Here is a 1,098,872-nt window from a genome sequence, read left to right on the forward strand (position 1 = left end):
ACAGGGTGTCTCCTGCTTGAGCAGGGGGCTGGACTAGATGACCTCCAAAGCCCCTTCGAACCCTATTATTATTATTTCTATTCTAAACACTTCCTTAAACGTTCCTTTCAATAGTTTTTCCGCCTGCCCCCCCCCCCTTTATATAGGGAGGGGATGCGGTTTCCATCCTTGAAGCAGCCAGCTATGTCCCTTCCAGCTACGTTGAACTACACCTCCCATGATTCCCAGCCCCTGCCCCACGTGATCCCGCTGCTGATGGCTCCCTGGGCGATGAAATGGTGATTTCCCCCGACACATCTGGATGCTGTCAGATCAGAGGAGGCTCGTTTTGGGGCGTTTTTCATATTTTTCCACCGTTCTTGGCTCTTTCGCATGACGTGTCGTTAATCTGATTTGCTTGAAAAAAAAAAAAATTTTCTTGGCAGCCCTCCTCCTCAACTCAATGGGTCCACCCCCACCCCCAAATTTGTCCTTTTTAAAAAAAAAAATGTGACTCTTTTGAGTTCTTCCACAATGGCTCCTTTGAACTCTTTCCTTCCCTGCTCCATCCCACCCAACTGACTCCTCCACCCCGTTTCCTAGGCTAAAAAGGTGAGAGGTGTATCCCCCCCCCCCCAAAAAAATAACCCCACTTCTCGGTGATATGGGGATCGGATCGCGTGCTGTACCTGGTCCTCTATAATTTAATAGCCCCTATAAATAAATTAAAATAAAACAATAAAAACTGGACAAACGTCTCCAGACCATTCGTATGTATACGTAGATGTGGGGTGGTGTGAGGGGCGGGGTGCAAAAAAACCCCCCCACATTCATTCATTCATCCAAATCCATTCTGTCAAGGAGTTCCAGGTACACCCCAAAATAATAATAATAATAATAATAACAATAATAATTAAAAAAATCCCATATATTTTCCGACTGGTAGAATCGTTTCTTTGTCGCAGCCCCTGTGGATGCGGTGCCTTTTCAAGGAGAACGGCAGAATCCTGACTGCTCACCGCAAGGACTTTGCTCTTCTTCGGCAGAGATCCGTGCACCAAAAAAAAAAAAAGAAGAGAAAAAGAAAGAACAAGGGGGAGGAAAAAAAATGAAATGAAAGACGTATGGTCTCCGCTGTGGTCTGTAAGGTTTTCAGCCAGCAAAATTTAACACTGCCTTAAAAGTTGCAATACGTCTGGTGCCGCCTGCCGGCCTCGCTCGGAGGAAAGCCGAGATGTTCCGTCTTGGTAGGCTCCGAGCAGCCCCTGAAGGTCGATTCTTCCTGCTTCCTTGAGGACACGGGGAGCAAACTCTCCCGACTTCTTCAGGCTGGGAGCTGAACTCTTGCAGGCCGGGCGCCTTCTTCAAGTGGAAAAGAGAAAGGGTTTGGCTCGCCGCCCCCCTTCCCCGTCTGCGCTATTAGAGGATGTTCATGATGGCGTTGTAGAGTTGGGTGAGCACCACGAAGTGAACAGGGAGGCAGGACCCGCGATCCTGGGTCGCCGGATTGCAAGTGAGCCATGACAATGCGTTGTATTGTTCCAGGACAAACCTGTAGTGAGAGAGAGAGAGAGAGAGAGAGAGAGTGAGAGAGAGTGTGTGTGAGAGCGAGAGAGAGAGCGAGAGAGAGAGAGAGCAGTAAAGCAGGTGAGAAGAAAACATAGAGAGATCCGGAGGTTCCCTGTGGGATCTCCACCTTTTAAGGATCAAGTGGCACCTTGTGAGGACACAAAGGCAACACGGTCACTTAAGCAAGAAGTGTCCCTTCAGTTCGTCCAACTTTGCCTCCAATGTCCAGGTTACCTTTGCCTGGAGAAAAAAACTCTCCCAAGAACAGCCTTTAAGTGGAGGAAATTCAGTCCGAAAACAAAATACATACAAACTGTAAATAAAAATCCACACAAACCACGCTGTGGTAATTATCCGGACAGGGCAAGAGAAGAAATTGCAGACTTCAAAGGCCAGCAAAACACACCCAGTTGGCTCAACGATACCAGATAATTCATGATTTGCTCTCAACAGTTTGCTGTGCGCAACTTCCCTTTTTAAACACTGTGTTCCAGCTGCAGCTAATGAAGGGAATCAGGGCCCTTTCCTCCCCCGTAAGCCATGTTGCTCCCTCCTTCGTTCCTCCCTGCGTGCCCTAGGATGAAGAGGGGTGGGCCTGGGTATTCCTCCGAATTCCCTCTGCGTTGCTCTACCTCTCAATCCCTCGCAGCTTCAACCTCAAACTGTCTTCTGTGGACCTCACCCCGTTCCTAAGAGGTACTTAAAGGGGGCACCCGTAAGCGCACCAGCGTGCCTACCATCCCCATCTCACTGTCCCCATTTATCCATATTTACTCCCTTTGAGTTCATACTTATACTTGTTATCTTGTCTATGTTTGACAAACAAATAAACAAAACAAAACAAACCCAGAGAATACCAAGGATCCTTCAAAGCAACCGACAACATTTGGGTCGATGTTCCGCAGCGGAAGGCCGGTCAAAGACCAAGCCTTGCATTATGACTGACCACAGCACCAGGTCAATTACCTTAGGACATCTGATGTGGTTTTGGAGTCCAAGGGATGGGGCACTCTCTGGGAAGTCCGGGCAGGAAGAAGCTCGTCTGTCTGAGCTACAGAGATGTGATGATGCAGGGATGCCTGTCAGGAAGCGGAGGAAGACAGGATCACGTGATTAAGCATCTCACATCCTTCTGGGACCCTCCAAACTAGGGCAGCCTGGTTCCCCCCCCCCCGAGTATAATAGCGAGGACCAACCTTGAGAAAGAGGGGACATTGGTTCTGAGCTTGGGGACAGGAAGACCAGAACCACTGAGGAAGGTTCTCGGCTTTGGCAGTGGAAACGAAGTAACCCAGGGCGAGGGGCTGCTGCTTCAATTCTTCGGGGGCTTCCCGGGAAAGGAGACGCTCCCCTTGGCTCTGGAAAACAAAAAATCGAGGCGAGAAGGGCAACGTGGGTCAGTGCCTGTAGCATGCAGGGATCAACGGGGGTCCCTCGTGACCAGGTTCTTGGCCAACTTGAGACACACCCCGTACATGGTACGCAACTTCTTCACTTTGCTGTTGGGTTTAATCAACCTAGGGCAGGCAATTGCTCCCAACATCTAGCAACAGCCACGGCCCTTAGACTTATATATCACTTCGCAGTGCTTTACGGCCCTCTCTAAGTGGTTTGCAGAGTCAGCTCTTTTTGTCCCCAACAATCTGGGTTCCCATTTTACCGATCTCAGAAGGAGGGAAGGCTGAGTCAACCTTGAGCCGGTGGGAATTGAACTGGCAGCCTCATTGACCCAACTAGGCAACAGCATCAGTGCCAAAAGGAGGGTATGGAGGAGGAATAGGAGCAGGAATCGTCCTTGGTGCTCTCTGATATTGGTGGTTTCCTTGCAGAAGTTTTCATCAAACTAGGGAACATCCTCAGTTGCTCCTCTGAGCACTGATGATGTGATCGAGTTGGGTAATGAGATGTCTGCAAGAAAACCACCCAAGCTTCGGTGAGCCCCGTCTTGGACAAGTTCTTGCAGAGATCTCCGCTTGAACTGATTTCCTTTCTTCCTGGGACTTGCAGCGGCTCCTTTGAGAGCCCGCAGAGCCTCAAAGGCGGCCTGCCTAAATAAAGCACGCAACAGCGGTGCCAGAGAGGGCAACTTGCCAATGGGAGCAATCAATTATAAAATCCACAGAAGTTGGACGAAGGGAGGCCGTGCCTCGACCCCAGGGAAAAGATCACACGCTGCTAACTTCGCTCCGAACAAAAATTACACCTCAATTACCAGTCTGGCGTTAATGGTTAAACCGGTGGCTCTGAAGGCATTTGCCGCGTCCATTTACCGACTTCCCTGATTACTCGTCTCATTACAAGAGAAACGAGCGTTGGGCAACATTGACAAGACTTGCCAAGAATGGTCAGGACTGAAAAATGGAAATAACCAGGAGTCCCTTTGCAGGCAGTCCTCGACTTACAAGGGTTTGTTCAGTGACCGAAGTTCAGGGGTGGGATTCTACCCGGTTCGGACCGGTTCGAGAGAACTGGATATTAGTTACAGCTGGTTCAATGAGCCGGTATTTCACCCAACCGGCTGCCCCCCCCTCCTACCCCCACCGCTCCCAAGAGTCTCCACGTGGCCCATTTGCGATGGAGGATGCAGGGTCCACGTGGAGGCTCTGGGAGGGGAACAAATGGGCCTTCTGGAAGTCTGGAAATGGGCCTGTTTCCGGCTTCCGGAAGGCCTCCAGAGCCCGGGGGAGGCCATTTTTGCCCTCCCAGAGGCCTGGGGGAGGCCTCTGGGCCCTTTAGGAGGGTGAAAACGGCCTCCCCCAGGCTCTGGAGGCCTTCCGGAAGCCGGAAACAGGAAGTTCCACCCACCATGGCCATGCTCACCCAGCCACCGGGCAGCGAACCAGTTGCTGGATTTTTGAATCACACCCCTGCCGAAGTTACATCGGTGCTGAAAAAACGGGATTTAGGACCGCTTGCATGATTTTAATCTTACTAGGGTATGCTGATTACCAAGCTGCTATATTTTGGAGTGGTAGAGAAATCCAAGTAAATATATATATATTCTTAAAGAAGAGTCTTCATCATGCTTGTTGATATCATCCGCTCCCTCTTCCATAAGATATGGGGGTGTGGAAACCATTGGTTTTTCAGGAGCGGAAACTAGTGGGGATCTCTGGACCTGAATCTTCCAGAGTGGCACAGGGAAACGGTGAGGACTTACCCGGCTGTGCTGAAAAGATGGTCCGACTCCAATTCCAGGAGAACCAGGGGAGGGGACAGGGGAAGAGTTTGGAGAGGAGTGAAGGTTCCCAGTCATCAGGATGCCAATGTCATTGTCCATGTCATCCGGGAATGGGAGGTCAAACATGTCATCTCAAAGGGGAAAGAAGAGTAAGAGAAGATGTCAGTATTATTAGTTTCTATGTGAGTCTTTATCTCTCTCTCTGTCTCTCTCTCTCTCTCTCCCTTTCTCTCTCCCTCCCTCCCTCCCTCCTATCTGTCTCATCTCTGTTTCCCTCATCCTATCTGTCCATCTTTTTCATCTCTCCCATCTCTCTGTTCTCTCGTTCTCTCTTTTTCTCAGTCTCTCTCCCCTCTGTCCATTTCTCCAGTCTCTCATCTTTGTCTTTCTCTGTCTATTTCTCTCTCTCTCTCTCTCTTTCTCACTATCTCTCCATCTCTCCTATTTCTCATCTGTTTTTCTTTCTCCTCCTATCTCTCCATCTCTCCTGTCTCTCATCTCTCTCTCTCTTTCTCTCCTATCTGTCTGCCTCATCTCTTTCTCTCTCGCCTATCTATCCATCTCACCTGTCTCTCATTTCTCTTTTCCCTTCTCTCTCTCTCTTCCTGTCTCTCTCTCTCTCTCTGTTTCTATCTATCTATCTATCTATCTATCTATCTATCTATCTATCTATCTATCTATCTATCTGCTATTTATTCTCTCTTTCTCTCCATCTCTCTCTCTCTCTGCTCTCTTTGTGTGTGGGTGTCTGTGTGTATCCAAGTTAAGTTCAATTCCTGCCAATCACCTACACAAGTCCCTGCAATTTTCTTGGCAACCTGTTCAGAATGGTTTTCCCCCCCCCCCTTGCCTCCTTCCTAGGGCTGAAAGAGAGTGACTGGCCCAAGGTCACGACCTGGTTTCACACAGATTACAACTCCATACTATACTGGCTTTTAACCCGGTGCTTTTAACGACTTCACAATACCCAGACCTGTTGCTATTTTATTCAGGGAAAAATTCTGAAAGCCAGCATTTAAATGAACCTGTTTCTGCTTCTGCTAAACGGCTTTAAGTGTTGTCTGTATCCAAAACTCGCCTCGAAAGTCTCCCTATTAATTGAATTAGAAGGAAATTGGCATGTCAGCATCTAAGATGGCATTTGCCAATAACTAATTTACTCCCAGGTGAATGTTACCAAGCATTACAAAGCTGTGTGGTCTATACCAAACTTCTCTTGTGTCCAAATACCCCGGGATTGCTATTTATGGCTATTCTTTGAATGGAATCCAATAAGTCAGCTTACACATTCCAGCCATTATTGCAGAGAATGGAAATGGTCTAACTGAATGAACAGTTTTACCCAGAGAGGCTCCCTAGTGTTGCAGGCTGAAAGGCCATTGAGTAACAGTTGAGAAACCCTGTAAGAATCAATTGCTGAGAGCAAAATATCTCCTTGGCTCCTTATCTAGCGATTTAACAGAATAACAGAGTTGGAAGGGACCTTAAAGGTCTTCCAGTCCAGCCTCCTCTTCAAGCAGGACACCCTATACCTGCGACGGTGAACCTGTGGCACCCATGACACAGGTGGCACCCAGAGCCATTTGTGCTGGCACACGAGCTGCAGGCAAACTCACCTGCACTGTGCATGCGTGCGCCTCACGGCTGATTTTCGGCCTGTTTGAGGCCTTTTTCACCCTCCCAGAGGCTTCAGGAAGGCTTCTGCAAGCTAAAAACTAGGCCCGTTTCGTCCCTTCCTGTTTTCTGGAAATACCAGAAGAGATGAAACGGGCCTAGTTTTTGGCCTGCAAAGCCTGCAGAAGACTTCCTGAAGCCTCTGGGAGGCCGAAAATCAGCTGTGAGGTGCAGTGCAGGGGGTGGGGAGTGGGGGGTGGGGGCGAGTAGGTGGGGATTGCACACGCATGGGTAGGGGGCGTGAGGGGGAGCGCGTGCATTGCCTTCTGGGTGCTGGCATGCGAGCGCACAATTTTTTTGGCACAGGAGCCCCCAAAAGGTTAGCCACCACTGCCCTACACCATTCCAGGCAAATAGCTGTCTATAGTCTCTTCTTAAAAGCCTCCAGTCATGGAGCACCCACAACTTCCAGAGGCAAGACGTTCCACAGATTAACAGAATAACAGAGTTAGAAGGGACCTCCAACCCTCTACTCAAGTAGGAGACCCCATGCCATTCCAGACAAGAGGCTGTCCAATCTCTTCTAAAAAAAACCTCCAGTGATGGAGCAGCCACAACTTCTGGAAGCAATCCACAGAATAAACAGAATGACAACCTGGAAGGGACCTTGGAGGTCTTCTAGTCCAACCCCCTTCTAAAGCAGGGGACCCTATACCATTCCAGACAAATGGCTGTCCAATCTCTCCCCAAAAGAGATGGGACATTTTTACTACTCTTTTCATGGCTATTTCTAAGGTTCGTTCTTATCCCCTTCCAAAGGCAACAGCAGCCTGGAGATTTAGCCAAGTTTCCTTCAGCTGCCCCTGGATAGGTTCCACCTTTAGAAATCTTAACAACCGCCACACTTTGCATCACCTCCCAGGTAGAAGCAAGAAAACTAATAGCTTGGAAGCTTTTTCCCTTCTCCCTCCCTCTTTCTTTTTTTAATAATTAAACACAGAAAAATGAGTGGAGAAAATTAAATCTAACACCCTTTTGGAAAGCACAAGCTGTTGGACATCACTCCAATTAACGCGCAAAACCCTAAGGGCCCAAGTTAATGCAGGTTAAATATTTGTCAGCCCAGAGTTCAGGAGGGGGATTTGGGGGCCAAGAAGGGATTAAGAGGAGGTGCACTTGGTGAGGCCCACTGAATTCCATCAAAATATCAAGGGGAAAGGAAGGGAGGAAGGGAGGGAGCAAGGGAGAGGAAGGAAGGGAGGGAGGGAGGGAGGGGAAGGAACGGAGGGAGGGAGGGGAAGGGAGTGAGGGAGGAAGGAAGGAAGGAAGGAAGGAAGGAAGGAAGGAAGGAAGGAAGGAAGGAGGGGAAGGAAGAAAAAGAAGGGGAAGGGAGGGAGGGAGGAAGGGAGGGAGAGAGAGAGGAGGGAAAGGAAGGAAGGAAGGAGAAGGAAGGAAGGAAGGAAGGAAGGAAGGAAGGAAGGAAGGAAGGAAGGAAGGAAGGAAGGGGGAAAGGAGAGAAGGAGGAAGGAAAGGAAGGGGTAAAAGAAGGAAAAGGAAGGGAAGGAAGGAAGGAAGGAAGGAAAAGGAAGGGAAGGAAGGGGAAAAGAAGGAAGGAAAAGGAAAGAAAAGGAAGGGAAGGGAAGAAGGAAGGAAGGAAGGAAGGGAGGGAGGGAGGAAGCAAGCAAGCAAGCTCACCCAGAATCATACCGCTGGAAGGGACCTTGGAGGTCTTCTAGTCCAACCCCCCTGCTCAAGACAGAAAACCTTAAGCCATCTCGGTTAAACGCTTGTCCAGCCTCTTCTTGAAAAATCCCCAGTGATCGAGCACCCGCGACTTAATTCTCCCTGCTGTCAGAAAAGTTCTCCTTCCTTCTGTGCTGGCTCTCTCTTTAATGACTTCCCACCCCATTTGCTTCCTGTCTTATCTCGGGCGCTTCAGTGGCCCCTCAAGTCCTGTGAAGATGCCCATCCTAGTGTGGAAGGCGGGGGCAGGGGGACTCACCCGGGACTGATAGCTGAAACTTTCTGATTTTGCGCACCGAAGAGGAATTCTCCCTCCCACACACACACACACACACACACACATCTTCCTCTCCGGCAGCAACCGACTTACCATTATTGGGGCTGAATCCATCTTCGTTGGGGTAATTGGCAGGAGCGACCTGGATGGTTGCCGAGGTTGGGAAAACCAGGATGTGAGTACAAGAGGCATCCTGCGGAGTGTTCAGTTGTGAAGACTGCAGATTAAGGGCGGTGCTCCGGCCGAAGACGGAACCCATGGTGACAGCATCTTTTGGGAGAAATAAAAGGAAGAAGAGAGGAGTCCGGCTGTGTTCTGACCCAAACCCTTTTCCAATAAAACAAACACGAGCCAAAGGGAACAGAAACCTTTTAATGATTCTTACGAATCCCCGGTTAAAAGGCTGCTGCAAACTAATTAACTTTGATAAGCACAAGCCTTGCCAAAACTGTGCGAGGCTGCCAAGAATGACAGATAAGAAATATTTCACAACACAAGAGTCTTCAAATACCAACTTAAGATACTGCAATGTCCACGAGGCTGAGTTTCAAAACGTTTTTGCTTCCTGCAAAGAACGTTCGCTTCACAGCTGGCTTTTATCTCCTCGAGGGAGGGGCCTTACTCCTTGCAGCTTTACTCCCGAGTCGCCTGGGCTGCTGCAACTGCTCTTTCCTGCGAGCAATCCTGCGTGCACGCGCACTTCACACAGGTTCCTTGGGAACATCCTCATCGCTACTACAATCTCTGAAGGCAGCAGTCCACTCCCTAATGGTCCTGGCCCCTCATCTGAGTCTTCGCTCTCCACAGCCATCCACACCTGCTGCCGGCTAACCACAACAGGCTGCAGGAAGATGGCTTAAAACAACAACACTGTGAAAAGACCTCAGGAAAATGGTCCTTCTAAGGACACAGGCTATAGCTGTGATGGCGGACCTATGGCACACGTGCCGGAGGTGACACGCAAAGCCACCTCTCTGGGCACACCAGCCGTCGCTTGTTGGCTCTTCTGCATTGCTCGTGTGCGCAGGAGTGCCGGAAACTGGAAAAGCAGTGCTGGCCAGCTGGGTTTTGTGTGTGGAGGAATGCTGGAAACCGGAAGAGCAGCTCCTCGGAGTGCATGCGTGTGCCGGCCAGCTGGTCTTCGTGTGTGCATGCATGTTAGAAACCAGAAGGCCAGGTGGCCGGCGCATGTGTTTCTGTTTCAGCACAAAAGGTTAACCGCCACTGCCCTATATTATTCCAGACAAGTGTCGCTTCTTGAAATCCTCCAGCGATGAAGCACCCACAGCTTCTGGTGGCCAGCCGTTCCACTGGTTAATTGTCCTCACTGGTAGGAAGTTTCTCCTTCATTCCAGGTTGCTTCTCTCCTTGATGAGTTCCCATCCATCGCTTCTTGTCTTGCCTTCTGGTGCCTGACCTCCCTCTCCTTTGGGGCAGGCCCTCAAACACTGGAAGGCTGCTACCCTGTCTGTCTGTCCCACTGAGCCCACCGTCGGAGTGTTGTGCATAATTACCTGGCATCACCACAAATGACCCCTGCGGCTCCATGGCAACCAAGCAGGCGCTGAGGATGGAGGGGGAATCTGCAGAGGAGATGCCACACATCCGACACACCTCCTTCAGCTGCTTACTGATTGTCTGCAGGGAGCACTCTCCCAGCAGAATGCTCCAGTCTGAAAAACAGGGGGGGGGGGAAGATATGTGGCTGTCATCTAAAGCAGTGGTCGCCAACCGGTGGGCCAGGGACCACTGGTGGTCAGTGAGAAAATTTTGATGGTTCGCAGAGAAATGTCACCCCCAAAGCAATTAATCCAGGCTGCGTGGGAACACAAGGCTGCGCTGCCCACATGCCCGGGGGGCAGGCGGGGATAGGCTGACTCCGTAAAACCACTCAGAGTGTTCTGTAAAACACTGTGAAGTCGTATATAAGTCTAAGGGCTGTTGCTAAAGGCCTTCTAGCCCAGGTACCTTTCAACTCCCCGTGGCCAAGCCGTCCAAGGCGCCCAATCACGACTCTCCAGGGAAGTGACGTCATCTGGATGATCCCGATACACCATTCCCATAGCTTCTGCAAGCCAATTTTCCGTGCTGACACCTTGCACCTCCGTGATCTGGAGGGAAAAGGAGAGTAGTAAGTGCCGTCAGAATGCACTTGTGGTTTTTTCCCCTTCTTTTTATGACCTGCGATCCTTTTATTTGGGATAACATCAATGTGACTGAATGGAACGTTTACTGGCCGGATGCCCTTCCTGGCGGCCATAGGGAGTTCTCAACAGATATTTTCTCTTTGAGCCCTGATAAGAGAAACATCTGTTTGGAAGTGGGCATTTACTGGCCAGATGCCCTCCCTGATGCCCAACCAGAGTTCATAGCAAATATTTTCTCTTTGTGTCTTGATAGAGAAACACCCGTTTGGAGATGAGTGTTTACTGGCCAGATGCCCTCCCTGATGCCTACGCGGAGTCCGCAGCAAATTATTTTCTCTAGGCGCCCTGATAGAGGAACATCTATCAACCCCTAGGACAGAACTCTCAATCTTCTGGGTGGGATACAAGCATCTTGACCTCTAAGCCACCATACTGCTGAGCTATAAAAGTGTGCACTCAATGCCTTTAGATAATGTTTTAAGACCAGGAAGTCCAGCAGGATTGTCTGCTCTAAAGTTTGGAGCAGTTTAAGTAAGTTTAAGTTTAAGTTTAAGTTTAAGTTTAAGTTTAAGTTTAAGTTTAAGTTTAAGTTTAAGTTTAAGTTTAAGTTTAAGTTTAAGTTTAAGTTTAAGTTTAAGTTTAAGTTTAAGTTTAAGTTTAAGTTTAAGTTTAAGTTTAGTTAATTTAGTTTAGTTTAGTTTTTAAGCCTACCTGTTTGGCAAATCAATGTTGACAATGCAAGTTTCCAACAAGTCCCCATGAAGGTCAGTGCAGGAGGCCAGAAGCCAACGCTGATCGTGAGAGAGACAATACCCCACAAACAGCACGTTATACTTCTGGCTGGCTTCGCCAAAGGTCTCCCCGAGCTCTGTCTGTTTGTCTTTGATAGGTGCCAGGATAAATGGAGGGGAGTACAGCTGAATGGGACTCGGCCGCTACAAAAACAAACAAACAACACGTTAAATTGTCAAATTGGTAACACAGTTTCCCAAACGCCTGGGAAAGAGATCTTCAGAGTGCTACGAAATGCTAGCAGGGTTGGGACCGTCCAGATTTGGCAAAGGATGCTGGTTTGAGAGGGAAAGTGTGGGCCCAGAGAGGCTTTGCCGGGCTTCGTCACTCACCTCGGAGTTCTTGAGGGTCATCTCGATGCTGGCAGCTGGTCCGAAACCCGTCAGAGACTTGATGTGAATCTGGGTGGGTAGCGGTCGCCTGCACTGGCAGTAGACGGAAAATGCCAGGGATTTCAAGTGCTGGATATAAAAGATCTGCTCGTCCTTCATGGTCTGCAGCATATATTGGCAAGGCACAATCTGAAGGAAACGGAAAAGCCGCGATTAGTCAATAGCGATAGCGATAGCGCTTTAGACTTATATACCGCTTCACAGTGCTTTTACAGCCCTCTTGAAGTGGTTTACAGAGTCAGCCTCTTGCAAACCCCAACAATCTGGGTCCCCATTTTACCCGCCTCGGAAGGATGGAAGGCTGAGTCAACCTTGAGCAGGTCAGGATCAAACTGCTAGCAGTGGGCAGAATTAGCCTGCAATTCTTCACTCTAATCACTGTGCCGCTATGGCTCTTAATAGCAATAGCACTCAGACTTCACAATGCTTTATGGTCTCCTTTAAGCGGTTTACAGAGTTAGCCTTTTGCAAACCCCAACAATCTGGGTCCTCGTTTTACCCACCTCGGAAGGACGGAAGGCTGAGTCAAGCTTGAGCCAGTGACAAACGAACTCCTAGCTTGGGCAGAGATAGCCTGCAATACTGTATTCTAACCACTGTGCACCATGGATGAATGGATGGATGCAAGGAAGGAATAGCAATAGCCCTTAGACTTATATACCGCTTCACGGTGCTTTACGGCCCTCTCTGAGCAGTTTACAGAGTCAGGATCTTGCAAACCCCAACAATCTGATATTTATGACGGTTGCAGCATCCCGGGGTTACATGTTCCCCTTTTACAACCTTCCGACAAGCCCAGTCAACGGGGGAAGCCAGAGTCACTTCACAACTGGGTGACTTAAGTTATCAACTGCAATCTTCAGTTAGCAGCACACGTTCTTCTTCTGCCCAACTCAAAAGGACTTCTGTCTCTTCCAAGGAAAACCCACCTGAAGAATGAAAGAGCTCCTCATGTTTTCGGGGAGGTTGTCCAACATTTCTGTGTAACAGCGCATCAAGCTCAAGAGCCAGAAACTGGCAGAAGAAGATTCCTCTTCCGCGGTGTAGGTGAAGGGATCCACCATATAGATGACCACAGCCGGTGGGTAGGCATGGCTGTCTGCAGACTCAGGTTCTGTTGGGATTCCAATCCTCTCCCTCTCTGCAGAGCTATAAAAACAGCAACAACAATGATTTATGCCAAGAGCAGAATATCAGGAAATCCAGGCAGTTCACAGGATTATAAAGGTTCATGATAAGCTTAAGGTCTCTACAAGAATCTGAGCTACCAACGGTCAAAGCGAATTGGTGGTAAGTAAGAATCAAGGGAGTTCAAGGTGGGCTGGATTTAAGTCTCTTGTGGGTGCAAAAGACTTGAGACTGATGGCACATTTGACCCCTCCTTCGGTCTCACGGTGACATGACAGCAGTCTTCCAATATTTAAGGGGCTGCCACAAAGAAGATGGGGAGTGGGAGGTCAACCTTTTCTCCTAAGCACCAGAAGGTGACAAGAAACAACGGATGGAAACTAATCAAGGAGAGAAACAACCTAGAACTAAGGAGGAATAAAGCAGGGGGTCGAACTAGAGGACCTCCATGGTCCCCTCCGTCTCTGTTATTCTGTCGTCTCGTACAATTCAAAAGTTCATCATGTTTTTCTCCCCCCTATTAAGTTACAACCCCTGTGCTTAAGCTGTCAGGACTCCGGTAGTTTCCCCCATTTAAATCATGAGTCTCTAGCCGGATTTTCAAAGCTCAAAGATGTATTAGGAGAAGACATGGCTCTGAGACACATCATTCATTGTCACCTTTGACCCTGGTTTTCCCCCCACCCCCTGGGTGTATCATAATTCATATTCTCCAATGGGACACCTCCATAGCCAAGAGCCATCAATCATACTTTCCAGTTAGAATTTTGTGTGGCAGAAACTTCGGTCGCCTGGAAACTATCTATGAAAACATTGATGGAATGCAGTTTCGGTTTTGCAAGCTGCTACACTACACTACTCTCCCTTTCTGTCGGCAACTCTAAAAAGACCAGAGAAATATTTTATGAGTTGATATAAGGATTCCTCTGTTGGGAGCTCCTTAGAAGAAATGCTTTTATTTTGCCTGGACTCTCACAGGACCAAAGGTGAGAAATACACAAGTCCAGGACGTGTAATGGAGGTGCTGACAGGTGGAGATCACAGATCGCTCCCCTGTTGCTCTCTCTCCGTAACCCAAATGCCTACTTTTATTCAGCCTTCCTTGTATTTATCATGTGAATCCGAGCGTATCTCCTTTAAGCAACCGTTGAGCAACCTGTGCCGGACCCAAAGCTCCGCTGTTCCTTTTGGATCCAAATACTTACATACTTCAAGAAGAGGGGTTGACAACCACAGTAGGAAGAGGCGGCCACAAGACAACTCAGCTTCAGTTTCAAATATATATATAATTAAGAACGTATCATCTTAGTATTAAGGATGATCTTGGCAGATCCCTAAACCTGGATTGCAAAGAAGGCAGAGGCTACTACCCAGCGTAAAGATTAAGCGCCCTTGCTGAAATTAATAAGCTTGTGTCTCTGCATTGTAGAATTATCCAGCAATTAACTTTGAACAGTGGCAGTAATCAATTTTTGCTATTACAATTACAAGACCAGCAGGGGCCAGTATGTAGGTGAATATTATTTCTATTTTCCTTGCTGAGATTCATCACATATCTCCAACTCGTTTTATTTCTCTGGGGTTCAAACTCTCTACCCAAACCTAATTTCATGTACCGTTATATTTTAGATAACTGTACAGGTGGTCCTTACTTTACAACTGGAATTAAGTCTCAAATTTCCATTGCTAAACAAGGCAGTTGCTAAGTGACCCAAAGGTGCTTTTTTTCCAAGAGGCAATTGGACTTTCTGGGTTTTTCTTTGAAGACGTTTCGCTTCTCATCTGAGGAGCTTCTTCAGGTCTAACAGGATGGTGGGGTACGGAAGGATTTATACTCCTTGCAGACAGCCGGTCATTTGCATCCTTTTACAGGTTCATTGAGGCCGCTTGGAGCTTTGTCTGTGTCCCCGGGGTCTCTTGAGTGGTGTTTAAGAGAGCATTGCCCCCGTTTTACGACCTTCTTGCCATGGCTGTTAAACAGATCGCACAGTTAAGCGAATTGCATGGTCGTTAAGCGAACCCGGCTTCCCCCGTTGACTTCGCTTGTCGGAGGCCGGCTGGGGGAAGGTTACAAATGTTGATCACGTGACCCTGGGACACTGCAACCATCATAAATACACGCCAGTTGCCACGCGCCCGATATTTTGATCGTGTGACCGTGGGGAGACTGCCAACGGTTGTTAATCGTGAAAACCGGCCATACGTCACTTTTTTTCCAGTGCCCTTTTAACTTCCGAGTGTCACTAAACGAATTATTGTAAGTTGAGGACTCCCTGTACACGGGTTTAGGAGCTGTCCAAAGTCTGATCTCAGCAGTACTTCAGGAAAGTCCCAAAGGGGCTTTTTCAAAACAAACGTTTGTTTTTCACCCTGACAGCCGTTGCAGCATGGCCCCGTAATGATCAAAATCTGGACTCTTGGCAACTGGCATGTACTTATGGCAGTTGCACTGTCCTGGTGGTCATGTGGTCATGGCAAAGAAGTCCCAATACTTATGAAGATGGTCACTGTCGTGCCCCTGTCAGAGTCTGAACTGTGTGGCTCCGTTGGCTGTGGAGGAAACTGGGGAAGGGCAAAGTCCGGCTGGGCAGAGCTGGAGAGTGGAAGAACAAGGGAGAATGAGTTCAAAGGAAGACCCAGGCCCACTCTCTCTTCATCCTAGGGTACACAGGGAGGAACGGAGAAGAGAGCAACGTGGGTTGCATGGCTTACAGGGTAGGAAAGGGCCCCGATTCCCTTCATTAGCCACACCTGGGAATGAGAGTTTAAAAGAGATGCAAGCTGAGTGCGGCATCTGCTGGGAACAAACATGACTTTTTCCTGTGTGTCTTTGCTTATCTGTGTTCCTGATGTCCTCCCAACCATGTTGAGTTATTGCCGTGCCTTCACATCTAGAACTCCTTCTCCTGCCCTGCTGGACTAATTATCTTTTTGCCCTGATTGGACTTATAGTTACAGTTTTCGTTGACCATGTTTTGGACTTGATTCTCTGCAGCCCAAGGCTGTTCCTGGGAGAGTTTTTCTCCAGCCAGAAGGTAACCAGGACATTGGGGGCAAAGTTGGAGCTAATAAAGGGACTCCTACTGATTATGTGACGGTGTGGCCTTTGTGCCACACTGCTTTGGGTCATCACAGTCATGTGGAAGAAAAGACGGGAGAAACCCTTCAACCTAAGGGAGGGCCCAAACCGAGAAAGGTAGACTTACTTGTCCTGCCCCTCTTGGAGTTGCTGCGATGAGATTTGCCCTGCCTCTGCATCTCCTCCTGGGACTGTGCTTCCTTGGGGTCTCTCTGAGGGAACTGCCCCGGACGTTGGGTTTTGACCTTGAGGTAGGCCTCCACCGAACCCTGAAGAGGAGGTAGTACTTGTCTGGCTAATACTGGAGGCGGAGGAGGAGGAAGAGGAGGTGGAGGAGGAGGAGGAAGAGGCCAAGAGCTGGGGCACTGAAGAGCCTGGGGCTGTACTGGTGCCCACTGGGAGACCAGTGGTCCCGTTAGTTGAGGAGCTGAAAGACGGGCCAGCCGACAGAGCCGTAGGTCCAAGACAGGCCGAGCTAGAGGAAACTGATCCTGCGTTCCCGGATATGGTTTGTTCCAGGTTGGATGAGGATGGAGGTGCCGGTTGGTGTTTGGGTGGCATCAGCAGGCTGCTGTCGAGTTGCAAAGTAGCTAAGTAAGGTGCTGAAAGAGACAAATGGGAAGCAAAGGTTTCCAAAATGATGTAAAAGAAGACCCATGCCAAAGCCAAAACATGCCAGGCAAGCCATTGTTTTCGAAAGAGAAAGAGTGCGTAGAAATGGAATATTTGGGTAATATTTTTTTTAAAAAAATTTGCTCATATCCCGCTTTTATTACTGTCACAAATAACTCTAGATGGGAAACATATCCAACACACCTCCCTCCTCCTATTGTCCCCACAACAAAGAGACTGTGAGGTGAGGTGGGCCGAGAAGAAAATGACTGGCCTAAAGTCACTCAGCTGGACTCACAGACACCTGGTAACTGACCCAAAGTCACTTGGCTGGCTTTCATGGCTAAGGCGAAACTAGAACTCCCAGTCTTCTGGTGATAGACCCAAAGTCATTCAGCTGGTTTTCATGGCTAGGGTGAAACTAGAACTCCCAGTCTCCTGGTGATTGATTCAAAGTCATTCAGCTGGCTTTCATGGCTAAGGCGAAACTAGAACTCACAGACACCTGGTAACTGACCCAAAGTCACTTGGCTGGCTTTCATGGCTAAGGCGAAACTAGAACTCACAGACACCTGGTAACTGACCCAAAGTCACTTGGCTGGCTTTCATGGCTAAGGCGAAACTAGAACTCACAGACACCTGGTAACTGACCCAAAGTCACTTGGCTGGCTTTCATGGTTAAGGTGAAACTAGAACTCACAGACACCTGGTAACTGACCCAAAGTCACTTGGCTGGTTTTCATGGCTAAGGCGAAACTAGAACTCCCAGTCTCCTGGTGATAGACCTAAAGTCATTCAGCTGGCTTTCATGGCTAGGGTGAAACTAGAACTCCCAGTCTCCTGGTGATTGATTCAAAGTCATTCAGCTGGCTTTCATGGCTAAGGCGAAACTAGAACTCACAGACACCTGGTAACTGACCCAAAGTCACTTGGCTGGCTTTCATGGCTAAGGCGAAACTAGAACTCACAGACACCTGGTAACTGACCCAAAGTCACTTGGCTGGCTTTCATGGTTAAGGTGAAACTAGAACTCCCAGTCTTCTGGTGATAGACCCAAAGTCATTCAGCCGGCTTTCATGGCTAGGGTGAAACTAGAACTCCCAGTCTCCTGGTGATTGATTCAAAGTCATTCAGCCGGCTTTCATGGCTAAGGCGAAACTAGAACTCACAGACACCTGGTAACTGACCCAAAGTCACTTGGCTGGTTTTCATGGTTAAGGTGAAACTAGAACTCCCAGTCTCCTGGTGATTGATCCAAAGCCATCCAGCCGGCTTTCCTACCTAAGGCAGGACTAGAACTCACAGACACCCTGTTTCTATCCTGCTGCCTTAAGCACTAGACCATTCTGGTTTTCAAATTGCAAATATTTATCAAGTACTTTTGAAGAGTAGGAGGGGAAAAAAGCAAAGGGGAAGAAGAGTGGACTTCCCACTGCTAGTCTTTTTTTTTTTTCCTATTTTTCTCTTTTCTTCATTTCTCTTTTCTGCGCTCTTACTTTTATTCCCCCCCCCCGAACCTATTTTTTTAAATGTTCTATCCGTCGCTCTTTTAACATTACATTTTAAAAAAAGGTTATATCCGCCACCCCACCCCCAATCCTCTTAAAACACATCTATGTTTCCAACACTTCTTTTGAGAAAGGGTTGATTCCCCCCCCCTTTTCTCCCCCCCTTTTGTAAATTCCATTTTTGTGATTAAGGAAACGGCCACCAGGAGGGGCTGTTTCTCCGTTTCCGTTCTAGAATAAGAATTAACGACTTGCTTAATCCCTCCTAAGATTCAGCTAAGCTCCAGAAGATGCAACGCTTCCAGAGAGTATTTGGCTAATCGTTTTAATTTCTTTTACTTTCAATTACTTGAAACGATTTAAAGGGTTGTTATTCGGTTTGGTTTGTCTTGCAATTTATTTTCCACGATCGCTATTAAGACAGTTCAGGCTTGCATTGTTCTCATTTGAACTAGCTGGTGGTTTGTTTTAATTTCTGCAGCGATCGCAAGGCAGTTCAAACCCAGTGGTGGCGGGAGAGGTTTCGTCAGCAAAGTATCGCGTTGGTAAGACTTTGCCAGGACATAAAACATAGAACCACAGGGCTAAAAGGGACCTTGGAGGTCTTCTACTCCAACCCTCTGACCGAGGAAGAGCCTCTATGTACCGTTCCCAACAAATGGTTGTCCAATCTCTTCTAGAAAACTTCCAGTGTTGGAGCATTCACAACTTCTGGAGGCAAGTGGTTCCACCGATTAAGTGTTCTCACTGTTAGGAAATTTCTCCTTCGTTCTAGCTTCCATCTCTCTTTGTTAAAACTTCCACCTGTTATTTTTTTTTGTCCTGCTTTCAGGTCAGTGGTGGGTATTCAGCCAGTCCGCACTGCATCGGATGAACCGGTAGCAAGGATTTGGCGTGAGTCGCCAAACCGTTAGTAAGTTCTGGCTGGCCACGCCCCTGACTATTTGGGAGCTACAATTGGTCCAGAATGCAGCGGCATGGATAATTCTGCCGGCCAGGAGGGTGGCATGTGTAACACCACTGTTATGGCAGTTGTGGGTGCTGCATCACTGGAGGTTTTCAAGAAGAGACTGGACAGCCATTTGTCTAGAATGGTAAAGGGCTTCTTCCTTGAGCAAGGGGTTGGACTAGAAGACCTCCAAGGACCCTCCCAAATCCGTTATTCTGTATTCTGTTACATGAGCTGCACTGGTAGCTAATCTGCTTCTGGTTCCAAGTCAAGATGTTGGTTATCACAACTTTGGACAGCACAATAAATAACTGAAGCAAGCCGAAGGAATGAGCGGAACACATGAATGAATGAATGAATGAATGAATGAATGAATGAATGAATGAATGAACGAACGAACCTTGCTAATCACCCATCTTACCTAGGTGGTGACGACAAACTTGCGCATAAAGTTTGAGCCTGGAATGATTGTCACAGTCTTCGTTGCCCCAGGGTGGGTTGAACCAGTCGCTCACCAGCTCATCCGCCAGCTTCTGGGCCACCGTCTTTCCCACGCGCATGATCCCATCATGCAACACTTTAGAGATTGGTTTGTGTTGACCAAGCCGACACATCTAACAGCACAGGGAGAAAAACAGCCAGGTCAGAGGTGCGAGTGGACTGCACAACAGAGCAATTAGCCACCTGTGCATCCCGCAGACTGGGAATAAAATCGTAACTCTCTCTTTCCCTCTGTTCCAATTCAGGGCCATGGATGGTGCGTTGCTTACCTGCAGAAAGGAAGGAGGGGGAAGGAAGTTTCCTATTATTTCAGTGAGGCTTAGGTGCCACTACGTCCCAGATGGGATACTACATTAGCCAGCATGTAACAGCAAAGACTAAACTTTTTGTAATGGCAGAAATATTTGGGGAGGGAGGAAGGAAGGTGGGTGAAGGAGAGGAGAGGAGAGGAAAAGAGAAGGAAGGAAGGAAGGAAGGAAGGAAGGAAGGAAGGAAGGAAGGGGAGAGGAGAGAAGAGAAGAGAAGAGAAGAGAAGAGAAGAGAAGAGAAGAGAAGAGAAGAGAAGAGAAGAGAGAAGAGAGGAAAGAAGAGGAGAGGAGAGAAGAGAAGAGGAGAGGAGAGAAGAGAAGAGGAGAAGGAAGGGAGGAAGGAAGGTGGGTGGAAGAGAGAGGAGAGAAGAGGAGAAAAGGAAGGAAGGAAGGAAGGAAGGAAGGAAGGAAGGAAGGAAGGAAGGAAGGAAGGAAGGAGTGTGGGGAGAGGAGAGGAGAAGGAAGGAAGAAAGGATGGAGAGGAGATAAGAGAAAAGAAGAGAAGGAAGGAAGGAAGGAAGGAAGGAAGGAAGGAAGGAAGGAAGGAGGAGAAGGGGAGGGGAGAGGGTCACCCACCTCATATACGGCGCTTAAGTCCCTGAAGAAAGTTTTGGCTCCGTCAAGCAAGGCCTCATTTTCTGGACACACCACAATGTAGGCGACATCCCGGTGACCCCCGTAAGGATCCAACAGCAGCCTCTCCCAGAATGGCAGGGAGAACGGAGAGATTGTCAGGAAGTCCTTGTCATAGCCAACCAACAAGGTGGGTATCGGAAGAGGCTCAGGCGACTCTTCAGAACCTAAAGGTCAAAAGGGACATTGGGATTCTTGAGTAGCTGTGAAAACTGGGAGGTTGAGCATCTCCCAAGGATGGCTACATGTAGTCCTCAACTTACAACCTTAGGGCCAACATTCCTGTTGCTAAGCGAGACAGGTGTTGAGTTTGACGACCTTTCTCCCTAAAGATGGGACTTTGAGCCTGACCAGCTCCAGGTTGACTCAGCCTCCCATCCTTCTGAGGACCCAGATGGTTGGGGGGCAAGAGGCTGACTATAAACCGCTTAGAGAGGGCTGTAAAAGCACTATGAAACCACTAAGTGCTGTAGCTATTTTCCTTCCTTCCTTCCTTCCTTCCTCCCTCCCTCCTTCCACAGGGGTTAAAGTGCAGTATTGCAGGCTGACTCTGCCCACAGTGTGGAATTCAATTCTGACCGGCTCAAGGTCGACTCAGCCTCCCAAGCTTCCAAGGTTGGTAAAATGATGACCCAGATTGTTAGGGGCAAGAGGATGACTCTGTAAACTGCTTAGAGCGGGCTGTAAAGCATTGTAAAGTGGCATATAAGTGCTATTGCTCTCTCCCTCCTTCCTTCCTTCCTTCCATCCATCCATCCCTCTATCTATCTATCTATCTATCTATCTATCTATCTATCTATCTATCTGAACGCATTATTGTAGACTGCTCTGCCCACTGTTCGATCCTGACTGGCTCAAAGCTGACTCAGCCTTCCATCCTTCCGCGGTCGGTAAAACGAGATGGTTGGGGTTCGCAAGAGGCTGACTCTGTAAAACCGCTTAGAGAGGGCTTCGGAGCACTGGGAAGCGGTATAGAAGTCTAAGGGCTACTGCTCTGGCTTTATATAAACTCCTTTTCTTGAGCCAACCCTACCGTAAGTTCCCCGTCCTGCCATTTTATGGAACTGCTGCCAGGTGAGGGGCCCTTGAACATGCTGGATGTTCTCCCAGGTCCTGCCGGTCCTCTTCTTCTGGATGGCATCTTGCAGGAAAGGCTGGAGGGAGAGAAGCATGCGCACCACATCTTGGGAGGAAAGCATGCTGATGTCCAGGACTGGGAGAAAAACACACACACAGACACACACACAGCACAACCGTGTCATGAGTGGCGAATATATATATACACATATATATATATCATCCTCACTAGTACAGTATTGATATTTCATAAAGATTTAAAGGTTCAACATTCCTGAGAAACCCGGCTCTATTTCTGCATCCTAATAGCTTGGTGGCACAATGGTTAGAATGGAATATTGCAGGCTGACTCTGCCCGTTGCCAGCAGTTCGATCCTGACCGGCTCCAGGTTGACTCAGCCTTCCATCCTTCTGAGGTGGGTAAAATGAGGACCCAGATTGTTGGGGGCAAGAGGTTGACTCTGTAAACTGCTTAGAGGGGGCCGTAAAGCCCTGGCTTCTCTGCCAGAGACAGACGTCTCTGGGGGGGTTTGTGGGGAAATAAAGATATTGCATTCCAAATAAAGTGTTCAAAAACCAAAGGAAGCTTCTTACCGTTGCTGTGAGGCCAGGAGTGAACGGTAGCACTTCGGACCAGAGCTTCATCCACTTTCCCACCCGTGGGGTTGTCCACGTACTGGCGGCCTTGCTCCAGGGCGTTGAAGCACTCGTTCCACGAGTCGTGGCTCTCTGCCTGAACCCGGTCGTAGCTCCAGCTGGCGTAAGAGAGCGTCGGCCGACTTGTGACGGACATGTAGTCCAAGCAGCTCAGGGAGGTGAAAGGTTGGGTGTGCTGATTTTGAAGGAGGAGGAGGAGGCTCACGGGGGGCTCCTGGGACCTTTTGCCGCCTTCTCCCAGCTGGGGGATTAAGGGGTTCTGGCACATCATCAGCCTCCTTTCGGCCACTTGGCCGATGTCTGAAGTCCTGCCGAAAATGTCTAACTCGTCCTCGATGAAGAGGCCCGAGTTGTACCCTAGTTTGCGATTCATGATTGCGCTGAACCCACAGGTGCAGCGGTATTGGTCCTCTTTCGACGAGTCGGGGATGTAGAGCCCGACGTCGGCACCCTTGATGTTCATGTTGCAGGCACAAATGCAGCAGCTGTCGAAATTGCTGTCCTTGAAGATGTTCAGCACGGAGTCGGAGAGGATGAGCATGACGTAGAGGCTGTGGGCTTCCAGGATGGGCAGGACGGTGCCGGGCTCCACGGAGTTGAGGGGCCGGGTGGTGGAGGGTGTGGAAGCGGGAGAACCTTGGTCTGTGCTGTCGTATTTGACCGATCCTTGCCCGCTGGCTGTGCCCCCGCCTCTGGGAGTCCGGGGAGTCCTGGGTGTGCGTGGGGTTGGGACGGAAAAGCGAGGGGTGGCCGGGGACGGCAAGACCCCCGCCCCGCTGTTACTGGCAGGCGCGGCGCTGTTTAGCGTGACCGGAGTGCTCATTTGCGGAGTGTTCATTTGAAGGTAGTCTTGATCGGCCAGGCTTCCGACGCTGGGGATGTTGCTACAAGCAGAGGAAGAGAAGCTGTTATTTGCGAGCGGCATTTCGGACAAGAGTCCTTAAAGCGCTGACTTCGGAATGGACGACGTGCTAGGCAACCTGGAAGTAGCCAATGCGTTTCTTTCGGCATTGGCACAAGGTATGAACAACCGAATTATCAACCAGAGGAGAATATTTGAAGCTCAGGGTTGAACTGGGGGTGTCCTTGATGCTCTCTGAGCTTGGCTGTTTTCTTCCAGACGTTTCATGACTCAACTAGGTTATGTCATCAGTACTGGAAGGGAGTGGGGTTTGCAAGGAGGAGGGGGAGGAGGAGGAGGAGGAGGAAGACCTGTTGTGGGTCACCCAGAGTTGCTTAAATGAGATCTGTGGCTAACACAAATCAAATAATTAATAAGAACAAAAAATTCCGAATACAAGTATCTTCCTTAAAATGTGCTCCTTATGACAATTGTTCCTTTGATGAAAGAACAGAAACCTGCACATTTAGTTGTGCTAATTAAATAGAGACAGGAAACAGAGAACGGGGGAGTGGGGAGAGAACATTGTGTAGATTCAGAAAGGTAAAACCGAAAGACTTTGGAGTCCCGTAAGGAAGCAAGAAAAGATGACCTAGAAGCTTTGATTAGCAATCAACTCCTTGGCAGAAGGACTTGCAGTAACAGACTCTGGATTACATCAGAAATAAAAAGATTTTTATCCCAGTAAATGCCAGCAATTAATAATCAGCTCAGACTTTGGGATTTTGCAGTAACCTTATCCCCGGAGTGGGGAGGGAATGGAGATTTTGCAGTATCCTTCCTCTGCCATGCCCACCCAAGCCACACCCAACAAGCCATACCAACCCTGTTAGGAATCTGTCCAACAATTAGTTGGGTTGGCAATATATAAACCAACAATGTATGTTTGTAGCTTTCAGACAAAATCACTGTATTGATTCCGACTGGTTGATTATACTGCGAATGACCATAAGAGGGAGCTAGAGATCATAGCTTGCTTTCTCTGACATTCTGTCTCTCTGACATTCTATTGCTATCTAAGCTGTGCTTATACTTTGATATCTTTGTTTACTGTAAATGACAAAGGCAACCAGTAAGAAGACTTTGTAATTGGATAGAAGATTTTGTAATTGGACTGTAAAACGTATATGACCTCGACTGTTTATTGGACTGTGCTATTTCTTAAAGTAAACTTTAACTCAATTTAGTGTATCTGAGTGTGGCTGAATAATTATTCATAACTACTCTCATAAACGTTTCCATGTGCATATCCTTGTTACTCAAGGGTTATTCTGTACATATCGTAACAAAGCCCACCAAGCCACGCCCACTGAACTGTTAGTAAAAAAAAAACAACAACTTTGAATCCCACCACTGCAGCACACATACGTGTGTGCAGTTCTACTCAAACGGCAGCCCCTTTCCCCTCTGCACCTCGATCCCCCAAGCTGGGCTGGCAACCTGCAAAGCTGGGGACCGCTGATTTAAAAAAGAAGAAGAGGAAGAGAAGAGAGGAGGGGGAAGGAATGGATAGGGTCGGGATTCTCTTGAGAAATAAACAAGAAAGAGAGCTGAGAAAGAGCCGGTTTGAAAACACGTTTCCTCGCTGTACTTACTTGTAACCATCTCGGATGAAAGCGGCTGCAGGCGGCAAAGGAAGCTGCTCGATTTTGGGAGGAATGGCCCACGAAGGCCGATAGACGCAGGCCTCGGGGATTTTCAGTGGGAGCAGGCACTGGCTGGGGAGCATCTTCAACGGGGCAAACATGGAAGAACCCATAAAGGGCTGGAACATGGATGCCTTGTGCACGAAGGAAAAGTCCTGCAGAAAAGGAGGGGCAAGGTTTGTCATGGATGGATGGATGGATGGCGCATTAAATAGGCAAGGGAAGACAGACAGACAGGAGAAATAATGAGATAGAGATGAAGATGAAATAATGATATAGAGATGAAATAGGATACAGAGGAGAGATGGACAGATGGGGAGAGAGAGATCAGGCAGGAGAGATAGAGAGATGAGATAGGAAAGGGTAGTTAGGAGAGATGAACAGATGGGGAGAGAGACAGAGAGAGATCAGGCAGACAGGAGAGATGGAGAGACAGAAAGAGAGAGGAGATAGGAGAGATAGATAGGGGAGGTGGACATGGGGAGACAGAAAGAGAAAAAAGAGAGAGAAATCAGACAGAAGAGGTAGATAGAGAGATGAGGTAGGAGAGATAAATAGGAGAGATGGACAGATGGGAAGGGAGAGAGAGAACAGAGAGAGAAAAGAAATTAGGAGAGGTAGATAGAGAGATGAGATAGGAGAGATAGAGAGGAGAGATGGAGAGAGAGGGAAAAAAGAGAGAGAGAAATCAGGAGAGGTAGATAGAGAGATGAGATAGAAGCGATGGACATGGGGAGAGACAGAGAGAGAAAAAAGAGAAAAATGAGACAGTCAGGAGAGGTCAAATAGGAGAGAGAGAGAGAGACAGGGAGGGAGGGAGGGAGGGAGACAGAGAGAGAGATGAGACACAGGAGAGATGGACAGATGGAGAGATAGAGAGGTGAAACAGATGAAAAATGAAACAGAAAGAACGAGATAGAGAGACAAAGATCAGTTTTTAAAAAAAACCAATTTCATATCTAGCTTCCTCTTGCTTTAATGAAGCATAATAAAAGACATGAAAATGACATCATTGCATGATTGGGGGCTCCCTCTTCCCCTCCCTTTCTATCAGAGGCAGTTGGAATTTTTTCGGATCGAATGAGCAAATATGTGATCACTGGGGCATATAATCACTGTAGATTTGTCTTGTCCACATCCAGAGAGGTGAGAAACAGAGGCTTGGGTAGCAAATGAAGGCAATGAATAAAATAAACAGCTGGAGAAAGGAAGACTGCGTTATATCTAAAAAAAAATTGCACACCTTGGAAAAGGAATCCGTTGTATGTGAAAGGAGGGGGAATGCCTAAATACAGGGAGTCACGAAGATCTGCAGCAAAGCAGAACATTTGGTGGAGCAACCTACATTTAATACTGCAGCTAGACTAAACATTCATCACTACGTAACTGCAGATTATTGCAAAGTGAGGCTTTTCCTTGTATTAGCCACCCAGAGGTATGAGAGTTTGATGACTAAAGAATTTACAACGTACATCGAACCAGATGTATTTATCTAGCACATAGCCTGAAAATATTTCAGCCTTTTCACACTGTATAAAAGAGAGCCGCGGTGACACAGTGGTTAAAGTGCAGTACTGCAGGCTACTTCTGCTGACTGTCGGTTGACTGCAGGTTCGGCAGTTCGATCCTGACCGGCTCGATGTCGACTCAGTCTTCCATCTTACCAAAAGTCTCCCATCTTTCAGTAAAATGAGGAATCCAGACTGTTGGGGGGCAAGAGGCTGGCTCTGTAAACTGCTTAGAAAGGGCTGTAGAGCACCGTGAAGCAGTATATAAGTCTAAGTGCTATTGCTATAGATAGTTGGCTTTGCGTATTGCACTAGAAAGATAGATATATATAAATGAAAATAAAATAAAATAAAATAAAAAATATACAATATACAAACTTGAAATGATCTTGACTTGATCTATTACCTTGACTTCTTCCGGCTTTGGACTTCCCGCACCATCTTCCACTTCCATTTTAAACTCAGTGAGTTGAGTAGCCATCATGTTGACCACCGGGCTTTCCATCATCCCCAGGGTGGTGACGGTCTCCGAGCTGATGCCGTCTTTGTAGCTCATGACGGGAGAAAAAGCCGGGTGCTGCTCCAAGGAAGGAGGGGTGGGGAACATTCGCTGCAGGTCTGCAACAGCTGGGAAAGGCAGCTTGAGCGTTAAAATAAGTTTTTATCAAGCCACGCAGAAACAAAACCGAAAGAGGGAAAGAGGGCAAAACTTTAGGGAAGGTGAACTCAGTTGCATGCCTCTCTATGTTGCCCACGTGATACTGAGGCCTTTGTGTACTTACTAACTCGATACCCGTGCTTCGCTATGAAAGTATGTGGTCGGGTTTAGTTTTTGGGAAGGAAGATAAGGGGGAAAATTCTGCCTCTGCCCACCAGCATCCATTGGTATTCATCTGGCTAGCATCCTGTCAGTGTGAGCTATTTGGAAACTGAAGCAGTATTTGCTGAGTGAGCAAGAAGGAGACAGCAAGGAGCCTAGGTGTGGCTTAGCTCAACTAAAGTTGCTTGGTACTGTAAAACTAAAACTGAACTGAAACTCCTCTCCTCAGCTTGGGTTTTGCATTTGGAAGAGATTTCTTTTCAGGTGGGGAGGGGGAGTAGAACTCCTTCGCATGTTAATTATAATAATATAATTATAATATCTATAATTATAGAGCTTGTTAATTATAATAATACAGGAAATACTAATGCTCTGATGGTAATTTCGAAAAATCCTTTCTTAGTGAGCACCTAGAAGCCAAGAGGAACCTACGTGCCAAATTTCAAGTTTGTAGACTTTACTGTTCTGAAGATTTTGCGATGATGCATCGAAGGTATTCCGCTTTTATATATATATATAGAAAATAGATTTAGTTTCTTAAAATGTTAGTAACTTTTCTTGAACATATTTTTTTAACAGATTAACAGAGTTGGAAGAGACCTTGGAGGTCATCTAGTCCAAACCCCGCCCACCTAATCGACTCAAGCAGGGGGTTGGACTTAGAGTCCTTCCAACACTGTTAAATCTGTATAATTCTGTAAGGAGAATTTTAAAAGCCCCGTGTGAACATTTCTCAGCTTTACTTCAATTCTTCATGGAATACCGAGAAGCAACACATTGAAAATTGATGGTTTTAATCCCTCCATTTTGATAGATTTAATGAAGATACAAATTACAGCCTCTGCTAGAAAGCATTGGCTTCTCTTGCCCTCAATCAATTTCACCCCGCTACTTTTAAAGTGACAGCTTTTAAATGAATTCATTCTCAAATTAAAACAATTGCATTTCCCTCTGGCCTGAATGCTATTATCTGTGGCAATAATCCTGTCCCCATCAGCTGGCAAACCAATGGCCTCGTGAATACTGGTATTGAAAAGACGCTGCCCTTGTCAAGATATAGCTTTTATTATGGGCACATTGTGGGATTTTTTAAAAAATAATAATAATTTTGTCTCCTGATTGGGATCAAACACCTTCTTTAATTTCTCTTAATTGTTTGTGATTATCACTTTGCTTCGGGTTTATTTATATCATATTATATCAATCAACCAATCAACATATAAATATAAAAAGGTAAAGGTTCCCCTTGCATCTACGTGCTAGTCGTTTGCAGCTCTGGGAGCGGTGCTCATCTCCGTTATAAAGCCGAAGAGCCAGCGCTGTCCGAAGACGTCTGCATGGTCATGTGGCCGGCATGACAGAACGCCGAAGGGCGCACGGAACGCTGTTCCCTTCCCACCAAAATGGCCCCTATTTTGCTACTTGCATTGTTTACGTGCTTTCGAACTGCTAGTTTGGCAGAAGCTGGGACAAGTAACAGGAGTTCACTCGGTTACGCAGCGCTAGGGATTCGAACCGCCAAACTGCCGATCTTTCTGATCGACCAGCTCAGCATCTTAGCCACTGAGCCACATCCCTACATAAATTTAGAATCTCATCAATTACTGAAATAAAAGTGGCTTGATTTCATTAGATTGGTGTCCATAGATTGTAGCGTGTTTAAGCAAAACTGGAACCACCTCAGTTGTCAATCAATATGAACTCTTCCAATAGACCCATCCGTGTCCTTTTTTTTTTTTTACAAGAGAATATTGCACAAACAAGTTTTGAACACAAGGAAGAACACTGATCGGTTTCAGTCTGGGAAAGGAAGAGGTGTGTTATATACTTTATCTGGAACAATGCTGGAATTACTTACTCGGAGGATAAGGAACTGCTGTCCTTGCATCCTTGCTTAGATGCCTCTCTTCTGTTCCCACCGGTGGCAATTTTGATGATCGGAGGGGAGGGGAGACAGCCTAGGTTTGCAATTAAAACATACACATATATTACAAAGCAAATAATTTCTTTTTCTTTTAATGACCCTGTAATTCCTTGCACCAAGATAGAGTCGGGAAGACTGAATGGAGCTGAGCGTTTACTGGCCAGATGCCCTTCCTGTGCGGTGTTCACAGCAATTACTCACTGAGTCCCGGGAAAGAAATTGTAGGCCACAATTTACCCTTCTTATTTGTACATTTGTTTGTCATTTTGATTATAGCTCGCCTTTCCTTGAGGAACATCAAATAATACATGCAGCGTTCACATCTCAAGTTTCCCACCTTCACAAAATTTTACCCTTTAAAGTAGGCTGGGCTAAAAGATGTCAGCTTGACCAAAACCAAGCCACTGGAGATGCACCAAAACTTGAGATTCTCTGCTTTGCGCCCAATATTTTATCCGTGTACATTACATTCCTTAAAGCAAATAACTTTGAATCTTGTGTTGGATCTAAGAAAGGACATTATTTTATTTTTTTTTCAGACTAAAATTAACCCTGGGAAAATGTTTCATGTGACAGATAGTTCTCGATTAATGACAGTCCTCATTCAGCGACTGCTCAAATTTATGACAGTGCTGAAAAAGTAGATTTATGATCGGTTCTCAAGCTTACAGCCATTACAATGTCCCTACAGTATGTGGTTGTGATTCGGGCAGTGGGAAGCTGGTGCATATTATGAAAGCGATGGCCATGTTCAGCCTTCTCAGCCAACTTCTGGAAAGTAAGGGAAGCTGGAAGGAACTTGCAAGCCACGGTCATGCGATGTCATACTTAACAACCATGATTCATTTAGCAGCTATAGCAGAACTGACATCATAAGACAGGCCCGGTCACATGATGTTTCGCTAATGACTGTGCTGCTTAGGGACAGAGTTGCTGGTCCAGTTGTGGTTGTTAAATACCTGTATTTAATGCTTATGAAATGTCAAAGGAATTTGGAAATAAAACTTGTCGTATCAACTAAAAAAATAAAGATTAAAATTCTGGTTTTATAGGGAATATTATTGGAAACAGAACTAACTGCAGGATCCTTGGTGCTCTCTGAGTTTGGCTGTTTTCTTGCAGACATTTCATTACCAAACTGCATAAGTGCACTGATGATATTACCTAGTTTGGTAATGAAATGTCTGCAAGAAAATCACCAAGCTCAGAGAGCACCAAGGACCCCACAGTTCAACCCTGAGCTACAAATATTACCTTTTATCACAATTTCATACTCTGCAACCTCATTCAAGGTCAAAAGGACACTGTCCCAAGGATCAACCACAGTTCACCACAAACTTACACCAGGGTCATCTTCATCTGAATTATCAAAGAGATTATCCAAATCATGAAGAGAAGGAGCCAAGTCAGTAACTTGTGTTAAGCTACCAGAACCAGCTCGGCCAGCCGAATTATCTTGCCGTGTATCTGGGAGAAGAAGAAGAAGAAGGAAAGAAAAGAAAAACATCAAGAAGTGAGAAAGCACAACAGAGCATTAACCACATCCCCAAATGTGTCTTTAAAAATGCCCAATTAGAGACTCAGCAAAAAGTAACGCCCCGGGGGAAAATATTCGTAAACTGGACATTACCACCCTCCCACTTTTTCTCCTTTTGGGATGGATGACTCGTGACGGCTGTTGACAATTCACCCACAGCATACCTGTCTTAGGTGCAGAACTGAAGATGGACATTGCATCTTTCCCATCTGGCATGGTGGTTGAATGGCCTCCTGAAGTCAGCTCTTTAGCCGCAGTTCCATCTTCTGGCTGCAGTCAACAAAGAATTTAACCAACTGTTATTGAGGTAAATACTGTGAAAATGCAAAAGAAAATCAGAAGGAAGAGATCTTGAATTCTTTTAGCACATTTATCTGTCTGTTTGTCTGTCTGTCTGTCTGTCTGTCTGTCTCTCTCTCTCTCTCTCTCTCTCTCTCTCTCCCTCTCTCCACTCTACTTATCTGTATTGAACTACTAGCTCTATACTTGTGCTTGGCTGTGAAACTATGTGATCAGGCTTAGTTTTGGGGGAAGAATATGGGGGGGGGGGGAGTGGATTCTGCCTCTGCCTACCAGCATCCATCGGTATTCATTCTTTTCAGGTGGGGAGGGGGCATAGAACTCCTTAGCATCAGAGCGTGTTAATAATAATATAGGAAATACTAAATGTTCTGATGGTCATTTCAAAAAATCCTTTCTTAGTGAGCACCTAGAAGCCAAGAGGAACATATGGGCCAAATTTCAAGTTTGTAGCATTTACTGTTCTGGAGATTTTGATGATGATGCGTGAGTGGTATTTTGCTTTTATATGTATAGATAGAAGAAGAAGAAATGTCTGTCTGTGTGTATATCTGTCTATCCCCCCACTTTACCTACTTATCTATACCCAACTACATACCTCCCCATCCATCTTATCTATCTATCTATCTATCTATCTATCTATCTATCTATCTATCTATCTATCTATCTATCTATCTATCTATCTATCTGCCATCTTTCTCTGAGACACTTAACTGATATAAAGATCTAAACAAGTTATTCAATTACCTGGTGGCTGCATTTTAAACCTGGTTGCTTTTCCTGATGCTTAACACAGGTTAACTCCACATTGTGTAAGTTCTACAACCCTGTTAAGCGTGTTGTGTACATTCAAGTGTGAAGTCTGACCAAGAATGAACTCAAGTTGAGGGAAAAGGCAAAGCCACAAACTGCTCTACAAAGATTTATATGTCTCTACTGCGATGGGTACCTTATTCTTTTTCAGAGATTCTCTGTCGGTCCCAAGTTTGCATTTTTTAGTGCCCGTGAAGCTGTATTTGATGTCCCCATCCTGAAACGTGTAGGGATCAGTGGCATCTCCCAAGCATTCGCCAGACTGAGGAATTAGCGGTGAGGGATCCAGGTAATTCACTGCTGGAACAGGTAGGGTCTCCTCCACGATTTTAAATCTTTTATTAGGCTGTGCTAAGAGCCTACAGTAGATGAAAAAGAAGCACAGAATAATATTCTTTTTTAAGTAAAAAAAAATCAGCCCTAGAATTTTATTCCAACATTAACATGTCAGTGACCCCGCTTTTGGTTGGCTAAAGAATGAAATCAAAATATTTATCTAACTTCTGTGACTGTTAAAAACACCCTCCTCAAATACATGGGCCAACAAACTGTTTCAACCTCAGCCATCTTACAACTTGCTTGTAGATGGCTAAGGGGAAACGCATGTTCATATCTAAACAGCCATCATTCTCTTCCCCTATATCTAGGTTTCTTCTGGGCAAAATCACTCTGGCCTATAAGCCACATCTCTGGTGGTGTGGACCACGTCTAAGTGTTCCATTCCTTCTCCTTTGTGGCTTCAAAGAATCATGCGGAGAAATCTTCTGTCTCTCGCCGTATCCTACCGCCATGTCTTTGATTTGAGTTTTGGCCCAAAGTCATTCCGCCGGCTATCATGGCTAAAGCGGGACTAGAACTCACAGTCTCCTAGTGATTGGCCCAAAGTCATCCAGCCGGCTTTCATGGCTAAGGTGGTACTAGAATTCACCATCTCTTAGTGATTGGCCCAAAGTCATCCAACTGGCTTTCATGGTTAAGACAGGACTAGAACTCACCGTCTCCTGATGATTGGCCCAAAGTCATCCCACCGACTATCATGGCTAAAGTGAGACTAGATCTCCTGGTCTCCCAGTTACTAGCTTGGTGCCTTAACCACCAGGCCAAACTGTCTTTCATACCTTCATATCATAAAGTCTCATCTCCTAAGCTAGTTCCACGTTGTCCAGCTTTCTCTCTTTTGAACAATGCACATATCTTACCTCACTGCTTTTCTTCAATTATTAAATCTGTAAGCTTATGGAATCTTCTCAACTTAAACAGAAAAGGGGGATTCCCAGAATTTAACTTTTACAGCTACTAATGTATTTATTGGTTTCAATCTCCTGCCTTCCAGGACATCAATTCGAAGCAACCATCTTTTCTTGAGAATCTACATAATTGTGTTTAACCCCAAGTTTATGGCTTTCTGTTGGTCTTAACATTCACAGGGTTTCCTCTGTGTGACACTCAAAAGGAATCCTTTCCTTTATTGAGAACACCATTCCGTAGAAGTATCTGAATCACTGCAGGAGACAGCGCTGTTATTCTGAGTTAATTTGAGGATACACATTTGCTGGCTCTAATTTGCAGTATTCTTGAAGCCTGACATCAATATTTTAGGCCTTAGCTGGTTATTATTATGGATAATGTGCTGTATAAAATCTGCCCTGTGGCTTTTCTTTTCTTTTTTTCCCTTCCCCAGTAAACGGTAATAATATAATTATGTGATGTGATATTTAGCATGTTCTAACTCACCACAATGGGAAAAATGAATGGGGAAGCGCCCGATATATATTCTCATGTCATCCTGCTTTATCATTATGATTTCTGAAGAAATGCAGAGGAGGAAGACTTCTCAAAGCTAGTAGGAGTCTCTTATTCCAACTTGAGAAAAACAACAACACGGTTTTCCAACGCTCCTGCTTTAAATATTCGTTGGTATCAGTAGGTATTCTGACAGGTCATTTTAAGATAATAATCTCACGGGGGGTGGAGGTGGTACAGATCTTTCTGGTACCACATGACCTCCTTAAAGAATTGTTCTCATTTATGATGGAAAACACAGGAGCATGGAGACTAGCAGTGCTGTATTTTCACACGGCCATCAGCTATTTAAATCAATGGCTTGAAAATTAGGCTTCTCATAACTGTCTATGACAATTGGCCGTGGGCCAACTCGCTATAGCCAACTCACAGAGCCAGCTTGCTGCGGCCAATAGGAATAGGAATAGGAATAGGAATAGGAATAGGAATAGGAATAGGAATAGGAATAGGAATAGGAGTAGAGTAGAGTAGAGTAGAGTAGAGTAGAGTAGAGTAGAGTAGAGTAGAGTAGAGTAGAGTAGAGTAGAGTAGGAATAGGAATAGGAATAGGAATAGGAATAGAGTAGAGTAGAGTAGAGTAGAGTAGAGTAGAGTAGAGTAGAGTAGAGTAGAATATAGAATATATAGAATATATAGAACATATAGAATATATCAAAAATAGAATAGAACAGAATAGAATAGAATAGAATAGAATAGAATAGAATAGAATAGAATAGAATAGAATAGAATAGAATAGAATAGAATAGCAGAGTTGGAAGGGACCTTGGAGGTCTTCTAGTCCAACCACCTCCTTAGACAGGAAACCCTACACCACTTCAGACAAATGGTTGTCCAATCGCTTCGGAAGAACTTCCAGTGTTGGGGCATTCACAACCTCTGGAGGCAAGTTGTTCCATTGTTGAATTGTTCTAACTGTCAAGAAATTTTTCCTTAGTTCTAAGTTGCTTCTCTCCTTGGTTAGTTCTTATCCTGCCCTCAAGTGCTTTGGAGAATAGCTTGACTCCCCCTTCTTTGGGGCAGTCCCTGAGATATTGGAAGACTGCTATCATGCCTCCCCTAGTCCTTCTTTTCATCAAACTAGACAAAACCCAATTCCTGCAACCGTTCTTCGTATGTTTTAGCCTCCAGCCCCTTAATCATCCTGGATGCTCTTCTCTGCACTCTTTCTAGAGTCTCCACATCTTTTTTACATCGTGGCGACCAAAACTGGATGCCGTATTCCAAGTGTGGCCTTATTTCCAAGGCATTTTAAAGTGATATTAACACTTCACGTGATCTTGATTCTATCCCTCTGTTGATGCAGCCTAGAACTGTGTTGGCTTTTTTAGCAGCTGCAGCACACGGCTGGCTCCTATTGAAATGACTGCCCACTAGGACTCCAAGATCCCTCTCACCGTTACTACTATTGAACGAGGTTAACACTGCACCTGTGCATTCGGTTTTCCTTGCCTAAAAGTAGAACCTTATTTTTATTTTACTTGTTTTACTTAATATCAAAGAAATGATGGGATCGAATCATGAAAGAAAGGATTTCGAATAACTCTACTGAGCTGTTAAATTGTCCTGCGGTGAGTTGTCCCATGAAGAGCTGGCCAGGGCGCATTGGCTGCAGTGAGCTGGCCGTGGCAAGTCATCCCATCCCATCCGGACACTGGAAGGAAAGTAAGATTTTGGTCTTACCTTTTCAGTCCACTATTCTCCGAGGCCACGTCCATCTTGACGTCGTGGATCTCACACTGGAGTTCCGGAGGCCTGAATTCCAGGTCGCTGGGTAAAGGAAGAGAATACCCATGCCATCTGCTGGACGACTCCTGGTTGTGTACGACGCCGCAGTACAATGCGGTCTCGCTGACCTCGGCCATCAGAGGCAACCTTGGACCCATGAGGACTGTCCGATCCTCAGCGCTGGCCATGGGCTGAAGTTCTAATCCATTGCTGTAGAGGGCTGGGTTGCCAGGATCCGACGAGGGGTCCAAACTGTCGGCATCCTGCCCCCTGGGCTGGGGGCTGAGGGTTGGAGGCAGAGGGGATATGGGGGAACGGGGAGAATCCATAGGATTCGAATTGGCTGGCTTGCTCGGGTGTCGGGGAGGCAGGGACAGCTGCTTCTCGTACTTCCTATGACTTGCAGCTTCCAAGGAAGTCTCCACCCCGGCCAAGGCCAGCTTCTGTCCCGAAGGGTCCTGCTCCATGCACAGCTCTTCGGTGACCGAGGGGCGGTGATGGAATGGCAGCAACGACCTCTTCTGAACTTTCTCCGATTTCTCCTGCCTCTCGGTGGTTTTGTGCTTAGAGGCAGGAGGGGGTAAGGTGGACGAGGACGAGGTTCCCCCTCCGAACCCTGGCTGGGATATCGTTGGCGGACGACTGGAGCCGACAGCACAGCGTTGCTTCAGGAGCTTGTGCCTGGGAAAGAAAAGAAATGAAAGAAGGAAGGAAGGAAGGGAGGGAGGGAGGGAGGGAGGGAGGGAAGGAAGGAAGGAAGGAAGGAAGGAAGGAAGGAAGGAAGGAAGGAAGGAAGGAAGGAAGGAAGGAAGGAAGGAAGGAAAGAAAGAAAGAAAGAAAGAAAGAAAGAAAGAAAGAAAGAAAGAAAGAAAGAAAGAAAGAAAGAAAGAAAGAAAGAAAGAAAGAAAGAAAGAAAGAAAGAAAATAAATTACCAAACATGTTCTTAGGGCAAGGATATCCAACCTTGGCAACTTTAGGACCTGTGTACTTCAACTCCCAGAATTCCCCAGCTAGCAATTCTGGGAGTCGATGTCCACAAGTCTTAAAATTGGACACTCTTGCTTTTAAAGCAGTGGTTCTCAACCTTGGCAAGTGATTCTTTTGTACGTATTCTTAGATCGTGCTTTCTCAACCTTTGCCATTTTAAGCCATGTAGACTCTAACCCTGAAGCTGGGGCATTCTGGGAGTTGACGTCCACAAGTCTTAAAAGTTGGCAAGGTTGGACACTCTTGCTTTAAAGCAGTGGTTCTCAACCTGCAGAAGTTGAAGATGGGTGGATTTCAACTCCCAGCATTGGGAAAATGCCCCATGGTTGGCTGGGGAATTCTGTGAGTTCACAGAATTCACAGTCGGCTTTCTTGCCTAAGGTGGAACTAGAACTCACCGTCTCCTGGTGACTGGCCCAAAGCCAGCCAGCTTTCATGACTAACTAAGATGGGACTAGAACTCACCGTCTCCTGGTGATAGGCCCAAAATCAGCCAGCCATCTTTCATACCTAACTAAGGTGGGACTAGAACTCACCGTCTCCTGGAGATAGGCCCAAAGTCATCCAGCACTATACCAAACTCACATACTTAACCCTATTTTCTTCCATGCGAATGGTCTCGATATTCTTCTCCCTTATACTGACCTGGAACAAGAGCAGGGAACTCTTTGGGCTGGATCCACAAAATCCCAAGAAACACAGTTGACAGGGGCATCTTCCTCCATATTGGTATTAGCGGGAACTGGGTTCCTTCTGGTAGGAATTAAACACATGTAACTATGTCAGCAGGCCAGGAAGGCTTAATTTATGAATGTAGAAGCTCAAGAGGTAAGTGGGAATGAATGAATTACCAATGCTTCCCAGGCTAAAGTTAATCGGCTTTGAAAATTTTCTTTTCTTAAATCAGATATTATGTGAACGGAGTGCCGCATTTTTGCAAAATGTATTTTTACAAGCCCAGCTAAAAGAGAATTTTGCTTCCTGCACTCGGTAGTACCATTGGCACCCAGTTTATTTTTATGTGCAGCAGGGTCTGAGCTTTTTTGCATACCTGCATGTTATTACTAAATGAGATTTACAGTTCATACTTTCTGCTCCAATCTTCAAAGGCACCAACAAACATACCTCATATATATGTATATATTTGTACGCATCGGAGATATAAGCAAAACACAAATCACTAAAGAAAAACAGAGCAAGATTTAGCAAAATTAAAATGTATAATGTGAATGCCATAGGGAAGAATAATCTAAATAACAGAGCTGGAAGGGACCTTGGAGGTCTTCTACTCAACTGAGCTAAGCCATCTTGACCGGTGATCTGAAAAGACGCATAATAATTGCAATTTCAGTATTCTATGTATGACTCAGAATTCCTTTTAAGGAACTTGGGATGTTGCAACTCAGGCTAAGACGACAGGGCCTGAGTATGTCCCTTCCAAATGGGCTTGATATATAGGCAGAGCCAGGGGAAGGCGTCAAGAGAGGAATCAGCCTAGAATCCTTACATTCCCACAAGCGGTTTACGTCCTACCCCTCTTGAATTCCATTACCTAGTGTCAATTTGGTGCTGACTGTTAATTGACTAGATTCTTGTGTACAGACATGAATAATAAATCAACTTGACTAGAACCTAATTGAATAGTCCTGATTCTTCACATCTGATACTTTTGTTGGGGCTCACAATAAACTCATAAAGATTAGGACCAGCAGTTCTTCAATATGATTCCCCAAGTTAGTCATTCAGTTTGACATACAAAGTATTAACACATTTATTCTCATTCTCTCTCTCCCTCTCTCTCCCCCTCTTTCTCTGTGTCTCTGTTTCTCTCTCTGTTTCTCTCACTCTCTCTCTTTCTCTCTCTGTTTCTCTGTGTGTGTGTCTGTCTCTCTCTTTCTCTCTCTGTGTCTGTTTCTCTCTGTCTCTCTCTCTCTCTGTCTCTCTCTCTCTGTCTCTCTCTCTCTCTCTCTGTTTCTGTGTGTGTCTGTCTCTCTCTTTCTCTCTCTGTGTCTGTTTCTCTCTGTCTCTCTCTCTCTCTGTCTCTCTCTCTCTGTCTCTCTCTCTCTCTCTCTCTCTGTTTCTCTCTGTGTGTGTCTGTCTCTCTCTTTCTCTCTCTGTCTCTCTCTGTCTGTCTCTGTCTCTCTCTCTCTCACACACACACACACACGTACACGCACATGCGTCCCTAGAGAGACAGGCTATTAAAATGAGCAGTTGCAAAAGTCTGTAGCAGACTAAGAGTCCGAGGAAAACCCAATATTCCTACTTGGACTGTGTCCTGTTGAGGATACATTCTTTCCAAACTCGGTGGACCATACAGCTCTGAAATTTGGGCGGGATCCTCCCCGATTTTTGGGGGCTCTGCATAGCGACCGTTCCATCTGGTGCTGCTGAGTGATTGACGATGGTTGGAATGCCTCCACTGTCCCCTGCAAGAAACAGCAGATAATTTCTGAGACTTTCATGCTGTTTGTTAGGCTTTGTTTGCCACCGATTTTGCCTAGACGTTGACTCCGGGAGGCTCGCAAGCATTAAAAGCCAATAATTGAAGCAATAAATACTCATCATAATAGTAGTAATTTACAATGAAAAAAATGGGAGAGGAAGGGAGTAGGATGCAACAGGATTATCTGGATGTAAAATACAAGTGAAAATAAAGACGGCAGGAAATCAAATAAGGCAAGATGAGGAAACACACAGATTTCAAAGTTGGTATATATTTACAAATGAACAAGAGTTTGCTTTTAGACACAAAGTCTGGGATTTGATGCAGACAAACACTGCCTGGATAGAGCAGCTCAACAAACCCAAAAACTCCAGCCGTGATAATATTCAAACCATCAATATTATATTGATTGCCTCCCGTCCGTGTTATAAACCTGATGACAGATTAAATAAATACGAATAACAGAATAACGGAATTGCTAAGGGACCTTGGAGGTCCTGCAGTCCAACCTCCTGCTCGATTGGGGTCTGAAAGCAATCCCCAACTGGAAGGAAGGGAAGCGTCAACGCAACGCAACTCAAGTCAGACGGCAGAGGGAGCCTCGTGTCCGCTTAAAGCCTTAACCACATGTCACCAAAAGTATATATATAAAAAAAAAAGATAAAACACTGCCGTGCTTGGGCTGGAAAAGGGGGTAATTGTACAAATCCTCAACAAGGTCAAACATGTTTACAGAACTCCTTGTTCTAATGTCTGGCGTGGCCAGAAAAAAAAAGCCTTGTGGATAAAAACACTGGAAACAGCCAAAGCACAGCAATCTGGAAGGGGGGGCAGGGGGGGGGGCGGAATGGTGCCTGCTGCTGAGATGACCAGAACATGCTGAGCCAGTTTTTCTGGTTATTATTTCTGGGGCTTCAGAAGGTTGATAATGACACCCTATTCTTTCTTTCTTTCTTTTTCTTTCCTTCCTTCTTTCTTTCTTTCTTTCTTTCTTTCTTTCTCTTTCTTTCTTTCTTTCTTTCTTTCTTTCTTTCTTTCTTTCTTTCTCTTTCTTTCTTTCTTTCTTTCTTTCTTTCTTTCTTTCTTTCCTTCCTTTCTCTCTCTCTCTCTCCCCCTCCCTCCCCTACATCTCCCTCTCTCCTATTCTTTCATCTATCTATAAGTCTGTCTATGCATCTATCATTCTATTATCTTTCTTTCTCTTTTTTCTTTCTTTCTCCCCCACTCTCTCCCTCCCATCTCTATCTCTATGTCTGTCTATACATCTATTATCCTCTTATCTTTCTTTCTTTCTTTCTTTCTTTCTTTCTTTCTTTCTTTCTTTCTTTCTTTCTTTCTTTCTTTCTCTCTCCCCACCTTCTTCTATCATTTATCTGTATGTCTATCTAAGCATCTATTATCCTATCATCTTCCTTCCTTCCTTCCTTCCTTCCTTCCTTCCTTCCTTCCTTCCTTCCTTCCTTCCTTCCTTCCTTCCTTCCTTCCTTTCTTTCTTTCCCCCCCCTCTTCTTCTATCATTTATCTGTATGTCTGTCTAAGCATCTATTATCCTATCATCTTTCTTTCTTTTTTCTTTCTTTCTTTCTTTCTTTCTTTCTTTCTTTCTTTCTTTCTTTCTTTCTTTCTTTCTTTCTTTCTTTCTTTCTTTTTCTTTCTTTCTTTTTCTCTCCCTCCCCTCCCTCTCTCTCCTATTCTATCATCTATCTATATGTCTAAGCATCTATTATCCTATTATCTTTCCTCTCTCTCTCTCTCTCTCTCTCTCTCTCTCTCTCTTTCTCCCTCCCTCCCTTTCTCTCTCCCACTCTTTTAAAGTAACTATGGAAGTCTCGGGGCTTTGAATTTCTCCAACGGCAGTAAGATCCAGGCACATTTCTGCCAGGATGTTAACAAGGAACGTGGACTTGACTTGCTTTCGCAATGACGCAATGTTTGGTGTGGGAAGGAAATATTCCGAATTCCCGGGTGTCAATTTTGCAAACGCCTGCCTTTGCACAGTTTAAAACAAAAGAACAAACAAAAAAACTCTAGTCCCACTAGCCTTTTTCTTTCCCAATCTTCACCAGGGTTACAGAGGTACAGAACAACAGAGCTGGGAGGGACCTTGAAGGTCTTCTAGTCCAACCCCCTGCTTAAGCAGGAGACTCTAGGCCAACCCAGACAAACGACTGGCCAGTCTCCTCTTGAAAAACCTCCAGTGATGGAGCACCTGAAACTTCTTTGAGGCAAGTCGTTCCACTGATTAATTGACAGAAAATTTATTCTCATTTCTAGGTTGGATCACTACTTATTAATATAGGCAACCTTCGACTTAACAACAGTTCATTTTAGTGACAGTTCAAAGCTACGACGGCACTGGGGGGAAAAGTGGCCGTTTTTCACAATTACAACCTTTGCAGCATGATCATGTGATCAAAATTTGGATGCTTGGCAACTGGCGTGTACTTGTGACAGTTTGTAGGGTCACCTGATCCCCTTTTGCAACCTTCTGACAAGCAAAGTCAATGGGGGAAGCCAGATTTGCTTAATGACCATGTGACTAACTTAACAATTGCAGTGATTCATTTAACAACGGTGGCACAAAAAGTCGTAAAATGGGACAAATTCATGCAATAGATCTTTCACTTAGGAACATACATTTTGGGCTCAATTGTCGTCGTAAGATGAGGACAGCCTGTATTTCCAGGCAGTCAAAAGCATTTGAAAGCATACCTTCACTTTAGATTTAACAAGATGAGTGCAGAGTAGACATTTATTTTGGCCACTGTAGCTTTTAAGTGTCAAGTTCCTGTTCATTATCGGTTCCTTCCTATTCAATTTTACATTCTTTCAAACCTAAATTTGAAGGCTGCCCCGTCCCATCTGATCAAATATTTATTCAGATCGACGCAATTACACATTGTAAACACAGCGCAAGGACCTAAATGCAACTATTTTCTTTTTAAAGGAAACCTCTTTGGAGGAAGGCTGCTCCGAGGTGGATTTAGGATTATAAGGATCTTTCGGCGACACAGAAATTTTCAAGGTTTGAGTATTCTTCGGGAATGAACAATTTTAGGATCATTTTCCAGGAGGATGGAAATGGTTGCCTAAGCCGCCTGGGAAGGAATGTTACAAGAATATATTCCAACAGAAATCTCTGACTGATATAAAGATTTGTGCTAAATGTACCTAAAGTTTAATAAAAGAATGCAATAAAAATGATAAAGGTCTCCTTTTCAGTGATGTCCAGTTCTATGGCATATTGTTCATTCTTCGTTTCTTCACCAAACGAGCCAGCCTTACCCAAAGACATTTTCTGTGGTCATGTGGCCAGTGTGACTATACGGTTTAGTGTATGGAATGGTGTTATCTTCCCAATGAAGTGGTACCTATTCATCTACTCGCATCTGCATACTTTCAAAGTGCGAGGTGGGGAGGAGCTGGAGCAAGGAACGGGAGCTTACCCCGTTGTGCGGAGCTTGGGTCTCGAACCCAGCTGAGAAGTTCAGTGTCTTTAACTGGAGTTTTAACCATTGGATCTTTAACTGCTAAATCAGATTAACAGTGTTGGAGGGGACCTTGTAGGTCATCTAGTCCAACCCACCGCCCAAGCAGGAGACCCTACGCCATTTCTGACAAATGGCTGTCCAGTCTCTTCTTGAAAGCCTCCAGTGATGAAGCTCCCACAACTTCCGAAGGCAACTTCTGTGCCATGGGTTGTTGATTCTCACTGTCAGAAAGTTTCTCCTTGTTTCCAGGTTGAATCTCTCCTTGTTCAGTTTCCATTCATTATTCCTTGCCTGGCCTTCAAATGTGCTTTGGAAAATAGCTTGACCCCTTCTTCCTCTCTGGGGCAGCCCCTCAAATACTGGAAGATGCTCTCCTGTCTCCCCTGGTCCTTCTCTTCCTTAGACTAGCCAGGCCCAGTTCCTGCAAGTGTTCTTCATACGTTTTAGCTTCCAGTCCCCTAATCATCCTAGTTGCTCTTCTCTGTACTCTTCCTAGATTGTTTCCCTCTGTTAATGAAATTTAGGATTGCATTGGCTTTTTTGGCTGTTGGTACATATTTAATGAAGAAAGGACCGGCATTGATAGGATAGCAGTCTTCTAGTACTTGAGGGACTGTCCTAGAAAAGAGAGGGCACTGGGTAGACTTATTCTCCAAAGCACCTGAGGTCAGGATAGGAAGTAATGGGTGGACAATCATTAAAGAGAGATCCCAGCTAGAAATAAGGAGAAATATTCAGACAGTGACAATAATGAATGAATGGAACGACTTGCCTCCTGGAGTTGTGGATGCTCTTATCACTGGAGGTTTTCAAAACTAGACTGGACAACTAATCGACTTGATAAGGTCTCTTGCCTTAAGCCAGGGGATGGACTAGAAGACCTCCAAAGTCCTTTCCGGCTCTATGTTTCCAGCTCTTCTGTGTTCTAAAAACTCCACAATGGAGATTCTTATCACTGTCTACTTTGCCTTCGTATTTGAAGGGCTGAAAGAAATTCATTAAAAAGCAAAACCTTTTCACAAAAAAACCCCCCATAAACACTGGGAGACAGCTAGGCATTCTACCAATTAAGAGGAAAAAAATATTAGTTGCTTATTATTATTCCTGGGCAACCGTTCAACATCCACACCGAGAAATCGTTCCTAAGGTATATTTATCCCCTCCTGTTTTTGTAGATCTGAAATGTCAGCCCGGTAACTTATTTTCCAGTTTTCTCCATGTCTTTCTAATTTGTGCAAGTATGTTTCACAGAAGAAAAAGTCACAACTGCTATAATTAATAATATGTTCACCAATTATGTCTACCTAGAGGATAACTGATGCCAGGACTACGTTACATAGCTGATTGTTGGCAGGCTGAGCGTTTTATTCCTGGTGCATTAAAGAAGAAAACAAGGAAAATCTGGTGTGATAAGCCTTGAACCAAAGAAAACCAAGAGAGGCTTCAGGAAAGATACGGTTGTGTAAAGAGGAGACCGCAATACCTGTAGCTGAAGGGATGAAATAATCTCAGCCATAAAAGCCAATGGTTCAAATAACACCCTTCCTGAAGACACAAAAAAAAACCAACACCAAGTTTTTCGCTTACCTATGACAGTCTGCTCCGGAGAAGTGGGTGGTGTGAGCAACAATCCACAACTGCTGGTGTCTTTCAAGGTTCCAGCTCCTTGTTGTGCCATGCTGTTGTGGCTTCCGGGTGTGGAAGTGCTCTGAGACACGGGAATGTCATTTTGAGAGATAAGGACAAAGGCAGAAGGGTACACCATTCGGACACCACCTGTTGAGGCAGAGGGAAAGGGAAGGGCGGGAGGGAGGCAGAGAGTTGGGGTTGGGATTGTTGTTGTTGTTTTTGAAAGGGTTATATTTGTCATTTAGCAACGTTGTGTGTATTTTGACATGCAAACCAAATCTGCAATTACACGTGTGTGTGGATGGCGCATCAATTAGTGGGAGGGAAGAAGGGAGGAGGGAAAAATGGGAGGGAGGAAGAAAGGAGGGAGGGAAGGAAGGAAAATCAGAGGGAGGGAAGAAGGAAGGAAGGAAAAATGGGAGGAAGGAGGGAGGGAGGGAGGGAGGAGGAAGGAAGGAAGGAAGGAAGCAAGGAAGGAAGCAAGCAAGGAAGGAAGGAAGGGAAAATGGGAGGGAGGGAGGGAGGGAGGGAGGGAGGGAGGGAGGGAGGAAGGAAGGAAGGAAGGAAGGAAGGAAGGAAGGAAGGAAGGAAGGAAGGAAGGAAGGAAGGAAGGAAGGAAAAATGGGAGGGAGGAGGGAGGGAGGGAGGGAGGGAGGGAGGGAGGAAGGAAGGAAGGAAGGAAGGAAGGAAGGAAGGAAGGAAGGAAGGAAGGAAGGAAGGAAGGAAAAAAATGGGAGGGAGGAGGAGGGAGGGAAGGAGGGAGGGAGGGAGGGAGGGAGGAAGGAAGGAAGGAAGGAAGGAAGGAAGGAAGGAAGGAAGGAAGGAAGGAAAAATGGGAGGGAGGAAGAAAGGATGGAGGGAAGGAAGGAAAATGGGAGGGAGGGAAGAAGGAAGAAAAAATGGGAGGAGTAAGGAAGGAAGGAAAGAAAATGGGAGGGAGGGAAGGAGGGAAGAAGGAAGGAAGGAAAAAATGAGAGGGAGGGAGGGAGGGGAAGGAAGCAGTTGCTTTGATGCTTAAATAAAAACACAAACAAATCTTCTGAAACGGTTCTAAGTAACAAAACAAAACCCGCCCTATTTCAAACAAAAGAACAGATTAAAACACGAGAAGAACTGCCGTAAAACACGGGCTACACACCAAGACTTATTTTTTAATGTCGTCGCATTTGGACTGGAACCGATCCAACAGAAGAGACGTCTCAAGGGGGAAGGAAAAAAAAAATACAGATTCTCACCAACAATGACTTCTACGGCCACGGGAAAATCATCGTCGTATCCCAGCTCCTCTTCCTCTTTCGCGCTCTCCTTCCTCTTCAGCACCATGGGATAAAAATACTGCCATTCTTCAATTAGCTTCCTGGTCGCTGGGTCGGACATCTTGTAAGCTTGGCCTGTTAAAGTACCACTTAAGCCGTACGGACTGATCAACACTGGTTGGGGAAAAACACACACACAAAACCAAACAGAGTGGTCAACGTCTAGATTCCTCAAGAGATCCCCCCAAATCACTCAAATCTTCTTTTGTGGGAAGCCACGAGGCACAAGGGCATTTTTACTCAGAAGTGAGTCCCATTACATCCTCTTTGCCAGAAGTAGGCACCTGATAATTAAAGAGGATTTTCTTCTTCTTTTTTTAATGGAACGGAAGCAGGCTTCTCTTTGCAGAAGAATACCTGATGTGACCTATTTATAGCACCTACGATTAAAATAAAATAAAATAGCGTCATCGTTTTAATTCTTTCCCCCTCCAGGGGCAGATATTTTCCAAGCATGCACCTTTCTTAAAAATTGGTTACGCGGTTGTTAAGTGACTTCCCCGTTGACTTTGCTTGCCAGAAGTTCGCAAAAGGGGATCACATGATCGCAGGACACGGCAACCGTCATAAATACAAGCCAGTTGCCAAGCGTCTGGATTTTGGTCCCCTGAATTTTGGGCATGCTGCAAAGGTCTTAAGGGAGAAAAACGATCATAGGTCACTTTTTCCGTTGTTAACTTCGAACAGTCACTAAGTGAACTGTTGTTAAGCCGAGGACTACCCTGTGCTGAGAAAAGATGGGTGTGGTTTTAAAAGGTGAGACACGGCACTCTCGGCAAGCTAAAGTCCCAAGAAGATACTCTGACTGTGGGACACATTAATCTTGCAAGCATTTTTAAAATAGCAGTGTTCCAATATCTCAGGGGCTGCCCCAAAGAAGAGGGAGTCAAGCTATTCTCCAAAGCACCAGGAGGCAGGAGACGAAGCAAAGGATGGAAACTAATCAAGGAGAGAAGCAACCTGGAACTAAGGGGGAATTTCCTGACAGTGAGAACAATGAACCAGGGGAACGACTTGCAACTAGAAGTCGTGAATGCTCCAACCCTGGAAGTTTTTAAGACGAGACTGGACAACCATTTATCCGGGATGGTTTAAGGCCTGCTGCATGAGCAGCGGGTTGGACTAGAAGACCTCCGAGGTTCCTTCCAATTCTGTTATTCTAGTCTAAAAAGAAAGAAAGCATGCAAACACACGCGGACTAATGCAATCCCGGTTGCCTAAACCAGGAATCCTCAATTCCCCGTCGGAAGTGAGAAACCAGTCTGCAAAGCCCCATCCGTGGGATGCAGGTAAGGGTGGGATGCAAAGATTTTTATTGCTCGTTCTGCGGGCGTGGCTGATCGTTGGAATAGCTGATCATTGGGAATAAAAAGAAAGAAAGAAAAGAAAAAGAAATACCAGCTCGGCCTAACTGGTAGCTGTTTTTTTTTTTTACTACCGGTTCATGTGAACCAGGCCGAACCGGTAGAATACAGCAGGCAAAACCATGCCCTCTCTGCAGAAAAAAACCTCTCTCCATGGAACTGGTCCCTGGTGCCCCAAAAATTGGAGGCCACTGTCCCCCCCAAAAAATAATAATGATAATAATAAAAAAGCCACACTGCTATTTTCTCAGGGGGGAAGAAAAAAAAGCAATTGAGTAGAGCATAAAAAAAAGAGAACCATAATAAAGGGAGGACAAACTAAGCCTCAGCATCGCCAGGGAGAGGTAGCAAAGCTGGTGTTAAGTCCGTCAAATCCCCCATGCGCGCTTTTTGGGTAGAACTTCCTATGCGAGGCTGTTTTCTACCTGCCTTGAGGAGCCAGGTTTCAAATCCAGTTCCAATCCAAGCGGCCTGAGACACTCATTGGGTTAAATCGACTGATTTAAGGGAAACAGGGAGTTCTTGACTTACAACCGTTCGTTTAGTGGCCATTCGAAATTACAACAGCCCCTGAAAAAAGGGGCTTGTGACTATTTTTCGCACTTACGATCACAGGAGGAGGAGGAGGAGGAGGAGGAGGAGGAGGAGGAATAATAATAATAATAATAATAATAATAATAATAACGACTGTGGGGCCCTTGATGCTCTCTGATTTTGGTTGTTTTCTTGCAGACATTTCATTACCCATTAGGTAACATCATCAGTGCTGGAAGGGAGTTGGGTTTGTGAGGAGGAGGAAGAGGAAGAGGAGGAAGAGGACTGTGGGGTTCTTTGGTGCTCTCTGAGCTTGGCTCTTTTCTTGCAGACATTTCATTACCCATTTAGGTAACATTATCAGCGCTGGTCATTTCCACTGATGAGGTTACCTAATTGGATAATGAAACACTAACCAATATTCTCCTTTGCAGGTTTAAATGTGGGGTCTCCTCTGCTTCTCTTAAAAGGCTGCAGCCCCCAAAAAGCCCCTTTTTGTCCATATATCTAAAAAGGCAGCGATTGTGACAAGAGGACCCAAACATCTTCGGAGTGGCCGAGAATGGGCTGCCTTGTGCATCTTGGGCCGTTTCTGAGATAAAAGATTCAATGGAGGGTGGAAGCTATCCCTGGGGAAAACAGAAGGAGAGGCGTTCAGGGTTAACCCAACTCCGTTGGCATCCCAACCAAGGCTACTTGGCAAGGGAGAGAAGAAGAAGAAGAAGAAAAACAACCCAGCAACTTTGAAGATTTAATAAAGGTTTTGTTCGAGGTTACATCCCGCTGAGAAGCCTACGCCACACGAAGCGCACGTGGCTTACCTTGAAAAGGCATAGGGGAAGACTGGGCCATGTGCAGGTGCTCCTCGCTGATAAGGTAGATCGGCTGGTGCTGTGCGATCTCCACACTTGTACACACGTTGCTTTCTCCGTGGAGGAAGAATGTGAAGGCGCAGGACAAATGCTCACTGCAGGAAGAGAGAGAGAGAGAGAGAGAGAGGAAATAAGCAGCTCATTTAATCCTAAATTCAGCGCATCAGGAGTCCTCCAAATTCTATGGGCCTCACTTGAACAGAATTCACGAGATGTAGTGCTCAGGAAATGGGATAAGCCTGTTCTCATAGAACATAGAATAATAAATACAATTTGGGACGGACACCACTGGAATGGGTGTGGGAGTAGGAATGGATTTCCAGAAGGAAAAAAACTGTAGACTATAGGAACCAAGAACATGGGTGACCCTGGGGACACAGATAAACCTGCAAGTGCTTCAACAACCCTCCAAAAGGATGCAAATGACCAGCCGTCTGCAAGGAATATAAATCCTTCCATTCTCCACCATCCGGTCAGAAGCTTCTTGGATGAGAAGCAAAACGTCTTCAAAGAAAAAAAGCAAGAAAGTCCTGAAAAAGCACCTTTGGGAAACTATGACCTGGATGGCCGAGAACCTCTACAGTCTTATACTGGTAGAATAATAATAAGAGTTGGAAGGGACCTTGGAGGTCTTCTAGTCCAACCCCCTGCTCAAGCAGGAGACCCTCTAGCAAGGGTCTTCAAGCTTGGCAAGTTTAAGACTGGTGGACGTCAATTCCCAGAATTCTTGAGCTAACATGACTGGAGGAGGAATTCTGGGAGTTGAAGTCCACAAATCTTAAAAGCTGTCGAGTTTGAAGACCCCTGATCTATCACCTATCTATAATCTCTCTCTCTCTGTGTGTGTGTACCTACCTACCGATCGATCTATTGATCTATCTAGCATCCATCTATGAATGGATCTATCATCTATCACAAGGGTCTTCAAACTTGGCAAGTTTAAGACTGGTGGACTTCAACTCCCAGAACTCCTGCGCTAACATGACTGGAGGAGGAAGTCTGGGAGTTGAAGTCCGCAAGTCTTAAAGTTGTCAAATTTGAAGACCCTTGCCCTAGACCCGCATGAATACAGACGAATGCTGGTAGGCAGAGGCACAATTTTCCCCCACTTATTTTCCTCCCCCAAAACTAAGCCCGATTGCACAGTAGCGAAGCACAGGTATAGAGCTAGTCTGTACATAATGTTCAACCTTCCTGCCATTTTGAGCATGAAAACCCCTTTGCGTACCTAATGAAGATTCCCACCTGCAGGACAAAGCACCACTACAAACTGGAGATCAGAAAATATCAAGGAGCTTGAGGGGAGGGGTATTTGTTCCACACACACCCCCAAACAGAACGAATTCCATGCATGGCCTATCACGGTGCAACAGATGTGTCCCGCCATGAACTATGTCTCGTTCACACTTAACGACCGTAGAATAAGAAATTCCAAACGTTGATTAGAGTGACAGCTGAACAGAGCGTCCTGGGGCACCCAGCTAAACAAGTGTCTGCAAATGCACAGCTTAAATGGCACATGTCCATGATGTGTTTACTGACACCATGGCAATCGGCTCCATGCGAAATGTGGGCTGTAATGAAAAGCAGCTGGAGAATTTACAAAATGCAGCAAAAAAAAAAAAGGGGGGGGGGAAAGCCAGATTCACTTGTTTATCTGCTTGGATCGACTTGAATGAGAAAGAAGGAACGTGCGTACGGTGGAGACACGCAGAAAGGCTCTGGATTTCTTTATTATTTCTTTCCCCAGGGTCTCAAAACATGAAACTAAAAAGCACGATAGGGAAGGTGATTTATGGAGTCATTTGGGAGTGGGTAACATGGAGGTTTCATAACTGGATAGGATAACGTGCGCAGACAATCTAAAAAAAAAAAAATGTAGCAAGCACACACATGGAGAACAGAATACACAAAGCAACACCCAACATTTCTGGAATTTTCGTCCTTTTTTTTTTTTTAAAGGCCCCAACCAAAATCTTCCTTAGAAATGGCATCTCTTCCATCTCTTCGGGTTTCTGCATTCTTCCAATTCCGTTACGGTGTGTTTTTTCTCCACGTCCCTTTTTTATACGGTTATTATTAAATAACGGTTTTCTGCTTAATTATATTTTAACAGCTGTTGTAAGCCACCTGGTGACTCTCTAGGTTGAAAGATAAGTTAATTATTTTAAATAGATGTATGACAGACATCCACTGGGAATGTTTGCCGGGTTCCAAATTGCATTCACGCACACAGGAAGATAAGGTATTTATTATTGTTGTTGGTCCTACAGTCAGCCAGATGTTTAGACCTGGACTGGGCATTTTTAGAGACCTACTGAGTCCTTCCCAAGGGCCAGGGATAGGCAGAGGTTGTTGTTTGGTGGGGTTAAAGAAATCGTCACAGGCTGCTGCTCGTAAGCACCATGTGCTCAGAGCTCAAAGCATTGTTAGAGACCCCACCCATCCACCCACCCCATGGTCTGTTTCTATTGCTCCACTTTGGGAGGAGGTTTTGAAGTATCTAAGGCAGGACGACTAGATTTTGGGACGGCTTTGTTCCTTAGGCCATCAGTCTTGTAAACTCGCAGGATTCCCTCACCCACCCAACCCCGACATGTATACCTTTGAATTAGACTGTGTTGTTTCTCTGTCTCATATGTGTGTGGGTGGGTGTGTATGCATAACGGTTATCTTTTGAGAGCCGAATGCCACGAAATTTCATTTTAATGTATGCTGTTTAGTGTACATTTAAAGTGACAATAAAGTTTCTATGCTATTCTATATTCTATATTCCATTCTATTCTCCTTCCTTCTTTCCTCCTTCTCTTCCTCCTCCTTCCATTCCATTCCATTCTATATTCTATTCTCCTTCCTTCTTCCTCCTCCTCCTCCTCCTCCTCATTCCATTCCATTCCATTCCATTCACTGTTCCAAGTAAAGCTGCGTGTTGCAATTGACCGATGGGGATTTTGTCAATGCCGGTAGTGTGTTCAAGAGGTGCTCCAGATTATTATTATTATTATTATTATTATTATTATTATTATTATTAGTAGTAGTAGTAGTAGTAGTAGTAGTAGTATACTATGCTGGACTGAATAATTATTGAACATAACTCATTACTGAGAACGTAAGATGCATTGCAGTATAGAAAATGCATGCTTTATACAAAGCAAATTTAGATCTACCAAGGGAGCTTTTTTAAAAAAATTAAGTTCAGAGGATTTCAATATGGGCTGCTCCACAGGCACAGCACCTTTTAATAAATCATCTGTGTGCACGCAATAACAGCTTCCCTGGCCTACCTCCGGGGGCTCACTTTCAGTTGCCCACATTCAGGTAAATGTATATAGATAATCCTCAACTTACAACCATTTGTTGAATGAACCTTCAAAGTTTAACAGAATAACAGAGTTGGAAGGGACCTTGGAGGTCTTCTAGTCCAACCCCCTGCTCAGGCATTTGTTTGTGAGCATTTATAATACCCCATGCTAACTAAGTTATTTTTATAAAATTCCTATATATATTTCCATGCTATTTTTAGCAATTTTTCTTGTAGGGTTATATTATTATTCTGTATTCTGCATATTCCTGTAACTATTCCACTGTAGTTGCTGCAGGGGGAGGAGAATCAGGCTCAAGGAATTCATGCAAGCCCCCCCCCCGCCCTTAAATTTGCAGACATAACTATATCAAAAACACATTGTCCTTTCGTATTGGCAAAACCCTCCTGTGGCCCAACACAGTCATTGCAATTCCAGAAAAGCACTTGCATGTGTGCTTCCTAACCGGTTTGGCTTTGCGCGCGTATATACGTAGTAAAAAAGCAGAAATGTAACTTCTAGCCCCCGGGCCTGAATGCAGTTTTCCAAATGATCCCCTTTCAAAGCGTCCAATTAATTGAAAATGTTAATGTGGGGGAAAGAAAACAAGATTAAAAACATTAGGAGTATTTAAATTAAATCAGATTTATTTATTTTTTTGGCTTGATTTTTTAAAAAAAAAAGTACGGTTCCCGCATTCAAAGTGTAAATGCTACGAAGTGCCAAAGTGGCTGCATATTCTTGGCATTTAAGGAATAAAAGGATAGTAAACCTGTTGAAACCATGCAAATAGGTGGCAAAAGGGGATCATATGACCCCGGGACATTAAAAGCATCATACATACGAGTCAGTTGCCAAGCGTCAGATCACATGACCATGGAGATGTCGAGATGGTCGTTAAGTGTGAAAAACGGTCGTAAGTCGCTTTTTTTCCCATGCCATTGTAACTTCACCAAACGGTCAACAAATGAACTGTTGTAAATTGAGAACTACCTGTATGATGGGGCTCTAAAAAGCTATCTATATAAAAGCGAAATACCCCTCACGCATCATCACAAAACCTCCGGAACCGTAAAGCCTACAAACTTGAAATTGGACACGTATGTTCCTCTTGGCTTCTAGGTGCTCACTAAGAAAGGATTTTTTCGAAATGATCATCAGAGTGTTAGTATTTCCTATATTATTATTATTATTATTAACACGCTCTGATGCTAAGGAGTTCTATTCCCCCTCCCCACCTGAAATGCGAAACACAAGCCTAGGAGAGGAGTTTCAGTTTTAGTTTCACAGCAGCAAGCAGCTTTAGTACAGTACAGTTGAGCTAAGCCACGCCCAGGCTCCTTGCTGTCTCCTTCTTGCTTACACAGCAAATACTGTTTCAGTTTCCAAACAGCCCTCAACTCTCTCACACACTGACAGGATGCTAGCCAGATGAATACCAATGGATGCTGGTAGGGAGAGGCAGAATTTTTCTTCCCTTATTTTCCTCCCCCCAAACTAAGCCCGACCACATAGTTTTATAGCAAAGCACAGGGATAGGGATCGAGCTAGTGAAACATAAAGGAATTCCCTATGCACCTTTTTATTTTGTTTCTCGGTTTCAAAAATGTAATCGCACCCCATCATGGGTGTACTTTTCAACATGATATTAAAATATACACAGTGCAGCTTGTGAAAGAGGGTGCAAATCCATATTGTTGAGAATAACGCCGTTTGTATTTGTAAAAAAAAAAAAAATCCTATTTAATTATGCTACTTTAACCTTGGTGGCTCAGTGGTTAGAATGTGGTATTGCAGGCTAATTCTGCTGACTGCTAGCAGTTTGATCCTGACTGGCTCAAGTTTGATTCAGCCTTCCATCCTTCCGAGGTCGGTAAAACGAGGACCCAGATTGTTGGGGGCCAAAAGGCTGACTCTGTATATCGCTTAGAGAGGGTTGTAAAAAGAAGAGGGAATAATCAAGTACGAGGTGATTTCACTGTTAGAAGGCAAGCCACATTTGGACCCAAGGGACAATAAAAGGCCCATTTTAAAAAGCTTTTTTGTTTTAAACCTCAGCTTCAGCAAAAAATAATAATAATTTCAGCATCCTCTATTGTATTCACATTCATGCCTGTCCTAGAATAGAATAGAATAGAATAGAATAGAATAGAATAGAATAGAATAGAATAGAATAGAATAGAATAGAATACCTTTGAAAGGGTACTCCAATTTGAAAGCTACTCCAGCAAAGTGACCCAAACACCACATCACAATCACACTACAGAGTATTTAAAAATTAAAATAATAATAATTAAAAACCTAGTCTAAAACCTATCTAAAACATATAGTAAGTTAGATAGGTTAAAAATGCCACTATAAACAGAGGGCTAAATCACATATGCATTGTTTGATTCAAGACAATTATTGCCTGGGAAAAGAAACTTTCTCAGTCTATTAGTCCTCATTTTAAGACACCTATAACACCTCTCTGATGGTAACAGTTCAAAATATGAATGTCCAGGATGAGAATGGTCTGTGGAGATTTTTAGTGCTCTACAGAGGAGTCTGGTCTTCGCAATCTCTTCCAAAGGTGTGCGTTTACAAAATAAAAAGTTCATAATTTAACAAGTTATGTAAATGCTCTTATTCAAGCAATATGAAATGAAAGCAATAGTGCAGATACCTTAGAAAGGTTAAATTGGCCCCTCCCTCAATGCTTTTCTCCCCCCGCCCCCCCCAAATGATACAGAGCAGCCTGGGAAACTAGACGGAAATGCAGATAAAGCCACGGCATGTTCTTAATTTCCATGTAAAATGTTTCTATTTGGAGGATTAAATAGCTCTTAATTTTGAATAATCAGCCAAGTATGCCAACGCAGCCACTTCGTGTAGACGCCTGAATGCCCCAATATCCCACGAGGTTTTGGCTTTGATCAACATAAAGAGATATACATGAAGGGCTTTCTGAAAATAATTAACTTAATCAGATGTCATTGAAATTCATCTTCTGCTTAATAGAATCTAAAATGGTGACCAATTGCTCATCCTCCAGAGCGAACAAGAATTCCAGTTGGGTAGCTATCGACGTGGCGGGTTAAATTAACGAGTTTTTCCAACGTAGAGCTTCCTTCTCTAGCCAAAGGTTACAAGCCACTTGAAAAAGCCACTTCCTATGCTCTCGTTTTCTTTTCTTTTTTTCGCCACTTCAGAAAAAGGCACCGGGTTATGTCAATCACTCGATGCCTTCGTCACGACTGTGTACCATACGAAACCGATCGGCTACCAACTATGGTTTATAGAGCATAACAGAGTTAGGAGGCTTTACAATAAAAAGTTAATAGATTGATATTGAACACAATATAAAATATACAACCATTGGATGAATGTATAAGATTAAATTATAATGAAATTTAGAATACCTCGCATAGAATGATGGAAAATAGTTTAGTCGAATGAATGATTAATGATTGATAATACATAAGCACACGTTATAGATTGACAAGGTGAGAATTTATACAACTTGTGAGTAATGGCAAAAAAAAAAAAAAGGATAGCACAAAAGATTGTAACCAACTGACACACTGGATGTAGGTAATTGAAAGATGGTCTTATGTTTTTATGCCTTGTTTGTATGTTTGTTGTAAAAAATAAAAACTTTATTAAAAAAAATTGAGTTCGGAGGAACCTTAGCAGAAGGCACCTTGGAGACCTCCTAGTCCAATGGTCCCCGACCTTTCCAGCTTGATGACCCAGCGCGGTGTGTGTGTGTGTGTGTGTGTGTGTGTGTGTGTGAGAGAGAGAGAGAGAGAGAGAGAGAGAGAGAGAATGTGACGGGAGCCCGCTTCTTCACACGAGGGTGGGAGATTCACGTGCATGTGCTAGCCCATTTCTCCCGCAGCCCCATCTCAAACAGGCCACGGCCAGGGCTGGGCTGCTGGGGGTTCGCAAGAGCCCTTAGCTAAGATTCTGTGCATTTCGGAGAACCGCCAAATCCCGCTCCAGGCTAGCCCCGCCCACCCCTCCCCTCCCCGGAGCCCCCAAGCGGCCTGTTTTGCATGCAGGTAAGTGCAGGGGGTGCAGGGAGTCTCAGGGAGGGCGAAAAACGGGCCTCCTGGAAGTTCAGGAAGGGCAGAAATGGGCTCGTTTCCAGCTTCCAAAGAGCCTCCGGAGCCTGAGGAAGGCAAAAACGAAGCTGGGGTGGGGACGAAATGGAGATTTTGCAGGATCTTCCCCTGCCATGCCCACCAAGACAATAAGCCACCCCAACAGAATACCACGCCCATCAAGCCACACCCACAGAACACCACGCCCATCAAGCCACACCCACAGCTAGCCGGCTGGGTCTCCTTTGGTTGCCCTGCACAGGAGAACGGAGCAGGAAAACAGGTTAGTGGGGTGGGGAGGGAATGGGGATTTTGCAGTATCCTTCCCCTGCCACGCCCACCAAGCCACGCCCATCAAGTCATGCCACACCCACCAATCGGTAGTAAAAAAAAGAAAATTGAATCCCACCACCGCAACCACCCAATATTAGCCTTGCACGTTTAGAATTCATTAGGGGCCCTGCAATTGTAGTAACCCATTTAATGGCAAATTCCTGCTTTTTTCACGCCATAAAACAACACTGCCTTTTTTTTTTTTTTTTAAAGAACGCAGAGTTCCTCGGCCCCGTTTGCCAATTTCCCCACTTGCACTTTAAAATTCAATCTCATGTGAACAACAAATGTTTCTTTGTGTGGGATTTCATCATAACTGCGTTTCTTTCCATGACTTGTAGCGTCAACGCCTAGAGGCACGCCACCCTTTGACTTGTCTAATCGTGTTTCGTTTATTAGCTTAAGCCATATGCTTGTACCATTGCAAAGAGTGCAAACATTTTAGAAACGTTGCTTTAAGTTTTGGTTTGGAAAGGCTCTCCGTGAAGAAGAAGAAGAAGAAGGACACATAACTGTTTCCTTTCAGGAAAGCTACAGGACTACAAGTCATGTGATGCTCCAGATCCGGTTCCACCCCCCCACCCCCCCCAAAAAATGCCTTTTGATGCACGAGGGTGTGGTGTGGTGTGTGTGTGTGTGTGTGTGTGTGTGTGTGTAAAACACAATACCTCTTGCAATTATCCGAGCGTGAATGGAAGCGTTAGAGATTCTCCATGCAGCCCAATTTTGTTAAAGGAAAAAAAAAGAATAAAGCGAATTCAGTGTTATCCAGATAAGCGATAAGTCTGGGGTCGCATTTCCCTCCACCAGCGAACACTGATATAAACTGCTTCTGACCACAGAATGACCCATTTAAAATCTATCCGACCCAAAAAAGGATACTGCTCTATAAGATTTATTAATTAGCCCATTTGTTTCAGTAACATTCCAGAGCACTTGCGATAAAATCCCATGTTATCCTAACGCTCCTTTGCATTATGAAAAGTGTTTAGATAATGTTATAAAAAGCATTATCTTGACACTGGGTACACCCGTTGGTGCCAAAACTAGCGTGCTTGAAATAATCTGTTTTGTCTCTTGATATTCTCTTCTGGCTGATCTTATATCTCTAACTCTTACTATTTCCGTTGAGCGAGCAAAAAAGAAACAAGGAAAAAAAGATCAGCAAGCAATCTGTGTTGCAGAGAGAGCTCTGTTGTCAAACATGGAGGCAATTTTGAGACTAAGTGGGGAACTAACAAGCTTGTTACATGCGGTTGGGCCACTGTGTGAATTGGTTCACAAAAGTCAAGTGAAGTGTTAACACCAAAGCCTCTGCCCTTTGGACAGAAGAGTTGCCTATGTGTAAGACCAATACAGATTACAGATAATCAAGAGTTGGAAGGGACCTTATAGGTCATCTAGTCGAACCCTCTGCCCAAACAGGAGGCCTACACCATTCCTGACAAATGGCAGTCCAATCTCTCCTTGAAAGCCTCCGGGGACGAAGCTCCCACAACTTCCGAGGGCAACTTTTGTTCCATGGGTTGATTGTTCTCACTGTCAGAAAGTTTCTCCTTATTTCCAGGTTGAATCTCTCCTTGGTCAGTTTCCATCCATTAGTCCTCGGTTTACAATGGTTCATTTAGTGACCGTCCAAAGTTAAAATGGCGCTGAAAAAAAGTAACTTCTGGACGTTTTTCACACTGCAGCACCCCCGTGGTCATGCAATCAAAATTCAGGTGCTTGGGAACTGGCTCACACATATGACGGTGGCAGCATCCCAGAGTCATGTGACAAGCATAATCAAAGGTGGAAACCAGATAGACTCAACCACCATGAGACTAATTTAAGAACTGCAGCAGTTCACTTAAGAGATGTGGCGGGAAAAGTCGTCAACATGGAGCACACTCGCTTGACGAATTTCTCTTGAGAGCTCAATTGTGGTTGTAAGTGGAGGACTACCTGTAGGCTCAGATGGAGGCCATTAGTGGATAAACAATACGCCATGTGAATGCGAACAGATACAAGAGCCTGGCCCATCTGCTGGTAAATGTCGGTTACTACCAGAAACATGTACTGACAATGGCATAAGAGAGAAGAGAAGAGAAGAGAAGAGAAGAGAAGAGAAGAGAAGAGAAGAGAAGAGAAGAGAAGAGAAGAGAAGAGAAGAGAAGAGCTTGGTGAGATCTGAACTGACAAATTGCAGGCAGCTGGCAGTCGGCAGAAGTAACCTGCAGTACTGCACTCTAACCACTGCGCCATCATTCCGATATTGTTACATTATCCTTGTTTTCTTTTTTATCATTTTTGTCTATTGTTTCATTACTTTACTACAGCCTTAGCTGCTTCTGGATGGTATCTGGTAGTTCTAGCCCTACAACATGCTTTAATTCTTGTTGTCTCACTAACAGGTCCTCTGTATCTCCATCAAAGAACCCTGGGGGCCCAGTGGTTAGAATGCAATATTGCAGGCTAACTCGCCGACTGCCAACAGTTTGATCCTGACCAGCTCAAAGTTGACTCAGCCTTCCATCCTTCCAAGGTCCCAGATTGTTTGGGCCATATTGCTGACTCTGTGAACCACTTAGAGAGGGCTGTAAAACATTATGAAGCAACATATCAGTCTAAGTGTTATTGCTGTTTTCCTTACACTCTACAATAGCTCAATCCACCATAAACATGGCTACCACTGCTGATGGACAGATTACTTAGCAGCTCAAAATTTCAACATAATGTACCTCTTTTTTTCAATTCAGATTTCCTTGTGATCTTTAGACCGCTCCAGATTTTTAAACTGTGTTACTACTTTCTCTTTTTAATGTCAAAAGCCAGGGGAAAAGTAGTTTATACTCTGCTAACAAGTTTCTTTTTGTAACAGGTCAGGACAGTTAATTTAACTGAATGGCATTCAAATAAACAACCAGTTAAAATGCATCATTTCTCCATTCCCTGCAGGCCTTTGGCAGCAGAAAGGCATTAAAAGGGTTATGTTGATGGGGAAAATTTTTTAAGGCTCCTTACTATATAACGCCGGCTTCCCAGAATTTGCAACTGTTTCCCCACCCTAGTTACTTAATAATCACAGCTTTCTATACTTAATAACTCATTCCAAACATTTAAGAATGCATAAATCACTTTCCCTGCTATCATATTTCCAGTTGCATTTCATCACTTTTTAAATTAAGTTTTGTTAAAAGAATTTTTACAGCATTAAAACATTTAAATGGAAAAGGAAAGTCGAAGGAAAGTTATAAGAAAAGAATGAAGAAACAAAGAAGAAAAATAGACAAAAGGAAGACAAAATATAAGGAAATCACATCCAATTTTCTTTACAGCAGCTGTAAATGCAAATTTTATCCTCTCTAAGGCTCCATCATAACTTCCTTCTTTTCTTTTTTTTCATTTTCAGCAAAAAGTCCATAAAGGGTTTCCAGTCCTTTTAATAAATGCAGTTATTGTCTTTTCTACAATTAAACAGGTCACATTTGCCATTTCTGCAAATTCTGTCATCTTCACCAACCATTCCTCCATTTCCCTTCCCCTAGGCTGACCCTTCAACTCTATGGAGACAATAATTATTTGCAATTTATAAAAATAATAATTGAAAAATTGCACAGCCCCCGATAGCTCTGAAGGAGCCGGAATAGAATTGTGGCCTATCATTATATCCAAATACAGCAATCAACTAACAGTAAATCAATCAGTTCGGGAAATCATTTTTGAAGCAGCAAAACTATGAAATGATATATTTTAATGTCTGTTTGCAAACCCCCGCATATGATCGTTATTGCTCAGTTGGACATTTTAACTGTCACAGGGGGAGATATACCTAGGAAAGACTTTTTAAGATCTTTAAAATTGGATCACATTCATACTCAGCATAATCTGGAATTACGTGGGGGAAGATCCACTGACTCCCAATTTTTGAGTTTACATTCAGCTGAGACAAACTGGTTCAAAACTAGTTGAATTGCTTGGAGTCCGGCCCCGTTTTATTTTTCAAACTCAGATAGAACCGCCTTGTAGCAAAATGGGCAGCAAATTAAAATAAGATAAAACAAAAATCCTCTATGAAATAAATGTGATAATTCTGCAGTGCAAGAAACGGTACCATGAATTTCATTCAGCATATAACAAAACCAACGTAATCAAACAGCAAAACAGAAGCGGGGAAATAAAGTTGGTGGTATTCCATGGGTGCCCTAGAAATTAAGCTGTTGTCACCAAAGCAATCACCAAGGTAACTACTTCATTTTTCTGGTCATCCATCAATAGGTACATTAATCTTTCCAGTTAACAGAGATTTCCCAAAGTGTCATTTTAGCATCTTTTTTCAAAAGACAGCTAATATATTTTCAAGTTCTGAACAGAAGTGCGTGTCAATTGATTTTTTTTTTAAAATACCAGGATTAGAGAGGATCCTTAAGAGTCAACCGTATATTTAAGAGACCGGGATGATCTCATATCAGACATACAGACTGACCTATGATATATAAACAAATAAATTGGACAGCCATTTGACTCTTCCAAATCTATATTTCTATGTTCGAAGAAGACATTTCCTAACAACGAGAAAAAGAGAACAGGTTGCCTTCAGAAGCTGTGGGTGCTCCGTCACTGGGGCTCTTTAAGAAGACATTGGACAGCCATTTGTCTTGAATAGTATAGGGCCTCCTGCTTGCGCAAGGGGTTGGACTAGAAGACCTCCAAAGGACCCTTCCAACTCTGTTATTCTGTTATTCAATTGAGGTAAAGGTAAAGGTTTCCCTCGCACATAATACGTGCTAGTGGTTTCTAGCTCTAGGGGGCAGTCATCTCCGTTACAAAGCCGAAGAGCCAGCGCTGTCCGAAGACGTCTCCGTGGTCATGTACCCAGAAGGACTAAACGCCGAAGGCGCACGGAACGTTGTTACCTTCCCACCAAAGTGTCCCCTATTTTTCTACTTGCATTTTTTAATGTGCTTTCGAACTGCTAGGCTGGCAGAAGCCGGGACAAGGAACGGGAACTCACTCTGTTACGCGATTGAGACAACCTTCCAAAGTCTTCATCTATGCATTCATCTTATTGCAGACTATAGATTACAGTTGTAATATACTAAACTTGCCACAATGTGGTGGCAAGGAAGAAACGGCTCTTTCCTTGCAGAGAAATATTTGGAAAGGAGAAGGTTAACCTAATAACTGCTTGTAATGGATCTAGCCAAAGCTCTATCAGCTGAGTACTTCTGTCTCCAGCAGGGAGAAATAGCTTTTCCACATGTTCCACAGGAAAAAGAAATGCTATAATATATTGCTATTCCACCATGGAGAAAGCACGCATCTGAACTGAAACCAAGCCATGGAGTCAACTTTCCCATGTCACTACCGTTAAATATTATGGCAAAGAAGGAGCCCAACATCCCCGCGGAGAAACTTTTGAAGGTTACGTTGATGTCAGCAGGTGTTCTTCAAAATATTATTTTAAAAAATCCATTTAAGCACCAAATAGAAGTCTAGGGCAATGATCAAAACCAGAACATCTAATAACCATGTTTTTCCCATTAAAAGTAGATTAAAAAAAAAAAAAAGCTCTTCAAGGATTCGTTGTTTGTTTGCTTCCCACAGCAGCTGGCCAACCATAATATGAAGGTATGATAAGATTCCAATTATGCACAAGGAGAAGAATAACTGAATAAGAGAGTTGGAAGGTACCATGAAGGTCTTTTAATCCAACCCCTTTGCTCAAGCAGAAGACCCTATATTATTCCAGACAAGTGTCTGTCCAGTATCTTCTGGAAAACCTCCAGTGTTGGAGCACCCACAATTTCTGGTGGCAAGCTGTTCCACTGGTTCATTGTCCTCACTGTTAGGAAGTTTCTCCTTAGTTTCTCTTGGTTTTCTCCTTGATTAGTTTCCATTTATTGATTCTTGTCCTGCCTTCAGGTGCTTGACTCCCTCTTCTCTGGGGCAGCCCCTCAGATATTGGAAGACTGCTATCCTGTCTCCTCTGGTCCTTCTCTTCCCTAGAGTAGACATGTGCAATTCCTGCAACCGTTCTTTCTATGTTTTAGCCTCCAGCCCCCTAATCATCTTCGTTGCTCTTTTCTGTACTCTTTCCAGAGTCTCAACATCTTTTTTATAATGTGGTGACCAAAACTGCATGCGGCATTCTAAGCTAGTCTTAAGAGAAGAAGGTTAACCAGAAGAAGAGGACAAATGCAGAAACCTACGCTCGGGGGGGAAAAAATTGAAGTTTAATTGGATATTGTGTAGATTGTTAGTTGCAAGGACAATCCTGACAACATCTCCTGAAGCAGCCAGCTGATTATTTTTATTTTTAATTTATTATTAGAATATAACAGAGCATGCCTGCAGAAATTTCAGATGAACTGCTTGTTTTTTTCAGGTAAAGCACAGATTGTGAATTCTCCAGAGATTTACCTGTGGAGAATTTTTTTTAAAAAAAATCAGAAGCAATTCAATTATCAGGGCTTTGTAAAAAAATATATATATATAAAAGGAATGATTTGGGCTGTGCCATTAAAACAAAACCTAATATGAAAGCATATTTTCATTATTTATCACCCGGGTAAGAAATGCATTAACATAGTAATAGAGGAATGAATGTTACATTCTGTGATTTATTCTGCTAGTGGTTAGTATATTATTGCGTTTAGTTGCTTCGCATTTGCTTTTGTTCTTTTAAAGTTTTGCTGCCGACTGGACGAATAAATATCGTTGCCTTGACATATTTGCCTTAGTCGCTCCTCTGTCATCATCCGCGGTCAGACGTGCCAATGGCAACAGCGATTGAATCTTGCTCTTTTCCTTCCAGGTGCCTGAAATGTTCATGCAAATCTCCAAGAAGATCGGCTTTTAAGAGAACATTCAATGGTTTGGAAGAAAGGCAGGGCACTGCTGATTCGGGATCTCTGCCAGCTCAAACAGTTTTATTAGAAGGAAAACAGGGAACATTTAGCGGCGCAGCGAAATCTCAGCAAAAGACAGAAATTAAATAGTTTTGAGGTCAGTGCTGGGCCTTTTATCGGCTGTGGCAGGCAACAACAGTTGTCCCTCGGTTTGCTGGTGGGAGTCATAAGCCACTTTTAAGTGACTGGAGTATTTTATCCAGTTGTGATTAAACCCCCCAAAGCTGGCAGTGGATTAATTAGTGCGATGCGGCCCTGCTTCCTAATCAGACAGATCTGCATGCGTTATGACCCCGGTCTGCTAATGCTGCTTGACAGAAAAGGGCCAAAAAAATTATATGCGCCACTGATCACTTTTCTAACCACGTGGTCTAGAAAAACAGTTCAGACGTGGAAATTTGGACTGTCCATGGAGGTACAAAGCGCCTCAAGAACCTTAAGGTCCCCTCAGGTTTGTCTCAAGACCTCATTTGAACCTTCTATAAACCTGTCCCCAAGGCATCATGCAATTTCTCAAAAATGTACAAAGCTACTCCAGGAATTAGAAAACAAGGCTGTTCGTATCTCTTCGTCTGTCCATCCATCTAACCATCTACATACCTTCCATCCACCACCCAACTATCCACTCATCCATCCATCCACCCGTCCATCCATCCATCTACCTACCTACCTACCTTCCATTCACCACCCAACCACCCAATCACCCACTCATCCATCCATCCATCCATCTACTTATCTACATATATTCCATCTACCACTCAACCACCCAACCACCTATCTATCCATCCATCCATCCATCCATCCATCCATCCATCCATCCATCCATCCATCATTTGCAATTTTGCAATGGAAGTACTGGACCAGAATTCAGATACTGTATGCAGATTCACACATCAACAGCATGCATTCATAAAACACAAACTGGAAATCACTCCTAAACTGCCAATGCATATTATTATTATTATTATTATTATTATTATTATTATTATTATTATTATTATTATTATTATTATTATTATTATTATTATCACCATCATCATCATCATTATGTGTACAGGAGCCCTCTTTCTTCCACCCCAGAATTCAAGAGGACACACTAAGGGCTCCAAGCTGGCCTCTCCTCCCAGTAATAACCAGAGTCCAACTTGCTCAGCTCCATCGATTTGGCTGCATGACGTGCCCACAAACCATTTCTTGGCTTGGGTCTTCTGTCCTATTTACCCAGGAAACCACTAAACATCATGTTACCCAGGGTACATGATCTTCAAAAGATTTGATCGGTTGGCATAACACAATGCCTGTCGTAATAATACACTTAGAAGTTTGGTGGATTACTCTTTATTGGGGGGAAGTGGGGGGGAGACTCTTTTCTGTCCTGTTTTGAGGAGAATTTTCCACTCTATGCCATAATCATCTTCAGTATTTTTTGTGTCAATGCATTTCAAGGGATAATTCTTGGTGCTTCTGAGTTAAAGTGACAGGTGCCATGAGCATTAAGAGAACACGTTGAAGCTTCTGAAGGATCAAATTCAAGAGGCAGATTCAACTTCAGTGGTTTGATTCTTTGGCATCTGCAGAAGACGCCAGCCCACTGAAGGGGTATACTGATACAGATACAGATTACAGATACAGTTGGAAGGGACCTTGTAAGTCATCTAGCCCAACCCCACTGCCCAACCAGACTCTATATCATTTCTGACTGATGGCAGTCCAATCTCTTCTTGAAAGCCTCCAGTGATGAAGCTCCCACAACTTCCAAAGGCAACTTCTGTTCCATGGGTTGATTGTTCCCCCTGTCAGAAAATTCCTCCTTATTTCCAGGTTGAATCTCTCCTTGTTCCGTTTCCATCCATTATACCTTGTCTGGCCTTCAGGTGCTTTGGAAAATAGCTTGACCCCCTCCTTCTCTGTGGCAGCCCCTCAAATATTGGGTTATCAAGAGCAATCAACCAATGGAACAAAAGTTGCCTTCAGCAGTTGTGAGAGCTTCATCCCTGGAGGCTTTCAAGAAGAGATTGGATTGCCATCTGTCAGAAATGGTGTAGGGTCTCCTGCTTGGGCAGAGGGGGTTGGGCTAGATGACCTACAAGGTCCCTTCCAACTCCATCAATCTGTTAACCACCTCTCCTTTCTTTACTCGTTCGGCTATGCAACAATAGAAGCAAAAACAAAACAAAACAAAAAGCAAAAACCGCCCAGCAAATTGCTGAGGGATCCATCTTTTTAATTCTGCTAAAATAGCTGGTGTTCATTTTAGTGCATTGCTTGCGCCAGAGGGGTAGTTCGCTCAAATCCCAAATGCATTGGGAGGTAATTAAACAGGCACAAGTTTCAGCGCAATCGTTGCCTGGCTAACGCTCATGCCCATTTGTTTAAGGAAAAATAAGGCAATCCAAGCTTATTGGCAGATATAACAGTGCAGGTACTCCTCAACTTACGACCCCAGTTCACTGTACCTTTGTTAAACAAGACATTGGTTGGTGAGTCAACATTCGGAGGCTTGCCGACTGGCTCGTCTATATGACGGTCGCAATGTCCCAGGGTCACCTGATCCCCTTTTACGACCTTCGACAGGGAAGCCTGATTCAATTAACAACCGTGTGACTAACTTATCCGCTGCAGTGAGATTCTCTGAGCAACCGAGGCAAGGAATGTCGTAAAACGGGGCAAAGCTCACGTAACAGGTGTCTCAATTGGCAACAGAAAGTTGAAGAGCTCAACGGGGGTCATGAGTCAGGGGAGACCTGGGTCTTAAGAGTCCAGTTTTCTGTTTTGTTTTTCACGGATTGTGGGAAATTGAACCGCAGAAACAGAATTGATTCCTGATATCCGCCCAGTTTAGGGGACTCAGTGCAGTGTTCAGCCGGGTTGCTGTTTCCTTTTATATTCCACGTTGCTTCTTCTTTGTTTTTTTTTAATATGCCCTATAATAATATAATCAAATAATTTTGCCCAGTCCCCGTGTGCGCACGTGTTTCACCTCTCCTGTGGGAGCTGCATTGGTTGCCGATCTGCTTGATTTCTCCCAGATTTTGTTCTATTGTACTTTATTAATTTGATTCTTATTGTTAGTTTTTTGGGGGAAAAAACACTTTCTTTTGAATATGGTTTTACATTCTGTAAGACGCCTCAAGTTGCCCTGAGCGAATAGGAGGCGATATAAATTCAATAAATAAATATAATGCAAATATTCACATCAGGCTTTATGTGAGCCATATACAGTTCAGGTATTTCTCTGCCAACGTTTGCAAAGCCAAAGGTAAGCTTTGGCTGCAACTGGCGAGATTACGTACTAGGAAACCAATCAGTTGACTTTAGGGTAAATCACAAACCCTCAGCCCAAATGATCTTCTTCCTATTGGGAGGGTAAAAACGAAGGGAAATCCTCAGATGACTCTCCTGAACTCCTGCAGAGAGGATAGAGAAATAAATCTAACAACAAACTGTCAGCAGCAATATCAGAGTAGCTTGAAGTGAAGAGGGAGAACATTTGTGCCAGGAGGAACCCGAATTCTTTCACTCTTTTTCCTTCCAAATTTTTCTTTCGGGATTGTGAGATCCCTGAACCTCTCATTCTATTTCCTTTTCCTTTATGTTCCGTCTTGTTTTAATGCAGCCGAGGTAAATTAATTATCATCATCTTTTAACAACTTTATAATTCTTTGCGGGGTGGAATCTGAGCAACTGAATGGAGGTGAGTATTTACTGGCTGGATGCCCTCCCTGTCGCCAAGGCGGAGTTTTGTTCAGTGGATATCGTCTCATTGTGCCCAGAGCTGAATCAATCCCATCAGGCAAATAACCCCTTTGACATCATCAATCCGAAAAGAGCTGGAAGGGACCTTGGAGGTCTTCTACTCCACCCCCCTGGTCGAGCAGGAGAACCTAAGTATGCCAAACGGATAGCCAAGTTTTTGCTACTTTAACAAGATTATTTATCAAAGTTGCCGTGTAACATAAACAAGGAACGCCAGAACGTTTTCCCAATGTTAACTGATCAGGGAGGATTCCAAGACACCCAAATGAGCAAAAAAAAAAAAAAAATATGTACAGGCATCCTTGACTTATGATCATAACTGAGCCCAAAATTAAGTGAGACAGCTGTTTGGTGGAAACAGCCATAGTCAGTGAGATAGTGAACTTTGAACGGCCACTAAATGAACTGTTGTAAATTGAGAATTACCTGTATGTGTTTGTTAACCTATACTTTACGGCTCTTGTTGGGTTTCCCCATTCAGCAACGTAAAGCATTCTTCCAATGCTAACTGATCGGCGGACCAGCAACTTAGAACTAGAGCTTCCCATGTCGGTTTTATGCCGAGATCCTCGTGTCCTTGAAGTGAAGGACAATGTGGAGCCCATCAAAGTGGGAATCTCGAGATGAGCATCGAAAGCAACCAGGAAGGCACCGTCACCTCAACTGTCCCATGCCTAGTTCTCTCTCTCTCTCTCCTCAATTAATTAAAATAATGCCCCCCCCCCGAATGATTAAAATCCTAATTGTGTTAACATCCGGGGGTTAAAAAAAAACCCAAAAACAACCAGCAAAGCAAAGAAGGAAAGCTCGCTACTATGGCAGGCTTTCCCGCAGACAGGAAAGAAGTATGGCAAAGGAACGGAGAAGAAGAACATCCGTGCAATCGGGCCATTAAAATAAATTTATTTTCGAACAACGCTCGCGCACACGCACGAGCGCAATCACACACACACACACACACACACACACACACACCTGAACATGTAGTGCGTTTCAGGCAAAGGCTCCTCTTCTGACATCATGCCTCTATCTTTGCTACTTACAGCTGGTTACCATGGCAACAGCTAATGTCTCAATGTCACACTATGAATAATTGCTGGCTGAAAAATGAAGATTGCTACCACCGCAGCAGCTCTATAGTCAAAAGGGAAAAGGGGGGGGGGGAAAAAACCCCAGGAGCTCAAAAAGTCAAAAAAAAAAAATTAAGCTACGGTGGCATTTATGGTACATCAGAAAAAAAGCAAACGGCTCCAGGGTTTTTTTATTATTATTATTTTTGTCATGTGTCTCTCTCTCCTCTTTTTCTTTCTCTCTCTCTCCCCCTCTCTCCCTCTCTTTCTCTCTCTCCCTCTCTCCTCTTTCACTCCCTTTTATTCTCCCTTTTTACTATTGTCTTCCACCCTCCTCTCTTTCTCTCTCCTCTGTTTCTCTCTCCCTCTTTCTCTCTCTCCCTCCTCTTTCTCACCTCTTCCTCTCTCTCCCTTTTATTCTCCCATTATTCTTGCTGTCGTTGTTGTTGTTTGTCTCAGCCCCTCCTTCCCCCCCCTCTCCCCCCCCCCTCTCTCTAGGAACTTGGAGCTGAGATGCTGCAGGCTCCAACTGTAAACAATTTACAGGCTGTCTCTCAAGTGCTGGCACTTCAGCCTTCTTCCCCAATGAAGCCGGCATCGTGCTTTTTCCCCTTTCCCGGTGTGGCGCAATGGGAAGGGGCGAGATGCCTTTGGATCGTCTAACGGAAAGGCCTTTAGGGAGGGTGTCAAGGCTTGACGCCTTCAAGGATTTTCATGTGGAGCCCGGAATCGTCACTGAATCTGCTCCGTGAGTCAATGGGCCTATTAGGATTGTAAGAAATTCTAAGGAATAAGCTACCCAGTTCAGAGGAAAGCAGCAGCCACGGAGCCAGGGATTCAGAAGGCAGAATCGTAAGAGTTGGAAGGGACCTTGCAGGTCTTCTAATCTAACCCCCTGGCTTGAGCGGGCTAAGTATCGCTCTGGACAAAACGTCTTCTTGAAAACGTCCAGTGATGGAGCTGTTTGGCTGATGAATTAATTGTTCTCGTAGACAGGAAATTCCTCCTTAATTCCAGGTTGCTTCTCTCCTTGATTAGTTTTCCATCCGTTGCTTCTTGACTTGCCTTCTGGTGCTTTGGGAAATAGATCGAACCCCTCCCCGCTCTTCTCTGTGGCAGCCTCTCAAATATTAGAAGAATGCTATGATGCCATCCCTGGACCTCTTCTTGCATTAAACAAGACATACCCAGTTCCTGCAACCCTTCACGGTGTCTTTTTTTATCCTCAAGTCCCCTAATCATCTTTTGTTGCTATTCTCTGCACTCTTTCTAGTCTCAATATCTTGTTTTGGTGACCATGAGAGATGGATGATGGATGGTAGGTAGGTAGGTAGATAACAGACAGACACTGGAGAAAGAGAGGAGAGGGGATGAAGAAGGACAGAGAAGTACAGAGATAGGGAGAGAGTAGATAGGTAGGTAGGTAGGTAGGTAGGTAGGTAGATAGATAGATAGATAGATAGATTGATTTCCAGCAGATTTGGCCCTGTAATGTTGAAATCAACTAGATTTAGCTGTCCTTCCTTCCTTCCTTCCTTCCTTCCTTCCTTCCTTCCTTCCTTCCTTCCTTCCTTCCTTCCTTCCTTTTTTGTATCTCTGGCCATTAATTTCTCTGGCTAAGAAAGAAATCTGTTCCCTTTTTGCACAACGCGGCTTTACCTCAAAAGGGAACAGCTTGACGGCATGTATAATTGTATCGTGAGGAATGCTGCCACAGTGAGATGGGCACCTACACAAAAACAAAAGTCACAGAATTTCCTACAGAGCGCCCCGAAGACATTGAAAAGATTGTAATGATCAACAGGCAAGGTTTTTTATTTTTTACAGTTTTAAAAAAACAGCTGGTTAAAAATGGAAGGAGCCTGGAAAAGGAAACCTTGTTAAGGTTTCTGTAAAAATGCTCAGCAAGGAGGGGTGGGAGAGGGAAATGCGTTTTTTTTTCCCCCATGATGGAACTCTTGATACAGGAAGTCCTCAACTTATGACTACAAGTGAGCCCCAAATTTACTGAGTGAGAGATGTTTTGCCCCATTTTATAACTTTTCTGGCCACATTTGTTAAGTGAACCACTGCAGTTGTTCAGTGACTAACACGATTGTTGAGTGAATCTGGTTTCCCCGTTGACCTTCCTGGTCAGAAAGTGGCATTCCCTTGGTAGAGTCGGACTCCGAGGGAGAGGAGGAACAGCCGACAGGGAGTGGAGGTGTGACTCCAGAGGTTGTGGAGGAGTCTGGGAAAGGGCAGAGGCCGGCTGGGCAGTCAGCGGAAGAACCAGACCCATCCCCTCTGCATCCTAGGACATGCAGGGAGGAACGGAGAAGGCAACAACTTGACTTATGAGAGAGGAAGCGGCCATGATCCCCTCATTGGTTGCAGCTGGGAAGAATAGTATATAAGAGAGACGGTTAAAACACAGTGTTGCCAGAAGCAAAACTATTTGGGCTGAAGTTATCTTGGTTGGTGTCCTTCCAACAGACTCTGCCTTGTTATCTCCTTGAATTTGGTAATGACTTATCCTGGTCCTGTGGAAATTTCGTCGCTGTGGTTTGTTTGGTTTTTTATTTCACCTCTCTGTGCTCATTAAGTTCAGACTGTATTGCTTTCTTTTGAAGACTATTTTTGAGTACGTTTTATCCCCAACCGAGAATTATTGAACAGTGGGGCCAAGTTGGAGGCATTAAAGGACATTTATTTACGTTTAGGATTTTGTTACGTTTGTGTTACACTCCGGGTCATCAAAGAAAGTTTCATAAAGTGATCACATGACCCTGGGACATTGCTACCGTCATAAATATGAGTCAGCTGTCAAGGATCCGAATATAATTTGCTATTAATCTTATCAACCACACCCCAACGTGAAGCTCCCCCATTGGAACCCCAAGCCAACTGGCCAAGCCAGGTCTTTTAAGCCCTTGTGGAAGGAGAGGAGGGTTGGGGCCATTTAATAACAATTTGGAGTTGGGCAGACTCTAACAACCCGTCCTCAAAGTTACGACAGTCTTATCCCCCACCTACCCATCATCATCTGATCTCAAATTTGGAACCCCTGGCAACTGGCTCCCATTTACCCGTTTACACCGTCTGCAGCACCTTGTGTTCACGTGATCATAGTTTGCAGCCTTCCAAGCCAGCTTCAGGCAAGCTTAAAAGTCGATTGAGAAGGCTGGATAGACTTAACGGACGAGTGATTCATTGAATGGCCAGGAACATCCTTTAAGTGCCAAGCCTTTGCACAAAATAAAAAGAATAAAATAAATAAAATAAAAGCCTATACTGAAGTTCTCCGAGTGTATTTTCCCACAGGTCACTAAGACCAACTCAGTGTTTCCTTAGTGTTTCCTAAAATAGCTGAAGAACATCGAACTACAAAATCATCTGGGGAGCTCTTCTCAGCCCCAGCACGCAATAAAGACACATACACACACAGAGAGAGAGGACAGAAGCAATTTAGAACTAAAGAGAAATTTCCTGATAGTTAGAACAATTAATCCGTGGAACAACTTGCCTCTAGAAGTTGTAAATGCTCCAACATTGGAAATTTTTAAAGAAGAGATTGGATAATTATTTGTCTAAAATTGTATAGGGTTTCCTGCCCAAGCACAGGGTTGGACTATAAGACCTCCAAGGTCCCTTCCAACTCTGCTATTCTATTCTATTCTATTCTATTCTATTCTATTCTATTCTATTCTATTCTATTCTATTCTATTCTATATTCGGTTCATTTTGGTTCTATTCTATTCTTTATTCTAGTCTATTCCTATTCCTATTCCTATTCTATTCTATTCTATTCTTCTCCTCTTCCTTATTCTATTCTATTCTATTCTACATATATATATATGTGTGTGTGTGTGTGTGTGTGTGTGTGTGTGTTTTCTTAAGTTTTCGCGGGCAGAAGGGCTATGGTATTCAGTTTTGTTCGGGTCTTTTCCCATGTCATTATAGTTATGCTTTTAAAGTTGTAGCAAATTTTCGGCAGAATCTCATCTGCCATCATCAGGCTTCTATATACACAGACCAACACAATACAGAAGCCTGATGATGGCAGATGAGATTCTGCCGAAACGTTGCTACAACTTTAAAAGCACAACTATAATGACGTGGGAAAAGACCCGAACAAAGCTGAATACCATACATGTAAGTACCCGTGAAAACTTAAGAAAACATATATATATTTGTTTTCGTAGATTTTCATGGGTACAGGTATGTAGGTCTAGGTGTGTTCTCTTAATCTTACATGGGAAAAGACCCGAATACACCTAGATATTTATATATATTCATATTCATATTCATTCTTTAGTGCCATTTATGCAGAGGCTGGTATGAAGACGAGTTGGCGGAGAGTGGGATCACAGAAGGGCTAAATGACAAAATAAATCAGTTCTCTGCTACCCTTGGAAAAATCCACCCGGTAGCTGCTTGTTCAGATACATACCGATATTTAATTAATGCTTTCGTTTAGAGTTGTTTTCACATCTCAGCCTATAATTTCAGCTGGAACAGCCCCAAGCAGCCAGTTACGGTTTGCTTCTCTCAAAGGTTTTCGTTCCGAGGACCAGAAGAATGGTGTGTGTTTTGGTCAGTTGCACCATCAACAGGATGTTTAGACTGGATTTGGTGTTTCTGCCCACCTATCGAGTCTTTCCCATGGATCTGGGGTGGACAGGTGTTGTTTGGGATGGGACAACTTGCCACAGCCAATTCACTGGGGCCAACTCATCATGGTCAACTCTCCACAACCAACTTGCTGTGACCAAGTCACCATGGCCAACTCGCCATGGGAAAATTTGCTGCGGGGCAATCTGTCATGCCCCTATCAGAATCTGATTTGGAGGGGGAGGCCGAGCAGCTGACAGGGAGCGGGAGTGTGGCTCTGTTGGCTGTGGAAGAAACTGGGGAAGGGCAAAGGCCAGCTGGGCAGAGCAGGGGAGAGGTTGTGCAGGGGAGAGGGAATTTGGAGGAAGATCCAGACCCACTCCTCTTCATCCTAGGGCACGCACAGAGGAACACAGAAGGGAGCAACATAGGTTGAGTGGCATGGCTTATGGGGGAGGAAAGGGCCCTGATCCCCTTCATTAGCTGCAGCTGGGAACACAGTATTTAAAAGGGGAAGCTGCACACAGCAAAGTTATTGGGAGCAAATCGTGAATTATCTGGTATCCTTGAGGCTTATCTGGGTTCCTGGCGTCTTCCCAACTGTGTGTGTTTTGCTGGGCTTTCAAGTCTGCAATTTCTTCTCCTGCCCTGTCAAGTTAATTACTGCAGCGTGGTTTGTGTGGATTTTTATTTACAGTTTGTATGTAGTTTGTTTTTGGACTGAATTTCCTCCACTGAAAGACTGTTCTTGGGAGAGTTTTTTCTCCAGCTGAAGGTAACCTGGACAAAGTTGGAGCAAAGTTGGGGCAAAGTTGGAGGTATTAAAGGGACATTTCTTGCTTATTTGACTGTGTTGCCTTTGTGCCACGCCCTGGGTCATCACACAATTCAACAATTTAACTTCATTATTTAAAATAAACAAAAAATCTATTTTAATTTTTGCCATTCACATATTCCTCAAGCATCCTTTCTTTAATGATTCTATTCTGCTATTTTTTTATATATTAGCGTAACTCTTGCCCCTCAGCGAGTTGTTCTGCAGAAAGTTGGTCATGGTGAGCTGGCCGTAGCGGATTGCCATAGATGCGATGTTGTTGTTTGATGTGGATGGAGTTGCAGTCTTGTCCCAGTATGTAAGCTGTTCTGTGTAAAGCTGCCTTTTGCAATTGGCTGACTGGGACTTTGTCAATGATGATCGTGTCCCAATGGGGCTCCAGATGTTTGGGAATTTGCTTTCTTTTGCCACGGTGGTTCCACTTTTATTTCTATTTTGTGATGTTCTCTGGATCTTTCTCTTCTCTTCTGCTGTCTCAGGGTACTGCAACGTCCATTATCCGGACTCTTTTGTGTTTCTTATCGACAATTATTAACCCTGCTGTGTTGTGTGGCCGATGCTTGTCTGTTTGAATACTGAAGTCTCAGAGCACTTTAGCTTTTCCATTTTCTACCACTTTAGTCTATTTTGGGGTCCCAGCAGTTCTTGCTTGCAGGCAAAAGGTATTCCAATGCACGTCTTTTGCTACCTGTAGTCAGTCTGGCCGATCTTCCTGCACCGGCCAACTAGGTGATTTATTTAAATACAAGAGTTTGGCATTTTTCCAAAACAGCATGCATTTGCATGAAAATCAGACAGACTGGATTTAGGTCTGCAAGAATCTTAGGTGGAGATAGAATCAGACTGATTCTTCCATCCAAATAAATGCTTCACAGGATCAATCCTAGGCCCCAGTAAAGGCTAAAACTGCACTGATGCGAGGGAGGGAGGGAGGGAGGGAGGGAGGGAGGGAGGGAGGGGAAGGAGGAAGGAAGGAAGGAAGGAAGGAAGGAAGGAAGGAAGGAAGGAAGGAAGGAAGGAGGAAGAGAAAATGAAGGAGGGAGGGAGGGAGGAAGGAAGGAGGGAGGGAGGAAGAGAAAATGAAGGAGGGAGGGAGGGAGGGAGGAAGGAAGGAAGGAAGGAAGGAAGGAAGGAAGGAAGGAAGGAAGGAAGGAAAGCCATATCTATTATCCAGTGACCTCTCCAACACCATCTTTCAGGCCTCTAAATTTTTATATCAAAAGATGACACAATTACAAGGCTGCCTAAGCCAATACCACTTACGATATATAAAACCATTTGCAAAAGCCAAAACTTCAATTCCATTAAGCTATGTTATTATTGACAAATAAGTTTATTCACTTCTTCATTAAGTCTCAGAGTTAATCTTTTCTCATTCTGTTACAGAACTGTGTAACTGAGCAAGAAAAAAAAAGATCGCTCTACTTACAGCAGCATATAAATATTTACTCACAGAATGTGGCTTTAATAATATATGCTTATAAATGTATATGCATACACGCTGCCACCGGGTTTTTTTAGATTATGAAGCAATGTGGAAGTACTTCTGTGCTGGGAGTTTAATGGTGACTAAGATCTGAGAAAGGCATTCTCCAGTATAATCTCTTGAGACAAATTAGGAAAATCCACATAGTTCAACACACATTATTTTATGTGTATCTGAAGCATTTGTATTTGAAGAGAAAACTAAAGAGCAGGACACCTTTTCCAACTACTGTTGGATCTTAGGAACTGCTGCAGAATGAAAGCATTATACTGCTAAGAATGTTGTCAAGGCTTAAAGTTTATTTATTTAAAATGTTATGTCTCAACTCTGAATTCAGCAAACGCCGAAGATGTTTATCCCCCACAAAAATGTTACAATACAGTGCAATTATTCTGGACAGGGATCAGCAGCCAAATCGTGCTTGGAACAATTATTCCCATGTCAGGTATTAGCTAGCTATTTACTGCCTGTTTCATATGAACCCCAAGAGTGTGGCATTGCTGTTCAAGGAAGAGTGAAGATTATCAGGGCAGGAAACAGGGGGAAACGCTTCTAAAAGGCTTGGGGAGGGAGGAATCAATAGACTACATTTTGAGGAGATTCTCTTGTATAGGGGATGCTGTTGGCCAACTTCATCACCGCGTTCATCGTTTATGTTATCTGGATTGCTTACTGCTCTCTGGTGTTTTTTTTAATGGCATCAACTGGAGTCAGGGAGTGATCAAGCAGAATAAAATAGTGTCTGTCTACCTGCATATCTGTCTGTCTGTCCATGTAGCTGTCTATCCTTCCGTCCATCTATCCAACACACCCCTCCATCCACACACATACTCCCTACATTTTTATGAATTGCTTTCAAACTTCGGATCCTTATTTGGTGTGAAGCCATTCTCAGCTGAACGGAAGGAAGTATTCATTTTACAGTGTATTTTTTTTTTCCTGAATGGGCTGAGTCTTAGTCACTGCTCTTGAGTCTTTGACAGGGGAGAAAAGAAAGCTTGATTTGATTTAGCTTGTATAAAGCGCAGCTCTTTGTAGTGGCATCTATCTTATTTAACTTCTGCTTAGGAGGCACACTATGCTCATCTCAAGTTCCCCTCTCTCTGAATCTCACCGTAATTAATATTTCATACTAAGCACCAACCACTTCTGCAAGGCGTGGTGTGGTTCTCTGGAACAGTGGTCGCCAACCAGTGGTCCCCAGCCACTGTGAATTTTCTGTGAGAAAATTTTGGTGGTCCGCAGAGAAATGTCGCCCCAAAAGCAATTAATCCTGGCTGCACAGGAACACAAGGCTGCGCCACCCACATGGCCCACAGGAACACAGGGCTTGCATTGCGAACAACATGAGGTAGTGAGGGGAGGGGGGAAAGGACTTGCCCCACGCGCCCCATGCACCTCGCCTGGCCACGGGACTGCTTCTTTCCACTTCTTTCTTCTTCTGCTTTTGGCTGCATGCACGGAAAGAGCAAACGTTTTTCTTTCTCTCCCCCAAACTCCACCAGAAATGAGTCTTTGGGTCCCTGCAAGGCCTCCTGCTCCAAGAGGCTGAGCCGGCAAAGACTCATTTCTGGTGGAGTTTGCGGAAGAGAAAGAAATACTTCTGCTGCTTCTGCTGCTTTCCTTGCATGAAGCCAAAAGTCTCCCTCTCTCCCTCTCCCCTGAGAACGGAGCTGGAGACGGTATCCTGCGATCCTAAATAAAGAATGATCGATCAGTAGGAAAACGGGGTGGGGAATTTTCCTGCAGACTTCTTTGGGGATTTTCCCAGGGTCTCTGGTCCGCGGGATTTTAAATGATGAGTTTGGTGGTCCCTGAGGTCCAAAAGGTTGGTGACCCCTACTCTAGAAAGTGTAACCCAAAGCAGCTGGAGCAGTAAAAAAACCCTTAAGATCTGGCAATTTATCACCACTTTAGAGATGTTTCCTTCACATCAGGCTGGGAAGAGGCAGAAATGTGCATTTTCCACAACTGATGTGATTTAATGTTAATCAGGACTTGGTTGAACTTTACTGTATATGCTGAGGTGCCTCCCCAAACAAGCAACTGGGTTGCTCAGCTGACCACAGACCAGTTCTCTGACACTGTACAGGTAGTCCTTGAGTTACGGCTACAAATGAGCCCAAAATGTACGCTGCTAAGTGAAATGTTTCTTAAGTGAGTTTTGCCCCATTGTACGACTTTTCTTGCCACCGTTTTTAAGTGAATCATTGCATTGGTTTAGTGAGCCATGCAATGGTTAAGTGAACCTGAATTCCCTGTTGGCTTTGCTTGCCAGGAGGTCGCAAAAGAAGATCGCGTGATCTATAATATAATCTATAAACGATCACCAATATAATATATAATCTATAAACGATTACCAATCTATCATCTTGATTTAAGGCACAAAACAACACGCAAAATTCATTTGATTAAAACCAGGCAAAAGCAGCATTTAATAGAACACACACCCCGCTTAATTTTTATGGAAAAGAAAGAAAGATAAAGAGTCCTGTGCTTTCTATCCCGGAAGGGCTAAGAAGTGGCAAAATGAAGGCTCCCATTCCAATAACAACAAAAGACACGAAGGGATTAGCCTTTCTCTTTCATTGTTTCTGGTCTTTCAGAACTGGGCTCCAAGGAAGCTCAAATGATTTAACTGTTATTTTTTTTTTTTTTAAGAGGTAAAAGCTTATCCCCAAATCAAAGTTTCCCTCTGATTCAAGCTGTCAAGCAGGGGGCCGGCTCCATTAGAATAGCTATTCAGAAAACTAGAAAGAAGCCTCTGGTATTTACTGATGCCCTTAAGACAATTAATTATAGATATAGTAAGTGACAACACTATGTGGCAGGCTAAACAATCTGAGGTTCCTGACAAATCTAATTAACAGCACATCAGGGGTACTTTGCCTCTCCTTTATATACTCTTGTCGGTTTTAAGGGTCTAATGAGGAACACGGCTTAAACATCCTTAGAACTTTCCAAGTTGGATCCAACGGCTTCAAACCAGACCTCCCCTTAAAACCATCGGGGTTCAAACACTTCACAAGTTTGGGTGAACAGAAAAATTCACCTCAAGACACCCACAAGCCATGCGAGAGTCTCCCCCCCAAAAAAAAAACCCTAACAAAAAAAAACCTCTGATGTGCTTTGAGTTAGTAGGATAATTGCAAATAAACCATTAGGTACCTTGTTTTCAGCCGATGCGTTTGGATCACATCCATAAAGAGAAGAAATGTTAAAACGCCCATTATGAATGTTTATTGAAATGAAAATGTGACACTTGGGTCTTTTAAATGGGCAACAATCAACAGCAGCCAATTTTATTTGGCTTTGTAGCATATGGATGGGTGGCTACTGCTTCTTCATGGCATTCCTGGTTTTTATCTGCTTTTTTAAAAAAAAAATCTAATAAAAGTGTCTATGTGTGCGTCTGTACAAACCCAAACAATTTGTTTTGGTTTTGTGCAGACATACAGAGACATATATATATTTAACATATATATATTTAAAAAAGGAGTCGCCACCTTGGCCACTTTAAGCCTAGAGGACTTAAATTCCCAGAATTCCCCAGCCAGCTACTTAGTATATTTATGATGGTTGAAGTGTCCAGGCTTAAAGTGGCCAAGGTTGGAGACCTCTGCTCCGAAGCACCTGAAGGCAGGACAAGAAACAACGGATGGAAACTAATCAAGGAGAGAAGCAACCTAGAACTAAGGAGGAATTTCCTGACAATTAGAACAATTAACCAGTGGAACAAATTGCCTCCAGAAGTTGTGTATGTTTCTCTGTTAAGAAAGCATTCTATATTAGTTTGTATTAGTTTTTAAACTTTTTTAAAAATCTTTTTGATGAATATATAAAGCACACACAGACAAACCTCTGAAACCAAAACCCACTGGGATCTCAAACAGCATAATTCTCTATCAGAAAACAAAACAATTCTGCTGTTTTTACTTGACTTTTGGTTTCGAAGCAAGCATGTTTTAAATAAGACTTCTGGTTTTGGTTTATTATAATACTGTAATAGTTCATAATGAACATCCCACCAGGCCAGTTTTCACTGCCAAATGGCTTTATTATTTAGCAAGGATGGATCTATATCTGAGGTGGCATGATAGGAATTATAACAGGAATAAATTAGATCCACAGAAATCAATTGTGCTTAAGAGATCACTTTCCTTTTGTTAAAATGTACTTCAGTAACTAAAAATACCTTTGGACAGATATCATCTTACACAAAAAGTGTTCTATATATTTATTATAATTGGTGGTGGCAATCAAGGAACATGCATTTTCCTAAAGACAGCCCTGGCTTTCTTATAAGCTTTAAAACGTTTTAAAAGAAACCACAATATTTTCCACTACTTTATAAAAACGGATTCCATTTTCTCCATTTCTGGCTTCAAGATGTCAAGGGATGGGAAGGACCAGACACAGCCTTGTGAGCTCATTAGAGAGGGGCATGCAAGCAAATATTTCAATTGAGGTCCATGCAAAATAAAAACATTTCCAAAAAAAAACCCCAACTTGGTTCTGAGTTATCCTTTGCGCCCCACCCCACCAAGACATAAATCCAACCTGCCCATCTTGGCTATCAAGAGAAGTATGAAAAAACATTTTCTCCAAAGGCAGATCTTTCTGATAGGTAAGCAAGCTATTCTCACCAATGCAAATTAATCCATTAGGCAGAATTATCTACGGAGATTCTCAGTCATCCAGGTCATGGTTGCCCCAAAGGTGCTTCTTCAAAAGGCAACTGGACTTTGTTTTTTGTTCCTTGAAGACATTTCGCTTCTCATCCAAGAAGCTTCTTCAGTTCTGACTGAAGGGTGGAGGATGGAAGGATTTATATTCCTAGCAGTCCAAAGTGCATGTTCCTTGCCGTGTCTATTCTCTGAAGAAAGAGTGCTAACCAACAGATGACTGCAAGGAATATAAATCCTTCCACCCTCCTTCCTTCAGTCAGAACTGAACAAGCTTCTTGGATGAGAAGCAAAATGTCTTCAAGGAAAAAAAATGAAGTCCAGTTGCCCTTTCCAAAAGCACCTTTCGGACAGCCAGTGTGACGAAAACCACACTTAAATACAATTCTCACTTAAATACAATCCCCCAACTGGCTAGTACAAGGCTGTAGAAAACTATATTATACTATACAAAATATATACAAGGCTGCATATTTTTAAGCTGCCACAATAATTTGGGCAGTGGTGCAGCTACTTCTTCCAAACAGACACGAATACCCAAAGTCCATACTTTTGACCGTAAGCCTCCTAGAGTCGCCTCAGCAAGATGGACAACACAGAAAAAGGCGTAGGTGTTGAAATAGAAACAGGCACAGGAAAACAGGTAATAAAAACAAAATATTCTTGGGGAGAAACCGGCAGGCAAACGTCTTACCCACAATCTTTAAAATACCTTGACGAAGTCCGGTTGCCTTTTGAAAAAGGACCTGTCCGATACCTTGTTCTAATTTTAAAAGGTAAGGTAAAGGTGTCCCTGCAGGTTTTACTCCGCCAGTTGTGGCTGACTTTAGGGGGTGTCCCAGAGATGCTTTTTCAGGAGGCAACTGGACTTCCTTGTTTGTTTGTTTTCTTTTGAAAACGTTTTGCTTCTCATCCAAGGAGCTTCTTCAGCTCTGACTGGATGGTGGGGAATGGAAGGATTTATTCCCCTTGCAGACAGCTGGTCATTTGCATCCTTTTTAAGAGGGTCGTTGAGGCCACCTGGAGGTTTTATCTGTGTCCTCAGGGTCACACCTGAGTGGTGCTCCTGGTTGCTGCAGGCTGCAATTTTCTTCCTCTGGACATCCATTCCTACTCCCCACACCATTCAAAGGCGGTTTGTCCCAAATTGTATAGCTAAAAGTCTGTAGAGGTTCTCAGGTCAACCATGACCTGGATGACTGAGAATCTCTACAGACTGTTGTGGTTAGCCAGCAGCAGGTGTGGATGGCTGAGGAGAGCGAGGACTCAGATGAGGGGCCAGGACCATCAGGGAGTGGACTGCTGCCTTCAGAGAGGTGGGGGCTGGCAGCAGCAATGAGGAGGATCCCGAGGAGCCTGTGCCAAGTGCACGTGCACAAAGGATTACTCAGAGGAAAGAACAATTACAGCAGCACAGGCGACTCGGGAGTAAGGCTGCAAGGTCATGGCCCCTCCCTCAGGAGGATAAAAGCCAGGTTTGAAAAAGCGTTCTTTGCAGAAAGCAAAGAAGCTCTTAAACTCAACTGGTGGACATCTTAGTTCATGTTTGGAGAATTTTGTAAATTAGTTCTTATCTCTGGGTTTTTGGCAGCCTTGACAAACAACTTGGCGAGGCTCTTTCTTGTTGGAGCTAATTAGTGGAAAGCAGCCTTCAGAACAGAATCCGTTATTAAACTTTAAAAGGTGGGGGCTGCTGCCTTTGTGTTTGCTCTTTGGGAATCCAGTTGGGTCAGAACACAGACTTTAGAGGGTGTTGCTCATCTCTGTTTCAAGGCCATTGGGCCAACACCGTCCGAAGACATTTCTGCGGTCGTCTGGCCAAGCATGACCTCACGGAGCGCTGTTACCTTCCCACCGAAGTGGGTACCCATGACTGTACAGGCTGAAGGAAACATCCAATGCTTCAAGTGAAGATTGCCAGCTGCTGGACCAGCCAAGCCTGCTCAAAGGACTGCAAATTTGGAAGGGGTGGATGGATGGGCTGGTGGAATTAATGCAATAAGGCCGAGGTCGCTCTCGCAATCTCGACTGAGGAATTGTTAAGTGTCAGGATGCCTTACGTGAACTTGGTGGCGGGGAGTGAACTATAAATGGAGAGGAGCATCAGCCTCTGCAATCGTATTTTTAAAATGTTATTTTTTAAATGTTATTTTAAAAAAAACAAAACACCGTGGCTCCTTACCTTTTGTTAATCGGCTTCTCATTTTTTTCGTATGGACGGATGAACCACTTCCCGATCCTGACGAAGTTTTTGTCCATCAGGCATCTGAAAGAAAGGAGGAAAAGAGGGCATTTCACTCGCAGAAATGGATGCTATCATCTTCGTGGCATTCGCCTTCGTCTCTTCGCATCCCTTATGATATTAGCCTTGGTCTCTTATTTGTCTCACATCATTGCTGTCTATCTGGGTGTCTATTTTAAAAAAGTGGGCGTCTCCCCGCTATCAACTACTAACAGACTAATTCTCACAGCATCAAAGCAGAGACCCAGCTGGCTACAAACACTAATTGAAAAATGTTATCTTTTACCGGATTAGTGTGTAAAGCCAGCCTTCAAAAAAAAAAAAAAAAACCAACCCAAAACAATAACTGATTAGTCAGATGTTTTTAAACCATAGTACTGACTTGAGTAAGAAGATATATTTTGATCCGCTGGTTCGGTACTGAAAGAGTTATTTTGAAGCAATAAAGTGTTTGAATTTTAATTAAGTATGCCTTAACAGCATTAGGTAAAGCTTCAGTAAATGAGACCCATTCACTCAGCATTATATTCTGGAGCATTAGAGTCAATAAAAAATCAGCAATGTGTCATTATGTGCATATTAATAGTTAACCCATTATCCAATTGCCTGTTCCTAGGTAGTCAAAATGGAACCACTTAGCATAAATGAGAAAGATCAACAGACTTGAGAACCTGCAAAAGAAATATTAATTAATATACCCTCCATCTGAGCTCTGCAACACAATTAGATCTAATCAAGTTCAACAGCCATGAAAGAGTGACTTGACTGATTTCTCAAGTGGGAACAGGGAACACCAACAAGGGCTAAAATACTGTTTTTATTTTCAGAAGCGGTTCAGCAAATGCAAGCCTTTCACAGCCGCTCAAATAGGTGTTTCTACGTGGACAGTCCCTAAATCCACAGTTATCTGGGGTTTATAGCACCGCCTGTATTGCAGCTCAAACACAGCAACAACTGGCAATTATTTGTTTTATAATTCCAGGGTAAGTCATCTTGTCATCTGCACCTCTAGAACTGTCTGGTTTGGCTCTGCAACCAGACAAGACAGACACGGACTTCAGAGGATAATTAGGACTGCAGAAAAAAACAGTGGCTACCAACCTGTATGCTGCATGTGAAAAAGAGGGCTGTGAAATAGATATTTTCAGTGATGGCGTTAGGGGAAAAACTGTCCTTGTGTCTGGTTGTTCTGGTGTGCAGTGCTCTATATAGTGTCGTTTTGAGGGTAGGAGTTGAAACATTTTGTGTCCAGGATGTGTGGAGTGCCATTGTAACTTCAAACAGTCAGTAAATGAACTTGTTGTAAGTCCAGAGCTACCTGTACTGGATTACTATTATTAAAACAAGTCTATATGAAGACAGTCAGGAGTCAAAATAATAGAATGATCAAACAACAGGTTAAATCTATTATTGAGGCTATGATGACAAAACACTAATTTAATTCCAAGTTTCCTATTTGTACTTTTTTTTAACAACAACAAAAAAAATACCCCAGTCCACTTCACTAACATGAACTGGTGCCGTTTCTATTTTAATATTGCTCCAAAGGGAAGTGAACTCCCCTTCTAGAACTTAAACTACTATTCGAAGAAGCAAAGAATTCTTATTTATAAGTCACAAAACTAATTTAAATACAGAATAGAAATAATCTGTTGAAAATTTGAGAGAGTCCCACACTGGGAAAATTAGGAGTCAAAAAAGAGAGGGGGAAGGGGGCTTAGAAAGTATTTCTTAGCCTTCAAATATTTGGGTTTGACAGAAAACAGAAGGAAACCCATCTCTAAAATTAGTAACTTGGGGTGTATTTTACTAATTCCTTGTGAAGTCTTATATTGTAGCTTGTTTTTTAAAAAAGACCAGCCAACAAGAGAGGTTTTGGCAAATTCTGAGATATCAGCCAAAAGGAGGAAACAGTTCATTAGCAAGCAATCAAAACCGTGGGGCCTTGCCAGAAATGAATGTTTGTATCAAACAATGGAAAGTTTAATCAAGATGACGTGAGGAATCGAGCCTTCACTTTGAAGAATTTCAAGAGGAATTCCAGACTGCTAATTCTACTGGATTTCCAGGCCTCGAATAATAGCATTTTCTTGGCTACTGGAATTTGAAGAGAAATTTCTTAGTTGTGCTAATTTGAAGAAGGGGGGAAAAACCGTTTAAACTGACTCCCATCCCATCAGATTACCTTTTGTTAGTAGCACAGAAATAAAAACACAGATAGTTCTCGACTTATAACAGTTCATTTATTGACCATTCGAAGTTACAACAGCGCTGGACAAAAACATGACTTACGGCTGTTTTTCACACTTACAACTTTTAAAGACTCCTGGTGATTCCTAAAAGAATTGGAGGATGAGGAGCGAATAAAAGTAGAAGTAAAAGTTTGGGATCTTAGATTTTGGTGATTAAAAAGGGCTCGCTACTCAATCTAAAAGGCAGAACATGTTTAAAACAAACGGGGGGAAATGAACAGTGAATTTCTCAGAGACCCAGGAAGACTGATGGATAAAGTTGAACTGAATGGATACTATGTCATCCCCCCCCGCCCCGATAAATAATGAGGCAATGAGGCATTTTATTCTCTTATGTTACATTGTTTTATCTAGTCCCTGAGACACACACACAAATATTATCTATTGAGGTAACTATCTCAAATGTTATTGATATAAAAAGTATCTTAAAAGTTCCTCTTCTCTGCTCCAGGTGCCCAAGTTCATAATAGCAATAGCCCTTAGACTTACATACCGCTTCACAGTCCTTTTACAGCCCTCTCTAAGAGGTTTACAGAGTCAGCATTTGATGAGAATCGAACTGCCAGCACTTGGCAGAGTTAGCTTGCAATATTGCATTCTAACACTGTGCACCATGGATGGATGGATGGATGGATGGATGGACGGACGGAAGGAAGGAAGGAAGGAAGGAAGGAAGGAAGGGGAAAAGGAAGAGCAAAGCAATAGCCCTTAGACTTATAGACCACTTCCCAGTGCTTTCCAGCCCCCTCTAAGCGGTTTACAGAGTCAGCCTCTTGCCCCCAATAATCTGGGTCCTCATTTTACCCACCTCAGAAGGACAGAAGGCTGAGTCAACCTTGAGCCTGTTGAGAATTGAACTCCTGGCAGTGGGCAGAGTTGGCCTGCAATAGCAATAGCCCTTAGACTTATATACCGCTTCACGGTGCTTTTACAGCCCTCTCCAAGCAGTTTACAGAGTCAGCCTCTTGCCCCCAATAATCTGGGTCCTCATTTTACCCACCTCGGAAGGACAGAAGGCTGAGTCAACCTTGAGCCTGTTGAGAATTGAACTCCTGGGCAGTGGGCAGAGTTGGCCTGCAATAGCAATAGCCCTTAGACTTATATACCGCTTCACGGTGCTTTTACAGCCCTCTCCAAGCAGTTTACAGAGTCAGCCTCTTGCCCCCAATAATCTGGGTCCTCATTTTACCCACCTCGGAAGGACAGAAGGCTGAGTCAACCTTGAGCCTGTTGAGAATTGAACTCCTGGGCAGTGGGCAGAGTTGGCCTGCAATAGCAATAGCCCTTAGACTTATATACCGCTTCACGGTGCTTTTACAGCCCTCTCCAAGCAGTTTACAGAGTCAGCCTCTTTCCCCCAACAATGACATCAATGATACTGCAGTCAAGAATTTAAATATGTTCACCTGTTTAAGAGACTGCCGTCTCTAAAATAAATGTAGTCTTTGACTTGCGACTATCGAGCCCAAAATTTATGTTGCTAAGTCTTAACTTTACGACTTGTGGACTTCAACTCCCAGAATTCTGAGAGTTGAACTCTACACATCATACATTTGCCACAACTGGAGACTCTTGTGCTATGGGATGAAAAGGACTGGACAACCTCTGCCTTAGACAAACATCTGTCTCATGCTTCTTTTGGACAAAATAACCAGCTGAGATTGCCAAGACCATCTGTGTTACGTTACGTCCTGGTCTGCTTTACAGCAACTGTCTTCCTTATTTCCCCCAGTTTTAGTTTGTTTAAGCTGGAGGGACGAAGATAGTGCAAAAGTGTGTTGTTGGGTTGAAGTTCAGGAAACTTCCTTAATTGTGGTTCCGCAAACATTTATCTTCTGGACACCTTTCATATGATCCACAAAATTCTCTCCTTGTTTTAAGGTCTTAGCAAAGGAAGCATCTTTTCTCATATACAAATAATAGCAATAGCAATAGGCACTTAGACTTATATACCACTTCACAGTGCTTTGCAGCCCTCTCTAAGCGGTTTACAAAGTCAGCCTCTTGCAAACCCCAACAATCTGGGTCCTCAGAAGGACGGAAGGCTGAGGCAACCTTGAGCTTGGTGAGATTCAAACTGCCAAATTGTAGGCAGCCGATACTCAGCAGAAGCAGCCTGCAGTACTGCACTCTAACTCCCACGCCACAGAGGCACTTTAGCAGGGGGAGGGAAAAGTTCCTGCATGTTGCTTTCCCCTGTCTCATTGAAAAGAGGAGTTTCCTGCACTTTCCCCTGAAGCAGACTGTGTGTCAGATTACCAAATTCAAATTGGAAACCCAAAGCAACATTAACTAAAGCCTTCGTACACACTCACCTTTCCAACAGATTGTGGATTGCCTTGAAAAGCAGCGTCCTGCATTCGTACGAAAGCCCGTTCTCCCAAAATCCCTCTTCGACCACTGCAAGAGAGAGAAAAACAGCGGATGTTAGCATTTTCTTTTATTTCTTTATAAATTTCTTCCCTTTATTGTTTTTATAAATAATTCAAGGCAGCTGGCATACCTAATACTCCTTCCTCCTCCTGTTTTCCCCACAACAACAACAACTCTTTGATGTGAGCTCGGATAAAAAATAAGGACTGGTCCAAAGTCACCCAGACACTTTCAAGCCAAAAGCGGGACTAGAACTCACTGTCTCCTGGTGATCAGCCTAACATTACCCACCCAGCTTTCATGTATAGCGGGGGTGTCAAACTCGTGGGTGTCGTGTAGGGATCATGATAACAGACGTATTAAATGTATTTAGCAGCAGTTTGGACATTGCTGGTTTTGAAATTCAGCCTTTTACGTCTGTTTGCTTTTAGTTTTAAATTGGGTTTTCATTTCAATTTGTTTTCATTTTAACTTTTAATTTGTTTTCACTTTAGTTTGTTAAGCTGTTTAACAACAACTTTAAAACAACTTTGTTTAAAAACCAAAACAGCCAAAGAGATTTCACATCCTTCAGTAGGGCAAACAGTTGGTTTGAAAAAGTAGGATTTGTATGATAAAAATAGCAGAGGCACAAGATTAATAGCCTCATCCGGCAGTGCCACTGGGTTTCCCACCTAATGTGCAGTTGACCTTTAAACAAATATCTGTACTCACAAAGGAAGAAGTCCAGAGTTAGTCCCATCTACAACTTCTAAATCTCAGGTACCTGAATTAATTAAAAGTTATTGTCCTGCACACTGACTTATTATTGTCATGCTATTGGCTTGCTGCATAAAGGCAGGGGAACATACGTTATGGGACACGATTAGTTGCTTGGTCATTAAAAATGACTGAAAATCAATTTCTTCCTCTGTTGTGCTGAAAAGCTTTTTAGACTAAAGTGTGGCGCACGAGATAAGGAAGCAAACAATTACAGATGGAAGCTTTTTTTGTACATTTAAAAAAAAATGAAGCTGTTTTTTTTCCCCTCCCTAGGATGCCCTTTCTTCAGCATTAAAAAAAATCAATCTGAAAATCCAATTCATTGGCAAACGTCTACATTAAATAAATATATCAAAAATCCAATTACCACAGACTGGAACTAACAGCATTTTATCTCCGGTTGAATTTGTCCATTTAAGTGACAAATGCAAAAGTATCATGGTGCCCTAGAAACTGACGTTCACAAAGCCAACAAAAATAGCATTGATTCTGAAATACTGCATTAAGGCCATAAACTATCTAATCAAAGGCCAGGCTTATTTGATCTATCGTTGTTGCAATACCGCCGATACCCTGCAAATTACGTGTTTGAAGTGCGTTCCGACTAAATGGACTCGCTGCTACAAATGAAGTCCTGCAATGAAGCCCTGACTCCGGCTCACATGCCTTACGCTGCTTTTAGCTAAGGAAGTGTGTCACCGTGTACTATAGTCAAACGATGGGGAAAATATCTTTGCCATCCAATCATTATGCATTACCTCACCCTGTTTGTTTTGAGGCTATTACAAATGTGTAGGTAGGTAGGTAGGTAGGTAGGTAGATAGGTAGGTAGGTAGGTGGGTAGGTGGGTAGGTAGGTAGGCAGGCAGGCAGCAGTGATACATTTCAAAATAGTTTACCACCAGTTCGGTGGGCGCTCTTTGCATGCGTGCACACTTTGCGTGCATGCGTACCAAACGCTCACTTTGCGCATGTGCAGAGCCTTTCCGACTCACCCCCCCCCCGCAATCCTGCACACTCCCTGTTGCTTCAGCAGCTGATGTGTGGCACTTTTGTGTGCTGCGCAAAGCAGCTGCGCTTCAAAAGCAGGGACTGAAGGTCAGTATGGGAGCCCTATCGGGAGGGTGGGCCCAACAGCTGCTCATCGGCGCTACCGGTTCGGTAGAACCAGGCCGAACCAGTAAAATAGCACCACTGTTAGGCAGGCAGGCAGGCAGGCAGGCAGAGGATGGATGGATGGATGGATGGATGGGATGGGATGGACGGACAGGTGGACGGACAGACAGACAGACAAGGAATGGATGGATGGATGGATGGATGGATAGAATGGAATGGACAGACAGACAGAGAGACAAGGGGTGGATGGATGGATGGATGGATGGATGGATGGATGGATGGAATGGAATGGAATGGAATGGAAGGATGGACAGACAGACAGACAGACAGACAAGAAATGGATGGATGGAATGGAATGGATGTACAGACAGACAGACAGACAAGGGATGGATGGATGGATAGAATGGATGTACAGACAGACAGACAAGGAATGGATGGATGGATGGATGGATGGACGGACAAACAGACAGAGTGGTAGGTAGGTAGATACAGGTAGTCCTAGACTTACAACCACAATTGAGCCCAGTATTCATGTTGCTAAGTGAGAAATTTGTTAAGTGAGTTTTGCCCCATTTTACGACTTTTCTTGCCACCTTTGTTAAGTGGATCGCTGCAGTTTTTAAATTAGTAACGTGGTTGTTAAGTGAATCTGGCTTCCCCATTAACGTCGCTTGCCAGAAGGGCGCAAAAGCAGATCACCTCTCTCTCTCTCTCTCTCTCTCTCTCTCTCTCTCACATACACACACACACACACACAGAGGACACTGCAACCATCATAAATGTGAGTCAGGTGTCAAGGATCCAAATGTAAATCATGCAACCATGGGGATGCTAAGGTCGTAAGTGTGAAAAATGGTCATAAGTCACTTTTTTCAGTGGTGTTGTAACTTTGAACGGTCACTAAATGAACTATTGTAAGTTGAAGACTACCTGTAGACCGACGGGGAGACAGAATGATGATGGAGAGATGGAGTGAGTGAGTGAGAAAGAGAGAGAGAGGACATTCCACAGCATGGGAATATTAACAGACAATTTAATAGACATGCCTAGAGTGGGAACAGCTGAGCTATTTACTGTTTACTGTTTTTTAATAGAGTGCTAAAACTAAGGTGTTCGCATTACATGGTTTTAAAAAAAACTCACTCAAAGATAAAACAATGATCACCTTTGATTAAGGAGAGATACTTTTTATTATATTGGAAAGCTAAGGGGGGCTGAGCTTTTTTTATTTTATTTTATTGTAACCACACACAAACACACACACATCTATATGTAAAACCAGTCAATGCCCTACAGACCCCAAACCACCACCACCCCCAAACAAATTAAACCCAATAAACCGGCTTTGAATAAGTCTGACAATAATCTGCAGAGGACTTTCAACTCTCTCATTAGTTTTTCACCTGGTTTCCCCGCTTAAATAGAACAGCTTATATGGGGTTTCCCTTGAAATGCTCTTTATATAACTATGAAAAACAGCGTCTCTTTCATTTAGTCTTTTCACTTGCTTTCAGGATTATAGTGGTACGTTATCGCCAACTCCTTTGTGGTTTTTTTCAGCGCTTCCAGATACTGAAAAACATGGTTACATAAACATAAAAAAAAAAAAACCCTGAAAATGTGCTGTTTAAAAAGACAGTTTTAAATAAGACTCAGCTACTTTCCCTGGGACTAATGCAGGCTTACTTCTCGAGGGTCGATGTGCAGAATATTGTTAGACCGAAACAGAAGCTGTTGGCTCTTATTTTTGCATTTAACTTTTCTTTTTTAACGTTTTTGATTCCTCTTCTAGCCCAAAAAGAGTCACAGGGCGCTCAGTGTGATCTTGAAATTTATTTTAATTCAAGACTTTCACACTGCACAGAACGTAATTGTGGCCGTGTTCTACCAGGACAGTTTAACAACAAAATCACCGAGATAATTGCTTCTTTGAAATATGACAACACTGGGGATTGTAATCCACCCAAACCACTTCAGTCTGGCAGGAGATTGTGTGTGTGTGTGTGTGTGTTTGTACATACACACATACATACATACAAAATATATAGCATAGATATTTTTTAAAATCTTTGTGAGTGTGAAGAGTTTTAAAGCAATTACATTAAAGCACCTAAGAAACATGTTCTCTTCAGACTAATAAGCTGAAAAACCAAAGCTTTGTTTTAAAGACGATTAAACATTGCTTATCTCTGTCTTGTAAGACAGAGCCAAAAAAAAAAAAAAACCACACACACAAATTCTGCCTTATGAGAAGAAATAATACTATAATAAACACTATATGTAGGCGTGGGAAGTGAGGAAAAAGGCTTCTCACAAATGCAATCCAGGTGACTGATAACTGCAGCATGAAATTATGTAGTGCAACAATAAATATAGTTCAACTTAAGAGAGAGACATTTTGCTCTAGTGTTAAGGCACCAGGCTAAAAACCATGAGGCTGTGAATTCTAGTCCTGCCTTAGCCATGAAAGCCAACGGGGTGACTTTGGGCCAATCACTAGGAGACTGGGAGTTCTCGTCCTGCCTTAGGCATGGAAAGCTAGCTAGGTGACTTTGGGAGGGTCCCTAATTCCCAGCCCAAATCACCTCATAAGGCACCTTCGACATGTTTGCTGCCTGGAGTTATTTATAAAAATAATAAAGGTGGGATACAAGTAAATAAATAAATAAAATAAAGAGATCTCGGATAAAGTAAGAATTCTTATTACTGAGATTTCCTGTACTTCTGCATTATGGGCAGGATGTAACTAGGCAGATACACTGAAGTTGAGAAGTAAACCATCTTCTTCTCTGTGCTTTTTGATAAGTTTCCTTGAAGTAGAGCTCGGCTACTCATGATGCTTCTTAATACAGCACAGACACAATTTCCCAGTGCTTCCTTCCGGGATCTGTTTTCAACTTCCCAGATCAATCTACGCCCCCCTCCTGGGACTTCTTGGTAGTCGCTCTCAGAGCGCAAATCAAGATCAATCCCAATTAATTTTTAGAGCTTGGCCCAAGTTGTTTTTGACACTGTCATCCAGCTGGGCTCGGTATATTGCGTTATCATCTCATTTTATTTTGAAAATCTCTCCCCAGTAAAACAGAAAGCCTGCAACACCCATCGCTTTCTGCTGTCATCAAGTCTGAAAAAGCAAAATTAAGCCCACGTTCTTGGGATGGGTGGGGTAGAGTCTGAGGCCATTTCGGGATTGAGGCAAAGGATCTGGAACGTGCTGCTAGAAAAGGCAGGCTGGATGTGCCAAATTCTGCCTTCCATGGAGTGGAACTCCCGACAGTTATGATTGTTCAAAAGCGATGGGAAAAAAAAAGAAAGAAAGAAAAAATCCTGCCAAATGACAAATGAAGCTTCAGAGGAAGCTGTTTTGGTTCAACCTGTCCTCTAGGAATATATCCAGGCATATTTAAAAAAAAAAAAATGATATAGTACCAAGGGGATGACTGGCACTGTTAATCCCTCATCATGGACGTTTAGCCAAGCAATCTTGAAACAAAGGACCTGCTAACCTCTATTATGAAAGCAACCAGATAAAGACATTTTTAATAGTCTAAACGTTTTCGGTTCTGAGTAGGAAGGAAGCTTATTCCATTTATTGCTCTGTTTTAATTTGGATAGTTTTGAGGTCCTTATCTCTTGCAAGTACGGACAGATCAGAACAGCGTAAAACAGAGAGACTAAAATTCTGTTTTAGACACACCTGCGCAGTGAAAGAAAAATGCTGAACCAGCGAGGTCAGAAAGTATGATATCTGTTGCTAAGTAAAACACATAGCCAGCAGAGGGAGCTTACCAAGCTGAGCTTCGGGATTTGTTAAAAACAAGTCTTACCCCCACCACCCAACCAGGAAGATTGACACACATTAATAATCCCAAAAGGGGGTGGGGTATTACAGAGATTTTCTTACAATGCATAAAATTGCAATTTCAAAACCAGACAGCCAACTCCAGCGAAAACTAGCCATCCAAACTATATACAAAACAGTTAGTAACATTTGTAATCTGGACAAGCAATTTAGCAGATCTATTGTTCATCTCAACGGATAAGGTTACACAGCCTGAGGATACATAAAGGTTGGAGGTGGGGGGGGGGGGGAGAAAAGTCCCTTGTTCTGCACTGTAAGGTTTCCTTTTCCTTTTGGGTTGGAAAGTGATCTATTTTTATTGCTCAAACATAATAAAGCCTTCGCAGTTAAAATAAGAGAACTATCTGCTGGTCTATTTATACCTCCTTTCTGTACATTTTAACCCTTCAGAAATCAGAAGCGTAAGAATAATTTTGGGGGGCCACGTTTCAAATTCATGGGCCTAGCATTTTTTTTGCCAAAACCCACCCAGAGTGTGGTGGGATGTATTTGTGGGTCTAGGACAACGCGCCACGGCCAACTCACCACGGCCAACTCGTCATGAGACAATTCGCTGCAGGACAAGAGTTACACTAATGTTGAAGAGATGGTAGAACCGAGACATTAAGGAAAAGATGTCAACGGAGGGACAAAATGAAATGTAAATGACCAAAATTAAAATGTTTTTTTCCAAAACATTATTTTAAATAATGAAACTGAATTATTGACTTGTCCTGCAGTGAGTTGGCCCACAGCAACTTGTCCCATTCTGTGTATTTGTAAGGTTAGCATCTGCAGCTTATATCTCAAAGTAACACCACAGCGGTCGCATTCTGAAGTTATACTCTAGAACGGAGGGTCCCCAATCCCTGGTACATGGATTGACACCGTTCTGTGGCATGCCAGCAACTGGGCCATGCAAACAAGCCAAAGTCCCATCCACGGGATGCAGGCACCACACAAAACCACCACCTCTCCAGTCCATAGAAAAACCTGTCTTGCTCTAGAAGGTGTGACCACCAGTGAACCACTATCTCTAACAACATCCAGTTGACATTCAGGACTCTTCCCTGGAGGGTCCACAGAAACAAATGACAATGTGCAGAAAATAATTGCCATTCTCTAACGGGACATGCGTGCAAAAGATGTGCCACAGTTGTGTGCATGTTGCAGGTTCACACAGAGCCCTTTACAATGTGACGGCTGAAGTTTTATAGCCCCCATATGTTTACATGTACACTGGCAAAGATGACTGAGTTTTTGGAAACCGAACAACCGTGGCAAAATAAAATAAAGACGCTGCCAATATTAACGGACATCTTTCCTTGGAACAACTTAAATCTTGCAATGATACTTTAACATCAACAACCTTGGGAAAGACTTGTTAGGTTGATAAAAGTGTTAAATCCAATCTAAACATCTGGCCGATTATGTGACTTACCATAATACAACCATAATAATAATGCACAGAACTATTTAATAGGTGGATAAAAATGCCAAATCCAGACTAAACATCTGGCTGACAATGCAATCAACCAAACTACACCTTACTGAATCCTGCAATTAGCCTATCTAGCTGAATACTATACCCCAAATGGCTACCAACGGCCTTCCAGGATTTCAAAGTTCACTTGGAAATATCACAGGGCAAACATGTAATTTTCTGCATGCAAAACCTATGTTCAGGGCTATGACTTTTCTGATATTCCAATTGTTGCATTACTTCAGCCAATTAAGACTTCTATCCTGCCTTCCCAGTGGCTTATCTGAACTCGTATTTTACTACACGTGAAGATTTGCAAAATAAGAAATTAAAAGAGAGCGATGAAGGCAAATAAGGCTAGCTGAAAGTTGAAAATACTGATGCACACACTGCAAGAGTGAACAATAAACTGAAGAAGGAAACACTACATGCAGCTAAGGCATAATTCTCCCATTTTCCATGGCAACCAGACCTGAATCACAAACTCAACAGACACATTGCATTTGGAGAGCACGGCTGAAATAACTTATAAATATACAAAGATGAACAAAGTGTCTTCTCATTTTCCCTTTGTAGGGCAGGACAATAAGCGCTTAGATCCTAGATACATCTAATTTCCCCAAATCTCCAACTGGGGAGAAAAACAGCCTATGCACAGAACAATTCATATTTACCATTTACATCCCACCTAACTTCAGAGTAGCTAACATTGAAATAAAAACTTGTAAAATTGCAATATTAATTATCACCTAAATATAACCATGGTGAAAGGGGGATAAAAAAATACACTAAAATTAAAAAAAAACAATCCACATTGTAGCTCTTCAAATGCTCTCTTGCAGAACTCAGTTTTCAAAAGATATGCGTGACGGAACTATACAGATTTAGGGGGTTGCATATTCCAGAAATAGGCATGCTGCTGAAGATTTGTCTCCATATAGCCCCTGCCTTGAACTGTCCAAGGGGAGGAATTGGGTAGGAGAGACAAAGAGAAGAATAAATAAATAGATAAGCCAGATACAGAGAGGATAGGTAGACGATAGATGATAAAAGACAGGGAGGGAGAGTGGATGGATGGGTGGAGATAGGAAGATAGACAGACTAATAGATAATAGATGATAATAGATGACAGATGAAAGATAGATAATAAATGATAGATATATAATGGATAGATGATAGATAATACATAGATAAAAGATGATTGGAAAGACAGAGACAGAGAGATGATAGAGAGATGAAAGAAGGAAGGAAGGAAGGAAGGAAGGAAGGAAGGAAGGAAGGAAGGAAGGAGGAAGAGAAAAGGAAGGAAGGAAGGAGGAAGGAAGAGAAAATGAAGGAGGGGAGGGAGGGAGGGAGGGAGGAAGGAAGGAAGGAAGGAAGGAAGGAAGGAAGGAAGGAAGAGAAAAGGAAGGAAGGAAGGAGGAAGGAAGAGAAAATGAAGGAGGGAGGGAGGGAGGGAGGGAGGGAGGGAGGGAGGGAAGGAAGGAAGGAAGGAAGGAAGGAAGGAAGGAAGGAAGGAAGGAAGGAAGGAAGGAAGGAAGGAATAGAGACCGAGATTCAGATAGAAACTGGCTGGCTGGCTGGCAGGCAGGCAGGCAGGCAGGCAGGCATAGAGACAGGGACAGACAGACCAAAAAAGAAGTCTCAAGAATTTAAGCCAGCCATCTAACCCAAGTAAAGTTTGATCCCTGAGACTTAAGAGAGCAGGGGGACAAGTCTTTTCTGCAAGCTGGTCTGTAAGGCTTTTAAAGAAAACGCTTGCTAATTGCTCCCGCTTTCTATCCATGCTGCCCCGCACACTTTCCTTTCCCTTTCCTGAAAAATACATTTAGTCACAAAGGAATACATCAGATCAGATCAACAATAAGGAGGACAGAAATTGGAGACCAGCCAGCTCTGAAATGATCATGCAAAAACACAGATGTCCTGGTGTTATTATTCCCCACAAATTCTCTGTCTGATATCTTCTGTCCTACGCAACTGGCAAGAACATTTGCGAACTCTTTTTAACAATTGCATCTCCCCCTACACATACACACACACAATTTTTTAACGAAATCCACATGGTCGGATCACCGACAAAAAAAAACAAAACCCTTCCTTCGACCATTTCAGATTCTACACACAAGGAAATTAAAGATGGCACCTTAAAAGCATGATAACGCTGACATAAATCAAAGTGATATTCCCATTCTGTATTAACTTTCGGAGGCAGGTTCTAAAAACCCCGTGCAATACAAGCTGAACGTTTCAAAGTTGGATTTAATGTCATCGTTTTCCTAACACAACATATTGCACTTCCAGCTTGCTTAGATATTTGCGCAAGAATTAAAACAAAGATAGGTAGTCCTTGACTTAGGGCCACAACTGAGCCCCAAATGTATGTTGTTAAGTGGGAAATTTGTTAAGTGAGGGTTGCCCCCTTTTAAGAGAGGAGGGGGTCAAGCTATTTTCCAAGGCACCTGAAGGCCAGACAAGGAATAATGGATGGAAACGGAACAAGGAGAGATTCAACCTAGAAGTAAGGAGGAATTTTCTGACAGTGAGAACAATCAACCCTGGGACAGAAGTTGCCCTCGGAAGTTGTGGGAGCTTCATCACTTGAGACTTTCAAGAAGAGACTGGACTGCCATTTGTTCTGTCTTTAGGACAGAACAGTTGAGCTCAGTCGTGCCCAGGCTCCTTGCTGTCTCTTTCTTGCTCACACAACAAATACTATTTCAGTTTCCATATTTCAGTTTCCAAACAGCCCTCAACTCTCTCACACACTGACAGGACACTAGCCAGATGAGTACCGATGGATGCTGGTAGGCAGAGGCACAATTTTTTCCCCTTATTTTCCTCCCCAAAAACTAAGCCCATCCACATAGTTTCGTAGCGAAGCACAGGTATAGAGCCAGTAATGTTATATAGCAATAGCACTTAGACAGCCCGCTCTAAGCAGTTTACAGAGTCAGCATATAGTATAATATATAATACACTTATTATCTTATGTCATATTATGCTATGTTGCTGTAGTATATTACATTATACCACATTATTACATTATGTTGTGTTATATCCATATCGCTATTACCTATTCACTTATGCTTTTAAAAAATTTAATGTCTTTTTATAAATCTATTGTTTATTGTTAGAGACCACCCAGAATCACTCTTTGTGAGATGGGAGGCCATATTAAATTTGCTATATGAATAAATATTGCTAAAACTAATGGGGATAACACTCTTCTTTTCGACTGTATGCAAACCACTATTTGTTCGTTCTGTGTTGTTTCTCTCGCTACACAGACAATATCCTAAAAGCCTGGAAACAAAGACTTGGAAGAGTTGAGCTGATCATTTTATCCGTTTTTTTTTTTAAAAAGAATCTTTACAGGGATTTAATTTAAATCAGAATCGACTTAGCCATCCCCCACAGTCCTGGTGTTGCCCTAAGGTGAAATCTGTGTTCCGGACGACCATAGAACCCTTGTCATTACGCATTAGCCTCAGATAAAGAGTCAACCACCATCTCATCTTTTCGTACTTTGCCCAGAGCCACGGCTTCCTGTTGCTTACAGTCAAATTGGTCCCATTAGATAGGCATACCTACATGGCGTGCGGCCCTCTCAATTCCTGGCAAATAGACGGGGAAGAAATGGAGGCAGTGGCAGATTTTATTTTCCTTGGGCTCCAAGGTCACCGCAGATGGGGAGTGCAGCCAAGAAAGTGAAAGACGCTTGCTCCTGGGGAAGGAAAGCTATGGCCAATCTAGACAGCACACTCGAAAGCAGAGACGTCACCCTGCCAACAAAAGTGCCTATAATCCAGGGTGTGGTTTTCCCAGTTGCAATGCATGGCTGTGAAAGTTGGACCATAAGGAAGGCTGAGCGGCCAAGAATGGAGGCCTTTGAACTCTGGGGCTGGAGGAGAAGATTCCAGCGAGTCCCTTGGACTGCAAGGTGATCCAACTGGTCGGTCCTAGAAGAGATCAACCCTTGACTGCTCTTTAGAAGGCCAGATCCTGAAGATGAAACTCAAAGATGTTGGCCACCTCTTGAGAAGGAAGGAAGGACTCCCTGGAGAAGGGCCTAATGCTGAGAATGATGGAGGGCAAAAGAAGAAGAAGAGGATGGCAGAGGAGGTGGTGGCTGGATGGAGTCCCTGAAGCAGTTGGTGTGAGCTTCAATGGGCTCCAGAAGATGGTTGAGGACAGGAAGGCCTGGAGGAACGTTGTCCATGGGGTCGCAATGGGTTGGACACGACTTCGCAACTAACAACAACAATCTACATTTTTACTGACCATGTGTGATACGGAATTGTTGACATCATTTTGTGGAGCTTTTTTTGTCTATATGACAAGCACGTCAAACGCTGCCTATAAATCCAAGACTTACCTAACTTATGACCGCTGCTGTATCCCAAAGTCAGGTGATCCGGTTTTGCAACCTTTTGACGAGCAAAATCAATGGGGAAGCCAGATTCACTTAACAACCGTGTTACTAACCTATCAACAATGGCGATTCGCTAAACAACGGTGGCAAGAAAATTCATAAAACGGGGCAAAACTCACTTGACAAATGTCTCACTTAACAACATGAATGTGTAAGCTCAATTGTAGTTGTAAGTCCATCTGTACTAGCAATGGTAGCACTTAAGAGTTATATACTGCCCCATATTGCTTTACAGTGGTTCACAAATGTTACAATATCGGCCCCAACAATTTGGGTCCTCATTTTAACTTACCTCAAAAGGATGGAAGGCTGAGTCAACCGCAAGGATCGAATTCCTGGCAGTGGGCAAAGTCAGCCTGCAATACTGCATTCTAACCCCTAAGCCATTAGGGCTCCTGATATTACCGGTAACCGAGGTGTGTATGAATTGAAATGCCACTGAAATATGATGACATTTCTTGAATCATGGCTATCTTTTCCGCCCCAGTAAGCTTTTCTTCAGAAAAGAATACAATGAGGCAGATTTTACTAATACGTTGAATGTGAAAAGCAAGGGGAACTGAAGCATGTAATTCAATAATTGCAGACTAAATATTTCAACAAAAACTTGGAAGCGTCTTTCCCTTCCGAGCAATGCATTTTGTTTGGTTGTATACAACTTCTCCGAAGAAATGAAACTGTCTGCCAAGCCAATGTGTTGAATACAGAAGCTTTCAGCTACCGGCTTATGTTACAGGTAGTCCTCCACCTTAACAGAGCCTGGAACTTCCATTGTATCTCATGATAGTCGTAGTAAGTCAAGGCTCCTGTGTGTGATTTTGTGACTTTTTTTTTAACTGCGGAGGTTAAGCGAATGCAGCAGTCATTAACCCATTTTCAGTATTGGCTGCTTCTGGTCAGAAAAATACCTCGTAATTCAATGTCTAAAAAGCAAGAGGCAGTCTGTTCATCAGTATGAGTGGAAGTTCTTAACCCAGGAAAGGCCCGTAGTCAGACATGCTGAACCTTGCTTAGAGGGGATAATACATTTTTTTTTTTTGGGTGCAAATCTTCCGAGAATTTCAATCCCTCTACATGCAAGCCTTCCATAGGGGTTTTTTTTTTTTAAATGCATTGGCAAGAAACATTCAAAAGAAGGCATCAATTCGATGTTGAGAGGGCACAGCTTTTTAGTAAAAAAGGTTAATTTCTCCTTTTGCTATCAATCAAGGTTTTTTTTAAAAAAAATGTATTAATTTGAGTGCCTATGTACGTATTACAGGATTTATATGCCATTCCAATCAACGTAACTCTGAGTGATGTACATTCCACAAACCAGTAATTGGATTGCACCACAATTACAGCTAACACTGAACAAAACCAATTAAGATAAAAACAAACAAAACAATCACTCCTGACATCCCTAATTCCCTGATATTCTTTGGTGCCGCAAATTTCAGGTGCCTCGTTCCAACTATTCTTGCCATCCTCTTTAGTCCTTCAGAGGAGCTGGGTTTTAATGAATGTATGGCTCTTTCAAACCCTAACCAGGAAATGGATAACCTTAGCTCAGAAGGCACTCCCTTCCAAAGGAAAGAGGCTAGATGAGAGAAGAGGCTAGATCATCAATGTTTTGCAGAAGACAGAACTTAGATAACTTCATTGTCACTTTGAATGTACACTAATCGGCACGCATTAAAATGAAACTCCATTGCATACGGCTCTCTAACGGTCACCACCTCCAATATACACTACATAAACAGGACAAAAATGAAGGAATAAATAAATATGCATATACCCACACAGAGAAACAACACAGTCTAGTTCGGATGTATACATGTTCATGGCGAGATAAACCAATCTTGTGAGTTTACGAGACGGATGGCATAGGAAACAAAGCTGTTACCGAATCTGGTAGTCCTGTTATAGATACTTGGAAACCTCCTCCAGACCGTGGGTGGGTGGGGTCTCTAACAATGCTTCGAGCTCTAAGCACATAGCGCTTATAAGCAGTATGCTGAATAACAGAGAGTGAGCTTCCTATAATGTTCTCGGTTGTCCTTCCCACTCTCTGTAGGGACCTTCTATCTGAGGCACTACTACCATCAAACCAAACAGAATAACAGAATAACAAAGCTGGAAGGGACCTTGTAGGTCATCTAGTCCAACCCTTTGCTGAAGTAGGAGACCCGATACCATTTCTGACACATGGCAGTCCAATCTCTTCTTGAAGCCTCCAGTGATGAAGCACCCACAACTTCTGAAGGCAACTTCTCTTCCATCGGTTGATTGTTCTCACTGTCCGAAAATATCTCCTTATTTCTAGGTTGAATCTCTCTCCTTGATCAGTTTCCATCCATCTTTGCCTGGCCTTTGGGTGCTTTGGAAAATACACTGTCTCCCTCCTCTCTGTGGCAGTCTTTCAAATATTGGAAGGCTGCTATCCCATGTCACTTCTCGGAGTCAGGGCCTAAAGCCAGCTCTCCATCCTAGCTTTTTAACAGACAAGTAGACTGTAGAGAAGACAGACCCACATGTATCCAGAGGACGAGCACAAAGTCCATTTAACGGTAGCAACTTGAACTGTACCTCAAGGCTAATGGCAACCCGTGCAGCTCCTTAAAAGAATGGGGCCAACCAAGTGGACCCCATGATTACTCAAGGTATTGACTTCTGGATCAGCTGAAGGTTCCAGATGCTCTCCAAGGGTAGCCCCAGAGAGATGAAACTGGAGTACAGCTAGTCCTCGACTCACAACTATTTCACTTAGTGACCGTTCAAAGTTACAACCCCATTGGAAGAAAAGGCTTATGACTGTTTTTCACAAACCTACAGTAAAAGTTTGCAGGGGCCAAATTCACTTTACCAAGAGAAATTTGGGGCTCCGTTGTGGTTGTTGAGGACTACCTACTCTCCCAACGGTGAGACGGCGAAGGTATTTTGGCGAGTCTGCTTTCCCAGGAGTGGCAAACCAGACGGAGCTGTGAAGCAGCCTTCCTGGCCACAGCTCCATTGGCTCTCCAAGCGGGAGCCGAGAGTCCAAGGAAATCTGTAGTAGCTTTTACAGCGAGGCCTACATACTGTACAATCCTCTAAAAACCCTTCTTTCCCTTCTGCCAATATCAGAACGTGTCAATTAGCTAGAGGCATATTTGCTAAGGATTTACTGTCTGTGAAGATATTTATATAGGAAACCGCCGTAATACCTTATGGAAAGCAGTTCTGGAGCTCGCACCTGAAGAGCCTTGAAAGAGCCTTTTATTTACAGGAAAGTGTCAACCTCCAGCCTCCTTCCTACGTCTAAAGCTCTGGAGAATTCCCCCATCTTCTGGATCTCGTTTATAACGCGTTACAGGCTGAAAGGGAAGGCAGGGACTGATCTGACACAGCATTGTTCCCAAGGGAAGCATCCCTGCTTTCTGTTCGAAGCGCAGAAAGCCGGAAACAAATCCGAAATGAACATGGCTGCCCATAGAAAAAGGAACAGTTAGCTAACCAATAGCCCATCGGATAGGGAAGCTGTGCCAAGTTCGGCTTAGGAATGGGAAGTTTGGAAGCCGCCAATTCAGTCCATGAGTCCATGCAATTCAACGATATCTTCATTACGTGCCCTTCCTGGGAACGGGGCAGGGTGGCTCACGGTGTCAGACTTCTAGCAATCGTTCATTTGAAACATTAACTCCGGGACTGAGATTTTCTCAGTGTGAAAAGGAAAAAAAAAAGTGGTATCGGTGGAATTTCAGTACTGGAATCCTACCAGCTCATCCCACAAAAGTCCACCTACCTCCACCCTCTTTTTCACCCCTCATCAATCACATGAACCAATGATCTGCGTTCTCAATACTTTGCTACGCCACTCTCTGTGACCTTGAAATAGTAACTCATAATAATTTTTCTTCCCCTAAGAACTATTCAATACATCACTTCCTCCCTCCAGAACTCTATGGCAATGATGAATCCCAGAGTTGACACACGGTTAAAGAACCTGAGCTTGTCAGCTGGAAAGCTGACAGACTAGGTTGGTGACCCGAGTGCCACGCGATGGGATGAGTTCCCATCACTTGCTCCAACTCCTGCCCACCTAGCAGTTCGAAAGCATGCAAATGCGAGTAGATAAATGGGTACCACTTCGGTGGGAAGGAAACAGCATGCCGTGTACCTCGGCATATAGTCATGCTGGTGACTTGACCACAGAAGCATTTTCAGACAACCCTGGCTCCCTGGGCTAAGAATCGGAGATGAGTAGCGCCCCCTAGAGGCAGAAATGACTAGAGAGAGGAAAGCTTTACCTTTAATGCCCTATACCTGGGCAGATCAGATATGAAATGGGGACTTCCTCCATGCAAAACTCCACTCAAGGGCAACTCTCAATCAAGAATTAAAACAAGATCAGTCATAAAAGAGCAAACAAACCATATTAATCATGAGGTTGAGATGAGCAGCATATACATTTAATAAATAAACATGTTTTTCCGTAAGCAATATCTTACATATTTTCCTTTGATCCATGCTAACGGCGTGCATCCAGCTCTTACACAACAAACTGGTGTGTGAATGCTCAGCAAACACATTTTTATTTAGTAAACATTCTACCCATCTAACAAGGGATGTCTTGCCGCTAGTCACCAAACTTTTTTTCCCTTTCACTTTCTATAAAAATCACAGCGAAATATCAAGCTTGCTGATTTAATTATTAATGTTGTTTCATTTCTGCACAGTGCCTCATTTTGAACTGTTTTGGGGTTACAGAACACAGAGAAACAAATATGACCTTTAGCTTCTCTAGAACTAAAAACGGTTAATTATCTCGAGGGTTATTTAAAAAAAAAAACAAGGAAGAAAATTGATGTTAACAACTGCGGGATAAATTCCACTGGAACCACTGGCCGCAATTCTAGAAAAAAAGATATGTATGTTCAATTAGCTCTTTGAATTCAACTGATTGTCATCGTTACATTGACGGTAAAGAATGATCGATCGATAGGAAAACAGGGTGGGGGATTTTCCTGCAGACTTTTGGGGGGATTTTCCCAGGGTCTCTGGTCCTCAGGATTTAAAATTATGAGTTTGGAGGTCCAAAAGGTTGGTGACCCCTGCTCTAGAGTATTTTTTTATATCTTGTGGGACCACATTCAAGTGATAGAATCTGCTTGATCTTCTAAGAAGTCACTCAAAGAAATTCCAGTTCTTAAAAAAAAAATGCTGAGCTGTCTTTCTCCCTCAGCATTTGCCTGTTTTGAAAATGTCAGGAAATACCTGCATATAAATCCCACCGAAAGGGGAAGCAAAACCCCACTAGAAGCATAGAAATGGCGACGGGGGTGCAGATAATACAGATACAGATTAACAGAGTTGGAAGGGACCTTGTAGGTCATCTACTCCAACACCTTGCCCAAGCAGACCCTACACCATTCCTGATAGATGGCAGTCCAATCTCTTCTTGAAAGCTTCCAGTGATGAAGCTCCCACAGCTTCTGAAGGCAACTTCTGTTCCGTCAGTTGATTGTTCCCCCTGTCAGAAAATTCCTCCTTATTTCCAGGTTGAATCTCTCCTTGGTCAGTTTCCATCCATTGTTCCTTGTCTGGCCATCAGGTGCTTTGGAAAATAGATTGACACCCCCCCCCTCTCTGTGGCAGCCCCTCAAATGTTGGAAGACTGATATCATGTCTCCCAGGTCCTTCTCTTCCTTAGACTAGCCATGCTCAGTTCCTGCAACCGTTCATCGTATGTTTTAGCCTCCAATCCCCTCATCATCCTGGTTGCTCTTCTCTGCACTCTTTCTAGAGCCTCAACATCTTTTTTATAGTGTGGTGACCAAAACTGGATGCAGTACTCTAGGTGTGGCCTTACTAAGGCTTTACAGGTTGGTATAAGTACCTCCCTCGATCTTCATTGTGTGCCTCTGTTAATGCAACTTAGGATTGCATTGGTTAAAATGGAGTCCCGGCCGCTGCCCTGACTGTTCCGTTTAAATCCAAAGCCAAATGACCTACGGAGGCCCCTGAGCCAATTCCCTAAAGAAAGCACAACTGGCGGCAACAGATTTTATTCAGCCACAAGGCTTGTAAAGGAGTGACTTTGGGAAAGCTTTTCTTCTTGACAGAAATCAGTGAAATTGCCTCTTGAACCCAGCAAGAGAAGAAGCCTGTTCAGTGTACAATGGGAGCCTCTGCAGGGCAACGCGAGGGCCAACCAAAGGTCATGTTTCTCACCCCGTTCACGAAACCCTATTGAGTTTTTCGTGCCTGCCATAATCTGAGTGATGCCATTTCTTCCCACAAATTGTCAAGCATGTTATAAAGACACGCATACACACACACACAACCCAAGGTGCTGCAACTGACAGCTTCCGCTATTAGTCACACGGTCCCTGTTCAAAACTACAGGTAGTCCACGACTTACAACAGTTCACTTAGTGACTGAAGTAGTTACAACAGTGCTGAAAACAAAGGGACTTAGGACCGCTTCTCACATTTAAGGACTATGGCAGCATCCACCCCCGAGGGTCACGTGATTTACATATAGGATGATTGACAACTGACTCGTGTTTATGACGGCTGCAGCATCCCCGGGGGGGAGGGTATCACGTGATCCTCTTTTGTGACCTTCCACTGAGTCCATGGAGAAGCCGGATTCACTGAACCAACCATGTTTCTAAACTTTAACAACTGCGGTGGATTCACTCGACAACAAATGGGGGCAAAGAAAATTCGCAAACTCACTCAACAAATGTCTCGCTTAGCAACATAAATTCTGGGTTCAATTCTGGTCGTAGGTTGAGGACTACCTGTACACAGGCAAACACTGATAAATGCAAACACTGATATCAGGCCGTTATAAACTCCTCAGCTAAACGGATACTACCTGTAGTACATTTTTCATCCAAATGAACGCTGCTTTTAGTAGTTGTACAAGCCCACTTACTGCACTGTGTACAGGCACACACACACACACACACAAACACACACACACGTACACACACATACACACACACAGAGCCAAGAACTGAGCTGTATAAAAAAGAATCCACCAATCTGCAGCTACAAGTCTAAATATAACAACTCTACTTAACGGTTGCCAAGTGAAATTTCTGCATTGGAATGTAAGATTTAGACCCGGAGTAAAATAGACACTAATACACACAAATTACAGATCATTCCAAAGACACACTCTTTTCAAAGTAAGATCAGGGTTTTTTAAACAAAACAAAACAAAAACAAAAAAGGTAAAATCCATTTATTTAGAGAATCAAAGGGTGCTCTACTCAAGTTATCTGAAGGTATTATTTTCTGCAGATTGTACAATGCAGCGCTTCACATTTTAAAAGCTCATGAACACTGGGGGGGCGGGGGGGGGGGAATTGACCCTCCATTCTCAGATATTATAAAGAGCTAGACGTTTGAAATTTTATTTTATTTTTATTGAAAAGGGGTATTTGAATTTGGCTCGTGTTCTACCTCGGAGAACGAAACCACCTTATGGAATTGATAAAGGCTGAAAGACTCAGCAGAACAAATATTTTGGGGGGGGGAAACACACTCTGTAACCAAAGAATAGCCATCAAACAACACTGAAAAAAATGATATAAATACAGGTGTGGCCCTTCTCTTGAAGAACTGAAGGAGACCTCTGGAGTCCTTGTTGGTCTCTGAGCTTGTTTTCTTGCAAGTGTTTCATTATCCAACTCGGTAACATCATCTATTCCACCTCCTAGCATTGATGGTGTTGCCTAGTTGGGTAATGAAATGTCTGCAACAAAACAACTAAGCTCAGAGACACCAAGAAACCCACAATTATCATCATCATCTTCCTCCTCATCTTCCTCCTCCCTCCTTATAATGGGCAATTGTGTAATGAAAGGTCTGCAAGAAAACAATCAAGTTTTTTTAGCACTGAGGATCCCACAATCCTCCTCCTCCTCTCCTCCTCCAACCCACAATGATATACAGGAGTTGCAAGAAAAAAACAACTAAGCTCAAAGAGCACAAAGGAGCCCACAGTCATCCTCCTCCTCCTCTTCCTCTCTCACTGATGATGTTACCTAGTGAGGTAATGAAACGTCCGCAATAAAACAGCCAAGCTCAGAGAGCACCAAGGCTCCCAAGAACGTCATCAGGAGGAGTCTAACCCATCCTAGGCTCTCCCAGCAGCATCGAGGAGAACTCTATATTTCAAACTCTGCTTCTCAATGGCTACAACCATAACTCCCCCCCGCATGAGTCTGAAGAGAAACCGACAGCCCCTAAATTACTAGTTCAAACTGCAGCGTGATAAACATGTGTTTGGGATGCAAGCCGCCCCTGAATGCAGGGAAGCCAATTTCCAAAATTAGCACCAAAATTAGTTTGGTGCCGTGCCATCGGTGAGTGTTTAGGTAATTCCCCGTTAGGAGAATGAGCGCATACAGGGAGACGTATTTGAGAGAAGTGTTTGCATAATACACACACAGTACACAGATACACTGTACAGTAAAGGTAAGTTTTTACTTCCAGAAAGTTTAAGCAAAGTTCAAAATAGGCGGCTCAAAGTCATTCACAGGTAAATCAGTCAGTTTTTCAATCCAGGGATAATTCAATTACAAAGTCCAGTGTCAAAAACAGTTCAGTATCAGACTTAAATTAAATCCAAAAATAGCAGTCAATTAGGAAAAATGGAGGAACGGCAATACTTTCCAACAGAAGGAAACAGAGACTTACTCACACTCTCTTCTGAGGCTAAGGCTAAGGCAAACCAGGTTTCTGGCGCCATCTTATGGCCATTTGAGAAACCACACCTAATTACAGTTTTGCATTTTCTTAAAGATACAATTTTTGGCCGGCAGAGTGCTGCAGGAGGCTATGGAGGGTGAAAATGAGGCACGGTTGGAGCCACACACAGCCTGTTTTAGCCGCCAGAGGCACCGTGGGCCAGTCCTTTGATAGTTCCAGGCCGGCTCCATGGACGGATTTAAATATCCCTCAGGCCAGTTCTAGCCCTCAGGCCTTGAGTTTGACACCCCTGCTCTAAACCATAATGTGTTTTACAAGAAAGCTTGGCTATTTGTGTCCTCATCACTTTTCCAGAACTGTGGACGCAGCAGCTGAAATATTTGCATTAAAGCTTCATTAAACGTGCTGCAATTTAAAAGTCCCAAGTGTGTGCCAAAGCGCCTGGATTAAAGGTGACAGGAAAGGAGATGGCAAAATATCCCCTTTGTCTACAATCTGGCCCACCCCTGAGATGAAAGTCCGCTATGAACACAAGGCCAGGCTAACAATGCCAAGCTGCTTTCTCCTTCCATATTATTTGCTTCATCTGGCATTACCCTGGCACTACTAAATTTGAACATTTAGCATTTTCGAATAAGCCCAAATAAGAGTCATCACCGTTGTGCTGTTAACCTCCAAATCAATCTCGTCTCCCGAACAACTTTCCCCAGTTTTCTTGATAACTGTGGCTTATTTATTACGGTGATGGTTGGTCCTCAGTCAGCCAGATGTTTAGACTGGATTTAGCACTGTTGTCCACCTATTGAGTCCTTCCCAAGGACCTGGCAGATGTGGCTGTTTGATGGTGTTAAAAAGTATCGTCGCAGGGCGTGAGCTGTTCTGAGTGAAGCTGCCCTTTGCAATTGACCGATGGGGATTTTGTCAATGCCGACGGTGTTTAAAGGGTGCTCCACAGGTTTTGGGATTGCGGGCAAGGTACCTACACCTATGGGTGCTTTCTTTGCTTTCTGTGCTACGGTTGTTCTACTTCTATTGATATTATTATCTTTTATTATCATTTATTACTGATCGATCTATTTTTGAAGGCGTATTTACCCTTGCCTTCTTCTTGCTAGGCTGAGTTAAGAGGGATGTTGTAGGTACTCCATCACTGGAGGTTTTTAAGAAAAGACTTTGGTCTGAAGTGGTATAGGGTCTCCTGTTTGAGCAGGGGGTTGGACTAGAAGACCTCCAAGGTCCCTTCCGACTCTGTTATTCTGACTTCTCTAAAGTCACCCACCTAGTTTGTGTCTAAGGTAGGACTAGAATTCATGGTCTCCCAATTTTTAGGTTGGTGCCTTTAGCTGTTTCATCAAACTGGCTCTCTAGCGTTATTTTATCAAACAGCAAGTCTGGTGAACAGGCCCAGTTTCTATTCTCTTAAAACGGTGGGCTCAATTCTTATACAACTGTTGAGTTCCCTTTTATCCTCAATCCTACATCAGGGACCCGTGCAGGAAAAAATAAGGTATCTGAAGAAACTCTGTCCTAAATACACAAGTCACCTTATGTACAACTAAGTTATGAGCATTTTTAACTTCCTTCTGGTGATACCTTCTCTCAGCACAGATTTTGCTCTGTAAAACAAAGAGGCCGTTGCCTGGGTATGGCACATTAAATTTGCCCATGCTGTCGTTTCGAAAAGGGACCTGTGACTAATAAATATCCACCTAAGCAACAATTGTTTTTAATAAGAAATTTCTGCCCGGTAAGCAATTGTCTCCTTTCCAAGATATTTGCTTTTAATAACTAACAGCCAGACTCTGGCTGTAAGTTCATCCCACAAAGTATTAACAGCTTAAATTCCATGCAGAATTGCAAAAGCTTCAAAAGCTGAGAGTATCTTTTTAAAGAAAAAAAGTGGGGGGGGGGGAGAATTAATAGTTTTTTTTTTCCCTCTAAACACTTTTCAATGAAATCAGTGAAATATGGGTGAGCTCATAATCAGATCCATCAGCAAAAAACAAACAAACCCTATTTTGGTGTTAATCAATAATGTATAAAGGTCACATGACTCCTTTTTGAGACCTTCCAACAAGTAAAGTGAACAACTGGGTTACTAGCTTAGCAATTGCAGTGGTTTGCTTAACAACAGTGGCAAGAAAGCTCATAAAATGGGGGCAAAACTCACTCAACGACTGTCTTGCTTAGCAATAGAAGTTTTGGGCCCAATTGTGGTCGTAAGTCGAGGACTGCCCATATGGTGGTTAAGATGTTGGGCTAAACATTGGAGCAGCTACTTGAAATCCCCTATCAGCCTCAGAAGCACACTAGATAATGTGGGGCCAGCCACTCTCCATCTGACAGGGATATTGCTAAGGAGGGAACTCCAGGTAATACCACTCTGAAATTCCAGAGGAAAAGCAAGATGTAGACAAACAGCTACACAAATAAACAAACAACATTTGGTTTAGGAATAGAATACCAATTCTAAAAATGAGGTTTATGGATCATCCCCTCTAGGAAAAGCCAAATAAATAATGCCTGGATAGTAGGTCTGAATCTTGTTAGTGAAAAAATATGGGACCTAGTGGTCTTTTTCATTCAGAATACACTCTCTGTACAGGACAGCAGGAATGGCCTTGAAGGACAAGAGCTGCCACTGTAGGAGAAGGAGTGGTAGAAAATGGGGGTGGAGTTAAAAGAGCAACCAGCCTAGAATCCCAACATAGCCGCAAAAGAGAATGAAATCCAACCTCCTTTGAATTCCATACACTCTTATCTAAGCAGGTGCTAACTGTTAGTTGAGAAGATTCCTGCGGGGAGGCTGTTTTAAGCAATAAATCAGTTTAACTGAGCCTTAATGGGTGGACCTAGTCTTTCATGCCTGACAGCTACCAAGGAAACGGTCAGATAAAAGGGGCCTGTGCCTAATCCAAGAATGTAATGTGTGTAAACATCTCTGGCTTATGAAGATAAAGGGAAAGAGGGGGAAAGAAGGACATGCAGACTTGCAAGACTTCTGGCATTGGTTCCCTAGTTTGGTCTATCCTGGAGGGCTAACATTCTTTCTTTTAACATTTTTGGGGGGATGCAACTGTTTTAAAGTCTACTGCACAGTAGTATATTGTAGAGGAAACGAACGCTGTCTTAAAAAAGCGTGTACACGACCCAGAACGATGTCTTTGGAGAGTCTCGGTCATCCAGGTCATCATTGTCCCAAAGGTGCTTTTTTTTTTCCCCCAAGAGGCAGCAGGACTTTCTGGTTTTTCTTTGAAGACGTTTCGCTTCTCATCCAGGAAGCTTCTTCAGCTCTGACTGGTAGATGGCGGGAAATGCATTTTTGGTGGTGCTGGTGGGGAAACATTTCCCAACATCCACCGGTCAGAGCTGAAGAAGCTTCTTGGATGAGAAGCAAAACCTCTTCAAAGAAAAACCAGAAAGTCCAGTGGCCTCCTGGGAGAGGAAATAAAAAAGCACCTTTGGGACTCAGAGCAATGGTTTCATGATACGGATCAGAAAGCTTTGTGGCTCTAGAACATTCCTCCCGCCGTAACCTGACTCACAGCCTTGGAACAAGATCAAATTTTTTTAAAAAAACCATAAGACTAAAAGGACTGCTAGCTTAGCAACACAGAACTGGTTTGTGGAGTTCCATCAGGCTCTGCATAGATACAGAAATGGTCTAATATATATATATACATACATATATTAGACCAACACAATACAGAAGCCTGATGATAGCAGATGAGATTCTGCCGAAACGTTGCTACAACTTTAAAAGCACAACTATAATGACGTGGGGCTCACTAAGAAAGGATTTTTCTAAATGACCATCAGAGCATTTAGTATTTCCTATATTATTATTAACACGCTCTGATGCTAAGGAGTACTGGATGGATGGATGGAGAGAGAGAGACAGAGACAGACAGATAGACAGACAAACAGACAGGAAGGCAGGCAAGAAGGGAAACAGACAGACCTGATGGATGGATGGATGGATGGATGGATGGATGGATGGATGGATGGATGGATGGAGAGAGAGACAGAGACAGACAGATAGACAGACAAACAGACAGGAAGGCAGGCAAGCAGGCAAACAGACAGACCTATTGGATGGATGGGTGGATGGATGGATGGATGGACGGATGGACAGACAAACAAAATGCGACAGTGGCGGCACTTTGGGAAAGCAGTGGCAGTGGCTTTTCCCAACGTGCTGCCGCATTCGAGGCACAGGTTCTGGAGCATTACTACAGTCAATGGGTGAACCTGCAGGGCTGGTGCCTCAAACGCCCCCCTGCCGCCTCTTAGCGTCCCCAAGGGGGCCGGCAGAGGGGGGGCTGCTGTTTACTTTTAAAACCTTCAGGGTTAAGAAACCTGTGGCTTCCTTGATCCAACTGCAATTCGCAGAATCTCTTATCACTGGCCATGCTGATCAGGACAGATGGAACAAGATCTTTGGCAACATCTGGTGGGCTTACGACTGTAGCAAATTTTATATGGTGATGCTTTTAAAAATAATGTGGATAACATCCTAGTTGTCTTTTGAAAAGACACTCCAAGCATATATCCAACTATGATTTCAGCAGCTTCTGAGTGTAATGTCTTAGCCTAAGCTAAACTGCTCATTTCGGCGTAATATTTTACAGCCTGAAACACATAGTTAAGATGCCATTTACAGCACGATAAAACCTCGGCTTCCTATTGCAAAAAAGCAAACACTGAAAAACAAAAAGCAAAACCGAGAAATTAAGAGAGGGAAAAAAGAAGCGGAACGCAGGATTTTTAGGTGGGTGTCCAAACTCATCTCTAGCTATTTCCATATGAGATTTGTTTACTTTAGCAGAATTTGGCAGGCTCTTTTAAAATTACATCAGTATTTACTGAGAAACCGATTCTGCCAAACATAACTCTTTGCTGGAAATTGTTAATAATGTCTTCCTTTAAAAGATCGGAAAATACTTCAATGAAACCAGCTCTTCTTAATTTACCAAGAAAACAATTAGAAGAGAAAGTAGTTGGAACTTAGCAGGAAGTGACTGTGATCTTAAAGGCATCTAAAGCTGAATGAATACCTTGGGCTTTAAAAAAAAGAAAAAAGCAGCAGATTTTAATAAAGACCGCAGCCTGAGATAGTGAATGTATTTGTAAAGGATGTGCTAAAAGTACAGTTACAAAATAAATATTCCTTAGAGGGACAGAAGAAGGGGAGGGAAAGGGTCAATGTAGTTGAACAAATGCTTTCCTGAAAATCTGATTTAAAAATACAGACACAAACAGAAAAGGGAAAGAGAAAAGCTGATGAAAGAAAATACAGATATGTCAAATTTGAAGAGAGAGCACAGCTAAAACTCAAGATGAGGAGAGGAGCAGTTACCTTGCTTACTCAGCGAAAACATTTACAAGCATAATTAAGTTAATTCTTCCAAGGCAAATTAATTTCTTCAAAAGCAGACAAAGAGTATGTAAAGCTTTCCCATCCGAACGAGTGAATTGGGAAGCAGCCTGGAGAAACATTTCATGGAATTAAAAGGCTGTCATACAACATGACAACCTTCTACAAACAAATATTTCTCCTGAAAAAAAAAAAATTGTCACAGGGTGTGATCGTAGAAACAGATTGCTTCATTTCCAGAACAGATTTACATGTGATTCTACAGCTCATATCAACAGGTTTTACTTCAAATAGCTCCATAAACCCGTCTGGGCTTTTTAATCAGCCGGTTTTAAATTTCCAATAGCTGGAAAAGTTTCTGCATTCTGCATGATTGCAGACTGCATTGCCCAGAGGATCATGGGTTGCCCTCTTCCCCTCTTTGGAAGAGCTTTATAATTCAAAAACATTCTTAAAGATCCTTCTCATCTTGGGCACCCTTTTTTTTGAACTATTATCATCTGGCAGACGGTACAGGATAATAAAAACAAGGACAAATAGGCTGAGAAACAACTTCTATCCCAAGGCAGTAACTCTATTGAATCCCACTGTATAGAGAAATATTAATGCAATATTAGGGGTTTTCAATTGAATTGCATAGAACAGTGGTGGCTAACCTTTTTGGGCTCCTGTGCTGATAACTGCATGTGTGCTCGCGTGCCAGCACCCAGAAGGCAGGAGTGGGATTCTACCGGTTCGCACCTATTCGCTAGAACCAGTTGTTAACATTCTAAGCAGTTCGGAGAACCGGTTGTTAGAAGAAATTTCTGGCCTAATCCTGTAAGGAAGGCAGGAAGGAAACATTCTGGTGTTGCTTACAGAAACTGCCTCTCCGTTAACCCTTATTACATTCTTGGCAGGACTAGACTTCCTGTCTCAGGAAAGTCTCTGGAGGTTTTTTCCCTCCTTTGCTGGTACTTGGTTTGTGTGCAGTGACCATTCAAAGTTACAACGGCACTGAAAAAAGTGACTTATGACTATTTTTCACACTTACGACTGTTGCAACATCCCCACAGTCGTGAGAGGCCAGGCGAGGAGATGCATGCCTCGATGTGAGTGATATTGAGTTGGCCACGCCCAGCCAATAACATGACCACCAAGCCACGCCCACCCAGTCCCATGACCATGAAGCCACGCCCACCACCTGTCACAGCCACATAACCGGCTGTTAAAAATTTTGATTCATTGAAATCGACTTCAATGGCACCAAAACCCTAGCCACTATAGAAAGCCACAGAATTATCGGAGAAGCCATAGAGATTGAACAAAGACCTGAAAGAATGAATAGAAGAGATGATTCCACCAGACTGTCAATTATTTGGAAGCCTTCACTCACAAACAAAAAAATCTCCACACCACAAGCCAGGCAAACACCTGGGCACAAACAGATCCCCTCTGATACCTCCAGCTCAAACACACCCCAACCAGGCACCCAGATGAAACCTAGCTTCCTAACAAATGATAGCCGTCCATTTACTCGGAGCCAAGCTGTACTAAAAGCCTCCAATACAGGAACACAATGTTGCCAGCCAAGCAAGACACAAAAAAAGCCACAAAACAGACAGAAGATATTAGAAACACCAATCAAGCAGAACACAGAAAACTCCAAGACCAATAAACACAGACCAAGACTCCCAACCAATCAGGATGAAGAAAAAAACCATTCTGGCACAGCAGTAGGCTAGCCCCAAATTTAAAACTGAAACGGCTGTGAAAGTCTGACTCACAGACAAACACAGTACAGAAGCCTGATGATGGCAGATGAGATTCTGCCGAAACGTTGCTACAACTTTAAAAGCAAAACTATAATGACGTGGGAAAATACCCAAACAAAGCTGAATACCATACATGTAAGTACCTGCAAAAACTTAAGAATATATATGTGTGTGTGTGTGTGTAGGTCTTGGTGTGTTCAGGTCTTTTCCCGTGTAAGATTGAGAGCATCTTGGCAACGTTTCAACAAGGTCCCACTCGCCATCTTCAGCCTGGTGCTTTTCGGGACCTCGTCAAAATGTTGCCAAGATGCTCTCAATCTTACACAGGAAAAGACCCGAACATGCCAAGACCTACATACCTGTACCCGTGAAAATCTACGAATACACACACACACACACACACACTTTCTCTGGTCTCCAAAGAAATAAGAATCTAGGGCAAACATTTGCCAGGACTGAAATACTACTCGACTTGTGGCCACATTGAGAGCAGAATTTGTGTTGCTAGGCAAGATGCTTGCTAAGTGAGTCACACCCGACTTTAGGTTGTTAAAAAAAAACACCCTTTTAATGATTTTGGGTTGTTAAGGAAACGACCACACTTGGTAAATGAATCAGATGCATGTTGAGTAAATCCTGGTTCCCCGCATTGAGTTTGCAGAGTTGATGTTGAGTTAAGATGCCATGCGCTAAATAAATAATAAATAAAACATACAAAAAAAGATGCAGAACACCAGAGTTGAGACTTAAGACCACAAGTTTCCTGCACTCTTGGACAAATCTGTGCCAGAGAGATAATTATTGGTTGTGACAGGAAAGTGCACATTCCAAGTTAACAGCTCATCTGTTTGTAAGATTAGTTCGATGTGCTTTTTAAAAGGGATAAACAGCATGTCTCTCGTGTCACCTTACAAGGCTAATAAACTGAAGGTCTTGTGAGGTTCTTTGTGGCTTTTCCTGCACAGGGCTTACCAAAATTCATATAAAATCCCTGTCATGCCCCTGTCAGAATCTGATTTGGAGGGGGAGGCCGAGCAGTTGACAGGGAGTGTAGCTCCATTGGCTGTGGAAGAAATTGGGGAAGGGCACAGTCCGGCTGGGCAGAGCAGGGGGGGAGGTAGAGCAAGGCAGAGGAAGACCCCCTCTTCATCCTATGGCACGCAGGGAGGAATGGAGAAGGGAGCAACGTGAGTTATGTGGCTTACAGGGGAGGAAAGGGCTCTGATTCCCTTCATTAGCTGCAGCTGGGAACACAGTGTTTAAAAAGGGAAGCTGCGCACAGCAACTTGTTGGAAACAAATTGTGTATTATCTTGTCTTGGTGAGGCTTATCTGGGTTCCTGGCATCTTCCCAAATGTGTGTGTTTTGTTGGCCTTTGAAGTCTGCAATTCCTTATCCTGCCCTGTCCAGTTAATTGCTGCAGCGTGGTTTGTGTGGATTTTTATTTTTTTCGGACTGAATTTCTTCCACTTAAAGATTGTCCTTGGGAGAGTTTTTTTCTCTAGCCGAAGGTAACTGGACACTGGGGGCAAAGTTGGAGGTATTAAAGGGACTTTTCTTACTTATGTGATTGTAGTTGTCTTTGTGCCAAGCCCCGGGTCATCACAATCCCTTTTCACAACACAGACCTTAACCATGATTCAAATCATTATAACGGAAGCCCACCCAGATTTCTTTTACACATTTTAAGTAACTTCATTTCACCAGGAAAAAAAAAAGAAAAAAAAGAAACCAAAACATATCTACTTATAAAAGATATTGCTCTAATTTCCCCAATAAATAGCAAAAGGGGGGAAGGGGGAGGGACAACCTCCTGATTAGAGTTGCCCCTCAGGCAATTAAAAAAAACACCCTTTTAATGATTGTTTAATTTTCACATAACTAGAATAAATACTGCTCCGCTGCTCCCTTGGTATAATGTTTTATTTTCATGGAAAAAAAACTAATTACATGGTTCAGTAACTTGCCTGTGGTAAAAGCATTGATTTTATTTATTTTCAGAAGTTGGACTTCAGCTCAGATTCAACCCTCTAACTAATTCCAACCACATTTAATAGTTGTCTCAATTCCTTCCAAGCATTTAGATCTCCATAATTCCTGTTTATTCATTGCTGGATCTGGAACAGGCGTTTGTTCTAGTTCTCCAAAGAATATTAACCCAAACAAACTCTAACTCAAAAATGCAAGGATCACTTACTTGTCAGTACCATCAAAAGTAACGGCTGGTTTTCTTATGTAATTTTTGTTTTCTGAATACAATATGTGAGTGCTTTTCCTGCAAGGGAAAACACATGGCATTGCATCCCTCCCCTTCAGCGCATTTCCCAAATCTCCTGCCAGAGATTCACGGAAGAGATGCAGAAGAAAACCGCACGAAGCAAAATTTCCTACAGGTTCTTTTCTTCAAGCCACAATACAGTATTGGAGATAACACAATAGAGCAGATAACACCCCATCTCCTCCCTGTGCATGAGTACTTGGTCTCCTTCCCGCTTCGTATGGCTCAGTATTTTTTGAAATGAATTTTAAATTTAAATTAGATTCCTAATTTATTGCATTAATGTTTTACAAAGTATTTTAATTGTGTGGAAAGAAGGAAGGAAGGAAGGAAGGGAGGAAGGAAGGAAGGAAGGAAGGAATAGACAGACAGACAGACAGATAGACAGACGTAGAAGCTGAGAGAAAAAGAGGTAGAGAGATGCTAGACAGACATGACTGCTAGAGAGCTAGTTAGAGAGCTAGATAGATATTAGGATAGATGGTTGGTAGATAGATAGATAGATAGATAGATAGACAGACAGACAGACAGACAGACAGACAGACAGATGTAGAAGCTGAGAGAGGTAGAGAGATGCTAGACAGACAGACAGATGATAGAAGTACAGAGATGATAGACAATGATAGACAGACAGACAATTTAAAAAATGCAACAGCACATTTTATAACTCTCTAAAAGGGAGCCACAGAGCCTGGCTCCTGCCCTCAGAAAGGGAAGCAACCAACCATCCAGGGTGAGAAGGCAGAAGGATCTGGAAAGGTGACAGGACATAAGGGAATTGGCTTAGCTTCTTGAACCTAGGTCAGCTGCCACCAGAAATCTCGTCTCACAGTTGTTCGCCTAAGAGAATAATCTGTCATGCAAAAGAGCTGTGAACTGCATATCCCAGAGGCCTGAAATTATACTCCAGGTTTCTTTACTCGCCAGCAAGAATTTTTGGAAGAATAGCACACTTGAAAAATCTCAGGTTGTACCCTGCCATTTCCAGGGCATGGAGTGAAAACGAATAAAGGTTTGCCTAAGGTGCCAGAACGCAGCTCTCTATAAGAGTAAATAGAATAAAATGGTCCGACGGTCTCAACCCAAACGCGGTTAGGTGATGCTTTCATTTGGATGTGATCAATGAAAATGTCACAAAAACAAGTTATCTAATGAAGTGTCTTCAGAAACTCATATTTAATTGTTATAACAACCATGCCAGGGAGGTATGCCTGATCAGGAAAGGTATCAGTTAGGAAGTTAATGCACTTTATTTAAATCAGCCCTTGTTCTTTCTGATTTAAATTGCCTTGATTAAGACTAATCCGTTTTGATCAGCAGAAGTGACAGCTCCAGAAGTGTGGTAGGAAACAGCCCCTCCCCCCAGACCTAGGTAATTCCATTTCCCTGTCTCACAAGTGCACAAATACAACAACATATTGTCTAAATTTACAAAATAAAAAAAAATTGAAATGAAAATAAGTCACCCAATAGGTGCCTTTTAAATATTGTCTCCTAATCAGCTGCAAAAATCCCCCAAACATTTTTTAAAAAAATCTGAATTCTATGTACTCATTTCCTGAGGAAGGAAGGAAGTTAAATATAAATACACAGAATATACAGGAACTCTGCTACAGATGGCAAAGAAATAAGATATCCAGGAAGTGCCCCACATGCTATACAAAGACTTTAGTTTTTGCCAAATAGTAGCTTATTCTGCTTCTAAGATGTCAGCCAGATGTCAAGAGTATAAGGAGGCCAAAATACAATTTTTATTTGTGTGTGTGTGTGTGTGTGTGTGTACGTACATACATACATACATACATATATATATGTACATACATACATACATAACGTTTTAATAGATTTTCATGGGTACAGGTATGCAGGTTTTGGTGTGTTCGGGTCTTTTCCCGTGTAAGATTGAGAGTATCTTGCCAAGATATTCTCAATCTTATACGGAAAAAGACCGGAACACGCCAAAACCTGCATACACACAGAGAGAGAAGAGAGAGAGAGAGAGAGGGAGAGGGAGAGGGAGAGAGAGAGAGAGAGAGAGAAAGTTAGTGTATGAACAATATTTTGGGATTTATTTATCATGTGGCACATTCAAATCGCACTTTGATAAAAACATAAAGAGACAAAAATATAAAATGAATGTCTAGAGGGCAGATACAATTATTAGCTTCATTTGTCACAGCCAGGTAATCTACATTATAGGCTTTATTTTGGCACTCAGACACCGTAAGTTAGACAGTTTGTTTTTCGGCCCTGCAGCCACAATTTGGTGATGGCATTTTGCCCTGGCACATCTACCATCTACCATGGCCAGTGCAAATTTGGTTCAGGGTTGCATTTGGAAAAACCCACCTGGATTGGACCCACCCTGTGTGATAGGAATACTTTGAGATACTAACAATAAAACAAAATTGATCAGAATGTGTTTTAAAATGTTCAGCTTGTGAAGTCACTAGCAAAGATTCATTGAGAGCCATGTTCCTTCTCGGTGAAATTAAGCCAACTCCCAAAACTCTGGGGATGGGGGAAGGAGGAGGAGGAGGAAGGGAAGGAAGGAAGGAAGGAAGGAAGGAAGGAAGGAAGGAAGGAAGGAGGGAGGGAGGGAGGGAGGGAGGGAGGGAGGGAGGGAGGAAGGAAGGAAGGAAGGAAGGAAGGAAGGAAGGAAGGAAGGAAGGAAGGAAGGAAGGCAGGCAGGCAGGCAGGCTGTGGGGTCCTTGGTGATCTCTGAGCTTGGCTGTTTTCTTGCAGACCTTTCATTACCCAACTAGGTAACATCATCAATGCTAATAAGGAATGGGGATTGCTCTCATTTTTTGTGTGTATATAAACTCACTAGAGTATAAAAATGCCCCCTCATTTCAACCCTGAGCTACAAATATTCTCCTTTATTGTTAGAGTTCGCTCATTCGACTATATGATGGATATATAAAACTATGTTAAAGGCGTGCCTAGCTCATATTTAACTACAGGGGCAGTAAAAAGGATAACTGAGTGGCATCCATTCTCTTCATAAAACAGTTTGCAAATAACACAAATCTTATGTAAAAAAAAACAAAAAAGTCCGGTCTCCTGTTGTTTGCCTCTTCCTTTAGACCCCTTCTGCCACAACTCTGTGTTGAATTTTAGATTGTAAATTCCTTGAAGCAACTGATCCTTTTTAGTACCCCACAAAGTTCAATGCCTACTGAAGAGAGCACAATACAAAGTGATATGTGCTTTTTCCTAAAGAACTGATACGCTTATTTTCAATAACATTCCAAGTTACTAAGTATCTCCTGTTCTTGAGATACATTTAAAAGCACCAGAAGCAATATGAAATGGATTATTAAATAATGGCAACCATAAGAATTTTCATTTCCCCCCATAAAATTTTAACAGTAAATGGAAGCATATGCTATAATGGCGCAGTCACATTTTAATGCATATGAAACGGTCCAATAAAAAGAAGTTCTAACATAATCTTTGGTATGTGCTTGATTATAAACATTCAAACCGTCTGAAGTACTCTTAATTCCTCCACACACAATCAAAAATGTAAATTAAAATGCACCGAACAACTGTTGGGAGGTGGGGAGAGAGTAAATATAACCTGTAAATCTACGTAATATAAATATTTGTTCTGGCCCGTGTGCAAATGGTTCTTGAGTTACAACCGTTTGTTTAAATGACTGTTCAAAGTTACAATGGTGCTGGGGAAAATGGCTTTATGACAGCACCTTGCACTTATGACTGTTACCAAATCAGGTTGAGTGGCCAACGTTTCGGCACTTGATAATTGGCCTATATTCACCGCAAGCAAAGTCGGTGAAGAAGGCAATTTTTCTGAACCACGGAGCAATTTGCTTAAGGACCACGGTGATCGATTAACTGTTGCAAAAAAGGTTCATCATGTCCAGTGGGACTCGCTTAACTGCTTCATTTAGCAACCGGCATTCTGGTTCCACCCGTGGTCATAAGTCAAGGACCACCTGCAATGTTACTCAGTCATGTAAAGATCTGGTTGTAATCCACTTGGGAAGGAGGGATTTTTCAAGGATGACAACTAAAACATAAAAAGTCCCTGGGCTGAACAAAGTTGATTTCCCCAGGAAAGTTGCTTTTAATGTTATCTTCTAGAGAGTTTTGGTTCAAAAGCAAATACTGTTCTGATCCAGGCTTTGTAAACCGTAATCACGCACAAAATTATTTTAAAAGCAAGACTTATTTTATTGCAACACTGGGAATTGTTTTCATTCCCAGCTGGAATTAATCTCAAACAGTCCCCCGAGATAAGCACCCACCTTTCAGTTTTGTGAAGTGTGCCAAAAACAGAAGTATCAAATTAACTAGAAAAAAACCCAACCGAAGTACAAAAAAAACCAACCGAAGTACAAAGACCTTCAAGGATGACTGAACCGATCAAACTACTTTGCTTCCTGCAAAGGTTTCATCATCTTGGCCTGACTTTTATCCCTTATGGGAGGGGCAATCACCTCCCAGGTTTACTCCTGAGTCACCTCTTTTGTTTCAGCTGCTCTCACCTTCTAGCAGCTCTGTGCACACACGCACTGGGAACAGGCTCCCCTGGGTCCTCTGCCTCGCTGCTATCAGACTCTGGAGGCTCTGGAGTCAGCACTCCACTCCCAGATGGTCTCAGCCTAATCTTTGCATTGGACGCAGGACCCTCGTCCGAGTCCTCTCCAGACTCCTGGACTGATCCCTGTTCTTCCCCACTATCCGATTCTGCTGCTGTCTGCACTGGCTACCAGCGAACTACAACAAATACAGGATAGTTCTTGACTTAAAACAGTCCATTTAGTGACCGTTCAAAGTTACGACAATGCTGGAAAAAAAGTGACCCCAAAGTTTATGAGGCAAAGTGAGAAAATTTGTTGAGTTCTGTGACTTTTCCTGCCCCAACTCTTAAGTGAATCCTTGCAGCTGTGAAACCAGTCACATGGTTGTGAAGTGACTGGCTTCCCCGTGGACTTTGCTTGTTAGAAGGTTGCACAAGGGGATCAGGCGACCCTCCTGGGACTCTGCAACCATCATAAATGTGAGTCAGTTGTCAAGCATCCAAATATAAATCAGGCGGCCATGCTGCAACAGTCGTTAAGTGTGAAAAATGGCCATAAGTCCCTTTTTTCAGTGCCGCTGTTAACTTTGGTCACTAAATGAACTGTTGTAAATCGAGGAGTACTGTAGCAAAGAACTATAAAAATTACTTACTAAGAGTTGCAGGAAATGTATATATAAGGAATTATAAAAAGGTAAATATAAATGTAAAAATATTAACAGAAATATACTAGGAATTGAAAATGAAAATGGAAGTATTGCATTGTAAATAGGAAAGAAGCAGACGCTGAAGCACTGTCAAAAATGCAAATCAGGGGTGGGATTCAATTTTTTTAACAACCGGTTCTGTGGGCGTGGCTTATTTGGTGGGCATGGCTTGGTGGTCATGTGACTGGGTGGACGTGGCTTGGTGGTCTTGTTATTGGCTGGGCGTGGCCAACTCAACATCACTCACATCGAGGCACGCATCTCCTCACCTGGCCTCTCATGACTGTGGGGATGCTGCAACAGTTGTAAGTGTGAAAAACGGTCATGTCACTTTTTTCAGGGCCATTGTAACTTTGAATGGTCACTCCACACACGCAAAGTACCAGCAAAGGAGGGGAAAAAAAACTCCAGAGAAGTTCCTGAGACAGGAAGTCTAGTCCTGCCAAGAATGTAATAAGGGTTAACGGAGAGGCAGTTTCTGTAAGCAACACCAGAATGTTTCCTTCCTGCCTTCCTTACAGGATTAGGCCAGAAATTTCTTCTAACAACAGGTTCTCCCAACTGCTTAGAATGTTAACAACCGGTTCTAGCGAATAGGTGCGAACTGGTAGAATCCCACCCCTGATGAAAATGTGGTGTAAATGTTTGAAAAATGTATAATAAAGTTTTTTTTAAAAAAAGAACTAGGCTGTTAAGTGTTTATACAAAAAAGCTTCATAAGAAGTCAACTTTCTTTTTATAGAGGCCTGCCACCCCTCTTTTCCCTCCCCCCAAAAAACAGATTGCCAACATTACAAGTAATGCATCCAAATTCCTAATATTAAATCTATTTTTGTAAACGCTCCTTCTCCTTCTCCGAAGACATCTTTAGCGGAAGACTGCTCGTTTACCTTACCTATATTTCTACCAACAACAGGTGTTGCAATTATTTCTTCAAAACACATTGCATTCCAATATATGTCAGGCAGAAATACTGATATAGACACCCAACGACGAATCCCAACTCCCAGGTGCCGGCGTGCTTTTCAATTTACAATTAATGCCAGCCAGCAGCAAGTTACTCCGGCTTGGATCCCTTTTAATGCATCACATAGAAACCAGAAACACCCTTTTTTTAATATAGAGAGCAGGAAAGCAAAACAAGTCAGCGGCATTTTCCTTCCAATAAGAGCTGCTTCCTTCCAATAAGTGTTCATTCTCAAGCCCTAAACTGCACTCGAAAAATAAGTAGGCTACATCACATCAAGAGGAGAGGGAGAGGGGTGGAAAAAAAACATATTATTAAAGCTTAGCTGGGTAAATAGGAATGGCACCCAGGCTGCCATTCCAAACAGGTGCCTCATAAAAAATTAACATCCATGAAACTCTTGCTGCAACCCTTCGGAGCCATCCTTTTCATTATAAATGAATGGGCTTGCTAACCTGCCTCAAGTAGGCCAGGAGGCAGCTTGGAAAACAACCCTATTCAAGAGATTCTCCCAGTTTCAACCTGGCACCTGTGTGAAGGTATTTATTTTTATAAAGGCCAAAAAGATAACAACAAGCGAGAGAGGCGTCGAAGAAAAAAACAGAAACAAGGGTCAGGCTTCGACCACCGCAATCCAGACCCAGTGAAAGGACGCTGCTGATATCTCACTTTGTTTTCTGGTTTGAATTTCTGGATTTTCTGCTTTGCAAGGGGAGAAAAATAAAAACCAAAGCAAATGAAACTTTTTTGCTTTTGCTAATTAGATAGGTTTATTGTGATAGATAAGGGATGCGGTGGCTCAGTGGCCAAGACGCTGGGCTTCTCGATCAGAAAGTTTGGCAGTTCAAAGCAGTTCGAATCCCTAGTACCGCATCATGGAGTGAGCTCCTGTTCCTTGTCCCAGCTTCTGCCAACCTAGCAGTTCGAAAGCATGTAAAAAATGCAAGTAGAAAAAAAAGCGGCCCCTTTGGTGGGAAGGTCACAGCGTTCCGTGCGCCTTCAAAGGCGTTTAGTCCTGCCGGCCATGTGACCACGGAGACGTCTTCGGACAGCGCTGGCTCTTCGGCTCACCTAAGAAGCCAGACAGCAACCATCACTGTGGCTTGCTGGGCACGCAAAAATATCAGATCCACACAGGAAAGCCCGAATAAAATGATTTCTTACCAAAGCTTATGCTCAAGAATCTTCTTAACTCATGGTTAGCACCTGCTAGGAGTTAGATAAGGGTCGTGGGAATTCTAGGGAGGGTAGCTTGTGACTATATAGGGATTCTGGGCTGGTCACTTTTTTGATTCCACCCCCTGGTTCTGTCACTCCTACTACTACTGTGGCAGAAAACCAGTTTGTTTTTCACTGTAACATAAGCAGTGTAGCAGTGCTGAAGAAATACCTGAATGAGATAAAAGTCTCCACTAAATTCAGGATAATGTAATAAAATTAAGCGGCATTTTCCAAAGGCACAGCCCCTGATCCGCCTTGGGTTAAAATGGCTTTGGGAAATTAGATGACTAACTCCAATTTTGGTCAGTTGGCTCCAGATTATAAATACTGGCCAGGTTCAACATAAAAGGTTCACAGTAGTTTGGTGGGCACAACTATGGGCATAAAGGAAGACAAAGCTTGCAACAGACTGGAGATTCGGATCCACGTGCAAACGTACCAATTCGTCCACATTTTTGTTCACATAATTTCAAAAGGAAAAAAAAAACCCTGGCGATTAAGTGTCTACATGGAAGATTATATGAATCACCAAGCCTTTATAATCTTCGCTGATCTACTTTAGTTCAATATGCACATTTGGAGTTTACTCAAAAGGACCACAAACGTTCCCGCATCCAATCCAATTTTTTTTCTTGTCCGAAGCATCGTTCCAAAAAAAAAAAAAAAAAACAGAATGGAAATCCATTTGATACCTCTTGGTGTCTACAGGTACTCCTCGACTTACAACAGTTCATTTAGTGACTATTTGAGGTTACAGCGTCACTGAATGACTTATGACCATTTTTCACATGACCGTTGTAGCATCTCCGTAGTCATGTGGTCAAAATTCGGACACCTGGCAACTGACTCATGTTTACGACGGTCATGAGATTCCCCTTTGGCGACTTTCTGACGAGCAAAATCGATGTGGAAATCAGATTCACTTCATAACAGTGTTACTAATTTAACAACCGTGTAGTGATTCGGTTAACAAAGGCGGCAAGAAAAGGTCATGAAATGGGGCAACGCTCATCTGACAAATGTTTCACTTAGGAACAGAAAGCCTGGTCTCAATTGTGGTCGTAAGTCGAGGACTACCTGTGCAAACAATGAACACTACATTAAAGAGAGGATTTCACTGTAGAATTAAGAGCTGAAGCCGAGGAGGAAAAACAAAATATGTGTTTTCTTAAGTTTTCGCGGGTATTTATATGTATGGTATTCAGCTTTGTTCGGGTATTTTCCCACGTCATTATAGTTGTGCTTTTAAAGTTGTAGCAACGTTTCATCAGAATGGCAGGTGAGATTCTGCTGAAACGTTGCTACAACTTTAAAAGCACAAAGCTGAATAGCGTACATCCATCCATCCATATATAATATTATATATATATATATATATGATTAGATTCAACTTTATTGTCATTGCCATGGATACAGGCAACAAAATATATATACTTACTGTGTAGCTCATGGTGTATTACGTCTACCAGGTTCGGTTCGTCTCCCCACCAAAATATCCATAGCTCCTTACAATTCGGTTTGACATCACGGCGCCAGACACACAACAGATTGGCCTGCAAACATCGGATGAAACTCAGAAGAATTGGGTCATCTTGAGCAGGAGCCGAGATAATAGGTCCACAATCTCCATGACCTTCAAAGTTGTACCTACGCCACTTGATGCCTGTCAGTTCCGCCTGCAGGAAAAGAAAGGGCACGGGAGAAAGCAACATGTTGTAGTTTTTACAGCCAACTGATTTGCAGGATTATTCCCCTCACGCTCCCAAGTCTAAAACCTTAAGCTGCTAAACTACCAAAAAAAAAAAAAACCCATCATCCAAATGAAAATAGTTTTAACACAGAAAGGATTGTTCTCCCTTAATGTTTCCACTCGACGGTCAGTTGCCCTATTTAACTGGAGAAGCTATTAACCAAATAAATGAATAAATGAAATTGCAGAACAAACTGTATTTATACTTTCATCCCCCTGGAAAAGAGGGAAGAGAGTTATCCATATGTATGCAGTACAAAAGGAATAAGCGGAAAATATAATAATAGTACACACTGTCATATTACTCTTTTAAAAATCCAAACAGAACAAAATAGAATAACAGAGTTGGAAGGGACCTTGGTGGTCTTCTAGTCCAACCTCCTCCTCAAGCAGGAGACCCTATAGCACAAGGGGCTGTCCAGTCTCTTCTTAAAAACTTCCAGTGATAATAAGAGCACCCACAACTTCTGGAGGCAAGCTGTTCCACTGGTTAATTATCCTCACTGTTAGGAAATTTCTCCTTAGTTCTAGGTTGCTTCTCTCCTTGATGAGTTTCCACCCATTGCTTCTTCTCCTGCCTTCGGGTGCTTTGGAGCAGGGGTCTCCAACCTTGGCCACTTTAAGACTTGTGGACTTCAGCTCCCAGAGTTCCTCAGCCAGCTAATCCTTGCTCACTTCCTTTGCTGGCTGAGGAACTCTGGGAGTTGAAGTCCACAAGTCTTAAAGTTGCCAAGGTTGGAGACCCCTGGAGAATAGCTTGACTCCCTCTTCTTTGTGGCAGCCCCTCAAATATTGGAAGACTGCTATCATGTTGCCCCTAATCCTTCTTTTCACTAGATTAGACAAACCCAATTCCAGCAACCATTCTTCACAGGTTGTAGTCTCTTAGAACAGAATGTAGATCTTAGAAGATCTTAGAAGCAGATCTTAGAAGCAGAGAAGAATGATTAAAAAAAAAAAACCTTTGGAATACAATGATTCTAAGCCTGGATATCAAGCAAATTAAGTTCAACTACTGCCAGCGCTGAAAACTGAAATTCTATGCAAGTCAAAACCCTGAACATTACTAACTGCATAAAACATGGACTCCTGAACTGGCAGTCAATACCTTAGCTTCAAAAAAAAAAAAAGAAAGAAAGAACAGGAAGGAAAGATCTTGATAACTACTTTCCTTTATGCAATATCACTTATAGTTGCCTGAAGGGATAAGGCAGCTAATACATTGATTAAATAAGTAATGAGAAGATGAAAAAAATATATGTTTCACTTCTGATTGATCTTTGCCACTTTCTTAAATTATAATAATCACCAGAAACAGCTCCTGCAAATACACTGCTTTAGCCTTTCATATCACAGAAATGCGGCATCAGAAATTTTAACTGGCGGAAACTGCTTCATCAATTGCTTGAATAATCGATTCCAATCTCAAAAAATCATTTAGCAAATTGGGGAGGGGGGTGGAACAGTCCTCTCTTTTAAGAAACCAATAAATTATTCAGAGTTCTTGCTTTGGATACCTGCATTTTGTTGATTGACAGGAATTCATGGGTTCTCTCTATGCGTAAACTAAATAAAAAGGCAATTTATCAGGTGAAATTCTATAGTGCGCCCACTGACTTTTATTCTCTAATGAAGCAACCAATGGGCTTTTTTGCATGCGCGTGTACCCACACTCACAAACACAATTCAGCTATTTGCTTAATTTATGACTACTCTCAATCATATACTTTCCACCAGAGGCAGATTTAAAGCTAGAGTTAAGGCTGTCGAGAAGCCCAAAGAGCCATAGAAAATCCCGAATAATTCCTCCAATCTCACACACACACACACACACACACTCACACGCAAATAAAAGTCAGAGCAAACTCCAACCCAACAATGTAAAAAGGAACAAAAGAGGTGATTGCAGGTAGTCCTCGACTTATGACCACAATGGAGCCCAAAATTTCTGCCGCTAAGCTAGGCGTTTGATTTAAGTGAGTTTTGCCCCATTTCACGGTGGTTAAGCAAATCGCGGCATCTGTTAAGTGAGATGTTTGTTAAGTGAGGGTTTTTTTCCCACACTAACGACCTCTGTAGAATCCCCATGCTCAGGTGATCAAAACTCAGGCACTTGGCAACTGACTCGTACTTATGACCATTTGTCCTATTTGGTCGCCTTTCACAACCTTCTGACAAGCAAAACCAATGGAGAAGTCAGATTTACTTAACAACCGTGTGACCAACTTATCAACGGTGGCGATTCACTTAACAACAAGGCAAGAAAGGTCATAAAATAGGGCAAAACTCACTCAACAGATGTCTCGCTTAACAATGTCCATTAGGGGCTCAGTTGTGATCGTATGAGGACCTCCTGTCCCATTTTTGAGAGAGTTGGCTGCAGGTACGTTTCTATGAGATTTAGGCTTCTGAGACCTTACAATGACTGGATGTCGGCCATGTATTGATTGGGCCTCGTATCTTTACAGGGAAGCTCAGAAAAATAAGTAGAAATAACACAATTTGAAATGTGTAACATGTTAACCTCTGAAACCCAGGCTAATCAAACACAAGTGCTTTGTTTACGTAACATGCTTGGTCAAAATAAATAAATCGTATATATAACAGTTTAAAATGCCCGTCTGCCTCACAGATGCTGAATTGCAAGGTAACTCAAGGTGCTGCTACCGTGATAGGGCTCTTGCTGGGGGTTAGACTAGAAGACCTCCACGGTTCCTTCCAGCCCTATTATTCCACGTTTTTATGTGGAGTGAAAGCTATTTGGTCTCAATGGTTTTTCAGGCAAAACCCTTCCTTTTGACTGAGCGTTTCCCCCAGTGAGCAGTTGAGTGGCAATTCATATGAGGAGGCTTCTGTAAGATCAGTGTCCAAGGTCTCCGTTGGCCTAGGCAGCGCTAATTCCAGTTGCCCTTAAGGCTAACAGTTTTACCAGAGGCAGGAAAAATAAGAGAAGCAGCAGCTAAGTGGCTGATTTATTACAGGATTTGGACAGTGGAGCTATATACCAGGAATGGAAAGTTATCCTAGTGTGGTTTACAGGACTGGTAACAACCATGTATTCTAAAGAGACCTAAATCATACCGAAACAGGGCTCAACAGGGGGGGAAAACCACCCATAAAACAAAGTGAAAAATCCTCAAGAGAGAAATTGGAGCTTCACAATTGAAGTGATGCATGCCTTCCAACCAACTCTGAAGTTGAACTTTTTTTTCCAATGCCTTCATGCAACTGGGTCTAATTTAGCATGTTTGAATTATGCATGTTTGCTTTTAATCTTCTCTCTTGGCAAATAAACAGAGGCTGCACAGATATTCAAGGTATAACGTCAAACTTTCTAGAGACAGTAGTTGCCTCAAAAATGTGCATTATAAAAGCCCACTCTAATTGATACTGATATCCAAATATTATATAGCTAATTTGAAAGAAAGAAAGAAAGAAAGGAAGGAAGGAAGGAAGGAAGGAAGGAAGGAAGGAAGGAAGGAAGGAAGGAAGGAAGGAAGGAAGGAAGGATTGTTTCATATGAAACAATCCACTCTTTATTTCTTTTTTTAATAAGAAAATGGAACATTTTCCTCCAAATACAGTGGTGGAAATTTTTCTGTCACCCGTTTAATCGCCTCCTATGAAAATAATCAACCGTTTTATAACCTCTCAGCAGCAAGCAATTAATTCATTTCCCAGTTACTTTTTAACAGAGCTATATCACATGAAAGCCCAAAGTTGAATTCACTGGCTTTGTTCGTACAACGTAGAGTGGAGGATAATTTCCTTAAGAGGTCTGTTTCAGGACGAAATGATCTCTAGTTTTAAATTGAAGAAATCTGTAGAAACCAATAATTATTTATCTCGAGTGAAAGTCAAAACCTGTGACAGCTATTTCAGCCAATCTAAACCAAGCAAAGAGATTAAAACAAAAGGAGACCCTAAAACCTAAAGGCATCTAGAGGGGAAAAAAAACTGCCTTTGTTTCCAAGCAACCTTTATCAGCATGGATGAGACCACCCGTCTTTCCTTTTCTCCTGTTAAGTGAAAACACATTAATACATGCTACCAAAAGGCAGGACATGTTTGAAAATTCCACTATCTTACTACAAGGCAGCAGCTACAGGCATTAAGAGCAGATCCAATGCTCTTTGTTTCAGTTTTTAATTATGCATTTTAAGAAATGTACAATTAGATGACTCTCTGGAACAAGCATCTGTCTCTATCATGTCATCTATAAATTATGTGCTCCCAGCGATTCTGCCAAATGCTTTATGTGTTACATAGCAATTTAAGATATCTGTCTATCAATTGCATCAGCCCTAGTGGAAATAAACTTTGCAAAACATTCTACAAAGCATCTTATCTCCATTAGGCTAACCAAAATAAATACGTAGTACCTAGCTACAGCTCAAAAATGCTTCTCATCGATTTATATTCATTTTCCTAGAATACTACAGAAACAGATATGGTTTGAGCACCAAAAATGCAAAGAGTGGTATTTTTAGCAAAACAGAATTATGGGTGAGATTACCAACATTCTTATGCAATATGTGACTAAGAACCTTCTGGATTTCTCTTTTTTTTTTAACTTCTTATCAACTGGATCTGAAAGACTGCAAGCTCAGTCATTCACAAGCAAAAAACGATAATAATAATGATTGCAACTGTTAATAAATTATTACGTGTTTTTTTTTAAAAAAACCAAATATTTATGGCCCTGGGATACGAAGACAAGTTACAACCAGATTCACTAGAGTCTTTACTTTTATTTTTCTCTGTAACTTAGCAAAGACCAGTCATTGCAATTTGTAACATGACCAAACAGCCGCCAGTGCTTAAATGCAAGCTATACCATAATCACAGCAGCAGAGAGATATATATAATCCACCCTGTCTTAATCTTTTAGCAGCAATACTGGCACTTGTCCACAAGACAGATGGTATATCAAAGGGCATAAAATCCACTAAATATAACATTCTAAACACTGATTCCTCCAGTAAAATAGAACAAGAAAAACACCATCTGATTGGGAAAAGCTATTATATTCCAAGAAGTTGCCATTCTAACATCAGAAGCCGCTTAATTTTCACCAATTAAGCCGTTTTCAAATTAACTCTCAACAAGCCCAAGAGAATTCCCTAACGAAGTCTTTAGCTGTTCAAATTCTGCAACAGCCTTACTATTTGATGTCTCTGAACCTCAACATATATTTGCCCAGAAACCTTGAGAAGCTCTTCCTTGGGAGAAATAAATAGACATTCTGAACTGAACACAGCAAAAAGCAAATAGACATTCTTTTTACCAAGAAATATGAACCTTGAAATAATATAAATATATGTATATATTATATATAGGTTCTACTGGCAACAACTACCATGCAGACTTGTGGATAAGCCCATTCGTTAACTGCTGGTAAGACATTTTTTTTGTATTTTGAACTTTCAGTATTGGCACATTTTTGGCACACAGGTGGCACATTTTTTGGTGGTGTTTCAGTTAAAACTTCAAGGGCCTGCTTATCCACGGAGGGATTTATCTGTTGCACATGATATATGGCACAGTAGTACTTATCGTTAATGGTTTCTGGAAGCGCAATGAGTACCAAAACCAATGCGTAACGAACACAGTTTTCCCATAAGGAATAATGTAGTGAGTCACAAGGTAACCAACAGCGACAAGTTTCAGCTTGTGCATTGAGTACCAAACAAACATAGAACATAGAATAACATAAGGTACCTTGGAGGTCATCTAGTCCTCGCTTTAGCAGGAGAGTCCATACCATTTTAGACCAATGGCTGTCCAGTCCCTTCTTGAAAGCCTCCAGTGATGGGGGCAATCACAACTTCTGAACATAAGCCATTGCATTGAATGTTATCACATGATAAGTACTAGGATGAAATTTTCACGTCAAAATGTACTGAGAGCACCAAATGGCTGTATCTATAAGGGTAATTGGTATGGGAGAAAGACCTTGAGAAACAAGACCCAAAGAAGCTGCCCAGGGGATTTATATTGTCCGATAAGAGAGGGCATCGCCCATAAGTGTATAATGGATGGAGAAGGAGGCTCAGTAAGAACTTTCCCTAATTTCTCAGCCTGTAAAGGAAACGGCGGGAGACCTGTACTTTCAAACCTGCAAAATTATGTTAATATAGCCTTACAATAAAGTAGAAATTGCTCATCTGCTCGCGTTTCCTGTCTGGTCTATCTAGGAAAGCTGACAATAAGCCCCATCCGCAGATAAATTGAACCCAATTTGGAGCGTGTATTATGGCACCTAAAATCCTCCAATTATCTGTGAGTATACACAGTAAATAGTTTGCCAATTCCTATCTTCCAATTTGAATGAAGCCTGCAAAGGTCCATGGATCCAGATTACGACAGTGCCGGAGAACCTTGTCTGTAAAGCCAAATTATTTTCCACTGAGCATCTCTACATTCAAAGTGTCTCAGAGGATGTTCCCCAATACCACCCATCAGTACAGGTAATCCTTGACTTATGACCATAATTGACCCAAAATATCAGTTGATACATGAGATGGTTGTTAAGTGAGTTTTGCCCTGTTTTATGACCTTTCTTGCCACAGTTGTTAAGGGAATCACTTCCGTTGCTCAGTTAGTAACCCGGTAGTTAAGTGAATCTAGTTTTCCCATTGGCTTTGCTGGTCAGGTGGTCATGAAAGGGGATTCCCTTCCCTGACCCAGGAACAATGCAACTGTCATAAATATGAGCCAAGCACCTGAATTTTAATCACGCCGTGGGGATGCTACAATGGTCGCAAGGGCGAAAAACATTCATAAGACACTTTTTTTTCAATGCGGTTGTAACTTTGGCCCATCTCTAAATGAACTGTGATAAGTCGAGAACCACCCGTAGTGTGAAACTAAAATATATGTTTGCAAAAACCAACATTTGCAAACACCACAAACCATGGTCTTGCTCTGGAATTCCTAAATGCATTCCCCACAAACGTCGCAGGAGCTTCCCTCCTACACCCAATATTTTTCCCCCAGAGTGAATCCACGGAGATAGAGAAGATCCAAGTAGCTTTCAGACTTATGACCACTGGGTCACTAGGAGAAATTCTACAGGTATGAGAGTGAAGAAAACTGGACAAGAGGAGATAAAAACCAATGGAAAATACTCACGATTCCAAAGAAAATACAAGCATGAAACGGTGTTTTCCTTTCTTGCCCTTTACAGTAGGAAAAAAAAATATTTCCTTGTTTATTAAATTTATATCCTGCCCATCTCACTGGCAAGCAACTTTAAATATTGACTATATTGAAAACGCCTTCAGTGCTAAAATGGGAAATCAGAAGCCATAAAATCTCTCCATGAGTTCAGTGTTAATCTATTCATGATCATGTTGATTGGCCAAATGAATTACTTCTTTTCAAAGGGTGTAAAATAATAACGCTATTGTGATGTATTGTCACCAACAGTGGCAATATCTAACCAACTTTTGGCTGATCACCAAGAAAGCAAACTGAGTTTGAAATTGATTTGTTACTGGATGGGAGGGCGGAGGGGAAGGCAACTGGGAAATCTCAGAACCCCAGATTGGACTGAGAATTTAAGAAACCAGAACCACAAACCTGTAAGTGGAAATGGCAAAATATGTTGCATCATTTCCAAGAAATCAAGAGGAGGCGAGCTTCGCCCAAGGGAAACAGGGAAATAGAATTCGTAGTGGAAGAAAATGGTTCACCACAAAAGGTCAGACAACACCTGACCTTGCTATTTGATCCTTCTGAGTGGATCTGAAGATGTCACTGAAAGTAAAACCGAACATATGTATAAATACTTCCTTTTGTAAAATGTCCGAGCCCCACAAATAGCTGAAAAAGCACTTTATCGCATCCATTTCAACTTAAATAGGAAACCTATGCCAGCCAGATCAGTTCCATTCATTAGCTAGATGAATTGATTTAAAACATTTTAATTGATTAAAAGTGCGCTTCCAATTAATCAAGTGGCAGATTTAACCATTCACAGGAGGCACCAGAGACATCCTTCCCCCACACTCATCACACACACACACACACACACCAGGAAGAAATGCCTTTTCTAAAATATGTTTGCTGCAGTGGGGGGAAAAAAACACACCATTGTCTAAAATCACAGAAGAACATATTCTTCACAACTGCTGTATTCGTATGCAGATCTGGAGAATTGAAATTCATAAATAAGAATGATTTCTTGATATGTGGTGGCAAACCCGATACAAATTTGTCTGGAAAAAAATTAATTTCTGAGCTGCGGCATATCATTAAATGAGCCCAACCTAGAATAAACCATTTCTTGAATAAAACGACAAATAGGCCCAATTGAATAAAAAAAAAAAAGATCAAGCAAATTTCTTAACGAAAGTGATCTTTTCCTTAAGTCTTTTTCCATGATTTCTTAAAAATCTAATTTCAGTCAGCTCCATCTTGACAGCTCCATGGACTTCAGTCCAACATTCTCTCAAGATTTGAACGTTCGTTTTGCTAGCTGGGGTTTATGGAGGTTGCCATTGAAAATATCTGATGAACACTTTTTTTAAAAAATCATCGTAAAGTAGAAGGGACCATTTTGGAGTTCAGCGCTTGAATAAAGCTCCATAACACAGCGACCCTGAGATTATATTTTATACTTTAGGAATCTCTGCAGATTTGACTCTGCTTGTCTTTGGACGGCATGGTACTCATCTCTGTTTCAAGGCCATTGAGCGAGCACTATGCAAAGACATTTCCACAGCCAGCTTGATGTCACAGGCCACTGTTATCTTCCCACCGAAGTGGTACCTATTTATCTACTTGCATTTGCATGCTTTCGAATGGCTAGTTTGGAAGCAGCTGGGATAAGGACGGGAGCTCATCCTTCGCATGATGCTTGGGCCTCAAACCTGGGCTGGCAGCTTTCCGGCAGTTTATACTTATGAGGAACACTGAATATGAAAGATCTCAGAAAATTGCCTCCCATCATCCTGGTTAACTAACATGCCCCAACAACTTTGATCGTGAAAAGTGTGCATATATACTGTATAATGCAGACTAATCCATCCTATATGGACTGCTGGGCCTACTGAAATTCCATACACCTAGAATCGAACACAGAACTTCTACTTGGGGCACAGAGAAGATATGTGATATTAACAATATTATGTCTTGAGTATAATTTCTTTCTTCCTGTCCAGAAACATTTTAAGGCAGCTAGATCTTGATGTAAATACCCACTATCACAGCAAGAGGCTGAGAATACAACCGATATCTCCAGGAGAGTCAGGCCTAACAAAAAGTATTTATTTTCCTTTCAGCTGAAAACTGAGTAAGAACTGCATCACTCATCATAACAGGCCAATTTTTTCCCCCCGCTTCCCAAGTGCCCCAATATAGAGCGCTGGCTGTTTAAACATGTGGATGAATCTGTTTGGTGCTATAACCTAAATGGTCACCATGTGTTATAAGGTATTAGCTTACTTAAAACGTTAGTCAATTCGTTGAGCTCGGCTAGGATGGCTGCGCTCGCAGCTTTCCACACATTTGCTACAACGACTATCCTAAAACGTTTTTTATTTATAATAATAAGGGCAACCATTTTAAGCCAGTGGACGTAGAGATAGTCCTTGACTTACGACCACCATTGAGCACCAAATTTCTGCTGCTAAGCAAAATGTTTGTTAAGTGAATTGGGGCCCCTTTCATGAATAGAATACAGAATAGAATATAGAATTTCATAGAATTGTCACTTTAAATGTACATTAATCAGTAGTCATTAAATTCAGCTCATTGCATGCAGCTCTCAAAGGATAACCATTAAGCACATACCCTCATACACAAACACACACGACACTGAGAAATATCAGAGTCTAGTTTGAATGTATACAATGACTACCTGTGTTTGGAATTTGGAGAGCATATTGTGAATGCTGTCCCAAAATGACTCACAAATGGGCTGTCAAGGGCCAAGCTAATGAGTGAGATTTCAACATGATGCTTCACTCAGGACTGGTCTTGATTTGCAGTGCAACACAGACACAGCTGTTTTGCGGCTCTCAGGTCTACTACACATTTGCTCTTTCAAAAGTGTCCCCTGTGTGTAGAAAACACCTCACTGAAGACCTCAGAGGCAGCCAAGCTGAACCTCTGAGCAACAATGAGGGCTTCACACCTACATGGTGCAGACTCAGATTAGAGAAAGTTCTGTGAAGCCCTATAAAAAACCAAAATTTACTTACTGCTCTTTTCAATCTCAGGGACATTTTTCTAAATAAAAAGGTGCTATGTGCTTCCATGTGACTTTGCACCCTTGAAAAAAATGCATTAGCAGAATCTAAAATTAAGGTTACCCAAGGGTAAGTCTACTACCTCTCTTTCTTACACAATCAAAAGCCATCTCAGTCCAAAAACTGTCCTACCACAATTTCAGCAGAAAAATGTACAACCGTTCCAAATTACGCCTAGATTTTCCAGTTTGGCATGCAATTAGCAAGCCTAATACACAATTAAGTCTGACATCAAAGCAGCTTTTCATATAAGGTTGCCTCCCGCTTCCTCACCCTGTTTCGCACGGGGAAGGCCTGCAACTGGCTAAGTTCTCCAGAGAATTCAACGTCCCACTTTCCTTCAATTCTTCAATTATAATACAACGTAAGAGAGAGACAGAAAATACTAACACACCACAGGTAATGCTTGTTTTAGCGATAGCCTCATACAGCAATGGTTTGCAGTGGCAATGGAGGTGAAAAGTGTAGCTTCACAACTAATCCTCACACTTACGACCTTTGCGGGTCCATAAAGCCAAGAAAAGCAGAAAAGCCATTCCACTTAGCGACCAGAGAAGAGCAACAAAGATGATTAGGGGACTGGAGGCTGAAACATATAAAGAACGGTTGCTGGAATTTGGTATGTCTAGTTTGATGAAAAGAAGGACTAAGGGAGACATGATAGCAGCCTTCCAATATCTTAGAGGTTACCCCAAAGAAGAGGGAGTCAAAGCTACTCTACAAAGCACCAGAAGTCAGGACAAAAAGCTAAACAAAACTCAATCCGTACTAAGATACAACTTAATACACAAGGAGTAAAATTGTAAGCCAAGAAAGTGCTGAGTTGAGCTGTGAAGTCCCAGAATGGGGGGTGGAGGGAGAGAACCACCCCAGCAGGTATAGCTGCTTAGAGAATTCTCCATATAAACCATCAGGTGTCTGGTGCCGCCGCGTGCTTTGAGATTAAATCTATAAAAATATAGATATAAGTGGCCTTAGCAATTGGGCGCCCTCCAAATATGCTGACCATACCAGCTGAGAGGATTTTTTTCCTTCTTCTCTTTTTAATAAGAAAGCATTGTGAAAGACACCAAGCTGCCTAGAATGACACCTGTATTTCTAACAAAATAAATAGCATTCGTTCGAGCAGCCAGAATCCAGCGAAGGGGCTTGCACCAACATTATTACAGCAGTCAGAAATTGATTTTTGGAAAGAGGAGAGCTTAATGACATAACTGAGGAGAGAATGTCTAGCCTCTTGCTAGAACCCTGTTTTCAGCTAGGCACCAACACGTAAGTTTGGGGGGTTTTATCATTTTAAAAAAGGACAATCTGCCACTTCAAATGAGGCGAAGGCAAAAACCCGGGGCCCTTTAGATGAGATCTTGTTTTCTAGACAATGCCCTCTTCTGCAAATTCTGTTACAGTGCTGCTGTTGCCAGCCACCACAAAGGGAGAAGCAGAGATGATAGAAGAACATCAGGAGGGTTGTGTTTAAAAGGAGGAAGGGGGAGAAAAGGGGGTGGGGGTGGGGAATGAATGAAGGCCGCATCCTGAGGGAGCCGCACTAAAACCAGGAATCTATCAAATGTGCAATCAGCAAATAAGATTTCTTTTCAAAAAAATAAGCCCGCCGAGACCCCCCTCATAGCTCCTCCACTCCTAAAATATAATGTGTACTCTCTTTCCTGAGGGACAATTGCTGCCTAAGCAAAAAGCCACTGAGTGACATCATGGCTGAGCTGAATGAAAAGGAAAGGGAGGAAGGAAAAAAAAAAGCAGTTTTTTTTTTTAAAGGACTACACTTAATGCTGCAACGTGCTTGTTTTGTTTTTGTTTTCAAAGATACTATTTGAATTGTCAATATTATGATGGCAAATCGTATGTGGGCTCACTCCCAGATTTCAGTGCAGCTCGGTGCATTCGGTATGATCTGGTTCCTTTTTAAGCGGTTAAGACTGTGGTCTCCCTTTGTTTAGACACATTAATCAAGACTTGTGGTTTCGATTCCAAAGAAATGGACTTTGAAGAATTCGCACGATCTGGAAACAAAAGGCTGGATGCACGAAATGGGAATTCTTCCCGGCGGTAGACCAAAGCAGTGTGTCCGGCCTTTTTCGGTTTGAAATTTTCTTCCACCTATGTATTTACAGTAGGTACACTATCGTGTACAAAACTCATTTAAATTTATTTATTTAGCGCGTGACATATAAAACATATACAGGTGGCCCTCCACTTACAATTGAGCCCCAAATTTTGGTTGCTAAGCAAGAAATGTGCTAAGTGAGTGTCAACCTGTTTTATGACTTTTCGTGCCACCTTGGCTAAAAGTGAAGCGCTGCAGTTCTTAAAATTGATCATATGGTTGTTAAGTGAATTTGGTTTCCCCATTGGCTTTGTCAGAAGGTCGCATACGGGGATCACATAAGCCCGGGGACATGGCAACCGTCATAAATGTTAAGTTGCCGAGCATCCGAATGGAAATCCCATGGGATGCTGCAATGGTCATATAAGTGCGGGAAACGGTCATCGGTCAGTTTTTTCAGTGCCTTTGTAACTTCAAACTAAGTAAACTCTTCTAAGTCAAGGACTACCTGCATATTAATATTTCACCTAGTTCAGTAAAACGCAATAAAATATAAATGTGAAATGATCTATGTCCAGGTCGGCCAGAGTTCTTCAAACTTGGCAATTTTAAGACTGGTGGACTTCAACTCCCAGAATTCCCCAGCCAGCCGTGTCTATTTTTCTCTCTCTCTTAATCTCCTAAAGTGGAGAGAGATTGCAGAGGAAGGGATTACAAGAGAGTCAGCTATGCTGGCTGGAGAATTCTGGGAGTTGAAGTCCACAAGTCTTAAAGTTGTCAAGTTTGGGGACTGCTGGTCTAGGCCATCTAACCACTGAACTGCAGCATCATTAATATGAAGAAAAAAAAATCAGATACTGGACTGCTATATGCCCTCAGCTTACAGCTGGTCACAATGTGAGCTACAATTTGATGTGGGATCTCACAACCACACTGAAGGGAAGATACTATGCCCCATTTATATACAGAGTCCTGGCAGACACTGTGTGAGGTGCGAATCCTATTCAGGATTGTCCATTGCTAATGTGGTACTTGGGGGGGCTCATTTTTTTTTGTCTTCCTATGCCTGGGCATTTCACTTATTTATCTATCCTGCCAATCCAATTCTTATATCCTGTTAAGTTTCAATGACTGATTTATACAGAATGAAAAGGTAAAAAAAATAATACTGCTTTTCCAAATCATAACCTAGGATTCACACAAGTGCTAAGCAAAAAAGAAACCACATTATAGCTCTCAATGTAACATGTGAATCCAAGCACCAAGTTTTCATCAAAACAAGTTTTCCAAGGAAAAAAAATACTTAATTTGATTTCTCAATGTTATTGGTAAGTCAAGACTTCTGGCACATAAAGATTTATTTCTAGTTAGAGGTGCTTCGTTGAAACGAGCTTTGTGACTGATAGAGAAACAAAGAGGAAACTGACAAAAATCAAACCTAAATAATTGCTTATTGAGATGCATATGTACAATAGGAATACAGCAAAGTCAATACTTTGAAACAAATACCTTTCACCACCATTTATTGTTTTAATAACACAAACCCTACTATAAAAAATGCCCAAGATCAGCACAGCGTATCTATATCTGTCCAGTTCGTCCATAAAGCAGAATTCCTTCTTAACATGACTTGTAGACAAATGAAAGGCTTCTAGAGATCCAATGGCATTTGTCTGCTGCTATTAAAAACAGCCACATATTTTGCAGCATCTTAAAAACTAACAAATTTATCCTGAGCTGGTTTCACACACCAGTTATGGAATTCCTGCAAAAAATACAACTTCAGTCCAAGAAAGTCCATAAAAACCCGAATAGCCAATGAACTTTCTCTCTTACACCATGCATTCTTTATGGGGGAAAAAAAGAAAGAAAATCTGGAAATTGAAACATTTGTTCAAAGCCATTAGCTTTACAGAAATGACTGTTCTTGTTTATTCAGCTTACTAATGTTGTAGGAAAGTATGTTTTCAAAGGTCAGCTCAGATCAAGAATGCAGGAACCAAACAAATTTGACACTAGAAACATGATACTTGCTCTGGTTGATAGTATCATAGGCTTACAAACCCTGCTAGCTTAGGATTTCTTATTCATGTGTGCAAAAGAATTTAATACCGTGGTCAGAAGCGACAGGAGAACAAGACAAGGTGAGAGATATAGATAAGAAGTTTGTTTTTCTTTGCCTACTTCAACTTTTAAAAAGCATGAATTAACGCTCCTTGACTTCTGAATGAAGCCAGAATGAAACAGAACAGTAAGCTTTGAGTATCTACAGGAAATGAGTCACAACCAACAATGAATAATATTCTAAGAAAATGACTTGGAGGAGGCCAAATTTACGTGCATCTCTCAAGAGGAGGAGGGGGAAAAAAAACAACTTGAAAACAAGGCAGTGATTGGTCTCGCCAACGAAGCTATGAAATCCTACCGCACGTTGTAAGTGTGCGTTGGCATTATCAAGTTTATTTGGGCAAGACATGTCTGCAGGGTTGGTTCTCGTAAGCCCAAACTTGGCAACTTTAAGACTGGTGGACTTCAGCTCCCAGGATTCTCCAGCCAGCATAGCTGAATCTCTTGTAATCCCTTCCTCTGCAATCTCTCTCTCCACTTTAGGAGATTAAAAGAGAGAGAAAGCAGGCATGGCTGGCTGGAGAATTCTGGGAGTTGAAGTCCACAGGTCTTAAAAGTTGTCAAGTCTGTCATAAGCCAACAACCCTGCTGAATGAAAACGGAAGTGGACTGTGTGCATTTCAAGATCGACAGAAGAGTGGGAAGACTTACAAACTTGTGCCTCACCTCCTTATCCGATTGAAGGCCGGAAGCAATCATTTGGCTTCTGCCCCATCAGTCAGAGGGGAGAGAAGGACTTAAGCGTTCTCTTCGGCCTTCTGAGCAGCATTTTTTTGGCGGGTGGACCAAACCCTGGATAGATTTCAGTATTATCAAAGGCAAAACCTTAATTCTTTCAGTGGGAATTCTACATAAGACTCGGTCGTAAGTTATCAACTTACAACAGTTCATTGTTGTACTTACGAACAGTAACTTTGCCGTTCAAAGTTACAACGGGCACTGAAAAAAGTGACTAAGGACCGTTTTTCACGCTTACGACTGTTACAGCATCCCCATGATCGTGTGGCCGAAATCCAGACACTTGGCAACTGATTCATATTTATGACGGATGTGATCTCAGGGGCCCTTTTGTGATCTTCTGATGAGCAAAGCTAATGGGAAAACCGGATTCACTTATTCACAACTGCAGTGATTCACTTTACAACTATGGCAAGAGAGGTCATAAAATGGGGGAAATTCGCTTAACAATTGTCTCGTTTAGAGACAGAAATCTTGCCTCCGTTGTGGTCGTAAGTCGAGGACTACCTGTACAGGAAATCAGACTGATGCACCATTTAATTTCACTTCTGTCTACAATGCTGGGAAATTGGCAGCGGCTCAAAAGAAGACTTTATGGCAAAGAGGCTGCCAATTATTCACCTCTCTGATATTGGCCTGCAAATAATTTTTGACCCATGTTTGGAATTAAGAAAGGAGAAAGAATGCAACATTTCCTTGTTTTAGGAAAATTGTCTTTGCAATTCCATCACTCTTCACTTTATACTTTCCTAAGTCCCTGTAGCTCTTCCAAAGATTGGGCAGTAAAGTAAAAGGCACAGAAGAGGCTGTACGTCCTGAGAATGCTCAGGAAGATAAGTCTATCTCAGCATCTACTTCTGTCCTACTACCACAGCACCGTTGAGAGTGTCCTGACATAAGGCATCCTTGCATGGAATGGGAGCAGCTCTGTAGCAGACAAAAGCTCTACAGAGAATCATTCAAACTGCCCAGAATATCATCAGGCTCCAGCTACCAGCCCTGGACAACATCTTCGCATCTCACCGTTTCAGGAAGTCGCACAACATTCTGAGACTCTACCCATCCTGCTCACAATCTTTGTGGAACTGTTGCCTTCTGGCAGAAGATACAGAACAATTCAAACTCAGACCACACATTTTCTGAACAGTTTTTATCCCAGAGCTATAATTGCACTTAACAATGAACTTAAGGACCAGCATCAATGAGCTGTTGGACAGGATTACTTGGTCTGTTGTGTGGAGGCTTGTGTGTTTTTAGGGAGCAGGGAATTTTGGTAGGTGGGGAGGTGTTTGGGGATTGTCATGTGCGCGCGCATGTTGAATCTGGTCTCTGGGTGTTATGTGAATTTCATTGTATGTATACTGTGTATATACTACGTACAACGACAGTTAAAGAATTCAATTTGATTTTTTCTTCATTCATTTCTAGAACGAAGGAGAAATTTCCTGTCAGTGAGAAAAATTAAGCAGCGGAATAGTTTGCCTCCAGTTGTGGCTGCTCCATCACTGGAGGTTTTTAAGAGACTAGACAACTAGTGAGGGGGTGTGTGATTAGAAGACTTCCAAGGTCCCTTCCAACTCTATTATTCTATCATTCTAATTCATGCATTTTGCCTGCCACATTCCTATTTCTTTGGCCTGGCATTAGCAACTTGACAGTCTAAGCTCAAGATAATAGAAGAAACAGCCTAAACATCAAGGTTAATGCTCAGATGATGGTTTTATTTTTATTTTTCTAATTATTTCATTAGGAGAGAAAAAAATCATTTCTAATCCATCTCAAAGTCCACTGGCAGATGGCAACACTGCTTAAAAGATTAAAAACAGGAAAACCAATTCAATACATTAATAAGAAACAGAGAAGGGATATAATTTATATAAATATAAAAGCATCTCAAACATTTAGACATAACTCCTGAGCACAAATGTCAGGCACTAATTTTAAAAAAATACACACAGAGATCATTACTGCAGCTAAAGCACCAAATCAAAACATTTTACAGAGATTTAAAAATTTAATACACATCTTCAATTCCATTACATCTTAAGCCTATCAGAATAAATGACAGGCCTTTCACACTTGTTGTGTAAAGGTGAAACCTGCAGAGCGGAGTTCCATAGTTACAACACCAAGGTAAACGATAAAGCTTTAACACTGATTGATGTCTGCTTAAAATCATGTCATAGGTATAAAGCTGAAATTCAAGGTAGAACAGTTTCCTCCCAGAGCAGGCCAGCCAGCATGGCGATAAGAATGCATGGAATTAGAACAGGTAAAACCATCCATGCAACTTTATTCAGTCCTTAGCAAGACCACACCTGGAATACTGCATCCAGTTTAGGTCACCCTACTACAAAAAAGAAGTTGAGGCTTTGGGAAAAGTTCAAAGAAGAGCAACTAAGATGATTAAAGGCCCGGAGACAAAAACACATGAAGAATGGTTGCAGGAATTGGGTATGGCCAGTTCTAGAGAAAAGAAGAATTAGGGGAGACATGATAGCGGTCTTCCAATATTTGAGGGGCTGACACAAAGAAGGGCGGGGTTAACTTATTTTCCAAAGCACCAGAGAGCAGGACAAGAAACAATGGTTGGAAATTAATCAAAGAGAGAAGCAACCTGGAAACTTCCTAATAGTGAGGACAGTTAACCAGTGGAACAGCTTGCCTTCAGAAGTTGTGGATGCTCCATCACTGGAGGCTTTTAAGAAAAGACTGGACAGCCAACTATCAGAAATGGTATAGGTTTTCCTGCTTAAGCAAAGGAGCTGGACTAGACGATCTCTAAGGTCCCTTCCAGCTCCATTCTGATTGAACTGTAAGTTACCTAGTAATTAGGATTGCAAAATGTTCCTGGACAAGAAAACAGATGATGCCATACAAAGGGATTAATGTGTGCTCCAATAACATTCCTCAGCTTATCAATGCAAGGCTGCTCTGTCTATATTGTAACTAACTTGGTTTACAATTTGTATGTTTTATTTGTTTGATCTAACAGTTACTACACTCTGAACTATGCAATGATGTAAACATACTACAGTGCACTTCATCGAAGTAGGCCAGAGTGAATGTGTTAGCCTATTGAGCTGTCAGAAGACGCTGCTGGTTTTGCTCCCTATTATTCAATTAGCCAGAATAAAACATAAACCTATCTGCACTCCAGTTGAGACACAACCACACCATAACATTATCCTAAAAGCTAGTGTTTTTGAAATATTTTTTTAAAAAAACCCAGCAACAGCAATCAGCTAAGGCAGCGGAAATTCTTCTAATCTCTACTGATCATAATACAAATCCTGAACTAAATATAAAAATAAAGTTGAATGCATGAGGATCCTATAGGAATTTTGAGAATCCCAGCATATTCTTGCACCTATATCTTTTGGGCAAACTATGCACATATCACATTCAAAACATGTCAACAATAATAAGGTATAATTATTGCATAAGGTTGCAATATGGTTGCAATGTTACTATTTTAGAAACAAAAACATTCAAAATATTTGTGTTGACAAAAACAACAAAGCACAGCATTTTGTTTACTTAATATCAGTTATGTTTTCTTCTTGATATCACTGTTTTCCACAGAGCTTGTCTGGAGGAAACAAAAGAAATTGCCATCTCATCTATGCAAAAACTTCTCAAGCAAAAAGTACATTTCCTACCCTAAGTCTTTCCAATTTTGTTTAGCAACAGTGTTTGTTGTTACAAAGTCTGATACACTGTTGATGTTGCCTAGTTTAGTAATAAAAGATCTACAAGAAAACCACTAAGCTCAGAGAGCACCAAGGCCCGCACTGTTTAATCCTGAGCTACAAATATTCTTTTCTAATGATAAAATCTGGAATATCTTTTAACTTTTTTTTTTTTAACCGTTTTAGCGTAAACCTCAATTTGTTGGTATAATTTTTGAGGGGGGTGGGGAAGTTAGTAACATGCGCCAGATATTTCCATTACAATTGGCTGAATTGACAGTTTCCTATTTCTCAATCAATGGGATATCTTGAAATGAGTTATTAGAAACCACTAATTCCTAGTATGGAAGCCGTCACTGGCACACAATTAATATCAGAAGGATATATGTAAGTTTTGATGTTTTCTGCTGCAGTGAAGAGTCCATTAGTGTGTTTTCCCTATGGTGGCAGAAACCATATGCTTAGTTGTAGAAAAACAACAAATGCACTGGGAAGTAGCCACTGCAGCATGATTTTTCTTTGTTTCCATATGCTCAATATCTGTGCAATAAATTTTAAAAAAAAATCACCAAGGTTAAGAAAGTGAGATTGATTTATGTAATAGGAGCGGGAATGAAACAAAAAGAGCCATCAGCTACAATCCTCAGACAACCCTCCTTAAAAGTACAGTCCACTGAACCCAACTAGATTTACTTCTGAGTAATTCCAATTGACTTGGGGTCTAGATCTATAGTTAGTTCTCTAGCAAGAAGCTAAACTTAATTCAGCAATCCTAACGCTAGCCTTTTGTACAGTCATGTTGCAAGATCAGAATTAAAATACAAATTATACATCAGAGCTGCTTGAAGTCAAAACACTTTCATGGTTAATTGGGCATTCTTACATTAAAAATATATAACATCCCAAACGTCAAGTAAGTCCACCTATGTGATAGACACCAAACTGTAATTCTAAACATATTACAAAACTGCTTCTGTTTAACCTAGCATAAAGGCTCTTTCTGGACATATTGGCACTGATGACGGAGATAAATTATATTGCATCTCCCAGACATTCCAATTTACCCAGGTGTCTTCAACTCTGTTGGACTTAATTCAACACACCCTTGTTTTGTTTTAGAGCCAAGGACCATTTACACAGCTTCAAATACATTTACGCCCCTGTCAGATTTTTCTACCAAATCCATGCCGCCGGCCCCCACCCTCCACACCCCCCGGGCTAAAGTTAAGTATTGATCTTGGCCAAATTCACTCCATTTTTCCTTGCTTTTGTTTGTAGCTCAGTGGGCTTTTCTTTTTTTTTTTTCTCCTTTCCCCCAACGTCGGAGCTCATGATCTACACACAAACCACTGCAGCCCATCAATCATTACAGACACAGCAAAAAAAAAAAAAAAAAAAAAATTAGCGAGCAAACCAGCTCGTTTTAAACACCATGACCTTCTCGGGGTCCTTATTCAAAAGAATACCGTGTAAAATATATGTATCTGTCTATCTATGCACATATATCCACCGGGTTCAGCTGATAGGCACAATACAGCCCAGCCAGCCACTCTCACACACATACACGTTGTAACGATCACCTTTCCGCTTTACAAAAAGGAAAAGAAATAAAAGGGGGGTGGGGGGCGGCAAGAGAGACCTTTCCTTCACATGCCTTTCAAGCCCCCGCCGCGATCTCTAGGACCATCAAACCGGGATAAGCGACGGATCCCCGACCGTGAAAACCCCTCTGGCGGTATGCAGACCGGCAAGTTCCCTCCAGGTGGGGAGGAGGCGGGGGGGCTCTCACCAGGGCATCCCCTCACTCCTTTCCCCCCATCCCTTTGTTCTTCTTCTCCCCCCACCCTTCCCCGTCTCCGATCTCCCCTTCCCAGGAAGAGACCCTCACTGCAGCTCAGCAAAAACGACCCCCTCGATTCCTACCCCGACACCACGGGGCCAAGACCCGAGGCGACCCTCCCTCCCTCCCAGCCAGGCCTCCCCGTTACCCCTCGCCCCTAACGCGCCCCCCACCCGAAAAAACAACCACCACCACCCCGCCGCCAGGCCCCACCTCCCTTCCCTTCCCCTCTCCTGACTTCAGAGAGACACCCCCCGCGAAACGCCCCCTCCCCAGCAGCAGCCAGGCACCCCCTCCCCAAGGGCCGGGGTCTCCCTAGGGAGACAGACACGCCCCTAAACAGCCCCCACCCCACCCTTAACACCTGGGGAAAGTTACCCGGGCCACCTTGTTTGGAGGGGGCTGCCCTCCCTCCAGCAAGAGAGGAGCCCCCTGGAAGGGGAGGGGCGCCCTCGTGGGCCCCTCCCGTCCCCGCTCCCCCTCATCCCCCCACACACAAGCAGGACCCATCCGTCTCTCTTGCCTCCCTCTCCCATCCCCCCTCTTCCCATCCGAGACCCCTGCCCACCCCGCAGCGATCCAGCCAAGGAGGGCGGGCGAGGGGTGGGGCCAGGGGCGGCGGGGAGGGAGGGAAGGAAGGAAGGAAGGAGGGAGGGAAGGTGCCGAGGAGCCCCCCCCCCCACCCCTTCCACGGGCCTTTCAAGGCCGAGAAAGTTGCTGCCCCCTCCCCACCCCCGATCGGCCTCTCCCCTCGCCCCCCCAATCCCAAAAGGAACGACTTGACTCACCAGGGAGAAGAGGTTGGAGTGACAGTCCTCCAGGCTCGCCCCGTTCGCCGCCGCAGTCATGGTCCTCCTCGGCGAGCCCGGCCTCCAGAGCGGGGCATGTCTGGCCGGGCCGGGCGGAGCGGAGCGGGGCAGCAGCAGCAGCAGCAGCAGCAGCCGCACAGGCGCCGAGGGGGGCGGGCCCGGCGGCGGCGGCGGCGGATCCGCCCGCCCGCCCTCTCTCTCTCTCTCTCTCTCTCTCTTCCCCTCCTTCCTTCCTTCCTTCCCGCCGAGAGCTTCACCCACCCCCGTCCCCCGGATGCCGAGCCGGAGAGAAAGGGCGGCGGCGGCGGGCAGGCAGCAGCAGCAGCAGCAGCCGCCACTCGGTGCGGGCGGGGCTGCCGCTTCCGCCTTCTTCTGTCGCTCGCCCGCCCGCGTCGGGCCAAAGAAATGATGATGGGGAGAGAGAGAGAGAAGAGGGAGGTGGGTGCGGGAAACGAGGCGGGCGGCGACGACAAACGAAAGGTGCGCGCGCTTCACAGGGGAGCCGCCGCTGTTGCTGTCGCCGCCGGGTGGGTCCCCTCAGGGCGGGCGGAGGCAGGCAGCCGCTCCTCCTTCTCTGGCGGAGGAAGAGGAAGAGGAGGAGGAGGAGGAGGCGGCGGCGGCGTCCTCTTCCTCGCCGCCCGGCTACGGATGGAGCGCGGCCGCCGCCGCCGCCGCCGCTCCTTCTCCCGGGTGGGCTCCCCTCAGCGCCGCCTCGCACTCCTCATAGACATACACAGAAGGCTGGCAGGGCTCGGGGGCTCTGACAGCAATGGCGGCCGTCAGGAGCAGCGCGCTTCGCCATTGGCCCATCGCGGGTCACGTGGGACGGCCGTCCCGGCTGGACGCAAAAGGAGGAGGAGGAGGAGTGGGGCGGGGGGGGGGCGGAGGAAGAGGAAAGAAGGAAGGAGAGGTGCGGACGCCGGCGGGGACACCGCTTGGCGCAGGCGCCGTGGGCCCAGCTGCTGAAGGGGGCGCTGTGGAGCCAAGAGGCGGGCGGGCGGAGCAAGCGAGGCAAGTTACCTCGCAGTAACGGAATGCGCGGCTTTTCGAAGCCACGCCCCCCTTTTGCTGATTGACAGCTGCAGAGTTGTGGCGTCTTTCTCCTCAGCTTAATGTTGATTTGTTTGTTTATTGTCTTTGGGTTTTGTTTTGTTTTGTTTTTTAATTTTCTCTCATTTTTTTCCTGTCAATATCCCCCCCCTTTCTAGTTTAGCTTATATTAGTTTTTCCTGCCTATACTGCAAACCTCCCTAGCAAAAGGTCAGTTTTCTGATTTTATTTTATTTTATTACAAAGGAAGAAATTATTGTTTAGATTAATAAAAGCCATCCTTGTATTTTGTTTTATTTTACAATCTAAAAAAAATGTTTAAAGTGAGATTTAAAAAAAAAAAAAAGCCATCCCGATTACCTATTTGGGCAGCGTTTGGGTTTTATATGTATCAATGTATCTTTTTTTTATTATTACAATGGAAGTGTTGCTCCCAGGATAAAAGTATATTATACCCTGTGAGAAAAACTAAAACTAAGCAAAGGATAAATCTGTAATTGGTAAATGCATTCATGTGAAAATAATTTGTATTTTTCATTTGCTATTAAACAATGGAAGAATAGAATAGAATATAGAATAGAACAGAATAGAATTAGAATAAATGGAATAGAATGAAAAAGAAAATAGAATAGAAAATAGAATAGAATAGAATATAGAATAGAATAGAATTAAATAGAACAGAATAGAATATAGAATATAGAATAGAATAGAATATAGAATAGAATTAAAATAAATAGAACAGAATAGAATATAGAATAGAAATAGAATAGAATAGAATAGAACAGAATAGAAGAGTTGGAAGGGACCTTGGAGGTCTTCTAGTCCACCTCCCTGCTTAGGCAGGAAACTCTACACCACTTCAGACAAATGAAAGGCATATGTGTGTTTGCCATTTTTATGTGGAGACCCAAAATCCTCGTTTGAACAACGGGCATTCAAGCTTTATATAACAGAGTTTCACCAAGTCTAAATTTGGCACTGGGTCATCCTTTTTTGAGTTGGCACAAATCTCCGAAGCTGAAAGTCACCCAACAATTTTGCATAAAATGCTGACGTACATTCAAACTATTTTGATTAAGGTTGGCTGATGACTAAAGCAGGCTAGAGTATTAAAAAAATTTGTAAGCGTTATCCTTTTTTTTTTTTCCTTTTTAACAAAGCTGTCGTCGATCTTAAGAAAAAGAAAATTTGAGGAAAGTGCAAATGAAAAATGGGATGGAGAAAGAATCCATCATCCATATCACCTATTCTTATCAATACTCAGTGGATTACCGATGAATTCATGATTATAATAGGGACAATGGTTCAGGGTGTGCATTAGTGCCACCTCTGTAATTGAGTAGATTAAGCAGCTCCTATAAATGGCAGCCCCTGGGGATCTGGCCATAATAGGAGGACTAATATACTTTGGATTGTCAACATTTGCTTTTCAGTTGGCTGCTGGGGAGTTCTGGGAGTTGGAGTCCACAGGTCTTAAGATTGCCAACGTTGAACATCCCTGAATTAAAGTTTTCAACTCAGGACAATCCATTGAGTCTCCTGGGGTTATGGCAACCAGGTATGTGGATTTGACAGATTCAAGAAGAGACACCTAATTGCAGACAAAATCTCCTTTCTTTTCTTTATTCGTTTTCCTTCATTCTTTCCTTTTTCTTTCTTTTATTTTTTCATTTCTTTCCTTCATTTAATTTCTTTTTTCTTTCCTTCATTCTTTCATTTCAGTCTTTCTTTCATTCTTTCCTTTCCTTCTTTCTTTTTCTTTCGGAACATGCAGGATGTTACTGTCAGCAAAGCAGAACTGACAGCCATATGGGAAAATATTGGAGAGCTCTCTGTTTTTTTGCAATAGAAAAGCATAATAAATATGTGTGTTTGAATCAGGCCTTGGAACAGCGGGATTAACAGTATGAGGTTTCTCCCTGCTCCAAAAGAACAGTTCTACCTTTCTGCAGTCGCTGCCCTACACGTTCACAGGATGACACAATTTTGAGAACAGCATGCGAGTTGTAGCCCCCCCCCCATGACTAAAGAGCACCACGCTGGGTGGGGGAGACAACAGGCCGATAATCCAAAATCCAGGACTTGTAGTAAGCAGCTTCAAAGTGTGGATGGCTTGCCTCTGCATTTACATGCTAAGCCACAACTAATTCCATCTTGGCTTGTTTGTATAATCCAATTGCTTGAGTTCACACAATATACCAAACCTTCAATCAGCTAGCCATCTTTCAGCCTAATGTATTATGAGCAGCCAGCCAAAGGACATAGAGGACCCAGTCCTGTTCGCACAATGGGCTAATTCTGCCGTACTATCACTGAATTAACTTAATTCAAATTAAAAACAGTTCACCCAGGTGCTGTTTGCAGACAGAGCCATAAGTCCTAATCATGTGTGGATTCACGCAACCCACTAAGTCAAATTCCAATAATCAACATAAAACTATAATAGGGTTGGAAGGGATCTCAGAGGTCTTCTAGTCCAACCCTCCCCCTCAAGGAGGAGACCCTATACTATTCCAGACAAGTGGCTGTCTAGTGTCTATTCTTGGAAAAACTTCCAGTGTTGGGGCACTTACAACTTCTGAAGGCAAGCCATTCCACTGATTAATTGTTCTCAGTGTCGGGACATTTCTGTTAGATTGGATCTCTTCTAAAATGATTTTTAATGGCCTGTTGGATGCCTAAAGGGGAATCATTTTGAAACATGGGCCATATTGTATCATTTTCTCTGTCATTTTGTATGTTGTAGGATATTTTCGTGTCATTTTATAACATAGACTATAACATCTTACAATATTACTGTTTCTTTTTTTGTTGCAATTCTAATTACTTAAAATTAGAGTCTTATGTTTGTTTGTTTTGGAGATGATGGTTACACATTTTCTTCAGATCTTCCAAGTCCTTTTCATTTTGCTGTTCCTTTTTTTCATCCTTTCTACTCAATATTTCCTTGCTTATTCCACTAAAACTCTGCCTTTAAGGCTTTGCCACTTTTTCCCTCTTAGTCAGCCCCCTGTAACTTTCTCCTCCACTAACTCAAAATTGGTGGGCATCCAGTTCCTATTGTGGTTGTAAAGTCTCATTTATATGCAAGATTATATATGGATGACTAGTTTGTATCTTTGCATTAATTTAAGCAGTTATGGAAAATGATCGCTGTCTGATGATTCATTTATTTGCAAGGTGTATGTCAGTCCCTACCTGTCCTTCAAGAGCTCAAAGCACTGTGCCTAACACTTCTTACCTCATTTGTTTCATTTGTAAACAACAGCCCTGCGAGGTAGGTGGGGCTGGGAGAGAATGCTTGGCCCCGAGAGCTTCTGTGAACCAGGGGAAAGAGAATCTGTGCTTGGGTGTACTTGGCAGTCTACGAAAGAAAATCCCACCTCCACGCTGTTTGTTTACCTGGCTCCTAGTTTTATCCTGTTACTTTTAATGTTTTTAATGTTTTCATATTCTTGTTTTCATTGTGTGGTAAGCCATCCCGAACCACTTCGGTAGAGTATAAATGTAATAAATCAGCAAATGGAAGGCAGTCCTTGACTTATGACCACAACTCAGCCAAAATTTCTGTTGCTAAGCAAGACATTCGTTAAGTGGGTTTTGCCCCATTTTATGACTTTTCTTGCCACAGCTGTTAAGTGAATCTGACTTCCCCAATGACTTTGCTTGACAGAAGGTTGCAAAAGGGGATCGCGTGAGCCCAGGACTCTGCAACCGTCATAAATATGAACCAATGGCCAAGCATCTCAATTTTGATGACATGACCATGGGGATGCTACAATGGTCATAAGTGTGAAAAACGGTGGATGGATTGATAGATGGGTAGGTGGTAAGGTAGGTAGATAGACAGACAGACGGACAGACAGACAGACAGACAGCTATAGCACTTAGACTTATATACCGCTGCACAGTGCTTTCCAGCCCTCTCTAAGCGGTTTACAGAGTCAGCCTCTTTCCCCCAACAATCTGGGTCCTCATTTTACCCACCTTGGGTGGATGGAAGGCTGAGTCAACCTTGAGCCTGGTGGGATTTGATCTGCCAAATTGCAGTAGGAGTTGCTTGTAGTACTGCACACTAACCACTGCGCCACTGAGGCTCATCTAGGTAGATAGTGGGTGGGTAGGTAGGTAGGTAGGTAGGTAGGTAGATAGATAGATAGATAGATAGATAGATAGATAGATAGATAGATAGATGATAGGGAGGGAGGCAGGGAGGTGGATAGATAGGGAGGTAGGCAGGTATGTAGGTAGACAGACAGACAGATATCTCCTCAAATTGTCTGTTCTGCTATGTTATTGTAGATGCATTCTGGAGACGGAATTGCTCTCATTTAAGTTTCAGCTGCAGTAAACATCTGGCCAATATTAAAGCAGGGGAAAGGTTGGGGTTTAACCCCCTCTTCCTGTCTCCCTAGCTTTGGAGTGCAGTGAAAAAAATGTTTCAGCACCATTTCGTTTGACCAGATGTACATTTTAATTAAAGTTTGCTCCATTGACATCCATTCAGTTTCTTGGAGTAATTGCACGCCACTCTGTTAATTAACAGCTGGAAGGCTATCAGCTTATTGGTCATTGTTTCTGTAGTGGCCGAGAAAGTCTAGTCATTCCTTTAGTTCATTCATAGAATCTGAGAGAATTCCACATTTTGTGGAAGGCCAGTTCGTAAGAGAAAGAGGAGATCTGAAATGACATCCTTTCTACAGGGGAGAAGGTCAACATGAAGGCTTGTTCTGATCCACTCAGAGAATCCTAACACCAAGATGAAGCCAACATGAAACACTGTGATCCCAAAATAGCAATCCAAGGTTGTAGTAAATACAGGTGGACATAGAACAGCAGAAGTTGTTCACCTTTTGGTTGAAAGCTACTGTCAAAACAAACCTTTTTTTACTGAGTGCTATTGCTACTGCTACAAGTAGTCCCTGACTTACACAATTGAGACCAGAATTTCCATTGCTAAGCAAGGCGGTTTGAGTGAGTTGCACCCAATTTCACAATTTTTTTCTCTTGGTTGTCACTGTAGTTGTTAAGTGACTCGTGCAGTTGTTACGCAAATCCAGATTAACATCCATCGACATCTCAACGCTTTGGTAGCTGAGATTTTTGGAATCTGTGCTGAAAACGCGAGGGCCTTCTACAGTTCTCCCCCATGGATTATCCCAAAGGGGTCTGTAAGACTGGGTCAGAAAAAATAAAGATGGTGGCCTTGATCCCACCCTCCCTTTTATCATGCATCTGGACATTTTTGACCCTTCCTCCAACACTCCACTGGATCTCTCCATCTGTACTTGACTTTTACAGCTGAACAAATGCAGTTGCCACAAAATTCCCGGGCAGAGATTAAAATTGCGTAACTGTCCAACAACCCCTCCAAACGGATTGAGAATAATTTTGATCAGTCAGGAGCATCAAGTGGAACAGCTGAATCAAATTGATGAGTTCTGTTGGAGCCATTTAGTACAACCGACTGCCTTTCATAGCCCCTACTCTCTCTAAATCAATCCAGCTCTGATTTGGAGATTCGGTGTGGATGTCCAAATTCAACTCTCTGCTTTCAAATCAATCAGGATGTTAAAATCATATCTGAACTCATTTTCACGTCCCTTGGTACCTCCAGAGAATTCCTTGCTTCTCTGAGTATGAAAATAATCTTGCTTTCTTTCCCATGGCAGGGATGCTGCTATTTTCATTCTACTGGGATTTTTAAAAAAATAAAATAAACTCACTATTCTAAACCATCCTGATTCAACCTTCTCCTTACCTCCGATTGAACAAATAGGATTTCTTCCTGGAGGGGGAGGGAAAATGGGTGGAGATAAGAAATTTATAATCCAGACAATCTGCATTTGTGGGTGTTACGCTGTGTGTGAGCAAGAATCTTTTGCTTTTAAATTGTCATTTCCAGGAAAACGAACCATCAGATGCCTCTGCTTTCTAGACTAACAGTCTCTGGTCTTAATGGAAAAAAAAAATATATCCTTCAAGGCAGACACAAGGGGGTTTCTTACAGATTTTATGATTAGAGCTCTCCTACTTCTTTGTACCATTTCCAGATTTGAGGAAATTAGACATATTCTTGACATTTAGACTTAACAAAGACATCAATACATCGGAGTGACTTCAAAGGGGAATCAGATAATAGGATGAATGGAAGAGGGGGGAAAAAGCACACACGCATGCACAAAAATGCAGCCAGACAGGGTGGAAAAATTATTCCCTTGGCTCTATCTGAGCAAATTCAGCTTGCTAAGTACATTCAAGCTGACTTAAAGGTACCTTGTTGCAAAAGTGCCTCAAAACTAGAGCAGATATGATAGAGATAGAATATAAATATTTTTTTTAAAAAAAAAATCAGATCTGTAGGGCTCCCTTGGCTCTCGAAGCATCTCAGCTGACCTGAAAAAAGATTTTCTCTGATCTCATGCTTTTAGCAGCCACGGGTTATACAAAAAAATAAAATGAGTAGCTTTGCAAGACAAGGACTTACCTTCAGCACGACTCTGTTTGAAAGATTTGGTGACTACACTCTGGCAATACAGGGGGCCTCGACTTATTGAGCCCCAAATTTCCATTGTTAACCAAGACAAGTGAGTTTTGCCCCTGTTCATGACCGTGATTGTCACACCACAAGTGAATCCCTGCAGCAGGGGTGGGATTCTACCAGTTAGCACCTATTCGGTAGAACCGGTTGTTAACATTCTAAGCAGTTCAGAGAACCGGTTGTTAGAAGAAATTACTGGCCTAATCCTGTAAGGAAGGCAGGAAGGAAACATTCTGGTGTTGCTTACAAAAACTCCCTCTCCATTAACCCTTATGACATTCTTGGCAGGTCAAGACTTCCTGTCTCAGGAATCTCTCTGGAGTTTTTTTCCCCTCCTTTGCTGGTACCTTGCTTGTGTGAGGTGACCATTCAAAGTTACAATGACACTGAAAAAAGGTGATTTATGACCATTTTTCACATGTATGACTGTTGCAGCATCCCCACAGTCACAAAAGGCCAGGCAAGGAGATGCGTGCCTCGATGTGAGTGAGGTTGAGTTGGCCAAGTCCAGCCAATAAAATAACCACCAAGCCACATCCACCCGATCTCATGTCCACCAAGCCACGCCCACCACCTATGCCACAGGGGTCTCCAACCTCGGCCACTTGAAGCCTGGTGGACTTCAACTCCCAGAATTCCCCAGCCAGCAAAGCTTTGGCGAATAGGTTGCCTCACCCCACTCTTCTCTGTGACAGTCCCTCAAGTCTTGGAAATCAGCTGGTGATCTTGGGCCAATCCATCTTTCTCAGCCCTAGGAAGAAGAAGGCAAAGGCAAATGATTTTGGAAAACATTGCCAAGAAAACCACAAGTACCAGTCCAGGCATTCATCAGGAGTCTGTTTGTCTCAAAGGCACCAAAAACAAAATCTTTGGACAACTCACAGATTAGAAGCCTTGTCTTTCCTTCTGGGCTGAATTAAACATTCCCTGAACTTCAGGACTGAAAAGACGCCTGCTTAGAAACATTAAAAATTATACCCGGATCTCACATAATTTTTCATTCCCTGACTTACCCCTGGCGATGTCTGCCTGAGCTTTCCAAGTGATTCATTTTCTCCATCTGCCCATCTTCCTCGTATTTTCCTTTTTTTCCAATCCAATCATGCCAGAAAACTTTAAATAACATTCAAAATTATTGTTATTATTATAATTGTTGGTATAAAGCCCTTTCAGAATTCCATGACAATATGCCAAGCATTTCCATATGAAATTAGAATGAAGGGAGAGGTCCATTTTTTTGGAATTAAAAAAATCCTCATTGCTATAAAGAATGCAACATTCATAAATATGCTAAAAGGTCATCCTCACACCTTGGCAAGGATTGGTTGGGAGGAAAATACAGTTGTCTTCTTTTTCATATTTCAGCCCACCTGTGATTCACCAAGTGTTGTTAAACTTGGAGTAGTGAACTTTTAGTGAGATTAGAAATAAAAGTCAACACTGGGTTTGTATTGTCCATTTAACCTGGTTTTGTTCTGACCAAGACTTCCTGAGACAGTAACAATCACACGCTGTTCCCCAAAACAATCAAATGCTATTCTTTTGTTTTATTTCATCGGCTGTGACTTATATGCATTCACAGCCCATAATGAGTCCCAGTGTATGAACAGTCCAATAGAAGTCTGCCACAGTTTTTCGGGATAAGGCTGATAAGCACCCACCTTTATCTCTCTTGAAATGCTGCCCACAACTAAATTGCCAGTTAGCTGTATAAGGCCAAGCAGAGCACAAAGTCAACACAGAGCTTCAGAGTTTAGACCGACCAGAATGAACAAAGTTGCTTCCTGCAAAGGCTCATATCCCTTTGCTTCTCCTTTATGTCTTATGGGAGGGGCAATCACCTCCAAGCCTTATCCCGAGTCGCCCCTTTTGTCTTTACTGTTCTTGCCTTCTGGCAGCTCTGCGCAAGTGCACACTGGGAACCAGCTCCCCCTGTTCCTCTTCCTCGCTGATGTCAGATTCTGGAGGCTCTGGAGACTGCACATAACTCTCAGATGGCCCTGGCCCCATCTCTGCGTCAGACGCAGATCCCTTGTCTGAGCCCTCCCCAGACTCAGGACTGGCCCATGTTCCTCCCCACTCTCTGACTCTGCTGCCAGCTCCACAGGCCACTGGTGGACCACAACAGGTTTACTGAATTAATAATACTGCTCTATACTGCACTGGTGAAACCACACTTGGAATAATGTGTACAGTTCTAGTCACCATGATACAAAAAAGTATCTAAGACCCTGGAAATTTTGCAGAGAAGAACAACAAAAATTATTAAGGGGCTGGAGGCTAAGACATCCAATGAACGATTGTGGGAACGGGGTCTGTCTAGTCTAATGGAGAGAAAAATTACTGTGGGGATGATGTGATAGTAGTCTTTCAGTTCTTGACGGGCTGTCACACACAAGAGGGGGTTGATTTATTCCCCAAACACCTGAAGTCAGAAGCAATGGACGGAAACTTACTCAACCTAGAACTAAGCAGGAATTTTCTGATAGGGAGAACAATTAATCAGTGTAATAGTTTGCCTTCTGGAGTTGTGGGTACTCACTCCATCACTGGAGTTTTTCAAGAAAAGATTGGACAACCATTTGATCAGGTTTGTATAAGGCCTCTTGCCTTGTGCAAGGGGCAGGTCTGGATGATTTCTGAGGTCCCTTCTAGCTCTATAATTCTATGTTCCAACTGGCATAAGACATTCGAGTATTTATGTACTTATTTATTTATATATTTATTCATCCACCCATCCATTCAATTTCTATACCTAGTGCTCAAAATCATCCAAGTGATTCTAACTCTAGTAACCAAACAGGCTCAGTTCAACCAGCATGGCCAGTCTCCAAATATCTAAACAAGATTAAACTCAGACATCTTAACGCATGGCTCAAATGGAGCTTTGGATGCAGCAGAAAACTTTGTTTTAATTCTCAGCCCTCCCCCTGGCCTGTTCGATTTCCTTTTCGTGGGGCGGGGGAGGCTATTTCTCAAACCTTTAAAGGAAGGGAGGGAGGTATTAGAGAAAACAGTCTCTCCAATTTTATTATTTCTCCAGAGTTTTTCAACTGTTAGTCCACTGAAAAATTGGACTCAGTGGACAGCCTTCATGATGCAATTATTCAAGAAATGGCTCATGATCCAATCTTTTTCTCTGTGTGTGTGTGTGTGTAAAAAAGACAGACTCAGATAGAGTAAGAAGGAAGTCTGTTTAATTTCCAACTGTTGGCCCTGATCCAACATGTCTTGCTTTCCTTTGGCCTTCATTGAACTTAATTCCATTCTCTTGGGAGAAAAAATAGTGGGGAGGGATAAGAACCTATCAGAATATTAAATAGCAGAGTTGGAAGGGATCTCAGAGGTCTTCTAGTTGAGCCCCCCACCAAAGCAAGAGACCCTATAATATTCCCGACAAATGCCTGTCCAATCTCTTCTTGAAAACCTCCAGTGATGAAGCACCCACAACTTCTAGAGGTTGATTAATTGTTCTCTCAGGAGATTTCTCCTTAATTCTAGGTTGAATCTCACCTTGATAAGTTTCCATCCATTGCTTCTTGTTCTGCCTTCAGGTGCTTTGAAGAATAGGTTGACCCCCTCTTCTTTGTGGCAGCCCCTGAGATATTGGAAGCCTGCTATCCCGTCACCCCTAGTCCTTCTTTTCATCAAACTAGTCACTAGACATACCCAGTTCCAGCAACCCTTCTTCATATGTTTTAGCTTCCAGTCCCTTAATCAACTTCGTTGCTCTTCTCTGCACTCTTTCCAGAGTTGCTCAACATCTTTTTTATGATGAGGTGACCAAAACTGGATGCAGTATTACACATAGGTCTTTCTAATGTCTTCAAGGAAAAGCAAGAAAGTGCAGTTTGAAAAAAAACTTCAAAAAGCATCTTGGGAAGCACCCCCTTTCTCGCCTCCAGAAAAAAAAAATAGTGGAGTTTTATTTACATACAGCAAACTGAATATTTTCCCATAGCCTGTGTCCTTTCTAAACCTATTCTGTTTGCCTGGTCTCGGTGCTTAGAAAATGCACCTGTTGTATTCTTGCAGCTGCTGATAGCCTATGCTGTTCCACTTTGTCGAGGGCAAAACAAGATATGTATACAAGATCCAATTATTAATTGGGTATGTACCATGTTGGCTTTCATGGGGGGGAGGGGAGGACATTTTATGTGTTACTGATATCCAAAAATAGTCTGGTGCATTTGGAATGACTGGGTTGCACTCAACTGACAGCTGCCAGATTGTATGAATGCTGTAAGTTTTTTTGGGGTGGGGGAGTGGGGAAGACGGTACAGTAAGAAATCTGAACCACAGACAAAACGGCCAAATTTAACCATGTACATAAAGAACTTATTTTCCTCATGTTTCCTCATCCAGCATTTTTCAACATCTTATTCTTGAATATTCAATGCAAGGCCTGTCTGCCTCTTCCAGTGATGGTTATTTGATCGTGTTTTTATAGCTTGTACCATGGCACAGGAAATGAGAAGCCAGAGGTCAGGGCAAATGTTGGCTTCTTGGGTCTGCTTTGTCCACAGATGTCGGTCCCCCTCCAGCGTGGCTTTTCCTGCTCATGTTAAATGGTGGTTTGGCAGATTGACCTGGCTCCCTGGTAATTACGTTCACAAATCCGCCTGTATCAGTGGAGCGATAGTATTAAAATCATGTAAAGTGTTAGTGCTGTTTATACTGCAATGGACAGACCACACTTGGAATACTGGATCCAGTTCTGATCACCATGATACAAAAAAATATGTTGAAACTCTAGAAAAGCGGTCGCCAACCGGTGGGCTGCAGCCATGAGAAAATTTTGGTGGGCCACAGAGAAATCTCACCCCCCCAAAGCAATTAATCCGGGCTGCGCAGAAACAGAAGGCTGCTCAGGCCACATGGCCCACGGGAACCCTCCCAGCCCACTCACTCCTTACCCGGCAAACTTGTCTGCTAAGTTGCTATTTTTCCTTTTTCTGACCATCATCTGTTCTGCTGGGCCAGGAGATTTAGATTAGCTAGGAAGCAGGAAATGGTTGGATTTCTTGCTTTCTAGCTAAGCACAGCCGAACCTCCCTTAGGATTGAAGGTTTGCTTGCAAGCAAATTCAGTGCAGACTCACGACAAGCAAATTTGAGAGACTGAGCTAGCCGATGGCAGATAGATAGATCACTGAATGATCCTGTGAGCAACTCAGTCTGCCCGCTTTGCCTGATTTTGGATAAAAGTTGCTTTTTTATATAAAAAATTCAATATTTACATGCATGGTGTGTCGTGAGTTAATTTTGTGAGCTTGCTTGCAAGCAAATTTTATGTGACAGACTGAGCTAGCCAATGGCAGATAGATTTCTGAATGAATCTGTGATGCTGTGAGCAACTCAATCTGCCTGCCTGCTTTGCCTGATTTTGGGTAAAAGTTGCTCTTTTTTTTATAAAAAAATCAATATTTATATAAATATTTATAATGCAGTATTTACAAGCCATGCCCAGCCAGTCACATGACCACCAAGCCACACCCACAAATTAGGCCAGGCCCACAGAACCAGTTAGTGGTCCCTGGGATTTAAAATTATGTGTCTGGTGGCCCCTGAGGTCCAGAAGGTTGGCGACCCCTGCCTTAGAGGACCTCCAAGGTCCTTTCCAACTCTCCATTCTGTATATGCCAAGAAAAAGCGCCTGCAGAGAATCCCAGTTTATAAATCCAGGCAGTGTAATAATCATGTTTCTGGGTGCTTCATGGCTCAAGGGATTTAGAAGAACCAAGCAGGGAGAACCAAGCTGATCGCAAGTAGCAGCAGGCAAGTAGCAGCAGTCAATTCTTTCAGGAGAAATTAAAATTTGGCCGGCCGTGCAGAGAAAGTGGTGCCAGACAACATTCCTTCTGCTTTCACTGGTAGGGCGATTTCCCAGATTGCTGGCACTCGCTGCCACGTGACGTAGCGGTGGTTGCTGGTTTGGAAAGATTTAGAGGTTCTGCCCGCATGACAATAATACGGATTTGCTTAGACACAGAACCCACAATTGGCTGGGCTCACACATCCCGCTAAGCCTTTGCAAACCACAAGGGCTGAAAACACACACACACACACACAGCAGCTGCCAGAATCACCCAAAAATCATTAGAGTTTGACACAGAGGTTCTCAACCTCCCCTCCCACTGGCTGGGGAATTCTGGGAGTTGAAGTCCCCACATCTCTCAAAGTTGAGAAACCCTGGCTAAACAGGAAGGGTTAATTATGTTTGAGGTTATGCCTTGTACAGCTAACAGCCGCACTTGGTACCAAAACTTCCGTTGCCAACCAAGGTGGCTTTTAAGTGAGTCGTGCCAGATTTTGCTACTTTTATTTTTATTTTTGGTCAGGATGCTAAGTGATTTGCTGCAGTTGTTAAGTGGATCATGCGGTCATTAAGTGAACCCGGCTTCCCCTGTTGACTTTATTTATTAGAAGCCGGTTGGAAAGGTCGCAAATGGTGATCACATGACCCCAGGATGCCGCAACCATTGTAAACACATGCTGTTGGATTATGTGACTGTCATGTGATGCTCCATTCTAAATCAGTGCCGCTATAACTCTGAATAGCCATTAGAGAATGGTTGTAAGTTGAGTACTATCTGGGCTTTCTTCAACCCCCTTCTTGGTCTCTCTGGGGTAGAATCCTGGATTCCTAACCACATTTTCTTATATTTCAAGAATAGGGGTGATTAAGAGGGGTGAACAATTCCTAAATTGTTCTTAGCATTCTCCTCTCCCCAATTCCTATAATCCTTTGAGTTCTCTAGGGTGACGGTGATCATTTATTTATTTTTTATTTGAATTGATTTGCCAATCACTTACAAGATAATAGGTATAAGTATAAATATGAGTAAGAATACAGGAAATAGGTACAAACAAATGGGTACAATAGAACAGAGACGGTAGGCACAATGGTGCACTTATGCACACCCCTTACAGACCTCTTAGGAATGGGTATTCTCTCCCTTCCTTCCTCTCCTCCCTCCCTTCTTTTCCATCCTTCCCCTTCCCTGTTCTCCTTCCTTCCCCCTCCCTTCCTTCCTTCCTTCCTTCCTTCCTTCCTTCCTTCTTTTATTTTATATTTGATTTATTTGATTTGTCAATGACTTACAAGATAATAGGTATAAGTATAAACATGAGTAAGGATACAGGAAATAGGGATGAATAAATGGGGACAATAGGACTGGGATGATAGGGATTAATATGATATACTTTTATGTTTTATGTTTTGTTTGTCTTCAAAAATCAATAAAACTTGTTCTTAAAAAAAAAAACCCAGCAAAAGAAAGAAAAAAAAACAGCTTGAAAAGACCCAACTTCCTTTCTGTTTTTCAGCTCCTCCTGTCCTGCATCCATCCAGGGAAGGAATCCGTCAAGCCCGTTTCTGCATTCTGTTTAGTCAGGTTAGTAACACATTGCTCCCTTTCCCCCCCTTGCTGGAAGAACTGGCTTGGTGCAATTTAGGTTTACGTGACTCATCCTGACCTCATTTCGACTCCCCCCAGGCTTTCAGCGTACCAGCCTCTTTCCCAACCTGCTTCCTGCGAACACTTCCCTCGCTGGGTGTCTCACTCCATCTGTTCCACGTGCTTCTGCACACACTGGTGCACGCCAGAGATCGCCCCTGCCCCCCATCTTGATCAAAAGGCTTTGGGCTGCGGGTTGTGCAAATGAGCGTGCAAGCAAGCTGCCAGGGACCCCAACTGAGAACGACTGTCACCCCAGGCATGACCTGGTTTGAGTTTGGGGCTTCAGGGGCATTGCTTAAGATCGCAGGGTCTCTTATTGCATCCAGTTTTGGTCGCCACAATATTGAAAAGATGTTGAGACTCCGGGAAGAGTGCAGAGAAGAGCAACAGAGATGATTAGGGGGCTGGAGGATAAAACGTTATGAAGAATGGTTGCAGGAACTGGGGACATATAGTTTAATGAAAGTCTCAGGACTGTAAAACTAGATTATAGTTGTGGTGGCACAACTAGTTCTGCCCACAGCCTGGAGTTTGATCCTGACTGGCTCAAGGTTGACTCAGCCATCCATCCTCATTCCGTAAAATGAGGCCCCAGATTGTTGGGAGGCAAGAGGCTGACTCTGTAAACCTCTTAGAGAGGGCTGTAATGCACTGAAAAGCGGTATATAAGTCTAAGGGCTATTGCTATTTCCTTTCCTTTCCTTTCCTTTCCTTTCCTTTCCTTTCCTTTCCTTTCCTTTCCTTTCCTTTCCTTTCCTTTCCTTTCCTTTCCTTTCCTTTCCTTTCATCAAGAATCATAAGATACAACTCTTGGTGATAGCAATCAAATCATACTAGGAAGCAATAAAAACAATATACTCTAAGTTGTAAAGATACAAACTACATGGATATAGTCATAAGTGGGAAGAGTTAGGTACTAGTAAGGATGAGAAGAAGAATAGTAATACAGTCTTAGTAGTTAATTTAGGGGATTAGCCTGCAGATTAACATTTGCACCCCAACCTCTGTTGCATATCCCTGTTGTGCGCACCTTCCCTGAATCCCCAGATGGCTTTGCAGAAGTCGTAATTTCCTAGTTAGGAGCAAATCTTTTGATAACTAGCAACTCTTTGGAGAGAACGTCTCGTGCCCTGCAGAGAAAGTAGAAGTATTAACTCCCATCTGGTTTCCCCAGCTCAAGGTGAACTTTTGACCGCATAGTATGCTCTAATTGTTGGATCCACCATGACTTTTCTAAGCCCTCTTCTACTTCTTGGATACTGCTCAAACTTCACCAGAGAGGGAAAAAGTAACTTATGACTGTTTTACAACCATTGCAGCATCCTCATTGGTCAGGCGAACAAAATTCAGATGCTTGGACACTGGTTTCATACTTATGACTGTTGCTGAGTCCCCAGGGTCGTGCAATCCACTTTTTGCAAACTTTAAAGCCAGGTTACTAACTTTAACAACTGCAGTGATTCACTTCACAGTGATGGCAAGAAAGGGAATAAAACAAAGCAAAACTCACTTTTACAAATGCTTTGCATAGCAACATAAATTTGAGGCTCAATTGTGCCCAAATTGTGGTTGTAACTCGAGGACTACTTTGGATGACCGTTCTCTCAAGGAAGAACAGGGCAAAATGCTTAACCATACAGTTTTCCATTCTTTCATCCCTTTTCTCTCTTGTGGGAGAAAACCTGAACCAAAAACACGCCCTATAATTTCTCATCCTGACACCTCCAAATATTTCCTCGGCCGGACCAAATGAGCTCCACGCATTAAATCAGCCACAGCGCTGGTTGATTAATCTACCGATTACATTACAGCCAGGGTCCCTTATTTATTTGAATTCTGCACTGCCCTATTAATTCTGGGATTATCTTGGCAGCCTGCAGCATCACTCCATAAAACTGGGAAGTCAGGAGACTAAAAGCAGTCGTAAAAACCAGGTAATAACTAAAGAGCAATTGCAGCTGCTTCACACCCAAATTGTCTTGTCTCCCCGATGTTCCCTTAGCATGCTTTTTGCTTCTGTTCCTTGCCAATTTCCCAGGTACGGCCATTTTTAGGTAATGGGGAAAATGCCGAGGAAACGGTTCCCTGAAAACAAGAGATTGAGAGAGAGGAGAGGAAGAACATAAGTGAAAAAGGAAGGAGTCAGGCAAATAAACGTGAATATTCCATCTTTGGTGTTCTATCCATCTCTATCTATCTATTTGTATCTATCTATCTGTATCTCTACCTATCTGTATCTCTATCTATCTATCTATCTATCTATCTATCTATCTATCTATCTATCTATCTATCTATCTATCTATCTATATCTATATTTCTGTCTATATCTATCTGTCTGTCTATCTATCTATCTATCTATCTATCTATCTATCTATCTATCTATCTATCTATATCTATCCATCTCTATCTATCCATCTCTATCTATCTATCTATCTATCTATCTATCTATCTATCTATCTATCTATCTATCTATCTATCTAATCTATTGGACTAATCCAGAGGAGAAAAATATACTATAAAGCCAGTCAATATGTCCTCAGAATCTCTCCAACTGGATGGATTTCAAACTCCATGCTCTTCGCATGTTTGGACATTGGGAACGTGGCTTTTGGGGGCCGACTGATCCTTCAGTCTTGCAAATGCCAAAGCATCTCTTTTTCCCCTTAAAAAAAACTCTTGAAAAACCTCTCCCAAAATAACCTCTGATCTTATCCCCATTCAGAATGTGGCCTTTTTCAATTCATTTCTTAAAAATTTATTATGGCCTTTAAATTGGCAAATAGCAACTGAAGGAAACAGAAGAGCGAACCAAAACAGAGAAACCAAAATAAGCACATACAACAATCCGCCTTAAATCTTACAATGGATTCCCTGGTGGGGAGGGACTCCATGCTAGAAAATAAAACTCTTCAGTCTGGCAGGTTGCATTAAAAAAAACCACCCCTCTCAGCCAGCACAACGTCAGTTTTGAAACTGTTGGATAGTCTAGGAATCGCTGCTAGAAAAGGAAGAGGAGGTCACCTTTACTAAAAGACAGAAAGTCTGATATGGTCACCAAAGAAGCACTCCGGGGTTAACAAGGTGGCTGAGAGTCAAGGCTGCAATAATAATATAAATTGATATGATTGATTGATTAATTGAGCAATACAGAATAACAGAGTTGGAAGGGGTCTTGGAGATCTTCTAGTCCAACCCCTGCTCAAGGCAGGAGACTCTACACCATTCCAGAAAAATGGCTATCCTGTCTCTTCTTAAAAACTTCCAGTGATGGAGCACCTACAGATGGATGAATAGACAGAGAGATAAAGAGGGATGGATGGATAGATTGATACATTGGATGGATGGGTGAGTGGATGGATGGATGGATGGATGGATGGAGAGAATGATGAGGGATAGATACGATCAATCGATCGATCGATCGATCAATAGATAGATAATAGAGAGATAGAGATAATTGATAATAGGTGATAGACAGAGAACGATAATAGGTAGGTGATAGAGAGAGATATAGAATAGATAATAGAGAGATAGAGATGATAGATAATAAATAGGTGATAGAGAGAGAAAGATAATGTAGGTGATAGAGAGAGATACAGAATAGATAATAGAGAGATAGAGGTGATAGATAATAGGTGATAGAGAAAGATAATAGGTAGGTGATAGAGATACAGAATAGATAATAGAGAGAAGAGATGATTTGGTAGATAAGAGGTAGGTGATAGATATATAAAGAGAGATAAGTAGAGATATAAATAGATGATACATAGATGATAGAAGAGAGAAGGGGAGAGAGAGGGAATGATAGATAGATACAGAGATTGATAAGTAGATAGATGATAGAGAAAGAGAGGGCACAAGAGAGCAATGATAGACAGACAGACAGATACATAGAGACATAGAGACATAATAGATAGGGAAACAGAGACTGCAGAAAGGCAGAATGAAGTGGCAAAGAGTTCCTTTCTGCCAGCAAAGAGTAACACCCCAGCAGTGTAAAAGGAGCAATTAAAGGAGCACTGATTTACACCCAGGAGCAAGAATGAAACCTGCAACGGAAATCCAAATCCGATTGTAGGCAGACAGCGAGACACCGCAGGCAAAATCAGAGCACGACGGGGGGAGGGGGCGGGGGGGGGAATATGCAGGCTCCTGCCCGAACTGCAAGTCTATCGGCATTCGATCCGCCCTGGGCCAGAGACTCACAGGCTGTCCTTCCACCGTTTCTTTTTTTCCTCCTCCCTCCAAGACATTTTGCTCCCTGCTTGTGAAACAAAAATTAATTATTAAAAAGCCCAACATGTCTCAGAGCCGCTCAGCCACAAAAGGTAGCCTCTAAATAATTAAGCGCCGCTATATTTAGAGGAAAGGAAGAGGCCCTAAAATCTAAATTAAACTCTGGAACATAATTTTTTTCCCCCCCCTTGAAGGGGTGAAAGAGAAGAGGGGCTACAAGGGGGGTCCAAGAGGATTTTCATGGCATTGCAGAGAGCAGACTTCAACTACACGAGTCTTCTTTTTTTGTCCCCAGGTAACTTTTCTTTTCAAGTAACCCTTACAGGTAATCCTCGGCTTATGACTGGTTGCTTAGTGACTGTTTAAAGTTACGACGAACCTATCCAAGGTGACTTATGAGCCGGATTTGTAATTCCAACACATCGATCATGTGATCACATTTTGGGCATTTGGCAAACAGGCCACATTTATTGCCGTTTGCAGCGTCCCACAATCACATGAATGCAATTTATGGCCGTTTTTTACAGGAAGTCAGCATTTATGACTGGTTTCCAGCAACAAATGTTCATTGAGGGCAATGGATTTGCTTAATGACCGCCACAAAAGGCTGTAAAATCAGTCACAGGGTGACCCGCTTAACAATCGACATGGCTTAGAGCATGCTGGCTGGAGAATTTTGGGAGTTGAAGTCCACTTGTCCTAAAACATGCTGGCAGGGGAATTCTGGGAGTTGAAGTCCACCCATCCCAAAGTATGCTGGCAGGGGAATTCTGGGAGTTGACAGCCTTATGTCTTGAAGTTGCCAAGACTGAGAAACGCTATTCCGGAACCACAGACAAATTTCTATCTTTAAAAGTTAAAGAGTGTCCTTTTCTCCCTTAAAAAGCTTGGAAGAGAAGTTTCTTTGCAAACTTTAGGACCTTGCAAGCCACGCACATTCCACCTTTTTTTAAAAAAATTATTATTTTCTGGCCAGAGGTCGGTTTGCTTGAAGCACCTGTGAATTTAGAGAAGACAATTTATCGCAGCCAAGAGTGCTGGGCACCCGTTTCTCCCTGCAGTGCGCCAGTCAGATTCCTGATCTGAGGGTTTATTTATTTATTTATTTATTTCAAAAGAGCACAGCACAAGGGGAATTACAAGATAATTTGATTCCTGAAAAATAAATTAGAAACATTTGGGAAATAGGGTGTGTAAGTTATTACAGCCTTGGGGCAGCCGGAAATTATGAGAATAATCATGCAAGCGCAGTAGTGGGTTGTTGTTTTTCCCTTCATTATTTACCTTGGCACTCCACAAGCTGCCTCGAGTTCCAGAGCAGCTTTTGCTACCCCAAGTTGAATGGAGAAAACAGAGATAGTCACAGGCTGGAACAGCTGGACTGCAATAGACACTGTTTTGGTTACGCTGCAGGATTGCACAATTTTCTCCCGCTTAGCCTTCGGGTCGGTTTCGGAGGGACAAACCGGACGTCAGCAGATCTGCGTGTGGATCTGATTCTATAAACACAGAAGAGGAACTTTCGCCCTGCTGACTTCCAGAAGTGAAGATGGTTGGCACCTTTGAGCAGAAGAACACCCAAGGAGTGAAATTTGAAGGAAAAAAGAACAATTCGGATTTAGATCCGTATCACAATACAGAAAATGAAGTAAGGACAGTCTATCTATCTATCTATCTATCTATCTATCTATCTATCTATCTATCTATCTATCTATCTATCTATCTATCATCTGCCGTTATTATTTTTATTAATTTTGTCATGTTTTTTCTCTATCAATCAATAATTTCTCTCTCTGTTCTATTCTCTTTCTCTCATCTATCTATCTCTATGTAATCTATCCATCTCTATATCTATTTATCTATCATCTCATACCTTTATTATTTATCTATCAATCAATAATTTTCCTCTCTGTCATCTATTCTCTCTCATCTATCTCTAATCTATCCATCTCTACCTCTAACTATCTAATCTATCCACCTCTATCTATCTCTCTCTCTCTCTCTCTCTCTCTCTCTCTCTAATCTATCCATCTATATCTACAGTATCATCTATGTATCTCTTGCCTTTATTATTTTTATTAATTTTGTCATGTTTTTATCTCTCTCTCTCTCTAATCTCTCTCTAATCTATCTGTCTATCTCCCACCTTTATTATTTTTTTATAAATAACTCAAGGAAGCGAACATACCTAATAACAGCCTTCCCCCTCCTATTTTCCCCACAACAACATCCCTGTGGATTGAGCTGTGAGAGAACGACTGGCCCAAAGTCACTCTGCCAGACTTCATGCCTAAGGCAAAACTAGAATTCACAATCGCCTGGTGATCGGCCCAGTCACCCAGTCAGTTTTCATGCCTAAGAAAGGACTAGAACTCACCATCTCCCAGGTTCTAACCCATGGCTTAGTCACTAGTTGCCAAAAATCTGACATATTATGCCAGGCTTCCATAGAGAAATAATGTTGTTTAAATCAACAGCTTTCAGCTCAGTAAAAATCTGTTGGTGAATACAGGAACCCTCCAACTCCTTTCCAAAGTCAACACTTTAAAAGAAAAAAAGGGGAAAAAAAGGATGGAGGATGGGGGGGAAAAGAAAGGGAGACAATAAACTTTGCTGCCTAAAAAGAAGAAATAAAAGCAAAGACATTTTGTGCAGCCTCTAGCGGAGTGCGCACACCTGCCCTGTAAAATTGAGAAAAGAACTACTGTTTTGAAAATGTAAAATTAAGTAAGCTCACCCTGAATTGAAAAATAAATAAAATTGCTCCATTTTCCTCGCTCAGACACAAGATTTATCACAGCAGGGGAAATAGAGCTTCCCATTTTCATGGTGTCTGCAACCAATAAAGTTAAAAGTTTGGGGTGTATATAAGCAAAGAAGCTTCTGGTGCGGCCAAAATGCCCACTTCTGGTGGAGAAGTGTTGGAAAATTTGAAAAGGACAAGGGGATCAAAGCCCATGAAATACTTATACAGGTCGTCCAGGGCTTATGACCATTCATTTAATGACAGTTTGAAGTTACAAAGGCACTGAAAAAAGTGACTTTCACACTTATGACCATTGCAGCATCTCTAACGGCATCTGAATTTTGATCATGTGACCCTGGGGATACTGCCATGGTCATAAGTGTGAAAAACAGCCATAAGTCACTTTTTTCAGTGCCATTGTAACATACCAAATTAATTGCTGTAAGTCAAGGACTATCTAATTGGAGACAGCTGATGGACTAGAGAACACCCTGTTTCCTCCCCATGCTCACTCTACTCCCCGCTTCTCCATCCTGCTTAATTTTATTTAATGGGATTTTTGAATTTAAGTTCTGTATTTATTGTTTCAGTGTTTAATTCATTCATTTCATTTCATTCATTCAGCCTTTGGCAACATAGGAAGCATATAATATTTATACAGATAGATGATAGATGGATGGATGGATGGATGGATGGATGGATGGATATGATAGATAGATAGATAGATAGATAGATAGATAGATAGATAGATAGATAGATGATAGGATGGATGGAGGAAGGAAGGGAGAAAAAGAAAGAAAGGAAGATAGGAAGGAAGGGATAGAAAGAGAAAGAGATAAGAAATAAAAAAGAAAGAGAAATAAAAAAGAAAGAGAAAGAAAGAAAGAAAGAAAGAAAGAAAGAAAGAAAGAAAGAAAGAAAGAAAAGATTTTCAGTAGTCTTGTGCAGTAGGTAAAGTCCCCATAGTCTGCCATATTCTTTTTCATCTGATTGATTGATTGATTGATTGAATTTATGTGCTGCCTATTTCCTCCAGAGGCGACAAACACCTTGGTTTGTAAAATGCAAGGGGACACAATGGCAGGGGGTGGGCAGATATTTTTGCTGTCTACTCACACGTCCGTCACTCTTCTGATCCTGTGCCGAAATAAATCGCATCCGCAGCCCAGGGAAATTATGGAAACGTGCAGATATTTCCTTAGTTGGCATTCTGGTCTTGTGAGCTGCTGAAAAGGGCCATTGACACGAGATGTCCTCTCCGTGGAGATTTGCCAAGCTCCTTCATTGTCTGATATTCCATTACAAGCAGCTACCTAATACCAATTAAGGGCACTTATAAAATGATTAACAAATAGATCTGAAATCCTTGAAGCCAGGAAAGTTAAAAGATCTGCAGAGAGAGAGGAGGGGAAGGTAGAAAGAGAGAAGGAGGGAGGGAAAGGGGAGAGGGAAGGAGAGGGAGAGGGGGGAGAGGGAGGGAGGGAGAGGGGAGAGGGAAGGAGAGAGGGAAGGGGGGGAGAGAGGGAGGGAGAAAGAGAGAGGGGGGAGGAGGGACAGAGGGGGAGGGAAAGAGGGAAGGGAGAAATGGGAGGGGCAATAAAAACGATCAAAGACTAGCGATGTTCATTATTAGGCATTGTTTTCACGATGGGGTCTTGATTAAGTGAACCTTTTATCATCGCTTAAGGCTTGCCTGGCACAAGTTTAGGGAAATTCTGCCTCCTGGGTGGGAGTGTCAGGGGTGAGACAGGCCCACACACTTCCCAGTCTAGACTACAGGATTTCATTCTGGTCTCTTGCTCAAGTTTGACCTCTTTCTGGTAGTCGCCGACATACCAAGCCCCCACTCACCGACACACACTCACCCCACCTTGGCTAGAATTAGAATAATAGAATTGGAAGGGACCTTGGAGGTCTTCTAGTCCACCCCTGCTTAGGCAGGAAACCCTACACCACTTCAGACAAATGGTTATCCAATCTCTTCTTAAAAACTTCCAGTGTTGGAGCATTTACAACTTCTGGAGGCAACTTGTTCCACTGGTTAATTGTTCTAATTGTCAGGAAATTCCTCTTTAGTTCTAGGTTGCTTCTCTCCTTGGTTAGTTTCCATCCATTGCTTCTTGTCCTGCCTTCATGTGCTTTGGAGAATAGCTTGACTCCCTCTTCTTTGGGGCAGCCCTTGATATATTGGAAGACTGCTATCATGTCATCGCTAGACATACCCAGTTCCAGCAACCGTTCTTCATATGTTTTAGTCTCCAGTGCCCCAATCGTTGTTGCTCTTCTCTGCACTCTTTCTAGAGTCTCAACATCTTTTTTACATCGTGGCGACCAAAACTGGACTCTGTATTCCAAGCGCGGCCTTACCAAAGCCTTAAAAAGCGATATTAACACTTCACGTGATCTTGATTCTACCCTTCTGTTTATGCAGCCTAGAACTGTGTTGGCTTTTTTGGCAGCTGCAGCACACAAGTGGCTCATATATAAGTCTAAGTACTATTGCTATTATTATTCTACCTTCTCCCTATTGGTGACCTGCTGGAGGTAAGGAGACCATCCTTCTGAACATCATTGTTTGGCTAAACCATCATCCCTTCCTTGCTTTCTTGCTGAAGATGAACAGTTGGAGAAAAGGGAGGTAAGAAAAGGCAGATTGCCAGTCCAGCCGTGACACGGATGACTTTTGAAACTGAACGGTGCTTTTGAGAGATTAGAAGGACACCCAGGGTGTTACTCCTATGTTTAAGAGATAATTACCAGCCACAACCTAAAGCCACTGTAAATACCCATTGAAAGCCCCACTGTTTACCAGGTTTGAGGGTATAAATTTCCAGCCCTTATATAACAGGACGTCTGAACAACACTGCCAGGTCCGTGAAGATTTTGTTCCACGCCAGTTGCAAGATGTTTCTATAGTAACCAATGCATTTCCAAATGGGAAGAGACGGAAGCTTTTAAAGACAAATAGGAGAAGTCGGCGAGAAGTAAAGGATGAGGAGAAGCTTCCGCTGTTTTCCTTCAGGAATGCTCCACTGCACAGATCTGAGTGCAGAGTGAGATTGCAGCGCAGGGTGGAAAACAGCCTTGACCAATCCAGGGTTTATAAAAGTTTAACAAACTAACAGAACAACAGACCGAGGAAGGGACCTTGGAGGTCTTCTAGCCCAACCCCTTGCTCAGACATTTGTTTATTAGCATTTATATACCACATGCTAGTGGCCAATTTTCACCTTCATAATTCTCCTGGAATTATAAAACTGGAATGCTGCGTCCAGTTTTGGTTGCACACGATATAAAAAAGGAGGTTGAGACTCTAGAAAGAGTGCAGAGAAGAGCAACAAAGTTGATTCAGGGATTAGAGGCTAAAACATATAAAGAACGGTTGCAGGAACTGGGCCTGGCTAGTTTAATGAAAAGAAGGATTAGGGGTGTCATGATATCAGATTTCCAATATTTGAGGGTCTGCCATAAAGAAGAGAGGGTCGAGCTCCTCTCCAAAGCACCTGAAGGCAGGACAAGAAGCAATAAGGATGGAAACTAACCAAGGAGAGGTGCAACCTGGAATCAAAAGGAATTTCCTGACAGTGAGAACAATCAACTAGTGGAACAAATTACCTTCAGAAGTTGTAGGTGCTCCAATACTGGAGGCTTTTAAGAAGAGACTGGACAGCCATTTGTCCAGAATGGTTTGCCAACCCAGTTGCATAAACAAGTTGCATAAACCAAAACCAAAACCAAACCAAACCAAACCAGAGATGTGACAGTTCAGCCAGGCCGCCCAATGCCCATGGTTTGGAACGGGACGAGGGACACTTTTAAGCCATCCTTATATTGTCGTGATCTTTCCTCCAACCAAGGGAGAAGAATAGGCAGGTTTAGCAGAAAGAAGCATCAACAGCATCTTGCAGATGACTTCTTTTGGTCTTTGTGGGTTTACTATCACTTATCTGTGTGGAATAAATAAAATAAATGTGAAGAATAAAAGTCACACTTCTTCTTTTTTTTAACCTGGACTCTCACTTAGAGGAATGCTGGCAGCAAGATATATATATTAGTGGTGCCCCCTCTGCTGGTTGACACAAAAATAAAACAATGGACAGCCAAGGCTATTCCCCCCCCAACCCCCTCTGTTTATTTCAAGAGGGGCTGCAATGTTTTCACTGGTTAATTAATGACTTCTTTGAGGATTAATTTTAGCTCGTTAAGGCTTGATGCTCTCCGTTAAGACGTAGGGGGATAAAGTTGCAAAGAATCCCTCTTCCTTTTTTGCTTGGAAACATGTCCAATCACGGAGCTTTTAAAGAAACTTGGGAATCATTCAGTTCTTTCTCATAGATGCGATGAAGCATCAATTGCATTAAATAAGTTCCAAGTTTAAGTGGAGTTGCTTTCTTGTGAGATACAAATATGATAAACTAGCTTTGCTATGAAACTATGTGGTCGGGCTGAGTTTTTGGGGGAGGAAAATAAGGGGGGGGGGAATTCTGCCTCTGCCTACCAGCCTCCATCAGTATTCATCTGGCTAGCAGCCTGTCAGTGTGTGAGAGAGTTGAGGGCTGTTTGGAAACTGAAAGAGTATTTGCTGTGTGAGCAAGGAGGAGACAGCAAGGAGCCTGGGCGTGGCTTAGCTCAACTGCTCTGTACTAAAGCTGCTTGGTACTGTAAAACTGAAACTGAACCTCCTCTCCTCTGCTTGTGTTTTGCTTTTGGAAGAGATTTATTTTCAGGTGGGGAGGGGGAGTAGAACCCCTTAGCATCAGAGCGTGTTAATAATAATAATAATAATATAGGAAATACTAATGCTCTGATGGTCATTTCGAAAAATCCTTTCTTGGTGAGCACCTAGAAACCAAGAGGAACATAGGTGCCAATTTTCAAGTTTGTAGGCTTTACAGTTCTGGAGATTTTGTGATGATGCGTGAGTAGTATTTCGCTTGTATATGTATAAATGAACAACAACCAGTATTCCATTCATTTGCAAAGTTTCTTTTAAGAGCTCCACGTTTGGGCCCATTTCAAAATGCATTCCTCCCTTCAAATCGCCCCCTTTGTATTTGCACTCTTGAAAATGTTCATCTGCATCAACCATGGACTTGGATGGCCTGAACAAAGATAGCTCCCTGTCTCACCACAATTTAATTCTCCAAGTCATCATGTAAACAGAGTAAAAAGCAGCTTAGGGAGAAGATAATCACCCCAGGGAACACTCCAGCTGCAAAATCTATCGCTCCCTCTAACAATACCATCTCTTCACAAAGCTCAAATCAAAATCCTTTTTATCTGGAAACAAATGAGAGCAAAATGCCTTCTACCTTTTGGAAAAAAATTGCCACATCGGTTGACTCTGAACTCAGGTTTATTACTGTTTACTCAGAAATTCTTCCACTCCAATGCGAAGGGTGTTTTTTTTTTTTTAAACTCCCAACAGCGTCTGCATGTGCACAAAATTACATCTTGTTCTTCTTTATTTCCGCACCAGCCTGCTTTTTAATCCTCTGTCGCTCATACCTCTTTGAACAAGTCGTTTGCCGGAGCTACAACCAAATATTTTGAGACAAAAATGCACACAGCACAACCACTGAAAATAGATGAATCATGTCATTTTAGTCTGTGTCACTTTCCTGTACAGTCCATTAGTCTGGCCCTTCCACATTTCTACATTCTTCAATTTAAAAAAGCAAAAAAAATTTTTAGAGGAGGGGAAACATAGGCAGGTCTTTCTGTATGTGCAGAGAAGAGCAACCAAGATGATTAGGGGACTGGAGGCTAAATATATATATATATAAAGAACGGTTGCTGGAATTGCTGGAATGAAAAGAAGGACTAGGGGTGACATGATAGCAGCCTTTCGATATCTCAGGGGCTGCCCCAAAGAAGAGGGAGTCAAGCTATTCTCCAAAGCACCAGAAGGCAGGATGGGTGGAAACTAATCAAGGAGAGAAGCAACTTAGAACGAAGGAGAAATTTCCTGACAGTCAAAACAATTAATCAGTGGAACAATTTGTCTCCAGAAATTGTGAATTCTCCAACACTGGAAGTTTTTAAGAAGAGATTGGATAACCATTTGCCTGAAGTGGTGTAGGATTTCCTGCCTAAGCAGGGGTTTGGACTAGAAGACCTCCAAGGTCCCTTCCAACTCTTCTGCTATTCTGTTATATACGTAATTTTCTCTCTACAGCCTTCTTCCCCTTTTTGAGTGCAGATTTCAGAGAAGGGAGCAACTGAGAGGAACTCAATTCCTAGAGTCTAGCCTGAAAAGTGCAAATGAACAGAGAACGTGGAACCTTGAATTGAAAATTAAAAGGGACTTTGGAGGTCTTCTAGCCTAACCCACCTGCTCAATCAGGAGACCCTGTACCATTTCAGACAAGTGGTTGTCCAATGATAAAGTTCACTTAAAAATGCAGATCGATTGCCTCTCTACGTTTATCCCTTTTTAAAAACCCCAACAAGAATTGGTGTTTCCTTAGGCGTCTGTCAAATGGAGTTTTTTTTTGTTAAAAAAAATCCCAAATTCCACCAAACCTTTGAAACGATATTGTTTCAGATCAACATTGTCTGTGTTTTAATTCCCTTCTAAATAAGGAACTCCTCAACTTATGACCACAACTGACCCCAACATTTCTGTTGCTGAGTGAGTTTAGCATTTATTAAGTGAGTTTTGCCCCGCTTTACGACCTTATTTGCCACAGTTGTGAAGTGAATCACTGCAGCTGTTAAGTCAGTTGCACGGTGATTAAGTGAATTTCGCTTTCCCGTTGACTTTGCTTGTCAGAAGGTCCCAAAAGGAGACCCTGCAACCGTCCTAAGCATGAGTCAGTTGCCAAGCCCCTGAATGTTAATACTGCCGGGGTCATAAGTGTGAAACGGTCGCTTTTTTCCCATGCTATCAGCCACTAAATGAACTCTTGTAAGTCGAGGACTACCTGTGTAGCTTCAGGTCGGGGGAGGCGCAAAGCCCCTTTGCTTTCTTGCAGAGGTTTCAGGTTAACAAATAAATCAGTCAAGAGAGACTTCCTGCTTTCCTTTCCTTGCAGCTCAAGAGGCTTTTGAATAGCTGAACAGCCGCTGAATATCACAGCAGGAAAAGCAGGTTTCCTTCCAAGCCCAGCAAGGAAAATCTATCACTCTGAGCTATTAGTAACTAGGTGTAATCTACAGATTTGATCCTGGGCTGCTGTGTGTCTGAAGGGTAGTTTGCTGGGTTTGTCCCATTTGGCTCCTACTAAGCCTCCTGTATTACAGAGACAGGTTGCTGTTTGCCCAGACAGGTTGCTCGTGCCTTTGTGTACGGCCACCAACGCACCCTCCCCTTCCGAATTCCTTGGATCTGGTGTCTTCTGCATGACAATGAGGCGCTGATTTGATTCCTCTCCTAACGGCACGAACCCCATTAAAACCCAATTCAGCTGATTATCAACAGCTTTCCTTAAATGAAACCACAGGCTCTCGAGGGGATTCAGCCAGAGCCAGGAGACGACAAGAGAGAGTAGGGGGGAGGGAGGAAAGGGAGAGAGAGAGAGAGAGAAAGCGAGGAGAGAATGAAAGAAGAAAGAGAGAATGAAAGAAGAAAGAGAGAGAGAAGAAAGTGAGGGCGAGAGAGGAGAAAGAGAAGAAAGAAAGAGAAGAAAGAGAGGAGAGAATGAAAGAAGAAAGAAGAAAGAGAATGAAAGAAGAAAGAGAAGAAAGTGAGGAGAGAATGAAAGAAGAAAGAGAGAATGAAAGAAGAAAGAGAAGAAAGTGAGGGAGAGAGGAGAAAGAGAAGAAAGAAAGAGAAGAAAGCGAAGAGAATGAAAGAAGAAAGAAGAAAGAGAGAATGAAAGAAGAAAGAGAGAGAGAAGAAAGTGAGGGCGAGAGTGGAGAAAGAGAAGAGAGAAAGTGAGAAGAAAATGAGAGAGAGAAGAGAGAAAGAGAAAAACGAGAGGAAAGAGAGAAGAGAGAGTAGAAAGTGAGTGAGAAAGAAAAGAGAGAGAGAAGGAAGAGAGAGAGAGAGAGAGAAAGAGAGAGGAAAGAGAGAGAGTGAGTACGAGAGAGAGAATAGTAGGAAAAAAGGAAAAAACAGCTATATTGGATCAGATAGATGTCCATCATGTCTGGTTTTAAGGTTTCCAAGTATGACCCACCACTCTTAGTGTTTTTTCCTTCGTTTTTCCTGGAAGCTGAGTCAGGCCCCTTTCCACACGGAAAGCAACTTCCTCACACCTTTCCATGCAGAAAGTATTTTTTCATTCCTTTTTGGTTTTTTTCCCCACGTAGAAAGCATTGTCTTCCTTTTTTTCTGCATAGAAAGCACCTTCATCATTTTTCAGAGAGTCTCCGATGGCAAATATGTGGGCTTCCCCTCATTTGATCCTCACAGCAACCCTGTGAGGGAGGACAAGCCAAAGATGGTGTTTACACTCCGAATCAAATGGTAGCATGTACATCGCTTGGTTTGGGTGTTGTTACTTGGCGCGATCCTTGCTTTGCAGGGTGTCATCCATGGTTTGTGTGTTTTGTGTACAGCCACTCCATTCGAAAACAAAAGGGTGGTGTGAGATCTAAATGCAACATAATTCGGGGTACTTTAAAGTGTAACAGATTTGCTGTTCCCTGACAAAGTGAAATAAATACATTCACAAAAGGTTATGTGGTCATGCATTTGCTTGACTTTTAAGAATGGCACAATTAAAGGGAGGAGGGGGGAGGTGGAAGAGGATGAAAAGGAGTGGAGGAGGAAGAGGAGGAAGAAGAGGAGGGAAAGGAGGAGGAGGAAGAGGAGGAGAGGAAGAAGAGGAGGTGGAGAAGGGGGGAGGAGGAAGAGGAGGAGAGGAAGAAGAGGAGGTGGAGAAGGGGGGAGGAGGAAGAGGAGGAAAAGGAGAGGAGGAGGAAGAGGAGGAAAAAGAGGAGGAGGAGGAAGAGGAAGAAGAGGAGGAGGTGGAGAAGGGGGAGGAGGAAGAGGAAGAAGAGGAGGAGGAGGTGGAGAAGGGGGAAGAGGAGGAGGAGGACGACTGTGGGGTCCTTGGATCCTCTCTAAGCCTGCTTATTTTTTTGCCAGGTAACTAGCATTGGTGAAATTACCTAGTCAGCATCATGAAACACCTGTAAGAAAACGAGTTCAGAAAGCAGCAGCAAGGACCCCCTTCCTCCTACAGCCCACATTAGCAGTTTGGCAAGCGAGGGTTAAGGAAAACACCCCCCTGCCCTTCCATTTTCTTTCCTAGAAAGACCACAAGCAGGAAGGGATCTGAAGGGTGATGGACAGGCCTGGGAGGCCTTGGATTTGTAGGGAACAGGCGCCCTCTGCCGGCCAGAGGTTGGCAATCTTTTCACTGTTTCCCAACCTCAGCAACTTTTAACAAGAATAAATCAGAGGTGGGTATTTCCGCAGGTTCTGACCAGTTCTGGAGAACCAGTAGCAGAAACTTTGAGTAGTTTGGAGAACTGGCAAATACCACCGGTGACTGGAGATTTTACAGTATCCTTCCCCTGCCACGCCCGTCAAGCCACGCCCACAGAACCGCTAGTAAAAAAAATTTCAACCCCACCACTGGAATAAACGAATTGGAAGGGACCTTGTCGCTCTAAACCTAAGTGGATTTACCCCCACCCCACCAATGGAATTTTCCCATGTATTTTACTAAGAACTGTATTTTACCAAGGAACGTCCAAACTCATGGAGGCATAACCCTAAGCGGATTTACCCCCACCCCCCATGGGATTTTCCCGTGTATTTTACATGGAAATGTAGATAAACCAGACTTAAGTAGTCAGTGCCCTCCTAAACATACCCATGTCCATTTTTCGGTCCAAATTTGTGGAGGCCTAAACCTAAGCCTAAGTGGATTTACCGCCCAATGGGATTTTTCCATGTATTTTACCAAGAACTGTAGTTAAGGCAGACTCGAAAAGAGAGCACCAAGGACCCCACAAATATAGAATGTTCCAGAGTCATATGATCCCCTTTTCATGACCTTGCGGTTAGCAAAGCTGGGGAAGCCAGATGCACTTAACAATCGTGTTGCATCTTAAGTGTTGTAGTGTATCTTTTCATTCTTAAAAAAAGACTAAATGTTATATAGACTTCATCTAAAAATAGGCCAGCCTTCCAGAAGTATTGTTTCTAATCATATGTAAATGTATGCAGATTTACTAGAGCATTATGTGCATGTGATTAATTAATAGGTCCAAGGTTTATTTAATCAGATGACAGCTCTTCTTACATGCAAAAACATTGGCTCTTCTTTCTCCTTATCAGCGAAATCATGAGTAATCTTATTAAATTTACCAGGAGCCAAATCCAGGTTTCTTGCAGGTTTAATTTGAAGCTGGCTAGATCTGCCCTGAGCAAGAAATGATGTTGAAAATTAAAATAAAATCTTTGCCATTTCTGTTCATTTCTGCATACAGGACAAACATGCTGGCCACTCTCTGAAAGGAAGTATGTTTTAACACAGACAGGACATAGGGTTGAGAGGGACCTTGGAGATCTTCTAGTCTAGCCCCCTGCTCAAGCAAGAGTCCATTTTGGATAAATGGCTATCCAGTCTCTTCTTGAAAACCTCCAGTGATGGGGCACTTACAAATAACCGGCATATCAAATGCCCTCTTCATTAATATATATAAAAAAGAATCTTGCAGGGTTGCCTAAACTTCCAAAAGAGCCAATAGCAATAGCACTTGGACTTATATGCTGCTTTATAGTGCTTTTACAGCCCTCTCTAAGTGGTTTACAGAGTCAGCATATTTCCCCCAACAATCTGGGTCCTCATTTTACTGACCTTGGAAGGATGGAAGGCTGAGTAAAACCTTGAGCCTGGTGGGATTTGATCTGCCAAATTGTAGGCAGCTGGCAGTCAGCAGAAGTAGCCGGCAGTACTGCACTCTAACCACTGCGCCACAAAGGCTCAGTGTTGTCAAAGGAGATGAAAATATTCATCTCCTAGAGTTTGCACTCCACTGTTATTTTCCTGGGCTTCCTTTCCTGGCCCTTTGACCCACCCAGGGGAAAAGTAGCTTGGCAGGCACTTCATCAAATGGCAAGATGTAGATTTTTCTCTGTCAGCCCTCCTGGAAGACATCCCTCTGGGTGACAAATTGTCTTCCAGAATCCCTTGGGTTGACCTCTCCTCCTCCCTTCAAAAGAATCATCAGATTTGCTCCAGGAAAGAGAGATAAAATTAGGGGCGTATTTCATAACCCAGCGATAGACGCCAAGTATCTGTCTTGGCTTTCCTCAGCTCAATGTCCTTCAGAAGCTTTGGATGACACGTTAGTTATGGAACGTGTCATCTTAACATTTCTGGAAGGCAACATATTGAGATGATAATGGGGGCTAGCTATCTTGAGTATTTATTTATTTTTTGAAGTTCTGGGGAGAGAGAGCCAAAAAAAAAAGAAGCAAGCAACTTCCTTGTTCCTTATCATTTGGAGATTGGTTCCAGAACTTTGTTGACAGACTACATGTGGCTTTTGAGGAAACAGTGACACCTTGTTTGAGGTCTCCCTTGGTTTGGGGGGAATGCCCAGATTTTTCCTTTAACAGGATGGGATTTCCACTATCTTTAAGCACACAAGTTTGAAAAGCCTTGAGGTCTAATAGGCCAGAAGCTTCCAAGTCACTCAGCCCAACACTTAGTATGTTCTCTCATAGCTGGTAGAAGCTAACTTGCTTTTTCACTTATCTTATTCGTAATCCACCTGTGTTACCTGTAGCAGTGGGATATTTCAGCTCCCAGAATTCCCCAGCCAATCCTAACCCTATACAGTTTGAGACAAGTGGCTTTCCAGTCTCTTCTTAAAAACCTCCAGTGATGAAGCACCCACAGCTTTTTTAAAAAAAATTTATTGGTTTTTAAAACAAACATAAACAAATAAAACATAAAAACATCAAGTCATCTTCCATATATATATACATACAGTGTGCCGGTTGGTTTACAAATTGTTTTGTGCTTTCATTTCGTAGTCTTCAATTACAATTACATTGTATATAATCTCATATTTTCAAATATTAAATACATTAATATCATTATCAATCAATCATTTGACTATACTTTTATTCATTCATGTTTTACGAAATAATCATATTTTACTTAATTTGTTTTATGACAGTTCATATTATCACCCCAAATCTATCCTAGAATCATTTTGCAGATATAAGAAAAGAATACATCTTTATATATTTATTATTTTCTAATAATCTACATATTTCATTACTATATTTTATTGTCTAACCATTGATAGATCCCAAATTTTATAAAATTGTTTATTGTCTTGTTTTCTAATTTCAAATGTCAATCTACTCATTTCAGCACATTCTAATATTTTCTGTGATGGTGTTTTCTCATTTTTCTCATTTAGCAAATACAATCCTAGCCGCTGTTAATACATTTACAATCAGGTATTTCAAGTCTTTACTATATATTTCAGGTAAAATTCCCAATAAAAATCTCTCTGGTTTCAAATCTACATGTTTTTTTGTCATTTTTTCCAACCACGTGTGGATTTTAGTCCAGTATTTTTTAGCGTCCGCACAAGTTCACTATATGATAATATGAGCCAGATTCAGAATAATGTCAGCTGGTGCTCCGTTCAAAATCCAAGAAAGAAATACTTAGACTCTTGTAATTAGAGAAAAGATATCTTTTACTGGAAGTTAAGTGGTAGCAACAAGAAAATTCTGAATCTGGGGAAATAGACACGTACATCACATATATCAAAGGAGCGAAATGTTCCCACCCCCAATAGTTCAAACGGTTCTTCCAATTAAAAGTTGTGAACTTCATCGTGGGGACATCTCCAGGTGGTGATGATTAGTTGACCTTGGCTTACTCAGATAAAGGTTTGCAGTTGTACAGAGAAGAGAAAGCTAAGCAGGAATTAGAAACCCTCTCCAGTTTATACAATATCAGTTAGTAACACTTACAGCTCACGTCCCATACATTTCCCCCTTCCACACACACCCCGTTACTCATGACAGCCAGAAAGAAGCAAAGGAAAGGAGGAAGATCTCGAAGGCTGACACCAGGTGTCTGATGACATTTCCAACATTTTTCGGATTTATTCTTGAACATTCTTGCTATTCTTGTGGGGGGAAAATGCCACCTGTAAAACATCTTATACAAATTTTCTTTATATGCTGTTGACGTTGTCATTTTATAATTTTGAGACCACAATTTTTGCCATTTCTCTAAATCAATCCCATATCCAAAATTCTTCCCCCAAGCAATCGTAGTTTCTTTAACTTGTTCTTCTTCTAGTTTAATTTCTAATAAATATCCATACAATTTTTAATCACCTTTTCATCAGTACCTGTCAAAATCTTATCTAAGTCAGTCAGTTTATCATAGAAACCTTCTGTTTTAGAATCTTTATCATACCTTGAATGTATTTGCGCATATGAAAACCAATTCATCATTATACCTTGTTCCTCTAGTTTTTGTATAGATTTAAGTTCACCCTTTTCATTCAATATTTCACCATATCTAACTTCCTTTTTGTATATTATAGGATAAGAAAATGCTTCAATAGTCAATAGGCAGACTGGAATTTTCAAATAACATTGTCTTTTAATCTTCTCCCAGTTTAACCACAGAGACTCCCGTATATAATGTCTTCTAAAATACCCATGTTTTGGTTCCTTTATACCATAGAAAAGCATTCCACCCCAACAATAGATCACTTCCTTCTAATGTCAACAATCTAGTATTTCTTAATGTTATCCATTCCTTAACCCACATCAAATTTGTAGCTTGGTAATACAACTCCCAATTAGGCAAAACAAATCCTCCTCTTATTCTAGCATCTTGCAAAAGTTTTAACTTTATTCTCGCTTTCTTACCTTGCCATATATATTTCAACACAATTTTATTTAAATCTTCAAAGTAGTCTTTTCCAAGCCTAATTGGAATTGTTTGAAACAAATATAAAATTCTGGGTAACATATTCATCTTGATTGTTGATACTCTCCCTATTAATGAGTTGTAAATATTCCCATTTCGCCAAATCTAGCGCTATCTGCTGCTTAAGTTCGATATAATTATTATGCTCGCCTTGCTCCAAACTGGAATTTCACGAACGAGCTTTGGAAGAAAAATGTCGGGAGAATTACATGTACACCTGTCGGGCAATACCTTTATTAGGCCAATGCAAAAGTTCACAAAACAATGTTCCAAAGGGTCAACAAAGGGCAGGAAAATGACAGGGAAACCTTGGAGTGTCCATTTACTGCTTTTAAATACATGAAAAGGAGTGATAGACATTCAAACTAACTTCTGGTAGATGCCATGGTAGGTTCAGCTCAGCCTCCACATCAAGGTAGTCCTTGGACGTTTATGCTCTTACAGCCAGTCCTCGCTTAGCAACCGGTTGCCTAGCAACTGTTTCAAGTTACAGCAGACCCTCTGAAAGGTGCTTTTTAAGTTCTGAAGACCCCCACATCCCACCTACCCTTTATAGTCATGTGGTCATATTTTGGGTGCTTGGCAATTGGCTCATCATACAGTCATTTGTGGCATTTAGCTAACACACAACCACAATTTTCGACGTGTTTGTTGTGCGTTTCCAACATTTACTTTCCAGTTTCCCAAAACACCCATCAGATAAAATGGAGCTGCTTAACAACCACTGCAAAAAGGTCATAAAATCGGTCACGGTCACATGGTGACTCTTTAACGACGGCGATGATTAACAGAATAACTCTGGGTTCAATTGCAGTCGTAAAGTTGAGGACTATCCATACTACAATTTACAACCCAGAAACCACATTTTCCCTTAATCTAATAATTCCATCTACTGTTTAATTTGAGAGGTGTTCTTTTGTCCACCAGCTTCAATGCAGTGCCTTTTTTTTTTTAGACTGACCAAACAGAGAGAAGCATGGAACTAACAGTTTACACCCCTCTTGTTACTTCAAAGTAAAACGCTATGATGATTAATTACCGGCGCAAGTTTTCTCTTTCCACAAATCTATCTAATCTTTCTAAAAGCTCTTTTCCCCAGAGACCCATTGCCCGTAACGAGATGTTCGATTTCTCCGGTATTCCAAGCAATGTCGAAAGCCAGAAAAACCAGGAAAGCAAAGCCAATCTCCCGGCTGAAATTTAAGTTTCGGTGTTTCTCAGACGTCAAAAGAATTCTTGCAACCTAATCTTACCTGCCTTTTGCAGCCTCTGCGGTCACTCGGTGCCATTTTACCGCCATTACCTATTGAGAATGACGAGAACTGTGACCCAAGGGAGAGGCCCTCAGCTTGGGAAAATCAGAACTGAGGAGAACATGATTGCATATCGTCACCCCGTTACTAAAATGGCTGCTTCTTTCAGGGAATTGACAGCAAATCTTAGAAATGGGAGGCCAGAGATCAAGGCAACCAGTTCGCCGCGGATGTTAAACTTTTATCTAAGGAGAGAACGTGTTTCCTTCTCTTCTCCAATGAATCCAGAACTCTATTCTGGGATACGTTCATCAAGAACACAGTGCCTCACTCTTCAATTTCCCCTTCTATCCTTTTCCCAGACTGGAATCTTGCAAGGATTGTTGAGAGGAACGTTGCTCAACACATCTGGGAAGACCAAGCTGCAGAAAGTTCAGCTAAGCCAGGGCTCTCCAACCTTGGCCATTTCACGACTTGTGGGCTTCGACTCCCAGAATTCCCCAACCAGCCATCTTAGTGCTTTGTCGTCTTTACCTTAGGTGGGAGTCAATAGAAGCATTGTGCAGGATGCACAAAAACCTGTTGGTCTAATGCAAGCATCTTCTCATTCATCACCTTCTTTTAACAACTCCATCATCCCTTGTGGGCAACTGAATGGAGCTAGCAGAGTATTTTAATGGCCGGATGCCTTTCCTGGCACCAATGCAGAGTTTTGTTCAGCAGATATATTCCCAGTGTGCCCAGAGAGAGAAATATCTGCCTCTTACCTAGGATCGAACTCACAGCCTCCCAAATCTGAGGAGAGAGCTCCCCCTCTAGCTGCATCACTCCGAATATCTTCTCATTGCTTGAATAATTTTTCTCCAGCAGTTTCCACCAAGAACACAAATGCCTGCCTGCAATTGGCTATCCTGGTGTCTTTCTCCACCTACCGGTGGTCCCCTGTGACTCAGATCGATTAGGAAATTAAGGTCTATGTCCAAATCTCACCCGAGCCCATGACGCAAACCTTTGAATCCAGCTGTTAGTAGATTTCCACCCATTTTGCTCCACACCGCAGGCTGCAGGGAAAGGGCAGCAAGCTAAAACAATTCAGAAGGTGAAGTTGGAGGGCTGCCAAAGGAACCCAACCAGCCATGCTGCAAGTCTAATTTTGTCAGTTTCTCGGGCACTTTCACACAGACAGGAGATCTGGGGGGAATTCCCCATAGCAGTATTTTGCAATGGGGTTGCGGTAGGTGTTTTCATGCTGCACACTCTGGGGAAGGAAAGAAAGACAAAAGAAGGAAGGTTTAGACCAGTCGGAGAAATTGATCCCTAGGAATTGCCACAGGGAAGGTTGAGCCCCGTTGTTTGGTCTTTGTAGACAGGAAGGCTTAGCTTCAGGGCCACTTGGTGTGGACACATTGAAAAAAGGTGCAGTTACAGAGAGCAAGGAAGGTGACGGTGAAAGAAGCCTGCAAGAACTATTACTCAGGCAAAGGGGGATGGGACATTTTTTAAGCTCTGGGAAACATCCTTCCACCATCTTGCCAAAACAATGAAGCTTCTTGGATGACAAGCGAAACATCTTTTTTCTCAGGGAAAACAACAGTCCAGTTGTCTTTTGAAAGAGGTGGAGGTGGTGGTGGTGAAGGAGGAGGGAGGAGGAAGGAGGAGGAGAAAAAAGAAGGAGGGAGGAAGAGAAAGAAAAAAGAGGAAGAGGGGGAAGAGGAAGGAGGAGGAGGAGAAGATGAACAAAAAGGAGAAGGAATTATCACTTTAGAAAAAGCTATAAATTATAGGATTTTGATAAGCTGCTACCAGTAAGAATACATGTAGAATCACATGGCATGCCCTTAATTTACATTTGATTTCTGATTGTATTCACACAGGTGAGACAAGGAGTCCCAAAGGGCCAGATATGGTCCAATGGCCCTACGATGCCCAGATCTGCTCTACACCATTTCAGACAAATGGCTGTCCAATCTCTTCTTGAAAACCTCCATTGATGGAGCCGCCACAGAGCTTCCCTTTTCTTACCTGGGAGGAGGTCCTGCACTTGGCTAGGCAGAGCTCAAAGTGATCTTCCACAGCCGTGAAGAGATTCTGGAAGGCCACTGCCGCTCGGTTCAGAAAATGCTCGAGGAGCTGTTGCTATAAAGGCAAGAAGTGGGGGAAAAAGAACAGGAAGCTCACAAAAACCAGAAGTGCCCAATGGAGAAGGATTTCATTTCTCTCCTCTCCCTACGACATGAATCAGCCAATCATCTCCCAGGAAATACAACGGTACTTGGATACTCGTCGTTAATTGTTTCCGGGAAGCACGATGACTACAATTACTAAAGCAAAGTACCAAGCAATCCATGTGATTTAACACTTGACCTTTTGTTTTGGCCAGAAAGGGTCGTGAGTCCTGAGACAGCCCACACTAACAAGTTTTAAGCTTTGCTTCTTCCAGTGTCAAGTACCAAACAAATGACGAGTAGCGGGACAAAATTTTCATGTCAAATTGCGGCAAGTTTTAAAGCAGTTGAGTACCAAGGTGTGACTGTATAGACTCTATGTCCTGTGTCAGGATTCCAGTTCTAATTATATCATGATTCTTGAGCCAAACTTCAAAAAACTTCAAAGGATTTATTAGAGGCGACCTACTGGCACTGCTCTGGATGAAGCCAACTCTGGCATACGTCATTTACAGTCCCCTGTGACCCTGTTTCCCCCACCCCCTCCCCGGGTGTGTCATAAATCGGATTCTCCAGTTGAGCATGTTCACAGGCTGGGTGTCATCATTCACATTCTCCAATTAAATATATTCACGGGCAAAAGCTCTGGTATTTTAGTTACAATCTTTTAAAGATAAGAGTCGGAATGCGCTTTCGTTTCCAAACTGCTGCACTGCTCTTCCAGGTTTCTTTCCTCCCCCCCACCTTTTTTTATGGCAGCTACTAAAACAGGCATAGGAATGTTTTATGGGCTGACATCCTGGTTTCAAAGTTCTGATGTCCTGGCCTTCTCCATGGTCATGTGGCTGAATTTTGGCCGTTTGGCCACCACACCACATTGATAGAACCCTGAGGTCCTATGACCATAATTTATGATGTTTTTTGCCAATTGCAACTCTTCCCTTCCTCTCCCAAGGTCCTTCATGCATGCCCTTACCTTGTTGGGCTGTAAGCAGCAGGACACACAGGCCTCATAGACACTGCAACAGCCGCTGGGCAGGCAGCTGTCGCAGCTGTACAACTTGACACTGGGCGCCTCCACGTTGCAACACCCATTCACCAGCAGGTCCTTCCTTTCGCAGATGTAGCCTGTGGCAAAAGACCTCCAGGTGAGGCTGAGCAGAAGGACAAAGGAAGGCTCTGCGCCACAGCACAGAAACCAAAATGTTGGGCTGAAAACTGATTCCACCCAACTCAAAGCGGCTTTCACAGATTCCAAAGGAATCGGTTATTTGAGTTTTTGGTAAAGGCTCAGATGCGTGGTCATTTTCATTGGCCGTCATGGGATTATCAATTAAATTGTTCATTTATGGTAGCGCAGGGGTTAGAAAGCAGTACTGCAGCTTACTTCTGCTGCCTGCAATTCGGCAGTTCGAATCTCACCAGGCTCAAGGTGAGACCTTTGGGAGGACAAAAAAATATGGCCTCTCCCAGGCCCTGGAGGCCCACTGGAAGCCAGAAATGGGAAGTTCTGGCCAGCCCCACCCACCCAAAAACCGGGCAGCGAACTGGTTGCTGGGATTTTTGAATCCCGCCCCTGCAATAATAGTACAACGAAATCAAACACCATCTTCAGTGCACTTCATGACCATGAAAATAAACACAAACACACATCCTTCACCCTCCACACATTGAACCGAAAACCCCCAACACTGCACTATACAGTAGAACTCAAAAGAGCTCCTGCCCTGGGATAGAAGCTGTTCAGCCTATTTGTCCTTGTTTTTCTTATCCTGTACTGTCTGCCAGGTGGTAATAGTTCAAAAAAAAAAGGATTCCCAGGATGAGATGGATCTTTGAGGATATTTTGAACTTTCTTAAGGCAGCGGGCGCTATAAAGCTCTTCCAAAGAGGGGAGAGGGCAACCCATGATCCCCTGGGCAATGACATTCACCCTCTGGAGTGCTGTCCTATCTGCCCCGGTGCAATTGGCAAACCCTACAGAGGTTTATTATCCTGGGACACATCGATTTGCCTTCCTTCGCCTTCCCACCTTACCCAGCTCATCCGTGATCAACAACTTTCCTTGGACAGAGTTCCGACACTGGTTATTCGGCTGGCTGCTATTCCCCAAGCTGAAGTGGACTTTCCAGGCAATGGGGCGATTTTCGTCCGGAGCTTGCGGGAAATTCCGGTCCCTCAGCACTCTCTCTTCCTAGAGGCCCAAAGGAAAAAAAGAAAAGAAAAGAAGAGGGAGACGTTTGATCTTGTGACGGAGTACGAATTAAGAGTCCATTGTCTTGTGTACCGGTAGTCCTCGTGTTACGACCACAGCAGAGCCCCCAAAATTTATGCTGCGAAAGCGAGACGTTGGTTTAAGTGAGTTTTGTCCCATTTTTGCGACTTTTCTCGCCGCCATCGTTAAGGGCACAGCTGCATTTGTTTAGTAACCAGGTTGTTAAGTGAATCTGGATTTCTCCCATGGACTTGGCGGGTCAGAAAGTCGCAAAAGGAGATGACATGTCCTCGGGACCATCATAAATATGAACCCATTGGCAAGAGCCTGAATTTTGATCACGTCACCAAGGGAACGCTGCAACTGTCGTAAAGGCTGAAAAACGGTCATAAATCATGATGATCAGTGCCTTCGTCACTTTGAAAGGTCACTAAATGAACTGTTGTAAGTCGAGGACTGCCTGCATTGTTTTAAAAATCCCCTGCCAATCCCCTGGATTCTTTGAGTGACACCACTGAAATAAATTCAGAACATAGCTTCTTAGTTTCTGGATGAAATGTTAGAAATCGATTAGCCCTAGCTAAAAATTAATATTGACCAGGAAATTCCTCCTTGGTTCTAAGTTGCTTCTCTCCTTGGTTAGATTCCACCCGTTGCTTCTTGTCCTGCCTTCTGGTGCTTTGGAAAATAGCTTGACTGCCTCTTCTTTGGGGCAGCCCCCTGAGATATTGGAAGACTGCTATCATGTCCCCCCTAGTCCTTCTTTACATCAAACTAGACAAACCCAATTCCAGCAACCGTTTTTATATGTTTTAGCCTCCAGTCCCCTCATCCTCTTTGTTGCTCTTCTCTGCACTCTTTCTAGAGTCTCAACACTCTTTTTTTTAACATCGTGGTGACCAAAACTGGATGTATTTCCAAGTGTGGCCTTCCAGAGGTGTTATAAAGTGGCATTAACATAGATAGAACATAAGGTAGACCTGGAGCTCTCAACCTCTGGGTGACTTGTCCCAAGGGCACCCTTTAATGCCTGTGGAGGAACTAGAACTCACCATCTCCTGGTGATTGGACCATAGCCACCCAAGCCTGCTTCCACAGCTGAAGCAGAACTAGAACTCACAGTCTCCCGGTTGCTAGCCCAGTGCCTTAACCCCTTAGGCCAGGGGTCTCCAAATTGGCAAATTTAAGACTGGTGGACTTCAACTCCCAGAATTCCTGAGCTAACATGACCGGAGGAGGAACTCTGGGAGTTGGAGTCCACAAGTCTTCAAGCTGTCACATTTGGAGACCCTTAATCTACCACCTATAATCTCTCTCTCTCCGTACCTACCTATCAATCTATCTATTGATCTATTTAGCATCCATCTATGTATGTATCTATCATCTATCGCAAGGGTCTTCAAACTTGGCAAGTTTAAGACTGGTGGACTTCAACTCCCAGAATTCCTGAGCTAACATGACCGGAGGAGGAACTCTGGGAGTTGAAGTCCACAAGTCTTCAAGCTGTCACATTTGGAGACCCTTAATCTACCACCTATAATCTCTCTCTCTCTGTACCTACCTATCAATCTATCTATTGATCTATTTAGCATCCATCTATGTATGTATCTATCATCTATCGCAAGGGTCTTCAAACTTGGCAAGTTTAAGACTGGTGGACTTCAACTCCCAGAATTCCTGAGCTAACATGACCGGAGGAGGAACTCTGGGAGTTGAAGTCCACAAGTCTTCAAAGCTGTCAAGTTTGAGGACACTTGCCTTAGGCCAAACTTGCTCTCGAAGGGCAATGTGGCCAGGATCCGTTAGGGACCCGTTGTTCCACAGGCCCCTTTCAGCCTCCAAAGCCCTCTTCTGCCTGGCTTCCCCCATCGGCCTCCCTCGCAGGGCTGTTAGGAAGAAGCACGGCGCCCCTCGGGGCTTCCCAGGGCCGGCAGCGCCACTCACCTGCTTGAAGGTGCTGTTAAGGAAGTAGATGAGGGACAGCCCGAAGACGATGCCCAGGACCCACCGCTTGCGTAACAACCTTCGCCACACCAGCGCTACCAGCTGCACCATCGGGAAAGAGGCGGCGAGGTCCCCGGCGCCGGGGCCAGAAGAAGGCGGGGGATCGGACCCTTCTTCCTTGGCCTCGCGAACCCGGGCTGGGAGCGGGGGGAAGGGCCCCCTCGCCCCATCCCAGGGCAGTCAGCCGCTGGGAGCCCCCCACCCCGCCACCCCCTACCCTACCCCACCCCGGATGGAGAGACCCTTAAGGCAGGAGGACGGGAACGTGGGAGAGGTCGGAGAAAGGGGTCTGCGGTGGCAGTTGCAAGCAGGAAGCCCCCCACTCCCCGGCCCAGGAAAGCAGCCCCTCTGAAGCCCCCAGCCTCCGCCTTAGAAAGGGGGACAAGGGGAGAGAGAGAGAGAGAAACGCCGCTGGCAACGGGAGTGAAGGAAGAAGCGCTCCGGTTCAAAGGGGAGAGAGGAGGAGGAGGAAGAGGAGCTGATCCGGTTTAAGGAGGACGAGAGAGGCCGATCCGAACGAAGCAGGGAGAGAGGCCCGAGGAGAAGGGGAGGGAGGGCTGGAAGACAGGAGGGGAGAAGCAACCCTGGGGTCCTCCCCTACCCCTGCCACCCCCGTGCGCCTCTTCTTCCTCGGCCGCCCCTCGCCAAAGGCCAACGCAAACCCGCCGCTCGCTCCGGGTCCAGCAGCAAATGCCCGGGGAGAGGCGGAGTCGGAAGTCACATGCCCGGCTGGCGAAGATTGTGGGGGGAAGGGGAGGGAGGGGAAAAAAAACCTGGGGGAGGGTCAGACCGGCCGGCTCTCGGGGAAACCAGGTAAACGGCTTCGTGGGGGCAGCCTCCTCTTACACGACTCGCGGCGCGGAGGGAGGGAAGCGGCTCTTTGTTAAGGCCCCTTTCGATTCTCGGGGGTGGGTGGGCTGGGGGGAAAGGGGGTTCCGAAAGGAAGATCGCCGGGTGGGGGGCTGGGATGCTGGAGCGAAGCAGCGGTCGTGGCCTTCCCTCCGTCCCACCTCGGAGCTGAGCCTCCTCACCTGGCGTCTGTCCTTGGAATCCCCTGCCTCCCCCCCACTTCCCGGGATGAAATTTTAGGCTAGGCTAAAAGAGAGGTGCCCCTCTGCCTCCACGTCCTCTTTTTCCACACCCCCGAATATTTCCTAGAATTCTTACATCTCCCCCCACCCACCCTGACCCCCCCAACTCCTCTGATGTTGAAGGGTTCCTCACCTGGAGGGACCTGGAGCTTTGGGGGGATGCACACCTGGAGACAAATTTTGGCTGGCCTGCTTTTTTGTTGCTTGGTCCTTCTTGCAAGCTCCTCTCTGAGCTTTGAATCCAGGTGCTGAATAGGCATCTCAAAGGGAGCCAGTCTGGTGATGTGGTTCAGGGGCTGGCCTGGGAACCAGGTGATGGTGAGTTCTAGTTCCACTCTAGCCATGAAAGCCAGCGGGGTGACTGTGGGCCAATCACCAGGAGATGGTGAGTTCTAGTCCCATCTTAACAATGAAAGCTGCCTGGGTGACTTTGGCCCAATCACCAGGTGATGGCGAGTTCTAGTTCCAGTTTAGCCATGAAAGCCAGCGGAGTGACTTGGGGGTCAATCCCCAGGAGATGGTGAGTTCTAGTCCTGCCTTAGCTAGGAAAGCCAGCTGGGTGATTTGGGGTCAATTACCAGGTGATGGTGAGTTCTAGTCCCACCATAGCCATGAAAGCCAGCTGGGCGACTTTGGCCCCTCTCTCTCACCCCAACTCCTATCACAGAATTATTGATGCGGGGAAAATAGGAGGAGGAGGGAATATTATCAGTGTCTGCCACCTTGACTTATAAAATAATAAAGGTAGGATAACATTCTAATTTCTGCCAAATGTGGTGGGAACGTTCGTAGTTTGGGAAGTTGGATTCGTATCTCTTGATTCACGTTGCGGCCCTCTGGCTGCTCTTCGTTGCAGGAGGGGCTCTCTGTGCTATGTCTTTGGGGGCCCATCCCCATCCTTGGAACCCCCCAATCCCCTCTTGCCCCGGGGCTCCTTGATCTCCCACGTTGATGTGGAGTGTGTTGTGCTTCAAAGTGCTAAGAAAGATGCAGCGACGGCACAGCAGCATCACGGATAGCCTTCCACCTGAAAGGTAAGGATGCCATCGCCCGCGCAAGTGAGTTATGCCCCAGAGAGCGCCTGTTGCAGCAGAGAAGACAAGCGTTACGCCGGTTCATCCAATACCAGAACCTGCTGGCTGGGGCATTCTGGGAGTCGGAGTCCACAAGTCTTCAAATTGCCAAGTTTGGAGATGCCTGGATTAAACTATAGCACACGTTAATGTGCCACGGTGGCGCAGTGGTGAGAGTGCAGTACTGCAGGCTGCTTCTGCCTGCCTGCCGGCTGCCTGCAATTTGGCAGTTCAAATCTCACCAGGCTTAAGGTTGACTCAGCCTTCCATCTTTCCGAGGTCGGTAAAATGAAGACCCAGACGGTTGGGGGCAAGAGGCCGACTCTGCAAACCGCTTAGAGAGGGCTGGAAAGCACAATGAAGCGGTATATAAGTCTAAATGCTTCTTGCTGTTGCTATTAAAGTTACAATAATACATCCATTTAAAATAAGAAGCACAGATTGTTTGAATAACAGAATTGGAAGGAACCTGGGAGGTCTTCTAGTCCAACCCTGGACCACTTTTAGAGTAATCTGCAAGACACTCCTCTGAATGCCAACCCACTTGACAAAGATGGCTGTTGAAAAGCGCCTCTGTCAAGCCAAACACAGAATATGTTGGAAGGGACCTTGTAGGTCATCTAAACCAACCCCACCCCCGCCTAAGCAGGAGACCCTTCACCATGGCAGTCCTCTGGAAAGCTTCCAGGGATGAAGCTCCCACAACTTCTAACGTTCAACACCGAGCAGGTAAAATAAGCCTTAAAAAGTTCATCGAAACATAGCACCTGTTTTTTTTTAAAAAAAAGCTTTTGAATTGAATTCTTTATTGTCGTTGTACGTATATACACAGTATACATACAACGAAATTCACATAACATCTAGAGAAAGAAATAGGATTAAAACTAAAAATGACATCGGGCCATTTTGAGTGGATTTTTCTCTCCCCTTGTTGCTAAAAACCCTTGTTGTGTATAGATGTCAGCCTGGCCCCGGAGACCAGCTATAAAAATCCTCAGGTTTAGAAACCTCAAGATGGAAAGTGGTGCCCAGGGAGGGTTTTGCATAGTTGAGATATCTAGAGAGGAGGGCTTGGAACCGCAGAAAGCTTTGGGGAGAAGGCGAGAGTGGGGTGAATTCCCTTAATGCAAGCAGCAGATCTAAACTTAGAAATCTCCAAAGGGCTGACAATCCGGAGAGATTTTGCAACGTTGCTAAAGTCCTTTTTCTCAACGCTTTCCCTGTGGGAGCCTTCCTTTTCTGTCCACTGAATGTTTCTTTTGCATTCAAGGATGGGCCTGTAGAAGTAGTTCTCTCGACTTAAAGTAAAGGTTCCCCTTGCATCTACGTGCTAGTCGTTTCCAGCTCTAGAGGGTGGTGCTCACCTCCGTGACAAAGCCGAAGAGCCAGCGCTGTCCGAAGACGTCTCCGTGGTCATGTGGCCGGCATGACTCAACGTCGAAGGCGCACGGAACGCTGTTCCTTTCCCACCAAAGTGGCCCCTATTTTTCTACTTGCATTTTTTTACATGCTTTCGAACTGCTACGTTGGCAGAAGCTGGGACAAGATATTGGAAGATTGCTATCATGTCCCCCTTGGCTCTTCTTTTTACTAGACTAGGTTTAAAGTCTAAGAAACAGCATAAAAAATTCACCCACGATACATTCTGTTTTTTAAGTGAAGAGATACTGTGTTTCCCTATCTGTTTTTGCAAGACTCTTTCCTCATTTAATTTGGGTTTGAAGCTTTTCCCATCTGCATCCAGGAACTGAATAAAGTATATAGCACAGTGTGTTGTTGTTGTTGTTGTTTTTTAACCAAATTTGGCAACTTTAAGATGGGTAGACTTCAAATCCCAGAATTCCCCTGCCAGGCACTGTGCTTTGTAAAAATCATGCTTTTGGTTTGTGTGTTTCTAGGTCATTCTAAGATGTGATGAAAACCAACAGTGGACTATTTATTTTCTTTTTATCCTGTCGCAATGTTGTAACTCTTGGCGATTGCAAAGCTTTCGTGGAAAACCCCAGAACATAATTAAAGCAACATACCATCCAAATTGCAATAGCAACAGCACTTAGACTTATATACCGCTTCACAGTGCTTTTACAGCCCTCTCTAAGCGGTTTACAGAGTCAGCCTCTTGCCCCCAACAATCTGGGTCCTCCTTTTACCCACCTCGGAAGGACGGAAGGCTGAGTCAACCTTGAGCCTGATGGGATTTGAACTGCCAAATTGCAGGCAGCCGGCAGTCACCAGAAATAGCCTGCAGTACTGCATTCTAACCACTGCGCCACCGAGGCAATCAAATTGAAGAAGGAGGAAAAATGATAAGAGCTGTACAGGTAGTCTTCAACTTATAATAGTTCACTTTAGTGACCATTCAAACTTACAACGGTACAGAAAAAAGTGAGTTACGACCATTTTTCACACTTAACGACCATTGCAGCATCCCCAGGCATGGGTGGGCTTCTACAAGCAAAGTCAACGGGGAAAGCCAGATTCACTTAACAACGGGGTTGCTGACTTATGAACGGCAGTGATTCACTTAACAACGGAGGCAAGAAAGGTGGCAAAACGGGGCCCGAAACTCGCTTAACAATTGTCTTACTTAGCAACAGAAATTTATTGGGCACTGCCCAAATCTGGGGAAGATGGATTCACTTAACAATCGGGTTGTTAATTGGTTCACTTTTTAAAAAAATGTGGCAAGAAAAGAGGGGCAAGACTCTCTTTGCAGATGTCTCACTTAGCGACATACATGTTGGGCTTGGTTGTGGTCGTAAGTTGAGGACGACCTGTGCTCTTTCTCCATCACTCCCCCCCACCCCCTCCTGCCTTCCAGAAACCGAAGCCAAGCCATCAGCTCGGACACCAACGTGGACGAAGGGGGCGTTTTCGAGAGCCTGAAGACGGAAGCCCCCTCCCCTCAGCAGCTCTTCTCGGGGCTGGGGGGAATCCCATCAGGCAGCATCTCAGCCACCCCTTTCCAATCCAGCTTGCTCCTGGGGTCCTCCGCCGGAGGAGGCGAGGTCTTCATCCAGATGCCGGCTGCCCAGGAGGAGGGGCCAAGCCGGGCAGAGGCGGGGCTGTATCACTACCGGCCACCGCATCATCATTACCATCACAGCCACCCGAGAGGCCCCTCCCTTCTCCACATGAGCGGGGCTGACCGCCACGGGCATGCCGAAGAGACCCCCGACGAGCCGCCGGGCACCCCAGCCCCTGCCCTTCCCGAGATGAAGGCGGTCATCTCCTGGTTGCAGGACGGCCTGCCCTTCATCATGATCCTGCTGGCCAAAGTTTGTTTCCAGCACAAACTGGGTAAGGGGCTTAGTGGGAGAAGAGAGAGCGGGGGGGGGGGTCTTTCCCAGACGTTGTTTGCATGCATGTGTGCATCTTCTTTTCCTTTTAAATCAAACTTTTCTGACGCAGCTCCTCAAACACGACAGACCCTCGGAAGTTAAATCAATGGTTCCTTTATTAGGAGCAGCCCCGGCAAAAAAAAATTCTCTCTCGCCACAGGCTAACAAGTCTGTCCATCAGGGAGATGAATAGTTGTCTGCCACATCTATTCATCTCCGCCCCCTGCCTTTTATCCCCAGAGCTAGGGTGGGACTTCACTAGCAACAGTGGCTCTTCCGTCCCAAGGACCGGCCCATAGATTTCCACGGCTCTCCTCTCCTCTGCCTTCTGGGTTACCCTGGCTCCCACCTGATGCAGCTCCTCCTCCTCATCTGATTTGGCTGCTGGAGGGGCTGGCAGCCAACAGGCCACAACACAAACAGCATTTTGTATTTATTCAAATTTATTGACTGACCAACTCTGTCTAGCTGAATAAAAGCACTTGGTTAACCAACTGGGTGACCAGCATCTCCTGGCACCAGTTCTAGCAGTCTTCCAATATCTCAGGGCTTGCCCCAAAGAAGAGGGAGTCAAGCTATTCTCCAAAGCACCTGAAGGCAGGACAAGAAGCAACGGATGGAAACTCATCAGGGGGAGAAGCAACCTAGAACTAAGGAGAAATTTCCTGACAGAACAATTAGTGGTACGGCTTGCCTCCACAAGTTGTGGCTGCTCCACCACTGGAGTTTTTCAAGAAGAAATTGGACAATCATTTGCAGAAAATAAAACAACTATTATCAGATGTCACACTGAGTCCTCTCTCTCTCTCTCTCTCTCTTTCTCTCTTTCCCTTACAGGCATTGCCCTCTGCGTGGGCATGGCTAGCACATTCGCATATGCAAATTCAGCCCTTCGAGACCAAATCTCTTTAAAGGTGAGTGCAGGCCACGATTTGAGAAATAAGAGGCTGTAATGGGCATCTCTCAGGGCACAAAAATTATTCCACCTGTAATAGAAGGTGAGAAAGATCTTGGGAGACCGAGTAAAAAGATGCTGCCTGGCGGTCAGTGAGATAAGAGATCGCATAGCCCACAGCTGCATAATGGGCAGAGAAAAACACTCAGAAGAGACCCTTCCTAGTTTCTCAGGCTGTAAAGGAGGCGGCTATAATGGTATGTGGGAAAGACCTTGGGAGTTGGAGCAGAAAAGGAGAGAGGAGAGGCTGCCTAGGAAATGATTGGATAACTGGTAGCGTAGCCTCAGCTGCATGTCACATGTTGTGGTCTTTCCGCTTCCTAGGAAAAGAGATCCATCTTCATGGTTTTCTGGATCTTGGTCTTCCTTGCAGGGAACACTCTGTACTTGCTCTACACCTTCAACTCCCAACAGCTGTATAACAGGTGAGTCAGCACCTCTTCTTCTGAGAAAAAGGGACTGTTCTCTTCATGTAATGTCAAGAAATTAATTTATTTGTTCTCTCCTCTCCTGTCCTGACCTATCCTATCCCATCTATTATCCCATCCTATCCTATCCTATTAATTATCCCATCCCATCCCATGCCATACCCTACTATACATTATCCTATCCTATCCTATTAATCACCCCATCCTATCCTGTCCTGTCCTATTCATTATCACATCCTATTCTATTAACTGTCCTATTCTATCCATTATCCTATCCTACCCACCATGGGAACACTTAATCCCAAAGTATGTTTTATGGGTGCTGGTTTTTAATCCATCGGATTATAAAAGCTCCCGCCGAAAAGCAGTGAAATGAACAAAGCTTCCACTAAAATCTGAATTGCTACAAAGAAATAAGCTCAGTTTCATATCCCTTCGCTCCTTTCCCTCTGTTCTGTTCATCTTTTCATTATCTCATTGATTTGATCGTGTTTTGAGTTTTCCTTCTTTTACTGTCTTTTTTTTTTTTTTAAACTAGCCCGCTCATTTTGGCTTGTTTGGTTTTGTTTTTTAGGATTTAATTTTACCTGTAGTGCTGTGCCATATTGTGAGTACTTTGATTTTGGTTCTCTCTCTTTTCTCTCTCTCTCTCTCTCTCTTTTTAAATCACATCTCACATTAAGTTGTGCTGTAACCAAATTTGAAATGTAGATAAAAGAAGATGTAGAAGTTTTTGTCTGCAGAAGAACAAGATTTCAGTCACTGCCCTTGAAAATAACACAAATGTATTTCGCGTTTCTTGAGAATTCAAAATGTTTTGTGTTTTAACGCTCCTGCTCCAGGACCTTCCATGGTTATGTTAACTTAATTTTAGATTTCGTCCCTTGTTTGCTTTTATTTTATTCCCCTTTCCTTATAAAATTGCCTGTGCTGGAAAGTTTTATTGCAATATTCAAGCAGCGGTTCTTTCTATCGCAGCCTTTGAAAATATTATTTGATTTAGGAATGCAGAAATGTTCATGTTTGTTTATTGGCTTAACTTAAGCGGCTTGTAGTTTCACGGTTTGCTTTCACAGTCTGTGACTCTGAGTGGCGTATAATAATAAAAATTAGGAAAGAAGACCTAGATTTTAAAAAGAGATTAGATACTATACAAAATCAAAACAAACGACAAAAAGCAACAGTGGTCCATTCTTGGCTTGGCAAAGTTGGCCTCTTACTGGCTTAGTACTTTGGGCCACAACTTTCATAATCCCCCCCCCCCCATTGGCACAGATACTTACAATATCTAAGTGGACATCAAGTTAACTACTACATTAGATAGTAATAAGAATTGTAAGGGACTGGAAGCTGTTATGCTCAATAGGGTCATAAACTGAGGGCTACTTATGTTCTATCATTCATTCTAAATTTGTCCTTGATGCTCTCTGAGCTTGGTTGATTTTTTTTCCAGATATTTCATTACCCAAATTAGGTACCATCATCAGTGGTGGAAGGGAGAGGGGGAGGAGGAGGAGTGGGAGGAAGACAACTGTGTGGTCCTTAGTGCTCTCTGTGTTTGGCTGTTTTCTTGCAGACATTTCATTACCAAACTAGATAACATCATCAGTGCTAAAAGGGAGTAGGATTTGCAGAGAGGAGGAGGAGGAGGAGAGGAGGAGGAAGAAGAGAAAGAGGAGGAGGAGGGGGAGGAGGAAGAGGAGGAGGAAGAGGAAGAAGAGGAGGGGGAAGGAGGAAGAGGAGGGGGAGCGGGAGGAAGAGGAGGAGGAGGGGGGAGGAGGAGGAAGAGGAGGAGGAGTAATACAACTGTAGGCTCCTTAGTGCTCTCTGAGCTTGGTTGTTTTTTTGCAGACATTTCATTGATTTACATGATCTACATTTGGATGCTTGACATTGACTCGTATTTATGACCGTTGCAATGTTCTGGGGTGTTCTGTGATCCCCTCTGGCAAACTTCTGACTAGCCAAGTCCATGGGGAAGCCAGACTCCCTTAACGACTGTTACTAACTGAACAACTGCAGTGTTCCGCTTAACCACTGCGGCAAGAACACTTGTAAAATGGGGCAAAACTCGCCGAGCGACCCTCTCACTTAGCAACGGAGATTTGGCGCTAAAACGACTACATTAGATGTTAAGAAGAATTGTAAGGGGCTGGCAGCTCTTAAGCTCAACTGCGGTCCATAAGTTGAGGACTACCTGCAGGCAAAACAGAGCCAGGAGACTTTGACACAACGACGCAATTCTCCCAAATGGACACACCCTGCCCTTGAGTGAGATCCCCTTTGTCTTGTCGATCTCTTGTTTTCCAGCCTCATCTTCCTCAAGCCCAATCTGGACAGGCTGGATTTCTTCGACCTGATGTGGATGGTTGGGATCACAGATTTCGTCCTGAAGTATCTCACCATTGCTTTGAAGTGCCTGGTGTTGGTCCTGCCCAAGATCATCCTTGCGGTTAAATCAAAGGTAGCAGCATCTCCACGATCTTCCTCTACCGGGGGCGTGCTTTTGTCACATGTCTTAAAATGGGGTGGGGGCTCACCTAAGGCTTCCAGAATGGTCCAGAAAGACAAAAGCATGATTCACTTAAAATACTGTATATCATCATATCATTTAACAATTCCTTGCAAAGTGAAATCTGTGCAGTTGAATGGAGCTGTGATGACCCAGGGTGTGACACAAAAACACCACAGTCACAAAAGTAGAATAAATTCCCTTTAATGCCTCCAACTTGGGCCCCAAGGTCCAGCTATCCTCTGCTGGATATCAAACACTTAGTTACAGATACAGATAATCAGAGTTGGAAGGGACCTTGTAGGTCATCTAGTCCAACCCCCCCACCCAAGCGGGAGACCCTACACCATTTCTGACAAATGGCAGTCCAACTCTTCCAAAAACAGTCTACGAAGAAAGTAAATGCAGTCCTTACCCAAAGTAAAGATAATTAGAAATAAAAAAAAAACCAACACAATCCACACTGAAGTAATTAACACAGCAGGCCAGGATGATAAATTGTAGACTTCCAAAAGATAATGCAGCAACCACAGTTGGGAGGCTGTCAAAACCCAGATAAGCCTCCACGAAGATAAGGCACACTTTGCTTCCAGCAACTTTGCCACGTGCAGTTTGCCCTTTTAAACAGTCTTCCCAGCTCATGAAGGTGATCAGGGCCCTTTCCTCCCCCATAAACCATGTTGCTCCCTTATCCATTCCTCCCTGCATGCCCTAGGATGAAGAAGTGGGCCTGGGTCTTCCTCTGAGTGCCCAGCCAGCCTGTGCCCCTCTCCAGTTTCCTCCACAGCCACCAGAGCCACACTCCCACTCCCTGTCAGCTGTTCCACCTCTCCCTCAGAGTCCAACAGGGGCATGACAGGAGCTAGCAGAGTGTTTTACTGGCCGGGTGCCCTTCCTGTCACCAATGCAGAGTTTTGTTCAACAGATACAGTCTCATTATGCCCAGAGAAATATCTGCTCCTGCTTAGGATCGAACTCACGGCCTCCTGATTGTGTGGCGAGAGCTCTACCCCTAGGCCACTGCACCACTCCAGGAAGACAACATCATGGCTCACTTAAGACATATCCCCTTAACCAAAGCAGCCCTTTTCAGCCATTGAACAATTCCGGTCATCCTTGCTTGCTAGTCGTTGTTCGGCCGCACAACCATTGGGACTTTTTTTCATGGATTTAAGGACCCAAGTAGAAAAATGAAATGAGACACAGAGGGGCCCCGTGAGTCCAGATCCTTCCATTCTCCTGCCAAGCCCCCCCGCCCCCCGCCCCCCATTTCCCTGTTTCTTTTCATTGTTCCGCTTTCCATCTTCGCTGCCGAACTTTGGTGATGAAGATAAATGGAGCCTTGATTAAATCTCTCGGCTTGATTATCCTGCCAAGGGCTGAAATTTCTACGACGGGATGGAAAGTGGGTGTGGCTGGAACGGTATTCGCCCCTTCTTCTCCAGGGTGCTTGGAAGGGCTATTAATTTCTCCCTGGCAGCGATCCAAGGATATTTCTCCCCTTATGATGATGATGATGGTTTTATTTGAAGAGATTAATGGGCTGGGGCACCAGATAATCCAGTGAGGAGAGGGGGAAAAGGGGGGAAAACAGCAACCCGATCAGCCATCATCGGTCCAAGACAAATTGCAAAGCTGGAAGAGGTTCATAGCCCCTTGCTTGCGTGTCTATGAGCTGTCCCAGGTCCTCATTAATCCTTGTCCAAGAGAAGAAAGAGGTTGCATCTGTATTTCCAACCACATCAGGGGGCTGGGGAGATTGCATCTGTCGAGGGTCTTCTAATCGCTCACGGCACAGATGCTTGTTTGGAATGGCGTCTTCTGGGTTTGGGCCTCTTGATCGCTGTGGAGTTGCAGTCGGTTGGCCTTGTTTCATATTGTGTGTGTGTGTCTCTCTCTCTCTCTCTCTCTCTCTCTCTCCGTGGGTGTCTTCGCAAATCCCTTCAGTGAGGTTTCATCTGTGGGTGGAGCTTAGCTTGTGGACAGCGCAAAGATCTTCCCACGAGTTGTACGCACCGTCCGAACAAACTTGAAGCTCAGCATAATTCTGCTGGGGCCTCCATTTTGACTCCCAGAGCTCCAGAAAAAAATTGTAAATGGTCCCAAAACTGTGGCAAAGACCCATTCTTTGTTGTTGGCAGCTGGAATTGGGGGGGATCTTCTGCCACCCAACATGGATGTTCAGCCGTGAGGTAGACAAAGAGTAAGAATATGACACGTATTTACCTGCATTCCACCTTTATTATTTTTACAAGGTGGCGAACCTAACTCAAGGTGGCGAACATATCCAACACACTTTCATCCTCCTATTTTCTCCACATCAAGGAGGTGGGTTATGGGAGGTGAGCTGGCCTCGGGGAAAGTAGATGGTCCAAGGCCATGCAGATGGATTTCATACCTAAAGCAGGTCTAGAACTCCCAGTCTCCTAGTGATTGGCCCAAGGTCACCCAGCCATCTTTCATGGCTAAGGAGGAACTAGAATTCCCAGTCTCCTGGTGATTGGCCCAAAGTCACCCAGCCAGCTTTCATGGATAAGGAGGAACTAGAATTCTCAGTCTCCTGGTTATTGGGCCAAAGTCAACCAGCCAGCTTTCATGGCTAAAGCAGGACTAGAATTCTCAGTCTCCTGGTTATTGAGCCAAAGTCACCCAGCCAGCTTTCATGGCTAAAGAGGAACTAGAATTCCCAGTCTCTTGGTGATTGGCCCAAAGTCACCCAGCCAGCTTTCATGGCTAAGGAGGAACTAGAATTCCCAGTCTCTTGGTGATTGGCCCAAAGTCACCCAGCCAGCTTTCATGGCTAAAGCAGGACTAGAATTCCCAGTCTCCTGGTTATTGAGCCAAAGTCACCCAGCCAGCTTTCATGGCTAAAGAGGAACTAGAATTCCCAGTCTCCTGGTGATTGGCCCAAAGTCACCCAGCCAGCTTTCATGGCTAAGGTGGAACTAGAATTCCCAGTCTCCTGGCGATTGGCCTTTAATCACCCAGCCGACTTTCATGGCCAAGGCAGTACTAGAACTCTCCCATCTCCTGGTTCCTAGGCCAGCACCTAAACCACTCGGTCGTAAATGTGAAAAATGGCCATAAGTCACTTTTTCAATGCTGTTGTGACTCTGGTCACTAAAACGAATGATCGTAAGTCAAAGACTACCAGTAAAACCGCCTCTTTATCAGATGCAAAAAGGGGCCCTGGATCTGGACTCACCCACCGGAAACCAGGCCCTCCCGTGTGCAAAAATGCCCTTGTTTTACGCACAGCTCCTGCCTCTGCCTTTCCGCATTCAGTGTGTCTCTGCTTCATGTTGATCCACTCAGGTTTTTGCTTGGTTGCTTCTTTACTGGAGAAAATATTCCGTCCTGGTTACTCGATTTACAAGCCTGCCTTTGTTAACTGCGTTGTCGTCTTAGTGCGCTGTGGAGCGCCAAACACTTCAGTCCCTGACATAGGTCTTCTGGCTTCAAGTGCAATTCACTGTTGGCTCGGCACGAGCCAAAAATACTCCTGAAATCCAGGGCAGGTGAAAAATTGCTCACGCCCCCAGGAGGCAGTTTCCTGGCCTATATAGCTAGACAGAAGTCCTTCCTTAGTGACTGTCTCATACAGCGACCGTTGGCAGCTGTGATGCTGATGAATGAATGAATTTGATGTTTATTCCACCTTTATTATTGCTTATAAATAACTCAAGGTAGAAAACCTACTGAATATTCCTTCCTCCTCCTATTTTCCCCACAGCAACAGCTCTGTGAGGTGAGTTGGGCTGAGAGTCCACGATCACCCAGCTGGCTTTTTTGCCTAAGGCAGTACTAGAACTCCTTGGCACCTGGTGATTGGCTTAAAGTCACTCAGCCGGCTTTCATACTTAAGGCAGGACTAGAAATTTACCATCACCCAGTTCCTAGGCTAGTTTTCATGGTTAAGGCTGGACTAGAACTCCCTGTCACCTAGTGATTGGCCCAAAGTCACCCAGCTGGCTTTCATGCCTCATGCAGGACTAGAACTCCCTGGCACCTGGTGATTGGCTTAAAGTCACTCAGCCGGCTTTCATAGTTAAGGCAGGACTAGAAATTTACCATCACCCAGTTCCTAGGCTAGTTTTCATGGTTAAGGCTGGACTAGAACTCCCCGTCACCTAGTGATTGGCCCAAAGTCACCCAGCTGGCTTTCATGCCTCATGCAGGACTAGAACTCCCTGGCACCTGGTGATTGGCTTAAAGTCACTCAGCCGGCTTTCATACTTAAGGCAGGACTAGAACTCACCATCTCCTGGTGATCGTCCCAAAGTCACCCAGCTGGCTTTCATGCCTCAGGAGGGACTAGAACTCACCATCTCCTAGTGATTGTCCCAAAGTCACCCAGCTGGCTTTCATGCCTCAGGCAAGACTAGAACTCACCGTCTCCCGGTTCCTAGGCTAGCCCCCTAAACCACTGCACCAAACTAGCTCTGGAGAAGTCTTCAAGCTTTGAAGTCTTCTCGACTGAGGAAGGTGCGAGAAACCCATAACTCCACAAGAAATGTGTCAAAGCATTTTATTTGATTTTTTGGAAAAAAGAAAAGATAAACGGAAGGCGAGGGCTGTTTGGAAAGCAAACACACAGAAGTCATTGTCAGCATGGCAGTTGCGGGAAGTTGCCGCTGTATGTTTCGTGAATATTTAGCAAAGCGATTCAGGAACCGGGTGAGTGAGAAATCCAGTCATCTGGCAGTTCCTAAACCCCCACTACTAAGAGTATGCCTTTCCTCTCCCCCCCCCCAAACTCCCTCCCTCCCTCCCTCCTTACTTCACACCCCTCAAGCTGTCACTTCTTAGCCGAGCAAATGAAATTCTGTCATTTGCCTCCCAGAGGGAAATAGATCCCTCCGGCGTCCACATGGCTCGGGCTGTTTTAATTTACTTCCATTCATGTTCAACGGAAGCAAATGGGAACGGCGCCTTGTTTGTTTTTAACGGGGGCTTCGACTTTGGAGTGGGGGGAACAGAAGGAGACCCTGGTTCGGGCCACATCCGTCATAAAGTTTTCTGGAGGTTCTTTGGCTTCCCGGTTTAGAACGAAGGGAAGACTCATCAGCCATAGCCTGCATTTCTTCGAGGCCCCAAAGATAAACAGCCGGTTGTGGAATTTGGGGAGGCTGATAGATGGGATGGTCTCAGTTGGGTCTGTTCAAAATGAGCGGCTGCATTTTTTGCAATGGGCTAATAAAACACTCGATCTAAGTTTGGGAGAGGTTTGCAGGTGACACAACGCCAGGATCGAACTGCTGAACTTTGACTTTAGGCCAATCACCGGGAGACGGTGAGTTCTAGTCCTGTCTTGGGTGTGAAAGCCAGCCGGGTGACTTAGGGATAATCACCAGGAGACGGTGAGTTCTAGTCCTGCCTTAGGTGTGAAAGCCAGCTGGGTGACTTTGGGCCATTCACCAGGAGACTGTGAGTTCTAGTCCCGCCTTAGGCGTGAAAACCAGCTGGGTCATCTTGAGTCAATCACCAGGAGACAGTGAGTTCTAGTGCCGCCTTAGCCATGAAAGCCAGCTGGATGACTTTGAGCCAATCGCCAAGAGACTGTGAGTTCTAGTCCTGCTTTAGGCAATGAAGCCAACTGGATAACTTTGAGCCAATCACCAGGAGACTGTGAGTTCTAGTCCTACCTTAGGTACGAAAGCTGGGAAACGCCTGCAGGAAAACTACCAAACCAAGAGAGCACTAAGGACCCTCCCACAAGTCCTCCTTCCCCCCCTCTTCTCCCCCTCCTCGTCCTCCCCCTCTCCATAAACCCCACTCCTTTCTAGCACTGATGATGTTACCTAATTGGGTAATGAAACGTCTGCCACAAAACCGCCAAGCTCAGAGAGCACCAAGGACCCCACATGGGTTCCTGAATCGTAGTAGATGAGAAAAGGGTGACTACTGAGAGAAGAGATGTCCAAAGTGGGGAAAAGGGTGTCCCAGAAAACTCCATCACCGGGAGCCACCCTTCCTCCTTCTCTTGCTTGGAGAGAGTCGGCTGAGAAATGCAGTTGAGAGGAATTTGAAAGAATTCTCAAGCTGCCTGGGAATAAAGCGGAAAGACAGAAGCCCTGACTTATTTTATTTTTTTACCAGGGAAGGAAACTTCTAAGCGCCTATAACAACATCCGTTGGCACCCTTGCGTTGTGATGGGACTGGTTACTCCGGCACCCTTGGCCTGGCCCAGTGGAGGGTCTGTTTAACCCCCCCAATTTCACCCAGCTTTGTACCAATCTTGCCAAACTCAAAAGAGATTTTTGTAACCCGTCACCGGGAAAATATCTCTTTCCCCTCCCACCTGCAAAACCCCAACTAGCTGCGGGGTGTCTTTTGTTCCCGGGGGAAGACTACGGAGGGCAGCGGGGAGGGGAAAAAAAAGTCCTCGCCCCATCTGCCTTTAACTTCGAGGTTGCTCCAACAGCCCATCCCCACCTCCATGTTAATCTGTTAAGTGGCCGGCCCCTGGGACCCCTCCCGGTTGCCACTGCAGATATGTGGCGCGATGTCCCCCGAGGTCTGGCAGCGCGGCTCAGCTTTGGAGCTGGCATGCTGGCGTGACTTCACTCTGCGTCCCCCAGGATATGAGATCATGAGAATGCCGAAGTCCTCCCTGGGCTTCGGTGCGTTCAGCGGGTAAGAACAGCCTCCGAATGATCTCATCTGGGCGGGGAGGTGGAGGGTGGGGGGAGAAAACAGGAGAAACTGGCAGGGCCCGTGGCTGCTCTTCTCCTGGCCCCTAAGGGTCTGGGTCTGGGTCTCTCTCTCTCTCAATATCTCTTTCTCTCTCTCATATTCTCTCTCATCTCATTCTCTCATCTGATTCTTTCTCTCATCTCTCTCTCTCTCATCTCTCTCTCTCTCATTCTCTCATTTCTCTTTCTCATTCTCTCATCTCATTCTCTCTCATTCTCATCTCTTTCTCTCTTATCTCTTTCTCTCATTCTCTCATCTCTCTCATTATCTCTCTCATTCTGCCTCTTTCTCTCATTCTCTCTCTCTCTCCCCCTCTCTCATTCTCTCATTTCTCTTTCTCATTCTCTCATCTCATTCTCTCTCATTCTCATCTCTCTCTCTCTCTCATTCTCTCATCTCTCTCATTCTCTCCCATTCTGCCTCTTTCTCTCATTCTCTCTCTCTCTCTCTCTCTCCCCCTCTCTCCCTCTCTCTCTCTCATTCTCTCATTTCTCTTTCTCATTCTCTCTCATTCTCATCTCTCTCTCATCTCTCTCATTCTCTCTCATTCTGCCTCTTTCTCTCATTCTCTCTCTCCCCCTCTCTCTCCCTCCCTCCCTCCCTCCCCCTCCCTCGCTCTCATCTTCCCCCTCCCCATCTCTACTGATTCCTTCCTGGACTGGAAGCCTCTAAATTCATTTCCCAGCTTCAAACAGCTTCCTCCAGGCTCCTGACACTTGTCAAACTGGGGCTTGCCGCCCGAGGGGAATATTGAGGCGATCCGATGCCCCTTGTTTTTAAGGAGAAGAGTCGGGGTCAACTTATTCTCCAAAGCATCTAAGGACAAGAAGTAACATAGTTGACTTTGCTTGCCAGAAGGTCACCAAAAGGGATCCCAGGACACTGCGACTGTCATAAATGTGAGCCGAGCATCTGAATGTTTACATCGCACCACCACGAGGAAGCCTCGGTTGTCATAAGTGCGTGAAAAGCGGCTGTCGGTCACTTTTTTCAGTGCCGTCATAATGCGGGAATGGCCACTAAAGTAACAGTCGTTACGTCGAGGGCTACCCGTATCCTGGAAGTGCTCCGCTGGGTAGCCAGGAAGGAGGGCCGGGGAGGCAAAAAGTTTCTCTTAAGTGGGACAAGGGAGAGGGCAGCAATTCCCCAAGAAGGAAGATATGACGACTTTATTTTCAACCTGCCCTTCCCGTCCCAGAGGGGCAGCCGAGCAGAAGGTAAACACCGGCCAAAATTGCTTTGCAGCTCCCCGGAGACCACGCTGAGTTCATCCCAGCAGCCTCTCTGCTGGAACAGTTCAGACGTCCTGGATTTCCTCCCATGGCATCTTGAATTTTGGGGGAGTCCCTTCTGAGCCAAACAAAAGGTGTGCGATCGAGAAAAAAACGAAACCCCGAGGGGATGCTTTTCTTCAAAACAGCTCAGCCTGCTTCTGGATGGAAGCTGCTCTTCAGGCGTGATTGTGTGCTACTAAATGTATTAGTTTCGTTTCGTTTACTTTATGGACATTGCACCTCGTACAACGGAATTAAATACCGTCTTCAGTGCACATCAGGACACGAAAATAAACACAAACGCACATCTTTCACACTCCATACATTGAATGGGAAACCCCTGATACTGCATCAATATTGCACTTCACAGTAGAATTCAATAGTTACTGCCCTGGGATAGAAGCTGTTTTTCAGCCTATTTGTCCTTGTTTTTATTATCCTGCACCGTCTGCCAGATGGTAATAGTTCAAAAAAAAAGGGGTGCCCAGCATGAGATGGATCTTTGAGAATGTTTTGAACTTTCTTAAGGCAGTGGGAGCTATAAAGCTCTTCCAAAGAGGGGAAGAGGGCAACCAGTGATCCTCTGGGCAATGACATTCACCCTCCGGAGTGCTTTCCTATCTACCACTGTGCAACTGGCAAACCCTACAGAGGGGCAATATGTTAAAATGCTCTCTATGGTGCAGCGGTAGAAGGTCACCAGCAGTATTTTATTCCGTTGTTATTTCCTGAGAAGCCTCAGGTGGTATAATCTTTGCTGGGCCCTTTTGACCAGGGCTGCAATGTGAGCCCCCCAGGTCAGGTCCTCTTTCAGGGTAACACCCAGAAGCTTAAAATTGGCCACTTGCTCCACTCGGTCTCCATTGCAAGGAAATTAAAAATACTTGTGGCTGGATAAAGCTAAGTAGCTTGTTTTCTTCTTCCAGGGCTGAGAAACACAGGGACTAGCTCAAAGTCATCCAGTTTTGTCCCTAAAGTGGGACTAGAACTCCCACTCTCCCATCCTGGTGCTTTTCCCACCATAGTTTAAGCCCTGTCTTCCATTTGGATGAATGAAAGCTCTTGGTAGTTTTGTTGTTTTTGCAAGCTATTCAAACCTCGATATTGTTGGACGAAGATGACTTATTCGTGATGAATTGAATGATGCATCTAATTCCACATTGTGGAATTAAGTGAGGCCCCTGAGATATTTAAGGATTCCTCAGAATAAGATCCACTGTGTTCGTTGCGATGGATTCTCTTGCAAAAGGGAGCAGAGCTGCAATTTCTTGTCTCCAGTTCCTGTTTTCTCCTTCTCTCTCTTGCAGGGGAAGTTCTACCTGGTCATTGAAGAAATAAGCCAGTTGTTCCGTTCTCTGGTCCCCATCCAGCTGTGGTATAAGTACATCATGGGAGATGATCCATCCAGCAGCTATTTCCTTGGGGGCAGTCTTCTCATCATGTACAGCCTCTGTAAAGTAAGTGGTTGCTCTCAGGAGCTTCTCAGTCGTCCAGGTCTTGGTTGTCCCAAAGGTGTTTTTTCAAAAGCCAACTGGACTTTCCCAGTTTTTCCCTGAAGACGTTTCACTTCTCATCCAAGAAATTTCTTCAGTTCTCTACTAACCCTCACCCTGGGTTCTTCAGTCAGAAAGGAAGAAGCGACTTGGATGAGAAACACAATACCTTAAAGGAAAAACAAAGCCCACAATCCTCTGCATGGATTGCCCCTGTGGTTTTATAGGACAGAGGGGGAGAAAGCTAACCCCTCAGATGGTAAGAACCCAAGTGACTGGTCAGAAAAGGAGGCCCACGCTCATTGGTAGCCTCCCACTACTATGAATAAGGACACACGTTCAATTTCGCAGCTACTAAGATTGTTGGGCAAGCAGGCTCAAAAACAGCCAGGGAAGTGATTGAAGCAGAGGTGGGTATTCAGCAGGTTCTGACCAGTTCTGGAGAACCGGTAGAGGAGATTTTCAGTAGTTCGGAGAACCAGCCAATCCCACCTCTGACTGGCCCCGCCAACCCCATCTATTCTCTGCCTCCCAAGTCCCAGCTGATTGGCTGGGTCTTCTTTGCTTGCCCTGCACAGGAGAACGGAGCTGGAAAGCAGGTTAGTGAGGAGGGATTGGGGATTTTGCAGTAACCTTCCCCTGCCAGGCCCACCAAGCCACGCCCACAGAACCAGTAGTAAAAAAAATTTGAATCCCACCGCTGGATTGAAACCTGGGAAACAGGCTTCTTGTCAGTCAACAGAAGTGCTGGTTTAATTCCCAGCTTATCCAATACTTAGAAAGTGAGGGCACAAGCCAGCTGCTAACCACTTAAAAGCCAGCCTTCAACACACTCCAATCGACATCTAAAAAGCCACATACAACAAGCACCATATAAATACCACAAACAGAACAGCACACACTGTGCTAGAAGGAAATTCCCAGAAGATGGGCTACAGCTTAGTAGACAAAAGTGACCGATCCCAGTGACCGATCCAGATTGGATCCTTGATAAGCTTTGCCTGCTGATTCTTGTAAATCAGACATCTGGTGAAGCTAGGAGAGCGAATCTTGCTTCTTTTCTACTTGATTTTCTTCGTTTTACTCAGTTCTTTGATTTATATACCACCTGCTCCAACCAACGACCCCGCTTGTATTCCGACGACATCCGGCTCGATCTTTCTCCTCTGCCCTTTTCTGTCCTTCACACCCATCCGTCATTGAGATCCTTTCTGGCTATTTCCTTCTCGTTATTAATGGCTGAATTGTAATGACAGAGTGTGGAGATTGCAAACATTTATATGTCAGCTGACGATGCAGCTGTCAACTGTCCCAATATGCAAGCAAAAGAAATTCCTTTTTTCCAAGGATATAGCTTTGCTGATCATTCCCCAGAGGTGCAGAAGAAGCGAAGCCGGATCTGAGGTTTTTGCGCAAAAAGCAGCCTAGATAAAAGTTGAGACTCTAGAAAGAGTGCAGAGAAGAGCAACAAAGATGATTAGAGGGCTGGAGGCTAAAACATTGCTCGAACTGGGTATGAATCTGATGAAAAGAAGGACTAGTGGGGACAGAATAGCAGTCTTCCAATATCTCAGGGGCTGCCCCCAAAGAAGAGGGAGTCAAGCTATTCTCCAAAGCACCTGAAGGCAGGACAAGAAGCAACGGATGGAAACTAACCAAGGAGAGAAGCAACCTAGAACTAAGGAGGAATTTCCTGACAGTGAGAACAATTCACCAAGGGAACAACTTGCCTCCAGAAGTTGTAAATGCTCCAACGCTGAAAGTTTTAAAGAAGTGATTAGATAACTATTTGTCTGGTGGTGTAGGGTTTCCTGCCTAAGCAGGGTTGGACTAGAAGACCTCCAAGATCCCTTCCAACTCTGTTATTCAGTTTGATTTGATTTGATTTGATTTGATTTGATTTGATTTGATTTGATTTGATTTGATTTGATTTGATATGATATGATATGATATGATTTGATTCGACTCGACTCGACTCTACACTACACTACTCCATTCTACTCTATTCTAATTTTATTCTACTCTACTATAATTCTGATTTTATTCTACTCTACACTACTCCACTCCACTCTAATTCTAATTCTAATTCTATTCTACTCTGTCTCTCTTTTCCCCCTGGTCACTTACTGCCCATTGTCCACCAATCATATATAGCCAGTTAGTTTTGGGAACAGTCTGCACCTTTCTGAGATTTTCCAGCGTTAGACTTTGAGGTGAATAGAAATTCTCTCAGGCCAGGGCAGTGTCCTTAAATCCCTCAATTCCCTCCCAGTTCGCCATACATTCCAGTGACTCTCCCCCTCCCCCCACCAGTTTCTCTTGTCTGGTTGCAAGCAGAGATGCACGAGAAGTCAACCATGACACAAGCATTACAAAAAGCCAACGCCTGCCTCTTCAAAACAGGCTTGTTGTCAACTTCGTTTCTCAAGTACCGATCAGAAACTGCCGCTGTGTCTGTCTGGAGGTGCCTTCCCAAATTCAAACTCCATTAAATTTCAATGAATCCATTGATCTCAAGCACTGCAATTCTATTTATCTGTTCTTGGAAGCGATTGGCTTCACTCAGACCCACTTAAAGAAGCCGGCAGAAATTTAGTTGAATGTGGTTTGTCTCAAGATGACTTGGAAGTGCAGCCTTCCCTTAGCAATGGTGTGATAACAAGCCTAGCCATCCTATTAAGTGATCCATTTTTCATGCCAAGCTGTTCTGGAAAAGGAAAACACCCCCCTTCATTTTTAGCTAAAATCACTTGTTGGCAGTCACTCCTCAATGAACATTTAGGCTGTTTTGGTCCCAATTTTAGGCACGAAACTGAGAAACATTGGGAGTAATAATAATATGTCATTGTGTATAACTTCTGTTGAGTCCACCCTGAGCCCACAAAAGAGATTTATGGTGCCTGAAAAGCTGCCAAATTTATTCTTGGGAAGAAGTCGACATGAATATGCTCGCGCCAATCAGTGAGTTGGGATCTTCGAAAGCTTGTACAGGCATAAATGTGTTCTTGGCTCTTTCGTTAGTCATCTATGAATCCTTAATCCACATAACTGCCTCACTGGAAATGCAAAAGAAAAAGAAAGAGAAGAACTAGAGGGTGTTTTTAGCCATTCCAGATCTTGCTCCTTGGAGGATTGAATTCAGTTTCTTTTGAGTCAGGCATTGTAGGAGAAGGAGTGGCAAAACCTGGAGGTGGAGTCAAGAGAGGGATTAGCCTACAATCCCTATGTAGCCACAGATGAACTCAGTTCAATCTCCCTTAAATTCCATTGACCCGTAACTAACTCCTAGAAGGTGTCAACCATTAGTTGAGAAGATTCTTCCGCATAGACATGAGCAACAGCAGATCAATTTGATTGGACTTTCACATGCAAACCTGGCCTTTCGTGCCCGACAGGCACAGATTGACCACTGAATGTAACTTAATGGTGTGATGCAAGGGCACAAATAGACACGATGAGAAAGGTTCCCCCATTCCTATGAAAAGGACCAGATAACAGAGGAAGGTAGGGGATCCTTACTCCCAACAGCAACCGCCTTTCAGCTCAGGTAATAAGGAATTAAAATATATCTGCAGAACCCAAGCTACCTTTGATAGCACCACCAAAAATGGATAGCAAAGCGGTCCAACGTTGACAGTGCGATTTAAAATCAATTTTGGAAATAGGAAGGAGGGATTTTCCTCTCAGAGGCCCTCTGTTATCTCCCCCATCCTTAAAAACTCATGAAATGGGACGCACACACACACCCCAAGCAGCCATACTCCTTCTGTTGGCCTCACCTGCTTATGGATGACTTTATGGGGTCCTCCAGATCAGGGATCACCAACCTTTCGGACCTCAGGGACCACTAAATTCATAATTTTAAATCCCATGGACCTGTTCTGCCTAATGACTGGCTAGGTGGGCGTGGCTAGGTGATTGTGTGACTGGGTGGGCCTGGCCAATTTGATGTCACTCATCTCGCAGGGGGTGCCTCGCTGGCCTCTCCTTGCCCCTCCCCTCCCAGCCTCTCCTCGCCTGCCCGCTCAACAGGAAGCAGCGGTTGGAGCAGCCATCACGAGAAAGAGTGGGCCAAACCGCTGGCTCCATTCAAATTGGATCTGGCCGAGAAGGAGGCTCAGCAGAAGCACCTCACTGAGGACTAGGAGCATGGGCTTTCCAAGCAGAGGGAAGACCTACGGGAGTGCTAGGCCAGGTGGAGGCACCTGTAGGCTCAGCAGGCTGAGAAGGTCAGCCAGTTCCAGGGCATGATACAGTCCCACTGGGTCTTCGCCACCAGCGGCCCTTCCCTCCAGCCCTCGCCCAAAGCCCCTCCCCCTCAGGAGGCTGAAGCAGACCCCAAGTCGGAATTTCTGCCCCCTCCGACCCACACGAAAAGACCCCCAAGGTGGAGACTCTCTGCAGCAACACAAACGTTCATTGCACGTATACGGCCCAGGGGCCGTAATTTGAGGACCCCTGATTGAGTGCAATATAAAAAAAAATGCCAATAATTTTTCCTGCAGACCACCAAAATTTTCTCACCACCACCAGCGGTCCACGGACCACCAATTGGTGACCACTGCTCCAGATCACTGGATAACTTTCGGTAACCCTTCAGGAGGCTGGGATCTCAGGTGCAATCTCACCCTATTCAGATGTTGCCTTGTGTAGATGGACCCTCTTGATCTATAAAGTAGGATTCTGCCACCTATGATGCATGCAGATCAAACCTGGCTTGCTCACCTTGGCTAAGCCTGCTATAGGACCATCTCCTTTCTTGCAAGGGGCAAGTTTGCCGCTTGCTCAACAGGCCAGTATCAAGAAAGGGATTTCTCCCCACCTCCATAATCCTCTCTGGATTCTCCTACATGGTTTATTTACCATGTGGCAAATCATGCATCGAATAGCAATATAAATTAACCTTTCAGTCAGAATACAGGACCTCCGGAAGCTTTATTCACCTACCCCAAAGGTGGTTTTTCAAGAGGCAACTGGACTTTCTTTGTTTTTCTTTGAAGACCTTTCGCTTCTCATCCAAGAAGCTGGCCTGGATGGTGGGAAAGGGAAGGATTTAGACTCCTTGCAGACAAGCTGGTCATCTGCATTCTTTTAGAGGGTCCTTGAGGCCACTTGGAGGTTTTAATCTGTGTCCTCAGGGTCACCTGAAGAGCGGTAGTGGGTGCGGAGCCTTCTTGGAACGGCTGAAAGGACCGTGTTGTAGACTGCAGATAGATGATATCATATCCTTCCCTCTCTTTTAAGAGAGAGGGGTGTTCAATTTTGACATCGATGGCCTCTTTTGACCCCTCTCTCAAACCAGCTGTCCTCTCTGTCCAAAATCTGGACTTTGCCGTCTTCCAAAGAGCAACCTTTTGTCTTTTAAATGCAGATGGACGGCGGAGTCTAGTCCTGATGGGTTTGTTCTCCTATGTTGCGCCATGCTGTTTATTCTCTTCTGTTGCAACCTCCTGTTCACTGAGTTTTTTTCCTCCATCTTCCATTTTAGTCTTTTGACATCTGTGGCCGTTTGGGAAGCGTGACCCGGGCAGTCAAAGTCCTCTGTGCCCCTCAGGTGGGTAGGCAGCTGCTTCGCCTTTCTAAACTTGAGGCAACTCTGCCTTTTTGGCAACTGTACAGAAAGTTGTTGTTGTGTTAATGGAGAGGTTGGCTTGGAAAACTCTCTATCCCCCCCCCTCGTAATTTCTTTGGGGAGTTTGAGATAATGCTCTCACCTCAGACAGTCAGGAAGAGCTGAAGGTGGAATCCGCTGCCAGCCATTCTGAATTTTTTTTTTTTTGATGACTTGAAAGAGGGGTGGACAGGTTCAAGGGCATCGGCTCCCAATGGCTGCTAATATTATGGCCTTTTGCTGCTTCCTGAAATGAAGGAAGCATCTTTAAAATTCATCTTAGGGGAGAAGAGAAGCAAGACGGCTTCTGCCTTCCAGCCCCCTTCTCTCTACTTCTCCTGTCTCTGTCTCCCACTAAACATGTTTTTACAAGTATTTATTTATTAGTTATTTTTATTTATTTGATTTGTCAGTCGTTTACAAGGTAATAAGTATAAGTATAAACATGAGCAAGAATACAGGAAATAGGTATGAATAAATGGGGACAATAGGACAGGGATGGTAGGTACGATGGTGCACTTATGCACACCCCTTACTTTAAGGTTAACGTTTTGGGGGTTAGAGGATGTAACAACAGAGTCAGGTAGTGCATTCCAGGCATTGTTGCTGAAGTCGTACTTCCTGCAATCAAGTTTGGAGCGGTGTGATCACAAAGACCACATAGCCCATGCCTTGGCTTCTCTCCCTCAGCCAGGTTCCCCTGACAAGGCACCTGTGTTGGTGCCCATCTCCACGCCTTCCTGGAGCAAGTTCCCCTCTTAACACTGACCTTTTCCTTTCGATAGAGCTACGGGGTCCGTGCAAGCAACCAGCAGTGCAGCGAGGCGGGCGACATCTGTGCCATCTGCCAGGCTGAATTTAGAGAAGCAGTGATGCTCTTGTGCCAGGTAACTAAGGAGGGTGGGTGGTTTCTGGAGAAGCCCAGGACAATCGAGACAAATGAAGCTCCCAATCGTTGCAGATATAGTCCTAATTGCCACAGCTCTGTCTTACGTCTAAGGATATTTACCCGCATAGTAGGGCTATTATTATTATTATTGTTGTTGTTGTTGTTGTTGTTCATATTTCCTACTACCTTCTCTTACTGGTATCTTATAATTATATTACTTTGTTGTTTGTAGTTACACTAAGAGCTTCTGCACTGGAGACAAATTCCTTGTGTGTCCAATCACACTTGGCCTATAAAGTATCCCATCCCATCCTGCATTCTGCATCCTGCATTCTGCATTCTGCAGTATAGTCTAGTCTAGTCTAGTCTAGTCTAGTCCAGTCTAGTCTAGTCTAGTCCAGTCCAGTCCAGTCCAGTCCAGTCCATTCTCTATTCCTATTCCTATTCCTATTCCTATTCCTATTCTATTCTATTCTATTCTATTCTATTCTATTCTATTCTATTCTATTCTATTCTATTCTATTCTATTCTATTCTATTCCTTTTATCTTGACAGCATGTTTTCTGTGAAGAATGCCTCTGCCTCTGGTTTGACCGCGAGAAGACATGTCCACTCTGCCGCTCCGTAGCCGTGGAAACCGTGCGCTGCTGGAAGGACGGTACCACCTCTGCTCATTTCCAGGTGTATTGACTTGCAGGATGTCCCCAAAATGCCGAGTAGTTATCTTAGTGAGGAAGGGTAAGAGGGAGCATTCTTCAGAATATCTCTGTAGAGTCACTGTAAACTCCCCCTTTCTTGCATAAGGCAAGTGGCAAAAATTCCTCATCTTTTCTCTGGAGCATCAGTTATTGGTGGGAACGTGAATGTTGACTTCCTTCCATTCCTTCCTTGCTTGTCAAACTGCTTTACTCTTAAAACAATTGGGTACTTAATCGAGATCCTGAGTTACATCCGTTCTGTCACCAGGAGCCCCCGGTGGCACGGTGGTTAAAGGGCAGTATTGCAACCTAACTGCCCACCGTCTGGAGTTTGATCCTGACAGGCTCAAAGTTCACTCAGCCTTCCATCCTTCGGAGGTCAGTAAACTGAGGACCCAGATTGTTGGGGGCAATAGGTTGACATCGTAAACCACCCGGAGAGTGTTGGGAAGCACTGGGGAGGGATATATCAGTCTAAATCCTATTGCTGTTGCTATCTCTTATATAGCTTTTGAGAGATACAGGGATGGGGGTGGGGAGAATCACAAAGGTATGTAATTAACCTATGGAACTCATAATGACAAGATGAGGAATTGGACCAGTTTCAACAATACCTCTACCAATGGCTGCTAATTGTGATGGCTAAATACAATATCTATATGTAGACTTATTCAGTTGTTGGGTCCAGCATAAGGAGAGGACCACTGCCTTCAGGGCCTGAGTTGTCCACGTCTGATCAGCCTCTTTTGGAAATAAAGAATCCAGCAGGATCCCTTGAGTGTTGTGAGATAAATTTTGATTTCCTTTTGTCCGGACGAGACGCTTTTCAAACGATGGTCATAAGTGATTGATATCATCCCTTTGTTCATACGTGATGGACTGAGAATACAGCATCTACTCTGGTTCCCCTAGATTTTATTTTCAAAGGTTGGGTGGAATCTTTATTTCATTGTCTTCCACATGTAACTACTAATAAAACTTCATTTGCCCAGATGTAATGAAAACAAGTCAACTGTGCACACCCAATTCATAGTTAGAAGAAAGCAAAGAAATAATTGGCACGGCTTGGTTGGATGTGGTCTCCTGGATTTGTAATTTCCTGTGCATCAGAGGGTTTTGGAGATGGTGTCAAGAAAGCTAAACTCAAATGCCACTTTGGGAGGGGAAAAAAAACCAAAATTCAGGAAAAGATTGATGTAAAGAATTGCAAAATATAGAGTTTTAGTGTTTGCTACATACTATGGGCCTACAATGTCCTAAAATATGAAACATTTAAACTCATAGGCAAGATTTGTCTGGTTTTATGTGAGGTCCTGGGTGCTCTCTGAGTTTAGTGCTTTTCTTGCAGATGTTGCATTACCCAACTAAATAACATCATCAGTGCTAGAAGGGAGCGTGGTTTGCTCTAATTGTCTGGTTTTAGTTTGGCATGCTATGGAAACATCTAATTGTGATGTGTATTGGATATTGAAACAGTGCTATCATGTCACCTCTCAGTCCTTTCATTAAACTAGACTTACCCAGTCATCAATGACATCATTATATCACCTAGTTCATCCCATGATTACGGGGACAATGAAACGGTTGTAAGCTCGAGGACTGGTCACAAGTCCCATTTTTTCAGTGCTGTTGCATCCTCAGACGGTCACTAAATGAATGATTGTAAGTTGAGGACTAGTTCTATTTCTGCTGCCATGATGATGATGATAACAACGACCACCAAAGGTGTTATGATTCACTCTAGTTTAGATTGCAAGATTGATATCAAGAGCTGGTTTAGTGTGTGTGTAATGAATGAATTTAGTATGGACTGAAATTTAATTTCATAGAAATACAGGCACAGGGCTTCCAATTCTTTACCACCAATATTTCATTTGTACAAATTCCGTCTTTGTACTCAAAAGATCTTTCGGCTCTCTCTTCAAGAAGTGCTGCCATGCTAGAAACTAAATATTTTGAAGAACGAACGACACAGAATCAAAGATTGACGACTGGAATCCTTCTGCTCCTTATTAATTTTTTTTTAATAAAGTCAATATAAATATGTACAAAGTCTCCAGCATAGGAAATTCCTTTTACAAAAGGCTGAGAAAAGAGCCCTATCGAAACGCAGATGAAATTTGAAAAACGGATTAATCTCATCTGCAATATATACCTCAATGAGATTTGAAGGGGATTTCAAACTTGGTTTAGCGTTTCACATCTTGGAAAGATCTTACAGCTGCTTTTTAAACAGGTTGGGTTTTTTTTTTCTGACAGCCATTAACAATTCTGCAGTTTCTTATCTCTGGCATAGAAACCATTTCTAGGTTAAGGGATTTTGGAAAAACTCATCCATAGCTTCTTGTAGCTGAACATTTACCCCCAATTCCCGGCATATTGATTTGAAATATTTAGCTCCAATATTTAGCTCTAATATTTGTAATAACTAACCTTTAACTTAGACAGAAAACCATCCTCATGTCATGGCATTAAAAATAGAATGGAATGAATATTAATGTGAAATGGCCTCATTTCACATTAATGAAATACCGATAGAATATAACATTTGTACCTCAGGGTTGAAGGGTGGGGTCTTTGGTCCTCTCTGATCTGGGTGGTTTCCTTGCAGATGTTTCATTACCCAACTAAGTAACATCATCAGTGCTAGAAGGGAGTTGGGTTTGTGGAGAGGAGGAGGACGGTGGGGTCTTCGATACTCTCTGAGCTTGGTGGTTTTCTTGCAGACGTTTCAATACCCAAACTAGGCAACATCATTAAATAGAGAGAGTTTGCTTTCATTTTTATCTACTAGCGAGGAGATGAATTGATTTATCTACTCCACCAGTAGATAAAAATGAAAGCAAACCCTACTCCCTACTTATCCTGGTGATGTTACCTAGTTGGGTAATGAAACGTCTGCCCAAGCTCAGGGAGCACCAAGGACCCCCCCCCCTTGTTAATGAAACGGCCAGGTGAAACACGCCTCTCAACTACCTGGTGAAGCCAATTTATCAACGGTGGGAATGAGATTTAGAAACGGAAGAAACTTTCTTCTAAAGTTGTCTTCTGCTCCACCCACCAAAACCTGTCCCATAAAACTGGTCAGAGACCGGTTGGGAGATTTTAATCAGAAATCTCAGAAGGGGGAAGAGAGGATTTGGCCTATTGAAGGGAGCCCAAGGAGGGCGGGGCAGAGAGTCAAACAGGTGAGGTTGTTGTCAAATTAGCCTGATGAAGTTAAACAAATCGAACGAATGAACAGGGAAGGGCCAAGTTCGAATCGCCAGACAATTGTGAGCATCTCTAAGCTGGTTAACTGGCTCTTCGTTAGGGGATGGGAAGGACTGTTACCTGTATATTGAAAGGTACGGAGGATGTTTCCTGATAAATTAATTTCGGGGTGTGGGGGGTTTCCATGTATTTGGTTTTTGTATTTCAGAGTTTTGCAATTCTGTACTCTTTGGAATCATTGAGGTGATTTTTTTTACTGGGTAAGGAAGGAAGAAGCAGGGATCTTGCCCCTCGTTTTTTTTTTTTTTTTTGATGTTGTGTGTCAAAGGCCTCTTTCTCCAAGATTGGCAAAATTTATGATTTTTATAAAAAAAATATTTTTTTCATACCCTGCAGCCTTCATGGACAAAAGGAACACATTCTGATTTTCTTTTCAGAAAACAGATCTTTAAAATGTAGGGCTGTTGTACTTTAGAGAAACGATCTTCAGCGTTAAAGGTAGATTTTAGAAGCTTATATCTTAGGAGTTCCATCTGCTGCAGAAGGTTTTTTTTTTTTTTTCAAAATACATTCAATGCAATAATAGATTTCTTTTCTCCCTTCTCTCTTTTGTTAAAACTAAAAAACAAAAAAACAAAAAACAGTTTGGATTTTAAGCGTCGCCAGCCCTCTCAAGTGATTGCAGAGGCCTTGAGACAAAGGAATCCGTAACATAAGTTTGGGTGGAAGCGTGCAAGGAAGTGGATTTTGACTCTGCACGAGGGAGAAAATTAAAATAGAAGGAAGTCATTTTCTCATCGTGGGAGGGGGGGCCTTTCAGCTGAGGCCGGCCGAAATGTATTGGTGGCACTACTGGAGTTGCGTTTTGCACTGTAGGTCTCATTTTAAGAAGGGGGTTGGGGGTTGGACTACATGACCTCTAGGTGTTCTTTGCATGCTTAAAGAAAGTTCTGTTAATCACGAATGAGGGTTCACTCACACAGCAATGGAGTCGAGGCAGAGGTACATTCAACCCCGAAGGGGTTCTCCCTTTTAGCTTTGCGTTAATGAACGTGAAAGAATCGACACCGTTTATGTCTACAGTTACAAATTCCAGCGTAATCTTCCCCGGGACCCCATGCATCGAATGGAGGACAGCTTAAAATGCTCTTCCCCCCCCCCCCACCCGCCCCTTGACTATCTACAGATTGGAAGCTGAAAAGGATGGTTTGCAGTTATCAGCAAATATTTGTTCCTCTGGTGTTGCGAAATCCAAGCAAGAGAGACTTTTTCACAGAAGGGAAAGCGAGGCACATTTGAAGACCGGTGTGTGATATTATTCTTGGTAGCCAATTTTCTATCTGGATACCCAAGGTTTTTTAGAAATCAATATTATTGGCTAGGTCTGTCTGTTCGTCTACAGTCAAGGAAGTCAAGGAAGCCCTTTACAGCACTATTACTATTATTATATTTTTAAAAAATCACCTAGTGCTAAAACCTATTCTGGTCTTGCTTTTGAAGACAGGTAGGCCTCGACTTACAACCACGCTTGGAGCCCAGAATTTATGTCCTAGAAGTGCGTGAGTTTTGCTTTCCCTTTTAACGACTTCCCTTGCCACTTTTGTGAAGCGAATCCCTGCGGTTGTTAAATTGGTCACACGGTTGGGGAGCGAATCTGGCTCCCCCCGTCAGGAGTTGCAAAAAAAGGGGAATCGCGCGGTCCCAGCAGACACCGTCGTAAATAGGAAGCGGTTGCCAAGCCTCCGAAAGTAGATCCTGTGACCGCGGGGGATGCTGCCATGGTCATTAAGTGTGAAAAAAACGGTCCTAAGCCAGTTTTCTCAGTGCCGCTGTAACTTCAAACGGTCACTAAATGAACCGTTGTAAGTCAAGAACTACCTGTACATGTAGGGCCTCGACTTATGACCACAACTTTTCTGTCGCTGAGCAAGAGGGTTGTTACGGGAGCTTTGCTGGCCTTCTTGTTGCCTCAATTATGAAGCAAAATCACTGCAGTTGTTCAGTGAATCATGCCGTTATTAAATGAATTCACTTTGCTTGGCGGAAGCTGGCTGGGAAGGTTTACAAGTGGTGATCCCACAACAGGTGCATAAGTATATAGGTACTTGCCAGTTGCCAAGTGCCCAGATATTGACCTCCATGGCCGCGGGGATCCCAGAACAATCGTAAGTGTGTGTGTATAGGGGGAAAAACCAGTCACAAGCCACTGTTTTTCAGGGCCGTTGTCACGAAGCCAATGGTTGTAAGTCGAGCACGACCCATATCAGAAGGCCTTCGCGACCTCGTCCAATGCTTGCGTTTGTGCAAAGGCTGCATCTCCTGCAAAGGCAGGCAGGACTGAACTGCCCAGCGAGCCCCCAGCAGCCCCCCCCACCACCCCTTTCAGTAGCTAAGATGCTAAGAAGGTGTTAGGACAATAGCCAACCCCCCCTGCCCCCCCCCCCCGTTTGGTTTGGTTTCGAAGAGTGAGAAATAGCACCACCGAGGCTCTCCGAATCAATGTAGTGAATGATAGCGTAAGGTCCTTCCGGGACCTCCAGACAAGAGAGAGCCCTAAATATATATATAGATATATATATATATATATATATATACACACACCCCCATCCCACCCCTATGTAGAGAGAGATATAATACACACAAACCCCCAGGCTGCCTCTCTGCAAGGCTGCGAAAATCCTGACCCCACGAATGGCAGGAGGGCGGGTTTGGAAGGGTTGAGTGGCTCCCGTGGAGACCAATCCCAGGGGGAGCCCTCTCGATGATGATGATGATGATGAAGATGACCGAGGCGAGCAAACCCCGCCCTGTAGCTGAAGCTACTGCAAGGAATGGCTCACACCCCCATCCCCCAACCCCCAACCCCGCTACTCCGGTGCCGCTTGGGCCTCCACTGTACACAAGATACACACCCACCCACCCCGCGAGCGCGCTTAATGGCGGTGCGTGGAGTGGCCTTCCTCTTCAGTTGCCTTCTCCGTCTTCTCCCTCTCCGTCGTCTTCTGTACAAAAGCGTGCTCACTCTCACACACACACGGACTGGCTTGGCCACTGGGACTCCCTCCCCGGCGTCGCTCTCTCTCCATGCGCCTTCTTCCGATTTCCCGGCTGCTTCAACGTTTGCCTCGGTGGCTCTTCGAAGGCCTGCAATCTACCGGAATGGGATCACTCCCAAGGGCCCAGATCTTCCTTCAGCCTGATTTTAGAAAGAGAGAGAGAGAGAGGGAGGGAAGGGAAGGGAAGGGAAGAGGGAAAGAGAAGAGGGAAAAGGAAGAGAAGAGAAGATGGAAGGAGAGTGGAAGGGAAGAAAGAAGAGGAGCAGAAGAGAAGAGAGAAAGAGAAGGGAAGAGAGAAGAAGATGGAAGAGGAAGAGAAGGAAGAGAAGAGAGAAGACGGAAGAGAAGAGAAAGGAAGAGGAGGAGAGGGAAAGGAAAGAGAAGAAAGAAGAGAAAGGGAAGGGAAGAGAGAAGAGAATGGAAGAGGAAGAGAAGAAAGAGAAGAGAAGAGGGAAAGAGAATAGAAGGGAAGAAAGAAGAGGAGGAGAAGAGAAGAGGGAAAGAGAAGGGAAGAGAGAAGAAGATGGAAGAGAAAGAGAAGGAAAAGAAGAGAGAAGATGGGAAGAGAAGAGAAAGGAAGAGGAGGAGAGGGAAAGGAAAGAGAAGAGAAGAAAGAAGAGAAAGGGAAAGGAAGAGAGAAGAGGATGGAAGAGGAAGAGAAGAAAGAGAAGAGAAGAGGGAAAGAGAAGGGAAGGGGGGAGAGAAGAAGATGGAAGAGGAAGAGAAGAGAGAAAGAGAGGGGAAGAGGACGGGAAGGGAAGAGAAGAAAGAGAACAGAAGAGAGAAGATGGGAAGAGAAGGGAAAGAGGAGAAGAGAGAGAGAGAAGGGAAGAGAAGAGATTACATTGAGTTGGGGCAGGAGGGCTTACAAACAGAATAACAGAATACCAGAGGTGAAGGGACTTTGGAAGTCTTCTAGCCCAGGGGACCCCAATTCCTGGGCCACAGCCCACTACCAGGCCATAGTTTGTTTGGAACCGGGTTGCATGAGAGATAGGCTGGCGCATGGACCCAGAGCGGTAGGACCGACATGCATGAGTGGTGGGCCACTTCTCCTCTCCCCCGCCGGGCTGCCAAGCAATCAAAGTTGGGGCCCGCTCTTCTGCTCAAGCAGGGGACCCTAATACCATTGAGCCCAACCTTAACTCAAGGGACGATAGAGAACCCTGGCAATTGAGGATCTTGGACTACGTTAGGACATAAAACCTAGAATAAGTCCTTGGAGGTCTTCTAGTCCAGCCCCGGGCTCAAGCAGGTGATTCTATACCATTCCTGACAAACGGCTGTCCAATCTCTTCTTAAAAACTTCCAGGGGTGGAGCGCCCACAACCTCCAGAGGCAAGAAAACCACCGAACGCAAAAAGCACCAGTCCACTCATTCATGGTTTTCACCGTCAACAAATTTCTCCTTAGTTCTTGGTTGGATCCTTTCTTGACTAGTGTGATGACCCAAAGGGCCGTGGCACAAAGGCCACAGGGTCAGATCATCAGGAGGAGTCCCTTTATTAGCTCCAACTTTGCCCCCAATGTCCTGGTTACCTGCTGGGTTGGAGAAAAACTCTCCCAGGAACAGCCTTGGGCTGCAGAGAATCAAGTCCAAAACGTGGTCAACAAAAACTGTAACTATAAGTCCAATCAAGGCAAAATGAGGTAATTAGTCCATCAGGGCAGGAGCAGGAATTCTAGACGTGGGATGGAATGGTAGTAATTTAACACAGTTGGGAGGATGCCAGGAACCCAGATAAGCAAAGTCAACACAAGATAAACTCACATTTGTTCCCAGCAGCATGCATCTCTTTTAAAATCTCATTCCCAGGTGGAGCTAATGAAGGGAATCAGGGCTCTTTCCTCCCCCATAAGCCACACAGCCCACGTTGCTCCCTTCTCTGTTCCACCCTGTGTGCCCTAGGATGAAGAGGGAGTGGGCCTGGGTCTTCCTCTGAATTCCCTCTCCCTTGTTCTACCTCTCCCCTGCTCTGCCCAGCTGGACTTTGCCCTTCCCCAGTTTCCTCCACAGCCAACGGAGCCCCACTCCCACTCCCTGTCAGCTGTTCGACTTTGATGGGGGCATGACAATTAGCTTCCATCCACCGAATGGCCTCAACTCCTCATCCCTTCCTTAGACTTCGGCACTACCCGGCAGGAGTTGGTTCCAGAAGCCTCCTAGGGCCAACTTTTGAATGCAGATAATTAACTCTGCTGAACATTTTGACAGACCAGCCCCCTCTGCTAGCCCAGCAGCTGATGGCAGGGGAAACGCTTGGCAAGACCCGTCGCCAGAGAGCAAGCAGGGACGGCTCTGGCAGAGGGAGGCAGGGTTTTAATTTAACACGCTGTGCCGCTTCTAGGCTGATGGAGCAAGATACGACGGATGCGGTATGCCAGGTTGGCATCGGACGCATCAGCTTAGCTGGGGCCTCTCTGCAAGGTGATGTCAGAGTGTGTAGTTAACAGCTGCAATCCGTGGAGTGTTTCCGCTCCCGTTGGAAAACGGCAGCTCGGGATGCAAATCCAGAGATGAGAAATCACTTAGCTTTTCTAGGTGACCGAGCGAGAAATCCTTAAAAAGATCCAGCAGAGAGGGATAGCAAAAAAAAAAAAGGTAGTAAAAGAAGACACAGATGTGCAACTCTTCTGACACTTTTTGAAGATTTGCAAGTGTTTTGTTTATTGTTGTGCGCTGCCCAGAATGGAGAGATAGAAAGCCAGATAAATATGATTAATACATAAATAAGGGAAAGGCATTTCAGACGCCCCTCTGAAATGCCTTTTCCTTATTTATTTATTAATCATTAATAAAACCCTCCCACTTATTTGGAAATCTACAAATGGAACCAAGAATGTGCTACAGAATTGACTGGTGCAGTGTTTTTCGACCTTGGCAACTTTTAAGACCTGTGGACTTCAACTCCCAGAATTCCCTGAGCAGCCTGAGGAATTTGGGGTGTTGAAGGCCAACCCCTCTTAAAAGCATGCTGGCTGGGGAATTCTGGGAGTTGAAATCCTCAGGCACCAAATTTGGAGACTCCTGAGTTAGAGGAAGTTCAGTCTCCCAAATTGGAAATTCTCACCCGGTTTTAAAATATAAACCTCCGCATCGTGGACGTAGCAGAGGAAAATTTGGAGGCACATTCCTTGGATATCTCTGTATTACAGTTTAATGGGCTACTCATTCATCCAGAGGGAGAAGATACTTAGGATGAGTTGACAGACAATACAAAGTCATAAATAATGGTTTGTAGGGTATCTGGGCTCATGCAAGGCATTAGGAAATAAACTACCGTATAGTTCGACGAATTCTGTACAACTAGCCTTTTCCGGTTTGGGCAGTCATCCAAAAGAGTCAGGATGGTGGAACGGTGAAGGTGTTGGAGGAAGGAGGAGCTGGGTTTGAGTTTCACTCAGCCCCAGGCCACCCTTCTTCAACCCAATTCATTTTGTAGGGATGATGTTGTGGAGATAATCTGGAGCTCTTCAAGGGAAGGTAGAAGTTTGGACCAGCGGTTAAAGCAGGAGATTGTGAATTCTAGCACTACCTAAGATACAAATGTTGGCTGGGTGACATTGGGCCATTCACCAGGAGACTGAGAGTTCTAGTTCTGCCCTAGGTTTGAAAGTGGCTGGGTGACTTCGGGCCATTCACCAGGAGACTGAGAGTTCTAGTTCTGCCCTAGGTTTGAAAGTGGCTGGGTGACATTGGGCCAATCACCAGGAGACTGAGAGTTCTAGTTCTGCCCTAGGTTTGAAAGTGGCTGGGTGACATTGGGCCAATCACCAGGAGACTGAGAGTTCTAGTTCTGCCCTAGGTTTGAAAGTGGCTGGGTGACTTCGGGCCATTCACCAGGAGACTGAGAGTTCTAGTTCTGCCCTAGGTTTGAAAGTGGCTGGGTGACACTGGACCAATCACCAGGAGACTGAGAGTTCTAGTTCTGCCCTAGGTTTGAAAGTGGCTGGGTGACATTGGGCCAATCACCAGGAGACTATGAGTTCTAGTCCTGCCTTGGGCACAAAAGGAAGCTGTGTGACTTTGGGCCAATCATCAGGAGACAGTGAATTCTAGTCCTCCCTTAGCCATGTTTGCCCCCTCGAGTTGTTTGTGAAAATAATAAAAGGGTGGGATGGAAATAAATATAATCCCTAACCAGTGATTGAGAGGGAGAATTTCTCTTTGGTGCACAGCCCATGCAACAAGTTCCCCTCCCACCTACCCAAATCAAGCGTCGCCCCCTGCCCCGGCTGCTTTAAGGAGGTGCACTTCCCCTTTCCCCTTCCACCTGCTGATCCCTAGCCCTGCTGAAGCGCATAGAACTGGGACCTTATCTCTCCAGCCTTCCTGCTTTTTAGATGTGACCTAGAAAGAGAACCCCGTTCTGTAGCGCTTCCAAAATTAAACGAGAAGGAGATGGATGGCGAGGAAGTGATGACGCCGGGGATGGAAGAAACAATATAAATCAAGGCAGATGGTGAGGTGGGACGGGTAGGATTGGGGCTTTACGGCTTCGTCTGGTTAATTATCTTGTCATCCAGCTAAATTTGCATCTGCACCGCAGCCTTGGAACATCACCAAGAAGGACGGGGATGTCTTTTATCTCCCAGGCAAAGGAGCCAAAGGAAGGTTCAGACTTTTAATCTGGCCGGCTCTCTTAATTTGTTCGGGTTCGACGCTAAAAAATTTTTTAAAAACAAAACACCACAGTCGTTTCAAAGGTTACCTGGAAACCGACAAAAGCCTGGCTAGGAAATACGGCACAATCAAGAGGCAGAATTTGGCGGATGGATGGATGTTTCTTCGCTCCGCCGCTAAGAAGAAACTCAACGGAGGTTAAGGTCGATCCAGCCAGCATTGTGCTCTCAGCTCAATAGGATGCCAGGATGGATCCTCTTCGCAACAACTTTGCAGCCTCGGGCCACAACACAAGCACTAACAACCCTGGAGGGCCAACCCACATCAAACCACGGCTTGAACCAAGTCAGGCGGTGAAACTCTAAGCCACGTTTTTTTTCACAAATGTAGTTTATCTCGATTTAAAGAAAAGGAAACCCCGCTTAAACCAGGGTCCGCCACGAATCTACCCAAGATCAGGCATTTTTGTGTGCTGCCTGGGTTGTGCCTGGCTGAGGAATTCTGCGGGAGTGGAAGTCCATCCACTTTAAAGTTGACAAGGTTGAGAAACGTGGATTAGATGGTGTTTCTTTCAGTAAGCCTGGAAAGGTTACCAAAATTAATTCCAAATATTAAATTATGTCCCTTAATTCCCTTCTTATACCAGCGAAGGAGAGACAAGTGATTTTGCTTGGGGGGGAAAGTTATTTTTCCCATGCTCAGCAGAGCGGTTAGTTAGGAGAGAAAGGGGGAAAAAAGGCTTCACATAGAGTCAAGGGAAATGATGAACTTAGGGAAGAAAGCAGCACCATAGTTTACATGGAGGGCGTCAACTCATAAAATATTTCTCTGGTCTTTTTAGAGTTGCCAACAGAAAGGGAGGGGGGAGCAGTGTAGCAGCTTGCAAACCGAAACTGCATTCCGTCAATGTTTTCAAAGATAGTAACTAGGTGACCGAAGTTTCTGCTGTGCAAATATCTAACTGGAGAACATGATTGATGATTTTTGGCTATGGATGTGTCCCATTGGAGAATATGAATTGATAACACCCAGGGGTGGAGGGAAAAACCAGGGTCAAGGGTAACAATGAATGATGTGTCTCAGAGTCGGCTACACCCAAGCAATGCCGGCATGTTAACTCCCAGTATAAATCCTTTTAAAGTTTTGGAAGTTTGGCTCGAGACTCATGATTTAATTGGGATAACTGCCGGAATTCTGACAGCTAGTTCACCTTTCTCAGATTCGACCTTGACACCTCCCGTTAAAGGGTCTCTGAGCCAAGGATGACTTTAATCCATGACCTAATCTTGTTTGAATGGTCCAAGAGTATATTTTGGTACGGAGAAACCATTTCCTAAGATGGGGTGGGATTGCTCATTGCACTAGGCCAAGGGTCTTCAAACTTGGCAAGTTTAAGACTTGTGGACTTCAGTTCCCAGAATTCCTGAGCTAACGTGACTGGAGGAGGAGGAATTCTGGGAATTGAAGTCCAGTCTTAAAGCTGTCAAGTTTTGAACACCCCTGCACTAGGCCATTGCTTGTTTAATGAGGGTTAATCCATGCTGCATATTAAGGGGAACCTCCCAAACCACAGAGGCTGAGATCATGTGCCGAGCCAAAGAAAGCATTTCATTGTTTAGTGAAAAGGGTAAATCTCAAGTAATTGGCTCAATCTAGTCACTCTTCGTGCATCTGATGGCTTTCCATATTTCAAGACTTACTCCTTCCTTCCTTCCTTCCTTCCTTCCTTCCTTCCTTCCTTCCTTCCTTCCTTCCTTCCTTCCTTCCTTCCTTCCTCCTCCTCCCTCCCTCCCTTCCTCCCTTCCTTTCCTTCCTTCCATCCTCCCTCCTCCTCCCTCCCTCCCTCCCTTCCTTCTTTTCCTTCCTTCCATCCTTCCTCCCTCCTCCCCCTCCCTTCCTTTCCTTCCTTCCTTCCGTCCTTCCTCCTCCTCCTCCTCCCTCCCTCCCTCCCTTCCTTTCTTCCTTGCTCTCTGAACAGATTCTGAAGCTGGCATTAAGTCTGAAAGGGTAATTACAGGAGGGAAAGTCTACCACCTGTGTTCCTAAATCCTGCAGGGATCCTGGCCCCAAGCAAGCGCCAGAGTTAGTCATTTTTCTAATAGTTATAACAGGGGCTGGGCATCAAGAGAGACGTCCTCTAACCACAGAACGCAAGGAAGCCTTCGAACGCAAAACAAATCCAACAGGAACCGTGGAAGGAAAACCGCAGGATCTATTGAGAAGAAGCCCCCTCACTCTCAGCCTTTAAAGGGCCCTTTGTGGGAATCAAACCCGAGGTGGAAGGTCCGCATAGGCCATTCTGAACTTCAGAAGAAGTATGAACGTCGCTGAGAATGATTTGCATGGCTGGGATTGCACAGAAGCTGTGGTTTATGAAGCCTCCATTATTAAACAAACTACTGAACAACACGCTATGGGAAAGGGCTAGCTGACGGAATTAGTTTTTGCTGTGGGTAATATAGCTAGACCCCGAGTTACAATGATTCATTTAGCGACTGTTCAAAGTTACCATGGCACTGGGGAAATGACTTGCAATAAAAAATTTGGGCAGTTGGCAACCTTCTATTCTTACTCTATTCTATTCTTATTCCATTATATTTCTATTCTATTTCTATTCTAATTCTATTCCTACTCTGGTCCGATTTGGTCTAATTCTAATTCTCTCTTCTGGCCTCATTTTCTTGCACACATTCCATTACCCAACTAGGTAACAACTTCAGTGCTAGAAGGAAGTGGGGTTTGCGGAGAGGAGAGGGAGGAAGACTGTGGGATCCTTGATGGTCTCTGAGCTTGGTTGTTTTCTTGCAGACATTTCTGGTGGGAAGATCAGGTGAGGGACCATTCCTTACAGAGTTTAATTTAGTTTAGTTTATTGTCATTGCATCTCATGCAACGAAATCAAATACCATCTTCAGTGTGCATTATAACTATGAAAATAAGACAAAAACACACATCCTTCACATTCTATACATTGAATTGAAAACCGCTGATATTGCATTAATATTGCACTATATACAGGATAATTCAATAGAGTTCCTGCCCTGGGATAGAAGCTATTTTTCAGCCTATTTGTCCTTGTTTTTATTATTATCCTGTACCGGTTGCCAGATGGTAATAGTTCAAATAAAAAGGGTGCCCAGGATGAGATGGATCTTTGAGAACGTTTTGAACTTTCTTAAGGCAACAGGAGCTCTAAAGCTCTTCCAAAGAGGGGAGAGGGCAACCCATGATCCTCTGAGAGGCAATGACCTTAACCTTCTGGAGTGACATCCTATCTGCCCCTGTGCAATTGGCAAACCATACAGAGGTGCAGTAAGTTAAGATACTCTCTCTGGTGCAGCGGTAGAAGGTCCCCAGCAGTTTTCCATTCAGTTGTTGTTTCCTGAGAAGCCTCAGGTAGTCTAATCTCTGCTGGGCCCTTTTGACCAGGGCTGCAATGTGACCACCCCAGGTCAGGTCCTCTTTCATGGTAACACCCAGAAGCTTAAAACTGGCCACTTGCTCCCCTCGGTCTCCCTTGATAAGCAAGAGCTGGATGTCTGATCTGTTTTTGAAAATGGTTTTGGTTGTTGAGGATCAACCAAGTCTTGATGGCCCCTAATCCCTCAGTCTGATCTTGCTTACTCCCGACAGAGCTGCCTGCATCAAGAATTGGGATAATTTTCTCTGTTCCGCCACTCTACTTCGTTGAAACGGAAGATACGAGAAAGCAGAGCGGGGGAGAAGAGAAGCAATAAATAGAAAATCCACCCTCTTCTCCAACTGTGAAGATAATCCCAATTTAGGAAAAGAGGACACAGGCAGACCTTCACGCATACACACCACACACGCACACACACACTCATGTGTCCTCTACAGCCAAACTGAGGAATCAAAACGGACAGCCTGCTTGGCTCAGAAGCTGCCGGCGGTCTCTGACTTTTGATCCGGATCGCTGAGATTGGAGGAGGGAGCCTTTATTTTGGCTTTGCCCCTCCCCCGGCTGGGTCCCTTCCCTGTTCTCAAGGCAGTTGGGGTCCCATAAAGGGAAATGTGTGTCCTTAAGTCAGCTGTGGCTCCTGGTGGTTAAGCAACCTTGTCGCTTCAAAGGGGAAGGAGATTCAGAGTGCAGAATAACAAAGAGTTGGAAGGGACCTTGGAGGTCTTCTAGTCCAGCCCCCTGGTCAAGCAGGAAACTCAACATCATTTCAGACAAATGGTTGTCTAATCTCTTCTTAAAAACCTCCAATGATGGAGCCCCCACAACTTCTGGTGGCAAGCTGTTCCACTGGTTAACTGTTCTCCCTGTTAGGAAATTTCTCCTTAGTTCTAAGTTGCTTCTCTCCTTGGTTAGTTCTTATCCTGCCCTCAAGTGCTTTGGAGAATAGCTTGACTCCCTCTTCTTTGGGGCAGTCCCTGAGATATTGGAAGACTGCTATCCTGTCTCCCCTGGTCCTTCTTTTCATCAAACTAGACAAACCCAATTCCAGCAACCGTTCTTTATATGTTTTAGCCTCCAGTCCCCTCATCATCCTGGTTGCTCTTATCTGCACTCCTTCCAGAGTCTCAACATGGTTTTTATCACGGTTGATAATGGTATAATATCTATATATCAGCTTTTCCAGTTTTCTCTTCCTGTCCAAGGCAGGTTTTTCTATCAGAAAGGGCAAAATCGGTGTTAAGGGAATGCATAACTCTCTCTCTCTCAAAAAAAGTTGCAGTCTAAAAGGAAGCATTGCCAGTGTTAAACCTTGTCTTAGAAGTCCTAGCCTAGATCTGGGCATTGGGAATGTGGTCTAACGACACAAATCATAAACTACCCCAAGAAATGGAGACTCTTATTTCTAAAATTCCTTTGCAGTCGCCACTCGCGATAAAATTCATCAACTTTAGCATATTCTGCTAGGTTTCGAAGCATAGAAAAGGCCTGCAGGCTGTTTGGGGGACTGTTTTATAGCTCCGTACATAGAACGCAGAATCCTAAGGCTGGCAGGGACCTCAGAGATCTTCTAGTCCAGCCCCCTGCTCAAGGCAGGAGCCTTATATACTCTTCCAGTCCAAGGACTGTCCAATTTATTGTTGAAACCCTCCAGTGATGGGAGAGCCCACAGCTCTGGGAAGGAAGATGTTCCTTCGATTAATTGCTCTCACTGTCTAGATAATTTCTCCTTCTAGGTGAAATCTCTTTTTAATGAGCTTCTACCCCTTAACTTCTTCTCCTGCCCTCTGGTGTTTTGCTGGAGACTCTTTCCAGGAGGAACTTTTACAGGCAAAACCGGTGGGCCTCCGAGTGCCCACAGCAGAGAGAAACGTACAGCTTGGCTAACAAAAGACACACCTGGTCTGGGAAAACTCCGCGTCCAAAACTGCCCGTCACCTCGGCCGCCTCCAGCTCTGCCCACCATGCCAACGGAGGTTTTGCAGAATCGGTGGCCGGCAGTGCCAGGCGAGGCAGCTGGAACCTGTTCCTGGCTCAGACCTGACAACGCCAAAACAAAAAAAAACCACCCCACAACCCCCTCCCCACCAAACTCCTGACCTCAAACTCCTCTCTCTCTCTCTCTCTCTCTCTCTCTCTTTTTCCTTTCCTTTTCTTTTTTTTCCCCTCCTGGCTCGATCTGGATTGCTCGCTCCGAGTGGCAATTAGCCCCATCCGAATGAAAGAGGCCACCTTTTAGCCCGGAGCAAAGATGGAAGAGCGAATCTCACAGGTATGTCTCAGTGCCCAGCTTTGGAGTACCATTCTACACCCCCACACCCCCCATCCCTTGGCTGGCTAGCAAGAAGCCAGTGACCGAGAGGCAAAACTAATCCAATCCACGCCATTTTCAAGAGCCGCAATATTTGGAGGGCTGGGAAATGAAGAGCCCTGCAAGGTCCAATCAGCTTGGTCAGTATTCCAGCCACTGTTTCCCCCCCCCCCACCTGAACAGCAGGGGGGGGAAAAACTGCCTCTGGGAAGCCCACACGCAAACCACAGGATGGACCCACTGTCCGATTTCATGGGAGCTGCAAAAGTACCTGGAATGACGTTACCTAGTTTGTGTCTGCAAGAAAACCACCCAGCTCAAGAGAGTATCAAGAACCCCACAGTCTTCCTCCTTGCTCCATTCTGCAAGCCTCATTCCCTTGCAGCACTGATGGTGTTATCTAGTTGGGTCATGAAATGTCTGCAAGAAAACCACCCAGCTCAGAGAGCAACCAAGGACACCTTCCTGTCAACCCAGAGCCACAAATATTCACCTGGAAGCTGTGAAAAGCTTTGCACCAACCTCCCTAACAGAATAACAGAGGGAAGGGAACAGTGGAGGTCTTCTAGTCCAACCCCCTGCTCCTTGGGTTTGACCCACCTTGCTTTCCAAGCGTCCCACAGCAACAGCTACTCCCTGGGCCCTTGTGGCAATGAGTTCCACTGGATGCGCACCGTGTTTTGTTGAGTCCAGGGTACTTTCTATCACCGGAGAGGGAATTTCTCACTACACCCACGTGCAGGATGCTTTCCCGTGGCCCAATGTGTCCCTGCACATCCTTGAACTGTCAGCCTCGGCTGCCCCCCCCCCATTTCACAGGTAAGGCAGAGAAAGGTGAGCCCCAAAGGTGAACACTGGAGCTGCAAACTCTGCAGGGCAGGTGCAGAAACCCTCGCAGAGCCAAGGCAGGAGGGCTGGGGAAGATGGAAGCTGTAGTCCCACAGGCCAGGAAGAAGGGGGGGGGACTCAGACGCTTCCCCCGCGGGACCCCCAGGTGTAGACACACACACACACACACACACACACAGAGCCCAACCAGTCCTCCTTCCCCGCCGCCGCTCACCTGCCGCGGATGTCGCTGACTCGCTCGGCCACCCGTCGAGGGGCCGTCGCTCCGGCCGCCCTACATGCGCCCCCGGTGGCTCAGCCAGGCCAGGGCGGCCAGCAGCGCCAAGGAAGTGGCCAGGCCGGTGCCGGCGGAGGCGCGGCGGCTCCTGGCCGCCCTTCGCGCCGCCGTCCGCGCCTGCAGCTCATCGCCGATCGCTTGGAGGCGCGCCGCGGTGAGCTGCGCTCCGGAGACGCGCGCCCTGCCCGGGCTGCTGCTGCTGCTGCTGCTGCTGCTGTTGCCGCCGCCGCCGCCGCCTCCTCCGCCTCCGCCGCCGCCGCCGCCGTGGCTGCTGCAGAAACAGCCGGCCGGGGGGCGGCCGGGCAGGGCGCAGGGGCACATGGCCGGGCCCGCCGCCGACGGCGCGACGCTCCTCCAGCCGCCGCCGCCGCCGCCGCTGCTCCTGCTCCCTCCGGCCAGCCCAGCGCCGATCGCCAGCCCAGCGCCCGCTTCGCCCGCCGCCGCCGCCGCCGCCGCCGCCGCCTCCTCCTGCCGCGGCTGTCAGTCTGGCGCGGAGCGAGGCGCGCTCGGGCGTCACATGCTGGCTGAGATCATCCTCCTCCTCGACGGGGCGGCCGCAAGACGGCGGCGAGGGAGGCGGGCGGGCGGGCGGGCGGAGAGCCTTAACTCTTCCCTTCCCTCTTCCCTTCCCTCCCCCACCCCCACCCGCTTCCTGCCCTCTCTCTCTCCCCGGCATCCTTTCCTTCCATCCTTCCTTCTTTCGTCTTCCTTTCCTTCTTCCTTTCCTCTCCTTTCCTTTCTTCCTTTCCTCTTTTCCCTTTCTTCCTTTTGTCCCCTTTCCTTCTTCCTTTCCTTTTTCCCCTTTCTTCCTTTCCTTTCTTCCTTTTCCTCTTTTCCCTTTCTTCCTTTCCTCTTTCCCTTTCTTCCTTTTGTCCCCTTTCCTTCTTCCTTTCCTCTTTTTCCTTTCTTCCTTTCCTCTCCTTTCCTTTCTTCCTTTCCACTTTTTCCTTTCTTCCTTTCCTCTTTTCCCTTTCTCCCTTTCCTCTCCCTTCCTTTCTTCCTTTCCTCTCTTCCTTTCTTCTCCTTTCCTTTCTCCCTTTTCTCTCCTTTCCTTTCGTCCTTTCTCTCCTTTTCTTTCATTCTTTCTCTCCTTTCCTTTCTTCCTATCCTCTTTCCCCTTTCTTCCTTTCCTCTTTTCCCTTTCTTCCTTTCCTCTCCTTTCCTTTCTTCCTTTCCTTCTTCTCAATTTCCTTTCCTTCCCCTTCCTTCCATCCTTCTTCTCATTTTCTCCCTCCCTTTCCCTTCCCTCCTTCGTGTACTCTTTCATTCTATTCTTGATTCTACCCTTTATACCTCCCTTTCTCTCTTTTCTTTCTTTCTTTTTTTCTCAGGCTCTTTTCCCTTCCCCATTTTCATTTTTTCTTCTTCCTTTTTTTTTTGCTTTCTCTCTGCTTCAGTATGTTTCTTTACCTCTCTCTTTACAAATGTTCTCCCTCCTCCTCCTCTTCCTCCTCTCCTCTCCTTCTCCTCTTCCTCTACTTCTTCCTGCTTTTTTCTTCTTCCTCCTCTTCTTCCTCCCCCTCCTCCCCTTAATTGTGCCATTCTTAAAAGTCAAGCAAATGCATGACCACATAACCTTTTGTGGATGTATTTATTTCACTTTTTCAGGGAACAGTAAATCTGTTACACTTTAAAGTACCCCAAGTTATGTTGCATTTAGATCTCACACCATCCTTTTGTTTTCGAATGGAATGGCTGTACACAAAACACACAAACCATGGATGACACCCTGCAAAGCAAGGATTGCACCAAGTAACAACACCCAAACCAAGCAATGTACATGCTACCATTTGATTCAGAGTGTAAACACCATCTTTATCTTTGGCTTGTCCTCCCTCACAGGGTTGCTGTGAGGATCAAATGAGGGGAAGCCCACATATTTGCCACCGGAGACTCTCTGAAAAATGTTGAAGGTGCTTTCTATGCAGAAAAAAAGGAAGACAATGCTTTCTACGTGGGGAAAAAAACAAAAAGGAATGAAAAAATACTCTCTGCATGGAAAGGTCTGAAGAAGTTGATTTCCGTGTGGAAAGGGGCCTGACTCAGCTTCCAGGGAAAAAACACTCAGAATTCTAGTGAGCCATTTCTGGTTAGAGAAAAAAAATGCTGAAGTCAAGATTCTGAATATCTTGTTGACCTGGGTTAAAGCACTGTCAATAGAGGAGAATATCTGTAGCTTGGGGTTGAAATGAGAGTGCTTTCTTTGATGCTCTCTGAACTTGATTGTTTTCCTGCAGACATTTCATTACCAGACTAGTTAACATCATCAGTGCTAGAAAGGAGTGGAGTTGCGGAGAAGGAGGAGGAGGAGGAGGAGGAGGAAGAAGAAGAGAACTATGGGGTCCTTGGTGCTTTCTGAGCTAGATTGTTTTCTTGCAGACGTTTCATTACCAAACTAGATAACATCATCAGTGCTAGAAGGCAGCAGGATTCACTTTCTGCTTATATGTCAAATAGCCTAGTCAAGAAACCACCAAGAACATACCCACTGACACTGACAGAGAAAGCCACCAGTATAAACAGGGAACAAACCCCGCTGCCTTCTAGCACTGATGATGTTACCTAGTTTGGACGATGAAACATCTGCAAGGAAACGGCCAACCTTAGAGAACACCAAGGACCTCTTAAAAAAGCATCGTCCTATGGTCCTTCCAGGTAATGTAGGAAGCAGCTACCTCTGTGCACCTTTGAAGCAGGTTTTGCAAAGAAATGAGAAAACATGTTCTTTGGAGGGTACCTCCTAGTCCTTGCACGCTTACACACTCAGACTTATGGAAAAGCACAGCCTAGCATTTCATGCAAGGTGTGAAGCCAGCCTACATTTTAAAATCTTTGACACAGGAGTGTTAACTTTTAATTGCTGTGCAATTCTAAGTCCCCAATAGGCAATTCAGCCACAGGATAAACTGAGTGTTTGACAAATTGCTGATTTTTTTTAAATAGTTCACAGTTTTGGATATGTACAGGCAAAGAGAAACAGCAAATTGAGAGACAACAAGAGTGAGGCATATTAGTGAAATGCGAAAATATACAGAAATGCTAGACAACTTTATATTTTGAGATTGGGCCAGACATAGCCGATCAACTGTGTTTTTTTTTTAAAGACTAGCTACCTCTGCTTTAGCTCCTTGTGACAAGAATAAATTAAGCAAATATTCCAAAATAAAGGAAGACTCCAGGAAATCAGTCCTTGAAACACCTCACCCTTTTGGGACATAACAATAAAATTGATCATTACAATACAAAAATCAATTTCACAAACCAACATGTCAGCCCCGCTGGTTTTCTGGTCAGTTTCCCAAAACCTACAGAACATCCTTCTCTGCTCCAACAGCTTTCCAGAAGTCAAGTGAACATTTACTGCATGCTGGCTGGGGAATTCTGGGAGCTGAAAGCCCCACACATCTTAAAACACTGTACTAAGCCAATGCGTAGACCTCTGAGTGTTGTGAAATTCAACCTAAGCAAGCACAACCAATGGTGCAAGTTGTGGCTCATGGGTTGGACTACAGATTCCATAACTCCAAGCCATGGTGAAGTGGAAACAAGAGGGATTTGGTTTCCAACACACACGGCAAGGATCCAGTCACTGAAGGCTGCATTGTCTTACATTGTCCATCTTTAATTTTCTGCTGCTGAATGACATCTATCCCCACCACAGTTCCTAGAGATGAATGCCAATCGCCAAGGGGCCAGTAGGTGGCAGCCACGAGCTATGGCAAACTCAATCTCTGTGACAACCTGGTGGTCCCCACCAGCTTTGCAGAATTTTCACCCCTAAGGACCGAAAAGATGAAAACGACACAATAAATAGAGTTGGAAGGGACCTTGGAGGTCTTCTTGTCCAACCAGGAGATCCTATACCATTTTAGACAAACGCACCCACAACTTCTGGAGACAAACTGTTCCACTGATCAATTGTTCTGACTGTCAGGAAATTTCTCCTTAGTCCTAAGTTGCTTCTCTCCTTGGTTAGTTTCCATCCGTTGCTTCTGGTCCGGCCTTCAGGTGCTTTGGAGAATAGCTTGACTCCCTCTTCTTTGGGGCAGCCCCTCAGATATTGGAAGACTGCTGTCATGTCACCCCCTTGTCCTTCTCTTCTTAACAGTCACAGAATACAGAATAAACGAAGTTGGAAAGGACCTTGGAGGTCATCTAGTCCAACCCCCTGCTGGAGCAGGAGACCCTACATACCATTCCAGACAGACGGTTATACAACCTCTTCTTCTTAAAAGCCTCCATTGACGGAGCAACCACAACTTCGGGAGTCAAAGTCGTTCTAAACACCAAGCATCCCTCTTCCCCCGAGTTTTGCAGACGGACGACGGTGTATTGCGCGCACGCACACGCGCGCGCGCGCAAGTGGGGGGGAACTTCACACTTTCTCCACCGCGCCGAACTAAGTCACGTGACGCGCAGGGAACGGACAGGCGGGAAAACAGGGTGTTTTTGGGGGGTGTTAACGGGAGCGCCCCTTTGCTGGGCGGAACGTTTTGTGCGCCGCCCGCAGTTTCCCAGCCGGCCGCTTTTGCGGGTCGGACCTTCGCGACCGGAAGAAGTGGCCGGTCCGTCGGCGCGCCTCCTCCGGGGCCGCCATGGTGGAGAATGCGTCCTCCTCGTCTTCGGCGGCGGCGGCGGCGCTAGATTCGTTCCGCCGCCGTTGGCAAGCCGAGCTGTCCCGGGAAGGCCCGAAGCGTCAGAGGAAGAGCGGCGGGAGCCGGAAAAGGCCTCGGGAAGCGGAAGGCGAAGAGCCGCCTCAGCCGGTGCGAAGCTGGGGCGGCTACGGGGGTCTCCTTGGGGGGCTGCTGGAGGGAGAGCCGCCGCTTCAGCGCCTCCTGCTCCGCGACCCTCCCGAGCCTGAGCGGGACCCCGAGCCCGCTGCAGAGGCCCCCGGAGGAGGAGGAGGAGGAGGAGGAAAGGAGGACCTTCTGGGGCAGCTCATTCAAGACTTGGTACGGGAACTGAACTCTCCTGCCCTTTTTTATGTATATAATAATAAATTACATGTAATATAATATGAAAAATATAAAATATAATATACTGTAATTATATACATACCTATATATGTGTGTGTGTGTGTGTGTGTGTGTATAATATTCATTTAATATATCATATAAGTTATATATATAATATGTATATGTGTGTGTACATATGTGTGTGTGTGTGTATAATATATATATATGTATGTATGTATGTTTTCGTAGATTTTCATGGGTACAGGTATGTAGGTCTAGGTGTGTTCGGGTCTTTTCCTGTGTAAGATTAAGAGTATCTTGGCGACGTTTTGGTGAGGTCCCACTCACCATCCTCAGGCTGAACACACCTAGACCTACATATATACATACACATACACATACACATACACATACACATACACACACACACACACACACACACACACATATATATTTGTTTTCTTAAGTTAAAGTTAAAGCTGAATACCATACACACACACACACACACACGCATATAATTCGTAAAAATTTTGAATACAGTGTATTCAGGCATATCATTTACAAAAAAATGAAGAAAACAAACATGTTGACATGTAGACTAATAACAATAGTGCACTCAGATGGAGTGTTCTCATTTTTACTTTCTCCTCCTTTTTGGCTTCAGCAGGTTTCCCCCGCCCCCCTTCCCACCCCCACCCCCGCCAGATTTCAGGCCCTGGAGGCCCTCCCCCGCACCCCTCAAGAAAATCTCTTTCCCCAACCTGGTTCCCTTCAGGGTGGATTGGATTACAGAATCCATTATTCTCTGACTCTCGTCCCGCTTTTTGATTCCTGTTCAATTTCTTGTTCTACTGCACCGAAAGGAGTTGGAAGTCAACGCCTTTTTTTCTCTTTTCCCCTCCCCTATTTTTCCTATTTTTGCTGGTGTGTTTTTGTATTTTATGTTTTATACATGTGTGGGGGTATCTGTCTGTCTATCTTCCTATCTATCTATCTATCATCTATCTATCATAACTATCTATCTACTATCTCCATGTCTCTCTCATCTATACCGATCAGTATCTATATATTCTACCTCTATTCACATCTCTCTCTCTCCTATCTCTCTCTCTCTCATCTATCTAGCTGTCTGTCTATCTGTCCGTCCATCCATCCATCCAATCTATCTAGTATATGTGTGTGTGTGTGTATAAAAACCAAACCAAACATAATCTTTTAAGGCAAGCAGATTTCACTTGCTTGTGGGGAAGCTGCAACAGTGTAGGGGTGAAAAACGTTGGTAAGTCACTTTTTTCAGTGCCGCTGTAACTTTAACAAATCACTACATGAATAATTGTAAATCGAGTGCATCACCAAAGTGGGAGTTCTCGCTCACTAATTTCTTTCTTTCTTTCTTTCTTTCTTTCTTTCTTTCTTTCTTTCTTTCTTTCTTTCTTTCTTTCTTTCTTTCTTTCTTTCTTTTTGACAGTGTGGTTGTTTTAAATTTGGAAAACATTTCTTTTGTTAAAGTAGTCTAGCAAGCTGTGGCACAATAGAGGTAGTGAGGAAAACCGCCAGATTGGGAGGTAGCAAATTTTCAAGCCAGATCAGATAATTAGTAAGCAATCTTATCCACCTCTCACCTCCTTTTCTCTCTGAACGGTTTTAGTGGAAGGGAAAAATAAAAAGACAGCTTTATGCTCCACTTTTGGGAGGTGGTTGGGGGGGAGAGAATATGTCAGGAATAACAGAATTTTGGATGCTCTGTCATTTGCATTTTCACCTCTACATATTTTCAGAGCAACAGCAGCAGGGATGGTGGGAGCAGAATTTATTTAGTAAATGTATATGCCTCCCGTTGGTTTGAAGCGACTCTGGGCAGCTTACAGTGTAATAAAACAAAGATATAAAAACAATTAAATATAAAAGCAGTAATGTAAATATAAAATAGTTCTATGCTGACAATATCACAGTCTTAAAAGGGGACTAGAGTGCCGTTCAAGGCCCTTTCAGTCATTTTCTTCAGGATCTTCACGGCGACCCTCTAAATATCCGTGTTTATTTCAATTTGAAATATGCGCATAGTGCTCATACTTACGCTTTCCCAGTCAAGAATTGTCTGTTATTCCCCCCCACCAAAGTATGTACCTTAGTTATCTCCGATAGCTTTTTTTTTTTTAATGCAAACACTGTATACATTGTTTAAAAGGAGTTAATTCTGGTTAACTGCACTTTTCTTTCTTTCACTCCTTCTAAAAAGCCACGGATTAAATTTCTGATGGCAGCAAATTAATCCATTTACCGAACTAGAGTTCCATTAGTGCACTGATGTGTAAATGTGTGTCTCCAAGGAGCAGAAGCCAATGTTTATCTTTTGGATTTTGTCCATCACATTTAAAAAGGGGGGTGGGGGGGGAATAGAGCTGTTTTAACCAGATAGACCCCTCCCCTTTTTTCATTCTTTTTTGTGTTTTGTGCTAATTTTTATTCGGATCTAGCAATAAGCATAAAGCAAAAGTAATGATGCCACTCCAAAAATCCTCTGAATCCAAGGAACTGATTTCATTTATGGGCTTATTTGTAGCAGCACCCCTGTCTGGGGACGGTGTTTAGTTTTCTTCTTTACTGCTTGAATCAATCCTTTTTTCCCATCATAAGATTTAGAGACAACAAAGAACGAGAGTCTCACCCCACAATAAACTATAACATGGCTTGTTTGCATTTGGCTGAATGTGTTGGATAAACATTGATTGTAGTGTGGGAAACATGGATTAGATTTTACATCTCACAATCCCCTCAGCAGACTGAGGTGTAATCAGCCATCTCTGGCCACTCTGGAGAAATGATATTACTTATTTATTTGGTTGGGTTTTAGTTATTCAGTTTTGTTTTTTTTAAAAAAAACATTTTATTAGTTTATAATATAGCATACAAAGAAAATACAAAAGTAAACAGTAGAATACAATTCTTTATTGGCCAAGTGTGATTGGACACACAAGTAATTTGTCTTCGTGCATATGCTCTCAATATACATAAGTACACTGAGAGCATATGTACATAAATCAGGCTTATAGTAGTAGAATAGTAGAATAAAAATAGAATAGTAGAATAAGAATAGAATAGAATAGAATTCTTTATTTGCCAAGTGTGATCGGACACACAAGGAATTTGTCTTGGTGCATATTCATATAATAGGGAATTTAGGTCAGGGAAAAGTGAGGGAAATCAAGGGAAAAAAGAAAAAAAATCAAGGGGAAAAAAAAAAGCCATTAACTTCTGACCCCATTGGTGCAGTAAAATAAAACAGTAACATCAAACCTCAACTTTTTACTTGGACATAATGGTATAGATTAAGCATTTCTATCACAACGAATCTATCTAATTGGTAAAACCCCGAAATCAAAGTTTCATTTTTCCCTCCACCTCAAACACAAAGTCCAGAAGTGGTTTCCAAGTAGAAATAAAGATTTTTTTTTCTTTAATCAAAACAGTCAATTTAGCCATCTCTGCTAACTTAATTTATTTGATTCACTTTTCTTGCCACCGGCTTCCTGCCAAATGGGCAACTCACAATACAGTTGGGCCTTGACCGACAACCATTCAGTGTTACAGCAGCACTATAAAAAAGTGACTTGTGACTTGCTTAGGAATGGAAATTGTGGTTGTAAGCTGAGGACTACCCATATATTTGGTTTCCGTTTTACTCCGGTCTTAAAAATCAGGAAGAAAAAAAAATGCTTGCTTAGAAACCGTTAGCATTCTCTGTGGGCCAAAAATCATGGTTAACGTTGAAGCTCTAGATACCAGAAGCTGTAAAAGTTTCCGTGGGGTCTTTAGAGAAGAGATTTGAGGTTAAATCTTTCCCTCCCTCCAAGGTGAATCACTTTTTGAAAAGTCCTCCAACCCTGGGGAGCCTAAATGCACTTTATTGATCCTCCCTCCTTTAATATAAATATTTCAGCAACTTGTGGATGTCGGAAAAATGGATTGAGATATTCGTGCCGCGTATAAAAAAAATCAGATTGTTTTGCTAGATTTTGTCCAAATTTAAAGCTGTCGACATTTCCTGATTTCCTGGGTTGTTGTTTTTTTTTGGGGGAGGAACCCATTTCATATTCCTCAGTTTCTGCTACCTATGAGTAGCTGAACAGAAAAGTTATATTTATATTGTCATTCACTTTTTGTTGTGGTTCGCCGGCAGCAGGTGTGGATGGCTGAGGCCTCGGAGAGCGTGGACTCAGATGAGGGGCCTGCGTGTGATGCAGGGATGGGGCCAGGACCATCAGGGAGTGGAATGCTGCCTACGGAGTTTGTGGAGGCTGGCAGAAGTGATGAAGAGGTTCCTGAGGAGCCTGTGCCCAGCAGCACGGGTGACTCAGGAGAAAGGCTGCAAGGTGATGGCCCCTCCCTTAAGGGATAAAAGCCAGCTGAGAAACCGGAGTTCTTTGCAGGAAGCAAAGAAGTTTTTGCACTCAAGCCTTGTGGATGTTCGGAATATCTTGGTTGGTGTTTAGAGACTCTTTATGTTTGAAATATTTCTTAGTAACTTTATCTAGTGCTCTTGGCAGCCTTGCACCACCTTGGCAAAGTTCGTTCTTATCAGAAACAATTAGTTTGAAACAGCCTTTTAACCGGGAAGGAATGGAATTTGTAAAGAATCATTAAAAGGTTTTTCTGTTACCTCCATTTGGTGTTTGTTTCCTTGGAACCAGGTTTGGGTCAGAACACCTTTCCAAACTGGGCCTTTTCCAAAACCCGCTAGAGGTGATCCTCCACTTGTGATCACAATAGAGCCCAAAATTTATGTTAACTAAGCGAGGCATTTGTTAAATGAATTTTACTCCATTTTATCACCTTCTGTGCCTCGGTTGTTAAGTGAATCACTGCAGTCGTTAACTCAGAAACACGGCCGTTAAATGAATCTGGCTTCATTTACTTTGCTTGTCAGGAGGTCACGAAAGGGCATCAAGAGACCCTGGGACACCGAGACTGTTGTAAATATGAGCCGGTTGCCAAGCGCCCGGGTTTTGATCACGCGACCCTGGGGATGCTGCAATGGTCGTTAAGTGTGAAAAATGGTCATAAGTCGCTTTTTTCAGTGCTGTTGTAACTTCGGTCGTTGAACAAACAGTTGTAAGTGGAGGACTATGCTAAAACTTAACACATTCTCTGAAGTTATAATCACACCTGGTGAAATGTTAAGGACGAAACAAGTTGGTATAATTTGAGGCGGGCCTTACAGCCAAATATGTCACCACAATGAGAATTGGGACCGTAAGTAAGTAAATAAAATGTGCTGGCTCATGGCTAAAGCTCATCTTCAGATAGAGTGTCTTTTTTAACAGGGTAACAGAGTTGGAAGGGACCTTGGAGGTCTTCTAGTCAAACCCCCTGCTCAAGCAGAAGACCTCCAAGCCCTCTTTCAACTCTGTTCATTTGTACTTTTCGGGCCATTAGACAATTAGAATTGAGTTCCTCTCTTCTGTTAGTATATACGTTTTTATGTTTACTTGTTATGTATTTGTATATTGATTTCGTTTGTAATGAAATGTTGTATTCCATGTATTGTACCTATTTTTTCTTTTTAATCTTTAATAAAGTTTATTTTTAATTATAAAAGAAAAAGAATTGAGTTCCTCTCAATTGCTCCCTTCTCTGCAATCAAAAAGGGGAACAAGACTGTGTAGAGAAAATTACACATGTAACAGAATAACAGAGTTGAAAGGGACCTTGGAGGTCTTCTAGTCCAACCCCCTGCTCAAGCAGGAGACCCTATACCATATTTCAGACAAATGGTTGTCTGATCTCTTCTTAAAAGCCTCCGGTGTTGGAGTAGCCACAACTTCTGAAGGCAAGCTGTTCCACTGAGGAATTGTTCAAACTATCAGCAAATTTCTCCTTAGATCTAGGTTGCTTCTCTCCTTGATTAGTTTCCCTCCGTTGCTTCTTGTCCTTCCTGCTTTGGAGAATAGCTTGACTCCCTCTTCTTCTTTGTGGCAGCCCCTCAAATACTGGAATACTGGTATCATGTCCCCCCGCAAGCCATCTTAGCCATCACTTAGTTCCTCTTGTCAGGAGAGAAACCTTTGCAAGCAGTGAAATAAAACCTCTTTTTTTCCTGTGCTTATTTTCAGAACGAAATCAACGAGGTTCCATTCTTTGACGTCCAGTTGCCTTACGAATTGGCATTAAAAATATTTCAGTCCCTTGGCCGACTAGAGCTGGGCAGGTGTGCTCAGGTAAGTCTTACTCTGCTTTCGGTGACAAAATTCAGCAAGACGTGGTGGAAGGGAAAGTAGCGCAATTGAGCGATGATCCTTTTCAGGCCTCCGAGAGAGAAACGGCCTTCAAATTAGCATTGGAGCTGTAACTTGGTTTGACATTTTTTAGCCCTGGAGAATCCCTCCCCCCGCCCCTTCCCCCAATCTCCTCTCTTTCCTAAGATAAACAGAAATTGGAGGGGGGAAATTTCTCTCATAGATATGCAGGAATTTTGCATTTTCGTGTGACCGGTTCATCCTTTGTAGTTTATATTATGGAATGGAATAATTGGAAAAAGTCATTTGTCCCCCACAGTCCCATTGGATTCTCAATGCCAGCGTCTGTCTAGATGAAAGTATTCCTGGTAGAAGGACATTCAACTTTAAACACATGCATTGAAGGGAAATTGGATCTTCTGTCAAACTCTTTTCATTGCTCAGAAGATTTTCCTAACATTCATCCAGAAATGCTTTTCCTGTTACTGTTATTCTGGTTTCTGGGATGATGTGTGATTCATCCCCACCTCATCCCAGTTTGTCTTAAACTATAGGAGTCCCCGTGGATTTTATTTCGCTGGACATTGCTGGCTATAGGGGCCAGTGCTCCACTCAGTTGCAAGGCCAGCACTGTCCGAAAAAGTTTCCGCAGTCATGTGGCCATCATGACATCATGGAGCGCTGTTACTTTCCCACCGAAGTGGTACTTGCACATTCGTGCTTTCGAACTGCTAGGTTGGAAGGAGCTGTAGCAAGGACGGATCAGTACCAAATAAAATGGGCAATTTTGGTGCCTTTGACTGGGAAATTATCCTTCTTTTGATGCAGTCTGCAACGGTGTTTGCATTTTTGGTAGTCACATCATGCTGTTGACTCCTACAAGCAATCCCCCAAATTTCTGCTGCTAAGCAGGATGGTTGGTAAGCGAATTTTGTCCCGTTTTACGATTTTTTTTCTTGCCATAATTGTTAAGGGACTTGTTGCATTTGTTAAATTAATAACGTGGTTGTTAAGTGAATTTGGCTTCCCAATTTGACACAAAAAGGGATCACATGACCCCCTAGGACACTGCAATTGTCATAAATGTGAGTCAGTTGTCTTCTTGCATCTGAATGCAGATCATATGACCATGGGGATGTTGCAACAGTTTTCACAAAAGTATGGAAAATGGTCATGTCATTTTTTTCAGTGCCATTGTAACTTTGAACGGTCATTAAATTGTCATAAGACAAGGAGCACCTGAATTCATCTTAAAAGTCAGTTACAGTATTGCTTTTGGACATAGCCATGAAACTGACCAAGAGATGTTATTGTATATATTTCTATATTTGAAGGTAACACTCCTGACTTGGATACCCATTTTATACACACACTTACACAGAAGTGTAAACCATCTTAGATGTGTAGCAATCCTAAAGTTGTAACTTTTTCTGAGTCTAACAATCCTAAATGTGTCTTTTTTCCAGAAAACAATAATAATAAACTAGTGTTGGTATAAATATCCCAGAAGATTGGCTTCGATCACTCCAGGTGTAAATCCTAGAATGAGGATAAAAGCATGTGAAGGAATAAGGAGGGAAAAACATGACCTTTTTTTGTATAGCTTTGGGTTCTGTTTCTTTTGATTGGGAATGTTTTCCTATCGTACCCATCATCTTTTACACAGGATAGTTGTGCCTCTATCAACCTTCTTAGTTTCCCAAAACTTCTTTCTTCTTCTTATCTGCGTGTTTCTTTATAAATGGCTTTTATCGTACCCTGCAAGGACAATGCCTGTAGAAGAAATCCCTGGATAATTTGAGAGGTGGTGGAGGGCCAAGCAAAGTTCTAGGGTTTTACAAGGCTTTTGAAGTGAAATATGAGGTAAGCCAAAGGCTTTTTAGCCCACTTCCAAAGTGATGGAGCAAAAAGCGAAGTCGTAAACACGAAGGGCTGTTTTCATTTTTCTCTCGGTGCTTTTGATTTTTTTTTTGAAAAGACGGCATCCTTCTTCAGCTAAATGGAATGCCCTGCTGTCTTTTCATTGCCTTTTCCACAGATTTTTTTATTTATTTTTTTAAAAAGATTGCTTAGCAGAGTTCATAGAACTCTGCTAGTTAATGGAGCTGGTTAGCTTAGCAGAGGATCCCCTGGAGAGAGAGTTTTTAAGCTTGGATGGTTGCCAAAGTGGCAACTGACTGATAGCAGAAGAAAAACAGCACTAGAAAATAGCTCCCTTCTTCAAAATCTGCAGAATTGAACCGAGATTGTTACACAAAAGAAAAATGACAATCCTGGGCCTTCCCTGCCAGCATCGATCCCCTGTTTAAGCTATGTCTTTGTTGTTGTAAACAGCAAAGAAAAGTTTCTGTTAGCAGTTGCAAGTTCACACATTCAAAGGAGGCGCCTTTCTTGAACACAATTCAAAATCTCTCGTGTTGAATCAAGGGCCAGAGAGCCTCTTAGTTTAGAAGAGAGTTGTGTTTGTGGTTTCTTAATTGGGACTTTCTGTGTCTCCTAGCTACAGGTAAGGATAAGATAGGTCACAGTGGTTGGATTTAAAAAAAAGGAGAGGGTGAGAACGATTTTGCAGCTAGAAATTGAAACTCATCAAAGAGATTTTTCTCTTTTGGAAGATTTTAAAGAGTAAATAATTCACCAAGGCAAAAGTTAGTCAGGTCTGAATGTTCCTTGATACTGCCCTGTCGGGGAGCGGTAGTAATTCTGTGGGGGGTTTATATTAAGTAAAATTCCTCTTTGCATCAAAACTGGAGAACCCAAATTCAAGGCTGATTAATAAGTTAGAATTGTGTACAGGTATTCCTCTACTTACGATCACATTTGAGAAAAGAATTTTTGTTGCTAAGCAAGATGGTTGTTCAGTGCTCGATTTTACGATGTTTTCTGCCACGGCTGTTATGTGAATCACTGCAGTTGTTCAGTAAAACATGGTCCTAGCGGACAATCATTTCAATAGGAGCCAGTGTTTTGTGCTGATGCTACCAAAAAAGCCAACACGGTTCTAGGCTGCATAAACAGAGGGATAGAATCAAGATCACACGACTTGTTAATACTACTTTATAATGCTTTGATCAGGCCACACCTGGACTATGGTATCCAGTTTTGGTCACCAGGATGTAAAAAAGATGTTGAGACTCTAGAAAGAGTGCAGAGAAGAGCAATAAAGAAGATTAGGGGACTGGAGGCTAAAATGTATAAAGAACGGTTGCAGGAAGTAGATATGTTTAGTCTAATGAAAAGAAGGATTAGGGAGACATGATAGCAGTGTTGCAATATCTCAGGGGCTGCCCCAAAGAAGAGGGAGTCGAGCTATTCTCCAAAGCACCTGAAGGCAAGACAAGAAGCAATGGATGGACACTAATCAGGGAGAAAAGCAATCTAGAACTAAGGAGAAATTTCCTGACAGTCAGAACAATTCATCAGTGGAACGAGTTGCCTCCAGAAATTGTAAATGCTCCAACACTGGAAGTTTTTAAGAAGAGATTGGACAACCGTTTGAAGTGGTGTAGGGTTTCCTGCCTAAGCAGGCGGTTGGACTAGAAGACCTCCAAGGTCCCTTCCAACTCTGTTATTCTAATTCTAGCCAAGGCAGGGGTCGGTGAGTGGGGGCTCTTTCAGGCTTTTTGGCACTGAGTTTCTCACCTGTTGTCACCTCCAGCAGCGCTCCTGGGCTTGGATTGGCGCCAGAGGCGTGCAGCCGCCTGCGTTAAATGGAGCCGCTCACGGCAGCGTACGAAGTGCTTAAGACACTTTCCATTAGGGTTGTGTTTTGTGTGGGTTTTTTTTTTTTTTTGCAGCTGCTCCTCACTTGACAAAGCCGCCATCGGCTCGGCTGTGCCAGTTTCCAGCCTCTTAATGGGCCATTTCGACTTGGAGGCGTCCTCAGAAATTTTTAGCCTGATAAGCCCGCAGGGCTTGAGACTAACCTGATTAAAATCACAGCGGGGATAAAATACCCTTGTTTTATTCGTCCCTTTCCTTTCCGTGACCTGGTCCTTTGATGGGGTTTCTTAAAAAGAGCTTCTTTCGCTTAAATTCGCCCCCCTTCCAAAAAAGGTAAGAAGAAGAAGCGACTTGAAAAGATTTCCCCTTCTCCGTCCTCCTGGATTGGCCCATCTTCCCTTTCGAACGAGCCGCAGTTGACAAATCCTTTTTTTGTTTGTTTGTTTGTTTGCCACCGAGTTCACAAATCTCAGCCTCATCAACGCAAATAACCTCCCCCATGGAAACTGGGCACGAGAGCGTCTCCTTTTAAACACTCGAAGTATTTTACTCCTGCCAAGCAGCTGCCTCTTTGCATAAGGCAGCCCCGTCTTTTAAAAACGCCGCTGCAGCCCACAGCTAGGAAAACAGACGGCGCTGAATGGTTCCACTCTGAAAATCATGTTGCGTGTTGTTGTTGTGGAAAGAGGAAAAGTGGCGCAAGAGCTGAACGTCCAGTTCGCATATCTGTCCGGCGCCGGCCTGGTTTTAGTAAAGTATAGAACCACCGCGGCCACGGAGGTGGATGGAACAGTGGAGTATTTTGCTCTTCGTAGCAAAGTGAGTGTTTTCTGTACATCTAGCTAAGTTTGAGAGAGACTGTGTGATGACCCGGGGTGTGGCACAAAAGCAACAAAGTCACCAAAGTGGGTAAAGGCCCTTTAATTCTTCCAACTTGGCCTCCAATGTCCAGTTATCCTCGGCTGGAGAAAAAACTCTCCCAAGAAGAGTTTTTAAAGGGAAGAAATTCAGTCCGAACCAAAAGTACATATAAATTATAAATAAAAACCAACACAAACCACAAGCTTCAGCAATTAACAAGACAGGGCAGAATAAGGAATTGCAGAGCTCAAAAGATAGCGAAACACACACAGTTGGCGGGACGCCAGAGCCCAGGTAGGACAAACAAAGATAATGCACACTTTGCTTCCAGCAAGTTTCAGTGCGCAAACACCCTCTTTATCCTGTTTTCCCAGCTGCAGCTAATGAAGGGAATCAGGGCCTTTTTCTCCCCCGTAAGCCATGTTGCTCCCTTATCCTCTCCTCCCTGCGTGCCTATGGGCCTGGGTCTTCCTCTGAATGCCCAGCCAGACTGTGCCCTTCCCCAGTTTCCTCCATAGTCACCAGAGCCACACTCCCACTCCCTGTCAGCTGTTCAACCTCCCCTTTGGAATCAGATTCCAACAGGGGCATGACAGACTGTTTGGTGTCTCGGTTAAACTGTCAAGATTATAAACTGGGAGATGGTGAGTTCTGGTTCTACCTTAGGCAGGAGGCAACTTTGAGTGACCTGGGGCCAGTCCCTCTCTCTCAGCCCTGGGAAGGAGGCAATGGCAAGCCACTTTGGAAAACACTAGGCAGCTTTTGAGAATTAAATAGAATTGTATAGAAAAGAAATCCAAGAATGAGCTAAGCAGGTCAGAGCTGAATACAGGTAATCCTCGACATAACGACCAGAATGGAGTCCAACAGGTTGCTAAGCGAGGCAGTTCTCGGGAGAGTTTTGCCCCCATCTTACAACCTTTATGGCCACAGTTGTTAAACGAATCACCGCAGATTCAACTAATTCATTTAACAACCTGGAATTAAGGAGAAACTTCCCGATAGTGAGGACAAATAACCAGCGGAACAGCTCGCCACCAGAAGTTATGTCTAAAATGGTACAAGGTCTCTTGCTTGATCAGGGGGTTGGACTAGAAGACCTCCAAGGTCCCTTCCAGCTCTATTCTGATACATATGGTGAAACCACGCACATAAGCAAACAGTGCCAAAGCCACTGCATTTGGTTAACAACTGCTGTAAATTCAGGCTGGTCACATGACCAACCTGTTTTATGTCTGTTAATGGTTTCCAGCCTCCATTATAGTCATAACTCAAGGAACTACCTGTACATATGTCCAGCCAGGACCTCTTGGGCAAGCATCCTTTCCCCTCAATGTGCTGATTTCTTATTTGCAAGGCAAATCCTTCCTTCCTTCCTTCCTTCCTTCCTTCCTTCCTTCCTTCCTTCCTTCCTTCTTCCCTCCCTCCCTCCCTCCCTCTCTCTCTCTCTCTCTCTCTCTGTCTGTGTGTGTGTGTGTGTGTGTGTGTCTCGCTCTGTATGTGTTTCTCTCTCTCTCTCTCTCTCTCTGTGTCTATGTGTTTCTCTCTCTCTCTCTCTCTCTCTCTCTCTCTCTCTCTCTCTCTCTCTCTCTCTCTTGGTGTTTCTCTCTTTCTCTGTCTCTCTCTTCCCCCCAACCCAACAAGGATGTAATTATTGTGAGAGATTAAAAATGTCATGTTTTACCTGCAGGCTGCAGTCTGTTTCACGTTGCTATCTCATTAGGCCGTAAACGCCGAGCGAGCCATTGTGCGGGGAAGGCCGCCTCGCCCCCTTCCTTTGCATAACCGAGATTTCTTTTCATAGCAACACTTCACATCTCCAGCTTTTCCGTCTTCGTAACCAGAGGCAACCAATCTCCAGCCTTTTGAGTGTCACTCTGCAGACTTGCCCGTCCCTGCCCCTGGCACAGGCCTTCGTTGTGTTTATGTCCCTTTATTATTGGCATGGTTATTTTTGAGAAAAGTAGGTGGGGGAGGGGAAACAATTCCGGGCTTGGGTTTGTTTTTGTTTTGCAGAGTTTTTCAGCACCGATAATTTTGGAGCTGCTTGGAAATTGGCTTCCCTGAGATGTTTTTTCCCCCTCCCTGCTAGTCCGCCTTTAAAATGTAAAGAAATTGGAATTTAAGAATTCGTTGAGATGTGGGTGACTTCAGTGTGGATTTCCTTGAGTAAATAAACTTGAACCTTAACTTTTGGGGACAGAAAGAAAGCGTGTCCCATGATTTGGATCTCTGGTCTTGGCTCTGCCGTTTATGTTTTACCAAGAAAGGAGAATTATTTGTAGCTCAGAGTTGAAATGAGGGGTCCTTCCTTCGTGCCCTCTAAGCTTGGTTGTTTTCTTGCAGATGTTTCATGACCCAACTAGGTAACGTGTCATTTCATAAAATATTTCTACGGTCTTTTTAGAGTTGCCAACAGAAAGAGAGGGAGGAGCAGTGCGGTAGCTTGCAAACCAAAACTGCATTCCATAAATGTTTTCAGAGATAGTTTCTAGGTGACCGAAGTTTCTGCCTTGCAAAATCCTAACTGGAGAGCACGATTGATGACTCTTGGCTAAGGATGTGTCCCATTGGAGAATATGAATTATGATACAGCCAGAGAGGTGGGGGGAAAACCAGGGTCAAGGGTGACAATGAATGATGTGTCTCAGAGTCAGCTACACCCAGGCACTGCCGGACATGTTAACTCCCGGTATAAATCCTTTTGAAGTTTTGGAAGTTTGGCTCGAGACTCACGATTTAATTGGGGGTAACTGCCGGAATCCTGACATAACATACATTTAAGAATTTTTTAAAATCCTATTTTAATGTTAGTGCAGGGCCTGTTTGGGGGGGTGATGCATATCATAGTCACTGAGAGCATCGTGCTTCCACTCCCTCCCACTCCCACCCCCACCCGAATGAGAGAACTCTCAGCAATGAGCATTTGTCCTACTTTCAGGTGAGCCGAACGTGGAAGATACTGGCGGAAGACCAAGTCCTGTGGTTCCGGATTTGTCAACGGGAAGGTTATCTGTCTGACTGTCAAATCTCAGACTTCCCCTGTTGGAAACAGACCCTCCGGGAATGTCGGGAAAAGGAGCAGACCCTGCGCACCAACTGGAAAGTAAGGGAGAAGAACTTCTCACTTGAAACACCCTATAAGCTTGTCCCAAGAGAGATCCAGCCTAGAAATAAGGAGGAATTTCCAGACGGAACAATTAATCAGTGGGATGGGTTGCCTTCAGACGTTATGGGTGCTCCATCACTGGAAGTTTTCAAACATAGATTGGACAACCATTTGACCAGGATGGTCGAAATTCTTCTGTGTTGAGCATGGGATTAGACTAAAGACCTCCGAGGTCCTTTCCAGGCCTGGTTCTATGCTTGATAGCAATAGCCCTTTGACTTATATACCGCTTCACAGTGCTTTTACAGTCCTCTCCAAGTGGTTTGCAGCAGGGGTGGGATTCAAATTTTTAACAACCGGTTCTCTGGGCATGGCTTAGGTGGTGGGCATGGCTTGGTGGGCATGTGACTGGATGGACGTGGCTTGGTGGGCATGTTTTTGGCTGGGCATGGCCAACTCAATATCACTCACATAGAGGCATGCATCTCCTCGCCTGGCCTCTCGTGACTGTGGGGATGCTGCAACAGTCGTAAGTGTGAAAAATGGCCATAAGTCACTTTTTTCAGTGCCATTGTAACTTTGAATGGTCACTCCACACAAGCAAAGTACCAGCAAAGGAGGGGGAAAAAAACTCCAGAGAAATTCCTGAGACAGGAAGTCTAGTCCTGCCAAGAATGTAATACGGGTTAATGGAGAGGCAGTTTCTGTAAGCAACACCAGAATGTTTCCTTCCTGCCTTCCTTACAGGATTAGCCCAGTAATTTCTTCTAACAACCGGTTCTCCGAATTGCTTAGAATGTTAACCGGTTCTAGCGAATAGGTGCAAACTGGTAGAATCCCACCCCTGGTTTGCAGAATCAGCCTGTTGCCCCCAACAATCTGGGTCCTCATTTTACCCACCTCGGAAGGATGGAAGGCTGTTGTGGGGGACCTGAGGGACTGGACCAAACCCAATCCTTGTCTTCCTTCGCAGAACCGCATCGGGGTTATGAGCCAGTTGCAGCACGAAGTCGGGAACATTCTGTGTGACGTGCATTCCTGCAACGGAGTGGTCATTGCTGGGTGAGTCTGGGGCTGAGGGCTCATCTAGAATTCTCCTCCTGTCTCCTTGGCCACCTGAATGTTTCTTGTGACCATTTGTGGTCCAGAGAATAGAACGGGAATTGACAAAACTGTTTCATGAGGCCAGTGATGGGGAACCTTTTTGTTGTGGTGTGCCGAGAGCATGCCTGCGCGTGCTGGTACCCACAGTGCAATGCGCCCCCTCCCTGCACATGTGCGTGCAACACCCCCGCCCCCTTACCTGCACTGTGCACGCGCGCTCCTTCCAGCTGATTATTGGCTCGTTTGAGGCCGTTTTCGCCCTCCCGGAGCCTCGAGGGAAGCCTCTGTAGCCTCGGGAGGCTGAAAACGGGCCTGTTTCAGCACTTCCGGACTTGAATACCCTGATTCTACAAAAATCCACCCTACTTGGAACAGCTTATATCCTCCGATGCTACCTGAACAGTTCCTAGGTCCTCGGTTAGGGCTCGAGCTGCCCCAAAGGCTGTGAATCTCACAAAAGATTAAATCATCATCACTATCATCCCAATAGTTATCCCAATTGTAGTTGGAGCCCTTGGAGCAATACCTAAAGGGCTGCCTCGCTATTTGGAAATCCTGAATTTATCAGACTTGAATACCCTGATTCTACAAAAATCCACCCTACTTGGAACAGCTTATATCCTCCGACACTTCCTGAACAGTTCCTAGGTCCTTGGGTTAGGACTCGAGCTATTGATCTACCAACCAGCCCCAAAGGCTATGAATCTCATCAAAGATTAACTGCCACCACAACATTAATAATAATGAACAACAACAAAACAACAACAACAACAACAATAATAATAGATAACACCTCAGACTTAACAATTGTCGATAAGAAAAACAAAAAAGTCTGGATAGTGGATGTGGCAGAAGAGAAGAGAAAGAACTGGAGAAGATAACAAAATACGAAGAGCTGCGAATAGAAATAGAACGACTGTAGCAAAGGCAAGCAAGGGTAGCACCAATAGTCATAGGCGCCTTGGGTGCAGTCCCAATTCAACTGGAGCACCACTCAAACCCCATCAGTGGCATTGACACATTTGCCACCCATCAATTGCAGGAGGCAGCTTTCCTTAGAACAGCTTCCATCCTGTAACACCGTCCAACATCCAGATTTGCCTATCCCAGGTCCTGGGTAAAGACTCGATAGGTAGACCAAAATGCCAAACCCAGCCTGAACATCTGGCTGGCTGTGCGATGATAATATTTCTGAACTTAATTCACTGGCATGTGAAATTTCCCTCTCCGTTGCCTACTGTTGGACGGGAGTTGTATAATCCTGATTTTTTTTTTTTAACCCCCCACCCCTCCCCCAAGTCCATTAAAAGAAATATTATTAAGCAGAGGCAAACTTATCACTGTGGCTTTTAAGTAGAAACCAGCTCTGCTGCGAAAGTCGTTAACGGCAAAACGATTTTTAATGCCCGAAACAGGGCTGCTGGCATGGTGGTTCTAAATATCTCCCCTGTGCTGCGTTTTCTGAGTCATTGAGAGATTTCAACACACTTGTAATGGCCCATCATTTCTATTTATCACCACCTGGCACTCGGTTTTAAAAGGGTGATTTTTTTCCCACCCCCACTCCCAGCCTCTAGATGTCATGAACCTCATTAGCCTTATTTCTGGGCTAAAAACAGTAGGGAATTTCAAGAATGGTTCCCCCCAAGGATAATCGCTAATCCCCTTACTCTTAGCCTTGTACGGCTGTATGGGCGGTGTGTTTAAACGTACGTGTGTGTGTGTGTGTGTGTGTGTGTGTGTGTGTAAGAAGGCCTCCCTCCTCCTCTTTCGCGGCTTCACAGTCCCCAAGTCACAACACCAGGCAGCCTAGAGAAGGGGTGATGTCATCGGAGGTTGTGAAATTGGCTCGGGCCTCCGAATAAATCAATGTACTAGGTTTAAGAGCAACACTTCATTTTAACAAGGCGTTTTTGTGAAGTGGAATTAGAGTCAATTGTCTCGTGTGCTTTTATTTATTTTTTATTTATTTTTCCCCAGTCCCCTGCCAAAGCCAGCTTCCGTGAGTGACCTGGCTTGGAACAAATCCCCAAAGTAGCCAGTTTGCTTGCTTTCAGGATAAAAAAACACGTTGGAAATTGATTTATGCCTTGTGAAAATCAAAATGGGATGTTGACCGGGATACTGCTAAAAGTTAGTGTAGTTTACTTTATTGTCATTGCACCTCATACAGCGAAATTAAATACCATCTTCAGTGTACATTATGACTATGAAAATATGCACAAACACACATCCTTCACATTCTGTACAGTTGAATGAAAAACCCCTGATATTGCATTAACATTGCACTATACATAGGATTCAAAAGAGCTCCTGCCCTGGGATGGAAGCTGTTTTTCAGCCTATTTGTCCTTGTTTTTATTATCCTGTACTGTCTGCCAGATGGTAATAGTTCAAATAAAAAGGGTGCCCAGGATGAGATGGATCTTTGAGAATGTTTTGAACTTTCTTTAAGGCAGCGGGAGCTCTAAAGCTCTTCCAAAGAGGGGAAGAGGGCAACCCATGATCCTCTGAGAAGCAATGACATTAACCCTCTGGAGTGCTGTCCTATCTCCCACAGTGCAATTGGCAAACCATCCACGGGTGCAGTAAGTTAAGATACTCTCTATGGTGCAGCAGGAGAAGGTCACCAGCAGTTTTTCATTCTGTTGTTGTTTTTAGTAGTGCTCGGCTTATGACGGTTCATATAGCGACTGGTCAAAGTTTTTAACAGCCCTGCAAAAAGTGACTTATGACCATTTGTCATACTTAACGACTGTTTGCAGCATCCTTGGGGTCACGTGATCAAAATCCAGTCTCTTGGCAGCTGACTGGGGAAGCTGCAATGGTTGTACGAGTGAAAACCGGTCGTAAGTCACTTTTTGCAGTGTTGTTGAAACTTGGGATGGTCCCAAAATGAACTGCCATAAGTCGAGGGCTACCTATATGTACAGAAGGCATAAATAACATTCTGAAGCCTTAGGAGAAAATACAGCTGAACAGCTGCGGATTTTGACGATACGTGAAATAGTGCCTGTTACCACGCAGCACATATTTTTAGCCAAGGGAATTTGCTAAGTCAGCATGCAATGATCATTGTAATATTTGATGGCGTGAAGGGGATTAGACCTCTTGCTACCATGTTCCTCCCCCCAAAATAAGACCCTGTCTTATATTTCTTTGCCACCAAAAAAGGCACCAGGTCTTATTTTTGGGAGGAAGTCATCCACTGACTAACCTCACTTGCACGTGTCTCCCCGGCCTCCTTTTTGCTGTCAGAGGCCTTCAGGAACTTCTTCTTCTGCAGCCAGCAAGACTTTCCTGAAGGCCTCGGCAGCCGATAACAGCCGAAAACTCCAGATCGATCCAGAGCTTTGTTATCAGCTCCAGAGCCCTTCAGGAAAGCCTTGCCAGCCTTGCTGGCTGCAGAAGAAATGGGCCGGCGAGGCCTGTGTGCGAGGCCTGGCTACAACTGTCCAAAGATTAGTAGTAGCGCAGTTCTACCACCACCCATCCCTACTCTAGCTTAATTTTTACCCGTGCACTCCGGAGTGGGCGGAATCTTAATTAGGGCTTATTTTGGGGGGTAGGGCTTATATTGGGCGTACGTGTAAAAAAACCAAGCTAGGACTTACTTTCAGGGTAGGCCATATTTTCGGGGAAACAGGGTAGAAGATTAAAAAACCTGCAGTGACTTGAAATCAAGAATGTTTTTTTGCCAAAGGGGTAGAAATTGTTAAGGGCTTCCATTGCAAGTTTGCAGCGGTAAAATACTGTCCAGTTCTTTGTGACCCGTTCTCGGTGGTGGTCTTCTCCTTCCCCGTGGCCCTCCTGCGGGCTGGATGCGGGATTGAACAGATCTGATCCTGCAGAGGGCTCTTTCTACGACCTAATAAAGAGATTATTTTAGCAGCAAGAGGTGGCGTGACACCTGCAGTGTGGTTGAGCGTCGAGAATCAACAGGGCTAATTTTAGAATCCCGTAACGAGAGGGTAGGATCTCGTGGGCATTGCAATCGCTACCTGCCTTGCTATCTTGACACCACTCCAAAGCGGTCTAGAGTAGTGAACGTATCGTGAAATTCTTTTCTTTGCCGGGGAAAAAAAAAATAACAGTCCATATCAAGAACTGCTTTTTTTTTTTTCTTTAATAGAGGAAATATAGCGCAATCTCGCTTTTCTGGATCTTGGCTGAACACTGATTTGCCCACGGTGGAGGAAATTCCGTGGCGCGTTCTCCGGGTAATGTTGCCATTATGCAGAAGGCCGCCTTAATGTCCTCTAGGTAATGATGTCATTACGCAGATGTCATAACGCAAATGATATCATTTGTGTATTTTGAAGCTGCCATTATGAAGATTGAGTCAGTGGACCTTGGGGAATAGCGCAGATAACACAAGCGCCATTAATCAATTAAACTGATGTTTCAGTTGCCTTGGATCAGACGAAGCTGCCATGTCGGTTAGTGGTCTAACTAACCCCTGTTATCCCTTATGGTTAGGCAACAGCTGCCCAAAATCTCAGGCTGAAAACAACTTAAGCGAGTCTTAAAGTGGACCCACACATCACATTAAACCTCTATTTCTAATTTTCTGCACAACCACAGTCACCTGCTAATCATTGCTTAGAGTAATGCAAACCTGATCTGCTCTTAAGCCTTCGTACAGTTTTTAGTGTTTTAGTGCCTGTTTGAACCCATACATTGTAGCCCGTCTATCTTGGCTTATGCCCTTCCTTCTTGTTGTAAAGCAATCAACTGTGGTTCAATGAATATTTATTCAATAATTCAATGATAATGTAATGAATAATGTAATGAATAATTAAATCACCGTGCTCTATCATGGCTTATGTGCTCAATCATGGCTTATGCCTAATCTTCTTTTTGTCTAGCAATCAGCTGTGGTTTAATGAATAATGTTTATTGAATAATTCAATGATAATTTAATGAATAGTTTAATGAATAATTAAAACACATTGGTGTATCATGGTTTATGTGTTCTATCATGGCTTATGCCTTGCCTTTTTTTCGTATAGCAACCAACTGTGGTTTAATTAATAAGCAAACCACAATTTTAAATAAGCAGCAGGCAAGACTTCAGTTTTCATACGTTCCTTGTTATTGAATTATATTCTTTAGTGTGCTTCTTGGTGTTATTTTGCAAAAATAAGATTGCTGAACGCACACCTGCTCATTCTTACCTGTTGGCTGCCTCGTGCATACATTTTTTTTGGAGCAGAACTGGAGACAGAGGAGGGAGAGAGAAAAAAAGAACAAGGATGACATATTTTCATCAAGTGACTAGACATTGCTGGGAGGGTGTTGAAAAACTCGAGCGAAACAGATCAAAGCCACTATTCTTTTTTTCCCCCTGGTAATCTAAAACTCGGTTTGCTTAAGGCAGGAAAGAGAATTTAAGCTCTAAAGTGGAAGGATGAAAGAGGTACTCAAATTTCAATCTGCAGATACATTTTCCTCCCCTAGTTCAACCCTGCCGGTGTGCGGGCTAATTGCTTGTGAGTGGAAAGTGTCCTTGAAAAGCCTCTGCATTTTGCAGCATTTTCTATAGTTTGGGGAGGGGGCCGTTGGGTGGGTGGGCGGGCGGACCGGAGAGGCAGAAGGTGGCGTCTTGTTTTGAAACCCAGGCCCACGTGACCAGGGACCCTGTTGCTTTAAGCCCCCTTGGAGGTGCCTGCCTGCATGGAAAGGCTGGTTGTGTGCGTGTGTGTGTGTGTGTGTGCGCCGCATTGATTGTGGAGTGAGGTAACCACAAACATCGCCATCTCCAATGAAAAGAATCCAAGGTTTTAACACACAAAACAACTGCCGGGCAGAGCGTTTGCAATGAAAACACACACACACACACACATGCACACACTCCCTCCAGAAGGAGGTCTCCGATATCAGAGAAGAAGCGAGGAGAAAGCAGAGAGCCATTCAGATACAGACCACCCCCCCACCCCATTCTCCCTCCCTCCCGCTTCCGGCCAAGACCGTTCTCCTTCCATCCTTCCTTCAGTCCCAAACTGTTCTCCTCCACGCCTCAAATTGAAAAACAGATTATTGGTTGCAAGGTAGGTCTCAATCATTCCGTATTTTCCCCTAACTAAGAGAATAACAGAGTTGGAAGGGACCGTGGAGGTCTTCTAGTCCAACCCCCTGCTCAGCCAGGAAACCCTATGTCATTTCAGACAAGTGGCTCTTCTTAAAAACTTCCAGTGTTGGAGCATCCATAATTTCTGGTGGCAAGTTGTTCCACTGATTAATTGCTCTCACTGTCAGAAAATCCCTCCTTAGTTCTAGGTTGCTTCTCTCCTTGATTAGTTGCCACCCATTGCTTCTTGTCCTGCCTTCCGGTGCTTTGGAGAATAGCTTGACTCCCTCTTCTTTGGGGCAACACCAAAGGGGCAAATATTGGAAGACTGCTATCATGTCACCCTTAGTCCTTCTTTTCATCAGACTAGACATACCTAATTCCAGCAACCGTTCTTCATATGTTTTAGCCTCCAGCCCCCTAATCCTCTTGGTTGCTCTTCTCTGCACTCTTTCTAGAGTCTCAACATGTTTTTTTTTTTTTAATCGACGAGAGTCAAGACTTTTCTCCCTCTGTCCGTCATCCCGATCCAGACTCTTCTCCCTGGATGGATGGAGACAGGCAGCTTGGAGAAGGGAGGGTTGTTCTATCTGCAAGATGAAAGAGAGTTCTCCAGCTGTTTTTTTCCCCCCATGGTAATTTCTGCCTTGGGCTCAGCTATTCTCGAAGCCCGTTGCCCGGTCCTTTTTGCATATTAATTAGGGGAGAAGTACATGCAAATGTAAAATAGCCCCATTGAGCGGGGCTGAGCCTCAGCTGTTCTTCTCCTTGTTTAAATGCTCTGCAGCTTTAGAACACGGCCTTTGATGGCCACGCGAGGAAAATATAAAAGGCGCCTGTTAAAAATACATCATCTCTCCCTTTCTCTTCGGACACAATTTAAATAATTGCTGTTGAGGTGGATTTCTGCATTTAGTTCAGCTAAGGCCGTGCTGGGGGCCACTTTTTCAAAAGTTGGAGAGAAACAAGACACATGAATTAAATTAAACGCATTAAATAGGGTTGCCACGATTATTCCCCGTGAATTTATTTTCTTCTCATATTAAACATTGAAATTTATTAGCGGCTTCTGGTGGTTAAATCTTTTTAGGGTATTGGTGACTCTTAACAGATAAGCAGAGTTGGAAGGGACATTGTAGGTCATCTAGTCTAACCCCCCCCAGTGACTCTGGGCATCAAGTCATGTACCTGTGTAAGGTGTGCGTGTATTTTTAGGGTTGTGTCCTATGTTTCATTCAGGAGCGCCAGGTAAAATAAATAAATAAATACATACATACATACATACATACATGTATATGTATGTGTATATATATATATATATGTGTGTGTGTGTGTGTGTGTGTGTGTGTGTGTAGTTGTGTGTGTGTGTGTGTGTGTGTGTGTGTGTGTGTGTGTATTTTTCTCCCCCGCGCATTTCTCAGCTCGCGTGCGTCATTTAAAAGTTGTGCTTTTGCACCCAACGCTAATGAGACAGCCATCAACGTCATGGGGCCAAAAGCTGACTAACAACGTTCACCGAGTCTTTAATTGGCAGAGTAGGGTTGTCATTAGGCAGTGATGAGGACATCTGAGGCCCTGGAGAGATGGGTTTTTGGCATGGCCACTCGAGCTTTTTTTGCAGCTTTGTCCTTTTGTTGTTGTTGTTCTTGTTGTTGCTTTTTTTGGGGGTGTGGGGGTGTGGAGGGGGTAGTTATCCAGGGAGTTGCCAGCCTCTTCAGCCCCACTTGGTTGGGCTAGCACCCAGCGCCTTTCCGCCCCTTGCGAAAGACTTCTTTTGTTGTCGGCTTCTCTGTTTCTCCTCTTTCTATCGGAAGGTGGATGTTATCAGGAAGTCAGTGTTTGTTTTTTGTTTGTTTTACTGTACCTTAAAGTTAGGTCTATCCCAAACTTTTCTCCTTTTAGTTAAGTTGAACTGAAGTTTGAATAGTTTAAAAAAGCTGCCGGATGCTAAGGGCTGGGATTCAGTTTCCCATGCTTGACCAAACTGGGAGGGCATTTCATTCCTCTCCACCCCCCTGCCCCCCAGCACATCAGACTAGAGCCGGAAGGGACCTTGGAGGTCTTCTAGTCCAGCCCCCTGTTTAAGCAGGAAATCCTATACCATTTCAGACAAGTGGCTGTCCAGCCTCTTCTTAAAAACCTCCAGCGATGGAGCACCCACGATTTCTGAAGGCAACTTCTGTTCCACTGGTTAATTGTCCTCATTGTTTGGTACTTTCTCCTTAATTCCAGGTTGCTTCTCCTCTTGATTAGTTTCCATCCATTGTTTCTTGTCTTCCCTTCTGGTGCTTTGGAGAATAAGTTGATTCTCCCTCTCCTCCCTCCCTCCGCCCATCTGTATCTCGTGCATCTATCTTATCTATCTATCTATCTATCTATCTATCTATCTATCTATCTATCTATGTCTGTCTATGTCTGTCTGTCTGTCTGTCTGTCTGTCTGTCTATCATCTACATATATCTGTCTGTCTGCCTGTCTATCTATCTATCTATCTACATACCTATCTATTGTCTACATACATCTGACTGTCTGTCTGTCTGTCTGTCATCTACATATATGTATATGTATGTATGTATGCATGTGTGTGTGTGTGTGTGTGTGTGTGTGTGTGTATATATATATATATATATATATATATATATATATAAAATATCTACATACATCTGTCTGTGTCTATCTATCATCTACATACATCTGTCTGTCTGTCTATCTATCTATCATCTATCTATCTCTATCTCATCTATCTATCTATCATCTATCTATCTGTCTCTATCATCTACATACATCTGACTATGTCTGTCTGTCTGTCTATCATCTACATATATATATATATATATATATATCTCATCTACATACACCTGTCTGTCTGTCCGTCCGTCCGTCCATCCATCCATCCATCCATCCATCCATCCATCTCTATCCCTAGCTTTTATTATTTTTACCAAAAAACTCGAGTCAGCGAACACATCCAACGCACCTTCTTCCTTCTGTTTCCCCCCATAACAACAACCTTGTTCAATAACCATTTTGGCCCAATTCTTCCATAAATTAGGTGTCAGGCCCAGATCGACTTTTCGTGAGGATTCAGGTCCATCCCGGCACCCTGCATAGCCTCTTGTCGTCGTAGCCTTCGAAGGAGCTTGGCTGCTTTCATCTCAGATTGTGCCTTAAACAGGCCGAGTGCTGTATAGGTCGCAAGGTTCTGGGACGTGATGCCGCCCATTTTGTGCGGGAAAATGGCGTAATGCAAATTTTCTTCTCCGGAACCATTGCTTCCTTACGCTTCTCCTACTCTACTGAACCCATCCAGAGGGTGTCATGTTGGCCACAGAAACGCCGGTCTTTAGAGAACGACTTTGGTTCTTAAAACTGAAAACATGAAGCCAAGAAACTATGCTTTGGATTTTAACTGTAAAGCACCATGGGCTACTGATTATTTGGCTGGGTGGCCTTTGTGCCACGCCCCTTCGGGTCATCACAGACGCCCTCGTGGCCCCTGCAGTTCTTGGACCTCATGCTTGGCTTTCCGTTCCAGGTACACGTCGGGCGATGTGAAGCTGTGGGACACACGCACCTGGGACTATTCGGCCCCCATCCTGGAACCGGAGCACGGCTCGGTGGAGCCTGGCCCCCGGCCACATGCCTCCTTTGTGAGAATAAACAGCTCCCTGGCTGCGTCAGCGTACGAGGACGGTATGTTAACAGCGAGCCCATCCTAATATTGTCTTTTAAAAGCTTTCTGGAAATGAAACAGCTGTGTCCAGTTTCCCCCCCCCCCTTCTTTCTTTCTTTCTCTCTTTCTTTCTGAGAGCCATTCTAATCCTCTCTGTACACACAAACACACACACACACATGCACGTGCGTGGGCTCACACTTGGCTTTATGTGGGAAAGTTGGCCGATCACCTTCATTGCATTAGGAGGCCTTGGATCGCGGTGCCCATTAAAGCGATGGGTTTAATTCCTCCTGGAGCTGCAGCTTGGAGGCACGGGTGCCAGGCTGCAGCCCAGCCAAGTTTGTCATGAGGAAACAGCTTGTTTTGGGCTGTCTGGGCTTTTTTGTTTTTTTAAATATATATTTTGTTTTCTTTATTTTCCTCAAGAAGTAGGGAAAGAGGACCCAGTAAGACAAAGAGCAAACCAGATACCGCACTAGAGAGATAAAATGTCTCCTGTCTCTTCCGTTCATACACACATTTACTTTTATTTATTTATATTGTTGTTGTTGTTGTTGTTGTTGTTAAAATTGTGGACCACCCATCTTACCACAGGATGACTGGGCAGCTTCCAATATTAAAAAGTTTAAATCTATATAAATGCTACAAAAATATAAAAAATTCAAAATAGAATAGTTAAAAGAAGACTGCAGGTGATGCTTATTCTCAGTTTATTAAACAGAAAACATTCAGTAAAATACTACCTCCAAATGCCAATGATTGCATAGTAAAACCAAATGTCTCTCTTCCTGTCCTTTCCTTTCTTTTCCTTTCCCTTTTCTTTTTGCTTGCCTTCTCTTGCCTTCTCTATTCCCTTTCCTTTTCTTTCCCTTCCCTTCATTTTCCTTTTTTCCCCTTCTCTTCCTTTAATTTTTCCTTCCTTCCTTCCTTCCTTCCTTCCTTCCTTCCTTCCTTCCTTCCTTCCTTCCTTCCTTCCTTCCTTCCTTCCTTCCTTCCTTCCTTCCCCTTTCCTTCCTCATTCATTTATTCTCTTTCTCATCCATTTACTCCCTTTCCCTTCCCTTCATCTCTTCTGCCTTGCCTTTCCTCCCCTCCCCTTCATCTCTTCTTCCATTCCCTGCCCTTCCCTTCCTTTTTCCCTTTCCTTTTTTCTTCCCTTTCCTTTTTCCTTCCCTTCCCCTTTCCTTTTCCTTTCCTTTCCCATCCCATTCCTTCCCTTCCCTTCCCTTCCCTCTTCCCTTCTCCTCCCCTTTGTTAGCCTTCCCCTTCCATGGCTGGGGAATTCTGGGAGTTGAAGTCCACACATCTTAAAGTTGTCAAGGTGGAGAAATGTTGATCGGGAAGAATATGGATCCGATCCAATATGCACAATGCTCTAAGTGAACTATTTTCATCCCCAAATACCCCCGTTCAAAGTCTAAACGGGCTATCCTGAATCCCTCAGCTGCTCTGACTTCGAAACAAATCTCTTGAGGGACCGAATGCTTGAAGTAAGGGGTGGGGATAGGAAATGATTGTAATCTTACTGTTTTTGAAGGTGTTCCAGATGTTGTAATGTGGCACCTCTAGCAGATATGTGGATGGGGCGCATCTCATCACTGGGACGCATCGAGTCTCATTTATTTAATTTAATGCAATGTAATTTCCTTCTTGATTTGCCATCCCAGACCAATAAAGGTTAAATTAAGTCGTTTTATTTATTTATGACTTCAATTTATAAGGCCGCTTCGACTCAAAAACCGACTCTTATCAGCATGCAATTAAAAACCAATAAAACCCGAATAAAAAGCGGACAAAACAAACAGGAATAAAAAAAAAACCCTCATTTCACAGGGTAACATCCTGGCCTTCCTAACTGGCTATCCATTCAGCAAATCGACGTTTATTTCCACCCCTCTCCCATTAGCAATCTCAATCTGGTAATATTCTCAGACACATACACACACACACACACACACACACACACACACACACATATATCACTTTCCAGCAAAAGACATTTTCATGAGGGTCCCGCAGATGGTAGTTTTGAAGTCCAGTCCGTTTGGAACGCACCAATTTGCAAAAAGTTAGTCTTCAGTGGACAAGCAGGCATCTCTGGGAATTTTTTTAAACATTTCCACAGGAGATGATCTTTTTGTAAATGATGAGGAGGAGGAGGGTCCCCGAAGGCTGCAGGAGGAGTTTCACACACCTGGTTTCATGGATAATTTGATTAAAAAATAAACCCACTGCAAACCAGCAATTCGCTGCTCAATTTCCGCAACGTAGTCTGAAATTGAGCTTCAGGGCCTGCCGAACCTTGAGTGGGAAAGTTATGGGTGGCCCCAACAGCCTCAAATCACCCACTCTTGGAGTCCTAGTGGACAGTCATTTCAATATGAGCCAGCCGTGTGCTGCAGCTGCCCCAAAAAAGCCAGCACAGTTCTAGGCTGCATCAACAGAGGGATAGAATCAAGATCACATGACTTGTTCATACTAGTTTATAAGGCTTTGGTAAGGCCACACTTGGACTACTGCATCCAATTTTGGTTGCCGCGATGTGAAAAACATGTTGAGACTCTGGAAAGAGTGCAGAGAAGAGCATCCAGGATGATTAAGGGGCTGGAGGCTAAAACTTACGAAGAACGGTTGCAGGAACTTGGTATGTGTACTTTGATGAAAAGAAGGGCATGGGGAGGACAGGACAGCCGTCTTCCAATATCTCACAAAGAAGAGGGAGTCAAACTATTCTCCCAAGCACCAGAAGGTGGGATGGGAAGCAACGGGTGGAAACTAATCAAGGAGAGAAGCAACCTAGAACCAAGGAGAAACTCCTGACAGAACAATTAACCAGTGGAACAACTTGCCTCCAGAAATTGTAAACGTTCCAACACTGGACGTTTTTAAGAAGAGATTGAACAACCATTTGTCTGAAGTTGTGTAGAGTTTCTTGCCTAAGCAGGGGGTTGGACTAGAAGACCTCCAAGGTCCCTTCCAACTCTGCTATTGTATTCTAGTTTATTCTAGTCCAGTCCATTCTCCTTCCTCCTTCTCCTCCTCCCTATTCTGTTCTGTTCTACTTTGCTCCGCCCTGCCCTGCCCTGCCCCGCCCTATCCTATTCTACTCTTATCTTCCCCAAATTCCCTTTTTCTGGGAAAAGGTGTTGCCAGGGCCCGGGCTGTGTGATCCGATGTCCCTTTCATGACTCCGCGGCCTCAGTCATGCAGGATCAGCTGCGAAGAAACCAAAGGCTGGGCGGAAAACCGTCGAGGCCAGCGGGCGTCTTCCTCCCTTGCCTGCCGTCTACCCACCCACGCCTGGGAAGCCTTGGCTGCCGAATCCACAGTTGGGATGTTTTTGAATTCCAACTGACCATCTTTCTGCGTCTCCTGCCTCGTTTCCCCGTTGTCAGCACTGGCAGGCATCCAGTTCGATTCGTCTTCTTTTTTCCTTCTTTTTTTCTTCTCCTTCTTCTCTCTCCCTTTTCCCTACCACTAATTGCCTTCCGCGTTTGCCTTACCCGAAATGAATCAAATCAGAATGCTTTTCCTGGAGCATTAGAAGAAAGCGAGGGAAGAATTTCTGGTTAATGAGCAGATGCTGCTAATGCAGGAGCCGTCGGGGCCGTGCCAGGGCTCCATCTGCTCCAAGCTTGCCTGGGTCTGGCGCGCAGCCACGGCCTTGATGATGTGGGAGGGGGTGGGGGGGTGGGTGAGTGGGGGGGGAAACTGTTTGCTTTAGCCCTCCCACCCTCAACCGTTCTGCTTTGCGCCGCGGAAAGTTTTGCGCCGCGGGAGAGAAGGCTGGACAAAAAAAAAAAACAGCCTTCCCCCCTCATTACTGCATTTGGGTGAACAAAGGCAGGACTTTCCACATATCGGTGAGAAACGTAGTACAGCCACGTGGCCCTCGGTGCTCTCTGAGCTGGGTGGTTTTCTTGCAGACATTTCATTACCCAAGTAGGTAACACCATCAGTGTTAGAAGGGAGTGGGGTTTGCAGGAAGGGAGGAGGAAGAGGACTCTGGGGTCCTTGGTGCTCTCTGAGCTGGGTGGTTTTCTTGCAGACGTTTCATTACCCAAGTAGGTAACACCATCAGTGTTAGAAGGGAGTGGGGTTTGCAGGAAGGGAGGAGGAAGAGGACTCGGGGGTCCTTGGTGCTCTCTGAGCTTGGTGGTTTTGCAGACATTTTGTTATCCAAACTAGGTTACATTATCAGTGTTCATGATGTTAGCACTCAGCCCTGATGGTGTTACCTAGTTGGGGTAATGAAACGTCAATTCATAACAGCCGTGTTACGTTGGCCATCAGAGAGGAATTGTGTCAAGATACTTGGGAACGGCTTAGTGATTTGCAACTGGAGTTCCAGGACAAATGTAGAAGGTGAATCTCACCATCCGGGCTGTTCTCAACACAACCTTTTATTTAGCAAATGTTTGAAGTGACAAAAAGTGACTTACGAGCAGTCCTTGCACTTAACAATAATCACACGGTATGTTTGACTGGGGTCTCCAAGTAAAATTCAAAGTCGAAATCAGTGGCTGTGGAACAAAGTTTTAACGTGCAGTTTTTCCCCCAGACCGCTTTGGGCTTCAAAAGTTGGCTTAATGGCTCATGAGACTCTTCTCTTTTTTTATAAAAAGGAGTTAATTTGCTTCCGTGTCGGGCGGCTGCTGTTCCATAGGCATTCTTATTTTTTTTTAAACCAGCTTAGTTGTTATTTACCTTTCAAACAATCCAGACAATTATCATTAGGTCTTGAAGTAAAATTGGAATAACCCAACTCCAGGCGGCCTTACGACTCCTTTGGGGCAGTTTCATTCGGGCCTTTTTGCATGTTGATGGAAGTCTAATTGCAATTTTGGCACCGTGTGCACAAAACGAGCCGGCTAATTGTTTAGGCAAATAGATTAATTTAAATATGCATTCCCTAATAAAATAATAAAAAAACACACGCGCGCAAAAAAACCCACCCCAAAATGGCTTCTTCGATTGTGCTCGCTCCCCTGACGAGGCCCATAAATATTTAGAGGCAGCGCCATTAAATAGCTCCTGAGATTGCTGGTGCTATTTCGCCACGTGGAAGTGCTTCATGGGCACAGAAATAATCCTTACCAAAGTGCACATAAATAATCCTCTAAATTTGCTGGGATGCCATCTCATTATCCTTTTTCTTGGCTTTGCTATCTTTCAATGGAGGGAAGAAACATTTGCAACTCGGCAGGGGTGCCAAACCAGCACTCCCTGATGTGGCTTTAATCTAACTTACAAGGAACTCTTGACCTCTCTGTATTCAGTCAGGCGAAGATTCTGTGGCCCAACTTGTTAACCCATCCGGCGTTTCACATATGAACCCAGGTGCTGTGAGTTCTGTCAATCGTGCAGGTTGAGAGAATAGAAGAGAAGAGAATGGAATGGAATAGAATGTAGACTAGACTAGACTAGACTAGGATAGGATAGGATAGGATAGGATAGGATAGGATAGGATAGGATAGAATAGAATTCTTTTATTGGCCAAGTGTGATTGGACACACAAGGAGTTTGTCTTTGGTGCATCTGGTCTCAGTGTACATAAAAGAAAAGATACATTTGTCGAGAATCATAAGCTACAACAATTTATAATAGTCATAGGGTACAATAAGACTAGAATAGAATAGAATAGAATAGAATAGAATAGAATAGAATAGAATAGAATAGAATAGAATAGAATAGAATAGAATTCTTTTATTGGCCAAGTGTGATTGGACACACAAGGAATTTGTCTTTGGTGCATCTGCTGTCAGTGTACATAAAGAAAAAATAAAATACATTCATCAAGAATCATAAGATACAACACTTAGTGATAGTCATAGGTTACTATAAGCAATCAAATCATACACAGGTTACTAATACGAAATCGAAACATACTAGGAAACAATAAAACAATATAAATTGTAAAGATACAAGCAACCCGGTTGTAGTCATAAGTGGGAGGAGATAGGTAATAGGAAGGATGAGAATAATAATAAAAGTACAGTCTTACTAAGTAATTTGACAGTGTTGAGGGAATTATTTGTTTAGCAGAGTGATGGCGTTCAGGGAAAAACCATCCTTGTCTCTAGTTGTTCTGGTGTGCAGTGCCCTATAGCGTCGTTTTGAGGGTTGGAGTTGAAACAATTAATGTCCAGGATGTGAGGGGTCTAGATATTTTCGCAGCCCTCTTTCTGACTCATGCAGCATACAGGTCTTCCATGGAAGGCAGGTTGGTAGCCATTGTTTTTTCTGCAGTCCTAATTATCCTCTGAAGACTGTTGTCTGTCTTGTTGGGTTGCAGAGCCAAATCAGACAGTTGCAGAGGTTTGAGTTTATTCAGTAAACCATGGCTTAAAAAGCCCTGGCTTGGTACAGGTAGTCCTCAATGTATGATCCCCATTGAGTACAAAACATCTGTTGCTAAGTGAGACATTTGTTAAGGGCATTTCATCCCATTTTACAATCTTTCTTGCCCCCGTTGTTAAGTGAATCATTGCATTTGATAACTTGGTAACTCGGTTGTTAAGCGAGTCAAGCTCCCGCATCGACTTTGCTTGCCAGAAGGTCACAGAGGGGGATCGCGTGACTCCCGGGACACAACAACGGTCATAAGTATGAACCAGTATATCTCCAAAACATATTTTGTGGGTGATTTTTGTCCTTGTAGGGCTGGCGGCTGGCTTTCAGGACCATGGAGAGCAGCCTGGTAGGAAACTTTGAGGATTGCTTTGGATAGATAGAAGATTGAATTCTTTATGGGCCAAATACGATTGGACACACAAGAAATTTATCTTGTTAGACAAATTTGAAACATTGGAAAAAAGTTTCTTCCCTTCCAACAGAAAGATGCCATTCTGGAGACTGGAGAGTCACTCCTGCCTGGCAAAAAAACATTAAAACTTATTATTGTCATTGAGTTGAATCCGGCATAATAAAACGAAGCTGCCATATGTTAAAACCTCAAGTTAAAACCTCATTTCCTGCCCCTTTTCTTCCACTGATGGGTTTCCATTGAGCTCATGGCTTACAGTTCTATCTCTGCCTCTTTCTTAACTCTCAGTGCAGTTTTTAATTTCTATGGGGGCACCCAATAGCCAATTCTCATTGAATAAGAGTAGAGAATTGCTACTTAAATAGGTTGATTTAATTGAAATGGGATAGTTGTCCCAAAAGATGGATTAGATTAACAGGGTTGGCAGGGACCTTTGTAGGTCATCTAGTCCAACCCTTCCCAACCAGACAGGAGACCCTACACCATTTCTGACCGATGACAGTCCAATCTCTTCTTGAAAGCCTCCATACATAGATATGAGGATGGGGGGGGGGAGATAGAGATAGATATGATAGACATGGATGGATGGATAGATAGATATGATATACAGATATAGTATAGGAGATAATGTACTATCCAACTATTTACAAAGTCTGCATTACTATTACTATTCATCTTATCATCATCCTTATCACCCATCTCCTCCCACTTGTGACTGTATGACTGTCACTTTGTCGCTTGTATCCTTACGGTTTATATTGACTGTTTCCTGGTAAGATACCCTGTACTCTATTTTCACCATTTTCCCCCTTTTTGGCATGCAGGGTCAGTGAAAGTGTGGAGCCTGCTGGTCGGTTCTGAGCCAATCCACCGGTACCAGCACAACCAGAAGATTCAGAGTATGGCCCTTTCAACCGAGGGGGCCACGGTAGCGACGGCAGCCGGGTTCCAGGTCAGAGTGGAAAGTGCCAACGACAAAGGATACTGGGGGACCCTGGCAGAGTTTGAGATTCAGAAATGGGTGAGTTCTCTTTGTTAGCCGCAGGAAAAAGCCCTTTCAACGTGTCGGATTACATCACCTTGGACCAATTAGTGAAGATCAATGCGCCGAGCGGGTGAGGGAACAGAGATGCAGCCCAGAACGAAAAAGAAAGGAAGGATCGATGGAATATTTGTAATTCATTTTTCTTGCAGACATTTCACTACCCAACTAGGTAACGTCATCAGTGCCAGAAAGGAAAGGGATTGGCCCTCTGTCTACCTATTAGGCGGCTTGCCCTGTCAGTCTTGGTGGGAGCATCCTTGGTGGTTCCTTGCTTAGGCTCTTAGCTTTTTGTCTGATTTGGTAGTATTAGGGTATTGTTTATGGCAAGAAGAGAGGAGAGGAGAGAAGGAAAGAAGGGAAGAAGGGAAGGGAAGAGAAGAGAAGAAGGGAGGAAGGTGAGGAAGGGAGGGGAGAAGAGAAGATAATAATAGAAGAGTTGGAAGGGACCTTGGAGGTCTTCTAGTCCAACCCCCTGCTTAGGCAGGAAACCCTACACTACTTCAGACAAAGGGTTATTCAACGTCTTTTTAAAAACTTCCAACGTTGATTGTTGGTCTTAGTGCTAATCTTGGTTTTGGTCTTAATCGTGGTTAATCTCCTCTGGGTTTTGATTGCTGGTGAGGAGGTGTTTGGGTCTTTTTCTTTGATTTTTGATTGGAGAAAAAGGATCAAAGGAAGTTCCCTTAGGTGAGTCCAGGTGGTTGAATCCTTCAGCTGAAGAAAAAAAAAGTAGATTATTCTGAATGGAGATGGAGGTGCTGGCTGGTCCATTGCATCTGGACTCTGCCAGGATGAGGTCATCTGTGGTAGTGGCCAAGCTTTTCGCTTTCAGAGGCACTCTTTCCTCAACGCTTTCTTCTAATAAAGGAGGATATTTGGAGCTCGGGGTTGAAATGAGGGGTCCTTCATTTGGGGCTCTCTCAGCGGTGGGTTTTCTTGCAGAAAACAGGGCTCATGATATTAGCACTCAGCACTGATGATGTTACCTAGTTGGGTAATGAAACTTCTGCAAGTAAACAGCCAAGCTCAGAGACTGGCAAGGACGCTACAGTCATTCTCCTCTTCCTCCTCCTCCCTTCTAGCACTGATGATGCTACCTAGTTGGGTAATGAAGTGTCTGCAAGAAAACCGCCAAGCTGAGACCCCACAGTCGCCCTCCTCCTCCTCCTTCCCCACCCCTCCCCCTGTCCTCCTCCTCCTCCTCCTCCTCCTCCCCCAACTCCCTTCTAGCACTAATAATGTTACCTAGTTGGGTAATGAAATTTCTGCAAGTAAACAACCAAGCTCAGAGACCAGCAAAGACCCTATAGTCATTTTTTTCTTCTTCCTCCTCCTCCTCCTCCCCCTCCTCCTCCTCCTCCTCACCCCTCTTGTTGGGTCATGAAACAACCAGGCTCAAAGAGCACCAAGTACCCCACAGTCATTCTCCCCCTCCCCTCCTCCAACCCCCCTTCTAACACTGATGATGTTACCTACTTGGGTCATGAAAAGTCTGCCAGAGACCACCAAGCTCAGAGAGCACCAAGGACCCCTCAAGCTTTCCTCTCCCCATACCCGCCCTCTAACCCGTTGAAGTAACAGAGTTAGTAGGCATGGTCCTATTGAGATGCTCATCTTCCCTATCCGAGAGAATTGGAACTCGTGACATTGAAGGGGAAAGGACCGCTATTTCAATGTTTGGGGGAGAAGCGAAAAGAAAAACGTCGATGGGGGAAGATGTCTTGAGACTCAATTCTCTCTTCAATCCATTACCTCTTTTCAGGTCAGCTTGCTCTGTCTCGTGCCCCAAACTTCGGGCTGCCCAGCTGCCGTAGTAGCCGCTGAGGACGCCATTTACGTCTTGAAAGAAGGAGAGCCCGCTAAAGTCCTGCATTGCGTCTACGGCCAGCCCGTCACATGCCTGGATGTCTCGGCCAAGGAGGTGGCATTTGGCGTCAGGGGCTTCGGCTGGCTGATAAACGAGACCAACAAGGTACCTCAGGCCTTGGGTTCCATAAAACGTTTAACTTTGGCTTCTTTCTGTTGCATTTGGATTGATTGAGAGCTATTAAGCCAGTGGTGGTATTCTGCCGGTTCGGCCCAGTTCAAGCGAACCCGTAGTTAAAAAAAAAGTCACCGTTCGGCCAAACCGGTAGTAAAAAAAACAGCTACCGGTTCAGCCGAAACCAGTATTGCTTTCTTTTTTCCCCCCCGACGATTAGCTATGCCCGGACCACCTTCGCTGTCTTACTGATCCACTCAGGAGGCTTCCCTGAGGCCCAGGAGGCAAAAAAAACTGGACTGTAGTGGGGGTGGCTGGGTGCTGCAAAGAAAAAGAAAAAAAAAGCCACGCCCCACCCAGTCACATGGCCACGCCCACCTAGCCACACCCTCAGAACCGATAGTAAAAATATTTGCATCCCACCCCTTGTATTAAACAATGGAACAGCCAGAAATTATGGGTCTCCTCCATCATTGGGAGGGTTTGAGGCTAGACAGTCGTTTGCCCAGAACGTTAGGAGAATTCCAGTACTGAGTAGTGGTTGGAGGAGAAGGAGTAAGGTATAAAGCCTTAGTAAGGCTACACCTAGAGTACTGCATCCAGTTTTGGTCACCATTCTATAAAAAAAAGATGTTGAGACTCTAGAAAAAGTGCAGAGAAGAGCAACCAGGACGATGAGGAGACTGGAGACTAAAACATACGGAGAACGGTTGCAGGAACTGGGCCTGGCTAGTCTAGGGAAGAGAAGGACCAGGGGAGACAGGAGAGCAGTCTTCCAATAGTTGAGGGGCGGCCACAGAGAGGAGGAAGGGGTCAAGCTATTTTCCAAAGACCTGAAGGCCAGACAAGGAAGTAATGGATGGAAACTGATCCAGGAGAGATTCAACCCTGGAAATAAGGAGGAATTTTCTGACAAAACAATCAACCAATGGAACAGAAGTTGCCTTCGGAAGTTGTGGGAGCTTTATCCCTGGAGGCTTTCAAGAAGAGACTGGACTGCCATGTGTCAGAAATGGTGTAGGGTCTCCCGCTTGGGCGGGGGGGTTGGACTAGATGACCTACAAGGTCCCTTCCAACTCTGTCAATCTGTTAACCTCTAAAGTTCCTTCCACTTTAACATGTCTCGTTTAGCAAACGGAAATGTCAGGCTCGTCAGTCAAGGACTACCTGTAGACTGTAATCTCGAAAAGGGAGGGGAGGAATCCTTTTGTTGCGCTCCTAAATGTCTTGGGCTGACCCCTGAGGTCATGATAATATGGGCTGGGGGCGGTTGGGGAGGGAGAGCCTGACATCTCTGCAGCCTGCCTATCCTAAGGCTCGTGGGCTTTGTGTTCCTAGTTAGCGACGCTGCTCATCACAAATTGATGCCCATCACAGCCCCTGTCAAAATCCTGCCTCGTAAGGTATCTGGAAGAGACTTCATCTGGTCCGCCATAGCCTCCAGCAATTCATTTCTTTTCCTCCACCTCTCCCTTCCTAAGCAGGATGAACAAATAATTGGAGCCCGGGTCTGTGCAACTGTTTCAGCAGGGCCTTCGAAATAACACAGGCTGTATCATTATTTACTCCTTTATGCAAATCCTCGTAGGCTGCGGGCTGCTTATGTAAATCAAAATAGCAACGATAAGAAGACGAGGATGAGCAGAATGGGAAAAATTATTTGGCGCGGTGTTCGCAACCTTTGTCTTTTCCAAATCTATGCTCTCTTAGAGCGTATTTTACACACTGATGTGCACTGTTAGAACAGATAGAATAGAATACTTTATTGGCCAAGTATGATTGGATGCACCAGGAATTTGTCTTGGTGTAAATATTCTCAGTATACATAAAAGAAAAGATACATTTGTTAAGAATCAAGAATTGTACAACACTTAATGATAGTCATAGGGTACAATCAGCAATCAAATCATACTAGGAAACCGTCAATGTTAGAGAAATATCGATGCTAAGACCCATGCGTGTTAAGCAATGCGATCTAAAAATGTGTGTGTTAGGACAAAGGTGCGCTAATGTATCGAATGATGCATTAAAGGTACATTAAAATGTGTGCAGTGCAATAAAGGTGCATGAAAGCACACATGGATTTTTCTTAGTATGCTGAATTGGCAAACTGGGGCAAAGGCAAGCTTGCAGCCCAGAAAAAAAATTAAGCAGCTGAATTAAATTGAAATGGACAGCTTCCCGATCCGTAAGTTTTATTAGGTGCACGATTCAGCTCCCTTCATATCTCAGCTTTCTTTTAAACACAGTTCTTCCAGCTACAAATAGGCGGTTGAAAGTTTATGGGCACCACTCGCCAACGTTTTAAAAGACAGACGCTAACTGAATCAATACAGACGTTTGCTTGTTTATTTCCATAACCTCCTCGCTGGCCTCGTAAAGGAAGACCAATAGAATAGGCAGCCTCAGTTTAAAAAGTTGCATCCAACAAATTTCTCGGCCCGAACAATACCTGTTGCAGAAGTGGAGCCCTTGAGTTTCTAGCACATAGCCCTTGAGTTTCTAGCAGTTCATTTAGTGACTGAAATTACAGTGGCGCTGAAAAAAGTGGACCTTTAAAAGTTGACCGTTTTTCAGACTTACAACCATTCCCCGCAGTCATGTGATCAAAATTCAGACGCGTGGCAACTTGACTCGTATTTGTGACGGTTGCAGTGTGCCGGGGTCACCCGATCCCCTTTTGCGATCTTCGGATGAGCAAACTCAGCGGGGAAGCCCGATTCACTTAGTGAGCGTGTTCCTAACTTAACACCTGCAGTGATTCAGTTAACAACGGTGGCAAGAAAGGTCATAAAATGGGGCAAAATTCCCTGTCTCACTTAGCAACAGAAATTTTGGGCCCAACTCATCGGCTTTTAATGATCCCCATAATCCCTTGCGGGTTGGGGTCTCGGCAACTGAATGGAGCTGAATGGTTACTGGCCGGATGCCCTTCCTGTCCCCAATGCAGAGTTATATTCAGGAGATATAATCTCAATGTTCCCAGAGGGAAAAATATCTGCCTCTACTTAGGATCGAACTTACAGCCTCCTGATTGTGAGGCAAGAGCTCCACCTCTAGGCTACCGCACCACTCAAATTTTGGACCTAACTCTGGTCGCAACTTGAGGACTACCTGTAACCGATCACTGTTGCAACCATACAGCGAGGCAGGAGATGCTAACGGCAGGCCAAGGATTTTAGGTATGAAAATATTATTTCAGATTATTTATTTATGGGTTTATTAACATGATTTACATGGCCGGCCACCTTACAGGAGGGCTCACCCAGGGCTAAAAACTCAGCACAAATTAATGTTAAAATACGTCGTGACAACCAAAGACAACAGAAGGCATCCATAAATCGCCATCAGTCTCACAGGTTCAATTAACCTCTCCACCCCATGCCTAGGTAGGCTTCCGTATTTTTAAAGCTTTCTGAAATGCCTGCGAAGTCAGGGCCAGTTGAACCTCCAGAGAATACGATCAAGAGGTGCCGTATAATAAGATTGTAATATCGCTAACTAGTGTGTCTTATTATCCCAAGGGTTGTATATTTAAATAATAATAATAATAATAATAATAATAATAATAATAATAATAATAATAATAATAATACATCCTAATTGTTGTCCCAATTGTAATTGGAGCCCTTGGAGCAATACCTAAAGGGCTACCTCACTATTTGGTAATCCTGAATTTATCAGACTTGGTTGCTACCCTACTTGGAACAGCTTATATCCTCCGACACTACCTGAACAGCTCCTAGGTCCTTGGTTGGACTTGAGCTGTTGAGCTATCAACCAGCCCCAAAGGCTGTGAATCTCACTAAAGATTAACCAATAGTAGTAGTAGTAGTAGTAGTAGTAGTAGTAGTAAAGCTAAAAGTTTCTCCTGTCCAGTTATGTCAGATTCTAGGGGCACTGCTCATCTCAGTTTCTTAGTCAAAGGAGCCAGTGTTGTCTGAAGACGCTTCTGTGGTCATGTCACCGACATGGCTATACGCCACGGCACATGGAACTCTGTTACCTTCCCACCCAAATGGTACCTATTGATCTACTCGCAATTGCATGCTTTCGAACTGCCATGTGAGCTGGAGCTGGAGCAAGGAATGGGAGCTCGCCCCATCTGGTGGTGCTCGGGTCTCGAACCCTCTCCAGCTGACAAGCTCAGCGTCTTCTTTAACCACTGAGCTATTGTGCCTGCCCACCCAACACATTCCTTGCATGCTCCACTTTTCATCCTTGATTCCATCCCTAAGATCTTGGATGAATCTTCAGGTTCTAGTTAAAGAGTCCCTCCAACAACGCAACCACCTTCCAATACAAGAGATTTAGTGGGGGCCTCCCAGTTGCCAGTCTAGGCATCCGTGTGATCTTCCAAATAGATTCCAGTTTTGGTTGCACGTTGGACAGATGGCTTCCGAGTGGCGCATCAGTGTTTATTTTAATCAGGGAGATGGAGCTGAAAAAGCCCAGACAGCTGGGATGTGTTTGACAAGGACAGTGGCTGATTGGCATTGCCAGGCTGGCTGACATCACACCAAAAACTAATTACTAATGTCTATTATGATAATTATTCCCCAGACACAAAGGGACTTTACACGAGTGGATTAATCTGGTCAGAAGTCAATGATTTGTCTCTAGATTGAAACAGAAGATGTATCGGTACCTTTTGGCACTCTCCTGGGTGGGATGAGAAACACACACACACGCACACACACACACACATGCGCGCACACACGCACACACACAAATAAATTCAGGCATGTTGTGTGTTGCTGGCTCAGGTTTCTGCACATGCCCGTCCAAAGCATTGGATGGCCTGGATCAGGTTTTTAAGTGGGTGTTGTGATTCTTCCACATGATTAAAAATCACCCCTTGTTTTATTTCTTTTAATGCTGTTTTATAGCCCATCAAGTAATTTTCATTTGGCTAATTTGCCCGACTGGACTGTCTCCGTTCTGCTCCAAACGCAAATTGCCCCTTACTGCAATAGCAATAAATTTTGATTTTTTGAGAACTTAAAAACCTAGCAACCCTCAAAGCTAGCTGCTTTATTTAAAAGAATTTGCTTTTAATTTTTGGCTCCCAATTACAGTCTTGCCCCACCACCAAAGCAGGTTCAAAATAATCAAAAACGCACCCATAAATGTTTAACCACCCCCTTCTAAAAACAATGTAGAACTGCGCTCACCAATTATATTCACTAAAAGAGTTGAGAGTGTTTAGGCTTCGCCTTTTCCTAAACTCATTGGTAACACCCGGGAAAAATACTCTTTTCCTTTCCAAAAGAAAATTCAAAATTTGCTGGCTGCGATTCCTTTTTTTCCACTGATGTTCACAGTCCAGACCGACCCAATTCCTTAAAAAATCAGAATCCCCACCCGACAGATGAATAGCCTCTTAATTCAAGACCTGCAATCAGGGCCCCACCTCTCATCCGCTCATCGTCCCCGTGCCCAGTGTCAGTCACGTCCCAATCTGATCCCTTAGGTAAGAAAGACCCTCGACTCCCATTTGGTTGAAGTGAAAGGTTATTTTTACTAAGAAATGCAGTAAAGTCGGGCTAGATCTGGGTTTCCTGCACTCAAAAGATACAGAAAGATTCCCCTGGTTGTTGTCACCCACACCCCCACCCACCCCCGGTCCATCTTCAGCCAATTGGAACTCACCTTTTCATCTTATCTTCAGGGCTCAAATGAATTTGGCTCCCTCCGTTCCGCCTCCAACAGACGTTTGCCTCTTTCCCAGCTCGCCTGGCTTGGCCGGGTTCCTCTCTTGGCAGGATGCGTCCACCGTGGATCCCGGGCACGAACAGGAGAGCCTGCAGGTGCTCTGGCACGGCTCCGTACCCCTGGTCTGGCCCTACTTGGCAAAAACACCTTTGAGCCGATGGCTTTGACTCTCTTTAAGCCCCAACCTGAAAGGAGAGGGACTCCTTTGCACACACACACACACCCGGTTTTATCGAAAAGCATCGGCAGGCCCTGGTGCACAAAGCTAGATACGAGAGAGAGAGAGTTTGGGAATGTGGGTTTTGGGGTGAAGTGGGGTGCCCCAAGGCAGCCTGTTGATTCCAAAGATGTCCCACGGAGCCTTCCCAGTAGATCTGTTTGATTAAATCCCTTTTATTCAGCGTCACTTTGAAAAGGGCTCCCAAATCTCTGGTCCATGGCATGTCAGAAACGGTTTAGTTTAGTTTAGTTTTGTTTCTTGTCACTGCACCTTGTACAACCAAATCAAACACCATCTTCGGTGCACATCGTGACCATGAAAATAAACACAAACACACATCCTTCACATTCCACACTTTGAACCAAAAGCCCCCGACACCACACCAACGCTGCCCTATACAGCAGAATTCAAAAGAGCTCCTGCCCTGGGATAGACGCTGTTTTTCAGCCTATTTGTCCTTGTTTTTATTATCTTGTACTGTCTGCCAGATGGTAATAGTTTTAAAAAAAAGCATTCCCAGGATGAGATGGATCTCTGAGAATGTTTTGAACTTTCTTAAGGCAGCAGGAGCTCTAAAGCTCTTCCAAAGAGGGGAGAGGGCAACCCATGATCCTCTGAGGGGCAATGACCTTAACCCTCTGGAGTGACATCCTATCTGCCCTGTGCAATTGGCAAACCATGCAGAGGTGCAGTAGGTTAAAATGCTCTCTATGGTGCAGCGGTTGAAGGTCACCAGCGGTTTTCATTCAGTTGTTTTCTGAGAAGTAACAGGTAGTCTAATCTCTGCTGGGCCCTTTTGACCAGGGCTGCAATGTGAGCCCCCCACGTCGGGTCCTCTTTTAGGGTAACACTCAGAAACTTAAAACTGGCCACTTGCTCCCCTCGGTCTCCATGGATAAGCAAGGGCCGGATGTCTGATCTGTTCCTTCTATAATCCGTTGTTCAGCGCAAACAAGCGAAGCCATGAAACCTCGCTTCCCCCCGCCCTCCGGTCCATGGAAAACACCTCTCCCCTTTGGGTCCCCGGCCCCCAGAGGGTTATGGGCCGCTGATGTAGAAGCAACCCACTCCTGAATGCAAAGCAGTGGAGGGGGCGTTTGCCCACCCACACCTGCCAGTGGAAAAATCACCTTTGGAATAGCATAAAATGTGGGGGGGGGGCTGTATTCACCCCCCTCTCCAGGCTGAGTTTTCTGTGGCAAGGAACTGCAAGACAGACTGGCTGGCTAGTTGTCAAAAAATTACATCATATCGGAGCAAACGGCTTTTAAATCAAGCATCCATTATTCATGCATATTAACTGTTTTGTTCTCCTTCCTTCCCGCCCGTTTTGTTTTGTTTTTTTAATCCACACTTTCTCTCTCCCTTTCCCTCTCTCTCTCTCTCTCTCTCTCTCTCTCTCTCATTCCTCATTTTTCACCTAACTGTGCCTTTTCGCTCTCTCCTCCGCTTGTCCCTTCCTTCCTCTCTAATTGGTTTTTTTCAAATTTCAGCTCATTTAGTAGATTTATTATTCCAGCGAGTCTGCTTTTTGCTGGGGTGTTATCGATATGGCAGTCCTGAACTTACAACCCTTTGTTTAGAGACTGTTCACGCTGGCGCTGAAAAAAGGGACTCGCCATCCGTCCTCACACTTACGACTGTAGCAGCGTCCCGTGATCAGAATTCGGGCACTTATCAGCCGGCATGTATTTACCAGGGTCCCTGGATCACGGGATCTGCATTTGTGACCTTCCCATCCGGCTTCTGGCAAGCAAAGTTTAACAGATTTGCCCTTAACAGAGTAACAGAGTTGGAAGGGACCTTGTAGGTCATCTAGTCCAACCCATGGGCCAAGCATGAGAGACCTTACACCATTTCTGACAAATTGCAGTCCGGTCTCTTGAAAGCCTCCAAGTGATGAAGCTCCCACAGCTTCTGAAGGCAACTTCAGAGAAAGATTTCGCTCGATTTGGAATTGCAGATTTGGGCAGCAGGGGACGTTCAGTTGCCAAATCTTTGCGTCGGGGGCCGATGTGGCTGCAAGAAAAACTCCATTTATAAAGTAATCACCTGATTGTTTTTATCCTTGCACCCATGGATCTGCCCTTCCCTGCCTTTCTGCCCAAGGCTAAAGCCTCCCAGTGACCAACTCTTAGTTTTTTTTAGCTTATTGTCATCGCACCCTATAGAATGAAATTAAATGCCCCCTTCAGGGTACATTATAACTGTAAAAAACAAAACACAAGCATGCATCCTTCGCATTCTATGCAATTGAATTGAAACCCCTGATATTGCATTAATAAAAATAATAATTTCATCCTGGCGAAGAGGTGACATTAGGCTAATGCAAGGCCCCAACGCTAGAGAAAGCCAAGCCATGAATAATTGATCCTGCTCTCCTGTAGCCCAATGAAGTCCCAATTGCTCAGCCTTATTAAAAGAGAGAGCGGGGAGCGTGTGTGTGTGTGAGACAAGTAAAGGCCGTTGAGGGATTTGTAACATGGGAAGAATCGCCCACAAAATGGAGGCCGTTGCGTTGTCTTCCCCCCCCTTATCTCCGAGGTCTTTAACTCAGCGTCACGGGGAAGGCCGACTTAAGTCATTCGGGGACGTGTTGAATTATTCAGTGCAAAGCAGAATGGGGGACAATTGGAATCCAGACATGTTTGATTTTGAGAGCTTTGGAAGTTGTTGGGTTTAGAAAGGTTGGCTTCGTTGGGCATATCTGTTGGACAGAGATGGTCCCTGGCAAACGGACATAGTCCGGAGCCGCAATGGCGAACCTGTGGCACCTGTGCCGAAGTGGCATGCAAAGCCACTTCTCCGGGCACGCCAGCCGTCGCCCGTTGCTCTTCTGGGTTCGGGTGTGTGCATGCGCAGGAGTGCCGGAAACCGGAAGAGCAGCTCCCTGGCATGCAGGTGTGAGCCAGGAAGCTTAGCTTCTGGTTTCCGGCGTGCGCATGCGCGCCAGCCAGCCGGTCTTCTTGCAGGCACGCACGCCACAAAACGGAAGACCAGGTTGGCCAGTGGAAGCTCAACCCAGTGACCTTACAACAGTATTTCTCAACCGTGGCAACGACCTGTGGACTTCAACTCCCAGAATTCCCCATTCCTCAGCTTGCCGAGGAGTTCTGGGAGCTGAAGTCCACAGGACGTTTGCCAACGTTGAGAAACATCGCATTAGAAGGCCAGTGCTTTTTTTTTTTTAATCAACGCATCACTGTATACATTACGCTGTCCAGAGCTTCTAACTGGCATGACCAACCCACCTGGGAAATGACACTCTTAACCCAAAAGAAATAGACTTCCAGGTGGACATTCCTCAAAACTTTTATCCAAGCTTTGTTGCCTTGGATGAAAGCCATGTTTTGAGGCTACTATTGTTACCTCTTTCTTTTATCCTTCTCATTCTCCTTTTATGATACGGTGGCCTAGAGGGGGAGCTCTCCCCTCACAATCAGGAGGCTGTGAGTTCGATCCTAGGTAGAGGCAGATATTTCTCTCTCCGGGCACCATGAGAATGTATCTGCCGAACAAAACTCCGCCTTGGCGACAGGAAGGGCATCGGGCCATTCAAACACTCCGCTCCATTCAGTTGCCCCGACTCCACCCCGCAAGGGATTATGGGGGAATCATTAAAAGAGAATGATGGTTCTCTTTTGATGATTCACCCGGCTGTTTTATTTTATTTTATTTTAATCAAATGAATGTTCTGCCCAGGAGATAAATTGCCAAAACCGAAGACCGAGCCAAAGAAGTGATGTATGAAATCCAAGCTGCAGACCATCCCAAGTCCTCAGCTGACCCCCCCTTTCCCTCCCTGTGTTCCTTCTCCAGATCCTCCTCTACAACGTGGAAACGGGCCAGTGTGTAACGCAACTCGGAGGTCCTTTGGGTGACTTCACGTGCCTCAACCTCCAGGAGAGCCCCCCCAACATGCTGGTAGCTGGAAATAAAGTCAGAAGGTACATCAGGGCTGTAGCCAGGGTGGTTGGGCTAACAGTGTCGGGGCATGTTTTAAATTTGGGGCAGGCGTCTCGGGGCCAAAAGGCAGGATGATAACAGACAACAGATAATCAGAGTTGGAAGGGACCTTGTAGGTCATCCAGTCCAACCCCCTGCCTAAGCAGGAGGCTCTTTTCTGACAGATGGCAGTCCAGGCTCTTCTTGAAAGCCTCCAGTGACGAAGCTCCCACAACTTCCGAAGGCAACTTCTGTTCCATGAGTTGATTGCTCTCCCTTTCTGAAAATTCCTCCTTATTTCCAGGTTGAATCTCTCCTTGTTCAGTTTCCATCCATTATTCCTTGTCTGGCCTTCAGGTGCTTTGGGAAATAGCTTGACCCCCTTCCTCCTCTCTGGGGCAGCCCCTCAAATATTGGAAGGCTGCTCTCCTGTCTCCCCTGGTCCTTCTCTTCCCTAGACTAGCCAGGCCCAGTTCCAAGACTCCCAAGAAGAGACTGGACTGCCCTCTGTCAGAAATGGGGTAGGGTCTCCTGCTTGGGCAGAGGGTTGGACTAGACCGGGGTCACCAACCTTTTGGACCTCAGGGACCACCAAACTCATAATTTTAAATCCCAGGGAGTACTAACTGGTTCTGTGGGTGTGGCCTGATTTGTGGGTGTGGCTTGGTGGTCATGTGACTGGCTGGGCATGGCTTGTATGTAAATATTTATATAAATATTGAATTATTTTATTTAAAAAAAAGAACAACTTTTACCCAAAGTCAGGCAAAGCAGGCAGACAGATTGAGTTGCTCACAGAATCAGATGCATTCAGTGATCTTATCTATCTGCACATCGGCTAGCTCAGTCTCTCAAATTTGCTTGCCGAGAGTCTGCCCTGAGTCATAGGACCTTCAGTCCTAAGGGAGGTTCGGCTGTGCTTAAAAGCAAGAAATCCAACCACTTCCTGCTTTCTAGCTAATCTAAATCTCCCGGCACAGCAGAACAGCCGATGGTCGGATAAAGGAAAAATAGCAATTTACCAGGCAAGGTTGCCGGCCACGGCCCACTGGTTGGCGACCGCCCGACTAGATGACCTACAAGGTGCCTTCCAACTCTGCTAATCTAGTCCTTTGTGCATTCGGTAATGATTGGCTGCTGTTTCCCTTCCACCAAGCTCATCCGTCTCCTGCCCTCTTCCTTTTTAAAAAAATAAAATAAAATCGCATCCGGTGGTGGACGCAGTTGGTGCACGTCCCAGCAAGGTCCTTGGGATGCCGCCGCCTTTCTCACTGACAGTCACTAAAATGAGCCTGGCATGGAAAACCTCACTTCCTGAACAGGTTCCAGGTTGGAGAGATTAATAGCCTTCCTATCCTTAGCTTTGCCAGTCGTGTTTCGGTTAGTTTTCCCGTCGTCTTCCTAACTTCCCTTGGCAGAAATGTGGATTCATTGAGAAGGGTAGATACAGCTCACCTTCCTTTGCTTGGTCTCTCAGACAGAGCGGGATAACAGAATTGGAAGGGGCCTTGGAGGTCTTCTAGGGCAACCCCCTTGCTCAGGCAGGAAACTCCCTAGGGGTAAGTCCTCGACCACAAAGGGGGCCCCACCTGCTTAGCTTCGTGGCAGAATGGCAATGGGGACCCTCCCCCGTTTGAATCCAGCCGTGGAAATAAACCTCCTCCCAGAAGTCCATGCAGGAATCTGGAACTTACATGAGACTGCCTACTAACAGATTAACAGAGTTGGAAGGGACCTTGTGGAGGTCATCTAGTCCAACCCCGCCGCCCAATGTTGGCGCGCTAACCAGTTTCCCCCTCTCCAAGAAATTCAGAGCTCTCCGTTCCTTCCTCTTCTCCGGCCAATTCTGTATCTGCTGGAGAAAGGGAACAGCCTGGAGCCACCACCAACCCAGCGCCAGGAGAGATTTATTTAACTTTTCTTAAAAGATTTTATTTAATATTGTCATTGCACCTCGTGCAACCACATTAAATGTCATCTTCAGTGTACATTATAAAACTATAAAAATAAAACACAAGCACACATTCTATACAATTGAATCGAAAACCCCTGATATTGCATTTCTGTCTTTCTGTCTGTCACAAACTTGAAATTTGGCACGTATCTTTCTCTTGGCTTCTATGTGCTCACTAAGGAAGGATTTTTCGAAATCACCATTACAGCATAAGAATTTCCCATATTATTATTATTAACACGCTCTGATGCTAAGGAGTTCTACTCCCCCTCCCCACCTGAAAAGAAATATGTTCCGACTGCAGTTGAGCTAAGCCACGTCCAGGTTCCTTTGCTGCCTCCTTGCTCACACAGCAAATACTGTTTTAGTTTCCAAACAGCCCTCAAGTCTCTCACACACTGACAGGACGCTGGATGCTGGTAGGCAGAGGCACAATTCCCCCCGCCTTATTTTCGTCCTCAAAAACTAAGCCAGACCGCATAGTTTCATAGGGAAGCATGGGTATCGAGCTAGTTGCACTATACAGCAGAATCCCATAGAGTGACTGTCCTGGGATATAGAAGCTCTTTTTCAGCCTATTTGTCCTTGTTTTTATTATCCTGTACCGTCTGCCAGGTGGTAATAGTTAAAAAAAAAAAGGATTCCCAGGATGAGACGGATCTTTGAGGATGTTTTGAACTTTCTTAAGGCAGCGGGAGCTCTAAAGCTCTTCCAAAGAGGGGAGAGGACAACCCATGATCCTCTGAGGGGCAATGACCGTAACCCTCTGGAGTGACATCCTATCTGCCCCGGTGCAATTGGCAAACCCTACGGAGGGGCATAGGAGATGGGCCGGTTGGGAAGATCTTGGGAAAGAACTCGAAATGCACGTCTCTCTTTTCCTTGGGCATCGGCGCCTGGAAACCCTCGCGCTCTCTCTCTCTCTCTCTCTGCTAACGAAGCCACAAAGCCTCAGCCAAGGCTGGGGGAATCTGAAGGCAGGCTCATTAGCCTACGTGGCGCCAGCGGGCAGCGAGCCAGGCCCCGCGTGTGCGCGCCGTCAGGGATGGGGCTTGGAAGCCTTTCTGCCGGTGCCCGGGAACAACGTTCGCCGAGCTTCTCCTTCCTCCCTTCGGAGCCGGAGGAAGAGGGACGGGGGCTTTGTTGACTCCATCTGTGGATGCTCTGACAAGCGGTAGGCACGGTGTTGGGAGAGGCCCAGCCCATCCGCGCGCCCTTCCTCCTTCCAACCTGTCAGATGGTTCCCGCACGGCTGGAGACTTTTGTCGTCCCTTTTTGGGGTTTTTTTTGTTTTTGTGCTCTAATTGTCGGAATAGAGTTATTTGCCCGGCTCCCGTAGAGCGGTTTCATTAAAGGAGGCTAACGGGAGGGCTTATTTTTGGATGAACAATGGAAGTCCTGGCACTGCGACTGCTCTGCTTGGTGGGCTGCAGTTCAGAAGTTTTCTTTCTTTCTTTCTTTCTTTCTTTCTTTCTTTCTTTCTTTCTTTCTTTCTTTCTTTCTTTCTTTCTTTCTTTCCTCTCTTTCTCTTCCTTCCTTCCTTCCTTCCCTCCTTCTTCTTTCTTTCCTTTCTACTTTCTTCTTTTTCTTCCTTCCTTCCTTCCTTCCTTCCTTCCTTCCTTCCTTCCTTCCTTCCTTCCTTCCTTCCTTCCTTCCTTCCTTCCTTCTTTCTTCTTTCTTTCCTCTTTCTACTTTCTTCTTTTCCTTCCTTCCTTCCTTCCTTCTTTCTTCTTTCTTTCCTCTTTCTATTTTCTTCTTTTCCTTCCTTCCTTCCTTCCTTCCTTCCTTCCTTCCTTCCTTCCTTCCTTCCTTCCTTCCTTCCTTCCTTCCTTCTTTCTTCTTTCTTTCCTCTTTCTACTTCCTTCCTTCCTTCCTTCCTTCCTTCCTTCCTTCCTTCCTTCCTTCCTTCCTTCCTTCCTTCCTCTTTCTACTTTCTTCTTTCCTTCTTTCCTTCCTCCCTCCCTCCCTTTCCCCCAAGTCTTGCTGGGCTGGGTGTTGTTGTTTTTTTTGTAAAAGTTTTTTATTTTTATTTTTTAGACATCTCTTCACATGGGCAACATGATTCCAGATTACAACATTTATACATAGTCATAATTAGATTTTCAACTTTCTTATTTAATATCACATCATTTTATTATCCACCCTGCTAATCTTTAAATAAGTTTCCATTTCACATTTCAATTCATTAATTCAGTTCCAAAATCATTTCATCCTTGCAATATACTTCCAATTCTTTATCCCCTATTATTTCCATTTTCAGCTTACCACCTATTTTATTTTACATCGTACGTTGTTACGTTCATTAACTTTCTCAAGACCAACACATAGTAAACAATAGAAAAAGAGTAAAAATAAAGTAAAGTTTAAATTTAAAGTTTTTTTAAGTTTTAAAGTTTAAAATCCACATGGTATATCCCTCAATCTACAATATAGCTTATATTTATTCAAAAAACATTCATATAACCCTTTCCTATTTTTTCTGGGCTGGGTGTTAAGAATCCAACACCCCCAATCTCGAGTAGACTGGCCTCCAAGTTGCCCCCAGAGGGTAATTTGCCAAGACACTTTCCATCAATCCTCGTGCAAGGTTCGGCTCCCGGCGGGATTGCATGAACTCATACATTGATTTCTCATTTTGATAAAGCCGACGCGATAATCCCAGCAGAAGCCGTTGATTGGCATTTCCTAACGCCCCGATCCTGGGGCTTGGCGGGGCCCAAGAAGTTTCAAAGGGGTTCGCTTCTGACTATCGGCTCTCCCATTTTAATGTTACGCAGTTAAGAGGCGGCTGCCGGCTGTAGAAGGGAATTAGACCTGCTCCCAGGTGGATGTGGGCCTTTGCTGATCCTGCCTTGGGAGATGTAAATGGAGCTGCCAGATCCAGATCCAGTCTACCTTCGTTGGCATGGAACAGCTCCAAGAGAGCTTTGCTTGCCAGAAAATACCTTGCTGGCTCGTAAGAAGGAGAACAGCTGGATCCCATGGCTTATCAGTCTGTTCTTTTTATTTGATGAGGGCATTTAACTCTTTTTAGGTCTGTGATGACCCAGGGTGGGATACAAAATAAACACAGTCACCAAAAACCAGGTGAAGCCCCTTTTATTCCTTCACTTTGCTTCCAAGCTCCAAATATCTTTGATGGAGGACAAACAAACTCCCACACAAACAGTTACAAGGAGGAGGAAATGCCGTTTAAATTATAAAGAGTAAAAAACAATACAAACCAGGCAAGATAAGGGCTTGAAAGCATTCACAGATATCAGAACACACACTGGGAAGGACACCAAACTCAGAGAGGAACCATAAACTAGAGATATTTCCACGCTTTGTTTCCAGCACCGGCCCGTACGCAGGTCTGTCCTCTTATCCAGTTGTCACAGCTGCAGCCCATGAAGAGGATCAAGGCCCTCTCCTCCCGAGGAGACCACATCTCTCCCTTATCCTCTCCTCCCTGCGTGCCCTAGGATGGAGAGGGGATGGGCCTGGGTCCTCCCCTGACTGCCCAGTTGGCCTCTTCCCCTCCCCAGCCTCCTCCACAACCTCCGGAGCCCCACTTCCACTCCCTGTCGGCTGTTCCTCCTCTCCCTCAGAGTCAGTCTCCACCAGGGCCATGACAAGGTTTTTCTATATGCAGGTAAGTCCTCGAGTTACGACCGCAGCTGAGCCCAAAATTTCCGTTGCTAAGGGAAGCAGTGAATGGAGACAGGTGAACAATATATAAGAGCTTTCTTATGAAGCTTTTGCAAAAGGGAATTCTGCTCATGGGCAGAAGACATGGTTCCCAGGAAGGCTGGGGTTTATATACAGGTTCAAATATACAGTCTCTGCCCCTTTTCGGGTTCACAATCTATCCAGCTACGTATCCAGCTACGCAACACCCCTGTTATTGTAGCGTACCATCTGTTTACTCGCCCTGTTTACCTGTTTCCATTTCCAGTAATCGCCATCATTAACGTGACCCTGGACAGCGTAACCTGCCAAATATATAACCGTTATACAAAACAATAGAGAATTCTCACATAATATTCCAATAAATTATCTTAGGTTAAGACAGAGGTTAAAAATGGCCGCATCATTGCTTTATATTTTCACAGGTATCATTTTACATATCACAGTTTCCTTGCCACAAGCTGTGGAGTGGATTGCTGCCATTTGGTAAGCGAGTCACAAGGCTGTTAAGCAAATCTGGTTTCCCCCGTCGACTTTGCTCATCAGGAGGCCGCAAAAGGGGATCACGTGACCTCTGGCACACTGCGGTCATCATAAATATGAGTCAGTTGCCTAAGTGTGGCGAGAAAAGTCATAAAACGGGGGCCAAACTCACCAAATTTCTCACTTAGTGACCTAAACTTTAGGCTCAATTGTGTCGTAAGTCCAGGACCACCCGTATTCAGTGGCAACCTGCATTCTCTTGTTTGAGGCAAAGAAACAGGACCGAAAGCCAAAACACCAGGCGTTGTTTCCTCTTTAGGGACTAGTGGATTGTCTTCCTATTTAAGCATGCAGGACGGGGCAGATTGTAATCCTCCCTCCCGCCCACTTCAACATTTACAGCCCCTTCTCTTGCTTTGCAGGGTGATGGTGTATGACCTCCGCAGGAGCGAGCCTGTCTCCTCACTTCACGGCCATCAGTTGGGGGTCTCGGGGGTGCAGATGGACGACTGGAAGGTGGTCAGCGGAGGCGAGGAAGGGCTGGTCTGCGTGTGGGACCAGCGCATGGGTAGCAAGCTCTGGGAAATGCGTGCCAGGTGAGACCCTGCCTGCTTAAACTGATTGGCAGAGCTGGAAGGGACCCTGGAGGTCATCTAGTCCAACTCCCTGCCCAAGCATGAGCCCCTACACGATTTCTGACAAAAATGGCAGTCCAGCCTCTTCTTCAAAGCCTCCAGGGATGAAGCTCCCACAACTTCTGTTCCACGGGTTGGTTGTTCTCGTTGTCAGAAAGTTTCTCCTTATTTCCTGGTTGACTCTCTCCTTCCCAGGCAGTCTTCCAGTGCCAGTGGGAGAAGTTGGATTAGTTTAACGGCCACAGGATCCGCTTAGCAACCAAGGCAAAAACTCATGAGATTGAAGGTGACTCAGTTAACAACTGCGTCACTCAGGGATGAAAGTTCTGTTCCCAGTTGTGGTCGTAAGTTGAGGACTCCCTGTACTTCTGTAAGATGCAGCTGGAGCAAGGAAGAACTGCAATAGAAGAAATTTCCCTTCCTTCCCCTTCGTCCTCCTCCTCCTCCTCTTCCTCCTTCTTCCACTTATCCTTCACTTTCCTCCTCCCCCTCCTCCTCCTTCTTTCTTCCTTATTCCTTCACCTCCTCTTCCTCCTCCTTCCTTCCTTCTTCCTTCTCTTCCTCCTGCTCCTCTTCCTCCTCCTTCCTTCTTCTTCCTTCTCCTCCTCTTCCTCCTCCTCTTATTCCATTTCTTCCCGCTGCAGCTGCATTTCAGAAAGCGTCCACTTGAGGGCGCTCAAAACTATTTTTCTGCTTTTAGAAACACCGTTTTCTGCTGTCTCCTCTCTCTGTTTTCTTGCCCGACTTTACAAAGCCAGCCCGTCTCGTGTTCGCTTCGAGAGGCATTACTAGCAAACCGTATTTTCCCCCGCGGGTCAGCCTTACTTAGGCAGGATGGAACATCCTCCAGGCCCCGGGGGAGAAGTTCAAAAAGGAAAAAAAATCAGAGGGGCGTTGAGGTTTTCATACATGCAAGTCACCCTCAACTTACAACCACAACCGAGCCCGAAATTTCTGTTGCTAAGCGAGGCAGTTGCTAAGCAGTTTCTCTCCGTTTTAGGACATTTCTTGCCACCATTGTTGAATCAATCACTGTGGTGGTTAAGTTAACAACCATCAGGGATGGGGACAATTAACGAGTGGAACAGAAGTCGCCTTCAGAAATCATTGGTGCTTCATCATTGGAGGTTTTTAAGAAGACAGTGTGGACAGTCACTTGTCTGAAATGGTAAATGGTTTCCTGCTTGGGGTTAGGCTAGAAGACCTCCAAGGTCCCTTTCAGCTTCTATTCTATTACTATTACTATTTCTATTCTTATTCCTATATTCTATTCTAATTCTACTCTACTGTCACTTTTTTCCCAGGCACCCAGTTCGCCACCTCCTGTTCAACTCCCACAGTCTCATCACGGCCAACGTCCCCAATGAAAAAACTCCCCGAGGTGCCAGCATCACGGACGACGATTTGACCGCTCACCGAAGGTGAGAACTGACCACTCCCAGTGGTACTTTGATCTAAACCGGCAGGAGGCGCCCTGTGACATCACTCTCTCAGTGTCGTTAGACTACAATCCCCAGCAGTCTCCGCTAGGCAACGTTACATGATGGGAGAAGGGTGGTAAGAGGCTCCAGCCCCCATTATTATGGGTTGAGCTGGCTAAGGGTGATGGGAATTATAGTTCAGTTGCTATTGGCCTCCCCTCCTCTTGGAATACAGAGCAATTTAGCTACCCAAATCTTGTTTCAAATCTTCTCTTCTTCCCTCCCCTTCCCATTCCTTTCATTCTACTCCTCTTTACCCTTCTCTACTCTACTCCTGTTCTCTTCTTCAATCTCTTCTCCACTCCCCTCTTCCCTCTCCTCTCTTCTCTCTCTCTCATCACCTTCTCCCTTCCTACCCGTTTCCCCATATTCTGAGCAGACTCCCAAGAAGCTGGATACCAGAGAGTTGACATATCTAGAGTGGTTTTTCTCAGCCTTGGCTACTTTAAGATGAGTGAACTTCATCAATCCCCAGAATTCCCCAAGCCAGGGAATTCCGGGGATAGAAGTCCAGACATCTTAAAGCGGCCAAGATCAAGAAACACCACCCTAAAAACAGAATAACCGAGGATCACCAAGCGTGCTCCTTCAAGCCCATCGGCCAGCTCTGAATTGGTGTGCTTGCTTTTTCATATCTCCTTGGCCCTAGAGAGTATCCAGAAACAACGCGCTTCAATCTTGGCCACTTTTAAGGTGTGCGGACTTCAACTCCCAGAATCCCCCAGCCAGCATGAAACTGAAGTGCCCACATCTTAATGTTGCCACGGGGTTTTTTTTTCCCCAAAGCTTTTTATTTTATTTTGACAACAAACATTGACAAATACAAACATAAAACATCAAATAAAACCATCTTCCCATTGTACAATGTGTCGGTTGGTAGATATCTTTTGTGCACAATATCAACAGTCTTTCCCTTCAAGATGCATTACTAAATATTTGTATTATATAAATTAACTATACATATTATAACTTCTTATTAGACTTTGTTTATAAATTCATGCCATCCTTTTCGAGAAAATCTCAACTTTACAAAACCTAATTCATAATATCATTTTGTTCCATTGAAATCAATTATAGCATATCATTACATTGTCATATCATTTACTATAATGTTGTAAATATTATATTTTATTTTTTAATGTTGCCAAGGTTGAAGCACATGGTTTCTGGTTCCTCTCTAGGGCCGAGGAGGTATTAAAATGCAAGACACATCAATTCAAAGTTGGCCCATGGGCTTGAAGAAGCACTCTTGGTGGTCCTTGGTTATCAGTCTACTTTATTGTCATGGCACCTCGTACAACAAAATCAAATACCATCTTCAGTGTACATCGTGGCTATGAAAATAAAACACAAACACACATCACATTCTAGACAATTGAACGGAAAACCCCTGATATTGCATTAATATTGCACTATACAGCAGAATGCAATAGACTTACTGCCCTGGGATAGAAGCTGTTTCTCAGCCTATTTGTCATTGTTTTTATTATTATCCTATACCGTGTGCCAGATGGTAATAGTTCAAAAAAAGGGTTTCCAGGACGAGATGGATCTTTGAGGATGTTTTGAACTTCCTTAAGGCAGCGGGAGCTCTCAGGCTCTTCCAAAGAGGGGAGATTCTACTTTTATTCTACTTTTAGACTGGTGTTTCTCGACCTTGGCCACTTTAAGATGTGTGGGCTTTGAACGGTTAGGATCCAGGTGGGTTGAAAAGCATTCTGCTTATTTTCTTGTCCCTTCTCTCTCATTGCTTCTCGTAGGCATCGAGGTATCATCTACTCCTACGAGTTCTCCGTGGACCAACTGGTGGCAGAGAGCGTCCTCCCTATCTGCCGTTCCTCGTACAACGAAATGACGGGCTACAACTACAATATTGGCCTTGTGGTCCCCTACGACAACATCTAGGCAGTGCGGGAAGAAGAAGGGAAGGCCAAAAATCATAGGTTGTCCCAAAGGTGCTTTTTCCAAGAGGCAGCTGCGCTTCCTGGTTGTTGCTGTTGCTGTTTTCTCGACTGAGCCGCTTTTTGGATGAGAAGCGAAACGTCTTCAAGGGAAAGAAAAGCCCAGTGGCCTCTTGGAAAAGCACCTTTGGGCAAAGACCAACTGAGCAGGACTCTGGAGAAGGGGAACCCCCCAAGGATGGAGGTCTTGGGAGGGGACTCGGGCTGCCATGCAGGCAGCATCAGAAGGGGGACACATGGAGTCTCCCCAAAGCTCTAATAACATCACTGTAGGAACGAAGAGATGGTGGCCCACAGGAACCACGATAGATAGGCAAGAACCAGGAAGTAATCATAAAGGCTGTAGCCCCCAAATCAGGAGATAGTAACAATGGACAGTAGCCCAAGAATCAGGTGGTAATAATAAGGGCTATAGCGCAAGAACCAGGAGGTGGTAATAATAAAGGCTGTTCTCCACACGTACAGAGACCACACTGGGGGCAGGGGTGTGTGCATTCCTTGCACCTGTTTCAGCACTGCTTTTCTGGAGCAGGCACCAACGCTACCTGCAACATCTGGAGAAGAAGGGACTTCGGGAGTTGTTGTTTTTGTAAATAAAATCTCTTTATTAAACGACGGTCTCAGGACGAGGGGTAGGTGTGCTTGAAAAATGGCTGTCTTAATTGTCAGTGGTGCTTGCTTTGGAAACCTCCAAATTGGGAGAAGATCCAGAGGATGTCCTGCCACAGGTTTCACCACAGGTAAATCGAGCACCTGTGTGTGTAAGCATCCTCCCTCCTCCAGCTCCACTAGCGCGTTGCCTGGTCACACCTGGGCTGGCGAGGCAGGGCCCTCTTCCTCTTAACCGTGTTGCCTAAGGGTGCTGGAAGTTGTAGTACACCTCTAACTTGGTGTGGCACGCAGGGTTCTCTTTTGCCTGATCTGGTCTCTCCATGCCAACTCCTGCCGGCTGGGTCAAATAACAGGGTGTCAGTCTTTGGAGGTCTCTCCGCTGGGTGGGTGAGGGCCAGGGATGGGATTCAAATTTTTTTTAACAACCGGTTCTGTGGGCATAGCTTGGTGGGCGTGGCTTGGTGATCATGTGGCTGGGTGGACGTGTTATTGGCTGGGCGTGGCCAACTCAATATCACTCACATCAAGGCACGCCTCTCCTCGCCTGGCCTCTCATGACTGGGGATGCTGCAACAGTCGTAAGTGTGAAAAATGGCCATAAGTCACTTTTTTCAGTGCCATTGTAACTTTGAGTGGTCCCTCCACACAAGCAAAGTACCAGCAAAGGAGGGGAAAAAAACTCCAGAGAAGTTCCTGAGACAGGAAGTCTAGTCCTGCCAAGAATGTAATAAGGGTTAATGGAGAGGCAGTTTCTGTAAGCAACCCCAGAATGTTTCCTTCCTGCCTTCCTTACAGGATTAGGCCAGTAATTTCTTCTAACAACTGGTTCTCCGAACTGCTTAGAATGTTAACAACAGATTCTAGCAAATAGGTGCGAACTGGTAGAATCCCACCCCTGGCGAGAGCAGCTGCCAAACCAGCAGGGAGGGCACTATAGGTACTCCTGTCCTCGGCCTCTGCAGCATGCGCTGAAGATGATGGGACCGGGTGGCCAGAGATAACTGGAAAAGGGATGGGCAGGACCTCGGCACCTGAGAGTTTCCAGTCCTTGTGCCATCTGGGAAAGAGCGGCTGGCATATATAATGGGCACAGGGGCCTTCCCTGGTCAGCTGTCCATGTTTCCATGTTGAGCTAATTCCAACAGTTTCCCCAAAGGAACCTTTTCCAGAATAGGAAGATGCTTTTGGTGTGCTGGAGGTGACTGATGCCCCCATGAAGACTCTTCCTTTTCTAGGAACTTCCTTCTCAAAAACTCTTTACCGTAGAGTAATTCCGGGAGTTGAAAGCCGCGCGTCTTAATCGGCAAGTTTGAAAAAGACTGCTCTAAGGGTTACCAGCTCTGGGCTGTAAAAACATGGTAGGCCACTAGAGGGCCCAAAAAAATAAAGTTTAGCTGCCCTCTAGTGGCTTTCTTCTTCCTTTGCAGCCCAGAACTTGTAACTTTAGTGTGTGATATACACACCTTAATATATGGTAATATGTAGATGTATAAACATATTGCCATATATTAGGGAATATACCTCTTATTACTGTATGTGTCTGTGTACATTAACACAGATACATACAGTCACCTAAGCTAAGATCTATTGGGGATTTCCTAATAGATGTGAGCCTATATTACTCTGTGTGTCTTAATACAGGCACATAGAGTAATATAGGCTGAGATCTATTAGGAAGAAGGCCCCGATACACCTTTGCCTAGGTGGCTGTATGTATCTTGTGATAATGTACACAGACACACACAGTAATAGAGGTATGTCTTAACCTATGGCAATGTCCCAGACACTGTGAGTTGACTATAATGGAATGTGTGTGCGTGGGGTAGGTGCTTATGTTTTGGGGTGGGTTTTTTTTTTGTTTGTTCGCTGTCTCGCTTCTCATCCAAGAAGCTTCTTCAGTTCTGATTGAATGGTGGGGGATGGAAGGATTTATATTCTTCGCACTCATCTGGTCATTGGCGCTCCAAAGATCGGCCGTTAGCTCTCTTGAGTGTCATCGAAGCCACTTGGGGGGTTTATCTGTATTCTTGGGGTCACCTAAATTGTGGTGCAAAGGGCTGTGCTGGAGACGGGTGGCATCGTAACCCTTTCTGTTGAAAGAGCTGTCAGTTTTAACACAGATGACCTCTTCGGGGGCCCCTTTCTGTCCAGAATGTGGACGTTGCTGTCTTGAGAAGAGCAACCTTCGTCTTTCCAACTTGGCTGGGCTGCTGTCCCAAAAGGTGCTTTTTTTCCTTTGTTGAAGAGGTTTCGCTTTTCATCCAAGCAGCTTCTTCACCTGAAGTGATGAACTAAAGAAGCATCTTGGAGGAGAAGTGAAACGTCTTCAAAGAAAAACCAGAAAGTCCAGTTGCCCCTTTGGGGCGGGGGGAGCATATTTGGGACAACTGTGACCCGGAGGACTGAGAATCCTCCAAGGATTCCAACCTTGGCCACTTTAAGCCTGGGGGGCTTCAACTCCCAGAATTCCCAGAGTTAAAGCCCCCCCCCCCAGGCTTAAAGTGACCATAGTTGGAGAGCCCTGCTCTACACTACAAGGCTCAAGGTATACACACACACACACACACACGGTGGAGCTCTCGCCTCACAATGAGGAGGCTGTGAATTCAATCCTAGGTAGAGGCTAATATTTGGAATAGATTCTCGTGCTCGAGCAGGGGGTTGGACTAGATGACCTCCAAGGTCCCTTCCAACTCTTGTTATTCTATGAGATATATACGCATATTATGACGGTTGCAATTGTCCTGGAATTATGTGGTCGTGTTTTCTGACCCGAGAAGCAAAGTCAATGGGGAAGCCAGGTTCAATTAAGAACCACGTTACTAACTCAACACCTGCAGTGATTCACTTAAGAAAGAGCTCTAACTTGGGCCAACCTCGCTTGTAACCAAATGCCTCACTGACGAACAGTTGGACTCCCTTGTGGTCGTTCAGTCAAGGACTACCTGTAATATATTTGCCCCCAAAGCTGACTTACCGTGGGCAGAGCTAGCACCCCCCTTCTGACTTGGAATAAGGGGTCCTGTTAGTGTTTGTGGGGGCTGATCTCAGCCCAGGAAGCTAGAAGTAAAACACAGCTGCACACATATAGCCAGCACTACAACAATTGCATCAGAACCGAGGTCCTTTTTCTGGAGGCCAGGTGGTTGGTCTTCAAGGTGGCAATCCACGTGGCTGGTCCAGATGGGTCTGGCCGTCATGGATCCGTGGCAGCTGCTCCATCAGGCACGTGGCCCTCCCACCCACCTCCAAAGCCTCCCACCACCTGGTTGCAGCTACTCCGCCGCCGTCAGTAGCAGAGCGCCATGGGTTCCAGCGTGAGGAAGCGAACGTGCATCTTGGTCTCTATGTCGATGCCTTCCCATATCTGGCATTGAAAGAAGCAGGGGAAGAACCCAGAGTTAGTAGAGGAGGAGACAATCTCCGATCCTGCAATCGTTTTAAATTGTGCTTCAAAAAAGGAGCAAAGGTTGCAATCCAAAGGTTATGCATGGACTTCCCTATCTCCGCTTGGTCCTGTTTGAGGCACCCAAAGTCTTCGGTTGTGAACCTGTTGTCCATCTCCCTTAAGGATCTTCTCCGCTTTCCTTTCATCCATTTACTTAATCCTACCCACCCCTTGTAAAGTTCGTAGGGAGAGAAACTCAACCCGTATAGCAGTTTTTGCAAGATGGCTAACGGAGGACTTCCAACCCTAATCCACCACCTCTTCCCCTACGCTGATTATTTGGGAGACTTTGTGTTGGGAAAAACAAAACAAAAAACCATGACTGGAGATTATTTCTGTGAATTTGGAAATGAGTATTTTTTGAAAACAAATTGCAAGGGGTTTGCTTGGTAGAGCTGAGTAGAGATACGTCCCTAAGGGCAGGAGGCCAGCCTCCTCTTTCTATCTAAGCCGATAAAAATGCAAAAAAAAAAAAAAAGATTGAGTCACCTTCAGGAAATCATCAAATGTGATCCCTTCGTAGACTTGGTCCGGCTCCTAAGATTAGGAAGGAAAAGAGATTCATTTCAGGAAAGAAGAATAAAAAGGAAATAATCAGAAGAAGTCGAAAAGGAAATACACCCTCTTAACATTCAGGAAATTCCAAAGATGAAATCTGAATTCAAACAAGGGATATCTTCATTAGGTCTGACCCTAAGGGATATAAGATATAAGAATCACATTGGCGCAACATTGGGGTAGGAAAACTGTAGGATTTGAACACTAAAAATGAAAGAATATACAGCAATGGAAATTCTGACTAAATACTGTATATGTACAGCAGAAGTCTAACCAAATTCACACAAGTGGTTTCATTATGTGCAACACATCACACAGTAAGGCAAGCTAAAATGTGGTTTATGATGAAAAAGAAACCGTGTATAATAATTAAAATGATGCAAACAGAAATGTCCAAAGTATAAAAATATTTAACAATCAGTTGAACGTTTGGAGGAAAAGGGGAGGGGTATAGAAATAGAATGCCCTTCTTATAATAATTTTGAAATCTTTTTTTTTTCTTTTCTTTTTCTTCTAAATCCTTCCAGTAATGTATAGGCATCTTTTTCTGGGCTTTATCTTTTTATTTATTTATTATTTATTAATTTAAATTGTGTGGCTCCTATCTCAAGAAGTGACTTTGTGAACAAAATTAAAAATTGCAACGAAAATAATGCTTTATTTAAATATATTGTTCCATTTAGGGCTGAAGGAATCCACGTACAATGACTTGACTTTTTAAGATTTAATATTTTCAGATGTTTAGATCCTTTGGAAATGTTTTTCTCGCAAGTGGGAGTTGACATCTGCACAACTGAAATACATTTATAGCTGAGCGACTTACTGTATTGTTCAGCACTGGAAAGACAAACATATGGTCTCAAGGCTTCTGTGGTTTGCACAGTTGATTAATATAGATTAGCTATGAAAGTCTGTAATGAATCATCACTTCCGTTTATTGATGGAGACATTCTGTAAATATATATATCCTGCATGTTTTCATTTCTCTTTTTAGCTTCTTTCCCTTAGAACTGGGTGCTTTCTTTTTTTGCTATTTATTTAAATAAAAAAGGGATACAAGAACACTGTGTGCGTGTGTGTGTGTGTGTTTTACACAAACCTCCAGGGAGCTTGGAAAAAAGTCACAAGGGCAGTTGTGCTCATCCTATCAACACCTGTCTATTTTTACATGGGTTGCATGAAGGATCACATTGTTATCTTATATTAACGAAGCTGCTAACATTCCTGCAAAAAAGTTTTTTATACCATTCGGCCTGTACATTTATATCAAGATGACAGGACACAAGGAAAGAGAGACAAGGAAGGAGGGAGAAGGAAAATTGAAAACACACAATAACAACTATGTCTCTTAAATCGTTCAGCCAGTGAGAGACCACACAACTGGTATTTTTAATAGAGTTGGTATATGGTGACTGTACCACATTCATTTCACTTTTAGCAGCAGTTACGTTACAAAAAGCATATTTTCAATTTATGATACGGGTAATACCCCACTCCATTCCATGGGCTACAAGCAAAAAAAAAAAAAAGATTTTGCAGGGAGAGTGAGAAAGAGGAAAAAGAAGAGGCATAGAGAGATGGATAGGAAAATGGATAAACAGATGAAATATAGATGAGATAAAGAGAGATAAAATGTGGAGATATAGACAAAAGAGAGATGCAGACAGATGAAAGACAGAAGAGGTAGATAAAGGATAGATCGATTGATAGATGTAGATGGATGGATGGATGGATAGATGGGTAGGTAGGTAGGTAGATGTGCATGATGGATGGATGGATACAGATGCAGAGAGATGATAGAGATAGATATGGATGGATGGATGGATAGATGATTGAAAGATAGATAGATAGATAGATAGATGTGGATGGATAGATAGATACTTAGAAGTGGATGGATGGATGGATGGATACATAGATATGGATGGATGGATGGCTAGGTAGGTAGGTAGCTGTGCATGATGGATGGATGGATGGATAGATAGATAGATAGATAGATAGATAGATAGATAGACAGACAGACAGACAGACAGACAGATTATAGGAAGGTCGATAGAGAATGAATACAAAGAACAAAATAGTAGCAGAGGCAGAAAACCTGTCCGGATGTTGCTAAACTACAACTCCCAGCAGCCTCAGGCCAGAGTAAGGGATGCTGGGGACTGTGGTCCAACAACATCTGGAAATCTATTTTCAGCATGATGACTAGTTTTCTTCTAGCATGCCCTTGATAAAGATGAGCAAACACTAAAAGTTGACGTGAGGATCAAGATGAATCACCCTAGAAGGCACCAAAGACCTTAGTAAGTTCCCTCCATCCAGACCAGACCAAGCTCTTCATCATTTCTCATCCCCCGGTTTGCCAATATTACTTGGCGAATCTGACATGCTCCATGGAGTTGCTTGTAAAATTGGCCTGTGTTGTGACAGGCCTGGGCACAGCTACCCAACCCTTCTGATGGTGGCATTGAAAGCCAGAGTGGAAGGACACACATCTGAGAAAGTCCTCAACGCATCATCAGAGTCAACCCAAGGACCCGGTCCTTACGAGCAAGGAATCCATGGCTTGCAAACAACATCCTTTGTGTAGTTGTGCAAGCCCTTTCTGTGAAGGTGTGGCATCCTAGAACACCTCCATCCATGGAGGGCAACACAATCCATTTAAAATACCAACCATTTGAAAGAGAAACGGCACAGACAAACATAAGTTTGACCTTGGAGAAGATAGTCAGAGATCATTAGCAAAACATGAGGTCAGCGCAAGAAAACAAGACAGCGTGAGAATGACATTTAACTTTGCTACCCTTGGCATAAAAGGAAGGAAGGGAAAATATTAGGCTTTCACGATGCTGTAAGAGCTTATCTCCATAAACTAGACTTCCAGCATTTTTCTGGTGTTGGTTTTCTTTTGACCTGACCTACATCCAAGGGCGGAGGAATTTGAAGGCAACTTTAAACAACAGCCAAATTAGTATTTAAAAAAAGCAGTGCCCTAACCAGAACCAACATTCCATTGGTCCCATCCCTGTTAATCTCTCAAAAGTCAAAAAAAAAAATTCTAATTTTTCCCCAAGGCATTTGGGCAGGCTAGATAGATGTTCTTATTTTGGGTGACCTATCTTGGATTCAAACTTCTGCTTTGCTTTATCTTGGCTATTATGTTAATTCTGTGTTGGCTGCCCCGGGGTCAAGCTGGATAAATAAATGGGAGAAATAAGTCAATATATTGGATGAATGAATGACTTGACCAAAGGCAGAGCATCTCTTTGGGGAAAGAACTCTCCATGTTTGATGGCCAAACTGCAGCCCCTTCTCTTCTGGAGGACCATTGCTCAACCTACCATTTGTCCCACGCAGATGCTAGCAGCCTCCATCATGGCTCCGTCTGCTATGGATCTCGCGGATTCCTTATCCAGGTGGGGGTTTCCTGAGAGCATCTGTTGTACCACCTGGCCAGGAGAAACAAGTAAAACTGGTTGGAGGAGGAGGAGCAGCAACAGGTCAGCGAAAGAGCAAAAGGCTGAGTGGAAGGCCAAACTGATACTTTACATTCCTGTATTCCTGTAAGGTGATCTTGCCATCACTGTCTCCATCATACATGTGGAAGAGGACTGGAAGAGACAAGGAGAAAAAAATAAGCCTGGATCGCAAGATAAACATCCATCATAACTGCTGAATCCGTTGAGGCGCAACAGTTAAAACCCAACCTGGGTTGAGACCCATAATGCAAGTTTTGGTCGATCTTGGTAGAATCCAAGTTCTACCCAATACATCTTGGTGGTAGAATCGAAGCTGAAGAAGCTTCTTGGATGAGAAGCAAAACGTCTTCAAAGAAAAATGAGAAAGTCCAGTTGCCTCTTGAAAAAAGCACCTTTGGGACAACTGAGGACATGGATAAACCTCCAAGTGGCCTCAACGGCTCTCTAAAAAGGATGCAAATGACCAGCTGTCTGCAAGGAGTATAAATCCTTCCATTCCCCACCAATCCAGTCAGAGCTGAAGAAGCTTCTTGGATGAGAAGAGAAACGACTTCAAAGAAAAACCAGAAAGTCCAGTTGCTTCTTGAAAATAATAAAAAAAAGCACTTTTGGGACAACTACGACTTGGATGACTGAGGATCTCCAGAAACATTCTGGTAGAAATGTTATCGTCCCCCAAGGTTACGACCAGGATGCACCCGATTGCCAAGGGATCCTACATGTCTTCTCCATAACACGTTTTCTCCATTGCAAGATTGATAACACAATTCTACAATCTCTACAACTCTGAAGGGTGGGGGTGGGTAGGTAAGGGAGTGCGAGATTTTAGGCAGAAATATTCATGATCAGCTGGCGTTGGCCGCAACTGAGATTCCAGATTCAGCAGCAAACATCTGTTAGCGCCTTTTCAGATTAACACATTTTAAGGGGGGGAAAAAAAACGTGCATTTAAATCTGCAGTTCAGAAAAGCTAATGCCTTTTAATAAAAACCCGTTAGTCTGCTAATTAACCCCTCCAGCTTTTTGGATACTGGGGACTAACACAGCTTTCTCCCAAATGCAGTGGGTTGTGTGTGTGTCAGTGCTAACTTTTTTTGGAGGGGGAAAATGACGGAAATGTCCCTTTTAGCTGACTGGATTGGACCAATTTTTGGCAGGATCGAAGGACTACCAAGAGCAACTTCTCTGGCGGATGCTTGAAAATGAACGCGTGTCAACTTGGACATCAATTACCAAAGATGAGATTGTTGTGGCAGACCTAATATTTCGTTTTATCTGTTTTTCAACGTTCGATTGATTGATTGCCATTTTAAAAATCATGGATCGATTTCGAGATATTTTGGCATTACCAAAAATCACTCAAATCGCTTGGGAACCCTAAGAAAAGATGGTCTCTTACTAAGGGACTGAAAAATATATATATATATTTTTAATTAGAAGATGACGGCATAAACAAGCTAGGTTCAAAAGGATGCGCTAAAGCCACATCTGGGTTGGGTTCACATTAACCACGATTGCAGACCCACTTATGCCGGGTTCGAAAAGTGGGCCCCCTATTTACATTTCAACTTCTGCCTCCTGAAGCGCTCCTGCTGCTCCTCATCCATGTTCAGCTCGATGGGGCGGAAGTTGGACATGATGGTCAGAAAATCCTCGAAGTTGATTTCGTCCACAAAACCGTCCGAGGCTGCCTGCAGATTCCTGCAAGCGGAGAAGAGATTCAGGGCCAGCTTTGCTGGCTGCGCATCACTTACTCCTGACCCCAAGCGAGCTCGTAAAACGTGAGCTGCAGAGGGCTTATTCTAACGGGAATCCTCGACTTACGGCCACCCTGGAGGCCAACATTTACGCTGCTAAGTGAGACCCTTGTTAAGTGAGTTTGCGACCCCCCCATTTTACATCGGTTGTTAAGTGAATCGCTGCCGTTGTTAAGGGAATAACACGGCCGTTTGATTCTATGAATCTCGACTATGCTGGCTATCCTGGCTATGTTTAGTGGTCCATTTTTCTGATTTGAAAAATAAAATAAAACCCCTATAAATGGGTGAAGAGTGAGTTCCCCATCCCGCTTACCTCTTGTCAAAAAAGGCTTGGACAATTTTTGACCGAATTGGGTTGAATTCCAAGTCAGGAACACGATCAAAGTTCTCCTTGCTGGAAAACAGAGAGGAAGAAAGTTGGTTAAGGAAAAAAAAAATGGCTGGAAAAATAAAAGTAAAGACTAACAATGTAATTATTATGTATATATGAGTATTTGCGATGCTGTAGCGTTGTAAAGAATGTACATGTGTTATAAACTGTTGAAAAATATTTAATAAAAATTATTGCAAAAAAAAAGAGTGAAATGAAGATTCTAGCTTCCTCCCAATACCGCCTCAAACCACAAGTTGGGTGACGTATTAATTTGATAAAAAAAATAAACTTCCTGCTTTTAAGTACCCAGGATTCAGCAATTTAAAAAATAGGTAGGTAGGTAGGTAAGAAGAAAGAAAGAAAGAAAGAAAGAAAGAAAGAAAGAAAGAAAGAAAGAAAGAAAGAAAGAAAGAAAGAAAGAAAGAAAGAAAGAAAGAAAGAAAGAAAGAAAGAAAGAAAGAAAGAAAGAAAGATATGGATGGATGGAAACAGGAAGAGAGAGAGAGAGATATGGATGGAGGGTTTGGGTGGGTGGATAGGTAGATAGATAGATTATATATATATATATATATATGATAGATAGATAGATAGATAGATAGATAGATAGATAGATAGATAGATAGACAGACAGATAGACAGACAGACAGACAGACAGACAGACATAGATGGAGACAGGGAGATTATATATATATAATGTATGGATGGAGACAGGGAGAGATAGTTAGATATGGATGGATGGATAGGATTGATTGATTGATTATAGGATGGAAGGTCAATAGATAATAAATACAAAGAACAAAATAGTAGCAGAGGCAGAAAACCTGTCCAGATGTTGCTAAACTACAATTCCCAGCAGCCTTATTATGGCTGAAGCCATCAACTCCCAGAATCCCCTAGCCAGCCATGAATTCTGGGAGTTGAAGTCCATACGTGTTAAAGTACCTGAAACTGAGAAATACGGTACTACAAACCTACAATTCAGTTAAACTAGGATTAAATCGTATCAGGCATTTTACAATTCAGCCTAGTAAACCCACCCATAATTCCAGCTGCTTTTGCTATCTGGTCCACTTTAAGCTTCATCCAATGCCGTGCTGGCCACATCATGTCAGGGGAGCATGTGTCTTTTAATCCGGATTTAGAATTAAGTGTTTTGGCTCAACCAGCCACTATATCCTAATTCTAGGCAACAATTTTGTTTCTAACTTTGTAGTGGAGATTGATTTCTTGTGGTGGCCACGAATTCTCAGCCCTACCCTACTCTTAAGTTATTGGGAAGGGGTCAGTTCTGCACCCCGCCCCAAATTATTTCTGGTTTGTTTTGACCTCCGAGGGACAAAGCGTCAGATGATTGGGAGTGTGTTTGTGTGTTTGTGTTGCCAGGCATGGGGTGAAATCTTACGCTTAGCTTCACCGCTAACAGAACACTTTGCCAATATCCACAAAATGGGATTCTTTCTTTGTTTTTGTTTTTTTTCCAGTTTTAGTTTATTCCTCCTTGGCAAAAAAAAAAAAAAGAAAGAAAAAGAGTTTATGGTTCTTCCTTGAGGCCTGAAAATTCTGGGGGAAAAAAATGACATTTTGCTGTCTCTCTGTCTCCTCCCATCCCGGCAAGTTTAATCTGTAGCTACCAAGCTTGAAATTTTGGACCTGGACAACCTAGAACTACGCTGCCTACGGTCTGATCTAAGCTTAGTACACAAAATTGTCTGCTACAACGTCCTACCTATCAATTACTTCTTCAGCTTCAACCGCAGTAACACACGGGCAAATAATAGGTACAAACTCAATGTAAACCACTCCAAACTCGATTGCAGAAAATACGACTTGAGCAACAGGGTGGTCAATGCCTGGAACTCCCTATCTGACTCTGTTGTTACATCCTCAACCCCCCCACAAAACGTTAACCTTAGACTATCTACTGTAGACCTTACCCCATTCCTAAGAGGTCTGTAAGGGGGTGTGCATAAATGCACCAGCGTGCCTACCGTCCCTGTCCTACTTTTCCCATTTATTCATACTCATTTATTATGTATATACTTATACCAGTTTACACTTATATGTTTATATGTTATGTTCATACTTGTTTTCTCATACATGCTTGACCAATTAAATAGAATTCTTGATTGGCCAAGTGTGATTGGACACACAAGGAATTTATCTTGGTGCATATGCTCTCAGTGTATATAAAGGAAAAGCTACATTTGTCAAGAATTTTAAGGTACAACAACAAGAGTAGAGTAGAGTAGAGTAGAGTAGAGTAGAGTAGAGTAGAGTAGAGTAGAGTAGAGTAGAATTCTTTATTGGCCAAGTGTGATTGGGCACATAAGGAAATTGTCTTGGTGCAAATGCTCTCGGTGTATATAAAGGAAAAGCTACATTTGTCAAGAATTTTAAGGTACAACAACAAGAGTAGAGTAGAGTAGAGTAGAGTAGAGTAGAGTAGAGTGGAGTGGAGTGGAGTGGAGTGGAGTGGAGTGGAGTGGAGTAGAGTAGAGTAGAGTAGAGTAGAGTAGAATTCTTTATTGGCCAAGTGTGATTGGGCACATAAGGAAATTGTCTTGGTGCAAATGTTCTCAGTGTATATAAAGGAAAAGCTACATTTGTCAAAAATTTTAAGGTACAACAATTTATAATACATAGGGTACAATAAGAGTAGAATAGAATAGAATAGAATAGAATAGAATAGAATAGAATAGAATAGAGGAATAGAATAGGAATAGAATAGAACAGAATTCTTTATTGGCCAAGTGTGATTGGGCACACAAGGAAATTGTCTTGGTGCAAATGCTCTCAGTGTACATAAAAGAAAAGATACCTTCCTCAAGAGTCATAAATAAATAAAATAAATATTTCCCTGCCAGAGGTCCCTCTGTTCCTCACACCACCACTACCAGCCCCCAGGGCACGTGGTGCGAGCCTGCGTTTTGCACGTCCTGCAGAAAGGTCAGCCCTGGGGTTTCGCACAGCAGAAGCTGCCCTAATGAAGCAGGCAGAGGAAGGAAGGAACCCCAGGAGAGAGAAGGCAGGACTGTCAAAGCTGGGAGGGAGCCGTGTTTTCCCTGACTGCTCCATTTTCTGGGAGCAGCTGGAGGCAGAATAACAGAGTTGGAAGGGACCTTGGAGGTCTTCTAGTCCAGCCCTCTTGCTCAGGCAGGAAACCCTAGACCCTTTCAAACACACGGCTGCCCAGTGTCTTCTTGAAAACCTCCAGCATCCACAACTTCACGAGGCGAGCCATTCATTGTTCGGTTGGGAAATGTTTCCTTGCTTCCAGGGTTGCTTCTATCCTGGATGAGTTTCCATCCGTTGCTTCTTCTCCTGGTGCTTTGGAAAATAGGTTGACCTCCCCCCTATTCTTTGGAGCAGCCCCTCAAATATTGGAAGACTTGCTATCACATCACATTCGTTATTCTTGCTATCACATCACGTTCGTTATTCTCGACCTATCCAATTCCTGCAATTGTTCTCTTTTGAACCCAAGTGCAAAGGAGAATGCTTGCAAGATACAGCTGCACATTTTAAATGTATTATGCAAGTATACATACATATACACACACCCACGTACACACACATACACAGGGGGTATGCATGGATATTAAGTTTAAATTGTGCAGATATGTCTTCCAGGAGAGGGAGGGAGAGAGAGAGAGGGGGAAGGAGGGAGATTTTACAGCCTTCTTTTGCTGCAGTTAGAAACCACCTTGGTCATTAAGTGAAGCACAGTGTTGTTAAGCAAATCTGGCTACCCCATTGATTTTGCTTGTGGGGAAGCTGGCTAGGAAAGTCACACAAATGGGATGCTGCAATTGTCATAAATAGCCAAGCACCCAAGGTGTAAGTCAAGGACTATCCCTCCATCTATCTATCATCTCCATCTATCCATCAATCACCTATATCTATCATTATCTAATTTATCCATCTACATCTATCTATCATCGCTATTCATCCATCCAACTACAGTGTCTATATCGCCCTTCTCATTCAATGAGTCCTCCGTCTCTCTTTTTTCCTCTCTTTCTCTCTCTTTCTCTCTCTTTCATTCTTTCTCTCTCTCTCTTTTTCTTTTTCTCTTTCTCTCTCTCTTTCTCTTTCTCTCTCTCTCTGTGTCTCTGTCTCTCTCTTTCTCTCTCTCTCTTTTTCTCTCTCTCTCTCTCTCTCTTTCTCTCTGTCTGTGTACTCTTTCAACATATTTTATAACATTTTTTTCTCTTTTCGATTGCTATTTTGCAAAGGGAACCGAACCTCTGTATATTGACATTTTGTAATTTATTCTCATCCATTTGGTACATTGGACTCAGCATCCTTCTACGGGGAAAAACTCCTTTTTCTAACATCGTGGGTGTATTTCTCCCAAGGAAGCCGGATGTTCTTGGTGTGCGGTCTCAGAGACAGTAGAGTGACCGAGATGAGAGAAAGATGCCATTCAAAGCCTGAATCAGCGGAAGCTCAGCGTGCTTCTTAATTCAATATTCTGTTCACTTCACTAGATATTGCAACTGATTAGATCAGGCATTTACCATTTAACGATTATCTCACCCTTGGATTTTTACAGCTCGGTTACCCTGAAACAATACATTTTTTTCCACATCTGCAGCTCATCCCAGATCCCTCAGAATAACGCCCTGGAACACAGAACATGGAATAACGAGAGATAGAAGGGATCTTGAAGGTCTTCTAGTCCAACCCCTTATACTATTCTGGACAAACAGCTGTCCAATCTCTTCTCGAAAGCCTCCGGTGATGGAGTACCCGCAACTTATGGAGGCAAAGAGTTCCACTGGTTAATTGTTCTAGTTTGAGTAGAGCAGGGGGTGTGTGTGTCCAAATTTGGCCCCTTTTAAAGACTTGCGGACTTCAACTCCCAGCATTCTTCAGCTAGTCATGCTGGCTGGGCAATTCTGGGAGTTGAAGTCCACCAGTCTTAAAAGTAGCCAAGTTTGGGGACTCCTGGGCTAGAGCTTCTATAAGAGAGTTGTGAATAACGATACTCCTCAGTTTACAACCATTTGCTGTTCGAAGTCACTATCACCCTAAAACAAAGGGACAGGATCATTTTTCACATTTACGACCATTGCCCAGTGGTGGGATTCAAAATTTTTTTTGCTACCGGTTCTGTGGGCGTGGCAGGGTGGGCGTGGCAGGGGAAGGATACTGCAAAACCCCCATTCCCTCCCTACCCCACTAACCTGCTTTCCAGCTCCGTTCTCCTGCGCAGGACAACAAAGAAGAACCCAGCCAATCAGCTGGGACTCAATGGGAGGCGGGGAATAGCCAGGGGCGGGGCCAGTCAGAGGTGGCATTGGCCGGTTCTCCGAACGACTCAAAATTTCTGCAACCGGTTCTGCAGAACCGGTCTGAATTGGCTGAACGCCACCTCTGCCGTTGCCACATCCCTACGGCGACATGATCCAAATTCGGACGCTTGGGAGCTGACTTGCATTTCATGTGGAATTAAGGAGAAACTTAACAGTGACGACAATTAACCAGTGGAACTACTTGCCACTGGTATAGTAGGGTGTCCTGCTTGGCAGGGGGTTTGACTAGAAGATCTCCGAGGTCCCTTCCAACTCTGTTATTCTGTATCCTGTGTAGGGTTAGAAGAGGAGGAGGAGGATGCTAACCATGGTTTAAAAGTAGGCAGAGGGATTTACCGGATGGTTGGCTGGTCTCCGCTCAGCTGCTTAAATCGCCTGTGCAGATTCTCAATTTGATCCGTAGTGACTACCGAGAGAAGACAAACAAGATTGGGGGGTTTTTAAAAGCAGTTTGGGAAAAACACATCAAGAATTTTTCAAAATTCTCCTCGACAAACATGCAGCTGAAGGGAGAATGTTCAGCCAGTGAAATTTGTTTGTAAATACCTAGTCCATGTTCTTGGATTTCTTTAAAACGGTTTCTCTATTTCTGGCTTTTCCAAGAATTTGCTTTTATAAATACTAGCCTTTTAAATGTTCTTGGCACAATTTCCATATTATTGCAGTACTGTATACACTTTAAGACTGAAATGCGCATTCCTATATCTCCTCTGTTCGCTGAGCACTCAAGGCAAATACATAAAATTCAAATGGAAGAGAGAAAATTAAAAAAAAATCCATGAAATGGTTTTCAAACTCTTTCTCCCACCCACCCCAGGGAAGGTTGTGATGTATTTATGCCTGCTCAAAAGTGGGGAAAGTTTGAGTTTTCCTACAAGGGAAGAATGTTTAGTAAAGTTGACGGTGCTTGTATAGATGGCTAAACTGATTTCTTTGAATAGACAATATCTACATTTATAGCTGGCTGGAAACTCCTGATAGACTTTTTTTTTTTTTGGCACTTATGACTTGTGGTTTTGATGATTAGAAAATGTTAGATAATAGAGAAAACCCAGAGGCACTGTGATATAAAAGGCAGTCAGGCGAAGATATTTCTTTATACCCAGGTTTTCCCAAAAATAAGACCCTGTCTTATTTTTATTTTTTTTGGCTACCAAAAAAGGCACCAGGTCTTATTTTCGGGGGAAGTCATCCACTGACCAACCTCACTCTTGTGCATCGTCCCCGGCCTCCTTTTCACTGTCAGAGGCCTTCAGGAACTTCTTCTGTGGCCAGCAAGGCTTTTATAAAGGCCTCTGTAGCCTTCAGGATCGATCCAGAGTTTTGTTATCAGCTCCAGAGGCCTTCAGGAAAGCCTTGCCGGCCTTGCTGGCTGCAGAAGAAATGGGCCGGCAAGGCAGGTGTCGGGGTGTGCAAGGACTGGCTACAACTGTCCAAAGGGAAGTAGTTAGGGCAGCTCCAACCCCGCCATCTCCACCCTAGCTTAATTTTTACCCATGCACTCTGGAGTGGTTGGGGTCTAAATTGGGGCTTATTTTTTTTAGGGGGGGGTAGGGCTTATATTGGGCACATGTGTAAAAATCAAGCTAGGACTTACTTTTGGGGTAGGTTGTATTTTCAGGGAAACAGGGTAGCTAATGACTGAAGGAGGGAAGGTCCCGCCAATCTACATCAAAGTCACCTAATCTACCATTCAGACGTGACTTTATTCTCTTTCACAATCCCAGCTGTGACGGGGGAGGCACCCCACGGAGAGACGGAGGGTTTTTTTGAAAATGGCTGGTGACAGCGAAGCAATGAAGGACTAGTTATAATTGGAAGAAAGGTCACCAGGAAATTCCTGGGGAAGTTGGGGAGGAAAAAACACCACCTAGGTGGAAGAAATGTTGTGCACAACAAAACTCCAGGAATGCCTTTCTGTGGTCAGAGGGCATCAATCTAGAGAGAAAGGCCTTTCTCCCGGAAAAGCTGTGCTGTGCCAAAAACCTGATTGCAATTCCTCTCCTTGCAAAAAAATATAACTCTTCTGTTACCAATAGAAGAGGATATTTGCAACTCGGGGTAGACATGAGGGGTTCTTGGGGCTTTGCGGAGCAGACGTTTCATTCACCAACTAGGTAACACCATCAGTGCTAGAAGGGAGTGGGGTTTGCAGAGAAAGGAGAAAGAGAGGAGGAGGAGGAAGAGGAGGAAGACTGCGGGGTATTTAGTGTTCTCTGAGCTTGCTTGTTTTCTTGCAGATGTTTCAGGACCCAACTAGGTAACATCATCAGTCCCAGAAGGGAGTGGGGTCTCCAGGAAAGAGGAGGAGGGGGAAAGGAGGAGGAGGGGGAGGAGGAAAAGGAAAGGAGGAAGAGGAGGAGGAACAACGATTGTAGGGTCCTTGGTGCTCTCTGAGCTTAGTTGTTTTCTTGCAGACGTTTCATTACCCAACTAGGCAACATCATCAGTGCACAACCAACCAAGGCCAAAGAGCATCAAGGACCCCTCATTTCAAACCTTGAGTATGAATATTTGTCTTTATTGAAATTATATGAACCTGGAGACCCCAGTGGGATTTTGTTCTCTTGTTTATATCCAGTGGAAAACATCACTGGAGGCTTTCAAGAAGAAACGGTGGCTAGAATAATATATGCACAATACTGGAAGAAGCAAAGCATACCGCCAGAAACAGAGAGAATAAGGAAAATTATGGCCTGTGCAAAATCCAACAGGTTAGCCCTGGAATTAAAAAATATGAGGGAATCTGAGTACTATGAAACATGGAATAAATTCTATCAGTGGTTGCATAGAAGAAGGCAAGGTTGGAACATAAGTAGCTATGATGATTAGAATAATTTAGTAAACGATGTATCGAACAAGAGGATTGTAAATGGTGAAGTAAAATTTATATATGTATAACAATTATAATGAAGAAATGAGGAGAAGGAGAAGAAGAGAAGGAGGAGGAGGAAGAGGAGGAGGAGGAGGAGGAAGAAGAAGAAGAAGAAGAAGAAGAAGAAGAAGAAGAAGAAGAAGAAGAAGAAGAAGAAGAAGAAGAAGAAGAAGAAGAAGAAGAGCAGCGGGTTGGACTAGAAGACCTCCGAGATCCCTTGTGATATTATTATCCCACGTTCTACAAGTATTTTTAGCTAATGAAGGATCAACTTTAGGAAGCACTATGCTAGAATCATATCCCTACCGATTCCCTTTCCTACATCTGAACAGAAGCAAAAATTTGCAGGAAAATGCGAAGGTTTTGTGTTTGCAAAGAGAGAGCTTTCTTCTGGCAATCAAGAGAGGGAAAGGCGCTTCCTTCCTCCTCTCCTGAGGACGGTTGGGGTGGGGGGAGGTTGCAATTAGGATGCAGGGAGGGATCCCACATTTGAAAGAATATTCTTCCATTAGCAGCCAACTTGGAATTTGAGAATAAGCCGCCAGCTGCAATTACAAACAGGGTACCTTTCCTGCAAAATACATTCACTTATGAAACGAATATTTCTCTGTCCAAAGCTGTAGCCTGGGTTTGTGAATCTTCCATTCTGGTTTTAAGTCTGCTGCATTGCCCTCTCTACTATTAATAGGTGAATATTCACCCTAGTGATACTTTTTCAGTCTTTCACTATAACTTGTCCTATTAAGAGCTATGTTTTTTTTTTAATCATCCCATATTCTCATCGCTAATCTATAAAGGCAAGTCATGGCTCAAGAGAATAGTTGGTACAAAGTCAATTCTAAAAGTTTAGTAGCTCTGGGGAACTTTAAATCTGAATATTTAGAGAATATTCATCAAATGGCCTTTCTGTCTTTTGCGGTTTTAGGGTAGGTTTATATTCTTTATTAACAACAATGTTATCAATTTATAATCTGCTTCTAAGAAAGGCTCATGTTTCAAATGATATTTTAAAAATGACATATGGTTATCATTCTGTTTTATCCAGGCCAGGCTGTTTGTAAAATCAATAGCATAAATAAATAGGTGTCGTGAGAAAAAGGCAGGATTAATAAATGAGCAGCAAATTATTTGTAATTCCAGACCAAAGGTATTTGCATTTCCTAAACCCTTAAATCATCATTATTATTATTGCATTTTCCTCTGGTCTGGAATAAAGATACGTTGCACTAAAATTGGCACTGGCTGATGATAACTGTTTGAAAATACAAATTATCTAAAACCGCAGGCTTCATCATAAATATTGACATGTCTTTTTTGTTTACACAAAAGTGCCAAGAATCTTTATGAAGTTCCTGTTATCCGTCGAATGACAGCTCAGCTCTAGAGTAATTGCAGGGTAAATTATCTGCATAAACTTGCCTGAACATCCAGTTTGTTTACTGGAGAAGTGAGAGAGGGATATTTTTCCTTAAAATTTTCTCTTTGACATGTACAAATGGCCCTTATTCACCGAAGACCAATTTTATTTCAAGCAGCTTTTATTTATAATGTATTTGCACTGGGGACTTATTTGCACTTCAGTTTTAACTGCTGACACTAGAGATAATTGTAAAAAAAATGCTTTTTGGGAAAAAAAAGCCTTCATTTTATGGCTATTCATATGCTTTTTATGTTGCTCAGAGGTATTGCTAAGATATGCTCAAGAATAGTCATGTCATGTAACGTTTAATTTGACTATTTTTATTCTAGAGCATATCTTGCCGATATCCCTGAGTAACATAAAAGCATGTGAATAACCATAAAACTAAGCCCACGTTTCATGTTTTGTGTAATGTTTAATTTAGAGTAAGACGTTACCTGATTAACTATTTGTATTTGTACTTAGGAAGTCTGGAGTATCTATCTATCTATCTATCTATCTATCTATCTATCTATCTATCTATCTCTATTTTTCATTCACCTCTGCTGTTCTTGATTTTTTTAATTTCTGAATTTTTGTATTTTATTTTTATTTGGAAACTTAGCACAGTATTCTTTTCCAAACAAAAAACAAAACCTTCAGCACACACAATATCCATAAAAGCAAAGCAAATGCAGCTCTGATGCCACATACACATACACACACACACACACATACACACACGTGTGTGTGTGCGCGTTTGTGTGTGTGTGTGTCTTCACTGTTGATTTGGAACCTGCTTTTTGGGATGTTTGTAAAACACCCCCCAAAAAAGATTTTTATTTTTTCACAGTTGTCTTTCTGCTATAGTTATGGTTCTTTTTAATGTTGTCTTCCATAACATACACACACACACACACACACACACAAGGGGGGGGGAAGAGATGCATAGTAATTCTAGATAGTGTAAACATATTGCAAACCTCTTTGGGTACAGCAATCAGAAAGTGTTCCATAAACACAAAATGGGGTTTATTTACTAGATTTATATCCTGTTCTTTCTACCCATTGGTTAAAGTTAGACAAACTAAACCCAAATGACCGGCATCATTCTCACTTCATAATGGATGTTTTTTCCCAGTTACTTTCGCCCATTCCATTTTATTCCCTCTTTTAATTAGCCCGGCGTTTCAGCAATGCAATCTTTTAGCAGCCTTGCCCAATTGCAGGCAGTAAAAGTTTTTGGCTCCTCTTAGATGCCAAACAGTTTTGTAACAGGGGCATAAATTATTCCATCTTTATACACCTGTCCTATTCCAGTTTAGGGGAGGCCGTGACTCTCCAGCTACTGGTGGACTCCAGCGCCCACCAGCCACCCTGAGCTCAGCCAAAGAGCCCCAAGGAAAACAATTTCAGTCTGTTTGGAAAAAGAGGGCGGATTGGACATTTGGATGGAAGATGTTATGGCAGCCTGGAGTGTGGTGTAGAATTGCTTTACTCCCCAGAAACTATTCTCTCTCGTTTTGTTGTAATCTAATCCAAAATCCCATCTCTGCCCAGGAAAACAGAAGCAGGAAGAGAGCCTGGAACGCAGTAACCATCTTTAGAAGATGGCTTGCCTTGCTAGATGTGGGAAGAGTGGCTTTGTCTGTCTGCCGGAACAAGCGGTTGAAGTGCTGGGTTACAAAGTGGGAGGTCATGAGTTCAAGTCCTACCGTAGCCATGAAAGCCAGCTGGCTGACTCTGGGCCAATCACCAGGAGATGGTGAGTTCTAGTCCTGTCCTAGTCGTGAAAACCAGGTGGGTGACTTTGGGTCAGTCCTTCCCTCTCAGCCCACCTCACAGGGTTGTTGTGGGGAAAACAGAAACTACCAGCTCAAACCAGTTACATCTCAATAAGAGGTTTCTGCTCTTTTTTTTAAAAGGAAAAACTAAAGTGAAGGAAAAAGAATTGGTCATATTTTCCTCCTTCACAGAAGAACAGGGTTGGAAGGGACCCTTGGAGTTTTCTAGTCCAACTGCTCAAGTCAGAGACTCTATACACCATTTCTGGATTGTGCAGTCTCTTCTTTAAAAACCTCCAGTGTGGGAGAATCCACAACTTCTGGAGGCAAGTTGTTCCACTGGTTAATTGTTCTAACTGTCAGGAAATTCTAGGTTGGATCTCTCTTTGATAAGCATCCATTTTGTTACTTTTTGTTCTTGGGAGAAGTTGCACAGGTGAGTTCCGCTTGTTCAGGTACATCTTAGCGACATAATTTTTTATTTCTTGACCTACCCACAAGGGACTCTGGAGAGCTTGCAAGATTCAAACACAAACGACCCACCACATCAGGGCAAAGAGCTGGCGCGAATATCCTTTTGTTTTGCCTTATCGCTTGATAGATTCCTCCGGCTTTCAGTGTTACTTAATTCACAAAGAAAACTTTTTTCCAGGGGATTTTTACAGCTTGGAAACACCGCTGGGCAGCCAGACTGTCTATTGAACCAAAGAGGTGACTCAAAAAAAACTCCACAACCTATTTTAGCAAAACAACAACAACCCCCTCTTGACTGCTTCCTGGCACAATAAACCCGCTCCAAAATTTCTCCCCAAATAAAAACCCAGAAGAAGAGTTTCAAAAGCGCTTCGAGATTAAGAGCCAACTCTGGAGAAAAACTTCACTCGTTCTATTTTTTAGCCTTGTTGTGCGCAGGGCAAAGTCCCTGGATGGTGAGAGGAGTGGCTACATAAACCTGACAAATAAACAAACAAGTAAACAATGAAATAAAAATACAGAAACTAAAGCATCCCACTTGCCAGTTTTACCTAAGGCGCTAAGGGTGGCAAATTTAATAGGAACGAGAGCTGCCTTTTTAAAAGGGAAGCGTTCGATCCATTAGACTGGACATCAATCTTTCCCTCCTTGGCGCGAGTCTGTCTGCCAAGACCTTGCCGCCCCATTTTACTGGCGATGAAGGAGGCAGCCAAATTAAATACATTTCTGAGCCTTTTCAACCTGGGCTGTTGAGAATCTCTGGTGTGTCTCTTGCTTACAGCACAACTCCTCCTCCTCCTCTCCAGCTTTTTATTTCTTAAATCCAGGAAGGCAGGTCAGACTTAATCTCCCAGCCTGGTTTCCATTCCGTAAAATGATTTGTGTGCTGCTGCAGAATGGTGCAAGGTAGACTATTCCCATGCACGGTGCCTGCCAGCCCCGGGCCCATTGCACCCTTCTACTTTCTCCTTAAAGTTTCTCAGTCTCCCCTCTTCCTCGGCTCCCCCCGTGCCAAGGGTGGGCTGCTGCACACCGCCATTTTAATCTTTCCCTTCCTTCTTGGCTTGTCCTTCTTTTCCCCCAAGGACTTTTATTTTCATTCTGTCTGTACAATCTCCTGCAAACTCCAGGGTTTCCCCGAAAACCTTCCCACCTCTCTCTCTCTCTTTCTTTTTCTCTCTTTCTCTCTCTCCCCCTCTCTCTCTCCTACATGCTCTCTCCCATTCTCTCTCATTCTCTCATTTCCTCTCTCCCCATCCCATTCTCCCATTCTCTCTCTTTCTCATTCTCTCTCATTCTTTCTCTTTCTCATTCTCTCTCTCTCCTTCTCTCCTTCTTTCTCTTTCTCTTATTCTTTCTCTCTCTCCCATTCTCTCATTCTCTCTCTCTCTCATTCTTTCTTTCTCCCATTCTCTCTCTCTCTCTCTCTCATTCTCTCTCTCCCTCTCTCATTCTCTTTTTCTCATTCTCTCTCCCATTCTCCCATTCTCTCTCTCTCTCTACCTCTCTCATTCTCTCTCTCTCATTCTCTCTTTCTCTTATTCTTTCTCTCTCTCCCATTCTCTCATTCTCTCTCTCTCTCATTCTTTCTTTCTGCCATTCTCTCTCTCTCACACATTCTCTCTCTCTCCCTCTCTCATTCTCTTTCTCTCATTCTCTCTCCCATTCTCTCTCTTTCTCATTCTCTCTCTCTCATTCTCTCATTCTTTCTCTCTCTCTCCCATTCCCTCATTCTCTCTCTCATTCTCAGGGCACACTTCTCCCAAACTCCCGAGGATCCCCCACCCCCCCACCCCCAGCGAGGGAGTTTCCCAAGCGCAAAGCAGAAGCAGCTTGCAAAGGCCGCGACTCCAAGGCTCGTGGGCAGGAATTGCTTAACCAAGCACGAAGGTTTTCCCCCGCATCCCCCGCACCCCACCCCCGGTAAGAAACTTCCCCAAACTGGCAGGACGCTGTCGGAAGCCTTCGCGGCGGCGAGAAAGCGGGCGCAAAGTTGCTCCAGGCGCCTGGCCCGTTCCGCGACCCCCGACCCAGTCCCGGGTGCCCTTGAGGGTGCCGTTCCCGCCCAGCAACGGGTGGCTGGGTGGTGCAGGATGAGAAGGGCATCAGCCTCCTCGTCCTCCTCCTCTTCCTCCTGGGGAAGGGGCTGGAGATGCCACCCCCGGCCCCTCGGGGGACGTCAAGAGTCCAAAACGCACGAAGGGAAAAACTAGGGGCGGAATCCCTTCCTCGTACTCACAGCCGGTCTTGTGGGCGAGTTCGCGGGTCTCCTCGGAGATCGAGTGGGAAGAGCCCATGCCTGGGTGAGGGTTGGGGGTCCCGGCTGGATCAGGGCAGGGGGAGGGCGGAGGGAGAGGCGGCGGGGCGAGCCTGGGAGACGGGGAAGGGGCGCATGGACCCCGGAGTGATGGAGCGGAGCGCTCGCTCACTTGGCTGCGGCGGTGGACTTTTAAGTCTGGGGGGAAGCATGAAGGCGAAGGAGAATACCCAGAAAGAGAGGAGGAGGAGGAGGAGGAAGGAAAGAAGGCGGCTTCCCCAGGGTCCCAACGCCCGCCTTCCTGTGGCCGAGAGACACCAAAGCGCAGGAGCTGGGCTGGTTTGTCTAAACAGCCTTGCTATCCTGGGGGAATGCGCCTTTTTTTTCCCCCGCTGTCCCTGGGGGGGAGAGGCAGCGCGTAGCAACCAGAAAACATTTGCATCGCTTGCAAATTTGATAAGAGGGGAACTAAAAGATGTATTTATTTGGGGGAGGGGCGGGGGAGAGACATTTTAAAGTCAGCAAAGGAGGGAGAGGAAGGTCTGGCTGAAAGCCTCGAACACCCCCACCCCACCTCCAGAAGTGGGAACTCTGATCCATTAGCTCACCGAGGACTGGATGTTCTTCTCCGATCTCTTTTGCTGGCTAACAAATCATGATTAATTCATATTGGGAGCTGGAGGCTGCCCAGGGTTGGCCCAGCCACCCTGGGAAAGAATTATCTTGGGTTGCCTTTGGAGCATGGAAAGGAGAATCTGAATGCAACAAGAGTTTGGGCCCTTTTTGTCGTGTAATGTGTGTGTGTGATCTCGGGCTGAGATCAGACAAACGGAACAGGCTCCTGTACGGCGAGGGGTTCAATTCTGGCAACTTGTTAAGACTTGTGGATTTCAGCTCCCCGGATTCCCCAACTAGCATGTCTGCCTGGGGAATTCTGGGAGTTGAAAGTCTGCCCGTCTTAAAGGGGGCCAAGGTTAGACATTCCTGCTGTAAGACAGTGTTTTCTCAACCTTGGTCATTTTTAAGATGGGTGGGCTTCAACTCCCAGAATTCCCTAGCCCAAGGGTCTTCAAACTTGGCAGCTTTAAGACTTGTGGACTTCAATTCCCAGAATTCCTGAGTTAACATCACTGGAGGAGGAATTCTGGGAGTTGAAGTCCACAAGTCTTAAAGCTGCCAAGTTTGAAGACCCTTGGGCTAGGGAATTCTGGGAGTTGAAGTCCACAAGTCTTAACTGCCAAGTTTGAAGACCCTTGCCCTAGCCAGTCATGACAGAAACACTACTCCAAGAAGCTGCAAGCCCATGGAACCTCACTCCACAAGATTTTGGTGAGGTTTGCATCCCAGTTTGCAAAAGGAGATAAGCCACAATTGTGACAAAGTGGCAACTCATCCTCTTGGCTAGAAAAGTGTGTCTCAAGAGCAGACGAGACTTTGATAGTGATATATTCCTTGCCAACTGCCCAGAAGCCTGATTGGCCATAATGTAACAAGAAAGCCACGAGTGGATGGTTTGGGTGGTTCAGGGAGCATATCTTTTTCATGGGGTAACATCAGAAGAACATTGGGATGTGGCCTCCTTGTAGGAGCCAGGAGGTCACATCTCCAGACCCAGCCGATCAGTGGTGGGCGTGGCTTGGTGGGCGTGGTGTTCTGTGGGTGTGGCTTGGTGTCTTGGTGGGCATGGTGGGGGAAGGTTACTGCAAAATCCCCCTTCCCTCCCCACCCCACTAACCTGCTTTCCAGCTCCGTTCTCCTGTGCAGGGCAACCAAAGGAGACCCAGCCGATCAGCCGGGACTCGATGGGAGGCAGAGAAGAGATGGGGTTGGCGGGGCCAGTCAGAGGTGGGATTGGCCGGTTCTCCCAACCACTCAAAATTTCCACTACCAGTTCTGGAGAACCAGTCCGAACCGGCTGAATACCCACCTCTGTACAGCAGGCCCTCCTGCCTTCCACTGTGTCCTGAAAGTTGGGAGAATTAGGAGCTGGCAAACTATATTGAGGCTTTATAGACAAACAGGCAGTTGTGGCCAAGGGGAAAAAAAACCAACTTCATTTCTTACTTGCAAGGATAAGCAATTGTGTCGACCAGGAGCTGCTTTTTAATTCAATTTTGTAAATTGCTTTGCCACGGGGTGCCATTACGGAGAGAAGCAAGGCGGAACGTCTGGAGAAAATGGCATTTGTTTGGCACCAGGTTAAGCTAGCCGGTGCAGTGAACCTCATCCCTGGTCTTCATGTGCTCTTCAAAAAGGCGAGAAAGACAGTGGAAAGGAAAAAGGGTTTTTGTCAAAGAAAGCCAAAACAACTGTCAACAACCAAAGATGTTTGGTGGTGTCCCAACTGGGGGAATCTCCAAGAAGAAAGCTTGGAAAATCCAAAACAGAAACAAGGATTCAAATGTTTCTATCCACTGGGCAAGAGGGCAATTCGATAAAGGAAGAATCAAAAGCCCAGGGCCGCTAACTTCTCCGTTTGTGGTTCAACAGCTCTCCTCAAATGCTTCTCTTACAAAAGCACCTGAAAGCAGGAAGAACATTAAAAAGAGATCCACCTTAGAAGGAAGGAGAAATTTTCTCACAGCGAGAACCAATAATGAAATAGCTTGCCTCTGAAAGTAGGAGGCTTTTAAGAAGAAAGTACTATTCTTCTTCTCATCCTTCCTATTATCTATCTCCTTCTATTTATGACTATAATCTTCTTGCCTGTATCTTTATGATTTATATTCTTTTACTTAGTTTCCTTGTATGGATTTGATTGCTTATTTAGTATCCTATGACTATCACTAAGTGTTGTATCTTATGATTCTTGCTGAATGTATTTTTTATGTACACTGAGAGCTTTTGCACCAAAGACAAATTCCTTGTGTGTCCAATCACACTTGGCCAAGAAAGAATTCTATATTGGACAGCCATTTGTCTGTTATGGTATAGAACATGGTATGGTTGCCTACCAGTCGGCCAGGTCCATGAGAAAATTTTGGTGGTCCGCAGAGATATGTCACCCCCAAAGCAATTAATCCAGGCTGCACGAGAACACAAGGCTGCGCCGCACACATGGCCCGTGGGAACACAAGGCTTGTGTCGCTTTCATTGAGTGCAACATGAGGTAGTGAGGGGAGTCGGGGGGAAGGATGGCAGGGGGAACTCGCCCCACTCGCCCCACACACCTTGCCCGGCCACCAGGCTGCTTCTTTCTGCTTCTTTCTTCTTCTGCTTTTGGCTGCACGCAAAGAATGCAGCAAAAGTCTTTCTTTCTCTCCCCCAAACTCCACCAGAAATGAGTCTTTAGGACCCTGCAAGGCCTCCTGCTCCAAGAGGCTGCGTGACAAGTCTCACAAAGACTCATTTCTGGCAGAGTTTGGGGGAGAGAAAGAAAGACTTCTGCTGCTTCTGCTGCTTTCCTTGCATGAAGCCAAAAGTCTCTCCCTCTCTCTTTCTCTCTCTCCCCGTGAGAACAGAGCTGGGAGGGTATCCAATGCCAAATAAAGAAAGATTGATCAGTAAGAAAATGGGGAATTTTCCTGCAAACCTCTTTGGGAATTTCCCCAGGGTCTCTGGTCCGTGGGATTTAAAATTTGGTGGTCCCTGAGGTCCAAAAGGTAGGTGACCCCTAGTCTAGAGTCTCCTGCTTGAGCACGGGGTTGGACTAGAAGACCTCCAAGGTCCCTTCCAATTCTGTTATTCTATTAGGGAGAAAAACCAGATTATTTTTTTCCCTCCCTTCTCTGTTTTGTTTTGTTTTCGAAACAAAATCCTCTTATTGAGATATGTTGGCAGCTCACCCTAGCAAACCCTTTAAACATCTCCTAGAGACACAGAAGCCAGGCAAAAATCAAGGACACGGCTGATTTATTTAGACTGTTCTTTGACCTCTAAAAGACCAAACAATTCAGAAACGGCTTCTGTTAAGGAGGAAAATTAAAGAGGTAAAATTTAAAGTCAAGGGGTGATTAATTGTTTGGGGAGACGAAGAGGAAAAAGGGGGCAGGTCAGGTTCTTCGTGGCGATGAATCTTTCCTGCAACTGATGTTCTTAGAAAGAACACGTACCATTTTAGGAGAACCTCAAGAAGGGAGACAGATGATCCAGAACTCTGACTCATCCTTTTGGCTTCGCACCTGGTGTCTGGAGGGAAGACTGGTACAAATTGTAGGTGGTGTGAATTACGCCAACGCAGTTTTGGCAGGAGGAAAGGAGAACAGCATCCTCTTCCACGAGAGAAAACAACAAACTCTTGTAAGGAGGCCATTAGAAGACAGGCTTCAGTTACTGGATCCACCAGGAGTCCAAACTCAACTCAAAGGAAGCTAGACAACCCCAGCAACTGAGGATCTTGCAAAGCTTGGACGTTAGAACACAAAACCTAGAAGACGACCTTCAGGAGACCCTAGATGCCATTCCAGACAAGGGGGGGGTGGTCCAACCTCTCCTTGGAAACCTCCAGCGATGGAGCACCCGCAACTTCTGGAGGCAAGGAGTTCCATGGATTGTTTTCACTGATAGGAAATTTCTCCTTAATTCTGGGTTGGATCTCTCTTCGATACGCTTCCATCCACTACTTCTTATTCCTCGGGTATTTTGGAGGTCAAATCTCTCCCCTCTGTGACAGCCCCTCAAGTACCAGAAGACAGCTGTCACATCATCCCTCGTCCTCCTTTTCACTAGACTAAGGTAAAGGTTTCCCCTCGTACATAATACGTGCTACTCGTTTCCGGCTCTAGGGGCCGGTGCTCATCTCCGTTACAAAGCCGAAGAGCCAGCACTGTCCGAAGACGTCTCCATGGTCAAGTGGCCGGCAGGACTAAACGCTGAAGGAACACTGTGACCTTCCCACCAAAGGTGGTCCCTATTTTTCTACTTGCATTTTTTACATGCTTTCGAACTGCTAGGTTGGCAGAAGCTGGGAAAAGGAACTCACTCCGTGATGCAGCGCTGGGGATTCGAACCGCCGAACTGCCGACCTTTTTCTGATCAATAAGCTCAGAATCTTAGCTGCTGAGCCACCGCGCCCCTCTTCACTAGGCTAGACACGCCCAATTCCTGCAACTGTTCTTCGTATGTACCTGTCAGAAATGGTGTAGGGTCTCCTGCTTGGGCAGGGGGTTGGACTAGATGACCTACAAGGTCCCTTCCAACTCTGTTAAACTAATCCTTTATGTTTTATCCTCCAGGCCTCTAATCATCCTTGTTGTTGTTGTTCTTTACTGCACTCTTTCTAGAGTCTCAACGATGCATTTTTCCATAGCCTTCCTAAGTGTGGTGAGATGACACTATGGCGAGTTTAATCTAGGATTATACCAATTCTCTCTAAACTTCCGATTAAAGCTAGAAATTAACAACAGAGGCAAAATGCCAAGGATCCAAAATTCAACTCCAGATAAGCAATAAAAAGTTTTTTTTTAAAAGCCACACATCGAATAGATTTCTTTTTTTCTTTTAAGGATACGTTTTTAAGTTTAAAGAAGAGATTTGGATAAGCATTTGTCTGAAGTGGTGTAGGGTTTCCTGCCTAAGCAAGGGGTTGGACTAGAAGACCTCCAAGGTCCCTTCCAACTCTGCTAATCTATGTTAGGTTGGAACAATTCTTTCACTATAGAGATATGGCTGGTTGTGCGGTAGAAGGGTGTGCATGAATATGACTCAGGGAGAGTTCCCGTTTCACCTTTCCTCTTGTTCGGCTCATATCTAATCTATGACTTTTTCCTACAGAGGCACAACGTGAAAGCGCTATCACTACCTACTGGTCCAGAGGTGATATGCAGCTGGTTCTGGCCAGTTCTGGAGAACGGTAGCGGAAACATTGAGTTGTTTAAAATACCACCTCCGACTGGCCCCGCCAACCCCATCTACTCTCTGCCTCCCATCGAGTCCCAGTTGATCAGCTGGGTCCCTTTGGTCGCCCTGCACAGGAGAACGGAGCTGGAAAGCAGGTTAGTTGGGTGGGGAGGGAGTGGGGATTTTGTAGTATCTTTCCCGTGCCACGCACACCAAGCCACACCACGCTCACCATGCCACACCCACCAAGCCACAGCATTCCTACCTTGCCTTAGTAAGGCCTTAGTAAGACCACACCTAGAGTACTGCATCCAGTTTTGGTCAACACATTATAAAAAAGATGTTGAGACTCTAGAAAAAGTACAGAGAAGAGCAACCAGGACGATTAGGGGACTGGAGACTAAAACATATGAAGAACAGTTACAGGAACTGGGCTTGGCTAGTCTAGGGAAGAGAAGGACCAGGGGAGACATGATAGCGGTCTTCCAATATTTGAGGGGCTACCACAGGGAGGAGGAAGGGGTCAAGCTATTTTCCAAGGCACCTGAAGGCCAGACAAGGAATAATGGATGGAAACTGAACAAGGAGAGATATATTGTATAATATATTGGGGGTAGTACTTTTCTGGTTAGGATTTGGGGGTATTGGGAGGTGTAGGTGATGGGTTTGGGTAGGCTAGGTGTAAGTAGGTATGGGGTGGAGATGCGGGGGGAGACGGGTGGATGTAGGTTGGAAGGGTGAGGCTGACAGGCAGCTATAATAAGCGCTGAGAGGCAGTAGTTCTCAGCGCTAGTTTTGCTTGGAATTGATCCAGAGCCTTTTGGGAAATTAACTGAGCAAATAAACCCTGGTTACTGCAAACTACAATCATGAGTACTGTGGTTTTTCAGTACAAATCATCAGATACCCAGCGGGGCTGACAACTGCATTCTTCCCCACTCCTTAAGGTATTTCCTTTTTTTTTTCTCTCCCGACGATCAGCTGTTCCTATGATCAGCTGTGCCTGACTGACTGTGTGATGAATAACAACAACAAACTTGCTGAGGCAAGCCTGCAGGAGAGAGCTTGAAAGGTAGATCTCATTCCAGAAGATGGTGCCAGGCCAGCAGACGTAATGCACCGTTTGGCGGTGGCTGGCTGGACACGGTGCCAAGCCATTTCTGGTAAGCAACCAGACCACAGCAGTAATGCAGTAACTGCATACTGAGGAATAAACTGCAAGGCAGCTCAGTAAAAAGCGTGGAGAATCTCTGCCTCCCTTCCCTGACACAAAGGACCGCAAGGCAAAAGGATCGGGCAGCAAAAAGGAAAAGAAAGTTGTCTCCAGTTTTGATAGCTTCTCCATCAGAGAGGTGCAAGGTGCGACTTTTCGCGACTTTTCTTGCCACACTTGACCAGAACTTAAGGCTAGGGAGAAATTCCCTGAAGAGGGGCTCCAAGCAGGAACCGTCCGAAAGCTTGGAAGACAAAAACCTGACCCAGACTGGACCCTGCAGGAGGTTTAAAGTTAGTCATTTAACTGTGATTGTTAAGTGGGTAACCCGGTTGTTAAGTGAATCTGGCTTTTTTGATTTTGTTTGTCAGAAGATCGCAAAAGGGGATCACGTGACACTCCCGGGACAACGCAACCGTCATAAATTAGAATGCAACGCCATAACTTAGAACTAAGGAGAAATTCCCTGACGGTGAGAACCATTAATCAGTGGAACTTGCCTCCAGAAGTTGTAAATACTCCAGCACTGGAAGTTTTTAAGAAGAGATTGGATTGATAACAATTTGTCTGAAGTGGTGTAGGGTTTCTTGCCTAGGCAGGGGGTTGGACTAGAAGACCTCCAAGGTCCTTTCCAACTCTCTAATTCTAGTTCTATTTCTTATGTTTCTGTTAAAAAAAAAACCAGGATGATTAGGGGACTGGAGGCTAAAACATACGATGAACGGTTGCAGGAACTGGGCCTGCCTAGTCCAGTGAAGAGAAGGACCAGGGGAGACAGGAGAGCAGTCTTCCAATATTTGAGGGGCTGCCACAGGGAGGAGGAAGGGGGTCAAGCTATTTTCCAAGGCACACAAAGGCCAGACAAGAAACAATGGATGGAAACTGAACAAGGAGAGATTCAACCTGGAAATAAGGAGAAACTTTCTGATAATGAGAACAATCAACCGATGGAACAGAAGTTGCCCTCGGAAGTTGTGGGAGCTTCATCACTGGAGGCTTTCAAGAAGCGACTGGACTGCTACTTGTCAGAAATGGTGTATGGTCTCCTGCTTGGGCGTGGGGTTTGACTAGATGACCTACAAGGTCCCTTCCAACTCTGTTACTCTGTTAAGGGCAAATCTGTTAAATTGGAGGAGGAGAGTTCCTATTAATCCCCTGCAGCCAAACCTCTGGGTGGTAGCCTCTTTTCCAACTAAGAAATATGAAAATATCGAGCTGCAGTTCATGGCAGGGAATTCTGGAAGTTGAAGTCCACGGGTCTTAAAGTTGCTAAGGTTGGGAATCCCTGGAAAAGACGTTTTGAAAGGGAAAGATTTGGGAATTGTGGTTTCCTGCGATCCTGGAAGACGGCTAGTATGCCTCTTGCAGAAACGCCTTCTCTTTATCTATTCTGGGCAGGCTTGTGGCACGCAGACTTCCATCCAGGGCTCCCTTATCAGGAAACACTCAAACCCCAAACACCAGGAGGAAATTCTGCACGTAGGGGTTAAAAAAAAAAAAAACACTTTTGCAATTCTATTCATAGCCAGTGCAAAGCCTCAACCTGCCGTTGCAAGGGGGAAAAGACTTCTGTGAATAAAGTTTAAAATCAACCTAAAAATATATTGCAGGCACAGCAGAGAGGTAGCGCAATGCTTGGGATGTTAAGATAAGACTGGGTACATTTACTACATCCCTGAGAGCCTCCGCTGACCTTGGGCCTGACTGCAAGAGCAACCTTGTAAGACTGTTCTAAGGTTGGTCCAGTGGTGAAGGCACCAGGCAAGGAACCAGGAACTGGGTGTTCTGGTTCCATTTTAGGTGTGAAAGCCATCTGGGTGACTTTGGGCCAATTGCCAGGAGACAGTGAGTTCTAGTTCTACCTTAGGTATGAAAGTGATCTGGGTCAGGGGTCTCCAACCTTGGCAACTTTAAGACTTGTAACGTATTTCTTTAACTTTAAGACTTAACGTATTTCTCTGTGGCATAGAGGCCGTTCTTCCTTGGCCCTTTGCTTACCTAAAGGCGACCTGGGCTTTTATCGGCTGGAGCTCAAGGCACAGCCCGGGTCTATTAAATCCCAAGACGGCACCTTCCTGATGTCGCTGGAAGCCACTGCCACTTAGCTTGGATCCACCGCTCTCCTTAAAAGCCTCTTAATGATTTACCAAAAGAAACCTGGCCGGGCACATCCAGATCGAGACAGTAACAATTAGACCAAACTATTACTTTCCGTGGAGACGAGGCAAGCCAGACGGACGAACATTTTGTCTGCAGGAGAAGACAGCCCGACCCACCAGACTTTTCAAAGCTTGATGGACAGGACCTGATCTTGAATACTCATCAGCCTGACCCTTAGGGGTCAATTTACACCGTGGGAAAGTGGGAGGTAGAAGCAGCCCTTTCCTACAGCCTGTTGCTCAGGGCAAGCGTTCAGGTGAAGAGAGTTTATTTATTTTATTTTATCTTATTTATTTTACTTGGTTTGTCAATTGCTTACAAGATAATAGGTATAAGTATAAACATGGTTATGAATACATGAAATGGATACATATAAGAAAAATAAAAAGAAACAATAGGACAGGGACGGTAGGCACGATTGTTGCGCTTATGCACACTCCCTACAGACCTCTTAGGAAAGGGGTGAGGTCAATAGTAGACAGTCTAAGGTGAAAGTTTTTGGGGTTTGGGGAAGAAACCACAGAGTCAGGTAGAGTATTGCAGACATGGACCACTCTGTTGCTGAAGACGTATTTCCTGCAATCAAGTTTGGTGCGGTTTACCTTGAGTTTGTATCTATTGTTTGCTCTAGTGTTGTTATGGTTGAAGCTGAAGTATTTATTGACCAGTAGGACATTGCAATGTATGATTTTAAATACCATACTTAGATCGGACCAAAGGCGGCGTACTTCTAGGTTTTCTAGGTCTAGAATTTCAAGTCTGATGGCACAGGATATTCTGCAACGCGTAGAGGAGTGGAGAATTCTTCTTGTGAAATATTTCTGGGCGTTCTCAACTGTATTAATATCAGATACGTAATGCGGGTTCCAGACTGATGAGCTGTATTCGAGTATTGGTCTAGCAAATGTTTTGTATGCTCTAGTTAGTAGTGTGATATTACCAGAGAAAAAGCTACGTAGGATTAGGTTAACAACTTTTAATGTTCTTAATGTTTTAGTTCCTACGGATGGCTGCCCAATCTCTGCTTGAACCATCCAGCTTTATTGTTGTTAGTCGCAAAGTCATGTCCGACCCATCACAACCCCATGGACAATGTTCCCCCAGGCCTTCTACCATCCTCCAGAATCCATGGAAGCTCACAGCAACTGCTTCTGGGACTCCCTCCAGCCACCTCCTTCTCTGCCATTCCCTTCTCCTTCTCCTTTTCTCTCCCTCATTCCCAGCAGAGGGCACTTTCCAGTTGTTCTCAAATGTTTCGGAAAATGCGGCCCTCAAGAAATTGGCCCTCACACTCGAACTGGATTTGTTAAACAGGGAAAAATGAACAGGAACGGTTGCTTCCCACGGTTTGGAAACCGAGCTGACTCTTGTTTCGGCCGTCACTTTTCATGGCTGACTCACGTTCAGCATTATCATCAACCAGAACTGGAAGCTTCGGCTGTTTGAAAGCTCAATCAAGGGTGTCGAGAAAATGTCAAACGTTCATTTCAAAGCAATTTGAATGACGTTGAAACGAGCTGCTTTGATTCGCAGCTCGTCTTGGGAGAAAAATAAAACCCACCACGGCCATTTCTGCCCGAGATCTTACTAGTCATTTCCAAAGCTGATTATAAATTTCCACCACCTACCTCAGAAACCCCATTTTACTCCTTGATGACTCTCCTGCAATGCAGATGCTTACCAACATCTGGGAACAGCTGGGGTGCAAGAATAAGATGATTCTGTGCCCCCAAAACACACGTTCCTTGGTTTGCAAACTTTGCCTTACAGGTTCAGTTGAGATCAGGGCAAGTTCAGCTGCAACTACTCAGTGGTCCTTGACTTACGACCACAATTGAGCCCCAAATCTTCGTTGGAAGTCTGAGTGAGCTAGGTACAACAGACCAGACCCTTATCTGTGGTTCCCTGAAGTATCAGGCAGGCACTAGTCAGAAACGGAGACCCAGAATAAATGCAGCTGCTTGATTTCATCGACAAACCCAGCACACCAAGTTAGACAAAGTTGTGTATTTACAGTGGACAGATGGTTATGGTAATCCCCAAGGTGCTGAAGTCAGAACTGAAGAAGCTTCTTGGATGAGAAGCAAAAGGTTTTCAAGGGAAAAAAACAACAACAAGAAAAGTCCAATTGAACCTGTGGGACAAGCAAATGATGACTGAGAATCTCCATAGACATCGTGATTGTAAGACAGTCGTTTCAACAGGTAGTATACCTGAAGAAGAAGAGGAGGAAAAATCTGGGTCTTTCATACCTGAACCCTGAGATATCAGGTTGGTCACTGCTGAAACAGCTAGTCCGTACCTATGGCAGGGTAGTCTTCTTTTTCTGTGTTCTTCTCAGTCAGGCACCTGCTCATATGCTTGGAAGCAAATCCCCCGAAACTCAATGCAATACAAATATACGTGTCACATCCATCCAACCCACTAGAGTGGGAAGGCAAAGAATGTTGCGGGGTCCCATCCTCAAAGGAGATAACACTGGTGGGACACAGAAGGACCTTCTCCGCAGCTAGTGAAGCTGGCAGCAGAGTCGGGCAGTAAGAAGGTTGGGGAGGAAGCTGGGCCAGTCCTGGAGGCTGAGGACGGCTCGGACGAGGGCTCTGCATCAGAGGCAGAGATGGGGCCAGGGCAGGCTGGCAATCATGAACTGCCTTCGGGCTGACAGCAGTGAGGTGGAGGAGTAGCTGGAGCTGGTTCCCAGCCTGCACATAGCTGCCAAAAGAATAATTACAAACTAAGAATCGACGTGGGAGTAAGGCCACAGGTGGTCGGTGAATGGTCCCTCCCACCAGGATTAAAAGAGGAGTAAAAGTGGAGGGGGCTTTTGCAGGAAACTTTTCCATTGCAGCAGTGTGAACATCTGTTTGTGCATCTCAAGAGACGCGGTGCCGAGCCCTTCCTTGTCGGCACTGCGTTTGGAAATATTTACTCGGCCGCTCTCCAAGCTAGATAAGGCCCCTGCTTCTAATTACACCCTTGAAAGACTGTTTGCCAGGCCTTTGGCTGAATGTGAACGCAAGGAATTCACCTTCATTTAATAAAAGGGTTTTGCCGGGACAAAGAGTCTGCTCGGTGCTTTTGGGGGAAGCCTGGGTCAGAACACCTCCCTCAGGAACATCATCCCTCCAGAAATTAGCTCATCTTTTGGAAGGCCCTGAAGTTGTAGTTCTGCCAGTGAGCCTGGAGAACCCAGAGCTGGATGGAGCCCATTAAGTGGCTGATATGACAGCGTGTTGTTACTGGGTAATGTGTAATATTTTTATGGATCAAGGTTTAGCTACTGATATGGAATCCAGGGGTCAACTGTTTTGAGACTTAAGAGTTTATTTTCAGGAGGAGAGTGTAAATTGGGAATATGAAGTGATTGAGAAAAAAAATAAAACACTTCTAGCAATGTACAAAATGTGTTATCTTTTTAAGAGAAAAGCATAGAGCTTTTACATTTAGCTGAAGGCAGACAGAAAGGAAATTAATTCCAAACTGTCTGGGAGCCAAAACCCCTTTTCAGTTCTTGAGTAAAATATCATTATTTCACAAAGTATTTTTAGAGAGTCAGCGACAGTCAGTTCAAATGTTCTTAACACTTACCATGGATTCAAATTTCCTAAATTGGTAATCACAGTTATCGAGTTTCTTTACGAGTAGGGCTTCCCATTGACTTCTGCCCAAAAAAACGCCCCAAAAAAGAAATGGCTTTATATTAGAAAGAATATGGCACAGTTACAAGCTGAAAAGGGTGTCATTTTATTCCAGAAATACCATGAAGTGCTGGGAAGGAGGGAGGGAAACATATTTCTACATTTGTAACTCTCCTAAAAATAATTAGTGCATTTTATGTTCAAAACTACATACGGTACTGATGGGCTGTACAAATTCTGCTTTTTTTTATATCTTCAAAATGCTGGAAGGTAGATAGGTATGATATAGATGACAAAGAGAGAGAGAGAGAAAAAGAGAAAGAGAGAGAAAGAGACAGAGGGGAAAAAAGAGAGAGAATGAGGACACATGGAATGAGAAGGAAATATAGGGACTGTAGGTAGATGGATGGATGATGTAGATGAATAGATTAGATAGAGGATATAGATGACAAAAACAGATAGATAAGAGATGATAGATGATATATAGATAGATAGAAAGATAGATAGATAAAGAGAGGGAGAAAGATGGATTTATATAGCACCATTCAGATGAAGGAGAAATTCTAAGCGCTTGAGGAAAAAGTAATAATAGAAATTTAGGAAAGAAGGAGAGTGGCAGGCATGCATCAGACCCACAACAATCCAGAGGGGGAAATGAAACCACTTCTGATCAAGATTATCCGACCAGGGATAACAGAGACCCGCAGCCAGCTGCAGGCTGGAGGAGGGTGCAGTCTGAGGCAGCTTCGCGGCTCCTTTTTTCAGCTGCCCCGTCGACGAGAGAGACCGCGTATTGCTAAACGGTGGACTGTGTATTGCTAAGGCCCCTCCAAAACGCACGAGAGGGCTGGGCTGCGTGAATTGCATAGGTTAGCCCTCCCTGTTTGGCTTTAAAGGAACTGCGAAGGAAGGGTGGTCTTCGCGGCCCCTCTCGAGGCTTCTGCGTCGTCGGATCTCGCAGGACGATTCTGACAACGGCCCTGCGCCCGGGAGTCGGCACAGGCTCACGTCTCCAGGGAGGTCATCCTGGTTGGCGGCTGCTGTTGCGAGAGAGAATTACGTCAGTCTGGCAGGCAACCCACCAGTGGATTCGGCTCCCCACCGCCGCGATCCAAAGATCTACAGGTAGTCCTCGATTTTACGGCTGTTTGCTTAGCGACTGTTCAAAATTACGCTGGATCTCCCAAAAGGGATTTACGTCCTCCCGGTTTTGTGCCTGCATTTCGGGTGGTGGGCAATCATTTGCGGTGTCCTGACTGCAAATAACTATGTATTTGCCAAAAGCAAACATGCCGAAGCATGTTACTTCTGGTTTTCGGCAAAAACGCCCCATCGTGTACAAATGGCCTCGTTTAACAGCCATGGTGATTTGCTTAATGGCCACAGCACACAAAACAAAGCGTAAAAATTGGGTTGGTTGTGGGACGACCTGCTTTATGACTGACCCTGAAGCTGACCTGACCGAAGCCATTTTGAAGACATTTCAGTGTTGCCACACCGGAGCTGAGGGATAGGGAGGGGAGGAATAGATAGCTGGGGCTTTGTAGTCGAAACAAAATACTTTATCCTGGGAATCAAGGTCATTCTCATACCTGGTCAGAGAGAGAGAGAGAGAGAGAGAGAGCGGAGTGGACCATGTGACTAGGGAAGAGGAAAAACGTACTTTCACTTAGGTGAAAACCGTGGGAACTTTTAGAGTCGGTTTTCACCAGATCTGTGCCAATTTGATGTATCTAGTAAAACTCTACCTTGAGGAATCTACCTGCCTCGGAGTTTCGCTTGCTATGGGTATATTATGTGGAAACCTGATATTAGGATCCAATTCGAGTCGGTCACCAGAACCAAAGGTTTATTCTTCCAAGTTTTGGGTCTCGTATTGGAGCACCTATGACCATTGCCAGTCGAGGACTACCTGTACACATGTCGAAGGGCGCACACGTGTTCCTAGAGCGACGGTCTAACTCGAACCTCTGAGCTGTTGCGCCCTGTAGGTTAGCACTAAATTTCACAGGGAAATGCGCTTGCCGAAGTGCGTGAAAACACAGCATGCAAATGAAGGGGTGATCCTGGAAAATAACAATTTCACCGCTACGAAACAGCCACGTTCAGGACCTTAAGACCGGAGAAGCTTATCATTTTATCCTTGACAATGCGATAATTAAAAGCTTGCCTCCTCCAGCCAATGTCAGCAGCGCTCTGCCCAGACACCCCAATTCAGAAATTACACGTTCCACAGCCTTGAAATATATTATTTACAACAACTGATGAAAGCGTGATCAGTTCTTTCTGCCAGACAGCTTTTGCAAATCAACCAGCTTCCCAGATCTTTTCCCTGAGAAAAGGACAGTTTAGACAATTGATGGCCACATCCTTCGGTGCTTTCTTTGCCTCCCAGAGTGGTGCTTCTTTTATACTTTTTCTTTCTTTTTTAATGGAGTGAGCAATGAGCGAACAAGCAGAACAAAAAAGGTGAATAATGCTCACCTCCGGATTCATCACCCATGTGGCCCGGTGTCTTGTGGGATGGAATGCGAGTCCGAGAAACCTGCAGGAAAACGACATCCACCCAGGGCAGGTTTTATTTTTTTAAATTCGAGTCGTTGGCCTGAAGCAGTGGAGAGAAATCCTGATGGGGTTTCTAGGAGACCTTTTGAGTAAGGAAGCATCGACGTCCTTCCTTAAGGTTTTGGCACCTCGCTGTTGGCTGAAGTTGCACTGAGACAGATGTTGGGTTAGTTCCAGAAAATTCTACCTGGAAATTATTCACTGCCTTCCATTTGCAGGTCACTCGACTTTTCCAGAATGAGAACTTTTTTTTAAGTCTCAGAAGTTCTTCATTTGAGGGAGGAGGAGGTTTCTAAACTTTGCTCCACCCACACGGTTTTGACAAGTGTCAGCACAACGCAATCGAGGGGTTACGTAACACGAAGTTTCACTACTAGCCAGCAAAGTGCAGTTCCTCAGACCAGCAGTTCCTCCCCGTGATGAAATTCCCCACCACCACCACCACTGTACAAAGTTTCTTCTGTCCTTGCAAAGAGGAAGAGGATGGAAAGGGGGGGAAAATAAATAAATAAAATAAGTCTCATTCGCAGCTCTCTTCCGTTTTCTGGCCAGCTAAACGCGTGAGCGCCATATCCTCAGGGTATCGGATTGCCAGCTCTGGGTTGGCCACGTAGTACGTGTCGGCAAACTCCTCAAAGTAGCGACCAATGTCTGGGTGAGGGATCTCGTGAGGTTCTGGGTTGAGTTCCAGATTCTCTGCAAAAGGAAGGGAAAAGTGAGAGACTGCACAAAGGGTGGGAGTGTCATGGATAGGAGCTTAAGAGAGAAGCAACCAAGAGGGAGAGGGAGGGGGCTCTTTGGGCAGCTTAACTCAATGGGGGAGCCAGATTCGCTTAATGACCATGTTACTACCCTGTTTTCCCAAAAATACGACCTGCCCTGAAAGTAAGGCCTAGCTTGATTTTGACACGTGCGCCCAATATAAGCCCTACCCACCAAAATAAGCCCTAATTAAGATCCCGTCCACTCCAGGATGCACAGGTAAAAATTAAGATAGGGTGGGGATGGTGTGTGTGTGTGTGTGTATGAGAGAGAGAGAGAGAGAGAGAGAGAGAGAGAGAGAGAGAGATCACTAACTGCAGTGATTCACTTAACAATCGTGGCAAGAAAGATCACAAAACAGAGCAAAACTCCCTTAATAAGTGTTCCACTTAGCAATCTGGGGCTCAATTGTGATCATAAGTCGAGGACTGCCACTATATCAAATTCACCTTTCTGAAATCTATGCAATTCCTGTTTTTTTTTTGACCTTGCCAAGCTGGGTGGGACTTAATATCTATGGTTTTCCAGGAAGAAAGTTTCTGCTCGCTGCTCTCCATCAACTTGAGTTATTTGAAACGAAGGTGCTGAATAAAAGCCAAGGCTGCTGAAATCTCCTTTTTCTTGCAAAATTACGTTTTGTTTGCACTTGCATTTATGATGCCCATTTTATAGAAAGGCTGCTGCGTTTTTTTCCTTCTTGTAGGAAAGAACAATTTTAGGACAGGGCAATTCTGAGGGGAACAGGGGGAAAAAGAATATGGCTGCGCGCACGTGTCCTGAAAGATTGCACAGTCACACGTTTCAGTGGCTGCCACGCGTTCTTCTCTCATGCCCTGTTTCTATGCCGTGGTTATCCTATTTTAACTTTGATGATGAGGCCTTTATGCTCTTGTGTGTTTTGATGAGATTCCTGGATGTAATTTCCCTGGAGGTGGAGATTTTTTTTATATCCCTATAACCGAAGTTGAGTTGTAGACCAAGTTTAGATTATTGGGGCAAGAGGACGCCGAAGGGAAGAAAGGCAGATAGGAGGAAAAACTTATTAGCAATCACAACCTGCAGTTGTACAGAGTGCCATCTGCTGGGGAGAACTGATTTATTCTAAGCCTAAAATAGCTAAATAAGGATAAAGATCAACGTAACTAAAAATAACAGGAACTTTGCAGGTTGGTTTTCCTTCTTATGCTATTCTTATCCTGGAAGACGCAATGACCATTGTGAAAGAGGGATAAGCCCCACACGTGTTCTGCAGGAACACACAACCGCTACGAACACTTGTTCTGCAGGAAAGCTGTCTTGGGCTGAATTTCCATTTCAACCAGCACTGGGGACACCGGTTGATTGGGAGTCACTGGAAGTTTTCCCCAGCACTATCAAGAAGCAGCAGAGACTGAATGGGACATGGATCTACTATTAGCTGCAAAAAGATCCCATCAATGGTCCTGCAGACCGATGGATTTGGAATCACCCAAAATCCTGCTGTTGAAATGATACGAGGGGTCCTTGGTGCTCTCTGAGCTTGGTTGTTTTCTCGCAGATGTTTCATTACCTAACTAGATAACATCATCAGTGCTAGAAGGGAGTGGGGTGTGTGGAGAGGAGGAGGAAAGGAGGAAGAGGAACAATGACTGTGAGGTCCTTGTTGTTCTGAGCTCCTTTTCTTGCAGACGTTTCCTTTTCCAAACTAAGCAACGTTATCAGTGCACAACCAACCAAGCCCAGAGAACATGAAGGGTTCTCCCCTCATTTCAAACCTTGAGTATGAATATTCTTCTTTATTCAAATGACATGAAACTGGAGACCCCAAGAATGGTCTGGGCTGTGGAATGACAGTGCAACTCTTCGCTTCTGGGCCTGAGATCAAACACCTTAATATTTAAGGGTCTACCTTTTGTATGATGGCCATTTTACCTCAAGAGCAAAACACATCCTTGAAGCCTCAAGTTTGCCAGCCTGATTTGCTGAGCAGGCAAATGTGGCAACAGCCACTTTCTTTGTCTCTCACTCTGTGAAGAAGTGACAGCTCTACCCTATTAATTCTGAGCGTGACTTATTGAAAAGGGAAACTTTATATGAATTAACTATCCTGCACTGGGCTGTTTTCTTTCAATATTCAATCTTTCTTTCTTTCTTTCTTTCTTTCTTTCTTTCTTTCTTTCTTTCTTTCTTTCTTTCTTTCTTTCTTTCTTTCTTTCTTTCTTTCTTTCCTCCCTCCCTCTCTTATGTTTCCTTCCTTCCTTCCTTCCTTTATTCCAATTTTGTTTCCTTTCAAGTGGTGGATAAGCAAACCATAAACAAGCTTGCTGGAAATACCGCTGGCCTACCTTGGGCGGCATATCTGCACGAGCCATCTTCCACTAAAACATTGTAGAAAGGCTGGTGAGGCCCATGGGGCAGGCTGTGGACATTCATGTTTCGGATCCATTCATGTCCCATCATGCACGCTGGGTCCCAACCGTAGATCACGCAGTTGTAGCCATATCTAAATTCAAGCAGAAAGAGGGTACACAACGCCATCAATGGCTGGAGGCAGGCTGAGAGATTCTCTATCGAGAACAAGGACAGACACTTCGGAATATCTTCGTAAGCGATGTCTGCTTGGACGGAAACTCTTTGGCATGTTGGAAGGGTGGTGGGGAGGAAGAGGAGGACTGTGGGGTCCTTGGTGCTCTCTGAGCTTATTTTCTTGCAGACGTTTCATGACACAAACTAGGTAACATCATCAGTGCTAGAAGGGAGTGGGGTTTGTGGAGAGTGGTGGTAGTGCTGGAGGAGAAGGATTGTGGGGTCCTTTGGTGCTCTCTGAGCTTGTTTTCTTGCAGACGTTTCATGACGCAAACTAGGTTAATATCATCATCATCAGTGCTGATGATGTAACTGATGATATTAGCTAGTCTGGGCCATGAACCATCTTCAGGAACAAAAGCCAGCCCAGGGAGCCACAAGGACCCCTCATGTCCACACTAAGCTACAAATATTCTCCTTTACTGTAGACATATAAGCTCACAACCTCATTCATGACTGACGGAAGGTTCACCCACGTGCCGCAACTTAGAACAATTTATGTTCTCCTCTTGTTGCTAACAGTGGGAAGCATCTCTCCTACAACCACATTTAGTACATATTTCTTCACTGATGATGTCCTTTCTGGAGCTGTTACTTGTCAGCAGCTTCATCTAGCAGTTAAGAGTTTGTTTGTTTTGCTTGGCTGACGAGAGAGGGCGGAAGTCAGGAAGCAGAGTTTGTTCTGAGCCAGAACTTTCCCCTCTTGATATTCCCCTCTTAAAAAGTGTGGCATTGCAAAGACAGCGTTCACCAATATGTCCCTTAGTTCCCACCAAGTTCTCTGATTACTTAACTATATTTTACTTAACTATATTTACTTAACTATATTTTTTGCGCCTTTATCTTCAGAAGACTTTCGCGTGAGGCTAGATTTCAGAAATCAGACTCTAAGCAAACAAGGGATGGAAAAGGCTGCAGGTCAGAGCTGCATGGAAGCCTGCCCAGTTGCTGGGGGTAGAGAGAAGGATAAAAATAAACTGGGGTGATGGAGGAGGTCCTGGGAGATTAAGAAACAGGGACAAGCAACTATCTCAAAAGCTTGTCTCCTAAGAAATGTTGGTTGGGAGACGATGGAGAGAGAGAGAGAGAGAGAGGGAAAGAAGGAGAAACAGAAGAAAGAGAGAAAGGAGTAGGAAAAAAGAGGAACGAGAGACAGAGAGATAGAAGGAAAGAGAATGAAAAATAAAGAAATAAAGGAGAGTGAGAAAGAGGGAGAGAAAGAGAAAAAAAGAGGGAGAGAAAGAGAGAGAGAGAAGAAAGAGATAACAGAGCAGGAGAGAGAAAGAAAGACAGGAGAGAGAGAGGAGGGGGAAAGAAACAGAAGAAAGACAAAGGAGAAAAAGAAAAACAAGACAGAGATAGAAGGAAAGAGAATGAGAAACAGAGAAATAAAGGAGAGCGAGAAAGAGGGAGAGAAAGAGAAAGAGAAAGAAACGAGAAAGAGATAGAAGGAAAGAGAAAGAGAGAAACAAAGGAGAAAGAGAGTGAAAGAAAGAGGGAGAGAAAGAGAGAAGAAAAAGATAAGAGAGCAGGAGAGAAAGAGACAGGAGAGAGAGAGAGAGAGAAAGGCAGACAGATAAGATAATCTATTTAGAAACTCATTATTCTTGTTTCATTTCTTCTACTTATTACTCTAATAAGAATAAAATAACGGTCTCACTTGGTCATGCGTTTTCCTGAACTGGTCTACCTTAGAAGGCTGACAAAATCACACCTCTCTTGCACTGCTGCTGTTGTTGTTTTTGGTTCTACGGATGTTGACTCCTACTTCTGCAGCTACAGAATCCTGGTGGGACGGGACGGGCAGGCAGGCAGGCCGGCCTGGCTCACCTTTTGTGCTTCATCACCAGGCCGATGGAAAAGACGACGTCCTTGTGTTTCTCGTCGGAATGAAGCTTCACCTCCGGGCCAGCCTCATCTTTCCGACGCTCGATGTGTTCCAGGGTGTGCTGGACTAGGTAGCCCACGGCTCCTTGCTGGGAGGGGTCCAAGGCCTGGATGTGCTGCAAGATGTCCAGAACCTTTTAAGAGAGGGAAACGGCTCCCAATCAATCCACCATCATCTTACAACTCCACATTTAGAAAATCCAATCTTAGGATATTTATTTCAGCCTTTTCATGAGTTTAGCGTAGGGAGACCTAATTCTCGACTTACCACGACGGTGACCGAGCCCAGAATGACAACCGTTAAGTCACGCCGGTCGTTGAAATAGGTTACCGCGCGACTGACTCAATTTTATAAAAAAAAAAAACCATGAAGCAAATCACCGTGGTCATTAAGCAAATTTGCAATCGGTAAGCGAACCCATGGGTGGATTTTTTTTTTTTTTTGCATAAACCAGAAATAAATGCTGATTTGTGGCAAAAAAATAAAAAATAAAAAAACCATAAATTGCACTGCAAAAAAAACATAAATGCAGGCACTCACAATGCAGTCAGGAGACAGGCAGAGAGAGAGGGAGAGAGGGAGAGAGGGGGAGGGAGAAAGAGAGAGAGAGAGAGGAAGAGGAAGAGGATTTAATAGGATAGTGCTTGCCAACAATGTTTTTAAGGTTTATAGGAGTTTGGCCAATCAACAATACAAAGTGGCCGAGTTTAATGTGCTCCAATTTTTCAAAAGGGAAGAGAATGGAGAAGGAGAAACAACCAAGCTCTTTAGGAGAAGCAACATCCATCCACCACCACCCCATCATCTTTTTTCAATCCCTTGTGGGTGGAGTCTGGGCAATTGAATGGAGCTAGCAGAGTGTTTTATTGGCGGGATGCCCTCCCTGTCGCCAATGCGGAGTTTTGTTCAGCAGGTAAATTCCCAGTGTGCCCAGAGAGAGAAATATATCTGTCTCTACCTAGGATCAAACTCACAGCCTCCTGATTGTGAGGTGAGAACTCCCCCTCTAGGCAGGGGTGGGATTCAAATTTTTTAACAATTGGTTCTGTGGGCGTGGCTTGGGAGGTGGGCGTGGCTTGGTGGTCATGTGACTGGTGGAGATGGCTTGGTGTTAATGTTATTGGCTCGGCGTGGCCAATTCAACATCACTCACATCAAGGCACGCATCTCCTCGCCTGGCCTCTCATGACTGTGGGGATGCTGCAATAGTCGTAAGTGTGAAAAACGGTCATAAGTCCCTTTTTTCAGTGCCACTGTAACTTTGAATGGTCACTCCACACAAGCAAAAGTACCAGCAAAGGAGGGGGAAAAAACTCCAGAGAAATTCCTGAGACCGGAAGTCTAGTCCTGCCAAGAATGTAATAAGAGTTAACGGAGAGGCAGTTTCTGTAAGCAACACCAGAATGTTTCCTTCCTGCCTTCCTTTACAGGATTAGGCCCGTAATTTCTTCTAACAACCGGTTCTCCGAACTGCTTGGAATGTTAACAACCGGTTCTAGCGGATAGGGGCGAACCGGTAGAATCCCACCCCTGCCTCTAGGCCACCGCACCGCTCCAAGCAACATCCATCCACCCCTTTGATTATTTCATGCATCGGATGCCTCACCTACATAGCACGAATCAAAAGTACCTTTTCTGGCCAGATCCCGAGGTGAAAATAGAGTCTCGCTTGGAGCATTAGATGCTGGACATTGTCCGGATACATGGCCAAATACAAGTCCAAAGAGTCTCTCAGGAGTGGGTATGACTGGTCAGTGCTTTCCCTAGCAAACAGGATACCAACAGGTTCAAATCAAAGTCATGTTTTCATAGATACATTTACCACTACCTAGCTGTGATGTCCCAATGCCAACTACAATGTTAGCTGACCTTTAGCTGACCTTCTGGTCAGCTGACCCTTAGCTGACCAGTCACCAACCCAGACGTTGCATCAAATGCATAATTAATGTTGTTGCTTATACGTTGCCGCTGGTCAAGAGCTATGATGCACCTAGTCCTTTCTTTCATCCTCAAGCAACTGCTATAGTTTTGAAGTTTCTTTCAACGGTTAGCTCAAATGTTGCTGCCTTTTTAAACCACCCTTCTGTGTTCTCTAACAATAACAGAATAACACAGCTGGAAGGGACCTTGGTGGTCTTCTAGTGCAACCCTCTGCTCATTGGAAGCTTTCAAGAAGAGACTTGGACAGACAATCGTCCACCTTATACTATTGCTGACAAATGGCTATCCAGACTCTTCTTAAAAGCTTACAGTAGTGGAGCACCACAACTTCTCCATGGTCAGTGAGAACTTGGACCTCCATAATCAATGGGGACTTGAACTTCCATAGTTAATAAGAATGTGGACCTCCATGGTCAATGGGGACCTGGAACTCCACGGTCAATGAAGACTTGGATCTCCATAGTTAATGAGAATCTGGACCTCCATGGTCAATGGGGACTTGGACCTCCACTGTCAATGAGGACTTGGATCTCCACAGTTAATGAGAATCTGGACCTCCATGGTCAATGGGGACTTGGACCTCCATGGTCAATGGGGACTTGGACCTCCATGGTCAATGAGGACTTGGACCTCCATGGTCAATGAGGACTTGGACCTCCATGGTCAATGGAGACCTGGAACTCCACGGTCAATGAGGACTTGGAACTCCATAGTTAATGAGAATCTGGACCTCCATGGTCAATGGGGACCTGGAACTCCACGGTCAATGAGGACTTGGACCTGCATGGTCAATGGGGACTTGGATCTCCATGGTCAATGGGGACTTGGACCTCCATGGTCAATGAGGACTTGGACCTCCATACTCAATGGGGACCTGGACCTCCATGGTCAATGGGGACTGCTAATGCTAACTTTGCTAGATTCTTACCTCTTTCCAATATTTAGCAGGTTGCCCACCATTCGCTGCAGAACCTCTTTGGCAGTTGCCACGCCATAAAATTCCTCCGTCACGTGGTGCCCAATCAAGTATTCACATTCTTTGACCGTCAGCTGGCGCCCCTTCCCAAAAGCATCGATGTAGGTGTAGTCGAATATATTTGTGCTCCTGACAAAAGAAAAACGCAACCGAGGGGGAATTCCCTTTTTGATCATGGTTCTGCTCATCATCTCTGGCGCCTGGCTGGACCTTCCTAGTTTTCCAGAGAGGAGGAGGAAAGAAGGGGAGAAACACAGCTAGCCCTCGACTTACAACAGTTCATTTAGTGACCGGAAGTTACACCGGCTCTGAAAAAAGTGACTTATGACCGTTTTTAACACGACCGTTGCAAATCCTGTGGTCACATGATCAAAGTTTGGATGCTTGACAACTGGCATATATTTATGATGGTTGCAGTGCCTTGGAGTCATTTGCAGCCTTCTGACAAGCAAAATCTATCATCCTCTTTTAATGACCCCCCTAATCCCTTGTGGCTGGATGCCCTTCCTGTTGCCAATGCGGAGTTTTGTTCAGCAGATATATCCTCATGTGGCCAGAGAGAGAAATACCTGCCTCTACCTGGAACTGAACTCACAGCCTCCTGAGGGTGAGGCGAGAGCTTCACTTCTAGGCCACTGCACCACTCCGACAAGCAAAAATCGAACGGGGAAAGCCAGATTCACTCCACTAACTTAAAAACGGCAGTGATTGGTTTAACAACGGTGTCGAGAAAGGTCGTAAAATGAGGCCAAAATTCACTTCACCACCGCCTCATTTAGCAACAGAAATTTCGGGCTCAACCGACCGCGTAAGACAGAGCTGGTGCTCCTGCGCTCTGTTGCAGGGCTGACCCCAAAGCCGTTTGGGAAGCGTCAGTGGAGGTTTTGCAAAAGGCGAAAGGGGCGCAGGGCGAGGCTCCCGTCTGCTGCCCGTGAGGCCGGACGGCGCAAAATGGCGCCGCTTAACATTTTGAAAGCATCACGAGTAAAAAAGACGCTTCACGGGCCGGGGAAAATCTGCTCTTTCCCTTCCAGGCAGCTGTGCCCACATCGGTCTGTAACCCTGAAGAGAGAACTCTTAGGATTGGGCTGGATTGATAGCTTTCCGTTCCCATGCCAACCTCTTCTCCCGGCGTTAACGAGGCTGTGGGACGATGTTCGCGGTGACGGATTTCTCTATTACGAAGGAACGGGGCCTTTCTTAAACTGAGCACCACCGTTTTGCTTCCACGTGGGTGGAAACACGTTTATAGCACCCCCCCCTGTAAAAACAAAACGATGACTTCATCGTCTGGCACGGTTGAACAAGAGAATTGCAACCTGGCAATGTTGAAATGTAGCTGTCCGCTTTGGAAGCCACATTCCACGCTGCCGCATTGCCTGAGAAAGTGGAAGTGTGTGTGTGTGATTTCAATTGAGTAGTTCTAAGTAGACAAAATAAAATTCTTTGCTCAGTTCAAGGTTATTAAGCAGCAGAGAAAAAGGATCTTAACTCTGGGACAGATCGTGATTGGCCCATGGGAGGCGATGATGGGAGAAAAGGGGACAGACTGTAGTTTGGGACATTGTGGGGAGTCCGGGAAACTCTTAGTTTCGAGATCCCACAGATGTGCCAGGGGCTATTCTAGCAAAGGTACTTTTGAGATTATGCTTGTCTCAGAGTCTCCCCTCTCGCTCGCCGGGGAGGAATTACGTACGGAAGTGGAACGGAAGGGGGTGGAAATTAAGCTTACCCTTCTTTGCCCTGGCACCACCTGAGCAGAAAGTGACTGGGGAAATTGACCGCCTCCAGCTGGACGCCCAACTGTTTGGCAATCGTCAAATACAGCACCGACAAGCTGATTGGGATTCCCGTCCTGCGAATCAAAACCTGGAGGAAAGAGAGAAGAATGAGAAGGTCGGCGGAGGTTCTCAGCCATCCAGGTCATGGTTGTCCCAACAGTGCTGTTTTTTTTTCCCCAAGAGGCGATTTATATACGGTGATTTTAGTTTTTATGGATTATTTCATAGTAGAATTTTTAATTGTACATTTACGGAGCGTTTTTATTTGTTCTGATCTCTGGTCTAGGGACTGTAATAAATTGAAGTGAATGGGAAACCGAAATATTAGGCTAAACATTTATCCTTGCCTGGTCAACGTCGCCTTACCTGATGGATGTATGAATTCTGACAATTGTAATAATCCACCTCGTTCCCTCGGTACTTCAACTGCTCATAGAGGACGCAGTTCATGGCATCGAGAACCTGCCTCTGCAGCTCCACCTGAGAGATGATCAAGGCCTCACCTTAAAAAATAAATGAAAGGCAACGAAAATAGGAGAAAGGTAGGTTCCCCTTCCTTTGTACCTAATCTTTCTTCCATTAGAGTTGTCACCGAGTTTTCTCAGCAAGGCAGGTCAGGTTGATAAGAGGATGGACAATGGGTCCCTAAAGGGACCTTGTAACCCAGATAGGCAGCATACAAATGGGGAACTCTGGGAGTTAACTAGCCACCCATCTTGATAATCTTGATAATCCAAGTTACGCACTCATGGGTTAAATTTATCAATGAGTCAGGTCCAAAATTTGTGGTCGAGACTGCCTACCCTGGTTGGATGGGTTTCACAGGCAGGTCTGCCACAGAAAAAGCCGACCCAAGAGAACTGTGCTTAAGGCCATACCTGCTTTTCGGTCCACTGTGGGATGTCTGGGGCTTTTGGATTTGAGAAATGTACAGACTTGAGCAGCAATGTCATCAATCTGAGCTTGGATACTCTTGAGGGAGATGTCTGACAAAGGGTTACAGTATTGGTCAACCAGCACGGCCCCTAGGAAAAGACAAAGAGAGATCCAGGAAATGGGTTTGGGAGGGCAGACAGCAATAGCACTTATATTTATATACCGCTTCACAGTACTTTACAGCCCTAAGTAGTTTTACAGAGTCGGCCTTTTGCAAACCCCAACAATCTGGCTCCTCGTTTTACCGACCTCAGAAGGATGGAAGGCTGAGTCAAGCTTGAGCTGGTCAGAATTTAACCCCTGGCTATGGGTAGAGTTAACCTGCAATACTGCATTTTAACCACTGGGAGGGAAGGAAGGGCAGTAGCACTTAGACTTATATACTACTCCATAGTGCTTTCACAGCCCTCCCTAAGCGGTTTACAGAATCAGCCTCTTGTCCCCAACAAACTGGCTCCTCGTTTTACCGACCTCAGAAGGATGGAAGGCTGAGTCAACCTTGAGCCAGTCAGGATTGAACTGCTGGCAGTCAGCAGAGTTAGCCTGTAATACTGCATTCTAACCACTGCGCCACCATAGCTCAGAATCTCATTGTAGACAGATCAACTGCAGTCTATCTATCTACATAGGACAGATATGAGAGACTACAATCCTAAGCGGAAACATCGTTTTTATACAGAATGGTAAGAATCACAGAGAATCACATTGAGGTGAAGGCCCCACTAATGTAGGCGCTTGAAACCAAACTAGACCAGCGTTTTTCAACTTCGGCCAGTTTATGTTGTTGTAGACTTCAACTCCCAAAATTCTCCAGCCAGCATCGCTATGTCTTAAACTGGTCATGCTTGAGAAACACCAAATTAGAGTTGGCTGCCCAACCTCAGTGTGAAATATATGGATATATTTTAACATTTAAAATTTTTAAACTTTTTAACAGGGTCATTTTTTTTCACGGAAAGGCTTGTCTTTTTCACTGCTCCTCTTTGGAATTGCTTTCCTCTTCAGTTTCAGAATCGTCTATGCTAATCTCCCGTTCCTTTAAGCAACCCTTCTGGACTTAATTTTGCGTGTCTTATTTTGTTACAGTTCTTCAGATTGCTTCCTACAAATGTGTCTTCCAGTCTTACAAATGTTACACAGTGCCCAGGGCAATCTTTCTGGGAGGTGACTAACCTTCTAAAAAGGATTGCTCATCTGCTGAGTACTCGAGGTAAGTCTTCAGTTTCTTTAAAATGTTTTGTTGCCGCAGGAAGTAAAGAATTTTCTTTGCATAGTATTTCCAGGTCAGGCCTTTCCTGCAGAGTAAAGGAAACCACCGCGGTGAGTCACCTTAGCAAGACAGGCAGCATAGAGGTTTGATCATTTAAAAGAAACATCTAAAACACCTGGAAGAGTAGAAAACAGACTACAATTGTAAAGAGGAATCCTGGATCAATGTTTAAAAACGGTAATAGGAAAGTGAGAACAGGAAAGACAATCAAGAGCCCAGAGAGAAAAGCAGGTTTTTATTAAAATATTAGCAATTTTTTGTTTATATATCAACTTATGATAGGAAGCTTATAGAAAAGAGACGTATATACCATTTTATACTACTTTACAACCTTCTCTAAGCAGTTTCAAGGTCAGCCTATTGTCCCCCAATAATCTGGCTCCTTGTTTTACCCACCTCAGAAGGATGGAAGGCTGAGTCAACCTTGAGCTGGTCAGGATCGAACATGCTGGCTGTCGGCAGAGTTAGCCTGCAATGCTGTATTCTAACCGTTTCTCCACCACAGAATTACAGTTCCATTTAAAAACAATTGCACCCTGCAGACTTGAGAACTATATATCTGAAATATTTTCACAAATACATATGAAAAGTTTCTGTTTAGCTATTTAACTTGAAAGTGATTAGATCCAATCCAGCTTGTGGCCCCTTGGCTCATCCTTTCAGGGGTCTATTCTTACCAGATCCCTCAATGCCTTCGACAATGGCAGAGCTTCTAACGTACTGGAACAATTCTTAAAAATTCAAGGAGATATTCCGAAATGTATCTATCTTGAAAGTAGTCCCTTGTTGAACTGAGCAGCCAAATCAAACATCAGCACAGGAAATATTTTATGACATTTTGTATGATGCCATAAACCGTTTTATGGCCATTCGTGTGTCATAAAACGGTTTATAAAATTTGCCAAACGAGAGTCCAGGATTTTGAACACATTCTGTAAGTCAACCCATTTGAGGGACCTTGGGTTCAAAAACTGTTGCCCTGTGATGCATCATTTCACGCAGTTAAAGGTTACAAGAAGAGAAGTGAAGAGAAGGACCAGGGGAGACATGATAGCAGTCCTCCAATATTTGAGGGAGGGGCTGCCCCAGAGAGAAAGGGGGTCAATCTATTTTCTAAAGTGCCTGTAGGCCGGACAAAGAATAATGGATGGAAACTGAACAAGAGAAATAAGAAATAAGGAGGAATTTTCTGACAGTGAGAACAATCAATCCATGGAACAGAAGTTGCCTTTGGAAGTTGTGGGAGCTTCATCACTTCAGACTTTCAAGAAGAGACTGGACTCCCATCTGTCAGAAATGGTGTAGGGACTCCCACTTGGGCGGGGGGTTCGACTAGATGATCTACAAGGTCCCTTCCAACTCTGACTATCTGATATCCGAGAGTTTTTAGTGGTATATAAAGAAATCCTTAATTCTTCTAAGGTATATCATGATTTTTCAGCTGAATCTCAATCAAAGGTTTGTTAGCAAGATAGTTAGGCTGGTTTTGAGCTCCCTGGGGAAGATGCAGGACCACAAGTGTAATTTAAAAATAAGACGTAAAGTCGATGTGTATGCCACGCACCCTGAAGAAACCGCCAAAGGTTCTTTCCTAGGGTTTTAGACTCAGCTCACCTGCCTCCTGTATTAAGAATGGACATCAGCTCATCTTCAAAGAAGTGGCTGGGGCAATCGAGGGTCTCGATATCAGTGAAGCCATCGCAGGGCACCTAAATGGAAAAAAACGGGGCAATTATTCCACTGCTAAAGCAGCTTTCAAGAATCATCAGACCCAATTTCATCTGTAGCTGTTCAATTGGTTCGTTGTTATTAAAAGAAAAAGGACTGCCTGTTGAACAAGATGTCCTTGTAAACCCCTTGAGTCGCCATGTCCGCATAGGCAGCAATATAAAATTCCCAAATAAATAAATAAATAAAATCACTTTAGCAGATTTGATTTCTGCAAGCTCCAACAAAAAAACCTGTTGAGAGTTTGAAGCAAAACTGCTTAAATTATTGTGGTTGTGGGGCAGAGTTTCTATGTTTGGGGGCTCCCAAACTGAGAATGAAAACACGTTTTCTTTGATTCATGGGGCATATATACCTTTTTTAAAAAAAATTGCAGGTACTTCTTGACGTACCACAATTGAACCCAGAATGATAGTGTGGTAAGTTGTTGTGGTCATTAAGCAAAGTGTCCACACAATCCTGGCTCTCCCCGTTGTGGCCATTAGGTGAACCGTGGGATTCCTCGGGGGATGGAGGAGGCCCTTGGTGGTTGAACAAATGGCCATAACTTGAGGACTACCTGCATTCTTGACATGCGATTATTTAGATTTGATATCCAGGAACTCCAGGCAGCAATCTCCATTTTATCTCCAAAGGGGATAAAATGTGGCAGCGGCCTTCGAAAGACAGGAGGGAGAGGCACTGCTTAGATCAGAGTTTTTCAATCTTGGCAACTTTCAGATGGGTGGACTTCAACTCCCCAGAATTCCCCAGCCAGTTTGCTTAGGTGGATGTTTGAAACCCAGAATTCCCCGGTCAGCATACAAATAGGTAACGACAATACATTGGATTTTATTTGCAAGATCAACCAGGAAAAAATAAAAAAAATAAAAACCTTACGTGCTCTGAAAAAAACCTTTTGGAAAACGAGGCGACGACCGTTTGAGCTTTCAATCCCGCTTTATGTCTTTCTTTATATTGCTCCAGCCAGTTCACACTGTCTGCCTGATTGTAGTATTTCATTAAAGAAGGCCACCTGTGTCAGAGAAAGACAAACCGAATGGAACATTTGTCTCTGGTCGACACACGGTAGTTAAAAATCTGAGCAAAACGCTAACCTTCGGGCAGACCAAACCAAGGTTGTCCTTTGTTAGCAGGTTAGGTAGGGGAGGAAAGTGTTACCCGTTCATTTTAGATTTGCTATACTTTTTAAAAAAAAAAATTAAACAAGTTTACGTGGTTGCCCATCTACCAAAAGTAACAGTAGAGCAGTGCTTCTCAACCATGGCAGCTTTAAGATGCATGGACTTCAAACTCCCAGAATTCTGGGAATTGAAGTTCACCCATCTCAAAGTGGCCAAGATTGAGAAACAACGAGTGTCCGTTGAATTTGGGTGAGGAGGAAGGGCGGGGGGAGGAGAGAAAGATGGGAGATTTTTCAAAGTTGGCTGCTGAGCCTGAACAAATGGCTGAGTATGGAAACAATTGTCTTCCGCTCAGCTCTGCAGAGCTGTTATTTTGGGAATCCCGATCAGTAACAGACCCACCACATCCTCCTCAATGACAGAACCTTCTAATTACATAAAATAAACAGCTTAATGATATTGTTTGGGTGCAGCCATCAATTCCTTCTTCCTTTCCCATCGTCTAGGGAGGCTGCTGCACTGGTGCCTAAAAACCCACTATAATGGCCAAGTCAAAAGTAAAGAAGGGTCATATATACACGTGTGACTGAATAAATATTATCAAATTTATTTGCCCTACTATGTGAATGTTCTAAAAGGTGTCATTGGATTAACGTAATCCAAAGCACCAAATTCTGCTGAATTTATTTACGACTCAGGTCCATAGGCTGAAGATGCCTGATTCAATCTGGATGGCCGCATAAACATTTTTAATAAATAAAAGGATGCATCTCAAATAAACCCACTCAGAACTGAAGAGGCTTCTCGGGTGAGAAGTGAAATGTCTTCAAGGAAAAAAACCAAGTCAATCCAGTTGCCTCTTGGAAAAAAAAGCACCTTTGGGATAACTATGGCCTGGATGGCTGAGAATCTCCAGGGAAAACTCAAATAAACCGCATCACTAGATCTATGGAAGCTTGCAACGATGCCACACAACCTACTTCCAATGTTTTTTGCTTTTTAGTTCAGGACTTTTACCAATCTCTCTTTCTTTCCCTGCTGGAGAGTGAAGTATAACTCGCAAGCATTTGCATTAACACTTGCAGAGTCAATAATGACAAAGAGATCTGGAAAGGGGTTTATGTAAATTTTCTCTTCCAGGGAGAAGGCGAAGTTTGCCTGGCTTTGTTCATGTCTTGGCAAAGGAAGACAAGCTTGCTTTTTTTTTTTTAAATTCCTTTTTCCAACTGCCAGTTGGCTTGTAAAACTCCGAATGAACAGTTCAAAGGAAGCAGATATACTGTCTGCACCTGCAGAAGAGGCCGAACCACCAGCGAGTTCAGCAAGCTAAAACTCTGAGTTTGCTTCCAAGCGGCATCCACGATTCAGAGATTGGCTTTAGCCTGCCAGCAGCCAAATGGGACCATCCAAAGATTCAAATCCAACCGTGTGGGCTGGCGAGAACGGAGGCCTGCCGTCCAAAAGCAGCCGTTTCTTTGAACGTGAGACTTTCTGGCAGGCGAAGAGTTATTGACCTGTTCCTTTGGGCCGGGCTCCATTTGAAGTAATTACATCGGAGGCCTTTAAATCCTCTTCCCTGCAAATTCGGGTCGGGAGGAATTATTCTCTGCCCGCTGCCTAAAAAATAAACAGTTGCAATAATAACGTAGCCGTGTGTGCGCGACCGTATTCCAGGCAAAGAGTCATTTGGCACCCGCTGGCCTTCATTGCCACTCAATTCATCTGTCACTGAAAAGGAACTGCATAAGGCAGAGATGAAAGCAAGCAGATACAAAAAAGAATAATAATAATCCAAAAAATAGGAGAAGCTTTGGGAATAGCAAAGTCAGTTACTGGAAGCATTCCTCACAAACACTGCCTTTTGTCAACCCCAGATAGTAAAATTAAAAAAAAAAAGTTTAACATAAGCAGGGACAACCAGATGCCTATTAAAGAGAGTAGATAAAAGTATTTTGAACTAGGATACATGTTACTGGCGACTCAGCCGAAAGCTTTTGAAATAAGAGAGAACAGATAGGTAAATGATAATCTAGCATGGTAGTGTGTATATATGTATGATGTGTGTGTATGTGTGTGTATGTATATATACACACACATAGCTTAATATTCTGGACAATGTCAGCAGAAGCTGATGAAAGCTTCGTAAGTATAATAAATATAATTTTAGTTCCGGAGATCACAAGATAGATACACACACACACACACACACACACACACACACACACACACACACACACACACGATTCATAAGAAACAATGGATGGAATATAATCAAGGAGAGAAGCAACTTAGAACTAAGGAGGAATTTCCTGACAGTGAGAACAATTCATCAGTGGAACAACCTGCCTCCAGAAATTATGGATGCTCCAACACTGGAAGTTTTTAAGAAGATGTTGGATAACCATTTGTCTGAAATGGTGTAGGGTTTCCTGCCTGAGCTCGGGGCTGGGCTAGAAGACCTCTAAGGTCCCTTCCAACTCCATCATTCTGTTGTTTTTCTTCCATTCAATTTCTATAGCTGCCCAACTCAACAAGTGACTCTGGGCGGTTTACACTTCTAAAATTATAAAACAATCAAAACGAGTCATTAAAACAGTAAAAACATCCACAAACAGCAGCCATGATGATTAACCAACTAATGGTACAGCCAAATCACACATTGTGAGCTCCAGGCCCGAGTACCTAGCCAAGTTTTTAAAGCTTGGAAAGGGTCAACAGGACTGACTCATTCTAATCTCTGAATAACCAAAAAAATGAAGCACGCAAAAGATGTATTTTTAAAAAGTGGCACCTACACAGGTGGTCCTGGACTTACGACCACAATTGAGGCCAAAACGGCTGTTGTTAAGCGAGACATTTGTTGAGTCTTGCCCCATTCAACCATCTTTCTTGCCCAAGTTTTTAAGTGAATCGCAGTGGATAAGTTAGTAAACCGGTCGTTAAGTGAATCCGGCATTGACTTTGCTTGCCAGGAGGTCGCAAAAGGGGATCATGCGACACACACACACACACACACACACGGGAACACTACAAACAGTTGTAAGTACACGCCAGTTGCCAAGCGTCTGAATTTTGGATCAGGTGATTGTGGAGATGCTACAAAGCCCGTGTGAAAAATGGCCGCCCTCTGCCCATGCCCAGAGGCATCCCTTCGCCACCTAGCCGTGTGCTGCAAACTTGGGAAGTCCTTTAGGTCTGGGGCATCACCCGCTTCCTTGCCCCAGAGGCTCTCTGCACGTGCCCCAAAACACCCCGTTCCCAATTTGATCACACGCTGCAAACCCAGAAGCTCTTTCCCAGCTGGGATTCCATCCGTCCTCCTTGCCTCCCCACACAAGGCCTTCTGCCCATGCTCAGAAGCCTCATCGCTCTGTTCCTGGCCATGCTCAGAAGCGTCTCTTTATCAATCTCTCCATTCCTGGTGCATCGTCCTGAGTTGCAAAACCTGGCAGCTTCTTTGGACTTGGGACACCCTCCTCCTCCTCCTCGCCGTCCTTTACACATGCCCAGAGACCCTGGGGGCAGCCCTGGTGCAAAACCTGGCAGCTCCTCCTCCTCATGAGTATCCTTTTCTTCTATCCCCGCTCTCTGCACATGCCCAGGCACCCTGGTGCACCCATGTGTGAAACTGGTTAGGAGTAGCCCATCCTCCACCCCTGCACTCTGCACATGCCCAGACAGTGCGAAACCTGGACAGTCCTTGTTGGGACTAACCCCCTCCTGTATCCCTGCACTCTGCACATGCCCAGACCCCCTGATGCTCCCTGATGAAAAACCTGGAAGCACCTCCTGGTTGGGAGTACCCTGTCTTCTATCCCTGCACTCTGCACATGCCCAGGCACCCTGGTGCACCCATGTGTGAAACTGGAAGCTCCTCCTGGTTAGGAGTAGCCCATCCTCCACCCCTGCACTCTGCACATGCCCAGACAGTGCGAAACCTGGACAGTCCTTGTTGGGACTAACCCCCTCCTGTATCCCTGCCCTCTGCACATGCCTAGACCCCCTGATGCTCCCTGATGAAAAACCTGGAAGCACCTCCTGGTTGGGAGTACCTTGTCTTCTATCCCTGCACTCCGCACATGCCCAGACACCCTGGTGCATTCGTGGTGCCAAACCTGGAAGCGCCTCCTGCTTGGGAGTACCCCGTCCTCTACCCCTGCACTTTGCACATGCTCAGGCACCCTGGGGGTGCTCCAGTGACGCGAAACCTGGACGCTCTCCCCCTGTATCCCTGCACTCTGCACATGCCCAGGCACTCTGTTGCACCGGTGGTGCAAAACGCTTCTCTCTCCCCGCCCCGCGCGCTCTGCCCACGCCCAGAGGCACCCTTGCCCGCCCGCCCGCCCACCCACCCACCTGCGCCGCAGCTGCTCCCGCCAGACCTTCCCGCGGGGCTGGCAGGCCTCCCTCAGGTGGCGGCAGGTGCAGGACAGGCGGCCCAGGTCGGAGGCGTCCAGCGAGCCGCAGCACAGGATGAGCTCCAGCAGCTCGCCGGGCAGCTCCGTCAAGCCGACCGGGGCCGGGGCCGGGCGGATCCGGGGCCCGCCCGCTGCTCCTCGGCCTCTTCGGCCGCCTCCTCGCAGGCCTCCCGCTCGGCCGCCGCCATCTTGCGCCGCCGCTGCCGGGGAGCCTCCCTGAAGCGGCCAGAGCGCACGCGCGCGCGCGCGCGCGCAGAGAGGGGGGCCTGCGCATGCGCGGCGGGAGGGTTCTCCTCCTCCCTCGGGGACGTCTCGAGAGCGGCGGGAGGCTTTCCGGCCGCTTTTACAGACTGACAGAGTGGGGAGGGTCCTAGGGAGGTCATCAAGCCCAACCCAGAATTCCGTGCCGTGAACTGCAGCTCGATGTTTTTAATATTTCTTAGTTGGGAAAGAGGCTACCAGATTCCTCTAGAGGTTTGGCTGCAGGGGGAGTGGGGTTTTTTTTCAGTGATCCTGCCATATATCCCAGGAAAGTTTTGCTCACATTTGTGGGTACATTTCTTGACCCACTGGCTTCCTGGCCAAAACCACAGAACCAGAAGAACCACAGGATTTCTCCTTGATGTGCAATCATATGATCTCTTCAGCAGCTTGCCTTTTTTGCGGGGGTGGGGGGTGGGGAGAGAATCCTTGGTTCATGCTGAAATCTCAGCAACCTCCTGAGATTTTGGCAGGGCCGAGGCTCAATTCCCCCCCCACCCTCCGTCCACACACCTCGGAGCTCCTCATTAAAATAAACGCATAAAAACAGTGGGGGAAAGAGATGCCTTCTCAGTTATTTAGGGCAGAAGGGTGGGGAGGAGGGATGTTAGTGCTGGGAGGAATGTGGGGGGGGGGGCTCCAGCATTTTAGTGAATTTAGAGACTGCCCTGCTTTTCATGATACAATGGCGAAAGGCAAGGCCCCTACAATTCAACCCAAATCTTCTATTAGTAAACCTGTAGTTGTTAGCTCTCCATTTTTAGGTACTGCTTACAGAATGTTTTCCTACACTGCCATGCATTAAGCCATCATAAGTTTAACCACAGTTTGTTAGCAGCCCCACCATTGGCGGTGCCTGTACATGGTGCCAAGCCATGATCAGAGTGCACAAAAATCACAGGGGCCAGGTTCTCTTTAAGGGAATGCTAAAATTGTAATTGGGTGTGGTTCCTCAAAGGGCCATAAGATGGAGCCAGAAATCTGGTTTCCCAGAGAGTGTTGCTAGTTGCTAGTTGGTGGATGTTCTGATGTTCACTATTTTTGGTTCCTGCATTTCCCTGTTGACTGTTGCTGATCATCGTTATTCTTGGATTGACGTGAATCTACTACTGAACTGTTTTTGATACTGGACTTTGTTATTGGATTATCCCTGGACTGAAAACTGACTGCTATAACTGTGTATGACTTGGACTGCTTGTTGGACTTTGCTTAACCGTTTACTGGAAGTAAATACCTACATTTTACTATACAGTGTATCTGTGTGCTGGTTGTGTGTTATTCTTCACGACTCTCACTACGTCTCCCTGTGTGCGCTCATTCTCCTAAAGGGGAATTACCTCAACAGTATTCAGCCGGTTCTGACCAGTTCTGGAGAACCGGTAGCGGAAATTTTGAGTAGTTTGGAGAACTGGCAAATCCCACCCCTGACTGGCCCCACCCCCATCTCTTCTCTGCCTCCCATTGAGTCCCAGCTGATCTGCTGGGTCTCCTTTGGTTGCCCTGCCCAGGAGAACGGAGCTGGAAAGCAGGTTAGTAGGCTGGGGAGGGAATGGAGATTTGGCAGTATCTTTCCCCTGCCACGCCCACCAAGCCACGGCCACGAAGCCACGGCCACAGAACCAGTAGTAAAAATTTTTGAATCCCACCACCGCCCCCACACTCCAGGCTAAGCCAAATGCATGTCAACCGTATTAACTCCCGGAGGCTGCGTAATTCTCATCCAAACCCCAGCCGTGCTAAAATAACCATTCTAACGAATGAAATTTCTAAAGCAGCTTGAAAAAAACACAAGGCCGGACAAGCACGAGGCATGGAATTTTTTATTATTATTATTATTATTATTATTTTTAATTGATTGCAATGCGAACAGGCATAAGTATATTTTTTTTCCTTTTTTGTTTTTTGAGTTCCATAAAATCAGATCGAAACTTTACATAAAGGTGCATGCTTGTAGAACAGTGTGGAATATCTCGCAAACATGAGCAGGTATCAGTCCATGAGAGAGGTGCTGAGCACGGTATACAAATGGAGATTTTTGCAGCATCCAGAGCTCGGAGGAGGTGGAGGAAAAGAGGGGGGTGGGGTGGCGGCGGCCGCTTGAAGCATTTGTTATGATCCGAACACAGCTCCTTCCTTCCCTCCCTCCTTCCCAAGAAAAGGTTTTTCCTGGTGTAGGGGTGGAATAGGGTGGGGTGGGATGCTTGTTTTCCAAGAGGCTATGAAATCATAGAGGGTCTCCTGCTTGAGCGAGGGGGGGGGGTTGGACTGGAAGACCTCCAAGGATCCCTTTCCAACTCTTCTTATTCTGCTAAGGGGTGGCAGCCACCAGTAAAGTAAAGGCACATTGGGGAGACAAGGCAAAAGAGGAAGAGGAAGAGGAGAAGGGTATAAATCTGCCAGGAGACGGGCACCTCTAAGCGTTTCAGCACGGCCTATGTTATAAGGTTGCTGTTTCCAGCCCCCAAATTAGGTCTTCCTTCATCCCGCAACCCCCCTTTTTGGCACACCAACGTGTCGAAAGTCACAGAACAACAGAATCCGATTTGCCCAGTCTCCACACAGCTGTTTTGCACGGGATCAACCTGGATTAAACTGCCTTGTTTCTCTTCTGTTGGGCACCCATGATCCTGTCGGAAAAGACACATGGTTTTGCTCAACGAAGCGAGATTGTTCACGAGACAAAAGATGCTTCGTGGACACCATGGGACACGCCGGACCAGGAAGGTGGGGGAGAGAGAGAGAGAGAGAGAGAGAGAGAGAGAGAGAAAAAACCTTTGCTGTGAAAGTGGATTCTTCACTTTTGCTGCTGCTGCTGCTGTTGTTGTTGTACACGGGAGAGAAATCGGAGGCGCACAAGGAAAATAAAAGGCTGTAAACATCGTTTGGTTCCTTAGTTTTGGCGAGGAGGAAAAGGAGGCAGCAGGCAAGAAACGGATGAGGTCCCTTCTAAAGTTCTGATCATCTTTTTTTCAGGAGAATTCGAGAAACAAAGATTTGCACAACAGACTAAGCGCAGTCCAGCCACAGCCACAGCCAGGGAGATATACATATGTGTGTGTGCGTGCGTGCGTGTGTGTGTGTATCAGCGGCCCCCAAACTTTGGGGCACCGTGGGACCAGTTCCGTGGAGAGAGGTTTTTCCATGGACCGGAGGGGGCCTGGTTTCGTGTGCTGCCTGCATCCCACGGATGGGTCTCTTCGTTCGTTTCCGTGGGCCCGTTTCTTGCCCCGAGTTGACGTAGATAATACAGCAAACCAAAGCCAGCTCAGTTTCCTGTTAGCAGCAAAGGGTGGCCAGTGGCTTAGCCACTTTTTCAGGACAACTCAACCACAAGTCACTATGGCCAGCTCGCTGCGGCACAACTTGCTGTGGCACCATTCGACATGTGTCAACTGTTTCATTCAGTCACTTTTATTCTTGGTGACTCTGTTTTTGTTGAAATTACTGTAAGCCTCGTATTTCTGGATTGAGTTTCTTTTTTATGATTACTAGTCACGTGTCAACTCATAAAATATTCCTATGCCTGTTTTGATAGTTGCCATTAAAAAAAGGGGGGGGGGGAAATCTGGAAGAGCAGTTGAAAGCGAAAGTACATTCCAACTCTTTATCTTTAAAAGATTGTAACTAAAATACCAGGGTTTTTGCCGGCGAATATATTTAATTGGAGAACGTGAATGATGACACCCAGCCCATGAATTGTGCTTAATTGGAGAATGTGATTTATGACATACCCAGGGGGGAGGGGGGGCATACGGAAATGACGTATGCCGGAGTTGGTTTCATCCAGGGCAGTGCCAGTCGGTCGCCTCTAATGAATCCTTTGAAGTTTTTTGAAGTTTGGCTTGAGAATCATGATTTAATTAGGGCGATTGCTGGAATCCTGACACCACGGTTCCATCGAAATTCATTTCACTTTTATGTTTGTTGAATTGTCCCGAGTTGTGCCATAGCGAGTTGGCCATGGTGAGTCATCCTATTCCACTTTCAACAGCTGCACTTTGCTTTTTTTTAATAAAAAAATCCCTGATTGCAAAACTAAAACTAGAAACAGCAGTAGCCCAGCTCGGATCAGAACCACCAATAGATGGGATAGGAGAAGCTATTTCCCTCCCCCTGGACAAGTGTATAAGGGGGAAAAAATTGGATATAGAAAGACAAGAGTTGCAGCTAGAATGGCCCCATTTTCCTAGCCACTCTAGCCTCCCAACTCTTTTGTTGCAAGGTGTCCATAAGGACAATCTTTCCATCCAGGTCCAGATGATTCAGAGAACCAAGGTTAAAATTAGTGGATTTATGACTGAGCTTGGTTAGAACATAGCTTCACATTTCAGGCCTGGCAATTGGTTGGCTTAGTGAGTTGTGCAAATGCTAAATTCCTTGATGGATTAGCTGATCCTCATTGACGGTGTTGGTATAATGCTCTTTTCTTCTAGCGCGCTTCCCTCTTTTTTTTTTCCTGCTCATTTTTATTTTTTCAACTACAGAAAAGACTGATAATCCATAGAGGAATACAAGTAAGGTAAACATACATACAGGAACAGCTTTATGTAAACTCACAATTAACCAGCTTGCGCTCCAGACATCCAAGTGATGTGTCTGCTTTAAAAGGCAACATCTAAGCAGTAGTTGTGTGTCGATCTGGGAAAACGCTAACACAGTGCAAGACATGATCTGAACCTATCACAGTGTGGTGGTTTGAATTTTTCTCTTCTTTTTCAGTTTCTTTCATTCTTTTTCCTTTTTGAAATATATATTTTGAAGGCAACAAGCTATTATTTCTTCTTTGATCACGAAGGCATGGTACAATCAAGAGTTTAGGAAGGCATGAATGGGGATAGAACTAGAATGTAATGTACAGAGGACTAAAAGGTGTTTCTAAAATGTAGATGACACTGCACAGAAATTTAAAAACAAAACAACCTAGGTCTTCAGTTCACAGAGGCAAAGGTGGCCAGTTCATTTTCCAAACAAATCACAGTCTCAGAATTTAGTGTCATCTATCAGGATGTGCAAATTTAGAATGGCTGACTAGGATGCGTTTAGACCTCACATCCAAAGTGGCCAGTTAATTTCCCAACCCAACTACTACAAATTCAGCATCAGTCCAACTACTGGATTCCTCTCCAAGTATTACTTTGTCCTCCGTCTACGACATTTGTAGTTTCTCATCAACGAAGGTTAAAATTGCTGTAAACTGCCATGGAAAAAAATGCACCCCAAAAAGAGAGAGAGAGAGAGAGATGGGTTTTGCCACGAGCCCTTTTGCATATCCTAACTCCAACCCCCCACCAAGTCTCTACTGCCTCCCCCAATGCAAACTGCACAAATGTGCGCAAATTGTTTTGGATATTTGACAGGGCTCCAATCTGGAAGCAAGAGGGGGTGTGTGCAAATAAGGGGAGGGAACTGTCCCCAACAATGACAACATCCTGAATTATTTTCCCTGTTTCCAAACTCAATTCCGCTGCCCGGTTTAACCAATTTCCCAGCCATCGATTTTAGGGGTCATTTGGTGAAGAGGCTGAAAAAAGGACCCTCTGTGCTTTCTGTGAGGATTGTGGAAGCCTCTCTGGCTTGTATTTATGGTTCAGAAGAGTGGATGTTTGGGCAGCGTTGCCTAACGCAGGGCTCTCTGTCTCTCCAGCACAAAGACAAAAACAATTTCAGAGTTACTGGGAGGATCTGCGGTCCGCTCATCCTTTCGGACATCCATCCCTCGTAACTCTCAAGAAGGGAGGGCTAGGGTACCACTGATTCTTGGTGAAAGCTTTTCCTGCTTGGTAACCGCTTGGGTTTTTGTAAACTTGCCAGGGATGGGAGAGGAGGAGGAGGAAGAGAAGCCCCGAAGAACACAGCTACATTAAGACAGTTCGAACGGAAACACGGCATGCTGTGTATGAAAGTGCGGAGAGGCTGCTCACGAGCAGAGATACAGGTGGGGAGGGGTGTGGGGGGTGGGGTGGAAAAGCAGGCCATCTCCCTTTCTCCCCATCCCTTCGCCAAAGACAACGGGACAAAAGGAAAAAAAGGAAGAAAGAAAGAAGAAAGCGAGCGGATGAATTCGAAGCCAATCGTGCTGAGTGGACGGGCAAACATCTCTCGGGCATGTCCCCAGAAAAGCCAGCCCTCCATCCCCGAAGTCCCAAAATTTGCAGAGAATGGATCGCTAAAAGAAGGGATTTCATGCAGCCCCTCGGCAACGGCCTGGTCCAGGGCGAGACGCAAGGACGAAAGACGGTGGCGGTTGCTTTCTTTCTTTCTATTTTTTTTTTGGCAGGAAAAATAAAGCCACTGGCAAGGTTGTTCAAAAGCCATTGCGCTTCAGCAAGGGTTGCTCCAGGAAGAAGGCGTGAAAAGAAAAAAAAAAATGACCACAGGACAGGGATATGGGAGGGGCGGAGGGGACGAGAGAATCCGCTCCATCGTCCGTTCGCTTTTTTTTGTCACCCATCGTCCGTCGCACCGGTAGCCAGGGCTTCCTTCAGGACACAATAACCAGCTGAGACACGGGAGAAGAGCAAAAGTCGTGGACTGCCGTGTCCCTGGAGGAAAGGGAGTGGAGGCAGAGTGGTCAGTTTACAGGGTCCAGGGGCCCTCCCTCAGCCTGGAACCGTGCAGCAGGAGCTGCTGGGGACCGGACTGGCTTGGCATCCCACCTCGGACCCCACCGTCCCGGTTAGGAACAAAACGCCCTGGAAGAAAACTGGCGGTTAGGACTGGCGTTAAAGTGTTTCCTCGGAGCATCAGGTGCAAACCTCGCTGGTCCCCAAAATGCTAAATTATGCCCAGGAGCAGAGGTGATTTTTCAGCAGGTTCTGACCAGTATTTATATGTATGGTATTCAGCTTTGTTGGGGTATTTTCCCACGTCATTATAGTTGTGCTTTTAAAGTTGTAGCAACGTAAAATCAGTAAGATACAACACAGGAATCACATCAAGACTGCCTTCAAAACAGACAGAAAAATAGCAGCCATCCTAAGAAGAGATGACTCCACCTGGCAGTCAATTATCTGGAAGCCTGCACTCACAAACAAAAAAGTCTCCACACCACAAGCCAGGCAAACACCTGGGCACAAACAGACACTCACCCCCCGATACCTCCAGCCCAAACACACCCCAGCCAGCCACCCAGAGGAAACCTAGCTTCCTAATAAACGATAGCTGGCCATTCACCCGAAGCCAAGCTGCACTAAAAATACACAAAACACAATGTTGCCAGCCAATCAAGACAAAAAAAGCCACAAAACAGACAGAAGATACTAGAAACACCAATCAAGCATAACACAGCAAACTCCAAGACCAATAAACACAGACCAAGACTCCCAACCAATCAGGAGGAAGATAAAAAACATTCTAACACAGCACAAGGCTAGCACCAAATTTAAAACAGAAACGGCTGCAAAAGCCTGACACACATGACGAACACAATACAGAAGCCTGATGATGGCAGATGAGATTCTGCCGAAAAGTTGCCGCAACTTTAAAAGCACAACTATAATGACGTGGGAAAATACCCGAACAAAGCTGAATACCATACATACATACATACATACATACATACATATACACACACACGCATACACACACACACACACGCAATATATATATAACACATTGTATAAACCTAAGAAGTTAGGTCAATTAAGTAACCCAAATGAAATATGCTGTGCAAAACAGCTGGAGGGCCTAACTATTGACAGTGTTGTTGTGGTTCACTGGCTGCCTGTGCAGACAGCAGTGGAATCAGATAGTGAGGAAGAATGAGGACCAATCTGGAGAGGACTTGGACAAGGGTCCCGCATCCGACACAGAGATGGGGCCAGGACCATCTGGGAATTGTGTGTTGACTCTGGAGCCTCTGGAGTCTGGCAGCAGCGAGGCAGAGGAACAAGGGAAGCCAGCGCGCATGTGCACAGAGCTGCTAGAAGGCAAGAGCAGCTAAGTCAATAGGGGCCACTCGGGAGTAAGTCTGGGAGGTGATTGCCCTTCCCATAAGGTAGAGAAACCTTTGCAGGAAGCAACGTTGTTTGCTCTGATCAGTTTGGACTCTGAAAGCTCCATAGTGAATTTGTTCTCTGTTTGGTTTTGGAAAGGCTAATTGGGACTTTGGTCGTTGGCAGCACTTCAAGTAAGATAAGGAAGCCTTGGTCAGAACAGGTGGCTTTAATCCATTTCGATATGGATTAGGCAGAATCGGCTGGTTGAAATAGATCCAATTCAGTGGCTATCAGAGGTGGTATTCAGCTGGTTCTGACCAGTTCTGGGGAACCGGTAGCGGAAATTTTGAGTACTTCGGAGAACTAGCAAATCCCACCCCTGACTGGCCCCACCCCCATCTCTTCTCTGCCTCCCATTGAGTCCCAGCTGATCGGCTGGGTCTCCTTTGGTTGCCCTGCCCAGGAGAACGGAGCTGGAAAGCAGGTTAGGGAGGTGGGGAGGGAACGGGGATTTTGCAATAAGCCCACAAAGCTTTCCCTTGCTGCTTGTCTTTCTCAGGAGCTCCTGAGAGCCCCCAGCAGCCAACCCCTGCTTGAAATGCAACAGGAACTCGGGAAGGCTGGGAGAAGATCGGACAACGCAAAACAGGACATTTGCACACGTTCATTGGTCACCTCCTCACAAAATAAGAGCAAGAAGATCATGCAAAAGAGAGAATGTCTCCAAGATTCTCTTCCCCTTCGGAATAATTTCTAAAGCAAAACTCTTGTTCGTCAAAGGATGTGAGATCTGGCAGGAGAAATGCAGGAGGATTTCCGAACCATCAGCCCCCGCCTACATTTTCTATGACAGTCGAGCGGCATCTCACTTCGCTGCTGATCCCTCCAAACTATTAAAGGCATCCATTTCCTCCCCCCACCATCGAACACATTTTGGGGACCCGGCAGCCTCAGGTGAGAAGGAACGTTTCGCAAAAGCCGAAAGAGGCACTCACTCATCTGTGTCTTTTTTGCTTTCCTCGATCTGCGCGATGGACTCGGATCGGAGGCGGTTGGTCACTTCGTATGTGCGTAGAGTGACTCCGAAGATATCTTCGTGGTATCGGTTGTCATCCTGCAAAATGATATGTTTGTGGGGGAGGAGAGAGAGGGGAGGGGAGAAATGAGAGAGAGAGAGAAAAGAGAATGAGAGAGAGAAGGAAAGAGAAAGAGAGAGAGGGATGGAGGGAGGGAGAGAGAGACAAATAGAGAGACAGAGAAGAGAGAGAAACAGAAGAAAGAAAAAGAGAGAAAGATAAAGAGAGAGAAGGAAAATAGAGAAACAAAAGAGAAAGAGGAGAGAGAGAAAGAAACAGAAGGAAAAGAAAGAGAGAAAGAAAGAGATAGGAGAAAGAGAGAGAGAGAGAGAGAAATGAGAGAGAAAGAGAGAGGGAAATGAGAAAGAGAGAGAAGGAAAGAGAAATAGAGAAGTAAAAGAGAGAAAGAGAGGGAGAGAAAGAAACAGAAGGAAGAGAAAGAGAGAAAGAAAGAGATAGAAGAAAGAGAAAGAGAGAGAAAGAAAAATGAGAGAGAGAGAAAGAGAGAGAGAGAGAAAGAAAGACAGAAACAAAGGAGAGACAAAGCGAGAGAGAGGGAGGGAGGGAGGGAGGGAGAGAAATCAGCACCTTTTCCAATGGCAAATTTTATTAAGGCCAAAGATGGCAGTTTACCAAAGTTTATACAGTAAAATAAAAATAGTTTGTTTAGAAAAGTGCTACAAGGCTCCTTTAGATGTTTGGCTATTGCAGGCTAACCTGGCTGTCCTCCCGCAACATTTATCAGGAAGGTAGAAAATCCACGCACACAATTATATTTCTGCCGAGGAGAAGAAAGAGATTGCAAAAAGACAGTCCTCGAATTACAACCGTAATGCAGCCTGCCATCATGGTCATAACTTGTGACAGTCGTACAGCAGGTCTGCAATATTGCTCTTTAACCACGGTTTTACCAGAGCTTTATGCAAGGAAGGTTGAAACACACAATGGGAATTGGCCAGAGGTGGTATTCAGCAGGTTCAGACCAGTTCTGGAGAACCGGTAGTGGAAATTCTGAGTAGTTCAGAACACCACCACTGATTGGCTCCGCCCCCAACTATTCTCCGCCTCCCATTGAGTCCCAGCTGATCGGCTGGGTCTCCTTTGGTTGTCCTGCCCAGGAGAACGGAGCTGGAAAGCAGGTTAGTGGGGTGGGGAGGGAAGAGGGATTTTCCAGTATCCTTCCCCTGCCACGCCCACCAAGCCACGCCCACCAAGCCACACCCAGAGAACACCTCATCCACCAAGCCACGCCCGCAGCTGATCGGCTGGGTCTTCTTTGGTTGCCCTGCCCAGGAGAACGGAGCTGGAAAGCAGGTTAGTGGGGTGGGGAGGGAAGGGAGAATTTTCCAGTATCCTTCCCCTACCACGCCCCCAAGCCTCGCCCCCCAAGCCACACCCAGAGAACACCTCATCCACTAAGCCACGCCCGCAGCTGATTTGGCTGGGTCTTCTTTGGTTGCCCTGCCCGGGAGAATGGAGCTGGAAAGCAGGTTAGTGGGGTAGGGAGGGAAGGGGGATTTTGCAATAACTTTCCTCCTGGAGTGGGGAGGGAAGGGAGATTTTTGCAGCAGCCTTCCCCTGCCCCGCCCACCAAACCCCGCCCACAGAAGCAGTAGCGACATTTTTTGAATCCCACCACTGGAACGGCGGCTCACCCTCAGCTTGCTAATGAACGCAATGCCTTCCTCGGCTGACAGCTTCCCCTGTTCCTGAACGATGTTTTGGATGGTCTTGAGGACGTCTCCAGCCATGGTGACATCACCGCACACGTAGACGTGGCCGCCCTTTTCCTTCAGGGCTTTGTAGACGGAGCTCGCCAATTGCTCCTGCAGTATGTCCTGCACATATTTCTACAAGAAGGGGGAAAAAACAACAACAGTTTTCACAGCACATTGGCCGATATCGTCCTTGACAGTCGTTCAATGAGCCACACCAGATTTTTACAACCCTTTGTGGTTCAGTGGATCATGCAGCCGTGGAGCAAATCCAGCTTCCTCCCCCATTGACTTTGTTTTTTTTTTTTAAATTTGTCTCTTTGGCACGGTGTGTAGGCGTTGTTTATCTCCACGTGCCTGTCGATGGCCGATTTGTCTGAGTGACAGACTTCTGGGAAATGATCGGGAGAGTCTGCTTGGGCTGTGGATAAGGCAGGGTGAATTACCTTTGGTTTTTCTGGCTCACGAGAATAGGCCGTGAACAATTCCTTAAACACCCCGCTGCTCTTGGCCATCAAAGTCTCTTCTTTGTAAATGTGATCGATCTTGGATTGTCGGCAACCGAAGACCAGTGTCATGGGGCACGGTTTCAGCCCTAGTGAGAAGATTGGGAGAAGGAGGAGGAGAAGGAGGTTTTTTTTTTCCTTACCAGTCATCTCAACACGGAACATAGAATAATATGAAGGGACTTTGGAGGTCTTCTAGTCCAAAGGCTAAAGCAGGAGACTCTATGCCAAACGGCTGTCCGGTCTCTTCAGAGAAACCCCCAGTGATGGAGCACCCTCTGGGTTGCTGTGGTTCTGGAGGTGTTGTGGTTCATCGGCAGCAGGTGTGGTTGCCTGAGGTCTCGGAGAGTGAAGACTCAGACGAGGGGCCTGCGTGTGTGATGCAGGGATGGGGCCAGGACTATCAGGGAGTGGAGTGCTGCCTTCGGAGGTTGTGGAGGCTGGCAGTAGCCATGAAGAGATCCCCGAGGAGCCTGTGCGCAGCGCGTGTGTGTGTAGGGCTGCTAGAAGAGCCGCTGCAGCAGCAGGGGCGACTCGGGAGTAAGGCTGCAAGGTAATGGCCCCTCCCTGAGGAGATGAAAAGCCAGCCGAGAAACCGGAGTTCTTTGCAGCAAGCAAAGACGTTTTTGCACTCAAGCCTTGTGGATGTTCAGAATATCTTGGTTGGTGTTTGGAGACTCTTTGTGTTGGAATTATTGCTTAGTCACTTTATCCGGTGTTCTTGGCAGCCTTGCCAAAGCTTGGCAAGGCTCTTTCTTATCGGAGCTAATTGGTTTGAAGCAGCCTTTTACCCGTGAAGGAACGGGATTAGTAAAGAAACATTAAAAGGTTGCGCTGTTACCTTTGTCTCGTGTTTGCTTCCTTGGAACCAGGTTTGGCTCAGAAAAGGTTGATCCCCTCTTCTCCATGACAGGCCCTGAAGTACTAGAAGACTGGTACCATCCCATCCCTAGTTCTTCTCTCCATTAGACTAGACATATTTATTTCCCTCAGTCGTTCCTCAGATGGTTTTCCTCCAGACCTCTAATCATTGGGTTGAAGGCAGTATCTTCTAACCCCCTCTGTATATTGATTCCACACTGGCTTGGTTTGTACAGTCCTCTAAACCCAGGTTAACAAAATAATATATATATATATCACATAGATTGCCTGAACAAACCAACCAGATGACAGCTCAGATTGATAACCAGGTTCATAAAAATTCCTAAGGCAATAGTTGGGTTCCTACAACATTGGGACTTAGAAGCTATCAAACCACATTTTATCTTAGCCTACCATGATATACAAATTAATCCAGAAAGTCCAATTGCTTGTTGAAAAAAAAAACAAAACACCTTTGGCACAACCATGACCTGGATAGTCGAAAATCTCCATAGAAACTCAACTAAATGTTTTAGAAAACCTCAATGACCAATCTTTCCAGATAGCACAGATGTCTTTGTCCATGGGAAGCAACACCTAAAGTCAGATACGAACACCCTTCAGAATGTGGTCTAAAATTGCACACAACTATGTGTGGAGGAAAAGAAGAGAAAGAGAAGGAGAAAGAGATCCAAAGCCAAGAGGCAGTTCCAAAGAGATTTATCTTTTAGCTCATTACTCATGCGTGCCAAATATATATCCTCTTCCTGAAATCTGTTCTGACCCAAACCCTTTTCCAATAAAACAAACACGAACCAAAGGGAACATAAGCCTTTTAATGATTCTTACAAATCCCCGGTTAAAAGGCTGCTGAAAACTAATTAACTTTGATAAGCACAAGCCTTGCCAAAACTGTGCTAGTCTGCCAAGAATGACAGATAAGAAATATTTCACAACACAAGAGTCTTCAAATACCAACTTAAGATACTGCAATGTCCACGAGGATGGAGTTTCAAAATGTCTTTGCTTCCTGCAAAGAACATTCGCTTCACAGCTGGCTTTTATCTTCTTGAAGGAGGGATCATTACCTTGCAGCCTTACTCCCGAATCGCCCGTGCTGTTGCAGGTACTTTTTCCTGCGAGCAATCCCGCATGCACGTGCACTTGGCACAGGCTCCTCGGGAAACTCCTCATCGCTGCTGCCAGCCCCCGCAATCCCTGAAGGCAGCAGTCCACTCCCCTAATGGTCCTGGCCCCTCATCTGAGTCCTCGCTCTCCTCACCCATCCGCACCTGCTGCCGGCTAACCACAACAAAATCGATTCATTTGCTACTGTTGCATGCCATCTATCCATCAAATTTCCCCAAATTAACCAACCTTTATGTTTGAGATCAAAGAGCCGCTGTTGCCAGAAGCTGCGAAAAGGTGCAATTCCAGTTCCAGGGCCAATCAGAATGCAAGGAAGTTTGGGATCTTGTGGCATGTGAAATCCAGGTGCTCTGGAGGAACAAAACGGGAGTTTCACTATCACCCCACAAGCTGGCATCCATCTTCTTGCATCAGGAGGTCATGAAAAGTAGACTACTCCGAAGAGAGAGAAAGTGCTTCTGCCTGTCACCGCTGAGAAGGTTAGAGGCAAACTATGTTTTATTTTTGGGGTGCCTTCCAGTCCAGTGTGGACTTGTGGCAACTACCTAGACCAGTCCCTGCAGCTTTCTTGGCAATGTTTTTGGAAGTGAATTAGAATAACAGAGTTGGAAGGGACCTTGGAGGTCTTATAGTCCAACCCCCCTGCTTAGGCAAGAAACCCTACACCACTTCAGATAAATGATTATCCAACTCTCTTCTTAAAAACTTCCAGCATTTACAACTTCTGGAGGCAAGTTATTCCACTGATTAATTGCTCTAACTGTCAGGAAATTCCTCCTTAGTTCTAGGTTGCTTCTCTCCTTGGTTAGTTTCCATCCGTTGCTTCTTGTCCTGCCTTCAGGTGCTTTGGAGAGTAGCTTGACTCCCTCTTCTTTGGGGCAGCCCCTGAGATATTGGAACAAGTGGTTTGCCATTGCCTCCTTCCTAGGGCTCAGAGAGTGGAACTGGTCCAAGGTCTCTCAACAGGCTTTGTGCCTAAGGCAGGAGTAAATATATCTTGGGTCTGCATTAAATTGGATCTCTTGTGGAATCTAGTTGCCAACCCCTCCCCCCCCCCAAAAAAAAAAATCAAGTTCTACGAGGAGTTTAGGTCAGAGTAACTGAAAGTCTATGCATTGCCTTCCCAGCGTGCAGCTGAATTTTACTCCCTAAATGCAGAAGATTGCAACCCTAAACCAGTCTTTTACAGCAGTGGTAAGATGTGTGGACTTCAACTCCCAGAATTCCACAGCTAACTGGCTGGCTGGGGAATTCTGGGAGTTAAAGTCCTCCATGCATCTTAAAGTGGCCCAGGCTGAAGAACACTGCTTTAGAGAACGCCGAAGGTGGAAGAAAATATTCTATTTTAATCTGAAGTGAAACATTTAATAACCATCCAACTATTGCATGAATATACCTGGAGAAAGAATGCTTTCACCATCCCTAGGGAATTGATTCTATGGTTGAAGTTTTGTAAGAACCAGAATCTCCCGTTATAACTTAAGGACATAAAATCACTTTTTTTCTGAGGCTGTTGTAACTTTGAACCATCATTAGATGAATGGCTGTTAAGGCAATGACAACCTGTAATTGCCATTTCTGCTTTGACCAAAACACATCTGGGAGTCTTCAGCCAAAGGTTAAATAACAGGTGAACTGACTTCCAGCATTGTGGTCAACCTAGAATCAACTGGGACTTGAGTCTGGAAAGTTCAACGGTATTCAAAACAGACTGGCACCAACGTGGCTTAGTTTTGTTTTTGAATCTATACTTTACTCCATCTTACCCTCTAACGAAGCAGGGCACCACTTCATCCTCCTGTATCTGGTTAAACCAGGAAGAACATACCCCGTGGTGTATTGGGCCTTCTCCATCTAGGAAAAGAGGCAAAAGGTGTTGGATAATATTTGGTGAGATTCCAAAATCATTTAAGCATGCATTATATATGTGTGTGTGTATGTATGTATGTATGTATATATGTGTATGTGTATTACATCCCTACAGCCACCTTGAACATTAGAAAGTATGTATACATACATACATATATGTGTGTGTGTGTATGTATATATTTGTGTGTGTGTGTGTGTGTGTATACAGAAGCCTGATGATGGCAGATGAGATTCTGCCGAAACGTTGCTACAACTTTAAAAGCACAACTACAATGATGTGGGAAAATACCCGAACAAAGCTGAATACCATACATGTAAGTACCCGCAAAAACTTAAGAATATATTTAGAGGGGGGGAGGGAGGGAGGGAGGGAGGAGAGAGAGAAACTTCCTAATGTTCAAGGTGGCTGCTGTAGGGATATAATCTACAAACACTCTAGGCAATGATACTATGGGCGTTATAAATAGGCTTATAAAGTGCATAAATACTGTATTTACAGTATTTGGTATAAATACTACGTTTATAGCGTTTATATCATGTTTTGGATACATCCTTTTGGGCTCTAATATGAAGCAATGCACACCCCAAATACACGGAAAGAAGCTATCTTCATCATAATATTATCAGTTGCTTGGATTTGCAATGTACGTCTGTCTGGGCTCTGTTTCTTCTTCTGTCTCCCAGTTGATGTTCACCAGATGCTTCCAAACCAGGACCTCTGCCAAAACTGCCCCCCCACAGATGCAACACACTCTGCAGTCCATCAAATGAGAGGCCAGAAATGGCTCTCCTGGCAACTTTGCTTGTGATATGCTTTTATCTTTAAATTTGAAATGAAAGGCTAATCTCCACCGAGGACATTGTGCTTGGCAAAATTATGCCGTTATCCTGCACTACAGTGGTGACCTTGGGCTTGGAGACAAAGGCTAAGGAGGAAAGAAGGTTGATGAGAAAAACACCAAGGCTCGGTGAGCATCAGGGATCCTTTTCCCCAAAGATCTCTCACCTCAAAGATCAGAGGAATAGAACCTAGCAGGAGACACTAACCTGGCCAAGTGGAGCTCTCCATGGTGCTGATTTGTTTGAATGTGTCTTAGTTCTGCGGTCTCCAAACTTTCCAGATTGGCAGGCTGCTGTGGTGTGTGTGTGTGTGTGTGAAAGAGAGAGTGGCAGGTCCACACGCATGCACAGCTCCATTTGTATGAGCAGTGTGCTCACACCCTCCATTCACGTGAATGGAGCTTTGTGCGCAAGCACTCTCTGTATTCATGCGTGTGAGTGACAGGCATTTATGCGAGGGGCAGGCATTTGCACTCCCACAAGAAGTTCCACTTGTGAGAGTGGAGGGCACTTGCACTCATGCACAAAGCTCCGTTGGCACGAATAGAGCTTTGTGCGCAAACGCAAGCATCCTCTACTCATGGGAGTAGAGCATCAGGCATGCACTTGCCCATTTCTCCCATTTCTCCCATATCCCGGTTTTGAACAGGCTGTGGGCCGGTAAGAGGGGTGGGATTCAAATTTCTTAACAACCAGTTCTGTGGGTGTGGCCTAATTTGTGGGTGTGGCTTGGTGGCCACGTGACTGGCTGGGCATGGCTTGTATGTAAATATTGTAAATATTTATATAACTATTGCATTTTTTAAAATAAAAAAGCAACTTTGACCCCAAATCAGGCAAAGCAAGCAGGCAGGCAGATTGAAGTTGCTCACAGAATCACAGATTCACTTAGAGATCTACCTTTCTGCAATCTGCTACCTGAGCCTGCACTGAAAAATAGAAGCTTCAGTCCTTAGGAAGGTTCAGCTCTGCTCTTAGATTAGCTACAAAGCAAGAAGTCCAACGATTTCCTGCTTTCTAGCTAATCTAAATCTCCCAGCACAATTGATAGCAAACGCAAGCAAGTTAGATGGCACGCATGCCAGGTAAAGAGTGAGTGGGTGAGGCGGGGCGGGGCGAGGCAGGGTCAACCAGTGGTGCCACTTGCCGGTTCTCTGAACTGCACAGAACTGTAACAACTGGTTCTATAGAACCGGAACAACCCGTTCAAATCTCACCCGTGGCTGGCAGTGGGCTGCGGCCTGGGGTTTGGGGATGCCTGCCTTAGTTTCTTTACTATACGTTTCCGAACAGAAATAACCAACTCTTCGTTTTGCAAACGATCTCCCAAGAAGCCTTATCATGTTAGGCCAAGGCAGTGTTCTTCATTTGGTTGGGGCTTTGCTTGGGTCTGATTCTGCTTTCCAGGCCACAGATAGCATGGCTTACCTCTGGTGCGATAGGACACCACAGCCACTGTGAGGTGGACTTCATCCTGGTACATGTCTGGGGAGGAACTAATGGAATAGTAACGGGGTTGAAGCAAAGGGAGTTGGGTTAGCAGGAGGGTTGAAGGCATCTGCACGGATGGGAATTCTTGCAGCACTTCTACCATGGTGGGGTTTTTCGACCACTTCCATTCCTCATAATCCTGAAGACCCTGTGCGAAAGAAAGGAAGGAAGGAAGGAAGGAAGGAAGGAAGGAAGGAAGGAAGGAAGGAAGGAAGGAAGGAAGGAAGGAAGGAAGGAAGGAAGGAAGGAAGGAAGGAAGGAAGGAAGGAAGGAAGGAAGGAAGGAAGGAAAGAAAGAAAGAAAGAAAGAAAGAAAGAAAGAAAGAAAGAAAGAAAGAAAGAAAGAAAGAAAGAAAGAAAGAAAGAAAGAAAGAAAGAAAGAAGGAAAGAAAGAAAGATGTGAGTTTATCTCCAGGCAAAAAAAAAAACCAAACAAACCCTGGAGCTTCCTTTGTTGAGTAGAATCCTTACAGCCAGATTATCCACTCTGAACAAGATCTTCTCAAAGGGATCAACAAGAGACATGTCCCGAAGCAGACAAGAGGCAAGCACAACTCCAGTGTGCGCTACATCTGAAAGAAAAATGCTTTACCCTACTTTATCTTCCAAGAATCTGACTTAATCCTCTTTTAAAGCTACCCCACATCTTGGCTCCGTTCCCACAACATGGACTGGCATTCGAGATATGAAATGGGAGCTTCCAAAGAACAAGGGACCAGCAAACATTTCAGCACTGAAACATCAAAAAGTTGAACAAATCATTCTGTTGCTGATCCTTCCATCTGGGGAGGTAGCTTTGCATAATTACAACAACCAGCAACTCAACTTGGACAGGTCAACGAGGAATATTATGTGGGTACCACACCTTTGGGCCAGTGAGAAAAAGAACTAGACATAAGGACAGTTTTTCCCCATCACTCTGCTAAACAACTCATTACCACAACGCTGTCAAATTACTTAGTAAGACTGTATTACTATTCTTCTTCTCATCCTTCCCATTACCTATCTCTTCCCACTTATGACTATAACCGGGTTGCTTGTATCTTTACAATTTATATTGTTTTATTTGTTTTCCTAGTATGTTTTGATTGCTTATAACCTAGGGCTATCACTAAGTGTTGTATCCTATGATTCTTAATGAATGTATTTTATTTTTTCTTATGTACACTGAGAGCATATGCACCAAAGACAAATTCCTTGTGTGTCCAATCACACTTGGCCAACAAAAGGATTCTATTCTATTCTATTCTATTCTATTCCATTCCATTCCATTCCATTCCATTCCATTCCATTCACATGTACCATTTTGAACCCTACATTATATATTTTCCAGCAGTTTTGTACAATACCTCGGCCTATAATCTGTTTCTGGGTTTGCACAAGATTCTTAATGACAACATAGGCAGACACTGGTTTAGTTTGGAGTTTGATGGAAGTGAAGCCACAATTTATTACACCTGGATACCGTAAACCTTTCTGCTGAGATTTGCACTGTGACTTTTGACCCAAAGCATGCAGATTTCATAACTGTGTCAAAACACGTGTCACTCATGTCCACGGAACTATTTTCCACGACTCCATGCATTTTCATAATGGTTCTGTTTTGCGAATGGTATCCTTTGCGTGATGATGTCATCACACGGATGACATACATACCCAGCCACGCTCTTTTCTAATTTACGGGCATTCATCCCATCTCATAATTAGTCCATTCAATCAAGACGTCACTGTAAACTTAGAAAATGGATTCCTCCCGCTCCCCAAATTGGGTGAAGACAAATTATCCCAGGAGGCATGATGGATGAGATGGAAGACACTTTTGCAAAGTGGCAGCTTAAATCAGGTCAGACAAGATGGCCTAATTATGCATAATTAATAATAATAAGGCTTAAAATTACAAAGGGCACTTCTGAATTGCTTCTAAAAATACTGTAGTTATTAGTGAGTAGTTTTGCATGAAAAAAATTTATGACTATGTGATCATATTATTATTTTAAAAATCTAAGTTATTCTATAGAAAATAGGTGAACAGAAAGAACTAAGATAGTGCTTGACTTACAACATTCGTTTAGTGACTGAAAAAAGTGACTTATGATCGTTTTTCACACTTGTGACCATGTAGCATCTCCCATGGTGACATGTGACCCTTTTGTGACCCTCTGACAAGCAAAGTCCATGGAGAATCCAGATTCATTTAACAACCATGTCACTAAATGACCAAATGCAATGATTCACTTAAAAACTGTGTTATTAACAAATATAATTCTTCACTTAACAATGGTGGCAAGAAAAGCCGTAAAATGGGGCAAAACTCACTGAACAAATGTTTCACTTAGCAACATAAATTTTGGGGTCGTAACTCGAGGACTACCTGTATTCCCCAAGAAAATTATTCAAAATAAAATAAAGAAAAAGAGTCAAAGGATCATCTCCCCCAGTGAACAAAACCAACAAATAAAACAAAGAAGAACCAAAATAAATTAAAAAAAGACAGACATCTAAATTATATCCTTTAAAAAGACACCATCTTAATTTAATGAAACAAGTAAAAGACAAACAAACCCCCATTAAAATTATACAACTTTCTCCAGTTCCTTCCTCGTGGCCCCATTTTTCAACAGTGTATTAAATCTAGAGCAGAGTTCGAGAACGGAGTTTCTCAGTCTTGCCGACTTACAGATGCGTGTGGACGTAGGCTCTCGGAATTCTCCAGCCAGCCCTGAAGTCCACATGTTTGAATGTAGCCGATGCGGGAAACGTGGGCGCAGACATGCTAAACCACGAATGTCCCAAACTTGGCCACTGTAAGACTCATAAGACTTCAACTCTCAGAACGCTGGCTGGGGAATTCTGGGAGTTGAAGTCCACGAGTCTGAGTGGACAAGTTTGGATATTCTAAATTATCTAAATTATCGCCCAGATGCTCTGGACATTGTGGAAGAGAGGGAGCTAACCAGGGGTGGGATTCAAAAATCCCAGCAACCGGTTTGCTGCCTGGTTGCTGGGTGGGCATAGCCATGGTGGGTGTGGCCTACCAGAACTTCCGGGAGGGTCATTTTTTGCCTTCCCCAGGGTCCGGAGGCCCTCCAGAAGCCGAAAATAGGCCTGTTCCTGAACTTCCGGTTTGACGAACCAGGTGTAGATTTAATATCCGGTTCACCTGAACTGGTCTGAACCGTTTGAGTCCCATCCTTGGAGCTAACCAAGTTCCACACTGTCCATCTTCACCGCTGTCTTACCATGCTAAGAACTTGTAGGCGCTTCTTCTCCTTCTCGTCGGTGGCCAGTAGGGCAAACTGCTGCAGCAGAATGGGTGTGGGAGGGGTAGTGATGTCCAGGTAATATTTGAATGCTTGGAATATGGTACAAGGAGGGATGCGGTTCTCTTCGGTCCAGTTGCTGATGGTACCTGAAGATTCAAACCCCATGTCACAAGTTCACGTTAGGTCCCGCTTTGGAGACCCTCGCGTGCCTTAGAGCCCTGTATGCACGGAGGATGTTACCTAGCGTGGTAAAAAGAACATCTGCAGGAATGCAACCAAGTGCAGAGACTACCAAGATCCTTGCGGTTCAACCCTGAGCTACAGATATCTGTTGCTACTGGGCCAGTTCTGGCCTTCCAGTTGGGAATCACTGATGCTGTAGAGAGAGTGAAAGGAACAGGGGTCTCTTATTAAAAGAGAGGGGTGTTGTCTGCCTTTTAGAATTTCCTCTAGACTAGGTGCATGTCTCTTGTGCATGAGCCATGGTGGCACAGTGGCTAGAGTGCAGTACTGCAGGCTACTTCTGCTGACTGCTGGCTGCCTGCAATTTGGCAGTTCAAATCTCACCAGGCTCAAGGTTGACTCAGCCTTCCGTTCTTTCGAGGTGGGTAAAAGGAGGAGACCCAGATTGTTGGGGGCAAGAGGCTGATTCTGTAAACCACTTAGAGAGAGCTGGAAAGCATGGTGAAGCGGTATATAAGTCTAAGTGCTATTGCTATGGCTATCAGACAAACGAGCAAATTAATCTGTTATGACAATCCAAGACCAAATCACCACAGTTAAAACAACCAGAAATAAATTGAGAATACCAGAACATCTCAACAATTAAATAAGAGGCCTATTTTGGTCATTGGATCTCAACATAATAAAATATTTATGACTTGGGTGTTGATTTTAGCTGTTGTATATGTGAACTTTTAGGAAAAAATTCCAAATTGGCTTGAATGGCCAGGTGAGTTTATCTATGATATTAAAGGTTGAATTAGTTGGGAGCAAAGTTTCTTGTCAGATCTATGACTCAGGACAACCAGTTCTAAGGTTTCATTTTCAAAGTATAAGGGGATATAAAAATGTTGGCTGATGATATTGCTATGCATCTCCATTCTAGCAGTTTTTTTGTGAAGAAAGTTTGAAAATATCATGAAAGTAAATGGAAAACATTTGAGCCGTAAGTAATAAGAGACTGGCTATGTTTCCACTTAAAGAGATGGGGGGGGGGGGAAATAAGAAAAAACATGGATTCATAACAAATAAACCCACATCAAAGAAGATTTACAAAGAGAAAATTAATGGCGAAACAAATCGTTTTCCTTGGTGCAGAATTTATATCCTTATTTTTTTTAAAAAAATAGTTAAGTATGTTTTTTTAATTTAAAACAATGAGGCATAACTGATCTTTTATTTGGACTGCATATGAAATAAGCAACTACTATGACAAACTCCCATTCTGATAATAATTGGGCAATATTATTACTACCATCCTTAAATTTCTCCTTTTGGAACGGGAGATGTTACAAAATTAATTTTAATGTTAGCAAAACCTGAGGCCAAATCTTCCGGATGGTTTGTTCTTTATTTTTCAACTGCTTTTATTCTTTTTTTTTTAAAAAAAGTATTCTTTAGTTATGTTCTTTTTTAAAAAAAAAAAACTTCTTAAACAAAGACAAAAAGAATGACACAAGGGCTTCCCACCTAAAGCTGTAGTTCTCTCTTCTAGAATTTCGAGTTTTACTAGCTGGTTGGTGGGCGGGGCATCCTCCAGCCTTTCAATCAAGGTGTTGACCAAATCTTCATGGTTTCCCGGAAATACTCCCAGGTGGTCCCCGGGCAGGTAACGCAACCCCTGCTGGCCGTTTGTGTGAAGCCGCAAGAAAATGGTGGAGCGGCTAGAAAGAAGGGAAGGTTCAAGAACACACTGTCAGTCTTCAAAACCAAGAAAGTCACACTGAAAAGCACACAGAATAACAGAGTTGGAAGGGACCTGGTAGGTCACCTAGTCCACTCAAAACAGTTCCCTTTATGGTCCCTCACCTATGGACAGAAATCTTGAGAAATTAAAGCAACTACTTCTATTATTGAAGATACACTCCGAGAATTGCTAAGGCGGAGTTTTCTTTACTCTCTTCCTCCCAACCAAACGATCTGAGTTTGCTGTCTTCTTGGTCTTCTGGAATGCAGCTCCTCCCTCTTGGGAATCCAGACTGCATTCCACCACACGCACATAAACATTTCTGTGTTTACACACCGCCTATGGCAGAGTTTAAGGAGTTACCATATTCTCCTTTATGAATATACTAACTCTATACTTGTGCTTCGCTATGAGACAATGTGGTCGGGCTTAGTTTTTGGGAAGGAAAATAAGGGGGAAAAATTCTGTCTCTGCCTCCCAGCATCCATGGTTATTCATCTGGCTAGCGTCCAGTCAGTGTGTGAGAGAGTTGAGGGCTGTTTGGAAACTGAAACAGTTACTTGCTGTGTGAGCAAGAAGGAGACAGCAAGGAGCCTGGGCGTGGCTTAGCTCAACTGTTCTGTACTAAAGCTGCTTGGTACTGTAAAACTAAAACTGAAACTCCTCCCCTCTGCTTGTGTTTTGCATTTGGAACATATTTTTTTTCAGGTGGGGAGGGGGAGTTGAACTCCTTAGCATCAGAGCGTGTTGATAACAATAATATAGGAAATACTAATAGCTCTGATGGTCACTTCAAAAAATCCTTTCTTAGTGAGCCCCAGAAGCCAAGAGGAACAGAGGTGCCAAATTTCAAGATTGTAGGCTTTACGGTTCTAGAGATTTTGTGATGAGGCTTCTATATACACAGACGAACACTATACAGAAGCCTGATGGTGGCAGATGAGATTCTGCCGAAACGTTGCTACAACTTTAAAAGCACAACTATAATGACGTGGGAAAAGACCCAAACAAAGCTGAATATACATATACATACATACATACATATACATATATAATTTATTTATTATCTCTGGTCTGTAACAATCAATCTTTTGCTTGACCCATGTCTAATGATAGCTAAACATTATCTTCCTATTCAGAGGGAAGAGCACCACTGAAGACTCATTTTGTGGAAATAATAATGACACAAGATATGGTTTTGTGTCCCATTGGAGAGGCTCCAATTTACCACTTTTGGGAGGGGGAAAGAACCCATGGAGTAGGAGTCCTTGCAAAGCTCTTGATATGTTCTTTTTGGAGTAGATCATTTCCTACCTGGATTTGGGGCTTTGGAGATTCTGACGGGCCAGCAGCCGAGCGGCGTAAACTCGTTTTTTGTGGATGCTGTATAAACCTGGGAAGGAAAGAGGAATCAAAAAGCACAACAAAGAAGGTTCTTTCTGTGCCAACTCAAAAAGCTCAAACTGCCCAAAAGGAGCTGCTGATCTAGTTCTACAGAGGAAGGATTGAGTCTGTCATCTGAACCTCTATAACTGTCCGGTTCGGTTCTGCAACCCAACAGGACAGACACAGACTCCAGAGAGGAATTAGGACTGCAGAAAAAACAATGGCTACCAACCTGCCTTCCATCGAGGATCTGTATACTGCACAATCCAAAAAGAGGGCTGTGAAAATATTTACAGACCACTCACATCCCAGACATAAACTGTCTCATAAAACATAAACATTCCCCAGTCTCCTTCCTTGGGAAAAGGACGTTTTTAGATCTTTTCTGTAGACATGTCTTTCAAAGATCTCGCGGCTTGGGGGCTGAGTTGATGCTCGGGGTTGTTGCTAATGGTTGTTGTTTTCTGTTTCACACCCTTCTATCACTCCCCCTTTCTCGATTGTCGACAGTATCTAACTTGGAAACCACACAAAGAGGTTTCCTCACAATATCCTCCAACGGGACTCAATGGAAATGTGACAAGCTTGCTGGCCACTGTAGGTAATAAGCGAAGAACAGACCCTCACATGTTCTTTCTGTCCTGTGGGAATGCCATTCTGTGGGAATGCTACAACAGACTCATCTGGAAGACAAAGGCAATTGGACTTTCTGGATTTTTTTTCTTTGAAGACGTTTCGCTTCTCATCCAAGAAGCTTTTGCACCTCTGACTAAAGATGGTGGAAAAGGGAAGTATTTATACTCTGTGCAGACAGCTGGTCATTTGCATCCTTTTAGAAGGTCGTTGAGGCCACTTGGAGGTTTATCTGTGTCCTCAGGGTCACCTGAGTCATGAAAATGGGTGTGGAGCCTTCTTGGACTGTTGAATGGACTGTATTGTAGACTACAGATAGATGACTGGATTGTGGATGATGGTCATTGGTGGTCAATAGCTATCTTTCCATCCCCACCACCTCCCAGTCAGAGCGGAAGAAGCTTCTTGGAGGAGAAGCGAAACATCTTCAGGGAAGAACCAGAAAGTCCAAGTTGCCTTCTGAAAAAAAAAAGCATCTTTGGGACAAACATGGATGACGGAGAATCTTTCATAGACACCGGGAAGACGGCATCTTTGGGAAGCCCGGAAAGGTACCTTGGGTCAGCTCTGGGGCCTCAGCCACGTAAGTCAGACGGAACTTGCTTCTCTTCCAGCTACGGTCGTTGCTGATGAGAGAGTTGTTGGCTTTTTCGATGTTGACGTCATCTCCCACGCAGAACACATCACATGCTGCCTGCAGGACACACCAAGCACTCAAGGAAAGGCCAGGAAAAGGGGAGGGGGTATCTTACCAGGATATCCCTCCCCTCTCAAGCAGGGCGGGCAGGTGAGACTTAGGGAGGTAGCGACACAGCGCCAGCAGAGTTGAAGACTAAGGTAGTCCTCAACCAATGACCGTAACGGAGCTTGACCATTAGTCATGATGGTTATAAAGAGGTTCATCACGAGACCCAATCCAATTTTATGACTGTTTTGTGGTGGTCATTGCAGCTGTAAGGCAAACATCGCAATTGTTCTGTGAGCCGATTGTTTGCTGTAGGTGTTTTTGCCAAAAAGTAGAAGTATGCACCAGTTTTTGGCAAATACATCATAAGTCATGGTCAGGCGAGTTGTAAGTAACTTACAAGTGGGTTGTAAGTAACCCTGAGGAGATCCGTCATCGCTAAGCAACCAGTCATATGTTGAAAACTACCTGTAGCTCTTGATCGTCACTTTCAAAGGGATTTCCCTGTTGGGTTGGGTTGGACTTTTTTTTTTTTTCATTAACAAGAGATGGACTTAAATTTCAGGAAAATAGATTCCCGATGAAAGTTATCATTCTGGGGTCAACTTATAAAACATTCCTACCCGTGTTTCCGAGTTGCCATGATAGGGAGGAGAGAAAGACCTGAAGGAACACAGGGCAAATAAAATCAGAAGCACATTCCAAGCTTATCTTGCAAAGATTGTAACTTAGGCGACCAGGTATTCTGCCCACAAAAATTCTTTATTGGAGAAAGTGAATGATAGCCAGCCCATGAATGTGTTTCATTGGAGAAGCTGAATTATGATACACCCAGGGGGATTTGGGAAGACAAGGTCATAAGTGATTGTAAATTATGTGTCTCAGAGTTGGCTTCATACAGGCCATGCCGGCATGTCACTCCAAATAAATCCTTTGAAGTTTTTTGAAGTTTGGCTCGAGGCTTATGATTTAATTAGGGTGATTGCCGGAATTCTTACAGCAGACTAATGACAAGAGCTATCAGGGGTGAAAGACCGGATCCAAACCTGAAAGTCCAATTAAACTTATTAATTAAGCCAATTAATTTATTGCTAATTTTGTCCGTGCAAAAAAAAAATTCTCAGCTATTGGGTAACACCTGCTTGGGGTTAGATAAGCATCCATGGGAATTCAAGACAGGCTGGATTTAGTTCACTTGTGGCTATGTAGGGATTCTAGGCTAGTTCTTCTTTTGACTCCACCTCCAGTTTTTGCCAATCCTTCTGCTACAAGTGTAGTTCAAACAACGGAAACAAACGGCCAGGGACACAGGACACCTTCCCTAAATGAGTGCAGGGAAGAGTTAGGCAATTAGCTAGGCAATTAGTAGTCTCAGATTTATTTATTCATCAGATTAATACACCGCCCATCTCTGCTGTCTGAGCAAATGCATGAATTGAATTGCATTAAGCAGACTGGGATTTGACGAGTTGTTCTTACGCTGGGGTTCTTACTCGCTCGTTATTCTATTATCAGGAATCAAGAAGAGTTAAGCTTGAAGCTAGAAGACTATGGGAAATCATTCACTCTTTCTTCAAAGAGCTGAAAGGAGGTTACATAGAAGATCAAGACCTCTTCGTTCTCTTTCCAGGGTTCAGGACATGAAATAATGAACGATTCAAAGGATGATTCAGACTCAATAAAAACTCCCTCGCAGCTTGATAAGAGAACCGATTATGCAGGGAGAAGCTGGTTTCAATTAACGCAGCCTTCAAGCAAAGGTTAGAGTCTCAACCGTAGGGAGTTCTTTCATTTGGGTTCCTACAGAGAGCAGGAAGTTAGGGTTTTATGGGGGCTGGGGGTGAAAATCTGCCCCGATCATTGTGGCGTAGAGACTGATGGACCCTCTTCTAAATCACCTCCTCTCCTAGATACCCGAACAAGGAACAGCCGTTAAATGTAGGTTACCTTGAAGACTTTCTTGGCCCACGTTCTGAAGGATTCCTCCTGACCACACAGTTCATCCCCCTCGCCCATCCTCAGGATGCGTTCCCCTCCCAGCTCTTGCAGGAGGGTGTCCACAGCACGGGCAAAGGCGCAGAAGTGAGGGTAAGCTCGTGAGCCCAGCCCAAAGACAGAGAACCTGCAAGGAAATAAGCCAAGGCACGAGTGACTACAAGCTTCTGGCGTCTAAGCAGAGCCAACATGGAGGCAGGAAGGTTGCAGTTGGCTTCTACAGCCAAAGTCATGTTATCTATGTCTCCTCCTCCTCCTCCCCCTCCCCCTCCCCCTCCTCCTCCTCCTCCCCCTTTTCTTCTTCTTCTTCCTCCTCCTTCTCCTCCTCTTCCTCCTTCCCACTCCTCCCCCTCCCCCTCCCTCCTCCTCCTTTGCATTTCTGGCAAACGCCTCCCAGACTCCAACCCCACATCCGTATCATGAGAAGTGGTAACAGGACTAAGTAAGGGATTGCTAAGACTGGCCGAAGAATGGTCTGGCTTTGTGTCACAGGACTACTACAGCAGCCACGAAGGCCATCTTGGGTCACCCTCAGATGGCCTGGCTACAGGGGCTCGGGTGGAATTGCGACAGGCCCAGCAAGCTGGCCACGGATAATACATTGCTACAGAAATTACAAGGGGACATGAAAGGGCTGATCCAACACAAACCACAGGGGGAAAATTATGGATGAACATCTCAAAGGGCCCGTTCTCCTCCCCGCCCAAGTTGGCTCCTGAGGCTGGATTTGTGCAGCCACTTGTAGTTCTTCTGCTCACCTGACATTGGCCAGTGGACCAGCGCTCTCAAAATTGTCCCTGGCTTCAGGTCCATCGGTAGAGGATCTCTGGGCATCCGAATATGAGGAGACACTGTTGAAGCGCACTTTGTAGCTTCTGCAAACAGGGCAGAGAATTAAAGCTACCAGGGACGGAAGGAGAGTCAACACTAGGCTATCCTTTGTGAGTGTATTCCACATAGATATTCCCCTGTTAAGGTCCAGAAATGTACAAAAATGTATAAGAGCTGTGCTGGCGCAGGGATTAGAATGCAGTATTGCAGGCTAACTCACTGCCAACAGTTCGATCCTGATTTGCTCAACGTTGACTCAGCCTTCCCTCCTTCCAAGGTGGGTAAAATGAGGACCCAGATTGTTGGGGAAAAGAGGATGACTGTGTAAACTGCTAAGTGCTATTGCTAAAGGCCTATGATTAAATTTTCTCACTTAAAATTTTGATAGATGATAGATAGATAGATAGATAGATAGATAGATAGATAGATAGATAGATAGACAGACAGACAGACAGATAGATAGATACATAGATAGATATAGATATAGATATATATGGAAAGATATATATGGAAAGATATACATTTGCAAGAGGCTTTAAAGCAAGACAGGAGTGAAATAAATCTCATTTCACTGTCCTATATCTATGGGGTGCAAAACTCACTTTTGAACAAGACACCAGTACTTGCATGCCATTAAAACAGGAAGGTGAACTGGGACAAAACTAAATTTGATCCATTTTCTGAGACTCCAACTCAACCAAAAACGCATTTGGTTAAGATTATTAACTCTCCAGTCATAGTTTGGATAATTTTTTTCCCTTCTGCCACATTAAATGTTACAAACTGGAAGTCCCTGGGGCTTTCTTATTTGGAGGCAAGCATTCTTGAGGAGGTGAGTGTAAGAATGTTTGACGTTTCTTTAAAACAGTTCCATCCTCTCCAAATTCTAAGGGCACAAGGCCCACGAAAACAACCAAAGACAAAATCATTATAAACTGTCAAGAATATATTAGGCTTTTAAAAAGAAAGAAAGAAAATGCAGCAAAATAGAAAAAAAGAACAGCAAAAAGGAAAAAAGAGTTGGCTGAAGAAACTAAGGGAAGAAGAAATGCAGTACAAACCTGACATCTAGTGGCAGAACAATGTAATTATTATATACTTTTTAAAAATTCATAGGCTAAATTTGCACATTATTTACTATTCTTGGGCCTACTGGTTGCATTTGTACAGCGTATGATTTGATTGCTTATTGTATCTATGACTATTATAAATTGTTGTACCTTATGATTCTTGACAAATCTATCTTTTCTTTATGTATACTGATAGCACATGCACCAAGATAAATTCCATGTGTGTACAATCACACTTGGCCGATAAAGAATTCTATTCTATTCTATTCTATTCTATTCTATTCTATTCTGCTCTTATTCCATTTCATTCGGCTCTAAATTCCATTCTGCTTCTATTCTACTCTACTCTACTCTACTCTACTCTACTCTACTCTACTCTGCTCTGCTCTGCTCTACTCTATTCTATGTGTCTGTTTCCTGGAATCAGGAAAGTAGAGGTGGTTTTTTCCCCCAAAGAGGAGAAAACTGTCATTTCCAGTTGCCAAATCCCAATGTAATTAGTGCTCACCTATCTTGATAAGGAAAGAAATCTTACAGTAAGTTCTGCTGTTTCTGTAACCTCAACTTATTGTTTTGCAAAGTGCGGCTTCTTCTAATGAGTCCCAGACAGTAAGCTGTCTAAGCAAGTCATGTAATCGAACGGAGTCGATTTGCTTAAACTCCTTGGCTGTTAGCAAAGTGCAGAGTCTACCAGCTGTAATTACAACCTTTGCAAGAGTTATTTTAAGATTTTTCTATCTGCCAACAAAAGAGATGTATCCAACTCTTCTGCCCACCCAGGATTCTGCAAACTTATGGGAGTGGACTGCAACTCTTATAACCCCAGCAATAGGCCAGCGCTTAAGAAGGAAGTATGGAAAAAAATCAAAGAAATGGCTCCAAGTTGCAAAGGAATACTATTAAGTAATCTCATTAAATTAATTTACCTGCTCTCTTCTAGGTTGGAGTTGGGGTTTTTCATCTCCATCAAGGCACACCCGAATTTCTGAGGGACAAAGAAAAGAAAGAGGCTTCCCATTAGGGCCACGGACCCCTCAAAAATAATTCAGAAAACGTGCAGCAGGCTTCAGGCAGTTGTTATCCTCCTGCCGCTAATTAAAAACTTCCTGTCATTTCTCCAGCATTCACAGCAGCCTAAAGGGGAGGTTGTGGGAGGGGGGCTGTTTTAAGAAACAGATTGATCAGAATGAATACAACTCTTAGAACAGCTGCAAGATTATTATTTTTTTCTTCCCAGGTCTGAAAATAAAAAAAAAATAATTTTTTTTTTGAAAAGACCAGCTTTGCAATGGTCCAAACTGATTTTTTCAAAACGTGCGCTTAGCCCAGGGGTGTCAAATTCAAGGCCTGTGGGCTGCATCCAGACCGTGGGGTACTTAGATCTGGCCCACACGGCTGGCCTGGAAACAGCAAAGGACTGGACCGTGGTGCCTCTGCCGGCAAAAATGGAACTGGGTTTATTTTTATTTTTTACATGTACTTCCCATGCCCCGTTTTCAGCCATGATGGGCTCCTGCAGCCCTCTGCCTTTTCGCTGGCGGAGGGCTGGCGAAAGAAACTAAAAAGAAAACAAAAGGAGAGATGTTTGCATTTGAGCATGCAAGAAGGGACAGGAAGGGAGAAAGGGAAAGATAAAGAAAAAGAAGGGAAGAGGGGAAGAGAGCGAGGAAGGAAAAAGAAAGGAGAATAAATAGGGAAGGAAAAAAGAAAAGGAAGGAAAGAAGTAAAGTAAGGAAGATTATAATGAGAGTGGGGGTGGGGTCTCAGGGAAGTCCTGCCTTAGCACTTGGCCACCACAGCCCCACCCTCCCAACATGAGTGACGTCATGCCCACCTTGACCACGTCCACCCCCGGCCCTCCGAGGTCAAACACAACCCTGATGAGGCGCTCAATCAAATCGAGTTTGATGCTCCTGGCTTAGTACGTATATCAATGTTTCCCATTCTTAAGAAGTGTGGACTTCAACTCCCAGAATTCCCCAGCCGGCCATGCATGACAGTCCACACGTCTGAAAGATGCCGAGATTGGAAAACATTTGACCAAAAACCAAACAGAGACCATCAGCACATTGTAAACTGTGTTTAGCGTGCACCTCTGGGCAAGTCGGTGCATTTTGCCAGTTCAGCTTATCAGGGGAGCTGCTGGCTCGACATATTGCATAAACCTAAGAAATTAGGTCAAAGCAGTAACCCAAATGAAATATAGCTGTGCAAAAACAGCTGGGGAAGGGATGGCCTAACTATCGAAGGTGGCTTTAATTCGGGAGTCCCCAAACTTGGCAACTTTAAGACTTGTGGACTTCAACTCCCAGAATTCCTCGGGCAGCTTATGCTTGCTGGAGAATTCTGGGAGTTGAAGACCACAAGTCTTAAAGTTGCCAAGTTTGGGGACTTCTGGATTAGGCAGAATCAGCTGGTTGAAATAGATGCAATTCGGTGGCTACCAGAGGTGGTATTCATCTGGTTCTGACCAGTTCTGGAGAACCGGTAGTGGAAATTTGGAGTAGTTCAGAGAACCGGCCAATCCCACCTCTGACTGGCCCTGCCCCCATCTCTTCTCCACCTCCCATTGAGTCCCAGCTGATCGGCTGGGTCTCCTTTGGTTGCCCTGCCCAGGAGAACAGAGCAGGAAAGCAGGTTAGTGGGATGGGGAGGGAATGGGGATTTTGCAGTATCCTTCCCCTGCCACACCCACCAAGCCATGCCCACAGAACCAGTAGTAAAAAAAATTTGAATTTCCCCCCATTGCTCCCTTCCTACCTCTCCATTCTCCGGAGGGTCTCCATTGCCGAAGGTGCTCGTGACCACCAGAACCAGGGTCTCATGTTCCAGGTGAACAGTGTCATACTCATCCATCGACATCACCTGGAAAGAGAAAAGTGGTAGCTTCAGGAGAACAAGCTTTGAAAGCCACCAACGGCAACTGATCAGGTGGCCTCCAGAAGTTGCAGTTGGTGTTGCATCCCTGGAGGTTTTCAACAAGATACGTGAACAGCTGTTTGTTCAGAAGGGTATGAGGGCAGGGGGCCGGATGAGAAGACCTCCATCGCTAGCATTCTGTAACTGCAAATATGCACCGATATGGACATTTGTGTGCGACAGTTGGGCAATTGCCTTTTTCTTCCCAGGAGTCCTTGGGAGTCTAAAAGCACAAAATCACAGAGAACGGCCTGCCAGATGGCGACATGCTATTTAAAAAGTAGCTGGCTGCCCTCTGTCACTTCCCCCTTTTTTTCCTTATGATTCAAAAGGCCATTTTTTAAAAGCGCCCTTTGCATCTGCAATCTTTTCTTTTGCCTGTCAAATCAGGAGATCCAAGCAGTTCAAATAAGCGTAAAGATTTATTGCAAGCGTAAGCTCTCTACAAGAATCTGAACCACTGACAGTCAAGGGAAATGAGCGGGAGATAAGAAGGAAAATTCAAGGCGGGCTGGATTTAGGTCTCTTGTGGGAGCGAAGGGACTCGTGACTGATGATGCCTTTGACCCCTCCCTCAGTCTCAGGCTGGTCATCTCCTACATCGCCAAATGAAACAAGTGGTGAAATTCACTTTGGAGGAAATACAAACTAACTCTGGGAATTGAGAGGCATTGAGACGGCATTGTCAACATTGCAGGTGCTTTTAATTGATCTAAACAATTAATTAAACAATCTCAAAAGGATGGTTGTCCAAAACACAACGTGTGGATTTTCAAGGCTGGTCTAGGAGAGTTTTGTATTTCAGACTCAAAGAAATTTTGGGGCAGCTCTGAACTTGTTGGGAGTGGCAGTGTTTGTTGGGCCACTCACTCTTGCAGTCTCTGGTGATTTTGCTCAAGCCAGTTGAGATGCTTACCTTGGCGTCAAAGGCGTGCTTGAAGATTTCACACAGCGTTTTTGCATAGACCTGGGATTTCCCTGTTTCTGTGGCGTAGAGGATGGTCGCCTTGACTCTCTTTGCCATTGCTTGTCCCATCAGCTTTGCAGAGAACTTGACTGCTCTGTGTGGGAGATGAAAAGGAAAAAAAAAATTATGGCTTTGGAAACGTCTCCTGAGCATTATACCACTGCGCTGGTGAGGACACTCTTGGGATACTGTTGTCAGACTGCCCATAACTTGAACCCCTGACTAAAAATGATCCTTGGCTCCATTTAATGAGAAAGGCATAGTTTTATCAGAGATCAAATGTATAGCCAGGACTGAGAAATGTGTGCCAAAATCCCTAATTTCTACCCCCACCCCCGTTTATTGCCTCTCATTGGCCACCACAGTGTAACCAATCAAGTCCATGCAAGATGTTTTCATAACAGTCAGTCCAAGTGCAGTCTGGTATGCAGCTCCCTCTTTCTTCCAGCTGGGCGACCTTGAAGCAGCATCTCAAGAAAATACCATTTCTACTTTCTATTTCCCAAACATTCCTCCCTTCATCCCCCCTCCCCATAGTTCATGGCAGTCTGTCACTGCATAGCAGCAGAACCCAGCAAGCATAAAGTAGCAGCTCTGGTTCTTGTCACTATGATACAAAAAAGATGTTGAGACCCAAAAATTGGAGCAAAGAAGAACAACGGAAATGATAGGGCCAAAGTTCAAATCATTTTTTGACCTCAGCATCATGTCGCAGTAACAAGGCTGAAAGGAGATGGAATCAGGACTGAAAAGTAGACAGGGCTGTTGAATGACAGTTCAATTCAATTTAAGCTAAATCAATTAAAAGCCGTTCTGTTCATTGTTATCTACAAATCAGATTACAGTTTGTGAATCCCACAAAATCCAGATCAGATTTCTGAGCTTATTCAAACCATTAATTCAATGAATGAAATCAAGCTGAACCATTGAGGTGATTCAGAGAGAGAGAAAATATCGCACAGAGGAATCGAATTACCACACTGGTTTGGGAGTTGCTCAGTTCGATGCATTGAATCACTCGAAGGGATAAATTCAATATTTGAGCTTCAAGTCCAATCTTTGCACAGCCTTTTCTGGTTACATTTCCTCCTCTTTGTCAGGTTAAACTGAAGATACTCAGCCAGGATTTTCAGGGTTTGGGTGTCATCCGTGAGATGTGCAAGGCTAGTAGGCTGCTGAAAGTTTTAACGGCATGTCTAAAACTATGTTACACACAGGGAAATGTAACGGTGCAACGTCATACTTACTTAGCTAATTTTTTAAAGCCAATTGCTCTCTTCTTGGTGGGGGTGCCATTGACCCCTTTCCAGATGTGTGTGTTCCAAGGGTCAGGCTGGGAGGAGAGAGAAAGAATCCCAGTTAAAAGAGAAGAACTGAGTCTGAGGATGAAGTCAAGAATTTACCATGTCCAAACGTAGCTTCAATAGCTTTTCTGGCGTATTGTTCAGGAGTTGAATTCTAAATCATATGTGTGTCACTACACCAGAATTAATCTGGCCCTCTTGAATTAAGTAGAATCAGTAGGATGAGTCTAGGGTCACCCAATAGGCTGAATCATGAACTAATTAAATTCTAACCATACGCAAAAGGAATGGTTTTGTATTAACATATAAGCCACCAGGAGTCCTAACCAGGCAACTATTTCATTCTGTTAACTGTATATAATAATTGTTTTTTTAGTTACTGATTTGTATCTAGCATTTAACTGTTTTTACAAGAAGTTCAAGGTGGCAAACATATCCAACACAACTCATATTTTCCCCACAACAACCCTGTGACGTGAGTTGAGCTGAGAGAGAGGGACTGGCCCAAAGCCACCCAGCTGGCTTTCATGGCTAAGGCAGGACTAGAACTCCCAACCTTCTGGTTATTGGCTCAAAGTCACCCAGATGGCTTTCGTGGCTAAGGCAGGACTTGAACTCATAGTCTCCTGCTTTCTAGCCTGGTGCCTTAACCTCCAGACCAAACTGGCTTTCTAATGGTGCTTTGTTCTCTCTTGCCCCCAAGTGTAGTCTTAAGTGGCTCAAAATTTGTGTAACCTCAGTATTCTGAACTGAACCGGCAGGTGAGGAAACGGTACCTGATACTCAAAGGATGGTGTAAGCCTGTAGTTGAGCATTTCCTGGTGGAAGACAGGGGTGATGCTTCCAGACATGGGTGGGACAATCCATACCCAGTCAGCCGGACAACCTCCCCGGCAACGGTATTCATTCTCCATGTGTTTGATGAAGGACTCGGTGGCCGAGTGATGATCCACAATTGTCACCTTGTCACTCTGTAGAGAGAAGGAGGATTCTATAAGTGGCAGGAGGTCACAAAACTACATTTACCAAATGCAGGAAACAAACTTCCGAGTTCAATTCAAGGTGTTTATGGAGAGTCTCAGTTATCCGGATATGTGGTTGCCCCAAAAGTGCTTTTTCAAAAGGTGACTGGACTGAAGAAGAATTGAAGAAGCTTCTTGGACGAGAAGCAAAATGTCTTCCAAAAACCCCCCATCAAACACCAAAGTCCAGTTGCCTTTTGAAAAAGCACCTTTGGGAGAATTCAAGGTGTTGGTTATTGGAATGGAAGTGGCTCTTCCGTCCCAAGGTCCGTCCCATAGATTTCTACTGCTCTCCTCTCCTCTGCCTTCTGGGCATCCACACGTCAGGCACTGGACCCAGCTGTTCCTCTTCCTCATCAGCCACCTCCAGACCTGGGGGCAGTTGATTCTCCATCTGAGGGCTGATGGCCAGCCCAGGCTCCACTTCTCTCTCTCTCTCTCTCTCTCTCTCCCTCCCTCCCTCTCTCTCTCTCTTTCTGCACGCTCCATTCCCTCTTCTTCCCCCTCAGAGCTCTCAGGTTGCCCTGATGTTGACTCTGACTCCCACGCCTTCTCCTCTGATTCGGCTGCTGGAGTGGCTGGCAGCCCTCAGGCCACAACATAGCTGTAGTTTCACTTAGCGACCAGGTTGCCCATCTCAATTATGGCCAGTAAATGGGGATTACCTTTATAGGATTCCGAAGTTTATGTATTTCTAACAAATGGCTACTGTTTTATGAAATTATCTGCTGGTACCTGAAAACTGTACAGGACTGCAATGTTGATTTCCACTAGTGCTTGATCCTTCCAGAGAGACGAAGTTTTCCGCATGTCTAAATTCATCTTTTTAGCCACTTCCTGCAATGCACAAACAGCACAGGTTCATCACAATTAGATGTGAAATGACACTTGGGCTGGGTGAGAAATTTTTAGTAAGGTGGCTAGAAAAAAGGGCAGCCTTATCAATGCAGTAAGTTTTGAAAGAGACAAAAAAGAACTACCGATTGTGGTTTTGGTTTTGGTTATAGATATTATTAAGCAATATTCTCCTCCTCAATCTGATTTCAGCTAGATTGTTAGAAAATCATTTTTAACAGCCACAACAACAACAAAGCCATTTTTGTATCTGTATTTGCTTACTACTTTCTTCAAAGAATCTGGACGTCCAAAATTTAGTTATCTAACTTCATCATTCCTAAATTTACATCTAAGGTGGAACTAGAGGTAGCTTTGTTTATCCGCTGCAGCAAATGTTGTTCCTGTTGCTTTTTGAATATCTAAAACTATCAGAATCATTTACTGAGATGAACAGTTATAGAAATGAAAGGAAGGAAGGCAGAAAATAAGAAAGAAAGAAAGAAAGAAAGAAAGAAAGAAAGAAAGAAAGAAAGAAAGAAAGAAAGAAAGAAAGAAAGAAAGAAAGAAAGAAAGAAATCAGACTTGCAAGATCCTGTAAATATAGTCTCATGATAAAGTGGAATTATCTCACCTGGTTGCATTTTCTGTCTGGTCTACCTAGGAAGACTAAAATCAACCTTGCAATTTTTTTCTGTCTCTTTTATAGTGTTAGGGAAGCTCCTTTCTGAGTTTCTTTCTCTGCCTATTATGCAGTTGAAGGCTACTCCCTCTCGTATCTGATCCATCCCTTCCACGTCCCAAGGCCTTTCTCACACACCATTAGAGGCCATCACTAGTCTTTCTACTCTTGCGACCTCCTTGAAGGGTTTCAAAGATCCAGAAGCATGATTTGAGAGAAAAGGGCTACCTCTAGGATGTTGTAACGAGAGCTGTCACAGTAATCCCGGACTCCGATTTCGGTCCCCATGTACCAGCCGCTGAAGGGGCATGCAGAGAACTCCAACCCTCCAACCTCCAGCAGCATGTTAGAAACAGCTGGTAAGCCATACCATTGAAGCTCAAGGTCTTTAAACCACTCGAATCTGTTAAAGGAAAATAAAAATAAAAAGCAGGAACAACTAGGACAACGTCCGCTACAAAAGCTACAAAAGCTTACTCTACTTGAAGAACGTCTGGTTCAATTCTGAAGAACATTGTCTAGTTCTGGAGATCATTTAGCAATCAATGTGTCAATCAAAGAACTGTGGTGGCGCAGTGGTTAGAATGCAGTATTGCAGGCTAATTCACTGCCCACTGCCAACAGTTCAATTCTGACTGGCTCAAGGTCGACTCAGCCTTCCATCCTTTCGAGGTGGGTAAAATGAGGACCCAGATTCTTGGGGGCAATATGCTGACTCTGCAAACTGCTTAGAGGGGGCTGTAAAAGCACTGTGAAGCTGTCTATAAGTCAAAGTGCTATTGCCATTGCTATCAATCAATTATCAGTCCATCATGTTTTGAGGCTCACAGCAAATTCCATAGATTGATCTATAAAGTACATCATCCTAAGGTAAAGGTAAAGATTCCCCTCGCATATATGTGCTAGTCATTTCCAGCTCTAGGGTGCTCATCTCCGTTACAAAGCTGAAGAGCCAGCGCTGTCAGAAGACGTCTCCATGGTCATGTGACCGGCAGGACTAAATGCCGAAGGTGCACGGAATGCTGTTCCTTTCCCACCAAAGGGGTCCCTATTTTTCTACTTGCATTTTTTAAATGTGCTTTCGAACTGCTAGGTTGGCAGAAGCTGGGACAAGTAATGAGAGTTCGCTCCGTTACGCAGCACTAGGATTTTGAACCGCTGAACTGCCAACCTTTCTGATTGACAAGCTCAGCATCTTAGCCACTGAGCCACCACATCCCTACACATAACTAAACTACAACGCACAATAAAAAGCCAGAGAGTAAAGGAACCACCTTTAAGTTGGGTAAGAACTGACAGGGCGAAATGAGAAGTGTTTTCGACACATGCGAAAAGACAGGTCAACGGAGCTCTATCTTGAATGTCCCACAATATAATTAAGTTTGGGAACTTACCACCGCTTGATGTCAACTTAACGGGAGCCAAGAACACAGGCATTTGGACTTACTTGGGATGTCTAATGGGGACTTCCAACACTAACTCAGATGGGATCTCAAAAAGCTCAGGATCATTCCCATTGGCCTGGAGAAGGAGTGGTAGGACGTCGAATCGGCCATAGGGGGCTTTCCACCCTTGCTGTATGCAAATCTGCACCCAAAGGAAAAAAAATGTAGGCTTATCTTATTTTATTTATTTGATTTGATTTGTCAATCACTTACAAGATAATAGGTGTAAGTATAAACATGAGTAAGAATACAGGAAATAGGTACAAATAAATGGGGACAATAGGCACGATGGTGCACTTATGCATGTCCCTTACAGACCTCTTAGGAATGGGGTGAGGTCAATAGTGGATAGTTTGAGGTTAAAGGAGTGGAGGTTAGAGGATGTAACAACAGAGTCAGGTAGTGCATTCCAGGCATTGACCATTCTGTTGCTGAAGTTGTACTTTCTGCAATCGAGTTTGGAGCAGTTTACATTGAGTTTGTATCTGTTGTGTGCTCTTGTATTGTTGCGGTTGAAGCTGAAGTAGTCATTGACTGGTAGGATGGTGGATAGCCATGCAACAAGGCATAGATGCAAAACGTGAAGTCTACCAACATCTGTGTTGATCTGCAGAATGACCTTAAAGTGGCACTTTCTTTGCATCTGGGATGTTGGGGATGGTGGAACCTGAACTCATGGTCTCTATGTTGCTAGCTTGGTGTTATACACACTAGATCAAACTGGCCTTTTTCATAACTATTACCAAGTTTTTCATAACTACTACCAAGACTCTACAATCAATTTGCCGCAGAGAGTCCAATTTTATTTTCACGTGGCTTGGCAGAATCTAAATCAGTAGAAAAACCAACCAACCAGGATTCACATGCACCAAATTATATTCTATTTAATGTTCAGTAGTGAGCCCTGTTGGTTGTCACGGGGCACTTCTGTTCAAATTTTGCACGGTTTCCCCTGAATAAGCTTCAAATGCTCATCATTTATGAAGTGTTCAGTTGCTAAAAGAAGCTCTGGAATAAACATGAAGATCGTGTTAATTGGTGTCAAGCAGCCATTAAAAAAGCCACACACAGTGGTTGCAAAATCGAGTTGATAAGATGCTGGCAACGATCAAAACAAAAAGATTACAATTAAGCAGACTTGGATTCAGAAGTGTTTTTAAAAAACACATGCAGTCATTTTTTTTTTTAGCCCTTCGGGGTACTCCAGATGAGAAGCACAACTATGAGTTCTAATTATTAGTTCACAACTATGAGTACATTTTCCTCCTCCTCCTCCTCCTCCTCCTCCTCCTCCTCCTCCTCCTCCTCCTCCTCCTCCTTCTCTTTCTCCTCCTCCTCCCTCTTCCTCCTCCTCCTTTTCCTCCTCCTCTAACTCCTCCTCTTCCTCCTCCTCCTCCTCCTCCTCCTCCTCCTCCTCCTCCTCCTCCTCCTCCTCCTCCTCCTCCTCCTCCTCCTCTCCCTTCTGAAACAAATCCCTTTTTCTTATCTGTGATCTGAGACATGCTTTATATACCAATGTTGAGTGTGCAGCCCCTCCTTCCTGTCTCCTAAGATCATTCTCACAGACCATTACAATAATGTAATGGATTTTTCCACCACAGGTACGCTTATTAGGATTCTGTACGTCCCTCCATGTCATGCACAAACCTCAGTCAGCTCCACATTGGCTGGGTCACCCAAGATGCTGCCGTCCGGTTGCTTATAGCCAGCATAACGGATGAGCTGGGAGTTCCACACTCGGAAATCATGTTTGCCATCAGTCCTCTGGGGGAAGATGGTGATGGCAGACCTGGGAGGACATGAGAAAAAGCGGGTAGAGTTTTAACATTCCTGATGGAAGGAAAGTGACTCTGTGGATAGGGCTTAGCCAGGTGATCCACAATCATAAGGAAATTGAAGTCTGTTTTTCTTAATGTCCTTCATGGCCTGACCGGACTGAGAATGTCAAGGATGCCAGCCAAAAACTTTCAGCTGGGCGCAGGGACAACACCACATTGTCAGGACCACGGAGAGTTCCATATAGGATGGATTCTCACATGTCTGTTTGGTGGAGTTACTTAATGAATGAATGAATGAATTCTTTTATTGGCCAAGTGTGATTGGACGCACAAGGAATTTGTCTTGGTGCAAATGCTCTCAGTGTACATAAAAGAAAAGATACATTCATCAAGAATCATCAGGTACAACGCTTAATAATAGTCATAGGGTACAATAAGGAATCAAATCATACTAGGAAACAGTCAATATAAATCGTAAGGATACAAGCGACAAAATCACAGTCATACAGTCACAGGTGGGAGGGGATGGGTGATAAGGACTGATGAGAAGATTACTAATAATAGTAGTGCACACTTTTTAAATAGTTAGACAGCGTTGAGGGAATTATTTGTTTAGCAGAGTGATGGCATTCAGGGGAAAACTGTCCTTGTGTCTAGTTGTTCCGGTGTGCAGTGCTCTATAGTGTTGTTTTGAGGGTAGGAGTTGAAACAGTTTATGTCCGGGATGTGAGGGGTTTTAAGGCTTTTGCTTTATAAAGTTGCACTCAGAGGCTGCAAACATCTCTGTGGAATTTTCCCTACATCTGCAGATAAGAAGACCCTTAAATGTTTAAGCAAAATATTTAAAAAATGCACCCACCACAGAGAAGCTGACCTTCAAATTGTTTGTATGTTTTAATGTTCACAAAAGGCTTATCCATGGGTAATCCACTTTTCATAATATTTTGGTTATGTATGCAAGTAGATATGAGATACACTACAGACACACAAAACTCAACCGGGCTAAACATTTGCTACCTCTGAGTATTTGGGCAAATGCCGTAGATATTGAAAGGTTATCTATGTTTCTGCGATGGAGGATGTCAAGGTTTTAAGACCAGGCGTGTCCAACCTTGGCAACTTGAAGACCTGCGTACTTCAACTTCTAGAATTGAAGCATGGCTGGCTGGGGAATTTTAAGGGTTGGAAGTCCACAGGTCTTCAAGTTACCAAGATTGGACACCTCTCTTTTAGACAATCTCGTTTGGTCCTGAAAAACAAATTGGAGCTGTATCCCTGGAACGTCTTGGTTTGCTTGAATGTGGAGTTCTTTTGTTTTCGTTTTTCTTTGCAAATAGTGTTAAGCTCATTTTAGCTCTTACCGTACTATTTTTCTTGGTTTTTTTCCACCTTGAAATTAAAGGAAGCCTGGTTTCCAATTTACAGCAATTACAGCAATTCAACAACTCTGCTGGAGACGCGTTGGGAGAGGGAGGTAAAGAAGGGGATATGAAAGCCACCAGCAGCCATGGGTCTCTGTAAGGTTACTACCTCTTGTTCTGCAGTTCCTCTGGGATCCTTTGTACACTGTCAATTCGAGTGGAAAATCCCTTCCTTTTTAGATTAGAATGGTTGGATTTTCATTTTGTTTTTTATTTTATTTGTTTGCATCACGCCTTGATTATTTTTACAAGTAACTTAAGGTGGCAACCATGTCTACCCCACTTTCTTCCTCCTAGTTTCCCCACAACAACAACCCTGGATGGACAGACAGACAGATGGACAGACAGGCCCAACCAGCTTTCATGCCTAGGGTGGGACTACAATTCACTGTCTCCTGGTGATTGGCTCAAAGTCACCCAGCCAGCTATTATGGCTAAGGTGGGACTTGAACTCATGCTCTCCTGCTTACTAGCCTAGTGCCTTAACCACTAGACTAAACTGGCGATGGAAGATTTTAACTTGCTCCGTTTTCTGTTGAGCTTCCCAGCTCAGGTAAGATAACAAAACAGGCCTTGGTCCAGTGCCATCATGCCATTTGCGCCTGAACACACACACACACACACACACATATGCAAACATACACACACACTCACACAGGCACACATACCTGAGGTTCCCCTTGTTCGTGGCATATTTGATGTGGTTGCAAATGTAGTTGAACATGCCATGAGCTGTGGTACAGTCCCGGGCATCAAAAACCTGGAAAGAATTCAAACAGAAGAGTTGGAATTGCAATCTAAGGAACAACAAAGACAATGAAGGCCCGGGTTGGCTCTTGAAGACACAAAGATAGTGTGTAAATGTATGCGTTAAATCGTACGTTTGAAATCTGAATGGCTGTCATGTCTACTAGCAGAAAGATTTAATTTCTCCAGATACGGAAGGCAGGGTTAGACTCAAAAGGTTTTAAGATCCTGAAGGGCCAATTAGAAAAACTGTGTAAAAGAAGGAAAAAAATTGACAGTGCTTCCACTTTATATCTGGAGCTGGCTCAGAAAGTAAAACCCTAATAAACCCTTAAGCAGGCTTAAAATGAGTTCAGTTATTCAGGTAGGGAGAGAGAAGCTCGATTTTCGCATGTAAATCTCCCGAAAGCACTTTATTGGGGATTAAACATTTGCGCTGAAAAGATGTTTGCCACTCCGACATGCCTCCAATTCAGGAAGATTTCTCTTCCTTTCAGTTTAATGAAAAGAAACGTACGAGGCAGGCGTAGCTGCTTGCAAAAATCCTGAACTTAAAAATATTTGGACGGGTTTTTTTTTTAATCAAATCCCCCTCAAATCTTCTGGGAGAGTTTGACTGGAGCCTTCGGCCTCCTTGCAGACTTCTTAACTGCGTGCCACTTTGCCAAGAATCCTCATACCTGCTCAGAATAATCTGTACTTGCTGAAGTACATAAGCACGTTAGCTGGCCACGCCCATGAATTCCTCACCTGCAGCTTGGACCACTGGATTCTCCCCACGCAACGAGAGGCGTTGCGCCATGCGTGCTTAGCTCCATAGATCAGCTCCGTATCACGCAATTGGTAAGTGTCCGTCGTTTCTATCTCTTTGGTGACTTCCACCAGCCTTTCCATGTGAGCTTTCGAGCCAGACCTGTCGGGCCAGAGATAAAACAAAGAGGTGAGACATCATTCATGCCATCGTGGTGGGCACAGTGGACTAGCACAGGGCAGTCCTGCTCCAAGCAAAACCTTTTTTTCTCCAAAGGAGAACAGGCAAAGCTGGCAATTATCATAATCACAATTAGCACAAGGAGATTCAGAATCAGAAGAATAGAGTTGGAAGGGACTTCGGAGGTCTTCTAGTCCATCCCTCTACTCAAGCAGGAGATGTTATGCCATTTTAGACAAATGGCTGTCCAGTGTCTTCTTAAAAAAACTCCAGTGATGGAACCCCCACAACTTCTCAACATCAAGAAGTTTTTTCCTTAATTCTAGCCTGGATTTCTCTTTGATAGGTTTCCTTCTGGTCATTCTTGTCCTGCCCTCAGGTGCTTTGGAGAATAGATCGACCCCCTATTCTCTGGGACAGCACCTCAAGTACTGGAAGACATCTATCGTGTCATTTCTAGTCCTTCTCTTTATTAGACAAGATGTTCCCAATTCCCGTAATCATTCGTCATATGTTTTAGCCTCCAGTCCCCTAATCATCTTTGTTGCTGCTCTCTGCACTCTTTCTGGAGTCTCAACATCTTTTTGGTATCATGGTGACCAGAAAGGGATGCAGTATTCCAAGTGTGATCTCCCCAGTACAAAACAGTGCTATCCCTTCACGCAATAATAGATAATTTTATTTATTTATTTTGTCAAGCTATTACAAGATAACAGGTATAAGTATAAACATAGTTATGAATACATGAAATGGATACATATAAGAAAAATTAAAAGAATCAATAGGACAGGGATGGTGGGCACCTTGGTGCGCTTATGCACGCCCCTTAGAGACCTCTTCAGGAAAGAGGTGAGGTCAATAGTAGACAGTTTAAGGTGAAAGTTTTTGGGGTTTGGGGAAGAAACCACAGAGTCAGGTAGAGTATTCCACACACTGCCCACTCTGTTTCTGAAGTCGTATTTCCTGCAATCAAGTTTGGTGCGGTTTACCTTGAGTTTGTATCTGTTGTGTGCTCTTGTATTGTTATGGTTGAAGCTGAAGTATTCATTGATAGGTAGGACATTGCAATTAATAATTTGATATACTATATTTAGATCGGACTGAAGGCGGTATAGTTCTAGGTTTTCTAGGTCTAGAATTTCAAGTCTGGTGGCATAAGGTATTCTGCAACGAGTAGAGGATTCTATTGGAAATTCTCTTGGAAATTTTAGCTTCTTGGTTTCATCTAACTCTGGCTACCTTCAAAACACCTTCTAAACACTCATTAACATGGGGAGAGAAGATTCTGAATGTCCAGAGATGCTTCTTTTCTAAGTGGTGCTTTAGGTCAAACAAATTTGCTTTACTAATGGCTTACCGGGAGGGGCTCAGAACACTGAAGGAACATGCCGTAATATTTCAGTTCATCTCAAGGCTTTTATCAACAATTCTTTAGCCTCTTTTAATGTAAGAGCAATTCGTTGGTTGAAAATAAATACAAAAAGAACTAAAAGCAATATTTGCCAAATGAATCATAACAAGCACAATGAGAAATCCATTCGAAGCATCAAGAATAATGAAGTACTTTATCTCCAGTTTTTCAGACAACATTCAACTCCTTATTTATGGAGCTAAATCCTCATTCCTTCTCCAGAAAGTTATCCCGACCTAGGGCTCTCCAAACTTGGTAACTTTAAATCTTGTGGGCTTTAATTCCCAGAATTCACCACCCAGCATGGCTGCCTGGGGAATTCTGGGAGGTGAAGTCCACAGGTCTTAAAGTTGCTAAATTTGGAGACCTCTGTCCTACCCAAATGTGTTCTGCAGAGAAGAGATAATATTTTAACAAATTAAGGGCAGATTCATGCCAGACTGATATAATTAACCAGGAATATCCTACCTGCCATCTATTTTAAAGACCCATCCTTCATTTGTAAGTAGCCACCCGTAGCGAATGGGACAAGTTGGTGCAGGATTGCCCATGGTCAAATACCTTGCAGAAATCATGACAGTTCCTGGGGCAAAATTCTCTGCCCCAGGATTTGCAGAGGCCCTCAACTTACCTCTTGATGGAGGAGTAGTACTGGTCAATGAATTCTTTGGCAAGGAGGAGGAGCTGATCCTTCGTCCGGACTTCTTCCGGTTTACGGACATGCTGAGAAGGCATCATGATGGAGCCCATACAGATCTGTTCACTGCAAGGGGTTACCTGAAAAGGGAGAGGTAAGAAGTGGAAAGGCACCTGGTCAGGATTCCATTCACCCGTTGAAGGAGATCAAAGAATACAAGTGGATGTGCAGCAGATGCTCCAGGCAGGGGTGGGATTCTACCAGTTTGGACCAGTTCGTGTGCAAATTGGTAATTCTGGCCCCGTCCATCCACTCTTGCACTTTCCTGTGCTTTATTTCCTGTTTTTTTTTTTTTTAGCGCAGCTGATTCGCGCGGTTTGCCACGCATCAGCTATTTTACTCACTAGGGATGGAGCAGAAGGTAAGCAATTGAGTTTAGAATGGGCTTTTTAAAATGTTGAGCACACACACACGAAGCTCACCGAGCAGGTTGTTACCCCAGTTGAATCGCACCACTGGCTCCAGGGACGGAACAAGTACAGAGACAAATGTTTATTTATTAATTAAATTTATATGCCGCCGTTCTCACTGCCGTGGGACCCTGAGGGGCAGAGACATGCTCTGAATCGCATTCTGGGGAGAGAGAGAAGCTCCCTGAGGATGGAGTTCGAATCTCTGGTCCTGGTGACTGAACCCGACTGGATTCTGCAACGAGTCATGTTGTTTCTGGGTTTATAAAAACAGGAGCATTGATGGCTAAATGAACCGTTTGGCTAAATTAAAAGAATGAAAAGGAAAGAACAGCTTTGCTTCTCCTTGGAAACCACTTCTGGATTTTGTGCGATGATGATGATGGTGGTGATGGTGATGAAGATGACGGTGATGAGATGCTTCTAAGAAGGAACTAGCCGAGGTGGCTAAAATGAACCGCTTTAATCAACAGAAAGAACACATCCAACTTTGTTTCTCCTTGGAAACCGCCTCTTGACTTTGTGCTTGAGATGGTGGGGGAAAAAAATGAAATGTTGACTTTGGGTTTTGCTGATTGCACAGGTTTGTTGTTAGAAATAGCTAGTATATATTAAGAGCATAAAAGTAAAAAGTTGAGCTGTGATATCGTTACGTTATTCTACTGCACTAAAAAGAGTCAACAGAGGTTTTCGTTTTTTCTCCTTTTCCCTAAACCTTTTTCTTTCCTCCTTTCCCACTATTTTTTCCTTTGGATTTTATACTTTGATGAGTTTCATTTAAAAAAAGTAATAATAATCAGAGAAGCCTCTCAGAGGCAAAATCTTCATGCTCTTAGAGTTTAACACATCTCTTTGGCTGCCTACGAAATATAAACCACCTGTATCTGCAAGAATCACACTGCAAGAAAACAGTCTCTCTCGCACGGATATTATGAAAGAGAGAGGGAGGGAAAAATATATCAAAATTTCTATTCTGCTCTTTCCCCTATTTGATTTTTTCCTTCTTAAAATTGGAATGTGGAAATCAATGCTCCTTTTGTAACTTTTCTTCCGGTGGTGGCTTTCTTTTCTGCACTTTTCCCTCGCCCCAGTCCCTTTTTCTTGAAAAGCAAGAAATGTGATTCTAAAAAGCATTCTGCGCTATACATTTTTATGAAAGCTGCGTGAGATGGGTGGCTTTTGTATCTTTCTTTCTTAATGATCTACTCCGGGTGGAATTTGCCCGCTTCACAGCTGCTGCACCCTAGATGGATGGTTTTTAAATGGTGCCATCCTTTGCGACCTTCTTATTTGCATCTTAAAACAACCTTAGCTACAAAATAATAATAATGCCTTGACGATCGCATCTTCCCTAGGTCTACGTTCCCTCATTTATTCGTGTTTTCTTTTTCGCTCCCGGTTTCATTGCTGGCGTTTTGCTCATCTATCGCACATGTGTGCTCAGGCGCATTGACTGAACGGCAAAGGAGCATTTTTCTGCGAACAGCCGCATATCATCAAGCATTGAGTTTCTTTGTGGCTGACATTCTTCCACGTGGCACCATCAGAAAGGACCTTGATATGAATGGCGGGGGTATAGACGCTCGCATTGAATTGCCACTCTGCAGAGGCTTATCTACACACAGGAGAATAAATACGACAACCGGAGGTAGGGAACCAAAGTGCAAATTAGTCACTTGGCGATTCCAGAATGAAATATTCAGACATTTTGATGAAGAAGGCTTGAATGCAGAAAGGAGGAAACGAAACACACGGAGGGAATTGATCAAAGAAGGAATGGAAGAAGTCAAACAAGGAATGATAATTGTTCCCGTTTGCAGCTCTATCCAGAAAAGAACATCATTAATAATGGAGTTGGAAAGGACCTTGGAGGTCTTCTAGTCCAACCCTCTCAAGCAGGACACCCTATACAATTTCAGAACAATGCTTGTCCAATCTTTTCTTAAAAACTTCCAGCCTTGGAGCATCCACAACTTCTGGAGGCAAGTCATTCCCATTAGTTTATATTGTTGTCACTCTCAGGAAATTCCTCCTTAGTTCTAAGTTGCTTCTCTCCTTGATTAGTTTCCATCCGTTGCTTCTTGCAATGAATAGACAGCGTAGACATTTGCTTTGAAACCCTTTTGCTCCTCATGCCCTCCAGACAAGATCTGATCTCACTTCTGATGCTCCTCGGACCATTTTCCCATCATGCTTTTTTTTGAAGCGGTGCCATTATGGGAAATTTAATGGGTGATGGATCCGAATAACAACCACAACAGGGAAAATCGGGATTTTGTGGGCATCTTAACAGCCACAATGGCATATGACCATAATTCTGGGCTACAGTACTAGCAATAGCATTTAGACTTGTATACCGCTTCACAGTGCTTTCCAGCCTTCTAAGCGGTTTACAGAGTCAGCTTCTTGCCCCCCAACAATCTGGGTCCTCATTTTACCCACCTCGGAAGGATGGAAGGCTGAGTCAGCCTTGAGCCAGTCAGGGTCGAACTCCCGTCAGTGGGCAGAGTTAGCTCACAATACTGCATTCTAACCACTGTGCACCATGGATGGATGGATGGATGGATGGATGGATGGATGGATGGAAGGAAGGAAGAAAGGAAGGAAGGAAGGAAGGGGAAAAGGAAGAGCAAAGCAATAGCAATAGCCCTTAGACTTATAGACCACTTCCCAGTGCTTTCCAGCCCCCTCTAAGCGGTTTACAGAGTCAGCCTCTTGCCCCCAACAATCTGGGTCCTCATTTTACCCACCTCGGAAGGATGGAAGGTTGGAACTCCAGACTGTGGGCAGAATTTGCCTACAGTGCTGCAGTCTAAGCACTGTGCTATCAGGCTCCATTGTGCCATTTGGTTGTTAACTCAAGGATTACCTGGACCACCTCCCCTATCTTCTCCAGTCAACCTTCCTTCTCTTTAAGGAAAAAGTCTGCAAACTTGGCAAGTTTAAGACTTGTGGATTTCAACTCCCAGAATTCCTGAGCCAATGTGACTGGAAGAGGGATTCTGGGAGTTGAAGCCCACAAGTCTTAAAGCTGTCAAGTTTGAAGACCCCTGGTCTAAAGTTAGTTGCAATCTTTGAGAATGAACCCTAGTTGCCTTGAACTGGCCGCTTCACTCCACTGATAGTAGAGCCCTTGAGAAAAGCTTGTTTCAAGGAGGTTCCCTTGGAAATGGACCCTAAACGTTTGGAAGAATCCTCAAGCAGCATCTCACTTACCATGGAGCACTTCAAATGCAAAGTGTCATTGAGCACAGAGCCAGTTTCCCAGTTCTTCACTTTGGCAAAACGCGGGCACTTGGAAGGGCTTCCGTTCACCACATTTTTGGTAGGCGACTGCTGGCCAGAAGGGACCTGAGCAAACAAGGATAGAAAGAGAATCATGATCTACAGGAGATAGTTTGGTCCAGCCCAGCTACTCAGAAAGAGGTTGATATCAGGGTTGGGGAGGTAGAGCAGATAGGCAAGCTCCTTGGGCTGAGGGTATGTGTGCAAATGTGGAAGCGGGTGGTGGATCCATTCATGAAAGGGAGGTCTCAACCAGTTACCAAACCCCCATTTCATAAAAGACCAACTAGCTCCTCACCATCCTGGAAGGATCTTCATGGAACTCCAAAACATTCCTGTAAATTAATATGTTTGTGTGTGTGCTTGTGTGTTGGAATTTGGATAACTTGTGGTCGGTCTGTCTGTCTATCTATCTATCTATCTATCTATCTATCTATCTATCTATCTATCTATCTATCTATCTATTAAGGGGTGTGCATAAATGCACAATTGTGTCATCTATCTATCTATCTATCTATCTATCTATCTATCTATCTATCTATCTACCAACCACCTGTCTGTCTATCTATCTATCTATCTATCTATCTATCTATCTATCTATCTATCATCCATCTATCATTCTATCTATCTATAATCTATCTATCTATCTATCTATCTATCTATCTATCTATCTATCTATCTATCTATCTATCTATCTATCTATCTACCATCTATCTATCTATCTGTCTAACATCTCTGCCTGCCTGCCTGTCTGTCTGTCTGTCTGTCTGGCCGTCTCTCTCTCTCTCTCTCTGTCTCTCATTCTCTCTCTCTCTCTAACTAGCTATCATATTTAGAAATCACCCCTCTATCTCACAGAGGGACCCAGCTATAATATGATGCTGGAAGGAAATTCAGGGTTTCTTCTCAAGCTCTTTGCTCTTCCAAACTAGCTGTTCTAGAGGGCTGCGGTGTCTGTCACTGTCAAGGTTACAAAGATTAAGACTTTGCAAGTGTGGGTGGAAGCACTGCTGAAAAAGGCAGAGAGCAAAGAGCAAAGCAAGGGGGTGGACTGTCAATCAGAGGCAGAGTGCATGCTTCACAGTTGCACATGATCCCAACTGTTTTCCCCATAAAGGTAAAATTTCCTTCATGTCAAGCTGGGGATTTCAGGAACTAATCCATATAATTTTCTTTGCAACTGTTCAGAAGTAGTTGACTCTTGCTTTCTTCTGGTATACAAGAAATCTACTAGCTAATATTAGAAATCTATTCCAGTTCTGACTAGATAAAACCTATTTAACTTCCCAATCCAGATCGGGGCTGCTCAGTCGTGGTCAGCCTTCCAAGGTAGTTTAGGCAAGAAACACACTAGCTCTGTTTTTATTGTAAGCTTGCATTAACTCAAACTTGCAAGTCTGAAAGTACATTTCACCCCTCATTTTGCTTTACAGTCCTAGAAACTAGGGAGGATCCCTTCTGAGGTGTTTTCCATTCCTTCTGCGCGTTCAACCTCATCATATCTGACCTTTGCTTATTCTGCGGCTCTTCCACCTGTCTCCCAAGGTTGCTCTCACATACCATTACATTTCTTTTGTATCAGTTGAAGTATCTCTTCTTCCCCCAATATCATGCCCTCTTGACGTTTTGGGCCACAGCTCCCATCATCCCACACCACTACGCTGATGCAGAGGTGGTATTCAGCAGGTTCTGACCCGTTCTGGAGAACCGGTAGTGGGATTTTTGAGTAGTTCAGAGAACCAGAAAACCCCACCTCTGACTGGCCCCGTCAACCCCCATCTCTTCTCTGCCTCTGATCGAGTCCCAGCAGATCGGCCGGGTCTTCTTTGGTTGCCTTGCACAGGAGAACGGAGCTTGAAAGCAGGTTAGTGGGGTGGGGAGGGAGTGGGGATTTTGCAGTATCCTTCCCCTGCCACGCCCACCAAGCCATACCACGCCCACCAAGCTATGCCACACCCACCAAGCCATGCCCACAGAAGCGGTAATAAAATTTGTTTTAATCCCACCACTGGGATGATGGACATCCTAGTTCAAAACAGCAGAGAAATATCATACTGGGAAGGAAGATGAGCTAAAAGAGTGACACAGGAATCTTAATTTCCTAAATCCAATGTTTCCCTAAAAGCAGACCGTGAAGCCAAGGAACAACCATGCTGGATTTTTGCCTGATTCCCCAACTCTGCTTGTTTTCTTTAAGAGTCTCTGAACGTTTCTTGTTCACTTTCAGGTAGGGATTCAGGTTTCCTCTCCTTTTACAAATGTTGATAATCTAAAAACTGCATTTACCAAGGTGAACACTACAGAAACCCTGGGAAAGGTTTCAAGGGTCCATCCTGTTCGTTTTACTGTGCAAACAGGAGGAGAAACATGGCACGCAATGTAGTGCTTTGGCTGCTCAAGGAAAAAAAAATAGATTGGGGTCAAAAGGTAGAAAATTTATTTAAGGAACAATGGGGAAGAAGTGATCACTTACAGGAATTTCCCCTCTCTGTGAGAAAAATATATATATTTTTGAACACGCTGTTCCTCCTTCCATGCGCTCCCTAGAGTCTTGAATTGAAAACATGGCACAGGTAGCACAGCCAGAATGGGCTAAATTGGCTAAAACTTCATGATAAGTCTTGTTAATTTTTTGTTTTTTTTAAAGAAAATCCAAGAAGCAGAATTAAGATGCATTGAAGGAATCTTGCACAGGTGACACAAACACATAGCTATGGGTTTCTGGGTGGGGGGCATTTCCAAAAAGTGGTGCAGATTGGATAATACGAGCCAAAGAAAACGAGCAGATTTGCAGAAACTAATGAACCAGGATTGTAATTTGAATATTTAAAAAGCTATTTGCCTATTAAGAAGTTCTTTGTATATTAAAAGCAAAGAATATTTTATGACACTTTAAAAACTAATCCATGTATTCAAATCCATGTATCAAAGTATCCATGTATTCAAAGAGAGAGTCAAACTATTCTCCAAAGCACCTCCAGGTAGGACAAGAAGCAACGGGTCGAAACTAATCAAGGAGAGAAGCAACTTAGAACTAAGGAGAAATTTCCTGACAGTTAGAACAATTAATCAGTGGAACAACTTGCCTCCAGAAGTTGTGGATGCTCCAACACTGGAAGTTTTAAAAAAGATATTGGATAACAATTTGTCTGAAATGGTGTAGGGTTTCCTGCCTAGGCAGGGGGTTGGACTAGAAGACCTCCAAGGTCCCTTCCAACTGTGTTATTCTAGTCTATTCTAAACCAATGGGAATATATGCATTTATTGAACACAGATCCTGTTCTCTCTATTCTGCCTTCATCACACTGCAGGGTTCACTCCACAGTTTAAAAAGGACATTGATAAAGTAGAGTATGCCGAAAGAAGACAAAGTAAATTGAAGTTGGAGGATTAGGTATTTTAGCCTGGAGGAGAGAAGGCTGTAGAGACAAGAGGACTGCCTTCAAGTATGTGAAGGGCTGTCATGGAAGAAATGGGGTAGAATTATTCAGGAAACAAGACAAGGAACAGTAGGTTTTAAACAAGGAGCCAATTTTAGTTGGGTGTAGGAAAATATCCCTAATGGTCAGAGTTGTTTTACAAGGGAAAAGGCTCTCTCGTGGGATGGTAGATTCTCTTCCATGGAGTCCTGGAAGATCTTTGAACAGGAAAATTTTATTATTATTTATTATTCTTGCACCGTGCAGGAGGGGGTAGCTTAGATGATCTCCAAGTTCCCTTACATTCTATGATTTCTGTAGTGCAGAACATTTCCCTGCTGCATTTATTAAAAAATCCAGTTGACAGTTCCATTTTGCTCCGAAGAAAAACTTCATCCTTCTGCGATGCTTGTTTTTTTAGATTAAGAAATGGGAAAGTGTAAAAGAAAGATTTGGAAAGTAAAACATCCTTAGCAGCAAACTGGTTAGCTAAACTCACTATCAGGGAGAAGTTTTCGTGTGTTCGTAAATAAGCTGGAAAACCTGAAGTCAAAGGGAAGAATCCTTTTGAGAAAGTGGCCGAAGAAGCAAACTTTGGCACGGTGTTAATAATACAGATAGGAGAAGTGAGTGGTTGAATGCCTTCTCCCCCCTTTTTAAAATACACACTAACAAACAACTCTGTGATTAGGAGGCATTGAGAGCCCGTACAGAAGGAACAAGATTCATCCTGGTTTTTTAAAAAAATTTCCTGATATTGGGTCTACAGTATGTGCAACTTTCAAATTGCTCTCTAGTTCTAAAAGCTCATTATGAAAAACATAAGTGGTTTGTTTGTTTGTCTGCCTTTGTTTTCAAGAACAGCAAGAGTTTTAACCTTTGAGGTCGTTCCTACAGTCTTAAAAAGAAATAACGTCAAGGTGAAGCAATTAAAAGCTTTTCTGATTTTTGTGTGTGGTTTTCATTACTTTTTTTTCTTTCTTTCAAGAAATGCTCTCTAATCCATGCGGGAAAGTTTGTTCTTCGGCCACTAGCTTTGGGCGTGTACAAATGGGTCACCTTGGAAGCTGGAAGTGGAAGAAACTAGAATTGGGAACCAGTATGTATTCTCATTATTGGGTTGGTATGTAGACCAGCCGCATAATGAGAATAATGTCCTTGACAGAGAGAAAAACGGTTTAATAGCAAGTGAATTGGCCAACATGGCCAACGGGTCAACATAGCTGGCAAGCAACAGGACAGTGAATATACATCTAGTTCAGAATATGGAACATAGAACAAGAAGGTTGAAAGGGACTTTGGAGGAAACCCTACACCACTTCAAACAAACGGTTGTCCAATCTCTTCTTACAAACTTCCAGTGTTGGAGCATTCACAACTTCTGGAGGCAAGTTGTCCCACTGATTAATTGTTCTCACTGCTACATTAAAACTACTACATTAGCTTAACAAGTCATACAACTGAGCATGGTCACATGATGAGCTGCTTAAAGACTCATCTCTGTGACAAAGCCGAAGAGCCAGCACTGTCCGAAGACATCTCCGCGGTCATGTGGCTGGCATGACTAAATGCCGAAGGCGCATGGAACACTATTCCCTTCCCACCAAAGAAGTCCCTATTTTTCTACTTGCATTTTTTTACATGCTTTCGAACTGCTAAGTTGGCAGAAGCTGGGACAAGGAATGGGAGCTCACTCCATGATGCGGTGCAGGGATTTGAACATTTGGCCATATTATCCATCAAATGCTGACCGTGCTGTTGACAATTCCATGGGGAGGGATAAACTGAGGTTTATTTTTTTGAGGCTTCAGAAGGGACAGTGCTAGCTTGATTTCCTAGTAAACTGGGACATTGTACCATGATCCCCACCTGAGCATCATCGCCGGAGAGTCACCACCTACCTGGTCCTTGCCTGAAGACGTGTTGCTTGGCATGGGGCGCATTTCAGGGCCCCCCCTTTGGTCACTGACGTTCTCCAGCTGCGTTGGCAACGTCCTTGGCGACTTCCGGTCCGTTTCGCAGAAACTGATGAAGGGGAAAGCACACAACAGCACCCATGAGTCACGAGGTTAAGTAATAATTGGGCTCAAACCAGGTTCTTGAGGTTAACCATGCATTCTTGAGTCCTGGAGCAGGAAGAGCCCCCATCCACAGCCAGTTGCATCTGCCTCCTGCAAGTAAAAGCAAGCTTTCCTGTCTGCCTGAACATGAGTTCTCACGCAATCAGAAGTTAGAATCAGTCCAGGGCGATACAAAGGAACAAACAGAAACTCTACCTTCTGCCCAAAATATAATTGTTCCTGGGTCTTTGTGGAGAGCAAAAAGTCGGGGGTGGAGGGGGGGTGGGTGGAGAAAAAGAAACCAGAAGATGGATAGTTATAAGCTGATCTTGCACGGAATATTCAGCAATTGGCAGAATTCTTCCGTAACGGAGCCTCAAACTTTTCTACAATACATTTTCTGATCAAAAGCCGTTTGATTCCTGGCCATGCCTGGATTCTGGTGGGGCTATTTAATTAGTTTCAGTCCAGCCTGCCAAGGAGAAACTCAACACTCTGGTGTCACACAGGTGTGAAGAGCCCAGTTACAAAAATAAATAAAATACATTAATAAATCCAGCAATGGAAACTTGTCTACTTGGTAAAAGCTAACAAGTCTCCCTTCAAATGACTTGGGTTACTCTTATTGGATCTTGTGGCATTCCTGCAAATAAAGACAACGGCAGAGCTACAGCTGAGCCTTGGCAACAGCCAGCTGCCTAGATCATTAAAAAAATACGACCAAAAAAGTATTTTTTAAATAAATCAGGATAGGAAGGACAATGTGTCCATGGCTGAATCCGCAACCACTCGGTTCTACTAGAAGAATTCTATGCAAAAACACAGATATTCTGCCGCCGTCAAGGAGAATTCCTCTAACTTTCAGCCTGCTCGACTTCCATATTTATGAGACAGCTGCTACTCTGCAGAATGAACACTGCAAACCAAACATTCAGGCAATCCTCAACTTACAATGCCTGTTTAACGACTGCTCAAAGTTACAACAGCACTGAAAGAAACTTGCAGAACGGCACTGAAAGAAACGACCATGGCAGCATCATGTGATCAAAATTCAGATGCTTGGCAAATGTCTTGTATTTATGACGGTTGCCGTGTCCTGAAGGTCATGCGATCCCCTTTTGCGACCTTCTGATGAGCAACGAGGAAGCCAGATTCACTTAACAACGGGGCTACTGACTTAAGAACGGCAACGATTCCCTTAACAAGGGTGGCAAGAAAGACTGCACAATGGAGCAAAATTCATTTAACCACTGCCTTGCTTAGCAAAGCGAAATGTAGGGGCTCTATTGTGTTCATAAGGTGAGGACTACCCATGTTAATGAGAGAGCTGTCATATTGCGGAACTGCCACTGCAAATCAAATAGGCAAACTTCATATTATTCCCCAACCATGCTTTGTTGACTGTTTGGGGGTTCAGTCCTTTTATGGGGTTGGTACATTGGATCCTCAGAGTTCTACCCCAAATAAAGAGAAGCCAGAAACTTCAAGAGTTTCTCTGTCCCTCCATTTCTCTCAATTCTCTCTTTTTTTAAAAAAGAATTTCCTTCTGATCTTTCTTCTTCTTCTTCTTCTTCTTCTTCTTCTTCTTCTTCTTCTTTTTCTTCTTCTTCTTCTTCTCCTCCTCCTCCTCCTCCTCCTCCTCCTCCTCCTCCTCCTCCTCCTCCTCCTCCTCCTCCTCCTCCTCCTCCTCCTTCTTCTTCTTCTTCTTCTTCTTCTTCTGCCGTTTGGCTTTAAGGAGGCTAAAATAGTCTCATTGTTTGCATCCCAACTAACCAGATGGGCATTTCCTCAAAGTTCCATTTTACTACAGTTGTCATATTGGCACATCTGGGAAAACCCGAATCTGAGAGTTCCAGGTTTTCCCTCCCCCCCAAATCAAAGATCCACCCCCCTGCATCCATCAGCCCATCACATCATGGCCCAATCAAATCTTCGTCCTAACTGGAGACATCCCTCCAGTCACTCCCCTTCAGGTGCAGGGCAACAAGTCCTTGACTCTCTGAGAAAAGAATGTTGTTGAGTCTAATCTTTCCCCTCTCTCTGAAATCCCCCTTCCCAAATTCCCAGGCACTGAATGTGGCAGCCTGGATGCTTCCCAATAAAATATGTCTTCCAAGGCTGACCAGATTGGTTCCACAGGCTAAACTAGTACCGTCTATATTTTGAGCGAATTTTTACCCTTCTGATCCACCCCATTTTTCTAAAGGTTATGTGCGGGACATCAATACAATGCAGGGAAGGGACTCAACCCAGCAGCAGACAATTGAAATGTCGTAATAGCACACAAATCTTTTTTTAAAAAAAAATCAAACAGGAAACCAAACTCCTCAAAATAATTATTATTCATCACTTGGAGTGGAGGAATTATTCCCCATTCTGGAAGCAACACATAGAAAATCAGGACAGAGAAATTACCAAGGTTCCTATTTCAGTGGTCCAAGAAAAAACAAAATTGAGTTGTTATTTCCCTGGGCAGACCCCTCCCCAAACTTCAAAATCCATCTAGTCCCCACTTTGGCTTGGGTTAAAGAGGTAGTGGGTCTTCCATGTTTGGTTATCTTTTAATGCTTTCTTAAAGGATCTTAGAGGACCCACCTAGCTTTATGGCTAGTTCACAATTTTGCAATCTTTTGCAATTGCGAGAAGAAAGGGAGAAGAAAGAGAGCACGGTTTACTTTGCCGTTTTGTTTCACAGCTGACAAAATATCGAGCGCTAACTGAACCAAAAAATCCAGCGGATATATGATGACTTGAAAAGCAGAGGTACCCTCACTTCAATGCCCAACGATACTTAATTCTTCTGCCATTAAAGTGACTTTCTCCTTGACGGGATTTATTCCCGTGTTTTTACAAGGGCACATCAAACAATTCTCACAAAAGGGAACAGTTACTCTTTCATGGTATCAGTATTGTGCTCGCCTAATGAGTCCCACACATATGCACACAAACACACATGCCAAGCAAAAATAAACTCTACAATGCAGGCACAAAGGCTTGCATTCTCCCAGGGTGTTCATTGTCTACTTTTAAGAATAAGTACATCACAGGTCGAAGTAGTTTAAAAAAAGGAAAAAAAAAGAAAGAAATGTTTTTTCTCATGCCTGAGAAGCTACACTTTGTATCAAAGCCACTCTAATCAAGCTAACAAACAAAAAAGGTTTACTTATCAGATTTTTAAAAAAAATTCAGAACGGCCAAGGAACAGAACAATAAATCAGGAAGTGACTGCTTCGGATCTTATTTCTGTGACACCCCTTGTTTCTTTGATAGAGGTGCCACAGGGGGACAATAATATTGATTAACTTTACTGAATCGCTGCAAAGTCAAATCTAAGTGTAGTAAGCAGTTTGGAACATGATTAAAACATACGCAGAAATGCTAAATTAGCATCATCGTGGCACTAGTCGTAATCAATAAAATTACTCAAGCTGTGCAATGCTTTGGATTCCAGTCTGAAAAAAAATGTTTTCGGAGCGTGTGGGAGTACGAATAGAGCATCTGTTACAACTCATTAAAGCAGTTGCATCTGTTTCTAGGCCTGGTGAAGTTCTGAAAACAGATGCAGCTGCTTTAATGAGTCACAAGCAGGTGCTGCATTCTTGTTTCTCTATACTCTGAAACCGTAATCTGGAACAAAAACCAAAGCAATGCAAATCTCTATCAATTATATGTCTTTTCTATTCTCTCTAATGATTGCATTCACATAACCAACCGAACCTAGTGAATCTACTGTATATTGTTTGGTGAGTCAGTTCCCTAGGTAGAACCAAACCAGGGAATGAACTCCATAGGAAGTTCATAAAACTTCTTAAAAAATTGATATTGGGTGTAATAACAGAATCTTGCAAGTCCAATTTGTGCTCTTTCACCTCCTTATACGCCAGGGAACCAATGAACTGAGCTACTTCTGAATTGTACTTCATTCCTCTGGATTGAAAGAGAAAACATTCCAACCATATTTGTTAACCAAGGCTACCTTCTCTCTTCTGTACGTAGTGTAAAAGGGATGTAGTAAGCTTCTCATGTGACACAAAGAAGCATGTAAAAGTCAGTAAGGTGTCTTTGTTTAGATCTTAGTTTAGGGCTGATGTGAAGTTGGACTCACAATAAATATTAATGTAGTGATCAGTTAAAAAGAAAACGGTCCATCAGATCCAAAGCTTAATCTCCAGCCAGGCCCATTAGATCTCTATCAACAGATTTATGAAAACTGAAACAAGAGTCACCGTGTGAGTGAAAAGGGAGGTCTCTAAATTGGATAGATAAATAAGTAAAAATACTATCTGCATTTGCTGAAAAGTTGTAGATTTGTCTATTTGGCCTCTAAATTCCAGATCCAGTAAAACCCTTTCAGCCAATTTCATCTTTCTAACATTAGGGCTACCAACTCTCACCCCATCGCACAATTTTGCTGAATAACAACCCACATCAATTTTGACCCCTGGTGTTATGAATGATAATACTTCTAGTGTGAACGTTAGGGACACAAACTTGAGGACCGTTGTAACTGAATAGTAGTTAGGACCAGGAGTGGCCTGCTATGGGTTCGCCTGGATTCGAGAGAACCCTTAGCTAACGTTATGATTGGTTTGGAGAACCGCCAAATCCCACCACTGGCTGGCCCACCCCACCCTGCCATTCCCAGGAGTCTCGGATGCGAGGTAAGTGCAGAACCCACGTGGAAGCTCAGGGAGGGTGAAAAATGGACCCGAAAGGCCTCCGGAGTCTGGGGGAGGCCATTTTCGCCCTCACAGAGGCTCATGTCAACTCATAAAACATTTCTCTGATCTTTTAGAGTTGCCAAAAGAAAGAGAGGGGAGAGCAGTGTGACAGCTTGCAAACTGAAACTGCATTCCATAAATGTTTTCAAAGATAGTTTCCAAGTGACTGAAGTTTTTGCTGCGCAAATTTCTAACTGGAAAGTATGATTGATGACTCTTGGCTATGGAGGTGTCCCATTGGAGAATATGAATTATGATACACCCAGCGGGAGGGGGAAAACAAGGGTTAAAGGTGGCAATGAATGATGTGTCTCAGAGTTGGCTACACCCAGGCAGCGCCAGGCATGTTTGCTAATAAATCTTGAAGCTTTGAAAATCAGGCTAGAGACTCAAGATTTAAATGGAGTAACTGCTGGGTGCCTGACAGCTTGAGGAAAGCCTCTGGGGCTTTGGGAGGGCAAAAATGCCCCCCCCCCTCACCATGGTGCAGGAGGCCAACTAGGCCACGCCCACCATGGCCACACCCACCCAACATCCAGGCAGAGAACCCATTGCTGACATTTTTTAAGCCCACCCCTGCTTAGGACAACCAGGACCAGTAGTTAGCAAAAGTGAAACGAACAAAATACAGGATCTCTAAATTATTAAGGATTTATCTGTAAAGAACAAAAGTGTGCTTTCAGGAAATGAATCAGTCTAAATGACAGCTTTATGAAATAAAGGACTGGCCTTTATAAGAAAGGATGGACGATCACTGTACTTATATATGCTATGTGGAAAAAAAGTTATATTATCCTGCCAAGTTTCCCTTTTGAAGCTAGTTATGCAACGGTTGGGGTATGCTTGGATCTCCTTCAGAGGTTTTCTGGCTATCCCTCCTTGGATGGAGAACAGGAAATGCCACAAAGCTAGGTATTTCAAGCCAGGTATTCTAATCGCAGAGATTATCTCTCACATTTTTTAAACGGAAAAAAAAATGTGGAGGAAATTTTTCCTATTTTTCCTAGCTTGGGTTTTTTGATGTCTATTACAAAATTGCCCTGATCAGATAAAGAGCAAAACCCAACTTACAATTAAATCGCCAGCTAAGGACAACATGGCCCAGGCTGGAGATAAATTAGACAATGGTAGCTCCACGCTGTGGGGGTAAGTGAATGAAAGAATTTGGAAGAGGAACATTCCACAGCAGAGGCCTCCAAACTTGGCCACTTTAAGACTTGTGGACTTCAACTCCCAGAATTCTCCAGCCAGCATAGTTTACTCTCTTGTGCAGCAGCAGCTAAAAAAGCTAATGCAATCCTAAATTGTATTAACAGAGGGATACAATCAAGATCAAGGGAAGTACTAGTACCACTCTATAAAGCCTTAGTAAGACCACACCTAGAGTACGGCATCCAGTTTTGCTCACCACATTATAAAAAAGATGTTGAGACTCTAGAAAGAGTACAGAGTAGTAGTAAACAAAAAATTGAATCCCACCACTGTTCCTGTAATGTTGTCTAAGTTCTTTAGCATATGCAGGCTGCAAGGTTGCTCCCATAGAAACTGTAACCAGATGGTCAGGCATGTCTAGAACACAAAGAAGCGGCCTTCTCATACCCGGGTCCTTAAGATGTGTAGACTTCAGGTTCTAGACTCTTCAACGAGTTGGGATTTTAGGCCCTGGCGTTCCCATGACTGAGGAACATCGCTCTACATCACCGTTTCTCAATCAGACCAACTTTAAGATGGATGGAACCCGAGTCCCAGAATTCCTACTGGCTGGTGAAGTCCATCTTAAAGTTGAGGTTGAGAAATGCTGTTCTAGGTCAAAGGTCCAGGCCTGAAGCCATTGCATTTCCAGAAGCTTAATGCCCCGTACCATGTGTTGCTCCACTTAATTCAGGATCAAGTACTTTAATGCACCCAACTTTTAAGATTTGCAGGAATACAGAATGCAATGTGTCTTTATTGCTGATCTGGGGTCTACAGCCCATGAGCTTTGCCTATGGCTAACTGCTAGCTTGGCTTCAAAAAGGGCTGACAGAACAATACAAAGTGCAAAAGAGTTTATTTGTGTTGGAAGTTTAATGAAACCAATTACTAAGCAGGTCAAATCTCAACCCAGGAGCATCTAGTCAGGCTAACCTGGTCCAGCCTCTCACATTTTGCAAATAAGGAAAAGAACCTTGACAAAAATAGGCAATAGCCATTACGGTACGTAAACAAACAGTGTTGAAATGTATCTTTAAGTCTTAGCAATCAAGAGCGTATTCGGAAGCGACTCAGGTATAAATCAGGGTAGAAAAAGAACAGGACATTGTAACTTTGAACAGTTGCTAAACCAAGGGTTGTAAATTAAGGATTATCTGCACATAAAATGGGTCAATTTTTAGGGTTTAGATATTTTCCCATCAATGACTAGGTTGTTCTGACCAAGGCTTATTTTAAAAACAAGTCTTGTTTTATTGCAATGCTGGGAGTTGTTTTCATTCCTAGATGGTAATGAATCTCAACCAGTCCCTCGAGATAAGCACCCACCTTTCTTCCCTGTGAAGTGCTGCCAATAACAGAAGTGTCCAATGAACTAGAAAAAAAAAAAAAAAGACCAACTGAAGTACGAAGAGCTTCAAGAATGAATCTGAACCGAATGAATGACTTTTTTTTCCTGCAAAGGTTTTGTCATCTTGGCCTGTCCTTTATACCTTATTGGAGAGGCGATTACCTCCCAGCCTTGCTCCTGAGTCGCCCCTTTTGTCTCAGCTGTTCTCGCCTTCTAGCAGCTCTGTGCACATGCACAACGGGAACAGGCTCCCATGGATCCTCTGCCTTACTGCTGCCAGACTCTGGAGGCTCTGCAATCAGCACACAACTCCTAGATGGTCTTTGCCTCATCTCTGCATTGGACGCAGGACCCTCGTCCGAATCCTCTCCCGGCTCCCGGACTGATCCCCTTTCTTCCTCACTATCCAATTCCACTGCCATCTGCACAGGCTGCCGGGGAACCACAACATAGGTAGAGTTGAATTAATCCAGAACATGATAGAATCTGCTGTGGATTAATGCAACTCCCCCCCTGCCCCCCCCGTTGTTAATTGGCTGGATCAGCTAAGTCATTTTTGCTGTTGACTCGATATGCTAACCCATCCCTGACCTAAATGTGGAAACAGACCTTCTGTTTTTAAAGCTGGCTGAAACGCCCACCAGTTTTATCTCTCAGTACTAGTTATAACCCTAAGCCCCTGATGTCTATCACCAACATGCAGAGTACTGTCTTATGAAACTGAGTACAGATTTATGGCCAGTTTTAATTCCATTTAATTTTTGCACTTTCTAGCTGTTTGCACAGGATATGTTTCACCATCCTGTTGCATTCATGTATGCTAAACCTGACCAGTGTTAGGTTCAGCTAATTTCTTTCTCGTCGTTTTTTGTGGGTTTTTTTTTTTTTGTAATGTTTCCTTACTGTAGATGCTGGGTTTTATTTTTAATGAATCAACATCGCTCCAGCTGAATTGTAACTGGTTTGCAGCTGCTTACGGGAGACACAGAGGACGAAAATTCATTCTTAACCTGCAAAATACCATTCTGCACCAAGGTTTCACCCTTCCCTTGAACTCTGGAGGCAGCAGTATTTCCATTCTATTCTTCCTCTATGAAAAAACAAAACAAAACCAGGAAATCCCAGGGAGTTATAAGATAAAAAGCACCCTGAACTTCACAGCTCAGAGGGAGGTTTAACTGTTGACTAATTTTCCTTTTTTCAATCAGCCTACAGCTCCACAATGCACACCTCTATTAATTGAAAAGTTCTTGTGAAGGTGCCTTTGTATGCAATAATCTTTAAACAGCTTATCTTGTTCCTGTGCAGGCCATTCTAACTCCCTTCCAGGGTCTGGAAAAGCCTTAATTTGCCTCAAGCAACGTTAAAATGTTCTGCTTCTATGTTTGAACTTAGATTGGCTTCTCAAGAGGCCACCTCCTCACTAGCATCATTCTTAGGTGTGCCTTTGCATCTTTTGTCTGACACACAATTATCCAAAGGCAGGTATGTGGATGTTACGGATTTTTTTAAAACTTTATTTTAAAATAAAACTTTATTTTATTATTATTAGGTTTTTTAAAATCCTGCCTTTATTATTGGAATGGAATGAAATAGAACATTGGTGAGAATCAAGACAAAAGCCAGCGATTCCTATAGGCAGTCTCTTTTGCTTGACTGTCCCTCTATCCTTGTGAAACAGAGAGACGGAAGAAAAAGAGACTTCAAGAGAGTAAGCGATCTGCTGTTCCGCATATTGAAAGCAATTCAACTTCACCACCAGCAGGGCAAGGTCAGGCAAAGGTAAGGCTGCCTACCGAAACTGTGTTTTTTCCCCGCTCCCCACCCCGCGTTGCAGAGCGGAGAGAAAGGGATTTCAAGAGAGTAATCCGTTTGCATAGCACGCCAGTGGCTCCCCACCCTGGGCTAGAGCACGATTGCATTTTCTGCTGGTGAGCAGAATAGAGAGTAAACAGGCGTTTGAGGATTCCAAAGAGCAAAGGAGCGGTTTCAATATAAACAAAAGCTGAAGGTATAAAAATGGTGTGTGTGTGTTTGTGTGTGTGTGAGGGGAGAGGAAGAGATGTCTTCTTTTTGCACTCTTAATGAAAAGATGCCATAACGAAATGGCTGCATGTTGAAGTCGCGCATAATCCAGGAATAAAAATAATAAAGGTTTCCTTGGTCCAATTGCTCATCTCTGTTTCTTGGCTGAGGGAACCAGCATTGTCCCAAGGCATTTTCCATAGTCCTGTGGCCAATGTGACTATACGCCAAAGGCTCACAGAATGCTGTTTCCTTCCCATCCAAGTGGTACCTATTTACCTGCTCGCATTTGCATGCTTTCGAATTGCGAAGTGAGCAGGAGCTGGAGCAGGGAATGGGAACTCACCCCTGGGTCTCGAACACTGAAAAGTTTGGTGTCTTTAACCGCTGAGCCATTGCACCCCATAGTCCAGGAACAGAACCCCCAAAGAGAAAAGAAAGCAAAACATCTCCTTTTTCTTTGCCCAGACACTTGTCTATAATTAATAATCTGAAACGCACCAGGCACAAACAGAACACTTCCTACTCAGGATTGCAAAGCCATCAAGTGGAAACATAATATGCTCATGTAATCAGCAGCAGGAGGTAAGGTTCTTTTCCAAAGAGTTCCAAACGCTTTGCTGGCTTCCAGAAGTAACCAGCGAGGATGTACTTAATAAATGTTACTCAGAAGTTTAGACAGAGTTCAAAAAGAAAAGAAAAAGATCCAGAGATAACATGATACAAAAGCTCTGGAAGGAACAGCGCATTTCACAAAGAGCCCCGAGGTGGTTCTGCCTGTCCTTCCGTTAATCCCACTCCAGAACACCGATTTACAAATTGAAAATATTTTTGCAAATACCTTGAGGCTCACATCTTATCCATTGCTCTTTAACTTTGTGCTAATCCCGGGGAGAATAGAAACCAGACTGAATCTGTAAAGAGATCTCTTGGTTTGCAGCCAACGGCATGGATTCCTGAAGTTTTCAAGGTTTGCAAAGAACAAAATTATTTGAGAACTACGTTATTTGCTACATCGTAAAATGAAGGAAACTTGGCCAAGTAAATTTCAAGCTCTACCAAGACTTTCTGATTTGTTTTTTGTTTGGCATGTAATTTATTTTCTTTCTTTTTTGAAAGGATTTCAGCCTCTCTAAATGAAACAAGAATTTTGCTTATTGAAGGATGAACGATAATACTTTCCTGGGAAGCCTTTCACTTGGTGTTATGTTGGAGAAAACACCTAGCATTTTTTCTTAACCATTTCTCATTCAAACTGATGAAACATAGATGTCTTCAAAGCCCTTGGAAAGGAGATGAGAACATTGGTGACCTTCTCTGGAGTGTTGTCGCATTCATTGACTGATGATGTAGGCAAGGGGTCCATGTGAATATTTTGTTTTCTATTTGATCAACTTAATTTAACCCCCAGTAGGCTTCCGCTCTTTCTGTACAGTCACTATGAAGACATCAGATAGGATTCAACCTCCAATAAATTTCTCCTTCTCTTTCTCCTCATACTATATCCGTCTTCGGACGTTAGCGATCATGTTGGCAATCCTATTTTTATCAACAGCCGCATGAAAAAGTGCTGCTGAGTTTTATCCAAACTAGTCCTTTAGATTTTGATGTTTTTTTTTCTACCTGGACCTCGTTTGTCTTCAATCTTTCTCTGGAGGATTAAATGAAGTATACACCATATTTTTCTGGGTGTTGCATCACATGTCCAAAATATTCTAACCTTTACTTTTTTTATGGATTTCTCTTGGCTTTCCCAGGTGGCTTATCACCTCCTCATTTCTGATTTTGTCAAGCCAACTTATATGTAACAGCCACCTTAAATCCACATTTCAAATGCTTCTAGTCTCTTCAAGTGGCTTTCTGTCAGAGGCCAACTCTCCATTCCATGTTTTTCCTGCTTAAGGAAAATTAAGTCAAAACTGGAAAGTGAAGAGATACCTACTGATGAGAATGTGATCAGGAAAATATTATGAATAGGTTAACACTTGCAATCAAAGAGAGGGAACAAACTGAATATTATATGAGATGGGAATTATTTTGTCGAGGGTTAGAGAATAAATATGAAAGTTAGAAGCAAAAGAAGATTCGTGAAATATAGAAAATATGTGAACAGAATTAAGTTAAGATGAGGATTGTTATAATAATCAGATATATTACGTATATCAGTATTAAGTTAAGCATAGTGAATTAATACTAATGTAATGAATATGGCTGTAAATTTTAATTGTTATCGCACAAGATAGTTGTACCTAGATGACACACTGTTTAATGGAAGATGGATTGTTTGTATTAAAAATAAAAGAAAAAATTTACAGAAAGAAAAAAAGAAAAGAAAATCAAATCATGAGATTATCTGCATAGTCACCAGGATTTTGATCTTGACTTGATGGCTCTTTACCTTTTAACCTGGAAGAATATTCCATTGTTGATCAAGACTATTGTTCCAGGAAGTGGGATATAGAAGGAGGAAAGACAGATTCCCATTGCAAGTTTAGAAAATAATAAGCAGTGGAAATAATTTACCAAAGGAAGTTTGGAGCTTCCTTGACTGCAAAGGTTCAAGCAGAGGCAAGACAAACATCTGTCCTGGATGATTTAGTTTGGATTCTTGCGCTGAATAAGAAGACTAGGCTCAACTTCTTCAATGTCCCACTCCAGTACTAGGGTTGTACGCCTTACACATTAACATTTGCAATTGCCACAGCCTGCAAGCAACTCTCTTCAAGGGCAAAATCCTACGTGAATTTTATTTACTTTTGTCTTCCCCTTCAACTAAGAGGTGATGATCTTATGGGCAGAGCACGCTTTCTATCCCAATTGTGGAAAATAAGATCCTTTAAAAATACATCCACTGCCTTACAAGTTCGTGAAAGGCATAAGCCTCAGGAGTAACAAGGGAAATATAGGAGCCATACTAGACTCGAGGCAGTAGAAGCTGGTCAAAGAGATAAGATATGACAACCATCTTTAGGCAAAGCAAAAATAGAACCAGAAGAGTGATTATCGAAGGAGTCATGGTCAACTTTCACCCATGGTTAGCGGGGGGCGGGGAGGTAATATCTTTGGGGTAAGACATCTTGACATGTAGCAATCAATGATCTTGGCTGCCTTTTGATTGGTAGCATTAGAAGCATTTTTGCCCCTTTCGTGGTCTTTCAAGGAAAATAAAAGTTTTTCCAAGTTGGGGTTTCTTCACTGGGCCGGAAATTGAACTCAATTGCCCAACCAACCAACCTCTTCTGACTTCATAATTCTTTGATGCCTCTGTTTTACTTGACATTAACAAGCATGGTTCCTTGGTGGTGGAGTAGTTAGATATTCATTTAGAAGTGGAAAACACAAGAGTCATGTCAAAAAAATTAACACACAGTCTTTGCCCATGAGTGCAATGTAAGCTCCATCTCTTTTGGGTTTTCCCAGTCACCTCAAAATATGTTAAGTCACATCCCTGGGTGCCCAAAGATCCTCCCCATCCTCACGTTGACCCATAGTGTAGTTGGTGAGCTTTCTGCTCGATGTCTTTTGTAAGTCTAACTGTTGTGGTTTGCAAGTCCCAGCTTAGGGCTTAACGCGACTTACTTAATAAATCATGAGCAAACAAACCTCAGCTTAATGAGATGTAAACATCTCGTTTTATGTGTGTCTAAACAGCTGATGTCTCAGCTGGTCATCCGCCAGAGTACACAAGGAAACCAACGTGATGTAAACAGGAGCAGTCCGCGATGTGGGGTATTTTTTGTATAAGGTAGTAATTACGGGCGTTGCTATGGTAATTATGAATAGGTTTTTGTCAGATTGCATCATTTTCTAGAAGTATTTAGAATAGAATAACAGAGTTGGAAAGGACCTTGGAGGTCTTCTAGTCCAACCCCCTGCTTAGGCAGGAAACCCTATAGCATTACAAACAAATGATTGTCCAATCTCTTCTTCAAAACTTCCAGTGTTGGAGGATTTATAACTTCTGAAGGCAACTTGTTCCACTGATTAATTGTTCTCACTGTCAGGAAATTTCTCCTGAGAAATTTCTCTCCTTGATTAGCTTCCCTCCTTTGCTGCTTCTTGACCTGCCTTCAAGGTGCCTTGGGGAATAGCTTGACTCCCTCTTCTTTGGGGCAGCCCCTCAAATATTGGAAGACTGCTATCATGTCCCCCCTAGTCCTTCTTTTCACCAAACTAGACATACCCAATTCCTGCAAGTATTCTTTATATGTTTTAGCCTAATCATCTTTGTTGCTCCTCTCTGCAATTTTTTTAGAGTCTCAACATATTTTTTACATCGGGGCGACCAAAACTGGATGATAGTCGTGATAGTCATAAGTGTGAAGATCGGTCATAAATCATGCTTGTCAGTGCATCATAATTTTGGAATGATGGCTAAATAAATGATTGGAAGTCGAGGACTACCTGTATAGTGATTGTTCTGACCCAGCTCCTCCCTCTCCCTCCCCCCCTCTCTCTCCCTCTCCCTCCCTCCCTCCCTCCCTCCCTCTCTTTCTCTGACAATTCCATTCTGTTTTCCCCCTCAGAGCTCTCAGGTTGCTTTGATGCTGACGTTGATTCCCACACCACCTCCTCCTCCTCTGATTTGGCTGCTGGGGAGGGGGGTGGGGGAGGCGGCACCTGACAGGCCACAACACTTTCACTTACAGGTCTGTCCGGCTGGGAGAAGAATAGTTGTCTGCCACATCTATTCATCTCCACCCCCTGGCTTTTATCCCCAGAGCTAGGGTGGGGCTTTGCTAGCAGCGGTGGCTCTTCTGTCCCAAGGACCGGCCCATAGATTTCCACTGCTCTCCTCTCCTCTGCCTTCTGTGCATCCTCGCATCAGGCACTGGACCCAGCTGTTCCTCCTCTTCCTCATCAGCCACCTCCAGACCTGGGGGCTGTTGACTCTCCATCGGAGGGCTGATGGACGGCCCAGACTCCTTCTCTATCTCTCTCTCTCTCTCTCTGTGTCTCTCTCTCTCTCTGTGCCATTCCCTCTTCCCCCTCGGAGCTTCAGGTTGCCTGGATGGTGATCCTGACTCCCACACCTCCTCCTCTTCCTCTGATTTGGCTGCTGGAGGGGCTGACGGCTGACAGACCACAACAATGCTCCTTACTTATTTCCCCACCATAAATATTGGGATCAGATCTTCTGCCAAAAAAAAGCACAACCTCAGGTCTGCCCCAATATCTGCAGCAATATCTGCTCCTTTTAATTGTTTTGACCCTAATTTCTGCAGTGTGCACCAAAGGCTTCCAGCAATTTGAAGAAAAAAAAAAGAACCCCAAAGAAACATATAGCTATGTTAGAACTCAAACTTGTGTTCTCTCAAGTCTGATATAAAATAATATACAGTTAATCCTGGACTTACAACAGTTCATTTAGCGACTGTTCAAAATTACAACGGCACTGAAAAAAGTGACTTAATGACCGTTTTCCCCACATTTTAATCAAAATTCAGATGCTTGGAAACTGACTCATATTTATGACAGTTGCATTTTGTGACCTTCTGACAAGCAAAGTCAAGAGAGAAGCCAGGTGTCCTTCAGCAACCTTACTACTAACTTAACTGCAGAGATTCACTTAACAACAGTGGCAAGAAAAAGTCCTAAAATGGAGCAAAACCCACTTAACAAATGCTTCGATTAGCAACATAAATTTGGGGCTCAATTGTGGTTATAAGTCACCTGTATACATGCTACAGAATCACGTATGATTTGCCTGTTGTTCTACTTGCAAACTGTAATTACTCAACAGAGTGAAGGCTTCCTGTTTTATTCTTAACTTTCCTGCTTAAACACGAAGGAAAGAAAATTGGCCCCCAGGTGACTGTAAACTGATTGGCTGAATTTACCCCTGACTCTATTTTTATCAAGACAAAAGAGGCTTCAAATACTTTGCCAAGTTGTTTAAACCAGAGTCTCCCAGAACTGGGAAAATGTCGCAGCATTGGGTCAAAGTGGTTTAGGGCACAAAAACGCACAACCCCCCGACCGAATCAGAGTGAGAACATTTAAATAGACTTTAAATGTTTTGCCTACACATGGAAGAGAAGAAGAAAAGACTTTTTGATAGGTCATGAAGGAAAAAGTTTGGAGTGCGCTGACTTAATTCCTGCAGGATTCTCTACCAGCCTCGATTTAAATTGTAATGGTTTTCTATTTATCTTTTTTATTTTTATGATTTGTACTACGCCCAGAGTTGCCTGATTGGGGAGACAGGGTGGCTTGGAAATTTAATAAATACATAAAAAATAAACAAACCTCTGAGCCTCCCTCCCACCATGAAAAAGAACACACCTTTGAACAGTTGTCTTTTCTCTCTGTGTACGCTCTACACCGTTTTTGTGCTCAACCCCACAACAAGAGGATTGTCCCTAAAACCCCATCCTCTTTCTAAAACCTAGTTCATCTATTTCCCTCTTTATTCCTTGGCTGCTGCTTCATTTCTGGAGATGCTAATCAGATCCTCGCTCCTGCTCCACTCTTTTCAGCTCCAGAGAATTAATTTTTTCTTTTGCTCACTAGCCCAGCTAAAACCTTTTGCGTTTTCTCTCCCTGCTGCAGAGCTGTGTGCTGAGTAAGAGGAGACTTAGGAAATTACTAGCATTTCAATGTCCCAACGCTAAGGAAGTTGGGTGTTGTGCAATGCCATTGCTGGGGGGAAATTTTCTTCTAGAATAGAATAGAATTCTCTATTGGCCAAGCATGGTTGGACACACAAGGAATTTGTCTTGGTGCAAATGCTCTCAGTGTACATAAAAGAAAAGAGACATTTGTCAAGAGTCAAGAATCATCAGGTACAACACTTAGTGATAGTCCTAGGGTCCAATAAGCAATCAAATCATACTAGGAAACAGTCAATATAAATCGGATATATGCAACATAAATTGGATATATGCAGCCATACAGTCACAAGTGGGAGGGGATGGGTGATAAGGAGTGATGAGAAGATTAATAGAAATAGTAATGCAGACTTTGTAAATAGTTTGTAAACAATGTTGAGGGAATTATTCGTTTAGCAGAGTGATGGGAAAAAAAAACTCCCCTTGTGTCTAGTTGTTCTGGTGTGCAGTGCTCTATAGCATCATTTTGAGGGTAGGAATTGAAACAGTTTATGTCCGGGATGTGATGCAATGCCTCCCCAATTTCAAAAACCAAGGATGTATCAGCCAAGCTCCTTCAAGATGATGGGAGCCTCATCTATGATTTCTCTAAGGCAGACCTGAGTATTTTAGATATATCTGAGTATATCTGGCCTTTTGGCTGTCCTTATCTGGCCCAGGTGAGATCAATTGGAAATTAGAAATTGACTGCAAATAAGATGTAATGATATGTATTCTTACCAATAGAAGCTAAGCCAAACTGTATAATTTATTGCTTTTAATAAGGTACTAAAACTAATATTGAGAAGAGTTAAGTTCAGTCTATGGCTTCAGCCCTTCACAACTGTTCCATCATCAAATGTGGCTCCTTGGGAAAATGAATGACCCACCCCTGCTCTAAGGGGATACACGTCGAGTAAGGTGAAGTTAGATAATGGACTTATTCTGAGAATGGCTTGTTTTTCTCTATCTAAAAGGCAGCTTGATACATTAAATCATCAATTAGGCATGGTTCACGAGCTAGCCATTTTATCCATTTTTTAGCAATGTGTTTTTCCAGTTCAGGAGCTGTCCATTTTCAAGCAAGCCAACGCTAAAAAGTTTGAAATGAGCATCCATTAAAAATGTAATCCATTCTTGTGTTATGCTTGTTGCTGTCTCCTCTGCTCGGTTATTTAAGATCCTCATTTTTATCCAATTAAGGCTCCTACTGATTAGTCAGGACAGGGCATTGGGGGAATTTTGATTAGTTCATGCGCATTGGGGGAATTTTCCATGTATTCAAAGCATATAAGAGAACCGGTGAGAGATTGGGAGGAAAGGACACTATTGTTACTAAGAGGGAAAGCAATTTGAAATGGAGACCAACTTTCATGAAAACAAGTTTTCTTCATTCAGGGAAAAAGCAGGGGAGAAGAGAAGACAAGAGAAGACAAGAGAGGAGAGGAGAAGAGAGAAGAGAAAACAGAAGGAGAGAGAAGAGAAGAGATTCCTTATTGGCCAAGTGTCATTGGACACACAAGAGATTTGTCTCCAGTGCATAAGCGCTCAGTGTACATACAAACAACAAATATAATCATAATGATGATGCCCATAAGAGAAGATAATAGGAAAGATGAGAAGGACAATAGTAAAATAGCCCTACTGCATGGATGGAAATCCTTAGGCACAAGACAGTGCTGTGGGAATTAGGTGTTTAGCAAAGTGATGGCATGGGGGAAGAAACTGTCCTTGTGTCTAGTTGTTTTGGCATCCCGAAAGGAGGAGTTGAAACAGTCCATGATGTGAGGGGTCCTCTTTCTGACCAGTATATACGGTAGGTTCTCAATGGAAGGCAGGGTACCTTTATTTCTCACTCTCTCCCCCCACCCCATTTCCCTCTGATTCCAGCACAAGGTCCGTTGCTAAATGAGCACCAAACATTCCAGCCATGCCTTCATGGCCAACGCAGAATAGATTCTAAAGTCAGCATTCATATAGGGAGATCTTACGCCTTCCTGGCTGTTGCTAAGACTGTACTCACTCAGGGAAGAGAGGTGGTTAGGCATACAGGGAGCTGTAATCCCATATGATTTGGAGATGATAAAAATACAGAGAGTCCTCAACTTACAACTGTTCATTTAGTGACCATTGAAAAAATAGACTTACGGACATTTTTCGTACTTATGTTTGTCAGCAGCATCTCCGTGGTCACATGACTAAAATTCAGACACTTAGCAATTGGCATGTATTTATGACATTTGGGCTATTCCAGGATCATGTGATCACCTTTTGCAACCACCCCAGCCTGCTTCTGATAAGCAAAGTCATTGGGGAAGCCAGATTTGCTTAACGACCAAACTCAACTCAACCCAACCCAACCCAACTCAACCCAACCCAACCCAACTTAACTCAATGGAACTAAACTAAACTAAACTAAACAACTGCCATGATTAATTTAACTGTGGCAAGAAAAATAAAATTCACTTATCAACTGTCTTGCTTAGCAATGGAAATTTTGAGCTCAACTCTGGTTGTAAGTCAAGGACTCCCATAGCATAATATGAGTTTTGCATCCTACCTGTCCACCTGGACTTCAACATCTCTCACTCCCATCTTGGCTTCAGCATTGCCATTGAGTTCCTTGCTGTTGCCCTTCAGAAGATCCAGAACGGGTTCAATCTCCTTGAGCAGTTCACTGTTCTCAACGCTGCCATTCAGGCAATGGTCAGGAATATCCTGGTTTCCTTTCAGAGTGTCCTTGGCCACGTTGGTGGCTACCATGCCATTGACGTGCACCAGGTTTTCTTCCCCTTGCCCATTCTCCCGGTTACACCGGGAGCTGACCGAGCCCCCCATGCTGCGTTCTTCCCCCTGTTGCTTCTCTTTGGTGCGGATGCTCGGAGCAGATGCCTGATCGCCTACTGTTGGCGTCCCACACAGAGGTCTGGTGACACGGATGGTTTTTGGTGTCCCGTCTCCAGTGAAAGTTGTCTCTAGGTGAGTGGTGAAGCCCTCGGGGCCTCTTAAGATGAGAACAACGTAAGTTTCCGAAGCGATGCTTCTAAGGACTCCTAAGGCTGTGTCATAGTTCATGTCAACCAGGGGCTTCCCATTGACCGCTAGGATAATATCTCCCGACTGAATAAGGCCACTTTGTTCTGCTGCCCCTCCTCGGATCAAGTCAGAGATGATCACAGGTGGCTTGTTGACTCGTTCCTTCACCAGGAACCCGAGGCCACCCACCTTCCGTTTGAAGAGCTTCACCGAGATTACATTCGGCTGAATCTGTTGGACACTGAATACATTCTCTTCCATTGTAGTCCTGAAATCGTCCAGCCCTCGAGATCAGGATCTCACACAGTGTAGAGATAGACCCTCAGTAAGTCCACAGCTGAGCCACCAACCTCTGATGAGCAAGAAAGAGAAAGAGCGCAAGGCTTTGTATCTGTTTGCAAGCTGGGGAAAAGCCGGCCTTCTTTGGGGAGCTTCACCTCTTGATAAAAGATAAATTCATAGGTCATGCAGCCATCTCTGCAGATCTGGCCCAGATCATTCCCTAGAAGGCAACAAAGCCATCCCTCCTACATGAAGTGAATGGATAACTACGTCAAACATCTTCTGGCTCAACAGATGGCTGAAGAAGACGTTGCTCGCCAAGCATTCTTCGGTGTCTGGGCACATGGGATTGGCTTCACATCATCTTTACCTACAGAGAGAGGGTGGGAGGGAGAGACAGAAAAATAAAAATATCAGACTGGCTTAGACATTGGAGATGGGCAAAACATACTAAACCAAGAATATCTAACACAGCAGAGCAGAATGCGTTGTGAGGTTGTTGTAAGTCACACGTTTGTGGTGAAGTAATAGAATAGAATTCTTTATTGGCCAAGTGTGATTGGATACACAAGGAATTTGTCTTTTGCTCTCAGTGTACATAAAGGAGAAATAAAATACATTCCTCAAGATACAACACTAAATGAGAGTCATAAGTTACTAATAAGCAATCAAATCATACTAGAAAACAAATAAAACAATATAAATTGTAAAGATACAAGCTATATCCATATAGCTTGTATCTTTACAATTTATATTGGGAAGAGATAGGTACTAGGACGAGAAGAAAAATAGCAATATTGTCTTAGTAAATAGTTTGACAGTGTTGTGGGAATTAGTTGTTTAGTAAAGTGATGGCATTCAGGGAAAAACTATTCTTGTGTCTAGTTGTTCTGGTTTCCAGTGCCCTATAGCATTGTTTTGAGGGTAGAAGTTAAAACAATTTATGTCCAGGATGTGAAGGGTCTGGAGATATTTTCACAGCCCCCTTTTTGACTCATGCAGGATACAGGTCTTCAGTGGAAAGCAGGTTGGTAGCAATTGTTTTTTCTGCAGTCCTAATTATCCACTGAAGTCTGTGTCTGTCTTGTTTAGTTGCAGAGCCAAACCAGACATTTATAGAGGTGCAGATGACAGATTCAATATGAAGTAAGTAAGAATAAGTAAGTAAGTAAGTAAGTAAGTAAGTAAGTAAGTAAGACAGACTAAGAAGTAAGAAGACCTTATTCCCATGCAGTCTGTCTCTTGGTCCAAATTTATTTGTAGAGTTTAATTTTTTTTAATTTGCATAACTTTAATATTTTAAGTGTTTTTTCTATTTCTGTAAACCTCCCAGAGTCACCTTCTAAGAAAGATGGGTAGCTTAAAATTTTAATAAACAAATAGAAAAAGTCGAGGACTCTGAGCTCCAGTATTTTGGGTAGGAGGCAAATGTTTCTCCTTGACTGCATCTCAGCCAGGTTTCACCACCAAAGATTCAAAAATGTGTTATTTTTCATTTGAATAACATTGCTTATCATGTTTTTTTAAGTATTTTTGAGGTCAATTATAAGCTTCTGGGGTCAGCTTTGTACGCTCAGTGGTGGGTATCAATAATTGTAATAAATAATAATTAGAATGAACCTTGGAAAATAACAGTGGGATTTCAATGCAAAAACCTTGTGAGCTAATTAGCAGGTACTGTATAACGAACAATAGGAAATCTGGGCCAACAGAATGTTTGACTTAACAGAGGATAAGGTTATTAATTTTCACATTTAAAAGAAATGCACCAAGTTTGAGGCATGATTTGCTTTGGGGATATAATAACAGGTTGCTACATGGTAGAGGATTAGATTAAAAGAAAGTCTTCTATTGACGAAAGCAACCATAATTAAATCAGACTGTAGAGTAGAAAATGGAATAACAAAGTTGGACCTTGGAAGTCTTCTACTCCAACTCCCTCCTCAAGCAGGGGCCCCTATACCATGCCAGACAAATGGCTATCAAATCTCTTCTTGAAAATCTCCAGTGTTGGAGCATTCACAACTTCTGGAGGCAGGCTGTTCCACTGGTTAACTGTTCTCACGGTCAGGAAATTTCTCTTTAAAATTCGAGGTTAGATTTCTCTTTGATAATCTTCTATCCATTGTCTTTCGTCCTGGATGATACATTCCGATCTCTTACTCTAATTTATTGGTATGGGCCCTTGCTGAATGCAAAAAGCAGCAGATAAGCAGCTAATTAGCTTAGATGAAAGTCAATAGGTACGGCTTTTTAAGACCGTGTGAGGCAAAGATGGTGAAGATGTCAAATTATACAGAGCTGCCAATCGGTATTGTCAACCTATTTTGGAACCGAAAACCCTTTTGTGAAAGTTAAAAGAGTAATATGATGAAGTCACCATTCTTGAACAAATGGGAAAGGGATTAGGGTGCTGTCCAGTGGCTGAATGTGAACAAGAAAAGGGAATAATGCCGTAGTAGGGAATACAAATAGCTCAGGATTAAATTGTTGGCTTCTTGGTATTCTCTGAGCTTGGTTGTTTTCCTGCAGATATTTTGTTATTTGGCTAGGCAACAACTAGCACTGATGATGTTACCTAGTTTGATAATGAAACGTCTGCAAGAAAACAACCAGACTTAGAGAGCACCAAGGATTCCATAATCCTCCTCCTCTTGTACACCTCACTCCCTTCTAGCTGTGATATGTTACCTAGTTGGGTAATGAAACATCTGCAAGAAAACAACAAAGCTCAGGGAGGACCAAGGGCACCTCATCTCAACTCTACTAGTCAACATCAACAGTGCATGGAACGTAGTGGTAAAACATCAGCCTGAAAATGACCAAGCTCAGAGGACACCAAAAATCCATCACAAAAACAGCTCTTGAACTGGGTCTTTCTATCTACAACATGAATTTAATTAGGAACCTCTCAAAAACCAAGAGGATTTTTTGGGGAAGAGAGAAACATGTGTTGAGTTGGATGCATTCTTTCTGCCATAAAGAAATTGTTGGAGCTCATCCCATCCACCTGTTCCTATGGAAGTTTCTTTCTTTTCCGTCTCAACTTACAAGAGAGAGAGGGGGAGGAGAGGAGGGAGGGAGGGAGAAAGGGAGAGAAAGAGAGAGAGAGAGAGAAAGAAAGGGAGGGAGGGAGAGAGAGGGAGAGAAAGAGGGAAAGAGGGAGAGGGAGAGAGGGAGAGGGAGAGAATGAATAACTGTCGTCCTTCAAGGAAGTGTGTTTTTATCTATTCCCTAACAATAGCTTCAGGCATATGGCCTCTTCTGAATAAAGAATCTTTCCTTGCCCATCTTTTGCCTGACATCTGCTTGGTTTAAAAAATGAGGGAGAGAGAGAGAGAGAGAAAGAAAGTTTTCTAGAAATCTGACATGTGATGGTCTCTAATAGGGCTGCATCATGAGCAAAAAGTGTTGATGGGCAAGTGTTTTTGATTTGTGGCTGGTTCATTCCGTCACTAGGCTGGCTGATCAGGAAGAATATCTGACTGATTTGCCCATTAATTGGAATTTCTAACAAGGCAGGTAGACAGGAATGGCCTTCGCTCTGGGTTTGGGTACACAGGACAAATTGGACCAACTATCTTGATGCCTATGGAAGGTGGCATCTGTTGGAGAGGATTGAAGTTGAAAACAGACTTGAAGGAAGAGGAAAGGCTTTGGATTGTTGCGAACAGGATGATGGGGTCCTGGATCCTTCCTGTCCACATCAGAAATGCTACTGAAGTAGGCAGGAGGACTAGACGGTGGGGTTGAACTGGCACGGAATTCATTAGAACATTCCTTCTCAACTTCAGCAACTTCAAGCGGTGTGCACTTCAACTCCCAGAATTCCCCAGCCAACATCACCAAAAAACAAAACCCTGAAACAGATTAAACATTGGACCAACAAGGCCAACCTGATAAAATATGATTAAATTTATGAAGCCATAAAACAAAAGATTAAGCAACAAATACGTCAGAGGGGATTAAGACAAAAGATTTAAATAAAGGCCATTTTTCTATATTTAAAAAAAAACCAATAAAAGATCATGAAAAGACCAATAAACATAATAATAATAGTAATAAAGACTTTCAGATGTCTGTGCTTTGGAGAAGAGTGGAGAATGTTCTGGTTTTTGAGGAAGAGAGGTGAAACGAAAATTGCTGCAGCAATCATGTTTTAGTTTCCAAGGACAAAAATAACAAATATATACTTTTTTTGGGGGGGGGTTAAATAAAGTACAGTTTTTTATGATATACGAAGTCTATGAATTGCTCTATCTTAAATGATGATATGATCCTAGTTTGTTTAAGGTAATCACCATAATTCCCCTATTCTGACATGGGGAAATATAGTTTTCTTAGACAAATGAAAGTTTGACTTGCAAGCTTGATCACATACCATCAGGAGTCACGTATCTTATTGGTCATCAGTAAATTTACCTATGATTTATTCAATAAAAACAAAAGAGCAACTTGAATTTCCAGAAGTGATGGGATTCAAAAGAGTTATTTTCCGATTGCTTTGCTGCAGTAAAGGTCAGACTGAATTCAACATTAACACAACAACACAGGTTCAACACGAAGGCACCAGATAACTTGGACCATTTGTGGCAACATAATGATTCTGAACTGATGACATGCTTAACTCCACCCCCACTCTGTCTGTTCTTCTACAGTGACTCCTCAAAATGTGAATTTGAAAAATATTGGTTCACATCTGACTAATGTTGACTGGTTTTGAGTAAAAGCTGGAAAACTTTCCACCATCTGGATTCCAGATAACTTCCAGATTTTGGAAGAGTTCTGTTTATCACTAAGTCCAATTTGGACACCCTGAAGTACTGGGTCTGAAGATAAGAGCATCATTTCTAGAATTGGTTGAAAGTGAGATTCAGGTAAATCCCATGTGTGAAATAGACATTGGCAAATTTGATGCTCAATCAGTCTTCTATTTCCATATGAAAGAAGAAGCTGTCAACATTTAAAAAAATTGCTGACAGTTTCCATAAAGAACTGAAGCTCCAAACCATAAGACTGGATGACATTATAGGAGGCATATAATTTTCTACCCTTCCTCAGTCAAATGTGCATTTAGATTCTAATAAGCAATTTTCGTTCTTTAAAAAAAAAGACTTTAATAAACCCACTGCACCTTTGCCAGTGATAGCATTCATCATACAATGCCCCAAAGGCATAAAAAATGGTTTAAACAATAAAAAATGTTCTTATCCGGTTTGATGAATGCCTTGTTGTATTGCTAGATGTTGCATCTAATCTTTTTGGGGGTTTTCTGATCCACTGCTGTGGTTTCTTTCATGGGGAAGAACAGTGAAAAAATGAAATTATTCACAGCAACAGGAATAAGAATAACAACTTAGAATAGGCATGAGGATCAGACTTCACATTTGAAATCTTGGTGGTTTGCAAATCAGAGTTTATAACTTAACGTCTGGTCCATCCCAACTGCAGCTTATTAAAGAAAACAAAATGACTTAGCACAAAATGAAAACCAAATTTATATTGTACACAATTCATACAAGACAAACTGCCGTAGCAGCTGTGAGTCATATATATGCTCCTGGTCAAAAGTGACAACTATTAGCTAGGTGGCAATTAATTAATGTTTGCAGTTCGCATTCACCACTTCCACTTATTTCACATAACTCTCCAGTTGCAAGCAAGTTTTAACAGGAAGGAAGGAAGGAAGGAAGGAAGGAAGGAAGAAAGAAAGAAAGATAGATAGATGCTGGTACTCTGTAGTATTTCAGGTGGAAATAAAAAAAATAAGTTTTTTAATTCTAGGATTTAAAAAATGGAACCAGTAAAAAAACCCACTTTAAAAAAAAAAGGCACTTAAACTTTTTAAAAGTGCTCCCAACTTTTCACGTAATCGCTTTAGTTCCTTGACCTTCTTTTGAAACAACTACATGAAACAACTGGACTGTATTAGATATTTTTACTCCTGAAAAAAATTGTTAGTCTTATTGATGGGCAAGGAAATAAAATGAGCACATACTGAAATGGTGATTGTGGGGCAGAATTGAGCTGGAGTTAGTTGACTATTCTTCTTAACTGAATGGAAGAAAAGAAAACCTAGGTTCACACATTGCTTTAAACCAGGAGTCTTTAAACTGGCAACTTTAAGACTTGTGGACTTCAACTCCTGGAATTCTGGGAGTTGAAGTCCACTAGTCTTAGAATTTCCAAGTTTGGAGACCCCTGGGTTAAGCTGTGCTTGCTTTTAACCGTAGTTTATTGACCAAGCTGCAATGGCTGGCTTTTTTCATGACCTAGGCCAAAATACCCTCTATTGTATGTAGTGACGAATCCAGGCAAAAGTTCTTTAATTAATTGACTTGAAAGTTCTACAAACACTTCAGATGATTATCAAAAGAATGGCTGGGAAAGTTGATGCAACTTGTCGAGCTGGCTAAATGAATAGAATAGACTATAGAATAACTATAGAATAGAATGGAATAGAATAATGACAGAGATAATAAGAATAGAATAGAATAGAATAGAATAGAATAGAATAGAATAGAATAGAATAGAATAGAAGAGTTGGAAGGGACACTGGAGGTCTTCTAGTCCAACCCCCTGCCCAGGCAGAAAACTCTACATCACTTCAGACAAATGGTTATCCAATCTCTTCTTAAAAACTTCCAGTGTTGGAGAATTCACAGTTTCTGGAGACAAGTTGTTTCACTGGTTAATTGTTCTAACTGTAATTAACTGATCTGAGTAGGGAAAAAAATAATACCTGCATTTATGGCTGAAGGAAAACCCCTTATAGACATTTTACGTGAAACAGGAAAAAATGCAGTTATGATTTATGCTTGTGATGATTAGGGAAAAAACCCAGATAACAGAAAAAAGTGAGCTTTTTCTGTAATTGTAAATTAAGAAATAATTCATAAGGTATGCCTCCCCCACCCAAATAGCATTTGGTTTGATTTAATTTATTCTGGACAGAATTAAGTAGAGGCTGTTTTTAAATTTCCTTTTCCTTCACCAAATGCTTTCATATATTATAAACAAACATCTTTAATGTACTGTGCTTATTCTGGAAATGAAAATCGTAAATTGATAGGAAGAAGGGGGTAAATGTACTAATTACCTTATACTGCCCTTTACTCCATCACTCTGAGATTTAAAATGTTTTAACGTGGATTGAGATCCTCGCAAAGAATTAAGATCAACCCACAGCCCAACTCAAGTTCAAGCATTAGAATGTAAACAATTATAATGAATGGCCATTCAGGGAGCAAAATTTTACAACCACTTTGCAAGTTTGTAAAACAAAGGGCAGCTGAAATCAGATTGTAAGTGCCATCGTGGTTTCACTTAGCAACTGCTACATTTAACAACCAAGTTACCAGTCCCCATTGTGACTGTTAAAAAAGAACAACCTGTATTTATTTGTTAGTGTAGAATAACTTGTGACCGTCTGGAACCAAATGAATATTCTGAGAAGGAACTGTAAAACCCTAAGTGGGATTCTCTTAATGCAGAGGGTTAGCCTAGAACCACAATCTCGGCATACTTGATTCTGACAAGCAGCTCCAACACCATTTAACAGAATAGCAGAGTTGGAAGGGACCTTGGAGGTCTTCTAGTCCAACCTCCTGCTTAGGCAGGAAACCCTACACCACTTCAGACAAATAGTTATCCAACATCTTTTAAAAAACTTCCAGTGTTGGAGCATTTACAACTTCTGGAGGAAAGTTGTTCCGCGGATTAATTGTTCAGGAAATTTCTCCTTAGTTCTAAGTTGCTTCTCTCCTTGATTAGTTTCCACCCATTGTTCCTTGTCTGGCCTTTGGGTGTTTTGGAGAGTATTTTGACTCCCTCTACTTTGGGGCAGCCCCTCAAATATTTGAACACCGCCATCATGTCCTTCTTTTCATCAAACTAGACATACCCAATTTTGCAGCAACCGTTTTTCATATCTTTTAGCCTCCAGTCCCCTCATCACCCTGGTTGCTCTTCTCTGCACTCTTTCTAGAGTCTCAACATTCTTTTTTTTTACACTGGTTGCTGTATTCTGGAGACAGTACTTGATGGGCTCCACTCTGGATTTCCCAGGCCTGTGGGCAAAACGAGGTCTTCAGGATCTTGGGAAAGAGTGTCAGCGTGTGGGCCAATCTAATCTCCGTGGGGTTGATGTTCCAAAGGGAGGGAGCCACCACGGAGAAGGCCCTTTTTCTGGGTCCATCTGCCGGATGGACCTCCTTAGGGGAGAGGGACCTGCAATATTTGCTGCCTCCCAATTCTGGTGGGCTGGGTGGATGTAACCAGGAAGAGATGGTCCTCCAGGTAACTTGGACTTCTTTGCAAGTCTGACACTTGGAAATATACAGAAGACAACCCACAGATATATCAACCGACCTCTCTCCCGCCCTGCCCTTGGGTACAGCCTCCTCCCAAAGTCAACCTTTGCTTCTCTTCCCATCCATCTTATCACTTTAACAGCATCCATTTTCCATGAGCCAGATTTAAATGCTCCCCATTGTCTCACTAAATCAGTTTCCACGGGGATTTATGCCGGTAGACAAAGAGCCCCTGAGGCTGATGGATTTATGCCACTTTAATTTCTTCCTCTGGTTTTCTTTCTTTTTTATTTTAAAAAAAGAAAGCAAGCTGAGCAGATCCAACAAAGGGTCATCTAAATTTGAAAAAGAGGATGCAAAGATGACCCGTAGATGGCCCTCTGTCCTTCGGTCTGGTTTAGCTTTAAAAGAAACTCAAACGGTACAATGTCTTGGAGATTTATCAATAGTAAGGATGCTTTGACTTCTGTTTTTGGTTGTTGTTTTTTTAAGTCTATTTCCTGGTTTGGGCAGAACGTGCACTTGGGCTGCGTTCAGCTTCAGGAATCTATTTTTCATGGGTGTTTTTCTTATCAATCACTGTAATGAAAGAGCAGGAGAACGGTCCATGTCCAGGCCAGTTAATTTTCTTGACAGTTCTGTAAGATTGTCTCTTCCACTGTCTATAACTCAGTACCCACCCAACATTCTCTTCCCTTCTCATTCCCCTCCAATGTCTACCTAACTCCCTTCAGCAAAAGATTGCATTAGATTCCTGAGCGTCATAATCCGTTCTCTATTAGTCACTGGCACATTTGAACTTTCTCTCTCTCTCTCTTTTTCAGCGTGCCTCATACACTCTGATTTGGGGCACATCTAAATAAACTGGAAATGCTGCAAAGCAGATGTGATTGTGGGTCACACTAAGCCAGGGGCTGCCAACCTTTTGGACCTCAGGGAACAATAAACTCATAATTTTAAATCCTGCAGACCAGAGACCTTGGGAAAATTCCAAAAGAGGTCTGCAGGAAAATTCCCCGTTTTCCTAATGATCAATCATTCTTTATTTGGGATCACAGGATACCGTCTCCAGCTCCATTCTCAGGGGGAGAGAGAGAGAGAGAGACTTCTGGCTTCATGCAAGGAAAGCAGCAGGAGCAGCAGAAGTCTTTCTTTCTCTCCCCCAAACTCCGCCAGAAATGAGTCTTTGCTGGCACAGCCTCTTGGAGCAGGAGGCCTTGCAAGGTCCCTAAGATTCATTTCTGGCGGAGTTTGGGGGAGAGAACGAAAGACTTTTGCTGCTTTCTTTGCCTGCAGCCAAAAGCAGAAGAAGAAAGAAGCAGAAAGAAGCAGCCCGGTGGCCAGGCCAGGTGTGTGGGGCGAGTGGGGCAAAGACCTACAAGAAAGGCCTATGCAAAGACCTAAGAGAAATAGAACAACTGTGGCAAAAGCAATCAAAAGTATTACCAATAGCAACAGATGCCTTGGGTGCAATCCCCAAAAAACCTGGAGCACCCCTTGAACACCATCTGCATTGACAAAATCCCCATCAGTCAATTGCAAAAAGTGGCTTCACTCGGAATAGTTTCCATCCTAGGATGATATTTGTAGCACCGTCAAACATCCAGTTCTGCCTATTCCAGATCCTTGGAAAGGACTCGACAGGTAGACAAAATGCCAAACCCAGTCTGAACATCTGCCCGACTGTGTGATGAACCAAAAATATCAATTATCAGCATTGACAAAATCCCCGTCAATTGCAAAAGGTAGATTTACTCGGAACAGCTGATACCCGGTGACAATACTTTTAGCACTATCAAACAACATTTGCCTATCAGGTTCTTGGGAAGGACTTGAGAGTTGGGTAAAAAGTCAACTCTAGTCTAAACAGCTGGCTGACTATGCAATGAACCATTCAAGAAACCAGGGTTTTAAATATGCATGAATTTGAATAAATAATTGACTCCATCCATAACTTGAGATTCAGCTGGGAATTCTTTTGGTTTTTTTTTAAAGGTACACTTATTTCTAGCTGTGTTCCTATACCTACAGGGAGATTTTAAAATTTCATCTGCATGTTAAGCGAGGAGATGTATGCAATCTGCATTCATGATAGAAAGAAATGTTATGGAAATCATTTTAGCCAGGCTAGACTTTCTTGTAGAAAATGTGACTTGTTCTTAATAAGAAGAACATAGAAGAAGTTCATTTTATTGGCATTTTAATCAGAATTGATCTAATTCACATGGCTCCCTGGTCAACAAAAAAACTGGAACATGGTTGTATTTTGATAGCTTGTCATTTTTCAATTGCTACAAGTGTTTCTCGCTTCAAAAAGGAAGGACATCGGGGAAATATGCATTCAGGGAAATACGCATGGAAAAAAAAGGAAATGCACACATAAAAACTATGCATGGGAAAACTGTACGCAAAGCCATACAAATATTAGGGGAAAGTGCCCACAAATAGTTGAATATTAGGAGAAACATATGCTGCTTCTTGTACTCACTGACTAACACAGAGATCAGATGAAATGGGGTTAAAAATCAGAAATGGGATACATGGAATTCATTTTAAATTCATCAAATTATATAGAGCTACTATCAAGAGGGGAGGAAATTTGTAGGATTTGAGAAAGTAGGATTCATTATTATGGGAAATAGAAAGAAATGAAAGCTCTTGCAAGCATTTAAAATATTTCACAATGGTTTTTTTGGGGGGGGGAGTGGGGTGTCTTTAAAATATAAACTGCAGAAGGAATTTTGAATTCATGTGGATGTGTTTTGGCAGAGTTCTGCTGTAAGAGACGGTGTCCAAGTCCCCACCAGATCATAAAATCTTTTGGGTGACTTTGAGCTAATCTTGCTCTAAGCTCCCTTACTGGGTTACTGTAAGGAAGAACACAAAGAAAAAACCAACCAGGGGTATTGGCATCCTTAACCATTCTGAAGGAAAATGGGCATGGATGTATTTTCAGCTTACCTGGATTTTATATAATACTGGCTGTAGCACCTTCGAAAAAATATAACACAACTAAAAAAGGGTAATCAAAAAAATTAAAGAATGGGAGCAGTTATCTTTCAAAGAAAATCTGTTCTGACCCAAACCCTTTTCCAATAAGACAAACAATAACCAAAGGGAACAGAAACCTTTAAATGAGTCTTACGAGTCCCCAGTTAAAAGGCTGCTACAGACTAATTAACTTTGATAAGCACAAACCTTGCCAAAACTGTGCAAAACTGCCAAGAATCACAGATAAGAAATATTTCACAACACAAGAGTCTTCAAATACCAAATTAAGGTACTGTAATGTCAATGAGGCTGAGTTTCAAAATGTCTTTGCTTCCTGCAAAGAACATTTGCTTCACAGCTGCCTTTTATCTTCTTGAAGGAGGGGCCATTGCCCTGCAGTCTCACTCCCAAGTTGCCCGTGTTGCAGTTGCTTTTTCCTGCGAACAATCCTGCGTGCACGCGCACCTGCTGCCGGCTAACCACAACAAAAATCTATAGCAATGGCGCAGTATATGTGTGTGTGAGAGAGAGAGAGAGAGAGGAGAAGAGAGGGGAAGAGAGAGGTAAAGTGAGAGAGAGGGAAAGAGAGGGAAAGAGAGAAAGAGAGGGGGAATGAGAGAGAGAGAGAGAGAGAGATAGAAATGAAGAGATCAGTTTAAGGAACTGAACTTTGGTTGTTAGGAAGGAGTCCCATTAGTCAAATAGGATGAAAGCAACACAACCGTTATTTCCACTCCCCCCACTCCAAAAAAAGCTTCACCCAAAAACTCAGCAGAGCCGGATGGGGAAACAAATAAACGAGAAAAATGTCACTTGACAGATAAGTTTGAAATCCAATTAGAGTAGAAGACAAGGAACATGCCCTCGCTTAATAAGACACTTAACATTACAGCAAAGTTAGGTCAAGTTAGCAGCAGTTATGCTGATGATAGAAACCTGCCGTGTGCCAAGGGACTAGCTGTGTGCACTAATTTCTGTGAAAACCACAGTTTTTCCCCTATCATCAATTGCCAGGAAATTCACTCGATAAATGTTCCTAATCTAATGAGTTTAAGACAAAAAACAGACCAATTAAGGCATGGTTGGTAATAAACCTAATTGTTCTTAAAAGAATGACTCACAACTATTCAAAATCTCGTGAAATAGCATCAGATCTGAAAATACCAATTCTCATGAATGTGAACCGACGTTTTCAGAAGAAAGAAAGACTTCAGAACTTTTTTTTTTTTTTTTGGTTATTTATTCCATAATCTGCCCCGAAGATGCTACTTGTCAAGGGATTTTATCACATTTACAATCGGTGGTGCCTTCTATGAGGAAGAACTATACACAAACTTCTAAACGATATGAAGAGACTGGACAGCCATTTGTCTGAAATTGTACAGGGTTTTCTGCTGGAGCAGTGGGTTGGACTAGAAGGCCTCCGGCCTCATTCCTGCTCATCAGCCAGGCAGAGCGAAGAGCGATTCCCCGATTATATTTCAAAGCAGCCTTTTCGTGAAATCAATTCATCAGGGAATCCAAGGGGAGAAATCTCAGGCAGTTTTAAATAAATAAATAAATAAATAAATACAAGCAGATAGAAGGTTGTTAAGAGTGGAAGAACAAAGGTATTCCCTGGAGTGAGCAAGCATTTCCCCCTCCTGGGATTCAGTGGGTTTTTTTTTTTTTTCTGATGCTCCCTAAGGAAGGAAGAGGGCTAAAACAGCCCTACTCTCTCTTTAATTGGCGTCTGTTTTATAACAGGGATCTTCAAACTTGACAGCTTTAAGACTTGTGGAAGTCCACAACTCCCAGAATTCCTTCTCCGGTCATGTGAGCTCAGGAATTCTGGGAGTTGAAGTCCACAAGTCTTCCAACTTGCCAAGTTTGAAGGCCCTTGGTTTGATTAAAAAGGCAAGCCTGAAGCGTGTGCGTAGGGGCGTCAAGAAAAAGATCCCCATCCAGAAGACAGCGGAGACGTGGAATGGAAACCCCAATCCAAACGCAAGTAGCTCAACAGAAGTCTTCAGACAGCAAGAGAAAAGCATCAGCTCTCGGAGTTGGAAGACGATTAAGAAGAGAGGATGAGATTGGCGACAAGAGCTGAAGAACTGGGGAGAAGGGGAAGAGTTAAAAAAAAACGAAACGCTAAGAAATAGTTAAGATATTTAAAAACCCGTAAGACTGATAGACATGAAAATAAGAAATAGAATATGAGGATAGAAAACGTGTGGATTAAATGAGAATTAAGGGAAAGCAAGAGAGAGAGAGAGTAGAGAGAGGGTGGGTGGATGGGTAGATAGATATATGGATTGATGGATGGATAGAGATAGATAAATAGGCAGACAGAAAGACAGATGGATAGACAGACAGATAGACTGACAGGCAGATGAGATGGATGGACAGAGGGATGGATGGATGGATGGATGGATGGATGGATGGATGGATGGATGGATGGATGCATAGATAAATAGCTAGCTGGCTGACTGGCTGATAGGCTGGATGGATGGACAGACAGATGGGATAGATATGGGATGAGATGGATGGAGGAATGGATGGATAGATAATAGAATAATATTTTATTTTTTGATCAAAAATAGTTCTGTGTGTCTGTGTTATTAAGAAAAATCCCCAATCCAACTTCCTTGTTTAAAAAGGAAAGAAAGAAAACATGATTTACAACAACCAGTCACTCAGAATCAACTGAATTCAGAATTCAGCTGAAATCATATTTTATCAAACTGCTAATAGACTTAGCAGCCTTTTCTATAACAATGGCTTCTTCCTACGGATAGCCAACAGATACACAATTTCTCCCATATCAAGTGGAAAGAGAATCACAAAGGAGCTAACAGCCTATTCTGCTCACCTTACTGGCATAGTTGGATTCTCCCTCCCTTTGGTAATTCGTCTGCAGTTGTTTTTCTTCCAATGCCCTAGTTTTATTTTTCACTTTTTTCTAAAAAAAATGGCAAGCTGTATGGCATGTTCAAAAAGACAGGATAAACATATGTTGGAAACGAAGATCTCTAAACTGGATGCAATTATAATTTATTATCAGGAGCCATTAAAAAATCTTATACTTTTTTTTTAAAAAAATATGGTGTAGTAATTAAGAGAGGCCTGGTTTATGCTTGCATGTCATTTTCTGGATTTTAATTCAAGGCACTATATAAATTCATCAAAAATGGAGGGTTTTGTTTCCCAATAAGCCATTATTAAACAAAACATGACTTATGATGATAGGGTCCTGCTGAGTTCTGAGCTAGGTTTCTCCTCCGCCCCAACCATGGCTATGCTGAATGAACCATAATTGGCTAGGTTCGTATTTCACACTAAGTCATAAAATGTACTTTAAAAACCAGAGAAGCAACGTTTGCACGTTGTGCTGAAACAAGATAGATAATTAGTTAGTTTAACAATAAAGCATTAAGCCGGTCAATAAATGCCTCGAAATGGAAATAGATGGGGCGCAGAAGTGGTAATTCATTAAAACCTCAGAGAGGTGTCAATGGGTGACCAAGAATATTTTCAATTAGCACATGCAAGTTCCATCACATTAAAGCTAAACCATGGTTTACACAGGATTGTGATGTGTGTGTGTGTGTGTTTGCCAATGGGTTCTCATTTTATTTATTTATTTTCTGTGCCACTCACCTCACCTATAAGGGGAGGCATGGAAGACAATGACAAATGTCTTCCATGGCTCGGATGAGGCAGCTGCTATTTTTCTTTCCCGAAGTCAATTTATTGATCTGAGGCCACTGGAAGGAGAGTGATTTAACAGCTACGGAGCTGCAAGTCTTTAATTCTGCCCAGAGGGTCAGAACAATCTTCTCCGATGAACTCAGATCCAGTGGCCTAGGGGTGGAGCTCTCGCTTCACAATCAGGAGACTGTGAGTTCAATCCTAGGTAGAGGCTAATATTTGGAATAGGCTTTCCTGCTCAAGCAGGGGGTTGAACTAGATGACCTCCAAGGTCCCTTCTAACTCTGTTGTTCTATGATTAACTGAACACTCTCCGTTATATTTGTGATGGTTGCAGTGTCCCTGTGACCACGGGATCCCCTTTTGTGACCTTCTGGCGAGTCCACGGGGAATCCATATTCACTTAACAACCGTGTTACCGTTGTGGTTAGCTGGCAGCCTGTGCAGACAGCAGCGGAATCGGACAGTCGGGAGAAACAGGGACCAGTCTGGGAGTCTGGGGAGGATTCAGACGAGGGTTCTGCATCCGATCCAGAGATGGGGGCAGGACCATCTGGCAGTTATGTGCTGACTCTGGAGCCTCCAGAGTCTGGCAGCAGTGAGGCAGAAGAACAAGGGGAGCCTATTCCCAGTGTGCGTGTACGCAGAGCTGCTAGAAGGCAAAAACAGCTGAGACAAATGGGGCAACTTGGGAGTAAGACATGGAGGTGATTGCCCCTCCCCTAAGGTGTAAAGGAAGGGCAAAGGTAAGAAAACTTTTGCAGGAAGCAAAGTCGTTTGCTCTATTTGGATTACACCTTGGAGTTCTATGTGGACTTTGTACTTTGGTTGGTTTTTTACAGTTCATTTGGCAGTTTAGTTGTTGGCAACCATTCAAAAGAGAGAAAGGTGGGTGCTTATCTCAAGGGACTGTTTGGGATTCATTATGGGCTGGGAATGAACATAATTCCCAGCCGTTGAAATTGGCGTTGTTTGGACTAAGCGTGTGCTTAATTACGGTCTCAGGAAACCTTGGTCAGAACAGTTACTAACTTAACAGCCACAAGCGATCCACTTAACAACGGTGGCAAGAAATGTCATAAAACGAAGCAAAGCATTAACCACTGTCTCATTTAGCAACGGGGATGTTGGGCTCAATTGTGCATGGAGGCCCACTTGCATTCCACCCCATCAAAGCAATAGGGTTTCACTCCCCATTGTTGAAAACGGTTTCCTCCCCTGATTCTTTTATGGTTTCTTCAGAGCCTGTCACACTCATGTGTCAAAAAAATAATAATTCACAGGTGGCCAGAACAGGTCGGAGCAACCGAGCATCCCTTTCAATCAAGCTGGTGGGAGAAATCATTTTGATTCAAGGAACAGGCCAGATTGTGGCTTGATCTATTTATAGGCCCCCTTGGTTTTTCTTTACAGTTCTGTTCAAATCTAAGAACATGATCTCTCTTCTTTGGTGCATGAATGCAGGAAGTCCGGTGCAGCAAATGTGTGGCTAAGAGTCCCAACCCAAAAGAGAAATTCCTCCACTCACCGCCGTTTTTTTCTGTTCAACATTACAACATGTTGAATATACAACGTCCTCCTCCTCCTCCACCTCCTCCTCCTCCTCCTCCTCCTCCTCCTCCTCCTCCTCCTCCTCCTCCTCCTCCTCCTCCTCCTCATTTTTGCCGTGGTCTTGCAAGGCCTCTCCCGCATATGTATCAAATGATAAAGCACTCCATTGAGAAGGATGGGAGCTGCCAGCATGTAAGCAAAACTAAATATAGTTGTTGTTGTTTTTCAGAGTCCCTGCCAGGTTTTGAGAAACACTCTTATGGATGTTCTGCTTTCAGCCTGAATGCTAAGATAGCATGAAACGATATTTAGAAAAGAAAGTGGTGCATAGTGGCTAGATTTGCATGTCAGGCTTGGCTATAGAGTGGCTTGCTCAGTCTGAGGTTGTGCTAGCATCGCCACTCTAGAATTAGAACATAGAATAGAGTTGGAGGGGACTTTGGCGGTCTTCTAGTCCAATCCTCTGCTCAAGCAGCAGACCCTATAGAATGGAATAGAATTCTTTATTGGCCAAGTGTGATTGGACATACAGGGAATTTGTCTTGGTGCAAATGCTCTCAGTGTACATAAAAGAAAAGAGACATTCGTCAAGAGTCAAGAATCATCAGGTACAACACTTAACGATAGTCACAGGGTACAAGAAGCAATCAAATCGTGCTAGGAAACAGTCAATATAAATTGTTAGGATACAAGCAACAAGGTTACAGTCATAAGTGGGAGGAGATGAGTGAAAGGAAGGATGGGAGGATTAATAGTAATAGTAATGCAGACTTAGTAAATAGTTTGACAGTGTTGAGGGAATTATTTGTTTAGCAGAGGGATGGCATTTGGGGAAAAAACTGTCCTTGTGTCTAGTTGTTCTGGTGTGCAGTGCCCTATAGCATCATTTTGAGGGTAGAAGTTGAAACAATTTATGTCCAGGATGTGAGGGGTCTGTAAATATTTTCACAGCCCTCTTTTTGACTCGTGCAGTATGCAGGTCCTCGATGGAAGGCAGGTTGATAGACATCGTTTTTTCTGCTGTCCTAATTACCCTCTGAAGTCTGTGTCTGTCCTGCAGGGTTGCAGAACCAAACCAGACAGTTATAGAGGTGCAGATGACAGAATCAATAATTCCTCTGTAGAACTGTACCATCATATATTATATACTTTATATTTATATTATATACCATTGCAGGTAAATGGGTGTCCAATCTCTTCTTGAAAACCTCTAGTGATGGAGCACCCACAACTTCTGAAGGCAAAGCCCTTCCACTGACAAATTGTTATTCTTGCCAAGAAATTTATCGTTGGTTCTAAGTTGGATCTCTCTTTGATAAGTTTCCACGTGTTACTTCTTGTCCTTCCCTCAGGAGCTTTAGAGACTAAGTCAACTGCCTCTTCTCTTTGGCGACCCTTCAAGTACTGGAAGACTGCTATCATGCCACCCCTAATTCTTCTCTTCATTAGACTCGACAGATCTCTTATCATTTTTGTTGCTCTAGAACTAGACTAGACTAGAACTAGACTCAACTAGAACTCTTGGACTCTTGGTGTCCAGCCTAGTGCCTTTAACCACTATATTGTGCTGGATCTCTGTCCCTTTGAATCTTGACTCCTAGCATTGGCCAGAACAAGTCCCTGCAGTTTTTTTGGCAATATTTTTAGACTTCTGGAGTTTGCCATTACTTTGCTGAGAGCTGAAAGTGAATTGGCTTTACTTAACTACTAATTCAGGTCAGCATTTTTCTACACCTCCCCCCGCCACCCCCCATCCTGTTTTCCTTCAAGCTGATGAAATAATTTGCTCTCCAAGACTTCTTCCCAAGAAAAGAAGGCTAGGAAAATTCTCAGGGTGAAACGTAACCTTCTGGCATTTAATAGCTGTGTTCGCTCATCAGGGGTAAGCAGCTCATTAAAGCAACTTCATTGATACATGATGCCAAGCTAGATTATTGGGGGGAGGGGGAGGTTTGGTAACCTAATGTGTGAAGCAAGTGGTATTTATTTATTATAGTTAGATCATTTGCTAAATGCTCCAGAATTGCATGACTCTGGATGGTGATCAATGAAATACAAGCCAAGGACGGGAATCAATAAAGAAAGCTGTTACAACAGAGGAAGCAGAATGGCACGAACAGGTGTGCAGATGGGTGCCCGCAATAAATCCAGAGAGGTTGGTAGAATGGGAAGGTTGCAATATTCCTGACATTCCTGGAGGAAGCCTGTTTTCTACAATTGGTTTGTTTTAGTTTATAGCTGTGTGCATGGTGTAAATGTTGAAAACGGGTTAATTCAGTAAGCAGCTTTTGCAGCACAACGGAGGCATTTAAGGGATGACATGAGTAAGATCTATTTCTGCATGTCCCAACTGGATGGAAACCCCTTTCCAAAAGCAATAAAAGTATCTACGCAGCTTCAGAGGAGATGTCCGTGTAGATTTGGGTTTTAGGCATGATTGGGTATGTATGTGTGTGTGTGTGTGTGTGCAGGAGTCTACACCTCTGGGTTTAAAGAGGAATGGTGGTGGTTAGGGAAGGAACTATGGAAGAAGATCTTGGGTTTGAAGGGTGATTGGTGCTGTCTGAGCCTGGTTGTTTTCTTGCAGATATTTTATTACCCAAACTATATAATATCATCAGTTCTAGAGTCTAGCACTGATGATATAACCTAGTTTTCTAGATATTATCTAGCTGGGTAATGAAATGTTTGCAAGAAAACAAACAACCTCAGAGAGCACCAAGGACCCCACAGTCATTCCTCCTCCTCCTCCTCCTCCTCCTCCTCCTCCTCCTCCTCCTCCTCCTCCTCCTCCTCCTCCTCCTCCTCTTCCTCCTCCTCCTCTCCACAAACCCCACTCCCTTCCAACATTGATGATATTACCTAGTTTGGTAATGAAACTTCTGCAAGAAAACAACCCAGCTCAGAGCGCACCAGGGGACCCTTCATTTCAATCCTGAACTACAAATATTCTTCTTTATTGATCTTAAGTATCCCTCAGCCGAAGAAGCATGATGCAGAATCACCCTGGTTTCATAGAAACCTGCTACCTAAAGAAGACGCTGTCTGTTTTAAAAGCTTCTTGTCATTAGCAAAGGCCAACGTGGATGTTTTTGACCTTCCAACACGGTCTCTCGTTTCTGGAGGATAAATCTGGCAGTGACTCCAACAAACAGTTTTTAGACACAGCAGGTCTGAGGAGGCCTGCTGGCATCCATCTGCGACAACATGTCCGTACAAGAAGGCGGCGAAACGAACTTTGGGCTCCTGTACAATGTGGCAATGAAGTGCCAAGACAGGGGGCCTGCGTAGGAGATGCAGAGAATTACAGCATCCCGCTCTTTCATGGTAGATACAGGTGGTCAATGAAGTATTCCTGGGGATTGGCAGGGAAGATTTTAAGAGGGACAGCCGGGCTGCAGCAGCACAAAGTTTAAGCTGGACCTCAAAAGAACGTTGCACACTGCAAACGTCGGGCTCCCTGAAAATATTTTTCATTATTCAAAAAGCGAGACTGAAAAACTGTCAGCTGCATTTCAACCTGTGCCTAAACAGGAGGTTTATGAATTATGCACTTTTTCCCTCTCGCCTTCCTTAAACCCGAAATCTGAATTGGTACTGAAAGAAGGATTGCACGGCACCTTGGCTCTGCGAAAACCCTGATATTAATTGTGCAATTCTATGTTTCTCTACTCCCTACCACACCCCCAAGTCTTTTTCGCCACCGTTTAAAAGAAATCAGTTCGATTAAGACCGGTTTTGTCTTATGTGGAGTGTGCAGATTTCATTTCACACCTCTCCTTCCAAAGGGCTGTTTTTAATCACTCTCTGGAAATTCTTCAAATTACTGCAAGCCAACAGGTACAGTACACAGAAAGAATTAGGAGCCAGAAGGAAATGAGGGGAAGGAGGAGAAAATGAGACACAACGCCAGCCGTTAAGATTTTTAAACCTTACATAAATATTGAGAGCCACTGGGATGTTAGCAAGTGCCTGTAACTCTTTTTGGTATTTTTTTACTTCCACTTTGGAAGTCAAAGTTAATGAACAGCTGGTGCCAAGCCTGGGAGACTGGCTGTAAGTTCTGAAAGTGGGCTGGTTCTCTAAGACCCTGGGTTAAAATCTGCACGGCTGGCTTCACTTTCTACTTTTTTAAAGAAAGTTCTGCATATTTTATGCTGGATTGAGATTTGTTTCTTTGTTTTGCACTGCCTGTCCTAGTTTTAACAATCTGCAAAAAAAAAAAAAATGTTAAGATTTATTCTCAGTTGGATTTATTCTAAATCATTTAGCTTTGTGGCAGTTTCGCTTTGGATTGAAAAACTGGGTGTACCCATATGGACAGATGCGCATATTCGGTATAATGTAGAACATTAAATACCAGCCAGGTGGCAGCACATAACTGGCCTTATATAATTTTGGAAGGTTGAGCTAGACCGGGATTGCTTAGCATTGGATGGGACACCACTAGGAAACCTTAGAGTCAGAAATAAGCTATATGAATATTTCTACGAATCACCAGGAGTTGAATTCTAACTGAACCGAGTGGGGTGAGGGCAGGGAGGAAGGAACAGGCTAATAATTTCTGTCTACTGCAAAGTCGTGTGATTTTGGGTGCGTTTGTTCTATCCTAGGCCTCCCCCAAAAGCACTAATTCAATTCTGAGTCCCGGCAAAAACCTCTTTTATTACATTAATGTGAATTTATTTCATTCACAGCCAGCCAACAGCTTGGCAAACAGTCTTGCTAAGGTATACTAATTAGCTCAGACCTTTATCGATCCAGGAATACTACCTGGTAAAATTCTACACTCGGTGCTGACAAGGAAGGGCTGGGTTATACAGACAAATCTTCACAAGGCTGGAACAAACAGATGAACCGAGCGAGCGAATTGTTTCCTGGAAAAGCCCCCTCCCCTCCTGATTCTCTTTTAATCCCGATGGGAGGGGCCATTCATCGTCCACCTGTGGCCTTACTCCCACGTCGACCCTGAGTTCTTAATTGTGCCTTCCCTTTGGCAGCCCTGCACATGTGCAAGCTGGGAACCGGCTCCAGCTGCTCCCCTGCCTCGCTGCTGTCTGAGCCTGAAGGCAGCTCATGACTGCCCTGGCGCCATCTCTGCCTCTGACGCAGAGCCCTCATCCCAGCCCTCCTCAGCCTCCAGGACTGGCCCAGGTTCCTCCCCAACCTCCTCGCTACTGTCTGACTCTGCTGCCAGCTCTGCCGGTGAGCCACAACAGCGTTGAAGGACATCCTCTTGAGAAGAGGGCCAGCAAAAAGACACATCATTCATCTCTTTTAAATTTAAACTTCATTAAAATTTAATGTCAATTATTTAAACTTAATTCATATCATTAGTCTCTGTGTATTTAATTTTTTTCAGATATATTGAACCGTCTTCTTGAGTGGCAACTTCTAGAGAGAGTCTGAAGGTCACAGGGACACTTTTGGTGAACCACAAAACCCTCCCAAACTTTTAATTATTCACCTCTACCTGCTAATTTGTAGGAGAGGACCAGGAGGAGCCCGGAGGGAGGGGTCAAGCAAGCCATCAGTTTGGAGTCCCTTCGTGCCCATAAGAGATCTAAGTCCAACCCTAAATGCCAGGTAATAAGAGAAAAGAGCAGAAGAAAAGGAAAAGAGAAGAGGAAAAGGAAAAAATGAGCAAGGAAGAGCCCTAAAACTGGCAGCGGAGAATGGCTAAGAGGCTACAGAAGTTGTATCCTACAAAGCTACTATAGGATCAGCCCTTGAGCTTTCTCTGCATGGATGGTGTTACCTATTTTGGGTAATGAAACATCTGCAAGAAAAGAACCAAGTTCAGAGACACTAAGGAACCCATAGTCTTTTTTTTCTCCTCCTCCTCCTCCTCCTCCTCCTCCTCCTCCTCCTCCTCCTCCTCCTCCTCCTCCTCCTCCTCCAACCCCACTCTCTCTAGCACTGATGATGTTACCTAGTTAGATCATTAAATGTCTGCACGAAAAGAGCCACACTCAAACACACCAAGGACCCCATAGCTGTCCTCCTCCTGTCCCTCCACAAATCCCACTCTCTTAGCACTGATGATGCTACCTAGTTGGGTCATGAAATGTCTGCAAGAAAACCACCCAGCTCAGAGAGCACCAAGGACCCTTCATTTCAACAACTATTCTCCTTTCCTGGTACCTTGAGCTTCCTGCCCCCACAGTCCATTTGTTCTTGCTCTGCTCTGCAACTCTGCAAATAACAGATATTAAAATATCCAGCATTGCCGCTCACGTCAAACGAAACTGATCCCCATCACCTCTTGCCATTTGGAAGAAACACATTTCAGACCACAAACATCTCCTCAGAAGAGTACGAATAATGGAGATGACGGTAAGAAAGTGAGGGTGCAGAAGGTGGAGTGGTCTCTGGTGCACTTAGCCAAAGCAAGCTGAAACGCTTAAATTGGAAGACAGTGAACACAGACCCAATGGGTCGGGAGAGGTTCTGTGCTCCAAGGAACAACCCTCTTGAAAACATTTGAGCTAATCCTCCTTGGAGCTAGACTGGGATGTTCTAAGGTAAGAGGAAGCAACGTGTATTGCTAAGCCTTACCTTTAGCGAATCACAAAGACAAGGTGTGCATTACAACTCGTTCTCAGCACAGTTGTGCAAGATCACACCTTCACAGAAGGATCTCATCGCTCGTGCACTCACATGAAACTGCAAACATCACAGGCGTCTCAAGCACAGACCGAAGGGCTAAACACAATGTACTCTTTTGCAATCATGGGAGTAACTTCATGCTCCAGCGCATGAATAGTAAATTTACCGGTGGCATCCGATCTAAAACGGACAACCTGAAATGAATGAAAGCAGGATAGTTGGGGGGAAAAAAATAGAAAATAGAATAACAGAGTTGGAAGGGACCTTGGAGGTCTTCTAGTCCAACCCCTGCTTAGGCAGGAAACCCTAACACCACTTCAGACAAAGGGTTATCCAATCTTTTCTTAAAAACTTCCATTTACAACTTCTGGAGGCAAGTTGTTCCACTGATCAATTGTTCTCACTGTCAAGAAAATTCTCCTTAGGTCTAGGTTGCTTCTCTCCTTGATTAGTTTCCATCCAAGTTGCTATAGAGATGTGGAAAACTGACAATTCTTAAGAAGAAAGAGCACGCGGCATAAACAAGGCAAGTATTTGAGTTCACATGTGCAAGCCAAGATAAATTTCAATGCAAGGCATCTCTGGTTGGTGGAAGGTTTAAGAACGGGCTTGCACTCTTCTGCAGAGATCAGCCTGCCTTTTAAAACATGCTGCACAAATTAGAGTGCGCCGTTTAGCAACGCAGGTTCGTAAATCACTTCCTTGGCTGAAGCTAAACTGGGTTGCCGCTGAGGATAAACCAATTCAGTTCCAAAATGATAAAAATATTAGAAATGGGGTCGATAAAAATGAATGGATGATTAAGGCATCCGAGGCTCAAGAATAAGAATTCAATGTCAACCTCTTTCAACAGCCTGAAGTATGTGGAGCTGAGAGGAGAGCCACACACTGGCTAAACTAACACAAAAGGTGGTGGTTTGTTTGAGTGTTCCCAGTCACCCTGGTTGCCGGACTTTGGTTTAAGAGAGTTTTGTGAATCCAACCCATATAAACGTACTCAACAACAATGGCTAAGCAAATTGGCTTGGCAGGATAATATCCACTCTGTGCTTAACATCACAGCACCTGCAAGCAAGTTGAGGAAGTTCCAGATGTAGCAATAGAAACAAAAGCATATGCCCGTTTATTCAGAAAAAAAAATATTTCTACAATTACTGGAACAGTTATCCCAGCTAAAGGCAATCAAAGATGTTGATTCATTATGTATCATACATGCAACTGAATGGGTGATGCTGCTATTTTCTTGAGAGAGAGAGAGAGAGAGAAAGAACTAGCTCAGAATTTTCAGAAGGCTCAGATCGGCTCCATTCACACATGAAACTAAGGCACATTCTAGTTTATCTGATTGTAATTCTCATTCTTTGATTTATAATTTCAATTTCTAAAGCCACCCAATTCAAGAGCACCACTGTACAGCTCATAAATTAAAAACATAAGAGACAATCACAATAAGACATCAACTGTAGCCCGAAACCAATCCGCATAAATTCAATCTAGATACATAAGCACCACAAGTTAGCCCAAATAGGCACGTTTATAGGATAGCAGGGTCCAAGCTGTTTGAACCTTTGGAAGAGGTTACACAAGAGGGGAGATGCTATGATAGCAAAGCCTGCTTCCTAGACCACATCAAACGACAATGCTGGAGATACGAGACATAAAACAGTTCCTTAGTTTTTGTGCGATGAACAAAACAATGACAGGAAGTTGGTTCCTGGGATGTCCAGGTCCTGTGCTAGGAAGGGCTTCATACATGACAATTGTATCTAATTGCCAGCCAGAAGCTCCCTGGTAAACAAGTATAGTTCCAAAACAAAAGCATTAGATGAGCAAGCAAAGGTATGTCTATAACTCGGGATGCCGCTGCATCATTGACCAACTATATCTTTGGAACCGTTTTCAAGATCAGCCCCAGATACATGAATGCAACAATCCATTCATAAGTGACTGTGAGAAAACTTCCCTTTCTGATGGAAGCATGCAAAGGTCTTCCCAGCCACAATTGCCACCTGCAGGACCATTGAGTCCAGTTGTGTTTGAGGAAATTAAATTCTGTTCAGAATGGAAGATGGGAAAACCCCAGAACACCAGAAGAATCTCCCAAGCCCATTTGGTTCTGCCCCTTCAAACCTCTTCCTCCCCATCCAGACCTCAACAGCCTCCAGGAACTAAGAGAAGATCATGAGAGCATCACTTGGTCAGTCAAGATGCCCTGTGATACAACGGAGTGTCATCTGCCTCCTCACGATCCTTGACTCTGGGTCAATAGATGACCTCACCCAATGCCTTCCTGTAGATGTTAAACAGGAGAGCGAGAAGCCCCGAGGCATCTCACGGACCAGGGACTTAGGGCGTAATCTCTCTCCAGCTATCAACAACAATTGGAACCAGCCACGGGAGGATAATTTATTTATTTTATTTATTTAATTAATTTATATTGTTGCCTATTCGCCCAAGGTGACTCGAGGCAGTTTACACAATGTAAAACCCTATTGAACATCCCACCCTGGGTTCCCCAGGCCCGCTGGCAAAACCAGGTCTTCAGTGCCTTTCGAAAGAGTGCTAGAGTGGGGGCCATTGTAATCTCTGGTGTTCCAGAGAGACAGAGCCACCACGGAGAAGGGCCTTCTTTTGGGTCCCACCGGGTGTATCTCTCTTGGGGATGGGACCTTCAACATTCCCTGCCTCCCCATCACCTCAAAGTGTCTATGAATTACGCAATCACTCCATTGTTTTCATACTATTTTATTCCTGTAGGAACTAAGCTATGATTGACCGTACAATCATTGGGGTCTACACAAAACCCCAGACGTGATATCCACTCACCTAGGAGCAAACCCCACAATAGCATCAGAATTTAGTTTTTGACTACAGTTGCCTTCCATTCAAACTCCATCGGAGAGTCCATCCCAGACCAGACAGCCATCATTCAGCCTCAACCACCGATTGCATTAATTGTTTTTGCTGTAGTGGAAATCCAGCCTTTATGTTAGCCGTTTGGTGGAAACAAGGCGGCTGTGGCTTATTTAGCAAACCATGGTTTTGCACAGAGGGTGAACCTGATCAGCAATAATACCCCATAAGCATATACTGCGGATAAACAGGCTGCTTCTGCGGTTTCCAGAAGAGAAGGATGGTTTGGTGCCACTTTGTTTGTCTACGGAGATTCTCAGTCATCCAAGTCATAGTTGCCCCAAAGGTGCTTTTTTTCTTCCAAAAGGTAACTGGATTTCCTCGAAGACTTTTCACTTCTCATCCAAGAAGCTTCATCAGAATGGAAGAAGCTTCTTGGATGAGAAACAAAACACCTCCAAGGAAAAATAAAGTCCAGTTGCCTTTTGAAAAAAAAAAAAGCACTTTGGGGACTGTGCTTGTTTCATAAAAAGTAATGCAGGCAAAACTTGATCTCACTAAGAGCTTTTAAGGTTTCAGGGTGGGTTGTATACAAAGCATGTTGAAGTTTCCTTGGAGCAGTATGTCTTTTTAAAAAATCTGTATCCTGCCTTTATATTTTTACAAATAGCTCAAGGCTATACATCCAACACATCTTCCTCTTCCTATTTTCCCCACAAGAACCATGAGTTCTGAGAGAGGAACTGGCCCAAGATCACCCAGCTGGCTTTCATGAGGAAAGACAAACTAGAACTCACAGTCTCCTGGTGATTGGCCCAGGGCCACCTAGGAACTGGCTTTCATGGTTCTAAGGTGGGACTTGAACTCAGTCTCCTGGGACTTGAACTCAGTCTCCTTGCTTTCTAGCCTGGTGCCTTATCCAAACGGCTATCTTCTACCTTGCTACATCTTCCTGTACTGCTGGTTAGAAATAGACAAGACTACCCACTTTCACGCGTTTTCAAGGGAGGCAGGTTTTCCAACGAAACCCCGAGAGAGACCCGTTTGTGAGTGTCACGTCGCAACTGCCGCGGCTGAAGAACCGAGGCAAACGCCGCCGCTCATTCATCCTGATCTGTCCGAGGTCCTGAAAGTGCGGCGGCACCAAGTTTTAGCGCAAAAGGACAGGCGCGCAAGACTCGGGCCGCTCTCCCAACCTAACCGGCACTTCTTCAGACTGTAATTGGCCACCTTACTCCTCGCCCTCCCCGGCTGCGGGTGATGATGAGAGTTGGAACCGCCGCATATCTGCACGGCGGCCGATGGTGGGGGGGAAAAGGCTGATTCCGGGTGGCCGCCAGCACCGCCTCTCGCTCCTTAGAGACGGATCGTGCGAGAGAGAGAGAGCGCGCGCCCTCTCCTTTTTCGTTTCCTACGGACAGGCCCCAAAAACCCACCCAAAACAAAACGCAAACCAGGTTTTGTGCCGCTAAGGTGCCCGCCCGCTTGTTTAGCCGCCGCAACTCCCGATAGCGGAGGGAGGGAGTTGCGGCGACTTAGAAGGAGGAGAAGGGCAGGAAAAGGGTAGCGGGATCCGGGGGTAAAGGCAGGATTTGGGGCTGCCTGGGGCGGGTGAGGCAGAGCTCAGGATTTACAACTTTCGCTCAACCTGCCGGTCTAAAGTCAGATTTCTCTAGCGGATTAGGGACTCTTGTGATAGAAACCACTCTCCCACGTCCTTAACAAGGCATGTCAAGGCTCCAAACACCCAAAGATAGGACGGAAAGAGGTGCTTTCTGGATACCCCAGTGCAGAAGCAGGCAACCCAGTGTTCCCAGGAGCGCCAACCTCCACGCTCCCTGAGCATTGACCAAGCTGGCTGTAGCTGATGGGAGGGAAAGGCTAAACTAAACCACCCGGAGGGCGCCCGATAGCCGATCCCTGCTCGAAGCAGAGCGCTCGAGCTCCGGGACTCGGACTGGTGCTGCTTCATCACAGAAACTTTCGCTTCCAGAAACTTGACCGCAGCAGAGCAGCTCCCGCCGGACCCTTGGCTAATCCCATCCCAACCCCACGTGACAGAAACGCGTTTTGGAGACAGGCTTCAGTCCGGATTAGAATACTGTCATTTGCCGCCGGGCAACCCCCTTCTTCCAGCCTGAACTCCCGTCTGCCAAAGGTGCGGAGAACAAGGGCGCGAAACCCATCCACAAAAAGCTCTCTGGAAACCCCAAGAAGGGCGTGAAAGCAAAGAAACTCTTAGTACTTTCTTTGTGTTGCTTTCTTTTTCTTTTTACTTCGATCCAGTTTCCTCCTCTTCTTCCTCCTGAAACACACACAAGTATACACGCGCGCGCCCTTTCCTTTCATACCCTAACAGATGGAAAGGCTAACGGACGGAGAGACTAATTCTGGGATGGTTATTGGAAGAATGCGGCCCCTCCACAAATACGCGTGAAAAGACAAACCAGCGTTGTAGGTTCTAGAAGCCTCTTGGGTCTAGAAGGACCCAAGATCACCAGCGGGAGATTGGACGGAACGTCCGCTCGCTTCAAGGGGCGAACTTCTCGAGTTTGCTTAGAAAACAGAGCAGAAGGCAGGTAGATAAAAGGATACACCTGAGCAGCGGCGCTTAATTTCAGGTCGTGGATCCCATCCCCCACCCCCCCGAACGCCGGTGCTTCTAAACACGCGCAGAGTGCCTGACCCTTCCCTCCGAAGTAACTGTCGGTGGGATTAGTGCGGGGTGGGGTGAACCTTTTGGGTTCCAGATTCTGGAAGGAGGAGCAGGTCAGTCTGCGGCACCTGCTAAATCGCCGAAGGCAAAGCGCCGCGGTGGCGGGCTCCGGCGGGAACAGCTTCAAGGAGACGCCCGTCCTTAGCGGGCACAGCTCGAACTCTGCGCGCTCAGGAAGCTCAGCAGAGGCAGAAATCTAGAGAAGGAAAAGCAGGTCCCGGGACTCCCGGAGTCTCACCCGGTTCTGGGGCACGCAGGTTGGAGTGTGTAGGGTCCCCAAGGGAAGGCTTGGGCTCCGCGCCTCCCGCACGCCCCGAAAGACAGCCGCCTCTGTGCTAAGTTTGCCGAACGCGCAAGGTCGGCTTGGCCGCATCTCAGCCTACCGGGTCTCCCAAAGGCGGCGCGCAAACCCCCCAAGGCTCTGTCCGGGTTAAGCGCCTCGGGCGACGGGCAAAACCTGCGGCCGCCGTTCCCCTCCCCTCTCCGGTGGGTGACTTTGCTGCGTTCTCCACCCCCCACCCCCCGCGGGCAGGGACCTGCACAGGTACCTTCCTGCAGGGAGCCGTACAATTCAAGCCTCGTGCCACATAGGAACGGGCGGGGACGATGGGAGCTGTAGTCTTAGCAACTGGAGAGACGCCGGGAGAGGAACTTCCGTGTGCAGCGAAGGCTTAAAACGGAGCGCCAGAACCCCCGCCCCCCCCCCCAAATAATAATAACAACCTCAGGTGCCAAAGTCAGTTGCGGAGCTAAGTCTCCGAGTCTACCCTGAGTGTCCGCACCGGAATCTTCAAAGAAGCCCAAGGCAGGGGCTTGCCGGGAACGCTGACCAGAGTCCCTGCGGAGAAAGTGAACCGAAAGCCCACGGGGAAAGGCGGCCGTGAGCTTCTCCCGAGGGGCGCTGCCACTCACCTGGCTCCCCGGGGCCGGCGAGTCCTCCCGGAGCGGCTCACTTCGGAACAATTTCTGCCCCGATCGATTCCTCCTGCCTCCTCCGCTTCCCTCCCACAAAAGAGGCGGCCGCCGCTGCCTTTTCCCCCCTCCCCCCCCCCCGGGGGGAAAGAAACGGAGGAGGGGGGACGCGCGCGAAGCCCGCCCGCCCGAGCGGCCCGGCCGGGGATCCGCTGCGTCGCGCTGTGTCCTGGGCTCCGCTGCTCGGGGCCTCCTTTATGCGCTCTGAACCGAACCCAGGGCCAACCGCGGGGGCGCAGCCCAACTCCGAGTCTGCCTGGTCGGGGGAAACCTTTTTATATAGAGGCGCGCCAGTTCCACGCCCCAGGACGAGAGCCCGAGTCACAAACTCCTTCACCAGGCAAAAACGCTGGGAGGGATTTGTACCTACTCCAGCCTCCTCCTCCCCCCAAATCACCAATGCCTGTGGGGACCCGGGCAGAGGCGGCGGCGGCGGCGGCTGGTGCTGCAGCCCACGCCCCACCCCAGGTTGCAAACGCCCTTGGCTCGCTTCCCTGGGAAGGAGGAGGCCCCCCGAAGACTTCGGAGCGCTGGTTGTACACGGAGAACGCAGCTCCCCGGCCTGCTAGGAATCCACCCCTCGGAAAACAAACAAACGCGGTTTCTCCCCTCGTCTTTTATTTTATTTTATTTTCTTGGGGGTGGGGGGTGGGAAGATTCGGAAATGGGTTCGCTTTCTTGCATTTTCAGGTGCTGAGCGCTGCCTCCGCGAGTCGCGCGCGTCTTTGGGAAGGCGCTACCCGCCCCCCTCTCCCCGGCGGCTCCCTGCATTCGGAGGGAGTTACTCCCACGTAAAGTATGTACAGAGACACCCCCCCCTCCCCGGTGGAAAGTGCAGAAGGAGCTCGTTGGGACTTACTTCTGAGTAAACTGGAGAAAGATCGGGCACCGCGGCGGTGGCCTCGCCCTTTTATCACCGCGCTGGAGGATTATGAACCCGCGTTCCGAATCTGAAACGGGGAGGGTGGGAAAAGGGAGATCGGGGGAGTCGGGGAATCTGACCCGCCGGGGCGCCAACATCGCCCTCGCCGCGACAATTCTGTCTTTTACCACCTACCCCCCACCCACAACCGTCTCTTTCTCAAGCCCCGTTTCCTCGGATTTTTAAAAAGTACACTTAAGCCGTCCCTTGCAAGTGAACTTTTAAATCTCCAGCTCCAAAGCGAGATAAATGCAGGGGGGGGGCTTTTCTAATCTGCATCCTTTTGGAAGCGAGGCTCACGCCCGTGGGTGCAACAAGTTAGTCGGGTGGAACAGCCTGAGAAAGAGAAGCGGGGGGAGGGAATAGGGTGACGAGACCCATTTCTTTTATGGAATTGTGCAACGTTCTACCTACATCCTCCTGAGAAGGTGTATTGTGCTTTAAATTTAAACCCTAGTCGTACAATGCGTTCCACCCTCCCCTCTAGCAGAGCTGCCAGAAATGACAGAGGTGGGGAAGGGAAGACATAATTCTCCTGCTGATGGCATTTACACACACACAACACGCATGGGGGTGGGGGGGAGAAAGAGAGAGGAAGAGGAAGAGAGAAAATGAAAGAGAGGGTTAAAGAGTGAGGGGAAAAGGAAAAAGAGAGAGGAAGAGAGGGAAGGAGAGAGAGGAAAAGAGAGGGGGAGAGAGAGAGAGAGGGAAAGAGGGAGAGAGAGAGGAAGAAAGAAAGAGGGAGAGAGAAAATGAGAGGGAAAAGGAAAGGGAGAAGTAAAGAGTGAGAGAAAGGGGATGAGAGAGAGAAAGAGAGAGATGGAGAGAGAGAGAGATAATTTTTGTATTTTGCTCTCAAGCCCTTTAAAATACTTATTATTGTCCAGTCACTTCAAGGTGTAAAAATGGAAGAGGAAAGGGAAAATGCACCCATGGAAACCAGTGTAAACTAAAAGCAGGAAAATAAATCTATGAAAACTGAGCTAATTGGCAAGCACAGTATGTCTTTCCTTTTACAGTTAAGCACAATAGCCTGTGAATAGATTCCGATTGTTTCCACTTAATGTCCACATTGTCTTTTCAGGGGTTCAAAATGCTGTGTTCAAGGACAGAAGAAGAACTGCTGGTTGAAACCGAAGGGGCCCTAACCCAGCATTCAGTTCTCACGGTAACTAACCAGATGAGGACCAAGAAAGACCAGAAAGGAAAAAAAAAAAGCCGGTCTGGTCAAGTGCTAAGGCGCTAGGCTAGAAGCCAGGAGATGCAAAGTTCTAGTTCTGCCTTTGGCATGAAAGCCAGCTGGGTGATTTAGGGCCAAACACCAGGAGACTGTGAATTCTAGTCCTGATTTAAGTGTGAAAACCATCTGGGTGACTTTGGGCAAATCGCCAGGAGACTGGGAGTTCTAGTCCCACCTTAGGCATGAAAGCTAGCTGGGCGACTTTTGGCCAGCCGCACTGCCTCATCCCACAGAGTTGCTGTTACGGGAAAAATAGGAAGGAGTATTGGGTATGTTTACTGCCTTGGGTTATCTATAGAAATAATAAAGTTAGGAAATAAACAAAAATAGAAATTATATTCCTGCAACAGAAGGTAATATGGAGGGATAGATCACTGCACAGACTCCATTGATAAGACTATGAATGGTTCCAAATGTAAAGGATCATCTCCAATATTTATTAAATCTCTGCTAAGTAAATAAAAAGGTAAAAGCAGAGGCGGGATTCAGCAGGTTTTAACCAGTTCTGGGGAACAAGTAGCAGAAATGTTGAGTGGTTTGGAGAACCGGCCAATCCCACCTCTGACTGGCCCCGCCCCCTCTATTCTCCGCCTCCCATTGAGCCCCGGCTGATCGGCTGGGTCTCCTTTGGTTGCCCTGCACAGGAGAACGGAGCTGGAAAGCAGGTCAGTGGGGTGGGGAGGGAAGGGGGATTTTACAGTATCCTTCCCCTGCCACGCCCACCAAGCCATGCCCACAGAACAGGTAGTTTTTTGAATTCCACCACTGGGTCAAGGGAACATAGATAGTATTTCTTCCTCCTATTTTCCACCCACACAACCCTGTCAGGTAGGCTGGCTGGAGAGTGAACAATTGGCCCCAAATCAGCCAGGGGCCCTTCTACATCCCAAGGAGATTTCTCAGTCAATCTTGAGCCTGGTGGGATTCAGACTGCCAAATTGCAGGCAGCCATCAGTCAGCCTGCAATACTGCCCTCTAACCACTGCGCCACCACGGCTCAATAAGCTACAGTATTCTGTAGCAGATTTACTTCAGCATAGAGCAGTGAATGAACCTTGGAAGCCTCATCTCTAAATAATGAATGGATTCGACTGGGTGACAGCCTATTGTGGTTTGCTCAATAAACAATGGCCAGACACGATCTGTAAATTGTACCAAACTATTTGTAAAGGGACGGTTAAGTGTGAGAAATCAGGGATCCCAGGCAGCTCAAATGAATGTAAAGGTTCATTGTAAGCTTAAGGTCTCTATAAGAATCTGAGCTACTAACGGTTAAAGCAAACAGGTGGTAGGGAAGAGTCAACGGAGCTCAAGATGGGCTGGACTTAAATCTCTTGTGGGCCCAAAGGGATTTGAGACTGATGACATGTTTGACTCTTCTTTTGGGCTCAGTCTGGTCATCTGCTACAAGAATCGGAATCTAACCACCCTGGAACAGTTTGGATCCTTCTTCTCAAAAAAGTCCAGCTCCTATCATTCTAGATCAGGGATGTCTAATCCTCAGCCCATGGACCACATGTGGCCCTGCCCAGCTAATAATGAGGCCCCACAAGATATAATATCTATCTATCTATCTATCTATCTATCTATCTATCTATCTATCTATCTATCTATCTATCTATCTATCTATTTTACTTGGGCCCAAGACAATTCCTCTTCACTCAAGCCCAAAAGGTTGGAGCCCATGTTCCAATATGAGGAGACAGAACACACTTTGCCCTGTTAAGGAGAAAAGGGGTGTGTGTGTGTGTTCATTTTCAGTCGTGCCTGCAATTTTAATCTTTGTCTCTCCTGCCCCTCCCCGTTTCTCCCCTACCTTCTTCAAAGTACAGTGAGAACTCAGGTTGAACATTGTTGCTCCGTGTAATTGCTCCTCATATCCATGGCAACAATTGCATGAGTGTGCATTTGGGCGCGCACACTCACACTCACTCATGCACAGGGAGAGAGAGAGAGAGAGAGAGAGAGAGAGACCTTTCGTTTGTGATCAAGAGTTCTTCACCTGATCAAAACAAGGGAAACTGAGAAAGAAGAGGTGGAGTGGAGGGGAGATTTAAGGGATATCTTTCTGCGCTTTTGCAAACTCAAAGGGTCTCCTTCAACCAAAGGTTGCTTCAAAAATCCAACAGAGAGTGATATCCAGCAGATTCTGACCGGTTCGGGAAGACCAGTAGTGGAGATTTTTAGTAGTTCGGAGAACCGGCCAATCCCACTTCTGACTGGCCCCGCCAACCCCATCTATTCTCTGCCTCCCATTGAGTCCCAGCTGATCGGCTGGGTCTTCCTTGGTTGCCCTGCCCAGGAGAACGGAGCTGGAAAGCAGGTTAGTGGGATGGGGAGGGAAGGGGGATTTTGCAGTATATCCTTCCCCTGCCACGCCCACCAAGCCACGCCCACAGAACCGGTAGTAAAAAAAAATATGAATCCCACCACTGGTTAAGAACTATCTGTATTTTTTTTTCCAATTCCAGACTAACACAGGGATGAAGACAGAGAAGCTTCAGAGCATGTGCATGAAGCACCTTTTTGTTTTTTTTGACAAGAAACATAGAAAAGGAACCAGGGGGGAAAGTGGGAGGGTTAGGACAAGATGTTGTTTTAATTTAAGGAGAAATGTTGACTGATTGACCGTGTGCTTTCAGTCAGTTTATTTATTTTATTTATTTATTTTATTTTGTCAAGCGATTATTAGATAACAGGTATAAGGATAAACGTGGTTATGAATACATGAAATGGATACGAATAAGAAAAAAAAAAGAAACAATAGGACAGGGACGGTAGGCACGTTGGTGTGCTTAGGCATGTCCCCTATGATATTATATTATATTATATTATATTATATTATATTATATTATATTATATTATATTATATTATATTATATTATATTATATTATTCTAGCAGCCACATAGGTTCTTCTCCCTGGTGATGTGTCTCGAACCTGGTCTTGTAAGAAGGAGAATTAATTAACATTAACTAGACTTTTGAAAACGCAAAGGAATTAATTGAGAATATGAATATTGGAACAGATGTTGTTTATGTATTGCTTTGTTTGATTTGTATTCTAGCTTTCATGCAGGAGTTTGGGGCAGCGCAACACTCCAATGTCAATTGGTCTAGTAGTCACCTACTATTGACTAAAGTTACTCCAGGTCTTACTACTTCTAGTCCAACCCTTTCACCACAATGCCCCCCGCCTTTCCTGGAATCCCCCAACATTTTACCTGGAGGATACAAGATTTCCAACATCAGCCTCTCCTTTTTGGCACAGTTCTCTCAAATCTGAGTTCTGCCACATCCACGGATTAATTGTTCTCCCTGTCGGGAAATTTCTCTTGAGTTCTAGGTTGGACCTTTCTTTAATGATCTTCTATCTGTAGGAGAAGAACAGACTGAGACCAAGGGAGGGGTCAAACGCTTCATTGGTCTTGAGTCCCTTCACTCCTACAAGAGATCAAAGGCCAGCCCATTTTGAATTCCATGGACTCTTGTCTGCTGTCAACTTGCTTTGACCATTTGTAGTTCAGAATAATGTACAGTGTTAGCATGCAGTAAACCTATTCATTTGAACAGCCTGGACTCCTGCTTTCTTGGGTTTGATACCCTCCGTTAGTTCTTGCCTTGCCTTCTGGTGCTTTGGATAGTAGGTTGACCTCCTCTTCTCTGGGAGGGCCCCTCAAATATTGGAAAACTGCTATCATGTCACCCCTAACATATCCAGTTCCTGCAACTCTTCCTCAGATGTTTCATTCTCCAGCCCGCTAATCATCTTTGTTGCTCTTCTCTGCACTGTCTATTTATCTATTTGTCTATTTAAGTCAAGGGACACAGCTGTTGGTGATGTTTTGCTCAAAGCCCACCCTTTTCTATATGACATGTCTGCCTGAGCCAGGAATGGTGCAGTGGCCTAGAGGTGGAGCTCTCGCCCCACAATCAGGAGGCTGTGAGTTTGATCCTAGGGAGAGGCAGATTTTTCCCTCTCTGGGCACAATGAGAATAGATCTGCTGAACAAGACTCCGCATTGGCAACTGGAAGGGCATCCGGCCATTAAAACATTTTAGTTCCATTCAGTTGCCCAGATTCCAACCCCGCAAGGGATTATGGGGTCATTAAAAGAGGATGATGTCTGTCTGAGCCAGTTCTCAGTGGTAAGTTGCAGCTGTCTCGCTGGATGCTCCCTACTATGTGGGTTCTTTTTTTCCGTAGAAAAGATTTTTTTTTTTAGTCCAAGTTTGTTTCAATAAAGAGAAGACCTGATTTGCTCTCTTTTTCAAAGCATGTGGAAAGATATCCCCAGCAATATGCTAATAATAAGCCCAATTAGTGGCCTGGCTGAGGATCCCAGGGGGACGCAGAAGAGAGAGCCAAAGGATTGCGGGTCCTAAATTTCTTTGGTGAATCTCAAGTCTTACTTGATTTAAAGCTGTGGGTTTCACCAGCTGTTGTGGGGAACCTCTCAAAATTGTGTTTTGGCTTCTCTTTCATAATTCATTCTTGCTTCCTTTCTGTTTTCTAGTATTGGCTGTTAACGGTGAGACTGTTCACGGTGGCAACTATTTTATTAATATTTTCTAGGTCCTGAATTTCAGGATTTCAATTTGATTTACACAAGGTCTTGCAATTCTTTATTTCGTTCGCAGATCTTGTTTTGCTCCAGCTTGTTTCTTTACATGATACGCTTGGCTCCTCTTTCTTTGGCCTACTTTTTCTTTTGCATTGTATTTCCATCGTTCCAAAGTATTGGAAGGATTGGATGACTTGAATCAATAACTTTTTACAGTTTGAATTTTGCTTTCCTGCGTCTTTCCACAGCCCCTTTCTTTGTGTTCATACACTAAGGAATAAAGAAGAGTCTACTAACATCTTTTCTAACTAGTCAATAATAACAAAAAAAAAAAGGCACAGATTTTCATGAGCTACAGCTCACTTTATCAGACGGATGGAATGGCTAAACTGATGTAGGATTTAAATTGGAGTGAGTCAGGGGAAAGAACAGATTAAATGAGCCAATTAAGAACTGCAATATGTTGAAAATCCATGGTGTTTGTTGAAACCATCAGAGAATGCCCTAAACCTTTTGATGTAAGTTCAGTAATAATAATAAGTCCATGTTTTGGTCCATGTTTTGTGTTCTGATATTAACTTAGACCACGTTTTGAGTCTTGATGTCAAATTTTCACCCTATTTTTGTGCAATTTGTCCAGTTTCTTGTCTACGTAGAAGTGAGAGGGACATTGCTGTCAGATGGTGGCACACATCCCATTAGGGACAGAGTGTGTGAAGGTGCTCCTAATCTTGTGTGAAAAGTTGTTGAGGCCTGGGGTGGTACTGCTGGTGTAAATTGGGGGCATCTGGTTCTCATTTTTAGCATTGTTTCTTTGTGTGAGAGCCCGCTGCAGGTCAAGTAGTGGTCTGAATGCCAAGTGTGGGCCTGTCAATCAGGGCTTAAGAAAGTGCAGTGACATTGTCCAGTATAGGCTCAAACTTATAAATAATGCGTGCGAGTGGTTTGAACTGTGAGCTGTAGGTGATAACCAGTGGGTGACTTTTGTTTCTGTGGTCTGTCTTTCAATAGGTCCTTCCTGGGAATTAATGTAGCTGCACAGATTGCTAGATCTGGGAATTGATCTGGCTTTAAAACAAAGGGATGTGAGAGGGGAAAGTTACACCAGAGAGTGAATTTGGTTTCTGTACTGGAAAGAGCGGAGAGGTGAAAAGACGCGAGAACCGATTAAGCAATACTAGAAGAATTGCCAGCAGGTTTGGTATTCTGATCCAGACTGGGACATTGGAATGTTTTATATCACTCTTAGCTAATGAAAATCTCATTAGTTTCCCCCACCTCACCCTCTCATTTTGATAGAGAAAAGAACTAATTCAATAGAGAGGCGTCTAATAACCAGCAACAGACCCGCCTGCAAGATTGGGAATATTTTCCTGACAAGCACAGAGGGGGCATATTTGGAGATAGAAAGCAGGCGGTCTTGGGGGGGAGGGAACAGTCCAACCTAGCAAGAAAAGATGCACCACTTGCACTGGAATACCAAAAATGGCTTCCTCTGACAAACCTGCACTTATAGACACTCATAGTACATGGAACCAGTTTGGTCTACTGGTTAAGCTTCCAGGTTAGAAATCGGGAGACTGTGAGTTCTAGTCCCACCTTAGATTTTAAAGGCAGTTGGTTGACTTTGGGCCAATCACCAGGAGACTGTGAATTCTAGTCCTGCCTTAGATTTGAAAGCCAGCTGGGTGACTTTGGGCCAATCACCAGGAGATTGTGAATTCTAGTCCTGCCTTAGACATGAAAGCCAGCTGTGTGACTTTGGGCTGATCACTAGGAGTCTGTGAGTTCTACTCCCACCTTAGGCATGAAAGCTGGCTGGGGGACATTGGGCCAGTACCCCTCACCTCAGCTCAACCCACCTCACAGTGTGGTTGCTTGGAGAAAATAGGAGGAGGAAGGTGTATTGGCTACATCTGTGGGTTATTTGTAAAGATAATAAAGGCAGGACACAAAACAAACAAACAAGGTGTAGTCTGAACATTTGGGGGAAACAGTTGTGAGTCCCCTACACTATTTTAGTTGACTGAGGTTACTGATGAACATGGAAAACACAGACAGCTCATTTTTGTGAATCTATCTCATTACTTTTTCAAGATAACGGCTGTTTACATACCTTGTGGCAGACAATTCCATAAAATGAATGAAGTACTTTAAAAAAAAAAAGGAAAGAAAGAAATCTAATTAGCAGGTGCTGTTTTTATTAACAATGTTCTCAAGTGGCCTGGACTTTTAAGTGTGCACAAGAGGTTCATAGCTTTCTCAAATGGTTTCTTTGTGATTGCACGTAAGTCTATGCGTGCAAAAGATTTATCTAGCAAGCTCAGAATGTGGAGACATCCACTAAGTTAGACAGATGCATGAAAAATTTAATAAATAACCATGGAGGATAAACCTACTGATGGCTCTGTGTCAAGATCAAAGATGACATTCTTTTGAATTTGTAATAGGTTAATCCAATCCCCACCTTTTAACCTGAGGTCGGTTTCTGCTCACTCCTGCTATCAAGGTCGCAAGAGGGAGGTTTCCAAGGTAATTTAAAACAGACATACATGCAAAGATATTCTGCCTTCAAATCCAGCATCTGAACTTCACAGAAATAGCTAGCTGATCAAAATGGAGGAAAACGAATGTTGGATAATTCTAGGAAGCGGGAGGCAGTGCGTTCTAATCTTGATTTAGTCATGAGAATGGGATGGGTGGCTTTAGGCCAGTCCTCCAAAGATGGTGGAATTCTGACAAGCCAAGTCAATAATAGGGAAGCCAGATTCACTTCTACAATCGGGTTACGAGCTTATCCACTGCAGCGATTCACTTAAAAACTGTGGCAGGAAAGATCGTAATAATGGGCAAGACTCACTTAACAAAGGTCTTGCTTAGCAACAGAAATTTGGGAGTCCATTATTGTCGTAAGTAGAGGATTACCTGTGCCACATTTTTTTTTCCCCCAGGACTGTTCAAATGCTCCATGAGCACCAGAAAAAGAGGGAAGCTCCTTTAAATGTATTTATTGGGGAGGAACGAGGTTTGTGCTGCTGTTCATTTCCAAGTCTCGTTTTTGGAGATCAAAATGGCCCTAATTTCTGGTTACTTTGCTCGCAGTTGGTCCAGGCAAGCCACCAGGCTGCCGAAAGAGGAACACGGTGACATAATTACACAACTGCGGCAATTATGAGCTTGACCCCTGACCTCTGATACAAGTACATAATTGTGACATTTGCATGACTCCATTGTCAAGTGCACTTCATAATTTGCATCCTTTGTTTTGCTGATGTCCCTAGATGGGGCAGTGTGGAAGAAGATGTAGAGATTATAACCGATAAATAAAATAGACCCGTCAAACGTGCTTAAACAGAAGAACCCTTTCATTTGGAGCAGTATTATTATTATTATTATTATTATTATTATTGTTGTTGTTGCTGTTGTTAATTGGTTCCTTTAGTGAGATTCACAGCCTTTGGGGCTGGTTGATAGCTCAACTGCTCGAGTCCTAACCAAGGACCCTAACTGTTAAGATAGGTAATAACTGTTAAACTGCTATTTTTTTTATTATTATTATTATTATTATTATTATTATTATTATTATTATTATTTAGTGTATGATGAGGACATGACGGAAGAGAAGTAAACGTATATATACACAGTCCACGTAATTAAAAGTAAAATGTCATGCCCCCATCAGAGTCTGAATCCGAGGAGGAAGACAAACAGCTGACAGAGAGTGGGAGTGTGTCTCTGTTGGCTGTGGAGGAAACTGGGGAAGGGCAAGGTCCAGCTGGGCAGAGCAGGGGAGAGGTAGAACAAGGGAGAAGGAGTTCAGAGGAAGACCCAGGCCCACCCCCTCTTCATCCTAGGGCATGCAGGGAGGAACGGAGAAGAGAGCAATGTGGGTTGCGTGGCTTATGAGGGAGGAAAGGGCCCTGATTCCCTTCATTAGCCACAGCTGGGAAGGGAGTTTAAAAGAGAGGCATGCCAACTGGCCAATACCACCTCTGACTGGCCCTGCCAACTCCATCTCTTCTCTGCCTCCCATGGAGTCCCAGCTGATCGGCTGGGTCTTCTTTGGTCGCCCTGCCCAGAAGAACGGAGCTGGAAAGCAGGTTAGTGGGGTGGGGAAGGAATGGGGATTTTGCAGGAGCCTTCCCCTGCCACGCCCACCAAGCCATGCCCAACAGTAGTAAAAAAATTTGAATCCCACCACTGCAACTAGGCGATACGCTTGTGAAGCTGTAAACAAATGCAGTAGCAAAGACGGTGTCTTTCCTTACAGTTAAAGAAAGTGAAAGTTTAATACAATATCAATAATACCAGAAAACAAACGAAACTGGCTCTGAGCCCCCAATCCTTCCCATGATGTTTAAAGTCTAAGCCAATCTCAAATTGAAATCAGTGATGCGCTAATCTTCCTCTTTTTTTTTTTTTCATGATTTCTCCCACAGGGACAGATTCGTTTCCCCTTCCCTCTGGGAAGAGAGACCTATAAAGAGGCTTTTAAGGAAGCTAATTAGTGAACCGGTTAATCAAAAAGGCCCCGGGAGCTATATATCAAAAGCCCCGAGATGCTGAAAATTAGGGCAGCTTAGGCCAGCCAGGACATTGTCCGTTTTGAAGAAATGTGGCGACAGGGGAGACAAGAATGGACTCCGGGGGCTTTTATCTGATCGCTGACTCTTTAACCAGAGGCATCCGTCTGGCTTTCCTAGGGACGTGTGGGGAATATAGTAGGGGATTGTAAGAATTCGACAGAAGTTGCAGGCGCTGCTGTTCTTTAGGAAACACACCATGGAGGAATGGGACCTGTTTTCTTGAATTCTCTACGTCCGGAATTCTCCAAGGTAAGGCTTGGATTTGCATACTATTCAAAGTATAGTAACTTCTTTCTAAAGAAGATTCTCCCTCTGCGTTACAGCACGGCTGGCCCCATCTATTCCAAGGACACCCAAGGCAATTTGTTGGCACTGATGATATTACCTAGTTGGGTAATGAAAGGTCTGAAAGAAAACTACCAAGCTCAGAGAGCATCAAGGACCCCACAGTCTTCCTCCTCCTCCTCCACAAACCCCACTTTCTCTAGCACTGATAATGTCACCTAGCTAGATCTGAAATGTTTGCAAGAAAAGAACCAAGCTCAAAGAAATCAAGGACCCCACATTCTTCCTCCTCTTCCTCCTCCTCCTCCTCCCCCTCCTCCTCCCCTCGGCAAACCCCACTCCCTTCTAACACTGATGATGTTACCTAGTTTGGGTAATGAAACGTCTGCAAGAAAACCACTCAGCTCAGAGAGCACCAAAGTCCCCGCAGTTCAACCCTCAGCTACAAATATCCTTTTCTGTCCGTGACATAGACGACTTGAGAGTAAGGCACTTATACCAGTTGCAACCGGCGTTTGCTACAGCACTGCATTTTAGTCCCCCCAAGAAAGACCTTTTCCAAACAAGGGCCAGTACTACTACAAGGAAGGCAAAGCAGCAATGGAAAGGTGGCACATTGTTTCTGACGTATCTATGCCAACCGACGGTTTTGTGCTCTCCTGACGCTTTTCTGAAAATGACTGTTGTTGATTGAACTAACAAGGAGGGGCGATGCTATATATAGACTGCAGTACGAGGAAAGAAAAACTTTCTCTTCTCCACAGTTCTCTGATCTTTCAGGAAGGTCACTTTACTCTTTGTTGAAGAAGAGAGAAAGGAATTTAGGTGGGCGGGGCATTTGTTCTTATTTTCCTGCCAACCTCCATTCATAAATTCACAGCGTGGGGTTTCCAGGCATTGAACTCCCATCTTGAGCAAAGATTTCCTCAAGCCTTTCTGAAAAACCAGAGTAGCTTCTCATAAAAGCTCTCTGATCCTGTCTGGATCAAGCCAAGCTCACTGAGATACCTATCCCCTAAAAGAAAGAAAAAATAAGTTTGACTTCAAAAGCAGATAGTTCAAGGATGGACATGTGATGGACATTTTTATAGTCACCTTCTTGAATTTTCTTGTCAATCAGCAATAAATCAGAAAGCCAGGTGGATCCAATGATTACAGGTTTATTGCCTGCTAACCCTCTCTACAAGATTCTGAACTACAAGCGTTCAAAGTAAATGGCCCATAGAAGAGTCAACAGAATTTATGGTGGGCTGGACTTAGTTCCCTTGTAGGCGTGGAGGGACTCGAGACCGATGACACATTTGACCCCTCCTTCAGCTTGCTCATCTCTTACAGTTCCTTTACAACTCTTCCTATCCCATTTTTCCTCCAACCAAGAAAAGCCAATTGTTGGTGGTCCTCAACAACCTTTCACTTAGTGTCTGTCTGAAGGGGACTGGAGGCTAAAACATATGAACGACGGTTGCAGGAACTGGGTTTGTCTTGTCTAATGAAAAGAAGGACTAGGGGAGACATGATAGCATTTTCCAATATCTCAGGAGCCGCACCAAAGAAGAGGGAGTCAAGCTATTCTCCAAAGCACCAGAAGGTGGGATGGGAAGCAATGGGTGGAAACTAATCAAGGAGAGAAGCAACCTAGAAATAAGGAGAAATTTCCTCCAGAACAATTAACCAGTGGAACGAATTGCCTCCAGAAGTTGTGAATGCTCCAACACTGGAAGTTTTAAGAAGAGATTTGATTTGTCTGAAGTGGTCTAGGGTTTCCTGCCTAAGCAGGGGGTTGGACTAGAAGACCTCCAAGGTCCCTTCTAACTCTGTTATTCTATTCTATTCTAAGTTACAACAGCACTGGAAAAATGATTTAAGACTGTTTTTCATGCTTATGACTGCAGCATTCCTATGGCCACGTGATCAAAATTGCCAACTGGCATCTATTTATGGGATCCCCCCTTTGGCGACCTTCTGACAAGCGAAGTCAATGGAAAGACGGATTCACCTAACAACTATGTTACTAGGTGTCAGGCCTGAAGCTGGCCTGACTGAGGCCATTTTGGGACTTCAGCGCTGACACACTGAAGAAGAAGGCTAGGAGGGGGGAATGGAGATAATTGGGGTAGTTGTAGCCAAAACAAAATGCTTTCTCGTGGGAACCAAGGACATTCCTGTAGGTGCTCGGGAAAGAGGGGGGCAGAATCACCTAGCAACTGGACAGTGTCCTGATTGGACCATGTGACTGCTTGTTTTGAGAAAGTGACAAATGTTCACTTTTCATCAGGGCAAAACCATGGGAATATTCAGAGTTGGTTTTCACCAACCTGTGCCAATATGACATATCCAATAAACTTATTCTTAGAGGAACATACCGGCCTCGGAGTTTTGTTTGCTACAGGTATGTTACTTGGAATCCTGACAACTAGCTTAACACCTACAGAGATTTACTTAACGGTGGCAAGAAAGGCCGTAAAATGGGACAAAACTTACTTAACGACTGTCTTGCTTAGCAACAGAAAATTGGGGCTCTATTGTGGGGGTCCCAAGTCAAGGATTACCTGTGCTGAAGAAGCTTGCTAGAAGGAAACCCGTCTTGCATAATTGTACTAAAATTCCAAGGAACCGTCGCTCTGAGAAACATGGAAGCCAAATGCTTCTCAGGGTGGGAACTAATGAAAAAGCCACAAGGGCCACAACTTATGTGTAGCAACAAAGAAATCCCTGTCTTAGGTTCCTCCAACCATCGGCGTCACTGATTTGGGGGCCCGGAAAAACTGCTTTTCCGAACAAAACGTTGTGACTCGTGGGGATAGGTCAGCTATTCCAGGGAACAAAATCTTGACTGCAAGTTTGCCTCAAGACGTACAGTGCTTTATAAATGCAGGTGTGGAATTATAAATAAAAGACTGAAATAGAAAATACAGAATCCATCACATTGTAATGGAAAATTCCATGCGGTCTGTTGCTTGGAGATGTGAATGCCGCTGGTCTCTTTTGGAGACCTTTTCAGACTTTCAGAAAAAGGAAGCAAACTTTGAAAATGAGAAACTTCCTCTATGGAATCGGAGTCCTAACCAGCTGTTCCGACTGACCTTAAGGCATCAGCTGGTAGCTCCACAACAAACTTTTTGAACTGAGTGCACTGGAAACACACCAGCAGCCTTTACATAAAGAAGGAATGTGAATGTTCTCAATCAAGAGAACTCAACCGATCAAGATTCATGGTGCCGATCAGAGTTCAGGTTTTGATCATTCAACCAAGCACAGGAGATCTTCTGATAATATGATAGAGGAGGAGTCAGGGCTGGAAATATTAATTTATTGGTTTACTCCCCCTCCTCTCTGCCCATTATTTGGAGACTTTTCAAACAATAGCACTTAGACCAGGGGTGTCAAACTGGATTTTTTTGAGGGCTAGAAAACGTCTCCGTGGTCATGTGGCTGGCAGGACTAAACGCCTTCGAAGACACAGAGAATGCTGTTCCCTTCCCACTAAAGTGGTCCCTATTTTTCTACTTGCATTTTTATATGCTTTCGAACTGTTAGGTTGGCAGTAGCTGGGACAAGGAACGGGAAATCACTCCATTGCGTGGCGCTAGGGATTTGAACCGCCGAACTGCCGACCTTTCTGATCAACAAGCTCAGCGTCTTAGCCACTGAGCCACCGCATCCCTCCATACTGAAAATAGCATCATTCAAATCTGACCATTTATAATAGGTATAAATATAAACATGAGTAAAAATACAGGAAATAGGTACGAATAAATGGGGACAATAGGACAGGGATGGTAGGCACAACAGTGCACTTATGCACGCCCCTAATTGTTAACAGAGAATGAAGGCTAGCAGATTCCAATAAGTTTCCAACACCTTAATGAAATTTAAATAAAACTGGACTTTCTCAACCACTTGGAGCAAAAAATGATTAGCCTGCAGTTAGCAGTAAAAGTGTGGAAATTCCATCTTTGATATACCATGGGCCACAGGCAGTTAACTGATGCCTCCCCCTATTCACCTTTATCATCTCTAGGGGAAAAAAAAATATTAGGTAACATAAACCCAGAAGTGTCGGTGGCCAATTAAACTTTCCTTCCAAACAGCTCCATTCACCTACAGGTTATCAGCTGGTAGATTTATGGCCAAAATTATTTTAATGGGATATTGAACGTGTGCTTGCAACATAATGTATTTGCAATAACAAGCACTTCCGGGAGAAGAGATGAAAATCACCCTTCTACCGTGCAAGCACAATTGTTAAATTTAATTTAAAGCTTATTAGAGGCTCATTAATTTGCCTGTCACCAAACCATTCCTTCCCAAAGGGACTTTACTGAGAGTTTTCTGAATTTTTTTCCCTTTAAAGTCACGTTCTACTTTCGACTCAGCTTAGGATTCATAGACCGGAGACCCCCAAAGTTTTGAAAGAAGGCAAAAAGGGTGCTGTTTCTACAAACTGGGGGAAAGCCAATCCTGAAAAAAAGGGTATTATCTGATATCATTTGGGGTAACTATAACTGCATAGGAAATTATTTTATTCTGGCTTAGATTATCTGTTGTGGTAAACAAGGACTTGATGATGGTGATATTTATATCTTGCTTTTATGTTACACAAATCAACATAATTTATTTTTATTTAGTTTAGTTTGTCAAGCATGTATAAGAAAACACAACATAACATAGAAACATATAAGTATAAATGGATGTAAGTATATACATAATAAATGAGTATGAATAAATGGATAAACGGGGACAGTAAGACAGGGACAATAGGCACCCTCATGTGTTTATGCACACCCCCTTACAGACCTCTTAGGAATGGGGTGAGGTCCACAGTAGACAGTTTAAGGTTAAAGTTTTGGGTGTTTGAGGATGTAACAATAGATTCAGGTAGATTCAGGTTCCAGACATTGACCACTCTGTTGCTGAAGTCATATTTTATAATTTTATATTATTAATAATATAATAATGCTGCCCACTACCAAAGATCCAGCCTAGAACTATGGAGAAATTTCTTGACAGTGGGAATAATCAATAGAATGGCTTGCCTCCAGAATTTGCAGATCATTGGAATTTTTCAAAAATAGACTAGACAACAGTTTGACTGGGATAGCATGAGGCTGCTGTCTTGTGCAGGGGATTGGACTAGATGACCTCCACGGTTCCTCCCAACCCAATGATTCGATGTCCGATGTGTTGAAAAGGCTTACTAATTCCCAACAGGCTGAGTTTTTACAACCCACAGAGATCGCAAACTAAGTGGTTGGGTTCCCGCATCATGTCTAGCTAAAGAAACATCGTTCACACAATATGATGAGCTTTTGAACTGGCCCGTTTTCTGGATTGGTACCTACTGTAGGAAGAGAACCCAGGTTGGAAAAAGCAGGTTATAGATCCTGATGACAGGTCTTCCTATTTCCTAGTCCCGTTTGAAAAGCAGATCCTGTAGCACGAAAAGCATAGACTAAACTATGCACGAGGGTTTCTGGATTCACTCTAAGAGGAAGGTTAAACTTAATAAAAGGAAATGCGGCTGCTGGAAAAACCCCTTCGGAGTCATCTTGGCATTTTAGTCACCCAACCTTTGCTTAAATTCATTCAACAAGGGCTACCACTTCCATGCATAATGTGATATTTACAAAGAGCCGCATAATGTAACGTTTACAAAGAATCCTCAGAGAACACAGCAAGGTCCTTTCCTCTGGATGATAGCCTTGAAGAAACAGGCAGAAGCTGTTCAAAAAAACCCCCACATCAGCTTCCCCCTGAAAGGGAGGGGAGGAATGAGGAAGAAACTCAAGGTGTAAAAGGGAAGGAAAGAAAAAGTCCATCAGGCTTTTCAGAGGCAGCTATTATACAATTTTATCATAGTTTCTGTGGTGTTTTTGTTTCTGTGAAGGGCCAAACACTCTTAAAACACAGGGGAGATGGCTGGTGGGATAAGTAGACCTCATCCCTTGTCCCATGCCTCTCAATTGGTTCCCAGTGTTTTGCAAAGTTTAACATTTTTAATGTGCAGAGTTTAAAAATTTGAATTGCATTTTTGTTGGTCTTTTTTTTATGATTGGTAAGCTTCCCAGGGTTGCCTTATTGTGGAGACAGGCAGTGTATTAATGTAAGACTACAATATCAGCCCTTCCTGGTCATCTTCTATTGGAGCACTATTCAGGTACAGCCCTGGGGGGGAAGGGAAGGAAATGGAGAGGGGGGAAGAGAAGAAGAGAGGGGAGGAGAGGAGGGGAGAGGAGAGAAGAAGAGGGGAGAGAAGAGAAGAGAAGAGAAGAGAAGAGAAGAGAAGAGAAGAGAAGAGAAGAGAAGAGAAGAGAAGAGAAGAGAAAACACACATCCCTACTGTCTCCTGCAGTCTGGAAAGGTTTGTATCTCCATTCGCTCTGATCAGCTTTTTTCCACAGAAGCTACCAAGCCATGCAAGATTCTCCTGGGAATATCCTCAATCCAGTGGGATTTATTTCTAAGCAAAGTGAAGGGCTGTATATACCAGCAGCGCTTCAGGGAGGGGAACCTTTGACCCGTGGGTTTAATCTGGCTCACGGCACAGCCTCAGATGACCCTTTGCTCTTAATATCGTGTGGAGGAAACTACGGACATGCCTGTAGTTCTATGAGATACGAAGGTCCTTCTCTGTCTTTGAAACCCCGAAGCACTGGATTTGAAGATGGTTGCAGAGGGCAGATTATAAGGGGCTAGCGGGATGCCCACTTCCTTATTCCTTGACACCAGAGGCAGAGGGCTGGAGAACCTGAATGCCTGCTCCATCACGGTATGACATTTGGCTAATCCTAAAGAAAGGAAACACAGTGGCTCAATGGCTAAGACGCTGAGCTTGTCGATAAGAAAGATCGGCAGTTCGGTGGTTCAAATCCCTTGAGCTGCATAACGGAATGAACTCCCATCCCTTGAACCCAGCTTCCGCCAACCTAGCAGTTCGAAAGCACGTTTAAAAAAATGCACCTAGAAAAATAGGGACCCCTTTGGTGGGAAGGGAACAGCGTTCCGTGCACCTTCAAAAGCGTTCAGTCATGCCGGCCACATGACCACAGAGACGTCTTCAGGCAGCGTTGGCTCTTCAGCTTTGTAATGGAGATGAGCACCACCCCCTAGAGCCAGAAATGACTAGTACATATTATGTGCGAGGGGAACCTTTACCTTTAAAGAAAGGAATTGCGTCCATCTCTCCTGTAGCCTGTCTCTGGCAATTTCAAAGAAGCCCCCACAGCCAGTGAAACAACCCTCAGTGAGATATTTCTCCCTGCAGGATTGATTGGTCTGTGGGAATGAACTAGGGGGACAGGGGGAAGAGGCACAGCCAGGGGAATGGTCAGCAAGAGGCAGCTTTGCCTGAAGAAAGAATGAGGGCATGTCCAACATCTCAGAAAAGACCTTCCCTAGTTTCTTGGGCTGTAAAGGAGACAAGTTGTAATGATATGTAGGAAAGATCTTGGGAAATGAGGAGATGAAATGCTGCCTAGGGAACAGCCAGATAAGAGAAGGCATAACCCACAGCTGTATAACGGATGGAAAAAGAGGCTCAGAAGAGACCCTCCCTAGTTTCTTGGGCTGTAAAGGAGAGGGCTGTAATGATATGTGAAAAAGACCTTGGGTGATGGGGCAGAAAAGAGAGAAGAAAGGCTGCCTAGGGAGCAGTTAGATAAGAGCCGGAATGGCCCACAGCTGCATAATGGGTGGGGAAAGAGACTAAAGAAGGGACCCTCCCTAGTATGTGGAAAAGACTTTGGGAGACTGGGCGAAGAGCCCTGTCAGGATCAAACTCCAGGATGTGAGCAGATACTGCACTTTAACCACTGTGCCATCGCATTGTTGCTCAAATTACCTTAATGTTCCTCACAAGCAGAAGCCACATAGGACTTGGTGTTGTGGGGACTCAAGGGAACTTTCCTCCCAAAACTTTATAAACGATCAACCAATTGTCATCCATCACCTCCAGAGAGGACAGATTGGAGGGGACAACTTTTGTCTACAGGAGATGTCTGTGTTTAGAGCAATACTTCAACCAACCCTGTGGCTGGAAAGATGTTAGGAGGCTGTTGAGCCTCCGGTGAGAAATGGTGCCCTTGGCACAAACTGCTCCCCCAGACAGGGTTTTAAATCACTTCGACATCCAGAGACGGAGCCTCTGTATCTCCTCTGTGTCAGCAGAGCCAAATTTTGAATTTTACTTTCCTGTTCAAGGTGTCAACAGTGCTATAAATATGAGCCAGGAGTGTCTGAAAAATTTGTGACATTTGTGATGCAAATGAATCTTTTGTCCTATGAGGTTTCTAAAAAAAAATTGTCTTATAAATGATTGAAATCAATTTCCCAACCCTCCAAAGTAACTGTCTGTTGTAAGGATGCAGACCCTGAGATCTTTCAGATGTTGCCAGGGAAAAAGGATGTTGCCAGTTGTGGGTATCTATCTATCTATCTATCTATCTATCTATCTATCTATCTATCTATCCATCCATCTATCATCTATCTATCTATCTATCTATCTATCTATCTATCTACCTACCTACCTATCTAAATGACTGCAAGAAAACAACCTGGTTCAAAGAGCACCAAGGATCCCACAGTCTTCCTCCTCCTCCTCCTCCTCCTCCTCCTCCTCCCTCCTCCTCCTCCTCCTCCTCCTCCTCCTCCTCCTCCTCCTCCTCCTCCTCCTCCTCTCTGCAAACCCCACTCCCTTTTACCACTGATGATGTTCTCTAGTTGGTCATACTCTATGACTATTATTAAATGTTGCACCTGATGATCGTGACTCTTGACGAATGTATCTTTTCTTTTTATGTACACTGAGAGCATATGCACCAAAGACGAATTCCTTGTGCGTCCAAACACACTTGGCCAATAAAGAATTTCTATTCTATGCTGTGCTCAGTGGCATCCGTTGTAATTCTGCAATGAAGTCACCTCACGAGTAGCGAGGAGTGCTGCTATGTCAGCTCAGCTGCCAGCCCGCCTGCAGAAGCCTTGTCAGTTTTGTGATGCTATCAACTCTGACAGCCCTTCTGAGACTGCCTTTCTTCTCTATCTATTCCCAGTGGCCAAGCGCATTTAGTCTGGCCGGGAAGGGGAAATTACATTACAGAATTAAGAGTTCATTTGTGGAGTCCCACTGGAAGTCGTGCAATGATCATCAGCTTCCTAACACTATTAAGCCAACATCTGAATCTTAGATTTCAGCACAGCGGCTTCCCGCTTGACTGAGCCACGTTGGAGAGTCTGAAATCCAGAGGTCAGTTAAGGTGAGGCAACAGGAGATGATTGAGTAACCCCCTCTAACCCGCCTCTCTTTCTCCAAGTTTTACACAATGGCTGCTTTCTGTCCAACTTTCTGGCACATGTAACCAGCCCGTTCCTTATCCATAGGCTCCTTCTAAGAACAGTAGAAGCAAAAGATCATATAAACATTTAATTTACAGATGCCTACGCCACCATCACCGGTGCTAATAACGCAGAGGAAAGGTCATCTATAAATATTTCTCATTTCTTGTTACATTGACATACCAGATAGAAAATTGCTTTCGAGGGAGGGGGGGGGAGAAAACACCCCCAAAACAAAACAAGCTCTGCCCTTCAAAAGTCAGGACTCCTGATTAAAATTTGTTTTCCTGATGAGTTTAAAGAGCAGCTTTCCAAAGTTTCTAAGCTGTTCTGAATCACCAGCTCTGATAAGGACTGGAATACACACAGACTGTTTGCAAACTCTTCCTTAATATCCGTAGAGGCACTCTATTCTGGGGGTGGGGTGGGGTGGGGTGGAAAAATACACCATAACATTTATAAAAAACCATGGGCTTGAAAACAACCAATGCCTTCAAACTGGTGTAGAATCTTGGGCTCTCTGGGTAGGTTTCATAAAAAAAACATTAAATCACATTTCTTCTGCATTGGGAACTGGGTAGTTTAATGAAAAGGAGGACTAGGGGTGGCATGATAGCAATGTTCCAATATTTGAGGGGCTGCCACAGAGAGGTCAACCTCCTCTCCAAAGCACCTGAAGGCAGGGAAAGAAGTAATAGGTAATAGTTCAACAAAGAGAGATCCAACTTAGAACTAAGGAGATTTTTCCTAACAGTGAGAACAATTAACCGGTGGAATGGCTTGCCTTCATAAACTGTGGGTGCTCCAACACTGGAGGTTTTCAAGAAGAGATTGGATAGCCATTTGTCCATAATGGTGTAAGGTTTCCTGCTTGAGCAGGGGGTTGGACTAGAAGACCTCCAAGGTCCCTTCTAATTCTGTTGTTCTACATTCTCATTAAAGGGTCAATTTATATCCCAAACATACAAGAGGTGATTTTTAACTTTAAAAAAAAAATTATTATGGAAATTAGATTTCTTTATTCATTATTACTGCAACTTGGTGTCAACTAAAGGTATTTGGCTAAACAATACTATCTTAAAATATCAGAGAACCTTTATTTCAATTCTCCTTCCACAATTGCAGAAACAGCTCTATTATGGTAGCTAAAAAGATCTAACAATCTTTTTCTTCCAGAGGACAAAAAAAATAATAATATTCACCAGCCTTATGTGAACATTCAGGATTCCAATTCAGTATCCAAGTGCTGAAATAACTTAACAAAGCAAACTGATTAACTGATATATCAAACTGAAAGCTTCCAAAATGGTTTGGGATCAATCCAGGTGCTTTCTTCCACGTGAAAAAGCACAAAATGATCCAAATCAAATCAAGTCTCTTTTAAAATTTGGTCCACATTGATCTGGAGGCCTCTGAAGCAAATCGCACTGAATTTCCATTTTGCTTTGAGCAGCTAACAGCTGTGTTATTAACTTAACATCTGCAGTGATTCAGTTAACAACGGTGGCAAGAAAGGTCATAAAATGGGGCAATAGAAGTGTTAGGCTCAATTGTGGTTGTAAGTCGAAGACTATCTGTACTGTTTTCCAAAAAATATAAGACAATCTATGAAAGCTTGACTCTCCCTCTCTCTCTCTCTCTCTCTCTCCCTCTCCTTCTCTCTTTCTCTCCCTTCTCCCTCTCTTTCTCTCCCCCCAACTCCCTTCCTCTCTCTCCTCTTTCCCCTCTCTTTCACTCTCCCTCTCCTTCTCTTTCTCTCCCCCTCCCTCTCTCCCTTCTTTTCACTCTTCCCCCTCCCTCTCCCTTTCTCCCTCTCCTTCTCTTTCTCTCCCTCCCTCTCTCCCCCCCTCTCTTTCTCTCCTTCCCTCTCTGCTTGCCCTCCTCCTTTCCACTTTAAGCAGGTCTGTCTCATCTCAAAGCTTAAAGCTGCTGTTTTGATTTCCTTATCTGGCAAATTGGATTTATCATTTCAGGGGCCCTAATCCCATTGTGTCCAATTCTGCTCCCTTTAATTTATGGGCGGTGGGTGGTATCAATTGATGGAATGCAGAAGCTTTCAAGGGAGGCTAAATTGCTGGAAAGAGACCGAAGGTTAGGACCGAAGATCAGCAAATCTTTGAGCCAAATCCCCTGAATTCAAGCTTCTCCTTTACAGGAATTCCAGTCGCCAGGCTGGCTCTGTCTTTTGGCTGCTGCGGGGTAACAGATTCGGGGGATGGCAAAGGGGCAGTCAGTGGTTCAATCACATTGGTCTTGTCATGCTTTCATTTTATCAGAAAGGTTGATCAGTTTTTCTGCCTGGCGAGCAGAAATAATTTGACTAGGTTTGGAAAACATGTCCAGTTGGAATGAGGATGGTGGATAAGGCAATAGGTCTGAAGGAAGGCCTGGACCTTGACCATTGTATATTGCCAGCATGGGTATCCTCACATTTCTGTGTTGATGTATTTCAACTTGCGTGCATTTATTGTCAAATCATAGTGGTGTTTATGGTCCTGTTAGCCTGGTTTGTTGCTTAGAAGTTCCTTGGGAGGGAAGACTTAGGAGTGATTGCCCAAGATAGTCCAAGTGACATGGCTGAGTTCACAAACTTTGAAAACACTAAAACCGGGTAAAAGGTAGACCAAACCAGTATACGAAACTCAACTTATATTGAGATAGAGCAGAGGTCTCAAAGATTTTGATTTCAGGAGCCCTTTGCGTTCTTAAAAGTGACAGAAGATCCACAAAGACCTTTGGTTTGTACATGGTTTATCTATCAATATTAGAAATTAAAACAGAAAGATTTTAAAGTATTAATTTATTTGACTTTGTCTTGTAGATATCCGAGGGTCACCAGAGCTGACATAGTGTGACATGGGCAAAATTATATACATTATGCACCTACCCACAATGGTGAGGAGGTAGAGAGGGTTGGTACTTTTAAGTTTCTGGGCATTTATATCTCAGTGGACCTCTCATGGACCTTGAATGCTAACATGCTTGTAAAAAAGGCACAGAAGAGGCTGTACTTCCAGAGAATGCTTGGGAAGATAAATCTATCTCAGCATCTAATTCTGTCCTACTACCTCAGCACCATTGAGAGTGTCCTGACATACGGCATTCTTGGATGGGAGCAGCTCTGTAGCATACAAAAAAGGCTCTACAGAGAATCATTAAAACTGCTCAGAATATCACTGGGCTCCAGCTACAAGCCCTGGATGACATCTTCGCATCTCACTGTTTGAGGAAGTCGCACAACATTCTCAGAGACTCTTCCCATCCTGCTCACAATCTTTGTGAAGCTGTTGCCTTCCGGCAGAAGATACAGAACAATTCAAACTCGGACCACATGTTTCCTGAACAGTTTTTATCCCAGAGCTATAATTGCACTTAACAATGAACTTAAGGACCAGCATCAGTGAGCTGTTGGACAGTGTTACTTGGTCTGTTGTGTGGATGCTTGTGTGCGTTTAGGGGGCGGTGAATTTTGGCGGGTGGGGGGGAGTTTGGGGATTGTGATGTGTGTGCATGTGTTGGGTCTGGTCTCTGGGTGTTATGTGAATTTCGTTGTATGTGTAAACTGTGTATATACATACAATGACGGTAAAGAATTCAATCCAATTCAATTCAATTCACCGTAACTTCCAAGTGGTTTTCGCAGACGGAGTCCGTAATGATAGTTCGAATAGGAGGTTATGAATTTGCTACAGTGACTTGCACGTTTTCCAGCTTCCCACTTACAATTTCTCAAAGGCAGGAAACTGTTTTTAGCCCTGCTTCCAGGTGCCCATAATCTGGCTTCTCTCCATTGTTTTGGGTTCCTGAATACGTAAGGTGGCTGGTAGCTCTGTGCCAAGATAGCTAGCTAGTTCAAACAGAAAGGGGTGGGGACATGACTCCAGACAAATTACATGTTGTGTGCCTAAAAGCCAAATTTGTTTGCTTTATTTTTTTTTATTTTTTAATCAAAGGAAATGTAACTTTTTTTTTTTTGCAATGTGATTTACAAGGGCAGGAAATCTGACTGGGACAGCAGCCAGGGAAAACTGGGCAGGAGGGAACACACACTGGCAATATGTATTAAAAAAAGCAAACCAAGAAGATCAGAATTATGCTGAAAAGGTAGGGTGCGATTGAGCTTTCAGGGTTATTGGGAATAAAATACCATATTTCATCTCGCTACATCATAAAACCTACGTGCATCTGAATTTAGGAGTTTGGGAAAGCAATATTTTAGACTAGAGTTTGTCAGTGCCATTTCCTATTTTGTAAATATTTGGGTTTTTTTGAGGGCGGGGGGAGGGGAAGAACTCAGCGCCAATTTAGAAAGCTCAAACTGCCCAAGGAGCTGCTGATTCAGTTCTACAGGGGAATGATGGAGTCCGTCATCTGCACCTCTATAACTGTCTGGTTTGGTTCTGCAACCCAACAGGACAGACACAGACTTCAAATGATAATTAGGACTGCAGAAAAAACAATTAGTACCAATCTGACTTCCATGGAGGACCTACATGTTGCATGAGTCAAAAAGAGGGCTGTAAAAATATTTACAGACCCTTCACATCCCGGACATGAACTGGTTCAACTCCTTCCCTCAAAACGATGTTATAGAGCCCTGCACATAAGAACAACTAGACACAAGGACAGTTTTTTCCCCAAAAGCCATCATTCTGCTAAACAAATAATTCCCTCAACACTGTCCAACTCTTTACAAAGTCTGCACTACTATTACTGTCAACCTTCTCATCACTCCTTATCACCCATCCCCTCCCACTTGTGACTGTATGACAGTAACTTTGCCGCTTGTATCCTTACGATTTATACTGACTGTTTCCTAGTATGATTTGATTGCTTATTGTACCCTATCTATCTATCTATCTATCTATCCACAAAACCTCACGGATTTTGAAGTTAGTGCAAGTTCGTGTTTTAGAAGGATTTCATTTCCCTCAGGATCAGCAAGGATTTTTAAGGTTAATTCATGTAGAGATGGCTTAAAATTGCTCACTCAATTTCCGAGAATAAATCACAGACAGTGCAATAAAATCCTGCCATGACAGAAAAAAAATAAAAAGTGATTTGGCTAGGCAAGGTGGATGTAATTCTTGCACATGGCGACTTATCATCAAATGGCAGCAGACTGTTTCATAAACAGATGCCGCTTTATTAAAAAAAATAGATATAAAAAGCATTTTTAAAAAATCACCAGCAAAAATATACAACCAGCCATGAAACATCAGTACACCATTACAGCCCAGTACAAGAGCAAGGTATGATTTGCAAACCGTTAATTCAACAGACCATGGTTTAGGACACCATGTGAACTCAATGGTGCCCTGAGATTTTCCACTCAGTTTAAGGAAGGAGGAAAATTTGCCTTGCAGAACTGTCGGTCTCAACAAGGATCCTGCAATTCCCTTTACAGGCATTTGTGTTTTAATGACCGGCTAAATTTCCTTGATCAGCAGAGGGCGATAAGCACAGTTGGGGAGGTAAGTTTGCTCTACCCACTGGGATATTATAATAATAACAACAACAACATTAATTTCATGCATAGTTATGCATGCCAAAGGAAATGTTTTATGCTGCTCATCCCTTGGTGAAGTCGCTTTGTTATTATGGTGGGGTGTTTTTTTGTTTTTTTGTTTTGCAATATTGACAGTTACGATGGGTATGTGCAGAGCAGGGGAGAGTGGATGAGAAAACTAAGCTGTTGGCATTCCAGATAATTCTTCGTTCTTAAATGCAAGGGCAGGCTGCAGGCTTTCATGTGAAAAGGAGAATAAAGCACTCTTGTAAAGGTCTTAAATCCTAACCAATTTTTATTTTGCTCCAAACCACTTCAGGTGTTCTTACAAACTTCTCCTTCCAGGGGGACGTGCTCAGAATTACAGCCTGCAAAAGCTTACCAGGATTCGGATGGGCAGTAATTCAGGCCAAAGGGTCAGTTTCTTTTTCCTGCTGAGATCACATTTCCCAAAGGTGATGGAGGCAATTTTGAGGGGGAAAAGCAAAACCTGTAAAGGATGAATTCCTTCTCTTTCTTTTTGGGAGGAATAAGTTATGTACAAAGAGCTTTTGAATTTCAGTCTGGGGGTCATAGAGATCCAACACTTTGACAGGCTTAATGTTAAAAGAGGCATCAGACCATGTTGTGGAGAGAGGCCGTGTGGGGGAATGTGTTACACGTTTTGTCATTCTGATATACTTCTCGCTCCATTTTACCTTAGTTTGTATTTCTACTGTATATTTATCTTTTGTCCCTGTGCTTCCTTGAGAACTCCCACTGTTATTTTGTCTCACATCAAATAGCCTTTCATGTTAGACCTGCATTATCTGGGAGATCCAACCGGTCAGTCCCAGAGGAGATCAACCCCGACTGCTCTTTAGAAGGCCAGATCCTGAAGATGAAACTCAAAGACTTTGATCACCTCATGACAAGGAAGGACTCGCTGGAGAAGAGCCTAATGCTGAAAACAATGGAGGGCAAAAGAAGAAGCAGGAGGAGGAGGAGGAGGAGGAGGAGGAGGAGGAGGAGGAGGAGGGATGGCAGAGAAGGAGGGGGCTGGATGGAGTCACTGAAGCAGTCGGCATGAGCTTAGGTGGACTCCAGAAGACGGTAGAGGACAGGAAGGCCTGGAGGAACGTGGTCCATGGGGTCGCAATGGGTCAGACACGACTTTGAAGCTAACAACAACAAAAACCCGAAACCTGCTTTACAATTGCTCACGTTTTCTTCTTTCTTCTCCTCCCTCCCTCCTCCTCTTCCTCCTTGATTTTTTTCCAAATTTCCTTTCTCAGAATCTGTGAGCAGAGATGTTCATGCTCTGCCGATTTTCTGTTACCCATTTTCTACCCACCAAAACTTTCTTAACCCTCCAACATCTTCATGTAGCACCTCACAACAGCTTGTTTTTCCCTTGATGGAAGTAAAGGTTCTACAAAGCAAAGGAGAGCATCCACACATTCCACTTCCTCCTCCCCTTCAGTCCTCGAATGCCAAAACACTACTTTCTGCTTGCGGGAATTCTGCCTCTTCTCTTTTGAAAACAGATTCTGAAAGCAACTTGTCTTTCCTTCAACCCAACTAGAACTTGATTATTATTATTTTTTTGGCCTGGAGTTCCCAAAAGGGTTGACTCTCTTAGACAAGGGCCAGGAAATGTCCTCATTTGAAGGAAAATCACAATGAGGTTGTGGATTCTTTGAATATCTCCATGGCTCAGAGCAGTACGAGATGAGATGGCTCTTCCCTGAATCTGCTTTCTTTCACCTTGTGGGGTAAGTTGGGCTGAAAGAGAGAATGACTGGTCCAAGGTCACCCAGCTGGCTTTCAGGGCTAAAGCAGGACTAGAACTCTTGCTCTCGCAGTTTCTAGCTGGTGCCTTGATCACTAAATTAAACTGGCTCCAGTTAGAGGTGTACTAGTCTGGTTGATAAGACAGAGAGACCATCTTGGAGGCTTAAACTTACGAAGAAAGGTTGGAGGAATTGGGAATGTCTAGTTTAGTGAAAAGAAGGGCTAGGAGTGACATGATGGCAGTCTTCCAACATCTCAGGGGCTGCCCCAAAGAAGAGGGAGTCAAGCTATTCTCCAAAGCACCTTGAAGGCAGGACAAGAACTAACCAAGGAGAGAAGCAACTTGGAACGAAGAAGAAATTTCCTGAGAGTTAGAACAATCAATCAATAAAACAGCTTTCCTCCGGAAGTTGTGGATGCTCCAACACTGGAGGTTTTTAAGGAGAGATTGGACAACCACATGCATGAAATAGTATAGGTTTTCCTGCTTGAGCACGGGGTTGGACTGGAAGACCTCTAAGGTCCCTTCCAACTCTGTTATTCCATTATTCTTGGATGCGCAGTCTTAGCTCTAAAAAAACCCCACAAGCTTGCAAGATGCGTTATGGGTGGGTAGGTGGGAGTTTAGGGGAAAAAAAAGAGAGATAATGATGGTAATAACTGGCAATTAAGTATGCCCACGATGAGCATATTTCATACCTCGCAATCTCTTTTCAAACAAGCATCAAGCGTCCTCTTGCTCCACGGCAGAAGCGAGCAACTCCAGACAGAACTGTACAATGTTTGTCGACAGCATGTCAGTCACAAGCAAACGTGCCTTGAAAGCTGAAAGCCGTATCCAATGGGCAAATTAAAGGGAAACATTTACACGTGAAATGGAAGCAGACACTGGAGGCAGATGAGTTGGGGGAGGGGCGCTCACAGCCCCTGGGGGAGAAGGCCGGGGAGGGGCGGAAGGTTTGCTAAGAATAAACTTTCGGATCAAGTGCACAGGAATCAGGGAGGTTCAAAATGGTGCCTGATGGGAGGGAATCTGTCATGGAAAGTCCTCTCTAATCCAAGGATCAAGAAAAGGTTTGATTGTTATGCAAAAGAGATAGGAAGCAGCCAAACTGCCTTGGACATGCCAGGATTGTACTTGGCTATGGGGAAAAATAAGGACGCGGTGGCACAGTGGCTAAGACGCTGAGCTGGTGGATCAGAAAGATCGGCCGTTCGGCGGTTCGAATCCCTAGCGCTGCGTCACGGAGTGAGCTCCCGTTCCTTGTCCCAGCTTCTGCCAACCTAGCAGGTCGAAAGCATGTAAACAATGCAAGTCGAAAAATAGGGACCCCTTTGGTAGGAAGGGAATAGTGTTCCATGCGCCTTATTGGCATTTAATCATGCTGACCACATGACGACAGAGACAGTCTTTGGACAGCACTGGCTCTTCGTCCCCCTAGAGCCGGGAATAACTACATGTTATTCCCGGCTCTAGGGAATAACATGTGTGAGAGGAACCTATGGGGGAAAATTGATGTATGCATTTATCAAATTTATTGGTTGCTCATCTTACCATAGTGTAATTTTTATCCCAAGCATGGAGAAGCCACTGCAGCAAAGGAGCATTATAAGAGAGCATTATTAGTATCATCGGTGCTGGAAAAGGTTTGTGGAGAGGAGGAGGAGGAGGATGGCTATGGGGTCCTTAGTGCTCTCTGAGCTTGGTTGTTTTCTGTGCAGACATTTCATGACCCAACGATGTAACATCATCAGTGCTAGAAGGGAGAGGTTTCTGAAGGAAGAGGAGGAAGACTGTGAGGTCCTTTGTGCTCTCTGAGCTTGGTGGTTTTTTTGCAGGTGTTTCATGACCCAACTAGGTAACATCATCAGTACTAGAAGGGAGGAGGGGGGTGAAGAGGAGGAGGACTCTGGGGTCCTTGGTGTTCTCTGAGCTTGTTTCATTAGCCAAACTAGGTAACACTATCAGTGTTAGAATGCAGTGGGCTGGCACGGATGATGTTACCTCGTTCAGGTAAGGACAGGTCTGCTAGAAAACAACCAAGCTCAGAGAGCACCAAGGACACTCATTTCAATTGTGAGCTACAAAAATTCTCCTTTATTGGTATCACATCTATATTTTATAGGTAGCTAGTTCTACAGAGAAAATGCCACAAACTGGCAGTCTCTGGAGAAAGAAGTCATGTATTGACATTATTGTCTCTTTTGCTCTGTGGGCATCCTGTTTGTGGCAGGCCTAAGCAACCACAGCCATTTGCAAACACCCAAAGTAAACAATTCTATTGTCCGCCACTTATGTTACAAGAATCTCCCCAAACTGCTTACCTTCCCCTGCGAATGACCAGATAAGGTTTTATGGATCTTGGCAGAAGTCAAATTTATGTTACCCTCACTTGACTCCTCCTTCCAGCTGAGCTTGCAGTTTTCTTGCTACTATGCAAGGATTTCAAGCTAGACCCTCACTTGACTCCTCCTTCCAGATAAGCTTGCAGTTTTGTTTCTTTGGCTTTCAAAGGTCATAATGTTTAACACAAAGGTTTTTTTTTCCTTTTTTAAATTTATTTTTATTAGAATGATTGTCCTTCCTACATTAACTGGACATTAGTTTAAACTTAATAAACAAAAACATGGAGGAGAAAAGACCTAAGATAGTAACATGGTTATAATCCTTATAACCAGCTTGTCCTAAAAGCCAGTGTTAGTGACTGCAGTGGGAAGGGGTTTTTTGTATGGGCTGACATTGTGAATTAAGACAGAACTTGCAGAAAGGTTCCTCACCTAAACATATTAAGAAAACTTATAATAGCTAAGCTAGTTCTGAAGTGAGCCAAGGATTGTTCATTCCTCGCTAGATACAGTATGCTATATCCTTAATTAAGCTTAACAAAAGAGAATGGGTAGGTGGAAAAGCACATATATTATCATTTAAGACATTTGATACTACCTCTTGTGTTCGGAGTCATGTACATGGTATTTTAAAAAACAATTATGCTACAAAGATAATAATCTAGAATTAAAATAATTTAAGGAGAAAGCATTTCAATGTGATTGGAGAGAAGGGGGAAAATCCTTACTTACACAAAATGAGTAAACGTGCAGTGTCTTAAACATGTAATGCCTAAACAATTGCTATTGTTTTTATGTTTACTGTTTGACCGATTTATATCCCACTTCTTCTCCAGGATTTCAAGCCAACATTTGTGTGCCTGTTTCTTCATTTTTCACCACAAAGACTGCAAGAGAAGCTCAAATCTCTCAGTATATAATGGACTGTGAGAATGGCTTTGGAACACAGGAAGAAGAATCATAGGCTAATCAACCATAACGCAAAAGGTATTTCAGCCCACAAAAGGGAAAAGAGGTGTGGGAAGCATCTTAGAAAGGACCCTCCCTAGTTTTATGGAAAGTAAAAAAAAAAAAACCTAAGAAGGGACAAAATGCTTTCAGCCTTGCAAATTTTTGTTATTGGAACCATAAAGTAAAGGTTGCATAAAAACTAATGGTTGGTACTTCTCAGCACTACTTCGGAGAGCTGACCAGGTGCAAGAATGGATGCGAACCCAGGTCTCCTTAGTGCTAGGACGGGATCTTAGAATACAGAACATAGAATAATAGGGTTGGAAGGGACCTTGGAGGTCATCTAGTCTAACACCCCGCCAAAGCACCTACACCATTTCTGACAGATTGCAACCCAGTCTCTTCTTGAAAGCTTCCAATGATGAAACTCCCACAACTTCTGGAGGCAACTTCTGTTCCATGGGTTGATTGTTCTCACTATCAGCAAATTCCTCCTTATTTCCAGGTTGAACCTCACCTTGTTCAGTTTCCATCCATTATTCCTTGTCTGGTCTTCAGGTACCTTGGAAAATAGCTTGACCCCTTCCTCCTTTCTGTGGCAGGCCCTCAGATATTGGAAGACTGCTATCATGTCTCCCCTGGTCCTTCTCTTTACTAGACTAGCCATGCCCTGTTCCTGCAACCGTTCTTCGAATATTTTAGCCTCCAGTCTCCTCATCATCCTGGTTGCTCTTCTCTGCACTCTTTCTAGAGTCTCAACCTCTTTTTTATAATGTGGTGACCAAAACTGGATGCAGTATTCTAGCTGTGGCTTTGTAGAGTGGTATGAGTACCTCACTTGACTTTGATTTTACCCTCTGTTAATGCAATTTAGGATTACATTGGCTTTTTGGGCTGCCGCCACACACTGTTGCCTCACATTTAATTGGTTGTCCACTAAGTTGCCATAAACCCAACTGGTTTAGAGATTCATATACCTAACACAAAACCCCAAAGATGGCTTTGAAACTGTGTGACATCAGGCCTTCCGTGTCCATGAGACTATGGGCACCTTTTCCTAAAGTGCTTTGCCCCTATCCCCAGGGATGTGCCCGAGACTCATAAAAATGCTCTCCAGCAGCAGGAAAGGTGTTCAGGTGAAATCTGGAGGTTTTTCTATTCGCCGTAGCTTGCATTCGGCCTACTCTGGAGAAAAGAATGAAGATGGATGGCACTCTGAGCAGCCTGAACAATCCTTGTTTGTGTCTGAACCTGTTCCTGCCAAGGTGAATGCCATTGTAAACTGTACCTCTTGCAGAGAAAAATGCTCATTGATCATTTTAAAGGAGGGCAGGACTGTGGGAATGTACAGCTGATCTGGAAGAAGGCCAAGGGGACTAGAGTTAATAATAATGACGTGGGAAGGTCCCAGAACTGTTCCTTCTTTACCTTGGGCTTCTGGACTTCTCAATCTTAGAATAATAAAAAACAACAACACAGAATCAACAAACTGAGCTGGAAGAGACCCCAGAGGTCTTCTAGTCCAGTCCCCTGCTCAAACAAGAAACCCTATGCCATTCTGGACAAATGGCCTGTCCAGTCTCTTCTTTAAAATCTCCAGTGATGGAGCAGCCACATTTCCCCACGCTGGCTGGGGAATTCTGGGAGTTGCCATCCACATTTACACACTGCTGACTAAGGAGAAAGGGAGTGAGAGAGCCAACTCCGAGATGACTTTATCTGCTGAGAAAAGAGACGCAGTGGGTGTTTCCAGTAAAATGTCCGAGTCAAGGAGAGCCTGGTTATTATTACAGAGGGAAAAGGGTGTGGACCCCTCCATTTCCTTTTCTTGGGAATGGCTGGTCTCCTTTTTCCCTTGCCGGTTGGAGGGACTCCATTTTGGCTTTTTAAAAAGTTTCCAAACCACCAGCAAGAAACAAAGACTTCTCCGGGTCAACCTCAGCATGGACCTATTGGTTCGCCTTTCTCACCACAAGAAGCTCAAGAGATGCAAGCGAGGGTCCTGTGCGTGTGTGTGTGTGTGTTTGTGTGTATAGTTGGAAGAGGTCAGTTGGTCATCTAAAGTCAACGTGGCTCAAACGATTTGCATGGCCCTCAAGCCAAACGCCGCATTGATTAATCAAAATTCCCCAAAGCAAATCTAAAGCACTGTCTTAATGAAATGCTCTTTGTTCTGAATGGCTTTTTTCTTTTCTTTTCTTTTCTTTCTTTCTTTCCTTTTTTTTTTGCAAAACAACTTTGGACGTCAATCTGTGGGGTTAGGTGGAAAAATTGAAGGAATGAATCCAGAAGCAACCACTCTCCACCAGTCACACCAAGCCCACTTACGTGGTCCTGCAAGTTACTGGAATGCACGAGAACTGGCTGCAGGGAACAAGGCACCTTTGATTCATTTCAGAGGCTGTGTGAAAAGTTTGCAAGTTCTTTCTTTTGTTCTTTCCTCCTCTTCCTCTTCCTCCTCCACTCTTCTTCTTCTTCTTCTTCTTCTTCTTCTTCTTCTTCTTCTTCTTCTTCTTCTTCTTCTTCTTCTTCTTCTTCTTCTTCTTCTTCTTCTTCTTCTTCTTCTTCTTCTTCCTCCTCCTCCTCCTCCTCCTCCTCCTCCTCCTCCTCCCCCCCCTCCTCCTTGCAAAGCTTTTTGAAAGCCTCTTTATCAAGTCAAGTTGGGTTGCTCTTGGAAGATCAGCTTGTATTGTCAAACCCTGGTTTCCTGGCTTTTTGAAACTATACAGGTAGTCCTCAACTTATAACCCTTCACTTAGCAAGCATCCAAAGTCACAATGGCATTGCGGGGGAAAATGACTTAGGCCAGTCCTCGTAATTATGAAACTTGCAACATTCCCACAATCAAACGTGATCAAAATTTAGATGCTTGGCAACCGGGATGTATTTATGATGCCTGCAGCATCTTGAGGGTCCTGCAATTATTTCTGCAACTTTCCCAGCCTGTTTCTGACAAGCAAATGGGCGAAGCCAGACTTACTGAACAATAGCATGGTTCACTTAATGGCAGTGGCAGAAACAAAGACTGTAAAATTGGCTGTGACTCACCCAAATCGATAGTTGATTTTATTCATTTTCAGTGAAAATTCTAATTGCGTGGTCTTTCTGTTTTTTTGTAGCTACATATCCACCACTCTCGACTTCTGGATATGCTGCATTTTCCTCCTACTTGCCTCAGGGGAGTTTGTGGATTGCCCATCTATGATCTTATAACCCACAGGTTAAACAACAACATTCTAGTTTTTAAGGATTTCATATGTCACTAATCTTCTATTTCTCACCCAGCCCTTGCACTGTTTTATTGTTACTCTCGTACTTCCAATGTATTCAAATAGTGTCTTTCTTCTCAATTCTGCAAATCACTCAGAAATGTATAGCAAGATAAATCCAGCTGATAAACAAATCCCAGAGAGAGAGAGAGAGAGAGAGAGAGAGAGAGAGAGAGAGAGAGAGAGAGAGAGAGAGAGAGCTGCCGGGCAAGGAATGGATTGAAAAAGAGCAAGTGGAACAGAATTCGGGGTTGTTTCAAATCCACCCACCCCCAAACAGGTGCAAGATTGTGACTCTTGTGTGCATGATTAATCCAATGTGCGTCCTATCCCGTACTCACAATTACTGTGGCAGAAATTTTGCAACGCTTTAAAACAAACAAACAAACCGAGGGTGTTTATTATGACGTCGGTTTTCACTCACTGCGCTTCAAATCTTTCTGCTTGTCAAATGGTATAATTGTAGGAAAGCCGGAGGAAAAAAAATTTTTTCCCCTCCATGCCGTGCTCTCACAAACAGAAGTGCAGCAATTTATTCGCTTAACACGCAACTTATCCATAATCTGAGGTACGCTTAGATTATAGACTGCTGGGTTCTGGTACACCTTCTTCCTGGTATATATTTAGCAAAGAAGCTTGTGACTCTGCCCCTGAGAAAGAGCACACTAACCTTCGTTTCATAAAGCTAGCTCATCAAAAAGCACATTTTATGAGCCTGTTGGGAGACAAACCTCACCACTAGGCGAAAAGACGGAGCCTGCCTCAAAATATTGATCTTGGGTGGATGAAAGGGCAGCGAGTCCTCGCGTCCTTCCTCTCCCCCAAAAGCTGTTTTTACAATGTTCTTCTTGAGAGACCAACATCATAACCCACCTGAGATATTACAAACCTGCCTTATTATATCAATGGAGGGAAGGTTCCAAAATGCTGTGAGTCGTGTTTTGATTCTCTTTGCCATGAATAGTCTCCTCCAATCTCTGCTTGCCGTGGCCCACCAGCTGCCAACGGAGCTGGCAACAAGCTCGGATGATGAGAAGGTCGGGAAGGAACTTGGGCCAGTGCTGGAGTCTGGGGAAGGCTCTGATGGATGCTCTGCATCGGAGCCAGAGGTACAGCCAGGGCCATCTGACATTTCCCAGCCACCAGAGAGGAGGCTGCCTTTGGAGGCTGATGTGAGTGAGGAGGAGGGACAGCTGGGACCTGTTCCAGACGTGCGTATGTGCAGAGCTGTTAGAAGAGGGGAAAAACGGAGGACAAAGAGTCGGCTTGGGAAGCAAAGCACACAGGGATGCTGAATGGCCCCTTCCTGGCTGGGGAATAACTAGAAGGAAACTAGTTGTCCTAGAAGACAACAGTTCGTCTTTTTGAAGATTTTGCTTATTGCATTTCGTGCCACAGAGACTGCTTACCAGAACTTAATTTGCAGCCTTTCAGCTGTGAGCTCACGGCCTTGCAATTATCGAAAAAAACTGATAAGGTCTGTTGCTGCCGTTAACTCTTGGAAGGACTCTTGCCCGGACTTTTCAGTGGGTGAATGCAATTAATTCACAAGAGGTAAATAAAGAGGGGGCTTTTTTTGTGACAAGGAGTATGTTTCTTGTACGGAGGTGAATGTACCATAATTTCCTTAACTATGGGCTGGGTTTTCGCAACAAACCAAGATGCAAACCACATTTTTATAAAGAGCTGCATTGACCTGCTTAATGGTTGCAGATCAGTACATCCTGGGAATTGACCTGACAGTTTAGAAATCATTGGATAATCTCTCTTTGTAGTTTGTTTACGGCTAGTTTTGTGCCTTAATGTATTTAGTGCGCAAATGGAAACATGCATGAAACAAAGAGGTTTTTTTGTGTAGCGTTAATTGAATTCTGCAAGAAAGTAGATCAACCCTGGTTAGTCAGAGTTGGTGAACCTTCCACAAAAACAGCTGACATGAGTTTATTGGTTTGTTTCAATGAGTTAAGGCATCAAGTTAGAAACGGAGAATTAACAATTTCTAGTCCTGCTTTGTTAGATGGGTGATTTTGGGCCACACACCAGGAGATAGTGAATTCTTGTCCCATCTTAGGTGTAAAAGGCTGAGTCTCTCTCAGTCTAATCCACCTCACAGGGTTACTGTGGCAGAGAAAATAAGAGGAGGAAGGTGTATTCGGTAAGTTGACTTATTTATAAAAATAATAAAGGTGAGATATAAATAAGCACTCCCAAACCGCACAAATAAATCTCTCTTCTGAAAATTCTCACGATGTCTCTTAAAACTCCATCTGTTTTACAACCCATAATTCAGTTCTGGAAGGCACAATTGTCCCGCTGTCTTCCTCCCCTTACATCCAAAACCGTAACAGCCTTGGAAAGGATGTCATTTAGATCTGTCTTGTGACCAATGCAGGAATATGACCGCTAATACTACTCAGGAATGAAGGCAAATGTACGTGTTTTAGGATAATGTTTCAGGATTCAATCTGGGTCAGTCATCAACACCAGAGGTCTTCCTTTCAAGCATAACATTCTGGTGAGAGAGAAGTTCCCTGAGGATGGGCTCCAGCACGATACAGAAACAGATTAACAGAGTTGGAAGGGACCTTGTAGGTCATCTAGTCCAACCCTCCCACCCAAGCAAGAGACCCTACACTATTTCTGACAGATGGCAGTCCAGTCTCTTCTTGAAAGCTTCCAGGGATGAAGCTGCCACAACTTTGGAAGGAAACTTCTTCTCCATGGGTTGATTGTTCTCACTATCAGCAAATTCCTCCTTATTTCCAGGTTGAATCTCTCCTTGTTCTGTTTCCATCCATTGTTCCTTGTCTGGCCTTCGGGTGCCTTGGAAAATAGCTTGACCCCTTCCTCCTCTCTGTGGCAGCCACTCCAATATTGGAAGACTGCTCTCCTGTCTCCACTGGTCCTTCTCTTTACAAGACTAGCCATGCCCAGTTCCTGCAACCATTCTTCATATGTTTTAGCCTCCAGTCCCCTAATCATCCTGGTTGCTCTTCTCTGTACTTTTTCTAGAGTCTCAACATCTTTTTTTATAGTGTGGTGACCAAAACTGGATGTAGAACTCTAGGTGTGGCCTTACTACGGCTTTATACAGTGGCATTAGTACCTCACGTGACCTTGATTGCATCCTTCTGTTAATGCAACCTAATTGGAAGATTAAACCTCTCGTCCCTGTGACCCGACCCAGATTGAATTCTGCACTATCACTACTGTTCAGCATCACCTATCCGACCATATGCCGATTTGGGGAGGTTTCCAGAAATGAGCAGGACAGCAAAAAACAAATCACGCTTTGGGTTCAATAATGGCATTTCTGAGCAATCATGCAGAGACCAGCTCCGATTCCCTGGAAATGGACTACAACTCCCATCACCATGCCAATCAAGGCAAGGTCTGGCTCGGGAGGGGGAGGGGAATCTATATGAGCCCAAGGTTAGTCTTGAGGAACTGTTGGCCTCCCCTCCTGCTGGGGATTCAACCCCCTGAAACATTCTCCTTCAATGGCGGCGGGTTTCTCACCAGGGCACAGTCTAATCTCAGCTGTCTTTGGGCCCCTGGGTTTAGTTCCCGGCTAAGGCTCTGCATGGAATTTGCCAGATCTGTGGGACCGAGGCCTTTCCAAAACGCGAAAGCATCAACTACCAGCCAAAGGGAACCAAAACGGCGATCCCGGTAACAAGCAGAGCCTTAATACGATGCACCGCGTGCGAATAGAGCCACAATAATAATACACGGGCAAACAACTGAGGCAAACTCCAGGTAAACCGCTCCAAACTCCATTGCAGGAAGTACGACTTCAGCAACAGAGTGGTCAATGCCTGGAATGCCCTGCCTGACTCCGTTGTTACAGCTTCAACCCATCGCAGCTTCAACCTCAAACTGTCTACTGTGGATCTCACCCCATTCCGAAGAGGTCCTTAAAGGGGGCGTGCATAAGCGCACCAACCTGCCTACTGTCCCTGTCTCACTGTCCCCATTTATCTGTATTTACTTCCTTTGTTCTTGTTTATGTTCATACCTATACTTGTTATCTTGTCCATATTTGACAAACCAACAAAATAAACATTAAAAAAAAAAATCCCACCCTCCATCCGACCTGCCTGCAAACTCTAGCAAAACCAGGCTGGGTCCGGTTCGCCCGGCGGGGAAGCAGGTCGTCGGAATTCGGCCACAACCGAGAAGGCGCGCAGCCTGAGCTGCAAGACTCCGCTATCAAAGTTCCTTCCAACTCAGCCAGGATACGGGGAAGGGTTGGGGAAAGCGGGGGGGAGGACGCAGCGGCGGAGAGGAGCGTACACTATTCTCTCCCCCGTTTCAGTTCAGGTGTTTTCTCCCCACCCCCACTTCCTGCCTCCTTTAAACGGAGGTGGATTCGAGGCTGAGTTGCTATGCGAAGCCCACGCGCGCCTGGCAGAGCGCCCACCCGACCGGCCTCTCCAGATGTGCCTTCCCGACCGGCGGACCGAGAGGGGAGGAGGGGGAGGAGCGGGGAGGGGGCGTGATACCCTCCCCGCCCCCTTTGGCAAGAGGCTTGCACGTGCTATATTTGGCGAGCGTCACAGGCTCCGCCCGCCCACCCGAGGTCGCCTCGATCTGCAGCCTGGTGCCCGGGGGACACTCCCCCCCACCCCCATCGCGACCCCCACCCCACGGCCCCTCACTCGCCTGGGTCGCTCCGGCTCGCGGTTCCAGCCCTGTTCTCTCCAGTCCGCTGGGTATCCGACGGTGCTTCGGTGCCCCAGCTCGGGTGCTCGCCCTACCTCCCCACCCGCGCGCGTGGGTGGGTGGGTGGGTGGGCGGGCGGGCGAGCTCTCTCGGGCCCTCCCCGCCCGCGTTCCACACCCCCCGACGGCCGGAGCTGAGGAGCCGGGCGCGCGCCTCGGGGCTCTCCCCTGCTTGGCTCCGCCGCCTCCCCCTTTTGCCCTCTGGCTGGCAGCGACGGCGGTGAAGCCCCGCGGAGGCGCAGGCGGGACGGGGGACGGGCCAGGAGCGGAGTTGCTGGGCGGGGACGGGTGGCGTTTGACACGGCGCGGTCCTTTCCACGGAGCCGGTTCCCCTCCTTTCCTCTCCTTCGCAAGGAGGCGGCTGTGTAGAGGGAGCCTCTAGCCACGTGCAGAGCGCAGCCGCTGCTTCTGCACGACCCACCCACTTGGGGACTTCTTCCCTCGAGATATGACAACTGACCATCTGAATACTTTCTTTCCGAGATCATTTCTGTAGTATCCAAACACTGGAGGCTTCCTAGAAGAGATTGGACAGGATCTCCATGTGTCGGAAATGGTGCACAGTCTCCTGCTTGGGCAGGGGGGGTTGCACTAGATGACCTTCAAGGTCCCTTCCAACTCAGTTAATCTAAAAGTGAATATTGGCAAATCAGGAGGAACCCAAAGGCAGCGTAAAAGGGGCAACTGGTCCTTCTCTCGCTGAACCTCCTTTTCTGGGGTCGTTGAGGACAGAAAGGAGGAAGTTGGTGGGGGGGAGAGCGAGCTCCTGGCAGAAAGGCAGGGTATCAGTTTAATAAAAGAAATCCCCCGAGGGCTTGAAAAGGTCAGCGGAACATGGCAGGAGAGGGAAAGTTGAGCTGAGGTTTTACCTTTGCCCAGGAAGCAAACGAGGGCGACAACTACCCACCAGCTGGACAACCCAGGCTGAGCTTTTCATGGATTAATGAATGCCATAGAAGGCTAGAGCTCGGTTTGTGCCCATGAAGCCACATTTGGGAGACACATTTGTGGTAACAGCAGCATTTTCCCACAATATTGGGAAAAGGAAGAAATACCCCAAGATGAAGAGGTAATTAAGAAGATATTCGATTGTGCAGAAATGGATAGATTTTATGCTGAAAAATCAAACAGAAAGAAGACACAGAATTTTATCAGACACGGAACTTATTTTACCCCTGGTTGGGGAAAAAGGGGTGGAGGGTAAGAAGGGAATGTGTATTGTTAAGCATCTTAAATACCCAGAGAACATGATGTTTATTAAGCACTAAGAAATGTAATAAATAGAAAGTTAATAAAAAAATTTTTAAAAAAGAAAACACATCTAGAAAAAGTAACTTGCAAGATTTGTTTCTCTTGCTATGTACATGTATACATCCAAACTATACTGTGTTATTTCTGTGTCGTATAATATATGTGGGTATATGCATAATTTTGTGTTTTTGTTATGTTTATGTAGTGCAATATTGGAGGTGGTGACCCTTCCAGAGCTGTATGCAACAAAATTTCATTTTAATGTGTACATTCACAGTGACAATAAAGTCTATTCTATTCTATTCTATTCTATTCTATTCTATTCTATTCTATTCTATTCTATTCTATATTCCATTCCATTCCATTCCATTCCATTCCATTCCATTCCATTCCATTCCATTCTATTCTATTCTATTCTATTCTATTCTATTCTATTCTATTCTAACCAGTCTGCAACAAATAAACAAATTCTTGCAAGCTGACATATCTGCTATCCAAGTCCTGGAAACAGAAATTTCCAATGGTTGTTTTTGAACATCAGGGTGAGAGCAATACAGGCTTCTATTTGGGTGCTGCAAGTTAACTAGAAGCCAGCCAGTAATTGTGCCTTTAAACCTGGAATAAAGAGGTGAGGGAGCTGAGCTGAGCTTCGGGTTAAATGGCCTCTCTCAATGGCCCAGCTGCACATCTGACGTCCAAGCTATTGATCCTGCACTACAGCTGGGCTGACCCTAGAAATACCAACCCAATAGGGTGCAAAGCTTTTGTTCTGACAATTGTGGCCCAAAAGCAACAGTTGGGTACCAAACAAAGGATGCCCACTGCTCAAGCAATCACTCCAGAAGCCTGATGTTCCAGAGCCATCATCTCCAACTGAAGCAGCTTGTTGGGACCGTGAAGGATGGCTATTTATGTGCCTTTGATGCTGAGGTTTCCTGAAGGCCAGACAGCAGCTGACGAGCATGGATGTGCGCACTTATGGGCAGCACCCTCTCCTGGTATTGATTTTGGGGACCAATCTTCCTATCATCCACATCTCTTTCTCTCTGTCTATGCCTCTCTCCTATCTATCTATCTATCTATCTATCTATCTATCTATCTATCTATCCATCCATTATCTATCTATCTATCTATCTATCTATCTATCTATCTATCCATCCATTATCTATCTATCCATTATCTATCTATCTATCTATCTATCTATCTGTCTATCTATCTATCCATCCATTATCTATCTATCCATTATCTATCTATCTATCTATCTATCTATCTATCTATCTATCCATTATCTATCTATCTATCTATCTATCTATCTATCTATCTATCTATCTATCTATCTATCTATCCTCACAAAAGAGAAACCAAACATCTGAACTGGCTGCATTAGAAGAAATGCTCTGCTGATCCGTATTTAATTATTTAATCAGAACCCCTATATTTGTTTTGGTTTCTTGTTCTTCTTAATGAATCAGTGTTTTCACTCGAATGGTCATCATATTCCCGAAACCTAATTAATCACCGTTAGCCTAGACTCCTTCATTATATATGCAAAATCATTAGATTTCTATTGGATTAATAATAGCATTAATATTATCACCCCATTATGTATCACTTTAAACTTTTCATTCAGTTTCGTGAGTTTAAGGAGATTCATTTTGATCAAAAGGGCATAGAAATTCATTCAAATATTCTACGCTGCCTGAAGCTAGATCCAGAAAAGATCTCCCCTCTTAAAATCTGTGCTTTGAAGAAATTATTGAAAGGCACGCGTGGACATTCATTAGGTATTGTTGCACAAAACGGGTCTATTGGGGAAAATAATTAGGAAAAATATGCACCAAAATGTTTATGGAATTTTCTCAGTCATTAACTCCATTCCTTGAGCCATTTTGTACCTATGTCTGATTACTGAATGTTGCAATTTGATTCAAGAGAGAGAAAAAGAGGGAGGGAAGAAGGAAGGAAGAAACAGAGGGAAGGAGGGAAGAAGAATCAAAGGGTGGATGATGGATGGATGGAACAAAGGAAGAAAGGAAGAGGAAGGCTTTCCCATTTTGTAAACTGTTTCCACAGAACTAGTACTTTAATGCAAGTCTATTAAAAATCAAGCCAACATATATATCTAACAAACATTGATTTTCCACTCACCCATGCTTCCAGCTCCTGGATATCAAATGTTAGATCCTGCATCTCTTGGGGTGGAAGTGTGTTTTCTTATCTCTGTAAAGCTCCATGCAGTATCTAAAGAGATCATGATTATCATCACTCACCAATCTGGCCACTTCGCTACTCACTTTTCAGTATACTAGATAACTTATGATGTCTCTGCCCAAGGACCAATACATTTATATAGGAAGCTTCTCTCATCACAAACACTAGGTTTTCAGCTTCCTATTTTTAACATGCAATATATAAATAAGAAGAGCCAGCAACACTAACTGAGCAAGAAGGGTGGCTTTTTTTTCCAAAACACTAGGTCATAATCTTAAGGGCTAGAAAGTTGGTTGTCCCTGTTTTGTTTTGTTCTTTTCTTTCCAAATGCAAGTACGGAGACTAAGATAGACATAAATTGTCCTTTTTTTCATTTGTTGTTATCTTCTGTTTAACAGCTGCTTGGTTGGCCTCCCTCCAGTGCCAAAGCAAGATCTTACCAAAACAACAGCTAGGGAAAAAAAATCTTGACTGGAGCTGTGTCTTAAGTAAATATTCTGAATACCTCCTCTTGATGGCTCAGTTTAGAATTCTTGTTATGAATTACCCAAAGGATAAGAACAGGAGGGAAAGCAGAAGAGAAAATAGGAATTTGCTTACTATATTAAATTGTAAAGACATGGAAATAGGAATAGTGAAGGTGGAACTCCATTTTAATGTTTTTCCACAGGAGCTCTCAATACCCTATCTGAACCACCCCAAAATATTTTAAGAAGTGTCCCTTTTTCCCCCTTTCTCTCCCTCCCACTGAAAAAGTTTCTTATCTGTGCTGAACTCTGCCTTTCTCTTAGAAATGTTATAACATAGCATAGCATAAGGGATAGAATAGAATATAGGAATAGAATAGAATAAGGGATAGAAGAGAAGAGAAGAGGAGGAGGAGGAGGAGGAGGAGGAGGAGGAGGAGGAGGAGGAGGAGGAGGAGGAGGAGGAGGAGGAGGAGGAGGAAAGAAGGAAGGAGAATAGGAAAGTCAATGGGGAAATATGGATTCACTTAACAACAATATTAAAACCACAGCGATCCACTTAACAATAATAGATGATTTGGGTGTAAGTCATTTAACAATCAGCTTGCTTGGAAATTCTGGTCTCACTTCCGGTTGCAAGTCAAATAACTATTTGCGTTCTGTTAAATACGCCAGCAAGCTAAGTGCAAAGATAATGAAAAATAAAGAGGGAATATAAGACACTCCATAATGCTAGATGATTTAGCAGTTCTTACATTGTGTTGTACATTTTCTTTAGGGAACTCGCTGAAACTTAGATGGCAACCTCTTTTCTTTTTATTCTAGCTACAGTTCTTTGAATTAGTCTCAAAGATGCTTTTTCCAAAGGCAGCTGAGCTGGTTTCTTTTTCTTCGAGGAAGACTTTTTGCTTCTCATCCGAGAAGCTTCATAGGTTCTAGCAGGATGGCCATCTTGCCAGAACTGATGAAGCTTCTCGGATGAGAAGCAAAAAGTCTTCCTCAAAGAAAAAAAAAAACCCAGCCCAGTTGCCTTTGGAAAAAGCACCTTTGAGACAACTATGACCTGGATGGCTGAGTATCTCCACAGACATTCTTCGACATAGGTTATTCTGAGAAAGAATAATGGGCCCAAACTCACCTGATCAATTTCCTTGGTCAGATGAAGACTTGCGTTTTGCTGCCTACAGAATCAAACTTCCGATCGTTCAGGTGCTGTTGGAAAAATACGAGGTGACAGGAATAAGGAAAGAGGAACAAAAATGCTTCAGCAGAAATCTCCCCTGTACTTTCCTTTTTGCAAAAGTGGCCGTTTATGGTGAGAAGAGATTATTGTTCTTTTGTTTGGGAAAGGAAAAGCATCTGCAGTATTTTTTTGTAAAGTGTAACTTCCCCTCCATAAAACAGCCTCCCCAGATATTAAAAGAGGAGATGCAATGAATCTACCTGGCCTCAGTTAAGCGAATCCTTTCCTTTGTTCCAGTGTTCTTAACACACTGCTGCTTATATGGCAACCTGAAGCGGGCAAATTCTTAACAAGTTATTTATTTCTCCAACCGCATCTGAGTCACGGCAAACAGAAATCTTGGCACATTCTTAACGCATGTCACTGATTTCTAAAATCATGCTTGAGTCACCTGTCAGGATAGAAAAGGGCCCTCGATAAAGTGACTTAACAGTTCAGGAGTTTAAAAAGAGAGAGAGACAATCTCAAAAACATAACTGCGTGGTTGTTGTTGATTTTGTCCTGTTCAAAAACATGAGGCTTAGCCCAACTGAAGGGGAAAAAAAGAATATTCAGACAGTATCAGCTGATTAGGGATATCCTGGAAGGAGGACGAACCTTCATTTATGGCATTTATTGTTTTTGTAGTATTGCTAAGGAATGGACAAAACCTGCTAGGATTTATGGCAGAGAGACTGAAATAATTTGGCTGGCTTTCATCCCTATGCACCTTGACTAGGGAAATGAGGGAGAAATAAATATTTATTGCATCATTCCCAGGGAAACCTTGAGAGCCGGTTATAAGAGCATCTGTTATACATTAGCATTGCCAAAAGAGAGGTAAGGCATTGGCTCTCCCCAAGAAGAGACCTGCATGAAATGTGCTACTTGACATACATAACTGCAGAGAGTGAAAAATGGTCACATTGGTAAAACTGAACATGTTGGATAAACCAGGTGCATTCCTACTCTGTGCGTTAACTTCAGATTGATTTCACAACACATACACAGGCTCATCTATAGTTTCAGCTGGGAAATTGTCAGCATCCTAGATCAAGGCGAGTCCAAAAAATGTTGGAGCATTCCTGGAAGCCTGGCACTTGAACAACTTGGCCATCAACAGGCACATGGGGATAAACAATGTCTACATACTTCTCAAAAGAGACAATCAAAAGTGAAACTAAAAGACCAGAACACATCCTCGCCAGCCATCAATATACAGATGAGAAGAGATGAACACAAGATCAGCACTAGACCAACAATCAAGAAATAAATAATACTCCTATCAAGGAAGTACCAACTCAGACAATCAAACAGTAAACAACAACCTAACCATAGAACCATCACCCCAAACAACACTGACAGTGCAAGATACCGGTATACAAAATGAGAGCCAACCCCATTCCCTTCTAGCACTGATGATGTTACCTAGTTGGGTAATGAAATGTTTGCAAGAAAACCAAGCTCAGAGAGCACCAGGAACTCCGCAGTTCAATCTTAAATTACAAATATCCTCTTCTGTCAAACTTCTTTTACATTCTGTCTTGGAAGCTGGATGGCAACCTTGTGGTCCAATATAGTATAAGATGACATCGGTTTTAATGGCTCCTTGGCATAATATTTTACAATGCTGTCTTGTTTGTCTGGCTAGTTTTGCTCTTTTAATCCTATTTACCTCTGGTAGGTTTATAAGATGGTCAGAATCATTTATGATCGGAACAAAATATGAGTCAAATAAAATAAATTAAAATAAATCTCTGTCCTCTTCCAAGCTCTGGAAATTGCACTATGAAAAAAAATCAGCTGGAAACTGATAAACCTTAAGACATGCAATTGCAAAATTGTATTAGCTTCCAAATAGATTATCTTCCTGAAAAGGGTTTTTTGAAAGTCCACGAAGCCTCTAGAAACAGAATTCCCAGTTCTACTTGCTCAGCATGATTTTATCACACCATGACCGTATTCACAAATTTTGTGCTTTCTTCAAACAATAAGACCAGAACACCCGAGTAAGATTTTAAAAACCGGAATGCTTTTGCTTATTTTAAAAAGTCTATAGGCATAAGATATTGGCCCTGAGCTTCTCTCAATGAGTAACCTTTTTTTTTTTTAGCAGAAGTCTGTGTGGAGTAGTGACCTAAAATATAGAGTGTTCTGAAAGACAGTAAAAGAGAGTGTGTTTACCCAAAGCTTAAATGCTGCAAGATTTTTCATCTACAACCTGCAGATGTTGATCTTATTATTGCTAAATCCTTAAAGGGTTGGCTGAAAGAGTTGGGTTGTTTAGCCGGAGGGAAGAGAGAGAGAGAGACTGTGGGGATAAAATATAACAGCAGTGACCATTAAGCTCTTGAGATATCTGCAGGAGTGGCATGTAGAAGAGAGAATGAGTGTGTTGTTATAAAGAAGAAAGACAGACATTGGTTAAACACTAGAAGGAACTTCTCAGTGGTCATGAGGACAAAGTCACAGGAAAGAAAAGTTTTCAAGGGAAGCACTTAAGCAACAGGTAGAAAATAACATAGAATAACAGAGTTAGAAGGGACCTTGGAGGTCTTCTAGTCCAACCCCCTGCTCAAGTATATCCTCCCAATCAAATGATTGTCCAAACTTTTCTTGAAAACCTGGGGTGATGGGACTCCCCAAGGATTTCCTGGGAGAATTTTCCACCATTGATCCCTTAATGTTTCACCAGCACCACCACCAAAATCCCACAAGGAAGGAAATTCTTTTGGACTTAGAAGTACTTCCATCTCAGCGGTGTTGTATGAATGGTTGAGGGAGCTAGGTATGCCTAGCTTCTTGAAGAGAAGGGTTGCAGTGGACCTGATAGCTGTCTTTTGGTACTTGAAGGGTTCTCACACAGATCAGTGGGTTGACTTATTCTCCAAAGCCCCGAGGACAGGGACAGGAAGTAAGGGGAGGGAGCTGGTTAAAGAAAGCCCCAACCTAGAAATAGTAAGGAGAAATTTTGGCACAGTGAGAACAACTCATCGTTGGCATGGCTTGCCTTTCAGAAGTTGTGGGTGCTCTAACACGGGAGGTTCCCAAGAAGAGATTGGACAACCATTGGTATGGAATGGTATGATGTCTCCTGCCGTGAGCGGGAAGTTGGATAGAAGGTTTTTTCCAGTGGTGGGTTTCCAAATTGTTTCCTTTTTAAAAAAATACTTCATTGGGTTTTTTCTTTTTACATATCTCAATCACTTAATAAACAGTGCTACGACATTTTACATACATTTACATATCCTGTCCAACACAATCTATACATTCTGTTTCTACATCTATTATATACACTTTCTTTTCTTATTTCTATTGTCTATCAATAATACCATCTCTCCCATATTGCATAGTATTCTGAATCTACTTTTCCTTTTAGTTCTATAGTCAATTTAATCATTTCCACGCACTCATTTTTTTTTAATTACTAAGCTTTTGGATGGTATGCAATCTTTCTTCCAACACTGCGCATAGGCAATCCTTGCTGCTGTTAATACACGTAACATCATATAGCTTATCTTTCTATTGTATTTCCTTTTGATTATCCCTAAAAGAAATAATTCCAGAACAAAATCCAAATAGTTTCCTACCAGTTCTATGTGAGGTTCTATGCACGCGTGGAGGGCTCAAAGACCAACCTCTGTCAAGGCTGGTAATCTGAGCTTCGCACGCGTGCCTAAGCTTGCATTTCACGCATGCGCGGCGGTCTCAAAGACCAACCTCTGTCAAGGCTGGTAAGCTGAGCTGGTTTTTTTAGCTCAGCTGAGGTGGGGCAAATCAGCTGAGGTTAAAAAACAAGGGAATATAGAAGAGGTAACAGTGGGGGCGGGGCTGGAGCCAACCAGAGGTGGAATTTGCTGGTTCTCTGAACTAGGCAAAATTTCTGCTACTGGTACGCCAGAACCGGTCTGAACCAGCTGAATACCACCTCTGGTCCTTTCCAACCCTATGATTCTATGTTTTATGTATTTGTAGAAGAGTTGACCTTGATGCCGTTCCTTCCAATAAAAATCCTTAGCTCTGTTTGAAGACTGAAGGCCAGGCTAGAAATACCAACTTATTTTCCGTTCCTTTGCAGATGGCCTTTTCTTCGTAAGCAAGAGGTGTCTTCATCCACGCCACTTTCTGGAGTGCCTGATCTTGGCAGTGTCATCTTTCTTGCAATCGGCAGTTCCTGTCAGCTCCAAATCCTCGCTGGTCCCTCGCTGGGGTGTTTTTTAATTATTTTTTTAAAACGATTTATAATCTTGTGATTAGTTACCGGTGCCAACTGCTTTATCCCTGTCAGGAGACACTAAGTGCTATCAGCTGAATTATCTTCTCAGGTTCAACTGACCCGTCTGGAATTCAGAAGGGTGACAATTCCTGACAGGGAGCCAAGCCCAAGTGCCAGTGGAAAGGGGAAGGAGGCCTCTGTTTTGATTTCTGGAATCTTGACGTTAAAATATCCCTTCTCTCAGCCTTATGAATGGCTTGTGCTTTCCTCAATCTCGGGTCCTTTACTAGAAGCCTAGCAGTTTGAGTCTTTTTTTGAAGGATCTTAGCCGGGGTGGGCTGCTGGGGGTTGGCAGGGGTTTAGGAGAGTCCCCTAGCTCAGATTCCCCTAGCTAAGATTCTCATTTTACACCTCATAAAAGTGTGGCAAGCTAGATAAACAATCCACTCAGCGCTTGTGAGGGAGACCCAAGGAGAAATCAGATAACATAGCCACTAGCCTCCGAGGGGATTAATTTCTAAATAATAAGAATCACGTAACTCACCAGAAACTCCACTAAGACTCCAAGATCCCTCTCACGGTCACTGCTATTGAGCCTGGTTTCACCCAGTCTTTTATTTAAGTGTTAAATTAAATGCACGAAATAGTAAACAACTTTTTGGTATATATCCTTTTTTTAGGTAATTAGGGCAAAGAAACAATGTCGAGTTGGCCACGCCCACCCAGCCATGACCACCCAGTCACATGACCACCCAGCCACGCCCACCCAGCCAGTCGTTAGGGCAGAGAGCCCCTTGCTAAAATAATTGAAGGCCACCCCTCTTCATTACAACCCATCTCCTTGCCACATTTATAGAAAGGAGCTTTCCATCAGTGCAGGATCACCTGGTTTATGATGTTGAAAGATTGGAGTCCTTGGCATCAGCAAGTATCTGGAGATGTCTGAGTCACATGGGCAGCTTGATGGTCATCTTGACAGGATGAGAGAGGCTCACAGGTTGTGCGCCTAGCTAAATAAAAACCATGCAAGGAAGGATTCATTTTTTTTTCAGCCTTGTTCTTGAGAAGGTCTCTTCAAGCATGTTCCAGTTGGAAGGATCTGAGCGTTCACCTAATCCAACATCTTCTTTCTTACCTTAGGTACCTTATGGTTCTTGACGGATGTATCTGTTCTTTTATGTATACTGAGAGTATTTGCACCAAGACAAATTCCTTGTTTGTCCAACCACACTTGATCAATAAATAATTCTATTCTATTCTATTCTATTCTATTCTATTCTATTCTATTCTATTCTATTCTATTCTATACATGGACTACCAGCAGTGCCTGACTATTGTCACCCTTACCGATAAGGAAACAATATTACACAAAAACAGAGGGTGTCATCTCAGCTGCCTTCCTACTCACCAGGGCAGTGACTAGCACAACCACATCCTGTAACGGTGTATTACTTCACTGTAGGTAGCAAGGCTTTCTTTGCCTCAATGCCAGATCTGTCTTCTTGAATCCCACCCAAAGTAAATAACACAGACATAACCTGGCTCCAGAAAGCAAAAATGGGACCAGAGAAGCTCAGATCAGTTTCCCAGTTGAAGTTAATGTCTGCAGAAACAACCCCCCACCTCCCCCGGCCTATTGTTTTCATACGCGTGTCCTTTTCTCTTCCCTAAAGCCGGCAAACTGGAGAAGCTGTGTTTTATTAGAAATAAAATGTGCATTCTAACTTGAAACATACAATGATGCTCTGGACATATTTACTCCTGACATTATTCCACTGTTTCAGCATTCTAAGGAGAGGTCACTTTACAGGTAAAATATTAATACTAATACCACTAAACAGATAAAATACAAAATGAATCAGGTAAATGATATGGATGAATATACTACATTTCAAAGTCTTTGGGGATATCCGTTTGAGCATTTTTTTTAAAAAAAAGTTTGTCCTAAAAGTAACATGCGTTTTCATGCACATTTTCTCAAAGGTGTGTGTGTGCGTGTGTGTGTGTATGTATGTGGATAGATAGATAGATAGATAGATAGATAGATAGATAGATAGATTTGTTTTCTTAAGTTTTCACGGGTACTTAAATGTATGGTATTCAGCTTTGTTCAGGTATTTTCCCACATCATTATAGTTGTGCTTTTAAAGTTGTAGCAACGTTTCGGCAGAATCTCATCTGCCATCATCAGGCTTCTGTATTAAAAGCACAACTATAATGACATGGCAAAATACCCGAACAAAACTGAATACCATATATATATATATATGGTAGGGGTATAGGGGCGTATAATATTGTGTGTGTGTGTTCGTGTGTGGTTTTCTTATGTGTGTGTGTGTATACACACCCCTACACCCACAAGAAAACATATGTTCTAATGTTCTATCTATCTGTATGTCTATCTATATCTATATCTATATCTATATCTATATCTATATCTATATCTATATCTATATCTATATCATCTATCTATCTATCTATCTATCTATCTATCTATCTATCTATCTATCTATCTATCTATCTATCTATCTATCCTAATGTTCTAGTAACGTTTCAGGAACCAAATAGATTTCCTTTCTCACGCGAAGTGAAGGAATGTTTTCCCTGTTCGTGTAAAAATGTGAGGTCGGATTTCGTCCTCCATCCCCAAGCAAGAAACTGTCTCTGAGATAAGATGCCACTGGCAGTGCCTGCCAGCGCATTATTAAAAATAGCAGTGGCAGAAAGAGAATCTGCTGAGTGCAGGGAGGGGGAGGGGTCTGCAGAAGGCCACTAAAGAGGGGACCAGCCAACAACAACACCCCCCTCCCCCCTCCCCTCATGCTACTCTGATCGCCCGGATCCAATTAGCAGGGCCGTGATCAGCTGGCACACCACGGCGAAGGTAGCCTTCTGCTGGGACTGGGAAACTGGCTTGAGCGTCAGGAAGAGAAAACTGAGCAATTAAAACCAGCACTTCTGCTCTCCCTGCTGTTGCATTGCTGAGAAGTGTGTCGGAGCCTGAGAGCTTAGCCTGTCAATCAGTTGTTTTCTTGCTCTGAAAGAGAGAGAGAGAGAGAGAGGGAGGGAGAGAGAGGGTCAGAGTGAGGGAGAGGGAAAGAGAGAGGAAGACGGGGAGGGGGGAGGGAGAGGGAGGGAAAGAGAGAGGGAAAGAGAGAAAGAGGGAGAGGGAGATGGGGGGAGAGGGAAAGAGAGAAAGAGGGAGAAGGAGGGAGGGGAGAGGGAAGGAAAGAGAGAAAGAGGGAGAGGGAAAGAAAGGGAGAGGGAGAGGGAGAGGAGAGGGAAAGAAAGGGAGAGGGTGAGGGAGATGGAGATGGAGAGGGAAAGAAAGGGAGAGGGTGAGGGAGGGAGATGGAGAGGGACGGGGGTGGGGAGAGAGAGAGAGAGAGAGAGAGGGAATGGCTTTCTTTTAAAAGAGAAAACTCCACAAATGAATGGGAATTCCAGATGCTTGTGAGATCAGAGCAAGAACAGAACAAGAGTTTAAAGACTTTTAGCAGAAGCCGTGGTTGTTTGTGCAAAAATTACCTTTTGAAACCCACATTTCAAATTTCCGATTTTCTGGTTACTCTGAGAGGATCAGAAAAACCTCAGTGCTGACAGCCCGAAACTGGTCTTGTTTGGGACGAGAAGGTAGCAGGATGAAGTTGGATTAGTTCTCAGCCAAGGAATTTCAGGGCTGTAGACTTGATTCAAGATCTGGAAAAGATCTTATCAAAACGCAATGCAAGCTGTTCTGTATGGTCCATAAAACTCCATGGATATATCCATAAAGCTGAGATAATCTGGCTTGAATGCGAGCTCTATTATTATATCATTCTCGTTACACAAACAGCCACCTGGAGTTAGAGCTGGCAGTTCTTTAGCTGTATTAGCTTTCATTTGCATCAAGATCTTCCCAGGAGTCTAGGAGGTCCGCATAACATATATACAGATCCAAGTAGGGTGGCCTCTTGCAATTGGCAGATGGAAATTTTGTTGATGCACACATTTTCTGTGGTCCCTCCAAGATTTTGGGTAAGGCACCCATTGTGCTGATAACCACTGGGACATGGTTGGCATATGCCATCATCTTTTAACTTCAATTTTCAGATCTTGATCCTTCATAATCTCCATTTTTTTGCCTTCTATTCTACTCAATTATCCTCATTTCCTTTTTTTCAACCACAGCTAAATCTGGTGTGTTATGTGCCAAGACTTTATTTATTAGCTGTATTCGGAAATCCCACAATATTTCAACTTGCTCATTTTTTATTACTTAGTCAAGTCTATATGGTCCCACCAATGTTTCATTAATAGCCCATGATAATTTTTACAGATGTTCCAGTGAATCATTTTGGTGACTGTTATGCTGTAGTTTGTAATCATTTACTACCGTCCCAAAGGTGCTTTTTCAGGAGGCAACTGGACTTCCTTGTGTTTTCTTTGAAGATGTTTTGCTTCTCATCCAAGAAGCTTCTTCAACTCTGACAGTGGATAGTGGGATAGATTCAGTCAGAACTGAAGAAGCTTCTTGGATGAGAAGCGAAACATCTTCAAAGAAAAAACAGAAAGTCCAGTTGCCTCCTGAAAAAGCACCTTTGGGACAACCATGACCTGGATGGCTGAGAATCTTTAAAGATTTTAATCACTTACTACAATCTTCTTGCACGAGCTGAGTATATGATCTACTGTTTCTTCTTATGATGGTTTTGTGGTGCAGACAGCCAGATGTTTAGACTGGATTTGGCATTTTATCCACCCATCAAGTCTTTCCACAAGAACCCGGGACAGACAGATGTTGCAGTCTAATAATATTTTGAAGGTACTGTCACAGGATGTAGGTTGTTTCAAGTAAATTGCCTTTTGCAATTGACTGATGGTGCTTTTGTGAATGCTAACTGCTCCAGATGTTTGCTTGACTTTTCAGGTTTCCTGTTTGCAGTGTGGGTCTATTGAATATTTCATGCAATATTCGTTATTGCATTCATTCCAGGCCTGGAGTGAAAAATTAATCACTCCAATCAATAACAAAGATTCAAAGCAAGCTGAGATGTCTAAGGGAAAGCCTCTGGAGTTGCAGAACATCTGATCACTCCTCAAATAGATGAGCAATCCAAGACATGTAAGTAAGCACCCTGTTGCTTTTTGTAGGGCTTAGGAAAACATGGTTAGGATCAGACCAATTTCAAATCTCTCGGGCAGATTTACATATCCAAATATGTCAACCCCACCCCTTTTAAAATGATACTTGGCTTCCATTAAGAAGCTTATCCTCAATCTTCCAGCCGGAGGCAAAAGGCGAATGAAGAAGCTGATTTTGGAATCCTGGTCATCTAAGAAACTGGAGGCTCTCAAGAGATCTAGTGGCCATTTTCTGAAAGGTTCAGGGTGGATGGCAACATTGTGGATTTATGTGTGTGTGTGTGTGGAGAGAGAGAGAGAGAGAGAAAGAAGAAGAAGAAGAAGAAGAAGAAGAAGAAGAAGAAGAAGAAGAAGAAGAAGAGGAGGAGGAGGAGGAGGAGGAGGAGGAGGAGGAGGAGGAGGAGGAGGAGGAGGAGGAGGAGGAGGAGGAGGAGGAGGAGAAGAGTGGGTGATTATGTGTCAGTTGAATGTGGAGGTTGTATAAAATCAACTCGGATATGTACAAGGTTGTAGAAAGTTAGCACCCACCCCTCTCCTAGAAGAATGAAATATTTTGAGAAATATTAAAAAGCAGAATATTATATTTCCCTGGATGAGAAATGGAGAAACATGTGTTTTTAGAGGCAGGAAGCAGACTCACTCTTAATATCCCTCAGTAGATGTCAGCACTTTAGAGATAAAAAGATAGATAGCTCTACTCATAAGCAGGTTCCTTGCAGTAAAGACTGAACAAAGGTAGAATTAGCCCTCAGCAACAATAGAAATTGCCCAACAAGCCCGTTCACCACATCAGCAGACCAAGCTTCAACCAAGCTTGTCTCAGACAACCTATAGAGCCAGCCAATAGAGTACATGAATAGAATACAGGAACAGGAAGCTCAAGTGCAAACCCCAAGGGAAGGTATAAATATCCTTCACTCTCAAAATGTAATCACCAAACCGGTAGTAACACTGGTTGAATCCCACCCCTGGACAAATTCCTTGTGTGTCCAATCACACTTGGCCAATAAAGAATTCTATTCTATTCTAGAGTCCTCTCCCTGGGAAAATGGATGCACCATTCATAGTTTTCCACTTTCTGTCCTTGATAGATTAATGCTTAATCCTTCCATCCTCCATCAGAAAGGGGGATAATCTACCTCCATGGCTTTTAGAGGTGTTTTTAGCACAATTCCCTTTAATGGAGGTGACAAGAGTAACCAGATTAGTCCCTGGACTGCTGGCTTTCTCCAGTGGAAATCAGGAGATCTCTCCTTCCTCCCACCCCTCATCTGCCTTCTGCTTTTGCAGATGAGCAGTGGGTAAGGATCTCAAAGAGAAAGCATTTTGTTTTCCCTCTTTAAAAAAGAAACACCCAAACAAACACACCCTGGTGTAGATAAATGAGATTCTAGAAGGTGTCTATGGAGATTTTCAGTCATCCAAGTCACGATTGTCCCAAAGGTATTTTTTTTCAAGAGGCAAATGGACTTTCTGGTTTTTCTTTGTTGAAGAGGTTTCACTTCTACCCAAGAAGCTTCTTCAGCTTTGACTGGATGGTGGGGGAATGCAAGTCAGAGCTGAAGAAGCTTCTTGGATGAGAAGCGAAACCTCTTCAAGAAAGAAAAACCAGAAAGTCCATTTACTTCTTGAAAAAAAGCACGTTTGGGAGGTTCTAGAAGGCAAGGATGAAAACACTTACCCCACCATTCAGGTGTCAGTTTTGTCACGTGGGAATGCAATGCAAGATAAAGATCAAAGGAAAATGTTCATCCAATTTCTTGCAGGTTTATTTCTGTGTATATGGGAATCCCCTCTAGGGTTGCCAGAATCTCCTATATTTGGGGGAAAAAGATTTGAGATTCAGCAGATTCAGCAGGAGAATATATGGTTTTTCTATAGAGAAAGATAACAACAACAACAACAATAAAAACAAACAACCCAAGGAAAAGGCCAGGAGGGAGGGAGGGAGGAAGTAAAGGAAAGAAGATGGAGATGGAGAAGAGAGAAAGAGAGAAAGAAAATGAGTGGCAGGGAGGAAGTAAAAGAATAAAAAGAAAGAAAGAAAGAAAAAAGAAAGAAAGAAAGAAAGAAAGAAAGAAAGAGAGAGAGAAAGAAAGAAAGACAGAAAAAAGAAAGAAAGGAAGGAAAAAGAGAGAGAAAGGAACGAGAGAAAGAACAGGAAAGGAAAGGAGGAAAGAAGAAAAATTATAGAAAGTAGCACTGACAAATCCCGTCCATAACATTGGCAAAAACAGAACATGACGTTTCTCTTAAATTACAGGAGTTGAGTGACATGTGTGAATAAATGAATGCTTTATTATCATATGAGCAATCATCCATGCTTCACTTTAACTGGCACGCTAGTGAGGATTTGTTTGCATCTTCCGCTTTCAGGGTTCCTGAAACCCAGGAGCAAACCATTCTCTGCTGTTTCTTTTCCCACCTCTTCTCCCCAAAGTGAGTTTTCTCTCTCCAGGAAAATGGCTGCAGCTCTCAGCTACTTCATTTGCTAACGTCTTCTGGAAAGCTTTGAAGATGAAAAGAGTCTGTGTGAGGTGTTAGCCACCTTTCATGGTTTATTCATGGACTTTTAAAATATGTAGGATAGTGGGATGAAGAGAAAGGGAGAGAGAGGGGGGAAAGCAGTCGCATCATTTCCCCAGGTAATTCTGTGAGGTCCTAGGAACTGAAGTGAGCAGAAGTATGCCACTCAAGAGTCACTTGTGTGAGATGGGAGACCATACAAATTAGATAGATGAATAGATGAATGGATGGATGGATGGATGGATGGATGGATGGATGGATGGAGAGAGAGAGAGAGAGAGAGAGAGAGAGAGAGAGAGAGAGAGAGAGAGAGAGAGAGAGAGAGAGAGAGACAGCATTTAGCAATAGCACTTAGATCGCCCTCTCTAAGTTGTTTACCAAGTCAGCCTCTTGTCCCCAACAATCTGGCTTCTCATTCTACCCACCTCAGAAGGATGGAAAGCTGAGTCAACCTTGAGCTGGTCGGGATTGAACTGCTGGCTGTGCGCAGAGTTAGGCTGCAATACTGCATTATAATAGGATGGATGGAAGGAAGGAAGGAAAATAGCAACAGGACTTAGATTTATATGCTGCTTTCCAGTGCTTTCCAGCTCTCTCTAAGCAGTTTACAGAGTCAGCCTCTTTCCCCCAACAATTTGGGTCCTCATTTTATCCACCTCAGAAGGACGGAAGGCTGAGTCAACCTTGAGCCTAGTGAGATTTGAACTGCCAAATTGACAGGCAGCCAGCAGTCAGCAGAAATAGCCTGCAGTACTACACTCTAACCACTGCGCCACCATGGCTCATAACTGCAAATGGTTTCTAAAGAGACAGTCACGAACAAGTTCACATTGGACAGTGTTTAGTTTAAACTGGGCCTGTTTGGTACAGTGAGATGTTCCCGTTTATCTCTTTCACCCTTCCTACTCTCTCCTTTACAAATCACTGGCTGACAATAAATATACTGAGGGTGCACAGCTGCATAGCTGGCTGGAGGTATGCACTATGTGGCACGTGGTTTGGAAGCAAGATCTATAAAGAATGGAATTAACTGTAGAACCGAGCTATAATTTTCATTAGTGTGACATCTAAGCTAGTTCTTTGCCTTCTGTTGCTGTCTAAACATTCAAGATAAATTATGATCTGGAACATCATCTGTCATTAAACAACCAAATCTTAATGGGAGCTTTCAGGAGGCAACTGAACCTGTTGTTTCTGCCTTTGCAACAAAAGGGGACTTAAGAGCAGGTTCAGCTTCCCTAATTTGCAGCAGATATTCCCCCTCCTCCCCCGCCCCAGGGCAAACTGACATCCGAGAAAGTATTACAAAAATACGCCTGCACTGTATTGGAAAGAAAAAAAAAAACCCAAATCGGCCTTCTCTTAATGACTCTTCTCATTCAGTTTGATGGGATAATGTTGCCTGCTAACTATGTGATTGGGGAAGGGTTTGGAAATTTTACACAGTGTGAAATGTGGGAGTTAAAACCTGATGTTTGGCTAAGCTGTTTTCAGGAGTTCCCGCTTGACTGCCAGTCACAATAATTATCCTACTTTGAGTAATTGTCCTACTTCAGACAGAATAACAGAGTCGGAAGGGACCTTGGAGGTCTTCTAGTCCAACCCCTGGCTCAAGCAGGAAACCCTATACCATTTCGGACAAATGGCTGTCCAATCTCTTCTTAAAAACTTCCACTGATGGAGCACCCACAACTTCTGGAGACAAATCATTCTCACTGTCAGGAAATTTCTCCTTAGTTCTACGTTGCTTCTGTCCTTGATTAGTTTCCATCTGTTGTTTCTTGTTCTGCCTTCAGGAGAAGAGGCTGACCCCGCCCTCTTCTTTGGGGTAGCCACCTTAGCTTTTAATAATGGACTGCTTTGCTCTCCTATGACAATAGTGCTGTTTTTTCCTTTTATCTTTTCCATTTTCTCTTCTTTCTTGTTTTATTTCAACTTTGAATTGATACGAAGCAGTGGGTGTGGAAGTCAAAGATTGAGCCTCGGTCAGTCTGAAGGCCTTGAAGAGAAATGAGGGTGCAGTGATAACCAAAGTGAATGAATAAATAAAGAACCAGCAGCATGCCCTCTCTTGGTTCACACTTCATTTAATCCATAATGTGGTTTATGGCTTAGGATGCGGTGAATCCAAATATTGCCATTTATAAATCACAGTTTATGGCTTAGGGGTGTTGTAGGAAGCCAGTCAACTGAAGACTCTTCAATAAATCATGGCTTAGCACGTGCGCTGGTGTCGCTTCAAGATTTTCTGATTCCCTTAGAAACTTTTGTTTGCCATTTACTTTGCATTTCTAACTTCCGCTGAAGTTTTTATTTCTCCTCAATTGGGGGAATGCAAGATGCTGAGTAAGATGCTGAGGCCAAGCACCATAGCTTGAATTCTTTTGGGAATGGCGAGCTACAAATTCTCTGATTGCTATCCAAAGTGTTTCTGCTGTTCTCCTTATATGCAGGTTAATGACACTATTTATTGGAAGAAGCATAATGCATGGAAAAAGGAACAATTGTACAAAACAGAGAAAGTGCTCGAGTCAGCAGACCAGTTTTTGAATTAGAAACTAGTTGGGATGGTCTGTGCAAACACTTGCATAACTTTTTAATGGTAGCTGTAGTCAGAGGATGGGGAAGGTGGATAGTCTCCAGGGACGTTACTTGCAAAGATTTTTGCATCAGCGTCGATCATGATAAGCCCTAATTTGCTTTGCTGTGGTTTTACTGAATAAATCACAATTGCCTATGTTGGTAACATGCTAAGCTTATTTCAAACAAACTACGTTGTGACTTAGAGTGTGAGGCCCAGCCTAGGACTGTGGGTGGGTTGTTTTTTGCAAAGTTTATAGGGGGATTTAAAAGTAGTTACTTCTAAAGTAAATTAAAAAATGTTGTTTTGAGCCCTGCAAATCAGGCATTTTATGTTACTTTGCTTTTCATTTATCTTGCTTGTTGGTTTCCTCCAAGTTCGGCAGCAGCTGTTCAATTTATAACCAAGCTTTAAGAACGTTTCGGGATTATGGATCGTAAAACATGGTTTAGAAATCACAACGAGCAACTTTGCTTAATATTCCACCACAAAATTAAACAAATCATCTGGCGTCTTTGCTCTATCACTCTTTGTCTGTTTTGAGCATAGCAACATAGCCTGAGGTATGCCAATTCTCCCCAGACACCAGCTTCATCAGCTCAGAAAAAATAGCCAGAGTTAAGTAATGTAAGATGTGGAGAAAAGCTGGCTCAGGACCTCGGACAGTACTGCAAATACCAAACCACAGTTATATTCCTAATAGATTTCTACAATACCAGATCTCAAGTTTTCCTCAGGATAATTCTGTTGAAGTCAACTGGGCTGAGAGCGGGGCTAATCCTTCTGGGAGACTTCAGCCAAAGTCACTCCACAGCTATATACTATGCACTTAATTTGTTTTGATCTATTTTCCTGAAAGATGCAGACATGGATGGCTGTGTGAAATAAATTAAGTAATTACGTAAATACACACAGAGAGCCATCCGTGTGTGTGTGTGTGTGTGTGTGTGTGTGTGTGTGTGTGTGTGTTTATTATTTATATATATACACACACATACATACATAGTAAAGGTAAAGGTTCCCCTTGCACCTACGTGCTACTTGTTTCTGGCTCTAGGAGGTGGTGCTCATCTCCATTACAAAGCCGAAGAGCCAGTGCTGTCCGAAGACGTCTCCGTGGTCATGTGGCCACCATGACAGAACGCCAAAGGCGCACGGAACACTGTTCCCTTCCCATCAAAGGGGCCCCTATTTTTCTACTTGCATTTTTTATGTGCTTTTGAACTGCTAGATTGGGAGAAGCTGGGACAAGGAACGGGAGCTCACCCCGTGACGAGGAGCTAGGGATTCAAACCGCCAAACTGCCGACCTTTCTGATCGACAAGCTCAGCATCTTAGTCATTGAATCACCATGTGTGTGTGTGTGTGTGTGTCTGTGTGTGTGTGTATATACACACATACATACTGTAAAAGTCTGACTCACAGACAAACACTATACAGGAGCCTGATGATGGCAGATGAGATCCTGCCAAAATGTTGCTACAACTTTAAAAGCACAACTATAATAACGTGGGAAAATACCCAAACAAAGCTGAATACCATACATATAAATACCCGTGAAAACTTAAGAAAACAAATATGTATGTATGTATGTATGTATGTATGTATGTATATATTGTATATGTTAATTTTTATCTATTTTCTTGAAAGATGCAAAGAAATGGGTGGCTGTGTGTGTGTAGATTAGATAGATAGATAGATAGATAGATAGATAGATAGATAGATAGATAGAATTTATCCATGTCTGCATCTTTCAGGAAAATAGGTAAAATAAATAAAAAACAAATTAAGTGCATAGTACTGTATAACATAAAAACATAATAGCCAAGACAACACCCCCTACCCTACCCTCAGCAGCTATTATTATTATTATTATTATTATTATTATTATTATTATTATTATTATTATTATTATTATTATTATTATTTTGTTGTTGTTTGCATCCCACATTTTAAATTTGGAGTTGGTCAGCTCGAGAAGATGAACATATCAAATACTCCTGCCTTCTCCTATTTACCTCACAATGACAATAACACTGTGAGGTGTCCCCCCCCCCCCCGAAGGAGAGGGACCAGCTCTTGATTTTTATTCCATTGATACGGCTGCACCCTCTATATATTTTATTTGTATATCAAATTTAGATATCCCTCACAATATTGGATGGAATACAGTATTTTATTTATATATATAATATACATAAATATATTTATTTACATAACATACATTGATAAAAAGGTGTGTGTGTGTGTGTGTTCCCCTTGATCAATGTATTTATCTCTATCTTACCTATACCTGTATGTTTATTATTTATATCCCCACCTTTAGTATGTTTACAAATAACTCAATGCGGAAAAGATATCCAACATGCCTTCCTCCTATTTTCCACACGAGGGCAGCCATGTTGGGCTAACATGGAGAGACTGGCTCAGTCGCCCAGTTTTTACGGCTAAGGCGGGACCTGAACTCGCATCCCCTGGCTTTCTAGCCTGGTGCTTTAACCACTAGATGAAACTGCCTCTATATCTCAGGAAAACAAAAACAAAAAACACACAAAATACGCACTAGGGATTGGGGAGAAGGGCCCCCATAGACACCCCAGGCTGCTCCCCGTTCTGAGGGGAAATGTTAGCCCTCATGGGAGGGGTTGGATGGCTTGGACTCACTTTGGGTCTTGCACACCGGATGCTGAGCCCTATGGCGTCCCATGTGGCAGGTTCCCCCCCATCACATCTTCCACAGGTTCTGTCCTCCCCCCACACACACCTGGTTGCCATGGGCCCCTGACTGTGACGGGGCTGCACAGGTGTTGGGCTGAGAGGAATCCCGGAACATTGGAGAGGAAAAGCCTAGAGTGGCCGAGCAGGAGCCCAGGTGTGGCCATTAAGGCTCTGACTCTCTCTTCCTGGCCTCACCTGCAGGACCTCTGACTTGAAGACGACTTTTGCAGAGGCAAAAAAAAATCCTTCCCTCCCTTCATCCCATCCTCTCCCTTCTTCTATCCTACAGCAAGGAGAGCTGCCTTTGGTCGACAGTGGCGGGAAAAAAATCAGGAGGAATCTGGGAGCAATTTTTGCCCTCCCCCACAAAACAATTCCATTAAAAGCACCAACTTTCATGAGCCCGTGTTTTTTTTTTTAAATTGAATTTGTAAGATGGAAATCAAACGTAAATTTAAACAAGGGGCGTCCTCTGAGGGGGAAAAAAATGGGGTTGTGGTGGAAGCCGCAACCACAATATCACTGGAGCCCCCCCAAAAGGTGGGGGGCAGGGCTTTGCTTGTTGGGCATGGCTGCCATCTTGACTCTTTTGATGGGTATTGTTGAATTTTCAGGCCTTCAGGAAGGGTGAGAAGAGCAAGCAAGCAAGCAAGAGAACGGAGTCATTTTCAAATTCTTTATTGGCATAAATAATTCATACATAAATTTTTACCTCAACAGACACCTCACCAAAAAGCACAAGGAAGAAAAAGAAAAAAAAAAAAGAAGAAGAGAAAACTCTTAAAACGCTCCATTCGCGTTTTGTTTTATTTCGTTTTATTTTGCAGTCCCCTGCCACTTGCACTCCCACCAACAGCAGAAATTATAAATACTTTCCCTCATATGTAGAAAAATTTATAAATGGTACTGTACAAATTTACAATCTGCAAGAAGAACAACAATATTTTCAGTTTTGCTTTACTCCGTGTTTTTTTTTTTTTTTTAATCTCCCTGTCCAGTTTTGGTGGAGTTTTTTTTTTTTAAATGTGGGTTTTGTTTTGTTTGCCTGAGAATCCATGGTTTTCTTGCACACTTGTTTCTAATGATGAGGATTTGGCAACAACCAATATAAAAACAGATATATGCGTATTTCATACAGCTAGTCCTTGACTTACAGCCAGCAAAAAATAAAATAAAAAAAATGCCCATTTGGGAAAGTGGGTTTAGGCTTATGACCATGAGATTTGCTATACAACCAGTTGAAAAATTAGGCCAGTTTATGTGGTGCCTCGACTTATGGCTGCAATAACTTATGACAGGAATTCCGGTCCTGATTGTGGGCGCACGTCAAGAACGACCTGTATACAGTTAGTAGTCACTGACTTGAATTAAATTAACTTTAAAAAAAAAAATCCTGTGAGATGTTCTCTTATGGACTCTGTTAAAACTCTTCTCTAACATTCTTCTGGCTGTTTTTTTTAATTGGAAAAGAAAAACACAAATAATTGTGGCTTTTCCTGAGACTTGCTCTGGTTCCAACAGAGTGTAGCATTCCATTTTTAAATATTTTATAGGTGTTACTTTGTGGGATTTGCTGTTCGGCTCATTTTATAACATGAAGCTGTTGCTGCTGCTGCTGCTAATGACATGTTTTAGTTCAGTAACTAGGCAAGATTTCTGCTCATTTCACCAAAGGCCTTTCTCCACTTAAATGGTTGGAATTGAAGGAGATAAAACCCTGAGGCCATTTTGTGGAAGATGAATGGCCTTGTTCTTTCACTGCTTTCATTTTTCCAAACTCACCTTATAATGGAGTGAAATGGCCCCCCTTTTTTTTTCCGGGAGAAAAATTAAAAGGCTGCTGGATTACTGAATAAAAACTGGATATTACGTTCACTGGCATCGTGTTATAAAATGGAGTTGATGGTTTATATAAAACGCACGATCTCCTCAATTGCTCCATCGCAGGCAGATGTTGCCTTTTTAATCATAGAAGGGGGGGGGGTGGGATTTATTTTGCAGGAAAGAAATTAAATGGCAATTAAAAGTGGGAATGCCAGTCTGCTTTGGAGCACTATTGTTTTTGAGCCGAGTGAAAGTTCTTCCCCTGGGAATAAGGATGTTGTGACTCATTCTTTACTTCAAGACCGACACAGAGAACACAACAGTAAACCACGCTGTCCCTCTCCCTCAATTTGAACTGTGTGTATACGTGACGTTCACACACAGAGATGTGAATATTTGTTTTTTGCACAGGTGCTCCTTATGTACAAAGGACTTCATAAATTCTCCCGACTTTGATGCGGTTACAGGCAATTCTTATTAAACAGCCACCCATTCAGCAGCTGTTTGAAGGTGCCACGGGGATTGTGACTAGTGCTTGGGATTGCGGTTGTTGCAGCATCCCTGCAGCCACATGATTATGATTTGGGCAGCTGGCTCGCAGCGATGACTGTCCGGGGTTCAAACGATCATATTTTGTGACTTTCATTGCTGGCTTTGGGAAAGCGAAGACAATGGAGAAGCCTGCAGGAACTCGCAAATGTCAGTCATATGACCCCGGGACGCTGCAACCGTGAGGCAGCAACTGGAACTGCTGCTATTATCATCGTGAGTCGGCCCAACCACATTACGCAGCTCTTTACGACTGTGTCACTTAGTGACCGTTCTTCAACACAATTACTGACATTGAGTGAGGACTACCTGCGGCATAATGCACGTGGCCTTATATGTGTGATCTTAGTCTGGAGAACTAATCACAACCCCCTGCATCCTTCCGGCTACAGGTTGCCAAGAATTGCAAGTTAGGATCACTTAGTGGCCTCCCATCCCTACTCTGAACTTAAAAAACAGGCAGATCCCTCCACTTGAATTCCCTTTGCCACTGAATTTCAGTGTGCTAACCTTGAATTGCCGGTATCAACCCTGAAGCCGGCCTGGCTGAGGCCATCTTGGAGCTTCGGTGCTGCCACAGTAGAGCTGAGGGATTAGAGATAATTGGGGCCGTGCAGTCAAAACAAAATATTTTCTCTTGGGAACCAAGGACATTCTCACCCTTGGCTGGAGGAAGGAGGAGTGATGTCACCAGACCAGCAGACACTTCCTCGGTTGGGCTATGTGACTGATCATTTGGAATTGGGGGTAAAACGTTCCCTTTTAATTAGGCATTGGTTTTCACCAGATCTGTGCCAATCTGACATTTCCAATCAAGCTATTCTTTGAGGAATCTACCTGCCTTGGAGTTTTTGCTTGCGATGGATCTATCACTTGGAGCTCTGTCAGCCGGATGGGTGCAGAGGTGAGGCCAGAGTTTTCCCAAAGCCTGTGGGAAACCTACTCCTGGGTGCAACGGTTGAACTTCCTTGTTTCTAAAACCCTACAATCTGTAGCATGCGTGGGGCGGGGTGGGGGGTCAAGTGCAATATTTTGCTTAGATACGCCCAAACTTCCTCGCCCGGTGCCTAGCCAAGCAGAGGGCGACAGCTCGCGCCATTTATCCTCACGCCTTTTTCACAGGTTCTCAGAGAAAAGAGAAATATTGGCAAGCGGGCCAAGAGAAGAATTTTCAATACGTAAGTATTGACTAGCATGTGTACAACAGGAGCATGTCACCAATCTGTGGTGCTCAGAAGCCAGTAAGGGATTTTTAAATGCCACTGCGTGGGCAGGAAAAGGGTGAAAAGAAACAGCCGCATGGTGAAAGGCTAGAAACATAAACACATTAGACTCTCTCTCTCTCTCTCTCTCTCTCTCTTGTGTGTGTATGTGTGTGTGTGTGTGTGTTTAGAGAATTAAGGGATCTAAAGGGGTTTTCCCCAGGACTGTTAATAAGGCAAGCTGAGAATTAAGAAAGGAATGCACGGTGCAGGACAGCGTAAGAGCTTATGGGATGTGTGGATTAGAATACATCTGCCTTGTGTTACTGTATTTGTGTGGTGGTCTTCCACGCTCGTTTGTGTGTGAGTGGGGTTTTGCTCTACTCAAAGGTAATCGGGATAGGATCATCTCGGATTATTCTGCCCTTGATAGCTTGAATTGGAGCCTGAAATTAGGGCTCTGAAACAAGTCTATAGATCTGGGTATCTGTCTGTGTGTGTCTGTGTGTGTACATAGGCACACACAAATGGGTATACTCCTCTAGAGTGTGGCATTCTGTCTTAGCATTGAAGGATATATAGTATGAGAGAGCCATTTGGTGTAGTAGTTAAGGCACCAGGCTAGAAACGGGGAGACGGTGCGTCCTAATCCTGCTTGAGAGGGAAAGCCAGCCCTAGGGAGGAAGGAAGGAAGGAAGGAAGGAAGGAAGGAAGGAAGGAAGGAAGGAAGGAAGGAAGGAAGGAAGGAAGGAAGGAAGGAAGGAAGAGCAAACGACATCCGAAAAACCTTGCCAAGAAAACAGCCCAGGCCCTCTCCAGGTGTCTGACTTGAAGACATAAAAATAAATAACTGAATACAGGTAGACTTTGGCTTACAACAATTTGTTCAGTGCACCTTCAAAGTTATAACGGTACTGAAAAAAATGGGACTTATGACCAATTGTCACACTTAGTGAATTCTAAGATATACATGAGAGGCAGCAAGATGCCAGAGAGAGACTGGCTGAGCCATGGAAGGAGAGGTCAAGCCGGGAATTAGTCTGGAATCATTATGTAGGCATAAGAGGTCCTTGAATGCCATGGAACCTTATCTAGTCTTGCCTAACCTGGCCCAGGCGCAAATGCCAGCCTGGGAAGATTCCTGTGAAAGAGGCGTTGAGCAATGGAGTAGTAGCTAGTTTTATACTCCATACATCTTCATCCAGAGCTGAAGAAGCTTCTTGGATGAGAAGCGAAATGTCTTCAAAGAAAAACCAGAACGTCCAATTGCCTCTTGGGGTGGGGGGAGGGGGAAAAAGCACCTTTGGGATCTACACATATGGATTTGATTCTTCGCTCCTGAGCTAGAGAAAGCAAAGCTTTCTAAGCCAAGAAATTATCCTCTGCACTAAACAAGACAAGCCTCTCTGTGAGCAAGAAAAACAGGCTGCTACACAACTCCCAGGAGCAGATCGGGGAAGAGGAACGGGACGAGAGTTCATGCTCACTCAACAGATCTGTAAATAAACCCCGTGTCTCTGTGGAGCTGGCTAATATATCTGAGCTACCGGATAACCTCAAGTCACGCCCTTGGAACTCCTATTAGTAGGCATTGTGGCAGTTTCCCTTATATTCTCTGTTCTAAAGAGCTGGTTATTTTTAAACCGGATTTTTTTTTTAAAAAAAAAAAACAACCCATCGATAAAAGAACAGGGTGGAAGAGGGCAGTGAAGCCAAAACAACAGAGATCAAAGGAAGGGAGGGGAAGGGAGATTTGTTATTGATAATTTAAGACTTTTTGGGGTGGGTGGGGGGGGGATAAAGGAAGCGTGATGAGAACATAAGCCGATATGCTTGGCTTCTTCGGGATTGGAAGGGGGTGTTGGCAAATAAACCAGGCTGGGCAGTGGGTTAACAGTTCCTCCTTTAGACTTTCCTCTATCCAAAGAATCAGCAACTTTTCGTTCCCCGGGTAAGACAGGTGGTCCTCGGCTTACGACAACAACGGAGCGCACAACCTCTGTCATGGCTGTTTAAAACGAGTTTCACCTCATTTTACCACCTTTCCTTGCCCCCAGTCGGTAAGTGGATCTCTGCACGTTGTTAAGTTGGCACCCGGCTTCCCTGTTGACTTGGTCGCAAAAGGGGGATGATGTGACCCCGGGACCGTCGTAAGTATGAGCCAGTTGCCAAGCCTCCAAATGTGAATCACGTGATCATGCTTTTTTTTTTTTCCCCAGCAGCGGTCATAAAGTGTGAAAAATGATAGTAAGTCACTCTTTTCAGTGCCATCGTTCCTTCAAACGGTCCCTAAAACAAATGATTGTAAATCAAAGTACCACCGTATTTTGCAAAGGTTTTGGATCCCAGGGAGGAAGCAGGACCAGTTAAATGACCTTCCATAATCTATATACAGTATAAAAAAGGGAAGTAGCACTCACGCATCATCACAAAATCTCCTGAACCGTAAAGCCTACAAACTTGAAATTTGGCACCTATGTCCCTCTTGGCTTCTAAGTGCTCACTAAGAAAGGATTTTTAGAAACGATCACCAGAGCATTAGCATTTCACATATTATTATTATTAACACGCTCTGATGCTAAGGAGTTCTACTCCTCCTCCCCACCCTAAAAGAAATCTGTTCCAAATGCAAAACACAAGCAGAAGAGTTTCAGATTCAGAGCACCAAGCAGCTTTAGTACAGAGCAGTTGAGCTAAGCCACGCCCAGGCTCCTTGCTGTCTCCTCCTTGGTCACACAGCAAATACTGTTTCAGTTTCCAAACAGCCCTCAACTCTCTTACACACTGACAGGACACTAGCCAGATGAATACTGATAGATGCTGGTAGGCAGAGGCAGAATTTTCTCTCTCCTTATTTTTCTCCCCAAAAACTAACCCCGACCACATAGTTTCATAGCGAAGCACGGGTAGTTAGCCATATTTTTAAAATGTCAAGACAATAAATATGGTTTAATGACCATCTGTCATTACACTACTGAAATTTGGCACTGCAGAGGGGACTTCACGTTCTCTACATAGCCATGAACCGTGAACCAAAGGCACCGATTTTTACATCTCGTCCCTGAATCACTGAACCAACAGGTCTGTCTGGATCAGATCAAGAATCCATTCTTAATTATTAATTGTGGCTTCTACTTATATGCCGTATAAAAAGAATGCCAAGGAGGCCCCTGGATTTCTTGCAGAGGGTGGCAGGTCTTCCAGCCCCCGCAGAGCAACATTGGAAGAATGAAAATGAGCCCAGGACGTGGATCTCATGAGCACTTTCCTCCCTGAGCAGGGGGTTGGACTAGAAGACCTCCAAGGTCCCTTCCAACTTCTGTTATTCTGTCCTGTTCTGTATGGGCCCAAAATATTTGAGCTGATTTAGCTCATCACGTCACACAGACTTGTCACAATTTTCGCTGCCCTCTAGCGCAGGAGAAATCCATCAATGCAGGAAAAGCAACCCATGGATGGCTGAATCTTGCTCTGACATTTTCCTACTCCGGGTGTGTTTGTGGGTCCTTAGATTTCCAGACCCAAGACAGTCTCCTGGTGCTACAGCATGTAGGAATGATCTTGGCGGGTAGGAAGAAGAGCCTTTAGAATAGATAATGGCCAAATAATCAGCAATTGAGCCAGTCGAAAAAATGGGGGCTTGACAAACAACTTAAAAGGGACTCTACCTAGTTTCTTGGATTGTAAAGGCAAAAGGATGGGCGGGGGGGGGGAATGTATTTTCAAACTTGCAAGGTCCTGTTAACATATAATCATACAATAAAGTAGAATTAGTTAATCTGGATATGTTTCCTGTCTGGATTGTCTATTTTTTTTTTTGAAGTGCAAGAACCTTGCCCTGGTCCTGCTTGTGACTATCCTCCTCAGCTTCTTCGAATCTAGCTTGAATTAAAAAAATAAATACCAACTATGGCAACTCAAACATAGCACAAAAGAGAAATAAGAAAGGCACCCTTTTATTGGGATCAAGAAATCAGAATGGGTCCCGGAAGGCTAAGAAATGGACAGGCTGTAGTTCCTGAAGAGTGGGTTGTGAAAAAAGAAAGAAAGAAAGAAAGAAAGAAAGAAAGAAAGAAAGAAAGAAAGAAAGAAAGAAAGAAAGAAAAGGAAGGAAGGAAGAAGAAGGAAGGAAGGAGAAAGAAGGAAGAAAGGAAGGAAGGAAGGAAGGAAGGAAGGAAGGAAGGAAGGAAGGAAGGAAAGCAAGAAAGTTGTGGAAAACATCCCCTTTTTGCAGAATAAGGGAATCCAGCTTTTCTCACAGCGGGATTTAAATCCCACATCTTCCTCTCCAAAAAGGCACACAGCAAGAGGCCTAACCACAACTTCAGATCATCGCACAAAGCCGAGGGGATGTGCTCACGATAGCATCGAGTTCTCATTTTTGGCAGGCAGGGCACATAAAACCACATCCTGCTGGTCAATCACGGAAGGACACCAGCCTTCCAGAACAAAAGATACCCCAGGGAGCCATGCAAACGCCAAGCTTCATTTATCAATTCACCTTTCAGAGGCTAGAGTAGGGTGAACAGAGCTGAGTCAGCGGCTTGGGGCTTCCTTGCTTTGCTTCTAAAATCTTTAAAAGTGCCCCAAAAGGAAGAAGGGTCCAGAATACGCAGGAAGAATGGCTTCATTCTAATACCACTCTAGAAAGCCTTAGTAAGACCTAGAATCCTGCATCCAGTTTTGGTCTCCACACTATAAAAAAGATGTTGAGACTCTAGAAAGAGTACAGAGAAGAGCAACCAGGATGATGAGGGGACTGGAGGCTGAAACCTACGTTCTTAAAAGAGGTGGGTGCACAAACAAATGTCTAAACAGTCTGCTTTTTGACACACACAAGCACAAACACACACACAATGGAATTAAACACATTTTGCTACTGGAAGGATGCTCCACCACTGGAAGATTTTCGGAAGAGATTGGACAGCCATTTGTCTGGAATGATATAGGGTCTTCTGTTTGAGCAGGGGAGGATGGACTGGAAGACCTCTAAGGTCCCTTCTGACTCTGTTACTCTGTTCAGTTTGATGGCCTGTAAAAGATCTTATTTTTGGTTCCTGGGGAATCACGATCTCCTTCTGTTGTAAAATGGGCACCGTTAGGATGGAGTTCACCTTTATATCTTCTGAAACCAAGGCAAATATTTCTTCTGCACCCGACGCTACCACTTCTCCTCACCTATAAACACCATCTCTGGAGTTTTGCTTCCCAGAGCAGCTGGCCGAAGAGATGCTTTGATGTTTCTCATCTCCCACGACGATGAGAACATGCGATGCCGTTTGCCAAGCTGGGAGCCGAAGAAACGTTTCTCCCATTTCAGGACATTCAACAAACTGTTCAGACCTAGGCTTCCCAAAATCATGAAGCAGACTCCTCGTCCCGACAAAAAAAACCCCTTTTTATTTAGGCTAAAGTGAATTCCTTTCATTTACATCCAGCAAAGTCCCGGCAAACAGTCTTTCAAGGGTGAATTACAACCACAGACCTTATCAGGCTTGGAGAGCTGCCAGGCCGATAGCTTCCAAGCGCAACGCTGTAGAAGAAAATACCCGGCAAGGAGTCTGTGAGAGTCACGAACAAATCTTCACCCTAATTAAATGAACTAATTGTCTCCTGCAAACACCATTCCCCTTTTGTTCCTCTTTATTCCCTATGGGAGGGGCCATTCACCATCCACCAGTGCCTTTATTCCCGAGTCGACCCTTGTTCCTTAACTGTTCCCCTCTCCTGACAACTCTGCGCATGCACACATCAGAAACAGGCTCCAGCTATTCTTCTGCCCCACTGAACTCTGACTCTAAAGGCAGCTGATAACCGTCAGATGGTCCTGGCCCATCTCTGCCTCCAACGCAGAGCCCTCGCCAGAGCCTTCCCCAGACTCCAGGACTAGCCCATGTTCCTCCCCAACCTCCTCACTCTCCAAGTCTGCCCCCAACTCCACTGGCCGCTGGCGGGTCACAACGCAAACCTACAGAAATTGCATTTACAATGATCAAAATCTACTTGATCTCTTGATCGCCGAAGAGCTAGTTGGAGATATTAAGCCAGCATCAGAAACTCCTGGAGTTGACATGGCTCTTAAAAACTGGAACAGCCAAGTCTGTTGAAGCTCAACCTTTTTAATTTCCTTGCAAGACAAGTGTAGTCTTGCTGGGAAAAAAAAAATGTTTCCTAGAGGTGCCTTGTTGCTGACAGGTAAGATAAGACCCAGCAAAAGGCCCATTAATGACCACCACCACCCCCCAAAAGTAGAAAGTCCACAGATATTAAAGTGGCCAAGGTTGGACACCTCTGACCGAGAGGTTCGAGTTTTGTCTGAGAGGCAAAGCAGTTCGTCACAAAGCTTCCTGGTCTCACGCTGCCTTTTCTTTGGGAAAAAGAAGCGCTCAGAGTACTTGGAGGGTGCAGCCCAGCCCCAGCATGACAAAAATGTGGTCGAGGGGGGGAGAAGAGGAAGGCAAGGTGAGGCTCCTGACATTTACACAATCACACATGAACTTTGGAGCTGAAAAAAAAAAGAAAAGCTAGGGCTGCTCTTCAGGCAACTATTCGGGTCTTGTAAAGTGTCAAGAATGTCTCGGCTCAGAAGGAAGGAAACTGGACAGGTCCAACCAGACCCATCAAACCTCTTTCCAGACATGACTCCTTCAATGCTCAAAACAAGCCCTAAGCGAAAGTTGGGTTTACGAGAGAGCCAGGAACCCCACAAAGACAATACAAAATAAGAGAAATGAGATGAGATCAGACCCTGCAAAAATAATAATAATAATAATAATTTTGAGGCAGGAGACAGAGTGCCTGGAGCAAGAATGAGGAAGTGGTTTTGCTCTTTACCCACTGCGATGAGGAAACCTGGGTGCAAAACAAAAAGAACTTTCTCCCGTAAATTAATGCAATAATTAGGGAGCGTTTTCACATGCCTTGCCCAAGAGACATGCAGAGAAGCAGGAACAGAAGAACGCAGCAAGAGCCATAAAGAAAGGAAAGCTGACAAGAGGCAGACAAAGGTGAAGGGATGGTGGCAATGGTGAGATTCAGGAAAACAAGGAAAAAGTGAAGCGGCTCCGTTTCCTCAACCGGTCACAGAGATGAACCAGATTTTTCTTATTTTATTTCTGCGTGGTTTTCCCTCCAGCCTTTTTTGATGGGCGGTGTTGACGGTTTGAGCCCAAGAAATTATAGACTGGGGACAGGGAACCATAGCTGGTCTCCAGGTCTATAGAGAGATAAAAAAAATTAAGACATCCCACTTGGTGTAGGGGGGAAACAACCCAACCCAAAGATTGAATATTGGGACCGTACAACTAACTGCATTGTTCTCAAGAAAAAAGTTTTCTGGAAGGCCATTCAGCCTTAAGGCTTCAGTTGTTTGTTATTTGTTGTTGTTGTTGTGTACAGAAGAACAATCAACTCATGGAACAGAAATTGCCTCCAGAAGTTGTGGGTGTTTCATCGCTGGAAGCTTTCAAGAAGAGACTGGATTGCCATCTGTCAGAAATGGTGTAAGGTCTCCTGCTTGAGCGGAGGGGGTTGGACTAGATGACCTATAAGGTCCCTTCCAACTCTGTTAATCTGTATCTAACTAAAGGCTGAGCAGGAAAAAGGCACAGCTCTTTGGCCCCGAAAATTGTTAGAAACCTCAAACGGCTTCAACGCAACATTTCACAAGATTTGCAGCTAGCTAGATGCAATTATGCCAAGCAGAAATCCAGGGCTCAGCTTAGAATATAAGGACTCTCAAATGTAGCAGGGATGACTGGTTGAAATAATTAATTAATATCCTTTTTGATCTGAACTGCCCCCTCTCCCCCAACAATTGCTAATAAACTCATCAAAACTGTCTGAAAACTATCTAAAAAAAAAAAAATCTACAGCCACAAGCAACCACCAGATAGGAGTTTGTAAATGCTCCTTGGGAATAAAACCAGGTGGTAGATGCAGAGGCCTAGGAACATGTGAAGTCTGTGTGCGGTATACTGTAGGTCTGGTCTTCTTCAACAATCTGTCATGGAGCAGAGAAATGGGCTATCGAGATCAAGGCATGTCCCAACTCGGTTCTGCAAGGCCGGGGAGAGGAAGTCACAGAGATGGTGAACAATGCCAGCGACCGATTCCATAAAATAAAATAAAAGCATCAGGCAGCAAAAGAACAAGAACACTTGAAAAAAAAACCAAGAACTGGCAGCTGCTAACAGCAGGTTAAGCTTTGATGTCAAAAGCCTCAGATTTGTATCTAGAAATTCAGCCCCACCCCAGTGAGAGTTGCCAGATACAAAAAAAAGAGAAGTGGGGTATTTCTAACTCTTGTTAGTTGAACCCAGAAGGAAAGTTGGGAGGAAACTTTTGACTGCGTAAAGGTGACTCAAGAATCAGATTGTCTTCTCTGCCCTGCCTGATAGGGACTTTTTTTTACGAGCAGCCATGCAAGGCCAGCAATTTGAGGAGGGGTCTGAGCCATGGTCTAGGGAGATGCTCAGCCGTCCAGGTCATGGTTGTTCCAAAGGTGCTTTTTCAAAAAAAAAAAAAAAACACCTGGACTTTCTTGGTGTTTTTTTTTTAATTTGAAGACATTTCACTTCTCGTCCAAAGAGCTTTTGATCAGAACAAGGGGGAAAATCCACAAAGGAAGCCCAGTGGCCTTTTGAAATTAGCACCCTTGGGACAACCTAAACCCGTTTTAAGAGCATCGCCACGGTGTCTTGTTAAAAGTCACCTTCCTTGCTCAGGCTGGGGCTGCGGAAACAGCCTTCTCCTTTCTCCACGGTGCAGGCAATGAAACAGGAATCCAAGAAAAGTAACCAAAGAAAACCCAAAAAGAGACAGAGAGAGAGAGAGAGAGAGAAATCGCTCATCATCCACTAATGCAAAATGGCTTCTAACTAAGGATAGCTCACAGTCGCCCTCAAGATATTCCCGTGGGGACATAGCTCAGAGCTGGTTGCCATCAGGTGTTTCCAGACCAGTAGAAGGTGGGCTACCGTTCGGCATCTGGTTCTGCTTCGTCTTCTACGTTCCATCCACGCCAAGGAAGCTTCCATTCTTCTCCCACGAGGCCATGCTTGAGTTTCCTCTTGCTGTCCATACCTCAGACCTGTTGTTCTAAAGGGCAGGAATGAGACAGCATCTCTTTTTTGGATCCCGGGATATTTCCAAGCCATACCCTTCCAATCTATGGACAAGGACAGAGGAATTGGAGAAGGGGAAGGAAGAGGGATGTAAGAAAGGCACCAATCCTCTGATTCACAGCCTGGAAAGAAAAAAAAGAGAGAGAGAGAGAAAAGAGAACAAGAGTCAAACGTTGCAGCATGCAAACCACCATAACGTCTTCCTGATGTTGCCATCAACTGGCATCCAGACCATGAATGAAACAGGCTTAAGTTGTCTTTAGGTGTGGGGTGGTATTAAAAGAGTATTCCTTCCCCCTCTTTGGCACAATCCAAAGGCTCAAGCTGTATGAAATCTGTTTATGTATAGTCATCCATTATTGGGACTTGAAACAAGAGAGGACAAGGGGTAGACAAGTGTGGGGCCAACCACAACAACTTGACAACTTGTGGACTTCAACTCCCAGAATTCCCGAGGCGGCCATGCTGTCTCAAGTTTGAAGTCAGCAGGACGTAAAGTAGTTACCTACCACCTCTCAGGCTTAGGCAAGCAATGCAAGAGTAGATTTCATGTAGATGTAGCATCCTGTCATCTCAAGGATGGACATCATTCAGGGGTAACGAAAGTCTCCCTGAGAAGATGTGCCTGGGAGAAACTCCAGGTCCAAGATAAATTTGGACAAGGGGTCCCAAATGATATCAGGTTCAGCTAGAACACGGGTCGCCAACCTTTTGGACCTCAGGAACTGTCAAACTCATAATTTTAAATCCTGCAGACCAGAGATCCTGGGAAAATCCCCCCAAAAGTTTGTAGGAAAATTCCCCACCCCGTTTTCCTACCGATCAATCATTCTTTATTTGGGATTGCAGGATACTGTCTCCAGCTCTGTTCTTGAGGGGGGGGAAGAGAGAGAGACTTTTGGGTTCATGCAAGGAAAGCAGCAGAAGCAGCAGAAGTCTTTCTTTCTCTCCCCCAAGCTCCACCAGACTTGTCACACAGCCTCTTGGAGCAGGAGGCCTTGCAGGGTCCCAAAGACTCATTTCTGGTGGAGTTTGGGGGAGAGAAAGAAAGACTTTGGCTGCTTTCCTTGCGTGCAGCCAAAAGCAGAAGAAGAAAGAAGTGGAAAGAAGAGGTGCGTGGGGCAAATTCCCCCCTCCGCCCTTTCCTCCCTCCCCTCACTACCTTGTGTTGTTTGCAATGCAAGCGACACAAGCCTTGTGTTCCTGCGGACCATGTGGGAGGCACAGCCTTATGTTCCCAGGCAGCCTGGATTAATTGCTTTGTGGGGTGCTTTGTGAGGTGCTTTGGGGACCACCAAAATTTTCTCATGGACCACCAGTGGTCCTTGGCCCACTGGTTGGCGACCACTGAGCTATAAGATCATCTGTGTTGAGTCAATGTGAGCTCTTAACAACCATATAGACAGACCTTCTCAAGAAGGACCAGCCTCCAGTCTGGCCCTTGAAGTCTCCCATCAATGCAAATCCCTCAACACCAAGGAAGACTTCAAGAGGGCTCTGCTTGAAATGAGAAACAGAGGCAGGATGAGGCCCGGCAGTGAAAGAGCACGTTGCATGGTGGGTCAGCATTCTGCTGAACTCCAGGAGGGTGGAGGGATCATCAGCTCTGGAGTGGACAAAGGCCACGTCCTCTGGCTTAAAGACCACCGGCGTTCAATTTGTACAACACGCTGAGCCAGATCCAAAGAGATCCCTCCAGGTCTTTAGTGATGAATGAATCCATCTGATGTTGAAAACAAGGATCAGGGGGAATGGACAGAGTATTGATAAGCAAGCTAAGAAGGTCTCCACTCCTTTTTGAGCAGAGTCACCTGGTTATTCTCATCCGTCTGTCAAGAAGAGGTAGGGAAGGGCACCTAATCAGAGAGATCAACATTCCTGGGAGGTACCACCTGGTTCTCCTAATCTAACATTTAGCTACGGATGGATTTCAACCCTGCCTACTCTTTGGCAATTCCAAACAGCTTCATCAGCAATTTTTCTTCCAGTTTGAGCTCCACAACAATAACCCACGAAGTAGGCTGTGGGGAGAGGTGGAGGAAGCACGGAGATGCTTTGGTGGTTGCATGTGGACCTGAATTCGGGATTCTCGGGGGTTCAAGGTGCTGAGCTTGTTAGCTGGAAAGCTGATAGCCCAGGTTTGAAACCCAGGCGTCGCGCAATGGGGTGAGTTCCCATCCCTTGCTCTAGCTCCTGTACCACTTTGGTGGGCGGGTAACGGCGCTCCTTGCGCCACCTCATGGTCATGAGAGTCAGAAGCATCTTCAGACAACACTGAGTATCTCGGCTAAGAAACGGAGATGAACAGCGCCCCCTAGAGCCTGGCATAACTGGATAGGGGAAACTTTTACCTTCACCGATCTAGACTCAAACACTGCGATGCCACATTAACTTTCAGGATTGAACAATGGTGGACAATTTGGGAGGAAATGGGATACTTTTTAAAATATATATATATATATAGGGATAATTCCTTCTTGCAGGTGCCTCTTCCCTTCCTCTTCCCTTGCAAAGAACAGAAATGGAATGCAAGGCTCACTCCAGCTGTGAGCAGACAGTTGGCCTAGCAACAGGCTGTGTGTGTGTTTGTGTTGATGTGTGTGTGTTAGGGACAGCCTCAAGTTTACACCCTAGGGAGATCTGTAAACAACCAGAGCAGGAAAGAGTACCCCTTCTCCGAAAAAAAGCCAGAGATTTTCACCGTTGCTTGGCTGCTAGTAAACCTTGACCCAAATGCACACGTGTCAATGCTCAACGTTTAAATCTGTGCCAAAATTCTCCACCTTTTTACAGAGAATTCCAAAGTCTCCAACTCATTTTGGGAATGTTGTGATCGCAAAGAAAATAACCGAGCAAATGCAGAATGCGCAGAGAAGACAAAGACCCACGGATCTGTGTAGAGGAGAGATCGTTCTTGACTTATGACCCCAATTGAACACCAAAACCTTTGCTGCTAAGTGAGGCATTCGCTAAGTGAATGTTACGATCCCATTTTACGACCTTTCTTGCCGTTAGTTTGTCAAATGACTCATGGTAGCTGCTCAGTTACTAACTCGGTTGTTTAAGGGAATCTGGCTTCCCCGTCGACTTTTGTTTTGTTGTAGAAGGCTGCAAAAGGGGGGACTGCCCGACCCATGGGACACTGCAACTGTCATAAATACAAGTCAGTTGCTGAGCATCCGAATTTTGATCAGGTGACTGTGGGGCTGTTGCAAAAGGCTGTAAGTCTGAAAAACAGTCATAAGTCCCTTTTCCCGGTGCTGATCTGAATGGCCACTAAACAAATGGTGGTTAAGTCAAGGACTATCCGTACATTTCAACCTCTTAATAATTGGTTAAGAAACAGCTGAAAAACCCTGCCTGCCCTTCCAAGGATTAGCTGGGTTACGACGGCTAGAGAAATGGGGGTGGCAAGAACGCAGCTGGGGCCCAGGGAAACCGACGAAGGTGGCGTGTGAAGAGGAGAGCATCCTCCGCCCTTACTCTGCTGACTTCCAGAAGTGCCCAGGGTGGGACAGGCGGCGGTTCCGCTTTGGCAGTTTCTCCAGCATTTCCATCAGTTTGGTGAAAGTGGGCCGCTCTTCCTGCTCGTAGGCCCAACAGAAGAGGAGGATATCCTGGAAAGGGAAGAGAAGGAAAGGGCTATGTGAGGAGAAAGAGAGAGAGAGAGAAAAGAGAGAAGGAGTGGGGGGAGGGAAGGAAGGAAAAAGGGAAAGACTTTTTCCTGTGCCAATTGGCGTCGTGGACTTAACTCTGGGCTAAAAACCAGCAGCAACTGAGCCCAGGGAGCAAGGCAAGAAAACCAAAAAGGACACATATAGACTGGGTGAAATCTGGCTCAATAGCAGTAACTGTGAGAGGGATCTGGGAGTCTTAGTAGACAACCAGCTAAATATGAGCCAGCAGCGTGCAGCAGCAGCCAAAAAAGCTAATGCAATCCTAAATTGTATTAACAGCGGGATACAATCAAGATCAAGGGAGGTACTAATACCACTCTATAAAGCCTTAGTAAGACCACACCTAGAGTACTGCATCCAGTTTTGGTCACCACACTATAAAAAAGAGGTTGAGGCTCGAGAAAAAGTGCAGAGAAGAGCAACCAGGATGATGAGGGGACTGGAGGCTAACGCATACCATGAACGGTTGCAGGAACTGGGCCTGGCTAGTCTAGGGAAGAGAAGGAGCAGGGGAGGCATGACAGCAGTCTCCCAATATTTGAGGGGCTGCACCCGAAGGCCAGACAAGGAATAATGGATGGAAACTGATCAAGGAGGGATTCAAACCTGGAAATAAGGAGATATTTTCTGACAGTGAGAATAATCAACCAGTGGAACGGATGTTGCCTTCGGAAGCTGTGGGAATGGCATCCCTGGAAGCTTTCAAGAAGAAACCAGAGTGCCATCTGTCAGAAATGGTATAGGGTTTCCTGCTTGGGAGGGGGGTTGGACTAGATGACCTACAAGATCCCTTCCAACTCTGTTAATCAACAAGGGTCCCTTGCTGATCTGGCTTTCTTCTCCACCCCCTACCACTGTTTCACCCAAAAGTCACCTACTGAAATCTCCTTCCCCATGCCGATCTGGCTGAGGTTCGGCTTCATCCCTCGGCCCACTTGCCAAATTATTGCCTCGGCTGGTTGGGTCTTGAACGGCCATTCCCGGGCATACAGTTCATACCAGACGGTTCTGTGGAGGCAAAGGAAGAGACCAAGTTAACAGGTGTTGGGGCTCTACAAGTACTCCCGCTTGCCATCCAAGCAAGGCGGTTAGAAGATGGCAGAGAACATCCTGGCATGCCTACGGGGATGAGGAAGGGCCTGCTCTATGGTTTTGTCTCCTGGAGAAAGGGGAAATGTTGTGATTGGCTGTGGCAGCCATTTTGCGAGAGTGCCTGCAGTGGATTCTGAAAAACGCCAAATGAGCTTGCATTTATTAAGGACGATGATGGTCTTCAAGCCAGCATTGACTCAAGAACCACATAAATAGATATTCTCCAGGATGATCTGATCTGAAAGCCTTTTTAGTATACATCTTTAGAAATGGGCAGTCATTTTATTCAATAATCATGGAAGTGCCAATCAAAGAAACACAGTAAGGCATCAATTAAATCTGATTTCTATATAAATGTAAAAGGACCTAATGCATCAAACGGGCTGTAAAAATTGCTTAAGTTTGAGCAAACACAACATTTCACATTGGCTATTTTTACATAGTGTGTCAAGCGTATTGAGTGAATTCAGCTTTTGTGGTCCATAAACTAGGATATATTCCCAAGTGATTAAGTCAAACAAACCACGGCTTATAGCAGTAGATGAACAGAAAATGAATTTTGTATGTTTTTTTCTCTAACATTGCCGGGTGAACCCAGCTATGGAGGTCTGCAAACTATTGTGTATTGTTCACCTTTTTTTAAAAAAAAGTAACCATTATCAAAACATTTTTATATTAAAAAGTTGCTTTATTTTGCTTTAGCCAAGATTCACCACCACCCCTGCAAATTTATTACAGAGTGAAACGCTGGGGAGATACATCTTATTCTAAAAGTCATCATGAGCCAGATAATCTTTAGACATCCTATCTACCCATGATGGGATCTTAATACAAATTTTAACTGCCATGGCTTTTCCTAAAATGATGATGAAAGGTGCTAATAACCTTCTGAGTGATAACCCTGAAGCACACGTCTTTCATTCATCAGGATTCCCCAGGGAAAAAAGAGAAGGGCAATTCACATCTCATCCAACTTGGAATTCAGTAGGAGCCACTTAGAATCGCATCCTGTATTTTATTTATTAATTATAGCCGCCAAACTCCGACAGCCTCCAAGATTGCAAGGGAAATCATGCAGATCAACCTAAGCTGCAGCTGAAGGTCATTTCACAGATCGAAAAATCCCTACTCAAGAGGCAATTCTGTGCAGAAATGACGTGAATCCCTTGCACTTTTTTTAAAAAAAAATTGTAAACAATGCCTCAATTAAACAGCTGCTTCTGCCAGTGAAATTAATTCCACCCTCCCCGCCGTCATGACACCTTCAATGTTTTTTTGCATGCATGGTTAAACCTCCAGCTTCCATATTGAGTTTTGGAGAAGTTACCTTAGATTCAATGCTCTATTTATTTATTCGCTTTTTCCTTTCCAATTGGCCTTAATTAATTCTTCTCATGCCCCTTCCCAACCCAACACTCTTAAAAATCTGCTGGGAATATAAATCCCAGAACTGGCGGTCACTAGGCCACAGGTAGACAACATTTATGGGAGTCGGAGTCCAACTGGACTCTGCTGATGGGTGACGTTTTCTCTAAACAAAAGTATGTATGTATGTATGTATGTATTTAAAGGCCAAGACACACACTATTTCTTGTAATCTTCACAACCCCTCCATTCAGTGGTGGGCTGCAAGCAGTTTAACAACCGGTTCTGTGAGTGTGTGCTTTATGCGCGCAGTGTTAAAAAAAACCCACCAATTTGAACTTCTACAGCTTACCTTCTAGGGCAGCCCCAGTTACTAAAACAGCTGAGCTGAACCTCACAGAAATATAGGACAGGATAAGGTGAGGCCAGCTGATTGTCAGAACTACCAGTTTGCTAGAACTGGTCCAAACTGGCAATAGCCCATCACTGTCTCCATTAAACGAGTCAATCTTGTTGACGGAGGCTGTTTCTAATAGAGAACAATTTGTATCACGTGGAAATCAAAGAGGCCGCCTCTTTGATTTCCAAGTGAAACATCCCTCTTTCCACAGAGGGGCAGGGATACGACATCATCTATCTCCAGCCTACAGTACAGTCCTTTCAGCAGTTCCAAGAAGGCTCCACACCCATGTGCACAGGGGTGGGATTCAAAATTTTTAACAACTGGTTCTGTGGGCGTCGCTTGGTGGTCATGTTATTGGCTGGGTGCGGCCAACTCAATATCACTCACATGGAGGCACGCATCTTCTCGCCTGGCCTCTCATGACTGTGGGGATGCTGCAACAGTCGTAAGTGTGAAAAACGGTCATAAGTCACTTTTTTTTAGTGCCATTGTAACTTTGAATGGTCACTCCACACAAGCAAAGTACCAGCAAAGGAGGGTTAAAAAACTCCAGAGACGTTCCTGAGACAGAAAGTCTAGTCCTGCCAAGAATGTAATAAGGGTTAATGGAGAGGCAGTTTCTGTAAGCAACACCAGAATGTTTCCTTCCTGCCTTCCTTACAGGATTAGGCCAGTAATTTCTTCTAACAACCGGTTCTCCCAACTGCTCAGAATGTTAACAACTGGTTCTAGCAAATAGGTGCGAACTGGTAGAATCCCACCCCTGCTTCCCCACCATCTGGTCAGAGCTGAAGAAGCTTCTTGGATGAAGCAAAAGGTCTTCTGAGAAAAAAAAAACACAAAAACCAAGGAAGTCTGTCCCTGAAAGAGGAGGAACCAAATGGTTCTTTCTCTCAACCAGGCTGATGGACATCTTCTCAGCTTTGTCCTCCTCTGGACCTCTTGAGATGTGCTTCAAGAAAGTAAATTCTTAGTGGGTTTTTTCTCCCTTTTGAGCTGTCTCAGTGTTCCAACAGTAGCCACCAGCTCCAATTAGTATCTTTACCTCTGCATACATTTCCTACCTAAGGATCTAGGAAGGGTTATTTTTCTCACTTAAAGATAAATCTGAAGTCAGAACACTTGTATCCTCTTCTAATAAGCGTTTCTGTTAACCGAGGTCACCAGCTCTGCTGTTTTTCTCTGGCTAAGAAAATGGATAACCCACACATGATATCTGGGCAGCCCCCAGGTCCATTTTGTGGACCTCCGTTGTGCCAGGCAGATCTGGTTATTTACACTTGAGGTAATGTGATTAATCTCCAAAGAGCTTGAGAATTGACCTGCCATGTTTAGAAGGAACGACATATGCTGTCTGTTTAGGTAACGGTATTCTGCAAGCCCCATTCCTTAATGAAATAGACGCCGGCGTGGGATAAAAGGGGTAACTTAGTGAGCTGTGTGGATTTAGGCAAAACATATATAATGTTGAAAAATAACAAGGGGAGACTCCTTTTTCTTCCAAAGATCAGTTAGAGGATATTTTTTGTTGTTGGTGGTGTTTAATTCAATGGTCCAGTTTCTGCTCTTATAATTCTGTCCCAAAGGTGCTTTCTGGTTTTCCTTTGAAGACGTTCCGCTTCTCATCCAAGAAGCTTCTTCCACTCTGACTGGATGGTGGGGAGTGGAAAGATTGACACTCCTTGAACCCAGCTGGTCATTTGCATCCTTTTGGAGGGTCGTCTAAGTAATTGGAGGTTGATCTGTGTCCTCAGGGTCACCTGACCCTGAGGTTCCTGTTGGACACAGACAGACCTCTTCAAGTGGCCTCAGTGACCCTCTAAAAGGATGCAAATGACCAGCTGTCTGCAAGGAATATAAATCCTTCTGTTTCCCCCATCATCTTCAGTCAGAGCTGCAGAACCTCCTTGGATGAGAAGCGAAACATCTCCAAAGAAAAGAAAAATCAGAAAGTCCAGTTTGCCTCTTGAAAAAAGCACCTTTGGGACAACCATGATCTGGAGGACTGAGAATCACCCTCGATCTTAATTTGTTGATATATTCAGAGAGCACCCAGGGTTAGGGTTTAACTCTTAGCTACAAACATTCTCTTTTATCAATGTGACTTCTGGTCAGAACACCCCCCTTTTTTTTGGCCTGCTTGCATGTAAAAAAAAAATCAGGAAAAGTGTTCTCTGACATTTTTGCTGCCTCTTGACTCTCTTTGGGAGGTAGCGGAAGTGATATTATTTACTATTTCCTCCTTGGGGCCTTGAGGTTTCCTGCAACTTCTAATTGAATTTAGGAGCAGAGGAAATAAACCATTCTCAGGACTCCTGAACTGAGGAAGAGAGTTTGGCTCAAACCGAATGACATCATTTCCAGGCATGGAGAAAAGGCAAGGCTATTTAAGGGTCCAAAAACATTTTTCCTGTTCCTGTTGGTTTTTTTTTTCCTTTTCAAAACTGGGTTTTGCTTAGGAAAGATAGTGAGGGAGGCTTGGTCAAGTGGGAATTTAAGATTTAAGCCCTTTTGAAGGTATAGTGGATGGTAGCATTTATAACTGGGAATACCTCCATTGGGAGTTTGTTCATGGTTTGAACATTTGAATATAGTTTTTGCAGACCATACCCCAAGCTGAAATCCCTTAATAGCTAGATGTAACAGGCAACCGTTTTCTTCTTAATTATCTTAGATGGCAGGGCTAATGATTAACAAGAGCTGGACACTACCAAAGGTAGGAGTGTCAATGGTGTCGCTATTCATTTTTTAGTTGCCTGCTTGTGTGTTTTGTCAAGGGAAACTTGAATATTATTTGTTAACTGCTGTAGTTTATTTGGCATTGTGATTGAATTGGTAAAATATTAAAAAAAATATCAGCAATGATCAAGGCCAACGAAATATGCCCAAATAATAGTTTTAAAATCCAGTCCATCAAAACATAAAAGGAAGAGAAGAGTAGAGAGGATCAGGCTAGAGAAAGAGAGAGAGAGAAAGAGAGAGATTAGATAGATAGATAGATGGATGGATGGATGGATGGATGGATGGATGGACGGAGAGAGAGAGAAAGTGATACTATATGTAAATAGAGAGAGAAAGAATGAAAGGAAGGAAGGAAAGAAAGAAAAGGAAGACGATATTTTCTCAAAATATAAACTTCAAATTAAAAAAAATTACCCAGGGGTTATGTCTGATAAGAGAGCTCTTTCCCCAGTAATTACTTTTTAAAGTCATACCAATACTTGCACTGGATTTAATTGCTGTTTTCACCCACCAGCCCCATGAAAACGTATTACCAGATAAGAACTCAGTATAAATTAATCACTTTAGTACTCTGTTCTTGAAGGTGCCCATCTCACTGGCTTCCAAGAAAATTAATCCGTCAGATTAAAAACAAAAACCCAGTCCTATTGGGCCAAGGGAAAGATTTCATCATAGGACAGGGAAACCTCTAAAAGATAATGTTAAAAATGGATTCCTCCCCTCGCTTTGCTATGAAGCATGATAATTAATTGGGCAAGCAAAACAACAACAAAAACAACAAAACAAACCATCAAATAAAAAACGAAACTAGAACACAGCAGGAAACAAAACTTTCATGAACTGACATTTGGTTTTCCATTGTTGCTCCTAACCATTTTTCTCTTAAAGAGGTTTTGCATGGCAGAATTCTCCTCCTGCAGAGAATTCCTAATATTGATTTTATTACTGACAATTTTCTGCCCCTCTATGTCCAGCGGCTCACAGCAGCGTATGCAGAAAAAAAAACCCCAGAGGATTAAAAAAATGCAACCAAAATAAACAATGGACTTTATATATCACTGACCAATAAGGTTAATAGTAGTTAATATCCCTTTAATTCCTCCAACTTGGCCCCCCAATGTCCAGTTATCCTCCGCTGGAGAAAAAAAACTCTCCCAAGAACAGTTTTTAAAGGGGAGAAATTCAGTCCGAACCCAAAGTACATACAAATTATACGGTAATTTTCCCCAATACGGTACTCTAAGGGCCATGGAGCTCATAACCCTCTGTTTCAAGCTCAGTGCCAAGACATTATCTTCATCCCAACTCATTATTAATCTTATCAGAACTCATTCTTTCCTATTTTGGAATTTGACTTCTCCCAGCTTGGCATCTTCTCTTCATTACATGCTGAATAGCACTTGATTAAGAAGTAAGGCTAGGCGTATCTTTCAGCTGACCGCAATTGTTTTGAAGGCTCACATCTGAAAATACGTTGATTAAGGAAGAAACTCTTCATCTTCAAGGGCAGTGTGATGACCCAGGGCATGGCACTAAAAGCAACAGTCACAAAAGTGGGTAAAGTCCCTTTAATACCTCCAACTTGGCCTTCAATGTCCAGTTATCCTCAGCTGGAAAAAAAAACTCTCCCAAGAACAGTTTTTAAAGGGAAGAAATTCAGCCCGAACCCAAAGTATATACAAATTATAAATAAAAACCAACGCAAATCACGCTGCAGCAATTAACAAGACAAGGCAGGATAAGGAATTGCAGACTTCAAAAGGTAACGAAACACACACAGTTGGGAGGACGCCAGAACCCAGATAAGCCTCGACAAACAAATATAATTCACATTTTGCTTCCAGCAAGGTGCTGTGCGCAAACGCCCTTTTTAAATCCTGTTTTCCCAGCTGCAGCTAATGAAGGGAATCAGGGCCCTTTTCTCCCCCATAAGCCACACAACTCACATTGCTCCCTTCTCCGTTCCTCCCTGCATGCCCTAGGATGAAGAGGAGGTGGGCCTGGGTCTTCCCCTGAATTCCCCAGTTTCCTCCACAGCCACCAGAGCCACATTCCCACTCCCTGTCAGCTGCTTGACTTCCCCCTCGGAATCAGATTCCAACAGGGGCATGAGAGGCAGAGTGTATGTTCATAATCCACCACCTAAGTTCACCAATGAGATGAAGACTTATAGGATGAGAGAAGTTTCTTCCAAGATGACTTTCCAACTCATCCCTCCCTCCCTCCCTCCCTTCCTTCCTTCCTTCCTTCCTTCCTTCCTTCCTTCCTTCCTTTCTTCCTTCCTTCCTTCCTTCCCCTCTCCACCCAATAATGACATTTACCCAAAAGCAAAGACGTCTGACTGCTTGGAGAAAGGTAGTTTGTCTTCTTCTGTTTCCGGTGACAGCTGGTGGATAATCTCTGGTGCCAAGTGGCACAGCCAACCATTTTGGATCCGCAGTTTGTTCTCTCTCCTGGAGGAAAAAGGGAAGAGCCAATTAGTGAAACTCCGCTTGCCGTAGCTCTGTCATGTCGGAATCAGACACAAAGAAATGGTATTGATTTTCCTCCCTGTTCCCCAGAACCCATGCTGAGCCGGCTGCTTTCTCGTCCCCCCTCCCTCTCTTCTTCAGTGACACTTGGACTTACGAGAGGGAAACTTCATAGTTTCACTCAGGAACCTGCTGCTATTTTGACCCGATTGAACGAAAATGAGCTCATGATAGCAATTGGAGTTTCTTTTGGCCTTGGGAGTTCTGAACAGGCAAAATGAAGATAAGGCCATGGCTTCTCGCCATCTTACTATCCTGTCACTGAAAATGACTCTTTTGTTGGTTCAGCATCTACTCCGAATGGCTGAAATTAATTAATTAATGCTTTAGTTAATTAATTAGAAAAAAACTGCTGGTGACCTTCTACTGCTGCACCATAGAGAGTATCTTAACTTACTGCACCCGTGGATGGTTTGCCAATTGCACTGTGGGAGATAGGACAGCACTCCAGAGGGTTAATGTCATTGTCCAGAAGATCATGGGTTGCCCTCTCCCCTCTTTGGAAGAGCTTTAGAGCTCCCGCTGCCTTAAGAAAGTTCAAAACATCCTCAAAGATCCATCTCATCCTGGCAACCCTTGTGAAATATTTGTGGACTTTCTCCACTGTATTAATATCAGATGTGTACTGCGGGTTCCAGACTGATGAGCTGTATTCAAGCACTGGTCTAGCAAATGTTTTGTATGCTCTAGTTAGTAGTGTGATATTACCAGAGAAAAAGCTATGCAGGATAGTCTTTATACATCTGCTATACAGATGTATAGATACATCGACTTTAGGGATGTTCCACCTAAAAGCAGAGATGGCTTCAAATCTTTTGTTGTTGTTTAGTAGGCAGGAATAGGCTCAGATTTCAATGTGAGTGTGGCAGGTGCAAAAGTCGAAGCGGGAGCCAAAAGGGCAGTGGGAAACGCAGCACAATATTATTTGTAAAGTTTTGCTTTTTCCAAAGGGCAGAGACCCAAACACATCATCACAATGGTTCTAGGGCAGAGTGCAGTTTGAGCTCAGCTGAATGAATTAATTCCTTCCTTCCCTCCATCCCTCCATCTCCCTCTTCCTTCCTTCTATCCTGCTTCCCTCCCTCCTTGTTATTTTGGGAGTTGTTAATTTTTTTGTTCCTCATTGGTAATATGTGTAACCCAGATATTCATTGGAAATTGGGACTAAATGGATCGGTACCAGTTCTCGGGGGACTGAGCCAATAAAATCGGGGGCGGCGGGGGGGGCACTCAAACCCCAGACTCCCAGAATGCAGTGAAACTAACCACGAGCATCTCGTTGTGAATCTGGTGCCAGCTTTGAGGCTGGGTGCAACTTGTGGGAGACGAGAGCATTGTAAAGCGCGAGTAAAAAAAAAAAGACAGAACGAAAGCTCATCCATCTCCTGGGTGACAGGTGTGCCTTCCCTACCTGGATGCTGCATTTAAAGCATAGTGGATCAAGCAGTGCAGAGGGCAGAGCCTATTATATACCTGCCTGTCAGGTGCAAGGAACCAGAACAATTCAATGAGCAGGCCAAAGCAGTTCCTTGGTTGCTCTTCCTTCTACTGCAAGATTCTCACCAGACTAACAGGCAGACGAAAGCTTCAAGAGTCTGGCCTCTGTCACTTCCTTCTGGGGAGCGACTTCAAACTATACACCCTGCACTCTTGCACTCTCCTCTCTTTACTTTAGCCGGAGATTCCACCACCCGGTATTCTTTTTGAGATGAAGTACTGATGGCCTTTGACAGGTTGTTCTTCCAGGCACCTTTGACGCTCATATCCAAGTGCTGGTAGAGAATGGAATGGAATGGAACCAGAGGTGGGTATTCAGCCGGTTCTGACTGGTTCTGGAGAACCGGTAGCGGGGATTTTGAGTGGTTTGGAGAACCGGCCAATCCCGCCTCTGACTGGCCCCGCCAGCCCCCTCTATTCTCTGCCTCCATTGAGTCCCAGCTGATCGGCTGGGTTCTTCTTTGGCTGCCCTGCCCAGGAGAACGGAGCTGGAAAGGAGGTTAGTGGGGTGGGGAGGGAAGGGGGATTTTGAAGTATCCTTCCCCTGCCACGCACACCAAGCCACACCCACAGAACCAGTAGTAAAAAAATTTGAATCCCACCACAGAATAGAATAGAATAGAATAGAATAGAATAGAAGAGAAGAGAAGAGAAGAGAAGAGACGAGAACTTGGAGGTCTTCTAGTCCAACCCTCTGCTTAGGCAGGAAACCCAACACCACTTCAGACAAATGGTTATCCAATCCCTTCTTGAAAACCTCCCGTGTTGGAGCATTCACAACCTCTGGAGGCAAGTTGTTCATTTATGGCGCATTCTCACAATCCAAAATCCCAGCCAGGGAAAACTTTCTATAACTTTTAAAAACTTTAGACAAAATTAGTTTTCTTCTTCCTCCCTCTCTGTCCCCTTTCCATATGACTTTTATCTTTTTGACCACATATTTAAAGTTAGAAGCTCCTCGGTGCTAATATCTGGAAGCCTTTCTTGTACCAAACAGCAGGATAAAATGGCTTTAAATAAATAACTAATTGTACGATAAACCTGGAAACGGTATAAATAGACCATCATTTTTGGGGGGGAGGGGTGAAGACTGAATAAGAAATATTAAACCTACACAGAGTACAGTTAACCACTTCAACCTGACAATTGATACACCTCAGAGAAGGAGGGGGACAGAAAGAAAGAGAAATAAGCAGGCCATTATCTCTTTTTTAATCCAAGTGCCTTTGACACACCATAATTACAGAAAGATTAAAATGTGTGATTTATCTCACAGGCGGCTTTGCAATAAAGCAATAATTAACTGCAAGGAAAATCTGCACAATAGCTGGGGTTTAATTCCATTCCTTTTTCTTCTCTTTTCTTTTTTTTCTTTTCTTTTCTTTTTTTTGTCTTTTTAATTTGGGAAAGAACCTGTAAGTACATTACATCTAAATCGGAGACCGCAGGCAATAAAATTTGCCTTTAAAAAATGTTCTTGAAACAAATTAATTAAATTCCTAGGGAGAAAGATTGAACACAGGAAGTGAGAAGAAAGGGGCCCCCTGCTTGAAAATGGTCTTGATGACATTGCGTATGATGTCACAAATGATTTTAGGATAATGTTTAGGTCATAAAATGTTTTTTATCAAATTGGCTGAATTTCAGTTCCATGGGAATCATGCCCTAGAGCACCCTACTTGCTTCAGGAAAATGTGGGTGACCCATCACTGGAGGTTTTCAAGAAGAGACTGGGCAGCCACTTGCCTGGAATACTATTGAGCCTCCTGCTTGAGTAGGGGATTGGCTAGAAGACCTCCAAGGTCCCTTCCAAACCTGTTATTCTATGTTCTGTGATGTATGTATGTATGTGGATCTTTGGTTATTCGGGTTTTCTCCCGCGTAAAATTGGAAGTATCTAGGCGACGTTTCGAGGAAGTCTCATTCATCATCTTCAGGCTTGTGTCTTCAGCTTTGTGCTTCTCGGAGTATGTAAGTATGTATGTATGTATATTTAGATATGTACGTGGAGAGATTCCAAAGTTACCTGAGTACACAGTCACTGAAAATGAAATGCATTTGATTTTCTTTCTTTGCTTCAAAACCACAGAACCACTGAATAGCTACAGGTATGATTAATGCCTTCACAAAATTCGTGATGAGTTTCATCACATGAATATGAGCACTCAGGAGCACTATATTAACAGGGGTCTTTGATGCTCTGTGAACTTCCTTGTTTCCTTGCAGGCATTTCATTACCCAAACTAGGTAACATCATCATCGGTGCTAGTAAGGATTGCTGTTTGCTGTCAGTTTATATTCTGAGGACTTGCCTGTCTGTGTTACCAGAATATATCTATATCAAGCAAACAATCAAGTTAACAATACCCCAGTCAAGAAACTAACAAATAATCAGAGCTGGAAGGGACCTTTTAGGTCATCTAGTCCAACCCTCTGCCCAAGTAGGAAACCCTACACCATTTGGCAGTCCAGTCTCTTCTTGAAATCCTCCAGTGATGAAGCTCCCACAGCTTCTGTTCCATGGGTGGATTGTTCTCCTTATCAAAAAATGTCTCCTTATTTCCAGGTTGAATCCCTCCTTGATCAGTTTCCATCCATTGTTCCTTGCCTGGCCTTAGGAGGCTTTGGAAAATAGCTTGGCCCCTTCCTCCTATCTGTGGCAGCCCCTCAAATATTGGAAGACTTCTATCCTGTCTCCCCTGGTCCTCCTCTTCCCTAGACTAGCCAGGCCCAATTCCTGCAACCGTTCATCATATCTTTTAGCCTCCAGTCCCTTAATCATCCTGGTTGCTCTTCTCTGCACTCTTTACAGCCTCAACATCTTTTTATAGTGTGGTGACCAAAACTTCCAAAGAGCCATCAGTAAATAGCCCAACCAAAGAATCTCAATAGACACACAAGTCACCAGAACATAAACTGACAGCAAACAGCACTCCTTACTAGCATTGATGATATTACTTAGTTGGGGTAATGAAACGTCTGCAAGAGAAACATCAAACTCAGAGAGCACCAAGGATCCCACAGTCCTCCTCTCCCTTTTATCACTGATGATGTTACCTAGTTGGGTAATGAAATGTCTGCGAAATAAATAAATAAATAAATAACCAAGCTCAGAGAGCACCAAAAACTCCTCATTTCAACCCTGAACTGCAACTGTTCTCCTTATTTGGCATTATGTTATGTAACTGAGAGAGCAAAACCGAACAAACTCAGTGAAAGAATGAAAGGAAGTCTCATTCTTGATGAAATTTCTCTCTTTCCCTCCCTGGAAAAGGGCCCCCGAATGTTGTCTTATAAATTCCCCAAGAAATGAGTCAACATTCCTCTTCCCTGGAAATCCAAGGGCCCTCTGGAAGACCTCACATTGTCCAATGTTCTACTTGGAAACCTAACAACCAGTGAAGAGGGGAGAAAAGAGGAGGGAGGCGATGTTCTCCAACACACCTGCCTGCTTGCAGAACACCAGATATAGTGAAGAGGCCAAAATCTGTGATCACCACTTTCCCGTTGTCGTAGAATATATTCTTAGATTTCAGATCTTTATGGAGAATTCCCTTTGCGTGCAGGTAGCCCATTCCCTGTAAAAGAAGGAAACCAAGTGAACAGTTGCAGAAAGACTTCTGTGCCATTTTTAAAATAGTTCTTAAATTTATACACACATGTCCCTGTCCCCCGTCCCCCTGCCACCAAAAAAAGGATTAAGACATTTGGGGATCCACATTAGATGTGGGTTGATCTAGAGTGCATCTGAAGGTTCCTTAAAAGCCTATTAGCTCCAAACCCAGATCAATACAGGTTAAGCCGAATGTCTAAAGATCTCTAATGAAAGAAGCATAGAAACATAGAATCATAGGGCTGGGAAGGACCTTGGACTTTTGACCGTCAATCTGGAGGAGGAGGAGGAGGAAGAGATGCAGGAGACTGTGGGGACTTTGGTTCTCTCTGAGGTTGGTTGTTTTCTTGCAGATGTTTCAGTACCCAACTAGGAGACGTCATCAGGGTAAAAAGGAAATTGCAGGGAGGAGGAGGAGGAGGAGGAGGAGGAGGAGGAGGAGGAGGAAGAGGAGGAGGAGGAGGAGGAAGCAGAAACAGAGGTAGGGGCAGGAGAAGGAGAAGAAGAAGATTTTCCCTCTAAATCAAAAGAGGTTGTACAGCCTCAGGGCTCACCTGCCCTGGGGATGACTTGCTAGTGCCCCCTTCTGGATTTCAAGCCTTAAAACAAATCTTTACAACCCCCCACTCCCCCTTAATCTTAATGTTAGAATATATTTCCATATCTCGTCCTAGAAAGACAATACAGAACGATCCAAAGACATCTCCACGAAGCTTTATTCTTCTTCTTGGTTCAAAACCAGGAATAGTCCAGAACCAGTTCCTCCCACTTTATCACTGCTCAACAGTTCCTACTCCATTACTTCAACAGTGGTCCAGAGAAGATGGGACATGGAGCTAAATTCTTTGTATAGTTGTCCGTTAATTACTTCAAAATCAAATGATTTTTTTTTTTAAAGGGATGGGGAAGTTCTCAACACAGATGGTAGATTAGTAATAATTCTGTAGGACCAATCTTCTCAACTTTGCCAACTTTATCAACTATCAGAATTCCTCAACCACAATTATTGGATGTCCCCAAGATTATGTAACACTGCTGTAGACCAAGTTCCATCTTTGGAATATCTCAATGTTGTCTTCCAATAACTGAGTATCTGGTGGGAACAAATTAAATCTATCTCTGATAATGAGACCAGAGGCTATCTTTGGCTTCCTTTATACCAGAGAAAATACAAATCTACCAGCTGCTGTAAGACTTTTCAAAGCATTACCTCCCAATGGTATAATTGGCTACTACTGTATATAATATAATAACCAATTATAGTTATAGATCTATAAATTATAGATAGATCTACAGAGATAGATAGCTCTAGCTCTAGGCAGATTATAGATATAAATCATAGTTATAGGTCTCTACCTTACAGTTAGAAATAATAAAGTTATATGGTAACAAATAGCCTAAAATCCCAAGGTAAGATACAATCCAAATTCTACTCATTGGAGTGCTCAGCTGGTTTCAAACACAGCACTCAGAAATTGGGCCCATTCCCTGGATTTTTACGACTCATGTACATCGATTCTATTTTCTATTCTATTTTTGACTTCAGCTCCGATTTCCCAGGAATTGTCTGGCTGCCATGGTTGTTTCGGATAACGTCTCCTCTTTTTGGAAATACAGGATCCAAAGGGACTTACTTCAGTGTGGTTTCTCAGGTAATAGCCTTCTTGCCCCGGGGCATCCACATATATGTCAAATGGCAGCAGGAATTTGACATAGCACGTCAGGCAGAGCAAGCCTTATTGCGCTACCATAACTGGCAGTTTATAAACCACTAACCTGCTTGCCTACCAGCAACCTACAGGTGTGTCTCATTTTATTGTGGCTTTGCGATACTGTGTTTTGCAGATATTGAGTTTTTAACAAGACTCCTCCACAGCGAAAAAGTTTACGACTCGCTGAAGGCTCAGATGATGATTAGCATCATTAGCAGATAACAGATAACAGATTAACAGAGTTGGAAGGGACCTTGTAGGTCATCTAGTCCAACCCTCTACCCAAGCAGGAGACCCTACACAATTTCTGACCGATGGCAGTCCAGTCTCTTCTTGAAAGCTTCCAGGGATGAAGCTCCCACAAGTTCCAAAGGCAACTTCTGTTCCATCGGTTGATTGTTCTCACTGTCAGAAAGTTTCTCCTTATTTCCAGGTTGAATTTCTCCTTGTTCAGTTTCCATCCATTATTCCTTGTCTGGCTTTCTTGTGCTTTACAAAATAGCTTGGCCCCCTCCTCTCTGGCAGACCCTCAAATATTGGAAGACTGCTGTCATGTTTCCCCTGGTCCTTCTCTTTCCTAGACTAGCCAGGCCCCATTCCTGCAACCGTTCATCGTATGTTTTAGTCTCCAGTCCCCTCATCATCCTGGTTGCTCTTCTCTGCATTTTTTCAATCAGATGCCCCCTCTAAGCAGTTTACAGAGTCAGCCTCTTGCCCCCAACAATCTGGGTCCTCCTTTTACCCACCTCGGAAGGATGGAAGGCTGAGTCGACCTTGAGCCTGGTGAGACTCAAACGGCCAAACTGTAGGCAGCTGGCAGTCAGCAGAAGTCACCTGCAGTACTGCACTCTCACCACTGCGCCACCGTGGCTCAAGGGATACAAAGGTGTTTCCATGGTGGGAACCTTCCTTCGGCGAATTTTCCCAGGAACGCTCAGCGTGGGCCTCCCCAGAGATAACCGAATCATGGATGAGAGGAGCTTCCCCCAACTGGCCACCATGATAAAGAAGATGAACATCTGTGTGGTTTCTATAAAAAGGCTTCTAAACATCTGTCTCTGGGTTTAGAGATGGATTATTTCCAGCAAGTTTCATTATTTCAGAAGCTTTAAATGTGTGTGGGGGGGGATATTTTGTTTTGTTTTATTTTTTTACACCAGCTTCGGGGATTTGGGGAGTGTAGTGGCGATTTCTTCTGCTGGCATCGAATTACCCGCTCGAGGCTGCCCAGGACGTGCTGGGAGCAAGCCCACCTCCTCCTCCTCCTCCCCCCTCTCCCCTTACCTTGACAATCTCCTGAGCAATCTGTCGTGTTTTGTTGACATCCAGGACGGTTTTGACATCTCTCACCACCGAGTAGAGGGTTCGTCCTTTGCACAAGCTGAAAAAGGAGAGCAGAATTTTAAGTGGCTGACAGGGGCAAAGGGGAGAAGGAGAGGAAAGCTGGTGCCCAAAAGCCTGCCGTGGAATCTGGAGTTTGGGAAAGAAAGAAAGAAAGAAAGAAAGAAAGAAAGAAAGAAAGAAAGAAAGAAAGAAAGAAAGAAAGAAAGAAAGAAAGAAAGACAGGAAGAAAGAAAGAAAGAAAGAAAGAAAGAAAGAAAGAAAGAAAGAAAGAAAGAAAGAGAAAGAAAGAAAGAAGAAGGAAGGAAGGAAAAAGGACAGATATAGAAATGCAGATAAAGGTAGAGAAGAGAGAAAGAGAGAGAAAAAGGAAGGAAGGAAGGAAGGAAGGAAGAGGAAGGAAGGAAAGACAGAGATATAGAGATGCAGATAGAGATAGAGAAGAAAGAGAGAGAGAAAGAAAAAGAAAGAAAGAAAAGAGAGAGGGGAAGGAAGGAAGGAAAGGACAAAGAGAGAGAGAGAAGATGGGAGAGAGAGAAAAGGAGGGAAAGAAAAAGAGAGGGAGTGAGGGAGAAAGAAGGAAGGGAGGAAGGGAGGAAAGATAGAGACAAACCAGAGAGAAATAGAGAAAGGGAAAAAGATGGAGAGAAAGAAAGAGAGGGAAAGAAAGAAAGAAAGAAAGAAAGAAAGAAAGAAAGAAAGAAAGAAAGAAAGAAAGAAATAAGGGAAGGAAGGGCCAGATACAGGGGGGGAGAGGGAAAGGGAGAGAGGGGTGGGGAGAGAGAGAGAGAGAAGTAAGAAAAGAAGGAGGAGAGAGAGAAAAAAGGAAAGAAAAGAGGTGGATTTCCAATCAGAACAACTCCTAACACTTTGGGGTCTTGTAGAGAAGATTGTATTCAGGGAGGAACCTTCCATTTGGGAGGTTCAGAGATTTGCATGTATCCCCCGTGCCAAGCGATCCCCCGGCCCCTGTTCCGATGGCTAGGGGCTCGCCTCTGCGGAAAAAAAAGCGAGAGTGCCTTGTGACACGAAGACCAGGCTGACAAAAAGGAGGGAGAGGAAAAAAATAAAATAAAAATAAAACCATCAGCCGGGCAAGATTTGCCCATCTTCCTTTTTTCCCCCCTCTGCTGCCGAGAAAATCTATTTGTGGAAGTCTTAATTACCAAATGCAGCTGCTGGGGTGGGGGGGTGGGGTAAGGGGGGGGTGAGGGGGGGGTAGGAGGGGACCCTGAAACCAATTAAAATCTGTATTGACATCTGAATCACGTCATGGAGCCTGTGGGTGGATGCTGCCTTGACTTCTTCTCCCACTGAAAGGACCCCCTTCTCCAGCGTGCACATGCACGCACCACTTCTCGTGCCCACCTACACGCGTTACAGGCAGCGGCAGGAAGCACAGGGCTAAATACCTGACAACAAACCCTCGAAAATTAAAAATAAAAATAAAAGGAGGATCGCAGGTGTGGATTTAATCTGGTCCTGCCGGGGAGAGGTAAGCCAGGCGGCAGGGGATATATGCGTCCTGGCCTCCTTCTGCTGCCCACCTCGGCTGCCAACCGTGCAATGCCAGCTTCTACCTCCCTAGCATCCCACCCTGGGAGGCAGGGACCCCCCCTCTCCTTAAAGCCACACTGTCAGGAATTGCAGCCGAAAAATGGCGAGCGAAAAGATCCTTTGGATTAATAATAATAAAAAAAATTTTTTTAAAAAAGGCCTGGAGCAGTGGTGGATTCAATTTTTTTTTTTTTACTACTGGTTCTGTGGGCGTGGCTTGGTGGGCGTGGCGGGGAAGGATATACTACAAAATCCCCACCTCACTAACCTGCTTTCCAGCTCCGTTCTCCTGGGCAGGGCAACCAAAGAAGACCCAGCCGATTAGCTGGGACTCAATGGGAGGCAGAGAATAGAGGGAGGCAGGGCCATTCAGAGGTGAGATTGGCCGGTTCTTGGAACTATTCAAAATTTCCACTATTGGTTCTCCAGAACTGGTCAGAACCAGCTAAATGCCCACCTCTGGCCTGGAGCCCTTCAGATTTCAGATTCATTAGACTGAGGAATCTTCAGCTTGACAAACTGCTCAACGACAAAGAATTGACAAAACAATGGGGGGGGGTGGAGGGACAAAAAAATGGGAAATGCAATCCTTTCCTGCAAAATACCTGAATGGTAACGCAGTCAACGGTCATACTGGCTCTAATATACCACTCGCCAATATTTTCAGTCTTAGGAACTGCATGCAAGCTCGACTTCTAATAAAATATTCCCTTTTATGTTATTACAGTAACTAGCCATTGTGCCCAAATTGATCGATACTTTTGTACTTTTGAGCCAAGCTTGACTCTCTGATGACTTTCTCGATAAGTCCATGCCGTTTTCTTGGAAATATCTTCAGAAGTTTCAATCTGTAGCTCAGGGCTGAACTGTGGAGATCTTGGACTTTCCTGAGATGGGACGTTTGTTTGCAGACATTTCATTACCCAGCAAGGGAACATCATCAGTGCAAGGGAGTGTGGGGCTTGCTGCCCATTTATATACGGTACCTTTCCTGGAGATATCGAACCACTATGGACGTTTTATATTATTGAATACTGGACATCAGCTCCCATGTTTGACCTGTTATACAACACAGACCAAGTGATGCTTTCCAGAATAATGTCTGTTTCATTTTCCATGTGGGGGAAGAAAGAGAAATGGCTTGGAGTTTTCCTGGTGACATTTCTAACATTTCTGTCTTTCTAACAAGTGTTAGTGATGCCCGGCAGGAGCCTGGGTTCAATGAGGCAAGCCAACTTGCTAGCCCACCCACCGTCTCCTTTGTGATTCTCGTCACACAGCATCTCCGCAACAATGAGATAGCTGGACCATGTAGATGGGCTATTTGCGTGGCCATCACATCCCGCTCTGAACAATTCTGCAAATCAAGCAGCCAACGAAGCCTTGGCAGGACCTGCTGTGGTGGAAATTCAAAACGTCGGAGCAGGAATCGACGAGAAAGGACTGGAGGTGGTATGAACTGCTCAACTTCCCCCGAGGGACTTCGTGCAGGCTTGGAGCGGGTGGTCTAATATATAAGGTACACCGAGGGACACTGGCAAAAACTGAAAGAGTGCACTTCTCCATGGGGGTGTATTAATTAGGGTTGGGAAAAGATGTGCAAAGGGAGAAGGTGACCGGATCAAGTGAAAGAGTCAAGCAACAGCTAAATCCCCTTCAGTGTCACCTTTCTGTGGCCCCTGTGGCTACCAAGGAGGTAGCTACCACGTGGTGAGAAAGGAGTGTATATTTGAGAAGAACCTAGCTGAGCCTTAGATGTGATGGAATGCAGCAGGCTGGATAACTAGTGGGGTGCATCCCAGAGGAGTAAAAGGTGGCTCGGCCCAGATGTGACCTGGGAGAGAAAGAGGATGAAGACAGCTCCTCCGTAATAGTTCTCAAATGATAGGGTAGATGCAGATAATAGAGGGCTTCGGTTTGGCAAAGATTCTGTCTATAGCTGTGAAATAATAAAGACATCAGTTTGGAAGAATCGCTGTGTTTCCGCTAAGCCCTGCTATCGTTTTCCTGTGTACAAACAGTTATATCTGCACCAGACAGCGGACAGCTGGCACAAGTGGCAGGTGCTGGGAGGGGCCAAGAATGGACAGGAAATCATTCTCACAGCATCTGTAGAGGTATCCTTCCCCCCCCCGCCCCCTTCATGTATTTGAAAACTCTGAATGACAGACATTTGAATATCATGCCCCAATGAACGCACCCTCAGTCAGGCCTCAAGGATCAAGAACAATGCACGGAGTTATTTAAGAACAGGTTCCTTTATGGTTCTTCATCTATAGACAGGATCTTGCCGGACTAAAGTAGATTTGCGTAACTACAGATATATTCTGGGAATTGCTAGGGAGGAGTGCTTTGACCTTCTTCCTGCCTACCAGCCATTCTAAGCTTCGGCGTCTCTTTGCCCTCTGGAGTGTAAGCCCACCCTCTTGGGAATCCAGACTACATTCCACCACACCCTCTGAGTGAAGTTACAGGTATAGAAAATTGACAGCTTGTTGACTCTAATATTCTCAGTCTAAAAACAAATAAACCACACACACACACACAAAATACTCTCAAGTTCTTTTTAGATGTTCTTCAAAGACAAGGCTGAATGAAGGCCAACAAGGCGCATCTGCTCCTTTGCCCTCTCATGCAAAATGTAGGTCCCGTTGAGGAGGCACGGATGGATGTCAGCTTTCATCTCCCAAGTTCTTTCTTTTTTTCCCCACAGTTTGGTTTTGTCCTTAAGGATTTGGTACTCTGTCATTTAAGGTGACACCTGCAAAATCTGGTCTGAAAGCGTTGCTCAAAAGGCAAATTGAACAAGCCTCTCGGTGGCCTCTACTGATTAAATTGGAAAGGAAGAGTTCTTCCAAGCATGGAGAGGTCTATTTGTAAAGACAAGGAAGGAACCTGTTGAGGAACAGCAGGTGTCAACCCTAATTCAGCAAGAGAAATTTGGGGAGCTGAAGACTCAGGTTTTTTTTAATTTTAATAACTACAACGTCTTCTCCCAGAAGGAATGTGTGTGCTTTCTCATGCACCTGACATTTCATTCCTCTTTTTTTTCTCCTGTCCTCTTGGCAAAGAATGCTGGCATTGTCTTAGATGTTGATTTTTGTCTGCGCGCAAGGAACCAAGCGGCCTTCCCCCCCTTCTATATTACTATGCCATCTCTGGGGTGGTGTTATGGCCTTTGAAAAGCAAAAGTTTAAATAGAAAAGCCACCATATACATAGATTAGATCTTCGGCAAATGCGGATGGAAATAGCAATAGCATTTAGGCTTTATCCAAAGAAGAGAATATATTTAATTTTGTCTCTATTTTGAAATTGCTTCTGGTTTTTGTGCTTACAAAGAGGGTGGGAGTGGGGAATGAAACTGTCATTCTGTTTTTGTCAACCAGACAGGCTTATTGTTATAGAAATGTCTTGTACGTACCGTTGTGTAAAAGCAAAAAGTTGTGGTTGTAATGTTGATACCTTCTACTGTGCTAAAAGTTTTCTTTTCTTTTTCTCTCCCGTTCTTCTCGCCCCCCCCCTCCTTCTTACTTTTTCATGCTTTTTTTCTTTGTATTTTATATTTTGATAAACTAATAAAAAAAAACTAAATGTAAAAAAAGAGCAATAGCATTTAGGCTTATATACAACCCCATGGTGATTTACAGCACTCTCTGGGTGGTTTACAATGTAGAGAATTATTTGCATCTTGCAAATCCCAATAATCTGGGTTTGTCCAAAAAGTTTGTCCAAGAGGAAAAAAAAGAGAGATGCACAGATCTTTCTGAAGTATCGTTCCAAGAGGTCTTCATCAGTCAGACGAGGAAGAAAAGCAGGGGAGCAATTATGAGAGACGCAGAGACTCTCCGGTGAAGAAGAAGCGGGAGCCTTTTCATATGTAAGTACCTGAGATTTTGTGTGCCTGCTCCCTTGCAACACCTGGGCCTATTAAGCCACCACCTGCCTGATCTTTTCACAGTTTCTGTTTGGTGGGTTGTTTTCATTTGATTTCCCTCAAGCTAGGCAGAGTTATCAAAGAAAACACCTCGATGAGTCAAGGAGCGTAGTAATGGTTCTGCGCTCCCTTGCTGAAAATTGCTGGGTTTCTCTTTTATTTTCCCCCTTTCCAAAGGTGCTATTGACCTGAAAAAAAAAACTCTTTCAACTGATGTGGTTAAGAGCTGTATTTTTGTGAGTGAAAGAAATGCAAACGCCTTTTGATATACACACCGTCCCCGATTCCTTCTCGGAGGAGGAGGTGGTGGTGGTGGAGGAGGAGGAGGAGGCCCTTCAGAATCCAAACCATTGATCCAGGCGCCTCTCTACCGCTCAGAAAACAAATTTGCAAATGTGAAGACAGAGAACCTGGCAACCCGACCAATTCTCCGTGTGAGTTGAGCACCCCAAACAAGGTCTCGGCACCATTAAATTGGCCAATTAAAGGAGCACCTGGCTTTGTAGAAAGGCTAATCCTTCCCATACGAGGGATGTGAAAAGAAGTTCTGTTTTTTCCTTGCTTTGCCCGTCTCTGAAACATGGCATGCCTAATTTGGTTTCCCCCTTTGGATTCACGCTAGATTCAAAGGCTAGAATACAAGATGTTTACTAACTAAAGACCGCTGTAAACAGCCAAGGTGATGATGGGAAATTCATGCTGTGGTAGCCCTTACAGGTGCTCCTGCAGAGCCAACTGATTCACACCACGTCAAATCTTGCCTAGGATTTGACTCCCTGTGGACCCCTGAAGGATAGTGGAAAATGGAATGTTGATTTGCACCGATTTCCACAGTGTCAAACAACACAGTTACAGGTAGTCCGCAACTGTAATAAGACTGGAATTGAGCTTGGCAATTATGGTTGTTAAGTTATGACATTGTGTAACTGACCTGATTTTATGACTTTTTTTTTTTTTTTTGCAAAAGCCATAAAGCAAATACGGTGTTGTTAAGCAAACGTTGCAATTATGAAGTGAACCCATTGCTCTCTATGGACTGTTTTTTTGCTGGAAACTGGAAGTAAAATTGACCATAGAATAAGGCAGATGCTTTTGAGGGAGGAGCTATTGTAACTTTGAAGGAGTGCTAAGCAACTGGTCATAAATAGAGGACTACCTGTATTTACAAGGAACGTGAAAGATGCTTATTCTGCGGTTCTACGCTAAGAATCTCCTACAGCAGTGGTCTCCAAACTTTACAACTTGAAGTCTTGTGGACTTCAACTCCTGGGAGTTGAAGTCCACAAGTCTCCAAGTTGCCAAGTTTGGAGACTGGCTGAGGAATTCTGGGAGTTGAAGTCCACAAGTCTTCAAGTTGCCAAGTTTGGAGACTGGCTGAGGAATTCTGGGAGTTGAAGTCCACAAGTCTTCAAGTTGCCAAGTTTGGAGGATTTCTGGGAGTTGAAGTCTACAAGTCTTAAAGTTGCCAAGTTTGGAGATACTGCTGTGGGCAAGGTGATCTTATCTGGACTTTCTTACGGAAAACCTGCCATCTTATCTTCAACAACTGGCTCATGGAAGAGGGAGAGGAAACTGGTTTAAATTTATGATCACCTGCCCTCTTTATTCTGACCATAAATTTAAACCTGTGTTTCTTCCCCATTATCCAACTCATGCAAAAGTATACCTGTGCATGCACACCATGCATTCCAACACAGCCTTTGAAGCTGCAAAGCAAACCCCACTGCTTTTTAACATCCCTGACACTAGAAAAAAGTAAGGAGTTCACTACTGTATCAACAGCCTTTTAATAGGAACAGAGGGGAGGGGAGGAGAGCAAGAGAGAACGCGCAATCAGTTTGAGGGATGTTCAGCCAAGCAAGCACAGTCCCGAATTGCTTGTTTGGCTGGGGTCAGTGAGGGTGGGGAAGAATTATGCTGTCTATTTGCACAAGGGGGAGGCAGCGGGGAAAATGAATCAAGCTAACAAACCAGCGCGACTTTGTATGAGCCATACATAACAAAGAGAAAGAGTGAGAAATATTGCTTTTCCATACCTGATGTATTTTTGTTTACTTAGAAGTATTTGACTCTACTGTCAAGCGCCAGGGAAATCAGGAGATTCAGGCAGTTCAAATAAAGATTTATGGAAAGCTTAAGCTCTCTAGAAGAATCTGAACTACTAAAGGTCAATGCAATTTGGCAGTAGATAAAGAATTCATGGTGACCTGGACTCAAATCTCTTGTGGCCATGAAGGGATTCATGACTAATGATGCATTTGACCCCTCCATCGAGCTCCACCTGGTTATCTTCTACATCTAACATTTCAGACCAAAAAAAAAAAAAAATCCATTCGAAATACCAGTAGTAAGATAGTACTTGGAACTGAAATACATCCCTTTGGTTAAGGGTGAGAACTAGACAAAAATCCCAGGCCATTGGTTGATCCGTGGGAGGAAACCTTACGAGATGCGCCTTCATATTTCAAGACTATTTCAGGTATTGGAAGTGAGATACAAATCAGAATTTGAGGAATTAGGTTCCAAATGAGGGGTAGACAGGCTGTATGATATGGAATACAAGTAGAAATTGTACCTATAGATCAATGAACTCTCATTTTAAAAGGATCTAAAGCAGTGTTTCTTTGCCTCAACCATTTTAAAATGTGTGAACATCGGCTCCCAGAAATCCCCAGTCAGCACGTTTCATTGCCCTACAAGGTAATGTCATCAGTAGCAAACCCCATTCCCTACTAGCACTAATGAAGTTACCTAGTTTGGTAATGAAATGTCTGCAAGAGAACACCCAAGCTCAGAGAGCACCAAGAGGCCCACAATATGGACTGAATGTTATGATGGCAAGACATGAAAAAGAAAGGGTGCATTTCCCCCCCTCCCCACAAAAAAATCCCGAGGGTTTGGTGTTTCAAGCTACACTGTTGCAGACTATGAGTAGTGTACCAGCAATGAAATCTTCAAGTTCTCTTCACCTCTAGACTCCTGTTCCAAACAAAATCAAAGCCAAATCCTGTCATCCAAGTTTCCCCAACACATAAACCCAAGCTACAACTTACGAATTATTGATGCCTGGGAAATCTAAGTCTTGCAATGCCAATACGTAAAGTGGTCAATAAGTCAGGGAAAACTGCCTCGACGTCTTAGTGTCATCACGGCCTTAGATAACACTGCATTACCGCTTCCTTTGTTTCCAGACATGGGATATAGCACCAATTTCCTGAAAATGCTTAGATGCACGAGGAACGAAATCTGGGAGGCCTCTCTAGGATCATCACTTTCTTTTCCCCCTCTACCCTCTTCCCACATTGCCTTGCCAGCTGTCAGAATAAGACGACACCTCTCCAGAGGTAGATACGGGCTCCTTTAATGTACGTGTTAATAAGTATATTGACTTTTTCCCAACTCCCTTGTCAGTCCCTATCAAGATTTATTCTCCTTCATGGGCTTCATATCGATTGAGGACAGCAGTATCCCCACAGGTTGATCAATTGTGATTTGACCACGGAAGGAAGTCAATAGCTATTTATTATATGATCTATGGGCTTCATTACTTCCAACGCTATGAAAGGAAGAACGGGGGAGAATGTGTAAGAAAGAAATAGCCAAGTGGGAGAGGGTCAGAGAAATGGAGACAATTCAGCCTAAAATTTCTGGATAGGGAAAAACATGGTAAAGCTTTCCACCACGGCCTCAGCAGAATCGGTAGACAAGGAATTGCAAAAAAAAAAGTGGGGAAAGTACAGTATTAGTATAGCTTCCAAGCAAAGCTAAGGATCACTTCCAAAGCCTTTTCTTTTCCAATGTCTGGTGACACCGAGAACAAAGAAGATAATAGGGCACGAATTCATTGCATAGCAGTGCGGAAAATTCTAATTTAACTAAATTGCTTCTTTTTGGTAAACCCTTTTAGAAAGAATATTGCTTTCATACGTTCCATTAGATCTCTAGAAGTGAAACAAAGCAGCCAGAGTAGGAAATTGAAATTTGCAGAATAAGCTGGTACTAATGTCCCAAAATACCCAGCCAAGGAAATTAAAGTCCAGTTAAGGTTGAGCAGTGACAAAATCAAGACTAAGCAGTTAATATCGTGATAAGGTAATCAAAGCCAACTCAAAAAATGTCTAAATCAGAGAAGGTAGAAATAGCACCTCGGACAGCTCCTAATGAGCAGATCTTTTTCCTTGGATTTAGCTACAGTTGGTGAAATTGTTTCAACACAGAGTTTATACTAACTTAAGCCTTATGTAAGCTTCTGAGGCCTATAATATAGCTGAAAGAGTTGTCTCAATTAAAACTTTGCTAAATTTTAAAGTTTTACATCCTTTGACACAAACTTTAGAGTTTGCATCCTTGTGACAAATGTTCTTTTTTTTTGTATTTTTTTCAAAAAAGAAAGCAAACTTGTGCTATAGGGACATTGGTGTCAAGCCATTCTCATTATACCAGAATGTGCAATGGCCAGTTCTCAGTTGGTTTCTATCCCAACATCCATGTCAGGAACTTTCCACTACATATTTTCACAAAAGGACTCAGGACTTTTCCCCTGATCCGCTGCCACCAAAGTTGTCCTCTCTGTGCAAAGTGAATACGTGGTATCAAATAAAAAGACATTTCCGTGTCATTAAAACATGTTTTCTTGTGCATGAAGGAGAATCTTTTTTGTTAAATGTAGAAAGCACACAGAAGAGAACTCTTTCATTTCCAGTGATTTTTTTTTTAAAAAAGCTTTCCTAGAAGAAACAGGTTTTTTGCTCTCGGTATTTCTTTGGCACAGTCATAATTAAGTGTGAGTTAGTAAAGATGTGTAGGAATAACAACTCCTTAACGAAGCCCCTATTTCTGGGACCAGCTGCTGAAGCCTAATAATTTTTCTCTCCAAAGCGAAGTCTCATTAATGACATGAATTCAACGAAAACCTTGAAAAACAGGATGTAAAGCCATTCCCACCACTGCCAGAGGGCCAGTTTAGCAAATGATCATGTTTGATCATGTTTCATCAAGAAGCTCCACATTGAAACATGTTTCCTTTTATGATTGTTTAATTAGCGCGACTTACCAAGATGGGGAAGGTTATTTACATATTTGGGGTTCAGAGCTTGCAAGGGTTTGAAAGTACGGAGGGGGTCCCTTTTAACAGAATAACAAGAGTTGGAAGGGACTTTGGAGGTCTTCTAGTCCAGTGGTCGCCAACCGGTGGGCCTGGGACCACTGGTGCTCCGTGAGAAAATTTTGGTGGTCCGCAGAGAAATGTCGCCCCCAAAGCAATTAATCCAAGCTGTGCAGGAACACAAGGCTGCTCCGCCCACATGGCCTGTGGGAACACAAGGCTTGTGTTGCTTGCATTGCGAACAACATGAGGTAGTGAGAGGAGGGGGGAAAGGGCAAAAAGGGGGGACTTGCCCCACGCACCTGGCCTGCCCACCAGGTTGCTTCTTTCCACTTCTTTCTTCTTCTGCTTTTGGCTGCATGTGAGGAAAGCAGCAAAAGTCTTTCTTTCTCTCCCCCAAACTCCGCCAGAAACTAGACTTTGGGATCCTGCAAGGCGTCCTGCTCCAGGTGTTTGCTGTCAGAAATTTGTCTTTTCCTACAAAGTTATGAGTTCAACAACATTTCTGGCTGGCTGGGGAATTCTGGGAGTCGAAGTCCACGGTTCTTAAAGTGGCCAAACTTATTAAACGCTGACAGAAGAAAATATTTATAGCTCGGGGTTAAACTTAGGGTCCTTGGTGCTCTCTGAGCTTGGTGGCTTCCTTGCAGACGCTTCACTACCCAACTAGGTAACACTGATGATGTTACTTAGTTGGGTAATGAAACGTCTATAAGAAAACAGCCAAGCCCAGAGGGCACCAAGGACCCCAATTTTGATACGTTGACTGTAATAAAAATTGATCAATTTATTGATTGACCAAGGACTCCAGAATCGTTGTATCCCCCTCCTCTTCCTGCTTCAATTCCACTCCCTTATAGCACTGATGATGTTACCTAGTTGGGTAATGAAATGTCTGCAAGAAAACAACCAAGCTCAGAGAGGACCCCACAGTTCTCCTCCTCTTCCTCCTCCAATTCCACTCCCTTGTAACACTGAGGATGTTACCTAGTTGGCTAATGAAACGTCTGCAAGAAAAACCACCAAGCTCAGACAGCCTCAAGGACCCCACAGTCAAGAAACACTTGCCTTAGCTAATCTATGTCCTATCCCTTTTGCCCACTTCCTTCTTCTGGTTCTCCATCTTCCCTTCAGCTTTCCAACAATGCTGAGTTCCAGCACCACCTCAAGTCAAAGCAAAAGGGGTGCAGATCGTCTGCTGACATGTCCCCCCCCAAAAAAAATCACCACGTGAAAGAGGTGCCACAGAGAGGAGCAGGATGAGAGGCAGGGTCGGAATTGCTGGCGGTTTCCTGCAAAAAATTTTCTGTAGCCTTCGGAGTGCTGAACCAGATTTGGGATCGCATCTGTCTTGGCAGAAAACTAATTAAGAGGAATGTTGTGCATCCATGCTCTGAATCCCTGGAGGTTGAAGCCTGGCAAGACATTCTGCTGAATTCCACCCCCCCCAACCCCCAACCCCAGAGTTCCCAACCATATCATCTTGGGAAAAGCGTTGCCTCAAGACGAGCGGTGTTTACAGCACCCGCGAAATAGGAAGCGGCCTTGTTTTCCCGTCTGAAAATCATTTCCATGCGAAGGACGTTAGTCAAGCAAAGCTCAAGAGGGAACCATTTTGCCAAAGACTTTTACGACTGGTGTTTGTGCATTTGCCACAGCCTGAAAATCCTACTTAAAAAAAAAAAAAGGTGATGTGATTCGGCTAATGCCAGAGCCTTTAAAAGACAAAAATTCAGCGCACGTGTCTGAAAATCCTGTTTTAAAAAAATGTGATTCTGTGAAGCCTTCAAAAAGCAAAAATTCAGCCCACGTGACTTGCTGCGGATCTATACATCCTGCCTCCCTACTCCAGTGCAGGGGTTGCCAACCTTTTGGACCTCAGGGACCACCAAACTCAGAATTTTAAATCCCGTGGACCAGAGACCCTGGAAATATCCCCCCCAAAAGTCTGCAGGAAAATTCCCCATCCCCCGTTTTCCTACCGATCAATCATTCTTTATTTGGGATCGCAGGATACCGTCTCCAGCTCCGTTCTCAGGGGGAGAGAGAGAGAGAGAGAGACTTTTGGCTTCATGCAAGGAAAGCAAAAAAAGTCTTTCTTTCTCTCTCCCAAACTCCACCAGAAATGAGTCTTTGTGAGACTTGTGTCTGGAGCAGGAGGCCTTGCAGGGTCCCAAAGACTCATTTCTGGCAGAGTTTGGGGGAGAGAAAGAAAGACTTTTGCTGCTTTCCTTGCGTGCAGCCAAAAGCAGAAGCAGAAAGAAGCAGGAAGAAGCGGCCCGGTGGCCAGGCCACGTGCGTGGGGCGAGTGGGGCAAGCTCCCCTCCTCTGCCCTTTCCCCCTTCCCCTCACTACCTCGTGTTGTTTGCAATGCAAGTGACTCAAGCCTTGTGTTCCCGCGGGCCATGTGGGCAGTGCAGCCTTGTGTTCCTGCGCAGCCTGGATTAATTGCTTTGGGGGTGACATTTCTCTGCTGACCACCAACATTTTCTTGCAGACCACCAGTGGTCCCCGGCCCACTGGTTGATGGCCACTGCTCCAGTGCATGGTGGCTAGTGTGAATTTTTTTCCTCTCATCTGGGGACTGTTTGACACAATGACACTGAAAAAAAGTTGGCTGTTTTTCACACGATCATTGCACCATCCCCATAGTCACATGATCCAATTTCTGACACTTGGCAACTGGCATTGTATTTATGATGGTTCATGCAATCTTGTTGTCTTCTGACAAGCAGAAGTCAGATTTACTTTACAGCCGGGTTGCCAACTTAAGAACAGCAGCAACCCACTTAACCATCATGGGGAAATGGGGCAAAACGCCACGGTCTCACTTAGCAACAGGAATGTTGGGTTCAGTTGTGGTCTTACGAGGATTACCTGTAAGGAAGGTTTAAGGTGTGAATTCTGTCTTAAATCCGGGGGGTCACCCTTGAATTATCAACGGAGACCAGAGGTCTCCAAACTTGGCAACTTTAAGACTTGTGGACTTCAACTTTCAGAATTTTGCTGAGGAATTCTGGGAGTTGAAGTCCACAAGTCTTAAAGTTGCCATGTTTGGGGGCCCCTTAACCAATGTTTTTTTTTTAAAGGAAGACATCAAAACAGCATGTTTGTTGATAACCGTAATGTTACTTAGATTAAAAGAGGACCTGACCTGGGGTGCTCACATTGCAGCCCTGGTCAAAAGGGCCCAGCAGAGATTAGACTTATCTGAGGCTTCTCAGGAAACAACAACGGAATGAAAACCGCTGTTGACCTTCTACCGCTGCACCATAGAGAGCATTTTAACATACTGCACCCCTGTATGGTTTGCCAATTGCACAGTGGCAGATAGGAAAGCACTCCAGAGGGTTAATGTCATTGCCCAGGAGATTATTGGTTGCCCTCTCCCCTTTTTGGAAGAGCTTTACAGCTCCTGCTGCCTTAAAAAGTTTGAAACATCTGCAAAGATCCATCTCATCCTGGGCACCCTTTTTTGAACTATTACCATCTGGCAGATGGTACAGAATAATAATAAAAACAAGGACAAATAGGCTGAAAAACAGCTTCTATCCCAGGGCAGGAGCTCTGCTGAATTCTGCTGTATAGTGCAGTGTTGCTGTGGTGTTGGGCTTCCAGTTCAATATGTGAAGGGTGAAGGATGTGTGTTTGCGTTTATTTTCATGGTCATGGTGTGCACTGAAGATGGTGTTTGATTTCATTGTACGAGGTGCAATGACAATAAAGTAAAGTAAACTAATTAGAAGATCTGCTTCAATTTTGTCCCTGGAGAAAGACAGTGGCTGAATTGGTACTAACCCAAAAATGTACCAAAAATTAAAAGCCCAGTTTTCTTCCAGTTCCTTCTGTGGTCTTCCAGGAAAGTCAGAACGCTGAACGGAGACCTTTAAACGCTCAGGTGATTTCCACCAACAGAGCATCTGAAATAAACATTCTTTGCACATCAGACCCCACACAGCCAACTGTTTGGCCCAATCGTGAAGGTGCTGCTTTGCATCTTAAACAAAGTGAATGCAAGCCCCAAAGCCGGTGATCGACTCCCGGCTGAAGACAAGAAAAGTCTCCATAATCAGATGCCGGGTTCTTTTGGGCCCAGTCGGATAATGACTGGCATTGACCTTAGGAAGATAAAAAGGCTAAGAATCAAAGGAGGTCGGAGCCAGGAACGCGGCCAACTCCTGTTTCAGGTGACAGATGTGAACACAATGCCTGGCTTTGGAAGGAGAAGCATTTTGCACATCTGTGCAAAGAGGCCACTGAGCTAAAAAGCAGAATACACTGCCGGCACCCCCAGTGGATTCCTTTCAAGTACTGTTTTGCAATTTTTCTTCTTCGACAGCTGGGCAGCAAGGGCAAGGCACGGTTGATAGAGAAGGGTTCTTCTCTGGGAAAGGACGGCAACGAAGGCTTATGGCATCCATAGGAACCGCCGGCTTCCTTCCTCCCCTGCCCCAATGCTGCTCACTGTGATCTAGGCTTAAAACCTGCCAGCAGTTCGGCAGTTTGATTCTCACTGGCTTGAGGCTGATTTAGCCTTCTCTCCTTCTGCGGTCAGTAAAACAGGGACCAAGATTGTTGGGAGGCAAAAGGCTGACTCTGTAAACCTCTTAGAGAGGGCTGTAAAGCACTGAAAAACAGTATATAAGTCTAAGGGCTATTGCTATTTTCCTTCTTTCCTTTTTTTCCTTCCTTCCTTCCTTCCTTCCTTCCTTCCTTCCTTCCTTCCTTCCTTCCTTCCTTCCTTCCTTCCTCCTTTCCTTTCCCTTCCTTCCTTTCTTTCCCAGTGGTTAGAATGCAGTATTGCAGGCTAATTCACTCCCCACTGCCAGCAGTTCGATCCTGACTGGCTCAAGGTTGACTCAGCCTTCCATCCTTCCAAGGTGGGTAAAATGAGGACCCAGATTGTTGGGGGTAATAGGCTGACTCTGTAAACTGCTTGGAGAGGGCTGGAAAGCACTATGAAGCAATATATATAAGTATCCTATTCTATTCTATTCTATTCTATTCTATTCTATTCTATTCTATTCTATTCTATTCTATTCTATTCTATGTCACTGGTGGGATGGACATGGTCCATGCATCCCTCTGCAATGACCTGGTTGAGGGCTTCTGCTGAGTTATTACAATCCAGGGAAGTAAGACCAATTCAGAGGTGACCTGACTTGTTAAAGAGTTCATGCATGGGAAAACCTCAAAGGTTTGGTGGTATCAAAGCGGGCGTCTTACCTGGTGATGATGGCGAGGTGCGGAGGGCTCATGCAGGCCCCCATGAACAGCACCACATTCTCGTGCCGCGTCTGCCGGTAAGCCATGACTTCCCGCTTGAAGGCCTTCAGCTGGTCCTCGTTGTCCCGCTCAATGTCAATGAGGCGGATGGCTACCTCCCCGTGCCAGCGGCCGTGGAACACCTGCCCGAAGCGGCCCTTGCCGATCAGCTCTCCAATCTCCAGCTGCTCGAAGGGAATGTCCCACTCCTGCAGGAAGATACTGGTCTGGCTGGCTTTCCGGGGGAAATTACGAGCGGAGAGGAGGGAGAGGTTCATCTCCTCAAAGTCATCCTCGGATTCCTCATCATTTCCCTGTTCGGTCTGAAAAAGGGAGAAGAGAAGGTCTTGATTTATGCCACACACCTGTAGGAGATGAATAGGCTGAGCCCGAGGGAGAGGTCAAGCACGTTATAAGTCTCGAATCGCTTTGCACCCACAAGGGATCTAAGTCCAGTCAACCTTGAATTCCACTGATTCTTATCTACCGCTAATTCGACTTGACCGTTAGTAGTTCGGATTCTTGTAGAGAGTGTTAGAAGAAACCTACAGGGGTGGGCTGCTACCAGTTCTCACTGGTTTGGGTGAACCGGATGTTAATTTTACATCTGGTTCACCAAACTGGTATGAGGAAAGCCTCCGGATCCCAGGGAGGGTGAAAACGCCCCCTCCGCCATGGTGCTGGAGGCTGAATAGGCCACAGCCACCATGGCAACATAACCTTGGTTCCTGATTTCTGGCTAATACCATCAGCTCCAACAAATACCCTTCCTCCTCCAGATTAACGGTAGGTAGGAATAAAGCAAGTGGCAAGTGGGGCCAAAGGAAGGTGAGCAGAGTCACTTAGCTATAACCTTTCTGTCAACTCATAAAATATTTCCGAAACTGCATTCCATGGATGTTTTCATAGATAGTTTCCAAGCGACCGAAGTTTCTGCCGCGCAAAATTCTAACTGGAGAGTATGATTGATGCCTCTTGGCTATGGAGGTGTCCCGTTGGAGAATATGAATTATGATACACCCAGGGGGTTGGGGGAAAACAAGGGTCAAGGGTGACAATGAATGATCTGTCTCAAAGTCGGCTACACTCAGGCAGTGCTGGACATGTTAACTCCCAATAAATCTTCTTTGAGCTTTGAAAATCCAGCTAAAGACTCATGATTTAAATGGGGGTAACTACCGGAACCCTGACACTTTTCACTTTCTTCTTTCATTGTCCCTTTTTCTTGTTCTTGTACCCACTTCCCCTAAGTCCAGAAGTCTGCTAGAAGAGCACCAGATCCCTCTTGATCTGAATTCCAGTGGCCAGCTGTTGAGATTAGACTGAGGGCAGCATAGGGCCTGCAAGCCAAAGAGTGCTACCTCCTCATTTATAAGCAGAGTCAGAATTATGGGAATGGGGTGAGGTGGGGTTTAATAAACTATAGGCCAATTCATACTCTCTCTCTATACAATTTCCTAACTTAGAGGGACATCTGAGAAGGTAGAATGCTAGGATTCCTCTCCTACCAACACTTGACCAACTGCCAACCCTCCTACCAACCGCCAGCATTTTGAGCATTGACTTCAGCAAGAAGTGAGTTTTCTATAAGCATCAGTTTTAAGGTGGCCTTGAAAGGTAATAAAAAGCTTGAGTTCGATTTGCCCAAGGACAGCCAGTATATAATTTGGGGGAAATAACATGGTCAGCTGTGTGGAGAAGATAAAGAAATAGTAAGGGAAGTTGGGATTAGTGAATGATGGTCTCAGGGAATTACTTCTGAATTGTTCCCTGCCACCTTTAGCCTAAAAGCCACACGTTTGTGCAAAGACACACCTGAAGTCAAATAATGTTATTTCTAACTGTCCCGTTCAGATGTAATTTAGAAGCATCGAAATAGGATTGTGCATTTTAATATCGTCCACATGACATAGGTAGAGGTAAAGGTCCCCCTTGCGCATATGTGCTAGTTGTTCCCAGCTCTAGGGGACGATGCTCATCTCTGTTACAAAGCTAAAGAGCCAGCGCTGTCCGAAGACGTCTCCGTGATCATATGGCCAGCATGACTAAACACTGAAGGCGCACGGAACGCTGTTACCTTCCCACCAAAGTGGTCCCTATTTTTCTACTTGCATTTTTTACATGCTTTCGAACTGCTAGGTTGGCAGAAGCTGAAACAAGGAACAGGAGCTCACTCTGTGATGGGGCGCTAGGGATTCGAACCGCCAAACTGCCAACCTTTCTGATCAACAAGCTCAGCGTCTTAGCCACTGAGCCCCCACGTCCCCTTATGACATAGCTCGTCCTTCAAGATCCTTCTCTGCATCCACAATCAGGAAGGATCCAAGGCATGGAGATTTCGGTCTGAGCAAGAATGGGTCCCATGCTAACTGCTCCACCAAGTCCAGGTCAATGACAGCTAGATGTGACACTTAACCCTGATTAAATGCAGCACAGATCAAAAGTTGTTAAGAGTGATCCATGAGGGCTTGCCAAAATGAAACAAGGCACAAGCCGCTGCTGGAGATCACCGAGCCCTTCCTCCCAGGACTCATTCTGTTTCACCCCAAGAGAGTCTCTCTACTCCTCACATGGATCTTACCTCGGAGGTTGGCTCCACTTCAATTTGAAGTACTGGATTCCCTTCTCGGCTTTTGAGGAAAACAAACACCACAAATTATAAACCATGAATTGTCTCGAGCTATAGAAAACAGATCCATCATCATCATCATCTATAACTCCAGGATGGGTTCACACATAATGTGGTTTCTTCCACTAACTTCAAACCCTTTAACCTCAGACTGTCTACTGTTGACCTCACCCCATTCCTAAGAGGTCTGTAAGGGGCGTGCATAAGCGCATCAATGTGCCTAACGTCCCTGTCTTAATGTTCCCTTTTATTTATATCTATTTCATGTATTAATAATCATGTTGATACACACACACACACACACACACACACACATAAGCAAATGCATGCTTGACAAATGAATACATAAAATAAATAAATAAAAAATAAAGCTACGCTATTATTTTGGTTTGTTATTTTGGTTTGTTCGGCTTAAATCGTTTGGGCTTTGCAAACCAAAGGGTATGGCCAGCCAAGGATGACCTAACCATTAAACCATGGTTAACAGAAGTGTGTGATGTATGAACCCATTCCAAAGGTTTTATTGCTTCACATCACTTCAGACCTGATTCTTCAGTCAGTTTTCGCAGTAGACAGAGTTCAGCTCTTGATTGACAGAAACCGAATAACAACTTTCAAAGGAATAAATGGTTTGCAGTTTTCATCGCAAGTAACACAAGAAAAGATTATTCTCTCCTGACACCTTTCAACAGGCCAAGAGCTATTGCTAAAATGGCTTGTGATATGGCGGGGGAAAAAGCCCTCTTACAAACAAAAATAATAGTGCATTATAACACATGTTGGAGTACAGTTAATTGTGCTGAAAAATGTGCAACCACCCATCTGAAGTTCACTCAAAATCTAAATTGATTCAGAGATCAAATATTAATTTCTTGAGAGTTAAGTTTGACGGGTTGCCAGACTAAATACAAGTTTTGGCATATATCATTAGAAACCTCCAACATCCACTAGGTTTCTGAAAAATGACATGTACGACACTCATCTGAAATTTGCTTTTTCCTGGTCAGTTACACTACATAGTTAATGACATGAAAACAAATGAATTTATTTTTGAACAAATGCTTTGTGGAGTGTTGAGCAGAACATCGGTGGTATGAGAAATGGAGTTTATTCGAAGGAAGGGACATTTCAAGAACAGCAGAGAGAGAATGAGAGAGAAAGAGAGAGAGAGAAAGAAAACCAAAGAGAATGAGAGAAAAAGAAAAGAATGAAAATGAGACAGAAAGAGAAAGAATGGGAATGAGAGACAGTGAGAATGACAAAGAAAAAGAGAAAGAGAGAAAGAATGAGAGACAGAGAATGAGAAAGAATAAGAGAGAGAGAACAAGAATGAGACAGAAAAAGAAAGAATGGGAATAAGAGAGAGAGAATGAGAAAGAGAGAGAATGAGAATGAGAGAGACAGAGAAAGAATGAGAGACAGAGAGACAATGAGAAAGAAGAGAGAAAGAGAGAGAATAAGAATGAAAGAGAAACAGAGAGAGAAGAAATGAAAGAGAACAAGAGAGAGAGAGAGAGAGAAAGAAAGAGAGAGAGAGAGAGAGAGAGAGAACATCTGAAGACAGCTTACACTGGTCTAAGAGGAAAAAGCTGAATGTTCCCCTTGAACCTTTTCCAAAACAGCAATTCTAGTTCTGCGACGAGTTTCTTTTGCAAGCGTGCTCAAATTATTATTGTCCCTAAAAGAGTGGAATGAGAGTTGAACCAGCATGGAATATCTGGGGCTGCTGAGTCAATTTTTCACACAAGTATCATTGATTGTCAGCTAATCTTCTATAGCCCAGGCTCTAGCCGAGCGAGGCTGCCCACATAAAAATTACTTCGCCTTTCAAGAGGCCTGGTTCAACTTTAAGAGAGAGGTCACCTTCTAATGATCCCGTTGCAAGAAGTGGATTTGGAGAGTTGGGTGAGAAGTGGGGGGGCGGCTACTCCGTATCTCAACAGGTCCAGCGTCATAAATGTATCTAAGGCTGGGTACTTTCCCAGCTAAGTTTGCCAAATAGCCACATTTCACATTTTACTTCAGTAGAACTTAGATGGGTATTTTTTTAAAAAAAAATTTTTTTAGGTGGGATGGAATGTGGGGTGAGGTAGAGGATAAAGCCAGTGGAAATTAGCACCTGGAAGCTGATCTACAATAGGATCTAAAGGCCAAGCTGATGAAGGATGTAAGAAAGGCAGAAAAACATCTTCAGATGTAGAGTAGAATAGAGTAGAATAAAAAACAGGGTAGAGTAGAATAGAATAGAAAGAGTACAATAGAGTAGAAATAGAGTAAAGCAGAGTTAAATAAAAACAGAGGAAATAGAGTAGAGTGGAAATAAAGCAGAATTCAGTAGAGTAGAATAAAAAAAATAGAGTAGAAGAGTAAAGAGTAGAAGAATAGAGTAGAATAGAAATAGAGTAGAATAGAAGAGTAGAGTAGAATGCAAAATAGTAGAGTAGAGTAGAGTAGAGTAGAGTAGAGTAGAGTAGAGTAGAGTAGAGTAGAGTAGAATAGAATAGAATAGAATAACAAGAGTTGGAAGGGATCTTGGAGGTCTTCTTGTCCAACCCCCTGCCCAAGCAGAAGACCCTGCACTGTTCTTGACAAATGGTGCCAAAGAGGACTCCACGTAGGTATGGAGAAGGCATTCTTTCCTTCTGTATTTCATGCTAGTCTCAACTGGCTTTCTCCAAAGCTCTATGCAAAACGTTAATTATGGAAGGATCCCAGAATGCAGATATGAAAAATAATGGCACAAGAGTATTGGTCTGAGTAGGGACAGAAGATGAACCTCAGCCTGAATTTCATACAGGGGTGTGGCAGCCCAGACAACTTTTCTTCTTATTTATTTATCTATTAAACTTTCATGCCATCTATCTCACTTTGCCAAACGACTCTGGGCGTTTTTTTTTTTTTTCTGAAGCGGACTCACACAAAGCTTGTTAGGGAATTTAAATGCAAATGGAACGGCAAACTAAATCGACAGAAGGCGAACTCATATGATTATCCTCCGTGGTTCCGATGATAACTTTCCCTCTGCCAGACTTACAGACAACTGTTGGAAGGGGCTGGGGACCACCCCAAGGTTTGTGGGGGAGGGGTAACATATGGTCCTGGAGCTCCTTCGAGCGTTTGGGTCAGGAGGGAAGGGAGCCGAAGCCCAAGATGGGAGAAGTTGGCAGACCTTCCGGGAGGAAAGATGAGGTGCCTGATTTCCATTCTTTCTTTTAACTTTGCCACAATTGCTTTCCTCTCTCGCTTAAGCTCTCCGAAGAGAGCGGTGGTTGCTAAAAGAGAAAACGTGTGTGAAGAAAGAAGGCAACTGACTGTTTTAGTTGTGTAACTAACGATGATTCTTCGGTCTTCCCTGAATTCTCAAAGCAAAGAAAGGAGAGCGTGGGAGAGGGCAGTGGGGGGGGAGAAGACCCAAGGTTGAGGCGTGGGAGGAACTCTGAGGACCAGGTTAATGGTGAGAAATGAGGCTGCTGCCTCCTCCTCCTTCATTACGAACAAGTCCCCCTTTCTTTCTCTTCTTTCTCCTCCTCCTCTATTATGAAAAAAACTCCTCCTCCTCCTCCTCCTCCTCCTCCTCCTCCTCCTCCTCCTCCTCCTCCTCCTCCTCCTCCTCCTCCTCCTCCTCCTCTCTCTTCTTCTTCTTCTTCTTCTTCTTCTTCTTCTTCTTCTTCTTCTTTTCTTCTTCCTCCTTCTCCTCCTTCTTCCTCTTCTTCTTCCTTCTTCTTCTTCGTAGAAATTCTCAGTCAGGCAACTGGACTTCCTTGTTCATCCAAGAAGCTTCTTCAGTTCTGACAGGATGGTGGGGAATGAAAGGATTTATACTCCTTGCAGACAGCTGGTCATTTACACCCTTTTAGAGGGACAGTGAAGCACTGGTGTATCTGTGTCCTCAAGGTCACCTGAGTAGTGGTATTCTTCTCCCTCCTCTTCCTCCTCCTCCTCTTCTTCTTCTCCCCCTCTTTCTTCCCCCTTTCCTCCTCCTCCTTTTCTTCCTTCTCCAATGCAGCAAAATCAGCGCTAGGCTTTCAAGGAAGAAGGGAAGGAGAGGAGCAAGAGGGCCAAGAAAACTCCTGGAAATTTCTTCGATGACGGATTTGTCCAAATGCCCGCAGAGGCAAAACCAGCTTCGGCGAGAACAAGGCAGGAGAAGATGAGAGCAGGGAGAAAGGCGCATTAATTTTTCAGAGCGAGGACGAGGTTGGCAATTCATCTCTAAGCCGCGTGTTCAAATGGAAAAGGTTCCTTTAATCTCTGGTGTGGGAACAGCTGCCATTCTCCGTTCTCTCGCCTTGCAGAAGTCAATTTACTCCAGCCCGGGACAAGTCTTTCTCGTGGATTTGACGAAGCAGCTGCTTCCCTGTGACCTTCTCCAACTTAGAGATGCTTCCTGGGTCCCAAACAAGAATGTTGCTTTTTCTTCTGGGTTTGATTTTTTCTTTACAGTTAGAACCAACCTGTGATTGGCGATTATACATTCGTGCACATTATACGCAGAAACAGAATACCAGAAGGCTTTTCCCTTTCTGTATATGTAGGTGTGTATCTCAGTCATCTCTCTCTCTCTCTCTCTCTCTCTCTTTCTTCTTTCTTTCTCTCTCTCTGTCTCTTTCTCTTTCTCCCTCTCTCCCTCTCTCAATAAATGACAAACACATCCAAGTTTGTATTACTTAGGGAAGTCTCTTTTCTCTTTTGCAACTGTTTTCAGGTTTCTCTTTTTTTGGAGGGGAAAAATAGAACATAGAATCATAGGGCTGGGAGGGACCTTAGAGGTCTTCTAGATCAACCATTTCCTCAAGGCAGTCTCTCTTTTTAGAGAGACAGGATTATACCGAGTCAAATTTTCTGGTTTTGCTGGATCAGCTGCCTATTATAGGACATGATATTTGACCCAGGCCAGAGTGGGTTTAAAATAGACTCCAGGTATGTGTTCTTACAACTCTTCCATCGGTTAAGATATTCTTCCCAGATTTTTAATTAATTAATAATTTGATTGAAAAGATTTTAATTTCCTCATTAGAACTGGATAAGGTATTCTGAACACCTACACTTCTGGATGTCCACGAGCATTTTGTGTATTCATACATAGGTATACATGGACAAATTCTGATGGTTAAGAGGTAAAACAGAATCCATTTAAAATGCAGGAGGGAGAGAGAGAGAGAAAAATTCCTTCTTTCTTTTACTTTCTATAGTGTTTCCAGCTTCTCTTTAAAATGTACGGACACACAAATAAGCAATTAGCCTGGGGCAAATCTCCAATTTTACCCTCTTGCCCAGCAGTCTAAATTCCACTCTAGTGTTTCTCTAGACTAGCAATTTATATTCCCACTTCGTTTTTAACCCCTGCAACTTCTCACTCTAGACTCTAGACAGGTGAACGTGGCATTGCACCACCTTGACCGATGGAAACGTTTCATAAACCCGTCTGTTTTAAATAAGTAATTTTGGCCTGCTTGGCAACCTGTGTGCATGAGAGGAAAACAGCAGGGCAAAACCTCCATATGCAGAACTGAAAATAAAAGTTAAAAGCAATGAGAAAACCATTACCAAGGCTGTGCGTAACAAACTCACACCATAAATGACCCAGATAATAGGTTCATCTTACATCCTGGCTCAGTTCTTGGGGCAAATCTAGGTCTCCGTGGCCTTTCAGAAGGCCAAGAGGATTGGGGTCCTCCAGATATCAGAGGAAAGATTGTTCCATAGGTCAGATTCCCCCAACGGAGAGGGCATATCTCCTGAGTTCCCCTTAAAGACATTATTTCATACAAAGGACACGCCCCCACCCTGCCAAATTATTTTGAATCAAGGGTCTTTCTTTCTTTCTTTCTTTCTTTCTTTCTTTCTTTCTTTCTTTCTTTCTTTCTTTCTTTCTCTTCTTCTTTTCTTCTTTCTTTCTTTCCTTTCTTTTCTTTCTTTCTTTCTTTCTTTCTTTCTTTCTTTCTTTCTTTCTTTCTTTCTTTCTTTCTTTCTTTCTGATAGTGAATCTTCTTTACAGAATTGGATGGGAACTTGGAGGTCTTCTAGTCCAACCCCCTGCTCAAGCAGGAGCCCCTATACCATACCGGACAAATGACTGGCCAGTCTCTTCTCGAAAACCTCCAGCTGTTCCACTGATTAATTGTTCTAACTGTCTCAGGAAATTTCTTGACAAAAGCAAATCCCTGCCACCACAGGACTGCACCATCCACGGAGAAACAAAATAACAAAAATAATGGAAGGGACCTTGGAGGTAGAAGAGAAGAGAATAACAGAATTGGAAGGGACTTTGGAGGTCTTCTAGTCCAACCCCCCTGCTTAGGCAGGAAAGCATTTCAGACAAATGGTTGTGCAATCTCTTCTTAAAAACTTCCAATGTTGGAGCATTCACAACTTCTGGAGGCAAGTTGTTGTTCCACTGGTTAATTGTTCTCACTGTCAGGAAATTCCTCCTTAGTTCTAAGTTGTTTCTCTCCTTGATTAGTTTCCACCCGTTGCTTCTTGTCCTGCCCTCTTGTGCTTTGGAGAAGAGCTTGACTAGGTCTTTTAATCTAACCAGGAAATTCTATATCATTTCAGACGAATGACTCTCCAACCTCTTCTTAAAAACCTCCAGTGATGGATTGCTGGAGAACATCTCCTCTCTCTCTATTACAAAGGCTTGAAGAGAATTCTTTATTTTATTTTTTTCCCGCAGAGGCATTGGTGGGGGGAGCAACCAACTGCCAATCCTTATGCTCAGAACTGAAACTGCCCCAACATTGCTACCTTGGAAGCAATGCAAAAGGAGACGAACAGGAGCGCCGCCTCTGGCTAACTGGCTCACAGGCCAGTTCTCCTGACAAGAAGGGGGTGCCAAAAGGCTCGGGGAAACTCTCCTCCAGTACAGTGCTGAACTAGTTCACGGCAAGAAGTTGGAAGGGGTTTCTTTTCATTTCCACTTTCAGGCAAGCTGATTTGAAGCCAATTTCTCGAGTTCACGCGCACGGATGGAGAAACGGTGTGCTTTTAGGGGATGGCCTGCCCCAAATCTTGTAGAGAGGTTCATGACCAGAAGATGTCTTACAAATAATGTATGACAATCCGTGCAGAAATGCACTGGGGAGAAAGCATACTGGGAACACCGATTGTTTAGGCAAAAATGAGCTTACCTGAAAGCTTAGATTTATACATACATACATACATACATACACACACACACACACACACACACACACACACACGCACACACACACACACATACATGCATACATGAGATAATCTTTATGTGTTTATAAAGCTATAGGTAATGGAATGCATGGGAGAGTGATGTAATTGGAAATGAATTGATTTGCCTGTCTGTTGTTTTTTAAAAAGGATCAAAATCCATATTCTTCAGTAAGAGGCATCTCAAGGTAACCTCTTGAGTCAAAGAGATTGGATGTGGTCTTTGGTTCTACCCCACCCAGGAAACTAGCTCTGTTTTTCCAAAGAAAGTAGTATGGGAGGAGGAGGAGGAAGAGGAAGAAGAAATAAAGATGGAAGAGGGAGAAGAGGAGAAGGAGGAGGAGGAAGAAATGTAGATGGAAGAGGAAGAAGAGGAGGAGGAAGAGGAGGAGAAGAAAAAGAAGAAGAGGAGGAGGAGGAAGAAGAAATGTAGATGGAAGAGGAAGAAGAGAAGGAGGAGAAGAAAAAGAAGAAAAAGAGGAGGAGGAGGAGGAGGAGGAAGAAATGTAGATGGAAGAGGAAGAAGAGGAGAAGAAAAAGAAGAAATGCAGATGGAAAAGGAAGAAGGGGAGAAGGAGAAGGAGGAAAAAAGGAGAACAAGAACAAGAGCAAGGAGATTTCCTTTGTAATGAAGGAGGAGAAACAGGAGAAATAATTTCTAAAGGTGGGTTCCAAAGAAGAGAACAAACAGCGAGACACTTACATTGGGTCTGAATTAACCGGATGGAGGACAACTTGAGGTGGTCTGGGGGGCACCTCGGGCACAACATCTGAAAAGCAAAGGAAATCCTGTTCAGAACCACGAGCGATGGGATGCTCTCATCAGAAGGATCCCCAAGAAGGTGTTCGAACAATCAGCGAAATTCTGGGGTGCTGTTTTTTTCTCACAAGCCAATCATAGCGTTGCCAGTTTAGACTAGTGAATCCTGCCCCGGGAAAAGCGTTTTTTAAATTAAATGGGCACCATTCCATCCCATCCAGCAGAGAATCATTGCCTCTGATTGGAGCTACGTTGGGAAATATGTAGAAAGGGGAGCGGAATCAAATAGGGAAGGATAAGGCATCTCCAAGGAAGGCAACCTGCATATGGAACAGTGGACCTATAGGGGATTTTCAGAACAATTTTCTGGGTTTTCACTCAATGACTCCAGGGAGACTAGCCTTGTAGCCAGATGCTATCATAGATAATTTCCCCACCGGCTATTTCCAGTATCTTCTGAAGTTCCCCCAACCATCGTTCTGTCCAAATTATAATAACCAGGATGGGTTTTATGTCACTCCAGCAATGGCTGAGTGTGTTAGGAAGAGGGTATAAAACACTAACGGGGAAAATATTTTAGGGAGAAGGCCTGCTGCAAAATGTAGCACCCGTAATAATCGCCGCCTTGAGTGCAGTCCCAAAACAGCCGGGGCAGCCCTTGAACACCATCGACATTGACAAAAATCCCCACCGGTCAATTGCAAAAGGCAGCTCGATTTGGAACGGCTTACATTCTGCGATGAGACCTTTCATATTATTAGGCAACATCTGCCTATATCAGAAGGGCTCGATAAAAATGCCAAATCCAGTCCAAATGTCTGGCTGACTGTGCAACCAACCATAATAGTAATAATAGCCAGAACACAACCTGGTCCAGATGCTCCCTATCAACCCTTTCCTGTAGTCCAATTATTCCTTCCTTCCTCTCTTTTTTTTCTCTGGAGTCGGTGAGACAACAGTTTGCCAAGGTGATTGACAGAAACCTAAATGTCGGCACCATGCTCTTTCACAAGGTTAATTGAGGCAAAGAGGAAGGGTTTTACAAGAATTCCAGCAATGGCTCTGTTTTCCATGGATAACCAAACTATCCTCTGATTACATGCAGGTAAGAACTTTCTGGTTTTCTAGCAGATCTTCTGCTTAGAACTAACCTTGTCATTGTCGGTGGATACTTACCTGGAAAAATGAATTGCTGCTTGTACTTGTAATAGTGCGAAGCTGAAAGAGTGAAAACACAAGATTAGGAAGAGTAAGAGATTAGCAGGGCTTCCATTCTGAATAGAACATGGAAGGGGAGGCATGGGAGGGGCCTTAGAGGTCATTTAGTCCAGCCCTCTGCTCGGGGCAGGAGACCTTGTCCCATAAAGTATACCTGTGGTGTAAGGTTACATATGGTTTAAAGCTAGGAAGCTTCTCCTTACTTCTAGGTTGGATCTCTCTCTTTGATAAACTTCCACCCTTTACTTCTGGTCCTGCCTTGGAGATAGGCTGTCCTCCCCCTCTTAGCTACTCCTGAGCAAGCCTGGCAGTTAGCACGAAAGAACCAATACAGACCGGTTATCTGGTCCAACCCTGTCTTTATTCTTGGCATTCTTTTCTGCCAGCAAGTCCCAGGAAGTACTGAGCAAGGTAACCAACAGGTAACCCACATAAAGTCTGCACTGGGAGCGTCTGCCTCCCAGCGCTACTATATAACCTAATCCCTTCCCCCCCACGTGTTTCCATCATCCGCTCTGCTCCGGTAACCACCATCCGGTCACCAATAACGCGGAGCAAGCGGTCATGATTCGGGAAGGACCGTCCCAGCATCCCCGCCTCAGATGCTCGATCGGTGATCAGCTGGAGTCCTCTGTTGCCTCTGACAGTCCACTGTATCGCCACTACCCGCATGGAGATCTGCGGCGCCCTCACAAGCCACCATAGTGCGTCTCGGGCTCCGTCAGCTGGCAGGCGATCGGAAGGTAGGCGGGCATGGTCCTCTTTGGACTCCACCTCCAGATTCTGCCACTCCTCCCTCTACACTAGGATGGCTGGCAAGAGCTGGCTGCTGCACCTAATAGTGACTGAATGATGACTGAATGCATCTCATTTACCTGGCAAATTGAACTGTTTTTGTTGCCGCGTGCACTGTGGGGAGGGGTGGAAGGGCGAAGGTGGCGTGGCGCTGGGTGGCAGGGGAGGAGCTGGTGAAGAAGGGGTGGATGACGTTGTCGAGGAGGGGTTGCTGCTGGAATCGGGCTGGTAGGGCACTGGAATGTGATCCTACGAGAGAGAAGGAACAACAGTCGGGTGAGCTCTTGACAAGCGGGCCTGAAAGGTCTCCAGTCTGGGCTTCCCCAGAAGACCTACAGGTAGCCCTCAGCTTGTGACCTTAGTTGGGATCAGAAATTGCATTGTTAAGGAAGGTGGTTATTCTGCAACGAAAGGTTAAAAAGGGTGGGAGCAATCCAGAGATGGTATTCAGCCGGTTTGGATCAGTTCTGGAGAACCGGTGGGGAAAATTTTGAGTAGTTTGGAGAACTGGAAAATCCCACCTCTGACTAGCCCCGCCAACCCCTTCTCTTCTCTGCCTCCCATTGAGTCCCAGCTGACCAGCTGGGTCTCCTTTGGTTGCCCTGCACAGGAGAACGGAGCTGGAAAGCAGGTTAGTGGGATGGGGAAGGAAGGGGGATTTTGCAGTATCCTTCCCCTGCCACGCCCACCAAGCCACGCCATTCCCACCAAGCCATGCCCGTGGGACCGGTAGTAAAACAAATCTGAATCCCGCCACTGGAGCAATTCCCACTTCCACTCATAGCGCTGGGACCACAACAAGAGAAGGCGATTCTCCTTGAACCTGCTAGTCAGAATTACCTGGCGCACAAGGTCCGCAGCTGATCCCTTCTGCCGGAACGAGTAGAGGAACCCATCGCAGGCATCACTAAGTTTTCAATTCATTGAACCAGAGTAAAATCACCAGGCAAACCAACAGGCTCTCAACCCCAGAATGACCGGATCTCTTCTTTATTAACAACCTTGCCTTTGTAGCTGGGGGGCGCAATAGTAGAAGGCCAAGATCTATCGTCTTCCCCTTTCCAAAGGTTCCCCTTCTCAGGCTGGTTTGTACTTTATTCATTGCGCTTCAGTGTAGTAGCTTTATTCATTCTCATTCAAGCTACTGAGGATGCTGCCGTCATTAACTTTTTATTGAGATTGCCCACCTCCTGGGGAAGGAGTTTGGCTGTGGCTTTCCCAGCTCTGTGTGAGCCTTCCTACAAAAAGTCTCCAGAGCAAAATGCAAGAGAGAAAGAAAGAGAGGAAGAGAGAGAGAGGAGAAAGAAAGAGGGAGGGAGAGAGAGAGAAAGAGAGAGACAGGGGGACAAAAAACAGAAAGAGAAAAATAGAGAGAAAGAAAGAATGACAGAGGAAGAAAAAAGGGAGAGAGAAAGGGAGAAAAAAAGAGAGAAAGGAAAGAGAAAGAGGGAGAGAGAGAGAGAGAGGAGAAGAAAGAAAGAGGGAGGGAGGGGGAGAAAGAAAGGGAGAGGGAGAAAAAACAAAGAGAGAGAAAGAGAGGAAAGAGAAAGAGGGAGAGAGAGAGAGACAGGGACAAAAGAAAGAGAAAAATAGAGAGAACAAAAGAAAGAATGACAGTGAAAGAAAAAAGGGAGAGAGAAAGGGAGAAAAAAGAGAGAGAGAAAGAGAGAGAAATGAGAGAGGCAAGAGAAGGAGGGAGAGAAAACAGAAAGAGAGAGCAAAATAGAGAGAAAAGAGAAAGAGGGAGAGAGAGTGGTGGGGGCAGACATTAGGATTTCTTTAACTAGCTAGGAAGCTGCCCAGTTCCCAGCACATCTTGCCCATAGACTGAGCAATTCTCACTACGTGTTTGGATAGTAAACTGCCACCTGGTGCTTCCTGGTAGTACAGCTACACCTGGGCAGCTGGAGAACTATAAGACCTTCGGGGGTGGAGAAAAGGGAGCCAGGGAAAGCCCACTGTGTCCCCTCCGGAGGATCCAACTTGGCTCCAGACTGATCCCCCCCCCCGCCATTCATCACTCCTCACGGGCCATTTAACTTAAAGGGGCAGGTGGGGGCATTTTGCGATCAGGTGCTACAGACGGGAGCTTCGCACAAGGCTGCACATCCTGAACACGGCTCTCTGGGGCTCCTGCCTGCCAACTGTTTAATAACACCGTGGTGAATGGAGAGTTCCTAACGCTGGCCAAGAGGGCCTAGGAGTTGGCAGAAGACAGAGGGAACTTCAAATTAATTGGGGGTGGGGAGGTGCCCTCAGGCAGGTCTCCATCTGTATCTCTCTTCTCCTTAACAGAGCAGTTCCTGCTTATTCACTCGCCCTCTTTCGCCCCATTTTGGGGTCAGCGAAGAGAGAAGGGGGCTTCTTGGGGTCCCACCTTGAGGTACCCAGATGTCGGGGTAATCAAAGAGGAAGCTTAAGAATCATAGAATCACAAGGCTAGAAGGGACCGTGGAGGTCTTCTAGTCAACCTCCTGCAGTGGTGGGGTTCAAAAAATTTTTTACTATTGGTTCTGTGGCCGTGGCTTGGTGGGTGTGGCAGGGGAAAGGGGCTGCAAAATCCCCCTTCCCTCCCCACCCCACTAACCTGCTTTCCAGCTCCGTTCTCCTGGGCAGGGCAACCAAAGGAGACCCAGCTGATCAACCGGGACTCGATGGGAGGCAGAGAATAAATGGGGTTGGTGGGGCCAGTCAGAGGTGGGATTGGCCGGTTCTCCAAACTATTCAAAATTCCCGCTACCGGTTCTCCAGAACTGGTCAGAACCTGCCGAATACCCACCTCTGATCCTGCCCAAGTCCTTATACCATTGATGAAGATCAAAGCCCAAGTTCTCCATTACCCAACAAGACCAAGCAGATGTCAAGCAATACTGTCTCCTGAAGTCTTAATCCAATGAGATCCCGTTTACAGTCCAGACTAGAACTCCCAGTCTCCTGGTGATGGGCCAAGAGTCACCCAGCCAGTTTTCATGCCTAAGATAAGACTAGAACTTACCACCTCCGGGGAATTGGCCCAAAGTCACCCAGCTGGCTTTCCTGCCTAAGATGGACCTAGATTTGCCATCCCTTGTCTTCTTCGATTATATGCAAACATGCCTAAAAATGATCAAGTTTCCCAACGTTCTGCAATATGCCACTGCATCACATACGGTGCTTTGATTATACAAATCTAGGCCTACATAAATAATTTGGCCCCCACCCCACCCCCCTTTATCTTTTCATCCGGAGACACACATCAAAATCAAAGAAAGCCTCTTTTTTTTTTTTTTCCCAATCTCTCTCTCTCAAGCCACCTCTCCCTTCCTGGCCTGTCTCCGAGAAGCAGGACACAACTTAAAAACAATGCAAAGGTTACAGTTTTCTTCCATTTAAAAGATGACGGGTGAGAATCTAGATTGCAGCCTAAACCACCAACGTCCACAGGACAAGCACAGAGCCTTCCGGGAAAAGTGCACCATCGTGCCTACTGTCCCTGTCCCACGGTTCCCATTTAATCGTACCTATTTCCTGTATTCTTACTCATATTTATACTTATACCTAATATCTTGTAAGCGATTGACAAACCGAATAAAGCAAACGAATACATAAAAATAAAACAAAAATGGCAGCCTATAATTGTCTATGTCTAGTTTAATTAAAAGAAGAACTAGGGGTGACATGAGAAGCACTCTTTCAATATCTGAGGGGCTGCCCCAAAAAAGAGGGAGTCAAGCTATTCTCCAAAGCACCTGAAGGCAGGACAAGAAGCAATGGATGGAAACTAACCAAGGAGAGAAGCAACGTAGAACTAAGGAGAAACTTCCTAACAGTGAGAACGATTAACCAGTAGAACAGCTTGACTTCAGAAATCATGGGCACGCCATCGTTTTTAAGAAGAGACTGGGCAGTCACTTATCTGAAATCATATAGGATCTCCTGTTTGGGATTGGACTAGAAGACCTCCAAAGGTCCCTTCCAACTGTTATTATGCTGATTGCACCCAAGGCAATCTGGTTTAAAGCCCACCCTTTCATTCGTACTGTATTGTTGCACGTTCCAGAAATGGAAAAGAGAGCGAAGCTAGGAAGTAGCAGGGAGAGGAAGGGGAGATTGAGACAAATGCCAGGCAGGTGGAATGCAAATTAGATGCAAATAAGGCTTGAAACTCTCTATTTTGAGCTGCTGATGTAGCCAGCACCAGGTTTTCACATATGACGTTCCGATGGCTGTCAAAACTCTGCCACTTCCTCAGTTTGGCCTCTCTAACAAAAGCTTGGATGTCGAAAACCAGAAAAAGAAAGTACTGTACAAAACAAAATTCTGGGGAATGGGATTTTCATAAGAGAGAGGAAAGTCAGCTTGATCCAGATCTTCTACAAGAAGCTCCTCGATGTACAACCACAACCGAGTCCCAAGTTTATGCTGCCGAGTGAGACATTTGCTAGATGAGTTTTGCTCCATTTTACGCCTTTTCTTGCCGCCATTACTAATTGCTGCAGCTGTTAAGTCACAGTGTTGTTAAGTGAACCTGGCTTCCCCGTTGATGCTTGTCGCAAAAGGGGATCACGTGACCCCGGGGACACTGCAACCATCCTAAGTATGAGTCAAGTGTCTGAATTTTGATCATGTGACCAGGGGGAGGTTGCAGTGGTTGTACGAGTGAAAAATGGTCATAAATCACTTCTTTAAGGGATGTTGGGACTTCGAACGGTCACCAAGCTGTAAACCAAGAACTATCTGTAGCCTTTCTCGCTTAGTATCGCTTTTGTCAGAATTCCACCAATCGCCCTAATTAAATGATGATTCTGGAGCCAAACTTCAAAAAGCTTCAAAGGATTCATTAAAGGCGACATACTAGCACTGCCCTGCATGAAGCCAACTCTGGCATAGGTAATTTACAGTCCCCTGTGACCTTGTTTCCTCCCCCCCCTCCCTTCTGGGTGTGTCATAAATCAGATTGTCTAACTGAGCACGTTCGTGGGCTGGGTGTCATCAATCACGTTCTCCAATTAAATATATTCATGGGCAAAAGCTCTGGTATTTTAGTTACAATCTTTTAAAGATAAGAGTTGGAATGTACTTTTGCTTTTAGCTGCTCTTCCAGATTTCCTTCCTCCCCCTCCCCTCTTTTTATGGCAACTATTAAAACAGGCATAGGAATGTTTTATGAGTTGACATTCGGCTCCTCTCCCTTCTTGAAGGTGGCTTACATGAAGAAGAACAAATTGAGTGCAGATATAGAATTTAGGGTTGCGAACCCCCTCTGAACATGCAAGCGATTCAGACCTGCCTGGAGCCCTGATATGTGGGCTCAAAACCCCCTCCTTCACTTCCTTTTATGCAAGATTTATAAAGTGTATAATGCTGCGATGCAAGCCAGTCTTAGACCAGGTTAGGTCCTGTCCTTTGATGCACTGAGCAAGAATAAATTCAGTTCCCTTACAAGAAAACATTGCAGCTGGAAACTTTTAGAATTCTTCTTAGGGGATTTCTATAAAATACTAAGAAGCCAAGGAACCATTTTATACCCGGTTAGGCTATCGAACCACCAGGCCCAAGATGATAGTTGCTGCAACTGCAAAAAAAAGAGCCTGTTTGGTCTGTCTAATGGTTAAGGCATCACACTAGAAAGTGGGAGACTGTGAGTTCTAGTTCTGCCTTAGCCATGAAAACCAGCTGGGTGACTTTGGACCAATCACCAGGAGATAGTGAGTTCTAGTCCCGCTTAGGTGTGAAAGACAGCTGGGTGTCTTTGGGCCAATCACTAGGAGACTGGGAGTTCTAGACTGGACTGTGAGATGGGATCCCATTGGGCTAAGGCGTCTTGTCCCAACCCCCCAACAGGTTTTTATTTCACATCAACTAGATTTGCTGGTATCTCGAGTCGAATTGGCAGGCGTGAATGGAAACCCAAGAAGCCATCTGCAGCGCTCTGGCCCACCAGATGGCTGAACAGACCAGCGAGAAAACAGGGATGGTACGTATTTCAAAGCTGGGCGGTGGGGAAGAGAGAGGTCTTGGCCAACTTCTTCTCTATTCCTCTGCGCTTTTGTTGCAGACCTTGGTTGCCATGGCAGGCAAAGGAGGTGGTTTATTTGCTTATATATACAGAATAACAGAGTTCGGGAGGGACCTTGGAGGTCCTCTAGTCCAGCCCTCTGCTCAAGCAGGAAACTTGAAAATGACAATACTATGTCAGACGGATGGCCGTCCAGCGTCTTCTTAAAAGCCTCCGGTGACGGAGCAGCCACAACTTCTAGAGGCAAGCCGATCCACTGGTTAATTGTTCTCACTGTCAGGAAATTCATCTTTAGTTCTATTTGCATCGAATTTGCATTCCACCTGCCCGGAATTTGTCTCAATCTCCCCTTCCTCTCCCCGCTACTTCCGAGCTTCGCTCTCCTTTTCATTTCTGGAACGTGCAACAATACAGTACGAATGAATGGGTGGGCTTTAAACCAGATTGCCTTTGGCGCAATCAGCATAGTAACAGTTGGAAGGGACCTTGGAGGTCTTCTAGTCTAACCCTCTGCCCAGGCAGGAAAGTACATAAGTACCCGATACCATTTCAGACAGACGGCTGTCCGGTGTCCTCTTAAAAGCCCACAACTTCTAGAGGCAAGGCATTCCATGGATTAATTGTTCTCAACGCCAGGCAATTTCTCCTGAGTTCTAGGTTGCTTCTCTCCTTGATTAGAATAGAATGGAATAACAGAGCTGGAAGGGACCTTGGAGGTCTTCTAGTCCAACCCCCCCGCTTCCACCCATTGCTTCTAGTCCTGCCTTCAGGTGCTTTGGAGAATAGCTCGACTCCCTCTTCTTTGGGGCAGCTCCTCAAATATTGGAAGGCTGCTATCATGTCATCCCTTAGTCCTTCTTTCCATTAAACTGGACACGGCCTTATCCAATCCTTGGTTGTCATTTCCCAGGGAAGGCCTGTGCTCGCCCTGTGGCAAAAACAGAGTCTGTGGGTGTTTACTTCTTGCCTTGCTCTCTCGGGTGCTTTGGGTTGTCCTCCTCTTGCATATTGGAAGACTGCTTGCTGATTATTTTTTTTGATTGATTTTATCTTATTTGTTTTACTTATTTCACTTTATTTGATTATTATGTGGCTTGGTGGCTAAGACGCTGAGCTTGTCGATCAGGAAGGTCGACAGTTTGGTGGTTCGAATCCCCAGTGCCGCGCACGGAGTGAGCTCCCATTCCTTGTCCCAGTTTCTGCCAACCTAGCAGTTCTAAAGCACATAAACAATGCAAGTAGAAAAATAGGAACCCCTTTGGTAGGAAGGGAACGGCATTCTGTGCGCCTTCGGCATTTAGTCCTGCCAGCCACATGACCATGGAGACGTCTTCGGACAGCGCTGGCTCTTCGGCTTTGTCATGGAGGTGAGTACTGCCCCCTAGAGCCAAAAACGACTAGCACATAGGTGCTAGGGGAACCTTTACCTTTAAAGAATCAAAGGCTACATTTAGACAAGGGATTTATCTGAAAATGTATGATCTGTTTCCATCTGAACTCTGAAATCTTTTTTTTTTAATTTTTATTTTTGGCCAGACTTTTAATAACCCAATGGTGTGACAGCCATGTTCCAACTAGTTCTGGTGCTTCTTAGGAATTTGCTGGCAGACAAGCAGAGTTCTGAATCCAACCTTGGCGTCCCTTAATGGTTTAGTTCCGCAGTGGCTTCTGGCTGACACCTCCCCCCCACCCAAAGCCCCAGCACAATTGGCCAGCTGCCCTTTGTCTCCCCAGTCACAGCTCTACGATCAAGAGCCACAAACTGCTTTGGCAATGAAAAGAAGGGCCTTTTCCTGCCTTAAGACTTAAAACAGGATCTTAATTCGGTCAGGTCACTGTAAGAGCTTGTTTGGTGCCAGTGTTTTTTTCCCTTCCTCGCTTCTTTGTGCTCAAGGTAATTCAAGCCATGGCATGATAGACAGAAAGGGACGATTGCAGTTGATGCTACAAACCTTGGCTTAAACAAAGTTGGCTTAGCCAAGTTATGAATCGCCTCAGCATCTTGAATTGAAGACGCGGTAATCAACGTACCATATTCTTCCACACTGGGCACACTTCAAACCCAAGAATACACTAAGGCAGAAGGCAAGGATAAAACACCCAGACACAAACTGAGCAACGTGGCATATATGCAGTACAATGCAGTGAGCCCTGTGCAAATCTGTACACCTTGGGCAAACAAAACAACCACTTCATAAACGCCCGGCAGGACAAGATTCAGCAGTCCACCTGCATTTTAAAGACAAAGGCCACTCTTTTGAAGACAGCAAAGTCCAGATTTTGGACAGAGAGGACCGCTGGTTTGAAAGAGGGGTCAAAGAGGCCACCTGTGTCAAAATTGAACATCCCTCTCTCAACAGAAGGGGAGGGAATACAACATCAACTATCTCCAGTCTACCACATAGTCCTTTCAGCAGTTCCCAGAAGGCTCCACACCCATTTGCGACACTCAGGTGACCCCGAGGACACAGATAAACCTCCAAGTGGCCTCAATAGACTCTCTAAAAAACAATGCAAATGACCAGCTGTCTGCAGGGAGTAGAAATCCTTCCATTCCCCACCATCCATCAGTCCCAGCTGAAAAAGCTTCTTGGATAAGAAGCGAAACATCTTCAAAAACCAGAAAGTCCAGTGGCCTCCTGGAAAAAGCATCTTTGGGATTCTTCCACATCGGGGGGGGGACGAAGCCCCAGAATCCTAGAAATCTTATGCAAGAAACAGAAGATTTGCTAAATGGGTAGTTTCTGACTTAAGACAACAACTGGGGCCAGAATTTCCATCGCTAAGCAAAGTGGTTATTGCGTGGGTTGCACCGGTGGTGGGATTCAAAAATCTTTTACTACCGGTTCTGTCGGCGTGGCTTGGTGGGCGTGGCCATGTGACTGGGTGGGCGTGGCTTTTTTTTCTGTTTTGCTTTTTTTTGCAACCCCCACCTGTTTTGGGGGGGGCCTTCTGGGCCTCAGAGGAGGTCTCACCTTGTTGATTTTGTTGGTTTTTGGGAGCGTCTGGCTGATGTGCAGATCTGAATATATGGGGGGTTTCCGTAGCGGATTGTTGATATCACATGGCACAGATTCTGTCCGGACTAATCTTGCTGAATCAAAAACAAAAGAGAGAAAGAAAGAAAGAGAAAAGGCTGGAGAAGAGGAAAATCAAAATAAAGAAAGAGGAGGAGGAGCAAAATATCCCACCTTTGGCAATTGGTTATTTCATCGATGATTGAACCAACAACATTTTTTTTAGTGCCACCTGGGAATTAAATCATTCCATTTAAAATTAGAAATGCGACTGTAGTGGCTCTTACCTCCACGGTGGATGATCAGCAGGTGACACGGCGGGGCCTCTTTGGTACATTTGTTGTGGCACTTTAGCCTGGGAGGAATCAAGAAGAAGAACAGCCGGTTTGAGGCTTGGCTCACAGAAAGTTGGACTTCAGAAATAGTCAGGCTGGATTACTTTCCAGAAGGAGTGCAATGGGGTTTCTTTATATTTATTTATTTGACTTATGTCCCACCATTGTTGTTTTTTTATAAACAACTCAAGGGGAAGAACAGACCTGATATTCCTTCCTCCTCCTATTTTTCTCATCGTGATAACCCTGTGAAGGGCGGGGGTGGGTGGGTTAGGTGGAGAGAGAGGGATTGGCCCAAAGTCACGGAGCCACTTTTCATGCCTAAGGTTGGACTAGAACTCCCAATCTCCTGGTGATGGGCTCAAAGTCACCAAGCTGGCTTTCACAGCAAAGGCGGGACTAGGATTCATTATCACTCGGTGATTGGCCCAAAGTCCCCCCTGTCTTTCATGCCTAAGGCAGAACTAGAACTCACAGTCTTCCATTTCCTAGCCTGGTACCTTAACCACTAGAACAAACTGGTTTTTTTTTTACAAGATTATAGGACGACAAAGACTTCTAGATCAAGCTGGAGAGAGGGCTGGTTGGGTAAAACCAGCACTTCCAGCTCTCTGATACCAAAGGCCCAGCCTTTGAAAAGACCTTATTTTAGACCCCTTATGAACAGGAATCGCAGGGAGATATATATAAGAAGGGCCAGATGACTGCAGCAAAGAAAAGCAGAGCCTAGCCACAACAGTTTGGTATATTAGGTGTCTGGGGAACGCACACTCTTACAAAAAAGGAGATGACGTACTTGCAGTTTTTACATTTCAGCCCAAACAACATTCCTTTCCCGCAGACGGTGCATGTCTGGGACATCCAATACTTCGTGGAAAACCTGAAGAGAGAAAGTGAGAGAAGGGTGGGGGGGGGGAGGGAGGGAGGGAGGGAGAGAAAAAGAAAAAGAGAGAGAGAGAAAGAAAGAGAACGTGTGAAAGAGAAAGAGAGGAAAAAGAAGGGGGAGAGAGGGGAAAGAAAGAGAGAGAGAGAGAGAAAGAAGAAAAGAAAAGAAAAAGCATGAAAGGTAAAGAGAGAACGAAAAAGAGAGAAAGAAATAACGAGAAAGAGAGAGGGAGGGAGAGAGAAAAAGGGGTTGACCTCTGTTAAGTCTACGGTATAAAAGCTTCTTCTTCTCCAAATGAGACTACCGAATAAATCTTCCACAATTTCTGCAGTCTTAGTTCTCCCACTAACCCAAGTCTGAATTACTTATTGATTTTTGTCGTAGCAAGCCAATAGAAATCAGTTGCAACTCACTTGCTCTCAGTATTTAATGCAAGTGAGATTCTGAGTGAGTCAAACCAACTATATACCCACCGAGGCAAAGAGGGCAGTTGGGAACTTTGATAACTTTTATGGCTGCCCAGTAAAAACCCCAAAAGCAACAAAATACTAGGTGGCGTGAAATTCAGCTTCGACACAGAGCATGCTAGTGTCCCTGAATGACTGCATCACCTGGAGTAACTCTTTGCACATACATTTTCTCCCGGTAGTTATTAAGGGATTGGAGTATTGTTTTATTTTCCTGTCCCCAAGTATCCATAACTACCAGTAACCATGATGCATAGAAAGCTGAAGAATGAGTGATATCTGTTGAGGGACCACAAGGAGGATATAAACAGCTACCCTTGCATCAATTATATCATAAAATACACTATGTATACCAGGGCTCTGCAGGTTCCTCCCGTATATGTGTGTATTTGTTATACCTGTGTTTGATTGAGTTTCCAAGATCCCGTCGAGGAATTTGGGGCGACCAGCGAGGTACTGAGAGTGTATCTGGAGAGGAAAGAGGAAGACAAGAAGAATACAATGAATAAAAAGGGGAAAAAAGCACTTTCCCTTTGGCCATAGGGAGAATCTGGTTAATTAGGGCTCAGTGATAGATACTATAAGTTTTCTGACTTCTTTTGGAAATAAGTATGATTACAAGGCAGGCCTTTTCCCAGGATTCTCGTTTTCTTTTTCCCAGTCCAACTGCTGAATTCTGATCTCACCTACCGACAGAAACTGACAGTTTCAGCCTTACTAAACATGCTTTCCCTACCGACTAATATTTCCTACATTTAAGATTAGATTAACAGAGTTGGAAGGGACCTTGTAGGTCATCTAGTCCAAACTCCTGACCAGGCAGGAGATGCTACACCATTTCTGACAGATGGGAGTCCAATCTCTTCTTGAAAATCTCAAGTGATGGAGCTCCCACAACTTCCAAAGGCCACTTTTGTTCCATGGGTTGATTGTTCTCACTGTCAGAAAATTCCTCCTTATTTCCAGGTTGAATCTCTCCTTGTTCAGTTTCCATCCATTGTTCTTTGTCTGGCCTTTGGGTGCCTTGGAAAATAGCTTGACCCCTTCCTCCTCCCTGTGGTAGCCCCTCAAATATTGGAAGGCTGCTATCCTGTCTCCCCTGGTCCTTCTCTTCACTAGACTAGCCAGGCTCAGTTCCTGCAACCGTTCTTCATAATGTTTTAGTGGCACAGTGGTTAGAGTGCAGTTCTGCAAGCTACTTCTGCAGCCAGCTGCCTGCAGTTTGTCAGTTCAAATCTCACCAGGCTCAAGGTTGACTCAGCCTTCCATCCTTCCGAGGTGGGTAAAATGAGGACCCAGATTGTTGCGGACAACAGGCTGACTCTGTAAACCACTTAGAGAGGGGTGTAAAGCACTATAAAGCAGTATATAAGTCTAAGTGCTATTGCTATGGCAATAAGAACATAGTTTAATTATACATGTTTTGACAACGGCGAGAATGATATACGCGCAATATTGGAAGAATGAAACCATACCACCAGAAAGAGAAACAATAAAGAAAATAATAGCTTGGGCAGAATAGGATAGGCCAACCTTAGAATTGAAAAATAAGGGGGAATCAGCTTACTATGAAACATGGAATAAGTTTTATCAGTGGCTACAAAAAAGAAGGGAAGGTCAAGGGGGGAAAATAGAATGAATAGAACCAAAAAGCAAATATTGTATCAATAATATGAAAGTTAATGGTTTAGCAATATCTTTGCAAGCGCGGTATATGTAACGCCAAAACGGCAGCACTGTTGTATATTTAGAATTGTAAACAATAAAATATATATATATTAAAAAAAAAAAGAACATGACTAGTTTAGCTGGTTTCTACTAAAAAGACCAGGTGGTTTTTTTTTTCAGTTTTAAGAGTTTTTATTAAATATTTTTAAAAATCCATTTCTAAATAAACAGGGTGTTTGTCTGCATGCAAATAATTTTGAGAAATAGTAATCATCGTATTTACAATAATATTCATGACGATGATGATGATGATGAAGAGGAGGAGGAAGAGGAGGAGGAGGAGGAGGAGGAGGAGGAGGAGGAGGAGGAGGAGGAGGAGATATTATTTAGAACCATTAAGCAGATCTTTTGGCTTGGAGGGGCATGAAGGATAACATTTCGTCATAGCTAAACTGAACTAGCACTGAAACGGTTGGGTTTTACAAATTTGGCTGCTCTCCGGAAGCCTCTCAAATCTTACCTAATTTCTCGTGAGCCACTCGGAGAGAGGGGGGTGGTCACTCTCCAAATTTATCCATATTTAGGCAGGACTTGGAATATACAAAGGAATGGCTGGGGGGAAAAAATGTGAAAGGAAGGCTTGCTGCCTCCTTCTCTCGAAACCCAAGCTGAAAATCTTCTCTCCTATCTCCCTTCCTGCTGTGCCGCAGTTTGAACACCGCTGGGTTTTGGGAGGCGTTGTGGACCGCTACCATCCTTTTTATTCTCCCATCACGAAACGGCAGGCGCACCTCTGGTTCTGCCTCCCCTCCTCCACCCGTCCTGTTTCTGACCCACCAGAAAGAAGCCTTCTCTACAGGCTTGTAATTGACTCCTTGCAAGGGTAAATACTCGGAGAGCAAATTAAAAGAAGGCTGCCGACCGTTGCAACGTGGAGTCCCGTTTATATTTCTCTCTTTTTTAAGCCCAGGGCCCTGGGAGCCCACTGTTAAAAAAACATCAGATGGATTCTTGGAGACCCAAATGCCATTTATGAGCAATATATATATATGTATATATACCTGGACTGCTGGAATTTGACCATCTGTAGGAACCAGGCAGGCAGGCAGCTGCATGGACCCCAAGGGTTGTTTTTTTTTTTAACCTACATCAGTCCATCTTCGAGCCCAAGGGCTCTGGAGAAGCAAATTTTATATAGCATTTTATAGAGAGGCTTTGAATGCCACCGTTTGCTTTCGTATCCCAGCTCGGCTATAAAGAGCAGGTGAAGGTGGTTTTTTTTTTTTTTTTAATTACGTGCCATTTTGGGAAGGTTACATTTGCATCCGGTTTCCTGTGTGGTAATAAAGCTCCCTTCGCTGCGTAAGAAAGCATAACTTAGAGGCATGGTTGGTTTTACGCAACGAAGAAAAAGTGATAGATTTTATTTTCCTTGGGCTCCAAGGTCACCGCAGATGGGGAGTGCAGCCAAGAAAGTGAAAGATGCTTGATCCTGGGGAGGAGAGCTATGGCCAATCTAGACAGCACACTCAAAAGCAGAGACATCACCCTGCCAACAAAAGTGCCTATAATCCAGGGTGTGGTTTTCCCAGTTGCAATGTATGGCTGTGAAAGCTGGACCATAAGGAAGGCTGAGCGCCCAAGAATGGAGGCCTTTGGACTCTGGTGCTGGGGGAGAAGGCACCAGAGAGTCCCTTGGACTGCAAGGCGATCCAACTGGTCGGTCCTAGAAGAGATCAACCCTTGACTGCTCTTTAGAAGGCCAGATCCTGAAGATGAAACTCAAGGACTTTGGCCACCTCTTGAGAAGGAAGGAAGGACTCCCTGGAGAAGGGCCTATTGCTGGGAATGATGAAGGGCAAAAGGAGGAGGAGGAGGAGGAGGAGACAACAGAGAAGGAAGGGGCTGGATAGAGTCACTGAAGCAGTTGGCGTGAGCTTCAATGTACTCCAGAAGATGGTTGAGGACAGGAAGGCCTGGAGGAACGTGGTCCAGGGGGTCACGATGGGTCGGACACGCCTTCGCAACTAACAACAACAACAACAACAGGAAGTAAATATGGTCAGCTCTCTGATTCAATCTGGAAAGAAAGTTAATAAGCAGAACATTTCCAAATTCATCCCATGCTTGCTCCATCTTCAGATGGGAATTTTTCGTTCTCAGCTGCGTCCCTTTTCTATATGGCTCCGTTGCATTTTCCTTTTTTGGCCAGGAGTCTATGTTGCCTGTCACCTACCTACCAATATTCAGGTAGTCCTCGATCTACAACAGTTCACTCAGTGACTGTTCAAAGTTACAACGGCACCAAAAAAAAGGGACTTAGGAATGTTTTTTCTCACTTATGGCCGTTGCAGAATCCCCGTGGTCATGTGATTTACATTCAGATGCTTGGCAATGGACTCGTATTTATGACGGCTGGAGGGTCCCGGAGTCACGTGATCCGCTTTTGTGACCGTCTGACAAGCAAAGTCAACAGGGAAGCCAGATCCACTTAACGACCGTGTGACTAAGGTAACAACTGCAGGGAATCACTTAACAAAGCTGGCCAGAAAAGTCGTAAAATGGGTCTTACAGTGCCCAGCACGACCCTTAGGACTTCTGCCTGCACTTTATTCCGATCTCTGCTTATTTTATTTGTTCTTTCTTTCTTTCTTTTATTAAATTGATCTGCCACCCATCTCAACCATCTTAGGCGGCATTTCTAGACTGGGGTCCAAAATCTTGCACCTGCCTCCTTTGAGGAATTAGCATTTCAAACCATCAGGCATTAAATCAAAGTTATCTGCTCAACAGCCCTGGAAATCAGCTGATTTATATCGCTCCGGAACAGGTCTGGATGAGCAAAGAGGCACCACTTTGTTTTCAGAAATGCCGTTTGCTCGTTCCTAAACCACCTTACACAAATGAGCCACCTTCTCTCTCTCTCTCTCTCTCTCTCTCTCCCCCCCCTTTCTCTTTCCTTCTCTTCCTCTTTCTCTCCATCCCTCTCTCCTTCTTTCTCTCTTTCCCTTTCTCTCCCTCCCCCTCCCTTTCTCTCTCCCTCCCTCTCTTTCCCTCTTTCTCTCCCTCCCTCCCTCTTTCTCTCTATCTCATTCTCTCTCTCTCTCTCTCTCCACCTCTCCTTCTTTGTGGACCCAGGCAATTACAAGATGCTTACCTGAAGTTAAATTAAGCCCTCTGCTTTAGCACAGGTTATTTCGAATGACTTTTACTCAATTAAATCCCGCTATTTTACAGAAGGGGGAGGGATGGAGGGGGCCTAGCGGAGGCACTTAATTATTTCTATAACATGCTCATTACCATATATATTTATATATATTATTAAAGTCTACTAGGAATTGCGACCTCCGAACAAAGCCCTGAGAAACTCGCTGTGGTTCGCAGGTAATTATTTTCATTACAGGCGTGATGGATGAAGGATCAGAGGGATTAACAATGCCTCCAATGTTTGCAGTGGTGTGTAAGATAAAGAGGAAAAGGATTGAAATGCGGCTGTGGAGGAGCTCCGGTCGGTCTCAGAGAGGGTGCTTGGCAAGCTAACTTAATATTTTCTTTTCTAAGCCAAAGAAGATGAAATGGCAGCAATTTCCTTGATGTTAAAAGAGGAATCGTGCTAATAAAGGACATCCGCCTGGTTGTATCGTGAATATGTAGTCGTAAATCAGGCAGGAAGCTTCCTTTCCACCCTTATAACAGAGTAACAGAGTTGGAAGGGACCTTGAAGGTCGTCTAGTCCAACCCCCTGCTTAGGCAGAAAACCCTATACCATTTCAGACAAATGGCTATCCAGTCTCTTCTTCAAAACACCCAGTGCTGGAGCATTTACAACTTCTCAAGGCAAGTTGTTCCACGGATTAATTGTTCTCATAGTTAGGAAATTTCTCCTTAGTTCTAGGTTGCTTCTCTCCTTGATTAGTTTCCATCCGTTGCTTCTTGTCCTGCCTTCTGGTGCTTTGGAGAATAGCTTGACTCCCTCTTCTTTATGGAAGCCCCTGAGATATTGGAAGACTGCTCTCCTGTCTCCCCTGGTCCTTCTCTTCCCTAGACTAGGCCAGGCCCAGTTCCTGCCACCGTTCGTCGTATGTTTTAGCCTCCAGCCCCCTAATCATCTTGCTTGCCCTTCTCTGCACTCTTTCTAGAGTCCTTTTTTACATCGTGCTGACCCAAACTGGATTTTTAGTGTGGCCTTGCCAAGGCATTCTAGAGTGGTATTAACACTTTGTGGGATCTTGATTCTCGTCGTTTTGGACAAAGCTCCGCAGGGAATTGGCGCAGCCCTTTCCTTCCAGCTCCAATTTCAGCCCTGCAACCTTCTCTCCAGGGAGAATGATTCAGGTTTTGCCTCTCGGAGCTGACAAGCTGTGGTTGACAGACGCAGCGGTGGGGGGAGAAGGCCTGGGGGTCGCCCCCTTCTCTCTTCCTCTTTGACAAGAGAGATACCACGGCGAGGTCGGCGCGCCACGGCTGTCTCCCATTGATGGGCGGCTGTGACAACCAGACCCAGGGCCTGCATGGCCCCTGGTGACCCCCTCCGCAGGGAAGTGGGGTCCAGCAGGCAGCCCGTGGAGAGGCAAGCAGGCTGGCGGTGACACCTGGGCTGCCCCGTGGAATCATCTCGCAATGATTACGGAGCGTTTCGAAGCGCCAACTCTCTCTGACTGTGAAATCATCTTTTCCCCCCTCTCGTTTAAGAAAAACCCAAGAAAACTTAAATACGAATACACACAAGACACATCATGTTAAAGAACAATATTGTATTGCAGAGACCACAACCTTTTTCATTGGGACTTATGGCTGCTGGATTAAAAAAGACTCATGGAAGATGAATTTTTACATCTGGTAACAGTACTGAAGTTACTAAATGCACAAAGAAAGCAAAGAAAGCAAAGAAAGTATTGAAATTCCCGCAAATTGTGTGTGTGGGGGTAGATTTTGAAACTGTTAGACTTAGTGGAGGGAAAGGAAACCTCTCTTAAAATATGGCTCTGAGGTACCCAAATCAGCCCACCTCTTCCAAATTTCATCTTCGAATGTCTAATTATGGAGAGAGACACTACACATTTAGCCTTCTAGTGACAAACACACACACACACACACAAACACACACACACACACTTCCGGACCCAAGTGAACTGCATGATATGGGTGTTCATCAGATACCCAATTAAGGCAAAAAAATGTCCTAGGAGATGCCAGCCAACTTGTGAGAGCATCTCAATATGACAGGAGATTCTAAACAGATCCTAGAGGGGTCTCTCTCTGTGTGTGTCTGTGTCTGTCTGTCTCTCTGTCTCTCTGTCTCTCTCTTTCTGACTCTCTCTCTTTCTTCCCACTCTCCCTCTCTCATTCTCTTTCTCGGTCTTGTTTTCACTTGTTTGCTCTCTCTCTTTCTTTCTCTTGTACTCCCTTCTCTCTCTCTCTTCTGTCTCTTGTTCATTTTCTCTCTGTCATTCTCTCTCTCTTTTTCTCATGCTCTTTTTCTCCCTTGCTCATTCTCCCCTCTCTCTCCTTCTCTCTCTCTCTCTCTCTCTCTCTCTCTCTCTTCTTCTCTTTTGTTCATTCTCTCATATTCTCTCTCTCTCTCTCTCTCTCTCTCTCTCTCTCAGCATCTTTTTTTACATACTGTGGTGATCAGGACTGGACACAACATCCTAAGCGTGGTCTCGCCAGAATGGTATAAAGCAAAAGGTCAATGCAATGTCTTTCACCCAGGCAAAGGCAGTGCCTACCTCCTCTCTAAGGGCCTTGTAAATAGGGTTCCTTGGTGCTCTCTGAGCTAGTGACTAGGTAACTAGCACTGATAGTGTTATCTAGTTTGGGGCATGAAACGTCTGCAGAAAACAACTAAGGTCAGACAGCACCCAGGACCACACAGTTGTCGTTGGTGTCATTGTCATTGTCCTCCTCCTCCTCCTCCTCCTCCTCCTCCTCCTCCTCCTCCTCCTCCTCCTCCTCCTCCCTAAAAACCCCACTCCTTCTAGGACTGATGGATGTTACCTAGTTTCACTCATGAAACATCTGCAAGAAAACAACCAAGCTCAGAGAGCATCAAGGACTGCGGCCATCTCCTCCTCCTCACAAACTCCACTCCCTTCTAACACTGATGATGTTACCTAGTTGGGTAATGAAACATCTACAAGAAAACAACCAAGCTCAGAGAGCACCAAGGACCCCACAGCCGTCTTCTCCTCCTCCTCCTCTTCTTCCTCCTTCTCCTCCTCCTCACAAACTCCACTCCCTTCTAACACTGATGATGTTACCTAATTGGGTCATGAAACGCCTGCCAGGACACCTCCAAGCTCGGAGAGCATCGAGAGCTCCTCGTCTCAACCCTGAGCTGCAAATATTCTCCTTCATTTAGTACCTTGTAAAAATAGGGCAAGAAAATGGGGGCCACACTGTGTGGCAGCTTCTGAAAAGACGCCATCAGGTAACACAGATGCCCAAGGACCCCGGGAGATGCTGCTCAGCAGCTGCCATTCAACTCAAGATGAACGCCGGTACCCCAGGCACCTAGAGGAAAACTAAGCTCGGCAATCCAGATCATAACGGATGTCAGCGGCACCACCCGGAGGGAAGCCTTAGGCCCCGGGAGGGGCAGACAACAGCCAGGGGGTCTTGACCCCTTCCATCTGGATGTCTTCTCCTGTTAGCCGGCCTCCGCTGCACGGTTGTTTTTCTCACTGCCAGATTGTCAAGGAGAAGCATGGGGCTGACACACCGAGGCAAAAGCAAAACAGGGCTGTCAAAAGCCTACTCCAGAGCACCTTCCTGGTCTGTCATGTTAATTAACTTGGGAGGACTAGGACCGAATAACAGCAGCATGAACAGGGTGGGAAGGGAACTTGGAGGTCCTCTAGTCCAACCCCGTCCTCAAGCAGAAGGGTCTACACCATCCGCCATTGGCTCCGCAGGCAACGGCGAGGATTAAGGCTACCCTGTGATCTGGTCCTAGGGAGGAAGATAATTGGCTGAGGCAGGGGTCTTGTCAGAATTGCAGAGTTGGAAGGGACCTTGGAGGTTTTCTAGTCCAGCCCCCTGCACAAGTAGGAGACCCTATATCCATGATGGCGAACCTATGGCATGCGTGCCACAGGTGGCACGCAGAGCCATTTGAGCGGGCATGTGAGCTTCAGGCAAACTTACCTCACTGCCCATGCACGCGCCTCCTGGCTGATGTTCAGCCCATTTGAGGCCTTTTTCGGCCTGCCAGAGGCTTGAGGGAAGCCTCTGCAGCCTTTGCAGGCCAAAAAAAATAGGCCCGTTTCGTCACTTTTGGTATTTCCGGAAATACAGGACATGTCGAAACGGGCCTATTTTTCGTCCTGCAAAGGCTGCAGAGGCTCCCCTCAAGCCTCTGGCAGGCCGAAAAAGGCCTCAAACGGGCCGAAAATCAGCTGGGAGGCACAGTGCAGGTAAAGGGGCAGGGAGGATTGTGTGTGCATGCGCAGAGGGCACGGGGGGGGCCACACGCATTGCCTTCTGGGTGCTGGCACGCGAGTGCTAGCATGCAAGCATGAGCGCAAATTTTTGGCACAGGAGCCCAAAAAGCTTAGCCACCACTGCCCTATACCAAATGACTCTCCACTCTCTTCCTGGAAAACCTCCTGTTATGGAGCACCTACAACAAGCGGTTCCACTGATTAATTGTTCTCACGGTCAGCAAATTTCTCCTTACTTCTAGGTTCAATCTTGCCTTGGTTAGTTTCCATCCACTGCTTCTTGACCTGCCTTCAGGAGCTAACAATAAAGCGTCGTAGTAAGGAAAAGAAGAGTTGCAATAAAGAAGAAGAAAGAGCTGGTCGCTGTTCCCATTCTGAATTTCAAACAGCAGCGCTAAAGAACTTCAACCTGCCACCGCTTCCATTAAAATAAGTTCTCGCATCTAAAGAACGAAGAATAACGTGCAAAAGAGCAGGGCACACCGTTGGGTAGTAATCACCCGTCTCTTTGGAGGCTCATCCCATAAATCTTTTACCTAAATAAGGAGCCTTTTGAGAATATTCCTTAAACCAAATGTAAGCATTGCAACTGATGAGTTTGTGAACACTAGAAAAGGGGCCTCCGTTGGATCTTGTATAGCCAAAATAATTTCAAAGGAAGTCAAGACGGGATTGGAAGTCCTATCCCTCCTTCCCTCCCTCCCTCTCTTTTTTTTCTCTCTCTCTCTTTTTCTTTCTCTCTCTTTTTTCTTTTTTCTCTCTTTCTCTCCCTTTTTCTCTCTTTTCTCTCTTCTCTCTCTCCCTTTCTCTCCCTTTCTTTCCCTCTCTCTTTCTCTCTTTCTTTCTTTCTCTTTCATTCTCTCTTTTTTCTCTTTGTCTCTCTCTTTTCTCTCTTTCTCTTTTCTCTTTGTTTCTCTCTTTTCTCTCTTTCTTTTCTCTCTCTCTCTTTTTCTTTCTCTCTCTTTTTTTCTTTTTCTCTCTTTCTCTCCCTTTCTCTCTTTTCTCTCTTCTCTCTCTCCCTTTCTCTCTCTTTCTCTCCCTCTCTCTTTCTCTCTTTCTTTCTTTCTCTTTCATTCTCTCTCTTTTTTCTCTTTGTCTCTCTCTTTTCTCTCTTTCTCTTTTCTCTTCGTTTCTCTCTTTTCTCTCTTTCTTTTCTCTCTCTCTCTCTCCTTTTCTCTCCCTCTCCCTCCGTCCCCCTCTCTCTCTTCTTTCTCTTTGTGTGTGTGCTTGTACGCCTCCCCTCTTCTCCTTCCCACAGAACAACCCGCCAAGTCCAACTTACTTGTGGAGAACATGCCATCCGTCTGGACCGGAGGAGTGGAAGGAAGGAAGGGAGGATGCCCGACAAAAAAGGACCTCAAGGACCGCTCGGACAGGAGAGGAGAGCGCTGCGCAGGGATGTTCTCGCAGCTCCCCACGCTGTTGTGAATCTTGAGGTTCAGGGGCTTATCCTTCTTCTTGACCCTGGGGGGAGGGGAGGAAGAAGGGAACGAGCTGTCAGAAAGGATCCCTGTAAAAGGAGAGCTTTTTAGGGCTAGCAGAAACAGGCCAGTCCGCAGAGGTCGCCAGCTTGACAAAGAAGAAAAGCCCTGTTAGGTTATCCAAGGATCCCCACAGGTTAGAAACCCATTTCTGGTCATGATAAAACTGCTGGAGAAAAATGTGGGCAAAGACCAGCCTGATGGTCCACATTCCATAATAGGAATTGAACTGTTCCCAACTGTTTCGATGAGACTTGCCTGAGGTGTCCAGAAATTACACCTTCCAGCCAGGTCCAAGAAAGCTTCCAGCTGTCTTATTTGTTTACTCGCTGGATACTCGTGCTTCGCTGTGAAACTATGTGATCGGGCTTAGTTTTGGGGGAGAAAAATAACGGGGAAAAATTGTGCCTCTGCCTACCAGCATCCATCGGTATTCATCTGGCTAGCATCCTGTCAGTGTGTGAGAGAGAGTTGAGGTCTGTTTGGAAACTGTTTGGAAACTGTGAGCAAGGAGACAGCAAGGAGACTGGGCGTGGCTTAGCTCAACTGTTCTGTACTAAAGCTGCTTGGTGCTGCTGTGAAACTAAAACTGAAATGGAAACTCCTCTCCTCTGCTTGTGTTTTGCATTTGGAACAGATTTCTTTTCAGGTGGGGAGCAGGAGTAGAAGTCCTTAGCATCAGAGAGCATGTTAATAATAATAATAATATAGGAAATACGAATGCTCTAATGGTCATTTTGAAAAACCCTTTCTTAGTGAGCCCCTAGAAGCCAAGAGGGACCTACGTGCCAAATTTCAAGTTTGTAGGCTTTACAGTTCTGGAGATTTCGTGATGATATGTGGGGGGCATTTCACTTTTATATATATAGATTTAGTGTATGAGAACATGACATGAAGAGAAGTAAACCTATACACGACATCCACATAAATATGCACAAAACCTCTAGCGGGGGATAGGCAGCAGCCTCATAACTGGATGTCCGGTTCAGCCATCCAGGCAGGTGCCGCAGGGGGTTGCTTCATGCTTATGTTTATTTTTATTTTATTTTATTTATTTGTCAATTGTTTACGAGATAAGTATATGTTCTATGGCAGGGGTCTCCAACCCCCCACTCACGCCCTCCTTCTGCTTGCTCCTAAGTATTCCTAAGAGATGACACCGTGGTTTGCAAAGGAGAACATCAAAAGACATCAGACTTTTTTTCCTGCTCCAACCTTTCAAGGAGAAAAGAAGGGAATTTTGCAAAGAACCAGATGTGATTTTCCCCCCCAGTCTCAGTGCTTTCTGCCCTCTTGTGGTGAACATTTCAGCTTGGCCCTTAGAGATGCAAAATGCGACCCCTTCCCACATGGCTAATTTCTCCAGGAACGTGCGCCAATTTATCTTGTCTGGCCAATGAATCCTGATTTATGGCAGGCCTGGCACGATGCAACTTCCCCTCCTTCCCCTTCTAGACTAAGGGAAACATGTTTTAAGAATCACCGCCTCAATTTGTCTCTGTCTCCGGATCATTTTGCTTCTTCCTGGCAGGAGTTCTGTTGCCAAACAGGCTGTTCAGCTGAGCTGCAGGACACTGGAACAAAAACCTTGTTAATGTCCTCAGCGGAAGGAGTGAGATGGAACGAATGACCAACTGCTTTGTTAAAATGAGATTTCTAGGAGGACAGGTGTCCTCGGGACTGGACTCCGTTCTTGGCCCTTATTTTGGAGTCCATTGTATGTGATAAAAAGCCCTTTCCATCTTGCCTTGGGCAGGGAGTTAGACTGGAAGATCTTCAAGGTCCCTTATTATTACTTATTATCACGATTGAACCCGAAATTTCTGCTGCTAAGTGAGACGTCTGTTAAGCGGATTTTACCACCTTGCGTGCCAGGGTTGTTAAGTGAATCACTGCAGTTGTTAAGGTAGTAACATGGTTGTCAAGTGAATCCATCTTCCTCATTGACTTTGCTTGTCAGAAGGTCACAAAAGGGGATCACATGACCCCGGGACACTGAAACCATCATAAATAGGAGTCAGTTGCCAATAGAATAGAATAGGACAGAATAGAACAGAATGGAATAGAATGGAGGAGGAGGAGGAGGAGGAGGAGGAGGAGGAGGAGGAGGAGGAGGAAGAGAAAGGAGGAGAATGGAGTGGGGTGGAGTGGAATGGAATAGAATAGAATAGAAAATATGGGATGGGAAGGGTTGGGAAGAGTTGGGTTGGGGTGGGATTGGGATAGAATGGAATGGAATGGAATAGAATAGAGTAGAATGGAATGGAAGATAGGGTATTCGATGGTTTGCTGAATAAATTGCATTTGGCAGAGTTTGTGCAATTCTATTCTATTCTATTCTGTTCTGCAGGCACTCATTAATATACAAAAAATGACATGAAAATAATCTGGATTCATACATTTTAGCCACATTATAATTTGCTTGTTTGTTGCTCTGTGGGTTCCCACAGCACCCCAAATTACCACTTGCTGAACCACTGAGCACGTATTGTACTAAGCCACCAGCCATGGTTACCAACCACCTAATGAGATTGTCACACTGCACTAAGCGGGAACAATGCGTAGGATGTTGTGGGAGCCAAACTTCCACCTTGAGAGAATTTGATCATTAAAAGCTACCTGCACTCTGCCCCTTGGTGTATGATTTGATTTGATACTCACACTGGAGACTTTCTTCGTTGCCTCTCTCGGTGATCAATAAACGTATCACACATCTGCAACAGGTGTGCCATCAGCACATATTTAATAAGCCTGGGATCATAGTTTGCTTAGCACAAGGTGGTTCTGTTTGGGCAGTTCTACAGATCCATCCCGAATATTTTTGAAGCCTATGGTTTGTCAACTAGCATGTTGCACAGACTCTGCCAAATGCAATTTATTCAACAAACCATCGACCGGTGTTTTCTCTCCATTTTTTTTATTTCGAATATTTCATTAGTTGATCAAAATATATAATGCAAAGAAAAAAATGAAAATAAGGGGAAAATAAGGGAGGAAATGGGGAGGAGGAAAAAGTGTAAAGTTCTGTAAGGAGAAAAAAAAAATTTGACTTCTGACTCTGTTTGGCAGAGTAGAATAAGATATTAACATACAACCTCAACTTTTAACTTTTATATAATAATACATACTAGCCATTTCTATCACAACAAACCTACTTAATCAGCAAAACCCAAAATCAAAGTTTCATTTTTTTAAGCACAAAGTCACAAAATCTGGCTAGAAACAAAACTGTGTTCTTTTCTTTAACCAAAACAGTCTATTTTGCTATCTCTGTTAACTCCATTAAATTTTGCAAACCATCCGTCCATTGTAGGAATCACAGTATCGTTCCATTTTTTTTGTTCAATATGTATTCTTGCTGCTATCGACATACCTAACCTTACCCATTTTAAGACATGTGGACTTCAATTCCCAGAATTCCGGGAGTTGAAGTCTGCATGTGTTAAAATAGGGAAAGTTGGGAAAACTTGCCATAATTCAACGAAACAAGCTGGGGCATCGATCCAGTCCCATCTTGTTTGTTTTTTAAGAGGTCATGGAATTCATTTTGGATATGCTGGTGGTCCCCTTTGGAAGCCTTGATGGAAGAAACCATGGTAAGAAAAACGATGCCACCTCGCCTGAAAATTCAGCCCTGGTTGCTTTCCAAAGGGAGATGTGTCCCTAAGAGGTCATACCAAGGAAAAGCAACAGAGCCTGCAAAAACCTCGCATTCCTTTCTCCTGATCCGGAACAGACATCCTTCTTATGGTGCCTGTTTTCAACACATGCCCTTCAGCTCTGTGGGCATCTGGAGAAATCTTGGGTAAGAAATGACTGCATAGGGAGCATCTCCAGGCCTTACATCTGACAAAGATTGGAGCAAGGATCCAGGAAGGAAAGGAAGAAGGGAGGGAGGAGAGACCGAAAAAAAAAACCCAATTATCTACTCCCTTTCTAATGGGTTAATTGTTTCCCAGCACAGGAAAAGCTGCTATTTGCTTTCAGATGCCAGGGGACATGCTGTAACCAACTGATTGGCTTAAGGAAGTTTATACCACTCAGGCCTACAGTTGCCCCCGTGAACCAAAAGGACAAGCCGATCAAAGTGTGGAAGTGGAAAGATTTGTACGACCTGAAGAGAAACCAGTGGGATCGACTGAGCTCTAGGGATGGTAATCTTTTGATGTGTCATCACGTAGATGTTGCCTTATGGTCAAGTCAGTATAACATGAAGTGGTAGTACCACTTTGTACTGAATGGTGTGTCCACGCTTAGAATGCTATGTACAGTTCTGGTCAACCTGATATAAAAAGATGAAGAGGCTCTAGAAGCAATGCAGAGAAGAGCAACAAAGGTGATTTTGGGTCTGGAGGTAAATTGCAGGATGAATGGTTGAGGGATTGAAGTGTCTTTAATCTAATGAAGAGAGACCTTCCTTCCCTCCCTCCCCCCTCCTCCTCCTCCTCTTCCTCCTCCTTCCATACTACCTTCTTTGGAAAAACAGAGTTTCCTGGGTGGGGGAGAACCAAAGACCACATCCAATCTCTTTGACTCAAGAGGTTACCTTGAGTTACCCCTTACTGAAGAATATGAATTTTGATCCTTAAAGAAAAGACAGGCAAATAATGAAGAGAGACCTTCCTTCCTTCTCTTTCTCCTTCTCCTCCTCATCTTCCTCTTTCTTCTTTCCTCTTTCTGCTTTTCTTTCACTCTCTCTCTCTCTCTCAGGTTATCATATACATTGCACAAACTTTTCATCCCTTTGCTCTTGTCACGTTGCTCCACTTTTCCTGCCCTGGGAGCAGATTCTGCTGCTTCCTGCACTGTGACCTTCACCCAGATGGCTCCTAAACCAGCTTCTCCTTTCCGAGCCAGAAGTTCCTTCTGCTGGGTGACTTGACATCTCAGAGGCCTCCCAGCAAGCATGACCGCCATGGGTTCTGCACCACCGCCATGCTTCTTGTCCACGGGGCCCAGAGGCAGTGACGTTGCCAAACATTCTGGAAGTTAAAAGCGACGGCGGAAAGCGGCTTGTTGCAAAGGCACTTCAAGCTCAGAACGCCGGGCTTCTTTCAGTCTCCTTTTGCCAAGCAGCCAGGCCTGGCCTACAGGTAAGTCCTCGACTTACAATAGTTCATTTAGTGACTGTTCAAAGTCACCACGGCACTGGAAGAAGTGGGGGATGACCATGTTTCACACTTAACGACCAACGCAGCCTCCCCCAAGTCAATGGGGGAAGCCAGACTTGCCGAACGACCGAGTGACTAATTGAATAAATGCAATGGTTCACTTTGCAAGTGCGGCAAGGAAAGTTGTAAAATGGGGCAACCAGGATGATGAGGGGACTGGAGGCTAAAACATTTGAAGAACGGTTACAGGAACCGGGCAAAGCCAGTCTCATAAAGAAAAGGACCAGGGGAGGCAGGATAGCAGATTTCTAATATTTGAGGGGCTGCCACAGAGAGGAGGAAGGGGTCAAACTATTCTCCAAAGCACCTGAAGGCCAGACAAGGAATAATGGATGGAAACTGAACAAGGAGAGATTCAACCTGGAAATAAGGAGGAATTTTCTGACAGTGAGAACAATCAACAAATGGAACAGAAGTTCCCTTTAGAAGTTGTGGGAGCGCCATCACTTGAGACTTTCAAGAAGAGATTGGACTGCCACTTGTCAGAAATGGTGTAGGGTCTTCTGCTTAGGCGGGGGGGGGTTGGACTAGATGATCTACAAGGTCCCTTCCAACTCTGATTATCTGTTATCTGAAGTTTGGAGGCTGTTTGCCTCCGCCAACTCCACTCTCAGTCGCCCTCCCCGAAACCTATAAATCAGTTACAGGCCGAAATATTTACCAAGAAAATCATTTCCTCGCAAGCAGGCCTGGTGACAGCTCTCATTATTAGAAAGGATGAGTGATTCTCAACAGAGGTTTTGGCTGAACCCGCCCCCCCCCCCTTTCCTCGGGTGGGGTGGGTGGGGGGGTGGGAAGAAATGAACGATGATTTGAGCCTGACATCATTCATCTGTCTGTAATGCCAAAGGAAATCAGCCAAAGGCTGGTTAGTCTGGGTACCAGAGGGAAAATGCTGGAATGCGCCAGAGCAGAAATGTCATTTTCTAGGGGCAGCGTAGGTACTCCTGAACCTACGACCTGGAAATTAAGCCTAGAATTGTGATCCTGGGTCAAGGCCCCCAAACAATCTTGGGTTTCCACATTGTGGTTGCGATGGGGATTATGCCTCGAGAGGACAGAGGAGGCCCTGGGTTGCTGGACCAATACTTGAATTCCCAAAGGTGCTTTCTCCAAAAGGCAACTGGCCTTGAAGATGCTTCTCTGAAGACGCTTCTGAGGTGAGAAGTGAAATGTCTTCGAGAAAAAACCAGAAAGTCCAGTTGCTTCTTGAAAAAGCACCTTTGGGAGAACCATGACCTGGAGGACTGAGAATCTCCAAAGGCAAATTGCGACTCAAGAACTATTTATAACAGTAAGGTCGGTCGCAGTGAAAGCAGCCTGGTTGTGGCACGATTTCCCCTCACCCAAGTCTGACCGAGAAAGAGGAGAAGAGCTGGGGAGAAATGCCCCTTGTATGTAGCCATAAAGTTCTACGGATGAAGAACTACGGGTGACGTGATAGCAGTCTTCCAATATCTCAGGGGCTGCCCCAAAGAAGAGGGAGTCAAGCTCTTCTCCAAAGCACCTGAAGGCAGGACAAGAAGCAACGGGTCGAAACCAACCAAGGAGAGAAGCAACTTAGGACTAAGGAGGAATTTCCCGGCAGTCAGAACAATTAATCAGTTAATACCAATAGAAACAGAAATAAAGCAAAAGTCTAAAAAGAAAAAAAAGAGAGAACTAGGGAGTAAAAGAGAACCGGTAACAACATATCAACAGTGTCGGCTAAAGCCAGTGTTTTCCTACTGATTGAGATATCTGCCAATAAAAACTGAGTCACTGGATTTGTAACAGCTGGATTTCTATCCTGTAGGATCACTTAAAAAGCGCCGCTCGCCAGACAGACCTGCCCCTATCTATATCACAGATGGAGAACTTTATAGAGCATGAAATTCTCAACCTTGGCATCTTGAAGATGGCGGACTTCAACTCCCAGAATTCCCCAGCCGGCCATTTGGGGAGGGTATCCACAGAGATGGCAACTTTGTTAATGCTCACAAATACATAAAACCCCAACACATAGCAAAGAAGATGGCTTATTCAAATACTGGAATACTGCTATCATTTATCCCCCCTAGTCCTTCTCTTTCTCTAGACTAGCCAATTCCAAATCCTGCAACTGTTCTTCATATGTTTTATTTGCAGGCCTTTCATCATCTCAGTTGCTCTTCCTGGCACTTCTTCCAAAGTCTCAACATCTTTTTTGTAACGTGGTGACCAAAACTGGATGCAGTAGTCCAGGTGTGGCCTTACTAAGGCTTTATAAAGTAGCACAAATGCTTCGCGTGATTTTGATTCTATGCTTCTGTTTATACAACTAAGGATTGTACTAGCTTTTTTGGCTGCTGCCTCACGTGGCTGGCTCATTTTTAAGTAATTGTCCAAGTTCTCCTCTTACAGTTACTGGTTTTGAGCCAGGTTTCGCCTAACCTGTACTGGTACCATTGGTTTTTCCTGCCCAGGTGTGACACTTTGCTTTCCTCCTCATTAAATTTCGTGTTGTTGGATAGGGCCCATTTGTTCAAGTCTGGATCCTGAGAGCTTGTCTTCTGGGGTGTTGGCTATTCCTGTTAATCTAATTAGTTTTATCCAAAAGCAAGGGGGAAAAAGATAAAGGCGTTAACCTGATGGCTCCTGGTTAATGATCAACCAACTCCCCAATTCACATTCAAACAATCAGTTCAAATCTTGGACTGATGCTGTGTTTTCCTTTCTTGGCTATTGTTTACACCCAAAAGTGTATTCACCGGAGTCTCTTTTCTTTAATAAAAGATTGGAGCAATGTACCGAAAATCATTTGCCCTCTGGGCAAATGGTTCCCAAATTAATTTTATACGGTAGGAAAAAATAAATAATAATAAAAATATCTGATTTAATAGATGGCGGAGGGGAAGAAATGTTGCCGGCAAGCTTGACTGGAGTGCATGATATTTAATTCAGTGGTGCATTTCCTTTCAATGCAAAAGAAAAAAAAAATTACCTAAAGGGAAGAAGAGAAGGCCTCAAAGAGATTTTTGATTTTGGATCCTGCAAAAACAATTCTGGGCATAATGTAAATTGAGGAAGATTCTAGATTCTTGGATGGGGTTTCTTTAGTGTTTGTCAACTCTAGCAGCTTTAAGACACGTGGACTTCAACTCCCAGAATTTTGCAATTCAATTTGGAAAGCTGAAGTCAATCCATGGTGGCTGAGGAATTATCTTAAAGGTGCCAAGGTTGAGAAGATCTGATCCAAGTGAACCTAAGAATGGGGAATTTTCCCTATTTTCCTCCAATATTTGGCAGATTGGGGTGTCGGCAATTTCTTCTGGCCTCCTGAAAAATATTGCCTAGGATCTCATGCAAAAAAAATAAAAAAAAATAAGAGATTTTTGGAGTGCAGTTTCCAACCTTGCTATATTCTCAAATGTATCAAAGCTTCCCATCTACGATCTGTTTATGAAGGAAATGGAAATTATGAATCATGTTGTTTGTAGGAAGGAGTAGGACAGATCGCTGCCTGGTTTCGTGGTTTTCTTTTAACAGGAAGAAGAACTTAAAAACTGTCAAGGTGGAAAAGAGCTTGAGATTTGAATAACGAAACCCTTCCGATGACCTCCTCATCTTTTGAAGAGAAACAACCTCAAATATGAGAGTCAATGAGTTCAGGAACCAAGGATTCAATATTCAGCACTATTTTTCCCTTGTTCTTCCGAGCGCCAAGACTGAGAGTGAAGAAATTGCTTTGTGTTGCTTGAGAAAAGGAAGTTCTCGGTATCAAAGGCATCGGAGTTCATTAGTAATGAATTTGCCTGTCCCTGCACACAGGCAGTCCCACACCCGCAGCTGAATCTCCAAGGTGGAAATTTCACTGATTTATTATTCTCTTTTCTGTAGCACGAAGTATAACTTCTTAACACGCTGGCAAGTGTGATGAAATGCGCAGTTGAAGGAGTGTGTGTGTGTGTGTGTGTGAGAGAGAGAGAGAGAGAGAGAGGGAGGGTAGGGGAATAGCAGCAACAGCACAACAGTTTCCTGGGGAGAGGCAGCACATTCCAGAGAGGGGCTGAGAGAAGAGAACTGAATGGTGTGGAGAGGGAAGAAAGTTCAGGATGGCTAACTCCCTAGAAACTCCCAACGTCTATCTGTTTGGTTAGGTGGTTATAGCTTTAGTCTGGCAAGATTCTGTCTATTACAGGGTACCCAACTTTGGCAACTGAAAGGACTTCAACTCCAAGAATTCCCCAGCCAGTCATGTTCTAGAGTTCTAGACCCACTTTAGGCAGGAAAGGCAGCTGGGTGACTGAGATTGAGCCAATCTCTGGGAGACTGTGAGTTCTAGTCCTGCTTTACCAGTGAAAGCCAGCTAGGTGACTTTGAGCCAATCTCTGGGAGACTCTGAGATCTAGTCCTGCCTTTGGCGTGGAGGCCAGCTGGGTGACTTTGAGCCAATCCACCCCTCTCAACCCAAATCACTTCACAGGGTGACCCTTGTGGGGGAAATAGGAGAAGGAAGGTGTGTGATGGATATGTTCACTGCCTTGAATCACTTGTAGAAATAATAAAGGCGAGATACAAATAAGCAAACAAGCCACGCGTGAAGATAACTCAGTGGCTGGGTTCATACACCATGCTAAATCACAATATCTTTTTGATAACCTTGGGTTTGTGTGTTGGTGAACTCAAGCTAGTGTGAAGACCTCATTCCCCAGCCTGAAAAGGCCTGGCATCAGAGTGCAGGCATACACCAGTTTGGCTAAAAGAAACGGAACGTTTCAAATAACAACCAGGTCATCCCCCTCCCACCTTCTCCCACCTGTAACCTCCATGCCGAGCTGAGCTTCAGGTGGCTCCACCCACCCCTTGCTGCCCGCAGTGCTCCGAGGAAGCTAATGGGCAGTCCATGAAGATTGACACCGGGGTCACCATGGAGATATAAATTCTCCTCTAAATTCAGAATCATGCCTTGACTTTTTTTTCAAGTGGGAAAAGAAGGTACAGCCCCATCAGGGGACCTAACAGATGCACCTCACACACACACACACACACACACCAAACTGTTCTTTTTCTTTCGATAAACTCTTTTACAGTAATTAACATTCATTACCTCCACCTATGAAATGGAAAAGGGCTGCGCTATCTGATTTTTTTTTCCCCTAAGCCTCCCTAAGGGCTCAGAGTTTGTTCAAAACTCCTTGCTATTTACCGATTACTCCAGATAAAGCCGGGAGGTGATTTGCAACACCATGCGAGGGACCTTGTATTAAGTCCTAAGGTAGGGGTCTTTAGAGTTCGCTTTAGAGTTCTGGGACCCCAGCCAATTGGGGTTGATAAACCTTGGATTATGGCAAGGCTAAATAAGGCCTTTCTTCCTACCTCCAAACTCCACAGGAGGCCTCACATTCAAGGTCACCGAAGAAAGCGAAGCTCAATCTTTTTTCATTGTTTGGGAAGGGGAGTACATGATTATTCATTATTATTTTTCTGTTCAAGGAAAGGAAGTTTATTAAGTTCTGGGAAGCATTTACATACCTATTTTCAGTATGGGGTGGGTTTTTCCCCACTTAAGAAAGGACCTTTTGTGTTTAGTTCTTTTTTCATTTCCTTTTCATCACTATTTTTTTAAAAACATTTAAAACTGTTTGGATTTTCAGTTATACCGGCTTCGGTTATCTTAATCATTCAATTTGGATTTAACACTAAATCAGAGTCCCAAAGGTGCTTTTCGAAAGGCAAAAGTGGACTTTCTTGTTGTTGTTTTCTTCCAGGACAAAGTTTTGCTTTTCAACCAAGAGGTTTCTTCAGTTCTGAGTCAGAATCTTCACAGACACTAAATCCGAGGTCCACACAACCGCTTTTGAGCTATCTGGCCTTAGAGCAGTGTACCAAAAATGATGTGCAGTCCAAACGATGGGCATAATCAGAGAAAAAGGAATGGGATTGGGACAACATGTAAACTGAGTAAAGAAAACTACATGAACAAAGGCTAGTTAATGTTCTTATTCCTCAGCTGTTTAATAATTTATCCTCCACCTGACGTCCGTGGATCTCTGGGAGGCCACAATGTCATCACAGGAGGTCCATGAAGGTTTGAAGAAACGTAATGTTTTAAATCTCGAGTTAAGTCTTGGGGGTCCACAAAAGGTATTTAGAGGGGGGGTCCGTGGTGAAGAAAAGGTTGAGAACCGCTGCCCTACCACATTACACACTGTAGCCTCTGGAAAGATTGTCAGAGGCATCCCCAACGGAATGGGATAACTTGCCACAGCCAACTCGCTGCAGCCAATTTTCCACGGGACAACTTGCTGTGGGGCAATTGAACAATTTTACTTAATTATTTAAAATAAATAAAAATCACTTTAATTTTTGCCATTCACATTTCATTCTGTCCCTCCATTTGCATCCTTTCTTTAATGATTCCATTTCACTATGTATCTGATGTTAATGTAACTCTTGTCTCACAGTGAGTGGTGTTTTCTGTGGGAAATGACTCTCTTTCTCTCTCTCTCCCCCTCCTTCTCATTTCTGTTTTTTGTGTTTTACTTTCTCAGGCCAGGCAACGGGAGACTGGGAGGGGAGGCCAAGGGGCGGGGCCAGCCAGTGGTGGGATCACCCAACAGGGAACCACAGCCGAGGGCCCAAAGAGCCGCATGCAGCTCCAGAGCCACGGGTTGCTGACAACTGGACTAGCTAAAGTTGGGGAAAAACCAAACATCTGAAAGAGTTTGATGAGACACTTGGCGATTGCTCAGCGGAAACTGAGCCGAATGGTATCCCAGCCATAAACGGCGCTGACTGTATTCCAGCTGCGGCTCATAAGGTCAAGATCTGCAACATTACTTTCCCTCCCGCCTCCAAAAGTTTCTCTGGTCCTTCAAGAATTCCCCAGCCCATCATCATCAACAGAACGGTAATCTGGAAAACAGACTGAGAGGAAGCGCTGGCGATAATAATAATAATAATAAAGGAAGCCTTATGACATCCTTGGGTCTTCTTAAGCATTTCATGGGCACTTAGCAACCCATCACCAATCAGGATTTAAAGCAGAAACGGAAATGCTAATTGGAAGGCTTCGGCGTGCATTTGCTCCAGAGAAACAGCACTGGGCCATTTAGAAGTAAATGAAAGGCCTTTGATTTGTGGCAGCGTAATGAAACCGTCAACGTTTCCGTCGATCAAAACATCGGATGGAGAAATAGAGTGGATATGCAATACGCACCGCCTTCGAACCCATATGGAACCGATCAAATCTGCACCTCAGCTGGGTATTTGGGAAAGCTTCCTGCACCTTAGAAATTTATTTTATTTCTGTTTGTTTATTTAATAACATGTATTGGCTGCCCATCTCACCACAAGGTAACTCTGGGACAGCTTTCAATCCTACTGCAATTTATTCTGTATAGTTTGGGGATCTATCCAGTGGTGGTATTCAATTTTTTTTTTTTGCTATGGGTTCTGTGGGCGTGGCTTGGTGGGCGTGGTGTGGTGTGGCTTGGAGGGTGTGGCAGGGGAAGGATATACTGCAAAATCCCCGTTCCCTCCCCACCCCACTAACCTGTTTTCCAGCTCCGTTCTCCTGGGCAAGGCACCAAAGAAGACCCAGCCGATCATCTGGGACTCAATGGGAGGCAGAGAAGAGATGGGGTTGGCAGGGCCAGTCAGAGGTGGGATTTGCTGGTTCTCCAAATGACTCAAAATTTCCACTACCGGTTCTCCAGAACTGGTCAGAACCTGCTGAATACCACCTCTGGATCTATCCTGCTGGGCCTGTGTGAGCCAGTATTATCTCTTGGATTAAAAGGGCAAGCGTGGTAGAACTTTCTTTGGTTCCTGTAACCAGCTTCAGATCACTGTTTGGATCTCTCTTTGAATCTTGGTTTTCTATTAGGCGCAAGCAACCAGAGCCCCTTGTAACTAGCTAGAGTAAGCAACTTTATTGTCTACCACTTATGTTACAAGAATCTCACCTGATTATTGCCTTCCCCTGGGACTGACCAGATAAGACCATGGAGCTTGGGGGAGGTCAAGCTTATGCTGCTTGCAGCTACGTCACGATTCCAAGCTAGTTTCCTGCTTGACCTCTCCTTCCAGCCAAGCTGACCATTTCCCAACAAGTTCCTTCCAACCATTATCTTTCATTTAGCATTTCCCATAGAAGCATGCAACCAAAACTTTAAGTTGGGCTTAAAAGCTAAGCCTTGCCTAAAAGCCATCGTTTTCTGTGCTTAAGAACAGGGTGAACAACTCCAAGCAGGTTACATGACAGCACCCGCATCTCATTCCATCGGAGGGGCCGGGGGAAACTTTCCTTTTTAATGTGCTAATCATTATCCTGAAACACTAATGGGATTAGAAGGCAGGATTCAGTGGTTGCCTCCTGAAAATCATTAAGACCTATTAGAATAAATTAACTTTCATCCTTCTACTGAGCAATTTCTGAGTTTCTTCCAAGCTCCTTTTCTCTCAGTACAGTGGGAAAGGAGCCTTTATTTGAGCACTGAAGAGTGGACAATTTTTTTTTGGTATTTGTTCTCTCTTCCCTTGATTAATTTAAGTTAATAAACTACACAGCCTCTGGGGAATTCTGCCCTTGTAGCCGTGTTTATTCAAGCTCGCGCCACTTTAATTATAAATCATGATAGTCCAACCAGAAGTGGTAGGAATCCCATCAGACCTCTAGGTCTACACAACCAAAAGAACAGGGAGAGAGGCTTCTAAAACCCCCTTCTGCAATTAGCAGAATAATCAAGCTGGGGATGCTTGATTAACTTTCTATCCTAGTTTGCTCTCCCAAAGCTGCACTTCAGCTCACCTGAAATGTTTAATTACAGAGAAGAAGACAGTGACGGAGAGAGAAGATCTAAGCGTTTCCCACACATACACACAGTCGCGTCTAGTTAAATGTGCAACGGCACTTCCAGCTCTGGAGGGGAACTTCTAGGAAAAGATAAATCCAGCTTGGGCAGAAAGGAAGACAAGTTGAATCTTCACTGAAGTTATAAGGACCTGAGGCTACATAACCATGGAAATCCTCCAAGCATCAATAGCCTAATGTGTGTGTGTGTGTGCGTGTTAGGCCACTGACTTCGTTTCTATTTTCACCCAGTTTTGGTCGCCATAATAATAATAAAAAAAAAAGATGTTGAGACTCTGGAAAAAGTGCAGAGATGATTAGGGGGCTGGAGGCAAAAAAAAATGAAGAACGGTTGCAGGAATTGGGTGTGTCTAGCCTGATGAAAAGAAGGACTGGGGTTGACATGACAACACACTAATATTAGAATTAGTCATTCTAATATTTGAGGGGCTGCCCCAAAGAGGAGGGGGTCAACCTATTTTCCAAAGCACCAGAAGGCAAGACAAGAAACAATAGATGGAAACTAATCAAGGCGAGAAGCAACCTAGAACTAAGGAAATGTTTCCTGACAGTGAGAACAATTAACCGGTAGAAGGGCTTGCCTTCAGAAGCTGTGGGAGCTCCATCATGGGAGGTTTTCAAGAAGAGATTGAACAGCCATTTGCCTGGAATGGTATAGGGTTTCCTGCTTTTGCAGGGGGGTGGCCTAGAAGACCTCCAAGGCCCCTTCCAGTAACAATTCTGTTGTTCTGCTCTCTCCTCAGAGAATTCTGCATGTAGAAACCTAGAATTTCCATTTTTTAAAAAAATGGAAATTAATGTCCTAGTTACCAGAAATGCAGAGAGGTGTGTTTACAAGCTATGTTAACCCTTGAAAATAGGGTGAATTAGTCATACGGCAAAGCAAGCCACTTTAATGAGGATTTTGATATTTTTATATTTGTGCAGGATAGTGAATAGGTGTGTTCTGCTGGAAACAAATATTTCTCTGCTCCGTTTCCATAGAGCTTCGTATTTCAAGGTTTCATTCATTTTCATCTCAGCAGGCTTTCTCTGCAGATCACCTCACCAGTTCGTGCCCCCCGTTACTGGTTCCTTGTCTCTGGCATGCAGTGAAATTACCTACGCCCACCACTATGAGAGTGTGGGGGGAAAGTGGGTGAAGGCTTTCCTCAAATATTGCAGTGTGGCTGAAAAGCAAAGCCCAACATGACAAGGGATGAAACCACAATCATAATGAGAACATCAGGAAATTTCACGAGATTAGGAACAAACCAGCATTGGTGGTGGAAGCACCCATGTCTAGACATGGAATCCAGTAACTCAAATCTGGCTCTGGTATAGGCTCTTCTCTGTAATTGTGGCACACCCACTGAAAGGTATTTTTCAGGTTGGAAGGTGTTTTTATTCTTAGCCAACCATCTTATAGATCTGTTTTTTGCTAATAATTCCATGTCATGTCCATGGGCACTAATATCCAAGACTCTCTGTTTAAAAATTTCCCATGTCTTAAGATGGCTCTGCGGAGTTGACTGGCCCAGGGAGTTAAAGATACTTTTGTAATATCTCATCTGATGTAGAGCAGGTAAGTCTCCAAAATCCTTTTAATTCTCTTGGGAGATTTGACTTGGTCCTAGTAAAGTATGCTTTTGACAGAGGTTTTGGTTTCATTCAGTTCTTCTCAGAAACTAGCTTGGCTAGCATTTTGATATCATCCTGCATCCAATTTTGGTCACCATGATATCAAAAAAAAAAGAAAAGATGTAGAGACTCTAGAAAGAGTGCAGAGAAGAGCAATGAAGTTGATTAGGGGGATGGAGGTTACACCATACAACGAACAGTTGCATGAGTAGGTATGTCTAGTCCAACGAAGAGAAAAATTAGGGGTAAAATGACAGCAATCTTCCAATATTTGAGAGGCTGCCCCAGAGAAGAGGGGATGGCCTTATTCTCCAAAGGATTTGAGGGCAGGACAAGACATAATGGACAGAAGCTTATCAAAGAGAGGTTCAACCGAGAATTAAGAAGAAATTTCCGTACAGTGAGAACAATTAACCAGTGGAATGGCTTAACTCTGGAAGCTGTGGATGCTCCATCACTGGAGGTTCTTGAGACGAGGTGGGGCAGACACTTGTCTGGAATAATCTAGGGTCTCCTGCTTGAGCAGGGGGTTGGACTAGAAGACCTCCAAGGTCCCTTCCGACTCTGTTATTCTACATTCAGTATTCCATTTTTATGAGCTTGTACAGATGGGCTGTCGGCTTCTGTTCCCCATCTCCCTTCCTATACGTCTCTTCTCTCTGTGATCTCTAGAAGTGAAGGATCGCAATCCAACGACGTCCACTGAACCAAGCTTCAATTTATTTTTGAACATCAAAAAAGACAAGCGTTCTTTATGCTGATGATGAACAAGGCCTCGTTATTTATTAGTCGCGCAGGGAAAAGGCAACATGCAGATTTGATGGCAATGTTCTCTTGGGCATTGTCTTCAATAAGAGAAATGAGAGAGCATGGTTGCCCTCGTGTTGTTCCTTCTATACGGTGGTGATAACTAGCCAGATGCTATAGCAGATGTGGACCTGGGGATTAAACCCGCAGGCTTAGCTAGCTGTGGTGGGCTTGAAAGTGGGGAAAACTGAAATTTAAATTCCGGAGAGCTGATGGAAATACAACGCAAAGGCGTCTCTAGTTTATTCATTTAGTAAACTATCTTTAAGAGATGGAGACTGGATTAATGTAAGGCTCCACCTCCCTCACCGGTTTGTGCCTTGCTCTCTTCCCCCTCCATCTTGGTTAATTTTAAGATAATTCAATGTTAGTAATTACTGCTTTGAAGTTTCAGGTTTTTATTGTTTTTTCCCACTAACACTTCTAACCTGCCTAGAGTCGCCACTAGTTGAGCAGCACATAAGCTGAATAAATAACTGAACAAAAATCCAAGTTTGTTGAGCGTAGAAGAAGACAGGAAAAATATTTGGTGGTTTAGACCAATGACTCATCCTCCTAAAACAGCTCGTGAGAGCAATGGCTGGATTATTTCTTTAAGTAAGATTGGCTAAGCCACCATTGGCTGCCTATGGTCAACGTGCTAAGTGTTGACCATATAATCCAATTTATAAATCCCAATTATTGGTTTTACATACCATGCCCTCCCCCAAAAAAGAGAGAGATGTGTTTTTTACACCATGGGTCTGTTGTAGCCCGCCAGTAGCTAGTGGAGCTGGCGGCAGACTCGGACAATGAGGAGGTTGGGGACGAACATGGGCCAGTCCTGGAGTCTGGGGAAGGCTCTGATGAGAGCTCTGCGTCGGAGGCAGAGATGGGGCCAGGGCTGTCTGACGGTTATCAGCTGCCTTCAGAGCCGGAGATCAGTGGGGAAGAAGAGCAGCTGGAGCCTGTTCCCAATGTGTGCATGCACAGAGGTGCCAGGAGAAGGGAACAGTTAAGGAACAAGAGTCAACTCAGGAGTAAAAGCACAGATGGATGATGAATGGCCCCTCCCATAGGGAATAAAGAGGAGCAAAAGGGGAATGGTGTTTGCAGGAGACAATTAGTTCATTTAATGAGGGTGAAGATTTGCTCCTGACTCCTTGACGGGGTTTTTCTTGTGCTTGGAAGCTATCGGCTTGGCAGCTGTCCAAGCCTGATAAGGTCTGTGGTTGTAATTCACCCTTGAAAGACTGTTTCCCAGGACACTGCTGGATGTGAATTAGAAGAATTCACATTCACTTAAATAAAAGGGGTTTTGTTGGGACGAGGAGTCTGCTTCGTGATTTTGGGAAGCCTCGGTCAGAACAGGGTCAGCTAATAATCCCGCTCTTGTATTTTTCCCTTGGCAGAGCTGCCGTTGAATCGTCCTGCGGGCACTTCCTCTCTCCAGCCAGTTTTCCTTCTTTTCTCCTCCCCGCTTTCTCAGAAAGGGAAATATAGAAGAAGAGAGAGGGCTGAGACTCTCTCTGAAAGGACAGTCAGAAGGAAAATAATGGCTCGAGGTAGAAAGATGACAATTCACCCTCCGAAATCCTGCTGGCGTGGAACAGTTCATTAGTAGGAATGGATCCCTGTTCTTTGGAGGTGCCATATTTTGACTTAATGAGCTGGCAACCCTATCGATGCATTGGAATGTGAGTGTGTGTGTGTGTGTGAGAGAGAGAGAGAGAGACCGCCAGGCACAAATGGCTAATGTGCTGTTTTCTACTCATTAGAGATAAACTGATTCATGAAATTGAAGGCAAAAGCTTCATTGCTCAGCATCTCATATTTAGATGGCAGCATGGAGACAGGAAGGGAAAAGGACAGCCGAGCAAGGCAGCCGCTGAGGGGTTGCTCCCAGGGGAGATTCCAGAGGTCTCAGTTTTGACCTTCTCAGATAAAACGGAGGAATAAGTTGGTCTCCACAAGTGGGAGAAATATTATCTCGTGTGGTTCCAGGACAGCAGTTGCCTCTGCGGTAATATTTCGTTTCTCCCCACTCAAAATAGAATCATAGGGCTGGGAGGGACCTTGGAGGTCTTCTAGTCCAACCCCCTGCTCAAGGCAGGAGACCCTAAACCATCCCAGTCGAATGGTTGTTTAGTCTTGACAGCAGCTAGAATTGCCTTTGCTAAAAACTGGAAAAGTGGGAAAATACCGATTGACGAGGAGGTGATTATGAAAATAATGGAATGTGCAGAAATGAGTAAATTGACATTAGCAATTAGAGAGCAAGAAGATAAAGAATATTATGAAATTTGGGGTTTATTTTATCAATGGTTAGAAAAGAAAAAAGGCAAATAAGATATAATGCAATCTAAATATAATGCTAGAGTAAAGATATGTAATATGTTATAGCAATGGAATGTATGACATCATGAACTGAGATATTTGAAAAATTGAAATTTGCTCAAAAAGAATGATATAGCTTATAAGTGAAGTCCAATAAGTAGTTAATAACAATATAATATAATATGCATGTTCATGTAAAATAATTTTTTTAAAAATGTAGTTAAAAGGGAAGGACTGTTGATATTGTGCACAAGAAGATTTGTACCAATCGACACACTGTACAATGGAAAGAAGGTTTTATGTTTTGTATTTGTGTATATGTTTGTTTATGTTTGTTGTTAAAAAAATTTAAAAAAATCTTTATTTAAAAAGAATGGTTGTCCAGTCTTATTTTTTTAACACCTCCAGCGATGGAGCAGCCGCAACTTCTGGAGGCAGGCTGTTCCATTGATTAATTGCTCTCACTGTCAAGAGAATTTCTCCTTATTTCTTTGACAAGCTTCCTCCCATTACTTCTTGTCTTGCCCTCTGGTGCCCTAAAGAAAGAGTCAGACCACTTTTTTTGGTGAGAGTCCCTCAAATACTAAGCAAACCATGGTTTAGAACAATGTGTCAATGCAATCTGTCGCAGGCTTAGCAGAGATTTTAGCGATAAAAAGCCCTTTGGGACAGAAGTCTAGAGTCCCACTGAGGAGAGTATATACTACACAAGAGATCCTCCATTTTGGAAGGGTCCTTGGAGGTCTTCTAGACCCTATATAGCATTCCAGACAAATGGCTGTCCAATCTCTTCTTAGAAACCTCCAGTGATGGAGCATCCATAACTTCTGGAGACAAGCCATTCTACTGATGAATTGTTTTTAGTGTCAGGAAATTTCTCCTTAGTTCTAGGTTGGTTTTTTCCCTTGATTGGTTTCCATCTATTACTTCTTATCCTGCCCTCAGGTGCTTTGGAGAATAGCTTGGCCCCTTCTTCTCTGTGGCAGGGATCCCTAAGACTCAGAGAGAAAAGTAGGTCTCTCTAATGATTGATTCCCCCACTCCCCCCAAAGGAGTACTGGGGCCTTCGAAAATAGAACTATAAAAATGGGCTGGAGAAGAGAAAAGAAAAAAAATCTACGGAAGAAAATGAGGACCAGCTCAGATCATCTTATAGGCAGATAAGACACTTAGAATAACACTCAGCAGTCTTTTATTGAAACGAGGCCAATATATATTGCTAATTCACTTTGCTTTCCACCTAATAAGACCCTTGAGTTGAGGAATACAAATTAAGTAGTTCTCTCCTTTTCACGCTTTTATTGCTCTAGTCAGAGGTCATTAAGAACAGTTCAAAGTAATCATCACAAGTCTAATGGTATGGTTTAACATACCATGTCAGATACAGGCTCAATTCCGTTAATTAAGGCAAAAGTGTACCTTCTAGGCAGGACAACCTATGCTAGCATGGTCTGTAACAGGAGTAGGCAACTTGTGGTGGTAATTACATCAGCCTAATTTTTAAAAAAAAGAATTCTGAAACTCAATTATTAAAACAGATCAGAGAAAAAGAATCATCATCTTCTTTTCATGACCTCATAACCCCTTGCGGGGGGGAATAACTGAATGGGGCGGAGTGTTTACTGGCCAGATGCTTTTCCTGTCACCAATGAGGAGTTATATAAAGCAAATATATTCTCATTGTGCCCAGAAAGAGAAATAATCTGCCTCTACCTAGGATTGAACTCACAGCCTCCTGATTGCGAGGGGAGAGATCCACCTCTAGGCCACCGCACCACTCCAAAAAGACAAAAAGAAAAAACAAGAAAAAAAAAACAAGGGGGTGACCTTGCCCCCACCCACTTCTTGATTAATCCTCACCCATCACTCAAGGAAATGCGGCCATTGACTGAAAAACAAAAGTCAGAGCAGCTGTGCTCCGAAATATAATTCCTGCCATGTTTGTATTTATGATGCCTTTTCTCATATTACTCAAGACAGCTTAATAGAAGTAGGAAAACGCCATTCAGTAAAAACAGCTTAAAAAAATAAACAGCATGCAATAAAATCCTTTTTTTTTTTTTTTTGGTTATCACCATAATGCAAAGAAAGATGTTGAGACTCTAGAAAGAGTGCAGAGAAGAGCAACCAAGATGATGAGAGGACTGGAGGCTAAAACATACGAAGAACGGTTGCAGGAACTGGGCCTGGCTAGTCTAGGGAAGAGAAGGGCCAGGGGAGGCATGAGAGCAGTCTTCCAAAATTGGAGGGGCTGCCACAGAGAGGAGGGGGTTTCTGCTTTCCAAAGGCAAGGAATAATGGATGGAAACTGAACAAGGAGGGATTCAACCTGGAAATAAGGAGGAATTTTCAGACAGTGAGAACGATCAATGGAACAGAAATTGCCTTTGGAACTTGTGGGAACTTCATCCCTGGAGGCTTTCCAGAAGAGACTGGATTGCCATCTGTCAGAAATGAGTTAGGGTCTCCTGCTTGGGCAGGGGGTTGGACCAGATGACCTACAAGGTCGCTTCCAACTCTATTAATCTGAATCTAAGATGATCAAAGGTCTGGAGACTAAACCATATGATGAATGGTTGTAGGAACTGGGCATGGTTAGTCTAGTGAAGAGAAGGACCAAGGGAGACAGGATAGCAGCCTTCCAATATCTCAGGGGCTGCTCCGGAGAGGAGGAAGGGGCCAAGCTGTTTTCCAAGGCACCAGAGGGCAAGATCAGAAGAAATGGATGGAAGCTCAACAAAGAGAGATCCAACCTAGAATTAAGGAGAAATTTCCTGACAGTGAGAACAACCGGTCAATCTTTGGAAAAAGCTCCATCACTGGTGAGTTTTAAAAACAGATTGGACAGCCATGGAATGGTATAAGATCTCTTGCTTGGGCAGGGGGTTGGACTAGAAGACCTCCAAGGCCCCTTCCAACTCTGTGATTCTGTACTCTATACTTCAGGAACAACTGCAACAGGAAGTTACGTGAGAAAAAAAACAGTAGTGGAAAGAACAGAATAATAAAGGAAAAATGGAGGAGGGGCTACAGTGGAGATTGCTTTCATCTGCTGGGAGAAAGGAAGGGAATAAACCTAACAAAAAGACTGCATAAAATTGTAAGGCAAATAGGTTTCCTAAATAGGAAGCGTTAAGGCTGTGGCAGACAAGAAGTAAGCGTGCATAAGCGCACCAATGTGCCTACCGTCCCTGTCCTATGGTTCCTTTTATTTTTCTTATATGTACCCATGTATTCATAACTATGTTTTTACTTATACCTATTGTCTTGTAAGCAAAGGACGAACCAAATAAAATTTAAAAAAATAAAATAAAAAAACCCAGAAGGCACACGTTCACAAGGAATGGTTACAAAACAACAGCATCCTGTAGCGGATGAGATGTCAATTCTGTTCTCATCTCGACTCTGACAAAGCTATTTATTTAGTTACACACTTTATATCGGGTGGTGACATAAAAAAAAAATTCCATAAATCTCATTAAAAACAACCCCAAGCCAATCATTTTAAAACAACAAACATCCTAAAAACAGCAGGGATGGGACAGGCTCATCAGGACCTTGTGGTGTCTGTCATCTGCCAAGTTTTCAAACGCAACGCAGGCTCCCATTGCCCAACCTTCCCTTGCAAAACAGGCAAAAGAGCAAAATAATCATAGTAATAATAATAATAATAATAAAAGAACATATATTGGAAGGCAGGGATGTTGGTATTTGAAAACCTACGAAAGGACATGACAAGCATACAGGGTGTTGGCACAAATTTAAATATTAACCCTGAAGCTGGCCTGACCGAGGCCATTTTGTCTGCTTCAGTGTTGCCACACTGGAGCTGAGGGATAGGGAGGGGGGGGGATTTTGTAGCCAAAACAAAATTCTTTCTCTTGGGAACCAAGGACATTCTCACATCTGATTGGAAGAAGGTGGAGCGATGCTATCCAGTTGTCCGACTGCCCTGCGATTGGACCACGTGACTGATTGTTTTGAGAAAGTTGCAAATCTTTTACTTTTAATAAAAGTAAAGGCGGGAGTCTTCAGAGTCGGTTTTCACCAGATGAGTGCCAATATGATATTTCCAATGAAAGCATTCTTGGAGGAATTCAATTGCCTCGGAGTCTTGCTTGCAATGGATTTATTACTTGGAGCCCTGACATTAAACCGATTCTGAAAACTCCAGTGGTTTTTCTCAGACAGAAATTCCCAACCTGGAACAGCTGGACTACAGTGCAACTGACGCTGCTTTTCTGCGACTTCTGAGATAAAGATTTGAGTCTCCTCACTTTGCCATGACCATCCCAAAACTTTTCATAAGTGCTCAGGGTAAACAGCATGCAGGTAGTCCTCGAGTTACAACAGTTCATTTAGTGATGGTTTGAAGTTACAAGGGCACTGAAAAAAGTGACCCAGGACCGTTTTTCCACATTTAGGGCCATTTGGAGCATCCACCTGATGTCACATGATCAAAATTGGGATACTTGGCAACCGACTCACATTTATGACGGCTGAAGTGTCCCGGGATCACGTGATCCCCACAGAGAGCACCAAGCACCCCACAGTCCTTCCCCTCCTCCTCCTCCTCTCTGCAAACCCCATCCTTACCAGCACTGATGGCATTATCTAGCTTGGGTAATGAAAGGTCTGCAAGAAAACAACCAAGCTCAGAGAGCACCAAGGATCCCATTTAGGTATCATCATTAGTGCTAGAAGGAAGTGGGGAGGAGGAGGAGGAGGAGGAGGAGGAGGAGGAGGAGGAGGAGGAGGAGGAGGAGGAAAGAGAAGAAGGAAGGAGAAGGAGGAGGAGGAGGAGAAGTAGAAGAAAGGAGGAGGGAGAAGAAGGAATGAGAAGGAGGAGGAGGAGGAGGGAGAAGGGAGCCAGAGGAAGGAGAAGGAGGAAGGAGGAGGAGGAGAAGAAGGAAGGAGAAGAAGGAAGGAGGAGAAGGAGGAGGAGGAGGAAGAGGAGGAAGACGACAGTGGGGTCCTTGATAGTCTCTGAGCTCTGTGGTTTTCTTGCAGACATTCATTATCCAAAGTAGGTAAGATCCACAGGGCTAGAAAGGAATGGATTGGAGGGTGGAGGGAGGAGGGCAACGTTGACTGTGGGGTTTTGCGTTCTCTGAGCTTGGTTGTTTTCTTGCAAATCTTTCATTACACAACTAAGGAAGCAGCTCAAGACCTCCTGTATCTCAAGACCATCCCTGTGAGCATGTAACCTAACCTCCGAACCTCTGGGCCTTCCAATAAGGTGCCTGAAACCTTGAAAACCAGCCGGGTACCGCCTGGTAGAAACTCCCACTTTCCCGTCGCACAACCGGTTTTTGTTTTCTGCCCACTTACTTGGGGGTGTGAGACTCGTCCACCCGGTTGCCCAGCTGGAACTCGTGAGACTTGCTCCGATGCAAGACGGTGAAGCCCGGGAAGAGGTGGATCAGCTTCCGAGATGAAGGGGGCGGGGTGCCTGGGGGTTTCGCTTTGTTCGTCCTCCTGACTGGCGGTGTCCCTGGAGCCGTCATGGGGGTGATGATATTCGGGGTGCAGGGCTGGGTGTGGGCTGCATGCCGCTGGCGTGGGGAAGGGGGCAAGGAGCGGTGGCCGGATTCCAGCGGAGGGCAGAGTCCTGCAAAACCTTCCACGGTTAGTCTGTCCGTGTGCCCGTAGATGAGCTCGTGGGACAACGTGGGGTGGCAGAAGTGGGGGATGCACTTGGACTTAGGCTTGGGACTCAGAGAGAGGTGAGTTCGGATCCACTGCATGGATTCGGATTGGCACATGGAGCTGTTTTCTTTGCCGGTCTCGGTCGTTGGCGGCCACTGGATGGACCAATCTTGTTTGGAAAGACTACCTCCTGTGGGGAGGGTGGGGACAAAAAAAATGGAAGGAGGAATAAGCGGGAGACAAAATACTATGATACTTGGAATAAATTCTATCAATGGTTGCCAAAGAGAGGTGGAGGTCAGAACAAAAAATAGACCCAGAATGTGATATGATAGAGGATTTAATCAAGTAGTGTACTGACCCAACTGGGTTCCAAGAGAGCCAACACCAGACAAAGGCAGCAGCCCTCACCTTTTAAAGTTTAATCTACGAATTCTGTTTCTTCGCAGATAAAAGACTGCTTCCAACTAATTAGCTCTGACAAGAAAGAACCTTGCCAAGTTTTTGCAAGGCTGCCAAAAACCCACAGATAAGAAATAGTTTACAAGAGTTTTCAAATACTATAATGTCCACGAGGCTGAGTTTCAGAGCGTCTTTGCCTTCTGCAAAGAACATTTCTTCAAACCTGGCTTTTATTCTCTTGAGGGAAGGGCCATTACCTTACAGTCTTACTCCCGAGTCACCCATGCTGCTGTAACTGCTCTCTCCCACAAGCAACCCTGCATGCACGCGCACTTGGCACAGGCTCCTCGGGAACCTCCTCATCACTGCTGCCAGCCCCCACAATCTCTGAAGGCAGCAGTCCACTCCCTAATGGTCCTGGCCGCTCATCTGAGTCTTTGCTCTCCTCAGCTGACATGCTGCCAGCTAACCACAACAAGTAGGGTGGATAAAATAACTGTAACAAAATTAATATTGTACCAATAATATGACTGTTAATGGCTTAGTAATAAGCTTGTGTGTATGGCAGAGTAATGCCAGAACAGTTGTACTGTGGGATGACCCGGAGCGTGGCGCAAAAATAAACAAAGTCACCAAAGTAGATAAATTCTCTGTCGGAACGGATGCACGTTACAATTTCAATCCGCTTTAAACTGACTTCCTAGGCCAGGGGTGTCAAACTTAAAGCCGGCAGCCCAGGATGTTGTTTTCACGGAACCCTTTTAAAACAGTTGGGGGGGTCTTTTATGTGCCACGCAAAGAATCAAAGCCCCATCCGTGGGATGCAGGCACCATGCAAAACCAAGACCCCCCCCCTCCGGTCCATGGAAAAACCTCTCTCCACAGAACCGGTCCCTGGTGTCCAAAAGGTTGTGGCGGGGGGGGCACTGGACTAGAAGACCTCACAAGGTCCCTTCCAAGTCTGATACTCTGTCATTCTATTTCCACTCTTACAGGTAGAGGGTTCTTCCAAACAGAGATTAAATGCTAGGGAGAATGAGGAAGAGGGGATTGTACGACAGAAGGCAGAGTATCTTCTTAGATGCCTCATTACTAAGGCCAACGTAAGCACTAAATACCTCACCTGCTCGGATCTCACCCAGGTTTAATCCTTGCAAAGGGGAAACTTTCCCCTCGTGACACATTTGATCTGGTTTCTCTAACAACCCATGCTTGTCTTTAAAAGGGAGCCTTTTTTTTATTTCACAGGGGCTATTAATTGATAGCCGTGTTATCAAGGCCTCCTTTTCAAGGGAATCAATTTATTTCTGGCTGTCAAGAAGAAGAAGAAGGGAGAGGAAAAAACACACAGGCTGCAAGACAGAGTAGGAAGGAATTGATTTAAAAGAGGGTTTTTTTAAAAAAAAAAAAAGCTGGGGACAAATGGAGGAAAATGTCTTTGGTGCCATGATGGGGCTGGATTTAGGGCTGGATCAAAACAATGAGGGGAAGTTGAGAACATAATCCAGCTTCAAAAAGCTCTCTCCCGTAAAGGACTGAATGGAATTTAACTTTAAGTAAGCTGCATTATGCCTTTTACCTACACAAAAAGCTCCATGGGAAATGTCAAGAACTAAAAAGGGTCTATTGGGATAGAACATCAAAAAGAATACTTGGAACTGAAATGACTGAAGATGAAGTTTTACATCTAAGTGGGGCCATAATTCCATTAAGGCCACGGCTGTTGGGTTCATCCAAACATCTCAGCCACAAACAAATGGCTTAGCAAGCTGTAAAAGAGCGATCCAATGTCCTAGGCCAGGGGTCTTCAAACTTGGCAACTTTAAAAGAATTGTGGACTTCGACTCCCCAAATTCCCTAGCCGGTATTCGGGGAGTTGAAGTCCACAAGTCTTAAGATTGCCAAGCTGAGAGACCCCTGTCCAAAACAAAGCCAAATGAGGAAGGTGTAATGGGGTGCTGGAAAGAAGCAAGGGCCGACATGCCACAGGTATCTCAGAAGGAGACGGGAGGCGTGGGAAGCATTTTAGAAGGACCGTCCCTTCATTTTTCAGGCAGGAAAAGGTGAAATGCCTTCAGTCTTACATGGTTTTGTCACTGTAGCCTTATTTATTAGATAGAGTTAGTGCTCAAGGTTAAGATTTATTTTTATTTTTTGCCTGGATGACCTGGAATTCTGAAAGCTTTTCTGGCCTGTTTCTTTTACTCTCGGGAAAACTAGAGAAGTCCTTTCCGGAGTGCAACTGTTTAAACATGGCCCAAAACACAGCAGTTGCCCAGTTCTAAATGGAGATTCTGCTAGATTTAGTCGACTGCTTTCTGTGATCTGTCCAAGGTTCTGAAGAAACAACCCTGACCGCAGTTCCTAGGATCTGCAATCTTAAGACTCCTCTGGACCAACTGATCCCAGAATTGTGCTAGAACAAGGCTCTTCAAACTTGGCACGTTTAAGACTTGTGGACGTCAATTCCCAGAATTCCTGAGCTAACGTGACTGGAAGGAGGGATTCCGGGAGTTGAAGTCCACAAGTCTTCAAGCTGTCAAGTTTGAAGACACCTGTGCTAGAAGATGAATAAATGAAATGAATCTCCCAACGCGGAGAAAAAAGGCTGCATAGCGGAAGGAGGTGGAGAAGGTGTTGTTTGAGGGAAAGCAGAGTTTATTAGTGAGAGCATCAGAACCGGGAACAGTCTCCCAGGTGTGACCACACTAGTGCAATATAAAGTACACTTTCCCCCAAGCAACGCCTTCCTTCTCCATCTCCTTCTCTTACACAGCCTTTTTTCCCCATGTTGGGAGACCTAATATCTAAGAGGCTTCCACAAAGAAGAGGGGAATCAACCTTTTTCTCCAAAGTGCCGGAAGGCAAAACAAGAAGCCATGTGCTAATCCAGGAGAGAAGCAACCTAGACCTAAGGAGAAATTTCTTGGCCCTGAGAACAATTAACCAGTGGAACGACTTGCCTCTAGAAGCTGTGGATGTTCCATCACTGGAGGCTTACCCATTTGCTTGAGTAAGGGGTTGGACTAGAAGACCTCCAAGGTCCCTTCCAACCCTGTTATTCTGTTAATCGAGGAGAGAACCCACCTAGAATTAAGGAGAAATTTCCTGAATAATAAAGCAGTGGAACAACTTGCCTTTAGAAGTTGTGGCTGCTCCAACACTGGAGGCTTTTAAGAAGAGATTGGACAACCAATTGTCTGAAATGGTATTGGGTTTCCTGCCTGAGCATGGGGTTGGGCTAGAAGACCTCCAAGGTCCCTCTGTCATCTCTGTTATGTTGTCAGCTCAGCATGCACCACGACCCCCATTTAATCCACAATGTGATAGACATATTAATAGAACTTGAAGAGGGGAGGAAAAAAGGCAGGAAAACCTTGAGGAAAAGTTCTGCAGTACTTTGAAATTGTGTGTGTGTGTGTGAGTGGGTGTGTATTTATACTGCTATGCATACAGGATGCCCACACTGATCAAACACCTTGCTGCCACATACAGAAACAAAACTTGAATTGACTATTTCGTCAAGGTGATTTGGGGAGAGGGCTCAAATGACGCGTAAGCCTCAAAGAAACGCCACATGGAAGGGGCCTGGATTTGAGATCAAATGCCCCAACGCATCAAGGTTGCTTTTTGATAATTTGAGAGGGGAAGGAAGAAGCACCAATGGACCAGAAATGAAAGTGAAGCCGGGTGTGCTTCCTTGAATTTTTAGAAAGCCACCCAGTGGAAAAAAAAAATTAAAAAATAAATTCAGCCTTCGTTAATCCCAAGTCTCCATTTGCCAGGAACGCACCACAAATTCCTTCTCTAATATTCTATGGTTGACCTTTGGTCATTTTCAGTGAATGCCACCTCTCACTTCAAAGTTTACACACCTTTAAAAGTCCCAAAGGTGCTTTTTCAAAGGTGCTTTTGGTTTTGTTGTTTTCTCGGAGACGTTTCGCTTCTCACCCAAGAAGCTTCATCAGTTCTGACTAAATGGTGGAGGATGGAAGGATTTATACTCCTTGCGCTCATCTGGTCATTGAGACCACTTGGGAGGCTTATCTGTTCCCTCAGGGTCATCTGAAGAGTGCCAATGAATGAACCTTCTTGGAACTACCGAAAGGACAACAGGAGAGAGGGAGTGTCGTACCCCACCCCCCCGTGGAGAGGGGGATGTTCAGTTTTAACACAGACGCCTCTTGGGACACACACACACCCCTTTCAAACCAGCGGTTTCAAACCAGAGTAATCCTTTAAAAGGATTCAGTGCTGGACTCTGATTTCGGGAGCAGGGAACCGTTTCTGCAACCGTAGATTCCCCCCCCCCCCCCGGCTCTGAAAATCCTATGGGAATGACATTACAACACCAATAGGGAGGAGGCCGGGCTGACCGGGCTGTCTCTTTAATTTGCATAGCCGATCGTTGTATTAAACTATTTCTCTTTTTACTGTCTGGTCAAAGACCAGAAGTTATTTCGGGTATTGGTTTGCATGGATCTCTCTCTCTCCCATCCCCGTCTCTCCTCCCTTCGTCCCCCTCACCTCTCTCTCTCTCCCTCTCCTGCCCTCTCCTCTTTCTCTCTTTCATCTCTCTCCCTCCCTCCCTCTCCTCTCTTTCTCTCTCTCCCCTCTCTCCCTCTCCTCTTTCTCTCTCCTCTCCCCCCTCTCTCTCCCCTCCCACCCTCTCCTCTCTCATCTCTCTCTCTCTCCCCCCTTGTCTGTGTCCCTCCCACCCTCCCTCTCCTCTCTTTCTCTACCTCCCTCTTTCTCTCTCTCCCCTCTCTCATCTCTCTCTCTCTCTTTCTGTTTCTCTCCCTTCTCCCCCCTCCCCACCCGTGTTAAGCTGCTGGATATTTAACACAGTCTGGAGGATTTTCTTCAGGGAAGGAAGGCGTGGATGATTATTGTACATTGTAGAATCACAACACAGACAAAGCTACAAAAAGGCATTAAGAGAGAGCCGAATGTAGCTTGCCATCTAACCCCCCCCCACACACACACACACATTATGGTTAACAGGTTCTGGAATAAGAGGTTGTGCCCCTTCCACAAACACCCGAGGAACCCAACCGATCACAGCATTATCTTCCCCCAGCTTGCAAAAAACGAGATCACTGCACTGCAATAACTTCTGGTCAATCCTTCCATGGGGAAAAACTGTGCAGTTATGGGTCAGCCGCTTACAATTATCCAGGGAATATGCCATCAGGGAGGGGTGGGAGACAGTAATTACTGCTGCTAATTAAGGATGATTGATGGATACTAAAGATAGGCGTGGAATGGCAGGGAGGAGAGGGAGAGCGCCTAAAGGACATCGTGCAAGGAGAACCCCTGTTCAGCTCCTTTACATCCAGGCTTCAGGCGTAGTAACTAAGTGACTGAAGTTTCTGCCGTGCAAAATCGTAATTGGAGAGCATGAATTGATGTCTCTGGTCTATGGAGGTGTCCCATTGGAGAATATGAATTATGAGACACCCAGGGGGTGGGAGGAAAACCAGGGTCAAGGGTGGCAATGAAGGATGTGTCGCAGAGTCGGCTACACCCAGGCAGTGGCCGGACATGTTAACTCCCAATAAATCCTTTTGAAGTGTTGGGAGATTTAATTGGGGTTACGTGCCGGAATGCTGATATTCCCACGGTCATGTGATCCAAATTCAGATGGCTTGGCCACTGGCTCATATTTATGACGGTGGCAGCCCCCTGATTTCCCCTTTGGCAACCTTTAGACAAGCCTAGCCAATGGGGAAAGCCCCTTTTCACTTCACCACCGCGTTACGAACTTCACAACTATCAGGGATTCGTTTAAGAACGGTGGCAAGAAAGGCCGGAAAAGGGGGGATAAGCCTCACAACCGTCGCGCTTAGCCACGAGAAATGTTGGGCTCAGGCTGTGGTCGTAAGTCAAGGACGACCTGTATTACACACATACACGCCCACACACATCCCTACTGAAAGCACCAGCTTGGGGCAAGACGCACAGGTTTTACAGGTTGGGAAATAATCCCTGGCTGATTTGGGGTGGGGGGGGGAACCAAAGCTCTCCATGAGCTTTCCTCCTCCACAACTCACCCCAAGTTACTAGGCAACCTACAATTTTATGCAAAAGACAAAAAGGAAAGGCCGTGAAGCACAGCTAGGTTTTGTATTTTGAGGGGAGGGCTGTTTTGTGGAGGGAGGAGGAGGAGGAGGAGGAGGAGGAGGAGGAGGAATTGAGGGGTTGTTTCAGCCAGGTTTAACAGGGAAAGGAAACAAATAGCAATAGCCCTTAGACTTATATGCTGCTTTACAGTGCTTTACGGCCCTCTCTAAGAGGTTTACAGAGTCAGCCTCTTGCTCCTGACAATCTGGGTCCTTGTTTTACCCACCTCAGAAGGCTGGGAGGCTGAGTCAACCATGAGCCGGTCAGGATTGAACTCCTGGCAGTGGGCAGAGTTTGCCTGCAATGCTGCATTCTAACCACTGCACCACCATGGCAATAGGAATACGAACAAGAGTGGAATGGAATGGAATGGAATGGAATGGAATGGAATAGAATAGAATAGAATAGAATAGAATAGAATAGAATAGAATAGAATAGAATAGAATAGAATTGAATTTAAACTTAAACTTAAAGTTATATACCACTTTACAGTGGCTTCTCTAAGCAGTTTACAGAGTCAGCATCTTGCCCCCAACAACCTGGCTCTTCATTTTATGGACCTCAGAAGGACAGAAGGATGAGAATCAACCTTCAGCCGGTCAGGATCGAACTCCTAGCAGTGGGAAGAATTACCCTGCAATGCTGCATTCTAACTGCTGTGCCACCACAGCTCTTGAATGTAGATTAAAAACCTTTCCAAACCCCAGATAAGACCCTGAACCCCATCGCCTTATTCAGCAAGGGGGAGCCGCCAATTGACTTCTCAGTCCCAGAAGGATTTCCCCATTATCGGTCCTTTGCACGATCATAAAAGTAACCAAATTAAGTGCTGAACAGCTGAAGGCTCCCCTTGAACCCGCCATTACGGTCTGTTGTGTCTAGCCTCACGTTGCTCCGATGACGAGAGATTCCTCTAAGCACCAAACAACTTCTGGCCCTTTTGGTGGACAGGTGGCCCAACACCAGGTTTTTTTGCATGTACGTACAAACTGAACGATTCAACGGCACGAGTCATTAACGGGCGATGGGCAGAAAGAAGGATAGGAGGAAGAGTTGGGTTGGGCCCTTGAGAATGGGTTTATCTCCGCCGTGGCACAGGAATGATGCCCGGCCTGGGCTCTCAGTCCAGAATAAATCTACCTTATTCCAAGGAGAGTTTGTGTATTGTATATGTGTGTTATATAAGTAGTGGGACACGGTGGCTCTGTGGATAAGACGCTGAGCTTGTCGATCAGAAAGGTCAGCAGTTCGAGCGGTTTGAACCCTTAGCGCCGCATAACGGGGTGAGCTCCCGTTCCTGGTCCCAGCAGCTTCTGCCAACCTAGCAGTTCAAAAGCACGTTTAAAAAAAAAAAAACATGCAAGTAGAAAAATAAGGGCCACTTTGGTGTGAAGGGAACAGCGTTCTGTGCACCTTCAAAGGCATTTAGTCCTGCCGGCCACATGACCACGGAGGCGTCTTCAGACAACGCTGGCTCTTTGGCTTTGTAACGGAGAGGAGCACCGCCCCCTAGAGCCGGAAAAGATTACCACATATTATGTGCCAGGGTTTTACCTTTTATTATGTAAGTATTATTGGGAGGGGGGATTTTGGAAAGGGTTCAAGACAGTGGTGGGATTCAAAAAAATTTAGCTACCGGTTCTGTGGGTGTGGCTTGGTGGGCGTGGCTTGGTGGGCGTGGCAGGGGAAGGATATACTGCAAAATCCCCATTCCCTCCCCATCCCACTAACCTGCTTTCCAGCTCCGTTCTCCTGTGCGGGGCAACCAAAGGAGACCCAGCCGATCAGCTGGGACTCAATGGGAGGCAGAGAGGAGATGGGGTTGGCGGGGAGGTCAGAGGTGGCCTTGGCCGGTTCTCCGAACTACTCAATATTTCCACTACTGGTTCTCCAGAACTGGTCAGAACTGGCTGAATACCACCTCTGGGTTCAAGGCCACATCGGGTCCTTCGTGGTATGCCAGAGGCTTCCTGCTAAAAAGTAAGGCCCAGGCAAGGAAGCAGACAAAATTTAAATAAATGTGAGTTGGTTTCCAAGCATCCGAATGTAACTCACGTGACCCTGGGGGGCGTATTGCAATGGCTGTAAGTGTGAAAAAAGGGGCCACGAGTCCCTTCTTTTTCAGTGCCGCTGTAACTTTGAACAGTTCACCCAACGAACGGTTGCAAAGTCCAGGACGAGCTGCACAACCCCGTTACAAGCAAGCTGCAACACACACACACACACACACACACACACACACACACACACACACAGACCGATCAAGATAAACCTTTCTCCCGTCTCATCCCCTTGCTTTCCAGGCGCTGATCTGGGTGCCCCCTAATGAAGAGGCATTCGCTGTTTCATAAATATGACAAATGGAATACCATCTCTCTCTTCCTCTCCCGTCCCCCAACCCTCTTCATCTGGAGAAGGAATCGATTTCTGCATTCTCTCTCTTCCTTCCCCCCCTCCCTTCAACATCCTCCTTCCAACCCCCCAAAAAACCCCGGCATTTTCAGAATATAATTCTTGACAACCATGCGTCCATGCGCTAAAACTGATTAAATCGGCCTGGCGCTCCCCTTCCAGTAGGCTTCTCTCTCGTGCTTCATCGCCCGCGTTTTAAGTAACCGTTCCAAGGAGTGTGCTGAGATCACGAAGGGCCCCCTCCCCGAATGAAGCCCCTCTTCCCTACAGCCCTGGGGCAGAGAGAAAGAAAAACACGGGGGTCTCTTTCCCCCCCACCCATGTCAAAGTGATGGATTGAGGGGCAATACGAAAAGAAAGGAGAGGAAGTGGATTGCTTCCCGCCATTAATAATTTCCATCTCTTCCAGCCGAGGGTGGAGAATCCAACCCTCACAGGCACGGAGGCTTTGCGGGGGGATGCTGGATGAATCTCTGGGGAGGAACGGGGGTTGGGTGGGGGTGGGTGGGGGAATGCGGATATGTATGTCATGCCGTTTTCCACTGACAGACGTCCGTCTGCTCCCGGCTCCTGACATCCGTCACTGGGGCAGGCGTGGAAAGCTCATCTGCCAAGCAGCCGTCCAGAGGAACGGAGAGCGTGGCGACACCGGTGACCTTTTCCTTCGTGGCACAGAACTGTAAAGCCTGCAAACACGGTGTGAAGTCCAGGCAGCCTCCTGTTTGAGGCTTGTTAAGAGCCCTGCTATCCATCTTCTGTCTCGCTTGTCCATCTTCACGGGCAGGTTTATTTCATTAGCCCGGGAGAAAGGGCTCTTTCCTTTCTCCTTTCCTTTCCTTTCTGCTTTCTCCTTTCTCTTTCCTTCTCCTTCTTTCCTCTTTCATTTCCTTTCCCTCCCTTTTTCCTTTCCTTTCCTCTTTCCTTTCCTTTCTCCTTTCCCCTCTCCTCCTTCTCCTTTCCTCTTTCGTTTCCATTCCTTTCGCTCCCTTTTTCCTTTCCTTTTCTCTTCCCTTCCTTTCCTCTTTCCTTTCCTTTCTCCTTTCCCCTCTCCTCCTTCTCCTTTCCTTTTTCCTTTCCCCTCTCCTCCTTTCCTACTTCCTTTCCTTTCCTCTTCCCTTTCTCCTTCCTTCCTTCTTGCCTACCTACCTACCGAGCTATATACCTACCTACCGAGCTATATACATACATAAATACATACATACATACATACATACATACATACATACATACATTTTGTGCCCTAACCATGGACACAGAAATATTGAAGAGAGCAGGCCTGTTCTACCAAACCAAATGACAACAGTTGTGGGAAAAGGCAACGAATGTTGGCATACTTTAAAAAGTCCTGCAGCTGGTCTGAAAACAAAAGACGGGAGATTGAATCACCTTTTCCTTCCTTTCTATCTTTCTTCCGCTCCAACCCAGCCTTGGAAAAATCACATTTGCATTTTCAAAAAGGGCCGTGCAGTTCTCTCTCCGAGAGATCTCGCCTCATTTCTTTCCTCTTTATTTACAGGTTTTTATAGGCAAATTCCCACCCCAACAAAAGAGCCCAAGGTTGCACTCTCTGATTTTTGTTTTTTTTTAAACAGCTCCTTAAGGAGGGCTTACGCAGAGACTTAATTTAAGTTCTCGGTTCATTATAAGCTCTGATGGGTTTATCGCAGTTTGTTAAATAAACCACAAACTGCACCGGGTCCACACATGAACTGAAGTAATACACCATGACTTGCTAGCCCTGCTAGACTCACATATTACATTAACCTCAAAACAAACCACCATGTGATTGAGAAGGGGGTCTAAACCGAACTTCTGAAAGCCCAAGTTCGACGGCTTAAGAGAATAATAGAGCTGGAAGGGACCTTGGAGGTCTTCTAGTCCACCCCCACTGCTCAAGCAGGAGACCCTCTACCATTCCAGTCAAGTGGCTGTGCAAACTCTTCTTAAAAGCCTCCAGGGATGGAGCCCCCACAACTTCTGGAGGCGTTCCGCGCATTAATTGTTCTCACTGTCAGGAAATTTCCACTTCGTTCTAGGTTGCTTCTCTCTTTGATTAGTTTCCACCCGTTGTTTCTTGCCCTGCTCTCTAGTGCTTTGGAGAATAAAATAAGTTGACTCCTTCTTTGTGGCAGCCCCTCAGATATTGGAAGACTGCTATCATGTCTCCCCTTAAGCCTTCTCTTCATTAGACTTGTTGTTAGTTGCGAAGTTGTGTCTGACCCATCGCGACTATCGCGACCCCATGGACCCATCATGACCCATTGCGACCCCATGGACCACGTTCCTCCAGGCCTTCCTGACCTCTACCTTCTTCTGGAGTCCATTGAAGCTCCTGCTTCCTGCTTCAGGGACTCCATCCAGCCCCTTCCTTTTCTGTTGTCTCCTCCTCCTCCTCCTCCTCCTCCTCCTCCTCCTCCTCCTCCTCCTCCTCCTCCTCCTCCTCCTCCTCCTCCTCCTTCTTTTGCCCTCTCCATCATTCTCAGCATTAGGCTCTTCTCCGGTGAGTCCTTCCTTGTCATGAGGTGATCAAAGTCTTTGAGTTCCATCTTCAGGATCTGGCCTTCTAAGGAGCAGTCAGGGTGGATCTCTTCTAGGACTGACCGGTTGGATCGCCTTGCAGTCCAAGGGACTCGCTGGAGTCTTCTCCTTCAGCCCCGGAGCTCAAAGGCCTGAATTCTTTTGCGCTCAGCCTTCGTTATGGCCCAACTTCCACAGCCACGCATCGCAACTGGGAAAACCATGAGACTAGGCAAACCCAATTCCTGCAACTGTTCTTCATACGTTTTAGCTTCTAGGCCCCTAATCATTTGTGTTGCTCTTTTCTGCACTCTTTCCAGAGAATCAACATCTTTTTTTTTTAATAACATGCCCTAACGAGGGACTAGGAAAACTGCTCTTCTCGGCTTCATACCCAGACAGCAAGATGGGATCTGTAGTCCAAAACATCTGGAAGGAAATGAATCGTTTCCCTGCTGTATCTAGATGCAGAAATATCAGGCGTTATGGCTTCTTTCTCCCTGCCAGACTGGAGGAAGCCTGTAAACACCCAACGTTCCCCGCTCCCTGCCTCCTGCCAGCACATTATTCCCGTGGAGATATGTCCTAGGAAATTGAATGGCCCTAATTAATGACTCATTAACAGATACTGACATTGCCCCTTATCCTAATTTATTAATATCAGTCTTGACTCTTCCATCTCTTGCAACTTAAAACAAGAAGAAGATGCAAAGCGTTTTAAAGAGAAAGCAACCGTATTTCAAGGTTGCATCTGAAGAAGTCTTGATGTTTGGGGATATTAAATCTGAGCCCAATCTCATTCTATCTGGGAAGATGGGATGGGTGGTTGTGGCTGGCTTTATGCTTAAGAGCCACTGTCTTAAGAATTAGAAACTGCTGTTAAAAACTGACACACAAACACACACACACAAAGTTATACTTGACAAAAATCGGCACCTACCATCTACAGAGTTTTGGTGGTGAATCCACTTTCGTGGACTCTTGGGTTTTTCTCCAATGCTGTTTCTTTGAAAGAAAAGCAGGCTAGGATGCACACACCCACTGCATTCTCACAGTAGGCTACGCTACGATTTGCTAAGCCACACTTACCCCTAGAAGCCAAACTAGTTTCCACCCATTGCTTCTTATCCTGCCTTCGGTGCTTTGGAGAATAAGTCAAGCCCCTATTCTCTGAGAGAGCACAAGTCCTGGAAGACAGTGATCCTGTTCACACACACACACACACACACACACACTCCTTCTCTTTGTTTAGGACAGGCTTAATTCCCTCAACCGTTCATCATCAGATCTTCTTAGACATCCTATTTTTATGCAGGAATCAAAAAAGAGCTTCTTCCATTCCAGAGGTGGGCATTCAGCAGGTTCTGACCAGTTCTGGAGAACCGGTAGCAGAAATTTTGAGTAGTTCAGAGAACCGGCCAATCCCACCTCTGACTGGACCCGCCAACCCCATCTATTCTCTGCCTCCCGTTGAGTCCCAGCTGATCGGCTGGGTCTTCTTTGGTTGCCCTGCCCAGGAGAACGGAGCTGGAAAGCAGGTTAGTGGGGTGGGGAGGGAAGGGAGATTTTGCAGTGTATCCTTCCCCTGCCACGCCCACCAAGCCACGCCCATCAAGTCACACCCCACCCACCAAGCTACGCCCACAGAACCGGTAGTAAAAAAAAATTGAATCCCGCCATTGTTCCATTCCCAGTTGATCTTCATAATCATGAAGTTTACAACTTTGATTTAAAAAGAAAGAAAGAAAGAAAGAAAGAAAGAAAGAAAGAAAGAAAGAAAGAAAGAAAGAAAGAAAGAAAGAAAGAAAGAAAGAAAGAAAGAAAAAGTTTTGCTTGCTGGCTGTGTTCAAGCCAGATAGCCCAAAGTCTCTCCTCTCTGAGTAAGAACCCTAAGGTAAAATCTCCGGTAAAAATGGACAGCTGAAGCACATGCAAGCTGTTTTCCTTTTCCCTTTTTTTTATATTTTTTTAATGAATGATAAATTTAATAACATGCCTGAAGGAAGCAGGGAAGGAAAAGCAGCCGAGGGAAGAATCAAATGCGACTGAAAGTATAATTATGGAGAGCGATTTCTTCCCTTTTTAACATAAAAAGGCCCCTTCCTGAACAGGAGCAAAGCATAAAGTTGTATCGGGTTTTTCCCAGGACACAATACAGTTGGCTGCTTCCGTTTTGCCAGCTTGGTAGCGTGAAATCGATGCAGCCAGACAGAATTTAATTTCTTCCTCCCCCCACCACACCGTTCCAATTTCCCCGTCCTCCCGCCCACCTCGATCCTCCCTTGACGTGACGCAAAGGAAGGGCAAAACATTGGGGTTCATTTGATAGCACAATGGGGGTTTTTTTTTAATTGGGGAGTGGCATAGCGGCAAAGGAGATTTTAGGAAAATCACACCATCAGTAAGAAATCTTGGGACTATGGGCTGGATGGGAACGGGGAAGAAAAGTTTCTGGCTGGTTTCGTGCTCTTCAGAAGAAGAAAAACATCACGGATATGGAGGTTGTCAAGAAGGGGTTGGACAGCCACTTGTCCTGAATTGCATAGGGTCTCCTGTTTGACCAGGGGGTTGGACTAGAAGACCTTTGGGGTCCCTTCCAACTTCTGTTATGGCTATGAAGTCACAAAGAATTCGAGTCAATTTAAGAGAAACTTTGTCTTGAGAAAAATAGGTGACTACAAAATGTGTACGGGAATCGATCTTTCTCACTGGGTTCGGTGGATGACCTTGGGACCACGAGCCCTTTGGTGAGCCTCGAAATGCTTTTCCCCGGTCAATTGAAGGGGTAGCTGGTCTCTGCCCCTTTCCACACCAAGCAGGTGTTCCTGAAAATCCAGGACCTTCTGACCCACTTTCTCTTCCTTCCTTTCCTTTCCTCTCTGGGTACAGGAGAAGGAGGAGGCAATGCATAAAGGAGAATGATAGAATAATAGCTTGAGAGGGACCTTGGAGGTTCTAGTCTAACCCCCTGCTCCAGGCAGAAGACCCGACCATCCGTGTCCAATGATTGCCCAACCGATTCTTGAAAGCCTCCAGTGTTGGAGCATTCACAGCTTCTGGAGGCAAGTGGTTCCACTGGTTAATTGTTCTCACCATCAGAAAATTTCTCCCTCGTTCCAGGTTGCTTCCTTAGTTTCCACCCATTGCTTCTTGTCCTGCCCTCAGGATGCTTTGGAGAATAGTTTGCCTCCCTCAAGTACTGGAAGTACTCTCCTGCTTGTGTGGGGGGTGGACTAGATAACCTACAAGGCCCCTTCCAACTCTGTTATTTTGAAAGACTGCCACCATATCCCCCCTTAAGCCTTCTCTTCATTAGGATAGACATATCCTAACGAACTGGATAGACATATCCAGTTCCCTTAGTTATCCCGTTTATAATTTAGTCTCCGGACCTCTTATTATCTTTGTATGTAATAGGAATAGAAGCTGTTGCCTGCTGGCTGTTTCCTCTTAGGCACGAGATATTTGGGTCCTAAAAGGGAAGAGGGGGAGAAACCATCAGCACTGGCATGAAGACGCATCATTGGAAGCCAAGCAAGCGTAGCTCCTTCCATTAGTGGTTTTTTTTTTTTCTTCCAAACTTGGCAACTCTTAAGGTCTTTGGACTTCCAACTCCCCAAAATTCCCCAGCCAGCTTGCACACCTTAAACCTGCCAAGGTTGAGGAAACACTGGCATTAATTAGATGCTAGAAAGGGGAAGCGTTAGGCCTTGCCTTTCTGTACGTCCGCTTATAATTCCTGCCAACTCCCTGGATTGTCCCTTCAGTTCTCTTGGCAAGATTTTCAGAAGACTTTTGCCCTAAAAGACTCGGAGAGATTAGTGTCGTGTCCTCATCGTCAGAGAGTGAATCTGTGGAGGACGATGAACTGGAATTGGAGCCGAAGGGGAGATGGAGGGGGCGGCGCATCACTGGCTTCAGAGGAATGTGGGGAGGAGCAGGCTGAGTCAGGCCAGGGCCTTTCAGGATTGGGACGGCTTGCAGACAGGGAGGAATGGGGGCAGGATGACCAGGAGAGGCTAAGCAGTGAACATGAGAGACAGGCGATGAGCAAGGACCTCCCCCTCCTGATCCTCGAGCACGGAGAGTGGAAAGAAGGCAGGAACAGCGCGGGCTGACCCGACTACTCGGGACTGAATCTTAAGGAGATGCTGTGGGGAGGAGCGTTTGTCGGGAACAAAGGCTGAGTGTTGGGTGTCGTTGCTGACGTTTGAAGCTTCCTGCACTTCTTGCTTTCTTGCTTCCTGGATTAATTGCCTTGTTCCTTTGCTTCCTGGGCTCATTGGCTTATTCCCTGCTGGGTTTCTTGCTTTGCAGTCATTGTGCTCACAGTGTTGTGCTGGACTATTTGCAGCCAGAGGCTGCTGGAGCTGTGTGTGTGTGTGTGTGCACGTGTGTGTGTGTGTGTGTGTGTGAGATCACTTTGCTCTGGGACTTGCCGGAAGCATGGGAGCGTTTGGGGGAAAGTTGGAGCAATAAAGGGGTAGTTTGAACTATCAGCTGACTGTGTTGCCTCTGTGCCGTGCCCGGGTCATCACAGATAGTCAAATGCCATGATGTGTCTATATACCTACAAAGATCGAAATTATTCAAACCACACAGTGGTGGGATTCAATTTTTTTTACTACCGGTTCTGTAGGCGTGGCTTGGTGGGCATGGCAGAGGAAGGACACTGCAAAATCCCCATTCCCTCCCTACTAACCCCACTAACCTGCTTCCCAGCTCCGTTCTCCCCTGCAGGGCAACCAAGGAAGACCCAGAGGATCAGCTGGGACTCAATGGGAGGCAGAGAAGAGATGGGATTGGTGGGGCCAGTCAGAGGTGGTATTGGCCAGTTCTTCAAACTACTCAAAATTTCTGCTACTGGTTCTCCAGAACTGGTCAGAACTGGCTGAATACCACCTCTGAAACCATGGTATTCCCTGTAGCACTCTAGGGAAACCAAAACTGGAGTTTGAAAAAAAAAAACAGGCTAGGATGAGTATTGATTCCTTTGAGCTTTGGTGCTGGAGAAGACTCCTACTGTGGACGGTCAAGAAAAAACAAAAACGGATCATTGAACCAACCAAACCAAGAGACCTCCCTCAATCTCAAATAGCCGGGCTCAATCTTTTGGACACATTGTGCCAAGACCATTATGCAAAGACTCTGAGAAAGGTGGAAGGAAAACGTAGAAAAAAATGAAAAGCACCAAGGGGGATGGATTCAATTACAGTGACCATGAGTGTGCTGAAGGACCAAGTTAGGGACAAAACATCATGGAGAATATCTACATGGTCATTAAAAGTCTATCACACAACCTAGAATCTGTTCTTTCTATCTATCATTATCTATCTATCTATCTATCTATCATTATCTATCTCATTATCTATCTATCTCATTATCTAACTATCTCATTATCTATCTATCTATCTATCTATCATTATCTATCTCTCATCTCTCTCTCTCTCATCTATCTATCTATCTATCATTATCTATCTCATTATCTATCTATTACCTATCATCTCTCATTTATCTATCTATCATTATCTATCTCTTATCTATCTATCTATCTATCTATCTATCTATCTATCTATCATTATCTATCTCATTATCTATCGATCTATTATCTATCATCTCTCATTTATCTATCTATCATTATCTATCTCTCATCTCTCTCTCTCATCTATCTATCTATCTATCTATCTATCTATCTATCTATCTATCTATCTATCTATCTATCTATTATATCCGATGTCTAAAATATATCTGTCTTATTTTCAGTAAGTTGCAGGTGACCTCTGAATTTCAGTTATCTTAGAGCGCCCTCTACTGTTCAAAAGACACCAAACCAGCAGGACCTTGACGGCTGCAAAGCGATGTGGTCTGCCATAAATCAGAGTCTTTCCAGATGAACAATTTCTATTAAAAGGTAGGACGGTCCGGTAGGCCACTTCATCAGGTACAATGTGCCTGCAATGTGGTTTGCTTGGTGGTGATTTACTGCTTTGGACCGGGTCCAAAAAGAAATGCCTAAGTCAAGCCCAGCCTAAGGAAGAGAAGGACTAAGGGTGACATCATAGCAGTCTCCCAGTCATTGAGGGGGCTGTCGCAGGGAAGCAGGGAGCCAAGCTGTTCTCCAAAGCACCTCCAGGCAGGACAAGAAGCAACGGGTGGAAACTAATCAAGAAGAGAAGCAACCTAGAATTAAGGAGCAACTTCCTGACCGTGAGAACCATTCATCAGTGGAACAACTTGCCTCCAGAAGTTGTGGGTGGATCTTTTCTTTTCAAGAAAAGACTAGACAGCCACTTGTGCGGAATGGTCTGGGGCAGTGGTGGCTAATCTTTCCAGCACAGAGAGCCAAAACGGGAATGCGCGCGCACCAGAAACCAGAACAGCAGCTCCCTGACTCGTGCGCACAGCAGCGCCAGGATCCAGAAGCTTAGCCTTCCCGTTGTGCATGTTCTTAACATGCATGCATGCACGAAGACCAGCTGGCTGGTGTGCAGGTGCACTCAGGGGAGCTGCTCTTCCAGTTTCTGGCATTCCCGTGTACGCGAAGACCAGCTAGCCAGCGCATGCATGGACTCCGGGGAGCTGCGCTTCCGGTTGCTGGTGCCCCCATGTGCACAGAGAACCGGTAGTTGAAATGTTGAGTAATTTGGAGAACCGGCCAATGCCACCTCTGACTGGCCCCGCCAATCCCATCTATTCTCCGCCTCCTGAGTCCCAGCTGATCGGCTGGGTCTTCTTTGGTTGCCCTGCCCAGGAGAACGGAGCTGGAAAACAGGTTAGTGGGGTGGGGAGGGAAGGGGGATTTTGCAGTATCCTTCCCCTGCCACGCCCACCAAGCCACACCATACCCACCAAGCCACGCCCACAGAACCAATAGTAAAAAAAAAATTGAATCCCACCACTGTCTCAAAGACCAGTTGGCCGGCATACCCGAACCCAGAAGAGCAACTGCTGATGGCTGGTGTGCCCAGAGAGATGGCTGACATGCGTGGCATAGGTTCTCCATTATGGGTGTAGGTTGAACTAGCAGACCTGCAAGGTCCCTTCCAATCTTATTAGTCTACGTTATATTAGTTCTAAGGGTGACTCTTCCTTGATTCTAACGATACGCCCTTCACCCTTCCTCTGAACTGCAGAGGCGGCAGCAGAGATCCAAGCAACAAGAATGGCTGCCCAAAGATCACACCATCCTGAAGTTCTACCCAAATACCCACAAATTAGGTCTCCCACCTACCGATGCACACAGGCAGCCACAGCAAACTTCACTCCACTTGGCAAGTCCCATGCTTTGTTTTATGCCAGCGATGCAGCTCTTGGTTGCAGCCCAGAATGCTCTGGTAAGGAGCAAAGCAGGCTGGACATTTTAAATTACCTTTATTAAGCAGGCCAAGCCAAATCTATATAAATAAAAGTGAAAGACCCCTCACGCATCATCACAAAATCCCCAGAACTGTAAAGCCTACAAACTTGAAATCTGGCACCTATGTTCCTCTTGGCTTCTAGGGGCTCACTAAGAAAGGATTCTTCGAAATGACCATCAGAGCTATTAGTATTTCCTATATTATTATTATTAACACGCTCTGATGCTAAGGAGTTCTACTCCCCCTCCCTGCCTGAAAAGAAATCTCTTCCAAATGCAAAACACAAGCAGAGGAGAGGAGTTTCAGTTTGTTTCACAGCACCAAGCAGCTTGAGTACAGAACAGATGAGCTAAGCCACGCCCAGGCTCCTTGCTGTCTCCTTCTTGCTCACACAGCAAATAACTGCTTCAGTTTCCAAACAGCCCTCAACTCTCTCACACAGTGACCGGATGCTAGCCAGATGAATACCAACGGATGCTGGTAGACAAGAGGCAGAATTTTTCCCCCCCTCCTTATTTTCCTCCCCCAAAACTAAGCCCGACCGCATAGTTTCATAGAGAACCAGCTAGTACCGGGATGTTAGAAACTGTTAAGGCCCTAAGAACAATGCCCAGCAGGGTGTTGGAAACGCAAGAGCAGAGCCAGACAGCCGGGGTTTGGCAGAAGGGAAGGCCGCAGGGTTCGCTGCTTAAATTTCGTGCTTCGTGAACGCTTCAGCCACTCAGTGGAGGAAGTGGGGGGGGTCTTGGTTTTCCTGTCGCCTTCGTTGCTCTAACTTCTCTTGTTGCTTCCCAGGAGGCCTGCTAAGGTTTCCTAACCACTGAGCTCCCCGTCAGGTGGGAAGAAAACTCTTGATTGTTTTGCTGACAGGTTTGTGGGCTTAAATTCTTTGGATTATTTATGGGCTGTTCTCCCTAGTTCAGGGAGGCACAAGAGGTCCAATAGGTCAGAAGCAGAGAAGAGGCATACCTGCAGCTGGAAGAATCCAGCACCTTGCCCGAACGCCGTAGAATTGCCCTGACGTTGCTAGGCAACCTCAGTTTTATTTTCCATAGCAATCCCTGCCCTTGGCAAATTATCCATAAAGAGCCAGAGGGGGAGAGGAATGGACCGTGTGGATCAGGTGGTACAACAGGTTAAGTCCTCAACTTACAGCTACTCGCTTAGTGACACTGCGAAGTTAAAACGGCACTGATGAGACACACCCAACTCCTACAACCCTACTTCATATGTTCTATCCTCCGTTTGTTTCGTACGTTCCCTCGTAGGCTGCAATCTCCTTGTGAAATTTCCTTCTCCTCTTCTCCCCTTCCCACCAGACAGACCCTCGGCCAACAAATACATTGTGAGGTGCCATGACAGGCAGAGCCAAAGGAGGCGATGGGAAACACTCCGGATACCTGGGGCTCACCATCCCCATAACAACCCAGCTAGGGCGTTTCCGTTGAGTGGGACTCGTGGACGATCCTAGCCTAGATTTGGAGGTCGTTAAAAAAAAATAAAGCAAGATAGAATTTAAAAAAGAAGAGTGTTAAAAGAGAGGGAGAGAGAGGGAGAGAGAGGGAGAGAGGGAGAGAGGGAGGAGAGGGAGAAAGGGAAGGAGAGGGAGAAGTAGAGAGGGAGAGAGAGGGAGAGAGGGAGGAAGAGAGAGGAAGGGAGCGAGAGGGAGAGGGGGAAGGAGGGAGAGGGAGGGAGGAAGAGAGGGAGGGAGGGAGAGAGGGAGAGAAGGGGAGGGAGAGAAAGGGAGGGAGAGGGAGGAAGGGGGAGGGAGGAAGAGAGGGAGAGGGGAGAGAGAGGGAGAAAGAGGGAGGGAGGGGGAGCGAGAGAGGGAGATCAACGAGGAACTAAAGTTGTGAATTTGTGACCCAGCCTGACCTGAGATAGTCCATAATAAGCGTTCAAATGTGGAAGCCTCTTCAGACAGAGATAAAGTATTAACTGTGGAGGCAACATAAACAGCATTTAGACCTAAAGTCTCACTCGTTTCTAACAGACCTACCTGTGTGGGCAGTCCGAATTTGTAGGTCTAAATCTAAAGCTGACCGTCTAAAACTGACCCATCTAAAGTTGCTAATTTAAACCCTGACCTTCTGAAGTTGACAGTGTAAAATTGTGGGAGCTCCTCCGTCCCTGGAGGTTTTCAAGACGAGACTGGACAGCCATCTGTCCGGAATGGTATGGGATCTCCTGCCACAGGCAGCGGGTTGGACTACAAGACCTCCAAGGTCCCTTCTGGCCCTCTTATTCTATGGTTTTCCCCAGCGGAAACGTCAGACCGAACCTTTGCCCACCGCCCACCGGAAGAAGAGAAAGCTGGGCTCCCACACCTGACTTGTACACGTTCCGGAGGCAGGAGAGAGAGGCGTTGAGTCGGGCACATTCCTCCCAGTTCGCCCCGAATTTCTCCACCGTCTTGCAGACCTGCTCGTCCGACATCTCCAAAAGGTCTTCCAGGCTCAGCTGCCCGGAGGCGATTTCCTGGAGGAAGAGAGAGCAAGAGCAAGAAGGAGATGGAAGCGGTTAGAGAAGTTTAGCAATGGAAAGTGGCTTGCCGGCTAAAACTTGCCCCTGCGAGGAATGTTAATTTGTGAAAAGAGTCCTGCAGAACAAGGTTGCAACATGGGACGTTGCTACGGTCACGGTGCTCTGACTGAAGCTGCCCAAAATCATGAAGCGGACTCCTCGTCCCGACAAAACCCGGAGCAACCAGGACGATTAGGGGACTGGAGACTAAAATATATGATGAACGGTTGCAGGAACTGGGCCTGGCGATTCTAGGGAAGAGAAGGACTAGGGGAGACCGGAGAGCAGTCTTCCAATATTTGAGGGGCTGCCCCAGAGAGGAGGAAGGGGTCAAGCTGTTTTCCAAGGCACCCGAACAGCCAGACAAGGAATAATGGATGGAAACTGAACAAGGAGAGATTCAACCTGGAAATAAGGAGAAACTTTCTGACAGTGAGAACAATCAACCAATGGAACAGAAGTTGCTTTCTGAAGTTGTGGGAGCATCATCACTTGAGACCTTCAAGAAGAGATTGGACTGCCAGTTGTCAGAAATGGTGTTGGGTCTCCCGCTTGGGTTCGGGGGTTGGACTAGATGACCTATAAGGTCCCTTCCAACTCTGGTTATCTGTTATCTGTTAAAACCCCTTTTATTTAGGCTAAAGTGAATTCCTCTCATTCACACCCAGCAAAGTCCCGGCAAACAGTCTTTCAAGAGATTTTACAAGGATAGACCTTTATAAGGCTTGGAGAGTTGCCAGGCCGATAGCTTCCAAATGCCACACTGTAGCAGTAAGAAATCAGGAGCAAATCTTCACTCTACTTAATTGAACTAATTGTCTCCTGCAAAAAAAAACACTCCCTTTTTGCTCCTCTTTATTCCCTATGGGAGTGGCCATTCGCTGTCCACCTGTGCCTTTACTCCCAAGTCGATCCTTGTTCCTTAGCTGTTCCCTTTTCCTAGCAGCTCTGCGCATGCGCACACAAAAGCCGTAAAATGGGGCAAAACTCACTCCACAGATTTTCTCACTTAGCAACATACATTTCGGCCTCAATTGTGGCCATAATTTGAGGATAAAATGTATACCGGCTGCTCCATTCCCTCGCCTTTAAAGTCAGCACTAAAAGAACCACCAAGAAATTCTCAGCCTGAGAATTACACAGAAAAAGAGAAGATCCTTTCATAAAAGAAGAAAACTCAAGAAATTAGTACAACAATATTACACTTTAGATAGTGAGAAGATGTCATTTTACTAATAAGCACGCAACTTTACGGGCCAGATTGCTCTTCCTCTTATCCCTTGCACAAGCAACTCTTATTATGATGAACATCATAAAGCAAATCCGTTTGCAGCTGTAAAAATTTGTCTGTCTGTCTGTCTCTCTCTCTTTCTCTCTCTCCCCTACAATGAAACGTTCAGTAATGATAGAGCACTGCTGCCCTCTCGTGTTTCTTTTTTTTTTTTATAGTTTGCTTAATTTATTTTGCAATAAATCATAAGATCATACCAAATCTACCTTAATAATGTTTTATAAAGATAATATTAAGAAAAAAAATTTTTTTTATGCTAAATCTGAATATTCTATCATTATGTTTTATTATCTAACCATTGATAAAAAAGATCCCAAACTTCATAAAATTGTTTATCTTCTTGTTCTCTGATTTCAAATGTCAATTTGCTCATTTCAGCACAATCCAATATTTTCTTAATAATTTCTTCTTCTGATGGAATTTTCTCACTCTTCCAGTTCTTAGCAAATACAATCCTAGCCGCTGTTAATATATTTACAATCAGATACTTCAAATTTTTATTATATATATCCGGTAAGATTCCCAATAAAAAAATCTCTGGTTTCAAGTCTATATGTGTCTTTGTCATTTTTTCCAACCATATGCGTATTTTAGTCCAATATTTTCTAGCGTCCTCACAAGTCCACCACATATGGTAGTATGAGCCAGGTATCTGATGACATTTCCAACATTTTTCAGATTTGTTCTTAAACATTCTTGCAATTCTTGTCGGGGGAAAATGCCACCTGTAAAACATCTTATACAAGTTTTCTTTATAAGCTGTTGACATTGTCATTTTATAATTTCTATTTATAATTTCTATTTATAGTTTCTATTGCACTCATGCAGCAAAAAAATGCACCATTTAAGGACTTCCCCTGCCAGAAAAGGGACAAACCAAGAAACGTTGCATAGAGCCCATAAAACACCTGAGAAGCTGTGGAGAACTGCAATTTTTAACGTGACCTAATGGAAATCATGCTCAAATCTATGGGAACTATCCATGAAATGCATTTTATTATTTATTTATTTTTGTATTGGTATTTGGTTTAAATAAAAGCATCTTTCATTCTTGTCTCATGCTATTCTTCCCTCTGCCCCCTCCTCAGTTATCTTCTGGGAAATAATCAATCAACGTCAGGAATACTCCAAATGGGCCTTTTTATGCATGCGTGGATCCATGTCTCTATGTCATATTTGTATGTTGCCACAATCAAGAATTACGGAGGTTTACAACAATCAAAGCGATAACGGTTGCTGTATTGTTAAAAAATTGGGTAAATAGTTAGCAGGATTATTATCCTTATATTATCTGTTTGTTTATTTATATATCTTATTTCTAAACTTGCGAATCCGGGGCAGAGGTGAGAGCAGCAATAAATCAGTTTAACTGGACCTTCTTGCGTGGTCTTCTCCTGGTCTTCTTTTCAACTCAAGGCTAGCACCTACTTGGAGTTAGATAAGAGTCAATGGAATTCAAGGGAGGTTGGACTTCGTTTGTTTGTGGCTATGTAGGGATTCTAGGGTGATGCCTCTTTTGACTCCGCCCCCAGGTCAGGCCACTCTTTCTCCTACAGTGGCCTTCAAGGGCAGCCCCATCAGAGGTGGTATTCAGCAGGTTCTGACCAGTTCTGGAGAACCAGTAGTGGAAATTTTGAGTAGTTCGGAGAACCGGCAATGACCACCTCTGGCTGGAGATTTTACAGTATCCTTCCCCTGCCACACCCACCAAGAACCGGTAGTAAAAAAAAATGGAATCCCACCACTGAGCCCCATGTAATAAACATGGCAGACAGTCTAGTCTAGTAGTGGTGACAACATAGGAGGAAGAGGAGGAAGAGGAGGAGGAGGGGGTGGGGCTGTGGGGGTCCTTGGTGCTCTCTGAGCTTGGTTGTTTTCTTGCAGACGTTTCATTACCCAACTAGGTAACTTCACCAGTGCTGGTCAGCTATCTAGTTGGATAAAGAAACACAACCAAGCTCAGAGAGCACCAAAGACCCCTCGAAACCAATTAAGTGCAACCAGAGGAGAGAATACAACCTAACTGGCAGCTCCAGGGAGGTTTGTAAGGATGGACTGACAGGGCAAGGGGGTGGAAGAACGAATCGTGTCGAGGGGAACAGGAACCAATAACTGCTGCCCTCCAGGCCTCGCTCACCTCCATGACCTCCTTGCGGATGTTCACAATGCGAAACCAGTGCCAGAGCTGCGGGAAGCCCTCCAGTTTGGCATTCCGCTCCTGCAGAGACACCTTCCTTTTGCAGGAGAGCTGACGACTGAAGTATTTCACCAGCTTACTCTGAAAAGAGAAGGACAGAGAGGGAGAGAAGGTTAGGGGAGAAGTCACGGTTCATGAAGGCGATTCCCTGCCACCCCAAGCACATTTCCTCCGTATTCTCTCACTGTCGCCTATGTGGGGAGCCAACATTGAATGTGTGCATGTGTGCAACTCTCTCTCTCTCTCTCTTTCTCTATCTACCTACCTACCTACCTATCTACCTATCTATCTATCTAAAAGCAAAATACCACTCATGCATCAAAACCTCCTGAATCGTAAAGCCTACAAACTCTTTGTTGCAGCCCAGAATGCCCTGGTAAGGAGCAAAGCAGGCTGGACATTTTAAATTACCTTCATTAAGCAGGCCAAGCTGAATCTATATATATAAAAGTGAAAGACCACATACACACATCATCACAAAATCCCCAGAACCGTAAAGCCTACAAACTTGAAATTTGGCACCTATGTTCCTCTTGGCTTCTAGGGGCTCACTAAGAAAGGATTTTTCGAAATGACCATCAGAGCATTCATATTTCTAAAGAGTTCTACTCCCCCTCCCCACCTGAAAAGAAATCTGTTCCAAATGCAAAACACAAGCAGAGGAGAGGAGGTTCAATTTCAGTTTCAGAATCCTTCTTCTTCCTACGCGTTGTGCGTTGTGCTGTGCGTTGTGTTGGTTTGAGAGAGAGGGAGTTTTGAACTCGGCAGTTCGAAGCTCACCAGGCTCAAGGTTGACTCCACCTTCCATCTTTCCGAGGTGAATAAAATGAGAACCCAGATTGTTGGGGGACAACAGGATGACTCTGTAAACCGCTTAGAGAGGGCTGGAAAGCAGTATATAAGTCTTAAGTGCTATTGCTATTGTCATTCCTTCCTTCCTGCCTGCCTGCCTGCCTGCCTTCCCAGTGGTTAGAATGCAGTATTGCTGGCTAATTTACTGCCCACTGCCAACAGTTCAGTCCTGACCGGCTCAAGGTTGATTCAGCCTTTCATCCTTCCAAGGTCGGTAAAATGAGGACCCAGATTGTTGGGGGCAAGAAGCCGACTCTGAAAACTGCTTAGAGAGAGCTGTAAAGCACTGTGAAGAGGTATATAAGCCTAGGTGTTATTGCTATCTTCCTTCCTTCCTTCCTTCCTTCCTTCCCAATGGTTAGAATGCAGTATTGCAGGCTAATTCACTGCTCACTGCCAGCAGTTCAATCCTCAATGGCTCAAGGTCAACTCAGCCATCCATCCTTCCAAGGTTGGTAAAACGAGGACACAGATTGTTGCAGGCAAGAGGCTGACACTGTAAACTGCTTAGATAGCTATTGCTATCTTGCTATTGGCACTAAACCACCCAGCCACCATTTGTACTTAAGGCGGGACTAGAACTCGCACTCGCCTGGTTTCTAGGCTCGCACCTTCGCCACTACACCAAACTGGCTATCCAATTCAGTTCATGCCTCTTTCCTGAGAACTGAAGGGGCTGGATACACATGTAAGCACAACTGAATTGCACACTATCAGTATTATTTTAAAGAAATGTGTACAAAATATAAGCAAACCCAGAAACAATTTTATGCTTGAGGCAGGCAGGTTGCTTGGCTCCGTATAAGCTTCCCAATTATTTCTTTTAAATTCAAATAGTGCTTGGAAAATGATAAAAGGGGCATGGAGGCTAATAAACTCCAAATTATGTATCAGCGGGTACATAGTGCCTGCAAGGGTCACAATGAGAACGGAGGCCTTGTAAATTTAATTTCTATTTGTCTTATTTATCAGCTTTCTCCATTCTATTTTCACTTATATTGAGCGAGAGGAGGGTTTTTTTTTTCACGCACCTGACAGTCCTCCTCCATCAGATACCTAAGCCCTATTCACACAATCTGTTTATCACACTTCACCAGCAAAGCAGAGAGGGGGTTTATAAATATAATTTCTGGGCAAATCAAAACTTATCTGCACATTCTGAGGAATGTCTTGTTGGAAAAACATATATTTCACGAAGGAAGGCAAGCATACATATCCCAGGATAATGTTGCAGGATCCAATTTAGATCAGCCACTGGAACCAGAAGCCTTTGGACTCGTGCTGGAGGCCATCTGCAGGAAGCTGCACTCTAGCAGAATGTGTATTTTGGGCTACTCAATGCATAGTGTTTATGTGGTGTCTGGTTGTGTGTGGCTTTTTATTTGTTGATTGGGGTGTTGATGGCCAGCTATAAAGTCAATGGCTGTTGTGCTTCCAACTCCTTGGTTCGTAACTGTCTGATAAGCAGCTGGTAAATCAGCCCTCCTGTTGACTGACAAGAGGCCTGTTTCCCGGGCTTCAATGATTTCCCTGGCTAGCTTTGTCCCTGCTCGGCCAACAATCTTAGTAGCAAATACAATGCATAGAATAGCCCAATGCACACATTCTGCAAGAGCAGGGGTCTTCAAACTTGACAGCGTTAAGATTTGTGAACTTCAACTCCCAGAATTCCTCCTTCAGTCAACCCCTCCTTCAGTTCAGGGGTTCTGGGAGTTGAAGCCCACAAGTCTTAAACTTGCCAAGTTTGAAGACCCTTGTGCCAGAGAGAAGTTTAACTTAAAATTAAACTTAGAATAACAGAGTTGGAAAGGACCTTGAAAGTCACCTAGTCCCACCCGCTTCTCAAACAGGAGACCCCACACCACTTCTGACCAAGTAGCTGTCCAATCTCTCCTTGAAAGCCTCCACTGATGAAGCACCTACAACTTCTGAAGGCAAGATGTTCCACTGATTCTCACTATCAGCAAATTCCTCCTTCTTTCTAGGCTGAATCACTCCTTGAACAGTTTCCATCCATTGTTCCTTGTCTGGCCTTCGGGTGCTTTGGAGAATAGCTTGGCCGCTTCCTCCTCTCTGGGGCAGCCCCTCAAATATTGGAAGGCTGCTATCCTGTCACCCCTGGCTCTTCTCTTCCCTAGACTAGTGAGGTGGCCTGAGGATGGGCTCCAGCGTGGATGCAAAAAGTTCAGAAGACAAAACCTCTTATCGTGGTGACTGACCCAGATTGGATCCTATTTGTTCGGAGGAGAAATAAATATGCATCAGAATAATTAACGTCTCCGGAGACACGGAGGGCATAAGATAATCAGTTCCCAAGTCTAAAATTACCTAATTGCACCATGGCATGACTAAGGTGTGTTGGGCATGTGATGTTGAAGCATCATCACAGCGATGGGATGAAAAAAAAGAGGGGGGAAAGGATAAATATAGGTTGAGGACTGAGAACCGTACAACCCTTGCTAAGATTGGCTGGGGGGGAAATTGGAGGAAGTTTTGTTTGTCCAACCAAAATCTCTGAGCAACCCATAAGCAGGGCAGAAAAATGATGACTTTATTCTCCGTTATCTTGGGCTCGACCACCTTCCAACTCTCTGATCCTGGGTGGATTTTTCACAACGGACGGGTGTTTTTATGAGGCGCCGCCGTTCAGGGGTGGGATGCTACCGGTTCGTCCTGGTTCTATAGAACCGGTAGCTCCCCAAAGCAGCTGACACCAAACCGGTTCTATGTAGCCCACCTGCCCGCCCGGGCTCTTGGCTGTCCTTTATTTCCTGGTTTTTCAGCCTCAGCTGCTTTGCACAGCACAGCTGATGATCAAAACTGACTCCTAGTTATGATGATTTATGTGGTGTCCTGGGGGTGTGTGTCCCGTGATCCCTTTTTGCGACCTTCTGACAGGCAAAATCAATGGGGAAGCCAGGTTCACTTAACAACCGTATTACTCGCTTAACAGCTGTAACCATTCACTTAACAATGGTGGCAAGAAAAGTCATACAACGGGGCAAAATTCACTTAACTGTCTCCCTTAGCGACATACATTTTGGGCTCCACTGTGGTCCTAAGTTGAGGACTACCTGTACCTCTCTCTAGCTTTCCCCCAAATGTTTAGCATGCTGTGTGAATCCAGCCTTATGATTCCGCATCTGACGTGACATACCTCCACCCCAGAAAAGCGAGCCATCTGAGTAATCACCAAAGCCACCTCTGAACTTCTCCAAATTATCTGTGGAGATTCTCAGCCATCCAGGTCATGGTTGCCCCCAAAGTGCTTTTCTAAGAAGCAGCTGGACTTCCTTTGTTTTTCTTTGAAGACGTTTCGCTTCTCATCCAAGGAGCTTCTTCAGCTCTGATTGAATGGTGGGGAATAGAAGGATTGATGCTCCTTGCAGACAGCTGGTCAATGACCGTCATGGACCGTCCAGTCAGAGCTGACCGGATGGTGGGGAATGGCAGCTGAAGCCAAGGCTGAAGAAGCTTCTTGAGAAGAAGAAAGTCCAGTTGCCTCTTGAAAAAAGCACCTTTGGGTTCTCCAAAATAGTCCTCTTCTACTGTGGGGTAGGAAGCTCCTGTTGCTTGTCCCAGCTTCTGCCAACCTAGCAGTTCGAAAGCAGGTAAAAAAATGCAAGTAGAAAAACAGGGACCCCTTCGGTGGGAAGATAACAGCGTTCTGGGCACCTTCAGCATTTAGTCCTGCCGGCCACATGATCACGGAGACGTCTTCGTACAGCGCTGGCTCTTCGGCTTTGTCACGGAGATAAGCGCTACCCCCTAGAACCGGGGAACGATTAGCACATAGGTGCGAGGGGAGCATTTATCTTTGCCTGACTCTGGTGTTTGGTTCACAACCACAAGTGAGACCCTCAGGCCTAAGGGATATTCTTCGCATGGCTAGATTGCCTTGAACTCCCACAGAGGAGCGAGCACACCTGATCCCTTCCACCTGGAGCCAAGGTGCTTTCACCTGGGAGAGGGAGGGAGAGGGCTAACCCCAGGTGCTGCGGCTGCTGAGCTTCTCAGGGCCACCTTGAGTAAATTCCCCGAAGCAAGGGGAGCTAGCGTGGTAAGAAACCTCGTCGCCAGGGAGAAGGACGACAGCTGCTCCTCTTCCCCAGTGCCTAGTGCCGGCTAATTGATGGAGCCACACTGACGTCAGGTCGGCTGGAAGCGGCTCCCCTGCTTTGCCCGACCAGGAGATTAAGATCTCACCAAAACAAAGACCGAACGAGGGGGGGGGAGAAGGGGGAGGGATGGAGGAGGGGGAATGGAAAAAGTAAAAACAAAAAAAAAGAGAGAGAGAGAGAGAGAGAGGTGCTGTTGATAGAACACCTGAGACGGACAGGTCACACTCTCCCCAGCACACAACTGCGATGTAAATAAAAGATTGGGCAGAATGGAAAACCAAACTACCTTGGAGAGCTCCTCGGGCTGAACCCAGTTGTGTTTGAAAGCTTAATGACTGCTTGTTTGCTGTGTAGCTGGCCGGTTGGGGTGGAGTTGGTTTCTGTGAAAAGTAATGCTGGGCCTCTTGTTAACCGGGGTTTGAGAGACAGAATAACAGAGTTCAAAGGGACCTTGGAGGCCTTCTAGTCCAGCCCCCTGCTCCTGAGAGTCCTGTTTTTGTCAATTTGGTTTGTTTAACACAGGGGTAGGGAAACTTGGCTCTTTTATCACTTAAGGACTTCAACTCCCAGAATTCCTGAGTGAGCCATAAAAGTTTCCCCATCCCTGGCCTACTGGTTTTTCAGTTTTGGGGGGGTGGGGGAATCTAGGACATATGTCCTACATTTCTATATTAAACAGTCCTATTCAAGTCAAAAATTGATTTCCCCCACAACTGAAAAACCAGTAGGCCAGGGATGGGGAACCTTTTATGGCTCACTCAGGAATTCTGGGAGTTGAAGTCCATAAGTGATAAAAGAGCCAAGTTTCCCTACCCCTGGTTTAACAAGTCCTAATGGCCTGGAGCACATGGAACATGCTGCCCATATGACAAATTCAGTTATGGCTTAGCGTGATGTTTAACCAATCCAAATTCTACGTTGCACCCAAAAAAGCTCTGGAACAAACTGTCCAGTCTCTTCTTAACAACCTCCAGTGATGAAGAATCCACAACTTCAGCTTGCCTTCAACAGTTGTGGGTTTTTCATCACTGGAGGTTTTACAGAAGAGATTGGACAGTCATTGTCTGGTCTCCTGCTTGAGCAGTGGGCTGGACTAGAAGACCTCCAAGGTTCCTTCCAGCTCTATTCTGAATTTGAATCTGAGAATCCTAGGAGCCAAACTGTGGCACTTTCCAATGCCTCCTTGGTGAACAGTATATCGGCACCAATGAAAATTTATTTAATGCCCTTCACTCTCACATATTCTGTTGCTCTTGAAGGTTTAATTTCTATTCTAAAACCTGAATTTCCAAGACCAGTGGGGGGTTTTCAGTTAGAGAGGGGAGAAGAGGAGAAGGAGGGAGAGGAAGGGAAGGAAATAGGGAAAGGAAAGGAAGGGAGGAAAAGGGAAGGAAAAGAAAGGAAAGGAAGGGAGGGAAAGGGAAGGGGAAGGAAAGGAAGGGAGGGAAGGAAAGGAAGGGAAGGGAAGGGAAGTATTGACATGTTTATGACAGTTGCAGCATCCTAGGGTCATGTGATCCCCTTTTGCGACCTTCTGACCAGCAAAGTCAATGGGGGAAGCCCTATTCACTTAATGAACAGGTAACCAACTGCAGTGATTCCCTTAACAACGGTGGCAAGAAAGGTCGTAAAATGGGGCAAACCCCAGCAGCCGTCTGGCTTAGGAAGGGAAATTTTGAGCTCGATTGTTTGACACTGGCACCTTCTCCATGCAAAGCGTGTCATCAACCATGAACACAAGCCGGGCCTTGAGGCAGTTTTAAAGGAAATCAGACCTTGGTTTACCCAGCTCAGCTCTGGGTCTTTCTCTGGGTCTTTCCTAGTCATGTCTCCAAAAAGCCAAACACTGTGCCATGCCCCCTGTTGGAGTCTGACTCTGAGGGAGAGATGGAACAGCTGACAGGGAGTGGGAGTGCGGCTCCGGAGGTTGTGGAGGAGGCTGGGCAGTCAGAGGAAGACCCAGGCCCATCCCCTCTCCATCCTAGGGCATGCAGGGAGGAGAGGATAAGGGAGAGGCGTGAATGGTGTGGTCTATGGAGGAGGAAAGGGCCTTGAACCTCTTCATGGGCTGCAGCTGTGAGAACTGGTTAAAAGGACAGATGTGTATGGGCCAGTGCTGGAAACAAAGCATGGAAATATCTCTAGTCTGTCATTCCTCTCCGAGTTTGGCGTCGTTCCCAGTGTGTATTCCGATATCTGCGGACGTCTTCAAGCCCTTATCTTGCCTGGTTCCCTTAATTGCATCAGTGTGGTTTGTGTTGTTTTTACTCTCTATAATTTATAGGCATTTTTAGTTTAAACGGCATTTCATCCTTTTCGTAACTGCTTGCAGGGGAGATTTTTGTCTCCAGTCGGGGATATTTGGAGCTTTGAAGCAAAGTGAAGGAATAAAAGGGATTTCACTTGTTTCGTGACTGTGTTTATTTTGTATCCCACCCTGGGTCATCACATGCTGGGATTGTTGACATGTTGGAAGTAAGGACTTCCTTGACTAAGGTTCACGCCACTTCCCAGCTGCCCATGAAGAAAGCAATTCTGTTCTCATTTGCAAGGCAGAGTTGGAAGGTAATCAACTTAGCTCTGGAAAGATAGGTGTCACGGAGCTGGCATGCCACTCAGCTTAAAAATGGCAGGGACAATGCTTTGGGGAGCATTTTATGTAAGGAGAATGGCATGGGAAAAATGCAAAGAGTCTGTCCCTTGTCTCCTTCTTGGCCTCAATCGAAGGGGAGATACAGGGTTTCTGTTCTGTTCTGATGTTGATGCTCCATATCCTATGCTTTTTTAGGCTTCTCTGACAGTTTGGAGGCTGAAAAACCTTTAAAGCCGATCTCCCTCGCCTCAAAAGCCTGCCTAAATAAGGGGGGAAAAAATAGAATGTTTGAAGCACATGGATGAGAGCGAAAAACCTGAGAACAAGGCTCTCAGTCACTCAGTGGGGTGGTAAACAAAGCGCTACCTGCTAAATGAGAGATGGGTAACTATGGCAACGTTATGACCTTGTGGACTTCAACTCCCAGAATTCCTGAGTCAGCTGTGCTGGCTCAGGAATTCTGGGAGTTGAAGTCCACGGGTCTTAATGTTGTCCTAGTTGCCCACGCCTGTGCTAAATGATGCAGCACAGGAACGAATGCTCTCAGACAACCACACGGTGTGGTGGAAAACTAAGAGTATAAATATGAAATCAATAAAGGAAATAAGCATATTCGTGGAATATCAGCTTACAGGGGTGGTGAGGATTGGGTTTTTTGGGAGAAGGGAAATCCCTTTCACAGGATTCAGAATCAGAATAGAGCTGGAATGGACCTTGGAGGTCTTCTAGTCCAGCCCCCTCCTCGGGCAGGAAATCATTCACCATTTCATAGCTGGCTGAGGAATTCTGGGAGTTGAAGTCCACCAGTCTTACAATTGCCAAGTTTGGAGACCTCTGCTCTAGTCTCTTCTTAAAAGCCTCCAGTGATGGAGCACCCACGATTTCTAGTGGCCAGCTGTTCCACTGGTTAATTGCCCTCACTGTTAGGAAGTTTCTCCTTAATTCTAGGTTGCTCCTCTCCTTGATTAGTTTCCATCCGTTGCTTCTCATCTTACCTTCTACTGCTTTGGAAAATAGCTTGAATCCCTCCTCTTTGTAGCAGCCCCTCAAATACTGGAAGGCTGCTATCATGTCGTCCCCCCCAAAGTCCTTTTCTCTAGACTGGCCAAACCCAAACCCTGCAGCCGTCCTTCGTATGTTTCAGTCTCCAGGCCTTTAATCCTCTTAGTTGCTCTTCTTTGCACTTTTTCCCAAAGTCTCAAATATCTCCATGGAGGAATCCAGCCTCCGGTGCTTTTTTTGGAGAGACAAAGGAGGTGATTTTTTTTTTTCTACCGTTAAGGCCACAAACCAGATGGTTGCTGACTTCTGTATTGCAAGTAGCCCTCAACTGACCATGTTTTGTTTAGTGACCGTTTGAAGTTACAGCAGCACTGGAAAAAAGGGGTGACAGGTTCTGGCTTTTACGACCGTCGCAACATCCCCATGGTCACATGATGAAATGGCAACATTTATTTATTGGTGGCACCTGCAGCATCCTGAGGTCGCATAACCATCGTTTGCAACCTTCCCAAACAGCTTCTGACATGCCAAGTCAATTGGGGGGTGGGGGGGAGGACTGGAGCTGCTTAACGATGGCGTGATTCACTTGAGAAGTACAGCGATTCACTTAACAAGGGTGACCCCAAAAAGATCTCAAAATAAGGCACAGCATCACCAAGGAACAACTGCTGTGCTTAGTGATGGAGTTTAGATTCTTCTGGAGCGATTGAGAAGACATAAGAAACTCAAGTGGCTCCCTCTCTTCAGTACAATGCCATTAATCACATGCTGCCAGCACTCAGTGATGTATACATAACCTAGGTCAGCGGTGGCTAACCTTTTGGGGCTCCTGTGCCAAAAATTGTGCGTGCGCTTACATGCTCGCACACATGTGCCAGTACCCAGAAGGCAATCCGTGCCCCCCACAACCCCTACACATGCGTAATCCCCACCCACCCACCCCCGCAGCCCCCTTATCTGCACTGCACCTCACAGCTGATTTTCGGCCATTTCGAGGAAGGCTTTTTTGGCCTCCCAAAGGCTTGAGGAAGGCTTCTGCAGGCTGAAAACTCGCTCTGTTTTGTCACTTCCGGTATTTTCGGAAAAACAGGAGGTGATGAAACAGGGCTAGTTTTTGGCCTGCAAAGCCTGCAGAAGCCTTCCTCAAGCCTTTGGGAGGCCGAAAAAGGCCTCAAACTAGCCGAAAATCAGCTGTGAGGCACGCACATGCCCAGTGAGGTAAGTCTGCCTGCAGCTCGCGTGCTGGCACAAATGGCTCTGTGTGCCACTTGTGGCATGCATGCCATAGGTTCACCATCATGGACCTAGGTGAAAGTTTCATAGTACATGCTATTTTGCATGGATACAATCATGCTTTGTATATTCACACAAAATCTGAGCATTCTCTGAATTTTTTTTCACCAAACTTAGATTTAAATAACATTTTTAAAAGGTCTCTCTCTCTCTCTCTCCTTCCCTCGCTCCCTCACTCCCTCCCTCCCTCACTCACTCTCTCTTTCCCCACCCCAAACCATCCTTTGGCCATTGCAAAATCTCAAGAGGGCTTTTGAAAGGCACGAATTATATGGCCTGTAAATTTAGGGTAACCAATGGCTTCCGTAAGTCAGTAAGATTATTTTTGTCTTTACCACCTCTGTCCAGAAGCACTGAGGACTTATCCCAGGGAAGAAGAGGGGAGAAAATCCGACCACCATGACAGGACCTTGGCCTCCTATGATTTATTCTCTTCTGGAGATGGGATAAGGGGGCAAAGGGAAGACTGAAAGAGTTTGGATGGACCTCAATCCCCTCCAGCATTTGTAAGAGAAGCTATCCAGAGGGAGCTTTCCATGGTACTGGAAAGCTCACATCTCATTTCAGCTACACTTTTTAATAATCTTGGTAGAATTTGCCCGAGGCATTTTAAATCAATCAATGGGTTTTGTTTTCCTTTGGGAGGCACCGTTTTCTGTTGACAAAGTTGGAGATAATCCTTAAACTTGTATTTTATCCCGAGGCTCTGGGAAGCTTTTGATGCAGCCGCAGAGCCTCAAACTTGATGAAACCCAAAAGTTTCAGGATTAGATTTACGTTTAGGAGATACTCATCGATATATAAATTTAATTCAGCTTAAATGTACATAAACTAACATGAATTTTTTTCTGAGCCTTTCTAAAGCCCAAGGCACAACTGTCAAAAGTCAAGTGTGCAAACCCTTTGCACCTTTGTTCCAGTGTAACAAAAACGTTCAGGAATGTAAGATTACATTGTCTATTGAAAAGAAATCACAGAGAGAATTAGTGTCCTACATGTGGATCGTTCAATCTGCAGAGAGACCTCATCATCCTCATATGGTATGGAACAAAACTGAAGGACTTTTTTGAGTACAGCAAACTTCCAACTATATAAGGCTACAATTTCTGAGCTTCAATACTCTGGGACAATAAATAGGCAGCAAAGCTACATTTATCTATATCACATTATACATTATACAAGTAACCTTACTGCAGCTCATTTAGTGACATTCGAGGTTACAACAGCACTGAAAAAAGTGACTTAGGACCGTTTTTCACGCTTATGACCGTTGCAGCATCCCCGTGGTTCTTGTGATCCAAATTCGGACACTAGGCCACTGGTTCATATTTATGATGGTTGTAGTGTCCAGGGGTCATGCAACCTTCCCCTTTTGCAACCTTCTTACATGCAAAGTCCATGGGGGAGTCAGCTTCACTTAATGACCATTATCCAAAATCTGATCCTTATGGTTGGAGGTGCCAGGGATCAAACCAGATTCCTCCTGTGCATAAAACAGGCCCCTTCACTAAATTAGACCCCACTAATTGTGATCATATGTAGTTGGTAGCTACCCAAAGACACTTCTTAATGCCCCCCCCCTTTTTCCCCCATAGATTGTTTTTAGAAAGTTGTGTAGGAATGCTTTCCAATTACACATTCATGTTCCGCCAAAACAACCACAACATTCTAACATTCTCAATCTTGTGTGGGCTTCAATTCCCAGAATTCCCCAGCAACCATGCTAGATGTGGAATTCTTGGGAGCTGAAATCCACATGTCTTAAACTAGCTAAAGTGGAAGGGCTAAACACTGATTTAGGCCCTTCCAAAATCACACTATCTGAGTAACTAGAACAGGGGTCTTCTAACTTGACAGCTTTAAGACTTGTGGACTTCAACTCCCAGAATTCCTCCTCCAGTCATGTTAGGAGTTCTGGGAGTTGAAGTCCACAGGTCTTAAACTTGCCAAGTTTGAAGACCCTTGGAACTAGAAGCTTCCTTAATTTACATTTCAGTGGAACTGTTTTTACAGGATCCAAATTCCAAAATCTCTTTGCTGTCTTCTCTTCTTCCTTTAGGTAAGATTTGTCTTTTTTTTTAAAATCCACAGTCCATTGGAAGGAAGCCCGCTGCTGAATTAAACATCAGGCAATCTACTCAAGCTTGCCGGCAACATTTCTTTCTCCTGCTGTCTATTAAATCACATTTTTTAAAATTATTTTCCCACTGTATAAAATTAATTGGGGAACAACTTGCCCAAAGCATTGCTGGCTGGGGAATTCTGGGAGTTGAAGTCCACATGGCTTAAAGTGGCCAAGTTTGAGAGACGCCATTACAAAGAATATCCATAGGCAAATAATTGTCAACACTCCACCTCTGACTAATGTTTGCTGCAGGCATTACAAATGGACAAGTGTATGTCAGAAATATCTTTAAAGGTGGGAGGGAAAACACCATGCATAAATCCAAGGAAGAACTTTCAAACCAATACATCAGTTAAAGGGAATGGGGAGTGCTAGGTATAGCTTTGTAATGCTTTGTCAAACAGACACAACATGACAGGCAATTGGGATTTGATGCTCGGAGTGAAACATCTCTAAAACAGTAGTTGGGGAAAAAAAAATTTCTGGTTTAAATGGTATCAAGCAACAGATTGTTGATCACTACTTTCTCGAAAAGAAGGCATTGGATTAAAAAAAAAAACCAACAACTTTCCTTCAGGTCAGCTACAGTAGTATGCAGAGCTTTTATTCAGATGTTTGATTCAATAATGCTGTGATCCGATTTACAAATCAACTTTCCAAACTAAGGATCCTTTCTGCCACAAACATGGCAAGCTGAATTGAGCTGATTTTCCAAATTTGATCCCTTTCGGATAGAATTGGTGATTTGTTCCAGACTGGAGCCAATCCATCTAAAATTGACTCAGATCTCATTGGAGCTGGCCAAGATAGCTTCTGAGAATGCTGGGAACTTTACCAACATTTTAAATTCTATGGCCTGTAAGTGTGATAATATGCCGATATTATTTTATTCCGCACCGTTCTTTCTTTCGGAAGCCAGCTTGGCCACAACCCTGCTGTGCTCTCAGTGAATTACAGATATTTAATTCGGAGAGGAAAGGATGGCTTTGTGTTTTGTGCAGACAACTTTGCCAGGGTTCCGATGACCGGTAATCCTCAACGTACAGACCAAAATGGAGCCCAACATTTCCGTTGCTAGGTGAGACATGTCTTCAGTGAGATTTGCCCCATTTTATGACCTTGCTTGCCATAGTTGTTAAGAGATGCACTGCAGGTGTTAAGTTAGGAACATGCTTGCTAAGTGAATTGGGCCTCCTCGTTGAGTTTGCTGGTCAGAAGGTCACAAAAGGGGATCATGTGACACTGCAACCGTCACAAATACAGTTGCCAAGCATCTGAATTATGTGACCACGTAAGTGTGAGAAATGGTCACAAGTCATTTTTTTCAGTGATGTTGCAACTTTGAACAGTCACTAAACGAACAGCTGTAAGTTGACAACTATCTATATTATACCCTTTGTTTCCCACAGCAGCCAAACCATTCCATTGCTCCCGCATCCAATCCTTTAAAATAAACTACTCTGAAAACTAAACCTCTACCGTGTTATCATGTTATTTTGCGACCTTGCCACTTTATAATTAATTACAGAATGACAGAGTTGGAAGGGACCTTGGAGGTCTTCTAGTCCAAACCCCTGTTCAAGCAGCAGACCCTTACAGAATCAAAGAGTTCCAAGCTTGGAGGTTAGAGGTTAGAACAGTACAGAACAGAATAGAATGAAGAGTAGAATAGAATAGATAAAAGAATAGGGTAGAGTAGAGTAGAGTAGAGTAGAGTAGAGTAGAGTAGAATAGAATAGAATAGAATAGAATAGAATAGAATAGAATAGAATAGAATAGAATAGAATAGAATAGAATATGGAAAAAATGGAGTGGAATGTAATAGAATAGAATAGAAAATAGAGAAGAATAGAATAGAATAGAATAGAATAGAATAGAATAGAATAGAATAGAATAGAATAGAATAGAATAGAACAGAATAGAATAGAATAGAAGTGAAGTGAAGTGAAGTGAAGTGAAGTGAAGTGAAGTGAAGCGAAGCTGGAAGAGATCTTGGAGGTCTTCTAGTCCAGCCCCTTGTTAAAAGTTACTCATCATCATAGCCATTTTGGGCAGAATGGAGCAACAGGGAGATACTATGAACTTGGGACACAGCAGACTAACACACCCCTATTCCCACAATAATCTTGTATACAACAAAGAATTCAACTGGTGCAAGAAAAAATCCACTGGTAGGTGAAATACAGCTAGTTCTCGACTTGCAACCATTTGCTTAGTGATCGTTCTAAGTTACAAAGGCACTGAAAAGAGGGCCTTATGACCATTTTTCGCACTTACGACCATTGGAGCCTTCCATGGTCACGTGATCAAAATCCAGATACTTAGCAAGTGGCATGTATTTGTGACCGTTGCGATGGCTCAGAAGCCACGTGATCCGCTGTTGCGACTGTCTGACAGGCAAAGTCAACGGGGAGGCCAGATTCGTTTAACAGCCCAGTTAAGCAGCTTAACAAACTGCAGTCCTTCACTTAACAACTGTGGCAAGGAGGGTCATAGAATAGGACAAAACTCGCTTCACAACTGCCTTGCTGAACAATGGCAATTTTGGGCTCAATGGCGGTCGTAAATCAAGGACTACTGTGCGCAGAGATGTAAAGCTCTTGTGCAATTTTGCTCGCGTGCTCTTCCAGCACACGCATGCAGCTTATTTATTTCCTTTATCAAACAAATGTACACAGCCAACCCAACTCATGCACAGGTGACTCCAAGTAGCTTTACACAACACTGAAAATTCACATTCCACATAAATTCACTTTCAATATAAATGAGTTCAATATAAATTAAACCCACCCAGCCACCCTGGCGGCAGTAACACAATCAGACAATCGCTGGATCTGCTCCCTCTCCACTCAGGGCCCCCAGACCCGTTGTCAGAAACCCACATTCCAGCTCTATTCTGATTAACTGGATGGAAACTAATCAGGGAGGGAAGCAACCTGGAATGAAGGAGAAACTTCCTAAAAGTGAGGACAATTAGCCAGTGGAATGGCTTGCCACCAGAAGTTGTGGGTGCTCCAACACTGGAGGTTTTTAAGAAGAGACTGGACAGTCACTTGTCTGAAGTGGTAGAGGGTTTGAGTGGTGGGTTGGACTAGAACAGAGGTCGCCAACCTTTTGGACCTCAGGGACCCCCAAACTCATAACCCAGGCCATATGGGCAGCGCAGCCTTGTGTTCCTGTGCAGCCTGGATTAATTGCTTTGGGGGGGACACTTCTCTGCGGACCACCAACATTTTCTCATGGACCACCAGTGGTCCCCGGCCCATTGGTTGGCAACCATTGGACTAGATGACCTACAAGGTCCCTCCTAGCTTTGTTCTGATCGATGGATTGATTTTCAGGCCCTTTTGGAACAGAATAGGGGCCAATCGTTTCATCCCAAAGACCCAAGTTTCATAAAGAAAGGGGAAATGGCAAGTTTCACCAAGCATGTGAGATGCGGGAGGGAAAAGCCCACGTGTCATAACATTTTCACTTTTCTTCAAATGTTAAGTCACCTAGGACCTACTCTGGCAATTTTAGTGGCCGTAGGAATTGAACAAATGAACAAGAGACCGTTTGCTGTTAACGGTAAGAAAACATGCCCATTGAAACAATTTGAAAAATAAATCACTTCTCATGCTATTGTTTCCTCAGCTGCCAGGCAACGGTACCCACCTCCAGAACCTGGGTGGGGGGGAGGTGAGATTATCCCCCTCCTCAAACTACAGGCATTTCCAACAGGAAGGAGGGGGAAGAAGATACTGGAACCAGCTTAGGAGAAATGAGAAAATCCCAGGTAAGGGGGAAAGGCAGTGAAATCCAGTTGCACGGTGCTCAAGAGTTACACCAAGAGTCAAAGGATGAGGGGGACTCTGTGGACAGCCAACGCACCTGGCCTGGAGGAAAATTAGTACTGCATCCAGTTCTGGTCACCACACTATAAAAAAGATGCTGAGACTCTAGAAAGAGTGCACAGAAGAGCAACTAGGATGATTAGCGGACTGGAAGCTAAAACGTATGAAGAACAGTTGCAGGAACTGGGCCAGGCTAGTCTAGTGAAGAGAAGGACCAGGGGAGACAGGAGAGCATCTTCCAATATTTGAGGGGCTGCCACAGAGAGGAGGAAGGGGTCAAGCTGTTTTCCAAGGCACCCGAAGGCCAGACAAGGAATAATGGATGGAAACTGAACAAGCTGGAAATAAGGAGGAATTTTTTGACAGTGAGAACAATCAACCGATGGCTGGACTGCCATCTATCAGAAATGGCCTAGGGTCTCCTGTTTGGGCAGGAGGGTAGGACTAGATGACCTACAAGGTCCCTTCCAACTCTGTCCATCTGTTCCTCTGAATGCATCGAGATTCAACAGACAGCCCGTTGGGGCTCCCAGCTTGGAGGCCTCTCCGCAGTCCCTCTCCAGGGAGGCCTGAGGCTGCTGCCGTCTGGGCTCTCCCCACTGAACCGTTTTCCCACCAAGACTAGCAAAAAGGTGGGTGAGCTGCCAGGCTGTGCAAACCACAACTTGGTTCTCACCTGTCAGCCTCAGTTTTGAGTGGAAAGACCTGAATCCAGCTGCGTATAAAAATACAGGTAGCCCTTGACTTGCAAACTGTTCATTTAGTGACCATTTGAAATTAAGAACGGCACGGGGGGAAGGGAGTTATGAACGTTTTTCAGACGGAGGACCATTTGCAGCATCCCCGCTGTTGTGTGATTTACATTTGGATGCTTGACGGCTGACTCGGATTTATGACGGATCCCCTTTCGCGACCTTCTGGCAAGCCAAGGCCATGGGGATCCGCCGGATTCACTTAACAACCGTGTTAGTAGTTTAAACAACGGTGGCAATTCACTTAACAAAGGCGTCGAGAAGAAAAGATCGTGCAGCGGGGGCCAAACTCACTTCACAAATTTCTCATTTCTCAAATTTCTCCCAAATCTGGGGCTCCGTTTGCGGTCGTTAAGTTGAGGACGACCTGTAGAGGTTTCCCACCTGCCACTGTGTGGACTCACGGAGACCTAGTCGAGCCACAGGCCTGCAGAGACCCTTCCATACCCCTTGCTGCATAGATATGCTCTCTTCCCCTGTCCCTTCCCTTGGGGCCACTCTGTGTGGCAAAGCCCCCTCCCCTCTTTCTGCTCCCAAGGGGGGCTTCCTTGTGACTGGCACCCCACATCCAATTAACCACTCAGTGAGACTTTTCTGCTTCCCCCTTCCCTCTCCCAACCCACCCCCCACTCCACAGATACCAGTTTATTTTTAACTCCCCCGCACAAACAAAAAAAAGGGGGGGGGCTTTAGCTAATACTGTGGTGGTGGGGGGGGGGGAGAGGGCAGCGTTTCTGCATTTGGCCTCCTCCGCTTGTAATGGGAAGCGGGCGGAGTGGGGAGGGGGCGGGGGAGACACCATAGAGGAGGAGCGACTATTCTGCCCATGTCCGGTGGAGAGGAGAAAACCGGGGAGGGGAGGGAAATCATCTTTATTCAGAGGTCCAGGAAGAGGGGATCGTAGTCTCTCTCTCCGCCCCCCCCCCTCCGCCGCAAGCCCGCATCGAAAGAAAAAATCGAGCGCCTCGTTGGGGCACCTGCAAGACGCACGCAGCCTCCGCCGCCGCCGCCTTTCGCTCATTCACACGCACCCATGCCCCGCCGGAGCCCGCTCGGCCGTCGGGGCGGGGGCGGGGGGTGGGGGGGTCCAGGGCTGAAGGCGCACCTTTCCCTCTTCCCCCCTCCTCCCGCCCTCCCTCCCCTTACCTCCAAGGTGCGGATCTCCTTCTGCGTGAGGTCGTTGGACGTGGCGCATTTGGTGCGCAGCCCCTCCAGGTTGGAGATGCTGATGTCGATCATGTTCTGGACCAGTTCGCACTGCTGCAGCGCTTTCTGCAGGCTGAGAGGCGGCGGCGGCGGCGGCGGCATAGCGGCCTCGTCCATCGCTCGCCCCTCGGCCGCCGCCACCGCCTCCTCCTCCTCCTCTTCCTCCTCCTCCTCCTCCTCCTCTTCCTCGCGGATCAGGGGGACGCAGCCTCCGCCGCCGCTGCCACTGCCGCCGCCGCCGCCAGCGGCCCGATCCCCCCAGGAGGCGGCGGCCCCGCGGCCGCCCCCTCCTCGCCGCCCCCACCGCGCCAGCCCTCCACCTGGGTGGCCGGCCCGCCCCTCCGGCCGCTGCCCCGCGATCCTCGCGCTCCCCCGCCTGCTCCGCGGCAGGGAAGCGGCAGCCCCGCCGTTCCGGGGGGGAAGGGGAGAGCGAGAGGTGGGGCGCGCTGCGGCCCCCGGGGAGCCCCGAAGCCGCGGCTGGCCTGGCCGGAGGGCGAGGGGCAGGGGGGAGCTTCGGGGAAGTGGGAGGGGGGGTGTCTGCGCGCTCTCCCCCTCCTCCTCCTCCTCCGCTCTCCCTTTCCCGTCGGCTTGCCCGCAACAGCAGCAGCAGCAGCAGCGGCGGCGGCGTCCGCCCGGCTCCCGCGCGCCGCCTGCCGCCTTGTCAATCACGGGGGCGCGCAGAGGCGACGCGGGGAGGGCTCGTCGTCCGCGTCCCCGCCAGGCAAGGAGGGCTGCCTGCCGCCGCCTCTAGCCAATTGCCTCGCCGCCAGGGAAGCCCCTTTTCCCGCCGCCTTCGAGGAAAAGGGGGTCCCCGAAGCATGTGCAGAGTGTCCTGCGCTCCGGCGCTCGGGGCCTGGAAGGTGGGGGCCTGGGTCTCTTTTTATGGGGCAAGGAAAACCAGGGCTGATGGGGGATTTTATTTAAGGGTCTGGGGTGGGGGGGCGTTGATCACCCCCTGCCTCTTGTTACCAAACTGCACCTCCCAACCACCCTTCCCCTTTTGACATGCTGGTTGGGGTTGCTGGGAGTTGGGGTTCAGCAGCACCTCCAGAAGACCACGGGGGTCTCGTATCCAAAGGGTGCATGAGTGACAGCCTGACCTTACAACAGCACTGAAAAAAAAACAAAAACAACTGACTTGTGACCGGTCCTTATATGTATAAAGGCCACACAGCAATCCCCAGGGTCATGTGGCCAGAATTCGGGGGGGGTCTTGACCACCAGCATATATGTGACAATTGTAGCATCTGGGGATTGTGGGATCAGCCTTTGCAACCTTCTCGCTTTGGCTTCTGACCCACAAAATCCACGGGGGGAAGGACTGCACGAGTCCCTGAACCACAGCAGCGACTCATTTAACAACAGTGAAAGAAAGGGACTCTAAAATGTGACTCCCTTGCTGGAAATTCTGAAACCCAATCGTGGTCGCAAGTCAAGGATTGCCTTGTACCTACAGGGACGTGCAGCGAGAAGCCGAACGTGTTTTGAGACAGGATTATTTCCAGAAGATGCTGGTAATTGAACTAGAGGTCTGTGGAGATGTTCGATCATCCAGGGCAAAGGTGCTTTTTTCCAAAAGGTAACTGGATTTCTTTTCCCCCCTGCTTGAAAACGTTTTGCTTCTTGGATGAGAACCAAGAAAGTCCAGTTGCCTTTTGGAAGGGGAAAAAAAAAAAAAGCACCTTCGGAATGGAACTGTTGGAAGAAAAATCCTTCTGGGTTCACTTCCAAGTGGGGAAAAAGACACTGGATTCATGGAAGTTGCTTGGAAAGAAGGTTTAATGGTGGACAGGACCTCATAGCTTGGAGCTCCAAAGTGAAAAGGACGATCACTTCAAGATCTTGGGTGAAGGAAAAGAAGCGGTGAAAAAGGGGCTGATATGCTGAGAGTCCCTGGGTTTTATGCCCTCTTTTGGGATTTGAATTTGAGCTTGTATTCTGATTGGTTGTCAGACTCCCATGGGGCCATGCGGGGCAATTCCGTAGGCTGTGCTAAGTCCCAGGCTTGGTTGAACCTTGCTGGATGATGATGATGTAATGAAAGGGCTTTGGGCAATTTCTCTTTTAGCTCTACCTGGAGTAGATCTTTGTTATGTAAAAAAGACTGGCCTAGGCCAAAGTAATGGTCCATTAGCAAAGGTGGGAGTGAGCTTCTGCCTCTCTGAGTTCCTACTCTTTTTAGGTGGGATATTCTGCCTTTTTAATATTCCCTGGGTTATTTCATATTTCTAGGAGAGGGGTGGGTGCTAACTTCCTACAGAACAAAGGATACACCTGGCCAATAAATAAAATTTTCCTCTTTCTCTCAAGATATATAAAAGGGACACTTAAAAGGGGGGGTCCGCTGAACAGGTGGAAAAGGGATGTGTACCTACTCTGATCACTAACAACCTGTAAGAGGAGTGAACCTTGGACTTTCCGGGTGCAAAGCAGGTGTTCTGCCACACAGCCGCACCTCTTGTGGTGGCATAAATTACAGGGGAATGGTTTCACTGGAGACTGAGAGGCCCAGGTTCAACCTCGAACAGGTGGAGACATAACTGGAACTGTGCAAAGTTTCACCTACCCCAAGCTGGGCCTTTTCTAAAATGAAATCCTCCTAAATCCAGAGTTTCAACAAATCGGGAGTGAGGGTATACACCATTCTTATCAGAAAAGAAGGATTATTATTTTTTGCTTGCAAACACTATTTTTAACACGGTGGGAGAAGGGCCCTGGAAGGTGGGAGAAGCACCAGCCTGAAAGGTTTCATATATCCTTCCAAGCCCTGTTTTAATCATAGTTTGCTGCATAAACCACAATGGGCTGAGCTTGAATGCCATATCAGTGCTACAACTGCTACGTTTTGGCTTTGTGAGATGTCTAAACCCGATCTATATAATCACATCTCTACAAATTGCCCCCTGATAAAGAGCAAAGATCCTTGACAAGTGGTTCATGTTTATGACGGTCGCAGGGTCCCAGGGATCCCCTTTTGTGACCTTCTGACAAATGGGGAAGTTAGATTCACTTAACAACCATGTGACTAATTTAACAACTGCAGCGATTCACTTAACAACTGTGGCAGGAAAGGTCGTAAATGGGGGGAAACTCAAAAACCCTCTCACTTAGCAACAGAAATGTCGGCTTGTTTGTGGTCGTAAGGTGAGCTCTATCTGTATAAACATGTTTCCTTGGTAATAAAAGCTTTCTTGGGAAGGTAGCAATGAATAAATATATAGGCCAATTACTACATTAAAATGATTGCAGATGGAGAGGAGAAGCTGCCTGACTTCTCCTGGGCCATCTCCTACAATCTGGAAAAATCAACATAGCAAATTTCTCAGCCTGAAGATGAGAGGTATTATTACTTTTTAAGGTGTCACCTTTAGTTCAGAGAGATCCAACCTTGGCAACTTTAAGACTTGTGGACTTCAACTCCCTGGGAGCTGAAGTCTTAAAGTCACCTAGGTTGGCTACCCTTGTTTTTCATTATTATTATTATTATTATTATTATTATTATTATTATTATTATTATTACTATTATATCTTTCATGAGATTCACAGCCTTTGGGGCTGGTTGGTAGCTCAACAGTTCGAGTCCAACCAAGGAGCTAGAAACGGTTCAGGTAGTGTCAGGGGATATAAGCTGCTTCACGTAGGGTGGATTTTTGTAGAATATGGGTATTCAAGTCTGATAAATTCAGGATTTCCAAATAGTGAGGCAGCCCTTTAGGTATTGCTCCAAGGGCTCCAATTACAATTAGTATAACACACGATTTCTTTTTCCAAAATCGCTCAACTTCAATTTGTAAGTCCTGATACGTTGTGATTTTTTTCTTGCTGCGTGTCTACAATTCGTGCATCACCAGGTATTGCAATGTCAGTGAACCAAACCCTTTTCTTCTCAACTGTTGTTATGTCAGGTGTGTTGTGGGTCAAATGCCTGTCCGCCTGAATTCTGAAGTCCCACAAGATCTCGACTTTTTCATTCTCCAGAATCTTCTCAACCTGATGTTCCCAGTAGTTGTTACTATACTCAAATCCAAACTTTTGGCATAGTGTCCAGTGAATTATTTTAGCAGCTCGGTTGTTGTTGTTGTTGTTATTATAGATTGCATTAAATAGATGCAATCTACCTAAGTAAATATAATCTTCAACCAACTTCTCTTTCGAAGCCTCAAGTGTGGAGGCTCCCTCCCTTGGCTGCTACATCCAAGGAAATGTATTAATTTGCTTGGCAAATGAAGGAACAAATGAGTCAGAGTAAGACAGGCTTACATCCAAGAAAACGAATAATAATCCCTTCCTTCGCTTCTAATACATTCTTATCTAACATGTGCCTGGGAAGCCCGCAACCCTATCTCACTTGAGAGAGGTACCAGCATGTCATGATTCCCCGTGGAACATTTCTTGTCAACAGTGAAACTTTAGTCAGAATTCGGTGTAGGAGGGTAGGGTGACTGAGCTGCGTTTGTGGAAATTCTCAAGGAGACACTAAGCTTTGAGGTTTTGGGGTTGTTGTTTTTTTAAAATGCTTGTGGTTTAATACGAACTTACTGATTAGAGGTCACACAATATAAGCAATGCCTTGCCAAATATGGTATTCTGTTCCCCCTATTGATGAGGTTAAAAAGGGGGGGGAAACCTTTGGGAGAAATTATGCAAAGCAGGGCGATGAAAATAGCAGAATAGCATCTTTCTTCAAATGAAAAGGCTGAGCATCTGGATTTAGGAAGTAGATAAACTTCTCTATCAGGCTGGGGTCGTAACCTTTGACTTCAGGTAGTCCTTGACTTGTAACCATTTGTTTAGAGACTGTTCAATGTCTTAGGACTGATTTTCACACTTACGGCCATTGAAACATCCCCATAATCATGTGATCAAAATTCAGATACTTGGCAACAGACTCATTTTTATGACGGTTGCAGTGTCCCGTAAATACGTGATCCCCCTTTTGCAAACTTCTGGCAAGCAAAGTCAACAGGGAAGTGTTAGAAGTTAAAACCTACCCTTCTCCTAGGAAAATGAAATATGTTAGGATACACTAAAAAGGCAGAATATTTCCCCTAAAAAATAGAAACTCAAAGAGGCAGAAACTCTCTCTCTCACACACACACAGAAACACACCTACCTTTGCTAATGGACCATTACTCTAGTCTAGGCCAGTCTATTTTACATAGCAAAGATCTACTCCAGGTACAACTATAATAGAAATTGCCCAAAGCCCTTTCATTACATCATCATCCAGCAAGGCTCAACCAAGCCTGGGATTCAGGACAGCCTACAGGGTTACCCCTGCACAGCCCCATGGGAGTCTGACAACCAATCATGATAAATTTCTTGCCATAGGAACAGGAAACAAGTTCAAAGCCCAACAGAGGGTATAAATCTTTCTCCCTCTCTCACCCATGTGCTGTTTTTCGCCCAGGACCTCGATGTGGTCCTGCCCACCATTAAACCATCTTTCCAAGCAGTCTCCATGTTTCCAGTGTCCTTCTTCCCACTTGGAACTGAACCCAGATGGACATTTCTTCCAACAAATACTTCTAGTGTTTGTGTGTGTGTGCGCGTGCATGTTGCCTCAAATGATTCATATTCAAACGTGACATACATTCAGACCCCAAAGGTTGTGCCAGAGCGAATTCTGAGTAAAATATGCTTTCATTCTGCATGTATTTTTCTTACCGTATCTGTGCAGGGGAGGGATGCAGTCTGGGTTTTAGCCGTGACTTCTTCATCGCTTTCATCCACTCAGTCAGTTTTCCCAGTCTGCTTCTCCACAGTGTGTGGCAATTTCAAGAGAGGCTGGCACCTGGAAGGAAGTGGTAGATTTTTATGCAGTCTGTCTTGGGATGGGAATAAGTAGCTGGAGCCATTGATTTTATTCACCTGTAACGTGCCATTTTATTTGGGCAAACCCCAAGAGACTGTGGAGGACGGGGAGTCCTGGTGTGCTATGGTCCATGGGGTTGCAAAGAGTCGGACATGACTCTTAGTGACTGAACAAATATGCCATTTGTTGAAAGGGTTAGTATGTTGTGTGATCTGCTGGGGTTTGTTAACCAGATTTAAGTGTGTGAATCCAGTTAACTGGCTAGAACATACAGCATAGAATCATAGGACTGGAAGGGACCCTGGAGATCTTCTAGTCCAACCCCGTGCTCAAGGCAGAAGACCTTATACCATCCCAGTCAAGTGATTGTCCAGTCTATTTTTTAACACCTCCAGTAACGGAGCACCTACAACCACAGGAGACAAGCAATTCCATTGATTGTTTGCTCTTACTGTCAGAAAATTTCTCCTTATTTCTAGAGGTTGTATCTCTTCCACCCATTACTTCTTGTCCTGCCATCGGATGCCCTAGAGATGCCCTCAGTCTGCTCTTTTTGCGACCGCCCCTCAAGTACTAAACAAACCATGGTTTAGCGTAATGTGTAAATGCAATTTGTTGCAGGCTTAGCAGAGGCTTGAGCATAAGAAGCCCTTTGGAGCAAAAGTCTAGGATGCCACTGTGAAGAATGTAAGTATACCAGGTACCAGGAAGGCTTATTCTATATCTATAGTCATCAGGTATACCCGTAGGCTGGGTATTAACAAGAGTTGAAATCAACTCATCTGAAGGGAATTAGAAACATATTGCTATTGTCAATGGACAAAAAAGTAAACAAAAACTTCAGGGTTTTGATACATTTGGCACTAAGCTGCAGCACACACAAATGTAAACGGAATTTTAAACATAGTACTGAAATGTTGCCTTCAAATATGTTTATTACTGCAGTAACGATTCTTCAAATCTTTGAGTCCACAATTTATAGTGAAAATGGACTAGAGGAAATAAGCAGGATCTGTTTGGTATAGGGATTGTGTCTGGTACATGGACATGCAAATAAGAGGGAGGAATTATTAAATGTGCTTTGAAGTTACCTTCAGGTATTTTATCATTGCAATAATGTTTCGAGGCTTTCAATGAAATCCTGAGTTTATAATCAAAAGGGAAGTGTAATTTTGAATCAAGAGAACCTCTTTCAAATCAAGCTTGACTTCTGGTGCACAACTTATTGGAAGTGTTGGAATATTTTGCTTTTAATAAATCGACACACCACTTACAAGAAAATTGAATTTGTGCCATGATCTTCAAGTGTGCTTAAATCACCTTCTCCACAGAGGATGTCCAGTAAGGGTTGGGTTGAAATTTCTTAAAAGTTGGAAATGCAATATTTGGAAGGCGATCTATGTTGTGGGCTAGTTGCACTGTTTTGTTAATCAGTGTTTGGATTCGAGGTCAGATTTCAGCTTGTGAAGGTAGGGTTAAATTACACCCTGAAAATGTAGATTTCACCAAGAACTCTGGGCTTATTCTGCAACTCAAAAGCGTGTCCTCTTCCAACAGAAAAACTCTTGTTTCACCTTATTTAAAATCCCCAACAGAGGACCTGGGTAAGCTCATACGCAGACTGGCTCTCTGTGCACGTAATGGAAATTCCAATTAATATTTCTCCGTGGATTCAATATTCATTCTGTGTTGTAAGAACAGAGTTTTCAGTTTCATAGCGTGCGCGGCTTTATTATTTTGCTGGCTCGTTTCTGTTTTCCTTTTTTTCCACATTGGCTTCACCTTCTTCTCTTCCGGTCTTATTTTTGTTGTTATTATTAAAGCTGCTAAAAATTGAGAGTAAGGAAGGGAAAAAAGCCACTGGCTCTTCACTTCAAAGCCAGGTTTTCCCCAATAACAGTATGGAGGTGCTTGGCGTTGTTTTGTTATTTGCCCCCTCATCTTTTTTTAATAGACTCCCCCCTTCAGAAGGCAGTTCTGGGATCTTCTGGTGGTCCCGTAACCCTCGGCTCCTCAGCTTGTCAGCCCAAACAAGACGCAACGCTGCAGACCAGGGCTCCCAGGCGTCAGAGCCCCAAAAGTCGGGCGGGTGTACCACTACAACCCGACCCAGGCGAGTGGAAAGCGAGGGTGGCGTAATTCCTAAGTCAGCCAGGAGGCCTTGGCCCTTCCCGGCCGTCACTTTACAGTGTAGGCCGCACCCCTTAGCGACCGTCCGAAGAGGCCTTAGCAACGAGGGCGGAGGCGGAGCTCCCGCGTGGAAGTCTCGCTCCACCTCGCGAGAGCAGGGCCGGCCAGGGCGCCAAGCGCGAAATTGCGGCTGCGTGGAATTTCCGGGGTGAGAGATAGAATGGAACGTTCGGCGGAGGCAGCGGCGACGACGGTGGCCGGAAGGAGCGCGAACTTACCTTGGTAAGCGGGGGGCGGGGAGGAAAAGAACGGGCGGGGGAGAGGATGCTCGGTTGCTAAGAGACGGAACTAGGACTAGGCAGAAACATAGGCGCGAGGGACCGCTCTTCCCCCCGGGGGGGGGTCCCTTTTAGAGGGCGGGGCTTAGCGTAGTGGTATGCCCAGGCGGGTATTCTGCAAAGAATGTGCTTCTGAGCATGTGCAGAGTGCTGCTCTACCTTCCTGGCTGGGGCTGGGGTTGTTTTATGTTGGGTGGGGGGGTTGCAAAAGCAGCCAGGGGATTTGCAATAAAGGGGCTGATTGAGGGCAAAGGAGCCCCCAGGGGGTGCATCATGCATCTGTCAGAAATGGTGTAGGGTCTCCTACTTGGGCGAGGGGTTGGACTAGATGACCTACAAGGTCCCTTCCAACTCTGTTAATTCTGTATCTATCTGTATCACATCCTTTTACCACCCACACTTTGCACAGAAAACGAAGAGAAGCCAGTAGCAAATGGGTGGGAAGTGGTGCTTGAGGACATGTCAAAACACTTTTTTTTTTTTTTACTTTTAGCAATGCATTTTTATTTTTGCAACCACCACGCTGCACAGGAGAGAGCTTCCTCCATCCTTAGCTCCAAACAGAAATAGCGATAGACTTATACTGCTTCACAGCCCCCTCTAAGCGGTTTTACAGAGTCAGCATATGGCCCCCAACAATCTGGGACCTTGGAAGGATGGAAGTCAACCATGAGTCAATGAGTCAACCATGAGACTGGTGGGATTAGAACTGTCAAATTGCAGGCAGCCGACAGTCAGCAGAAGTGGCCTGCAGTACAGAACTCTAACCACTGCGCCACTGAGACTCTAAATAAAAATTGTCCCCAGTTGTTGGGAAATACGGATTCTCTAGTTGTGAAAATCTGCATTTTATTTTTATTCGCAGGGTGGAGAAGTACCGGCCTCAGACCCTCGGGGATCTAATTTCTCATGAGGACATTCTGAATACCAGTAAGTATTCAATAGCTGTGCAAATATTGATATTTAGCGACGTGCAGTTCACTCTCAGTTTTGAGTGGCCAGTAAAGGAGGCTTCAGCTGCCCTCGTTTCCAACCTGTATGGACTATAGTAAGGGATTGTTAATTATTATAATTAAATTAGCTCTTAATTGCTTTTATAACTGCTTGCATTGCACTAGACACAAGGACAGTTTTTCCCTCCTTGCCATCACTCTGCTAAACAACTAGTTCCCACAATACTATCAAACTGTTTAGTAAGGCTGTATTACTATTCTTCTCATTTTTTCCTATTACCTATCTTCTTATTTTCTTATGACTATAACTGTATATTACAATTTATATTTTTTTATTTAGTATCCTTAGTATGATTTATGTTGATCACTTGTTTAGTATCGTATGACTATACCTAAATGTTGTATTTTATGATTGTATTTTATGAGGACTATGATCCTGACTTATTACTTGTTGCTTGTATGTACACTAAGAGCTTATGCACCGGAGACAAAATTTCTTGTGTGTCCAATCACACTTGGCCAATAAAGAATTTAATTCTAATTCTATTTGTTGTTATTGTTATTGCCCAATTCTGAAAATTAACTCCCTAAAAAGAAACTATTTTTACAGAATAGGGTCTCTTTGTTCTTTCAAAACATTGTTTTTTCCATGTTTTCCCAGTCCTGCCACATAACCTCTTAATAATATATATTTTTATTTATTTCCTAATTCTTTTACAGACCTGACTAGATAAATCATCCCCTATGTTTGATCAAATCCTTGCTGTTGTGCATCCCTAATAAAAAAACTCTATGCAATTACTTGTAGACCTTAATTTGCATAAATCTATAAAGGCAGATTGTAACTCCGCCCCCTCTTTGAGCTCCGTCTGCTTCCAGGCCAATCAATAAACCAATTTGTATAGCAGCGTAATTACATCCTGGTCTCCGGTTCAAATGTACCTCTGGGAAAATTCTCCTGCAAATTGGTAGAAGGCAAGAAATTCTGTATAGATCCTGGTAGTTGAGTGGCATGGTGGAAAAAAGAGAGATCAAAGAGATAAGCCCAGCTTTAAAAATAATCCCCTTAGTAGAGAAGGAAGCTGCTGTAGGCATCGGGGGGGAAACACAATATTATTATGATGGATTATCAGACAGTCCGCCAGATGTTTAAACTGGACTTGGCATTGTTGTCCATCTATCAAGTCCTTTCCAAGGACCCAGGATAGCTAGTTCTTCTTCTCCTCCTCCTCCTTTCTTCTTCTTTCCCCCCTTTCCCCTTTCCTTCCTCTTCTCCTTCTCTTTCTTCTTCTTTCTCCCTTTCCTTCATCTTATCATTATTTATTACATTTTTATGCTGCCTGATTACCGCCACCAAATGACATTTATACACTGATTTACAAAGCTGATACACATCACGGGCAGACTTCGTTTCGGCGAGATGGGTGGCCATACAAATTTGATGATTAAATGAATATTTTGTTTTCATCTCTTGTGCCCCTTGACTTGTGGGCCAGCGCGTGCTCTTAAAATGCAACCATCTATGAGGGCACCCTAGAATTGGAGAAGTACAAATAGATAAGCTAACAGGTAAAGCAGAAGTGATTTGTCAGCCAAGCGAAAGGTTTATTGCTTGTCACTTGGGGCAGCCATATGACGCCATCTCTGCTCTCTCTCTCTCTCTCTCTCAACCAGTACAGAAATTCATCAGCGAGGATCATTTGCCTCATCTCTTGCTCTATGGACCTCCGGGGACTGGCAAGACGTCTACAATTCTCGCCTGTGCTAAACAGCTTTACAAACAGAGAGAATTTGGCTCCATGGTTTTAGAGGTAACCACTTCTAGACCTGGATCGCTTTTCCAGGGGATGCAGGGGGGAAAATTCCTTCAAGCACAATGGTTTGTTTACGTTGCAGCATTCTGTTGGCAAGGTCCTGTTCTATGTGTTTATATTTAGGACTCCCCGGGTCCCATTTCAAATATTGGTTATAAAAGATGGAGATTAAAAAGCTCTAGGAAGAAGACTTGGAAAACACATCAGCAGAATTAGCCTGTAATAGTGCATTCTAACCAATTCTAACCACGGCTCTTAGACAGAGATAGAGATGATACGTAGGTAGGTAGGAAGGAAGATAAACAGGAAGGAAGATAGGTAGGAAGATAGGAAAATAGGAATAAGAAAGAAAGAAAGAAAGAAAGAAAGAAAGAAAGAAAGAAAGAAAGAAAGAAAGAAAGAAAGAAAGAAAGAGAAAAACAGGAAGACAGGAATAGATAGATAGGAAGATAGACAGGAAGATAGATAGGAAGATAGGAATAAGATAGAGAGAGAGAGAGATGATAGATGGATAGATAGGTGGGTGGGTGGATGGATGATAGACATGGAGATGGATAGCAATAGCCCTTAGACTTATATACTGCTTCACAGTGCTTTGCAGCCCTCTCTAAGCAGTTTACAGAATCAGCCTATTGCCCCCTCAGTCTGGGTCCTCATTTTACCTTGGAAGGATGGAAGGCTGAGTCAATTTTGAGCCGATGAGAATCAGACTGTTGGTAGTGAGCAGAATTAATCTGTTGTACTGCATTCTAATCATTGCACCACCACGGCTCTTAACGCACGTTCCTTCTTCGTTTAGCTAAATGCTTCTGATGACCGAGGCATTGATATCGTCAGAGGGCCTATCCTGAACTTTGCCAGCACCAGAACCATCTTCAAGTAAGCACCTTTGAGACTTCTCTCCTCTGAAAATTGAATTCCTTGGAAAAACAATTTTCTGGCCAGATGTGTACATATCTGTCATGCCCATGTTGGGAGCCTGAATCTGCGGGCGGAGGACTAGCCAGAGCTGGAGCCGACGGAGATCGAGGGGTAGCTTCATGGGCCTTGGAGGAATGTGGGGAGGAGCAGGCTGAGGCAGTCCAGGTCCCCTCAGGATTGGGATGGCTTGTTAGCAGGGAAGAACGAGGGCAGGATGACCGAGAGAGGGCAAGCAGTGGACATAAGGAGTGCCAGAGCTCAGGCAATGAGCAAGGGCCATCCCCCTCCTGATCCCTGAGCACGGAGAGTGGAGAGAAGGTGGGAACAACGCAGGTTGACCCGACTACTCCGGAGGAAAGTGTCCCGCCCCTCTTCACAAGGCACACCTGGGGGACTCAGATTTAAGGAGACGCTATGGGGAGGAGCATTTGTCGGGAACACATGCTGAATTGGTAGAGTTGGGTGTGCCATTACAGACATTGGGAGTTTGAAGGACTGCGTGGGAGCATTTGAGGGACATTTGGAGCATTAAAGGGGAGTTTGAACCCTACAACTAGATGGGTTTAATCTGGGGGTGGGTATATATTGAATTTTTAGAGTTCCCAGTTCTTGTTTCTCTTGTCCTGTTAGGAAAGGTTTTAAGCTGGTGATTCTGGATGAAGCTGACGCCATGACCCAGGATGCACAAAACGCTCTCCGGCGTGGTGAGTTGATGCCCCATCCTGGAGAGACCTAGACACGATTCCTGTTTCCTTTTTGATGGCAGGCGTCTTGATCCGCTGTCCCAACAGGATGGCTGATGGTCTGCCTTAAGGTTGCTTAAAAGAGCCACAGTGGTGCAGTGGTTAAGAGTGCAGTATTGCAGGCTACTTCTGCTGACTGCAACTTGGCAGTTCGAATCCCACCAGGCTCAAGGTTGACTCAGCTTTCTGTCCCTCCAAGGTGGGTAAAACGAGTACCCAGATTGTTGCGGGCAAGAGGCTGGCTCTGTAAACCGCTTAGAGAAGGCTGGAAAGCGCTATGAAGCGGTATATAAGTCTAAGTGCTACTGCTATTGCCGTGAATTTGCCAGCACAAACTTTTGACTTTATACGTCTTTTCCAGTGATTGAGAAATTCACCGAGAACACCCGATTTTGCTTGATCTGCAACTACCTCTCCAAAATAATCCCAGCTCTACAGTCCAGATGCACCAGGTTCCGGTTCGGCCCTTTGACGCCAGAACTCATGGTTCCTCGGTTGAAGCATGTCATTGAGAAGGAGAAGTGAGTAAAAAGCCTCAGAGGGGGTTGACAGAACGGAGTCAGAGATGCAATTTTCTGGCTTTGTAACCACGATTTTTCTACAAAATGTGGCATCCGCCCCCATCAGCTCCTGCTTGGGAACATCAGTGAGCCTGCTATGAAGAGGAGGACTAAGGCGGCTGTCAGCAACCCATGGCTCTAGAGCCGTATGTGGCTCTTTGGGCCCTCTGCTATGGCTCCCTGTGCCATCACTGGCGGGCCTGCCACTCATCCTCCCCTCCCAGCGGTGACATGAGAGCAGTCTTCCAATATTTGAGGGGATGCCACAGAGAGGTTAACCTCTTCCCCGAAGCACCTGAGGGCAAGACAAGACTTCATGGATGGAAGCTTATCAAAGAGAGATCATATGTTTTGGGAATGATGTTGGTAAAATGTTAACATTTCCAGAATTCTGGAGAAGAGTGCTGGACAGAAAATGAGATTTTCACAGTTGCGTAGGATCGCTGGGAAGGGATGGGTGTGCAGGAAACATCAGGGTTCTCGGCAGCCTATTTGATTCCTCTTTGCTCTTTCAGCGTTGATGTCAGCGATGACGGAATGAAAGCCTTGGTGACGCTGTCCAACGGCGATATGCGCAGGTCCCTGAACATCTTGCAGGTAACGCTCCCACCCAGGTGTGGCTTCCTCTTGTTGAGACACGTGAGGAAAAAAGAAAGGAGGAGGAAGAAGAGAAGGAGAAGTTGAGGAGGAGAAGGAGAAGAAGAAGAAATTGAGACACAGGAGAAAAAAGGAAAGGAAGAAAAGGAGAAGTTAAAAGAGGGACAGTGGGAGGAGAGGAGAAGAAGAAAAAAGAAAAAAAAGAAGAGTTACCTGAGACGGGAAGAAAAAGGAAAGAAGGAGGGAGAAGAGAAGGAGAAAATGGAGGAGGAGGAGGAGATTCACTTAACAAATGTGGCAAGAAAAGTCGTTAAACGCGGGCAAGGCTCGCTTAACAAATTTCTCAGCTCGCAATAGGCTCAGTTGTGGTCGTAAGTTGGTTCAAGGGCCAGTGGTTTAGTCCAGTTCTTTTCTTCCTCTTAAGCCAGCAACTGGCCTTCGCTGGATTAATGACCCTCCTTGAGCAAAGGAGCCCGTGATGCCTCACCTCTCTCTTCCTCCTTTGCAGAGCACATACATGGCTTTCGGAAAAGTGACCGAGGAGACCGTCTACACTTGCACAGGGCAGCCGCTCAAGTCTGATATCGCCAACATCCTGGACTGGATGCTGAATCTGGACTTCACTTCTGCCTACCGCAGTATCCTTCAAATGGGAATCCACGTGCAGGGGGCTTACTGGGATGGAATAGAATAGAATAGAATAGAATAGAATAGAAAATATAGAATGGGATGGGATGGGATGGAAATGGAATGGAATAGAAAAGATGGGATAAGATGGGATCGGGTGCCTTCCAGCCTTACCATTGTTCTATAACGGCTGGAAAGAATACTGGAAGCGCCTTCAATATTTTTCTTGATATCTTTCCCCCTTTTTTTTCTACTTTCCTTTTTTCTTAAAGACCATTATCTATCAGATAGATAGATAGATAGATAGATAGATAGATAGATAGATAGATAGATTAGAAAGAAAGATAGATAGATAGATAGATAGATAGATAGATAGATAGATAGATAGATAGATAGATAGATAGATAGATAGATAGATTAGAAAGAGAGAGAGAGAGAGAGAGAGATTGAGGCTGCAGACCATACCATCGAACCTGGCTCTCCTTGACATTTTGCTCAGATATCCTGGAACTGAAAACCTTGAAGGGCTTGGCTTTACAGGACATTCTAACAGAGGTTCATTTGTTTGTTCATCGAGGTAAAAGAGATTTTGAGGTGCCGGGATGCCATTCTTTATTATTTCACCAAAAATTTACTCCAGGAAGGCTGGAGTGAGGCAGAAATGTGATTGAGCCGTTTTGCTAATCGCTTCTGGTGCAGGTGCATATAGTAATAGCACTTAGACTTATATACTGCTTCACAGTGCTTTACGGCTCGCTCTTAAGTGGTTTACAGAGTGAACATCTTGCCCCCAATAATCTGGGTCCTCATTTTACGACCTTGGAAGGCTGAGTCAACCTTGAGCCGGTGAGGATCGAACCGCTGGCAGTGGACAGAGTGAGCCTGCAATGCTGCATTCTAACCACCTTCGCCATCATGGGTATAGACTAGGCTCAGGATAGAGTAGGGATAGGGGTAGAGTAGAGTAGAGTAGAGTAGAGTAGAGTAGAGTAGAGTAGAGTAGAGTAGAGTAGAGTAGAGTAGAGTAGAATAGAAATAGAAATAGAAATAGAAATAGAAATAGAATAGAAATAATAATAGAAATAGAAATAATAATAGAAATAGAAATAATAATAGAAATAGTAGAAATAGAGTAGCACTTAGACTTATATACCGCTTCACAGTAGTATATAAGATTGTTGGGGGCAGGATGCTGACTCTGTAAATTGCCCAGAGAAGTGCTATTCATATGGCTATTTAACGTACAATGAAGGGGAATCATTTTTGTCAAGCGTTGTCTGTGCTCTCTTGTTGTCCTACAGTTGATTTCCCAACATCTATTCGGATCCAGCTGCTGATCAAGATGGCAGATGTGGAGTGAGTATTCTTCAGTGCACATTGTTTTTTCACATATTTAGGATAACGTAGACGCAGGCTTAAGCTTTTATTGGTGTGCTGACTTCCACCCTCTAGTAAAAAAAATACATGTGTCATTTTACCTGTTGAGAATATGAAGGAGAACTGAGGAAGCACTGATTACGTGTAAAAATTTCTCCGTGCACTTTGACACCGTGATTTTGTGGCTGGGGAATTCTGGGAGTTGGAAGCCCACCAGCCTTAAAGTTGCCAAGGTTTCATTCGGCCTGCAACTGTGAGAACTAGAAGCTTGCTTCCCGACACAGAGCTGGTTTTTCCTTTCTCCAGCAAGCGCAGAACGCCAACATCACAGAATTCCGCAGGGTCAAAGCTCGCTGAGTAACTGGCCTTTATAAACACGTTTCACACCCACTTGAAGAGTCTTTAACATTGTAGGATGTTCTTTACCGGCGAAATAGGTTTCTTTTCAAAACATCCTGCGACGATCGGTCATCTCCTGTTCCTTGTCTTTCAGACACCGCCTGGCTGCAGGGACAAATGAGAAGATCCAACTGGGGTCTCTTGTAGCTGCATTCCAGGTCACCAGAGATCTGATTGCAGCCGAGGCTTGATGACCAAGCTACTCTCCCACTGCCTGAACTGCAACCTGGTTTAACTAATGGTTGCCCTTACAACGCACCTGAACCTTTCCCGTCACAACCTGTGGTTCTAGATGTCCTGCAGCCTGGTCATTCTCAGTGCTTCTTAGGATCTTACAGAAGAACTTACAGTCCTCTTTAACCGATCTGAACAGAATCATTGCCAGTCTGGATAAACAAGAAATGGTCTTCAGGATGCTTCAGCATGAAGTTTCTCTTTTATTGTGTCTCCGGAATCGTAGAATTGGTTCACAATGTCTCAAAATACATTTGCATTAGCACCACGTTAAGCGGCACCCTGACCAGTGGTACGTTTCAAAAAAAATTTCTATCGGTTTGGAGTTTGCTTCATACATGTGCGCGCACCAATGGCATGAGCACTGATGAAACACACACACCACAAAAAGAATGCTTCTGCCTCTCATCTGTGCGGCCCCTTTTCAGCCTCCGCATCCTGTATTCAGCCTCCGCATGCTCCATTTTCGGGCGGCGGGGATCAGAACAGGCCCAAAAATGGGGCGCGCAGAGGTGGCAATGGACAATGGCGATCCCTGCAGCCTGAAGCAGCTGATTGTCGGGAGGCCAATCCCTCCGACAATCAGCTGCTTGTGCTAATCAAGCTGTGCTGAAACCGAAACAGGCTATTTGGTGCAAGGAGAGAAATTGTTGGGAGGCAGAGGCCAAAGGGGGGGGCGGGGGGGGCGGCAATGGGTGGGTAGGGCCAGTCCAAATTTTCCCTACGGTTCGCAAGAACCGGTCAGAACCAGCTGAATACCATTCTTGACTCTGACCCCCGCTACCAATCTTGTTTAAAATAAATTCATTGTTATGAAAGTATCATACGATTGTGTAGTTGGATGGGACTTTAGAGGTTGCTTAGTCCAACTGCTGCTGAATTCTGTTTAAAGAGATCAAGTGACTGGGAACAGCTTTTATTTTGGCTAGTCCATTGCCTGACAGCTTTTATTAGAAGGAAATTCCTACATTTAGAGTTAAGAATTTCCTTGCAATAAGCAAGACGTGATCCTTTCTCCCACCATCTGACAGATAATTCAGATCTCCATCAGGATCCCTTCAGGATAATTTACATCAGATGGGCAGAACAAATTCTCTCGATTTCCATCTAAAAGTTCTTTGTATCCTGTCCCCAATTTAACAAGCCGGTCACTTATTCAACGGTTTCATGGTGCAAAAATTTGCGTGTTTCCCACATTTGGGGAATTCCTAGATCCTCCAAGATATCACCACACTTCTGTTTGGTCTCTCGTTTGTCCATCGTTGGCCATTTTGCTCTCTGATCTTCGGTGGGGACGACCCCAATCTGTTTTGAGATCGTTAATCTTGACATAAACCTCTTGCTTATTTTATTGACAAAAGTGTTTCTCCGTTCAAGCCAACAAAATAAAACACCAGAGCTTTGATTTCCATCTCCCCGTAAATAGCATAAGTTGAAAAGTTTTCATCCAGTGGCCTGTTGATGCAGGAAAGATTTCTATGTTTGCATTCATAGAGAAGATCCAAAGCTGATTTTTTTTCCTAGACAGTGGACAAACAGGAATCAAAAGCACCCCCCAAAAGTTGCCGTTGGCTGGCTAAATAATGACACTCTATCATTGTTTCCTTCTGTGTCCTGAGGTGGTGGTGGTTTGTTTTTTTTAAATGTCCCAAGAGGCAGCTGTGGCTGTCAAAACCCGCATCGCAGTAACCAGTGGTGGGATTCAGCCGGTTCGCACCGGTTTGGGAGAACTGGTTGTTAACTTGCTGAGCAGTTTGGTGAACTGGTTGTTGGAAGAAATCATTAGAGCAGAGAACCGGTTGTTAAATTATTTGAATCTCACCATTGCCAGTAACTCTGAGCCCGGGAGGGTATCTGGCAAACTTTAGTATGCCAACAACTCTTTTAAGATTTCTTCCACTTCAGGGGAAAAAAAGGGAATTTGCCCACAGCATCCTTCGTCATTTTCTCAGCTAGGAAATGACGTTGCCTCCTTGCTTGACACCCCAGAGAGTTTTGTCTTGTGCAAACACAAGGCCAGCGCGAGCAATGGTTGGATCACAGCAACAGCACCTCCTTCCGGCCAACGTCATAGAGTCCTGTAGGTGAGGAATTCCTTCATCTTTTTGGGAAGGCTCAGCGCCTGGACTTGGTAGCTAGTAAAGCAGCCGCGGAGAACTTTCCGACATAAGTGCTTCAGAGAAGACAGAGCTTGAGGGGCGGTCCAGAACTGGGCGTGGCCATCCCTGGTCCTGCAACAGGAAGAGGAAAAACTGGAGTTCATTCATTAGTCGACGCAATAGGGGTCAGTCTCAAAAAAAAAAAATTAAGGTGAGATGGACTTGATTAAGATTGAAACAGGGCCAGGGTATCAGTAGAAGAGAATATTTATAGCTCAGGGTTGAAGGGTGGGGTCTTTGGTGCTCTTTGAGCTTGGTGGTTTTCTTGGAGATGTTTCATTGCCCAACTAGGTAATATCATCAGTGCTAGAAGGGAGTGGGGTTTGCAGGGAGGAGGAACGTGGGGTCCTTGATGTCTTTGAGCATGGTTCTTTTCTTGCAGACGTTTCATGATCTAACTAGGTGGCATTATCAGTGCTAGAGAGCAGGGTTTGTGGAGGAGGAGGAGGAGGAGGAGGACTGAGGCGTCCTTGGTGATCTCTGAGCTTGGTGGTTTTCTTGCAGACGTTTCATTACCCAACTAGGGAACATCATCAGTGCCAGAAAGGGATAGGGACTATGGAGAGGAGGAGGACTAGGGTCCTCAATGCTCTCTGAACTTGGTAGTTTTCTTGCAGATGTTTCATTGCCCATGCCATTAGTGCCTTGATGATGTCACCTACTTGTGTAAGGAAACATCTGTACAAAAACCACCAAGGACTCCACAGATCCCAGGCTAGATTGGGAAACATCCTAGAAGATGACATTGGCGTAACTTTCCAAGAAAATAACACAGATATATGTCCAACAAGTCAAAGTTGGAAGTCGACCTCAAGAGACTCAATGTGTGCGTGTATGCTTGTGTCAATGTTGACCCCCCTAGTGACAACCTTGGAGTAGTCCTTGTGTTTTTCTTGCCAAGAAAAATAGAAGGACTACTCCAGGCTGTTACTGGGAGGTCAACAATGACACAAGCATACACGCACACATCAAGTCTCTTGGATTGAGGGCAACTTTCAACTTTGACGTTTTGCAGAAATGTTTGTTCTTCCCTCAAGATGACCCCAAGAACGAGACACAGTTAGTTCAGGCAGCTTCAATTGTCCATGAACCATGCACAATTGGGCAAGTGGATGGTTCATGAACATCTCTGCACACTCCATACACTCCAGATTTTTAAGATCTTCCCCCGCTTTGAGACAAACACCACATGTTTCTTGCCCCCCAAACCTACCCCGTTGCGATGATCCCACCATGTGGAAAATAAGTGCAGCAGAGACCGTTCTTCACCGGAGCAAAAGCAACAGGACTCTCAAGCTCTAACGCCCAGATCCGAAGGAGCCTACAGGAGATAAAAGAATATTCTTGCGTTCCAAAATGGAGCCCAAGAACCTAACTAAATAAAAAACAGTCTTCAGTTTCCATAGGTTTTGGGTCTCTTGAGTCCCATCCCTCCTAGCCAGCGTGACACGATGGGACTTGTAAGGTCAAACCATCTGAAGAACATCCGCTGATCCTGATCCAAACGTTGGTCAACTCAGCAAACATTCTTCTGAATTCCCAGAATCCTTGACGGCAGTTTAATTGAGATCTTGTCTTCTGAGAGAGGGAGACGCTTGGTCTTGGACTCCACTGCTTTCATCCTAAGTACCACCTTGTTCAAAATTAAATCACTTATCTGTCCTTCCTGTAGACCCAATATCTGGAATAGGATCCATAACAACGTAAGCATTTCCATTCCAGAGCCTCTTACCTGTCATCTGCCACTGTGGCAAGGTAGAGGCCTTCAGGTGAGAAGCACACAGACCTCAGGGAGCTGGTGTGGAAGTTCCCACCTTGGTCCACTGCAGGTTGCAAAGGAACATGCCTTGGGAAGAAGGAAAAACAGGTTGGAATCTTCCTACTAGCCCACCTGGGGGGACTGTAGGCTGTTGATAAAAGACCCTGGTGAAGACATCCAGTTCAGTCCCTTGGTAAGGCTATCTAAACCAATACCCTGTCAAGCCTGAATGTGGTTAAGTGGTGAATACAGTTTGACACATTTTGAGAGCTGGAAGGGGGTGAGAACTGAGGTGGATGGAGTCCCAGCCAAAACAACCAAGCTGGATGATGAGTCAGCTGCGTTCCAACGGCTGTTCGAACAGAGGAAGGAGGAGTGAAGTTGCACGTGCTGGTTGGACAATGTGACGTGCGATATTGTTTTGGAAAATTGACAACATCTCGTTATAGTGAGCGGGGAACTTTCAGTACTGGCTTTCCACTAGTTAGTGCCAAGATGGCGTATCTTAAATAAACTTGTTCTTTGAGGGATTGAAATGCCTCGGAGTTTGTTTTATGATGGTTGCATTTCTTGACACCTGACGTGAACGTCATGCCTTTGGGCAGGAGATCAACCGTTGTCCATCTCCCACCAGTTTGCAACTTTTGAGTCCTCCCAGCTGCCCTGTCACGGTCTCTATGGGAATGGCCTTCCTTCAGAGATCCCAGTTTCCGCCAACCTAGCAGTTCAAAAGGACGTAAGAAAAATGCAAGTAGAAAAATAGGGACAACCTTCGTGGGAAAGGAACAGCGTTCCTTGCGCCTTTGAAGGCATTTAGTCCTGCCGGCCACGTGACCACGGAGACGTCTTCGGACAGCACCGGCTCTTCGGCTTTGCAACGGAGAGGGAACCTTTACCTTTTAAAAGGGGACCGGGGAGAACTGTACAGGTAGTTCTCGACTTATACAACAGTTCATTCAGTGACTGTTTGAAGCTATGATGGCACCAAGAAAAAGCGACTTACGACCATTTCCTTGGGACCATTGCAACATGCCCATGGCCACATGATTTATATTCGGATGCTGGATGACTGACTCACCTTTATGACGGTTGCAGTGTCCCGTGTTCATTGATCCCCTTCTGACAAGCCAAGTCAATGGGGAATCCAGATTCACTTAACGGCCAGGTGACTAACTCAACAACGGCAGTGACTCAGTTAACAGAACGCCATCAGTAACCATTTCCTCCACTGAGCAACATGAATTTGGGGCTCAGCTGTGGTCATAGGTCTAGGGCTACCTGTACTTTCAGACCTGCCGGATTCCGCAAATTTAATCTTAACGCGAAGGATTAAGAAGGAATCCGTGCTTCCTATCCAGCCCACCTCGCCAAGGCACCATCCACCCGTCCACTTTCCTTACCAAAGGGATCTTAGCTTTTCCCCTGTACAGGGATCCCAGAGGATCACGCAGGTGTCGTAGGAAGCCGTGGCAAGAAGAGCAGAGTCTGGAGAAAAGTCACAGGACGCGATGCAACCCTGGTGTCCCTCCAGTTTCCGCAGCAGGCAATAGGATTTCATACTCCAGAGCAGAGCCTGGTAGCGTGAGAGAGAGGAGAGAGAGAGAGATGGAGGGAGGGAGAAGGGGAGAGAGAGAGACAGAGAGAGAGGGAGGGAGGGAGAAATAGCACTTACACCACAGCAGAGGTGGTGTTCAAATTCTGAGTTGTTTGGAGAACTGGCCAATCCCACCTCTGACTGGTCCCGCCAACCCCGTCTCTTCTCTGCCTCCCATCAAGACTCAACTGATCGGTTGGGTCTTATTTGGTTGCCCTGAACAGGAGAACGGAGCTGGAAAGCAGGTTAGTGGGGTGGGGAGGGAATGGGGATTTTGCAGTATCCTTTCCCTGCCTTGCCCACCAAGCCACGCCAGCAGAACCAGTAGTAAAAAATAAATCTGAATCCCACCACTGCACAGGTGTCAAACCTGATTGCGTCACGTGACATATCATGACGTATCACAACATTTTTTTTTTTTACCTTTGCAGGACAGAGTTGGGTGTGGACTGTGCAGGATGCTTCCACCCTGCAAGCCGCCAGTTTGACAGGCCTCACCTACTTATATACTACTTTACAGCCCTCTCTAAGCGGTTTACAGAGTCAGCCTCTTGGCCCCCAACAATCTGGGTCCTCATTTTACCCACCCTGGACGGATGGAAGGCTGAGTCAACCATGAGCCTGGTGAGATTCGAACTGCCAAATTGCAGTCATCTGGCAGTCAGGAGAAGTAGCCCGCAGTACTGCACTCTCACCACTTGGTCACAAATCTAAAGATAGATTATCACCAAAGATCTATATACCAGCCTCGTTTCTCACTGTCATCAACACGGCCCTTTTCTGTGCAGGCTTAACTCACCGCTTTCTCTCCAGCCACGGAGCAGAGCATCTGACCGTCAGGAGAAATGGAGCAACCATAAACCCACTGCAAATGTCCAGAAAGCACTTTCAATTGCTTCCCTAGAAAAAAAAAATAGAAGAGGGGGAGAGCGGGAAGGTGGGGGATTTGAGAACCAGACAGGAAGTCTGAATGCTACGGGTCCCCCTCCTAAGAATGTCCAACTAGCAAGGCCTTCTATGTTTCACGGTAAAATACACAGGAAAAATTGCATTGGGTTAGGCTTAAGTCTCCGTGAATTTGAAGAGCAAAGAGGACACCGCCAATAAATTCATAGAGCATCGGTCTGCTTAGTAGGCTGTTGACTCTTTCAGCCTGCCCTATCTACATTTCCTTATACAATATATGGCAGATTTCATTTTTGCGGGGGGGCAAGTCCACTTAGGATTTCCATGAATTTGGAAAGCAAAATGGACATCGCCAAGGAATTCGTAGGACATGGGTATGCTTAGGAGGGCACTGACCCTTTGAGCCTGCCCTATGTATGTTTCCTGGTAAAATACACGGGAAAATCCCACCGGGGGGCTAATCTATTTAGGGTTAAAGGTAAAGGTTCCCATCGCACATAATACGTGCTAGTTGTTCCCGGCTCTAGGGGGCGGTACTCATCTCCGTGACAAAGCCGAAGAGCCAGCGCTATCCGAAGACGTCTCTGTGGTCATGTAGCCGGCATGACTAAACACCTTCGAAGGCGCACGGAGCGCTGTTCCCTTCCCACCCAAGGGGTCCCTAGTTTCCTACTTGCATTTTTTTTTTCCACATGCTTTCGAACTGCTAGGTTGGCAGAAGCTGGGACAAGCAACGGGAGCTCACTCCCTTATGCGGCGCTAGGGATTCGAACCACCGACGGCCAACCTTTCTGATCGACAAAGCTCGGCGTCTTAGCCGCTCAGCCATAAATTCGGAGAGCAAAATGGCAGCATTGGCAACAAATGTGTATGGCATTAGTCTGCTTAGGAGTGTGCTGACGTATCAAGCCTGCCCAATGTACCTCTCCTGGTCAAATACATGGGAAGATCCCATTGGGTGTGGGGACAACATCACTAAGGGCTCCATGAATTCATACAGTAAAACGGACATGGCCAATAAACTCCTAGCACGTTGGTATGCTTACAAGGGCGCTGACTTTTCGACCCTGCCTTATCTATCTCTCCTGGTCAAATATTTGTGAAAATCTTATTGGGGGACAAACCCATTGAGCTTGGAGTTAGGTCGTCATGAATTTGGAGCGCAAAACGGATATCATCAATGGATTCATAGCACATCAGTCCTCTTAGGAGTAGGCAGATTTTTTGATCCAATCCTATCTACGTTTCCTGGTAAAACCATGGAGAGATCTCATTGTCTTCCCTGGGTGGCTTTCTTCCCTTTACAGTTAACCGTAATAGAGTTGGAAGGGACCCTGAAGATGTAATTCAAACCCCTGATCTCTCACTCCTTAGCAAACAATGGTTAAACCTTAGGTTTCACGGCACCTACAGAACCTCCTTCCCATTTGCTCCTGAAAAACCAGGGACAAAATCTGGAGCACCACTTTTAATGCTGCGAGGGAAAGTGTCGGACAGACCAGAGACTCCACAGCTCATACTCTTCTAGAGTGCAGCGAAGAGCAACCGAGATGACGATGGGACTGGAGGATAAAACATACGATGGACGGTTGCAGGAACTGGGCCTGGTTAGTCTAGGGAAGAGAAGGACCAGGGGAGGCAGGAGAGCAGTCTTCCAATATTTGAGGGGCTGCCACAGAGAGGAGGAAGGGGGTCAAGCTATTCTCCAAGGCACCTGAAGGCCAGACAAGGAGTAATGGATGGAAACTGAACAAGGAGAGATTCAACCCTGGAAATAAGGAGGAATTTTCTGACAGGGAGAACAATCAACCGATGGAACAGAAGTTGCCTTTGGAAGTTGTGGGAGCTTCATCCCTGGAAGCTTTCAAGAAGAGACTGGATTGCCATCGGTCAGAAAATCTGTAGGGTCTGCTTGGGCAGCGGGGTTGGACTAGATGACCTACAAGGCCCCTTCCAACTCTGTTAGTCTGTACGATCATTCTTACCATTTTGACTGAGGTCCCAGACTCGAAGCGTTTTGTCCCGGGATGCAGAGACGAGAATGGAACAAGGGTTGCCGGGTGCAAAGCTCAAATCCCTCACCACGTCTTGGTGCCCCGCAAGGTGAAAAAGCATGTTCCCTGCCGAGAAGGAGGCAGCGGGCAAACGGACAATGAAATGGTTTGTCAAGGATTATCTGCAGAACATTAGTCTCTTGCATTTAGAATAGAATAGAACCAGAATCGGAGGAGGAGGAGGAGGATGGAATGGAATGGAATGGAATGGAATGGAATGGAATGGAATGGAATGGAATGGAATGGAATAGAATAGAATAGAATAGAATAGAATAGAATAGAATAGAATAGAATAGAATAGAATAGAATAGAATAGAATTCTTTATTGGCCAAGTGTGATTGGACACACAAGGAATTTGCCTTTGGTGCATAAGCTCTCAGTGTACATAAAAAGAAGAAATAAAATACATTCATCAAGAATCATAAGATACAACAGTTAGTGATAGTCATAGGTTGATAAATAAGCAGTCAAACCATACTAGGAAACAAATAAAACAATATAAATCGTAGAGATACCAGCAACAAGGTTATAGTCATAAGTGGGAAGAGATAAGTACTAGGAAGGACGAGAAGAAGAATAGCAATACATTAAATAGATGGACAGTGTTGTGGGAATTATTTGTTTAGCAGAGGGATGGCGTTCGGGGAGAAAACTCCCCTTGTGTCTAGTTGTTCTGGTGTGCAGGGCTCTATAGCATCATTTTGAGGGTGGGAGTTGAAATAGTTTATGTCTGGGATGTGAGGGGTCTGTAGATATTTTCACAGCCCTCTTTTTGACTCGTGCAGTATACGGGTCCTCCATGGAAGGCAGGTTGGTAACCATTGTCTTTCCATCGATCTTGTTTACAAAGACTCTAAAACAAACAAACTTGGGCCATAAAATTGAGGACTACCTGTACTGAGGCAGGGTGAAAGAAGTTCCACACACGTGTGCCTGTACCTGTAAGCAAATTTGCAAAGATTGCCTGCTGTTTCAGGAAATAAAGCCAACGTACCTGTTTCTACTTCCCAGACTTTAATCTGCCCATCATGTAATCCTGTGGCCAGGATCAAGCAAGGAAACGCTTCCTTCCGGTGGCGATACTTATGTGACTGGGACGGCAGCCACGAACTAAAAGCCAGACCCCAGACAATCTGTCCACATTCCAAGGTCTTCTCCTTGGTCCTACCATAACCTTTGGCCTTGGTTTTTGCAGACTGGTTCGTGGGTTCCAAAGCTTTGCTGTTGCTAGAGCAGAACGAAGTGGATCAAAAGAGATCACCGAGTTAGGAAAGATTCTTGAAGTTGCTTCCTTCCTTCCCTTCGAGCAACATTTTCCAGCTTCCCTATCTATCTATCTATCTATCTATCTATCTATCTATCTATCTATCTATCTATCTATCTATCTATCAAAGCGAAAGACCACTTACGCATCATCGCAAAATCTCCAGAACTGTAGAGCCTACAAATTTGAAATTTGGCACGTAGGTTCCTCTTGGCTTCTAGGTGCTCGCTAAGAAAGGATTTTTCTAAATGACCATCAGAGCTATTAGTATTTCCTATATTGTTATTATTAACATGCTCTGATGCCAAGGAGTTCTATTCCCCCTCCCCACCTGAAAAGAAATCTCTTCCAAATGCAAAACATAAGCAGAGGAGAGGAGGTTCAGTTTCACAGCAGCAAGCAGCTTTAGTACAGAACAGTTGAGCTAAGCCACGCCCAGGCTCCTTGCTGTCTCCTTGCTCACACAGCAAATACTTTTTCAGTTTCCAAACAGCCCTCAACTCTCTCACAAGCTGACAGGTCACTAGCCAGATGAATACCGATGGATGCTGGTAGGCAGAGGCACATTTTCCCCCCCTTATTTTCCTCACCAAAAACTAAGCCCAATCACTTAGTTTCATAGCGAAGCACAGGTACAGAGCTAGTCAATTAATAAAACTGGAAACGTTGTGTGTCTTAGGAAGGAGAACTGGTGTAAAACTTGGGAAAAAATATTTTCTCTCACTCTTATGCTTGCAAACAAGGAGCCACTACGTCCATCATTAAGGTGGGTGGACCAATTCCCAGAATCCCCCCAGTCAACTGTGCCATGCTGGTTGGGGAATTCTATTCTATTCTATTCTATTCTATTCTATTCTATTCTATTCTATTCTATTCTATTCTATTCGAATGTTCTATTCTATTCTAATCTCCTATTCCATTCCATTCCATTCCATTCCATTCCATTCCAATCTTCTCTTCTCTTCTCTTCTCTTCTCTTCTCTTCTCTTCTCTTCCATTCCATTCCATTCCATTCCTCTCTTCTCTTCTCTTCTCTTCTCTTCTCTTCTCTTCCATTCCATTCCATTCCAATCTTTTCTTCTCTTCTCTTCTCTTCTCTTCTCTTCTCTTCTCTTCTATCCTACCCTATCCTATTCCTATTCCATTCCTGCCTGAGCAAGGGGCTGGACTAGAAGACCTCCAAGGTCCCTTCCAACTCTGCCCAGTCTATTATTCTGACTACCAGGAGTCCAAAGGACTTGGCAGTCCAAACCAGCCTCGGAAGAAGGCAGCACCACCACCCTGGGTTGGTGTAGGATACTCACTGCTCGGTCCTCTGTAAAGGCCATGGGAGCAGCCTGACGACGCAGTGACCCTGTGACCAGGCAAACCAGGTCCCGTCGGCGGAGAAGGCCACACTCCAGGTCTCGCAGCTGGATTTCCAGTCGTGCTGTTGGGGGCGTCTCGGCTTGAGCTCAGCCACGAGGAGGGGCTCTCCTGGGGAGGGGAGGATAGCCAGGTGCATTACAGAGCAGACCCCATCCAGTGGTGGGATTCAAATTTTTTTTTCACTACCGGTTCTGTGGGCGTGGCTTGGTGGGCGTGGCATGGTGTGGTGGGTGTGGCTTGTTGGGCACGGCAGGGGAAGGATATACTGCAAAATCTCCATTCCCTCCCCACCCCACTGACCTGCTTTCCAGCTCCTCCGCTCTCAGAGTTAATTTTGAGGGTTTAATTTGAGGAGAGGAGAGGAAAGGACAGGAAATAGGGAAAGGAAAGGAGAGAAGGAAAGGAAATAGAGAAAGGAAAGGACAGGAAAAGGAAAGGAAAGGAAAGGGAGGAGAGAAGGAAAGGAAAGGACAGGAAACAGAGGAGAGGAGAGGAAAAAGAAGAGAAGGAAAGGAAATAGAGGAAAGGAGAGGAAAGGAAAAGGAAAGACGAGAAGGAAAGGAAAGGACAAATATAAAAAGGACAGGAAATAGAGGAAAGGAGAGGAGAGGAAAAGGAAAGGAAAGGAAATAGAGAAAGGGAAGGGGGAGAGAGTGGAGGAGAATAGAGGATGGGAAAGGGAGAGAGGAGGAGGAGGGAAAGGAAAATGAAGGATGGGAAAGGGAAGGGGAGGAAAGGGTTAAGAACGGGTTTAGCGGCTACCAACCGGGGGGACCCTGAGTTCTAGTCCCACCTTCGGCACAAATTCAGCCGGGTGGTGTGTGTGTGTGTGTGTGGTGGTGGGGTGTCTTTGGGCCGGTCAGCCCCAGAAGCAGACAAGGGCAAACCAACCCGTGCAAAATTTGCAGGGATTTGTCCAGGCAGTTGCGCGCACGCAGAAAGGGGAAGGAGGGAGGGAGGGAGGGGAAGGATCTTGGAGACCCTCAGCGAAGAAGATCCCAGGGTCTCTTTTAAAGGGCCACTGCAGGAGGAGAGCCTTGTTGGTCTCCGGGGCGGGCCAACCCTCCCTCCCCTCCCACCCCCGGTGCCCGAGACGCCCTTGTCCGATTCGGCCAGGTGATGCTGAAAGGTGCGTCCCAGCGGCCAGCCTCCCGCTTGTTTCGGCCTCGGGCAACGCCGGAATTGCCCTTCTCGCCGAGCCTCCCCCCGGGGCGAAGGGGACCGGCGCGCCCACTCACTCACCCTCCGCCACCGCCTCTCCCACTGGCGGCAGCAGCAGCCGCGGCCGGCAACCCTCGCCCGGGGCGGCCGCTTCCATCCGGGGGGCCGTTTCCTCTTCCCGAGCCGGGAGGAGTCAGGTGACGGGCTCGCGGAGGATGGGAAGGCGGCGAGTAGCCCGAGAGCCGGCGCGCAGCCGAGAGACGGGGCGGAGAAGAGGAGGGGGGAGGAGGAGGAGGAGGCGCGCTCCGCCCCTGCGCCACTTTTGCGCCCTGGGCGCACGGCGGCTTGCGAAGGGGAGCAGGTGGAGGGCTGCCTGCCTGCAACCGATCTATTCGGAAGAAAAGTTGCACGTCCCCGACTCATTTGCCGGGGGGCGGGGAGCCTCAGCTGCTTTCCCCATCTGGCGCTTGCTTGACCGCAGCTCCCATCCTCCACAGCCTGATGGGGAGAATAGGCTGCTCCATCCAGCTGCTTTCCCCATCTGGCAGTTGTTTGACCACAGCTCCCATCCTCCACATCCTGATGGGGAGAATAGGCTGCTCCATCCAGCTGCTTTCCCCACCTGGCAGTTGTTTGACCACAGCTCCCATCCTCCACAGCCCGATGGGCTTTCCGGGAGGAGTCTGATCCATCCAGCTGCTTCCCCCAAGCTGCCAAGTTTGCTTGACCGCAGCTCCCACCCTCCACAGCCAGGTGGACTTTCAGGGAGTCTAGTCTGAGTAAAGTAGCCTAAGTAAAAAGTAGTCTTTGCTTAAGAAATGTCCCGCTTAGCAACAGAAATGTTGGCCCCAATTGCGGTCATTAAGTGAGGACTAGCTGTACAGAAAAAAACACTTCCCTTGGTAAACAGGGTACAAACGGCATAAATAATATGCATTTTAGCTTAAGGCCGCCAAACAAGAATAGCTCCAGTTTTCTTAAAACGTGTGAAATGAATTACAAAAACCTCACGCAATTCAGTTAGTAACACCCACATAGCACACACGTACGCACACCCCTTGCGGGGCAGTTAATCTTTGTCTCCAAAAGCCAAAGGCTTTTATTCCATGAACAAAAGATCCGCATCCAGATTTACAAGGCAGTAAGAATGTTGTTGACCTCTGGTTGCTACCGGCCTTGAAATGGAAATGAGGGTTTTTCAGGAGTGGAGCAGGTCAAATTGCCTTTGCAACACCGCAGGAGAACACAGGGCAGTTTGGGCAGCCGTTTGTCTGAATTGGTATAGGCCAGGACCTCCTGCCTGATAAGGGGTTGGACTAGAAGACCTCCAAGGTCCCTTCCAACTCTGTTCTTCTGCTATGTCACCCGGAAAAGTGTTGTTTTAAGGAGAAAAAACTAACCCGCCTGCAGGTCCATAAATAGACCCTGACTCAAGTTTTGTACATTATTCCAGCGTCTGACATCCAGCATCAAATTTGTATGTTGCGGTTCTAACCTCAACAGGCACCGGTAGTCTTCACTCTCGAACAATTCATTTCCATTTCTAGGCGCTGGCCTAGAAGTCAGGAGGCTGTGAGTTCGATCCTAGGTAGAGGCAGATTATTTCTTTCTCTCTCTCTCTGGGCACAGTGAGAATGGACCTGCTGAATATAACTCCTCATTGGTGACAGGAAGGGCATCCGGCCATGAAAACTAGCTCCATTCGGTTGCCCAGGCTCCACTCCACCCAGCAAGGGATTATGGGCTCGTTAAACGATGCCGATGATTTTCCAGATATATATATATATATATATATATATATTCATCTTTTTATACAGTAATCTAGCGCAGTTCAGACTGACTATATACCTTGGCAGGTAAGAGCTGCGGCTGCTCCTACAATTCACGGACCACTGAAGACCCCAGAAACGAAGCAGGTCGCTCAGGGATGCCCAATCGTCTTCGTGGGAAGAAGACCCCAAAATTCAATACCCAGGTAGAGCTGAGATATAACACCTGCCCGAAGCTCCCCCCCCGCCCCCCGCCAAATGTCTGCCTCTCGTCTTGGGCAACCTAAGACAGGATGATCTTTCTCAGTCACTTCCTACATCCAAGCCCCAGAAAACACAATTTTACAGTGGTGGGATTCAAAAAAACCTTTACTGCCGATTCTGCGGGCGTGGTTTGGTGGATGTGGAGTGGCTCGGTGGGTGGTTTGGTGGGTATGGCAGGGGGACGATACTGTAAAATCTCCATTCCTCCCTCCCCCACCCCACTAACCTGCTTTCCAGCTCCGTTCTCCTGTGCGGGGCAGCCAAAAAAGACCCAGCCCGTCAGCTGTGGGCGTGGCTTGGTGGGCGTGGTGGTTCTGTGGGCGTGGTGTGGACGTGTGGGCGTGGCTTGGTGGGCGTGGCTTGGTGAGTATGGCAGGGGAAGGTGACTGCAAAATCCCCCTTCCCTCCCCGCCCCATTAACCTGCTTTCCCTCTCCATTCTCCTGTGCAGGGCAACCAAAGGAGATCCAGCCAATCAGCTGGGACTCAAGGGGAGGCGGAGAATAAATGGGGGCGGAGCCAGCCGGAGGTAGTATTTGCCAATTTTTCCAAACTACTCCAAATTTCCACTACCGGTTCTAGTGAACCAGTCCAAACCGGCTGAATACCCACCTCTGGACACAAAGTGTTTTTAGATTGCCTCAAGTCCTCCTCCTCCCCTAGACTAGAGGGGATGCTTCCCTGTTCAGTTATTCTTTTCTGCCCCCAACAGAAGCTGCTGTGACTCTTCCTACCCCGAAACAGCTTCCCTAACGAGCTTTGACTCCAATTAAGAGTCGTATCCAAGCTAGGAGCCTGGGATCCGGGACCAGTTGGGAAATCTCTTCCCTGTTCCTCCAGCTCTTCCGCGGGGCCTCAAGGCTGCTTCTCCACGGAAAATTGCCCCGGGAATGCTGCTGCTTCCGGTTCCGTAAAAGCCCCTTGAATTCTTATCCTCGCCTACGTCGCAAAGATGGTTTCCAATTCCACAGGGCAGGCCGCGCAGCCAAACCGCAGCGGCAAGCAAGCACAGGAAGGGCGACCAGGAGAGGCAAAAAGAGAGGCGTCAACCCAGATGGGAAGAACTTTGCAGGAATCCTTTGGGTCCCGTAGTTCCAAGGTGGCTTCCGTTCTTAGCACGTAACGCAAAGGAAGAGGTCGCCTTCTCTACGACGTGGGCTTGGACCTCTGGATTTCCTCCAGGGAGATGGACGTTTCCGGAAATGAGCCTGCAAAACAGGCGCAGAAATTAAAAAAAACAAAACATAGCGAGGGACGGTTAGCGAGTGGCGCGGTGGCTTCGAGGTGGAGCTCTCGCCTCACAATCAGGAGGTTGTGAGTTTGATCCTAGGTAGCGGCAGGTATTTCTCTCTCTGGGCGCCATGAGTCGCTGTCTGCTGCGAACTCCGCATTGGGAACAGGAAGGGCAACCGGCCAGTAAACACTCAGCTCCATTCAGTTGCCCCGGCTCCACCCCGATGCAAGGGATTATGGGGTCATTAAAAAGCAAAGACACACACACGTACACACAGACACACAGACACACATATGTAAAAGAAGAAACAGACATCCTGCGATCTCCAGAACTAAAAATTATATTTCTTGTACTTACTAAACTTTCGTCAGCCTCTGCTGACATTGTCAGAGTGTTAAGCCACCATTACAAAGATCTCTGCCTTTATATATCATTAATCAATTTAGCCCTTGCACGCTTTAATAGGCCCTTCCAACCGCCTCCCATCTGTAATTAACTTTTTTGCTTCAGTCGTATTAGTCAAAGGAGGCTTATCTCTTGTTGTTGGTTCCTCCCTTGTCAGACCTAGCCTGGAATGCTTATCTGTATGAGGTGATGTTAACCTGCAAGCTATTGCAATTTGTCACTTTGCTCGTGACCTTGAGGTCAGCCTAGTTCCGGAGATCGCAGGATATCTGTTTCTTCTTTTACGAGTATACCTGGAACTCTTATTTTTAGAATATTTTGTTATACACACACACACACACACACACACACACATACAGATTCGGTTAGCAGCTTTACCAAGTCATCTGTCTTCCTCCCTCTCTCCCTTCCCTATTATAAGAACCAGTTTGGTCTAATGGCACTAGGATAGAAACCAGGAGATCATGCGTTCTTGTCATTCCCTTGTTAGAGTCGGACTCTGAGGAAGAGGAGGAACAGCCAACAGGGAGTGAAAGTGTGGCTCCAGAGGTTGTGGAGGAGGCTGGGGAAGGGCAGAGGCCGGCTGAGCAGTCAGAGGAGGATCCAGGCCCATCCCCTATCCATCCTAGGTCCCGCAGGGAGGAGAGGATCAGGGAAAAACGAGGTCTACTCAAGAGGAGGTTCCCATGATCCTCCTCGTGGCTTGCAGCTGGGAGCTATGTGTATAAGTTTGCAACTGCGCAGTTAGAATTTGCAGGAGTCCATTTTAGTGGTCACCTTGAAAGAGGTTTATCTGTGCTGGCGTTCTTCCCATGGACTCTCCTCGGTTATTTTCCTGGAGTTTATGATTAATTATCTTGGCTTGCTTCGGAACTCTGGTCAAATGCGGTTTGTTTTGGTTTTCTGTTTGCCTCATTGTTTACTTTTGTGACTTTAAACTGTGCCCAATAAAACAGTGAAGTTAAGTTGAAGGCCTTCCCGGACTTTAATATATGTTTTGGGTTTGGGGGTTATTTTGAGAGACTCCGGGGTCATCACAGTTCTAGTTCCACCTTGGGCCTGAAATCCGACTGGGTGATTCCTACCAACACAACCCAAGAAGCCTATTTCTCCCTTAATGGTTCAAGAGGGACCTATACTTCGCTCGAAAAAAGGCCTAAGAAATGCGCTGAGAAGAATTTCTTTAAAAATACGGTAAAGATGTCATTCCCTTTTGGGATTCAGACCTTGGAACCGCCAGGACAAAATGAGACAGAATAATGCCTGCCTGCAGCGTCAATTCAACTTCATTCAGCTTACTTTCCGTAGATCCGGTAGAACACCCGTTTCCTCTCCCTTCCGTCTGATGCAACGTTGGTTCCCCGGTGGACTCCAAGTACAGGTCCTCTTCTTCTGAGTCCATAAGTTCAAGAATGTCACCCGCATCTTGATTCCTGCAATAGAAGACAAGAATGACTAGAAGGAAGGAAGGAAGGAAGGAAGGAAGGAAGGAAGGAAGGAAGGAAGGAAGGAAGGAAGGAAGGAAGGAAGGAAGGAAGGAAGGAAGGAAGGGACCCCTTCGTCGTCTTCTCCTTGTTTGAAGGACCATCCCTGCCAGGTGATGTTCAGTAAAGGGAGCACCTGGATCTGTGACCCAAAACCTGGCAGACAGGTCACATTTTCCAGCTGGGAACCATGGGAGATATTATCAAGTATGGGATCCTTGATATTCTGTGAGCTTGGTTGCTTTCTTGCAGATGTATCATTACCCGATTAGTTCTAGCATTGACCGTGTTACCTAGTTGGGTACTGACACATCTGCAAAAAAAAAAACCAAGGACCTCACGGACCTCCACCTGTTTCTCCACCTCTTCCCTTTCTCCTCCTCCTCCTCCTCCTCCTCCTCCTCCTCCTCCTCCTCCTCCTCCTCCTCCTCCTCCTCCCCCCGCCTCCTCCTCCGCCTCCTCCTCCTCCTCCTCCTCCTCCTCCTCCTCCTCCTCCTCCTCCTCTCTGCAAACCCCACTCCTTCTAGGACTGATGATGTAAGGAAATGTCTGCAAGAAAACAGCCAAGCTCAGAGAGCACCAAGGACACCACAATTCAACCCTGAGCTATAAATATTCTCTTCCATTGTTATCAAGTATACCTGCAGTTGATGGGTGAACTATCACAGCTATTGAGTACTCTGTGACATAGAATCCAAAATATTAGACTTAAAGGTATAATTATAAGTGGCAAATTTCTTTCTTGCCCAACCTTAACCCCAATGAAATTGTTGGTTTTATTCACTGGGCGAGGCTTTGTAGAAATTCACGTGCTATCTCATTTTAAGAGAGTCAAACTACCACAAGGTTTGACAATCCTTTCTCTAAATGATGGTTTCTGTGGATGAAACTGGTTGAGACTTTCTGGTTAAGAAATAAAGAAACTTACCGAAGCACGTTCACTGGAAACACGAAAGAGAGAAAAGGAGAAAAATACTTTTATTAAAAAGTTATTCATTTGCTTTCTAAGTTTATACAGTAAGCATGAAATGCAATGTCAAAAATCTATAATCTATAATCTATCTATCTATCTATCTATCTATCTATCTATCTATCTATCTATCTATCTATCTATCATCTGTCATCTATCTTTCTATCTATCCATCCATCCATCCATCCATCTATCTATTTATTACCTATCTATCTACCTACCTACCTACCTACCAATCATCAAATGTATTTGCTGCCCATATTAGCAATAGATCACATTTAGAAACCTTTGGTTATATTTTATTTAATGATTGGAAGGGTGTGCCAATATATTCAAAATATTTTCTTTTTCAAAGTTCTTAATATGATTGCCTAAAGCGCAACCCAAGAAAAACGCATTTTAAAACCCAAATGCATTCTGTTGGTTTGATTACTCTAATGAGTAATTTTCTACAGAACCTCTCTCACCTTTGAGGCACGCCTGAGGTCCTAAATAGAGAAGGATTCCGGAAAAGACCAGGACTCCCAACAGTAAAAGGACTACAACGGAGCCCACAATTCCAGCAACGTTCAAAGGCTCTGCAGACAAAGTTGGAAAGAAAAAAGCATTGAGATGGGAAAAGGCAGAGGGAGAGAGGTGGAAATACTACGAAGCAGCTTCTCCTCCTTTCCTCCTTCGGTTTCTTCTTTCCTCCTCTCCCATTTCTTAAAATTTGCAAGATCCCCACCCTTCAAAAGTGTAATTCAAAAGGAAACCTTAAACATCTTTTGAAAGTCTGCAATTTATCATCCTGGCCTGCTGTGTTCATTATGTTGGTTTTTTTTATTTCTAAGTATTTTACTTTGGGTTCGGACTGCGTTTCTTCCCTTTGTAGACTGTTTTTGGAAAAGTTTGATCTCCAGCCGAGGATAACTGGACGTTAGGGGCCAAGTTGGAGGCGTTAAAGGGAATTTATTCCATTTTTGAGACTTTGTTATTTTGGTGTCACACCCCCAGGTCATCACAGCCAGATTCGCTTTACAACTGTGTGACTCCCTTAACAACTGTGGCAAGAAAGGTTGTAAAATGGGACATTTAAGATAGGTCTCACATGGAGAGAGAAATGTTGGGCTTGTTAGTCAAGGACTGCCTGTCCTTTTCAACATCTCCATTTGTTGAAACAGGCCAAAGTGCCACTGTTTCAGAGGTGGTTATTCAGCCGGTTTGGACCGGTTCTCTAGAACCGGGAGCGGAAACTTTGGGGTAGTTCAAAGAATCTGCCAATGCCACCTCTGACAGGCCCCGCCAACCCCATCTCTTCTCTGCCTCCCATCGAGTCCCAGCTGATCGGCTGGGTCTCCTTTGGTTGCCCTGCACAGGAGAACGGAGCTGGAAAGCAGGTTAGTGGGGTGGGGAGGGAAGGGGGATTTTGCAGTAACCTTCCCGAGCCATGCCCACCAAGCCACGCCCGCAGAAGTGGTGCTAAAAACTTTTTGAATCCCACCACTGCCGCTTTTTCAACTCAATCGTTACTTACCTGTCACCTGCAGGTGAACGTACACCTGTCTGAGGCCCAGGGGGTTCTCAGCCTTGCAGATGTAGTACCCTTGGTCTCTGCTGGTGGAGCAATTCTGGATGGCAAGGGTAGAGACCCCATCCTTTTGGCTGACGAGAAACCTTCCCCCCGACCGGATCTCTACCTCCGCCTCAGAGAGGTTGCGTAGCCAGGTGATCCTCGCAGGTGGGTTGCTGGCTATCAGTTCACAAGACATCTCCGCTGGTCCCCCCACGAAGCAGCTCTTCATCGGGCTGGATATGACCCAGGGCCTCTCTGACACCAGAGGAAAGCAAAGTTGAGTTGGAAGGACAGGAAGGGCAGCTTTTAACAGATTAACAGAAATGGAGGGAACCTTTTAGATGATGATGGGGAGGAGGAGGAGGAGGAGGAGGAGGAGGGGGGTTAACTTTTTAGAGAAGTACAGGGGAAAAAAATCCAAAGGGAAAATAAAAGAACAAGCCCCCCCCAAAAAAATAAAACAAGGGACATAAACCAGCCATTCCTTACATCTGGCGCATGGAAAGAAATTAAGAGAATGGGCAGAGAAATAGCAATAGCACTTATATATCACTTTATAGTGCTTTTACAGCTCTCTCTGAACAGTTTACAGAGTCAGCCTCTTGCCCCCAACAATCTGGGTCCTCATTTTACCCACCTCGGAAGGACAGAAAGGCTGAGTCAACCTTGAGCTAGTCAGGATTGAACTGCTGGCAGTGGGCAGTGAGTTAGCCTGCAATAGTGCATTCTAACCACTGGGAGGGAAAGAAGGAAGGAAGGAAGGAAGGAAGGAAGGAAGGAAGGAAGGAAGGAAGGAAGGGAGGGAGGAAGGAAGGGGAGGAGAGGCAGAGCAATAGCACTTAGACTTATACACCGCTTCACCAGCCCTCTCTAAGCGGTTTACAGAGTCAGCCTCTTGCCCCCAACAATCTGGGTCCTCATTTTACCCACCTCGGAAGGACGGAAGGCTGAGTCAACCTTGAGCCTGGTGAGACTCGAACTGCCAAATTGCAGTCAGCCGGCAGTCAGCAGAAGCAGCCTGCAGTACTGCACTCCAACCACTGCGCCACCGAAGCTCAATCCCACCCACACCCTTTAATGTTTGGAGTCTTGGGACGTACCCTGGAATTGGGCAATTCAGTAGCCTCATCCTTGACTCACCCAAGCGCAAGGTGCAATCCTGGGTTTCTTTCTCATTCGCGACATGGCTTCCGCGACAGATAAAATCCTTGCCCCAAAGCCGGCGGGATCCTTGCAGAGACACCACTGTAGCATTGGCAAAGTGGGTGGTGTTGGAATCCATGACTAGATCCTCCGGGGGGATCCACTGGAGCGTAGGGGATGGGTAGCCCCCGGGCCAGCTGCACAACAGTTGAACCTCCTGAGAATTTTCCATGGAGGCCTCGGCCCGACATTTTGGAGACGACGGCGGGGGATCTGAAGAGAGAAGCTTGCAAAAGGACTGCGAAGTAGCCATGGGTCTTATTTATTTACATTTTCATTGCCCACTTTTCAAGCACTGGAGACAAATATTAAAAACTAGCTGGATACCCGTGATTCGCTACGAAACTATGTGGTCGGGCTGAGTTTTGGGGGAGGAAAATAAGGGGGGAAAAAATGTGCCTCTGCCTACCGCCATCCATCGGTATTCATCTGGCTAGTGTGAGAGAGAGTTGAGGGCTGTTTGGAAACTGAAAGAGTATTTGCTTGTGTGAGCAAAAAGGAGACAGCAAGGAGCCTGGGCGTGGCTTAGCTCAGCTGTTCTGTACTAAGGCGGCTTGCTGCTGTAAAACTGAAACTGAGACTCCTCTCCTCTGCTTGTGTTTTGCATTTGGAAAAGATTTCTTTTCAGGTGGGGAGGGGGAGTAGAACTCCTTAGCATCAGAGCATAATAATAGTAATAGTAATAATAGTAATAGTAATAGTAATAGTAATAATAATAATAATAATAATAATAATAATAATAATATAGGAAATACTAATGCTCTGATGGTCAGGACCAGTAGTGAAAAATTTGGATCCCACTACTTGGAAAGAAGAGAGGAGCAAAGGGAAAGAAGCAGAGGTGGGTTTCAGCTGGTTCTGGTCAGTTCTGGAGAACCGGTTGTGGAAATTTTGAGTAGTTCAGAGAACCGGCCAATGCCACCTCTGATTGTCCCCCACCCCCATCTATTCTGTGCATCCTGAGTCTCAGCCAATTGGCTGGGTTCTTCTTTGGTTGCCCTGCCCAGGAGAACGGAGCTGGAAAGCAGGTTAGTGGGGTGGGGGGAGAATGGGGATTTTGCAGTATGCTTCCCTTGCCACGCCCACCAAGCCACGGCCACCGAACCAGTAGTTAAAATTTTTTTGAATCCCACCACTGGTTTGGCTCTCTCTCTGGTAAGCTTCTGTCCGTTATCATTTAGTTCTTCAAGCTGTTTTAATTCCACATGTGGAATGCTTTTAATCATTTTAAATGCTTCAAGGGAAATGATCCCTTAAGAGAAAGGCACAGAGCCAACAATTCTGTGCATTTCCAGAAATGCAACATTCCCCTGGGAAAAATGACACCCGTGCACGCTCCCCTATACTGCCAATACTTTTCGTCCTACGTACAGTAGACCAGGAGTTCACGGATGACGGACTTCTGATGCTGGCTCAACAGGTTGGTGGCCAGGCATGAGTAGTTCCCTTGGTAGTCGGGCATGACGTTCTGTAGCACGAATGAACTCCGTGAGCTGTTGACTTCGGTGAATGGTTCCTGCGCAGAACCAAGCGGGTTAAAATCCCACTTAGTGGCCGAATCAGGCCAAGTGTCACTGCTGCAGGTGAAGTTCAAGACGTCGTGTCTTTTGGCATAAAGTGTGCCGTTTGGCAATGTCCCGGTGGGAGATATGCTGACTTCCATCTGATCTGGTCCACCTGGAAAGCAAGCAGGTCCAAATGAAAGTGTTAAAGAATCACTTAGTGATAGTCATAGGTTACTAATAAGCAATCGAATTATACTAGGAAACAAAAATAACAATATCGGTTGTAAAGAAACATGCGACACGGTTATAGTCGTAAGCTGGAAGAGGTAGGTAATAGGAAGGATGAGAAGAAGAATAGTCTGTCTTGTTTAGCAATGGAAATTTTGGGCTCGATGGTGATCCAAGACAACCAATATTACATTTTGAACTAGTTGTAGCTTCCCGGTGAAGCGGGCAGAACCTCAACAGGCTAAGCAAAGCTTTTCTCCACAACCACAACAGCAGACAGAGTTACCAGGAGCAGGTGGCCGTAGCCAGCTAGGATCTGAGCCAAGGACAAATCCTGGCAATGAAGCCCCCCCCTCCCCCGCCCCCCATGGGAATTAAGGCGGTGGCAGACAATTTCCAATACGCCTAATAAACTTCCTGACCTGTTTTCTTATTTGAATTTAAAGAGGGAACCCTGGCGTGACACAAACAGGAAATCCCCTCTGTCTGCCCCTTCCTTTTTTGTACAAAGAAGCTCCAGAGATGGTCTCATCATGTTTAGAACATATAAGATAGATAAAAGAATCCTTTTTTGTGACCTTTTGTGACCTGGTTGTTAAGCAGATCAGTGCAGCATGAACCCCTTTCCTAAAGCAAGGAATCTCCTGGTCTCAATTGCAGCCACAGGTCAAGTGGATTGCACACCTACAAATCCTCCCCGCGTGGCAGGTGCTGTTGTGCACCGGTTAAAAGGGGCGCGGCTCTCGCTTTCCACAAGCGAACACCAGAACTACCAGCCAGCCACGCCTTGAAAGCAGATAAGAAGCTGGAACAAGGGCTCATATCTGGGAATTGCAGCAAGGTTATTGTGCGCACAACACTGGGAGAATGCGGAAATCTTGTGGAAGGGATTGCGTAAGTGTCGGTGTAGGTAAGTTTGCAGAAATGGCAAACCTGGCCTGTTCGAGGAGTAGAAGTTGCAGAATGGAAGGGTCCTTGGAGGTCTTCTAGTCCAACCCCCCTGCTTGTGATGGGGTGTGGGACGAAGGCAACACAGTCAGATCATCAAGAGGAGTCCCTTTATTAGCTCCAACTTTGCCCCCAATGTCCTGGTTGCCTTCTGGGCTGGAGAAAAAAACTCTCCCAGGAACAGAACAACCTTTGGCTGCAGAGAATCAAGTTGCTCTTCTCTGTACTTTTTTCTAGAGTCTCAACATCTTTTTTACAAAACTGGATGCAGTATTCTAGGCGTGGCCTTACTAAGGCTTTATAGAGTAGTTATTGGTACCTCTCTCGATCTCGCCTCATTTTCAAAGCTCGGCTACCTGCTACCTTTTCAGAAAGGTTCAACGGGGGCTGGCCGCTCGCTTATCCTCCAAGAGAAAAGAGGTCGCAGAGTAATAACTTATGGAAGTTTTGTGGAGATTCTTAGTCATTCAGGTCGGGGTTGTCCCAAAGGTGCTTTTCCAAGAGGCAATTGGGCTTTCTTGGTTTTTCCTTGAAGGCGTTTCCCTTCTCATCCGAGGAGCTTCTTCAGTTCTGACTGCGTGGTGGAGATTGGAAGGATTTATATTCCTTAGCAAGTCGTCTGGTCGTTAGCACTCTTTCTGAGCATTGTTATGGCCTCTTGGAGGTTTATCTGTGCCCTCAGAGTCACCTGAATAGTGCAAATGGATGTGGAAACTTCTTGGAACTGTTTTGTGGCACTATTCAGGCAACCCAATCTCCTGGGCGATTGGACCCAAATCATCCAGCCAGCTTTCAAGCCTGGGGCAGGACTTGAACTCACCATCTCCTGGTGATTGGCCCAAAGTCACCTAGCCAGCTTTGATGCTGAATTCTTAGTCTCTTGGTGACTGGCTCAAAATCACCCAGTTGCCTTTCATGTCTGAGGCAGGACTAGAACTCACCGTCTCCTAGTGATTGGCCCAAAGTCACCTAGCCAGCTTTCATGCTTAAAGCAGGACTAGAACTCACAGCCTCCTGGTTTCTAGGCCAGCTTCTTAACCACAAGAAAAGTTTTACAATAAAACTAGTCCTGACCCATATGACAGTGAGGGTTTTTTTGTTCATTTGTTTATTTTTCATATGACCTACCTTGTCGGGCTGACAATTGTGGACTTAATGGGATACCTATACCCACATAAAGGTAGAGGTGAAGGTTTCCCTCACACATAATACGTGCTAGTCATTTCTGGCTCTAGGGGGCAGTGCTCATCTCCGTTACAAAGCCGAAGAGCCAGCGCTGTCCCAAGACGCTTCCGTGGTCATGTGGCCGGCAGGACTAAACGCCTTCAAAGGCGCACAGAACTCCGTTCCCTTCCCACCGAAGTGGTCCCTATTTTTCTACTTGCATTTTTTACTTGCTTTCGAACTTCTAGGTTGGCAGAAGCCGGGACAAGGAACGGGAGCTCACTCTGCGATGCGGCGCTAGGGATTCGAACCGCCGAATTGCCGACCTTTCTGATCGACAAGCCCAGCGTCTTAGCCCCTGAGCCACCACGTCCATGCTAACTCTTGAAGCAAGATGAAGGAAGACTTACCGGCCATCAGTAACTGGGTCCTGTGGGTATGGTTGGTCTCAGCCAGGATCTCCCTGCACACGTAATGACCTTCGTCCTCCAAACGCAATCCCGAGATGTGCAGGGTGCTGTTTTCCACCAGGGAAAAGCGGCTGTCTGAAAGCAGCTTTCCGTCGGAGGAGAGGAGGATGGGAATCTCACCCAGCTCACCGCGAAACCACTGGACCGCCAAGACTTGAGAAGATGCGTTCCAGCATCGCAGGGACACTTCCCCGTCCGGTTCGCCAACGACCACTTCTTCGGTTTCTGGGGGAGATAAAAATTTATTTATCTAAATGTCCTAATTCCTGGGAGTGAAAGTCCACATGCCTTAAAGTTGCCAGGGTTGCAAAACACAGAGTTAGAATTTCCATCCACCTAGCCTGGCATTGAGAGCCAGTGCTTTAAGCAGCAGGCTAGAAACCGGGAGGCTGTGAGTTCTAGTCTCACCTTAAGCATGAAAATCAGCTGGGTGACTTTGGGCCAATCACCAGGAGATGCTGAGTTCTAGTCCCGCCATAGGCATGGAAGCTGGCTGGGTGACTTTTGGGCCAATCAGCACAAGACTGGGAGTTCTAGTCCCGCCTTAGGCATGAAAGTCAGTTGGGTGACTTTGGGCCAATCACCAGGTGACTGTGAGTGCCTTAGGCAGGGAAACCAGTTTAGGGGGACTTTTGGGCCAATTACTAGGAGACTGGGATTTCTAGTCCTGCTTTAGCGATGAAAGCCAGCTGGGTGACTTTTGGACCAATCACTAGGAGACTGGGAGTTCTAGTCCTGCCTTAGGCATGAAAGTCAATTGAGCGACTTTTGGACCAATCACTAGGAGACTGGGAGTTCTAGTCCTGCCTTAGGCATGAAAGTCAATTGAGCGACTTTGGACCAATCAGCAGGAGACTAGTCCCATTTTACGCAGGAAAGCCAGTTGGGGAGACTTTTGGACCAATCACTAAAAACCTGGGAGTTCTAGTCCAACCTTAGCCATGAAAGCCAGCTGGGGGACTTTGGTCCCCTCCCTCCCTTCTCAGTCCAACCCACCTCACAGGGTTGTTGTTGTGGGAAAAACAGGAGGAGGAAAGTGTGCTGGATTGGTTTGCCAAGTTATTTATAAAAACAATAAAGGCAGGATATAAACACAAAACACATTGGGCATGCCACCCTTAAGCCACGATTTAGACACACCCGAGCAAATCAAATAGGGTGCGCTAGGTTTAAATAAAGTGCAGCAGATCCCATCAACTCTTGGAAGCTGATATGAGACAAGCGAAGAGTATCGCAGTTGCACTCGCTCTAAAAGCATCGCCCAGGCTTTTATCTTGCCAAGAAGAATGCAGACTCATCCTGCTCTATTAAATCTGTGTCCAACAGTACCATTCCTCCTCACCCAGAACCCTGCATATAAATAGCAGCGTTTTCCATTTTTCATTCTTAGCTTGGTTGAATGAGCCAGACTGAAAAGTGTTGGAAAATTCTCTATAAATTCATCACAACGCGGCTATTTTTGCAGGCTAAAAGGTTGGGGTTGACCAGGAAGAACCCCAGTTGAATTTTGTCTAATTCACAAATTAATTTTATTTTACTTTGTATTTCTACCTGTCTTCTATTCACAGCTTCTTTCTTTCTTTTTCTTTCTTTCTTTCTTTCTTTCTTTCTTTCTTTCTTTCTTTCTTTCTTTCTTTCTTTCTTCCTTCTCTCTTTCTTTCTTTCTTTCTCTCTCTCTCTCCCTTCCTTCTCTTTCTTTTTTCTTCCTTCCTTCTTTCTTTCTTTCTTTCTCCTCTTTCTTCTTTCTTTCTTTCTCTCTCTCTTCCTTTTCTTTCTTTCCCCTCTTTCTTCTTTCTTTCTTTCTTTCTTCTTTCTTTTTCACCTATTTTCTTTCTTTTTTCCCTCTTTCTCTCTCTTTTTATTTCCTTCTCTCCTTTTTTTTCTTTTTCTACCCTTTTTTGTGCTTGCATTCCTTCTTTCTTTCTCCTTCTCTTTCCTTTTCCTTTCTCACAAAAAATGTCTTGCTTCTTGTCCCCTTTCCTAATCGAAACAGGGCAAACTTCTCAGTTGCCCTTCCCTCGCCCTCACCCAACAGTTAGAAAAGCTATAAAAGAATCGTAGAAAAATTATGCACCTAATTCCACCCACTCCCTCAACTTTTAAAACTTGGGAGGGGGGGGGGGAGAGCACAGACAGTTGTGACCGAAAGCTCTTTTGAAGCTTGGGGAGAAGCGGGGAAGTATGCAGTATTCCTGAAAATTTTGGAGTTGCGGGTCTGGGGGTGGGGAAAGAGAGAGACGAACGACGTCATAAAATCCCTCTTAAATCCCGATCGTTGCAAAAGAAACTCCGCGCCTTCAATCGGATTTTAGGCAGGCGGACGAAGGCGGAAAAGGGACGCGGGGGAAACTTCGGAAGGGAGGTGTAGGGTCTCCCGCTTGGGCGGGGGCGGGGTTGGACTAGATGACCCATAAAGTCCCTTCCGACTCTTGACTATCTGTTATCTGAGGGGAGAGTTACATCCTTTGTCTGGGAAGTAAAACCAAAGTAAAGGCGACACCTTCCTTCGTCCGTAGTGGAGAAGGATCCTTGGTGCTTTTTCGCGCGGGGTTTTCCCCGTCCGGTTTTAGTCCCTCCCGGGGGGGGGGGGATCTCCTCGTGGTCTCCTTTCCAAATGGGACCCCACCGTCCCCCGTCCCCCCAGCAGCGGCCATTCCCGGCTCAGCTGCAACCTCCCAACCTTTGCCCCCTGCTCTGCCCGGTCGCCCGGCCCCCTCCTGCCCCGCCGATCGCGCCTTTGCCGAGGGGTACCTGCAGCGCCAGCGCCGCCGCCGCCGCCGCGCCACCCAAGGGCCAGGACCAGGAGAAAGCCGGCGGCCACCACCCCGCTCGCCATGGCAGCTCGGACTCACTGGAGAGGGAACCGAAGCCAGCCGGCTCAGCTCCGCGGACTTACGGCTGGGAGGAGGGCGGGCGGTGTGGATGGAGAGGCGGGGAAACTTTCCCCGTCGGAGGCGGAGCGACGCGCTTCGCTCCCGTTCTACCTGGCGCCCGGCAGGTGACTGGGAACTTCCCAGCCACCCGGTACAGGTAGTCCTCGACATACGGCCACAGTCCAGCCCAACATTGGTGTGGCTCTTTCTTTCTTTCTTTCTTTCTTTCTTTCTTTCTTTCTTTCTTTCTTTCTTTCTTTCTTTCTTTCTTTCTTTTTCTTTCTTTCTTTCTTTCTTTCTTTCTTTCTTTCTTTCTTTCTTTCTTTCTTTCTTCCTTTCTATCTTTTTCTTTCTCTCTCTCTTTTTCTTTCTTTCTTTCCTTCTTTCTCTCTCTTCCTTCCTTCCTTCCTTCCTTCCTTTCTCTTTCTCTCTTTTTCTTTCTTTCTTTCCTTCTTTCTCTCTCTTTCTCTTTCTTTCTCTCTCTCTTTCTCTTTCTTTCTTTCTTTCTTTCTTTCTTTCTTTCTTTCTTTCTTTCTTTCTTTCTACCTTTCTCTCTCTCTCTTTCTTTCTTTTTTTCTTTCTTTCTCTTTCTCTCTTTCTTTTTCCTTTTAAAATAATTTTTATTGAGTGTGAACATTAAAAACACTGAACGCGGTGATCTTTGACATGGGGGTCGTGGTGGTCTTCTAAGACCACACCTAGAGTCCTGCATCCAGTTTTGGTCCCCACACTATAAAAAAGATGTTGAGACTCTAGAAAAGGTGCAGAGAAGAGCAACCAGGATGATGAGAGGACTGGAGGCTCAAATAAATGAAAAACGGTTGCAGGAACTGGGCCTGGCTGGTCTAGGGAAGAGAAGGACGAGGGGAGACAGGAGAGCAACCTTCCAATATTTGAGGGGCTGCCACAGAGAGGAGGAAGGGGTCAAGCTATTTCCCAAAGCACCCGAAGAGCCAGACAAGGAATAATGGATGGAAACTGAACAAAAGCATGGCTTTAGAAAAGTATTTCATCATCCCCCCCCCTTTTTTTTTACTATCACTAATGGAGGAAGATTTCTCAGATGAATTATCATAAAATGCTTTTAATCGCTTCATTAAAAGCAACTTTTCAACTCCAGCAACTTTAAAACTGGCTGGGTTTTAACTCCTAGAACGCCCCCCCAGCATTCTGGGACTTCGACTCCCAGAGTTCTTTTCGACGGGGCCGAGCCTCTGCGCCCCCCCGACCCGGGCCAATGGGAGCAAAGAAAGAGGGGTCCCGCTGCCTGGGATTGGAAGAGGAACCTGCCACTCCGAAGCCCTCCGCATTAACGCTGGATGGGTCTCGCGCGCTGCGTTTGCTTGCTGCAGCGAGCGGGGAAGAATCTCTCGGGGACTCGTCCCTTTGGTGCAACCATGCCGGTAGATTTGAGCGGCTGGGGAGGCGCCTTAAGCCTCCCCGAGGTGGAAGAGAAGCCGTTGCAGCCCCTACGGGTCCGCTACGGGTCGGTGGAAATCGAGGAGCTCGGTCAAGTGCTCACACCCACCCAGGTAGTAAAGGCCGCTTTGCGCGGGGTTGCAAAGTTGCATCGTCTTTGCAAAAGGGACGCCCCCTTTTTCGTCCTTCGGCCGGGAGGGACCTGGGGGCCTTTGCACAACCCTCTCCCTCCCTACCCGCTCTCGAATTTCCACGCACGTTTCCCCCCCCCCCAGCTTATGCTTCCAAAATCCACTCTGCAAAAGCGTTTCGGGGCGCCCGCTTGCAACGGTTATAAAAGCGGGGACACCCCATAAAACGAGGTCGGAAACGCTCCGCATTTGCAGGATTCGATGCATTGGCTGACAAGCACCTGGATCATTTGAGTTTCTTCCCTTCCGCCCGCCCCCCCAAAATTTGCAATTATATGGGATCCCGCAGTCTCCCCTTGTTGCAAATTGCCAACGTGCCGCAATTGCAACCGGGGAGGCAAAGTCCCGTTTGGATGCCCTCGCCCCCCACCCCTCTCGGGATTCGGTCCTTTGCGAGGGAACCCCAAATAAATAAATAAATTTTTAAAAGCATGCATCTGAACGTGCATTATGGTCTGCTTGGAAGGCCCGAGAATCCTGCGTAGCCTTTTGGAGGAAAAAAAAAAAAGGCACGCCATCGTTTTTTATGCGAAGGGTTGCTTTGCAAAAATCCTGGCCTTTAAAATAGAAGAGAGAAGAGCAAGGTGCAAACATTTCCAAAAAAAAAAAAATGCCCGCCCTAAAAATATAAAGGCGCCTATTTGCCAAGATGGCATCTCCCCAAAGAGAGGCGGAGACCAGCAACGAAAGAGGCCCGGGTGCCACGGTTCTCCCTCCCCTTCCCTCCGTTGCAGGCCCGGGAAGCGCGTGCATGCTCGGGGTGAAGGCCGCCCGCGTTGCAACATCGAGACGGAGCCTTTGAACTCAATCGGACGCCGATACACTGCATGCACTGCACCCTTTTATAACCTTTTGACAGCCTTTGGGAAGGTGTATCCGGGTGAGAAGGACGCCAGGGTTTTAATGCCTAACCCAAATGGTGGCTTATTTGGAATTCAACCAGCTTCCGCATATGTGGATGTCCAGCATTCCATGTATATTTGTCAAATCGACTGCCTTTCAAATGTAATTATTTATCCAGATGCACGATGCTAAATGTGCAGATAAGGGTGGTTTAAAATCTTTTATTTCCTTATATCCCACTGAATGCAGCTCAGCCCCTTCCCAAAATAATCTCCATGAGTTTGCTATTCAAGCGAAATCGGTTGGGGGATTGTGGCATCTTTGGTTGCTCTCTGAACCTGGTTGTTTTCTTGCAGACATTGCGTTACCCAACTAGGTAACACCATCAGGGTTAGGAGGGAGTGGAGTTTGCATGGAGGAGGAGGAGAGCTGTGGGGTCCTTGGTGCACTCTGAGCTTGGTTGTTTCCTTGCGGGTGTTTCAATATCAAACTAAGTTAACACCAGTGAACTGATGATGTTAGCTAGTTTGGTAATGAAAAGTCTATCAGAAACCACTAACCTCAGAAGGTGCCAAGGACCCCACAGTCCTTCCTCCTCCTCTTCCTCTTCTGCCTCCTCCTCCTCCATCTTTGCACACCAAACTCCTTTCCAGCACTGATGATGTTACCCAGCCTGATAATGAAATGTCTACAAGAAACCACCAACCTCAGAGGGCACCAAGGATCCCACAGTCCCTTCTCCTTCCCCTCCTCTTCCTCCTCCTGCTGTCCGCACATCCAACTCCCCTCTAGCACTGATGACGTTACCCAGTCTGGTAATGAACCGTCTACCAGAAACCACCCACCTCAGAGGGCACCAATGACTCCATAGTCAGTCTTCCTCCTCTTTGCACACCTAAGTAGTCTCTGATAACATTACTTAGTTGGGTAATGAAATGTCTGCAACAAAAGCACCAAGGACTCCACAGTCATTCCTCCTCCTCCCCCTCCTTCCCTTTAGCGCTGGTGATATTACCTAGTTTGGGTAGTGAAACGTCTGCAAGAAAGCCACCAAACTCAGAGACCCCAAGGACCCCAGCGTCCTCCTCCTCCTCCCTTCCTGCAAACCCCACTCCCTTCTATCACTGATGGTGTTACCTAGCTGGGTCATGAAACGGAACAGGAAATGCTTTTTTTTATTTTTTATATTGCTGAAAATGCAGGCTGTCTGCAGAGGGAGAAAAAAATGGCAACTTTTACTGTAGAGCTGACTTAGTCAATGGATATTGCTTCTGCCTTGTTTCTTTTTTTCCTTTTCCTTTTTTCCTGTTTTAAAGAGGAGCAACATTTTTATTCTTGTTTATTTGGGCAGGTCAAGAATCGGCCCACCCTGATCGAGTGGGAGAATTGCAGCCCAGATAAATTCTACACTTTGGCTCTTACGGATCCTGATGCTCCCAGCAGGAAAACCCCCAAATTCAGGTAAGAGGGGGATTGCTTGGAAAAGGTAGGGGAGTCCCCGTGAAGAGGAACATTTCTCCGCATGTTGCAAGGTGGGATTTGCAGACGTGAAAACCCAATTTCTCTTCTCCTTTTTTAGGGAGTGGCACCACTTTTTGGTGACCAACATGAGAGGAAATGATATCACCAGTGGGAATGTTTTGTCTGACTACGTTGGATCTGGGCCTCCCAAAGGAACAGGTAAGTGGCCAGCAGTTCCCTTTTAAGGCAAAGTGAGTAGTTGCTATATGCATTACCTTTCAAAAAGTGGCTATTCTCAACTTACAACTAGACAGACAGTCAGATGAAAGATGATAAATATATAGTTAGATGTAGATAGTTGATAGATACAATCGATGGGTGGGTGGATGGATGGATGGATGAGATTAGATAGGAGATGGATGGATGGATCCATCTATCCATCCCTCCATCCATGCAATCTTCCACCTCTCCATATCATCCTCCTCTTACCCTTCCTCCCATCTATCCATCCACCCACCCACCCATCCATCTATCCCTCCATCCTCCTATCCCTCCCTCCATCCATCCATCCTCTTATCCTTCTGTTCTGACCTACGCCCTTTTCTAACAAATCAAACACAATCCAAAGGGAACAGAAACCTTGTAATGCTTCTGCAAAATAATTAGCTGTGATAAGCACAAGCCTTGCCAAACTCTGCGAGACTTGCCAAAAGATAACAAGAAATAAGAAATAATTTGCAATACAAGAATCTTCAAATACAGACTCAGGATACTGGAATGTCCACGAGGCTGAGTTTCAAAACATCTTTGCCTTCTGCAAAGTATGTTCCTTTCACAGCTGGCTTTTATCTTCTTGAAGGAGGGGCCATTACCTTGCAGCCTTACTCCCGAGTCACCCGTGCTGTTGTAGCTGCTCTTTCCTACGAGCAATCCTACACGCACTTGGCACAGGCTCCTCGGGAACCTCCTCATCACTGCTGCTAGCCCCCACAATCTCTGAAGGCAGCAGTCCACTCCCTAATGGTCCTGGCCCTTGCTCTCCTCAGCCATCCACACCTGCTGCCGGCTAATCACAACACCTTCCTCCTATCTATTCATCCATCCATCTTCTCATCCACTGTCCCCTTCCTCCCTCCCTCCATTGTCGCTTCCCTGCCATTCATCCAATCCGTCCTCCGATTGGCATGTTGCTTGACTCCCCCAACCGCTCTTGAGGGCAGAGGGTTGGATTGAATCTTCCTTAAAAGGCTTCTTATTTTTCTCCTGTGCGTTTCCAGGCCTCCACCGCTACGTGTGGCTGGTCTATGAGCAGCCCCAGCAGCTGAGTTGCAATGAGCCCATCCTGAGCAACCATTCGGGGGATAAACGTGGCAACTTCAAAATATCAGCCTTCCGCAAGAAATACAAGCTGGGTACCCCCGTGGCGGGCACCTGCTACCAAGCCGAATGGGATGACTACGTGCCCAAACTCTACGAGCAGCTGTCTGGGAAATAAAATTGCCTCCATTTCGTGCCCTAGTTCCTCTTTCTTGGAAATTCTCCCCTTAGGATAAATGGCCTGTTTAATTTCCGGATGCATTATTAAAAACAATTTCCCATTGAATTGGTAACGTGAATTAATCTACGTTAATTCATTATAGCAGCCTTGATGGTTTAAAAAGTTTTTTAAAAACCCTGAAACTTAATTTTATGTTGCATTGCTACTTTTGAGAAGTTTCTATCCTGAGAATAGAAAACCCCTGTTTCCTATAACCATCTTGGTATGACCAGAGCAACTTAGCTGGTTGTGAAGGGGAATTGAACCTCTTGCTTTGCCTAAAAAAAAAAAAGGCATAAGTGCCAAACGTTTTGTGTAGAACACCGCAACCTGCACTCCTATAGAGTCAGTGGAATGATAACTGCAGTATTTCTAGCCAGCAATGGGATTGTGGAGCCCAACGCATCTGGAAGGTGCCAGATAAATTGAGGAATATCATAAAATTGGAGTATAATCATCTTACCGTAAGTTTGAGGCAGAGCTGGTTCACTGTAGTTTGCAACTAAAGCTTCCTGTAATCTCCGCTTGCAGTGATTTTCCATTAAAGAGGAATTTGGCTATGGACTCGACCTTAGGAATTTGTTCAGATTTTGGTTATCTTGATGAACTCTGCTGTTACTGGATATCGAAGTTCTTGTGTCTGTTTTAGAAGGCCGGGATTGTTCAAATTGTATTTATCTCATTTTACCAATAACATTTCTGGATATCATTTTTTTCCCCTTTAAGTTGCTGTTAGAGTTCATAGCAAGCCTTGGATGTTTTCCCATTTTCATATTTAGTATACACATTCACTGAGATTGAGAAACGAAAGTTTGTGTCTTTATGGATTTGCTTTGAGACGTTTTCCATTAAAAATGAGAGTTGTGTTTACTTTTTATGCTGTTCCTTCATAGATAAGTAGGCTGGATTAACCAGAGTAGTTCCCATAAACCCAGTTCTTCTGGTTAGCTTAATGACTGTACAGGTAGTCCTTGTCTTATGATCACAATTGACCCCCAAATTCCTGTCTTTAAGTGAAACATTTGTTAAGCAAGTTTTGCCCTATTTTACGACCGTTCTTGCACAGTTGTTGAATGAACCACTGCAGTTGTTTAATAAGTGAATCAGGCTGCCCCTCTGCTTGTCAAAAGGTGATCACGTTATCCAGGACATTGCAATGGTCATAAATATGAGTCTTTTGCCAAGAATCTGAAGCTTGATCTCATAAGCAATAGTTGTAAGTGTGAAAAATGGTTACAAGACACTTTTTTCAGTGGCGTTGTAACTGAATGGTCACTAAATGAACTGGTATGATGAGGGTTACCTGTATTGAGTTATGTCACAGAATTGGTTTGTTCAGTAACCAAGTTAACTTGGTTATAAGTTGAGGGGTCTATTCCAGTCTCTGGTAGTTTAAGACTCCTGAACAGGTTTTATTTTGATATTGTTTCAATTATTGCTTGGGAACAGAATTTCATAAAAGGTGAGAGGTTATATAAATGTTCTAAGTAAAATAAACATTGTCCAAGCTTGCTAAAAAAACTGAAGAGTAGAACATTATTTTCAATTGTTGAGCGAATTTTGAAGAAAAATAATTGTCCTCCATTTCTCATCCTGGACAGTAGAAAACAACGGTGCCCCTAATTATCTTCTTCTTCTTCTTCTTCTTCTTCTTCTTCTTCTTCTTCTTCTTCTTCTTCTTCTTCTTCTTCTTCTTCTTCTCCTTCTCCTTCTCCTTCTCCTTCTCCTTCTCCTTCTCCTTCTCCTTCTCCTTCTCCTTCTCCTCCTCCTCCTCCTCCTCCTCCTCCCTTCTCCTCCTCCAATAATAATAATAATAATTTTTATTATTATTTGTTTTATTATTCTTCATCATAAGAATTTTTTATTTCTTCTTGTCTGCCCCTACCTCCCCCCATCTTTTCTGATACCCCTGAGCAAAAAAATAGGCCATTACTTGTTACTTGTTGAACTGAAATGTTAGGGTTAGGATGCGACTGGCAAGTGAGGTCATAAATAGGGCAGAACTCACTTAACCAACGTCCCACTTAGCAACATAAATTTTTGGGCTCCATTGTGGTTGTAAGTTGAGTGTTAAGTGTGGTAAGTCGAGGACTACCTGTACAGTATAACAGAGTTGGAAGGGACTTTGGAGGTCTTCTAGTCCAACCCCCTGCCTAGGCAGGAAACCCTACACCACTTCAGACAAATTGTTGTCCAATCTCATCTTAAAACCTTCCAGTGTTGGAGCATTCACAACTTCTGGAGGCAAGTTGTTCCACTGATTGTTTTGACTGTCAGAAAATTTCTCCTTAGTTCTAAGTTGCTTCTCTCCTTGATTAGTTTCCATCCGCTGCTTCTTGTCCGGCCTTCAGTTGCTTTGGACAATAGCTTGACCCCTTCATTTTTGGAGGAGCCCCTCAAATCTTGGAAGGCTGAGTCAGTTCTTTCCCTCCAAAGTGCAGCAACTGTGTTCAAGGCCCCATTAAACGGCAGTTTTGTGCTTAGGCCTCAGGCCTGAAAGTGCAAAAGGAGCCACAGATACACAAATAGCGAAGAGTGGGCACTTCTCAGTTCCTCAGAAGTAGGGAGTCAAAATTCTGTGTCTCCGCTTTTTAAATTTCTTTTTTCCTCCTATTTCCTTCCATTTTTTCCGTCCTTTGATTCTTTTCTCCCTCAAATTTTCTTTCCTCCCATTTTCTTTCTCCCTCAAATTTTCTTCTTCAATTTTCCTTCCTTCCTTTGATACTTTTTTTCCTTCCATTTTCTTTCCTTCCTCCAATTTTCTTTCTTTCCTCTCTTCCCTCCCATTTTCTTTCCATTTTTCCTTCCTTTGATTCTTTTCTCTCTCCCTCTCCAATATTCCTTCCTCCAATTTTCTTTCTTCCCTCCCATTTTCCTTCCATTTTTCCTCCCTCCCATTTTCCTCCTTTTTTATCCTCCTTTCCCCTTCTTTTCTCTTGGCTTCTCTCTTTTATTCTATTGCAAAATTTTAGTGGAGATGTGTTTTTTTTTTAAAAAAAAAGTTAAAGAGAGGAAACGTCCCAAAGGATGGATGGTATTCTCCACTTTGAAAAGAGTCCCGTGAGAGGTCGTTTGGTCGCTCTAACCTTTTCCTAGCTCTCTGCAGTCGGGAAGGGTGCGGGAGGGAGAAAAAAAAAAGGAGTACCCTGGCTTGCGCCTGCGCAAAAGACCCACTCCGGCCCCCTTCTTTGAACCACGTGGGAGGGGGGGTGTTCCAGAACGCGATTGCGTCACAGCGAGTTTCAAGGAGATTCCGGGCGTCTCTTTCGCAGCGGCTGCCGGAGCGAAGCCGGTGCAACCGCAGCAGCCACCGACCTCGCCATGCCCAGGGGCAGCCGGAGCGCGGCGCCTCGACCGGCCGCCACCAGGTAGGCGTGGGGGGATGGAGCCCACCTGTCCACCTCTCGACCTCCCCTCCTCAAAAAAAAAAAAAAGGCTCCTGCCCCTCTTTCGCCCCAACCCTCCCTCCCACCTGGTAGAAGCCCAACGACTCCTCTCCAAGGTCAGAGAGCAGGAGAAAGCGCTCTGTGCATGCTCAGGAGCCCTGTCTTGGGGAGGACGAGGGGGTTGCCTGGGTTTAAAAGGCCACCGGTGGGGGGGGGGGTCTCAGCCGACTTCAAACGCTTTTGGGGTTCTCTCTCTTGGGACTTTTCCCTCCGAGGAAGGGAAGACGGGGGAGCGCTCTGTGCATGCTCAGGAGCCCCCTCTTGGGGAGGATGAGGAGGGTCCTTGTGTTTAAAAGGCCACGGGTGGGGTCTCAGCCGACGTCAACAGCTTTCGGGGTTCTCTTTTTCTCTTTAGAAGGGAGGTTGGGGGATTTTTCCCTCCAAGGGAGGGAGACAGGGAGCACTCTGTGCATGCTCAGGAGCCCTGTTTTTTGGAGGACAGGGGGTTGCTGTTCTATAAAAGGCCTCATGACTTCAAAAGCCTTTGGGGTCCTCCCTCTCTCTCTTGGCCTCTTCTCTCCAAGGAAGGGAGAGAGGTGGGCACTCTGTGCATGCTCAGGAGTATCTTTTTGGGGATTTTTAGCTTGCTTTATTAGAAAGGTAGAGGTGGTACAGAATTAAGGACTGTAAGGAAAGCAAAGTCGTACAGATGGAAACACACCTGGTGAAAACAGAAGGAAGGAATATGGAGGAATATGTTCTCCGCCTTGAGTTTATTTTATTTATTTATTTTGCCAAAAGCTTACAATACAATAGAAATAAGAATAAACATAAGTTTAAATATAAGAAATCGGAACTAATAATTGGGGACAATAGGACAGGGACGGTAGGCACGATTGTGCGCTTACGCACGCCCCTTACTTTGACCAACTAGTTTTTAAAAAGTGGGATAAAATTAATAATGGGGTTGAGCCTCCCTCTTGCCTTGGAAAAAGGCCCCGGTGATTTTGTTTCTCAAAGAAAGATCAAAAGAAAAGCAGCGCAGGCATGTCCAAGAGCACTTCAATGCCTCAATTAGATCTTGGCTTAATTAGATCTCTTTGGGATTCAAACTAGTACCAAGATCTTTTCTTCCTATCCCCCCCCAATAAAAATCTCATGTTTGACCACCTGGGGAATAAAAACCCCTCTTTTCATTCCTACTCTGAATGAATGGCATCTCCAGATCTTCGTTGATTTGATATTATAACCTGTATTTTTCCCTCGGTGCGCACATATCCTTTTTCTCCATGACAACAACCTTGCGAAGTAGGTTGGGCTCAGGATGAGAGCATCTGTGGCGGAGGAGGGGTCTGTCTGTCTGTCTGTCTGTCGTGGAACATATCTCTCCTTGCTCTTAGTGCCAAAAATAAGGTGACCCAGTCTACTTAAAGTTCCCGAAAGAAGCTTCCAAGCAGACGGATCAGCTTAGAGTGGTCTGTCTCATTTAAGTCCTTTGTGTGTGTGTGTGTGTGTGTGTGTGTGTGTGTGTGTGTGTGTGTGTGACACACACACATTGTGGGAAGAAAAGGCCAAGCCTTAGCATGGAGGGGGGGGGGCAAAGATCTGAGAGGTTGCAAAGTCTGGGATGGAAAGATTAAAAAAAAAAACACTGAATTTTTGTCACTTAAAAAATCAAGGCACTTAAAGGAGACCCTTTAATGGCTGTGCTGTGTAGGACTTATTTTGTGAAAAGGTTTGGAAAAGAACGTCTATGGCGATTCCTCTCCAGGTCATGCTTGTCCCAAAAGGTGCTTTTTCCAAAAACACTTTTTTGCTTTTTTCTTTTCTTTCCCCTTGAAGACATTCCTCTTCTCACCCAAGTAGTGTCTTCAATTCCATAGAACAGAAGCTGAATGTTTTCAGCGAGGGGAAAAAAACCAAAAAAAAAAAAAACAGAAAAAACAAGAAAATCCAGTGGCCTTTTGGAAAATTACCTTTGAGACGCTTGGAAAAACCTTGGTGGATTATGAGTTAATACCGGTTAGAAAAGGAGATTTGTTCGTTCAGACCTGCTGCCTTCTGGATGATTCAGCTAAAAGGGAATCGAGAGGAGAGGTCAGGCGAGAAACCAAATATAAGCGGTCAAACCCAAAGTCACATCGGGGAAGAGGTTGGGCCAAGAGACGGAGATTTTATTGCCTGCCCAGCCACAAAGATGGCCTGGGAGTCTTTTGGCACCAGCCAAAAGTGCTAATACAACCCCTGGTTGTATAAAGAGAGGCATCAAATCAAAACCATGTGAAGTCTTAGTAGTTCAGAAAGTTGAGAAAGAAACAGTGGAGAAAGTCCAGAAATATTTCGCAAGAAGAGTTCTCCACTCCTCTACTCGTTGCAGAATACCTTATGCCACCAGACTCGAAATTCTGGACCTAGAAAACCTAGAACTACTCCGCCTTCGGTCCGATCTAAATATAGTATACACAATCATACATTGCAATGTCCTACCTGAAAATGAATACTTAAGCTGCAGCCATAACAATATAAGTGCACACAATAGAGACAAACTCAAGGTAAACTGCACCAAACTTGATTGCAGGAAATACGACTTCAGCAACAGAGTGGTCAATGTCTGGAATACTCTACCTGCCTCTGTGGTTTCTTCCCCAAACCCCAAAAACTTTCACCTTAGACTGTCTACTATTGACCTCACCCCTTTCCTAAGAGGTCTGTAGGGGACGTGCATAAGCGCACCAACGTGCCCAATGTCCCTGTCGTATTGTTTCTTTTATATATTTTTTATTATATGTATCCATGTATTCATAACTATGTTTTTACTTATACCTATTATCTTGTAAGCAATTGACAAAAATAAATAAATAAAAATACACAGTTTATAAATCCGTATAGGGTCTCCTGCTTGAGCAGGGGGCTGGACTAGAAGACCTCCAAGGTCCCTTCCAGCTCTATTCTGATTCTGGTTCAGTTAACAGGGAGATGGTGAATTCTAGTTCCACCTTATCTATGAAAGCCAGCTGGGTGACTTTGGGCCAGTCTCTCTCTTTCAGTCCAACCCACCTCACAGGGTTGTTGTGGGGAAAATGGGAGGGCCATCTGTGAGATATATTTGGCGCCTTGTCAAAACAATCCAAAGCAAGATACAAATAAATAAAGGCTACCAAAACTTACTTTCTCCCTCCTCTCTCTCTCTTTTTCTCCCTCTCTCTCCCTCCCTCTCTCCCTCTCTCTGTCTCCCTCCCTCCCTTTCTCTCTCTCCCTCTCCCTCTCTCCCTCCCACTCCCTTCCTCCCTCCCTCTCCTTCCCTCCCTCCCTCTCTCCATCCCAGCAATGCAGTAGCTTCCCACGCTCCTGCTCATCCACCTCCTTCCGCCATGGCCGCCCCGACTCAGCCTCAACAGCCTGGCTTGATGGCCCAGATGGCTACTACTGCAGCGGGGGTGGCCGTGGGCTCCGCCGTGGGCCACGTGGTCGGTGGGGCCCTCACGGGAGCCTTCAGTGGTGACAGCAGCTCCTCCCAGCCCGCCAAAGTGGCCAGCGGCCCTGTCCAGGTGAGGCACAAATTGGAGGAACGCCGAGCCCCGTTCCCCACAACACCCGTGGAACCGAGTCTGGTCTGGCGGCGACCTTCACGGAACATGAAGCCATTGAGTAGCGTTGGCGGTGGTGGGCGGATTTGCTTTGGGAGATTGGGAATAGGAGGAAGGGGAACGTTGGGAGGTAGTTCTCGTGGTGGAGATGCTGGACTGGAACTGGGGGAGTCTCGAGAAAAGGTCTTTGGGGGACCTTGAATTCGTTCAGTGGAAGAACCAGCTTAAGGCAGTGATGGAGTGGAGACCAACCAGGTCTTTTGACCAACTGGTCTAATGAAATGAAGGACCAGGGGATGGGACCCACAACATTCCTTGCCTCCCTGCTCTGATGGGTTGGGTAGACGTGACTGGCAAGAGACATTCTCTCAGATCACCTGGTCCCAAGCTGTTCCCTTAACGGTGGCAAGAAAGGTCATAGAATGAGGCCAAACTCCCTCAACCATCCTCGCTTAGCAACATCAGGCTCAGTTATGGTTGTACGTTGAGGACGAGCTGCATTACCAAACCACCTGAGGTTGACTGTCTCTTCCTTGACTGCCTCTTAGGAGTCCAGGCAGATACCAACCCACCAGCCATCTCAGTATGGGCCTTGCCTCTATGAGATGAGGCAGTTCCTGGATTGTGCTACTAACCAGAGTGACCTGACCTTGTGTGAGGGTTTCAACGAAGCCTTGAAGCAATGCAAGCAAGCCAGCGGTGAGTATTACCACGGTGGAGGAGGAAGGAGACCTTGTTCAAAGGGCCCAGCAGAGATTATACGACCTGAGACTGCTCAGGAAACAACAACGGAATGAAAAACTGCTGTTGACCTTCTACCGCTGCACCGGAGAGAGTATCTTAACTTACTGCACCTCTTTAGGGTTTGCCAATTGCACCAGGGCAGATAGGAAAGCACTCCAGAGGGTTAATGTCATTGCCCAAAAGATCCTGGGTTGCCCTCTCCCCTCTTTGGAAGAGCTTTATAGCTCCCGCTGCCTTAAGAAAGTTCAAAAGATCCATCTCATCCTGGGCACCCTTTTTTTGAGCTATTACCATCTTGCAGATGGTACAGGATAATTAAAAACAAGGACAGATAGGCTGAAAAACAGCTTCTATATCCCAGGGCAGTAACTCGAATTCTACAGTATAGTGCAAGGTTAATGCAATATCGGGTTTTCAATTCAGTTGCATAGAATGTGAAGGAAGTGTGTTTGTGTTTTATTTTGTATAGTCATAATGTGCACCGAAGATGGTATTTAATTTTGCTGTACGTGGTGCAATGACCATAAAGTAAACTAAACTAAAAGGAGACATCTTGGCGAAGGTGGAAAGGTTTTTTGCTTGCTCCAGGGTTTATGAAAAAGCTTTGGTGAACTGCCTCTCATTTCGTCAGATGCCCAAAGCAGCTAGATCGATGGGGGGGCTTCAATTAGGTACACGGGAGCCAGGTTGTTTTAGACACACCTGCAGGCTCCATTGGAGACATCGCAAGGACCTGATCGTCTATTAATTTTTCTAGAAGGCCATTCTGTTTCTGGAGACCTTTTGGCGTAGCCTGGAAGCCTTGAATGTGAGCTTAGACATATCTCTCTCTCTCTCTCTCTCCATGGTGCTTTTAAAGTCTCTCTTCCACCCAGATGGTCGTTTTTAGATCTGCGGTGGAGGATGAAATGCTCTGAGGTGATCCTTGTTTTGAATCCTGAGGCAAACATGGGTCCATTAATACTTATTGATAGATGTAGATATATAAATATATAGATATATAAATATATAGATAATATAGATATATTCTTCTCCTGTTGATGGCAAAGCAACAATGTGTTAGATTTTCACCACCAGGCAGGTCTTTAATCCTTCCCTCCCTCCCTCCTTCCTTCCTTCCCTCCCTCCGTCCTTCCTTCCTTTTCCCTCCCTTCCCTCCTTCCTTCATTTTCCCTTCCTTCCTTCCTTCCTTCCTTCCTTCCTTCCTTCCTTCCTCCCTCCTTCCTTCCTTCCTTTCTTCACTTTCCTTCCTTCCTTCCTTCCTTCCTTCCTTCCTTCCTTCCTTCCTTCCTTCCTTCCTTCCTTCACTTTTCCTTCCTTCCTTCCTTCCCTTCCTTCCTTCCACCCTCCCTCCCCTCCTCCCTCCCTCTCATTCCCATCTCCTTCCTTCGTTTCTTCCTTCCCTTCCTCCTTCCTTCCTTCCTTCCTTCCTTCCTTCCTTCCTTCCTTCCTTCCTTCCTTCCTTCACTTTTCCTTCCTTCCTTCCTTCCTTCACTTTTCCTTCCTTCCTTCCTTCCTTCCTTCCTTCCTTCCTTCCTTCCTTCCTTCCTTCCTTCCTTCCTTCCTTCCTTCCTTCCTTCCTTCCTTCCTTCCTTCCTTTTCTCTTCCTGCCTGCCTTGCCTCCCTCCCTCTCTCCCTCCCTCCCTTCTCTTTCACCTTCCCAAATAAAGACAAGAAATATTAGCATTTTGCTTGACTAGGACAGACATTCCATCCGCGTTATCTGTCCATCCTTGGCTGCAGTTCGGGGCTCTCTGTTCAGTCAGGATGTCTCCCATTGCTTCGATGAAAACGTCTTGCAGGTCGAGGCCCAACTGGTCATTTTTTGTTTTCTTTTGCAGGTGTGGCTTCCCTTTTGTGAAGAAATGAGAAAGGTCAACCCTGAGCCCCAAGGGATCCTAATGGAGGACAAGAGAATTAGCAGAGAATCTGGCCAGCTCAGTCTGGTTTTCTCAGTTGTAGATTTATAAACAAGGGAAGGTTTTAAGCGCAAGGACAAATTGATTTTTGTACAGAGGAAAGTCTAATAAAAGCAGATGGTTTATTTAAAAGTAACCCCTGAGTGCCTGTCTCTGTTTTAAGTCCACGTGATGGACAAATGATTCTTTAAAAGAACTAGGCCTCAATTTACCATAGTTCATTTAGTGACCATTCAAAGTTACAACAGCACTGGAAAAAGTGACTTTTTCCCCACACGTGACTCTTGCAGCGTCCTCATCAATCATGTGATCTAAATTTAAACGCTTGGCAACTGACTCATATTAATGACGGATGATCCCCTTTTGCGACCTTCTGATGAGCCAAGTCAATGGGGGGAAACCAGGTTCACTTAAACAACTATGTGACTAACAACAATGTGACGGTTCACTCAACAACGGTGGCAAGAAAAGTTGTAAAATGAGGCAAAACTCACTTAACAATTCTCTCGCTTTGCAAATTCTGGGCTGAACTGGTAGTAAAAAATTTTTTTTTGAATCTTACTGGATTGACCAACTCAATAATTAAGAGTGGGCAGTAACGGAACTTAAGAGAGGTCCACTTTGACCCAACGGGTTGGAAGTTCTCTTCTCCAGTACATATTTTTTGTGGTGGAAGACAGTGTCATTATTGGTAGGACCAAGAGGAACAAACGGTTGGACTCCTTCCAACTACAGGGCCTCGTATTTTTGGGTTGGTCAATGCTGGACTTCTTCAGATGTGGAAGATAGCAGGGTGGGGGCAGGAGGAAAGAGAGAGAGAGAGAGACAGACAGACAGACAGATGTTCAGCTTAACCGTATGACCCTTTGCTGGTCTTAATTTAGATCTTAGCTTATTACATAAAGCATGCAAGGGCAGTAGTGTCAGGTTAAGTCCGGCAATGCCGATCTGGACCTTGGAGATTAATGCTCACAGCCTGCCAAGGATGAGGTAACCTTGGAAAAAAAAAAGATATCCTAATTCAACTCAAGGCCTGTCTCTTCATTCTCCAAATGGGGGTTTGTCCAGAACCTGGTTTGCGAGGCGTCATTGGGGTAATGCAAAGAACCAGACATTTCCTATTCCTTGATGCCCACACCACCTGTTTTTGCCTCCCTCTTCTATTTGCAAAGAGTTGAAGGCTTTTATTTTCAAAAGTAGCCTTGGATCATTTTGGCTTTGGAAATATTTTTTTTAAAAAAACAAATTTTATTTGGGTTTTCACAAAACAAAAAGGGAAATAGAACATCTTTTTTTAGTGAACAGCGTGGTTCCACATATCCATAGAGATATAATTTCAGTTACATATTCATCTTTCATATTCAGTTTCTTATCCTTACTTTATATATTCTCTATTTGTTGGGTTTGGAAATATTTTTACGAGGATTGGTCAGCTCGCCATCTTTATAACTGCTCTGGAATTTCCTCAGTTTAAGAGAGAGAGAGAGAGAGACAGAAAAGAAATAGGAAAGAAAGAAAAAAGAAAAATAGAAGGAAAGAAAGAAGAAAGAAAAGTAGAAGGAAAGAAAGGAAAAAAGAAATACAAGGAAAGGAAAGAAAAAGAAGGAAGAAAGGATCCGCTATAGTTGTAACTTGATCAATAGCTGTACCACCAGTGATCTGGTGGTAAACTTACAACGAGACTCTACCCACTGTGCTTCATTGCCAGCTGCCAAACAGCTGTTGGGTGCTGCAGCTGCAGAGGACCGACTCTGCTTTTAGCTGGCTATTAAACTTCCCCCAAAATTAACAACGGACTGTCATGAACCAGCACAGACTGGCTATAGCACACCGCTAGTAACCATCTTTATTAATGCTTTCCTATATTTTGGGGAAGTTGTATGCAAATACCTCAGCGGTGGGAGTTCATTTGCATTTTTTTTTTTTGTGTGTTGTGTGTGTCTGGTCTATAATTAGTTGTATTTCCAGTGTTTTCCTAGCATTGCCATCAGATCAACATTTTTATCAGAGATAGATGCCAAAAAAATTTTTGTTTTTGTTTTTAAAAATTAGAGATTGTCAACTTCGCAAAACTGATTTCTGATATGACCTTGCTAGCATCCTCCTCCTTGCTTCTGGCACTCCTGATAGCAAGCACTTGGGGTAATACTTTATGCCCAAATAGCTGCAATAGTTGGCTGCAAATTACTGCATTATTGGATGATATTATGAGGGAGAGGGGGATAAATGCAGGTTAAATGAATTGCACTTGGATCTTATGGAACTGGCAGAGTTTAAACCATGATCAGCTGGTCCCGTTAGGGATTGATGGACAGAATCCTTTCACGCAGAGGGTAATTTGGGGAAGAATAGACCTGGCTTATGGCATAAAAAAAGAAGAAACACGCTAAGGAAAGGCCAGAAAAGAGAATATAGAACCATGGTGGGTGGCAGAGGGGATCTATCTGTCCTTCAAGTTGGCCAGGTGAGAAAAAGAGAATCCACAAATTTGATAACTCTCCTTTGTTGACATAGGTTAACAAAATCTCAAAAGGCTGGCCATTTTGTTTTCCTTGGGAGCAAGTGCGAACCGAGTTCCAGGTTTTTTAATGTTGTCCATGTTTCCAAGGGGTTCAAGTATGGTTGGGTTTTTGCAGACTATCTCCGAGGTCATCTCTGGTTCTCTGGGAGAGCAGCTACCATCATTCCTTCTGCCAACTTGGTTGAGCAGTAATCATAAAATACTCGGATGACCCAAATGTTAGCTAGAAAAAGTGAGTTTTTGAGGAAGGACTAGGGTTGGGCAATTTCATAGAAGAATTTGAAGTGGCAACTTGGCATCTTCTGTTGCTTGCCGAACCGAGTTACAAAGGATGGGTTCCGGGATTCTTGGTCCACACCATCATCTCAAGAACCTCCAGAAAGGAACATCCTATCCTGATCTACGCGGTGTGTACTTGTATCTTCCCAACTGCAGGAGATGCAGCAATCTCATTCGTCCAGCCTGTCTCCGTGTCGACATCCCTGGGAAAAGCCGTTCAGATCTCCTGCACCCTTTCTGGTGACACCATGGCAACTCACACCATAAGCTGGTTTCAGCATCAACTGCCAAACCCACCCAAATATCTTTTGTATTATAAAGATGAATCCAACCAAAAAAGGAAAGAGGGTGTCTCGGATAGATTTGCAGCTTCCAAAGATGCCAGCCTTAATGCCTGTTACCTAACTATTTCTGAAGTCCAAGCAGCCGATGAAGCCACCTATTACTGCCTATCTTCAACAGGGTCAGAATAGCACTGTGCTACACATTATGGAGTAACGAAAACAAAAACCTACGCCTTGGGGAATTCATTCATGACAGCTGGTAAGAGGCGGCCAGCTGGCTGGTGGATTCAACTTAAGGTCTGAAGATGTTTCGCGGCTCTGATCCATGATGGAATTTAATTTGGGGAAACTAGTGGGCAGAACTTGTGATTCAGACGTGCGGTTGGACACAACACACTTGCATTAGGAATCCTCCCCCTTCCTCTGTGAGTGAACGTTAATGTTGTGCCTGTGGAATTCTCCCTCCAGGTCCAAAGTAGGTTAATTAGACACGGTTCCTGTTGAAACGCATAGAGTTGGGTTGAGTTGATCAATCGGTCGAGTGATCTCCAGAGGGAGGAGCCTGAAAGAGAAAGTCATGTGGTCACTTTCAAGGTGAGCATCCTTGCAAAAACAAGGATATCTGCAAGCGTCTCGACCAACTTCAGCCAACAGGAAACCATTTGTGCGTCTATCTCACTATACGTCTCATTTGTGGTTAACGGTCACTCAGATTCCGGAAACCACGGATATTTTTGCTGCATCTGTCACCATCTCCCAAGGGAGGAAACCCTGTGATGATCCGAACGTCTGTTTGATTCATTCAAGCTGAAGGATCTTCTCATCCAATGCAAGCCAAGATAGTGATTCAAAGGTCTTGCCACCAGGAGGAGCTCGAAGATCAAAAAACAAGTACCAGCCCCTAAGGTTCCTAAGCTTTGAGAAGAGAGAGAGAGAGAGAGAGAGAGAGAGAGAGAGTGTTGTAGGGATAGATAGATTGATAGAGATATAGAGATAGGTAGATAGATAGAGATAGAGATAGAGATAAGATAGATAGATATAGGTAGAGATATAGAGTTATAGGGATAGATAGATTGATAGAGATAGATGGGTAGAGAAAGAAAGAGAGAGAGAGACAGACAGACAGACAGATAGAATTCTTTACTGGCCAAGTATGATCGGACACATAAGTAATTTGTCTTGGTGCAAATGCTCTCAATGTACATAGAAAAGATACATTCGTCAAGAGTCAAGAATCATCAGGTACAACCCTTAATAATAGTCATAGGGTACAATAAGCAATCAAATCATACTAGGAATCGTTAGGATACAAGCAACAACTTTACAGTCATACAGTCATAAGTGGGAGGAGATGGATGAAAGGAAGGGAGGATTAATAGTAATAGTAATGCAGACTTAGTAAATTGTTGGACGATGTTGAGGGAATTATTTGTTTAGCAGAGTGATGGCATTTGGGAAAAACCTGTCCTTATATCTAGTTGTTCTTGCACTAACTGGTAGTAATGGAGCCATTATCCCCTTCCTGTTGGGGTAGGTGGTATCTGCTGAATACCATGGAACTATAATCAACATATAAGATATAAAATATAACATGCTAAATGGACCTTTGGCTGCCTGGTTACATTAGCAGCGTGGAGAACCTCAACAGGACTGGTTTCAACGGTCAACTGGAGCAGAATTTTCCCTTTTAGGACTGATAACATTAGGGGGGGAAAGGCATGCGAGATTATTTCAATCTACGATTGCTGCAGTGAGATTTTTATATGCACAGGGATGGAAAAAATGGACACTAACCACTTTGGAGGAATAGCTAGTAACATTGACGGATCTTCCTGAGATGGATAAACTCACTTCTTTGATTAGACAATCTATATTTTTAGTAACATGAAAAGATCCAGGAATGTATAATGTTTCCATAGCAAATGAACCTTGAGGGGAAGAGATTTATATCTTGCACTTTGTGCAGTGGGGAGATTATTAAATACTAATTATGGAGATCAGAGATGATCTGATCAAAGATGATTTTTTCCTTTGTTCGTGTACATTTTTTTTTTTTTTAATCCTGTCTGTCCCAAATATTTCTCCAGAGATCTGTATAATAATAAAATAAAGTTCCCAATACCTGCAGACTCTAGCCAATGACAAAAGGGATCAATGCCCAATGTTATACACATACACATACACACACACACATATACATATACATACATATATACATACATACATATGTCTTATTTTGCAGGAAACATGGTAGTCCTGCACTTCTGACCACAAATGAGCCCAAAATGTATGTTCCTAAACCCATAAAAATGTAAAAACCTCTAAGCAAAATTATTTGACCCACCATCATTCCACTCCAGGAAGGAAGTGTGGATTTGCATATTTCTAGCCCTCATTAAGACTTTAAATGAGAAGAACTGGGAGACCTTTGCTAAGCTGCTGTGGTCTCAATTCATCATGATGGCGAATTGCTATGGAGTCGTCATTGTCCTAGTTTCTTGCTTTGGTGAGCACGGGAAGGGTGGAAGTTGAGTTTTTCTTTGTAGAGGCACTTTAAAAAAAACAAACCAGAGTTGTTTGTGTCTTGGTTTTAGCCAAGGATTTTGCCTCAGTTTCCCAAAGCAGTGTTGGAGAACCTGTGGCATCGTAGTGAAGGTGCTGGATTAGAAACAGGGAGACCTTTCGGTCTACTCTGCTGCAAGGCATGGGAGCCAGCTAAATGGAGCAATCACTCCCTCTCAGCCCAGTCTACTTCAGAAGAGCATGGTTGGGAAAATACAAAGAGGAAGCCTTAACTATGTCTTCTTCTTCTTCTTCTTCTTCTTCTTCTTCTTCTTCTTCTTCTTCTTCTTCTTCTTCTTCTTCTTCTTCTTCTTCTTCTTCTTCTTCTTCTTCTTCTTCTTCTTCTTCTTCTTCTTCTTCTTCTTCTTCTTCTTCTTCTTCTTCAATGTACAACAACACAGGATTCCTCTGTAGTCTGGCAAGACAGGAGGCTAACAATCTCACTCTTTGCAGGTGTCCTCTCTCAGGCTCAGGTGACTCAAAGCGGCCCTGTTTCAGTGGCCATTGCAGGAACCACCATCATAAACTGTGCTCTGCAAGGTGTGGAGTTCATCAGCTCCACGAACCCATCCTGGTATCATCACAAAGAAGACCAGCCTCCAAAATTGCTCTTCTACAAGTCCAGGGAAAGAGCCTCCGGGATCCCTGACCGTTTGTCCGCGGACACTTATGGCAGCCATGCAAAGCTGACAATTTCGAATGTCGAGGTGGGCGATGAAGGGGATTATTACTGTGCCATGTGGCATAACGATGGGTTACACACTGTTGCCTTCAGATGCAGAACTGAAACACAAAGCAGAGGAACCAACTGGGCAGAAATAAAGCCACCATTTTTGCTTCGATCCTTTCGAATTTCACATCCAGGCTGTCCTCAACTTGCAACCATTTGGTTCACCGGCCATTCGAAGTTGCAACAGCCCTGAAAGTCTGTGGAGATTCTCAGGCATCAGGGCAACTGGTGCAGGACCACTCCAGAGAGAGGGGGGGAGGAGGGAGGGAGGGAGAGGGAGGGGGAGAGAGAGAGAGAGAGAGAGATACACAGAAAGAGAGACAGAGTCAGAGAGAAACAGAGAGAGAGAGAGAGAGAGAGAGAGAGGGAGGGAGGAAGAGGGAGAGGGAGAGACAGAGACAGAGAAAGAGAAAGAGAGACAGAGAGAGACAGACAAGACAAGAATAGAATAGGAATAGGATAGAATATGTATCTAATACTAAAATGTGTTCACGGCAGCTAGAATTGCATTTGCACAACGCTGGAAGAGCATACTGGAAGAGAATTGCACACAGCCACGGAATGTATTTTAGATGGTTTCACTTCTGTCTTTTCACGTGAGCCCCTTCTAGGATGTTCCCAGCTAGGATTCTACAAAGTCAATGGACGTGACTCCTGTAAGAACCTCCTTGCTGGTTTCACTTGTGTCGTAAATTAAGGGCTACCTCTATGGAAGGTGTACATTGAACACCCTGACTCAGGTCCCTTAGTGGAGATGATCACATGCTGAACTGAATTTGGGGAAGGGTTAGTGTGTGTGTGTAAAAGCCCCTCCCTTTGCTTTTAGCACACCCTGCATTAACCTGGGGGTCAAGTCACTTCCCTGAATTGGGGGGAGCGGCTGACAGATTTCAGCCCCCTAACTCTACCCGATAGGGGAGTCTTAAAAATGAGATCCTAGGGGAACCCCCTTTTCAGTGGTTGAAGGAATGAATGAAGGGGACCCCTAACAAAAGGATAGACGGAGAAAAATTTGCATTGTTTTGCAACACCTCTTCTTGCAACTTCATGTAGAAGTCGAGAAAGCGGCAATTGAAATGAAATGTTGCTTTCCGAAATATAACTGTTGCCCGCTTCTCTGCCATGGCCCAGATGTTTCTCCTTGGGTTCTTACTCCTCCCCTACTCCAGTGGTAAGATATTGCTTCCTATGAGGAGCTCAACATTTAATTAATTAATCCTAGGAACATTTCTAGTTTTGTGGCAATTTGGATCTCTCCTCTCCTCCTTTCTACTTTCCTGACCTTAATAAACGGCATTTCTGTCTGATCGCATCTCAGCTTCTCTTTGCCTTCTTATTCCAGATCTTCCACTCGGAAATATCCCTTTAGTTTGCAAAGGTATTTTTCTCTTCTGGAATCCCTGAGTGATTTTTCTGGGTCTGCTAACCCTTCGTCCAATTCAGCCCCTTTTCCATCTCCAACGTCCGTGCAGAAGAGGAGGCTGATTATTGCTGTTTGTGCCCTGATGGGGGTGCCCAAATCACAGTGAAAAGAGGAATTGCCAAAGAGCTAAGAATGCATCTTAAGAAAGCTTTGCAATGAAAGTTCTGGTTTAAACTGTGCTTGTAATTCGAGGACTACCTCCCCAGAAGGCTTTCATACAACACACTAACTCCGGTCCTTGAATGGTTATGACCAGATGCTGAATTGAGCTTGGGAATTTGGGAAGGGCTTCGTGTGTTTTAAGGGACGCGGTGGCTCAGCGGCTAAGACGCTGAGCCTGTTGATCAGAAAGGTCGGCAGTTCGAACCCCTAGCGCCACGTAACGGAGTGAGCTCCTGTTCCTTGTTTGGGTTTCTGCCAATCTAGCAGTTCAAAAGCATGTTAAAAATGCAAATAGAAAAATAGGGACCCCTTTGGTGGGAAGGGAACGGCGTTCCGTGCGCCTTTAGCATTGAGTCATGCCGGCCACATGACCATAGATATGTTTTTGGACAGCGCTGGCTCTTTGGCTTAGTAATGGAGGTGAGCACCAGGCGCTAGAGCCAGAAACAACTAGCATGTAGGTGCGAGGGGAACTTTTACCTTTACCTTTAATGTGTTTTTACCTTTGTTTTTAGTGAACCTTACACAAACCTCAAAATCAAGTCACTTCACTGAATTGGGTGGTTAAGGTTTGGGTTGCCTCCCATATAGACTACTGCAATGTGCAGTTAATGGGGTTGCCCTTGAAGAGTATCCAAAAGATGAAAAATAGTTGAAAAGGTTGTTTGTTAATCCAGGTTAAACCTCTGTTTCCTGAGTTGCACCAGCTTCCAATAAGCTTCTGGGGGGCCATTCAAGGTTCTAGTCCTCCTTCTAATGCTTTCAGGGCTTAGAGGCAACTTAAAGCAAGGAACCACCTCTTTCCAAAGGTCCATCTGTCCCTGAGATCATTTGCTTCGGTTGCCAGATGATAAAATCTGGGACTCCTGAAGACAGATAGATTCTGAATGTTTATGAGAAGAGAGGTGGGATTGGAATCTCTGCCCTTCCCTTCCCTCCTCCCTCCTTCAGTGGAGACTCACCAATGAAATCCCCTGCCAGCCACCTCTTGCCCTCGTCCTACAAATAGACCTAGAGGCTTGAAAAGGCAGGAAAAGGAAGGGTATTTGCATGCCTCGCTTTCTTGCAGCTCAACTTAAGCGGGAGGAGAAGAGGTCCACCTAGAAGGAACTTTGGTTTCAGAAGATCCGTCCTTGCCCATTTCTCTGCCATGGCCCAACAGTTCCTCTTCCTCCTCTCCCTCCTCACCTACTTCACTGGTAAAGTATCCCCTTGGACTGGCAAAGATCAAGCATCTTCTCTTCCTTGGAAGATTTCTACTTTGCTGGAATTGTTCCCATTTCTTCACGCCTTTTCTCCTTTTTCCTTTCACCTGAATTAAAACATTTTCCACTGGTTGCATCTCAGGTGCATTTCATCCCTTTTCTGTCCCCTGCAGGTGCCTGGGGCCAGTTCACCATGACTCAGCCACCTTCTCTGTCGGAATCCCCTGGAGGAACAGTCAGGATCACCTGTACCAGGGCAGGGGGTAGCATTTCTGAGTATTATGTGAGCTGGTATCAGCAGAAACCTGGCACTAAACCAGTACTAGTGATCTATGAAGATACTGAGAGACCTTCTGGAATCCCTGAGCGATTTTCTGCTTCTGTCGATTCTTCCTCCAATTCGGCCACCTTGTCCATCTCCAATGTCCAACCAGAAGACGAGGCTGACTATTACTGTTTGTCTTATGATGGCAATGATCAGTGCACAGTGACTGCACTTTATGGGGAAGTGTGACAAAAGCCAGAAGGTGGCTCTGCCTTCCTTGAAAGCTTCTCTCAACTTTGGTTGCAGGTGGTTTTGCAAAAGAATTGAACACAGCCACGGAAAGGATTTTAGACGGTTTCAGTTCCATCTTTTCATGTGAGCCCCTTCTATGACGTCCCCAACTAGCATTCTACAAAGTCATTGGGGGAAACCAGATTCCCTTAACGACTGCATGATTCACTTAACAACTGCAGTGGCAAAGACGGTCGTAAAATTGGATGTGACTCCTGTAAGAACCTCCTTGCTGGTTTCAGTTGCGTCGTAAATTAAGGGCTACCTGTACAGAAGATGTACATTGAACACCCTGACTCAGGTCCCTTAGTGGAGATGATCACATGCTGAATTGAATTTGGGGAAGGGTTGGTGTGTGTGTGTAAAAGCCCCTCCCTTTGCCTTTAGCACAACCTGCATTAACCTGGGGGTCAGGTCACTTCCCTGAATTGGGGGGAGCGGATGACAGATTTCAGCCCCCTAACCCCACCCCATAGGGGAGTCTTATGTAGGGATGAACGGGATAGAATAAACTTCAACTCTTCCCTGGCCATTGAACATCTTTGGGGCTTTGGACCTTCTGGATGTTGTGATTTTCCAGCCTTGATCCTGATTGTGATTGCACAATGTCCAACAGAGCCAGTGTGCATAAGGGGGAAGTCAGCCCTCCACATCAATGCAAACTAAATCTACTTCATTGTAAGGCTATATTAACGTAACTTTTGCAAGTCTGAAAGTAGAAGCTTCCCATTGCCAATTGGTGTCAACCTCAAGGGTGGGTCTTTCCTAAGGTTCTTCTTATGACCATTAAGCGGTTCTGGGCTCCTGCTCCTCTTATCTGATTGTTTGCCAGGCAGGATCTCTTCCTTCCTTTCCTCAAGGTCAACCACACATTCCATTACTGGGGAATTATCTGAAATCCTATCTCCTTCTTTTGAGGAACAAAAGACAGTCAACCTCAGAAGGATTGTTGCACAATTTGTGTTGTGCAGGAGTTGCGTCCTTTCTTGGACAAGGATACAGTGCTTATGGTCACACATGCTTTGGTCACTTCCCAAATGGACCACTGCAACATGCTATCAATGGGTTGGCCCTGGAAGTGAACCACAAGCTGACTGTAGATGAAAAAGTATCAGGTTGCACCTTTGCTTCGTGAGCTACACTAGCTCCCAATATATTTCTGGGGGCCATTGAAGGTTCGAGGGGTCCTTATTAAACTTTCATAGCATGGGAGCAGCTTACTGTATAGACCACCTTTTTCCAATGATCCACTTGCCCATCATATTCTTTGCTTAGGTTCCAATATGTTGAATTCTGGGAATCCTAAAAATAGATCAATTATTGTTGTTATGTGAAGAGAGGTGAGGTTGGAATCTCTGCCTTTTTCATTCCTCCTTCAGTGGAGACTCTCCAATGAAATCCCCTGCCAGCCACCTCTTGCCCTCGTCCTACAAATAGACCTAGAGGCTTTAAAAGGCAGGAAAAGGAAGGGTATTTGCATGCCTCGCTTTCTTGCAGCTCAACTTAAGCGGGAGGAGAAGAGGTCCACCTAGAAGGAACTTTGGTTTCAGAAGATCCGTCCTTGCCCATTTCTCTGCCATGGCCCAACGGTTTCTCTTCCTCCTCTCCCTCCTCACCTACTTCACTGGTAAAGTATCCCCTTTGACTGGCAAAGATCTTCTTCTCTTCCTTGGAAGATTTCTACTTTGCTGGAATTGTTCCCATTTCTTCATGCCTTTTCTCCTTTTTCCTTTCACCTGAATTAAAACATTTTCCACTGGTTGCATCTCAGGTGCATTTCATCCCTTTTCTGTCCCCTGCAGGTGCCTGGGGCCAGTTCACCATGACTCAACCACCTTCTCTGTCAGAATCCCCTAGAGGAACAGTCAGGATCACCTGTACCAGGGCAGCGGGTAGCATTTCTGACTATTATGTGAGCTGGTATCAGCAGAAACCTGGCACTAAACCAGTACTAGTGATCTATAAAGATACTGAGAGACCTTCTGGAATCCCTGAGCGATTTTCTGCTTCTGTCGATTCTTCCTCCAATTCAGCCACCTTGTCCATCTCCAACGTCCAACCAGAAGACGAGGCTGACTATTACTGTTTGTCTTATGATGGCAGTTGGCAGCCCACAGTGACTGCACTTTATGGGGAAGTGTGACAAAAACCAGAAGGCGGCTCAGCCTTCCTTGAACGCTTCACTCAACGTTAGTTGTAGGTTGATGCACACAGGCAGGGCATGCATTTTGACTGTTTTAGCATCCTAGGGTCATGGGATCACTCTCTGTGCCCATCCCAGTTTGCTTTCTACAAGCAATTAGGGAATCCAGATGTGGTTCACAATGATGTGATTCACACAACGACAGCAATGATCTCTCGAACAACTGTGGTAAAAAGGTCATAAAAAGTGACCTCTGTAAGAAGCTAATTGCTGAGCAATGGAAGTTATGGTTTCAATTCTGGTTGTATATTAAGGATTACCTGGATAGAAGGTGTCCACTCCACCCGCGGACGCAGGTCCATTCATGGAGATGTCCACCCACCAAATTAAATTTGGAAAGAGGTTAGTGAGGTTTGGGTGGAGCAGAATACAGGGTTATGTTCCCTAATGTTTTGATCAAAGTGATCAAAATGAGTTATTGTGACATGTTTCAAAGGGATTACCCTTCGAAAAATCCTTTCTTAGTGAGCACCTAGAAGCCAAGAGGAACATAGGTGCCAAATATCAAGTCTGTAGGCTTTAGGATTCTGGAGATTTACTTGGTACATAGATTATTTACCCCCTCTGGAAACAAATACTGTGGGACTCCCCTGGGGCTCTCTCTGGTAAAGGGGAAAATCCAACATTAGAAATTAAGGTTTGTTCCGGACATTTTCAACAAGGCTTTGAAACAAGGTGGTATCATTTCTCTTGATGCTTCCGGGGGAAACAGGAAAAAAAGCATTGGTAACAAATGTAATTGTTGCCGAAATCAGGGCTTTTCCTGTTTAATACAGGATTAGGATAAATAAATACCCGGGCAATGCTGGGTTATCGGCGTGTGTGTGTGTGTGTGTGTGTGTGTGTGTGTGTATATTCATACACAATATATACACAATATATTCATACACAAACACACAAATGCACATACACACACGATTCTGTAGGAATTGCATATTATCCCTTTCATGCTGTGCAGATAAATAGAATTTCATAATTACATTTCTATATAAGCATTTCCATGTCCCATTCATGTAAAACGTGGGGTGTTTGAAGAAACATTGAAGGTTTCCTGATGCTCAAAAATGTGGCCAGGTTTAATTGGGAACTTTTATGTCTCTCCCGATTTTCAAATCTCTATCAAATCTGTCCTCTGGCCATTGGCTAAACAAGAAGATCCCTGAATAAATTAGAATAGAATAGAATGGAATGGAATGGAATGGAATGGAATGGAATGGAATAGAATAGAATAGAATAGAATAGAATAGAATAGAATAGAATAGAATAGAATAGAGAGTTGGAAGGGACATTGGAGGTCTTCTAGTCCAACCTCCTGCTTAGGCAGGAAATCATTTTGGACAAATGGTTATCCAATCTCTTTTTAAAAACTTCCAGTGTTGGAGTATTCACGACTTCGGGAGGGAAATCATCCCACTGATTTAATTGTCCTCACTTTCAGGAAATTCCTCCTTAATTCTAAGTTGTTTCTCTCCTTGATTAGTTTCCATCCGTTGCTTCTTGTCCTGCCCTCTTGTGCTTTGGAGAAGAGCTTGACTGCTTTAGGGGAATAAAATATTCTCGCGGGACCAATCGGTGCAGATCTCATTTGCATGAATTGGCCAAGCAGAGGCATTTAAAGAAAGGAGAAGATCTGAAGAAGGTTACAATTGTCTTCCCTAGAAGGATATTCCTTGCCAAAGGGGACCATGGGTTGGGCTGGGATCTTCCTTGCATTCCTCACTTATTGCACAGGTAGAGTTTTCCTGGGCCAACAAAGGATTTGGCTGTGATTCTCAGAAGAATTTGGAAATGGCTCAGAGTGAACGAAGATGCATCAGTTTAACTGGATTTCTTTCTTTTTCTGACCCCGCTCTTTCTCTCCCTCCCTCCCTCCCTCTTTCATTTAAAGGCATTAATGGTCAGTCTGCTTGGATTCAGCCTCCCTCCAGCTCTGTGTCTCCAGGTGGAACCGTTTCGCTCTCCTGCCAAACACAGAGTACTAACTCCATTGATTGGAATCGACAGAAAGAAGGAGAAGCCCCTCGTTTTGTCCACTGTGATGGCTGCAGTAGCAGGGGAGAAGGGATCCCGAATCGGTTCACTGCCACCAGATCTGGGACTACAGGAACTTTGACCATCACCAATGCGGAGGCTGAAGACGAGGCAGATTATTACTGTGTTAGCTGGAAAGACAGTGGGTTGCACAGTGGTACAATCTTATGGGGAAGTGCGACAAAAACCTCCTCTCTTCCTCTTCAGCCTGAAACAAGAAACAACGTACTTTGACTGGTGACTGTGGAAACTCCGAGCGGAAAAGGCAGGAGAGGAACTCCTGCGGGTTCATTTCCCCCTGCAAAGGAGCCTCTCTGTCCCCATGAAGAGGGATGAGGATTGCCGGAATGGGAAAGAGGAAACCCACAGACCCAGGGCCTGAGCCCCCATGTTCGGAGTAAAAACTATCAAAAGATAAGACTTTTTAACAATTGGCATACTCACATGTGGTTCTCCAAGATTAGATACTGAGCTTTACAAATACCTCCTTTACCTCGAGTTCAACATCCTTCCTTCAAGTCAAGAAGGAAAAGCAAAGACAAGCATGACATACGTTTAATTTCGACCTGAAATCAAAGGGTTGAGGAAGAGTTTGGGACCTCTTCTGTAAGAGAATTAATAAAGGTGACACGCTTTGTTCCATCTGGCACTCTCGAAGCTCCGAAGAAAAGATGGCTTCACCGGGGTGTTTTTGAACCCTGACACCATTCTTGTTTTCTTCCAACACATCCCTTTTTGTTGAACTTCTCTTCCTCTAATATTTAAGGAGAAGGAGGAGGATGGTCTTCAAAGGAATGAGAAATGCTGCCTTTCTTCTCCCCAGGTGCAGATGTTGCAAAATCGGTAGCCAGCAGGGGGTGCTGCTGCCCTTCTGTGTTTGTGCAAAAACCGAGCTAAGCAAGAGCATGTCCAGATGTGGCCCCTGAAGTGTCGCATCTTCTTCTTGAGGGTAAGAAGGCCTGATCATTCAGAGAATAAGTGAATAGTGCATGATAAAAGGAAACGGTTAGGTCCAACCATTCTACTTCCAAGGGTACGTTCCAAAAATTAAGGGAAATAAATATGTGGATTAATTATGAACCGCCCCAGTCCACATACCCAAATGGAGTTTGACCCTCCTCTTTTCAGAAATGATAGACAGACGTGCCACCACGTGTTGGATTCATGTGCCGTCACACACCACGAATGTAAATTCATCGAAGCCTGGAATTCAACCAACGGATTCACCAACCAACACATCGATTTGGAACCAGGCTACAAACCCATAAGGAGCCATATCAATCAAGTGGGCAGGAGGTTGGACTAGATGACCTACAAGATCCCTTTCCAACTCTGTAACTGCAGAAGTGAGCAGCCAACGATGGCACCGACCATCTCTTCATTTGGTGACCATCTCACACGACGACCAATCAGTCCCACAACAGGTTACACGGCATGAGAGATCACGTGCAATGATCAGCCGGTCACATGACCCATTGACCACACGAGATCAATAGAAGCATCGTGAAGAACTGAATTAAGGCCCCTCAACCAACATTCCACTGAAGATGTCACCTAGCCTGATGTTCTGACATTAACAGCAATCTCAAGGAACAGGCCACCAATACCTCCTCTTTTCCCCTAGACTGCTGGTCTCAAATGGACCTTTCCTCTCCTACATCCATGCCAATTAATCAATGAAAGTGGGATACATCCCACCAACCCATCCCACCTTAGTCCAAAGGCAAATATCTTTTCTGAAATATGGCTTTGTAAACTCAGGAAGATCAAAACAGGTTCTTAGAAGGAACCCCACCTAAACTTCAGTCTATTAAACAATGAACTCTGCAGGAAAATAATAGTTTGAGACCAGACACATCTTAGCAGTTGCTCATCCCTTCTCTACTCAGACGCCCAGAGGGCTGGGTGGGTAGTTGAAGAGCAAGACATTTGCATGAAGGAGTCGTTTCTTGTCCTTTGGGGATTTAAGAGAGGTGGAGGGGAGGAAAAGAGGAAATCCATTCGCTTTAGAGAAAGGGCTGGTCTATTCAGTTCTCCCACCATGTCCCGGGCATTTCTTCTCTCCATCATCCTGATCTCTGTTGGTAAGAGAAATCCATTTAGAAGGAAGCACAATTCCTTCTAGAACTAAACTTAGAAAAGTTTCCTTGCTCGATAGTTGAGTTTTCCATCTGTGATGCTCCTCTTGACCCTCTATTGAACAAGCCACATCTTGCTCTCTTTCAGGCCCAAGCCTTCAACAACTGCAGAACCTGAAGGACACTGAATCTGTAGCTCCTGGAGGCACAGTCACCATATCTTGTCGACACGATGGTGGAAATCTTGGGGATGGCAACTACCCTTTGTGGTCCCAGCAAATACCTGGGAATCAACCTCGAGCTCTGATCTATACAACCAGTACCAGACCGTCGGGGGTCCCAGCCCGTTTCTCTGGGTCCAGATCAGGGAATGAGATGTCCTTGACTATCAATGGGGCTCTTCTTGAAGACGAAGCCACCTATTATTGTTGCGTCTGGACGGATAATCAGTTCCACAGTGATTGATTCAGATGAGGAAGTGAGACAAAAACCTTCTCTTGGGTTCATTTCAGTTTCTCCTTTTGTTAAATCGCCCGGTGTGCATAAGTGAAATTTGACAGGAAGAAAGCAATGTGGACTTTGGGTTGATATAAGACAGGAGCCATCCTATCCAGGTGATCTTCGTTTAGAAAATCCAGCTGTTCTTTATGCCTTTTTCTTTCTATTTTTCTTACATCCCTCAATTAGAGCTTACAGATGTTTTCTGGGCTTCAGGTTACTCTGGGAGTCCAGGAAACTCCTGGCATTCGAATGGTGCTGTTACTGCATTTTAGAGAAATGGCCTTATGGCCCAAACCTTACATTGATTTTTGTCCTTCTACAGTGTGGTTTGTCTTCTACAGAGGAACTATGGAGTCTGTCATCTGCACCTCTATAACTGTCCGGTTCGGTTCTGCAACCCAACAGGACAGACACAGACTCCAGAGGATAATTAGGACTTCAGACAAAACAATGGCTACCCACCTGCCTTCAATCGAGGACCTGTATACTGCACGCGTCAAAAAGAGGGCTGTGAAAATATCTACAGACCCCTCAGATGCTGGACATAAACTGTTTCAACTTCTACCCTCAAAAGGACACTATAGAGCCCTGCACACCAGAACAACCAGACACAAGGACAGTTTTTCCCCCGAAAGCCATCATTCTCCTAAACAAATAATTCCCTCAACACTGTCCAACTATTTACTGAGTCAGCGCTACTATTATTATTAATCTTCTCATCACTCCTATCACCCACCCCTCCCACTTGTGGCCGTATGACTGTAACTTTGCTGCTTGTATCCTGATTGTCTCCCAATATGACTTGATTGCTTATTTGTACCCGATGACTATCATTAAGTGTTGTACCTGATGAGTCTTGATGAATCTATCTTTTCATTTTATGTACAATGAGGCCACATGCACCGAGACAAATTCCTTCTGTTTCTGATCACACGGCCAATAAAGAATTCATTCATTCATTCAATCAATCAAAACCAAGAAACATCCAATTTGGGTTGATTTAAGACATGGCTACGTCTATCGCATAAAGTTGACCTTCATCGAGAAAGTCCCGCTCTTTGCTGTCTTTATGCTTTCAAACTTTCCCTGTTCTTCCTTCATAACTTAGGGATGCTTGATATGAATCTATGTTTGTGTAGATAGAATGAGATTCCTGAAACCTGTCCTTCACATAGCGCTGTGCTATCATTTGGAGAAACAATCATCATAGATATTGGTCATTCCAGAGTGTGCCTTCTCATCCAAATCATCATTAGTTATTTGGTGCATTTTGCATGATGGCTTCTTGGATTTTATTTCTTGCTTTCTCAACAAATATATGTATTAGGCTCCAGATGCTATAGTAATGGCACGTTACATGTTATGCAGATCAATAGAGTTTCATAATTACATTTATATATATACATTTCCATGTCACATTCACGTAAAAAGTAGGATGTTTGAAGAAATTGAAGGTTCCCTGGTGCCCAATAATGAAGTTAGGTTGAATTGGGAGTTTTGAAGTCTCCCCAGTTTTCAAATCTCTATGCAAATCTGTCCTCTGGCCATTGGCTAAACTAGAAGATCACAGAACACTTTGGGAGTATAAAATATTCTCGCAGAACCAATCGGTGCGGATCTCATTTGCATAAGGAGGCATTTAAGAGGCATTTAAGGAAAGAAAAGAAGCAGAAAGTTACAATTGTCTTCCCTAGAAGGATATTCCTTGCCAAAGGGGACCATGGGTTGGGCTGGGATCTTCCTTGCATTCCTCACTTACTGCACAGGTAGAGTTTTCCTGAGCCAACAAAGGATTTGACTGTGATTCTCAGAAGAATTTGGAAATGGCTCAGAGTGAACGAAGATGCATCAGTTTAACTGGATTTCTTTCTTTTTCTGACCCCGCTCTTTCTCTCCCTCCCTCCCTCCCTCTTTCATTTAAAGGCATTAATGGTCAGTCTGCTTGGATTCAGCCTCCCTCCAGCTCTGTGTCTCCAGGTGGAACCATTTCGCTCTCCTGCCAAACACAGAGTACTAACACCATTTATTGGAATCGACAGAAAGAAGGAGAAGCCCCTCGCTTTGTCCACTGTGATGGCTGTGGTAGTTACAGGGGAGAAGGGATCCCGAATTGGTTCACTGCCACCAGATCTGGGACTACAGGAACTTTGGCCATCACCAATGCGGAGGCTGGAGATGAGGCAGATTATTACTGTGGTAGCTGGAACAGTGCAGGCAACCTGTTGCACGGTGGTGAATTCTTATGGGGAAGTGCGACAAAAACCTCCTCTCTGCCTCTTCAGCGTGAAACAAGAAGCAACGTACTTTGACTGGTGACTGTGGAAACTCCGATCCGAAAAGGCAGGAGAGGAACTCCTGCAGGTTCATTTCCCCCTGCAAAGAATCCCCATGAAGAGGGATGAGGAAAGCTGGAAAATCCAGCTGTTCTTTATGTCTTTTTCTTTCTATTTCTCTTATATTCCTCAATTAGAGCTTACAGATGTTTCCTGGGCTTCAGGTTACTCTGGGGGTCAAGGAAACTCCGACATATTATGCACATTAATAGAGTTTCAAAATTACATTTACATATAAGCATTTCCAGGATGTTGGGATGAACTCTTGTTAAAGATTTGCTCCCTTGTGTGCAATTCTCCTACATTCGACGTTGACCCTTACCGAACACCTGCTAGATGTTCTTAACCAAGAGAAGTAACTTGGCCACTGACAACATGAAACTCACCTGGTGAACAGGTATCTCCTTTACCTCAACCTCAAGCTCATCAATAAAGTTGAGAAGGAAAAGCTCAGAGAAGCACAATGCTCCAAACTTATACATAATCTGCACATAAAATGTCTTTCTTCAAATCAAAGTACTAAAAACAACAAGGGAAGATGGGTGACATCTTCAGTAAGAGAATTAAGAAGGAAGGCACATTTTCCTTCCCTTTCAACTTATTTATTTCCTGTCCTTTCTCTGGTGTGTGAGGAGAAGGGTGATGATAGTCCTCATGGGAACACAAATGCTACATTTCCTCAGCCCAGATGGGGATATCACAGAGGTTGCAAAATCAGTGGCCAGTAGGAGCTGCTGTTGCACTTTTGTGATTTTCCAAAAATAACAATTGAAAAGGTGGCCAGATGTGGAGCTTGAAATGTCTTAATAATAACAGAAAGACAGAGTTGGAAGGGACCTTGTAGTTCTGGTCATCTAGTTCCCAGTCAAGCAAGAGAGTGTTGTTGTTGTTGTTGTTGTTGTTGTTGTTGTTATTATTATTATTATTATTATTATTATTATTATTATTATTATTTTCTCTTCTTCTTCTTCTTCTTCTTCTTCTTCTTCTTCTTCTTCTTCTTCTTCTTCTTCTTCTTCTTCTTCTTCTTCTTCTTCTTCTTCTTCTTCTTCTTCTTCTTCTTCTTCTTCCCCTTCCCTTCCCTTCCCCTTCCCCTCCCCTTCTCCCTCCCTCCCTCCTCCTCCTCCTCTCTCCCTCTCCCTCAAGAGGAAGGGAAGGAGGTGGGCACTGATCCCTCACAGAACAGGCAAGATATGCAGGATAAAAGGAAATAGTTTTGTCCACCAATGCTACTTCCAGTGGATTGTTCCAAATATTAAAAGAAAAAGAGAGAGGATTTCTTATGACTGGCCTTATAGCCTGTATGATTCTCTTCGTTCCCCGGAAACTGGAGTTTTTACCAATTTTTACATTTTTGAAAAAAGTTATTATTCTCTTGGTTTTATTGTAATTGTAAATTAGGTTTTACATGTTGTTGGCATTAACTAGAGTCTGACAATATCATTTGTCATTTCCTTGTCAATTTCATGTATGGCGTGTTTGAAGAAATTCAGAAAATTCTCTCAAGCATCAGAGTTTGATTTTTAATTGAAACCTTATAATTGGTCCCGGTTCCAACTCTCCTCTATGCAAATGTTTCCTCTGCTCATTGGCTAAACTAGAAAACCTCCTAATGCTTTTGGGGAATGAAATTTACTAGTAGAACCAATGAGGGTAGATCTCATTTGCATGGAAAGATAAAGGAGGAAATTTAAAGAAAGGAAAGAAGAAGATCTGAAGAAGGTTATAATTTTCTCCCCTTGAAGGACATTCCTTGCCAAAGTTGACCATGGGTTGGGCTGTGGTCTTCCTTGCGCTCCTCACTTATTGTACAGGTAAAGTTTTCTGAGCCAAGAAAGAATTTGGCTGTGATTCTAATGAGAAAAGGTTTCCTTGGAAATGGCTCAGAGCAAACGAAGATGCATCCGTTTAACAGTATTTATTTCTTTTTCTCCCCTGACTCTTTCCCTCCCTACCTCCCACCATTAATTGAAGGCCTCAATGGCCAGTCCAGTTGGACTCAGCCTCCTTCCAGTTCCGTGTCCCCGGGTGGAACCGTTTCACTCGACTGCAAAACAACTCAGAGTACCTGGGGCATTGGCTGGTATCAACAGAAAGAAGGAGAAGCCCCTCGTTTTGTCCACTGTGATGGCTGCAGCAGCAGGGGAGAAGGGATCCCAAATCGGTTCACTGCCACCAGATCTGGGAGTACCGGATCTTTGGCCATCACCAATGCGGAGGCTGAAGACGAGGCAGATTATTTCTGTGGTAGCTGGAACAGTGGTGCTACTCTGTTGCACGGTGGTGAATTCTTATGGGGAAGTGCGACAAAAACCTTCGTTCTTACTCTCGAGACTGAAACCACATGCGACATCCCTTCATCTATGACTGAGGACGTTTGAGCTGATGATGCAGGAGAGAAATTCTTGCAAGTTCATCACCTTCTTTAGAGAAGTCTCTGAGTGCCCAGCAAGGGGGATGATGGGCAAGGGAGTGCGGAGGAGAAGGGTGCAAGGGAAGCCCAGAGATCCTTGGCCTCAGTCCCCCCTGTGTTGTAAGTCCACGTTTTGAAAGGAGAAGACGTAACATTGAAGTACCTAGAGATCATCTGCGGGGGCATCAATACTACATGGGAGACGGGATAAAAGGGGCTGTATGGAGAAACAAGCTAAAACAAGGTAGCTGGGGCATTTTTGTGCCAAGGCGAAAGGACGTTAAGATGAAGAGATTGTAAAGGATATTCACACTAACGTGTGTTTCTTCTAGATTAGATGATGAATTATACTAACCACCTATTAAATGTTCCTACCGGGAGAAATAAATCATTTTATGACAACATGAACCTTTCCTGATGAACCTCCTTTACCTCCATCTCAGGCCCACCATTAAAGTGGAAATGGAAAAGGAGATAAACCACAAACTTATACGAAATCCCTGCCTAAAATGTCCTTCTTCACCTCAAAGTGCGAAAAACAAGGGAGGCTTTGGGAAATGTTCCGTAAAAGAATTAGGAAAGAAGGGACATTTTCATTCGTCTTCCCCTTCTCTTTTCTCTCTTCCTTTCCTGATATTTGAACAGGAGGAAGACGATGGTTTTCAAAGGAGAGGAAACGCTGCATTTCTTCAGCCCAGATGGTGATGACACAGATGTTGCCCCCTCAGCGGCCAGTAGGGGCTGCCGATGCCCTTCCGTCGCTCTCCAAAGCAGAACTTGGGCAGAAGCCTGGTCAGATGTGGCTCCTGGAATGTCTCCTGGCTTCCTCTACAGTAAAGGGTGGAGGAAGGCACCGATCCCTCACGGGAGCGTGAAATATGCAGGAGGAAAGGAAATGGTTAGGTCCACCAACGCTGCTTCAGGGGCTTCCTCCCAATATTAAAAAGAAAAGAAAAGAAAATGACGCTTTCTTATGACCTGCCTCAGCCCCTATGTCCAAATGGAGTGAGGGGCTCCTCTTTTCCCTAGGTTTTACACACTATTAAGTGGAGTTGCCCAATTTCATGTATCATTTCCCTGTCAATTTCACCTATAAGGAAGCGTGTTTGAAGAAATTCACAACTTTTCCTGTTCTCCAAGCAGCACATTTTCATATTTATTTGAGACCTTTTAATCCATCCCGGTTTCCAAAGGTCCTATATATGCAGAGCTTTTCTCTGCTGATTGGCTAAAGCAGAAGACCTCAAGGTGCTTTGGGGGAAGGAAGTTTTCTGGTAGAACCAATCAGGCCAGTTCTCATTTGCATGAAAGGAGAAAGCAGGGGATTTAAAGGGAAGGAAAGGAAAGGAGAAGATCTGAAGAAGGTTATAATTTTCCTCCAGAGAAGGATCTTCCTTGCCAGAGTTCACCATGCGTTGGGCTGTGGTCTGCCTTGCGCTCCTCACTTATTGCACAGGTAGAGTTTTCTGAGCCAGGAAAGAATTTGGCTGTGATTCTCATAGGAAAAGGTTTTCTTGGAAATGGCTCAGAGCAAACGAAGGTGCATCCATTTAACAGTATTTCTTTCTTTTTCTCCCCTCACTCTTTCCCTCCCTAACTCCCACCATTAATTTAAGGCCTCAATGGCCAGTCCAGTTGGACTCAGCCTGCTTCCAGTTCCGTGTCCCTGGGTGAAACTGTTTCACTCGCCTGCACAACAACTCAGAGTACTTATTGGATTGGCTGGTATCAACAGAAAGAAGGAGAAGCCCCTCGTTTTGTCCACTGTAATGGCTGCAGCAGGGGGAAGGGATCCCAAATCGGTTCACTGCCACCCAGTCTGGGACTACAGGAACTTTGGCCATCACCAATGCGGAGGCTGAAGACGAGGCAGATTATTTCTGTGGTAGCTGGAACAGTGGTTTTACTGCGTTGCACGGTGGTGAATTCTTATGGGGAAGTGCGACAAAAACCTTCGTTCTTCTTCTTGTGAGTGAAACCACATGCGACATCCCCTCATCTATGACTGGGGACACTTAAGCTGAAGAGACACGAGAGAACGAGCTTCAGGTTCATCTTCATCTGCAAAGAAGTCATTTCAAGAGAATGAAATTAGAACAGAATAGAATAGGGAGGAGGAGGAGGAAGGAAAGAAGGAAAATGGAGTGGAATGGAATGGAAGAATACGAATAGAATAGAATAGAATAGAATATCAGAGTTGGAAGGGACCTTGGAGGTCTTCTAGTCCAACTCCCTATTTAGGCAGGAATACCATTTCAGACAAAGGGTTATCCAACATCTTTTTAAAAACTTGGAGCATTTATAACTTCTGGAGGCAAGTTGTCCCAACGATTGATCGTTTTAACTGTCAGGAAATTTCTCCTTAGTTCTAAGTTGCTTCTCTCCTTGATTAGGTGCTGTGGAGAATTAATAAAAAAGACACATTTTGCCCCGTTCTTCCAACACATTCTCTTTTTCTCCCTGTCCTTCTGACCTTTCAGGAGAAGGAAGAAGACGGCCCGAAAAGTGTAGCAAGTGCTACATTTCTCCAGCCCAGGTGGGAGGAGAATGCAAGATATCTCCACTTCAGTGGCCAGTAGGGGTTGCTGCTGCCCTTCTCAAAAAATGGAAAAAGCAAAAGCGAGGCCAGATGTGGCTCCTGAAATGTCTCACCTCCTTCTTGAGAGTAACGGAGGGAGGAGGACACTGATCATGGTCGGAACAGGTGAGTCGTGCAGGATGAAGGGAAATGGTTCTGTTCAACAATTCTGCTTCCAGGGGTATGTTCCCAAAATTAGGAAAAATGAATATGAGGATACTAATGACCTGTCTTAGCCCATAGGTTCCAGTGGAGTACAGACCTCCTTTCCCCCCCCAAGACTGGTGGTCTTGAAGGGAGATTTCCTCTTCTTGAACCATGTGAATTAATCAATGAGTGTAGGATACATTCCCATTAATACATTCCATGTTTGTCCAAATCCAAATACGTTTTTGGTAAATATGGAGACCAAAGAAGGTTCTTGGAATGAACCCCAGACCGTCTTCAGTATTTTAATGTGCTAATTCTTGTCCCTTCCTTTCCTCCAACTGCACAAAAATATTAGCTTTAGACAAGACACATCTTCGCAGTTGTGTATCACTTCTCTAACCGGACACTAATCAGAGGTCTGGGTTGGTAGTTGAAGAGGAAAATATTTGCATCTAAAGGGTGTGTGTGTATGTGTGTGTGTGTGTGTGTTCCTGTCTTGTCCTTTGGGGGTTTAAGAGAAGTGGAGAGGAGTCAAGGGGAAATCGATTTGCTTTAGAGAAAGGATTGGCCCTTTGAGTTGTTTCACCATGTCCCGGGAATTTCTTCTCACCATCGTCCTGATCTCTGTTGGAAAGACAAATCCCTTTGGAAAGAGGCACAACCCTTTCTAGAACTAAACTTATATAACCTCCTTGCCAGATAACTTAGTTTGTCATTTTGATGGTCCTCTTGACCCTTCATTGAACAAGCCACATCTTGTTTGCTTTTAGGCCCCAGCCTTCAACAACTGCAGAGCCTGAAGGACCCGGAATTTGTAGCCTCTGGGGGAACAGTCACCATATCTTGTCGATATGATGGTGGGAACCTTGGTGATGGCAATGGACCTTGGTGGTCCCAGAAAATACCTGGGAATAAACCTTGAGCTTTGATCTATGCAACCAGTACTAGACCACCGGGGTTCCAGAACGTTTCTCTGGGTCCAGATCAGGGAATGTGATGTCCTTGACTATCACTGGGGCTCTTCTTGAAGACGAAGACACCTATTATTTTTGCGTCTGGACGGATAGTCAGTTCCACAGCGATTGGTTCAGGTGGGGAAGTGAGACAACAACTTTCTCCTTATTTCATTTCAGTTTAGTTCACTTTTTCCACCCCTTTATGCATCAGTGACATTTGACATAATGTTGACAAATGTTCCGTTTAGTTGAAGAGAAGAATAGAGGAGCATTCTATTCAAGTGACCTTCATTCACAAAATCCACTTATTCATCATGTATGTAGTTTTATTTCTCTTACGTTCCTCAATTAGACCTTAGGGATGTTTGTTAGGAACTCATTAAAAGAGCCACAAAGGGAAAGAGGTCAATTTATATTCCAAAGCACACCAAGGCAGGACAAGGAGCAACCGATGGAAACTAACGCGGGAGAGAAGCAACCTGAACTAGGGAGAATTTTCCCATCTGTGAGAACAATTCATCAGCGGAAAGACTGGCCACTCGAAGTCGAGGGTGCTTCCACAATGGAGATATTCAAGAAGAGATTGGACAACCCTTCGTCTGCAATGGTAGAACGTTTCCTGCCTAAGCAGGGGGTTGGACTAGAAGACCTCCAAGGTCCCTTCCAACTCGGCCATTTTGGCATTCCGTTATTCTGTTAAATCGTGCTGATATATAAAGAAAGATGCTGGAAAGAAATAGAAGAAATAAAGAAGGCTCCGCCAGGAACAACGGAGCGGTTAGGATTTGATTGGAAGTTTTTAAGTCTCCTCTCCAACTTTCAAAATCTCCTGTATGCAAATGAGCCCCATGGTCATTGGTTAAACTAGGAGACACCGTAAGGCTTCGTGGGAATAAAATATTCTGGTAGAACCAATGGGTGCAGATCTCATTTGCATGAAGGGCCATTTAAGGAGGATATCGAAGGAAAGGGACGGAGAAGGTCTGCAGAAGGCTGTTATTTTTCTCCTTGGAAGGGTCATCCTTGCCAAAGTTGACCATGGGCTGGGCTCCGATTTTCTTGGCAGTCCTCACTTACTGCACAGGTAAAGCAATTGGCCAAGAGAGAATCTGCTTGTGATTCTCGTAAGAACCGGGTCCCTGGGAAATGACGAGGAGCAAAGGAAGGTGCATTACATTCACGGTGTGGCTTTCTTTTTCTCTCCCCATTCTTTTCCTCCCCCGCCCCATTTCCCGAAAGGCATTGATGGTCAGTCCACTTGGACTCAGCCTCCCTCCAGCTCTGTGTCCCCGGGTGGAACCGTTACGCTCCCCTGCACAACAACTCAGAGTTCCTACGACATTGACTGGTATCAACAGAAAGAAGGAGAAGCACCTCGTTTTGTCCACTGTGATGGCTGCAGCAGCAGGGGAGAAGGGATCCCAGATCGGTTAACTGCCACCAGATCTGGGAGTACTGGATCTTTGACCATCACCAATGCGGAGGCTGAAGACGAGGCAGATTATTACTGTGATAGCTGGAACAGTGGTGCTACTGCGTTGCACGGTGGTGAATTCTTATGGGGAAGTGTGACAAAAACCTTCATTCTTCCTCTCGAGACTGAAACCACATGCAACATCCCTTGATCTATGACTGGGGACGTTTGAGCTGATGATGAAAGAGAGAAATTCTTACAAGTTCATCACCTTCTGCATAGAATCTCTCAGTGCCCAGGAAGTGGGGATGATGGGCAAGGGAGTGCGGAGGAGAAGGGTGTAGGGAAGCCCAGAGATCCTTGGCCTCAGTCCCCCCTGTGCTGTAAGTCCTCATTGTGAAAGGAGAAGACGTGACGTTGAAGTAACTAGAGATCATCTGCTGGGGCTTCAATACTACATGGGAGATGGGATAAAAGGGGCTGTATGGAGAAACAAGCTAAAACGTGGTAGCTGGGGCATTTTTGTGCCAAGGCGAAAGGACGTTAAGATGAAGAGTTTGAAAAGATTTGCACTCTAACGTGTTTTTCTTCTAGATTAGATGATGAATTACACTTACCACCTATTAAATGTTCCTACCGGGAGAAATAAATCATTTTATGAAAACATGAACCTTTCCTGATGAACCTCCTTTACCTCCATCTCAGGCCCACCATTAAAGTGGAAATGGAAAAGGAGATAAACCACAAACTTATACGAAATCCCTGCCTAAAATGTCCTTCTTCACCTCAAAGTGTAAAAAACAAGGGAGGCTTTGGGAAATGTTCCGTAAAAGAATTAGGAAAGAAGGGACGTTTTCATTCGTCTTCCCCTTCTCTTTTCTCTCTTCCTTGCCTGATATTTGAACAGGAGGAAGACGATGGTCTTCAAAGGAGAGGAAACGCTGCATTTCCTTAGCCCAGATGATGATGACACAGATGTTGCCCCCTCAGCGGCCAGGAGGGGCTGCCGATGCCCTTCCGTCGCTCTCCAAAGCAGAACTTCGGCAGAAGCCTGGTCAGATGTGGCTCCTGGAATGTCTCCTGGCTTCCTCTACAGTAAAGGGTGGAGGAAGGCACCGATCCCTCATGGGAGACGTGAAATATGCAGGAGGAAAGGAAACGGTTAGGTCCACCAACGCTGCTTCCGGTGGCTTTTCTCCCAATATTAAAAAGAAAAGAAAAGAAAATGACGCTTTCTTATGACCTGCCTCAGCCCCTATGTCCAAATGGAGTGAGGGGCTCCCCTTTTTCCCTAGGTTTTACACACTATTATGTGGAGTTGCGCAATTTCATGTACCATTTCCCTGTCAATTTCACATATAAGGAAGCGTGTTTGAAGAAATTCACAACTTTTCCTGTTCTCCAAGCAGGACATTTTCATATTTATTTGAGACCTTTTAATCCATCCCGGTTTCCAAAGGTCCCATATATGCAGAGCTTTTCTCTGCTGATTGGCTATAGCAGAAGACCTCAAGGTGCTTTGGGGGAAGGAAGTTTTCTGGTAGAACCAATCAGGCCAGTTCTCATTTGCATGAGAGGAGAAAGCAGGGGATTTAAAGGAAAGGAAAGGAAAGGAGAAGATCTGAAGAAGGTTATAATTTTCCTCTAGAGAAGGATATTCCTTGCCAGAGTTCACCATGCGTTGGGCTGTGGTCTTCCTTGCGCTCCTCACTTATTGCACAGGTAGAGTTTTCTGAGCCAAGAAAGAATTTGGCTGTGATTCTCATGGGAAAACGTTTTCTTGGAAATGATTCAGAGAAAACGAAGGTGCATCAGTTTAACAGGATTTCTTTCTTTTTCTCCCCTCACTCTTTCCCTCCCTCCCTCCCACTATTAATTTAAGGCCTCAATGGCCAGTCCAGTTGGACTCAGCCTGCTTCCAGTTCCGTGTCCCCGGGTGGAACCATTTCACTCGACTGCACAACAACTCAGACTTCCCACCCCATTGTCTGGTATCAACAGAAAGAAGGAGAAGCTCCTCGTTTTGTCCACTGTGATGGCTGGAGCAGGGGGGAAGGGATCCCAGATCGGTTCACTGCCACTGAATCTGGCAGTACCGGATCTTTGGCCATCACCAATGCGGAGGTTGAAGACGAGGCAGATTATTACTGTGTTAGCTGGAACAGTGAGGCTACTGCGTTGCACAGTGGTGAATTCTTATGGGGAAGTGCGACAAAAACCTTCCTTCTTCCTCTCGAGAGTGAAACCACATGCAACATCCCTTGATCTATGACTGGGGACGTTTGAGCTGATGATGAAAGAGAGAAACTCTTGCAAGTTCATCACCTTCTTTAGAGAAGTCTCTGAGTGCCCAGCAAGGGGGATGATGGGCAAGGGAGTGCGGAGGAGAAGGGTGTAGGGAAGCCCAGAGATCCTTGGCCTCAGTCCCCCCTGTGCTATAAGTCCTCATTGTGAAAGGAGAAGACGTGACGTTGAAGTACCTAAAGATCATCTGCGGGGGCTTCAATACTACATGGGAGATGGGATAAAAGGGGCTGTATAGAGAAACAAGCTAAAACAAGGTAGCTGGGGCATTTTTGTGCCAAGGCGAAAGGATGTTAAGACGCAGAGTTTGAAAAGATTTGCACACTAACGTGTGTTTCTTCTAGATTAGATGATGAATTACACTTACCACCTATTAAATGTTCCTACCGGGAGAAATAAATCATTTTATGAAAACATGAACCTTTCCTGATGAACCTCCTTTACCTCCATCTCAGGCCCACCATTAAAGTGGAAATGGAAAAGGAGATAAACCACAAACTTGTATGAAATCCCTGCCTAAAATGTCCTTCTTCACCTCAAAGTGTAAAAAACAAGGGAGGCTTTGGGAAATGTTCCGTAAAAGAATTAGGAAAGGAGGGACATTTTCATTCGTCTTCCCCTTCTCTTTTCTCTCTTCCTTTCCTGATATTTGAACAGGAGGAAGACGATGGTCTTCAAAGGAGAGGAAACGCTGCATTTCCTCAGCCCAGATGGTGATGACACAGATGTTGCCCCCTCAGCGGCCAGGAAGGGCTGCCGATGCCCTTCCGTCGCTCTCCAAAGCAGAACTTCGGCAGAAGCCTGGTCAGATGTGGCTCCTGGAAGGTCTCCTGGCTTCCTCTACAGTAAAGGGTGGAGGAAGGCACCGATCCCTCATGGGAGACGTGAAATATGCAGGAGGAAAGGAAATGGTTAGGTCCACCAACGCTGCTTCTGGGGGCTTCCTCCCAATATTAAAAAGAAAAGAAAAGAAAACGACCCTTTCTTATGACCTGCCTCAGCCCCTATGTCCAAATGGAGTGAGGGGCTCCCCTTTTTCCCTAGGTTTTACACACTATTAAGTGGAGTTGCGCAATGTCATGTATCATTTCCATGTCAATTTCACCTATAAGGAAGCGTGTTTGAAGAAATTGACAAGTTTTCCTGTTCTCCAAGCAGCACATTTTCATATTTATTTGAGACCTTTTAATCCATCCCGGTTTCCAAAGGTCCTATATATGCAGAGCTTTTCTCTGCTGATTGGCTAAAGCAGAAGACCTCAAGGTGCTTTGGGGGAAGGAAGTTTTCTGGTAGAACCAATCAGGCCAGTTCTCATTTGCATGAAAGGAGAAAGCAGGGGATTTAAAGGAAAGGAAAGGAAAGGAAAGGAAAAGAGAAGATTTGAAGAAGGTTATAATTTTCCTCTAGAGAAGAACATTCCTTGCCAGAGTTCACCATGCGTTGGGCTGTGGTCTGCCTTGCGCTCCTCACTTATTGCACAGGTAGAGTTTTCTGAGCCAAGAAAGAATTTGGCTGTGATTCTCATGGGAAAACGTTTTCTTGGAAATGATTCAGAGAAAACAAAGGTGCATCAGTTTAACAGTATTTCTTTCTTTTTCTCCCCTCACTCTTTCCCTCCTTACCTCCCACCATTAATTTAAGGCCTCAATGGCCAGTCTAGTTGGACTCAGCCTCCTTCCAGTTCCGTGTCCCTGGGTGAAACCGTTTCACTCGCCTGCACAACACAGAGTACTTTTCCGATTGGTTGGTATCAACAGAAAGAAGGAGAAGCCCCTCGTTTTGTCCACTGTAATGGCTGCAGCAGCAGGGGAGAAGGGATCCCAAATCGTTTCACTGCCACCAAATCTGGGAGTACAGGATCTTTGGCCATCACCAATGCGGAGGCTGAAGACGAGGCAGATTATTTCTGTGGTAGCTGGAACAGTGGTTATACTGCATTGCACAGTGGTGAATCCTTATGGGGAAGTGTGACAAAAACCTTCGTTCTTCTTCTTCTGAGTGAAACCACATGCGACATCCCCTCATCTATGACTGGGGACACTTAAGCTGAAGAGACACGAGAGAACGAGCTTCAGGTTCATCTTCATCTGCAAAGAAGTCATTTCAAGAGAATGAAATTAGAACAGAATAGAATAGGGAGGAGGAGGAGGAAGGAAAGAAGGAAAATGGAGTGGAATGGAATGGAAGAATACGAATAGAATAGAATAGAATAGAATAGAATAGAATAGAATAGAATAGAATAACAGAGTTGGAAGGGACCTTGGAGGTCTTCTAGTCCAACTCCCTATTTAGGCAGGAATACCATTTCAGACAAATGGTTATCCAACATCTTTTTAAAAACTTGGAGCATTTGTAACTTCTGGAGGCAAGTTGTCCCAACGATTGATCATCTTAACTGTCAGGAAATTTCTCCTTAGTTCTAAGTTGCTTCTCTCCTTGATTAGGTGCTGTGGAGAATTAATAAAAAAGGCACATTTTGCCCCGTTCTTCCAACACATTCTCTTTTTCTCCCTGTCCTTCTGACCTTTCGGGAGAAGGAAGAAGACGGCCCTCAAAGGGTAGCAAGTGCTACATTTCTCCAGCCCAGGTGGGGGGAGAACGCAAGATATCTCAACTTCAGTGGCCAGTAGGGGTTGCTGCTGCCCTTCTCAAAAAATGGAAAAAGCAAAAGCGAGGCCAGATGTGGCTCCTGAAATGTCTCACCTCCTTCGTGAGAGTAACGGAGGGAGGAGGACACTGATCATGGTCGGAACAGGTGAGTCGTGCAGGATGAAGGGAAATGGTTCTGTTCAACAATTCTGCTTCCAGGGGTATGTTCCCAAAATTAGGAAAAATGAATATGAGGATACTAATGACCCGTCTTAGCCCATAGGTTCCAGTGGAGTACAGACCTCCTTTCCCCCCCAAGACTGGTGGTCTTGAAGGGAGATTTCCTCTTCTTGAACCATGTGAATTAATCAATGAGTGTAGGATACAATCCCATTAATACATTCCATGTTTGTCCAAATCCAAATACGTTTTTGGTAAATATGGAGACCAAAGAAGGTTCTTGGAACGAACCCCAGAAGGTGTTCAGTGTTTTAATGTGCTAATTCTTGTCCCTTCCTTTCCTCCCACTGCACAAAAATATTAGCTATAGACAAGACACATCTTCGCAGTTGTGTATCACTTCTCTAACCAGACACTAATCAGAGGGCTGGGTTGGTAGTTGAAGAGGAAAATATTTGCATCGGAAGGTGTGTGTGTGTGTGTGTGTGTGTGTGTGTTCCTGTCTTGTCCTTTGGGGGTTTAAGAGAGGTGGAGAGGAGTCAAGGGGGAAATCGATTTGCTTTAGAGAAAGGATTGGCCCTTTGTGTTGTCCCACCATGTCCCGGGAATTTCTTCTCACCATCGTCCTGATCTCTGTTGGTAAGACAAATCCCTTTGGAAAGAGGCACAACCCTTTCTAGAACTAAACTTAGATAACCTCCTTGCCAGATAACTTAGTTTGTCATTCTTGACCCTTCATTGAACAAGCCACATCTTGTTTGCTTTCAGGCCCCAGCCTTCAACAACTGCAGAGCCTGAAGGACCCGGAATTTGTAGCCTCTGGGGGAACAGTCACCATATCTTGTCGATATGATGGTGGGAACCTTGGTGATGGCAATGGACCTTGGTGGTCCCAGCAAATTCCTGGGAATAAACCTTGAGCTTTGATCTATGCAACCAGTACTAGACCATCGGGGTTCCAGAATGTTTCTCTGGGTCCAGATCAGGGAATGTGATGTCCTTGACTATCACTGGGGCTCTTCTTGACGAAGACACCTATTATTGTTGCGTCTGGACGGATAATCAGTTCCACAGCGATTGGTTCAGGTGGGGAAGTGAGACAACAACTTTCTCCTTATTTCATTTCAGTTTAGTTCACTTTTTCCACCCCTTTATGCATCAGTGACATTTGACATAATGTTGACAAATGTTCAGTTTAGTTGAAGAGAAGAATAGAGGAGTATTCTATTCAAGTGACCTTCATTCACAAAATCCACTTATTCATCATGGATGTAGTTTTATTTCTCTTACGTTCCTCAATTAGACCTTAGGGATGTTTGTTAGGAACTCATTAAAAGAGCCACAAAGGGAAAGAGGTCAATTTATATTCCAAAGCACACCAAGGCAGGACAAGGAGCAACGGAGGGAAACTAACGCGGGAGAGAAGCAACCTGAACTTAGGGGAATTTCCCCATCTGTGAGAACAATTAATCAGTGGAAAGACTGGCCACTAAAAGTCGAGGGTGCTTCCACAATGGAGATATTCAAGAAGAGATTGGACAACCCTTCGTCTGCAATGGTAGAACGTTTCCTGCCTAAGCAGGGGGTTGGACTAGAAGACCTCCAAGGTCCCTTCCAACGGGGCCATTTTGCCATTCCGTTATTCTGTTAAATCGTGCTGATATATAAAGAAGGATGTTGGAAAGAAATAGAAGAAATAAAGAAGGTTCCGCCAGGAACAACGGGGCGGTTAGGATTTGATTGGAAGTTTTTAAGTCTCCTCTCCAACGTTCAAAATCTCCTGTATGCAAATGAGCCCCATGGTCATTGGTTAAACTAGGAGACACCGTAAGGCTTCGTGGGAATAAAATATTCTGGCAGAACCAATGGGTGCAGACCTCATTTGCATGAAGGGCCATTTAAGGAGGATATCGAAGGAAAGGGACGGAGAAGGTCTGCAGAAGGCTGTTATTTTTCTCCTTGGAAGGGTCATCCTTGCCAAAGTTGACCATGGGCTGGGCTCCGATTTTCTTGGCAGTCCTCACTTACTGCACAGGTAAAGCAATTGGCCAAGAGAGAATCTGCTTGTGATTCTCGTAAGAACCGGGTCCCTGGGAAATGACGAGGAGCAAAGGAAGGTGCATTACATTCACGGTGTGGCTTTCTTTTTCTCTCCCCATTCTTTCTCCCCCCGCCCCATTTCCCGAAAGGCATTGATGGTCAGTCCACTTGGACTCAGCCTCCCTCCAGCTCTGTGTCCCCGGGTGGAACCGTTACGCTCCCCTGCACAACAACTCAGAGTTCCAACTGCATCGGCTGGTATCAACAGAAACCAGGAGAAGCACCTCGATATATCCAGTGTAGTGGATACGGCAGGGGGGAAGGGATCCCAGATCGGTTCACTGCCACCAGATCTGGAACTACGGGATCTTTGGCCATCACCAATGCGGAGGCTGAAGATGAGGCAGATTATTACTGTGCTAGCTGGAATAGTGGTGTTACTGCGTTGCACAGTGGTGAATTCTTATGGGGAAGTGTGACAAAAACCTTCCTTCTTCCTCTCGAGACTGAAACCACATGCAAGATCCCTTGATCTATGACTGGGGACGTTTGAGCTGATGATGCAGGAGAGAAATTCTTGCAAGTTCAACATCTTCTGCATAGAATCTCTCAGTGCCCAGCAAGGGGATGATGGGCAAGGGAGTGCGGAGGAGAAGGGTGCAAGGGAAGCCCAGAGATCCTTGGCCTCAGTCCCCCTGTGCTATAAGTCCACGTTTTGAAAGGAGAAGATGTCATGTTGAAGTAACTAGAGATCATCTGCTGAGGCTTCAATACTACATGGGAGGTGGGATAAAAGGGGCTGACTGGAGAAACAAGGTAAAACGTGGTAGCTGGGGAATTTTTGTGCCAAGGCGAAAGGACGTTAAGATGAAGAGTTGGAAAACATTTTCATACTAACGTGTGTTTCTTCTAGATTAGATGATGAATTATACTTACCACCTATTAAATTTTCTTACCGGGAGAAATAAATCATTTTATGACAACAGGAATCTTTTCTGATGAACCTCCTTTACCTCCATCTCAGGCCCACCATTAAAGTGGAAATGGAAAAGGAGATAAACCACAAACTTATACGAAATCCCTGCCTAAAATGTCCTTCTTCACCTCAAAGTGTAAAAAACAAGGGAGGCTTTGGGAAATGTTCCGTAAAAGAATTAGGAAAGAAGGGACGTTTTCATTCATCTTCCCCTTCTCTTTTCTCTCATCTTTTCCTGATATTTGAACAGGAGGAAGACGACGGTCTTCAAAGGGGAGGAAACGCTGCATTTCCTCAGCCCAGATGGGGATGACACAGAAGTTGCCCCCTCAGCGGCCAGGAGGGGCTGCCGATGCCCTTCCGTCGCTCTCCAAAGCAGAACTTCGGCAGAAGCCTGGTCAGATGTGGCTCCTGGAATGTCTCCTGGCTTCCTCTACAGTAAAGGGTGGAGGAAGGCACCGATCCCTCACGGGAGACGTGAAATATGCAGGAGGAAACGGTTAGGTCCACCAACGCTGCTTCCGGGGGCTTCCTCCCAATATTAAAAAGAAAAGAAAAGAAAAGGACGCTTTCTTATGACCTGCCTCAGCCCCTATGTCCAAATGGAGTGAAGGGCTCCTCTGTTTCCCTAGGTTTTACACACTATTAAGTGGAGTTGCCCAATTTCATGTAAAATTTCCTTGTCAATTTCACCTATAAGGAATCGTGTTTGAAGAAATTCACAAGTTTTCCTGTTCTCCAAGCAGAACATTTTCGTATTTATTTGAGACCTTTTAATCCATCCCGGTTTCCAAAGGTCCTATATATGCAGAGCTTTTCTCTGCTGACTGGCTAAAGCAGAAGACCTCAAGGTGCTTTGGGGGAAGGAAGTTTTCTGGTAGAACCAATCAGGCCAGTTCTCATTTGCATGAAAGGAGAAAGCAGGGGACTTAAAGGAAAGGAAAGGAAGGGAGAAGATCTGAAGAAGGTTATAATTTTCCTCTAGAGAAGGATATTCCTTGCCAGAGTTCACCATGCGTTGGGCTGTGGTCTTCCTTGCGCTCCTCACTTATTGCACAGGTAGAGTTTTCTGAGCCAAGAAAGAATTTGGCTGTGATTCTCATGGGAAAAGGTTTTCTTGGAAATGGCTCAGAGCAAATGAAGATGCATCTGTTTAACAGTATTTCTTTCTTTTTCTCCCCTCACTCTTTCCCTCCCTAACTCCCACCATTAATTTAAGGCCTCAATGGCCAGTCCAGTTGGACTCAGCCTCCTTCCAGTTCCGTGTCCCTGGGTGAAACCGTTTCCCTCCCCTGCACAACTCAGAGTACCTGGAGCATTGGCTGGTATCAACAGAAAGGAGGACAAGCCCCTCGTTTTGTCCACTGTGATGGCTGCAGCAGCAGGGGAGAAGGGATCCCAAATCGGTTCACTGCCACCAGATCTGGGACTACAGGATCTTTGGCCATCACCAATGCAGAGGCTGAAGATGAGGCAGATTATTTCTGTGGTAGCTGGAACAGTGGTGGTAGTGCGTTGCACAGTGGTGAATCCTTATGGGGAAGTGTGACAAAAACCTTCGTTCTTCTTCTTGTGAGTGAAACCACATGCGACATCCCCTCATCTATGACTGGGGACACTTAAGCTGAAGAGACACGAGAGAACGAGCTTCAGGTTCATCTTCATCTGCAAAGAAGTCATTTCAAGAGAATGAAATGAGAACAGAATAGAATAGGGAGGAGGAGGAGGAAGGAAAGAAGGAAAATGGAGTGGAATGGAATGGAAGAATAGGAATAGAATAGAATAGAATAGAATAGAATGGAATAGAATAGAATAGAATAGAATAGAATAGAATAGAATAGAATAACAGAGTTGGAAGGGACCTTGGAGGTCTTCTAGTCCAACTCCCTATTTAGGCAGGAATACCATTTCAGACAAATGGTTATCCAACATCTTTTAAAAAACTGGGAGCATTTATAACTTCTGGGGGCAAGTTGTCCCAACGATTGATCGTTTTAACTGTCAGGAAATTTCTCCTTAGTTCTAAGTTGCTTCTCTCCTTGATTAGGTGCTGTGGAGAATTAATAAAAAAGGCACATTTTGCCCCATTCCTCCAACACATTCTCTTTTTTTCCCTGTCCTTCTGACCTTTCAGGAGAAGGAAGAAGACGGCCCCCAAAGGGTAGCAAGTGCTACATTTCTCCAGCCCAGGTGGGGGGAGAATGCAAGATATCTCAACTTCAGTGGCCAGTAGGAGCTGCTGCTGCCCTTCTCAAAAAATGGAAAAAGCAAAAGCGAGGCCAGATGTGGCTCCTGAAATGTCTCACCTCCTTCGTGAGAGTAACGGAGGGAGGAGGACACTGATCATGGTCGGAACAGGTGAGTCGTGCAGGATAAAAGGAAATGGTTCTGTTCAACAATTCTGCTTCCAGGGGTATGTTCCCAAAATTAGGAAAAATGAATATGAGGATACTAATGACTTGTCTTAGCCCATAGGTTCCAGTGGAGTACAGATCTCCTTTCCCCACCAAGACTGGTGGTCTTGAAGGGAGATTTCCTCTTCTTGAACCATGTGAATTAATCAATGAGTGTAGGATACAATCCCATTAATACATTCCATGTTTGTCCAAATCCAAATACGTTTTTGGTAAACATGGAGACCAAAGAAGGTTCTTGGAATGAACCCCAGACCGTCTTCAGTGTTTTAATGTGCTAATTCTTGTCCCTTCCTTTCCTCCCACTGCACAAAAATATTAGCTTTAGACAAGACACATCTTTGCAGTAGTGTATCACTTCTCTAACCAGACACTAATCAGAGGGCTGGGTGGGTAGTTGAAGAGAAAAATATTTGCATCTGAAGGGGTGTGTGTGTGTGTGTGTGTGTGTGTTTCTGTCTTGTCCTTTGGGGGTTTAAGAGAGATGGAGAGGAGTCAAAGGGGAAATCCATTTGCTTTAGAGAAAGGATTGGCCCTTTGAGTTGTCCCACCATGTCCCGGGAATTTCTTCTCACCATCGTCCTGATCTCTGTTGGTAAGACAAATCCCTTTGGAAAGAGGCACAACCTTTTCTAGAATTAAACTTAGATAACCTCCTTGCCAGATAACTTAGTTTGTCATTCTTGGTGGTCCTCTTGACCCTTCATTGAACAAGCCACACCTTGCTTGCTTTCAGGGCCCAGCCTTCAACAACTGCAGAGCCTGAAGGGCTCGGAATTTGTAGCCTCTGGGGGAACAGTCACCATATCTTGTCGATATGATGGTGGGAACCTTGGTGATGGCAATGGACCTTGGTGGTCCCAGCAAATACCTGGGAATAAACCTTGAGCTTTGATCTATGCAACCAGTACTAGACCACCGGGGGTTCCAGAACGTTTCTCTGGGTCCAGATCAGGGAATGTGATGTCCTTGACTATCACTGGGGCTCTTCTTGAAGATGAAGCCACCTATTATTGTTGCGTCTGGACAGATAGTCAGTTCCACAGCGATTGGTTCAGGTGGGGAAGTGAGACAACAACTTTCCCCTTATTTCATTCAGTTTAGTTCACTTTCTCCACCCCTTTATGCATCAGTGACATTTGACATAATGTTGACAAATGTTCCGTTTAGTTGAAGAGAAGAATAGAGGAGTATTCTATTCAAGTGACCTTCACTCACAAAATCCACTTATTCATCATGTATGTAGTTTTATTTCTCTTACGTTCCTCAATTAGACCTTAGGGATGTTTGTTAGGAACTCATTAAAATAGCCACAAAGGGAAAGAGGTCAATTTATATTCCAAAGCACACCAAGGCAGGACAAGGAGCAACGCATGGAAACTAATGCGGGAGAGAAGCAACCTGAACTTAGGGGAATTTTCCCATCTGTGAGAACAATTAATCAGCGGAAAGACTGGCCACTCGAAGTCGAGGGTGCTTCCACAATGGAGATATTCAAGAAGAGATTGGACAACCCTTTCTCTGCAATGGTAGAATGTTTCCTGCCTAAGCAGGGGGTTGGACTAGAAGACCTCCAAAGTCCCTTCCAACTGGGCCATTTTGCCATTCCGTTATTCTGTTAAATCGTGCTGATATATAAAGAAGGATGTTGGAAAGAAATAGAAGAAATAAAGAAGGTTCCGCCAGGAACAACGGGGCGGTTAGGATTTGATTGGAAGTTTTTAAGTCTCCTCTCCAACGTTCAAAATCTCCTGTATGCAAATGAGCCCCATGGTCATTGGTTAAACTAGGAGACAACTCAAGGCTTTGTGGGAGTAACATATTCTGGTAGAACCAATGGGTGCAGATCTCATTTGCATGAGGGGCCATTTAAGGAGGATATCGAAGGAAAGGGACGGAGAAGGTCTGCAGAAGGTTGTTATTTTTCTCCTTGGAAGGGTCATCCTTGCCAAAGTTGACCATGGGCTGGGCTCCGATTTTCTTGGCAGTCCTCACTTACTGCACAGGTAAAGCAATTGGCCAAGAGAGAATCTGCTTGTGATTCTCGTAAGAACCGGGTCCCTGGGAAATGACGAGGAGCAAAGGAAGGTGCATTACATTCACGGTGTTGCTTTCTTTTTCTCTCCCCATTCTTTCTCCTCCCGCCCCATTTCCCGAAAGGCATTGATGGTCAGTCCACTTGGACTCAGCCTCCCTCCAGCTCTGTGTCCCCGGGTGGAACCGTTACGCTGCCCTGCACAACAACTCAGAGTTCCTACTGCATCGGCTGGTATCAACAGAAACCAGGAGAAGCACCTCGATATATCCAGTGTAGTGGACACGGCAGGGGGGAAGGGATCCCCGATCGGTTCACTGCCACCAAATTTGTCCAAATCCAAATACGTTTGTGGTAAATATGGAGACCAAAGAAGGTTCTTGGAATGAACCCCAGACCGTCTTCAGTGTTTTAATGTGCTAATTCTTGTCTCTTCCTTTCCTTCCCACTGCACAAAAATATTAGCTATAGACAAGACACATCTTCGCAGTTGTGTATCACTTCTCTAACCAGACACTAATCAGAGGGCTGGGTTGGTAGTTGAAGAGGAAAATATTTGCATCGGAAGGTGTGTGTGTGTGTGTGTGTGTGTGTGTGTGTGTGTGTGTGTTCCTGTCTTGTCTTTTGGGGGTTTAAGAGAGGTGGAGAGGAGTCAAGGGGGAAATCGATTTGCTTTAGAGAAAGGATTGGCCCTTTGAGTTGTCCCACCATGTCCCAGGAATTTCTTCTCACCATCGTCCTGATCTCTGTTGGTAAGACAAATCCCTTTGGAAAGAGGCACAACCCTTTCTAGAACTAAACTTAGATAACCTCCTTGCCAGATAACTTAGTTTGTCATTCTTGGTGGTCCTCTTGACCCTTCATTGAACAAGCCACATCTTGTTTGCTTTCAGGCCCCAGCCTTCAACAACTGCAGAGCCTGAAGGACCCGGAATTTGTAGCCTCTGGGGGAACAGTCACCATATCTTGTCGATATGATGGTGGGAACCTTGGTGATGGCAATGGACCTTGGTGGTCCCACCAAATACCTGGGAATAAACCTTGAGATTTGATCTATGCAACCTGTACTAGACCATCGGGTGTCCAGAACGTTTCTCTGGGTCCAGATCAGGGAATGTGATGTTCTTGACTATCACTGGGGCTCTTCTTGAAGACGAAGCCACCTATTATTGTTGCGTCTGGACAGGAAGTCAGTTCCACAGTGATTGATTCAGGTGGGGAAGTGAGACAAAAACCTTCTCTTGGGTTCATTTCAGTTTCTCCTTTTGTTAAATCGCCCGGTGTGCATAAGTGAAATTTGACAGGAAGAAAGCAATGTGGACTTCGGGTTGATATAAGACAGGAGCCATCCTATCCAGGTGATCTTCGTTTAGAAAATCCAGCTGTTCTTTATGCCTTTTTCTTTCTATTTTTTTTACATCCCTCAGTTAGAGCTTACAGATGTTTTCTGGGCTTCAGGTTACTCTGGGAGTCAAGGAAACTCCTGGCATTCGAATGGTGCTGTTACTGCATTTTAGAGCAATGGCCTTATGGCCCAAACCTTACATTGATTTTTGTCCTTCAACAGTGTGGTTTGTCTTCTACAGAGGAACTATGGAGTCTGTCATCTGCACCTCTATAACTGTCCGGTTTGGTTCTGCAACCCAACAGGACAGACACAGACTCCAGAGGATAATTAGGACAGCAGAAACATCAATTACTACCCACCTGCCTTCAATCAAGGACCTGTATACTGCACGCGTCAAAAAGAGGGCTGTGAAAATATCTACAGACCCCTCAGATGCTGGACATAAACTGTTTCAACTTCTACCCTCAGAAGGACGCTATAGAGCCCTGCACACCAGAACAACCAGACACAAGGACAGTTTTTTCCCCCGAAAGCCATCATTCTCCTAAACAAATAATTCCCTCAACACTGTCCAACTATTTACTGAGTCAGCGCTACTATTATTATTAATCTTCTCATCCCTCCTATCACCCACCCCTCCCACTTGTTGGCCGTATGACTGTAACTTTGCTGCTTGTATCCTGATTGTCTCCCAATATGACTTGATTGCTTATTTGTACCCTATGACTATCATTAAGTGTTGTACTGATGAGTCTTGATGAATGTATCTTTTCTTTTTATGTACAATGAGGCCACATGCACCGAGACAAATTCCTTCTGTTTCTGATCACACGGCCAATAAAGAATTCATTCATTCATTTAATCAATCAAAACCAAGAAACATCCAATTTGGGTTGATTTAAGACATGGCTACGTCTATCGCATGAAGTTGTCCTTCATTGAGGAAGTCCCGCTCTTTGCTGTCTTTATGTTTTCAAACTTTCCCTGTTCTTCCTTCATAACTTAGGGATGCTTGATATGAATCTATGTTTGTGTAGATAGAATGAGATTCCTGAAAACTGTCCTTCACATAGCGCTGTGCTATCATTTGGAGAAACAATCATCATAGATATTGGTCATTCCAGAGTGTGCCTTCTCATCCAAATCATCATTAGTTATTTGGTGCATTTTGCATGATGGCTTCTTGGATTTTAGTTCTTGCTTTCTCAACAAATATATGTATTAGGCTCCAGATGCTATAGTAATGGCACGTTACATGTTATGCAGATCAATAGAGTTTCATAATGACATTTATATATATACATTTCCATGTCACATTCAGGTAAAAAGTAGGATGTTTGAAGAAACTGAAGGTTCCCTGGTGCCCAATAATGAAGTTAGGTTGAATTGGGAGTTTTGAAGTCTCCCCAATTTTCAAATCTCTATACAAATCTGTCCTCTGGCCATTGGCTAAACTAGAAGATCACAGAACACTTTGGGAGTATAAAATATTCTCGCAGAACCAATCGGTGCGGATCTCATTTGCATGAATTGGCCAAGCAGAGGCATTTAAAGAAAGGAGAAGATCTGAAGAAGGTTACAATTGTCTTCCCTAGAAGGATATTCCTTGCCAAAAGGGACCATGGGTTGGGCTGTGATCTTCCTTGCATTCCTCACTTACTACACAGGTAGAGTTTTCCTGGGCCAACAAAGGATTTGGCTGTGATTCTCAGAAGAATTTGGAAATGGCTCAGAGTGAACGAAGATGCATCAGTTTAACTGGGTTTCTTTCTTTTTCTGACCCCGCTCTTTCTCTCCCTCCCTCCCTCCCTCTTTCATTTAAAGGCATTAATGGTCAGTCTGCTTGGATTCAGCCTCCCTCCAGCTCTGTGTCTCCAGGTGGAACCATTTCGCTCTCCTGCCGAACACAGAGTACTAACACCATTTATTGGAATCGACAGAAAGAAGGAGAAGCCCCTCGTTTTGTCCACTGTGATGGCTGCAGTAGCAGGGGAGAAGGGATCCCGAATCGGTTCACTGCCACCAGATCTGGGACTACAGGAACTTTGGCCATCACCAATGCGGAGGCTGGAGATGAGGCAGATTATTACTGTGTTAGCTGGAAAGACAGTGGGTTGCACAGTGGTACAATCTTATGGGGAAGTGCGACAAAAACCTCCTCTCTTCCTCTTCAGCCTGAAAGAAGAAGCAACGTACTTTGAGTGGTGACTGTGAAAACTCCGAGCCAAAAAGGCAGGAGAGGAACTCCTGCGGGTTCATTTCCCCTTGCAAAGAATCCCCATGAAGAGGGATGAGGAATGCTGGAAAATCCAGCTGTTCTTTATGTCTTTTTCTTTCTATTTCTCTTATATTCCTCAATTAGAGCTTACAGATGTTTTCTGGGCTTCAGGTTACTCTGGGGGTCAAGGAAACTCCGACATATTGTGCACATTAATAGAGCTCCAAAATTACATTTACATATAAGCATTTCCAGGATGTTGGGATGAACCCTTGTTGAAAATTTGCACCCTTGTGTGCAATTCTCCTACATTCGACGTTGACCGTTACCGAACACCTGCTAGATGTTCTTAACCAAGAGAAGTAACTCAGCCATTGACAACATGAAACTCACCTGGTGAACAGGTATCTCCTTTACCTCAACCTCAAGCTCATCAATAAAGTTGAGAAGGAAAAGCTCAGAGAAGCACAATGCTCCAAACGTATACATAATCTGCATATAAGATGTCTTTCTTCAAATCAAAGTACTAAAAACAACACGGGAAGATGGGTGACATCTTCAGTAAGAGAATTAAGAAGGAAGGCACATTTTCCTTCCCTTTCAACTTATTTATTTCCTGTCCTTTTTCCGCTGTGCGAGGAGAAGGGTGATGATAGTCCTCATGGGAACACAAATGCTACTTTTCTTCAGCCCAGATGGGGATATCACAGAGGTTGCAAAATCAGTGGCCAGTAGGAGCTGCTGTTGCACTTTTGTGATTTTCCAAAAATAACAATTGAAAAGGTGGGCAGATGTGGCGCCTGAAATGTCTTAATAATAACAGATTGACAGAGTTGGAAGGGACCTTGTAGTTGTGGTCATCTAGTTCCCAGTCAAGCAAGAGTGTGTTGTTGTTGTTGTTGTTGTTGTTATTATTATTATTATTATTATTATTATTATTATTATTATTATTACTTCTTCTTCTCCTTCTCCTTCTCCTCCTTCCTCTTCCTCCCGCCTCCTCCTCCTCCTCTCTCCCTCAAGAGGAAGGAGGTGGGCACTGATCCCTCACAGAACAGGCAAGATATGCAGGATAAAAGGAAATAGTTTTGTCCACCAATGCTACTTCCAGTGGATTGTTCCAAATATTAAAAGAAAAAGAGAGAGGATTTCTTATGAATGGCCTTATAGCCTGTATGATTCTCTTCGTTCCTCCAAAACTGGAGGTTTTACCTATTTTTACATTTTTGAAAAAAGTTATTATTCTCTTGGTTTTATTGTAATTGTAAATTAGGTTGTACATGTTGTTGGCATTAACTAGAGTCTGACAATATCATTTGCTATTTCCATGTCAATTTCGTGTTTGAAGAAATTCAGAAAATTCTCTCAAGCATCAGAGTTTGATTTTTAATTGAAATCTTATAATTGGTCCCGGTTCCAACTCTCCTCTATGCAAATGTTTCCTCTGCTCATTGGCTAAACTAGAAAACCTCCTAATGCTTTTGGGGAATGAAATGTACTACTAGAACCAATGAAGGTAGATCTCATTTGCATGAAAAGATAAAGGAGGGAATTTAAAGAAAGGAAAGGAGAAGATCTGAAGAAGGTTATAATTTTCTTCCCTAGAAGGACATTCCTTGCCAGAGTTGACCATGGGTTGGGCTGTGGTCTTCCTTGCGCTCCTCACTTATTGTACAGGTAAAGTTTTCTGGGACTAAGAGAGAATTTGGCTGTGATTCTCACAAGAAAAGATTTCCTTGGAAATGATTCAGAGAAAACGAAGGTGCATCCGTTTAACAGTATATCTTTCTTTTTCTCCCCTCACACTTTCCCTCCCTCCCTCCCACTATTAATTTAAGGCCTCAATGGCCAGTCCAGTTGGACTCAGCCTCCTTCCAGTTCCGTGTCCCCGGGTGAAACCGTTTCACTCGCCTGCACAACACAGAGTTCCAACCCCATTGGCTGGTATCAACAGAAAGAAGGAGAAGCCCCTCGTTTTGTCCACTGTGATATCTGTGGTAGTAGCAGGGGAGAAGGGATGCCAAATCGGTTCACTGCCACCAGTTCTGGGAGTACCGGTTCTTTGGCCATCACCAATGCGCAAGCTGAAGACGAGGCAGATTATTTCTGTGGTAGCTGGAACAGTGATCTTACTGCGTTGCACAGTGGTGAATTCTTATGGGGAAGTGTGACAAAAACCTTCATTCTTCCTCTCGAGGGTGAAACCACATGCAAGATTCCTTGATCTATGACTGGGGACGTTTGAGCTGATGATGCAGGAGAGAAACTCTTGCAAGTTCATCACCTTCTTTTGAGAAGTTTCAGAGTGGCCCAGCAAGGGGGATGATGGGCAGGGGAGTGCGGAGGAGAAGGGTGCAAGGGAAGCCCAGAGATCCTTGGCCTCAGTCCCCCCTGTACCATAAGTACAAATTTTGAAAGGAGAAGAAATAACATTGTTGTAGCTAGAGATGATTTGTAGGTGCTGCAACACTTGTTTGGAGGTGGGATACGATGGACTGTTTTTGTTCACAGGTTAACAAGTGGTCATTGAGGTAACTTTGTACCAATGTGCAGGATGTTGGGATGAACCCTTGTTAAAGATTTGCTCCCTTGTGTGCAATTCTCCTACATTCGACGTTGACCCTTACCGAACACCTGCTAGATGTTCTTAACCAAGAGAAGTAACTCGGCCACTGACAACATGAAACTCACCTGGTGAACAGGTATCTCCTTTACCTCAACCTCAAGCTCATCGATAAAGTTGAGAAAGAAAAGCTCAGAGAAGCACAATGCTCCAAACTTATACATAATCTGCACATAACTTGTCTTTCTTCAAATCAAAGTCCTAAAAACAACAAGGGAAGATGGGTGACATCTTCAGTAAGAGAATTAAGAAGGAAGGCACATTTTCCTTCCCTTTCAACTTATTTATTTCCTGTCCTTTTTCTGGTGTGCGAGGAGAAGGGTGATGATAGTCCTCATGGGAACACAAATGCTACTTTTCTTCAGCTCAGATGGGGATATCACAGAGGTTGCAAAATCAGTGGCCAGTAGGAGCTGCTGTTGCACTTTTGTGATTTTCCAAAAATAACAATTGAAAAGGTGGCCAGATGTGGCGCCTGAAATGTCTAAATAATAACAGAATAACAGAGTTGGAAGGGACCTTGTAGTTGGGGTCATCTAGTTCCCAGTCAAGCAAGAGAGTGTTATTATTTCTTCTTCTTCTTCTTCTTCTTCTTCTTCTTCTTCTTCTTCTTCTTCTTCTTCTTCTTCTTCTTCTTCTTCTTCTTCTTCTTCTTCTTCTTCTTCTTCTTCTTCTTCTTCTTCTTCTTCTTCTTCTTCTTCTTCTTCTTCTTCTTCTTCCTCTTCCCCTTCCCCTTCCCCTTCTCCTTCTCCTTCTTCCTCGTCCCCTTCTCCTCTTTCTCCTCCTCCTCCTCCTCCTCCTTCCTCCTCCTTCCTCCTCCATCTCCTCCTCTCTCCCTCAAGAGGAAGGAGGTGGGCACTGATCCCTCACAGAACAGGCAAAATGTGTAGGATAAAAGGAAATAGTTTTGTCCACCAATGCTACTTCCAATGGATTGTTCCAAATATTAAAAGAAAGAGAGGATTTCTTATGACTGGCCTTATAGCCTGTATGATTCTCTTCGTTCCCCCGAAACTGGAGGTTTTACCTATTTTTACATTTTTGAAAAAAGTTATTATTCTCTTGATTTTATTGCAATTGTAAATTAGGTTGTACATGTTGTTGGCATTAACTAGAGTCTGACAATATCATTTGTCATTTCCATGTCAATTTCATGTATGGCGTGTTTGAAGAAATTCAGAAAATTCTCTCAAGCATCAGAGTTTGATTTTTAATTGAAACCTTATAATTGGTCCCGGTTCCAACTCTCCTCTATACAAATGTTTCCTCTGGTCATTGGCTAAACTAGAAAACCTCCTAATGCCTTTGGGGAATGAAATTTACTAGTAGAACCAATGAGGGTAGATCTCATTTGCATGGAAAGATAAAGGAGGGAATTTAAAGAAAGGAAAGGAGAAGATCTGAAGAAGGTTATAATTTTCTCCCCTTGAAGGACATTCCTTGCCAAAGTTGACCCTGGGTTGGGCTATGGTCTTCCTTGCGCTCCTCACTTATTGTACAGGTAAAGTTTACTGGGACCAAGAGAGAATTTGGCTGTGATTCTCAAAGGAAAAGGTTTCCTTGGAAATGATTCAGAGCAAATGAAGATGCATCCGTTTAACAGTATTTCTTTCTTTTTCTCCCCTCACTCATTCCCTCCCTACCTCCCACCATTAATTTAAGGCCTCAATGGCCAGTCCAGTTGGACCCAGCCTCCTTCCAGTTCCGTGTCCCCGGGTGAAACCATTTCACTCGACTGCAAAACACAGAGTACTAATTGGATTAGCTGGCATCAACAGAAAGCAGGAGAAGCCCCTCGTTTTGTCCACTGTGATGGCTGCAGCAGGGGGGAAGGGATCCCAAATCGTTTCACTGCCACCCAGTCTGGGACTACGGGATCTTTGGCCATCACCAATGCACAAGCTGAAGATGAGGCAGATTATTTCTGTGCTAGCTGGAACAGTGCAGGCAACCAGTTGCACTGTGGTGAATTCTTATGGGGAAGTGTGACAAAAAACCTTCATTCTTCCTCTCGAGAGTGAAACCACATGCAACATCCCTTGATCTATGACTGGGGACGTTTGAGCTGATGATACAGGAGAGAAATTCTTACAAGTTCTTCACCTTCTTTAGAGAAGTCTCGGAGTGCCCAGCAAGGGGGATGATGGGCAAGGGAGTGCGGAGGAGAAGGGTGCAAGGGAAGCCCAGAGATCCTTGGCCTCAGTCCCCCCTGTGCTATAAGTCCTCATTGTGAAAGGAGAAGACGTGACATTGAAGTAACTAGAGATCATCTGCTGGGGCTTCAATACTACATGGGAGACGGGATAAAAGGGGCTGTATGGAGAAACAAGCGAAAACATGGTAGCTGGGGAATTTTTGTGCCAAGGCGAAAGGACGTTAAGATGAAGAGTTTGAAAAGATTTGCACACTAACGTGTGTTTCTTCTAGATTAGATGAAGAATTATACTTACCACCTATTAAATGTTCTTACCGGGAGAAATAAATCATTTTATGACAATAGGAATCTTTTCTGATGAACCTCCTTTACCTCCATCTCAGACTCACCATTAAAGTGGAAATGGAAAAGGAGATAAACCACAAACTTATACAAAATCCCTGCCTAAAATGTCCTTCTTCACCTCAAAGTGTTAAAAACAAGGGAGGCTTTGGGAAATGTTCCGTAAAAGAATTAGGAAAGAAGGGACGTTTTCATTCGTCTTCCCCTTCTCTTTTCTCTCTTCCTTTCCTGATATTTGAACAGGAGGAAGACGACGGTCTTCAAAGGAGAGGAAATGCTGCATTGAATAGAATAGAATAGAATAGAATAGAATAGAATAGAATAGAGAGTTGGAAGGGACATTGGAGGTCTTCTAGTCCAACCTCCTGCTTAGGCAGGAAATCATTTTGGACAAATGGTTATCCAATCTCTTTTTAAAAACTTCCAGTGTTGGAGTATCCACGACTTCTGGAGGGAAATCATCCCACTGATTTAATTGTCCTCACTTTCAGGAAATTCCTCCTTAATTCTAAGTTGTTTCTCTCCTTGATTAGTTTCCATCCGTTGCTTCTTGTCCTGCCCTCTTGTGCTTTGGAGAAGAGCTTGACTGCTTTAGGGGAATAAAATATTCTCGCGGGACCAATCGGTGCAGATCTCATTTGCATGAATTGGCCAAGCAGAGGCATTTAAAGAAAGGAGAAGATCTGAAGAAGGTTACAATTGTCTTCCCTAGAAGGATATTCCTTGCCAAAGGGGACCATGGGTTGGGCTGGGATCTTCCTTGCATTCCTCACTTACTGCACAGGTAGAGTTTTCCTGGGCCAACAAAGGATTTGGCTGTGATTCTCAGAAGAATTTGGAAATGGCTCAGAGTGAACGAAGATGCATCAGTTTAACTGGGTTTCTTTCTTTTTCTGACCCCGCTCTTTCTCTCCCTCCCTCCCTCCCTCTTTCATTTAAAGGCATTAATGGTCAGTCTGCTTGGATTCAGCCTCCCTCCAGCTCTGTGTCTCCAGGTGGAACCGTTTCGCTCTCCTGCCAAACACAGAGTACTAACACCATTGAATGGTATCGACAGAAAGAAGGAGAAGCCCCTCGCTTTGTCCACTGTGATGGCTGCAGCAGCAGGGGAGAAGGGATCCCGAATCGGTTCACTGCCACCAGATCTGGGACTACAGGAACTTTGACCATCACCAATGCGGAGGCTGGAGATGAGGCAGATTATTACTGTGTTAGCTGGAAAGACAGTGGGTTGCACAGTGGTACAATCTTATGGGGAAGTGCGACAAAAACCTCCTCTCTTCCTCTTCAGCCTGAAACAAGAAACAACGTACTTTGACTGGTGACTGTGGAAACTCCGAGCGGAAAAGGCAGGAGAGGAACTCCTGCGGGTTCATTTCCCCCTGCAAAGGAGCCTCTCTGTCCCCATGAAGAGGGATGAGGATTGCCGGAATGGGAAAGAGGAAACCCACAGACCCAGGGCCTGAGCCCCCATGGTCGGGGTAAAAACTATCAAAAGATAAGACTTTTTAACAATTGGCATACTCACATGTGGTTCTCCAAGATTAGATACTGAGCTTTACAAATACCTCCTTTACCTCGAGTTCAACATCCTTCCTTCAAGTCAAGAAGGAAAAGCAAAGACAAGCATGACATACGTTTAATTTCGACATGAAATCAAAGGGTTGAGGAAGAGTTTGGGACCTCTTCTGTAAGAGAATTAATAAAGGTGACACGCTTTGTTCCATCTGGCACTCTCGAAGCTCCGAAGAAAAAGATGGCTTCACCGGGGGTGTTTTTCGGAACCCTGACACCATTCTTGTTTTCTTCCAACACATCCCTTTTTTGTTGAACTTCTCTTCCTCTAATATTTAAGGAGAAGGAGGAGGATGGTCTTCAAAGGAATGAGAAATGCTGCCTTTCTTCTCCCCAGGTGCAGATGTTGCAAAATCGGTAGCCAGCAGGGGGTGCTGCTGCCCTTCTGTGTTTGTGCAAAAACCGAGCTAAGCAAGAGCATGTCCAGATGTGGCCCCTGAAGTGTCGCATCTTCTTCTTGAGGGTAAGAAGGCCTGATCATTCAGAGAATAAGTGAATAGTGCACGATAAAAGGAAACGGTTAGGTCCAACCATTCTACTTCCAAGGGTACGTTCCAAAAATTAAGGGAAATAAATATGTGGATTAATTATGAACCGCCCCAGTCCACATACCCAAATGGAGTTTGACCCTCCTCTTTTCAGAAATGATAGACAGACGTGCCACCACGTGTTGAATTCATGTGCCGTCACACACCACGAATGTAAATTCACCGAAGCCTGGAATTCAACCAACGGTTCCACCAACCAACACATCGATTTGGAACCAGGCTACAAACCCATAAGGAGCCATATCAATCAACTGGGCAGGAGGTTGGACTAGATGACCTACAAGATCCCTTTCCAACTCTGTAACTGCAGAAGTGAGCAGCCAATGATGGCACCGACAATCTCTTCATTTGGTGACCATCTCACACGACGACCAACCAGTCCCACAACGGGTCACACAACATGAGAGATTACGTGCAATGATCAGCCGGTCACATGACCCATTGACCACATGAGATCAATAGAAGCACCGTGAAGAACTGAATTAAGGCCCCTCAACCAACATTCCACTGAAGATGTCACCTAGCCTGATGTTCTGACATTAACAGCAATCTCAAGGAACAGGCCACCAATACCTCCTCTTTTCCCCTAGACTGCTGGTCTCGAATGGACCTTTCCTCTCCTACATCCATGCCAATTAATCAATGAAAGTGGGATACATCCCACCAACCCATCCCACCTTTGTCCAAAGGCAAATATCTTTTCTGCAATATGGCTTTGTAAACTCAAGAAGATCAAAACAGGTTCTTAGAAGGAACCCCACCTAATCTTCAGTCTATTAAACAATGAACTCTGCAGGAAAATAATAGTTTGAGACCAGACACATCTTAGCAGTTGCTCATCCCTTCTCTACTCAGACGCCCAGAGGACTTGGTGGGTAGTTGAAGAGCAAGACATTTGCATGAAGGAGTCGTTTCTTGTCCTTTGGGGATTTAAGAGAGGTGGAGGGGAGGAAAAGAGGAAATCCATTCGCTTTAGAGAAAGGGCTGGTCTATTCAGTTCTCCCACCATGTCCCGGGCATTTCTTCTCTCCATCATCCTGATCTCTGTTGGTAAGAGAAATCTATTTAGAAGGAGGCACAATTCTTTCTAGAACTAAACTTAGAAAACTTTCCTTGCTCAATAGTTGAGTTTTCCATCTGTGATGGTCCTCTTGACCCTCCATTGAACAAGCCACATCTTGCTCTCTTTCAGGCCCAAGCCTTCAACAACTGCAGAACCTGAAGGACACAGAATCTGTAGCTCCTGGAGGCACAGTCACCATATCTTGTCGACACGATGGTGGAAATCTTGGGGATGGCAACTACCCTTGGTGGTCCCAGCAAATACCTGGGAATCAACCTCGAACTCTGATCTATACAACCAGTACCAGACCGTCGGGGGTCCCAGCCCGTTTCTCTGGGTCCAGATCAGGGAATGAGATGTCCTTGACTATCACTGGGGCTCTTCTTGAAGACGAAGCCACCTATTACTGTTGCATCTGGACGGGAAGTCAGTTCCACAGTGATTGATTCAGGTGGGGAAGTGAGACAAAAACCTTCTCTTGGGTTCATTTCAGTTTCTCCTTTTGTTAAATCACCCGGTGTGCATAAGTGAAATTTGACAGGAAGAAAGCAATGTGGACTTCGGGTTGATATAAAACAGGAGCCATCCTATCCAGGTGATCTTCGTTTAGAAAATCCAGCTGTTCTTTATGCCTTTTTCTTTCTATTTTTCTTACATCCCTCAATTAGGGCTTACAGATGTTTTCTGGGCTTCAGGTTACTCTGGGAGTCCAGAAAACTCCTGGCATTCGAATGGTGCTGTTACTGCATTTTAGAGAAATGGCCTTATGGCCCAAACCTTACATTGATTTTTGTCCTTCTACAGTGTGGTTTGTCTTCTACAGAGGAACTATGGAGTCTGTCATCTGCACCTCTATAACTGTCCGGTTCGGTTCTGCAACCCAACAGGACAGACACAGACTCCAGAGGATAATTAGGACAGCAGACAAAACAATGGCTACCCACCTGCCTTCAATCGAGGACCTGTATACTGCACGCGTCAAAAAGAGGGCTGTGAAAATATCTACAGACCCCTCAGATGCTGGACATAAACTGTTTCAACTTCTACCCTCAAAAGGACACTATAGAGCCCTGAACACCAGATCAACTAGACACAAGGACAGTTTTCCCCCCGAAAGCCATCATTCTGCTAAACAAATGATTCCCTCAACACTGTCCAACTATTTACTGAGTCAGCGCTACTATTAGTATTAATCTTCTCATCTCTCCTATCACCCACCCCTCCCACTTGCGGACGTATGACTGTAACTTTGCTGCTTGTATCCTGATTGTCTCCCAGTATGACTTGATTGCTTATTTGTACCCTATGACTATCATTAAGTGTTGTACCTGATGAGTCTTGATGAATATATCTTTTCTTTTTATGTACAATGAGGCCACATGCACCGAGACAAATTCCTTCTGTTTCCGATCACACGTCCAATAAAGAATTCATTCATTCAATCAATCAATCAAAACCAAGAAACATCCAATTTGGGTTGATTTAAGACATGGCTACGTCTATTGCATGAAGTTGTCCTTCATCGAGAAAGTCCCGCTCTTTGCTGTCTTTATGCTTTCAAACTTTCCCTGTTCTTCCTTCATAACTTAGGGATGCTTGATATGAATCTGTGTTTGTGTAGATAGAATGAGATTCCTGAAACCTGTCCTTCACATAGCGCTGTGCTATCATTTGGAGAAACAATCATCATAGATATTGGTCATTCCAGAGTGTGCCTTCTCATCCAAATCATTATTAGTTATTTGGTGCATTTTGCATGATGGCTTCTTGGATTTTAGTTCTTGCTTTCTCAACAAATATATGTATGAGGCTCCAGATGCTGTAGTAATGGTACGTTACATGTTATGCAGATCAATAGAGTTTCATAATTACTTTATATATATACATTTCCATGTCACATTCACGTAAAAAGTAGGATGTTTGAAGAAATTGAAGGTTCCCTGGTGCCCAATAATGAAGTTAGGTTGAATTGGGAGTTTTGAAGTCTCCCCAGTTTTCAAATCTCTATGCAAATCTGTCCTCTGGCCATTGGCTAAACTAGAAGATCACAGAACACTTTGGGAGTATAAAATATTCTCGCAGAACCAATCGGTGCAGATCTCATTTGCATAAGGAGGCATTTAAGAGGCATTTAAGGAAAGAAAAGAAGCAGAAAGTTACAATTGTCTTCCCTAGAAGGAAATTCCTTGCCAAAGGGGACCATGGGTTGGGCTGGGATCTTCCTTGCATTCCTCACTTACTGCACAGGTAGAGTTTTCCTGAGCCAACAAAGGATTTGGCTGTGATTCTCAGAAGAATTTGGAAATGGCTCAGAGTGAACGAAGATGCATCAGTTTAACTGGATTTCTTTCTTTTTCTGACCCCGCTCTTTCTCTCCCTCCCTCCCTCCCTCTTTCATTTAAAGGCATTAATGGTCAGTCTGCTTGGATTCAGCCTCCCTCCAGCTCTGTGTCTCCAGGTGGAACCATTTCGCTCTCCTGCCAAACACAGAGTACTAACACCATTCATTGGAATCGACAGAAAGAAGGAGAAGCCCCTCGCTTTGTCCACTGTGATGGCTGCAGCAACAGGGGAGAAGGGATCCCAAATCGTTTCACTGCCACCAGATCTGGGACTACAGGAACTTTGACCATCACCAATGCGGAGGCTGGAGATGAGGCAGATTATTACTGTGGTAGCTGGAAAGACAACAGGTTGCACAGTGGTGAATTCTTATGGGGAAGTGCGACAAAAACCTCCTCTCTTCCTCTTCAGCCTGAAACAAGAAGTAACGTACTTTGACTAGTGACTGTGGAAACTCCTATCCGAAAAGGCAGGAGAGGAACTCCTGCGGGTTCATTTACCCCTGCAAAGAATCCCCATGAAGAGGGATGAGGAATGCTGGAAAATGCAGCTGTTCTTTATGTCTTTTTCTTTCTATTTCTCTTATATTCCTCAATTAGAGCTTACAGATGTTTCCTGGGCTTCAGGTTACTCTGGGGGTCAAGGAAACTCCGACATATTATGCACATTAATAGAGTTTCAAAATTACATTTACATATAAGCATTTCCAGGATGTTGGGATGAACCCTTGTTAAAGATTTGCTCCCTTGTGTGCAATTCTCCTACATTCGACGTTGACCCTTACCGAACACCTGCTAGATGTTCTTAACCAAGAGAAGTAACTCGGCCACTGACAACATGAAACTCACCTGGTGAACAGGTATCTCCTTTACCTCAACCTCAAGCTCATCAATAAAGTTGAGAAGGAAAAGTTCAGAGAAGCACAATGCTCCAAACTTATACATAATCTGCACATAAGATGTCTTTCTTCAAACCAAAGTCCTAAAAACAACACGGGAAGATGGGTGACATCTTCAGTAAGAGAATTAAGAAGGAAGGCACATTTTCCTTCCCTTTCAACTTATTTATTTCCTGTCCTTTTTCTGGTGTGCGAGGAGAAGGGTGATGATAGTCCTCATGGGAAAACAAATGCTACATTTCTTCAGCCCAGATGGGGATATCACAGAGGTTGCAAAATCAGTGGCCAGTAGGAGCTGCTGTTGCACTTTTGTGATTTTCCAAAAATAACAATTCAAAAGGTGGGCAGATGTGGAGCTTGAAATGTCTTAATAATAACAGATTGACAGAGTTGGAAGGGACCTTGTAGTTGTGGTCATCTAGTTCCCAGTCAAGCAAGAGAGTGCTTCTTCTTCTTCTTCTTCTTCTTCTTCTTCTTCTTCTTCTTCTTCTTCTTCTTCTTCTTCTTCTTCTTCTTCTTCTTCTTCTTCTTCTTCTTCTTCTTCTTCTTCTTCTTCTTCTTCTTCTTCTTCTTCTTCTTCTTCTTCTTCTTCTTCTTCTTCTTCTCCTTCTCCTTCTCCTTCTCCTTCTCCTTCTCCTTCTCCTTCTCCTTCTCCTTCTTCCTCTTCTCCTTCCTCCTCCTTCCTCCTCCTCCTCCTTTTCCTTCCTCCTCCTCCTCCTCCATCTCCTCCTCTCTCCCTCAAGAGGAAGGGAAGGAGGTGGGCACTGATCCCTCACAGAACAGGCAAGATATGCAGGATAAAAGGAAATAGTTTTGTCCACCAATGCTACTTCCAGTGGATTGTTCCAAATATTAAAAGGAAAAAGAGAGAGGATTTCTTATGACTGGCCTTATAGCCTGTATGATTCTCTTCGTTCCCCCGAAACTGGAGGTTTTACTGATTTTTACATTTTTGAAAAAAGTTATTATTCTCTTGATTTTATTGTAATTGTAAATTAGGTTTTACATGTTGTTGGCATTAACTAGAGTCTGACAATATCATTTGTCATTTCCTTGTAAATTTCATGTATGGCGTGTTTGAAGAAATTCAGAAAATTCTCTCAAGCATCAGAGTTTGATTTTTAATTGAAACCTTATAATTGGTCCCGGTTCCAAGTCTCCTCTATGCAAATGTTTCCTCTGCTCATTGGCTAAACTAGAAAACCTCCTAATGCTTTTGGGGAATGAAATGTACTACTAGAACCAATGAGGGTAGATCTCATTTGCATGGAAAGATAAAGGAGGGAATTTAAAGAAAGGAAAGGAGAAGATCTGAAGAAGGTTATAATTTTCCTCCAGAGAAGGATATTCCTTGCCAGAGTTCACTATGCGTTGGGCTGTGCTCTGCCTTGCGCTCCTCACTTATTGCACAGGTAGAGTTTTCTGAGCCAAGAAAGAATTTGGCTGTGATTCTCACAGGAAAACCTTTTCTTGGAAATGGCTCAGAGCAAATGAAGATGCATCCGTTTAACAGTATTTCTTTCTTTTTCTCCCCTCACTCTTTCCCTCCCTCTCTCCCACCATTAATTTAAGGCATCAATGGCCAGTCCAGTTGGACTCAGCCTCCTTCCAGTTCCGTGTCCCCGGGTGGAACCATTTCACTCGACTGCAAAACACAGAGTACTAATTGGATTGGCTGGTATCAACAGAAAGAAGGAGAAGCTCCTCGTTTTGTCCACTGTGATGCCTGTGGTAGTAGCAGGGGAGAAGGGATCCCAGATCGGTTCACTGCCACCAGATCTGGGACTACAGGAACTTTGACCATCACCAATGTGGAGGCCGGAGATGAGGCGGATTATTACTGTGGTAGCTGGAACAGTGGTGCTACTGCATTGCACAGTGGTGAATTCTTATGGGGAAGTGCGACAAAAACCTTCATTCTTCCTCTCGAGACTGAAATCACATGCAACATCCCTTGATCTATGACTGGGGACACTTGAGCTGATGATGAAAGAGAGAAATTCCTGCAAGTTCATCACCTTCTACATAGAATCTCTCAGTGCCCAGGAAGGGGATGATGGGCAAGGGAGTGTGGAGGAGAAGGGTGTAGGGAAGCCCAGAGATCCTTGGCCTCAGTCCCCCCTGTGCTATAAGTCCACGTTTTGAAAGGAGAAGACGTGACGTTGAAATAACTAGAGATCATCTGCTGGGGCTTCAATACTACATGGGAGACAGGATAAAAGGGGCTGTATGGAGAAACAAGCGAAAACAAGGTAGCTGGGGCATTTTTGTGCAGAGGCGAAAGGACGTTAGATGAAGAGTTTGAAAATATTTGCACACTAACATGTGTTTCTTCTAGATTAGATGATGAATTATACTTACCACCTATTAAATGTTCTTACCGGGAGAAATAAATCATTTTATGAAAACAGGAACCTTTTCTGATGAACCTCCTTTACCTCCATCTCAGGCCCACCATTAAAGTGGAAATGGAAAAGGAGATAAACCACAAACTTATACGAAATCCCTGCCTAAAATGTCCTTCTTCACCTCAAAGTGTAAAAAACGAGGGAGGCTTTGGGAAATGTTCCGTAAAAGAATTAGGAAAGAAGGGACATTTTCATTCGTCTTCCCCTTCTCTTTTCTCTCTTCCTTGCCTGATATTTGAACAGGAGGAAGACGATGGTCTTCAAAGGAGAGGAAACGCTGCATTTCTTCAGCCCAGATGGTGATGACACAGATGTTGCCCCCTCAGCGGCCAGGAGGGGCTGCTGATGCCCTTCCGTCGCTCTCCAAAGCAGAACTTCGGCAGAAGCCTGGTCAGATGTGGCTCCTGGAAGTTCTCCTGGCTTCCTCTACAGTAAAGGGTGGAGGAAGGCACCGATCCCTCACGGGAGACGTGAAATATGCAGGAGGAAAGGAAACGGTTAGGTCCACCAACGCTGCTTCCAGTGGCTTCCTCCCAATATTAAAAAGAAAAGAAAAGAAAACAACGCTTTCTTATGACCTGCCTCAGCCCCTATGTCCAAATGGAGTGAGGGGCTCCTCTTTTTCCCTAGGTTTTACACACTATTAAGTGGAGTTGCCCAATTTCATGTCTCATTTCCCTGTCAATTTCACATATAAGGAAGCGTGTTTGAAGAAATTCACAAGTTTTCCTGTTCTCCAAGCAGCACATTTTCATATTTATTTGAGACCTTTTAAGCCATCCCGGTTTCCAAAGGTCCTATATATGCAGAGCTTTTCTCTGCTGATTGGCTAAAGCAGAAGACCTCAAGGTGCTTTGGGGGAAGCAAGTTTTCTGGTAGAACCAATCAGGCCAGTTCTCATTTGCATGAAAGGAGAAAGCAGGGGATTTAAAGGAAAGGAAAGGAAAGGAGAAGATCTGAAGAAGGTTATAATTTTCCTCTAGAGAAGAATATTCCTTGCCAGAGTTGACCATGGGTTGGGCTGTGGTCTTCCTTGCGCTCCTCACTTATTGCACAGGTAGAGTTTTCTGGGCAAAAAAAGAATTTGGCTGTGATTCTCATGGGAAAACATTTTCTTGGAAATGGCTCAGAGTAAATGAAGATACAGCCGTTTAACAGTATTTCTTTCTTTTTCTCCCCTCATTCTTTCCCTCCCTCCCTCCCACCATTAATTTAAGGCCTCAATGGCCAGTCCAGTTGGACTCAGCCTCCTTCCAGTTCCGTGTCCCTGGGTGGAACCGTTTCCCTCGACTGCACAACTCAGAGTACCTGGAGCATTGGCTGGTATCAACAGAAAGAAGGAGAAGCCCCTCGCTTTGTCCACTGCGATGCCTGTGGTAGTAGCAGGGGAGAAGGGATCCCAGATCGGTTCACTGCCACTGGATCTGGGACTACAGGAACTTTGACCATCACCAATGCGGAGGCTGAAGACGAGGCAGATTATTACTGTGCTAGCTGGAACAGTGATGCTACTGCGTTGCACAGTGGTGAATTCTTATGGGGAAGTGCGACAAAAACCTTCCTTCTTCCTCTCGAGACTGAAACCACATGCAACATCCCTTGATCTATGACTGGGGACGTTTGAGCTGATGATGCAGGAGAGAAATTCTTGCAAGTTCATCACCTTCTTTAGAGAAGTCTCTGAGTGCCCAGCAAAGGGGATGATGGGCAAGGGAGTGTGGAGGAGAAGGGTGCAAGGGAAGCCCAGAGATCCTTGGCCTCAGTCCCCCCTGTGCTGTAAGTCCTCATTGTGAAAGGAGAAGACGTGACGTTGAAGTAACTAGAGATCATCGGCTGGGGCTTCAATACTACATGGGAGATGGGATAAAAGGGGCTGACTGGAGAAACAAGCGAAAACATGGTAGCTGGGGCATTTTTGTGCCAAGGCGAAAGGACGTTAAGATGCAGAGTTTGAAAAGATTTGCACACTAATGTGTGTTTCTTCTAGAGTAGATGATGAATTATACTTACCACCTATTAAATGTTCCTACCGGGAGAAATAAATCATTTTATGACAACATGAACCTTTTCTGATGAACCTCCTTTACCTCCATCTCAGGCCCACCATTAAAGTGGAAATGGAAAAGGAGATAAACCACAAACTTATACGAAATCCCTGCCTAAAATGTCCTTCTTCACCTCAAAGTGTAAAAAACAAGGGAGGCTTTGGGAAATGTTCCGTAAAAGAATTAGGAAAGGAGGGACATTTTCATTCGTCTTCCCCTTCTCTTTTCTCTCTTCCTTTCCTGATATTTGAACAGGAGGAAGACGATGGTCTTCAAAGGAGAGGAAACGCTGCATTTCTTCAGCCCAGATGTTGATGACACAGATGTTGCCCCCTCAGCGGCCAGGAGGGGCTGCCGATGCCCTTCCGTCGCTCTCCAAAGCAGAACTTCGGCAGAAGCCTGGTCAGATGTGGCTCCTGGAATGTCTCCTGGCTTCCTCTACAGTAAAGGGTGGAGGAAGGCACCGATCCCTCACGGGAGACGTGAAATACGCAGGAGGAAAGGAAACGGTTAGGTCCACCAACGCTGCTTCCGGGGGCTTCCTCCCAATATTAAAAAGAAAAGAAAAGAAAACGACGCTTTCTTATGACCTGCCTCAGCCCCTATGTCCAAATGGAGTGAGGGGCTCCTCTGTTTCCCTAGGTTTTACACACTATTAAGTGGAGTTGCCCAATTTCATGTACCATTTCCATGCCAATTTCACCTATAACGAAGCGTGTTTGAAGAAATTGACAAGTTTTCCTATTCTCCAAGCAGCACATTTTCATATTTATTTGAGACCTTTTAATCCATCCTGGTTTCCAAAGATCCTATATATGCAGAGCTTTTCTCTGCTGATTGGCTAAAGCAGAAGACCTCAAGGTGCTTTTGGGGAAGGAAGTTTTCTGGTAGAACCAATCAGGCCAGTTCTCATTTGCATGAAAGGAGAAAGCAGGGGATTTAAAGGAAAGGAAAGGAAAGGAGAAGATCTGAAGAAGGTTATAATTTTCCTCTAGAGAAGGATATTCCTTGCCAGAGTTCACTATGCGTTGGGCTGTGGTCTGCCTTGCGCTCCTCAGTTATTGCACAGGTAGAGTTTTCTGAGCCAAGAGAGAATTTGGCTGTGATTCTCATAGGAAAAGGTTTCCTTGGAAATGATTTAGAGAAAACGAAGGTGCAACCGTTTAACAGTATTTCTTTCTTTTTCTCCCCTCACTCTTTCCCTCCCTCCCTCCCACCATTAATTTAAGGCCTCAATGGCCAGTCCAGTTGGACTCAGCCTCCTTCCAGTTCCGTGTCCCTGGGTGGAACCGTTTCCCTCGCCTGCACAACTCAGAGTACTTATCGGATTGACTGGTATCAACAGAAAGAAGGAGAAGCCCCTCGTTTTGTCCACTGTGATGGCTGCAGCAGGGGAGAAGGGATCCCAGATCGGTTCACTGCCACTGGATCTGGGACTACAGGATCTTTGGCCATCACCAATGCGGAGGCTGAAGACGAGGCAGATTATTACTGTGGTAGCTGGAACAGTGGTCATACTGCGTTGCACGGTGGTGAATTCTTATGGGGAAGTGCGACAAAAACCTTCATTCTTCCTCTCGAGACTGAAACCACATGCAACATCCCTTGATCTATGACTGGGGACGTTTGAGCTGATGATGAAAGAGAGAAACTCTTGCAAGTTCTTCGCCTTCTTTAGAGAAGTCTCTGAGTGCCCAGCAAGGGGGATGATGGGCAAGGGAGTGCGGAGGAGAAGGGTGTAGGGAAGCCCAGAGATCCTTGGCCTCAGTCCCCCCTGTACCATAAGTACAAATTTTGAAAGGGGAAGAAATAACATTGTTGTAGCTAGAGATGATTTGTAGGTGCTGCAACACTTGTTTGGAGGTGGGATACGATGGACTGTATTTGGACACAGGTTAACAAGTGGTCATTGAGGTAACTTTGTACCAATGTGTAGGATGTTGGGATGAACCCTTGTTAAAGATTTGCTCCCTTGTGTGCAATTCTCCTACATTCGACGTTGACCCTTATCGAACACCTGCTAGATGTTCTTAACCAAGAGAAGTAACTCGGCCATTGACAACATGAAACTCACCTGGTGAACAGGTATCTCCTTTACCTCAACCTCAAGCTCATCAATAAAGTTGAGAAGGAAAAGCTCAGAGAAGCACAATGCTCCAAACTTATACATAATCTGCACATAAAATGTCTTTCTTCAAATCAAAGTCCTAAAAACAACACGGGAAGATGGGTGACATCTTCAGTAAGAGAATTAAGAAGGAAGGCACATTTTCCTTCCCTTTCAACTTATTTATTTCCTGTCCTTTTTCTGGTGTGCAAGGAGAAGGGTGATGATAGTCCTCATGGGAACACAAATGCTACATTTCTTCAGCCCAGATGGAGATATCACAGAGGTTGCAAAATCAGTGACCAGTAGGAGCTGCTGTTGCACTTTTGTGATTTTCCAAAAATAACAATTGAAAAGGTGGCCAGATGTGGCGCCCGAAATGTTTTAATAGTAACAGAATGACAGAGTTGAAACGGACCTTGTAGTTGTGGTCATCTAGTTCCCAGTCAAGCAAGAGAGTATTATTATTTCTTCTCCTTCTCCTTCTCCTTCTCCTTCTCCTTCTCCTTCTCCTTCTTCTTCTTCTCCTTCTCCCTCCTCCCTCCTCCCTCCACCTCTCTCCCTCAAGAGGAAGGGAAGGAGGTGGGCACTGATCCCTCACAGAACAGGCAAGATATGCAGGATAAAAGGAAATAGTTTTGTCCACCAATGCTACTTCCAATGGATTGTTCCAAATATTAAAAGAAAAAGAGAGAGGATTTCTTATGACTGGCCTTATAGCCTGTATGATTCTCTTCGTTCCTCCGAAACTGGAGGTTTTACCTATTTTTACATTTTTGAAAAAAGTTATTATTATCTTGGTTTTATTGCAATTGTAAATTAGGTTGTACATGTTGTTGGCATTAACTAGAGTCTGACAATATCATTTGTCATTTCCTTGTCAATTTCATGTATGGCGTGTTTGAAGAAATTCAGAAAATTCTCTCAAGTATCAGAGTCTGATTTTTAATTGAAACCTTATAATTGGTCCCGGTTCCAACTCTCCTCTATGCAAATGTTTTCTCTGCTCATTGGCTAAACTAGAAAACCTCCTAATGCTTTTGGGGAATGAAATGTACTAGCAGAACCAATGACGGTAGATCTCATTTGCATGGAAAGATAAAGGAGGGAATTTAAAGAAAGGAAAGGAGAAGATCTGAAGAAGGTTATAATTTTCTTCCCTAGAAGGACATTCCTTGCCAAAGTTGACCATGGGTTGGGCTGTGGTCTTCCTTGCGCTCCTCACTTATTGTACAGGTAAAGTTTTCTGGGACTAAGAGAGAATTTGGCTGTGATTCTCAAAGGAAAAGGTTTCCTTGGAAATGATTCAGAGCAAATGAAGATGCATCCGTTTAACAGTATTTCTTTCTTTTTCTCCCCTCACTCTTTCCCTCCCTACCTCCCACTATTAATTTAAGGCCTCAATGGCCAGTCCAGTTGGACCCAACCTCCTTCCAGTTCCGTGTCCCCGGGTGAAACCATTTCACTCGACTGCAAAACACAGAGTACTAATTGGATTAGCTGGCATCAACAGAAAGCAGGACAAGCCCCTCGTTTTGTCCACTGTGATGGCTGCAGCAGGGGGGAAGGAATCCCAGATCGGTTCACTGCCACCAAATCTGGGACTACGGGATCTTTGGCCATCACCAATGCACAAGCTGAAGATGAGGCAGATTATTTCTGTGCTAGCTGGAACAGTGCAGGCAACCAGTTGCACGGTGGTGAATTCTTATGGGGAAGTGTGACAAAAACCTTCATTCTTCCTCTCGAGAGTGAAACCACATGCAAGATCCCTTGATCTATGACTGGGGACACTTGAGCTGATGATGAAGGAGAGAAATTCTTGCAAGTTCATCATCTTCCGCATAGAAGTCCCTCAGTGCCCAGGAAGGGGATGATGGGCAAGGGAGTGTGGAGGAGAATGGTGCAAGGTAATCCCAGAGATCCTTGGCCTCAGACCCCCCTGTGGTATAAGTCCACGTTTTGAAAGGAGAAGACGTGACGTTGAAGTCACTAGAGATCATCTGCTGGGGCTTCAATACTACATGGGAGATGGGATAAAAGGGGCTGTATGGAGAAACAAGCGAAAAAATGGTAGCTGGGGCATTTTTGTGCCAAGGCGAAAGGACATTAAAATGAAGAGATTGTAAAGGATATTCACACTAACGTGTGTTTCTTCTAGATTAGATGATGAATTATACTTACCACCTATTAAATGTTCTTACCGGGAGAAATAAATCATTTTATGACAACAGGAACCTTTTCTGATGAACCTCCTTTACCTCCATCTCAGGCCCACCATTAAAGTGGAAATGGAAAAGGAGATAAACCACAAACTTATACGAAATCCCTGCCTGAAATGTCCTTCTTCACCTCAAAGTGTAAAAAACGAGGGAGGCTTTGGGAAATGTTCCGTAAAAGAATTAGGAAAGAAGGGACATTTTCATTCGTCTTCCCCTTCTCTTTTCTCTCTTCCTTGCCGGATATTTGAACAGGAGGAAGACGATGGTCTTCAAAGGAGAGGAAACGCTGCATTTCCTCAGCCCAGATGGTGATGACACAGATGTTGCCCCCCTCAGCGGCCAGTAGGGGCTGCCGATGCCCTTCCGTCGCTCTCCAAAGCAGAACTTCGGCAGAAGCCTGGTCAGATGTGGCTCCTGGAAGGTCTCCTGGCTTCCTCTACAGTAAAGGGTGGAGGAAGACACCGATCGCTCACGGGGGACGTGAAATATGCAGGAGGAAAGGAAACGGTTAGGTCCACCAAAGCTGCTTCCAGTGGCTTCCTCCCAATATTAAAAAGAAAAGAAAAGAAAATGACGCTTTCTTATGACCTGCCTCAGCCCCTATGTCCAAATGGAGTGAGGGGCTCCTCTTTTTCCCTAGGTTTTACACACTATTAAGTGGAGTTGCCCAACTTCATGTACCGTTTCCATGTCAATTTCACCTATAAGGAAGCGTGTTTGAAGAAATTGACAAGTTTTCCTGTTCTCCAAGCAGCACATGTTCATATTTATTTGAGACCTTTTAATCCATCCCGGTTTCCAAAGGTCCTATATATGCAGAGCTTTTCTCTACTGATTGGCTAAAGCAGAAGACCTCAAGGTGCTTTGGGGGAAGCACGTTTTCTGGTAGAACCAATGAGGCCAGTTCTCATTTGCATGAAAGGAGAAAGCAGGGGATTTAAAGGAAAGGAAAGGAAAGGAGAAGATCTGAAGAAGGTTATAATTTTCCTCTAGAGAAGGATATTCCTTGCCAGAGTTCACCATGCGTTGGGCTGTGGTCTGCCTTGCACTCCTCACTTATTGCACAGGTAGAGTTTTCTGAGCCAAGAAAGAATTTGGCTGTGATTCTCATGGGAAAAGGTTTTCTTGGAAATGGCTCAGAGGAAATGAAGGTGCATCAGTTTAAATGTATTTCTTTCTTTTTCTTCCATCATTCTTTCCCTCCCTACTACCCACTATTAATTTAAGGCCTCAATGGCCAGTCCAATTGGACTCAGCCTCCTTCCAGTTCCGTGTCCCCGGGTGGAACCGTTTCACTCGACTGCACAACTCAGAGTACCTGGAGCATTGGCTGGTATCAACAGAAAGAAGGAGAAGCCCCTCGCTTTGTCCACTGTGATGCCTGTGGTAGTAGCAGGGGAGAAGGGATCCCAGATCGGTTCACTGCCACCAGATCTGGGACTACAGGAACTTTGACCATCACCAATGCGCAGGCTGAAGACGAGGCAGATTATTACTGTGCTAACTGGAACAGTGGTGTTACTGCGTTGCACGGTGGTGAATTCTTATGGGGAAGTGCGACAAAAACTTCCTTCTTCCTCTCGAGAGTGAAACCACATGCAACATCCCTTGATCTATGACTGGGGACGTTTGAGCTGATGATGCAGGAGAGAAATTCTTGCAAGTTCATCACCTTCTTTAGAGAAGTCTCTGAGTACCCAGCAAGGGGGATGATGGGCAAGGGAGTGTGGAGGAGAAGGGTGCAAGGGAAGCCCAGAGATCCTTGGCCTCAGTCCCCCCTGTGCTGTAAGTCCTCATTGTTAAAGGAGAAGACGTGATGTTGAAGAAACTAGAGATCATCTGCTGGGGCTTCAATACTACATGGGAGATGGGATAAAAGGGGCTGACTGGAGAAACAAGCTAAAACATGGTAGCTGGGGCATTTTTGTGCCAAGGCGAGAGGACGTTAAGATGAAGAGTTTGAAAAGATTTGCACACTAATGTGTGTTTCTTCTAGAGTAGATGATGAATTATACTTACCACCTATTAAATGTTCCTACCGGGAGAAATAAATCATTTTATGACAACATCAACCTTTCCTGATGAACCTCCTTTGCCTCCATCTCAGGCCCACCATTAAAGTGGGAATGGAAAAAGAGATAAACCACAAACTTATACGAAATCCCTGCCTAAAATGTCCTCCTTCACCTCAAAGTGTAAAAAACAAGGGAGGCTTTGGGAAATGCTCCGTAAAAGAATTAGGAAAGAAGGGACATTTTCATTCGTCTTCCCCTTCTCTTTTCTCTCTTCCTTGCCTGATATTTGAACAGGAGGAAGACGATGGTCTTCAAAGGAGAGGAAACGCTGCATTTCCTTAGCCCAGATGATGATGACACAGATGTTGCCCCCTCAGCGGCCAGGAGGGGCTGCCGATGCCCTTCCGTCGCTCTCCAAAGCAGAACTTCGGCAGAAGCCTGGTCAGATGTGGCTCCTGGAATGTCTCCTGGCTTCCTCTACAGTAAAGGGTGGAGGAAGGCACCGATCCCTCACGGGGGACGTGAAATATGCAGGAGGAAAGGAAACGGTTAGGTCCACCAACGCTGCATCCGGGGGCTTCCTCCCAATATTAAAAAGAAAAGAAAAGAAAACAACGCTTTCTTATGACCTGCCTCAGCCCCTATGTCCAAATGGAGTGAGGGGCTCCTCTTTTTCCCTAAGTTTTACACACTATTAAGTGGAGTTGTGCAATTTCATGTACCGTTTCCCTGTCAATTTCACCTATAAGGAAGCGTGTTTGAAGAAATTCACAAGTTTTCCTGTTCTCCAAGCAGCACATTTTCATATTTATTTGAGACCTTTTAATCCACCCCGGTTTCCAAAGGTCCTATATATGCGGAGCTTTTCTCTGCTGATTGGCTAAAGCAGAAGACCTCAAGGTGCTTTGGGGGAAGCAAGTTTTCTGGTAGAACCAATCAGGCCAGTTCTCATTTGCATGAAAGGAGAAAGCAGGGGATTTAAAGGAAAGGAAAGGAAAGGAGAAGATCTGAAGAAGGTTATAATTTTCCTCTAGAGAAGGATATTCCTTGCCAGAGTTCACCATGCGTTGGGCTGTGGTCTGCCTTGCGCTCCTCACTTATTGCACAGGTAGAGTTTTCTGAGCCAAGAAAGAATTTGGCTGTGATTCTCATGGGAAAACGTTTTCTTGGAAATGATTCAGAGAAAACGAAGGTGCATCAGTTTAACAGTATTTCTTTCTTTTTCTCCCCTCACTCTTTCCCTCCCTCTCTCCCACTATTAATTTAAGGCCTCAATGGCCAGTCCAGTTGGACTCAGCCTGCTTCCAGTTCCGTGTCCCCGGGTGGAACCATTTCACTCGACTGCACAACAACTCAGACTTCCCACCCCATTGTCTGGTATCAACAGAAAGAAGGAGAAGCTCCTCGTTTTGTCCACTGTGATGGCTGGAGCAGGGGGGAAGGGATCCCAGATCGGTTCACTGCCACTGAATCTGGCAGTACCGGATCTTTGGCCATCACCAATGCGCAGGCTGAAGACGAGGCAGATTATTATTGTGGTAGCTGGAACAGTGGTGCTACTGCGTTGCACGGTGGTGAATTCTTATGGGGAAGTGCGACAAAAACCTTCCTTCTTCCTCTCGAGACTGAAACCACATGCAACATCCCTTCAACATCCATCTATGACTGGGGACACTTGAGCTGATGATGCAGGAGAGAAATTCTTGCAAGTTCTTCACCTTCTTTAGAGAAGTCTCTGAGAGCCCAGGAAGGGGGATGATGGGCAAGGGAGTGCGGAGGAGAAGGGTGTAGGGAAGCCCAGAGATCCTTGGCCTCAGTCCCCCCTGTGCTATAAGTCCTCATTGTGAAAGGAGAAGACGTGACGTTGAAGTCACTAGAGATCATCTGCTGGGGCTTCAATACTACATGGGAGATGGGATAAAAGGGGCTGTATGGAGAAACAAGCTACAAAATGGTAGCTGGAGATGATTTGCAGGTGCTTCAACACTTGTTTGGAGATGGGATACGATGGACTGTATTTGGACACAGGTTAACAAGTGGTCATTGAGGTAACTTTCTATCAATGTGTAGGATGTTGGGATGAACCCTTGTTAAAGATTTGCTCCCTTGTGTGCAATTCTCCTACATTCGACGTTGACCCTTACTGAACACCTGCTAGATGTTCTTAACCAAGAGAAGTAACTCGGCCATTGACAACATGAAACTCACCTGGTGAACAGGTATCTCCTTTACCTCAACCTCAAGCTCATCAATAAAGTTGAGAAGGAAAAGTTCAGAGAAGCACAATGCTCCAAACTTATACATAATCTGCACATAACTTGTCTTTCTTCAAATCAAAGTACTAAAAACAACACGGGAAGATGGGTGACATCTTCAGTAAGAGAAATAAGAAGGAAGGCACATTTTCCTTCCCTTTCAACTTATTTATTTCCTGTCCTTTTTTCTGGTATACGAGGAGAAGGGTGATGATAGTCCTCATGGGAACACAAATGCTACATTTCTTCAGCCCAGATGGGGAATCACAGAGGTTGCAAAATCAGTGGCCAGTAGGAGCTGCTGTTGCACTTTTGTGATTTTCCAAAAATAACAATTGAAAAGGTGGCCAGATGTGGCGCCTGAAATGTCTTAATAATAACAGAAAGACAGAGTTGGAAGGGACCTTGTAGTTGTGGTCATCTAGTTCCCAGTCAAGCAAGAGAGTGTTATTATTATTATTATTATTATTATTATTATTATTATTATTATTATTATTATTATTATTATTATTATTATTATTATTATTATTTCTTCTTCTTCTTCTTCTTCTTCTTCTTCTTCTTCTTCTTCTTCTTCTTCATCTTCTTCTTCTTCATCTTCTTCTTCTTCTTCTTCTTCTTCTTCTTCCTTTTCCTCTTCCCCTTCCCCTCCTCCTCCTCCTCCTCCCTCCCCCCTCCCCCTCCTCCTCTCTCCCTCTCCCTCAAGAGGAAGGGAAGGAGGTGGGCACTGATCCCTCACAGAACAGGCAAGATATGCAGGATAAAAGGAAATAGTTTTGTCCACCAATGCTACTTCCAGTGGATTGTTCCAAATATTAAAAGAAAAAGAGAGAGGATTTCTTATGACTGGCCTTATAGCCTGTATGATTCTCTTTGTTCCCCGAAACTGGAGGTTTTACCTATTTTTACATTTTTGAAAAAGTTATTATTCTCTTGGTTTTATTGTAATTGTAAATTAGGTTTTACATGTTGTTGGCATTAACTAGAGTCTGACAATATCATTTGTCATTTCCTTGTCAATTTCATGTATGGCGTGTTTGAAGAAATTCAGAAAATTCTCTCAAGCATCAGAGTCTGATTTTTAATTGAAACCTTATAATTGGTCCCGGTTCCAACTCTCCTCTATGCAAATGTTTCCTCTGCTCATTGGCTAAACTAGAAAACCTCCTAATGCTTTTGGGGAATGAAATATACTAGTAGAACCAATGAGTTCAGATCTCATTTGCATGGAAAGATAAAGGAGGGAATTTAAAGAAAGGAAAGGAGAAGATCTGAAGAAGGTTATAATTTTCCTCTAGAGAAGGATATTCCTTGCCAGAGTTGACCATGGGTTGGGCTGTGGTCTTCCTTGCGCTCCTCACTTATTGCACAGGTAGAGTTTTCTGAGCCAAGAAAGAATTTGGCTGTGATTCTAATGAGAAAAGGTTTCCTTGGAAATGGCTCAGAGCAAACGAAGATGCATCCGTTTAACAGTATTTATTTCTTTTTCTCCCCTGACTCTTTCCCTCCCTACCTCCCACCATTAATTTAAGGCCTCAATGGCCAGTCCAGTTGGACTCAGCCTCCTTCCAGTTCCGTGTCCCCGGGTGGAACCGTTTCACTCACCTGCACAACAACTCAGAGTACCTGGAGCATCTACTGGTATCAACAGAAAGAAGGAGAAGCCCCTCGTTTTGTCCACTGTGATGGCTGCAGCAGGGGAGAAGGGATCCCAAATCGGTTCACTGCCACTGAATCTGGGAGTACAGGAACTTTGGCCATCACCAATGCACAAGCTGAAGATGAGGCATATTATTACTGTGGTAGCTGGAACAGTGGTGCTACTCTGTTGCACGGTGGTGAATTCTTATGGGGAAGTGTGACAAAAACCTTCGTTCTTACTCTCGAGACTGAAACCACATGCAACATCCCTTCATCTATGACTGAGGACGTTTGAGCTGATGATGCAGGAGAGAAATTCTTGCAAGTTCATCACCTTCTTTAGAGAAGTCTCTGAGTGCCCAGCAAGGGGGATGATGGGCAAGGGAGTGTGGAGGAGAAGGGTGCAAGGGAAGCCCAGAGATCCTTGGCCTCAGTCACCCCTGTGCTATAAGTCCTCATTGTGAAAGGAGAAGACGTGACGTTGAAGTCACTAGAGATCATCTGCTGGGGCTTCAATACTACATGGGAGTTGGGATAAAAGGGGCTGTATGGAGAAACAAGCTAAAACAAGGTAGCTGGGGCATTTTTGTGCCAAGGCGAAAGGACGTTAAGATGAAGAGATTGTAAAGGATATTCACACTAACGTGTGTTTCTTCTAGATTAGATGATGAATTATACTAACCACCTATTAAATGTTCCTACCGGGAGAAATAAATCATTTTATGAAAACATGAACCTTTCCTGATGAACCTCCTTTACCTCCATCTCAGGCCCACCATTAAAGTGGAAATAGAAAAGGAGATAAACGATAAACTTATACGAAATCCCTGCCTAAAATGTCCTTCTTCACCTCAAAGTGTAAAAAACAAGGGAGGCTTTGGGAAATGTTCCGTAAAAGAATTAGGAAAGAAGGGACATTTTCATTCGTCTTCCCCTTCTCTTTTCTCTCTTCCTTTCCTGATATTTGAACAGGAGGAAGACGATGGTCTTCAAAGGAGAGGAAACGCTGCATTTCTTCAGCCCAGATGTTGATGACACAGATGTTGCCCCCTCAGCGGCCAGGAGGGGCTGCCGATGCCCTTCCGTCGCTCTCCAAAGCAGAACTTGGGCAGAAGCCTGGTCAGATGTGGCTCCTGGAATGTCTCCTGGCTTCCTCTACAGTAAAGGGTGGAGGAAGGCACCGATCCCTCACGGGAGACGTGAAATATGCAGGAGGAAAGGAAATGGTTAGGACCACCAACGCTGCTTCCGGGGGCTTCCTCCCAATATTAAAAAGAAAAGAAAAGAAAATGACGCTTTCTTATGACCTGCCTCAGCCCCTATGTCCAAATGGAGTGAGGGGCTCCCCTTTTTCCCTAGGTTTTACACACTATTAAGTGGAGTTGCGCAATTTCATGTATCATTTCCCTGTCAATTTCACCTATAAGGAAGCGTGTTTGAAGAAATTCACAACTTTTCCTGTTCTCCAAGCAGCACATTTTCATATTTATTTGAGACCTTTTAATCCATCCCGGTTTCCAAAGGTCCTATATATGCAGAGCTTTTCTCTGCTGATTGGCTAAAGCAAAAGACCTCAAGGTGCTTTGGGGGAAGGAAGTTTTCTGGTAGAACCAATCAGGCCAGTTCTCATTTGCATGAAAGGAGAAAGCAGGGGATTTAAAGGAAAGGAAAGGAAAGGAGAAGATCTGAAGAAGGTTATAATTTTCCTCTAGAGAAGGATCTTCCTTGCCAGAGTTCACCATGCGTTGGGCTGTGGTCTGCCTTGCGCTCCTCACTTATTGCACAGGTAGAGTTTTCTGAGCCAGGAAAGAATTTGGCTGTGATTCTCATAGGAAAAGGTTTTCTTGGAAATGGCTCAGAGCAAACGAAGGTGCATCCGTTTAACAGTATTTCTTTCTTTTTCTCCCCTCACTCTTTCCCTCCCTAACTCCCACCATTAATTTAAGGCCTCAATGGCCAGTCCAGTTGGACTCAGCCTGCTTCCAGTTCCGTGTCCCTGGGTGAAACTGTTTCACTCGCCTGCACAACAACTCAGAGTACTTATTGGATTGGCTGGTATCAACAGAAAGAAGGAGAAGCCCCTCGTTTTGTCCACTGTAATGGCTGCAGCAGGGGGGAAGGGATCCCAAATCGGTTCACTGCCACCCAGTCTGGGACTACAGGAACTTTGGCCATCACCAATGCGGAGGCTGAAGACGAGGCAGATTATTACTGTGGTAGCTGGAACAGTGGTTTTACTGCGTTGCACGGTGGTGAATTCTTATGGGGAAGTGTGACAAAAACCTTCGTTCTTCCTCTCGAGACTGAAACCACATGCGACATCCCCTCATCTATGACTGGGGACACTTAAGCTGAAGAGACACGAGAGAACGAGCTTCAGGTTCATCTTCATCTGCAAAGAAGTCATTTCAAGAGAATGAAATGAGAACAGAATAGAATAGGGAGGAGGAGGAGGAAGGAAAGAAGGAAAATGGAGTGGAATGGAATGGAAGAATAGGAATAGAATAGAATAGAATAGAATAGAATAGAATAGAATAGAATAACAGAGTTGGAAGGGACCTTGGAGGTCTTCTAGTCCAACTCCCTATTTAGGCAGGAAACCCTCTACCATTTCAGACAAATGGTTATCCAACATCTTTTTAAAAACTTGGAGCATTTATAACTTCTGGGGGCAAGTTGTCCCAACGATTGGTCGTTTTAACTGACAGAAAATTTCTCCTTAGTTCTAAGTTGCTTCTCTCCTTGATTAGGTGCTGTGGAGAATTAATAAAAAAGGCACTTTTTGCCCCGTTCTTCCAACACATTCTCTTTTTCTCCCTGGCCTTCTGACCTTTCAGGAGAAGGAAGAAGACGGCCCTCAAAGGGTAGCAAGTGCTACATTTCTCCAGCCCGGGTGGGGGGAGAACGCAAGATATCTCAACTTCAGTGGCCAGTAGGGGTTGCTGGTGCCCTTCGCAAAAAATGGAAAAAGCAAAAGCGAGGCCAGATGTGGCTCCTGAAATGTCTCACCTCCTTCGTGAGAGTAACGGAGGGAGGAGGACACTGATCATGGTCGGAACAGGTGAGTCGTGCAGGATAAAAGGAAATGGTTCTGTTCAACAATTCTGCTTCCAGGGGTATGTTCCCAAAATTAGGAAAAATGAACATGAGGATACTGATGACCTGTCTTAGCCCCTAGGTTCCAGTGGAGTACAGACCTCCTTTCCCCCCTCAAGACTGGTGGTCTTGAAGGGAGATTTCCTCTTCTTGAACCATGTGAATTAATCAATGAGTGTAGGATACAATCCCATTAATACATTCCATGTTTGTCCAAATCCAAATACGTTTGTGGTAAATATGGAGACCAAAGAAGGTTCTTGGAACGAACCCCAGACCGTCTTCAGTGTTTTAATGTGCTAATTCTTGTCTCTTCCTTTCCTTCCCACTGCACAAAAATATTAGCTATAGACAAGACACATCTTCGCAGTTGTGTATCACTTCTCTAACCGGACACTAATCAGAGGGCTGGGTTGGTAGTTGAAGAGGAAAATATTTGCATCGGAAGGTGTGTGTGTGTGTGTGTGTGTGTGTGTGTGTGTGTTCCTGTCTTGTCCTTTGGGGGTTTAAGAGAGGTGGAGAGGAGTCAAGGGGGAAATCGATTTGCTTTAGAGAAAGGATTGGCCCTTTGAGTTGTCCCACCATGTCCCGTGAATTTCTTCTCACCATCGTCCTGATCTCTGTTGGTAAGACAAATCCCTTTGGAAAGAGGCACAACCCTTTCTAGAACTAAACTTAGATAACCTCCTTGCCAGATAACTTAGTTTGTCATTCTTGGTGGTCCTCTTGACCCTTCATTGAACGAGCCACATCTTGCTTGCTTTCAGGCCCCAGCCTTCAACAACTGCAGAGCCTGAAGGTCTCAGGATTTGTATCCTCTGGGGGAACAGTCACCATATCTTGTCGATATGATGGTGGGAACCTTGGTGATGGCAATGGACCTTGGTGGTCCCAGCAAATACCTGGGAATAAACCTTGAGCTTTGATCTATGCAACCAGTACTAGACCATCGGGGGTTCCAGAACATTTCTCTGGGTCCAGATCAGGGAATGTGATGTCCTTGACTATCACTGGGGCTCTTCTTGAAGACGAAGCCACCTATTATTGTTGCGTCTGGACGGATAGTCAGTTCCACAGCGATTGGTTCAGGTGAGGAAGTGAGACAACAACTTTCTCCTTATTTCATTTCAGTTTAGTTCACTTTTTCCACCCCTTTATGCATCAGTGACATTTGACATAATGTTGACAAATGTTCAGTTTAGTTGAAGAGAAGAATCGAGGAGTATTCTATTCAAGTGACCTTCATTCACAAAATCCACTTATTCATCATGTATGTAGTTTTATTTCTCTTACCTTCCTCAATTAGACCTTAGGGATGTTTGTTAGGAACTCATTAAAAGAGCCACAAAGGAAAAGAGGTCAATTCATATTCCAAAGCACACCAAGGCAGGACAAGGAGCAACCGATGGAAACTAATGCGGGAGAGAAGCAACCTGAACTTAGGAGAATTTTCCCATCTGTGAGAACAATTAATCAGCAGAAAGACTGGCCACTAAAAGTCGAGGGTGCTTCCACAATGGAGATATTCAAGAAGAGATTGGACAACCCTTCGTCTGCAATGGTAGAACGTTTCCTGCCTAAGCAGGGGGTTGGACTAGAAGACCTCCAAGGTCCCTTCCAACTCGGCCATTTTGGCATTCCGTTATTCTGTTAAATCGTGCTGATATATAAAGAAGGATGTTGGAAAGAAATAGAAGAAATAAAGAAGGCTCCGCCAGGAACAACGGGGCGGTTAGGATTTGATTGGAAGTTTTTAAGTCTCCTCTCCAACTTTCAAAATCTCCTGTATGCAAATGAGCCCCATGGTCATTGGTTAAACTAGGAGACACCGTAAGGCTTCATGGGAATAAAATATTCTGGTAGAACCAATGGGTGCAGACCTCATTTGCATGAAGGGCCATTTAAGGAGGATATCGAAGGAAAGGGACGGAGAAGGTCTGCAGAAGGTTGTTATTTTTCTCCTTGGAAGGGTCATCCTTGCCAAAGTTGACCATGGGCTGGGCTCCGATTTTCTTGGCAGTCCTCACTTACTGCACAGGTAAAGCAATTGGCCAAGAGAGAATCTGCTTGTGATTCTCGTAAGAACCGGGTCCCTGGGAAATGACGAGGAGCAAAGGAAGGTGCATTACATTCACGGTGTTGCTTTCTTTTTCTCTCCCCATTCCTACTGCATCAGCTGGTATCAACAGAAACCAGGAGAAGCACCTCGCTATATCCAGTGTAGTGGATACGGCAGGGGGGAAGGGATCCCAGATCGGTTCACTGCCACCAGATCTGGGACTACAGGATCTTTGGCAATCACCAATGCGCAGGCTGAAGACGAGGCAGATTATTACTGTGGTAGCTGGAACAGTGCAGGCAACCTGTTGCACAGTGGTGAATTCTTATGGGGAAGTGTGACAAAAACCTTCCTTCTTCCTCTCGAGACTGAAACCACATGCAACATCCCTTGATCTATGACTGGGGACACTTGAGCTGAAGAAACGTGTGAGAATGATCTGTTCTTAACAAACCCCTGCTGACTCCTAGTTATTACTTTACTTGTTTCTAGATATTGGCAGATCTGTTTTTTTTATTATTATTATCTTTTCCAGTATCTTCCCGTGTATTGATGTTAGGCTGATTGGTCTACAGTTTCCTGGGTCTGTTTTCCTGCGTCTGAGAAGGGCACGGGGAAGCTACAGATCCATGGTCTCAGCCACCTGGGGTATTAGTGCAAATTTTGAAAGGAGAAGACGTAGAATTGGAGAAGCTGAAGATGATTTGCAAGTGCTTCAACCCTAGATTGGATGTAGGAGAAAAGGGACTGAAAAGAAAATGTCTTTTTACAAACCAAAGGGTTAAAAACAACAAAGGAGGCTCTGTGGCATCTTTTGCGAGAGAATTACGAAAGAAGGCACTTTTTCTTCCATTCTTTTCTCTTTCAACATATTTTTCCCTGTCTTTCTTATGGAATGTAAGGAAGAGGAAGATGATGGTTCTCCAAGGATGGTGAAAGCTGCATTTCTTCAGCTCAGGTGGGGAAAACCCAGGTGCTGCAATATCTGTGGCCAATAGGGGTTGCTTCCACTCTTTCACGGGTCTCCAAAAAGCAACTGAAACCAAAGGACAGTCAGATGTGGCTCCTGCAAAGTCTAGTCTGTCCCTCCATGGTAAGGGAGAGTGGAAGGCGCTAATCCTCCACATAAGAGGTAAAAAATAAAAGGAAATAGTTTGGTTCGACAACTATTCTTCAAGTGACCTGTTCCAGAAAGAAAAAAAAGGGGAGAAAAAGAATATAAGTGTCAGCGTTCCAACGAACCAGCTCCAAAGCAAGAAACTCCAAGACAATCAGTTCCTCAAAGTTCCATTTTATGAGAGTTGTGACATTGGCACATCTCGGGAAACCCAAACCTGAGAGTTACGGGTTTTCCCTTCCCAAGAGAGAAATCAAGGCTCCATCCCCGCCACCCACCAGTCCGTCACATCCTGGCCCAATCAAATCTTCATCCCAACTGGAGACATCCCTCCAGCCACTCCCCTCCAGGTGCAGGGCAACATGTCCTTGACTCTCTGAGAAAAAAATGGTGTTGTGTCTCATCTTCTGCCTCGCAAGGAAATCCCCCCTCCACAAAAAAAAAATTCGAAGGCTCTGCATGTGGCAGCCTCGGAAAAATGGCTTCCGAGGCTGACAGTGAGAATTGCTTATGACCTGGTTAGCCTAAGTATCCAAATGGACTATGGTTCTTCTCCTTTTGAGGTTGGGTTACATAATGACATGGCTCATTTCTCTGACAAATTCGCATATGAGGCAGTTTCTTTTTAGAAATATCCCAGTTCCTCAAGTAGCTCAGATTCATTTTTAATTGAGACCTTTTAACTCATCCGGCTTTCCAAATCTCCAATATGCAAAAGTTTCCTCTGGTCATTGGCTAAAGCAGAAGACCTTTAGATGCTTTTGGGGAAGCAAGTTTTCTGGTAGAACCAATCAGGCCAATTCTCATTTGCATGAAAGGAGAAAGCAGGGGATTTAAAGGGAAGGAAGGGAGAAGATCTGAAGAAGGTTATAATTTTCCTCTAGAGAAGGATATTCCTTGCCAGAGTTCACCATGCGTTGGGCTGTGGTCTGCCTTGCGCTCCTCACTTATTGCACAGGTAGAGTTTTCTGAGCCAAGAAAGAATTTGGCTGTGATTCTCACGGGAAAAGGTTTTCTTGGAAATGGCTCAGAGCAAATGAAGATGCATCCGTTTAACAGTATTTCTTTCTTTTTCTCCCCTCACTCTTTCCCTCCCTCCCTTCCACCATTAATTTAAGGCATCAATGGCCAGTCCAGTTGGACTCAGCCTCCTTCCAGTTCCGTGTCCCTGGGTGGAACCGTTACGATCCCCTGCACAACAACTCAGAGTTACGACCCCATTGGCTGGCATCAACAGAAAGAAGGGGAAGCCCCTCGTTATGTCCACTGTGATGGCTGTGGTTACAGGGGAGAAGGGATCCCAGATCGGTTCACTGCCTCCAGATCTGGGAGTACAGGATATTTGACCATCACCAATGCGGAGGCTGAAGATGAGGCAGATTATTACTGTGCTACCGGGAATGATGATGATGATGATTTTCTGTTGCACAGTGGTGAATTCTTATGAGGAAGTGGGACAAAAACCTTCATTCTTCCTCTCGAGACTGAAACCACATGCAACATCCCTTGATCTATGACTGGGGACACTTGAGCTGATGATGCAGGAGAGAAATTCTTGCAAGTTCATCACCTTCTTTAGAGAAGTCTCTGAGTGCCCAGCAAGGGGGATGATGGGCAAGGGAGTGCGGAGGAGAAGGGTGCAAGGGAAGCCCAGAGATCCTTGGCCTCAGTCCCCCCTGGGCTATAAGTCCTCATTGTGAAAGGAGAAGACGTGACGTTGAAGTAACTAGAGATCATCTGCTGGGGCTTCAATACTACATGGGAGACGGGATAAAAGGGGCTGTATGGAGAAACAAGCTAAAAAATGGTAGCTGGAGATGATTTGCAGGTGCTTCAACACTTGTTTGGAGATGGGATACGATGGACTGTATTTGGACACAGGTTAAAAAGTGGTCATTGAGGTAACTTTGTACCAATGTGTAGGATGTTGGGATGAACCCTTGTTAAAAATTTGCTCCCTTGTGTGCAATTTTCCTACATTCGACGTTGACCCTTACCGAACACCTGCTAGATGTTCTTAACCAAGAGAAGTAACTCAGCCATTGACAACATAAAACTCACCTGGTGAACAGGTATCTCCTTTACCTCAACCTCAAGCTCATCAATAAAGTTGAGAAGGAAAAGTTCAGAGAAGCACAATGCTCCAAACTTATACATAATGTGCACATAAGATGTCTTTCTTCAAATCAAAGTACTAAAAACAACAAGGGAAGATGGGTGACATCTTCAGTAAGAGAATTAAGAAGGAAGGCACATTTTCCTTCCCTTTCAACTTATTTATTTCCTGTCCTTTTTCTGGTGTGTGAGGAGAAGGGTGATGATAGTCCTCATGGGAACACAAATGCTACATTTCTTCAGCCCAGATGGGGATATCACAGAGGTTGCAAAATCAGTGACCAGTAGGAGCTGCTGTTGCACTTTTGTGATTTTCCAAAAATAACAATTGAAAAGGTGGCCAGATGTGGCACCTGAAATGTCTTAATAATAACAGATTGACAGAGTTGGAAGGGACCTTGTAGTTGTGGTCATCTAGTTCCCAGTCAAGCAAGAGAGTGTTATTATTATTATTATTTCTTCTTCTTCTTCTTCTTCTTCTTCTTCTTCTTCTTCTTCTTCTTCTTCTTCTTCTTCTTCTTCTTCTTCTTCTTCTTCTTCTTCTTCTTCTTCTTCTTCTTCTTCTTCTTCTTCTTCTTCTTCTTCTTCTTCTTCTTCTTCTTCTTCTTCTTCTTCCTTTTCCTCTTCCCCTTCCCCTCCTCCTCCTCCTCCTCCCTCCCCCCTCCCCCTCCTTCTCTCTCCCTCTCCCTCAAGAGGAAGGGAAGGAGGTGGGCACTGATCCCTCACAGAACAGGCAAGATATGCAGGATAAAAGGAAATAGTTTTGTCCACCAATGCTACTTCCAGTGGATTGTTCCAAATATTAAAAGAAAAAGAGAGAGGATTTCTTATGACTGGCCTTATAGCCTGTATGATTCTCTTTGTTCCCCCGAAACTGGAGGTTTTACCTATTTTTACATTTTTGAAAAAAGTTATTATTCTCTTGGTTTTATTGTAATTGTAAATTAGGTTTTACATGTTGTTGGCATTAACTAGAGTCTGACAATATCATTTGTCATTTCCTTGTCAATTTCATGTATGGCGTGTTTGAAGAAATTCAGAAAATTCTCTCAAGCATCAGAGTTTGATTTTTAATTGAAACCTTATAATTGGTCCCGGTTCCAACTCTCCTCTATGCAAATGTTTCCTCTGCTCATTGGCTAAACTAGAAAACCTCCTAATGCTTTTGGGGAATGAAATATACTAGTAGAACCAATGAGTTCAGATCTCATTTGCATGGAAAGATAAAGGAGGGAATTTAAAGAAAGGAAAGGAGAAGATCTGAAGAAGGTTATAATTTTCTTCCCTAGAAGGACATTCCTTGCCAGAGTTGACCATGGGTTGGGCTGTGGTCTTCCTTGCGCTCCTCACTTATTGCACAGGTAGAGTTTTCTGAGCCAAGAAAGAATTTGGCTGTGATTCTCATGGGAAAAGTTTTTCTTGGAAATGGCTCAGAGGAAATGAAGGTGCATCAGTTTAAATGTATTTCTTTCTTTTTCTCCCATCATTCTTTCCCTCCCTACTACCCACTATTAATTTAAGGCCTCAATGGCCAGTCCAGTTGGACTCAGCCTCCTTCCAGTTCCGTGTCCCCGGGTGGAACCGTTTCACTCACCTGCACAACAACTCAGAGTACCTGGAGCATCTACTGGTATCAACAGAAAGAAGGAGAAGCCCCTCGTTTTGTCCACTGTGATGGCTGCAGCAGGGGAGAAGGGATCCCAAATCGGTTCACTGCCACTGAATCTGGGAGTACAGGAACTTTGGCCATCACCAATGCGGAGGCTGAAGACGAGGCAGATTATTACTGTGGTAGCAGGAACAGTGCAGGCAACCAGTTGCACAGTGGTGAATTCTTATGGGGAAGTGCGACAAAAACCTTCATTCTTCTTCTTGTGAGTGAAACCACATGCGACATCCCCTCATCTATGACTGGGGACACTTAAGCTGAAGAGACACGAGAGAACGAGCTTCAGGTTCATCTTCATCTGCAAAGAAGTCATTTCAAGAGAATGAAATTAGAACAGAATAGAATAGGGAGGAGGAGGAGGAGGAAGGAAAGAAGGAAAATGGAGTGGAATGGAATGGAAGAATACAAATAGAATAGAATAGAATAGAACAGAACAGAACAGAATAGAATAACAGAGTTGGAAGGGACCTTGGAGGTCTTCTAGTCCAACTCCCTATTTAGGCAGGAAACCCTCTACCATTTCAGACAAATGGTTATCCAACATCTTTTAAAAACTTGGAGCATTTATAACTTCTGGAGGCAAGTTGTCCCAACGATTGGTCGTTTTAACTGTCAGGAAATTTCTCCTTAGTTCTAAGTTGCTTCTCTCCTTGATTAGGTGCTGTGGAGAATTAATAAAAAAGGCACTTTTTGCCCCGTTCTTCCAACACATTCTCTTTTTCTCCCTGTCCTTCTGACCTTTCAGGAGAAGGAAGAAGACGGCCCTCAAAGGGTAGCAAGTGCTACATTTCTCCAGCCCAGGTGGGGGGAGAATGCAAGATATCTCAACTTAGTGACCAGTAGGGGTTGCTGCTGCCCTTCTCAAAAAATGGAAAAAGCAAAAGCGAGGCCAGATGTGGCTCCTGAAATGTCTCACCTCCTTCTCGAGAGTAACGGAGGGAGGAGGACACTGATCATGATCGGAACAGGTGAGATGTGCAGGATAAAAGGAAATGGTTCTGTTCAACAATTCTGCTTCCAGGGGTATGTTCCCAAAATTAGGAAAAATGAATATGAGGATACTGATGACCTGTCTTAGCCTATAGGTTCCAGTGGAGTACAGACCTCCTTTCCCCCCCAAGACTGGTGGTCTTGAAGGGAGATTTCCTCTTCTTGAACCATGTGAATTAATCAATGAGTGTAGGATACAATCCCATTAATACATTCCATGTTTGTCCAAATCCAAATACGTTTTTGGTAAATATGGAGACCAAAGAAGGTTCTTGGAACGAACCCCAGACCGTCTTCAGTGTTTTAATGTGCTAATTCTTGTCCCTTCCTTTCCTCCCACTGCACAAAAATATTAGCTTTAGACAAGACACATCTTCGCAGTTGTGTATCACTTCTCTAACCAGACAGTAATCAGGGGGCTGGGTTGGTAGTTGAAGAGGAAAATATATGCATCTGAAGGTGTGTGTGTGTGTGTGTGTGTGTGTGTGTGTGTGTGTGTGTTCCTGTCTTGTCCTTTGGGGGTTTAAGAGAGGTGGAGAGGAGTCAAGGGGGAAATCGATTTGCTTTAGAGAAAGGATTGGCCCTTTGAGTTGTCCCACCATGTCCCGGGAATTTCTTCTCACCATTGCGTCCTGATCTCTGTTGGTAAGACAAATCCCTTTGGAAAGAGGCACAACCCTTTCTAGAACTAAACTTAGATAACCTCCTTGCCAGATAACTTAGTTTGTCATTCTTGGTGGTCCTCTTGACCCTTCATTGAACAAGCCACATCTTGTTTGCTTTCAGGCCCCAGCCTTCAACAACTGCAGGGCCTGAAGGACCCGGAATTTGTAGCCTGTGGAGGAACAGTCACCATATCTTGTCGATATGATGGTGGGAACCTTGGTGATGGCAATGGACCTTGGTGGTCCCAGCAAATACCTGGGAATAAACCTTTGAGCTTTGATCTATGCAACCAGTACTAGACCATCGGGGTTCCAGAACGTTTCTCTGGGTCCAGATCAGGGAATGTGATGTCCTTGACTATCACTGGGGCTCTTCTTGAAGACGAAGCCACCTATTATTGTTGCGTCTGGACAGATAGTCAGTTCCACAGCGATTGGTTCAGGTGGGGAAGTGAGACAACAACTTTCTCCTTATTTCATTTCAGTTTAGTTCACTTTTTCCACCCCTTTATGCATCAGTGACATTTGACATAATGTTGACAAATCTTCCGTTTAGTTGAAGAGAAGCATAGAGGAGTATTCTATTCAAGTGACTTTCATTCACAAAATCCACTTATTCATCATGTATGTAGTTTTATTTCTCTTACGTTCCTCAATTAGACCTTAGGGATGTTTGTTAGGAACTCATTAAAATAGCCACAAAGGGAAAGAGGTCAATTTATATTCCAAAGCACACCAAGGCAGGAAAAGGAAACTAACGCGGGAGAGAAGCAACCTGAACTTAGGAGAATTTTCCCATCTGTGAGAACAATTCATCAGCGGAAAGACTGGCCACTAGAAGTCGAGGGTGCTTCCACAATGGAGATATTCAAGAAGAGATTGGACAACCCTTCGTCTGCAATGGTAGAACGTTTCCTGCCTAAGCAGAGGGTTGAACTAGAAAACCTCCAAGGTCCCTTCCAACTCGGCCATTTTGGCATTCCGTTATTCTGTTAAATCTTGCTGATATCCTTCTTTATGATGTTGGAAAGAAATAGAAGAAATAAAGAAGGTTCCGCCAAGAACAACGGGGCGGTTAGGATTTGATTGGAAGTTTTTAAGTCTCCTCTCCAACTTTCCAAATCTCCTGTATGCAAATGAGCCCCATGGCCATTGGTTAAACTAGGAGACACCGTAAGGCTTCGTGGGAATAAAATATTCTGGTAGAACCAATGGGTGCAGATCTCATTTGCATGAAGGGCCATTTAAGGAGGATATCAGAGGAAAGGGACGGAGAAGTTCTGCAGAAGGTTGTTATTTTTCTCCTTGGAAGGGTCATCCTTGCCAAAGTTGACCATGGGCTGGGCTCCGATTTTCTTGGCAGTCCTCACTTACTGCACAGGTAAAGCAATTGGCCAAGAGAGAATCTGCCTGTGATTCTCGTAAGAACCGGGTCCCTGGGAAATGACGAGGAGCAGAGGAAGGTGCATTACATTCACGGTGTGGCTTTCTTTTTCTCTCCCCATTCTTTCTCCCCCCGCCCCATTTCCCGAAAGGCATTGATGGTCAGTACACTTGGACTCAGCCTCCCTCCAGCTCTGTGTCCCCGGGTGGAACCGTTACGGTCCCCTGCACAACAACTCAGAGTACCTACTGCATCGGCTGGTATCAACAGAAACCAGGAGAAGCACCTCGCTATATCCAGTGTAGTGGATACGGCAGGGGGGAAGGGATCCCAGATCGGTTCACTGCCACCAGATCTGGAACTACGGGATCTTTGGCCATCACCAATGCGCAGGCTGAAGACGAGGCAGATTATTATTGTGGTAGCTGGAACAGTGCAGACAACCAGTTGCACACTGGTGAATTCTTAGGGGGAAGTGTGACAAAAACCTTCATTCTTCCTCTTGAGATTGAAACCACATGCAACATCCCTTGATCTATGACTGGGAACACTTGAGCTGAAGGAACGTGTGAGAATGATCTGTTCTTAACAAACTCCTGCTGACTCCTAGTTATTACTTTACTTGTTTCTAGATGTTGGCAGATCTGTTTTTTTTTTTATTATTATTATTTTTTCCAGTATCTTTTCATGTATTGATGTTAGGCTGATTGGTCTACAGTTTCCTGGGTGTGTTTTCCTGCATCTGAGAAGGGCACGGGGAAGCCACAGATTCATGGTCTCAGCCTCCTGGGGTATTAGTGCAAATTTTGAAAGGAGAAGACATAGAATTGGAGAAGCTGAAGAGGATTTGCAAGCGCTTCAACCCTAGATTGGATGTAGGAGAAAAGGGACTGAAAAGAAAATGTCTTTTTACAAACCGAAGGGTTAAAAACAACAAAGGAGGCTCTGTGACATCTTTTGCGAGAGAATTACGAAAGAAGGCACTTTTTCTTCCATTCTTTTCTCTTTCAACATATTTTTCCCTGTCTTTCTTCTGGAATGTAAGGGAGAGGAAGATGATGGTTCTCCAAGGATGTTGAAAGCTGCATTTCCTTAGCCCAGGTGGGGAAAACCCAGGTGCTGCAATATCTGTGGCCAATAGGGGTTGCTTCAACTCTTTCATGGGTCTCCAAAAAGCAACTGAAACCAAAGGACAGTCAGATGTGGCTCCTGCAAAGTCTAGTCTGTCCCTCCATGGTAAGGGAGAGTGGAAGGCGCTAATCCTCCACATAAGAGGTAAAAAATAAAAGGAAATAGTTTGGTTCGACAACTATTCTTCAAGTGACCTGTTCCAGAAAGAAAAAAAAGGGGAGAAAAAGAATATAAGTGTCAGCGTTCCAACGAACCAACTCCAAAGCAAGAAACTCCAAGACAATCAGTTCCTCAAAGTTCCATTTTATGAGAGTTGTGACATTGGCACATCTGGGGAAACCCAAACCTGAGAGTTACGGGTTTTCCCTTCCCAAGAGAGAAATCAGGGCTCCATCCCCTCCACCCACCAGTCCATCACATCCTGGCCCAATCAAATCCTCATCCCAACTGGAGACATCCCTCCAGCCACTCCCCTCCAGGTGCAGGGCAACATGTCCTTGAGTCTCTGAGAAAAAAATGGTGTTGTGTCTCATCTTCTACCTCGCTAGGAAATCCCCCCTCCACAAAAAAAAATATTCGAAGGCTCTGCATGTGGCAGCCTCGGAAAAATGGCTTCCGAGGCTGACAGTGAGAATTGCTTATGACCCGGTTAGCCTAAGTATCCAAATGGACTATGGTTCTTCTCCTTTTGAGGTTGAGTTACATAATGACATGGCTCATTTCTCTGACAAATTCGCATATGAGGCAGTTTCTTTTTAGAAATATCCCAGTTCCTCAAGTAGCACAGATTCATTTTTAATTGAGACCTTTTAATTCATCCGGCTTTCCAAATCTCCAATATGCAAAAGTTTCCTCTGGTCATTGGCTAAAGCAGAAGACCTCAAGGTGCTTTTGGGGAAGGAAGTTTTCTGGTAGAACCAATCAGGCCAGTTCTCATTTGCATGAAAGGAGAAAGCAGGGGATTTAAAGGAAAGGAAAGGAGAAGATCTGAAGAAGGTTATAATTTTCCTCTAGAGAAGGATATTCCTTGCCAGAGTTCACCATGCGTTGGGCTGTGGTCTGCCTTGCGCTCCTCACTTATTGCACAGGTAGAGTTTTCTGGGCCAAGAAAGAATTTGGCTGTGATTCTTATGAGAAAACGTTTTCTTGGAAATGGCTCAGAGCAAATGAAGATGCATCCATTTAACAGTATTTCTTTCTTTTTCTCCCCTCACTCTTTCCCTCCCTATCTCCCACTATTAATTTAAGGCCTCAATGGCCAGTCCAGTTGGACTCAGCCTCCTTCCAGTTCCGTGTCCCCGGGTGGAACCGTTTCAATCGACTGCAAAACAACTCAGAGTACCTGGAGCATTGACTGGTATCAACAGAAAGAAGGACAAGCCCCTCGTTTTGTCCACTGTGATGGCTGCAGCAGGGGAGAAGGGATCCCAGATCGGTTCACTGCCACCAGATCTGGGACTACAGGAACTTTGGCCATCACCAATGCGGAGGCTGAAGACGAGGCAGATTATTACTGTGCTAGCTGGAACAGTGCAGGCAACCAGATGCACAGTGGTAAATCCTTATGGGGAAGTGTGACAAAAACCTTCGTTCTTCTTCTTGTGAGTGAAACCACATGCGACATCCCCTCATCTATGACTGGGGACACTTAAGCTGAAGAGACACGAGAGAACGAGCTTCAGGTTCATCTTCATCTGCAAAGAAGTCATTTCAAGAGAATGAAATTAGAACAGAATAGAATAGGGAGGAGGAGGAGGAGGAAGGAAAGAAGGAAAATGGAGTGGAATGGAATGGAAGAATACAAATAGAATAGAATAGAATAGAACAGAAATAGAATAACAGAGTTGGAAGGGACCTTGGAGGTCTTCTAGTCCAACTCCCTATTTAGGCAGGAAACCCTCTACCATTTCAGACAAATGGTTATCCAACATCTTTTAAAAACTTGGAGCATTTATAACTTCTGGAGGCAAGTTGTCCCAACGATTGGTCGTTTTAACTGTCAGGAAATTTCTCCTTAGTTCTAAGTTGCTTCTCTCCTTGATTAGGTGCTGTGGAGAATTAATAAAAAAGGCACTTTTTGCCCCGTTCTTCCAACACATTCTCTTTTTCTCCCTGTCCTTCTGACCTTTCAGGAGAAGGAAGAAGACGGCCCTCAAAGGGTAGCAAGTGCTACATTTCTCCAGCCCAGGTGGGGGGAGAATGCAAGATATCTCAACTTAGTGACCAGTAGGGGTTGCTGCTGCCCTTCTCAAAAAATGGAAAAAGCAAAAGCGAGGCCAGATGTGGCTCCTGAAATGTCTCACCTCCTTCTCGAGAGTAACGGAGGGAGGAGGACACTGATCCTGGTCGTAACAGGTGAGTTCTGCAGGATAAAAGGAAATGGTTCTGTTCAACAATTCTGCTTCCAGGGGTATGTTCCCAAAATTAGGAAAAATGAATATGAGGATACTAATGGCCTGTCTTAGCCCATAGGTTCCAGTGGAGTACAGACCTCCTTTCCCCACCAAGACTGGTGGTCTTGAAGGGAGATTTCCTCTTCTTGAACCATGTGAATTAATCAATGAGTGTAGGATACATTCCCATTAATACATTCCATGTTTGTCCAAATCCAAATATGTTTTTGGTAAATATGGAGACCAAAGAAGGTTCTTGGAATTAACCCCAGACCGTCTTCAGTGTTTTAATGTGCTAATTCTTGTCCCTTCCTTTCCTCCCACTGCACAAAAATATTAGCTATAGACAAGACACATCTTCGCAGTTGTGTATCACTTCTCTAAACAGACAGTAATCAGAGGGCTGGGTTGGTAGTTGAAGAGGAAAATATATGCATCTGAAGGGGTGTGTGTGTGTGTGTGTGTGTGTGTGTGTGTGTGTTCCTGTCTTGTCCTTTGGGGGTTTAAGAGATGTGGAGAGGAGTCAAGGGGGAAATCCATTTGCTTTAGAGAAAGGATTGGCCCTTTGAGTTGTCCCACCATGTCCTGGGAATTTCTTCCCACCAATGTCCTGATCTCTGTTGGTAAGACAAATCCCTTTAAAAAGAGGCACAACCCTTTCTAGAACTAAACTTAGATAACCTCCTTGCCAGATAACTTAGTTTGTCATTCTTGATGGTCCTCTTGACCCTTCATTGAACAAGCCACATCTAGCTTTCTTTCAGGGCCCAGCCTTCAACAACTGCAGAGCCTGAAGGACCCGGAGTTTGTAGCCTCTGGAGGAAGAGTCACCATATCTTGTCGATATGATGGTGGGAACCTTGGTGATGGCAATGGACCTTGGTGGTCCCAGCAAATACCTGGGAATAAACCTTGAGCTTTGATCTATGCAACCAGTACTAGACCATCGGGGGTTCCAGAACGTTTCTCTGGGTCCAGATCAGGGAATGTGATGTCCTTGACTATCACTGGGGCTCTTCTTGAAGACGAAACCACCTATTATTGTTGCGTCTGGACGGATAGTCAGTTCCACAGCGATTGGTTCAGGTGGGGAAGTGAGACAACAACTTTCTCCTCATTTCATTTCAGTTTAGTTCACTTTTTCCACCCCTTTATGCCTCAGTGACATTTGACATAATGTTGACAAATGTTCCGTTTAGTTGAAGAGAAGAATAGAGGAGTATTCTATTCAAGTGACCTTCACTCACAAAATCCACTTATTCATCATGTATGTAGTTTTATTTCTCTTACGTTCCTCAATTAGACCTTAGGGATGTTTGTTAGGAACTCATTAAAATAGCCACAAAGGAAAAGAGGTCAATTTATATTCCAAAGCACACCAAGGCAGGACAAGGAGCAACGGATGGAAACTAACGCGGGAGAGAAGCAACCTGAACTTAGGAGAATTTTCCCATCGGTGAGAACAATTAATCAGCGGAAAGACTGGCCACTCGAAGTCGAGGGTGCTTCCACAATGGAGATATTCAAGAAGAGATTGGACAACCCTTCGTCTCCAATGGTAGAACGTTTCCGGCCTAAGCAGGGGGTTGGACTAGAAGACCTCCAAGGTCCCTTCCAACTCGGCCATTTTGGCATTCCATTATTCTGTTAAATCTTGCTGATATCCTTCTTTATGATGTTGGAAAGAAATAGAAGAAATAAAGAAGGTTCCGCCAAGAACAACGGGGCGGTTAGGATTTGATTGGAAGTTTTTAAGTCTCCTCTCCAACTTTCCAAATCTCCTGTATGCAAACGAGTCCCATGGTCATTGGTTAAACTAGGAGACACCGTAAGGCTTTGGGGTAATAAAATATTCTGGCAGAACCAATGGGTGCAGATCTCATTTGCATGAAGGGCCATTTAAGGAGGATATCAGAGGAAAGGGACGGAGAAGGTCTGGAGAAGGTTGTTATTTTTCTCCTTGGAAGGGTCATCCTTGCCAAAGTTGACCATGGGCTGGGCTCTGATTTTCTTGGCAGTCCTCACTTACTGCACAGGTAAAGCAATTGGCCAAGAGAGAATCTGCCTGTGATTCTCGTAAGAACCGGGTCCCTGGTAAATGACGAGGAGCAAAGGAAGGTGCATTACATTCATGGTGTTCCTTTCTTTTTCTCTCCCCATTCTTTCTCCCCCCGCCCCATTTCCCGAAAGGCATTGATGGTGAGTCCACTTGGACTCAGCCTCCCTCCAGCTCTGTGTCCCCGGGTGGAACCGTTACGCTCCCCTGCACAACAACTCAGAGTTCCTACTGCATCGGCTGGTATCAACAGAAACCAGGAGAAGCACCTCGCTATATCCAGTGTAGTGGATACGGCAGGGGGGAAGGGATCCCAGATCGGTTCACTGCCACCCAGTCAGGGACTACGGGATCTTTGGCCATCACCAATGCGGAGGCTGAAGACGAGGCAGATTATTACTGTGGTAGCTTGAACAGTGCAGGCAACCAGTTGCACACTGGTGAATCCTTATGGGGAAGTGTGACAAAAACCTTCATTCTTCCTCTCGAGACTAAAACCACATGCAACATCCCTTGATCTATGACTGGGGACACATGAGCTGAGGACCCGTGTGGGAATGATCTGTTCTTAACAAACCCCTGCTGACTCCTAGTTACTACTTTACTTGTTTCTAGATATTGGCAGATCTGTTTTTTTTTATTATTATTATCTTTTCCAGTATCTTCCCATGTTAGGCTGATTGGTCTACAGTTTCCTGGGTCTGTTTTCCTGCGTCTGAGAAGGGCACGGGGAAGCCACAGATCCATGGTCTCAGCCTCCTGGGGTATTAGTGCAAATTTTGAAAGGAGAAGACGTAGAATTGGAGAAGCTGAAGATGATTTGCAAGTGCTTTAACCCTAGATTGGATGTAGGAGAAAAGGGACTGAAAAGAAAATGTCTTTTTACAAACCAAAGGGTTAAAAACAACAAAGGAGGCTCTGTGACATCTTTTGTGAGAGAATTACGAAAGAAGGGACTTTTTCTTCCATTCTTTTCTCTTTCAACATATTTTTCCCTGTCTTTCTTCTGGAATGTAAGGGAGAGGAAGATGATGGTTCTCCAAGAATGGTGAAAGCTGCATTTCTTCAGCCCAGGTGGGGAAAACACAGGTGCTGCAATATCTGTGGCCAATTGGGGTTGCTTCCACTCTTTCATGGGTCTCCAAAAAGCAACTTAAACCAAAGGACAGTCAGATGTGGCTCCTGCAAAGTCTAGTCTGTCCCTCCATGGTAAGGGAGAGTGGAAGGCGCTAATCCTCCACATAAGAGGTTAAAAATAAAAGGAAATAGTTTGGTTCGACAACTATTCTTCAAGTGACCTGTTCCAGAAAGAAAAAAAAGGGGAATAAAAGAATATAAGTGTCAGCGTTCCAACGAACCAACTCCAAAGCAAGAAACTCCAAGACAATCAGTTCCTCAAAGTTCCATTTTATGGGAGTTGTGACATTGGCACATCTGGGGAAACCCAAACCTGAGAGTTACGGGTTTTCCCTTCCCAAGAGAGAAATCAGGGCTCCATCCCCTCCACCCACCAGTCCGTCACATCCTGGCCCAATCAAATCCTCATCCCAACTGGAGACATCCCTCCAGCCACTCCCCTCCAGGTGCAGGGCAACATGTCCTTGAGTCTCTGAGAAAAAAATGGTGTTGTGTCTCATCTTCTACCTCGCTAGGAAATCCCCCCTCCACAAAAAAAAAATTTGAAGGCTCTGCATGTGGCAGCCTCGGAAAAATGGCTTCTCAGGCTGACAGTGAGAATAGCTTATGACCCGGTTAGCCTAAGTATCCAAATGGACTATGGTTCTTCTCCTTTTGAGGTTGAGTTACATAATGACATGGCTCATTTCTCTGACAAATTCGCATATGAGGCAGTTTCTTTTTAGAAATATCCCAGTTCCTCAAGTAGCACAGATTCATTTTTAATTGAGACCTTTGAATTCATCCGGCTTTCCAAATCTCCAATATGCAAAGGTTTCCTTTGGTCATCGGCTAAAGCAGAAGACCTCAAGGTGCTTTTGGGGAAGCAAGTTTTCTACTAGAACCAATCAGGCCAGTTCTCATTTGCATGAAAGGAGAAAGCAGGGGATTTAAAGGGAAGGAAAGGAGAAGATCTGAAGAAGGTTATAATTTTCCTCTAGAGAAGGATATTGCTTGCCAGAGTTCACCATGCGTTGGGCTGTGGTCTGCCTTGCGCTCCTCACTTATTGCACAGGTAGAGTTTTCTGGGCCAAGAAATAATTTGGCTGTGATTCTCATAGGAAAGGGTTTTCTTGGAAATGGCTCAGAGCAAACGAAGATGCATCCGTTTAACAGTATTTCTTTCAATTTCTCCCCTCACTCTTTCCCTCCCTACCTCCCACCATTAATTTAAGGCCTCAATGGCCAGTCCAGTTGGACTCAGCCTCCTTCCAGTTCCGTGTCCCCGGGTGGAACCGTTTCCCTCAACTGCACAACAACTCAGAGTACTTATTGGATTAACTGGTATCAACAGAAAGAAGGAGAAGCTCCTCGTTTTGTCCACTGTGATGGCTGAAGCAGCAGGGGAGAAGGGATCCCAGATCGGTTCACTGCCACTGGATCTGGGACTAGAGGAACATTGGCCATCACCAATGCACAAGCTGAAGATGAGGCAGATTATTACTGTGGTAGCTGGAACAGTGGTGCTACTGCGTTGCACAGTGGTTAATTCTTATGGGGAAGTGTGACAAAAACCTTCGTTCTTCCTCTCGAGGGTGAAACCACATGCAACATCCCTTGATCTATGACTGGGGACGTTTGAGCCGATGATACAGGAGAGAAACTCTTGCAAGTTCATCACCTTCTTTAGAGAAGTCTCTGAGTGCCCAGCAAGGGGGATGATGGGCAAGGGAGTGCGGAGGAGAAGGAAGTAGGGAAGCCCAGAGATCCTTGGCCTCAGTCCCCCCTGTGCTGTAAGTCCTCATTGTGAAAGGAGAAGACGTGACGTTGAAGTAACTAGAGATCATCTGCTGGGGCTTCAATACTACATGGGAGATGGGATAAAAGGGGCTGTATGGAGAAACAAGCGAAAACATGGTAGCTGGGGCATTTTTGTGCCAAGGCGAAAGGACATTAAAATGAAGAGATTGTAAAGGATATTCACACTAACGTGTGTTTCTTCTAGATTAGATGATGAATTATAATTAACCCCTATTAAATGTTCCTACCGGGAGAAATAAATCATTTTATGACAACAGGAATCTTTTCTGATGAACCTCCTTTACCTCCATCTCAGGCCCACCATTAAAGTGGAAATGGAAAAGGAGATAAACCACAAACTTATACGAAATCCCTGCCTGAAATGTCCTTCTTCACCTCAAAGTGTAAAAAACGAGGGAGGCTTTGGGAAATGTTCCGTAAAAGAATTAGGAAAGAAGGGACATTTTCATTCGTCTTCCCCTTCTCTTTTCTCTCTTCCTTTCCTGATATTTGAACAGGAGGAAGACGATGGTCTTCAAAGGAGAGGAAACGCTGCATTTCTTCAGCCCAGATGGTGATGACACAGATGTTGCCCCCTCAGCGGCCAGGAGGGGCTGCCGATGCCCTTCCGTCGCTCTCCAAAGCAGAACTTCGGCAGAAGCCTGGTCAGATGTGGCTCCTGGAATGTCTCCTGGCTTCCTCTACAGTAAAGGGTGGAGGAAGGCACTGATCCCTCACGGGAGACGTGAAATATCCAGGAGGAAAGGAAACGGTTAGGTCCACCAACGCTGCTTCCGGGGGCTTCCTCCCAATATTAAAAAGAAAAGAAAACGACGCTTTCTTATGAGCTGCCTCAGCCCCTATGTCCAAATGGAGTGAGGGGCTCCTCTTTTTCCCTAGGTTTTACACACTACTAAGTGGAGTTGCGCAATTTTATGTACCGTTTCCCTGTCAATTTCACCTATAAGGAAGCGTGTTTGAAGAAATTGACAAGTTTTCCTGTTCTCCAAGCAGCACATTTTCATATTTATTTGAGACCTTTAATCCATCCCGGTTTCCAAAGGTCCTATATATGCAGAGCTTTTCTCTGCTGATTGGCTAAAGCAGAAGACCTCAAGGTGCTTTGGGGAAGCAAGTTTTCTGGTAGAACCAATCAGGCCAGTTCTCATTTGCATGAGAGGAGAAAGCAGGGGATTTAAAGGAAAGGAAAGGAAAGGAGAAGATCTGAAGAAGGTTATAATTTTCCTCTAGAGAAGGATATTCCTTGCCAGAGTTCACCATGCGTTGGGCTGTGGTCTTCCTTGCGCTCCTCACTTATTGCACAGGTAGAGTTTTCGGGGCCAAGAGAGGATTTGGCTGTGATTCTCATGGGAAAAGGTTTTCTTGGAAATGGCTCAGAGCAAACGAAGGTGCATCCGTTTAACAGTATTTCTTTCTTTTTTTCCCCTCACTCTTTCCCTCCCTCCCTCCCACCATTAATTTAAGGCATCAATGGCCAGTCCAGTTGGACTCAGCCTCCTTCCAGTTCTGTGTACCTGGGTGGAACCGTTCGATCCCCTGCACAACAACTCAGAGTTACGACCCCATTGGCTGGCATCAACAGAAAGAAGGGGAAGCCCCTCGTTATGTCCACTGTGATGGCTGTGGTTACAGGGGAGAAGGGATCCCAGATCGGTTCACTGCCTCCAGATCTGGGAGTACAGGATATTTGACCATCACCAATGCGGAGGCTGAAGATGAGGCAGATTATTACTGTGCTACCTGGAATGATGATGATGATGATTTTCTGTTGCACAGTGGTGAATTCTTATGAGGAAGTTTGACAAAAACCTTCATTCTTCCTCTCGAGACTGAAACCACATGCAACATCCCTTGATCTATGACTGGGGACACTTGAGCTGATGATGCAGGAGAGAAATTCTTGCAAGTTCATCACCTTCTTTAGAGAAGTCTCTGAGTGCCCAGCAAGGGGGATGATGGGCAAGGGAGTGCGGAGGAGAAGGGTGTAGGGAAGCCCAGAGATCCTTGGCCTCAGTCCCACCTGTGCTATAAGTCCTCATTGTGAAAGGAGAAGACGTGACGTTGAAGTAACTAGAGATCATCTGCTGGGGCTTCAATACTACATGGGAGATGGGATAAAAGGGGCTGTATGGAGAAACACGCTAAAAAATGGTAGCTGGAGATGATTTGCAGGTGCTTCAACACTTGTTTGGAGATGGGATACGATGGACTGTATTTGGACACAGGTTAAAAAGTGGTCATTGAGGTAACTTTGTACCAATGTGTAGGATTTTGGGATGAACCCTTGTTAAAGATTTGCTCCCTTGTGTGCAATTCTCCTACATTCGACGTTGACCCTTACCGAACACCTGCTAGATGTTCTTAACCAAGAGAAGTAACTCGGCCATTGACAACATGAAACTCACCTGGTGAACAGGTATCTCCTTTACCTCAACCTCAACCTCATCAATAAAGTTCAGAAGGAAAAGCTCAGAGAAGCACAATGCTCCAAACTTATACATAATCTGCATATAAGATGTCTTTCTTCAAATCAAACTACTAAAAACAACAAGGGAAGATGGGTGACATCTTCAGTAAGAGAATTAAGAAGGAAGGCACATTTTCCTTCCCTTTCAACTTATTTATTTCCTGTCCTTTTTCTGGTGTGTGAGGAGAAGGGTGATGATAGTCCTCATGGGAACACAAATGCTACTTTTCTTCAGCCCAGATGGGGATATCACAGAGGTTGCAAAATCAGTGGCCAGTAGGAGCTGCTGTTGCACTTTTGTGATTTTCCAAAAATAACAATTGAAAAGGTGGCCAGATGTGGTGCCTGAAATGTCTTAATAATAACAGAATAACAGAGTTGGAAGGGACCTTGTAGTTGTGGTCATCTAGTTCCCAGTCAAGCAAGAGAGTGTTATTATTATTATTATTCCTTCTCCTTCTCCTTCTCCTTCTCCTTCTCCTTCTCCTTCTCCTCATCCCCTTCCCCTTCCCCTTCTCCTTCTCCTTCTCCTTCTCCTTCTCCTCCTTCTCCAAGGAGGTGGGCACTGATCCCTCACAGAACAGGCAAGATATGCAGGATAAAAGGAAATAGTTTCGTCCACCAATGCTACTTCCAGTGGATTGTTCCAAATATTAAAAGAAAAAGAGGATTTCTTATAACTGCCCTTATAGCCTGTATGATTCTCTTCGTTCCCCCGAAACTGGAGGTTTTACCTATTTTTACATTTTTGAAAAATGTTATTATTCTCTTGGTTTTATTGTAATTGTAAATTAGGTTGTACATGTTGTTGGCATTAACTAGAGTCTGACAATATCATTTGTCATTTCCATGTCAATTTCATGTATGGGGTGTTTGAAGAAATTCAGAAAATTCTCTCAAGCATCAGAGTTTGATTTTTAATTGAAACCTTATAATTGGTCCTGGTTCCAACTCTCCTCTATGCAAATGTTTCCTCTGCTCATTGGCTAAACTAGAAAACCTCCTAATGCTCTTGGGGAATGAAATATACTACTAGAACCAATGAGGGTAGATCGCATTTGCATGGAAAGATAAAGGAGGGAATTTAAGGAAAGGAAAGGAGAAGATCTGAAGAAGGTTATAATTTTCTTCCCTAGAAGGATATTCCTTGCCAGAGTTGACCATGGGTTGGGCTGTGGTCTTCCTTGCGCTCCTCACTTATTGTACAGGTAAAGTTTTCTGGAACGAAGAGAGAATTTGGCTGTGATTCTCACAGGAAAAGGTTTCCTTGGAAATGGCTCAGAGAAAACGAAGGTGCATCAGTTTAACTCTATTTCTTTCTTTTTCTCCCCTCACTCTTTCCCTCCCTACCTCCCACCATTAATTTAAGGCCTCAATGGCCAGTCCAGTTGGATTCAGCCTCCTTCCAGTTCCGTGTCCCCGGGTGAAACCATTACAATCTCCTGCAACACACAGAGTACTAATTGGATTAGCTGGCATCAACAGAAAGAAGGAGAAGCCCCTCGTTTTGTCCACTGTGATGGCTGCAGCAGGGGAGAAGGGATCCCAGATCGGTTCACTGCCACCCAGTCTGGGACTACGGGATCCTTGGCCATCACCAATGCACAAGCTGAAGATGAGGCAGATTATTTCTGTGCTAGCTGGAACAGTGCAGGCAACCAGTTGCACGGTGGTGAATTCTTATGGGGAAGTGTGACAAAAACCTTCATTCTTCCTCTCGAGAGTGAAACCACATGCAACATCCCTTGATCTATGACTGGGGACACTTGAGCTGATGATGCAGGAGAGAAATTCCTGCAAGTTCATCGTCTTCTGCAAAGAATCTCTCAGTGCCCAGGAAGGGGATGATGGGCAAGGGAGTGCGGAGGAGAAGGGTGCAAGGGAAGCCCAGAGATCCTCGGCCTCAGTCCCCCCTGTGCTATAAGACCTCATTGTGAAAGGAGAAGACGTGACGTTGAAGTAACTAGAGATCATCTGCTGGGGCTTCAATACTACATGGGAGATGGGATAAAAGGGGCTGTATGGAGAAACTAGCGAAAACATGGTAGCTGGGGCATTTTTGTGCCAAGGCGAAAGGACGTTAAGATGAAGAGATTGTAAAGGATATTCATACTAACGTGTGTTTCTTCTAGATTAGATGACGAATTATACTTACCGCCTATTAAATGTTCCTACCGGGAGATTTAAATCATTTTATGAAAACATGAACCTTTTCTGATGAACCTCCTTTACCTCCATCTCAGGCCCACCATTAAGGTGGAAATGGAAAAGGAGATAAACCACAAACTTATACGAAATCCCTGCCTAAAATGTCCTTCTTCACCTCAAAGTGTAAAAAACAAGGGAGGCTTTGGGAAATGTTCCGTAAAAGAATTAGGAAAGAAGGGACGTTTTCATTCGTCTTCCCCTTCTCTTTTCTCTCTTCCTTGCCTGATATTTGAACAGGAGGAAGACGATGGTCTTCAAAGGAGAGGAAACGCTGCATTTCTTCAGCCCAGATGGTGATGACACAGATGTTGCCCCCTCAGCGGCCAGGAGGGGCTGCCGATGCCCTTCCGTCGCTCTCCAAAGCAGAACTTCGGCAGAAGCCTGGTCAGATGTGGCTCCTGGAATGTCTCCTGGCTTCCTCTACAGTAAAGGGTGGAGGAAGGCACCGATCCCTCACGGGAGACGTGAAATATGCAGGAGGAAAGGAAACGGTTAGGTCCACCAACGCTGCTTCCGGGGGCTTCCTCCCAATATTAAAAAGAAAGGAAAAGAAAATGACGCTTTCTTATGACCTGCCTCAGCCCCTATGTCCAAATGGAAGTAAAAGATGGCTTCACCGGGGGTGTTTTTCGGAACCCTGGCACAATTCTTGTTTTCTTCCAACACATCCCTTTTTTGTTGAACTTCTCTTCCTCTAATATTTAAGGAGAAGGAGGAGGATGGTCTTCAACGGAATGAGAAATGCTGCCTTTCTTCCCCCTAGGTGGGGAGAATGCAGATGTTGCAAAATCGGTAGTCAGCAGGGGGTGCTGCTGCCCTTCTGTGTTTGTGCAAAAACCGAGCTAAGCAAGAGCATGTCCAGATGTGGCTCCTGAAATGTCGCATCTTCTTCTTGAGGGTAAGAAGATCTGATCATTCAGAGAATAAGTGAATAGTGCACAATAAAAGGAAACGGTTAGGTCCAACCATTCTACTTCCAAGGGTACGTTCCAAAAATTAAGAAAAATAAATATGTGGATTAATTATGAACTGCCCCAGTGAAAATACCCAAATGGAGTTTGACCCTCCTCTTTTCAGAAATGATAGACAGACGTGCCACCACGTGTTGAATTCATGTGCCGTCACACACCACGAATGTAAATTCACCGAAGCCTGGAATTCAACCAACGGATCCACCAACCAACACATCGATTTGGAACCAGGCTACAAACCCATAAGGAACCATATCAATCAAGTGGGCAGGAGGTTGGACTAGATGACCTACAAGATCCCATTCCAACTCTGTAACTGCAGAAGTGAGCAACCAACGATGGCACCGACCATCTCTTCATTTGGTGACCATCTCACACGACGACCAATCAGTCCCACAAAAGGTCACATGGCATGAGAGATCACGTGCAATGATCAGCCGGTCACATGACCCATTGACCACACGAGATCAATAGAAGCATCATGAAGAACTGAATTAAGGCCCCTCAACCAACATTCCTCTGAAGATGTCACCTAGCCTGATGTTCTGACATTAACAGCAATCTCAAGGAACAGGCCACCAATACCTCCTCTTTTCCCCTAGACTGCTGGTCCCGAATTGACATTTCCTCTCCTACATCCATGCCAATTAATCAATGAAAGTGGGATACATCCCACCAACCCATCCCACCTTTGTCCAAAGGCAAATATCTTTTCTGCAATATGGCTTTGTAAACTCAGGAAGATCAAAACAGGTTCTTAGAAGGAACCCCACCTAATCTTCAGTCTATTAAACAATGAACTCTGCAGGAAAATAATAGTTTGAGACCAGACACATCATAGCAGTTGCTCATCCCTTCTCTACTCAGACGCCCAGACGGCTGGGTGGGTAGTTGAAGAGCAAGACATTTGCATGAGGGTGTCGTTTCTTGTCCTTTGGGGATTTAAGAGAGGTGGAGGGGAGGAAAAGAGGAAATCCATTCGCTTTAGAGAAAGGGCTGGTCTATTCAGTTCTCCCACCATGTCCCGGGCATTTCTTCTCTCCATCATCCTGATCTCTGTTGGTAAGAAAAATCCATTTAGAAGGAGGCACAATTCCTTCTAGAACTAAACTTAGAAAACTTTCCTTGCTCGATAGTTGAGTTTTCCATTTGTGATGCTCCTCTTGACCCTCCATTGAACAAGCCACATCTTGCTCTCTTTCAGGCCCAAGCCTTCAACAACTGCAGAACCTGAAGGACACAGAATCTGTAGCTCCTGGAGGCACAGTCACCATATCTTGTCGACACGATGGTGGAAATCTTGGGGATGGCAACTACCCTTTGTGGTCCCAGCAAATACCTGGGAATCAACCTCGAACTCTGATCTATACAACCAGTACCAGACCGTCGGGGGTCCCAGCCCGTTTCTCTGGGTCCAGATCAGGGAATGTGATGTCCTTGACTATCACTGGGGCTCTTCTTGAAGACGAAGCCACCTATTATTGTTGCGTCTGGACGGATAATCAGTTCCACAGTGATTGATTCAGGTGGGGAAGTGAGACAAAAACCTTCTCTTGGGTTCATTTCAGTTTCTCCTTTTGTTAAATCGCCCGGTGTGCATAAGTGAAATTTGACAGGAAGAAAGCAATGTGGACTTCGGGGTTGATATACGACAGGAGCCATCCTATCCAGGTGATCTTCGTTTAGAAAATCCAGCTGTTCTTTATGCCTTTTTCTTTCTATTTTTCTTACATCCCTCAGTTAGAGCTTACAGATGTTTTCTGGGCTTCAGGTTACTCTGGGAGTCAAGGAAACTCCTGGCATTCGAATGGTGCTGTTACTGCATTTTAGAGAAATGGCCTTATGGCCCAAACCTTACATTGATTTTTGTCCTTCTACAGTGTGGTTTGTCTTCTACAGAGGAACTATGGAGTCTGTCATCTGCACCTCTATAACTGTCCGGTTTGGTTCTGCAACCCAACAGGACAGACACAGACTCCAGAGGATAATTAGGACAGCAGAAAAAACAATGGCTACCCACCTGCCTTCAATCGAGGACCTGTATACTGCACACGTCAAAAAGAGGGCTGTGAAAATATCTACAGACCCCGCACATGCTGGACATAAACTGTTTCAACTTCTACCCTCAAAAGGACACTATAGAGCCCTGCACACCAGATCAACTAGACACAAGGACAGTTTTTCCCCTGAAAGCCATCATTTTCCTAAACAAATAATTCCCTCAACACTGTCCAACTATTTACTGAGTCAGCGCTACTATTATTATTAATCTTCTCATCCCTCCTATCACCCACCCCTCCCACTTGTGGCCGTATGATTGTAACTTTGCTGCTTGTATCCTGATTGTCTCCCAATATGACTTGATTGCTTATTTGTACCCTATGACTATCATTAAGTGTTGTACCTGATGAGTCTTGATGAATGTAGCTTTTCTTTTTATGTACAATGAGGCCACATGCACCGAGACAAATTCCTTCTGTTTCTGATCACACGGCCAATAAAGAATTCATTCATTCATTCAATCAATCAAAACCAAGAAACATCCAATTTGGGTTGATTTAAGACATGGCTACGTCTATCGCATGAAGTTGTCCTTCATCGAGAAAGTCCCGCTCTTTGCTGTCTTTATGCTTTCAAACTTTCCCTGTTCTTCCTTCATAACTTAGGGATGCTTGATATGAATCTATGTTTGTGTAGATAGAATGAGATTCCAGAAACCTGTCCTTCACATAGCGCTGTGCTATCATTTGGAGAAACAATCATCATAGATATTGGTCATTCCAGAGTGTGCCTTCTCATCCAAATCATCATTAGTTATTTGGTGCATTTTGCATGATGGCTTCTTGGATTTTAGTTCTTGCTTTCTCAACAAATATATGTATTAGGCTCCAGATGCTATAGTAATGGCACGTTACATGTTATGCAGATCAATAGAGTTTCATAATTACATTTATATATATACATTTCCATGTCACATTCACGTAAAAAGTAGGATGTTTGAAGAAATTGAAGGTTCCCTGGTGCCCAATAATGAAGTTAGGTTTAATTGGGAGTTTTGAAGTCTCCCCAATTTTCAAATCTCTATGCAAATCTGTCCTCTGGCCATTGGCTAAACTAGAAGATCTCAGAACACTTTGGGAGTATAAAATATTCTAGCGGGACCAATCGGTGCAGATCTCATTTGCATGAATTGGCCAAGCAGAGGCATTTAAAGAAAGGAGAAGATCTGAAGAAGGTTACAATTGTCTTCCCTAGAAGGATATTCCTTGCCAAAGGGGACCATGGGTTGGGCTGGGATCTTCCTTGCATTCCTCACTTACTGCACAGGTAGAGTTTTCCTGGGCCAACAAAGGATTTGGCTGTGATTCTCAGAAGAATTTGGAAATGGCTCAGAGTGAACGAAGATGCATCAGTTTAACTGGATTTCTTTCTTTTTCTGACCCCACTCTTTCTCTCCCTCCCTCCCTCCCTCTTTCATTTAAAGGCATTAATGGTCAGTCTGCTTGGATTCAGCCTCCCTCCAGCTCTGTGTCTCCAGGTGGAACCGTTTCGATCTCCTGCCAAACACAGAGTACTAACACCATTCATTGGAATCGACAGAAAGAAGGAGAAGCCCCTCGTTTTGTCCACTGTGATGGCTGCAGTAGCAGGGGAGAAGGGATCCCGAATCGGTTCACTGCCACCAGATCTGGGACTACAGGAACTTTGACCATCACCAATGCGGAGGCTGGAGACGAGGCAGATTATTACTGTGGTAGCTGGAACAGTGGTGTTACTGCGTTGCACAGTGGTTAATTCTTATGGGGAAGTGTGACAAAAACCTCCTCTCTGCCTCTTCAGCCTGAAACAAGAAGCAACGTACTTTGACTGGTGACTGTGGAAACTCCGAGCCAAAAAGGCAGGAGAGGAACTCCTGCGGGTTCATTTCCCCCTGCAAAGAATCCCCATGAAGAGGGATGAGGAATGCTGGAAAATCCAGCTGTTCTTTATGTCTTTTTCTTTCTATTTCTCTTATATTCCTCAATTAGAGCTTACAGATGTTTCCTGGGCTTCAGGTTACTCTGGGGGTCAAGGAAACTCCGACATATTATGCACATTTATAGAGTTTCAAAATTACATTTACATATAAGCATTTCCAGGATGTTGGGAGGAACCTTTGTTAAAGATTTGCTCCCTTTTGTGCAATTCTCCTACATTCGACGTTGACCCTTACCGAACACCTGCTAGATGTTCTTAACCAAGAGAAGTAACTCGGCCACTGACAACATGAAACTCACCTGGTGAACAGGTATCTCCTTTACCTCAACCTCAAGCTCATCAATAAAGTTGAGAAGGAAAAGCTCAGAGAAGCACAATGCTCCAAATTTATACATAATCTGCACATAAGATGTCTTTCTTCAAATCAAAGTCCTAAAAACAACAAGGGAAGATGGGTGACATCTTCAGTAAGAGAATTAAGAAGGAAGGCACATTTTCCTTCCCTTTCAACTTATTTATTTCCTGTCCTTTTTCTGGTGTGCGAGGAGAAGGGTGATGATAGTCCTCATGGGAACACAAATGCTACATTTCCTCAGCCCAGGTGGGGATATCACAGAGTTTGCAAAATCAGTGGCCAGTAGGAGCTGCTGTTGCACTTTTGTGATTTTCCAAAAATAACAATTGAAAAGGTGGGCAGATGTGGCGCCTGAAATGTCTTAATAATAACAGAATGACAGAGTTGGAAGGGACCTTGTAGTTGTGGTCATCTAGTTCCCAGTCAAGCAAGAGAGTATTATTATTATTATTATTATTATTATTATTATTATTATTATTATTATTATTATTATTATTTTCTTCTTCTTCTTCTTCTTCTTCTTCTTCTTCTTCTTCTTCTTCTTCTTCTTCTTCTTCTTCTTCTTCTTCTTCTTCTTCTTCTTCTTCTTCCTTTTCCTCTTCCCCTTCCCCTTCCCCTCCTCCTCCTCCCTCCTCCCTCCCCCTCCTCCTCTCTCCCTCTCCCTCAAGAGGAAGGGAAGGAGGTGGGCACTGATCCCTCACATTGTTCCAAATAAAGCAAGAGAGTGTTATTATTATTTCTTCTTCTTCTTCTTCTTCTTCTTCTTCTTCTTCTTCTTCTTCTTCTTCTTCTTCTTCTTCTTCTTCTTCTTCTTCTTCTTCTTCTTCTTCTTCTTCTTCTTCTTCCTCTTCCTCTTCCTCCTCTTCCTCTTCCTCTTCCTCTTCCTCCTCTTCTTCCTCTTCCTCTTCCTCCTCCTCTTCCTTCTCACTCCTCCCTCCTCCCTCCTCCCTCCTCCCTCCTCCCTCCCCCCTCCTCCTCTCTCCCTCAAGAGGAAGGAGGTGGGCACTGATCCCTCACAGAACAGGCAAGATATGCAGGATAAAAGGAAATAGTTTTGTCCACCAATGCTACTTCCAGTGGATTGTTCCAAATATTAAAAGAAAAAGAGAGAGGATTTCTTATGACTGGCCTTATAGCCTGCATGATTCTCTTAGTTCCCCCGAAACTGGAGGTTTTACCTATTTTTACATTTTTGAAAAAAGTTATTATTCTCTTGGTTTTATTGTAATTGTAAATTAGGTTGTACATGTTGTTGGCATTAACTAGAGTCTGACAATATCATTTGTCATTTCCTTGTCAATTTTATGTATGGCGTGTTTGAAGAAATTCAGAAAATTCTCTCAAGCATCAGAGTTTGATTTTTAATTGAAACCTTATAATTGGTCCCGGTTCCAACTCTCCTCTATGCAAATGTTTCCTCTGCTCATTGGCTAAACTAGAAAACCTCCTAACGCTTTTGGGGAATGAAATGTACTACTAGAACCAATGAGGGTAGATCTCATTTGCATGGAAAGATAAAGGAGGGAATTTAAAGAAAGGAAAGGAGAAGATCTGAAGAAGGTTATAATTTTCTTCCCTAGAAGGACATTCCTTGCCAGAGTTGACCATGGGTTGGGCTGTGGTCTTCCTTGCACTCCTCACTTATTGCACAGGTAGAGTTTTCTGGGACTAAGAGAGAATTTGGCTGTGATTCTCACAGGAAAAGGTTTCCTTGGAAATAGCTCAGAGCAAACGAAGGTGCATCCGTTTAACAGTATTTCTTTCTTTTTCTCCCCTCACTCTTTCCCTCCCTCCCTCCCACTATTAATTTAAGGCCTCAATGGCCAGTCCAGTTGGACTCAGCCTCCTTCCAGTTCCGTGTCCCTGGGTGAAACCATTTCCCTCGCCTGCACAAAAACTCAGAGTACCTGGAGCATTGACTGGTATCAACAGAAAGAAGGAGAAGCTCCTCGTTTTGTCCACTGTGATAGATGTGGTAGTAGCAGGGGAGAAGGGATCCCAGATCGTTTCACTGCCACCAGATCTGGGACTACAGGAACTTTGACCATCACCAATGCGGAGGCTGAAGATGAGGCAGATTATTTCTGTGGTAGCTGGAACAGTGGTACTACTGCGTTGCACGGTGGTGAATTCTTATGGGGAAGTGTGACAAAAACCTTCCTTCTTCCTCTCGAGAGTGAAACCACATGCAACATCCCTTGATCTATGATTGGGGACGTTTGAGCTGATGATGCAGGAGAGAAATTCTTACAAGTTCATCACCTTCTTTAGAGAAGTCCCTCAGTGCCCAGGAAGGGGGATGATGGGCAAGGGAGTGCGGAGGAGAAGGGTGCAAGGAAAGCCCAGAGATCCTTGGCCTCAGTCCCCCCTGTGCTATAAGTCCTCATTGTGAAAGGAGAAGACGTGACGTTGAAGTAACTAGAGATCATCTGCTGGGGCTTCAATACTACATGGGAGACAGGATAAAAGGGGCTGTATGGAGAAACAAGTGAAAACATGGTAGCTGGGGCATTTTTGTGCCAAGGCAAAAGGATGTTAAGATGAAGAGTTTGAAAAGATTTGCCCACTAACGTGTGTTTCTTCTAGATTAGATGATGAATTATACTTACCACCTATTAAATGTTCCTACCGGGAGAAATAAATCATTTTATGAAAACATGAACCTTTTCTGATGAACCTCCTTTACCTCCATCTCAGGCCCACCATTAAAGTGGAAATGGAAAAGGAGATAAACCACAAACTTATACGAAATCCCTGCCTAAAATGTCCTTCTTCACCTCAAAGTGTTAAAAACAAGGGAGGCTTTGGGAAATGTTCCGTAAAAGAATTAGGAAAGAAGGGACATTTTTATTCGTTTTCCCCTTCTCTTTTCTCTCTTCCTTTCCTGATATTTGAACAGGAGGAAGACGACGGTCTTCAAAGGAGAGGAAACGCTGCATTTCTTCAGCCCAGATGGTGATGACACAGATGTTGCCCCCTCAGCGGCCAGGAGGGGCTGCCGATGCCCTTCCGTCGCTCTCCAAAGCAGAACTTCGGCAGAAGCCTGGTCAGATGTGGCTCCTGGAATGTCTCCTGGCTTTCTCTACAGTAAAGGGTGGAGGAAGGCACCGATCCCTCACGGGAGACGTGAAATATGCAGGAGGAAAGGAAACGGTTCGGTCCACCAACGCTGCTTCCGGGGGCTTCCTCCCAATATTAAAAAGAAAAGAAAAGAAAACGACGCTTTCTTATGACCTGCCTCAGCCCCTATGTCCAAATGGAGTGAGGGGCTCCCCTTTTTCCCTAGGTTTTACACACTATTAAGTGGAGTTGTGCAATTTCATGTACCATTTCCCTGTCAATTTCACATATAAGGAAGCGTGTTTGAAGAAATTCACAAGTTTTCCTGTTCTCCAAGCAGCACATTTTCATATTTATTTGAGACCTTTTAATCCATCCTGGTTTCCAAAGGTCCTATATATGCAGAGCTTTTCTCTGCTGATTGGCTAAAGCAGAAGACCTCAAGGTGCTTTGGGGGAAGCAAGTTCTCTGGCAGAACCAATCAGGCCAGTTCTCATTTGCATGAAAGGAGAAAGCAGGGGATTTAAAGGAAAGGAAAGGAAAGGAGAAGATCTGAAGAAGGTTATAATTTTCCTCTAGAGAAGGATATTCCTTGCCAGAGTTCACCATGCGTTGGGCTGTGGTCTGCCTTGCGCTCCTCACCTATTGCACAGGTAGAGTTTTCTGAGCCAAGAGAGAATTTGGCTGTGATTCTCATAGGAAAAGGTTTTCTTGGAAATGGCTCAGAGCAAATGAAGATGCATCCGTTTAACAGCATTTCTTTCTTTTTCTCCCCTCACTCTTTCCCTCCCTACCTCCCACTATTAATTTAAGGCCTCAATGGCCAGTCCAGTTGGACTCAGCCTCCTTCCAGTTCTGTGTCCCCGGGTGAAACCATTTCACTCGACTGCATAACTCAGAGTACCAGGAGGATCTACTGGAATCGACAGAAAGAAGGAGAAGCCCCTCGTTTTGTCCACTGTGATGGCTGCAGCAACAGGGGAGAAGGGATCCCAAATCGGTTCACTGCCACCAGATCTGGGACTACAGGAACTTTGACCATCACCAATGCGGAGGCTGAAGATGAGGCAGATTATTTCTGTGGTAGCTGGAACAGTGGTGGTAGTGCGTTGCACAGTGGTTAATTCTTATGCGGAAGTGCGACAAAAACCTTCATTCTTCCTCTCGAGGATGAAACCACATGCAACATCCCCTCATCTATGACTGGGGACACTTAAGCTGAAGAGACATGAAAGAACGAGCTTCAGGTTCATCTTCATCTGCAAAGAAGTCACTCAATACCCAGCAAAGGGGACTGGGGTGTGGATGAGAAGGGTGCAGGGAAGCCACGGATCCTTGGTCTCCGACCCCTGGAATATAAGTACAAATTTGGAAAGGAGAAGACGTAGAATTGGAGAAGCTAAAGGTGATTTGCAAGTGTTCCAACCCTAGATTGGATATAGGAGAAAGGGGACTGAAAAGAAAAGGTCTTCTTAAAAACCAAAGAGTTAAGAACAACAAGGGAGGCTTTGTAACATCTTCTGTGAGAGAATTATGAAAGAAGGCCCTTTTTCTTCCATTCTTTTCTCTTTCCACTTATTTTTCCCCATTTTTCTTCTGGAATTTCAGGGGGAGGAAGATTATGGTTCTCAATGGATGGTGAATGCTGCCTTTCTTCAGCCCAGGTGGGGAAAACACAGGTGCTGCAAAGTTTGGGTCAAGGCTCACTCACATGTGGTTCTCCTACATTAGATGTTGACCTGTACAGACCACGTGCTAAATGTTCCTACCGGGAGAAATGAATGAGCCAATGAAAAGATGAAACTCTTCTGATGAATGAGGACCTTGTCTACCTCCAGTAAAGCATGTCAGTCAAGTCAAGAAGGAAAATCACAGACAAGGATGCCCCTGTGATGACCCGGAGTCTCTCAAAATAACCCCCAACCCAAAACATACATTAAAGTCCGGTAAGGCCTTCAACTTAACTTCACTCTTTTATTAGGCACAGTTTAAAGTCACAAAAGTAAATTACGAGGCAAAAAGAAAACCAAAACAAACTGCATTGGCGAGAGTTCCGAAGGAAACCAAGATAACTCATCATAAACTCCAGGAAAATAACCGAGGAGAGTCCATGGGAAGAACGCCAGCAAAGATAAACCTCTTTCAAAGAAAACTCTAAACTTTGACTCCAGCAATTCCAACTGCGCAGTTACAAACTTATACACATAGCTCCCAGCTGCAACCACGAGAAGGATCATGGTCACCTCCTCTTGAGTAGACCCTGTCTCTCCCTTATCCTCTCCTCCTCCCTGTGTGCCTTAGGATGGAGAGGGGATGGGACTGGATCGGGCTCTGACTGCTCAGCTGGCCTCTGCCCTTCCCCAGCCTCCTCCACCACCTCTGGAGCCACACTCCAGCTCCCTGCTGGCTATTCCTCCTCTTCCTCAGAGTCAGACTCCACCAGGGGCATGACAGCCCCAGACTTAGATATAATTCTTGACTGTGAGACAATTAGAATGGAATAGGATAGGATAGGATAGGATAGGATAGGATAGGATAGAATAGAATAGAATAGAATAGAATAGAATAGAATAGAATAGAATAGAATAGAATAGAGAATGAAATGAGAACAGAATGGAATAGGGAGGAGGAGGAAGGAAAGAAGGAAAATGGAGTGGAATGGAAGAATAGGAATAGAATAGAATAGACTAGAATAGACTAGACTAGACTAGACTAGACTAGAATAGAATAGAATAGAATAGAATAGAATAGAATAGAATAGAATAGAATAACAGAGTTGGAAGGGACCTTGGAGGTCTTCTAGTCCAACTCCCTATTTAGGCAGGAATACCATTTCAGACAAATGGTTATCCAACATCTTTTAAAAAACTTGGCCATTTATAACTTCTGGGGGCAAGTTGTCCCAACGATTGGTCGTTTTAACTGTCAGGAAATTTCTCCTTAGTTCTAAGTTGCTTCTCTCCTTGATTACGTGCTGTGGAGAATTAATAAAAAAGGCACTTTTTGCCCCGTTCTTCCAACACATTCTCTTTTTCTCCCTGTCCTTCTGACCTTTCGGGAGAAGGAAGAAGATGGCCCTCAAAGGGTAGCAAGTGCTACATTTCTCCAGCCCAGGTGGGGGGAGAATGCAAGATATCTCAACTTCAGTGGCCAGTAGGGGTTGCTGCTGCCCTTCGCAAAAAATGGAAAAAGCAAAAGCAAGGCCAGATGTGGCTCCTGAAATGTCTCACCTCCTTCTTGAGAGAAACGGAGGGAGGAGGACACTGATCATGGTCAGAACAGGTGAGTCGTGCAGGATAAAAGGAAATGGTTCTGTTCAACAATTCTGCTTTCAGGGGTATGTTCCCAAAATTAGGAAAAATGAATATGAGGATACTGATGACCTGTCTTAGCTCATAGGTTCCAGTTTACAGACCTCCTTTCCCCCCCCCCCCCAAGACTGGTGGTCTTGAAGGGAGATTTCCTCTTCTTGAACCATGTGAATTAATCAATGAGTGTAGGATACATTCCCATTAATACATTCCATGTTTGTCCAAATCCAAATACGTTTTTGGTAAATATGGAGACCAAAGAAGGTTCTTGGAATGAACCCCAGACTGTCTTCAGTGTTTTAATGTGCTAATTCTTGTCCCTTCCTTTCCTCCCACTGCACAAAAATATTAGCTATAGACAAGACACATCTTCGCAGTTGTGTATCACTTCTCTAACCGGACACTAATCAGAGGTCTGGGTTGGTAGTTGAAGAGGAAAATATTTGCATCTAAAGGGTGTGTGTGTATGTGTGTGTGTGTGTGTGTGTGTTCCTGTCTTGTCCTTTGGGGTTTTAAGAGAGGTGGAGAGGAGTCAAGGGGGAAATCGATTTGCTTTAGAGAAAGGATTGGCCCTTTGTGTTGTCCCACCATGTCCCGGGAATTTCTTCTCACCATCGTCCTGATCTCTGTTGGTAAGACAAATCCCTTTGGAAAGAGGCACAACCCTTTCTAGAACTAAACTTATATAACCTCCTTGCCAGATAACTTAGTTTGTCATTTTGATGGTCCTCTTGACCCTTCATTGAACAAGCCACATCTTGTTTGCTTTTAGGCCCCAGCCTTCAACAACTGAGAGCCTGAAGGACCCGGAATTTGTAGCCTCTGGGGGAACAGTCACCATATCTTGTCGATATGATGGTGGGAACCTTGGTGATGGCAATGGACCTTGGTGGTCCCAGAAAATACCTGGGAATAAACCTTGAGCTTTGATCTATGCAACCAGTATTAGACCACCGGGGGTTCCAGAACGTTTCTCTGGGTCCAGATCAGGGAATGTGATGTCCTTGACTATCACTGGGGCTCTTCTTGAAGACGAAGACACCTATTATTGTTGCGTCTGGATGGATAGTCAGTTCCACAGCGATTGGTTCAGGTGGGGAAGTGAGACAACAACTTTCTCCTTATTTCATTTCAGTTTAGTTCACTTTCTCCACCCCTTTATGCATCAGTGACATATGACATAATATTGACAAATGTTCCGTTTAGTTGAAGAGAAGTATAGAGGAGTATTCTATTCAAGTGACCTTCATTCACAAAATCCACTTATTCATCATGTATGTAGTTTTATTTCTCTTACGTTACTCAATTAGACCTTAGGGATGTTTGTTAGGAACTCATTAATATAGCCACAAAGGGAAAGAGGTCAATTTATATTCCAAAGCACACCAAGGCAGGAAAAGGAAACTAACGCGGGGGAGAAGCAACCTGAACTAGGGAGAATTTTCCCATCTGTGAGAACAATTCATCAGCGGAAAGACTGGCCACTCGAAGTCGAGGGTGCTTCCACAATGGAGATATTCAAGAAGAGATTGGACAACCCTTCGTCTGCAATGGTAGAACGTTTCCTGCCTAAGCAGGGGGTTGGACTAGAAGACCTCCAAGGTCCCTTCCAACTCGGCCATTTTGGCATTCCGTTATTCTGTTAAATCGTGCTGATATATAAAGAAGGATGTTGGAAAGAAATAGAAGAAATAAAGAAGGCTCCGCCAGGAACAACGGGGCGGTTAGGATTTGATTGGAAGTTTTTAAGTCTCCTCTCCAACTTTCCAAATCTCCTGTATGCAAACAAGTCCCATGGTCATTGGTTAAACTAGGAGACACCGTAAGGCTTTGTGGGAATAAAATATTCTGGCAGAACCAATGGGTGCAGATCTCATTTGCATGAAGGGCCATTTAAAGAGGATATCAAAGGAAAGGGATGGAGAAGGTCTGCAGAAGGTTGTTATTTTTCTCCTTGGAAGGGTCATCCTTGCCAAAGTTGACCATGGGCTGGGCTCCGATTTTCTTGGCAGTCCTCACTTACTGCACAGGTAAAGCAATTGGCCAAGAGAGAATCTGCCTGTGATTCTCGTAAGAACCGGGTCCCTGGGAAATGACGAGGAGCAAAGGAAGGTGCATTACATTCACGGTGTGGCTTTCTTTTTCTCTCCCCATTCTTTCTCCCCCCGCCCCATTTCCCGAAAGGCATTGATGGTCAGTCCACTTGGACTCAGCCTCCCTCCAGCTCTGTGTCCCCGGGTGGAACCGTTACGCTCCCCTGCACAACAACTCAGAGTTCCTACGACATTGACTGGTATCAACAGAAAGAAGGAGAAGCACCTCGTTTTGTCCACTGTGATGGCTGCAGCAGGGGAGAAGGGATCCCAAATCGGTTCACTGCCACCCAGTCTGGAACTACGGGATCTTTGACCATCATCAATGCGCAGGCTGAAGACGAGGCAGATTATTACTGTGGTAGCTGGAACAGTGCAGGCAACCAGTTGCACAGTGATAAATTCTTATGGGGAAGTGTGACAAAAACCTTCATTCTTCCTCTCGAGACTGAAACTACATGCAACATCTCTTGATCTATGACTGGGGACGTTTGAGCTGCTGATGAAAGAGAGAAACTCTTGCAAGTTCATCCCCTTCTTTACAGAAGTCTCTGAGTGCCCAGCAAGGGGTATGATGGGCAAGGGAGTGTGGAGGAGAAGGGTACAAGCGAAGCCCAGAGATCCTTGGCCTCAGTCCCCCCTGTGCTGTTAGTCCTCATTGTGAAAGGATAAGACGTGACATTGAAGTAACTAGAGATCAACTGCTGGGGCTTCAATACTACATGGGAGACGGGATAAAAGGGGCTGTATGGAGAAACAAGCGAAAACATGGTAGCTGGGGCATTTTTGTGCCAAGGCGAAAGGACGTTAAGATGCAGAGTTTGAAAATATTTGCACACTCGTGTGTGCTTCTTCTAGATTAGATGATGAATTATACTTACCACCTATTAAATGTTCTTACCGGGAGAAATAAATCATTTTATGACAACATGAACCTTTTCTGATGAACCTCCTTTACCTCCATCTCAGGCCCACCATTAAAGTGGAAATGGAAAAGGAGATAAACCACAAACTTATACGAAATCCCTGCCTAAAATGTCCTTCTTCACCTCAAAGTGTAAAAAACAAGGGAGGCTTTGGGAAATGTTCCGTAAAAGAATTAGGAAAGAAGGGACATTTTCATTCGTCTTCCCCTTCTCTTTTCTCTCTTCCTTTCCTGATATTTGAACAGGAGGAAGACGATGGTCTTCAAAGGAGAGGAAACGCTGCATTTCTTCAGCCCAGATGTTGATGACACAGATGTTGCCCCCTCAGCGGCCAGGAGGGGCTGCCGATGCCCCTCCGTCGCTCTACAAAGCAGAACTTCGGCAGAAGCCTGGTCAGATGTGGCTCCTGGAAGGTCTCCTGGCTTCCTCTACAGTAAAGGGTGGAGGAAGGCACCCATCCCTCACGGGAGACGTGAAATATGCAGGAGGAAAGGAAACGGTTAGGTCCACCAACGCTGCTTCCGGGGGCTTCCTCCCAATATTAAAAAGAAAAGAAAAGAAAACGACGCTTTCTTATGACCTGCCTCAGCCCCTATGTCCAAATGGAGTGAGGGGCTCCTCTTTTTCCCTGGTTTTACACACTATTAAGTGGAGTTGCGCAATTTCATGTACCATTTCCCTGTCAATTTCACCTATAAGGAAGTGTGTTTGAAGAAATTCACAAGTTTTCCTGTTCTCCAAGCAGCACATTTTCATATTTATTTGAGACCTTTTAATCCACCCCGGTTTCCAAAGGTCCTGTATATGCAGAGCTTTCCTCTGCTGATTGGCTAAAGCAGAAGACCTCAAGGTGATTTTGGGGAAGCAAGTTTTCTGGTAGAACCAATCAGGCCAGTTCTCATTTGCATGAAAGGAGAAAGCAGGGGACTTAAAGGAAAGGAAAGGAAAGGAGAAGATCTGAAGAAGGTTATAATTTTCCTCTAGAGAAGGATATTCCTTGCCAGAGTTCACCATGCGTTGGGCTGTGGTCTTCCTTGCGCTCCTCACTTATTGCACAGGTAGAGTTTTCTGAGCCAAGAAAGAATTTGGCTGTGATTCTCATGAGAAAAGGTTTTCTTGGAAATGGCTCAGAGCAAATGAAGATGCATCCGTTTAACAGTATTTCTTTCTTTTTCTCCCCTCACTCTTTCCCTCCCTCTCTCCCACTATTAATTTAAGGCCTCAATGGCCAGTCCAGTTGGACTCAGCCTCCTTCCAGTTCCGTTTCCCCGGGTGGAACCATTTCACTCACCTGCACAACACAGAGTACTTATCCGATTGGCTGGAATCAACAGAAAGAAGGAGAAGCCCCTCGTTTTGTCCACTGTGATGGCTGCAGCAACAGGGGAGAAGGGATCCCAAATCGGTTCACTGCCACCAGATCTGGGACTACAGGAACTTTGACCATCACCAATGCGGAGGCTGAAGACGAGGCAGATTATTACTGTGGTAGCTGGAACAGTGGTGCTAGTGCATTGCACGGTGGTGAATCCTTATGGGGAAGTGTGACAAAAACCTTCGTTCTTCTTCTTGTGAGTGAAACCACATGCGACATCCCCTCATCTATGACTGGGGACACTTAAGCTGAAGAGACACGAGAGAACGAGCTTCAGGTTCATCTTCATCTGCAAAGAAGTCATTTCAAGAGAATGAAATGAGAACAGAATAGAATAGGGAGGAGGAGGAGGAAGGAAAGAAGGAAAATGGAGTGGAATGGAATGGAAGAATAGGAATAGAATAGAATAGGAATAGAATAGAATAGAATAGAATAGAATAGAATAGAATAGAATAGAATAGAATAGAATAACAGAGTTGGCAGGGACCTTGGAGGTCTTCTAGTCCAACTCCCTATTTAGGCAGGAATACCATTTCAGACAAATGGTTATCCAACATCTTTTAAAAAACTTGGAGCATTTATAACTTCTGGGGGCAAGTTGTCCCAACAATTGGTCGTTTTAACTGTCAGGAAATTTCTCCTTAGTTCTAAGTTGCTTCTCTCCTTGATTAGGTGCTGTGGAGAATTAATAAAAAAGGCACATTTTGCCCCGTTCTTCCAACACATTCTCTTTTTTTCCTTGTCCTTCTGATCTTTCAGGAGAAGGAAGAAGACGGCCCTCAAAGGGTAGCAAGTGCTACATTTCTCCAGCCCAGGTGGGGGGAGAATGCAAGATATCTCAACTTCAGTGACCAGTAGGGGTTGCTGCTGCCCTTCTCAAAAAATGGAAAAAGCAAAAGCGAGGCCAGATGTGGCTCCTGAAATGTCTCACCTCCTTCTTGAGAGTAACGGAGGGAGGAGGACACTAATCATGGTCGGAACAGGTGACTCGTGCAGGATAAAAGGAAATGGTTCTGTTCAACAATTCTGCTTCCAGGGGTATGTTCCCAAAATTAGGAAAAATGAATGTGAGGATACTGATGACCTGTCTTAGCCCATAGGTTCCAGTGGAGTACAGACCTCCTTTCCCCCCCAAGACTGGTGGTCTTGAAGGGAGATTTCCTCTTCTTGAACCATGTGAATTAATCAATGAGTGTAGGATACATTCCCATTAATACATTCCATGTTTGTCCAAATCCAAATACGTTTGTGGTAAATATGGAGACCAAAGAAGGTTCTTGGAACGAACCCCAGACCGTCTTCAGTGTTTTAATGTGCTAATTCTTGTCCCTTCCTTTCCTCCCACTGCACAAAAATATTAGCTATAGACAAGACACATCTTCGCAGTTGTGTATCACTTCTCTAACCGGACACTAATCAGAGGGCTGGGTTGGTAGTTGAAGAGGAAAATATTTGCATCTGAAGGGGTGTGTGTGTGTGTGTGTGTGTGTGTGTGTGTGTGTTCCTGTCTTGTCCTTTGGGGGTTTAAGAGAGGTGGAGAGAAGTCAAGGAGGAAATCCATTTGCTTTAGAGAAAGGATTGGCCCTTTGAGTTGTCCCACCATGTGCCGGGAATTTCTTCTCACCATCGTCCTGATCTCTGTTGGTAAGACAAATCCCTTTGGAAAGAGGCACAACCCTTTCTAGAACTAAACTTAGATAACCTCCTTGCCAGATAACTTAGTTTGTCATTCTTGGTGGTCCTCTTGACCCTTCATTGAACAAGCCACATCTTGTTTGCTTTCAGGCCCCAGCCTTCAACGACTGCAGAGCCTGAAGGACCCGGAATTTGTAGCCTCTGGGGGAACAGTCACCATATCTTGTCGATATGATGGTGGGAACCTTGGTGATGGCAATGGACCTTGGTGGTCCCAGCAAATACCTGGGAATAAACCTTGAGCTTTGATCTATGCAACCAGTACTAGACCATCGGGGGTTCCAGAACATTTCTCTGGGTCCAGATGAGGAAATGTGATGTCCTTGACTATCACTGGGGCTCTTCTTGAAGACGAAGCCACCTATTATTGTTGCGTCTGGACGGATAGTCAGTTCCACAGCGATTGGTTCAGGTGGGGAAGTGAGACAACAACTTTCTCCTTATTTCATTTCAGTTTAGTTCACTTTCTCCACCCCTTTATGCATCAGTGACATTTGACATAATATTGACAAATGTTCCGTTTAGTTGAAGAGAAGCATAGAGGAGTATTCTATTCAAGTGACCTTCATTCACAAAATCCACTTATTCATCATGTATGTAGTTTTATTTCTCTTACGTTCCTCAATTAGACCTTAGGGATGTTTGTTAGGAACTCATTAATATAGCCACAAAGGGAAAGAGGTCAATTTATATTCCAAAGCACACCAAGGCAGGAAAAGGAAACTAACGCGGGGGAGAAGCAACCTGAACTTAGGAGAATTTTCCCATCTGTGAGAACAATTCATCAGCGGAAAGACTGGCCACTCGAAGTCGAGGGTGCTTCCACAATGGAGATATTCAAGAAGAGATTGGACAACCCTTCGTCTGCAATGGTAGAACGTTTCCTGCCTAAGCAGGGGGTTGGACTAGAAGACCTCCAAGGTCCCTTCCAACTCGGCCATTTTGGCATTCTGTTATTCTGTTAAATCGTGCTGATATATAAAGAAGGATGTTGGAAAGAAATAGAAGAAATAAAGAAGGCTCCGCCAGGAACAACGGGGCGGTTAGGATTTGATTGGAAGTTTTTAAGTCTCCTCTCCAACTTTCCAAATCTCCTGTATGCAAACGAGTCCCATGGTCATTGGTTAAACTAGGAGACACCGTAAGGCTTTGTGGGAATAAAATATTCTGGCAGAACCAATGGGTGCAGATCTCATTTGCATGAAGGGCCATTTAAAGAGGATATCAAAGGAAAGGGATGGAGAAGGTCTGCAGAAGGTTGTTATTTTTCTCCTTGGAAGGGTCATCCTTGCCAAAGTTGACCATGGGCTGGGCTCCGATTTTCTTGGCAGTCCTCACTTACTGCACAGGTAAAGCAGTTGGCCAAGAGAGAATCTGCCTGTGATTCTCGTAAGAACCGGGTCCCTGGGAAATGACGAGGAGCAAAGGAAGGTGCATTACATTCACGGTGTGGCTTTCTTTTTCTCCCCATTCTTTCTCCCCCGCCCCATTTCCGAAAGGCATTGATGGTCAGTCCACTTGGACTCAGCCTCCTCCAGCTCTGTGTCCCCGGGTGGAACCGTTACGCTCCCCTGCACAACAACTCAGAGTTCCTACGACATTGACTGGTATCAACAGAAAGAAGGAGAAGCACCTCGTTTTGTCCACTGTGATGGCTGCAGCAGGGGAGAAGGGATCCCAAATCGGTTCACTGCCACCCAGTCTGGAACTACGGGATCTTTGACCATCATCAATGCGCAGGCTGAAGACGAGGCAGATTATTACTGTGGTAGCTGGAACAGTGCAGGCAACCAGTTGCACAGTGATAAATTCTTATGGGGAAGTGTGACAAAAACCTTCATTCTTCCTCTCGAGACTGAAACTACATGCAACATCTCTTGATCTATGACTGGGGACGTTTGAGCTGCTGATGAAAGAGAGAAACTCTTGCAAGTTCATCCCCTTCTTTACAGAAGTCTCTGAGTGCCCAGCAAGGGGTATGATGGGCAAGGGAGTGTGGAGGAGAAGGGTACAAGCGAAGCCCAGAGATCCTTGGCCTCAGTCCCCCCTGTGCTGTTAGTCCTCATTGTGAAAGGATAAGACGTGACATTGAAGTAACTAGAGATCAACTGCTGGGGCTTCAATACTACATGGGAGATGGGATAAAAGGGGCTGTATGGAGAAATAAGCTAAAACATGGTAGCTGGGGCATTTTTGTGCCAAGGCGAAAGGACGTTAAGATGAAGAGATTGTAAAGGATATTCACACTAACATGTGTTTCTTCTAGATACTTACCACCTATTAAATGTTCTTACCGGGAGAAATAAATCATTTTATGAAAACAGGAACCTTTTCTGATGAACCTCCTTTACCTCCATCTCAGGCCCACCATTAAAGTGGAAATGGAAAAGGAGATAAACCACAAACTTATACGAAATCCCTGCCTAAAATGTCCTTCTTCACCTCAAAGTGTAAAAACAAGGGAGGCTTTGGGAAATGTTCCAGAAAAGAATTAGGAAAGAAGGGACATTTTCATTCGTCTTCCCCTTCTCTTTTCTCTCTTCCTTTCCTGATATTTGAACAGGAGGAAGACGATGGTCTTCAAAGGAGAGGAAACGCTGCATTTCTTCAGCCCAGATGTTGATGACACAGATGTTGCCCCTCAGCGGCCAGGAGGGGCTGCCGATGCCCTCCGTCGCTCCACAAAGCAGAACTTCGCAGAAGCCTGGTCAGATGTGGCTCCTGGAAGGTCTCCTGGCTTCCTCTACAGTAAAGGGTGGAGGAAGGCACCCGATCCTCACGGAGATGTGAAATATGCAGGAGGAAAGGAAACGGTTAGGTCCACCAACGCTAAGCTCCGGGGCTTCCTCCCAATATTAAAAGAAAAGAAAAGAAAACGACGCTTCTTATGACCTGCCTCAGCCCCTATGTCCAAATGGAGTGAGGGGCCCTCTTTTTCCCTAGGTTTTACACAGTTAATGGAGTTGCGCAATTTCACGTCTCATTTCCCTGTCAATTTCACATATAAGGAAGCGTGTTTGAAGAAATTCACAAGTTTTCCTGTTCTCCAAGCAGCACATTTTCATATTTATTTGAGACCTCTTAATCCATCCCGGTTTCCAAAGGTCCTATATATGCAGAGCTTTTCTCTGCTGATTGGCTAAAGCAGAAGACCTCAAGGTGCTTTTGGGGAAGGAAGTTTTCTGCTAGAACCAATCAGGCCAGTTCTCATTTGCATGGAAGGAGAAAGCAGGGGATTTAAAGGGAAGGAAAGGAGAAGATCTGAAGAAGGTTATAATTTTCCTCCAGAGAAGGATATTCCTTGCCAGAGTTCACCATGCGTTGGGCTGTGGTCTTCCTTGCGCTCCTCACTTATTGCACAGGTAGAGTTTTCTGAGCCAAGAAAGAATTTGGCTGTGATTCTCATGAGAAAAGGTTTTCTTGGAAATGATTCAGAGCAAATGAAGTATCCAAATGGACTATGGTTCTTCTCCTTTGAGGTTCAACAGAAAGAAGGAGAAGCCCCTCGTTTTGTCCACTGTACATAATGACATGGCTCATTTCTCTGACAAATTCGCATATGAGGCAGTTTCTTTTTAGAAATATCCCAGTTCCTCAAGTAGCACAGATTCATTTTTAATTGAGACCTTTTAATTCATCCGGCTTTCCAAATCTCCAATATGCAAAAGTTTCCTCTGGTCATTGGCTAAAGCAGAAGACCTTTAGATGCTTTTGGGGAAGGAAGTTTTCTGGTAGAACCAATCAGGCCAATTCTCATTTGCATGAAAGGAGAAAGCAGGGGACTTAAAGGAAAGGAAAAGAGAAGATCTGAAGAAGGTTATAATTTTCCTCTAGAGAAGGATATTCCTTGCCAGAATTCACCATGGGTTGGGCTGTGGTCTGCCTTGCGCTCCTCACTTATTGCACAGGTAGAGTTTTCTGAGCCAAGAAAGAATTTGGCTGTGATTCTCATGAGAAAAGGTTTTCTTGGAAATGGCTCAGAGCAAATGAAGATGCATCCGTTTAACAGTATTTCTTTCTTTTTCTCCCCTCACTCTTTCCCTCCCTACCTCCCACCATTAATTTAAGGCCTCAATGGCCAGTCCAGTTGGACTCAGCCTCCTTCCAGTTCTGTGTCTCTGGGCGAAACCATTTCACTCACCTGCAAAACAACTCAGCGTTCCTACCCCATTGGCTGGCATCAACAGAAAGAAGGAGAAGCCCCTCGTTTTGTCCACTGTGATGGCTGCAGTAACAGGGGAGAAGGGATCCCAAATCGTTTCACTGCCACCAGATCTGGGACTACAGGAACTTTGACCATCACCAATGCGGAGGCTGAAGACGAGGCAGATTATTACTGTGATAGCAGGAACAGTGGTGCTCCTGCATTGCACAGTGGTGAATTCTTAAGGGAAGTGTGACAAAAACCTTCATTCTTCCTCTCGAGAGTGAAACCACATGCAACATCCCTTGATCTATGACTGGGGACGTTTGAGCTGATGATGAAAGAGAGAAATTCTTGCAAGTTCATCATCTTCTGTATAGAAGTCCCTCAGTGCCCAGGAAGGGGATGATGGGCAAAGGAGTGTGGAGGAGAAGGGTGTAGGGAAGCCCAGAGATCCTTGGCCTCAGTCCCCCCTGTGCTATAAGTCCTCATTGTGAAAGGAGAAGACGTGAGTTGAAGTAACTAGAGATCATCTGCTGGGGCTTCAATACTACATGGGAGACGGGATAAAAGGGGCTGTATGGAGAAACAAGCGAAAACGTGGTAGCTGGGGCATTTTGTGCCAAGGCGAAAGGACGTTAAAATGAAGAGTTTGAAAAGATTTGCGCACTAACGTGTGTTTCTTCTAGATTAGATGATGAATTATACTTACCACCTATTAAATGTTCTTACCGGGAGAAATAAATCATTTTATGACAACATGAACCTTTTCTGATGAACCTCCTTTACCTCCATCTCAGGCCCACCATTAAAGTGGAAATGGAAAAGGAGATAAACCACAAACTTATATGAAATCCCTGCCTAAAATGTCCTTCTTCACCTCAAAGTGTAAAAAACAAGGGAGGCTTTGGGAAATGATCCGTAAAAGAATTAGGAAAGAAGGGACGTTTTTATTCGTCTTCCCCTTCTCTTTTCTCTCTTCCTTTCCTGATATTTGAACAGGAGGAAGACGACGGAATTCAAAGGAGAGGAAACGCTGCATTTCCTCAGCCCAGATGGTGATGACACAGATGTTGCCCCCTCAGCGGCCAGGAGGGGCTGCCGATGCCCTTCTGTCGCTCTCCAAAGCAGAACTTCGGCAGAAGCCTGGTCAGATGTGGCTCCTGGAAGGTCTCCTGGCTTCCTCTACAGTAAAGGGTGGAGGAAGGCACCGATCCCCCACGGGAGACGTGAAATATGCAGGAGGAAAGGAAACGGTTAGGTCCACCAACGCTGCTTCCGGGGGCTTCCTCCCAATATTAAAAAGAAAAGAAAAGAAAATGACACTTTCTTATGACCTGCCTCAGCCCCTATGTCCAAATGGAGTGAGGGGCTCCTCTTTTTCCCTAGGCTTTACACACTATTAAGTGGAGTTGCGCAATTTCATGTCTCATTTCCCTTTCAATTTCACCTATAAGGAAGCGTGTTTGAAGAAATTCACAAGTTTTCCTGTTCTCCAAGCAGCACATTTTCATATTTATTTGAGACCTTTTAATCCACCCCGGTTTCCAAAGGTCCTATATATGCAGAGATTTTCTCTCCTGATTGGCTAAAGCAGAAGACCTCAAGGTGCTTTTGGGGAAGCAAGTTTTCTGGTAGAACCAATGAGGCCAGTTCTCATTTGCATGAAAGGAGAAAGCAGGGGATTTAAAGGGAAGGAAAGGAAAGGAGAAGATCTGAAGAAGGTTATAATTTTCCTCCAGAGAAGGATATTCCTTGCCAGAGTTCACCATGCGTTGGGCTGTGGTCTGCCTTGCGCTCCTCGCTTATTGCACAGGTAGAGTTTTCTGGGCCAAGAGAGGATTTGGCTGTGATTCTCATGGGAAAAGGTTTTCTTGGAAATGGCTCAGAGCAAATGAAGATCCATCCGTTTAACAGTATTTCTTTATTTTTCTCCCCTCCCTCTTTCCCTCCCTCCCTCCCACCATTAATTTAAGGCATCAATGGCCAGTCCAGTTGGACTCAGCCTCCTTCCAGTTCCGTGTCCCCAGGTGAAACCGTTTCAATCGACTGCAAAACAATTCAGAGTACCAGGACCATTGATTGGTATCAACAGAAAGAAGGAGAAGCCCCTCGTTTTGTCCACTGTGATGCCTGTGGTAGTAGCAGGGGAGAAGGGATCCCAAATCGGTTCACTGCCACCAGATCTGGAACTACAGGAACTTTGGCCATCACCAATGCGGAGGCTGAAGACAAGGCAGATTATTTCTGTGGTAGCTGGAACAGTGGTGCTACTGCGTTGCACGGTGGTGAATTCTTATGGGGAAGTGTGACAAAAACCTTCGTTCTTCTTCTTCTGAGTGAAACCACATGCGACATCCCCTCATCTATGACTGGGGACACTTAAGCTGAAGAGACACGAGAGAACGAGCTTCAGGTTCATCTTCATCTGCAAAGAAGTCATTTCAAGAGAATGAAATTAGAACAGAATAGAATAGGGAGGAGGAGGAGGAAGGAAAGAAGGAAAATGGAGTGGAATGGAATGGAAGAATACGAATAGAATAGAATAGAATAGAATAGAATAGAATAGAATAGAATAGAATAGAATAGAATAACAGAGTTGGAAGGGACCTTGGAGGTCTTCTAGTCCAACTCCCTATTTAGGCAGGAATATCATTTCAGACAAATGGTTATCCAACATCTTTTAAAAAACTTGGAGCATTTATAACTTCTGGAGGAAGTTGTCCCAACGATTGGTCGTTTTAACTGTCAGGAAATTTCTCCTTAGTTCTAAGTTGCTTCTCTCCTTGATTAGGTGCTGTGGAGAATTAATAAAAAAGGCACTTTTTGCCCCGTTCTTCCAACACATTCTCTTTTCCTCCCTGGCCTTCTGACCTTTCAGGAGAAGGAAGAAGATGGCCCTCAAAGGGTAGCAAGTGCTACATTTCTCCAGCCCAGGTGGGGGGAGAATGCAAGATATCTCAACTTCAGTGACCAGTAGGGGTTGCTGCTGCCCTTCGCAAAAAATGGAAAAAGCAAAAGCGAGGCCAGATGTGGCTCCTGAAATGTCTCACCTCCTTCTTGAGAGTAACGGAGGGAGGAGAACACTGTTCCTGGTCGGAACAGGTGAGTCGTGCAGGATAAAAGGAAATGGTTCTGTTCAACAATTCTGCTTCCAGGGGTATGTTCCCAAAATTAGGAAAAATGAATATGAGGATACTGATGACCTGTCTTAGCCCATAGGTTCCAGTGGAGTACAGACCTCCTTTCCCCCCCAAGACTGGTGGTCTTGAAGGGAGATTTCCTCTTCTTGAACCATGTGAATTAATCAATGAGTGTAGGATACATTCCCATTAATACATTCCATGTTTGTCCAAATCCAAATACGTTTTTGGTAAATATGGAGACCAAAGAAGGTTCTTGGAACGAACCCCAGACCGTCTTCAGTGTTTTAATGTGCTAATTCTTGTCTCTTCCTTTCCTCCCACTGCACAAAAATATTAGCTATAGACAAGACACATCTTCGCAGTTGTGTATCACTTCTCTAACCAGACACTAATCAGAGGGCTGGGTTGGTAGTTGAAGAGGAAAATATTTGCATCTGAAGGTGTGTGTGTGTGTGTGTGTGTGTGTGTGTGTGTGTGTGTGTGTGTTCCTGTCTTGTCCTTTGTGGGTTTAAGAGAGGTGGAGAGGAGTCAAGGGGGAAATCCATTTGCTTTAGAGAAAGGATTGGCCCTTTGAGTTGTCCCACCATGTGCCGGGAATTTCTTCTCATCATCGTCCTGATCTCTGTTGGTAAGACAAATCCCTTTGGAAAGAGGCACAACCCTTTCTAGAACTAAACTTAGATAACCTCCTTGCCAGATAACTTAGTTTGTCATTCTTGGTGGTCCTCTTGACCCTTAATTGAACAAGCCACATCTTGCTTGCTTTCAGGCCCCAGCCTTCAACAAGTGCAGAGCCTGAAGGACCCGGAATTTGTAGCCTCTGGGGGAACAGTCACCATATCTTGTCGATATGATGGTGGGAACCTTGGTGATGGCAATGGATCTTGTTGGTCACAGCAAATACCTGGGAATAAACCTTGAGCTTTGATCTATGCAACCAGTACTAGACCACCGGGGGTTCCAGAACGTTTCTCTGGGTCCAGATCAGGGAATGTGATGTCCTTGACTATCACTGGGGCTCTTCTTGAAGACGAAGCCACCTATTATTGTTGTGTCTGGACGGATAGTCAGTTCCACAGCGATTGGTTCAGGTGGGGAAGTGAGACAACAACTTTCTCCTTATTTCATTTCAGTTTAGTTCACTTTCTCCACCCCTTTATGCATCAGTGACATTTGACATAATGTTGACAAACCTTCAGTTTAGTTGAAGAGAAGCACAGAGGAGTATTCTATTCAAGTGACCTTCATTCACAAAATCCACTTATTCACCATGTATGTAGTTTTATTTCTCTTACCTTCCTCAATTAGACCTTAGGGATGTTTGTTAGGAACTCATTAAAATAGCCACAAAGGGAAAGAGGTCAATTTATATTCCAAAGCCCACCAAGGCCGGAGAAGGAGCAACGGATGGAAACTAACGTGGGAGTGAAGCAACCTGAACTTAGGGGAATTTTCCCATCTGTGAGAACAATTAATCGGCGGAAAGACTGGCCACTCGAAGTCGAGGGTGCTTCCACAATGGAGATATTCAAGAAGAGATTGGACAACCCTTCGTCTGCAATGGTAGAACGTTTCCTGCCTAAGCAGGGGGTTGGACTAGAAGACCTCCAAGGTCCCTTCCAACTCGGCCATTTTGGCATTCCGTTATTCTGTTAAATCGTGCTGATATATAAAGAAGGATGTTGGAAAGAAATAGAAGAAATAAAGAAGGCTCCGCCAGGAACAACGGGGCGGTTAGGATTTGATTGGAAGTTTTTAAGTCTCCTCTCCAACTTTCCAAATCTCCTGTATGCAAATGAGCCGCATGGTCATTGGTTAAACTAGGAGACACCGTAAGGCTTCGTGGGAATAAAATATTCTGGTAGAACCAATGGGTGCAGATCTGATTTGCATGAGGGGCCTTTTAAGGAGGATATCGAAGGAAAGGGACGGAGAAGGTCTGCAGAAGGTTGTTATTTTTCTCCTTGGAAGGATCACCCTTGCCAAAGTTGACCATGGGCTGGGCTCCGATTTTCTTGGCAGTCCTCACTTACTGCACAGGTAAAGCAATTGGCCAAGAGAGAATCTGCTTGTGATTCTCGTAAGAACCGGGTCCCTGGGAAATGACGAGGAGCAAAGGAAGGTGCATTACATTCACGGTGTGGCTTTCTTTTTCTCTCCCCATTCTTTCTCCCCCCGCCCCATTTCCCGAAAGGCACTGATGGTCAGTCCACTTGGACTCAGCCTCCCTCCAGCTCTGTGTCCCCGGGTGGAACCGTTACGCTCCCCTGCACAACAACTCAGAGTTCCTACTGCATCGGCTGGTATCAACAGAAACCAGGAGAAGCACCTCGATATATCCAGTGTAGTGGATACGGCAGGGGGGAAGGGATCCCAGATCGGTTCACTGCCACCAGATCTGGAACTACGGGATCTTTGGCCATCACCAATGCGCAGGCTGAAGACGAGGCAGATTATTACTGTGGTAGCTGGAACAGTGCAGGCAACCTGTTGCACAGTGATAAATTCTTATGGGGAAGTGTGACAAAAACCTTCATTCTTCCTCTTGAGATTGAAACCACATGCGACATCCCCTCATCTATGACTGGGGACACTTGAGCTGAAGGAACGTGTGAGAATGATCTGTTCTTAACAAACCCCTGCTGACTCCTAGTTATTACTTTACTTGTTTCTAGATGTTGGCAGATCTGTTTTTTTTATTATTATTATTATCTTTTCCAGTATCTTCCCGTGTATTGATGTTAGGCTGATTGGTCTACAGTTTCCTGGGTCTGTTTTCCTGCGTCTGAGAAGGGCACGGGGAAGCCACAGATCCATGGTCTCAGCCTCCTGGGGTATTAGTGCAAATTTTGAAAGGAGAAGACGTAGAATTGGAGAAGCTGAAGAGGATTTGCAAGTGCTTCAACCCTAGATTGGATGTAGGAGAAAAGGGACTGAAAAGAAAATGTCTTTTTACAAACCAAAGGGTTAAAAACAACAAAGCAGGCTCTGTGACATCTTTTGCGAGAGAATTACGAAAGAAGGGACTTTTTCTTCCATTCTTTTCTCTTTCAACATATTTTTCCCTGTCTTTCTTCTGGAATGTATGGAAGAGGAAGATGATGGTTCTCCAAGAATGGTGAAAGCTGCCTTTCTTCAGCCCAGGTGGGGAAAACCCAGGTGCTGCAATATCTGTGGCCAATAGGGGTTGCTTCCACTCTTTCATGGGTCTCCAAAAAGCAACTTAAACCAAAGGACAGTCAGATGTGGCTCCTGCAAAGTCTAGTCTGTCCCTCCATGGTAAGGGAGAGTGGAAGGCGCTAATCCTCCACATAAGAGGTTAAAAATAAAAGGAAATAGTTTGGTTCAACAACTATTCTTCAAGTGACCTGTTCCAGAAAGAAAAAAAAGAAAAAAAAAGAATATAAGTGTCAGCGTTCCAACGAACCAACTCCAAAGCAAGAAACTCCAAGACAATCAGTTTCTCAAAGTTCCATTTTATGAGAGTTGTGACATTGGCACATCTGGGGAAACCCAAACCTGAGATTTACGGGTTTTCCCTTCCCAAGAGAGAAATCAGGGCTCCATCCCCTCCACCCACCAGTCCATCACATCCTGGCCCAATCAAATCTTCATCCCAACTGGACACATCCTTCCAGCCACTCCCCTCCAGGTGCAGGGCAACATGTCCTTGAGTCTCTGAGAAAAAAATGGTGTTGTGTCTCATCTTCTACCTCGCTAGGAAATCCCCCCTCCACAAAATAAATTCGGAGGCTCTGCATGTGGCAGCCTCGGAAAAATGGCTTCCGAGGCTGACAGTGAGAATTGCTTATGACCCGGTTAGCCTAAGTATCCAAATGGACTATGGTTCTTCTCCTTTTGAGGTTGAGTTACATAATGACATGGATCATTTCTCTGACAAATTCGCATATGAGGCAGTTTCTTTTTAGAAATATCCCAGTTCCGCAAGCAGCACAGATTAATTTTTAATTGAGACCTTTTAATTCATCCGGCTTTCCAAATCTCCAATATGCAAAAGTTTCCTCTGGTTATTGGCTAAAGCAGAAGACCTCAAGGTGCTTTTGGGGAAGGAAGTTTTCTGGTAGAACCAATCAGGCCAGTTCTCATTTGCATGAAAGGAGGAAGCAGGCGATTTAAAGGAAAGGAAAGGAGAAGATCTGAAGAAGGTTATAATTTTCCTCTAGAGAAAGATATTCCTTGGCAGAGTTCACCATGCGTTGGGCTGTGGTCTGCCTTGCGCTCCTCACTTATTGCACAGGTAGAGTTTTCTGAGCCAAGAAAGAATTTGGCTGTGATTCTCATGGGAAAACGTTTTCTTGGAAATAGCTCAGAGCAAACGAAGATGCATCCGTTTAACAGTATTTCTTTCTTTTTCTCCCCTCACTCTTTCCCTCCCTCCCTCCCACCATTAATTTAAGGCCTCAATGGCCAGTCCAGTTGGACTCAGCCTCCTTCCAGTTCCGTGCCCCTGGGTGGAACCATTTCACTCGACTGCAAAACAACTCAGAGTACCCGGAGCATTGACTGGTATCAACAGAAAGAAGGAGAAGCCCCTCGTTTTGTTCACTGTGATAGCTGCAGCAACAGGGGAGAAGGGATCCCAGATCGGTTCACTGCCACTGGATCTGGGACTACAGGAACTTTGACCATCACCAATACGGAGGCTGAAGACGAGGCAGATTATTACTGTGCTAGCTGGAACAGTGGTGGAAGTGCGTTGCACAGTGGTTAATTCTTATGGGGAAGTGTGACAAAAACCTTCGTTCTTACTCTCTAGACTGAAACCACATGCAACATCCCTTCATCTATGACTGGGGACACTTGAGCTGATGATGCAGGAGAGAAATTCTTGCAAGTTCATTACCTTCTTTAGAGAAGTCTCTGAATGCCCAGCAAGGGGGATGATGGGCAAGGGAGTGTGGAGGAGAAGGGTGCAAGGGAAGCCCAGAGATCCTTGGCCTCAGTCCCCCCTGTGCTATAAGTCCTCATTGTGAAAGGAGAAGACGTGACGTTGAAGTAACTAGAAATCATCCGCTGGGGCTTCAATACTACATGGGAGACCGGATAAAAGGGGCTGTATGGAGAAACAAGCGAAAACGTGGTAGCTGGGGCATTTTTGTGCCAAGGCGAAAGGATGTTAAAATGAAGGGATTGTAAAGGATATTCACACTAACGTGTGTTTCTTCTAGATTAGATGATGAATTATACTTACCACCTATTAAATGTTCCTACCGGGAGAAATAAATCATTTTATGACAACAGGAACCTTTTCTGATGAACCTCCTTTACCTCCATCTCAGGCCCACCATTAAAGTGGAAATGGAAAAGGAGATAAACGATAAACTTATACGAAATCCCTGCCTAAAATGTCCTTCTTCACCTCAAAGTGTAAAAAACAAGGGAGGCTTTGGGAAATGTTCCGTAAAAGAATTAGGAAAGAAGGGACATTTTCATTCGTCTTCCCCTTCTCTTTTCTCTCTTCCTTTCCTGATATTTGAACAGGAGGAAGACGACGGTCTTCAAAGGAGAGGAAACGCTGCATTTCTTCAGCCCAGATGGTGATGACACAGATGTTGCCCCCTCAGCGGCCAGTAGGGGCTGCCGATGCCCCTCCGTCGCTCTCCAAAGCAGAACTTCGGCAGAAGCCTGGTCAGATGTGGCTCCTGGAATGTCTCCTGGCTTCCTCTACAGTAAAGGGTGGAGGAAGGCACCGATCCCTCACAGGAGACGTGAAATATGCAGGAGGAAAGGAAACGGTTAGGTCCACCAACGCTGCTTCCGGTGGCTTTTCTCCCAATATTAAAAAGAAAAGAAAAGAAAATGACGCTTTCTTATGACCTGCCTCAGCCCCTATGTCCAAATGGAGTGAGGGGCTCCCCTTTTTCCCTAGGTTTTACACACTATTAAGTGGAGTTGCGCAATTTCATGTACCATTTCCCTGTCAATTTCACATATAAGGAAGCGTGTTTGAAGAAATTCACAACTTTTCCTGTTCTCCAAGCAGGACATTTTCATATTTATTTGAGACCTTTTAATCCATCCTGGTTTCCAAAGGTCCTATATATGCAGAGCTTTTCTCTCCTGATTGGCTCAAGCAGAAGACCTCAAGGTGCTTTTGGGGGAAGGAAGTTTTCTGGTAGAACCAATCAGGCCAGTCCTCATTTGCATGAAAGGAGAAAGCAGGGGATTTAAAGGAAAGGAAAGGAAAAGATCTGAAGAAGGTTATAATTTTCCTCTAGAGAAGGATATTCCTTGCCAGAGTTCACCATGCGTTGGGCTGTGGTCTTCCTTGCGCTCCTCACTTATTGCACAGGTAGAGTTTTCTGAGCCAAGAGAGGATTTGGCTGTGATTCTCACAGGAAAAGGTTTTCTTGGAAATGGCTCAGAGCAAATGAAGATGCATCCGTTTAACAGTATTTCTTTCTTTTTCTCCCCTCACTCTTTCCCTCCCTCTCTCCCACCATTAATTTAAGGCCTCAATGGCCAGTCCAGTTGGACTCAGCCTGCTTCCAGTTCCGTTTCCCCGGGTGGAACCATTTCACTCACCTGCACAACACAGAGTACTTATCCGATTGGCTGGAATCAACAGAAAGAAGGAGAAGCCCCTCGTTTTGTCCACTGTGATGGCTGCAGCAGGGGAGAAGGGATCCCGAATCGTTTCACTGCCACCAGATCTGGGACTACAGGAACTTTGACCATCACCAATGCGGAGGCTGAAGACGAGGCAGATTATTACTGTGGTAGCTGGAACAGTGGTGCTAGTGCATTGCACGGTGGTGAATCCTTATGGGGAAGTGTGACAAAAACCTTCGTTCTTCTTCTTGTGAATGAAACCACATGCGACATCCCCTCATCTATGACTGGGGACACTTAAGCTGAAGAGACACGAAAGAACGAGCTTCAGGTTCATCTTCATCTGCAAAGAAGTCATTTCAAGAGAATGAAATGAGAACAGAATAGAATAGGGAGGAGGAGGAGGAAGGAAAGAAGAAAAATGGAGTGGAATGGAATGGAAGAATAGGAATAGAATAGAATAGAATAGAATAGAATAGAATAGAATAGAATAGAATAGAATAGAATAACAGAGTTGGAAGGGACCTTGGAGGTCTTCTAGTCCAACTCCCTATTTAGGCAGGAAAACCTCTACCATTTCAGACAAATGGTTATCCAACATCTTTTAAAAAACTTGGAGCATTTATAACTTCTGGAGGCAAGTTGTCCCAACGATTGATCGTTTTAACTGTCAGGAAATTACTCCTTAGTTCTAAGTTGCTTCTCTCCTTGATTAGGTGCTGTGGAGAATTAATAAAAAAGGCACATTTTGCCCCGTTCTTCCCTGTCCTTCTGACCTTTCAGGAGCAGGAAGAAGACGGCCCTCAAAGGGTAGCAAGTGCTACATTTCTCCAGCCCAGGTGGGGGGAGAATGCAAGATATCTCAACTTCATTGGCCAGTAGGGGTTGCTGCTGCCCTTCGCAAAAAATGGAAAAAGCAAAAGCGAAGCCAGATGTGGCTCCTGAAATGTCTCACCTCCTTCGTGAGAGAAACGGAGGGAGGAGGACACTGATCATGGTCGGAACAGGTGAGTCGTGCAGGATAAAAGGAAATGGTTCCGTTCAACAATTCTGCTTCCAGAGGTATGTTCCCAAAATTAGGAAAAATGAATATGAGGATACTAATGACCTGTCTTAGCCCATAGGTTCCAGTGGAGTACAGACCTCCTTCCCCCCTCAAGACTGGTGGTCTTGAAGGGAGATTTCCTCTTCTTGAACCATGTGAATTAATCAATGAGTGTAGGATACAATCCCATTAATACATTCCATGTTTGTCCAAATCCAAATGCGTTTTTGGTAAACATGGAGATCAAAGAAGGTTCTTGGAATGAACCCCAGACCGTCTTCAGTGTTTTAATGTGCTAATTCTTGTCCCTTCCTTTCCTCCCACTGCACAAAAATATTAGCTTTAGACAAGACACATCTTTGCAGTTGTGTATCACTTCTCTAACCAGAGGGCTAGGTTGGTAGTTGAAGAGGAAAATATTTGCATCTGAAGGTGTGTGTGTGTGTGTGTGTGTGTGTGTGTGTGTGTGCTCCTGTCTTGTCCTTTGGGGGTTTAAGAGAGGTGGAGAGGAGTCAAGGGGGAAATCGATTTGCTTTAGAGAAAGGATTGGCCCTTTGAGTTGTCCCACCATGTCCCGTGAATTTCTTCTCACCATCGTCCTGATCTCTGTTGGTAAGACAAATCCCTTTGGAAAGAGGCACAACCCTTTCTAGAACTAAACTTAGATAACCTCCTTGCCAGATAACTTAGTTTGTCATTCTTGATGGTCCTCTTGACCCTTCATTGAACAAGCCACATCTAGCTTTCTTTCAGGGCCCAGCCTTCAACAACTGCAGAGCCTGAAGCACCCGGAATTTGTAGCCTCTGGAGGAACAGTCACCATATCTTGTCGATATGATGGTGGGAACCTTGGTGATGGCAATGGACCTTGGTGGTCCCAGCAAATACCTGGGAATAAACCTTGAGCTTTGATCTATGCAACCAGTACTAGACCATCGGGGTTCCAGAACGTTTCTCTGGGTCCAGATCAGGGAATGTGATGTCCTTGACTATCACTGGGGCTCTTCTTGAAGACTAAGCCGCCTATTATTGTTGCGTCTGGACGGAAAGTCAGTTCCACAGCGATTGGTTCAGGTGGGGAAGTGAGACAACAACTTTCTCCTTATTTCATTTCAGTTTAGTTCACTTTTTCCACCCCTTTATGCATCAGTGACATTTGACATAATGTTGACAAATGTTCCATTTAGTTGAAGAGAAGCATAGAGGAGTATTCTATTCAAGTGACCTTCATTCACAAAATCCACTTATTCATCATGTATGTAGTTTTATTTCTCTTACGTTCCTCAATTAGACCTTAGGGATGTTTGTTAGGAACTCATTAAAATAGCCACAAAGGGAAAGAGGTCAATTTATATTCCAAAGCACACCAAGGCAGGACAAGGAGCAACGCATGGAAACTAACGCGGGAGAGAAGCAACCTGAACTTAGGAGAATTTTCCCATCTCTGAGAACAAGTAATCAGCGGAAAGACTGGCCACTCGAAGTCGAGGGTGCTTCCACAGTGGAGATATTCAAGAAGAGATTGGACAACCCTTCGTCTGCAATGGTAGAACGTTTCCTGCCTAAGCAGGGGGTTGGACTAGAAGACCTCCAAGGTCCCTTCCAACTCGGCCATTTTGGCATTCCATTATTCTGTTAAATCTTGCTGATATATAAAGAAGGATGTTGGAAAGAAATAGAAGAAATAAAGAAGGTTCCGCCAGGAACAACGGGGCGGTTAGGATTTGATTGGAAGTTTTTAAGTCTCCTCTCCAACGTTCAAAATCTCCTGTATGCAAATGAGCCCCATGGTCATTGGTTAAACTAGGAGACACCGTAAGGCTTCATGGGAATAAAATATTCTGGCAGAACCAATGGGTGCAGATCTCATTTGCATGAAGGCCCATTTAAGGAGGATATCAGAGGAAAGGAATGGAGAAGGTCTGCAGAAGGTTGTTATTTTTCTCCTTGGAAGGGTCATCCTTGCCAAAGTTGACCATGGGCTGGGCTCCGATTTTCTTGGCAGTCCTCACTTACTGCACAGGTAAAGCAATTGGCCAAGAGAGAATCTGCTTGTGATTCTCGTAAGAACCGGGTCCCTGGGAAATGACGAGGAGCAAATGAAGGTGCATTTCATTCACGGTGTGGCTTTCTTTTTCTCTCCCCATTCTTTCTCCCCCCGCCCCATTTCCCGAAAGGCACTGATGGTCAATCCACTTGGACTCAGCCTCCCTCCAGCTCTGTGTCCCCGGGTGGAACCGTTACGCTGCCCTGCACAACAACTCAGAGTTCCTACTGCATCGGCTGGTATCAACAGAAAGAAGGAGAAGCACCTCGCTATATCCAGTGTAGTGGATACGGCAGGGGGGAAGGGATCCCAGATCGGTTCACTGCCACCAGATCTGGAACTACGGGATCTTTGGCCATCACCAATGCGCAGGCTGAAGACGAGGCAGATTATTACTGTGGTAGCTGGAACAGTGCAGGCAACCTGTTGCACTGTGATAAATTCTTATGGGGAAGTGTGACAAAAACCTTCATTCTTCCTCTCGAGACTAAAACCACATGCAACATCCCTTGATCTATGACTGGGGACACATGAGCTGAGGACCCGTGTGAGAATGATCTGTTCTTAACAAACCCCTGCTGACTCCTAGTTATTACTTTACTTGTTTCTAGATGTTGGCAGATCTGTTTTTTTTATTATTATTATCTTTTCCAGTATCTTCCCGTGTATTGATGTTAGGCTGATTGGTCTACAGTTTCCTGGGTCTGTTTTCCTGCGTCTGAGAAGGGCACGGGGAAGCCACAGATCCCTGGTCTCAGCCTCCTGGGGTATTAGTGCAAATTTTGAAAGGAGAAGACATAGAATTGGAGAAGCTGAAGAGGATTTGCAAGCGCTTCAACCCTAGATTGGATGTAGGAGAAAAGGGACTGAAAAGAAAATGTCTTTTTACAAACCAAAGGGTTAAAAGCAACAAAGGAGGCTCTGTGGCATCTTTTGCGGGAGAATTACGAAAGAAGGGACTTTTTCTTCCATTCTTTTCTCTTTCAACATATTTTTCCCTGTCTTTCTTCTGGAATGTAAGGGAGAGGAAGATGATGGTTCTCCAAGAATGGTGAAAGCTGCCTTTCTTCAGCCCAGGTGGGGAAAACCCAGGTGCTGCAATATCTGTGGCCAATAGGGGTTGCTTCCACTCTTTCATGGGTCTCCAAAAAGCAACTTAAACCAAAGGACAGTCAGATGTGGCTCCTGCAAAGTCTAGTCTGTCCCTCCATGGTAAGGGAGAGTGGAAGGCGCTAATCCTCCACATAAGAGGTAAAAAATAAAAGGAAATAGTTTGGTTCGACAACTATTCTTCAAGTGACCTGTTCCAGAAAGAAAAAAAAAGGAAAGAAAAGAATATAAGTGTCAGCGTTCCAACGAACCAACTCCAAAGCAAGAAACTCCAAGACAATCAGTTCCTCAAAGTTCCATTTTATGAGAGTTGTGACATTGGCACATCTGGGGAAACCCAAACCTGAGAGTTACGGGTTTTCCCTTCCCAAGAGAGAAATCAAGGCTCCATCCCCTCCACCCACCAGTCCGTCACATCCTGGCCCAATCAAATCTTCATTCCAACTGGAGACATCCCTCCAGCCACTCCCCTCCAGGTGCAGGGCAACATGTCCTTGAGTCTCTGAGAAAAAAATGGTGTTGTGTCTCATCTTCCACCTCGCTAGGAAATCCCCCCTCCACAAGAAAAAAAATTTGAAGGCTCTGCATGTGGCAGCCTCGGAAAAATGGCTTCCGAGGCTGACAGTGAGAATTGCTTATGACCCGGTTAACCTAAGTATCCAAATGGACTATGGTTCTTCTCCTTTTGAGGCTGGGTTACATAATGACATGGCTCATTTCTCTGACAAATTCGCATATGAGGCAGTTTCTTTTTAGAAATATCCCAGTTCCTCAAGTAGCACAGATTCATTTTTAATTGAGACCTTTTAATTCATCCGGCTTTCCAAATCTCCAATATGCAAAAGTTTCCTCTGGTCATTGGCTAAAGCAGAAGACCTCAAGGTGCTTTTGGGGAAGGAAGTTTTCTGGTAGAACCAATCAGGCCAGTTCTCATTTGCATGAAAGGAGAAAGCAGGGGATATAAAGGAAAGGAAAGGAAAGGAGAAGATCTGAAGAAGGTTATAATTTTCCTCTAGAGAAGGATATTCCTTGCCAGAGTTCACCATGCGTTGGGCTGTGGTCTGCCTTGCGCTCCTCACTTATTGCACAGGTAGAGTTTTCTGAGCCAAGAAAGAATTTGGCTGTGATTCTCATAGGAAAAGGTTTTCTTGGAAATGGCTCAGAGCAAATGAAGATGCATCCGTTTAACAGTATTTCTTTCTTTTTCTCCCCTCCCTCTTTCCCTCCCTCCCTCCCACCATTAATTTAAGTCCTCAATGGCCAGTCCAGTTGGACTCAGCCTCCTTCCAGTTCCGTGTCCCCTGGTGAAACCGTTTCCCTCGACTGCATAACTCAGAGTACCAGGAGTATCTACTGGCATCAACAGAAAGAAGGAGAAGCCCCTCGTTTTGTCCACTGTGATGGCTGCGATAACAGGGGAGAAGGGATCCCAAATCGGTTCACTGCCACCAGATCTGGAACTACGGGATGTTTGGCGATCACCAATGCGGAGGCTGAAGATGATGCAGATTATTTCTGTGGTAGCTGGAACAGTGCAGGCAACCAGTTGCACAGTGGTGAATCCTTATGGGGAAGTGTGACAAAAACCTTCCTTCTTCCTCTCGAGAGTGAAACCACATGCAACATCCCTTCATCTATGACTGGGGATGTTTGAGCTGATGATTCAGGAGAGAAATTCTTACAAGTTCATCCCCCTTCTTTAGAGAAGTCTCTGAGTGCCCAGCAAGGGGGATGATGGGCAAGGGAGTGCGGAGGAGAAGGGTGCAAGGGAAGCCCAGAGATCCTTGGCCTCAGTCCCCCCTGTGCTATAAGTACACGTTTTGAAAGGAGAAGACGTGACGTTGAAGTAACTAGAGATCATCTGCTGGGGCTTCAATACTACATGGGAGGTGGGATAAAAGGGGCTGTATGGAGAAACAAGCGAAAACATGGTAGCTGGGGCATTTTTGTGCCAAGGCGAGATGACGTTAAGATGAAGAGTTTGAAAAGATTTTCACACTAACATGTGTTTCTTCTAGATTAGATGATGAATTACACTTACCACCTATTAAATGTTCCTACCGGGAGAAATAAATCATTTTATGAAAACATGAACCTTTCCTGATGGACCTCCTTTACCTCCATCTCAGGCCCACCATTAAAGTGGAAATGGAAAAGGAGATAAACCACAAACTTATACGAAATCCCTGCCTAAAATGTCCTTCTTCACCTCAAAGTGTTAAAAACAAGGGAGGCTTTGGGAAATGTTCCGTAAAAGAATTAGGAAAGAAGGGAGTGGAGTTGCGCAATTTCATGTATCATTTCCATGGCAGTTTCATATATAAACAAGTGTGATTGAAGAAAATTGACAAGGTTTCCTATTCTCCAAGCAGCACGGATTCATTTTTAATTCAGACCTTTTAATTGAGACCATCCCAGTTTCCAAATCTCCAATATGCAAAAGTTTCCTCGGATCATTGGTTAACTCAGAAGAACTCAACGTGCTTTTGAGAAAGAAAGTATTCTAGTTGGACCAATGAGGCCAGTTCTCATTTGCATGAAAGGAGAAAACAGGGGATTTAAATGAAAGCAAAGCAGAAGATCTGAAGAAGGTTATAATTTTCCTCTAGAGAAGGATCTTCCTTGCCAAGTTGACCATGGGTTGGGCTGTGATTTTCTTATCACTCCTCACTTACTGCACAGGTAAAGTTTTCTGGGCCAAGAGAGGATTTGGCTGTGATTCTCATGAGAAAAGGTTTTATTGGAAATGATTCAGAGCAAACGAAGATGCATCAGTTTAACAGTATTTCTTTCTTTTTCTCCCCTCACTCTTTCTCTCCCTCCCTCCCACCATTAATTAAAGGCATTGATGGTCAGTCCAGTTGGACTCAGCCTCCTTCCAGTTCCGTGTCCTTGGGTGGAACCGTTACGATCCCCTGCACAACAACTCAGAGTTACGACCCCATTGGCTGGCATCAACAGAAAGAAGGGGAAGCCCCTCGTTATGTCCACTGTGATGGCTGTGGTTACAGGGGAGAAGGGATCCCAGATCGGTTCACTGCCTCCAGATCTGGGAGTACAGGATATTTGACCATCACCAATGCGCAGGCTGAAGATGAGGCAGATTATTACTGTGCTACTGGGAATGATGATGATGATATTGTGATGCACAGTGGTGAATTCTTATGAGGAAGTGTGACAAAAACCTTCGTTCTTCCTCTCGAGACTGAAACCACATGCAACATCCCTTGATCTATGACTGGGGACGTTTGAGCTGATGATGAAAAAGAGAAATTCCTGCAAGTTCATCGTCTTCTGCATAGAATCTCTCAGTGCCCAGCAAGGGGATGATGGGCAAGGGAGTGTGGAGGAGAAGGGTGCAAGGGAATCCCAGAGATCCTTGGCCTCAGTCCCCCCTGTGCTATAAGTCCTCATTGTGAAAGGAGAAGACGTAACATTGAAGTAACTAGAGAAGATTTGCTGGTGCTTCAACACTAGATTGGAGATGGGATAAAAGGGGTTGTATGGAGAAACAAGCTAAAAAATGGTAGCTGTGACATTTTTTGCCAAGGCTATACAACATCAAAATGAAGAGATTGTAAAGGATTTTCACACTAACGTGTGTTTCTTCTAGATTAGATGATGAATTACACTTACCACCTATTAAATGTTCTTACCGTGAGAAATAAATCATTTTATGAAAACATGAACCTTTTCTGATGAACCTCCTTTGCCTCCATCTCAGGCCCACCATTAAAGTGGAAATGTAAAAGGAGATAAACCACAAACTTATACAAAATCCCTGCCTAAAATGTCCTTCTTCACCTCAAAGTGCAAAAAACAAGGGAGGCTTTGGGAAATGTTCCGTAAAAGAATTAGGAAAGAAGGGACATTTTCATTCGCCTTCCCCTTCTCTTTTCTCTCTTCCTTTCCTGATATTTGAACAGGAGGAAGACGATGGTCTTCAAAGGAGAGGAAACGCTGCATTTCTTCAGCCCAGATTCTGATGACACAGATGTTGCCCCCTCAGTGGCCAGGAGGGGCTGCCGATGCCCTTCCGTCGCTCTCCAAAGCAGAACTTCGGCAGAAGCCTGGTCAGATGTGGCTCCTGGAATGTCTCCTGGCTTCCTCTACAGCAAAGGGTGGAGGAAGGCACCGATCCCTCACAGGGGACGTGAAATATGCAGGAGGAAAGGAAACGGTTAGGTCCACCAACGCTGCTTCCGGTGGCTTCCTCCCAATATTAAAAAGAAAAGAAAAGAAAACGACGCTTTCTTATGACCTGCCTCAGCCCCTATGTCCAAATGGAGTGGGGGGGCTCCTCTTTTTCCCTAGGTTTTACACACTATTAAGTGGAGTTGTGCAATTTCATCTACCATTTCCCTGTCAATTTCACCTATAAGGAAGCGTGTTTGAAGAAATTCACAAGTTTTCCTGTTCTCCAAGCAGCACATTTTCATATTTATTTGAGACCTTTTAATCCATCCCGGTTTCCAAAGGTCCTATATATGCAGAGCTTTTCTCTGCTGATTGGCTAAAGCAGAAGACCTCAAGGTGCTTTGGGGGAAGGAAGTTTTCTGGTAGAACCAATCAGGCCAGTTCTCATTTGCATGAAAGGAGAAAGCAGGGGATTTAAAGGAAAGGAAAGGAAAGGAGAAGATCTGAAGAAGGTTATAATTTTCCTCTAGAGAAGGATATTCCTTGCCAGAGTTCACCATGGGTTGGGCTGTGGTCTGCCTTGCGCTCCTCACTTATTGCACAGGTAGAGTTTTCTGAGCCAAGAAAGAATTTGGCTGTGATTCTCATAGGAAAAGGTTTTCTTGGAAATAGCTCAGAGCAAAAGAAGGTGCATCCGTTTAACAGTATTTCTTTCTTTTTCTCCCCTCACTCTTTCCCTCCCTCCCTCCCACCATTAATTTAAGGCCTCAATGGCCAGTCCAGTTGGACTCAGCCTCCTTCCAGTTCCGTGTCCCTGGGCGAAACCGTTTCACTCACCTGCAAAACAACTCAGAGTACTTATTGGATTGGTTGGTATCAACAGAAAGAAAGAGAAGCCCCTCGTTTTGTCCACTGTGATGGCTGCAGCAACAGGGGAGAAGGGATCCCAAATCGGTTCACTGCCACCAGATCTGGGACTACAGGAACTTTGGCCATCACCAATGCTGAAGACGAGGCAGATTATTTCTGTGGTAGCTTGAACAGTGGTCTTACTGCGTTGCACAGTGGTGAATTCTTATGGGGAAGTGCGACAAAAACCTTCGTTCTTCTTCTTGTGAGTGAAACCACATGCAACATCCCCTCATCTATGACTGGGGACACTTAAGCTGAAGAGACACGAGAGAACGAGCTTCAGGTTCATCTTCATCTGCAAAGAAGTCACTCAATACCCAGCAAAGGGGACTGAAGTGTGGACGAGAAGGGTGCAGGGAAGCCACGGATCCTTGGTCTCAGCCCCCCGGGATATAAGTACAAATTTGGAAAGGAGAAGACGTAGAATTGGAGAAGCTAAAGGTGATTTGCAAGTGTTCCAACCCTAGATTGGATATAGGAGAAAGGGGACTGAAAAGAAAAGGTCTTCTTACAAACCAAAGAGTTAAGAACAAGAAGGGAGGGTTTGTAACATCTTCTGTGAGAGAATTATGAAAGAAGGCCCCTTTTCTTCCATTCTTTTCTCTTTCCACTTATTTTTCCCCATTTTTCTTCTGGAATTTCAGGGGGAGGAAGATTATGGTTCTCAATGGATGGTGAATGCTGCCTTTCTTCAGCGCAGGTGGGGAAAACACAGGTGCTGCAAAGTTTGGGTCAAGGCTCACTCACATGTGGTTCTCCTACATTAGACATTGACCTGTACAGACCACGTGCTAAATGTTCTTACCGGGAGAAATGAGTGAGCCAATGAAAAGATGAAACTCTTCTGATGAATGAGGACCTTGTCTACCTCCAGTAAAGCATGTCAGTCAAGTCAAGAAGGAAAAGCAGAGACAAGGATGCCCCTGTGATGACCCGGAGTCTCTCAAAATAACCCCCAACCCAAAACATACATTAAAGTCCAGTAAGGCCTTCAACTTAACTTCACTGTTTTATTAGGCACAGTTTAAAGTCACAAAAGTAAATTACGAGGCAAAAAGAAAACCAAAACAAACTGCATTGGCGAGAGTTCCGAAGGAAACCAAGATAACTAATAATAAACTCCAGGAAAATAACCGAGGAGAGTCCATGGGAAGAACGCCAGCAAAGATAAACCTCTTTCAAAGTAAACACTAAACTTTGACTCCAGCAATTCTGACTATGCAGTTACAAACTTATATACATAGCTCTCAGCTGCAACCACGAGAAGAATCATGGTCACCTCCTCTTGAGTAGACCCTGTCTCTCCCTTATCCTCTCCTCCTCCCTGTGTGACCTAGGATGGAGAGGGGATGGGCCTGGATCCGGCTCTGACTGCTCAGCCGGCCTCTGCCCTTCCCCAGCCTCCTCTACCACCTCTGGAGCCACACTCCCACTCCCTGCTGGCTGTTCCTCCTCTTCCTCAGAGTCAGACTCCACCAGGGACATGACAGCCCCAGACTTAGATATAATTCTTGACTGGGAGACAATTAGAATAGAATAGAATAGAATAAAATAGAATAAAATAGAGAATGAAATGAGAACAAAATAGAATAGGGAGGAGGAGGAGGAAGGAAAGAAGGAAAATGGAGTGGAATGGAATAATAATAGAATAGAATAGAATAGAATAGAATAGAATAGAATAGAATAGAATAGAATAGAATAGAATAGAATAACAGAGTTGGAAGGGACCTTGGAGGTCTTCTAGTCCAACTCCCTATTTAGGCAGGAATACCATTTCAGACAAATGGTTATCCAACATCTTTTTAAAAACTTGGAGCATTTATAACTTCTGGGGGCAAGTTGTCCCAACGATTGGTCGTTTTAAGTGTCAGGAAATTTCTCCTTAGTTCAAAGTTGCTTCTCTCCTTGATTAGGTGCTGTGGAGAATTAATAAAAAAGGCACATTTTGCCCCGTTCCTCCAACACATTCTCTTTTCCTCCCTGTCCTTCTGACCTTTCAGGAGAAGGAAGAAGACGGCCCTCAAAGGGTAGCAAGTGCTACATTTCTCCAGCCCAGGTGGGGGGAGAATGCAAGATATCTCCACTTCAGTGGCCAGTAGGGGTTGCTGCTGCCCTTCTCAAAAAATGGAAAAAGCAAAAGCGAGGCCAGATGTGGCTCCTGAAAAGTCTCACCTCCTTCGTGAGAGAAATGGAGGGAGGAGGACACTGATCATGGTCGGAACAGGTGAGTCGTGCAGGATAAAAGGAAATGGTTCTGTTCAACAATTCTGCTTCCAGGGGTATGTTCCCAAAATTAGGGAAAATGAATGTGAGGATACTGATGACCTGTCTTAGCCCATAGGTTCCAGTGGAGTACAGACCTCCTTTCCCCCCCAAGACTGGTGGTCTTGAAGGGAGATTTCCTCTTCTTGAACCATGTGAATTAATCAATGAGTGTAGGATACAATCCCATTAATACATTCCATGTTTGTCCAAATCCAAATACGTTTTTGGTAAATACGGAGACCAAAGAAGGTTCTTGGAACGAACCCCAGACCGTCTTCAGTGTTTTAATGTGCTAATTCTTGTCCCTTCCTTTCCTCCCACTGCACAAAAATATTAGCTATAGACAAGACACATCTTCGCAGTTGTGTATCACTTCTCTAACCAGACACTAATCAGAGGGCTGGGTTGGTAGTTGAAGAGGAAAATATTTGCATCTGAAGGGGTGTATATGTGTGTGTGTGTGTGTGTGTGTGTGTGTGTGTGTGTGTTCCTGTCTTGTCCTTTGGGGGTTTAAGAGAGGTGGAGAGGAGTCAAAGGGGAAATCCATTTGCTTTAGAGAAAGGATTGGCCCTTTGAGTTGTCCCACCATGTCCCGGGAATTTCTTCTCACCATCGTCCTGATCTCTGTTGGTAAGACAAATCCCTTTGGAAAGAGGCACAACCCTTTCTAGAACTAAACTTAGATAACCTCCTTGCCAGATGACTTAGTTTTTTCATTCTTGATGGTCCTCTTGACCCTTCATTGAACAAGCCACATCTTGCTTTCTTTCAGGGCCCAGCCTTCAACAACTGCAGAGCCTGAAGGACCCGGAATTTGTAGCCTCTGGAGGAACACTCACCATATCTTGTCGATATGATGGTGGGAACCTTGGTGATGGCAATGGACCTTGGTGGTCCCAGCAAATACATGGGAATAAACCTTGAGCTTTGATCTATGCAACCAGTACTAGACCATCGGGGGTTCCAGAACGTTTTTCTGGGTCCAGATCAGGGAATGTGATGTCCTTGACTATCACTGGGGCTCTTCTTGAAGACGAAGCCACCTATTATTGTTGCGTCTGGACGGATAATCAGTTCCACAGCGATTGGTTCAGGTGGGGAAGTGAGACAACAACTTTCTCCTTATTTCATTTCAGTTTAGTTCACTTTTTCCACCCCTTTATGCATCAGTGACATTTGACATAATGTTGACAAATGTTCCGTTTAGTTGAAGAGAAGCATAGAGGAGTATTCTATTCAAGTGACCTTCACTCACAAAATCCACTTATTCATCATGTATGTAGTTTTATTTCTCTTACGTTCCTCAATTAGACCTTAGGGATGTTTGTTAGGAACTCATTAAAATAGCCACAAAGGGAAAGAGGTCAATTTATATTCCAAAGCACACCAAGGCAGGACAAGGAGCAACGCATGGAAACTAATGCGGGAGAGAAGCAACCTGAACTTAGGGGAATTTTCCCATCTGTGAGAACAATTAATCGGCGGAAAGACTGGCCACTAGAAGTCGAGGGTGCTTCCACAATAGAGATATTCAAGAAGAGATTGGACAACCCTTTCTCTGCAATGGTAGAATGTTTCCTGCCTAAGCAGAGGGTTGGACTAGAAGACCTCCAAAGTCCCTTCCAACTTGGCCATTTTGCCATTCCATTATTCTGTTAAATCGTGCTGACATATAAAGAAGGATGTTGGAAAGAAATAGAAGAAATAAAGAAGGTTCCGCCAGGAACAACGGGGCGGTTAGGATTTGATTGGAAGTTTTTAAGTCTCCTCTCCAACTTTCCAAATCTCCTGTATGCAAATGAGCCCCATGGTCATTGGTTAAACTAGGAGACACCGTAAGGCTTCGTGGGAATAAAATATTCTGGTGGAACCAATGGGTGCAGATCTCATTTGCATGAAGGGCCATTTAAGGAGGATATAGAAGGAAAGGGACGGAGAAGGTCTGCAGAAGGCTGTTATTTTTCTCCTTGGAAGGGTCATCCTTGCCAAAGTTGACCATGGGCTGGGCTCCGATTTTCTTGGCAGTCCTCACTTACTGCACAGGTAAAGCAATTGGCCAAGAGAGAATCTGCTTGTGATTCTCGTAAGAACCGGGTCCCTGGGAAATGACGAGGAGCAAAGGAAGGTGCATTACATTCATGGTGTTGCTTTCTTTTTCTCTCCCCATTCTTTCTCCCCCCGCCCCATTTCCCGAAAGGCATTGATGGTCAGTCCACTTGGACTCAGCCTCCCTCCAGCACTGTGTCCCCGGGTGGAACCGTTACGCTCCCCTGCACAACAACTCAGAGTTCCTACTGCATCGGCTGGTATCAACAGAAAGAAGGAGAAGCACCTCGCTATATCCAGTGTAGTGGATACGGCAGGGGGGAAGGGATCCCAGATCGGTTCACTGCCAGTGAATCTGGGACTACAGGAACTTTGACCATCACCAATGCGCAGGCTGAAGACGAGGCAGATTATTACTGTGGTAGCTTGAACAGTGCAGGCAACCAGTTGCACAGTGGTGAATTCTTATGGGGAAGTGTGACAAAAACCTTCGTTCTTTCTCTCGAGAGTCAAACCACATGCAACATCCCTTGATCTATGACTGGGGACGTTTGAGCTGAAGAAACGTGTGAGAATGATCTGTCCTTAACAAACCCCTGCTGACTCCTAGTTATTACTTTACTTGTTTCTAGATGTTGGCAGATCTGTTTTTTTTATTATTATTATCTTTTCCAGTATCTTCCCGTGTATTGATGTTAGGCTGATTGGTCTACAGTTTCCTGGGTCTGTTTTCCTGCGTCTGAGAAGGGCACGGGGAAGCTACAGATCCATGGTCTCAGCCTCCTGGGGTATTAGTGCAAATTTTGAAAGGAGAAGACGTAGAATTGGAGAAGCTGAAGATGATTTGCAAGTGCTTCAACCCTAGATTGGATGTAGGAGAAAAGGGACTGAAAAGAAAATGACTTTTTACAAACCAAAGGGTTAAAAACAACAAAGGAGGCTCTGTGGCATCTTTTGCGAGAGAATTACGAAAGAAGGGACTTTTTCTTCCATTCTTTTCTCTTTCAACATATTTTTCCCTGTCTTTCTTCTGGAATGCAAGGGAGAGGAAGATGATGGTTCTCCAAGAATGGTGAAAGCTGCATTTCCTTAGCCCAGGTGGGGAAAACCCAGGTGCTGCAATATCTGTGGCCAATAGGGGTTGCTTCCACTGTTTCATGGGTCTCCAAAAAGCAACTGAAACCAAAGGACAGTCAGATGTGGCTCCTGCAAAGTCTAGTCTGTCCCTCCATGGTAAGGGAGAGTGGAAGGCGCTAATCCTCCACATAAGAGGTAAAAAATAAAAGGAAATAGTTTGGTTCAACAACTATTCTTCAAGTGACCTGTTCCAGAAAGAAAATAAAAGGAAAAAAAAGAATATAAGTGTCAGCGTTCCAACGAACCAACTCCAAAGCAAGAAAGTTCCATTTTATGAGAGTTGTGACATTGGCACATCTGGGGAAACCCAAACCTGAGAGTTACGGGTTTTCCCTTCCCAAGAGAGAAATCAAGGCTCCATCCCCTCCACCCACCAGTCCGTCACATCCTGGCCCAATCAAATCCTCATCCCAACTGGAGACATCCCTCCAGCCACTCCCCTCCAGGTGCAGGGCAACATGTCCTTGAGTCTCTGAGAAAAAAATGGTGTTGTGTCTCATCTTCTACCTCGCTAGGAAATCCCCCGTCCAGAAAAAAAAAATTTGAAGGCTCTGCATGTGGCAGCCTCGGAAAAATGGCTTCCAAGGCTGACAGTGAGAATTGCTTACAACCCGGTTAGCCTAAGTATCCAAATGGACTATGGTTCTTCTCCTTTTGAGGTTGAGTTACATAATGACATGGCTCATTTATCTGACAAATTCGCATATGAGGCAGTTTCTTTTTAGAAATATCCCAGTTCCTCAAGTAGCACAGATTCATTTTTAATTGAGACCTTTTAATTCATCCGGCTTTCCAAATCTCCAATATGCAAAAGTTTCCTCTGGTCATTGGCTAAAGCAGAAGACCTCAAGATGCTTTTGGGGAAGCAAGTTTTCTACTAGAACCAATCAGGCCAGTTCTCATTTGCATGAAAGGAGAAAGCAGGGGACTTAAAGGAAAGGAAAGGAGAAGATTTGAAAAAGGTTATAATTTTCCTCTAGAGAAGGATATTCCTTGCCAGAGTTCACCATGCGTTGGCCTGTGGTCTTCCTTGCGCTCCTCACTTATTGCACAGGTAGAGTTTTCTGAGCCAAGAAAGAATTTGGCTGTGATTCTCATGAGAAAAGGTTTTCTTGGAAATGGCTCAGAGCAAATGAAGGTGCATCCGTTTAACAGTATTTCTTTCTTTTTCTCCCCTCACTCTTTCCCTCCCTACCTCCCACCATTAATTTAAGGCCTCAATGGCCAGTCCAGTTGGACTCAGCCTCCTTCCAGTTCCGTGTCTCTGGGCGAAACCGTTTGACTCACCTGCAAAACAACTCAGAGTTCCTACAACATTGGCTGGCATCAACAGAAAGAAGGAGAAGCCCTTCGTTTTGTCCACTGTGATGGCTGCAGCAGCAGGGGAGAAGGGATCCCAGATCGGTTCACTGCCACCAGATCTGGGACTACAGGAACTTTGACCATCACCAATGCAGAGGCTGAAGACGAGGCAGATTATTACTGTGATAGCTGGAACAGTGGTTTTACTGCGTTGCACGGTGATGAATTCTTATGGGGAAGTGTGACAAAAACCTTCGTTCTTCCTCTCGAGACTGAAACCACATGCAACATCCCTTCATCTATGACTGAGGACGTTTGAGCTGATGATGCAGGAGAGAAATTCTTACAAGTTCATTACCTTCTTTAGAGAAGTCTCTGAGTGCCCAGCAAGGGGGATGATGGGTAAGGGAGTGCGGAGGAGAAGGGTGTAGGGAAGCCCAGAGATCCTTGGCCTCGGTCCCCCCTGTGCTGTAAGTCCTCATTGTGAAAGGAGAAGACGTGACGTTGAAGTAACTAGAGATCATCTGCTGGGGCTTCAATACTACATGGGAGACGGGATAAAAGAGGCTGTATGGAGAAACAAGCTAAAAAATGGTAGCTGGGGCATTTTTGTGCCAAGGCGAAAGGACGTTAAAATGAAGAGTTTGAAAAGATTTGCGCACTAACGTGTGTTTCTTCTAGATTAGATTATGAATTATACTTACCACCTATTAAATGTTCCTACCGGGAGAAATAAATCATTTTATGAAAACATGAACCTTTCCTGATGAACCTCCTTTACCTCCATCTCAGGCCCACCATTAAAGTGGAAATGGAAAAGGAGATAAACCACAAACTTATACGAAATCCCTGCCTAAAATGTCCTTCTTCACCTCAAAGTGTAAAAAACAAGGGAGGCTTTGGGAAATGTTCCGTAAAAGCATTAGGAAAGGAGGGACATTTTCATTCGTCTTCCCCTTCTCTTTTCTCTCTTCCTTTCCTGATATTTGAACAGGAGGAAGACGGTGGTCTTCAAAGGAGAGGAAACGCTGCATTTCTTCAGCCCAGATGTTGATGACACAGATGTTGACCCCTCAGCGGCCAGGAGGGGCTGCCGATGCCCTTCCGTCGCTCTCCAAAGCAGAACTTCGGCAGAAGCCTGGTCAGATGTGGCTCCTGGAATGTCTCCTGGCTTCCTCTACAGTAAAGGGTGGAGGAAGGCACCGATCCCTCACGGGAGACCTGAAATATGCAGGAGGAAAGGAAACGGTTAGGTTCACCAACGCTGCTTCCGGGGGCTTCCTCCCAATATTAAAAAGAAAAGAAAAGAAAACGACGCTTTCTTATGACCTGCCTCAGCCCCTATGTCCAAATGGAGTGAGGGACTCCCCTTTTTCCCTAGGTTTTACACACTATTAAGTGGAGTTGTGCAATTTCATGTCTCATTTCCCTGTCAATTTCACATATAAGGAAGCGTGTTTGAAGAAATTCACAAGTTTTCCTGTTCTCCAAGCAGCACATTTTCATATTTATTTGAGACCTTTTAATCCACCCCGGTTTCCAAAGGTCCTATATATGCAGAGCTTTTCTCTGCTGATTGGCTAAAGCAGAAGACCTCAAGGTGCTTTGGGGGAAGCAAGTTTTCTGGCAGAACCAATCAGGCCAGTTCTCATTTGCATGAAAGGAGAAAGCAGGGGATTTAAAGGAAAGGAAAGGAAAGGAGAAGATCTGAAGAAGGTTATAATTTTCCTCTAGAGAAGGATATTCCTTGCCAGAGTTCACCATGCGTTGGGCTGTGGTCTTCATTGCGCTCCTCACTTATTGCACAGGTAGAGTTTTCTGAGCCAAGAAAGAATTTGGCTGTGATTCCCATGGGAAAAGGTTTTTTTGGAAATGGCTCAGAGCAAATGAAGATGCATCCGTTTAACAGTATTTCTTTCTTTTTCTCCCCTCACTCTTTCCCTCCCTACCTCCCACCATTAATTTAAGGCCTCAATGGTCAGTCCAGTTGGACTCAGCCTCCTTCCAGTTCCGTGTCCCTGGGTGAAACCGTTTCACTCGACTGCACAACTCAGAGTACCGGGAGCATCTACTGGTATCAACAGAAAGGAGGACAAGCCCCTCGTTTTGTCCACTGTGATGGCTGCAGCACGGGAGAAGGGATCTCAGATCGGTTCACTGCCACTGAATCTGGGACTACGGGATCTTTGGACATCACCAATGCGGAGGCTGAAGACGAGGCAGATTATTACTGTGCTAGCTGGAACAGTGCAGGCAACCAGTTGCACAGGCATGAATCCTTATGGGGAAGTGTGACAAAAACCTTCATTCTTCCTCTCGAGAGTGAAACCACATGCAACATCCCTTGATCTATGACTGGGGACGTTTGAGCTGAAGAAACGTGTGAGAATGATCTGTTCTTAACAAACCCCTGCTGACTCCTAGTTACTACTTTACTTGTTTCTAGATGTTGGCAGATCTGTTTTTTTTATTATTACTATCTTTTCCAGTATCTTCCCATGTATTGATGTTAGGCTGATTGGTCTACAGTTTCCTGGGTCTGTTTTCCTGCGTCTGAGAAGGGCACGGGGAAGCCACAGATCCATGGTCTCAGCCTCCTGGGGTATTAGTGCAAATTTTGAAAGGAGAAGACGTAGAATTGGAGAAGGTGAAGATGATTTGCAAGTGCTTCAACTCTAGATTGGATGTAGGAGAAAAGGGACTGAAAAGAAAAGGTCTTTTTACAAACCAAAGGGTTAAAAACAACAAAGGGGGCTCTGTGGCATCTTTTGCGAGAGAATTATGAAAGAAGGCATTTTTTCTTCCATTCTTTTCTCTTTCAACATATTTTTCCCTGTCTTTCTTCTGGAATGCAAGGGAGAGGAAGATGATGGTTCTCCAAGGATGGTGAAAGCTGCATTTCTTCAGCCCAGGTGGGGAAAACCCAGGTGCTGCAATATCTGTGGCCAATAGGGGTTGCTTCAACTCTTTCATGGGTCTCCAAAAAAACAACTTAAACCAAAGGACAGTCAGATGTGGCTCCTGCAAAGTCTAGTCTGTCCCTCCATGGTAAGGGAGAGTGGAAGGCGCTAATCCTCCACATAAGAGGTAAAACATAAAAGGAAATAGTTTGGTTCGACAACTATTCTTCAAGTGACCTGTTCCAGAAAGAAACAAAAGGGGAATAAAAGAATATAAGTGTCCGCGTTCCAACGAACCAGCTCCAAAGCAAGAAACTCCAAGACAATCACTTCCTCAAAGTTCCATTTTATGAGAGTTGTGACATTGGCACATCTGGGGAAACCCAAACCTGAGAGTTACGGGTTTTCCCTTCCCAAGAGATAAATCAAGGCTCCATCCCCTCCACCCACCAGTCCATCACATCCTGGCCCAATCAAATCTTCATCCCAACTGGAGACATCCCTCCAGCCACTCCCCTCCAGGTGCAAGGCAACATGTCCTTGAGTCTCTGAGAAAAAAATGGTGTTGTGTCTAATCTTCTACATCGCTAGGAAATCCCCCCTCCACAAAAAAAAAATTTGAAGGCTCTGCATGTGGCAGCCTCAGAAAAGTGGCTTCCGAGGCTGACAGTGAGAATTGCTTATGACCCGGTTAGCCTAAGTATCCAAATGGACTATGGTTCTTTTACTTTTGAGGTTGAGTTACATAATGACATGGCTCATTTCTCTGACAAATTCGCATATGAGGCAGTTTCTTTTTAGAAATATCCCAGTTCCTCAAGTAGCACAGATTCATGTTTAATTGAGACCTTTTAATTCATCCGGCTTTCCAAATCTCCAATATGCAAAAGTTTCCTCTGGTCATTGGCTAAAGCAGAAGACCTCAAGGTGCTTTTGGGGAAGGAAGTTTTCTGGTAGAACCAATCAGGCCAGTTCTCATTTGCATGAAAGGAGGAAGCAGGGGATTTAAAGGAAAGGAAAGGAGAAGATCTGAAGAAGGTTATAATTTTCCTCCAGAGAAGGATATTCCTTGCCAGAGTTCACTATGCGTTGGGCTGTGGTCTTCCTTGTGCTCCTCAGTTATTGCACAGGTAGAGTTTTCTGGGCCAAGAAAGAATTTGGCTGTGATTCTCATGAGAAAAGGTTTTCTTGGAAATGGCTCAGAGCAAATGAAGATGCATCCGTTTAACAGTATTTCTTTCTTTTTCTCCCCTCACTCTTTCTCTCCTTCCCTCCCACCATTAATTTAAGGCCTCAATGGCCAGTCCAGTTGGACTCAGCCTCCTTCCAGTTCCGTGTCCCCGGGTGGAACCGTTTCCCTCACCTGCACAACACAGAGTACTAATCGGATTGGCTGGTATCAACAGAAAGAAGGAGAAGCCCCTCGTTTTGTCCACTGTGATGGCTGCAGCAGCAGGGGAGAAGGGATCCCAAATCGGTTCACTGCCACCGGATCTGGAACTACAGGAATTTTGGCCATCACCAATGCGGAGGCTGAAGACGAGGCAGATTATTTCTGTGGTAGCTGGAACAGTGGTGGTAGTGCGTTGCACAGTGGTGAATTCTTATGGGGAAGTGTGACAAAAACCTTCGTTCTTCTTCTTCTGAGTGAAACCACATGCGACATCCCCTCATCTATGACTGGGGACACTTAAGCTGAAGAGACACGAGAGAACGAGCTTCAGGTTCATCTTCATCTGCAAAGAAGTCATTTCAAGAGAATGAAATGAGAACAGAATAGAATAGGGAGGAGGAGGAGGAAGGAAAGAAGGAAAATGGATTGGAATGGAATGGAATGGAAGAGTACGAATAGAATAGAATAGAATAGAATAGAATAGAATAGAATAGAGAATGAAATGAGAACAGAATAGAATAGGGAGGAGGAGGAGGAAGGAATGAAGGAAAATGGAGTGGAATAGAATAGAATAGAATAGAATAGAATAGAATAGAATAGAATAGAATAGAATAGAATAGAATAGAATAGAATAGAATAGAATAGAATAACAGAGTTGGAAGGGACCTTGGAGGTCTTCTAGTCCAACTCCCTATTTAGGCAGGAATACCATTTCAGACAAATGGTTATCCAACATCTTTTAAAAAACTTGGAGCATTTATAACTTCTGGGGGCAAGTTGTCCCAACGATTGGTCATTTTAAGTGTCAGGAAATTTCTCCTTAGTTCTAAGTTGCTTCTCTCCTTGATTAGGTGCTGTGGAGAATTAATAAAAAAGGCACATTTTGCCCCGTTCCTCCAACACATTCTCTTTTTTTCCTTGTCCTTCTGATCTTTCGGGAGAAGGAAGAAGACGGCCCTCAAAGGGTAGCAAGTGCTACATTTCTCCTGCCCGGGTGGGGGGAGAATGCAAGATATCTCAACTTCAGTGGCCAGTAGGGTTTGCTGCTGCCCTTCTCAAAAAATGGAAAAAGCAAAACCGAGGCCAGATGTGGCTCCTGAAAAGTCTCACCTCCTTCTTGAGAGAAACGGAGGGAGGAGGACACTGATCATGGTCGGAACAGGTGAGTAGTGCAGGATAAAAGGAAATGGTTCTGTTCAACAATTCTGCTTCCAGGGGTATGTTCCCAAAATTAGGAAAAATGAACGTGAGGATACTAATGACCTCTCTTAGCCCATAGGTTCCAGTGGAGTACAGACCTCCTTTCCCCCACAAGACTGGTGGTCCTGAAGGGAGATTTCCTCTTCTTGAACCATGTGAATTAATCAATAAGTGTAGGATACATTCCCATTAATACATTCCATGTTTGTCCAAATCCAAATACGTTTTTGGTAAATATGGAGACCAAAGAAGGTTCTTGGAATGAACCCCAGACCGTCTTCAGTGTTTTAATGTGATAATTCTTGTCTCTTCCTTTCCTCCCACTGCACGAAAATATTAGCTATAGACAAGACACATCTTTGGAGTTGTGTATCACTTCTCTAACCAGACACTAATCAGAGGGCTGGGTGGGTAGTTGAAGAGGAAAATATTTGCATCTGAAGGGTGTGTGTGTGTGTGTGTGTGTGTGTGTGTGTGTTCCTGTCTTGTCCTTTGGGGGTTTAAGAGAGGTGGAGAGGAGTCAAGGGGGAAATCCATTTGCTTTAGAGAAAGGATTGGCCCTTTGAGTTGTCCCACCATGTCCCGGGAATTTCTTCTCACCATCGTCCTGATCTCTGTTGGTAAGACAAATCCCTTTGGAAAGAGGCACAACCCTTTCTAGAACTAAACTTAGATAACCTCCTTTCCACATAACTTAGTTTGTCATTCTTGGTGGTCCTCTTGACCCTTCATTGAACAAGCCACATCTTGTTTGCTTTCAGGCCCCAGCCTTCAACAACTGCAGAGCCTGAAGGACCCGGACTTTGTAGCCTCTGGGGGAACAGTCACCATGTCTTGTCGATATGATGGTGGGAACCTTGGTGATGGCAATGGACTTTGGTGGTCCAAGCAAATACCTGGGAATAAACCTTGAGCTTTGATCTATGCAACCTGTACTAGACCATCGGGGGTTCCAGAACGTTTCTCTGGGTCCAGATCAGGGAATGTGATGTCCTTGACTATCACTGGGGCTCTTCTTGAAGACGAAGCCACCTATTATTGTTGCATCTAGACGGGAAGTCAGTTCCACAGTGATTGATTCAGGTGGGGAAGTGAGACAAAAACCTTCTCTTGGGTTCATTTCAGTTTCTCCTTTTGTTAAATCGCCCGGTGTGCATAAGTGAAATTTGACAGGAAGAAAGCAATGTGGACTTTGGGTTGATATAAGACAGGAGCCATCCTATCCAGGTGATCTTCGTTTAGAAAATCCAGCTGTTCTTTATGCCTTTTTCTTTCTATTTTTCTTACATCCCTCAGTTAGAGCTTACAGATGTTTTCTGGGCTTCAGGTTACTCTGGGAGTCAAGGAAACTCCTGGCATTCGAATGGTGCTGTTACTGCATTTTAGAGAAATGGCCTTATGGCCCAAACCTTACATTGATTTTTGTCCTTCTACAGTGTGGTTTGTCTTCTACAGAGGAACTATGGAGTCTGTCATCTGCACCTCTATAACTGTCTGGTTTGGTTCTGCAACCCAACAGGACAGACACAGACTCCAGAGGATAATTAGGACAGCAGAAACATCAATTACTACCCACCTGCCTTCCATGGAGGACCTGCATACTGCACGCGTCAAAAAGAGGGCTGTGAAAATATCTACAGACCCCTCAGATCCTGGACATAAACTGTTTCAACTTCTACCCTCAGAAGGACGCTATAGAGCCCTGCACACCAGAACAACCAGACACAAGGACAGTTTTTTCCCCCGAAAGCCATCATTCTCCTAAACAAATAATTCCCTCAACACTGTCCAACTATTTACTGAGTCAGCGCTACTATTATTATTAATCTTCTCATCCCTCCTATCACCCACCCCTCCCACTTGTGGCTGTATGACTGTAACTTTGCTGCTTGTATCCTGATTGTCTCCCAATATGACTTGATTGCTTATTTGTACCCTATGACTATCATTAAGTGTTGTACCTGATGAGTCTTGATGAATGTATCTTTTCTTTTTATGTACAATGAGGCCACATGCACCGAGACAAATTCCTTCTGTTTCTGATCACACGGCCAGTAAAGAATTCATTCATTCATTCAATCAATCAAAACCAAGAAACATCCAATTTGGGTTGATTTAAGACATGGCTACGTGTATCGCATGAAGTTGTCCTTCATCGAGAAAGTCCCGCTCTTTGCTGTCTTTATGCTTTCAAACTTTCCCTGTTCTTCCTTCATAACTTAGGGATGCTTGATATGAATCTATGTTTGTGTAGATAGAATGAGATTCCTGAAACCTGTCCTTCACATAGCGCTGTGCTATCATTTGGAGAAACAATCATTATAGATATTGGTCATTCCAGAGTGTGCCTTCTCATCCAAATCATCATTAGTTATTTGGTGCATTTTGCATGATGGCTTCTTGGATTTTATTTCTTGCTTTTTCATCAAATATATGTATGAGGCTCCAGATGCTGTAGTAATGGCAGGGTACACGTTATGCAGATCAATAGAGTTTCATAATTACATTTATATATATACATTTCCATGTCACGTTCACGTAAAAAGTAGGATGTTTGAAGAAATTGAAGGTTCCCTGGTGCCCAATAATGAAGTTAGGTTTAATTGGGAGTTTTGAAGTCTCCCCAATTTTCAAATCTCTATGCAAATCTGTCCTCTGGTCATTGGCTAAACTAGAAGATCTCAGAACGCTTTGGGAGTATAAAATATTCTCGCAGAACCAATCGGTGCGGATCTCATTTGCATAAGGAGGCATTTAAGAGGCATTTAAGGAAAGAAAAGAAGCAGAAAGTCACAATTGTCTTCCCTAGAAGGATATTCCTTGCCAAAGGGGACCATGGGTTGGGCTGTGATCTTCCTTGCATTCCTCACTTACTGCACAGGTAGAGTTTTCCTGGGCCAACAAAGGATTTGGCTGTGATTCTCAGAAGAATTTGGAAATGGCTCAGAGTGAACGAAGATGCATCAGTTTAACTGGGTTTCTTTTTCTTTCTTTTCCCGCTCTTTCTCTCCCTCCCTCCCTCCCTCTTTCATTTAAAGGCATTAATGGTCAGTCTGCTTGGATTCAGCCTCCCTCCAGCTCTGTGTCTCCAGGTGAAACCGTTTCGATCTCCTGCCAAACACAGAGTACTAACTCCATTTATTGGAATCGACAGAAAGAAGGAGAAGCCCCTCGCTTTGTCCACTGTGATGCCTGGGTAGTTACAGGGGAGAAGGGATCCCGAATCGGTTCACTGCCACCAGATCTGGGACCACAGGATCTTTGGCCATCACCAGTGCGGAGGCTGGAGACGAGGCAGATTATTACTGTGGTAGCTGGAACAGTGGTTATACTGCGTTGCACGGTGGTGAATTCTTATGGGGAAGTGCGACAAAAACCTCCTCTCTTCCTCTTCAGCCTGAAACAAGAAGCAACGTACTTTGAGTGGTAACTGTGGAAACTCCAATCCGAAAAGGCAGGAGAGGAACTCCTGTGGGTTCATTTCCCCCCTGCAAAGAATCCCCATGAAGAGGGATGAGGAATGCTGGAAAATCCAGCTGTTCTTTATGTCTTTTTCTTTCTATTTCTTTTATATTCCTCAATTAGAGCTTACAGATGTTTTCTGGGCTTCAGGTTACTCTGGGGGTCAAGGAAACTCCGACATATTATGCACATTAACAGAGCTCCAAAATTACATTTACATATAAGCATTTCCAGGATGTTGGGATGAACCCTTGTTAAAGATTTGCTTCCTTGTGTGCAATTCTCCCACATTCAACGTTGACCCTTACCGAACACCTGCTAGATGTTCTTAACCAAAAGAAGTAACTCGGCCATTGACAACATGAAACTCACCTGGTGAACAGGTATCTCCTTTACCTCAACCTCAAGCTCATCAATAAAGTTGAGAAAGAAAAGCTCAGAGAGGCACAATGCTCCAAATTTATACATAATCTGCACATAAAATGTCTTTCTTCAAATCAAAGTCCTAAAAACAACAAGGGAAGATGGGTGACATCTTCAGTAAGAGAATTAAGAAGGAAGGCACATTTTCCTTCCCTTTCAACTCATTTATTTCCTGTCCTTTTTCTGGTGTGCAAGGAGAAGGGTGATGATAGTCCTCATGGGAACACAAATGCTACTTTTCTTCAGCCCAGATGGGGATATCACAGAGGTTGCAAAATCAGTAGCCAGTAGGAGCTGCTGTTGCACTTTTGTGATTTTCCAAAAATAACAATTGAAAAGGTGGCCAGATGTGGCGCCTGAAATGTCTTAATAATAACAGAATAACAGAGTTGGAAGGGACCTTGTAGTTGTGGTCATCTAGTTCCCAGTAAAGCAAGAGAGTGTTACTATTATTTCTTCTTCTTCTTCTTCTTCTTCTTCTTCTTCTTCTTCTTCTTCTTCTTCTTCTTCTTCTTCTTCTTCTTCTTCTTCTTCTTCTTCTTCTTCTTCTTCTTCTCCTCCTCCTCCTCCTCCTCCTCCTCCTCCTCCTCCTCCTCCTCCTCCTCCTCCTCCTCCTATTTTTACATTTTTGAAAAAAGTTATTATTCTCTTGATTTTATTGTAATTGTAAATTAGGTTGTACATGTTGTTGGCATTAACTAGAGTCTGAAAATATCATTTGTCATTTCCATGTCAATTTCATGTATGGCGTGTTTGAAGAAATTCAGAAAATTCTCTCAAGCATCAGAGTTTGATTTTTAATTGAAATCTTATAATTGGTCCCGGTTCCAACTCGCCTCTATGCAAATGTTTCCTCTGCTCATTGGCTAAACTAGAAAACCTCCTAATGCTTTTGGGGAATGAAATGTACTAATAGAACCAATGAGTTCAGATCTCATTTGCATGAAAAGATAAAGGAGGGAATTTAAAGAAAGGAAAGGAGAAGATCTGAAGAAGGTTATAATTTTCTCCCCTAGAAGGACATTCCTTGCCAAAGTTGACCATGGGTTGGGCTGTGGTCTTCCTTGCGCTCCTCACTTATTGTACAGGTAAAGTTTTCTGGGACCAAGAGAGAATTTGGCTGTGATTCTCACAGGAAAAGGTTTCCTTGGAAATGGCTCAGAGCAAATGAAGATGCATCTGTTTAACAGTATTTCTTTCTTTTTCTCCCCTCACTCTTTCCGTCCCTACCTCCCACTATTAATTTAAGGCCTCAATGGCCAGTCCAGTTGGACTCAGCCTCCTTCCAGTTCCGTGTCCCTGGGTGAAACCATTTCCCTCGCCTGCACAACAACTCAGAGTACCTGGAGCATTGACTGGTATCAACAGAAAGAAGGAGAAGCCCCTCGTTTTGTCCACTGTGATAGATGTGGTAGTAGCAGGGGAGAAGGGATCCCAGATCGTTTCACTGCCACCAAATCTGGGACTACAGGATCTTTGGCCATCACCAATGCGGAGGCTGAAGATGAGGCAGATTATTACTGTGCTAACTGGAACAGTGGTGTTACTGCGTTGCACGGTGGTGAATTCTTATGGGGAACTGTGACAAAAACCTTCGTTCTTCCTCTCGAGACTGAAACCACATGCAACATCCCTTGATCTATGACTGGGGACGTTTGAGCTGATGATGCAGGAGAGAAATTCTTGCAAGTTCTTCACCTTCTTTAGAGAAGTCTCTGAGTGCCCAGGAAGGGGGATGATGGGCAAGAGAGTGCGGAGGAGAAGGGTGTAGGGAAGCCCAGAGATCCTTGGCCTCAGTCCCCCCTGTGCTATAAGTCCTCATTGTGAAAGGAGAAGACGTGATGTTGAAGTAACTAGAGATCATCTGCTGGGGCTTCAATACTACATGGGAGACGGGATAAAACGGGCTGTATGGAGAAACAAGCGAAAACATGGTAGCTGGGGCATTTTTGTGCCAAGGCGAAAGGACGTTAAGATGCAGAGTTTGAAAATATTTGCACACTCGTGTGTGCTTCTTCTAGATTAGATGATGAATTATACTTACCACCTATTAAATGTTCTTACCGGGAGAAATAAATCATTTTATGACAATAGGAATCTTTTCTGATGAACCTCCTTTACCTCCATCTCAGGCTCACCATTAAAGTGGAAATGGAAAAGGAGATAAACCACAAACTTATATGAAATCCCTGCCTAAAATGTCCTTCTTCACCTCAAAGTGTTAAAAACAAGGGAGGCTTTGGGAAATGTTCCGTAAAAGAATTAGGAAAGAAGGGACGTTTTCATTCGTCTTCCCCTTCTCTTTTCTCTCTTCCTTTCCTGATATTTGAACAGGAGGAAGACGACGGTCTTCAAAGGAGAGGAAACGCTGCATTGAATAGAATAGAATAGAATAGAATAGAATAGAATAGAATAGAATAGAATAGAATAGAGAGTTGGAAGGGACATTGGAGGTCTTCTAGTCCAACCTCCTGCTTAGGCAGGAAATCATTTTGGACAAATGGTTATCCAATCTCTTTTTAAAAACTTCCAGTGTTGGAGTATCCACGACTTCTGGAGGGAAATCATCCCACTGATTTAATTGTCCTCACTTTCAGGAAATTCCTCCTTATTTCTAGGTTGCTTCTCTCCTTGATTAGTTTCCATCCGTTGCTCCTTGTCCTGCCCTGTTGTGCTTTGGAGAAGAGCTTGACTGCTTTAGGGGAATAAAATATTCTAGCGGGACCAATCGGTGCAGATCTCATTTGCATGAATTGGCTAAGCAGAGGCATTTAAAGAAAGGAGAAGATCTGAAGAAGGTTACAATTGTCTTCCCTAGAAGGATATTCCTTGCCAAAGGGGACCATGGGTTGGGCTGGGATCTTCCTTGCATTCCTCACTTACTGCACAGGTAGAGTTTTCCTGGGCCAACAAAGGATTTGGCTGTGATTCTCAGAAGAATTTGGAAATGGCTCAGAGTGAACGAAGATGCATCAGTTTAACTGGGTTTCTTTCTTTTTCTTTCTTTTCCCGCTCTTTCTCTCCCTCCCTCCCTCCCTCTTTCGTTTAAAGGCATTAATGGTCAGTCTGCTTGGATTCAGCCTCCCTCCAGCTCTGTGTCTCCAGGTGGAACCATTTCGATCTCCTGCCAAACACAGAGTACTAACTCCATTCGATGGAATCGACAGAAAGAAGGAGAAGCCCCTCGCTTTGTCCACTGTGATGGCTGCAGTAACAGGGGAGAAGGGATCCCAAATCGGTTCACTGCCACCAGATCTGGGACTACAGGATCTTTGACCATCACCAATGCGGAGGCTGAAGACGAGGCAGATTATTACTGTGCTAGCTGGAACAGTGCAGATACCATGTTGCACAGTGGTACATTCTTATGGGGAAGTGCGACAAAAACCTCCTCTCTTCCTCTTCAGCCTGAAACAAGAAGCAACATACTTTGACTGGTGACTGTGGAAACTCTGAGCCGAAAAGGCAGGAGAGGAACTCCTGCGGGTTCATTTCCCCCTGCAAAGGAGCCTCTCTGTCCCCATGAAGAGGGATGAGGAATGCCGGAATGGGAAAGAGGAAACCCACAGACCCAGGGCCTGAGCCCCCATGGTCGGAGTAAAAACTATCAAAAGATAAGATGTAAAATCCGAGAGGAGCTACGGCCGATGGGCCTGTGCTCCAACACTTGACTGGAGATGGGATAAAAGGGACTGTATGAAGAGACAGGCTAACAAGTGGCCACTGGGGCATCTTTGGGTCAAAGTTAGAGGATGTTAGGACGAACACTTTCTAACAATTGGCACACTCACATGTGGTTCTCCAAGATTAGATACTGAGCTTTACAAATACCTCCTTTACCTCGAGTTCAACATCCTTCCTTCAAGTCAAGAAGGAAAAGCAAAGACAAGCATGACATACGTTTAATTTCGACCTGAAATCAAAGGGTTGAGGAAGAGTTTGGGACCTCTTCTGTAAAAGAATTAATAAAGGTGACACGCTTTGTTCCATCTGGCACTCTCGAAGCTCCAAAGTAAAAGATGGCTTCACCGGGGGTGTTTTTCGGAACCCTGACACCATTCTTGTTTTCTTCCAACACATCCCTTTTTTGTTGAACTTCTCTTCCTCTAATATTTAAGGAGAAGGAGGAGGATGGTCTTCAAAGGAATGAGAAATGCTGCCTTTCTTCTCCCCAGGTGCAGATGTTGCAAAATCGGTAGCCAGCAGGGGGTGCTGCTGCCCTTCTGTGTTTGTGCAAAAACTGAGCTAAGCAAAAGCATGTCCAGATGTGGCTCCTGAAATGTCGCATCTTCTTCTTGAGGGTAAGAAGGCCTGATCATTCAGAGAATAAGTGAATAGTGCATGATAAAAGGAAACGGTTAGGTCCAACCATTCTACTTCCAAGGGTACGTTCCAAAAATTAAGAAAAATAAATATGTGGATTAATTATGAACCGCCCTAGTCCACATACCCAAATGGAGTTTGACCCTCCTCTTTTCAGAAATGATAGACAGACGTGCCACCACGTGTTGAATTCATGTGCCGTCACACACCACGAATGTAAATTCATCGAAGCCTGGAATTCAACCAACGGATTCACCAACCAACACATCGATTTGGAACAAGGCTACAAACCCATAAGGAGCCATATCAATCAAGTGGGCAGGAGGTTGGACTAGATGACCTACAAGATCCCTTTCCAACTCTGTAACTGCAGAAGTGAGCAGCCAACGATGGCACCGACCATCTCTTCATTTGGTGACCATCTCACACGACGACCAATCAGTCCCACAACAGGTCACACGGCATGAGAGATCACGTGCAATGATCAGCCGGTCACATGACCCATTGACCACACGAGATCACTAGAAGCATCGTGAAGAACTGAATTAAGGCCCCTCAACCAACATTCCACTGAAGATGTCACCTAGCCTGATGTTCTGAGATTAACAGCAATCTCAAGGAACAGGCCACCAATACCTCCTCTTTTCCCCTAGACTGCTGGTCCCGAATGGACCTTTCCTCTCCTACATCCATGCCAATTAATCAATGAAAGTGAGATACATCCCACCAACCCATCCCACCTTTGTCCAAAGGCAAATATCTTTTCTGCAATATGGCTTTGTAAACTCAGGAAGATCAAAACAGGTTCTTAGAAGGAACCTCACCTGATCTTCAGTCTATTAAACAATGAACTCTGCAGGAAAATAATAGTTTGAGACCAGACACATCTTAGCAGTTGCTCATCCCTTCTCTAATCAGACGCCTAGAGGGCTGGGTGGGTAGTTGAAGAGCAAGACATTTGCATGAAGGAGTCGTTTCTTGTCCTTTGGGGATTTAAGAGAGGTGGAGGGGAGGAAAAGAGGAAATCCATTCGCTTTAGAGAAAGGGCTGGTCTATTCAGTTCTCCCACCATGTCCCGGGCATTTCTTCTCTCCATCATCCTGATCTCTGTTGGTAAGAGAAATCCATTTAGAAGGAAGCACAATTCCTTCTAGAACTAAACTTAGAAAACTTTCCTTGCTCGATAGTTGAGTTTTCCATTTGTGATGCTCCTCTTGACCCTCCATTGAACAAGTCACATCTTGCTCTCTTTCAGGCCCAAGCCTTCAACAACTGCAGAACCTGAAGGACACTGAATCTGTAGCTCCTGGAGGCACAGTCACCATATCTTGTCGACACGATGCTGGAAATCTTGGGGATGGCAACTACCCTTGGTGGTCCCAGCAAATACCTGGGAATCAACCTCGAGCTCTGATCTATACAACCAGTACCAGACCGTCGGGGGTCCCAGCCCGTTTCTCTGGGTCCAGATCAGGGAATGAGATGTCCTTGACTATCACTGGGGCTCTTCTTGAAGACGAAGACACCTATTATTGTTGCATCTGGACGGGAAGTCAGTTCCACAGTGATTGATTCAGGTGGGGAAGTGAGACAAAAACCTTCTCTTGGGTTCATTTCACTTTCTCCTTTTGTTAAATCGCCCGGTGCGCATAAGTGAAATTTCACAGGAAGAAAGCAATGTGGACTTTGGGTTGATATAAGACAGGAGCCATCCTATCCAGGTGATCTTCGTTTAGAAAATCCAGCTGTTCTTTATGCCTTTTTCTTTCTATTTTTCTTACATCCCTCAATTAGAGCTTACAGATGTTTTCTGGGCTTCAGGTTACTCTGGGAGTCAAGGAAACTCCTGGCATTCGAATGGTGCTGTTACTGCATTTTAGAGAAATGGCCTTATGGCCCAAACCTTACATTGATTTTTGTCCTTCTACAGTGTGGTTTGTCTTCTACAGAGGAACTATGGAGTCTGTCATCTGCACCTCTATAACTGTCAGGTTCGGTTCTGCAACCCAACAGGACAGACACAGACTCCAGAGGATAATTAGGACAGCAGAAAAAACAATGGCTACCCACCTGCCTTCAATCGAGGACCTGTATACTGCACGCGTCAAAAAGAGGGCTGTGAAAATATCTACAGACCCCTCAGATGCTGGACATAAACTGTTTCAACTTCTACCCTCAAAAGGACGCTATAGAGCCCTGCACACAGAACAACCAGACACAAGGACAGTTTTTCCCCCGAAAGCCATCATTCTCCTAAACAAATAATTCCCTCAACACTGTCCAACTATTTACTGAGTCAGCGCTACTATTATTATTAATCTTCTCATCCCTCCTATCATCCACCCCTCCTACTTCTGGCCGTATGATTGTAACTTTGCTGCTTGTATCCTGATTGTCTCCCAGTATGACTTGATTGCTTATTTCTACCCTATGACTATCATTAAGTGTTGTACCTGATGAGTCTTGATGAATGTATCTTTTCTTTTTATGTACAATGAGGCCACATGCACCGAGACAAATTCCTTCTGTTTCTGATCACACGGCCAGTAAAGAATTCATTCATTCATTTAATCAATCAAAACCAAGAAACATCCAATTTGGGTTGATTTAAGATATGGCTACGTCTATCGCATGAAGTTGTCCTTCATCGAGAAAGTCCCGCTGTTTGCTGTCCTTATGCTTTCAAACTTTCCCTGTTCTTCCTTCATAACTTCGGGATGCTTGATATGAATCTATGTTTGTGTAGATAGAATGAGTTTCCTGAAACCTGTCCTTCACATAGTGCTGTGCTATCATTTGGAGAAACAATAATCATAGATATTGGTCATTCCAGAGTGTGCCTTCTCATCCAAATCATCATTAGTTATTGGGTGCATTTTGCATGATGGCTTCTTGGATTTTATTTCTTGCTTTTTCAACAAATATATGTATTAGGCTCCAGATGCTATAGTAATGGCACGTTACATGTTATGCAGATCAATAGAGTTTCATAATTACATTTATATATATACATTTCCATGTCACATTCACGTAAAAAGTAGGATGTTTGAAGAAATTGAAGGTTCCCTGGTGCCCAATAATGAAGTTAGGTTGAATTGGGGGTTTTGAAGTCTCCCCAATTTTCAAATCTCTATGCAAATCTGTCCTCTGGCCATTGGCTAAACTAGAAGATCACAGAAAACTTTGGGAGTATAAAATATTCTCGCAGAACCAATCGGTGCGGATCTCATTTGCATGAATTGGCCAAGCAGAGGCATTTAAAGAAAGGAGAAGATCTGAAGAAGGTTACAATTGTCTCTTCCCTAGAAGGATATTCCTTGCCAAAGGGGACCATGGGTTGGGCTGTGATCTTCCTTGCATTCCTCACTTACTGCACAGGTAGAGTTTTCCTGGGCCAACAAAGGATTTGGCTGTGATTCTCAGAAGAATTTGGAAATGGCTCAGAGTGAACGAAGATGCATCAGTTTAACTGGGTTTCTTTCTTTTTCTGACCCCGCTCTTTCTCTCCCTCCCTCCCTCCCTCTTTCATTTAAAGGCATTAATGGTCAGTCTGCTTGGATTCAGCCTCCCTCCAGCTCTGTGTCTCCAGGTGGAACCGTTTCGATCTCCTGCCAAACACAGAGTACTAACACCATTTATTGGAATCGACAGAAAGAAGGAGAAGCCCCTCGTTTTGTCCACTGTGATGCCTGTGGTAGTTACAGGGGAGAAGGGATCCCGAATCGGTTCACTGCCACCAGATCTGGGACTACAGGAACTTTGACCATCACCAATGCGGAGGCTGGAGATGAGGCAGATTATTACTGTGGTAGCTGGAACAGTGGTTATACTGCGTTGCACGGAGGTGAATTCTTATGGGGAAGTGCGACAAAAACCTCCTCTCTTCCTCTTCAGCCTGAAACAAGAAGCAACGTACTTTGAGTGGTGACTGTGGAAACTCCGACTGTGGAAAAGGCAGGAGAGGAACTCCTGCGGGTTCATTTCCCCCTGCAAAGAATCCCCATGAAGAGGGATGAGGAATGCTGGAAAATCCAGCTGTTCTTTATGTCTTTTTCTTTCTATTTCTCTTATATTCCTCAATTAGAGCTTAAAGATGTTTTCTGGGCTTCAGGTTACTCTGGGGGTCAAGGAAATTCCGACATATTATGCACATTAATAGAGTTCCAAAATTACATTTACATATAAGCATTTCCAGGATGTTGGGATGAACCCTTGTTAAAGATTTGCACCCTTGTGTGCAATTCTCCTACATTCGACGTTGACCCTTACCGAACACCTGCTAGATGCTCTTAACCAAGAGAAGTAACTCAGCCATTGACAACATGAAACTCACCTGGTGAACAGGCATCTCCTTTACCTCAACCTCAAGCTCATCAATAAAGTTGAGAAAGAAAAGCTCAGAGAAGCACAATGCTCCAAACTTATACATAATCTGCACATAAGATGTCTTTCTTCAAATCAAAGTACAAAAAACAACAAGGGAAGATGGGTGACATCTTCAGTAAGAGAAATAAGAAGGAAGGCACATTTTCCTTCCCTTTCAACTTATTTATTTCCTGTCCTTTTTCTGGTGTGCGAGGAGAAGGGTGATGATAGTCCTCATGGGAACACAAATGCTACATTTCTTCAGCCCAGATGGGGATATCACAGAGGTTGCAAAATCAGTGGCCAGTAGGAGCTGCTGTTGTACTTTTGTGATTTTCCAAAAATAACAATTGAAAAGGTGGCCAGATGTGGTGCCTGAAATAACAGATTGACAGAGTTGGAAGGGACCTTGTAGTTGTGGTCATCTAGTTCCCAGTCAAGCAAGAGAGTGTTGTTGTTGTTGTTGTTGTTGTTGTTATTATTATTATTATTATTTCTTCTTCTTCTTCTTCTTCTTCTTCTTCTTCTTCTTCTTCTTCTTCTTCTTCTTCTTCTTCTTCTTCTTCTTCTTCTTCTTCTTCTTCTTCTTCTTCTTCTTCTCCTTCTCCTTCTCCTTCTTCTTCTTCTTCTTCCTCTTCTCCTCCTCCTTCTCCTTCTCCTTCTCCTTCTCCTTCTCCTTCTTCCTCTTCCTCTTCCTCTTCTACTCCTCCTCCTCCTCCTCCTCCTCCTCCTCCTCCTCCTCCTCCTCCTCCTCCTCCTCCTTCTCCCTCCTCCCGCCTCCTCCTCCTCTCTCCCTCAAGAGGAAGGAGGTGGGCACTGATTCCTTACAGAACAGGCAAGATATGCAGGATAAAAGGAAATAGTTTTGTCCACCAATGCTACTTCCAGTGGATTGTTCCAAATATTAAAAGAAAAAGAGAGAGGATTGCTTATGACTGGCCTTATAGCCTGTATGATTCTCTTCGTTCCCCCGAAACTGGAGGTTTTACCTATTTTTACATTTTTGAAAAATGTTATTATTCTCTTGGTTTTATTGTAATTGTAAATTAGGTTGTACATGTTGTTGGCATTAACTAGAGTCTGACAATATCATTTGTCATTTCCATGTCAATTTCATGTATGGCGTGTTTGAAGAAATTCAGAAAATTCTCTCAAGCATCAGAGTTTGATTTTTAATTGAAACCTTATAATTGGTCCCGGTTCCAACTCTCCTCTATGCAAATGTTTCCTCTGCTCATTGGCTAAACTAGAAAACCTCATAATGCTTTTGGGGAATGAAATTTACTCGTAGAACCAATGAGGGTAGATCTCATTTGCATGGAAAGATAAAGGAGGGAATTTAAAGAAAGGAAAGGAGAAGATCTGAAGAAGGTTATAATTTTCTCCCCTTGAAGGACATTCCTTGCCAAAGTTGACCATGGGTTGGGCTGTGGTCTTCCTTGCACTCCTCACTTATTGCACAGGTAGAGTTTTCTAGGACTAAGAGAGAATTTGGCTGTGATTCTCACAGGAAAAGGTTTCCTTGGAAATGGCTCAGAGAAAACGAAGGTGCATCAGTTTAACTGTATTTCTTTCTTTTTCTCCCCTCACTCTTTCCCTCCCTACCTCCCACCATTAATTTAAGGCATCAATGGCCAGTCCAGTTGGACTCAGCCTCCTTCCAGTTCCGTGTCCCTGGGTGGAACCGTTTCCCTCGACTGCGCAACAACTCAGAGCCCTTATCGCATTGGCTGGTATCAACAGAAAGAAGGAGAAGCCCCTCGTTTTGTCCACTGTGATGGCTGCAGCAGGGGGGAAGGGATCCCAAATCGGTTCACTGCCACCAGATCTGGAACTACAGGATCTTTGGCCATCACCAATGCACAAGCTGAAGACGAGGCAGATTATTACTGTGGTAGCTGGAACAGTGGTGCTACTGCATTGCACGGTGGTGAATTCTTATGGGGAAGTGTGACAAAAACCTTCCTTCTTCCTCTCGAGACTGAAACCACATGCAACATCCCTTGATCTATGACTGGGGACGTTTGAGCTGATGATGCAGGAGAGAAATTCTTGCAAGTTCATCGTCTTCTTTAGAGAAATCTCTGAGTGCCCAGCAAGGGGGATGATGGGGAAGGGAGTGTGGAGGAGAAGGGTGTAGGGAAGCCCAGAGATCTTTGGCCTCAGTCCCCCCTGTGCTGTAAGTCCACATTGTGAAAGGAGAAGATGTGACATTGAAGTAACTAGAGATCATCTGCTGGGGCTTCAATACTACATGGGAGATGGGATAAAAGGGGGCTGAAAACAGGGGATTTAAATGAAAGCAAAGCAGAAGATTTGAAGAAAGTTATAATTTTCCTCTAGAGAAGGATATTCCTTGCCAAGTTGACCATGGGTTGGGCTGTGATTTTCTTAGCACTCCTCACTTACTGCACAGGTAGAGTTTTCTGGGCCAAGAGGGGATTTGGCTGTGATTGTCAAAGGAAAAGGTTTTCTTGGAAATGATTCAGAGAAAACGAAGGTGCTTCAGTTTAACAGTATTTCTTTCTTTTTCTCCCCTCACTCTTTCCCTCCCTCCCTCCCACCATTAATTTAAGGCCTCAATGGCCAGTCCAGTTGGACTCAGCCTCCTTCCAGTTCTGTGTCTCTGGGCGAAACCGTTACGATCCCCTGCACAACAACTCAGAGTACCTGGAGCATTGGCTGGTATCAACAGAAAGAAGGGGAAGCCCCTCGTTATGTCCACTGTGATGGCTGTGGTTACAGGGGAGAAGGGATCCCAGATCGGTTCACTGCCTCCAGATCTGGGAGTACAGGATATTTGACCATCACCAATGCGGAGGCTGAAGATGAGGCAGATTATTACTGTGCTACCGGGAATGATGATGATGATGATTTTCTGTTGCACAGTGGTGAATTCTTATGGGGAAGTGTGACAAAAACCTTCCTTCTTCCTCTCGAGACTGAAACCACATGCAAGATCCCTTGATCTATGACTGGGGACGTTTGAGCTGATGATGCAGGAGAGAAATTCTTGCAAGTTCATCATCTCCCGCATAGAAGTCCCTCAGTGCCCAGGAAGGGGATGATGGGCAAGGGAGTGTGGAGGAGAAGGGTGCAAGGGAAGCCCAGAGATCCTTGGCCTCAGTCCCCCCTGTGCTATAAGTCCTCATTGTGAAAGGAGAAGACGTGACGTTGAAGTAACTAGAGATCATCTGCTGGGGCTTCAATACTACATGGGAGATGGGATAAAAGGGGCTGTATGGAGAAACAAGCGAAAACATGGTAGCTGGGGCATTTTTGTGCCAAGGCGAAAGGACGTTAAGAAGAAGAGATTGTAAAGAATATTCACAGTAACATGTGTTTCTTCTAGATTAGATTATGAATTATACTTACCACCTATTAAATGTTCCTACCGGGAGAAATAAATCATTTTATGACAACAGGAACCTTTTCTGATGAACCTCCTTTACCTCCATCTCAGGCCCACCATTAAAGTGGAAATGGAAAAGGAGATAAACCACAAACTTATACGAAATCCCTGCCTAAAATGTCCTTCTTCACCTCAAAGTGCACAAAACAAGGGAGGCTTTGGGAAATGTTCCGTAAAAGCATTAGGAAAGGAGGGACATTTTCATTCGTCTTCCCCTTCTCTTTTCTCTCTTCCTTTCCTGATATTTGAATAGGAGGAAGACTATGGTCTTCAAAGGAGAGGAAAAGCTGCATTTCCTCAGCCCAGATGGTGATGACACAGACGTTGCCCCCTCAGCGGCCAGTAGGGGCTGCCGATGCCCTTCCGTCGCTCTCCAAAGCAGAACTTCGGCAGAAGCCTGGTCAGATGTGGCTCCTGGAATGTCTCCTGGCTTCCTCTACAGTAAAGGGTGGAGGAAGGCACCGATCCCTCACAGGAGACGTGAAATATGCAGGAGGAAAGGCATATTTTAGGTCCACCAACGCTGCTTCCGGTGGCTTCCTCCCAATATTAAAAAGAAAAGAAAAGAAAACGACGCTTTCTTATGACCTGCCTCAGCCCCTATGTCCAAATGGAGTGAGGGACTCCTCTTTTTCCCTAGGTTTTACACACTATTAAGTGGAGTTGTGCAATTTCATGTCTCATTTCCCTGTCAATTTCACCTATAAGGAAGCGTGTTTGAAGAAATTCACAAGTTTTCCTGTTCTCCAAGCAGCACATTTTCATATTTATTTGAGACCTCTTAATCCATCCCGGTTTCCAAAGGTCCTATATATGCAGAACTTTTCTCTGCTGATTGGCTAAAGCAGAAGACCTCAAGGTGCTTTTGGGGAAGGAAGTTTTCTGGCAGAACCAATCAGGCCAGTTCTCATTTGCATGAAAGGAGAAAGCAGGGGATTTAAAGGAAAGGAAAGGAAAGGAGAAGATCTGAAGAAGGTTATAATTTTCCTCCAGAGAAGGATATTCCTTGCCAGAGTTCACTATGCGTTGGGCTGTGGTCTGCCTTGCGCTCCTCACTTATTGCACAGGTAGAGTTTTCTGGGCCAAGAAAGAATTTGGCTGTGATTCCCATGGGAAAAGGTTTTTTTGGAAATGGCTCAGAGCAAATGAAGATGCATCCGTTTAACAGTATTTGTTTCTTTTTCTCCCCTCACTCTTTCCCTCCCTACCTCCCACCATTAATTTAAGGCCTCAATGGTCAGTCCAGTTGGACTCAGCCTCCTTCCAGTTCCGTGTCCCCGGGTGGAACCATTTCACTCGACTGCACAACAACTCAGACTTCCCACCCCATTGTCTGGTATCAACAGAAAGGAGGAGAAGCCCCTCGTTTTGTCCACTGTGATGGCTGCAGCACGGGAGAAGGGATCTCAGATCGGTTCACTGCCACTGAATCTGGGACTACGGGATCTTTGGCCATCACCAATGCGGAGGCTGAAGACGAGGCAGATTATTACTGTGCTAGCTGGAACAGTGCAGGCAACCAGTTGCACGGTGGTGAATTCTTATGGGGAAGTGTGACAAAAACCTTCATTCTTCCTCTCGAGAGTGAAACCACATGCAACATCCCTTGATCTATGACTGGGGACACTTGAGCTGAAGAAACGTGTGAGAATGATCTGTTCTTAACAAACCCCTGCTGACTCCTAGTTACTACTTTACTTGTTTCTAGATGTTGGCAGATCTGTTTTTTTTATTATTACTATCTTTTCCGGTATCTTCCCGTGTATTGATGTTAGGCTGATTGGTCTACAGTTTCCTGGGTCTGTTTTCCTGCGTCTGAGAAGGGCACAGGGAAGCCACAGATCCATGGTCTCAGCCTCCTGGGGTATTAGTGCAAATTTTGAAAGGAGAAGACGTAGAATTGGAGAAGCTGAAGATGATTTGCAAGTGCTTCAACCCTAGATTGGATGTAGGAGAAAAGGGACTGAAAAGAAAATGTCTTTTTACAAACCAAAGGGTTAAAAAGAACAAAGGAGGCTCTGTGGCATCTTTTGCGAGAGAATTACGAAAGAAGGCATTTTTTTCTTCCATTCTTTTCTCTTTCAACATATTTTTCCCTGTCTTTCTTCTGGAATGTAAGGGAGAGGAAGACGATGGTTCTCCAAGAATGGTGAAAGCTGCATTTCTTCAGCCCAGGTGGGGAAAACCCAGGTGCTGCAATATCTGTGGCTAATAGGGGTTGCTTCAACTCTTTCCTGGGTCTCCAAAAAAACAACTTAAACCAAAGGACAGTCAGATGTGGCTCCTGCAAAGTCTAGTCTGTCCCTCCATGGTAAGGGAGAGTGGAAGGCGCTAATCCTCCACATAAGAGGTAAAACATAAAAGGAAATAGTTTGGTTCAACAACTATTCTTCAAGTGACCTGTTCCAGAAAGAAACAAAAGGGGAATAAAAGAATATAAATGTCAGCGTTCCAACGAACCAGCTCCAAAGCAAGAAACTCCAAGACAATCAGTTCCTCAAAGTTCCATTTTATGAGAGTTGTGACATTGGCACATCTGGGGAAACCCAAACCTGAGAGTTACGGGTTTTCCCTTCCCAAGAGAGAAATCAGGGCTCCATCCCCCCCACCCACCAGTCCATCACATCCTGGCCCAATCAAATCTTCATACCAACTGGAGACATCCCTCCAGCCACTCCCCTCCAGGTGCAGGGCAACATGTCCTTGAGTCTCTGAGAAAAAAATGGTGTTGTGTCTCATCTTCTACCTCGCTAGGAAATCCCCCCTTCACAAAAAAAAATATTCGGAGGCTCTGCATGTGGCAACCTTGGAAAAATGGCTTCCGAGGCGGACAGTGAGAATTGCTTATGACCCGGTTAGCCTAAGTATCCAAATGGACTATGGTTCTTCTCCTTTTGAGGTTGGGTTACATAATGACATGGCTCATTTCTCTGACAAATTCGCATATTTTTAGAAATATCCCAGTTCCTCAAGCAGCACAGATTCATCTTTAATTGAGACCTTTTAATTCATCCGGCTTTCCAAATCTCCAATATGCAAAGGTTTCCTTTGGTCATTGGCTAAAGCAGAAGACCTCAAGGTGCTTTTGGGGAAGGAAGTTTTCTACTAGAACCAATCAGGCCAGTTCTCATTTGCATGAAAGGAGAAAGCAGGGGACTTAAAGGGAAGGAAAGGAGAAGATCTGAAGAAGGTTATAATTTTCCTCTAGAGAAGGATATTCCTTGCCAGAGTTCACCATGCGTTGGGCTGTGGTCTGCCTTGCGCTCCTCACTTATTGCACAGGTAGAGTTTTCTGAGCCAAGAGAGGATTTGGCTGTGATTCTCACAGGAAAAGGTTTTCTTGGAAATTGCTCAGAGCAAATGAAGATGCATCCGTTTAACTGTATTTGTTTCTTTTTCTCCCCTCACTCTTTCCCTCCCTCCCTCCCACCATTAATTTAAGGCCTCAATGGCCAGTCCAGTTGGACTCAGCCTCCTTCCAGTTCCGTGTCCCCGGGTGAAACCGTTTCACTCGCCTGCACAACAACTCAGAGTACTTTTCCGATTGGCTGGTATCAACAGAAAGAAGGACAAGCCCCTCGTTTTGTCCACTGTGATGGCTGCAGCAGGGGAGAAGGGATCCCAGATCGGTTCACTGCCACCAGATCTGGGAGTACAGGAACTTTGGCCATCACCAATGCGGAGGTTGAAGACGAGGCAGATTATTTCTGTGGTAGCTGGAACAGTGCAGGCAACCAGGTGCACAGTGGTAAATCCTTATGGGGAAGTGTGACAAAAACCTTCCTTCTTCTTCTTGTGAGTGAAACCACATGCGACATCCCCTCATCTATGACTGGGGACACTTAAGCTGAAGAGACACGAGAGAACGAGCTTCAGGTTCATCTTCATCTGCAAAGAAGTCATTTCAAGAGAATGAAATGAGAACAGAATAGAATAGGGAGGAGGAGGAGGAAGGAAAGAAGGAAAATGGAGTGGAATGGAATGGAATGGAAGAATACGAATAGAATAGAATAGAATAGAATAGAATAGAATAGAATAGAATAGAATAGAATAGAATAGAGTTAGAATAGAATAGAATAGAATAGAATAACAGAGTTGGAAGGGACCTTGGAGGTCTTCTAGTCCAACTCCCTATTTAGGCAGGAATACCATTTCAGACAAATGGTTATCCAACATCTTTTAAAAATCTTGGAGCATTTATAACTTCTGGTGGCAAGTTGTCCCAACGATTGGTCGTTTTAACGGTCAGGAAATTTCTCCTTAGTTCTAAGTTGCTTCTCTCCTTGATTAGGTGCTGTGGAGAATTAATAAAAAAGGCACTTTTTGCCCCATTTCTCCAACACATTCTCTTTTTCTCCCTGTCCTTCTGATCTTTCAGGAGAAGGAAGAAGACGGCCCTCAAAGGGTAGCAAGTGCTACATTTCTCCCGCCCAGGTGGGGGGAGAATGCAAGATATCTCAACTTCAGTGGCCAGTAGGGTTTGCTGCTGCCCTTCTCAAAAAATGAAAAAAGCAAAAGCGAGGCCAGATGTGGCTCCTGAAATGTCTCACCTCCTTCTTGAGAGTAATGGAGGGAGGAGGACACTGATCATGGTCGGAACAGGTGAGTCGTGCAGGATAAAAGGAAATGGTTCTGTTCAACAATTCTGCTTCCAGGGGTATGTTCCCAAAATTAGGAAAAATGAATATGAGGATACTGATGACCTGTCTTAGCCCATAGGTTCCAGTGGAGTACAGACCTCCTTTCCCCCCCCAAGACTGGTGGTCTTGAAAGGAGATTTCCTCTTCTTGAACCATGTGAATTAATCAATGAGTGTAGGATACAATCCCATTAATACATTCCATGTTTGTCCAAATCCAAATACGTTTTTCGTAAATATGGAGACCAAAGAAGGTTCTTGGAACGAACCCCAGACCGTCTTCAGTGTTTTAATGTGCTAATTCTTGTCCCTTCCTTTCCTCCCAATGCACAAAAATATTAGCTTTAGACAAGACACATCTTCGCAGTTGTGTATCACTTCTCTAACCAGACAGTAATCAGAGGGCTGGGTTGGTAGTTGAAGAGGAAAATATTTGCATCTGAAGGGGGGTGTGTGTGTGTGTGTGTGTGTGTGTGTGTGTTCCTGTCTTGTCCTTTGGGGGTTTAAGAGAGGTGGAGAGGAGTCAAGGGGGAAATACATTTGCTTTAGAGAAAGGATTGGCCCTTTGAGTTGTCCCACCATGTCCCGGGAATTTCTTCTCACCATCCTCCTGATCTCTGTTGGAAAGACAAATCCCTTTGGAAAGAGGCACAACCCTTTCTAGAACTAAACTTAGATAACCTCCTTGCCAGGTAACTTAGTTTGTCATTCTTGGTGGTCCTCTTGACCCTTCATTGAACAAGCCACATCTTGTTTGCTTTCAGGCCCCAGCCTTCAACAACTGCAGGGCCTGAAGGACCCGGACTTTGGAGCCTCTGGGGGAACAGTCACCATATCTTGTCGATATGATGGTGGGAACCTTGGTGATGGCAATGGACCTTGGTGGTCCCAGCAAATACCTGGGAATAAACCTTGAGCTTTGATCTATGCAACCAGTACTAGACCCCCGGGGGTTCCAGAACATTTCTCTGGGTCCAGATCAGTGAATGTGATGTCCTTGACTATCACTGGGGCTCTTCTTGAAGACGAAGCCACCTATTATTGTTGCGTCTGGACGGATAGTCAGTTCCACAGCGATTGGTTCAGGTGGGGAAGTGAGACAACAACTTTCTCCTTATTTCATTTCAGTTTAGTTCACTTTTTCCACCCCTTTATGCATCAGTGACATTTGACATAATGTTGACAAATGTTCCGTTTAGTTGAAGAGAAGCATAGAGGAGTATTCTATTCAAGTGACCTTCATTCACAAAATCCACTTATTCATCATGTATGTAGTTTTATTTCTCTTACGTTCCTCAATTAGACCTTAGGGATGTTTGTTAGGAACTCATTAAAATAGCCACAAAGGGAAAGAGGTCAATTTATATTCCAAAGCACACCAAGGCAGGACAAGGAAACTAACGCGGGAGAGAAGCAACCTGAACTTAGGAGAATTTTCCCATCTGTGAGAACAATTCATCAGCGGAAAGACTGGCCACTCGAAGTCGAGGGTGCTTCCACAATGGAGATATTCAAGAAGAGATTGGACAACCCTTCGTCTGCAATGGTAGAACGTTTCCTGCCTAAGCAGGGGGTTGGACTAGAAGACCTCCAAGGTCCCTTCCAACTCGGCCATTTTGACATTCCGTTATTCTGTTAAATCGTGCTCATATATAAAGAAGGATGTTGGAAAGAAATAGGAGAAATAAAGAAGGCTCCGCCAGGAACAACGGGGCGGTTAGGATTTGATTGGAAGTTTTTAAGTCTCCTCTCCAACTTTCAAAATCTCCTGTATGCAAATGAGCCCCATGGTCATTGGTTAAACTAGGAGACACCGTAAGGCTTCGTGGGAATAAAATATTCTGGTAGAACCAATGGGCGCAGATCTCATTTGCATGAAGGGCCATTTAAGGAGGATATCGAAGGAAAGGGACAGAGAAGGTCTGCAGAAGGTTGTTATTTTTCTCCTTGGAAGGGTCATCCTTGCCAAAGTTGACCATGGGCTGGGCTCCGATTTTCTTGGCAGTCCTCACTTACTGCACAGGTAAAGCAATTGGCCAAGAGAGAATCTGCCTGTGATTCTCGTAAGAACCGGGTCCCTGGGAAATGACGAGGAGCAAAGGAAGGTGCATTACATTCACGGTGTTGCTTTCTTTTTCTCTCCCCATTCTTTCTCCCCCCTCCCCATTTCCCGAAAGGCATTGATGGTCAGTCCACTTGGACTCAGCCTCCCTCCAGCTCTGTGTCCCCGGGTGGAACCGTTACGCTCCCCTGCACAACAACTCAGAGTTCCTACTGCATCGGCTGGTATCAGCAGAAACCAGGAGAAGCACCTCGATATATCCAGTGTAGTGGATACGGCAGGGGGGAAGGGATCCCAGATCGGTTCACTGCCACCCAGTCTGGGACTACGGGATCTTTGGCCATCACCAATGCGGAGGCTGGAGACGAGGCAGATTATTACTGTGGTAGCTGGAACAGTGCAGGCAACCTGTTGCACAGTGGTGAATCCTTATGGGGAAGTGTGACAAAAACCTTCCTTCTTCCTCTCGAGACTGAAACCACATGCAACATCCCTTGATCTATGACTGAGGACACTTGAGCTGATGATGCAGGAGAGAAACTCTTGCAAGTTCATCACCTTCTTTAGGGAAGTCTCTGAGTGCCCAGCAAGGGGGATGATGGGCAAGGGAGTGCGGAGGAGAAGGGTGTAGGGAAGCCCAGAGATCCTTGGCCTCAGTCCCCCCTGTGCTGTAAGTCCTCATTGTGAAAGGAGAAGACGTGACGTTGAAGTAACTAGAGATCATCTGCTGGGGCTTCAATACTACATGGGAGATGGGATAAAAGGGGCTGTATGGAGAAACAAGCGAAAACATGGTAGCTGGGGCATTTTTGTGCCAAGGCGAAAGGACGTTAAGATGAAGAGTTTGAAAAGATTTGCACACTAACGTGTGTTTCTTCTAGATTAGATGATGAATTATACTTACCGCCTATTAAATGTTCTTACTGGGAGAAATAAATCATTTTATGACAACATGAACCTTTTCTGCTGAACCTCCTTTACCTCCATCTCAGGCCCACCATTAAAGTGGAAATGGAAAAGGAGATAAACCACAAACTTATACGAAATCCCTGCCTAAAATGTCCTTCTTCACCTCAAAGTGTAAAAAACAAGGGAGGCTTTGGGAAATGTTCCGTAAAAGAATTAGGAAAGAAGGGACATTTTCATTCGTCTTCCCCTTCTCTTTTCTCTCTTCCTTTCCTGATATTTGAACAGGAGGAAGACGATGGTCTTCAAAGGAGAGGAAACGCTGCATTTCTTCAGCTCAGATGTTGATGACACAGATGTTGCCCCCTCAGCGGCCAGGAGGGGCTTCCGATGCCCCTCCGTCGCTCTCCAAAGCAGAACTTCGGCAGAAGCCTGGTCAGATGTGGCTCCTGGAAGGTCTCCTGGCTTCCTCTACAGTAAAGGGTGGAGGAAGGCACCGATCCCTCACGGGAGACGTGAAATATGCAGGAGGAAAGGAAACGGTTAGGTCCACCAACGCTGCTTCCGGGGGCTTCCTCCCAATATTAAAAAGAAAAGAAAAGAAAACGACGCTTTCTTATGACCTGCCTCAGCCCCTATGTCCAAATGGAGTGAGGGGCTCCTCTTTTTCCCTAGGTTTTACACACTATTAAGTGGAGTTGCGCAATTTCATGTACCATTTCCCTGTCAATTTCACCTATAAGGAAGCGTGTTTGAAGAAATTGACAAGTTTTCCTGTTCTCCAAGCAGCACATTTTCATATTTATTTGAGACCTTTTAATCCATCCCGGTTTCCAAAGGTCCTATATATGCAGAGCTTTTCTCTGCTGATTGGCTATAGCAGAAGACCTCAAGGTGCTTTGGGGGAAGGAAGTTTTCTGGTAGAACCAATCAGGCCAGTTCTCATTTGCATGAAAGGAGAAAGCAGGGGATTTAAAGGAAAGGAAAGGAAAGGAGAAGATCTGAAGAAGGTTATAATTTTCCTCCAGAGAAGGATATTCCTTGCCAGAGTTCACTATGCGTTGGGCTGTGGTCTGCCTTGCGCTCCTCACTTATTGCACAGGTAGAGTTTTCTGAGCCAAGAAAGAATTTGGCTGTGATTCCCATGGGAAAAGGTTTTTTTGGAAATGGCTCAGAGCAAATGAAGATGCATCCGTTTAACAGTATTTGTTTCTTTTTCTCCCCTCACTCTTTCCCTCCCTACCTCCCACCATTAATTTAAGGCCTCAATGGTCAGTCCAGTTGGACTCAGCCTCCTTCCAGTTCCGTGTCCCCGGGTGGAACCATTTCACTCGACTGCACAACAACTCAGAGTACCTAGAGCATTGACTGGTATCAACAGAAAGAAGGAGAAGCCCCTCGTTTTGTCCACTGTGATGGCTGCAGCAGGGGAGAAGGGATCCCAGATCGGTTCACTGCCACCAGATCTGGGACTACAGGATCTTTGGCCATCACCAGTGCGGAGGCTGGAGATGAGGCAGATTATTATTGTGGTAGCAGGAACAGTGCAGGCAACCAGTTGCACAGTGGTGAATTCTTATGGGGAAGTGTGACAAAAACCTTCGTTCTTCCTCTCGAGACTGAGACCACATGCAACATCCCTTGATCTATGACTGGGGACGTTTGAGCTGATGATACAGGAGAGAAATTCTTGCAAGTTCATTACCTTCTTTAGAGAAGTCTCTGAGTGCCCAGGAAGGGGATGATGGGCAAGGGAGTGTGGAGGAGAAGGGTGCAAGGGAAGCCCAGAGATCCTTGGCCTCATTCCCCCCTGTGCTGTAAATCCTCATTGTGAAAGGAGAAGACGTGATGTTGAAGTAACTAGAGATCATCTGCTGGGGCTTCAATACTACATGGGAGACGGGATAAAACGGGCTGTATGGAGAAACAAGCTAAAACATGGTAGCTGGGGCATTTTTGTGCCAAGGCAAAAGGATGTTAAGATGAAGAGTTTGAAAAGATTTGCCCACTAACGTGTGTTTCTTCTAGATTAGATGATGAATTATACTTACCATCTATTAAATGTTCCTACCGGGAGAAATAAATCATTTTATGAAAACATGAACCTTTTCTGATGAACCTCCTTTACCTCCATCTCACGCCCACCATTAAAGTGGAAATGGAAAAGGAGATAAACGATAAACTTATACGAAATCCCTGCCTAAAATGTCCTTCTTCACCTCAAAGTGTTAAAAACAAGGGAGGCTTTGGGAAATGTTCCGTAAAAGAATTAGGAAAGAAGGGACGTTTTCATTCGTCTTCCCCTTCTCTTTTCTCTCTTCCTTTCCTGATATTTGAACAGGAGGAAGACGATGGTCTTCAAAGGAGAGGAAACGCTGCATTTCCTCAGCCCAGATGGTGATGACACAGATGTTGCCCCCTCAGCGGCCAGTAGGGGCTGCCGATGCCCGTCCGTCACTCTCCAAAGCAGAACTTCGGCAGAAGCCTGGTCAGATGTGGCTCCTGGAATGTCTCCTGGCTTCCTCTACAGTAAAGGGTGGAAGAAGGCACCGATCCCTCACGGGAGACGTGAAATATCCAGGAGGAAACGAAACGGTTAGGTCCACCAACGCTGCTTCCGGGGGCTTCCTCCCAATATTAAAAAGAAAAGAAAAGAAAACGACCCTTTCTTATGAGCTGCCTCAGCCCCTATGTCCAAATGGAGTGGGGGGCTCCTCTTTTTCCCTAGGTTTTACACACTATTAAGTGGAGTTGCCCAATTTCATGTATCATTTCCATGTCAATTTCACATATAAGGAAGCATGTTTGAAGAAATTCACAAGTTTTCCTGTTCTCCAAGCAGCACATTTTCATATTTATTTGAGACCTTTTAATCCATCCCGGTTTCCAAAGGTCCTATATATGCAGAGCTTTTCTCTGCTGATTGGCTAAAGCAGAAGACCTCAAGGTGCTTTGGGGGAAGGAAGTTTTCTGGTAGAACCAATCAGGCCAGTTCTCATTTGCATGAAAGGAGAAAGCAGGGGATTTAAAGGAAAGGAAAGGAGAAGATCTGAAGAAGGTTATAATTTTCCTCTAGAGAAGGATATTCCTTGCCAGAGTTCACCATGCGTTGGGCTGTGGTCTTCCTTGCGCTTCACTTATTGCACAGGTAGAGTTTTCTGAGCCAAGAAAGAATTTGGCTGTGATTCTCATGGGAAAAGGTTTTCTTGGAAATGATTCAGAGAAAACGAAGGTGCATCAGTTTAACAGTATTTCTTTCTTTTTCTCTCCTCACTCTTTCCCTCCCTCCCTCCCACTATTAATTTAAGGCCTCAATGGCCAGTCCAGTTGGACTCAGCCTGCTTCCAGTTCCGTGTCCCCGGGTGGAACCATTTCACTCGACTGCACAACAACTCAGACTTCCCACCCCATTGTCTGGTATCAACAGAAAGAAGGAGAAGCTCCTCGTTTTGTCCACTGTAATGGCTGGAGCAGGGGGGAAGGGATCCCAGATCGGTTCACTGCCACTGAATCTGGCAGTACCGGATCTTTGACCATCAGCAATGCGGAGGCTGAAGACGAGGCAGATTATTACTGTGTTACTTGGAACAGTGATGCTACTGCGTTGCACGGTGGTGAATTCTTATGGGGAAGTGTGACAAAAACCTTCCTTCTTCCTCTCGAGACTGAAACCACATGCAACATCCCTTCAACATCCATCTATGACTGGGGACACTTGAGCTGATGATGCAGGAGAGAAATTCTTGCAAGTTCTTCACCTTCTTTAGAGAAGTCTCTGAGAGCCCAGGAAGGGGGATGATGGGCAAGGGAGTGCGGAGGAGAAGGGTGTAGGGAAGCCCAGAGATCCTTGGCCTCAGTCCCCCCTGGGCTATAAGTCCTCATTGTGAAAGGAGAAGACGTGACGTTGAAGTCACTAGAGATCATCTGCTGGGGCTTCAATACTACATGGGAGACGGGATAAAAGGGGCTGTATGGAGAAACAAGCGAAAACATGGTAGCTGGAGATGATTTGCAGGTGCTTCAACACTTGTTTGGAGATGGGATACGATGGACTGTATTTGGACACAGGTTAACAAGTGGTCATTGAGGTAACTTTGTATCAATGTGTAGGATGTTGGTATGAACCCTTGTTAAAGATTTGCTGCCTTGTGTGCAATTCTCCTACATTCGACGTTGACCCTTACCGAACACCTGCTAGATGTTCTTAACCAAGAGAAGTAACTCGGCCATTGACAACATGAAACTCACCTGGTGAACAGGTATCTCCTTTACCTCAACCTCAAGCTCATCAATAAAGTTGAGAAAGAAAAGCTCAGAGAAGCACAATGCTCCAAACTTATACATAATCTGCACATAAGATGTCTTTCTTCAAATCAAAGTCCTAAAAACAACACGGGAAGATGGGTGACATCTTCAGTAAGAGAATTAAGAAGGAAGGCACATTTTCCTTCCCTTTCAACTTATTTATTTCCTGTCCTTTTTCTGGTGTGTGAGGAGAAGGGTGATGATAGTCCTCATGGGAACACAAATGCTACTTTTCTTCAGCCCAGATGGGGATATCACAGAGGTTGCAAAATCAGTGGCCAGTAGGAGCTGCTGTTGCACTTTTGTGATTTTCCAAAAATAACAATTGAAAAGGTGGCCAGATGTGGCGCCTGAAATGTCTTAATAATAACAGAATGACAGAGTTGGAAGGGACCTTGTAGTTGTGGTCATCTAGTTCCCAGTCAAGCAAGAGAGTGTTATTATTATTTCTTCTTCTTCTTCTTCTTCTTCTTCTTCTTCTTCTTCTTCTTCTTCTTCTTCTTCTTCTTCTTCTTCTTCTTCTTCTTCTTCTTCTTCTTCTTCTTCTTCTTCTTCTTCTTCTTCTTCTTCTCCTCCTCCTCCTCCTCCTCCTCCTCCTCCTCCTCCTCCTCCTCCTCCTCCTCCTCCTCCTCCTCCTCCTCCTCCTCCTCCTCCTCCTCCTCCTTCTTCTTCTTCTTCTTCTTCTTCTTCTTCTTCTTCTTCTTCTTCTTCTTCTTCAAAGGAAATAGTTTTGTCCACCAATGCTACTTCCAGTGGATTGTTCCAAATATTAAAAGAAAAAGAGAGAGGATTGCTTATGACTGGCCTTATAGCCTGTATGATTCTCTTCGTTCCCCCGAAACTGGAGGTTTTACCTATTTTTACATTTTTGAAGAAAGTTATTATTCTCTTGGTTTTATTGTAATTGTAAATTAGGTTTTACATGTTGTTGGCATTAACTAGAGTCTGACAATATCATTTGTCATTTCCTTGTCAATTTCATGTATGGCGTGTTTGAAGAAATTCAGAAAATTCTCTCATGCATCAGAGTTTGATTTTTAATTGAAACCTTATAATTGGTCCCGGTTCCAACTCTCCTCTATGCAAATGTTTCCTCTGGTCATTGGCTAAACTAGAAAACCTCCTAATGCTTTTGGGGAATGAAATATACTAGTAGAACCAATGAGTTCAGATCTCATTTGCATGGAAAGATAAAGGAGGGAATTTAAAGAAAGGAAAGGAGAAGATCTGAAGAAGGTTATAATTTTCTTCCCTAGAAGGACGTTCCTTGCCAAAGTTGACCATGGGTTGGGCTGTGGTCTTCCTTGCGCTCCTCACTTATTGTACAGGTAAAGTTTTCTGGGACTAAATGAGAATTTGGCTGTGATTCTCACAGGAAAAGGTTTCCTTGGAAATGGCTCAGAGCAAATGAAGATGCATCCGATTAACAGTATTTCTTTCTTTTTCTCCCCTCACTCTTTCCCTCCCTCCCTCCCACCATTAATTTAAGGCCTCAATGGCCAGTCCAGTTGGACTCAGCCTCTTTCCAGTTCCGTGTCCCCGGGTGGAACCATTTCACTCGACTGCAAAACACAAAGTACTTATTGGATTAGCTGGTATCAACAGAAAGAAGGAGAAGCCCCTCGTTTTGTCCACTGTGATGGCTGCAGCAGGGGGGAAGGGATCCCAAATCGGTTCACTGCCACCAGATCTGGGACTACAGGATCTTTGGCCATCACCAATGCGGAGGCTGGAGATGAGGCAGATTATTACTGTGGTAGCTGGAACAGTGCAGGCAACCTGTTGCACACTGGTGAATCCTTATGGGGAAGTGCGACAAAAACCTCCTCTCTGCCTCTTCAGCCTGAAACAAGAAGCAACGTACTTTGACTGGTGACTGTGGAAACTCCGAGCCGAAAAGGCAGGAGAGGAACTCCTGTGGGTTCATTTCCCCCTGCAAAGAATCCCCATGAAGAGGAATGAGGAATGCTGGAAAATCCAGCTGTTCTTTGTGTCTTTTTCTTTCTATTTCTCTTATATTCCTCAATTAGAGCTTACAGATGTTTCCTGGGCTTCAGGTTACTCTGGGGGTCAAGGAAACTCCGACATATTATGCACATTAATAGAGCTCCAAAATTATATTTACATATAAGCATTTCCAGGATGTTGGGATGAACCCTTGTTGAAGATTTGCTCCCTTGTGTGCAATTCTCCCACATTCGACGTTGACCCTTACCGAACACCTGCTAGATGTTCTTAACCAAGAGAAGTAACTCAGCCATTGACAACATGAAACTCACCTGGTGAACAGGTATCTCCTTTACCTCAACCTCAAGCTCATCAATAAAGTTGAGAAGGAAAAGCTCAGAGAAGCACAATGCTCCAAACTTATACATAATCTGCACATAAGATGTCTTTCTTCAAATCAAAGTCCTAAAAACAACACGGGAAGATGGGTGACATCTTCAGTAAGAGAATTAAGAAGGAAGGCACATTTTCCTTCCCTTTCAACTCATTTATTTCCTGTCCTTTTTCTGGTAAACGAGGAGAAGGGTGATGATAGTCCTCATGGGAACACAAATGCTACATTTCTTCAGCCCAGATGGGGATATCACAGAGGTTGCAAAATCAGTGACCAGTAGGAGCTGCTGTTGCACTTTTGTGATTTTCCAAAAATAACAATTGAAAAGGTGGCCAGATGTGGTGCCTGAAATGTCTTAATAATAACAGAATAACAGAGTTGGAAGGGACCTTGTAGTTGTGGTCAACTAGTTCCCAGTCAAGCAAGAGAGTGTTATTATTATTATTATTATTATTATTATTATTATTATTATTATTATTATTATTATTATTTTTTTTTTTCTTCTTCTTCTTCTTCTTCTTCTTCTTCTTCTTCTTCTTCTTCTTCTTCTTCTTCTTCTTCTTCTTCTTCTTCTTCTTCTTCTTCTCCTTCTCCTTCTTCTCCTCCTTCTCCTCCTTCTCCTTCTCTTCCTTCTCCTTCTCCTCCTCCTCCTCCTTCTCCTCCTCTCTCCCTCAAGAGGAAGGGAAGGAGGTGGGCACTGATCCCTCACAGAACAGGCAAAATATGCAGGATAAAAGGAAATAGTTTTGTCCACCAATGCTACTTCCAGTGGATTGTTCCAAATATTAAAAGAAAAAGAGAGAGGATTTCTTATGACTGGCCTTATAGCCTGTATGATTCTCTTCGTTCCCCCGAAACTGGAGGTTTTATCTATTTTTACATTTTTGAATAAAGTTATTATTGTCTTGGTTTTATTGTAATTGTAAATTAGGTTGTACATGTTGTTGGCATTAACTAGAGTCTGACAATATCATTTGTCATTTCCTTGTCAATTTCATGTATGGGGTGTTTGAAGAAATTCAGAAAATTCTCTCAAGCATCAGAGTTTGATTTTTAATTGAAACCTTATAATTGGTCCCGGTTCCAAGTCTCCTCTATGCAAATGTTTCCTCTGCTCATTGGCTAAACTAGAAAACCTCCTAATGCTTTTGGGGAATGAAATATACTAGAAGAACCAATGAGGGTAGATCTCATTTGCATGGAAAGATAAAGGAGGGAATTTAAAGAAAGGAAAGGAGAAGATCTGAAGAAGGTTATAATTTTCTCCCCTTGAAGGACATTCCTTGCCAAAGTTGACCATGGGTTGGGCTGTGGTCTTCCTTGCGCTCCTCACTTATTCCACAGGTAAAGTTTTCTGGGACTAAGAGAGAATTTGGCTGTGATTCTCACAGGAAAAAGTTTCCTTGGAAATGGCTCAGAGAAAACGAAGGTGCATCCGTTTAACAGTATTTCTTTCTTTTTCTCCCCTCACTCTTTCCCTCCCTCCCTCCCACCATTAATTTAAGGCCTCAATGGCCAGTCCAGTTGGACTCAGCCTCCTTCCAGTTCCATGTCCCCGGGTGGAACCGTTTCACTCGACTGTAAAACAACTCAGAGTACCTGGAGCATTGACTGGTATCAACAGAAAGAAGGAGAAGCCCCTCGTTTTGTCCACTGTGATGGCTGCAGCAGCAGGGGAGAAGGGATCCCAGATCGGTTCACTGCCACTGGATCTGGGACTACAGGAACTTTGACCATCACCAATGCGGAGGCTGAAGACGAGGCAGATTATTACTGTGGTAGCTGGAACAGTGATACTACTGCATTGCACGTTGGTGAATTCTTATGGGGAAGTGTGACAAAAACCTTCCTTCTTCCTCTCAAGACTGAAACCACATGCAACATCCCTTGATCTATGACTGGGGACGTTTGAGCTGATGATGCAGGAGAGAAATTCTTGCAAGTTCTTCACTTTCTTTAGAGAAGACTATGAGTGGCCCAGCAAGGGGGATGATGGGTAAGGGAGTGTGGAGGAGAAGGGTGCAAGGGAAGCCCAGAGATCCTTGGCCTCAATCCCCCCGTGCTGTAAGTCCTCATTGTGAAAGGAGAAGACGTGACGTTGAAGTAACTAGAGATCATCTGCTGGGGCTTCAATACTACATGGGAGATGGGATAAAAGGGGCTGTATGGAGAAACAAGCTAAATAATGGTAGCTGGGGCATTTTTGTGCCAAGGCGAGAGGACGTTAAGATGAAGAGATTGTAAAGGATATTCACACTAACGTGTGTTTCTTCTAGATTAGATGATGAATTACACTTACCACCTATTAAATGTTCTTACCGGGAGAAATAAATCATTTTATGAAAACATGAACCTTTTCTGATGAACCTCCTTTACCTCCATCTCAGGCCCACCATTAAAGTGGAAATGGAAAAGGAGATAAACCACAAACTTATACGAAATCCCTGCCTAAAATGTCCTTCTTCACCTCAAAGTGTTAAAAACAAGGGAGGCGTTGGGAAATGTTCCGTAAAAGAATTAGGAAAGAAGGGACATTTTCATTCGTCTTCCCCTTCTCTTTTCCCTCTTCCTTTCCTGATATTTGAACAGGAGGAAGACGATGGTCTTCAAAGGAGAGGAAACGCTGCATTTCTTCAGCCCAGATGGTGATGACACAGATGTTGCCCCCTCAGCGGCCAGGAGGGGCTGCCGATGCCCGTCCGTCGCTCTCCAAAGCAGAACTTCGGCAGAAGCCTGGTCAGATGTGGCTCCTGGAAGGTCTCCTGGCTTCCTCTACAGTAAAGGGTGGAGGAAGACACCGATCCCTCACGGGAGACGTGAAATATGCAGGAGGAAAGGAAATGGTTAGGTCCACCAACGCTGCTTCCGGGGGCTTCCTCCCAATATTAAAAAGAAAAGAAAAGAAAACCACGCTTTCTTATGAGCTGCCTTAGCCCCTATGTCCAAATGGAGTGAGGGGCTCCTCTTTTTCCCTAGGTTTTACACACTATTAAGTGGAGTTGCGCAATTTCACGTATAATTTCCCTGTGAATTTCACATATAAGGAAGCGTGTTTGAAGAAATTGACAAGTTTTCCTGTTCTCCAAGCAGCACATTTTCATATTTATTTGAGACCTTTTAATCCATCCCGGTTTCCAAAGGTCCTATATATGCAGAGCTTTTCTCTGCTGTTTGGCTAAAGCAGAAGACCTCAAGGTGCTTTGGGGGAAGCACGTTTTCTGTTAGAACCAATGAGGCCAGTTCTCATTTGCATGAAAGGAGAAAGCAGGGGATTTAAAGGAAAGGAAAGGAAAGGAAAGGAGAAGATCTGAAGAAGGTTATAATTTTCCTCTAGAGAAGGATATTCCTTGCCAGAGTTGACCATGGGTTGGGCTGTGGTCTTTCTTGCGCTCCTCACTTATTGCACAGGTAGAGTTTTCTGGGCCAAGAAAGAATCTGGCTGTGATTCTCACAGGAAAAGGTTTTCTTGATAATGGCTCAGAGCAAATGAAGATACATCCGTTTAACTGTATTTCTTTCTTTTTCTCCCCTCACTCTTTCCCTCCCTACCTCCCACCATTAATTTAAGGCCTCAATGGCCAGTCCAGTTGGACTCAGCCTCCTTCCAGTTCCGTGTCCCCGGGTGAAACCGTTTCACTCGACTGCAAAAAACAGAGTACTTATTGGATTAGCTGGTATCAACAGAAAGCAGGACAAGCTCCTCGTTTTGTCCACTGTGATGGCTGCAGCAGGGGAGAAGGGATCCCAGATCGTTTCACTGCCACCAGATCTGGGACTACAGGAACTTTGACCATCACCAATGCGGAGGCTGAAGACGAGGCAGATTATTACTGTGCTAGCTGGAACAGAGGTGCTACTGCGTTGCACAGTGGTGAATTCTTATGGGGAAGTGTGACAAAAACCTTCATTCTTCCTCTCGAGAGTGAAACCACATGCAGCATCCCTTGATCTATGACTGGGGACGTTTGAGCTGATGATGCAGGAGAGAAATTCTTGCAAGTTCATCGTCTTCTGTATAGAATCTCTGAGTGCCCAGCAAGGGGGATGATGGTCATAGGAGAGTGGAGGAGAAGGGTGTAGGGAAGCCCAGAGATCCTTGGCCTCATTCCCCCCTGTGCTATAAGTCCACATTGTGAAAGGAGAAGACGTGACGTTGAAGTACCTAGAGATCATCTGCTGGGGCTTCAATACTACATGGGAGATGGGATAAAGGGGGCTGTATGGAGAAACAAGCTAAAACATGGTAGCTGGGGCATTTTTGTGCCAAGGCGAAAGGACGTTAAGAAGAAGAGTTTGAAAATATTTGAATACTAACGTGTGTTTCTTCTAGATTAGATGATGAATTATACTTACCACCTATTAAATGTTCCTACCGGGAGAAATAAATCATTTTATGAAAACATGAACCTTTTCTGATGAACCTCCTTTACCTCCATCTCAGGCCCACCATTAAAGTGGAAATGGAAAAGGTGATAAACCACAAACTTATACGAAATCCCTGCCTAAAATGTCCTTCTTCACCTCAAAGTGTTAAAAACAAGGGAGGCTTTGGGAAATGTTCCGTAAAAGAATTAGGAAAGAAGGGACGTTTTCATTCGTCTTCCCCTTCTCTTTTCTCTCTTCCTTGCCTGATATTTGAACAGGAGGAAGACTATGGTCTTCAAAAGAGAGGAAACGCTGCATTTCCTCAGCCCAGATGGTGATGACACAGATGTTGACCCCTCAGCGGCCAGGAGGGGCTGCCGATGCCCTTCCGTCGCTCTCCAAAGCAGAACTTCGGCAGAAGCCTGGTCAGATGTGGCTCCTGGAATGTCTCCTGGCTTCCTCTACAGTAAAGGGTGGAGGAAGGCACCGATCCCTCACGGGAGACGTGAAATATGCAGGAGGAAAGGAAATGGTTAGGTCCACCAACGCTGCTTCCGGGGGCTTCCTCCCAATATTAAAAAGAAAAGAAAAGAAAACGACGCTTTCTTATGAGCTGCCTCAGCCCCTATGTCCAAATGGAGTGGGGGGCTCCTCTTTTTCCCTAGGTTTTACACACTATTAAGTGGAGTTGCCCAATTTCATGTATAATTTCCCTGTCAATTTCACATATAAGGAAGCGCGTTTGAAGAAATTCACAAGTTTTCCTGTTCTCCAAGCAGCACATTTTCATATTTATTTGAGACCTCTTAATCCATCCCGGTTTCCAAAGGTCCCATATATGCAGAGCTTTTCTCTGCTGATTGGCTAAAGCAGAAGCCCTCAAGGTGCTTTGGGGGAAGGAAGTTTTCTGGTAGAACCAATCAGGCTAGTTCTCATTTGCATGAAAGGAGAAAGCAGGGGATTTAAAGGAAAGGAAAGGAAAGGAAAGGAGAAGATCTGAAGAAGGTTATAATTTTCCTCTAGAGAAGGATATTCCTTGCCTGAGTTCACTATGCGTTGGGCTGTGGTCTGCCTTGCGCTCCTCAGTTATTGCACAGGTAAAGTTTTCTGAGCCAAGAAATAATTTGGCTGTGATTCTCATGAGAAAAGGTTTTCTTGGAAATGATTTAGAGAAAACGAAGGTGCATCAGTTTAACAGGATTTCTTTCTTTTTCTTCCATCATTCTTTCCCTCCCTACTACCCACTATTAATTTAAGGCATCAATGGCCAGTCCAGTTGGACTCAGCCTCCTTCCAGTTCCGTGTCCCCGGGTGGAACCATTTCCCTCGACTGCACAACAACTCAGAGTACTTATCGCATTGGCTGGTATCAACAGAAAGAAGGAGAAGCCCCCCGTTTTCTCCAGTGTGGTGGCTGCAGCAGCAGGGGAGAAGGAATCCCAGATCGGTTTCACTGCCACTGGATCTGGGACTACAGGAACTGTGACCATCACCAATGCGGAGGCTGAAGACGAGGCAGATTATTACTGTGGTAGCTGGAACAGTGGTGCTACTGCGTTGCACGGTGGTGAATTCTTATGGGGAAGTGTGACAAAAACCTTCCTTCTTCCTCTCGAGACTGAAACCACATGCAACATCCCTTGATCTATGACTGGGGACACTTAAGCTGAAGAGACACGAGACAACGAGCTTCAGGTTCATCTTCATCTGCAAAGAAGTCATTTCAAGAGAATGAAATGAGAACAGAATAGAATAGGGAGGAGGAGGAGGAGGAAGGAAAGAAGGAAAATGGAGTGGAATGGAATGGAAGAATACAAATAGAATAGAATAGAATAGAATAGAATAGAATAGAATAGAATAGAATAGAATAGAATAGAATAGAATAGAATAGAATAACAGAGTTGGAAGGGACCTTGGAGGTCTTCTAGTCCAACTCCCTATTTAGGCAGGAATCCCTCTACCATTTCAGACAAATGGTTATCCAACATCTTTTTAAAAACTTGGAGCATTTATAACTTCTGGGGGCAAGTTGTCCCAACGATTGGTCGTTTTAACTGTCAGGAAATTTCTCCTTAGTTCTAAGTTGCTTCTCTCCTTGATTAGGTGCTGGGGAGAATTAATAAAAAAGGCACTTTTTGCCCCGTTCTTCCAACACATTCTCTTTTTCTCCCTGTCCTTCTGACCTTTCGGGAGAAGGAAGAAGACGGCCCTCAAAGGGTAGCAAGTGCTACATTTCTCCAGCCCGGGTGGGGGGAGAATGCAAGATATCTCAACTTCAGTGGCCAGTAGGGGTTGCTGCTGCCCTTCTCAAAAAATGGAAAAAGCAAAAGCGAGGCCAGATGTGGCTCCTGAAATGTCTCACCTCCTTCTTGAGAGAAACGGAGGGAGGAGGACACTGATCATGGTCGGAACAGGTGAGTCGTGCAGGATAAAAGGAAATGGTTCTGTTCAACACTTCTGCTTCCAGGGGTATGTTCCCAAAATTAGGAAAAAGGAATATGAGGATACTGATGACCTGTCTTAGCCCATCGGTTCCAGTGGAGTACAGACCTCCTTTCCCCCCCAAGACTGGTGGTCTTGAAGGGAGATTTCCTCTTCTTGAACCATGTGAATTAATCAAGGAGTATAGGATACAATTCCATTAATACATTCCATGTTTGTCCAAATCCAAATACGTTTTTGGTAAACATGGAGACCAAAGAAGGTTCTTGGAATGAACCCCAGACCGTCTTCAGTGTTTTAATGTGCTAATTCTTGTCCCTTCCTTTCCTCCCACTGCACAAAAATATTAGCTATAGACAAGACACATCTTCGCAGTTGTGTATCACTTCTCTAACCAGACAGTAATCAGAGGGCTGGGTTGGTAGTTGAAGAGGAAAATATTTGCATCTGAAGGGCTGTGTGTGGGTGTGTGTTCCTGTCTTGTCCTTTGGGGGTTTAAGAGAGGTGGAGAGGAGTCAAGGGGGAAATCGATTTGCTTTAGAGAAAGGATTGGCCCTTTGAGTTGTCCCACCATGTCCCGGGAATTTCTTCTCACCATTGCGTCCTGATCTCTGTTGGTAAGACAAATCCCTTTGGAAAGAGGCACAACCCTTTCTAGAACTAAACTTAGATAACCTCCTTGCCAGGTAACTTAGTTTGTCATTCTTGGTGGTCCTCTTGGGTTCATTTCAGTTTCTCCTTTTGTTAAATCGCCTGGTGTGCATAAGTGAAATTTGACAGGAAGAAAGCAATGTGGACTTCGGGTTGATATAAGACAGGAGCCATCCTATCCAGGTGATCTTCGTTTAGAAAATCCAGCTGTTCTTTATGCCTTTTTCTTTCTATTTTTCTTACATCCTTCAATTAGAGCTTACAGATGTTTTCTGGGCTTCAGGTTACTCTGGGAGTCCAGGAAACTCCTGGCATTCGAATGGTGCTGTTACTGCATTTTAGAGCAATGGCCTTATGGCCCAAACCTTACATTGATTTTTGTCCTTCTACAGTGTGGTTTGTCTTCTACAGAGGAATTATGGAGTCTGTCATCTGCACCTCTATAACTGTCCGGTTCGGTTCTGCAACCCAACAGGACAGACACAGACTCCAGAGGATAATTAGGACTGCAGACAAAACAATGGCTACCCACCTGCCTTCAATCGAGGACCTGTATACTGCACGCGTCAAAAAGAGGGCTGTGAAAATATCTACAGACCCCTCACATGCTGGACATAAACTGTTTCAACTTCTACCCTCAAAAGGACACTATAGAGCCCTGCACACCAGATCAACTAGACACAAGGACAGTTTCCCCCCGAAAGCCATCATTCTGCTAAACAAATGATTCCCTCAACACTGTCCAACTATTTACTGAGTGAGCGCTACTATTAGTATTAATCTTCTCATCTCTCCTATCACCCACCCCTCCCACTTGCGGACGTATGACTGTAACTTTGCTGCTTGTATCCTGATTGTCTCCCAGTATGACTTGATTGCTTATTTGTACCCGATGACTATCATTAAGTGTTGTACCTGATGAGTCTTGATGAATGTACCTTTTCTTTTTATGTACAATGAGGCCACATGCACCGAGACAAATTCCTTCTGTTTCTGATCACACGGCCAATAAACAATTCATTCATTCATTCAATCAATCAAAACCAAGAAACATCCAATTTGGGTTGATTTAAGACATGGCTACGTCTATCGCATGAAGTTGTCCTTCATCGAGAAAGTCCCGCTCTTTGCTGTCTTTATGCTTTCAAACTTTCCCTGTTCTTCCTTCATAACTTAGGGATGCTTGATATGAATCTATGTTTGTGTAGATAGAATGAGATTCCTGAAACCTGTCCTTCACATAGCGCTGTGCTATCATTTGGAGAAACAATCATCATAGATATTGGTCATTCCAGAGTGTGCCTTCTCATCCAAATCATCATCAGTTATTTGGTGCATTTTGCATGATGGCTTCTTGGATTTTATTTCTTGCTTTCTCAACAAATATATGTATTAGGCTCCAGATGCTGTAGTAATGGCACGTTACATGTTATGCAGATCAATAGAGTTTCATAATTACATTTATATATATACATTTCCATGTCACATTCACGTAAAAAGTAGGATGTTTGAAGAAATTGAAGGTTCCCTGGTGCCCAATAATGAAGTTAGGTTGAATTGGGAGTTTTGAAGACTCCCCAGTTTTCAAATCTCTATGCAAATCTGTCCTCTGGCCATTGGCTAAACTAGAAGATCACAGAACACTTTGGGAGTATAAAATATTCTCGCAGAACCATTCGGTGCGGATCTCATTTGCATGAATTGGCCAAGCAGAGGCATTTAAAGAAAGGAGAAGATCCGAAGAAGGTTACAATTGTCTTCCCTAGAAGGATATTCCTTGCCAAAGGGGACCATGGGTTGGGCTGTGATCTTCCTTGCATTCCTCACTTACTGCACAGGTAGAGTTTTCCTGGGCCAACAAAGGATTTGGCTGTGATTCTCAGAAGAATTTGGAAATGGCTCAGAGTGAACGAAGATGCATCAGTTTAACTGGGTTTCTTTCTTTTTCTGACCCCGCTCTTTCTCTCCCTCCCTCCCTCCCTCTTTCATTTAAAGGCATTAATGGTCAGTCTGCTTGGATTCAGCCTCCCTCCAGCTCTGTGTCTCCAGGTGGAACCGTTTCGATCTCCTGCCAAACACAGAGTACTAACACCATTTATTGGAATCGACAGAAAGAAGGAGAAGCCCCTCGTTTTGTCCACTGTGATGCCTGTGGTAGTTACAGGGGAGAAGGGATCCCGAATCGGTTCACTGCCACCAGATCTGGGACTACAGGAACTTTGACCATCACCAATGCGGAGGCTGGAGATGACGCAGATTATTACTGTGCTTGCTGGAAAGACAACAGGTTGCACAGTGGTACATTTTTATGGGGAAGTGAGACAAAAACCTCCTCTCTTCCTCTTCAGCCTGAAACAAGAAGTAAGATACTTTGAGTGGTAACAGTGGAAACTCTGAGCCGAAAAGGCAGGAGAGGAACTCCTGCGGGTTCATTTCCCCCTGCAAAGAATCCCCATGAAGAGGGATGAGGAATGCTGGAAAATCCAGCTGTTCTTTATGTCTTTTTCTTTCTATTTCTCTTATATTCCTCAATTAGAGCTTACAGATGTTTTCTGGGCTTCAGGTTACTCTGGGGGTCAAGGAAATTCCGACATATTATGCACATTAATAGAGCTCCAAAATTACATTTACATATAATCATTTCCAGGATGGGTGATGATAGTCCTCATGGGAACACAAATGCTACATTTCCTCAGCCCAGATGGGGATATCACAGAGGTTGCAAAATCAGTGGCCAGTAGGAGCTGCTGTTGCACTTTTGTGATTTTCCAAAAATAACAATTGAAAAGGTGGGCAGATGTGGCGCCTGAAATGTCTTAATAATAACAAAATAACAGAGTTGGAAGGGACCTTGTAGTTGTGGTCATCTAGTTCCCAGTCAAGCAAGAGAGTGCTATTATTATTATTATTATTATTATTATTTCTTCTTCTTCTTCTTCTTCTTCTTCTTCTTCTTCTTCTTCTTCTTCTTCTTCTTCTTCTTCTTCTTCTTCTTCTTCTTCTTCTTCTTCTTCTTCTTCTTCTTCTTCTTCTCCTTCTCCTCCTTCTCCTTCTCTTCCTTCTCCTTCTCCTCCTCCTCCTCCTCCTCCTCCTCCTCTCTCCCTCAAGAGGAAGGGAAGGAGGTGGGCACTGATCCCTCACAGAACAGGCAAAATATGCAGGATAAAAGGAAATAGTTTTGTCCACCAATGCTACTTCCAGTGGATTGTTCCAAATATTAAAAGGAAAAAGAGAGAGGATTTCTTATGACTGGCCTTATAGCCTGTATGATTCTCTTCGTTCCCCTGAAACTGGAGTTTTTACTAATTTTTACATTTTTGAAAAAAGTTATTATTCTCTTGATTTTATTGTAATTGTAAATTAGGTTGTACATGTTGTTGGCATTAACTAGAGTCTGACAATATCATTTGTCATTTCCTTGTCAATTTCATGTATGGCGTGTTTGAAGAAATTCAGAAAATTCTCTCAAGCATCAGAGTTTGATTTTTAATTGAAACCTTATAATTGGTCCCGGTTCCAAGTCTCCTCTATGCAAATGTTTCCTCTGCTCATTGGCTAAACTAGAAAACCTCCTAATGCTTTTGGGGAATGAAATGTACTACTAGAACCAATGAGGGTAGATCTCATTTGCATGGAAAGATAAAGGAGGGAATTTAAAGAAAGGAAAGGAGAAGATCTGAAGAAGGTTATAATTTTCCTCTAGAGAAGGATATTCCTTGGCAGAGTTCACTATGCGTTGGGCTGTGGTCTTCCTTGCGCTCCTCACTTATTGCACAGGTAGAGTTTTCTGGGCCAAGAAAGAATTTGGCTGTGATTCTCACAGGAAAACCTTTTCTTGGAAATGGCTCAGAGCAAATGAAGATGCATCCGTTTAACAGTATTTCTTTCTTTTTCTCCCCTCACTCTTTCCCTCCCTACCTCCCACCATTAATTTAAGGCATCAATGGCCAGTCCAGTTGGACTCAGCCTCCTTCCAGTTCCGTGTCCCCGGGTGGAACCATTTCACTCGACTGCAAAACACAGAGTACTAATTGGATTGGCTGGTATCAACAGAAAGAAGGAGAAGCTCCTCGTTTTGTCCACTGTGATGCCTGCAGTAACAGGGGAGAAGGGATCCCAGATCGGTTCACTGCCACCAGATCTGGGACTACAGGAACTTTGACCATCACCAATGTGGAGGCCGGAGATGAGGCGGATTATTACTGTGGTAGCTGGAACAGTGGTGCTACTGCATTGCACAGTGGTGAATTCTTATGGGGAAGTGCGACAAAAACCTTCATTCTTCCTCTCGAGACTGAAACCACATGCAACATCTCTTGATCTATGACTGGGGACACTTGAGCTGATGATGAAAAAGAGAAATTCCTGCAAGTTCATCGTCTTCTGCATAGAATCTCTCAGTGCCCAGCAAGGGGGATGATGGGCAAGGGAGTGCAGAGGAGAAGGGTGCAAGGGAAGCCCAGAGATCCTTGGCCTCAGAACCCCCTGTGCTGTAAGTCCACGTTTTGAAAGGAGAAGACGTGACGTTGAAACAACTAGAGGAGATTTGCTGGTGCTTCAACATTAGATTGGAGATGGGATAAAAGAGGCTGTATGGAAAACAAGCGAAAAAATGGTAGCTGGGGCATTTTTGTGCCAAGGCGAGAGGACGTTAAGATGAAGAGTTTGAAAAGATTTGCACACTAACGCGTGTTTCTTCTAGATTAGATGATGAATTATACTTACCACCTATTAAATGTTCCTACCGGGAGAAATAAATCATTTTATGAAAAACAGGAACCTTTCCTGATGAACCTCCTTTACCTCCATCTCAGGTCCACCATTAAAGTGGAAATGGAAAAGGAGATAAACCACAAACTTATACGAAATCCCTGCCTAAAATGTCCTTCTTCACCTCAAAGTGTTAAAAACAAGGGAGGCTTTGGGAAATGTTCCGTAAAAGAATTAGGAAAGAAGGGACATTTTCATTCGTCTTCCCCTTCTCTTTTCTCTCTTCCTTGCCTGATATTTGAACAGGAGGAAGACGATGGTCTTCAAAGGAGAGGAAACGCTGCATTTCTTCAGTCCAGATGGTGATGACACAGATGTTGCCCCCTCAGCGGCCAGTAGGGGCTGCCGATGCCCGTCCGTCGCTCTCCAAAGCAGAACTTCGGCAGAAGCCTGGTCAGATGTGGCTCCTGGAAGGTCTCCTGGCTTCCTCTACAGTAAAGGGTGGAGGAAGGCACCGATCCCTCACAGGAGATGTGAAATATGCAGGAGGAAAGGAAATGGTTAGGTCCACCAACGCTGCTTCCGGGGGCTTCCTCCCAATATTAAAAAGAAAAGAAAAGAAAACAACGCTTTCTTATGACCTGCCTCAGCCCCTATGTCCAAATGGAGTGAGGGGCTCCTCTTTTTCCCTGGTTTTACACACTATTAAGTGGAGTTGCGCAATTTCATGTACCATTTCCCTGTCAATTTCACATATAAGGAAGCGTGTTTGAAGAAATTGACAAGTTTTCCTGTTCCCCAAGCAGCACATTTTTATATTTATTTGAGACCTTTTAACTGAGACCATCCCAGTTTCCAAATCTCCAATATGCAAAAGTTTCCTCGGATCATTGGTTAACTCAGAAGAACTCAACGTGCTTTTGAGAAAGAAAGTATTCTAGTTGGACCAATGAGGCCAGTTCTCATTTGCATGAAAGGAGAAAACAGGGGATTTAAATGAAAGCAAAGCAGAAGATTTGAAGAAGGTTATAATTTTCCTCTAGAGAAGGATATTCCTTGCCAGAGTTCACCATGGGTTGGGCTGTGGTCTGCCTTGCGCTCCTCACTTATTGCACAGGTAGAGTTTTCTGGGCCAAGAAAGAATTTGGCTGTGATTCTCATGAGAAAAGTTTTTCTTGGAAATGGCTCAGAGCAAATGAAGATGCATCCGTTTAACAGTATTTCTTTCTTTTTCTCCCCTCACTCTTTCCCTCCCTACCTCCCACTATTAATTTTAAGGCCTCAATGGCCAGTCCAGTTGGACTCAGCCTCCTTCCAGTTCCGTGTCCCCAGGTGAAACCGTTTCACTCGCCTGCACAACAACTCAGAGTACCTGGAGGATTGGCTGGTATCAACAGAAAGAAGGAGAAGCCCCTCGCTTTGTCCACTGTGATGGCTGCAGCAGCAGGGGAGAAGGGATCCCAGATCGTTTCACTGCCACCAGATCTGGGACTACAGGAACTTTGGCCATCACCAATGCGGAGGTTGAAGACGAGGCAGATTATTTCTGTGGTAGCTGGAACAGTGCAGGCAACCAGTTGCACGGTGGTGAATTCTTATGGGGAAGTGCGACAAAAACCTTCATTCTTCCTCTCGAGGATGAAATCACATGCAACATCCCTTGATCTATGACTGGGGACACTTAAGCTGAAGAGACACGAAAGAACGAGCTTCAGGTTCATCTTCATCTGCAAAGAAGTCACTCAATACCCAGCAAAGGGATGAAGGGCACTGGAGTGTGGACGAGAAGGGTGCAGGGAAGCTACGGATCCTTGGTCTCAGCCCCCTGGGATATAAGTACAAATTTGGAAAGGAGAAGACGTAGAATTGGAGAAGCTAAAGGTGATTTGCAAGTGTTCCAACCCTAGATTGGATATAGGAGAAAAGGGACTGAAAAGAAAAGGTCTTCTTACAAACCAAAGAGTTAAGAACAACAAGGGAGGCTTTGTAACATCTTCTGTGAGAGAATTATGAAAGAAGGCCCCTTTTCTTCCATTCTTTTCTCTTTCCACTTATTTTGCCCCATCTTTCTTCTGGAATTTCAGGGGGAGGAAGATTATGGTTCTCAATGGATGGTGAATGCTGCCTTTCTTCAGCCCAGGTGGGGAAAACACAGGTGCTGCAAAGTTTGGGTCAAGGCTCACTCACATGTGGTTCTCCTACATTAGACGTTGACCTGTACAGACCACGTGCTAAATGTTCTTACCGGGAGAAATGAATGAGCCAATGAAAAGGTGAAACTCTTCTGATGAATGAGGACCTTGTCTACCTCCAGTAAAGCATTTCAGTCAAGTCAAGAAGGAAAAGCACAGACAAGGATGCCCCTGTGATGACCCGGAGTCTCTCAAAATAACCCCCAACCCAAAACATACATTAAAGTCCGGTAAAGCCTTCAACTTAACTTCACTGTTTTATTAGGCACAGTTTAAAGTCACAAAAGTAAATTACGAGGCAAAAAGAAAACCAAAACAAACTGCATTGGCGAGAGTTCCGAAGGAAACCAAGATAACTAATAATAAACTCCAGGAAAATAACCGAGGAGAGTTCATGGGAAGAACGCCAGCAAAGATAAACCTCTTTCAAAGTAAACACTAAACTTTGACTCCAGCAATTCTGACTGCGCAGTTACAAACTTATACACATAGCTCCCAGCTGCAACCACGAGAAGGATCATGGTCACCTCCTCTTGAGTAGACCCTGTCTCTCCCTTATCCTCTCCTGCCTTTGTGCCTTAGGATGGAGAGGGGATGGGCCTGGGTCCGGCTCTGACCGCTCAGCTGGCCTCTGCCCTTCCCCAGCCTCCTCCACCACCTCTGGAGCCACACTCCCACTCCCTGCTGGCTGTTCCTCCTCTTCCTCAGAGTCAGACTCCAACAGGGACATGACAGCCCCAGACTTAGATATAAATCTTGACTGGGAGACAATTAGAATAGAATAGAATAGAATAGAATAAAATAGAATAAAATAAAATAAAATAGAGAATGAAATGAGAACAAAATAGAATAGGGAGGAGGAGGAGGAAGGAAAGAAGGAAAATGGAGTGGAATGGAATAATAGAATAGAATAGAATAGAATAGAATAGAATAGAATAGAATAACAGAGTTGGAAAGGACCTTGGAGGTCTTCTAGTCCAACTCCATATTTAGGCAGGAAACCCTCTACCACTTCAGACAAATGTTTATCCAAGATCTTTTTAAAAACTTGGAGCATTTATAACTTCTGGGGGCAAGTTGTCCCAACGAACAGGAAATTTCTCCTTAGTTCTAAGTTGCTTCTCTCCTTGATTAGGTGCTGTGGAGAATTAATAAAAAGGCACATTTTGCCCCGTTCTTCCAACACATTCTCTTTTTCTCCCTGTCCTTCTGACCTTTCAGGAGAAGGAAGAAGACGGCCCTCAAAGGGTAGCAAGTGCTACATTTCTCCAGCCCGGGTGGGGGGAGAATGCAAGATATCTCAACTTCATTGGCCAGTAGGGGTTGCTGCTGCCCTTCTCAAAAAATGGAAAAAGCAAAAGCGAGGCCAGATGTGGCTCCTAAAATGTCTCACCTCCTTCTTGAGAGAAACAGAGGGAGGAGGACACTGATCATGGTCGGAACAGGTTAGTGCAGGATGAAGGGAAATGGTTCTGTTCAACAATTCTGCTTCCAGGGGTATGTTCCCAAAATTAGGAAAAAGGAATATGAGGATACTAATGACCTGTCTTAGCCCATAGGTTCCAGTGGAGTACAGACCTCCTTTCCCCCCCAAGACTGGTGGTCTTGAAGGGAGATTTCCTCTTCTTGAACCATGTGAATTAATCAATGAGTATAGGATACAATCCCATTAATACATTCCATGTTTGTCCAAATCCAAATACGTTTTTGGTAAATATGGAGACCAAAGAAGGTTCTTGGAACGAACCCCAGACCATCTTCAGTGTTTTAATGTGCTAATTCTTGTCCCTTCCTTTCCTCCCACTGCACAAAAATATTAGCTATAGACAAGACACATCTTCGCAGTTGTGTATCACTTCTCTAACCAGACAGTAATCAGAGGGCTGGGTTGGTAGTTGAAGAGGAAAAAATTTGCATCTGAAGGGGTGTGTGTGTGTGTGTGTGTGTGTGTGTGTGTTCCTGTCTTGTCCTTTGGGGGTTTAAGAGAGGTGGAGAGAAGTCAAGGGGGAAATCGATTTGCTTTAGAGAAAGGATTGGCCCTTTGAGTTGTCCCACCATGTCCCGGGAATTTCTTCTCACCATTGCGTCCTGATCTCTGTTGGTAAGACAAATCCCTTTGGAAAGAGGCACAACCCTTTCTAGAACTAAACTTAGATAACCTCCTTGCCAGGTAACTTAGTTTGTCATTCTTGGTGGTCCTCTTGACCCTTCATTGAACAAGCCACATCTTGTTTGCTTTCAGGCCCCAGCCTTCAACAACTGCAGAGCCTGAAGGACCCGGAATTTGTAGCCTGTGGAGGAACAGTCACCATATCTTGTCGATATGATGGTGGGAACCTTGGTGATGGCAATGGACCTTGGTGGTCCCAGCAAATACCTGGGAATAAACCTTGAGCTTTGATCTATGCAACCTGTACTAGACCATCGGGGGTTCCAGAACGTTTCTCTGGGTCCAGATCAGGGAATGTGATGTCCTTGACTATCACTGGGGCTCTTCTTGAAGACTAAGACACCTATTATTGTTACGTCTGGACGGATAGTCAGTTCCACAGCGATTGGTTCGGGTGGGGAAGTGAGAGAACAACTTTCTCCTTATTTCATTTCGGTTTAGTTCACTTTTTCCACCCCTTTATGCATCAGTGACATTTGACATAAGGTTGACAAACCTTCAGTTTAGTTGAAGAGAAGAATAGAGGAGTATTCTATTCAAGTGACCTTCATTCACAAAATCCACTTATTCATCATGTATGTAGTTTTATTTCTCTTACGTTCCTCAATTAGACCTTAGGGATGTTTATTAGGAACTCATTAAAATAGCCACAAAGGGAAAGAGGTCAATTTATATTCCAAAGCACACCAAGGCAGGACAAGGAGCAACGGAGGGAAACTAACGCGGGAGAGAAGCAACCTGAACTTAGGGGAATTTTCCCATCTGTGAGAACAATTAATCGGCGGAAATACTGGCCACTCGAAGTCGAGGGTGCTTCCACAATGGAGATATTCAAGAAGAGATTGGACAAGCCTTCGTCTGCAATGGTAGAACGTTTCCTGCCTAAGCAGGGGGTTGGACTAGAAGACCTCCAAAGTCCCTTCCAACTCAGCCATTTTGGCATTCCGTTATTCTGTTAAATCGTGCTGATATATAAAGAAGGATGTTGGAAAGAAATAGAAGAAATAAAGAAGGTTCCGCCAGGAACAACGGGGCAGTTAGGATTTGATTGGAAGTTTTTAAGTCTCCTCTCCAACTTTCCAAATCTCCTGTATGCAAATGAGCCCCATGGCCATTGGTTAAACTAGGAGACACCGTAAGGCTTCGTGGGAATAAAATATTCTGGTAGAACCAATGGGCGCAGATCTCATTTGCATGAAGGGCCATTTAAGGAGGATATCAGAGGAAAGGGACGGAGAAGGTCTGGAGAAGGTTGTTATTTTTCTCCTTGGAAGGGTCATCCTTGCCAAAGTTGACCATGGGCTGGGCTCCGATTTTCTTGGCAGTCCTCACTTACTGCACAGGTAAAGCAATTGGCCAAGAGAGAATCTGCCTGTGATTCTCGTAAGAACCGGGTCCCTGGGAAATGACGAGGAGCAAAGGAAGGTGCATTTCATTCACGGTGTGGCTTTCTTTTTCTCTCCCCATTCTTCCTCCTCCCGCCCCATTTCCCGAAAGGCATTGATGGTCAGTCCACTTGGACTCAGCCTCCCTCCAGCTCTGTGTCCCCGGGTGGAACCGTTACGGTCCCCTGCACAACAACTCAGAGTTCCTACTGCATCAGCTGGTATCAACAGAAACCAGGAGAAGCACCTCGATATATCCAGTGTAGTGGATACGGCAGGGGGGAAGGGATCCCAGATCGGTTCACTGCCACCCAGTCTGGGACTACGGGATCTTTGGCCATCACCAATGCGCAGGCTGAAGACGAGGCAGATTATTACTGTGCTAGCTGGAACAGTGCAGGCAACCAGTTGCACACTGGTGAATCCTTATGGGGAAGTGTGACAAAAACCTTCATTCTTCCTCTCGAGACTAAAACCACATGCAACATCCCTTGATCTATGACTGGGGACACATGAGCTGAGGACCCGTGTGAGAATGATCTGTTCTTAACAAACCCCTGCTGACTCCTAGTTATTACTTTACTTGTTTCTAGATATTGGCAGATCTGTTTTTTTTTATTATTATTATCTTTTCCAGTATCTTTTCATGTATTGATGTTAGGCTGATTGGTCTACAGTTTCCTGGGTCTGTTTTCCTGCATCTGAGAAGGGCACGGGGAAGCCACAGATCCATGGTCTCAGCCTCCTGGGGTATTAGTGCAAATTTTGAAAGGAGAAGACGTAGAATTGGAGAAGCTGAAGAGGATTTGCAAGCGCTTCAACCCTAGATTGGATGTAGGAGAAAAGGGACTGAAAAGAAAATGACTTTTTACAAACCAAAGGGTTAAAAACAACAAAGGAGGCTCTGTGACATCTTTTGCGAGAGAATTACGAAAGAAGGCACTTTTTCTTCCATTCTTTTCTCTTTCAACATATTTTTCCCTGTCTTTCTTCTGGAATGTAAGGGAGAGGAAGATGATGGTTCTCCAAGGATGTTGAAAGCTGCATTTCTTCAGCCCAGGTGGGGAAAACCCAGGTGCTGCAATATCTGTAGCCAATAGGGGTTGCTTCAACTCTTTCATGGGTCTCCAAAAAAACAACTTAAACCAAAGGACAGTCAGATGTGGCTCCTGCAAAGTCTAGTCTGTCCCTCCATGGTAAGGGAGAGTGGAAGGCGCTAATCCTCCACATAAGAGGTTAAAAATAAAAGGAAATAGTTTGGTTCGACAACTATTCTTCAAGTGACCTGTTCCAGAAAGAAAAAAAAGGGAAAAAAAAGAATATAAGTGTCAGCGTTCCAACGAACCAACTCCAAAGCAAGAAACTCCAAGACAATCAGTTCCTCAAAGTTCCATTTTATGAGAGTTGTGACATTGGCACATCTGGGGAAACCCAAACCTGATAGTTACGGGTTTTCCCTTCCCAAGAGAGAAATCAAGGCTCCATCCCCCCCACCCACCAGTCCGTCACATCCTGGCCCAATCAAATCTTCATCCCAACTGGAGACATCCCTCCAGCCACGCCCCTCCAGGTGCAGGGCAACATGTCCTTGAGTCTCTGAGAAAAAAATGGTGTTGTGTCTCATCTTCTGCCTCGCAAGGAAATCCCCCCTCCACAAAAAAAAAATTCGAAGGCTCTGCATGTGGCAGCCTCGGAAAAATGGCTTCTGAGGCTGACAGTGAGAATTGCTTATGACCTGGTTAGCCTAAGTATCCAAATGGACTATGGTTCTTCTCCTTTTGAGGTTGGGTTACATAATGACATGGCTCATTTCTCTGACAAATTCGCATATGAGGCAGTTTCTTTTTAGAAATATCCCAGTTCCTCAAGTAGCACAGATTCATTTTTAATTGAGACCTTTTAACTCATCCGGCTTTCCAAATCTCCAATATGCAAAAGTTTCCTCTGGTCATTGGCTAAAGCAGAAGACCTTTAGATGCTTTTGGGGAAGCAAGTTTTCTACTAGAACCAATCAGGCCAGTTCTCATTTGCATGAAAGGAGAAAGCAGGGGATTTAAAGGGAAGGAAAGGAGAAGATCTGAAGAAGGTTATAATTTTCCTCCAGAGAAGGATATTCCTTGCCAGAGTTCACCATGCGTTGGGCTGTGGTCTTCCTTGCGCTCCTCACTTATTGCACAGGTAGAGTTTTCTGAGCCAAGAGAGGATTTGGCTGTGATTCTCATGGGAAAAGGTTTTCTTGGAAATGGCTCAGAGCAAACGAAGATGCATCCGTTTAACAGTATTTCTTTCTTTTTCTCCCCTCACTCTTTCCCTCCCTCCCTTCCACCATTAATTTAAGGCATCAATGGCCAGTCCAGTTGGACTCAGCCTCCTTCCAGTTCCGTGTCCCTGGGTGGAACCGTTACGATCCCCTGCACAACAACTCAGAGTTACGACCCCATTGGCTGGCATCAACAGAAAGAAGGGGAAGCCCCTCGTTATGTCCACTGTGATGGCTGTGGTTACAGGGGAGAAGGGATCCCAGATCGATTCACTGCCTCCAGATCTGGGAGTACAGGATATTTGACCATCACCAATGCGGAGGCTGAAGATGAGGCAGATTATTACTGTGCTACCGGGAATGATGATGATGATGATTTTCTGTTGCACAGTGGTGAATTCTTATGAGGAAGTGGAACAAAAACCTTCATTCTTCCTCTCGAGACTGAAACCACATGCAACATCCCTTGATCTATGACTGGGGACACTTGAGCTGATGATGCAGGAGAGAAATTCTTGCAAGTTCATCACCTTCTTTAGAGAAGTCTCTGAGTACCCAGCAAGGGGGATGATGGGCAAGGGAGTGCGGAGGAGAAGGGTGCAAGGGAAGCCCAGAGATCCTTGGCCTCAGTCCCCCCTGTGCTATAAGTCCACATTGTGAAAGGAGAAGACGTGACGTTGAAGTAACTAGAGATCATCTGCTGGGGCTTCAATACTACATGGGAGATGGGATAAAAGGGGCTGTATGGAGAAACAAGCTAAAAAATGGTAGCTGGAGATGATTTGCAGGTGCTTCAACACTTGTTTGGAGATGGGATACGATGGACTGTATTTGGACACAGGTTAAAAAGTGGTCATTGAGGTAACTTTGTATCAATGTGTAGGATGTTGGGATGAACCCTTGTTAAAAATTTGCTCCCTTGTGTGCAATTCTCCTACATTCGACGTTGACCCTTACCGAACACCTGCTAGATGTTCTTAACCAAGAGAAGTAACTCAGCCATTGACAACATAAAACTCACCTGGTGAACAGGTATCTCCTTTACCTCAACCTCAAGCTCATCAATAAAGTTGAGAAGGAAAAGTTCAGAGAAGCACAATGCTCCAAACTTATACATAATCTGCACATAAGATGTCTTTCTTCAAATCAAAGTACTAAAAACAACAAGGGAAGATGGGTGACATCTTCAGTAAGAGAATTAAGAAGGAAGGCACATTTTCCTTCCCTTTCAACTCATTTATTTCCTGTCCTTTTTCTGGTAAACGAGGAGAAGGGTGATGATAGTCCTCATGGGAACACAAATGCTACATTTCTTCAGCCCAGATGGGGATATCACAGAGGTTGCAAAATCAGTGACCAGTAGGAGCTGCTGTTGCACTTTTGTGATTTTCCAAAAATAACAATTGAAAAGGTGGCCAGATGTGGCACCTGAAATGTCTTAATAATAACAGATTGACAGAGTTGGAAGGGACCTTGTAGTTGTGGTCATCTAGTTCCCAGTCAAGCAAGAGAGTGTTATTATTATTATTATTATTATTTCTTCTTCTTCTTCTTCTTCTTCTTCTTCTTCTTCTTCTTCTTCTTCTTCTTCTTCTTCTTCTTCTTCTTCTTCTTCTTCTTCTTCTTCTTCTTCTTCTTCTTCTTCTTCTTCTTCTTCTTCTTCTTCTTCTTCCCCTTCCCCTTCTCCTTCTTCCTCGTCCCCTTCTCCTCCTTCTCCTCCTTCTCCTCCTCCTCCTCCTCCTCCCCCTCCTTCCTCCTCCTTCCTCCTCCATCTCCTCCTCTCTCCCTCAAGAGGAAAGAGGTGGGCACTGATCCCTCACAGAACAGGCAAAATATGTAGGATAAAAGGAAATAGTTTTGTTCACCAATGCTACTTCCAGTGGATTGTTCCAAATATTAAAAGAAAGAGAGGATTTCTTATGACTGGCCTTATAGCCTGTATGATTCTCTTCGTTCCTCCGAAACTGGAGGTTTTACCTATTTTTACATTTTTGAAAAAAGTTATTATTATCTTGGTTTTATTGCAATTGTAAATTAGGTTGTACATGTTGTTGGCATTAACTAGAGTCTGACAATATCATTTGTCATTTCCTTGTCAATTTCATGTATGGCGTGTTTGAAGAAATTCAGAAAATTCTCTCAAGTATCAGAGTCTGATTTTTAATTGAAACCTTATAATTGGTCCCGGTTCCAACTCTCCTCTATGCAAATGTTTCCTCTGCTCATTGGCTAAACTAGAAAACCTCCTAATGCTTTTGGGGAATGAAATGTACTAGCAGAACCAATGAGGGTAGATCTCATTTGCATGGAAAGATAAAGGAGGGAATTTAAAGAAAGGAAAGGAGAAGATCTGAAGAAGGTTATAATTTTCTTCCCTAGAAGGACATTCCTTGCCAAAGTTGACCATGGGTTGGGCTGTGGTCTTCCTTGCGCTCCTCACTTATTGTACAGGTAAAGTTTTCTGGGACCAAGAGAGAATTTGGCTGTGATTCTCATAGGAAAAGGTTTCCTTGGAAATGATTCAGAGCAAATGAAGATGCATCCGTTTAACAGTATTTCTTTCTTTTTCTCCCCTCACTCTTTCCCTCCCTACCTCCCACTATTAATTTAAGGCCTCAATGGCCAGTCCAGTTGGACCCAACCTCCTTCCAGTTCCGTGTCCCCGGGTGGAACCATTTCACTCGACTGCAACACACAGAGTACTAATTGGATTAGCTGGTATCAACAGAAAGCAGGAGAAGCCCCTCGTTTTGTCCACTGTGATGGCTGCAACAGGGGAGAAGGGTCCCAGATCGGTTCACTGCCACCCTGTCTGGGACTACGGGATCTTTGGCCATCACCAATGCACAAGCTGAAGATGAGGCAGATTATTTCTGTGCTAGCTGGAACAGTGCAGGCAACCAGTTGCACGGTGGTGAATTCTTATGGGGAAGTGTGACAAAACCTTCATTCTTCCTCTCGAGAGTGAAACCACATGCAAGATCCCTTGATCTATGACTGGGGACACTTGAGCTGATGATGAAGGAGAGAAATTCTTGCAAGTTCATCATCTTCCGCATAGAAGTCCCTCAGTGCCCAGGAAGGGGATGATGGGCAAGGGAGTGTGGAGGAGAATGGTGCAAGGTAATCCCAGAGATCCTTGGCCTCAGACCCCCTGTGTATAAGTCCACGTTTTGAAAGGAGAAGACGTGACGTTGAAGTCACTAGAGATCATCTGCTGGGGCTTCAATACTACATGGGAGATGGGATAAAAGGGCTGTATGGAGAAACAAGCAAAAAATGGTAGCTGGGGCATTTTTGTGCCAAGGCGAAAGGACATTAAAATGAAGAGATTGTGAAAGGATATTCACACTAACGTGTGTTTCTTCTAGATTAGATGATGAATTATACTTACCACCTATTAAATGTTCTTACCGGGAGAAATAAATCATTTTATGACAACAGGAACCTTTTCTGATGAACCTCCTTTACCTCCATCTCAGGCCCACCATTAAAGTGGAAATGGAAAAGGAGATAAACCACAAACTTATACGAAATCCCTGCCTGAAATGTCCTTCTTCACCTCAAAGTGTAAAAAACGAGGGAGGCTTTGGGAAATGTTCCGTAAAAGAATTAGGAAAGAAGGGACATTTTCATTCGTCTTCCCCTTCTCTTTTCTCTCTTCCTTGCCGGATATTTGAACAGGAGGAAGACGATGGTCTTCAAAGGAGAGGAAACGCTGCATTTCCTCAGCCCAGATGGTGATGACACAGATGTTGCCCCCTCAGCGGCCAGTAGGGGCTGCCGATGCCCTTCCGTCGCTCTCCAAAGCAGAACTTCGGCAGAAGCCTGGTCAGATGTGGCTCCTGGAATGTCTCCTGGCTTCCTCTACAGTAAAGGGTGGAGGAAGACACCGATCGCTCACGGGGGACGTGAAATATGCAGGAGGAAAGGAAACGGTTAGGTCCACCAACGCTGCTTCCAGTGGCTTCCTCCCAATATTAAAAAGAAAAGAAAAGAAAATGACGCTTTCTTATGACCTGCCTCAGCCCCTATGTCCAAATGGAGTGAGGGGCTCCTCTTTTTCCCTAGGTTTTACACACTATTAAGTGGAGTTGCCCAACTTCATGTACCGTTTCCATGTCAATTTCACCTATAAGGAAGCGTGTTTGAAGAAATTGACAAGTTTTCCTGTTCTCCAAGCAGCACATTTTCATATTTATTTGAGACCTTTTAATCCATCCCGGTTTCCAAAGGTCCTATATATGCAGAGCTTTTCTCTGCTGATTGGCTAAAGCAGAAGACCTCAAGGTGCTTTGGGGGGAAGGAAGTTTTCTGGTAGAACCAATCAGGCCAGTTCTCATTTGCATGAAAGGAGAAAGCAGGGGATTTAAAGGAAAGGAAAGGAAAGGAGAAGATCTGAAGAAGGTTATAATTTTCCTCTAGAGAAGGATATTCCTTGCCAGAGTTCACCATGCGTTGGGCTGTGGTCTTCCTTGCGCTCCTCACTTATTGCACAGGTAGAGTTTTCTGAGCCAAGAAAAGAATTTGGCTGTGATTCTCATGGGAAAAGGTTTTCTTGGAAATGATTCAGAGAAAACGAAGGTGCATCAGTTTAACAGTATTTCTTTCTTTTTCTTCCCTCACCTTCTTTCCCTCTCTCCCACTATTAATTTAAGGCCTCAATGGCCAGTCCAGTTGGACTCAGCCTGCTTCCAGTTCCGTGTCCCCGGTGGAACCATTTCACTCGACTGCACAACAACTCAGAGTACCTCCCACCCCATTGTCTGGTATCAACAGAAAGAAGGAGAAGCTCCTCACTTTGTCCACTGTGATGGCTGAGCAGGGGGAAGGGATCCCAGATCGGTTCACTGCCACCTGAATCTGGGAGTACAGGATCTTTGACCATCACCAATGCGGAGGCTGAAGACGAGGCAGATTATTACTGTGTTAGCTGGAACAGTGGTGCTACTGCGTTGCACGGTGGTGAATTCTTATGGGGAAGTGCGACAAAAACCTTCCTTCTTCCTCTCGAGACTGAAACCACATGCAACATCCCTTCAACATCCATCTATGACTGGGGACACTTGAGCTGATGATGCAGGAGAGAAATTCTTGCAAGTTCTTCACCTTCTTTAGAGAAGTCTCTGAGAGCCCAGGAAGGGGGATGATGGGCAAGGGAGTGCGGAGGAGAAGGGTGTAGGGAAGCCCAGAGATCCTTGGCCTCAGTCCCCCCTGGGCTATAAGTCCTCATTGTGAAAGGAGAAGACGTGACGTTGAAGTCACTAGAGATCATCTGCTGGGGCTTCAATACTACATGGGAGATGGGATAAAAGGGGCTGTATGGAGAAACAAGCTAAAAAATGGTAGCTGGAGATGATTTGCAGGTGCTTCAACACTTGTTTGGAGATGGGATACGATGGACTGTATTTGGACACAGGTTAACAAGTGGTCATTGAGGTAACTTTGTATCAATGTGTAGGATGTTGGGATGAACCCTTGTTAAAGATTTGCTCCCTTGTGTGCAATTCTCCTACATTCGACGTTGACCCTTACCGAACACCTGCTAGATGTTCTTAACCAAGAGAAGTAACTCGGCCATTGACAACATGAAACTCACCTGGTGAACAGGTATCTCCTTTACCTCAACCTCAAGCTCATCAATAAAGTTGAGAAGGAAAAGTTCAGAGAAGCACAATGCTCCAAACTTATACATAATCTGCACATAACTTGTCTTTCTTCAAATCAAAGTACTAAAAACAACACGGGAAGATGGGTGACATCTTCAGTAAGAGAAATAAGAAGGAAGGCACATTTTCCTTCCCTTTCAACTTATTTATTTCCTGTCCTTTTTTCTGGTATACGAGGAGAAGGGTGATGATAGTCCTCATGGGAACACAAATGCTACTTTTCTTCAGCCCAGATGGGGATATCACAGAGGTTGCAAAATCAGTAGCCAGTAGGAGCTGCTGTTGCACTTTTGTGATTTTCCAAAAATAACAATTGAAAAGGTGGCCAGATGTGGCGCCTGAAATGTCTTAATAATAACAGAATAACAGAGTTGGAAGGGACCTTGTAGTTGTGGTCATCTAGTTCCCAGTAAAGCAAGAGAGTGTTACTATTATTTCTTCTTCTTCTTCTTCTTCTTCTTCTTCTTCTTCTTCTTCTTCTTCTTCTTCTTCTTCTTCTTCTTCTTCTTCTTCTTCTTCTTCTTCTTCTTCTTCTTCTTCTCCTCCTCCTCCTCCTCCTCCTCCTCCTCCTCCTCCTCCTCCTCCTCCTCCTCCTCCTCCTCCTCCTCCTCCTCCTCCTCCTCCTCCTCCTCCTTCTTCTTCTTCTTCTTCTTCTTCTTCTTCTTCTTCTTCTTCTTCTTCTTCAAAGGAAATAGTTTTGTCCACCAATGCTACTTCCAGTGGATTGTTCCAAATATTAAAAGAAAAAGAGAGAGGATTTCTTATGACTGGCCTTATAGCCTATATGATTCTCTTCGTTCCCGAAACTGGAGGTTTTACCTATTTTTACATTTTTGAAAAAAGTTATTATTCTCTTGGTTTTATTGTAATTGTAAATTAGGTTTTACATGTTGTTGGCATTAACTAGAGTCTGACAATATCATTTGTCATTTCCTTGTCAATTTCATGTATGGCGTGTTTGAAGAAATTCAGAAAATTCTCTCACGCATCAGAGTCTGATTTTTAATTGAAACCTTATAATTGGTCCCGGTTCCAACTCTCCTCTATGCAAATGTTTCCTCTGCTCATTGGCTAAACTAGAAAACCTCCTAATGCTTTTTGGGGAATGAAATATACTAGTAGAACCAATGAGTTCAGATCTCATTTGCATGGAAAGATAAAGGAGGGAATTTAAAGAAAGGAAAGGAGAAGATCTGAAGAAGGTTATAATTTTCTTCCCTAGAAGGACATTCCTTGCCAGAGTTGACCATGGGTTGGGCTGTGGTCTTCCTTGCGCTCCTCACTTATTGCACAGGTAGAGTTTTCTGAGCCAAGAAAGAATTTGGCTGTGATTCTCATGGGAAAAGGTTTTCTTGGAAATGGCTCAGAGGAAATGAAGGTGCATCAGTTTAAATGTATTTCTTTCTTTTTCTCCCATCATTCTTTCCCTCCCTACTACCCACTATTAATTTAAGGCCTCAATGGCCAGTCCAGTTGGACTCAGCCTCCTTCCAGTTCCGTGTCCCCGGGTGGAACCGTTTCACTCACCTGCACAACAACTCAGAGTACCTGGAGCATCTACTGGTATCAACAGAAAGAAGGAGAAGCCCCTCGTTTTGTCCACTGTGATGGCTGCAGCAGGGGAGAAGGGATCCCAAATCGGTTCACTGCCACCAGATCTGGGAGTACAGGAACTTTGGCCATCACCAATGCGGAGGCTGAAGATGAGGCAGATTATTTCTGTGGTAGCTGGAACAGTGATGCTAGTGCGTTGCACGGTGGTGAATTCTTATGGGGAACTGTGACAAAAACCTTCGTTCTTCCTCTCGAGACTGAAACCACATGCAACATCCCTTCATCTATGACTGGGGACACTTAAGCCGAAGAGACACGAGAGAACGAGCTTCAGGTTCATCTTCATCTGCAAAGAAGTCATTTCAAGAGAATGAAATTAGAACAGAATAGATTAGGGAGGAGGAGGAGGAGGAAGGAAAGAAGGAAAGTGGAGTGGAATGGAATGGAAGAATACAAATAGAATAGAATAGAATAGAACAGAACAGAACAGAACAGAATAGAATAACAGAGTTGGAAGGGACCTTGGAGGTCTTCTAGTCCAACTCCCTATTTAGGCAGGAAACCCTCTACCATTTCAGACAAATGGTTATCCAACATCTTTTAAAAAACTTGGAGCATTTATAACTTCTGGAGGCAAGTTGTCCAACGATTGGTCATTTTAACTGTCAGAAAATTTCTCCTTAGTTCTAAGTTGCTTCTCTCCTTGATTAGGTGCTGTGGAGAATTAATAAAAAAGGCACATTTTGCCCCGTTCGTCCAACACATTCTCTTTTTCTCCCTGTCCTTCTGACCTTTCAGGAGAAGGAAGAAGACGGCCCTCAAAGGGTAGCAAGTGCTACATTTCTCCAGCCCGGGGGGGGGAGAACGCAAGATATCTCAACTTCAGTGGCCAGTAGGGGTTGCTGCTGCCCTTCTCAAAAAATGGAAAAAGCAAAAGCGAGGCCAGATGTGGCTCCTGAAATGTCTCACCTCCTTCTTGAGAGTAACGGAGGGAGGAGGACACTGATCATGGTCGGAACAGGTGAGTCATGCAGGATAAAAGGAAATGGTTCTGTTCAACAATTCTGCTTCCAGGGGTATGTTCCCAAAATTAGGAAAAATGAATATGAGGATACTGATGACCTGTCTTAGCCCATAGGTTCCAGTGGAGTACAGACCTCCTTTCCCCCCCAAGACTGGTGGTCTTGAAGGGAGATTTCCTCTTCTTGAACCATGTGAATTAATCAATGAGTGTAGGATACATTCCCATTAATACATTCCATGTTTGTCCAAATCCAAATACGTTTTTGGTAAATATGGAGACCAAAGAAGGTTCTTGGAACGAACCCCAGACCATCTTCAGTGTTTTAATGTGCTAATTCTTGTCCCTTCCTTTCCTCCCACTGCACAAAAATATTAGCTATAGACAAGACACATCTTCGCAGTTGTGTATCACTTCTCTAACCAGACACTAATCAGAGGGCTGGGTTGGTAGTTGAAGAGGAAAATATTTGCATCTGAAGTGGTGTATGTGTGTGTGTGTGTGTGTGTGTGTGTGTGTGTGTGTGTGTGTTCTTGTCTTGTCCTTTGGGGGTTTAAGAGAGGTGGAGAGGAGTCAAGGGGGAAATCCATTTGCTTTAGAGAAAGGATTGGCCCTTTGAGTTGTCCCACCATGTCCCGGGAATTTCTTCTCACCATCGTCCTGATCTCTGTTGGTAAGACAAATCCCTTTGGAAAGAGGCACAACCCTTTCTAGAACTAAACTTAGATAACCTCCTTGCCAGATAACTTAGTTTGTCATTCTTGGTGGTCCTCTTGACCCTTCATTGAACAAGCCACATCTTGTTTGCTTTCAGGCCCCAGCCTTCAACAACTGCAGAGCCTGAAGGACCCGGAATTTGTAGCCTCTGGGGGAACAGTCACCATATCTTGTCGATATGATGGTGGGAACCTTGGTGATGGCAATGGACCTTGGTGGTCCCAGCAAATACCTGGGAATAAACCTTGAGCTTTGATCCATGCAACCAGTACTAGACCATCGGGGGTTCCAGAACGTTTCTCTGGGTCCAGATCAGGGAATGTGATGTCCTTGACTATCACCGGGGCTCTTCTTGACGAAGACACTTATTATTGTTGCGTCTGGACGGATACTCAGTTCCACAGAGATTGATTCAGGTGGGGAAGTGAGACAACAATTTTCTCCTCATTTCATTTCAGTTTAGTTCACTTTTTCCACCCCTTTATGCATCAGTGACATTTGACATAATGTTGACAAATGTTCCGTTTAGTTGAAGAGAAGCATAGAGGAATATTCTATTCAAGTGACCTTCATTCACAAAATCCACTTATTCATCATGTATGTAGTTTTATTTCTCTTACGTTCCTCAATTAGACCTTAGGGATGTTTGTTAGGAACTCATTAAAAGAGCCACAAAGGGAAAGAGGTCAATTTATATTCCAAAGCACACCAAGGCAGGACAAGGAGCAACGGATGGAAACTAACGTGGGAGAGAAGCAACCTGAACTTAGGAGAATTTTCCCATCTGTGAGAACAATTCATCAGCGGAAAGACTGGCCACTCGAAGTCGAGGGTGCTTCCACAATTGAGATATTCAAGAAGAGATTGGACAACCCTTCGTCTGCAATGGTAGAATGTTTCCTGCCTAAGCAGGGGGTTGGACTAGAAGACCTCCAAGGTCCCTTCCAACTCGGCCATTTTGGCATTCCGTTATTCTGTTAAATCGTGCTGATATATAAAGAAGGATGTTGGAAAGAAATAGAAGAAATAAAGAAGGTTCCACCAGGAACAACGGGGCGGTTAGGATTTGATTGGAAGTTTTTAAGTCTCCTCTCCAACTTTCCAAATTTCCTGTATGCAAATGAGCCCCATGGTCATTGGTTAAACTAAGAGACACCGTAAGGCTTCGTGGGAATAAAATATTCTGGCAGAACCAATGGGTGCAGATCTCATTTGCATGAAGGGCCATTTAAGGAGGATATCGAAGGAAAGGAATGGAGAAGGTCTGCAGAAGGTTGTTATTTTTCTCCTTGGAAGGGTCATCCTTGCCAAAGTTGACCATGGGCTGGGCTCCGATTTTCTTGGCAGTCCTCACTTACTGCACAGGTAAAGCAATTGGCCAAGAGAGAATCTGCCTGTGATTCTCGTAAGAACCGGGTCCCTGGGAAATGACGAGGAGCAGAGGAAGGTGCATTACATTCACGGTGTTGCTTTCTTTTTCTCTCCCCATTCTTTCTCCCCCTGCCCCATTTCCCGAAAGGCATTGATGGTCAGTCCACTTGGACTCAGCCTCCCTCCAGCTCTGTGTCCCCGGGTGGAACCGTTACGCTCCCCTGCACAACAACTCAGAGTACCTACTGCATCGGCTGGTATCAACAGAAACCAGGAGAAGCACCTCGCTATATCCAGTGTAGTGGATACGGCAGGGGGGAAGGGATCCCAGATCGGTTCCCTGCCACCAGATCTGGAACTACGGGATCTTTGACCATCACCAATGCGCAGGCTGAAGACGAGGCAGATTATTACTGTGGTAGCTGGAACAGAGGTGCTACTGCGTTGCACAGTGGTGAATTCTTATGGGGAAGTGTGACAAAACCCTTCATTCTTCCTCTCGAGACTGAAACCACATGCAACATCCCTTGATCTATGACTGGGGACACATGAGCTGATGATGCAGGAGAGAAATTCTTGCAAGTTCATCGTCTTCTGCAAAGAATCTCTAAGTGCCCAGGAAGGGGATGATGGGCAAGGGAGTGCGGAGGAGAAGGGTGCAAGGGAAGCCCAGAGATCCTTGGCCTCAGTCCCCCCTGTGCTATAAGTCCACATTGTGAAAGGAGAAGACGTGACGTTGAAGTAACTAGAGATCATCTGCTGGGGCTTCAATACTACATGGGAGATGGGATAAAAGGGGCTGTATGGAGAAACAAGCGAAAACATGGTAGCTGGGGCATTTTTGTGCCAAGGCGAAAGGACGTTAAGATGAAGAGTTTGAAAAGATTTGCACACTAACGTGTGTTTCTTCTAGATTAGATGATGAATTATACTTACCACCTATTAAATGTTCCTACCGGGAGAAATAAATCATTTTATGAAAACACGAACCTTTTCTGATGAACCTCCTTTACCTCCATCTCAGGCCCACCATTAAAGTGGAAATGGAAAAGGAGATAAACCACAAACTTATACGAAATCCCTGCCTAAAATGTCCTTCTTCACCTCAAAGTGTTAAAAACAAGGGAGGCTTTGGGAAATGTTCCGTAAAAGAATTAGGAAAGAAGGGACATTTTCATTCGTCTTTCCCTTCTCTTTTCTCTCTTCCTTGCCTGATATTTGAACAGGAGGAAGACGATGGTCTTCAAAGGAGAGGAAACGCTGCATTTCTTCAGCCCAGATGGTGATGACACAGATGTTGCCCCCTCAGCGGCCAGGAGGGGCTGCCGATGCCCTTCCGTCGCTCTCCAAAGCAGAACTTGGGCAGAAGCCTGGTCAGATGTGGCTCCTGGAAGGTCTCCTGGCTTCCTCTACAGTAAAGGGTGGAGGAAGGCACCGATCCCTCACGGGAGACGTGAAATATGCAGGAGGAAAGGAAACGGTTAGGTCCACCAACGCTGCTTCCGGTGGCTTTTCTCCCAATATTAAAAAGAAAAGAAAAGAAAATGACGCTTTCTTATGACCTGCCTCAGCCCCTATGTCCAAATGGAGTGAGGGGCTCCTCTTTTTCCCTGGGTTTTACACACTATTAAGTGGAGTTGCGCAATTTCATGTACCATTTCCCTGTCAATTTCACATATAAGGAAGCGTGTTTGAAGAAATTCACAACTTTTCCTGTTCTCTAAGCAGGACATTTTCATATTTATTTGAGACCTTTTAATCCATCCCGGTTTCCAAAGGTCCTATATATGCAGAGCTTTTCTCTGCTGATTGGCTAAAGCAGAAGACCTCAAGGTGCTTTTGGGGGAAGGAAGTTTTCTGGTAGAACCAATCAGGCCAGTTCTCATTTGCATGAAAGGAGAAAGCAGGGGATTTAAAGGAAAGGAAAGGAAAAGATCTGAAGAAGGTTATAATATTCCTCTAGAGAAGGATATTCCTTGCCAGAGTTCACCATGCGTTGGGCTGTGGTCTGCCTTGCGCTCCTCACTTATTGCACAGGTAGAGTTTTCTGGGCCAAGAAAGAATTTGGCTGTGATTCTCATGGGAAAACGTTTTCTTGGAAATGGCTCAGAGCAAATGAAGATGCATCCGTTTAACAGTATTTCTTTCTTTTTCTCCCCTCACTCTTTCCCTCCCTCTCTCCCACCATTAATTTAAGGCCTCAATGGCCAGTCCAGTTGGACTCAGCCTCCTTCCAGTTCCGTTTCCCCGGGTGGAACCATTTCACTCACCTGCACAACACAGAGTACTTATCCGATTGGCTGGAATCAACAGAAAGAAGGAGAAGCCCCTCGTTTTGTCCACTGTGATGGCTGCAGCAGGGGAGAAGGGATCCCAAATCGGTTCACTGCCACCAGATCTGGGACTACAGGAACTTTGACCATCACCAATGCGGAGGCTGAAGACGAGGCAGATTATTACTGTGGTAGCTGGAACAGTGGTGTTACTGCGTTGCACAGTGGTGAATCCTTATGGGGAAGTGTGACAAAAACCTTCGTTCTTCTTCTTGTGAATGAAACCACATGGGACATCCCCTCATCTATGACTGGGGACACTTAAGCTGAAGAGACACGAGAGAACGAGCTTCAGGTTCATCTTCATCTGCAAAGAAGTCATTTCAAGAGAATGAAATTAGAACAGAAGAGAATAGGGAGGAGGAGGAGGAAGGAAAGAAGAAAAATGGAGTGGAATGGAATGGAAGAATACGAATAGAATAGAATAGAATAGAATAGAATAGAATAGAATAGAATAGAATAGAATAGAATAGAATAACAGAGTTGGAAGGGACCTTGGAGGTCTTCTAGTCCTACTCCCTATTTAGGCAGGAAACCCTCTATCATTTCAGACAAATGGTTATCCAACATCTTTTAAAAAACTTGGAGCATTTATAACTTCTGGAGGCAAGTTGTCCCAACGATTGATCGTTTTAACTGTCAGGAAATTACTCCTTAGTTCTAAGTTGCTTCTCTCCTTGATTAGGTGCTGTGGAGAATTAATAAAAAAGGCACATTTTGCCCCGTTCTTCCCTGTCCTTCTGACCTTTCAGGAGCAGGAAGAAGACGGCCCTCAAAGGGTAGCAAGTGCTACATTTCTCCAGCCCAGGTGGGGGGAGAATACAAGATATCTCAACTTCATTGGCCAGTAGGGGTTGCTGCTGCCCTTCTCAAAAAATGGAAAAAGCAAAAGCGAGGCCAGATGTGGCTCCTGAAATATCTCACCTCCTTCTTGAGAGTAACGGAGGGAGGAGGACACTGATCATGGTCGGAACAGGTGAGTCGTGCAGGATAAAAGGAAATGGTTCTGTTCAACAATTCTGCTTCCAGGGGTATGTTCCCAAAATTAGGAAAAATGAATGTGAGGATACTGATGACCTGTCTTAGCCCATAGGTTCCAGTGGAGTACAGACCTCCTTTCCCCCCCAAGACTGGTGGTCCTGAAGGGAGATTTCCTCTTCTTGAACCATGTGAATTAATCAATGAGTGTAGGATACATTCCCATTAATACATTCCATGTTTGTCCAAATCCAAATACGTTTTTGGTAAATATGGAGACCAAAGAAGGTTCTTGGAACGAACCCCAGACCATCTTCAGTGTTTTAATGTGCTAATTCTTGTCCCTTCCTTTCCTCCCACTGCACAAAAATATTAGCTATAGACAAGACACATCTTTGCAGTTGTGTATCACTTCTCTAACCAGAGGGCTAGGTTGGTAGTTGAAGAGGAAAATATTTGCATCTGAAGGGTGTGTGTGTGTGTGTGTGTGTGTGTGTGTGTGCTCCTGTCTTGTCCTTTGCGGGTTTAAGAGAGGTGGAGAGGAGTCAAGGGGGAAATCGATTTGCTTTACAGAAAGGATTGGCCCTTTGAGTTGTCCCACCATGTCCCGGGAATTTCTTCCCACCATCATCCTGATCTCTGTTGATGAGACAAATCCCTTTGGAAAGAGGCACAACCCTTTCTAGAACTAAACTTAGATAACCTCCTTGCCATATAACTTAGTTTGTCATTCTTGATGGTCCTCTTGACCCTTCATTGAACAAGCCACATCTTGTTTGCTTTCAGGCCCCAGCCTTCAACAACTGCAGAGCCTGAAGGACCCGGAATTTGTAGCCTCTGGGGGAACAGTCACCATATCTTGTCAATATGATGGTGGGAACCTTGGTGATGGCAATGGACCTTGGTGGTCCCAGCAAATACCTGGGAATAAACCTTGAGCTTTGATCTATGCAACCAGTACTAGACCATCGGGGTTCCAGAACGTTTCTCTGGGTCCAGATCAGGGAATGTGATGTCCTTGACTATCACTGGGGCTCTTCTTGAAGACTAAGCCACCTATTATTGTTGCGTCTGGACGGATAGTCAGTTCCACAGCGATTGGTTCAGGTGGGGAAGTGAGACAACAACTTTCTCCTTATTTCATTTCAGTTTAGTTCACTTTTTCCACCCCTTTATGCATCAGTGACATTTGACATAATGTTGACAAATGTTCAGTTTAGTTGAAGAGAAGAATAGAGGAGTATTCTATTCAAGTGACCTTCATTCACAAAATCCACTTATTCATCATGTATGTAGTTTTATTTCTCTTACGTTCCTCAATTAGACCTTAGGGATGTTTGTTAGGAACTCATTAAAATAGCCACAAAGGAAAAGAGGTCAATTTATATTCCAAAGCACACCAAGGCAGGACAAGGAGCAACGCATGGAAACTAACTCGGGAGAGAAGCAACCTGAACTTAGGAGAATTTTCCCATCTGTGAGAACAATTCATCGGCGGAAAGACTGGCCACTCGAAGTCGAGGGTGCTTCCACAATGGAGATATTCAAGAAGAGATTGGACAACCCTTTGTCTGCAATGGTAGAACGTTTCCTGCCTAAGCAGGGGGTTGGGCTAGAAGACCTCCAAGGTCCCTTCCAACTCGGCCATTTTGGCATTCCGTTATTCTGTTAAATCGTGCTGATATATAAAGAAGGATGTTGGAAAGAAATAGAAGAAATAAAGAAGGCTCCGCCAGGAACAACGGGGCGGTTAGGATTTGATTGGAAGTTTTTAAGTCTCCTCTCCAACTTTCCAAATCTCCTGTATGCAAACGAGTCCCATGGTCATTGGTTAAACTAGGAGACACCGTAAGGCTTTGGGGTAATAAAATATTCTGGCAGAACCAATGGGTGCAGATCTCATTTGCATGAAGGGCCATTTAAGGAGGATATCAGAGGAAAGGGACGGAGAAGGTCTGGAGAAGGTTGTTATTTTTCTCCTTGGAAGGGTCATCCTTGCCAAAGTTGACCATGGGCTGGGCTCCGATTTTCTTGGCAGTCCTCACTTACTGCACAGGTAAAGCAATTGGCCAAGAGAGAATCTGCCTGTGATTCTCGTAAGAACCGGGTCCCTGGGAAATGACGAGGAGCAAAGGAAGGTGCATTTCATTCACGGTGTGGCTTTCTTTTTCTCTCCCCATTCTTCCTCCTCCCGCCCCATTTCCCCTTTTCTCCCAATATTAAAAAGAAAAGAAAAGAAAATGACGCTTTCTTATGACCTGCCTCAGCCCCTATGTCCAAATGGAGTGAGGGGCTCCCCTTTTTCCCTAGGTTTTACACACTATTAAGTGGAGTTGCGCAATTTCATGTACCATTTCCCTGTCAATTTCACATATAAGGAAGCGTGTTTGAAGAAATTCACAACTTTTCCTGTTCTCCAAGCAGGACATTTTCATATTTATTTGAGACCTTTTAATCCATCCCGGTTTCCAAAGGTCCTATATATGCAGAGCTTTTCTCTCCTGATTGGCTCAAGCAGAAGACCTCAAGGTGCTTTTGGGGGAAGGAAGTTTTCTGGTAGAACCAATCAGGCCAGTTCTCATTTGCATGAAAGGAGAAAGCAGGGGATTTAAAGGAAAGGAAAGGAAGGGAAAAGATCTGAAGAAGGTTATAATTTTCCTCTAGAGAAGGATATTCCTTGCCAGAGTTCACCATGCGTTGGGCTATGGTCTGCCTTGCGCTCCTCACTTATTGCACAGGTAGAGTTTTCTGGGCCAAGAAAGAATTTGGCTGTGATTCTCATGGGAAAACGTTTTCTTGGAAATGATTCAGAGAAAACGAAGGTGCATCAGTTTAACAGTATTTCTTTCTTTTTCTCCCCTCACTCTTTCCCTCCCTCCCTCCCACCATTAATTTAAGGCCTCAATGGCCAGTCCAGTTGGACTCAGCCTGCTTCCAGTTCCGTGTCCCTGGGTGAAACCGTTTCACTCGACTGCACAACAACTCAGACTTCCCACCCCATTGTCTGGTATCAACAGAAAGAAGGAGAAGCTCCTCGTTTTGTCCACTGTGATGGCTGGAGCAGGGGGGAAGGGATCCCAGATCAGTTCACTGCCACTGAATCTGGCAGTACCGGATCTTTGGCCATCACCAATGCGGAGGTTGAAGACGAGGCAGATTATTACTGTGTTAGCTGGAACAGTGGTGCTACTGCGTTGCACGGTGGTGAATTCTTATGGGGAAGTGCGACAAAAACTTTCATTCTTCCTCTCGAGACTGAAACCACATGCAACATCCCTTGATCTATGACTGGGGACGTTTGAGCTGATGATGCAGGAGAGAAATTCTTGCAAGTTCATCGTCTTCTGCATAGAATCTCTCAGTGTCCAGCAAGGGGACGATGGTCATGGGAGTGTGGAGGAGAAGGGTGCAAGGGAAGCCCAGAGATCCTTGGCCTCAGTCCCCCCTGTGCTGTAAGTCCACATTTTGAAAGGAGAAGACGTGACGTTGGAGTAGCTAGAGATGATTTGCAGGTGCTTCAACACTTGTTTGGAAGTGGGCCAATCCACCAATTCTACTTCAGGTGGATTGTTCCAAACATTAAAAGAAAAAGAGAGAGGATTTCTTATGATTGGCCTTATAGCCTGTATGTTTTCCCCTAAACTGGAGGTTTTACTTATTTTTCATTTTGAAAAAACAAATATTATGCTCTTGGTTTTATTATAATTGTAAATTAGGTTTTACAAGTTGGCATTAAGTAGAGTCTGACAATTTCATTTGTCATTTCCATTTCAATTATAATGATAATTCCTCCCAGTTTCAAATCTCCCCTATGGAAATGTTTCCTCTGGTCATAGGCTAAACTAGAAAACATCCTAATGCTTTTGGGGAATGAAATATACTAGTAGAACCAATGAGTTCAGATCTCATTTGCATGAAAGGAGAAAGCAAGGGAATTTAAAGAAAGGCAAAGAGAAGTTCTGAAGAAGGTTAGAATTTTCTTCCCTAGGACATTCCTTGCCAAATGTTGACCATGGGTTGGGCTGTGGTCCTCCTTGTGCTCCTCACTTACTGCAAAGGTTAAAAAAACGTATTTCCTGGGCTAAGAGAGGATTTGGTTGATTGGTTCTCAGGTTGGTTCTCAGAACTTGACAACCCTTGATCTGTGACTGTGGCCAGTTGAGCGGAAGATGCCAGAGAGAAAGACTTGTAGGTTTAGTCTCTTCCAGGGAGGCACCGGAGAGAAGAGCTCATGGAAAGCAGACAGGCCCAGGGCTCTTATGGTCTGAGCAGAAACTGTGAAAGGAACAGATGAAAAATGGGAGAAGGAACAGCTGGTTTAGCACTGAACAGGAGGAAGGGTCAAAAGGATTGTAGGAGGACAGGACACTAAAAAAAAAAAAGCTGTCACAGGGACAGGTTTGTGGCATGTCTGAAGGATGTAGGGATGAGCTCTTACTAAAAAAATTTCACACTCCTGTGTGGTTCTCCTGCATCAGATATGGAGCTGAGCAAGCATGCCAGTATTTGCTTTCTTGGAGAATTGTACCACCCACTGGAAATGTGAAAGCCATCTTTTACCACAACGCCTTGGCTTAGTTGCTCTATGGAATTTCTGCATTCACTATAATGGGCCTCATAGCAACCACAAGTTATAACTTCTAATATCTCTCCAGAGTAAGTGTGTATTCTGAAAACAAGTGGCTTTGGAATATCTCCTCAGATAAAAGAGTAGATCCTGAAACCAAGTAGAGGGTTTAAATATAGAAGTTTCCAGGGGTGGGATTCATTTTTTTTTTTACTATCAGTTCTGTAGGCGTGGCTTGGTGGACATGGTGTGGCTTGGTGGACATGGCAGGGGAAGGATAATGTAAAATCCCCATTCCCTCCCCACCCCACTAACCTGCTTCCCAGCTCTGTTCTCCTGTGCAGGGCAACCAAAGAAGAACCCAGCCGATCAGCTGGGACTCAGGAGGCAGAGAAGAAATGGAGGCGGGGCCAGTCAGAGGTGGGATTTGCTGGTTGTCCAAACTACTCAAAATTTCTGCTACCAGTTCTCCAGAACAGGTCAGAACTGGCTGAATACCAACTCTGGAAGGTTGCCCTTATCTACCACAGGGTGATCCGGCACTGAGACCTTTTAATTCTTCCTCCATTTCCAAATCTGGTCCATGCAAATGTTTCCCTTGGTCACTGGCTAAACTAGACAAATAGACAACACTATGGTTTGGGGGAATTATTCTAGGAGAACCAATGAGTGCAGATCTCATTTGCATGAGGAGGTGAACTCAAGGCATTTAAAGGAAAGGGGAAGATTTGGTTCTAATCATCCTCCCTGGACAGATATTCCTTGACAAAGTTGGCCATGGGTTGGGCTGTGGTCTTTCTTGCACTCCTCACTTACCTCACAGGTAAATTTCCCTGGGCCAAGTGGGAATCTTCTTGTCATTCTCATAAGAACTAGATCCCTTGCAAATCTCTAAGAGCCAAGGAAGATGCATCAGTTTAAGAGTGATTCTTTCTTTCTCTCCCCTCACTCTTTCTCTCCCACCGACTCTCTTGAAAGGTATTGATGGCCAGTCCCCTTGGATTCAGCCTCCCTCCAGATCCGTGTCCCCAGGTGGAACCATTGCAATCTCCTGCACAACAACTCAGAGCACCAAGAGTGTTCACTGGTTTCAACAGAAATCTGGAGAAGTCCCTCGCTACGTCCATTGTAGTGGCTGTAGTAACAGGGGAGAAGGGATCCCGGATCGGTTCACTGCCACCAGATCTGGGAACACAGGCACTTTGACCATCACTGATGCACAGGAAGGAGACGAGGCAGATTATTACTGTGCTAGCTGGAACAGTGCAGATACCATGTTGCACAGTGGTGAATTCTTATGGGGAAGTGTGACAAAAACCTCCTCTCTGCCTCTTCAGCCTGAAACAAGAAACAACATACCTTGACCCGGGGTTCTGAAAAGACTGAAGTAAAACATCTGCTGGCTTGTTTCCACTTGCAAAAAAAATCTGTCTGTCCCCATTAAGGGGGATGATGGATACTGGAGTATGGAAGAGGAACAGTGGTGGGATCCAAAACTTTTTGCTACTGGTTCTGTGGGCGTGGCTTGGTGGGCATGGCAGGGGAAAAATATACTGCAAAATCCCCCTTCCCTCCCCACCCCACTAACCTGCTTTCCTGCTCTGTTCTCCTGTGCAGGGCAACCAAAGGAGACCCAGCTGATCAGCTGGGACTTAATGGGAGGCAGAGAAGAGATGGAGTTGGCGGGGCCAGTCAGAGGCGATATTGGCCGTTTCTTCCAAACCATTCAAAATTTCCGCTACCGGTTCTCCAGAACTGGTCAGAACCGGCTGAATGCCCACCTAGTGTGCCTGGTGTGTCAGCCACTCTTAGTTTGGGATAAAAGGGACTGCGTGAGGACACAGATTAAAAAAATAATTCACTGGGGCAAGTTTGTGCCAAGGCTACAGGAGGCTACGATGAATTATTTGTAAAGATTTGTACACTTATCCTGGATTAGACATTGCATTGAATTGATCTCATGTTAAATGTTCTCACCAAATCAGACAATGGTGGCTTTAGCAGATATCTCCTCTTCTGGAAATGATCCATGATGAACATCAGTGAGTATGGTCTACATTCCCCCAATCCATCCAAGCATTGCTTTCTCTAGTATGGCTTTTTAAAGTGTCTACAGATTAAAACAGATGGATGGAACGAACTCCAGAAAGCCTTCTACCTCTTCAAGGATGAATTCACGTCTTTTCTTCTGTCTCCCACCTCCAAAATAATGGACTTTTAGACAACACATATCTTAGCAACTGCTCCCTCTTGAATTAGCTTCCCAGAGAACAGGGTGGGTAGTTGAATAGCAAAACATTTGCATGAGGAGGTTCTTTGGGGTTTTAAGTGAGGTGGAGAGAAGTCGAGTGGGAAATCCAGGTGCTTTAGAGAAGGGATTGGCCCACTGAGTTCTCCCACCATGTCCCAGGCACTTCTTCTCTTCACATCTCTTCTTCTGATCTCTGCTGGTAAGAGAAATCCCTTTGGAAGGAGGCTCAACCCTTTCTGGAATTAAATTCAGAAGAGCTGTCTTGCTGGTTAGCTGTGTTTGCTATTCTTGGAGGTTGGTTCTTTAAATCCTGTGTTGAACAACTAACGTTTTGCACCTCTTCAGATCCCAGCCTTCAACAACTGCAGACCCTGAAGGACCTAGAATTTGTGGCACCTGGCGGGACAGTCATCATATCTTGCCGATATGATGGTGGAAATCTCGGGGATGGCCACGACTTTTCATGGTCCCAGCAGATTCCTGGGCAACAACCTGAAGGATTGATCTATCACACCAGTTCCAGACTATCGGGGGTTCCAGAACGTTTCTCTGGATCCAGATCAGAGAATATGATGTCCTTGACTATCACTGGGGCTCTACGTGAAGATGAAGCCACCTATTATTGCTCCATCTGGATGAATAATGAGTTCCACAGCAATTCATTCAGGTGAGGAAGTGAGACAAAAGCCCTTCGTTTTGTTTCATTTCCCTTTTTGTTGTCCTCTGTGTATCACTGAAATTAGACAATAAGGGCTGATATACAGTTAGAGGACAAGGCCATCCTATCCTTCTGAAAGTTTATCTTCCTTTTGAAAGTCCACCTCTCTTTTCCTCGCTTATAGAATAGCCTTAATTTTTTTGTTCCTTGATGAGCAAAAAGGCATATATTTAGGGGAATATAGGACACAAAATAATAAAAACACGGGAACTTGGGGGTTTCTGTTCTGACCGAGGCTGCACAAAATCACAAAGCAGACTCCTCGTCCTAAGAAAACCCCTTTTTATTAAGCGAATGTGAATTCCTCTCACTCACATCCAGCAGTGTCCTGGGAAACAGTCTTTCAAGGGTGAATTACAACAACAGACCTTATCAGGCATGGACAGCTGCCAAGCTGATAGCTTTCGAGCGCAACGCTGTACAAGAAAATACCCGGCAAGGAGTCAGGAGCAAATCTTCACCCTCATTAAATGAACTAATTGTCTCCTGCAAACACCACTCCCTTTTTCCTCCTCTTTATTCTTATGGGAGGGGCCATTCATCATCCATCTGTGCTTTTACTCCCGAGTTGACCCTTGTTCCTTAACTGTTCCCTTCTCCTGGCACCTCTGTGCATGCACACATTGGGAACAGGCTCCAGCTGTTCTTCTTCCCCACTGATCTCCGACTCTGAAGGCAGCCCACCACGTAAGCCATGCCCACAGAACCGGTGGTTAAAAAATTGAATCCCACCCCTGCATGAGACCCTGCATCATTCTGGACCATTCTGGATGAATGGCTGTCCAGTCTCTTCTCAAAGAGTTCCATTGATGGAGCATCCACAATCTCTGTTCCATTGATGAATTGTTCTCACTGTTGTCTTCTCATATCCCCATTTTAGGTGAGCTTCTACCTCCCTGCAACCCATATCGATGTAGACCTTTGAATCTCCTCATGCATCTCATTTTCTTTCAACCTTATTTGCTCCCTTCCGCCACCAAGAGGGGAGCGTGTGGAGTTGGTTCCCCTTGCTGTTTCACACATGCGCCTGAAAGGGCATCTTACTTGCAACTCTCTGGACACTAGATGTCACTGTTGGTCTTTCATAGTTTCCATCCCAAACCTTACTAAAAAGAGACCCTTTTGAGTTTCTCCTGTTGGAGACAGATAGTTCTGGAGAAGGTCCATCTAAATGGTCACTTTGTCTTGACACCAGCTTGAAGGCACATAATCTATCCATGAAACTACTAGAGGTGACTCATCAGCTATCTCAGATGTAGACTGCAAAGCATAATTCCCTCAACTCTGTCCAACTATTTACAAAGTCTGCACTACTATTACTATTAATCTTCTCGTCTCTCCTTATCACCCATCCCCGCCTACTTGTGACTGTATGACTGTAACTTTGTCGCTTGTATCTTTACAATTTATATGGATTTTTTCCTAGTATGATTGGATTGCTTATTGTACCCTATGACTATTATTAAGTGTTGTACCTTATGATTTCTTGACTCTTGACGAATGTATCTTTTCTTTTATGTACACTGAGAGCATTTGCACCAAGACAAATTCCTTGTGTGTCCAACACACTTGGCCAGTAAAGAATTCTATTTATTCTATTTATTCTATCTATTGCTAAGATGTGATTCAGTTCCTGGTACCTCTGGGAATTATTTTTTTTGGAAAAAAAATCTCTCTCTGTTTCTGACTGAATGGAACATGCAATCCCATATTCTTCTCTTGGTCCTTGTATGAGGATCGTCACATTTCGTTTCTAGCTTGACATTTATGCCCATTTCTTTGTTTCTTGACTTCCAGAGATGCAGAGAACTCTGCACTGCAGTGTTAGGAAGAGACTAAATCTATTTTATGATTGAAATGGAGTGTGCGTGTCGGACTAGCCCTGACGATGTTAACTAGTTTGAGTAATGAAACGTCTGAAGGAACCAACCAACCATCTTAATTTGGAAGCATTTTATCTTTTAGCTCCCAGTGTCCAGTGATTACAGAGAGTAAAAGCACACATGATCCGGAAATAATAGCAACACTGTACAGCTTCCTTTCTTATAGCTGGTTAATACCTTTCCAATGACTTTCCTTTTTGGTCTTTTAATGACCCCATAATCCCTTACTGGGGTGGAATCTGGGCAACTGAATGGAGCTGAGTGGCCGGATGCCTTTCCTGTCACCAATGCAGAGTTCACAGCAGATAATTACTCATTGTGCCCGGAGAGAGAAATATCTGCCATTACCTAGAATCGAACTCACAGCCTCCTGATTGTGAGGCGAGAGCCCCGTTATCCTAATTTAGAGGTAATTGGAGTTTGTAGGAAGAGCTCTGGTGGCGCAGTGGTTAGAATGTAGTATTGCAGGCAAACTCTGCCCATAGTCAGGAGCTCGATCTTGACTGGCTCGAGGTTGACTCGTCCTTCCGTCCTTCCGAGGTGGGTAAAATGAGGACCCCAGATGGAAAACACCAAATGTCCCTAATGAAGAACTAATACACAAAGTAACAAAAAGTGCTCAGATGAATATGTTAACAATGAAACTGAAAGAAAAAGAGGACTCTGAATTCTTTTCGATGTGGAACCATTGGTATAAGTGGCAAACCAACAGAACTAAGTGAGACAAAAATGTTAATTGAAACAACCCTTAAGAAAGTAAAACAAAATTTTGTAAATGATATAAAGATATAAGAATAGTAATCATAGTTAAAGCTATTATTTAGTAGTAGACCAATGTAATATAATGTATTATGTTTAAATCAAAAGCCTGTATAGATGCCAAGAAGGTTGTTGGTACCATGATGTTTTACGATGTAACAAAACAAAATTAATAAAAATATATTTTTTAAAAAAATGAGGACCCAGATTGTTGGGGTTTGCAAGAGGCTGACTCTGTAAAGTGCTTTGAGAGGGCTGTAAAGCACTGAGAAGTGGTATATAAGTCTAAGGGCTGTTGCTATTATAATGTAATCCACCTGTAATCCAGTTCCACCTCCACCTGAAAGGGGCAGCAAAAAGCCATCTGCTGATTTTATGCATCTCCTCATCCACAGCCTGGACTTAAAAAGCCATCAATTTGCATGAAGGATTGACAATACTTGATTGAGGGTTTAAGTGGGTCTTGGAGAAGGCCAGTTAGTGATTCCTGTCCTTCCAGAAGATTAACTGCCTTTCCATCATGGCTTGGGTCCTTCTGCTCTTCATCATCTTCTCCTCCTTCAGTGAGGGATTTTTAAAATTACGATAAGGGAGGGATAAACCTCACAGGCACCTTATGACTTGCTCTGGTGTCAATCACACAGCCGTTCGGTATTTTCCTCTGTGATCTAGTCCTGTTCTTTCCCCACCCTTTCATAATCTCTTTCAGATCTCAGTGTCCAGCAGCTGAAGAACTTGAAAGATCCAGAGTTGGTAGCCCCAGGAGAGACAGTTGTTTTGTCATGTAGCTACAGTGCCGGAACCATCACAGACAACAATTCCCCTTTATGGATCCAGCAGAAGTCAGAAGACGTTCCACGGCTCTTAATGTATGCCACCGGCGCCAGGGCCAGTGGTACACCAGCTCGTTTTTCTGGTTCTAAGTCAGCAAACACCATGTCCCTGATCATCACGGAAAGCCAGCTGGAAGACGATGCAACTTATTATTGCGTTGTTTGGAGTGGCAGTGGGTTGCACAGCTGTTCGTTAGGATGGGGAACTGAGATGAGAACCTGTCAACAGGAACTGAACCAAGTTCAGAGGTTTGGAAGCTCCCTTCTTAGTAGAAAGAAGACCGCAATGAATGAGACTGTAGGGGAAAGTTTTTAGACCACACCGCCAAACAATTTTAAGGAATCAAGAAGTCAAAGCATTTGAGAGGGTCTTAAAGAGTATTTGGCTTCCATTCACTTTATTTTGGAATAAAAATATGGACTTTTTGGAATGAAAAAAAAAGAAAAGCTTTTTTGATCAGGAGGGCCTTGCCAAAACTCTTCTACATTTTAAAATACAAGTCATCCTGAGATGAAAGATTCCTTAATGTGCATTCTTTACAGGTGGGAGAATTCAGGAGTGGTGGGGTGGCCTAAAGGTGGAGGTCTTGACTCACAATTAGAAGGCTGGGAGTTCCATCTTAGGTAGAGGCAGACATTTCTCTCTCTGGGCGCCATGAGTAAATAGCTGTGAACTCTGCATTGGTGACAGGAAGAGCATCCGGCCAGTAAAACACTCGGCTAGCTCTATTCAGTTGCCCAGACTCCAACTCGGAAGGGATTATGGGCTCGTTAAATGAAGATGATGGCAGGTGGGAAAATTCAGTTTCGAAACTGCATTGACATACAGCTCACTAGCTCCCATTATATCATGGCCACCAAATATATATATATATAGTCCTGATGGGACTATTGGATTGGACCCTTGGCCTCTTTGGTCCAGCAGTCTGTTCTCACAATAGTCAACCTAACACACAAAGGAAGTCCACTAAGTTCCTACCAGGTAGTCTGTTCGGGCAGTCATAATCCATCATCTTCTTCTTATAGCAAGAGCACTTATATACCACTTTACAGTGCTTTTACAGCTCTCTCTAAGTGGTTTACAGAGTCAGCCTCTTGCAAACCCCAACAATCTGGGTCCTCATTTTACGCACCTTGGAAGGATCAGAATCTATGTTGACCTTGAGCCTGGTGAGATTCAAAGTGCCAAATTGCAGTCAGCCAGCAGTCAGCGGGAGTAGCCTGCAGTACTGCATTCTAACTGCTGCGCCACCGTGACTCTAATGTGACCACTATCAAGATTGTGGTTCTTCCTCCTGTCTCCCAAGGTCATCCTCACATCCCGATATACACACCTTGATGGGTACCCTCATTAGAGGACAAAATGGACTCCAGCAATCCACATTGTCCTGACTAGGTCCTCAGATGGATGAATGATGAATGCATGTACAGAACACATGTCCATGGAGATTCTTAATCATCCAGGCCATGTTTGTCCCAAAGCGGCTTTTCAAAGGGCAACTGGACTTCCTTTGTTTTTCAGTCAAGATCAAGTGAGGTACTAATACCACTCTATAAAGCCTTAGTAAGACCACACCTAGAGTACTGCATCCAGTTTTGGTCACCACACTATAAAAAAGATGTTGAGACTCTAGAAAGAGTGCAGAGAAGAGCAACCAGGATGATGAGGGGACTGGAGGCTAAAACGTATCATGAATGGTTGCAGGAACTGGGCCTGGCTAGTCTAGTGAAGAGAAGGACCAGGGGAGACAGGAGAGCAGTCTTCCAATATCTGAGGGGCTGCCACAGGGAGGAGGAAGGGGGTCAAGCTATTTTCCAAAGCATTTGAAGGCCAGAAAAGGAATAATGGATGGAAACAGAACAAGGAGAAATTCAACCTGGAAATAAGGAGAAACTTTCTGACAGTGGGAACAATCAACCAATGGAACAGAAGTTTCTTTTGGAAGTTGTGGGAGCTTCATCCCTGGAGGCTTTCAAGAAGAGTTTGGACTCCCATCTGTCAGAAATGGTGCAGGGTCTCCTGCTTGGGCAGGAGGTTGGACTAGATGACCTACAAGGTCCCTTCCAACTCTGATTATCTATTATCCATTATCCTTAAAAATGTTCCCCTTCTCATCCAAGAAGCTTCTTCAATTCTCATCCAAAAACTGAAGAAGCTTCTTGGATGAAACATGAAACGTTTCCAAGGAAAAACCAAGAAGGAAAAGTTGCCATTTGAAAAGCACCTTTGGGACATGTGAAGAACATTTTTGTTTCCCAATAAAGAATCACCCCAGAATTCTGATTGTCGATCAGTTTAAGGAGCCTGGAACTTAAATCTTAGTCATCCCAGAGTCCTCCTGTGACATCACAAGGGCTCAGCAGAGCACCAAAGATCATTCAGTTGATGGTATTTGCATAAAAAGCAGAGAATTTGCCTCCAAGAATTCAATTTAAGGCATTTGGAAGGAAGGAGAGGCAGGAGAAAAACAGCGGTGTGCACATTCCTCTTACAATGTTGTGGGCCTACTCTGTTCTGTTCCTGGGATGGCTCTTCTCAGGTGAGTCCAGACCATTGGTTGAAGGTTTTCGAGGGAGGCAGAAGACGCTTGTCTGTTTCATCAAGATCCATCCAGTCGACACACTAACGTAGTTCCTCATTTTTTATTGGGTTGCAGGTTTGGAGTCCCAGATGATATTAACTCAACCATCCTCCATGTCTGCGTCTCCAGGATCAACATTTAACATCCCTTGTCAAATGAACACTGGCTACAGCATTAACAGCGAGAGAGCCAGGTGGCTCCAGCAGAAACCCGGTGGCGTCCCACGTTTTCTGTACCACTATTATACCAGTACTGATCAAGGCAGGGGAACTGGGGTCCCAGAGAGGTTCAGCGTTTCCCCTGATGCCTCCCAGAACCTCTGGAATCTAGTGATCAATGGAGTTCAAGTGGAAGATGATGCTGTTTATTACTGTGCCTCATGGGACTACAAACTTACTGGGTACACGGTGATTGACTTTAACGAGGAACTGAGACAAAAACCTTTTGCTTGTCGCATCTGCAGGTGAAGTTGTGAACAGACAAAGCACCGAACTCAATTCCCAAAACGTAGGCAGATAGTTTTACTATTTCTTCTATTTCTCTTGCAATTTGGAACCGCCATTGCCAAGCGCTGGACTTAATTTTCAAAACACATCACCCGTTTCTACAACCGTTCGTTGCTAACTATTGACCGAAGTCACACCATCCATGCTTTACGTGCTTTGAATAATTTAAAGTTTCCTTAAAAGGGCCTGAGAGTGTTCGGGGTCCTTTGCCACGATTTGATGTTGCTGCTCCAAAATTTGAACAGAAGATCCCCAGGGGTGGGATTCTAATCGGTTTGGACTGGTTCTATAGAACTGGTTATTATGATTGTGTGCAATTCGCAGTACCGGCAAATTGTGCCCCTGGCTGGCTCCACCCCTCTCTGCCCAGTCAGTCCTTATCGTGCATGTGTGACATCATTGACTGCGTTCTCCCCTGACCTTCCTGCTCCTTCCCATCACCCCTTAAGGTATTTTCTTTTTTCTCTCCTCCTGACAATCAGCTATTCCGATGATCAGGTGTTCCAGGATCCCCCGCGCTGTCTTACCGCTTTGCCCAGGAGGCTTCCCTGAGGCCCAGGAGGCAAAAAAATGGAGTGTGTGGGGTTGTGGTGCAAAAAAGAAGAAACCACCACGACTATCCAGTCACATGGCCATGCCCACCTAGCCATACCCACAGAACAGGTAGTAAAAATATTTGCATCCCACCCGTGAAGATCCCCTTGCGCCACCCATGTCGGTGATGCATAGGACAAAACCAAAATGTAAGAAAGGATTGCTATCTTCCACTTCGATTTCTATCTGGTGCAGAATTAGGAATCAGGGTGGCCCAGTGGTTAGGAAGCAGTATTGCAGGCTGAGTCTTGCCCACTGCCAGCAGTTTGATCCTGACCGGCTCAAGATTGACTCGGCCTTCCATCCTTCCATGGTTGGTAAAATGAGGACCCAGATTGTTGGGGGATAATACGTTGACATTGTAAATCACTCCGAGATTACTGCAAAGCACTATGGAGTTGTATATAAGTGTAAGTGGTATTGCTATAGGTATTATAAACAACCCATCTCCATGTCCATATCCATCCAAAAGGGGGCAGCAAAAAGCCATCTGCTGATTTTATGCACCTCCTCACCCACAGCCTGGACTTAAAAAGCCACCGATTTGCATGAAGGATTGACAATACTTGTTCTCAGAGGGTTTAAGTGGGTCTTGGAGAAGGCCAGTTAGTGATTCCTGTCCTTCCAGAAGATTAACTGCCTTTCCATCATGGCTTAGGTCCTTGTGCTCTTCATCATCTTCTCCTCCTTCAGTGAGGGATTTTTAAAATTACTATAAGGGAGGGATAAACCTCACAGGCATCTTATGACTTGCTCTGGCGTCAATCACACAACCGTTCGGTATTTTCCTCTGTGATCTAGTCCCGTTCTTTCCCCACCCTTTCATAATCTCTTTCAGATCTCAGTGTCCAGCAGCTGAAGAACAGCCAGGGAATGGTCAGATAAGAGGCCTTCTTAGCCCACCGCAGGAATGTGGGAATGGCAAACATCTGAGAAGTGATCTTCTCTGTGCCATGAAGGCAACATGGAAGAAGTATGTTTTTAGACTTTCAAGAGTCTGTTAATGTAACTTTATGGTAAAGAAGTTTTTGTTAATGTGGGCATTAATTCTTCTTTATTGGGACTACCTTGCCAAGTTAAGGTCAGTCTTGCAAGTCTGAAAGTACATTTCTTTCCCCATCACCCTTAGTCCAAGAAACTGGAGAGATATTTCCAGTGTCCCCATTCCTGCTGTGGGCTCTGCTCCCAAGGTCATTCTCACATACCAATATGCACACCTTGCTGGGAACCCTCATTAGGGGACAAAATGGACGCCAACCATGCTCATTGAGCTGATTAATTCATCCCCAAATGGATGAAGGATAAACTCCTGAGCAAGAACAGAACTCGTGTTTTTGGATGAGAACTGAAGAAGCTTCTTGGATTAAAATGAAACTTTTTCAAAGAAAAACAAAGACAGTCTAGTTGCATTTTGAAAAGCACTTTGGGGACATTCACAGAACAACATATTTTTTTTCCAAGAAAGAATCACCCCAGAATTCTGGTTGTGGGTCAGTTTAAGTAGACTGGAAAACCTCCTCTTAAATCTAAGTCATCCCAGAGTCCTCCTGTGACATCACAAGGGCTCAGCAGAGCACCAAAGATCATTCAGTTGATGGTATTTGCATAAAAAGCAGAGAATTTGCCTCCAAGAATTCAATTTAAGGCATTTGGAAGGAAGGAGAGGCAGGAGAAAAACAGCGGTGTGCACATTCCTCTTACAATGTTGTGGGCCTACTCTGTTCTGTTCCTGGGATGGCTCTTCTCAGGTGAGTCCAGACCATTGGTTGAAGGTTTTCGAGGGAGGCAGAAGACGCTTGTCTGTTTCATCAAGATCCATCCAGTCGACACACTAACGTAGTTCCTCATTTTTTATTGGGTTGCAGGTTTGGAGTCCCAGATGATATTAACTCAACCATCCTCCATGTCTGCGTCTCCAGGATTAACATTTAATATCCCTTGCCAAATGAACAGTGGTTATAGCATTAACAGCGAGAGAGCCAGGTGGTACCAGCAGAAACCCGGTGGAGCCCCACGTTTTCTGTACCACTATTATACCAGTACTGATCAAGGCAGGGGAACTGGGGTCCCAGAGAGGTTCAGCGTTTCCCCCGATGCCTCCCAGAACCTCTGGAATCTAGTGATCAATGGAGTTCAAGTGGAAGATGATGCTGTTTATTATTGTAGCTCATGGGACTACAAACTTACTGGGCACACAGTGATTGACTTTAACGAGGAACTGAGACAAAAACCTTTTGCTTGTCATGCCAAGTCAGGCTCCCGCAGGTGAATTTGTGCAACTACAAAGCGTTGAACACTCTTCCCAAAACATATATACCTACAATACAACTAAGTCCAAAATTTCCCTTGTTAAGTGAGATACTCATTAAATGCATTTTGCCCACATTTTGTGACTTTTCTTGCTACCTTTGTTAAGCGAATCCCCACAGTTGTTAAGTTAGTAATATGGTTGTTAAGTGAACCTGGCTTCCCCGTTTGACTTTGCTTGTCAGATAGTCGCAAAAGGTCCTGGAACTGTCAAAAATACATGCCAGTTACCCAGCGTTCCAAGTTTGATCCTGTTTTTTTATTTTATTTATTTATTTGGTCAAGCATGCATTTGATAATATATGTAAGTATAAACATGATTATTAATGCATGAAATAGATATGAATAAAAAGAGGACATTAGGACAGGGATGGTTGTTCTGACCCAACCAGGTTCCCCAAGAGCAAACACAGACAAAGGCAGCAGCCCCCACCTTTTAAGGTTTAATAACGAGTTCTGTTCCCTTACAGATAAAAGGCTGCTTTCCTCTAATTATCTCCGATAAGAAAGAGCCTTGCCAAGGTGTTCGTCAATGCTGCCCAAAACCCAGAGATAAGAACTAATTTACCAGATTCTCCAAACACAAACTAAAATGTCCACAAGTTGAGTTTCAGAGCTTCTTTGCTGTCTGCAAGGAAGGCTTTTCCAAACCTGGCTTTTATCCTCTTGAGGGAGGGGCCATGACCTTGCAGCCTTACTCTCGACTCGCCTGTGCTGCTGTAATTGTTCTTTCCTCCGAGCAATCCTTCGTGCACGTGCACTTGGCACAGGCTCCTCAGGAACCTTCTCGTCAGTGCTGCCAGCCCCCACAATCTCTGAAGGCAGCAGTCCACTCCCTGATGGTCCTGGCCCCTCATCGGAGTCCTCACTCTCCTCAGCTGTCCGCACCTGCTGCCGGCTAACCACAACCAACGGTAGGCACGCTGGTGTGTTTATGCACTCCCCCTTACAGACCTCTTAGGAATGGGGTGAGGTCAACAGTAGACAGTCTGAGGTTAAAGTGTTTGGAGTTAGTAGAAGAAATGCGACTGTGGAAATGCTCCATAAGACACTTTTTTTCAGTGCCCTTGTAACTTCAAATGGCCACTAAATGAATGGCTGTAAGATGAGAACTATCTGCATTTTACTCTTCTCTCCTAATTCTGCTGCAATTAGGAGTCACCATGGCAAAGGGGTTAGGGTTAGGGTCTTTTATTGCAAAACACAAAACACACCTTTATCTAGACTTCCCCAGGCAAGAGCTGCCAGTCTAGGGAGATTCCTACTAAATAGGCATACAACAATAAAGTAGCTAGTTTGAACTCTATACTTGTACACACTCTATACTGATTGTTTGTGCCTGCCGATGGGTCTATTACTGCCACTCTTATGGGTTCTGTTCTCCATGTCACGTGCAAGAAACTAGGAACAAGAGCTGAGTTCAAAGCTCTAAAAGTTTATTACATGCTATCTCTACACAAAAATCTGTTCTACTAATAGTCAAGCCAAAGAAGAATGAGATAAGAGTCAACAGAATTCATGGGAAACTGGTCTTAAGTTTCTTGTAGGAACGTAAGGATTCCGAGCTGATGACGCATTTAACCCCACCCTCAGTCTCACCCTGCTCATCTTCATAACTTTATATGAGTATCATTCCTCCTTTAACGAGCAGTTTTCCATTTGTGTTTGTGTGTTGCTGGGAAGGAAGGGAAGAAGAGAAGGAAGAGCTAGGAGATGGGTAGTATGAAAGTTCTTGAACAAAGTTGGAGAGATGTATAAAACCAGCAGGTGCTGCTGTTGTTCTTATGAAACCAAACCTTCAATTTGAATCTCTTATCCTCAATTCTCAAAGCATTTGTTTCCGATCTATGGAATTGTGGGGAGAAGGAATGAAAAAGAATGATTTCAAAGAGGTGCTTTATGGAGAAAAAGGGAAGAATGAAAGAACCAGTAGGAAAAAAAAACAGTATGGAATCTATCTCTTTTACTTCAAAACAGGTTTGGAACTTAACCTGGAATTCCTGACCATGCTAGTCAAAGAATACAATGTCTTCAAAATTTCCAGGTAGTCCAAATTTTCAGGTAGTGGTTAATATCTGAAAGAAGAGAAGAGGATAAGCTTGAAATAGAGGCTTGCTGAATCTGAATCATGGTCATTTCACACAAGTCATACAATTTTTTGCAAGGAGTAATTATTGCCAGGACATTCTTCCAAATTATTTGGAGAACAGTCAAGTGCTTCAGCCTAGGTTCTGCTTGGCGAGAGCTGTCTATCCAGATGTTTATTTTCCGCCCAAGGGTTTCTGGAGCTTAGTTGAGTGTCTGAGTTCTTCAATGCTTCAGTTCCTATCCATTTGAAGCCTCTCTGTTCCGATTTCTTTGAAGTCAGCGATATGTAGCAGATACAATTTAGAAGACCTTTCAGAGAAACCATCTGACTAGCAGGTGCAAGTGGTTCTCTTGTGGTTGTTCCACCAATCAGAGATGGAAGATAAAGGTGTAAGAGATTTGCATGAAGGAACCGATGTTTTGACCTCTGGGGATTTAAGAACAACTGTGTTGACCCAAGAGAAGATTGTTTCGCGTGAACAAGACAAACATGTCATATCTCCCCAGAATAAGCAGCATGTTCTTTCTGGTCCTATTCCTTGCCACTATTGGTGAGCTACATTGAGTTGGTGGAAAAGAGAAGCTGTGTCTTCTCCCGAATGCTGGCCAAGTCTTCTCCATAGTCCCTTAAATAAGCACTTCTCTGCTGTGTTTCCTTGCAGATCTCAGCCTTCAGCAGCTACAAAGCCTGAAGGACCAAGAATCAGTGCCGCTTGGTGGGACGGTCACCATATCTTGCAGATACTCTACTGTCATCACCAATGGCAATTACCCTTGGTGGGCCCAGCAACATCCAGGCAAACCACCCCGGCTTTTATTTTACAACACCAATATCAGAATATCTGATGTTCCAGCCCGGTTCTCTGTATCCACGTCGGGGAATGTCATGTCCCTGACCATAACAGGGGCCCTAGCAGAAGATGAAGCCATCTATTACTGCTGCTTGAACCCAGGGAGTTCATGGCACAGATGTTCAGTGCAATGGGGAAGGAAGACAAAAACTCTGCCCTTCTCGGTTCTCTTCAAGCATCACTCGCAGTTGTGAATCGACTTTTGAGCTTCCTGTTCATGTTGTAGTCAGTCTGCAGATGAAACGGACACCACGATTAGAGCAGTGTTTTTCATCCTTGACGACTTTATGGCGTGTCGTTTTCAACTCCTGGAATTCTCCCAGCATGTTGTCTGAAAGAAGAATGCAAGACCCTTTCTTACTTTTTCTTTCTGTTTTGATTCACACTCTTTGGAATGGAGGCAAGGTGATCCAGACATAGCGGTCATAAGTCCAAGCTTCTGGGGATTTCAGGATCTCCTAGATCTGGATGTATTTATTTTCCACTGTTGGTTCTGGATGGGGTAGATCTTCCTCAAAGACAATTGGTACGTGACTTGGAAGTCCTTCAAAACTCAAGAGCAGCAGGAAACTCTTCGTTAAAGGTAAAGGTTCCCCTTGCACCTACGTGCTAGTCTGGTTCTAGAGGGCAGTGCTCATCTCTGTTACAAAGCCGAAGAGCCAGCGCTGTCCGAAGACGTCTCCGTGGTCATGTGGCTGGCAGGACTGAAGGCGAATGGCACGCTGTTCCCTTCCCACCAAAGTGGTCCCTATTTTTCTACTTGCATTTTTTACGTACTTTTCAACTGCTAGGTTGGCAGAAGCTGGGACAAGCGACAAGAGCTCACTCAGTTACGTGGCGCTAGGAATTCGAACTGCCAACTTTCTGATAGGCAAGCTCAGCGCCTTAGCCACTGAGCCACCATGTCCCCTTAGCTACAGCAAACCCTGGTTACGTTCCCTCTATCTCAGACACCTCATGGTGGGATTCCTGAATACACTTTACCTGGGCCCACCCGTGGCAACCCCTTGAAAGTGTCAACTGGTACAACATGCATTGGCACGGGTGGTTATGGGTACACCGTGGCACATTCATAACCACTCATCTCTATTTCATGAGCTTCGTTGCTTACTAGTTGATTCTGGGTGAAGTTCTTACCTAAAATACCTTTCGTGGTGCAAATCCAGCTTACTTGTGAGACCATTTATAATTGCTTCTGCCCTCCAGTAATATCTGATAAGTTGGGATACTCTATATTCTATCATGTATGCAATGTCATGGGCCTGTTAATCCTTCAAGATAATCCAGGCAAAATTGTGAGTACTTATATTACCTTTATTGTAAGCTTTCCTAAAGAGAATCTTACAAGTTAGAAAACAGCTCTTCTGCCATCAGAATCACAGAATAACAAAATTAGAAGGGACCTTGGAGGTCTTCTAGTCCAACCCACTGCTGAGGCAGGAAACCCTTACCACTTCAGACAAATGGTTATCCAACATCTTTTTAAAAACTTCCAGTGTTGGAGCATCCATAATTTCTGGAGGCAAGTTGTTCCATTGATTAATTGTTCTAATTGTCAGGAAATTCCTCCTTAGTTCTAGGTTGCTTCTCTCCTTGGTTAGTTTCCATCTGTTGCTTCTTGTCCTGACTTCAGGTGTTTTGGAGAATAGCTTGACTCCCTTTTCTTTGGGGCAGCCCCTGAGATATTGGAAGGCTGCTATCCTGTAACTCCTGGTCCTTGTTTTCATCTCAGGATCCTCTGGTTCAGAGGTGGTCTTCAGCAAGTTCCGACCAGTTCTGGAGAACCGATAGTAGAAATTCTGAGTAGTTCAGAGAACTGGCAAATACCACCTCTGACTGGAAATTTTACAGTATCCTCCCCCTGCCATGCCCACCAAGCCATGCACACAGAACCAGTAGAAAAAAAAATGAGTCCCACCACTGCTCTGGTTCCACTTTATATTGTTACAGGACTGGCTACCTTATTTTTGGTGTTGTTGTAAGCTCAGCAATATCTTTTGTAGGTCAACAGGGTGCAGGCAAACACCTTCAGTTCCATGCACAACAAACCATGCTTGGTCTTAAAAACAAATGCCCATTTGCATATAGACATGCATTCTTCATCCTCTTGGGGATTTAAGAGAGACCTGATGGATGCCAGTTTAAAAGACTTTCCTTCAGGAAGTATCCATCATGGCTTGGATACTTTTTCTCTTCCTGGTGCTATCTTTTTTTGGTAAGAGAAATAGAATCGAGGGAATAGCCCTTCCGAGAATCTCCCAGGTGCAGGCAAACCCAGGATTTCATCCTGGGCCGTAGCATCGTTTTGTTTATTTCTATTTCCCCAAATTCTCTATTCTCTTACAGAGGCCAGTATCCAGCAACTTCAGAGTCTAAAGAATCCAGAATTTGTAACTCCAGGAGGGACCATCACCATGTCCTGTAGATACGATGGAGGTGTCATAAGCGACAACAATTACCCTGTATGGGTGCAACAGAAGGCAGAGGAGACCCCAAGGCTCTTAATACACAGCACCAGCACCAGACAACCAGGCATCCCAGACCGTTTCTCTGGCTCCAGGTCAGGGAACACCATGTCTCTGACCATCACAGGGACCTTGGTGGAAGACGAGGCTACGTATTACTGTGCTGTCTGGACTGGAAGCGGGCACACAGTGCTTGATTCAGATAGAGAAGTGAGACAAAAAACCTTACAGGAAATAAGCTCCTCCGATTAGCCTTGGTCTGCTTACATGAAGGAAGCAACATATATTTGGAGCTCAACTGTGGTTGCAAGCTGAGGACTACCAGTATGGTATTAATCACTGAATGATCACTCTGGTGAAAGTTCATCTTCCATCATATCCTTATTTGAGCATTATCCCAATTATATCATATTTTTCTTGGAGGAGGGGGAAGGGGAGGAGGAGGAGGAGGAGGAGGAGGAGGAGGAGGAGGAGGAGGAGGAGGAGGAGGAGGAGGAGGAGGAGGAGGAGGAGGAGGAGAAGAAGAAGAAGAAGAAGAAGAAGAAGAAGAAGAAGAAGAAGAAGAAGAAGAAGAAGAAGAAGAAGAAGAAGAAGAAGAAGAAGAAGAAGAAGAAGAAGAAGAAGAAGAAGAAGAAGAAGAAGAAGAAGAAGAAGAAGAAGAAGAAGAAGAATTTTAAATTGTAATAAGAACTACTCAAAATTTCTCCTATCGGTTCTCCAGAACTGGTCAGAACCTGCTGAATACCACCTCTGGTCCTAACTATGTTGCCATTTTTCTTTGTCCTTCACCTCCTTTAGGATCATGAAAAAAATAAATTTAAACATGCTATTTACATTTGATGTAGGTCGCTATACACCTCCTTTATTGTGACAAGGAGAGTCTTGGCATCTGCTTTGCCCAGCACTCTAAAAAGTATCTTGAGGCTTGAGTGACATAACCAGTAGAGGTCAGGATTGCTGTGTTTTCAAAACTTAGTCTGAAATTTTACTTCACCGAGTTCTCCTTTAAGGAGGCTTGTTATTCAGGCTGTCAGTAGTGATGAGAAAACCTGTTATTTCCCTTCTCAAGGGACAGAAAACAGATGAAAATCAAAATATAACAGAATGCATGGGAAGGAGTTTGAATATTAATCAATTCAAAGAAATGAATAAATAGATTATTGTCAACTCTTGGAGATCCTGTCAGATGAGCACAACAATTTTTCAGGAAAACATGAACTTGTGACCCAACATGGAGGGTTGTCATTCTTAACATCCCTGAAATAAGTCACCATTTCCCTGAAAGGCTGAGAGAGATCTGTCTCACACTGAAGAAGGAAGGATGAAGGGCATAAAATAAAGACAATTTTCATGCATGCTTTCTACACCTCAGGTGAGCTGAAATCCTTTCCAAATGTTCTCGCTCAACCAAACTGGATGGTCTCCTCAAAAGCTGCATCAGCAAATCACAATCTCCAAAATGAATAACAAAATAACAGAGTTGGAAAGGACTTTGGAGGTCTTCTTGTCCAACCCCTTCTCAGGCAGGAAGAAACAATCAAGGGAAGGTCTTTCTTTTCATCTGAAGCTGGATATCTCAGGATGATCCAATGAGCAGGAAGATCATTTGCATGAATTTGAATTCTCCACTGGCCAAAGGCTTAAGAGCAGAGAGGACAGTTGGATCTGCAGATAATTCAGTTCTGACCTTCAACCATGGCTTGGCTGTGTCTTCTTCTCATCGTCTCCTCCTCTTTTTTGGGTAATTTATGTCTTGGGGTTTCTACTAAAACTGCTGTGACTGTAGCCTTCCTCTATCTACTGATCATTCAGAGATCATCCCCTAATTTCTGTTCCTACCACACATTTCTTCAGACTGAAATGAAGATGGTGCTGATAGAGTCTTTCCTGTCATCTTTGTTGTCTTTCAGGGACTTTCTCCCAAGTTGTCCTGACTCAACCAGAATCCGTGTCTGGATATCCTGGAGGGACAATCCAAATCCCTTGTACTATAAACAGTGGAACCCTTGACGCAGGGGATTCTTCCTGGTATCAACAGAAGCCTGGAAATGCCCCCAACCTCCTTATATATGAGGACAGCAACACAGCCTCTGGAATCCCAGAACGATTCTCTGGTTCTATTGAAAACTCTGAAACATCTGCCGTGTTAACCATCTCCAATCTCCAGGCAGAGGATGAAGCTGATTATTATTGCCTGTATCTTGCAAGTGCTGGCAATTTCACAGTGATACAAGCCCATTGAAGAGCTGAACAAAAACCTTGCAGCAGGTGCTGTCCGATATACATGACTTGCCAACGGGTGACATATTGTTCTTGGTTCCTCTTCGTCTTCCCAGAATATCAGGTGTTTCCTCACGCCTGTCATTCCGTTTTAGACTCTTGGGGATGTGATGACATCTGAATTTTAGAAGGATGCTGCAATTGGACAGGGACTTTATGGTGGGTGGATTGGGTTGGGATCAGCTGACCTGTGAATACGTCTCATTTAGCATTCAGACCTACTCAAAGCACTTCACATAATATCCCATTTGGAGACAACAGCCATGTTGCATATCTTTATTCAACATTCCACCTATGGGCTGGCCTTCTCTCCTCCTGATCTTATGCATCTTCTTATTTGGACACCCACTTTTTGATTCTTATTGATCATTTCTGTTCGGAGAAGCTTCTTCTGAGTCCATCACTCATCCTTTTGCAATTTAATGTTTCTCTCCCCTTTTGAAATTATACCTCCTTGGTGGAAATTCTTCTTTACTCTTTAATGTCTTTCAAGATTTTGGCCCTGGTTGTTTTGAATCAGACCCCTTCTCGTTCAGCATCACTTGGAGAAACAGTGAGACTCTTTTGTACCAAAAGGAGTAGGAAGAAATTGAAATTAATACAACACCTTAGATTGGATATACGAGCAAACTAAGAGACCCTTTAAAATCTCAGCTCCCTTTTCTGGCTCTGTCAACAGGTCTTCCAATTTTGTCTCTTTGGACTCTCCAAACTTTCTCACATTGCTTACAAGGGAACTTCTCCTTTATGGTTTTGTTTGTCGCCCCCTTAAGTTGTTTTTTTAAAAAAAAAAAAATCTGTGTTTCTAGTTCAAAACTGTTTTCCTTCCCATTCCTCCTTCTCACCCACCATCTTTAGAGTCATGAAAAATTGGGTGTAAACTTGCCATTTCATTTCATGTTGGTCACTATGCTTCCTCTTTATTTGGCTGAAGAGAATCTTGGCACCTGCCTTGGCCAACACCAAAACTACCTTGAGGTTGTGTTGTCTCAACCAAGTAGAGGTCAGGATTGCCATGTCAAACTCAGTCTGACATTTTAGTCCAAGGGGCAGTTCTAGGTGATGGAAGCTGGGTTTTCAGGTTGATGGCAGGACTGAGAAAGCATGTTTTTCCTTCTAGATAAGGCTGGTAATATCCCCATGTTGGTCTAATTGCAATGGTGGTTTATAGCATAGGATAGAAACGCAGAAGGGAGAAACAAAGGATGATAATCAACTAGACTGAGGAGTTTACTTCTGAGTCCTGATAGTCCACCTTCCGTTCTTTGTAGTGGAGAAGCAAATATGGAATTTATTCACTGCCCACTATTTGCATCATATTACTCTTCCCATGAAACACAACTAGCGAAAACAGGGTAAAAATCAAAACATGGAAGAATCCATGGGAAACAACAGTAATATTAGTAAATTAAGCAAACAAATAAATTCTTCAATCTGTGGGGTCTACTGGATCCTGAATAAGAATCTTGAGATTATTTCTTATGCTGATATATTGTCTTTCCTGCTAGATATCTTGAGGTTTTTGGAGATTCTCAATCATCCAGGTTATGGTTGTCTCAAAAGTGATTTTTTTCTCCCAAAAGGCAACTCGACTATGTTTTTCCTTGAGGAAGAAATGTTCTTTCTTTGAAGAAGTTTTCCTTCTCATGCAAGGGGCTTCATCAGGTCTGACACATCTTCCCACCATCCTGTCAGAACTAGTGAAGCCTCTTGAATGAGAAGGGAAGCTTCTTATTCAAGAGTAAAAAAATCAATTCTTTCTCAAGAAAAAACATAGTCCAGTTGCCTTTTTTTTTTTTAAAAAAAAAGGCACCTTGCGGTATCTTGATGATTTTACTATTTTCCTAGAGAAATTATATATAGTGAAAGAGAGCAAATGAAGACCACGGATGAAGACAACCCAACAATCTTAAGGGTAGAGTTGGGATTTCATCCTAAGATTCTCCAGTTCATGCTATGAACCCCAACCTATTTATCGATTCATCTCTAAGCCCACAAATGTCATGTGTTAATCAATAACTTACATTCTGCACCTTTTGCGAACTGTACACTCCTCCTGATTGGCCAAAGCAGGGATCAGCATGGTTTTAAGAACAACCTAATTTGCATGCTACTTGTATTTCTCCCCTCTAGGGATTTAAGAGAGGCCAGGTTGAAGCCAATGACTGATGGATTCGTCTAGGAAGATTATCTAATTGTCCATCATGGGTTGGGTACTTCTGCTCTTCACCATCCTGTCTTCCTTAGGTGAGACCAAGGGAATCGGAGGACAGGAGGGAAAAATCCTTTTGGTGGTCTCCATGTGGAATGCAGTGCTGGCTGTGGTTTGGCTGTATAGGGTAGATTTACCTTATGTTCCTTAGTTCCATGTTCTCTTTTGTTTCCTAAATTCCACGTCCTCTTTCAGGAGCAAGCATCCAGCAGCTGCAGAGCTTGAAAGATCCAGATTTTGTAGCTCAAGGAGGGACCATCACCATGTCCTGTAGATACAGTGGAGGAACCATCACTGATAACAATTACCCACGATGGATCCAGCAGAAGGCAGAGGAGACCCCAAGGCTCTTAATATACAGCACCAGCACCAGACAACCAGGCATCCCAGACCGTTTCTCTGGCTCCAGGTCAGGGAACACCATGTCTCTGACCATCACAGGGACCTTGGTGGAAGACGAGGCTACGTATTACTGTTTAGTTTGGACCGGGAACGGGTGCACAGTGCTTGATTTGAATAGAGAAGTGAGACCAAAACCCCTCGAAAGGAAGTGAAACATTTTTATCGGTTTGGTTTTCCCTGCTAATAAAGAAGACCTTAAAGTCCACCAAGAAATGACATGATTGTATCTTTTCTCTCTCTCTTAAAAACAGAAGCATCTCTTTCTAAACTCAACATCAAGCGGATCTTAGAAACAAGGACAAAATGCCAAATAGGGTTTGGTGCAGTGGTTAGAATGCAGTCCTGCAGGCTGCTTCTGCTGGCTGCCTGCAATTTGGCAGTTTGAATCCCACCAGGGTCCAGGTTGAGTCAGCCTTCCATCCTTCTGAGGTGGGCAAAATGAGGAGCCAGATTGTTGGGGGCAAGAGTCTGACTCTGTAAACCGCTTAGAGAGGGCTGTAAAAGCACTGTAAAGTGTCATGTAAATCTAAGTGCTATTGCTGCTTTCATTCCTTCCATCCAGCCATCCTATTATAATGCAGTACTGCAGCCTTACTCTGCACACAGCCAGCAGTTCGATCCCAACCAGCTCAAGGTTGACTCAGCCTTCTATCCTTCTGAGGTGGGTGAAATGAAGACCCAGATTGTAGGGGGCAAGAGGCTGACTCTTTAAACCGCTTAGAGAGGGCTGTGAAGCACTGTAAAGCGGTATATAAGTCTAAGTGCTATTGCTATGGTTCATCCTGGTAAACAATAAAGTCATTTAAATGGGCCAGGAAGGGACGCAATGCCATTAGCCTTCATTCTTTGGGGAAACCTTAGGAGTTTAGCTGCAGTCCAGGTTGACTGGTGTCCTTTTGTATATACCTAGAACTGGGTTTGATGTGGGCAGAAATCTTTCATTTCATTTTAATACTGATAAGTGGCCCTGTGGTCCCACCCTTTGTTTCTCTGTCTGCACCCCACATTAAAATCTTATATCAGCCAAGCCACCAGATGCATCTGACAAAGTGGGCTGCACCTCATAAATGTTTTGGACTTTTAATAGTATATGTTTGTTGTAGAAAGGTCTACTGTAGTCCTCGTTTAGGAGAAAGGCTCTAGGAAGTGCCGTGGATTGAGCTTTCGTTTTATCTTATATTGGGACTCCAGCTCCAATCTTTGTAGTCCATATGGCCACTGAAGTGGATTATATCACAGTGGGGCACCAGCTCTTATCTTAGTACAGTAGTCCATGTAGCTTCTGAACTGATTTTTTTTTTTTTTTTGTCAACTCTGATGAGCACTGCAGCTTTTGTGGGAAACATAAATTTGTGACCTAAGATAGACAGTTGTCGCTCCTAACATCTCTAAAATGGGCCATCATTTCCCTGGATTGCTGAGTGGAATGTTTCTCAGCCTGAACAAAGGATGATCGAGGAGAGAAAGAGAGGTCATGTCTCAGGTAAGCTTTGTCCTCTGCCATTCCTCCAACGTCCTTCCCAAAAGTTCTCGCTTCACTAAATGGGAGTGTCCACAAACACTGCACCAGCAAATCTTAACGCTTGAAGAGGATGAAACCTCAAAGGATGATCTTCCCTCTTATCTGAGGCAAGCTCTCATATCTGAGGAGGATTCAATGAGCAGGCAGATCATTTGCATGAATTTGAATTCCCCACTGGCCAAAGGCTTAACAGCAGAGAGGACACCTGGATCTGCAGACAATTCATTCCTGACCCCCATCTTCCACCATGGTTTGGCTGCCCCTTCTCATCCTTTCCTCTTCCTTTATGGGTAATTGATAAGTTGGGATATTTATTTTAAAAGGCTGGGACTTTTATACTCTTCCTCCATCACCTAAAAATTCAGGGCAGTGGTTTCTCCTCTACTTCTTTGATTTTAGGGGTCTGTTCCTACCACACATTTCTCCTAAGTTCAATGAACGTCATTGCTGATTGAATCCTCCTGTCATTTTTGCTTTTTTTTTTTTCAGGAAGTTTTTCCCAGTTTGACCTGAATCAACCAACTTCTGCCTCTGGATCTCCTGGAGGGACAGTCCAAATGTCTTGTACTATAAGCAGTGGAACAATTGGAACAGGGTATTCCTCCTGGTATCAACAGAAGCCTGGAACCTCGCCCAAACTCCTCATATATTATGATAGCAACACAGCCTCTGGAATCCCTGCACGATTCTCCGGTTCTGTTGAAAACTCCAGAAAATCTTCTGTGTTAAGCATTTCCAATCTTGAGGCAGAGGATGAAGCTGATTATTATTGCCTCTCTTATGCAGGTGGTGGCAAGCACACAGTGTTACAATCCCACTGAAGAGCTGAGCAAAAACCTTGCAGCTGGTGATCTCTGATATGCACGACTTGCAAATATGTGAAGTAGTGGTTCTTGGTTCCTCTTAGCCTTCTCAAGCTGTCAGGTTCTTCTTCTGTTGGCGCTACTCTCTTTTAGACTCTTGGGGATATCATGGCATCTGAATTCTAGAAGGACACTGCCATTGGACTAGGACGTCATGGTGGGCAGAAGGAGAGGGATCAGCTGAAGTATGACTATGTCTTATTTAACACAGAATTTCTGCCCTGTGTTCTTCACAGTCTCTTTGAAGGCTGTAGCCATCTAACAGAACAACAGGGGTGGAAGGGAACTTGGAGGTCTCTTAGTCCAACCCCCTCCTCAAGCAGGAGACCCTATACCACTTGACACAAATGGCTGCCCGGTCTCTTCTTAAAACCCTCCAATGATGGGAGCATCTACGATTTCTGAAGGTAAGTTGTCCCATTGGCTCATTGTTCTCATTGTTCACTATAATGCAAGTGGAATCTCCAACATGGAAGCAATATGATCTTGTATCTATTGACTGTATTTGTTTATAAATTCTTCTTATATGGCCCCAACAATGCATACAAATGTTGTTGTCTGAGCACAGATCAGAGCTAAAAACATCAAGCAAATCCTAACATAACAAAACAGAAGAAAAATAAAACATGGCAACCATCAACATTAATCACAATAACTCACATACTTCCCTAACCTTCCAACCACCATCCCTGGCAGAACAAGCCAGAACAAGTGAAACAAAAATACCTCCTTGGCAGCTTAAATAAACCCACCAGGAAAGAGGAAGTCACTGATTTACAAGATCCCTGCATCCTTGGCCATGAGAGGAAGGTCACACTTCTCTTTTGTCCTTGAAGTGGTGAAGGAAAGAATGTTATCTTGCTAGTTTGGGGGATGATTCAAGGTATTTGGAGCTGTGCAATCTTGAGACAAACATTGAGACACCGGGAGGCTGGGGGAGATTTATAAAGAGGTCAATTGAGCAGGTTCAGAGGTATTTCTCGAGAAAAGTTCTGCACTCCTCTACTCACCATAGAATTCCCTATGCCTCCAGGCTTGAAATTTGGGGCCTGGACAATCTGGGACTGCACCGCCTGCGGTCCGATCTAAGTATAGGTCACAAAATTGTCTGCTATAACATCTTGCCCATCAACAACTTCAATCACAACAATATGTGGGCAAACAACCGATGCAAACTGCAGGTAAACTGATGCAAACTCTATTGCAGAAAACACGACTTCAGCCACAGAGTGGTCAACACTTGGAACGCCCTACCCAACTCCATTGTCACAGCCTCAAACCCTCGCAACTTCAACCTCAAACTATCTACCATGGACCTCATCCCATTCCTAAGAGGTCCTCAAAGGGGGCGTGCATAAGCGCACCAGTGTGCCCACCATCCCTGTCTTACTGTCCCCATTGATCTGTATTTACTGCCTTTGTTCTTGTTTATGTTCATACTTGTTGTCTTGTATATGTTTGACAAACAAGCAAGAAAAGCAAACAATATCTTCAATATCTTCATTAACGACTTAGATGAGGGAATAGAAGGGGAACTTGCCAAATTTGCAGGTGATACTAAGCTGGCAGGAATAGCTAATACCCAAGACGATAGGCTCAAGATCCAAATGGATTTTGACAGACTAGAACACGGGGCCATATCTAGCAAAATGAAATTCAATGTAGAGAAAAGGAAAGTCCTACACTTAGGCAAGAAAAATCAAAAGTAGTGGACAACCAACTAAATATCAGCAGCAGCCGAAAAAGCTAATGCAATCCTAAGTTCTATTAACAGAAGGATACAATCAAGATCAAGGGAGGTACTAATACCACTCTATAAAGCTTTAGTAAGACCACACCTAGAGTACTGCATCCAGTTTTGGTCACCACACTATAAAAAGATGTTAAGATTCTAGAAAAAGTACAGAGAAGAGCAATCAGGATGATTAGGGGACTGGAGGCTAAAACATACAACGAACGGTTGCAGGAACTGGGCTTGACTGGTCTAGTGAAGAGAAGGACCAGGGGAGTCAGGATAGCAGTCCTTCAATATTTGAGGGGCTGCCACAGGGAGGAAGGGGTCAAGCTATTTTCTAAAGTGCTTGTAGGCCAGACAAGGAATAATGGATGGAAACTAAACAAGGAGAGATTTAACCTGGAAATAAGGAGAAATTTTCTGACAGTGAGAACAATCAACCAATGGAACAGAAGTTGTCCTCGGAAGTTGTGGGAGCGCCATCACTTGAGACTTTCAAGAAGAGATTGGACTGCCATCTGTCAGAAATGGTGTAGGGTCTCCCGCTTGGGCGGGGGGTTGGACTAGATGACCTACAAGGTCCCTTCCAACTCTGTTATCTGTTAAATAAATTCCCCTCCTTAAAAGCAAATCATGTCATGTTCCGGAGGATTTCCCAGAGGAAGGGAGATTTAAGGGGTACCACTCTAGCCTCCTCACATTTGTTATAATCGTTCCTATGAACCTCACAAGAAATTCAGGATCCTGTACAATAAATTTCACTCCCATGATTGTCAACTGAGCGGAAACAAAACTCAACCCCAATATGACCCATAATTGAGCTCCACACTTCTGTTGCTAAGCAAGACAGATGTTAAGTGAGTTTTGCTCCATTTTTCAACCTTTCTTGTCACAACTGCAATGGTGGCAAGGGTGAAAAACGGTGCTTAGCCACTTTGGTCAGTGCTGTTGTAACTTTGAACCGTTATTAATTGAACCCTTGTAAGTCATGGACTTACCTGTACAGCAGATTTTGGAATTCAAAGCAGGCTGTTGCTTTAAAAGGAAGCCTTTGCAAGTAAGAACTTTCAGGATTAAACTAAATACAAATATAAAGAGCCCTTAAGGGGGTGTGGCTGTGGTTTTGCATTGTCTTAGTCGTTCAATCAAAGGGTAACAGCTGACCTTTGGCAACCTGTATTCCTGCTTTTTTTTAGTGTGTTTGCTTTGCAACTTGCTAACCCAGACCAGAGTCAGAGATTCAGCAAGATGGTGAGTAGAGGAGAAAGATATTTTTGGGTCCCCCTTGGTTAATTTAGTGTGGCCTTTTTTCCACCTGGAAGCAAGTCTGCTTGAGTTGAGATTCTAGGGATAGTTTTAAATCTTCGCTTCGGATGAAAGAGTGGTGGGAGTGGGGCCCTGTTAACAGAATCACAGAGTTGGAAGGGACCTTGGAGGTCTTCTAGACAACCCCCTGCTCAAGCAGGAGACCCTATACCATTCCAGACAAGTGACTGTCCAGTCTCTTCTTAAAAGCCTCCCGTGTTGGAGAAGCCACAACTTCTGGTGGCAAGTTGTTCCACTGGTTAATTGTTCCAACTGTCTGGAATTTTTCTCCTTAGTTCTAGGTTGGTTCTCTCATGCATACGTGTTGGAGTTTTTAAACATTTAGAGACCCCTTCAAAGGCATTTCTGAATCTATGGAGCAGAAATTAACAGGTAGATAGCAATGGGATTCAGCTATCTACCTATTGGGTGTTTCTTTACTTGAAAAGGTAACTTTAGGATTATTGTATAACAGTCCTGAAATCTTATTTCCAACTCTGTCTGTTGGACTATACTTGTAGTTGAAGATGTGTTCTTTGGATAAGCTTAGTTGCATTTGAGTTACAATGGTTTGTGTGTTGGGGGGGGCGGGTAGGTGCATTAGGACTGTGCATTAGATCAAATGTGGATTTGTAACAGCAACAAAAATCCAGTTAATTTCAATGCTGAAAATGACTCTTGTCATTAAAAATGTTTGCAGCTGAATAATATTTGAGGTTTGTCTCTTGAGGCAACACACAAAGCAACAGCATTTGTTCCAATATTCCAATACCCTCTTAAAATTCTGAACTTCAAAATTATTCCAGGTAAAAAGCTAAAGAGGAAGGAATCAATTTTGTTTTCACATTTCAGGGTTTTCCAAAACTTTTTGGTAGTTTTAAAAGAATGATTCATTGGCGTGAATAATTAGATAGTTCCCTTTATCTTCACCACTTACCACTTGGTTAATTCTCCAAAACAGGAGGACAATTTGTAACAATGCCCTTAGCTTTTAAACTATCTGAAGCTGCTAAACTAATCAGTTTGGTTAATGTTTAGAAATGGTTGGATAATTTAAAAAAAAATGCTTGTGACTGGTGCTAGGTTTGAAGGAGCTTTTCTTTGAATGTTCCCCTAGACTGCATTATCTATTTTTTTTTAAACGTTGAATTTCCTTTATTCTCCTCTTACAACCAACAATATCTCCGTGTTGCTATAACACAACTTCTTTAACATGTCCTCAGTTTCTGTTGTCCTCCACAGTGACAAAAGAAATTTGGAAGTGTATTACCTTTGGAATGAATTGAACCAATGGTTACTAAATGTTGCAGTGGACTCTCTACTTTATTCCATTCCATTTATTTGTCAAATCATGGACAAGATAACAAGTATAAGTATAAACATAAACAAGAACAAAGGAAATAAATACAGATAAATGGGGACAGTAGGACCAGGGACAGTAGGCACCCTGGTGCGCTTATGCATGCCCGCTTTAAGGACCTTTTAGGAATGGAGTGAGGTCCACAGAAGACAAGTTCGAGGTTGAAGCTTAAACAATGGATTCAGGTAGAGTGTTCCAGGTATTGATTGTTACTTTACCTCTTTTCCCCTTCAGCTGGTATTAGTGATAGGTGACTTTCACATCCCACACCGATGTAGCAGCCTTCCAACCAAGTTTAAAAAGTTGCTTGTTCCAGGCAAGATCCAACATATCCTTTGCACTGGGAATCTTTGCACCAAGGAGAGCTATGATTATTTGAGGACGCTGGCTGGAGATGTCCACATCGTTAGAGGGGACTTTGATGAGGTAGGAGATTGGAGAACGTGGCTGATTCTGGTTTGGGCAATTGAAGCTCATCCATTCCTCCCATTGAAAGTTCAAGAGCATCGTTTTTTTCTCATGTTCATGGAGGTTCTACTTATATTATGGTGGTTACCAATGCTTTAATGTTCCTTAGACTTAAACCTAGTTTAGCATTAGTCTTTTGAGCTAAAAAAAACCCCTATTGTTCCTAAGAGGAAATGGATTTAGGTTGACAAACTTGATTCCATTAGCTGTAAATTCAGACTAATGGCCGCTTTTGTTAGATGATAGCAGAACTTTCATTTCTGCCTTAAAATTAGAATTCCATAAAAGAGTTTTATGTATGCCAAGTTTTGAGAGCCATACACAACTCTCATTCCCAAGGTCTATGTTCCTAAACATGGTTTGTCCTATCTGTGTTTTATTAAGCAAAGCATCATTTTGGGGTGTGGGGGTTCATCTACAGCAAGGGTCTTCAAACTTGACAATTTTAAGGCTTGTGGACTTCAACTCCCAGAATTCCTGAGTTAACATGACTGGAGGAGGAATTCTGGGTCCACAAGTCTTAAAGCTGTCAAGTTTGAAGACCCCTGATCTACAGTGTTGAACCACAGTGGATAAACTTACACCATGTGAAAGCAAGCTATTATATTTTTGAAGCATCCTTAAGAACTAGGCTAGAAATGATGGTTTGAGTCACAATCATTGTTTTCATAAAAGCACACTGAAAAATGATAATGGATGCATTCACACAATCAGCTAAAACATACACTTTGGCTTACAAGCCACCACAGTTGACTTCAAAACCAAGGCTCAGATAAAACTGTTCAGCCTGCATTTTAGTATAAGCCTGTCCTGATCTCAGGCACTACAGATAGTCCTCAAGTTATGGCTGCAATTGGGAGGGTTTGAGTGGTACGGTGGCCTAGAGGTGAAGCTCTCGCCTCACAATCAGGAGGCTGTGAGTTCGATCCTAGGTAGCAACAGATATTTCTCTTTTGGGGCCCAATGAGTATATGGCTGTGAACTCTGCATTGGCAACAGGAAAGACATCCGGCCAGTAATCACTCAGCTCCATTCAGTTGCCCTGACTCCACCCCGATGTAAGGGATTATGGGGTCATTAAAAGACAAATAAAATTTGTAGCTCAGGGTTGACCTGAGGAGTCCTTGATGCTCTCTGCAACTTGGTTGCTTTCTCGCAGACATTACATTATCCAACTAGGTACACCATCAGTGCTAGAAAGGGATGGGGTTGGTGGCAGGGGGAAAGGAGGAGGACTGTGTGGTCCTTGTGCTCCCTGAATTTGCTTGTTTTCTAGTCCTGATGATGTTACCTAGTATGGGTACTGAAATATCTGCAAGGAAACCAGCAAGCACCAAGGAGTCCTCAAGGATTATCTTTACTGAGTTCTGTATTGGCTAATCCTTGACATGGGTCTTTGCAGGGCACGAGTTACCCCCAGCAGAAAATTGTCACTGTTGGACAGTTCAGAATTGGTCTGATCCATGGACATCAAATTATGCCCTGGGGGGATTTGGCCAGCTTGGCGATCCTGCAGAGGCAGCTGGACGTGGACATCTTAATATCTGGACACACTCATAAGTTTGAGGCAGTAGAACATGAGAAGAAGTTCTACATCAATCCTGGTTCAGCCACAGGGGCCTACAGTGCTCTGGAAAGGTGAGAACTACACATTCCAAGGGGTGGTTTTTCGGTGTGTGTGCGTGTGTGTGTGTGTGGAGAGCATCTCTTTCAATTGCTGGTTGTTGGGTGGATGATCAGGCATAGCCTTAAATGGAGAAGACCCAAGCAAAGTGAAGTAGAAGATAGAATAACAGGGTTGGAAGGGATCTTGGAAGTTTTCTCATCTAACACCTTAATCAAGCAGGGGACCCTGTACAAATTCCAGACAAATGGACATCCAAACTCTTCTTGAAAACCGTGAGTGAAAATTACATTTTGTTTTCTAAAATAGAGCAAAGGAAGAATACGAAGGAATTGTCCCACTTCTGAATAACTACCATGGGAACCTGTAACAATCAGATTGGGAAATTGTTCTTTAAACCGTAGGATGATTTAATTTTGCCATCATTGTGTTCAAGGGTTAAATACAAAGCATGTTCACCTCCACTAAATCTATTAGTCTTTTCTACCAACATTTGTCCCGTTTTGTTTTAACTAGGTGGTTGCAATTGGGGGAAAAAAATTAAGGTTAATTATATATCATAGAAGATTTCAATAAATCCTTGGAAGATCTTATCACAGCCCCCTAAGAAGCTGTTACATGGTCAGCTTCCTTAGACATCAAATTATAACATCTATTCCATATGCAATTCTATGACTCCATATTATGGTGATTTTATTGTGGTTTTATCTTAATTATTTTATCTCTTATATTGTATTCTCCAGATATCTTCTATGTATATGTTTGCTAATGCTTTATTTAAACGAAATTTGTAAATCAATTGTAAATGCCCTACCTAAATAAATAAATCCTGAACAAAAGCCCTTTTTTAGCCAGGAATTAATCCAGAAACAGTATACTATGTCATAGTTTAGCGTAATGTGCGTGATAGAAATTCAGACCTGATTTTATTAAGACTGCTTTTTTTAAAATGAACTAATACAGCAAAATGTGAAGAAATTACTTCCTATTTCAACTCCGAACGTTTCTTCTTTCCAGGGATGTAATTCCTTCCTTTGTTCTGATGGATGTTCAGTCCTCTGTCATTGTTACCTATGTGTATCAACTCATCGGGGATGAGGTAAAAGTAGAAAGGATTGAGTACAAGAAAACTTGAAATGGAATGGTTTTCCCTGGATGGCTATTTCACCTATAAAATTTAGCAAATCGTTCACATCCATTGCAGTGATTGACTGGAGTATTTAACCATTCGTCTAGAGTGGTTCAAGCTGCTTAAAGTTATTTGCCCTGAATTTAGAAAGCCATATGAATGTTGGAAAATAACCTTTTTCTTTCAATATATTTTAAAAAGCTCAGAATATTTGGAATTGTCAGAAACTTCTATAATAGTGGCTGATGGGGGTAAAGAGCAACGGCAGTTTGCATCCACCCAATGTTTAGGTTTCTGTGTTTGAATAAAGCTGTTTCTTTATGTGCCTACCTTGAGAAGGTGTCATTTCTGAAATCCAAGGATTGGGGTGGGGAATGGTTGACCTTCACATGGTCTTAAGGAAATGCTTTGTCTTTGTGAATAAATCAAAATGTCAATGGAAGTCTACAAGGGGAGGGTTGAGTTGGTAGCAAGTGACCAAGGAACCAATGAAGCTGGTGACGTGGGAGATGTCCAGGTTGAGTCCAAGGGATGGGTCAAACATCATCAGTTATGAGTTCCTTCGTTCCCACCAAAGAACTAAATCCAGCCCACTGCCAATTCCTTATCTACCACCCAATTGCTTTGACCATTAGTAGTTCAGATTCTTATAGAGCTCAAGTTTGCAATAAATCTGTTTACCTATTTGAACTGCCTGGATCTCCTGATTTCTCTGACACTGGACAGGGGGCCCTGGTAGTGACCAAAGAATTGCCCTGGAGAACACACAACTTGGCATGGACCTTGAGAATCATATGCTTGTGTTTAGCCTACCTTTAACAGGAACAATCTCCAGAGTGCCACAAAGCAAAGATGAAGACCATGAAAATGGCGCTACCCTCACGTCCAAGACCTTCTCCAGATCTTCGCTACACTACAGAATAGTTTCTCCTCCTTCCAAAAAAAAAAATGTTGTATCTGTTTGCAGAACCTTCAAGAAAGAAAGAAATCCTACTGATGGATTTTCCCTTCCCATCATAACCACATCTGGCATGTTAGCAGCATCTTGGATAGCTTTCATCACAACTAGAGACCACTTTCTCTTTCCTTAAGATATCAGGCTAGAAACTGAGAGGTTATGAGCTGAAGTCCTTCCTTTGGTAAGAACTCAGGTGACTTTAGGCCAGTCCTTGTCTCTCAGCCCTAGGAAGAACAAATCAAGGACAAACCATTTCTGAAAACGTTGCCAAGGAACCAGCAAGGATGAGTTGAGGAAGTCACCAGGAGTCCAGACTAACCTGAAGACACACGGGTATATATAGCCAGAATTACTCCTACCACAACCATGCATGCTTGGTCTTTGTTTTTGCAGCGATATCACCTATCCCCCTGAGACCTGATGAGCACAAGATAGATTTGCATAAAAGTGCTATTTTGTAACTCTGGGTTTAATTTAAGAAAGGAGAACTTCCATATTGGTGTCTTTCTCAAAAAACTAAAAATAAAAGCTGCCTTCCTTGCCGAGATAGGATCATGAAACAGATTTTGTTTTCCCTTCTATTTCTCAGTTACTGGACAGGTAAGACCTAGATATATAGGGTGGAGGGAAATCGTTTGTGGTATATTTATTTGAAATGTAACACTAGATTGTGGAGTCCTTGGTACTCTCTGAGCTATTTGCTTGCAGGCATTTCATTACCCAACTAGGTAATGTCTTCAATGCTAGTAAGTGTGGGGGTTGCTCCCTCTTTATATACAGTACTGGCCCTGCTCTTGTTGGTAGAAGTGTGGTTTTCTCTTAGGTAGGTCCTTGATTAGAGGGTTGTGGATCCTATTCAGGAATCAGGGTTGTGTTTTGTGGTTGTTTCTCAGAAGATCCCACAGAGAAGAGCAGGTCAAATTATTTTCCAAAGCTCAAGAGGGCAGGACAAGAAACAATTATTGGAAACTAATCAAAGATAGGAGTAATCTAGAATCAAGGAAAAAGTTCCTAATAGTGAGGACTATTAACCAGTGGAAGAGTTTGCCTTCAGAAATCATGGGCACTCCATCACTGGAGGTTTTTAAGAAGAAACTAGACTTACCTGAAATGATATAGGTTCTCCTGCTTGAGCAGGGGGCTGGAATAGAAGACCTCCAAGGTCCCTTCCAGCTCTATTCTATCCATATGTCAACTTGTGAGCTGTCAAACTACCTGCTTGCTTGCTTGTCATTAATATACCACCTACAATTCATATATCCCAGGTGTTGTTTCTCAGGTTGGATTGATTCAACCAGCTTCCCAATCTGCAGCTCTTGGGAACAACGTAAGACTTGCCTGCTACCTGATGATTGGTTATGAAGACTATGCGGTCTCGTGGTACCAACAGAGAGCAGGACAGGCACCACGACTTTTGTTGACTCCCAGTTACTCCAGAGGTCACGGGATCCCCAATCGCTTCTCTGGCTTCAAATCAGGCAACACATATTATTTAACCATCACCGACGTCCAACCAGAAGACGAAGCTACATATTACTGTGGAGGAAGCTACGGTTTTGAGTAAGCTCACAGCGATGCAAGTCAAGCGAGGAAGTGAAGTTGAAGCTGTTCTCAACTTTAAGAAGAAAAGAGATGTTTACAAAACATAAGATGTTCTTAATTCTCCCTTAAGAATTGGTAACCCTGTGTATATGATCGTACTCCAATATTTAGAAAATGGATAGAAGAAATCACAAATCAGAAAACTGAGCTTAATCCGGAAACTTTTTTTATTAGGTATAATAACACAAAAATGCAACAAAACAGACAGATATATCATGTTACACATATTAACAGCTGCAAGGATTTCATACACACAACTCTGGAAAGAAAAAAGGGGTCCACCAGAAGGTATGGTTATAAAAAAAAAAAAAAGATTGTATAGAGATGAACAGGCTAACGATGAAAATAAAAACAGAGAAGATTCAATTTATTATAGGGCCTGGGATGCCTGGTATGAGTGGTTTAGAAATAAAAACAAAATAAAATTGCAATTAGAAAAAGAATGAGGGAATATGTAAATATGTAAATATACCATGGAGAAGATTGATGTGTAAGGATAAAAGATACTGATTTATAGCAAGAGTAAGATGTAATGGTAAAGGAATAAGTAAATACATATACTGAAACATGTAAGGAGATGCAAAAGATGTCTTAATGTATAAAGTTTTATGTTTTTAAAATGCGAAAACTTAATAAAATATATAATAATAATAATGATAATAAAAAGAATTGGTAACCCTGGAACTTTTGGGATAACGGGACATTTTCTAAAATGCCAAATGTCCAATTCTATGTTTATTTACTTGGAAGTAGAGTTCTTTCACCAGAGACAGAAGGTAGTTCAAACAAACATGGAATAGCATGGTCAAAATTCCCTGGAGAATATCTTTTTGAAGACTTCAAGACAATCTGTGCTTTGCTGTCATGATAAAACCCAACAATTTACATCGGTTTTATAGTATATTGCTAGTTTTTGAATTTCATAGACTTCAATTCAGAGGTGATTGTTCACATTTGTCATCTGAGAGACGTTTACTATGATTCAGAATAAAAGTGCCAAGATGCACTGAATGTTGAGTTATTGAATACATTGTAAAATAAGAATTGAAAAAAACAACAACACCGTAAATAATGTGCTAACATTTTGTGATTATTTGATCTTTAGACACAAGAGGGAGATCTTGGTTCATTTTGCTACACTGGGCAAAATTTAATAGCTTAACTTCTCTAAATGCTCTGGTCAACAGAACTAAGTTTTAAAAAAATCTTCCAATCTTATTATGTCCTTGGTTTGCATGTGACCATACATGGGGAAACCATTCCCATACACAATGCTTTGCTTTATCATCTATGTTGGATGTTTTAAGAATAAACTAAGTTTGTAAACCAAAATAGCACACAGGGCTCCCTCTCCTAAATTGTGTTAGCCCGACTGTGGTTCTCAAATTTAATTCTCTAAGTTCAGAGGACCCACTGATTTGGAAATGGATCACCCAAGTTGGGCTTGCACAACTTGCTAGACTGAACTGTGGTTGGTTTGCTTTGAGGTTCAGATATCTGAACACTATCTTTGTGTGTGTGTGTGTGTGTGTGTGTGTGTGTGTGTGTGTGTGTGTGTTCAAGTCAGTGTTGTCTCCTAGTAATTGCCTGGATAGGTCCCTGCAGTTTTCTTTGCAAGATTTTAGTAGTAGTTTGACATTGCCTTCTCTGGGTTTATTTTATCAATGTGTTCAGATGATGCTCCAGATGTTTTAGGAGTGCGCCCCAAGACGCCTATCACTATTGATACTTTCTTCCCTATCTTCCTCATCACCAACATCATCAAGATTTATGGGCTACTGACTAAAATCTTTTGCCAATTCCCAACAGGCACCTGCATTCAGTACAGAGTTCCTATTTTGTATGCCAACAATTCAGGTTTTAAAATATCTCCCATTTTTTCTATGGAAATTCTCAATCATCCAGATCATGGTTGTCTCAACTGAAGAAGCCTCCTGGATGAGATCTATGTTTTTTCAAGGAAAAAAAAAACATAGTCCAATTGCCTTTTGAAAAAGCACCTTTGAGACTCCAATTCTTTCCTTTTCATGAATAGAATAGAGAATAAAATAAAATAAAGAATAGAATATTAGAATAGAATAAAATGGAATATTAGACTAGACTAGACTAGACTAGACTAGAACAGAACAGAATAAGGGATAGGGATAGGGATAGGGATAGGGATAGGGATAGGGATAGGGATAGAATAGAATAGAATAGAATAGAATAGAATAGAATAGAATAGAATAGAATAGAATAGAATAGAATAGAATAGAATAGAATTCTTTATTGGCCAAGTGTGATTGGACACACAAGGAATTTGTCTTGGTACAAATGGTCTCAGTGTACATAAAAGAAAAGATACATTTGTCAAGAGTCAGGAATCATAAGGTACAACACTTAATAATACCTCAACTTCCAGCTAGGAAATATCTTGTTTAATGGTGAATCAGCCTTCATCAGATTTAAATCCTCACTTTGTTAGCATTACCAATCCTATCTGAAATAATGATTTAGCAAGCTATATGGTTCCTTGGCCACTAATAATGTAGGTGTGCATGTACAAACATAATCTGAATGGTTATGAATCAAAGCAATTTCAAATGATCTGAGAAGCTTCAAATAGTCAACCATCAAAATCAAAACGTCAGAACAGAAGCTGTCCATTCCCACATTTGTGATTGCACGTTTAATGTTCATGTTGCTGAGAAAGCTAATGAAGAAGTTAAAATGCTCCCTCGATATGACTGGAGTCCAAAAGAACAAGCAAAGTAAGTAGACGAAGATGAAAATAAAGTGGTCCATGAAGAGCTGATGAAGAAAGAGGCTGCGCTAGCACGACAAGTCTTACAAAGACTCATTTCTGGTGGAGTTTGGGGGAGAGAAAGAAAGACTTCTGCTGCTTCTGCTGCTTTCCTTGCATGAAGCCAAGAGCTCTCTCTCTCTCTCACTCCCCCCGAGAACAGAGCTAGAGAAGGTATCCTGCAATCCCAAATAAAGAATGATCAATTGGTAGGAAAACTGGATGGGGAATTTTCCTGCAGACTTTTTTGGGGATATTTCCAGGGTCTCTAGTCCATGGGATTTAAAATTATGAGTTTGGTGGTCCCTGACGTCCAGAAGGTTGGCCACCCCGATATAGGGTATATAGGAATTTGATGCACAGAAAGACAAGGCTCATTTTTTTTTGCATCAGCAATAAAACAATGTAATGATATAGGCGTACATCCTTTATACCTCTCACTTTTTTAGTAAGCTATTGATTTCATTTTCTACCGTGACATTTTACAGTTGAACAATTATGCTTAGCCTAGGAGGAAAACAAAAATTGAAAAACCAGTTCATTAATTAAGAAACTCCAAGATGAATTTTCATCATTGCAGGTTTCATGAATGTCTTACCTTCCCTTCCTTTCCTTTCCCTTTCTTTCCTTTCCTTTATTCTTTCCTTTCCTTTTTCCCTTCCTTTCCTTTTTTCTTTCTTCTTCCTTTCCTTTACTTTCTTTCCTCTCTTTCTCTTTTTTTTCTTTCCATTCCTTTCCTTTTTCCTTCCTTTCCTTTCCTTCTCCCATAATTAAGCTTCACTTGCGCCATTTAAAGCATTCTAACAGAGGTCTCCAAACTTGGTAACTTTAAGACAAGAGAGTTCCATTCATGGAACATCTACAAAGCCATAAAAAGATTATTTCATTTCCTCCCCAATATTTCTACCACTCATAATTGCATCATCTTCTCTGGACATCCAACCCCAGCCATGTGTGAAGGACATTAAAGACGCAGATTTGCTCTGAGAGGGAAAGGGGCAACTTTCTCTGAAATATATTTCGAATGGGAGGGGGACTCCCCCAGGTATGGTCACAGGATATGACAGGAGGGAGTGCCACTTGCCCAGAAGTCTTCTGCTGCCACTCCTAAAACTCTACTCTGTGCAACAGGCTGAGCAATTACACCAGCTGCAAAATACTTCGTGCAGAACTCCAGAAAGAGAATTTTGTTGTATAAAGCAGTTTTTGACATCAGAGGTATTATTCATCAAAGGAGAGAATGGGAAACTTTTTGCAACCAAAGTACAATTACAGCAGAACACTTTCAACCTCCAAAAAAGGCCTTCTGTTGCCCTTTTGTTGCAGGGCAATTGTGGTGTCCCAAGGCAATTTATCCCATTGGGGTCCCATATTATGACCAAAAACCTTAATAACGCATCTTCTTAAGACTTCCTTCTATGCAAATGTCTTCTCCATGAATCCAATCTACTTTGACCTGATTGGCTAGTCTTTGAGGAGGGCGGCTCATAGAATTAAGGAAAGCCAATCATGTGACCTCTATTTGCATGGACCTTTCTTCCATTTTAGGAGGACTTAAGTAAGAAGGCAGAAGGATCTCAGGTGGATATTCCTTGATCTTGGAAAGGGAGACTGTTTGAAGGAAAGCACCATGGCCTGGACACTGGTTTTCCTTTCTCTTCTTAGTTATTTCTCAGGTAAATATGTGGGAAACCTCTTCTTCAACTATCCCAGGAAATCTCTCTAAGATAAAATCCAATGTGGTCTATCCAAATGATGGTTCTGGGAATTTTGGAGGCACCCATGATAGAACAAGTCTTCATTATTTCCTCTTTTTTTCCCACTTTGTAAAGGCGTCACTTCACAGCCCACTTTGACTCAGTCCGCCTCCCAGTCTGGATCTCCAGGAGGGACAATTCAACTCACCTGTGCCATCAGCGGCAATCCAAACTACATTGGCTGGATTCAACAGAAATCTGGGGAAGGCCCTCGCTTTGTGCACTGTGATTCTGTCTGTAGCAGGGGAGAAGGGATCCCAGACCGATTCACGGGAACCCGGTCAGGCAACAACGGCTACTTAACCATCACCAACCTTCAGGCTGAAGACGAGGCTGATTATTACTGTCACATGTGGTATAGCAGTGGTGGAATGTTCCACAGTGAGACAATCTGATGGGGAACTGAAACAAAAACCTCCTTCTTTTGCAAAGCAGAGAGTTGCTCAAAGGTTGCTTTGGTCTTTCTTGGATGTAATGAAAAGGCACGGCAGGCTGTTACTTTCAGGAAGATTATCGAGCAAGACATCCCTTTGGCAGAACAATAATCAATTTGATTGGCAGGAAGACAAGACAAAATAGCCGACATGTTTTGTCCCAGCATTAAAACAATAACTGCAAACATACAGTAATCTATTCCTACTTCCTTTATGTTGATTTTCTTTCTCCAGGTATCACGGTCAGGTACAACTATACTCAGGAAACTGCCCGCTCTGCATCTCTTGGAGAATCAGCAATTCTCTCCTGCAAGATCAGCAATGGCCTCCATTTTCGTTACTCCTCATGGTACCAGCAAAAGGGAGGAGAAAGTCCCAGATTTCTCCTATGTTATAATACAACCTCCAGAGAGACAAAGTTTAGCCCAGAGGCTTCTGGTCATTTCTCTACTTTTACAAACACCCCCAAGGAAATTGTTTTCTTGACTATCAACAACGTGCAGGCAAAGGATGAAGGGTACTATTACTGTTACGTTGGGTAACACAGTGAGGAACACCAAAGAGGAACTTAATGAAATACCTCCCCTGACTTCAAGGCCTCCGTGCATCACCACCTACATTTCCACGCTCTTTTCTGTTCAGAAGATGTCTCCTTTGCACTACATTCCAGCATGCCAAGCTATGATTCTGAACTCAGTTATTCCAATCATAATCATGGATCATCCCCAAAGCCCCTGGAAAGTTGTGCGCTTTCCTCCTCTGCTTTTCTGCCAGAAAGGATCGCCTAATTTTCTCTGGACACCCAGGTGTCCCACCTCAACCAAGTATGAAGGGTGTTCAAGAACCTGATTTGCTCTGAGAGAGAAAGAGGGAACCTTGAACAAATTTGGGTCTGGGGCCACCTTTCTGTGAAATATATTTTGAATAGGAGAACATGTCTCCCAGGTAGGGTCATGGGACTCGATGGTAGGGGGTGCCACTTTCCTAGAAATGCACCACACCAAACATCTGCCAACACTCCCGAAACTCTTCTTTGTGCAACAGACTGAGCAGTTTCACCAGCTGCAAAATACTTCATGCGGATCTCAAGAAAGGAAAGAGAATTGGGTTGTATAAAGTTTGCAATATCAGAGGTATTATTTAGAGGAAGCAAATAAAAGGAGAGAATGAGACCCTTTTTTGTTTTACAACCAAAACACAATTGCAGCAGAACAGTTTCAACAAAGGAAAATCCTTTTGTTGCCCTTTTGTTCCAGGGCAAAGGTGGTGTCCAAGGCAATTTGGACAAGGACAAGGTCCATCCTAAAGACTCGCAGGGTTTCTTGGTTTGCACATGACATGCTGTATTAATAAAGGAATGGAACTTCGTCCCCTGAATTGAGCATCCAAGCAATCATCAAAATGAGACCTTCTTCTTGGAGAACTTCAGAGGTGAGATGCTGGAGATAACCAAAGGGAAATCAACTCTTCTCTTCTGGGTAATGTTGTGTTGAATCTAACTGGAAACGGAAGGACACCAATATGAGATTGTCTTTCCATTGGCATTCCACAATTACGACAGAAGAAAGTTGAAGAAACACCCTTTCAGCTGCCTTTTTATTGCAAGAGGAAATGGAGTGTCCAAGGAAGTCCGTTAATAGTTGTCCTGTTCAAAGTCCAACATGATGACAGGAAGCCTAAATCAACGCATCTTCTTAAGCATTCCCTTTATGCAAATGTTTTCCCCACTCATTGGCCAAAACCAGCACAATGAAAGCCAGTCAATGTACATATATTTGCATGGACATTTATTCCATTCTAGGAGAACTTAAGTAAGAAGGTAGAAGGATCCCCAGGTAGATATTTTTGGTTTTGGAAAGGGAGACTTTTTGAAGGAAAGCACCATGGCCTGGACACTGGTTTTCCTTCCACTTCTTAATTATTTCTCATGTAAGTATGTGGAGAACCTCTTCTTAAACTGTCCAATAAAAACTCTCAGGTCTGCAAGTATAAACTCCAATCGGATAGATCTTATGGATAGTTCTGGGATTGTTGGAGGCCCAGATCATAGAACAAATCTTCATTATTTCCTCTTTTTTCCCATTTTGTAAAGGTGTCACTTCACAGCCCACCTTGACTCAGTCTGCCTCCCAGTCTGGATCTCCAGGAGAGGCAATTAAACTCACCTGTGTCATCAGCAGCAATCCATACTACATTGGCTGGATTCAACAGAAATCTGGGGAAGGCCCTCGCTTTGTGCACTGTGATGGCTGCAGCAGCAGAGGAGAAGGGATCCCAGACCGATTCACGGCAACCCGATCAGGCAACAACGGCTACTTAACCATCACCAACCTTCAGGCTGAAGACGAGGCTGATTATTACTGTCACATGTGGTATAGCTATACGTTCCACAGTCAGACAATCTGATGGGGAACCGAAACAAAAACCTTCTTCCTTCACAGAGCAGAGAGTTGCCCAAAGGTTGCGTTGATGTTTCTTTGGTCTAATACATGGGTGGGCTTCATAAAATTTTAGCAACGGGTTCTGTGCCCGGTTGCTGCCTGGGAGTGGCCATAGTGGGCGTGGCCTAGTCAGCCTCCTGCACCACAGTGTGTGTGTGTGTTCTTGCTCTTCCTGGGCTCCGGCACATTTTCTTGAGCCTCTGGTGGGGTGAAAACGGCCTCCCGGGACTCCAGTGGCTCTCTGGAAGGCAGAAAAGGGCCCATTTCCAGCCTTCCTGCAATTCTGGGAGGCCCATTGTTTCACCCTCCCTGAGTCTCTGTACGCACCCTCCCCTTGGTTCCATCCAAAACAGGCCGCGTAGGGACTCCCGGGAGGGGAGGGGTGTGCGAAGCCAGACAGGGGTATTTGGAGGTTCTGCGAACTGCACAGAATCTTAGCTAGGGGCTCCCCTGAACCCCTGTGAACCCCCAGCAGCCCAATACTGGTCGAATATAGGGGCGCTGCAGGACGTCTCTTCCAGGCAGCGATTGACCCCGAGATCCATCTTGCAGAAGAAGAATCCAATTATAACACACAAATACAAGAAAAAGACCCTTCACTCTTTTAGTTACAAGATTAAAACAACGAGTGTGGAGAAATGTTAACCTAGATCCGTGTCTGCTGTAGCTCTTGCTTGTTCAGTCCTCCAAGTGTGAAGGGACAATCAAGGAGCCCCCAACTCTTCTCTTCTGGGTAATGTTCTGTTGAATCAAATTGGAAATGGAAGGACACCAGAAGGAGATTGTCTTTCCATTGTCATTCTGCAGTTACAACAGAACAAAGTTGAAGAAAGACCCTTTCAGCTGCCTTTTTATTACAAGAGGAAATGGAGTGTCCAAGGAAGTCTGTTAATAGTTGTCCTGTTCAAAGTCCAACATGATGACAGAAAGCCTAAAACAGCGCATCTTCTTATACATTCCTTTTATGCAAATGTTTTCCTCACTCATTGGCCAAAACCAGCACAATGAAAGCCAATCAACGTACATAGATTTGCATGGACATTTCTTCCATTCTAGGAGGACTTAAGTAAGAAGGTAGAAGGATCCCTAGGTAGATATTTTTGGTTGTAAGAAGGGATTATTTTGAAGGAAAGCACCATGGCCTGGATACTGGTTTTCCTTCCACTTCTTAATTATTTCTCATGTAAGTATTGGAGAAGCTGTTCTTAAACTGTCCAATAAAAACTCTCAGGTCTGCAAGTATAAACTCCAATCGGATAGATCTTATGGATAGTTCTGGGATTGTTGGAGGCCCAGATCACAGAACAAATCTTCATTATTTCCTCTTTTTTCCCATTTTGTAAAGGTGTCACTTCACAGCCCACCTTGACTCAGTCCGTCTCCCAGTCTGGATCCCCAGGAGAGACAATTAAACTCACCTGTGCCATCAGCAGCAATCCAAACTACATTGGCTGGCTTCAGCAGAGATCTGGGGAAGCCCCTCGCTTTGTGCACTGTGATGGCTGCAGCAGGGGAGAAGGGATCCCAGACCGATTCACGGCAACCCGATCAGGCAACAATGGCTACTTAACCATCACCAACCTTCAGGCTGAAGACGAGGCTGATTATTACTGTTCCATGTGGTATAGCAGTGGTAAAGTGTCCCACAGTGAGACAATCTGATGGGGAACCGAAACAAAAACCTTCTTCCTTCGCAGAGCAGAGAGTTGCCCAAAGGTTGCGTTGATGTTTCTTTGGTCTAATACACGGGTGGGCTTCATAAAATTTTAGCAACGGGTTCTGTGCCCGGTTGCTGCCTGGGAGTGGCCATAGTGGGCGTGGCCTAGTCAGCCTCCTGCACCACAGTGTTGCAAGGGGTGTTCTTGCTCTTCCTGAGCTCCGGAGGCCTTTCTTGAGCCTCTGGGCATGTGAAAACAAACTCCCCAGCCTGTGGAGGCTCTCTAGAAGGTGGAAGCTGGCCCATTTCTGGCCTTCCCAAACTTGGCCCATTGTTTCACCCTCCCTGAGTCTCTGTGCACACCCTCCTCTTGGTTCCATCCAAAACTGGCCGCATGGGGACTCCAGGGAGGGGAGAGGAGGGGTGGGCGGGGCCAGACAGGAGTGGGATTTGGGGGTTCTGGGAATTGCACAGAATCTTAGCTAGGGGATCCCCTGAACCCCTGTGAACCCCCAGCAGCCCACCCCTGGTCTAATATAGGGGCGCTGCAGGACGTCTCTTCCAGGCAGCGATTGACCCCGAGATCCATCTTGCAGAAGAAGAATCCAATTATAACACACAAATACAAGAAAAAAAACCCTTCACTCTTTTAGTTACAAGATTAAAACAACGAGTGTGGAGAAATGTTAACCTAGATCCATGTCCTTTGTAGCTCTTGCTTGTTCAGTCCTCCAAGTGTGAAGGGACAATCAAGGAGCCGCCTTCGCGCTGGGAGAAAGTGAAGGAACCTTGAAGAAAGTTGAAGCTCGGCTCTTTGCTCTCAGACTTATTTGCAATGGAAGAAAGTGTTGCCCAGTTATGGGGTGTTGGACTTGGCAGCAGGGGGTGCCACCTGTCTAGAAATGCGCCAAGCCAACCTTGTGCTACCACTCCTGAAACTCCTGTGCAACAGACTGAGCAATTACACCCGCTTCAAAATACCTCATGCAGAATTGCAGATGTCAGGAAAGGAAAGAGAAGCAGATTTAATCATTAGTTTGTGATATCAGAGGTGTTGTGTAGAGGAGGATGTGGGACAACTCTGGAGAACTTTTTATGTGCAGATACACTTTTGAGGGAGATTCCCATGTTGTTGCAGTCTGCCATAAATTCCTGTCGGGTTGCAAAGTGTTCCACTGCACAGTTTGTCCCCCTCCTCTGGAATTGCTTCGTAAGACTGTGGGGCTAAAATGTGTTTGGGGTTATACAGGGTTCCCCCAAGGGACCCAGTGGCAATGTTCCTCAGATGCTGAGCTTGTTAATCAGAAAGTTCGGCATCTCGGCGGTTCGAATCCCTAGCACCATGTAATGGAGTGAGCTCCCGTTCCTGGTCCCTGCTTCTGCCAACCTAGCAGTTTGAAAGCATCTAAAAAGGCAGGTAGGCAAATTAGGGACCCCTTTGGTGGGAAGGGAACAGCATTCTGTGCACCTTCAGGATTTAGTCATGCCGGTCATGTGACCACGGAGACGTCTTTGGACAGCGCTGGCTCTTTGGCTCTGAAACAAAGATGAGCACCGCCCCCTAGAGCTGGAAAAAATGTGTGAGTGGAATCATGTCTGAGTGGAATCTTTACCATTACCTGACAAGGTCCATCCTAAAGCCTTGCAGGGTTTCTTGGTTTGCACATGACATGCTGTATTAATAAAGGAATGGAACTTCGTCCCCTGAATTGAGCATCCAGGCAATCATTAAACTATGACCTTCTTCTTGGAGAACTTCAGAGGTGAGATGCTGGAGATAACCAAAGGGAAATCAACTCTTCTCTTCTGGGTAACGTTCTGTTGAATCAAATTGGAAATGGAAGGACACCAGAAGGAGATTGTCTTTCCATTGTCATTCCGCAATTACAACAGAACAAAGTTGAAGAAAGACCCTTTCAGCTGCCTTTTTATTACAAGAGGAAATGGAGTGTCCAAGGAAGTCTGTTAATAGTTGTCCTGTTCAAAGTCCAACATTATGACAGAAAGGCTAAACCAATGCATCTTCTTATACATTCCCTTTATGCAAATGTTTTCCCCACTCATTGGCCAAAACCAGCACAATAAAAGCCAATCAACGTACATAGATTTGCATGGACTTTTCTTCCATTCTAGGAGGACTTAAGTAAGAAGGTAGAAGGATCCCCAGGTAGATATTTTTGGTTGTAAGAAGGGATTTTTTTTTTTGAAGGAAAGCACGATGGCCTGGATACTGGTTTTCCTTCCACTTCTTAATTATTTCTCATGTAAGTATGTGGAGAACCTCTTCTTAAACTGTCCAATAAAAACTCTCAGGTCTGCAAGTATAAACTCTAATCTGATAGATCTTATGGATAGTTCTGGGATTGTTGGAGGCCCAGATCATAGAACAAATCTTCATTATTTCTTCTTTTTCCCCATTTTGTAAAGGTGTCACTTCACAGCCCACCTTGACTCAGTCTGTCTCCCAGTCTGGATCCCCAGGAGAGACAATTAAACTCACCTGTGCCATCAGCAGCAATCCAAGCACCATTGCCTGGCTTCAACAGAAATCTGGAGAAGTCCCTCGCTTTGTGCACTGTGATGGCTGCAGCAGGGGAGAGGGGATCCCAGACCGATTCACGGGAACCCGATCAGGCAACAATGGCTACTTAACCATCACCAACCTTCAGGCTGAAGACGAGGCTGATTATTACTGTTCCATGTGGTATAGCAGTGGTGGAGTGTTCCACAGTGAGACAATCTGATGGGGAACTGAGACAAAAACCTTCTTCTTTCGCAGAGCAGAGAGTTGCCCAAAGGTTGCGTTGATGTTTCTTTGGTCTAATACACGGGTGGGCTTCAAAAATTTTAGCAACGGGTTCTGTGCCCGGTTGCTGCCTGGGAGTGGCTATAGTGGGTGTGGCCTAGTCAGCCTCCTGCACCACAGTGTTGCAAGGGGTGTTCTTGCTCTTCCTGAGCTCCGGAGGCCTTTCTACAGCCTCTGGGAAGGTGAAAACAAACTCCCCAGCCTGTGGAGGCTCTCTAGAAGCTGGAAGCTGGCCCATTTCTGGCCTTCCCAATCTTGTCCCATTGTTTCACCCTCCCTGAGTCTCTGTGCACACCCTCCTCTTGGTTCCATCCAAAACTGGCCGTGTGGGGACTCTAGGGAGGGGAGGGGAGGGGAGGGGTGGGCGGGGCCAGACAGGAGTGGGATTTGGGGATTCTGGGAACTGCACACAATCTTAGCTAGGGGTTCCCCTGAACCCCTGTGAACCCCCAGCATCCCACTCTGGCCTAATATAGGGGCGCTGCAGGACGTCTCTTCCAGGCAGTGATTGACCCCGAGATCCATCTTGCAGAAGAATCCAATTATAACACACAAACACAAGAAAAGAACCCTTCACTCTTTTAGTTACAAGATTAAAACAACGAGTGGAGATATGTTAACCTAGATCCGTGTCTGTTGTAGTTCTCGCTTGTTCAGTCCTCCAAGTGTGAAGGGACAATCAAGGAGCCGCCTTCCCACTGAGAGAAAGTGAAGGAACCTTGAAGAAAGTTGAAGCTCGGCTCTTTGCTCTCAGACTTATTTGGAATGGAAGAAAGTGTCGCCCAGTTATGGGGATGGGACTTGGCAGCAGGGGGTGCCACCTGCCTAGAAATGCGCCAAGCCAACCTTGTGCTACCACTCCTGAAACTCCTGTGCAACAGACTGAGCAATTACACCCGCTTCAAAATACCTCATGCAGAATTGCAGATGTCAGGAAAGGAAAGAGAAGCAGATTTAATCATCAGTTTGTGATATCAGAGGTGTTGTGTAGAGGAGGATGTGGGACAACTCTGGAGAACTTTTTATGTGCAGATACTCTTTTGAGGGAGATTCCCATGTTGTTGCAGTCTGCCATAAATTCCTGTCGGGTTGCAAAGTGTTCCACTGCACAGTTTCTCCCCCTCCTCTGGAATTGCTTCGTAAGACTGTGGGGCTGAAATGTGTTTGGGGTTATACAGGGTTCCCCCAAGGGACCCAGTGGCAATGTTCCTCAGATGCTGAGCTTGTTAATCAGAAAGTTCGGCATCTCGGAGGTTCGAATCCCTAGCACCATGTAATGGAGTGAGCTCCCGTTCCTGGTCCCTGCTTCTGCCAACCTAGCAGTTTGAAAGCATCTAAAAAGGCAGGTAGGCAAATTAGGGACCCCTTTGGTGGGAAGGGAACAGCGTTCTGTGCACCTTCAGGATTTAGTCATGCTGGTCATGTAATCACGGAGACGTCTTTGGACAGCGCTGGCTCTTTGGCTCTGAAACAAAGATGAGCACCGCCCCCTAGAGCTGGAAAAAATGTGTGAGTGGAATCATGTCTGACTAGAATCTTTACCTTTACCTGACAAGGTCCATCCTAAAGCCTTGCAGGGTTTGTTGGTTTGCACATGACATGCTGTATTAATAAAGGAATGGAACTTCGTCCCCTGAATTGAGCATCCAGGCAATCATTAAACTATGACCTTCTTCTTGGAGAACTTCAGAGGTGAGATGCTGGAGATGATCAAAGGGAAATCAACTCTCCTCTTCTGGGTAATGTTCTGTTGAATCAAATTGGAAATGGAAGGACACCAGAAGGAGATTGTCTTCCCGTTGTCATTCCGCAATTACAACAGAACAAAGTTGAAGAAAGACCCTTTCAGCTGCCTTTTTATTACAAGAGGAAATGGAGTGTCCAAGGAAGTCTGTTAATAGTTGTCCTGTTCAAAGTCCAACATGATGACAGAAAGCCTAAATCAACGCATCTTCTTATACATTCCTTTTATGCAAATGTCTTCTCCACTCATTGGCCAAAACCAGTACAATGAAAGCCAATCAATGTACATAGATTTGCATGGACTTTTCTTCCATTCTAGGAGGACTTAAGTAAGAAGGTAGAAGGATCCCCAGGTAGATATTTTTGGTTGTAAGAAGGGATTTTTTTTGAAGGAAAGCACCATGGCCTGGATACTGGTTTTCCTTCCACTTCTTAATTATTTCTCATGTAAGTATGTGGAGAACCTCTTCTTAAACTGTCCAATAAAAACTCTCAGGTCTGCAAGTATAAACTCCAATCGGATAGATCTTATGGATATTTCTGGGATTGTTGGAGGCCCAGATCATAGAACAAATCTTCATTATTTCCTCTTTTTTCCCATTTTGTAAAGGTGTCACTTCACAGGCCACTTTGACTCAGTCTGTCTCCCAGTCTGGATCCCCAGGAGAGACAATTAAACTCACCTGTGCCATCAGCAGCAATCCATACCACATTGGCTGGATTCAACAGAAATCTGGGGAAGGCCCTCGCTTTGTGCACTGTGATGGCTGCAGCAGCAGGGGAGAGGGGATCCCAGACCGATTCACGGCAACCCGATCAGGCAACAACGGCTACTTAACCATCACCAACCTTCAGGCTGAAGACGAGGCTGATTATTACTGTCAGATGTGGTATAGCAGTGGTGGAGTGTTCCACAGTGAGACAATCTGATGGGGAACTGAAACAAAAACCTTCTTCCTTCGCAGAGCAGAGAGTTGCCCAAAGGTTGCGTTGATGTTTCTTTGGTCTAATACACGGGTGGGCTTCATAAAATTTTAGCAACGGGTTCTGTGCCCGGTTGCTGCCTGCGAGTGGCTATAGTGGGTGTGGCCTAGTCAGCCTCCTGCACCACAGTGTTGCGGGGGGTGTTCTTGCTCTTCCTGAGCTCCGGAGGCCTTTCTACAGCCTCTGGGCATGTGAAAACAAACTCCCCAGCCTGTGGAGGCTCTCTAGAAGCTGGAAGCTGGCCCATTTCTGGCCTTCCCAAACTTGTCCCATTGTTTCACCCTCCCTGAGTCTCTGTGCACACCCTCCTCTTGGTTCCATCCAAAACTGGCTGTGTGGGGACTCCTGGGAGGGGAGGGGAGGGGAGGGGTGGGCAGGGCCAGACAGGAGTGGGATTTGGGGATTCTGCGAGCTGCACAGAATCTTAGCTAGGGGCTCCCCTGAACCCCTGTGAACCCCCAGCATCCCACCCCTGGTCTAATATAGGGGCGCTGCAGGACGTCTCTTCCAGGCAGCGATTGACCCCGAGATCCATCTTGCAGAAGAAGAATCCAATTATAACACACAAATACAAGAAAAAAAACCCTTCACTCTTTTAGTTACAAGATTAAAACAACGAGCGTGGAGAAATGTTAACCTAGATCCATGTCCTTTGTAGCTCTTGCTTGTTCAGTCCTCCAAGTGTGAAGGGACAATCAAGGAGCCGCCTTCGCGCTGGGAGAAAGTGAAGGAAGTTGAAGCTCGGCTCTTTGCTCTCAGACTTATTTGCAATGGAAGAAAGTGTTGCCCAGTTATGGGGTGTTGGACTTGGCAGCAGGGGGTGCCACCTGTCTAGAAATGCGCCAAGCCAACCTTGTGGCACCACTCCTGAAACTCCTGTGCAACAGACTGAGCAATTACACCCGCTTCAAAATACCTCATGCAGAATTGCAGATGTCAGGAAAGGAAAGAGAAGCAGATTTAATCATCAGTTTGTGATATCAGAGGTGTTGTGTAGAGGAGGATGTGGGACAACTCTGGAGAACTTTTTATGTGCAGATACTCTTTTGAGGGAGATTCCCATGTTGTTGCAGTCTGCCATAAATACCTGTCGGGTTGCAAAGCGTTCCACTGCACAGTTTCTCCACCTCCTCTGGAATTGCTTCGTAAGTCTGTGGGGCTAAAATGTGTTTGGGGTTATACAGGGTTCCCCCAAGGGACACAGTGGCAATGTTCCTCAGATGCTGAGCTTGTTAATCAGAAAGCATCTCGGCGGTTCGAATCCCTAGCACCATGTAATGGAGTGAGCTCCCGTTCCTGGTCCCTGCTTCTGCCAACCTAGCAGTTTGAAAGCATCTAAAAAGGCAGGTAGGCAAATTTGGGACCCCTTTGGTGGGAAGGGAACAGCGTTCTGTGCACCTTCAGGATTTAGTCATGCCGGTCATGTGACCACGGAGACGTCTTTGGACAGCGCTGGCTCTTTGGCTCTGAAACAAAGATGAGAACCGCCCCCTAGAGCTGGAAAAAATGTGTGAGTGGAATCATGTCTGAGTGGAATCTTTACCTTTACCTGACAAGGTCCCATCCTAAAGCCTCGCAGGGTTTGTTGGTTTGCACATTACATGCTGTATTAATAAAGGAATGGAACTTCGTCCCCTGAATTGAGCATCCAAGCAATCATCAAAATGAGACCTCCTTCTTGGAGAACTTCAGAGGTGAGATGCTGGAGATGATCAAAGGGAAATCAACTCTTCTCTTCTGGGTAATGTTCTGTTGAATCAAATTGGAAATGGAAGGACACCAGAAGGAGATTGTCTTTCCATTGTCATTCCGCAATTACAACAGAACAAGCTGAGGAAAGACCCTTTCAGCTGCCTTTTTATTGCAAGAGGAAATGGAGTGTCCAAGGAAGTCTGTTAATAGTTGTCCTGTTCAAAGTCCAACATGATGACAGAAAGCCTAAATCAACGCATCTTCTTAAGCATTCCCTTTATGCAAATGTTTTCCCCACTCATTGGCCAAAACCAGCACAATGAAAGCCAGTCGATGTACATATATTTGCATGGACATTTATTCCATTCTAGGAGGACTTAAGTAAGAAGGTAGAAGGATCCCCAGGTAGATATTTTTGGTTGTAAGAAGGTTGTTTTTTTTTAACGAAAGCACCATGGCCTGGATACTGGTTTTCCTTCCACTTCTTACTTATTTCTCATGTAAGTATGTGGAGAACCTCGGTTTAACTGTCCAGTAAAAACTCTCAGGTCTGCAAGTATAAAGTCCAATATGGTAGATCTTATGGATAGTTCTGGGATTGTTGGAGGCCCAGATCATAGAACAAATCTTCATTATTTCTTCTTTTTCCCCATTTTGTAAAGGTGTCACTTCACAGCCCACCTTGACTCAGTCTGCCTCCCAGTCTAGATCCCCAGGAGAGACAATTAAACTCACCTGTGCCATCAGCAGCAATCCATACTACATTGGCTGGATTCAACAGAAATCTGGGGAAGGCCCTCGCTTTGTGCACTGTGATGGCTGCAGCAGGGGAGAAGGGATCCCAGACCGATTCACGGCAACCCGATCAGGCAACAACGGCTACTTAACCATCACCAACCTTCAGGCTGAAGACGAGGCTGATTATTACTGTCAGATGTGGTATCGTAGTACGTTCCACAGTGAGACAATCTAATGGGGAACTGAGACAAAAACCTTCTTCCTTCGCAGAGCAGAGAGTGGCCCAAAGGTTGCATTGATGTTTCTTTGGTCTAATACACAGGTGGGCTTCATAAAATTTTAGCAATGGGTTCTGTGCCCGGTTGCTGCCTGGGAGTGGCCATAGTGGGCGTGGCCTAGTCAGCCTCCTGCACCACGTTGGGGTGTGTGTGTTTGTTCTTCCTGGGCTCCGGAGGCCTTTCTTGAGCCTCTGGGAAGGTGAAAACAAACTCCCCAGCCTATGGAGGCTCTCTGGAAGCTGGCCCATTTCTGGCCTTCCCAAACTTGGCCCATTGTTTCACCCTCCCTGAGTCTCTGTGCACACCCTCCCCTTGGTTCCATCCAAAACTGGCTGCGTGGGGACTCCAGGGAGGGGAGGGAAAGGGTGGGCGGGGCCAGACAGGAGTGGGATTTGGGGGTTCTGCGAGCTGCACAGAATCTTAGCTAGGGGCTCCCCTGAACCCCTGTGAACCCCCAGAAGCCCAACCCTGGTCTAATATAGGGGCGCTGCAGGACGTCTCTTCCAGGCAGCGATTGACCCCGAGATCCATCTTGCAGAAGAAGAATCCAATTATAACACACAAATACAAGAAAAAAAACCCTTCACTCTTTTAGTTACAAGATTAAAACAACGAGCGTGGAGAAATGTTAACCTAGATCCATGTCCTTTGTAGCTCTTGCTTGTTCAGTCCTCCAAGTGTGAAGGGACAATCAAGGAGCCGCCTTCGCGCTGGGAGAAAGTGAAGGAAGTTGAAGCTCGGCTCTTTGCTCTCAGACTTATTTGCAATGGAAGAAAGTGTCGCCCAGTTATGGGGATGGGACTTGGCAGCAGGGGGTGCCACCTGCCTAGAAATGCGCCAAGCCAACCTTGTGCCACCACTCCTGAAACTCCTCCTCCTGTGCAACAGACTGAGCAATTACACCCACTTCAAAATACCTCATGCAGAATTGCAGATGTCAGGAAAGGAAAGAGAAGCAGATTTAATCATCAGTTTGTGATATCAGAGGTGTTGTGTAAAGGAGGATGTGGGACAACTCTGGAGAACTTTTTATGTGCAGATACTCTTTTGAGGGAGATTCCCATGTTATTGCAGTCTGCCATAAATTCCTGTCGGGTTGCAAAGTGTTCCACTGCACAGTTTGTCCCCCTCCTCTGGAATTGCTTCGTAAGACTGTGGGGCTAAAATGTGTTTGGGGTTATACAGGGTTCCCCCAAGGGACCCAATGGCAATGTTCCTCAGATGCTGAGCTTGTTAATCAGAAAGTTCGGCATCTCGGCGGTTCGAATCCCTAGCACCATGTAATGGAGTGAGCTCCCGTTCCTGGTCCCTGCTTCTGCCAACCTAGCAGTTTGAAAGCATCTAAAAAGGCAGGTAGGCAAATTAGGGACCCCTTTGGTGGGAAGGGAACAGCGTTCTGTGCACCTTCAGGATTTAGTCATGCTGGTCATGTAATCACGGAGACGTCTTTGGACAGCGCTGGATCTTTGGCTCTGAAACAAAGATGAGCACCGCCCCCTAGAGCTGGAAAAAATGTGTGAGTGGAATCATGTCTGAGTGGAATCTTTACCTTTACCTGACAAGGTCCATCCTAAAGCCTCGCAGGGTTTGTTGGTTTGCACATGACATGCTGTATTAATAAAGGAATGGAACTTCGTCCCGTGAATTGAGCATCCAAGCAATCATCAAAATGAGACCTCCTTCTTGGAGAACTTCAGAGGTGAGATGCTGGAGATGATCAAAGGGAAATCAACTCTTCTCTTCTGGGTAACGTTGTGTTGAAACTAACTGGAAACGGAAGGACACCAGAAGGAGATTGTCTTCCCGTTGTCATTCCACAGTTACAACAGAACAAATGTTAACATAGATCCGTGTCTGTTGTAGCTCTTGCTTGTTCAGTCCTCCAAGTGTGAAGGGACAATCAAGGAGCCCCCAACTCTTCTCTTCTGGGTAATGTTCTGTTGAATCAAATTGGAAATGGAAGGACACCAGAAGGAGATTGTCTTTCCATTGTCATTCCGCAATTACAACAGAACAAGTTGAGGAAAGACCCTTTCAGCTGCCTTTTTATTGCAAGAGGAAATGGAGTGTCCAAGGAAGTCTGTTAATAGTTGTCCTGTTCAAAGTCCAACATGATGACAGAAAGCCTAAATCAACGCATCTTCTTATACATTCCTTTTATGCAAATGTCTTCTCCACTCATTGGCCAAAACCAGTACAATAAAAGCCAATCAACGTACATAGATTTGCATGGACTTTTCTTCCATTCTAGGAGGACTTAAGTAAGAAGGTAGAAGGATCCCCAGGTAGATATTTTGGGTTGTAGGAAGGGATTTTTTTTTTTGAAGGAAAGTACGATGGCCTGGATACTGGTTTTTCTTCCACTTCTTACTTATTTCTCATGTAAGTATGTGGAGAACCTCTTCTTAAACTGTCCAATAAAAACTCTCAGGTCTGCAAGTATAAAGTCCAATCTGATAGATCTTATGGATAGTTCTGGGATTGTTGGAGGCCCAGATCATAGAACAAATCTTCATTATTTCCTCTTTTTCCCCATTTTGTAAAGGTGTCACTTCACAACCCACTTTGACTCAGTCCGCCTCCCAGTCTGGATCCCCAGGAGAGACAATTAAACTCACCTGTGCCATCAGCAGCAATCCATACTACATTGGCTGGATTCAACAGAAATCTGGGGAAGGCCCTCGCTTTGTGCAGCGTGATGGGGGCAACAGGGGAGAAGGGATCCCAGACCGATTCACGGCAACCCGATCAGGCAACAACGGCTACTTAACCATCACCAACCTTCAGGCTGAAGACGAGGCTGATTATTACTGTCAGATGTGGTATAGCAGTGGTGGAGTGTTCCACAGTGAGACAATCTGATGGGGAACTGAAACAAAAACCTTCTTCCTTCACAGAGCAGAGAGTTGCCCAAAGGTTGCGTTGATGTTTCTTTGGTCTAATACATGGGTGGGCTTCATAAAATTTTAGCAACGGGTTCTGTGCCTGGTTGCTGCCTGGGAGTGGCCATAGTGGGCGTGGCCTAGTCAGCCTCCCGCACCACAGTGTTGCGGGGGGGTGTTCTTGCTCTTCCTGGGCTCCAGAGGCCTTTCTTGAGCCTCTGGGAAGGTGAAAACAAACTCCCCATCCTATGGAGGCTCTCTGGAAGCTGGCCCATTTCTGGCCTTCCCAAACTTGGCCCATTGTTTCACCCTCCCTGAGTCTCTGTGCACACCCTCCTCTTGGTTCCATCCAAAACTGGCTGCGTGGGGACTCCAGGGAGGGGAGGGGAGGGGTGGGCGGGGCCAGACAGGAGTAGGATTTGGGGATTCTGGGAACTGCACACAATCTTAGCTAGTGGCTCCCCTGAACCCCTGTGAACCCCCAGCATCCCACTCTTGTCTAATATAGGGGCGCTGCAGGACGTCTCTTCCAGGCAGTGATTGACCCCGAGATCCATCTTGCAGAAGAATCCAATTATAACACACAAACACAAGAAAAAAACCCTTCACTCTTTTAGTTACAAGATTAAAACAACGAGTGGAGATATGTTAACCTAGATCCACGTATATTGTAGTTCTCGCTTGTTCAGTCCTCCAAGTGTGAAGGGACAATCAAGGAGCCGCCTTCGCGCTGGGAGAAAGTGAAGGAACCTTGAAGAAAGTTGAAGTTCGGCTCTTTGCTCTCAGACTTATTTGGAATGGAAGAAAGTGTCGCCCAGTTATGGGGTGTTGGACTTGGCAGCAGGGGGTGCCACCTGCCTAGAAATGCGCCAAGCCAACCTTGTGCCACCACTCCTGAAACTCCTCCTCCTGTGCAACAGACTGAGCAATTACACCCGCTTCAAAATACCTCATGCAGAATTGCAGATGTCAGGAAAGGAAAGAGAAGCAGATTTAATCATCAGTTTGTGATATCAGAGGTGTTGTGTAAAGGAGGATGTGGGACAACTCTGGAGAACTTTTTATGTGCAGATACTCTTTTGAGGGAGATTCCCATGTTGTTGCAGTCTGCCATAAATTCCTGTCGGGTTGCAAAGTGTTCCACTGCACAGTTTCTCCCCCTCCTCTGGAATTGCTTCGTAAGACTGTGGGGCTGAAATGTGTTTGGGGTTATATAGGGTTCCCCCAAGGGATCCAGTGGCAATGTTCCTCAGATGCTGAGCTTGTTAATCAGAAAGTTCGGCATCTCGGCGGTTCGAATCCCTAGCACCATGTAATGGAGTGAGCTCCCGTTCCTGGTCCCTGCTTCTGCCAACCTAGCAGTTTGAAAGCATCTAAAAAGGCAGGTAGGCAAATTAGGGACCCCTTTGGTGGGAAGGGAACAGCGTTCTGTGCACCTTCAGGATTTAGTCATGCTGGTCATGTAATCACGGAGACGTCTTTGGACAGCGCTGGATCTTTGGCTCTGAAACAAAGATGAGAACCGCCCCCTAGAGCTGGAAAAAATGTGTGAGTGGAATCATGTCTGAGTGGAATCTTTACCTTTACCTGACAAGGTCCCATCCTAAAGCCTTGCAGAGTTTGTTGGTTTGCACATGACATGCTGTATTAATAAAGGAATGGAACTTCGTCCCCTGAATTGAGCATCCAAGCAATCATTAAACTATGACCTTCTTCTTGGAGAACTTCAGAGGTGAGATGCTGGAGATGATCAAAGGGAAATCAACTCTTCTCTTCTGGGTAATGTTCTGTTGAATCTAACTGGAAATGGAAGGACACCAGAAGGAGATTGTCTTCCCATTGTCATTCCGCAATTACAACAGAACAAGCTGAGGAAAGACCCTTTCAGCTGCCTTTTTATTGCAAGAGGAAACGGAGTGTCCAAGGAAGTCTGTTAATAGTTGTCCTGTTCAAAGTCCAACATGATGACAGAAAGCCTAAATCAACGCATCTTCTTAAGCATTCCCTTTATGCAAATGTTTTCCCCACTCATTGGCCAAAACCAGCACAATGAAAGCCAGTCAATGTAAATATATTTGCATGGACATTTATTCCATTCTAGGAGGACCTAAGTAAGAAGGTAGAAGGATCCCCAGGTAGATATTTTTGGTTTTGGAAAGGGAGACTTTTTGAAGGAAAGCACCATGGCCTGGACACTGGTTTTCCTTCCACTTCTTACTTATTTCTCATGTAAGTATGTGGAGAATCTCTTCTTCAACTGTCTAATAAAAACTTTCTAGTTTGGACAATATAAAATCCAATAGGGTAGATCCTATGGATGGTTCTAGGATTTTTGGAGGCCCAGATCATAGAACAAATCTTCATTATTTCCTCTTTTTCTCCACTTTGTAAAGGCGTCACTTCACAGCCCACCTTGACTCAGTCTGTCTCCCAGTCTGGATCTCCAAGAGAGACAATTCAACTCACCTGTGCCATCAGCAGCAATCCAAGCACCATTGCCTGGCTTCAACAGAGATCTGGGGAAGCCCCTCGCTTTGTGCACTGTGATGGCTGCAGCAGCAGAGGAGAGGGGATCCCAGACCGATTCACGGCAACCCGATCAGGCAACAACGGCTACTTAACCATCACCAACATTCAGGCTTAAGACGAGTTTGATTATTACTGTTACATGTGGTATATCAGTGGTAAAGTGCTCCACAGTGAGACAATCTGATGGGGAACTGAGACAAAAACTTTCTTCCTTCGCAGAGCAGAGAGTTGGCCAAAGGTTGCGTTGATGTTTCTTTGGTCTAATACACGGGTGGGCTTCATAAAATTTTAGCAATGGGTTCTGTGCCCAGTTGCTGCCTGCGAGTGGCTATAGTGGGCGTGGCCTAGTCAGCCTCCTGCACCACAGTGTGGGTGGGTGTTCTTGCTCTTCCTGGGCTCCGGCAGATTTTCTTGAGCCTGTGGGGGTGGTGAAAACAGCCTCCTGGGACTCCAGTGGCTCTCTGGCAGGCAGAAAGGGCCCATTTCCAGCCTTCCTGAACTTCTGGGAGGCCCATTTTTTCACCCTCCCTGAGTCTCTGTGCACACCCTCCCCTTGGTTCCATCCAAAACAGGCCATGTGGGAACTCCAGGCAGGGGAGGGGAGGGGTGGGCGGGGCCAGACAGAAGTGGGATTTGGGGGTTCTGCGAACTGCACAGAATCTTAGCTAGGGGATCCCCTGAACCCCTGTGAACCCCCAGAAGCCCAACCCTGGTCGAATATAGGGGTGCTGCAGGACATCTCTTCCAGGCAGAGATTGACCCCGAGATCCATCTTGCAGAAGAAGAATCCAATTATAACACACAAGCTCAAGAAAAAATCCCTTCACTCTTTCAGTTACAAGATTAAAACAACGAGTGTGGAGAAATGTTAACCTAGATCCGTGTCTATTGTAGTTCTTGCTTGTTCAGTCCTCCAAGTGTGAAGGGACAATCAAGGAGCCCCCAACTCTTCTCTTCTGGGTAATGTTCTGTTGAATCAAATTGGAAATGGAAGGACACCAGAAGGAGATTGTCTTCCCATTGTCATTCTGCAGTTACAACAGAACAAAGTTGAAGAAACACCCTTTCAGCTGCCTTTTTATTGCAAGAGGAAATGGAGTGTACAAGGAAGTCTGTTAATCGTTGTCCTGTTCACAGTCCAACATTATGACAGAAAGGCTAAATCAACGCATCTTCTTATACATTCCCTTTATGCAAATGTTTTCCCCACTCATTGGTCAAAACCAGCACAATGAAAGCCAATCAATGTACATAGATTTGCATGGACTTTTCTTCCATTCTAGGAGGACTTAAGTAAGAAGGTAGAAGGATCCCCAGGTAAATATTTTTGGTTGTAAGAAGGGATTTTTTTTTAACGAAAGCACGATGGCCTGGATACTGGTTTTCCTTCCACTTCTTACTTATTTCTCATGTAAGTATTGGAGACGCTCTTCTTAAACTGTCCAATAAAAACTCTCAGGTCTGCAAGTATAAACTCCAATCTGATAGATCTTATGGATAGTTCTGGGGTTGTTGGAGGCCCACATCATAGAACAACTCTTCATTATTTCCTCTTTTTCCCCATTTTGTAAAGGTGTCACTTCACAGGCCACCTTGACTCAGTCTGTCTCCCAGTCTGGATCCCCAGGAGAGACAATTAAACTCACCTGTGCCATCAGCAGCAATCCAAACTACATTGGCTGGATTCAACAGAAATCTGGGGAAGGCCCTCGCTTTGTGCACTGTGATGGCTGCAGCAGGAGAGGAGAAGGGATCCCAGACCGATTCACGGGAACCCGATCAGGCAACAACGGCTACTTAACCATCACCAACCTTCAGGCTGAAGACGAGGCTGATTATTACTGTTCCATGTGGTATAGCAGTGGTAAAGTGTCCCACAGTGAGACAATCTGATGGGGAACTGAAACAAAAACCTTCTTCCTTCGCAGAGCAGAGAGTTGCCCAAAGGTTGCGTTGATGTTTCTTTGGTCTAATACACAGGTGGGCTTCATAAAATTTTAGCAACGGGTTCTGTGCCCGGTTGCTGCCTGGGAGTGGCCATAGTGGGCGTGGCCTAGTCAGCCTCCTGCACCACAGTGTTGCGGGGGGGTGTTCTTGCTCTTCCTGAGCTCCGGAGGCCTTTCTTGAGCCTCTGGGCATGTGAAAACAAACTCCCCAGCCTGTGGAGGCTCTCTAGAAGGTGGAAGCTGGCCCATTTCTGGCCTTCCCAAACTTGGCCCATTGTTTCACACTCCCTGAGTCTCTGTGCACACCCTCCTCTTTGTTCCATCCAAAACTGGCTGCGTGGGGACTCCTGGGAGGGGAGGGGAGGGGCGGGCGGGGCCAGACAGGAGTGGGATTTGGAGTTCTGCGAACTGCACAGAATCTTAGCTAGGGGATCCCCTGAACCCCTTTGAAGCCCCAGCAGCCCACCCCTGGTCGAATATAGGGGTGCTGCAGGACGTCTCTTCCAGGCAGAGATTGACCCCAAGATCCATCTTGCAGAAGAAGAATCCGATTATAACACACAAACACGAGAAAAAAACCCTTCACTCTTTTAGTTACAAGATTAAAACAACGAGTGTGGAGAAATGTTAACCTAGATCCGTGTCTGTTGTAGCTCTCGTTTGTTCAGTCCTCCAAGTGTGAAGGGACAATCAAGGAGCCGCCTTCCCGCTGAGAGAAAGTGAAGGAACCTTGAAGAAAGTTGAAGCTCGGCTCTTTGCTCTCAGATTTATTTGCAATGGAAGAAAGTGTCGCCCAGTTATGGGGATGGGACTTGGCAGCAGGGGGTGCCACCTGCCTAGAAATGCGCCAAGCCAACCTTGTGCCCCCACTCCTGAAACTCCTCCTCCTGTGCAACAGACTGAGCAATTACACCCGCTTCAAAATACCTCATGCAGAATTGCAGATGTCAGGAAAGGAAAGAGAAGCAGATTTAATCATCAGTTTGTGATATCAGAGGTGTTTTGTAGAGGAGGATGTGGGACAACTCTAGAGAACTTTTTATGTGCAGATACTCTTTTGAGGGAGATTCCCATGTTGTTGCAGTCTGCCATAAATTCCTGTCGGGTTGCAAAGTGTTCCACTGCACAGTTTGTCCCCCTCCTCTGGAATTGCTTCATAAGTCTGTGGGGCTGAAATGTGTTTGGGGTTATATAGGGTTCCCCCAAGGGACCAAGTGGCAATGTTCCTAAGATGCTGAGCTTGTTAATCAGAAAGTTCGGCATCTCGGCGGTTCGAATCCCTAGCACCATGTAATGGAGTGAGCTCCCGTTCCTGGTCCCTGCTTCTGCCAACCTAGCAGTTTGAAAGCATCTAAAAAGGCAGGTAGGCAAATTAGGGACCCCTTTGGTGGGAAGGGAACAGCGTTCTGTGCACCTTCAGGATTTAGTCATGCTGGTCATGTAATCACGGAGACGTCTTTGGACAGCGCTGGATCTTTGGCTCTGAAACAAAGATGAGCACCGCCCCCTAGAGCTGGAAAAAATGTGTGAGTGGAATCATGTCTGACTAGAATCTTTACCTTTACCTGACAAGGTCCATCCTAAAGCCTCGCAGGGTTTGTTGGTTTGCACATGACATGCTGTATTAATAAAGGAATGGAACTTCGTCCCGTGAATTGAGCATCCAAGCAATCATCAAAATGAGACCTCCTTCTTGGAGAACTTCAGAGGTGAGATGCTGGAGATAACCAAAGGGAAATCAACTCTCCTCTTCTGGGTAACGTTGTGTTGAAACTAACTGGAAACGGAAGGACACCAGAAGGAGATTGTCTTCCCATTGTCATTCTGCAGTTACAACAGAACAAAGTTGAAGAAACACCCTTTCAGCTGCCTTTTCATTGCAAGAGGAAATGGAGTGTCCAAGGAAGTCTGTTAATAGTTGTCCTGTTCAAAGTCCAACATGAAGACAGAAAGCCTAAATCAATGCATCTTCTTATACATTCCTTTTATGCAAATGTCTTCTCCACTCATTGGACAAAACCAGTACAATAAAAGCCAATCAACGTACATAGATTTGCATGGACTTTTCTTCCATTCTAGGAGGACTTAAGTAAGAAGGTAGAAGGATCCCCAGGTAGATATTTTTGGTTGTAAGAAGGGATTTTTTTTGAAGGAAAGCACGATGGCCTGGATACTGGTTTTCCTTCCTCTTCTTACTTATTTCTCATGTAAGTATGTGGAGAACCTCTTCTTAAACTGTCCAATAAAAACTCTCAGGTCTGCAAGTATAAACTCCAATCTGATAGATCTTATGGATGGTTCTGGGATTGTTGGAGGCCCAGATCACAGAACAAATCTTCATTATTTCCTCTTTTTTCCCATTTTGTAAAGGTGTCACTTCACAGCCCACCTTGACTCAGTCTGCCTCCCAATCTGGATCCCCAGGAGAGACAATTAAAATCACCTGTGCCATCAGCAGCAATCCATACTACATTGGCTGGATTCAACAGAAATCTGGGGAAGGCCCTCGCTTTGTGCACTGTGATTCTATCTGCAGCAGGGGAGAAGGGATCCCAGACCGATTCACGGGAACCCGGTCAGGCAACAACGGCTACTTAACCATCACCAACCTTCAGGCTGAAGACGAGGCCGCTTATTACTGTTACATGTGGTATGGCAATGGTAACATGCTCCACAGTGAGACAATCTAATGGGGAACTGAAACAAAAACCTTCTTCCTTCGCAGAGCAGAGAGTTGCCCAAAGGTTGCATTGATGTTTCTTTGGTCTAATACACAGGTGGGCTTCATAAAATTTTAGCAATGGGTTCTGTGCCTGGTTGCTGCCTGGGAGTGGCCATAGTGGGCGTGGCCTAGTCAGCCTCCTGCACCACAGTGGGGTGTGTGTGTTTGCTCTTCCTGGGCTCTGGAGGCCTTTCTTGAGCCTCTGGGAAGGTGAAAACAAACTCCCCATCCTATGGAGGCTCTCTGGAAGCTGGCCCATTTCTGGCCTTCCCAAACTTGGCCCATTGTTTCACCCTCCCTGAGTCTCTGTGCACACCCTCCCCTTGGTTCCATCCAAAACTGGCTGCGTGGGGACTCCAGGGAGGGGAGGGGAGGGGTGGGCGGGGCCAGACAGGAGTGGGATTTGGGGGTTCTGCGAACTGCACAGATTCTTAGCTAGGGGCTCCCCTGAACCCCTGTGAACCCCCAGAAGCCCAACCCTGGTCTAATATAGGGGCGCTGCAGGACGTCTCTTCCAGGCAGAGATTGACCCCGAGATCCATCTTGCAGAAGAAGAATCCAATTATAACACACAAACACAAGAAAAAACCCCTTCAGTCTTTTAGTTACAAGATTAAAACAACAAGTGTGGAGAAATGTTAACCTAGATCCGTGTCTGTTGTAGTTCTCGTTTGTTCAGTCCTCCAAGTGTGAAGGGACAATCAAGGAGCCGCCTTCCCACTGAGAGAAAGTGAAGGAACCTTGAAGAAAGTTGAAGCTCGGCTCTTTGCTCTCAGACTTATTTGCAATGGAAGAAAGTGTCGCCCAGTTATGGGGATGGGACTTGGCAGCAGGGGGTGCCACCTGCCTAGAAATGCGCCAAGCCAACCTTGTGCCCCCACTCCTGAAACTCCTCCTCCTGTGCAACAGACTGAGCAATTACACCCGCTTCAAAATACCTCATGCAGAATTGCAGATGTCAGGAAAGGAAAGAGAAGCAGATTTAATCATCAGTTTGTGATATCAGAGGTGTTGTGTAGAGGAGGATGTGGGACAACTCTGGAGAACGTTTTATGTGCAGATACTCTTTTGAGGGAGATTCCCATGTTGTTGCAGTCTGCCATAAATTCCTGTCGGGTTGCAAAGTGTCCCACTGCACAGTTTCTCCACCTCCTCTGGAATTGCTTCGTAAGTCTGTTGGGCTGAAATGTGTTTGGGGTTATACAGGGTTCCCCCAAGGGACCCAGTGGCAATGTTCCTAAGATGCTGAGCTTGTTAATCAGAAAGTTCGGCATCTCGGCGGTTCGAATCCCTAGCACCATGTAATGGAGTGAGCTCCCGTTCCTGGTCCCTGCTTCTGCCAACCTAGCAGTTTGAAAGCATCTAAAAAGGCAGGTAGGCAAATTAGGGACCCCTTTGGTGGGAAGGGAACAGCGTTCTGTGCACCTTCAGGATTTAGTCATGCTGGTCATGTAATCACGGAGACGTCTTTGGACAGCGCTGGCTCTTTGGTTCTAAAACAAAGATGAGAACCGCCCCCTAGAGCTGGAAAAAATGTGTGAGTGGAATCATGTCTGAGTGGAATCTTTACCTTTACCTGACAAGGTCCATCCTAAAGCCTTGCAGGGTTTGTTGGTTTGCACATGACATGCTGTATTAATAAAGGAATGGAACTTCGTCCCCTGAATTGAGCATCCAAGCAATCATTAAACTATGACCTTCTTCTTGGAGAACTTCAGAGGTGAGATGCTGGAGATAACCAAAGGGAAATCAACTCTTCTCTTCTGGGTAACGTTCTGTTGAATCAAATTGGAAATGGAAGGACACCAGAAGGAGATTGTCTTCCCATTGTCATTCTGCAATTACAACAGAACAAAGTTGAAGAAACACCCTTTCAGCTGCCTTTTTATTGCAAGAGGAAATGGAGTGTCCAAGGAAGTCTGTTAATAGTTGTCCTGTTCAAAGTCCAACATGAAGACAGAAAGCCTAAATCAATGCATCTTCTTATACATTCCTTTGATGCAAATGTCTTCTCCACTCATTGGCCAAAACCAGCACAATGAAAGCCAATCAACGTACATAGATTTGCATGGACTTTTCTTCCATTCTAGGAGGACTTAAGTAAGAAGGTAGAAGGATCCCCAGGTAGATATTTTTGGTTGTAAGAAGGGATTTTTTTTTTGAAGGAAAGCACGATGGCCTGGATACTGGTTTTCCTTCCACTTCTAAATTATTTCTCATGTAAGTATGTGGAGAACCTCTTCTTAAACTGTCCAATAAAAACTCTCAGGTCTGCAAGTATAAACTCCAATCTGATAGATCTTATGGATGGTTCTGGGATTGTTGGAGGCCCAGATCACAGAACAAATCTTCATTATTTCCTCTTTTTTCCCATTTTGTAAAGGTGTCACTTCACAGCCCACCTTGACTCAGTCTGCCTCCCAGTCTGGATCCCCAGGAGAGACAATTAAACTCACCTGTGCCATCAGCAGCAATCCATACTACATTGGCTGGATTCAACAGAAATCTGGGGAAGGCCCTCGCTTTGTGCACTGTGATTCTATCTGCAACAGGGGAGAAGGGATCCCAGACCGATTCACGGGAACCCGATCAGGCAACAACGGCTACTTAACCATCACCAACCTTCAGGCTGAAGACGAGGCTGATTATTACTGTCACATGTGGTATGGCAATGGTAACATGCTCCACAGTGAGACAATCTAATGGGGAACTGAGACAAAAACCTTCTTCCTTCGCAGAGCAGAGAGTGGCCCAAAGGTTGCATTGATGTTTCTTTGGTCTAATACACAGGTGGGCTTCATAAAATTTTAGCAATGGGTTCTGTGCCTGGTTGCTGCCTGGGAGTGGCCATAGTGGGCGTGGCCTAGTCAGCCTCCTGCACCACAGTGGGGTGTGTGTGTTTGCTCTTCCTGGGCTCTGGAGGCCTTTCTTGAGCCTCTGGGAAGGTGAAAACAAACTCCCCATCCTATGGAGGCTCTCTGGAAGCTGGCCCATTTCTGGCCTTCCCAAACTTGGCCCATTGTTTCACCCTCCCTGAGTCTCTGTGCACACCCTCCTCTTGGTTCCATCCAAAACTGGCTGTGTGGGGACTCCAGGGAGGGGAGGGAAAGGGTGGGCGAGGCCAGACAGGAGTGGGATTTGGGTTCTGGGAACTGCACAGATTCTTAGCTAGGGGCTCCCCTGAACCCCTGTGAACCCCCAGCAGCCCACCCCTGGTCGAATATAGGGGCGCTGCAGGACGTCTCTTCAAGGCAGAGATTGACCGTGAGATCCATCTTGCAGAAGAAGAATCCAATTATAACATACAAACATGAGAAAAAAAAACCTTCACTCTTTTAGTTACAAGATTAGAAAAACGAGTGTCAAGAGCATTTCACACCTCATAAAGGTCTTGCAAGCTAGATAAACAATCCACTCAGCGCTTGCAAGGGAGAGCCATTGAGGAAGTCAGATAACATAGCCAAGAGCCTCCAAGGGGTTGGATTCCCAAATAATAAGAATGACCTAACTCACCAGAAACTCCCCTAAGACTCCAGGACTCCCTCTCACAGTCACTAAGCCTCATTTCACCCAGTCTTTTATTTAAGTGTTAAATGCAGGAAATAATAAACAACTTTTTTAGTATATATCTTTTTTTAGGTAATTAGGGCAAAGAAGCAGCGCTGAGTTGGCCACATCCACCCAGTCTCATGACCACCTAGCCACGCCCACCCAATCACATGGACACCCGATCACATGGACACCTAGCCACGCCCACCCAGCCATGTCCACCTAGCCAGTAATTAGGGCAGAGAGCCCCTGGCTAAAATATTTGAAGCCCACCCCTGGTTAGGGGATATAGGTTTCCCCCCAAGATCCACCATAAATCCTTGCAGGGTTTCTTGGTTTGCACATGACATGCTGTATTAAAAAAGGAATTGAACTTCGTTCCCTGAATTGAGCATCCAAGCAATCATCAAAATGAGACCTTCTTCTTGGAGAACTTCAGAGGTGAGATGCTGGAGATAACCAAAGGGAAATCAAATCTTCTCTTCTGGATAACGTTGTGTTGAATCTAACTGGAAATGGAAGGACACCAGAAGGAGATTGTCTTCCCATTGTCATTCCGCAATTACAACAGAACAAGTTGAGGAAAGACCCCTTCAACTGCCTTTTCATTGCAAGAGGAAATGGAGTGTCCAAGGAAGTCTGTTAATAGTTGTCCTGTTCAAAGTCCAACATGATGACAGAAAGCCTAAATCAACGCATCTTCTTATACATTCCTTTTATGCAAATGTCTTCTCCACTCATTGGCCAATTCAGTTCTATAAAAAAAAAAAAACAATCAACGTACATATATTTGCAAGGATTTTTCTTCAATTCTAGGAGGACTTAAGTAAGAAGGTAGAAGGATCCTCAGGTAGATATTTTTGGTTTTGGAAAGGGAGACTTTTTGAAGGAAAGCGCCATGGCCTGGAGACTGGTTTTCCTTTCTCTTCTTAGTTATTTCTCATGTAAGTATGTGGAGAACCTCTTCTTCAACTATCCAATAAAAACTCTCTAGTTTGCACAATATAAAATCCAACGTGGTCCATCCAAACGATGATTCTGGGATTGTTGGAGGCCCAGATAATAGAACAAGTCTTCATTATTTCCTCTTTTTCTCCACTTTGTAAAGGCGTCACTTCACAGCCCACCTTGACTCAGTCTGCCTCCCAGTCTGGATCTCCAGGAGAGGCAATTAAACTCACCTGTGCCATCAGCAGCAATCCAACCACTATTAACTGGCTTCAGCAGAGATCTGGAGAAGCCCCTCGTTTTGTGCACTGTGATGGCTGCAGCAGCAGGGGAGAAGGGATCCCAGACCGATTCACGGGAACCCGGTCAGGCAAGAACGGCTACTTAACCATCACCAACCTTCAGGCTGAAGACGAGGCTGATTATTACTGTCACATGTTGTATAGCAATAAGTTCCACAATGAGACAATCTGATGGGGAACTGAAACAAAAACCTCCTTCCTTCGCAGAGCAGAGAGTGGCCCAAAGGTTTCTCTAATCTAATGAAAAGGCACTGCTGGTGATCTGTTCCAGCAGAGATTAAACGAGGGATCCACCTTGCAGAAGTCCAACTGTCACGTGCAAACACGAGGAAAAAATCCTCCACTCTTTTAGTCTCAAGGTTAAAATGACGAGTGTAAAAAATGTTAACTTATACTCACATACTTTATAGTTCTTGCTTGTTGAGTAATCCATTGATTTCATTCACCGTGTTGACATTTTTCAGACGCAAATACACAAGGGGGAGAAATAGACCTTTTCATTTAGAAGTTCTGAGGTAAATTTTCCTCTTCTAGGTATGAGGTAGGTTCTCCTGCCCAGTGTGGGTTTCAAAAATATTTTACTACTGGTTCTGTGGGCATGGCCTGGTGGACATGGCTTGGCTTGGTGGTCATGGCAGGGAAAGGATACTGTAAAATCCATTGCCACCCCACCCCACTAACCTGCTTTCCAGCTCCTTTCTCCTGTGCAGGGAAACAAAAGAAGACCCAGCCGATCAACTGGGACTCAGGAGGCAGAGAATAGATGGGGGTGGGGCAAGTCAGAGGTGGGATTTGCCGGTTGTCCAAACTACTCAAAATTTCTGCTACCGGTTCTCCAGAACTGGTCAGATCTGGCTGAATACCACCTCCGTTTCTGACCCTGCCGTGTCCTTCCCCAGTGTCTGTTTCTTCTTGGCTGCATCCACAAGCACCCAAATGGTCCAAATTGGTTTTCACGAGGCAATTGCCAAATCAGTTAAAACACCACATGAAATGAAGCGAAAGGGTCCAGGTTTCACAACCACGAACTCTTATTAACTCACAGCAAATTCCATCTTGTGGAAACGCCTCAAGATGTTTCCATTATCACTCTGCCCAGAAGGGTTAATGACTCTCCCTTATATCTTCCTCTTTCACTGTTTGCTCATGGAAGCATAGGCAAATTTATGATTCTGCCAATAAGGAATTATGTTAGTGATGCTATTACAGAAAAATCTTGGGAACAGAGGAAGTTGGTGATGTTGAATGGGACAGAACTGCTTCAGTCTTCTGGGTAATATTGGGGCGAATCAAATTGGAAATGGAAGGACATAAAGACAAGAGAACCTTCCCATTGGGTTCCAGAACACCAAGTCCTGTTTGAAAATGCCATGTGATGCAGAGAAGATGATAAAAAAAGGAGAGAATGTGACATTTCTTGAAATGAAAACTCAATGACAGAAGAACAACTTCAACGAAGACCTATTGTATGAGTTGCTCTTTTGCAGCAGGAGAATTTTTTATGTCTGGGACAATCTGGTTAGAATTTCTCCTGACTCTTTTTCATGCAAACGATTTTGAAGATCATCCCAAAGAACATTGTACGGTTGGAAGATTCAACTTCTTTTACTTACTGATTTATTTAGAGAGCTTATATGGGTATTGCTGACATAGCCAGCGGTGGGCTGCTGGGGGTTCATAGGAGTTTGGGAGAGCCCCTAGCTAAGTTTCTGTGCAGTTTGGAGAACCTTCCAATCCCATTTCTGGCTGGGCCCACCCACCCCACCCTGCCCTGCCCCGCCCCGCCCTGCCCCATCCCTCCCAGGAATCCCCACACCGCCCGTTTTAGATGCAGGTAACTGCAGGGCATCATCGGAGACTCTGGGAGGGTGAAAAACAGGCCACCTGGAAGCTCAGGAACGCTGGAAATGAGCCTGTTTTTGGCTTCCCAAAAGCCTCCAGAGCCTGGAGAGGCCATTTTCACCCTCCTGGAGGCTCAAGGAAAGCCTCCAGAGCCCGGGGAGGGCAAATATGCCCCCCCTCCTGCTGGGGTGCAGGAGGCCGACTAGGCCACACCCACCATGGCCACGCCCACCCAGCCACCAGGCAGAGAACCCGTTTCTAAAATTGTCGAAGCTCACCCCTGGACATAAGGGTTGAAATCTTGGAGTTTCATTAAATCCTCTTTTCTTCACTCCTTCTGGCCAATGAGGCCCGTAGATATTTGCATGCGCTTTTTGTACAGAGCTTAAGAGAGAATCAGGAAGTGAGAGCCACTAAAATCTTTGGCTTTGGATTAGGACCAAGTTGGACTTTGCTCCCCTTCATTTTCTCCATCATGGTCTGGATTCTGATGCTCCTCCTCTTCTCTTACTCTCCAGGTGAAGTCAAACACCCACCTCGGCTGTTTTCTCACTTTGTACGAATCTGTTTGCTTCAGTTTCCCATCTTTGAAGAGTTTTCAATGTTGATTTTTCTCCTTTCAGGTGCAATGTGTCAATACACCCTGACTCAAGAACCTGCCCTCTCAGCGCCTCTTGGAGAACCAGTAAAACTCTCCTGCAGTATTAGCAGTGGATACCATTTCGGTGACTTCAGCTGGTACCAGCAAAAGCAAGGAGAAAGACCCAGTTTTCTCCTGTATTATAACACAACCTCCCGAGAGACAAAATTTGGCTCTGGATCTTCTGGTCACTTTTCTGCCTCTACAAACACCGCCAAGAATCCTGCTTTCTTGACCATCAGCAATGTTCAGGGAAAGGATGAAGGGGACTATTATTGTGCTGCTGGGAAACACAGTGAGCAAACTCAATGAGAAACTTGATCATAAATCTCCCATAAGCTTAAAACTCCCAATGCTTCACCATCCACCCTTCACCACTCAGTTTTCTTAAAGACATCTCCTTAGCGTTGTGTCAGTCACGCCAAGCAACGATTCCAAGCTCAGTTATTCCAATTCCAAAGCAAGAGATTTCCAATCACGGATCATCACCAAAATCACGGAACATTATGTGCTTTCCTCCTCTATTTTCCTAACCTGCATGATTACGTAATCTTCTCTCAGCATCAAGGTGACTCAACTCAACCAAGCGTGAAGGGACAAGCAAGGAACTGGCGTTGCTCTAAGAGAAAGTGAAGAAACCTTGAAGAAATGTGAAACATTCTGGCACTTTGCTCTCAAACTTATTTGGAATTGAAGCAAGTGTTACCCAGTTATGGTTATGGGACTTTTCAGCAGGGGGTGCCACCTGCCTAGACATGCGCCAAGCCAACCTTGTGCCACCACTCCTGAAACTCCTCTGTGCAACAAACTGAGCAATTTTACCAGCTGCAAAATACCTCATGCAGAATTGCAGGTGTCAAGAAAAACAAAAGAGTTGAATGTGGTGTAATAACAAAATCTTGGAAATTTTCTCTATGGCCAATTTATGCTATACATAATTTAGATGCTGTTATCGATAACAATGTCTTTCTTAACAGAAAGCATCTCTCTTTGAACTTTACTGATTGCATGAGCTTCTCTGGGCAACAAAGCGACCCAACTCAGCCAAGGATGAAGGACGTTAAAACGACGTGTTTTGCTTTGAAGAGGAAAGAAGGAACCCTGCGAAAATTTGGTCCTGGGACCATTTTCCCCTGAAATATAATTTGTATGGGAGAAGGTGTGTCACCCATTTGTGATCACAAGGGTTTGACAGCCCCCCACTCCTAGAGATTCTCAGCAACAGGCTGAGAAATTTCATCAGCTGCAAAATGCTTCAAGCTGGTGCCAAGAAAGGAAAGACAATCAGATTGTATAAACCACTGATGACATCTCTGCCCGGTTGCTGGGTGGACGTGGCCATGGTGGCCTTGGCCTAGTCAGCCTCCTTCAACACAAGGAGGGGGCTTTTTCACCTTCCCCAGGCTCCAGAGGATTTCCTGGAGCCTCTGGGAGGACAAAAACGGCCTCTGAACGAGCCATAACATTAGCCATGGGTTCTCCTGAACCTGGGTGGACCCGTAGCATCCCAACCCTGTAGCATCCCAACCACTAAGTAGACTGTTTCCAAGATTATGTATCTTCATGCTGGTTTTTCTGCTTTTCCAATGGTTGACCCATTGCCACTGTAAGCAGTTGGTGGTGGTTGTCCTCTTCTCCTCTTTCCTTCCACCTTTCCTAGCATTACTGACCTCTCCAGACAGTTAGGTGATCTTAGCATATTGTTGATTTGGGGATGACTGACGTTCAGTGCAAAAAAAAAAAAAAAAAAAGGAAAGAGTGAAAATAGGATTCTTAGGGTAAAACTTCACGTTATTTTTCAAGAGACCTTTCTGTATTATTGTGGTTGAGGTGAACTGCTTTAGCATAGGTGCTTCCAAAGAGCTAAGTGGGAATTGTGCAAGTGTATAAACATAGAATGATTGTGTGCACGTAAAACGATAGAATTATAGGGCTAGAAGAGACCTTGGAGGGCCTCTTGTTCAACCCCAGCTCAAGGCAGGAGTCCTTATACCTTACACCATTCCAGATAAAGTCTCTTCTTGAAAACCTCCAGTGATGGAACATCCACAACTCTGGAGGCAAGCTATTCCATTGATTAATTGTTCTCACTGTCAAAAAAATTCTTCCTTAGTTCTAGGTTCAATTCCCTTCTGATGAACTTGTACTCGTTGCTCCTTGACCTTACCTCAAGTGCTTTGGAAAAGAAGTCAGTCCCTTCTTCTCTATGAGAGTCCCACAGGTAATGAAAGACAATTACTCTATCCCCCTAATCGTTCTCTTCAATATGCTAAACATACAGAGTCAGCCTATTGTCCCCCACCAAATCTGGGTCCTCATTTTACCCACCTCAGAAGGACGGAAGAATGAGTCTACCTTGAGCCAGTCAGTATTGGACTTCTCGCATTCTAACCACTGTGCCACCATTGGATTGGATTGGATTGGATTGGATTGGATTGGATTGGAATGGATTGGAATGGAATGGAATGGAATGGAATGGAAGAGAAGAGAAGAGAAGAGAAGAGAAGAGAAGAGAAGAGAAGAGAAGAGAAGAGAAGAGAAGAGAAGAGAAGAGAAGAGAAGAGAACAGAAGAGAACAGAAGAGAACAGAAGAGAACAGAAGAACAGAAGATAGAACCGCTTGGAGAGGGCTGGAAAGCACTGTGAAGCAGCATATAAGTCTTATACCACTTCACAGTGCTTTCCAGCCCTCTCCAAGCGCTTTACAGAGTCAGCCTCTTGCCCCCCAACAATCGGGGTCCTCGTTTTACCGACCTTGAAAGGATGGAAGTTTGAGTCTATTTTGAGCCCATCAGGATTGAACTCCTGGCTGTGGGCAGAGCAAGCCTTGCAATAACCACTGCGCCACCATGGCTCTTCTACTACTACGCCAACTACTTCAAAGCCAATGTTTTGCATCGGGGAGGGGTTGGCCACAAGACTTGTGACATATAAAAGGCAAGGCACAAGAGTTGAAGTAGATGACTTTTTTTTGCCCTCAGAAGGAAAGTGCATCAGATTTCTCATCATGTTCTGGGCTTCTTTCCTTTTCTCGTTGCTGGTGAACTCCTCAGGTGCTGTAAAAGAAGAGGCAGAGTTGTTTAGATGTGTCATCAGGTGAGAAATGTTCTTTTGCACAAGACCGTATTCATTTCTTTGTTTGTTTCTCTGCACAGGGTCCTCTGCCCAGTATGTCCTGACCCAGCCATTATCCGTGTCTGTCCCGCTGGAACAGAATGAAAGGATCACTTGTTCAGCAAACAACATTGAAGGAAAGAATGTTCACTGGTACCAGCAGAAGCCTGGAGATCCTCCTGTTCTGATTATGTATAATGATAAATGGAGGCCCACAGGGATCTCAGACCGATTTTCCGGCACCAACTCTGGTAACACAGCCGCCCTAAGCATCTCCAGAGCCCAAGCACAGGATGAGGCAGTATATTACTGCCAGGTGTTTGACAATAATCAGTGCACCGTGATACAAATTAAGGAGGAAGTATAGCAAAAACCTGTTTCTGAGGCATTCAACCTTCTGGGCTGGCTTGGAGAAGCTCAACCGTCCCCAACAAGGAAGACCTCCTTGTTCCAAGGGCGGGGGGAGGAACGCCAAGCCAAGAATCTCTCTGGGATGAGATCTACATTATAGATTCCTGAGGACTTCTGGTGGCGATGTCATGGTCGATGCGGGACAAAAGAACAGGGCTCTGTTCCTATGGCCCGAATTTTCCTGCTTGGAGGCTCATTAAAGAGCAGTGTTAACCCTGGAAGGACTGACAAGATAGAGGGGAAGCTTCAGAGATGATGAGGAGAAGAGCCATCTCCAGAGAAGAAGAAACCCCTTGATACCAGCAGGAATTATGGCGGATCTGGAGCCGTGATGGCCAGATAGGGATCAGGAAGACAGAATAGGAAGCACAGTGATGGTATCAGTGAGAAACTTCACATTCCACGATTAAATTTTGAAGAAAGACTTTTTATTATATATATATTATGGATTCCCGACCTCCAAGACCTGTCCTCTTCCCATGATTCTCCCCCTTCCCTTCTCACACGTTCACAGACGCAACCAGACATTTCTTGACGTGGGAATCATCTTGAGGAATGCAGGAGGACTTTCCTACTTTTGAATTGCCGTCTCATGGCAATTACACACCTTAGACAGGAAAATATTCCTTTCCATGCGTCCTGCTTCCCGTTTGGGTCCATCTCATTGCTCTAGAAGTTCTACATGTCTGCAACATGTCTCGGGTGATGGAGCAGAACCGTAAAGCAGTGTATCACCTTAACTTCCTCCTGCCCAGTTTTGCTTCTTCTTGTTCTGCTTGGTTACCCACCTGTTGCAACTGAAGAGAACACCTGAAATTGTTTTTCTGGTTGCAGGTCTGCAAGTGCACCATGTTGCCTATAGATTGGGCGGAGGAGGTGTTAAATCTCCCTGGGGAGCATCCTATTCAGAACAATGCCACACACAGAGAGAGATACTTTCTTATATGCTTTCTCATTCAGCAACTTGTCCGAATAATTCCGTTGCTGAGTTGTCTTATTGCAAAACTTCGTAGGATGTTTTGTTTGACAGGGGGACAGCAACAATTGAATGTATATGTACATCCTCCACCCCAAATTACTGGAGATTTATTCTGGGTGGGATAAGAACTTCAAAAACTTTACCACTATTTTGAGAAAGTTTTGTCTGAATTTTGCAAGTCAGTTGTCCAAGAAACAAGACTGGGAGAAAGGCTGTTTATAGATCTCAATAGATCTTGAGAAATATCTTCTCCTATCCCTCTATCCAAGGACAGAAAGAGATCCATGGAGACCAAACGCCACGGTGATGCAATAGTTAGAATGTAACATTGCAGGCTAATTCTGCTGACTGCCAGCGGTTCAAATCTCACCAGGCTCAAGGCTGACTCAGCCTTCCATCCTTCCAAGGTGGGTAAAATGAAGACCCAGATTGTTGGGGGGCGATAGGCTGACTCTGCAAAACGTCTTAGAGAGGACTGTAAAGCACTGTGAAGCGGTATATAAGTCTAAGGACTATTGCTATCTTCCTTCCTTCCTGTTAGAATGCAGTAACAGGATTGGTCCAAAGGCTGTTTGTTGACATCAATGAATCTTGAGAAAGGTCTTCTCCTCAACGTGTCTGTGAGATCTTTGGGGACCTCGGACCGACAGTCTGAAATCAGCTCCTGCCACAAGGCCACCCACAGGTACCTCTAGGGCCAAAGAGAGACAAACCAAACAGGAGGTTAAAAAGAAACGGGAAATCATGCCTTTCCTTCAAGTGATATCCTTTTTTTATTCAAAAACTGCTAACAAGATGCAAGCTGAATTTGCATATAAGGGGGGAGGACTCAGATTCTTGGGGGTTTTAAGGGACTACAGCAGTCTTCCAATTTGAGTTTCCCCCAAAGCTCAATTCTGCATCATGGCCTGGTCTCTGTTCTTGGCCTTCTTCTTCTTATGGTGCACAGGTAATTTAGGAAGAATCCCTAGCTCCGAATTTATCTCTGCCAGCATTCAAGGCTGGGAAAGCACCAAGTTCAAGCGATAACAGTGGTTTGATCCTGATATCAAAGCCACCTTCTTGCATGCCTGCCAACCCAATGGAAATCCAGAGATATCTGGCTTCCAATCAGAGCAGCTCTTCAAAAGATACTCCAAGAGGGTATCTACAGGATGTCTCTCTTCATTCTCTTCCTTTTTTCTATTTTCAGGAGCCAACTCACAGTACACCTTGACTCAACCTGCGGCACAATCGTTTCCACTGGGACAACCGGCAAAGATCTCATGTACCATGAGCCGAGACAGCCAAGTGGGCAGCTATTACATGTCTTGGTACCAACAGAAGGCTGGAGAGAGCCCCAAATACCTTCTCCGTGATAACAGCAACAGCGGCAGGTTCTCAGGGACCATAGACCGCTCTGCCAATGCAGCCTATTTAACCATTACAAACCTCCAGGCTGAGGATGAGGCTGATTACTATTGTGGGGGTGATTACGGCAGTGGCAGCAGCTATCCACAGTGATACACTCCCTTGCAGAAGTGAGACAAAAACCTCCCCTTGTGCTCACTTGCAAACATTTCCTTCTTCCCCTGAAGAGGTTTGACCATGCGGAGGAGCTCTTGCAACATCATTAAAATATTTTAAGAGGGACAACGTCAAATTAAGGCTGATTTCCTGAACTGGCTGAAAACATTGTGAACATATCAAGCCAGGGAAAGTGCTGAATTTGTGCCAGACGGATCTCAGTTGGGATTTTGTCAAAATCCTAAATTCTCTGCGATTGTGGACTTTTTCTTCCACCAATTTCTTTGCCGAAGAGATGATTTACAGACACAACTGATATGTATCCTGTACTAAATATGACAAAATGGAATCTTCCATCAAAAATGTGTAATGCAGTCAACTAAGGGTGAACACTAACCTTGTGAGAGGAAACACAGGCAGTAGATTGACATATAACACAAAGAAACATTTTGGTATAAATTTCTGAGCTAAATTTTACTTCGGGGCCTTGATCTGCACCTCTGTCCCAAGCGTGAGGCTCTCCATTTCTGCAGAAATAATCAGCTGGAATCAACGTTCTCATCCTAAATGTGACACACCAACAATTCCTGGGGATTTCTTCCCGGAGGGTTAAACGGTTACAGGAGGTAACTAGTGCTTTAGAATTATTTTTGCCTAAATTTTGCAAATCAGTTGTTCAAGTAACAAGACTGGGAGAGAGTCTGTTCCCTGATATCAGCAGATATTCGGAAAGGTCCATCATCTATGAGAACAGAAAGAGGCCCACGGGGATCTTAGACCAAACCAGAGACTGTAACGTGGTATTTCTAGGTTCCCAGTGAGATGAATGGAACAAGAGGTTAATAACGAGCAGGAACCCATCTCTTCCCTTCCAGTGCAATTATCCCAACCCTTCTTATCCCAAGCCAGCTAATGAGATGCAAGCTGAATTTGCATAAAGGGGAGGGCTCAGATTCTTGGGAGTTTAAAAGAAACATGGCACTCTCCCAATCGGAGTTTCTGAGAAAGCTCAGCTCTCCATCATGGCTTGGTCTCTGCTCTTAGCTGTCTTCTTCTTAGGGTGCACAGGTAATTTAGGAAGAATGCCTACCTCTGAACTTACCACTGCCAGCATTCGAGGCTTGGCAAGCCCCAAGTTCAAGCTTTAACTGTGGTTTGATCCTGATCTCAAAGCCACTCCGTTCACGGCTTTCCCAGCAATTGAGATCCAGAGATATCTGGCTTCCAATCAGAGCAGCTCTTCAAAAGATACTCCAAGAGTGGATCGATAGGAAGTTTACCTTCGTTCTCTTTCTTTTTTCTATGTTCAGGAGCCAACTCACAGTACACCTTGACTCAACCTGCAGCAGAATCGTTTCCACTGGGACAACCGGCAAAGATCTCATGTACCATGAGCCGAGACAGCCAAGTGGGCAGCTATGGCACATATTGGTACCAACAGAAGACTGGAGAGAGCCCCAAATACCTTCTCTATGGTACTGCCAGCAATGGACGGTTCAAGGGGTCCAAGGACTCCTCTGCCAATGCAGCCTATTTAGCCATTACAAACCTCCAGGCTGAGGATGAGGCTGATTACTATTGTGCTAGTTATTATGGCAGTGGCAGCAACTGGAGGTATCCACAGTGATACACTCCCTTGCAGAAGTGAGACAAAAACCTCCCCTTGTGCTTACTTGCAAACACTTCCTTCTTCCCCTGAAGAGGTTTGACATATGTGGAGGAGCTCTCTCTACATGGTTAAAATATGTTAAGAAGAGAGACAACGTCCGATTAAAACTGATTTCCTAAATTTAACATTGGTTGACATGATTGTGGATATACAGAGCCACGCAAAGTGCTGAATTTGTGCAACACAGATCTCAGTTGGGAAAGTGATTTTCCAGAAAACCCTCAATCCTCAAATCTGTTTCCTCATCTGGGCAAACTCAAAAGGCTGACAATACATAAACTAAATGAATTATATACTTTTTTATTGGAAAGGAGGTTTGATTTCTTCACAGAAGAATGACTAATCCAATTAGAGGAATGTCCTTAAACCACCAAAAATACCACCAGTTTAGAACCTAGATCCCATGTAGACATCATGTTCAACTTGGAGTTTTAAATACCAGTTGGTACCAAACCCTAAATCTGGGCTTGTTTCCTTGTTTGGGTGCAGCTACTCTACTCCATCTTAGAGGAAGTGAGACCAGAACCTCCGATGCAAAAAGCAACGACGTAGCTGAATTTCTTAATTTTAGTTCTACCAGCTGCAACCCTTTGCTTTAAGGTTGAGGGAAACTTTTCAAGGAACCTGAAGCATGTCAATGAATTCAAACAGAGAGCAACTGTTTTCACAATCCTATGTGATGGCTAAGTCACGGATAAGCCTCCCTGGGTGAGCAGCAGCCTTGGTCATCCTGAAGTCTTCAGGATTAATGAAATAAAATTTTGTTCTCTTGAGAGCAATCCGAAAGGATCAGCCCATCCCCCGAAGCCCAAAACCTAAAACCACAATATTGAAATTGAACCCTATTTATTTTCCCAACCCTCCACCTGAGATCGACTGAATAGAATAGAATAGAATAGAATAGAATAGAATAGAATAGAATAGAATAGAATAGAATAGAATAGAATAGAATTCTTTATTGGCCAAGTGTGATTGGACACACAAGGAATTTGTCTTGGTGCAAATGCTCTCAGTGTACTTAAAAGAAAAGCTACATTTGTCAAGAGTCAAGAATCACCAGGTACAACACTTAATAACAGTCATAGGGTACAATAAGCACTCAAATCACACTATGATTTGATAGCACTGGCACTAAAATCACAGGTTTTTTTCATAAATGTTTATTACATTTCCCTATTTCTAGTTTGGGCTATATATAGTCACAAATGTTTATTTGGTGAGTTTTTCTTTTAAAAATATATTTTCTTTTCTGTTTGTCTTCCGCTAGGCAAAAGGTGTTTATTCTCCAATGACCGTTTTTAGCATCTGGGTAGCAGAAGAATTTTTCACTTCCATTTTTCTTCTTGTGACTTGTGAGCACCAGAAATGATGAGGAATAGCCTTCCCATCTGAGCCCTACTGGCAGTTGTGAGCCTTTTAAAATCTTTGCCGGTTTTTAATCCTCTGTTTTATTTGGAAGAGGAAGTTATTTGGAAACACAAATTGCCCTTGGCATCTCTTTGATTCTGCTGCCACCTTCAGGATTTCTTCAGGGCAGGAAAAATTTAAGATGAGTATGCAAAACTGTTCAGAACCATCAGAGGGGGATGTGAACCAAGGTTTGAGCATAACTGTTTGCTGCTTTATGTCCAGATAAAGAGTAGAAGAAGAAAGATTAGGGGTGACATGACAGCAGTGTTCCAATATCTGAGGGGCTACTACGAGGAAGGGGGAGTCAATCTACTCTTCAAAGCGCCTGAAAGCAGAACAAAAGTAACAGATGGAAACTAATCTCTCTCTCTCTCTCTCTTCCCTAGTCATGATTTTTAGCATCTGGGTAGCAAAAGACACTCTCTCTTCTGTTCTTCTTCTTAAATGATTTGTGGGTATCAGAAATGAGTAAGAAATAACCTTCACATCTGAGCTGTACTGGCAGTCACGCCTTTTTCTAACCCTCTGTTTTATTTGTGGGAGGAAGATGGAAAATCAATCTGTCCTTGGCATTTCTTCGGTTGTGCTTCCATCTTCAGGATTTCTCCAGAGCAGGTTGGTTGCAGGGAAAAAAAAAAGGCAGTTGGAAATTTAAGATGTGCATGCAACATCATTCAGTACCATCAGGGGGAGATGGGAGCCAAGATATGAGCATCACATCTTGTTGCTTTGACACCCAGATTAGGACTGAAAAACCCAATTTTGCCAGCAGATGGTGAAATAGGCCAAGAAGTTCAGTGCCCAAGAAGCTGCTGATACAATTCTACAGAGGAATTACTGAGTCTATCATTTATACGTCTATATCTGTCAGGTTTGGTACAGCCACCAAATAGTTCAGGTTTTTTTTTTTATTTATCTCTTTTCACATTAAGTTTAACTTTAATCATCAAAATCTCATTTTGAATAGAAACCAATCAATGTTTTGAAATGAAATCCAAATCCCAATCTAATCACTGGCGTTTCCTTATTTATTTATCTATTTGTCAATCGCCTACAAGATAATAGGTATAAGTATAAACATAATTATGAATACATGAAATGGATACATATAAGAAAAATAAAAAGAAACAATAGGACAGGGACGGTAGGCACGTTTGTGCGCTTATGCAGGCCCCCTACAGAATTACGTAACTTTTTGTGCAGTGTTCATGTAAGAACCGTGTTTATTATTTTTTTAACAATTTACTGAAATTTGCAACTTTCTTTTTGCTAAAGTGTGTTGTGTTGTTGTTCGGGAACTATTGTTGTTCCAGAGAATGAAATATATATATATATAATTAAGTTTAATTAAGGAAAAACTTACTTATAGTGAGGACAATTAAGAATAGTTTGCCTTCAGAAATCGGGGGAATTCCATCACTGGAGGTTTTTAGGAAGAAACTAGAAATCCACACCTGAAATAGTATAGGTTCTCCTGCTTGACTAAAAACTTCTCCAGTCAGACTAGAAGACCTCCAACTCTTCTCTTCTCTCTCTTCTCTTCTAATATATTAATATATAACATCTTAATGCAAATATTAGCAAATATAATCAGATCAAGCTGAATTGATTGATCTTCCATCAAATCAGTAAATTAGCCAAAAAAAAAAAAATCCTCTTTGGTCATTCCTATATTGTAAAAATGGTGGAATTCTCACTAACTAGACTTTTCTTTCCAGAAGTAACAGTACAGATATGGAAATACTTTGATTTCCTGCCCTGAGTAGAACTTTGAGTTGATGGCTTAACAAATCTTCTCCGGTTTTGGTTTTAATAATGAATGTTGAACTCTAAGGAAATTTCAAAAGTGCTTTTTTTTTTTTTTTCCCAAGGGGCAACTGGACTTTCTGGTTTTTCTTTGAAGACGTTTTGCTTCTCATCCAAGGAGCTTCCTTCAGCTCCTTTGGGACAACCAGGACTTGGATGGCTGAGAATCTCCATAGGCATCTAAGGAAATCTATTTCCCTTTCTAGCCACCAGCTGTACATCACTGACAGATGTTTGGATCACAAAGAGGGAGAACTTCACTCTTTCCCCACCTGAGGACAGTTGGGCAGAAAATGCAAAGTCATGGGGTAAGAAAAAACAGTTCTCTGTGGTTTCCGGAAAGGCCAGATGCATCTGAGGAATGTTTGTTGCTGAAGGGTTACCAGATGCCTTCAGAAGTGGAGATGGGAATAGTGAATCTTCTTGCATACGGATTTGGGCTTGATGCAATTCCATCGCTCACGTGGCTTTCTCCTCCTGTGGTGGTTTTCATGGAAGTCTTGTCGATCTTCTGGATGGCCAGGAAACGGGGTTGCTTGGCCGTGTGGAAGCCATTTTGAATAGCTCTTTTCTAATGGATATCCTAACAAGGTGAAGCAAAGGTGACAGGAATACAAACGGGTTGCGAGTCTCTTCTTTTAAACCATTATTTTTAGGTTCAATACCTTTCAGGTAAATCACGAGTGAGATAAATCGAGACAAATTGCTGAGATAAATTGATGATTTAATGGGATTTACAACAAAACGTCACGCAACACTCCTGCTTAGGAGCCTACTTTTATAATTGTCCCTGGATTTTTATTTGTTTCTGTTTCTATTCCTCAAATTGGCCATCTTCTGTGATCGCTAAATATGCCTTCATATTTAAAGAGTTTTAGGGCAATTTTCTTTACTTTTTCTTCCCTAAAGATTTATCATACTTCTGGATATATTGGGCCTCTTGTGATCTTTCTAAAATCTCTTATTTGTGGATATTTCCATTTTGGGAGATAAAAGAACCCACGTTTGGAAAAAAAGAAGAACCAAGCTCTAAACGGATTATAATTTTCCCAATCAGAGAGCAAGACTTGTTCTAGGAATACTATTTCCCTGTTTTAAAAGAGAATTGCATTGTGTTTGTGGATTAATGTCCAGGAATCTATCCCAACATGCCCACTATTTCTAAGAAAACGGTTTTCACACGTAAGTTCCACTGGTCAAAATGGGTGAGTTTTATTTCAACACCTTCTCTGCTTCTACCAAATCTGTCGAAGATGCCACAAAGTAAGCCCTTCTTTTCGGAAAAGTAATTTGGAATGGTACTGGATGATGCAAGACAGATAGCATCCCTGGATTAGAGCACCTTAATTCTTCTGATTCAAAACATCCAAGAAAGTTCATGGTGGACCTGGCATTCAGGTAGGAAATAGTTTCCCTATGGCTTTAATCTCTCTTCCATTGTTACGGCTAATTGTTACAGTCTAAATTATTCACCTGTGATGATAATTGAGAATGGAAGAGCCATGTCAATGATGGGTTGAAGAGAGTGTGGAATTTGTGGGTATTCATGGAACTAGATAGTATTGTTGTGTGGTCATTACTTGGTGAGTGGCAAAGGAATTTGAGTGAAAGGCACTCTTTAAAATGCAGATACAAATGTTTTCCAAATGTTTCTGGATCAGATATGATGATATAATGAATATGTTATCCATTCAGTCATGTTCAACTCTTGGTGATTCTATGGGCCAGGTCTCTGTATTATCCAATCTTGCACTTAAGTGTTTTACAAAGAACTCTCAAATAGATGAAATAATGTAGACATTTTTGATTCAATGACCAAAATATTTGAAAGTGGGAGAGCAGTGCTAATAGTATTAGTACTGTTATTATAACATTACTATTGCTATTAGTTTGTATGTTGAGATTTATTATCAATGTATGTCGTGTTTTATTTGTAAATAATTCTCTGCCAATGCACTATTTTTCAAAAATGTTTATGAATGTTATTCAAAAATGTTTATGAATGAAAATTTCTAAAAATAAACGGATTACCTTAGTGGGAAAAATTGCAAAGAGCTTCAGTAGAATATGTTACCTAGTTGCCTGCTAGTTCAGAAAAATGTGGAAATATAATTGGGTCTGCTAAATTAGTAAGCTTTCCAAAGAGAATTATGACTTTGAAAAAAGAATTCAGTAAAAGTGTTTGTGTTTATATTATATTTTGATAAACTAATAAATATTTTGAACTAAAAAAATGGCAGAATCCATATCCCCTACAAAGTGAGTGATGGATTTATAAAAAAAAAATAAAAACCCCAAAATAAAATCCAAGATCTGGAAGCAGAAGTAAACTACTACAGGAAATATTTTTGTATGGCCATTACTCACTGTGTGTATATCTTCGGCGGCGGAACCCGACTGTCAATCTCAGGTAAGTCTCTTTAAAATGCTGTTACAACTGCTTTTCAACTGTTTTTTATTTTAATTTGTGTTGTTTTTTTCTTACCAAACAGTCTCTGTCTCAAATGAAACATCTTCGATGTAGCTTAGCAGGTCACATTAAAAAAAAATGCTTAGGTTTTCTCTTTCATGTTGTAAAAAGAACTCTCAAATAGATGAAACATAAAGGAGTATTTTTTGTCTTTTTTGAGTTGATTAAGTCTGAAGTATAATATGTTCTTAATTAGATTAAGTCACGTTTACAAAGAGAGAAATAATTATTCTAATGATCTGACTATTTTGTGTTCTTAATATTTTGCTTTTGTGATCCTTTTTTTCTCCAAGGCGTTACGTTTTTGTCCCCTAAAATGCATGCTAGTCTGCCCTTCTTGTGTTTAATAGTTTATTTCTCACTGTCCTTTTCAGGAAAACAAAATCCAGGTAATGGTAATGTCAAAATGTCAAGCAAAGTGCTATGCAATTCTTCAATATCTTGTTTTATCTGCACATAGTTGATTCAGCTCATAGATAATTTAAAAATCGAATCATATCAACTCATGGAGATATTGCAATAAAGTATATTTAAACAAGTCAGTGTAAGAATAATAGGAAAATGTATCAAATCTCTTTCTCTCTGTGTTTGTATGTGTTGTGTGTTCCAAGGCATTAGAAATATGAGTTTCCATGCTCTATCTGAGTTTAAGGCAAAAGGCAGAGGCAGTTTTGGAAACAAAATAGGGAAATAGAACTTGTAACCTTTAAAAATTCATTTTTTTTTCTCTTGCTTTAATGTTTAGATTTCTTTATCTAATTACAAAAAATCCTCCTGCTCATTTGTACAGATCTGAAAGGAAGACAATACATGAAGGAAGGTTAATAGTACAAACTAGCAAAGGAATGCAAAGTTTTATACAGATCTTGCCTAGATTGTTTGTGCTACTGGAATATATTCATACTGCCCTTTCTTTCTTTAGGGTGCTGAAATTGGACAAGTCCAAAATTCTGTGACTTCTGTTGCTTCCTTGATTGCTGATTGATAGGACGCTTGATACTTTAGTATTGTGTTCCATCGATCAGTTTATTAACTGTCAGGAAATTCCACTTTAGTTCTAGGTTGCTTCTCTCCCTGATTAGTGTCCATCCATTGCTTCTTGTCTTGCCTTCAGGTGCTTTGGAGAATAGCTCGACTCTCTCTTCTTTGGGGCAGCCCCTCAGATATTGGAAGACTGCTATCATGTCACCCCTAGTCCTTCTTTTCATTAAACCACTGTTGACCTACTCAATTCCTACAACCGTTCTTCATATGTTTTAGCTTCCAGTCCCCTTGATTGTTATAGGTTCCTTAAAAGAGACACTTCTGGATGCTTTGCACTTATTATTTAGAGATGGTATCAGAAGGGCCAGATCTGAATTTTGGGACAGACTTTTCTCTCAAGCCTTCCCAAATCAACCACATTTCTCACTTAAATGTGACTTTAAAAGTGGCTGTTATTGAACAGTGAGAAAATAACTGCTTTGTTTAGTTTTGACTTGAAATTATATTAGGTTTTTCAAATTATGGTTTTATTTGTGGGACCTGTGAGACAAAGTGAACTCCTGGTAAACTGCCTGGATAAATCCCTGAAGTTTTCTTGGCCAAGTTTTCAGAAGTTATTTGCTTGCCTGCTTCTTCCTAGGGTTTCCTAGAGAAAGGGATTGCAAGTTCTAGCCCTACTTTAGGCACAAAACCTTTAGGCTGTGTGAAAAGCCTAGTCCAGTCCTTCTCTTTCAGCCTAGGAAGGCAAACCACTTCAGTTCTTACGAGTAACTACAACTATTGTTGGTAGACAAATAATGGGTGATGAAGTCATATCAAATCAACATTTTATTTCGGTCCCAACACCAACACAAAAGAGAAACCTCTTTTGTTCGCTGGTTCTAATTGTGGTTCAGTTGCTAAGTCGTGTCAGACAGTTGCAACCTTGAATTTCATAGATCCAGCTAGCCAACCATAAGCTCCAGCTAGCCAACCAAGCAGCCTCAAAACAAAAAGGGAGTTAGGGACAGATTTTGATAGAAATGTCCTGAGAGTTGGACTCCTTCCAGCTCTATAATTCTTGGAGCTTCTACAAGCCTTCTTGAAGATTCCGTCAAGGGCTTCGAATTACAAATCAGTTTTGTTGTTCGGTTCTTGAGTCATGCCTGACTTTTTGGGATCCCCATGGATCACAGCAAGCCAGGCACCCTTATCCTCCAGTGTCTCTCAGGTTGCCCAAATTCATGGTCACTGCATCAATGTCACTATCTAACCGTCTGCTGTTCCCTTCTCCTTTTGCTTTCCATCTTTCCCAACCTCAGGGTCTTCTCAAAGACTTAACCAAAGTGTTTGAGTTTCAGCTTCAGTATCTGCCCTTCCAAAGGACAGCCAGGGTTTATTTCCTTTAGAATTGGTTATAACGGCCCAATTGTATAAGGATTACATAAATGGTTAAAAAGCGAGAACTATCTATAGATGTTATCAGTCTTGTTAGTCAGTTAATGTTGCATGTAATTTAAGATTTAGTGTGGAACCCTCACATCCTGGACATAAATTGGTTCAACTTCTTCCCTCAAAATGATGCTATAGAGCACTTCACACCAGAACAACTCGACACAAGAACAGTTTTTCCCCAAACGCCATCACGCTGATAAACTAATAATTCCCTCAACACTGTCCAACTAGTTACTAAGTCTGGATTATTATTACTATTAATCTTCTCATCATCGTTCCTATCACCCATCTCCTCCCACTTGTGACTGTGTTGCTTGTATCCTAGTTTCCTAGTATGGCTTGATGGCTTATTTGTACCCTATGACTATCACTAAGTGCCGTACCTTATGTTTCTTGATGAATGTATCTTTTCTTTTTATATACACTGAGAGCACATGCACCAAAACAAATCCCTTGTGTGTCCAGTTCACACTTGGCCAATAAAGAATTCATTCATTCAACTTCATGAGATCTTCCTCTCTTCCAGGTCAGCCCACTGTTTCACCTTCGGTGCAAGTCTTTGCACCTTCCCGGGAAGAGGTCAGAAGCCCGAATCCATATACGGTCGTGTGTCTTCTAAGCGGTTTTTACCCACCTGCTTTCAACTTGCAATGGAAGGGGGGTGAAAACGTGATCAGTTCTGGAGTGGAGACCACCAAAGCCAGCAAGCAAGGTGACAAATATCTTGCCAGCAGTTACCTGAAATTGACTGCAGCCGAGTATGAAAAGTATGACAGTTACACCTGTGAAGTGACACATGAAAGTAAGAAAATTTCGAAGACTGTGTCAAAATCTGGAAGTTGTTAACTCTATCATGAATTCCTCTCCTGCCCTCAGGAAGGAAAAAAGAGTCCCTTCTCCTGGGCTCTCATTCATTCTTTCCTAAACTTACTTTGATTGATGATATCTCTTTCTAGCCATGTAGTTACACCCTTTTAGCCCCCCATGCCATCACCCTTCAAACAATTCCCCCCTGCCCCTCCTACTTTGATCTGTTACATTCTACTGTCAGCAATTAATAAAGATGGATGTATTTCATTTGTGTGACTGATTCATCAAATTTATGAAACTATTTCACAATGGGGGAAAAAGCATGTCTGATTCTCTTGGGGATATCAAGAAACATCACCTGGTTTTGGATTCTCTGCCTAGGTGTTGCATCAAATTCACACATGAATTCTTCTCAAGTTTGAAATGTTCTCAAGTTTAAATATCTGGCCAATGGCTTCAAAACACCTGAGTGTTGGTCATTTAATAAGAATACTTCCCTCCTATCATCATGAATGAGTTGATCAGATTCAGGAATGGGTGTTTTAGCTCTGATTGACAGTTCAAGTACAGAGGGCGTTTTTAAAGGACCCTGCGGTAAAATGGCTGGTCAATAAATTTGATAAATAAATAAAAAAATGAATAAATGAAATGGACTCCACTCTAGGTGTAAGCAAATGCATACCCAATTCATCATATGGAAGATTGACAAATTGTCACCAAACCAGAATCTAGCTAGGGAACCTATATGCAGAGGCATGTTTAGTGGTTTATACGGACTGCTCGCAAATTCAAAACTATTTGGAGATTATTAATATTCACTGGCCTGGTTGAACTCAATTAAGCCCTTCACAAGAGGTTTCTTTTGTCATTTGTCAGAATTAATTCCTTATTCCCCGAGGACAAAATAAAAAAGTGGAAGACAAGGGAAGCAGCATGGATGGGTTAAATTAAATAATCCCAATCCTGTAATAATCTTAATCCTGCGAAGGTGGAAAGAAGCCACCAGGCACTCAACACATGAGATACATCCTTATGCAAAGAATTCTCATTATGTCCTTAATCCTATAAATTTGGATTAAACAATCTCAATCCTATAATAATCTTAATCTTGTAAAGTCAAAAGAAACAAAACTTCTATATCTTTATTTATTGATTTATTATTGTCTTTTGTAAAGTTACCCAACTCCAGAAAGTCTCTGGGTGCCTCACAATATTTCAAATGCATTATTGAAACCCACAATTAAAAATATAACCACATATAGACCAAACACTAATCCTAACATTCAACATTTATCCTAGATAACTTTCTGCAACCTAAGTATGGTTGAGCAATCAGTGAATGCTTTCTGGAGCGTAGAAACACTATGAATAAACAGATTTCAATACCATGTATATTATTGTATTCATAGTATTGTACAATATGATGGTAAGTGGGCAGCCAATAAATTTAATAATAAATAAAAATACCGATAATAGGGATCTGGATTTTATTCACAGTTTAGCCTTCCTAGGAACACAAGGAGAACAATCCATGTGAGAACATGACCATTGCAATGGTGACACGTACTAGAGGCCCATCAAATTATTCCTCAGCCCAATTTCCAAAAAAGATCCCCATTTCTGGAGATCAATACTGATTGAAAAGCTAAAATCTTTCCAGTAGGAGACATAGTAACCATTTATAGATACTCCAGCTAAGATTATGGATAATGAATCTCATGGTTTGGGAGTCAATTTGAGCTGACCTCCATTGCTCTTATCCTGTTAACTTCATTCCTTCCTTACCTTTGGGTACAATCCCATGCAGGTCTTTCATAAAATATCATCCATGAACTTTATGGAAATCTACTTGACCTGTTAGAGGTGGCTGTTCAAATCCAATGAATCCATTATAATTGATGCCTGATGACCTTTCTCCTAAGTCTACTTAGAAAAAGTCTACATTGTATGGAAGGCTATGGAAGTCACTGTTTAACAGATACATACAGAGAAGATGTCCAGATGGACATAGACATGAACCAAGTTCCATAGATTTGATTTAGAAGAAACCATCTAAACAAAACAAAACACCCTACCTACAAAGATATGAACAAGACTTCACTTTAACAATCATATTCTACACCTCTTGGGCTGGATGTATCATTCTATGGTTCTTCCATATGCATTGATCAAATGTACAGATCTTTCATGTTTCTTCCAGGGATAAAGGCACCATGTCCAGTTGAATATTTCATGGTCTATACTGATGGTGAACTGTCAAGTCAACATGAATAAAGTAAGTCCACTTTTTTGCATTTCTTAATTCTCTGTAGAACTATGGATTGTTTAGAAAAGTTTAGGAGTGTCAACATTTGTTCTCCAAGAGTCTACTTGAATGCTAGGTTAGATCAAGATCGAAGAGTTCTTGACCTAGTAGGTTTCAATGATCTACTATGAAATCTTCAATGAAACCAAGAATGGTTTTTGTATCAACGTGTTTCACTGTGGTTCTTCAGGGGGTATCTATTGCCACTAGTCTATAGGTCACTAATTAATAATGACTTTTAGCATCATTAACCCTTAGCTCTCTTCTCTTTCTCTGCCTTCAACTTGATATTAACATCATCTTTATTTTATTTAGGATTCTCATATTTCAAAAATGTATAGTTAATCCATAACCTGAATAGGACATACTAATTTCAACCAGAGACCATTGATTGCAATTGACCTCTCTTCTAGGCTGACAAGTTCTAGGTCATATTCCTCTTTTGGTCATAATCCTTTTCTATAGAATCATTTCTTTGTTGAAGACATAGGATTTTAAAGTATAATTAGAAAACATTCAAACTGTACAACTCCAATATTCAGAGGTAAATATAGTTTGTTCTCAGTAGAGTCATGGTAATCACTGTTCCAAAATCTACATGGGGGCTTATCAGAAATTTCCATCTTCTGCAAAATATGTCTCTGTTTTTCTACCTTTTTCTTAGAGTGCTTGAGAATTTCTCCTTTCTCATCATGGAACTTTTAAGATGATTTGAGAGATGGCACAAGGAATATTCCATCTTTAGTTTCCCAAAGCTCCACAGCATTTCTGATGACTAATACAGAAGTATAGTTGGAAAAACCCATTCCAAAATTGTTCCAGTCCCTTGTAAATTGTTTGATTTTGGAATGAAAGTTGAAATTCTTGGATTCCACCATGCAACAGGAAAGGAAGTGACCCTTATACTCCTAAAAAAATAGACCTAATGTATACTCCTTAAAATATGTCTTGATTCAGCTGGATAATTAAAGATAGCTTCAGTCATTACTTCATTAATTGTAAAAGCAAAATATTATATACTACATGGAACATAGGATAATAGACTTGGAAGGGAACTTGGAGGTCCTCTAGTCCAACCCCCTGCTTGAGCAGGAGACCCTATACCATTTCAGACAAATGGTTGTCCAGTCTCTTTTTGAAAGCCTGCAGAGATGGAGCACCCGCAGTTTCTCAAGGCAAGCTATTCCATTTGTCTCACAGTTAAGGACATTTCTCCTTAGTTCTAGGTTGCTTCTCTCCTTGGTTAGTTTCCAACCACTGTTTCTTGTCTTGCCTTTTGGTCCTTTGGAAAATAGTTTGACCCCCTTGTTTCTATAGGAGCCCCTCAAATATTGTAACAGTGCTATCATGTCATTCCTAGTCAATAAGGTAAATTTCCACCAGAGTAAATGCTTTAACCTGAAGGAGAAAGCTTTTAATGGTTACTGGAGGCATGGAAAGAGATTGCATCAGAGATGCTCTGGTTCTTGAAGTACCATTTGCTTAAAAAATTAAGTAGGAAATTACTTTTAATATAGGTGATCAAGTTCATTCCTAAAATAATTAAATGTGATGGAGGAGGCAGCAACCAATGCTACCATACTACATAAATTCCATTAACTAACAACATTAGTTGTTCATCAATACTCCCCAAAAAAGTTTGTGACATCAAAGAACTTTATTCTGTAACCACTTCATCTATCTTACAGCTGGTCAGACTTCTTATTTTTCACATAAGGATGTTTCTTTACAGATTCCCAAGACAGACTGAGTATCAATGGAAACTAATTGCTCTTCTAAGAATCCTAGGAAGTGATAATAACACTTTGTACTGCACTAGTGAAGCCACATAGAACAGACAGAATAGAATAGAATTCTTTATTGGCCAAGTGTGATTGGACACATAAGGAATTTGTCTTGGTGCATAGTCTCTCAGTGTACAAAAAAAGAAAAGATACATTTGTCAAGAGTCAACCCTTAATGATACTCATAGGGTACAATAAGCAATCAAATCATACTAGGAAACAGTCAGTATAGATCATAGGGATACAAGCGACAAAGTTACAGTCATACAGTCACAAGGGGATGGGTGATAAGGAGTGATGAGAAGATTAATAGTAATAGTGCAGACAACCATTTCTGCAGGATGGAATAAGGACTCCTGCCTTGAACAAAAGATTTCCCGGATCCCTTCCAGCCTACGTTCTAATATGACAGATTTTCATGGGCAAAATTTCTCTGTAAAATATTTCCAAAGCATATTCTCTTAAAAAAAAACCCTACTCTAGAGATTTCATTCCACTTCAGTCACTTTAGGACTTTTGTAAGATTCTAGTGGTATAATAAGATATTCTAAAGCAGAGAGGACTTTTTTTAAATCATGAAACATCCTCTTTCCCAGTTTCAGTTTAGCTTCTTGTGAAATGATTAGAATGAGCTGTTTCTCATTGCTTGTTCTGGTGGCTGCTTCCTGAACTATTCTATCAAGAACTCCAGATTGATATGATGATGGAAGACCTGAACACTCCAACCCCAAAATTGAATGAATCTCCTTTTGATTCAAATTTGGTGAGATTATTAGAAGCAACTAAAATTGCTTCTGATGCTTGGGTTTAATGAAGTCAACCAAGACTGGATACTTGAACCAAAATAGAATAGAATAGATAGAATTCTTTATTGGCCAAGTGTGATTGGACTTGGGAAGGACAATAGAGGACATTGAGAAGATTTTCTGGGCATTTGGTCTAGATTGAAAGATATCAATTTATAATAGGTTTGTCATAATTTTGACTAGAATAGAATAGAATAGAATTCTTTATTGGCCAAATGTGAATGGACACACAAGGAATTTGTCTACGGTGCATAAGCTCTCAGTGTACATAAAAAATATAAGTGATGAATCATGATCATAGTCATCAAATACATTCATCAAGAATCATAAGATACAACACAGTGATAGTCATAGGATACTAAAGAAGCAATCAAAATCATATTAGGAAACTAATAAAACAATCTAAATTGCAAGATACAAGCAACAAGGTTATAGTCATAACTAGAAGGAGATAGGTAATAAAAAGGATGAGAAGAAGAATAGTAATACAGTCTTAGTAAATAGTTTGACAGGGTTGTGGGAATTAGTTGTTTAGCAGATATATATTTCTAGGATCTATAAATATATATTTATAGGAGATATAAGCTTTCTATGAAATTGTTGGGTTCAAATAACACTCAAAGACAAAATTCAATCTGGTTGATTTGCAGGATTGCAAACTTTTACCTTTATTCAGCACTTTCTTGACAGTTAGCATGTGAAGTTGAGGCTTCCGTAGCATACACAAAGGCCAGATATTTTAATGTTTTAATTTAATAGACTGGCACAATAACACCTACATTAAGGTTTGTTTTCCATCCTTCCTTGTTATCAATAGGGAAGCTTAAGCCCACTTGCCAATCAGGCACATGAAAGCGACCATAAAGTGCTTCAAGTTGACCAGGCCAATTTTGACATAGATTATTTTAAAAATCCTTCTACTTTATCTTTCTGCTCATGAAAGTAAACAGTGAAAATAGAGTTCACTGCTCAAGTTTTAATAAATCTTTTCAAACAGGATGGATATGCACCCCCTTTGAATATTTATTTTCAGCCAGTCAAGGTATGAATTTAAAGCTAACCAACCCATTCTTGAAGAATTTTGATCATGCCTTGTTTAATATATCAGATTTTCAATAACTTATGTTAAATGTAACAATTTGAGGTAAGATAGGACATGAAAAAGGGGGTGTTATCAACTTATGAATAATAATGGGTGCACAAAAAGAAACATATCAGTTTAATCTTGAGAAACCATTTTTGCTGTATTGACATGTGGTTAAGCTGTCCACACACACACAAAATCTGTCTCTAGTAGGGCCCATGATTGATCTCTAGCAGACTTCCAGAGTTAACACATTTCAATTCCCAATCTTCTCAATCAACAAAGCCAGTGGTGAAAGATATTGAAAAACATAGCTCAACAAACTACATGGGCAATATCAGAAGTCAATGTTGGTCTTCACGACTCTTGTTCCATTCACAACAAGGTGTCATCTAAGCATCTGTGGTTCTTGCTGACGTCTCCTATTCGGTATAGAGACAAGTATCGTTCCCGGTTCTTAGTTAGGTACCAAAGGCAGTTGCTGATGTATCATGTTCAAGTCGATGGAACTTGAGAGAGAAAAAAGATCACTACTGACAGTTAGTTTCAGGGGATTTCCGTTGGCTCAATGTGAGCAGCTGTGAGCTGCATCAATAGTTGTGAGCACAAAGTCATGGATGCAATGCAGCTGAAGCAACATTTTCAGTCTCAAAATAGCTTCCTCCATTACCACCCAAGATGTGAGAAGAATCAATAGAAAGCAACGTAGAAGAGACTGTGCAAGGTCCTGTTGCAAAATGAAAAGGAAATCAGACCTGTCTCTGGAGATTTTCAATCATCTAGATCATGACTGTTCCAAAGATGCTTTTCTAAAAGGCAACTGGACTTTCTTGGTCTTTTTTTTTTCTTTGAAAATGTTGTGCTTCTCGTCCAAGAAGCTTCTTCAGTTCTAACTGACTGGTGGGGAAATTTATAAATCCTTTTTTTTTCTTTTTGGATGAGAAGCGAAACATTTTCAAAGGAAAGAACAACAACAAGAAAATCCAGTTGCCTTTTGGAAAAACACATTCAGAAATATGTCGTGATAAGTTGTGATGAGAGAGAGAGACAGAAAGATATCAAGATTTGTCATCTGTGGTCCATGGAGAAGGCCAAGCTGTTTTGATCACAAGATATCAAGGCTCATCATCTTGATATAAGTACTCCAGAGAGTAAATCGGGCTGCTTTGAAGGGTGACAAACTTGTTCTAATAAGGTTTGTTGAAGTTGTTTGGCTCACCAGCCAGATGTAGATGAAGGTCATCAATGGACATCTGAGCAAAAGGCTCTTGACATATTGGGATTCTCACATTATTCAGATCCAAACAAGATGTTCCATACTCTTGTGATTGTGTATATATGAAACAGAAGCAACAGCTAAAATCTCACTTCAGTCCGTATGATAGGCACATCGTTCATAGCCCTTAAGATCAGCAGAAAAGTTTAGGGGCAATTAGGTCAGGCTACATGATACTCTTCCCTTGGCATCTTCCCTGTGAGTTGGCTACCTCAAGCCATGCTATTGTTACAGTACAAAACCCAATATTGGTTTTCCTCTTTTGAAAATATTTTGATATTCTACCTAAATCAGAATATCTTTTGTGGATTCCTTGATGCTCTTAGAGCTTGGTAGTTTTCTTGCAGATGTTTCATTACCCAACTAGGCAACCTCATCATCACCTAACACTGATGATGTTGCCTAGTTGGGTAATGAAACATTTGCAAGAAAGGAACCAAGCTTAGTGAGTTCCAGAGACCGCATTGTTCAACCCTGAGCTACAAATAGTCTCTTCTATTCATATGCTATTTATGATCAGACCATCATGGTTGTATGCTCCACAAACTTTCACCAGTGGATAACACTGCTTAGAGACAGACAACCTTCACCCCTCTCCCCCATGTTTTAATTTTCAATTCCTACAAACTCTTGCCACTAAGAGTTGAAATCCAAAATATCTGGAAGGCATCAACCACTAGGCAATTCAATCAGAAGGCATCAGCAAGGCATCCAGGTTTAATTGTCCCAATATAAGAAAGATGTTGAAACTCTAGAAGGGATGCAAGGAAAAGCAACACAGATGTCAGGAGGCTGCACGCTGAAACATATGAAGAATGGTTGTGGGAATTGGGTATGTCTAGTCTAATGAAAAGAAGGACTAGGGGTGACATGATAGCAGTGTTCCAATATCTAATGCATTGACACAAAGAAGAGGGAGTCAAGCTATTCTTCAAAGCACCTGAAGGTGGGACAAGAAGCAATGGATGGAAACTAATCAAGGAGAGAAGCAACCTAGAAATAAGGAGGAATTTCCTGATAATTAGAACAATTAACCAGTGGAATAACTGGCCTTCAGAAGTTAGGGTGCTCCAACACTAGAAGAGATTGCATAACCATTGTCTGAAATGGTATAGAAGTTAGACTAGAAGACCTCCAGGGTCCCTTTCAACTCTGTGATTGTTATTCCGCTTTTCTAAGACCTTGCAATTAATTCCCAACAAAAAGGTTTTTTTAAGCAATGCTACTTTATTTTGGGTTGCCCAACTTCTTATGGTAAAACCTCTTTCTTCTCATTTTTAGCTAAAACAACCCAGTAACTTGCTGCTCACTTAGAATAAATATCAAAATATCAAACATTGCTGCTCATTTAGAATAGAATAGAATAACAGAGTTGGAAGGGACCTTGGAGATCTTCTAGTCCAATCCCCTGCTTAGGCAGAAAACTCTACACCACTTCAGACAAATGGTTATCCAACATCTTTTTTAAAACTTGCAGTGTTAGAGCATCCACAACTTCTGGAGGCAAGTTGTTCCACTGATTAATTGTTCCAACTGTCAGGAAATTTATTTATTATTTATTTCTGCTGTCCATAATCCCTGTAACATGACTCATATTATTTGCAAGATTGCTTCATTTTACTAACATTGTTGCCCGTGCTGTTATTTTAATCCACAGACCCATCCAATTTTTGGGTTTGTTTGTTTGCTTTCTTGTTTATTTGTTTTTTTATTGTGTCACCATCTGACTTTAGAAATGTAGCTGCTTCAAATATTTTGAAGGGTAAGTAGGCAGGCATAAATTAATGCTGTGGGTATTTTTATACTTCCTTCTCTGCTAAAAACCCTGCAGAGAAACCATGAACAACCATGAAAAATCAGAGAGAAAAGAATTTAACAGACTAACTGAAAACTAACAGAAGCAAGTGGGATTTGACATTTTTTCTAAGAATCAAAGAAATAGGATCAGTTAAAAATAAGCAGTGAATCTCTTGAGAAATTCATAAAATGGCGATTTTCCACTTGCCCAGCAAGCTTTCACAGTTAATGGTGTCCTTCAGAAGATGAAAAATGTAATGTAAGAGGTTCATAATAAAATGATCAATTCTACATTAAACCAAGGTTGCAAGGCACTTATCAATGGAACCACTTGCCTCCAGAAGTTGTAAATGCTCCAACACTGGAAGTTTTAAAGAAGAGATTGTCTAAAATCTCTTTTTTTGTCTAAAATGGTATTGGGTTTTTTTGCCCGGGCTATGGGTTGGACTCCAAGGTTCCTTCCAACTCTGTTATTCTATTCTGTTCTGTTCTGTTCATCCAAGCTGAAAAACCATCATAGTTTAGCTATCAACATTCCCAGAATTATACATGCTGCCTGATCTTCACGGCTAAGAAGAAACAGTTTGCAAGTCTTGTAAACCCCATTTTTTCTCAACCACAAAGCCCTCCAGATGATTCTAGGATATTCTCAACCATTCTCAGGTCATCCAGGGGCTTTCATGACTGAGGAGAGATTAGATATGAGTCATCTTCCTTGCAGTCCAACACCATCATCTTATAATCCTAGTTCACACGGCATAATTTGGAAAATATTGCATTGTGCAGAGATGGATAGCTGGACATTGAAAATAAAAGTTAAAGGAGAAAGAGATTACTACTCAATATGGGATAGGTTTTATCAATGGTCAGAGATAAGAGGTAGAGGTTAGATGAAGGAAGATTATTGTTACGTCCATGTAAAAGGTGAACATTGTCTATGACTATAAGCATGCTAGTATAATGAATATGATCATAAATAAGCTAATGTAACTATTAATATTGCTATAATTACTATGTATATTATTATCATTATTACTACATCTGTGGCTTTTTGGGTAAAATGAAATGCCTGGACAATACAATATTTCTATATAAATAAAAATACTATTAAAAAATGTTGAGGAACACTGGATTAGACTAGGCTAACATGGGGTTGGCTGGTTATTGCTGGTTTTCTTGAACTTAGAAAAACTGTATGGTGCTTACACTGAGTTTAATCCATGTGTAATTGCAACCCCTTCCTAGAATCACAGAATACTATGTTCATGCCACAAAGCAAGCCCACGGCCTAATTTTCACAACTTATCAAGCTATAGAACAACTAACTAGTGTTAAATCTAAGGAAGATGAATAAAGTGTGAGAAAGCAATCGCTAGGTTGGTTACTACGTCAATTAAAGTCATTGCATCAAGACAGCCAAAGAGTTGGAAAGGGACTTTTAAAAAGTGTCTAAGTGACTTTTAAAAAGTGTCTTAGAAGAATCAAGTGTTCATTGTTTTTTCTTCTAACTATTACGGGGGTGGGCAAGATAATCTCGTTTCTATGTATATTTTAAGGAATTTTCCTTTCACTGTCCTAAGTAGCTCCATGGAATTCATCGTTTAATCCGTTGTTGTTTTTTAAATCCGCCAAGTCTTTCTGAAGAAAGGTCAGTATTGAATCCTACCAAGGAATACAGGGTCCCTCACCCTCAAACCCCACCTGGCTTTCTCTGCAGCTGTGTAGGCAAGAGGGGAAACTCCCAGTTCTAAAATTATGCTTTTTGTCTTGCAAAGAGCAAATCAGAAACTCGAACGAGGCTCAAAAACATCTCCAGAAAAGGAAGTGAAACTGTGTGAAAGGACCACTGACTCAGGGAAGGAAGGACGCCTGAAGAAGAGGGAGCAAACATGTTCTTTGCTACGTGGCACAACTGAAAAACACATTTCTTTTTTTAAAAAAAAAATCCCACCACAGTATTTTGTTCCATGTTTTGCACACCCAAAAAAATGAATTCATATCTTGGTTTGCAGTGAAGAAATTGGAAAAGGAGACATGAATGAAGGTTGAGGTCATGTCTACCTTTTGAAAATTGAAGTAAATCATTTTTATATTATGACCTTCTGGTTTATCTTAAGGATGTGTAGGGTAACTCCATGGGAAGTTGACATGCTGCAATGAAATGCATTAGCACAGGCATGATGTCTTTATTTAACCAAAATCAATGTGGGTTTTGTCCCCATTTATAGAAAATTAAATTACTGGATGGTTGTATCAACCTCAACAGCTTTCCTTTGAGTCAATGGCTCTTTTGAACTGGCCTCACCCATTGTGGCAGCCATTTTGTGACTGGAGAAGCCACCCTAAAGTAGGAACATGCCTGAATTATGTTCTTCAGGTCCTCGATGTGCCCCCCCAAAATGTGTTTCCCCCTTTCAACCAAAATGACACATCATGAGAGAGTAAAGTCCAGAACCTCACTATATGGTCCTTCCTCAATTTAGCCAGGGCTTCGGCCTATTCACCTGATATCCCTGAAGGACAAAACCAGAGGAATCAATATCTACTGTCTCTTAGGACTTGGTTGGGAGAGGAAGGAGAAGGAAAGAGCAGCCCAATAGGTCTTCAGAAGTTGCAAGGGCATCTGTGTAGGCTTCAAAGGCTGTCTGGTTGTGTTAATTTCAGCTACCCTTGCCTGGAAATTATCTTCCCTCCAACACTGAGTATCTCAATAACCTAAAATAACCTTTTTGTACCTAAAAGTGTAGGTACAGTTTAAAGAATATGGAACGTAGAATAATAGGTTTGAAAGGGATCTTGGAGTCCAATATCCTGCACAAGCAAGAAACCCTATGCTATTCCAGACAAATTTCTATCCAATCTCTTCTTGAAAGCCTCCACTGATGGAGCATCCATAACCAGTAAAGACAAGCCTTTCAGTTATTAATTGTTCTCACTGTTAGTAAATTTCCTTAATTCTAGGTTGGATCTGTCTTTAATGATCTTCCATCCCTTACTTCTTCTCTTGCCTTCAGATACTTTGAAGAATCTGTTGACCCCCTCGTCTCTGTGACAGCCCCTCAAATACTAGAAGGCTATCATATCACCCTTAGCCCTTCTCTTTGTTGGATGAGGTATGTATGAACATCCCAATACATCTAAAAGTAGAGATACATGTCACTTTCCATTTTATTGTATCCCATCCTCTGCCAGATTATTCATTTTTATTCTGTGAAGAATGCAGATGTTGTGGTTGGATTCTGGCTTGTACCCAAGGAAGATATTTCTTGGGTGTGGGAAAAATATTTATCCTCTGCTCATTTTCCTCCTTAGCAGTTCTCCAACCCAGGAAGATAGATCTGATACCTTCTTTCTTAACTTTACAGCACCAGGCAAGAAATTTAAGTTGTTAACACCACTATATATTATGTGCTATGGAGCTTTTTAATGAGTTTCATTTCTGCTGCTTAGAAAATATTATACCTGTGTGAAGCTGGATTGAGCCAATTCAAATATCCAGCTTAATTCAATTTAGGCCATTGAGTTGAACATACTGGTCAGTCTGTACAACTGGACATAAATGCACCTGTCCAGAAGATCTTCCTTCTTAAAAAGAAGGGGAGGAAGAAATATAATTGATTGGATTGATCTGATATGAATTGGTTTGCTCTGATAAATCAATCGGATGGATGGAAGGAAGGAAGGAAGGAAGGAAGGAAGGAAGGAAGTTTTGGATAGATGGATGGAAGGATAGAAGGAAGGAAGTTTGGCTAGATGGGTGGGTGGGTGGGTGGAAGGAAGTTTTGGATAGATGGATTGATGTCTAAAATGGAAGGAAGGAAGGAAGGAAGGAAGGAAGGAAGGAAGGAAGGAAGGAAGGAAGGAAGGAAGATCAGAGAGTAGGAAGAACACAAATTAGGGAAAGAAAAGAGGAGCATATTACTTTAATAGATGAAACTGTACAAATGACAACATTATACACATCTAAACCAGGAGGATAGTTAGGAACATTTCAGGGTGATTATTGGAAAGTAAACTTGTTTTGTAAGAGGAAAATAAGGAACTTTTATGCATCTCCAAAGAATAACACTAAGATGAATAAACAAAGTCAGATACTTTTTAAATGCCAAGAACTGAAGCGTAGTCACAACATCATCCAACTAATCAGAAATGTTTGCACTTACAGAAAATTGAGGAAGTTACAGACTATTAACTGCTACATTTACCTCTTGGCCAATCAAGTGAAGCTTGTTGTGTTCAGGCTCAAATACAACATCGTATTATTTATGGTTGTTTTTAATATTTATTTGTTTCATCTCTGTTTTTCAGATCTAAGGCAGATCTTCAAAATACACGATATGATGATCTATCGGAAGGCAAATTCTCCAAAGCTTCCATCCGTTGAATTCTCTGTTCGGTTTGGGGTTTTTTTAAATGCCGAATGTTTATTATTATTATTTGAAAACGTTTGTTTAATAAAACTAGTGTGCACACACCATCTGTCTGTTTCTATATTTTTCACTGCTTTATAAAACTTGATTGATGAATATTACTGCATTTACTATGAGTCTGGTTGTTATGCATTCCTCAATAAAATAAGTGGCTTCTTTTAATAAAATAAATAGCTTTTAGCTTTTTTAAAAAATAAAATAGCTTCTTTTAGGAAAATAAGCAGCTTTTCCCCCCCTGTTGGGCCTAAACTTGTCCTTTAGATTTTTTATAAAGTTAGTCTGAGATGTGTAAGAAAAAGATATGCAACCCCCAAAAAATTACCAGCACTTTCCATTAACTTATGAAACTCAAAACTATCTCAAATTCAAAAGAAATCTGAGAATGAGGTAGGGCTGGGTCTTTTTCATAATGGAAGGCAACTTTCAGGAAACTGACAGGTGGCTATTTTCACAAAATGTTAGCTTGTTCTAGTATTACGGAAAAAAATTTTTTTTTAAAAAAAGACACTGTCGGAAAAAGAGAACCTATATTCTTTCATTTTAAAAAAAACAGAGAATATGTTGTTCAGGCAACATTTCATAGGGAATTGATTTTCAAATTTCTTGAAATTATTTTACCTAGCCATAGATTGGGCAGCTCGAGAAAAAGAAGAAAAGAATGACGAAAGAACTTGCTTGTGTTCAAGACAAGAAAAATGTGTAAGAGCACAGTGAATGAAACAAGGTAGATTTCAGATTATACCTGTTCAATTGCAAGAATAAAGAATGGGGAAAAAATTGAATAATGCAAAATAGCAACCCAGTGTGCTGTATCAACAGCAGGTTTATTTGAAATAATATCTCAACAAATAGAGTGGAGGGTTTTTTTTGTTATTTTAGCCCCTTCTATTCTCTTTCACCATTAATATTAAAGTGTCTTTAAGCATGCAACTAATATCTTCAGGGTTTTTTATTCCTGCTTTATACCAAAGAAAAGCAAATTCATGATTAACAAGTCTGCAACAACCATTGTATTCAAAATCTAGAATGAAAGGAGTTTGAGGGTCTATAAAATGCAATTGTTCTCTTAATTTTACAGCAACTTTTTAATGATTGCCAGTATGGAAAGTGTTTTGAATAGAAGTATTTTGGGTTTTTTTCAGAGTTCAGAAAAATGTCAACAAATGAGAAGATGGAACTATAGAAGGTCCATATGACTAGATTCAATACTTTTTTTAACAATTGAGCTAGTTCTACTGTACAGTATATTAACACTTCATGGATATATTTTTAGTTTTTCAAATATCACTCATTTAATCATTATTCTGTACATTCTCTTCCGGTTTTAGTAACTTCGTTCTGTTTTGGGTTACACTATCTTCTACTGTCATATTTACCAGTAAAAATACATGAATTGTCTCCAAACTGAGATGATAAAGCAATAGATGGTCTATCTGGGTAGATTTAATAATAATACTTATATAAGTAGTACCAATAATAACATTGGTGTCTTAGACACAATCCCAAACACCTGGAGCACCATTTCAACATCATCTCCAGATGAGTTTCCTGCATGAAGGAAGACTAGAACCTGGGTTTTCTCAATGTCTACCCCAAACTTTTACCACTAGATCATCCAGATTCCTGGGCTGAGAAGGAAGGATTGGCCCAAAGAGCTTCCATGATAGGGCAGGAAGGATAAAATTAGATTCTACTTGGTGTCAGTCCAACACCTTCACAATTGGATCACCTTGATTCTTGGATAGAATGAGTGGTAAACTTAAAGTCACTCCATGAATCTCTATGGCTGAAGGCAGACTAGGCCATGAGTTCTAGTCCAGCTGATGATAGCAGTCTTCCAATATCTCAGGAGCTGCCACAAAGTAGAGGGAGTCAAGCTATTCTCCAAAGAAGGGGTCCCCAACCACCAGTCCGTGGACCGGTCCCGGTCCGTGGAACATTTCCTACCGGGCCGCCGGTTTGCTGGGCGCCGCCATCTTGTTTTGATGAGAAAGTGCTTCCAGGTGAGCTTTTCCGGTTGGAAAGCGGCGTTTGGGTCCTGAAGGAATCCTCGCGCCTTAGTTTCATCGAAGGGGGGGGGCTTCGAACTAAACTAAGGCGCGAGGATTCTTTCAGCACCCAAGGCAAGGCGAGCTGAGCGACCATCCCGAAGCCGTCCTGAAGCGAAGCCCATCGACAAAGGTACAAAGGAGGAGTTGAAGGTGGCGGGGAGAAGCGGGGGACGGCTGGCCGGCCGGTCGCTCGGCTCGCCTTGCCTTGTCATGCGTGCTGATGCCGGTACCGGGGCGCGGATCATTTTGTGATGCCAGTACCGGGCCGTGGCACAAAAAAGGTTGGGGGCCACTGCTCCAAAGCACCTGAGGATAGAAGCAGTGGGTAGAAACTAACCAAAGAGAGAAGCAACTTAGAACTAAGGAGAAATTTCCTGGCAGCTAGAACAATTAATCAGTAGAATGGCTTGACTCCAGAAGTTGTGGATGCTCCAGCACTGGAAGTTTTAAAGAAGAGATTGGATAACCATGTGTCTGAAATGGTATAGGGTTTCCTGCCTAAGGAGGGGGTTGGACTAGAAGACCTCCAATGTTCCTTCCAACTCTGTTATTCTATTCTATTCTATTCTATTCTATTCTATTCTATTCTATTCTATTCTATTCTATTCTATTCTATTCTATTCGACTCGACTCGACTCTATTCTGTTCCTTAAGCACCAGAGCAGACTGGTTCTCTGACTTTGACACAAGAATAGTTGAATAAAATGTGATTACTCTTATTTGAAATTCTAGCTTGTATATTATATTTTTATAGTGTTTTTTTAAACCAGGGAAGGGCTCAGGTGCTCCCTTTAAAGCGATATAGAAGGCTGATACCTTAATATAAATCTGCAATAATTGTTCCATATTTCCCTAATAAAGATCATTCACTCATCTAATAAATAAACTTATGGAGGGATGAGAAGAACTCTCTTTTCCTCCACAAAAGCATCAAATTAATCAACGTCATGTCTGCCATCCAGGTTCCCAAATATTCAGGACATCCCTGAATTAGGACACATGAAGTAGAGCAAACAGTGAACAGGGCTTGGCTGGTTCCTGTTGGAAATAGGTGTTTTTAAATGGTGCACTTCTTCAGAGTGTTCCACATCTCTATTTAAGAATTTAGGCCAAATCATGATTTATTCCTGGTCATTACAGGTAAATGAAACTCTTAGGAACAGTGGCAATATCCTGGCAATGACAAGGAATACCAACGGAGAGAGACCAGTAGTGAGTAGAGGTTCTCCAGATGTTGTCTACAGACATGCTCCAAAAAATCTCATTGTCTGTATTGTTCATGTCTATCACCACAATACATTTTGAGACCTTGGAAAGTGTGCAGAGAAGAACAACGAAGATGATAAAAGTTCTTAGAGGTTACATCATAGGATGAATGGTTGAGGAAGCTAGGTATGTCTAACCCAGGATCCTCAAACAGGCTGGCTGGGGAATTCTGGGAGTTGAAGTCCACAAGTCTTAAAGTCACCAGGTTTGAAGACCTCTGGTGCAACCTATCAAAGAGAGAGACTAGAGGAGACATGATAACTCTGTTCCAGTATTGAGGGCAGTTGTGGAGAAGAGGAAACTGACTGTCAGGTTCGAAGTAATGCAACCATCATGAAACAAACTCCAAGACATTTCACTTCCTCAAAGAACAAGTTTATTGATATACACCATCTTGGCACTAACTAGTGGAAAGCCAGTAGTGAAAGTTTCCTGGCTTTTCACATCACTATAACTAGGATGTTCTCAATTTTCCAAAACAATCTGTCACATTGTCCAACTGGGATGTGGAACAGTTGCCTGACAACTTCACTTCTCCTTCCTCTGGCCAGGCAGCCGTTGGTACGCGGCTGACTCATGGTCCAGCTATGTTGTTTTGGCTGAAACTCCATCCACCTCAGCTCTTCCCTCCTTTCAGCTCCCGAGGATGTCAAACTGAATTCGTATGAATAACCCAGATATAAACCCACCCACCATCTAACCAAATTCAGGCTTGACACCGACATTATCCAAAGCAAAAGAGGGCAGGACAAGAAACGGATGGAAGCTTGTTAAAGAGAGATCCAACCTAGAAGCAAAGAGTAACTTTTCTGACAGGGAGAACAATGAATTAATGGAATAGATTGTCTCCAGAAGTTATGTTGAAGGTTTTCCAAAGAAGACTGGAACAACTCTTTGATCAGGATGGTCTAGGCTAGGGTCTCTTGCCTTGAGTAGGTGGTTGGTCTAGAACAGGACTCTTCAAATTTGACAGAACATAGAATCATAGGGCTGGAAGGAATCTTGGAGATCTTCTAGTCCAAGGATCTTCACACTTGGCAAGTTTAAGACTTGTGGACTTCAACTCCCAGAATTCTTCCTCCAGTCACGTTAGCTCAGGAATTCGGGGAGTTGAAGTCCATAAGTCTTAAACTTGGCAAGTTTGAAAATCCTTGGACTAGAAGATCTCCAAGTTCCCTTCCAGCCCTAATATTCTATGGTCTATGATTGGTGGGACCACCAAACAACAGTCTTCTGCCACCTAGTTCTTTCTTTTTTCCACCCTCATTTCAATCGTGAGTCAACAAATTGAAACCACCTCACCACTTTCCACTACAGTGGAAAACCAAGTTTTCCACTGTAGATACATGTCTCTTTGCCTCCCCTTGCAATCCACAGATGTTGTGGCCCCTGTCCAGAAATTCCACACGCACACACACACACCCAAAAAAAGCATTTTCTGTTTGTGAGTCTCACACCGTTGATACTACTACTAACTGGCAGGAAACCAGACTGCCTAGCTGGCAGATGTCTTCTAAAAATAGGAGACCTAGAAAACCTCTTTTTTCCACATCATTTCAATCGCTTTATTGGTTCTGTGCTCTCCATGCTGTTGTTTACTCCATCTATTTCCAGCTTCCTGCCTTCCAGGCAGTTTGGACCACCAGACCCATCCTCCTCAGCCAGCATATGCAAGGATCAGGAGTCATACGAATTTATCAATCAACAGACATCCTGAGAATACTTACTTTGTCACGGTGAAAAATAAAGCATTGTTTTATCTACTTGATATAGGGTCTCCTGCTCAAGTATAGGGTCAGACTACAAGACCTCCAAGCTCCCTTCTGACCCTATTAAGCTACGCTCTGTGATCTCTCCACATTTAAAAAGGATACAGCCACCTTCTTTCATTTTGTGCATTAAACGGTTTGCTGGATTTGTAAATTGATCAGGGTGTTGCGGGCAAGAGGCTGACTCTGTAAACCTATATTATTATTATTCCATATATTATTCCATCTTTGAATGACAATAAGAGCTGAGGTAGCGCAGTGGTTAGAGTGCAGTACTGCAGGCTACTTCTGCTGACTGCTGGCTGCCAGCAGTTTGGCAGTTCGATCCTGACTGGCTCAAGGTTGACTCAGCTTTCCATCCTTCTGAGGTCAGTAACATGAGGACCCAGATTGTTGGGGGCAAGAGGCTGACTCTGTAAATTGCTTAGAGAGGACTGTAAATCACTATGAAGTGGTATTCTATTCTATTCTATTCTATTCTATTCTATTCTAATTCCTCTGTTCTATTCCCTGTTCTATCCCATCCCACCCCCCTGGTGGCACAGTGGTTAGAATGCAGTATTGAAAGCTAACTCTGCCCACTGCCAGAAGTTCGATCCTGACTAGTTCAAGGTTGACTCAGCCTTCCATCCTTCCGAGGTGGGTAAAATGAGGACCCAGATTGTTGTTGGGGGCAAGAGGCTGACTCTGTAAACCACTTAAGAGAGGGCCCTAAAGCACTGTGAAGCAGTATATAAGTCTAGGTGCGGTTGCTATTGCTATTAACAAAGTATTGCTTAGCGACAAAAGTGTTGGGTTTAATTGTGGTCGTAGTGAAAGAGACCCAGAAACCATAAAACTATAAACGGACACCACCACCAATCCTCCTTCTTAAAAGCCTTGATAATGGCATTCTGGGTGCTTTCAAATCAAGCTTGGACACCCATTGGTTTGGGATTCCTGCTCTAGGCAGGGGTTAAACTAGAAGACCCCCTAACGTCCTCCCCAATGCTAGGATGCTGTGTCAGATTAATTCAATTCCCGTCCCATGTTCCTTCTTTCCAGCTCCGTGATTTCATTTCCATTTTAATTATATTACATTTTACACTGCACCTCTACCTGGCCTGTATTTTTACAGGGCTATAAGTCATAGCAATATAAGCCTCTTTTTTTTCCCAAGGCAGTTTTTCTTTTACCATTATGTGGGATTTGTCATTGTTCAGTGGGGGGGTTGTATTTTATGGATAATTGGGGTGCAAATGCCAGGAAGAAGGTGATAAGTATAAAGCACAAATATATCTTCCAGAATGTCTCCTCCTGAATCCTACTACTTCAACTTGGAGGTCCATTTTGCCCTGAGAATCTTAAACACAAAATCATACCCATGGGGTGATAATTCAGTTGGTCTGGATAAAATAATTATTTGGCTGTTGTTTTGAAATATGTGAAGACAGGACAGGACAGGACAGGATAGGATAGGATAGGATAGGATAGGATAAGATGAGATTGATGACAAAAACTGGGGAACTGGGAAGAAGGGAAAGAGTTAAAGAGTTAAGAAATAGTTATTTAAAAACCGATAAGATTGATAGACATGAGAAAAAGAACATATAAATAGAATATAAGGATAGAAAATTAAATTAAATGAGAGAGGAAGAGGGGAGGACATAGAAGAGTTGATAGATTAGATAGATAGATGATAGATAGATAGATAGATAGATAGATGATAGATAGATAGATAGATAGATAGATAGATAGATAGATAGATAGATAGATAGATATAAGATGGATAGATAGATAGGTAGGATAGATGGGCAGGATAGATGGATAGACAGACAGCAGACAGATAGATGATAGATTAGAGAAAGAAATGGATAGATGATAGACAGACAGATAGAGAGATCAACAGACAGATAAGAGAGGGAGAGATGGATAGATGATAGATAGATAGATAGATAGATAGATAGATAGATAGATAGATAGACAGACAGACAGACAGCAGACAGATAGATGATAGATTAGAGAAAGAAATGTGTAGATGATAGACAGACAGTTAGACAGATCAACAGACAGATAAGAGAGGGAGAGATGGATAGATGATGATAGAGCAGATAGATAGATAGATGGATGGATAGATAGACAGATAGATAGATAGATAGATGAGAGAGAGAAATAAACTGTAAAGAGAGAGAGAGAGAGAGAGATTATAGAGAGATGAGAGAGACAGGTAGAAGATGGTAGATACAGACAAATAGACAGATAGACAGACAGCAGTGCAGTAACAGAAACCAGATTTACCTTATCACAACAAACATGATCTAGATCCACAATAGAAAAAAAAAAACCCGAGGAAATGAGACTAACGCAGGGCACGTTTTTGTTCGATAGGACCCTCTTGGGAATTAATCCCTCCTTGGGGCGAGCAGGAGTGGTCCACGGGGGGGGCAGGCTCCCTCCCCCAGCAGGCACAACCTCTGGAAGTGGCCATTCCATAATATGAATCGATTTAACTACCCGGAGACCCAGAATACATCGAGATTTGTGCTCTTGGTATCTTTCAGGAGAAGGGAGGCTCACGAGGTCCCTCTGGGGGTTTGTTATGTCGCATTACAGAAAGTCAAGAAAAATCTAAAATAGGGCAACTTTTATGGGTCGTTTTTTCTTGGTTTTTTTTTTTAAAGTTCTACTGATTGAATTGTAATTTCTTGGTTTGATTTGTTCAGATTCACCCAGGGTCATTAAGGGGCAGGCACATATGAAAATAAATTAAATTAAAAAAAATTAAGTTAGTTTAATTAAACTGGACAGTTGACTCTGTCCAGTGTGGTCCTTTTTAGCTCCGTTTACAGCAACCACATTTCTGGTCCAACAGCCCTTGTAACCACAAGGGGAGGCTGTTCTCCAAAGCAGCTGGACAAAGAAGCAACGGGTGGAAACTAACCAAGGAGAGAAGCAACTTAGAACTAAGGAGGAATTTCCTGACAGAACAATTAACCAGTGGAACAACTTGCCTCCAGAAGTTGTGGATGCTCCAACACTGGAAGGTTTTAAGAAGACGTTGGATAACCATTTTGTCTGAAGTGGTGTAGGGTTTCCTGCCTAAGCAGAGGGTTGGACTAGAAGACCTCCAAGGTCCCTTCCAACTCTATTATTCTATTATTCAGTCTAGGGGCTTCATTTACTGATGATCATAGAACATAGAATAATAATAGGATGGAAAGGGACCTTAGAGGTCTTGTAGTCCAACCCCCTGCTTAAACCTCAGACCCTTTATCATTACAGAGAATATTCATACCTTCAATCTCCTGAGGTACAAAATTCGGAAGGACATCTCTAAAGGTCCTCCAGGTCATGATTGTCCCAAAGGTGCTTTTTTTTTCAAGAGGCGAATAGACTTTCTGTTTTTTCTTTGAAAACATTTCGCTTCTCATCCAAGAAGCTTCTTCGGGTCTGATGAGAGCTGAAAAACCAGAAATCAGAGCAGAAGAAGCTTCTTGGATGGGGAGCGAAACCTCTTCAAAGGAAAACCAGACATTCCAGTTGTCTCTTGTAAAAAAAAAACAAAAAACCCACCTTTGGGACATTTCTGAAGTTCTTCACCTCCCCAATTAAGATCCATTTCTGAACTTTCTATTCCCATATCTCTAAAATGGAAGAGCCCCTGTACACTTAGTGCAAGATAGATGGATGAAGATATAATGAATATACATAGGTACACACCACGTGAGGATATCTCATAATATGACCTCTCCGTGTTCTTTTTTCTTGCATTCTCGCTCTCTGTCTCTCTCTTCTCCATTCTCTCTGTGTCCTTTCTCTCTTTCTCTTCATTTCTCTGTCTCTCTTCCTCTCTCTCACTTTTCCTATCTTCCTCTCTCTTTCTCTCTTTTCATCTTTTTCTTTCTTTCTTTCTCCTCCTTTCTCTCTTTCTTTCTCTCTCCCACATACACTCTCCCTCTCCCTCCCTCCCCCGCCCCATAACAGATAATCAGAGTTGGAAAGGACCTTACAGGTCATCTAGTCCAACCCCCTGCCCAAGTGGGAGACCCTACACCATTTCTGACAGATGGCAGTCCGGTCTCTTCTTGAAAGCCTCCTGTGATGACACTCCAACAACTTCTGTTCCATTGGTTGATGGTCTCACTGTCAGAAAGTTTTTCCTTATTTCCAGGTTAAATCTCTCCTTGTTCAGTTTCCATCCATTATTCCTTGTCTGGCCTACAGGCACTTTAGAAAACAGCTTGACCCCTTCCTCCTCTCTGGGGCAGCCCCTCAAATATTGGAAGACTGCTATAATGTCTCCCTTGGTCCTTCTCTTCACTAGACTAGCCAATGCAACCGTTCATCTTATGTTTTAGCCTCCAGTCCCCTAATCATCCTGGTTGCTCTTCTCTGCACTTTTTCTAGAGTCTCAACATCTTTTTTATAACGTGGTGAATGAAACTGGATGCAGTATTCTAGGTGTGGTCTTACTAAGGCTTTATAGAGTGGTATTAGTACCTCCCTTGATCTCGATTGTATCCCTCTGTTAATGCAATTTAGGATTGCATTAGCTTTTTTGGCTGCTGCTGCACACTGCTGGCTCCTATTTAGCTGGTTGTCTACTAAGACTCCCAGATCCCTCTCACAGTTGCTGCTGTTAAGCCTGGTTTCACCCAGTCTATTATACGTGTACTTTTGGGTTTTCTTGCCTAAGTGTAGGACTTTCATTTCCTCTACATTGAATTTCATTTTGTTAGATAAGGACCAGTGTTCTAGTCTGTCGAGATCCATCTGGATCTTGAGCCTATCTTCTTGGGTGTTAGCTATTCCTGCCAGCTTAGCATCATCTGCAAATTAAATAAGTTCCCCTTCTATTCCCTCATCTAAGTCGTTAATGAAGATATTGAAGAGTACTGGGCCTAAGACAGAACCTGTGGCACCCCACTGCTTACTTCCCTCCATGTAGACTTAGACCCATTAAGGACTACTCGTTGAGTATGATTTGCCAGACAGTTACGAGTCCTTCTCTCCCTCCCTCTCTCTCTCTCAAAGCAGCTTTCATTTTTCATTTATCAGACAACCAAATCAAACTGCATTCATGTGGTGAAAGAGTATTTCTGCCCAGAAGAGACAACATGAAAAATAAAATTCATAATGGTGAGGCATGGCTGGAAAATGTATCTCTTTGGTGTACCAATTTCACTGCATCCATGCAGTGGAACAGCTTGTCTTCAGAAGTTGTAGGTACTCAGCCACTGGAAGTTTTTAAGAAGAGATTGGACAACCGTTTGTCTGAAATGGTTTAGGGTTTCCTGCCTGGGCAGGGGGTTGGACTAGATGACCTACAAGGTCCCTTCCAACTTGTTATTTTGTTATTCAGTGACAAAACCGTACAAAACCAAAACCCATTCTGACTGATGGCTAACCTCAAAACTTCAGTTACATGTCAAAATTCTCCTTGAATGATCAGATGAACAAACAATTGAACAAAAAAATGAATCCTCCCCTCTCTTATATCCAACCAGTTTCTTCCCAGCCCACAATGAGAAAAGATTGATTCTTTCCAGTTCGTCATTGAGAGGGAACAGGAGTGCAAACGAAACCGTGAGAATGTCCTCATTGCTCTCCTTAAGTTTGCTCCACATCAAAACTGTACAAAACGTTGCACTCTGGTTGTGTTATTGTGCAGGAGTGAGCCCAGCCTTGTGTTATTGTGCGGGAGTAAGGGCTAAATATTGCAGCATCTTTTTCTACTTTGTAAAGTACTGTGGGAAAGCACATTTAAATGGAATAAATAAGCACAGAAACTATCATAAAGAGCCTATAAATGTAATAAATAGTAACAATAACACAGTCTTGAGGAACAAGCCAGAGCTAGTGAGAGTATTCAGTTGTGTTCAGTACTTTAAATAAAATTCACTTTCTCTCCCTGTTCAGTTATAATCAGTCATGCAAAGAATTGAGAAACCACCAGGCTTTCGATTAAGCCTTTCATTCTTCACATAAATTGTAAATTAACTGGGTGAATTTTCTGTCTGTGTTTGCCTCTGACCCCCTGCTGGTTGTCAATGCTATTGTAAGCCTTGCAAAAGTCTTGTTCCAGGCTGCAATTGTGAGGTTGTGCTGCCATCTTAAGGCCATTTCCTGATTTTAAATGTGAATAATGCTTAATTTTTAGTGGGATGAAGGAAAGGAGGGAGGGAGAGATGGAGGGAAGGAGGGACAGAGAGAGAGAGAGAGAGAGAGAGAGAAAGAGAGAGAAAGAAAGAGAAAGAAAGAAAGAAAGAAAGAAAGAAAGAAAGAAAGAAAGAAAGAAAGAAAGAAAGAAAGAAAGAGTTAAGCATTTACCAAATATAACCTTATGTAAATAAATTCAAATACATGAAAAAGAAAAGGAAGAATCGTTCCACTATTGGCCTTTTACAAGGAAATCTAAGCTTCAAATTAAATTTCAAGAAAATCATATATGGCTTTGATACTTAACATTCAAGAGGCATTAAAGATTAACCAACATAGCCAAAATAATAAGAATTGTCAGGCAAGATGATAAGAATTCCCAAGAATTTCTAACTTATGTAAAGCCATCCATCTTTATATGACCAATGCACGTAATTTAATGTGTTAAAAATTTGCCTTGAAAGAAATTGCTTGTGTTTTCTGCATCCAGCCAGCATGCTTGAGGATTGGGACTGATTAAACACTATTCATTGCTAATAAATAGTAAACAAATAAATATTTTAACTCCAAAGCAATCTGGGCTTAATGCTAAATTAAAATTAATTTTCCTTTGCCTTCCTTTAGAATTTTTCTAGAATGTCCTTCTAGAACATATTTTATGGTGACAACGAACATATTTTATGGTGACAATGTGTTAAATGGTATTTCTTAAGAAATGGGAGAAAGATTCTTCCGTGCCCAAAACTGGAAGGCCTTGAACCCGGGACGCTTCCCTTGCAAAATAGTGTTTTAATACTGAGCTACATCTCCTTCTTCCTCGGTATATTCCTCGACATACGATCAGTTTCTTAGCGACTCTTTGAAGTTACAGCATCCAAAACTGTTTACGATTCTTTCGATCTTTTCATTTTGTCAAAATGCGTCCGGGAGATTTTAATGGAATTTGCAATTGTTATTGTTTTGTAAGCTTGCAAAGGCCAAAGACATAAAATTCCGGAAGGATTTCTGATGAATAATGCATTAATGAATGTAAAAATTAATTGGGGAGCAGTCTAGTGCATCAAACTTTCGGAGCGTTCCGGGAAGTGGCGACCACAAGAAAGCTTGTAATGAAGAGGAAAGGGTTTGAAAGCATAATTTTAAAAGGGGGGTCTTGTGAATCGGCAGAGAAGTGACTGATTATACAAAACATTCAAGGTGAGAAGGGATGGTGAAAATAATTGAGGGGGGAAATCTAATTTCACAACAGAGAGGTAGAGAACTATAATGTTCTTTTTATGAATATTTATGTCATGGCTCTTCATCTTAACAGAGCACGCTGTAGGCAATTGATGGTCCTAACAAAAGCCCCTGATCAGTAAACTTAAAAGCCTCTCAACTGAAAATCAAAATGGCATCTAAAAAGAGGGGGGCTCTTGAATTTTGGTCTTGCTATTTATTGCATTTTCTTTACTAAAGGCCTTTGTTGGTTGTTTTATTCATTAGTTTCACTATCGTACGTGTCTCAGAAAACCTTTCTGAGAATCACATTTCTTTGTCCCTAATTATAGTCAGAGTTTAGGCTGTAGGAAGAATAGTTAGGCTGTGATAAGAGGAGGAGGTGTTGGCCATGTATTTCCCAGAATCCCCTGGAAAGATAGAGATAGACATAGAGAGAGAGAGATGAGAGAGAGAGAGAAAGAGATGGGATAGATAGATAGATAGATAGATAGATAGATAGATAGATAGATAGATAGATAGATAGATAGATAGATATGGATTAGAGAGAGAGAGAGAGATGAGATAGATAGAGATACAGTAGATAGAGATGAGATAGATAGTTTAGAGAGAGAGATTAGATAGATAGATAGATAGATAGATAGATAGATAGATAGATAGATAGATAGATAGATATAGATACAGTAAATAGAGATGATATAGATTAGAGAGAGAGAGATTAGATAGATAGATAGATAGATAGATAGATAGATAGATAGATAGATGAGAGATAGATACAGTAGATAGAGATGATATAGATTAGAGAGAGAGAGATTAGATAGATAGATAGATAGATAGATAGATAGATAGAAAGATAGATAGATAGATAGATAGATATGGAGTGGTGCGGTGGCCTAGAGGTGAAGTTCGATCCTAGGTAGAGGCAAATATTTCTCTCTCTGGGCACAATGAAAATATATCTGCTGAACAAAATTCCTCATTGATGACAGGAAGGGCATCCGGCCATGAAACATTCTAGCTCCATTTATTTGCCCAGACTCCACCACACAAGGGATTATGGGAGGGTTAAAAGATGATGTGAGAGAGAGAGAGAGAGAGAGAGAGGCAGGCAGGTAGATAGGTAGATGACAGAGAGAATTAGAGAGAGAGAGAGAGAGAGAGAGGAAGGGAGATGATAGAGAGAGGGGGTAGAAATAGATGCATAGATAGATGATAGACTTCGTCAAGGCCCCTATGAGATTTTCTTACAAAGCTGCTCCCTCTCTATTCTGTGGATCAAATTCTCTCTTTATTATTAGCTGCTTTAATGATTGGCTCTTCCTGTCCAAGAATCTCAATTTCATGACCCATGTTAAGAGGCAGTTGGGATAAAGAATAGCCCCTGTCCTCTGGATCATCTCAAATAATCTGCAAATTAATCTCAGATTCCTCTTTTGTTTTAATTCCGCATTCTATCTATTGCCCTCTGGGGTATCCTAAAACTTGCTCTTCGTTTTCTTGGAAGTGTCTCGAAAATAACATAAACTTTAATTCAAATGCTTTAAGTTTCTGCTTTGATGGAGCCTGAGAAATCCGTACTAATTATTGATTAAAAGGTTTTTTTGTTTTTTTAAAAAAACGACAATTTCACAGATGAGTAATCAATGAATAATGCACCAGCTATTCCCAAGTTGTCGGTTTTCTTTCGATTGGCAGAATTAATTGAAGAAGAATCAGTGGGAATATGTGATTTCGCTAGCCTGGAGCTTTTCCAAATAAAATGAAGCCAACTGTTGATGGAGAGACACACATAAATGCATTTGCAGATGCAAATATATACTCTCAGTTCATGAAGATAACAAAATAGCAGACTATCAGAGTTGGAAGGGATCTTGGAGGTCATCTAGTCCAACCCTTTGCCCAAGCAGTAGACCTCCAAAATCCCTTCCAACTCTGACAGACAATGGCTGTCGAATCTCTTAAAAACCTCCAGGGATGCATCATCCACAATTTATCATAATTTATAGAACATAGAATAAGGTTCAAAGGGACCTTGGAGGTCTTCTAGTCCAGCCCCCTTCTCAAACAGAAGGCCCTATACCATTTCAGACCGGTGGCTGTCCACTCATCACTTGAATGTCATGACAAAATTTGAAGAGTTGTAATTGCAGGAATGTTCCAATCTCGGACGGCAAACCTCCGATAAAGAATGTTTCCAAGCAAATACAACTCAGGTAAACAAAGTCACTAATCTAAAGGAGGATTAGAGAGTGGAAGTAAACGTACGTTAGACTTTAACTAGAGATAATTAATTGTATGGATTACTGTGCTAAACAGTAACGAAAGTTAAGCAGTAACCAAAGTTAACCAGTGATGGAGGATAACTAAAAATGTGTATAAATGCAAGACTAGACTCCAATAAAGTCCATCAGGATTCAGTTGTTCATGATCAAACAACTCGACTCCCTCGTCATTACAACAAAAATTCTCCCTAAATGATGGCAATCTTTTTGGGGAAACCAAGTAGAAGGAAGCTCACTCTAAAGATAGTTCATTTATTCCACCATCTAGCCCGCTCACAGGCCAGCATAACCCCCCTCCCCCCAAAAAATGGTTTAGAAAATGTGTCTCCCTCGGGAACTCATTATGGATTTCTCAGCTGTTCCCCTTGGCTCTCTCTACCCACCAAGAGCTGTTCATTAATACCGTAAATTTATGAAGCGATATTTAAATGCGGTTCCTGAGGCTAATCGAGTGAGTTTGGGAGATGGAAAGCCACCAGCGTGATGTCGGATCACCTCCGCGCGTCTCCAAACGACGAACACTTCCAACGGGAGCAGAGAGAAGCAGACAGCTCGCATCGCAACAACACGTGGAGGAGCATATGGCCCTAGCTCTATAGAGGGTGAAAGAGGAACTTCGCTGCTCACTTCTCGGCTTGGATAATCAGAATGGTCAAACAAATGGCAACTTCAAATCACAACAAATAAATGCTCTGTCTTACATATTGGCAAAAAAATAAATAAATCAGGAAATAAAATATAAGCTGAATAGTCAAGACCTTGTTGAGGATCCAAACTTGGTCAAGGACCTTGGAGTACTCATCTCTAATGATCTAAGTGCTAGAGCCCACTGTAACTACATAGCCAAAAAGGCATTAAGAGTTGTTAACCTAATCCTACATGGCTTTTTCTCTGGTAATATCACACTGCTAACTAGAGCATGCAAAACATTTGCTAGACCAATACTTGAATGCAGCTCATTAGTCTGGAACCCGCATTACGTATCTGATATTAATACAGTTGAGTAAGTCCAGAAATATTTCACAAGAAGAGTTCTCCACTCCTCTACTCGTTGCAGAATACCTTATGCCACCAGACTCGAAATTCTAGACCTAGAAAACCTTGAATTATGCTGTCTTCAGTCTGATCTAAGTATGGTGTATAAAATCATACATTGCAATGTCCTACCTGTCAATGAATACTTCAGCTTCAACCCTAATCATACAAGAACACACAATAGATACAAACTCAAGGTAAACCGCACCAAACTTAATTGCAGGAAATACGACTTCAGAAACAGAGTGGTCAATGTCTGGAATACTCTACCTGACTCTGTGGGTTTTTTTCCCCAAACCCCAAAAACTTGAACCTTAGGCTGTCTACTATTGACCTCACCTCTTTCCTGAAGAGGTCTGTAGGGGCGTGCATAAGTGCAGCAAAGTGCCTATCGTCCCCGTCCTATTGTCACCATTTATTCGTACCTATTTCCTGTACTCTTACTCATGTTTATACTTATATCTATTATCTTGTAAGTGATTGACAAATCAAATCAATAAATAAAATAAAAGTTCCGTGAATTTTCATTGTTGTTAAAAGATAATCAATCTGTTATTTCTTCAGCTCATCACCAGGTGGAACTCTTATCCCTCACCAAACAGTTGTGCTCCGTAAAGAAACAGGCACTCTGAACCTGACAGCCTCTCTCTCTCTCTCTCTCTCTCTCTGTCTCTCTCTCTCTCTCTCGCTTGCTGTCTCTCACTGTCTGTCTGTCTCTCTCTCTCTTCTCTCCTTTCCCTCCCTCCTTCCTACCCACCTTCCTCCCTCCCTCCGTCCCTCTGTCTCTCTCTCCTGCTTTCTCTCTCATCCTTACTTCTTCCTTTCCTCTCCCCCTTTCTCTCTCTCTTTTTGCCCTTTCTCTCTCTCTCTCTCCCTTCCCTCCTTCCTTCCTATCTTCCTCCCTTCCTCTCTCTCTCTCTTGCTCTTTGTCTCTCTTGCTCTCCCATTCTTTCTCATCCTTCCTTCTTCCTTTCCTCTCCCCCTTTCTCTCTCTTTTTGCCCTTTCTCTCTCTCTCTCTCCCTTCCCTCCTTCCTTCCTATCTTCCTCCCTTCCTCTCTCTCTCTCTTGCTCTTTGTCTCTCTTGCTCTCCCGTTCTTTCTCATCCTTCCTTCTTCCCTTCCTCTTCCTCCCTCTTTTTGCCCTGTCTCTCCCATCTTCCCTCCCTCTCTCTCTTTCTCCCCACTTTCTCTCTCTCTCTCCTTTCCCTCCTTTCTTCCTACCTCCCTTTCTCTCTCTCTCTCCCTCTTTGTCTCTCTTTCTCTCCCTTTCTCTCCCATCCTTCCTTCCTCTACCCCCCCTCTCCCTTTCTCTCCCATCCACACATCCTTCCTTCCTCTCCCTCCCTCCCTCCATCCCTCCCCCCACTCTGAACGGTTTGCTTGTATGTTTCTCAGGCCCCACAGCGGGAAGTCAGAGGACCAGCTGCTGCTGCTGCGAGATTTTTCCAGCTCAGGAGAGTGGTGAGGTTTTTTTTTAATGACATTGACCATCAGGAGGCCAAGTTTCTACAAATGCTTGGAATTCTTTTATTTTTATTTTTGTCAAGGGGACGAACCTTTGCCGTTTGCACTTAAAATGCATGCAGGTTTGGAGCAGTTAAGCCCGAGTCGTATCGCTTGACATAAAACGGTACAAAATTCAACTAGATTATGGAGTCCCTGCTCAGCTAGGGGAGGAGGAAGGACATTAGAAAGCTCAATTGGTTAGACCTCAAGAACCACCAACCTCCTCCTCCTCCTCCTCCTCCAACTTTGCCCTCTGTGGTCCTTTGTGTAATAAGCCCCTTCACGACCTGAACAATTAACCTGGGTGGAAGGTTTGGAACAGCCATTAGCTGTCCTAACAGGATCGTTTAAGAAAGGTCAGCTGTGAAAATGTCTTCCTTGGGAGGTCCCTTTTTAATCGATTCCACCCACAGCACTAAAATCAGCCTCCGTGCCAATTTGACGGCTGGCTAATTCCTAGCCCTGAAGCCTGAGAGAATTCGCTTGGCCCAAGAACCTATGAAAAGGCCCAGCGTGGATGGGTGGGTGAAAAACAATGAATGAATAAATTGGAAAGGGAGAACCGGGAACTGACATTATCTGTAGGGTTTGGTTTTTTTTATTTTAACCCCCCCCCCCTTAAACTGAGATGGGGTGAAGGGTACAACCTCTACAGCACGAGCCTCCCCTGCGTTGCGATGGAGGGCCACCGTGCTTTTCGTCAGAACAGGGGGGCTGCCATGAAATCGGCTTTGCGTCGCTGTCGCCGAGCCAAAACTGCCCTACGCCACACTTATCGTGCCGCTTAGAGGGGCTGCTTCTGGTCCTCGCCCCAGGGGTCTGCGTAAGGGGATGGAGCGCGTGGAGCTGGCTCCAGAAGACGCGAGCGCAATGGTGGCGGTGCAGTTTTACAACAAGGCAGAATGGTCGTGTTTCCTGCCTGGTCTACCAAGCAAGGGTAGCAAGGGGCTTGTTGGGTCTTTGTCAAAAACTTTTGGGGGAGGAAAAAAGAAGCGGAAATTGCCTCCCACTCAACCTCTCCCTCCCCCTCCTCCCTTTCTCCCTCTTTCTCTCCTTTCTCCCCCCTCTATCTCTCTCCCCCTTTCTCTCCATCTCTCCCTCCCTCTCCTTTCCTCCCTTCCTTTCTCCCTCTCTCTCTCCCCTCTCTTTCTCTCCCTCCCCCTCTCCCTTTCTCCCCCTCTCTCCTTCTTTTTCTCCCTTTCTCCTCTCCCTCTTTCTCCCCTCTCTCCCTCTCCCTTTCTCTTTCTCTCTCTGTCTCTCTCCTCTCTCTCTCCCTTTCTCCCTCCCCTCCTCTCTTTCCCCTCTCCCTTTCCCCTTTCTCCCTCTCTCTCTCCTTCTTTCTCTCCCTTTCTCCTTCTCCCTCCCTCTCCTTCTCTCTCCCCTCTCTCTCCCTCTACCCCTCTCCCTTTCTCCCCCCTCTCTCTCCTTCTTTTTCTCCCTTTCTCCCTCTCCCTCTTTCTCCCCCTCTCTCCCTCTCCCTTTCTCTTTCTCTCTCTGTCTCTCCCTCTCTCTCTCCCTTTCTCCCTCCCCTCCTCTCTTTCCCCCTCTCCCTTTCCCTTTCCCCTCTGTCTCTCCTTCTTTCTCTCCCTTTCTCCTTCTCCCTCCCTCTCCTTCTCTCTCCCCCTCTCTCTCCCTCTACCCCTCTCCCTTTCTCCCCTCTCTCTCTCCTTCTTTCTCCCTTTCTCCCTCTCCCTCTTTCTCCCCCTCTCTCCCTCTCCCTTTCTCTTTCTCTCTCTGTCTCTCCTCTCTCTCTCCCTTTCTCCCTCCCCTCCTCTTTCCCCTCTCCCTTTCCCTTTCCCCCCTCTCTCTCCTTCTTTCTCTCCCTTTCTCCTTCTCCCTTTCTCCCCCCTCTCTCCTTCTTTCTCTCCCTTCCTCTCCCCTTTCTCTCCCTTTCCCCCTCTCTCTCTCCTTCTTTCTCTCCCTTTCTCCTTCTCCCTCCCTCTCCCTCTTCCTCCCCTCTCCCTTTCTCTTTTTCTTTCTGCCTCTCCCTCTCTCCCTCCTTTCTCCCTCTCCCTCCCTCCCTATCTTCTCCCCCTCTCCCTCTTATTATTTTTTTCCTGCATCCTCTTGACCTTTGCCCTTAAGCACAAAACCCTCAAACCTCACGCAATACCCAGCAGAAGCAAGAAAGTTCAACTTCTCCAGGCAAATCCTTGGAGAAGTTGACATGTGTGAGGCCTCATTAAGTTCCCCATGCGTGGCAAAAGGTTATTATGGCCGGTGGAAGCAAGTTCTGGAGGACTGTTAGGAGAAATAAGTTGAAGGACAAGAGCAAAACTGTCGGACTTGGGTTTCGCCTAAAGTCATCATAACGTTATTATTCTTCTAATGCCCATTGGGAGCTAGCTCCCTTAGTGTAAAGGTAACCAGGGTGACATTTTGTGCCGAAAAAAAAAGCTCAAGGGAGAAAAGTTTAAGCACCTTGGCTTGTCCCCTGCGGGGAATATGTGTCAGGTGAAGACAGGGGAGAATTAGCATTAATTTACAGCAGAACAAGAGGTCCTCAATTCCTTGCCCAGTCAGCTTGAACCAGGATTTCCTTGTTCAGCTGACTCCAAACCAGGCTCAGCCAGTCCTCTTGGTTCCTCCAACCCTCCTTTCCCTTCCCTTCCCTTCCAGAAGAAATCAAGAATGGAGAACAGCCACAGTTCCTCCATTAAAAAGTTGGCGCCCCTGACTTTATAAGCCGTCTGTCATCCAGGTGGAAAGAAGAGGGCGATGAATACAGGTTGACCTCGACTTACAATAATAACAATAACACTTAGATTTATATACTGCTTCGTAGTGCAGTTTACAGAGTCAGCCTCTTGCCCCCCAAAATCTGGGTCTCTTCCTTTTGCCCTCCTCGGAAGGATGGAAGGTTGAGTCAACCTTGAGCCCGGTAGGATTCGAACTGCCAAATTGCAGGCGGCCAGCAGGCAGCAGAAGTAGCAGGTATTTACAGCTAACTCTGCCCACAGCCAGGAGTTCGATCCTGACCAGCTCAAGGTTAACTCAGCCTTCCCTCCTTCCAAGGTTGGTAAGATGAGGAGCCAGATTGTTGGGGGCAAGAGGCTGACTCTGTAAACCATTTAGAGAGGGCTGTAAAAGCACTGTGAAGGGATATATAAGTCTAAGTGCTATTGCTATTGTTATTAGTATTGCTTGCCCTTCCTTCCTTCCTTCCTTCCTTCCTTCCTTCCTTCCTTCCTTCCTTCCTTCCTTCCTTCCTTCCTTCCTTCCTTCCTTCCTTCCTTCCTTCCTGCACAATGGTTAGAATGCAGTATTGCAGGCTAATTATGTTGACTGCCAACTGCTAACACTTCGATCCTGACCAGATCAAGGTTGACTCAACCTTCCATCCTTCTGAGATTGGGAAAATGAGGACCCAGATTGTTGGGGGCAATATGCCGACGTTGTAAACTCCTTAGAGAGGGTTGTGAAGCACTGTAAAGCAGTATATAAGTCTAAGTGCTATTGCTACAACAGTTATAGCATCTCAGGATCATGTGATGGGCCTCTGCAAGTTTCCTAACCAGCTTCCAACAAACAAAGTCAATGAAGGAAGCCAGATTCGCTTAATGACCATATGATGCATTAACACCTGCAATAACTGAGTTAACACAGTTGCAAAATCAGGCACAGCTCACTTGTCAACCGCTTTGCTTAGCAACGGAAAAATCTGGTCCCGATTGTGCTCGTAAGTCGAGGACTATCCATCTCTCTATCAAGGCTGAAAAGGCTACAATTTAGCTGTCGTTCTTTATAGAAAGCTCAGGAAATTGTTTGCATATCACCCAGGTCCCAATCTTGCAGCGTAATGTTTCCTGCCTGAGCAGGTGGTTGGACTAGAAGACCTCCAAGGTCCCTTCCAACTCTGTTATTCTAATCTAATATTAGAGGAACCAGCAAGAAAATCCACTTTCTGTGTTTAACAAGCTGCTAATCAACTATTATAATGTGAGGTGGGGAAACAAACATTAAAAAAATGAGGCTCAGAGGTCTGATGCTATTCCCCAAAGAACCCAAATGGCTGGTATGCTTCAAAAATTAGGCTTATTAACAATAAAATATACAGGAGAGACTATCTTGTTAGATGCGAGGAGGGATTTAATATTAACTTTATACGGTATGCCCTGCCCAAGGAGACACATCTATTTTGACTTTGGGGGAAGAGCCAGCTAATCCATAAAAATGAAAAAAGAGTGCCTTTTTAAAAAAAAAAAAATCTTCATGCTTTTGAATAAAATCCCTTAGTTGGGGGAAAAATAAAAAAGTTATCCAAATTCTAATTTTGGACTATCCCAAACGTTCTCCTCTTACAAAGTAGAAAAAGAGGAGAGGCCATGAAAATTGAGGGGAGCCTTTCGCTGTGATTCACTTATCAACTGCAGGGTTTTGTTTAACAACCGTGGCAAAAAAGAAAAAAAAAAGGTTTATAAAAAGTTGCATCGCTTAACAACGGCCTTGCTTAGCAAAAGAAATGCTGGGCATAAGTGGAGGACAGAGGTGGTATTCAGCAGGTTCTGACCCATTCTGGAGAACCGGTAGCGGAAATTTGGAATAGTTCAGAGAACTGGAAAATACCGCCTCTGACTGGCCCCGCCCCTCTCTATTCTCCGCCTCCCAAGTCCCAGCTGATCAGCTGGGTTCTTCTTTGGTTGTCCTGCGCAGGAGAACAGAGCTGGAAAGTAGGTTAGTGGGGTGGGAAGGGAATGGAGATTTTGCAGGATCCGTCTCCTGCCACACCCACCAAGCCACGCCCACAGAACCAGTAGTAAAAAAATTTGAATCCCACCACTGGTGGACGACTACTTGAACTTTGCATTCCTTCTTCAGGTTGCCTCCATGTTCTGAGAGGTGGGACAGGTGGGATCGGAATCTAAAAAAAAATAAGTAAATCACATGAAAAAACCATCAGTGCTTCTGCTGAGTCATTGGTTAGTCATTGTAAACTTCATTGCCAGTAATTCTGCATCTCGAGGGTGCTAATTAACCACAGCCCACCTCGCCTTCCCTATCTCAGCCTTTCTCTAATTAAAACATCTCTCTCTAATGAAATCACTTTAGCTTAATAGGTGGTAAACAGCACGAGGACGGTGTTAAGCAACTGGGATGTCTCATCACCTCTCAAGACAGCTTCCAAGGGATTTTCTGAAATATGTAGCCAAGACCCACTTCTTCCCCCAGTTTCTGAAGGATTCTGGGAGCTGAACATCTGGAAAGCCACGATTTCCCCATCTCATCACTTCCCAAGACAGCTTCCAAGGGATTCTCTGAAATATGTAGCCAAGACCCACTTCTTCCCCCAGTTTCTGAAGGATTCTGGGAGCTGAACATCTGGAAAGCCACAATTTTCTCATCTCATCACTTCCCAAGACAGCTTCCAAGGGATTCTCTGAAATATGTAGCCAAGACCCACTTCTTCCCCCAGTTTCTGAAGGATTCTGGGAGCTGAACATCTGGAAAGCCACGATTTCCCCATCTCATCACTTCCCAAGACAGCTTCCAAGGGATTCTCTGAAATATGTAGCCAAGACCCAATTGTTCCCCCAGTTTCTGAAGGATTCTGGGAGCTGAACATCTGGAAAGCCACGATTTCCCCATCTCATCACTTCCCAAGACAGCTTCCAAGGGATTCTCTGAAATATGTAGCCAAGACCCACTTCTTCCCCAGTTTCTGAAGGATTCTGGGAGCTGAACATCTGGAAAGCCACAATTTTCTCATCTCATCACTTCCCAAGACAGCTTCCAAGGGATTCTCTGAAATATGTAGCCAAGACCCACTTCTTCCCCCAGTTTCTGAAGGATTCTGGGAGCTGAACATCTGGAAAGCCACGATTTCCCCATCTCATCACTTCCCAAGACAGCTTCCAAGGGATTCTCTGAAATATGTAGCCAAGACCCAATTGTTCCCCCAGTTTCTGAAGGATTCTGGGAGCTGAACATCTGGAAAGCCACGATTTCCCCATCTCATCACTTCCCAAGACAGCTTCCAAGGGATTCTCTGAAATATGTAGCCAAGACCCACTTCTTCCCCCAGTTTCTGAAGGATTCTGGGAGCTGAACATCTGGAAAGCCACAATTTTCTCATCTCATCACTTCCCAAGACAGCTTCCAAGGGATTCTCTGAAATATGTAGCCAAGACCTTCTTCTTCCCCCAGTTTCTGAAGGATTCTGGGAGCTGAACATCTGGAAAGCCACAATTTTCTCATCTCATCACTTCCCAAGACAGCTTCCAAGGGATTCTCTGAAATATGTAGCCAAGACCCACTTCTTCCCCCAGTTTCTGAAGGATTCTGGGAGCTGAACATCTGGAAAGCCACAATTTTCTCATCTCATCACTTCCCAAGACAGCTTCCAAGGGATTCTCTGAAATATGTAGCCAAGACCCACTTCTTCCCCCAGTTTCTGAAGGATTCTGGGAGCTGAACATCTGGAAAGCCACGATTTCCCCATCTCATCACTTCCCAAGACAGCTTCCAAGGGATTCTCTGAAATATGTAATGTGGACATTTGTCCCGCACCACTTTCTGAAGGATTCTGGGAGTTGAACAACTGGAAGAACACCATTTCCCCGTCACTCCTACAGAATTTCCTGTCTGTGGAAATAAGACTTAGGGCAAAAGTCAACTTTTGCATGGGACGCTGTCTTAGCTCCAAGATAAAGAGAGGACATCAACGCAGAGGACTTCATAGATGGATGAGGGAAATTCAGATAAGATTCCATTCGAGCACCAGAATAACATGAAAGGAAAGGACCTTGAAGGTCTTCTAGTCCAACCCCCTAATTTAGCAGGAGACCCTATGCCATTCTGGACAAATAGCTATCCAATCTCTTCTTGAAAACCTCCAGTGTTGGAGCTCCTACAATTTCTGGTGGCAAGCTGTTCCATTGGTTAATTGTTCTGACTGTCAGGAAACTTATCCATAGTTCTAGGTTGGGTTTCTCCTTGATTTATTTCCATCCATTGCATCTTGTTCTGCCCTCAGGTGCTGTGGAGAATAGGTTGACACCTCCGCCCTTTCATATGACAGCCCCTCAAATATCGGATTGGATATTGGAAATATTAAGATGGCTGCTTGTATTATTTTAAGGATTTATAGTATAGTGAATGAATTGCAAACATTGTCTTGTCCAACAGGAGAGGGTATACCATTGTGAACGATTGGCTATCCAATCTCTTTTTGAAAACCTTCACGGATCCACAACTTCTGAAGGAAACCCCATTCCACTGGTTAATTGTTCTTCTTATCAGTAAGTTTCTCCTCAGTTCTAAGTTGGTTGTCCTTTTAATTATTGCTAATTGTTCTACCATCAAGTGTTTTGGAGAATAACTTGTCTCCCTCTTCTCTATGACAGCCCCTCAAGTACTGGAAGACGGCTATCCTGTCACCCCTAAACCTTCTCTTTGTTACATACCTAGTCCCTTCAACTGTTCATTTATCCTCCAGACCCCTGACTATCTCTATTGTTCTTTCCTTCACTCCTTCACTGGATTGTTAGAAAGCCCTTCCCGTTTAAGATAGGGAATTCTCTGGAGTGATTGCCACAAATACAATCTTCTTGAGTCCAGAGTTTCTCAGTAGCTATAGCATTTGCTTTCTACCTGATTCCCTCGATCCCTTTCCATCTTCCCTCTGGAATTGCTTTGGCAATCGTCTGTTGATTTGCTAGCGAACGCTCCAGCCTTGCAAGAAACAGTCGTTCACTGGTTCTGTTGCCTCCTGCGGCTGCTTTGCGTGAAGAGTACAGAATGTCTTCGGAAGCTTCCAAAACTTGGAATCACGTTCGGCTTCTTCAGGCAGCCAGCGAGGGACTGAAGACCATGGGAGACCTTCATGCGGTCCAGAAACAGGAGAAAAAAGCCAAAAAGAAGAAGGAGGAGGAGGAGGAAGAGCCTGCCTCTTTAGGAAAAGCAGAGCAGAACGAGGAAGGTGTTGGTCAGGAAGAAAATCCAGAGCTTCCCGGCGCTGCAGAAAGCGAAGGGGTGGACCAAGAAAAGCTGGCAGGTCTCAGGAGTCATCTCCAAGCCCAATTTTCCATCAGAGAACAGGCAGAAGATCCCACATCAGATGGTCAGCTGATGAGGTTGGTGGGGAATTTAGTCCATGGAGAAGACGACAAAGCATTGCCTGTAAGTACCAATGAGGGTCTGGAAGGACAAAGTACAGCTTGTCCATTGTGTATCGGTGACTCCACCAGTCATCACAGCGGACTCTCCATGGACATCCAAAACGCATTGCAAAGGGACCTTGTAGTGCTGAAAGAAGAACTCATAGCCAGCATTGAAACCATGAAGACAGAAGTTATGGAGGAGCTACAGAGCTTGCGTGAGACTCTCTATGCCTATAATGACCACCACTTTTTCCAGGACCTGAGTCCTCTGAAGGAGCTAGATGAGAACACCCTTGACCAAGTGAAAGGAAGTCCTTACAGGATTCCCAAAGGTGGGAAGCTGGAGAACACCATCTCCCAGGAAGAGAAATTCAAATCCAGGTCAGTCCCGACTCTTCACCCACTTCAAGTCTCTGGCCGAAATCAAGCAATGTTCCGAGCCATGAACACCATTACAGCCAGGAATGGTTTCTATTCCAGCTTATCTAGATCGAATTCAGATCCTGTAGAGCCAGTGGAATCTCCAAGTATCGTCCTTCCACCGGCGGTCCCCAAATCTGCTAGCAAGAAACATCTCAGGAAGATGGCGCCAGCTTCAACTCCTAAAACCTATTCCTCCAATGGGAAATACGGTGGGAAGATTGGATTCAAAATGGCGCCCCACCACCTGCCTTGTGAAGGCCACAAAGGCCAACCTCAGTGACCCATCAGAGATTCTCCCATGTAAGAATCAAAGCAAAGCAAAATGAGATGCAAGCAGTTGGAAATAAAGAGGAGAAAGGATTAATAAATAGAAGACTTAAAAGTTTGTAACAGAGCAGAGAAAAAGAAGCTTTTGTGGGGAGTTCAAATACTACAGGTACTCAGAAGGTGAAGATTAATAGGTACAAAAAAAGAGATAAAAGATTCCAAGAGAGAGAGAGAGAAAATGGATTTAAAAAATCAATAAATGATGGAATTTCAAAAAAGTTAAGAGATTATGGATAATGAGAAAATATTTCAATATGAAAATATATACAGGGAAAATAGTAGTATATATACTAATAGAAAATATAATTTAATAATATAATCCAAATAAGTCAAGACAGTAGATGGGAATTTAGGATTGGTTAATTAAATTGTATGATTAATATTAATAGTGTGTTAAAGTATATTATGAGTTTAAAATATTAAGGACTAGAAACTGTGTGGGGTTTTGAGATACACTTCTGGGACTGATTAAACTTTATCATCCTACACAATTGGAATATTGAAGTTAGGGTGGAACTATGAATAATTCTTTAAAAAATATTAAGTAATACTATTTAGGGATTATAAATGCAAGGTGCAAAGAGATGTTATTTATGTTTAAATGAACTCATGGGAAAATGAGAAATGGATTATGAAAAGAGATTAGCTCTGTTGAAGTTGTGGAAGTTGGACAATTAGAATTACTTATATACCTATTTGTATTATTAGTGTTACTGTTGCTTTAAAAAGATTTGACCCAGTCAATGCAATGCCCACAAAATATGTATGTTTATATTGAAAAATAAAAAAAAATATTTGGAAAAAAAAAGAATATAATAAGTTTGAGATACACTTGGACTTTATTGGAACTTGGCTTTATTGGCCAAGTGTGATTGGACACACAAGGAATTTATCTTGGTCCACGTGCTCTCAGTGTACACAAAAGAAAAGATACATTTGTCAAGAATCATAAGGTACAACAATTTATAATAGTCATGGGGTACAATAAGAATAGAATAGAATAGAATAGAATAGAATAGAATAGAATAGAATAGAATAGAATAGAATAGAATAGAATTCTTTATTGGCCAAGTGTCCAATTCTTTATTGGACACACAAGGAATTTGTCTTCAGTGCATAAGCTCTCAGTGTACATAAAGAAAAGAAAAAATAAAATATATTCATCAAGAATCATAAGGTACAACACTTAATGTTCTCCCATGGATTGGTGAGCTCCTTGAGTTCAGAAGAAGGAAGTGCTTTGACTTACAGGTTCTATAAGACACGCCAGATCTTTCTAGAACAATAGCATCAAGGTAAGCCTAAACTGAACATTCACTTAATGTTTGTTTGTTTGTTTTTCAAAAAAATCTGTGTAGGTGAACCAGGGTAGGGCACATTCTTAAACCTGTCTGATTGTGGGAATGTAATTCCTAAGCTCGGTCCTTTCCTGAATTTGGCCTCCAGGTGAAACGAGGTATTAGAAACACCTTAAATTTTATGGAAGGGTGGATCAGGAGGAACCTCTTTGTGGGAAGGGAGAAATGTACAGAGAATGCTTTATCTTAGGAGGAACAGGGGAAAGATTGCACCAATAGATATGCATTAGGAGTGGGGTGAAAGCATGCGCATTTCAGGCAGTTTTTTTTAAAATAATTGCAATTAGGATGGTGTTAAGTTTTTTTTTATAAGACAAGGTCTTTTTTCATGGCAATCTGAGTTCTGGACCCAGTGCATTAGTTCCTGCAGAAGTATTTATGACCGTTTGCTCGGGGATTCCATTCAAGCACCAGAATAATACAGAGTCAGAAGGGACCTTGGAGGTCTTCTAGTCCAACCCCCTGGTTGAACAGAAGACCTTATGGCATTAATTCACTCGTTCAAATCCTTCCATCAGTTATGAAGGATTTCATTCCCGTCCTTTTGATTCTGACGACGGTTGTAAGGCCCAGATCCAGGGGTAAAATTTCATGAATTTGTTTGCCACAATTGAAGTTCAGCTGCTTAGAGGTGATCCCCAACTTACAACCATCCGTTTAGTGACTGAAATTGCAGGGGCACCGAAGAAAGGGACTTAGGACCAGTGGTGGGATTCAAAAAGTTTTACCACCGGTTTTGGTGGGTTTTGGTAGAACCGGGCCGAACCGGTAGAATACCACCACTGTGTGATCACTCGGAGTGTAATGCAAACGTAACAAAATCCAAAACGTAAATAAATGTTCTTTAATGCCTCCAACTTGACCCCACTGTTCAATAATTCTCAGTTGGAGATAAAACATACTCAAAAATAGTCTTCAAACGAAAGCAATACAGTCTGAACTTAATGAGCAGATAGAGGTGAAATAAAAAATTAAAACAAACTACTATGAAAGAATTTCCACAACGGACCAGGATAAGTAATTACCAACTTCAAGGAGATAACAAGGTACAGTCCGTTGGAAGGACGCCAACCAAGATAACTTCAGCCCAAAATAACACATACTTTGCTTCTGGCAGCGCTGTAATTTAACTGTCTCTCTTATATACTATTCTCCCCAGCTGCAATCAATGAGGGCGATCATGGCCGCTTCCTCTCTCATAAGCCAAGTTGTTTCCTTTTCCATTCCGCCCTGTGTGTCCTAGGAAGCAGAGGGGATGGGCCTGGTTCTTTCTCTCAGCCAGCCTCTGCCCTTCCCCAGCCTCCTCCACAACCTCCGGAACCACACTCCAACTCCCTGTCGGCTGTTCCTCCTCTCCCTCAGAGTTCAACTCTAACAAGGGCATGACACACTGCTTAGGACCAGTTCTTGCACTTAAGTGTAAGATTCCCACAGCCATGTGATCAAAATTGGGGACTTGGCAACTGGCGTGTATTTGTGACAGCTGCAGTGTCCTGTGATCACACGATCCCCATTTGTGACCTTCCCAGACCTCCCAACAAGCGAAAACAATGGGGGAAAGCTGGATTCACTTAACGGCCGTGTGATTCAACCATAGTGATTCGCCTAACAATAGTGGCCAAACAAAGGTGTTGAAATGGACCCGCTTAGCAACTCCCGCAATGTAAATTGTGATTGTAAGTCAAGAACTACCTGTGGTTTTTAAATGGATGCTCATGTGTATGATTATTATTGATAATAATAGGCTGCTGTTGTTTACTCTGACTGGTACTTTGACAATCAGATCCTTCCCAGCTATCCGGGAAGTTGAAGACGCTGAGATTAAAATAAGATGCAAAGAGACACAAATCAATGCTATCATCATTTTGCGCCATTAAGACAGAAGACAATTTCTCTCCAAAGCTCTAGATTTGATAGGAAAAAAACAGGAGAAGCCAAATGAGGTATTTTAGAAACGGCAGCCAAAACAAAGCGAATTCCAGCTAAGGGGCACATTAGCAACACCGCATGGATGATGTATAAATTACTCTTTCTTGTTTTGTGGTGAGGGCTGGGGAAAACAACAGACCCTCAGGGCTACGAGGGGAGAGAACTCAAAGAAAAATCAATGGAGATTTATTTCCAGAGGCCTGCGAGACCCATTGCTCTGGGCAAAAGCCAAGTAAATCTACTTTTGCAGCTCTCCGACAGAAGATCCAACTGTGTCTTTCGTCAATATGCTCCTGTTAAACCCCCGATGAGGATTTTGCAGAGCCCCTGGGCAAGAAATAGACCACCTGGGAATTTCTGACACGGCCTATCAATCAGGTAGTGTGTCTGCTATTGAGTTCGGCTGCTACCTTCTGTTGATTCGAGTTAATGGCAGGGCGGGCTTCTTGCAGCACACCTGGTTTAACAGATAACAAAGTAACAAAGAGTTGGAAGGGATCCTGGAGGTCTTCTAGTCCAGCCCCCTGCTCAGGCAGGAGATTCCTGTAACATTACGGGCAAATGGCTGTCCAGTCTCTTCTTTAAAATCTCCGTTGTTGGAGCAGCCACAACTTCTGGAGGAAGGCTGTTCCACTGGTTAATTGTTCTCACTGTCAGGAAATTTCTCCCCAATTCCAAGTTGCTTCTCTCCCTGATTAGTTTCCATCCATTACTTCTTGTCCTGCCTTCAGGGGCTTTGGAGAATAGCTTGACTCCCTCTTCTTTGGGGCAGCCCCTCAGATATTGGAAGACTGCTATTGTGTCTCCCCTGGTCCTTCTTTTCATCAGACTAGACATACCCAGTTCTTAAAAGCTTTCGGTGATGGTGCATCCACAACTTCTGGAGGCAATCTCTCCATTGTTAGGAGAAGCAAGAAGACCATCCCAGATAGCATTTCTTGAGAGAGGGGAGAGGAATAGTGGGGTGGACACACAAGCGAAAGTATCGTATGAAGCTTATCCTTTACGCTGCCTCTCCTTGGCTTCTGGCAGCCAAAATGATTCATTTATACAAACATTTTTATACCACCTACTTGAACAAATCCAGGCATTTTGCAGGGCTGCAAAAGGGAGCGAGGGCAAAAAAAGAGAGACACTAATATATCATCATAAAGCCAAGAGAAATCTAACTATAAATCAGGTAATAAAATCAGCCGGTGAGTCAGCTTCCCCACTTTTAAGTGCCTAGATGCCCTGTGGAATCCTGAAGCGTTCTAGAAGGACAGGAGGCTGGAGGGCATCCATCAAGGCCTTCCAAGTAGGGGAACAACCATTAAGAAGGACCCACTCTTGAGTTATATTAGGGTGGGGTGGGGAGATGTGTGTGCTTTCAGCATTATCTTTCTTGCATGGCTCAAAATTGAGGATCAAAGGTGGTTCTGTAAGTATCCCCATGTGTGTGAGAGAGAGAGAGGGACGGAGGAAGGGAGGGAGGGAGAGAGAGAGAGAGAGACTATGTACACTGTAGTTCTGGGACCATGCAACCAGTTGTCGGCAATACAGTCCCTCCATTTTGGGCCTGAAGTGTGCATCTTTGCGAGACTGGAAAGACACAACAGTTATAATAGAAATCCCAAAAATAAATGAGGAGAGGAGAGGAGAGGGTTACAATCTTTGTAACCAACAGACACACTGTATGTATATAATTGAAAGATCTTTTTATGTTTTGTTTGTATGTTGGTTGTAAAAAAAATAAAAACGGTATATTAAAAATGAAGAGGGGGGAGGAGGGGATGGGAAGAGATAATGGGGAATAAAATGGAATAGAGAATTAATAGAGTAGAATAGAATAGAATAGAATAGAATAGAATAGAATAGAATAGAATAGAATAGAATAGAATAGAATAGAATAGGAGATAGGGATAGAATAGAATAGAATAGAATAGAATAGAATAGAATAGAATAGAATAGAATAGAATAGGAGATAGGGATAGAATAGAATAGAATAGAATAGAATAGAATAGAATAGAATAGAATAGAATAGAATAGAATAGAATAGAAAATATGGGATGGGATGGGTTGGAAAAAGTTGGGTTGGGTTGAGGTTGGGATAAAATGGAAGGGAAGGGAAGGGAGAGGAGAGGAGAGGAGAGGAGAGGAGAGGAGAGGAGAGGAGAGAAGAGAAGAGAAGAGAAGAGAAGAGAAGAGAAGAGAAGAGAAGAGAAGAGAAGAGAAGTCGTTTCTAGCAACTCTTGTTTCCTGGTTCTTTTTTTTCCCTGAACAATGTAAAATACACACACACACAGACACACACACACATATACACACACCCACAGACCCCAATGCACATGCACATTTAGTTCATTGGACTTCGAGCAGCTGGAATGTTCCGGGGCTCCTTTCCAACGATTTGTTTTTCCTGCTTTGTCAAACTCTTAATGATGCTGCTTCAATCATTCTACCAGGAGGCCACTGGCAGCATCTGCAGGATAGATGCCACCCAGCAGCTTTGCAGAAAAACGAAGCTGTTCCGTGCTTGGCGCAAATGTCTTGTTTCACAGCATCCTTTTTTTTTTTTTTTTTTTTTTTAAAGCAAAACACTGCTGGGCAAAGTGGATGGATGCTTCAAGTAGAGAAGCGGGGACCGAGTCACAAAACACCCCTTCCTTTCCGAAGGGCCACCTGTTCCAAGCTTAAGCAGGGGTCCCTCCCAGGAGTCTCCATGCAGCCTATTTTCAATGCAGGTGAGCGCAGTGTCCGCATGGGGACTCTGGGGGGAGAAAGAAAGAAAGAAAGGAAGGAAGGAAGGAAGGAGGGAGGAGGGAGGGAGGGAGGGAGGGAGGGAGGGGAGAGAGAGAGAGAGAGAGAGAGAGAGAGAGAGAGAGAGAGAAAGAAAGGAAGGAAGGAAGGAAGGAAGGAAGGAAGGAAGGAAGGAAGGAAGGAAGGAAGGAAGAAAGAAAGAAAGAGAAAGGAAGGAAAGGAAAGGAAAGGAAGGAAGGAAGGAAGGGAAGGAAGGAAGGAAGGAAGGAAGGGAGAGAGAGAGAGAGAGAGAGAGAGAGAGAGAAAGAAGGAAGGAAGGAAGGAAGGAAGGAAGGAAGGAAGGAAGGAAGGAAGGAAGGAAGGAAGGAAGGAAGGAAGGAAGGAAGGAAGGAAGGAAAGAAAGAAAGAAAGAAAGAAAGAAAGAAAGAAAGAAAGAAAGAAAGAAAAAGAAAGGAAAGGAAAGGAAAGGAAAGGAAGGAAGGAAGGAAGGGAAGGAAGGAAGGAAGGAAGGAAGGAAGGAAGGAAGGAAGGAAGGGAGAGAGAGAGAGAGAGAAAGAAGGAAGGAAGGAAGGAAGGAAGGAAGGAAGGAAGGAAGGAAGGAAAGAAAGAAAGAAAGAAAGAAAGAAAGAAAGAAAGAAAGAAAGAAAGAAAGAAAGAAAGAAAGAAAGAAAGAAAAAAAAGGAAAGGAAAGGAAAGGAAAGGAAAGGAAGGAAGGAAGGAAGGAAGGAAGGAAGGAAGGAAGGAAGGAAGGAAGGAAGGAAAGAAAGAAAGAAAGAAAGAAAGAAAGAAAGAAAGAAAGAAAGAAAGAAAGAAAGAAAGAAAGAAAGAAAGAAAGAAAGGGCATTTTAAATTTTCTCAGCATTTCAGTTGCAACTCCAGGGGCCTGGAGCTCAGCCTGATGGAAAAGGAACATTAAGATGGAAATAAAAATTCAGGCTGGGGTAGATGAGGACGACAATTTTTCTCCTCCAGGTTTGAGGCTGGTGATTCACTTCTCAAATCTGTTGCACATATCCTGAAGTCTTCCCTTGACTGCAATGGGAATTGAACCAACATGTTTTGCAACCAGATGTTCTAACTAAGCAAAAACTCCGGGAGGCAAAAGCTAAAATGTGTGTTTGTTATTCTAATCAATGTTCAATTTAATGGGGAACAGAAAATCTGGATTCTATTCTATTCTATTCTATTCTATTCTATTCTATTCTATTCTATTCTATTCTATTCTATTCTATCCCAACCCCAACCCAACCCAACTCTTCCCAACCCTTCCCATTCCATATTTTTTATTCTTTTCTATTCTGTTCTGTTCTGTTCTGTCCTGTCCTGTCCTGCTCTTATTCTATTCTATTCTATTTTACATTCTATTCTATTTTACAATCTATTCTATTCTAGCCACAAATCATTTTTTTCAGTGCTGTTCTAATTTCGAATGGCCACTAAACAAGTAGTTATAAATGAAGGATTATCTCTGGACTACCAACACAGCATTTATGTATGGGTCTAGTGATATCCTAGTCCCAACCCATGCTTTCAAGCCACATCCTACTCACAGGATAGAATTTCAACAGAATGAGGGGTCTTGAATTAGCAATCAATAAATCAAAACAGCCTTTATAGAGCACCCCTTTAGCACAAGTATTGGCTTTGTGTTTTGCTCATGTGTAAAGAGAAGGCAATGGCTTTTCCCCAAAGCTAACGTTAACCACGTTTTTCTTGGGGCTAAATTTAAATCTATAATTAAGACCAAGAGAAAGGGACGCTCATGTCTCTTCTTAATAGGTTTGCTATTTCTAGAAAAAATAAAAATAAAACAACAACTCAGCGGACTTCGATTCTCTGTTTCCTGAGCAATTATGCAGAGGGTCAGGGGCTGATCTATAGATGGGTTCAACAACACACACAAACACACACACACACACACACACCCGTGGGATTTTCTGCTCAAAACCCTTTTGAAAATTGAGCTGCAGAGAAGAGCTGGGCTGCACCGCAAGACGAGGGATGAAATTCAGGGATGGAGTGAATTAGATCAGCCCTCAAAGGATGCAATTGGTGAAAGGTTCTGTAGGGAATAAGGAAAGTGCTTCGTACACATATCTACAGTATCCATACAGTGCATTTAAAATAAAACAGAAAACGCCTCCCCATTTCAACATTAGGTTTCTCTACAGCCTCAGGAGGAATCTTGAAATCGTTTCGGATGTTGCTGGACTACAAAAGCTAGCATCCTCCATCCCAGGATAGGCTCTGGAGTCCCGCAACAGCTGGAGGGCCACCTCCAGGTTTCTCATCAACAAATTTAAGTGTGCGTGGCATCGTGCGATTTATTCCTATATTAAGAGAGGAAGAAATGCCAGAGAGATGGTAGAATTATAGGGAGAAGAGCCGTACATATGAACACTGAATGGTGGCTCAGTGCAGAGGTGGGATTCTACCGGTTCGGATCGGTTTGGGAGAACCGGATGTTAAAGTTACATCTGGTTCACCGAACCGATATTTCAACTGACCGGCTGGCCCCAACTGCCCTGCCCCGCCCTTCCCAGGAGTCCATTTTCTATGGAGGTAAGTGCAGGGTCTCCAATTTGAGGGTGAGGTCCCTGAGGTAGATTACAATCCATGGTTTTGATGGGATTCAACTCAAGACGGTTATGAAGCTTGTTTCGGGTGTCCTCATGGCTCTTCCTGGATTGGAATTTTGGGGTGGTAGAGAGGGACACCCCCCCCCTTCCCCACTGCCTCAGTGACCTTGGTGAAAAGGTAGAACAGCAACCCGCTTCCGTGTTTTGCTTCTAGGGATTCATTTCTGGTGTCACCAATGGTCTCAGCTGGTGGCTGGAAAGAATGAAATGGAGTCAGCCCCATCATGGAAAAATTAAGAACTTTGAATTTATTCATTTAGAACTTCAATTTACATCATTTAGGACTTCATTTTCTGTGCTGGCAGAAGGTAACTTGAGTGCCCCTCTTCTGCTTGGTGTGAGGACCTCCCGTCCAATGGCCAACATGAAAGCTTTCCACCTTTCTTGTCTCGTTGCTGGTCCCATTTATGGTGGCAGTCAGGAATCGGATGCCTTTGATCGCAATACAATTGTCCCTGAGCTCTTTCTCACAAATCCATGATTTGTGAGATACTCCATGACCTGGACTTGTGCCTCGTTCAGCTCAGATAGGGAAGCATCACAATGAAGAACCACAACTATGAAGGTACCACAGATCTACAATGGATTCACAGCTGAGCCCAGGCAGTTAGGAGGAACCAGAGAATTGGCCAATCAAAGAAGACAAGAGCAGAGGAAGAAGTAAATTGGCAACAAGAGAAGAGCCGCAGTTGATGGTGGCATCGCGGGAAGCATAGACGGTGCGGCCACCAAGAACCTGCAAAGGGCGGAAGTTGTTGATCATTTTCTGGGGTGTTCCAGCTGAACTTTTGAAGTATGTGACGTCCACAAATATATTCAGCTAAAACAAAGGGAAAGAGACAAAGAGAATGGGAGGAGTGCTCCACAGCCAGCCCAATATTTCTGTACATGTGTCAATTTGACAACAGTGAAATGTGGACAGTGGTGGTCGGGGATGGAAGAGACCAACTTTGAATGTGAGGATGGGGGCAGAGTGGTTGTTACCTGGGATCTGCTGATCGGGATCTGCTCTTCAAATACTGTCCAGATGACCGCTTCATCACAGTTTGGTGTGGTGAGAGACCCTTTGTAGCGGTAATATTTGGATAATGAAGCTAAGCTGGGGAGAAGATTGCTCAAGGAAAAGGTAGATGCCATGTCGACGTATTCTCCTAGGCAAAAGGATAACCATGATTGGGTAGTGGAGAAGAAGCAGCTCCATTCTGGATTGGTGCAGGATAAGATGAAAGGAAGTTAACGCAGTTGTGTGACAGGCACTCCATAGTACAGTATATTCTCATTCACAGAAAGTATATAAGATGTGATGTTCTTACCTCAGAATCTCCGAAGACACAAGGGCTTCCAATTGATTTGGCCACCCAATAGGACTACAGCTCCTCAAGTTACTAAAAGGACTCATGACAACAAATTTGAGCTAGGAATTGGGGTCCCCATCTCCCCCCACCCCCTCAGAAATCTTATTCAGTTCTGAAAACCCACTTCGGGATATGCAGGAGCACCAATAATGTTGTGTCTCATGAAAGCGGCTGCATCTTATTCAAGGTTTGTGTGGCTGCAGTTGAAGCCTCCCAAACAGCCTCCAGGCACTCCGGGGGAAAAGACATAGCTGCTTTAATGAGCCATAGGCAGAAGAAGCATTCATCTTCCAGGTCACAGGTAAGATGCTTACCTGCACGAGAGATGTTTCTCAGGCTGGCAACAATGGTGTTGTAATTCGTGTTATCGGTGTCTGCTATCTACATGATAATAATAAGAAGACAGATCTATAACCTGCAAGGTAGCCAAAGGCAGAAAAAGTAGGTGGACATCTATGGTCCTCTACAGAGGACAATCTGTTGTCTGAAAAGCTGTTTTTTTCCCCAAACTCTGGTTTAAATAATAATAATAACCACAACAAAACAACAGTTCTTGAAGCTGTCCACCCAAGGTAGCGGCAGATGGACATCACATTAAAATCGATCCAAAGAATCCCAATCCTTTATTTCTGGATATTAAACCTAATCAAAAGAAATGTGGGATCCGTGGTACACTCTGAGCTTGGGGGTTTGCTTGCAGACAACATTATCCCCATTCCCTAGCACTGATGATGTCACCTAGTTGGGTGATGGAATATCTCCAAGCAAACCACCAAACCCAGAGAGCACCAAGGAGCCCGCAGTTCTATCCTGATCTTCTATTCTAATCGAAGAAATTCAAGATGAACCATGCTTCTCCGATTCATGTTGTTTCATTAGAACTTAGCAGCTAGAATGGAGGAAGGAATTGGAAAACAAAAAACCTGAAGAAGTTCTTGTCACAGCCTACAAAAGCCACGACTGAAGGAACTGCATCCCAAAACTTCATAAATTTGACACTTTAACATAATGGCAATCATATTCTGAGGATTGTACCTTGAACAGGAAACTCAGAACAGCGAGTCCATTTGGATGTTGCTTAGCTTCACTGACGGTTTTGTATTTGATGTTCATGTGTACAATATGTAGCTGTGAAGAAACAACAGAAGGGTCGGACATATTTCTCTGTCATTCAATTTCTCCTCAGTTCATTCCTGTCTCCCCGTTGTCTTTCTTCTTTAGATAGCCAACATTTACTCTCTAGTCCCAAAGGTGCTTTTTCAAGAGGCAACTGGCCTTTTTTTCGTTTGTCCTTTTCCCCCCTTTTTTTATTATATAAAATGCAAAGAAGCAAAGGAAATAGGAAATTAAGGGAGGGAAAGGGAATGGGGAAAGGGGGTATGAGATACAAGGGGGAAGAGAAAAAGAATGAAAGGGGACAATGGCTTCTGACTCTTCCTGGCACCATACAAGATAAACACACTCCAATCTCAAGTTTTTGCTTTTATACGTTAATATATAACTAGCCATTCCTATAACACCAAATCGGTATAATCAACAGAACCAAAGACTTTCTTTGTTTTCCCTTGAAGACATTTACCTTCTTATTCAAGAAGCTTCTTCAGTTCTGAAGAATGGAAGTTCCAAAGAACTAAAGAAGCTTCTTGGATGAGAAGGGAAACATCTTCAAAGAAAAAACAAGAAAGTCCAGTTGCCTCTTGGTAAAAGCACCTTTGGGATAACCATGACCTGGAGGACTGAGAATCTGCATGGACATTTAATCACTACTCAACACACAGAAATTGTCTGCAGAGAGTTCCCCTTAGATGTTTTCCCTTCCCTCTTTTTCCTATCAAAAAAATTATTTCCATGTTTGCAAAATTCAAAATTCCATGAACTCTTCAGGAAGAAATTATGCTGTTTTGCCTGTGTTGTCACTGATACCTTCCAAAATCTGGAAAACAAGAGTTTGGAGTTTTCCCAGGTGTTTCACCATAGTTGGGTAATGGTTACCAGGTGAAATAGTTCCTTAATACAACATGATCATGTTTTGCGTCTCTGCCACCTTTCCTGTTAACAACTATGGGTGTGGGATATTTGTTAAATGGATTGTTGTTAAATCAAGAAATATCCTTACAGGACTCTGGTTCATGCAATGGATGAGTTCTTCACACACACACAAATCTGCTTTTTTATTTAGTAAAGTTAATACCCAAGGGCCAGAAGACCTAGGTATGTATCGTTGTGACTTCATGCCACAACTGTGCAACTGAATATTCCCAAGTTTTATGGTTTTAAGACATAGTCATGTGTTTATTTCTAGATGGACCTGAACAAATCAAAACTTGACCAAATCATAAAAAAAAAAAACAAGCAGATAAGAACATCCCAAAAGAAAACAATAATCCATATTAGCAATAGCCCTTAGACTTATATACTGCTTCGTGGTGGTTTACTGCTCTCTCTAAGCAGTTTACAAGATCAGCCTCTTTCTCCCAACAATCTGGGTCCTCATTTTACCGACCTCGGAAGGATAGAAGGTTGAGTCAAGCTTGAGCCAGTTAGGATCAAACTCTTGGCAGTGGGCAGAGTTTGCCTGCAATTCTTTATTTTAACCACTGTGCCACCATGGCTGTAGAATAGAGTAGAGTAGAGTAGAGTAGAGTAGAGTAGAGTAGAGTAGAGTAGAGTAGAGTAGAGTAGAGAAAGGTAGGGTAGGGTAGGGTAGGATAGGATAGGATAGAATAGAATAGAATAGAATAGAAATTAGACTTTTATACTGCTTCACAATACTTCACAGGCCTCTCTAAGCAGTTTATAGAGTCAGTATATTGTCCCAACAACCTGGGACTTCATATTATGGATTTAATGTACTCCTAATTTTATAATTTTCAATTATAATTTTAATAATAATTTTATAATTTTCAATTTTCAATACGATGCTATTTGAAGTGGTTGTAGCCACATTAATTCCATAATATGATTTGAAGACAGCATTGATTCTGGATCGAAGCTCTACTTTGTGCTATAAAGGGGTGTAATGAGAAAAGCAATTAACATGTTTGATAAAAAAAATAATTAAAGCTGAACTGGAACAGCTGCCCTGCCCTAGTCCCAAATATCAAGAGAAGAGCAAGGCAAAGACGCCATGAAATTGGAAAGCTGATTTGTTAAATCATGACCGGAGAGGGCAATTCCTGAACTCTGAAAAGGTCATGGGAACTTCTGAAAAGCAATAACATCCAGCCAATTCTCCAGCTTGACACTTAAAATACATAAAATGAAATGACAGAGGGTTCGAGATCAACCTGAACTGCTCTTTGATGTCCTTTGATGTCTACGCCACTATGAAGAGTTGGATTGTGTTTAGTGAACTGGACCAAAAGGAGGGGCCTCCTGGCTAAGCCTTAATTAAGAGCTACTTTCTTTGAGATGCAGAGAAGTCATTCGGGGGTTGCTGATTGCATGCTATTTAATTCTCTTTGAATAAGCATCCAGGAGACAATTTACACCCCCGTCCCCCTTGCACATTAAGAAAACAACGAGCCTGATGAAAATTGGGCTGAGGACTTTTTCTTTCTGGGCCTTTTTTTTTTCTTCGTTGTGAGCAAAAAGGACTGGCCTGTGCTGACCCACAGTCATCATCTCACAAAGAAGGGAGGAGGAATTGCTGGTATTCTTTCAGTCACAGTAGAGAAGGAGAGATAAATAGGTGATTAATAGAAGATATATAGAAGATAGATTATAGAGATGATAGATAGATATAGATAGATAGATAGATAGATAGATAGATAGATAGATAGATAGATAGATAGATAGATAGATAGATAGATAGATAGATAGATAGATAGATGGATGGATGGATGGATGGATGGATGGATGGATGGATGGATGGATGGATGGAATGGATGGATGGATGGATGGATGGATGGATGGATGGATGGATGGATAGATAGATAGATAGATAGATAGATAGATAGATAGATAGATAGATAGATAGATAGATGATAGATGATAGATAAATAGATAGATTGATAGATGATAGATGATGACAGATAGTTGATAGATTGGTTGGTTGATTGATAGATGATAGATATGATAGATAGATAGATAGATAGATAGATAGATAGATAGATAGATAGATGATAGAGATGATAGATAGATAGATAGATAAATAGAAAGACAGAAAGATAGAAAGATATATATATAGACAGAGAGAAGATAGATTATAGAGATGATAGATGATTGATTGATTGATGATAGATAGATGATAGAGATAGAAAGATAAATGATAGATAAATAGATAGATAAATAGATAGATAGATTAATTGATAGATGATAGATAGGTGATTGATTGATTGAAAGATAGGTGATAGATGATAGATAGATGATAGATATAGATAGATAGATAGATAGATAGATAGATAGATAGATAGATAGATAGCTATAAGGCTTATTCACCAAAAGTCTTCTGAATGTACTTTGCACTAAGCTTGTTTAACCATAAACAGCACAGTATATTCTCCTCCTCCTTCTTCTTCCTTTCTCTCTTTCTCTCCTCCCCTCCCCCACCTTTGCTCCTATCCATTCCCCATCCTTTTAATGAACACCACCATCCAAAAAACAAGCCATGTCATACCAGGTGCTTTTCAGCATAGCTTCAGCTGCACCTGAGATACTGCAGAACCTGCTATCAGAACCCAACGCTGGACTTACTTCCATGGGATACTGTATCCCATCAATGTAGTGTTCTGAGCCATTCCTCTTGAGGTCACCCCAATGGAAGTGGAACTGCAAGGCCCGATAAGTATCCCTCAGGCCTCCTCTGGTGATGTTGATTTGTTCCCCAGCCGATGCTCCGTCCAAGGTCATTTTGACTGCAGGGAAAGTCAACTTGTCAACACAGTTTCAGAGACAAAGAAGGGCCCGTCTACCGATCAGGGAGCTAACCAAGCTTCTCCACCACTTCCAGCCTTCTGGGAGTGTCATATCTGTCTTGTAGGTAAAAAGATGGTTATCACCTTATCCCTTTCCTCCCATTTCGTAGTGGAGGTTACCATGAGTCCGTGAGTTTAGACAAGAGTGAAGAAACCTCCCCCAAACCATCGAGGGTCAATTTAGTGACCAATCGGGATTACAGATGTGGTCACGTGACATGGACTATATTTCCCAGGATACCTTAACTACATTTACCATGATGCATTCCCTTAAGGGGACAGCTCACAACTGATAATTAACTATCCAATTCCCATACACTGGCTGGACAGCACAGGGAGGAAAAAAAATAGAGAAGCTATAAGTCAGAAATCTGGATGTGCCAGATAATGGATGGCAGGGACAGGAGAGACTGAATGGTCAAACCTGGCTCTAGGGCACCCTGACTCTATGCCCCACTTCGAAACAAAAATCTCATTTCAATACAGCTGCTGAGTGGAAAACCGAAAGCTTTGGGTTCAAGATTTGATAAACACCTTGCGATGACCAGGGCGTGACACAAAAATAACACAGTCGCAAAAGTAGAATAAATTCCCTTTAATGCCTCCAACTTGGGCCCCAGTGTCCAATTATCCTCGGCTGGATATCAAACTCTTCCAAAAAAAGTCTACAAAGAGAGTAAATGCAGCCCAAACCAAAAGTAAAGATAATTAGAAATAAAAAACAAAACCAGCACAAACCACACTGAAGTTATGAACATGGCAGGCCAGGATGATAAATTGCAGACTTCCACAAGATAACGCAGCAACCACAGTTGGGAGGACACCAAAACCCAGATAAGCCTCGACAAAGATAATGCACACTTTGCTTCCAGCAAGAAGCTGTGTAAAACACCCCACTTATATCCTGTTCTGCCAGCTGCAGCTAATGAAGGGAATCAGGGCCTTTTTCTCCCCCGTAAGCCATGTTGCTCCCTTCTCCGTTCCTCCCTGCGTGCCCTAGGATGAATAGGGGGTGAGCCTGGGTCTTCCTCGGAATGCCCAGCCAGACTGTGCCCTTCCTCCGTTTCTTCCACAGCCACCAGAGCCACATTCCCACTCCCTGTCAATTGCTCAATCTCCCCCTCAGAATCAGACTCCAACAAGGGCATGACACACCTGCAGAAAAAGTCCCAGCTTCACGGGCTCACCTTCATTGCCGTTGTTCATTAGTCTCCATCTGCCTGGAGGCGCCTGGTCATAGCCTTCAAACAGAATTTCATCCAAGCTCCAGTCCCGCCTCACTTTTCTTCTATCGATGTTAATGGGCGACTGGTTCTGTCCCCCACACCCTGATGCGATCTCCTTCCAGTGAGAAGGACCTAAAGAGACCAGAGGAACATTGCAAAGCTAGGATGTCACACAGGGAGGCTGAGAATAGCTTGCCTTGATTTTTTTTTTAATGGATATCCTGCCTTGATTATTTTTATAAATAATCCAAGGTGATGAGGATACCTAATAGTTAGAAAAGGGACTTAGAGTTGGAAGGGACCTTGGAGGTCTTCTAGTCCAACCCCCTGCTTAGGCAGGACACCCTACACCACTTCAGACAAATGCTTATCTAACATCTTTTAAAAAACTTCCAGTGTTGGAGCAGCCACAACTTCTGGAGGCAGGTTGTTCCACTGCTTAATTGTTCTGTCAGAAAATTCCTCCTTAGTTCTAAGTTGCTTCTCTCCTTGATTAGTTTCCACCCATTGCTACTTGTCCTACCTTCAGGTGCTTTGGAGAATAGCTTGACTCCCTCTTCTTTGGGGTAGCCCCTGAGATATTGAAAGTCTGCTATCATGTCTCCCCTAGTCCTTCTTTTCATTAGACAAGACAAACCCAGTTCCTGCAAGCATTCATCATATGTTTTAGCCTCCAGTCCCCTAATCATCATTGTTGCTCTTCTCTGCACTCTTTGTAGAGTCTCAACATCTTTTTTACATCACAGCAACCAAAACTGGACACAGGATTCCAAGTGTGGCCTTATCAAGGCATTATAAAACAGTATTAACACTTCCTTCTTCTATTTTTCCTACAACAACCCCGTGAAATGAGTTGACTGAGATGGAAGGATTTCAGGTTTCAGGTTTCATGCCTAACGTGAGACTAAAACTCCCAAACTCCTGGTGATTTGGCCCAAAATAACCCAGCTAGTTTCCATGCCTAAGAGGCAGCAAGCTGGTTGGGTAATTCTGGGAGTTGAAGTCTACATATCTTAAAGTTCTCAAGGTTGAGAAATACTACCATAGTTTGGTCAAATAGCCTCTTGGCATCTATTGGCTACTTCTAGTTACAATTGGCTTCAAAACAAGGCAAAGCACTTTATCATTTCTAGCACTCCTTCAGAAATTTCCCAGAGACCCTCTTTGTAAGCCTTCTTTTCCTCTAGCTAATTTAATTAATCTATTAAACCATCTTCTGAGGTCATTCCTTCAACTGAGACAGGTTGGTAAAAATCTTGAGAAAGAACCAGTAAGTAAGACTGACAATCGTTTGGATAGAAAGTTGAGGATATAATTTTAAATCCCGCGGACCAGAGACCCTGGGAAAATCCCCAAAAAAGTTTGCAGGGAAATTCCCCACTCTGTTTTCCTACCGATTGATCATTCTTTATTTGGGATCGCAGGATACCATCTCCAGCTCCGTTCTCAGGGAGGGAGGGAGGGAGAGAGAGAGAGACTTTTGACTTCATGCAAGGAAAGCAGCAGAAGCTGCTTTCTTTTTCTCCCCCAAACTCTTCCAGAAATGAGTCTTTGTGAGACTTGTCACTCAGCCTCTTGGAGCAGGGTCCCAAAGACTCATTTCTGGTGGAGTTTGGGGGAGAGAAAGAAAGACTTTTTGCTGCATTCCTTGAGTGCAGCCAAAAGCAGAAGAAGAAAGAAGCGGAAAAAAGCAGCCCGGTGACCAGGCCAGGTGTGTGGGGCGAGTGGGGCAATTTCCCCCCCTCTGCCCTTTCCCCCTTCCCCTCACTACCTTGTGTTGTTCGCAATGCAAGCGACACAAGCCTTGTGTTGCCACGTGCCATGTGGGCGGAGCAGCCTTGTGTTCCTGCGCAGCCTGGATTAATTGCTTTGGGGGGTGACATTTCTCTGTGGGCCACCAAAATTTTCTCATGCACCACCAGTGATTCCCGGCCTACTGGTTGGTGACTACTGTTCTAGTCCAGCCCCCTACTCAAGCAGGAGACCCTATACAATTTCAGACAATTTTCCTTTCCATTTTCTTCTTTAAAACCTGCAGTGATGAATCACCCACAGCTTCCGTAGGCAAGCCATTCCACTGCAGGGAAGACATTCTCTATACCTATTTCTTTGCCACACGGATCAATATTCACTGCTGACAATTATGGCAACCTTCTTATAACAACGGAAAGGGCTTGTTTTTTTTTTTTCCCAACCTTTCCATCCAGCCTCAATTAAAGGGAAGCAATATATCTATTTCTTTTCTCAGAGCGGGATTCTGGTATAGATCAACCCTCTGCCAGAAAATTGGTTGTCTACAGATGTTGCATTCAACGGAATCATTAACTTTCCTTTGTTGTTTCCTTTGACTTTCCTCCTGCAACCGTCTTCATTAAACTTCACAAGAAGGTTTTTCCTTATTTATAATTCAGCAGGATTTCCTTGCTGGGCCCATATTTAGTCTGACAAATAAAACAAGCTCTTCTGGCATCTGCGACTGTCTATTTCTAAGGAGCTTCATTCTTGGTCTGTTTTATTTTCGACATCTCTATGTTACTGGGTCATAGCCGAGAATTAACACGGATTGGTGAGTATCTGTCTTAGTACTTGGTAGCGTCATTTCCCCACCTGACTATTTTGGGATAAGTTTATTCCAAATAAAAATATCAAACTAGGAAGCCACCATCGCTGAGACTCCCCCACACCCCCAAAAAAGGCTTCTGGGTTCCAGATAGATTCTAGAGAGAACAACAAAGATGCCACTATGAGTCAGAGCTTTGATTAGATGTCAACCCATCTGGCTAGGAAAAAAAAAAGGGAAGATATAGCCAGATAGGTAGAATTGGGCCCTCCACAAGGAATGGTGCTGTCTGGTTTATGACCCCACGCATGGGTGTTTTAAGACTGGATTTGCACACCTGGGACCCACAGATGGTCTTCAGTTTCCATAATCGGATGCGAATGATGCGAGTTTTCATTCTTCATAAAATATGAACTTTTCTACAAAAGTAGAATATTCTAAGCAGACCTACCAGCCTCATGGACACTGGAACAGCAATTGAAAATATGAGCTTCTGATAGGCAGACATAATTTTAAAAAGTGAAGTTTCTTGCAGGTGTTTCATGACCCAAGTAGGTAACTTCATCAGTTCTAGATGGGAGTGAGGAGGAAGAGGAGGAGGAGGAGGAGGAGGAGGAGGAGGAGGAGGAGGAGGAGGAGGAGGAGGAGGAGGAGGAGGAAGAAGAAGAAGAAGAAGAAGAAGAAGAAGAAGAAGAAGAAGAAGAAGAAGAAGAAGAAGAAGAAGAAGAAGAAGAAGAAGAAGAAGAAGAAGAAGAAGAAAGGGATTCAAACCCCCAAACTTCCAACCTTTCTGATTGACAAGCTCAGCATCTTAGCCACCATGTCCCTGATGAGAGGTACATTCACCCAAAATCTTTCCAAGAAGTATCTTCAGAAATCTGTCTCCGGTACTCACCGCATTTAGGATCCTGGGAATCATAACACCAAAGACCTGGAAAAGGAGGAGATGGATTAGCAAAAATAGAATAAAAATGAAGAAAGAACTAACTCTGGTGCCATACTTTCAAAAGGCAACTGGGCTCGTTTTTTTCCTTGAAGTCCCTTCTCACCCAAGAAGCTCCTCCATTTCTGATTGAACGGCAGAGAATGGAAGGATTTATATTCTTTGCAAATCCTTCCATCCTTCACCATTCATCCAGAACTGAAGAAGCTTCTTGGATGAGAAGCAAAACATCTTCAAGGAAAAACAAAGTCCAGTTGCCTTTTGAAAAAGCACCTTTGGGACAATCTAAGACCTGGATGTTGGAAAATCTCCATAGACATTTAACTCTGGTGGGTAGCATTAGAATTTCAACCCAATCAAAACAGGCCAGAAGTGAGAAAAAGATTTTGATCGAGATTGTCCATAACACCTGAATCTTGAAAGTTTGATTGTCTGATTCTTCTTCTTCCTGCTCCTTATACTCCAGTTAATCAGGGATGTATCTTGACAGACTTTATAGATTATCAGAGTTGGAAGGGACCTTGTAGGTCCAACCCCCTGCCCACATGGGAGAATGTTTCTGACAGATGGCAGTCCAATCTCTTCTTGAAATCTTCCAGCGGTGAAGCTCCCACAACTTCCAAAGACAACTTCTGTTCCATGGGTTGATTGTTCTCACTATCAGAAAAGTTCTCCTTATTTCCAGGTTGAATCTCTCCTTGATCAGTTTCCATCCATTATTCCTTGTCCGGCCTTCAGGTGCCTTGGAAAACAGCTTGACCCCTTCCTCCTCTCTATGGCAACCCCTCATGTATTGGAAGATGCTCTCCTGTCTGCCCTGGTCCTTCTCTTCCCTAGACTAGCCATGTCCAGTTCCTGCAACCGTTCATCGTATGTTTTAGCCTCCAGCCCCCTCATCGTCCTGGTTGCTCTTCTCTGCACTTTTTCTAGGGATTCAACATCTTTGTTATAGTGTGGTGACCAAAACTGGATGCAGTATTTTCTATCTGAGTCACTTCTAAATGAACGGTTGTAGGAACGGAGTCACTTCTAAATGAACGGTTGTAGGAACGGGGTATGTCTAGTCTAACTAAACGTGATAGTGGTCTTCCAAAATTTGAGGGGCTCTCACAGAGACAAAGGAATCCATTTATTCGCCAAAGCACCAGAGAGTAATGGGTGGAAACTTACCAAGGAGAGATCCAACCTAGAAATAAGGATAAACTTCCTGACAGTAAAAACAATTAATTAGTGGAATGGATTGCCTCCAGAAGTTGGAGGTTTTTAAGAAGAGACTGGGCAGCCATTTGTCCAAAATGGCATAGGGTCTCCTACCAGAATAGGAGGTTGGACTAGAAGATCTCCGAGGTCCCTTCCCACGCTATTATTCCATGTTCCGTGTTCTAAATTCCTGCCATAACAATTAGTTCAATGCAGTCCCAGATATTACTCACAGCTCTCCAGAAAAATGGAGGAGCCAAGAAATCTCATTTCATATTTTTTTTTTGAGCAGAGCAAACAATCAAGAAGAGCTGGCTTAGCTTTTCATTCCACTCTCCCAGGTAAGGAGACGTTAAAATTGGGTTGCAGAGAAGAAAGAAGCGGAGATCAATTTCTTTAAAAGAAAAAAAAAAAACCTCCAAAGAAACGTCTCCGAAGAAAACAACAACGCACCTCCATCTCTCATGCTTTAGGAAACGGATCTTCCCTCTGGTGGTTTCTTGGACAATCATGTCCGATTTAGCTTTATTGCTCGCAATCCAAGATCCTCAGGAAGAGAGATGGGCAATCAATGGTGTAATGGAAAACGGACATCAGGAACTTTTAACCAAGCTGAGTCATTAAAAAAAAAAAAGAATTGAACTTTTCTCTCTTGATTGATCAGTTGTGAGTTAGAAGGTTTGGAGAACACAGCAGGTAGCTATCAAGAAGGTGCATCTGGAAAGCTGTGTTTGATTTTTTATTTTTCCCATCCATTTAGGATGTTCTTCTTTTTTAGAAAAAGAATATTTGCAACTCAAGATTGAGCTGTGGGGTGCTGGGTGCTTTCTGAGCTCGGTTGGTCCTCTTGCAGACGTTTTGTTACCCAACTAGGTTACATCATCAGGGCTGGAAGGGAGTGGGGTTTGCAGAGAGGAGGAGGAAGCCGACTCTGGGATCCTTGGTGCTCTCTGAGCTTGGTGGTCTTCTTGCAAACGTTTCGTTACCCAACTAGGTTACTTCATCAGTTCTGGAAGGAAGTGGGGTTTGTAAAGAGGAGGACGAAGCAGACTCTGGGATCCTTGGTGCTCTTTGAGCTCAGTGGTCTTCTGGCAGACGTTTTATTACCCAACTAGGTTATATCATCAGTGCTAGAAGGGGGTGGGGTTTGCAAAGAAGAGGAGGAAGAGGGAAACCACCCTTTCAGATCTTCCCAGCCAGCTTCTGACAAGCAAAGTCAATACGGAAGCCAGATTCCTGTAGGATTAGGGGCTGACATGATAGCAGTGTCCCAGTATTTGAGGGGCTGCCCCAAAGAAGAGGGAGTCAAGCTATTCTCCAAAGCACAACAGGGCAGACAAGAAGCAATGAATGAAAACTAATCAAGGAGAGAAGCAACTTGGAACTAAGGAGGAAATTTCCTGACAATTAACCATCTCCAAAATTCATGGGTGTTCCATTACTGGAGGCTTTCAAGAAGAGATTGGACAACCATTTGTCTGAAATATTATAGGGTCTTTTTCTTCAGCAACAGGGTTGGACTAGAAGACCTCCAAGATCCCAACCAACTCTGTTATTCTGTTACATCTGTTATAGATGCCGTCTTGATTTGAAGATCCTTATTTTCTCGGCCATGAGCTAAAACTCACAAATCACTCAAGAGCTGAAGATCACAACCTTCTGTTTCTCTAAAAATCAGACTCCTTCTAAAAGTTTAAAAATGCTTTTGATGTCTTCCCCAACTTTTTAAATTTCTGACCAAGCCCTCTACCTTTTTTTCCTTTCGCTTGACCTCTAAAAAAGAGAGAGAGAGAAAAAATCTTCTTTTGATTTTTCTTTTTTTATCTTCAGTCTATTAATAATAGATCTGAAAGGCTTTTTATCATGCATCGACAGCGGTCTCTCTCGCAGAACTGTTCCACGTTCAATATGAGTTTTTCTCCTCTAATTATCCCTGGGAACCTGCCCGTATTTATTTTTATAACATCCCCCTTTGCAAGACTTCTCACCCATCCTGCAATTCTTCTCAATGCAGGTAATCCTCAACTTACGATGATAATGGAGGCCAAAATTTTCGTTGCTAAAGAAGGCAGTTGTGAAGTGAGTTTCGCCCGTTTTAATATAAGGCCTCCTGCTTGAGCAGGGCGGTTGGACTAGAAGACCTCCAAGGGCCCTTCCAACTCTGTTACTATATGTTCTGCGCAAGAGAATACCGCAGAACAATGATTGGGGGAAAAAAGTCTCAAATGCATTTCAGTCAATATAAAAGGGAGGAAAAAAAGAACGACATTGCCCCAGGTGTATATTACAGACCACGCAACCAAACAGAAGAAATAGATGAACTTTTTGCTAATAAGGTATGTAGAAAGCATACCACAATAGAAACTGTGGGTTTTGACTACCTGATATTCAGCTGGGAGGCGAATGTTGCACCTAGTTGGTGGAAGATCAGATTCAAACTTTTTTAATCCCTAGTGGGATTCAAAAAATTTTACTACTGGTTCTGTGCCGTGGCTTAGTGGGCATGGTGTGGCTTGGTGTAATTCAATAGAATTACTGCCCTGGGATAGAAGCTGTTTTTCAGCCTATTTGTCCTTGTTTTTATTACCCTGTACCGTCTGCCAGGTGGTAATAGTTCAAAAAAAGGGTTCCCAGGATGAGATGGATCTTTGAGGATGTTTTGAACTTCCTTAAGGCAGTGGGAGCTCTAAAGCTTTTCCAAAGAGGGGAGAGGGCAACCCATGATCCTCTAGGCAATGACCTTAACTCTCTGGAGTGCTTTCCTATCTGCCCTGGTGCAATTGGCAAACCATACAGAGGTGCAATAAGTTAAAATGCTCTCTATGGTGCGGCGGTAGAAGGTCACCAGCAGTTTTTCATTCAGTCTCAGGTCGTATAATTTTTGCTGGGCCCTATGACCAGTTACTTCTTGTCCTGCTGTCAGGTGCTTTGGAAAACAGGTCAACACCCTCTTCTTTGTGACAGGCCCTCAAATCTGTGACAGCCCCTGAATGGAGACCCCCTTCTCAGGAGACTGTTGGCCCAAAGATCTTCTCTTTGGTCAACTCCAGGGGTGGGATTCAGCTGATACGGACAGATTCAGGCAAAGCACACACTCAGCAAACCGGTCGTTACACCAGTTGGATCCCACCACTGGTCAATTCCACACTACAAAGCATGCTCTGGAATAGAACTGACATCAGCTGAGGACAACAGTGAGTGTTGGATCTCCAGCGGACGGCCATCACCGAATGAGGTAAACAACAGACGAAGGCTCCACAGGGGAGAGCCAAATCCAAGAACGTTTGACATTTGTGAAGGAACATCTCCCACAAACCAACAGGTGTTTAGAACAAGTGGATCCAAGCGGAGAGAAAAGGGCAAGGTTAAAGATAGATCGAAATCTCTTCCAACAAGATCTCGGCAAAGATTTCCAGCTCACAGTGGCTTAACCTCAGGGACACCCAAATGATTTGCCCATCCCCAAATTTTGTTAGTGAAGAACTGGAGAGAGAGAGAAGGGTAAAAAAAAACAACAGGGTTTGGTCTGGAGGAATAACGAAGGTTTTCTATTGAGGGGCTTGATTCCTGAACTCAGATTATTCTACTCCCAAGTAAATATGGGGATCAGGGGTGTCCCTGAACTCTGTTTGACAGAACTTGAGGTCCAGACTCCAAGAAAGATCCCATAAATCTGTGCGTTGCACAATTGCCCCCTCTCCTCAAACTCTTAAGTTTGCACCGACAGTAGAAGCGACTCCATCCTTCAAACTCACCTGTTGTCCCTGTATGAACCATCCAAGAAAGAGCCAGGAAAGTTATTCCTAAAAGGTCTGGCATTTTTTTTCCCCCCGAAGCTTGGGAGATCTCAAAAAAAAAAAAAAACCAAACCCAAAACTCTGTGGGAATTCCAGATGGGGAAGACTCTGGCAAGCAAACAGGCGCGTGTCCTTGGTTCTTGGTTTCCACCTCGGCAAATCCTGAGGGAATGGCGTGGAGTGCTGGCTGGTCAGCGCAATGATGCTGTCCTTGGGAGTCGTTTTCACCCCCTGAAAAGGATGGAGGTTGCTCCCTCAGCCTCCTCCGCCTCCGCTGTCAAAAGCAAAACGCACTGAGAAGAAATCCAGAGGTTCAGCCTGGCGGCTGTTAAATATTCATCACAGGGAGAACTGGTGGCTCTTTTTTTTTAACTCCTTCTCTCCTGAGAACGGGATGGAGGGAGAAGAGAGCAAGACAGATGGGGGAATGACACGGGGTCTATTTATAGGGGAGGGGAACCCTGAGAGGAACTGCCTTGGATGCAAGAGAAGATGTGGACATCTGGGAGGGGGAAAGCTTTCCTTAGGAGCTTTTCCCGGACCAGGGATGGAAGTCGACAGACGAAAAAAAGGATACTAACCAAGATAGCATGGAGGTGGAGAATGCAGTGAGAAAAGGAAGGAGGCTTGGCATGAGTGTTCTGTTATTTGCTACTCATTATTTATTTATCTCCTGCCTGTGTTGTTATTTTTTTTATACATAACTCGAGGTGGAGAACTTATCCAACACACCTTCCTCTTCCTTTTTCCCCATAAGGACAACTTTGAGAGGTAGATTGGGCGGGGGGGGGGATGGAAAGAGAGAAAGGGTGGGAGGGGGGAAGGGGAGGGAAAGAGAGGAGGGGGAACCAACCCAATGACACCCAGTTAGCTTTCATGGCTAAGACAGAACTAGAACTAACCACTTCCTGGGGATTGGCCCAAAGGCACCCAGTTTGTTTTCATGGCTAAGACGGGACTAGAATTCACTGTCTCCTGGGGATTGGCCACGAATGAGTTAAAAGAATGTTGCCTTTTTGCTGTATATAAAGAGGCAGTTTGGTCTAGGGGTGAAGGCACCAGGCTAGAAACCAGGAGACGGTGAGTTCTAGTTCTGCCTTAGACATGAAAGCCAGCTGGGTGGCATCGGGCCAGTCCCTCTCAGCCCAAGCCACCTCACAGGGTTGTTGTTTGTGGGGAAAAACAGGAGGAGGAAAGTGTGTTGGATACATTCGCCACCTTGAGTTATTTATAAAAAGAGGAAAGGCAGCATACCAATAAATAATATAACGGATTTTGCTTGTTCTTCCTTTCTCACTCATTTGAGCTGGAATCATGCCCAAGGAATTGGGTTTTAAGAGCTGCCTTTGAACGACGCGGTCTCGTTCTATACTTTGAAGTCGCTTCAGTGCTTGGATCCCCTGGGATTCTCCCCCTGCGCGTTTGATCTCCCCGGGTTTTTCCAAAAAAAAAAATCTGATTGTCCTTGAGTTGATTTTGGAATCGTTTCGTTTACCCTGAAGGGACCTGGCACAACATTTCATGCTGGATGCGCTAATATTCCTTTAGTCCCAACGCTTTTCTCACACAGCAGTCTACTAAGATCTCGGAAGGAAGGAAGTACACCCCTCGGCCGAGAAGAGGTGGTCTACTCTTGAAAAGTCAACCATTTTGGGGTCCAGACTTTTGATCTTCTCCAAGATATTTCTTCTTTCTCATCTATCTAGTTTCTTTCTATTTCTCTTTTCTTGCTTTCTCTAGAACGTTTGGTCAAAATTCTACAAGTGTATTGGATGGCTGTCTATGTCCTTCCTTGAGAACCTGAGCAGTTGTGGAGCTGTCCCAGAGAAGCGGGGTGGGGGTCAACCTTTTCTCCAAGGCATCAGAAGACAGGGCAAGAAAGAATGGGTGGAAGCTTATTAAAGAGAGCTCCAAGGTAGAACGAAGGAGAACTTTCCTGACAGGAAGAATAATTAATCCATGGAATAGCTTGCCTCCAGAAGTTGTGGGTGCTCTATAACTCAAGGTTGTCAAAAAGAGATTGGACAATAATATGTCCTAAGTGGTAGAGGGTCTTCTTCTTGAGTAGAAGGTTGGACTAGAAGACCTTCTAGCCCCTACTATTCTATGTTTTATGTTCCTCTCTAGCAAATCTTTCCAAAGGATTAATGTGGTGTTGTAAATTTCCATGGTCCTCCAAGTTTATGGACATAGCTCTAGAAGCCATAGAATGGGACTATGCAAAGATGACTACATCACAGATAAGGTTGCTTGGAACCTAGTTTACAGCATGGGAAGTCAACCATGTTGGTTTTGAGGGCTTCTGGTAGACTTATCCCAAAATTATCTAGCGGGGTAGAGATGATTGACCAGTTGATCTAGTCTTGCAGGCTATACAACCTAATATGGGGTTTTACAAAACTGAGAACGGGCACAGAAAGACACGCAAGGTTTTGAGAACTAGAAATTTTCCTTTGTGATGCTCTGAAGGACAATTGAAGGACAGTCAGTGAAATCTGGAATAATCTAGTGAGATCAAATCAGCCATGAGATTCAAACAAAGAAGCAGAATAAGATCCTGCCATTCATGTCCAACTGTTAAAAATGCATTTTGCTTAGCATTTCATTTTTCTAACCTTCCTTCTTCATCAGCTTAAATGAAAAAGGATCAAGGGAATTTGCAATTTCTTTTGAATTTCTTTTCCTTAATGTATCATGCTATTCCCCCACCCACACTCTGCAAATCATGTATTTTAGGAGTATATATGTTGGTGTTTCTGTGTTTGTCTATTTCTCAGATCTGTTTTTTCTTCTCTATTATGTTCATTTTTATAAAGTTCCCCTAAAACAATACAAATTGTTCTCAATATACAACCACAATTGGAACCAGGGATTCCACTGCTAAGTAAGGCATTGGTTAAGTGAGTCACCCCCAATCTTATGACCTTTTTGCCATGGTTGTTAAGTGAATCACTGCAGTTGTTAAGTGAATCATGCCATTGGCTTCCTTCATTGGCAGTCAACCTATTTTTCCAAAGCACCAGAAGGCAGGGCAAGAAACACGGGCTGAAAACTAATCGAGGCGAGAAGCAACCTAAAACGAAGGAGAAAATTCATCGTTGAAAACAACCAACCAATGGAACAGAAGTTACCATCAGAAGTTGTAGGAGCTCCATCGCTGGCGGCTTTCAAGAAGAGGCTGGACAGCCATTTGTCTGAAATGGTCTAGGGTCTTCTATTTGAGCAGGGGGTTGGATTAGAAGGTCCCTTCCAACTTCTGACTAACTCTGGGAGCCTGGAGGTTAACTTTTGGAAGCATATAGGAGTCCTGGGAAATGTATTTCACTACATCTGGAAGGTACCAGCGATCTGGAGAATAGAGGAAGTTTGGTTTCTTCTAGTCTCTGTCTCCCTGGGCTTTCCCCCAGAAAAGATCTTTGTGTTCAACAACCATGGTAATCAGAGATTTTCACAGCTGCCCTGAAAGTCAGACAAAGCCTTCTTTAGAGGGTGAGTATTTCTCATTCACAATTTGAAGAATAGGTTGACCCCCCCATCCTTCTTCTTTGGAGCAGCCCCTCATATATTGGAACACTTCTATCATGTCATCCCTCGTCCTTTTTTCCATTAAGCTAGACAACGTATCGTTGCCCACGTTTAATAATAGGATGGTTTGCTGTATTGCCAGGATTTGGGGGTTGCCAACACACTGGTGGGTTAGACCAATTAATCTATGCAACAAGGGGTGGGCGGGTAATTCATAGTTTGAAGTATCATATGAACCCAACCATTATTTTAGCAGGTTCGGTGAAAAGGATCATCACCTGAAACTAGTGTTTGTTTAGGCATCATGGGTTGTAGGGATGGAGTCGGTTTGTTGGCTGTGTTGCTGAAGTATTTTAACAGATTAACAGAGTTGGGAGGGACCTTGAAGTCATCTAGTCCAACCCCCTGCCCAAGCAGGAGACCCTACATCATTTCTGACAGATGGCAGTCCAGTCTCTTCTTGAAAGCCTCCAGTGATGAAGCTCCCACCACTTCCGAAGGCAACTTCTGTTCCATTGGTTGATTGTTCTGTCAGGAAATTTTATTGTATCGTGCAAATCCTCCATTTTACTAAACAAACCGACTGAATTTAGCTTCATTTGTTTAAAAACAAAATACTCAATTGTAAGCCAAACGCAGCTTGCGTTTAGGAGGAGGTGTAAAAATCTAGAAGGTACATCATGGGGACGTGATGGAAGTTGATGTAGGCATCCCTGTTTGTAGGGCAAAATGGATAAGCTGTCCTGATTCGCTCGTGTGG

General features: G+C 44.2%; 19 protein-coding genes, 2 long non-coding RNA genes and 1 gene segment (V, D, J or C); 12 read left to right on the forward strand and 10 right to left on the reverse strand.

Moving 5' to 3' along the window:
- Nucleotides 1-282: 282 nt before the first annotated feature.
- Nucleotides 283-146,960, reverse strand: MED13L (mediator complex subunit 13L). Its single transcript, XM_026718603.2, has 31 exons — nt 146,102-146,960; nt 124,284-124,521; nt 85,608-85,692; nt 80,981-81,064; nt 47,713-47,858; nt 44,913-45,107; nt 43,636-43,824; nt 38,378-38,540; nt 36,757-36,864; nt 35,079-35,804; nt 31,732-31,954; nt 30,647-30,752; nt 30,288-30,412; nt 28,880-28,979; nt 26,608-26,828; nt 24,643-24,848; nt 22,084-23,030; nt 21,446-21,625; nt 20,356-20,579; nt 19,392-19,584; nt 16,029-16,503; nt 12,624-12,843; nt 11,635-11,823; nt 11,222-11,445; nt 10,332-10,474; nt 9,878-10,036; nt 8,457-8,633; nt 4,709-4,860; nt 2,745-2,906; nt 2,515-2,627; nt 283-1,531 (listed from the first exon to the last, which is right to left on the reverse strand). The coding sequence occupies exons 1-31, from the start codon at nt 146,159-146,161 to the stop codon at nt 1,399-1,401; spliced, it is 6,666 nt and encodes a 2,221-aa protein (XP_026574388.1). The 5' UTR covers nt 146,162-146,960; the 3' UTR covers nt 283-1,398.
- A 222-nt stretch (nt 146,961-147,182) lies between these two features.
- LOC148124637 (uncharacterized) lies at nt 147,183-188,203 on the forward strand. Of its 3 annotated transcripts, none has more exons than XR_015739614.1 (5): nt 147,183-147,382; nt 148,606-148,730; nt 161,042-161,109; nt 166,822-167,056; nt 185,162-186,094. It is a non-coding gene; the product is annotated as an uncharacterized LOC148124637 (long non-coding RNA). The 3 variants fall into 3 exon arrangements; XR_015739616.1 differs by having other exon boundaries at nt 166,847-167,056; XR_015739615.1 differs by lacking the exon at nt 166,822-167,056 and having other exon boundaries at nt 185,162-188,203.
- On the reverse strand, nt 180,630-190,377 carry SPRING1 (SREBF pathway regulator in golgi 1). Its single transcript, XM_026718646.2, has 5 exons — nt 189,612-190,377; nt 187,490-187,646; nt 186,429-186,580; nt 185,310-185,423; nt 180,630-184,545 (listed from the first exon to the last, which is right to left on the reverse strand). Exons 1-5 carry the CDS (start codon nt 189,720-189,722, stop codon nt 184,462-184,464), a joined length of 618 nt encoding a protein of 205 aa, XP_026574431.1. The 5' UTR covers nt 189,723-190,377; the 3' UTR covers nt 180,630-184,461.
- Nucleotides 190,378-190,414: 37 nt separating this feature from the next.
- On the forward strand, nt 190,415-216,526 carry RNFT2 (ring finger protein, transmembrane 2). 2 transcript variants are annotated; one of them, XM_026718643.2, is made up of 10 exons: nt 190,415-190,484; nt 191,619-191,796; nt 194,657-195,135; nt 196,014-196,090; nt 196,456-196,556; nt 198,870-199,023; nt 208,350-208,499; nt 214,024-214,089; nt 214,932-215,033; nt 215,591-216,526. In XM_026718643.2, exons 2-10 carry the CDS (start codon nt 191,714-191,716, stop codon nt 215,723-215,725), a joined length of 1,347 nt encoding a protein of 448 aa, XP_026574428.1. In that variant the 5' UTR covers nt 190,415-190,484; nt 191,619-191,713; the 3' UTR covers nt 215,726-216,526. The 2 variants fall into 2 exon arrangements, with proteins under 2 accessions (XP_026574428.1, XP_087769376.1); XM_087913250.1 differs by lacking the exon at nt 214,024-214,089 and having other exon boundaries at nt 215,591-215,851.
- A 5,496-nt stretch (nt 216,527-222,022) lies between these two features.
- On the reverse strand, nt 222,023-233,926 carry HRK (harakiri, BCL2 interacting protein). Its single transcript, XM_087913251.1, has 2 exons — nt 233,419-233,926; nt 222,023-222,142 (listed from the first exon to the last, which is right to left on the reverse strand). The coding sequence occupies exon 1, from the start codon at nt 233,800-233,802 to the stop codon at nt 233,479-233,481; it is 324 nt and encodes a 107-aa protein (XP_087769377.1). The 5' UTR covers nt 233,803-233,926; the 3' UTR covers nt 222,023-222,142; nt 233,419-233,478.
- Nucleotides 233,927-237,891: 3,965 nt separating this feature from the next.
- Nucleotides 237,892-293,682, forward strand: FBXW8 (F-box and WD repeat domain containing 8). 2 transcript variants are annotated; one of them, XM_026718647.2, is made up of 11 exons: nt 237,892-238,433; nt 244,550-244,654; nt 252,198-252,362; nt 253,339-253,427; nt 263,075-263,232; nt 270,806-271,002; nt 272,789-272,998; nt 282,762-282,889; nt 289,416-289,589; nt 290,933-291,049; nt 292,870-293,682. In XM_026718647.2, the coding sequence occupies exons 1-11, from the start codon at nt 238,077-238,079 to the stop codon at nt 293,012-293,014; spliced, it is 1,845 nt and encodes a 614-aa protein (XP_026574432.1). In that variant the 5' UTR covers nt 237,892-238,076; the 3' UTR covers nt 293,015-293,682. The 2 variants fall into 2 exon arrangements, with proteins under 2 accessions (XP_026574432.1, XP_087769374.1); XM_087913248.1 differs by lacking the exon at nt 289,416-289,589 and having other exon boundaries at nt 238,029-238,433.
- TESC (tescalcin) lies at nt 292,365-317,604 on the reverse strand. Its single transcript, XM_026718649.2, has 8 exons — nt 317,387-317,604; nt 308,952-309,021; nt 303,238-303,318; nt 302,726-302,865; nt 301,235-301,296; nt 301,027-301,134; nt 297,620-297,667; nt 292,365-297,049 (listed from the first exon to the last, which is right to left on the reverse strand). Exons 1-8 carry the CDS (start codon nt 317,442-317,444, stop codon nt 296,972-296,974), a joined length of 645 nt encoding a protein of 214 aa, XP_026574434.1. The 5' UTR covers nt 317,445-317,604; the 3' UTR covers nt 292,365-296,971.
- A 12,676-nt stretch (nt 317,605-330,280) lies between these two features.
- FBXO21 (F-box protein 21) lies at nt 330,281-352,374 on the reverse strand. 12 transcript variants are annotated; one of them, XR_015739618.1, is made up of 13 exons: nt 352,086-352,374; nt 347,485-347,620; nt 346,492-346,586; nt 344,781-344,902; nt 343,550-343,696; nt 343,038-343,174; nt 342,623-342,759; nt 340,843-341,019; nt 339,604-339,736; nt 337,916-338,106; nt 335,845-336,002; nt 332,678-333,454; nt 330,281-331,230 (listed from the first exon to the last, which is right to left on the reverse strand). XR_015739618.1 is itself a non-coding variant. In XM_087913254.1 (12 exons), exons 2-12 carry the CDS (start codon nt 347,605-347,607, stop codon nt 333,279-333,281), a joined length of 1,578 nt encoding a protein of 525 aa, XP_087769380.1. In that variant the 5' UTR covers nt 347,608-347,620; nt 352,112-352,374; the 3' UTR covers nt 330,281-333,278. The 12 variants fall into 12 exon arrangements, 7 of the variants coding, with proteins under 7 accessions (XP_087769380.1, XP_026574397.1, XP_087769379.1 ...); XR_015739617.1 differs by having other exon boundaries at nt 330,281-331,233; XR_015739621.1 differs by lacking the exon at nt 335,845-336,002 and having other exon boundaries at nt 352,112-352,374.
- A 4,765-nt stretch (nt 352,375-357,139) lies between these two features.
- On the reverse strand, nt 357,140-456,159 carry NOS1 (nitric oxide synthase 1). 2 transcript variants are annotated; one of them, XM_026718614.2, is made up of 29 exons: nt 455,786-456,159; nt 425,394-426,521; nt 406,797-406,920; nt 401,408-401,542; nt 397,716-397,861; nt 395,493-395,655; nt 394,664-394,755; nt 392,444-392,585; nt 390,799-390,938; nt 389,580-389,754; nt 388,571-388,672; nt 387,590-387,784; nt 386,757-386,842; nt 385,459-385,603; nt 384,384-384,488; nt 382,550-382,608; nt 380,481-380,597; nt 379,675-379,849; nt 377,598-377,736; nt 376,338-376,416; nt 374,807-375,000; nt 373,091-373,260; nt 369,790-370,000; nt 367,419-367,506; nt 365,881-366,002; nt 363,583-363,731; nt 363,077-363,271; nt 361,341-361,459; nt 357,140-358,950 (listed from the first exon to the last, which is right to left on the reverse strand). In XM_026718614.2, exons 2-29 carry the CDS (start codon nt 426,128-426,130, stop codon nt 358,890-358,892), a joined length of 4,365 nt encoding a protein of 1,454 aa, XP_026574399.1. In that variant the 5' UTR covers nt 426,131-426,521; nt 455,786-456,159; the 3' UTR covers nt 357,140-358,889. The 2 variants fall into 2 exon arrangements, with proteins under 2 accessions (XP_026574399.1, XP_087769387.1); XM_087913261.1 differs by having other exon boundaries at nt 357,140-359,100.
- Nucleotides 367,827-683,773, forward strand: RFC5 (replication factor C subunit 5). 3 transcript variants are annotated; one of them, XM_026718638.2, is made up of 11 exons: nt 675,157-675,308; nt 676,230-676,294; nt 677,992-678,128; nt 678,931-679,010; nt 679,683-679,756; nt 680,157-680,316; nt 680,871-680,952; nt 681,461-681,590; nt 682,079-682,156; nt 682,881-682,935; nt 683,450-683,773. In XM_026718638.2, exons 1-11 carry the CDS (start codon nt 675,247-675,249, stop codon nt 683,544-683,546), a joined length of 1,020 nt encoding a protein of 339 aa, XP_026574423.1. In that variant the 5' UTR covers nt 675,157-675,246; the 3' UTR covers nt 683,547-683,773. The 3 variants fall into 3 exon arrangements, with proteins under 3 accessions (XP_087769390.1, XP_026574423.1, XP_087769389.1); XM_087913264.1 differs by lacking the exons at nt 675,157-675,308; nt 676,230-676,294 and adding an exon at nt 367,827-367,835 and having other exon boundaries at nt 677,997-678,128; XM_087913263.1 differs by lacking the exon at nt 682,079-682,156 and having other exon boundaries at nt 675,163-675,308.
- KSR2 (kinase suppressor of ras 2) lies at nt 530,081-667,372 on the reverse strand. 2 transcript variants are annotated; one of them, XM_087913260.1, is made up of 20 exons: nt 667,022-667,372; nt 649,242-649,382; nt 645,618-645,768; nt 624,161-624,668; nt 599,881-600,062; nt 589,887-589,956; nt 588,932-589,015; nt 588,088-588,155; nt 587,759-587,877; nt 578,866-579,034; nt 577,949-577,990; nt 576,716-576,782; nt 568,780-568,828; nt 566,160-566,521; nt 550,280-550,376; nt 547,115-547,248; nt 541,964-542,095; nt 534,919-535,048; nt 533,847-533,980; nt 530,081-530,485 (listed from the first exon to the last, which is right to left on the reverse strand). In XM_087913260.1, exons 1-20 carry the CDS (start codon nt 667,196-667,198, stop codon nt 530,479-530,481), a joined length of 2,823 nt encoding a protein of 940 aa, XP_087769386.1. In that variant the 5' UTR covers nt 667,199-667,372; the 3' UTR covers nt 530,081-530,478. The 2 variants fall into 2 exon arrangements, with proteins under 2 accessions (XP_087769386.1, XP_087769384.1); XM_087913258.1 differs by lacking the exon at nt 530,081-530,485 and having other exon boundaries at nt 533,843-533,980; nt 667,022-667,318.
- Nucleotides 683,774-685,218: 1,445 nt separating the features above from the next.
- Nucleotides 685,219-696,122, reverse strand: WSB2 (WD repeat and SOCS box containing 2). The gene is made up of 9 exons (XM_026718636.2): nt 695,937-696,122; nt 694,631-694,802; nt 693,057-693,289; nt 691,993-692,127; nt 689,901-690,001; nt 688,908-689,080; nt 687,481-687,594; nt 686,962-687,069; nt 685,219-685,820 (listed from the first exon to the last, which is right to left on the reverse strand). The coding sequence occupies exons 1-9, from the start codon at nt 696,010-696,012 to the stop codon at nt 685,658-685,660; spliced, it is 1,275 nt and encodes a 424-aa protein (XP_026574421.1). The 5' UTR covers nt 696,013-696,122; the 3' UTR covers nt 685,219-685,657.
- An 808-nt stretch (nt 696,123-696,930) lies between these two features.
- VSIG10 (V-set and immunoglobulin domain containing 10) lies at nt 696,931-712,000 on the reverse strand. The gene is made up of 9 exons (XM_026718635.2): nt 711,805-712,000; nt 708,994-709,278; nt 706,110-706,415; nt 704,676-704,951; nt 703,497-703,790; nt 702,448-702,558; nt 701,939-701,951; nt 700,826-700,959; nt 696,931-699,095 (listed from the first exon to the last, which is right to left on the reverse strand). The coding sequence occupies exons 1-9, from the start codon at nt 711,887-711,889 to the stop codon at nt 699,034-699,036; spliced, it is 1,566 nt and encodes a 521-aa protein (XP_026574420.1). The 5' UTR covers nt 711,890-712,000; the 3' UTR covers nt 696,931-699,033.
- A 1,261-nt stretch (nt 712,001-713,261) lies between these two features.
- Nucleotides 713,262-718,247, forward strand: PEBP1 (phosphatidylethanolamine binding protein 1). The gene is made up of 4 exons (XM_026718652.2): nt 713,262-713,458; nt 715,731-715,840; nt 715,959-716,059; nt 717,118-718,247. Exons 1-4 carry the CDS (start codon nt 713,324-713,326, stop codon nt 717,333-717,335), a joined length of 564 nt encoding a protein of 187 aa, XP_026574437.2. The 5' UTR covers nt 713,262-713,323; the 3' UTR covers nt 717,336-718,247.
- Nucleotides 718,248-720,580: 2,333 nt separating this feature from the next.
- CHCHD10 (coiled-coil-helix-coiled-coil-helix domain containing 10) lies at nt 720,581-727,149 on the forward strand. The gene is made up of 4 exons (XM_026718681.2): nt 720,581-720,745; nt 724,089-724,311; nt 724,899-725,049; nt 726,936-727,149. The coding sequence occupies exons 1-4, from the start codon at nt 720,699-720,701 to the stop codon at nt 726,953-726,955; spliced, it is 441 nt and encodes a 146-aa protein (XP_026574466.1). The 5' UTR covers nt 720,581-720,698; the 3' UTR covers nt 726,956-727,149.
- Nucleotides 727,150-735,916: 8,767 nt separating this feature from the next.
- LOC113448114 (immunoglobulin lambda variable 6-57) lies at nt 735,917-736,708 on the forward strand. The gene is made up of 2 exons (XM_026718697.2): nt 735,917-736,173; nt 736,353-736,708. Exons 1-2 carry the CDS (start codon nt 736,125-736,127, stop codon nt 736,691-736,693), a joined length of 390 nt encoding a protein of 129 aa, XP_026574482.2. The 5' UTR covers nt 735,917-736,124; the 3' UTR covers nt 736,694-736,708.
- A 79,848-nt stretch (nt 736,709-816,556) lies between these two features.
- LOC148124639 (uncharacterized) lies at nt 816,557-824,563 on the forward strand. Its single transcript, XM_087913087.1, has 4 exons — nt 816,557-816,602; nt 816,763-816,912; nt 823,862-824,056; nt 824,199-824,563. The coding sequence occupies exons 1-4, from the start codon at nt 816,557-816,559 to the stop codon at nt 824,513-824,515; spliced, it is 708 nt and encodes a 235-aa protein (XP_087769213.1). The 3' UTR covers nt 824,516-824,563.
- A 128,142-nt stretch (nt 824,564-952,705) lies between these two features.
- Nucleotides 952,706-953,260, forward strand: LOC113452325 (immunoglobulin lambda variable 5-39-like). The segment is given in 2 exon segments: nt 952,706-952,751; nt 952,869-953,260. Coding segments are annotated over 2 exon segments (438 nt in total).
- A 14,927-nt stretch (nt 953,261-968,187) lies between these two features.
- On the forward strand, nt 968,188-1,030,596 carry LOC113453526 (immunoglobulin lambda-1 light chain-like). 6 transcript variants are annotated; one of them, XM_087913267.1, is made up of 4 exons: nt 968,188-968,310; nt 968,510-968,816; nt 1,027,004-1,027,041; nt 1,030,046-1,030,596. In XM_087913267.1, the coding sequence occupies exons 1-4, from the start codon at nt 968,268-968,270 to the stop codon at nt 1,030,363-1,030,365; spliced, it is 708 nt and encodes a 235-aa protein (XP_087769393.1). In that variant the 5' UTR covers nt 968,188-968,267; the 3' UTR covers nt 1,030,366-1,030,596. The 6 variants fall into 6 exon arrangements, with proteins under 6 accessions (XP_087769393.1, XP_087769397.1, XP_087769396.1 ...); XM_087913271.1 differs by lacking the exons at nt 968,188-968,310; nt 968,510-968,816 and adding exons at nt 993,071-993,131; nt 996,023-996,311; XM_087913270.1 differs by lacking the exons at nt 968,188-968,310; nt 968,510-968,816 and adding exons at nt 995,732-995,860; nt 996,023-996,311.
- LOC113452328 (vacuolar protein sorting-associated protein 29-like) lies at nt 971,607-976,645 on the forward strand. The gene is made up of 4 exons (XM_087913449.1): nt 971,607-971,675; nt 973,518-973,709; nt 975,154-975,389; nt 976,393-976,645. Exons 1-4 carry the CDS (start codon nt 971,607-971,609, stop codon nt 976,508-976,510), a joined length of 615 nt encoding a protein of 204 aa, XP_087769575.1. The 3' UTR covers nt 976,511-976,645.
- On the forward strand, nt 1,005,812-1,006,299 carry LOC148124640 (uncharacterized). Its single transcript, XR_015739622.1, has 2 exons — nt 1,005,812-1,005,940; nt 1,006,104-1,006,299. It is a non-coding gene; the product is annotated as an uncharacterized LOC148124640 (long non-coding RNA).
- Nucleotides 1,030,597-1,078,818: 48,222 nt separating the features above from the next.
- Nucleotides 1,078,819-1,095,162, reverse strand: LOC113446534 (carbonic anhydrase 15-like). 5 transcript variants are annotated; one of them, XM_087913353.1, is made up of 8 exons: nt 1,094,546-1,095,162; nt 1,089,543-1,089,578; nt 1,086,049-1,086,219; nt 1,084,641-1,084,801; nt 1,080,981-1,081,073; nt 1,080,260-1,080,326; nt 1,079,575-1,079,741; nt 1,078,819-1,079,410 (listed from the first exon to the last, which is right to left on the reverse strand). In XM_087913353.1, exons 1-8 carry the CDS (start codon nt 1,094,607-1,094,609, stop codon nt 1,079,198-1,079,200), a joined length of 972 nt encoding a protein of 323 aa, XP_087769479.1. In that variant the 5' UTR covers nt 1,094,610-1,095,162; the 3' UTR covers nt 1,078,819-1,079,197. The 5 variants fall into 5 exon arrangements, with proteins under 5 accessions (XP_087769479.1, XP_087769475.1, XP_087769477.1 ...); XM_087913349.1 differs by having other exon boundaries at nt 1,079,575-1,079,792; nt 1,094,546-1,095,156; XM_087913351.1 differs by lacking the exon at nt 1,094,546-1,095,162 and adding an exon at nt 1,091,244-1,091,291 and having other exon boundaries at nt 1,079,575-1,079,792.
- Between the last annotated feature and the right edge of the window lie 3,710 nt (nt 1,095,163-1,098,872).

This window comes from Pseudonaja textilis, chromosome 15, assembly GCF_049901715.1.
Source record: "Pseudonaja textilis isolate UNSWEBS1 chromosome 15, rPseTex1.2, whole genome shotgun sequence".
NCBI lineage: Eukaryota > Metazoa > Chordata > Lepidosauria > Squamata > Elapidae > Pseudonaja > Pseudonaja textilis.

Bases quoted from the DNA above. Each gene is read 5' to 3' on its own strand.
- MED13L (XM_026718603.2), bottom strand. From the start codon at position 146,161: ATGACTGCGGCGGCGAACGGGGCGAGCCTGGAGGACTGTCACTCCAAC. The intron at 81,065-85,607 runs GTGAGTGTGTAC...CCTTTCTTTCAG, and splicing joins ATCCACAATCTGTTGGAAAG to ATGCCTGATGGACAAAAACT. The intron at 16,504-19,391 runs GTAAGATGGGTG...TGTCTCTTTCAG, and splicing joins AGTTTGTCGTCACCACCTAG to CACCTTACTTAGCTACTTTG.
- SPRING1 (XM_026718646.2), bottom strand. From the start codon at position 189,722: ATGGTGCAGCTGGTAGCGCTGGTGTGGCGAAGGTTGTTACGCAAGCGG. The intron at 186,581-187,489 runs GTAAGGTGGGAA...CTTTTGCCACAG, and splicing joins GTTGATCACGGATGAGCTGG to GCTACATCTGCGAAAGGAAG. The intron at 185,424-186,428 runs GTAAGGGCATGC...TTGCCTTTATAG, and splicing joins GCTGCTTACAGCCCAACAAG to CAACAGCTCCTCGAGCATTT.
- RNFT2 (XM_026718643.2), top strand. From the start codon at position 191,714: ATGTGGAGTGTGTTGTGCTTCAAAGTGCTAAGAAAGATGCAGCGACGG. The intron at 191,797-194,656 runs GTAAGGATGCCA...CCTGCCTTCCAG, and splicing joins GATAGCCTTCCACCTGAAAG to AAACCGAAGCCAAGCCATCA. The intron at 214,090-214,931 runs GTGGGTAGGCAG...TCCTTTCGATAG, and splicing joins AAGTCCTCTGTGCCCCTCAG to AGCTACGGGGTCCGTGCAAG.
- HRK (XM_087913251.1), bottom strand. From the start codon at position 233,802: ATGTGCCCCTGCGCCCTGCCCGGCCGCCCCCCGGCCGGCTGTTTCTGC.
- FBXW8 (XM_026718647.2), top strand. From the start codon at position 238,077: ATGGTGGAGAATGCGTCCTCCTCGTCTTCGGCGGCGGCGGCGGCGCTA. The intron at 244,655-252,197 runs GTAAGTCTTACT...TCCTACTTTCAG, and splicing joins AGCTGGGCAGGTGTGCTCAG to GTGAGCCGAACGTGGAAGAT. The intron at 253,428-263,074 runs GTGAGTCTGGGG...TTTCCGTTCCAG, and splicing joins AACGGAGTGGTCATTGCTGG to GTACACGTCGGGCGATGTGA.
- TESC (XM_026718649.2), bottom strand. From the start codon at position 317,444: ATGGGCTCTTCCCACTCGATCTCCGAGGAGACCCGCGAACTCGCCCAC. The intron at 302,866-303,237 runs GTAAGCGGGATG...CTCCGCTTGCAG, and splicing joins CAAGCCTTTTTTGACAAGAG to GAATCTGCAGGCAGCCTCGG. The intron at 297,050-297,619 runs GTGACTCAATCT...TTTCAATGCCAG, and splicing joins CATTTGATGATTTCCTGAAG to ATATGGGAAGGCATCGACAT.
- FBXO21 (XM_026718612.2), bottom strand. From the start codon at position 347,607: ATGAAATACTACAATCAGGCAGACAGTGTGAACTGGCTGGAGCAATAT. The intron at 346,587-347,484 runs GTAAGGTTTTTA...TTTTCCATTTAG, and splicing joins AAAGGTTTTTTTCAGAGCAC to GTGCCCTGCGATGGCTTCAC. The intron at 341,020-342,622 runs GTAAGCTTAATT...TTCTTTTGTCAG, and splicing joins TGGTGCCAGGGCAAAGAAGG to GAGCACAAATATATTCGACT.
- NOS1 (XM_026718614.2), bottom strand. From the start codon at position 426,130: ATGGAAGAGAATGTATTCAGTGTCCAACAGATTCAGCCGAATGTAATC. The intron at 390,939-392,443 runs GTTTGTGCATGA...CTTTGGGTGCAG, and splicing joins CCAATGTGGAGCTGACTGAG to ATTTGCATACAGCAAGGGTG. The intron at 373,261-374,806 runs GTGGGAAGCCCT...TTGAATCTTCAG, and splicing joins AGAGAGAACTACAGCTTTAG to GTACCATCAGCAACTGGACC.
- KSR2 (XM_087913260.1), bottom strand. From the start codon at position 667,198: ATGGACGAGGCCGCTATGCCGCCGCCGCCGCCGCCGCCTCTCAGCCTG. The intron at 645,769-649,241 runs GTGAGCGAGGCC...CTCTTCCTCCAG, and splicing joins TCCGCAAGGAGGTCATGGAG to GAAATCGCCTCCGGGCAGCT. The intron at 547,249-550,279 runs GTAAGGGGAGAG...CTTCTTTTACAG, and splicing joins TTGCTCAGGAGATTGTCAAG to GGAATGGGCTACCTGCACGC.
- RFC5 (XM_026718638.2), top strand. From the start codon at position 675,247: ATGGAACGTTCGGCGGAGGCAGCGGCGACGACGGTGGCCGGAAGGAGC. The intron at 678,129-678,930 runs GTAACCACTTCT...TTCTTCGTTTAG, and splicing joins TTGGCTCCATGGTTTTAGAG to CTAAATGCTTCTGATGACCG. The intron at 680,317-680,870 runs GTGAGTAAAAAG...TTGCTCTTTCAG, and splicing joins CATGTCATTGAGAAGGAGAA to CGTTGATGTCAGCGATGACG.
- WSB2 (XM_026718636.2), bottom strand. From the start codon at position 696,012: ATGGAAGCGGCCGCCCCGGGCGAGGGTTGCCGGCCGCGGCTGCTGCTG. The intron at 692,128-693,056 runs GTACGTTGGCTT...CCTTCTCGGCAG, and splicing joins AGTCTGGGAAGTAGAAACAG to GGAACATGCTTTTTCACCTT. The intron at 689,081-689,900 runs GTGAGTTAAGCC...TCACGCTACCAG, and splicing joins CCGTGGCTGGAGAGAAAGCG to GCTCTGCTCTGGAGTATGAA.
- VSIG10 (XM_026718635.2), bottom strand. From the start codon at position 711,889: ATGGCGAGCGGGGTGGTGGCCGCCGGCTTTCTCCTGGTCCTGGCCCTT. The intron at 704,952-706,109 runs GTACGTAGGACG...TTCTCTCTTCAG, and splicing joins CCGTGAACTCCTGGTCTACT to ATCCCCCGCCGTCGTCTCCA. The intron at 699,096-700,825 runs GTAAGCTGAATG...CCTGTTTTGCAG, and splicing joins TTCTACCGGATCTACGGAAA to GCTCATTTCCGGAAACGTCC.
- PEBP1 (XM_026718652.2), top strand. From the start codon at position 713,324: ATGCCGGTAGATTTGAGCGGCTGGGGAGGCGCCTTAAGCCTCCCCGAG. The intron at 715,841-715,958 runs GTAAGAGGGGGA...CTCCTTTTTTAG, and splicing joins AGGAAAACCCCCAAATTCAG to GGAGTGGCACCACTTTTTGG. The intron at 716,060-717,117 runs GTAAGTGGCCAG...GTGCGTTTCCAG, and splicing joins TGGGCCTCCCAAAGGAACAG to GCCTCCACCGCTACGTGTGG.
- CHCHD10 (XM_026718681.2), top strand. From the start codon at position 720,699: ATGCCCAGGGGCAGCCGGAGCGCGGCGCCTCGACCGGCCGCCACCAG. The intron at 720,746-724,088 runs GTAGGCGTGGGG...TCTCCATCCCAG, and splicing joins CCTCGACCGGCCGCCACCAG to CAATGCAGTAGCTTCCCACG. The intron at 724,312-724,898 runs GTGAGGCACAAA...ACTGCCTCTTAG, and splicing joins TGGCCAGCGGCCCTGTCCAG to GAGTCCAGGCAGATACCAAC.
- LOC113448114 (XM_026718697.2), top strand. From the start codon at position 736,125: ATGGCCCAACAGTTCCTCTTCCTCCTCTCCCTCCTCACCTACTTCACT. The intron at 736,174-736,352 runs GTAAAGTATCCC...TGTCCCCTGCAG, and splicing joins CCTCCTCACCTACTTCACTG to GTGCCTGGGGCCAGTTCACC.
- LOC148124639 (XM_087913087.1), top strand. From the start codon at position 816,557: ATGCGTTGGGCTGTGGTCTGCCTTGCGCTCCTCACTTATTGCACAG. The intron at 816,913-823,861 runs GTGATGGCTGAA...TTCTCTACTCAG, and splicing joins AGCTCCTCGTTTTGTCCACT to ACGCCCAGACGGCTGGGTGG. The intron at 824,057-824,198 runs GTAAGAAAAATC...GCTCTCTTTCAG, and splicing joins CATCATCCTGATCTCTGTTG to GCCCAAGCCTTCAACAACTG.
- LOC113453526 (XM_087913267.1), top strand. From the start codon at position 968,268: ATGGTTTGGCTGCCCCTTCTCATCCTTTCCTCTTCCTTTATGG. The intron at 968,311-968,509 runs GTAATTGATAAG...TTTTTTTTTCAG, and splicing joins CCTTTCCTCTTCCTTTATGG to GAAGTTTTTCCCAGTTTGAC. The intron at 1,027,042-1,030,045 runs GTAAGTCTCTTT...CCTCTCTTCCAG, and splicing joins AACCCGACTGTCAATCTCAG to GTCAGCCCACTGTTTCACCT.
- LOC113452328 (XM_087913449.1), top strand. From the start codon at position 971,607: ATGGACTTACCTGTACAGCAGATTTTGGAATTCAAAGCAGGCTGTTGC. The intron at 971,676-973,517 runs GTAAGAACTTTC...TTTCCCCTTCAG, and splicing joins TTAAAAGGAAGCCTTTGCAA to CTGGTATTAGTGATAGGTGA. The intron at 975,390-976,392 runs GTGAGAACTACA...TCTTCTTTCCAG, and splicing joins GCCTACAGTGCTCTGGAAAG to GGATGTAATTCCTTCCTTTG.
- LOC113446534 (XM_087913349.1), bottom strand. From the start codon at position 1,094,609: ATGCCAGACCTTTTAGGAATAACTTTCCTGGCTCTTTCTTGGATGGTT. The intron at 1,089,579-1,094,545 runs GTGAGTTTGAAG...CTCCTTTTCCAG, and splicing joins GGTTCATACAGGGACAACAG to GTCTTTGGTGTTATGATTCC. The intron at 1,084,802-1,086,048 runs GTGAGCCCGTGA...CTTTCCCTGCAG, and splicing joins AATGAACAACGGCAATGAAG to TCAAAATGACCTTGGACGGA.